This window comes from Crocodylus siamensis, chromosome 1, assembly GCF_052110815.1.
Source record: "Crocodylus siamensis isolate JL-2025a chromosome 1, ASM5211081v1, whole genome shotgun sequence".
Classification (NCBI taxonomy): domain Eukaryota; kingdom Metazoa; phylum Chordata; order Crocodylia; family Crocodylidae; genus Crocodylus; species Crocodylus siamensis.
Genome location: NC_143395.1, coordinates 1,901,407 through 3,054,839, shown reverse-complemented (window position 1 = coordinate 3,054,839; position 1,153,433 = coordinate 1,901,407). Strand labels below are relative to the sequence as shown.

The following is a 1,153,433-nucleotide window of genomic DNA, read 5'->3' as shown; positions in this document are numbered from 1 at the left end:
TTATTGAATTATTATAGAAACGAATAACAAATTATTGTTAATAAAAATATTATTATTAACAATAATGAATAACAAATGATACGGGGCAGCAAATACATGGCCAGGGCTAGCGCAGGATTGTTCCCTCTGCTTTGTTCTCCAATGTGGAGTCTAGGCTGGCTTTAAATGACCCGGGGAGCAAGCTTGCATCACTAGCAGCCCCGGCCAGAAGGAAGTTTGCTCTGATAGTCTAACTTCTCCTCATAGTTCTTTATACTTGTTGCTAAATGGTTGTTTTCAATCTTGCCTCAGCGACCTAGTCCATTCTGCTTCCACTTCATGCAGAAAACTATTTGTTGCGCTAATATTGTGCCTCCAATGCTATTCTTGCCCATAGGCAGACAAGGTTCTTTGGGTAAATCCAATATCTTTTATTAGCCCAACTCAGATAGTTGAAACAGTTCTTCTTTGCAAGCTCTTGGGTATAAATACCCTTTGTCAGGCTGAGGAGGCATCTGCAGTTCATGTGTGCTTTTCCTGGATGGAATGAATAGTCAAAAACTATTTGAGTTGGTCTAATAAAAAACACCAGATTTCCCCAAATGTCCTTCGACCAACACGGCTGCAACCAACACCCCCATTCCTGCCCATTACACTTTACCAGTGAAGGTGTCCACATACCCATATATCCGTTAAGAGGCAACCCTTGGAAACATGTGCTTACTGGTGCAGAAACTGGCTCCCCATGCTCTGACCAACGTCACATGAACACGGATGGAGACCCTGGGGGGAAACAAGAAATGATATTTCAAGCCCTGGTTTTGCCCATTCCTTGCTAGCATTTCAGCCCCCTCTCCCAACTTTCCACCCAAGTAGCACATGTAGCTCTTGGTGCTCGAGACATCGCACCAAGAGCTCCCGGTTGGGTTAAGCTGACAGAGACAACCTGTTGGATGGGGTGAATCCTCCTCTCGTTTATTATAGTGTCAATCCCTGACCTGGTGTCATCGAGCCAAGAGCAGTCAGGCTTCGAGTCTTCGCTTTTGAACCAGCCTTCTTCAGTTCTAGTTGTTCAGATGAGACGAGCGTACCTGTACCAACCCCCATGCAAAACTGGTGCTATTACCTGGCAAACAGTGCCTGCAAGTTTTCTGGGGGTTTTTATTTTTTCTTCTCTTTTTTTGTCTCTTTCTCTTTTCTTTTGAAATCACCAAGCAATGACTTCACTCACTGGAGGTCAGATTTTTATATCAGTCACATTTCTGGTGAGCTTATTCAACTTTTCCTTTCACAGGAGGGCTCTGAGTATGTTCTTTGTTTATGCCGCTAGCTCTTCCTCTTATCGAAGCGCGGTTTGGGTCTGGGTGTGCGTGTGTACGTGTGTATGAGAGAGACGGTATTAGCAAAAGGCATAGAGAAAGGGCCAAGCGGAGAGTTTACTGCAATGGAAGTTTTGACTGAGCAAGGGGTATACAAGAACCACAGGATTCGGCCTGGAATTGAGGGGCAGATTCTGATCTCAGTGGAAATCCCAAGTGACTGCACCGCGGCACCCAAAATCAGAGCCTGCCCGTGAAACGGCCTCCTCGCGCACCTTGCGTGAAGCGGTCGAGCGCTTTCAACTTCTGTTTCCTGCAGTGGGACCAGAAGGTGCTGAGCCCCTGTTTGGAGGTGACCAGGAAGATCAAGCACGGGTAGGAGCCAAATTAAGCTTTCCTCAACATCTGACCCTGGTGAAATCTTATGTCCAAAGTGCTAGATCAGGGGTGGGCAAAACACGGCCCGCGGGCCGGATGCAGCCCGCCAGGCCATTCTATCCAGCCTGCGGGGGCCCTAAAAAATTTAGAAAATGAATATTTATCTGCCCCCGGCTGCCTGTCACGCAGCCCTCGATGGCTTGCCAAAACTCAGTAAAGAGGCCCTCCGCCCGAAATAATTGCCCGCCCCTGTGCTAGATAGAAGAGCTCTGGAAAAAATCAGCACGCTCCTGAAAGGCCAAATTGTGTTCTCACCGGCATCCAGGTTCCCGCGCGTCTAAATGGACGCCACTGATGTCAAGGGAGTCACTCTGGATTTCTGCCCCCTTCACTGAGACCAGGATTTGGCCCGGCCCTGCGCGTCTTCATGGACTCCGGCAGCCCTTCGTGTTTGCTCGCTCTGGCTACGTTGGGGCAGTGTTGACAGACAATTCTCTTCTCAAAACCTCGTGGTGCCTTTTCTTGTGGTGCTTACCGTTACCGTTCACATAACTCCAGTCAAGGCAACCACTTGCAGTGAACAACAATGCCAGTACTTTTCCTCTGTATTATGTGCCAGTGCAGTAACAGACTTTAATGTATACATATATAAATATATATATAGATAGATATATCGCTATAGTTATAATTATATATATATAATTGAGGTTCTGATGCAGCTGTATGGGGAATCGGCCATTCCTCTGCAGAAATAAACACTATTCAAGTGAAACCAAGAGCAGTCGGACAGGGCTCAACATCCGGTGCGGGGTTCATATCCGAGAAGAGGGTTCGATTGCCTCGTGTGAGATGCTTGCTTGTGTCCCGGCTCCCCTCCCCTTTCCCCCAAAAGCAGTCTGTGAAAGTTGCTGTCTCAGGCCAATGCAATTTCGTCTCCCAGCAGCCTTTCAAGAGCGACCTGTCCTCATGCCCATCTATGAAAGAGGAGCTGCAAAGGCCCGGTCCTGCTCGCGCTGTTGTCAAGAGTAGGGTATCTCTTGACGTCAACAGGAGCACGGCTGGGCCGAGTGGTGGAAGAGCCTCTGCAGTGTCCCTTGAAACGGGTCCTCGCCTTGCCCGCCTCGTTGGTGGATGCTGTATGACCCGTTTAAGGCCCTGAGGCTTTTCCCGATGCTAGGTCGCAGGCAATTTCAGCTTGCAATGGGTGGAAACACGGTGCTGAGACAGCAACTTGATGTGCTTTTCTGTTGCCCTGTCCTCTTTCCTGTGCCGTCCGTGCGTCCAGTCCTGCAAGCTTCACGCTGGGGCAAACGCAGCTCATGTGGCTCATGGAGTAGCTCTGCTTGATGTCAGCAAGGTTTTGGTGAGAGTAAGGACTGCAGGGTCGAGGGCCGCCTTGTTGATCCCTTAAAGTATCGCCGAAACCGCGGTACCGTTTCGGGCGAAAGGATGTTGAGCAACGCTATTTTCTACTAAAGGGAACAACACCAATAATACTATACAAGGTGCTAGAATCAAACCTCATTTTATATACTTCGGTTCTTAGAGAAAAAAAAACTACACAGAATTCTTCCTGTGCCGCCTTACTGTAGATTGTTATAACCAACTGTTTATCCAAAAAACGAAAACAAAAAAAGTGTAAAGGAAAAAAAAAAGGACAAAAATGCAGAGAGCCTGTATAAAGTGTAACAAATATGACTTTCCTATATAAATGTATATGATCAGACATATATATTAAAATGCACGTGAGGCAGACATCGGGCAAGAGAAGCTTTTGAGGCGTCTTTGTTTTAAGACATGCCGGCTGTCTTTGCGTCATTTGCTTGTGAGTAAAAAAAATCAAGCCATTTGTGTGTGTTTGTTTGGGAGGAAGGAAGGGAACAAGGGAAGTTAAAATGATGCGATCCAGGAAATGTCGAAATGGCGACGACGGTAGCTGCTTTTATTCTGTTCATCTCTCAAATGCTTTTCCGAGCCTTGTTGTCTGCCTTGTGTGACTCGCATATAACTCTTACCTCAAGAATGCTTAAACAATGTCAGTTGTTTTTTCCCATCTCTGGACAATTCAAAACGAAAAACACAAACGACAAATTAAAACAAAATTTCAGAAATAACCAGCAGTGAATAAAAGAACAAGAAACAAACAAAAAACACAAAAAAGAAGTTCAAGTAGAGGTTTGGTTGTCAAATCAAACCATTTCTGGTGCTTTCCCCCTTTTTATGTTGCTAAAGATCAAAATTACATGAGATGGGTTTAGACAAGTTTATGGTCTTAGGATGTAGCAAAAAATGTATTTAAAAAGAATACAAATTTGCATGGAAACAAACTATGATGGAACATTTAAAGAATGGCTGTTTTAATGTCAGACGTTTAATGTTAGCATGTGTGTGTGTGCTGTAAATACCTTTTCATGTGTGACATGTACAGTTGACGGAGGAAAAAAAAATACATATGGAACCGAACAAAAAAAAAAAATCAGATGCTATTTTATCAGATGATGCACTTTTTCACCTTGATGAGAAGCCACTTTTCACAACTATGCAATCTTCCAGTTTCTCTCTCTGTCTTCTCTCTTCAACTTCAAACTTCCAAACTCTTTTCCATATCCTAAACAGTTTTTTCTTTTGTACAAAGAAACACAAAAAGTTCAAAACTCTGGTTCAAGGTGAGAGTGCTACAGTGACGTTTCTCAAATTATAAGAGCTAACAAACAAACCAACAAACAAAAGGGGTTTTTTTGTTTTATTTTTACAAAAAAGAGAATCAAACGTGAGCCTTTTTACGTCGTTCTTTACCTAAACTGTTGTGTCCGACGTGTGCCAGGCTTTGGTTGCCTTTTTTTTTTTTTTAATTCATTATTTCTGCCTTTTGGTTTCAGAAAGTTTTTTTTTTTTTTTAATTCTAGTTTTGTATTGTAGGTATTGGGGATGGGAAGACAAAGGTGAAATTTGGCTTAATTTCAGATGGTTTAACTGGCGTGTGTGTGATATGTATATAGTTTTCTACATAGTAAAAATGACACGCTTTCTAACGCACTTTACGACTTGTATGTATAAATTTGTCTACATAGAAAATATAATGGAGATTATTTGATTTCAGAGAAGAGAGTTTTGAATAAGAGGATTTCACATAGTTGAGGATTTTGTTTGTGTGTGAATGTATATATTATGCCGTAGATAATATATATATAATACATATGTGTCTGTGTACGTGGGTGTTTATACATCTGTATACACACACACACGTATATAATCACGCATATGCACATATAAAGTCGAATGCTCTGGTTCTTTATTGAGCATTAAATAGCCTGGTTCTATAGGGCAAATGTATGACTCCTCTGTACCCATGAAGTCAGCTTTTGTCTTTGCACACTCCTTGCACTGTCTTACTTTGGTGGAAGCAGAGAGGCCACGTTTCCCAGGGGACTTTGGCCCTTAAACCTTTTTTTCTTTCTTTCAGTTTACTAGCAAGTAGGGGAAGGGGTTTTGAGGAAGTGGCGTTATAGTGGAAATCCATGCCATTCCTCTGGCTTAGACTCAGTGCATGTCCTCAACTAAGTCATTTCACTGCTTCCCACTTGTAGGATGGTGATGATTTGTTGCTACCCGGCCTTTGCATTCACAGAAGGCCGGGAAAGCTCCTAGTGATTTCGGTGGGAGGCAGTTCTAGCCTTCCAAGGGCACGAGGGTAGGATCTTATTGTGTCATTCAGCAGCAAGTGGTTGGCATCTGCCTTTGAGCCAGTGTCTATGAGGCTGGCCTCTATTGCCCTCCATTTCAAACAAACCCCTTCCTGCTTTCTCCCAGGATGTCCCTCATGCCTTGGGAGGAACTCCCTGTGTTGTTCTCCGTCCAATGCCTCCTGAAAACTCCTTTGCTATGTGACCTTACCCACGGCTAGTCTGCTAATCGGCCGAGATAATCCATGGGTGACGCTGACCCGTTGTGCTGCATTGTGTCTTCCTATGCCTCCCTCTCTCTGTGTTCATTTGTGGTTTTGTGGGCTACATTATCAGGCCATTGAGGCTGGGACCATCTTCTTGGTCTGTGTTTGTACAGCACCAAGTGCAATGGCAGACCTGGACAGCAAAACTTCCCTTGACTTCACAGGAGCTAGGGTTTCCCCCTGGAAGTGCAGTTGATCATCCATTTTCGACTCCTTTTTGCTTTATCAGATGCCAGATATTAATGAAGTGTTTCTGGATGACTGATAGAGAACTGAATCTTATGGTGGCAGACAAGGGGAATCCTAGAACTGGCCCCGGCTTTTTTAGCCTCTTTTTGGTTTGGGAGGAAGGAGGAGGAAGGGGAACTGGAGAAGGAAGGAATTTTGCTGTGGTGTCTTTGCCATAAGTAGGGGACAACGCAGGTCTTATCCTCATCTGTGGAGGCACTGCTGTCCTGTTTAGACAAGCCTGCTGGAATACAGTCCGTCCGTTAATGGAAAGTGCATGTGGCCAGTGCCTCTGCAAACAGAGCCATTTGTATTTAAGCAACTAAGGTTGGAAATTTGAGTCCACATCTTCAAACTGTGTGTCTTTCCAGCTTTCAGATGGTTCTTAGTCGGCAGGTTGAGCTCAGATTTGGAGTGTTTTGGAAAATGTTTGCTCTGGTTTTGTGCAGGAAAGTATAACTCAGCTCCCCATATTGTATTGTATGCTGTGCAGTTATAGAGATGCTCAGATGCATGTGATTGAGGCAGATAACCTGGTTTTATGCCCATTACATGCTAATACTGATTTCTACACTTCATTATCTCTAAGCCATAACCCTCAGATCAAGCACTTAAAAAACCACTAGTCCTTCTTTCACCTACACAAGTATATTTGGGAGTCAGATTGTGCCTGACTCTTCCAAGGAGCTGTAGCAGTCATGCCTATTTGGATTTGCTCATTGAATTTTGGATCATCATACATGCAAATCAAAGAGGTTGTTATTTTTTCCCTACATTCATTTTAACACCAATAGGCTCAACACCTGATTTCAGTGCACTACTCTGGGGTACCCTTGTAGAAAAAAGAACAAAAGGACACATCCTGGGCTCTAGTTAGCAATTTTCACTTAAGCCTCAAAGGAAAATTGAGACAGTTTTTAAATGGCATGGCTCGGTGAATGAAGGAAGCTAGACTGTGTGCTTGCCCTGAGCCCTTAGCCCTGTCGTTAAGCTCTTTCAACTTAATTCACCTTGGTCTCTTAAACAGCGCCAGGGACAGAGCTCTCTCCTCTCCCCAACTTGCTGAGAAATTCTGCTTCAGAGAAATAAATACACAGGACCATTGTAATCTTTTCATACCGTGCATTCAAATATTCAGGCTCTCAAAATATGCGCGAGGCAATACAAGTGTGTCGTACAAATGACGTACGTCGCACGACACATATGTAGCACACCAGTATTTTCCCAGCAGCATCTGCATCTTATGTGGGAGTGGGTTTTTCACTGCAGTTAAAACATGATGCAGTTATTACATGTATTTGGAAAACAGTGGGCGAGGCTAACCCTCCGGGCAAGCATATCCGTTACTTGCAGCATTGATGCCATGAGGGTGATTTATGGCATGCGTGGGAGTTAGTGTTTCTGACTTCCCTGCTCACACGAAACACGAGGGCCCTGTTGCCTTTCAAAACAGCTCCCCTTATTCTCTAAAGTGAGACCTCCTTTCCCCACTTTCCATCTCTCCCTAATAATCCCCCTTGTCCAAGGCCAGTTTGGAGTGGTCCCTTGACCACATTTCATGTCCCTTCGGTCTGCTGCCCAAGTGAGACATCCTCTTCCTCCTCCAATTTCTTTGCTTCTAGACCTGCAGGGGACAGGCTGTGCGGAGAGGGGATCTAGGCACAGGGAAATGGAGACCACTTGGATTTCCCGTACAGAAGATTTGCCAGTCCAGTAGCCATACCTCTGTCCTCCTTTCCCTGTGGTATAACCCTGCACATTAATCATTGCCCATTATTAATTAATATCCCGCTGGAAACTGGCCATTTCCTTAAGGGTGGCTGGCTTGGTTAGTTGCTGGCTTGAAGAAAGGAGCCCAAACGAGTTGATATTAAGGGTTGTGTGTAGGAGATGTAGTGTGTATGACTGCTGTGTTAGTGGGAGATGCTGCTTTGAGGGCCGAAAAGTCCAGGTTCAGCCCCGGACTACAATGGCGATAGCCAATGGTTTGCTTTTTAGGTGGTTGAAAATGCAGGTAGGCACCCTGTGGGGTCTTCGGAGCAACTTGGTCTCTATGGGCGCTTGTACACGATGTTGGCTTTTTCTAGCTAAAGATAACCTCTAGTTTTATTTCACTCCCACAATGCACCATGATGATTCCCGTTACTATTTTGCATGCAACGTATTTAACATTCATAATTGGTCAATGTGCTATTACTAGTAAAAAAAAACCCTAAAGGGCACCCGGTAGACAAATCGTGTTGGAACAGGGAAAGCGGCGTTTTTAGGTGTGCGCGAGAGTACACGTAACAAAAGTTTCACAACAAAACTAAACCTGGTGGAGTAATCGGCCACGGTAAAAATAAATCATGTTGGAGGTGGTTTAACTTGCCACGATCAATTGACACCTACCATGATAAAAAAAAGTCAACGTGCATCTTCACATGCGACTAACCTAGCGAAACGTCGATTTTTGGTGCTGTTTTGTGATGTGTATCTAAAAAATGCACATCATGTACAAGGGCCCTATAGGAGCAAGGAGTTCTGAAGATCCCACCAGGTGTCTATCTGCATTTTCAGTGGGAGCTCGTTGCTTTGGCACTCATCGGGTGTCTACATGTATCTTTGGGCCTCTTGACACCTTTTGTGGCCCCCCAAGCTTCAGAATATTTGGAGCAATCTCTTACCTCAGTCTCTCTCTGCCATCTTCCCTTCATGGTGCTTAATGCTTTTGCTCCAAATAGATTTGGAAGTGATTGGTAAGTGGCAGGTTGTGCAAATCATCCAGTAGTCGGCAAGCCTCTTGCTTTAGGCCCAGTTGAGGTTCCTTGCTTAACAGCTTTTGCTTCTCCCACCTGGTGCAGGGCATGGGAGAGACGCAGGTCTTGTGTGTATCAGTAGTAGAATAGATGCTGTTCTGGCTCACGGTCCTTATGCAGTGTGCTCTGGCTTTCTTAGCTGCCCTTTCTTTGCTATATCCCCCTAAGTAGCGTGTGAAATTATGTCCAGGTTGAATGTCAGGAGTTGTGAATAAAGGTCCCAGCCTCATGTGTTTGTGGGGAGCGCGCTACTTTGAGTATAACCTCTCAGGATCCCTTGTGTCTTTGGTTTCTCTGTCAAGCAACCCTGCATGCCTGGGGCGCGTGTCCTGCTGCAGCTTGGGCGGCCTCTGTTTCAGCTGTCAGGAGGAGTCTGAGGAAGGCATCCCGAATAGTCCTGGTGCCTTAGTGCCTCTTCTGGTGGGAGTCCAGCCTTGATCCCTCCCCAGCAGTCAGAGAGAAACTATAGCCCTACATCTGCAAGCGACCATAATAATTACGCCTCGCATTCACTTCCATGGTATCTTCCTTCTGGCAGTGAAGGAGTAAAGGTTGCTTGAAAGGAGCTACCCTGGAGTCTGATTCAGTATGTGCCCTGAATTCCCACTGAGGTCTGCTTCCCTAGGCCAGTTGCAATGGCTCCAGTTTCCCTAGAGGTACAACGAAGGAGGGAGAACCTCTTGGTTTATTTTGTTTTCTTACGTTGGACGTCAACCCAAACAGTCTTGCTTTGTTCAGTCCCCTCGGTCTTTGTCATTTCAGTACTGATCCCCCTAGAACACAGGCTATTTCTTTAATTAATTGTATCCGTCGTGGGAAAAAATCATGGGCAAGTGAAAGAAAAAAATGTTCCTCTGCATATGGCTTGTTGGTTGGCAATGCCTTTGAAATCTGTTTTTTTTTTTCTTTTTTCCTTGCCAAAGGATGGTATGTCTAAATGGACTCCAGTCCTGGGATGGATTTTTTTTTCTGTAGGACTCATTGAGTAGGTTGTGAATCCAAGCTCGCTGCTGTATTAGAGACACATATTGACAATTGAAACTTGTTATCGACAATTGTGTTAAGCCAAATTTAGAAACTGGTGTCTTCTACATCCCTATGTTTTGTATCTACCTCACTATGAGTTCTTTGATTTCCTGTGATTTAGTGTGGTGTACAATGTCAGAGGTGATATGTAGATAAAAATATATATATATAAAAATATATATTTTTTGCTTTGCAATAAAGCTCAAAGCTATAACATTGAATAGTCATAAAATGTCATAATCTCTATTGTGCTCTCCCCTTTTTGGTTGTAAAATCCTGTCTGGATCCTATTTTCCTATACACTAGAGTCAATACTATTGTGTTTACCATTCATTGGGTTACTACTTTTGTATTCAGGTATTATTTTGTGTATGTTGAATGGACACCAGAATTCTCAGAACTTTTTTGGCTTTTTTCTTTGCAAAAAGGAATTTTTTTTTGTATCTGGAACCAAATAGTGAAATTGAAAGAAAATGATTTGCAGTCCTGATTTTCCAGTGAACACGGTCAGATCTTTAACACCAGTGTATTGAATTTTGCGGGGGGGGAACCTATTCATATGTTTTTACCTTCTAGTGGTTGTTGGGTTTTTTTGTTTACCCTTTCAGCTAGTTAACTCAAAAGAAATATGATGCGTATGAACTTAGAGGCCACACTCGGCAGTCAACTATAGTGCAGGATTTCACATGCCAACATCATTTCACATCTGTGAGTCTAGCAAGTTAACGCAGTTTTTTTATTTTTCTCTGTATTTATTGCACTGTCTTGTGCATTATGTTGGGCCCTTCAAATTTGTCTAAAGTGGGGGAACACTACCCTTCTCCTTGAAAATTGTACGTGGCTTTCATTTTCAGTGTTTGCATTGCAAGGCCAAACACTCTTGTCAGAGAAAAGGTAGAAAGCCAGAAGGAGTCAGGTCTTACACAGACTGCTGAGTCCTGTGCCCACTGACATTATATTCTATACGAATTGCCAGATGGTGAGATCTCTATTTTTGGAAATTCCTAAAATTAGGGTTGGCAAGCCAGTCACTTGACTGGTCAAATATTGTCAATTGACTGGCCAATTTACTGCATATTTTTGGACCGGTCAAAGATTATAGCATTTTCCCAATAAAAACTACATTTGCTGTAGTCTTCTTGACAGAACTAGGGTTTTTTATTGTTCTCAACACATTTCTTAATGGAAAATGTGTGCTTTTTTCTGTGTATCATTTGGACCTATTGGCAATTTTTTACAATTTTTGACCGATATTTGATTAATCAATTGACCAAACCTTATTTGACTGGTCAAATACCCGGCCTGACCTAAAACAGTTTTATGAAGAAGTGTAAGACTTGATCCCGCTACCAGTGAAGTCGATGGCAGATATCTCACGGGATCCAACCAGCACACCCTTTACTCAACCATTGATTCTATTTATGGAGATGACACCAATAAAATCAGTGCTACAGAATAAAACGCTATGTCGCTTCAGTCATTGAGACAACTCATTGGATGAAGGGATGCTCACAGAGGATGGGTTGTATGGTCAAACCCATTGGCTTCCTTGGGAACAGGATCAGGCTAATACACATACATTTGCTTTAGACCAGCCCATTAAACAGGAATTATTTCTCCCAAAATTTAGCAGAACTATAACGAATAAGCAAACTAGTAGGCAGATGTGTCATCTGTGGGGAAGCAACAAATATTTTCTTAAGCTTAAGCTCTAATACTGATATAGGAAAAATTCAGAGAGATCTTATGTGAGTCTCAAATGTGAGTACGTTTGAAGAGTGACAGTGTTGTTACTGATCTTGCCTAAAACACATGGTGGGACTGCAAAACTCATCATTTGAAGTCAATTTCATGGGACCTGGTCTGCATCTTCTTCTCTCTTGTTCTTTATCACCTGTACAGTTGTTCAGTATAAACAGATATTTTTTTCCTCTCTCTGATCTGGTGTCTGTACAATTCTGGCTTGGTTCTTCTGTGCCTGTCCCCAGCTATTACTATTTTTTTATGGTGTAGTATTTTGTCTGGATGGAATGAAATGCAGATGTATTCATGAAACTGTATAGCGGCTGGAATTGCAGGTTGGAATTGATATGGGGAAAAAAAAATCCAACAACGAAAAGAATAATAATCTATAACAAAAGTATGCTTCCAGATTTTGCGTTTGATTTTGAGCACTTTGTCACTCTACTGAGCTTTGGGAGAGATTTACTCTGAAATAATAAAAGTTTAAAGAGGTTTGAGGTGGAGGGTTAGATGAAATACCAAAAAGCACAATTACTGTTAAATTCCAAATATTATACTGATATTGCATTCTCTTGTTTCATTTTTTTGTTATCTGTCCATTGTGTTCTCAGTTTTTTTACCTGTAATATATTGACCTTTTGCATTTTTTTACATTCGTAGCATCGCAGTAGGCAAAAGGACGGGGCACAGATGTTTCTCCCTTATAACCTTCATCTCATGGCCAGCTTTGTTCTTTGTTATAATCATAGCTCACAAAGGGTCACGTTTCTTCATTTCATATATATCTTCATGCAATTCCATTGAGAAGTAGACAAGGGTTCCAGGAAGAATCTACTTTTACTGAATAGTAAGTAGCCCGTCCTCCGAAAGGGAAGAATTGGGTCTTCGGGAATTCCCATCGCATGTGGAGAACTTGCTCTTCCCAGTGCTGGCCAGACTGATTTGGTCCTGTTGAGAAATATGAGGTGGGCCCAAATTCATCCCTGGTGTAATTCCAGCAATTTCATAACTGGATGGATGGGAGGTGGACAGAAAGGTTGAAGCAAAGTTGAATGCCTCTGAAGATGGTCAGAAGGATTTGCGGGTTGCATGATCTTGTGCGTTTCTGATCTTTGCCCTATCATTGCTGTCCACCTTTTCTCCTCTGACTTTTGCTAAGCTGTCCTGAGGAAGTTAATGGGATTCCTTGTGCACCAAAGGAGAGGACAACTTGGTCTCTTCTCTCCTCGCAGCACAAAAGCATTTTCTTCCCTCGTTGCCTCCCAGCTTAGATGTTGTGATCAAAATGGTTAGTGGGGTGCTAATGCTGGCTTTTCTCTTCAGAAGAATAGTAGGTTTGCTCTTTTGCTGTCACATCACCATTTCTCTAGCCAGAGTACAAGGTGAGCCTTCAGGTCTGTGATTTAGTCAGGCTAATGGGATCTGTCCAGGTGTTTATTCCAGACTCACTGCAGTACCTGCTTTTTTTCTAGGTTGTCAAGTTGGTCATTGTTTAAAAAGCCTTCAGGGCCCATTTATTCGAGTGGCAGAGGTGTAAATGTGAAAATACTCCACTGACTTCAGTGGAGTTTGGCCTGTATTTGCAATCTTGTAACTGAGACGAGAATCGGACTCCTGGCTTATTGAAATTCCCCAGAGGGAGATGCAGTATTACAGGCTGTCCGGGTTTGCCTCTAATGTAATTTCATTGATGCAATTGTTCATTGCCCTACCCTTCCTGGATATAATGGAGATGGGAGTGTCTTTCACTGACCCGATTAGAGGAAGAAGGCTCATGCGGGGTTTTTTCTTGTTGCATTTTGCCTCTCTTTTAGGACTAAAACAAACTCCCAGAAAGGGTGGGGTTTGACTTGCTGCAACTTAGCTGTGTTTGGAATTGAAGGGTGCCAGGACCCATGAGAATTTATTTTTGAACCCATTGGCGAGAAAGGTACAAAAGATGGCATAGAGAAAGAGGTCCTCAAGTGGACAGAGAGACAACAGAAACCTTATCAGTAGGCCTTCGCCTGGTGACTTGAAGGTCCATGGGGTTATGTGAATGGGTTGCCACTTCTGCTCAGTAGAAGGACTCCTGACCATTTGGTGCCCTTTTTAACAGAAGACACCTCATGCTACACCTTGAATTGGAGCAAGGAGGCTACCAGTGACTACAAGGCCATCATGGCTGCTTTCCTACACCCACCGGGCAGGCTCAGAGAAGCACAAGCCACCTTTTTGCAAGGACAGTTTTCCTCTAGGGCTGAACAGCCTTGGACAGATTGATGCAATGGATGACTTGGGGGTCAAGCTGGGAGTCTGGTCAAAGGAAGATCCGATGGACTTCATTACACAGCTTTTAAAGAGTCTTTTCAAAAGAGTGGGTGCACCCACACCAGCTGTCTCCACTGGAAGAGGCTGTCCAATGCAGAGGAAACTGCCCGGCTGTGATGAGATGCCATCATGACCTCCTACAAATGAGGGACCCTCCAGCAACTGAGGAGCCGCTAGGGAGAAAGCTGAAGAGACTTCCCAGAGGACGCGGCTTGCTTTCCAGGTGGGGAGACATCCTGGGCGCTGGGTGGGGGAGGAGGGCTTTTCATGAGAAGGCAGGAAAAAGGGGGTTGCACCTTGGAAAAGTGTGGCGATGTGGTCTCGTGATGTTGTGAGTTGCAGCTGGTGGGTGGTGCTGAGCCAAGAAAGGAACTGGCCTAACAGAGCTGCTCAATGCCATGGCAGGACTTGATGTACCCCGAGCTCTCTCCGGTGGCAGACTCTGTGCCAGTTGCCTGCACCCCCAGGGACTCTTAGACTTATTTTCCATCTGTGATTTCCCATGACTGGGAGAAAGGGGCTGACCCCAACTGGAGGTAGTCTATTTCCTGCCAGACTTAATAGAGTGCCTGACTTTCTGCAGGGGTGCTTGGGTTGTCAAGAGACTGGCTCATGTTCATGAAATTGGGATGATGCAGATGGCAATTTCCCTGCAACTACATGGTTAGAGATTATGCGGTGGGACAAGAGCTAGTGAGTTTGCTTGGGCCTGACACAGGTATGGGAAAACCAACAAGAGTAGCAAACTTGTGCCAGCTACACAAAGCCTTGGCTGCGATGATGTAGCTGGGGATGATCCTGCTTTGAGCAGATGCTTGGACTAGATGTGACCTCCTGAGGTCCCTTCCAGCCCTCATTTTCTATACTTCTATGATGTTTCAGTGGCTGCAGGACCTAACAGAAAGAGGATCTGCATCATGACTTTAGTTCACCTTCCTTAACGTAGAAAATGGCAGTCGGCCCCTGTCCCCAGTAGCTTGCAGTCTATACAGTGAGGCACAGCGGGGGGGATAAGACAAGTGAATTGGGCTGAAATCAAGATAGATGAAAGGAGCAACTCTAACAAAACAGGTGCAATTCTTTGCCCATTGGGAGCAATGATGGCAAATCACTGCCCACCCGGCCGTTAGCAGGCAGAGATTTTTGGCATATGGGTGAGTTCGGAGGTGGCACTTTAAGTGGTATCAGGTGGTGGCTCTACAGCCCTTATTTTGTAAGGGAAGGCTTGGGGAAATCCTCGTTGGAGGAGTAAATCAGGCAGTGGAGGATGGCAACCCTGGAAGAGCACAAGTGAGAGTTTAAGTATTACAGACCCAGAGTCAGCATAGGGACACACAGGGCTGGCCAGGCTGGATCAGTTTTGGAGCAGTATTTGGTCTCTGACAGTAACCAGGGCCCTATGTATCAGAGGAACATGTAGGAACTTCCCCGGAGTGAGTGGTGGGATAATCTGGTCTTCATCCTGGTCTTTAACAGACCAAGATTGACTTACCCCCAAGTAGGAAGTGTAATATCCTATTAGCGATATTAAGGGCATGGACAGGCAAAGCATTTATACTGGCTGAAAGGATAGGGGAGAGGGGACTGACCATTCAGCTGTAATAGGTTAGTCTTCTCCCCTCCATCCCACAATAAATAGGAGATAAACCACAATAATTAACCACCTGTTTCATTCAGGGGTAAAACCCTTCAGTATACCTTCACTTATTGGGGTGGATGGGAGCAGAAGAGGAAAGAGCTGACACACTGATAAGCAACAAAACACTTTCCCCCAGCTTTAAAGCAGTAGAGTGGCTCATCTGTCCCATCCCTTAATGACTCTCAATATCCATATAACTACACGGTCCCTTTTTCAATCTTAAAAAAGGGCCTCAGTGATTTCCCACAGCAGAGGGTTACACTCACATCCATCGATCTTGATCTGCTGTGCAACTCCCAGGCGGTCAAGGTGGCCACAGATTGGTGTCCAAGGGCCTTGTCCAGGCTCTGCGAACAAGCCACCAACATGGTGGGAAGTGCATGAGATGGTAACGGTCTGCTCCAATGGCTTGGCATGGTCTTTACCAGACTAGACTCAACCAGGAGCCACAGTCCTGCTTTGTAACACCTCAAGACATTGTTTTTCAGATGCGGACAGCATAATATGTGTCCCTAGCCATTTTGAGTCTTAAATCTCCAGTTTGCAGGCATTCTGCTTCTTTAGGTCCTTAGGGTCCGGTCCCATAGAAGTGGACGGGGGCTTTGCCTGCGGTCAGGAGTTTAGGGATGTGCCATTAAGGGGAACAGGCAAAGGATTTCCTTGCAATATGAGAACCCAACATTTTTTTTTCCCCATGCATCACACAGATGTATTTAAATTTTGGTCCAGTAGCCCCTTCTCATGCAGGACACCTGTGGAAGCCAGGGGACACAATCCTACCAGGCGCTAAACCTTTCTAATGAAGTCCAGAGGGATCCTCAGATGCCAGGGAGTGCTCAGCTTCTTCATAAGTGAGGCCGGGGCTTGGGGATGGCTCCAAAACAGTGGCTTATGTAAGGGATTCAGAACTCATGGAAGAGGCGATGCCTTTTGTTAGACCAAGTAGATATTTGAAAACAAGTTATTTTAGTTATTTGCAAGCTTTCAGGCATACTTGCCCTTCATCGGACATCGGAGAGAGTAGAGACTGTAAAAGTTCTCCTAGGTAGAAATGAAAATTCATATTTCACAGGGAAGCTGAAGGGGTGTGCTCCTGTGAACTTCAAATGCTTCGAGTGAACTTCCACCTTTCCTTGCTTAAACTTGAGAATATGAAAGAATGGCCAGGTTTGAGTGGTGAAGTCAACTCCTTATCAATTTATTAAAGAAAAATGAAGAGGCTTCAGGGTAGTGGATGGGTTTTAGCTGTGGTTTGACGTATGCAGTGGTTTGAAAATCTCCCTCTTCCTGTGAACAGGGCAGTGCAGAACTTGGCAGCTTCATCTGACAGGGGTTTCTTGGGACAGTCCTTTATGTTTCAATGATTTCCCCTTTCCACCTGTCTGGGATGCACATCAAGTGTCAGGGTCTAATGATGCCCAGAGTTTTAAGTGTAAGGGGCAAAAGAAATGCCGAGTCCTGCCATCCGTGCAAAAATGCAGAGTCCTTCCTAAAACACTTCTGCAGCAACATGGCTAGTGACTCTCAGAAACTCAGCTAGTGAAGGTCCCTAGAAACTCCCCTTTAAGCATCTTCAAAACTCAAGTCTCAGTTGACCCTGAAAGACTTGGATGTCCTGGCCATACTCATTCAAGCCTTGAGCTTCGAACCTAATCCCATAGGAACCCTGCCAGATGGCAAATTTAGTTTAAGGCATTTGTGTTTAACTGCTGCCCTGAAGTATATCTTGGCTCTCAAAACAATTAGCTGTTGCAGTGTTCGCACAAATCACGCCTACTAACATCATCACGTTTTAGCACTGAATGTAATGGTGCGAGTCTCAAAGAGATAAGTAGAGTGATAGCTCTGCTTTTACTCTAGACGTTAATGGAAATTTCATGGCTCAAACCTACCCTGCATGTTGGAAATGTATCCTTGAGACACAGTGGAAATGCTCAGATGCAACAAAGCAAGTGCATTGCAGCATCGAGAGAAATGCTAAGCCAAAGCCCCATATCCTGCCATTCACAAACTCGGAAGGAAATTCAGGATCCAGCTTCCAAAGGCAAGGTGGGGAGTAATTTTAGGCAAGCACGGGAGAAGGGAAATATGGGGAATGGCTTCCATAGTGCATTAAGAAAAGGTAGTTAGTTCTTTCAAATTCATTCATTGCCCCCAAACCCCCAGCCTTTTATCATCTTTGTTGATCTGCTCACTTTGATTTACCCAAAAAATCAGATTTACCCAAAAAACCTTGCCTACCGATGTCCTTAGACCAACGTGGCTACAACCTGTATGTTATTAACTGTGAAGAATCCCGGGGGGAAGCCCGGTGCCTCCGTGCAGAGCACATTGAGCCCGGGGCTCCACAACAGTAAGGCATCGGGGGAGACACGGGTGTCCGCACTTCCTGGCACAGTTCAGCCATCAAAGCAGGGAGCAGAAGGAGGGCATTTCAGCTGAAAGGCACGTGTGTTGGTCAGGAGCTGATGGATCACAACATTGCCCTAGGGCAAATCCTGCGCTAGAGCCATGGACTGTGCTGCGTGTGGTAAAGTGTCATGAAATGGTCCTTCACTTGGGGAGAGAGCTGTACACGGCGTCCCACACATTATGACCCGTTAGTCTCTATCACACCTAAAGGAGTGCATGTTTCTTAGTACAAGGGGAATCTGTTCTGACATTGAGGGCTCCTATAGAGGTAGGACCTTGGTTACACGTGTTATGTCCCTCAACCATTGGCTCGTGTTGAAGCTAAGAACCTGATACTCAGCGGAGATAATGGGGTTGTGTCCTTCACTCTGGTACTGCAAATCTACAAGTCCAGCCCTCCATCATGACTTGTGGTAGGGATTGCTCCAGACCAGTGGTTCCTTAAGGGTTCAGACTCATCATGAGAACTTCAGATGCTCAAGATGGTCTTCCTCATGGAAAGGGTATGCAACACGTTTGTTGAGAGGGACATATCTCCTCGTGACTGGTTCACCAGGCCACAAACTTGCCGTGCCAGGTAGCAGCACCCTGAAATATGCTGTGCTGATCTGCAGTCCTTCCTTGCCCAGCCAGAAGCCAGGCATTGGCTTCTGTGCAAAGCTCCCAGCATCAGGCCAATTGCCACGGGCACTCAGCAATGCAATCTTGCTGAGTTTGCAATGCAAAATTGCCCTTGAGTGGCTATACTGCTTCCACTCAAGAGCAGCACAGCTCTGTGAGAGTGCTTTTGCCAAGAATTGTAGGTTTGCAGGCTAGATATGGCCTATTGCTACTGCCAGGTAGCACAGTGGCTTCTTCAGCAAAGTGGCAGAGGTGTGCGCGTTTGGTGCTGAAGGTCTCAAGTTCCACCACTGGATGTTGAAGATTGCTACATAGATGACAGTGCCATTAGTCCATTATCCTTCCCCAGATTACTGTACGTTGTGAGTGAACGGAGTCAACTTTCTTCATTTTTGGATCAACACCCACAACTGGCTTTTCCATATCATTCAGCATGGGAAATGCTTGGTCTCTCAACATCTAGTTAATCGAAGTAATCAGCATGATACAGTCATCTTCTGCAAAGGGAAATCCCAGATCCTCAAACCCTACCTCTTCTAGAAGTAGGGAGTTTTCCTTTTGAACAGGTTATTTAGCAGCATCCATCCCACAAAGCAGGAAATACACTGCAGACAGAAGAAATGTGAGAGTCCAGGGATGTGGGGGTTTGTTGGTAAAACTGGTAGGTCCATATAATGCTTGTCAAAGATCCTGAGCTGGCAATGCTTAAAATGGATGCTTTGCCTGGACGAGCATATCAAGCGTAGCACGGGCAGTGAAAAATATCTTTGGTTCCCATATCTAGCAAAGCAGCACATAGGGATGAGCAACCCCACCCAAAAAAAAACTAGGATCAGTTTTGATTTGGTTCTTTGGCTGATTTGCTGAGGCTGTCGAGAAAAATAGGTGGTTATTTATGAGCTGGGAGAGCTAACCTCCTGGAGTAAGGTGTTATATTATTTCACAAAGACAACTTTTAACACAGTGCCGCTGAGCTGATTTCTGAAGCGTGTGTCACAAAATGGAAGTTCACAGCAAAATAGTTTCTGATCCGAAACCACCAGCCCAGCCAAGCCCTCCAAAATCAGCAGGGATAACATTAGAGCTGTACGGCCCAGGGATGATTTCCTTGATGCCTCTTGTCACTAAAGCAGAATGGACTTCTGGATACAAACCCTGACTCGGTTACAGCTTGGTAATTTGGTTCACGGATCTGAGAAAAGAAATGTTTGATCATCTGTCAGTATTGCACAGACTCGTCTGCCTGCGGAGACCTCCAATATAAACAGATCCAAAGAACATTATCATCTCACCGATGGTCTTTTACAAGTTGCTGTACATGTATTGGCTTTTTTTTGATTGGAACAAAACCACGTCATGCATCTTTTGCGGTGGCAGACAACCAGCCGTAGCTCCCATTAGCGGTCTCAAATCTCAGTCGGTGGTTCATAACCAATGCAACAAAAGGCCACTGCTAACATGCTGAACCAAAAGCATGCTACCCAGCTGTAGCAAAAGAGCTACTTTTCTGAACAGCATACAGAAAACAAGTGGAAATGAAGCACTCCCATCCCCAAACCCACACACTGATCCTTCCAAGCCACCTCTTTTGCACTGCTTTCTCAATCCTCCCCGTGGCTGGGAGTGGTTGTTACGTTCCAGTCTCATTGCCGTGATATGCGTTTGGCTCCTTTTTTGCAAGCCATGTCATGGCTCAAAATTCATCAAAGCAGGATCAAAGCTGCACTGTCGTATAGGTACAGGGGACATCCAAGTAAATGCAGTGAAGAATTGTTTTAGGGTTGTTGGTTGTAGCCGTGTTGATCTAAGGACATCAGCAGACAAGGTTCTTGGGTAGATGTGACATCTTTTTTGGTTTTTTTGGTGAAGAATTGTTGATGGCAGTGAAGACTGAAGACTACTCTAGATAACAGCAAGTACCATTTCTCCCTCCTTTCACTGCCTTGACTTGGAAGCCCATCCCTCCCATAACCTAGGCTGTACTGACATTTCTAGCAAGGATGTGATTGCAAGCCACTGAGCTCTTTGCTCTTTGAGGATCTGCACATTAGGCATTACCCTGAGACTACACCATCACGTCACTCAGACCATCCAAGAGTGATACTTGTTTTGAGTCACTACCAATTATTCACCTATCAGCAAATGGTTTTGTAGCCCATTCACACCCTTCAAAGCCATCCAGCTCCTCTTGGATTACAGTTTGATTTTCTTTTTTTCTCTCAATGCAAACAACAGAAGAAAACAATTTCCATTTGGAGAGTCTCCTCTCACTGGGGATTTAGGGATCGTCCATTAGCGCCCGGTCCCTCAAGCACTCCCATCCCCAAACCCACACGCTGATCCTTCCAAGCCACCTCTTTTGCACCGCTTTCTCAATCCTCCCCGTGGCTGGGAGTGGTTGTTACGTTCCAGTCTCATTGCCGTGATATGCGTTTGGTTCCTTTTTTGCATGCCCCAATTAACAATTCACGCAGAACAGTGTCCCCGTTTGATCCTATTCGTACAAACAAATATTAAAGCTCAGACCCGCTGCTGTCTTCTATCTGAGGTTGACCAGGGGCTCATTTTTGGCAGCACATTAAGTGACTTGTGACAGAATGGGCTGAAAATGCAGTGTTTTATGGCATGATATTATTTGAGGGACATTTGTTTTTCTCTCCCCCATCACCATGGCATCTAGGGACCTCTTTATACTTCAGCCATACACAGCATGATAAATTGGAGGTAAATTCTCCATGAACTCCCTCTTCTCACAGTCTGGCAGCTCTTCTTATAAGCAGCATGTGCTCTGCTTTTTTTTCCCCTCCTTTTTATCCTTTTCTGCCCTTTTGAGAACAAAAACGTTTGCCAGGGTGCTTCAGTATGAGTCTAATTTTGCTTCTTTCTGTGCTATTCAGTGCAGAAGCTGATTACATTTTAAATCCTAATTAGAAAATAGACCAGCATAATTGGCCTCCCACACAAACATTCTTTAACTACCCAGCTGCTTTGTAATATGCTAGATAGTTTCTCGGCAAAACGTGCTTCTGCTTTGACCGATGTGCTGGATGTGTTGCAAAATAACATCCCCAGTGTCTAAAATAAATCTAAAAGGATACCTCGGGTCCGGTCCAAGCAGTATCCTGTTCCTTACCTCACACCTTATATTTACAAATAACATGAAGAATAACTTCCTGCGCTGAAGGTATAGGTAGAATGTTCTTTTTTAAAGTTTTTAAACCCTAAATGCAAAAATATGATGAAAGCGTTGTTGGTTAGGGGCGGTTGAGACTTTGGCTAGTCCAGAAAAGGCACTTCCAAGCAGAGAGCTCATCCAAAATGATCGTATAGGATATTCTTTCAGTGCTGACTTCCAGAGAGGAGTTGTAGTCAGTGGGCATGTCTACCAATTCATTAATGGGCTGTAGTTACTGCGCACTAAATTTAGTAGTTGTATAACCAAATACTAAATTGATGCACAGTAATTGGTGTTACTGCACAGTAGCGCCAGCATGCGGCTTTTTAGTAATGCTAACTGTGCAGCAGCCTAGTACCACTGCGCATTAGCGTATTAGCATGGTTTTTGCCCTTCACGCTAATGCGCAGTAGAATTAGGCTCCTGAGCAGTTAGCGTCTCATGTAGACATACCCAGTGAATCACTAATACCGTTCCCTTGCAGACCCTGTCTTTTTACAGGTCTTTCACACCCACAAATCAACGAGCCCCAATTCCGCCTAGCTTGCAAATCCTTGTAAAATCTCAGCCTGATGTAGGACAGGCCTACAAAATTTAGATCACATTGGTAAACCTCTCCAGATGTGAAGAGTCCCATAGCATCTCTCCCCGCTTGTTCTTGCAACAGATGCAACGTGGATAAAGACCTGAACCAGAAGAATACTGGCTGGTGGGTGCTCACAGATGCTTGCAATGTGGCTGTATCCCTGGGGGATGCTGAGCCCCTCAGCTGACAGGCCATTCAGCTTGAGCTTTGGAAAGTGAGATGTTTGAGGACATTAAGGACCCCACAGCCTAGTACTGCCAGAACTAAACATTATTCTGGAACAAAGTCCATGAACTTAGATCCCGGCCCATTTATTTTGTGTTTTACAATCCACAAACCTGTCCAGTTTACTTCTATGGGTCTATCTCTGGATATGTTGGGCCATTTCACGAACTGTCCTTGTATCACCACCAGGCTGGCTCTGTTCCACTTCCAAAGGCAGGTAGATGAGCTGCTGGCAAGGAAGATCACTCTTGGGATTTCTGTGGTGTCACATGTTGGGAACGCCACCAGGATTTGCTACAAAACCAGAGTTATGGCCAGTCCTTTTGGGATGCAAAGAGGGACAGGCCAGGGTCTGAGAGGTGAGAGGCCAAAAGGAGGTAGAAGAGCTGGTCAACGCAGATGGAGCTGTTGCAGATCTGATGTAGCGGTCTTTTTGAGAAGCCAGGTTTTCAATAGGGTGAACAAAACAGGCATTCACTGTCTTTCTTTTTTATGCTTAAAAAACCAAACATAGAGGAAATGCAGGTACTTCAATGAAGCAGAATTTCCTCCGTAAGACTGAATCACCATTGCCTTGGTTCTTTACAGACCCTAAGTTCGCTAGCTCAGCTGAGACCTCCACATCCATTACAGAGGAAATAATCCTGAAAAAAAAAGAGGTAAAAAATATTTTCTGGGAAATCCAATACCAGCCCACCTGCCATGCCCTCCAGTCTGATTTTTCAGGTCTTTGCTTAGCCCAGTGTATAATGAGTTAAGCTCTAAGGTTTCCACTGCTTCCGTTTTATTGGAGACATTTGTATTGCTGCCCATCACCGTAATATCTGAGCACCAGAGCAATCCCCAGTGGGCTGCCTGGAGGCTAAGACTATCTGCCTTTATTGCTTATGATTGGGGTGTTTTCCTTTTGTTTAGAATATAGGACATTTCTCTGGGAAGATTACTCCACAATCCAATTTCCCCATGTCCTCTGAATTTGTATGTGCTTCATGGTGGCTGTTACAGCTAAACAAAGCCCTGTTGCAGATTCCCCTCCTGTTTAGCATTATTATGTCGACACACGTGATATTATATGCTTGGGTGCTAGGAAGTTCTTTAAAGAATGAACTGTGTTGAAAGCTTACTCTTTGCCACCATTAACACCACAGGGCTGCTACAGCGAAATTTTGCTGCACATTTGTCATGCTCGGATGATGGAGTTTGGCATATCGGACACAGAATAAGACAAGAAGGTCACGGCTGCCATTCTTTTCAAGTCATCCACCCTATTTCTACCTGTCGTGTACATCTTATAACCACTGTGGTCCTGCCAGTATTGGCAGACTATGCCTCTGTGCTCTCCATAAAGTGTAGATTTTGATGTACATTGATTGCCGTGGTCTTCAGGCTGGCTCAACAGAGGGCAGGATGTTTTGTACCACTCTTTTCAGAAAGAGCCTTTCCCATGGACAGGATAGTAGCAAGCAAGGAAAGCTGCTGGGAAGATGCTGCACTCGATCTTCTGCACCATTGAACACTAACAGTAATGCCTCCAAAGGAGCCTCAGCTATGGCTTACCAGATGATGACTGAGCTGTGTTGGTGGAGTTGTTTGGAAAGATTAGCGCGTTAAGGAAGGTCTTAAACCAGGACTCAGATGTACCCAAATGCATTGACCAGCATCCGAGGGGTCTTGTAAATCAGGGTGGAGGAACGATGGCCAAACTAGGAGAGTGCATGAGAGTTTGTTCACCCTTCCCACACAACAAATTTGATGCCAGCTGGTGCTGTCGTCACACATGCATGGATGATAAATATTTTCACAAGTGTTTGGAAGAAAGGCAATGAAGTTGGGGGGAAAACAGGGAAGAAACTGGAACAGAAGAGTGGGGGACAAGAGTGCCTCTCCAACTTTCTTCCACCCCTTTGGAAGAGCAGCACCTATTATAGAGAGATCCAACCTCCCCGAGCTTCTAAATGGGATCTTCCCTGGAATAGCAATGGCGATGTGATTTCCAAACTGGGAAGTTATTTTGATTGATAGCTCTTTTATAATTATGTCTCCAGCCCGTCCTTATCTGAGCAGCCCTAATTCTTTTCTTGAGTTCCTCAGATGTCAGCGGGATTGTCTGGCTAAAGAAAGGTAACTTGAGGGAGTCAAGATTGCAGAGCCAGGTCTTAAAATGCTTTTCTGCACTATGGTTCGGTGCCTGTGGGCATTTTGGCTGTAAGGTGGCATTTTAACTCAGCGGGAAATCTTTGCATTGGGCGATAAGCTGACCTATCAGATTTGTGCTGGATGTTTTCTGTGTTTTGAGGGTTTTTTTCTTTTCTCCCAGACAAAACTCAATGGCATTCTTAAGGAATATTAGTGGGTTAAATATATATATATATATATATATATATATATATATATATATATATATATACACACACACACACACACAGAACCTTAATTTTCAGCTATTTTTTAATGCTTTGTTTAACTCAAAATGGACGTTGGGGTTTCAGAGCCAAATGTAATAAGCCCCGCATAGATTTTCTAAGCCAGAAAATTTGGTAAATTACTCTGGATTTAAAGATTGCTCCCCGGCTATGGTCAGAGAATTTGTCGTTTCAGGTTTTTTTATTGCTTGGCACCCTTTCCTGCTGGGCAGCGGGGACCTGGTCGTGGCAGCCTGCATGGAGCAGCTGCTGGTACATGAAGGAGCCAGTCATGTGAAGCAAGGTCCTCTGGGTTGATTGCATGGAAGGTGCTAAGCATCGATGTTGCAGGCCGTGGTGGTGATTTACATTGCACACAAAGGCTATGGCAGAAGAGAAGACTCAAGTGGACAGATCTGCTGATGAAGCCCCTCGCTGCAGAGACTCTTACTCTCCTCACTGCAGGAACAAAGCAGGCATCACTGGCTCTGGAAAACAGGTCGGAGCAACCAGTGGAGATAGCAGGGAAGAAACGGAGATCAGGAAGCCGTTGGCGGCTGCATGGGTTTTTGCCCGTACCCAGTTGCAGTCAACGAATGAGCGCATGGATCAAATGGCTACTCTCTTCGTGGGTTTATCCTCTTCCTTTCCATTGCAGATTCCCCCTGTGCTCATCTCTGACAAGACCCCTTCTTTCGTTGGACATTCCCGACACATTTAAGGGGAGTGCGTCTACTAGAGATTGCTCCCGTTAAGATGAGAATAGCTGCAAGTGCGAGGGGGCAGCCGGCAGCAGGCCTAGCCCGTTACACTATGGATCTCCCTGTCCATCTCCGCGCTGTTACTGGGGTCTTAGGCATTGACTTTTGGGACCCATGCGTGAACAAAACAGGGAAAGGTTAGCTTGTTCATCAAGTGAGCTTGCAGAGTTATAGCCTACGAGCGTCTGTGTGGAATTTGGAGAGATGTGGAGTCCTTGACCCAAGAGAGAAAAAGGTTGTCTGGATGTCTTGGGTCTTTTACCTGTTCAATAATAATCAGCTCAAATCCTTAAAGAAAGAGATTTCCATTGCACCGCGTAAATCTGGGCTCCCTCCATGGCCGGCGGTGCAGCTTATTTGGATTTGCATGGGTTTCATTCGCACCACATTATCACCTCTGTGACGTCTTCTGCCTTCCCTTCTTCTCCCTCTGCATTTGTTTTAAGGGTCGCATTTGTCTGGCAGTCTTCTGCTCAGCTAGATTCACGCCCATGCATGGATCTGCATCTCATTTAGGTTTCTGCACCCTCCTAATCAAATTTGTGGCTTGGAAGGCAAGTGGCCTACATGCATGCTTTAGAAATTAATTTTACGGCTTTTATGTTTGTGCAAACAACAGAATATTTTATTTTATTGTTTTTAATCATCATTTTGTAGGTGCAACCTTGAATCCTAGAGTGCTGAGAATAGCACCTCCAAATGCCTTGAACGAAGCCTGGCGTTGGCCAGTAAGTGAGAGGCAGCACAGTTTGACCCTGCAAAAGCAGTGCTCTCGAATCCACACAAGCTCAGTAGGGTTGCAAAAATCCCTTGACTCAAACAGCACACGTGACCATGTCCTCAGATATCGATTTTTACATTTCTTTAAGTGTTAGGATTTCAACAAAATGACATGCTTTTTATTAAGACAAAAAAATATGTGCTTGTGAACCGGTGAAATCGATGTGTTATTTTGTAACTGTTTAAGAAAAAAAAATGTATTTAAAGCTAAATAGCCATTATTGTGTGGGGTTTTGTCTCAAACTGGTGCATACACTTAACATCAGGGACCTACTCAACATAACAAAAAAAATCAGTTATAAAGTTACTGTAAAACCAGATACATACCTTTTACTGTAATAGAAAACCTTGCACTGTAATGGTTACTATTAAAAAAAAAAAAAAAAAAAAAAGCAACTCTTGTCAGAACTGATTTTGTATCTTTGATTATATCTGAAATTTTAACATTTTTGTATACTTACCGTAACAGTGATAGCATCCTACATGGTTCATTTTGGGTTGATGCTTCCTTTCTGACTAATCGAACGCATGCATTGCTACAGGATGTCGATGGGCACGGGGACAGGTCACCGCGGTCCTCGCCGGCAAGATGCGCCCGACACGCTCAAATTAAATGAAAAGCGGCGGCCTGAAACCACCGTCGGTGTTTCAGATCCTGCTCAGTGTCCGCTCCCCAAACACCCCCTCTCCCGCCCACGCCCGACAAAACCCGTGAGCGAATCTTGAATCATCCCCCCTCCATCTGTGCCGTTAACTCCTTTGGTTGTCCAACCACATCGCACAGCAATGCATCCTGGGTATGTAGGCAATCCAAACCGACAAGATCCTTTGTTGCTTTCCTGAAACATTTTGGCTTTCTGTTTCTTTTTTCTTTAAAAAATAAACTGTGTTTGGAATCAGACAGCATGATGTTACAATTCTTTCTATTTTGAAATACCAGTACACTCCGTGTGTAATGTCTCGTTTCTTAGCGAAGAGAATTTTAAATGTGGAGCTGAGTTTGAGCCATTTTTCCTTGTTGTACCGTGATTTGGGAATTCTTTCAATATAATCTTTAATTTGGTAGTAGATCCCCCCTGCCCCCTCCCTCCTTCCTATCGTCATTTCACATTTTTTACAAAAGAAAAAAAACTACAAACAAAGGAACAAATAATCTTTTTTTCTCTCTCTAGGATGTGTAATGTTGTGTTGTCCAGATTCTGTATAAAAATATGTATATGATGTATCTGATATTTGGCGGCCAACGGCTGCAACTTTAACCAATATAATTAACAAAGAAATGCATAATGTTGGTGTTTTAAAAAGTTAAAAAAAAAAAACCTAGTTAAGATGTTTGTGTAAACTTGCATGGTTTAAAATGTACTTAGTGCATTGAGAAATGTTGTTCAGGTCCTAAGTGAAAGGATGGTTTACTTTTTGATTCTAATGGTGATTGGTTTGTTGATCAGAATATCCCCTATACTGTACGTCTTAGTTTATTTAGCATATTTCTTTTCTTTCTCCAGATCTAGCATAGTGTATCTCTCTCTATGTAATGCTGTTCCTTAAAACCAGGTTGTGGAAACTGCGTTTCGTCTGGCAAAATCTGATGTTTTTGCATCACAGTTCTGATTCAGTTGCATTTCACTTAATTTGCTGTAACCGTCCAGGTTTGAAGCCTCCCCCTCGTTGCAAATCTCATCCATCAGCTGGGAGACCCGAGAGGCCAGAGCACGAGTAGAACAAATGGGCGCAGATCGGGTGCCTCTGGCTGAGCATTGGCAGGCCTGGCAGCAGCACGGGCCCGACCGTTTTCGTCCACTGGCGTGACCAGTGGTCAGTGGGCCGTGGGAGTTTACTCTCAGCCACGTGTTTTATCAGGATCATACCAGGCTTCCCCAGGAGCTTTTTCTTTGGCCTCAATGGCCAAATGCACCTTCAGTCACAACTCTCTATCGAGGCTGAAATCATTGGGGTAGTCGATAGCAGAATGCAGGCCCATGTCTCTCCTAGTTGTTTGCGCTGGAAAATAAATCATGTGAGCCAACCCCAGATCCTGCACTTGGCTGCCACGGGCACAGACCCATGGAAATCCATGGGACTCATACCCATGAGACTGGGGACACAATTTGAGTGGAGTTGGGAATAGACCCACAGGTCTTTCCACGGTTGTGCAGGATCCCCGTGTCAATGAGCGATGGCCACTGCTCATTTCCGTATGCCTTGATCAGCACGCAAGGCCCCCTTGGGTTTCCAGCCATCCTTCATCGCAGCTGAGACTCCAGGATGGGTACGTTCTCACGCTTCGAATGGGGATTGCACAGCCTCCATCTCTCCTCATCATTATAATAGCTCACTAGCTTCAGTGCATCTTTCCCCTCCATAAGGGCTCTAGATTTGGGCTAATCACCACAGCTCATATATGTCTGTTTTTGCCTGAAAAGCCTCTGGTCACCTTCCCCCAAAGTAAGGAACAGCAAGAGTCAGATCCCGGAGCTTCTGCTTTCGATAGCGCCTTTCCTCCTAGAGATTCTTAAAGGGCTTTACAAACTTAAAGTGACCTGTACACCGCGGTAATATTTTCCACTACTGAAATGCAGCCACCTCTGGGAGGGAATTTAGCTGCTGTCTCACAGCAACTGTACACAACAGTTTTGTGTACGCTTGTTTTGCTGAAGCTTCAGGGGACATCTGATGAAAGGATTTTAAACATGTAATTCTGAGATTGCCACTTGCATTGCTTGGTTTTTTTCTCTTTTCCCCCTTGGTTTGCTCAGTTAAGTTCAACGGGACCCTTCCAATTTCTCTTTTTCTTCCGGGTGCCTTTCTAAGTCCGCTGCGCAACACTGCTGCTGTGCAGATCTTCTGACGTGACAGAGAAATGTTTATAACCTACAAGGTCCAACAGTAGGAAGCAATTATATTCTTAAAGAAAACTGGTTTCTGTTAACTTATGCATCAGAGCAAGTAAGGGACCAGAGACAGTGATCGGACTCCCCGAGTCACAATCCTATGCTGGATTTACTGTAGGGCAGGTGTTCCCAAAGTGTGGTCCACAGGCCAAATGCAACCCTTTGATGGTGCCCATCACTCAGGACCACCCCTTTGTAATAACTCTTGAGGGGGTGACACTTTGGGAACCCCTGCTGTAGGGGAAACACAGCTGTGCCTCTTTATTCCTGGCCACTTGTCTTAATTTTCTGCCGTTGCCACTCCTCTGGGTTGTTTTTTTTCAACCAACCTCAACTATTGGGAGTGCTGTTTGGTGGTGATTTAAGTCTGTCCCATGGCATGTGGTGTGGAGAGGGAGTCCTAGGGAAGGGTGGGAAAACAGACCCACTCCCAGGGTGAAAGGCTGAAGAAGGATGGCTGGAAACCACTTGCTTGAGGCTTTCATGCTGATGGTAAAGCCCATTAGCCCTGTGATTTGCTTGGGGACTAGCCAGATGGCTGAAACAGCATTCGGGGACCTCACTGTCCTCTTCCAATGTCAACTGGGAGTTTCTCCATTTAGGGCAATGGCGGTGCGCCTAGGGGGTACAATAGAAAGAGGAGAATCAGAATGAATTCATGAATGCTTTATCACAGGCCACACCACGGGCTTTTTTCTTCTGATTCAGGGAGACACATTGCAGCCAAAACCTGGAACCTGGAGCCTTTGATCTGGCAACAGGCCCCTTGAAGCCAAGATTTGCTTACAAAGACGATAGGAGCGGGGACTGTATGTCTTAGATCCTTCTAATCAGGAGGGTGTCGGGAGCTCGCTTCAGACACTGTCTATCTCTGATTTCCCCTGACAGGTCTTTAATGCTTCAGGATTTTCCTTGTGAAAACCTGGCCCTCTTTTGGAGATACTGGACAAAGAATAGCACTGTTAAGGCACAGGACACTTCTTCTCAACCTGCATCTGAGGAAGCCCTCTCGTAAGAGTGGCACTCAGTCCTGGGCACGTCCCGTACCCCTCATTGACCTCCTCGACTTCCTTAGTAGAAAGACCCTTGCTCTGGGCTATTGTGCTCAAGTGCATACTACCCTAACTGGTTTTGGACCCGATTGTGCTCCAACAGGAGTCAACTGGATCTTTGCCGTTGACTCCATTCGGAGTAGGATTGGGCATTGCCTCCATGCCCTTGGGCAACTAAGGCCAGCATTTACAAGGTATTTAGGTACATAAAGATACAGAGGGGCCTCAAGTGGGGTCTATTTTCACTGGGGCCTGGGAACTTTTGTAAACTCCATGAGGATTTTGCTACCTAATTACCTTGGAAATCTGGCTGAAAGATCAAACTGCAGCACCCCAGTTCTGTATCGCACTCGGCATCAGCTACATTTTTCCCACTGACACTTTCCCTAACAGAGGGAGGGTTGTTGGAGGCTTCTCACTTGCCCTTCCCAGGATGCTGGGGTGGTGATTTAGCTCCATGCAGGAGGTCTGGTCTTCAGCTGGTGGGACTGAAATCACTGGGATTTCGCTAGTTTTGCACCAGCTGCTCCCCCAGGGAGGAGCCAGTCTTGTAGACACAACGCGATGTTCATGACCTGAGCAGGTTCCAGGTTTAGTTTAAAAATCCCTTTAAAAACCTAGTGCTGGTTCGGTGTCAAGGGAGATTTTCCCATTTGGATTCACTGCATTCATAGTCCGTCCCCATCCCTCCCCCAGGGGAGAGAGAGTCCTTATGCAAGGCAGCTAGGGCTCTTTTCTTCCCCCATCAAAGGAAAACCCTGCAAATATTCTGCAAAGCCCCAGGGGAAGGCGAGGTTTCGCAGGCCAGAGCTGTGGATTTCTGCAGGATTTCTTGCGACTGTTTTATTCCCTGCGCAATAAGAATAAAGACCTTACTGTAGCAAACCCTACATCAGGTGCTACCTCGGAAACATCCTCAAAGGGCCACGCTCCCCTGTGTCTTCCCTGGCCAGTCATCCCTTTGCAGAATATTTGAGGGCAAAAATGCTCTGTTGGGCTATTTTTTACATGCCTGGATGGAGGGTGCTGTGTCTTTACCTTTTCATCTATTTTATGATCCAATCCATTTGCAGTGAGGTGTGGAGAAAGAAGGCTGTGGCTGGAAGGACAGTGGATATGTCTTTTACGGCACCCTTTCCAAGCTGGCCCTCCTGTCCTGCATGGATATGTCAAGGAGGGTTGCCCAGGGCTCAGCAAATGAGTCTTTGAGCTTTTGTATGTTTAAATAGTTTCATGCCATTATCAAGGAAATTTTGAAGGTGCCCATTCTGGATTGCCTCTGCCTTGGCCATTAGCCACAGATCTCTGTGAGCGCCCCTTCCCAGGCCGACACTGCAGTCCATCCAGAAAAGCTGGACCGCGAGCGTCACCTTCCCGTGGATGTGTGAACTCAGGCGTTCTTCACCAGCGCCTTCCCCCTACATACGTGCACACGCATGCACGCACACACACGCACATACATGCAGACTCGTGTCTTCGTTTTAAAGAGGAAGTGTTGGAGTTAAAGGCCAGGGACTGGAAGCCGGGACGCACGGATTCTATTCCCCACTTTTCCACTGACTTGCTCTGTGACTTTAAACAAGCCACTTCACCTCTCTGTGCCTCAGTTTACCCACCCGGGTATAATAATATCTACCTCACGGGGTGTTGTGAGGCTTAATTAATTATTGTCTAAAGCACTTTGAGCTGAAGGGTGCTATGGAAGTGCACAGTATTATGGCTGTCATCAGATTGGCGACATTTTTAATGCACATGCAAACTTTTTCTTGGTGCATCCCAGTTAGAAAAAAAACAAATCCTGGTGCACAGGTTTGATTTTCTGGTGCTAGTGTTACTGGTTATTCATTTGCAGGAACGCCCACTGTGTGCCAGGCATGGGACTGGTCGGGTCTTGGGATGTTTCTGTTTTGAATACTCTTTCCAACCTGGGTAGAAAAGTAATCCCAAGAGGACATGAGAAACCACTCATTCCTCCTAACGCAGATGAGTGCAAAGTAGAGAAAGACCCACCAGAAAGGGGCTCCTTGCTCCACCAGTCAAATGGCATAAACCATCTACTCACAAATTGCCAAACTGCAAAGTCACTTTTTCAGGCATGGCCTATCCCTGCGGGTGCATGTTTTGGCTGGTGATTGAACGATAGCATTTTTGATACCTCACATGTCTTGTCTTATAAGGGGATGGGCAGGGGAATCCTTTCGCCTGTTGCCAACTGGAGTCGTGCAGAGAGCGCTTTAGTCTGCAATGCAGCAGTGAATCCACTCTCTGCTTTCCTCAGAGCCTAGTTGACTGATGCACAGAGGCTGGTCTTATGGGATGCTGCATTTTGCTCTATTGGCTCAGACCTTAACTCGCAGTTGTACCTTGCAGCTTTAGTCATATGGGACTGGAGAAGCAAACCTCATCAAGTAGCCTTGCCCATTCTTCGGTGAAGGCGGAGTGGTCCCTGCATTGTACTATGCGAGAGCGTTGTCTTCTCCAGCTTGCGTTCTTTCAAGCAAAGGGACCTCCACTGCTTCCCCCAATTGCATCGTCCAAAGAATACTCTCTCTCTATCAGTTCTTTAAATTTGAGCACACATTGCTAGGATAAATGATAAGAAAGCATAATGTGCCATCTATCCCACTGCAGAAGGAAGGATGACTCTTGGACGTCTTCCTTTTGGTGTCTGAATTTTCTTTTTAATGTGGCAATAGAAAAAGTTTGCAGTGGTGATGGCACCTGCAAGACTTTTCCTAGAGCCACAAAAGACAGGCTTTGCCCTCTGGGAGACGGCAGTCCAAGGGGCTCTATTTCCCATCTGTAATTACACCCAGTCTTAATTCCTAATGAAGGAAATACAGCGGTCCCAACTTTCAGCTGGTATAGAGCAGCATAGGAAAGCATTTCCCATCCCAGAAAAACCTCCACGATTCCAAAACCCTTTTCCAGCCCAAATCGAGATGAAAAGTTCAAAACCCCCTCAGCATGCTCATGAATAAAAAAACCCCCAGAAAATAAAAATATCTGCCTCGCTTGAGACATTTTATTCAAGTCATGTTGAACCCCTCCCCTCAGATGGTTTACCCCTTTTTTGTTTTTTACAGTTCTAATTTAAATTTCAAAAGGAAACACTGTTTTGAATCAATTCCCCTTGAAAATTTTCATTTTGAAACTGGCAACGCCAGGACCGCTTGACAGGTTAAAAATGTTTTCCTCCCCCCAAAAATGATTTTTGAAATGGGGAACTCACAGAGACTTCCCTTTTGTACTAAAAGGTTGAGCTGTGATGAATTAGCCATTTTTGATGGGGTGGGAGGGGGAAGCTGGGCAACAAAAAAATTCCCGGTTGGTGGTATGATATGTGCTACGATGGAATTACACCAGTTTTAGATTTCATAGCAGTGTATTTACGTGAGCTATGGAGCTGATTTTACAGACCTAAGTGCTTCAACCTCATACAGCTAGGCAGAAGGAGCAGTAAAGAGGCCGCATCTAATAAATTCAATGGCAGTGATCTTGATGCTATAGTCCCAGGTCAAAAACAAATGTGCAGTATAGGGTATTACGAAGGGGGAGCATTGTGTTAACATTCACCGCAGGGTCGGAAGAGCCTTCCGACCTCACACCAGCACATTTGGCAGGAGGGTTCATTGTCCTCAAAGAGGTCAAGCAACTTGTTAGAGGAGTTGTCATCCCATTTCACACTCAAATCAGAGAGGGATGTGGCTGCATCCTTCTCTGGGGCAGCTAAGTCTTTACTGCCTTAAAAACCCACCTGGTTTCTGCAGGCTGTACTGTCTCAGCAGGATTTCTTGCAGGGGTCTTGCTGCGGCAGGTTGCAAATCAGGACGGGGAAATTCTGTTTAAAAAAACAGTTGATTTTTTTTTTCTGCCCCCTTTGTTGTGAAATTTCAGGTGTTACCTGCCTCTCGGGAAATACTGAAAGCTGAAAAATTGGCACGTGCGCTACCAGGAACATTAAATCCAATGTCTCTTCTCCCACTTCTACCCCTATGACGGAGGCAATAGAGTCCTGTCTGTTATCTGGCAACGATAAGCACATTGTTGAGGTTAGAGAACAATAGCACACCTTGTCAATGGGTACAAGCTAAGAAGCACACTCTAGAGACTCAAGCACACTAACAAGCCTGGATCATGATCCTGCTAAGGACGGCTGACTGAGACTAAGTTTCTTGGTGTGTTGGGCAGAGGTATGATGATGTGCGGTTGTCACCCGATGCCCGATGCCAACAAACACCCCTCGTGTAGATGCTGCTATGCTGGTTACAACCGGGCTTTTGCTTACAGACCGTACGTCACTGGAAGTCAACCATGCCAGCAAAGGCACCGATTTTCGCATGTACACACTGGGCCCACTACTAGGAGCACTTTCCCAATGCAGTATCCTGGTTTAGTTGTACCGGCTAAGCAGTCCTGTGGAGCTGGCTTAGGTTTTGAGAGCTTCGCTTCAGATCTGGACCACGTGCTAGCCTCTTCCCCATCCCATTTCTCTGCTATAATTTCCGTGCTGGTTTTTGCGCTGTCTGGAATTCTTTCAAACCGTTGTTAATTGTTGTCAGCCGCATAATGTTTGTTTGACCTCTCCACCAAGCTCTTTAAATGAAAGTCAGTGGCTGTCTTCCCTTGGACAATAATGAATGTATATATCGTAAGTGCAGACTATTCAGAAAAGTGGCTGAGTCAAGGATAAGAGGGTTTTGTAAAGCCTGTTTATTTTTTTAAATGAGTTTAAGCATTTATATTTTACCACCATTTACGTGGTTTTGGGGAACCCAGATTGTGTCAAGATCTCATGCCAAAACAAGCCAAAAGTCGTTTGATTTAAACCTTTTCTTCCATGAAAGCATATTTTAAAACAATACTTTAAATGTCATTTTAAATGTTTTATTGAAACATGTACTGATGAAAAACAAAAAACAAAAAACAAAATGTCATCTTGACAAAAGATTTATACATGAATCAGAAAGTATTTATTTCAATTTTGTACCTTTCCATTTTAATACATTATAATGTATTGACTCAACTGAGATAATATAAACAGTTCATTTTAATAACACATTTGTGGTGTGGTTCTTTTTTTTTTATGTCTCCCTTTTCTTCTTCCTGTTTGAAGTAGCACCGTGCAGCCATGCACCGGTCATGTGGAGCCAGGAGCGATGCTGCATATCTAAGGATTATCCATGAAGTACAGGCAGCTGATCTGCTGCAGGTAGCACAGAAAATGTGTCTTAGCCAGGATACAGATGACTTCCGACCCAGAAGTCACTCGTGTAATTATATCCTCTATGCAGCGTGACGGAGACTTCTCAAAGGCCTTGTCCAGATGAGGATTTACACTGTGATATTAGATGACATGCAAGGAGCAAGGTTTCTTTTTGGCGATATCTTTTATTGCAACAGTTGTATAGTTGGGAGAGATGTTAGGCACGCTTTGACAAAGCACCCTTTGTCAGGTGGCTAGCATCTCCCCACTCACTCCCAACCCATGTAGAGTTGGGCTAATGAAAGATATCACCAAAAACACTGGTTCCCACATATTTCCTGGACCATCATGACTATAACACTCCAATCCCACTACAACATGTTAGGTTATGTGTTTTTAGCCCAATCTAAGACTCTGGGGGGGAAAGCAGACATCAGCACACGCAAGCCTGATCAAGTTACGGTCTAGAGGAAATTTTTGGTAGTACCAGAGAAGAGCCACTGCTTTGTCCTTGACAAAAATTTGGAAGGATGTCTTTGGTGCAGAGTAAACCGGAGTTATCTGCAGGCCCGTTACTCCTCTCCAGTTCACCTAGCGGAGAGGAGAGTGGCACACATATTGGCATGGCACACACTGGCAGGGGCATAACAACGTACCTGGGTACCCACAGCACCTGTCATGCATGGCAGCAGAGGCGACTTCTGGCTGCGCCGTAGCAGCAGCGATTTTTTTGCTGTCACCCCCTCCAAAGTTGGCATCCAGGGGTCTGCCCCCTTTGTCCCACCCTAGTTATGTTACTGCACACGTGTGTGCGTGATGGTACAGTTGTTGAGGGTTTCTGCTCTACTTTGCAAACAATTTTTTGGAGGGTTTCTGGTCTACTCGGCAAATGATTTCCAAGGGAATTGTAGGAGAATTTGTCTGCTACAGGGGAGGGATTGGGGGACTAATGGAAGATGCCTATCTACCACTGGCCAGCATCCACACTACAGAGCTGAGGAGCTGGACTCTCCATCTCTTGAGCTGGTCAGTTTTTGAGTTTAATTCCAAGCTGTGGAATGAGGAGCAGCACTCAAGTCATAGCTGAGCTGGCCAAATTGAAGCTGCAGGTTAATAAGGACAATTGAGGCCTTCCCTTAGGACCTGATTCAACAAAGCATTTAAACCCATGTGCAAGGTCTTTGTTAAACTGAGATACTAGTCAGCTATCCGATGGGCTCACGAGGTCCCTTCCAGGCCTGAACTTCTGTGAATCTGTGCAGCTCAGAGCGTCACCCGAGCCACGGCTAATAAAGCCTCCAGAAGAGCTTGGTTTCTTTTTGGTCCTAATTCCTTTAAAATTGGAAGCTAGCAGAGGATACTGGCTTCTGATTTAGTCCTTGAATAAATTTGCTCTGCAAATCACCCCAGGAGCATAGGAGCCCATTAAGACCAGGTGGAGGCTCTCTGAACATCAGTGGGCTTTGGGTGCTAAGGACAGGAGCTGAGTGTCCTTTATACAGTCGCTTCTCTCACTGATGACTTGTAAACCTTGCTTTAGGCTCCCAACTTGCGAAGAGAGAGCAAGGAAAGAGCTGATTTTCCAGTGGTCTTTTATGACCCCATAATAGTTGGACATTGGAACAAGGTGGCTAGGGCAGAGGTGGAATCCTCTTTCAATGGTGGTTTTCAAGACGAGCATGGATAGGATGGGTTAGGAACAGCAAATCTTGCCTCTGCAGGGGGTTGGTGCAGAAGACCCTGGAGGGCCCTCCCAGCCCTGTAATTCTTTTTTCCCTTCTCCCTTGTCAGCCGTCCATCTCGAAGAGGCTCCAGCAACCTCTCTGATTCAAGAACTAGCGGAAGAGAAGCGTCAAGACACTAGAGGTTTATGACCAGGAGTCATACAGCCCTGCAGGGCAAAGCAAAGCTAACCCCACAAGTAATGGAGCCACAGGGCTTAGGTTTCTTTCAGAAGCCCCAAAGCGCAGTGGCTACCAGACTGATCCTGTCGGCAGCCGGGGCTCGGTCTAGCTTCCTGAAGAAGGATTGCAACACGACGCTGCGTTGGATTGTGACTAAAAGGCTGAAAATCGCAATTGTTGGTCCTTATCATGGACAGGCAGAAGCAGCAGCTGGTTAGAGGGGTGACCCCTGACCATTTTCTTACAGGTAGAACGCTACACAATAACCCTTTGTGCCATGGGCACAAGTTTGGGGGAGGCACCAGATCACCAACTTGGGGGGGGGGGGTGCCCAGCAGCTGAATGATCGCTGAAAAGCCACTGGCATGTCTGGTTTTGCAGCTAGCACTTCCACGGGGTGCATGGCCGATCTCGGGGGTGCACGTGCACCCGCATGCACCCCCTACACGTCGCCAATGCTTTGTGCCCCAGGCAGGTTTCCCCTGCATCTGCCAGTCTAACTCATCCATCTCTCTGACACTTTCCTTTTTTTAGCATTTCATTCTGCCCTCTCTCCTTTTCTTGTTCCCCTTCCCCAGTTGCTCCCTCTTCTCCTTCCCTTCAACAAATACCTCTTGAGCAGGGTGTCTGCTGGGAGCATGGTAGGGTCAGAGCATGTGTGTTTGCAGGGCTGCGTGACATGCTCTGGGAACATAGAAGTGAAACGGCAGGTGGATTGATGGCTAAGTACAGACGGTCAAAAACCTTGAGGCTGAATCAATTCAATCTTCACAGGTTCGTCTAAGCAGTGTAAATTGAACTGATAAGCGAGTGAACAGACATTCACTTTTCATTCTGGAAATGCAGCCACATGCCTGCAGCAGCCCAGGCCAGAAGCCGGTCGGCACAAAAGCACATCTCCCTGCTCAGCTGGAGCAGACAGCTTGGGCCAAGGCTAGCCTGCCCACCCTGTGTGGGGAGGCGGTGTTGCACAGGAGGTGCAAAGCATCCTGGGATGCTGGGGGATTGTGAGTTAACGTGAATCTGGAGGGGATCTGACACAGAAGTTTAGTAAACCAATTTAACCTAAATCAGTTAAGTCTGATACTATACCCAGCTAGGTTTATCTTAAACCAGGTTCAGCCATTTTGGAAGCAGTTGATGTGCACTGAAGTGCTGTTGCGTTGCAGATTTGCACCAGTTTCCAACCACTTATACCAGTTTATGTGTCATTTCTGTCCCTAGCCTATATGCCTTGCATATGCGATCCAGGATTGCAACAGAGCCAGTCACGGAAACAGCCAGGGGTAAGAGATTTCAGGGTCATGCCACTGGTACTTGGCTTTGTCCCTACTCAACCTCTTGAGCCAGAGAGGCAGCCTTGGGTTAGCTCAGAGAGGTCCAGCTGTTTTAAGTCCTTCCACTGTATTGATACGGTGTCTCATTCGCCAGCAGGTGTTTCATCCCTGGATACGTTCGGTGGCAGGAGCAAATATGTGAAGCTTTGCTTGCAGGTTTGCTGAGCAATGTCCACATGGTCCAAGCTTTGCCCTGGGATTAAGTACTCACACCAGATGCAGGGCCATGGGGGAATTGCATCTGTGAAGCAAAACCAAAGAGCACACCCTGAATAGTAGGACATAGAAATGGCCCGTTGGACCACTTGGCCCAGCCCGTGCCAGGGCATGAACACACATTTCAGTGCTTTATCTCGACTAGTCTTTCAGGACCCCAGTGATACAGTCTATCCCCCTGTTTCTGTGGGAGACTGTGCCACAGCCCAGGGACAGCTCACTGTCAAGAAGCATTTGCTCTAGGGAGGAGGGAAATGCCATTTCACAAAGTATTCTGAGATTTCAAAAATTAGGCTTTGTTTAAAAACAGGGAAAACCAGGAATTCCAGAACTCCATGCAAAGGAAAATCCTGCGGGAAAACAGGAACTTGGGGGCAACGGAAGCATTTCGGCAAAGTTAAAATGCATTTGTTGGATTTGGGGGACACTAGGCTATGTCCTAAAATACAAAAAATGTTCCAAATTAAAAAACCAAACAAACCACAAAAACAAAATATTTCATTCTGAAACTGGTGAGATGGGAAATTTTCCCTTTGTCTGAATTTTTCTTCCAGTTTTTTTTCTGGAATGAATTTCCAGTGGAATTGGCCCCGTTTCACAGGGCGTTTTGTTTTTCGTTGATTCATACATGGTTAGGGGCTGGAAGGGACCTTGCAGCTCATCGGGTCCAGGCCCCGAAGATAATGTAATGTGGGCCAGTCAGAGTTTATCCAACCAGCTCTGGTTGAGCCCAATTTCTTGCCCTTTGTTTCATCCCATTTCCCCTGCCTGTAAGACGCAGGAGATGGAAACAGATCCCAGGCCGGAGGAAGACCTGAGTGGGAGCCAACTGGAATGGGGCCGAGTCAAGCAACTTGGAAACCTTTGCTAACAGGGTTCACAAGGAGCGTTGGGTTGAACATTAGTTTGCCCTCTCCTGATGAAAGGGTCAGTCCAAAAACCCCAGTCATGCTCCCAGGAAGAGAATTGCCTTGCCAGTGAAGCCAGCACAGGGCTATGCACTTTGCATGCAAGCAGGGGAAAGCCAAGATATAGGGCTACTGGGCTACAGTTGCCTGCCTGGCAGCTAGCTGTATGGAAGTAGTGAAAAAGGGACAAAGCTGCAGGTAAGTAGTTAGGTAATGAGGGCAGTGCAATTGGAGCAGGTTGATTATTGGGCTAAGAAACCCCTGTACATGCTGGAGAAACCATGCGACAGGTAGGGTGGTGTCCTGATGGGTATAAGCTCAGCTTTTGGGGCTAGTGCAGGCAGTCTGGGCCTGCCCTTGGCATGCAGAGCACAGCACAGGTGGCCAGAGAGGGGACCCAGGCAATGTAGGTACCCAGAGCAGCTGCTTGGGGTAGGCCTGGGAGCAGCATAGAGACCCCAAATGGGGTTTGAGACTTGGAGTCTGAAAAACATGTCTGGCTGTGTTTTATTTCCTTTTGATCGGAGGACCAGGAGGAACTATAAGTGGTGGTTGGAAGTGATGGTGGGGCGATGCTGCAGAAGCAGGCCATATAACCTACCTTCATAGCAAGTTTCTTGGAAGCTCCTTGCTCAGATTGCCTTAGCCTGGTGCTTATCACCTAGCAGGAGCTGCTTAGCAACAATAGCTTTTACCTATCATCCATATTGTACAAGAGCAGAACTACTGTAACAGAGCAACACCTGACCCAGAACATCTCTGGATTTCCAAGAAGTTTTGACCCAGGTCTGGGGTTGGCCCCAGGGTCCACACACCCCTGGATGGTCCACAGGTCCCCTATTTGGACGAACCAAATAGAGCATGCACCCCTACAATTCCTCTATCCTCTTAGTAGTCATTCAGCTGCTCCAGGGTCATCCCACGCATCATGCTAACACTACACCCATCCTTACTTCTGGCCCTAAGGGTGGAGGAGACGTATAGGGAACCATCCAGGTGCCTCTATCTAGGCAAAGTCAACCTCCTTGTTGATCTCTGGTTTACGCCGAGGCTGCAGTCCTTGTAACACAGGGATCTTATCACCTGGAAGAGGATGCCTTGAAAGCTTTCATGGTCAATACCGAGTGGAAGACCTGAACTTCTGCATTCCCGTCCCCAAAACTGTATGTTGCATCCACCCGTTGTCTATTATTTCGTGTTTAGACTGCCGTCAAGTCCTTGGAACAGCAATTGTTTTTCTCACTCAGGCCCAGATCAGCATCTCCCTTCAACGGAGGCACCTGGTTTCTGGATGGGAGTTCACACATCTCAGGTAGGTCTCTGCAGTCCTGATTCGGCGCACAAGGGCAGCCAGGCATGGAGGAGGGGGTGTCACTACAGGCAGCAGGCTGGGGGAGAGGGGCCAGCAACAGGATGGCCTCTGAGAGCCTGCCTCCCTCCAGGAATTAGGCCCCTGGCGGAGGCTGGGATTCACAGCCCAGAACCTGTGCCCACATCATGCACCTTGTAAGCCAGGTCATCCTTTTCTTCGTAGCATGGCTAGTGGTAGCGGTGCCCACCTTTTACCTAACAGCCGCATGCCTTGTGTATGAAAGTCATTGGATAAAATAAATAGACCATGTTAGCAATAAGGACCGGAGATCAGGACTCCCCCTCCCCAAGGGATAGTCTTATCACTGAGCTATATCATCATATTCCCTCTTGCTTGGTTTCTCTCTAGCCACATGAAAATCTTTCAGTCCTTTAAATGCTATGGTCTAGCTACAACAGGAGGGGGTAGAGACACTATAGACTGTAAAGACCCTATAGACACCACCCTCTTGGGTGAGGACAGGTAGGCATAAGACATCCCCCCCACCCCCGAGGCTGAGAAGCCCTAAAGCCCTGATCTCCCACTTTCTGAATGAGTGCTCGGACCAGAAAGCTAGTACGGAAAAAAAGAAGGGCCGAACCCCGTCCTCTTCTGTGCTGATCTCAGTAGTGCTAGTGGGCGCATTGGGCATGGTCAGAGCACGTATAACAGGTTGGGCCCCTCAGCAGTTTGACTCACGGCCACCCTGGTCCCAAATGGCAGTAGGTGTGAGATAGGGCTGAGTGGCTCGGCTTCACTAAGGTCGTGATATGACAGACGTCTGATCTGGTGTGGGTAGGGTTGCCACCTTTTACACCAGCACAACTCAGTTATGTACGTGGGCTCGAGGTGGTGTTTGCCTGTTCAGGAGCCCAACTCAAGGCACCTAGGAAACTTCTCCAGCAAAAAATGTAGGTGCCGATGGCCTCTTGGGCATCTCGGCACCTGGGCAGGGCTTTGGGGGATCTCGCTCCTGGCACTTCAATGCTGCCTAAGTCCCAGAGACCGTCCTAGCAGCAGAGGTGGGTGCTCCTGGGGGCTCCTTGCTCCTTCATTTCTGGTTTCAGAGCACATGGAGCAGAAGTAGGTGGGCAGGGATTATTTTTCAGCTGCTATCCTGAGATAGGCATGGTTCCAAGGTAGCCTTTGTTCGGTCCTGGCGCTACGGGGATGCAGGGCATAGATCAGGGGCTGTGAACTCTGGTTGGGATCCCTAGGTTACCACCCAAAAATATATAACAACATTCCCCATGAGGTGCCCTGACTGCAGTGTTCATGATTAGAGAAGTGATCGCCGAAAGGATGCAAATTCCTTCTTTGCCCTGGGCCCAGGCCTGAGCCCACTGACCTCAATGGAAAGACACTTTTCAACGTCAGTGTGCTTTGGAACAGCCCGTCTTTGGACAGGAGACAGAGGAGGGGACGAAAGTGGGCATGACTGTGGATAGGGGTCTACTTAACTCACGGCAAAAGAAAACAATTTTTGCAAGTCATCATGGGCGTTTCCTGGTGGCCCAGTCCCTTGCCTCTGATTGGTGGAGAGGATATACCGTATAATTTAATAGCAAACTCCACAGAAAGTAAATTATATCATCTAATCTATCATATGATAAATCTAAATATTAAATTTAACTCTGAATTTAAATATAGTATATTAATTTATATGCAATATGGATTTTAATTTATACCATCATATATATACACATATATATGTATATATATGTGTGCGTATATATGTGTGCGTATATATGTGTGCGTATATATGTGTGTGTGTGTGTGTATATATATTTATAATTTGTTATGATATATTCTACAACAATTAATATTAACCTTAATAGTGAGTGCCTTCACTTAGCCTACGTCACTAGCAGGACAGGGGCTCTCAACCACGGGATCTGTGGCTGCAGCGATTGTTGCGTTGTCTTTGTATTTTGGTGATCATTGGGTCACACGCCATCTTGTATGACTAACATGCTGGGGTTCTGGGGGGGGTTTTGGTTGATTTTGTGGGAAATTGCAGGCAGTGCACTCTTTCTTGGAGATCACAGACAATGCCATTTTTCATGCGTTCTGCGAAAAGTAGACCCCTAACTATGGACAAAGCAAAGTAAAAGCAGAAGAAGACAAATATTGCATGAGAAGTGAAATTCAGGGTTGGCTTTCACAGCTTGGTTTGCACAGCTCAGGACCCAGGTCAGTTGACCTAGTTGCTCACCACAACAGCGCAAGTCCATGTGAACAGGTTGCAGGAGGAGAGGGTGAAGAGATACCAGATAGGAAAGTCCAGGGCTCATGCCGTATGCCCCTGAAAAGGGGGAGGGAGGCTGGAGGAGAGGATGGTTGTCTGGAAATGGGTCCTGCAGTGGGGTCTCACCGGACTGGAGGTAAGACTGACGACGATCGACAGATTTCTGCCATTCTCACCTCGTTATTTCTTTCAGGGCTGAGCCTCATCTTCCTTCTCGACAAGCCAAGTATGGACCGATTGTAACTCTCTGTGAACTTCCTATGAGCTGTCCAGAAGAGGCAAAATCACGCCCCGCCTACAAGAAGGTAGGGGGAAGGGACGTCTATCTGGAGCTTTCCTTTGCTGTGATTCTCAGCCCAAGGGGCCGGGACCAGAGGGGCGCTCTGCTCTCCCCGTGGGGGTGGGCTGTGCGCCTCCAGCATCACGGGAAATGGGTACCAGCTGGATTTAGGTGCCGCAAGATGGGAAGCCAAAGTCTTCCACTGTGCCCTGCTAGCTGATGGGGAGGGTCTATGACTTTGCTCACCGTGTCCCGGGAGAGTAACGGAGGAAAGGAGCTACAGTATTGATAGTTGTTTACCATAAGAAGTTATTTTGCCCAGTTTTCCTGACAACTGTGTATCCATTTAGCACTAATTCATGTGTGGGGTGTCCAGTGCACTCCTCTGGTCTTCTCTCAGACTTTCAAATGCACTTGGGAAAAATGGTAGCATGGGCAGATCTAGGATTTTGAAAAGGGGGGTGCAGATGGTATGGTGCCTCATCCCATATAACACAGCATATATTTTTCTCCAGGTAAAAAAAAAAAAATCCTAGAAGCTTTACTAACATACTTGGGGGCCAGGGCTGTACTATTCAGTTAAGATTGAAGCAAAAACAAATATAACTTTATTGGGCTGAGTTAAAAACAATCGGCAGGGTTGCAAAATAGGAGGTACATTACCAGGAGCAGCCACCAGACAGCAGAACTGCACCTGACTCCTTCCTGCACCGCTTGTCAAGACTTCTTGGAGAGACAATGTCCCAGTATCCCCCAAAACAGCATTGAAATCAGGCAGAATGCACTCCTCCAACCTGGGTAACGCTCCCTGGTCTGAGGGCGGTGATGTATAGATCAAGCAGCAACATCTCTCGCCAGACTGGTGGGATAGGAGACTGAACAAGTGACATCCCCTGTAATGGGATACGGCTGAGGAGACAGGGGTGTAATGCGCTGACATGTCCGAGCAATCAGTCCATCCCAGTGGCCTGTCCTGGCCAGTGAGCAATGCCAGATGCTTTCGAAGGTGGGAAACCCTCGAACGGTAAGTTGAACCTGTGGAACTTGCTGCCACTAGACATTAACAAGGCAAGGAGTTGTCTAGGAGTAGGAAAGGGCCTGAATAGTCAGAAGCTAATGGCAGACAGGATCATCTTGTTAAGGCACTAGACTGGGCCTCAGGAGGTCAGCTCTGCCACAGCCAGCCTGTGTGCAAGTCACTTCATCGCTCTGTGCCTTTTTCCCCCAGCTGTAAAATGGGCACAATAACAGTCATGTCCATACCTGTGTCTGTTTTGCTTATAAGCGTCCTGTGGCAGCAACTGTTTCTCTGAGCAGTGCCTAGTACATAACAGCCCCTAGGTTAGCTAGGGCCCATCAGATGCTATTGTAATGCAATAAAACAAGGGGGATATGAAGACAAAAGCAAAGATCTGCTGAAAATCAGACTACACCACGACTTGAATGCCAGCTGGGATATTGCTAACAGTGACTGTAATGGACTGTTCACAGCTATTGCTGCGTTAGTCTATCTTTCAGGCCTAGGGATGGTTCCCCTCATTCGACCATCTACTTCTAAGGGCCTTATTTGTGCCAGGAGCTATTATACCACAGCAGTTTTTTGGTGCACTTTTGCAGCTCCACATCAGCCAGCAAAGGGAGTGACTCTTTTAAGGCACCAGCTATGAAATGGAGTTATAGGGAGAAGAAGAAAAAGGTGGCTGGGGACGGGGTGGGGAGGATAGATACACTCTTGGGACCAGTTTCTCTGTGGCTGGTGGGAGCTGTGGGAGATGAGCTCTTCTCAGCCAGGCTGGCTGACCTGCTCCACCGGGCTTTAAACTAAGCCCGCTGGGGGATGGGGGGACGACTGCCACTGCTGGCCCGCTGAACGGCCCTTGCAAAGCCAGCAGACCAAGGCACTTAAGGGAGCCCACCCCTGCCCCAGCCCTGGCACAATCTGTGGGCAGGGCAAGAGCCCCCAAGGGCACACTTGCCTGCCTGTACACTAATGCCAGGAGCCTGGGCAACAAGCAGGACGAGCTCGTCCTCCTGCTCAGTGCAAAGAAATATGATGTCATTGGGATAACGGAGACCTGGTGGGACTCCACCCATGACTGGACCACGGGTATAGAGGGCTATACCCTGTACAGGAGGGATCGTTTTGACAAAAGGGGCGGGGGTGTAGCTCTCTATGTGAAGGATAGCTACATGTCCCTGCAAGCTGATGTTGGCGACCGGCATGGACAGCTAGAGACCCTCTGGGTAAAAATTCGTGGGGAATTCGGCACAGGGGACACAACGGTGGGAGTCTACTACAGACCTCCCACTCAAAGTCCCGAGCTCGACCAGGAGTTTGCCCGGGAACTGACTGAGGCCGCTTGCTCCAGGACCTTGGTTGTCATGGGTGACTTCAATTACCCGGATATCTCGTGGGAAGATCACTCAGCTAAATCTGAGCGGTCGCAAAGCTTTCTCTCGTGCGTGGATGACCTCTATCTGACTCAAGAAGTCTATGGGCCAACAAGAGGCAAAGTGCTGCTCGACCTGGTACTGGCTATGGGGGACGACCTAATCGGCGACCTAGTGATCGATGGGAAGCTGGGTGACAGTGACCACGAGCTGATCACCTTCACCATCCGCCGTAAAGCTGGCAAGTCAGTCAGCAACACAGAAGTCCTTGACTTCAGAAAAGCCGACTTTGACAAGCTCAAGAGGCTAGTCGGTCAGGCCCTCAGGGACCGTGACCCCAGGGAGAGGGGAGTTCAAGAAGAGTGGCTGCTTCTCAAGGAAGCGATCCTCAGTGCACAAGCTAAATCTATCCCAACACGGAGGAAAGGCAGCAAGAAGGCACAGCAGCCCTCCTGGCTCTCCAGGGACCTAGCGGACCTCCTGCGGCTAAAAAGGAAAGCCTACAAAGGATGGAGGACGAGATTCACCTCCAAGGAGGATTACTCCGCGCTGGTCCGGTCCTGCAGGGACCAAACCAGGAAAGCCAAGGCTGCAACTGAACTCCAACTAGCTTCAGGCATCAAGGACAACAAAAAGTCCTTTTTCAGATATGTGGGGAGCCGGAGGAAAAGCAAGGGCAACGTTGGACCCCTGCTGAACCAGATGGGGCAACTGACAACTGACACCCAGGAAAAAGCCAACCTATTAAATGGGTACTTTGCGTCAGTCTTGCATCAGTCACACGGGATGCCCATGCCTGCTGTGGGACAGGGAAATCTGGGTGAGGGGGATCCCCTACCCTCCATCAATGCTGACCTCGTGAAGGAACACCTTGAGAAGCTGGATACCTTCAAGTCAGCCGGCCCTGACAGTCTGCACCCCAGGGCACTCAAGGAGCTGGCGAGCGTCATAGCCCAGCCCCTGGCACGGGTCTTTGAAAACTCCTGGTGCTCTGGTGTAGTGCCCGAAGACTGGAAGAAGGCCGATGTGGTGCCGATCTTCAAGAAAGGGAGGAGAGTGGATCCGGCTAACTACAGGCCCATTAGCCTGACTTCTATTCCAGGGAAGATCTTAGAAAAGTTTATTAAGGAGGCCATCCTTGAGGGACTGGCCCAGGCTAACATCCTAAGGGACAGCCAGCATGGGTTTGTTGCGGGTAGGTCTTGTTTGACTAATCTCATTTCCTTCTATGACCAGGTGACCTATCACCTGGACAAGGGAGAAGAGATTGATGTCATATATCTTGACTTCAAAAAAGCTTTTGATCTGGTATCCCATGATCACCTCTTGGCCAAACTGGCCAGTTGTGGCCTTGGCTCCACCACGATCCGCTGGCTGGGAAATTAGCTTCGTGGTCGGACCCAGAGGGTTGTGATTGATGGCAGTCACTCATCGTGGTGCCCTGTGACCAGTGGGGTCCCTCAAGGCTCTGTCCTGGGACCCATCCTGTTCAACATCTTCATTAACGATGTGGACATTGGAGTCAGGAGTGGACTGGCCAAGTTCGCCGATGACACCAAACTTTGGGGCAAAGCATCCACGCCAGAAGATAGGTGGGTGATCCAGGCTGACCTAGACAAGCTCAGCAAATGGGCGGACGAGAACCTCATGGTGTTTAACACCGAAAAATGCAAGGTGGAAGGAGGAAAAACCTGCAGCACACCTTGGGAGGAAAAACCTGCAGCACCCTTATAGGCTCAGCAGTGCTATGTTGGTTAGCACTACAGAAGAAAAAGACTTGGGGGTCATCATTGACCACAAGATGAACATGAGCCTGCAATGCAATGCTGCGGCTAGTAAAGCGACCAAAATGCTGGCTTGCATCCATATATGCTTCTCGAGCAAATCCCGGGACGTCATTCTCCCCTTGTACTCGGCCTTGGTGAGGCCGCAGCTGGAGTACTGCGTCCAGTTTTGGGCTCCACAATTCAAAAAGGATGTGGAGAAGCTTGGGAGAGCCCAGAGGAGAGCCACGCGCATGATCAGAGGTCAGGAAAACAGATCTTACGATGATAGGCTGAGAGCCACGGGACTCTTGAGCCTGGAAAAGCGCAGGCTCAGGGGTGATCTGATGGCCACCTATAAGTTTATCGGGGTGACCACCAGGATCTGGGGGAGCGTTTGTTCACCAGAGCGCCCCAGGGGATGACGAGGTCGAACGGTCACAAACTCCTGCAAGACCGTTTCAGGCTGGACATAAGGAAGAATTTCTTTCCTGTCCGAGCCCCCAAGGGCTGGAACAGTCTGCCAGCGGAGGTGGTTCAAGCACCTACATTGAACGCCTTCAAGAGTAAATTGGATGCTTATCTTGCTGGGATCCTATGACCCCAGCTGACTTCCTGCCCTTTGGGCAGGGGGCTGGACTCGATGATCTCCCGAGGTCCCTTCCAGCCCTAATGTCTATGAAATCTATGAAATACAGGAGACCTCTCAAAGTGAATGAGAGACTGTGAAAACGGGTTGGGGTATCAGAGAGGAAGAATCCAACTGTTTGTGGTAAAGGGCTGGGAGAAGCACAGGGAGGCAGCGTGGGAGGTTTGGGGAGCTCGCCCTGTTTGCCGAGATGGTCCGAAAGCAACGTGGATTAAAGGCTGCAGCCCAGATCAAGGACAGAGCACGGGAGAGAGACAGGCCTGGGGCATCTTCTGGGATGGACAGCCCCTCTTCAGTGGCAGGGCAGTGGCTTGTTGGCATGGCTCCGGGTCCCAAGTTGTGAAGGTCACCGCCACGCGACTTCCCCGCCTTCTTCCCCTGACACAAATTTGAGTCACCAGCAGATGCAGGATTTTGCAAAGGGGGTGGAGGTGCAGAAGCAGCAATCGGTGCTGCAGAGGTGGCTGCACCCTGCTCCCCTCCCAGCCTCCACACCATCCCGAGGCAGGCGCACCCTGCCACGGGAGCAGAAGACGGGGACTTGTTTAAGTCCCCAAAGCAGGTAAGAATTCACCCCTCTTCTCTGCTCAGAGGCGTGTTCCCTCCCTTCCCCTTTCTCTGCTTTTCTCCCAGACTTTTGGTGAGGTTACACTGGCATTCAAGTACCTGTATAGTCTGATTTTCAGCAGATCCTTGCTTCTGTCCCACTCCAGCCAGGCTGTGTGAGGCCAGGCTTAACCTGGGACAGTCTTACCTTCTTTAGTAAAAAGTCCCCAAATCCTATTCCTACTGTGCAGTTAGACCAAGGGGTAGGGGGGACAGTGCAGCCATGCCTGTGTACCCCCTCTGGATCCATCCCTGCCAGTGGCACCCAGAGCTCCCACTTGGTGGTAGACAACGGGGTGCAGGGGCAAGCGGCAGTGGCATTCACCCCCTGGACTCTGTAGTCGCGGGTCATACTTTAACCCCTTGCAGGACACATGCAGCCTACAGGGCACCAGCTGGGCAGTCCTGCTCCAAAGCACCCACTGCTGTCAGGGCCAGCTCACTGACTGTCTCCAGCTCTAGCTTGTTTGATTCGTGTATCCCATGTTTTCTTTGCAGAGCACATGCCCCCGGATACCTCGCTGTGGAAAGGAAGAAAATACATGTTTCCCAAGTCCTGGCTGAGTCCTGACCTCAGAGGCAGAGGACAATCTGAAGCATCAACAAAAGCTAAAGTTGTAACCCTTTCACAGCCACTGCTGATTTGGCAGCAGCTTTTGGGTGCTGAGCCAGAAAATGCTGTCAGTTTGACAGTGAACCTAGCCCCTAACAGTGAACTCCACCCTTCCCTCCCCGGGGCCAGGGAGAGAAGCATGGCCGCTGTTACAGCTCTCCAGGTCTCTTCCCTTCCAGTGCAAAAAAATCAGCTTCTCCACATTGGGCACACACACCAGGTTTGGAGGGCTGCTTTTTTGAGGAAAAGGCAGGGGCGGTGTGTGAGTAATTTGCATTGTACATTAGTAATAGATGCATTCTTTTACCTGTACATGTACACGCACACCAGAGTTTTATCCCTAAGCATAATGCCTTTTTGAATGCTTCAGGGAAAGCTCTTTAAACAATGATGTTCACAAATACCATTAGAAGTGCCATTTGCATTAGATGAGGATCTGAGTGTGGCTGTAGGATAAATGGGAATTAATAGGATCCCTGGTTCGTTACCTCTGCAACAGGCAAACAAATGAAAGAGACGCGGCAGTTCCTGTTTTCCAAGAAGCACCATTGAATTAAGACATTATCGGTGAATTGAAGTGTACTGGACAATGAAGGGTTGCAGTCCTTCAGAGGTAAACCAGGAATAAGTGGGAAGTGCAAGACGCGCTGATAGCTGAGATGGGGCTGTTTGATTGTTTTTAATCCTGCTGGGGGTGGGCTGCTGCATTAGAGATCATTGCCCTTTTTTTAATGAGAGGCAAGTAGCTGTGTTAGTCCGATGTTAAGCAGAAGGCTGGGCAAGGTGGCACCTTATAGACTAAACTGAATGAGTTAGTCCAGGGGTGGGCAATTATTTGGTCCCAAGGGCCACTGCTGAGTTGTCAGCAACCCCTGCTCCGCAATAGCTCACCAAAGCTCCCCAAGTGGCTCTGGTCTGTGCTGGGCTGGGCAGCTGGGATGGAGCAGCACCCAGGAGTGGAGGGGCAGGCGGAGCCGTGACTGTGCGGGGCTGGGGCCGGGGGCAGAGCCATGATCCACTGCCCGCGTGCCCCTGCGACGGGTGCCAGTTCCACGGGTAGGGGCCCGTGGGGAGAGGATCACAGCTCTGCCCTGGGCCCTGGCCCTGTGCTGCCACCACCATGTGATCCCGGCCTCATCTACCTGTCCCGCTTCTGGATGCCGGTCCCCAGCTGCCCGCAGCCTCATCCCGTATGCCCAGCCACGTGCCCTGCATGCATGAGTCCTGGTCCTGGCAGTGGGTGCGGGGCAGATGTGCCAGGGTGCAGAGCCCAGTGGCAGCTGGAAGGGGCAGCCACCTCACTACTCCTGCCCCACGGCGTGCCTGAGGGTGGCAGGACCAGCTGTGAACCCCTTGAGCCAGGCTGCCTTCTGTGCCTGGGCCAGGTGGGACCGAGGCACCTGCTGCGGACCGTACAAAATCCCTCGTCTGGCCTGTGGGCCATGTTTTACCCACCTCTGACTTAGTCATCATGGTGCCATCCTGCCCTACCTTCTTTCTCAGTAACGTTAGGCTAAAAGGTCTTGGGACCCAATCAGCCATAAACCCAATGGATGCGCTAACAGGAGGAATCAAGTTCCTTTATATAGTGAAGACAGCTGCAAACAGCATGCTACTTCTCAAGTACTAGGTCTCCTGGTAGGTCATAAGTTAACTGCAGAGTTCCTCCAATTGCAAACAAAGTGGGGTGGGTATATTGATTTGCAACGTGTGTGTGTGTGTGTGTGTGAGAGAGAGAGAGAGACCCTGAGAGGAACCAGAGAGAGGATGCTTCTTGGGCACAGAGCCTACAGGAGTGGCAGGCTGATGACTTTAGAGCAATGAAACTTCTGGCCATTTTTTATCCCATTGTTTTCCAAGAAACAGGACTTTATGCACAATTGTTTGTTATAAACCAGCAAGATGACACCAAGGATATGCTTGATTCTTAGCAATGAATCCTCACTGAAACTGCCTAGTAACATCCCAAATATTAGGTAATTGCCCAGGTCTGCGGGATAACCATTACTTTGGGTGGCATTCTGGTTCAGTGAAGTTAATGGGAGTTTTGCTCTTAGTTTAAAAAAATATTTGTTCTTCGTCCTTTGGTTTCTATTTTAAAATAATAGTCAAGGCACAGGTTTCAAAGCTCTCAGCATCCCAGCTGGGACGGAAGAACCTGGCTCCATTTGAGCACCAGAACCTGTCATTAGGTATCACAGGGAGAGCAGCTGGATGCTGTGCATGTCTGGACACCTATGTAGCTATGGGGCACTTCGAAGTCTGGCCCTCAAATTGTTTGAAAATCTGGAGTGACAAGTTTGCCCTGTTGTAGTCCCCTGAAAATTTCCCTTTGGCATCAGTGGGATGAGGATTTTACTGCTGGCTTCTGGAAGTGAAGCCAGTGCCTGTTTGCATCAACTAACTGCAATGAGTAGGAATATAGCACTACAAGGGATCTCCTAGGTCACTGAATCTGGTCCTCTGCTACCAGGCGCCACCACATCAGATAATCCCTTCCATAAATCGAACAAGCTCCCTCTGAAAAGTGCTATGCTTTGTGTAAAACACATCTTGCAGTTCCATAATCCTCTCCCAACAAAGAGGTTTGATATGCAGCTGCCTAGCCATCCCTCTGGGCTCTGAGAAGCACACTGGCCAGCTCGAACATTGATATCCTCCAAGCTGTGGTAGATCTGAGGAAAGGCACTTTGTCCCAGAAAGCTGGTCTAACATCTCCTCCACTGATGCAGTGGTCCAGTAAAAGGTATCACCAAAAACCCACTTGCTTCCTGAACATCCACAGCAGTAAGAGATTCCTTAGGCTACATCAGACTCTTGCACCTATGTGGGCCTCTCCATGTCAGAGGATCCGCTTGGTGAAATAAATGCAGCCCAAATAAAGTCAAGCTGCATGACCAGGCTGCGATGCTTACTGTGGGGTTGTCACCCTGTGGCACACATGCCAAAAGTGGCATGGGCAGCAGTTCACAGAGCCCAGCAGCATATCAGCAGAAGGTGGAGTGGCAGATTGGGCAGGGGGTTGAAGTAGCACTTGAGGAGGGTACGGGGCTTAATTTGTGGCCTGCTTGCCAAAAAGATTGGCTCCTGCTGCTCTTACTGATGTTGGTGAGCTCTTATGCGAGTCATCCCCCTGATGTCAGGGTGAGGAAGGAGTCTGGGCAGGCCCTCCTGGTGCACCAGGAGACCAGCTCAGCCGGGCTGATGAGGGTAAATGCTGTAACAGCTTTGTTCCTTATCGCAGAAGTTGGCAGATCTGACTGCAGTGCGACCAGCCCACGCTCTTGCTGAAATCCCTGGTGACACTCCCATTGCTTGAGCACAACCAGTCCGTTGTCACATCAGGAGTCATCTATGCAAGGGCTCTCAGCCAGGTTGATGTGAATTAACTTTTAAAGGGGAGTAGTAACCTCCCTGTGGACACTCTTACTCTGACTTAATGTAGGGTTACAGTTTTAAAGAAGAGGAGGGATATGATTGTGGGGGGCAGGGATATGCTAGTGCCCTGCTGCAACCCCTCTGCCCCTGCTGCAGCCCCAGCACCTGGACAGCTGTCCCCAGTGCTGGCGGACACCTGCCCCCTTCACATACCCATCCACTCCACATATCCCGGCCACACTCACACAGACACACGTGCCCCAGACAGCCCCCCAGACAGCCCCGAAGCCCTGGCCCTCCAACCCTCACTTCCCATGTCTGCATCCAGCTGCTGGGGCTACTCCCACCCTGCCTGGCTGCATGCCAGCCACATGCATGTGCATGCGCCATGCAGCTCCTTGCTAGGGCAAGCCAAGGAAGTGCCAGGACATTTTTTTGATGCTGAACAGAACAAAATCCCAGATCTTTGTTCATATTTTTAACATATTTTCCATCTGCCCAGATGGAAATCAGAGGACCCAAAAAGAGGACACGTCCAGGAAAACCCAGATGTATTGTAACCCTAAGTTAATGTGGTCTTAATTTGATGTGGCTTATTTTCCTTCCAAACTGAATTGGGCTAATTGATAGTAAGGCTACCTTAATTCTGAATAAGATTGACTGTAATAGAGTTGAATGCAATTTAACTAATCCACTTCGCCTGCCTATGTGCGTGCTCTGGGAGAGGGGGTCATTTTAATTAGAGTGGTTCCTGGAGACTTGCTCTAATTAAAATGCCTCACCTTCACATGTATTAAGCTCCCATGTGTTTCAAAATGGCCACAGGATGCTTTATCTAAACCTCATTCCACAAGGTTTAGACAAAGCAGCCCCGTGACCATTGTAAAATGTGCGGGGGCTTATACACATGACAGCAAGGCCCGCTGGAGCCTTCTAGTTAGAACATAAAGCAGACTCAATTAATCAGAACAGACTCGATTAATCAAGTCTGCTCTGACATGTTCTAATTAGAACACAAATCAGCATGTGTATAGGCTGCCTTTTAGGTAAATTAATTCAGATTAGTTTCCTCTAGCGTTGTTGTGTAGACAAGCCTTCTTAAGCCTTTCTATGGGTAGTCACCTAAGCATGGGTGATTGGTGCCTCCTGAAACTGGGGAGGGGGCACAATTGTGGGTGGCAGCATTGGCGGCGGGGTGGTAGCACTCTTTTCCACACTTAAAATTATAGAATCATAGAAAATAAGGGTTAGAAGGAACCTCAGGAGGTCACATCTAGTCCAACCCCTCCCCAAAGCAGGGCCAGCCCCAGCTAGATCATCCCAGCCAAACCATCCCTAACTAGATCATCCCACTTGCGGCTAGCGTCATTTATTTACGAAGGCCCTCCAACGAACGTATCAGAAGGGATAGCAACCAGATGTTGCTGAAATGCTCAGCACTAGATTCTGCTCTTCACTTGGCATGAGCGCTGCGATTGACCTGTCCTGATACCATGTGGTCACTCAGCGGTGTCTCCTGCTGTCCTCCGAGCTCAGAAAGTCCATTTAACAAGCCCCATTGCTGTGGTGACACACAGCCTTTGCTTGGCATTTTCCATCTTCCAGCAGTAGCAACACTAATGCAAAAGGGTATCGGCAATTGCATTACTGTGGCAGCCTGCCCTGCTCACAGCAAGTTTAAATAGCATGATAGTAACAACACACCTTGTCTACACAAGATCTCCTACAGTTGGAACGAGCAAGCAGGAAAGGCCTCTGTAATGATCTGCTTATCCAGGCACGAGGTCTCTCTGCATGCTGTACAGAAAGACAGTGTGGTCCCTGGTAAACGACAGAGACCCAGCTGGATCTTGAGCTGCACGGAAGATTATGTATCAATACTAATTACAGTCTCTTTAGTACACACTTCCTTTTAAATGAAGGATCTGGATCTCATCTCTCAAGACAGATGCTGAATGCCTGTTTGTGCTACTTCCTACCGCCGACCCCTCCATCTTTCAGATTGGCAGTTTCCCTGTTGCTTGACTTGGGATGTGTTTTGGAGGGTGTAATTGCATCGGATGGTGACTCTGCTCTGGTCATCTGAGCAACTGAAGAGAAGAAGAGGGATTGGGACCTTCAAGGAACAACTGGTAAATCGCATTGACGTGCACTGGCCTAAGCTAGCTCTCGGCAATCACTAATGAATGTAACTACTGAGATCATAGGGCAAAGTGACACTCAGTTACAAGACAAAGGTAAAGCAGTTTGCAATTAAAGAGCTAACAAGTTTGTACTGGTTATTTTTAGTGCTCCTTTATTTTTCCAGTGATTGCTCCAACTTTCCTGAGATGACAGTATTGGGTCAGTCCTTTTTGCAGCTTAAAGTGCAGCTCGACTTTGCAAAGTGAACAATGTATTCGTGGGTTTCCTTATTTATGCCCTTTCAAAGGCCACCAAATCTCATTTGCTCTCTTTACAAAACCAAAGTCTGCCCCAAATGTGAAAGTCTAGTCTCTCTCATCCTCAGAAGTAACAAGGACTGTGCAGTGAGAACTTAGCAGACTCTCATGGAGGGGAAATAAAATGGACTTCATGGGACATGCCAAAAGTGCTGCAGACCTGTTTGCTTCTTTCTTAACCAAGCTCTCATTTATTGCTCTTGGACTTTACCTGGACCTATATGCATTATTTGAAATGAATAATTTATCAGACATATTTAGCCCCTTGTCCTTCTCATGGAATAGTCATGGGAAGAGTATGGTTTCCTTAGACGCCTTTGTGATTCCAAATTATGTGACTATTTGGGGATGAATGTTTTGTTTTTAGTTGAGTTAGGAACAACCCTTGGCCAGCTGCTGTCAGTCAAGTTGTGTTAAGTGGTCGTGATTGGCCAGGTATTGGCCACTTGGCACTGTTTCTGTTTCTTGACTGGATGAGCAGGTGAGCATTTCTTGAATAAATCCACACTTGTGCAAATGTAATCTTTGGATCGGGTAAGCGATGTGTAAATGAGAATAGCATAAGCGAGGTTGCATGGTGAAGGCATTGGAGTGGAATGCACAAATCTGGGGGGGCACATGCCCCACCATGCCTCCCCTGGGGTGTGTACACAGCAGCGGGAACCTGCCCCCATCACCATGCCCCCCTGGATGAGCTCCTGTGGCCTCACCCTGCTCCTCATTCCGGCTCTGAGTCCCATACACCACCCTGGCTAGACAGCGCTCCCAGCCCTTGCCCCACTCCCTCTCTCACCATCAGGGCCTTGATCTGCCCCCCATGCCCCTTTCCCCCACAGATGTACCTGCAAGGAGCTGCTCTCCATGTACTCAGCTGTACTTCTGGCCACATGCATGCATGTGCCCTGTGCCCTGCTCCCGGCAGCCTGAAGCAGGACCCCTTGCAGGCTGAAATGCTGCACGCCTGCACGGGGAAAGCCACCATTTCCCAAGGGAACCCAGGCATCCAGGGGGACCCTGATTGGCTGGCGTCCATGCGTTAATCCACCCGTCCCCACTGAGACCAAATCCAGAAAAAGGAGACCCTCCTTTTCCCACCTCCCAAACAAGTATTTGTCTAAAATGTCCTCAAAAACTTCCAGTAAAGGAGATTCTGCAGCCTCCCTAGGTAGCCCAATCCAGTGCTTCTCTATCCTTATGTTAGAAATGTTTTCCTAATATGCACCTTAAATCCTTTTTTTGCTGTCAATTAAGATTATTCTTTTTTTGTCTTACATCCAGAACAGCAAAAGATTATTATCATCACCCTGTCTCCTCATTCGAAAGCAAAAGTACCCAACTCCTCCTACCTTCTCTTACAGCTGATGTTTTCAAAACAACTGATCCTTCGTGTTGCTTGCTTCTGGGCCTCTCCAGGTTGTATATGACTTCCTTAAGGTTTGGTGCCCATGAACGGATGTAAAATTCAGGCTAGTGACTCCTCAGCACTAAGGCGGGGTAATTACTTCCTGTGCCCTGTTAAGAGGCCCTGCAGCACTCCTCGCCATGCCATCTTAGCAGGCTGAGGGATACTGAGCTGGTCCACTTCTGGGCAGCCCATTGCTGCCAGCTCTACATGCTTGTGGTCTGCATTTTCCATCATCCGATACTCAATTCCTGTCTGGTCACCAAGTGGGGGGACACCCTTGGCAAGAACAAGGGTCTTTGGTGGAGGAGTCTATACGCCACCCTGATCCTTGAGCTGTGAACATGTCAGTCTGCCTCATCCGCCCGGGTGGCTGTTCTTTGAACCCCTTTGTCTCCCAGCCATGGGTCACCCATTTTGACATCTTTTGCTCTGCAGATAGGACATCACAGACCTCAGCTGGAGGCTCTTCCATGGAGCCATCATCATGGGCTTGTATCTGGCTTGTTTCACGGATGCCCCTCACACCTGCCCCTTCTGCACTTGCCTATCTGGAGCGCACCAGGCTGCAGCCCCTTCACCACCTCCTCCGGAGCTCCCTGCAGAGGCTCTGGATGTGCTGCTCCCAGCACCTTTTGGTTTTTGCATTCTCCATCTGAGGCCCCATCCATGGGACCTCCCATCACCTTTCTCCTGGCCCTCTCCAAGCTAGCAATGTATCTGAGGAGGAGGGAGGCTCTGGCTCGGGGGGACACCCAGGGACTGCAGAGCCATTTTCCTGTTCCTGATCTGTTCGCATCTCTGGGCAGAGTTTCACTGGGCAGTGTCCACTGGCTCCTTGGATGTGTTCGAGAGCCGGAGGGTACTGTTCAGTGTATCTGCTTGCTGTCTCCCCAGGCACAGTAGTTCTAACCCTTGTACCCTCACTCCCATCCATATTGTCCCCCATAATCCCTCACTGTGCACTCGGTGTCCCCTCAAATTAAGGGCAGCTTTTTGCTTTACTTGGTGGGCAAAGGCTCCCAGTGCACATCAGATCGGCCTGTGTCCTGTTGATGCATCCCCAAATACAACCAGCTTAGTTTGTGGTAGAAGTGCATCAGTGACTCACATTCACATAGACACTGCTATCTCCCCCAGAACTTGGTGCCGGCCAATTATTCCTGATGTTGTATCAGTGCTGTTCATTAACAAAGAAAGAGCAGCACTTTGCATGCGTCTTGTTTGAGTTTTGTCTTCTTGACATCAAACCAGCCACCGCTTTGCCTTGCACTCCATGCTTGCCACTCATCCAGCTTGTGGCCTTCCTTGATGCTGCTCCATACTTTCATGTCTTTCTTCCTGGTCTTCCTACAATTCCTTTTTGATTTTGGGGTCATCCAAGAGTATTTGAGGCGATCTCTCACTCTGTCTCCTTTTTCTCCTCACAGGGACAGTTTGCTCTCTGGCTTTTAATATAGCCTCCTTCAGATTCTCCTGTGCCCCATTATCCCTTACGGTATCTTCCTACCACTTCCCTGAGAGTCCCTGAGAATACATCTCTATCCCTTCATGGCCCTCTTGCAGGTGGGGCCAAGAGGAGTGCCCTTGGCTCCCCATTCCTGCTTTGCAAACCTGGAAAGGAAGCAATGAAGCCACCCTGAGCGGGTCCCTTCCTGCTGCTCTCAGTCACGCTGGGGATGAAGCGTGGCAGCGGAGGGGATGGCACCCTGTAGCCTCCCTGCCTCCTTTTTGACTTTGGCATGTGTGTCATAGGTGGAGGGTACGTGCTTCTTGATGGTGCTCTCGAGAGCAATACGGAAGCGGGGTAGACACATCCTCAATCTCCAAACCTCCGTTTCTGTAAAACAATGATACTTCCCCAGCTGTTCAGCCCTCTTCTGCTTTACCGGTTTGGATCGGGGCGTCCGAGTCATTTGGCCCCATGGACTGGATGACTTGCGAGGAGCGCCAGCAGCAGGGTTAGTCCCTGTGGCTGCTGGGGTTGCTGTATTGGTGCAACTTGGGAACCAGGGGGATTCACATGGCCACCATTCACCCTCCCCCCCCACTTTTTCTCCTGCTGATTTTAGCCCCAAACTGTGCCTAAAACCCCCAGATTCCCCAGCCTGGGCCTTACACTTCCACCCTTTGTATAAATGAGAAACTCTTCAGAGCAAGGGCTGTTTCTTACAATATACTAAGGCCTGCCCCGTACCCTCCAAAAATACACTGAGCTAATGAAATGGAAATCATGCTATCATTTCCCCCTCTTTTTCTGCCTCCTTTGTTTTTTCCCTTGCTCCCTCTGCTATTTTCAGCCCTGCCCTCTGTGTGCTCGCTCATCCCTCAGCTGGCAATGGATGCAATGAATTCTCTCAGATGCAATTAATTCTTGAGCTGTGAACGTGTCACTCTGCCTCATCCGCTCCGGTGGCTGTTCTTTGAACCCCTTTGTCTCCCAGCCATGGGTCACCCGTTTTGACATCTTTTGCTCTACAGATTGGACATTGTTAATCTCTCCCCCGGCCTGGCGGCTGAGCCGATGTCTCTTGCACGGCAGCTAGACTAACACTCCTTTATCCCAGTGCTCACCTTTAATCCTCTTGTTCTCTCTAATCATTGTCCTAAATCAAACCTGTCTTTTTGTTTTAAAGTCCCGAGGCAACTCGTGTCCCTAGTGCTTCCATCACACCTCTCCCAGAATTCACTCAAATAAGCACTTTCAGTCTGGCCCGAGGCCACCCGACAGCACAGAAGCTGATTTGGGTCATGAATGACCTCTTCCTTAGCTGGGATTCGGAGCCTATTTCGTTGCTGGCTCACTCTGATTTTGCTACTGCCTTTTCGTTTCTAAACTGCCTATGGAGTAAGTCTTACAAGTCCGCCTCCAGTGTTTAAAGAGGACTCCAGTGGGTGCATCCACATATCTCAGGCTCGGCGAGAGTGGCATGGGCTAGTGATATAAGCAGAGGCCAGGGAGCCAGGTGCTGAAGGTGCTTTCTCACCTGCACCCATGTGGGGAACTGTTAAGCTCTTTGCACCCATTTTCCCCACCTGTGAAATGGGATCCCGAGCACTTATTTGTAGACAGGTCACAAGAAGTCATTTATATGGGAGAAACACTTGTAGGTGAAAAGTGCTCTTTGGTGTATCAGCCACCTGGTCAAATCAGTAATCTCATCTGGGTAGTGGGGTAATGATGACGCAGTCGTGTCTGAAGTCAAGAGCTATCATCGCACCTGTCCCTCTTTGACTTCCCAGTTTAAATGACCACATATCCTTTTCCATCTGGGTCCACAGAGGGGTGCAATGCAAATCCAGAATGGGGGTTTGAACACACAGCTCTGGAGCTGTAGTAAAAGACTTTAATTGTTCATTCATCATAGCCCAGCAGCAGTGACTTGGCACAGCGATAGCATAAAAACGGGGTTTCCAGTCTTCCCTATTTGACACGCTCATAAACATGTTGAAAAGTTTTCTTCTTGGGCTGACAGTTTCCAGCGGACACAGCTCAGTGGTGATTTTGTTATTGGGAGTCTGAGATAAATAACCCAGCCATTTGTGTCTGTCTGTGTGTTGAGGGAGGACTTCATTTTCCAGCACTGTGAGACCAGGGAAATTTTTTTGGTCACACCAGAGCAGCTAAGCCCATAATCAAAGTGGGCAAAATATGAATGTGCCCAGCCCAGATTCAAGCTCTGGCCTTTTAGGATGATGGGACGCTCCTTTTGTAGTCCAAGTGGCAAACTCTCTGTAGATAATGCGAGCTGGTCTAGTGGACTGAGGCTATTTTCTGCTAAGAACTTATCTTAGCTAGGAGTGTTAATAAAGTAAATCTTTTTTACACTGAGTGTTCAAGTCAAGTCCCTCCCAAGGCTGCTGCGACTGCTGGAGCACCTTGGATGCTGTAACAACCCTCCTCTGCTCCGTCCTGTGTTGGGCTAGCTTTGCGCACTCTGATGGTTAAAGCCCCATCCAGTCCTTGATATTGGTTCCCCAGCTCTTCTTGGGTCTACCAAGAAGCATTACTGTGCTGCATTAAGCTCTTCTTGGGTGTACAGATGGTGTTCAACCTCTTCAAATCTCCTTGCAGACACGTGCATTTCAATAATAGTGTGGCTTATTTTGGTTTAGCTTGAATAAACCAATTTGAACTAAATCACATATGACCTGATTTAAACCAAAATAAGTTTGTCGCCCCTTCCACCTGTTTAAACAGGATGGTTTTAAAACCCACCTTTCATTGCACTGGCACAGCTTTCTTACATGACCCGCTGTGGTGGCTGGGCTGAAGCATGTTTACAAACAGGTTCTCTAATTGCGGATGCTTCACATGTTGGGAGACCAGATTTTGATCCTGATAGCTTTCTATCCCGGTCCTGATCCTGGTTTTCAAAACTCCGAATGAAGTCATTGCTTCTTGTAAATCAAGGGAAGATGTGACACTTTTAAAAGCTGGGTCCTAGGGGAGTTCAACAGAGCACTCAGTACTGGGCTCCAGTCTGCACACTTACAGACATGCTGCACTTGACTGCACTGTGAGCACTAAGGACCCAAGCTTGCCAGTTGAATGCTAGCTCAGGTACGCCTACATGAGCCGTGACATGCCTCCGACTGCAGTGCAGACGTAATCTATGTAAAACCAGCACCATCTGGCTCAACAGCTCCACTCTCTGGGGCCTATTTAGAATTTGGGCAGAAAGTTAGAAAAAAAAAACCCACCCAAAAAAAGATTCACTTACATGTTTATGAAGCATTTCTTTCTAATGTTTAAATGTTTTTGTATTCATGTGCTTTCTTACACTGAGTGATCAAAGCGTCTGCCATTAGCCTTAGTGACAACAACAGCGACAATAACAGCTGCCACTTCTCCCCTACAAAAAAGATACCGCTTTGTTTTTATGAAAGGTGATATTGTACAAAAAATATAGAAAATGTACGTAAAAATGAGTTATCTTTCTGCCTTTTCCTTTTGTATGTTGCAGAGACTTCAGTGGCACTACCTGCATGAAGGTAAGCATGAGTGATTGCAAAGTGTGGGTATTTAGATTAACTCTTTAGAACAGGGACTCGGTCTCCCTCAGAGCTTGTATGACACCTAGAACAACAAAGCCTAAGGATTTGGATACTACTATAATATAAATACTAATGAATAAAACGCCAGGACTTTGCAACATACTGTACTTATTCTTATACCACATACCCTCCAATAAGACGTGCACCTTGTTTTGGGAAGGCAAATCTTTCCTTTCAACAAAACTGTTCAGAACCAGTTTCCTCCTTTAAGACACAAACCTCCAATTTTTTATCACTAGATCTTGGGGAAAATAGGTGGGTGTGACAAACAAAATAAATAAAATACTTCATTTTCTGGGTGGGGATATTGCTTTTTTTTTGAGCCGCTGTTCTGTTACGCTAACAAAAATGAATACGATCTAGTACACTTCTGAATACTGATAATGTTGAAAGAACGTCAACGATTTTTATTACTTGCATTGGTACCATCGTTCTGGTAGGCTCGCAGCGTTTTAATAGCAGTAATGGTCTAGGAAATGTCTAGGAGTTTTTTTGTTTGACAGTCCTAGAGTTTTTTGTGATCCCTTATTAGGCCAGCTGCACAGTTGAGATGTTGGACTAACTTTTGGGCATAAATAGTGCCCATCCTCAGGTCAGGACTTGATGCCGGAAAGCATACAGTTGATCCAATTAAGCATATCCCAAAACTACAGTTCTGTGAAAGGCAGGGTAGAGCTGCATCTTACAATGGAAGTGATGAAATGAGCTCTGCCCCACAGAAACTTGTGCTACATATACAGTGTGTGTGTGTGTGTGTGTGTGTGTGTGTGTGTGTGTGTGTGTGTGTGTGTATCTATCCATCTGCTTTAGACTATAAGGTCCAAATCTATCTACCATCTGCCAAACTCACACAGCTATGTCTATCTACCATAGCTGGGTCTTTACTGATTCTTCTATGGGCTCATACTGCCATCTATAGATTTGTTCCGAATGCTACACTAAGCCTCCAGGCCCCTCCAAAAATAGAAATGGAAATAAATATTTAACTGGAAATAAAAGCCTCTCATGAAAAATAATTAGAAAAGTGAAAACTTGAGCTGACATGAACAAATAGGAGTATTTTTGTTTTGTCAGGGAAAAAAAAAAGATTCGGGAGCATGCTCCTAACATGTTCAGAAAGGAGGACCGTCTTGGAAACTAGATTTTCCCACTCACATTCAGAAAAGAAACACAGGCATAAATGCTTGAAAGGAGGATTTTGGTGAGGAGGAATCAGACTAGGCTCAGAAATAACTTCCTAGCTGCGTAACCTACGACTCCGCTGCAAGGGGGAAAGGGATAGAAGCTGCATTAGGTGGGGGAAAAGTGGCATTTTGGGCTGCAGATGTGAGGTTTGGACTGCCCCAGGTCCTGAATCATATCAAGACAGGCAGGAGTTGGGCGCAGACCAGGGTTTACCCACACAGCAGCTGGAATGGCAATTAACTAGAATCCGGCTTGACCATCCGGGGGCAACGCGTTAAATCAGATACGTCCCAGGTGCTCCACGTGGAGCCCCGGCCCGGGATTGCACTGAGCTGTCTGCGCAGATGCCTGTCTTCTTCCGCGCCCAGACCCGAGAGGGGGCAGCTCCTCAATAACGCCGGCTTCCTTCTATTTCCTCCAGTCCCGTTTCTTCCCTGGAAGAAGCTTCTCGCTGTTATCCTTCCCTGGCTATTCCATGAGGCAAAGCTTAGCCACCCCTTTATGCGCCCCGCGAGAGGGAGGCCCCCTCCCAAGATGGTGGCGCCGGCATGTGCGGGCGGCCTGCGCGCTGCGTGACGTGGAAAGCCCCCAGGATGGCGATGCTGGCGGAGCGTGAGTGTCCGCGCGGGAGGGGCGAACCATTCCGTTCCAGAGGCGAGGGGGCGACCACTGCTCAGCGCCCAGGAACCTTGCGGGGGGAGCACCCTTGGGGTGGAAGACAGATACCATGTGGGAGCGGCGGGGAGAGGGAAGCAGCTCCCTTGTAGAGGAAGGGGCTGGAAGATACCATGTAGGGGGGAGCACCCTTGTAGAGGGAGAGCTGGAAGACACCGTGTGGGAGTGGAGGGGTGTACCGTTATAGAGGAAGGGCTGGAAAATGCAATGTGGGAGCTGAGGGGAGCGCTCCCGTAAAGGAAGGTGCTGGAAGATACCATGTGGGGAGGGGAGCACCCTTGTAGAGGAAGGGATGGAAGATACCATGTGGGAGTGGGGGGGGGCGCCCTTGTAGAGGAAGGTGCTGGAAGATACCATGTGAGCCTGAGAAGAGGGGGTGCCTCTCTTGGAAGGGTCCATTAAGCTTCTGGGGGAGAGGAAGAAACCATTATCTTGGGGGGGGGGTGAACCTCATCCCCTGTGGGAAGAAGCCCCCCGGAAGACAGGGATGCTGAGGCCTGGGCTCTAGCAATGCAGCGTAGTGTAAGGAGTGGGGGTTGGAGTGGGAGCAACCACTGACATGCTTGGAGGGGGGCCTGAGCGCCAGCCCTGTGTGGGGCAGGGCAGCCTGCTCTGGGCAGGAAGGACTGCTGGGGTGAAATAACCCCAGTGAGGTGCGTGTCCAGTCTCCTGGACTGGTTAGGGGCTGGGGGGCAGGACTGGTGAGGAGAGGCTGGGGGAAATGGGCTGATTTAGTCTGCAGAAGAGAAGACCAAAGAGGAATTTGATAGCAGCCGTCACCTCCCTGCAGGGGGGCTGCAAAGAGGATGGAGCTGGGCTGTTCCCAGTGGGGGCAGATAACAGGATAAGGAGCAATGGGCTCCAGTTGCAGCAAGGGAGGCGTAGGTTAGATATTAGGAAGAATTTTGTCACTAGGAGGGAAAAAAAAGACTGGAACAGGCTTCCCAGAGAGGTGGTGGACTCTCCATCCTTGGAGGTTTTTAAGACCCAATTAGGCAAAGCCTTCCCTGGGGTGATGCAGTTGAGGCTGGTCCTGCTTTGAGCAGGGGGTTGGACGAGATGTGACCTCCTGAGGTCCCTCCAACCCTCATTTTCTATGTTTCTAATGATAAAGATCTATAAAATAGGAGCTACATGACGAGGAGCAGCAAACATGAGAATGACAGAGTAAAGGGTGGTCTGACTGGGGGAACATCGAGACCACTGAATAAGAGGGGGTCGTTACCGCCTGTGATTTGGACGGGATCGGGTAGATGAGAATGAGACGTGAAGTCAGTTGACTCCCACAGCACTGCCTGACTAGAAATGCTGCTGCCGCAGCCAGACAATTGACTTTCAACTTTGGGTGGGGAGCAGGGCTAATGCACAAGTATCTCTCCGCAGCTTCCCTTCCTCCCCTCCGCTCCCCAGTCTGCCCTGGCTACAGCCATTCTTTTATTGCAGAGAGTCAGGCCGCACCGGGGCAGAATGATGTGGACCCTCTGGGTTCCTATTTGAAATCTCTGGTTTTACCTCATGAATCAAACTGACCCATCTCTACCCTGGTGTGGCTCCCCACCACCCCCTTGGAAGGATCTTAAGGCACCCCAGCCTGCTGTGACACCCTGGTTGGGAATCACTGCCCTTGGGACTTGGTACGGGCTTAGTGGCCCGCGTAGGTGGTAGTCGTATGGCACTCGGTGCAGCAGGCCGCTTGTGCCATCTGTGATGCATTTGTATTATGTGCCCTTTGCATTTGGGCAAGGGGTTATTTGCCTGGGGTCTCCAGTCCTTTTTTCTGTTTACTCTCTCTGGTTTTATTGTAATGCTGCCAGGCTGTGGGATTGAGCTCAGGGTCATAGTCTTTATCTTTAAGGCGCTCGGCAGATGCCCAGAGAATCTGCAAGCTTACTTAGAGCACCAGGGTGAAGACCATGGTCTGCTTCTCTGGTGCAGTGAATTCAGTCCTAGGTATAAAGCTCAGCTGAGCAGAAGACGGGTCCTTTTCATGAGTAGAAAGGAGCTTCCACCATCACAGTCCTCCCCATCTTCTGCCCCATGTGCATCTCGGTGACCTGTCTTGCCCCAGCATAACCATACAGCAGTGCATGCGTAGTGAATAGGAGATCTCCGCTGCTCGCTCACACTTCTCCTCCTGGGTAGGTGACAGGCATCTTCTGCTAGCCATGTAGCCCCATTATTTAAAGGACACCTCATTGTTTGGTGGAAGGCGCATGCAATGACTGTCCTGTAAAAACTGATGTAGGGATGTAATGGAGTGAATTTCTTTGTAAGCTGATGGTTGTTATTTCGGCTCAACAATGGCTGTAACTTTAATTCTTGTCCAGGCCCACAGAGCTTTTGAATGCATATTTCTTTCTTCTTTTAACATTACGTTTAAGGAAATGTGTGCCTGCAGGATTAGGGCTGAAATATGTTCCTATCCTTTGACTTAGTGCATCTCAGAGATGTACATCTGACTTCGTAAGAATGAAACTGTAGGCACACATGGAATTATTGTATTTACCCAAATCCAAGATGACTTTGAATTTAAGATGTCCCTCCAGTAATTAGGTTTTGTACGTGGGAGACTTATGTGTTTGCTATCATTTTTCATGTAAGGTGTCTAATTATTGGAGGGACGTTTTAAATTCATCCCCTGCACCACTGCAGCGAGGAAAGCGGTAGCAGGGAGGCAAGCAGCAATGGGAAGATAGGTGGGGGCACCTGCTCCTTGCTCCCCACCACTTTATCCCCTCTGTTGTTCCCTCTTGCGGTTCCTGTGCCCCTGGCACCTGTCCCCCCGATTACTTCCTTCTCCTGCTTGGCCCCCATCTGTTGCCCGCTGCTTACTCTCAGTCATGGCTCTTGCCCTGCTGCAGCCTGGGGCACAAAGCATATGGTGGCTCTGGTCCCCTGCCTAGTCAGACATCAGTGGATGTGGCAGAAGCTCCATTCCTGGATGTGGGCCAGAACCAGAGCTGGGAACGAGGCCGGAGCTGCCACTGCTGCTGTCTGGCTGGGCAGGTGCAGGTTAGGGCCAAAGCTGCATCTGAGGGTAGGTGGCCGTGGGGAGCAGCACCTCCTCCAGTTTGCTCCCCTGCCCTTTGTTTTTGAATCCAAGACGAGGATTTTCCCACCCACGTTGAGTGGGGGTAGGGGAAAAACTTTAACTCGGATTCAAGTAAATGGGGTGTTTTAAGTGCAGTCTTCCCAACTGCACAGGTTTTCTGAAGTGCGTGATGTCGTTAACAGGTTCTGACAAATCAGCCCCAGGGTTAATGTTGATCCTTGTACAGGTTTCCCTTGCTTTATGTGGGTTCTGTATGTTCAAATTAGCTCTTATTCGATGACCCTTTTTATACCAAAAATTTGTTATATGCAAGGTAAATTCACTGAAGCCCGCAGTCATCTGCTTTGTGCAGTGCATTGTGGGAGTGACGCGCACCAAAATATAGTCTCCTGTGTGGATCTGTGCTCCTCGCTCCTTGTCTGCGACGTGTTTCTGTAGTTGCCATCCCTGTTATGGCTTCTAAGCATCCTATCTTATTTCCTATCCCTTTCTGCTGAATGAATAAATGAATGCACGCAATGAATTAAATGACCCGGCTACCCTAATCCAGCCCAAACCCCTGTTCCAGGCAGGGTTATCCCTGTCTAAACCATCCTAGGTGACTTGCAGCCTGTTCCTAAAATCTTCTGGGAACAAACCTCACACACCACTACCCGATGGAATACTCCAACCATCAGAAATGCTCTTTAATTAACTGTGGATAAAGCAACAGGATGCAAGTACCACCAATATTTAGGAAATGGCACATCTGCAGCAGGCTGGTGTCTCAACATAGTGTTGCCTGACACTTGGGGATTATTCGGGGTGCTTGGGTGGCCCCCCTATGCCATCTCTGAGCCAGTGTGCTAGTTCACTTCCATATTTAGGGCTGCATTTGTTAGTTGGAACATGCACTGATGACTTCCAAGCTCCGAGTTGGTGACAAAACAGAAGTGTGGGACTGAATGAAACCTTTTTCTCCACTGGATGGTGCTGCTACCCTGGATAGGATCTGTGGCGCCATAGCATAATTCCCTAGGTGCAGCTCAGCACAGCAGCACGCCTGAGCTGCGTAGCTTGCAGCTGCAGCCCAGGATGTTGTTAGTTTTCACCTTCTTCATGGTTTCATAGATGTTAGGGGCTGAAAGGGACCTTACAGATCATCGGGTCCAGAGAGGTAATGTCTCTGACAAACGATACCCGGACTCTCCTTTCCATAATTCCTTTGTGGCAGTGAGAACGATGGGTTTACAGGTCTAGCACTGGATCTGGAGTTGAATCCTCTTTCTGCTCCTGTCACAGCTTCTTTCTAACTAAGGAAGCCACTCTTACTCTGTGCTTGGGTTTTCTTACGTGCAGATTAGATGGTGATGTACATCTGCCTTGCAGGAAAATGAGGATGAATTCACTAGCATCTGTAAAGTGATCTGAGACCCTGGTTTCAAAGGTGCAAAGAAGGAGAAAATGTTAAAATGACAGGCCTGCAAGGCTCCTGTGTTAGATCTTAGGCTTTTGTTACCTGGTAGCACAAGATTTAAAAAGCCCGTCTACAGTAGGAAACAGTCCTCACCTTTATGACACTATAAGAATATTTATGGCGCCTGGTAATGGTGCCACAGAGACCAAGCAAACAGATGTCCCCATGCCTTGTCGTGGCACATGTGCAAAAACTTGCTCTGAAGAATGCGGCATCAATTTTTGCTGCTTTTTAGTGGTCTGTTTGCTTTAAGCTGGGAGCATGAGCAGCTTGGAGCTGCCTACACTCTCCAGTTGCCCTGAGTGAGCATGGCAGGGCTTTACTGCAACCCAGCAACTAGGCATCCCTCTGCTGAAGTTCCCTGAAGGACTCAATCCATTGGCCTTTTCGGAGCCCAGCTAACGAGGTGATGGGATTGAATCCCACATCCAATGAAGTCGTAACCCTGTTTTCCACATTGGAAAGCCAGAGCTGCTGCACCCTTTTTATATAATGGCTACTGGTTAGGGTGCTTATTTGGGGAGTGGGAGGCCCAGGTTCAGTTCCCTGTGTTGCCTGAGGGAATTTAAATCCACATTTCCCACCTCTCAGGAAAGTGCTCAAACACCAAACTGAATGCTGTTCCTGGAGAAGCTGATTCACATGGTGTCATCAGGATTCATCAGACTAGACCAGGTGTGACTGACTGCACCTGGTGGTTAGGGCACTTTCCTGGGAGATGGGAGCAATGGCTTTGCATCCCCTTAGGCCTAGCTGGGAATTGAATCCAGGTCTCCCACGCCCTAGGCAAGTCCTCTAACCACTGAATGATTTATTGGGTGTTGCTGCTGTGCCATGTCTCATGTTGCAGGTGCTCTCCTCCAGCCAGATAGGCAGAGGATCATCCAGTTTGTAGATTCCTGTTGGGGCTTGGATGTGGGATGGGAGACGAGTTGCTTAGGACTGTCATGACTGAGATACTTGGGGGGGCCTGCTCAGAAGTGGAATTTGAAGCATTTGGGGAATGCTAGTGTTGATTATTCAGACTGGGTCTGTGCTGTGCATCTGGGGAAATTTGCACCATTGCTGCTGATCACATGTGCCAAACCCAGATTTGCAGCAGTGAAGGATGGAGCGCATCCCCTGCTTCCAGGCCTTTGCCTCTTCTGTGCTTGAGAGCAACCAAAAGGGTGCCCCTGGGCTGACTGTTGTGCTTCTGTGTTTGAATGCAAGCTGGGCTAGTCTGGGAGACTGAGGCAGTGCAGGTATGGCCTTGGGAGACTGTACACTTCAGCACAGACAGGGTAAGGTGGCATTTTTCATAAAGCCAACCTGATGATGCAGGCATGCTCTGAGACATGCAGGCATGTGTCCCTAGACAAGATAGGCAAAGGATCATCCAGTTGCAAAGGGCCTGTGAGGGTCTAAATTTTAGACTTGGGTGCTGAAGTCCTACTGTAGGTATTAAGGTCCTCAGATGTAGCCTTTGTTCTTCTGCCCCTCAGTTCACCACCTGCAACTGGAGCTAATACTCTTTCCCTTCTCTCAGGGCTTCTGTGAAGGTAAAACCATTCAAGATTGTGGTGTTCAACCACAACAGTAATGGGGGGCACTAAATAGGCTGGTATCAATGCTGTGTGGAACGAAAGATATTTATTGACTAGACAGAAAGCAGAAATTGACTTCTGGAAAACTAAATGGAGTGTAACAGTTTTGGTTTTCTTTCTTTACCGTAGCCCGTAGAAAGCAGAAGTGGTCTGTGGATCCCAGAAACAGCGCCTGGAGCAAAGATGATTCCAAATTTGGTCAGAAGATGTTGGAAAAGATGGGATGGTCTAAAGGAAAGGTATGGCCTAAATACCTTAGTCTAAAGGGAAGGTAGGCAAAATGTGGCCCACCAGTTGATCCTATCCAATGTCAGGAGCCTGAGGAGGGAGTGCTGTGCCCTGCACCACTCCACTCCACTCTGCCGCAGCAGCGCAGACTTCTCCACCTCCTGCATCCACTCCCCAACCCGGGTTCCTGGTTGCAGTGTGCAGTCCTGGCACCCTGGCCGCCAGCAGCCAGCCCTACACAGGATGGGGCATGATGCAGCACACCAAGTAGCAGTTCTGCCCACTTGCTGTCCAGCCACCCCCAACTTTCCTGGTGTGGCATGAGAGCAGCAGGTCATGGCATCAGGTGGGCAGGATGGCTATTCGGCACGCTGCATTGCACCCTGTCCTGTGCAGGCCCAGCTGCCAGGACTGTGCAGCACCAACAGGAAGCCGGGGGGTGGATGCTGGGGGGTGAAGGAGTCTGCACTATATGGCCTAGCCCTGGCAGAGTGGAGTGGTGTGGGGCATAGCCCTCCCTCCTTGGGCTCCCAGTGGGCCAGAGGGTCAAATAGGTTCAGTTGGCATCTCCCAGCCCCACTCTGGTCCTCAACAGCTCACCAGAACTCATTAAGTGACCCTCCAGCCCAAATAATTGCCCACCCCTAGCATAAATGGAAGATAGTGTTAGCAGAAAAAGCAGACTCTCAAGTGTTGTGGATTTAGAAGCACTTGCAGTGACATCATGCTTGAGAGCGCTAGGTACCAGAAATTCAGGCAGTTCTTGGTCCTTGTGTTTATAGGGCTGGGTCCTTGATATTAGGTACTTTTGTTATCCCACCACTTAGTGACTTCCACTTTTCTTTTGCTTCCTCACTTTCTTTTCTTTTCTGCTGTCGCTTGGATAAGACAGTGACACAGATAAGAGCCAAACTAGGTACCACTCAGGTGTAGTTTGCTGTACCTCCTATATTCTGGCTCTGGCCTTTATTGTGAGAGAAAGCAGCGCCAGAAAGCTGTTTTAGTTTCTCACAGCTTTTAATGTCTTTATCTCCCAGATTAGTTTGGGTGTCGTGTCAAGCTATATCCTTTCCTTTCTCCAGCCCACTGCCGTGGAGGGTTATAAAAAGAGGCCTGTAACCTCATGATGCTAGAAATATTCTCCTCTGTTCAACAAAGAGAGCTCTGTTGCCTCTTTCCATTGGCGGGGAGGGGTGGGGGGCTGCTACAAAGGGGCCTGCTCAGAGCCCAGAACCGTGATCTCCATCTCTTCAGCATTTCCTGGTGCTTGGTTATGTGAGTGAGCAGCATGACAGAGAGAATGGTCTGGGTTCTTTTTTTTTAAAGTATATCTCAGACTAGTCATTTCTCTTCTTTCATTTAGAAACAAGGAGTAATCGTTGTAGCATACTTGAGCTTAGGATATTTGCAGAACTCAAGCTGATTTCCGTGAATAACTACCCCTTGACTTGAAAAGGTCTGTTTAAAAAAAAAAATGTAGCTGATGACTTTTTAACTGCTTCTGATGTTGTACCTAGTTAGTTGCAGGATCAGAACTGCACACAGACAGTGGCAGGTAGGGTAGTGGTTCCCAGTGTTTCCAGCCTCTTGACTTTGCTTCCCGCTGACTTGCAAGCCCAGTTGGTCTGTGACTTCTGCAGCTGAATCCCTGACCCCGTTTGGAAGTGCTTGAGACTGCTTTGGGAACTGCTGGTGTCGAGTTAGATCCAAGGACCACTGGTGCCAATGAGCCTTTCTGTTGGCTTTGGTAGGCTTTGGATCCTCAGCCCTTAGATTGCTAATTAATGAACATCTTGATCTGTAAGCACAAACACACTCTTGGTAGCTCTTCTCGTGTCATGTAAAAATAACTCTGACGGTCATTGAATTCCAAACACAAATTGAAAGGATGCTTTCAGATGTTTGATTGCCCCACAGATGAAATCACATTGGCAGCAAATGTATCTATGGCAGCAGCTGCGCTTTTACCATTATAGATGGGTGATTTTTTTTCCTCCTGTTTCCTCAGCATTGCTGTAGGACCTTCCTGTCCTACACTCCCAAAAGAACTGGGATGCGGGGGGGAGGGCAGCAGTTACAGCATAGATCCAATATATAGCATAAATGGGACCAGGGCTGAGCTGAATCAATGGGCTTAAGTCCATCTGCTGCAAACTGGAGCTGCGTATGCCTGTCTCTTCAATTCTCCTCATTAGCATTAAGTTAGAATTGGGACAGGATGAATGTGTAGCTAGGTCTCCTGCCTGCTGTCATGTGGATGTGACAATAGACCCTGCTCTCTGGCAGGAGGAGGATGCATTGGTTTCACAGTCGAGCTGGTATTATTTTCGAAACAAACTGCAGTGAGTTGCATCCGTGCTAGCAACATATTTAAATGTGGGTTGTTGCACTATATAATAAAAGCATTCCCAGACTCCAACTGCAGGTCCCTCAAATACCACAATATGACCAAGTTGCAGGGGCATGTGAATTCTCCTTATCTGTTTGGCTAGGAGAGAGTATAAGCAGGTCAGGGAATGAGGTCTTATCCCTGGTTGACACTTGGGCTAAAGCCTGATAATCAAACATAATCTGAGAGAGATTGCTTTGTTTTCGCTTACAAGTTGGACATTGTATTTTGTTTTTCCTGGTCTTTGTTAGCTAACCACCACCCAGGCAGTGACTGCATTTCTGTGGTGAGAGAAACATTCTGGCAAGTTGTCTCCTGTCTTTAGGGTTACAAAGCATCTCCTGGAAATGTAAGGTGGCTTTTTGATTAATCATTAACTCCTAATAATGATGCTGTTTTGCTGTTGCATGTATTTTTTTGGAAGCTTAAACCATAAATGAAAAATACACAATATTTTGACAGTGTACTAAAGCCTGCGCGTTAAATTGTAGCAAAGCAAACACTAGCAATTAAGTGGTGTTTCCAGCTATATTACTAAACATTTTTTTTGCTCCACATGGCACCGATCTACAGTGTTAATTCTACATTTGAAAACTGCTTACAGGTTGCTTTAAATTCTTATTAGGGTCTTGGGGCTCAGGAACAAGGAAGCACAGAACATATCAAGGTTCAAGTGAAAAACAACACACTTGGGTTGGGAGCTGCCATCAGTTATGAGGTAAGCAGAAGTTAACATCATTGTTGGTCCAGGTAAGCAAGAAAGTCCTGCACTTAAGATGGAACAATCCCATGTACCGCTACAGGCTTGGGACCAACTGACTAAGCAACAGCTCTGCAGAAAAGGACCTGGGGGTGACAGTGGACAGTAAGATAAATATGAACCAACAGTGTGCCCTTGTTGCCAAGAAGACTAACAGCATACTGGGCTGCATTGATAGCGGTGGTGCAGGCAGATCGAAGGAAGTAATTTTCCCCCTCTTCTGCACTGGTGAGGCCACATCTGGAGTCCTGTGTCCAGTTTTGGGACCCCCACTACAGAAAGGATGTGGACAAGTGGGAAAGAGTCCAGTGGAGGGCAGCAAAAATGGTTCAGGGGCTGGGGGACATGATTTGTGAGGAGAGGCTGAGGGAACTGGGCTTATTTAGTGTGGAGAAGAGAAGGCTGAGGCAGGATTTGATAGCAGCCTTCAGCTCTCTGAAGGGTGATTCCAGAGAGAATGGCACTGGACTGTTCTCAGTGGCGACAGATGACAGAACAAGGAGCAGTGGGCTCTAGCTGCAGCAAGGGAAGTTTAGGTTGGATTTTAAGAAAAACTTTCTCGCTAGGAGAGTGGTGAAGCACTGGAACAGATTACCTAGAGAGGTGGTGGAGTCTCCATCCATGGAGGTTTTTAAGGCCTGGGTGGACAAAGCCTTGGCTGGGATGATCTAGCTTTGAGCAGGGGGTTACACTAGATGTGACCTCCTGAGGTCCTGTCAACCCTCATTTTCTATGATTCTAAGCAGGTGTCTCCCCTAAGAGATGTTTGAGAGACCCTGTAGGTAGCATGAAGTTAGTGGAATTTGTAATCATTCTCATTACTGTCTTGATGCAGAAGGCATACATTGCATAAATTCAGGCTCAGACCAGATGTTTTCTGATGGGCTTTCCTGGGGTGGGCATGAGTTAAGGGAGGTACAATGAGTTATAGAGCCTAGGTTACTCAATGTGGTCCCTTCCAACACAGACCTGAAATATTTTTCTGCCTGGTTGCTATCCCTTTGTCCCCCGTCCTTGTGCTTCCTGCCCCTGTTCCTGAAACAGTCTTCATTTCCCATTGGTTTTTGGGGGTTTTAAGGACCCTGCAGGATTGGGCTCCAAAGATGCTCTCTCTGAGTCAACATCTTAAATGAGCTCATACCTTCTCATCTTTCAGGCTGCAGGAAAGTCATGTTAGCATTTCCTGCCTGCAGCTGAGAGCAGCTTGCCCAAACTAGTGCACGCAGAGTCAATAAAAGCTGAGTATTGTTTGAAGACGTTCAAACACCATTCTTATCAGTCAGGCACTTTGGATTGAACTTAGCCAGCTGCCATCAGGCTGTCCACCCAGGGAATTCTCTGGGGTTCCCCTTGATAAATGGTTCTGTATCTGGAACTCCTTCACTATAGTTAACTCTGGTTGTATGGAGTCTCAAGGAGCGCAGCCAGACTTTGCTGTAGTTTTTGGTAGGATAAAAGCTCTTGCTTTGCATTCACTTGGGTTCTGTTTACAGGACAACTGGATTGCTCATCAGGATGACTTCAACCAGCTTCTGGCTGAACTGAATAGTTGCCATGGACAAGGTGAAACAGGTACGTTAATACTTTGCTGTTCTGAGACTTGCCATTCTTTCTGTGCCTTAAAAAGCAACTTGGGGCCCAGTCTGGCTGGCTGATCATCTCTTCTTTCATGATACTGATGCCTCTTCATGCTTATTAAGATTAATGGTAGTAGAGGGGCATTATGTCATAGGGCCAAGCTTTAGCTTACTTTTCATGTGGCTGTGGAGAATGATACCTGTTGCTATAGACTTTGGTGCATTTTGGATTGGGCCCTTCTAGCAAAGAATGGTTCTTCACTAGACCTGGGAGCCTGGAATTGTTCTTCTGGGATGTCAGGAGCAGCAGTCATCTACTTCAGTATTTCTCAGCCCATGGGTTGTGACCCAAAAGTGGGTTGCTAAAATATATGAAAGAGTCATGGCCAAACTTTAAAAATGGATGCTCCTTTAAAGGCGGAAAACGAAGGGAACTGTCGGCTTCTCTTTGCAGGCTGGCAGAGTTCCTGCCTGCAAGGGGCTGCTTGGGCCTGGGGGGAGCAGGAGGAGGGTGATCAGGCAGGGGCTTCCATGTACATATGCACGCATACACGTGCGCATGGCAGCCAGGCAGTGTGGAAAGCAGCTCCTGCAGCTCCCCACAGGTAAGTCTGTAGGGTGGGGGGGTATAGGTGATGCACTGAGGGGGCAAGGGGGCATAGGCAATGTGTGAGGGAGCAAGGGGGGCATGGGCAATGCATCAAGGAGGCAAGGGGGGACACATGCCCCCTCCCCCCCCGCAACAGATTTGTGCACCCACAGCGGGCAGTAGGCTGCAGTCTGACCAGATTAGCATGTGCAGGAGCTGCTTCTGCAGCCCAGTAGGTAGGACCCTGCTGCCACTGCTACACCACCAGCAACACGCGAAGTAATGGACTGCGGGGGGGAGGCGGCGCACTGCCCTTACTTTCTCCCACTGCCAGTTGTTCACCCTATACCCCACTGCCATGTCCCAGCCTCTGCTGTAGCTCTACTCCAGAGGGGATGTGTGGTGGTGGGCAGCCTAAGGAGACCAACAGCCTGGGCCATGGCAGCAGAGTAGAGCCACAGTCCAGCGCACAAGCAGCCGGCAGTGGGAGGTGAGGGCAGTGCAACACCCCCCCGACCCCACACACACCCGAACACACCCACACACACAGTTACTCGCTGCCGGTGACTCAGTTGGCACAGGGGTCCCAGCAGTGATGACAGCAATGAGTCTCGCTGCCCCATTCTGCCCTCCTGTGCTGGGTCCCTGCAGAGGTGGCTTCTGCCTGTGCTGGTCCAGCCAGGCTGCAGCCCCAGGCGTGCTGTGAGTGCACAAATCGGGGGGAGGGGCACGTGCCCCCCATGCCTCACCCACCGACCCCCTGGGGGCAGTGAGTGAGGGGCACCAGCAGGGCTGGTGGGGTGGGAGGCTGTGGGTTTTGGAGTGAGGGGCACCGGTAGGGCCAGGGGGCTGTTTTCTACTTAAATATTTACTGAGTCAAGACTGGCTGTCAGTGTTTACAAATGGGGTCCTGGTACAGAAAAGGTTGAGAACTACTGGTCTACTTGAAAAGCCTGAGCCAGTTCAGAGGCTCACAGCAGAAACATTCTCCATTGCCATGTTTTTATCTCTGTCTGTCTTCTTTGCTTGCTCGTGAAGAATCACGTCTGGCTTTTAAACGATGGCAGTTCCTTTCAGCTTTCACTTTTCCCACACCTGAGCAGCTGTTGCTTGAGTGAGCTAGAGTCAAAATCTACCTGTGTTTCAAATGTTGTGGATGCAATTCAGCTAGGGGGCTGACACACACATGGGAGCAGGAAATGTGGCAAACGCTTCCAAAAGCAGCTACTTTTAAAGTCTTTTAACCAAGTTTTTATCTTGGTTTATGTGTGATTTTGGACCAGTTTCAATAGAGTGGCACTAAACATGTAAGCAGGTGTTAACCAGTGGGGGAACAACATTTTAGGCAGCTGTGCCATGAATGTGCCTCGCACCCTCTCTGAGTGCCGCACTGATCCTCTTCCCCTTCCTCTTCTGCTGCTGTGCTTTCTGTTCCTTGTCCTGTGCTCCTTACCTCTCTGCTTTCTGCTTCCTGCCCTATCTGCCACATTGGTAGCTGGATGGATGCTGTTTTTTTCTATAGGCATGCTCTTAGGTTTTAATCTTGCAATTTATATGGCCCAGGTAGAGCATCATGAAGTCCGTGAGGTTCTGCCTAGTACCACAGTTTGTCCATGTGCTGCTAGGTGGAGAATGGAAACCATAGTGTGGTTAGCAACTTTTGTTCAGCATAATAAGGGCTAATTGTAAGCATATGACAGCAGAAGGATTTGGCAGGGAGTTAAAAGAAAGATCAAAATGAGTCAATAGAGAAGCTACAGCTGCTCTTTTAATTAGCCGCAAACCTGCAGAGCTGCTCCTGAAGCTAAAGAACTGGCTCTTTTCAAGATCTGTATTATTGCAGTGCCTAGGAGCTGTAGACAAGAACCAGGAACCAGGACACTATTGGGCTGGGGGCAGTAGGGAGGTGCCTGATGACATTAGTGAAAGCTAGTAGGGATTTCAAAGGTCACAGTCACCTAAATAACCTTAAGAATCTTGCCCCCCTATCTTATCTGAGGTACAGGAAGATGTGTTAGTTGTAACATGTGAGAAGATGTTTGTGATCTGTCCAAGAAGAAGTCCTCTGCTAAGTGTTTCAGAGGTGTGCCCTTATTGCTATTTCTGGTTTTACTGGTGTGGGACTGGAAAAGCAGCAAGGAGAAATGGCTTTCCAGAGATGCGGTGAGTCAGGGCAGAGGTGGGATTTCTGAACAGAGCTCTCCGAGTTCAGTGCTATATGTATCCCCTTGGATCACAATGACCTCTGCAAAGTGGCCACAGGAACCATCTTCTGATCAAAGCTGCATTGCTCTGACTGTGATGGTGAAAGGGACAGCTTTGCTTTTTGTCTCTCCCAATGGCTGGGAGCAGCTTCAAAGATAAGCTGGTCATAAAGTCAGATGCTGCAATAAGAGCTGAATCTGGCAAGGAGGTCAACCCCAGCAGACTTCCTGCCTATGGCGGGGCGGGCTGGACTCGATGAAGTTGTGAGGTCCCTTCCAGCCCCAATGTCTATGAAACCTATGAAACTGTCAGCGAGATTTTGATATCTTTTATCCTGCAGACATTCAGGCCAGTAAAACTCCAGAGCAGCACCTCTGAAACTGCTTTTTGGGCAACTGAGGCCCTGGGCAGATGTTACACTTAAGATGTGATTAACCAGTAAATCGTGTCTTAATTTGTTACCCTGCCACATGTGATAAAACAAGGAATAAATAAGCCGCAAAGTTATTACACAAAAAAAATGTAATTTAACATGGGGTCAGGTTGGGGGTCCTAGCCACAGGGCGTGCTCCCCAGGAGCCCTGTTAGTTGTGGAAACTTGCTGCTTGCTGGTGCAGGGGGAGCCCGGGATCATGATGGCGGGCTCCCTCTGCACCAGCAATAAGGCATAATGGGGTCTGATGTTTGATCCCACAATCGGGCCTCTTGCCATGCACACGTGGTATAATGAGAAGTGCGCTTGTGGGGATCATGCATCAGATTCCATCACACACTTACTTGCATGTCTGCCAGGGGCCTAAGTGCTTACAGCATGCTGGTTCTTCAGCTGCTGAATTGCATTGAAAGACACACAGAATACCCCTTGGAATTACCAGAGCTGGTAAGTGAGACAGTATTAAGCTATGATCCTAAGTTTTGAAAACCCTAAATAGTTTCACCTGCTCATCCTCACAGTTTCTGAGCAGCTGGGAATTTGGTTGTATAAAATGGGGAGACAGCTTTTCCACAGCACTTTTAAAGCGCATCCCAAAGCACTTTATAAAAGGAGTCGCCATCTAAGGATCATTACAACTTTTAAGTGAATATTCCTGCAGGATTTGCCTAACTCTAGTATTGGGAGTTAACAAGCCTTGGAGTAGGTGACATTGAAAGCTCCATCTGCAGAATTCCTTGTGTCGGATACTAGGCAGACAAGGATCTTTGGGTCAATCTGATATCTTTTTATAGTTGTGCTGGATACTGAAGTTCCACCGTAAAGCCACAAGAGGGTACTTGTGTCACTTGCTGAAAGTTTTTGAAGCTGGGTTTGAAGCCCTGCGTGACAATTCCTCCTGTGTTCCCTTCAGTATTGTATATGAATGGTTTTGACTGCCGTAGAATCAAAAGTGGTAGGTCCTTGGTGATCGTGTCTTTATTGTGATTCCCACTTTCTACCCAAAACCTGCCTTTGCAGGCATTCAGTTTAACTGTACGTTTTTCTCTAAAACTGGATTTGCTACCCTGAAGTACTGGACCTTCACTAGTTACAAATGTAAAGCTTAAATCCAAGGACTGAGTGGGTCAGAGATTGATAATGGGTTCTCAGCCCTTTCTCTGTAGGTTGCAGGCTCAGCTCCAGCTCAGATCTTTCTAACTTGCTGGTTCTCTGAGCCGGTGAAGGGTAACAGTTCCCATGAGGCTATAACTTTGGTTTGCAGCGCCTTGATTGTATGGCAGGGTGGATGAGATGGTACGATGCCCAGGCTGAGTTTGCAAGGGGTGGCAGTGAAGGAGGGAAAGGAAAGTTAGAACTGGACAAGTTTGACTTGGATTCAAGATAATAAGCACAATCCCCCGATGCCATTTCCACTCGCTCTTCAGGGCACCACTGTTTCTGACAACAGTTCCTGTACATCAGAAGGTCTAGTTTTAAAAATCCCTTCTTGGCTCCTTTTTCCTGTGGGCCCAAGCAGTAGTAACCCATGTCTGTTGATTGCTGCTGCTAACTACCCTGTAGGTATCAGGCAGCAATGCACATCATGGTTGCAAAGCGAGCTTGTCTATTGACTGTTTTCCACGATGATCGTGTCACCACTGTTGTTTATTGCAGTAACTGTGTGTTATGGAAACATGTGACAAATCGGGGTTTCGCCTTGTTCTGCAAATTGTTGTGTAAGTGCTGTGTGCAGCACCGATTGCAATGTCCCCTCAACCTGATTAGCCTGTAGGAACTGTCAGAATGCAAATATTTAATAAGACCCTGTTCCTGCCAGAGAGAAGTGACCAGTGTTACTTGAAAAAGACACAGTAATTGAGTGTAATCAGTAATAGATGGAAAGTGGGGAAGGAAGGTCTTTATTGGTAATAAGATTGGGCCGTACTGTGCTTCACACATTAGTCCTATATTTCAGCAATGTAGGATGACTTGGGCTCGACTTGGGAAATGACATCCAGGGATGGGGTTCAGTGGTGAGCTGTCCTCTAACACAAATGTAACCTTTGTCTTCTAGAGTCTTCAGCCAACAAACCAAAGAAAACATTCAGTCTTGAGGAGAAAAGTAAATCCTCCAGGAAACGTGTTCATTATATGAAATTTGCAAAAGGTAAGAGGAAGTTAGCTGTTCTTTTGTGAACCACAGCCAGGGTTGTAAAATGTATGTGCTAGGATGACAGATTACCCTCAGAGACTTAACATATGGCAACTGAACAGGAAGGGAAGAGTATCCCTGGGACCACCTGCTTTAAGCTGTAATACAGACTTCACTTTTTTGATGGCATTATGCAGTTGTTGAATTATGTAGTCCCTGGCTATGGGAAGCTGCTATTTACTGAAGGAGGGTAAATATGCTGAATGATACTAAAAAGGAATGCAGTGATAATTAAAAGCTGCTGCTTAGGCGTCTGTACTGTTATATACTCTGCAATCTCCAGTGACCTCTGAAGAGATCACGAGGATAAGATCATTGATATGATTAAGCAGTAAGAGGAAAGCCCTGTTACGTTGATCAGCTATTCTTTCCTCTGGGAGCTGATGTCCTCATTCACCCAAATAATTAAATTTCAGCTCCTGAACTTTCTCGCTTTTTGCAGAGTGAAAGCTGCATCTTTCAATCATCCTGATGCCTCCTCCTTTTGGCTCTTTCTCTAGCAGCAGTCCTGTTCCACCATCAATTCTGTTTTCCTGTATATCGGCAAAAACTGGGGGGACTGGGGAGGGGGCAGAATCAGTTTCATAATATTTTCCACTAACAGCTGCATTGTTAAGACAGAAAGCTCTGAGTAATGTTGTTTTCCTGATAATAGATGCATCACGTAAAACAGTGGCAGTTGACTTCTGAATGGGGGACATATTCCAGTGTTAATTCTGATGGAACAAATGGGCTCAAAGTCAGAGGCGTTAACATGACCCTTGTCACTGCACAATATAAAATGGGTTGGGATCTGGAGTAGATGCTTAGTTCTGTGGCAACTAAAAAAAAATTGTACTGGTCATTTAACCTTCTACCAAAGACAGAGAAAGAAAGGAAAATCATTTAAACATAGAATCATAGACTATTAGGGTTGGAGGGGACCTCCGGAGGTCATGTAATCCAACCCCCTGCTCAAATAGGACCAGCCTCAACTAGATAATCCCAGGTAGGGCTCTGTCGAGTTGGACCTTAATCTCCAAGGATGGAGATTTCACAACCTCTCTACCCTTTCCAGTGCTTCACCACCCTTCTAGTGAGACAGTTTTTCCTAATATCCAACCTCAGCTTCCCTTGCTGCAACTTGAGCCCATTGCTCCTTGTTCTGTCATCTGCCCCCACTGAGAACAATCTAGCTCCATCCTCTTTCGAACCCCTCTTCAGGTAGTTGAAGGCTGCTATTAAAATCCCCCCTGAGTCTTCTCTTCTCCAGACTAAATGGCCCCAGTTCCCTCAGCCTCTCCTCACAAGCCGTGTGCCCCAGCCCCCCAGTCATTTTCATTGCCCTCTTCTGGACTTTCTCCAATTTGTCCACATCCTTTTTGTAGTGAGGGAGACCAAACCTGGACTGCAGAAGTGGCCTCCCCAGTGCTGAATAGAGGGGAATAATCGCTTCCCTGGACCTACTGGCAATGCTTCTACCAATGCAGCCCAGGATGCCGTTAGCCTTCCTGGCAACAAGGACACACTCCTGGCACATATTCATCTTGTTGTCCACTGTCACCCCCATGTCCTTTTCTGCAGAGCTGCTGCCCAGCCAGTCAGCTCCCAGGCTGTACCAGCACGTTGGATTGTTCTATCCTAAATGCAGGACTTTGCACTTGTCCTTGTTGAACCTCATGAGATTATTTAGGCCCAATCCTCCAATTTGTCTAAGGCAATCTGAATCCTAATCCTACCCTGCAGCATATCTACTGTTCCCCCAGCGTGGCGTCATCTGCAAACTTGCTGAGGGTGCAGTCAAACCCCTCTTCCAGATTGTTAATGAAGATCTGGAACAAAACTGGCCCCAGGACTGACCCCTTGGGCATTCCACTTGATACCAGCTGCCAACTAGACATTGAGCCATTGATTACTACCTTTTGAGTCTGATGATCCAACCAGCTTTCTGTTCACTTTACAGTCCATTCATCCAGCCCATACTTCCTCAGCTTGCTTGCAAGAATGCTGTGGGAGATGGTATCAAAAGTCTTGCTAAAGTCAAGGTATATTACGTCCGCTGCTTTTCCCACATCCACAGAGCCAGTTATCTCATTATAGAAGGCAATCAGGTTGGTCAGGCAGCATGACTTGCCTTTGGTGAGTCCATGCTGACTGTTCCTAATCACCTTCTCCTCCAAGAGCGTAGAAATGGATTCTTTGAGGACCTGCTCCATGATTTTTCCAGGGGTTTAGTATATATAAAGTATTAAGGCTTCTTTGTTAACAGTGTTCAGATTCCCTTCAGCTCTAAAGAATTTTTATAAGGTTCCTCCCTTAATAACCTTACAATACTATGAAAGACAGCAATTCTTATTTTCAGGGGAAAGAGGTAAAAATGAGATGGATTGAATATGTTAAAATCCAGCTGTACTTGCTTGAAAACAAAGCAAAACTACAGGCAAGAGGTTGGACTAGATCAGCGTTTCTCAGCCCATGGGTCGTGACCCAAAAGTGGGTCTCAAGAGTATATGAAAGGGTTGGAAACAAACTTTAAAAATGAATCAACAAAGTTAAAAAATGGACTCTCCTTTAAAGGGAAAAATGTGAGAAACAGTGGCTTTTCCCTTGCAGGCTGACAGAGCTCCAGCCTGCGAGGGGCTGCTTAGGACTGTCCATGCCCCACAAACCACCCCCTGCCCCACACACTGCAGGGCTGGGGCCTGGGGTAGGGGGCAGCAAAGTCAGGAGTGAAGGACAATGGGTTGAGACTGGCCATTGATGTTTGCAAAGGGTCCCGGTACAAAAAAGGTTCAGAACGACTGGGCTAGATGATCTCTGGAGGTCCTTTCCAGCTCTGCTGTTCTCTGATGCTGTGATACATCACCAGAGGAAAAAGAAAGAATGGCAGAGATGGAAGATGTAGCTTCTGTTTCTGTTGCTGATTCTGACTTGTGACTTGACTGTGAGGGGATGCCAAGTCCAGCTTATGGGTTTTGACAGTCACACCTGTTTGTACCAGCATCAGGCGAGCCATTGCTGCTTCTCTGGTCAAGGCTCGCAGTGGTTTTACAAATATGGTCTTGGTTGGCTAAGCCAGATTATTAAACAAAAACAAAGAGAGGAACCTAGAAAAGAAGACCTGAGGTAGGGAAGAAGGAAGTAACAACAGGAACATGATCTCCCTTTCCTGGCGGTGGCCATGATTTAGCTGAAGCCAGCAAAGTGATTTGGCTCACTGTAGACTGGGTGTCTCATAGGACAAGGGCAGTGTAGGCCTGCTGATGTTATGGATCATGGGGTCCTGGGAGATGATGGGGATAGCAGCCAGGATGGTAAAGCTCATTTACACATTCTCTTGACGTCAGCAGCAAAGCAAGGACCCTATAAAGGCTTGGTTGTTGGAATAGCCTGTCCTTTCATTATTTTATCTGCAAGTTAAGCCTGCTGATGGCACAGCAGCTTTGGTTTGTGGACTTTGGGTCTCTCTCCTGGTTGACCAGACTTGATCCCCCACATAGCCATCAGGTTATATCAACATTTCTGCTCGTTTGACCTAGTGTGTTGTTTCTTCTATCTTTAACTGGTTTTTTTATACCAGTTTTCTTCAACAAGTTGGAGAAGACCTCTGTACAGCTGGCCTCATCACAGGCTGCAGCTAAGTTCTGGTAGTATCTCAGGATGTCATGTTGCTCCTTCTTTCTTCTCCTTCTGCACTTTCTCCACTCCAACAGTATTCAACCACTCTAGTGATCAGATGGAGTCCTTGAAAATATTTTAGAGACCTGTTATGTTAGAGCCACGTGGTATGCTCAAAGGTAGAAGTTGTGCTCCTCAGAAGCAGCTTCCAGGTAAAGACCCTCCTGAGCAGTGATGACTTTTTCACATCCACAGTGTGTGAGACAGGATGCGAGACCCATCAAGGGCCTGTGAGAACTTGAAGACACAGCTTCTCCCTGGTCTAACCCCGTGTGCAGAGGGACACCGACCTTTCTCCCCTCTGAAATGGGACAGCCTGCTTCCCCTCTGCATCCTGGTAATTGGCTATGCCTGTCTTTTCCTTGCCTCCTTTGAAATTACTTTCAAACCCAAGGGAGCACAGATGCAAGTGTCTGTGTTCACCTTAGCATAGCCCCTTCCCACCAGTGAGTAGTTGTCTTCTCACCATCTGTTCCCCCACCCATTCCTCTGCACATGAAGGTATAACATCCTCCATCTCCCCAGAAACAGGTTCTCTGATCCAGTAGTTTGGCTTTTATGTTGTCCTGCGAGGTTTTATGATCCTTAAGAGTAATGTTTGTATTCTTTTGCTTTTTCTCAGGCAAGGATCTCTCTTCCCGCAGCGAAGAGGACCTGTCCTGTATTTTTGGGAAACGACAGAAGAGTTCGAAGACTCGGGTAAATCAGTAGGGTTAGCGACTTCTCTCTGTTTCCTGAACATTTTGCTTTCTAAAGAAACCACTCAACATCTCCAAGTGCATTGCTGCACATGACTTTCACATGCTTTTCAAGGAGCACTGGGTCTTTTGTATGTACAGTGACCATGTCTTCCACATTGAAGCTGATGGTAGATGAGCAAGCTTTCAACTAACTCTTGGTTACAGTGTGAGTTTAGTGGTGTTTTCAGGATCTACAGTAGACATAACTTCTCTAAAACAAGCCAATACCAAACCTCTAGAAGGATGTATTGTTAATGTTTTCTACTTTACACGCAGTATACAGCACTCAGGGAATCAAATGCATTTAATTTAATTTGAAGGTTATACCGCTGTTGTAAATATAACATACAGTAGTCAGAAAACAGCAGCCTGTTTCAGCAGACTGCTTCCTATTTTTACTACGGGGGGTGATCATTTACATATATTTAACACAAGGGGCTATTTAATGTTGCAGTGGATATGGTGACTTGGAGTGACTTTTATGGCCCTGTACATAACGACCAGTTCTGCTATTAGATACTTCCTTGGGCTTTGCTTACCTCAAGGGAGGTAGAACATGAAGTCCAAGTTAATGTTGATAGACCCACCTTGTCTTGTAGGAGTGAACTTCCACTGTACAGAGGTAGTGCCTTGTGGATCAAGGAAGTGTTTGCCATGTTACTACACAAAACTACATGTGCTAGAGTAGGGGTGGCCAACCTGGGGCATGCAAGCTACAAGTGGCCTTGGCACACCCGGTGTGTGGCAGGTGGCACAGCAGCAGATAAGGCAGAAAGCAGAAAAACAGATGGGGCAGAAAGCAGAACATTGAAAGCAAAGGGGACTAGAGGTGGCACTTAAGGAAGGCTTAGTTTGTGGCACACCTGCCAAAAGGTTGGCCTTCACTATATTAGAGCAAGACTGTGCAGAGCCTCACACAGCCTGCATTTAGATGAATCCTGAAGCTGTTCTAAATCTTTACCAGAAGCCAAAAACATTGAACTGGGGGCTGGGATGTGTTGCAATATTTTTACTCTGACAATTCTGTTAGTAGCAAATATGTGTAGACCAGTGGTTCCCAGTCTGTGGTATGGGTACCACCAGTGGTATGCAGACAACCTGTCAGTAGTATGTGTTAACAGATTTATTATAATTACTTTATATGACCAAAATTTACTGGTGGTACTTATGGTTGAAATAAAAAATTTGCTGATCGTATCTTTTTAAGGTTGTATCGCTTTAAATTGGTGGTGCACGATCTGTCACATCGGGAACTGCTGGTGTAGGATGTTCAAATCCTGACTCGAAGAAATGAGGGAAACCTTTAAAAAAAAACCCCAAATGACAGTACGTGGTTTAAAAACCTCTGTTAATGACAGGACAAAACTTCTGGGTCGTGTCCCGTGGAGGTATTTTGTGTTGCTGTTTTCCAGTGTATCTAATACTTTGAAAAAGAGCGACCTTGACTGGGAGTAGCTAGGGCAGGGGTGGGCAGTTATTTTAGGTGGAAGGCCGCTTACTGAATTTCAGCAAGCTATCGAGGGCCGCATGACAGGCAGCCAGGGGCAGATGTATATTAATTTTCTAAATTTTTTAGGGGCCCTGTGGGCTAGAAAGGATGGCCTGGCAGGCCACATCTCGCCTGTGGGCCGCATTTTGCCCACCCCTGAGCTAGGGGGTATCAGATCTAAGCTTTATGGGTACAACAGTGCAATTCCAAAACTATAATTAATTAAAATAATTGAGCTTAGAGAAGACTTAAATTTAACCAACTGACAAGTAAGTGTCTTGTCATCAACTATAATAATAAGCCTATTGTTTTATAAGCCATGTCTTTTGGGCTACATAGTTTGGGAACGCTCCATGAGCTGCATTGTAGTTGGTCTTCATTTACTCAGACCTGGGATAGACTTTTGGTCTTTGAGCCCACAGTAGTTACTACTGGCCAAAGGGACCATAAGTGTTTAGTAGGAGAGATCCCTTGAAGAATCCATCCAGTACAGGGCTATAGACATACTTTTCAGCTCTTCTGCTAAGGATAGTCCCTTTTGTTGCATCAAGATGAAGCAGAACCTGTGGGGACTTGCTGTCTGACTGCAGTTTTCAGTTACCTGATCTTAGTTCATTGCCTTTTGTTATTGAAGATAGCTATCCATTCAGTAGATGTTTTGACCTATGATGGTTGTTCTTCCACATTTTCATGCAGAGCACATTGAAATCTTCTGATGGAAGGCACTGTAGAAATTCAGAATATTTGCATGAGGCAAGGATTTTTGAGGGGTGATAACTTTTAGTGGACCAACTGCATGATTGGGATGAAATTAAATAAAGTTTCAAATGCAAGGCATTCTTCATCACGTCTCACATAATACTGCAGCATCACTACAACATTACCAATTATTTCTATGTGTAAATCTATATAAACTATGCAGACTTCCATGTATAAAGGTAGTAGCTTGTGATTTACATCTCGATGCCTTTCCCCTGCTGAACAACTTGAGGGTTTGGGATTGTAGAATCAGCACGTTCTCCATGGTATAATTCCCTCTTTGTGCCCAGATTTCTACATGGCAATACAGACACAGGAGCTAAGGTGACTTGGAGACGTGTTGTCTCCCTTTGGGTCCCTTTTGCAACCAGGAGTAGACCCAGCTAGTAGCGATGCAGTTCCTTCTTCTGCCTTCCTAGTTGCAAACCAGTAGCTCTCCCTTCCTTGTGGACCACAGAGATCAGTGAACTTTAGAGAGGAGCCACGTCAAAACTGTATCACATAGCCCCTCCAGCTAAAGGGCATGCATTGCTTGCCGTAGAGTAGTGATATTGTCTAGTGCTGCCAGTGGCACTACATGAAATATCAGTTTTAAATGATATTTTTCAGGTTTATGTATGCTCCATTTTGAAACCTCTGGACACTGGGCATTTCACTGATGTGGCCAAAAGAGACCACTGCCAATGCAGGAAAGAGCTGTAATTCTCCTGGAAAGTAGTTGCTCATATCTGTTCCTGTTCAGAGATATCATAGGAAGAGTCCTCGTTCCCCGTTCACACTGTAGCAGTTCACTGTCCCCAGCCTTGTGATTATAGTTGCTTCAGCTATTGACAGCCATAATTGAATGCTGTTATCCCTGTACCAGACAAGCTGGAACAAAGCCACTGACAAGTTGGACAGCCCTGCTGTAGATAGTACTTCAGTTTCCTGGGTTCTTCAGGTGGCAGTTTTCCAAAATATTAAATTCCTTTTAAATTTAAAAGAAAAAAAAACCCCATAACATCCGGGGAAGTGTCTGATGGAAGTTTGACTTGGACTAAATGAGTTCTCAGCAGGAAAGACTTAGTTATAGCATCACTGTTGATCTTTTTGAAGTGAGGTGTTTTTATTACAATTCCTATTTGTTTCACAGGAGTGCCTAGAGGTTCCAGTCAAGGATTAGGACTCCGCTGGGTTTAATGTGGGAAAAGAAGACCATGCCTTCCCCGGTTTGGGCTTATGATATAGCACACTAAACAGATTAGTGGGTGGATGCAACAGGGGAGTGGGGCGGAAAGGAATAGTAAAATGGGTCAATTTTTGTACAGTAAATAGGTTTTCTTGCAGGCTGTTGGCAGTTGCCATCACTGTATAGGAGTCATGGCAGGGGTGAACATTGATGAGAGGTTGAGGGACATGGGATCTGGTCTTTGGATTTATTTAGTTTTTCTGTGGGGGCCAGGGGTGGAGTTTGTCTTACGAATAAGGGATCTCATTCTCATGAGAGAACGCAAATATATTGGTGAGACAAACGGATTAACTGGTGAGACATGCCAGCAATGGTGCAACGAAGGAGATAATCAGCATTGCGATGAAATGATTCATCTGATGAGTAGGGTGGGGCTAAATCATGCAGGTCCTTAAAGGTAAAGAAGCTTGTATCTGTGGTTGGGATGAAAGGGGAGCCCATGGAAGGCCACGGAGTTGGGTAACAGTCATAATTTTGAGCCAGGAAAATAATCTTCATTTCCATTAAATGGCCATCTCTCCTATAGCCGTTCCTTCCGTAACGCAGTGGTAACCCTGGTGTTCTGGACACAGCGGATGCACCATTCCTTTGTCAACAGGCATTGTCTTCCTCCCTCCTCATGGTTGTCAGTAAGCATTTTCCTGTTTGGATTCATGACCAACAAAGTCTCGAATAGCAGATTAGTTTGGGGTGGATAATGGGCCGATTTTAAAATCCAGACCAGCTCATCTTGAAGGTTAATCCGAGTCCCTAGCACGGGACCTGGCATGGCCTAGGATTGCTTTGCCTAAGGGAACATCTTGTGATATGCTACAATGAGCAGGAATACCTGAGCTGGTTGCCCGTGCTAAAAGCCAGGGGTGGTGACAGGCCATTGTCCTGAGGGCTTTGGACTGCTGGAACTTCATAAAATCATAAAAATCAGGGTTGCAGGGACCTCAGGAGATCACATTTAGTCCAGCCCTCTGTTCAAAGCTGGATCAGCCCCAACTTGGGCTGAAGTCGCCTTCAATTTGTGACCTTCTGCAAAAGATGTCAGGTTTGATAGGCTTTTAGGGCTGTGGATTTGCTTCCCATGACCCTGGAAGGGTGCAGGAGTCTGGCTAGCCGAGATCCTGCTGAAGGAACTAATTCAGGAGGGATCTGACTAGCCAAGATCCTACTGGAACGATTACTTGAATGCTTCTGGGACTTCATTGTCAGTATCGTATTGTTAATAATGTTGGGGCACTGAGAGCCGTGGATGGGGCCCTTCTTAATTATTTTAAGCCTTTGACTAAATAAATTAATAACTGTTTCCTTCAAGATAAATGGTGTGGCCAAGCACAGCCTTTTTTAAATAAACTACAGAGGGACCTCTGTAATGTCTCCCTTTAAAAAAAAAAAACAAAAAAAACCAAAACAACACACAAAACCCCTGCGAAAACAATGGCTGGGCTTTGGAGCGCACCTAAATTGGAAGCGTCTGCAGTTTTTCTCAGGGAGACAATGAGTGATCGAAAATATTGAATTGTAATTACAACACTCTCTAGGGACCCCATGGTGGGACCTGCTTTGCAGGGCAGTGACTGCCGGGCTTCTTCCCCCCCCCCCCAATTTTCTCGCTTGCTTTGGAGAGCTCGGGGTTGGGGAGACAGAAAAACAAATTCCATTAGTTCCTATCTGGTTGAACTTCCTGGAACCCCCACGATTTTTTTTTCTTCTCTCAGAATTTCCTTCCTCCATCCAGCTGTGTTTCCTGATGAAGCCTTATCACTGGAGAAAATACTCCTGAGTGAGGCTGAGGATTTGGGAATGAGTTACAGGCAGCCCCAGCTTGTGAGCTGAACAACATGATTCTGGCACCGACTGACTTCGGGGTAGGGTGGGGGGAGCTGTGATTTGCTGGAACACTTGTAATAAGTCATTTACTGATGCAGGGTGGGGGGAAGACTACTGAGTGCTTAAAGCTCGTCTCACTTCCATGTCTTAGGCTATCCGATTAGTAATCCGCTTCCTTGAATTGCAAAAAACTTGGATGCCGTCATGCCTGAAGTTCCCTTAAACAGCTAAATCCAAGTAGCCTGTATCCTTCTAGGTATGGGGCAATCTTCTCCCTGTTAGTCACGCAGAATTACAGCCATCCACCCTCGTGCTTTCTCCAGAAATTGTCTTCCAATACGTTTTGCAGCACTTCCTCAGCTGACTTCTGTTTCCCAGCAGCTACCAGCTAGTGCTAAAACAGACCTGAAAGTTTTCCACCTGACTTTGCCCAGGGCTTGCCGTGAGACCGTGAGCAAGCCGTTCTCATCCCTCTGGGCCTGGTTTCTCTCTCTGGAAAAAGTGTTCCTACATGAGATGTGTTTGGTGAGGCGTCCCAAACATCTTAGGCAAATCACAACCTCTCTGGTGGTGTTTCCCCCTGCGCGACTTGAAGGGATCTGTCACAGGGGTGACTGAGTTTTCATTTGCTAGATGTTTTTTAAAGTTCTGTGTATGCAAAGAGGATGTTTAGTTAGCAAATCAAAATTTCCAGTGCTGCCGTCTATGTTCAGCTACCATATGGTGGTCAGAATTAGGATACACGATGCAGAAAGGACATAACAAAGCTTGAGAGAGTCCAAACAGAGTTTAGTAAAATGGCTCCAGGGTCAGAGGGCATGTCCTAGAAGGAGAGAGTGAATAGGTTCATCTTGGAAAAGAGGCAGGAGGGAGATGACCTTGCTGTCTATAAATATCTGGGTAGAGGGGTGAAAAAGGAAGAAGAACGTCGTATTCACGGTAATCAAAAGCAAGACCCTGGAGTCTTAGAAAAGGGAAGACTGAAGCTGGATCTTTAGCAGGCTTCCTAACGGCGATATCAGGCAGTCAATGGAATAATCTCTCGAGGGAAATCCAGGCCCCTTCAATAAGCGAAGGCAGGAAAAACTGTATTTAACACTTAAGCATGTGGCTTATTTAAACCACTTCAAAAAAATGTGGCTCCCATGGCATGGCCTATCTCTGTCCTCTGTAGACCTCCATGGTGGTCTCTCATAAGAACATAAGTGACGTACTGGGCTGTGCAGGATCTGGCCAATGGTCTGTGTAACCCAGTACCCTACCTCTGACAGTGAGAAATAGTAGATGCTTAGTGGGGGAGTATGAAGAGAAGACATGGGCCATATGCTCGAATGCACTGCAACTAGTTCCTCTTGCTGCATTTATTTGGTGTGGATGTTATGCATCCAGCCTTGGACCTAGAAATTATAACTTGGCCCAGGCTGTACAGAGATTTTGTCAGAGCTGAGATTAAAATTTAGGATGTCGTGACTGCTGTTCTGTGCTCGATGTGTGTCCTGTACATATCAGCAGCAAATGTGAAAGGCTGACTGAAGAGTGCTCAGTGCAAGTGTTATCAAGAGGGATAAATGTTGTTCAGAACAATGACCCCCCTGTAAAGGAAATAAATCTAGTAAATGAGCAGAAATGGTCTTGTAACAAAGCGCTGGATGTTGGAACAGCTGTTTAAATACTGAAGTCCTTCCGTTGTAAACATTGATCAAAATCTCCTGTGACCGTGCAACTATGGTACAGCCATCTTTGTGCTACTTCCAGTTTTTTTGTGAAGGCTGCTCCTGGCAGTTTGAGGGCTGCGTTGTCTTTTTGCACCTTTCCAAAAATCAGGGGTCTGGGAAGTGGGAAGAGAAGAAAATGCTTGATCACATACTATGAAGTCTGCTAAGTAATGCAAGTGCTTTCTGCCTGCCTGGAAGCCTTGAGAGGTTCCTTTGTATATGAGCCCCAATTTTGGAAGAAAGAATTTTTTTTAGGAGCCCTTCCAAAGACCTGGAGTTCTCTTTCTCCTTAAAACATCATGGCTTGCTTGCTAGAGCTTGTGTGTGCGCACAAGCATATGTGTGTGTGCATGTGTGTAGATATATGTGTGTGTGTATGTATGTATATATGACCTGAGACCGTGTATGTTGTGTAAGTAGCCAAAGAATCAGATTACGCTCCCCTTAAAGTCAGTGACCGCTCTTACTGACTTTGGGAGCTTTGTCATTTGAATCATAACATTAATATAAATTCCCACCCCTGGTTCTCTTATATTACATCTGCAGACTTTTGAGTGTTGCTGTGCTACACACCAGGGCCCATGGTAATTTTGCAACAAAATCAGAGACAGCTCCCTTCTCTAAAAATAGATTCTTTTAGCAGCTTTTAGCCCTATAGAAAGCCTTTTACCCATTTTTAATCGATTCTGGTGCTATCCAGGAGAGGGCAGTGGTATACACAAATGCATCTCAATACAAATGGAGGGTTCAAGCCACAACCTTGCATCTTGTGTAGTCACCTCCACTAGGGCAAGGAGGGTATGTGACCTTACTGTTTTGATTCGAAAGCTGGGCAAAAGTGCTCTGCAGGGCGCTGAGATGCAGTGACAGGGGCCCGTTACGTTACTCGATTAGTTGTTGCAAAAGGTGGGGTTATTCCAGGAGCACTGATAATAGTCCTTTATCTGTCATGGTAGCATAGGAGTGCTCTTAATACAGAAGAGCATGATGTTTTTTACAAATATCACCAAAATCGATGTTTTGGTGCCTCTTTTGTAAGTAACCTGTTAATCAGCTAAGGATAAATTACCGCTCTTCGTGTCTCAGCAGCGCGTGAACGAGATGTGTCCCAATCTGGAGGAACTGGTGCTTTTCTCCTTTTCCCTTCATTGGCGAGGAGTCCTGCCTCTAGCCGTTCATTCCTTGGGGGTTTTATTAGGAACCGAAACAGAACTGGGGGGGGAGCTCTTTTGATTTATCTTCTTCCCTTCCCTTTCGGTCACTTCGATAGGCTAAAAGAGCCGAGTTGGCTTTAATGCGTTGCCGTTAGAGACCAAGCATTAGCTGAAATAAACCATCATGCCTTACAGTGAAAAATGTCCCCTGATTGGCTAATTAATCAGTCAAAGGGGAATGACATGGCTCTCGGCTTGAGGGACTCTGCTGCAGAGGTAAACAGGTCGTTGATAAATGGTTTGCCCACAAATTCATATATCAAGAAAACTTAGTCATTTTTTAACTGCACTTTGTGTGAAAGCTACACTGTGTTTTTGGAGGCAAAATTTTTGCTGCTCTTGCTTTTTATATTGTGGTTTTTAGGTGGCAATTTTTTTTTAAGAGGAGAAGCCCAGATATAACTTTCTGTTGCATTTATTGCTTTCCTATTTTCTGAAGTGTGAAAAGTCTCCCTCTGTAAAAACAACCTTAGTGACGTCAATCATTGCCATGCATTTGTAGTGGAGGAGTCTGGTAGGGTATCGGATGGGGTCAGGGTGGTTAATAGTTTTCATCTTTTAAGCACATTTAGGTAGTTCAGTGGGCCGTGTCCGACACCCGTGTGTTGCCTGAATGACGACTGCCCTCCATAAGTAGGCCTGGCAAAGTCATTGGGAAGCCCAAGGAGTAAGGTGCTTTTTGATGTCAGTAATCTGGCTGTATCTATACAAGACCTGATTCTGCTGTTCATACCCCAGGGAGTCTCTAGCTTAGGGGTGTGCAGTTTGTGCTGGCGGGGCACTAACCGAGTTTTGGTGAGCTACTGGGGGCAGGGGAAGGTGGGATGGCGATTGAGCCTATCCAGCTGCCGCCGGGACCCTGAGGGAAGGCTGCATCCTACTCCACTGTGCTGCAGCCGGGGCCAGGACTCCTCTGCCCCCTGCATCCTTTTTGCCCACTTCTTCCATCCCCTGGCTGGCTTGTTGTTGGCACTGCGCAATTGTGGCACCATGGCTGCGGGCAGCCGGGCCTGCATGGGATGGGGCATGATGCAGCGTGCCGAAAAGCCATGCCACCCATCATGATGAGTCATTGCTGCCACACCATAAAAGTCAGGGGTAGCTGCCCTGAGCCAAGCCCTCCTTCCCCACTGGCAGCTGGCATGGATTCACCTCCTAACAGTGCCGCAGCAGCAGCTCACTGCGGTGGGCAGGTGGGATGGCTGTTTGGTCCACAGCATCCTACCTCATCCCGTGTTGGCCCCGCTGCTGGCGCCCACAGTGCCAGGACTGTGCAGCCGCTGTGCCAACGGGGTACTGGGGATGGGGATTGATGCAAGGGTGGGGATGGAGGAATCTGTGCACCGTATGGCCCAGCCCCAGCTGCGGCAGAGCAGAGCAATACAGGGTGCAGCCATCCCTCCACAGACTCCCAGTGGTGGCCAGCTGGCTGGCTGCGACCCACAGGCTGTATTTTGCCCTCCCTTGCTCTAACTCCACATGCACTCCACTCCTTGATTATCCTATGGGACATTTCAAGGAGTAAGAAATAGCTGAAGGAGCTTGCACAAGATTGGCAGGTCTTGAAAAGGCATAATTTAATTTGCAGTTGTAAAACAATTTCATCCAGATGGCTGGTGAGGGGGGGAGTGGAGTTTAAACAGGAACAATTGAGCCACAATAGGAAAGGTTTAATTAGCTAGGCAAACGAAGATAAAAGAAGACCTCTTCTGGTAGGGGTTTGTAAACCTTTGCAAGAGCTGCAACCAGCACACAGGGGTTTTGGATCACATAGGAGAATTACAGTCATGCTCAGTTTATATTGGGTACCTTTAAATTGTTTTCTGCTTCACCCCAACTAGGTGTCCTGAAACCATCTTGGCTGGCTACATTTTTAGAAAATGGGTCTGCTTTGCTGGCAGTAAAATGAGGAAAACAGTCACTGAGAACTTTAACCACAACCAGTATTGAATACTGCAATAAGAAATAAGCAGGCCTGTTGTCATCCATTTAGTCATGGGTGTATAAGCAAAGCAGGTTCCGTTTGGAAAGCCAGCCAGCACTGCATGCTCCTACATGTCCTTCTCATCTTGCTGCCCTGGCACCCAGGGTGCAGATGGGGCTCAGCGCCCTCATTCTTCTCTCATTGGCCATAGCATACAACAGGGGTTCCTGAACTGAGACCCATAAAGCATTTGCATGCAGCCCACAAAGGGACTTTTTAGTGGTGGCCGTCAATATTGCATGCATTGAACACAAAGCTCAGCTGGTTATGGGGCTGCCAGCATGACGCCTCCCCTTATTAGGTGGCTCTCTGAACCAGGCTCCAGGAATCCCTGGTATAGTGCCAGCTCCCAGCCTACAGAAAGACAATCCCTGCCTCAAGATGCTTATTCCTCCAAATAAAGCACCTATTTAGCAAGGGGGTGGAGTGACCTGCGGGTTTACGACGCCTGTGGGAACTGTGCTACTGCGGGTAGGGAGGAGGCAGGTAGGCAGGCAGTTCTGTTACCAGTTTTTTGAGCAAGAAGCCACACTGACATTTTAGAGCACTATGTTGTAACCAGCAGTTGCAGTCAGCTCAGCTAGGTGAGGGAAGGACTGGGCACATACCACAGTGGTTTCATCCCTACTTACTTGGGTTATTTTGCTTCATGTGAACTTTCACTGGGGGTGGCTTTTTGATCTGGCTTGTCAAACCAATTATGAAACTGCCAGCCAGTATGGACGGATTAAGCAAACCAGAAGTTCTGGTGACATAAATTATTCAGCCCCAGAAGTGTATGTTAAATTAACAAAAACAAGTTTTTCCACTTCCAAGCCAGTGTTTCTGCTTCTCGACCGCATTGCTCTGCATGCTCCTTCTTAGGAGGAGGAATGCATGGGGGCTGTTGAGCTGTAGTTCACAATGAAGTAACTCAGAGGTCTGTGGGGACGTTTTGGCTGACTCAGCCAACATCGTTTTGGGGAGTGCACCTCATGGCCTCATCTTTATCACCTGTAATATGCTGTCCCACCCTCATCTTGACTCGGCTCCTTGCCTTTGAGGTGCTTAGCACCTTGCACGGTACACTGGCACGGGTTTTGCATTCAGTAAGTACAATGACTATAGTGGTTTGATCTCTGTGTAGGAGAGGATATGGTTCCTTGCTCTCTCCTTGTACCTGTTCAGTACATATCACCCCATACCTCACAGTGTTAATGTGTCTTTGTCTTTTATAGCATCACAAAGGTAGCCCCTTGAGTACCTCAACTTGGCAACCTAGAAGAAGAATACAGGAAATAAAAGACCTCTCTTGGTTTGCTACAAAATACATAAGCTTTTTCTCTCACTTTTATTTTGATGTAATCTGTGTGTAGAGCAAAGATGTCTCAGTTGCTGTTGTCATCCTGGTGCTTGTATGCTGCTCTCTATCCAGGGCCACATGGACACCATAGTTGAACACTTCATGGAGTAAGTTTGGATTTAAAAGTGAGGGAGGAAGTTGGGCGGGCATTCATTAACAGACTAATCCCAACAAAGCCAGAGTAAAAAAAAAAACGGAAGAGTCTAGGATAGAAGAGGAAGTGTGTGGAAGGGAGTGAGGCATTGGTAGCGGCTCTGAGCTGGGCTAGGTTGGACTGCTGTTCTCTGTAGGTTGCCCTCAGCACTGCAAAATCCGAGCACCTTCTTGCCATGCATTAATTCATATGATGTGCATCTGTCATATGCACTTTGCACGCTCTCTCATTTTCTCCTCGGGGGAAGTGGTGTGTTGTGGCATGCTTTTTGGTTTGGCAGGTATTTTAAAATATGGGCGTGCTGTGCATTAACTGAAGCAAGCTGATGGGAGCATGCCTTGCTTTGGAGCAGAAAGGTGGTGTGTGCAGGGAGTTCCACGTACTGTTTGGGACTGGCCTCCAAGGAAGTTTTGTCTCTGGCATAGATTCACTTTACCCTCGAAGTGGACAAGTTTACTGCTGGTTCATCAGCTGCACGAGGAACAGAATGGTTGACTCTGCTCCTTGTTGGGGACTTGAATTGCCCTTTTAGATCTCCTAAACGTGGGGTGTTAAAGTATCTCCAAAATGAGGGCTGAGACCTTGAACTCAACTTTGAAGTTAGTGTATTTAGCAGGGAACAGGATTGATGAGCTTTCAGTAGCCTTCATTGCTAAGATGTATTGCAACAGTTTTATGCCATAGGCCAGATGAGCAGTGACAAAGGCGTGTATCAGTGAGGTTGAGTCGTTATCCGTCAGCCTGGTCTGGAGTCTCCTATATAACCGGATGTGGTAAAAGCACTGCTGAAGGAAGATGGTATATCAGAGTTTAATGTTGGTGAAATCCAGAAGTGCTAAAACTGCAGTGAAATGACCTGCTGAAGGTGAGACCCTCCAACCAAAGGAGATGGCAAAGGGGCTGAAGGCTATTTAGAGTGCTTTCACCTCAGTTTTGTTGAGCTTTAGTCTGAGCCACCTGTTTTTCATTCATGAGCAGATCTTGTCCATGCACTGGACAGCTTAAGTGGAAGGGCAAGTAGAGCCGTGTATTAAGTAAATATGGCTAGTTCTTTCAAGACTCAGCAAGATGAGTGACATTTTAGATCTTTCTTTTTTGCTTAAAACAATCATCTAGTTAAAACAAACAAACAAACAAAATAATGAAAAAAGACCCCTCAAGCAATAGCTAAACTTCTGGCCTAGTTTAAATCGGGGGTGTCATACTCAGCTGAAATGGTGAGCTGGATCTGGACCGTGGGACTTTTCATCACAGGTGCCAAAGCCACTGTGTTGACACGGGCAGCACGCAGAGATCAGTGCCACTCGCTGCCCTGCCCCACTTTGCAATCCAAATGATAGTCAAACCCTGGAAATTTGGGTAAGCAGAGGGACAACGTTAGCCCCCAGGGTGCTGTCTGTGATGGCACGACAAATCTGGGAGCCACAGGAAGCTGTGCCAGCTGGATCTAGACCATTGGCTGTTTGACATCCCAGTCTAAATCTTTGCATATGAGCAGTTTTGTGTTGGTGGGGTGTGTACACACACACACATGCACACACACGCATCAAGAGTTGTACAGACTTTTACACACCCAAATGTTGTGCATGGTCTTGCTTAAAAAATGCTTTTTGTTTCCATAAAATAGCTTTACAGAAATTAAAGTTTTCACTGGCATTTTCTGAAAACTGATTTTCACAATATGCAGCTCAGTTTTCTTTAACCAAAGCTTAAAAATTGTGTGTATGGAGGAGTTGGATGCAAACATGTCCAATTTTGTTACAATTGGGCATTTCCCACTGAAGTTTCCACATTGATGAGAAAGCTGTATCTCATTGTAGGTAACCAAAGTTCTAAGTGAGTAATTTCAACCAGTTCTACTTACTTATATTTTGGATTGACTATCTGGGGGGCTTGCATTTGCTTAGTGCAGTGATTCTCAACCTTTTCAGATTCTCGAGGCACCCTCCAGAAAATACTAGCTCTTAGCCTTCATTCCTTTCTTGACTACAGAAAAATAATAGAGCAATTTTTTCATTGCAAAGAACTCAGAAAGGCCACGCAAGGTCGGAAAGGTTTTGACATTTTGGGTTCCTATTTGACATCACTGGGATTATCTTGTGAATCGTGCGTAGGTGTTTGCATGTATAAAAGTGCTAACATTGCACAGCACCTCACAGTACCCACTGAAGGCTCTTGCAGCACTTGGTTGAGAATCAGTGACTTAATGTGTTGTTAAACTAAATATGATGTGCACAGATTCTAGGGAGAGAGGCTCAGCAGAAGTCATTAAACAGTCTTTCCTGCCCAAAGCAGTGGGGACCGGACCCAGTGATCTCATGAGGGCATTTCCAGCCCTAAACTTTTGTGAATACCTTGAAGAAGTATTTCTCTTTTGCCGTGATGCAGCAATCTATTCTTTTTAACTCCTGATTGGGCTTACAAGGCAATCTAGCTCTTGGCTGTGCGTCACAGTCTACATCAGTTGTGTTCAAAATGCCCAGCCTTGCAGGCCAGATGACTGGCATGGGACTGGTTGGCAGGCCAGATCCTGTACGTGGGGTCAGTTGGCAGGTGCAATCTGGTGTACTGACCCAGTCCCAGACTCTGGATCTGGCTGCAAAGTGACCATGTGAGCTGGCCTAACCCAGCATACCAGTGCAATTCAGTATGCAGGGCCGTGTCATCTGGTCCATGGCGCTCCCCATGGGTCCAGAAACATGGCAGCAGGTTAATGATGGCAGTGTTAATTGCCGGAGATCCCAGAGCCATGGCAACAAACTCTGTCACTGCTCCCCCCACTGCCACAGGTGGGATCCTGCCACCGGTGGGATCCTGCCACCATGCCCTTGCTATTTAATAGCCAAACCCATGGGAAGCCCTCTGGGCAGGATGACACAGCTGTGGACCTGGCCCATGTGGACCTGGCCCATGGTCGTAAGTTGAGCATCACTGATCCGTGCCACTGCAGAAGCAACTGCAATATTCATTGGACTTTACTGACGTTGTCTAACGTGTCCTAGCAAGGGCAGGGGTCTGGCCTCGGGGGATCCGTCCTGATTTCCTGTGTAGGTTGCCAAATAGCACTGGGCACACTGTTCGTCTCTAAATCATGCCAGTGCATTTAAAGACACAGCAGAGTGACATAGAAAGAATATGAGAAAGCGGCCAAGATTGAATCCTGCCTTCTTATGCATTACATCAAGCACAGGCTTTGTTTGGCTTTGATTTTTTTTTTTTTTTTTATTATTATTCCATTGTTAGAGCATTAAAGTGACAGCTGTGTCCCCCCAGCTAATGAAACAATTGCCAACTAACCTGAGATCCTGAGGCCCTTGATTTCCCTGATCCGGCACTTACCAGGCTCAGGTTCTTAATGAGCTTTTTAAAAAAAAAAGAGAGATTCTTTGACTTTTATTAAGCACCTCTTCCCTCTTCCCAGTCTCACCCTGTCCTACTGCAGCACTGATGCAAGCCTGAAATTGTTCTTTGAGGACCATTGCATCGCAGTCTGTTTATATAAAACCCCTTTTGGAACTGGAGAGTTTAAATCTGGGACAGCAAAACACCTGATTGTTGGGTTGGGTGGTTCTGAAGTAGACTTGTGTCTAAAAATGCTTCTCCAGCTGCACTGTGCTTGAGATGCTCTGCAGGGAGCAGTTGTGCGCTGGATGTGGGAATGAACTGTGTGACCTACTTTCAATCTCAAATATTAATGGTAAGGCAGAGAGCAGTAGCTTAGGCATTCATTTGCATCTTGTTTAGAAAGCAAAAGGATCGTCGACGTACAGGACCAAATTTAAAGGTGATGAGAGAAGAGTGAGTAAACTTGCACATCAGCAGAGTGACTGCAAGGGAGTCTGTTGTAACTTGCATTCTTCAATGGTAGAAGAAGCCAAAACGTCCTTGTTTTAACTTAACAGTGTCTTAATCTTTCTGTTACTTGCTGCTCTTTTTACTCCCTCTTTTTTCCAGCTCCTTAGCCTTTTCTACCAGCCTCAATCTGAATGTATACGTCACCTTGTACTGGATCTCGGGGAACAAAGTCGAAGCAAGGTGTTGCATCAGGACACCAGCTCTTCTCCTGACGCTCCTACTAACTTGCTGCACCATATTGGACAAGTTGCTTTAACTTTTGGGTGCCTCTGCTTCCCTCATCTGTAAAATGGGGATAACTTCTTTACCTCACCTAAGTGTTGTCTACCAAATGCTTTGAGATCCTTAAATGACAGGAAGGGGTATATAAGTGTGAAGTGTATAGTGTATGATCCCTGGCCGCTGCAGAAGAAGTGAAAAGCTGTTTGAAGTATGCTTTATATATGGTACATATTTACCTTTTGAACTTTAGAGCCATCATGCCTATAAGAGCTATATTGTGGGTTTAGGACATGGCAACTTTAATTAGGCTTTCTGAAATTCCTGAAGCATGACTGTCTCCAGCTTTCCCGAGCCACTTTGCAGAAGCAAAGCTGTTTGCGCAGAATCTGCTGGGGAGGGAACAAGGGGAGGGTATGTACTCAAGAGCACCAAATTACCTGTGTTGGTGGGGGTGGGGATGTTAACACTAATTAGATCTCAGAGTCTCGGAAACCTGGGGTCAACTACTAAACGAAGAAGGATCTCTACCTGCTGGAGTGTTTGTATAATCGGTTGCTTCTGGTAAAGTGAAGTAGCAGTTCTTGTTTTGACAGTTAGTACTTAATGCATCATTTGGGCTGCTGGTTCCCTGACATCCATTCATCACAACAGACCTCCTCTGACCAGCTCTTGCAGATTGGAGTGCCTTTTTTTTTTTTTTTTTTTTTTTAATATAAGCCTCAGGTTTCTAAGTTACCAAATGACAAAGGAATGCTGTATGTAGCAATTGCAGTGGATCCTATCCAAGAGCTCAGAGTGTGGCCTGGTCCTTTTATCCTTTGTTCTGGGTGACTTCAGGAAACCCCCCTCTGCAACAAAGATTGGGGTGTTGTTCCTATTTTAACATTTGCTCCTAGAAAACGTGTGGGTTTGTTGCTTCTGGCAAAGAGCTTGGCCAAAGTAATGATCTGATCAAGGGTTGTAGACTTGGGCATAGCTTGTGCTGCCTTTTCGGGAATATTCTCAGGTAGTGGTGAGACTAACGTCCCGTGAATGACCATACTCCCCTTCCACGTTAGCCTGCAGAGCTAACCTTGGGTGGAAAGGCTTTCAGTGCTATAGACTTGTAGAAAATGAGGGTTGAAGGGACCTCAGGAGGTCACATCTAGTCCAACCCCCTGCTCCAAGCAGGACCAGCCCCAACTACATCATCCCAGCCAAGGCTTTGTCCACCCAGGTTTTAATCTCCAAGGATGGAGACTCCACCACCTCTCTGAGTAACCTGTTCCAGTGCTTTACTACCCTCCTAGTGAGAGAGGTTTTCCTTATATCTAACCTAAACTTCCCTTGCTGCAACAGGAGACCATTGCTCCTTGTTTTGTCATCTTCCACCACTTATCAACTCATTCCTTGGGGAGAGTGGATAGTCACTGTAATGCAGCGGGGCAAAATGTTGCCTTGTATTTCAGAGGGGGAGACTGGTGCCCCGGAGAATGTGTGTGGAACAGCACGAAGGGTACTGTGCAGTGAATGTGAGTTGGGGGAAATTATACTTTGACTGTGGGGCCCTTATGGCTGGTGATAATGGCTGAGAAGGGTTTAACTCGGCATGGCTCTCCAATTCCAAGGGCAAGGGCTGGCAGCTAGGAGAAGTCACTTGGATCTGGAATCAAAGATGAAGTATGGAGCCCGGCTGTACTTCCTCTACAGAGCCGGGCACTTGTTTCTCATATTGATTTTGCTCTGAAGAGCATAGAGGGCCACCTTTTGCTTAAACCCTTTCAATTTGTGAGCTGTAAACTTTTCTGCTAGTTGCTATACGCTCTGCAGAATTTGGCAAAAGCATGCTCCTTCAGTATTGGCCTTCTCTGCTAAAATCTGCTCTTCCTGAAGATCCCCCTTTGCCAAAGGATGCATTTTGCTCTCTCCATGTACCCTTTTCCAGATGTTTGTTGGTGATGCTCGAGAAGTGGGATGGTACTCTGTTAATTGGTCCAGCTTTCTCTTTCAGTGGGTTTTTGTTCTTTTGTCTACGAGTGCCAACCTCATGCTGATGTTTGTTGCAAACCTGTCAACCACCACCTGACTGAAGACTACTGAAATGGGGAGGTATCCAGCATAGCCAAAGACCAAATTTTGGAAGGGCCAGTTTGGATACAAATCATTCCACAGAGGAGCTTCAATTGCTGACTTCCCCAGAGAAAGATGGTCCTATGCCCCATTCATTTGTAATGATTTTTGTTAGGCTGTCTGTCTTTACAAAAATTTTATCTAATACAATTTCCCTTATGTCGGCAATCCAAGTAGTAGCCCTTTATAACCTCTGGTAATTTATGAGCACTGGGACACTGTGTGTTTCTCAGAATCAGTGCCCAGTTGTTGTTTAGGAGGTCATATTATTCACTTTTGTCTAAACATTTGGAAAAGCATGACATATTATTCATTTGAAAATCATACCAGCTCTTTTATCACTGCCAGTCATCGTCAGTAGCGCTACATTCCCCGGCTTGACATGAAGGAGGAGGCTTGCCCTGAATAAATACAGTAGATAAATGGTTTTTCTGTTCCTCAGAAGAATTTGGGCCACTTCTCAAAGCTGGTGCCAGGAATACGGTAGCAGAGTGGCATGCTTAAAGTTAATTGCACTCGGAGTTTAGTTAAAAGTCTAACTAGCTTGTCAGGCTTAAATTTATATTTTCACAGTTCACTAGGGAGTGATAATAGGGAGGCTTTGATGTAACTTACTGCTCTTGTGCTTTGTACCATGCGCTCCAAAGTTTTTAGTAAATAAATGTTTGAAGCTATTAAGGAAAAAAAAACTCTAAAACTCCATGCTGCTCAGGAATAGCATGGTATGCTTGCTGCTTGTGTCTTAGGTATTGCGTTGTACCAACCCATGGCTACCTAGGGCTTCATGGTTGTCTGTGTTGCACACCACCACCATTTGGGTCTTTGTAAGGCAGCAGGGGTAGGATTTTAACTCTCCTGCTCTAAAATCGCGAAGTCTTGTTACTTAAAGGTAAGGAGAATCTGCATTAAAATACATCACTTCCAAGGCATAGTGGAGGAGTCCTGAATACTGTATGGAAATGTGTGTCTGTATGTTCCTGTGCATGTATGTATACACCCTATGCCTGAAGAAGGGTGCTTGTGCCCAAAAGCTTGCAAAGAACAATTTTTCCATCTGTTTAGTTGGTCTCACATCTACCCAAAGAACCTTGTCTGTATGTATATACCAGTGGTTCCCAACCTTTTTAGACTCAAGGGACCCCTTAGAAAATGCCAGCTCTTAACTCTCACTCATTTCTTGACTATGGAAAAATATGCTAGAGCTATTCTTCCATTGCAGAGAACGCAGGAAAACGACAACAGGGCAAAACAGTTTTAACTCTCTGGATTCCTGTTTGAAATCACTGAGTTTATCTTGTGAATCATGGCTGCTGACAGATGTGGAAAAAAAAAGAAAAGAAAAAAACCAGCGCTTTACCGGAAGAGGAAACGCGTTTGTTCGACCTAGCTTCATAGCATCTGCATAGATTGGACACTTCAGCAGGGGTTTTTGGCGCTGTTGTCTAATAGCTGATTCAGTAGCACTTTTATGTAACAACTGATTCAATCTGCTGTTAGAGAAAAGTGCCAAAAAGCCCCCCTGAAATGCCCAGTCCATACAGGCATTGGGCAAGCTGGGTCAAACTAACGCAGTGCCTCTTCTGGGCATGCACTGCACTCAGCACGGGGGCACGCCAAGCTTAAAATAAAGCACTGCTTTTTTTCATGTCTGTATGCAGTGTAGGTGTTTGCACATCTAAAAATGCTAATATTACCTGGCACCCTGAAACACCCTTCAGAGGATCTTGGCACTTCAGGTAAGAATCAGTGGTGTACACCAACAAGCATACTGTTTTGTTATAAAAGCAATGGCTTGCAGAATTCGAACATAGAAATATTGCACAATTATTCAGTGGTTAGATATTTAGCGGGCAGTTGCTACTGACAAATGAGTTTTTGGTTTTTTTTCTTTTTTGTACTTGTTTGAAGACCCATCATTGGTTGTTTGAAAACCCATTGGTCACGGTTTCAGATGCTTCACAGATTCTTAGGCCTGGTCTTTGTATGGTCTTTATACCAGGGGTTTTGGTTTCTTTCTTATCTTGATCATTCTGGAACAAGAAGGATGCTTGTTTGAAAATGGAGCCAGTGACTGAGGGCAGGCCTCACGTGGTCATCATTTCACTGTGATAAAGGTGCCTTATACTTATCCCCAGGCCCTTGGAAATCTATACATCTGCATTCACAGTAAGGGGTGGTGATTAATGATACTCACCTTTATTATTTGTATTGCAGTAATAAGTTGGAAGCTTTCGTCATAGACCAGGATTCCATTGTACCAGAGTACAAACAAGATAAAAAGCTCGCCCGTGTACCACACCACTTGTATTGTAAGTATAAGGAAAGATGCAGCAGATGCAACCAATAGGGTATCAGTGTAGTTTTTACCAAGTTATTTGTAAACACTGTGGCAAGAAGGTTTAGAGGAAGGATTTGAAAGAGGACAATGAATTGGCTTTCAGGAAGCTCTTTCCAAGGGTGAGGGGTAGCACAGCAAGAAGGGTTTTTTCTTGAAAATGTCATCAGTGGGTGATGGAGGCCCATGTGTTGGATAGAGGCTGTGAAGGGCCTTGAGGATGAAAACAAGTTCTTCCTTTGGTGAAATGGAGAAAGAGGATCCAGTGGACAAGTGTAAAGAGAAATAGCATTGTCAAAGCAATAGGCTGGGAAAATGGACTGTGCAGATCATAGAAAATGAGGGTTGAAGGGACCTCAGGGGGTCACATCTAGTCCAACCCCCTGCTCAAAGCAGGACCAGCCCCAATTACATCATCCCAGCTGAGGCTTTGTTGATCCAGGTCTTAAAAACCTCCAAGGATGGAGAGTCCACCACCTCTCTGGATAACCTGTTCCAGTGTTTTACTACCCTCCTAGCAAGAAAATTCTTCCTAATATCTAACCTTGCTGTAACTTGAGACCATTGCTCCAAAGATTGTGTTGGAAAGATTGTCTTTGTCACGGCCAAAAAAGACATTGCAGCAACTAAGAGAGAAGATGAGAGCTTTAGTTTTGTGGATGGATAAGAACGGCCACATCTTAGATGGCCGCACATAAAGAAACTGCAAAGTTTACTCAGTCTGGATGTGGGGACCTGGAAACAGGTCTGGCTAAAAGCTAGCGTCCAAGGCACAGGGTTGTCTGCAGTGACTGAGAAGGTGAGATAGATGGAGATTTGCTTAATAAATATCCACAAGAAGATATTAAAGAGCTTGGCTGAGATTTTAGCTGGGGCAGAAAGAGACAGTAGGGAGGTAGATAGGAGGCAGGAGACTGAATTTTGTGTTGGTAAATGAGGTCAACCAAAAATAAGGTATAGAGGGAGGGAGCAGGGGACAGGCTGTGTCTGTGGAGTCCACCTCAGAAGTTTGTGGATGTGATGAAGATCTTCCAAAGGCCATGCTGAAGGAGCAAGTAGAAAGGAAGAAGAAAACGATCCCATGACCTGTTGGAGAGGCAGCATTTCTCCACTGCTAAGTTCGTGGGGTGTCAGAGCAGACTCGATTGATTGAGTCTGCTGGAGCGTGGTAATTACCGGAGCCACTCTAATTAAAGTCCCCCCTTGGAGCATGTCTGTAAATGGCCAGTATAGAGACTTTGACTCTATATTCATTGCTGAGGCAGCAGCCCATCAAGCTGATGTTATCAGATGTAGATGTTTGGCTAAGCAAACTAGTTGCCTTGTTACTAGTAAGGGAATGGGTTGGATCATTATAGCTTTACACTTAAAGACAAGTTTTAGTAAGCCTGGAGATTATAAATGTATGGATCATCACAGGCAGATCCATCTCTGATGGGCACTTGATGTAATCTTGTTCTGGCAGATTCATGGTGAAAATGGCCAAATTTATTGTCGTAACTGTTGAAGCTGGGCAGGAACCCAATTCTGAGCTGAGACTGGTTTTGATTATTTGAGGGGGAAGTGGTTTTTCTCTTGCAAGCTCTGGTGCTGATTTCGGCTAGCCTTTGTGATATTTCCTGGATAGCTTTGCTTAAAGTTGATTTTAAAAGAGTGGGGCTTTGTCTGGTTTGAAACTGGTACTGGAGAACTGAAAAGGTTTCAGCAGAAGACTTGCTTTGCATTGAGACACCCAACCAGAACAGCTCACGTAAAACCAAACAAGATGCAGTGTCCTTATCTGTAAAAATCATTGCTAATATGAATGATGTCTATAGCAATGTTCCAAAAATCCCAAATATGATATCTGAACAGTGTGCACTCAGTTTCTCAGCAAATCTGGGACTGCCATGGCAGGACAGTGCAAATTTGAAATGAGACAGCCATGTCATTGGGAAGAAATCAGATCTGCCATTATACTTTTTTTGCCAATGAACTCTGTTAAAATATATCCCCCAAAAATGTCAGCATCGTGGCATATTCTGAACTGTGTTTCATTCATCGTCAGCAATCCTTTGATTTGAGGCTGATTTCTACCACGGCTCATTAATGGATTTTGAGGTGACTTAAGAGTCCAATCCTTGAGCCACACATCCATCGCAGAAGTTGCAAGTCTTTTTGCAGGGAGAAGAAGGTTGCAGGCCAGGGTTCCTCTCCTTTTCCTTCCTGCACTCTCTCCTCTCTGCTTTAAGGGCAGTTTGCTTTACCCTGACATGGGCTGCCACTTGTTGTGGTTGCAGCACCGTTAGTGTCGGGTGACAGCTAGCTCCGCACAACTCTTGATGCTGGCATCTGTTTTCTTGTGGTATACCTTCAGTGTGTCCTTGTAGCACTTCCTTTGGCCACTGTGAGGTCTCAGGCTGCTGCCAAGCTGGGAATAGAGCAGTTGTTTAGGGAGCTGAGATTCAGGCATCCTCACAGAGCGACCAGTCCAGTGAAGTTGGCGCTTGACGGTCACCCACTCAACGCAGCTAACATTGGATTCAGCGAGGATGCTGGCGTTCGTGCAGCCATGTTCCCATTTGATGTGAACGATTTTCCAGGGGCATCACTGGTGATACCTCTCCAGGCTTTTTGTGGTGATGACCTAAATCATCCACGTTTTGCATACGTATCACTTGAAAGATATCCTCGCCAGGAGTGGGGATGACTGCCTTGTAGACCTGGATCTTGGTATCTTTCTGAGGATGGCGATGAATAAAGACATGCTGAAGCAATTTCACAAAGGGGCTACTTGCACACCAGATCCCGCCCTGGGTCTCCTCATCAATGTTCACTCTCTGAGAGAGGTGGTTACCCAGGTAGGAGAAGTGCCTCAACTACCTCCAGGGTAGTTCCCCTCAATGGTAATTTGAGGAGGGTCTTATTCCTGTCCCAGGGCAGGCTGATAGAGCAGTTCAGCCTTCTCAGTGTTGAAAGAGGCCCAAAGTTTGGCAGGCTTCTCCAATGAGATCCAGTGTGGTCTGGAGGTTTTCCTTGGCGTATGCAGTCATCAGCATATTGAAGGTCAAGGAGGTTGTTTAAGTCCCAAATTGAAGAACCCCCCCATCCATTTGGTATTCATTATTCAGTCTTTCATTATCCTACCCAATAAGTCTTATATTTTTAAACACATCTTGCTTTTTAAGCAAGAAGGTAAAAAATCCTTTTATCTGAAAATCTCCTGGGCTGCATTGCACCAACGTGTCAGCATAGCATTTCAGCCAAGACTTTCCAGAAGACCATGTTTTCAGGTTCTGTTGATGTTTTCTACATAGGTAAATATTCACCCAGACATTATCCTGGCGAGGATATCATTCAAGTGATACATATGCTACTTTACCAAATTTTGTGTTTGCATGTACGGTGGGAGTCTTGCTTTCCAGCAGAGAGATTGAGACTGATGATGGTAGTGTATATGGTAAATAGCCAGCACACTTAAGCTCTCTGGATTCAGGTGGAGCAGACTGCGTGGTTGAAATTGCCCACCTTTGGCATCTGTCACAGCGCACCTAGAGAGAGGAATCTTTTCAGGGCTTGTTTTGATTCGGTGAGAACTGAGATGCCTTTTATATTAGCACTTTTGGCTTTGAGGTTTGTGCCTGAGTTAATTTGGTGGTTCTGAATGGGGAAGTACCTTATCCTGATAGACCATGTGTTAGTCCAAAGGCCGTGTTAAATGAACAAAGTGGGAGTTCAAGCCAGATGTGAGGTTTCTAAGCAACTTTAAATCTGCATTGTGATACATGCCATCATTACATAATCACTGGGCTGTTATTTCTACAGGAAAGAACAACTGTTCCATATTTTGTTTTCTCTCATTCAAGTTAGGGACCCAGGTCTTTCTTACAACCCCTAATCTGAAAGCAGAATGGTTGGGTTCCTCATGGGCTTCTGTATGATTCACATCACTGTAGTGACATGCTTGACATGCATTGCTCAACTGATCTTCGCAGCCCCCTTGTAAGATGCTGATCTTGCTCCGTATGCAGGCAGATTTAAAGCACAAAAACAGTAGTGTATCTGCTAACCTTGGGGTTGTTGGTTGAAGCCGTGTTGGTCTAAGGACATAGGCAGACCAGGTTCTTTGGGTAGATGTGATGTCTTTCATTAGACCAACCTGATAGTTGGAAAAATTGTTGTTTGCAAGCTTTTGGGCACAAACACCCGTCTTCAGGGATAGAGAGAGTCTCTTTATAGCTAGCTGCTGCTAGTAAAGGAAAAGACAAACTTTTGATCCTTGAGTTTCCGTTTCAGATTCTGTAAATGAGCTCTTGCAAGTGCAGACTATCCACCCATCCTCCCAGTCCTGACCCTTTCTCATTGTCCCTTCCAACTCATCCCAGTTGTCTCTTCATCCCCTTTGTCTGTCCAGTCCCCGTCTCTGAGACCCAGGGAAGACAACTCTGCATTTGACAGCTTGTCCAACTTGATCCCAGCTGTGCAGTTGGTCCAATAAAAGTTATCGCCCTAAAAATCTTTGCCTCTCCCATAAATTTCTGGACCATCACAACCGCACTCCAGCACTGCCAGGTTTGTACAACTAATTCTGCCTTTTTTTAAATTAGTAAAGTAGTAATTTCTTTACTATCTTCAGTAAGAAATATTTTTCTTATGGGAAATGTCACATCCCTTGAGCTCCAAGAAAATTAAAACTTAATCAAATGACACGGCAGACTTCTGATTCCTTTATCCCTTATGCAGTTGAAATGCAATAAGTAGTGTAGTTGTCAAGTAACAGGCTTTATCCATTGCAAATGAAATAACTTTACAGATTCAAGCTTTCAAACCATAATGTCTTTCTTACAGGGAGTCTTATGCCAATAAATAAATATCTCTTTAAATGCTATGGCATGCTAAGAGACTGAACTCTTTCGTAAACCGTTATCTTCAGGCCCTAGGATCTGTTTGTAGCTTGTGCTCAGTCACTTCCATGCCCAGGCGTTTCTGCAGTCTTACCGAGCACTCACAGACAGTGGTGTGGGTGTGTGCACATGTTTTGAGCATGCTCTTGTGACTATTTTAGGGCATAAAAAAATTGCACGTGGAAAACGTTGCACATCCAAAGGTCTGCGCACAGAAAGAATGGCCTATCCCAAACGAAGTAATTTTACCAAGAGTCAAGCCTTCACAGAAAGCTTTAATACTCAGTTTTTTCACCTGCATCATTTATGAGGCAGCCCATATATGACGCATCCTCAATAGTGTGGATTAATAGAGCGACTTCAGAGGATGAGATTTGACGTAGGTATTTGTGTCATCTCCCACTGACTTCGTTGACTGTACTTGCATAAGAAAGTGTAACCCAGAAAAGGCAAAGAACTGGCAACATATAAAAAAAGCGAAGCAAACAGGAACAGAAAAATTTCTATAGTAATGCATTACCTATGCAAGGTGGTGAACATGGTGAACACTAAAATACCCTTTCAGATGTAGCCAAATTGACTACAGTATTCTCCTACAAGCAGCACTTCCCTCTCTGTTGGGGCAAGACACGTACATGTGTACACAGCCTGACAGAAATAGCCAGTTATGCACCTTACTTTAAGCTTACATTTCAGACGGATGCTTTCAAACTGTGGCTCTAAAACCCAGGCCCCTAAAATCTGTATTTAGGCATCAAAATAGAAGTGTTCTGATCTTCGCAAGGCATTGAACACTCAAAACTGCCAGTCAAGTTAGATCAAGCTGCAGGGACCACAGCCCAGATCCACAAAGTTATTTACACACCTACGTCCCACTGACTTCACTGGGTCCCAAATGCCCCAAAGAAAGAAGGCATTTGAATACCTTTCTGGAACTGAGCCGGAGTCCTTTTGAAAGATCAGGATACTATCGATGCCTAAGTATGGATTAAAGAGCTTACACCATTTAGGCTCAAAAATTTCGCCCATAATTTATGACAGTAATAAGAATTTTCTAGAAGAAAATATAAACATTTCAACACAATCTAAATTAGTACCAGATGTAAAAGAGAGCCCTTTACATTTGCACTGTACTTTTTTGCTTTCTAAGCATTGCACAAATGTTAATTTATATGATTCTCTCGGTATTTGTGGGAAGCAAGGGCTGTTATGTCTGCTTCCTAAGTGAGAAATGTAGGGCAGGCAGTTGTACTGTCTCAACTAAAGCCATAGTAACAGGTTGGGGGGGGGGGCTGGAAACAAATCGGGTATCCAGTTCCCTCTTTCTATCCACTGAACTAAATCAGAAATCAGGAATTTCTAACTGCAACTGTAGAGCTCAATCCTCTAGACAATGCTCCTTCTCATACTACGCACGAGGCCAGCAGCACTGCCTATAATTAAGGTTGCCTAATGCTTCCAGGAGGTGTTCGAAGAGGATTGAGCGCTTTTAAAATCAGTGCTGCATTTCATACTTCAATTGTTTTTTATCATGTAAAACATCTCTTGACCTCACCAATTGTTTATAAAACTGTGACACTGTCAGCATTTGGGGTGGAAGATTTTTCTGTGCCGGGTATCTACATTGGGCTATTTTTTAAAAGAAAAGGTGTCAGCCGAAAGAGTTGAGTCCTTTCTGAGAATGAGACTCAGGAAAATGCACCTCATTTTACTCATATTTTTTTAAAAAGCCGCTGGGGGAGGCGGCTTTTCTTTTGAGAAGGTGTAGTCCCCTCGTGTGTTGGATCAGGAACCTGACAACAAATGACCTTTGTATCAGGTATGTATTTTTTTTATTTATTTATTTTTTTACAATTCCTCTGAAAACTATCTAGAATTTGACCAGATTATAAGATTAGGGGCAAGAGAAGATGCAGGCATCACATTATACACCCAGTCATTAGAGGTTTACTAGGACTCTGCATGTAAGTTCCCTGAAGTTTCGCTCGGCACCAGACACAAGCTGGGAGCTAAGCAGGGTTTTGCGTGCAATTGCGGCGGGCTGGGCTACAGAGAGCCAAGGATGTAGTGAATCCCCCCCAGCTGGGCCCAGGCTCTGGGAAGAAGGAAGTTGCTCAAATCAAAGCCCAGAGAGGACAAGAACCAAGCAGGAGGAGGAGATGGAGACTGAGATTGACTAAGATGAAGAGACCAGAACTGGGAACCAGTGATCTGGGGCAGACAGAGGAAGTGGAAAGGAGATGAAAGATCTGAGCAGGGGGCCAGGATGCCTAGAGAGAACTGATACGGGCTGTGTAAAGAAACGGAAACAAGAAGATGGGGAGGAAGGCTGCTGCAGTGGACGAGGGGTCTCGTCTCAGGCCTGAAGAAGAACACCTTGCATTCAAAACCTAGTCTGACTTTATGCCAACCATGCAGTTGGTCCCATCCCCCAAAACATTCTTTCCTCTTGTAAAAACTTGTAGTCCACTCGGTATACCTAAAAACACATTCAACAGAGTCAACCAATGTGGGTTTTTTCCAGTCTGTTGATGCTCCTAAAGGAGTTTTGCTTGGCCATTGTTAAAGTACTTCAATATAGCTTTTTCTCTACTTCCCATTTTATCCAGAGTTTCCAGCAGTTTCTGATTTTGCACAAAACATGTGACAGGTTACCCTGGGTGGGGAAGGGAGGCTGTGCTGGCCCGTGCAGCCTTACCTGCGGGCTGGGGGAGCCGCAAGCATGGCGCTCCTGCAGCTGGGAGCCTGGCCGGTAGCCGGAGCATAGCTCTGGCAAGCCACACTTTGGTTTTAGGCAGTGCGCGCTGCCCTGTTTGTTTAAGGCTTAGGGTTTTCTGACCCGGGGATCTCCTGTTGTCAACCCCACACCCCTGTGCTGCAAGGTAGCAGTGTGGGGAACGTCTGCATGTGCAATGTGTGGCGCTGCAGATATGTCCAGGTTCATCTCGATGCGGCCTTAGAGTCTTTTTGAAGTGCTTTAGGACTGGGTCACTAGAGATGCTTTAGCTGTGTCAGGGACTCCAGGATTTCCCATTCAGAATCAGAAGCTTGTTTGGAGCTATTGATGCTAATACCAGCCTCGTTTTTCCAGTGTTTCCTACATTTGCATTGTCAAACTTACTTGAAGATCTCACAGAACAGACATCTATTTTCATGGAAAGTATTAAGGCAAAAAAAAAATGTACAAGTCTTAAGAGATGTGCTTAAGGTGAGTCTAAAGAGCCGGCTGCTGATTAGGTTATCTTGCCTTGAGGCTGACTTGAGAAAGTTGTGGAGATGCATGGTGTCATGCACTGACTTAACTTGATTCAGTGGATGTGGGAACGCTTGCAACTATTTCTTCGGAAAATAGGAGGGATATTGCCCTGTCTTGCTGTGAGATTGCTCTCTGGCACTATTTTAAACCAAGGAATTTCCTGGCATTGCTTAGACATCTGAAAATCAAGGCAAAGGGATTTTGGCACACAGCAGGTGGACTTTGCAGGCATCCTATTTTGCCCACGGTCATGTTTACGTAGACATAAATGCCTTGATTTATCCATTGTACTAAATCCTTAACATACACTGCCACAGGTGAAACAGCAATAATACCAGATGTGCTACTGACCATCTTTTCCTTTCTCCACTAAGATCGGCAGTCTGTATTTCTATTGGCATGCCGCGTCTCTTCTTAAGGAACCATCCCTCGTAGCGCGTCTTCGGAGCAGAGAAGAGATCTTGGTGTTTTTAGAGCCCGAGATAGGCAGACTCGATCTATTCTGTGAATCATAAACAGAATGATTTCTTGCTGTCGTGAAGGGACCCAGAAGATAATGCAGTTTTAAATGGCAGCTCATTCACATGGTGTTCAAATGTAAGAGGCAGATTCATTCAAGACATACATTTTTCAAAGCATGCTGTGTGGCCTTCACGGCTCTGTCGCGCTTAGTGGAGGATGCAGCCTCTGCTGATCTTATTTTGGTGGGAAGCCTTTTTATAAGACTGTCAGGACTGCCATTTACTGTGACAGGCCATAGGTCCATCTTGCCCAGTCTCCTGTGTCACACGGTGGCAGAGAGCGCATGCTGCAAGGGAGCGTGAGCTGGGTATAACCAGGATTTTTGTCACTGTTCCTTTCTCACTTGCAGCCTCCAGCATTTAGGGTCCAGGAAGTTCTGATTCAGAGGCTGAACCCCTCACTCCCTTGCTCAATAACTACTAATGGACTTTTCCTCCAAGAATGTGTCCAGTCCCCTTTTGAATCTTGCTAAATGGTCAGCTTCCATGCCTGGTGGCAACGAGTTCCACGCTTTAATTGCACACCGTGAAAACTAAACTTCCCTTTGTTGCTTTAAAATGTACTACCCGCTAATTTTGTTTTACGATCCCGAGTTCTTGTATTGTGAGAGACGGTCCATAGTAAATCCCTCTTGACTTTCTCTTCGTCGTCAGTGTAACCTCATAAATCCAGATATCAAAAATCTGGAATGATCGAAAATCCACCACTTCCCCCCGCCGCTCCGGGACCAGCCGCCACTCTCCGCCACCCTCCTGGACGCAGAGGGAGAAGTTTGCACTCAGCGGCTGCTGCCATTCACCACTCCGTGTTGCCAGTCTGTGTGCAGCCACTGCTCCAGTTTCAAGAGTCACATTTCTAGCAGGTGCTCGGGCCCAAGCATGCCAGATTTATGAGGTTATACTGTATTTTGTAAATCCTTATCATGTCCCTGCTCAAGCATCTCTCCTCTAAACTGAACAGGCCTGGCCTCTTTAGTCTCTCCTCATATGGAGGCCCCACCCCATACCACTCATGATCCTTGTTGCCGTTCTCTGAACTTTCTCTAGTTCTTCTATATCCTTTTTGCAGTGTGGGGACCAAACCTGGGCATGTTATTCAAGGTGGGGATCTATTATGGATTTATCCAGGGATATAGTGACACATTCCATTTTGCTCACAGTTCGCTTCATAATAATACCTAATGTTTTGTTTGTCGTTTTGATGGCTGCTTTGCACTGAGCTGTTTAAGGCAAACTGTCCACAATGACTCCCAGATCTCTTTCCTGTGTGGTAACACCTAATGTAGAGCCTGTCATCACGTTTCTGAAAAATGTAACTTGGTGTGCATAATCCTTGTTGAAATACCTTTCAGCTGCATGCACAAAAATGTAAATGATCTGTCGCCTTATAGAAGCCTTTAGTCGATAAGGATCCTTGATTCACAGAATTAAATATGGTTTGATGTTCCCTTTCACAGTCCTTCCTGGGGTTTTTTTGGCTTTCACCTTGATCAAGAAACCAAGCTGTTGCTGTTGTGAGTAGTTAATTTTCCAGAGGTCCCGTATGCCTTATCTGCAACAGGCAAAACCTGTTGGAAGTTCATTCAGGGGTTTGTTTCTTCCGACACCAGCACAGAAAGCCAGGTTTTGCAAAACCGAACCCAAGTGCAATGGTTGTCGTCTTTCATTTTTCCCTTCTTGTTGTTCTTTGACAAGGCTATCTCGCTAGTGTCAAAGTCGACTCAGTTCACCAAAACAGCAGCAGTAACAATATCCAGTCTTGGATCAGTGTTTTGCCTCCTGAGATTTGCACGAGTTTATTTTGCTGCTCTTAAGAGCCAAATGCTTTTACAACCAGCCCTGCCTTTGATATCGCAGCTGTGTGGAAGTTCTAAATTTGGCCTGGCTGGAGTGTGGGTTTTTTCTGAGGACTTTCAGGGCGAGTGTTTCAAATCTTCCTTTCCTGTTCTGTCTGATATCTAGGGATAAACACACACAGACACATGTGCATTCAGTCTTTTGTCCAAAGCACTGGCCATAATTCCATCATCTCTTCTGTATGGTCAGTTGCTTTGTAAAATTCAGCGGGTCGAGATTTTGCAAAATACCGGTGACTTTCTCTTTGTTTCTTGGTGCCCGTCACCATTGTATCTCGGCATGTTGTAGAAAGGTGGCTTATAATTCGGTGACTGACAAGGTTGCAAGTCAATGGAGGACGCTTATCTCTAGACAAAATGCTTATCTTTAGACCATGTGTTGCTTTGCAAATGTTGTTTGCAACATGTTTCTGCCTCCAAAGCATCCGCGGGCACTCTTCCTGAAGTGAATTAACAAAAAAGAAAAAGTTTATATGGAACACAAGTGAAAACCTTGCTTTGTAGGACTGATTTGGAGCGATGGGTTTTGTCCAAAGAATTACTTGCCTTCTGGAAGCAGATCCTTCTCAGGTTTTTCAAGCACTGTAAGGAGTTGAAGTTAGATAAAAATGCTGTTTTACAGAAGTTTGTCACCTCTCTGATGTTAAAATGGTTTAATATTAGTACTAGTAGCTTTTTTCAGGCACATCCCATTTCTGAATCTTGTGTTTTTTGCAAGCATAAACTATATGTCAAGTGCGTTTGCATATAGCAGTTGCATTAGCTACCATGCCCTTCCAACTGTCCAAAGCCATGTAAATATGATTTTAATATTCACGTTCAGAATCCACAGAGCAGGCAGAGAAGTATTTGCCCTGTTTTTTAAAACTAAGTTATGGAAAAGGGGTAAAATTTTTCCAAAGGGTCAGTATCCAGGTTTTCAGACTGATTTTAGGAGCCAACGGACATGGTCCCATGAGAGTTGCTGCTGAGTTGCTTCTAAAGCTTTGTGAGTTAAATGAGACATCCCTGCCCCAGAGCAGGTGCTCACATACAGAGCTGTACTAGCATATCTGTTTCTCTTTAAATTTTATATTGTTATATTTTCCCCTGTATAAACAAGTTCCATTAAAGTCGGTGCACCTAAAGCTCCCAAGTGCTAATTTTTCACTTGAAAATGGGGTTGAGATGGTATTAATTATGTGAACTTCATTGACTTGTTTGTTGTCCCGGAAGGCAGAGATGCCATGAGAATCCAGCTTTCCTAAAGCATAAGTCCAGCCTTCTCCTTTTTTCCCCCCTTATTTTAAGACTCACCTAGCGGTTGTAGTTATGTGCACAGTTTGGTCCCCCTTGCTGCATTGAATTCATCCACCGTTTTTGATGACGTCTGGTTGAGTTGCAAAGTTTGCATTTGACAGCAGTTGTGATGAACTATCCTGTGTTTGTCCAGAGCTTTAAACTTGTAAAGCAACCAAACTTCTTTCCAGATGTAATCCTCTTGAAACAGGGTAGGGCTGGACTTGTGTATCAGCCAAAAGAGGTTGTTTTAATGTTGGCAACTGCAGTAGTGAAGTACCCAGGGGCTGGGGTGTGATTTAGAGGCAATAGATTATATTTTTTTCCCCAAATACTGTAGGACAATGAATACCTTTGTAAATACCACAGAAGAACAGAGCCATCGTAGCACAATGTGGTGTTATTGTGTATGGTTCTGTACATGTGTTGGCACTTTCTGGAGCAGTTGAAGATACTGCCTTTGTCGTTGAGGAATACACAGTCTGTCAGGGGCTGGCAGACTTTTAAGGACTGAAACGACATAGCTCAGTCCAAGCCTGGATGGCATTTCTCACCTGGCCACTGTCACCCATCGCAGAATCCCCCCATTACTGAAATGCTGCTGGTTATCCGTATTTTGTGGGTTGCATGTAATCACTTGACAGGCAGGATCTGGTTTGTGGCCATAGGTTGCCAACTCATGGTCTATGTGCTTTAAATCTCAGGTAAAAGCCACCTTTGAAGAGCTATGACCTGTTGAAAATGGCACCTGTGGCCAGCCCGATGGCAGATTTGTGCCAATGAAACACCAGTGCTCTGTCCCTAAAAGTGGATCAGCATTCACGTGTGGGATGGGAGGTCTCCTTCCTATGGAATTAGACTGCAGGGACCCCACAAAGAGACACAGCTCTGGCCACGCTGCTTGTCCTCTAGGATGGACATTGCCTTTTGGCGTGTTAGAGGCTGATACAAGAATCGGGGAGGAAGCAGGGTGGGAGCGGATCTCCCGTTGTCTCCAGAAATAAAAAAAGCTTTTAAATACTGTATAGACTTGCTGGGCAACCTTCTTCTGGAGATTTACAGCAGTCCGGTTTGTGTTATAAAAATGAGGCAGGGAGGTGGATTCAGAGAGCAGACCGGGTTTGAATCGACTCAAACAGCACTTGTCTACTGCTGCGTTTCCATTCCCGTTATAAGAGCCGGGAAGGGTACAAGGGTACCCAAAAGTTTGCCTCCCTCCCAGCTATACAGTTAATCTGATAAAGATACTGATACCACTCACCAAAATCTTTGCCTCGTTATTGTAAGCGGTGACTCGCACTTCACCTGGGAGCTTCAGTGCCTTCCTGAAGAGTAATAATACCGTTCTGCAGTTCTGGGCCTTGAAGCGCAGCGGGGATAAGTGACTTTTCCACCCTCTCACCCATAGGAATGCAGGCAGGGCTGGAGTAAAACACCAATGTCCTGGTTCCAGTCAAATGCCCATCTCTGCTAAGTCTTGTCGCCCCACAATTAGGAAATCCAGAAAAATTGGGTAGAGGTGAAATAGTGGGAGAAACAAACCAGCGAAGAAAGAATGAAAAAGAAGCAAGAATCAGAACTTTTAATATACCCCCCCCCAAAAAAAAGCTACAGTTTTGCACATATGTTATGTCCTTGTGCCAGCTGTCCGTGGCAGTGGCCTGGGAGTTTTTTTTCTCTAATATACTGCAATCGGCCATTTAGCTAGCCGGATCTGTCTTGAAAACGGATCAAATTATTTCTGGAGCGTAAGGGAGGAGGTCGGGGAAAGGTTGAGCCCCAGCTAGTTTTCAGCGCTCCAAAAAAATACTTGGGAGAGACTGGCGAAAACATTGACCTCCGTGAGGTTCAGGCAGGCCTTTGTGCGAACTGTTATGAGAAATATGAAAGCCTTTCTTTTTATTTTGCCTTTCTTCTTTTTACTTGAGCAACTTTAGTTTTACTGCCAGCCTTGGTGGTGTCTGCGCTGGAGGGTAGCAGGAAAAGCTGATAAGGCCATACGACAGAAATCTTTGTGCTTATCTCGCTTCAGCACATGGAGCCGAGAGTGCATCCTTTTCCTGTCCTACGACAGGAGACGTAAACTGACCATCTCCTGACAGCAGTGACTTCAAACACGGGCTCTAACGTTTGCGGGGCTATGAATCTTCTCTCAACTTCAGAGGCCAGCTAGGTGAAAGTGGGTCACCGCTTGTTTAGAAAGCTGTTTTTGTGCCAGCAACGAAAGAAGTTCTGATAACTGCTGGGTCAATAGACAACCTTGTTTATGTTGTGAAAACACGTCTCGGTTCAACATGACTCCTGTTTGTTTAGACCTCTTACCAGGAGGCGAACAAAATAGAAAGCATTTGACGACTTTTTTTTCTCCCCCCGCCCACCCCCTTTCCTTTCCCAAGCAGGCATTTCTATTAAAATTCGGACTGACGTGCAGAGTTGGGATCCAGATCTAGACGAGAACTTTCCTCAAGTGCTCAGACAGGGGAAATTCCAGTTTGTCCATCTCTGAATAGACCGTAACAGGCTTTATGCTCTGGCTGTACTAGACCACTAAATGAACTGGGGGTTGGTTCTAGGTGAAAGTTTTCAAGTAGACAGGACCAAAATGTGTGCTGAAATCAGGACTGCCCTTGGCTACAGGAACGGGCTTGATCTCTGCATCTGTGGCTACATCCCAGTCTCCGTTACGATTGCAGTTTAAGGCTTCAGTGCTAGAGAAAACGTGCCCATTTATGAAGGATGGCGAGCCAATAAATCAACAAGCAAAAGTAATCTTGATTACACCCTGTACATTACCCTTGCATTTTGTCTCCATCGCTAGAGGTGTTCAAGAAGAGGTTGGGCAGCCACTGGTCAGGGATGATCTAGGCGCAGTGATGTCTGTGCTCTACTATGGGTATTTCCCATGCTCCTGGGCTTTGCATAGTTGCCCTGTGGGGCGGGGGGGGAATTCTGCTCCTCCTACCCCTCTTTCCACCCTCCCCACCACTTCTTGCTACGTGTGTTAATGGGAGGGAGAGGTGGTTCTTGTTTTTAAAAGCCTTGCTCAGAAGCATCGGGTGTGGGCTGCAGCCAAGCCTGGGGAGTTTGACTGTGCCAGTGTTACTGCTGGGACTTAAAGCTGGAGATTGCCGGCTAGAAGGTCTTGCTCCGGGTCAGACCAATCACTGTATTTATAGTCAGGCAAAAATTTAGTCTGTGGGGGGCGTTTTTTGCCCTTCTCTGTAGCAAGAGGCATGGCCTTCTACTTGGGATCTCTTGAGTGTATATTAACAACCTCTTACACAAGCAAGGCATTGGTGCTCATTGCCCCCCCGGGGGGCCATGGCAGGTTCAGGCGTGATGTCTTGTGTTGTGTCAGGGTTGACAGTAGTTTACTAAGAGGTTAGGTCATGGAGTTGTATAGGATGGTTGGGATGGGGATGATCCCTTCCAGCCCTATGAGTACAGACTCATAGGGCTGGAAGGGATCATCCCCATCCCAACCATCCTATACAAATCCTTCTTCGTACCGCTCTGGCCTACCAGTTGCTTGAGAACTGGGAATCCTCGGTTCTGTTCCCTCCTCATTCTGTGAGATTTTAGGCAAATTGTTGTGTCACTTTATCTAGCTCGGTGATCCTCATTTGTATGTAGCTGTTATAATATCAACCTGCCCATGATGGTGGAGGGATTAATAGACCATAGGATGAAGGGGCTGTGGAAGAGGGTTTCTTGTTCTTAGCTAGCTGGCAGGTGGACAACTATGGAGCCACAGCAGTCTGGTCTGCAGTACAGATCAAGCATGTCGGGAGCATGGCGCCTAATATTCAATTACCCAAGGATCTTGAGCCGAACACTGTCTGCCTCTGTTTGACAGCAGTGTCACGCTCTGCCAGACTGCGGGCGCAGCCTTATTTATGGGATTATTTGAACTTGGATTTATTGCTGTGGCATTGGCGCACCCTGCTGAAGGGAGTCTCCTCACGCATCTCACCCACCGGCTGCGAGATCTCGGCCAGGCTGGAGAAGCAGAGGATGACCTCATCTTTCCCCTTTGTTTCCGTGCCTGATGCAGAATGGTTCCCCCTCTTTACTCTTGCTCCTAATCAGGCATGTGCGAGCCCTATGAATGAATAGCCGTAAGTCTCCAAGCCGCTCAGACCTGGTGTGGAGTTTGAAGGTTGCTTCATGCCCCGGTCGCGTGAGCATTGTCCAGCATTGGCTTTGATTGGGAAGCTGGCAGACTTTATTCTTGCCTCTGCCAGTTCCCCTGCCCTATTCCAACAAAACCCAGGATATCCTGGTTCTGGAGTCTTTGAGCGATGAATAACGGGGAGCTGCAGGAAGAGAGATGGGCTCTCTTTGGAAGTCGGGTTGTCATCTGAACTTCCCATCCAACTTCCCCGTGGATCAGATACAGTAGTGCCCTGCAGGGCTGGTTAATCTGTCATCACCCTGGGATGAGAATAGCATCCCCTTGCAACCATTCATCCAGCTTCACGAGCAGCAAAGTCTTCTCTTCTGGTGTTTAAAAGATCGCCTTTGAACCCTTTGATGTGCGTACCTCTCCGATGTCTGTATTGACACGGGGTTCAGAATACTGCTGTATTCCAGTTCTGGAATTAATAGCTGCTAAATCTGTTTTTTTAAAGAGATTGGGCTTGAAATTAGACTCAACTTGCTCTGCCTCCCACTTCCCTTCTGTCGACAAATTAGCAACGGGCCCAAAACTAAACCAGCATCTGCACTCTCCTGACGGCACAGGTTCAAAATCCAGATCTGATCATTCCTAAATATCAGAGAGGTCCAGAGTCATTCTCAAAGAAAGGAAGGCTGTGAGGGTAGAGTAGTGAATTCAGATCAGCATCTGGGTTGTGAATTCAGATCTGGCTCCACTCCACTTCAGTCCTGGTTTCCAGTTTTCATGTGGTTTCCAATTTTCATGGAGCGCAGATTGGTCCCATGGTGGGTCTCGTGGGTGTGGGTGAATTGCTGCTTTTGAAGGCCACCTGGGGTGGTTTGATGCGTAGTTTTTACCATACAAAGATGCAGGCATCACAGACAGAGTGTGGGCTTAGTAATAAGCATGAACTTCGGAGGCAGCACCTTCTGGCCTGCTTTCACCTTTTGAGCAGCAGGTTTTGGCTAAATGGTCCTCAGTTTCTACATCTTGGAGCTGCAAATCCCATTTCCTTTCCTTTGCAGAGGCTTTTGTGAGTCTTGCTTCACACTTGTTAAGCTCTTTGAGGTTGTATGGCTGCTAAAAGGGGAGGGAGAAGAGGCAAATAATTACACTTGCAAGCAAAGTAACTTAACAAGTCTCCATAATTTTTAATACAATACAGTAAAGGAAAGTTCGCAATTACCTTCTCGTCTGAAGTCAGAACCCAGCGGCTGTTATTCAGCAATCCAGCAAAAGTACATCTGTTCTCTCGCAAGGAGACTGCTTGACCCAGTATTATAATTTATAGGCGGTTTGATTTGATTTGGCCTCCATCCCAAAGGACCAAGTGCCTGCGTTTCGATAACTCCTGATGCGTGTTCCACAGAGGGGGGCAGACGGCCATTTCTCTCGCAAATAACCGGACTTTGGGAATACGCTGCGTGAGTCGCATCAGCTTGCCCATGCCTTGAGTCCCTCCAGAAAGGTGGGAAGTCACCCCTGTCTCCCACCCGCCTCCCAGAGACTTCGTGCCTGTCGGTAAATTCCTTAGTGACTCGAGAAGCTGTTGCTATAGAAAATGTCCTTTTCGACATGTTTATACTGGCTTGTCTACATGAGTGGCAGTACAAGCATCTGACTGCACAAAAAAAACCTGTCAGTATCTGCCCTCAGATGTTAACATTGGCAGCAGCTGCTTGGAAGTGCTGCAGTCGAATTCATCCTGGTGGCCTTGCTCTTTCCAAATGCACATGTGACGGGCTCCCTTCTTAACTCTTTCCATTGATTTGGAAATCCCTTTTCCATTTCCAGGATGTCTCTCGCTACCGTTCTTGGGTCCTGGGACTCGTGTAGCACGGGACAGCTGTGTGCCTGCAGACTGCTCTTTCTTTTCTTTTTGAGGGGTTTCTGGGATAAACCGCTGGGTATCTTTTTTGCATTCTTTGCTTAGAAATGCTAAACCTTAAAAAAGAATTTTTGATACATTTGGCAGGAAGCAGAGCCCAGTTTATTGGAGCAATAGCGGAGAACAGCTCGGAGTGGCATTTCTGGCTGACGGGAGGGTGCCAGGGGGGTTGTAAGCTGCCTTGGACTCATGGGTGGGAGGAAGGAGCACTGCTGCGGTGCACTAGTTGCTTCTCCTACCATGGTGTGTCTCTGAAGCTCTAAATCAGCGTTTCTCAACCCATGGGTTGCGACCCAAAAGTGGGTCACAAGAATATTTCAAAGGGTCGTGAGCTGAGGCTGGGAAGAGGGGCAGCGGGAAGGCACCTGCCCCTTCCAGTGGGGGAAGGGGGTGGGGAGCTGTATGGCTGGGCTGGCGGCACTGGGCTGGTGCCCATGCTTGCAGGGACAGGGCAATTGGGAGTCACTGCTGGCAGGGGCCATGACCAGGCTGCCTAGTGGGCACGGCAGCCCCAGGGCCACAGGCATCGTCCTCCTCCCTCCAGTCCACTCTGGGGTTGGACTTGCTCCATTGCTGCCCGCATGAGCTGGAGCTACCCTGGCAGCTGGGGTGGGGGTCAGGAGAGCAGGACACCAGCATGGCCCAGGGGGCTGGAGGTTGGGCACCAGCAGGGCCAGGGGCATGTGGGTCAGGATAGGCCATGGATCTTTGCAAATGGGTCCCAGTAGAAAAAAGGTTGAGAACCAGTGCTCTAAATGCCTTTCATGCAAATCTTCCCCCCACCCCAGTTTTCCCCTCAACTCTCTCCCTTTGTTTTGTTTCATTTTTTTAATGTCTCAGTTTTCTTTCCCTCGGCACCCATTTCTGGGGACAGTCTGCAGTACGGTCAAAGATTTTTATTTTTTTTTATAACGTGACTTTTTGAAAGAAGTGAATTGCTTCTCTTTCTTGCTAGGAACCAAGTTGGGCAAGTGTTGCAAGAGCAGCTGTGTTGGATGGGGAACACTGACAAGTGGGAAGACCCAGGGCCTGGTACAGGACTCCAAGAACAGAATTCGGTGGCGCAACTTTAATTTTGAGCCATCCAAGTTGCTGCAGGTGGTGGAAGCAAGTTGTAACATGGATTGCAGTGCCTGTCCTGGCCACGCTTCCATCCAGGGTAAAACCCAGCTGTTCTTCGTGTTCCAGTCATGCAAGTTTTAGTCTCTCTCAATATCAGGTCGTTCCTGTGAACCTCACTTCAATGCCAGACCCTGCCTTTTAGCAACGACCACCTTCCAGGCAAGTGGTGGAATAAGCGATGGAAGTCACTGCAGGGGTGGTACAGATTGCATTCCTGATGGAGCACAGATGGCACCGATCATTTTGCTAGACCCCTTTCATTATCCCGCTGCAGAAGAGTTTCTTTTATACCTCTGCCCATATACAGAGAGGTAGTTGGCCACCTCAGTCTGAGGTTAGGCTGTAAAGGTACCACCCTGCTTATACAGGTTAAGGATCATAGCAGGAGTCCTCTTATTGCTGTATATTGCACTTCCAGTTGCAAACACTGTGTGAGCTACCAAAAAACTCTACTGAACCCTTGCAATCCCTCATGGTCCTTCTGTGGTTAGGGTATTGCAAGGTGCAGAGAGGTTAGGGTTTGACGAGCTCACACCACTTAGGGTCAGAGCTAGGAATTTAACTGTCTCTTAATGTCATGGCATGCTTCAAAGTTTCTCTGGTGGTTGATGGAAGCGATCGCACTAGGAGACTTGCTTGGAGCATTGTCGTCTTTCCATTTTCTTATTAAGGTGCAAAGGGCGGGGGGTGAAATGGCTTGGCTTTTAGAGGAACTGTGGCCTTGGACTCCCTACCGAGTGATCTCACCAGCCCCACCCTGCCGCTTTTGGCATGAAGTACAGGCTAAGGGAGGGAGGAAATAAAAATGAGCTGGCACTGCTGAGTCACTGCGGAGGGTCTGAATCCGAACAAACTCCTGGAAGCGTTGGGGACACGCAGTGAAAGGGACTCAGCGCTGTTGTCTTTGCCTGGGTTGGAGCAGGGATCATCTGAGACGGTTTGTGCTGCAAAGGGGAGGGAGGGTAGGAAAGCTGGCTCAGAGGAGGTTCATTTGAAAGGGAAAATAGCTCCTGAGGTTGGCCTAGCTATTGCATCTCAGGCTGGAAAAGACCTTTTTATGTTATCTGTGTCTCCTGCCCTTCAGCCAGCTTTAGATTTTCGTGCTCCTGATGGCATGGGGGCTGTTCCTTCTTCTCTCTTCATTTAAGTTGAGTTGAGGTTCAACAAAGCATAAAAATAGCAGCTGTTTCTAACCAGCACATCTCCTTCATTGAGATCCTGATTCTCAGTGCTCAAGTTGGCTAGACTGAACAACAAGGGAATTACCACACACTTGTTTTTGGGTATGTAAATCTTGACACATCCTCATTTCTATGATTTTGCCCTAAAAATCTAGGGAACCACGTCTTGTCTTCAAGGCTGCAGTGAAGTATTTACCTGAAGACTGCTTCTGTCTACCATTGCATCGTTTCTGAACCTGAGAGAGTAAAGCCTCAGTAGGAGCTATGACACCGGCTCTTGGACCTTCCTTTACTTTCATGGGGTCCCTAAGCCCAATGTCTCCTGTTGAGCCTCACACCTTCCCTGCTTCTTTTGGGAACGGTTTGCAATTTATATGTGATACCATGTTTGCAGTTCACATCACATCCCTCCACTGATGTTCGCTCTTCTGGGGAAAAAAACCCCCAAACCCTCTATAGTATATTTTCACTTGCATCGCACACACTTCCTACCAGGCACGTAATTGTGTCATTATGACTAGTATATTTCTATACCTGCCCTCAGGTTTAATCAGCAAGTCCTTTCAGGCACGGATTATCTCTTGGTGTGGCACGCGGTATCTGGAACGTGGTCTGCACCCTCAAAGGCACTGTAAAAGCAGTGCGGTATTGGATTAGAGCAGTGGTCCATCTATCTCACTATTCTGTCTACAGTAGTGACAATAGTGGATGCTTTAGAGCAGCAGTTTCCAAACGCTGACAGATTGTGCAGCACCAATTTAAAATGATACAACCTTAAGTACCACCAGCAATTTTTTGTCATATAAAGTAATTATAATAAATCTGTTAATGTGTATCACTGACTGGCTGTCTGCATGCCACTGGTGGTATGCGTACCAGATTGGGAACCGCTACTTTAGGGGGAGAACATATCAACAGGGCATCTCTGCAGTGATTCATCCCCTGTCATACTCTCCGTGGCATCCAGCATTGGTTCAGGGAGGTCAGAAGATACATCCCTTCCTGTTTCAAAAGCGATTAATGGACTTGTCTATGAATTCATGTTGGCCTTCTTGAACCTGGTTATACAATCTGCCTCTACCACCTCCGGTGGTAATGAGTTTTATAAGTTAAGTATCTGCTGGGTTAAAAGAAAAAAGTACTTTCCCTTGTTTGTTTTAGATCTGTCTCCTGCTAATTTCAGCAGGTGTCCCCTTGTTGTCTGCTGTTCTGGGAGTTGGTGAACACAGTTCCCTATTCACTTTATCTGCACCTTTCACGATCATATAGAAGTCTATTATGGTCCCTCTTGGCCTTTCTAAACTGAAGGCTCCTAGCTTTCTTAGCCTCTCCTGGTACAGCAGTTCTTTCATACGCCTGATCCTCTTTGTTGCCTTTCTCTGTACCTTTTTTAGATTAATAACCCACAGTAAATCATTCTATATATATTGGCCACCTTTATCCCGTTGGCCTTGCTATTGCTAACTATCTGTGGGGTACCATGAGTTGGGACTAAATTAAAAAGACATAATGGATATTAATTTTGAGTTACGTGGCCTGTGGGGATGATGGTGACAGAGAGGGAGGGGACAAGCATAGCAGCAAAAAAAGCATGAAAAAACCCCCTGATGTGTAAGGCATAGAAGTTTGAGAGCAGGGTAGATTCACAGAAGTTTAGGGCTGAAAGGGTCCTCATGGGATCATCGGGTCCAGTGCCCCTGCTCTGGGCAGGAAGCACTGCTGGGGAAAAAGCAGAGCAGAGATTACTGGAGTAGAAGTCATTTGCTGCAGGTGAAAAAAAGGGACAAAAATTTGCAGAGAGGAGCAAAGGCAGTGAGCAAGGGTGGCTTAATCTCTCTGGTATGTAGGCTGTCTGAGGCTGGGGGAGCCCATAAAACAAAGTATGGGGACCACAAGTGAGAGGAGACCCCATGGGTGAATTTCTGTGCCCTACAGTGCAAGATGTTGGGGAGAAGGTGAAAGGGGGAAAAGAAGCAATCAGGCTGGAAAGAAGTTCACAGAAGCATAGGTGAGAAGGAACCAGGGGTCTTTAACAGTCTGATAGGAAGGAAGAGGAGAGTTGTACTCTAGGACTCGAATTCCTGCATTTCCCCAGGATTGCTATTCCAGTGTGGCTTCCTCCATTTTGGGCTACCCTTTTCCCAGCTTCGGGATGCTGGAACACTATAGTAGTTGAAGTCTGATGGGTCAAATGAAAAAACCAAATCCCATGCTGCTGCTTTGGTAGATAACCCCTTGGGAAGCTGGGACTTTTTTTGTCTGCCAGTGAAACATGCCCAGGGGACAAAATGGTCAAGCTGATGCAATAGCCCTTCCCCCCCATGGCCCAAAGTGCCAGCCTGGGTCAGGTAGCTGTCTTGTTCAATGCAGCTATAGCTGATGTCCTGGTACTGTAGAGGGAATTGCATTAAAACTTCTTCATGGTTCGTGTGACCAGACTCTGGAATAGACCCCCATGTGCGGTGGGGGCAGACACCTACCCCGGAGCTCTTCAAAAGGAGACTGGACACGCACCTTGCAGGGGTTATTTGACCCCAGCAGTCTTTCCTGCCCAGAGCACGAGGGCTAGACCTGACGCTGTCATGAGATCCCTTCCAACCCTAAACTTCTGCAAATCTCTGAATTGTCCTGGGATGCCATCATCTTTCCCATGGAGAAATGACATGGAAACACCACACCCCAGCTGGTCGTGCTCCATCTTGCTCAGGATGCAAGGCTGCTCAGACCACGTGGAAGCGTAGCGTGTTGGGACCTGCCGCTCCCCATTGGCAGCACCCCTTGTGACCATTTCCCGTCAGCCGTACCATGGTCTTCTTGGCAAGTTGTCCATGCAACCTGTAGCTGGGGAGCATCTGGCCACTGTCCCTGTTTTACACCCATGCTAAGAGCAGTAGAAGTTCGTGTTAAAGGCAAGAGCTGCTGCTGGATCTTCAGTCAATAACTCAGTGTGCATCTTCTGTTCCAGGAGTTTTTGGGGGTGCAGAGGGGAAGACCGTCCTTCTCAGACATCCTTGGAAACATGCTACCTCTGACTGCAGTCCCTGAGTCTCTCTCTTTCCTCCTCCACTAGTCACCTTGAGGAGATGCTTTTTCCCTGCTTCCCCCAGCTCTCCCATTTTGTCTCCTGAGGGATTACCTCACTGTGACGGTGGCGTGCCCCAGTCTAGGTGGATCCATGCCTACAGATATGCTTCAACCCAAGAATGTGTCAAGGAGGCCATCTGGAGGGGGTTGTCCTTGGATAAATCCCCTCTTGAGCCGTTGCTCGTGGCATGCTTGAGAGCAGCTGCTTAGGAGGAGCCAAGACCGGCCTCGCTAACCTACTTCTGAGTGTAGAGCATGCCCCTGGGTAAGGCATGCTTGAGCTTGTTCTGGCTGCAACAACCTGCCATGGTGTAGACAAGCCTATGCCCCAGCTCTTGCAGCTGGGTTGGGCCTAGTTGAAAGTCCTGCCCTGCTGCTTTACAGCCTGACTCCCAGTCTCTCTCCTTTCAGTGTCCTGGGGGAAAGGCAGTGCGAGACTTAAGCGGGAGCCATGCTTAGGCGCAGCCAAAGAACCAGTAAGGAGGCTGCATGGGGCAAGATCTGGGAGCAGCTATCCTGATGGCAAGGGTTTTCTCCTCCCTTACCAACAGACAGGCAAGTTTCAAGCTCCTGTCCTTCACAAGTGGCCATTCCTCTGGCTGCCAGTCACTCATGCCAGATTGGGAGTTCATCAGAGTCATTAAAGTCTAAGCGTTTCGCACCACTTTCATTCTATAAACACATGGGGTTGCATAAATAATTAGTAAGAGTGACAAGGAAAGGATGCAAAAAATGCCGGTGGGTATAAATTGAAACAAATGCACTGATGTTTCCAGGCTTCTGCTGCTTTGTATGGTACGTACCAGTGCACAGAGCGCTTTATGCTTACCCACCCTGCCTCACAGTCTCATTCAGGCCTCAAGAATCTTTCACACTAAAGCCACCAGCAGGTATGGAATAGCGTGAGTCGATGTCGGTGGGTTAACTTTGCATTTCTTGGAAGTTGTTCGTATTGCAGTGCCCATATGTGTGCTAATTGCGTCCCCAGAGACCTTCCGATTGAAGTGATGGATGCTGTAACGCACACGAGGGAGGGTAGCGAAAGACCTAGTGGCATGGTGGCTCTGTGAAGATCCGGGCTTCCCCACCCCCTGTCAAGGCCACACACGGCAAGTCTTTATCAGACTCTACCTTCACTCAAATCCTTTCTTAAGGTTAGGAAGTCGGGCTTTCTACATCCTCTGCCTCTCTCTGTGCAATCCTTGTCTCTACCTGGGGATGGACTTTCTTGATAGCTCTGGCCTGCCATTGTCGTTGAGCTCCTGTTGACCACTTCTTCACATCCTGGATGAAAAAAGGAACCAAGTCATTATGCCGGCAAGTGACTAAAAGGTGATACAAGAGACTTTGTTCTCAGCAGCTTCTCATGCTGAAAAACAGGAAATGCCTGTACCCCTGTGTGAAAATCCTGGCTTGATTCCTTTTTTTTTTTTAGCTATATGGATCAGTTAATTACTCCCCATGGCAAAGACATGGAGGAGTTTCAACTGTGTGTTTTCTTCCCGAGAGGGACTATTTTTTAAGGAGTGAAAACAGAGGTGTGAATGTTTTAAAAGTGCTCCGAGGAAGGGAAATGCCTGGTTTGTACATTGCCCGAGGTGGAGAGAGAGATTCCTATTTGTGCGCGTTACTTTCAGATTTCAGAATAAATGTGGTTTCCTCCTCTTTTAGGTGCCGGGCCCTGCTGGTGACATGGCTTCCTCTTGCAATCTCTGCCGGAATTCTTTTCCGCCTTCTGGGTATTTCCAAGTGCATGACGGCATCGGGTTTTTTTTCCCCAACTGCTTATCTCAACAGAATTCCCCCCCCCAGTAATGCCTTCCCATGTACTCATGGTTTGGCTAGCCCAGCACATTTTGCATTCGCCTCCTAGTCCCTGTAAGGAGTGCTGGATGTGACTGTGGGCAAGAGAAGGCAATCCTTTTTCTTCAACAACTGGACAGGGTTTGCTTTCTAGATTCTGATTAAAAAGGATTAATGAGTTCTGTCCAAACCACGCACGTTTCCAAAGTGCAACTGAAAAGTCACCGCAGCATCTCATGGGGGGTATCGCAGTTCCCCCCCAGAGGAGAGGCATATGTCATCTTGAATGTTTCCTTAAGGGAATAAAAAGTGTGTTACAGCAAACTTTAAATGCCAGGAAGTGAGAAAGCAAAGGCTGCCGCCTCTTTCTGCCTTGGCAGTGCAGTCATCTTTTAAATTGTATGGTCATTTATTTCCCAAATAGTCCAGTAAACTGCAAGATACATGTGCTTCTGTTTGATCCTGCTGTTGAATGATACTGTTTGCCACTTAAAAAGTCAATCAAAGTCTCTAATATAAGGAGAAAATTCTACAGATGAAATATGATGACATGGTGAAAATGTTATAGACATCAGGGGTTGGAAGGAACCTCGAGTGATCATCAGGTCCAGCCCCCCCTGCCATAGGCGGAAGTCAGCTGGGATCAAGTGACCCCAATGTAATGGGACATATGGGAGAGTCGATTGTATGCCTTTCAGGGCAAGATTGGAGACGGTTTTCCCCCCGTTTGCGTAGCATCTAAAGTAGTGGGATATTGGCCGTATTAGTGAAAAATTCCATTTCAGAAGGCTGTTTTGAATCTTTATTGCATCAATTCAGTGCATGTAGACAAGAATGAAAAGACAAATTTGAGATGCAGAGGTATCTAGAGCTGTGTTGGAGTGCTATGATTCATTAATGCCTTACTAGACTAATCTAGATGTGCAGAGGGCCAAGACAAGGCCCTCCTCTCTCTGGACCGTTTAACCTGGCTTCCTTCAGGTTACACAAATACAGGGGGTTTTTTAGGAGTATTCCTGATTGCTTTCCATGTCTATGGTGTCTCTTTCCTCTGAAGTTCTCAAAGTACTTTACAAGTGCTTGGTTAGTGAAAAGTCCCCGGTGAGTCAGGTAGGCCTAATCGGTCCCATTTGATATCTATCTGTCCCGAGGCAAGAAAAAAGTCGATGACTTCTTGTCTGTGTCTGCAGCAGAGCTGGAAATAGCAATTAGGCACCATGATTCTCCTATTCCCATGCTCTGATAATCCAATCATATTTTCTCCGTTGTTATTCAAGGTGACAAAAGTAGTTAGGACTTAACTTTGAAGCCTCTGGGGAGATGAGGTCGTCTTGCTGGGTCTCTGTATTGTGCCAGTAGAAGAATCTGAGGGGAAATCTCCTCCTTAGGCATGTTTATTAAAGCTAACGCACAGATGTAGTTTACAAGGAAACGAATAGGAAGAGGGGTTTTGCTGACTTTAGCAGTTGTAATTGGAGTGGATTGGGATGTCACGAGAATATCTCGGCGTCTCCTTTTCCTTGTTACATGTTGAATATTACTTGATGCAGCACATTGATTTGCCTTTTGTATTTTGCTTTTCCCATCTCTCCCCCAGCACTAATTTCCCCCCTCATGGGGTGTTCTCCTGTTGTATTACCTCCCTTTGGCTTTCATAGCCTGCCTGGCTGGTCATGGATTTTACCTCCTGCTCTTATTAGCTTGCATTTTTTGTAAAAGTGTGGTTGTACCCTGAAAAGGTATAGTGGCATTACCTTGCTGCCTGTAACAACATAGTGCATTTCCTTAGTTCATAGTGGGAAAAAATGTATCCTGTGTTCCAGTGCTATTGGTCCAGTCTGGGATCTAAAAATTAAGTGGGAGGGAGAGGCTGTGGACCATTGAACAGATGTTGCTGAAGGCCCGATCTGGGTCTACACTTGGAATTTGCTTAATTCTTTTGCTGATGATACATGAGCCAAATTAGAATCCAGCTCCCTCTCCAAGAGCTGCAATTGGCCTGTAGGGCTGGACAGGCACGAACATCAGTAAAAAATGAAAATAAAATAAACGTGGGGGGGAGGGAATTGATTCTAAAATAAGCAGATAGGATTCTGGATCCATTGGGCTTGCATCTGTTGAGTAAGATGGTGTCTTTCTATTTTTAATCAGAGTGACATTTGAATATAAAGAGAAATAAAACCTGTAATTGGCCACTTGCTGAGACTTTTGGCACGAGCTCCTGTCAAAAAAAAAGTTTACAAAACAACCAAAAATGCTTAACACACTTTTCATACAAATGCTTCCTATCTCAGTTCAAGAGGCGAGAGAAAAAAGACTTATCTGCTCCCTGACAAATATACTTGCAGGTGCGAGAAGGTGTAAATGACCTCTTTTAATACCCATTTTTAAGAGCACTTAAGAAAAGCTATCTGTGGACGTATTCAGAGGAGCTCTTTTGGCTAAGTTCTGTTTTTGTTGCCTCCGAATGTTGTCCTTAATTATGGGTTCATTGTAATAGGCAAAGAGCTATCTTGAGGAAGATTCCTCCATCCTCTTTCTCAAGGCGTGGTGGCAAAAGCATTCCTTCCCCTTTGCAATCACGCGTTGAAACAACTATTAAAAAGAGTGCCTGCGCAAAAGTAGAAGCGAGGGATTCATATTTGTCTTTGAGTGAGCCAGCATGAAGGTGGAAGGTGATGGTCGGTATATAACATGGCCTTTGGCATCTGATTAATGAAAATGGGTGTTTTCCCAAGATGGTTAGCATGATAGAACCTGTTTACAGTGGAGTGAACATCCCAATGTGGTTAACCTGTAGTAACTAGAATTAAAATTCTCCTGAAACCTGCCATCACCCTTCAGGATTCTCTTACCACTTAACAGTGACTTAAGTTTTCATGATCTTGAAGCTTAATATAAATGGAGTCTACAGATTAGAGATGCGTGTAAATACCCTGCAACATCCTTATAATGAAAATAGGAGGATCCAAAAAGAAATGAAGGTAAATAATTAATAACCCAAAAAAACTAAAGAGGGGGAGAGAAGAAGATACTTCGGGGATTTCTTCCTTCTGGATTTAGTGCCACACATTATTCTGGTCTTTTTCCTTCTCCATAGTTTTCTTCAGTTGCCACAACAGTGTCGTGTGTCCCTTGCAGCTTGCCAGCCTTTTATGGGGTTTGTATATCAGCCTTCATAAAATGTTATCTTCAGAGTGCTCACAAGTCCATTGGCCAAGGATGGCCAACCTGCAGCATGGGCAGCTTGTGTGTGTGGCACATCGTGGATTGAGGAGGAGGCCGAGAGCATAGATTGGGCAAAGGAAGTGGATCAGAGGAGCACTCGAAGGTGCAGAGCTTATTTGTACAGAAAGATTGGCTCCCACTGTCATCAGCCAATGTGCCTTTGGAAACTGGCAGAGCCTCCTGAGTGCCAGTTCTTACATTGTCTCCATAGATTTGACTCCAGAACTAATACCAAGTGGCTCATTTTTAAAATCTGTTCAATTAATAAAGCCCTACAGGCATTGCCCACTGTGTTTGAATGTGTTTGACCCCAGTCCAGACATTCATGGAAGTGCTTAAACCAAGTGTTTGCAGGCTCAGATCAGTCAACAGTAAACTCTTCAGAGCCAAGACCTTGTCATCCTTAATGCCCCTAAAGTGCCATGGAGACCATTGGTTTTATATACCATCTCCCGTGCTGCTCAGCATCGACGATAGATCTGTCCAAAAGCGTCTGTTAGTTCTCAGCTCTTGGGTCTTTCCTACCAGACTTTATGCCTTCCATGTCAGGGGTACAAACACATCCTGGCAGGACTTTAAGTGGCCGTAGTGTAACTGGATTATTGAAATGTTGTTGATATAGTTTCTCAACAAACCAGTTCTTTGGTTTGGCACAGCTAAAATGCAATAGTTACAATCATAGACCAGAAAGGAACCTTATAATGCTGTGACACAAGTCATCCCCATTTCTGTTATTTAGGAGAACATCTGCTAAAGCTGTTGTTCATCCTTATTCTGTTGCCCTGTACAGTACTCAACTCCAGTGTAGTCTCTGCTAACAGAACTACGGTGACAGTGCTCGTTAGGCATTATACGCTCTTTTGGTATTATACATTTATTGGAAAATGAGAAGGCTGAGACATGGAAAAGTGAAATAACTTGACCATGGTGTTACAGTTGATCAGCGCCAGAACCTGGGCTATAGCCCAAACCTTTTTGAACCTCCTGTTTTAGGCTTTAATCTTTTTTTTTTAAAGCAAGAATTTCACACTATTGCTTACAGAACAGCCACCAGTCATACTAGGACTTGTGGCTGTTTCATAATATCCATCCTTTCCCTCTGAAACGCATGTGGGCCCAGTTCTATCTGGAGCTTTGTCCTCCAGCCAAAACTCTTGCTGTACTAAGCTTCTCTTAAGTCGTTATGCCTTTTCCAACTGCTGCCACTTTCCATGCCAAGAGCAGCCGCATTTCAGCAATAAGTGAAATATTTCCTACGCAAAGGTTGTGGGTGCTGTCTTCCTTTTTTTTTCTAAATAAAATACTGAGGCTTGAAAGGCTCCTTATAAGTTTAGCATTCTCTGGCTGCATGGAAGTCACTGGAACCAGGACTTTGCACATAGAAGTTGATTATTCCATCAGTCTATTGTCAGATTCAAGTGTGCACCTGAAAAGAAAACTGAATATTAATAAATGTTGAGTACATACAGTATGTGACTTGTTTTAGAGAGCTCTCTATACATTACCTTGCATCTCTCCTCCCTCTAGTCTCGTACAGTGCCCAAACTTCCCCTATAAACTTTCCCTGACTGTTCCATGCCTTCCTTCATGGGGCCCCTTTTTCTTAGTGCAGCCTATCACTTGGCTTCCTGTCTGATTTACCCACAGTCCAGCAAAGCAAATACTGCCATGCCCTGTACATCTGAAAAGAAAGCAAAGACCTTCCCCATTCCTACTGTCTTTTTCTTCTGGGATGAGGTCCACTGACTTCACTGGGAACTATGGCAACTCAGCATAGCTCAGGATATGGCCTGTACCATATTTACTCAAATACAAGATGATTCCCTGCCCTGCCCCCATCAGCATGGTGGGGGGGAACCCCACATCTTACATTCACATACAAGGAAACCTCATTAAATACATTCTGTCATTAAGCTGCTGCCAAAAGCAGCTTTCAAGTCATGGTGAGCCACTACATTGAATACATTTCAAGTTCTTCACTCCCCCAGCTGAGCTCCACCTTTTTTCCCCATTTCCAATTATTCTTGCTACTTCAGCAACCTTAAATATCTGGCAAACATCACTAAATGGGACCCCAACTACTTACCCAGAATCCCTATCACCTCCTCAGGGGTTAATGTGGCCTCACCCTTGGAATCCCTATGGAATTGCCATGGTGAAATGTTGTTAACTGGTGGGCCCCAGCCCAGTGAGCTATATGGTAAATCATGGGCTTTTTGGCTTTGGACTAATGTCATGCATAGTTTATACTATATAGAGGTAGGTACAAGAGTGTGTTTATGGAGTACCTGTGATAAAATTTGCAGCAGTTTAAAAAAAGTGAACTGCATCAATCTGGATGAACTAAGTCTATGGGTACTATATGCAAATTACAGATCTGCTTATTTCAATGGCAGTATTTTCAGATTTTCTTCTCACTTCCATGTGCTCAGGGAGGGCAGGGTGTGATGGTAAGGAGAGAAGAAGAAGCTGGAGAGAGGAAGAGGGCAAATTTACCCCCAAGCTTTATATTTCCTGCTATAGCAATGGAAGGGACTGGACAAATTCAAGGCAAACGTCCAATAATTTGATTCTATACCTGGAAAATTATAACAAATTTACAACTTTTCCTTATATAGAATCTTATTATTGGGGGGGGGTGTTATCTTATGTTCAGGGTCGTCTTACAATTGAAGTGATTGCAGTATTAAATGCTGGATGTATTTAAATCAGCTGGACTGGACGATCTCCACCCCCGAGTGCTGAGGGAACTGGCTGAGGTCATTGTGGGACCCCTGGCACGTCTGTACGAGCACTCGTGGTGCTCTGGTGTCATGCCAGAGGACTGGAAGAGGGCCAGCGTGGTTCCCATCTTCAAAAAAGGGAGGAAGGAGGACCCGGGAAATATAGGCCAGTTAGTCTTACCTCGTTCCTGGTCAAGCTTTTTGAGAGAGTTATTCTGGCGCATGTCCACGAGGGGCCGGGAGGGAGATTATGCTTAGGGGCAACCAACACGGGTTCATTCGAGGCAGGTCCTGTCAGACCAACCTGGTGGCCTTCTACGACCAGGTCACCAAATCCTTAGACGCAGGGGTAGCAGTGGACATTGTCTTCCTGGACTTTCGGAAGGCCTTTGACACCGTCTCTCACCCCATTCTCACTAAGAAACTGGGGGCTGTGGTGTCGACCCCACACAGTCAGATGTGTCGCCAACTGGCTGGAGGGCCGCACCCAGAGAGCGGTGGTGGATGGGTCATGGTCAACCTGGAGGGATGTGGGCAGTGGGGTCCCCCAGGGCTCGGTCCTCAGGCCCGCACTGTTCAACGTCTTCATCAGTGACTTGGACGAGGGGATAAATAGCACCCTGTTCAAATTTGCCGCCGACACTAAGATGTGGGGGGATGTGGGCATGCTAGAAGGGAGGAATAGGCTGCAATCGGACCTAGACAGGTTACAGGGGTGGGCGGATGAGAACAGGATGGGATTCAACACCGACAAGTGCAAGGTGCTGCACCTGGGGAGGAAGAACCAGCACCATACCTACAGGCTGGGCAACTCCCTTCTCGGCAGGGCAGAGGCAGAAAAGGATCTTGGAGTCATCACTGATGCCAAGATGAACATGGGCCGGCAGTGTGGGGACGCGGTCAGGAAGTGGTGCTGGCTCTTACCCTGGGGGTCTTTAAGACAAGGCTAGACAATCACCTTGCTGGAGTCATTTGACCCCAGTACTCTTTCCTGCCATGGCAGGGGTTCGGACTTGATGATCTGCTCAGGTCCCTTCCAACCTTACCAGCTATGAAACTATATTCTCCATGGTCTTTCCATCTCCTAACTTGTTGCAACTAGAACGTTCATGCTCCGATTTCTAGCTGTCCCTGTTGGATTATTTGCTTGTTAGAGAAAAAATTATCTCTTTCTGTGGGTTGTTTTTTTTAGTGTATCACAAGTGTTATAAGCAACCATGTGCACCTGGAGCACTACATAATTATTTCTCAGGCCCCCATTTAAGGGAGGGAGGACAAGTAGTGCTGCATCTTTGCTTTCAAGAGGTTTAAGAGAAGCCATGTTTGGAGTTGTCGGGTGGTTACATGTTTCTTCAACAGGTACAACATGGGAGTGGAGGGGGAACATTGCTGGCATTTAACAGCCTTTCCAGATGATTTATGATTTTACAAAAGCTCTACCTGAACTGAAGGGTTTGGTTTCTTTTTTTTTTGGGTTGGCACCTCCTTGCCTGTCTCCATGCCCTGCTGGTTCTGTGTTCAGTGGCCCATGGTTATTAAAATTCTTATCAATACAAGAGTTTCTGAGTAGCGTTCTTGTTTTCTAGGCTCACAAATGCCTTCTGAACTGCTTGGGTTAGCCAGAGAACAGGCTCTGATGCCTAATGCATTTTGTGTAAGACTCAATGCATGGAGCTCAATTAATATTTGCATTCAGTTACAGTAATTAAGTTGTCAGAATCGGAGCTCACCAAGGGAATGAACCAGCCCTTTTCTGGTTGGCCCGAGCGTGATTTGTGTTGGACCCGAGTGCATTTTGCATATCAGGTGGGGCCTGTTTTGGCAAGTGCCCATTGCGGAGAAACCTGGGAGACCATTTGTCATTGTGTAACACGAGGTGTCAGATTTACAGGTAGGAGGAAGACGATGACCCCATTTAAATTTGCCATAGCAGGGCAGCTATTTTTGTTGCTTGCCGGGACTCAGGTTGGAAGGGAGTCCTTGTTAAAAAGACAAGATATTTTGAAGCTGAGCTCAGACCATTTATTCTGTGGATTCTGCCTTGTCAAACTTCTGCTGCTGCTTCCCCTTATCAAACCAAGAAAATTTTTTTAGCCTTAAGTAATACTAAACAGAAGTCACCTTGTTGCATTAACTCTGCTTAAAGTCTCCTAAACAAGGCATTCTTAGAAGAAAAATACCAGGTTTTTTTAAGTGCCCCCGCAAACATTACTGGAATCTCAAGTGTAACATTACTTTCGTTCCACTGGAATAATTCTCTTGAGAGCAGGTGTATGAGGAAATCTTGATTCATCACTAATGAGACAACCCTGCATATTCTTGCTCCTGTGAGTTAAGATTACTGTTCTGAGTGAGGCCCCTTGCTTATAAATTTAATAAAACCCATGTCATCTAGCCAGCTTGGTGATGCCGTAAGCAGGACCCAGATCACTTTATTCATGCCAGACAAGACCTGGGGAACTGTTTATTTCCATTTTGCATTTTCCCTCTCTCCTAGGAACATTGGAAGTGAAGGGAACAACTTGGGTCATCAGGTTGTATTCCTGCAATTTCAGGCAATCCTAAAATAGAGATTAAGTCCAAAAGGTGCACAAGAACATGAACTCTGGCCACTTCCGCACACCCCAGGCCATCAGAAGGCCCCAACCACCTAACACAAATTGTGGGTTTCTAGCACAAAAATGAAGTCCTCAAAAGTTACCTTGTGCCACAGGAAGAGAGCAGGAAAGAAACCTATGCCTTGACCTCTTGCAAAGGTAGAAATTGGTTAGCTGAGAGAGGCTACAGAGCTATAAAATGGCAGCACTCTGAGTGGGTGGCATCTTACAGCCACGCTATGCTGTATCTATATACCTATAAGAGGTAGGAGTAATGTGAACTGAGCCCTCCAATACTTCACTTGCATAAGCATTTCTGAAATGGGAATACCCTCCTACCACCACACGTACCTGCAGTGTAACTGTTGGTGGTTCACTCCTGATCATACACTCTTGACTGTAGGTGAGATAGTAGTACAGATTGTTTAGAGTATTTTCCTCCTTCGACTTCCAAACATGCTGCATCTCTCTGCCCACCGGGAAGGAGTTTGGAGACCTTTCTGGCTCCCAAAATTCATACTTTGCAAAGAGCTGTGTAAAATTTTGAGTAGTTTTAGGGAGCCTCTGATCTTGGTACCTAAGCAATGGTGTCTAAAATGCCCCCCAAAGTGTAAAGGTAAGCTACTTTTAAGAGCTAGATACCCACATGATCACTGCTCATAAGGTTTTTTTCTTTGTTTACAAGTCATAGACAATTAACAAACTTTGTATTTTCACCCTAATTTGTTTCTGTCACTTTATCAGACCATTATTGCTTTTCTCAGTGCCACATATGCATTGCTTTTGATCAGTGGCTATAGTTTGCTTCCTATTTTGGGTTTACTGTCTAGATAACAGGAACCCTTTCTGCAGCCCTCTGCATACAGAACACCTGTTGACTTCAGTGCTGGTTTTGGTGTGAAATCCTTACAAGAATTGGTCTTGTGTGGTGTCTGTGTTATCCAATAACACCAGTCATACAATGCGCATTTAGATAATAACATGGAGAGTTTAATGAGATGAAGCCAGCTATGAAAGAACATTGTGAGAGACTGTTAGAAAGAATCGGTGATGAATCTAGAATCAAAGGAGAGGAGAGAAGTGAGATGAGCTCTTTTCCCTCGGTGCTGGATTGGCCCCTGCCATGTGCATTCGAATTTTGAGATTTCCACCACTTCCCTTCTGCCACATGCTGATAGATCACACAATAGATTTTTTTTTCTCACTGCTTTGTATTTCATGGAGATGTTCGTTTCTGGACTAAGTGTATGTAATATACTGCTGTTCTAGTTTGGAAGCGTTTTACACACCTATTTTATTTAAATTGCACAAGTGGAGGTGACTAACTGCAGAGGTGCAACATGATAGAGAATCTTAATCTATGAAGTGTAAATTTTCCTCCTCTTCTGATGTCAGTACTCTGGGTTATTTTTCCACATATGATTATAAAGTAGTGTAATGTTTGGAGCAACTTAGCCCGTTCTCTTCCTTCCTCATTTTACTAGTGGTTGGACAGTGCTCCCACTAAAATCTCTGGAGCATCTGCTATTAACTTCTGGTCGAACACTAGATACTTTCCTTGGCTTTTTTTTTTTCATGGATGTTAAAATTTAGGGCAAGAAGCTTAACAACCTTTCCCCTAATCATCTTTCAATTACTTTCTAACAGGAGGACACCTCCAGTGCTGATTCACAGGAAGAGAACCAAAACGAAGACCCTGGGGCACCTGAGCCAGTGGATAATACGGTGACCAGCACCCTCACAGTACAAGAATATTTTGCTCAGCGCATGGCCAAACTGAAGAATTCCCATAATGGACCAGAGACCAAGGTAGCTGATCCTCGCACAGCTGCAGCTAAAGTCTCTGAGCTTCCAGAAGGACTGAAAACCAAACCCAAAAAGAAAAAGAGAAGCCACAAAGAGGTCGAGGTAGAAAATATAGTTGATTACGAAGAAGCAGTGGTGAAACGCTCTAGAGTGGAGGGACTGAATGGAGAAAAACTGGATGCTTCAGACACTGAAAGCCAAATAAAGAAGAAGAAAAAGAAAGCTAAGAAAACATGCCAAGACAGAGGCAGTAGTTGTAACGGAGAGCCTTGTGTGCTCCCAGGTGGAGGAGAGGCTTACACTGGAATATCTGAGAGAGAGGATACTGGGGTAAAAGGCTCAGGGGCAGACCAGAAGAAATGGCATAAGAAAAAACAGAAAAAGCAAAAAGAGGCAGCTGAATCTACTGGAGACCGAGTGCAGGGGAAGAAAAAGAAGAAGCGTTTGAGCTAACTTCATGAGGACTTTTTAAGTGCTGAATGAATTGCAGATTGATGTGTTGAATAGGAAGCCTTCTGTAAACATGGTGGCCAGACCCCAGAACATTAAATCCTCCTGTCCACATCAGTACTGAATCCACGGGCTGTGTAAATCGCAGCTCTTGCTAGCAGGGTGGAAATGTAGCATCCCTGGGCAGCATGGCCCATGTCACAAAATGTTCTACACAGTAGGGTGGGTTAGGACCTCTCCAGCGTGGCTTTGTAAAAATAGCGAGGCACTTGCCTATTCTGGCATCGCCATCCATTACACCTCCACTCTTCTACCAAGAGCTGTGTATTAGCACAAACAACTTGGACCCACTGCTCCACGGAAACCACTCCCCTGGTACTAGGGTCAGATAAGAACAAGCCTGACTTGAGCTGCGATGAGGGAGGGCCTTTATGCAAGCAAATGCCTCCACGTTGCTCGCCAGTACCCCCTGCTGACTACACTCTTCCCAGCCTGGGAAAAAATGGAAACCACTTGCATTTTTTTTTCCTTACCATCCCCATTTTCACTTATACTTGCCAAGCTTTGCCTTCTGTGAGTCTGAGCATGTGCCACGTAGCTGCATGTAACCTTTTCATTGATTTCCTTTTATATCTAACATGAAGCTTGCTTCCTCTTAAAATACTTGGTCTAATTAAAGGATTATACTTGTGTGTCAGTGCTGGAGAATGAAGCAAAATAGTTCCTTTTGTTTCCTGGCCAGTAATTAACTATTGCCAAGCATGTAAAATGTCGTTTAAGAAGGACTTGCTTCTAGTTTTGTGTTGGCCCTATCCACAAAGCTTTCCTTGGACTCCCAAGTCATACAGCTGGTGTCTTACATTGACTCACTCCACGTTCACATTGTCTCATTCGCTGGAGCTTTGTATGTGGAGCACTTGTTACCGGAGGGGTAACATAGGAGAGCCCATTGTTTTGGGCTTGGGTTTTTTTTTTAAGTGAAAATAGCTGGTCACATGCATAAGTGGAAGTATTGCCACTTGCACAATGAGAACTTGATTTAATAGGACAATTTAGCTATTAAAATTTATAACAATTTGAAGTCGGTTTTGCATTGTAAAGCAGAGAATGGGTAATGATGAGAAACTTGACCCCCATGGAGCAGTTTTGTACTCAAGTGTTTAGGCACGTTTATGCAAACAGATAAGTATCGCTGGGGAAGGGGGGCGGGGGGCTGTTCCTAATGGATATGATGAAGCAGGGCAGAACCAGAATATAAAGAACTGTTCTCTCTGGGAGACTTTTACAAACCCCAGGCCTGGTCCTGGGTTCAATTTACCCCAAGGCAACTTGCCCCACTAGTCAGTAGGGTTGTGCTGGCATAAATCCAGACTACCTGAGTAGAGCCTGCCCTTATACCTTGCTATGTTACAGATGTGCATTTGATTCTGGGTCACATGCTCTGTTTCACCAGCAGAAATCTGGAGTAAGTCCACTAGCCATGCCCTGACAGATAAAAAGGGTATATAGTTTGGTTTTGTTTGTTTTCCTCCTGTTAGCTCAGCTGAGTTGGCTCAGTATGACTGGAAAGCCCCATTAAGACTCAGGGATAGCATGCACGAACCTGCTTTAGCTGGCCAGGATGTAATCAAGAAACATTTCAGGCTACAGCACATCCCACTAACATGACTTGAGACATCTTCACCGGGCTTTCCGACTGTGTGAATTGACTTGAAAAATGTGCCCTTTTGCCCGTCGGGACGTTTCTATTTGCTGCAGAATTACTCCACTTTACACTGGTACGGCTGCAGAGTTGTGGCCTTCTCTGTTTCACGCTGTACTGTGTGGGGGCAATTTAAAAAAAATTTTTTATTTATTTCAGTAACATTTATTTTACAATCTTGTGCAAATGATTGACTGTCATGATGCTGCTGTGGCTATGTGACTTCCTTGAACATATCACATCCCTGGTAGCATTCTACCGCAGAATCCCAAAAAAAGCTCTTTCCTCGAGGGGAAAAAACACTGCTTTCTCCATGAAAGGGGTTGGCAAAGCCTTCTTTCATGATTGCTCTGTTGTGGGGTGGGCCTGCTTCAAAGCAGCCTGGTAATTTATTGCTCACAGTGAGATTATGGCTGGCTAGCTATAAATGGACGGCAAAATCCGACCTTTGACTTTGATGTTTACCTCTTCATTTGGCTGAGTTTTACAAGGCCGGTTTGCAAGTTGAAGGAGGTGCTACTAAAGGAATGGATTCTTCCCCCCCCACCGAAAAAAAATAAAACCTTTTTAACTTGTTTTGTTCTCTATTGCAGGCTTCACTGAAGGGCAAACTCCAGTGGAGACTTGTATGGCCAGAGCCTAATGTTGGAGAAAGCTAATATAAACTCCTTTAAAGACCATGGTTTACTACAGTTAAACATAACGCAAATGAGATTAAAAAGTGGTCTGAAATTCTCTGTACAAGAAGAAACATAAGTTTTCCGTTCACCTGGGAAATATCTGGGTTTTTTTCATACCTGCAGTATGAAAAAAAAGAGTTGGATGGCAGGTGCAGTATTCAGGCACTACAGTGCTTTTTTTTTTTTTTTTTAAACAAAGGACCAAAATTGGAGAAAGCAGTTGGATTCACCGCTCTTCTTTTTGTGTTACTTCAGGCAGTCAGCTTTTGAGAAATGGCTGTTTGAACAGGCACCGCGTGTTGCAAAAGAACAGCGTACATTTTATTTTTAAGTTGGCAGTAAGTCCAAGTTTGCCCCAGACTGGTTTTACAAAAAGAAACTTAACAAATGTAGGAACAATCGTTGCCTCTGTGGTGTGGCGACTGGGGCAGTGTAAATATATAGCCTATTCCTGTGAAGAAAAAGAAAATAGGAGTTGTCTAAAGCTAAACATTCTCCTGCTGTATTTGCAGCCCAAAAATTGTAGCCTTAAGCTGGTTCAGCTGGAAGTGAAATTCCCCGGGAACACTGAACAAAGTGATACTCCCCAATCTGTTTTCACCTCCAAACTGAGAAGGGTGCAGATACAGCAGCAATTAGTGAAAAGGAACATTTTAAATATGTTCCCAGCTTTAATAACCTAATGTCTTTAGCCAAACACAGAAGAATTTTGTTACACCTACATAAACTGGTTGATTCCAGTGGCAATGCAAATTATGGTGAATTATCCAGGGGTGACCAGTTATTAGCAGTTAAGTGTTGGAAGGATAAGGGGGAACAGGCACTGGTGGGAAGTCAGGACAGCAGGGTGAATTATCTCATGAACAGAATAACCCGAGTTTACACTATGGCACCTTGTGAAAATGGCCATCGTATTTTTTTTCGCAGGTGCAGCTTTGCACTTTGCTGTTATGTTAGTAATTTAACTGCAGGTGCCAGCACTGCTAGCATTTCAACACTGAGCTCCAGGCTTTGCAGGTGTTGGGTGGGTAGCTGCTAGTAGATGCTAACTGTTGTGCCCCAATTCATTACGGTCCCAGTTAAATGCCAGCACACCCCTGTTTCAGCAAAGCAAAGAAGCCATTCCCTACATTCAGATCAGAGAGTTACAGACTCTGGGGGCCGATTCTGCCCAAGTCAGACTTAACTTTGACTGGACTCTGCACTGAATCATAGAAAATGAGGGTGGGAAGGGACCTCAGGGGGTCACATCTAGTCCAACTCCCTGCTCAAAACAGGATCAGCCCCAACTACATCATCCCAGCCAAGCTTTTGTCTGCTCTAGTCTTAAAAACCTCCAAGGCTGGAGAGACCACAGCCTCTCTAGGGAGCCTGTTCCAGTGCTTTACTACCATCCTCATGGGTTTTTCCTAATATCTAGCCTCGACTTCCCTTGCTGCAACTTGAGACCATTGTTCCTTGTTCTAATCCTGCACTGGCATGTATTATAAATACGAAACTCACGTGCAGCTTTATTCATAAGGATCCAGTCATACCCGAGAGACTCTAGGATTGCCGTCCCAGGGGTAGGTGTGGGATGAGAACTTAAGAGGCAGGGTGGTTTTCTGGCAAACACTTTCCTTTGAACTACTTCCCAAGGTTTCTTACAGTGCTTTGCAGTGGACCTGGGTTAGTTCAAAGTATGTATGATAACACATCTTCTATTTTGTCATCCAATACTGTATATGACTGTTTCTATCTAGAAAGGTGTTCCCTTCTCCACATGGTTTCCAGTTACTTAAATTTCATGAAGGGCAAGACAGGCACAGGCATTTAATATAGCAGCCTGCGCTTGGGCTCCTCTGGCTAGTTTAGCCCTGTCTACATTAATTCACTTTCTCCTTTTTTTAACAAGAATGCAGTTTCTCTAAATACACGTGCAGTGAAGAACACAAATTTAGTCTCTCCCTGCAGAATTGGCCAGTACTCTTCAGTGTAAACGCACTAGATTGAAGATCTTAAAGCGTTGAGCTTCAAAAGGCACAATTATGTCAAGAAACTTCTGAACCTGCCAGTATTAAAAAAAAAAAAAAAAGAGGAAGGAAGTCGCAAAAAATAGGAAAATCATACAAAGGCGGTTGGGAACAGCCTGATGCTGTTTCTTAAGATGCTGCACATTTTGTACCAGAGCGTCTTCAAATAATATGAAGAACCTAGGAGAAATTGGTATCAGACGTTTTCCTGTTCCTCCCTGGATCTGATTCCTATACTGGCACTGCATATAGCATGTACCTGTGCTAGGTAGTCATTATTAACTGGCAAATCCTTATGTTAAGTATAAGGATTAACATAATCAGGGTTGTGATTCCCTGCCCCTACCCTTTTCAGTCTTAAGTAGATCAGACACGCATGCAACCTAAACGTTAGAGCCGTGCAACTGGTTGATTTCTTTGTCATTACTTGTATGCCTCCTCCTGCCCCAAGCAACCTGCTACATCCGTGGGCACCCACCTCTTCAGCAGGTGTGCCACAAATGAGCCCTTCACCCACAAGTGCCACTGATTTCCCCCTTCCTCTGCCTGATCTGCTGCTCTGCTTTCTGCTTCCTGCCCCATCTGCTGCTGTTGTCTTCTCCCTGGTCTGCCATGGAGACACCCTGCACTGCACGTTTGTTAACCCACCCTCCCATTTCACAGACATTTCGCTACAGAGACTGGAGTTAAGGCTGCGTGTGTGTGCACACTCCCCACCCCTGGGGTCTGGCCAACTGTCTTGAGGCCTGTTCCTGTTATAGGGAGATGAAAACCGGATATTATTTTTCATTAGCAATTTTGCAAAAAAAAAAAGTTCTGGTTCAGTCTCTGAACAATTTTCACCAAATCCAGAGTTTAAAAAATAAGAATGACGTTGCGGTCACTTGAAACTTTCTTTTGCTTTTTCATTTATTTTTTAACAATAAAGAGGAGAGGAAATTTAGAAAGTTCTTTCAAACCAAAAGCAATCGAAAGCTTTCATTTTGGAAGTGTGAGCTGTTGTTTTCAAATTTTCTGGAAGCTGTTATTTTTCCCATAAAAACTAAATGAAAATTTCATAAAATGGGCAGGGATGTATGAAGCACTTTGCCAACTCTGCGTTTTTCTCTGAAAAAGATCTTTCATTGTGAGAATCTTGTCTCCCCAGCTCTAGTTTCGAAACCATCTTCTGCCCCCAACAGAAAAGGCATGCGTCTCCAGAGGGGGAGATGACTTGGTAGTTTGTTTTAGTGATTCTCCACTGCTCTTCCTGTCCAACCACATACCCTAGACTTTGAAGCAGATTGGAATTCGGTTAGAAAAAGGATTAAATGAATATTAGGCAACTTAGGATTCAGCCCAAGGGTTTTTTAGGTTCTCCATAGGAAATGGGGTTACTGATATTCAAATGAACTTCATATTCACAAAGATGCCAGCCCATCAGGTCAACACCGAGAGTTGCTAGATACGAAGTATTAGGCTGTGCATGAAGTATTAGGGTGGAGACCCGGATGCAGTCCCTGACTTTGCCAGGTGTGGACTGAGACAGAGAGAGTCTGTGCCCCATTGCCATCTGTGAAATGGGCATAACAGCCCTTTCTCCCACTCTGTATATCTTGGTTACTGTGTTCGGAGGCAGGGACCATCTTTGATGTATGCATGTACAGTGCTGAGCATACCTCACTACCAATTTTAGTTGGGGCCTGTTGTTGCTACTGTAATATCAATATTAAATAACTGGTTGGGGGCCTGTTGAAAGCCTGTTGAAACCCATACAAGCATGTCCGTGTTTGCTGGGGAAACTAGTTGGCCCAGACATGGCACCAAGTGTATGCAGCTATACCGTGCCTGGTTCAGGTGCTCTCACACAAAGCTGGCTTGACTGTCCCTGTCTGGGGGTCTGTAGATGTGCCCTTTCCACAGTCTTTGGATTTGAGAGCTCGACCCTGTTTCCCCGGGCGTTAATGGGCTTGTTGCATTAGTCATGCGAGTAAAAACAGATGTCATTTTATAATGTAACTTGATTTAATAGTCCACAGCCTAATCTGTCTCTTGTTAGCTTTGCTCAAAGCCCCACGTTTCTTCCCAAGTCTCAGCGACTTCCAGGAGCTGCACCAGAATCCAGACAGTGGGTAGAAAAGTGGCGATGGCTTTCTAGGCCGCGGCTAATTGTTCTTACTACTGGATCACAATTTTGACGTGTTTACATGGCAATCACCACCTTTAGGTCATTCAGAGCTGCTCACAGGACAAGTTTAACCAGCGGTTGGAAAGGGTGCGTTGAAACCGATCCTCCTAATGCAATCAAAACATCAGGTGTTAAAGGAAAACATTGTGCTTTTCTCCATTATTTATGTTGGAGGAGCTCTTGAAGTGTAGTAGGGAGGTATAGGAACATACTGTCCCATTGACTGCAAAGGCAGTAGCACCAGGAGTATTAATGGACGAGGATTCTTGCGTGCTGGATGCTGCCCAGCACAGGTTTATCTGCTTATGTCCCCTCTGTTATTGTGGGGTCTCAGCACCTCACAAACACTGCTGGATTTATCCTCACAATATCCCTGCCCCTACCAAAAAAAGTGAATCCCCTGAGCTAGGAAGTGATCTCGGGTGCCCCAGTCCTAAGTCCTGTATAGGCCAGTGGTTCTCAACCTTTTAAAATTCAGGACTCCCCATGGAAAATGCCAGCCCTGAGTTTTCACTGGTTCTTTGAGTAGGGAAAAAAGAGCAAGTCTTCTCTTGCAAAGACTGCAATAGGTCAAAATGAGTTTAACCCCATGGATTCCAGTCTGAAATCGCTGGCTTTATCTTGCTGATCATGTTTGCACCCCACAGCACCTTGTAAGGATCTCAAGGTCCCCTGTTGCACCCAGCTTGAGAATCACTGCCCGGGGCTGCCCATCTTGCATTGCACAAGTCCTCTGTGGCAATACAAAATATCATGTCATTGTGGTTATAAAATATGTGTCAGTGGCTTAAGGGATTCAGTACTTGTGTAAGGTGTCATATGTTGTATTATCTAACATGGTTTTCCACAATTCAAGTGATCAAATGCAGGGTCAATTTTAATAGGTACGTACCATTTGAAATTGTATGCTACGGCTTGCTTTGTTGTATAAATATATCTCTATAATAATTATATATAAATGATGTTGATGTAAAAGGTCTGAGGGCCTCTGCCCATTTCAAATCCCATGTTACCACCACAAGAATATGAATCCAGCCTCCAGCAGGCTTCTCCGCACCACTGTCTTCGCTGAGTTGAGACTTAAAAATGCCCGGTTTGGGTCTCTCTCCCCATGGACTTCAACGGGAGCAGAGTTGGGCTGCTCGTTTATGGGGGAGCAGAGAGACTGATGTGAGAGCCATCTGAAGCCCCCATCATCGCTTAGCCCGTTCACGTGTGTACACGCCTGTGTTGGTGCCTGGCTGCCTCCTGAAGTCTGGAGGAGGATGCCCAGCCTCGTGCACCTATGTCAGGGGGAAAGGAATCAGTCTCTCGTGCCTCCCCGCAAAGGCGGGTCCCTGCAAACAAGAGGAAAGGCATTTGTGGCTGTCCCTTCCGGAGCAAAGAAGCGTGATGGCATCTTGCCACGCCCCGGGCCCGGCACTTGGCTGCAAGTTGGGCTGGGCTTGGCTGGGAGGTTTGACATTTCCTGGGGGGGGTATGTGAAACGTCCTGGGGCCCCTTTTTGGCCCTGTTCGCTCCTGGGCTGTCCCAAATGGCTGCCTTCAGTGTCAAGCCTGATGGCTGCAGGATTGGTGCAGCTCCCGGGTATCCTTGGTGCCTCTGCCCTTGGGGCCAAAACCCCCCGACAGTGGCTGGATCGGGGCCAGTCGCTCTGTATCCAAAACCTAATCCAAAAACCAAACCAACCCCCCCGCCAGGCTCCTGCGCCTCCAGGTCAGATGTGGCAGCCAAGCTCAGACCCCACCCTGCCCCCCCATTGTGCTGATGCACACACATGCCATCCTCTTCCTTCGGGGTCTCAGCTTTGTTCTGGGGGTCCCGAGAGCCTGGGGAGCAGGCCACCCCTTTATGGCACGGATTTCTCTTTGGTGGGTAAGCGCCGCGTCTGCCCACCCTGCTAACCCGAGGTAACACGGGTTTAGATGCTGCAGGATTTGAAGGGATCAGGGAAAGGAGATCCTGCAGATCCCACGTTTCCAGGTCCTGGTTTCCTCACTCTTAACCCACTGCAAGTCAGTAGCACCCCCCTCCAGCCCACGCTGCACCGCTCTGCCCAGGGCTCCTCTTAGGACCTGGTTCCCGACGTGCCTGCCCCCCTTGCTGGAGGAACAGCAGTCCCCTGCTGGCAAAGCCGGCAGCAAGGGGAGGAAAGCCGGCATCTCAAGTGGCACGGGTGCCAAGCCAGTGGGGTGTAGGGGAGCAGGGACCTCCTCCCCCTTTCTGGCTGTCGGTGAACTTCATGGAGTGCAAGTATTTATTTTTTATTTTTTCTTGGACGTGAACTCCCAGGAGCACAAAGAAAAACATGCTGCCTGTCACTGGGGCTTTTAACCCCTGATCTATGTATAGTAATTGCAGGTCCTTTTGCAGAAGGATTAAACTTCTCGCCCCCCCCCCCCCGAAGTGGTTTCCAAGTCGGTGGTGCTAGGAGCTCGCGCTGAACAGGTGTCCCAGCACCAGAGCTGCTAGAGGAGAGGTTTTTGAGCCCCGGGGTACTTGGTAGCAAGGGGTCGGGGGCTCTTGCAAGCTAAAGGCGACCTGGAAATCAAAGGGAAGGGGAAATGACATTGCTTTGGGAAAAGGAAGCAGAAATAGATGGTCTGGGGGGTAAAACCTGTGGTTGGTGTCCTTCCCCTCACCCCCCAGGCAGTCCAAGATCCAGTTCAGACCAGTGTCTTGGTGCTGCCAGTGTCTCCGCTGGGTTTTGTAAGGCTCAGTCTTGTGTATTTTTTTTTTAAATAAGAGCAATATCCCCCCCCCAACACACACATGTGCACACTCCTCCTTTCCCTTCTCCTCTCATTTGGGATATTTTAGGGTTATTTTTATTCTGGTTTTCATGGTGTGAATTGGCTCACAGGTTCCCCAGCCAGCCACGGCTTCCAGCGCAAGGGCTGGGTGCAGGGCTTGGCCCGGCTGTTGCGTTCGCCGGGCAGAGGTTACCCGGGCTGCCCAGCACATGGAGGCAGGGCACTGCAGGCAGCGATTTATTTTATTTATTTTATTGTATTTACTGCATTGCCGTGGCCCCCTTCTGCTTGTCTGGGCAGGGCAGGCCACCCTCTGTGACACCCGTGCAGCAACTCGGCCAGGGGTGCAGCAGCCAGAGCTGCCCTGAGAGCCTTGCCAGGGTGCCGAGGGGTGTCCGCAAGACACGATTCACCCGCTAAACCCCGAGACTGGATGTAGGAGGCCAGTGTTAATGCCGTCCTGCCCTTGCCCCGCTCTTCTCCGCACGAGAAGGGCCCTGCGGCAGAGGGCAGAGTTTAGAAGAGGCTTTGTCTGGGATGGGCTGGATGGACTGATCCTGCCTCAGGCCCCATTTCTCCATGATTACTATTATCTTTCTATACTCAAAAAACCCCCCAAAAAACAGGGGGAAAGCTCATGGGTGGCATTTTTTGATGGGTGCCTAGAGCCTCTAAAGGCAGAGACCCCCTGCTCGAAGAAAGAGCTGGGGAGGCCCTGTCCGGCCCCCACCCAGCCTGGCCCATGACCTTGCCCTCTCTCTCCCCAGCTCCAGTCTCATGGGCTTCCCTGGCCTTGAGCACAACATTTCCTCTCAAATCTCTGCTTTTTTTCCTTCAGGCAGTGGCTATATAACTCCCTTAAAAAGGAGGGTATTTTTCTTAAGCAGGGGTATCAGGCAGGGGGTGTATAACCCTCTCCAAAGGGGCTTGCCCTCCATGCCCTCCTATGACTGGCTTCTCTGTGATGTCTGCCATTTCCGTAGTCAGAGACCCCCAGGGCAAAGCTCAGAGGCTATTTTCTGGGCGGGGGGGGGGGGGGGGGTCGCTCCAGGCAGAGCCCCCTGCCCCAGACAGCCCCTTGTCCCCTGGAGAAGACACCGCCATCCCCCTGGCCTGTGCCCAGCCCCCCACCTCCCTCCCCTGCCTCCCACCTCCCCCCAAGCCCGCAGAGGTGCTGCTGGCAGCCGTGTCTTTCTAAGCACAGAGATGCACACCAGGCGCTTGGGGGAAAAGCAGCATCTTTTATTAAACCCGCTCAAGAGTCGCAAAACACTGTTCACCAAAAATTGCTTGGGGGAAAAAAAAAAAAAGAATGGTTCCCAAAATTGTTCACCAAATTTCAAGAAATTGCTTACAAAAAATTGTTTGCAAAACTGTTGGGGAAAAAAAATGGTTCCCTAAAAAAATTGTTTGCAAAACTGTTGGCAAAAAAATTGTTCCCCAAACTGCCCAAAAATTGTTTGCAAAACTGCTGGCCAAAAACATTGTTCCCCAAACTGCCCAAAAATTGTTTGCAAAACTCTTCGCCAAAAAAAAGGTTCCCCCCCAAAATTGTTTGCAAAACTGCTGGCCAAAAACATTGTTCCCCAAACTGCCCAAAAATTGTTTGCAAAACTCTTCGCCAAAAAAAAGGTTCCCCCCCAAAATTGTTTGCAAAACTGCTGGCCAAAAAAATTGTTCCCCAAACTGCCCAAAAAATTGTTTGCAAAACTGTTCGCCAAAAAAAAAAAAAGCTTCCCCCCCCAAAAACTGTTTGCAAAACTGCTGGCCAAAAAAATTGTTCCCCAAACTGCCCAAAAAATTGTTTGCAAAACTGTTCGCGAAAAAAAAAAAAAAAAAAAAAGGTTCCCCCCAAAATTGTTTGCAAAACTGCTCAAATTGTTCCCCAAACCGCCCAAAAAACTGTTTGCAAAACTGTTGGCAAAAACCCCTACCCCCCCCCAAATTGGCCGCCAAGAAATGGTTCAGAAAACTGCACGAACTCGCTCGCAGCTGTGCGCCCAAGCCGCGGGGTAGTCACCGGCGAGTGCTCGCGGAGCCGCGCGCCGGGGGCCGCGGCCGGGGGGGCGGGGGGCGGGCGCCGCGCGGGGGGAGGGACGCGGCCGGGGCTTTAAAGCCGCCCCCGGCTCGGGCGCGGCGTCCCGGCGGCGGGAGCGGGAGCGGGAGCGGCGGTGCTGGCCATGGCCGCGCTGCTGGGCGCCTACCCCTGCTGGCCCGACGGCCTGGACGGCGCGGAGCTGCCCGCCCCCGCGCCGCGCCCCGCGCCCGACAAGGGCCCGGACAGCCGCATCCGCCGGCCCATGAACGCCTTCATGGTGTGGGCGAAGGACGAGCGGAAGCGCCTGGCCGTGCAGAACCCCGACCTGCACAACGCCGAGCTCAGCAAGATGCTAGGTGAGCGGGCGCCCGCCTGCCCGGGCAGGGGGAGCGGGCTGGGGCCGGGGCCCCCGTGCGGGCGCCCTGGCAGCACGGCGTGGTGGAAATCGGGCGCGGGGTGGGAGGTCGTGTCCTGCCCGGCCGCATCGGCCCTGTCCGAGCCCTCCTGCGCGCACCCGCCATCACGGGAATCGTCAAACCCGGGGCGCAGAGGTGGTGTCCAGGCCCACCCCGGCACCCCGGCAGTTGTTCAAGCCACAGAAGTCGGGGGGAAGTGATCTCGCCCCCGTGTCTGGGGAGGCTGGCGCCGGCGCTTTTTGCCGGAATGGGGGAAACACCACCTGGTTTTCCGGTGTCGGTGCTAGCTCCCCGTAAAGCCTTCTCAGGGGAAGGGGGACGGGACAGGAGGGTCGGGGAGGAGCGGGGCTGGAAGGGAGCTGCGGAGGTCCGGTCCGGTCGACCCCCCTGCCCGAGGCAGGCTCAGCCCTGTCCAGATAGGCCCCTACACGTCCATCCTCACAGAAAGCGGAGAGAAGGGGGGCTGGAAGGGACCTGCAGAGTCGCATCTAGTCCAACTGAGGTAGGATCAGCCCTGTCCAAACCATCCCCTACACATCCATCATCTCAACTCTTTGCACCGTCTCCGTCTTTTTTCTCTTTCTCTCTCCCACCATTTCTGCTAAGAAAGGGGAACAGCCAGGACTCAGCTCTCGGGAGGCAAAACAGCACTTGGTTGTCGCTGCGCAACCCCAGTCCTCTGCACCCCTCCGGCTTTGTTTTAAATCTAGCGTCTCCGTGCGCACGCTACTTATTTCTTTCCCCCTCCCGCCCCGCGGTCTCCCCGAGACTGGGAAGACGGCAGGCTATTTCGATCTCACCCTGCCGCGTCCAGGGAGGCTGGCACCGGCCGCTTGTGCCCCCTGCCAAGCGGCAGGGACGCGCTCCCCGGTTTCCCGGTGTTGGTGCTACCCCCCGTAGGACAGTAGGACTGGAAGATCACAGCCCATCAGAGAATTTGATCTCACCCCCTGTTGTCCCAGGAGGCTGTCACCACCCCCCTACCAAATTCAGGGGAAACGCTGACTCGTTTTCCAGCAGTGGGGCTAACTCCCAGTAAAGCTTTTCCGTGGGACGGCAGGACTGGAAGGGGACTTCTGGGTCATCAGGGTCAAAGTTTTGCAGGCAACTCTATCTTAAAATGCTCATCAAGCCCCTTTTTAAAGGCGTTTCCTCTGGCTTTTGGCTGGTCTCCTGAAGAAATGCTATCCCAGAGTTTGCCAGGATCCCCCAGTGCTCACCTAGGACTAGGCAGACACCTTTGCTTGCTGCACCCCTTTGAAGTAAGGCAATCGGATTGCAACACCGTTCCCATTTGTGCGTGAAAACCAGAGACAGCAAGAAAACTCTGACTCTGGTCTAAGGACAAGGAGCAGGTGTGTTCCCCACCGCTTGGGCAATGCCATGCTTGTCTTTCATTTAAAAAGCCCTGGACAGGAAGCATCTGATCGGGGCCAGTATGAAAGCGACTAGCCACGAGGTTTGCAAACTCTCTATTTGGCAGAGGCAGAGGTGAAAGTACTGTGGAGCAGGGGCTACGTTCTCCTTTCCTTCAAGTGGGATCTGTCCCAGGGATGAGTCTGGCTACCAGCTCCCCGTGCTGCGACATCCCTGGCTCTTGCATTAGGGGCAATCGCTCTATGGGGACCACATCCCAGCCCATTTGGTTCAAGCCCTGCTGATCTCTCTCCTGGGATCTGTGCCCTGGTCCTTATCGTTCTCACAGGCACAGCTGTTGCATTTGTCCCTGGACACGGTGTGCTTGTGTGTGTCCCAGGCTAGAAAAGTCACGGGTTTGGCTTTTCCCTGGGGTTTAGGGAGGGTCTAAGTGCACGGATGCTTCTCTGCCATCGCGGTCCCGGGACAGCTGTTCGGATGCACTTGGCGGTGACCCAGAACAAGCTGTTAGCCTTTCTTATCCTGCAAACTTAGTTAGGGTTTGTCCCGGGACAACAAACAGGGAAGTCTGAACAATCACGCTTTGTCCCAGGAGAAAAATGGGTTCTTTCAGGATAAACATGACATCTGTTTGTAGCCTCAGGGCTTTGGGGAACTAACCCTCCGCGCCCAGTGCCAGTGCAGCTACTTCCACTGCAGGACGGATCTAAGGGGATTTTTGTTCCTTCTCCATTGCAGGCAAGTCCTGGAAGGCTCTGTCCCCTTCCCAGAAGAGGCCCTATGTGGAGGAGGCGGAGAGGCTAAGGGTACAGCACATGCAAGATTACCCCAATTACAAGTACCGGCCCAGGAGGAAGAAACAAGTCAAGCGCATCTGCAAGCGGGTAGACCCGGGATTTTTGCTGGGGAACCTCCCCCGAGACCAGAACTCGGTGCCGGAGAAGCGGACCTGCGGCAGGGCGGCGGGAGAGAAAGAGGGGCAGGGTGAGTACTCGCCTCGCCCCGGGCTGCAGAGCATCAGGGGATACAGGGAGGGTCAGGCCAGCGGCAGCAGCAGCAGCAGTGCCAGCGCCACCATGGACACGTACCCCTACGGGCTGCCCACCCCGCCTGAGATGTCTCCCTTGGACGTGATAGACCCTGAGCAGAGCTTCTTCTCGTCCCCCTGCCCAGAAGAGCATTGCCACCCCCATATGCCGGGGCCCACCTACTCCCCAGAGTACTCGGCCAGCCCCCTCCCGTGTAACCACCATCCCCTTGGCGCCATACCCGTGCCCCAGCCTGGCACGTCCATGATCCCTGCAGTCTCCAGCTGCCCACCCCCTCCTCCTCCGCCGCCTCCCAGCTACTACGCGCCAGCCTTTCACCCCATCCACACCCCGAACCTTCACGCTCACCTGGGCCAGCTTTCCCCGCCGCCGGAGCATCCCGGCTTCGACAGCCTGGACCAGCTGAGCCAAGCCGAGCTCCTCGGGGAGATGGACCGCAATGAGTTTGACCAGTATCTCAACACCCCTGGCCACCCTGAGCACAGTGGGGTGTTAATCGGCGGACATGCCCAGGTGCCCCAGGCTGCAGGTGGCTCTCACTCTTCGGAGACAAGTCTCATCTCTGTCCTAGCAGATGCCACGGCTACCTACTACAATAACTATGGCATCTCTTAGGCCAGGAGGCACGGGCCCCGTGGACTGGCTGAGGAAAGACCCTACAGTATTACTGGCATTGCTCCTTGCAGACAGCGTCCTCCTCACCTCAGGGTTGCCAAGCCTGAACTGCAGTGGCTTTGGAGTCTGCTTCCTGTCCTGGGTCATGGATTCTGTGTCTGGGACATCCGCTGGCATAAACGCTGAGTATCCTGCTTCACAAGAGAGTTGATGTTCTCCAGAAAGGCCCTTTGATCGAGTCCCTTTTCCAAGCCAGCTGGTGGATGGCTAAGACCCTCTTTCTGCTTGACTGAGCGAGCATGTCGAGCCTGTGGATTACGGGCCTGAGTTTTCATGGGCGCTGAGTCCCCGCCGCTCCAGCCAGCGCTGTGTCTCTGAAAACTCAGGTCTCAGCCGTGCTGTGTTTAAGCACGGTGGGTTGGCGGCAGCAGCTTGGGGATGAGAGGCAGCAAAGGATTTTGCGTGTTCCCCGCAGATCGGTGTGCGCTTCCCCCCCGGCTCGATCCCGAGAGGGCGGAGGTCGCTTTTACGGCCCCGACCTGCAGGGCTCGGCTCCTCGGGACAGGCTGTAGGGCCTGCGGGTTCCTGGCTCTGTTTCCAGCAGTCGCATTTAATATCCCAAATGAAAAGCTATAATCAAAGATATCTGTGTGTCGCTCATAGAAATGCATGTGGAATTCTGTTTTTCCATCTTCCGGTCTAGTTTTGCATCCTCCCCCCTCCCCCCCCCCCCCTAGACACAGAGAGCCCCTGCAGTCACCGAGAGTCTGAGCGTGCACTGACCCTCTCCAGCGAAACGAGGGGCCTTGCACTTGGTCATGCCAGGAGTGCGTTTGGCCCCAGGCACAGGAAAGCGTTTCCCATCTGAAGTGTTGCACGTGCAGCTCTGCATGGTGTTTCTTTTGCTCCTCAAGGTCTCGTGGGCTGCAGTGGGAGCCGTGAGAGCGTCAGGAAGGAAAGCTCAGGCTAGAGGAAGGAAGGAGGGATCTGGATGTCCATCACCTGTCCCTTCTCCCCCTCCCTAGAACAGCCCCTCTCTAAAGAGAGGTTCCCCCTAGCTGGAGCTGAAGCACATGGGTGCAATTTAGGAGCGCTGCTCTGGAGCTGAGGTTGAGACTGCAGCTCAAAGCTGAATCTGGCACTGCCCGTTAAATTCAGCTCTGACCTTGCTCAGAGGAGCAGGATGCGTCCCCGTGTCTGAGCTCCGGGCAGATGGGGGCTTGCACGCGTGACCCACCCCGGTGGCTTATGTTACAGCGACTCTGATGGACCTCAGTGAACAAACTTGTGCGTTTTAACTTTAAAATCCGTCCTGCCCGATCTGCGTCCCGCAACCACGGGAAAGGATTTATTCTTATGAGCACTTTGGAAAAGAGGTGATAATGTAGCAGACCTGTCTGAATCAAACGTTGTCTGAAAGCAAATACTTCGTGTTTAGGAATGGATTGCTCCTGCCTCTCTTTACTTTTGTATGTTATTGCTTGTAATAAAAGCTGTACGTTGAGTTATATGGTCCATTATTCCCCCGCTCCCCCACATTTTGTATTGCTAGAGTTCTTCCCCCCCCGCCCCCATAAAGATGAAGCTTTATTTTAAATCAGTTATATGACATGATTAATCCTAGCATTATTATATGGCACTTCGTAATGATTAGTTAGTAATGTGGTTATGATTTTTTCTGGTTTCAATCCTGAATGTGTATTAATAATAATTACAAATAATACTTAAAAAACTCCCCCCCCCACACACAGAACTTCAGAGGTTTTAAGCTAATACTTTCCATCTTTTTGTGTGACTCTTATGCATTTTGAATGAGTGTAGATATGGGTTTGCATAAAATATTTAATTTAAATAAATATGGTTTTATATGACAATTGTTTTATGATTTAAAATGCGCTAGTTATTGACAAAAGTTTTCAAAGGGAAATCATTTATTGTGTTCAGTGCTGCTCTTCTTTTTTCTTTTTTTTTTTTCTTTTTTGTATTTTCGACTGAACTTTTCTACCTCCGTGGTTTTTTGGGTTTTATTTAAAAAAAAAAAGAAACCATAGCTATCTTTAAACGTGGTTTATTACTGTCCTTGATTTTCACGGTGTGTCCCACAGAACGGCAAATGCTGTTAAGGGGCCCAATCCTGGATTTATTCCAAGTGCCCTTTACTGCCAATTAAGTTTTGTGACGGCCCCGTGACGGGAATCAATCTAAGCATAATTTTTGGGGACAGGCCAGCGCATGAAACCTTGACCCATAAACAGAAGTGAGGACGCCTTTATACTCTTTTGTGGGCATAACGCAAGTCAATAGGGCTTCGTGCTCCTTGAAACTAAGGACCCTCTTGCAGAATAAGCGTTTACACCTTTTTCAAAGACCTCTTCTTATTCCCAGAGCGGTGTCGAAGGACTGTGACGGCTGAGAGTTAGGATGAAGTCGGCCTAGCAAGGGGTGTTAAAGGAAGGCGTGTAGGACAACTGGCACCGAAAGACCGATAGATTTTGACTTGGGAGTCGTAAGCCGTGAGCAGAGAAGAGCTCTGCAGACACAACCTCTGCGTGACGGCTGCAGTTGAGAAACACTTGGCTCTTCTTGCGGGCCCGTCGGTCACCGCGGCTGTCCGTTCACAGGAAATGTTCATTGAAGCTTTGTCCAGAGAGGACTTGGAGATTAGCTCCGTAGCCCCCTATGCAGAGTGCACAGAGTCGGTTTTCTATATGCCTGTGATGGGTGTCCACTTACTTTGAGCAGAGAAAAGCTGCAAGGCTGTGTAATCCCATCCTCACGGGCTATCCGCCATGCATTCTCCTTTTTTCCAAACACCCAGGCCGGTGGCTTTCAACCTTTTTCCATTTGCAGACCCCGAAACCATTTCGAATAGAGGTGTCGACCCCTTTGACTGGTAAGTGTGGGTAGTCACGTACTTTTGATCGATCGTAGTCACCCGTTGCAGACCCTTTAGACATAATCTGCGGACCTCCAGGGGTCTGCGGACCACAGACTTAGGCTGTACCCCACGGTCAGAGGAGTATTGTGCTACGTGCAAATCCGTCGCTCACTAACACAGCCTCTTTGTTTCCCCGCACATATAGCATCCACGCTCCTTGAAGTAAGATGTATTCGGGTCAGTTCTGACAACTACTATGCAATTCAAGTGCTATGCTCGGGCACGGTCTAAAGGGATCCATCACAGTAAGAGCAGTCATTAGTACGTGTACAATGTTTTATGAAGGTCCAATACATTAATCCTGTGGCAGGGGCGAAACACCCTGCTTTACAAATTGGGCAAACTGAGGCACAGAGGAGGGGTGGCACTTGCTCAAGCTCACGCAGCAGATCAGGAGCACAGTCAGAACTGGGGCCCAGGATTTCTGCCTCCACCCCCTGGGGTAACCATAACCCCAGACTGTCTTGCAGGCGCGGGGGGATGCCTTTCAAACACGCCACCGGCCCAGCGATACAAGGCAGGGTCTGTCTGACAAAGGAGGGGTCGAGTCCCAAGTCCAAGTGCAGCTCAGCGGTCAACTCGAGCTGCGAAGTTCAGGTCGGGGCAGGGATTTCAAGCGCCCCGCAGTTTCACGCCGAAAGCGTCTTGCAAAAAGAAGCGGGGCACGTGGGAAATGCGGAGTGGGGTTCCCAATGTGATTTAGGAGCCCACGTTTCACCAAAAAGCAGCAGGACTCATGCTCCCAATCCCCCGGCACTCTCCATAAACTCCCACCACCCGGTAGCGCGAGCAGCAGCAGCTCGTGGCACCCGGGCCAGGAGGTTTTGGGCTCCAGCTCCACGCACAGATCAGGCGAGGGGTTACGGCGCGACCCCAGTGCCCTGCTCAGGATTAGACCACAAGAATGCAGGAAGACGCCCGTCCTTGCCCCAGACGTGAGGGAGGACTTGATTTAATTGAAAAAAAATGACTCTCTCCCCCCCCTCACAGGTGGAGGTTGCTTTTGTGAACAGAGATCTTGGTGATAACCACCTAGGTCGGAAAACTTTGTCAGGAGAGGGCTCGTTCCAGGAGGTCAGTCTGGCACGCAGGGGTGCAAAGCTTTTGCTCCTTTATCAGGACGACCCAATCTCTCTGCTCACTAATCCCTCAAATGGCTAACAGGTGCTGACGCCACCGGAGGGACTTTGCAGCTCAGAGGCTCCAGCAACGAGTCGGCCAAGATCCCACGCTCGTGGCTGACGACGTTGCTCGAGCCGCCAGCCAAATTTAGAGCCGTGCGTTACTCCGCGTTCTCGTTAAAGGCGGATTCTCACAGGTGCCCGGCTCCCACTGACTCGGCGGGGGGTGGGAATTGGACCCGACATGTATTACGTGTCGTTGCTCACCTATCACGCACGCTTCACGAACGGGCTGAGAAGCCAGATGAGTCCCCGGGGGGAGAACCCATTGCTTTCTGGGGGATGACAGAAGAGGCTGGAGTTGTCCAGGCTTATTTCAAGCAAACTCCCTTGAGCCGAAGCAAGCGCGTGTCGCCCGCTTGCCCGGACCCAGTGCGGGCCTGAAGCAAATGACTCCAGACCCTGCACACAACCAGCACGGCGGACCCAGACTCACCCAAACTTCGGTGCTAGCCCTCAAGGTGGTGGCCAGGGCTGTTTGCATGATGTTGTCCACCCGTGGTCCAACATGGGGTCAATGTTCACAGCCCAACTGATTGCCCTGTTTCGGTCTCCGCAGCCACTTCGGCCCAAGCAGGTCTCGGGGGAATCTGTTACTAAACCCAGGGCTTCCTAAAGGGTGCCCAAGGGCACAGAGCAAGAGCCATCGAGCCATGCTTCTCAAGCCAGACCCACCAGGACCATTTGGACAGCATGATCTTTTGGGGCACGTGTACTTAGCCCACGTTCACAGCTGGGAATTGGGGCTGTAGGCATCTGAAAATGAGTCGTGGCAGCCAGTAAGAAATCTAGTTCGTGCTCCAAGTCTATTCAGTCCTGGATTTCCCCGCTGAGATGGCTGATAAGAGCCTACCCTCACGCGGACACAACGCCCCTCAAAACCGGATGCAGCCCAGCATCTCCTCCATCAATACGTATAGCAAATGCCCATTATTGTCTGTCACGCAGTCCCTGCAACAACCCGGGACAAGACCGTAGCTTGGCACCAAGCTGAAGGCTCTCCTCCACCTCGGGACGCATGGGCTCCTCCTCTCCAGGCTTGCCGGGGCCTGGGCATTAAAATGCAAAGCAACCCGAGTCAGCCCAGGGGGAAGTTAGCGCTCGCGGGGCAAGTTGGGAAAGTCGCCTCCAACCTCAGATCGCACCTGTGGGCCCTGTTTCACAAGGCAGGGGCAAGGTAGCTGTTTTCCACCCCGCCTTCAAGCTCCTGTTCGCAGTGTTGTTGTGCAAGTCGCGGCGGTGGTAATCGTGAGCAATCATGACCTCACCCTTCCCGGACAGCCCTGGAATTCAGGCCCCCGCGCGAGCGGCCGCGTGTGTCATGCCTTGGCCCTCCTGGGGGAGACTGTTTCCTTTCGAGTCAGGGAACAGGTGGTGATTCGCCTCCGTCGCCGAGCCCAGAATCGGTGACGCCGAAACCAGCCCGACACGGCCGCTGAGGGAGCGGAAAGCGGGCGCCTCCGACCGCTCGCTGCCCCGCAAGGTCGCCCGGCGCTGGCGTGGCAGGGAGAGGAGATGGCGAGAGACTGAACCGGGGGATTAGCGTTGCTAATGCCTGCTGATGCAGAAGGCCAGGACAAGCTGGGACTGCTCTTCCACGTCCCGCCTGTTCGGTGCAGGGCATAGCTTTCCCCCGGGAAACGGGCCGAAGTAGTCCGGCGGTGCCACGCACTGTGCTGCTTCTTCCTGGTGCTTTGTCAGCGTGTGCTATATTGAAAGGGATGCTGTAGGCTTCATTTTAATTTGAAGAGTAGTAGGCCACTGCTCCTAGGAGGGAGCGGGCAGGGAGAGCAAAACAACCCAAGCAGCAGGAAACTTGTCAAAGCGGGAGATGCTCTGTTTCCTACCTCTGCCACTGACTTCCCGTGTGACCCTGGGCAAGGCACATAGCCTCAGTTTCTGCACCTGTTAAATGGGGCTAATGCTTCCTTCCCCACCCCCATTGTTATTTATTGTCTCTTGGGCCCCTTTGGGGCAGCCACCGTCTCCTACTCTGAGCTTGTACAGCATCTAGCGCAGCGATGTAGTGGCGCAGCTGGGCAGCCAGGGCACAGGGGCTACTGCTGGGCCACTGATGTGATTGTGCAGCTGCCAACCGAAGCTATTTTTTGCCTCCTCCCCCTCAAATTGGCACCGGGGGTAGTTGCCCCACTTGCCCCCCACCTCCCATTACCCCACCGGTTCAGCACTATGGGGTCCGGGGCCCACTTGGGGGCTGCAGGTGCCCCCATAACTTGGTATTTCTTACTGAGAGAGGCATCTGAGGGGGGGAGAATAAAACTTCTGCCTTTTCTTGAGCCCACGCCGCCCTGACAGCATTCCTGCCCTCATCGCCGGGAGTTTTTCTCCACCTCGGGACAGCAGGATCGGTGCCTCCCTCTGCGCCAAGGAGGTAATGAGACAAGCTGCTGAGTGTTTTCCTGCTGAGGGTTGCCAATGGGAGCTGCTTTCACTGCCCAGAGCGCAGGGAGGATGTGTCCAGAGCTGAGTGTTTCCTGCCTGATAACACCAGCCCCTCCTGCCGGATGTTATGAGCCTGGGTCCTACCTTCACGTTTCAGCCCAGGGCTGAGGAAAGGCCTGGCTGTTTATGTTAAGGAAAATAACTGCTCCCTCCATACAATGCCTCAGCTTGCGAGCTCCCCTCCACCCTCCACCCTCCACTCCAGCTTCTTCTGGCCTCCCCAAGGGCTCGGCGAGGGAGACCGGGCACGCGGAGAACGAAAATGGAAGCAGAGGCACAGCACAGGAGGAGCCGGGCACGTCTACACGTGCAATTCGTGCGATCGAGTAAACGCGGGTGCAGTTTGGGCCGGAGTTTATTGCTCCCAGGCGCACTGAGCGGGGCAGCACAGCTGTGGCTGGCGACGGGCCCTGGGGGTCACTCTGCCAGCCTGGGGCTTCACCCTGACCGACGTGCTGCAGAGGGGCTGGCTGGGCCTGGTGTGGGGCTAGCCCGCCCTTGAAGCACCCTCGTGCCCCAGCTAGCCCCACTAGCGTCGACACGTGCACTGAGTAACACCGCCGGAGCACAGCGCTCCTGTTGACGGCGGCGGTCATTAGTTTGGGGAGGCTTAATCAGGCTGCACATACAGACGCTGAGACTTGACTGCGGAGTTAATTAATCAGCTGCTCCGCAGTACGTCTCGTGTAGACGCACCCGCTGGGTGTTCCCAGGGGCGAGGGCTGACCGCAGGGCTCGGAGACGCCCCCTGGTTCACACGACGTATCCTCTGCTTGGGTGCCAGGGCCAAAGGCTGCAGCTGTGCGGACGAGATGAGTCAAGCCAGACGCCCGGAGCTGAATGTTTCCAACCTGGTTCAGATCCCCTGGGGTGGAGACACTGAAGCCTGCTGAGCTGCACCCTGTGGGAGCATGGTCTTCCCCCATCCCTTTGAATGGGCCAAAATCAATACCCAGATCCTGAGAATGGCTGGACTCTCAAGGGGTTGAAAGACATAAAGGATCATCATTTAACGGGGTTCACAAGGGGATCGGGCAAGTTCCTGGAGGACAGGCACGTCGGCAGGTATTAAACGTGACCGTGAAGGGTGCAATTTCCAAGTGAGGCTTTCCTCGGCCTCTGAATGCTGGAAGTTGCAGGGGACAGGGGCAAGGGATGGCTCAATCTGGACAGGCCTTGCATGACTACTCTTCCCCGCAGCATCCACTCTCCGCTGATACGAGCCAGGATCGCTGGGGTAGATGGACCTACGGCCTGAACTCACATGGCAGCTCTTACGTCCTTGATCCACATCCCGCTGGGAACTCTCTCTGCTTCCCGAGCATTTCGGTCTGGAGTTATGGATTTCAGCGTAGACAGGTCCAGGCTGCCGGTCCCAGTCCATACCCAGATCCAAAGCCAGATTTTCCTTTGTCTGAATGGGGGGTGTCAATGACTTTTCAACAGGGAAAAGGTGAAAGAAGTGGCAGATGTGGGGAGCTCCTTCTTTGGAGATGCGAAGCAGTCAAAAACACTTGGAGGAAGAATTAGCCCTAACCCGAGAGGCATTTTCCAGTTGAATTCCTCTAGGACAGCAGTTCCTCTAGAAACAGGTGAAGCCAACATTAGTTGGGACTTTTTTTTTTATTTGTAGATTTGCCCCTGATATCGCTACACCCTCCCTCCGTGAATCAAGAGCAAGCTGGGATCTAGATTCAATGCTGGGAGCGGGGCTGGGGGAGACAGATGGGTGCTTCTTCCCTTCCTAGAAAGCAGGGAGAGGGCGCTCTGCCTCGGACTGGATGCAACCAAGCCCCCGAGCGCCGGCGAGTACCCAACCCCTGGTGCAAAGCACTGACGTGGCCACAATCCTCCAGGCTCCTCTTCTAGGAAGGAAGAGCAGCCTGGTTATCCCTGCTTGGAGGGTGGGTGCAGCGGAGGCACGCTGCCTTGCCTGGCACCAAGAGCTAAGAGTTGAAAGCGGTCTCCCCCTTCCCAGCCCAGTGCTGCTCCGTGCTGCCTGTTGTCAGCCAGTTTGCCCAGGACTGCTCCCCAAGGGCTTGTACTGGGATGGGGCTGCACCCAGTTTAGACCCCTGGGAGCCAGGGCTACCCCCTTTTGGGGCCTGGAGAGGAGCCAGAGGGAAGATGGATGGAAGAAAAAGCCCCGAACGGTGTAAGAGGGAGAGGCCGGCCCAGCACAGGCTCCATCACCCTCTAGAGCTGGAAGAGGCCATCCCCGTGGATGCCACCTCTAGGGAGGGGTTTCTCCGGGGGCAGTGTGCATTATCACAGCTTGCTCCCCTCCCGCTGTGGCACGGTGGCGAAGCATCCCACCCTCCAAAGCATCCAGCTCAAGGCCGGTGCTCCCGGGACCCTCTCCCTCCTCGCACATCACACAACCAGGCTGAGACGCGCCCCGGCCGTGCCGCGCTGCTCTGTCCTGAGGTCCCCCAGGCCCCCCGCGCCTGCCGTGCCACCGGCCCCCGGAGCTTCAGGATGGAGAAAACATCAGAAGGGCGCCGTGCACTCGGGAAGGAAACCCGCTCACGTGACGCTCACATTTCTGCCTGCTCTTTCCCTGAGATCCCCGGGAGCAAGAGAGGCTGCTGACAAAAACTGAAAAAAAAATATAGGACTGAAAGCAAGCAGCAGTGGGCATGGCAGATCCTGGCTTCCCCTCCTGCCCGGCACTGGAAAGCATCCCTCCCCTGAAGGCCAGCTGGGGGATACTCCCTCTTACCCTGATTGTTCACTCGGGCCTTCTTGCTTCTTGCTGTTTAAAAAAAACTTTTTAAACCATCGTTAAACTTTTTTAACCCTCGTTCTGTGGCTTCCCAGGGGTGAGGAGGGCCGGGTGCCCAGCCTTGCAGAGCCATAACTTGGCTTTCCTCTGCCACTTTCTCCCAGGCTGGGTCTTCAGACCCTTGAGGGCAATGAAAAGAAGCTCACACTGACTTCAGTAGGTTTTCAGCCAGGTCCCTAATGTCCCAGTGCCAGGCACCGTCTGTACCTGTGACACGTGGTTGGGTTATTGCGGTGGTGACAGATGGAAGCAATGGAAAGGACATTCTTGTGGACCCTTTTTTTGGCAAAGGTTGCCTGCAAATGTAGGAGGCCCAGAATCAGACAGTCCTTTGTCCTGTAGGGGCCAGTTCTTGGATGAGGGGTCGTTGATTCTCCATAACCCATTGCGCCCTTCTTTTCTTGCAATCGAAACGCGTGGCAAAGGTGTTATCTTTTAGTAGACCCACTAGATATTTGCAAACCAATTCTTTGATTTACTTGCAAGCTGTCAGGCACACTCGCCCTTCATCAGGCGTAGGAGAGAGCAAAGATTGTAAAAGTGCTCCCAGGTAGAAATGAACTTTTTACCTTCTCTGCTCTCTCCTATGCCTGATGAAGGGCGAGCGTGCCCGAAAGCTTGCAAGTAAATCAAAGAATTGGTTTGCAAATGTCCAGTTGGTCTAATTAAAGATATCACCCTCCCCGTGAGTTTAGATTCCTTTTGCCTCTGGATCACTACGGCTACAACCTGGATGCCTGACACTGGTTTTCTTGTGTGTTATATGTGGTGGGGCGGACCAACTCCCCCCAACCCATGTTCTCTTCCATCGCAGCGGGTTCACATTTGCTTCTGGCCCTGACTGCCACGAAGGAGCTTTGTTTGAAGCAGAAAGCAGGAACGTGAGCTTTGCCGCTTGCCGTCCGAGTGCCCAGGGGCTGGTCCTGGTGTCAGGAGGCCCCATGGAGGCTGAGGCATGACCCGGGGTGCATTGCTCATTCCTTTACATAGCACGTGCGAAGTAGTTAATTGCCAGGGGCTGTGAAGGGAGGGGGAGCATTATTATTTAGTGACAAGGAGGTTAAACTCCTCCTCGGAAGAAGAATGGGGATAGAAGCTGGTAAAGAAAATGGGACAATGACCATAGAGGTCAGAGGAGGAGCCAGGGGCTAAATACCTGTGCAGCCTACATGCCTCCCCTCCCTCTCTAATACTGGCCTGCATCGAAGATAGCAACCTACCATTGCTATCTGGAGCCCCATCAGCTCAGGCAGCATAGGCTGAGTTGCAGGCAACATTTGCCAAAACAGCATCTGCGAGAAAATCCCTCCCCTAGGCCAGGGCAGTGGGTCTCAGGGTTTCAAACCCGCTAACGCCCCTGACGGTGTGATGCCAGGGGAGGGAGACTTTGTTTGCTCAGTTTGACTGACGTTTTGAAAGCTGCACATAGTGATCTGTGTGTTGGAAAGATTGCAAAGCTGTAATGATTTGGAAATCCCAGAATTAAATGCGTTTGCAGATGTGACTCCCTTTGTAAATCCGTGTTAGGACGCAGTCGCATCATGCTTTTTCCTCCGGATCCCTGCTCTCTCAGAGAACGACCATGTAATGATCAGCTGTCCGATATTTCATTTTCTCCAAATGCACTGAGCAGTCCCAGGCCTTGCTTTCCACATGCTGCCCAAGCTTTTTCTTCAAATCAGAATTGATTATTTCCTCCTGGGCTTTTGGAGGGGGCTTTTCACTGTTGCATCTGAGTGCTTCAAAATGTTACAGAAGCAATCTTCACACCACTGTGACGATGATGAGGCCGAGGGTGGCATTCGCCCACTTTTTACAGGGGGGGACGTGAGGCAGAGAAAGAAAATAACATCCAAAGCATCCATTCATTTGGGGCTTCTTCATCAGACATTTCCAAGAAAAGGCTAGATCGGCATCTGCCTGGGACAGCTTGGGGCCCACTAGCAGCTCCTGTGTTTGTGCATGGGGTTTGACTACCGGAAGACCCTTGAGATTCCTCCCACCCTAACGGCTCTGTGAGTTTAGGATTAGGAGGCATAACAGAGGCTTAAAGCTATCCTAGTCCCCTCCTCTCCTGAGCGGTGAGTTCTGTATATAGCGATGGCCCAGCCCAAATGCTCCAGGGTTGTCTCGAATCTCACAGCAATGTCATGGTATTCCCAAAGGGTCTCTAAAAAGGAAGATAGCCCCTGAACTGGAAGAAATATTGTCACCATCACTATTCTAGGGCATATTAGATGAGCTCTGAGTCCCCACTAGAGTACCATGCCAAGGCAGCTGTGGTCACAGAACAAGAAGTGGGGTAGATTAATTTTGCTGTGCCCCTGATTTTGCTCCTCCAGTGCTGCACCTCTTAGGCACAGGACAGAAATTACACGTAAACCGGCATACGTGACAAGAAATCGGCTTAAATCTGCAACACAACAGGAGTTCAGTGCACATAAACCACTTTGAAAAAGGCCCAGACTGGTTTAAGATCAACCTAGATGGTTTCAGACGTAAGTACTAGTTCAATACATCAGTTTATTGAACGTCTATCCCAGATCTTCTCCCAATTCAAACTAACTCAGTCCCCCAGCATCCCAGGATGCTTTGCACCTCCCCTGCAAACCCCACTCGCAGAGCCTTGGCCCAAGCTGCCTGCTCCAGCTGAGCGGGGAGGCGTGTTCTAGCGCTCCCCGGCTTCTGGCCTGGGCCGCTGCAGGCCTGTGGCTGCATTTTCAGAATCAAAAATGAATGTCTGTTCACTCACGTATCAGTTCAGTCTACGCAGCTTAGACTAACCTGTGATGATTGAATTGATTCAGCCTTGGGCTTTTTGACTGTCTGTGCTTAGCCACAGGGTCTCACCCCAAGACAGCAGGTTCCTGAGGCTCCCAGTGGTAGCACGGGCTGATGGAGAAATGAGCAGCTAATCCCCCAGCCGTGGGAACCAATGTGAGAGAGAGGCCTGCTATTTATAATAGGGATCTCCACCTAGGGCTGTCTCAGGAGTGAAGAGAGCAAATTCTTGCACACTGCTCTGCCCTTCCACAATACTGCCTTGCACACTGCCCTTCCACAATACCGAATACAGCGCTAGGCCAAATTCAGTGGGCCAGCACTGAACGTACCCTACATCTTTTAGCAGAGCCAAGCTGTTGATAGTGAGTGTCTCCTGTCTCCCGTGTTAATAACTCGTCAGTGACATTGGTTTGTTCCTAGCGAATTTAATCGTTCCAACCAGGGCAATATGAACAAATGCGCTGGCATCAACCATGCCCAAAGAGTTCATGAACGAAAGGGAAGCGCAGACCACAGTCACTGTGCACCGGCAGTCAGGAGGTTATGCTGAGGTCTGTCCAGAAGGGCGGTGGCTCGTCATTTCTTCTTTCTCTGCACCTGGGCTTTGGTCGACTTCGCTCGGTCTTCGGAGGAGGGAGGCGGGGGGTGGGTGGCAGGCGGGTTTAAGGAGAGGGTCTTCTTTTGGAGTCTCAGATCCAGGATCTCAAAGGTGGTCTGGATCTCAGCCCGCAGGATCTCATGGACAGCGTCAATCCGGGTCCTGAGTGCTTCTCTCACCATGCTGTCTAATACCTAAAAGGAAGTGGAAGAGCAGGAGGGCAGGAGCTATGTTCAGCCCCAGCTCTACTATCAACCAGCCGTTCCCTTTAGCCTGCCAGGGGTTCAACCCAGCCCCCCTGCTGTAAACAGACTCATTAATGGTGTCCCCCATCTCTCAACTCTTCTGGGCTCCTCGGAGATGTGGGATCTGCAGGTGGGAAGGGTGCAGGCCTAGGTGAGTCTGCAAGGACACCTCTCTGAAAGGAGCTCCCTACTTTTAACCCAGTAGAGATTCTCTACCTAAGCCATTGACTCCTCTGGGGGCAGGTTATTTCTGGATGCTCGAAGACCCCTGGGTGTATGCATGGAGCTGCAGCACGGGAGGCCAGGAAGCCGTATGGTGATAGTGGGTTGGACGGCTTGAGAGAGCTTGTCTTCTCTGCCGTCCAACCCACTGCCACCATACGGCTTCCTGGATCTCCTGAGGTCAACCCAGATCCCTGAGGTCAACCCAGATCCCAGTGGGTTCATGGGCTCCAGGGCTCAGATCCTGTTTCAGGCCTTGTGTGTGAGACTGACCCAAAGCAGAGACCCCACTGTCATTAAAGCGCCCGTTCGACCTTCCCAGTCACTTTTCCTGGCTGTTTGCCTGAGTTCAAAAGGTGATTGAGGATGGCGTTAGCCGCATTACTTGAACTCCAACGGTGCGGTGACACGCGCACGTTATCGCGCACACATTAATTCCGCTAGACATGTGGGCTGATCATCAAAGTGCCTCACTGGAGTTTAATTAAATTTCCAAAACAATTTGCTCCTGGGCTGGGAACCTGTAATGCAAGTTGAGGCAGAGTTTGGGCTCTCCACCCCTGAGATTTATAAACTTTTCATGGCTGGTTACAAAATGAGACTGGAGATGGCAGCCCAACAGGTACCCTACCAAGAAAGGGCCTGATCCTGCAGTTTTTGCACACTCAGACCTCCCAGGGTCTCCGATGGGAGGTCTGTGCTTACTGTAGGATCTTGCACTGTCGTATCCGACCATGATGCAGGCAGACCAGGACCAGATGAAGAGCAGAAGGGGTCCAGGAGCAGGGTGAGGGGGGTGCAGGCACGCTCCCTTTGGCGGTCTGAGCTTGCTGCCCGGTCAGCGCAGCTCCTGCCAGAGCTCCTCAGATGCAGTGAGCTCCACGAGCTCGCTGGTTTGACTGGTGTGAGCTCTGACCACTGCTCTCACGTGGCCGCAGAGCCCAGGAGGTGAGTGCTGTTGCGGCTGCTCGTCCCCTCTTTCCCCCTGCCAGGGAATTCAGTGGAGGAGAGGAGAAAGGAGGAGGTGATGCTCAGCCCCTGGGCTCCAGAGCTGTGAAAAAAGCAGTGGCTCTGCCAGAGTTCACACTTGATCGGCTGGTGAGCAGGAGCCCACGCTGACCGGGCAGTGAGCTCGAAGCAGGGTGCGACCGTGCCACCACACCTCCCTGGCTTCGTCTGGGAAGGGGTGAGCCATCGGGTTGCGTTCTTAAAGCAAGACTGTCATGGAAGTCAATCCTTATCGCTGCCTACCAATTAGGTAAAAAAAAAAGAATAATGATTTCAGAAATCGTAATGCAGCAACACAGTACAAGGGCAGTGGACGGACTCTGCCAGTCGCCTGTCCTGGTCCACTATCCCAGCTCAGCCAAGGGTGACTGTGCAGCATCCATGGGGTAAAGTTATTTCCTGGGAATGGAGCATTTTAGCAATCTGGGGTGTTGGCAGCAACACCAGCAAAGGGGATTGACTGCTTAAATACAGCAGGCCAACCCTGCAGCCCCTACTTGAGCACCACTCCCCTTGAGGAAACCCCATAGACTTTGGTCCTTTTCATCTACCGTGATGCTCTCCCTCCTGCTAATACTCAGGACACTGCTGTAGGGAGCTGCAGGCAGCTGCCACGACATGCAGCGTGTGAGAGGGGAAGCCCATGTTGGGAAGGCAAAGATGCTGAGAAACCAGATCTCCATTGCTTTCCTGTGTGGATCCAATTTGCTCCACAGTGCGCAGGGAGAAGATCCGCGTGGGTAAGGAGGAGTAGGAACCGGGACAGTGGTATCATGATTTGTGGCCTCAACGTCATGACTATGTGAAGATGCATTTGGGATTTCTTTGCCTGCATGCTTTATTTGAATGAAAATTCAAACTAGATTAACCAGAGCATGTCTGGGGTAGCTTGGTGGGTACTCTGAGGCTCTGGCCTTCCTGAAACCTACCCCCAACCTATGAGACACCTCTGCTAAATTTACCTTCTTCCTGTGTTACACTCCTCCTCCTCCCCACCCCCAGGCACTCCCTTGGGCTCTGCATTACATCACAAGACTTGTTTTTACTGCTCAAATGAAATTAAAAAAACCCAACCTGTCTTTTGCTGCAGGGTAAATACCACGTGCCAACTCACCTAAGGTTAAAACACCATGACAATAAGAAAGGCACTTGAGTTCTGCCATTAGGTCAAGTCGCTGAGATCAGTGCCAGGCTGGGGTATTACAGCGTCCGCCGTGAGTTCACTTCATAGCAAATCTCAAGAGCATGGTCTCTACTTGTGCATCAGAATAGCTCATCTGTATTATTTACCCAAGGTAAATAACCTCAGGTTTTCAGCTGTACAGACCAGCTCTAAAAGGCCATGCTCAACTTTGCCTTGGCCACAGCCCCAGATTTTAAGCCCTTCTCCCCCACCTTATCAGCTGCCTATACACATGCTCACAGGTGGGGGCGTTTTAATTAGAGTGGTTCCTGGACACCCATTCCAATTAAAACAGCTCCTGGCATGTGTATTAAGCCTCTGTGCATTTCAAAATGGCCGTGGCATGCTTTACTTAAAGATCATTCAGTGAGGCTTAGATAAAGTGCCCCCACGGCCATTTTGAAACATGCTGGGGCTTCATACATGCGATGGTGAAGCAACACTGGGGCTAATTAGAAGTAGCAACGCTGGGACGTTCGAATTAGAAGTAAATATTTTGCTCAAGGAAAAATAACAACAGGTCAATAATGTGACCTGTGCCCTTATCACCCAGTGGTGAGGCCCTCTAATAGCATCCCCCGCAGCAGTTACTCCCCAAAAGCTAGCTGCCCTGAATCCCAGTGTAATCGCTTCTCAGCCTCTTGAAAGCTCAGATCGAGCAAAAACATTTATTGGTGTAAAAAGCTGATATAAATTATATCAGTATTACATCAGTATGGACATGTTACATATCCAAGCCACAGGCTTGTCTCCATGCTACCCTAATGTGTTGCCTGTCGGAGCTGGCAACTGAGCAAGCTCTATCGGGGCTGCAAGAGGTGCATACCTGTTGCTAAGCTTCGGCAGGGCAGGGGCCTTGGTGCGGCGGGCCTTAGGGCCCTTGACGACCTTGGTCCATGCCCCTGACTGGACAGAGCGGGAGGTCCTGGAGTCCTCCCTTGTCCTGGAGGGAGACCGTGGTCTACCCTCCTGCTCAAGGTGGAGAGGGGCCTGGCAGTAGGAGTCTGTTGCCTGCTCGCAGTCCCTGATGGCGTGCAGTCTCTGGACTGTGGCCTGGAGCTCCTCCAGCTGGCGTGCCAGAGACCCCAAAAGGGAGCAGACCCCACAAGGGGAGGTAGCCATGCTCCCGGGCCCCAGAGCCTGAAGAAGGTCTTTGGTGACTAAGTGATGATATTGTGGCATCATGAGCAGGTTGCCCTTAGAATTAAAGCTCTCTGGAGCAGAGACTGTTTGCTCTGTGTGTGTACAGCCCCTAGCACAGTGGGTCCCAGACCATGAGTGGGGCTCCTAGATGCTGCCACAGTACAAAGTCATGAAATAATAATAATAACAACTGCAACAAAAATGGCAACAACAACGATGATGATACCAATAGTAATAATAATTGTTCCCAGGCAGTGGTAGGGAGCATGCTCGCTGGCATAAATGTAGGTGGAGCTTATTCTCTCAGCTGCTTGATCAATCAATTTTCTCCTGTGGTACAGACAGGCACCCAGAGGGACTTGCCTGTTCTCTACAGACCCTGTAAGAATATAAGAACTGCCACTTTACTGGGTCAGACAAGTATCTGCTGTCACACGGCAGCAGAAAGGGGATGCTGAAGGGGACAGTGAACAGGGTATGACCAGGGTTTTCCCCTGGTTTCTCTCCGACTTGCAGCCTCCAGCAGTTCAGGTCTAGGAAGTTCTGATTCAGAGGCTGTCCCCCTAACTCCTAGGCTCAGTAACTACTGATGCCCCTTTCCTCCAAGAACGTGTCCAATCCCTTTTTGAATCTGCCTAAACTCTCAGCATTCACCACATCTGTTGGCAACAAGTTTCACACTTCAATGACACACTGCATGAAAAGAGAACATCTTTTTGTTAGTTTAAAAATGACTACTAGTTCTCTTTTGTGACCCCTAGTTCTTACATCGTGAGAGACAGTGGGTGCATATACATGTACATTAGCGTGCTGTAGTTACGGCGGGTTTAGTGCTTGATTAACCGACTTGATTAACTTGCACTACTGTGCAATAGTGCCGGCGCACAGGTTTTTAGTGATGCTTACTGTGCAGTAAGCATCCCCGGAGTCGTGGATTTGCTCCCTGGAGTCGTGGATTTGCTCCCTGGAGCCCCAGATTTGCTCCCTAGAGTCATGGGAGCAAATCACTTGTGACCATCCATCAATCCAAAACAGCACTGGCCTTTGAACAGCACTGCATGGGAATGCAAAGAAGAAATGCGTGGCCAGGAAAACGAAAACCTCTCATTCCCAGTCCTCATTATGTTCCTGCCCCTGCTGCAGCAGATTGCTCAAGGCTGCGAGCAGGCTTATAAGTCACCTGCATACCCATGTGACCTAGCCTCCACCCCTCTTCTTACTCTTTCCTCTCTCTCTCTCCTCTCCTTTTTTCCTTTTTTCTCCTTTTCTTTTTCCTCCTCCCTGTTTCTTTCCTACTTCTTTTCTCTCTTCTCCCCCCGCCCCGCTCAATGCAGTCATCTTCACCCACAAAGGATGAACAAAACAGTGTGTAGTAGCCTAAAACTACTACACAGCTGTAGCATATTAGCATGGGTTTTGCCCAGCACACTTCTGTGCAGTGTTATTAGGCTCCTGCATGATTAGTGCCTTGTGTAGACGCCCGCAGTAAATAATAAATCCCTATTTACTTTCTCATCAGCATTTAGCATTTTGCAAACTCTTCTCATGCCCCCCTCAAGTGTCTCTTTTCTAAATTGAGTAGGCCTGCCCCACACACTTACCTTTCTGTCCAGGGCCCCTGCCTGTGCATCCACTCTGTCATATACCCTTTGCAGCATGCACTCCTTCTCCAAGTGCAGCCTCTCTTGGAGAAGCAGCATGTTGGTCCGTTTTTGGGCCTCTGCGGCAGAGAGGGCAGCCAGCTGCTGCTGGTGTTTTGCTGCTTCCACTTCAGTGCCTGCCATCAGCGGGAGAGGCTGCGGGGGCGCGCAGACTTCCAGATGGGCCAAATGCTGTCTGAGGTCCCTCTCCTGACACAGCACAAATTGGTAGAGGTGGTAGTGCCTGATGAAGGTGTTGCAGAAGTAATCGCACACACTGCAGGCTTTAAAGGGGCTCAGCTTTGGCTCGCACACCGTGAGTTTGTCCTGCAGGAGTTGGAGGGCCTCTGAGATGCATAAACCTGAATCAAAATGAAAATAGTGTCTGAGGGGATGGACACACAATGAGATTAAGGTGACACAATCTACCCCAGATCCTATTCCGTACGAAGGGGCAGACACACAACCAGCTCCCTGACCTTACACTTAACCTCATGTAAGACAACTTACCCTAGGTTAAAACAGCATACCCACTTCACTTTTACTGTGCAGTAAACTCAATTTCCCACGTAATAGATGTGTTGTGTACCTGTACCATAAGCCACTAGGAGGTTCACATTGCAGTCAGTCTGCCATTTGGATACTGTGCTGTTGAAATGATGCGCTGATTAGCAGCAACAAATATTTGTTATGTGCGTGAAATACATTGGCATCATGCTCCTTGCTTCGTGCTATTTACATTTAAGCCTGTCTTGCAAAGAAAACGGGAAATTGCTGCTTCTTCAGGCCTGCTGTTTCCAAAGTTGTGTTAGATCAACAAGCCTGCATTGTATAGCCCACAGCAAACATGATTTAAGGATTATTTGTTGTAAAACAAGAAGGCCATGTTTCCTCCAGGAGGCTTGCAGCCAATTAGGCTGACAACTGTCCAAGCAGATGAATGAATGTCCTACAAGGTTAACTCCACTCTTGGATTTCACATTGCAATGATAGGGATGTGGATTTGAGTCCTTTGCTTGTGGGTTGGGGACTTCTTTGCGACAGATATCACTGAGGCTGTTTCTGATCCTGTGGATCCCTCACAGCTCATGTTGAAGTGTGTTTGGCAGCCCACTGTGGCTAGGGATGGAAGTTACACGCAAACCGGTTTAAGTGATCAGAAACTGGTCTAAACCTGTAACAGAATAGAAATCCAGTGCACATAAACCAGTTTCAAAACGACCTGCTTGAATGTAGTATCAGACTTAACTGATTTGGGTCAAACCAGTTTATGAAACTTCTGCCTCGGTTTCGTTTCCTGGCTCAAGTTAAATCAGAGACCTCCAGCATCCCAGCATGCTTTGCAGCCCTGGGCTAGACTGTGCTGTCTGCTCCAGAGATAAGGGTTGGCTCCGCCCCTCTGCTCCCTAGCTGAGGCAGTGAGGACTGGCTGCCTAACGGGTGGTGGGGTGAAAGCCCACGTGGGGATTCAGTCCAGTCTGCAGGGGAGGCTTCCTACCCCCAGGCAAACCGCGGCTTGGGTCTGGGGCCAGGGAAGTGTGTTAAACATCCTCTTGCTTCCAATCAAACTTACTGCTGGTTGCAACTGTGGACTACAAATCCCAGAGGCCTTGGAAGCAGGAAGAGGAAGTGATGAGCAACCCTGCAGAGTCCTGTTGCTGTGATTCTGGACTGCAAATCCCAGAGACCTCAGGGGCCTCAGGAAGAGGAAATGAACACACAGCCAGAGAGCTGTGCCCTAATACCACCCCCTTCCCAGCTCCTGGCCTGAGCCACTGCAGGCCTGTGGCTACATTTCCTGAATCAAAGGTAAATGTCTGTTCTCTTCTGTTTCAATTTAATCCGTGCATCTTAGACTAGCCTGCAGAGTCTGAAACGATTAAGCCTTGGGCTTTTTCACTGTCTGTACCTAGCTTGTATGACAGACCTTGAGCCTTATTTCACATCTCTATGGATTCCATCCCTGGTGAGCTTTTTTCTTGTGCCCATTTGGGCTCTGTTCTAAGTGGCAGTCTATCAGGCAACTACAATTCCCTTGGAAGGTTTAGGATTTGTATCTCCCTCTACTGAAATCCAAGGCAAAATTCCCACTGACTTCAGCCAGAGCGGAATATAGACCACGATAGATTTTTTCCTACGGTTGAGTTATGATAATGAGTCAGGCTGGAGAGTAATGGCTTTGCTATCCCTTGGGAGGCTATTCAAGGAAGTTGGATAAAGCTACAAAAATGTCAGTAGTGAATCCTGTCATAGGTGATTCTTCTCCGGGTCAACTCAAATCAGATGCTTTACTGAAGCAAGGCAGAAGCACACGTAATATGTTGAGTGCTACACAAAGGCATCCTTGGTCACTGGTTTAAAAAAAACAGTCCATGATACAGGCTTGGGATATTCCCCAAAGGGGGAAAGGCCCCTGTGACTATATAGCCCAGCCGATGGGTGGAGGGTTGAGTGGTAACCCATGCTGAACACATCCTTGTTGTCTTTCTCTTGTAGCTTATCAATTTCATAAACCTTGAGGAGGAAACTCGTTGACCACATGACTCTTCACTGAGCACTAAGCTGTCTGACGGTGGTCTTATGCTGCCCAGGCAATGAAGATATATGCTTCTTGGCCTTTTGGCTCAGGCCAAGTGTACTTCCAGAGGATCATGACTGTACACAGGCAACGCGAGTGTACAACCCAACACACATTAAAAAGAGGGAGAATTTGCTCTCCCCCTTAGTCCTCAAAGATTATTTTTGTGGGCCTGAAGTGAATTAATCACAAAGAGGGGAACATATGAAGAGGCAAAGTGATACAGAAATGAATATGAAACCAAAAATGGAATCAACCCAACCTTCATGACCCCCTACCTTGGGCGTCTTTAAGAGAAGGCTAGACATGCACCTGGCTGGGGTCGCCTGACCCCAGTGCTCTTTCCTGCCCAGGGCAGGGGGTCGGACTCGATGATCTGCTCAGGTCCTTCCTGACCCTAACATCTCTGAATTTATGAAATTCTGGGTTGGATATTGCTATAGATATGAAGATAAGAGTCCACCTGGTTTAAAATTTTCCAGTGACTCCCCCCCGCACACACACACACAAAGACTTTATCCCCAGAACTAAAAATTTCAATAAAATTATAGTTTTAGTGAAAATAATACCATTTGTGACAATTTTTGAACCAACATTTTGTTTCATTTTGGTGGGAAAACCTACTTGCTCCCCCCCAAAAGTCAGAAAGCAAAAAATGTGTGGGAGAGAATGAGCAATTTATCCTTACCAAAATAAAACTTTTCCAAGCTCTTCCAAAATGAAAAAAAATTCAATGTTAGAATGAAAAAAAATTTCCCAGAAAATGTAATATAAAATAAAAAATTCTGATGTCTTTTGAAAATGTCCATGATGCCCACTCATTTGTATTTGCCTTCCAATTACATCTAGCTATGAGTTTCTATCATATAACACGTGGGAGATAGTTAGCTGGGTTCATCTGAAGGTAGGGAGAAGGTAGACATAAAAAGGTGCTCTCATTTCTAGAGTCCATTTCTTTTCACTATGTGAAGAATTGGTTCCATAAAAACACAAGACCTCAATCTGTCAGGATAGTTGACCTTCCGGCCCTCAGAAGTCACATTAAAAAAACAGACTTAACTTTAAAGGTAATACCCTGTGACGATTCCATGTGGATCTTAGTAACGTGTGATGACAAATATTTTTTTGCCAATTTTATACCAGCATTGTGCAGTCCTGCAACACTGGCTTGAGACTCAATAAGCCTGGTTTCAGTTTCTGGCTCTGCCCTAGTCCAGTTGTATGACCCCTGGGAAGTCACAAATTCTTTGGGCTTCCTAAAACGGAGGTGCTTTCCCACCAAGTGCCATGAAGAAAAACACAAATAATAACGTCAGCTAAGTGCTCAGCTACTATTGTGAGAAAAGCCCAGCCTGGGAGTATCTCCCTATTTGGATGGTGCTTTAGCAATAGAATATGCTCAAACTTGTAGTGCTCTAATTGGGCTCTCATTTTATGGGGATTCCCAAACAATCCTTCTCTCAGTTTTTCAGCACAAAAATCTTGTGGGCCCAAAGGACTGCATGCGTGCCAGCAGATTCCCTGCCTCAAGTGCTGTCAGGCATCCAAGCCATTTAGTGGAAACCTTTTTGGAAATTTCCACCTTCTCTTTGTTTTGAAGTATGTGACCCAGAACAATTTTCTTGTCTTTTCTGTTATCAATTTTTGCCCCTCCCCGCAATGTAAAATAAAGTGATAAATCATGCCGCTAAAAATATTTTAGAAATGTTGTATTTAATAAAGGCAGACAAGGCTCTTTGGATGAATCTGATATCTTTTATTAGACCAACTTAAATAGTTGGAAAAAATTTTTAGCAAACTTTCAGGTTTCAAAGACTTTCTTTCTTGAAAATGATGTTTCATTTGCCAAAAAATTTTGAATGTGCATTATATGAAAAAGTAGGCCAGCATTTCAGGCATATGTGTTATAAAAAATAAAAAGACATCAAGCAAGGCACAATATTTTTAACAAAAAGGAAAGAAAACAGCAACGCCCATTTTTTGTTGGGGGGGGGGAAATATTTTTCCCCCCCAAAAAGAGCTTGAGTTTATTACGAAAAATTGTTTACTTAGAAAAAAAATGAAGTAAAGAGCCCGTGAAGTTTCTGACTGGCTCTATACCTGACTATAACATATCAGACGTTTAACTGGGCAACGCTGACTTTGCATTGATATTTCATGTGGGGGGCAGAGTTATGCCTACAAAACTGGAGGCTATTTCTGGAGGGTAAATGGGAAAAACATATCTTACCCTTACCATCTGTGCCGGGTGAAGTGAAGACAAAAAATGAACAGCCTGGAAGTCTAGTTATGGCTTGAGCAGGGGACTTTCAGACAGGGCTCTGGGATTAGGTTTCTACCTCCATCACTAGTAGACTGCATGCCTTTTGGCAAAGCACTTACCCTCTCTCTGAGCTTGTGTTAAGCTCTTTGCAATACAGGCTGATAATTCCTACCTTGGGTGCTGTGAAGCTGAATTATGCGGCCCTAATGACATTCTCTGAGATGTAGAGAAGCTAGCTGAATGCATGGCAATAGCATCCGTATCGATCGCTGCTGGTTCTGAACTAAAACTCGGAAGGTTGACCCCAGGGAGATAAAGACACCGGGTTGAAGAGATCTGGTTAATAAGCTCCATAATCCTAGCTGATTCTGGCAATTGATGGGTGAGATTGTAGCCAAACCCTTCAGGAAACTCAGGTGAGGCAGCAAAGCATGGGCTGATACAGAGATTAAAGGCCCCATTTCCCCTTGGTCTTAACATGGGAAATCACCGAGGATGTGGACCACAAAGGTATTTAGGTGCCTGACCACCACTGAGGACCACCAAGGTATTTAGCTGCCTGACCACCACTGAGTCTATGGAAGTCCATGAGAATTAGGCATGTCCAAGGATATGGGTCTGTGTGTTGCCTCTTGACAGAGACAATTTTGGCATGGCCTCTGGCTCCTTGCAAATGCAGGTTTTCCACAGAGGAATTGAGGCACAAAGAAAATGTGCTCCTTTGAAAAGATGGCCCTAAGGAAACTGCATAAAACTCCCGAGCCTTTGTTATATTGTTTAGGTACAAGAAGGAAAACACTGAGTGAAAAATAACACACACAAAACACAGCAGCACTTTGCATGCATTTTACTCTGGGACAAGCAGGAAGGGGGTGAAACATGTATTGTTGTTGATTCAGTCGGCACCTGTCAGCCGCGGCAGGGCAGTGCCCCGGTGCTATGTTGCTGGTAAGCAGCGCTTGCTCCTGCCAGGTGTTGCTACAAACAGGCATCAAAAGCAATTCAAGGTCACAGCTGAGCTTGGGGCCATATGGTGACAGGCCTTCTATACCTATATAACCAGAGGGAAGCCCTACTCTGAAGTGCTCAAAATGTAAATAGGCACCACACAGCATGAGTGCGAGAAAGGAAGGAGTGGAGTTGTTTCCGTTTTACAGGCGGACAGCTGGATGCCACCTCATTTACGGAGCCCAGGCTCCGTAAATATATATATAAATATATAATGTATGTATAAATAGATAAATATAATGTAAGCTCACTTTTTGTTACCGGAGCAGTATAAAGGAGAGTGAAGCTTATCTCCCAAAGCCACATACTGGGCACGTCTACATCAGACACTTTACTGCGTGTTAGCCTAATAACACTGCGCAGTCGCATGGCGGTTAAAAACCGTGCTCATAGCCCACAGTGCAATGTTATTAGGCTAATGTGCAGTAAGCATCACAAAATATGCATGCATTGGTGCTATTGCACAGTAGCTCTAGTTACCGCACATTTAGTTAGTACTCTATTAAGCAAGTACTAAACTAAATGCACAGATCTAAGGCGCATTAATGAACATGTAGACGTGCCTGAAATGTACTGACCCTCATCAGGGCCTGAACTACAAGATCAGCTGTCCCCTCAGCATGACTGCGACCATGATTGATTGCTACTGCAGCAATCAGGAACCCTGGTCCTGGATCAGAGCCCTGTTGCACCCGGTGCTGTACAGATGCAGAACAGCACCAGACCCGGACTCCTGGTGGCCCTGAGCAAACCTTTTGTATCGGGCCCCCCTTCGCCAGAGATAATGATAATAATAATTGGACAACAGGAAAACATTACCATTTCCGGGCCCCCTTTCTGCCTGGGCCCCAGGTGGCCGCCCAGTTCGCCCATGCCGGTGTCCAGGTCTGATGCAGAATTAAACACCCCAAAACATTTACAATCTGAACCGTGGCTGACATATCAGTGTGCCAGGTCTGCTTTGGATCTCAGGTTGCATCTCTACCAAGGTTACTCTATTATCTTCAGCGGAGCTGCCTCCTTGCAACTGGAGCCCCAGCTCAGAATCAGGCCCATCAACAGCAGCAGGAGGAGCGGTTTTGGAGTTTGCCCTGACACCCCGAGTGCAAAGGGCTCTCGGTCACTCCCATGCCAATACAGAGTAGCTCTGCTGGAAGCCAGCGGTGGTTACTCTGGATTTATCCCCGCGCAGCTGAGAATGGAGTCTGGTCCTTATGATTTCCACATTGAGACCTGCAGGAAAGAAGCAGGGGAAGGAGAGGCCAAAGTTTAACTGCTGAGGAAACCTATATTTAGTGGCAGTAATTAGCAGGCCCGAGATGCTAAAGGAAAAGGAGAGCTGTAACGGAAAGAGGCCGACTGCCTGGCGCGGCCTGGAGGGCGGCCACCGCTACTACTGATGTGTGGCCTGCTCGTGCACTAGTGGCATCATTCACCTGTGATGGGCACTGATGCCTCTCTGCAGAGGATCTGGGCTTTTCCTGCTAGACATGCAGAGGCGCGGAGGGGATGGAGCACAGCGCAAATGCCCGCAGTCCACCCTATGCTTTGCCTGAGTTGTTCTTCATACTTGAATTAATTGTGTTGCACTATATGGCACTTTACCTGGGATCTCTTGAGCATCTGTTAACCTTTCGCGGAAGCTGCCCGGGTCCCCTGGCTGTAACCTGTGGCAGGTTTGGGTGCTACGTCTTGTTAGTAGTAAGAGATTTGATGGCGGATGTGAATAGGACGGTTTGGACAGGACCGATCCTGCTTCCGGCACGACCTCTGGAGGTCGCTTCCCGCGCCACTTCTCTGTGATGAACTCAGCCCTCTTGAGGTTGTGGATATTGCTCCTTGCCGTTGTGGGTGACGGCTTGAAGTGGGAATCAGGGGATTCGTCTGGGCTTTTTTTCAGTGAAAAAAGGTGACTAGACCTGATAGCCCAAGACGGGGCTCCTACCGCAAGTAGTGTAGCGGGGTGGGGGTGATCAAGGCAGCAGCCCTGGGCACTGCTTTTGTGGACAGGTGCAATTCTAGCCACTGCTGCCATCAGCCCTGCTGCAGCCGGTGCTGCCCGGCTACACCTCGGCCTCCTGGCCTGTATTTCTAAACACCAGCTGATGCTGACTGCAGTCTGCCTCTTCCAAGAAGGAGCCTGGTCTTTGGTCTGTCCAGCCTTCCCGGTGGCTGCTCCATATGCCCCCACTGCACATGAGCAGGGGAAAGGCATACGGCAATTCTGCTGCGGGATTAAAGGGGCAGAGCCTTACCCCGTGTCAGCCATAGTCACTGTGTGCATGCGCTTTTATCCTTGCTGCAGGGTAGGAGCATCTGCATGGTCAGGTCTCATGGACCAGCTGAGCTATGAGCCCTCTTTTACCCTCAGATAAATTATTCGTGTGTCCAGACACTGAGGGTCTGGCACCAAGGGCCTGGTCCCAGCGTCGCTCGTCCTGGTGTAAGGCTGGAATAAGTGCATTGAAATCAATGGAGTTACCTAGGTGGAGACCAGCAGTGAGGCTAGCATCAGCCCCGTGGGGTTTTGCGCTAGCCCTATCCATCCAGCTCGGCACGGCGTCGTAGAGGGAGCCGCAGCGCCGTGTCCGAAGGAGCGCGGAGGCTGTGCGGCAGCTCTGGTTTCCGTAGGCGCTTTCCCAAGCAGTGAAGTCAGTCCACGTTTTTCCAGGGGATTCGAGTGAAAGCCTGCATGCAATTCCTCCGGCTTCGAGGGATTCCTGTGTAACAGGGCTGTGTGTCTTGCATCTGCCCCACCTTTTCATACGCAGCAACGCCAATTTATGTGTCATGTAGCTGCACCCCAAGGGAGCATCTTTCTACCCACTTGGAGCAGGCATCAGTGACTGCCCAAAGGAGCACGATTGCGAAGTCCAGTTGCTACCCGGAGAGCAGGTAGCATGCTGTTGGCACACTTGGTAATAATCAGTAGGAAAGTTAAAACTTGCTCAGCTACCTTGGAAGGCAGATGCCTTGACTATCTAATAAAGTGGTCTTATATTTATCAGGCGCTCACAAAATCCTAGTTGGCAAAAGCCACCTTTATTAATGCCAATTTTTCTCACTCCAAAATGGGTTTTTGTTTGTTTTTGCGGCAAAGATTTTTTTTTTCTTCTGGAGATTAACTCCTGTTGCGCGCTGGCTTCCTTCCCAAGCTTTCAATCTATCATTAGCTTCCCCCATCCATTATTCAGCGGGGTTGACTGTAAACGAAGCAGCATCGATCTTTCCCCTTCGAATTGGCAGGGAAAGCGGAGAGCAGCTTGCTACTTTGTTATACTGCGCCGCGTCCCTTCCTATCCTGGCCGGCTGCAAAGGGAAATGCAACTTGCTTGTGACGTTAAATGAAGCCTTAATCTAATTGTTAGGAAGCAGTGGGTGTTCTGAATAGAGCCTGTTTCATAATGCATGCTCAAAAACAGAGGTTATGGTCCCAGGGGAAAAGGTAGCAAAGTCAGTGGGTTTGGGGGAACGAGCAGATTGCAGCGAGGTCTAGGGACTGTGGGCAGGTACAGACATTACACTTTTTCCAGTTTAGGTGGTCAGAAACCGGCCTAAACCTATAACAGAACAGAAGTTAAGACACATAAGTCTGGTAGCAAAATTGCGAGATACACCCGGATGGATGTAGTTAGTATCAGACTTATTTGGTTTCAATGAAACCAGCCTATCGAATGTCTGTCCCAGATCCCAGCATCGGCTGCTCATGGGCGTACCCTTACCCCACGGGGCTAAGACACACAACGTGGTACAACGGAGCTGCCTGGGGATGGACTTGCCCAGGAGAGCGGACACACAGAAAACTTTCACTAGTTTACAGTATCTCCTTGCTTTCTCAGAGTTAACTACTCAGGCAAGGAGTGACTTATGCCAGGCCGTGTCACGTGTCTGCAGTGCTTTTACACTGGGGTAAATTTACACTGTGGGCTTGCACCCACGGTACCCTACAGTAACTTTGTCACCTTTTCCTGAATGGTACGTTATCGGGATTTAACTTTCGGTTCCTGTAGGGTAAGAGCATGCAGGCAGGCAGGTGCTACAGAGCATGGATGGCAAGTCCTCTCCATTCACTGAAAACTTTTCATTTATCCTGACACTGAGTGATATTAAAATTCACAGATTCACAGGAAGTTTAGGGCTGGAAGGGACCTCATGAGATCGTCGGGTTCAGCCCCCCTGTTCCGGGCAGGAAAGACTGCCGGGTCAAAAAACCCCCGCAAGGTGTGCATCCAGTCTCCTTTTGAAGATCTCCAGGGCAGGTGCCTGCACCACTGCATGTGGGAGTCTATTCCAGAGTCTGGTCACACGAACAGTGAAAAAATTTTTCCTTATAAAATAAAATGGTAAGATTGCTGGGGTAGGGATCCTGGTTTATAACTGTGACTCCTAGGCACTAGCATGACTTAAAAATAATAATAAAACTGCAGGAAGCTCCAAAAAAGAACCGTGCATATGTAAATCCCCTGGGATCCCTTGGTACGAGCAGGGTATAAGCAGTGCATAAGCCTGAAGCCAGTCTCTCGGACAGGGGTAAAATTTCCCCGCTCAGTGAATGCTTCTACTGGGTCGCCCTTCACCTCGTGCTGTCCTCAGAGCCAGAGTCTTCATTGCCTTCACAGCTTTCGTCCGCCCCGGCTGAGCTCCAGAGTAAATGTGCAATGCAAACAAGTTGCCTACAGCAGTAATGGCCAGGCCTTTGCAACTGGCATTAGGCAAACACGATCCGCCCTAGACTGTGAACAGGCTTTATGTGATCTAAGGAAACAGCTAGTATGCTGTCCTTGTCCCTGTCCTCACAGACTTCCCCACTGCACGCATCTACACGTGCGATTAGCACATAGCCATAAACTCCACCACAGTTCATACCGTAGTATATTGCTCCCGGGCACGTGTTTGCACGTGCGCCCAGGACCACAGCACATTATGCTGGGGTGGCACAGCCCCAGCTGTCAGGGAGATCAGGCAGTCAGCCTGCCAGCCGGGGCTGCTCTGATGTGAGCCCTGGCTCAACCCAGCTGCGGAGGGGCTGGGTGCTGCACGAGGATGCTAACCAACTGGCACCCCACATGCTGTAGCACCCTCATGCCCCTGTCACCCCGATCGCTGTCTGCATGTGTTACAATGAAGCAAATAACTTCACCATAGGATAATGTTTGTGTCGGGCAGTACTATTCTGCATTGGAGTGAATTAGTTTACTGCAGCCTAATAGTGCCACATGTGTAGACAGTGATGCTTTACTGTGGAGCTAATTAGACAGCTCCACAGTAAAACACACGTGTAGATGCCCCCACTGAAGGCCAGATCCAGGCAGGCCCAGTGCACCCTGAGCTTCTAGTTACTCTGGTACAGTGCTTCTCAACCTTTTCTGACTCGAGGCACCCCTTAACAGGCTCAACGCACCATTTGGAAAATGCCATTTTTTAGTCTTCACTTGTTTTGTTTTTTTTATTACAGAAAAATAATTGAGCAAAGAACTCAGGAAGCCCACAAGGGGCCATGATGTTTTTTAACACTCGCTATTTCTATTTGAAATCTCTGGGTTTGTTGTGTGAATCATGTTTGCGCATCTAATTGTGCTAACATGGCATGGCCCTCCGGGGCACTCTTGAAAGGATCTCAAGGCGTCCCAGGGTGCCACAACGCCTGGTTGAGAATCGCTGGCCATACAGCCAGCAGCACCCGCTGTAGCATGAATTACACCCACAGAGAGCGATTTAGCCTTGTTCAGTACGAACGTGAAAAGCAGATCTGGTCTCATATCGAACAACCAAAGCCAGGAGGGAATGTGATGTTTGCATTGTTGTTGCTGCTGCGGGCGTGGGGATGGGCAGGTGGTTGTGTCCCTACCCACACATGAACTACAAAACCCAGTTATCTCTCTCTGACCATAACCTGGGTGGACTCCGACCAGCTTGTATGGCGAGGAGAAAGACTGAATAACCGGGACACCAGATGATCCCTGGTATGGCCCTTGATGCAAAGATGTTCCCTCTCCGTTCCCTAACCCGGGCCATTTCCTGTTGGACCTTGGATGGTTGGGTGCCACATCGTAGCACTGTGACTTTGCCACCTCCCTGTCTCTTCCTCTGCTGCATCTTCCTCTTCTCTCCAAGGGCACCAAGGAAGAGAGGATTTGGGATGCCTGTTTGTGTCTTGGCCCATCTCAGGCCCAATGCCCCTCTCACACACACAGGTATGAATCGAAAGCAACACGCTGAAGCTAAGGGAGTAGTAGGACTGAGATAACATCTATGTGAGAGGCCCACTACAGCTTTGAGAATAGGACATGGGGGGGAGTTAGTCATCCTTTGTATGGGAGAGCCTAGGATAGGGATCCTACTGGACCAGTGGCAACACTCAACATTTCTCATAGATCCCCACGCTAGGAGCTGGGGAGGCCTTGTGCAACCTGTTTAAGGTGGCTTCACAAACCCTTAGTAGTCCTGCGGACCACCATTTGGGAGCCCCTGGCCCGGAAGAAGCCCAGAAGCTAGAGCAGTGGTTTTCAACCTTTTTTAGACAGAAGGCACCCCTCATTAGACACAAAGCACCGCTTGGGAAATGCCAGCTGTGAATTTTCACTCTTTCTTGACTACAGAAAAATAATGGAGCAATCCTTCTGTTGCAAAAAACTCAGAAAGACCAAGGCAGGACTGGCTGTTTCTAACATTATGAATTCTTGTTTGAAATTGCTGGATTTATCTTGTGAATTATGCCTGCACCCCTAAGAGAGCTAACATCACGCAGCACCCTTGAGAGGCTCTCAAGGGCCCCCTGGATGCCACAAGGCCCTGGCTGAGAATCAGGGAGCAGGAGGTTCAGACCTGGGACTCTGGATCCGTAAAAATCATTCTCAGAAAGATCAAATCCAAAGACTCAAGCTTTGCAGCCCCTTTCTATTTAAACTTGTGCTGTGTAAACACACAACACACCCAGTGGTGTGAACCAGCTGTATCATCTCGTGAGCAAACAAGGCCACTATTAGCTCTAATTTATTTCTTGGCAGCAGACGGGGACGTAAGTACACAACCCACTCGATGATGCTTTCAAGGTCACCGGAATAATGCATGTGTTGAGAGGCGATATCTGCATCTCGGGGTTGGAAAATCTCTGCCCGAGGCGTGCATGTTGAAACCTAGGCAAGCAAGGGAGGGGGCCTGTTCCTGCCCAGTGCTGAGCACCATTTGCAGAGTGCCAACTGCTCACACCTGAGCGTGTGTCCTAGTGCTGTGCTGAGGCTCTCCCTGCTCCCCAGCTGCCGGCTTTGTCTGGATGCAGGTCTCTGGTCAACCTGAGGGGCAGGGCAAGGTGCCAGAAGCAGCAGGCAAGCCATGAAAGCCTGGTCCAAACATCCCAGGCAGCATTCGGTGGGGTGATGCAGAGTTGAGGGGGTGCTGGATCAGGCCCTTGTATGGATCTCACACTTTCTGAAGCTACTTTGCTCCTTTTAGTTGCATCAGCGTGACCCTGATGATCCTCAGCAGGGTACACCATTGTAAAAATGGGCTATTAACAAACTAACCTTCCATCAGGGAATTGATATAATCCTCCTCATTATAGGAGTCAGCATGTCTGTGCTGGTGGAAAGTGCTGGTGACTTGGTCGAGGTCACTAGGGTTTTTTGACCCCTCAGTTCCCTCTTGGTTCGACACTGATAGATGGATCTGGGGTCAGAGTCTGATTTCCGCACCCCAGGCATGAGAGTGCAGCAATTCCAATGCGCTCAGAGGCTTTCCTTGGGATTTCCATCAGTGTAAGGGAGAATGTGGTCCAAGATCAGTCAACCAGCCCAACGATTCGGGGTAATACACTAGGATTTGCACAAATCCAGAGTCATATGCAATGGGTAAGTACTCAGCCACCATTCTGGGTTGTCAGGCAGCAAACCTGAGCTTGCCTCCTTGCTCTTGATGCCAACTAGGCGCATCCAAAAGAGTGCACCTGACTCCTGAAGTTTTATTCTCCCAGCTCAGTCAAGGTGTACCTTCAAGAGAAGGGCAGAGAAAACGCTTCAAGGAGGTCCTCAAGGCCAGCTTGAAAAATGCAACATCAACATCTCAGCTTGTGGGAGACTATAGCCCAGGACTGCCCCAAATGGAGGAAGAGTCTGCTGCAAGGATCTCAGTGCTTTGAAACAACAACAGGAGACAGAAAAGTGAGAGTTGCGAAAACCACGTGTCGCAAATCGAACCAAGAGCACCTGCCGTGCACGGAAACAGGTGCCTGAGCAGCAAGTGAGTCTGTCGATCCTGCAGAGGCCTCGTCAGCCACCTTCAGACCCACAGATAAGACAGTTATGGAAGACAGCCATCCTCAACTGCAAGGGATTGCCAATGATGATGAGAGGCAGCAGGCGTTGATAAAAGGGTATGGACTGCAGACCAGGATGCACACGGTACCATATGAGATAGCTTCATCCTCTAGTAGAAGCAATAACTTGCCAACATCCCCGCTGACCATTCAATAGAGGGAGCTGTGACACACATTAATGTAGGCCACATGTCCTGAACCTCCAGAGGGTCTTTCACGAGCAGGTGGTAATGTGTCCCTATAATGGCGTGCAAGCGCTTGCATCAAGCCATGGCAGGTGCACGCTTGCATGTGGCATGTGCACACGTGGCAGCTGAAAGCAGTAATATTTGTCTGCTTCTGGCCTGTTGGGTGGAGAAGCTCAGGAGCATTTCTACAGAGATTTCAGAGCGGCGGATGGAAGGGACTGGATAAGTGCTGGGGTTGCAGTTACGAGTTACAAGTCACAGGGCGAAGGCGTGATTTCAGGCCCCGTAAACCTGAAATATATGTATATCTGCACAACCCAATCAGACTCGTTTGGCAGGGTGGCACTCCCAGGCATGTCAGACCAGGACAAGGCAGGGCACATCTCTCTGAGGCCCCGGTAACCACTGCTCTGAAAAAGCACTGCAGGAGCAGGGTTAGGACAACAGGTTTGATTCTGGTCTCTTGACATCAGTGAACTTGTACTCCTTCACTTGGCGTAGCACGGTCGCGGCAGAGTTGCATGGGCATAGCTGATCCCCTAGCTACTAACTAACCCCCAAACATTCAGGCTGCGACTTCCCTTCTCTCTGTTTTACACTGGCATAAAAGCATTGCCTTCCACTTCCCCGACGTGGACCCACATGGGACCAGCCCAGAACGCCACGGCTCTATCCTAGCGTCGGCACATACCTTGCGTGTCCGTCAGGAGCTCTTCTGTGAGCTTCCCCACCTCAGCAACCGCGGGCCAGGGCAGGCCTTTCTCTGCGGCGAACACCAGGCTGTCGTGAAGAGCATCCAGCTCGATGCTCCGCCGGAGATCCCGCGCCTCGTCAAACACTTCCCAGCCCAGCAGCAATCTCAGATGCTGGCGCCCCTTTTCTCTCTGGTGTTGAGAAATGAAAGACGAGCCGTGTTAGCCTCGCAGGAGGCGGGAGAGCTCCCTTGACATCGAAGCAGTGCAAGGCCAGCAGAGAATCGGCCCCAATAAGGGTATCAACGTGCAGGATCCTTGGGCCAGATTCTGGTCTGACCTGGCACAGTTCAGTCATGTGGCTTCTGATTTATCCTGCGAGAGAGGAATCAGGTCCTTGGACCTTCCTTTGGGGTCTGTCTCACCCGGTGTCAAGCTTGCGGCCTGGACCCGATGCTCTCGTGAGGTCCCTTCCGGCCCTAACGTCTATGAAATCTATGAAAATGCCTACGCAATGCTGCTTCGTAGTGAGCAAATGGCTCTGAGACTGGGACCAGGAGAGAGACTGTGGCTTCGTTCCTCAGTGGAGGTAGACCACGACCCACCCTCAGGCCCTTCGCTTGGCTTACCCAGATCTCCCGGTCTGGTGCAGACTGCAGTCCCTGCCCCGAGGGTACTTGTTCCCTGCCGTGAGGGAAGTTGCAGGGGGCTTAGTACAGGCACCTGTGGGTTCATTTTGGGTGGGTTCCACATTGCTCCTTGCTCAGCACTGCACCCGAAGGGGCTGAATGTCAACGGGCTGGATAATTGCCCTCACCCCATCATCAAAGGAGACCTCTATCTCCCTAAGAAGAGGTAACAAGGGGCAGGGTCCTTAAGTAATCCCCGAGAGGGCAATGGTCTACTAGGGAGGTGACCGCTGCAGCCCAAAAGCTGGTTTCCCTCAGCATAACATGTGTGGCTTCTTGCAATTAGGCAGATCTTTGCAGTCATCTTCCTGCAGGATCTGCTTCAGCTCCATCAGAGTGAAGTCCACGAGCCCTGATCAGGGTATCGAGCCACTGGTGGGCACGGGGGGCAGGATCTGAGCGCTCCCTTTGGTTTCTCCTCAGCCCTACCTCCTGCCAATGGGTGTTAGATTGGGGGAGTGTGCACGCAGTGGGTGTCAACCAATTTCTCAAGGTTGAAATGCACCATTGCGTTGTTCGACGTGGAAACTTTTCACTCCTTTTCTCACCTGCTCAGATCTGGGGTCTTGGGAGGAACAAATGGTGGGTACTTAGTAGAGATGGAGTCAGGTATGACCAAGACATGAGTGGTCAGCAGAGGTCCTAGTTTTCTCTCATAAAAAAACCAAACAAACCCAATTTTCAGGTTAAAAAAAGTAACCCCAAATCCACATTTTTCCATGATCAAAATGAAACACCCCTATATCTATCTATCAATCTATCTATCGATCTATCTAGCCTATTGCTCCTCATCCTGTCATCTCCCCCACTGAGCACAGTCCAGCTCCATCCTCTTTGCAACCCCCTGCAGGGACAAGAAGGCTGCTATCAATCTAGATATCTATCTAGATCGATAGATAGATGTATCTATATATATATATATATATATAGAGAGAGAGAGAGAGATAGGTATAGATACCTAGATATAGAGGTGTTTCATTTTATATATGTCAGATGCTTTCAATGCACCCTTGCTGCTAGGATCTTCCTTGTGAGAAATTTATACAATGAAGGGCCAAGTATCTTCAACCATTGCCTACAATAATTACCTAAGTTTATGCTCTTACCTCCTTGCTAGATGGAAACAAAAGTGCTTATTGCACTGAAGACTATGCTCATGTGGCTTAGCCTCCACTTACCATAGGGTGAGAGCAGGCATAAGGCAGTTACTGTGGAACAGTTCAGGCCCTGGCTCCTTCTACCCACATGCCCATTATTCATATATATGTATGTATTAGTGGTGCTTCGTTTTAATAATGGAAAAAAGTGAATTTTGGGTTAATTTTTGAACTTGAAAATTGGGTTGCTCATTTTTTTTTTTTGTCGGAGAAAACCAGGATCCCTGGTGGTCAGGCCTAGTGGTTCACACTAAGCCCAGAGTCAGGGGGGTTACCAAGATAAAAGCAGCTGAGGTCAAAGCCAGGTATCAGCCCAGTTTCCAGGGTGTCAAGTTGAGGGTCAAGACGAGGTCCGGCCAGGACAAGCAGTTGATGAGGGCCAGGAGGTCCGAGACGGGAATCCTGATGGAGGGCAGGCAGCGTGAGAGGCACGGCACGCAGTTTTAGGACCCGGGAACCTATACCATGATTCTGGGGTTGGTAGCCACTGCAGCGGTAGGGCAGCAGTGCACACCCTCGAGGTGGAAAGTAAAAAGTAAGGGAGGGGGGAGGGTTTCCTTGGCGCTTACCCTGCTAGTGAATAGGGCAAGGTCTGACCCACCAGCAGGCCCATCTTTACCTGAAGCTGGACCACTGCCCTCACCCCGTCTGCTGACAAGCTGGCCATCCTCCTCCGAACAGGGAACCGCGGCCGAGGCGTTGTGTGGTCACAGGCGGGCGGCGTTCCGCGGGAGCCGGCGTTCTAGCACCCCCGCCCGTGACCCGCTCCCTGGGCCCCGGGGCTGCGCCGGGCCGCGGACACGGCTTCTGAGCCGGAGACGCTTCGGGCGCGTCGGGGTCCGAAGCGGCACGTCCGCGTCGAAGCGCTGGCCTTGTTCAGCTTCCCGAAGCACTTTGGCGATCCAGCCATAGGGTATAATGGGGAAACAAAGCATAGCTATAACTTTGTTGTTTTTTTGTCTGAGTTGGATGAAATTTTCAGGGCTGGTAGGCTCTGCAGAGCCAAGTTTCAAGAAGACCAGTGCAGGGGTTCGGGGGGAACTGCTCCTCAGGCTGCAGACAAGCAAAACTGGCGCCATGGGTGATTGTGGGACTGGCTGTGTCTGTCTTGGGGCGGGGAGGGGAGACACTGCTGCAGGCCTGGCTGCTGAGCTGCTGTGTTCCCAGTTACCAATCAAGCAGTCGTGATTCACTCAGAGACCAGGGACTCAGGACCAGCTCAGTACCCAGGACCTAGCTACTGCATAGTTTCATAGTTAGTCGGGTCAGAAGGGACCTGAGCAGATCATCAAGTCTGACCCCTGCCATGGCAGGAAAGAGTCCTGATGACCCCAGCAAGGTGTTCATCTAACCGCCTCTTAAACACCCCCAGGGTAGGAGCCAGCACCACTTCTCTTGGAAGCTGGTCCCAGACCCTAGCCGCCCTGACCGTGATGTCGCACCTCCTGATATCTAACCTAAACCTGCCCTCTGCCAGCTTGTGACCGCTATTCCTTGTTACTCCCAGGAGTGCTCGGGGGGAACAGGGACTCTCCCATTCCCTGCTGGTCCCCCTTGGCCAGTTTATAGATGGTCACCAGATCCCCCCTCAGCCTTCTCCTGTGGAGGCTGAACAGGTTCAGGTCCCGTCGCCTCTCCTCGTAGGGCCTGCCCTGCTGCCCCTGATCATGTGAGTGGCCTCCTCTGGACCCTCTCCATGCTGTCCACATCCCTCCTGACGTGTGGCACCCAGACCTGGACGCAGGACTCCAGCTGCGGCCTGACCAGTGCCGCATGGAGGGGGAGGATCACCCCCCTGGACCTGCTCGAGATGCACCTGTGGATGCACGACAGGGTGCAGTTGGCCTTCCTGACCGCGTCCCCACACTGCCGGCCCATGTTCATCTTGGAGTCAATGATGACTCCAGGATCCTTTTCTGCCTCTGCCCTGCTGAGAAGGGAGTTCCCAGCCTGTAGGTATGGTGCTGGTTCTTCCTCCCCAGGTGCAGCACCTTGCACTTGTCTGTGTTGAATCCCATCCTGTTCTCATCCGCCCACCCCTGTAGCCTGTCTAGGTCTGATTGCAGCCTATTCGCCCCTTCTAGCGTGCCCACGTCCCCCCACATCTTAGTGTCATCAGCAGATTTGAACAGGGTGCTTTTTACCCCTCGTCCAAGTCACTGATGAAGATGTTGAACAGTGCGGGCCCGAGGACTGAGCCCTGCGGGACCCCACTGCCCACGTCCCTCCAGGTCGAACATGACCCGTTCACCACCGCTCTCCAGGTGCGGCCCTCCAGCCAGCTGGCGACACATCTGACTGTGTGGGGGCGAGACCACAGTCCCCAGTTTCTTAATGAGAACGGAGTGAGAGACGGTGTCGAAGGCCTCCGAAAGTCCAGGAAGACGACGTCCACTGCTCCCCCTGCGTCTAAGGATTTGGTGACCTGGTTGTAGAAGGCCGCCGGGTTGGTCTGACAGGACCTGCCTCGAATGAACCCGTGTTGGTTGCCCCTAAGCATAATCTCCCCCCGGCCCCTCGTGGACATGCGCCAGGATAATTCTCTCAAAAAGCTTCCCCAGGATCGAGGTAAGACTAACTGGCCTATAGTTTCTCGGTTCCTCCTTCCTCCCCTTTTTGAAGATGGGAACCACGCTGGCCCTCTTCCAGTCCTCTGGCCCCACACCAGAGCCCCACGAGTGCTCGTACAGCTGTGCCAGGGGTCCCACAATGACCTCAGCCAGTTCCCTCAGCGCTCGGGGGTGGAGATCGTCCAGTCCAGCTGATTTAAATACATCCAGTCCCTCCAGACCTTCCCTGACTAGGTCCTCACTGACCCTGGGCCTGGGTGCACCTCCCCTGGGGCCTGAGGGGGGCCTGGTGGGGGGCTGATCCGGTCCCTGCTCAGGAATATGGAGGCAAAGAAGTCGTTAAATAGGTTAGCTTTGTCGTCTGGTGTGACGACCAAATTTTCTAGTGTGTCTTGCAGGGGCCCCATGTTACCCAGAACCTTCTTTTTGCCCCCTACTCCATAACGACTTAACGAGCATCAATTAGTACCTACAAAACCAGACTAAGTAGAGGAAAGACTCAATACAGACAATCAACTACACCAGTTTTGTCTGTCAGCAGCTAGGGGTGCAGGGCCCCAGAGCCCCCCTGCACCGATCTCCTCCACAGCTGGATGGCGTCGTGGCCACAGCAGGGGCCACCACCCCTGCAGCTGTCACCCCACTGCGCCTGAACACGTGTAGTGTCACCCATGGCATGAGTTTTGCTCATTTACAGCTTGCACCTATCCCCTTGACACTTGGCAGGCTTTGTGGCCTCATCAGGGGCTATCATGCCTGCAGTTTTCACTTACCTGTCCTGTAACACATACATGTGACATGAGTTTTGCTTTCGAGAATTTGGGGTACAGTTCCCCCCAAACCCCTGCACCGATCTTCTTGAAACCTGGCAGGCTTTGTGGCCTCAGTAAGAGCTACCAGCCCTGCAGTTTTCACCCCACTAGTTTGGCTTTCAAGAATTTGGGGTACAGTTCCCCCCAAAACCCTGCAGCTATCTTCTTGACAGTTGGCAGAGGATACCATCCCTGCACATTTCACCCATATCAGACAAAAAACAACAAAGTTATGGATATTTCACTGATTCCCACATTATACCCGATGGCCAGATCTCCGTGGTGGCTCTGAAGCTTCAGAGCTGCTTTGGCCAGATCGAGGCAGAAACCTGGTCTGGAGCTCCCGATCGGATCGCAGCCATCCGAAGCGGCCAGATCCGAAGGCAGACCAGATCACTGCCGACTCGTGCAGGCCTACTTGACATATGCCTACCTTGCTGTTCGATGCCCTGAGCAAAGGACATTGCCAAGTGCACGTCCTAAGAGATTTCCCTGCCTCTTCATCCCTGTCTTAACTCCCGCTGAGGAGGTCAGGAGCAAAACCCTGGCTTTGCTGTGAACAGGTAGGGGTCTTCTTCCACCCATCTTTTCTCCCCTGTAACCCCGTTCCAGCCCGGGACACTTGGTGAATGGACATGTGAATAATGGGCATGCAGGGCCTGAGCTGCACCATATGCCCAATGCCTGCTCTTACCCCATGGGAAGGGGAGGCTAAGCAACGTGAGCATAGTCTTCAGTGAAAGAAGCACTCTTGCTTCCATCTAGTACGGAGGTAAAAGCAAACCCATGGGTAAAAAAGGGCAACCCCGAATCCACATATTTCTGTGATTTAAATGAAATTCCACTAACCTAAAGAGAGAGATATATAGCGGTGTTTCATTTTAATCATGGGAAAAATGTGGGTTTGCTTATTTTTAATTGGCGAGTGGAGATTTTTTTTTTTTAATTGGAGAAAATCAGGATCCCTGGTAATTACTGCAGGCAACTGTTGAAGATACTTGGCCCTTAGTCACAGGTTCATAGATTTCATAGACATCAGGGCTGGAAGGGACCTCGGGAGATCATCGAGTCCAGCCCCCTGCCCCAGGGGCAGGAAGTCAGCTGGGGTCATAGGATCCCAGCAAGACAAGCATCCAATTTACTCTTGAAGGTGTTCAGTGTAGGTGCTTGAACCACCTCCGCTGGCAGGCTGTTCCAGACCTTGGGGGCTCGGACAGTAAAGAAATTCTTCCTTATGTCCAGCCTGAAACGGTCTTGCAGGAGTTTGTGACCGTTCGACCTCGTCATCCCTTGGGGCGCTCTGGTGAACACACGTTCCCCCAGATCCTGGTGGTCACCCCTGATAAACTTATAGGTGGCCATCAGATCACCCCTGAGCCTGCGCTTTTCCAGGCTCAAGAGTCCCGTGGCTCTCAGCCTGTCATCGTAAGATCTGTTTTCCTGACCTCTGATCACGCGCGTGGCTCTCCTCTGGACTCTCTCCAGCTTCTCCACATCCTTTTTGAATTGTGGAGCCCAAAACTGGACTCAGTACTCCAGCTGCGGCCTCACCAAGGCCGAGTACAAGGGGAGAATGACGTCCCGGGATTTGCTTGAGAAGCACCTATGGATGCACGCCAGCGTTTTGGTCGCTTTACTAGCCGCAGCATCGCATTGCAGGCTCGTGTTCATCTTGTGGTCAATGATGACCCCCAAGTCTCTTTCTTCTGTAGTGCTAGCCAACGTAGCACTGCCGAGCCTATAAGGGTGCTGCAGGTTTTTCCTCCCAAGGTGGAGAACCTTGCATTTTTCGGTGTTAAACACCATCAGGTTCTCGTCCGCCCATTTGCTGAGCTTGTCCAGGTCAGCCTGGATCACCCGCCTATCTTCTGGTGTGGATGCTTTGCCCCAAAGTTTGGTGTCATCGGCGAACTTGGCCAGTCCACTCCTGACTCCAATGTCCACATCGTTAATGAAGATGTTGAACAGGATGGGTCCCAGGACAGAGCCTTGAGGGACCCCACTGGTCACAGGGCACCACGAAGAGTGACTGCCATCAATCACAACCCTCTGGGTCCAACCACGGAGCCAATTTCCCAGCCAGCGGATCGTGGTGGAGCCAAGGTATATAAGATCCTAGCAGCAAGGGGGCATTGAAAGCAGCTGATGTGACTTTGGTGAAGTGTAAGGAGAGCTGTGATTCGGATGGCACGTTCACCAGCCTCACGGGTGCTAGATACTGGATGCGAGCAGCTGGCCGTAGCAGCAGGCTGCTGTGATGCTTGCCAGCCTGCGTGCATGGGGGAGATCTCGCCACACCTGAGAGACAGGTGGATGGTTCCTCACAATACAAGGGTCTTGCACCCTGGCTCTTCACCACCACCTCCCCCACCCCACCCTATGCACGTGGTGTAGGGAGGGATCAAAGTTGGGGTATCATCTGTGCATCCTACAAGTGCTTGTGCAGTTAGAGCTGCATTCACTTTTCCATAAAGACCTGCAGACTTCTTTTCAAAATCAGGGGGGTTTTTTGCAGCTCTGAACCACGAGCTGTCTCATAAAAACAGCACCACTGTGTGGCAGCAAGGAAATGCAGCTGCTGCTTCCAGCTCTCCCTCTCTAATAGGTAGATGTTCCCTGATAGGAGGATTCTAGGTGGAAATGGGGATTTAATGCTCATGGTTGGGCAGGAGCTGTACTCCTGCTGTTGTAGATCACGGGGACAATGAATAATGTTTACTACAGCCGTATCTACCGGACCCCGCACGTGGTCCCACAGTCAGGGAAAAAGGAGATGCAAGCTGAGTCCCGGTGTGTGCACCGTTCAGGACTCAGAGGGGGGGAAGGAAAAGAGGTGGCAGGGGCTGGGTCCCATTTTACATTGCACCCTGCACTGATTCCCTGTGATGTTTGCCTGCCTTTTAGGAGGCGCCTGGGAAGGACTTTCTGCCTCGCACTGCCCTCCTGCCCCCAGCTTTCCCACGTCAGACCTGGAGCCGAAGAAAGCAATATGTGAAGGGCTTGGGCTTGCTCCGAGACCGCACCCGGGCACCCAGTTTCGAGACCTCTCAGTGCTCTGCCAGTGAGGCAAACCCCCACGAAGGGCTGAGGCCCGAGAAGAAGAGGATTCAGGCTGGTTGTGCATTGCTCATGAAAGACGGAGATCCCAATCTCTGAGGCTGACCGGAGCCCAACTGCCCGGCAGGTGATACCGCTCTCAGTGTGTGTCGAAACAGGCCTGTTACGGTATGGAGGGGGGCAGTTTCCCCCGGAGATGAGATAAGTTTGGGGGAGGCAGAGGTTTGTTTCTTGGTTCGGCTGAGAGGGTATTGGATGGCCCCAGCGAGTCCCTCGGCTGTGGGAAATGAGAGAGGGGCCCAGGCCAGGCTCTGAGCGAGGCACAAGTTTCAGAAGATGGTGAGGACTGCGCAGCGGGCTCTTATCATCTCTGCAACAGCAAACCAAGACCCCCCGCTCCCTCCAGCATTAACGAACATTAAGACTGGAGTGTTTTGAAATGCAGACCTCAATGTCAGCCTTGTGGTTTGAGCCCTCCTGTTAACTAACTGGGGAGTCGACTTTGATGGCTGTCGGCTGATATGAGAGGACAGCGCCATCGCCGATGGCCCTGGCTGTGCAAAACCACTTCGGTGCTATAAAAAGGTTCTCCTGTGATTTCTTTGTGATAACCTCTGCCTTGTGTGTGCCGTGCCCCTTTCACACTTCACCTGCAAGCTGCCCGCTGCTCCAGCTCTTGCTTGAATTATACACTGACCCTCCCTTTGAAGGCAGTGGGCCAAATACTACGCTCACTGGCACCAGTCTGACTCCACGGCCACTTCATGAAAGTCCTGTAGTCAGTCAGATTCACCCTAGTACATCTGAAAGCAGCTTTTGGCCAGGGTATGGCAGTGCATTTATGCATCCGAAACTCAGGGCAAGAGTCTGTTCTCTGAGTGTTTTTAGGCGCTTGTACTTTCATAGAGTCACAGGCAATGAGGGCTGGAAGAGACCTCAGGAAGTCACATGTAGTCCAGCCCCTTGCTCAAAGCAGGATCGGCCCCAACTGCATCCTCCCAGACAAGGCTTGGTCTAGCTGCGTCCTCAAAACCTCCAAGGATGGAGAGTTCACAACTTCTCCAGGTAACTGGTTCCAGTGCTTTCATAGACTTCATAGACATCAGGGCTGGAAAGGACCTCGCGAGATCATCGGGTCCAGCCCCTTGGCCAAGGGGCAGGGAATCAGCGGGGGTCAGATCACCCCAGCAAGATAGGCATCCAAGTGTTTCTTAACGGTATCCAGAGTAGGTGCTTGCGCCATTTCTGGGGGGAGCTTATTCCAGACTCTGAAGACTTGGATGGTAAAGAAGTTTTTCCTTATGTCCAGTCTCACGCTGTTAGACCTTGTCTTCCCTTGGGGCGCTCTGGTGAACAAGCATTCACCCAGTTCCTGTTGCACACCCCTTATATAATTATAGGATGCCACCAGGTCACCCCTGAACCCCTGCTTATCCAGGCTGAAGAGTTCCATGGCTCTCAGCCTCTCTTCATAAGGCCTATTTTCCTGCCCTCTGATCATGCACGTGGCTCTCCTCTGGACTCGCTGAAGTGCAGAGCCCAGAATTGGATGCACTCCAGCTGCAGCCCCACCAAGGCCAAGTAAAGTGGGAGGATGAGTTCTTGGGTTTTGCTTGAGATGCATTAGTAGACACAAGCCAAATGTTTATTTGCTTTGCCAGTATTTGCAGTTTAATTACACTTCTAGTGATACAGTTTTTTTCTAATATCTAACCTCAACCTCCCTTGCTGCAGCTTGAGCCCATTGCTCCTTGTCCTGTCATCTGCCCCCACTGAGACCAGCCCAGCTCCATCCTCTGTGCAACCCCCTGCAGGAAGGTGATGGCTGCTATTCAATTCCCTCTGTCTTCTCTTCTCCAAACTCTCATAAAAACAAACAGAAAAAAGGTCTTACAAGTGACCCCTACAATAGCACACCAGACTGAGTGCACGCATGATGAAAGGCAAAGGTTTGGGTATTGAAACAAGCTGCAAGGGGGGTGGAAGGTCTGGTAGAGGTAAGGTCGAGAATCCCTTACAGCTGTTTTTTTCCAAGTGCTCTAGAGCACCGATGCAGATGGTCTCAAAAACTATCAAAATCCAGAACAGAGCTAGTGAGCCAAATTTGGGGTGCTTAGAACGAGGGGTTCCCAAGATACAGACACATTGAGTCCAGTGAAGCAATTGTATTAGCTCTGCGCACTGCTTTGGCAGGAGCCAGTAAAGGAAAGCTGAGCTAACCACTGAGATAAGCGGTGAGCACCCGCCTGCTCGGCAGGCTGAGTGGAGCATCCAGCCTATTAGGCTAAACTAATTCTTCCTAGATCCCCTGAGGTCCTTGACCTAGATCCAAGTTTGCTGAAGTCATCCCAGATTCATTATTCTAAGTCCTGAGTGATGCTGTGTAACGCTAGGCTTGCTGTCCGCCAACCCATAAAGAGCCACATCAGTTCCCATTTATAGTACACTCTTCAAGCCTTCCTTTTACATAGGGTCAATAGAGGATGTAATCATTTTAAACGTGTTTGTTAATTCACATCAAGACGAGCCTCAGAGTCCAGGCAGTCTGCCTAACCAGGATCTGAGTGATTCCCAAACAGTTCTCCCCACACCACCTCTGTGATGTTTTACTGTATCTCTGGCCTTGACGTTGCACTCTGCACTGATTCCCTGTGACGTTTGTCTGTAGAGCTGCCTTTTGGGAGGTGCCGGGGAAGGAATTTCTGTCTCACGCTGTCCTCCTGCCCCCAGCTTGCCTGCCTCACACCTGGAGCTGTAGAAACCAATATGCAAGAGCTCAGGCTTGCACGTTCTGTTCTGAGACTGCAACCTGGCACTGAGTTTCAAGACCTCTCAGTGCCCTGCCAACTATAAGGAACAGAGACATCAAGACCCGGATTCTGCAAAGCGGAACCTGAGTGAGATTTAGGTAGATGTCACTAGTTTGCACGTGCTTTTGTGCCTTGCTGAACTGAGGCTTACGTCATATGGCCAAGAGCCCACACGACTGGCCTTTAGGAGTTCTCCTTATTGCTAAACAGAATCCCCTTGGTAGCTTCGGCTTTAAAGTCTTTACATAAACAGTTCAGAAAAAGTTGAAAATGAATAATAAAGTAACATGTCGGGAAAGATTAGGGGGGCTAGGTGTCCACTTGCCCTTTGTGGCTTTGAAAATTCCCCTTACCACTTATGTCGTACCTGTAATAAGCAAAATGATTGGTGATTGGAGGGCAGAGTGTTGGCCAGCGGTGAGAGAAGGAGGTGGAGCGCCTGGGTTCCTGTGCCCTATAAATGACCTTGCAAATGTACATTATTGGGAAGGCTGCATGAGGCTTTCCACCTCTAGATTATAGGGGTGATAATGTCATCTCATCTCATAGCATTGGTGATGTGTAGAGGGTGCACATGGGTGCAAGTGTACCCCCTGAGATTGACCGTGCAGCCCCTGGAAACTGCAGCTGTGAAACCAGAAATGCTGGTGGAAGTGGTGATTTTGGGCTCAGTGACCCCCCAGCCCAGTTGGCAATTGGCTGCCGCCCCCCAGTCAGTGGTCTGGTTCCCCCCCCCACCCCAGACTCGGGAGGTACCAGTCATCCATGTCTCCTAGGGATAGGGCTAGAATGAAAATGAACATTTTGTTTTATTTTGCTTAAAAAAGGTGCCGAGGTTTGGCATTTAGTTTCACTCTGACTGGAAACCTTTTTCCACTCATTTGCAAAGAAATTCTGCTGCCCCCAAAACAGTCGATAGCCTGTTGGTTAAGGCCCGCACCCAGGATATAATTCCTGATTCAGATGGGCACTTGAACCTGAGATTCCTAGCTCTGAGATGTGTGCTCCAACTGCTGGAGGTAGTTTCCGATCAAAACTATTTTGCTAAAAAAATCCCCAGCAACTCTGCTCAGAGACTGTTTGTCATTAACAACTTAAAGCACTTGGAGAGTTGCAAATGGAATGGGCTGGAGAGAATGTCAAAGTGATGATGATGACGATGATGACAATAACAATATATCAATTAAGAAGATCTTAGAAAAAGGTTGGAGAAAAGAGCTGGAAATCCCTGCTCCAGCTGATTTAGCGTGTGATTTCCTTTTGGAAACCACCCAAATCATCATCCACTGCATACGGGTAAAGCCGATCCTTTGTGACTTTAACTTGGGCAGCCCTCACATCTTACAGGCTAAATCCTCTTTTCTCAGTGAACAGCAACCCATTCCTCATAAGACTTGAAGAAGCCCTGGTTAAAGGTATACATTCAGGCTACAACCCCTCTCACACAGCTGTAGGGAACGCAGATGACTTCCTACTTGTCTTCTCAATATCACTGGGCACGTCTACACAAGATGATAATTCACAGTAGCCTAACTCTGCTGTGCATTGACGAGTCACAGCAAAAGCCGTGCTATTGTGCTAATGTGCAGTAGAATTAGTTTACTGCACATTAGTGTCATGTAAAAGTGTGCCATTGCTACTGCACAGTAGCGCCGGTTACTGTGCATTTAGTTAGTACCTGTTATTAGAGGTACTAAAGTTAATGCTCAGTAACTACAGCACATTAATGCATGTGGAGACATGCCCAGTGGATGCATCTACATATGTGCACTTACTGCATAGTAACTGAAATTACCGCACAGTACGGGTGCATGTCTACATGTGTATGTCTGTACTATGCAGCAAATATGGCAACTTACACCAATTTGAGCGTAACTTTGATACCTGCATCATGCAGGTATCAAATTTATGCCTGATTAGTTACTGCACAGTAATGCATGTGTAGGAGTCTTACTGCACAGTAACACTGTGTGTGTGAACTGATTTGGGACGAAAGTTAGTTCCAAGTCAGTCCACACACAGCATTAATGTGCGTTAACACCTGCACATGTAAATGTCAGCCTATTCCTACTTACTGTGCGCTGATTTCCTGCACAGGAAATTTAAGCTGACATAAATGCACGTGTAGACGTGCCCACTATATATTATTTAAATTCCAATAGAGTGCGGCAGTTGTGGCAAGGAGATAGGAGACAGAGGAGTTCCATGTAATATAGGGCAATTTAGTCTGGGGAGGAGAAAAGCAGGAGGAGCATAAAACAATATGTGGGACAGAAAGGTCTTACAGGTGTCCCTGGTTTCTCCAAACCACTCAATGAGCAGCTTTCCATCAATGGAATGAAGAGACATTATATAAAAGACTTTTTATACAACTATCCTTTCAGTCTCCTGCTTTTTGGAGTATTGTGCAGACAAATCTCGCAGGACTAGCATCTGATATAATTATAACCACACAGATATCAATGGGCCATCTCACAGAGGGTAAAAGAGGGATCACAAGGGAAATAAGGGTAAGGAAACCAAATCCATTAATACAATATACATGAAAATAACAACCTCAGTGGTCATTTCAGGTCAGTAAAAAATTAAAGAACATTCACTTTAGGCTTCTGCTACTCTAAGTTTCATAGTTTCATAGTTTCTAGGGTCGGAAGGGACCTGAGTAGATCATCTAGTCCGAACCCCCGCCATGGCAGGAAATAATACTGGGGTCAAACGACCCCAGCAAGATGTTCATCCAACCTCCACTTAAAAGTTAGATGTGAATATCCCTTCAGGACGGTACATTCCCAAGCACACTGGGGGCTTGGTCCATGACTGAGATTACCTGGTGCTATAACAACATTGGAAACAATAATATCAATCGTAATTGAACTTAATAACTGCTTTCACTACAGGACAGCAAAGGTCTTCAAATGGTGGAAGCATATTATATGAAAGGGGAAAGTGAAGTACAGAGAGGTTCGCTAAGTGAAGTACAGAGAGGCTTTTTTGAAGCCCTGTTTTATCATCTGTACATCAGGAACAGTGGGCATGTTTACATGTGCATTTACGACAGCTGAAATTTACTGCACAGTAAATTACTGCACAGTAAATGGAAATAGGCCGGTGTCTATACATGCAAGTGTTAAGATGCATTAATGCCGTGTGTGGACTGACTTGGGACTAAAGTTAGTCCACACACACAGTGTTACTGCACAGGAAGGTGTCTACATGTGTGTTACTGCACAGTAACGAATCAGGTGTAAATTTGATACTTGCATGATGCAGGTATCGAATTTACGCCAAGTTGGCATAACCCGCCATATTTACTGTGTGGTGCAAGTGTGCACATATAGACAAGCGCCCATACTGTACAGTAATTTTAATTACTGAGTAGCAAATGCACATGTGTAGACATGCCCAGTGAGATCTACCTACCCACCCGAGGGGGGCTGCAAGGTTTCATTTAGTGTTGTTTATAAAAACTCTTTGAGATGCTTGGATAAAGGCAAAGAATAATTTTTAAAAGATATAATACATTTGTTTTTAGGTCAATAAAGACCCCCTGGAACATCTAGTTTGACCTTCTGCATAGAACAAGCCAGAGATGAAACCAGGGGCAGGCAATTATTTTGGGCGGAGGGCCACTTACTGAGTTTTGGGAAGCCATGGAGGGCCACATGACAGGCAGCCAGGGGCAGATATATACTAATTTTCTAAATTTTTGGGGGGCCCCGTGGGCCGGATAGTATGGCCTAGTGGGCCGCATCCGGCCCCCAGGCTGCATTTTGCCCACCTCTGGATTAAAACATACAGTGCCTTTTCAGTTATCCTAAGGAAACCTATGCCACCAAGACATTTAGTAGGAAGAAGTCAACTTCTCCCCTGGAATTGGTGTGCCCTGCAATGGATATATCTGAATGAGCATGTGGCTCCTAGTCAGGACTGTATGACCAGATCCATGTGTTCCTGCTGGGCTGCTGGCGCAACATTTCTGCAGCCTCAATAAGCACATCTGTGCTGGCATCAAGGAAAGCAATCTTCACAACCTCATTAGTTAATTATCTTCACTGCAGATGGTGCCTAGGTGTAAGCTTCTTTGTCTTCATCCTAATCCAGTTCAAAGTGGCCACTCCAGAGACAGCAGCCCATTTCTATCTGCTCTACAGAGAAGCAGCTCAGTGCATGGACGGATGGATGAGATGAGGAAGAAGAACAAGGGAAGAGATGTGAAGCTTTAGGAATTGATATTGGGACCCCTTCCCTGCTCTCTGCCGAGCCAGTAGCTGATTGCAAGAACTGCAGCCTTTGCTTGCCGGACTAGAGGCGTGAAGAAAGAAGGGTTGGTAGCCTGGCTTTGGATATCCTATGCCAGCACTCAGCAGAGACCGGTGCCCCTGTGGATTATTAGCCTGAACAAAACGATGTTCCTGTGTTCCCTTCAGCGTGGTAAGTCAGACACCAAGTCTTCACTGTGAGGGCATGTGCCTCTCCCACCGTGGAGACCCAAATGAGGGACTCGGCAGGAGAGAAACAGCCGAAGCAGGAGGTGGCAGGAGCTGACAATGACAGCATTGATAGTACTTTACGGTAGCTCTCGGATTCTGGGTTTCTCTATCCTGCAGCCCACAGTTTCTAGTTAGGAAAGCCAGGTGCTAAAAGGTTTACACAGGACAAGTATGAACTGGTTTGGAAATGAGGGGCTTGCCTATGGGTGAAGGGCATTTGAAGTGGATGTTTAATGGAGCTGGAAATCTTACCCATGACTGTGTGCTGATCTACTGAGCACGTGGGACCTCAAAGCTGGAAGATTTCCAAAGGCCACTGGAATTATTGGGAATTTTTCCATGGACTCCAGGGGGCTTTGAATCGGGTATTGATTTTCCTTTTCACCTGCAGGTGGACTCAGTTTTCTTGGTATAACCTGTCGGGACTGGTTAAAAGCTCTTGTGATGTTCAGGGACAGTGACAGATTAAGACTGGATCAGCCTGATAAGAAGATATAGGTTCCCGTGCATTGAAAGGAGTTCTTTTCTTTTTTTTTTAAGTAGTCTTCCCCACATTGATTAAGCCAGCTGTTTCTGGTTCTCCTTTTCTGAAGTTGGTTTGTAATGGGCTGATCAGTATTTGACTTTTTCCCTGGTATCTCTTAGGATGTGTATATAGACTGACTTAGAACTAGGAGGGATTTCTCTATGGTTCAGGTAGACCACAAATGCTTCTCATTAGTGATCCTCTTCTCCTGCCCCCTCCTCTAAGGGTGAGCATGAATCCATCACTGTCCGTGGATGGATTCTCATAGAAAATGAATTCATCATTTGAGCTGAGCCCAGATCCATTGACGTTAAGGTCAGAAGGGACCATTGGATCATCAGGTCTAGCACCTTGTGTTTCAGAGGCCATTACATCTCACCCAGGGGCCCTGGGAATGGAGTTACAGCTTTTATACTACTTGGGGGACATCCACAGTGTTGATACTTCAGGCCACCCAGGGATCAACTCTTTTGCTCAGAGAAAGATAGACCTAAAAGGAAAACTTAGTGGGCTACATTTTAAAATCCGTATGCTGTATCATCCTGCATGTCAACAGCTGATTGCCTTTGAAACGATGAGCCTAAAGGCCTGTAATTAGCTCTCCTTCAAATCTATCTCAGTTCACCTCTCTCCATTTTTAAAGCAATTATCTCCTTATGGCCTTGATCTTACTCTGAGAACCTTTGTATGTGCTTGGTGCTCCTGGCAGGGCCCAGCCCATGGCTTTTTAGAATATTAACTCTGATCACTCTTGGCCCCACTGCTAATTGCTATTAATTATTTGCTATTAGCCTCAATTGTCATCCTCTTTCTTTATAGAGTTCCCAGAAATGTGCTTGGCACTTTCAGACCAAATTAAAAGTCACACTGTGGTCTTTCCTTCATGGCCTGTTTTTCCTTGTTGGATTAGTGCTCTCTTCAACCTGTTGTGCTGGGGGTTTTTTGCACTTCTACTGGGATTTTTTATTTGCATTGTAGCTATGTGTTTCTTATTATCATAAAGAACCTTTAAAAGCTTGGCTAACTGGGTTCATTTTATAATTGCACTTATTAGTATTATTGGCTTATATTTATGTGCTCCTGGCCCATACATGCAAAAAACGGGTACACTGCACATGGACTCATAACAGCACTCCCAGTCCTGTCTATTCTGTGAGCACAAATGCTTGTGTGTGCAGGAGTGCTCTAGGTATCCAGGTTGTAGCCATATTGGTCTAGAGGCAAAAGCAATCAGGACTTACGGTAGAGGTGATATCTTTTATTAGACCAACTAGATCTTTGCAAAACTTGTGCTATATCCAATCTTCTTTCAAATGTTCCACATGATGAGGCATATACCTCTTCTTCCAAGACACTATCTATGCTCCCTAATATACGTTCTGATCATTTTATTTTCCCCTTCAGTCTGGTTAGCTGAGCAACATATATTCTTTTAATCTTCTAACCAGCCTCATACGTATGTTTTTGCCCGTCTCCAAGTCTTCTTAAATTTTTCAGCATCTTTCTGGCTCATGGTCATCCAGCCCACTGCACTATATTCTATGGCTCCAATCCTCAAAGCATCTAAGCACATGCGTCGCCTGACTCGCACAAGCATTTTTTTGCTGACGACAACAGGGCTGCTCACGCAAGCAAAATAATACACCCTGACCCGCTTAGTGGGATAGGTGGCTTAGGTACAGTGATTCAGAACAGCAAATATCTTTGTGCAGAGCACTTGGCTTATTCAAGCAAACACATCTGAAACCGATACACGTGTCCAATTGGTTTACTATTTCTCTTTTCTCCGTGGGCCAAGACAATGTGCCAATGCGTTTGGGCTCTAATCGGGGTTCAGACCCCTGTGGTGCTTGATGCTGTATAAACATAAAAAATAGAAACAAACACTCCCTGCACAGCCTAACACCAGACCCGATAACCGATTGCATGCAGGGGCAGCTGAGCACTTGCATGCAGAAGTCCACGTGACTGGATCCCATGTAGGTGGCGCTGGATACGACACGTAACAGAAGGGAAGAGCAAGGTAACAGCGAAACAACCCTGATGGGTACCATACGTGATGGACGTCGCATGCCAGCGCCTCTCTCCTGCAAATAGAGCGATTCAAACATCTCTAGGCTTTATCAGGAGAGGGAACACATCCCATATTCAGTCCTCATACACTGGGTGGCTTTACCACCCGCAGAAGGTCATAAGGAAAAAAAGCGTGGCATAGGTGAATGGACAGCAGAGGACCGGAGGGTGGTAGGGAGGGAAGTCTGGGCAGAGCGTGAGGATGGCACGTGCCGAGCAGAGAGTTAAAGGAGGTGGTGAGCTATCCAAGGCATTTGCTAAATTTGCTCAAGGTAACACATTTCATGTCCAGTTTTATTTTCAAGGCAATCCATCAGAGCAGCACTACACCCTCCGCCTGCAATTTGTTACTCACAGGAGTGTTATCATATGAGATGAATAGGAAATATATTTGCTATATTTAAGAAGCAGTGAGGGGAGATCCAGGCAGCTACAGATTCCTGACTCTCACCTCCATTGTGTGCCAGGTCTGGTGGGTAGGGCACTATGTTGGAGATAAGGAGATATGGGATCTAGTCCCAGCTTGGCTGTTGTGTGGTTTTGGACTAGTCATTGCACCTCTCTGGGCTTCTTTTCCTCATCCAAATGTTTGACTGCCTTGTTTGTCTCTTTGGGGTACTGATGTTAGTCATGGCTTGGGTGACTGGTGCTACCTTAGTTGGGGGGACAGGTGCCCCCACCCCTTGTGACCAGGTCCACCGTCGGGTGGAGGGGTCCCTTGCAGCTGATCACCTAAGCAGTGAGCATGGCCAGTCAGGGGGTGCATCGGTGCTCTCAGGGGGTGCACGTGCACCCCCGTGCACCCCCTACGTGTTGCCACCAATTCATGGTGTGCTTTCACAGTGAGATGTAGTTAGCCATGTTAGCCTGAAGTCAAGTAGAAGACAGGGTAGATTTGCACCTTATAGACTAACCAAAGCGTGCATGTGTTTGTGTATAGGTACTGTCATATAGTTACTCTGCTTTCTGAACATCATTTCACAGCAGCTGATGAAGTGAGCTTCAGCTCATGAAACTTGTGCTATACATATATGCATCTACTTCTGTTAGTCTATACAGTGCAAATCTAACTTGCCGTGTACCTTTACAGTGCCTACTCCCAGCTGCAGTCCCTCAGCACGACCACAATACAGGGCACAATAACCATTTAGAGTGCCAAATTCTTACTCAAACAGATCCCAGGTCTGAACAGATGTAGCAGTTTTACCCATGTTGAAGGAGATGGACATGCATTGTTCCAGTATAAGGGTTGTGTCTCTCCTCTTCTTTCACTGGTCTAAGTGGGGTTAAACCTCTGTAAACCTGTTTCATCCAGGCATAGGGGTGGATACATGCAACTTTTATACTGGGACAACTGATGCATGCTCCCAAGGGCAAATCGCTTGACATCTTTTAGAGCATTGGTTCCCAACCTTGGGTCGTGACCCAAATCAGGGTCGCGAGGGGTCCTCAGCAAGGTTGTGAAGGGCCTGCACACACATGCACACATACACACACACTCATGCACGCGGCCTGAGAGCGACGGGCAGGTGGGGCAGGCCACCACACACAAAGGGGGCAATGGCACCTTCTCACCCGAGCCACTGCACTCTGCTCCCAACAGCCCCCGCGGCCCTGGGTCAGGAGGTCCTGTTGGTGGCCAACTTAGGATGGCAGCCAAAAAAAGTTGGGGACCACTGTTTTAGAAGGTTTAAAGCTTCATCTGGCCTCACCCCTCATGTTTGTCACATTTGTGTCACATCCATTCTATTCCATTAACAAATTCATGTTTTTACCCTGGTTAGCCTTGCAGGGTTAACGCCAGGCGTGAGAGTTACATTCCTTGCTGCCTAATGGATCAGCAGACAATTTGACACACAATTTCCTTATGCAGGATCTTCACTGGGACAATAAGGTGAGCGACAAAAAGAGCCTAGCTTGTGTTTCAGACCCCAGGGAAACTGTAGGCCTCTGGCAATGGAAAAAAAAAGGGGATCTACCAAAGGTTATATTGGGAATATTTGATGTAGAGAATAAATATTTATTTTTTCAGTCACTTTCTGGACTAAAATTAAACTTGAAATGATAAGACATCACAAATCTAATGGGTTTCAACTGTGAGCCATGACAGCTGAGTGAATAATTTGTAACAAATGGCTTATTTGGTGAAATTTCCCTTTTTATCCCTTCACGGAACAACTACTAACCCTCCCCAGTTGTCCAGCATTCGTTTCAGGAAATGATTCCACTAAAAACATTTGTGAATACCATCACCTCTGTGCCTTTTCTATTTCCTATTTGAATTCTAAAATTCCTCCTGTGCCAGTTAGTTACGACTGGCCGAAGGAGTGATATGGCATTGTTCCCACCTCCCAACTGGGTGAGAACAACTCGTGTCATCGGGATCTAGATGTGAAGTCAGAAGTGAATTTGGATTTGCACGCTGTGACCAACTGAACAAACTTTTGTTCATGTTCTCTTATAGGCCATTACCATTTGGCCGGGTGGATGTTTACACAAAGTGGACACCAAAAATGGGCAAATGTGGCTCAAAACCAATCCGTTTAGAAATTTTGGAAAAATAATCATGGGTATATTTTGCAGTGTTTTCCCAGATGTATGAACTGCAGTGGGCCGGTGCATGCATCCACACAGACACCATATCATTTTAAGCCTCTTCAAATGCCTCCCAAAGCCTTTTAATAACTAATCTTGCTGTTCCTTATCACATGTGCCTTTGAACAAGAGACAGGACAAATGGGGCCGTGCTCATATTGGAATTTAGGTCAGGATCAGGGATGAAGAAGTGTCTTGAGATGATCTCAGTATTACATTAGCCCCTATGTATTTTTGCAAGATGTGGGTTTGGAGGATGAGCTTGGAGACAGGTGTGCAGGGCAGCGCGTCAGGGAGGACTGTCCGTCCGCTCAGACTTCAGCAAGGTCACCCACTCCCCATGGTCACCGAACACCTTCCTTTGATGAGATGGGTACAGTGGGTGGTGAGAATGGCCGTGTGTATTGTTTGTATCAAAATGAGATGAACTGGCCAAGCTTGAACACTTGCGGGACCTGAGATGGAGGTGCACACACAGCTCGGAGGATATGCAAAGAGTTCCATATCCTTCCAAACAGGAAACCCTGGACAAGAGCAGAAGCCACCAGTCTGCCTCAAGGAGGAAAGGTGCTGCTGTTGGAGTGGCAAGCCAGGGGATCAGATTTTAGGGGAACCATTTTGAAGAGACATGAGGATGGTACTGTGGAAGCTGGAGAGGTGGAGGAAAAGTTTGAAGTAGCTGAGGCCAGATGACTCGGGCCCAGAGGCATGTGTTAAGCAAAAAGGGATGGACAGAGCAAAAAATAGATCTTGTAGATGTTCTTGCTGAAGGACCCGCAGGACGTGGAAAGAATCCAGGTGCAGCAACTAGGTTCAAGGAGATAGTAGCGTTAAATATGACATCCACCTTTTTGCCTTTTTTACCGTGCCTTTTCTACCATGCAAGCATTGGCAGTTGGGCTCTGGGAAAACAATTCACAGACTGAGGAAGCTCATGGGAAAAGCTGGGGGTAATGATAGGAACTGATGCAATGGGAGCAGGTGATGTCATCCAAGGAGCAAAGAAGGAATTAAGGGTGGAAGCTGTGAGAACAGATCAGTGGGAAAACAGCAAGGGTACGAAGTCTCTTACGGGAATTAGCAAAAAATAACAGCTAGTGTGTCCCTTACGATAGGGAAGAGGCTGGGCTCAGTAGCAAGTGATAATAAAGCAGATACTTTAACACAAAATGAACAGGCATCATTTTTAGGCCAGAACTATTTTCCAAATTAAATGTCATCAAAACATTTCCTAACTTCATCTTATTTTTGCTAAATAATGCAAATAATGTGTTTTTTTGGTAGCAAAAAACAATATTGCTCTTTCGCTTGGAATAACTTTATGTTTTGCAGTTTCCTTCCATTTTTTTTTTTTTAAATGAGAACCCTTAAAGGATGCTCAGGTCTGAAATGAAACATTTCAGCTCAGATCTTGTTTCACCTCCAAAGTATCTGAATAGTACCTGGGTGCCTTGCAGACATCCATGTCTCTAGATGGACGTGTCTACACGTGCAGTTAATGAGACTGAGGGCATTTCTACCTACATGTTGTTAATGCTCCATAGTTATGGCACATTAAGTTTAGTACCTGTATTATGAGATACTAAATCAATCTGCAGTAACTGGTGCTACTGTGCAGTAGGGCTGTGCAAAGCTTCGTTGTTGATTCAATTTGGCAGAGATTCGGCCCAATTCAGCGGCTGAATCTTTTTATCTGAATCGAATCAGGAGCCCCTTTAATCTCTCTGAATCAAATCAGAACCCATCAAATCGACTGAGAGAGATTCAGAAAGGTACATTTGAGATTTGGACATAGACACAGCTTTAAATGTTTTTTCTACATACCTCAAGGTATCAGGCCGCTCGTGAATGCTGAGATGCTGAGGCAGATGGAGCGTCCCAAAGGAGCATGGGGGGCTCCACAGCGCGCTTGGCAGCAGACCCAGAAGTGGACCCTTGGATCAGCGACTGGTGCCTCCTGGGTCTGGAGGGGCACCCAGGGTCCCCATGCAGCTGAGGCAAGGGGCTGTGGGGGGGAGGTCCCCTACACGCTCCGAAAGTAGACTAGAAGTATTCTTGGTCCTCTTCTGGGTCCACCACCAAGAACATGCCCCCCGCGCTCCTGTGGGATGCTTCATCCGGCCCACCATCACAGCATTCATGAGCCGTGCCTGGTACCTTTAAGGTATGGAAAAAGCAAAGTGCACATGTAGACGTGCGTGGCTTCAGGCTTCATACTATAGAAAAGCCACTCAGAGCTCCCTGCTTTGGTTGCAAGGGCAGGGGCCAGAGCATAGGCGACTGGCAGGGAGCATGGGAGGGGCATGTGTGCCCCCTGACAGGGCTGTCCCCACTGCCGATGCCAGTAGTGGTGTCAGCAGGTGCTCACCAGCCTTGTCTCTGCTGCCAACGTCAATGCTGGCTTCTGCAGGTGCCCCCCCAAACTCAGGAGGCACCAGTCACTCATGGGCCAGAGACGTACAGGGACACAGTGCAGTGGGGATGCTTCCCCCAGGGAAGATGGGACAGATGGGGTGGCCCCACAGCCTGCAGCTGCTCTCTCTGGTCCCATGCTAGCTGGGCTCTGTGCATCCAGCTGGTGTGGGACTGACCCAGCCTCAGGAAGCAGGAAGAGGGCAATTCTCACAGACCCAGCCAAACGAGGATGCTCTGATCAACTCCTCTGAAGCACGGAGCCCGCATCCTTCCCCTCCCTGGGAACCATAACTTGTGCACTAGGCCAAACTATCCCACCCCCAGCCCACAACCTGGCCTAGCTCTGTGCTCCCTGGCTCAGGGGGGACCAAGGTGAAGCCTCTCTCCAGCAACTCCCGAGCCTCATCTGCAATGGTGCTGGCATTATTGGAGTCTCGGGAGAGATGCAAGGGGCTAGCAGGGCCCTGCACAGCACAGCACAGCACCCCCAGATGCCCTGTCCTCCTTTGCCAGTGGGAAGAGGCGGATCCCTTCAGTCCTGGTGCTGCTCAGCTCCCACCTCCCCCCAGCACTGGGCAGGAGCTGGCATATGGGTTGGGGGATTGCAGCTCATCACTGCCTTCCCTCTGGCTGAGTGCCTTGGGAAGCAGAGTAACCCTAAGGTGCAGAGGCCTCAAGCAAGCACGCCCAAGCCAGGCTGCGATCCTGAGCTCTGCACAGCTGGGGGTAGTTCCCTGCTCCAAGACAGCTCTCCCCATCCCCAGAGCTCAGCAGCTGTGACCTCCTGCTGCCTGTGCTGACTGGAAGCAGGTTGTTCCTAGTCATCATCTATACATACACCACAATGCATTAAACTAACATGCCACTTTCCAGTACTTGCTTCTGTCGGTACTTGGAAGTGGTGCATTAGACTAATCTAATGCACAGTAAGTGTCGCACGTGTATAGATGGTGACCTTTTTACCACACATTATATTAATTTAATGCTCAGTAAAGTGTCTCGTGTAGACACAGCCAGAGTGATATTATTCCACTCTGCTTGAGCTCCTGGAGAACCACTGAAGTATATACCTTTGCAACAGGTCTTCATCTTAGCTAACAGCATAAGAATGGCATTGCAGTCTTTTGTGGATGCCTTGATGATCAGTTTGGTTGTCTACATGGTCACCTGAATCCCCCAAGCCCCACTTCTGCACAGGTTGGCACTATTTCTTGCACACTGCCCTACACACCTAAATGTTTACCCAGAAATAGACCAACCTGTGTGTAAGTAGGATTTTTTAGACTTAAATAACCATGCAGAACAGTGGTTTTCAAGCTGCCCAAAGTCAGCTTCTTTTGCTGCAGAACCCCTGCCCCTATCCTAGACTGATGCAAAGCCAAGTGACTCAACCCAGCAATGGCAATGCACTGGCTCCCAGCCCACTCCATCATAACCCCACATCTTTTTGTGGACCCCCCTGATGACCTATTGTGGAACCCTAGGGTTGCTCAGAATGTAGCTTGAAAACCACTGATGTAGACGACCATGTCTGGTCATCTAGGTGTCCACAAAAGACTAGAAGGTCACCCCAGGTGGACTGTTACATTTTTCCCAATAGCAAAATGTTATGGTATTTGCTCAGTGAGTGGGAGACCTAAGTTCTCAGCCCTATTAAACCTGATGGGTCTTGAGCCAATAGCTGCAGCATCCCTGGAAAACACCCTAAACATTAATTTAAAGGCTAAGCAGGGATGAGGATCTATTCTACAACTCTCCTGTCATAAGGCCAGAAGGACAGCATGCAAGATGGGACCTGAATCCTTAGCACAGTAAAAAGTGTATTGTCCGGAGAGGAAAGGAGGCCTAGGTTATGCTTCCAATACTGCTTATCCATTAAATTGTCATCGGATAAACTGCATGAGTAGCACTGGGTGCAGAAACCAAAACCTCACTTCAGCAGGAAGGACAGCAGATGCTGTCAACCCTGTCTATGCCAGAGTTAGGGCATCGTCCTAGGAAGTGAGAGATGTGGGATCAGACCCACTCAGGCTGAGTGAGAACCCAAGTCTCCCCAGCCCTGGGCATATTCCCTAATTGATAAGCTATTGGGCAAAAACTGGTCTGCTACTGTTCTAGCACAGGTAAGTGAGCTGGATCACCAAATAACAGAGGCAATGCCAGGTCTGGCCTTGAGTCAGATGTCTCAGGGGCAAGAATTATAACTTGCATTTCTCATTGGTTATTTGCAAGTGACACCCTTCCCAGTACTCACATGCTTTGGAAGTACATCAAGCTGAGAAGAGGCACATAGTGGGCAGATCAGGGTTGCTCTCCTGGGGTTAGTCCTATGTCTTTCCTTCCAAGACCTGGCTGTACCATATTTACTCACACATTGCACACACCTTTCCCTCAGAAAATCAGCCTTTCAAAATTGGCGTGTGTCCTAGGTGTGGAAGCCGATTGTCCGTGCCAAAATGGAAGTATGGGGGAATGGAAATGTGGTGAGCTCACCGATAATAGCCAGGTACTCTGGGCACAGAGAATACCAGTTGTGATTGGTGGAGCTTTTCCACCAATCAGGCAACTGCAGGGAAGAGATTGCCCCACCCTACCCGGGGCAAGGTGAAGAGTCCGGACCTGGTTCAAAACTACACCCGCTTCAACTGGATTGATCCTCTTACAATCCGGGGGTGGAGCCTCCAAAAGGTAAAATAGGAGCAGCGTGCCCTGCATGCGGCAGTTGTGTCAAGGGACAGAGGAGAGAGTGGGCACAAGAAAAGCTGGTGAGAACTGGCCAGTGGGCAGAGCCAGAGCCCAGAAGAGCCTGAAGACCCCTACACAAGGTGGGAGCAGAAAGAGGCCACGTCCCCAGCCCCACCACTGAGGAGAGCAGCGTTGGTGCACAGAGGGTGCAAAAGAGACCAGGACTCTAGAAACTGTTTGAGGTGGCTTGGGTCTCCAACCCCTGGCACAAGGTCAGGGGCTCGGTGCAGGCAGCGCTGCACAAAGGGCTCAAGAGTGCGGTGCACAGATTGGTGCCCAGAGCCCAGACCCTGGGAGCCACACATAGCAGCTCAGGTGTGCAGTGCCTGGCGTGCAGCCAGGACACGGTTCACAGACCGGTGCATGAGACCGGGACTCTGGAAGTGGCATAAGGCGGCTCAGGTCCATAACTCCTGGCAAGTGGCCAGGCTTCTTGGGTGGTGTAGGGGAGCTGACTGCAGCAGCTCGGGTCTCTGACCCCTGGCTTTGTACATAGTTACATTTATATAGTTTCTTGGCTTGGCTCTCTATAGGGGAAGGAGGGAAACTGCATGCAGCCAGCAGTGGTTTCTCCCCACAGCACACCTGCCCTGCTGACAATTCTCTTCAATTGGAGAAGGGCGTACATACCTGTGTACACCCGGGCTGCAGAAGCATGGAGACGCTGTGCTGCAAGATGACTGCCGGCTTCTCTCTCAGCCAGTAAGCAAGAGGGGCGGAGACCAGTGTTAACCTTTCACAGACACTTTCGGCTTGCTGGCTGAAAAAAAAGCTGGCAACCATCTTGCAACATAACCTCTCCATGAAAAAGCCATCTCTGGGCCATGACTGGAAAAGTCTTTTTTTTTTTCTACATCCTGCCTTTCAAACATAAGGTTCTTGTCTTATTTAAGGGTGTGCAATATATGAGTAAATTCAGTATTATATATGTGTGTGTCTGTGTATGTGGGTATGTCTACACTTGCATTTAAGGTGCACGTAAATTTAATGCACATTAGCATAATGTGCATTAAGCCGGTTTAGGCAGGTATCTACACGTGCAGGAATTAAAGTGCATTAACACTGTGTGTGGACTGATTTGGGACTAAAGTTAGTCCCAAGTCAGTCCACAAACACAGCATGAATGTGCTTTAATGTGTCTACATGTGTGTTAATGCACTTTAACTAACCATGCCTAAATTTAATACCTGCACTTGCAGGTATCAAATTTAGGCATCATTAGCCTAAATTCACCATTTTTAATGCATATCAAAGGTATGCACATGTAGAGGTACACCCTTAATGTGCATTAAATTAGGCTAATGCACATTAACACATCTTGTGTAGACACACCCTGTGTGTGATGGATGGATGGATGTGTTGAGGCTGATATGTAAGTGGCTACGTAGACTTCGTGTGTAGGGCGATAGAATATTGGGCTTTGTTTAAAGTTGACTAAAATGTTTCATTCCGCACAAAATTGCTGTTGTGAGGCTCCAGCAATTCTGAAAATGTTTCATGTTGGAGTCAACCCGAAAGGTGTTGTTTTATTTGTTTGCAGCAAATCGAACACTCGACTTTTCCTAGGTGCACTAAGTCAGTTGTAGGCAGCTGTACTAATGAAGCTGCCGGACACACACAAGCAATGCTTTTCTCTCAGACTACCTAGGCCCCAGCTTATCCTACTCACTGCTGCCTGGCATTATCCACCCATGTTTTCCTTCAAGCCTGTCCTGGACTAAGCAGACACGTAGCCTGTCGGATGAGCACACTATCACAACAATGCAGCCATTGAGAACGGACCTACACCTTTAGCAAGACATACATATGTATGATCTTGCAGTGTGGTTCAGTGGTCAGATCCTTGTCTGCCGTGCAAGAAAGCTGGGTTTGATTCCCAGACATGCACAGAACTACAGTCGTCGAGGCACCGAATGCCTGGACTTGGTCTGGACTTCGGATTCGGTCTCTGTGGTCTCAGGGGGGTGGAAGGTCCGGGCAGCCTCCACTCCTCCAAACTCCTGCCTAGGTCTACACATTGAAGGTCTGGGTGACCTGTCAGCCCTACCCCACGATCCAGAGGGACTGATGGTTGCAGCCTATCAGTTCCACATATTCAGGGTTGCTGTCCTACCACTGCTCTGGGGAGAAAATATTAATTATTCAGCTGTGCAGCGAAGTTAAACAAGGTGCTAGTCACCCTAGGTCGGGGCACCCAACCTGCAGCATATGTCACAAGTGGCACGGGCAGCTCCTGTTCTTGATTCATAGTGGATCACGGAGGGAGGAAGCAGAAAGCAGAGCAGCAGATCAGGCAGGGGGAGGGGACTGGAGTGGCAGACAGGGCTCAATTTGTGAAATGCCTCCCCAAATGGTTGGGCCCCACTGCCCTAGACCTCAGAGAAAGTGCTTCAGTCACCTGAGAATCTGGCCCTGGGCATCTGTAGATTGGGAAATAAAGAACAGCTTGTCCAGATAAAAAATACAGGCCGTGAAAAGATACCTTGATGACCTAATCTGGAGTTTGGCCAAAGCAACTAATGCTAGTCTTGACAAAAGGTTAGTGTTACATTAGTTAGAGTTAAAAAATGAGAAAGGTTGTAAATCCTTGAGGATAAAGTAAAAGTAGTACTAGTGGAAAAAGTTGGATGGTTCAGATAGAGAAGGGAAAACGCTGAGTGCCTATGAGACTGCTAGTATTAAACTCCCTTTCAGAACCTCACCTAAATGAAGAAAGAAAAAGAGCTGGGCAGCACTTCCGATCAATCTCTGTACAGTTAGTAAAGAACAAGTAATTAAATTGATGAAAGAAACCAGAGCATATACAGATCAGTTGAGCTTATACCCAGGGCATTGAGAGAATTAGCTAGCAAACTTACTCCAGCATTACCAGTTGCTAAGGAAAACTATTATGAATCACAGGCAGAGGAGCAGGGACTAAAAGGCCAGAGGAAATCAAATGTGCTATCAATTCTCGATAAACAAAAGAAGAGAAGGACTGGGAATTACTGCCATTTAAGTATAAATACTGTATTTTGTAGAACAATGAAATGTTAAAAGGAAAAGATCACTATACAATTTTATAGCACAAGGATGATAAATAATCAGTTGGACTGGTTAATAAGCAAACGAATCTTGTTAGATGAACCAAGTTGCTTTTTTCTTATTGAATGCAATGCTCAGAGAATGAAGGAAGCACCAAAGATACTTTGTTTTGGGATTTCAAATAACTTATAATGGCCCTTGAAATCTTGCTTGAAAATGCTTTGATGGCCATGCTGTGATCTGGGTTCAAAAATGGGTAAGAGGCTGGGCATAATGGCATCAAAACTGCATCAGGAAATGGGGAGCATGTATTTGGATCCTTACGGATCTGGGTTTCTTTGACATCTTAATAAATAACCTGGAAAAGCATGGTCATTAAGTGTGAACACTGAATGATTAAGTCGGAGGATCTGTGATCATTGGAGAGGACAAAGAAAGCCTAGAGAAATACAGGCAGAAAGGTGACTAAATGAGATCTGAGTAGAAAGAATGAAAGCCAACAGCCCAGGAATGATACAGGGCAACGCACACATTTGATGGGATGGAGAAAGTTGGATTGGAAAGACAGCAGTGCTACAGGGAAAACTGGTGGAAATCCACTTAGGGTTGGGGATTTATCGTAATTCTAACCCCAGTCTTGCAAATGACTGTGTTCATGTGTAATGCCATGCAGTGTGCACAGCTCCAGGCTGAACACACTAGGGACACATGAAGCTATTCATGTATGTTGGCACGGCTGGTGGGCACTGTATTGATGAAGAGGCTGCAGAAGTGGGATCTGGCAGGATATGAGCTGAGCCAGTTTTGCCCCTAGCTACTTTTCTGGTGGTTACAACAGCCATTGAAAACTATAGGGAAATGCTAGCTAGGACAACCAAGCCCAAGCTGCAATGCTCACCTACAGTTTTAGGATTAAACATCCTCCAAGTTTGGGAGTTTGTTTGCAGCGGTTGGGCTTGGCTCCTCTTCCAGCAGCTGGTTCCTGGGGGTGCCTATTATCAAACACAAGTCGTGTAGGTTGGGCCAGGATCTGGGAGAGCCGAGGGTGGTGTAGGAGGACAGTTAGGGCAGTCACTTTGTTCTTTGTATGAGCAGGCAGAGTTCGCCCCAGATCCCTTCTCTTTCAGAGGTCACATCTCCAAGTTCCTGGGTATGACCATCCTGTAGTGCTATCCCCTGTTACTGGGAAGTTATTTGTTATCATCACATACTGTATCAGTCAAGAATGAATATTTTGCAGAGGGCCATGGATCCTTCCACCCCAACACACAGAACAAGATTCGTCTTTGCTAGAAAAAACATAGGATTTACCCTGGAAAAGAAACAACAGGTTTAAGTGTCAGCACAGAAGAAAGGGGTCACCAGCTGTTGTATAGTGGTGGCAGCTGGTGTAGATCATCCCTGCAGTGACTGTATTTCAGCAAAGGATGACATGTCCCTACGTTTGCAAAGCCCCTTCCTCTCCCTGGATCTTTGTGGTTGCTTCTGGAGAGTCGCCAACATCCCTGCAACTCCTTATGGGCATAGGATCCATTAGCATAGATCCAGTTGCATGGATGGAGCTAGAGCTACTATAATGCATCTGCGTTATGTCGTGCTTAATTGAAAACAGGGTTCCAGTTTATGGTTTAAACTGATAAATATAAGACTGCCCTACAACCATTTTTCATAGATCTGGTGCTTTCATAATTTGGAACAATTGCAAATATGGCTATTTTAAATTTCAGATCCCTCCCCACCCCCAACCCATTTTGCTGGATTTTGTTCCCATACATATGTGGCTTAAAAAAGAGACGATACCTTTTTTGCTGGAGATAGAGTATTTGCACCTTATGGACCACATCCTCAGCTGGTATAAACCCACAGGTCAACCTGATCCATGCCATCTGTGGACCTCTTCCTCTAGTTTGTCCTGTGTTAAATGCAAGAGAGTTCTTCCTACTGGAAGTTGTAGCTGGGGGCAAGATTTGGACAACTGCTCTTTGAAATAAATTACTCTTCATTTTATAGAGAAGTAAGGCTGCAAAGGACCTCAAGAGATCGTCTAGTCCAACCAGGGATCAAACCTGCAGCCTTGGTGATATGAACACCAACTAAACTGAATTAAACAGCCACTAAAAAAATCTAAATCGCTGATAAGGAAATGCAAAGAGAATTGAGTGCAGTTCCCTGGAAAACAGTCAAGTCTTTCATTCTTGGGTCTGTCTGGCATCTCTAAATGAATCTTTAACTTTCTGATGGATAAATTCAGTGCTCATGAAAAGGAACGTGGATAGGATTAGAGGAATTAGAGGTGGAAAAGTCCTATTAGATGTCAGAATCTCTCCCTAAGAAGGACAAGACTTAGCTTCCCCTGGAGGACATAGCATATTAGACTGATCAAGCACTAGATCCTTGCCACAGCACTGGTTTGAACCAGGCACGGTTCAGCCAGACATTACACAAGCTTTCTTTATAGAAGGGAAACACACAGGCCAGTCCCAACCAGTTAGTGAAAATTAAAATGCACATCCTGGGCATGGAGCAGGGAGGCAGAGTGGCAGGAGCTATGAAATAGGAAGCCCCAGCAGACAGCAAAATTGCCCTTGTATGTTAGCTGCAGTAGTAGGATGACCATTAAAAAGGGGATTGTCAACACCTGTGAAGAAAACAACTGGTCATCAATGGGCCATTGACCCCTCAGCTGCCTGAATAGCAAGACCTGGGGTGCCCCGCTCCCACCTCTGCCTGCAACAGTGGAGGGCAGGTCACAGTGTCCCGGATTTCACATTGGTTCATATGGTCACCATACTTACATATCTGTCCTAAAAAATGCCAGTCCCAACCTGCTGTTTCAGGTCTCTGTTCAGCAGAGACTTGCCTACTGTGCTATGGTTTTACAGTGACAAACCAGTAACATACTGCACATTGCCAATATACGATACGCCTGATCAACCTGATTGCCTTCTATGATGAAGTGACTGGCTCTGGGCTGCATTAGCAGGAGCATTGCCAGCAGGCCAAGGGAAGTGATTCTTCCCCTCTATTCAGCACTGGAGAGCCCACATCTGGAGTCCTGTGCCCAGTTTTGAGCCCCATACCATAGAAAGGATGTGGACACGTTGGAGAGAGTCCAGAGAAGGGCAGCGAAAATGGTTCAGGGTCTTGGGGTTATGACTTGTGAGAAGAGACTGAGGGAACTGGGCTTATTTAGTCTGCAGAAGAGGAGACTGAAAGGGGACTTAATAGCAGCCTTCAAGTCCCTGCAGGGGGTTGCAAAGAGGATGGAGCTGGGCTGTTCTCAGTGGGGGCAGATGATGAACAAGGAGCAATGGGCTCAAGCTGCAGCAAGGGAAGCTGAGGTTGGATATTAGGAAGAATTTTCTTACTAGGAGGGTAGTAAATCACTGGAACAGGTTCCCCAGAGGGGTGGTGGACTCTCCATCCTTGGAGGTTTTGAAGACCCAGGTAGACAAAGCCTTGGCTGGGATGATATAGTTGGGGCTGGTCCTGCTTTGAGCAGGGGGTTGGATGACATGTGACCTCCTGAGGTCCCTTCCAACCCTCAATTTCTGTGAGTCTATGATCCTGCTAGTGTCATTTAATGCAGTTTCTCCATTAGTTCAAGTGGTAAAAGCTGTGTTTTCCAAGCTGTTGGTCCTGAATTTTATCCCCAGTAGAACTGATGATTATGATATCTGTGCCCATTATAGTGGCTTCAGGTGCATGAATACTTTGCTTGCCATGATGGAAGATCATGATTTGATCCCCGTCTCCAAAGCTTCACATGCCTGCCTACTGGTCAAAGATGTGCTTGCATGCTCGTCCATTCAGGGAACAGAAATGACACCATTGACTTATCTGAGAAATCGCAACAAACCCATCTAGATTAAACAATGACTGTTGAATACTCATGGAGCTTGACAGATTTTTTTTGTTCAGGAAATGAAGAAACTGGAGCAAAAACTGATTGATCATTTTATATGTTAGTAGCAGAAAAAGAAAGTCAATTATTTTTTTCCTGACAAATTATTTGCTCAGCACTTGTAAGCTTCTGTAAATCAAATACAATAATGTAGAGCTGGTTACTTTTTTCCAATTCACTTCCATCCAAAAATTCAGCTGGTCAAAATCTAAATGTTCATTATAAACATTTTAGCCTTGATAAAATTTTCAACTTTGATGGGAGAAATGTGACATATTGAAATGAATCCCTGGGCTTTTTTCAGTCTGAGTTAAAATTTCAGTTTTGTGTCGATTGTCAAATGAGAAAGTTGATTTTTTATTTTTATTTTTTTATAAAAAAAACCCTTTTGCTGTGAACATTTTCAAATGAAATGATTAGTTCAAAAATTTACATAGGAATAAACTTTTTTCAGTCAGGTCACTGGAAATGTTAATAGTGCTCCTAAGTATGATTCTTTCCAAAAAATGGCTCTATAAAAAGAGCACCTTTGATTATCTATAGAGAGAATAGTCTTTTAATGGCAATTTGGTTTTTAGGTTAGCAGCAATCCAGTGGCTGGACATTGCAGCTAGAAAAAATGAGACCAGAAATAAAGCACAACTGCGTTTTGTAAGGGATTGATCTTTGGAACAAGGTGCTTAAGGAGGCGGTCTATTCTCCATGGCTTAAAGTCTAAATCAAGCCGGTGTCTACCAAGGCAAATGAAGCTGTCAGTGCTCTGTGTGCTCACACACCTGTCTAAGCTTCATCTGAAGTGAGTAACATTAGCACTGATGATGTGGTGGCTTGGCCTTCAGCCCGTGCTAGCATCCAGAGTTCACAACTGGGATCGCTGGAGCCAAGGCCACGTAAGTACTAACAAGTACTCTTTCCTGCCATGGCAGGGGGTCGGACTAGATGATCTACTCAGGTCCCTTCCGGCCCTAGAAACTATGAAACTATAAGCTGTCTAGAGTTGGGGATCCATGCAAGAAAGCAGACCACGGCTCTTTAGATCCTATTAGAGAGCAAACAGTGTTGCATGGTCAATGCATTACACAATCCAGGGCGATCGTGACTGATGCATGGCTGTTACTGTTACCTGGCTTAGATTATGTCAGTGCCCAGTAGGGACTAGGATACTAGCCGTAGGCCGCGATCTAGAGGGCGAACCAGCAGCATCCCACAGCACTCTCCGGTGCTCAGCATTTCCTCCCACCTGCTCTCCGGCACATAGCACCTCCTCTACTCTGCACCATTCAACAACATCTCTGCTGATGTTACCAATTAGTTCTCCCAATGCGTTTGGGCTCTAATCAGGGTTCAGACCCCTGTGGTGCTTGATGCTGTACAAACATGCATTTAAAAAATAGAAACAAACACTCCCTGCACAGCCTAACGCCAGACCCGATAACCGATTGCACGCATGCAGAAGTCCACGTGACTGGATCCCATGTAGGTGGCGCTGGATACGACACATAACGGAAGGGAAGAGCAAGGTAACAGCGAAACAACCCTGATGGGTACCATACGTGATGGACGTCGCATGCCAGCGCCTCTCTCCTGCAAATAGAGCGATTCAAACATCTCTAGGCTTTATCAGGAGAGGGAACACATCCCATATTCAGTCCTCATACACTGGGTGGCTTTACCACCCGCAGAAGGTCATAAGGAAAAAAAGCGTGGCATAGGTGAATGGACAGCAGAGGACCGGAGGGTGGTAGGGAGGGAAGTCTGGGCAGAGCGTGAGGATGGCACGTGCCGAGCAGAGGTGGTGAGCTATCCGAGGCATTTGCTAAATTTGCTCAAGGTAACACATTTCACATCCAGTTTTATTATCAAGGCAATTCACCACAGGAGCACTACACCCTCCGCCTGCAATTTGTTACTCACAGGAGTGTTATCGTATGAGATGACTAGGAAATATATTTGCTATATTTAAGAAGCAGTGAGGGGAGATCCAGGCAGCTACAGATTCCTGACTCTCACCTCCATTGTGTGCCAGGATTTTGAAAGAAAGACTAATAAAGGGCATGCAGGTAAATGGAAAATGGGATGAAGTGCAATGTGGGCTCACCAAAGTAAAACCACATGAGAGTAGCCCAGGACCTTTCTTTCCTAACTGTTTTTTTGGATGGGGGCAATGTGGTAGTACAGGTAAATTAGTAAGGTATCCAGGTTGTGTCTACCACCAGCCCTGATAACTTAGTAAAGCATTTGGTATCATGCTACATGGCGAAGATACAGGAATTAGTACAAGAACTGCATTATGGCAACACATTGGCTAAAGAGGAGACTGTGACAAGGCCTCTCATTCCTCCCCTAGTCTGCTTTTTTTGGGTGCTCTCACCTTCACTCACCCACCAGGCCTGGCTGTTACTGTCTTTTAGATAAAGGAGGCTGTCCTAGGGCTTCTCAAACCTGATCTCAACTCTTGTAACCACAGTCTTTACCTTAAGGGATAATTACGTGAATTCCCTGCAGCTCTGAAGCCCCGGGAACGTCTATCGAGGGTGGCTGCCGAACACGGACATCCGCTGCCAAATCCCTTTTGCACAACTCGCTACCACCTTGTGTCAGAGCCATGACTGTGGGCATCTGTGGTGCAACAAAGCGTGTGGACGTCTGTTTGGTTTCACTTTGTGTCACTGTAAACCTGCTTCTGGCGGCACAAAGGTGGTGTCTGGCTGCAGCCTCAGAAATTAGACAAAGTGTGATGGTGCCATGTGCAAGGTCATTCTCTTGGGATCTAAGAAAAATGAATCCTGCTCTGTAGATCTCATCAGTTGGAAATGAGAGGAGGGGGAAAAAGGTGATCTGACAGATGGAGCTCATTACAGCAGGGATCTAAGCCACCAATATCACATGTTAGGCCACAGCCTTGAACCCAGAGCCTTGGCCTGCCTGCCACAGTGGCTCATCCTGGTCTGCCACCTCCCCAGCTTGGCAGGGGGTAGATACAGGTGGTCAGGACCTGCTATCTGGACCTAGCCCTCTGCCCATGCTGCAACTGGAGTGGCCATCCAGGGTCAGCTGACCATTTAGCCCTTCCTATAAAAGCCTCGGAGGTGCCTGGGCAGCAAGGTTTAGCTTTGTCCTTATGTTGCCTTGTCCTTGGCTGGTGCTTCTGCTGGCTCTTGTGGCGTCTCTGGCTCCCTGATCTGGCTTGCTTGCAGCCCCAGAGTTTGGCCTCACCCTTTGGCTGCCCGTCCTGGCTCTGGCTTGATCTTCCTGCATGCCTGACCTGGCTAGCCTCCTGACCTTGGGCTCTGCCCCAACTTCTGGATCTCTGAATCAGCTCCCGAGGTGGATCTCCTAACTTCTGGCTTCCTGGCTTGCATGCAATCAAACTCCGTGCGCTCTCCTCAGATCTCAGCTGCTTCTTTTGATCCTGGCTGACTCCCAGACCCGCCTGCCCATCACCCAGCCCCGACACCGTGCAAAAGAGCAATGCGGTCGGGGAAGGCACGTCCATGAGGGCTAGGGAAATGGTAATGTCGTGCCCCAGGACATGGCGAGACCTCATCTGGGGTGTTGTGTACAAAGGCCAAGAAAAATGAATTCATTTGGGAGTAGGTGTAGAGAAGGGATGCTAGAAAGATCAGTGGCAGCACTGTACGTGGTGGCTCCAGGCAAACTTTTAGTATCAGGTCCCCTCTTCACCAGAGGTAAAGAGAGTAATAATTGGACAGCAGGAAAAAAATTACCATTTTCTGTCCAGGCCCCGGGCGGCCGCTTGGTTCACCCATGCCTGTGTCCGGCCCTCTTTGGGGGTGTGGGGAGCTTGTCTTACAAGAGGAAATGAAGCGGGCTAGACCTGTTTAAATACAAGTGCAGAGAGGAAGTTCTTGTGACTCTAAATACCTCAAGTGGGGAAAACCCCAGAGAGGAAAAAAACCACCTATTTAATCAAATAGATGACAAGACACACGACCTAAACTTGCCAGGAATAAATGAGAGCGGGGTCCTGGGAGCAGAGACTCACAATGTTCTCGCCTGGCTCTTAGTCAGGCAGATTGTGCGGTGAGGAAGAGTGCACAGGATGAAGCTCTTTGATGCCTGCTTTATTGTGCATATAAACCTGCTGTAACAGGGCAGCTTGACAGGCAGCTCTGCAGCTTAAAGTCCCCAGAGGCGAGAGCAGAAGGAGCAGGCTGGGTGAAGGAGCAGCTTGCAGGCAGGAGGTGAACGGGACCCCAAATCAGTCTGGTACCAAGAAGCAACAGAGTTATTTTAGTGCGCCTTCCCAATGCCCAGAGAAGAGCTAAGGGCTTCTGCTTAATGGTTAATTTATTTGAGGGTGCAAGGACTGCATTTTGTGTTGAAAGGTCTGACTGAGGAGCTCCTCTAGGGAGCAGAGCCAGCCTGCAAGGCAGCAAGCTCGCCAAAGGGCTTACGCCCGTCATTTATCATTATGGAGCACTGCGTTTTATTCCCACACTGAGAGGCATGATCTGGAAGGCCTGTCTCACCCTGTACCCGTGCATTTCCATCCCATCCATTGTAAACAGGGCTGGCTAGAAACACACCCATCTGTCTGGGGGGAAAATAATTGGATTCTTCAATCCAAATCAGTATGAAACCACTTTTTTTTTTTTACGGTTGCAAATGAGAGAAGGGGCTCTATGATGAATGAGATCTATAAGCTACAGAACAGTTTTCTGCCCTGAATCTGCAGTCTATCAGTCCACCACCACCACAATGCCATTCCTATCTAGCTAATAAACCAGTGGTTAAATGCTCACACAGGCAATTTTCAACACAGGTTGAAACCCCTGCTCCTAAACAGGTGCAGCAAGGACTGGACAACATTTGAGGCAAGGATTTCTGGGGGCTACCACATCACCCTTGAAAAAGGTTTTGATTTTTTTTACCATTCTGCATGTTCTGATTCAAACTTGTTTGGCCGGATAATTCCCGGGTGACAGAAGGATGCCGGGGTGCGTCACAGGCAAATCTAAAGCCTTGCTGTTCAATAATGGCCAGAAAACACAGTCCAACCCGCAAAGTCCCACATCCATCCCTCACACGGCTTCACTGATTTCGTTCGGAATGAGACCTGGCATCGACTTGACCCTGAATCATGACATGCACCTGATGGTGTCCAGGGTAGGAAAGTCAGGTGGAGCGCCACGTGCATTTATGCAATGGGAAATCACCCCCTCTCGGGCTGAATTCTCTTTGTGCTGACATCTGGGGTAAAGTGAGAGAAACTCCACCGACACCGCCAGATCTGCTTTAGTGAAACTGGGGTGCAAGGGAGAGAAGCATCAGGCTCCTTGCGCCTAAGCCCTGGTGGATTTGAAAACCTCCTCTAGGAGATTAGGTAGCTTTGCTTGCTATCCTTAGCAACACAGTCCTTGTTAAACCTCAGAGCTGTGGTCAGTCGTTTTGAGGACGGTTTGACTGACAGCCGGTACCTGCTAATGCCTTTCAGTGCTTTGCCCAGCAGCACAGGTGTTGGGCATTTTATTTTATACGTCCGGGCTGGTTTGTGGAGAGAGAGGCACTGGCGGCGAGAGCCATGGGCCAGTTCAGCGTAAGTACAGATAGACAAGGCATCCACCCTCTCGCGTGTTATTTTACATGAGATGATGTAAGTGGGCAAAACGGTTGTTTTAGACCAGCAGTTCTCAATATTTGCTTGCCCTCCAGGCACCCTTGCTAGCTCTTGGCTTTTGCTCATTTTTTGACTATGGAAAAACAACAGAGTGATTGTCCTGTTGCAAAGAATGGAGAAAATGGGGCAAAATGCTCCTGTTTGAAAGCTCTTGGTTTCTCTTGTGAATCGTGTAGGCGTTTGCACGCCTAACTGTGCAGCTCTCATAGGACACCCCCTGGGACCCTCAGTTATGGCACCCCGGGATACAAATGTGTCTTCAATTCTCCCTGGTGTGGCACCTAATTAAATTGCAAACCAAATAGAGATGTTCTTAGCTTTGATGGAGGGCTTTCTCCTGAAATGGGGGCGCTTCTTCCTACAAAGGTATTTCCACCTGCTGTCTGAGATTATGCCTCTCTCCAGTGCCCTGAGTCAGCACCAAAGGAGTCGTCTCCTTTACTATTTGTGATCAGCTCGCATCCCTGTGCAGCTGCTGACTCGGGAAGAGAATCCTTTAACAGGCTATAACAGCTAAAAAGCAGGGGAAGTGGTCATACACAGGCAGCAAGGTTTCCTGAGACTATCAGCTTTGGGGGCCACCAGTGGTTCAGGGACCACAATTGGGGAAGCTGTGGGTTGCAGGTTGCCTGGAAAGTGTGGCTATGATTTTCCGAATGCTGTTAATGAGGGAGCTTGGGGAAGGAGAAAGAGATATTTGTGAATGCTGTTGAAACGCATGGGCATACGAGAGCTTTTTAAGGAAACAGAGGGGCAGAGAGATCCTTATTTAAAATAAGACTAACAACCTGCCCCTCATAACAAAAAAGGTTGATGTGCATGTAGAAACGATGCAAGCCTCTTGAAATTCATGCCCGTGTGCCTCAGAAACCCACTGACGATATCAAAATAATTATTCAAAGAGTGCCAAAAATGTTGATTTTCACGCACGCCGAATTGATCTTTCATGTGATAAAACAATATATTTACTGTACGGTTAAATACAGAGCTGTTTAATTACGCAGCTGTAAGGTTGGCGCATTCAATGAGTCAGCGGCAGCGGTTAGGCAAAGTGCTCAAGTCCTAAACTGTGGCACCCAGCGAAGGTAGTGATGAAATTCCCATTGATTTCAATGATAGCGGGATTGAGCCACTCAGAAATAATTTTGAGTGGCATAATTATTTTCCTGACATAAGAAACAGCTGTAAAATGCTTCAAGCAACTACAGCTAACTGAACAAGCTGAAGCAAATGTGATTAGAGGTATATTTCTTGCCTTACTCATTTATAACAAGTGCACAATTTCTTTGGTTGAAGAGTAGGATTTTTTTTTTTATTTTAATTGCCAAAGAGATCTCCTCTCTACTAAGAACATAATGTGAAACCATTATATAGGCAGTAATAGTTGCAGGGTATCTAGCAGAACGTAGCTGGCACTTTTCTGCAAGCTGTGCAAGAAAGAAAAGGACCCGGCTCACTTTCTTCTTCGGCTATGGCCTCGGTAGCACTAAGAGCCAGAAAAAGAGGGGCCAAGTTTTTCAAATGTTGGTGCCAAAAATTAGGCTAAAATATCCATACTGATGCCTTGACATAGGTTGAATTCCATATGACCTAAGCATACTTAAGCTCTTATATATATTTTTAATTGCACTTATAACTGAAGGCCAGATTCCAGTTTCTCCTCTGCCCAGTGTTGTCAGCTCCTTCAATAATGGCCCACAGTGTTGCATATTTTTCTTAGAACCCCAGTCGACAGACCCCTATGTATCTTGGCAGCCTCAGCTTTCCTTTAATTTTTTTTTTTAAAAGATCAATTTTGACTCTTGTGATGTTGGGGGGGAAAAGCTCAAAACTGTGACCAGGAAAGGCACAGAAACCAAAATGACAAAATATGAAACCAAATCTTATGCATCTTGAGGGGTCTGGCTCATAATATTTGAACGCTGGGGGTTCATATTGCTGTTGGTTTCTGTAGTGTTTCATAAACTTAACTGGGAATAGAAACAAGTCTTGGATTATTCAAGGCTATGGTTACGTTGCAAATTTTGTAAATGTTGTAAATTTGCAGCTGCGTATACTCCTATTTGTTTGAGCCAGTCAGTTCTCCAAGTAGTGAAAACACCACAGGCTGAATCCATTTCTGTCTTCCACATACACGGTGGGTTACATGCGGATGCCATAATATTACTCGGAGGCACATTTGGGCCCATGACATGTCAGACATTGGTGCCGTGCGCTATGGTCCAAATAGATATTTTTCTTCTGTTGCAGTGTCCTTCCAGTGTGAGGCATGACTCAGGCGGCTGCCGATGACCTGTCCACCTTCAGCCCCTACAACTATGAGCAGCCCCTTCCCCCCGTGGCCCGGGCAAATGCTGTCTCCCACGTTCCTCCAGCTAAGAAAATAACTTTCTTCAAGAGCGGGGATCCTCAGTTTGGAGGAGTCAAGATGGCCATCAACCACCGCCGCTTCAAGAGCTTCAATGCCCTCATGGACGACCTCTCCCACAGGGTCCCCCTGCCATTCGGGGTCCGGACCATCACGACCCCGCAGGGGATACATTGCATCAGTGAGCTGGACCAGCTGGAAGATGGAGGGTGCTACCTCTGTTCTGACAAGAAATACATCAAGCCCATCGGCATTAGCAATGCCAGCCGAAGGGCGGGCGTTCAGCAGAGTGGGCCCCAGAGCGGCGCCCCGCGGAGAGGAGCCCAGGAGAGCAGGTCCGAAGACTATTCTATGCCTTTTGCCCAGCAAGGCACCAGGATACCCAAGAAGATCACTCTGGTTAAGAACGGGGAAATCGGGGTGCGACGCTCCATCATCCTGAACCACAGGAACGCCCGGAGCTTCAAAACTCTCCTGGATGAGATTTCAGAGCTTCTCCAGTTCACCGTGAAGAAACTCTACACTGTTGACGGGAGGAAGGTGAGTCTCTTAAATGCAAGTCATTCCTAATACGTACCACTTCGGTCCCTTTTATTCCCTAGGAGGCCAATCCTGTACCCCAAGAGATGACCTGGGACACAGTAAAGCCAATTCTGTGGGCTGTGGGCTCCACCTGCCCCAATCTAGAAAGACGCCCACTTGCTTCCCATCCATATCCATGAGCCACAGTAGCAAGGTGGTGATGATACCAGTGGGGGCATGCCATGTTGCTGGACTTGAGCATGCTGGAAACCCAGGTCTTAGCTGTGAAGCTGGGATGTCCTCATGCCTTACCTCTCCTTATGGAGAACGGTAGCAGAGGGGTGGGGGCTTATTTCCTCAGTGGTGTGACTGAGCTCTTAGGGGCTGACATACCTAATGCAACAAGGTCATTGGGGATGCAGGGATGGAGATGTCTTCTCTTAGGAGGACAATGGACCACGAGGGGTGACTACCCACAAACAGGGTGAGCAGCTGCTAGGGTTGGGCAAAACATCCCCAGTGAAATCAGAAATGACCCCAAACCCAACTGTGTTCACATTTCTGTACAAACACGAGGCTCCGGCTCCACTGGCAGGTTCACTGAGGCTCATCAACCGTCCAAGGAAGCTTGGGCCTGGGGTTAGGTTGTGGTTTAGGGTTGAAAGCACCTGTTAGTGGCAACTTATCTTTGCTTTGATATTTTTGGGGAGGGCAGCAGAGAGAGTCCAAACTCAGAAGGACACTGAATGGGAAGGGATGAGAACTAAAAGCAAGTATCTTTGCTTGGCTCTCTGTTGAACGTCTGCACATTCCTGCTGCAAAGGCATTAAATATCTGTTCTCTGAAGCCCCAAGGCAAACCTCATTGGGCCTGTATAATGTTAGCCCAGGCTCAGCATGGGAAAGTAGAAAAGTAGAGTAAACTTGCCCTGCTCTGCACCTCTTCAAGGGCTTCCCTTTCACTCGGGGGATAACTGTACTGAGATGCTGTATAGCGAGAGCAGTATCCCGCCCAGAGCTTTCATTGAATTTCTCTATCTCTTGGATTCATTTTCCCTTGCTTTATTGGCCTGGCTAAGAGCATTGGGGAAAGTTAATGTAGCACAATGGTTTTTGGACCCTAGTTTGCCTACAGATGGAGTCAGGTAACTCTCATGTACTGGTATTTCAATAGAGGCTGGGCATGCCTATTTGAGGGCAGACTTTAACTCCCTATAGGACAGGTTTCTGAATGGCAGTGGGATTTTGTCCATTTCTGTTGGGATGGCTCCAGCCAGCTCATATGGTGAGACTATTTTCATGAGGTCTTTCCTTTCTCCACCAAGTGGCATTATTTTTCCTCCTTGGTGCTTAACCATCAGTCCTACAGATGCCAGTGGCAAAGCTGATTCAACAACCAAGCCAGTGACTGCTTTTCTGTGCTTACTGAATGATTACAGAGGCGGGGGCAGAGCTAAAAGTGGCAGGATTATTGGCAGAGCCAGTGAGGGAAATGGGAATTCCTTTTTGTAGGAAGAAAATCAGATTTTTTTAAAAAAAGATTTCCATCCCAAATTGAAACAGAAGAACCAAAATGGATATTTTTTCCATGGAAAAGGATTTCCAGAAAAAAATCCATTCTGGGAGAACTGAGGCAGTTTTTTTGGCTTGCTGACTGCTTCTCTACAAAGGTCAGTCCAATTGCCATATTTGGAAGGAGTTTTCCCCCATGGTCAGATTGGTACAGAAGGTCGAGGTTTTGCCCTCCTCTGTAGTTGGGGGGAGGGGAGGCATGTATGGCCCTCTTTCTTGGATCTTTGGATCCAAGGCATTTTAACAACCTTTGCAACAGCAGGACACTGAGAGCCCTTACCCCACTGCTTTACCTGTGGCAGGCTGGGTTGCTTTTGGTGTCGTTGGTCCATATGCCCTGTAGGTGTCTGGAGGTGCCTGTGCAGTTTTAAAAATATGTTAGGCAAGGTTTTGTACAGCATGGTTTGAATAGGGATGATCTTGCTTCAGGCAAGAGGCTGGACTAGATGATCTCCAGAGGTCCTTCCCAGCCCCGCTTTATGATTCATGGGGCATGTCTACACATGCTTTTACACCAACTTAAATTTACTGCGCAGTAAGTGGGCATAGGCCAGTGCTTACACTTGCAGGCGTTAAAGCTCATTAACACTGTGTGTGGGCTTACTTGAGTCTGAAGTTAGTCCCAAGTCAGTCCACACACAGAGTATTACTGCATAGTAAGATGTCTACACATGTGTTACTGAGCAGTAACTAGCTGGGAGTAAATTTGATATCTGCATGATGCAGGTATCAAGCTTACACTCAAGTCAGCATATATTGCTATATTTACTGCACAGTATGCATGTGCATGTGTAGATGTGTGCCTATACTGCACAGTAATTTTAGTTACTGCACAGTAAATGCACATGTGTAGATATGCCCTGTGATTCATTTGACTCCTTGCCTTTGGGCAGATTGCCCAAAGCTGAACACCTCTCTCAGCCTTTGTGGCTCTCAGTATCCAGCCTAACCAAGAGGGGCCACAAGCTGGCAGGAAGGATAAGGACCCAGCTCCCTGCTTTCCTTTCAGCCAGGCTTGAAGGCAGAGATTTGTGGTGCTCCACCTCCAGCAATCTCTCATCAGTTGTACTGTCTGCATTTCACTGCTAGCATCTAAAATGTAATTCCTATGGGAAACTCCTGAGCAGTTCTAGCAACCAGCAATGATACTAAGCAGTTAACTAACATAGAGCCAGGTCCTGCTGTACATTGCAGTCATGTGGGATTTATACCAATATAACTGGAACCCAAATCTGGCCCTGTATTGTTGCTGTTGGCATTGTCTCATGGTCTGGTGCCTATGAGATGTCAGTCTTTCATCCTGAGCTTGGGACGAGCCAGCTCTTTAGAGCTGATGTTGTTCCAATATGGAAGATATCTTCAAAATAACAGATCATTGTAGGCTCTGGATGCTGATGGAAATGTCCAAGCCATTGTGGTGGCTCCTCAGAGTTTGGGGCAGTCTCTAGGGCACTTATTATAATCAGTACTACGTTAGCTATTCCTCTACATGTTGTTCTTCCCTCCATACTGAAGGACTGGTTTTTCTTTCTCTGCCAGATATCCATTGGCCAAGCAACATTTTAGATAGTGAGTTTGATGCCTATAGTTTCATAGTTTCTAGGGTCGGAAGGGACCTGAGCAGATCATCTAGTCCAACCCCCTGCCATGGCAGGAAAGAGTACTGGGGTCAAACGACCCCAGCAAGGTGTATATCTAGTCTCCTCTTAAAGACCCCCAGGGTAGGAGCCAGCACCACTTCTCTTGGAAGTAGGTTCCAGATCCTAGCCGCCCTGACAGAGAAGTCGCACCTCCTGATGTCTGGTCTGAATCTGCCCTCTGCCAGCTTGTGACCGTTATTCCTGGTCACTCCTGGCAGTGCTTGGGGAACAGGGACTCCCCCAGTGCCTGCTGGTCCCCCCTGACTAGTTTGTAACAGGCCACTAGATTCCCCCCCCCGGCCTTCTCTTGTAGAGGCTGAACAGGTTCAGGTCCTGTCGCCTCTCCTCATAGGGCCTGCCCTGCTGCCCCCTGACCATGCGAGTGGCCTCCTCTGGACCCTCTCCATGCTGTCCACATCCCTCCTGAAGTGCGGCACCCAGACCTGGACGCAGTACTCGAGGTGTGGCCTGACCAGTGCCTCATAGAGGGGGAGGATCACCTCCCTGGACCTGCTCGAGGTGCATCTGTGGATGCAGGACAAGGTGCGGTTGGCCTTCCTGACCGCCTCCCCACACTGCCGGCCCATATTCATCTTGGCATCAACGATGACTCCAAGATTGTTTTCTGCCCCTGTGCTGACAAGAGGGGAGTTCCCCAACCTGTAGGTATGGTGCCAGTTGTTCCTCCCCAGGTGCATCACCTTGCACTTGTCTGTGTTGAATCCCATCCTATTCTCATCCACCCACCCCTGTAACCTGTCTTGGTCCGATTGCAGCCTATTCCTCCCTTCTAGCATGGATAGATAGGATATCTGTTTTTCAGGCTGCTACTGTTCTATTCAAGCAGTAACTGATCCAGCAATGTGGCCCCCACATTTTGTCTGTGCCACTTGTTTGCCGTGGGGGACGAGCTCACTGCCTGATCAGTGTGGGCTCCTGATGGAGGTTCACATGAGGGGTAGGAAAGCTTTGAACTCACCACCTGATCAGGGAGGGACGTGTCTGGAGTCCCTGCTTTCATGCAGCTCCAGAGCCCAGGGGTGGATGCTGCTGTTGTTTGCCTTTCCCCACCCTCTTCCTTGCCGCCTTAGCAGAGGAAAGGAGGAGGTGAGTGGTAGTGGCAGCACTCACCTTCTGGGCTTCAGACTGTCATGGAAGCAGGAGCTCTGGGCGGACCCTGCACTAGGAGCTCATATGCAGCATGGCCAATGGTGGGTACGACCAAGTTGCTGCACCTCCTCTGTATCTGCCCTTCTATTCAAGAGTAAGGTAAAGTCCCAAGAGAACTTAACTGCATCACATTCTCAATATTAGTTCAAGCTTGTTATTGTCACTGCTTGTGGTATCAGCTGCAGAGGTCCCAATGAAGGGCACTGACTACATTACACCCTTGTGCCAGCCTCAAACAGCTGCTGCCAACAGGCTGATGATCTTGGCATGTGTATTACACCTTCTGCATGTGTCTGTGGTTTCTCCAGTTTGCATAACATGACATCCCAGCCAGTCTGTGTAAAGATCCTGCTAGTGCTCCCATCTAATCCAAGCTGCATGCTGGTTTTCTGGTCCAACATTGAGCATCTCAGTTGATGGTTTGTAGCAGGCTATTCTTGGCCAGGGTTGACAGCCTACAGTTCATGCGTGGATCCAACCCACAGGTCCTTTGGATCCAGCCTGCAGAGCTGTGGCTTTGGCAGCATTCAGCAGTAGGGAGCTCTTCCCATACTGTGCTCCAGCTAGGCAGTGAGATGCAGTGGGGGATGCAGTGGAGGGGGGCCCTGCCAGTGCTATGCCAGAGCTGGGTGGTAGACAGCAACGGCAGAGGTAGCTGGGTCCTCATGCCAGCAGACCTCAGACCTGAACTGGGTCTCATCAACATCCTACAGAAGGAGACCAAGCAGAAGGAAGCTTGGCTCAATGAGTTGGACATTGCCTAAAATTGAAGGGGACCTTGGATTCTGGATCTTGTCCCTGCCTCCAATGGTGTTTCTGCATTGTACATTTAACAGTCTTTATATTACATGATAGAGTGAGGTAGGATGACTTCTGCTCCTTTGGCCATCTTCACTGCCCAGTGTGCCACCTTCAAGAGGGAAAATGGCTAGCTCATGACCTGGTAGTTAGAATACTTCACTGGGAAGTAAGAAAAAGTCCTCTTCCAGGACAAAATATCACATTTTTTAAATACAACACATATCTTTAAAAAAAAAAATGCTAGAAACTAGAGTATGCATAACATGAGAGGAAATATGGTAAAAGCAGTTTCTGCTGCTCAGTAGCTGAAAGACAAAGTAAAGTCTGTATGTGATCCACAGAGAGCAGAAGACAGAGCAGGCTTGCTTCCCTAGCTGCTGCTACTCAGTCACTTATTGCAAGGAAAGATCTTTTTTCTGTATTCTGCCTTTCAGAAACAAGGCGTGAATCTTATTTTGGGGCATGTTGTAGACAAGGAAATCTGGTAGTCATAGGTTTTTTTTCCTGCAGCCAGCAGAGCAGGGACTTTGAAGGAATTTGCACACCTTTCCTGGGTAAAACAGGATCCCAATGGAGTTTGAGCATCCACAGCAGATCCTTTCCAAGTCTGGCAAGTTGCTCCAGGGGAAGTAGGATCTAAAATCTGCCTAAGAAGCTAGAAGAGCTACTTATATGGTTAAATTTAGCTGTGTAAATGCTACTTGCCCACGCAGAGGGCAGTTGGATTTGGGCCAAGATCTTGAATGCTCTTCAGCCTCTTCCTTCCAGGCACATAGAGGACCAACCTCCATGTTTGGGTATCAGGTTCCCCATATGGCGAGTGGTTCCCTCGTCATCCTGTCTGACTCTCTTAGTCTTTCCAGAGTCCAGCCTAACATCACGGGAGCCGCTGGAGCATCAAAGGCTCAGAAGAGGTTGTTTCCAGTGAGCCCGGAGTCCAAGAGTTGAGGGAGTAGCCGCTTGTATCCTACTGTCATTTCCTTTTTAACTTCTGCGTTGCTAACAGAGCCATGCCCTCCAAGTCTAAGAGATCTGTAGCTTTCTTCAAAAGATAGTGAAGCAGTGACTTCCTCTGGCATTAAGTTTAACTCTGTCCCAACCACATCCTCAGTCCAATAAAAGATATCACCTTAAGAGAGTCCAATGAGAGATATCACCTTAAGAGATCCTTGCCTCTGATATTAAATTCCCCAACATCATCCGCTCTTACAATCCGACCCTTGTTCATGGCCTTTGTGAGATATTTGCCTAGTCCAAATTGGATGCACGTATCATCTGAAAAAGGTCTTAACAATCTTTGTCAAGGCATGTCTATCAGACTTCAGGAATCTTACAAGATGGCTATTAACAGCAGTTAGATTACAACCTTGGATGGTGAAATCTGTCTTCCATATGCTAATAGCTTTTTGGAGCGTTGTATATTCTCAGCGATTTCTATATCCATGAATGTGGAGCTGAATCAAAGGCCGTCGCTGTATCCACATATCTCTGAGGTTTCTCTTCATGGATTTAGAAGTCTTCATAACCAGCGTTTCAATCAGACGCTGATTCATGGTGCCTTAGTTTATTTGTATTCTTTTTGCTCCTATGTGAAATGCCTATTCCTAAACTAATGATTTTAAATCTTACCTGATGTGGTCAGTGTTAACATCTTTCATATGGATGGGAAGCATAACTGATTGGCAGTTTGAAGGTGCTTGGACGACCCAGGCTTTTAATTTTTTGCAGTTAGCATTTTTCTACTCAATGTCACCTATGTATGACTATCTGGATGTGATCTGCTAATATTGGTTGCAAAGCTGCAGAATATTGAAGCCAAAGCTCATGCAAGCCTCCTGGTTTTGGCATTTTTCCAGTTCTTTGTTTTCTTAAGGGCTCTCTTGACCATTTCTGTTCTTAATTTTCTGCTGTTGAACCTCTCTTCAGCATTTAATCCATGTAGCATTCTTGGGTGCCTGTAGATGTGCAGGATGTCTGCTCCAGCATGTTGTAATTACATGTTAATTAGCATGCTTCAGCAGCTTTGGCATTTCGTGTATTCAGCGTCCCCACACTTCAAACCGGTGCCAAGCGCGCTTTATCTAAAGCTCATTGAATGAGTTTTAGTAAAGCGCACCTGCCGCCATTTTGAAGTATGGGATGCTGGATACACATGATGCTGTGGGTGCCTTAATTAGAGTGGCTCCCGAGAGCAACTCTAATTAAAGGGCCTCACCACACCCCACCCCACCCCACCCCCGGAGCACATGAAAAGACACCCCTTATGATTAACCAAATTGTCCTGGATTTTTGTCCAGAAATATATGGCAATTTCTGGGTCTGAGAGCTATGGGTTTATTTCTGCCAACTTTCCAGAGATGTCTTGAAATGCTGTACTTTGGTGTTAAAGAGTTATTTATCTGTATATTTTACTTCTGCGATCACATCTTTTCATTGTTTTTCTTTTTAGTATTTCAGTGATGTCTTGTTTTTTCCATGACTGATATAAATTGACTGGCTGCCATATTTTTGAGTACCTTTTCCTCATTTTGTTTGTTATTTTCCCCAGAAATGGCTACAAGTTGACTTAGCCTCTATTTTTTTTTCCTCTAGGAGTTTTGCCCCCAGCCTCCCCTTCCAGGGGAGTGGCTGCTATTTTTAGGAGCTGGTTGGAGTTAAATTGTGACTTTTATATCCCTATCATTTCATGCACACCACTTGGGCAACAGCCACTGTTGATTATTGAGTCTCAGTGATGTTAAGGATTTGTATTTGGAGTAGCAGATGATTGATCTTTGTTGCTTCCTATCTTGGCTTAACACCATTTGCAATTTTTAATGGGGGAATCTTGATACTCTGTTTAGTACCCAATTTTTCTTTGCCCTCTTGCAATTCAATTGAACTCTTCTCCTTTCCTGGGATGTTGATAGGGGCAGTTTTAAGTTTTGAAGGAGCGGGATCTGCATCTGGTGTTTGCTGGTTTTGGAGACCATTTGAGATCCCAGGGTCTTTATTAACACACTTACCACCATGACCTCTGTTATAGGTGACATATTTTGTCCAGTGCTTCAGTTTGGAAGCATAGAATTGTAGGGCCAGATTTTGGGGTCATCTAGGGCTCCACAGGGGCATTTAATCCAACCCTCTTCACAGATGAGCAATTTGATGTGCCTTACCCATCCCAGACAGACCCTTGTCCACCTTCTGCTTGAAAACATCCAAAGGAGGAAACTCCACAGTTTTCCTGGGAAGTTTTTTTCCATTATCCTGCCATTCTGACAATTTGGAAATTTGATTTAAATTTGCTTTGCTGCTCTTTAAATCTGTTGCCTCATGTCTTGCCCCCTCTGACAAGGGAGAAGAGTTTTTCTCTGTCCAGTTAAGATGTAACAGCAAACAACCTTGTCTTCTTCTGTGGTCCATCAAGACCTTCTGGATGCTGCTTTTTCATTCTGGATCATGGAAGGGCTCTCCTTCTACCTTACCAGACATTGCTGTGCTGACTTCCTCACAGGCTGTCCTGTTCCTGTAGACATTTGTCTTGTGATATACAGGTGCAATGTGTACAGCATTTCTTTGTCAATGCAACCTCAATCCATAATGGATCTTCTTTTTGTCCCCATTTCCATGGAGTTTCTTGGTGACTTGAGGACACAGGTTTGTCAATGACGGAAACAAAAGCCCCTATATATTATAGCTTTTATTACCACCAATTGACAGAACTGACCACTATGGATGAACTTGCAAAAGTTTCTTTTAAGCCTCTTGCTTGAATTTAATCATAGCTAAACTGAGAAATACCCCTTTTGGACTGGAATTCTTTCTGGCTGGGTTTGCTCAGCAGTGATCTTTATTTTCCCTGGAAAAAGGTTTTGTGTAACTGGCTTGTGTTATTACTGTATTTGCTTTCTTTTTGCTTCTTTGAATTGGGGTTGACCTGAGTTTTTGCCTCAGAGAGGAAGGAATGCCAGCAATTGCATGAAGTCCTTCATAGTGCTGCCTTAAGATACTCGGATATTGTGGTGAATGGCAATAGTTTTATAAAACCCTACGATAGGCAAGTCTCAAGTCGGTTTCATTTGTAAGATTGGTCATCAGTGGACGCGTCTACACATTCATTAATATTCTTTTCCTAATGCGCATTAAATTTAGTGCCTCCTATATGAAGTACTAAATTAATGCATATTAGGTTGCACTAATACTTGTGCAAGCACATGCTTTTTAGGTGATGCTTAATGCACAGTAGCCTTTCTGCTGAGCATGTTATTATTTTTTTTTATGCTCTACTTTAATGCACAGTGGAATCAGCTACTGTGCTTTACAGTGCACATGGAGATGTGCCCAGTGATAACTACTGAGACCAATGACTGCTAATTTCTACACCCATCCTTTCTTTTACTCTTAACTTGTCCTCCCTTCCAACTATTTATTTATCAACCTGTTGCCTGTTATCAGAAGCCTTCCCTATAAGTACTCTGAGGACAGACTGTTTCTGCCTTGTCTATGCCATTGCTAATGCAGAAAGAGCCTGGTCTCTTTGGTGGTGGTGGGGGTCATTAGATGCTACAATAGACACAGTTAATTATTAGACAGTTGGAGCCAATGGAAAATAAACCAGAAGAGCCTGATTCAAATGTTACACCAGTCTAAATCAGGCTGGAATCAAGATACCTGATGCTCTTCCTACTTCCTGTGGCTAAGAACTCATGTAAAACATGATGGAGCAGTAGGAGAGCAAAGATAAGCATGACAGACAGGTAAGCAGCAATTAGACTGGAGAGTGGATAGCAAGAAAAGCCCGTAGAGAAAATCTTAGTGTCAGTGAAGTCAATACCCAATGGCTCAAAACTCCCATTGACTTCAACACACCTGGGATTGACTACAGCAGTGTGTTTCTGGGGTCCATCCCCAAAGTCAGAGCCCTGGGGTGCCATGAAATACTTTTAAGGCTGTAGCAGGCTTCCACACAATATTCAGTGTGCAAATACCTACACATGATTTACAAGATAAACCCAGAGATTTCAAATAGGAATCCAGAGGGTCAAAACCATTTTGACCTGCTGCAGTTATTTTTAATTCTTTGCATCAGAAGAATAGATCTGTTATTTTTTCCATAGTCAAGAAAGAAGGGAAAGCTAAGCTAAGTGGTCTAAGAAGGGAAGAGTCTAAGAAGGGAAAGCTAAGACCATTAGACTAATGAGTGGTTCCTTAAATATAGAAAGGTTAAGAACCACCGAGCTAGGTCTGTTTAAGTCAATAGTGCTACACTAGTTCATGCATCAGCTGGTGATTGGGCCAACACCTTTTTTAGCACTGAGGCAGGAAAATCTGTTCTTTGGATAAATGGTGACATACCATTAGATTACCAAAGACATTTATGTGTGCACACTAGTACATGTCAGGAAATGTCACAGTTTCTTTTTTTTTTTTAAATGCCACTAGACTGTAAGTGGTAGGGACCAGAAAACTTCCATGATGAACTCAGAACAGGAGGTAGCTGGAATCAGGCCTTTGAGATTCTCAGATACAGCATGTAACCTCCCTAATTCTCAGTTCTGAATTGACAGAGCTGTGTGTGTATGCTCCTATACAATGGACTCATAGGAAACCCTGCTAAGCCATCTTCTTCTATTTAGGGAATATCAATAACGCAATCCAAGAGGCTTGTACCGCTGTTGGAAATTGTCTTATATTCTCACAGATTTCACTGGCCCAGGTCATGGCCCCAAAATTAACCCACAGAGGAGTTCTTCCATGCTTGCGACATCTTCCCTGCTTACCTGGGTGAGATGGAGGGTAACAACCAGGATGGTTGTTTTAGCAGATGACTATAGCTGAAATTCAGGAAAGGTCTATCCTCAGCCCCTTTCCACCAGCCACTCTTCGGGCATGGCCCTGAAGACAGGGTGGTGTAGTTGCAAACTACAGCAGCTGCATGCCAATGGAGGAGGTCCTGCAGGCAGGGAAATTCTCCAGCATCCAACTAAACTGGCTTTAGGGCTGATTTGTGCCATGGGAACAGTGTAGAAATTCCTCATGGCCATGGCTCCACTCCCAAACCTCCTCCTTGTGCTTCAATCACAGGACTGTTCTTCCAGTACATTGTTTAATTATTGAAAGACTTCTTGGAACTTAATGTTCTTCCTTGTACAACCTGGTTCTTTGAACCCATTATGTAGCAGGTATGATGAAGAACCCGAATGGCTTGTGGCCACTAGGACCAAGCGTTCCCACCGCCAGCGATTTCTCTAAGTTACTTAATCAATGGAACATCACTGAGAAATGGGGCAAATTTTCCACAAACTGAACAGAAAAGAGGGGTGCAGCCTCAACATCTGAACTTCCTAAACTCTGGGTGCTGGAAGCTGCAATCGAAAAGGAACAGGAGGGGGAAGACTTTGGACGTACGATGTTTTCCACCCCCCAGAGCACCCACACACTGCCACTGTGTGAGACAGGACACTGGGCTAAAGGGATTTACAGTTCAACCCAGTAAATGGCATTTCTAATGTTCTACTTAACTTTCATGACGCAAACCTGAAAGAGGCACTCTTTTTTGGCAAAAATCCTTCTTTGAAACTTCTCATTGGGAATGCCAACCCCTTCTCTCATCCTTCCTGCTCATTCCCTCTCTTCTGCAGGAAAAGCTGGAAGAAAGAAGACACACTTTTTGCATCATTTTCACTGCTATGTACAACTTTGGGTCAATCTCCTTGTTGTCTTTTGGTCGATCTCTCCATTTTCCCATTAAAGAAGCCCATCGGCATGCAACTGGGTGAATATTTGTGTTCCCTGAAATGGTCACTTCAAGCAACTCGGAACTATTTTCAAAATAGTAATAGTATGCTACTATTCTGAATAGTACATTGCAGAAGTAGTGAAGTCAACAGTTTTGGTATTCACAAGCTGATTTAGACTCCAATCATGAGACTAGGAAAGAGACCTCATGGATGTTTTAGCCCCAAGTCCATTCAACAAGTATGTGGAAGACCTGGATTCAACTCCCTTTCTCTGCCTCATTCACTTGCACTGAGTCCTACTAATAAAGTGGTATGGAGGTGGTTAGCCAAGACAGCTAGTTCAGAAAGGCATGACTTTTGTAGGCAACAGCTTACTTGGTCTGATACTATGAATGGACTGGCAGAAAAAAAAGACTTTACATAGAATGGAAAGGGACAGGGGGAGGGGATGCTGTGAAAAGAGGTAAGAAGTAGGTTGATTAGATTAATTAAGACAAACCAGGCACTTAACACATAGAGGGACACTGGAATTTACAGCTAGTTCAGGTAATCGGATAAGAATGTGAGACCATGGTTAATGTGGCAGCTGAAAAGTATGTCTGTGTGATAAAAGTGCTTGCTGAAGGCTCTATGAAAATTAGATCAAATGTTTTTGTGTATTTGTTTAGATATCAACTTGTTGCTAAAAGCCTGATTATAGTTTACCATGTAGTCAGGCCTTGTATAAAGTAAGGCCTAGTAAATTTAGCAAAGCCTAGAAGTAGTAAGGCCCTGTGGCACAGTTAAAATTACCTTAACAAAGGAATGCAAGGCTTGTATTGCTATTGGTCAGTCTATGGACAGTTGAAGAAAAGGGAATCTAAGTGGTCATACATTATCAGTGTCTTTCAGAAGCTATAAATTAGCTGAAATACTTGGAAACCATTCAGAAGGAAGATGCAGCTCTGTGAAAAGGATTAGTTAGCTGTTGCCTGGATCAGTGGCCCACGGACCTGAAGGAGCCCAAGAACTGCATTCCAGGGTCCTTCCTGGCACCCCTCAGACAGCGTTGTCCGGGGACGCCTGACCTCGCTGAACTTCGTGGAAAGAGAAGCTTGCTGCGTATCAGGCATCAGAGGGGACAGCCCATAAGTTGCCGACGCGAATTGCTTTTGTCTGTCATTGTTTGTCTTGTTACTACACGTAGTTGTGTTTTTCTTAAGTCAATAAATCTTTCTTACCTTTCTACCCCTGACCACACTCTCAATCGAAACCCTCCACAGGCAGCTGGGACAGTTAATCCAGTCTGTGGATGATTTCATTTTCTGCAATTTTGCATTCAAGTTGGTTAAGTTGTCGCAGCAATTCTCAACAAACCACCAGGCCTGACAGACCCAGATACCAGCGGTATCCCCTCATCAACACAGAGCACATCACTACTGCCCCAAGAAACATGAATTATAACATTATCACTTGCCCCCCTTCCAACATCATATACATCACCACGTGCTTTTAGTGGGCTTCTGCTGTCCACATTGGCCAGATGGGAATATCCCTTCCTTAAAAAATGAACAGACACTTATTTGACATCATTTCCAGATAAACACAAAAGCCCACAACAAAACACTTTGCCCTCTGCCCCAGCACTGACTTCAGAGTAACTGTTCTGAAGAAACAAAAGTTTAAAAATCAATTTCTGCATAATAAAGTGACAGTGTCTAGGTGCCTGAGTTATGATTTACTGCTAATAGTGAAGTTATTATTAATTTAATACTGAACAATCTCTGAGCTCAGCAGACAACGGTGCTTTTGCTCCTTTTTCTCTGTTTCCATGTGTCATATTCTGCCTACAACTTCGTGTTTCACATATGAATTATTGCCAGTGAGGACAGTTCCTCAGCTGGTACTCGACTGCTGGCCTGAGGTCCCATATCTACCATTTGAGCTTCTGGATGAAAATCTTAAAACAAGCCACCACTTTCATGTTGGTTTAAGTTGTCTTACCACAATTTCCACAGTTTGTGGGCAAAACCATGATGAGTCCAACCAGAAATGTATAAACACCAACAGGACTTTCCATCCAAACTGATCCACAATCAGTGGTGTTCATGCCATTTGGAATTTGCTGTAACAACCGTCTCATTATCTTCCCCAGATGCAGTCTGAATGACTTTAAGAACTCGCTGCTCTCTCCTTTTAGATATGCTCTGGGCAGATCCTCAGCTAGCATGATTGAGCATCAATTGAAATAAATGGAATAATGACGATTTAGATCAGCTTCAGATAGGTCCAACCATAATCAGGTGTCATTATCAGAAAAGAAGCAAGGGTCTTTTTCTGATATCTTATACGGCCCCAAATGTATAGTGTGAGGATGCCCAAAAAGCTTATCAAACCAACTAGACAGTTTGTCCCATACAAGTTATCACAAAAAACCCTGCCTCTCATGCATTTCCAAGACCACCTGTTATCCAACCCCACTTACTGGCAACTCTGCATTTGCTTGGGCAAAGAGAAACCACTGGTTGTCCTGTGCATATTCCGGTGCCAATGTATTATTTTTCTGGCCATAGAGCAATTGAAACCAGGGTAGAACAAATGCAGCGAGTTGAAACCAGCAACCACGTTGCTTATATTTATCCGTGTTGCCAAGTATGGCAAAATTCCACCCCCTCCTGGAAAAATTGTGAATTTACAGGAAGGACAAATTCACCCGTCCTGCGGGAGGGGTTTGGACTGGGCTTGTTATCTGCAGGAAAGGCACCTTTTTCAGGGAGAGAGAAGAGTTTTCTGTTACCAGAAAGTGACCTTTTCTTTTGGGGAAGACTTGGAAGGGAACAAAGGAAGCCTTTTTGCTTTGTCATCCACTCCCAGTTTCTCACCTTACAAACAAGAAAAAAACATATTAGCCCTGCTTGTATATTGAGGAGTTGCATTGCAAAGTTAGTAGAGGAAAGGCCTGAGTCTCCTCCGGCTTGCAACTGTTTTCCCAGGGCTGCCCCACACACTTCCAGGGTGGGGTTTCTTCACCTAATATCAATGCTCACACTTTTATCACAAGTCTTTCAGTGTTTAAAACGTTGGCCTTGCTGACGTGAAAGACAAAATTCCTATTCACTTCCATGAAGACAGGATTTTCCCCTTGGTGCATTTCTGTGTGCGCCCTAGTCCATTTCTTGGGCAGCTTCTGCAGTCACCCAAGTATGGGAGAATCTGAGTCTTTTACTGATTTATTTTTTAAGATAACTGTCTAGCCCTCCTGATCAAAGAAAACAACCTGAACCTGTGAACCCAGAGAGCTCAGACACCAGATCAAATAGCTGAAGACCCTCCCAAAAATTATTTTTAAAAATCCTGGTTTTAACCCAATCTTATGGTTTGGGGATGAAGTTGTGAGCAATGGTTGACTCATCTTGTTTGCATGTTTAAGGACAGGAATATTGCTCTTGATTTCCCAGTGTAGGAGATTGTTTGTGATTTATCAGTGCAAGAGACGGGAGACTCTGCCCTAAATTTTGGCTAGATGCTTTGTGATTAATGATTACAATTTGTTGGGAAGGAGAGAACATGTTTCACCAAAAAGTTTTCTAAAGATGTTTCCCCCTTTTTGGTATTGCAATCTCCATGTGAAAAAAAATAAAAACCTGACCTTTTCTCTTGTCCGGTCTCAAGCCAGAAGGGTCTTGGCTTGAGTCTCAGATCCTAGACCGAGGTTGTAAACTGGGCATATATGGAGAAAAGAAACTTTCTTTTGTGGGAAGCAGATATGGTCTGGAGCCAACATGGGCCAAATTCAAGTAACAGGAAGACTCTCACCATCTTTGGTGAGAGCTGAGTCAACTTTCTGAGAGACATTGACCTTGTGCTTGTGTCTCCTCTCAGAAAAAAAAAAAAAATCACACTGCAGCATCCAGTGTCCCGTTTGCTTCTCGGGTTTACCTGCTTCTTCAAAATAGGTCTGCTGTTGTGTATTCCTTTCTCTTTCTTAGATGACTTCCCCTTTCATCCGTCCTGCCCAGCAGCTTTCCTCAGGGTCCTGGGGTGTTTCCAGCCGTCACGGGACCCGTGGGCTGCTTCTGGAACCTCTACAAGGTGCATCGCCCCGAACCATTGCTTGGGGCGAAATTTGCAGGGATGAGTTATTTTACCGAGGTATCATCTACCTGTGCAAGGGATCAGAATAGGAAAAGTAGCCCACCACCTGCTAACGGCCAGGTAGATGGAGCTTTCTGATCCCTGCTCCTAACCGGCTAGGAGTTGGGCATAGCCCATTATTTTTCTTAGTCCCTCTTTCACGCCTCTCATCCATACCCTTGTCTCATGCCATTTTTTGGATAGGAGTGAGGCCTGGTATTTTCCACATGTTTGTATAGCATTACTTAACTTGCTTGGACACTGGGCCCTCTCTCAATGCAAGTCTTACCATCACCTGCAGCTACTTTTGATCACTTCTTTTTGCGGCACAGGTTTTCTGCCCTCTTCCCTTTGGTAAGTCACCATTTCCATTTGCCAGATCTGGTTAAACAAAACCATTATTCTACCTGGTATTTAACTTAGGACAGAGCATAACTGGGTGCTTGAGTGCTCTGGGCAGCAGCCGTGAAAAAGGCAGCATCGGTGGCTGTGGTTTCAGTGGCAGGACCATCTCCAGACCAGCAGCATAGCTGCCGCTACTTTGCCTGCCTCCTACCTCCCTCATTATGCTACTGGCTTAAGCTGTATCTGCTTCTTCCCCTGACCCGCAGAAGGTAATTTTTATGCCTAGAAACTCATATATAGCTGGTTCAATAATAAATGTTACCAGACAAGTCTTGCTTCTCTATAGGTGCATCTACATAAGACACATTAATGTGCATTAGCCATAGTTAATGCACCTTATGGGCACGCATCTACATGCACGCACCCTTAATGAGCATTAACTTAGGCTAGTTGACACTAAATTTGGTAATTACAAATGCAGGTATCAAATTTAGGCACTATTAGTTAAAGTGTATTAACGTACGTGTAGACGTGCCCCAGCACTAACTTTAGTGTCAGGTCTGCCCTTCTACTAGGGGGACGTGGCAGGGCTGGAGGGACCTAGCACTAGTGCCAAGTCCCTGCATGTGTAGATACCTGCCAGAAATTGCTTAATCATGTTCATTAAATTAATGCACTCTACATTTAGTCGTGCTTATTTGCACATGTAGATGCGCCCCGTAAGTAGTAAATAACCAGATCAGTAAAGTATGATAGAGCAGCCTCCTACCTTTTTACTTTGTGTCGTTCCCTCGTTGCCTACAATGCCCACATCATGGTTCTGAAGTCAAGGGGAGTCTTTCCACTGATTTCAGTGGGACTTTTATTAGGCCTGACATGGATTACCACCCATTTGTCCACCTTCCAATGATGTTTGATGAGTTTCCTGTGAAAATGCATTTCAGCCAATAGCTTTCAAGCTGTTCCCACTAAGTGTTGCTTAGTCATTTCATCTTGGAAAGTCGGGCTGCCTTGTGTTGTGAGCAGTTGTGCCAAAGGATTGATTTGCTGGAACATCTGCAGAGAAAGAACACAAAATGGAGGCAAAATGCTGCCTGGGCAGAACATTTAGATATTTGAATAAGCACCTGCTAATACATTTTTGCACTACTTCCAGAACTCTGGATTAAATTCTGAGGCTTTTGCCAACCTTTTCATTGCGAACTGCTCATTCCTTTTTTTTCTCCTTTTATTTTTTGCCCAATTATTCAGGTATGTGGGTTTAGGAAAGTCTAGTGATTCCCTTTTCAATGAAGCCAGAAAGCCTGGGATTCCTTACCGGGCCACTGGCTCATCTTTCACTGTGGGCTAAGCTACTAGTCCAAGGGAAAGAGTGGATGCACAGGTGTTTATCACAGAACAACTTTTATCCTGGGATAAATTATTTCTATGCTCATACCTTTTATATGTACATTAAGTGTGAAGGAGTTACTTGGTATCTCCTGTTCCCTGTCTGTGGCCCACTGTAGTTTTTGAGATGCTGGTCCTAACGATCCAAACTTTGTCATGGGTGTGAGAGGTGCTTTGTCTGTGCTGTGTTGGAAGGGCTGGAGTGAATGTTCTTGTAGATCCCTGTAGGCTAAATGTCTGTTACCTGGTTGCTTGTATGCCCATGGTACTCGCTTCCCATCCTACATCCCTGTTTACTGTAAACCATGCTCAAGCTAGGGAATTGGAAGCCGGTTTTGCACAGTTTCCCTTTCTTTGTGTCTGGACAGAAAGGGTAAATCCTAGGGATTCGTGCCCCCTCAACTCCTCAACACAAATTTATGGTCTGGAAATTTGGCTCTGGCATCTTGCTTATGCTGGTCAGTGGGTGGCAGTAATATCAGGTATTCAGGTAGCTTCTCAGGTGCCAGTTAGAAAGGCTGACAGTCTTATAGGTAGTGAAAGGAGAAAAGATAATGGTTGGCAAGTCGGTGTTAACCAATATATAACCATCAATTTTATTTGTAGCAGCTTCTAGGAAAAAACAAATGAGGATGGGACAAAGGGGAAGACAGTGAAATCAAGCCCCTTTTCTCTTCGGAGTAGAAAATTAGGCTTTGCATTTGGTGTCCTTCAGGCTATTTGCTAACTTCATAAAAACAGCAGCTGCTTCTGCAACAGAGTGATAATTTCATTAAATAATCTTGATGTCCACTCCCTCCAAAGGATGCAGGCCATCAAAGTCCTTGGGCCTGTGCTGGTTGCCAAAAAGCTTGAGTGATCTTAAAAGGCAATTTTAGCCTTTTGCAAGGATGCACACTTAGTGAGACTAGGCACATGAGTAAGGACTCCAGAATCAAACCCACTGGCTCCCTATACACGTGCTGGTCCATGTTTTAATTAAAACTTGTCAGAGCATACTCAATTAATTGAATCCGTTTCACCTTCTTATTAGAATGCTCCAGCGTGACCTCACTGTCAAGTGCAGAAGTCCCTGAGCGTTAAAAATGGCCGCGGGGTGCTTTATCTAAACCTCTTCGAATGACATGTGACAGCAAGGTGTTTTAATTATAGCAGTTCTTCAGGAACTGGTCTAATTAAAACATTCCCCTGCCCCCAGCTGAGCACGTTAAATGTTTGGCTGACCTGATATCACTGATATGTCGTGTCTGATTTTATACCACTGTGGGTGAGAGCTACTGTAATTGTAGAAGCTCAGAGGTGAAGCAGATTCACATTATTAGCTCATCTGTATGGTGTGATTCAGAAGATAAAGCATTGAGCTGGGACACAAGAAGAACTAGGTGCTGTTATCAGGTCAGCCCTGGCCCTACTGCCTGATCTTGCATGGGTCACCTCATAACCTGTGCCTCAGTTTCTGTAAAATGAGGATAAGGGTGAGACCGACCTCCTTGGTCAAAAGCTTCGTGACCTACTGATGAGAGGGACTATATAAACGGATAAGCATGCTCGTTATGGTATTAGTATCTAATCTATCCAGGGAAAGACAGGAAAGGATTGTGCTGGAGTGGCCATTCCTGGGTTCTCTGAGAAGTCTGGGTTTCAGTGTTCAGGTGCTATAATTTGCACAGCCTTCGTTTCACTGCATCCAGGATAAACTCTCTATATGGGTGATGGGACAATGGAACAACCTGCAGAGCCTCCTTCATTGACGTTCAAGTTGGGGCTGGACAGGCATCTGCTGAGGGTGGTTTAGAAACAAGGCACCCTACATCTATTCAAGAGGTTGCACAGGATGACTCTCAAGGTCCCTTCGCACTTGAGGATTGTGCGATCCTGTAGGATGCTAGTCTCCCATCTCACTATTCAGCCTTAGATTGCCTCTTCTTCATTTCAGTCCATCCTCTTCAGGGTTGGATTAACGCTATAGTGGGCCCTAGGCAAACAAACTTGTGGGCCCCTCCTTCATACTGTAGATTTATATTACTTTTTTCATTCAATAATTATAATATGTAAAATCAGCACAACTGGGCCCCTTCTTCACTTAGGGCCGTAGGCATGTGACTGCTTTGCCTGTGCGTTAATCTGGCCTTGATAATCTAGTTGTACCGCTCCATGCAAGTTCTCTGCTTCTTTGGTATTCGCACCCTACAGGAATCGTCATCCTTACAGCGCTTCCTTTTAGCTAATGTAGCTTTCCCTTCTTTCCGTATAAACTTCATATTCCTCAAGCCCCTTCTGCAATCTTCTGAGGATTTTTCTTTCTAAAAATTGCCTAGGAAACTTTATGTTGGACATCGTTTCATCACAGCCATATCAACATGGCCTGGTACTTACTGCTCAGAGACAGCGATGTTTCCAATACAGTAATTGTTAATATACAGTATACACTCATCAGGAGTGTGGCTTTAAGGCTTTATATTTACAGTGAGTGAAGGCTGCCTTCATGGCACCGATGGGAGTTTTGTCATTGACTTCATGGCCCAGGATTTCCTTTGGTGTAGACAGGGCAGGCAGGGGGCACTGGCACGAGTAAGGATTGCAAAACCATGCCCACTCTTGTTAATTTTTCATCATGGTTAAACAGGGGAGTGTGAGAGGCAATCTATAGGCTTGATCCTATAAGATGCTGAGTCTCTGGAGGTGTTGTGTTTCCTCAGCGCCCAACAAAACGGGGCCCTCATTTGGAAGAAAATGTAGTACTAGTGAACGATGCCATATTGATTACCCTGGAGAATGATGTCCTCCATTTGTCTCGTGTAGTAATATTTTGTGGGTCATCATTAAGAGGAACGGTTATGTACAGAGAAATGGGTGAGATGTTTTGCTGTGGCTGATTGAGATGAATTGTTGCTTTGGTCCTACAGATTCGCATTTCTCAGGCAGAATGGGAGAGTTTACCAAATAAATGTGATTAAAAAGAGCTTTTAAAACTCTCTTATAAAAAACAGCTACCAGTCCCCAGAAAGTTTTTGATAAAAGGATTAAGGGAACGTTATAAAGTGTTGACCCCCAGATCATGGGTGTATTAGTAGTTGCAGTAAATAATTAAAAGAGACTAAAGTTACTGCTGTCTCTGAGCCAGTAACTTTACTTTATGGCAGTAGTTTTTCAAGCTTTTTTCTTTTGTGGACCCCTAAAAAAATTTGAACAGAGGTGCAGACCTCACTGGAAATTTCACATGAAGTTGTGGACCCCTTTGAATTGCAAGTGTGTGTATTCACATATTGTTGATTGATCATACCCCTCTTTCGTGGACCCTTTAGAAACAGTCTGTGGGCCCCCCAGGGGCTCACAGACCACAGGTTGAAAGCCACTGCTTTATGGGAATGCAGGGAGCAGTCCATGCCTCATATGCCACTTTACAACCATCTTTTTTTAAGTAGTTTCATAGTTTCATAGTAGCTAGAGTCGGAAGGGACCTAGGTAGATCATCTAGTCCGACCCCCTGCCTTGGCAGGAAAGAGCACCGGGGTCAGATGACCCCGGCAAGGTGCTCATCTAACTTCCTTTTAAAAATCCCCAGGCTAGGAGCCTGCACCACTTCCCCTGGAAGCCGGTTCCAGGCCCTAGCCGCCCTGACTGTGAAGTAGCGCCTCCTAATATCTAATCTAAACCTACCCTCCGCCAGCTTGTGACCGTTATTCCTGGTCACTCCTGGCAGCGCACGGGGGAACAGGGACTCCCCCAATACCTGCTGATCCCCCCTGACCAGTTTGTAGCAGGCCACAAGGTCCCCCCTTAACCTTCTCTTGTGGAGGCTAAACAGGTTCAGGTCCCGTAGCCTCTCCTCATAAGGCCTGCCCTGCTGACCCCTGATCATACGAGTGGCCTCCTCTGGACTCTTTCCATATCGTCCACGTCCCTCTTGAAGTGTGGCGCCCAGAACTGGACGCAGTACTCCAGCTGCGGCCTGACCGGTGCCGCATAGAGGGGGAGGATCACCTCCTTGGACCTGCTCGAGATGCATCTGTGGATGCATGACAGGGTACGGTTGGCCTTCTTGACTGCCTCCCCACACTGCCGGCCCATGTTCATCGTGGAGTCAATGACGACTCCAAGATCCTTTTCCGTCTCCGTGCTGGCAAGAGGGGAGTTCCCCAACCTGTAAGTGTGGTGCCGGTTCTTCCTCCCCATGTGCAACACCTTGCACTTATCAGTGTTAAACCCCATCCTATTCTCATCCGCCCACCGCTGCAACCTGTCAAGGTCAGCTTGTAGCCTATTGCACCCTTCTAGTGCACAAGTAATATAGTGGTCTCATACTACTCAGCACATATTAGATTCGCTGTTAGTGTAATGATGTAGTTCTGTTGGTTTCTGCAGCTGTGTCTGTTTTCACCAACACAAATATATTCCCATATATTTTCTTCATTCAGAACCTTATAGTGATGACTGCAGTATATATACATACAAGACCTTGTAAAAGAGAATTTGGAACAAAAATATTCTTTTAAGGAGAAAGTCCTTTGTTTGTTTTTTTTTACAAATATTTGTTTTCTAATAAGATTTTTTTTTAAATAAAGAGGTTTTTTGTTGTTTAATTTTATTCTTTCATTCCTCACCTCCATCATCTCTCATAATCTAAAGAAACAGAGAAAACCCCGGCTAGAGACATATGCAGGCAGAATGATTTTCTAGGTTATTTTGTTTCTCCATTTTTCCTAATTAAGATAGTCGCACAGAAACTGGGTCCTGGGGAAGCTCTTTGAGAAAATTATCCAGGAGCACATCTGTGAGGGGCCAGCAGGGGAGATTATGCTTAGGGGCAACCAACACGGGTTCATTCTGGAAGGCCTTCGACACTGTCTCTCACCCCGTTCTCATTAAGAAACTGGGGGCTGTGGTGTCGCCCCCACACAGTCAGATGTGTCGCCAACCGGCTGGAGGGCCGCACCCGGAGAGCGGTGGTGGACGGGTCATGTTCGACCTGGAAGGACGTGGGCAGTGGGGTCCCCCAGGGCTCGGTCCTCGGGCCCGCGCTGTTCAACATCTTCATCAGTGACTTGGACGAGGGGTAAAAAGCACCCTGTTCAAATCTGCTGATGACACTAAGATGTGGGGGGATGTGGGCACACTAGACGGGAGGGACAGGCTACAACTAAATCTGGACAGGTCACAGGGGTGGGCGAATGAGAACAGGATGGGATTCAACACCGACAAGTGCAAGGTGCTGCAGCTGGGGAGGAACAACTGGCACCATACCTGCAGGCTGGGGAACTCCCTTCTCGGCAGGGCAGAGGCAGAAAAGGATCTTGGAGTCGTCACTGATGCCAAGATGAACATGGGCCGGCAGTGTGGGGACGCGGTCAGGAAGGCCAACCACACCTTGTCATGCATCCACAGATGCATCTCGAGCAGGTCTGGGGAGGTGATCCTCCCCCTCCATGCGGCACCGGTCAGGCCGCAGCTGGAGTACTGCATCCAGGTCTGGGTGCCGCACTTCAGGAGGGATGTGGCCAGCATGGAGAGTGTCCAAAGGAGGCCACTGGCATGGTCACAGGCAGCAGGGCAGGCCCTACGAGGAGAGGCGACGGGACCTGAACCTGTTCAACCTCCAAAAGAGAAGGCTGAGGGGGGACCTGGTGACTGTCTATAAACTGGGCAAGGAGGACCAGCAGGCATTGGGGGAGTCCCTGTTCCCCTGAGCACTACCAGGAGTTGCAAGGAATAACAGCCATAAGTTGACAGAGGGGAGATTCAGATTAGACATCAGGAGGCCCGACATCACGGTCAGGGCGGCTAGGATCTGGAACCAACTTCCAAGGGAAGTGGTGCTCACCCCTACCCTGGGGGGCTTCAAAAGGAGGCTAGACAGCCACCTAGCTGTGGTCATTTGACCCCAGTGCTCTTTCCTGCCATGGCAGGGGGTTGCACTTGATGATCTGCTCAGGTCCCCTCCGACCCTACCAACTATGAAGCAGGAGCGTCAGTGTTTAGGCACTGTGCTACTTGGATTATAGTATCTACGGAGCAGAGACCTTCTTCTGTTGCATGTGCATACAGCACCCAGCGTAACAGGGCTGACCTTGTAGAGGCTATGGCAATGCAAATACCAACAGTTACTAGTAGATCATCTGCTTTCCCTGGTCATTCTCCATCAAGAACCTAATCTTATACACCGTAATAAAGCAAAATGGTGGGGTGGGAGAGGAGGAAATATGTGGGGATGGACAGTGTTCTCTGCTTTGCCTCATCCAAGGCCTGGTGATTGCAGCAGGTTGCTGACAAGTAGGAGATATGGGTTAATATAGACACACCATCACCATCATCAATAATAATAACAATAATAATGAAATAAGAAGAGTTCAGAGGTGAAAATTCATTGCACCCCATTCCCTGGTAAAACCACTGGTGTTTGTATTTCTAATAGTAATAACAACCAGATAAAAATATTTCCCATATATTTTGCTCCCCCCGCCTTTCTTTGTGATGGGACCTGCAGGGTTTTTTTCTCCAAGTATGGTTGCACTTCCGCAGGAAAGGACCTCCCTAGCAAGAGAAGCCGCAGCCTGCAAGGGGAGCTGGCAGCAGCAGCAGCCCTGTGTGTATAACCAACGGTGAGATCAAGGGGCAGGACAAAGGAGCACACCCAAGCACAGGTCAGAGGTGGGGGGATGGAGGACCCTCCTCTGGGATGTAACATCAGCACGTTTAGTGAAGAACTGCTCGAGTAATAAAGTCTTCTGCGGTCAGGGAGGCCCCGAGTCGAGCTGGCATTCAGGTTTCACAGCGAGGTTACACAAGGGCGGGAAAGCTCACTGCAGGCTCCTGGGGCTTTCACGGCACTCAGCTCTCAGCAGTTCCACCAGGGCCGATTTAACAGTAAGTGGATGCCATTACCTCCTGCTTTGTTGTGCTGTCACGAACTTGTTGCAACTCAGATGCCCTCTTCTTTGCAGATCGACAGCATGCAAGCTCTGCTGCATTGCCCCAACGTGCTGGTGTGTGCGGGCCGGGAGCCATTCAAACCAATAATGATGGAGAGCTTGAGGAAACATTCAGTTGAGAAGCTCCCTGGCCTGACCCCCCGGTCCATGGGTGGCCATATCAATGAGAACAGCGAAAGTAAGAAAAACGGTGAGCTATGTTGTACGGGGCAGTTCATGGCTGGGCGGATGACGGTCCCCCTGCCTACTTCACTCGACACCCGCAATTTCAGACAAGACGTGTATAAGGATAATGCCCCTCAATATGTATATCTGATGCATATCCACCCACCAGTTTGCAGTTTAACCCACTCTCTCCCCGATATTTTCACACGCACACATAGACACCTCCTTTCCTCTCTGGCTTTCTCCTTTGTTTCCTTCTCAAGTGTTCCCTTTGACGGATTTTCTCGTGGCCTCATCTCTAGCTCTCCCCTTCCCTTTTTGAACTTCATCCCTTCTTGCCCCTGTTTCTGGTCCCCTCTAAACCCTTGAGTTTCCCCCTTGATCTCCTATCCTCAAATCTTTTCTGCCTCTTAAGCCAAAATTTTTCATATCTGGCTTCTTTGACAGCTGTGTGATGTCTCAGCTTCACTGAACATCAGACCACTTTGTTAGGCACTGAAGTTTAAACACAGCCATTTGTCTCTTGGCGCCTAAACCTCTGACTCAGTTTCCCTAAATCTCTCTGACTCAAATTTCTCTATCAGAAAATTGGAGGAATGTGAGAGCATTTGCTGAGTTTTTGGGAGAATCCATGAACTAATTTCAGTAGACACTTTGGAAGTGAAAAGCACTGCCCACCAGTCCGGAGATGGAGTGACTCACGTGTCACCAAATGGTGGGGAATGTAAGTGGAAATGAAGGGTGCACACAGACCAACATATTACCACAAAGTAAAAGGCTGGCCTTTACTGTATGCCAGCAGTTTTGAAGTAATTGCCTGCATGCATGCACTTGCTCTGTGGTAATTGGAAGCTAAGGCATGGTAACTCACCCCACTTTCATGCAAAAAAGATGTCAGGAATTGGCTTTTTATCAACAGTAGAGTAAAAGCATTCGCATAATGACCATGGAACAGCTTATACACAGCAAACGCCTCCCTCATTTGCTTCAGAGTAACTCATTTTTGTGCCCATACTTTAAACTGGGATAACTTACACAATGAGAGATTGAAAGAAGGCATCTGTCAAAGTGCATGGATAGTTTCTCCATGCAGGTATCAAAAAGGTGAAACCAAAAGGGGGAAACATCCAAACAATAGTGCTTTGTAGGATAAATTATGTTGCAAACAAGTGTGCCATTCAAAGTAGACTGAAGACAAAAAGCCCAAGTTTTACACCTTTAAGGCCAATTTAGAGTTTATGGCGCTTCACTGAGATGTAACTAGATCCCGAACTGCTGTAAATTGGTATAGCACCACTGACTTCAACAGAGCGATGTCAGCTTGTAGCAGCTTAAAGATTTGATCTGTATATATTGCGTTGCCTGTGCATGAATGCTCATCATTTTCTCTTTTGTCTGGGTTTTTTCCTTTGCTTTTTCCAAATTCCAGTGAACTTTGGGCTGAAAACCAAAAAAAGCGTCATCCACCCAAGGTCGGCTTCAAGCAACAGGTCAATGAGATTTTCCTTGTCATCAGAAAAGTCCTTTCCAAATGGTCTCACCACCTCACCAGAGAATGGGCCTCCTTTTACAAACAATTGTCCACATGCAAAAGCTGGGGATCTGGTCCCTTCCTTAGAAAATGATGACATTGAAAAGCGAGTTCACGTGAACAAAGATGGCAGTCTATCCGTTGAGATGAAAGTCCGCTTCCGTTTGCTCAATGATGAAACTCTTCAATGGTCTACACAGCTCAGAAAGTCTAGTTTGATGAATAAGAAGCCTTGTGACGAGACAGGTATAGAGGAAACCAGTGGAGTGGATCCCATGCAGAAAATGAACCCGGAAGCCAGCTCGGAGGCAGATGATTCATTATATCCTTGTGACGGTGATTCTTATGGCTCAAAACTGGATGAGTCAGACTATGAGGAGACTCATTGCCACAGTTGTGGCAGGAAGCATCGGGACTATGACATTTGGAAAAACCCCATGCATGCTTCTCAGGAGGAGCCTGGGGTAAGAAACACTTGGCACACACGGTCTTCTTGCTCCAGCACATCTTCACGGAGAAGGATCATCCGCAAAAAGGTGGCATCCATGGACAGCATCCGCACCACATCCAGTGAGGAATATTCTGAGCACGTTGTGCAGGAGTCTTCCTCATTTTCAGAGACTATAGAAAACAGAGTGGAGTACCGATCAGGTAAGAAGTGTACTTGCTGGAGCAAGATGTCTCCAGCTGTCTCCCATGGAGAAGAGCAGGAAGACACACGGACTAACACTGCCAATAGCCAAAGAGTTTCCTCCTTAGGTCTCATGTCCAATTCAAGCTGTGAAAACAACCTGGATCTTCAGGATGCCATTGAAGAATATGAGGTCCGCAAGACCTGTTCGCAGAACGGAGATGAAAACTGCTTTGAAGCATCTTCAGTGAAGGGCTTAAAGGAGGAAAAACATGAAGTTGAAGCCAACCGGGCTGAAAGTATCATTTCGAAGTCATCCCTGCACTCCAGACAGAGTAAAAAAAAGATGTACAAGGAAACTAGTAACATGGCAAGGAGCATGTCATCCTGCAGTTTGAAAAAGGCAGAGGCGGAGGATAGTGATGCACGTTTATCTTCCACCAACAGTGCCCGCAGTAGATCCAGCAGGTGCAAAAGTGAACAGGATGGATATCCTGAAAAGAACCCAGCAATCTCTTGTTCCTCCGGTGAGTCCAGCCCTAAGAAAGAGGCTAAAGAGATGGAGTCAGAGGAAGATGACCACAAAATTAATGAAGTCTTTTCGACCTGGAGCAAGAAAAAGCTGAGCGAGTCAGTCAAAGATGACTTCAGTGAATGTGAGCAATGTTCTCCACAAGGATCTCTCCATTCAAAAGCTGGCCATGGGAACAGCAAGAAGAGTGACAGTGATGAGGTACTTTTGTGTAATGCCTCCTCTTCGTCCAGAGCATCCAAGAGAAGCAAGCCCACAGGGATTCAGCCAGATGTATGCTCCGATGTGTCGGTGTCATCTCGGGGATCCATTTCAAACAGCAGTAAGAAAAACTCTCCCCCTGCAGAAGACCTGAGGTCAAGCAGAAAGATGTCTGGTCACTCTAAAAGTTCGTGTGAAATCAAGAGCCACTCTACAGGAGACCACCCATCTAAGCACTCTGGCTCTCTTCATTCGAACGCATCCTCGGTGTGTGAAGCAGAGGCACCTCCCGCTAGTAATGAGGACCAAAGCCCAAGCAGCACAACCAAATGTTACAGCAAGTCCTCAAAAGGCACCAGGAAGAGAAGCCACCCCAATGACAGCAATCAAGCTTCTTCCCCTGGCTCAGGCTTTGCAACCCCTAATGGAAATGATGGAGAGGAGAATGCTACAGTTTATCCCAAGACTCCATTATCAAGACATGGAAGCATGGCCGAGTCTTTATGCTCAAAATCTGACTGTACAACTGAGGCCAGGAATGGAAATCCTCCAACTGTCAGCTCAAGAGTCTGTTCCAACTCAGAGACAAAGGGTCAATGTGCAGAGACAGCTGGGTCCAGGACAAGTGACGATGGCCGTTCTCAATCCAATGTGACCCAATCTTCCAAATCAAAGAGCAAAAAAATGAAGAATATTCAACCGGAGGTAGAAAATGTTAGCCAGGCATCTGTGTCAGAGACTACCTCAGTGTACAGTTTGCACTGCCCTGCCCCACCAAAAGGGAAGCCAAGCAGCAAAAAAGTACGGCCAGCAATGTTAAGGCATTCCTCTAGCACCAGCACACGTTCAGAGTCAGTGGACAAAGAGCAGAAAGAAGTAGGTGACTCTTCCATGCTGGCTTCTTCGGGGTCTACAGCTGTGCGACAAACAACGGAAGTGGCAAGGAGTCGCTTCAGTGAGGGCAAACACAAAGGACCTGATAGTTCTTGCCAACAGAAGAGGGAAGAGCAGCTAGAAAAGTTTGATGAACCAGAAGCTGGGGATATAATGCCTTCTACCCTACCAAACACATCTCCTGAAGAAGTGGTCCAAGAGTGGCTGAGCAAAATCCCCCCTGATACGTTGCTTATGAAATATGAAATGGATGATGGCCAAGAGGACTGTGCAGAGGCAAGCACCAAGATACCATGCTGTGCAAATACTCCGTATATCTCAGCGGAGAAAAAAGCTGAAGCAGAGGATGTAGGGAAAAGTGAATGTGCTGCAGAGGAGGAAATGGCAAAAGAGATTGCTGAAGCCCACAGGGCTAACGAGGAGGCGGAGGACTGCCCCCACCAAGAGGGAACTGCTGAGGTGATCTCAGACGGTGCTGAGGACAACCAAGGGGAATGCAGCCAAACAGATACGAAAGCAAGGCAAAATCATAAAAAAGACTTGCCAAGCAATATCCAGGCTTCCGTGCAGATCATGAAGGCATTGCTTAACTCAAAAGAGGAAGCAAAATTTGACCGGTCAAACAGTTTGCCTGAAGTATCTCCCACAATGGGAAGGAAGCTCAGTAACTCTGCTACCGCCCTGATGACTTGTCTTGCTGGACTCCAGCTCCTTGATGAAGAGCTATTAGATCCACTGAATACATCAAAAGGCTTGAATAATTCAAGGCACAAGGAACTGCTGAGCTTTTTCCAGAGCCTTTGGTTTGGGTGTGCAGCTGAAAAAGATGGCCTGAATTCTAGCCAGCAAGAAGTCAATGAGGTAACAGCGAATTTGGGCTTTAAAGGCTGTAACTCAACAGAGGATGACTTCACTCCAATGTCCTCTTCTGGGGTTGATGTCAATAGTGGGTCTGGGGGATCAGGGGAAGAAAGCATGGCTGTTGTCAAGGACTGCACTCACTTGCCCCAAAAGGCAGCAGAGTCCAAAGCGGCTCAACTCAAGGAAAACCTGGAGAATGGAGCTGACCTGTGTGAGGCAGAAGAGCAGGATAAGAAAGGAGACGAGCTTTCTCAGCCTTCAACGTCCTGCTCACAACCTGAAGAGGAAGAAAAAGTGGAGTTTCCTGAAGGAAAAGCAGAAACAAAGAGCGAAAAAGATGTTCAGGATTACCGTGATAGTAATCGTTACGCTGTGACGGAAAACGTAGAGGAAGAAGACAGCAAATTTGTGGAACGTGAGCAAAAAAGGGAAGCTGGATCTATACAAGAAACCACCCCAGAAGAGAGTGCGGATGATGAGGCAACGGAGCAAGCTGCTGAAAGTCCTACATCAGTCTTCAATGAGAGGGAATCTGAACCCGTTTTGGAAGAGCAGGTTGAGGAGAAGCCTCTGAGCGATAACGAATCCAGTGTGAAGGCCAGTCCAGAAACAGCCATGCCCACTGAAAAGCAGAAAAGTGTTGACCCCGACCCAGTCTGGGTCCTAGGACTGCTCAAGAAACTTGAGAAGGAGTTCATGACTCACTACGTCAGCGCCATGAACGAGTTAAAGGTCAAGTGGAACTTGGAGGAGAACCAGCAGCTGGATGAAATGATCGAAGAGCTGAAGGATGAAGTGCGTAAAAGGCTACAGACTAGCATAGAGAAGGAGCTGAAGAAGATCCAGAGCAGAGCCGGGAAGAGGACTCCCAGGCCTCCAGCTCGAACGGCGAGTCAGGAGTCGACGATCCAGACGGGGCAGCGGCGACGGCGACTGCAGACTATGTATAAGAAGTCTCTCTACAGCAACAGGAATACATCCCAGAGTAAGCAAGCTGGGACAACAACAGACGTGTCATTGGACATAGGTGAAGAATTAGTGTTCAGCGGGACCCTTGGGGATGATCTTAGCAAACAGTCAGGCGGCAAGGAGGAATACTGTCCCTGCGACACCTGCGCAAGGAAGAAAATGACTTCCAGGCCCATCCGAGGCCCAGCGGCGGCAGCCAATGCCCCAGTTCTGGAAGCATTCGACTTAAAGCACATCCTGAAGTTGAGGAAGGGTGAAGTCGAGGCTGAGAGTGAAACGGCAGCCTGTGTCTCGGAAACAGGCCCAGAGAGTGAGGTGGTTCCTGCTGAGCATGGGGAGGACACAAGAGAGGAAATCAACCTGGAGGAGCCTCGTGAATGTGCCCCTGACCCAAATGAGGCAGAGCCAGTAGCCGATGAAGAAAAGAAGCCAGAACAAAATGAAACTGCTGGGCCAGGAGAACAGGAAGGGGCAGATGAAGAGGGGTTGGAAGCACCAGCTGAGAGGGATGAAGTCTCAGACGATGAAACCCGTGGGGTGGAGGAGGTGGTGAAAGAGGAGGAAGAAACAAAGGAGGAGGAAGAAAAAGAGGAGGAGGAAGCAGAAGCGAAAGAGGGGGAAGAAACAAAGGAGGAAGAGGAGGAGGAAGAAACGAAAGGGGAACAGGAGGTGAAAGAGGGAGAAACAAAGGAGGAGGAAGAAAAAGAGGAGGAGGAAGCAGAAGCGAAAGAGGAGGAAGAAACAAAGGAGGAAGAGGAGGAGGAAGAAACGAAAGGGGAACAGGAGGTGAAAGAGGGAGAAACAAAGGAGGAGGAAGAAAAAGAGGAGGAGGAAGCAGAAGCGAAAGAGGAGGAAGAAACAAAGGAGGAAGAGGAGGAGGAAGAAACGAAAGGGGAACAGGAGGTGAAAGAGGGAGAAACAAAGGAGGAGGAAGAAAAAGAGGAGGAGGAAGCAGAAGCGAAAGAGGAGGAAGAAACAAAGGAGGAAGAGGAGGAGGAAGAAACGAAAGGGGAACAGGAGGTGAAAGAGGGAGAAACAAAGGAGGAGGAAGAAAAAGAGGAGGAGGAAGCAGAAGCGAAAGAGGAGGAAGAAACAAAGGAGGAGAAGGAAGAGGAAGAAGAGAAAGAAGAAACAAAAGAGGAAGAGGAGGTGAAAGATGAAGAAACAAAGGAGGAGGAAGAAAAAGAGGAGGAGGAAGCAGAAGCAGAGGAAGAAGTGAAAAAGGAGGAAGAAACAAAGGAGGAAGAGAAGGAGGAAAGAGAAACAAATGAGGAAGTTGAAAAAGAAAAAGAGGAAGAAAAGAACCAGGAAGAGGAAAAGCAAAATGTAGAAGCAGAAGTGGAAGAACAGGAAACAGAGGAGGAGCCCAAAGCAGAAGAGGAAACTGAGGGTGGAGGAGAGCCGCCAGAGGAGATGACTGATGGGGACAATAATCAAGCTAATGCATCCAAAGATGAAGGAAGGGCTGAGGGTCCTGAGGGTCCAGAGGACACGGGGGGAGAAGCCACAGAAGGAAACGGAGATGCTGGACTAGAGCCCCAGGACGATGCTGAGGACAAGGCTCTGGAAGAGACCGGCCCAGAAGAAGCGAGCGAAGCGTGTTCAGAAGCTCCAGCAGCAGAGGAGAAAAATGGTGGTGAAAGAGCTGATGAGCATGCAGGGAATGAGGAAGAAGTAGCTGGCGATGACCCTGGACAGGATGATGGAGCATGCAAAGATGAAGATCACAGTGAGGCTCCAGAGATGGCCTCTGCCATGGCAGGAGATGAAGATCACGCAGGGCCAGAGAACAGAAGTGAAGCCGAGAGTGAGGCAAATGGGAACACAAGCAGCGACCCTGGCGGGGAGGTGAAAAGCAAGGGAGGCAGCAAGTCTTCCAAAATGTATCCTGACAGCGAGGAAGATGAGGAGGACAGAGATTCCTCGTGTGCCAGGCCTGTACATGGAGAGAAGGACGGTGCTGATGCCGACGATGGCCAGGCTTCAACAAAGAAGGGAGGAAATGCTGATGAGATTGACCAAGATGACTTGGACTTTTAGAGCTGCTCAGCAAAGACTTTTATTTTTCAACATAATCTTTTCATGACCTGTCCCAGCATGACCAATGGCTCCGACCACCCTCCCAGGCATGTCTCTGAACTGAGTTAAGCATGTAAACTTGAGTTTGAATCCAGCCAGTGAAATGTGTAGAACGGAGTTTGCCCACTCTCGTGCTCGTTCCCAGGAGGCCGGTACACACGTGAAGACGTTGTGGTTTTGGGGCCGTTGCTGTCTTGTTTGCATTTCCTTCTTGTTCCCTCTCTCTTTATGGTACACTGGTGTTTCCTGCCAGGGTAACCTGCATCTTTGCTGGGCTTCCTTGTGATTGACTTCAAGATGCCTTTGTCTATTATACACAGGTCTGAGAATATGGTAGGAGCTTGGTACAACCTGGATTAATTGCCGAAGTGGAATCAGAGCCCATCTAGATATCTGGCGCTCACCGCTGCTATGATGCTCACAAAACAAGTGATGTTCAAGTTGAGTGCAGGTCATTGCTATTGATCACAGTGCAAGCCACGCTCATGCCATCTTGCCCCGGAAACACAACACACCTTGCAGAAATAGCCTAGCAGACCAGTCCTCCTAGCCAGCTACCCTGCACTTACCATCGTAGTATGGAAGCACTTTACATAGACATGAGCTTTCTCATGTAACAGCCAAAAAGGTGCTGCGATTCTGAGGTCAGTGATTGTTACTGTTGCTCGGCACCTCTCCTTAGATGGCCCATAAATCATTGCCCCAAAATGACTGACCAAATTGATCTTAAAATGCATGAGTTTGGGCCATTCCTGCTACAATTACCCATTACCAGGAGTGTGAAAAATTCACAACAAAAGCTGGAACTTTTCAAAATCAGCCTGAATTGAGATCCTGTTTAATTGCTGGATTTTAAGAGGGGCGGGTAGGGGTTCTTGGCAATGAATCCATTCCTGAATAAAAGTAGAGCCATTGCTAGGAGAAGGTGATGTTGGTTCAGATGCATGTGAAAATGTAAAGGTTTGCATGTCTTTGGGATGCAAAAACTTATTTCATTCCCCGCCCCCGCAAAAAAAACTGAAAATGCCTTAAACAAAATGGCAAAATATGCATCTGTCCCAGGATTGGGCAGCTGTCTGCAGATCATGTTAGAAAGCATCACTTCCTAACTCAGATAAAATACACCGATTTCCAAAGGGACTGAAATATAAGCTTAGAATTAAGCCTGTGTTTAATGGCTTTACTGAATTTGGGGCCTATGTGTCCAGAAGCATCAGATAAACCCACCCTTCCTTAACACAATGGTATTTTCCAAGGCCCCAGTATTATCTTGCTGACCTGAGTCCTTATATGTCAAGTAAATATGTGCCTTGGCCTCTGTGGGTGAATTTCTTCTCTGTGCAGATTTTTGGTAGATGGACATAGGTACCATCAAAATCCCTCTCCAGGCCTAATTTGGGGGCTTAAGTGGGAATGGGTGGTGCAAAGACCTCATACCGTGCCTCTGCAAGGAGGTGAATGTCTCCCTACCTGGACAGTGTTTAGCTGCAGCACGGTATGAAGTCAGATTAGGGGTCTCTTGTAACGCTATTGCTGCAAAAGGCGTGGCATCCAGCGCACAGATTTCCTACAGTCAAAGATACCCATTTCCGCTGAGGACTGTAAACACGCACACGAGAAACTTGATTCACCTGGGTACCCCTCTGCAGTACGCTGCAGTGGCATATATGCATGCAATCACTGGCTATCCACACAGCATCGCATAAGTTATCCACATGGATGTTTGCAGAAGCCCAGGGGTTGAGCTGTGAGACTGAGCAAGAGAGCGTAAGGCACGCACAGAAGACTGCACCCTCAGGCTTGCATAACAGCTGGCACCATTAGGATAAAGGAGGACAGCAAGGCAAGGCAAGAGTGGTGTCCAGAATTTTATTCCTTTATTTCCCCTTTCCATATCCTCCAGTCTAATGCCCGTGACCCTGATCCAGCAAGCAGTTAAGCTGGTGGCAGCCTATTCATCTGCTTCAAGTTAAGCACATGCTTAAGCATCCTCTGGATTGGGGCCAGTGTTTGCAGTGGTGTTTGCTTTCTTGCTCAGAGGAGAACAGTGCTTCTCAGTTCTCCCTAATTCTTCTGACTTGTGTGATGTGCTGTGACACACCAACATTACCTGAGCTAAACTAACCAGACATCCCCTCAAGACTCCCCTATTTTAAATATGAGAGAGGCAAGAACTTCTGCGAGTGGTATCTTTTACTGGGCCCCCTTCATGATCCAAAAGCTCATCTAAGTCCACCCCAACTATGAAACCAGGCGAATAAAAGATAGCACCCACAGAAATCCTTGCCTCTAACACATTGCCTGGCTCATCACAGCTACAACATCACTTCAACACTACTTTAAACATCCATTTTTTTTAAATATCCACAGGGGGAAACTTTAAAAAACAAGCCTGCGAAAATGCATTTTTATCTATGGAAAAGAAAACACGTCACAAATAAGGCAGAGGTGGACGTGGTTGACTTCAAGAGTTGGTTATCTGCCAATGAGTCTTTCCCTCCTCAAAACTGGTCCGAGTACCAGCCTGGGTAACAGTGCCTGAAAGTTATGTCACGATCAATATTTGTTCAGCAAGCCCTGGGACGGGAACAGGAAAAGTGTGTCATCAAAACTCTTCCATTGTTGGCTGGCAATCATGGGTGGCAAATAAAAGACTGTTACAGTAGCCGATAGCATATGTCCCTCCCATGCAGAAGTGATGAACAATTGGGGAACCATGGAGAGAAGCTTACATAGCCCCTGTTTTGTAGTCAAGTAGAGGATTATGATCTCCTGGGCTACCAATGCAGTGCCTTCCATGATTATTGAATTCATCCCCAAATTGAAAAAGGCGGGGGGAGAAATACCACTGAACAAGTCACACAGGGCAAAATAAGCTTCCTTACAACATTTCGCCTCCAGGTTGTTGGCTCAAATGCAATCCGGGTTAAGAGTGATTCTCTATTGATTTTTTTTTTCGGGCGGCTGATGTAATACAAGCGTAATGGAAAGTTGTCTCCAGTTCTCAGCAGACAGAGATCTACATCACAAAATCACCAGCACCACCACTACCGCACACCAGCATCCTACAGGACAAACTCAGCAGAGAGGCCCAGCATTCGAGAGACGACCCATCAGCTGGTTTTAGATGGAGAGCGTTGGTGGAGCAGCTTGAAGGGGGTTTGCTCGTTGGTTGTCAACCCCGTGCATTTCGTGGACTCTAAACAGTGACATTCGTGACTATGCAGAACACAAGCAAAGGGTCAATGTAACAATTTACTTTTTAGGTAGGACTTAAGTTGTGCATACATCTTCCATGTGTTGGCCCACAACACAGGCCTGTAACTATTCTAAACTCATGAAAAAAACTATTAATAAATCATTTTCCTTCCTCGGTCTTTCTTCTGCTGCCTAATGCCTTCCTAGTTGCATGGGTGATGTCTAACTGGGTAAGAGTAAAAAAAAAAAAATTGTTGGGTTTTTAAGTTTTTTAGTGCTGTTTTGAGCAATGCATCCTGAGACCTACTGCTGTGGTTCTTTGCAAGAGAGGTGACCGCTCCTACCCACCCTTAAATGAGGGTCAAGCAAAGCTTATAAATTGTGCTATGAAGCAACTGAAGCCGTTCATCAATTGTGAAGCTTTAAAGGGACTCTTACTTCATACCATTACGGAGAATCAGTTTCTTATCCTTATGGAGCCCATCCAGTCCCCTGTTATTTTCCTGGGTCTTTCAAATGGCAACAGGCTGGAAAATGGCATTGAATTAAAATAAGAAAATGCCATCTTCAAAGTCGCACAAAAAATGGCTGGGTTTTATAGGGCTCTGAAACAACTTTTAACTTGCTTGCTGAAAAATAACTTGAAATGGGTCGTGTCCCTTTAAAAGAGAAACCCTGCGCTACTGCTTGAATTCTGCTCCTTTAAATCCCGAATTCCTGGATGTCTCCCGGTGGAAGGGTCTGATCCTGTGCTATTACCCAAAGGAAGGGCCGGAGGATTGGGGTTAGAGCCTCGTGTTGTTGCTCTCGGTATCTCTTACTCCGTCGTTCTTTCCCTCGAGAGCCAGGATGTTTCTTTATGAATGAAGCACGCAGCTGAAGAGGATTCAGTGTGATTCCACCTCTCACATTTGCACAGCTCCAGAAATTGGAGTCCCTTGCATGTGCAGTCTTGCAATTCCCCCATCTCCCTGCCTGCCAGGGAACCCGAATCAAGGAGCAGATTAAAACACCATCGCCTTTAGGCTGCCGGATGGATAAGACACGTCACTGCTGTGGAGGGGATTACAGCTGTGGTCTCGAAGGGAGGCCGAGGGAGTAGGAGCAGCGCGGTACGGGTTGTATGAAGTGCGCCTGGCTTTGCAGAACGTGGATTCATTTGCAAGCAGGACAAATGGTTTTTTGACCTTTTTTTTTCAAAAAGAAAAAGATATATTGGGGTGTTAAATGAAAACCAGTGAAATGCACACTGGGCCCTGAGAGGGCAAACCGCCGATATAAAACACCACTGCTGTCGAAACCTGAGCGGCCTCTCCAGCTGCATGCCTGGTGCAAGGCTGTCTTTCAAAGGGAAAACAATGCTCACGCTGTCCGGACGGCTCCCCTCTCTCTCAGCCCCGTGTGCTGCTCCGGCCATTTAAAATCCCAGCTGCTTTGCAGGAAGAAGAGCTGGGTCTTGAGTCTGGGACACAATAGGCATCATGCTGCAAGGCAGGGAAAATTGTAGGGCAAGTTTGCAAGGAGAGCCAGAGACCCTGTGATGGGAGTTTTCCCATGAGATGTGAAGGCTCCCATCCTGCTCAGCCTAAGTCACAATGGGGACTTGAACCTACAGTCCAGGCGAGTGCCCAAGCCCTGAGACTATTCTAGGTAAGCCTCACCGTCTCTCATGCTGGAGTTGTTGTACTTTATATACATTCATTGAACCAGGGAGATAGAAAGAGACTGGTTACTGCCTAACTGCTGTCCAGAGTCGAGAGCTGCGGGCAGACACAATGTCCAACCTATCCCTATGACCCTCGTTAAAAGAGGGGCACAAGTATAGCTGAAGAGGAGGCATTAATTATTCCGATATAACTTGAGTCTGCATGCTCCTCTGGTGACGTGAGCAAGCTTTACATAACTTTAACCCTGAATAAAACGGAGTTAATGCTGCAATGGTTTTGTTATCCTTGCCTCATTACAGGATCATCCAGACAGACGAGGTATGTCGTAGCAACTTATACCGGTGGCACTGGCATAATTGGTCCATATAGCTACACCCCATGCTCATGCTCTCGGATGCTCGGCTTGCCAGCACATCAGTGGGCAAAGTGTTCATGAGTCAATGACTTGCGTTGAACCAAGTCAACCCAGCATTAGCTAAGCAGGAGCTCTGAAACACTAGCTGGGCAAGCAGGACTTCTTTGCTGTGCCCGTGTTAGCCAAGGTGCTCTTGCTGGGTTGATCTAGAAATCCAGGCTCTGACTGCTGACAACGAAGGTGTCCCAAGATGCTGGGAGCTCCTGTCTGTAGAGGCAAGGAGAAGGGCTTGTTTTATGCCCTTTGTTCTGAAATTCAGTCCTTCTGGCCATTTCAAAAGGTCCACACTCAGTGACTTCAAGGATGCAGCACTAGCAGCATCTCAAGCCAAGGGCTTTGGACTAGAAATGGGGACAGCGGGGCTGGTGTTACAGCTTAAAGCAATCGTTTCTCATACACCTCAATGCAAGTAGCAAACAAAATCTTAATTCAGCAAAGAATTATGCCCTTGCTTGATGTTACACCCCTGAGTAGTTTGGCACAAGTGTATGTAAAGGTGAGCATGCATTTAACCATGTATGCTGCCTACCATTATGTAATATAGTTTGTACAGTATATGTTATACTTCTATTGGCAGGGTTTTGCTCATGGTAGAAAAGCACCAAGAAAGATTAATATCATACAGTCTCCAGCCATGCTTTCTTTTTCATCCGAAGGCTCTCAGACACCGAAGGGGCATGCTATCTCAGCTGTTGTGTGAGCCTATTTTTGCAAAGTGATGGGTGTAGACATGTCACCCAGGGCATGGTCATTTTGTATGAGGTCACATTTCTAGCCAACCGGTTGGTCCTAGGAGATGGCTGATGGAAAAGTGAATGGGTTGGAAGGGCAAAGAATCCTCTTCTCCAACATCTATGCACCCCTTGCCCTGAGCAGCACCTCAGTGATCCACCTTTAAGGCATGAAATGGGTTTGAGAAGCCAACAATTGTGTTGAGATCCTTCATTCTTCAAGCAAGAGACGTTTCAGAGCTCTCTGCTTTGCAAGAATTTGTCCTGCATCTGTCTGTTTAAACACAACACAAGGTGTATTCTTTTTACAAATATATATTGAACTTCCAAAAAAAGGAATATTGAATGAATATGATCCCTGCAAGTAGACGTGGGGGATACATGTGTCCAGCCTCTGTGACTAAAAGCAAGGCGCATGGACTGTAATGTCACAGCACAGAGACAACCATAGGATCTTTGCAGACCAAATGCTACCATCAGCGTCACCCAGCAGACCCCTCGAGAGATGACGATCTCCGAGCTCATTCCTCAGCCCTCTGACAGCTGCTATGACTTTTTTTTTTTTTTTGGTCTCTAATATTTTTAAGCTTCTTCAGGAATAATTCAGAGCACTGCCTTAAATGGGGTTGCATAATGCACTAGGCCTCATCCTCTGGGCGTGCTGGTTTGCATATGGTTCTGTTTCCCACGTATTTACTCACCTGTTTTGTAGCACTACACTGCTTTCAAGAATTTCTTGGGGTCGAACCATAACTCCATCTAAGAGGTGACTGTATATCCCATGCTAAGAGGCAGGGGGTGGCTGTAGCTTGGGGCTGAGGGGTACTACCAGGGCCCAGGGGGAAGAGGACTGTGGGTTGGGCACCAGCAGGGCCAGGGTGGTGTGCATCAGGACAAGCCATCGATCTTGGCAAAAGGGTCTCGGTCCCAAAACGGTTGAGAACCGCTGCTCTAGAGTGGTGGATGTTGGGTACAGCTAGAGCTGGGAGTTTTGATTGGTTGCTTTGGTGCTGCAAACCTCTTCGGTACATGACAGAAGGGTCAAGCCAATCAGATTTGGGGTCATGAGGGAATTTCTCCCCCAAGCCAGATTGGCACAGACGATGACAGGTTTGCCTTTCTGCATAGGATAGCGTATGGTCCTTTCTCCAGGATCCTGTGAAAATACATTAACTTTATAATGTTGCTGCCATTGCAGTGGCAGGGCATTGACAGTGCTCTTCTCCCCTCCTTCTTACCTGTGGCAGGTTGTAAAGTGGTTTAGGTTTTGTTTCCATAAATTGCTTTGTGGCTACGATGAGCTCGAGGGGCTGGACTCGACAATCGGTAGTTGGATAAATGCCTGTCTCCAAATGCAGGGGCCTAGACTGGATGGACCAAGGGAGGCCCTTTGGATCCCACATTTGTACAGAGCCTTTGAATAGATCACCTCTATCTTTTCACTGACCGCTGCACCAGGCGCCCACCACGGTGGCCACCAGGTGACTCCACGGCCAGGATCTGAGGAGTCAGAAAGTAAATCCTTGGCGATCTCCTGGCTCATCCCTGTGCAGTAGGGTTTGGTGCACATGCACAAAGCATCCGCTACCCTGTGCCTCCATATGGCACTTGTGAAGCGAGGGTCAAAGCAGCGGTGGGATCCTGCAGCTCTCGTGAAGTGACACCCCTGCAGCTCCATGCGCTCAAATGGGCGAGTCCTTGTCCCCGCACCCTTTAGAAATGTCTCCATATACTGAATGTCCCACCTACTGCATCATCCATGAATAATGCTTTTTGCATTTATCCACCCTAGTGCACATGGACCTTTTTGCAGAAACCTCCTTTGCTAGGGTAGAGCAGATCTAGCCCCCAATGATTCAGTCTTTTATTACCGGGTATATTCCACGATGGGAAGGAAGATAAAGGACTGAGAATAGGCACCATCATGAAACCCTATAGGCTACGCCTGGTAATAAACGGCTGAATCATTGGGGGCTAGATCTGAAGCTCTACATCCACTTTTCCATTAGTGAGACAGGCACCAGACTAATATAGCTTTCACTGAAACATATTGGTTCAGGGGCAGGGCTGGGTTTGCCCACAACACTTTCAGCTCAATATTTAAATTGGGGCTGGTTGAATTATCCCTGATGAATACTGCCTATTCAAATGAAGGAGTTGTGCATAATTAATCTCATGAGTAGGCCAGCCCAAAGAATTGCATAAATTAGGGGCAAGATCTTGGTGTAAACCAAACCTAAATCCACCCACTTCAGTGCAGTTGCATTGATTTAAGTGAGCTGATGAGCTGCCTCTGTCCACTGGGCAGAAGCTGAGTGAAGGAGCCACACAAGGGTTTGGTCACCCTCTGGCCTGGCACTAATCCTCACTGCCTCCGTCCCGACCTGCTGTGCACCACCGGGGTTTTCTGCAACTCCTTCCAGAAGTGCTTAGCTTGACCTTTTAATGCCAGGAGCTCGAGCTGGTACATAAAGGGACCTTGCAAAGCATGATCTGTTGCAAGCTGCCAGAAGCTGTGTACCTCTGTGCAGTCAGCACCTTTCTAATTATGGGAGGTGGATGGTTGCCAAGCTTCTGGCATGGGCTGAGGAAAGGAAACTTTCATTGGAGACAAGAAGGCAGCTAGGACGTGGCTCCGTGCATTTCTGGTGGAGAAGGATGTTTATGATCTCCCATTATTTTCAGGGGGAAGTGAATTGCTTTTGTTTGCCGGGTTGGTTCATTTTTAAATCTCTTTGTAAAAGGCTAAGGATCCGCTCCTGCCTGTGTCCTAGGCGGAGTGCTACATTTCTGCTGAAGAAAGGATGGGCAGTATCTGGGGTCCCCTTCTTAGTTCATCATGGGGCTTCCCTGCACGGGGGTCTCCCCCAAATGTGCAGGAGGTGACAGAGCCAGCTTGTGGGGCGGGTAGCTGACTGGCTATGCCTCCACAGTGCCCTCGCTAGCTGTTGTGGCCCATTTGCTTGTGGATCAGCTTGTGTTCTCACCCTGAGGTTATTTCATGGAAGGGGGAAACTGCCCCAGCCCCAGCCCCAGCCCCAGCATTTCATAGAAGAACATGCCTGTATCAGTTCTTTGGAAGGAAAACCTGGGTGCCTGTCACCAAGAGCCAGTTCATCAGTGCGTATCCTGACCGCAAACAGCAGCATCTCTCTCTCAGCATCTCTCTGCAGTTGCCACCACCACAGAGGCTCACCTCTATGGGCTGCTGTACGTTGCCTGCCATACCTTTAAGCAGCTCCCGTTTCAGTGCATGGGCTGTTTTCGATCCCGTTCTGCGGCTCCACATTTCCCATGTTCTGGATACAGCCCAGCTGCCTAACAGAGCACTTTTGGGGCAAGGTGGGGGTTGGCTTGGTACCCAACCTTTGGTACAAGGGTGTGGTACTGAATCTTGAGATGCCTCCAGACTTGATGACAGCTGACAATCATCAGCAGGAGAATAAACAGGCAGATGGGAGAGGGGGTAGGATGGGTGGACAGGCCTGTAGCTGGGACAGGTTTGTGTACCTCTGCAGCCAGATGCACCTCTGTGTGGGGGGCAGCTTCCCCCTCTTCACATTGGATACAAGGTCCCTGATTCTGCTCTTGATTGCACTTCTGTAAAACAGGAATAACCCCCATGGGAGAAGTCGCTCCATTCCCAGGAGGGAAATGGACAGCAGCACACCCAGGGCACGGGGTTTCCAGAGGTGATATTTGGCATTTAGGAACCTCATTCCCACTGATTTCACCAGAGGCCGACACCTAAAACTCTGTCAAGACTGGGGCTGGTGGACCTAGCTGCAGGTCTTTATGATGGCTTTAATGGGTATACTTTGTTTGGTTGAGGAGCCTAGGGCTGGGCCTGTTACTTCCTTGGACCTGGGCCCTGTCAAGTTAAAAAAAAAAATTACCATTCCTTTCCTTTCAGAAAGGGATGGATTTGTCAACCTGTAACTGGTTAAACTGGAGAAGCTGGTTTTGTCTGCTAAATCTCAGGGTTCAAATACCTAGAGAAGCTAGAAATGGGGTCCCCAGGGCTCTCTGCTGCAGGATGGAGGGCTTCTCTGCTATTGAGAAAGGACCCTCGCCCCCCTCGCCCACAGGTACTGCTGAATCTGCTCCTGCCAGTGATGCCCATACTGCCGAGGGGCAATTTCTACTGCAGTCCAAACACACTGGATGTCACCAGATAGACGAGGCATTTAAAAATACCTAGCTGTATACATTCTTCTCCCCTCTTCCCTCCCACCGGCCTGGATTTTTTTATTTTTCCTTGAAGCTATGAGGTGAAACATTTGAGCCCCTTCACTAGTGCTGCCTCAAACTAGCCTCTGACTCACAAGGAAAAAGAGAAAGTTATGAAGGGTGAGGTCCCCTGCAAAAAAACCAGTCCATGCTTTTGTGGCCAGCAGGTACCAGTGGGGAGGAAAAGGCCCCCACCCCCTCGCTTTCTGATCTCTCCTGGCACTTGCCTGTGCTGAACTACATGGGCTGAATTACGCCGGATGGCTTTTGGAGCTGAAAAAGCAATCGCAGCAAGGCCCCTGACCCACTTTTATCAGATTTCACCTTCCCGTGACATCTCTTGATCAGGGAAAGAGGACTGTGGATCTCTGGCAATGCCCTTGATTCCCAGCATGGGGATGAGCCATCAGGTGTTTTCTTCTGGAGGGGAGGGCAGAGCTGCAGGGGGGAAATCCATCAAAGAGCCTAGGATGCAATCAGGCTGGGTCATCATCAGCACCTGCCTTCCTGTCTTCCTTCCTCTATGTCTCTCTTCTTTTTTGTTGAACCTGTTAGGGACTGTGCTGTCCACAGCAGACTGGCCACCACCAACCAGCCGTATGTAATACTGCTCTTTCTTGCCTTCTGCCTTCCCTCATGGTGGGCTTAGCATGCCTACTAGGGAAACATCATGGGGAGAGCCATGAAGCCAGTCCCAGCTTCTCCACAACTCAGCTTTTATATATCTTCTGGAGGAATCCGGTCTTTCCTCAAGAGCAGGACACCATAACCCAGAGCAGGACCGCCGTCTAACCCACGAGGTGCACAGCCCCACCAGGGAGACGCCTTGTTGGACCTGGTGCTGGCCACGGGTGATGACCCAGTGCGGGGGCTGCGGGGGCTCGACCCCCTGGGCGACAGTGATCATCGCCTGCTGGGATTCACCATCCAGCGCAAGGTGGAAAAGGCTGCAGCAAGGCAGCAGCCCTAGATGTCAGGAGGGTGGACTTCAATTTGCTAAGGAGACTAGTCGGGGAAGCACTGAGGTCCCGGAGGGGAGGGGAGCCAGGTGTCCAAGAAGAGTGGTCACTCCTTAAGGAGACAATCCTCCAAGCCCAAAGGGAGGTAATCCCAACACGGATCAAAGGGAGCAGGAGGGCACATAAGCCCCCACGGCTCACCAAAAGCATCTGGGAACGTCTCCTAGCTAAAAGGGAGGCGCACACCCAATGGCAGGGGGGGGCCATCCCCAGGGAGGACTATACTGTGGTTGCTCAGGGATGCAGGGGCAGTCAGGAAGGCCAAGGCAGAGATGGGACTGGGACTAGTGACCTGGATCAAGTCCTTTTTTAAATACATACAGGGCACAAAGCAGGTACTGGGTAATGTGGGGCCCCTGCAAGACACGTTAGAAAATTTGGTCGTTACACCAGATGACAAAGCTAATGTATTTAATGATTTCTTGGCCTCCATTTTCCTGAGCAGGGACCAGGTCAGCCCCACACCAGGTCCCCCTCAGGCCCCAGGGGAGGCGCACCCAGGCCCAGGGCCAGGGAGGACCTAGTCAGGGAACAGCTGGAGGGACTGGATGCATTCAAATCAGCGGGTCCGGACGATCTCCACCCCCGAGCACTGAGGGAACTGGCTGAGGTCATTGCGGGACCCCGGCACGGCTGTACGAGCGCTCGTGGGGCTCTGGTGTGGGGCCAGAGGACTGGAAGAGGCCAGTGTGGTTCCCATCTTCAAAAAGGGGAGGAAGGAGGACCCGGGGGACTATAAAACTGTTAGTCTTACCTCGATCCTGGGTAAGCTTTTTGAGAGAGTTATCCGGGCGCATGTCCACGAGGGGCTGGGGGGAGATTATGCTTAGGGGCAACCAACATGGGTTTATTCGAGGCAGGTCCTGTCGGACCAACCCGGCGGCCTTCTATGCCCAGGTCACCAAATCCTTAGACGCAGGGGTAGCAGTGGGCATCGTCTTCCTGGACTTTCGGAGGCCTTCGACACTGTCTCTCACCCCGTTCTCATTAAGAAACTGGGGGCTGTGGTGTCGCCCCCACACAGTCAGATGTGTCGCCAACTGGCTGGAGGGCCGCACCCAGAGAGCGGTGGTGGACGGGTCATGTTCGACCTGGAGGGACGTGGGCGGTGGGGTCCCCCAGGGCTCGGTCCTCGGGCCCGCACTGTTCAACATCTTCATCAGCGACTTGGATGAGGGGTAAAAAGCACCTGTTCAAATCTGCTGATGACACTAAGATGTGGGGGGATGTGGGCATGCTAGAAGGGAGGAATAGGCTGCAATCAGACCTAGACAGGTTACAGGGGTGGGCGGATGAGAACAGGACGGGATGCAACACCGACAAGTGCAAGGTGCTGCACCTGGGGAGGAAGAACCAGCACCATACCTACAGGCTGGGGAACTCCCTTCTCGGCAGGGCAGAGGCAGAAAAGGATCTTGGAGTCGTCACTGATGCCAAGATGATCATGGGCCGGCAGTGTGGGGACGCGGTCAGGAAGGCCGACCGCACCTTGTCCTGCATCCACAGATGCATCTCGAGCAGGGCCAGGGAGGTGATCCTCCCCCTCCATGAGGCACCGGTCAGGCCACAGCTGGAGTCCTGTGTCCAGGTCTGGGCGCCGCACTTCAGGAGGGATGTGGACAGCATGGAGAGGGTCCAGAGGAGGCCACTCGCATGGTCGGGGGCAGCAGGGCAGGCCCTATGGGGAGAGGCTACGGGACCTGAACCTGTTCAGCCTCCACAGGAGAAGGCCGAGGGGGATCTAGTGGCCTGTTATAAACTAGTCAGAGGGGACCAGCAGGCAGTGGGGGAGTGACCAGAAATAATGGACACAAGCTGTCAGAGGGGAGATTCAGATTAGATATCAGGAGACACGACTTCACGGTCAGGGCGGCTAGGATCTGGAAGCAACTTCCAAGTGAAGTGGTGCTGCCTCCTACCCTGGGGGCTTTAAGAAAAGACTAAATGAACACCTTGCCAGGGTCGTCTGCCCCCAGTACTCTTTCCTTCTATGACAGGGGGTCAGACTTGATGATCTGCTCAGGTCCCTTCCAACCCTATTAACTATGAAACTATGAGCCTGACCCTGCCTTAGCCTCAGCCCTTCCCTTCCCAGAGGAGAATGGCACAAGCGGGACTCTGCCTTCCTTTTTGATCACTTAGGATCTGTTCAACTAGCAGAGGATCATAGGAGAAGTCAGGTTGGAAGGGACCTCCAGAGGTCATCTAGTCCAAACCCCTGCCTAGGGCAGGATCATCCCTATCCAAGAGGAGAAAGTTGAATTAACCTCACTGATGACTATAAAGAGGAATCTGTCCCATATATTTAGCAGGAGTCCCTCAGCTGGGCAGGCACTGGTCTCTAATGACCATCAGGACCTGTAGTAGTAAAAGCAAGAACCTCTCCCTTTCCAGCTATGGAAATAATATGATGTGCTTGCTCCTGGAATCAAATCTTATTCTTGTATGTGCATCTGCCAATAGAGGTGGACAAAGACCTACTCCCTCCTGGCCTCGGATACTCAAGTCCTAATATGAAAAGAGAAATAATAGTGTTACTCCTTTCAACCTAAGCAGTTAGATAATATTTGGGGCCTTGAAGACTGTTTCCATTTGGAGGAATTGCTGGGACTTAAGTCACAAGCATCCCCTCAACATTTAGTTCTGCCTCACTGACCCTGGAGACGCCAAAATTAGTCCTTGGGCATATCCAAAGCACCCAAACCCTGGCAGCACAGAGGCGCTCAGCTCTACCTCGTACCCAATAACCCGCTCAAGAGGTTCTGTGGCCATGGCGGACTGGGAGTAATGGCTGCAAGCTTCAGCAGGAGAAATGTAGGTTAGAAATTAGAAGGAGCTTTCTGGCTATGAAGCCAGTCAAGCACTGGAGCAGGCTGCCTGGAGAAGTTGTGCAATCTGCATCTTTCGAAGTTTTCAAGAGTAGGTTGGACAGACACTTGGCTGGGGTGCTGTAGTCAGGGATGACTATGGCTGGAGCAGAGGGTTCGACTACATCAACTCATGAGGTCCCTTCCAGCCCTACTTTCCTCTGATCCTATGAACCCAATAAAGCACTCACATGGGCAATGGGAGACTAACTCAAGTCCTTCCTCCCCTGGGTTTGAACTCAACTCATCCACCTGTCAGAGGAGTATCCTGTCCACTGGGTAGCCTATGACAGTTCTTCTTCAACCTCTTTTATTTGGCATAAAACATTGGCTAGTACCTTTCCGAGGGAGCAGGGCTGCAGGAGTGTTTATTAGGGGTGGTCTATTCAAGGCATGTCAGCCGTGTGATAGAAAGGAGCTAAATGACTAGGGTGAGGAGCAAAAGTATCAAACTCTAACAGAGGGAGAGGAAGAAGAGCCAGTGTTAGGTACAGGCCACTGGTATGCTGATTTCCCTCCAGTCTCGGCCTCTTTTCCAGTCGGGCCTACTTGCCCTCCCTCCCTCAACCAGCAGCAGTAGCTGGGAGCTGCTGGGCCATCACCACCCCCACTGCACCCTAGCTCCATCCTCACATCCTTCCTCAGGTGTGCCAGCACAGCCCCATTCCCTCATGGGACAATTTTTGGGAGGTATTAACCTAAGGCAAGGCCTATGCACCACTTAAGCCAGCAAAGAATAGGAGGTGAGATGCAGGGACCTTGCCTGAAGGGCATCTGGTAGGACGTCCACAGCCCAGACTGGCTTCTCTCCTCAGGGGAAAGGGCTCCAGGCCTGGTACAACCAAGTTATTTCCACCACCACTTGGACCAAGGTGTGAGATTGTGGGCGAGGAAAGGCATTTTTTTTCTTTCAAGCCTAGCTTCCTAACTGATTGTGTGTGGTCAACATTTTACTTTGATGTAGTCAAAAAGACCCACCCTTTACAGTCAAGTTCCCTTCTACCAGGGACTTTGGTCTCCCTCACCCAGGCATGCATAGTTGTAGCACGGCCTGTCAGGACAAAGAGTCCACCTATTTTGGGGTCCCAGGGGCCTGTTCATCCATTGCCACGCGCCCCGTGTCCTAGTGCCTCCTGATGGAGATTACACGAGAGATGAACAGCATAATTCCAAGTACAAACTTTTGTAGGGAGCTTATTAAGTATGTCAAGGCTGGAGACGTGCAATCCCCCCTGGGCTGAGGGCTGGGACTGAATGCAAGTCGAACGGGCATCGTTGACATCTACAGCCACTTCGATGGATCTGCAAACTGACTGCCGTGCTCTGAAGGAAGACATATCCCCACAGAAGCCTCGATGCCTCTCACAGCTTGCCACCGAAATGGCAGGTGTATGCTCTCGGGGAGCATGTAATGGGTCGCTTTTGCCTGCGACAGCGAAGGGGTGAATCTCAAAGCAGCCCAACTGGGGCCAGGCATGAGCTGTATGGCAGAAGCAACAAAATCATCATCTTCAAGTGCGGCTGCACTAATTGCCTCCCAGGAGGCGGATTCTACAGGCAGGGCCGGCTAGCGCTGAACTTGAACTTTATCTTGGTTCCCCGGGGACCCAGGTTATCACCCCCAGGGCAAACCCAGCTGCACAGAGATACATAATAAGGCAAAAACAAGAAAATCTTCTGCCTTGCCAGGTGGAACAAACAACCACTGCGTCTGACCTGGACCTGCGCAGCCCCCAGCAGGTGATGCCCCTGAGGAGAAGCAGGAACATCTTCATCGGGGGGATTTTTTGCCCATGCAAGTTTGCATTCCTGGCTTTTTGCTTTGCTTCTCAGTATTAGCAGCACCCAAAAATGACATGGTGACACTCAGGTGAAAGCAAGGAGTTTGGATTCCCTTGGTTGCCGGTCATGTGGCAGCCCTCTAAATCTTTCCTTGGTTCATTTTGGATCAGGTCTGAAGCCTACTGATGTAAGGAGAGATTCCTACTGACTTTGGTGCTCCAAGGACGAGGCTTACCTATCGTGCTCCCTTACCCTTGCACTCCTGTTTTCACTCAGCAAGGTACCCGGCATGCACTGAATACTGAGGTTAACTGCAAATGCCAATGTGAAAGCAGACTGGGGTACCCTCCCTCACCTCGTTACCCTTTCTATTGTAATAATACTTAAAGGCTGTAGCTGCAATCTGGGTTATATGCACTCACAAATACATTATAAGTGTCAGCCGCTATTCCAAAGAGCTCACAATCCAAATGGAAAGGGTATGGATGACTGGCCCAGGTTCAGAGATGGGAGCAGCAGCAAAAGTAGGAGTAAAACCCATTTTTCCTGGAGTCCCAGGCCCTTTCCTTACTCCCTAGGCTGTGCTGCCTCCCAGGAAGTCACACCTCCCTCCACCAAATACCTCTATGAAATTCAGTGGGATGTCTGAACGAGATGGGCCTGAATGACTTAAAAAGGCAGATGTCAGATCTGTAAGGCCAAGTGACGTGGGCTAGGATGATGGGCATGTGCTGACTTTTCTACAGAGAGAAACAAGCCACCTGCAAAAAGGCCTGCTGAGACTGAGCTCCAGCAAATGGATCCAGAGCCTCAGAAAAACGTTGTGCATTTGGACGTGCGTTTCAGCGAACCCGCAGTGACAGTGGACCAGACACAGCAATCCGGCGAGCATTTGTGGATCCAGATCCCATTGCAAAACCCACTTCTTCTCATGAAACATAGCGATAACAATGAAACACCCACCGTTGTGCTGAGTGAGAGGTGCACAAATATAGGAAGAGTAACAGGCCGGCTCCCAATCCTAAAAGGCTTACGGTGTAAAAGGCAAGTGATAACAGCTGGCTGAAAACACAGAAGCAAGCATGGAGGAGGGTGCCAGAGTAGTAAAACTAATTGCGCATGTAATTCTCAGTCAATCAGTGGCAGCAAAAGCACCGCTGTTGGCTCCAGCAGACAGCCCTGTAAATACATCATGCAAGATAGAAGTACAGCGGACTAGTATATGATCATCGAGTTCATCTCCCTACCAATGCAGGTTTATAGTCTCACCTGGCATGGTTTTAAGTCTTCCAAGTGTTCTCCCTGCTCTTTCTTTTAATTCAAGTGTTAGCCAGGTTTCTGCATAGCTGTTAGCGCTCAAATGCTACAGGCAGGAGACTGGAGATGCAAATACAGAGTTATAAAGCTCAAAAATATTGCATCAAGGAAGAGAGAGAAAGAAAGAGCAGTACACACAGTGAACAAAATGCAAATAGGCAGCCCAGAGTAGCTGGGGATCAGCTGTAACGGGAAGGCTTCAGTTTGATATATGGTGCCATGGCCATTATTAATGGTTTGCTGGTTTTTACCTTTAAAAACTTTGGCTGGATTATTTATTATGTCACCACAGTGTACATATGATCTATGGAAGGGACAATAATATCTGCTCATGGCCTCTTGGATTTACTGGGCTTTTACAGCCTTTAATTAGGAGTTAAGTCTCCTTTTCCCACACATGCACCCACTCACAGCCGCACACATGCAAACACAAGCCTAAGTGGCAAAAGGCAACGTAGCGCTCGAAGGACACTAAAAATCACAAGAAGCCACCCTGCTAATGGTCACTGCAGATCATGTATGGCTCACAAGGTCCATTTTCTTTTTCAACGTGAGCAGAGATTTCACAGGAGACGCGGTATCCGGGTCTCTCCATGAAATCTGTTGTGTTTTCCAGAATTTCCAACAGATTTAAAATGAAATAGTTTCCAGTCTCTTAGGTCACATCAGTGATGGGAATGAACCTGGATCCACACTCCACACCCTTGGATCATTTGCTACTGAATCCCAGTGGGCCTTCATGCAGATGTGGCCTATGAAGAAGAAAAAGGCAGCTCAAGGCATGGGCCAAAAGCATCTTTCCTCAGCTAAACCATTGAACATGCGCTAGGAGTGGAGCATCCTCTATTCACGCTCCCACCAGCGCCATGAGCCAGTCAAGAGGTAATGCCTGAAGTCACGATGTGGCACAGAGCAGGTGTACAGGTGCGAGACAAGTGGACTTCCCACTCCAGAAAGCAGCGCAGGGCCCCGTCTGGGTCTCCATGCTCCGTGCAAAGAGACTGAGTCTGTGCCGAATGCCTTAATCAGATCCCCTCTTTGGTTGCAGTGTGCTGGTTGGTTTGGAGGTCCTGGCCACGTGGGCAGACCTAGAGTCCACCACGGTGTCAATGCACCAAAAAGGCCGGACCTTTCTGCTGTCATTTCGCAACGTGTGAAACAGGGACCAGGAAATTTACCCCCTCCAGCCTGGGGGGCTTTTAGGGATGAATTCATGTCTGCCCAGCAATTTAATGATGGGAGGAAAAGAAGAGAGTGCAGGAAGGAGGAGGCCAGAGAGCACACGAGCAGTGATCGATGCTGCCCGGAGAGCCAAACAAGAAGGTAGGAGGCTGATGGGGGGTCACAGGGAAGACCGAATGATGGGCAGAGCAAGGAGCGTGGCCACAGTGGGATCAGAGCAGCGCTCTGCAAAGACCCAGGTAAATCCCGGGCAGCTGGGAGGAGCGGGAAGCTTGAAGCAGGACTGACAGAGGGAAACGTGAAGGTGAAGCAGCGGGTAGCTCAGGGGTCAGGCTGTTATACCTCCTCGTGATAACCCTCTCGGCATCCATTCGCTGCAGCTGGATGCAAAACAATGATAAAACACCAGTAACAAATAGCGCGAATAGCGGGGAAATGCCTTTCCAACGTGCTTTCCAAATCCAACTTCCCGGCCAGCCCCACTCTCGGCTGCGCTTTGCCACAAACAGGATCCCTTGAATTTGTTTGATTTGTGCAGGTTTGGGTGCTTTTGCAGACACAGGGCTGAGTGTTTCCCACCTTCCAGACTGTCCTGGGTTGGCGTGCTTGGGACCGAGGGTGCTAGGATCCAGGAGAGGCTAGGAGAGCAGACAAAGCTGCCATCGCGAGCAATGCCTGATGGAGGCAGAGACCTGGAAGAATTTTATTCAGTGACCTGAAAGCTGGTGTTTCATGCCAGGGCTCTGCACAGATGTCTCCGCAGCCTGCCTCCATCGGCACTCCTGACTCTCCAGGTGAAATCTGGATGTCCTGAAACCTGATCCTTGGTCTCCGCTCCTATGAATGCACAAATCGCTGCGGGACATGACAGCATCCGAGCGCAGGGGAACAGGGGAAGGGATGTGTCAGGACAGGAAAGGGACCTTGGGGCTGGTGTTTCATGCCAGGGCTCCCTGCCCCACTTCTCACTATGTTCCCTAGTCCCTCCCAGCTCTGCCACATGCCCCACACACGCAGAGGTGGCCCATGCCACGTGTTGGTCGGTCGCCTCTGGTGTAGACAAACACTTGGATGCTATTGAAGTGTCCTAGCCTCTTGAGTGGGGCCGTGTGGTCAGATACCAAAGTGGAAGGAGCAAGATCCAGCCAGAGACACTGCTTGTGTGTGTGAGAGGCACAGCAAGAAAAAATATCAGAGCTCAAAATCAGGATGCTAACAAGCTCCACATTAAGCTGTGCCTGGGGGAGAAGAAAGACCTGGCTCCCAGGAAGGTGTAAGGTTTTTTAATAGCAACCACACCTCACTCTGACAGTGCCCTTTCCATCAGTAGGTCTCCAAGGACTTGAGGCAGTTCAGTATCCTGACTCCCACTGTCCACACAGGGAAACTAAGGCAAAGGGACTTGCCCAAGGCCAGCCGAGAGCTGGTGGCAGCACAAGGAATCGAACCCAAAGATGCAGAGCTCTGTCCATTTGGCAATGCTGCCTCCCAGCCCCTTTCACACACGGGACACGACTCCCTATGGCTCAAGCCAACAGAGACCCCCCAGCTGCTCCCACACAACACTACATGAGGCCGGAGGACAGAAAATTTCACGGCCCTGTGAGACCACAGCAGCCCCTTGATTCAAGCAACTGCTCCAAATGGGCCTTAAAGGAGCTAATGGGTGAAAGGACCTCCTGTGCTGGCTTTCACACACGCATTTTCTATTATTCGTGCGTCCCTTATTAATAAAATACCAATTGCCGTGCGCCTGTAGCCGGGTGGGTCCCGGCCAATTCACCGCAGCCGAAAGCCCCCTCGGCTCATTTTTCAGCTTCCGCGACCGATGCATCGATTGGGATGATATAATGCTCTCCATAACCTGCCTGTCCTGGGAGAGCCCGTGTTCACTCAATCCCCTGTCAGGGTGACAGGTCCCAAATCCCAGAGCAGCCCTTGATGGATCATCTCCGAGCGAGATTTCATACATCTCCCACTTGCAGAGGGGAGCTGACACACATAATTGGTGTCACTTCTGGTGGGCTGATGCCAAATGCTGACAAAACAGTTTGCAAGAAGAAGCTCTTGTGAGCTGGCCTTGATTGCCTGGGTGGAGCGGCTGGAGATATAATTTATGTTAAACAGGCTACACGGCTGAATTTCCTGCTCAAAAGAAGTTGCCCCTTCGGACCATGAGGGAACTGGCCTGGTGACAGTAAGGCCTAAGGGTGCACATGCTGGACAGAGATGTGGGGAGCTTTTGCAAGGAGAAAAGAGCCTGGGAGCTTGTAAAAAAGAAAGCGAGGGAGACCACAGGCCCATGGGCCTTGACAAGTTGTTCTGGCTCAGTGCAAAATCCTGTAGCTCCCTATGCAGGGTGCTTTGCATTTGATTAGTCTCTTAATAATGTCCCTATCCTATTTTCAACCCATCCTTAAAGCACACTGCAGCTGAGAAACTTGGAGGGCGCTGCCATTTGACGAGAGCAAAGCAGGTAGCCAACTATGCCAGCTGCACAGCTAGGTTGGGCAGAAATTTGCTTGTGATTTTTTTTTTTTTATCATATATTTTGCGTTCCAGATCAAATTTGACAAATCAGTCCCAAATCATATCGATCGAGCAGAACGCAGTCGTTCCAAAAGCCATATCAACTGAGCAGGCAGAGCTCAATCGTTCCAAACACCACGTACGGCGCTACAACCGGCGAGCATCCTCCACCCCAGACCTCTCACCCCGGGACTTCAGAGACTCCCAAATCCATTGGCAGGCATCCTACGTTCAGGCTCAAGGCCAGAGGTCTTGGGGTTGGGATGCTCCCAGATACTGCAGGCGAGTATCCTCCATGCCAGACATCAGATACTCCCTACACTTGATCTTAGCTGACAAGAGGTTGAGATTTTTATTTTTTATTTTTTTGGGACCTTTTTTTGTATTCCAGGTCAAATTAGTCAAGTCAGTTCCGAATTCTTTCAACCAAGCAAAACTCAGTCATTCAAACACAATATGTGGCGCTACAATCAGCAAGTATCCTCCGCCCCAGACTTTTCAGCCCAGGGCGTCATATACTCCCAAACCCATTGGTGGCCAAAAGGTTTTTTAATTTAATTTTTTGAAAATTTTTCGTGTTCCAGATCAAATTAGCCAGGTCAGTTCCAAATCTTTTTGCTTGAACAAAGCTCAGTCGTTCAGACACCATATGTGTCCCTGCAACCAGCAAGTATCTTCCACCCCAGACTTTTCAGCCTGGGGCTTCAGATACTTCCAGATCCATCAGCAGGCATCCTACATGCAAGCCCAAACCCGGAGGCCTGGGGTTCGGATGCCCCTGAGTCTCACTTGCTCTCCGCCAACAGCCACGAGAGCAAGATAAGGAGGAGTCCTCCATTTCCATAAAGTCAGCGTGTAGCCAAGATGCTCCCACTGGAAGCTAGCCAGTGGGAACCTAATTATAAGGATCTTGTAGGGAGCCCCATCTACATTTGAAGGGGGGTGCAAGAGACTCCACTGCACCCCGCCATTTAAATCCATTTTGGCTTCGGTATCAGACCAGTGCAGTGATTACACTTGATCTTAGCCCACAAGAGGCCAAGATTTTAATTTTGTGCGTGTGTGTGTGTGTGCATGTGTGCGCGTGCGTGTGCATGTGTGTGTGTGATTTGCATCCGAGGCCAAGTTAGCCAAAACTAATCCCAAATCCAAGAGTCCAGAACCATAAGTGGCCCTACTACCGACAAACATCCTCCACCCACCCCTGGGGCTTCAGATGTTTCCAAAACCTGCGGCGGGCATCCTACTTGCAGGCCCAAGCCTGGAGGCTTGGGGTTCGGGTGCCTCCAAGTTCTGCTTGCCCTCAGCCATGAGACCCTAGGAGAAAGCGAGGGAGACTCCCATTTCCAAAAACTGGGAGTCGAGACAAGAGGCCGAGATACTGTTGCTGTAAAGTAGTTGTACTCTGGTAGTGCCTGAATGCCCTACAGGAGATCATGGCCCCTGTTGTGCCCGATGCCACACCGAGACCATAAGCTATAGCCCCTGCTCCGAAGAATTTACACCTGAGTGGACAAATCAAGCAAAATCCAGAAGAAAGGAGGCGTTACGGAGAAGCAAGTAACTTCCCCCCAAACTGAGGATGAACTCCAGACCTTAACTGAGCTCTTTAGCCACGAGACAACTTGACACCCTGCTTTTCCCCTTAGTTGTTCCAGATTGTTGCAGTCACTCATTCTGACTCGTTTTTAACCAAGACCTATGCTCTGTATAATAAATCTGTCAGGCACTGAGGTAGCTCGGTCTCTAATTGAGAGCCCTGCGCTGCTGAACTACAACGACGACACAGACGCTGTTTGGACAGTCCGGGTGGGTTGTCAGGATCGTTCATCCGAGCCACAGGGTTCAGACGTGGGCTTTCTCCATGCCTGCAAAGCCAGGCCTCTGTGACTTTATTTTATGCATCCATTCTTTCCCTGGTAGCTCGCCACAGCCCAATCAGCAGTCCTCATAATCTCTGCTCATCCACAGCTAAATCCCTCGATTGCCCCGTGAAGAATAACTCAGTCACTGTTAAAAAAAAAAAAGGAGAAGAAGAAATAAGGCGGCTCTGGTTTTAGGGTTAGGTCAGCTATACTTGCAATGAAGTCCAAGCACGGGTGCAATGGAAATCAGCATCTTTCCAGGTTATAAGAGGGATTCAATGAGCAGCTACACCCGTGTTTCTATACTTGAGACCTCAGGCCTGGTGACACATGAATAGAGGGAGGGTATTTTACATGTCCCAAGGGCTTTCAAAGGCTGTTTAATTGTCCTCCTTCTACACCACTTTTCCTTTGCAGTATTGTTAGCGTTATCAACAATTCCCATGCTCTATACCACCGTGCAGGAAAATAATCCAGCACCTGGCACTGGACTTGTATCCTGTCTGAAATGGCTTCAATTGAACAATTAGGTCTGCATCTACTGTATGGCACCATAAACGCTGTTCTGGGAAGGAAACCTGGAGCAATTGTACAATTGATGGGGGAAGCATCAGCCACTCTCGGTGAAATAGTTAGCTGTTGGCAGATTTGTTGTCGGTGCTCCCGGTTTGGGACCTGTCGGGATGGAGAGTGCGGCTACTCCCTCTGCTGGTCATAGGACAAATCCCAGCCGGCGTTCAACACCGCAAGGCGAAGTCACCGGGCACTGTCTTTCCAGAGCTCTAAGCAACAGATATTCATCTGATGGCAAGCAGCTGTCCTGGATGGGAGCCTCCTATTTAGAAACCACTGAACCAGTACAATATTCTCTAGGAAATGGGCCCTGGACGTAACCCTAGAGCACAGTGCCTTTCCAAGTCCAGAGGGACCCTAATCCAGTACAGCTGGGGTCTGACCCCTGGGGTGGGCAAGACGAAGAGTCCCCCAGCTCTGAGTTAGGGCAGGCAGACTCTCGCGGCTTGTCCCGTGTCAGTCCAGGAGCAAGGGCAGGGGGGGCATCGGCATCTCTTCCTAACAGGGGTTTGGTGAGGTTATAGCTCTGGGCCGGCTTCCACAGGAAGGGAGCATGCACTGCACCTGGGAAAGCGCGGCTGCAGCTGCTGGTGCTTCCCCGGGCCCGGGAGGTAGGAAGTTGCTCTGCCGAAGGAGCCGCTGAAGCAAAGGGAGTTTAGCATTGCACCATGGGACAGAAACCTCATTCCCTTGGCAGGACACAGAAGCAAGTCCCAGTGCTCGTAGCAGTTTGGGTAGGGCCCCATGAGGCCTGGCTCCCAGCCTTCCTATTTTCTTCTCCCACCGAGCCAGCGTCCGTTCCTATTAATGTCCGCAGGACCTTTGCCAGGAGAAGGGCCCAGCATTTCTTTACAGAAATTTCTTTACTTCTTTAGTTCTTGCCCCAGTTCTTTAATTCTTTTTTTTTTTTTACCCTAACTTCCTTCCAGTGAGGGTTGCCAAAATCTGCAGTGGGCTCCCAAGGGAGGTGGTGCTCTCCCCTACCCTGGGGGTCTTTAAGAGGAGGCTGGACATGCACCTGGCTGGGGCCATCTGACCCCAATACTCTTTCCTGTCTGGGGCAGGGGGTCAGGCTCAATGATCTATTGAGGTCCCTTTGGACCCTAATATCTATGAATCTTTGAATGACAGTCGAAACTTTGGGTGCATTAGTTTTTGCAGGACTCTGGGTTTGGACTTTTTGAAGCTGATGAGTGTGGTGTGATGGGAACCTGTCTGCGTTCAGCGCCGACCTTCATTTTGCAGGACACACCGAACTCATGCTCCAGCTCGCCCAAGACAAGCCTCTTGAATTCCCAGGTTGGTCAGGAATTTTCCGAGGAATCTTTTGCTGAGAAGTGGCGGTGCATCGATACCAAACTGCTCTGCAGAAATGTCTCTGTCCTGCAGAAACTCGGATAAAACCCTATCGGGGTTTCACACCAGCTCTCCTGGCGGGCTGCCTGGGCAGCCTGCACTTTCAAAATCTGCAGCTCCAGGACCTGTGGCTTCCAGCCTTGGTGGCTCTGGGACAACCCCAGGACTCCCAGGTTTGCTGCTGCACTGCTGGGAACGTAGGATCCCTGCAAGTCCCGGCTCTCTAGCAAGGACCTGGATGCCGTGAGAACTTCAGTCTAAACCTAGCTGTGAAACTAGTTGCTTGGCAGCTCCAGTGCCGGATTTGGGCTTAAACTACTTAAGCTACAGCTTAGGGCCTCTAAATAAGAAGAAAAAAACTGGACATTTTTGTTCTAATATGACAAAAATATACATCTATATGGCTTCACAGTTATTATTCCTATTGAGTTCATAAATTGGTGCAGAAATAACAATAATTCATCTTAAAATTTCACGAAAATCCATTTTCATGGATTCCAGGATTATTTTTATCCTATGGCGCCTCTTAAACTGGACATAGTTTAGGGCTTCAGCATGTCATAGTCCGGCACCGGGCAGCTCGGAGACAAGCTGGGACTCTCCTTGGCCCTATGCTATGGAGTCCTCCAGGCTCCCAGATGTTCCCACCTGGGACAGGGGACCCCAATGGAGTGCCCTCACTTTCTGAGCTCCCCGCTGCAGAGGTGGGAGCCCCATTTCCCAAGCATTGAGGATCCTAGCTTAGCTGTGGGTCCCAGTTTCCCAGCCTGCCCTCAGCCTGCGGAGCTCTGGAAGCCAAAACGGAGCTGGATACCTGCGAACTTGAGCTCTGGAGCACAATCTCATTTCAAAATGTTCCAAATGAGCCATTTTGGAATCCCTTTTTTTTTTTTTTTTTCCTTTTTTTTCCCCTTTCCTACAGGAAATTTCTATATTGCTGCACTTGGTTCCATTGTAGAGCAGTTTTGTTTTTCCCTCCAGAATTTCCTATGGGACAGAAATTCCACCTTGTAATTGGCTCCATTTCAGACAGCAGCTCTGCCAGGAAAGCCATCTGATGCCTTGTCGAAGGACTGTCGCTGAGAAGCCACCAGGAAACCTTGCAGGGTTTTCAGCTGCAAACAAGCCTCACCGACTAACTTGCTCCCATAAAGCAAAAGTTTCCACATGGGCATCTGCAAAGGGGCAGCTGCCAGCTTGACTGGGGGACCTGCAGGTGCACGATCAGGACCCGCACGTGGTTCGGACTCTACAGAGGAGAGCAGTTCTGGTCTGTGTAGGGTTGACCATGCCCACCTGTAGATAAGACCTTGCAGCACAGCACAGGAGGGACTCTGCCCAGTCTAAAATGCCAACAGAGCACTTTTAGCTTCTCTCATTCCTTGGCGTCTCAGACCAGCAAAGACTCCCTCACCTAAACAAGGGTGACTGGGCCAGAAAGTTTGCCTAAAACTTTTTTTCCAGCTACTCAGTTGGTCTAATAAAAGATATCACTCAAAGAACCTTGCCTGCCTATGACCTTAGACCAATACGGCTACAACCTACACCCAGCAACAGACCTTGGACGCACACCAAGGGGTGACTTCAGACATGGGGAGGGTGTACCTCAGGAGTTTTGCTGTTCTCTAAGACCAGTAGTTCTCCAGTGCTTTTGAGAGTGAAGTTATTGTAGTTAGTAATTCCCTTGTGGGCCTAAACTCAATGTGCAGAGAGCCCACAACAGAGGCAAAGCTATGGGAGAGTAAGTAACCATGACTGGGAACCTCACTGAATGACTCTGGGGCAGATCGGCAGCATTGCCTTACTTCCCAGGAGAGGGTTTCAGACAACAAGTGTTAGCTTGGGCATGCAACGGAGAGAGCCAAAGCAAAACCACTTGGGCATGCAATGGAGCTTGGGCGTGCAAGGCATGCTCTCTCCATTGCATGCCTATGCAAGTATGCTCTACCCCAATCTTGTTGTCTTGGAAGTACTTGGGAGACAGAACTGTTGCTGTTTGCAGAAGGTTGGGGTCCTGCATGGTGAATTATGGACTACTGGGGTTATTCAGTACTTCTGACCAAAGCAACCAAGTTCAGAAGGAGAATGTAGGCCCAGCTCCTTCTACCAGTCTTACCCCTGGGCCAGGCTGCCTTCCCACGGAGGACAGCAAGAAGCCCATGTCTCCCCACCTCACTTCCCATGACCAACCATCCAGCCTGTAGAGCAGGTGCCTGGGATAAGGGGGAATCAAATTCCTCTCCTTTTGCTTGATTTGATCCTGCATCTCCTGCCCCCACCGTCCATAATGGGGCAAGCCTGTCCCTTACTGAAATTAGTCTACTTTGCATCAAATAATTAAATATACATTGGGCCACAGGGCAGTGAAGAAAGGAGCTTCCTCAGAGGTAGCGGAGCCCCACTTTTGGAGGGGCAGGGCTTGGGACCTTGCCATTTCCTGCTGCCCGTTGGCTAACTTGTGTGGCAAAGCGTGTTGGCTGGTGGGAATTCAGTTCACAGAAGCACAGCTGTGCTCTGCCCAGGGTCATTTGGGAGCTTAAATGGAGGCTGTGACTTCCAGTAGGTGACATGGCATCTACAAGTTAGCTGCTGCAATATAATGCTGGATAGGCATCTGGCTGGGGTCATCTGGCCCCAGCACGCCTTCCTACCCAGGCAGGGGGTCAGACCCGATGATCTGTTGAGGTCCCTTCTCACACTAACTTCTATGAATATGGGCAGTACCTATGCAGCTTTATAATGCTCAGAGTTACAGGACTCAGGTCCCTCTAGTGAAGCTACCCCTTTAAGTGGGACACCCCGAAATGGAGCCCCCCAGATCAGCAGATAACTCACGAAGCTCTTCATAGTCAGCTCTGAAGTCGGGCCATATTTCAGTTTGACAGCAGCCCTATTTCCTGCTTCGCAGACAAAGAGATAGCAGGCTTGTGTGTATCGAGTGTATATAGCTACACAGGATTTTGCCTTACAAGGCACAATAGAGACTCAATTCGGAGAAGGTGCCCAACCAATACCGAGTGTTGAGATTTCTGTTTTGGAAAAGATTGTGCACACGGGAGTTCCTTAACACAGCAAGACAGCAAGCGGCTTCCTGTTATGAAAACAGTCAGCAACGTGATATTCGGCGAGCTAGCGTTCGAGGCACTGAAGGCAATCAACAGCACAGATAACGATCTCTTGCGCTAGGCACAATAGCCAAGCCCCCATCGAGGAGAAGGGCTATGACTTGGAATGACCCCTGACCCACACGCAAACACCCCGACCGTCTCAATGGGTTATTATATAGGGAAGATAAATAATCCCTTCCCCTCTTTCTATATTTTCCAGCATTGATTAATATTTCCATAGAAAGGGATATGAATGTTTTGCACCATTTTTAAAATTTTTTTTGCAGGTCTTTTTAGGTCGTGATAGATTAAATCACGGAATATGTTTATGTAAAAGTTCCCTTCTATTCACTCCCCACATTTCAATACGGCAGCTGTGGAAGTCATTCAGCCTGTCCCTACATTCACCTCCTCTATCTGAAATAAACTCCTGGAGCTAGAGAGAAAACACCGGCAAATCTTTTCACCCTTCCTTGACCTTCGTAATGGAAACTCTCTACCCCTGGGGCTGCCTTTTATTATGTGCAAACTGTACTTAGCACAGGAGGGCTTTGACCCCCTGGTTGGGCTGCCTGGTGTGACTAGAATACAAATCCCATCCAGCAGTAATTCCACAGATAGAGACTTGTTTGAAGGTGCAGCTTCCCTTTGGAAAGCAACTACCGAATTGCCAGTGCAGGGCTCCTTCTTGATTGCCACTTGGCTAGCAAATGTATTCTGCTTGCAAGGGAAGGGATTGTTTCTCCTCTTGCTTCCAGCTTGTCAGCCTCGCCCTAGGAGCTGGAGGCATATCTATGTTCGGACTGGAAAACCGCCGATCATCCACTCCTGCTGGCATGCTCCAAACCCAGAATAAAGATGCCAGAGCCAGTCCTCAATCAGCTCAAGTATCCAGAAGTCAGCATCTCCAGAAGGATGTCCCTTCAGAGGTGGTGCAATCACCTGCCTTGGAAATTTTCAAGAGGAGATGGATGGTCGCCTTGCTGGGGTCACTGGACCCCCCCAGTTATCTTTCCTGCTTGGTGCAGGGGGCTGGACCCGATGATCTTCCAAGGTCCCTTCCAGCCTTAAAATCTATGAATCTATGCCCTGGAGTGGCCTTATCCATATATTCCTGGGTTTGGAGAGGTAGGAAGCAGGGCCAGTCCAGCCATTAGGCAAACTAGCAAAATTTGGGGGGGGGCGTCAAAATTTGGGGGGCCAGCAAAATTTGGGGGGGCGTCAAAATTATACACAGATCAAAACAACAGGAACATCCTTCAAAATGACAGCCCTGGCCGGTGACGGTTCCACCCTGGCCGAAGACTTTTGGTTCCTTAAGGGGAGAAAGACTTCCAAAAAGATCTCAGAGGAAAGATCACGCGAATCGCAACTCCGACCTTTTCAATTCTCAAGCGGACTTATGACGAGAGCATAGCGCTGGCAACGTTATCCTAATTTTCCTATTGGAAGTGGTGGGGGCACCGAGGTACACAGTTCGCCTAGGGTGCCAATGGCCCTTGGACTGGCCCAGGTGGGAAGGGCATGCACGGGGCATCATGGCTGGAGCATTGTATTGCCACAGTGCAGACGTGCCCTGAGTGTCAAGCAGGTCCTTTCCCTCTCATGCTTGTGCAGAAATAGCAGTCATCCAGGAGATTACCTTCTCCCCTCGGGCTCACCTGTGCCCTCATGTTGCTCTTGCTGCACCAGCTGTTACCTGGGGTTTGCATTTACCTGGAACTAATACAGCCCCCCATGATCCTGTGGCCTCCCAGCCACCCCCAGGCACTAGCAGACCCCAGACAACTACCTACCTTGCACTAGATCCTTGGGAAGAGTAGGAAGATGCAATTCCCTCTGTGCTTTGTGATGGTTAACTTACAGGACCCTGGTTCCTGTAGTGGATTGCCACCCTGAATCAGGGCCCTACGCAGTATGTAGGAGTGTCAGGCACCTCTGAAAGGGACCCATAGCAGGCAGCAAGTTGAGCAGAAACTAGCCAACAGGAAATAGTTTCATAGTTTCATAGTTTCTAGGGTCGGAAGGGACCTGAGAAGATCATCTAGTCCAACCCCCCGCCATGGCAGGAAAGAGTACTGGGGACAAACGACCCCAGCAAGGTGATTGTCTAGCCTCCTCTTAAACACCCCCAGGGTAGGAGCCTGTACCACTTCTCTTGGAAGTTGGTTCCAGATCCTAGCCGGCTTGGCAGTAAAGTCGCGCCTCCTGATATCCAGCCTAAATCTCCCCTCTGCCAGCTTGTGACCGTTATTCCTGGTCACTCCTGGCGGTGCTCGGGGGAACAGGGACTCCCCCACTGCCTGCTGGTCCCCCCCGACTAGTTTGTAACAGGCCACAAGATCCCCCCTCAGCCTTCTCTTGTGGAGGCTGAACAGGTTCAGGTCCCACAGCCTCTCCTCGTAGGGCCTGCCCTGCTGCCCCGATCATGCGAGTGGCCTCCTCTGCACCCTCTCCATGCTGTCCACCTCCCTCCTGAAGCGCGGCGCCCAGACCTGGATGCAGTCCTCCAGCTGCGGCCTGACCAGTGCCGCACAGAGGGGGAGGATCACCTCCTTGGCCCTGGTCGAGATGCATCTGTGGATGCATGACAAGGTGCGGTCGGCCTTCCTGACTGCCTCCCCACACTGCCGGCCCATGATCATCTTGGAGTCAGTGATGACCCCCCAGATCCTTTTCCGCCTCCGTACTGACAAGAGGGGAGTTCCCCAGCCTGTGGGTATGGTGCCGGTCCTTCCTCCCCAGGTGCAGCACCTTGCACTTGTCTGTGTTGAATCCCATCCTGTTCTCGTCCGCCCACCCCTGTAACCTGTCTAGGTCTGATTGTAGCCTGTTGCATCCTTCCAGTGTGCCCACGTCCCCCCACATCTTAGTGTCATCAGCAGATTTGAACAGGTGCTTTTTACCCCCTCATCCAAGTCACTGATGAAGATGTTGAACAGTACGGGCCCGAGGACTGAGCCCTGGGGGACCCCACTGCCCACGTCCCTCCAGGTTGAGAAGGACCCATCCACCACCGCTCTCTGGGTCAGGCCCTCCAGCCAGTTGGCGACACATCTGACTGTGTGGGGGCGACACCACAGCCCCCAGTTTCTTAATGAGAACGGGGTGAGAGACAGCGTCGAAGGCCTTCCAGAAGTCCAGGAAGACGATGTCCACTGCTCCCCCTGCATCTAATGATCTGGTGAGCTGATCGTAAAAGGCCACCAGGTTGGTCTGACAGGACCTGCCACTGATGAACCCGTGCTGGTTGCTGAGGACGGGAGAGTGGCTTAACGTGCTCCCCTCTCGGGGGCTGAGGCTCCCAACTGTGGACTGCATGGAGGCACCTATGTCAAAGTAGACCTTAGTTGCTCAAACCGTCCCTTTCCAAAAGGGGGCAAGGGTCCCTCCTTCCTTTAACAGTGAGCTACAGGAGAAGGAGCTAGCACCCCCGCCCCATCTATACAATATGTCAGTGCTTGGAAAACTACGTTCAATCCGAGGAAGTGCAACTTCCCCCCTCCCACGAGAAGACCCCAACCACCTTCCTGGCGGAGGGGCTGGAGTGGATGCAGCTTCCACCCTCCCCGCTAACGCTGTGCCAGAGGGTAAAAGAGCATTCAAGATTCACTGGGCCAAAGACAGAGGCCGTGAAGCTGTAGGTCAATGGCTAGGGCTGCACAAGGCGGGGTGGGGGGAAGGACAATTTATGGTGGGGAGGAGACGTGGCTTGGAGAACGGTTTGTGCATCAAATATGAAACCAGCATTGGATGCAAAGACTAAAGGGCCCTCGGCACAGGGGTCAAAGCCCCGGACTCCCCGCCTCCACCTTTCCAAATGAAGGCCCTAATCACTGGGCTATGGGTGACACTCCTGGTCTTCCCCTCCAGCACAATGCATCTTGAACTACTTGTTGCCAAATGGCTCAGCTTCAACAGGGGTAGTGGAAGGTGCCGTCCCCTCCAGGACAGCCTATACCCAGTCGATTAGGGCCCTCTCCTGGGAGTGCACGGGTTGCAAAAAACCTGTAATCCAGGTCTCCTCCTTCCTGGGAGCGGGCGCTGATGTACTGTATAGAAGAGAGGGGAGGGAGCTGCATCCTTCAACTCAGTGTGCCTCTACCTGGCCCTAGCGCCTGCTGAAACAAAATCTTTCTGGCAAAGCCCTGGGTGCCTCGGGAGCTGGGCAAGGGGTTTTGAAGACTGCACCTTGGGACTTAGGTGCCTCAATTCTGACAACGGATGCATCAAAGTGACGTTCCCAGGGTCACACAGGAAGCCTGTGGCAGAGCAGAGAAGGATCCCTCGCCTGTCTAGAGATCCAAGTTACTGCCCTGTCACCAGAGTATCCTTCCTCCCCAAGCAAAGCTCTGCCTAAGCTTAGCTGTCTCATGGTTAGGTTGTACCTCCCTGCCTCTCTGTCATCTATCTGCCCTTTGCCCACCCCCAAGGCAAAGACATACACTTTTGGCCAAGCCTCCGTGCTGATTGGGAGACAGCCAGCATGCAGGATGCAACTGGGCCTCGAGGTTTTTGCCACCGATTAATAAAACTCAAAGATGCTAAATGAGAAGGGGTCTCCCAGAGCCAAAACAGGGCAGTGCAAAACCCCAGCCCAAGCCTGAGGCTCAAACTCCAGCTGCCAGTACCCACTTCCCTCAGCACACACTGGGGGAAAAAAAAGACTCTGGCAGGTCTGCGATCTGCAGTTCGGTGAGAGCTGCTTTTATCGACCCGGTATCTGTCATCCCCTGGAGACTGCAGTGACTCCGGGCAGCTTTCTGTCCACCTTCCAGCCCATTCATCCAACCCAGACTCAGGGCCGCAGCCCCGGGACGAATGCCACACACACCTTAGTTCTGCTTACACAGCCTTGGTGCCGCTCGGCCATCCAAAATAGGACCTCTATATAGTCATAACATTGCAATGGTAAGGAGGAGAGGGAGAACCCTGTATGTGATGGAAACAGCAAGGGAAAGTGGGGGCCCAGACGACCACAGCATAAATAGAGAGTAGGGCAAAAAGTCTCCTAGGATGGCTAATGCTCTCCAGGCACCACGGCTTCCGATTAGGGCTTATTACTTGGATTGCAAGAGCACCCGGGGGCTTCAGTCAGGAGTCAGGACTGTTGTGCTGTACAAAAACAGTCAATTCAAGTCATCTCCAGCCCCGTTAGTGGGCGGTGGTAGAGAGCACCCTGGAACCGACGCATTGCCACGATGATAAAAACGTAGCAGGCTGTCCTTCCCTTCCCGAGCCCGTGACCAAACTATAGGATACAACAGGTGGTTACAAGAAACCAGACGGTGGCAATGACCCAACACCAGTCCGTGCTGAGAGCCGTGGCCACGGCACACAGAGCTGCCTGACTTATTCCCAGGTTCTTCTGCAGACGTAACAGGCAAAGGGATTTTCAGAGGGATCGGATGGAGGCTGATGAGCTCCTTCCATGCAGAAGGAGGGAAGGTGAAGAGCATGGCCATGTTCCTTTGATTATACAAAGCACCTGATCCTCCATGGCTCTGCAACTTGGGTCTCCAGTGACCCCCTCTACACCTGGGCCAAAGGGACACAAAACACACCCATTTTAATCAGGGATGGTTTTACACTCTGTTTGCACAAGTGCAAATCAGAGAATCAGAGAAAAGGTTGAGGGTTAGGGTTAGGGTTAGGGAGCTCAGGAGGTCACGTCTAGTCCAACCCCCTGCTCAAAGCAGGACCAGCCCCAACTGCATCATCCCAGCCAGGGCTTTGTCTAGTTGGGGCTTCAAAACCTCCAAGGATGGAGATTATACAGACTCTCTGGGGAGCCTGTTCCAGTGTTTAACTACCCTCCAAGTGAGAAAGTTTTTCCTAATATCCAATCTACACCTCCCTTGCTGCAGCTTGAGCCCATTGCTCCTTGTCCTGTCACCTGCTCCCAATGAGACCAGCCCAGCTCCTTCCTCTTTGCACCCCCCTGCAGGGAGCTGGAGGCTGCTATTCAATCCCCTTTGGTCTTCTCTTCTCCAGGCTAAATCAGCCCAGTTCCCTCAGCCTCTCCTCACCAGTCCTGTCCCCCAGCCCCTGAACCACTTTTGCTACCCTCTGCTGGACTCTCTCCAACTTGTCCACATCCTTTTTATTGGGGGGGAAGCAAAACTGGACGCAGAACTCCAGATGTGGCCTCCCCAGGGCTGAATAGAGGGGAAGAATCACAGCCCTCGATCTGCTGGCACCGCTCCTACCAGTGCAGCCCAGGATGCTGTAGGCCTTCTTGGCAACAAGGGCACGCTGCTGGCTCCTGTTCAGCTTCTTGTCCCCTGTCACCCCCAGGTCCATTTCTGCAGAGCTGCTGCCCAGCCAGTCGGCCCCCAGCCTGTACCAGTGCATGGGATTGTTCCCTCCTAAGTGCAGGACTTTGTACTTGTCCTTGTTGAACCTCATGAGATTTCTTTTGGTCCAGCCCTCCAATTTGTCACGGTCTCGCCGTATCCTAGCCCTACCCTCCAGTGTATCTACTACTCCCCCCAGCTTGGTGTCATCCGCAAACTTGCTGAAGGCGCGCTCCGTCCCATCTTCTAGATGGTTAATGAAGATATTGAATAAAACCAGCTCCAGGACTGACCCCTGGGGCTCTCCATTTTGTACTGGCTGCCAGCTAGAGAGTGAGCCATTGATTACTACCCGTTAAGCCCAATCCAGCCAGCTTTCAGTCCATTCATCCAACCCAGACTTCCTCAGCTTGCTTGCAAGAATGCTGTGAGAGATGGCATCAAGGACTTTACCTGTGCTAAAGTCAAGGTATATCATATCCACTGTTTTCCCTTCATCCAGAAAGCCAGCCAGCTCATCACTGAAGGAGGTCAGGCGGGTCAGGTATGACTTGCCCCTGGTGAATCCCTGCTGACTCTTCCCCATCACCTTCTTCTCCTCCAGGTGCTTAGCAATGGAGTCTCAGCACTTGGAGGAGCAGAAGGTAAATGAGGAGGTGAAACCGGCATACCTGCCCACCTGTCAACCAGGACACGTCATACGATCACGATTTGCACATGCCAGACTGCAAGCTCTTCATCCTGTGTACATGTCCTATCCAAAGCCGCCAGGTTCAGCTCTGGATTCAGAAAAGCAAATTCTACAGAAACCTCCCAATTAGTTCACCCTCCTGCAGGGCACTCAGGATCGCTCCCCCGAAAGGGGCCCTTTGCAATCCCGACCCTGCACAGGGGGAACATTAGGTTTCTCTCTTCCCCTGCTGGGATAATTAGACTTTACCTGAAAGTGGAAAGGCCACTAAATTCACTGGACACTAGGACAAGCCGATGCAAAGCCCATTATAGCCACTTTCTACTGCCCTCTGGGCTGCACTGTGGATTAGGAGAGATGGCTGTGATCCTTGTCCACATGCTACCTGCAGCTGGTTTACAGTAGAAACCCCTCAGCTTACCTCCCTTGCCTTGGTAACAACTCCCTTTCCATCAATGATACGGACAGCCATGATTCGCTCTCCTGTTCCCCAGGACAGTCAGAAAAGAGAGAGAAAAATAACCCCAAACAATTGCAATGCTTTCATTTGAGAAATGAACCCGCTGGGGAATAAGGTTTAAAAATAAAATTCTTTGGCTGGGGCTCTTTTAAGTTCCAGCCATATTCTCTGGCATATAACGCCTGAGCAACATATGGTTTTTTGTTGTGAATGAGTGTGAAGTACCAGAAAAGGAAAGAGGAAACCCCTAATGTAGTCCTGAATAGACCTGTGAAAAAGGATAATAAAAGTTGTCCTGGATTTCCTCTAGCAGCAGGTGCTTCCTTTGGTGTTCCTATTCATTCATGCTTTCGGCAGACCGAGCTTGCCAATTTTTTTTTTTTTGGAAGGCCCAGAGTTCAGCTGGGCCCAGAAAAAGGTAACTTTATCCCCTTTGCCACTGCTGAACATGCTTGTTCCTCCCTGCCACTGTGAGCAGCGAGCAAATGGCACTTCTGGCTTTTGTGGCTGTTGCTCTCTGGGTCTCTTCCCTCCTCGAGAAGGCGGGAGCCCCCCGACCACATCTGGCTGGGCGCAGATAGGGTTTTATCTGCTCTGGGGCAAAACAGCTGCCTACCTACCCCACCCCCCCAAAAAAAATCTGCAGTGCTCCCTCCAGTTTTCAGTACAGCCTGGCTGTGAATGCCAGGAAGGATTGCCTCCATGGAGGTGAATAGCACACAATAGGCACTGACCAGTGCAGCCTAGAGCTCAGTCTGCAAACCCATTTGCGAAGCCTGAATGAGTTAGCCATGTTCATGCATTGCCCCCTGACAGGGAGCAGGAGAATATGCCAGTTTGCTTGCCAGAGGAGGTCCGCCTTCTGCAATTAAAAACCATCTGTGGGCAGAGGAAGGGCCAATGGGCTTCGTCTCCCCATGGCCTCACCATCACCGAAAACATTCATACAGGTCGTCTTTACCTCCTGTATGGACTACTGCAATCTCCGCTTCTCCGGCTTTCCCAATAGTAGCAGTTTTCTGCTGCAGTCCACAAGCCACAGTGACACTAGATTCATCTTGTCATTGCATGGACCGTCTCATCCTCTCTTTGAGCATCTTCATGAAGACAACTCTGCCTCCTTATTCCTCAACATCCTACTTATTCTTCCTCAGGCCTCTGCCAGTCAACTGAGATGTCACTGGTACCTGGTGTGCTGTCAGCTACAGAAACAGGAGTGCCTAGCCACGTTAGCCCAACGGGCTGCCTGAGCTAGACCTTTGACCTTCTGTTTCACACAAGTTGGAAATCACGAGTACAAAGCTAGTGACAATTTATTTTTTGAGGTAAAGGTCCTAACCCCTATTGTCTTCTGTAGGTGACTTATGTACATTGTGAGACCCCAGTGCTCATCCCACTACGAGTTTTGTTGGAGGAAGGGGTAAACGCGAATGTCAAGGACTCGGCCCGCAGTCTGGAAAGATCACGTTCTTTCAGCCCAAAACAGTGATGTACAGATGAGTGGTGCCATTGATGACAAAGTTTGAGTAAGTCCGTGCTGGATGTAGGAGGAGAGGCTGAGGGAACTGGGTTTATTGAGTCTGGAGGAGAAAAAACTGAGGAGGGGATTTAGTAGCAGCCTTCAACTCCCTGCAGGGGGGTTGCAAAAAGGATGGAGCCGGACTGTTCTCAGCGATGGCAGATGACAGAGCCATGGGCTCAAGTTGCAGCAAGGGAAGTGTAGGCTGGATATTAGGAAAATCTTTCTCACCGGGAGGGTAATAAAGCACTGGAACAGGCTCTCCAGGGATGTTGTGGGATCTCCATCCTTGGAGCTTTTTAAGACCTAGTTAGACAAAGCCTTGGCTGGGATGGTGTAGCTAGGGCTGGCCCTGCTTGGAGCAGGGGGTTGGACTGGGTATCACTTCCTGAGGTCCCTTGCAGCCCTCATTTTCTGTGATTCTGTGAAGTAGTGCCACCCTGGACAGGACCCGGGAAGCCTCTGCCCATCCTGTCCCCTAGCTGGAGCAGCTCCTTGGCCACAGGTGAGTGTTGCAAAGGGCTGCAGCCCAGCCCTAGATTCCCCCAGGATTGCTGGCCTTGCTCCCTATGGCAGTAGAGTCAGCACCTGCTCCCCATTACTCCTCAACCTCAGCTCTGTCTCTTTGCAGGCATTGTGGTGAAGCACCTGTGGCAGGCTGGCTGGCAGTGACCTAGCCCAGGGGTTTTGAAAGGGCAAAAGGTGATTGGAGGATTTGGGCTTCCCTTTCCACACCAATCAGGCCCCAGAGACTCACCCCCCTCCCCCCCGTGTCCCCTGATTGGCCTCTTGGGTCACCTGGAGGGGGATAAAAGGAGCAGCATGGGCTGACTCAAGAGAGACCAGCAAGGGACAACAAGGAAGGAGCTTCACAGAGCTGGCAAGAGCTGAGCCAGAGGGGCAGGAGCAGTGCCCCCTGAAGAGGCTGACGGAGCAGGAGCTGCAGGCAGCAGTGGGACCCTCAGCAGCGCGGCGTGCAGCCGGCAGGAGAGGCCCCCACTGGGCTCCAGGATGCCCTGGGGGAGGCTGCGGCAGGCAGGAGAGGCTTCACCGCTCCAGCAAGGATCTGAGCAGCGACCTCAGAGGTTCCCGGCTCTGCTTCCAGCTCCTCCAATCAGAGGCCAGGCACCTCAACATGGGGCCAGGGCTCCACGAAGGTCAAGACCCCTAGCAGGTTAAAGCAGTGCCACCAGTGGTGGCTGTGTGGCAGCATTCCTGCCTACCACATTGGCAAGCTGGGTCCAAGTCGCAACTGAGGTGACTCAGGATGAGTGAACTAACAAAAACCAAATCTTCTTGCAGTGGAAAGGGGCCATTGTGTTTTCCCCTCTTTCTCCCTGCTTTATCCCTTCACTTGGAGAGAGGGTAGCTCTTGGAGTACCGCCCGGGTTACATGCCTCTACTGCGTGGTTCCCCATCCCTGGCCATCAAGGGCCAGCATCACAGGGGCAGCCGTGTGGAGGCCCAGAGAGCCAGCTCAGGCAGCATGTCCAGCACATCATCCCCATTGACCCCCATCTCTACCCGCATGCTTACACCCGTCCCAAGTGCCAGGGCCCCCAACTGGACCTGCGAGAAGGTGCACAACCTCGTGGCACGCTGGGGTGGGATTGACGATCAGAGGCAGTTCATGCTGGGCAGGTGCTCGGACTCCCACATTTATGAGACCATTTCAGCTGGGGATGTGTGTGCAAGGACACTCCTGGATGGTGCAGCAGTGATGCATGAAGGCCAAAGTCTTGTGGGCACAGTGGGTGGTCATGAACAACTTCAGTTGTCAGTCCAGTCATACCCAGAAGACCATGACCTTCATGCAAGAGCTGACCCACATTTTGGCACCCTGGGAAACAGGCTGCATCCCTGCGAGTGCCACTGGCAGGAACAGCCTGCTCTCACCTGCACCCCACCCTGACACCTTCCTCCCTGCCCACCTCCCACATGCTGTCACTTATGGGAGCCCCACGCTAAGCCACCAATATCGCCAGCCCCAGACACATAGTAAGTCCTGCACTGGAGGAGGCCGTTTCAGGCCCCACCCTTGCCTCTGTCCCTGGCCCCTGCCCCTGCTTCCTGCCTGGCCCACCCACACTCCCTCTGGCCCCAGGTTTCTTCCCCCTGCCACAGTGTGCAGACAGGAAGGACACAGTTCAAAAACTTTATTGAGCAGCCCATGTCCCCACAGCTGGGTGGGCACAGGACTCTCATGCACTGAGGAAGGCATCAATGACAGTGGCGATGTCCTCCTTAACAGTGGGGACACGTAGCACTGTGACAGATAGCCCTCCAGGTGGTGGTGGAGGTTGTGGGGCAGCCCAGGCTTGCCCCCTGCACCATAGTAGCTCAGGGTCCCAAACCAGGGATGCAGGTGTGCCTGGTGCACTAGCAGAATCAGCAGCAGTGGGGCGTAGTGGCTCAGGCACTCCTCCACCTGCACAAACAGCTCGTCGTGCATCACCCAGGGCACACACAACAGAGGCATGTTTGGGGTGCACCGGCCATAGACAGGGAACTGTCTATGGCCAGTACCCCCGGCTCACAGCCCACCTTTCCAGGACCCAGAGAAAGACTGAGAGTAATGTATATAGTTTTCAGTTTGGGAAGAGGGTTTTTTATTGTTGGTGGGTGGGGAGGGTGGTGATGGGTCTCTGTGTGTTGGGGAGGGTGAGTGAAGGGGTTCTGTCAGTTGAGGGGCGAGGTTAAGTTGGGGCTTGTGAGGGGAATAAAGGTTTTCATTACAAGCGTGTGTCCTGGAGTGGTGCTGGGGGGAGGGCAGGGGGTAAGAGGTGTGTAGGCAAAGGAGCAGGCGGATGTTGGTGAAGACAGCCCGGCACTTCTCCATGTCCTGGTGCTCCAGGTAGGGTTGGAGCTGGTGCAGCAGGTCTTCAAAGGTGGCCTGGGTCCTCTGGAACATGTCAACCCACTGGTCATTCTCCCTTTCCTGCAGCACGAAGCGCTGCCACCAGTACTGGCTGTCACGGGGGGTGACAGAGGTGGCAGGGCCAGATGGACAGGATGGCTATGGCCCTCCTAGCGGTGGCACCATGGAGCCCATGATCATGGTGGCTGGGGGAAGAAGCTGCACAGTGGTGGGGGCCCCGGAAGGCCATGTATCAGTCATCCAGCAGGCAACCAAAGCAGGTGGGGGAGTCAGGTGACACAAGGTGGCTAAGCGCCAGACGCTTGAAATGGTGGCAGGTGAGCAGGACAGCTATGGCAGCCCTGAGGACCAGGGAACCCTGTCCCTGCATGCCAGGACCAGGAGCTGGGGCAGCCAAAGACGGGAAGTGAAGCTGCAGGAGGAGCAGGGCAGGCACATGCTGCCTCTGTCTGAGCTACATTGCTCCTCTCCAGAGGTCACAGTGTTGAGGGTGTGCTTTTTAGATGGCTGCCAAGTGCTGGGAGCTGGCTCTGGCTTTAGCATGGGTGCCAAGTGCTGGCAGCCATGTATCCAGAGGCAGAAGCTCCCTCCAGTGGCCACAGGGGCATGTGACAGGGCTGAGTTAGTCCCAAGTCCCAGAACGTGTAGACACCTGCCAAAACACGCTTAATGTGCATTAGCTTACTGTGCATTAACTTTAAGCATGCTTAAATTCATGTGTAGACAAGCCCGCTATTTACCACATCCTCCTGTCATTTACTTTCATTGTTGTTTCATGATAGGTAGAATTCAAACTTTTTGGAGCTGGGGCTGTCTTTTTTACTATTTGTGTCTTTATCCCTAACGCGTTAGGATTTCTTCCCCGTTAGAGTCTGCGGGGAGAGAGGATCAGGCTACCCAGAGAGAAATAAGAGCAGTATGGTCATATAGGTCAAGGTGTTTCATAAAAGTTATATCTGGAAAAGACCCTTTAGATTATCTAGCCCATTCTTTGTTCATTAAGGGGCTATACATTGGGGGAACGTTCATTAAGGGACTATACATTAAGGGACTATCTATCTGTTGACATTCCACACGGTGATATTTCTATATGGCCTTTGAGAGACTCCTTCTAGCAATAAGGTCCATCAGCTGGTGGAAACATTCCCAAATACTGAGCCAGAGTTTTCTTTTGTTCCTGGCAAGACTTACGTTAAATCTCCCAGTTGTCCCCAGTGCTGTCTATACTGTGAAAGGCTCATGCTCGCCCCTTCCTAGATAGAGGTGTTAACCTAATAGAAATCTGGCTGGGAAACCTATGAAAATCTGGTCCTATGTCTTGGGTCATATCTGTTCCTGACATAACTTTATTGTAGTGTCAGATGTGTCACAGAGCAAGGGTGAATTTAGCTTGTCATCGGATCACAGGAAAGTAGTGCTGGAAGGGACATCACAAAGTCATCCAGTCCAGCCCACTGCTCAAGGAACAATCATCCCTGACTAGACCATCCCTGCTAAGTGCCTGTCCAACCTGCTCTGGAAAATTTCCAAGGATGGAGATTTTGCAACTTCGTTAGGTAGCCTAGAGAAGTTCCAGTTCTCAATCACCCGCAGAGTCAGAAAGTTCTTCCTAATCTCCAACCTAAATTTCTTCTGCTGCAGCTTGAGGCCATTGCTCCTAGTCCTGTCCCCTATGATGACAGAGAAAAATCCCATCTCCGTCCTCTCTGTAGTCACCCTTCATGTATTTGAAGACTGTTATCAAATCCCTCTTTAGTCTTCATTTCTCCAGATTAAATAACCCTAGTTCCTTCAGCCCTTCCTCATATGTTTTTTCTTCCAGGGCCCCTAACCCATATTTGTCGCCCTGTGCTGGATTCTTTCCCATTTGTCCACATCCTTCTTGAATTATGAGGTCCCAAACTGGACACAGTGCTCTTGGTGAGGCCCCTTCAATGCTGAATACAGGGGAAGAATCATTTCCCCTTGATTTGCAAGTAACACTCCTGTTAATACAATCCAGGTTGCTGTTGGCTTTTTTTTTTGGCAACAAGATCACACTGGTGGCTCATGTTCAGCTTACGGTCTACCCTTCTCCATGGTCCTTCTCCGTGCTACTACTCCCTAGCCCAGGTCCTTCTCCATGCTGCTGCTCCCTAGCCAGTCATCGCCCAATCTGTATTTGTGCATGCAGCTCATCCAACTCAAGTTCAGGACTTGTGCTTTATTCTTGTTAAATCCTATGCGATTGACTAGGGACCATTTTTCCAGACTATCCAAGCCATTCTGGATCCTAGGCCATATCTCGTTCTTTTCATCCTTTCCCAGGAGATGCACATCCTTCTGGCACCGAGATTTATAGCAAACCTTTCAGTGCTCGTTCCACCGACGCCATGTAGACAGGGCCTACCACTTTTCAGCCCCATATTCACAAATCATGTAAGACAAGAGCTGGTTTGTTCTGCAATTCAAGCAGCTGAGGCTGCAATGTAGTCTCCCATCCAAAGGCAGTGCTAGTGACTGAGGTTGTGAAATGTTAATACCCAAATGACACCCTTACTGCTAAATGTCCTATCCGTTTGCCAATATAGAGCAATAAAGCTGTTAATGCACTGACATAATGGAGCTTCCCCGTGCCCCCTATCTTTCTGAGGGGACCAGCTGGCCTTTGGTGAGTTCAGCAAAGTGAAAGCTCGTTGCTGATTACAGACAGACCTTTCCCATTATATCAGCACGGCCCGGGGAATGCAGCTGCCATCCACGGATAGCAAAGAAACATGCTGGCACAAGCTACTCACAGGTTTGGTGCCCTGAACTGGATTCGATTACATATGGGAGCTGTTGGTGAAAGAGCATGATGTACCTGTCAACACGTTGGCAGCTGAATTAAGGGCTTGTACAGCTTGCGTATGAACTTGCCTGAGAAACAGCGAGAAAGGTGTTTTCCCTACTGCGAAAGTGTGGTTGTTTGATGCAGATTGTAACTCACACTGTGGGTTTCACCTTTCTCCATTATATTTACGTGCAAAGCTTATTTTGACACTCAAGTCTGTATTTTCCTCCCGTTTGCAGATTTCATTTTTGGAAAACGTTCTCTCTGTCACCTGAATACAGGCGAAGCTCAGAAACTGCATTAATTAGCTCCCTTGTCATTTATCTCATTTCCCAGCAACAAATTGGAGGAGGAATCCAATGGCAACATGCAAAGAACAGAGAAAAGGGAGCTAAATCCCAGGTTGTTTTTTCAAAAAAGCCTATAAAATTGAAAAGTGGGTTTGAGGTTCTTCTCTTGATTATGCTCTAACTAAACTTTTGCCAGCGTGGACAGGTTATTTATTCTGGTACTGCCTAGAAACACTCCCAGCTGAGATCAAGGCCTCATCAAGGGGGGACCCAGAAGGGGTGCAATGGCACAGGCACGTCCCCTTTCAGACCCTGCTGCAGGAAGAGCAGCCAGGCCATTTAAGTTCCTGAAGCGGGTAAAAACTCTTCCCCCTGCTCTCAGCACCTCCTCTGTGCATCTCTTATGCTTCCCTCCTTTCCCCTCTCATTGATCCCCTTCCCACCCTTTACTATGGCTGCTCCTGGCTGCCCCGAGTGCAGGGGCAGCTCTAGCGTGATTCCTGCCCCTCCGGAGCTGGGCTGCGTGGGGAGCTGGGGACCACCGTAGCAATGGCAGCAGGTGGGCTCCCCGTCTCTGCCCGGTCCAGCCAGGTGTCCTGTGCCAGCCCAAATGCAGGTGCAGGGAAGAGGCACCCCCCTGCCACTGCCGCCTTTCCCGGCCAAGTCTGGCTCCCCAAATATTCGTTCCCTGTTGCCCTGACTGAAGTGGAGCCAGAGCAGCTGCAACAGTGGCAGGGGCAGACAGGTCTCCCTGGCCCCTTCCTCTGCCCAGAATTGCAAACAGAGAAGGCAAAGGGGGTGAATTTGAGGCAAGGCGAGGTGCAGCTAAGCCTGGAGGGGAAGGAAACCAGTGCTGAGAGCTGCGGCGGGGGACTCTTCACCTGATTTGTGGACTGAAAAAAGTGCCCGACCCAGGGGAGGAGGCTGAGTGGGGAGTGTATGCAGTATGCATCCCTGCAGCCTCAGCTGCTGCTCTCACACCCCGCTTTTTAAAATCCTGGATGCACCGATGGGTCCCACTGTGCGAACTGTGTTGGTATTATTGGCGCTGCTGTTGTACTAGTGATAAGGGATCGAATCTGCATTGTCTTAAGCGTTGCACAAAACTGGTTATACCAGGAGGTCACAAACTAAAGACAGAGTCATATTATCATCGCCGCTTAGCGAAGGGGGAACTGAGGCAGAAAAAAATGAACGTGTCCTCTCTCTGCCTAGGATGCAGCAACCTCATTTCTTATCCCCTGAGAAAAAAGTGCTGCCAATTTGAGCCCGCTCCATGAAGACCAAGACAGATCTAGGGCGTAGAGGGCGCAAAGCGGCCCTGAATCCTGGTCCAGACACCAGGCTCTTCAAACCAGAAAGTGAACCCGGTTGTCTTGCATCTCTTTGACCATCAGCAGGCTTCAAACACAACGGACACCATCTACAGGGTGAAGCTCATGCAAAGTGGTCTCTTCTAGATTGAAAAAGAAGACGTGATTCACATGCAGGTATCTCTTGTGACTTCCTTTGGGAGACTCTTCAAAGAACAGGCCCCCCCAGTCGTTATGCGGTGGAGAAGTCATTGCAAACCTGAAATGCAGCTGGATTTTTTGACATTTTCTGCACATGTCCTTATTTCACATCCGTGCCCCTGTGCCTGAAGAGAAACATAAAATGAACCTTTCCGTCTTGCTGCTAGTGCAACGCCGCAGCGCGTTACCACACCGAGCCCGCTAGCCTTCCCGACACATCGCTCCACGATGCAGTCATTCACTCTCAATGAGCATGCAGCTTCAATGAGTCAGGCTGCCTCGTAGCGTGCTGGGAAACCCACTGCTTCCCTGCTCCCTGAATCAGCCTTTGGCTCAAAGCTGGTGGAAGGAGAGGACAAGAGCCAAGACCGTCTGCCCCACAAACTTACTAAGCTGGGCAGCTCAGATACAGTGCAGCTGTGTTCGCGAGGAAATGAAGCTAGGCTAATCAGCAGCGCCAGCCTGGCAGGGCTGTTTTCACCCTGGATATGAGCAATTAGACGATTCGTTGTCGGGGGAAGTCTGGACGCTGCCAGCTAGGAAGAGAGATAATGCCTGGCAACACATGCATGCTGAGCTTGATTCCCCTCGAAAGAGGATCATCATGAGTACAGCTCCTCTAAGCCAACGGAGACACGTGGGGGTAAAAACCAGTGTCATCAAGGTCTGTAATGACTCTGGTGTCGTTATTCTTGACTCCACGGGAGGTCGACTGGAGCCGCAGGCTCGGGTCTCTATAGTCCAAATGCGCATGGCACAGAGAGTCTTGTTCTGTGTGCCAGGTGCATTTGGACTCTAGGACTATGTATACCCAAAAGGGGCAAAACACAGGCATAAAGGTGCTCTGGAGAGTATCTGTTGCCCGGGGGTTGATCCGTGCCAGGCTCAGAGTCATCTCCCCAGGCTTGTTCCAGGGTGAGCTGGGATGGTGAAGCGGCCTGTCAGGAGGGAGTGAGACTAGTATTCATTCAGCATTGATGCAATGGCCAATAGAGATGTTTTAACAAGGGTATAAGACGGGGGAAGGCCCTTTCCAAGCCTGCTCCGGGGGAAGACCAAGCCCCTGAACAGCGGGAGTGTAAGTCACCCCCCCATAGTCCCTGGGAAAGCAGAGCAATGGATCTGATACAGAGACCACGGGTGCACCGTCTCTCTCCACCCTTCACCGCCCCCCTCCGGCGCGTACATCAGCCCCCAGATGCGTGCCATCCCAACCCTGCTGGGGAAACAAGAAGCAACAAGTCTCGAGTTGCAGCAAGGGAAGTCAAGGTTAAATATTAGGAAAAACTGTCTCACCAGGAAGGTAGTAAAGCGCTGGGACAGGTTAGCCAGAGAGGTGGTGCAATCTCCATCCTAGGAGGTTTCTAAGACCCGGGTAGAACAAAGCCTTGGCTGGGATGATGTAGTTGGGAACGGTCCTGCTACGGACAGGGGGTCGGACTAGACGTGACCTCCCAACCCTCATTTTTTTTATGATTCAATGAAACCCTTTGCCAGACTGACGTGTCTTTCCTCCCGCGCCTTCAGAGCCCCGAGCCCCCCAACAGCCGCCTGCCACCTTGGGCGTACACCTTGCACACCTTCAGATGCACACCTGCCTGGGGTTATTTGACCCCACCAGGCTTTCCTGCCCAGAGCGGGGGGGGGGGGGGGGGGGCGGGGGCTGGACTCGGCAATCTCAGCCCTAAACTTGCGTGAATCTGTGCCACGGGCAGCTGCCCCCCACCCCATCTGCACCAAACACCCTGCAGACCCCCCCACAGAGCCTGAGCCCAATGCAGAGCTCGGTCCCCCGGTGCCACCCCACGGCCGGCGCCCACCCCGAGAGCAGCCTGTGAAAAAAGGAAGCCGAACACAAAATCTGGCTGCTGGGAGTCCTTCCCTCCGGACCCGTAGGGGATTGAGGGCCCTTCATTGTTTTACTCATGATTATAAACCCTCTGTGAAGCAGGTTGTTGTTGGTGGATGAGATGGGGGGGCGGGTTGTTTTGTTTTTTTGGTAGGACAAATATGAGAAAGCGGGGCCATCCGTGCAGATGTTGCCCGGGGAAGCCGAGGTTCCCACACCAATAGGAAACAGGGCCTCACGAAGCCTGGCTGGGGAGGGAGGAAGCGCGGTTCGCAGCGGCCGGCTATCCAGGGATGATGGGAGAAGAGAAGCCGGGAGGGGGGCATCTATTCTTAGAGAATACAAGGGGGAGAGGTGGAGGGGGGTTATTGTGCGCCTGTGTTTACATCAAGCAATGAATGAATCAAATGACCTTGTTTATTGTCAGCCTCCTGAATGGATGGCGGGGGGAGAGGGGGGAGGGATGGAGGTGGGAGGGGGTGTGGGGGGGAAATATCCCTTTATATTATTGTTAATTCTGCCATTCACAACTTTTTTTTTTCTTCTTCCCACCGCGCATGGTGCATATTGTTGCCAAGATAAAAGAATAAAAGGTGAAACTCTATTCCTTCCTCTCCCCCCCGCTCTCCAGCGGTCTCCAAATCCCCAGACGGATGCTTTATTATGATGCCTTAAGTGCCAAACTGTGCAGCACGGTACGCGCCATGGGGCCCGATCCGGCTTCTGCATTTTGGTCGCCGGCTCCTTGTATCCGAGAGCGGAGAAGGGGATTCGGATCCCTTTTACAGCCGCCGAGGGAAAGGACCGCGGCTTGCCCTAGGTCTGGAAGCTGGCACTTCCGATCCTCATGCCATCCTTGGAGGGAAGACGGACGCCCGCCCCTCCCAGCCGAGGATTTTTCAAGGCACAAGGGTTGTTGTTTCACTTGAAATGTCTTCTGAGGGTCTGATTTGCAGACTGCGCTTTAGCAATGGCCTTCCCCATGCTGGTGTTTTAGGCTGGGCGACCAAACGTCGCTTAAAAAAAATAAGCATCATTGCAAAGGGGTTCTGCCCCATAGCCTTCTGTCCACAGACTGTGCAGGTGTAAGCAGGGGTTTATAACAGCTAGCAAGGCCTCTGCATCAGATACTTGGGGTACAGGGAACAGACAGCAATTCTTGTTCTGGTTTGGACTCCACAAAGCCTGAACTAGAAGCAAGAGAGTGACAGCGGATTAAATGTGCTGCACACGGCTGCATGCACGTCCTCCTTAAGTCATTTCTAAGCTGTTTTGGGACCTCTGGGTGGTGGAGGCAGGAGCGATGCCCCCATGCTTTCCCTCCCGTCCGGGGGAGCCCCTCTGAGCTTCACGGCACACTTGGCCCAGTGCATGCACAGGACGTGGAGGACTCACGTGCGTCTCCCTGTAACATAGTCATCTGACCTATTTCTCTCTCTCTTGCTGGCCGAACGGCATAAAGGCAGTTCAGCACCTTCAGCATGATATGTTTCTATGGGCTTTACACCACCGGCGAGCCCCACACTGACCAGATGTCACACCGCATGACCTGGCATTAGCTATCGTCCCCTTCCAGCCTCCTTCCTCAAGGGTCCCATGATGAGTTTTTCTCTTTCTAAACTCAGAAATATTGGTGCTATGAGGAAGACGGAAATACCTGAAAGCCTGTGAAAGAACTGCAGTTTTCTTTTCTTTTTTTTGTTGTTTGGGGGGATGTTGTTTGTAGTCTGCTCTCTGTATCCCACAGGGATCTGGGACAGAAGTTCAATAAAGCATTTCACCTAAATCACTTCAGTCTGATACTACATCCACCCAGGTTTACCTTAAATGGGTTGTGGCCATTTTGAACGCCGTTTTTGTGCGCTGAACTTCTGCTGTGTAACAGATTTGAATGGGTTCCCTATCATTTATCCCAGTTTCTGTGTAATGTCTGTCCCTAGCCCTGCTGTCTTAATCTGAACATCATACCAGATGGAGAGCATTTATTAATGGCCTGGGACTTAGGACACTCCTAGGATATAGCCAGGTACCCCGATCCAACCCATGCTCAATACTGATGCAAAGTGTGCCTGCTTCAGGAGGAATAAAGGAGAAAGCCCCAGCCCAAAACACCTCATCAGCCTGTTCTGGATCAGGCTAAAAAGGGACTTGAGCCTGATGCCCAAATAGCCATGTGCCCAGTCTTCCTGGGAGGAAGCAGCAGCTGCAGCAGCTTGTCCTCCCAGTGTCTCTGGCGAGGAAGGGGCAGTCAAGCTTCAGCGCCTAATTCGTGGCGGTGATCCCCAGAGGGAGAAGGGTGCTTCCCTCCTGCCAGGAGTCAGCCCCACCACTTCCCTGCTGCATATCCCCTTCTTAAGCACTAGCCCAGGCGATGTATAGGGAGCCACAGGACCTATCTCATGGCTGTGGGTTCAACCTAGCAGCCGGATATCTAAGAACCGGGCACTGCAGCACTAATCCTAAATCCCTTTGCAGATCCAGCCCCTTTGGCTTCATCACAGGGAAGGGGCAACACCATTGCCCCACGCCCCAACCTCAGCTACCACCTGAGAGCCTGTCCAGGGCTCACCTCTAAGAGCGTCACTGTCCCAGACCCCTCTCCATCAGGCTGAAGGGTGGGATGGGAAGAGCCATGGCACGGACAGGATATCTGAGAAGCCATCACATCCATAATGACTGGCCCTCTCTTCTGGATTTGATGCTGCTGGCCATCACTTCCCGCTGTCCTTCCTCAAGGAGGTGGCCAGAGCTACCGCTGAGACGGCTGCAAGTGTTCCCGTCAGCCCCAAGCCAGTGAGCATGGGTCTGATGGACCCGTGTCTCCATCGGATGGCCCATGTCTCCACTGCCCACAGACACCCCCGGGAGACCTGTCCTCCTCCACAGAAAGGCGGGGGCAATACTCATGCGCTTACCGCTGCTGCCAACGTTGCCCTCTCCTAGCGGAGACCGGCAGCTGCATAAAAGAGCTGCCGGCGAAAGTGGAGCGAGGCAATTCTGCCGAGGAGAAGGAAGCACCGCAGATGAGCTTTCCTCCTGTGAAATATCATCCTGCCTCGGGGAGCGGCCTCGGGTGCCAGATGGACCCTGGAAAGCCGCGAGGGAAATGTCCCACTCCCGCTATGCCTTGCTGGGGTGCTCGTTGCAGAAGATGAAGCGCTCAGCAGGGCTCGCGTGCCGGAGGAGATGGGGGTTGTTCCCTCCCTGCAGGACACACCGGGGTGGGGGGGCATCCCCCAGCCTGTGTCATGCAGCAGGTCAGAATAAATCCTTTAAAACCACGATCCTCCTGTGCAATGATCCAGAGGATGGAAACGGCAGACCTTGCAAAGACATGCACCTACAAACATGTCTGTCACCCCCAGAGGCTCTGGGGTAGCTGCTGTTGAACACTGAGTCCCGGGAGCGGATCCAGAGGGGTGGTGCACCCCCATTTTGGCCGTGGTGCGCTTGAGATTTTGGCACAAGGCCTACCTGAAGCTCCTGCTTTCACATAGCTCCAGGGCCCAGAGGTCTTGTGTTGCTCCAGCTTCTCATCCCCTCTTTTCCCCGGTTGCTGGATTTAGCAGGGAGGGGAAGGGCCAGCAGCATTTGCCCTCAGCTTCCCAAAGGTTCAGCTCAGGGAAAAGGAGCAGGATTTTCTAAGCAGCCAGCAAGTCTGGGACTCAGGGACGTATCAGGCTGGCCACAACCTCCTGCACCTTCACAGCAGGATAGAAACCCCACCGATGGGAACAAGCCTCAGGAATCCCCTCTTGAAAACCAGAATGAGCCCAGGAAGGCAATGAAAAGAAATGCCTGAGAAAACTAAAAACCAGCCTGCGACCCAGACACGGGAGAGAGGAAGGGCAACTGCATGTTGCTCTAAACCAGGGTAGTGGAAGATATAAAATCGCAGGGCTGGAAGTGACCTCAGGAGTCCATCTAGGTGAACCCATGGCTCAGCAGCAGCATCCTGGCTGGGACCCAGAGGCCTTCGGGCCTGGGTTTGACCTTTGTGCCTTGATGAAACCATCCCAGCCGACTGTCTGCCTCACCCGCTCTTAAAACTTCCAGTGATGGAGAGTCTGCAACTTGTCTAGGTAACATGCTCCACTGCTTACCCATCCTCATAATTAAAAAGTTCTTCCTCATTTCTAAATCTAATACCTAAATCCCCCTTGTTGCAATCTCAGTTTGTGCTTAGGCCTTCTTGAGTTTTCTCTCTGCATGCCCATGCTGTGCTCTTAGGATCATCGGAAAGTAGGGCTGGAAGGGACCTCATGGGGACACCTAACCCCAACCCCTTGCTCGAGGCAGGATCGTCCCTGACTCAACCATCCCAGGCAAGTGTCTGTGCAACCTGCTCTGGAAAAATGTCCAGGAAATGTAGCTTCCACAATCTCTCTGGGTAGCTTCTGCCAATGTTTCCAATGCATGACCACCCTCATAGTCAGAAAGTTTTTCTTAAATTACAACCTGAACTTCCTCAGGTGCAATTTGTGGCCATTGCTCCTAGTCCTGTCCCTTACAGTCACAGAGAGCAGTCTATCATCTTCCTCTTTATAATCACCCTGTAGGTGTTTGAAGACTGGTATCAAGCCCTCTCTTGTTCTTCTCTTCTTCAACCATTCTCGTTCTTTCAGGCAATCCTCAGAAGTCACGCTTCCTGGCCTCTAAAGATTTTTTCCGCTCTTCACTGGTCTCTATACATGCTTCTTGAAGTGTGGACACAGTCCTCACCAGTGCTTAACAGAGGGGAGCAATCACGTTCCTTGATTTACAAGGGTCGCTCTTAGACTCCTTTTTAGCAATATGGCTTAAGTTTTCACTTCTTGTGAGTTTTCTTTGTAAATGTTCGAGCCATTGAAAACTTCACCATTCAGCCAGGCTGGTCCCTTGCTGCTTGTCCTATCCTTCCTTCACACCAGGCGAGCTTGCCTAAGTCAAGTCAGTCCTGAGGCCAACACCAACTGTTAGGGCACCTTTGGCGTGGCAATTAATTTCCTCCATTCTTCCCATCTTTTGTTTGCATGCTGTGATACCCTTAATAAGGTCTCTTCATGGTACAATTAACTCATCTGGACTATTTTTTTCCTTAGGCTTGTCTCCCGGAGAATCCTGCCCAACGGTTCCCATCCAAGAGCCCAGATACATATTTCATTTTCATTTTCATTTTCAGATACATATTTCAATGCATCAACCTATTAACGGGGGGCGCGCCTACACATTGCCCTACAGCAACGCAGTGATGAGTTACATCACTGTATGGCATGCTACAGCAATGTAGCAACCACGCGGGTCTACAAGCGATCGCTAGCTACAGTGCCGTAGCAGCACGCTCCCTGCTTACAGTGCACCCCAACGGCAACGTGGCGGGGAAATTTAAGCGTGCACCACCTGTACGGCACAGTACAGGCGGTTACTGCGCCACGTTTTAGGGAGTACTAAAGCACGGTGCAGGAACAGCATCGCTGTACAGCGATATATAGACCCACCCAGTGTCACTGTTGCACTGTAGACACGGGCCCGCTGGAGAAGGAACCGAAACTACGAACAACATGCCATGAAGATCTCTGAAGCATCCTTCAAATGGACACGGCCCAGCACGTGGCTGACACCCAGAATAAGCAATCTGCATGCAGGGAGCTTCGGGGTGCAAGCCTTAGTTGCAATACAAGTAAGAATTAATAAACACCAAGGGACCCCGGCCAAGAACAGGGAACCGTTATGCAAGTTGCTGTATGACCACCCTAAGAGACAGCCCTTTTCCCAAAAACTCTCCCCGTCTAAGCCCCCCTCCACATGTTAGATGTATTATTCAACAAACTGGTCTATTGTGCAATTCATTTAGACGGACTACACTTGCAAATTAACTAGCAGGCCATAAAAAAGGTCCATCCAGCTACCAAGTTATAGCTGGAAAATGGGCTCATCTACACAGTGCCGGATGGTGACGTTGCTACGGCACCATGCTTTCATACTTCCTTAGTCATGGCTCCTGCTGCACCATGCGTGCGGTGCAGGATTAGATTTCACCACTATGGGGGAGCACACCGCTATGGCCACAGAGCTGCCGAGCAAGTGTAGACCCACCTGATTGCTACATCGCCATAGCACGCCGTATGGTGACGTAGCCATAGGGCAACATGTGTGGTAACTCGCCCAATGTGTGGTAACTGCATAGCTGGCTTTTATCCATCTTTAATTTGCACGCGTAGCAAGGTGCCGCCACAGCTGGGAGCCCCGTCAGCGTGGCAGCAGGTGGGACGTGCCAGCATCAGATCCTACTGTGTGGTGTTGCTGGTGCAGGGGCGAGCCGAGGCTGCCCCGCACTGGCAATAAGGTACAATAGGATCTGAGGCTGGATCCCGCAGTTAGGCCTCCTGCCATAGCATCTCATCCTATCACGCCTTTACCTGCACCTCGAGAGGGGACCTTAGTCATATAAGCAGTTCCCTCAAGCCCATCAGTTTAGCCGGGGAAGGGACAAATAAGGTATATCCAGGCAAGCACGCACGTGTACTTCGTGGTGCCTCAGAGGCTTTTGAGATGCCACAAAATGCATGCGGCGCATATAGAACGGTTCTCCATGCTGCATATTTGCAGTGCGGAGCCAGAATTAGATACGAGGAAATCCTGGTATCTAAAAAAACCCGCAACAAATAAAAGCAGCGCAGCATGTGTGGCTGCAGCGTGTGCCACCCCAAACCGGAGCCAGAGCCACGCTCCAGCTGCCGGCCAGGCTCCACGCACCCAGGTTGCCACCACTGCAGCCCCAGGAGGACATCAGGACCCCAGGTAAGGCCTCAGGTAAGACCCCAGCCTCCCCTACCCCCCCCAGGGCAATTTGCCACATGGCAGAGCACATGCGCAGGGGCATTCCCTGAGGACAAGTAGCAGCAGCACAACTATGCACCGCTGCTGTTGGTCCCTGGGGAAATGCACCTGCGTGCTTGTCTGGATGCTCCCACAGAATATTTATCCCAGTATAAACCAGTAGCAGACAGACGGTGCAAGCCTCCGTACTGAGGCAATTTCAGAATTACCTCCTGAGAGAGGTGGCGTTAAAAAGTCTATCAGGGTGAGATGCACCAGGTTGGGTTTCCTCTCCTGGGGTAGCCACTTGCTAAAGACAAAGGGGCTATTACCTCTGACCCATCCTCTAGCAGAGAAGTATTCATCTTCTGTGCCAGCTGCCCCAGGATAACTCCACTTCTTCCCACTGGTTATCCCAGTGTAAATTAAATTCCACGCCGAAGTGGGTGGAAATGATAATGGGCATTTGTCCAGGCCCCAATTTGGTACAGGCTGTAAATGATTTTCAACAAAGAAAGGAAAAAAGTGGGTGCCCCAAACTGCACTGCCTGCTGGGAACTTGTGCCAGCAGCTGAGGACAATGGAAATGACAGAAAGCACAGGCTGGCTGAGACGTGCTGGAGGGATGGCGAAGAGCTCTATAATCCTGACAGCAATCCCCTGAGCTCTTTAGTTATTCGGGGTGTGGATATTAAAAATATATATATGCATTATATGAAATCCTTTCAATATTGCACTAGGTTCAGTGATGTTCAGTGAGTCTGAGAGAAGAAAGCACAACAGAGGGGAACCCTGCCATCTAGTGACCACGAGCATTAACTACAACCAGGACTAAAAATCATGCTGTCTGGGCCAAATAACTCTAAATTTGATGCTTGCCAAAAATCAGACTGAAAGGCCAATAAAACATGAGTTTCGCTCATTTTTAAGACCTAATTTCTATTTGATTTTTTTTTTAAATGTCCAAGGATCCCAGGCACATGTGCAATCAAAACGTTTCAGAGCGCAGCCAGCTTGTGAGAACTGCGTAGGATCACCGAACGTGGGGCTGGATGGGACCTCGGGGGGTCATCTAGTCCAGCCCCCTGCTCAAAGCAGGACCAGCCGTGACTGAGCCATCCCGGTTGAGTGTCTGTCCAATCTGCTCTTGAACACGCTCAACAAAGGAGTTTCTGCAACTTCTCGAGGCAGCCTGTTCCAAGAGTTGACCGCCCTCGTGGTTAGAAAGGCCCTCCTAATCGCAAATATAAATTTCCCCTGTTGCATCTTAAGGCCATTGCTCCTAGTCCTGTCCATATGGCCATAGGGAAAAAAAGCCATATCCACCCTCTCTATAATCACCCTTGAAGACTGTTATCAAATCCCCCCTCAGTCTTCTCTTCTCTAGCCTAAATAACCCTATTCTTCTGGCTTTTCCTCACAAGTCGTGCTTAGACACATAGAAAATGAGGGGTGAAGGGACCTAAGGAGGTCACACCTAATCCAATCCCCTGCTCAAAGCAGAAGCATCCCCAACTACATCATCCCAGCCAAGGCTTTGTCTATCCGGGTCTTACAAACTTCCAAGGATGGAGAGTCCACCACCTCTCTAGGTAACCTGTTCCAGTGTTTTACTACCCTTCTAGTGAGAAAGTTTTTTTTTCTAACATCTAACCTAAACTTCCCAAGCCTTTAATCATTTTTGTTTCTCTGTTTCGGAGAAACACCAATATATTTTCATTTTGGAAGTTGCTTGAACAACAAAATCAGATGCAGAAGTGAAGGGGGGGGCCTTTGCATTTAGCAGAGACTACTACCACGCCTGCTGGCTGAGCGTTTCTAGTGTGGGCACATGCACTAGGCTTTCTTTTTATGCTGCTCCTAAAAGCTCATGTTGGAAAGAGTCTAGTCATTTCATGAGGACATCCAACATGTTAGCATGTGATTTGCATTACCGGCATGTGCCATTTGGGCTCCATGGGACAAAAGCCACCCCTGGAAAGGATTCGGTTAGGTAGCTAGGTCACTTTAAAGAGCCTAAGTCCAGGGGCATGATTCTCCACTCAACCCCTCGGCATCTACTTCCGCAGACACCTTAAAGGTCCTGCCAGTCAAACCGTCTTGGTGTTGCGCGCTCTGCTGCTGTGCAAGCCAAGAATGGTATCTAACCACTGCCTAAGCTGCCATCTAAGATCTGGGCTACGCTACATCGGTTTTGCAGGCAGAGGTCAAGTCTAGTGGCATAACCGAGTGTGTCTGTGCCCTCTTCTATTAGCAGAACCAGCCCAGTGTAGGCCAGTATAGCAAGTTCAGGGTTATTTCGCTGCCTCAGTCTTTCTGCGTCCTCCTACAGGCTTGCCCACACTTTCTGGGCCACGCTCCCTCCTGGCAGGAGTTTTTCAGCACAAGCACTTTACACTGTGGAAGTCTATGGAAGTCTCTCCTCTACTACAGGGAGGAGTGAAACCTCCATACCAATCTGACCATGGAATAAAATTCCTTCCTGACACCACATGTGGTGATCAGTCTGACACTGAGCATAGGGGCAAGACCCTCTAGCCAGGAACATCCAAGTTTTATCCCAGCAGAAGCACTGGTTTCCCCTGACTGTGACTCTGACTCCTTGCTCACTCTGATATTGGCACTCGCTTCTGAGTCCTAAACCTTGACTCAACCCAAGATTTGGACTCTGATCCTGGATTTCCCTTTGGATCTTATAACTTGGTCTGATTCTTGACCCCTGAATCAGCCTATGGTTTAGCACCTGTCCTTCCTGAGTGGCCTAACCACTAGGCCAAACAAGCCATGACCTGGTTGTTATGGGCAAGGGGCTGGAGCAAAGGTAGATGATAGGCCTGTGCAAAATGTCAAAGTTTTATTATGATTTCAGATTTGCTGTTTCGAGGGGACAGTGTTTCGTTTCGCTGTTTCACAGCACTCTTCTGTTTCGTTTAGCCGAAACTGTTTCGCTGTTTTGTTGCTGTTTCAACGTGTTTTGGCATTTTGCCCATAGGCTATAATGGGGAATCACAAAAATGCCTATAACTTTGTCAAACTGCACCTCAAACTGTTCTGAGCAAAACTCATGACGTGTGAGTGTGAAGGCAAAGGGGAGTGAACACAGCAGGCATGGTAGCGACAGCTGAGGCCATGAAACCTGCCAAGTTTCAAGGAGATAGGTGCAGGGGTTTCTGGGAAACAGCACCACAAATACTTGAAAGCAAAACTCGTGTCACTTGTGAGTGTGATGGCACAGGGGGGTGAAAACAGCAGGGATGCTAGCCCCTTCTGCCAGCTCTCAAGGAGATAAGTGTAAGGGTTTCTGAGAAACTGCACTTTGTCATGGAGTAAGGTCCCTGTACATGGCTGTGATACCCCTAGGGCCCTGTGACTGTGCCAGCTCTGCCCTACAGGTGTCTTCTCTTCTCACCTGCCGCCACGTCTTGTTGGAAAAGGTAATAGATAGGGAGGCTGCCCTTGAGCTTCAGCTCAGTCATGGTCCTAATGGACTCCACTAAACCCTGTAGGTTCTTGGACCCCTTGCTGGGACCCGTTCTAAGTAGGTGTCTCAAGGGGACACCCTAAGCCTTATGGCTAGATGCATGGCTCCAGCTATCCCTTACCATGCCCCATGCCTCGTAAATAGTATATCAATACCGTTCCTGTAATAAGGGATGATATTGATATATTACCTACTCTACCTTCTATTGTCACTGTGCCCTTGCTGGCACTGGGGCCTCTACACAGCACGGTATCATGCTCCAATGAGGTCTCCTCCTCCCTAAGCCTCAGCACGGTCCACTACTTTAAATAACAACAGGTAAGCAGCACAGTAGCATTAGCATCTCAGGCAGCCAAACTGTGAGCCTTTCTTTCCTTTCCTTCAGGAGCTTCTTCTCCAGCACCTGCCAGACAACTGTCCCTGCCAGCCCCAGCCCTGGGGCTTAGATGTATCCAGGGCCCTGCGTCCTTCTGGTCAGCTGATCAGGGACAGGTGCTAGGGGTGTAGGTTGTAGCCATGTTGGTCTAAGGTTTGAGTCAATCTGATAACTTTTAGTAGACCAACTGAATAGTTGGAGAAATATATCTTAGCAAGCTTTTGGGTTGAAAACCCTTTGTCCGGCTGATGAAGCACCTGCAATCGGTGTGTGTATGTGCTATTCCTGGATGGAAGGAATAGTAAAAAAGCCAGAGGCTGGCATGCAATGCAGGCAAGAAAGCCAGTCAGTGAAAATGGAAATGGAGGCATTGGGGGGGGGGGGGGACAGGCTGGGAGGGACAGAAACACCAGCTGCTCCGCCAAACCAGGATCCAAGCAGGTGCAGTGGGGTGTCACAACAATGTGACAATGCTGAATACCCGCTTGCTTAGAACACTGGTTGGTGAACAGGACAGGTGTTCCTGGGCAACCATGGCCAGATCCTGTCACGTCTGGCTGTGGCTGGCCCGGTAGGCCAAGGGGTCACACAGCAGCAGCTCCACATCCTCAGCAATATAGGCGACCGCCAAGGCCTGAGTGCTACCTGCTGATGGAGGGGTCTGGTGCCTCTGAACCCCACCATGAAAGCTATGCCCATGTCCCACATTGGCAGCACCTGTGGTGGAGTAGGAGACTGGCTGCTGGATGGCATGCTGGCACAGAACAGTGGATCCCCCCTTCCACATCCCCTCACCCATGCCCTTCTGTCTTCCGGACTCTGTTCACAAGGACCTCCATCCACTGATCCAGGGTTTTGCTGCCGCATACTCTCCCCTTCATCCTTGGGTCGCACATAGCCGCCAGCACGTGAACCGTACTAGACTGCAACTGATCCAGCTGTTTCTTGATGCCCTCCTTCAGCCTCTTCACCTGTGCCTGCACCTCTGGTGACAGCAGCTTGCCCCAGCCAGGAACATCGATCCCCTGGAACTTGTGCATTTCATTTGCAAGTTCCCTCACTCCAGTGATCACCTGGCTCAGGAAGGCATTGCCACTGCTACAGCTCTCGGTGGCCTTTAGGAAGGGCGTAAGGACCACCAAGATCTGGGAAAGGGTATCTCACTCAGCTTTGTTAATCAGGTCACTGATCCCAATCTCCCCATGTAAGGCCAGCTCATGGATGGCCTTCTGTTGCTCCACCGGCCTCTCAAGCATCAGGTATGTGGAGTTCCACCGAGTCTCCACATCCTGCATGATTTTGTTCTGTGGGATGCTCAGCTCTGCCTGTTTGTCCCACAGCATCTTGCCTCCTTGTTGCTGAGGTGGAAGTAGCCCACCACCTTCCTACATTTCAAAATCAGGTGGCTGGTTGTGATGGCACCTTCACCAGCAGCCCTGTCCCCCTCCAAGGCATCCAGGTGCAGCTTGTGTGCCACACAGCGGATGCCAACAAAGTCGGCATCACAGGTGGCCTTGACCATATTGGCCTCATTGTTCGTGACCATGAACCCGCAGGTCAGCTTACCCTGCCCAATAAGCCACCCCTGCACCACGCAGTTCATGGTCTCCATGATCTCTGTTGCCATGTGGGACTCATCCATCACCTCAGCTTGAAGGAGAGACCACTGATGGTCTGACTGGTCACACCAGTGCCCTGTGAGGGATAGGTAGGTGTGATCTCCACCCCAGCTGCTCCAGATGTCTAAGATGTAGTGTAAGGCCACCTGTGGACCTGCCTTATGCAGCTCCTGCCTCAAGTACTCCCTGCATGCCTCATACAGGAAGGACACCACTGTCCTGCTGAAGGTGATGTGTGCTGGAACTTTGCACAATGGGGACGAGCGCCATGAGCCACCTGAACCCTGGCCACTCAACAAAGGAGAAGGGCTGGCCATCTACAGCATGCATCTCCCCAGCATGCTCAGGGTGACCTCGCTCACCTTGGGAATGTGCCCCCGGTGTGCCTGCCTTCCTCTTACTGTTCCGGGGTGGCCTGCCTATGCTTCAAGGGGATGGGAGCTTTTGAGACAGAGCGGAACTTCTTTCTGGGCTCCTTTCTGGACTTCTTTCCCATGGATGCCAGGCTGAGGAGAAGCAAGGGCAAGTGGGTGGTGCTTGGGGATGCAGACACTGCTCCCATCTCCTTGGTGCCACTAGCAGCAGAAGCAGCATGGCTGCTAGTTCTTGGAAAGAAGCCACGTCTAAGTTTTTTTGGGGGGGAAGTTAGAGCTCTCTCTCTTCCCCCTCTCCTGCCCCAGCCAGAAGAGCGGGCCCCTGCCTTTCCAGCACGCTTCATGTTTGGTGTGCTAGAAAATCTGCGTGTGTTTCTGTAATGTAATGTATATATTTATTGTAATATATATATGTTCTGTAATATATGCTATGCTGTCCTGCACAGTCAATGCAGACTGTCAGGGAAAACACAGATTTCTTTTATGTGGAGAAAGAATTACAGACAATAACAAAAACAAAGAGGATTTGTGGGGAGGAATAAATTGAAAGAATTGGATTAGGAAAGAGTATTAGGGTATTTCAGAAAGGATTGGATCCCACTTGCTAGGAACAGCGTAGCAAGTAGTAAGTGAGAGCCTTCCTGATGCTCCTGATGCTGCTGGAGGACACAGCTCAGTAAGCTGACAAAGGCATGGCTGACAAAGATCATTTCAAACAATGCCTTTATGCTCCTTCTCCTTCCCTCCCCCAGAGCATTGGGATTGGAAGGGACCTCAGGGAAGAATCACACTCACTGGCCAGCTACACAGTCAATATCAGAGCAGTCCTTCCCTGTCCCCACCTCTCTCTCCTTAGTTTGTATTTCCCTGCAAGCCCCACTTTGAAGATCAAAACTCTTTGACATTTTCAGAACGTTTTGAGTGCCCTCGTTTCATTTGGAAGCTGTTTGGAAGCCTTGTGTTTCATTTCGGTTTCAGAGTTTTGAGCTCAAAATTCATCAAAACACCTTTGAAACAAAATGTCCGTCGAAATTTTGCACAGCCTTAGTAGATGAAGTTCCCTCCGAGATCAACCTTGGGATGGTCCTTTCTTAATATTTTCGTTACTGACTTTGGCACCAGGCTGATGAAGTCAACTGTTGATGCATTGGGAGAAGACCTTATCAATACAAGGATGATTCTGGGGACTGGAGTAATAGAAACAGGGTAAAATTAAGCAGTACAAAATGTAAGGTAAGCACTGGGACCCTGAGCATCACCATACCCAAGTCTTCTTGTCAAGGTAGCTATGTCTAAGCTATGACATGCACGGCTGCGCAAGCATGCTCATGCCATTCTGCCAGGCACACCTGCACGGCCATGTACACCATGCAGCTTAGAGGGAATGTTCCTTGGGGCCATAGCCCAGCCAGTGCACTGATATTCCTAGCCATGTATTCTCTATTTTTTTATCCAATTCAATTTTTAAAATCTCAAGTGATGGGGTTCCCATTGCTTCCTCCGGGAGCCTCTTCTACAGTCTAGTAGCTCTCCTCATTAGGAAGCTTTTCCCTGCTATTCTATTTGAAGTTACACTTTCTTAAGGGATGAAATAGCTTCTTTTTTTTAATTTGCAATTTGAAGTTGTACCATCCATCTGTTCCACAGCCCTGATTTGCAAGAGAGCTTTCGTATTAGATTTTTCAAGTGCTCAGCACCCATAATACGTGGCTAAAATTCAAAAGCTTCAAGGAGGAGTAGAAAATTAGCAGGGCTGTCATGGTATTCACACATCACTATTGCAGTTGTCTAGAAAAAGAGAAGAAGCCACTCTACACATTAGCGTTTGGAGATGGTGCTAGTATTTAAAAAAATTGCAAATGCTTTTTAACAAGATACTTAGTGCAGATCCTCAGGCCTGATCCCTACTTGCAAAAGAGCTTCATTGATGCTAAAAAATAAGCACTTCTTCCCTACGGCACCAAAGGGCAGATTTTATGCCTCATAGCCCTGATCCTCCAGAGCTCAAAGAAGGGGCCACTAGCCCCTTTTGGCCTAGGGCTTGGGGGAAGAGGCTGTGGAGAAGGGGAGAATGATTAGCTCTTAGTTCAAGGTGCAATGTGAAATGGGACTTTTGAATTGTCCATCACTGGAAGAGAAAGGCCCATTCTGTCCTCACTCGGGTTAGAAGTGGTGCAATGCCATTGACTTTCGTGGCAATATTTTGGATTCACACCAGGGCATATGAAAAGGGACTCTGACCCATCCTCCTCCAGGAGGTCCCATGGCTAGGAGAGAATCACAGAATCATAGAAAATGACCATTGGAAGGGACCTCAGGAGGTCACATGCAACCTCACAGAAGGGCCAGCCCCAAATGGATCATTCAGGAATGGCTTTGTCAGTATTTCTTCCATGGCATTTTGACCCTAGGGTCCAGGCAAGCAGCAGACCTCCTGGGACAACAGGTCAGGCCAGCAGATGGATCCTGCCATTGCCCACAAATGGGAGTTTCCAACCACCACCACCCCACGCTTCCTTTTGGTGACAGCGCTCTCAATCCTCCCCACCTTGGCGATTCCTGTCAAACATAAGTATCTCATTTCTTGCAGCATTCTCTTGTGGTCCTAACTTTTACCCCTCACTGTGTGTATTGCTCAATAATTGCTCCAATTTAGAGAGCCTACTGAAGGTCTGCTTTGGGCATTGTCTGATTTTTTTTAATTTTTAACTGATCAGTACAGTGTGTCATGACATGAGCCTCTGCGTGAAAAACTACCAGGTCAAGTTGGTTCTTGCAAAGGCCTCTTTAAAGGTATGGCTCTCTTCACCTTGCTTCTTACACAGAGCTCTAGAGTCACATTAGCAGCCAAAATAAGTGATATGGGGTTTCCCTACCCACATCTATGGAAGGTTGTAGCTAAACGTAGACTAGCAAGATGCCTACACAACTGTGAAACAATAACTGTAGCTCACTCTACTCCATCCCAGCCCACAGCAGCATGGCTGAAAGCCTTGCAGGGATGCAGCATATCTGCTGACCCTTTAGTACCCTAGGATTGAAAACCTGCAAGGTGTGCTGAGGTTCCCCATAGCAAACAGCCATGTCATCACGGTGCAGTCCATCAGCACTAAATCCAGGGAAGAGGACAATACAATGAGCAGAGGAACATGGTTGAAAGCACTCCAGTTTGTGGAGGAAACGTTGACTTGGCTGTAGTCTTCAGCATGTTCCCCTGGCATCTCTGGAGCACATATTAACAACCTTTTATAGAAACAGAACAGTAGCTGCTGTTTCATAGTTTCATAGTTGGTAGGGGCAGAAGGGACCTGAGCAGATCATCAATTCCGACCCCCTTCCATGGGCAGGAAAGAATGCCAGGGTCAAATGACCCCAGATAGGTGTCTATCTAGCCTCCTTTTAAAGACCCCCAGGGTAGGGGTGAGCACCACTTCCCTTGGAAGTTGGTTCCAGATCCTAGCCGCCCTGACCGTGAAGTAGTGCCTCCTGATATCTAGTCTGAATCTACTCTCCGTCAACTTATGGCTGTTATTCCTTGTTACTCCCAGTAGTGCTCAAGGGGAACAGGGACTCTCCCATTCCCTGCTGGTCCCCCTTGGCCAGTTTATAGACAACCACCAGATCGCCTCTCAGCCTTCTCTTGTGGAGGCTGAACAGGTTCAGGTCCCATAGCCTCTCCTCATAGGACCTGCCCTGCTGCCCCCAACCATGTGAGTGGCCTCCTCTGGACCCTCTCAATGCTGTCCACACCCCTCCTGCAGTGCGGCGCCAAGAACTGGATGCAGTACTCCAGCTGCAACCTGACCAGTGCCGCATAGAGGGAGAGGATCACCTCCTTGGACCTGCTCAAGATGCATCTGTGGATGCATGACAAGGTGCGGTTGGCCTTCCTGACCACGTCCCTATACTGCCGGCCCATGTTCATCTTGGCATCAATGATGACTCCAAGATCCTTTTCTGCCTCTGCACTGATGAGAAGGGAGTTCCCCAGACTGTAGGTATGGTGCTGGTTCTTCCTCCCCAGGTGCAGCACCCTGCACTTGTTGGTGTTGAATCCCATCCTGTTCTCATCCGCCCACCCCTGTAACCTGTCTAGATCTAGTTGCAGCCTGTCCCTCCCTTCTAGCGTGCCCACATCCCCCCACATCTTAGTGTCATCAGCAAATTTGAACAGGTGCTTTTTACCCCCTTGTCCAAGTCGCTGATGAAGATGTTGAACAGTGCGGGCCCGAGGACCAAGCCCTGGGGGACCCCACTGCCCACATCCCTCCAGGTCGAAAATGACCCATCTACCACCACTCTCTGGGTGTGGCCCTCTAGCCAATTTGCCACCCATCTGAGTGTGTAGGCATCGACATCACAGTCATCTAATTTTTTAATGAGAATGGGGTGAAAGACAGTGTCGAAGGCCTTCCTAAAGTCCAGAAAGTCCACCGCGACACCTGCATCCAAGGATTTGGTGACCTGGTCATAGAAGGCCACCAGGTTGGTCTGACAGGACCTGCCCCTAATGAACCCGTGTTGGTTTCCCCTAAGCATACACGCCCCTGCTTGCTCCTCGCAGATGTGCTTCGAGATAATTTTCTCAAAGAGCTTCCCCAGGACTGAGGTAAGACTGATGGGCCTATAATTTCCTGGGTCCTCCTTCCCCCCTTTTTTGAAAATGGGGATCACATTTTTCCAGTCCCCTGGCACCTCACCAAAGCACCATGAGTACAGCCGTGCCAGGGGTCCCGCAATGACCTGTGCTAATTCCCTCAGCACTCTGGGGTGGAGATTGTCAGGACCTGCTGATTTGAACATGTCCAGTCCCAACAGAAGTTCCCTGACTAGGTCCTTTTTGACCCTGGGCCTGGCTGTGCCTCCCCTGGGACTATCGTGGATCCTGGTGGGGGGGATGACCTGGTCCCTGCTCGGAAAAATGGAGGCAAAGAAATTCTTAAATAGGTTAGCTTTGTCATCTGGTGAGACCACCAGATTTCCTAGCATGTCCTGCAGAGGCCCCACATTACCTGGAACCTTCTTTTTACCCCCTATGTATTTAGAAAAGGATTTCTTGTTATCCTTGATCCGGGTCGCTAGTCCCAGTTCCATCTCTGCCTTGGCCTTCCTAACAGCTCCCCTACAATTTGTGAGAGTCCTGCAGGGGAAGTGATGTTGAGGGGTAACCAACACAGGTTCGTGCCAGGCCGATCCTGCCTGACCAACCTGGTCTCTTTCTATGACCAGGTACAAAGAGCTTGGATGGGAAGGAGGAAGTTCATGTCATCTTCTTGGACTTCTGGAAGGCCTTCGACACAGTGTCCCACCCAATTCTGGTGGGCAAGCTGAGGGACTGAGGCATTGACGAATGCACGGTCACATGGGTGGAAAACTAGCTCCAGGGGCACACCCAGAGGGTGGTGGTGGACGGGTTGATGTCGACCTGGGAGGGTGTGGGCAGCAGGGTCCCCCAGGGCTCGGTCCTTGGGCCGGTGCTGTTCAACATCTTCATTAGCGACCTGGACGAGGGGGTGGAGAGCACCCTGTTCAAGTTGGCTGATGACACCAAGCTGTGGGGTAAAGTGAATACACCGGCAGGCAGGGCCCGCATCCAGGCAGACCAGGATAGGTTGGAGAAGTGGGAGGATCTGAACAGGATGTGGTTCAACAAGGACAAGTGCAGGGTGCTGCACCTGGGGAGAGGGAACCAGCATTATGGTTATAGGTTGGGGGCTGCCCCTCTCTGCAGCACAGAGGCAGAGAGGGATCTTGGAGTCAGGATTGACTCCAGGATGAATATGAGTCGCCAATGCGACGAGGCAATAGGCAGAGCCAACCGCACCCTGTCCTGCTTCAACAGGGGCATCACTAACAAGTCCAGAGAAGTCTTGTTCCCCCTCTATGCGGCGCTGGTCAGGCCGCAGCTGGAGTCCTGTGTCCAGGTCTGGGCGCCGCACTTCAAGAAGGACGTGGGGAACCTGGAGAGGGTCCAGAGGAAGCCACTCATATGGTTGGGGCCTCCGTGGCCAGCCCTATGAGGAGAGGCTGAGGGACCTGAATCTCTTCAGTCTCCACAAGAGGAGACTGAGTGGGGATCTTGTGGCTGCCTACAACCTTCTCAGGGGCCACCAGCAGGGACTCGGAGAAAGTCTGTTCACCAGGGCCCCCCTTGGAGTCACCAGGAACAATGGCCACAAGCTGAGGGAGGATAGGTTTAGGTTGGATATTAGGAAGAACTACTTCACCGTAAGGATGGCCAGAGCCTGGACTAGGCTTCCCAGAGAGGTGGTGCTCTCACCTTCCCTGGAGATCTTCAAGAGGAGACTGGATAGGCACCTGGCTGGGGTCTTATGACCCTGCCCACCCCCAGTGCTCCTTCCTGCCCATGGCAGGGGGTCAGACTTGATGATCTGTCTAGGTCCCTTCCCACTCAGTGATTCTGTGATTCTATGATTCTATGAAGCCCGAGCAACGAAGTTACGAGGACTCTCCCTGGTGATGGACCCTCCCTTTCATTGGTTGTATGCCTCCTTTTTAGCTTTGAGACATTCCTGGATGCTTTTGGTGAGCCATGGGGGCTTTTGAGCACTCTTGCTCCCTTTGATCTGTGTTGAGATTGCCACCCTTTGGGCTTGGAGGATCATCTCCTTCAGGAACGACCACTTTTCTTGGACTCCCAACTTCCCTGCCTTCTGGGACCTCAGTGCCTCCCCAACCAGTGTCCTTAGCTCAATGAAATCTGCCCTCCTGAAGTCCAGGGCTGCTGTAGTTCTCCTGTGGCAGGTTCAGGTGTTATATCTTAGTTCATAGTTTCATAGTAGCTAGGGTCAGAAGGGACCTGAACAGATCATCTAGCCTGACCCCTGCCACAGGCAGGAATGAATGCTGGGTTCACAAGACCCCAGACAGGTGATCACCCAACTTTCTCTTGAATTTGCACAAGGTAGGGGCAAGGACCACTTCCCTGGGAAGTTGGTTCCAGATATTGGCCACTCTGTAAAATATTGCCTTCTGATCTCTAACCTAAACCTATTCTCCATCAGCTTATTACCATTGTTCCTCATCACCCCAGGTGGTGCTGGGGAGAAAAGGGATCTTCTTATTTGCTGTTGATCTCCTCTGATGAGTTTGTAGGCAGCCACCAGGTCCCCCCTCAGCCTCCTCTTGTTTAGGCTGAACAGGTTCAGGTCCCGCAGTCTCTCCTCATAGGGCCTGTCCTGCTGCCCTCTCACCAGGCAGGTGGCCCTCCTCTGAACCTTCTCCAGGCTGGCCACGTCCTTTTTAAAGTACGGTGCCCAGTACTGGATGCAATACTCCAATTACGGCCTGACCGAAGTCACACAGAGGCGGAGTATCACCTCTCTGGACCGGCTTGAGATGCACCTTTGGATGCATGACAAGGTACAGCTGGCCTTGCTGGCTGCGGTCTGGCATTGGTAGCTCATGTTCTTCTTGAAGCCAATAATGACTCCAAGATCCCTTTCCGCCTCTGTGCTTTCAAGAGGGGAGCTCCCCAGCCTGTGTATGCTGTGGATTCCTTCTCCCAAGGTGCAGCACCCTGCATTCATCTACATTGAACCCCATCTTATTCTTGTCTGCCCACTTTTGTAGTCTGTCTAAATCTAGTTGCAGCCTCTCTCTCCCTTCAAGTGTGCCCACCTCGCCCCACATCTTAGTGTCATCCGAAAACTTGGACAGCATGCTTTCCACCCCTCATCCAAGTCACTGATGAAGATGTTAGATGTTAAACAGTGAGGGCCCAAGGACCAAGCCCTGGGGACCCCCTTGCTCATATCTCACCAGGTTGAGTACAACCCATCCACCACTACTCTCTGGGTGCGCCCCATCAGCCAATTTTTTACCCATCCAACCGTGCAGGCATCAATGCCACAGTCGCTTAATTTATTGATGAGGATGGGGTGAGAAACAGTGTCAAAGGCCTTCCTGAAGTCTAGAAAGACTACGTCTACAGCAACACCATCATCCAAGGATTTAGTTACTTGGTCATAAAAGGCAACCAGGTTGGTCAGGCAGGACCTGCCTTTGATGAACCCATGCAGATTGCCCCTGAGTATGATCTCCCCTGCCAGATTCACAGATGTGCTCCTTGATGATCTCTCCAAGATCTTGTGTTGTGTCAGGGTTGATGGTAGTCATGAAGAGTTTAGGTTACGGATTTGTCTGGGATGACTTGGACAGGGATGAGCCTGCCTCAGGCAGGGGGTGGGACTAGATGACCCCTAAAGGTCCCTTTCCGCCCAACTTCTCTATGATTCTGTGATTTTATGGCCAGGTTTACCTCAATATAAGGAAGGCCCTGGTACTGCTGTTCAGAGAGGAAAAGCTGTCGGAGCAGCAGCAGTAGGATGATGGGCATTTCTTCCTCTTGCCACCGTAGGGGCATTAGTCAAGTATTTGGTCTCCTCTGCACACTAAACCCGTGTTGAGACATAACTTGAAGTCTACCTAAGTTGCATTGGAGGTGTGCTTGTTAGCTATGAAACCTTTGTGCTGCAAGCACCAGAGGCATACAGGAGGTAGTAGGCTGGTAGCTATTTTAAAATTAAGATCCTTCATCCTTCAGATTGTCTGGACATGGCTGAGGCAAGGCACAAATTTGTGCTTGATAGCACCATGTAATGCATCAGGCACTGTGGGAACAGGAGCCTCACAGAAACCAGCCTGGACAGGTCAATAGAAGAAGCACAGGTCTTCAGGACAATGCTAGCCTTCAAATGTATGCCATCTGCCACCCCCACTTTCCCCAAACCAGGCTTTATATAGCACCAAAGAAGTCCTGCATTTGTTTAATGTGTGATTAAAGTCAATGTTCCTGCTAAGGAAGTGTCGTCATGGTGATACACAAAGTCTATTCTTAGCTCCTCCAGGCCGTTCAGTTGTGTTGCCTCCATCTGATGCTCTGCTTTCTTGCCTTCATCTGTTCTTTCCTAGGGAGGCATGGTGAGGGACATGAGAAGGACTCAGAAAGGGAGCCTCTTTCCAGCTTGAGGAGTTGGCTGTGGTGGCCAAATTCCCAAGCAGATGGCACAAAAGATCATCTAACCTCTATTGAGACCCCTGGGTCTGCAAAACTGCCTGGATCACAAGGAGTTAATCTGATTTTTAAGAAGGTACAGGGTTTCTCGCACAGGTGGCTGTGGAGGATGCAAGACCAGAGGAGCCATAAATTGGCCCTAGGCTGGCTACAACCAGAATATAGGAGGGAGTAGAAGAGCTCCAGTGGGAGGGAATATCCATCCTCACCGATAGGAAAGGGACCATATTATTCCTGCTGGAATCTATGGGCAAGGCCATATCCCAAGAGCACGACTGAGGGTGAGGGAAACTTCACAGGCAAAAACTGGGACCAAACCTGCATTGGTTGAATGCAATGGAAACTATATGCAAGGGGGCTTTCAGGAGGGGCCCAATGAAAAGACCCATCTACTTGGGGCTGGTCCTGCTCTTCAGCACAGATGGCAAATACCTCCTATTGGTTCAAAAGCACTTGTTGGCAGAGCCATTACCAGACAATGAAGTTATTACCAGACTCCCGCAAATATTATGCTAGCATTCAGCTCCAGCCCTTAGTAGAAACCAGAACTTGGCTCAGTGCGTGGGTTAGGGAAGACTGCCACGGTGTCCCTTTCCTAAATTCTTGCCTTCCCTGCTTGCTCTGTTCTTTCTCACACTGAGAACTACGAGATAACACAGGAAACTCTTCTGCCACTAAGTAAAAGCATCTATATAGAGGATGCAACGCATTTCAACAATATACATTTTTGTTTCATCAGAAAATGATGCTTCATCACTCCCCCTTGCTGTCTCTCATGCGTAGGAGTCTTAATAAAAATAAAATCATACAATTGTAGAAAATGAGGGTTGGAAGGGACCTCAGGAGGTCACATCTAGTCCAACCCCCTGCTCGGAGCAGGACCAGCCCCAACTACTTCACCCCAGCCAAGGCTTTGTCTAGCCAGGTCTTCAAAACCCCCAAGGATGGAGACTGCACCACCTCCTGGGGGAGCCTATTCTAGTGTTTTACTACCCTCTTAGTAAGAAGGTTTTTCCTAATATCCAACCTCAACCTCCCTTGCTGCAACTTGAGCCCATTGCTCCTTGTCCTGTCATCTGCCCCCACTGAGAACAGTCCAGGTCCATCCTCTTTGCAGCCCCTCGAAGGGACTTGAAGGCTGCTATCAAATCCCCCTCGGTCTTCTCTTCTCCAGATGAAATAATCCTGTGTGGTTCCCAAGTGGGAGCCAGCAGTCCTAGCTGATGCTGCAGTCCAGCCTCCTGTCCCTGGGGCTTCTCTGCCAATCAGTGCTGAGGGGTGGGGCCATCGGAGCACATCTGCAAAATGTCTTCCGAATTTGCTTTTTATGCCATGATCAATCCCTGAAAATCGGTAAGTGTAACCGCAATTTAAGTAGACCCCTACCGATGTGTGCTGTGGCCTGGTGAACAATAAAATATTTCTACCACATGAAACGGTTCCAACAGGAGAGGTCTCTGCCCCAGACTAACCAGTAGCTTGCTAATCAGCAGGGATCCTGGTTGTCTCTGTTTAAAAATAGCAAATTATCTGATTTAACCCCCAAAATCCACATTTTTCTGTGATGAAAATGAAACACCCCTATATGTGTGCGTGTGTATACCTATCAGTTGAACACAACGTTTTATTGATATATTTACAATTTTAAAGCAATATGGAAGCCTACCAGTGCCTCAATTATTATAATAAAATAAATTCTAAATACCTGTAAATTTTGGCTTTTGATTTTGGGTTTTTTATCACAGAAAATCAGAGCACCCCCTGCCCCATTCATTCACCAGGATGCAGGTCCAGCTGCAGCTTTGCCCCCACAGCTTTGTGGCACTGAGCATCCCTGATATGCCAGTGCCCTCTCCATACCATTGCCCCTCACTCCCCATCCACAGCCCCCTGGCCCTCCTGGTGCCCCTTACACCCCACCCACAGCCCCTCAGTCCTGCCAGTGCCCTTTGCTCCACACTCACAGCCCCCACCTCTGCTTGTGCCCTTCACTCCCCAACCACAGGCCCCCACCTCTGCTGGTGCCCCTTACTCTCCTTCCACAACCCCACCACCCAGCCCTGTTGCAGGGGGCCCCCAGCTGCCAAGGCTACAGGGCCAGGGACCTGGGTCCACAGCCCTCTTCCCCTCACAGCAGTGCCCAAACCCTGGGTGGTGGGAGGTGGCAGCTGCTGCAACCAAGTGGAGCGCAAAGCCCAGCTGCCCCTCCCCAACAGATGGCATGGCTGGGAGGGTGGCAGATGCGGGCTGCCCTCTGCAAGTTCAGGGCTCCCTGCCCTGTTGCACTCCCCACAGGGTCTCTGCAGCCCAGCGGGCAGCATCTGGTGCAGTAGGGCAGAGCAAGGCAGGAAAGTGCAATGCCACTGCCATGAGCCCTGCACTGCCATGGTGAAGCACCCCCACCCACCCGGCAGCAGCGGAGGTGATGACATGGAGTTGTGCCCCTTGCTGCTGCCAAGTGGACAGGGTCTTTTTGGCATGGAGGCACAGGGCTCATGATGGTAGCATGAAGCTTTCCCACCCAGTGCCACTCTGCCCTACTACCTGGGTCCCACCCACTGGCCTGCAAAGGCCACAGAGGTAGGGCAGCAGGGTGGGGAGCCCTGAGCCCACAGCAGGCAGCCCACTCCATGCACAAATCTGTGGGGCACATGCCCCCCTGCCTTCCCCCCAGGAGTGCACACAGCATCAGGGATCCAGCCTCCCTACCACCCCCCAGATGAGCCGTCCGTGCCTCCATCCCACTCCCCACCTGGGCCCTGTGTGGTGCATTCTGACCTCAGGCCCCAAGCGCCATGCACTGCCCCAGCCCCAGCCCTGCCCAACTCTCTCCCTCACTATGGGGGCCTCAAACCCACCCACCCCCCTCCTGCCAGACTTACCTGGAGGAGCTGCTCTCCAGGCTGCCTGGAGGCCATGTGCATGTGTACATGCACACATGTATTTGGCACTCCCTCCTCCTGCTTCTCCCAGCCCCTTGCAAGCATTTCCTGTGTTTTTGTCCTTTAAGGGAGAAAATCTGGGGTTTTCTCCTTAAAATGAGAAACTGTAGGTTTTACTGCAATTTTCTGTGACAAACAGAAAACCCAGATCCCTGCTAATCATGGCATTGATGCTATAGATCAGGGGTAGCCAACCCCCAGCTCAGGTGCCAGAACATGGCATGCAAAGGCTTTTTGCTTGGCACGTGTGCCTTGGGGTAGATGGAGGGAAGGGGCTGGGGCCCACACTGCCACCACAAGGATTGGGCCCCTCATATCTCCCCCACCGTCTGCTCCTGGCACACTAGCATCTTACAAGTCAAAGTTGCGGGTGTTTTTGGCACTCTACCCAAAAACGTTGCCGACCCCTGCCATAGATGGAGGTTTGTGTCCCTACTCTGAACTGAGACTTGCATGGGTCTCCCCCATTGCAGACATGCATCTAACCGCAGGGCTGTTCTGGGCTTGGCTCCCTTTCTTCCTTTGTTTCTTGACTTCCTCCAGAGAACTAGCAGGTATGCTCCTGAGATCATGAAAACATTCCCAGGATGGCAACACAGCATCCCACCTCATTCTAATGATAATCTCTTTTACCTAGACCAGCAAAGACACTGGAGGCTCACATAGCATTTAGCAAAATAGTAAGTGATTTAGTGCTATTAAAAAACAATTAAGTGGCTCTACAGGAGATCATGGTGGAATGGTATTGTCCCCACCACTACCTTTTTTATTGTATAATTAGCCTATTATTGCATGGTGTTTGCTTTCAAATCCTGGCACTGATTTAACCTGTAGGTGGGAGGTATTTAATAGCCTGTGTGGCAATCGCTTCTCGTTAGCAGAGGCAGTCGGTCACTCTGAACTCCTTTCAGCAATGATCCATTATACCTCTTTTTAAAAAATGAAGGGAGACATACATGCTTTTAAGCCAATGTAAGCATCTACATAAAGAAGTCTTCTTCTGAGAAGGCAGGTAGGAAAGCTGGCTGGAGAACAGACAATGCCACTGAGAATTGCTAGTGGAGGTGGCAACGTGAGGACAAGAGCTACAAGCAACACCTCTGAGGTGACACAAGGCAACAGTAAAATTCAGGCAAGTCCAAGTCTTGGTTGCACCCCATTGGTGTCACAATGATGTAGTGCATCTGCTGCTAGAGCTCCAGTCCCTGGTTGCTCGTGGGGCAGTAGGTGGTGGCTACCAAGCAGACCCAAAGCTGCGAGCAGCCTGAGGCACTTGCCAACATGGTTTGCTTTTTCAGGCTGTCGCCCATCTGGGATTGGCAATGCTTTGCACTGCTAAGAAGGATGCAGTATATCACACACAGATAACACATACATGCTTCCATGTAATATAAGAATTGCCATTTACTGGGTCATCCCATAGGTCTGCCTTGCCCAGTCTCCGATGTCACACGGTGGCAGACAGGGAGAGTGGACTGGGTATGACCAGGTTTTTCCCCTTGCTCCTCTCTCACATGCAACTTCCTCAGGTCGAGGAAGTTCTGATTCGGAGGTCGTGCCCCTCACTCCCAGGCTTGATAGCTACTGATGCCCCTTTCCTCCAAGCTTTTGTCCAAGCTCTTTTTGAATCTGGCTAAACTCTCAGTCTCCACACTTCAATAACAAACTGGGTGAAAAGCAACTTCCCTGGTGTTGGTTTTACACCAGCTGCCTGCTAGTTTCATGTGGTGACCCCTATTTCTGGCTCAGTGCAAATCAGTGGCAAGCTGGTTGCAAGTGCTGCAAAAATCATGCCCAGATCAGGAGCCTGCCTGATCTCAGAGGCTCCTGATCCTAAGTATTAGGAATGATATGTATTGCAGCAGGGTGGAGAGGAGAAGCCATAACCAAGATCAGGCCCTCATTGTCCTACACAGTGGGCACGTCTACTCAAGATGCTTACTACACATTGGCCTAATAACTCTGCTCAGTAGCATCACAGCAAAAACCCATGCTAATAGCCTACTGTGCAGTGTTATTAGGCTAATGTGCAGTAAGCATCACTAAATAATCACACACCAGTGCTACTGTGCAGTAACTTTGGATACTGCACATTTAGTTTGTGCTTTATTAAGGAAGTACTAAACTTAATGTGCAGTATTTAAGACGCATTAATGAACATGTAGACATGCTCAGTGTTTGAACAACTAGTTGGAGGCAGGCCCCACCCCAATCTGAGGACATAGGCAAATGTCCTCCCTGCATTCACATGAGGTCTTCCAAGTCAGCCTCAACTCCAGGTGCTGTTCTTTGGGTGATTGCCCCATATTGCAGCAATTCTGAATTCAGTCCTCCCTCCTGCACTTGCCACCTATGGCAATTCAGTAGTGCACCTATGAAATTAAAGGGCCCACATGACCAAATTTGCAGCACTCCTACCTAAGAACCAGTAGCTACAGCTGCCATGTGAAACCTGGCATCTGAGAGCTCCCTTTCAGGTGTCTGCCTATCCAGCAGCCTTCTTCACACTGCTCCTTCGTGCAGCTTGATGGCTTTTAGAGCCATCCACATTAGCTAGGAGGCTTGCAACAGCCAGTCAGAGCATAGAAACTTCCACCTCTAAAGTTGCTCCACAGTCAGTCTCTTTTTGGTTTCCTCCAGCCTTCTCTCAGCTGATAGCATCTCTGGAGAGGTATTTTTATCTGCAAGACTAACAATTTCTTTGCCTCCAACTTTTTGAGCAGGGACCAGGGCATCCTCCCACTGGGATCCCCGACAGACCCAGGGGAGGCACTGCCAGGCCCAGGGTCAGTGAGGACATAGTCAGGGAACTTCTGGTGGGACTGGATGTGTTCAAATCAACAGGTCCTGACGATCTCCACCCCAGAGTGCTTAGGGAACTGGCAGAGGTCATTGCGGCCCCCTGACATGACTTTACAAGCACTCATGGTGCTCTGGCAAGGTGCCGGAGGACTGGAAAAGGGCCAATGTGGTTCCCATTTTCAAAAAAAGGAGGAAGAAGGACCCAGGAAACTACAGGCCCGTTAGTCTTACCTTGGTCCTGGAGAAGATCTTTGAGAAAATTATCCAGGTGCACATCTGCGAGGGGCCAACAGGAGAGTTTATGCTCAGGGGCAACCAACACAGGTTCATTCAAGGCAGGTCCTGTCAGACCAACCTGGTGGCCTTCTACTACCAGGTCACCAAATCCTTGGATGCAGGTGTCGCGGTGGACATCGTCTTCCTGGACTTTCGGAAGGCCTTCAACACTGTCTCTCACCCCGTTCTCATTAAAAAAATTAGGTGACTGTGATGTCAATGCCTACACACTCAGATGGGTGGCAAACTGGCTGGAGGGCCACACCCAGAGAGCGGTGGTGGACGGGTCATTTTCAACCTGGAGGGATGTGGGCAGTGGGGTCCCCCAGGGCTCGGTCCTCGGGCCCGCACTGTTCAACATCTTCATCAGCGACTTGGACAAGGGGGTAAAAAGCACCTGTTCAAATTTGCTGATGACACTAAGATGTGGGGGGATGTGGGCATGCTAGAAGGGAGGGACAGGCTACAACTAGATCTAGACAGGTTACAGGGGTGGGCAGATGAGAACAGGATGGGATTCAACACCGACAAGTACAAGGTGCTGCACCAGGGGAGGAAGACCCAGCACCATACCTACAGGCTGGGGAACTCCCCTCTCATCAGGGCAGAGGCAGAAAAGGATCTTGGAGTCATCACTGATGCCAAGATGAACATGGGCCGGCAGCGGGGGGACGTGGTCAGGAAGGCCAACCGCACCTTGTCGTGCATCCACAGATGTATCTCGAGCAGGTCCAGGGAGGTGATCCTCCCCCTCTGTGCGGCACTGGTCAGGCCGCGGCTGGAGTACTGCGTCCAGTTCTGGGCGCCGCACTTCAGGAGGGAAGTGGACAACATGAAGAGGGTTCAGAGGAGGCCACTCGCGTGATCGGGGGCAGCAGGGCAGGTCCTACGAGGAGAGGCGACGGGACCTGAACCTGTTCAGCCTCCACACGAGAAGGCTGAGGGGGGATCTAGTGGCCTGTTACAAACTAGTCAGGGGGACCAGCAGGCACTGGGGGAGTCCCTGTTCCCCCGAGCACTATGTGAAGTAACTAGGAATAACAGCAACAAGTTGATCGAGAGTAAGTTCAGGCTGGACTTCAGGAGGCACTACTTCACGGTCAGGGCGGGTAGGATCTGGAACCAACTTCCAAGCGAAGTGGTGCTTGCTCTTACCCTGGGGGTCTTCAAAAAAAGGCTTGATAATCACCTGGCTGGGGTTGTTTGACCTCAGCATTCTTCCTGCCCATGGCAGGGGGTCGGAATTGACGATCTGCTCAGGTCCCTCACGACCCTACCAACTATGAAACTATGAAACTATGACCCTAGGCCCCCTATTGGGTGCCCAAGTGGGTTTAGGCACCAAAATGTTGTCCCCGCATGTAAAAAAACTCCCACAAGTACAGAAAGTGGGTCCTTCTCCTCATCCTCATGGCATTTTCTGACTTAGTTTAAGGCTTAGAAAAATTTTTGTCATGCTAATAAATGCATGGGTGGATTTTCAAGGGTTCAAGCAGGGTTCCAAATAGGATTTCACTTTGGCCCCAAAATCTACCTAGATGCCTAATAGATGGAGGGATAAACTGAGGCACTTGCCGAATATGCCACTGTAGACACAGAAGTAAAAAGTGGGCATCCTTTCTCCACCTCTACACTAGAAACTCTCTCTGTTGGACCTCAGATTACAAATGCGGCATAGAAAACAAAAGCATGGCTGATTCGGTGTAATACAGGGGTGTCAAACTCATCTTGTGTCCCAGGCCAGACCTGGGGCTCTCGGTGGGCCAGATTCAGCCCAGTGAGGTGGCCATGGTGATAGCAGGTCCTGCTCTGACCCGGGCATGCAGCAGTGGCTCTGGCCTTGTGCCATGGTAGCAGCTCCAACTCCAGCCCTGGGTCTAGCACAGACCAGGCAGCAGGGGCTGGTGGTCAGGGAAGTAGCGTCGTGGCAATGACAATAGACAACGTGGCCAAGGTTGTGTCAGGCCAGTGATCACCATGTCCACTGATCACCCCTCCTGCCACTGATCGCCATGTCCACTGGGCCCAGGAGTCTGGTGCCCCCCACTCTCCCTGGCCGTATCCCCCAAATTTCAGTGGTCACTGGTAGTCTTCATGAGCAGCTTCATGAGCCAGATCTGGCCTGTGGGCTCTATCTTTGATTCCCTGGCTTTCACATGTGTCAGTTATGGCTTGATGAGAGCAAACTAATGGGCTTAAAAGAGAGCAAAATTGGGCGGTGGGGCGGGGGGGGGAGGACTCATTTTCCTGCTGGAAAGGAACAAGCCTGTTTGCTCAGGTCAAAATAGAACCGCCAAACTCGGCGTGTTTCATTTGCTTCCTTTGATGTGAGGCAGCGTTCAGAGAAGCAGATTGAGCGTGCCATCTGCCGGCTTTGTGTCTACAAAGCAGCGTGGTGCACGGAGGCATGGTGCTTTGTCTGAAAAGGAGGGAGGAAGGAATAAAAAAAAGACACTTTGGGAAATAACATGAATGCTTGTTTGTTGAGACGCCTCGAGACACCCCAAACTCCCAGTGCAGGAAGTCCTGGGTGTGCACCCCAGATGGCAGGGGGCAGGCCAATTGCAGCAGCAGACGTGGCTGGGCCAGCAGTGGCAGTGGCTGCTGTTGTGGTACCTTGGTCCTCCGCCCCTCCCTACGCTACTGTGCTCAGCGGTTCATCTTGATCGATCTCTAAATTCGGGGGGGTTGGGATCCTGTCCCTGTGTAAATTTGCAGCAGCCAGGAGGGGACTACAAACATGTCTATGCCCTGCATGGACACATGCTTGGAGGAGCACAAAGGCTTCATGCCAAATCCCCAGCTGTCCTGAAAGGGTTGGAGGAGAGGTGAGGCCAAGCTTGGTTTCCCCTCCACGTTGGCCCACAATGCCGAGAGGATGTGGATAGCACAGAAATTGCCATGGGAGATCAGGCCATTGGTCCAGCTAGGCCAAAATCATAACGCTGCCCTTGGGAAGCCACTTCAGAAGGGAAAGCTAGAAAAAAATCACAGCCGACAAGCAGGTAAAACCTCATCCAATGACAAGTTTCTTCCTGACCCTTGACTGTTGGCAGCTAAACCCACAACCCTTCACTGTTGGCAGCTAATCCCCCAAAACATGAGCGTGCTGAAGTTGCCACTGGTCTGAAATTACGACTTGAAAATATTAGCATCGTTACTCGTTGAACTCACCTCGTGGCAATATTGTTTCCTGAGATGCAATTGTGGATGTTCTTGCCCTCTGGAAACCTGCCCCTTCCTTCCCGGCACCTTCCCAGGTTTTCAGCCTCCGTGACGCCACGTGGCAATGAGTTCCATGGGTTAAAAGAAGTAGCGATTCAGTGCGTGCCTGGTTAATTGGTTGCTTTTCAGTTGTTGTTGAATGTGCTCTTGTTTTCACGCTATGAGGCAGGGGAAATTGCGGGGCCTGATTTGCCTTCCCGATAACAATCATTACCACGTCTGCTTCCAGCGAGTCCCTTCTCATTTGTCTCCTCTCCAAACTAACCAGCCCCAGTTCTTCCTTCCTCTCGTTCCACTGAAGCCTCCCCAGGGCTCTAATCAATCTCATCTCCTGCATCTGACCCCCCTCGGTTTCTGCTATCCATTTTTAGAGATGGGGTGACTGGCAGAGAAGTCAATAGTCCACGTGAGAGCATCACAGTGGTTTATATAACTGTAGCTTTGCTCTCCATCCCGTTCTTCAGCGAGTCTAACTCTCTGTTTGCTTTGAATGTTGACCCTAAGATCTGGCCCCAGGAACATCCTCCGCTGGGCTGCGCAGCCACCCAGTGACTGGGATGGGTCTACAACCATTCACAATGCAGAGCTACTCTCCAAGGGTAGATACTTAATTCTGAGAAAAGTCCAGGCGAGCCAAAAAACCTCTCAGCTTCAGATCTGGAGACAGCTCAGGCGTGCTGGTGAGTCGCTGCGGGGTTTGACTTGGGCATCTGGCACAGCTGTGAAGAGAATCGACGTTCGCTAACGCGTCGGAGCCAGTCAGAAAATTAGAAGTTGGATGTTCATGGGGAAATTCCAACATTTTCATCCCAAATTGAGTGGCCAAACCCACCTTTCCAAATATTTGGTGGAACAGAGATTCTGAGGTAGTTCAGTTTAGACACATCCAAGCCACTTGGTCGAAACGTTTCCCTTGGATGGAGCTGAAATGTTGCAATTTCCTCCCGTTTCACCTATTTTCACATAACTTACCATAATGAGACGACACGTGTTTTTAAAAAAACGAAGAGTCAGAACCGAATAACGTGATCGTGAGAGAACAGCGCGTTTCATTCTGATTTCAAATCACTTGAAAAAATCTTCCCATAAGAAAGTTTCCTCATCGTCCGTACGGTGTCCTACAACCTTTAGGTTTTAAAAACAGAATCCTTGGCTGGGGAAACCACTCCTTTGATCACAGGTTGACTGGGTCTTCTCCCCCCACGATCTGAAACCCCCAAATTTCCTTTGTAACTGTGGTAATTGCAGCAGAGTTTTGCTAATGTTGATTGTTTTATTTCTATGGATAGAGATATAGGGGGGAAAAAAACCCAACTTTTTAAAATTAATTATCTTTATCTCTGCAACTTAATGTGTTATGGCAGTGGAGCTCAGACTTGTGAACCCGTGGGCGGGATGAGGGGCCTAGCGCCAGCCTGCAGGCCAGATCCCATGGGTGCGATCGGTCCGTGGGCTGGATCCAGCAAGGGACTGGCTGGTAAAGTCAGTGTGTGGGTTGATCCAGCAGGCTGGCCCGGCCCAATGCGCTGGATCTGTCCATAGGGCGATCCTGTGCATCAGCCCGGTCCTGTGCACTGGATCCAGCCATGGCCCAACCCTGTGCCCTGGTTTAACTCAACATATTGGATTCAGCTGGGAAGGGACTTCCCATGCTGGCATGATCCAGAACACGGGACCGTGTCACCGAGCCCGAGGGCTCCCTGTGGGTCTAGACATTATGGAGTGGGGGGGCTGGTGACAGCATAAATTGCCAAACTGTGACAATTAATGCTGCCACAATTCCCCCCCTGTCAAATTTCCAGGCCCGTGAGAAGCCCTGCAGGCTGGATAACATGGCTCCACGTGCTGGATTTGGCCCACAGGATTGAGGCTAAGTGCAACTGTGGGATACCAAGGTGAATGATTATCATCGCTTCACCAGTAGGGAAGTCGAGGCACAGATTCGTGCTATAACCTGCCCGGTGAATCAAGAGCAGAGCTGGGATTAGACCCCACACGAGCACTTCCCCGGTGTCCGCATGGGATCGTGTTGCTTTAATTTCTCCTGCAGTATCGCAGCCTTACAGCCATTAGGAGCGGGAAGACCTACCAGCTCACCCATTAGCTCCCTGCAAATAGAGGATTTGTCCACGCTGCGTGCTAGCGACTCCAGTACGCTACGCTACCCTCAGACAAAAATGAGACCAGTGGGAGGACATCCATCATTTCCTTTGCGGGAAGAACGCCACAGCTGAAAAAGCATGCAGCACTAAGGAAGATTTCATGACATCTAGCCATTGCCACCGCTTCTATAATCTGTTGATATATTATTAATAGAAGGGAAAATAAATACAGGTATTAATGCTTGCAGACACAATCTTCTACTAATAGCTGTTAAAGTAACATATTCCCCTTGTTTTTAGCTTTTATTAGTCTTTTTGCGGAGGGTTATAAGACCCTTGCGCATCCATTAACCAGTCAGCCATGCAAAATTAATGTCGAGCAATTTTCATAAGCATTACTCAGAACTAATAATAATTAGGCATTATTTTCTGCTCAGATAACACAGCAAATAAAGGCTGACTTTTATGCCAAGATGGGTTTGCATTAGCTTAAGGTGGATGAATTAATTCTCATTTACAAGGCTTCTGTGCTAGCTAGCCAGAAAGCATCAAGCTAATTAAAACCAATTTGCTAGCCACAATCCTCCTGCACGTTCACACACTTTTATCCTTGCTGCAAGTCCTTGAGCTTCTTCAGTGTTGCAAAGGGTGAGACGTTGAAGAGCCATTGTGCTATGTTGCCTAACAACTTCGTATTCCCTTTCCAGACAGCTCAAGAGACTCCAAGGTGGCAAAGAGATGTCACCTCTGTGATGCCATGACATCTTTTATGCAGGCACAGAAGCTGAGTGAACGGATGTCCTAGTCCTGTTCCCCACCACAAATGCCCAAACTTGCGAGCGTGACTGAACCTTGCAATATTTTTTGCTTCTTTTTCATGTCTAATGTCTGTTTGCTTATGGTGGAAGAGCACGAATGGCTCAAGGCTGCCAGTGCTCTCCAGCTGCCCTAGGCAGATGCTCCCGGGCTTCAGGGGACCAAGCATGCATGCTTAGGGTGCCCGTATCTATCTGCTGCACCCCATGTTGGATCATAGCTCTGCAAGCAGGGGAGCCCCAGGTTCCCCCACTTGCAGATGGTGCCCTGGGAATCTCCCATCTCTAGCGTATCCTGCCCTGTGTGCTCAGGGAATCCCTTGCTGGGTATCCTGAAGCATTTGTGTGCAAGCAGGAGAGAGGTGCACCCTGACATGGGGCAGGCTCAGGGCTCTGAAAGACCATCAGCTGTGATGGGATGCACCCTGGCCGACCTCAGTCCTGCGAGGGCCGACATCACTGTGCACTGGCCTTTGTTTGACAGCCAAGGGTCAGGGTGTCTGGGGGCCTGGCCACCTCCTGTCATGTGCTGAACACCCCAAACCAAGCTTTTTTCACTTGGAAGTGGAAATATTTCCCACATGCCTATGATAAGTCCCTGAAAAAGACCCGGTTTTTCTTTTCTTCCCGTGTGTAATGAACCATTTGGTTGCAGTATAACACTCAGCCACCCTGTACACTGTACATTACTCCAAACAGGTGTGGGCTCCTAGTAAACAAGGGAGACAAAGCTGGAAATCAAGCTGTGTTTGAGCTTTCTGTCTGAGCCTGCAATTACTAGCCATCTTCCTTATTACACGCTGCCTGTTTAGAAAGACTCAGAGTCCATACGTCATGGCACTATTTACCACAATGTGTCTAATTACCATAACTAATGGGTGAATCACAAAAAAATCTCCCTAGCTCTCTTCTGTTTCTCTACAGCACTGTGATGACCAGAGCACGGGCAGTCTGACCCAGCCACGGTGGAGGGGTTGTAACCGAGAGGCCGCCAGAGCTAGAGTTCAAAGGCCAGGCCCAGAAGCAAGAACCAGAAGACAAGTCAGAGTTAGGAGCTGGAGGCAGAAAATTTTGGGATTGTATAAGCCCAGCTGACTTCTTTGGGCGGGGGGCTGGACTCGATGATCTTCCGAGGTCCCTTCCAGCCCTAATGTCTATGAAATCTATGAAACCAGGAGAGAGGCCACATTCAGACACCTGCAAATCCCAAATACTGCGAGGGCGCAGAGCTAGGGACCCCAGTAGGGGCTGAGACAGGAATACAGGCAGGGCCAGGGAACCGGGCTTAGGCAGTCATCCAGGGCCGGCGCTGGAAGACAAGATCTGTGAGCAAGCAGAGACCACGTGGTAGCAGGCTGGAAGTGATGAGATGCCAACATCCTTTCAACCTTTCGCTGGCTGCTTCTCTTCCCAGGGTCTGTAGGGCCGGGGAATCCATCAGGTTCCTCTCCAGTTGTGACTCAAATAAGCCCCTTAAAAGCATCCTGTAAACATTCAATCACCATTTGATATTCGGGGGGGAGCTGCTCACTGTCTAGTCCATTCAGACCAGATTCTCAATACTCAGCACCCAGAAGGGCAGCCAGGGAAAGTCAATATTTTTCTAACAACTGCCCTGCTGTTACCTTTGCTCGTAGGCTAGACAATACGTGCATTAGCCCTGAGGCAAATGTTTGAGACGTGCTGACATTTGAAAGGGCTGCTATATTGTTCTCAGGATATTTTTTGCACATCTCCGTGCTTGTGGTGTCTCGTCTCTGCCCGGGCCATCTCCTCCTTCTCTGAATTATCTGGGCTGCAACCATCTTGGCATCTAAACCCACCATGCTGCGAAGGAACTCATCTGGATAATCCTGCCAAAGAGGCTATTGGGGAGAAAGGGTTGAGATCATAACATCATAACATCAGGACAATTTTCTTGCCATTTCCCAGTTGGTCTAATAAAAGGTATCATTTTGGAACCGAGAGCTCTAGTTTTTTGTATGAGATCATAACATGGATTTTTATTAGGATTTGAAAATGTTTATTAGCAAAATAGTCGATACGAAATAGATAAAGAAGAGGAGAGGAGATTTAGGAGGCGCTGGGCACTTCCTGGCCCCCGAAAGGAGTGTCTTGGGAGCCGTGGTGTTGCCCTTTGCTTCGGGGATGAACGGCTTCCCTTCCAAGGCTGTCTTTCTCTGTATCCAGATGAGGTAGTTGATGATGATGGTGTACATGCCCGGACTGTGTCTTTCGGCACAGTTCTGCCCCCAGCTGACTATGCCGACTGCAAACCACCTCCTGATGTTCCCATAGGTGCAAACCAGTGGTCCTCCGCTGTCACCCTAGGATTTAAGAAAGCAGGGCAATGGGAGATGGCACAGCATGTTCTGTAGCAATCAGAGCCGGGCCGTATATCCACTACGCATCTGCACGGGCAAACGAAACTTGCCTCATGCTCAGGGGCAATTTGGACATTGGAGGGCACCGTGGAGGCTATTTTACGGGCAAACATCTGCCTCCTGCTGTAATTCATTAGGAAAGACATTAAGGGGGGTAGACTGGCATTTGGCGCCGCCTGCTGCGAGGAATTACACACGGGACTTAATTTGTCTGAAAGACCGTGGTGTGAAAACACAAATACGATGCACCAAAACAACCCAGGTTAACATTTTTAAAGCTTGGTAAATTCATGATTACATGCCATGGCGTGTAAGAGTGCCTCACGGTTTTTCTATGAGATGCCCGAGAAACAGCCAGACATGGAAGACGCCAATTCAATGTGAGGCCATGCCAGCAGCAACAATGCTGCTTTTCTGTCCCCCATCCAACCCCAGCAACATGCCTTAACCTTGAGCCCGTGTAAACCATCATCCAAGAGTGGGAGGGCTCCGTGCCTGTGACCATGCAGTCCTTGGCCTCTTCTGTTAACACAGTTAGTTTCCAGTCGTGGTTCGTGCGGGCGGAGGGGTGATGGCATTGCAATATTTCAGTACGAAACCATGAACAATCAATCCAATAAAACCTCTCCTCAACCAGGCTAAATGGACTGACAACAAGCTCCCGTTTACAAAGGAGACCTTGGCCCAGATGACGCACACCAGCCTCCGATGAACGTTATTGCCACGCTGAAAAGGCAAGTGCTTTCGTTTGCCACCGTGGCATGGAAGTGGAGGATTTGTTTGGTTTCCTGTATGATGTGTAAGTACAAATGCAGCCAAGCACCAGTTGGAGAGAGAAAGGACCAATGTATAGCGCTGATCAAAAAGCACCCGGCAAGACACGGTGTCTCTCTTGTAAATGTCATGTGACTCCTTTCCAGCGTTAAGTGCTTTAAAGTCTCTGCTCTAAATAATACAGAGCTCAATCTTGCACTGGGCCCCGCCATTTTACTTTCTTGTCTCCGGTAATTTATGTGGCATGTCAGAAATTCAGGATCAACACATTCCCCAAGGCAGAGCCGGCTTCCCTGGGAAATGTTCACTCTCCCTTTCATCCCCGTTTGAAAAGCAGCTCTGACGGCGGTACACGCTGCCTCCTCCGCGCACGCAGCTTCCCAAAGCTGCTTGCTCGGATTAACTAATGAGCAAGGAAATGGGGCTCGTTACAGTGTCTGATCCTGCTCCTATTGAAGTCTATGGCAGAACTCCCATTGGCTTCAATGGATGCAGAGTTGGGGCCCATATGGTGTTTGTGTTTTTTCTAGTTTTCCCCCAGCGTATGCAGGGAGCAAATCAAATTGAAGACGGAGAGAAGGCTGCATAGACTCATCACTAGTATTAATTATTCCCATTGAAGCAGCTTGGATCTTCGGGCCTGGCTTATTGTTCTGGACACTATAGAAATACAGGTCAAAAAGATAAGCTCTGCTCCCACATTGACCTTATAATTGCAGGGATCCTATTCATGCTCTCCTGGCGATGACCTTTGATTTGCACAGGATTACTATCCGGGGATACAGGATCCCTGTCAATGAATCTCTTCCTACAGCCTGCACTAACGGAGATCAATGGGACTTTTGCTCGCGAAGCTGTTTCCTTCCTACAGTAATAGGACTGTGTTTTGTGCCCCTTACTGCAGTATGAGAAGCAAAGTCTGCGGGGGGTTACTTATGAGCCCCGTTTTACACCTGGGGAAACTGAGCAAAGACGTGCTATGATTTGCATAAAGAGATGGGTCAGGGTAACCTCCTTCACTAGAGGTTTTCAAGCAGAGGCTGGACAGGCATCAGTCTGGGATGGATTAAGACTACCAACCCCTGTCTCCAGTCCTTGTTGGCGTGGAATTGGGGAGCCTTGGAAGTTACCCTGTTTTCTTACATACAGCTGGCAACAAGTGAGCTGCCGGCGGTATCTAAGATGAAGCTTGTGATGTGGAACCAGCATTTATAAAGAAAAGAAGTAATGGCCTTTCTACTGCCCTTGAAAAGGTCCGGGGCCCAGCCTTGTGTGATATACAGCAAGTCCTCCTGGAAACATGAAGTGTCCAGAAGCATGACATCCCAGGAGCAGCTGCGGGATGCCACACTTCCTCGACTCTCTGTTTCCAGGAGGACTTGTGCTACGTCACACCGTCAGTGGAGACTCTGGAAAAATCTGTTTTGCTATATTCTGCCTTCCAAAAAACCGGCGCATGTTTTCTTGGAGACGTGTTGTAATCAAGAACATATGGTAATGGGAGTTAGGTGCCCACCCACTTCTGAAAATCACCCTTTAGGTCCTATCTGCCTCTTCAGGCATCTGAATCCCTTTACAAATCTGAGTCAAAGTGCTCCATTCCCATGAAGGAGAGGAGATGAAAAGGGCACAGACCCCTTTAGGCAAAACACTCCCCAAAACTACAAAATGCTAAGGTGTGGGATGTTTCAACTTCCAGCCTCCTGTATCTTTGCTGTTGGAATAGCTCTGGTCAGCAATAGATGTCGGACATCTGGTACTGCTAATTAGTCAAAGAACCCAGTTCTCGGGCACAGCATTACTTAAAAATAGTGCCCTGCATCAGCCGCTTGTCGTTCAGCGTACAGCATGGCCGCACAACCAAATTAAAGCAAATGCACGGGGCTGGGGACTTACTGTGGAACAGCTGACCCATGGTGACTGCATGTGTTGGCATTGTACATCCTTACTGTGCAGTAAGCAAAAGCTAAAGCAAGGCCTTTTAGCCCTGTTTCCTTAAGGGCAAAGCTACCCCAGTTTAACTTCCACTGGCCACAGTGTAATTGTGAGCACAAGAAGAGTTAGCCGGCATCAGCTGTTCCCACCCAGAGCCCCGGTTTCCTGTTCAGCTGGCTTTGATTCTTCGCCCCTACCCTTAGGAATGAGTATAATCAACCACAGTAAATCAGGCCTCATGCTTAATTCATGCACTCCAAGAGTGCTTGTTAATCCTCCCATGGGGAGAAGAGAGGAGGAGGGTATATTTGCTAGTAAATAATCCTGTGGACAAATAACCTTGTTTCTGTTTCTTAAATTCACCCAACCATTCATCTTCCTTCAGCACCTCCCGAGTCTACCATGAATGCTGGGAGCCTTTCTATTGACTTCAGTAGGCTTCGGCCGATGGCCTTTGTCACTTCTCATCTGATTTTCATTCGTGCCCCCGACATTGTCATTGATCAGGAAACACACACACGCACACGTTCAGCCATTTGCATCTTTGTAGGTGGGGGCCGCTAAGAGGGAGGGAGAACAGCCCAACATATCATCAGACATTCATTAGGGGAAGGCACAGCTCTTGCAAGTCACTGCTGGTTTCCCGTCCTCATTGGTATGAGGGCTATAAATTGAAGAGGATCAGCATTTAAAATAATGGCATTTGCCATTAGCCCGGTTCAGACTGCAGGGAATACAGGCTTCAACACACAGAGAGGACGGTTTTATTTCTGTTGTCTCTGAACCCACAATTGTTAGAGAAAGCTGCAAGGATGGAAAATTCAAGCATAAACATTAATGGTCTTTTCCAACGTGTGGGTGGGAAGGACAAATGTAGTCCTTGCCCCAGGGCTCAGGGAACATGGTAGGGGGATTCAGTTCTGGACTCTACTCCAGGGTCCCTTTGAGATCTTGGGCAAGTCACTTCATTGACCTAGTGCCTCTGTTTCCCCATCTGTAAAATGGGACTAACAGTGTTATCCTAACCCCCTGGGGAGCCCTGGGGATATAATCCATTAGTATGAGGCTCAGATTTGACAGTGATGAGGGACATTCAGATACCTGGAAGAAGGAAGAAGCCCCCATCTTCGGGATCTGTCACGATAAAAGGGGAACATGTCAGGCTAGAAGGGGCCCCCAGAGAGCTCATCCTGCAAAGCAGAGTCCTCCTAAAGCACTCCCCTAAAAGAACAAAACTTTTAGGAGCAAAAGCCCACCCAGGCCTAAATTAAACATTTCTAGTGATGGAGAATCCACCATGACCTTTGGGGAGTTGTTCCCGTGTTTCATGCCCCTCGCTGCCTTATTTCTAGTCTGACCTCGTCCAGCTTCCACTTCCAGCCAGGTTTATATATTTATATGATAGACAGGAGATGCCTTTAGCACCCCATTTCTGTTCCCTCTGTAGGAAAGCACATGGTGGGACCAAGTCGCCCTGCAACTTTGACTTCAATGGATTAAACAGATTGAGCTCCTGGGGCCTGGCACTGCTTGAGCACCCATGAAAGATGTGGATGGCTTTTGCCTCTTGCACGAGACGCGACACATGAGTGCATACAAACGAAGCAGGAAAATCCACAAACCCTCTACTTGATCTCCCCAAGCTGTTTGGGGCTTGGCTTCTGCCCATAGCTGAGTACTGCTCACCTCATTGACTAGGCTGCGCTTATCCTCAGCGTGGCCTAGTCATGGGGAAAAGGACTCAGACCTACCACTTCCCAGTGGGGTAAGTGTCAACGTGATTGCAGTGAGCAGCAAGTAGAGACTCGCCGCACACCAGACATCATAGCCACAGCCCTGCTCCAAGACCTTACTACATGCATCAACAAGTCACATTAAAGGTGAAAGAAAGGGCGCATCATCCCTGTTGCAGAAACACAAGGGTTCAAACACCACCCACCTGAATGCCAGTGCACAACCAGCTGTCCTACACCACTAACCTGAACCGTGCTCGAACTGGTGATCTCCAAGCCTCTGGATAATGCAAATCTTCCCTTTCCTACAAACCTTTTGAAATGGAACGGGGCTATTTCCCGAATCCTGATGAGCTAAGCAAGGCAATTAAGAGGCATTTTCTTTGTGAGCTAAAGCCCTTACACTTCAATTATTGCTCAAGTTACTTTTGCTTCAGAATCTAACAAAAGATGCCTAAGAAAACAAGGAATTAGACCTAAATTGTGATTCGCAGGGTCACCGGAGAAAAGCAGCACACGTGAACTGCACAGATAATTTCTAGTGCCTGCTCTTTAGTGTATGTGTGCTTCAGTCATCCATTAATGCTAATGTTTATGTCTAAATAGAACAATCAGTCAATGGCGGATCCTATTAGCATTAATTCAGAGCCTTTCTGTATATTTCTCTGAAGAACCCTTAGGAAACGGGTATGCGATAGATTGTTTTAATTGAATTGATTTTTTTTTTAAGTAAAAATTTGTGAGAGCTATGCTATTGAATCTCCCTGGGATATTATAGAAACCCCATCAATAGCTCACAGAGCAGTCATGTTTCTGCAGTGGTATAATGCTTCCACCCTTTATCAGGCATGGCCCCTTGCAGGTGTTATGGTCACATCTATGCCTGTCTGCCCCCTCATCGATTGCTCCAGAGCAGTAAGGGCCAACCTTTTTGCCAGGGGTGCCACAAATTAAGCTCCAGACCCTCCCCAAGACCCTCTCTGATCCCCTTTCCCTGTCCAATCTGCTGCTCAGCTTTCTTCTCCCTGACTTCATAGAAAATTGGGATTGGAAGGGACCTCAGGAGGTCCCATCTAGTCCAACCCCCTGCTCAAAGCAGGGCCAGCCCCACCTACATCATCCCAGCCAAGGCTTTGTCTCGCCAGGTCTTCAAAATCCCCAAGGATGGAGACTGCACCACCTCTCTGGGTCATCTGTTCCAGTGCTTTACTACCCTCCTAGTTCTTACTAATCTTTCTAGCCTCAACTTCCCTATTTCTAACCTAAACTTCCCTCCCCAATCTGCTGCTCCGCTTTCAGCTCCCTCCACAATATACCCTTCTGCTGCCTGCCCCCTCCACCATCTGCTGTATGCCACACACCCAGACTGCCCTGGCCATGTGTGTCACAGGTTGGGCACCCCTGCTCTAGAGAGCGACACACTGAAACCCAGCATGACCATGCCACCCTGGACAGGTGCAATGTAGCCACCCATATTGTGCACAAGAGGGATGTGGCCATAAGCTTGCTCTCTCAAGAGGGCTTATTGGTGTGTCCAGCGCATATGACATCCTTCTGGGATGTACCGCACAAAGCAAATGTGTCATGATTCACCTAGGCGTTCCCTAGTGCAACCTCTGGATGGTCAGAAAGGGTGAAGCTATTTAATCAACCATGCCCAGTGGCCCCTATTACTACAGCCATATCAGCAGCAAGGGTTGCTAGAGAAAGATCAGTCGGAGATGCTGAAGTACCAGTGGGCTGTAGCACAAGGTGGAGAGCCCTACGGGCACACACCTGCGATAAAGCAGCAGGCGGCAGCAACATGGAGGAAGGTAGTCCTGCAGACACATCTACTAGACATGCAGTGCATAACTCTTGACTATTCCCCAGGTCTGGAGTTTTAGTTCCAGTTCATCCCTAAACGTATGAAGAGAGAATTCCTCCTGCTCCTGCTCTCTCACAGTGTACTGGAGAGCACCCAGGGTTCAAGGCATGAAGACTCAAATCCAGTGCCCCTTCAAGTGGGAAAGCAGCATTTACACAGATACAGACCCCACTCCATAGAGGGGCCCGGTGGTGGACTCACTGGGATGGGCACTGCCATGAAAGGGAGGGTCCTCTGGCTTCTGCCTTTGCTCCTGCCCCCCGGGGTAGTCCGTCTCTTGCACTGAGTAGAGAAAAGAGATAGGCAGCAGTGGGGGTAGACGCCAGAGCCGTGCCAGGGCAAAGCTCTCCTCAAAGAGTCACATGACCAGGCTCCTTCTGGCTTGCTCTGTTTCTGGCCCCGTATCTTCCCTTCTTGGTTGCCCAAAGGGCCAGCACCAACTGGAGGATGGAGGTTACTCCTGGCCCTGCTAAGCCCCTGGCCTTGGAGTCAAAGCACTCTGCTGAGAAGTGGGAGATATGGGTTCAAATCTCCTTTGCCTAAAGGAGTGTAGAAACTGGGTCTCCCACGATCTAGGCAGGTGCCCTAGCTGTCAGGTAATGAGGCTAAAAAGTGGAATGGTCCTTTCCCCTCCCATCACATTTTGGGGGGCAGGACATGCTTCCCTGAGTGAGGTAGGATCTAAAGGACTTATGTACCAAAAGGCAGAGCTCAATTTGGACCTAACCCTTCAACAACAGCGAGAAGAAGCCTTCACAAAACACTTCCTTCTCTCCCCTCCCTGCTCAGCATTCATCCGGGCCCGTTCATGGGGGGCTCAGCACACATTTCAAGGGACTGTTTGCAAAGTCCATAGACAGGTTGAGCTAATTCATGTGGGTGCATGTCCCTCCCAAAGGTACTTAGCAGGGCTGGGCAGAAAAAGGCCAGTCCACTTTGGGGGTAGGGTGGGGGGGAGAGATTTTGAGAATTTGAATCCAATGAGATTTCAAAACCTGGTTTCAATCTGATTTAGGAGATTTGCAAATCCTCTGTGAAAGGGAATTGAGCGCCCTGACTCGGAGACAATCTGCAAGATAAGATAGGCTGGAAGCTCTGGGAGCAGAAAGAGCCTGAGAAATCACGCACTTAGGTCATATCTAGGCTGCCACGGCTGAGTGCCCAGTCATGGCACCAAAGAAATAAGCCCTGCTCACTCACCCCCATGCCTGAACAGGAGGTGATTGACTCAAAACATGGTTTTCCAGAATGACCAAGAGCAGCGGTTAAGGGCCTGCTCCAGGTATTCTCCCTGCCTCATTTCTGGGGTTGACGTGTGGAAATGTGGAGAGGGATCAGGCAGGCAGAGCTTATTTCCTCTGCTGCCTGAGTGTAGACATGCCTTTCAAGGCCAGGGTGCCCAGGATCCCAGCTCCTCAGCCTGCCTGTTGGATGGACGAGGCAGCTGTCGTGAGTATCTGCTGGTTCTCTAACCGAACACTGCTGGTACAGAAACATTTCCACAGCAAATTAGAGAGGGAATAGCATGGTCTGAATGCTCCTGCACTGGCTCTTGTCCCTACTCCAGGGTTTTTCATCATTTCAGATTATAACGCATTTTCTGCTCCAAATCTGGCAACTCTCCACTAATGGTGGGCAATAGCTGAGGCTTCATATTCATGAGCTGGACACCTGACCTCTGAGGCCAGGCCTGGAGAACTCTGTCTTGTATACACATGCCCTGTTTGTCTGGCCCTACATTACTTGATCCCTTCTCCAGATGCTCCAGTGTATTATAGATCAAAATAAAGCCCTAGTCATCTTTTTTTGGATACATGAGATTCATTTTGCTGGTACAGAGGGGTCTGGCTGTTGCAACAGCATCAATCAAGCACAGAACTTAAGGCCGGAATAGAGAAGCACATTATTTAATCATATTAATGTTACCCCCTGGCAGTTTTCTTTTTAAAATTTTTGACTGAATTGAACGCAGGTGAAAGTGGCCAGATGAATGGCTTTCAGAGACTGAAATTCTCCCTCTGTTCCAAGGATGGGTGTGTAAAGCTGTTTCTCTTTGCTATGGTTTAACCCTGCCTGAGGAAGAGGACTTCAGTGGATCACAAAGGAGGTGATGCTTCCTGGCCTCATCAGACATTGATAAGGCAGCTTTTATTTGTTGCCAGTGAAACGTAAGTCAAGCTGTACCATAATACAAGGCGGCCACGTCCTCTGGACTGAGATCACCATGTTCATGGTTACACCAGCCTGTAAGCAGCTGGAAGAGAAGAACAATGTTTGGCAGGCACCTGGGTTCAAGGCTGGCCATCAAGACGGCCTCCTGTGAATTTTTGGGGAGGGAAGAATCCAGACTTGGCTCATTTTTCCTCCTTTTCATTGTCTGCAAGCACTGCTAAAGCCATCCAATGACCTCACCTGCTTCCCTAGCAGGGTGAAAACAGCTCTACTACTGCCTATCCAGGGGCAAGACAATGGAGGGTGCTTAACAGTGAGGCCAGGCGCCATGCTCCAAAGTGAGCACAATGTTTCTGCCAGCCCCTGCTACCCGCCTGTGAGCCCTGCACCTCTGCTGTCCTCATCAATATGCTTTCCAGACAGCTCCCTGGCTGCCCTTCTTAAGAGTTTCACAGCCTGGACACATGCAGCAAAGCATTAGCAACCCCAGGAAGCTGGGGAGGATCAATGTTCATTACCAAAGCAAATAAGCTTCCATTTTTGAGCTCTCCCAACCCATGCCAGCAGCACGCCGAGACAGGAGCACGCTGACTATACCTGGCAGGCGTCTTTCCCTCCTTCCTCGTAGCCGGCGCACAGCATGTTGTCGCTCAGCTGCGAGATCCACTGGGAGCACTGCTTCTTGCTGATCAGCTGCATCTCCACTTTCTGGAGCATAGTGGTGGTTTTCATCTTGTCCCCTGCCAGAGAGAGCAGGGTCAGGTCACAGCAGGACATCATGCTGCACATTGTCGCAACACAGTCCAGCTTTCCAAGCACAGAGGGGTGTAAAGGCAGCCAGCCCAGGAGAAACCCCTAGAGGATTTGCACCTCGGGGTAAAACAGCTTCATGGCTCCCCAGCAAAGTCCTTCTGGCCTACAATGAACCTTTACCATGGCTGAGCCAAATCTAGGCACTTTGCGGGGTGGAGAAGAAGTAGAAGTGGTGGGAAAATATGGAGGAGCCCCACGCCAGGCCCCTCCTGCAGTGCTGGGGCTATGACACCAATGCAGGCTCTCTGAGGGCTTCACTTTTGGTGGGAAGAGGGGGGATCTGGCCCCCGCAGCTCCTGAGTTGGGGAAATACATATCCCTCCCTTGTCCATTGAGGTGCCAGAAGTCCTTGGAGTCGCTCAGCCGTTACCAGGCTTCCTCCAAGGCAGATCTTACAACCCTAAACCATAAAGGGAAAGGGGATTTTAGGCCACCCCTATGCCCTCCTGACTCTGGGCTGTCCCACAATAGCTCCCAGAAGAGCTTCAGCAGAGAGATGAGGGGGTCTCTCCAATGTGATATCGTCTTTCCCTGGGGACAGCACTGCTGAGACCCACCGTGCACCCCGAGTGCTGTGTGCCCTGGCAGGCCCCCGGCAGTTGGGTCTTGCTCGGGGATGCTACATGGAGCACCGCAGGTCTCTCCTGGGCAGCTCAGCCTTTTAGTCCCCATGTGTTGCTCTGGGAGCACCAATGCTGTTACTCTCCGAAACTCCCTCCTCATCCCCGGGCTTGGAGTAAGAAACCCCTTACTGCCTATAAGCATACCAGACCTCATTTACACCAGAAGAACTCCACTGTCTTGGGACATGTTCACAGCAAAGACGTCCCATACTCACCCCTATTCACTCATACTGACACCTATTCCCATATTCACCCCATACGCTGCTTGGGGCAGGTCCTCAGCAAAGACGTCCCATACTCACCCCATTCACCCATACTCTCACCTATTCTCATATTCACCCCTATACGCCGCTTGGGGCATGTCCTCAGCAGAGACGTGCCATACTCCCCACTATTCCCACAAGCCAAAATCAGGCCTGAGGTGATGGGAGCAGCCCACACCTCCATCCCCAAGATCTCAGTCTCCGAACAGCTTCGCTCCTGGGTTTGGTGCACGGCGGGGGGGAAATGCCATGTGCTCAAGAGCATTTTTGCCTGGGAGTGCTGGGGAGATGGTGCGGATACACCCCTCCAGAGATGGATATGCTGAGCACAGGGAGGGAAAACCCTGCCCCTGCCTTCCCTGGAGGTTTAGCAAGTTGACCTAATAAAGAGCTGCAGCCCATGAAACGGGCTGAGAGAGCATTGTCAGCTCGTGAGGAAGGCCACGTGCATTCAGAGCCAGCGGCTGAGGAGCCCACAGGCAAATGCCACCCTTTCCTGGAGGAGCTGGTTCTCAGAAAAATACCCCACCCTGTGCCCAGCATTGACCCACTCCTGTGCAGCCACCGTCTGCCTTTGCATCTTAGCCATGGCTTGGACAGGGGCAGCAGAGTAAAACAGGGGATAATGCCTTTTTTAGCAATACCAGGGAGACTGAATGGAAAAGCAAGCCTGCCACCTCACAAAAGGGGAGCTCAGAGAACAGAAGATAGGACAAGCCCCTACACATCAAGGACGGAGAAGAGTCCTGATGTAAGGAGATGCAAGGGAGCTTGTTATATCTCCTCGGTACCATCTACCATCACAGCCCCTTCTGGGTACACACCAATTGCAGTTCATTTGGGCCTTGTCCAGAGGAGAATGATGCCAGGAGGCACCTTAAGCCCCTGAAGGAGGGTGATAGCCTCCCAGGTCTTCATCAGCCTGCCCATTGCATGGAGGAGCTGGCTGGTGTGGGCTTCTGGTTCTCTGCCCAAGCATCGCTGGGACTGAAACATCTCTATTGAACGCTGATAAAAACATCTCAGCCAGATGACCCTCTCCCCATGGCATGGTACCTGCAGCTGTGGTTCCCCATCCAGCCACCCAGCAGTTCTTCCACGTGAGGAGATCATGCATCAGGGGCAAGCAGACAGGGACTTTATGTTCGTTGAGCCGGATGGGGGAGTCAAGCAGGAGCAAGGCGATGTCGTTGTCTAGAGTCAGCTTGTCGAAGTCTTCATGAACAATCAGCTTGTCCAGCTTTTTCATCTCTCTTTGGTGGCTTTTCAAGTTGACCACCCCAATCGCCACGGTGAGATCTGGTGGACTTATTGATAAAAAAGAGAGCTGGAGGATGGTCTGGGGAGACGTGTTATCCTACAGAGATAGGGATGGTTGTTCTGAACAGGACGTCCCGGTCCCAGAGGGCACCGAAAGCAACCTCAACATGAGGGTAGGTAGCACCATGAAAAGGTTCGCCCTCATGCTGAGCCGTGCCTCGCTCTGAGAGCAGCCAGATCAAGGGCAATGAGACGATTCATGGGGCATTTGTGTACAATGCTGGTGTTTTCACGTGGGGCAATTTTCTCTGCAACATTTTAGGAGATGGCAGTTGTTTAATAACATTTCCACTAGTGGGGTTTAAACACAGAAACCACGTGCCTATGCAGATCTTTGCATGGTTCTGTTGCAAACCCACCTTCAAAAGGGGACCTGGGCAGACACTGTTTTACAGAGGAGACATTTCCAGGGGACAGGGGTCTATGTCTGGCTTGGTCCCTTGGATACATGTCTTGTGTACTTATAGGACCCCGATTGCCACAGCATCAGAGCCCCTTCCCATTCTCAACTGTATTCATCCTCACAGGACCCTTGGTAGGAGCCTATCGACAGCATCTCCTGAAGTAAGTTACTGCCTATGAAAGCCCTTGCCTCTCCGAACCAGTTAGTCTCCAAGGTGCCAACCTGCCCTACCTATCACATGCTGCTCTTATGAGGCAGGACAGGTCTTCCAGCTCCATTTTACAGAGTGGGAGCTGAGGCCAGGGGACACTAATGGCTTGATGCTGCTTTCTCTGACCCCAACAGGGCAGAATGAGGTGCAAAGTAAAGGTCTCATAAGAGGTTGTGGCAGAACAAGGATGTGAATTGTAGTCTCTCCAGGACCCTGAGCCCAGAGCACCCTTTTTCTGTGCCTCCATTTCATCTCCCTCCCTTTGTCTGTCTCATTCACTTGACCATGAGCCCTTCGGGGCAGGGGTTGTTGCTGACTTTCTGCCCAGAAGTGACTGCTAGGGGCCCCAATCTGGGTTGCCATACTTGCCACACTTCAAGTGTTCAAATGTCACTGATCGCTTATCTTGCTGGGATCATTTGACCCCAGCAGACTTCCTGCCCCTGGGGCAGAGGGCTGGACCTGATGATCTTGTGAGATCCCGTCCAGCCGTAATGTCTATGAAATCACAGCTGTTGAGTAATCACATGCCCTGTTTTGCAATGAAAAGGAGAAGAGCAGGGCAGCTGTTGCTTCCTCAGCCAAGTGCAAAGATCCTTGAAAAGGACCTAACGCTGTTGCAAAGGTTGTGCCCAGCTCAACACATCAATGCCTCCTGCGGAAGCGGGATGGGCCATAGGATGGCAACCTAGGTCATAGTAAAGGTAGGTGGCTGGGAGTCAGGGTGCTAACAAATGTTGTCTTTGTCCCTGGAGAAAGCCTTTACTCCTGGCATCATACAGACGTACACATCCATTATTCCACTTCAGGTCCCTCTAAGGAATGCGGCAGCAAATGTAGCAGCACCTTTGCCTGGGACGCGCTGTTGTACGTCTGTACAGTATCTGTGCTTCATTCTGGGTGTAAACTGGGCTGGCTGTGTGCCTTTGCTGGCCACCTACTGGCAAAGGAGTTTGGGAAGGCGATGTGCACACATTGGCTGTGCCATCCCTGGCTTGATCTGGGTCAAATCACAAGACAGTCAATCCCGGGTCAAATGAGACATCTGTCTACAGTCTCAGTAGTTTTTGGGCCCAACCCTGTCACTGATGTCCTATGTAGGATGACAGTCCCTACTCTACCCATCCCCTCCCATTCGCTGTGGAGAGGCCACAGTGCCAGCCACCACCATCTACTCCTCTGATTTCCAAGCAAGCATCTCATGCTTGGAAGGAGTTTCACCTTAACCATCCACTTGACCGTTTTGCTTCCAATCCTCTTTTAAACCTCTCCTTTCTGTAATACCTACAGAAGCCTGGATACTGGTCAGGGGCTGAGCTCCCCATTTGTCATGCTGATCAATTAAGTCTCCTTGGGCTTCTCCATCCACCTGTTGTCTCATGTTTTAAATCTAGATTGGAAGCTCTTTTGGAGCTGGGGTCATGTCTTTGTCGTCTGTTTGTACAGCCCATAGCACAGTGGGGGCCTAGTCTGTGGCTGGTGTTTTTAGGCACCAAGGTATTAGTTATTATCATTGCTATATACACAACTTACAAAATGGTCTGAGATCCATGGGTAGAAGGGGTTTACAAGGACAAGGCTTAATGTGAATGGTTATTACACAAGCAGAAGTACTGACAGGACTTGATGTGGGTGGGGCTGAAGTATGACAGGAGTTGGATCCCATGTAGGACATACCTGACCCCTGAAATGCCACTGGCTGGGTACGCGCACTGCAACCCCACTCAGTTTTGACAGAACGCAATTGGTACCACCTTATTACCGTATTTATTTGCACACCCCATGTACCTTTCCCCCCAAAAATAGCTTTCCAAAACTGAGGTGTGTATCTTAAGTGGGGAAACTGATTTGCTGCCCAGAATAGCAGCAGTGGCATTTCTATTTAGGAACTGCTGAAGGAATCAATTGAAGCTATGGTTCATTATGCCTTACTTCATTTCTGTTAATTGCTTTTCACTCAATGACCCACTCTCCTTTTTAATGGTTTTGATGTTCCACTAATCAAGCTGCCCTTTCTTCAGGAGGCTTGCTGAAGAATCTGCAGTTTAGCTAATCCCAATCTCTCTCCTCCTATTTCACAACCCTGAAAACTATATTTGGCTTTTGTCAAAATCCAATAGGGTCCAGTCTTCAGCAGCAGCTAGAGTTTCAGCTTGTGGCTGAGGAGTCAAGAGCAGCTGACAGTTTAGTTGTGGTAAGGTTAAACCTGCAGTTTTGCTCAGAAGCAGATGCAAGATTTGGCAAAGGGGGTGTGGGACCAGCCACCCATGCTGCAGAGGTGGCTGCAGCCCTACTTGCAGCCTCCACCCCGCCACCTGTGGGGGAAGACTGTTCCACAGGAGCACCTGGAAACTTTTTAAAAGTCCCCAAAGCAGGTAAGAATCCCATTCCTACCCCCTCCATGTTGAAAGGCATGTCCCCTCTTCTCCCCTCCCCTTCCCCTCTTCCCCTGCCTTCAGCTGCTGCTTTCCTCTCTGTCCCAAGTCCAGGCAAAGCTTTAAAGCTGCTCCTTCCAGCTCCAGATGAGCTGCATGGGGACTGGGCTCAGCTGAGAACAGCAACAGCAGCTGCAGTGTGTGTGTGTGTTGTGGGGGGGTGTTCCCCAACCCTGCCCAGTCCCCTGGAAGCAGACCCAGGGAGGGGGGACCCCCATGACTCTCACCACTGCCACTGTCACTGTCCCAGCTGAGCCCAGCCCTCATACAGCCTAGCTGGAAGGAGCAGCTTTGAAGCTTCCCCCACCCCTGGGACAACTGGGAAAGCAGCAGCAGGCAGAAGAGGAAGGGAATGGGAGGGAAGGAGACGTGATTTGAGCATGGAAGGGAAGGGGGAAGGGATTTTTATCTGCTTTGAGGACTTTAAAAGTCCCCAGGGGCTCCCACAGTGCAGTCCGGTCCGAAAGGTGGATGTTGCCCTGCCACTGCACCCCCTCTGGATCCATCCCTGCTTTTGCCTGAGCAAGAAAGGGAGAGTAAGTGAGCTGAAGATGAGGCTCTGCTCTTGCTGTATGTGGCCATAACTATGAAAAAAATCCCTTTCTTCTTCATTCAGCCTCCCCCAAGACAAGGTGTGTTTTTTTATGAAGGGGCATATGGTAGGTGAGAAAGTACAGTATGCTCTAGCTTGCTACTGTGCAGAACAAAGAAAAACCTCGCTTCATAACTGCTGTCCTCTAGGGAGAGCTGGAATACAAGGATGCCAGACACACGGCAGCACGGGCTGTAGGCAGCTCAGCCCACGGAGGGAAGCCAGAGCAGGCTGGCTGCGGAGCGAGACCCGATTCCTTCCCACTCCCTGCACGCAACTGAGAGATGACAAGGATCCACGTGCCATAAAATCATCTCTCTCCCTGTCTGCCTCTAAAGCACGTGGCCAACTTGTGTTATCTGGACATGGAGCCCATGGGCTCGGCTGGCGGCCGACTTCTCCCAGTACTCACGTTTCATCCTCGAAGCAGTGTGCTGCCGATAAGATCCACCAGCTGCTTATGATCATCCCGCCGCAGAAATGCCTCCCGTGGCTCTGGATGCTCACTTGCCAGGGAAACTCACCAGCCTGGGCCCCTCGGCCCCCTATGACTCTCATCGTGGCCGTGGCGGGTGGCTTGAAGGCAGGTCTGAGGCCACAGTCTACAAACAAAACACAAGGCGCTCTGTGCACGAAGCTGCACAGTTCACTGGACAGACCTGAGCACACAGGAGACCCTGTCTATGGTCACACCAATATTGTGTACCTTGCGGGGCTTGAGCAAAGTTACTGCTGATTGACACCTCTAGCAGGCCCACGCCTTGTTCTTGCTGGTGACTCACCGAGCTGACAGTGTGTCCACACTGCACGCAGACATAAAATAGACATACCCCTGCTAGCTCAGGTACAGGGTGCAAGCTAGCCCCGGGGGGCCAGAGCTGAGCATGGGTGTTTTCCCCTGGCTGCTTGCTTTGACTGGCTGTGCTGAGCTTTGAGCTGCCAAAGTAGGTTGCTACTGGTAGCCAAGCAGGCTAATTTAAACATGTGTGGGTATGTCTACACTACATTGCAACTGGGAATGCAGCACAAATAGGGGACTATAAAGAGAGGAACATGATGCCTGCAACATTAGGCCGACTGGCTCAGAGACTTGGAGTTTCAGGCATGCATATGGGACGAGGAGCTCAACACCAATGTTCATCACTACATACATGTGGAGGCAAGAGGGGACTGTTGCAGTAGTCTAGTCTGACCTCTTGCGCTGCACAGGCCATAGAGGTCCACCAGCTAATTTCCTGTTTCCAGCCCAGGATTTATGGCTGAGATATGGCTTCTTGGAGAGTCAACTGGTTCAAGCACTACCATGGGAGGATGGTAAAGCGCTGGAACAGCCTATGCAGAGAAGCTGTGGAAACTCTGTTCTTGGGGGTTTTGAAGATGCAGCTAGACAAAGCCCAGGCTGGGACGGTGTAGTTGGGGCTGACCCTGCTTCGAGCAGGGGGCTGGACTAGATGTGACCTCCTGAGGTCCCTTCCAGCCCTCGTTTTCTCTGATTCTGTGATTTCAAAGCATGGAGAATCCACCAGCTCCCTTCAGTAAACTCTTTGCACCTGAGTTTGAGATTACTTTGCATAACTTCCACTTCCATTCACTAGATCCTATTGTGCCTGTCTGCCACCCTAAATAGCCCTCTAGTGCAGAATTGTTTTTCCTTGTGGAGGTGCTGCTAAACTGCGATCAAATCGCTTAATCTTTTCTTTGATGAGCCAATGGATTGGGTTGATTTAGTCTGCCATTGCAAGGCAGGATGTCCAGAGGGTGACTCAGCAATTTTTTGAAATTTTTGTCAACATTATATTTTTTTTTAAAGCACAAACACCAGAAATGGACAAAATATTCCCATGATGTTTCAGACAGTGGTAATAGCTCCTCCTTATTTCTACTTTGGATTCCCCTGCTTAGTTTCTGGGAACACGGATGTGCCATGACCCAAAGCTCTTCTCTGAAATCCTAGTTTCCAAACTCTAGTTTCCAAAATGCACTCCTGCATGCAATAAGCATGACCTGTGGGCTTGGTCGTACACCTAGGAGCCTCGCACGTTGTTCTGTGAGCTCAACTTACCAGTTGCTTTCAGTGACAATCTACAAGCTTAAAGAGCAAGGAGCTACTTCTCGTTGCCCACAACACTAGGGCTTGGGAACATACCTGAGAATGATTTAAAACCAGCCCAAAGACGCTCTTTTTATATGCAGCATGGCATGAACTCATGGCCACAAGATGCTGTGGAGACTAATGATTTAAACAGGCTCAAAAGGGGATTGGAGAAATTCAGGGAGGGTACCTCCATCAGTGAGTATTAAACATGAGAGGGAGGGGGGTGGAAATCAGCCATCGGATATTGGAAGCTGTTGGGAGAGATGCGTAGGGGACAGATCAGTTTAAACAGACCCTGCATAAATACCCCTTCCCACTTTAGACCTTGGTGAGAGACAGGTCACTGGACTAGATAGAAGGACCTGTGGGCTGATCCATAGGGCAGCTCTTAAGGTTTTAAGCTAATATAGTTTGAACGATTTTCAGCTGCTGGTGGAGACTTTAAGGGACTGCTTGGCCCCGAAAGGGAGGGATCCTGCTGTATGCAGTGGCGTCTCTGCCAAGTCCGGGAACCTAAGCACGGAGACTGGAGCGGCCACAGCGCTGTGGTGGGGGCAGGCAGCAGTGGGAAAGACACTGAAAGTCCTTGTCCTCCAGGGCTGTGTCTGCAGAGTCTCGCTGGGCCTATAGAAACTGCTCAGCTGCTGTACAAGGAGGCCTGGCACTAGCAATATCCCCGACGCTGGATGTTCGCGAGCCGCTGGGATGCCTTTCTGCTTGAGGTCACCGAACACTGCAGGTGGGAGAGCTGACAGCCGGCAAAGCGGTGCCTGGATCCACGTGCTGGGGACAAGGACAGGGGGGCACAGGGCAGGCAGGACCACAACCCTCCACACTTCCCAAAGCAGGAGGCGGTGAAGCCCACCTACCTGCATGGCCACGGCTCACGAAGGACGTCAGAAGCCAGAGGGTAAGCAGCGGCAGCATTTTAATCCCATTGTAACCCGGTGCTCCTCGCTCGGGTCCCAGGCGCTGAGGCTGTTGCTGACTCGGGGAGGCCGTCTCCCCAGGCCATGCTCCAGCCAAAGCCAACCACGCCTGCGCCTCTCACTTCCGTGTGACATCACACATGCTGTTCATTGCAGGTGACATCACAATAGCACGCAATGCCTGCTGGGGCAGGGCCGAAGAGACACGGCCCGGAGCTGTACGCCTGGGCCCCGGCCCAGATGCTCGGGATTTGGATCGGCCCATAATGGTGAAGAAACAAGTGGGAAATTGATATCCGATGTGAACTCCCCAGCGGTCCCGCTGTGTTTGGCTCCATTGCCCTGGCTCGGATCTCGCTGTAGAGCTGGGTGTTGTGGCTTTTCCTCCTTCCTGAATGGCTTTCTCTAAGGCTCCCAGCTTTGCCTTCCCCGCAGAATGATTTCATTCACTCATGGGAGCAATCAGTCCTTGAGAGGGCTTTCTCTCCCGTTTGATCCTTCCCACCGGGGAAAGGAGCCCTCTGCAAGGGTGAGCTGCAAAGGGCGCTCAGTAAAGCTGTGGCTGCAGAACAAGCAGCAACGGTCTCAAGTTGCAGCAAGGGAAATTAGGCTGGGTATAAGGAAACATTTTCTCACCAGGGGGGTAGTAAAGCACTGGAACAGGCTCCCCAGAGAGGTGGTGCACTCTCCATCCTTGGAGGTGTTGAAGACCCGGGTAGACAAAGCCTTGGCTGGGATGATGTAGGTGGGGATGGTCCTGCTTGGAGCAGGGGTTGGACATGTGACCTCCTGAAGTCCTTTCCAACCTGAATTTTCTATGATTATATGTTCCCTTTAATAACATACAGGCTAAACATGGTTCACAAGGGCAGACCCAGGGTATCAAGTCAGATGCATCCCTAATTCCCCTCTGTCCAGCTGAGTCCCCCTAGTGACGCATTTAATTCAGTCTCCATCGTTCACTTCCGGTGACAGCTGTCACATTGCAAGGGCCAAAACCCATCCCTGGGGTAGTTCCACAGTGAGCACTTGGGGGGCCACATCCCCCACGTGTGGCTTTCCAAGGAGCTATGCTAATCTGTCCATCGGGATGATCTGGCCTGTTACTTCTGTTATAGAAGTAAGAGCCCCAAGAAGGATGGCCATGCTGGGGGGCCGGTCCCTCCTGACTCCTAATGAGACAGTCGGGAAAAGCATGAGTGTAACAACCAGCAGGAGAAGCGTGTGGGACCAACAGGGCCCAGGTCACCAACTCACACAGAGGAGTTTGGTTTCACACTGAAATCACAACCTGACCCAGGGGAAATTGCCCCCGGCTCCTCTTGCACTGCTGGCACCAGGCGCAATCCCACCCCAGCCCCAAGAGGCACGCTGGCATAAAAGCAGCCTATGGGGAGCCTTATGCCGCCCTGCTCCTTGCTGCCCATTCACACCGTGCTCGGGGAAACGGGAGAAAAGCGCCGGTTTCCCTGACAGCAACACAAGGATTTCTGGTGCCGTATTTAGCCACACGCGTCCTGTTGCTATAGCGCCTGCAGGGTCTGTGCGGGGTGCTCGAGCGCTCGGGGGCCGCTCCAGAGAGAGCAGCGTGCTCCCACCCCGCTGGCAGCCGTGTCACCCAGGCCCGTCTCCCCACCGGACCCAAGTCGAAAGCAGGGCGGCAGTCCCTCCCGCTTCTGAAGCTGGAACTGGCTGAGCGGGCAGCCCGGAGCTGAGCCTGGTCTTGCCTGACCTACTCCCCCTAGTCTGTGCCTCAGTGGACTCAGGTGCCAAAGGACGGTGCTAGTCCACCCTATACAAGTCCTTGAAAACCTGCTAATGCTCCCAGTTGTGTAACAAGCTGGCATCTCCGCTGAAAGACCAAGGCACGAGGAGCCTTGAGCCCAAGATGGACCCACTTAACTGCTTCTGAAGTCTTGAGCAGGCTGGTTTAGGGTCATGCTTAGGTGCCTAAGTCCATATAGGCACCAAAGAGGTGAAACAGGATCAGGCCTTCCGGGTTTTACTGAGCGACAGGGCTGCAATGCTGAGTGTGGAGATGCCGTAGGGCCTTCAAAAGACCTTCTCTGTTCAGCTCCTCAGCCCTTCTACGGGGCATGAGGAGCGCAGGTGCCCGAGGATGGGTCCAAAATAACCAGCCACAGCAGGGCAAGCCGGTAGGCAATGCTGAGGACCAAAGTGTGTCTTAAATGCTGCTTCTTCCTGGAGCATCGGGCCGCACTCAGGTCTGCAGGGTTTGTCTGAGGCCAAGAACCTGCCCTGCAAAGTAGGCACCTACAAGCTTGCTTTCAAACATGGAGCCAGAAGCACTCATTAAACCGCAGGTGGAGGAAAAGCCTCCCTACCCGATTTATACAATAGCTTCGGGGCTAGAGCAAATACCCAGGATGAGAGCGCCAGGGTTTCTTTCCTGCCTCTTCCTGAGAGGCTTCAGGCCCACTTCAGACCATGGAGCACCCCAAGCACCCGACTGTTATGGGGAAAGGATGCCCAGTAGCCAGCCCCTTGTGACAAGGCCACGGCCCTGTGCAGAAGAAAATTCACGACTTACTGGGTCCGAGTGAAGAAGCCCAACTTAGTGCTAGGGGCACTTGCTTGCAGGCAGGTGCAGGAGGCCTGGGCTTGGGTCCATGTTCCCAGGTCTCGCCTCTCCTGAGAGGTGAAAGCAGCAGAAATGTTGGCATCTGGAGAACTTAAAAGTAAAAAAAAGGAGATGCCAGGTGAGTTTTGCTGCCTCCAGTGAGGGGCAGAAGCAGAACTGGACCTCAGTGCCCCGGTGGTGCTCAGGTTCCTTTTTGATATGGCCCATGCCAAATCCCCATCCCTAAACCCAGCACAATCACTGCATCATAAGACAGCAGGGCTGGAAAGACCTCACAAGGTCGTCTAGTCCAGCCCCCTGCTCCAGGCAGGCTCAGCCCTGACTAACTATCCCAGCCAAGCGTCTGTCCAACCTGCTCTTAAAAATGTCCCGGGATGGAGATCCTACCCCTCCTCCAGGCAGCCTGTTCCAGTGCCGACCACCCTCAGCATCAGAAAGTTCCTCCTAATCTCCAATCCGAATTTCCCCTGCTGTGGTTTGAAACCATCACTCCTAGTCCTGTCCCCTATGGCCACAGACATCTCCATCCTCTCTATAATCACCTTCCAGGTATTTAAAGACTGCAAGCCAATCCCCCCTCCGTCTTCTCTTCTCCAGCTTCAGTAACCCTCCTTCTTTCAGCCTGTCCTCACGAGCCTCATCTCCCCGGCTCCGACCGTGTTTGTCCCTGTGCGCCGGGCTCCCCCCAGTCTGTTCGCATCCTTCCTGAAGCGTGGGGCCCAAACTGGACACAGGACTCCAGGTGAAGCCCCACCGGGCTGAACGGAGCAGAAGAATCCCCCCGTCTTCACTTTGTCGCTCCTGCTGCTACAACCCAGGATGCTGTGGGCTTTTTTTTGCAACAAGCTCGCACTGCTGGCTCGTATCCAGCTTATGGTCCGCTGTCACCCTCGTGTCCTTCTCTGCAGAGCTGCTGCCTTGCCAGCCATTCCCCAGTTTGCAGAGCCTGCAGCGGTGCAGGGAAGGATCTGCCAACGATACGTCCCCCCCCTCCCTTCGGCCTCTCTGTTTCAGCGTTGAACTCATCGGGACAGGAGCTGTCCCTGCACCACACCCAAAGCGATGGGACCCCCAGCCTGAGCGGGCTCTGCCAGGTGCTCCCGTAGTGCAGATGAACACAGGAAAAATGGCTCTACAATAAAAGCCAACCCAAGACCCGCTCCCTTGCACCGTCGCACACAAAAGCACAGATTAGACACCAGCGGTTTTCCATCAGTAGGCTGCAGCCTTTTACTGTATTTGATGCGCTCTCAGATCTAACAAGTCACATATTTAGATCCACAGAGCACGCGGCTTTTTTGGCATGATGTGATTTATTGCAGCGCTGGAAGCAAAACTGCCTCCTTTTGTACGTGTGCACTTTTTGGCCCAGGAGAACCCATCCCCCCACCATCACATTATAGACTTATTATTATTATTATTTACTTTTTTTTTTCTCCAAAAGAATAGGCACTAGAGGCAATATGTTATGTTGTGAGTGGGTAAGGGTGGGAGAATTTAACAATTATTAAAACTGTAAATTCCCCAGCCACAAAGAAATCAAGCTGTAGTTGCTATGGTGAAGATAACCCGTATAATATTTTGTGGGAGACAACGTGTTGGGTTGTGCTCGGAAAAGCCGAGGAAATTCAGCAAATCAAGAGGATAAATGCATCCATAAGCATTGGCCACGAAAAGGTTTGCAGGTAAATTTGTGCAACCTTGATGCCAATTCTGATAATTTAGCTAGGAAGGTCCAAAAAAATCTTCCTTTCTCCTGAAACAAACAGCTGCTAGATCACACATGAAAGGGCACAAATTGGGCGGCTGCATTTCGAGCCATGGGACTGGGCACAATTTCAGAAGTCATTCTAACCTTTAGTGTCTGTCCAATCGAAGCTAGTCTGCACTCTCAAAATAAAGAAGGTTGTACCTCCAGGAGCTCACAGACGTGGGGGCACTGCAGGTACATCATAAACTAGGCGATGCATACATTTGCTTTCTTGCATTATTCTAAAGAAAACACAATGCGGTGTTTGTGCAGTGGTGCCAGCCCTGGTTATTTGCCCGTCCCAAGAGGACAGGAGACTCCAGTGCCCCCAAGCCCACAATAGCCATTGGGGTTCTTGCTCAGGTATTGCTGATGGTAATCTTCTGCGTAGAAGAACTCCGGAGCCTCACGGACTTCTGTTGTGATTGTGCCAAAACCGCTCTCTGTCAAAACCTGCCAAGAAACAGAGAGATTTCCATTAGCGGTGGGGTTGTTTCTGCCTGCAGAAATAAAGCTGATGACGAATGACGCGAGGCATCATATACAAGGACAGCTATAGTCGTTTATAGTAACTTTGTGCTGGAGTTACAGAACGGCCTTGAAAACCCCTCGTCTCTGCTTTCCGATTTTTAGGGGGGAAGACCCTTTGCGTACGTGAGCGTCTCTGAGTGAGCAGTGAGAAGCCAGATGAGCTGTTCTGTTTAGTTTCCAGACAGTTGCTTGTTAAACTGGATGTGGCCGTGCCTCCATTGTCTCTTGCTTCTCGGTCCCTGGCTGGCAGGGGCTCTGCTGGCAAGGAAAGTGAAATATAGATTCATAGACATGAATGCCAGAAGAGACCATTACAATCTAGTTCCATCTCCTGCATAAAGCAGGAGAGAGAATTTCACTCCATCAAAATTTAAATTCAGTTCTACTGATTATGAAACCTCTAACACAGAGCCACAGGCCCACGGTGAAATCATAGCGCCACTGGAGGCAATGGGAGATGCCAGGGCTTTGACCCCTGGCATCTTAAATTCCACTTGTCCTGCAAAAAAAGAACTTTTATATGAATTCACTATTCGATTTATCTCCCTGACATTGGAACTCTCTACAGGAGAAGAGGGAAGTCTGGTTTTCATCAATGATTTTTAAGGCAATGACAACAATGTGTAGCTCTCGAAGTGTTTTACAGAAGGTACTGAAGCATTGCTATTCCTCTTCTCCAGGTGGTGCAAATAAAACACTGAAAGAGTCCAGGTACATATTTTTTACAAAGTGCCAAAGTCTTTCAGGTGCCAACATTTACTGCAAGGAGCTGATTCGCAAAGCTACCGAGCACAATTCAATGTGCGCCAGTGGGAAAGCTGGGTGCTGCAAACTTCACTGAAGTGATCTCCAGCACGGCAGTCCTAAGCCTGGGTCAAAGAACTCAGCACAAAAATCTAGAAGTGGCATGAAAATCTAGGAGAAGGTGAAGATGCGTTTGGAAGCCTCTGTAAGATGGAAAAAGCCTGGAGGTGGGGCGCTATCCCTTATAACAACATTCATTTACAGGTATCAGCCACTTGCGAACACAATAGAAACCAAGACTAATGTGAAAAATACAAAAATGGGTTTTAGAGGCAGGGGCACACTTGCATGTGCCTTAATGCACTTTAGTTAATCTAGTACAGGGGTTAGCAACCCCCGGCACGCGTGGCAAGCATGGCACGCGAGGCCATTTTCCTCGGCATGCCTTGGGGCTGGGGCGGGAAGGCTCCCGGCTGCAGCCAGGGGCACTGCATGCTGCGCACACTGCTCCTGCGCACACAGGGGAAGTGTGACCCAGGCAGCGCGGAGCTTGCAGCAGTAGGCAGCTTCCCTGTGTGGCCCCTCTGTGCACTGCCGCTCTGGGTCACACATGCTGTGCTCCGGAGGGCCCAGGGGAGAGCAGCAGGGCTGGGGGGCAGGGACTCTGGGTGGGGGGCAAGGGGCAGTAGGGCTGGGAGGCAGGGACTTTGGGTGGGGGGCATGGGGCAGCAAGGCTGGGGGGCAGGGACTTTTGGTGGGGGCAAGGGGCACAAGCACAGGATCCTGCCATGTACCCTCTGCCCTCATATTGCTTTTCTGGCATGCTGGCACTCCGGCACCTTCCAAGCCATTGTGTTTTCTTTGGCACTCTAGCCAAAAAACGTTGCCTACCCCGATCTAGTACCTCTGGACTCCTCTACACGAGTGCGGAGGCTGGAATTCCAGCACGTTGGGGCAGATTCGATTAAGTGAGTGAGCAGATTCGATTGAGTGAGCAGCCTCTAGTGTCTCATGTATCAGTGTCCCCAAGCTTAAAAATGGTGGTGGGAGCACTGGAACTAAAACCAGGAAAATTAGCTTTAGTTCAAGCATCCCCACCACCATTTTTAAGCATAGGACACTGATACACAAAACATGGTGGCACTTTCATTACAGCTGCTCTTGGAAATTAAAGCGCTGCTCCTTCCCACCCCCAGAGCACATGTAAAAGTGCCCACTATTGTGAGGTACTAGGAAAATGCACATTAACCTGTCTTAATGTGCATTAACTAAAGAGCATGGTTTTTAAGTGACGCTTAATGCGCATTAGTCTATTTTAGTTTGCATGAAATAAATAGCATGTTTTTTAGTGATGCTTTAATGGGCATTAAAATGGGTTAATGCCCACTAAAGCCCAAGTGTAGATGTGTCCTGGGGGACTGAACCCTAAAAGGAATTAAGAGCAACATTTGAATTCTACTCAGAGTTCTGGGGTTTCCTTCCTCAAAGTGAATCATTCCTTTCATATTACAATGAGATTTTAAGGGCAAATTACAGCTCCTTTCCAAAGCATGTGTCTCTGAAAAGGAAGATTTGCCAATTCATGAGCCCACAGAGATGATACACAGTTCACCATTCAGGGCAAGAAGCTGCGTGGGTGGATAGTCTAAATGAGACTTGGAATTCTTTGTGTCTCCAAACAAATCTGAATTTCCCCAAAGGTGGTTAAAGGCCAACTGCTTTTAGCTGCTCTGAAGTTCCAACCATCACATTTTCCTTTTTAAGGGAGGAGAGAAACAAAGGCTAATACTTTGAACGTCTTTCTCCTCTTTTGCAGAACTTGACCCTCTGCTCAGTGAAGTAAGTGGCTCACATTGACTTTAACGATGCTGGATTGGTGCCTTCAGCTATTGTAAAGGAGGAATAACTCCTTGGATATCAATGAAATGACAATGGTGTAAGGCAGATGTGACAACATGATCAAGCCTAACACATAGGTGCCAGGCAGATCTGCGTTTGGCCTCACAACCCTGAGGAATAAAACTGAGAAAGGAGAATACTTATGGATGGAGGGTGCCATTGGTTTGTGAAATTCATTGCCATGAGGCAGCACTGAATCCAAGACCTTAACAAAATTTTAAAAAGGTTTGGGCATTTGTAAAAATTAAAAGAAAATGCAGAGTTATAACAAAAAGAATTAATCACACACTTTGGAAGGGGCATAAACCCTTGGCATAAGTCTCCATCTACCTGCTGGGGAGTTTGGAGGCTGTTTTCTTTTGCATACTGCCTGGTTTTGAGCTCCTTCTTCAGAAGGAGGCAGCTCTGACTGCTGTCTGAAAGCAGGCACTGGACTAGATACTGGGCTGAGCTACATTGCTCATTTCTACCTTGATGGAGATACAGTTATGAAGCTTTACAGCAGTGATTCTCAACCAGGATCCTGCAGCATCCTTGGGTGCTGTGAGATCCTTTAAGGGTGTCATTAGCACCGTTAGGTGTGCAAACCTCTACACACAATTCACAAGATATGCCCAGGGATTTCAAATAGGAATCTGTAGTGTGAAAACCATTTTGACCTGGCATAGTCCTTCTGTGTTCTCCAGGCTGAATTTCGCTATTATTTTTCTGTAGTCCAAAAAATGAGGGAAAGCCAAAAGCTGGTATTTTCCAAGAGGGGTCTTGAATCTAATGAAGGGTATCTGGCATCTAAAAAGGTTGAGAACCACTGCTTTACAGACATGGCAAGACCTTGACCATCAAGGTGAACATAATGGCATGCTCAAGCTCTCATAACAAGTCAGTGGGAGACCTGGCAACAGAGCTCAGGACAGCCACGTCTCCTAAAACCTAAATGCAGGGAATTAGGAGAATCTGGAATAAGAATCTGAGCTAAGTGGATAACTCAAAATGTGATCCAGGGCAAGCTCCTTCTTCACCTTCGGTAGTTGCAACTCCAAATGGGCCAAAAGTAGGACGCTGCATATGTCTTCTGTGGGAACAATAATTGATTATAGTCACAATGATGAACAAACAGAGAATTTGAAAACATACTTGGCAACGGAGTCTGCCACAAGAACGGAGCTCATAACACACAGTACGAAAATTAAGCACAAGATACTTGAGAAAGGCTGTGGTTTCCTGCAAGAAACCCAAAGGGGTACTGAAGAAAAAAGAGCTGGTCTACAACTGCCACCAGCTCCAGAAAGAATGGCACAAATTTTGTCATCCTGGTTATTAATCTTTCACGTCGCAGGGACCGGCCTCGCTCACTGTGAATCCAAAATGCTCTGCTGTACAGCTGGATATATTTGGACTGCATGTAATGATCCCTGTGGTAGATTTTTACCTGGGACTTTTCCATCAGTGGCCTAAAACCGCCCATTAGAAAAGGCAGTCTGTTCGATATCCCGCCACAAGAGGGCATGGCCATCATTTATCCTTCTCATAATTGCTAAAAGGCTGCAAGCTGAATAATGTAGAAACCCCAAGACAATGTAGCACATTGCACTTTGGCCTTCAGTAAAAGATACCAGTCCTATTATCAGAAACATTAAGGGCAAAAAATGGGTTTCAGTTCCCTGCCAAAGCCTAAATTTGAGATTGTTGCAAGAGGAGCCATGAGAACGAGGAAAGCAGGTCTTGGAGCAGAAGACGCAGGCTCCACACATTTAGCTTGTCCAAGAGAAGGTCAAGGGCTGATGTGACTGCAGGGCACATCTGCACCATAGTCAAGCTCCAGGTGTGCCGCCGACTTGCTTTCTCACACAGGCTTCGGACCTGGAAGCAGTGATCAGCCCATGTTGGGGTCACGCCCTGTGCCTGCTCTCAAATTCCCTGGAGACAAGTCTCGAGAAAGGCCATAGAGGAGCCTCCCTGGCATGTCTTCATAAAGGCGAGGGACAAAAATTACAGATAAACTGCTATAAGTAATGGGAAACTGGCTCAAGTCTGTAACACACCAGAAGTGCAGTGCACATAAACCACTTTCAAAATGGCTGAACTCAGCTTAAGATAAACTTGGATGGATGTAGTAGTAGATTAAAATGATTTAGGTTAAGTCAGTTTATTGAACTTCTGTCCCAGATCTGGGAGTGTGGGGAGGAGGTGGCAGAGCCTGCTCAGAAAGGGCTTGGTCATGGCTTGCTGCCCCCGCGGTATAAACGTGCCCACCTGGGAAATGACGTTGGGTGGGAGACCACTCCTCAGTCTGACAACGGGAAAACAAGACCCAAAGGCCAGGAGTGGAAGCTGGATGGCTTAGACCAGGAAGGAGGCAAGACTTTTTTTTTAACTGTGTGTAATGAACCATTGGACCAATCTGCCAGAGGTAACGGTGCCATGGCCTCTGTTTTGCAGCAGGTCAAACTAGATCCTCATAAATGTAGGGAGCTTGTGATCCCTTCTGGGTTTATGATTTATGAATCTGTCCCTCTCAGAGTATCCTATCAGAGTCTGTTGGGAGAGGCCCAAGCCAAAACATGCATTTGAATGCTCCTTTTGCAAGGGCTTAGTGCCACCCCAAAAATGGGTGATGGTGGGTAGTGACAGGATAGTACAAAACAGTCGTTGTCAGTGCTGATTTCTGGTTTGCCAGCAGGGCTGGGATGAAGCCCTAAACAGGACTTAAAGCTCTTCCAGAGCCTGCTGAGATACCTGCCCTTCCCCCTCTGCGTCCTGTGAGCCATTGTGGCACGTGTGTGCATGTGGCCATCTCACATTCCCCTGCTTTATTTTTCTGCTGGGAAGACTGTCATAGCATCGCCCATACTGGCATTCGATGTGATGCACGAGAGGAAGCTGTTCCCATTCATGATGACAGGGACAAAACCACAGCTGACTGAGCCTCTGAGCAGGAACATTTCCCCTTTGCATTACATTTGCAATTCCTTGACTTCATTCATCACCTTTTAGTAGGAAGCAGGATCTATCCCTCCTGCTTTTGGACCTGGTGCAGTTCTTGCAGGGAAGTTTGTGTCCTAGAAATAGAGGTACAGCAGGGCAGTTCCACCTGGCAGCAGCAGTGAGATGGCACTGATCTCGTGTCACCCCGGGGTGTCGCAGCTCCCTAGCTGAGACTCACTCCTCTAGAGTTACTCCGAACTGAAAAGTAATTTTCAGTAGTAATAATGCGGTATCTCTGTACTCGGATTTGTTACTGCTGTCTGCACTGTCACTATGGTCTCAGTCAACACAGGTGCTTCGTCTCAGCCAAACCATGTCCAAATACCAAATACTCAGGCCAAGCTTTCGAGCACCTGTCCTTCATCAGGTCTGGGTTTCAGAAGGGCACTTGATTTCCAAAAGCTTGTCCAGCATCTCTCCCAGCTATACACTTGGTCCAAAAAAAGATATCACCAAAGAACTATTGCTTCTCATACACTTCCTGGACCAACTCAACAACAATAACGCTCCAACCCTACCTCAAAATACATAATCATCTGACATTTTGAAAGCAGTGACAAATGTAAGAAGCCTGGTTCCTTGTGCGCCTTATATCCAGGCAGGAGCTGTTCCTATCTGTAAAGTCCATTGAGATTTATGAATGACAGAGAACGCTTAAGTGAAAAGTGTTATCGTTTCGTTTTCTTTTTCAACAAAATTTGAAGGGTGGCAGGGGGTCCATTTGCCTGGGGCTTGGCTATACGTCTTGACGTGTCTTGCTTGAAACAGTGCGTGGAGGTTTCGAAGCCAAAGTGAGCTCACTTAAAATATTGGCACAAAAAGCTTTGAAAACCGTTGTGTTAAACTCGCTTCATTTTCTGAGTGGAGACATTAACCAAGTCAGCAGAGTATTAATTGGTTTCCAGCATTTTGTGGCTTTTAATAAAAGTGGCATCAGCGGGTGCATCATTCAATGTGTGCATTAAAAGTAGGCAAGTTCGCTCCGTGTGCTCGGGACACTGTAATGGTCTCGCTCGCCTTGTGCAGCTCAGTGAGTTAATGCAAACTCTTTCTAGCAAGGCAGGCCCCAGGCCTTTCTATTCCTATGGGTGAAAGTGTTCGGGAATAGCTTTCTTTGGCTAATAGCTTGTACTTGGAGGGCTTTTTATCCCTGGTACACAACAATAAGAAATGAATCCTCACAATGCTTCTGAGAGTACTTCAGCCAAACCAATGGCTATTTAGGAACTTCTGGGTTACCATAGGATTACTCTGGTGGCTTATAACTCAAACTCAGCTCTCCATGTTCACAAAGCTGAACCGAGGAGAATTTCCATTAGCCGAACAGGAAGTATGATGACTAATTAGCCAGTTTTGCTAGGGAGGGCGCATGCAAACTAGTTGTAGCATTTCACTGTTGCTTTCTACATATGGGAAACAGATTAGCTGACTCTGCCCAGGTCGTGCATGAGTCACTGCCAGAGCTGAGAACCGAACTCAGAAATCGAGGCTCTCCGTCTCCCTCTTGGAGCAACAGACAATGCTCTCCCCCCATCCGAACCCAGAGAGCTTTTGTAAGGATTAACACAAGACATGAAACATGGGCAATTAACAAGGAACTTTATTTCCTCCTTTCAGCAGCTAAGGTGTCATTTAGATGTAGCCCTGCAGTATGTCAAGGTAATCTGCACTGTGTACATTGTCTAATTGAAATACACTTCTAAACAGCTGCCTTTGTGCCGTCTCCAATCAGCTTTTCTACTGCACTGGTGTAAAGGATCTGCCTGTTGCTGTAGTTTCAAATCAAGGTTCAGACTGCTGGTTTGGGCCCCATCTTTCCCATCTTGCTTACTGGTTTGGGAAAAAAAACATTCCTGGCTTTTCCAGTCTGGGGTTCTTGCCAGTGACCTCTCTGGGATGCCCCAGAAGTGGCTGAACTTCTGTTTAGTTGATCGAATGCATGTGGGTGGCTTCACCTTGGGAAGGCAGGTCGCAATGATGTCTCTAACGTAACTAGGTGGCAGCACGATCCTGTGAATTAGAGTGTGGGCACGATGGTCAGTGATGTGTGCGCTCTACCCCCAGCTCTGATGCCGTCTTCCTGGGGGGCTTGGGACACATCACTTTTTTTTTTTTAATCCAAATCTGTCCTTCTCTATGAAAGATTAAACAATTGTTAAGGGTTGTGGCAAGGATTAATTCACTGACATTTGCACAGGACTGTATAACAGTGCAGGGTAACTAATGGCCTTCCAGGGAAGCTGTCCATTCTCAGAGGGCAACAATTTTCATCTTTTTCTTTGCGCATGTACCTCTTTACCTGGTCTCAGTGGGGGCGGACGACAGGACAAGGAGCAATGGGCTCAAGTTGCAGCAAGGGAAGTTTAGGTTGGTTATTAAGAAAAACTTTCTTGCAAGGAGGGTAGTAAAGCACTGGAATAGGTGTCCCAGAGAGGTTGTGGACTCTCCACCCCTGGAGGTTTTTAAGACCTGCTTGGCTGGGATGATCTCATTAGGGATGGTCTGGGTTTGAGTAGGGAATCGGATGGGAGACCACTCCTCAGTCTGACAACGGGAAAACAAGACCCAAAGGCCAGTAGTGGAAGCTGGATGGATTAGACCAGAAAGGAGGCAAGACTTTTTTAACAGTGTGTAATGAACCATTGGACCAATCTGCCAGAGCTAACGGTGGCCATTCCAGCCAGGAAATCCTATGGCCTCTGTTTTGCAGCAGGTCAAACTAAATCCTCAGGGATCCTGATGTCCCTTCCAACTCTCATTTTCAATGATTCAAAATATTGCTGCTCGTACCCCCTAAACAGCACCCAACATGTCCTGGACTCATAGAAACTGAGGGTTGGAAGGGACCTCAGGAGGTCATCTCGTCCAACCCCCTGCTCAAAGCAGGCCCAGTCCCAACTACATCATCCCAGCCAGGCCTTTGTTGAGCCGAGTCTTAAAAACGCCCAAGGATGGAGCGTCCACCACTTCTCTGGGTAACCTGTTCCAGTGCTTCACCAACCTCCTAGTGAGAAAGGTTTCCCTAATATCCAACTGAAACTTCCCTTGTTGCAACTTGAGCCCATTGCTCCTTATTCCGTCATCGGCCGTCACTGAAAACAGCCCAGCCCCATCCTCTTTGTAACAACACTTTGGGTAGTTGAAGGCTGCTATCAAATCCCACTTTGGTCTTCTCTTCTCTAGACTAAATAAGCCCAGTTCCCTCCTCGGCCTCTCCTCAGAAGTCATGTGTCCCAGCCCACTAACCATTTTCATTGTCCTCTGCTGTGCCCTCCACGGTGCCCTTTCATTGCCCATATCTGCAGGGTCATTCCTTAGGAAGAGGGTCAACATTGCATCCCTGTCTGTTGACCAGTTAGAAGCTCCACTGTCATTATTAAAATGTAGGCATGTCCCTCTTGGCAAAGTGCCACATTCCTGCAGGTGTATATGTACCCCAGTTTGAAAGCCACTGTCATCATAAGGGATATCCGCACTGCACCCCTGTTCCTACCATGGTGCTCACTTTCGAATGTGCTTGCGAGTTGTTTGGAGAGGTGCCGGCCCAGAAGTGGCTTCACTGCCGCATGTCCAGATTTGGAGCTTGTGAATAGGAGCAGGCCAGGCATGTTCAAGAGTGGGAACCCCCAAAAATGGCAGGGATGCAGCGTAAACATAAACCCATGGACTACTCTGCACTATGCCCCTTGCCAAAGTAGGCAGAACTGACATTGTGTAGAGTACCGCTTAACGATGCTGGGCCAAATTCTGCCTAGTTCAGACACAGGTGCTTTTCTGCATCTGAATTTGGAGACCGCTGATTTTAAGACTGGCTTTGATCTTTGCGGTGATAGAAATAGAGTTGATTTGTAACTGCTGTATGACCATTGCCTGTGAACTGGTCACCGAGGGGAAATGAGGATATATTTAGCAGTCAGAACTGACCATGTTACATTATTCATCAAACCCGGTAAGGGGATGAGCAAATAAGAAAGCAATGCAACAGTGCAGGTAAAGCCACCCCAGCACACGCATTTGATGGAACTGGGTCGAGAATCCAATCCTGCAGTTTGTTATAGACAAGAGACAAGTCTAAGACCCTGGTGTTAAAAAAAATCCACTTAAAGGAGTTTAAATTGCTTCTCAGGGGGTAGGGTAGGGTTAGCTGTCAACAACTGTCTAAAGAGACTGGCTATTAGGGAGAAGGAGAAGGACTCCTCACAGGAGGTTGAAGATGGACCGTCCAGAAGTGAAGGGATGGTAAGCCTTAGTGAGGAAATCGGTATGCGTGCAACCTGCTTTACTGCTTCAAGCATTCATGTTTTCTGAAACACGTGTGTTCTCCATAAATGCCAACGCTAATTTAAAGAAGCTGTTTGGTGACTGAACGCCACTCTCATTGCCCCACAGAGAGAACAGACTTGCAGGATCTCACATCAGTTGACCAGCTGAGGGAAAGCATGGTTCATAAACATGGAATTACAACCCAAGGCTCGTGGTGAGAGCGAGCAATGTGTGTGATTCAAGTGCCAGAACGTGGTGGTGGCTACGTGCCCAAGACCTGGATGGGGATGTACCTGGAGATCAGGAAGGGGTGGAGATGCAGTTAGCCTGGTAAAGGTGACACTTTCCAGTGCTGTGTCTCTGGATATACTTCCTCACAACTGCCAACAGCAAGCTGCCATGCCAAAACCAGACCAGCATCGCAGAGCTAGTGAGAGCTTTCTGCACAGCATAGCAATGGGAGACAAGCTAGGTTTCATTTGCTTTACACCAGCCCTGTCTACACATGCACTAATGCACTTTAGTTAATGTGCATTAAATCTAGTACCACTATTGTGAAGTACTAGGAAAATGTGCATTAGCCTGGCTTAATGCGTATTATCTAAAGCGAATGCTTTTTATGTGATGCCTAATGTGCATTAGCCTATTTTAATGCGCATTAAGTAAAACACACTTTCTTTACATGATGCTTTAAGCACACTGAAATAGGCTAATGCACATTAAAGCACACAGGTAGATGCACTGTTCTGCATTGCAAACCATCCCCGGTGTTGCCTATGAGGGACACTGGCTGCTGTCCGTGTCCAGTTCAATTTTTCAACTGCTGGGCACTGATTCTATGAAAATGCAAAGAGCATTTCCTCCCTATGCTGTCAGTGATGCCAATATGCAATGCTAGGGTCACTCCACCACCTTCAAGCCTGCTACTCCTGATTTAGCCTGGAGTAACAGAGTCTGACCCACAAGCCGAAGCATTCATCCTGCCTTCTTCGGGAAGAGCGGATGAAAGTGAGGGATGACACCAGGAGGCACTTAGGATACAGGCTATCAAAACATTAGCAAAGATAAAAGACGTCTTGCTCAACCAGTGTCTGGGAACTAATTAGGTGTTGAAGGAACCATTGAGAGAGATGGAAATTCTGTTTGTCTGGCCAGTTTTAACGCAGCCAAACAGCCTTTTACTGTACATCCTGCATGGATAATTTATGACAACTAAGAAAAGATATGCCCTGCTCTGACTTTTAGTGATCTAAAGCTAAAATCTATTTGGCGGTTTTCAGAAGCAGACAGCTCTTTGCTAATCACTCTTCCATTATGCTCATATTCCTGTAATGAAACGCAGCCAGGTCTAGAGGAATGAGCTGGCGGCCGCTAGTTGTTCACATCTGAGACCTGGCTGCTGACTTAGTGTGTTATATTAAGTCAGCCCACAAACTCCCTGCATATCAGTTTGCTTGCTGGTTAGATGGGGATAATGCTCCTTCCCTGTCTTACCAAAGGGTTGAAAGGAGAGTTAGTTAAAGTGAGTAACAAACTTTAAAGATACAGGGGTTGATTCTTCTCTTACATGCACAGCTTCATTGCTTTTAATCAGAATGATGCTGGTACAAGACAGGTCAGATCCAGGCTCCTGGGGTTAATTCAGATTAAATGTAACTTTGCAGGCTACAGAGTTTCACGTGGCTTGCATCTGACCGGTAAGATGTCTGTTAGTGGGGCAATGGATAATTTCACATAACATGTCATTTTAGAGAAGTGCAAAGGAAGGAGCTGTTCAGGGCCTCATTTTGTTCTAAGCTCATAGAAGAGGGTTGAAACACAGTGAATTCGGTAACACCACCAAAACTCCCCGTGCCTCCCAAGATGGGCAAAACATTGCAAAGCTGGGGATCTCTCACCACAAATGCCCGACCACCAGCCTCTACAATTAAAAGCAAGGACCAATTGCTCTTATCAAATGATCTCAATTACCGTGGTTATTATATGAACAGACATACCTCCTCTCAAGCAACCAGGGTTCAAACCATATATGCCCAAACCAACCTCCTTGGCCAGAGGTTTTCAATTAAAACCATCTCCCACAACACAGACAGAAAGTGTTTTTCATTAAACTCCTCCTTACTGGGTGTTCTGCTTCAAAGGGGGTTTTCTGACCTACTGTTGGATTATTGCTCCTATCCCACCAGAACATAAATGGTGACTCTCGCCCATGCATTGCCCTCTGCTCCAGGCTGGCATAAATGACAGTCTAGCCCCATGACTTTCAGATAAGACTGAAAAAAACATTACTTTGTTTCTTTGAAAAAAGGTTCTCACTACTGGTGGCCATTTGAAGATCCCACTCCACTTTCCCCGAGACTGAAGCTCTAATGTCCCGCCAACAATGTGCTGCCTATTGACATCCCGGTGCGGCCTGAAATGGATGCTGCCAACAAGATACTGTTCTGCCTGCTGGGTGCCCAAGTGGATGGTGCATAAGTGTATCCTATTACAGTCCAGGGGTGGGCAATTATTTCGGGCAGAGGGCCGCTTGCTGAGTTTCGGCAAGCCATCGAGGGCCGCATGACAGGCAACCAGGAGAGATTAATTAATTTTCTAAATTTTTTAGGGGCCCCGTGGGCCGGAGAGAATGGCATTTTGTCCAGCCCTGTATTTCACCTTGCTTACGTCCCTGAAAAACCACTGATGGGCCTGTTTTTGCAGACTGAATTTCTGTGGTGGGTTTCTGTCTACATATATGCAATTCTGTTTTCATTTGCACCTTTATCGTGTAAAGTAACTACACTGATTTCAGCAGCACTTCTTCCATTGTTCATCAGTGTAATGGTTCCGAACGCAGCCCATGAAGTAGGCTGGGATCCTTCAAGATGCTCTGCTCCATAAACGTATTAATAGGTTATTATCATTCGGAGCTAGGGATTACACCTCTCCCCTCTCCTAAATATTGAAAAGTCAACAGAAAACGGATGGACCGCATTTTAATTGAAAGAGAACTGATTCATTCCAGTTACCAAAAATAGAAGTGGCTGCAATGATATACCCAGTAAGCAGAAAATGTGTTTGAAGAGTAAAATTCCACAGTGTTTTGGCTTCTGGCTTCATAAGGTAGTGAGTATAAGCTAGTGTGAAATAAAAAGAAGCCTTTGTTGTTTACATCTGAAGTTTAAAAGCGGCGCAGTGTGAATAAACAAAGGATGTTCCCGGGAACGCTGCGTCAGTGATATACCGGCTCCGTTTGAGCTCCAGACACGGCACGATAAATAGATGCATTGCTTTCTAGTTCCAGGAAAGAAGGAGCTCAACTTTTAAGCCTGCCTTCCACAAGCTAGCTCATTTACTCAGATCTTCAGGCTTTGGGGTTACGTCTTCAAGTGGCAGAAAAACATCGGCTCGGGATGACGGAGGGGTCCGGATCATTGTCAGGGTTGCTTTCAGGGTGGTTAAGCTTCTTAGTCACACTAAGGAGTCCTAATGTGATCTTGGAAACCTGAATTAGGTCACTGCTATTCCTTGCTTTTACACCCAGGTACAGAAGGGCAGAAACGGATTTATTTCGAATGCAGGTCTACTCGCGGACAGCAGTGACAAGCTGTACACGAGACTCCAGCAAGATAGCATGCAAAATGAAAGAATCTGAGATAACGTTAACTTAGATGTTGGTTCAGCAAGATATTTAAACATGAGCCAGATGTTTGAGCAGTCCCGTTCATTTCCCAGGCCTCTGAAGCATGGCACCTATTCAAGAGCTTTAATGTCTCGCACTTGAGGTGGATCCTTGTCTGGCAAATTATCCCAACGGATGCGAGCTACCACGCTGCAGACGCAGGGGGACTTCTGTGAAGTTAGGGAGGACCAGTGGAAACAGGCATTATTTCCCTCTTCAGTGAAATGCAACCATGCTTGGAGTGCAATGCAACAACCATGATCAGGTCCTAGCAGATCTTATAATTGAATACTACTAAGACTAATTGCAGGAGCTTCTACATATCCCAACAGAAACTGGGGCCTTTCTGTACCAGGCCCTGTACAAATATAGAGCTGATCTGGGGCTGGAAACAGATGCTGGGCAAGCAAACAGATGTCCACGCCCCCTGTCATGCTATAAGTGCCCCAAATTGTGGTCATGACAGTAGGTGCTATACTTTAATGCCACTTTTTTGTGGAGGACATCTGTTTGCTTTATGGCAGGAGAGCACAGGCAGCCTGAAGCTGCCTGGAGATTGCTGGGGTCCGTGTCTGCAAGCCAGGAACCCCATGTTGCCGCAGTTGCAGCCATCCCACAAAAGTGGGCCCTCGAAGCTATGGGATTAGCAGAGGCCTGATCCTGTGGGACAGTGAGTGATATCTGTGTCACCCAAGGAAGCGATCAGCTGACAAAATTCTGGCACAGCCAATCCGCTCCGTTTGGAGAGGTCTGTTTATAGTGTATGTTATGGGGCTATCACCTGCTGCAGCTTTACCAGCAAGTAACAGCAGCAGAGCCCCCTACACGGTATGCAGCGCCTGAGCCGTTTCCCATCGACATTGCAACACTGCCTCTGCAAACGGAAACCAAGCCAGAAGAAGTCCTCTTAGCTTTAATCCAGGAAGGGAAGGGGCAGAGCTATGTCAGTTAGGGTCGAGCTACCATACGCCAGCAAAACTTTATAGCGTTGACCAGCCCACAGGGTAAAAAACAGCCCCTGCCATGAACTTTTTTTTATCAACAAGACAAACAAAGAGGTCAGGGCAAAGGGATATATCTGGACTTGGAGAAGACTGCTGTCTACTAAATTTAATTCACTTAGCATAATACCTTCGGTTGCAAGACTCTTATCCAACTGCAGATGGGAATTTGAGAAGTACGACAGAGCCCTTTCCTTTACTTGTACCCCTGACTGCTGTATCAGCTGAAGGTGGCAGCTCAAAGGCGCTCAGGAGCCAATTCCTACAATCCTGACTCCCCCATCAACTCTTCCGTGGGCGTTTAGCTTGAGTATAGACTGTGAAATTAGCTTCCGTAATCCAGCGTTTGCAAGCCACGCAATGTATACAAGCACCATCAAAAAAGATCAAAAGGTGCGCTTCAGTCTAGAAGCCCGCTGGGCTGAAGACGGTCCAGGGACACCAGCTTTTGTAGCCAACAGCACGCAACGGAGCTAAAACCACATCCAGCTGCCTTTGACTGGTCACCCTGAATGGCCAGGTGTCCTTTACAGCAGGACACAGACACGGAGCAAGAAGTTGAACTCTGGATCCAGGATGAGGGGCCTTCACTGCTGTGCCACCGCAGCCCTGGTGTGGGTGCTGCCGGCACTCTCAGACCTTGGACTTGTTGTTTAAAAACGGGTGGCTGCCCCTCTGGAGGTGTGAGTGTCTCCTGATGTAAAGACCCAAAGAACAAAGCTATTCCTGGAGCTCTTAGAAAACGAATGAGTTCAACCTTGACTGGGTCTGAGAAGAACAGCAGTGTCAACGGTCCACTTTGCAAATACTTATTAATTTAACAATTGCATAACCTTCTTCAGTATCTTTCTTTGGAAAAACATGCAGTTATTTTCCTTCCCAAACGATTCTGAAAACCGGTTATTTGTGCCTTTAGCAAAAAATCCTTTACCAGAAGAGAGGAAAAAAACCAGGAGGCAATAATACCAGCTGCAAAGCAGAGTTATTTGTTTCATGCCCTCTCACAGCTGCCAAAAATGCTGAGAAGAGCCTACAGTACCACGCGGGGAGGAACACAAAAAAAAATACGGAGTGGGGAAACGGTGGAAATCGTGTAGGCTCCGCTCCTGTGTGTTCAGGCTTATAAATAGTTGCCCTTATTTTAGCAGTGGTCAAATGGCTGCTGACAATGATAATGAGTAGTGTATTGTGGAGTGGGATCTGGAGCCCCTGGGCTACTTCCACGTTGCCTTGTACTGCTTATATCTATGTCCTTTACAAACTGTAATGGTGTCTAATAAGAAACCGAATCCTAGGGGTTGAAGGGAACAACGGGATTTTGCTGTTCCTAAATCGTCCCAGACAAGTGCTTTTCCAGCTGCTTGACAACTCTATGGAAGGAGATTTGACAACTTCCTTGGGCAGCTTATTTTATTGTCCTGCAGCTCTTACAGTCTGGAAGATTTTCATCCAAATCTGCCTTGCTACAGTGGGAACCCGCTGCAGCAAGTCCTATCTTCTGTGGCAACGGAGAACGGGGTTTCTCCTTCTTGCTTAGGGAAGTATTTCCTTAGGACGTACCTGAAAACAGCAGTCATGACCTTCCTCCATCATCTTAACCAACTTTTATGCAAATTAAACACATCTAGATCCTTCAGCCTTTCCACAAGCAGCTTGCACCTAATCTCCTTATTATCTTCATCTTTCACAGTGGGACCCTCTCCACGCTCTCAGCATCCTTCTTACACCATGGTGCAGCTAAGGGCTAACCCGGCTGAATACAGTGGTACTACCGTCTCCATCTTACTTGACAGACAGCCACCACGGACTCGAAATGCAAAATACTCTCACTATTTCAGCTATCAGTTCCCAACATAAGATTAGTGTAAAGGCCTTGAGTGAAGCCAGATAAGGGTACTCAGCTGTCAGCAAGAGCGTTTTTAGTAAAACTAGAAAACACAAGACTGTTCGACTTCAGGGGTCATATTAGACTGTCACAGGACAAGTCCACCGGCATCCATCCAGGCACATTGGACTGAAGCTGGCATGAGGGAGTGCTGAATTTGGCCCTCAGTGAAACAAAATGCCAAAGCGAACACGGTTGGGCTAGATGTCAGACAGAGAAAGCAAAGGAAATGTGGGGAATGCACTTCACATTTGAGAAAGAACCTGGCATTTGCAGCAAATCTCCTTCCTGCCAGCTATAGAGCAGCAGTGACTTGGCAATGGTTTGATGGCCAGATGTCATCCTCATCTGGTTGTCTTGGCTCGGGTTGCTTGTTTGAAATGAACAGCAAAGCAGCGTGAGTATGGGGTCTTCCTGGTGCAGGCTCAGAAACAGAGCGGGCAAAGATCTCTTGGTCAACATTTTTACCCCCCTGAAACTTGCACTGACTTCCACTGTTCGGTCAAAGTTTATGAGACTCCCTAAGCAGAGTCTACTGGATGAAATCAGGACGAACAGCCACATGATGCAATGGGAAATGAGGACCCGTTTGACAGCTGTCTCTCTTCAGGTGAGGGATAGAGAATACGCGATCCCTCCTCCTGCCCTTGCTCACTCCCCTGCAGAGGCTTCGAAAGCATTTAGCTCCAGGGAACGATGAATAAATGTCTCGGCTGTATGAGGGCGCAATTGTATTTCTTTGTTCAACCGCGGTGCCACTTCTTGTTTCCACCGTTTTGTTCACTAACGATGAAACCGAGGGCAAGGGGGCAATGCATCAAGCCGGTCCCTACCCCAGTAGATCTCAAAGCGGCTGCGGTGAAAAGTGCTGTGTTTCTAATTCATCGTTGTTAAAGCTAATTCCAGTTAAACTAATGCAGGTCAAGCTAATTCAAATAAAGCAGGACCCATGCCGGCAAACAATGCATCCCTGCTACCAGCCGGCCCCTGACATACAGGAAAGGATGGAACAAATAGCCAAGCGTTTGCCAGGTTTTTGATGCGGCAACTAAGTCACAAATGCCTCTAGACCCCGGTGGCATCAACAACAAAAATGTCATTCTGGCAAAGCCCCCACGTGACTGACCTTATAGGAGAGGCAGAATTACTTTGTAACCAAGCGCCCGAGCGCGCGCCTGTATGTTTGTATACACATCAATATGTGCGAGAAGAAGGCTGCTTTGTGGCGAAACCTGCCAGCAAACCCATTTTTGTCACCATCTGCTCGGAAGAGAGCAAGCACCTGTTAGGAGCAGCTGCTGAATGCAGAATGGAGGTAAGAGAAAAATCCGCTTCGCTCTCGAGTTGGCCGGCTGCAGGTAGCGCGTAGCTCACACCACCAAGAATGCCAACTGTTCCTTTTTAAGCCTGTCCTAATTAGGAAGCGGAGAGTGTTATGAAATCTCCAAACTGTTCATTTAGGTTATTACAGGAAGTCGAGAGAGGAACGATGGCCGTTTCCCCCCTCGTACCTTCCTGGTGACAGTCTCAGTTGCTTTTTTTTTTTAAAAAAAAAAGCGAAAGTGCAAGGGATGCTAAAAGAGTTTTGCAAGCCCTGTCACGTATGGCGTCGTGCCCCCCCCGCCCCCAGCCCTCCCTCCATGGCTTCAGCAGGACCATCCCTCCGAGGCCTCACAGTGCAAAAAACACCCTTTCATTTAGGAAACAACTGTTTCTCTTTTACTGTCTCCACAGGTTTTGTTCAGAGCAGCTCATCTGCGCACTCAGGTCTGAAGGGGAGGGAGTGCGAGCGCTGTCATTGCTGCCATGTGCAACTGCCAGCTCCTCGCTGCGCAGTAATTTCCCCCAGGGAAGGGATGGCAGTGGCATCGTTTTCGGCATTGAAAGCTGGACTGGAGGACGGCAGTGAAGGATATGCTGCGTGGCACTTAGCAGGACTTGGGGCCCTAATGCACCGAGGGGACACAGAGGCACGGGGACTTGCCCAAGAGCACACCGTGCATCGGTGCCGGGAGGCCGGGGCTGAAGATTCCCAGCTTCTAATCCAGCGATGCCCCATCTGTTGAGCCTTGGTGGTTTGGACACTGCCCTTTGTAGTTGTGGGTGAGGGTACGAAGAGGTGATTTTGGGGGGCTCCTGTTGGCGAGTGCAGAGGTCTAGACTCCCTGTCCCAGAGGGGCCCCTCCCAGTCCTATGTTCCTTGTAAGCCGTGTTGCCACTCCAAGCAGACAAGATTGTTGGAGAGAATCTTGCTTTGTCTCTGCTCTATTTGGGTACCTCAGCCACGTCCATTGCCGCGCCTTCTGCTTCTCTAATGGCAGAATGGACTACCTCAGTGGGGGGCAACCTTTTTCGGCAGGCGTGCCACGAATTGGGCCCGCACCCTCCTTGGTTACATCTACATGTGCCTATTAATGCAATGCAATAAACTCCAGTGCCCATGATCGCAACACGTTGAGCCTAGTCGGAGCAGCCCCAGCTGGCAGGGGGCTCAGGGGGTCAGCCTGCCAGCCTGGGGCTGTTCCAACCCAACTCAACATGCTGCAGAGGGGCTGGCTGGGGCATGAGAGTGCTTTTGCATGGGGCTAGCTGGCAGGCACTGCCCCCCACTGAAACACTGTCATGCCCCAGCCAGCCCCATCAGCATCTACACATGCACTACTGCGGAGTTTTTTTATCCCCCAACAGGATAGTACTTGTATTTACAAGTACCATTCTGCTGCAGAGTAAATTAGTTTACCCCAGCTGAATAGGGGTGCACATGTAGATGTGAGACATTTAATGTGCAGCTAATTAGTCTAAACAGCTTGTGTAGAAGTGCCCCTGAGTGCCGCTCAGATCCCCTTCACTGCCCATCCTGCTCCTCTATTTCCTGCACCCTGTCTGATCTGCTGCTCTCCATTCTGCTCCATGCCCTATCTGCTGTTCTGCTGCCTGGCCCCTCCTTGAGCTGCCACGTGCTACACAGAGCCTGGTCGTGTCACTCATGCCACAGGCTGGCCACCCTTGGACTAGCTGAGCCACTAATTCATTTTCACCTCCATCTTCTCTAGTATTCAGACCATGGAGAGCTCGGACATGGTTTTTCTTCATCTGCATAATGTTGTGTCTATGATTCTCAAGCCAATTCTGGTATCTTATGTGGCATCAGAGCCAAACCTGACTTCTTCAAAACACAAGGCTTTGTCTCTACTCTGACTTGGAGCCTTAGGGTTTAAAGGCTGACAAACTTGCAAGTGCTTTTTGGGATCGCACCTAGAGTCCTGTGTCCAGTTTTGGGCCCCCCACTACAGAAATATTTGGATATTGGGGATGATTTGGATGTTGGGGTGAAAAGCTTGCTGGCCAAGTTTGCAGATGACATCAAGTTAAGGGGGAGTGTGGCCATGCCAGAAGATAGGTTGCAGATACAAGTGGACCTGGACAAGCTTGAGAGTTGGGTAGACTGAAACCAGATGAAGTTTAACACTTCCAAGTGTAAGGTGCTCCATCTGGCGGCAAACAATCCCCAACATACCTACAAGCTCGGTGCCGACAATTTGACTTGCACCATGGCCAAAAGGGACCTGGGGATAGTGATCAACCATTGCATGAACATGAGCCAGCAGTGCAATGCTGTGGCCAGCAGGGTAAGCAACACACTGGCATGCATTAACCGATGCATCTCGTGCAAAACTAAGGAAGTGATACTCCCACTGTACTCTGCACTGGTGAGTATTGCGTCCAGTTCTGGGTGCCGCACTTCAACAAGGGCGTGGAAAAACTTGAGAGAGTCCAGAGAAGAGCCACCCATATGATCAGGGACTTGCAAGACTAGCCATGGAAGGAAAGGCTGAGCGACTTGGGGCCTCTTCAGCCTACAGAAGAGAAGGCCGAGAGGGGACTTGATAACGGCTTACCGCTATATCAGGGGAATAGATCAAGGGCTCGGTGAACAGCTGTTCACCAGGGCACCCCTGGGGAAGACCAGGAACAACGGATACAAATTCCTGGAAGACCGCTTCAGGCTCAATTCCAGGAAAAACTCCTTCACAGTCACGGTGTCCAGCTCCCTGCAGAGGTGCTGCATTTGCCTACCCTGGAAATCTTCAAAAGGAGACTGGACAGTCACCTCGCTGGGGTCACTTGACCCCAGTTGTCTTTTCCTGCCTAATGCAGTGGGGCTGGACCCGATGATCTACAAGGTCCCTTCCAGCACCTAACAATCTATGAATCTGTGAAAGAATGGGGACAAGTTGGAGAGAGTCCAGCAGAGGGCAATGCAAATGGTTCGGAGGCTGGGACACATGACTTGTGAGGAAAGGCTGAGGGTTTAGTTAGTCTGAAGAAGAGAAAACCGAGGGGGGATTTGATAGCAGCCTTCACCTCCCTGCAGCAGGGTTGCAGAGGATGGAGCTGGACTGTTCCCAGTAGGGGCAGATGACAGGATAAGGAGCAATGAGCTCAAGTTGCAACAAGGGAAGTTTACTTTAGATATTAGGAAAACCTCTCCCACAAAGAGGATTGGTAAAGCACTGGAACAGGTTACCCGGAGAGGTGGTGGAGTCTCCATCCTTGGAGGTTTTCAAGACCCAGGCAGACAAAGCCTTGGCTGGGATGATGTAGTTGGGGCTGGTCCTGCTTTGAGCAGGGGGTTGGACGAGCTGTGACCTCCTGAGCTCCCTTCAACCCTCATTTCCTATGATTCTCTGATCACTTGTACAGAACAGCCTTTGTGCTGCTGATTGCGTGGGGAAGGCACGGCAGCCTTGCAAAAAGCTTCCTTCTTGCTTTTTGCAACCAGGGAGTACCTGATGCTGGGTAATGGCAGGAGGACTGCAAATGTGTCCTCTGTGCAGGAATGCTTGGCGAGCAGAGCAGCAAAGCTGATCCTGGATCCCTGTCATTAAGTAGAGGGGGTTCCTTGAAGCCCAGGTCTCTCTTCCCTGATTCCCCATATTCTCTTATGGCTTCCACTACTATCCCCTTTTCCCTCCCTTCATTTGTACCCGAAAGCAGGCAGTAGGATTTGGCTCACCCAATGCACTCGATGCAGCACACGATTCCCATTATCCCATCACTTTAGCCTGATAGTTTTGCTTAAAGGTTATAAAAGAACAGCTCTGAGAGCAAAAGCAGGTACAGAAGCAGACACACGTGGGTGCCTATCAAGTCCAAAGTCAACAGAGGTGCCTGAGATGCTTTCCCCTCACCTCCTCCTAGAACAGACCTCAGCTGGGTCAGGCCTAGCCATGGCAAAGCTTGAGCAGGACAGCACCCAGCTTGATCTATAGGTCTGGGGCTGCACATCAGAGAATGTCCCCCTCCGCCCCCACCTCCTAATGCCTGTAAGGAGAGTAAATTTGGTCCTAAGTCAGGGAGACAACCAAGAACCCCACAAAGACATCCCACAAAGTCACTGTTAGAGCAGAACCACACCTTGAATGGTCTTAAAACTAAGACCTTTGGCCATCCCCCCATGGCTTTTCTTTTTAAAGACAGAGTTATGTCTGTCGGCATATAGATCTGTGCCACCTGGGAGATGCCTAATGCGTTCTGAATTCACTCCGGCTAGCTGCTTTGTCGAGGTTTGGCTATAGTATGTGGGAACTGAATGACGTCCATCAGTGATGAATGCTTTTTCATTTTGAATTTAAATGTGCAAGCTGAGCTGGTGGGTTATTGCTGCCTTCAGAACAGACGGCAGAAGGGAAAAGTGCAAAAGGCTGGGGAGTCGGTGCCACAAAACAATTCAAGGACAGGACGAGCTAATTAATGTTACCCCTTGCTCCCAGAGTTAGTCATATATTTATTTAAGGGTTTCCTTTCCACTGGCAGGCAGAGGGGCAAACAGAGGTGCCTGGCAGGGATTAGTGCTGAGCCAGTAACAGGCCCCCCTGATCGTTTAGTCTACAAGGTCAGTCTGCTGGGCAGAGCCGGTGCAGTGTCTGCTGCCTCTCGTTCAGGCTGGTACACTTGTGAGCTCAGGCTAGCAGGAGAGCAGCGTTTGGAAAGGCCCGTCGCCCTCCATCCTGGGTTAGACACCATGTGATGATGAAGGAGAGGATGCAGATAGGAGAGGGGTATTCAGGGCCAGCATTACTGCAGCCTAAAATACCAATCAAAGAGCCTATGACTACCGGTGTAGGAACACATTCCCGGGTGCAGGCACTGCAACCCCACAAGCATTACCGATTGTGATGATTCTCAACCTTTTTAGACACCAGGCATCCCTCCGAAAAGGTTAGCTCCAAGTTTTCACTCTGTTTTTGATCACTAGAAAATTACAGAGCAATTCTTTGGTTGCAAAGAAATATCACAGCAGGTCTGAATGCTTTTAATACTACGAATTCCTATTTGAAATCTCCAGGTTTATCATGTGAATCATGTTTGCACATCTAATGGAGCTAACATTTACGTGGCACCCTTGAAAGGGTCTCAAGGCACCCCCAGGGGCCATGGTGCCCTGGTTGAAAATCACTGATCTATAGTAAGTGGATCCATAAGCCAAATTCATCTGAGATGGAAGCACAGAAAGCCTTCATCAGAGATGAGTTTGACTTGATGGATGCTAAAAATATAGAGAATAAGGTTGAATATTGATTATTCAAAAAGAAAAATCCAAGGCACACAAAGCCCAGAGCATTTTCACTGCTGAAAACAGATCAGACTTGGAGGCAATATGGTGAAAAATCCTAACTCCAATGCTTGTGCCTTTTTTTTTTCTTTTTTTTTGAATTCCAGCTGAACTGAAAAGCCCTCACTCATGCTGTCAGGGTTTAGGGACTGCTGGCATCTCCATCTCCAAAAGGGAGAAGCGCAGTAAGCTGAATGCACAACAGCTGAGAACATGCTTTTTGGAAGCAGCGTGCTGGAGCAGATGGCGGAATGATTACTGACACTAAATGTTATAGTCCTGGGTGGGTTTTTTTTTTAACTTGAATTCTGAACAACAGGGGAAAAATAATTACAAAGAATCCATGAAAGCCGCTTGATTTCCTTTCTTTTGCTTTTTCTTTTTTTTTATGAATGTGTCTGCATCTTGTGTGTTTCTAACACCTAATGCTTAGGAAAAGTTAACACTCGGTGGGCTGAGAAGTTAACAAAAAAGCAGAGGCAGACTCTAGCCCCAAACGCATTGCTCCGCAGAGGTTAGCAGCGTTATGGTCAGTTTTCTCGAGCTGTTTGATCACCAGGGCCAGGAACGGACATTACACTTTTACCAGCATCAGTGATCGGAAATTGCTCCGTACCCGTAACAGAGCAGATGTTCGGCACGCAAAACCGGTCCCTACCCATAACAGAACAGCACTTTGGGACACACAGACCGATTTAAAAATGGCAGAACCTGGTTTAAGATTTGCACCCCTCACTAAGTGGGCAAATGTGCGTTCTGCTTGCTACAGATCTAAACTACACTACTTACCAAAAAATGTGTAACTTAGTTCAATTCCTCCTCGAGCTTTCTGAATATCTGTACCTAGGCCAGGAGATTGGGTAGTGCCCAGCCACTTGCCATAGTGCATGCTTTCTCCTGGCATTACAAATGAAACATAGGAGGAGACAGAAAGGGTCTCACCTCTACAAGGTATGCCCAGCAGTTCAGCCTGCGAACAGCCCACCTTGATTCTACCACCTCCTAGCGCTTCAGTCCCCCGGTGCACTTGTATGTGCCATGTCCTGGGTTTTTCAGAAAAGCAAACTGGCAGGACAGAGATTCTCTCATCAGATATCATGACAACACCCATGTGGGTCATCAACAGGGATTCGGGTTTCCAGTATCCCATGGAAAAATGGGGGGGAAAACTCCCATTTACCAGAGAAAAATATGGATTTTTCATTTGAACAGAGAAACATGGGGATTTTGCTTGTTTGCAAAGAGCTCTCTGCGGGCTGGCAGAGCTCCAGCCTCCAAGGGGCTGGAGGGGAGTTATCCTGGCACATGTCTGCAAGGGACCAGCAAGGGAGATTTTGCTTAGGGGCAACCAACACGGGTTCATTAGCAGCAGGTCCTCTCAGACCAACCTGGTGGCCTTCTACGGCCAGGTCACCAAATCCTTAGACGCAGGGGTAGCAGTGGGCATCGTCTTCCTGGACTTTCGGAGGCCTTCGACACCGTCTCTCACCCCGTTCTCATTAAGAAACTGGGGGCTGTGGTGTCGCCCTCACACAGTCAGATGTGTCACCAACTGGCTGGAGGGCCACACCCAGAGAGCGGTGGTGGACAGGACATGTTCGACCTGGAGGGACGTGGGCAGTGGGGTCCCCCAGGGCTCGGTCCTCGGGCCCGCACTGTTCAACATCTTCATCAGTGACTTGGACGAGGGGGTAAGTAGCACCCTGTTCAAATCTGCTGATGACACTAAGATGTGGGGGGATGTAGGCACGCTAGAAGGGAGGAATAGGTTGCAATCGGACCTAGACAGGTTACAGGGGTGGGCAGATGAGAACAGGATGGGATTCAACACCGACAAGTGCAAGGTGCTGTGCCTGGGGAGGAAGAGCCAGCACCATACCTACAGGCTGGGGAACTCCCTTCTCGGCAGGGCAGAGGCAGAAAAGGGTCTTGGAGTCATCATCGACTCCAAGATGAACATGGGCCGGCAGTGTGGGGACGCGGTCAGGAAGACCAACCGCACCCTGTCGTGCATCCACAGATGCATCTCGAGCAGGTCCAGGGAGGTGATCCTCCCCCTCCATGCGGCACCGGTCAGGCCACAGCTGGAGTACTGCGTCCAGGTCTGGGTGCCACACATCGGGAGGGATGTGGACAACCTGCAGAGGGGCCAGAGGAGGCCACTTGCATGGTCAGGGGGCAGCAGGGCAGGCCCTATGTGGAGAGGCTACGGGACCTGAACCTGTTCAGCCTCCACAAGAGAAGGCTGAGGGGTATCTAGTGGCCTGTTATAAACTTGTCAGAGGGGACCAGCAGGCACTGGGGGAGTCACTGTTCCCCCGAGCATGACCAGGAGTGACCAGGAATAACGGTCACCAGGTGGCAGGGGGTAGTTTCAGGCTAGATATCAGGAGGCGCGACTTCATGGTCAGGGCAGCTAGGGTCTGGAACCAACTTCCAAGGGAAGTGGTGCTGGCTCCTACCCTGGGGGGATTTAAGAGGAGGTTGGATGAACACCTCGCCAGGGTCATTTGACCCCAGTACTCTTTCCTGCCATGGCAGGGGGTCGGACTTGATGATCTACTCAGGTCCCTTCTGACCCTACTGACTATGAAACTGTGAAATTATGGAGCAGGAGGAGAGTGGCCAGGCATGCACATGCACATGCTCATGGCTACCAGGTAGCCTGGAGAGCAGCTCCCAGAGATAAGTCTGGTGGGGGGTGAAGGGGGAGGGAATTGGGGTCCCTATAGGGAGAGAGGGAGGGAGGCAGTTGGGCAGCAGGGCAGGGCTGGGCTGAGGCTGGGGTTGGGGCTCCTGCCCTGTTGGGCGGTGCGTGGGGCTTAGGGTTCCCAACTCAGACTGAAGCTATTCTGGGAGGTTCCCCTTGCAGGATGGGGAGTCGGCCCCATGCCCAGCCCCACATGTGGTGCACCCCAATGATGCAGCACACACTCCCAGATTACTTTCAGTGGTCACCAGCAGATTAATGCCAATTCTGGTAGACTCCCAACCAATCCGGGAGGGTTGGCAACCCTACTGGGGCTTGGGGCCCAGGGCCACAATGCATGGCTGCAGGGCCCCGGCAAGGAGCAGAACAGGGCTGTGTGTGGCTTGTCCGGGAGGTGGGGGGCACCTGTGCCCCCCGAGATTCATGTGTAGGGTGGAGGCAGGGGAAGGTGCAGGCTGTCCGCTGCAGGCTCGGGCTTCTGGCCCTGCTGCCCTGCCCCAGGGCCTCTGCAGACCAGCAGGTAGAACTTGGCATGGCAGGACAGGGCAGGGCTGGGCAGGGCAGGGCAGGGAAGCTCCTTGCTGCTGCGAGCTCTGTACTCCCCTGGCGATGCGCCCCCTGCCTGCCCAGCAGCAGCGAGGGGCACAAGGCTGCGCCACTACCCCACTGCTCCGGGGCAGACAGAGGGCGCATCGCCAGGGGAGTACAGAGCTCGCATGAGCAAGGAGCTTCCCCACCTGTCCTCACTCTGCCTGCCGTGCTGGGTCCTGCCCACCCCAGGGGAGGGTAGCAGGGCAGAGACAGCCTGGGCCTGCAGCAGGTGGCCCGCACCCACCCCGCCCACACCTGCGTACAGATCTGGTGGTCATAGGTCGTCCTTCCCCCTCATGAGTGCACACAGCAGCCTGAGCCTGCAGCAAGCAGCCTGCACCCACCTCCCCCATGGGCTCCACTCGGCCGTGCTGCCAGCAGGGGACAGGGAGCCAGGCCCTGGGCTCTGCTCCGCTGAAGCAGCCGCTGCCTCCTGCAGGTAGCAGCCAGGGCTCGGGTGCTGCTGGGGGGGGGCGGGGGGAGAGCACCAGCAGGGCTGCGGGGGTGGTTTCGGGGAGGTGAAGGGCACGAGCAGGGCCCAACGGGCTGTGGGCGGGGAGTCAAGGGGCTGGACCTGCATCCTGGTGAGCTAAGGGGGAAGGGGGAGCTCTGATTTTCCATGATAAAAAAACTCAAAATCAAATACCAAAATTTATAGGTACTTCATATTTATTTTACTATACTGATTGAGTCACTGGTAGGCAGCACTTTATTTTAACCACAGATTTTGGGGGTTTTATCAGGGAGTTCGCTATTTTTTACCAGAGAATTTGCAATTATTTTATCAGGGAAAACCAGGATCCCTGGTTATAAGCCTGCTTTGCCAGTTGGTTTTAGATATTGCCTGGCTGTGAAGGAAAGGTGAGACACAGGAATCTGAGGTCTATTTCTTAATGGCACTGTGCTCCACTAGTCACATCCCATCCGTCCGTTCCCCCACACCTAACTCTTGTCCCACCCAATCACACTTGTCCTGGGCCTGTCTCTTCCCCACCCGTGGCCCTTTGGCACAGTCACGGCCTATTCCTAGCTTCTGCTCCTCAAGAGTCTCATCCCATTTTCAATACCCTTGCTCGGTCAGACCCGCTCTCAGTGCTGGGGTCCCCGTCTCAGGCACAGTATCCCCCCACTTCCCCAATGCCTGCACTTGAGGTCTCCTCTCCCCTCCAAGTCTCCTTACAATGCCAATCCTAGTTTCTCCCACTTGGGCCCTTGCAAAATCCATGTCTTGTCCTCTACTCATGTTCTATGTTTCCCTTCATGTACATGCTGCTCCTTAGCACACTGACTGACACTTCCCGGCTCTTTGTCCCACTTTTTTTGCACAGCCAAACTCAGCCCCACTCCCCATCCCATCTCCTCCCCATGCCGTTCTTCCTTTTGTGCCATCTCTCCACTGCTTCCTAGTCTTAGCTCCCTCAGTTTCCCTATTTCCTCTACCTTCTTTATGACTCTTGGTATTCTCCCCACTCCAGCCATTAGTACCAGACTGCCCAGTTCTGCCTTCTTTTTCCTCGCACTGAACCCAGTCTCTCACTGGCATCCAGTCTTAGTCTCCTTGCCTAGATAGGACCAGTGTCCTCCCATAACACTTACATCTCTGTCCCAGCTCCCTGTCCAACTAGCTGCAGCCTCCCTTCCTCTCAACTTCTAGTTTCAGTCTTCTTGTGCAAAATGTGGGGTACTGGAGTTTCTCACAGTAAAGGGTGCCAGAATTTTTTTAGCATTGAAAACTGCATTTTATTCTCAGTCTCAGAAACCAGTTTCAACTGAAGCTTTCCAAGAAAATTCAGACTGAGCCAGACAAATGGCATGGAAATTTTCAGCCCGTCTAAAACTGGGTCAAGTTATAATCAAATGAGCCAGGGGCTGATATGGAAAAGAATAAGAGGTTATGCAACTGGCCCTGCCCTATAATAGAAATTGGAGCAACTCTGAAGTCCTACATGTGCTGCTCAGTCTACCTGCCACTCTGTAGTTCTGCAACACACTCATATTTATAACCGCTTCTCCCCCACTTTTGGGGGCTGCTAAATATGGGGGGGAATGCAACGGGAAAAACTTGTGAACAGTTTTCAGAAAGGGTCATTTTCCATCTAACCTGCATTAACCAACGAAAGAGATCTGTTTTTGCACGTACAGGATTCAGATCTTCCCTACAATATTCTGCTCCGGGACCTCGAGACGCTTCGAGTGAGGTTACGTACCAGAACCAGACGTGAGTCACCAGAGATGTAGGTGGGGCACCGCAACCTGGTCCCGCTCTTTAAGGTTAGCCCTTGAGGTGTCTAAGATTCAAATGACCCTCAACACCTGGCAGGGGAGACACATAAGCCAGCAAGAGGGACCGTTGAAGGGATGGTGGTGGTCTTTTCCCTAACAGCCTAGTAAGTAGAATACTTTCCTATCAAGTCGGAGACCTGGATTTAATGTCCTTCTTAGCCTGAGAGAGTTAAACTCATACCTCCTGCCTCCCAGAGGGGCACCCCTACGCAGCAGGTTAGAGACAAGGGTGGGTTGAGGGACCCGAGCCCACGGAGGAGGTATTTAGAAAGCTCTGAGCAGGCAAATGCTTTCCGCCTAGACCTGAAGTACTTACAAATAAAAGGATGGTCAGAATCTGCAGCTTTCACCAAGGTCTCTAATAACCCTGAAACTCTGCCCTGTGGAAGTCACACATGAGCTGTCAAGGCAAAGCTTTAAAAATAATAAAAGAATAAGATGTTAATTTTAATTGTAATAATGCTGCGGCTTTGCTGTGGTATTCTCACCGACAATCACGGCTCTCACCACTCGATAGTTTCCACAGAAGAAAAGAGAGGAGTAATTGAAATGTTACATCTTCAGAGACTCCATCACTTAACACAAAAATAAAACGAAGGGTGCCAAGGATGTCAGCACTGGACGATTAGATGAATGGTTCTCTCCTTGAGATACACCACTTGTATCAAGGACATATACCATCAATAATGACAACAGGCAGCATTTGTCTCTGCAATTTAACTGGATTCAGAGCCTGTTGCTTAAATGGTAATAACATAAATGCAGGCTGATGGATACTAGTCCTTGTAGTTAGAAGATACTAGCTTCCAAGATCAAAGGCTGAACATTGTACCTTTATAATAATGAATAGCATTACAAAAGTATTGTGCTGAAAAGTAAATATCCCTGTACAAACCAGGAAGACACACGGCACATACAGAACTTGAACCTAGCTTTCTCTTTCCTCCACACTACATCAATGTGACTTGAACAAAAACACTTGTGAGATGCCACTTCACACGAAGTTTCTGGGAGAAAAAGAATAGGATTTTTTCTTTCTTTCGTTCTTATTTGCGATATCAGATAATTGAGGACACTTTTTAAAATAAACAGTGCAAAGCCAGGTGGCATGGGGAAAGTTTAATTCTACAGCTCAAGTGCTTCAAGGCATCTCAGTGAAGCAGTAAAAGTAAAAAAAATATATATATAGAAAAGTTCACTGGAAAGCGAAGTTGATTTCATTTGACTTGGACAATGGGACCTTTAAGAAGTAAGACGTGCCATGTCAGGCCAGACCAGTGCTTCAACTAGTCCAGCAGCCTGTGCTCAACAGTAGTCAGAGTGGATGTTTCAGATACACCACCCGGCCACCCACCACTGGTTTAGAGACGCCAGAGGATGCACCTCTTCCGCTCTGTTTAAGACTGTTCTGGTCTGTTCACATTATATTTTTAGAGAATTATCTACAATGATTCCCAGGTCTCTTTCCTGAGTCATAACACCTAGTTCAGACCCCAGCGCTGTGTGTGCATAGTTGAGGTTATTTTTCCCCGGGTGCAATACCTTGCACTTGTCTGCATGAAGTTCATCTGCTATTTCTTTGCCCGCTCACTTAAGCTTGGTGAGTTCTTTCTGCAGCTCCCTTCCAGCAGCTCGAGACTTGTCTACCTGGAATCATTTGGTATCATCTGCAAATCTAGAGATTTCACTGCGCACCCACTGCAATTTTCAGATCGCTGATGAAAACACTGAATAAAACTGGCCCAGAACAGAGCCCTGGGGGACTCCTCCTTTCATCTCCTTTCATCCTGAAAAGTGACCATTTGGACTTACCTTTTGTTTCCTATCTTTTAACCAGCTCTCAATCCATGAAAGGACCTTGCCCCCAATCCCATGGGAATGAAGGGGGGGGAGTTAAAGCCTTTGGGAGGGGGAACCTTGTTGAAAGCTTTTTTAAAGTCCAAATATATTATGTCAACTGGATCCTCCTTGTCCACATGCTCGTTAACACCCTCAAAGAGCTCCAGCAGATTTTTGAGGCAGCATTTCTTTTTAAAAAGTCTATGCTGACTAGTAGGTCTTGTCTGTCCATATGACTGCTGATTCTATTCTTTATTATAGAGTCCACCAACTTGCCAGGATGGAAACGGGGCTCACTGATCTGTAGTTCCTAGCACCACGAGACCACTGAGTCTCCCTTCCATCTCTGGCAAGTTGGGAAAGTGCTGTTAGACACTGTCCACATCCATAATCATTCCTGAAAGGTGTCTTGGGTCCAGACATACCTCAATGAAAGATATCAAGTTGCAGCAACGGAGGTTGAGGTTGGATATTAGGAAAACTTTCTCACTAGGAGGGTCGTGAAGCACTGGAACGGGTTACCTAGAGAGGTGGTGGAGTCTCCACCCTTGGAGGTTTTTAATGCATGGCTTGCCAAAGCCTTGGCTGGGATGATCTAGTTGGGGATGGTCCTGGTTTGGGCAGGGGGTTGGACTAGATGTGACCTCCTGAGGTCCCTTCCCACCCTCATTTTTTATGATTCTATATCATTAACGCCTGCTTCATCACCCTAGCTTAGAGTATGTTTTACTAAGTCAATCGATCGTTGTGCATGTCATGGGGGCATCTCACTACTGTCCTTCAGCTAGGTGAGAGTTTATGTGGAGAATTCTTCTCCTCCTCCCTAGTGCAGTCTAGGAGAAAGGTAAATGCCCCATGTTTTGTTTTTTGCTGTTGTTTCATTTTGACTTTTGTCTGTGAAGGCCAACTACGCTGTGGTTCTCTGTAAAGGCTCGGATGTTCTACCTCCACTGATCTCTTGGCTTAGAAGATGTTGCTGTAATAGTCAAGTGATGACTTAAAGTTATTGCAAAGTTCAAGATCAAAGTGAGTCGCCACACAGGAATCTCCTTCGTTCTATAGAGGAAACGCAGTCCGGGCCGGATTAACGCACAGACAAACTAGGCACATGCCTAGGGCCCTGATCCTTCCCTCCGCAGTGGTGGCGCGAATATCCCCATCTGCCTCCCTTTCTTTCCCTTCGCCTTGCCACTCCCACGGCTGCTTTTTAGTGGCATCTCTGAGCCCTGCTCCCCACGGGCGGCAGCTCCAGGGTGGGGAGGGACATTTTGGCCAGCCCAGGGCCCACGAGTTCATTTGCCTAGGGCCCACTAAAGGGTTCATCCAGCCCTGAAGGCAGTTGCCTCCACACTGCATTGCATTGTTTTGGGGAACCAGTTTGGAGGCTTGGGGAAATATCTGGTGCTATGTTGACTTCAGAGGAAAGGAAATGTATCTTGGGGCATGTTCCCCTTTCACAGAACCTCCTCTCTTCTGGGGCATGAATAGCAGTGGTGCCTGTTGGACCTATGCCAAGAGGAAATGCGAGGGAGTAGACTGCAGGGAGTATGGCATGTGAGTATGGCCATGGCCTGCTATGAAATCCCTAGGGCTCAATGAGGTTTGTAGACTGACTCCAGGGCCTGTTCACTAGGGGAGCAAACACACCCCGCCTGAGGGTATGGTCAGACAGAAGCTCAGCAAGGGGATCCCATTTTTGCAGAGTTTGCCTCTCCTTTAGCCCCCCGCCATGGACTCTGGTTGCCAGTTGTGATCTATTTGACAGACAAAAGTTTTGCTCAAAATCCAGGCCACATTAAACCATGCCCTTCCTGGGAACAATGGGAAGCCACACAAATGTATGGTGTGATTTCAATTATCGGAAACATCCAGTATCTTTTTCCTCCCCAGACCCAGTTCATCTGTCTGATACCTTGTGGCTGGCAGATGCAGTGTAAAACCAAGTTCTTGTCTAACCTGAACTCTGACTAGACACCACGATATCCAACACATGGTTAATTAGAGGTAAGTTTTCTTGGTGGAGACAGAATTTCTCTGGTGCTGACAATGATGTAGCAAACACCATCAACAGTCCCAACAGGTCTCCCTGACCCATTTGCAATATTAAAAGACATTAATGCAAGCTATTTTCAAGCTATAGTGAACAACCAGACATATACTATGTACCATACCACCTGGATCTGATTTTGAGTAGTCAACATATAATATGGCACAGTAAGCTTGTCTGTTATGGCCCTCTTTATAAGAAAGTATTGTCTAGTCCAATGGCTCTCTACCTTTTTAGCCTCAAGACACCCCTCCGTAATGCTTGCAAATTGAGGAGCACCCCATTTCAAAAACTCAGTTTCTTTATTACAGTGATTACCTCCTTGCAAAGGGGCCAGACACTGTGGTGGGAGGAGGGGATGAGCCAGGCAGGGATGGCCCTGAGCCTGTGCTTATCTCCCCACACCTCACGGCACCCTTCACAGGATTTCACATCACCGCAGTTGAGAATCACTGGTCTCGCACTTCACAGAACGACAGATACTCTGTTGTCAGGGTATTGTGCAAATCACAGCTGGCCCATCTAGAAGCTAATGGGAGTTTTTTACAGTTCATTTCAGTGTTAGCATCAACCATGCTAATATTTTCTATGTCTCACTTTAACTTGTAGAATGGAGATGCTTTTACTGACCGCGTCTGCAGGACAGGCATGCTAGGCTTATACTGCGTAGAATTTAGGCACTGATCAGTCGAAAGGCTTTCCAAGTGGAACATGACTTGGATGCCTCTCCTTAGATCCCTGAACCATCTGCACTGCAGCCTTCCCAGTTTCATTGCCAGGGTGAATGACCTTTTCTATACTAAACTCTTCTTTTTGGTCCCTCCAGGTTACGGCTCTTCATATACCACTCTTTGTGGCAGGGAAGACAGGAAACCAGCAGGTCAGGTTGCTCAGGAACTTAAAAAGAGGGCTAATCCTGTTTAAGATCCGGCATGGATGTTTAGGGAGTAGCTCCTTTCACTTCAGCAAAAGCTCTGCAGTTCACCGTTAACAAGTTGGTGCATGTGAAATGCCTGGGGAACTGTGGCCCAAACCTGCTATAGACAAATGTAACATCATGTTGGCTTACTCTGTCTTGGCTTTAAGGAGCATCATTTCTAGAATTCCACTATTGTGCTTGCATTTTAGGTCCTCCCCCATCCCCACTCCCTGAAAAGGATCAGTTGAGAGAAAATGGCCATGACAAGAAAGAAGGAGAGATTGATTAAATATTTAAAGTGTTACTGTAAATGAACAAGATGCACAAGCCAGTTCAGTAATGAGGTTCCCTCTAAGCCACTGGAAACTTATACTAATGCTGCTCTTGACTCCTTCAGGTCTCTTCCATGTGCCAGCAAAACTCCCACTGGTTGCCGAGCAGCCACAATACATAATGCATGTGTGTTGTGTGTGTTAGGGCATTTAGCTGTTGCTGTACTTTCCATACAATAAAATAGCCATGGGCCAAAAATCAACAATATGCTCACTTCCTAATGGTCAGGAAAGTCTATGGGGAAATCTGGCTCTTGGCATGGCTTACGGTAACAAGGTCATTGAGTTAAGTTAAAGGATTCCATTAAAGAAGGTTCACAACATATATTGTAATACAGGTTTTATGTGGGATGATGCATTATTCTCCCAATTTTTTTCAAAGAAGGATGGAAAATAAAGAAAGAAGAGACAAGATGCATGGAACCAACTTTGTGCAGTTTTTACTATATTTTTCCAATGCATTTTCTTAAAGAGAGGCTCAAACGTATGTAACAAATCTGATGTATATAACAATGTCCTTCACTCAATTTTGTATTCACACTTCCTATCTCTCCTCCATAATCTGCATTTACAAGGCCTTCAGCATTTCCAAAATGATCCGGGGTAGATCCAGACAGGGTACAAATGCAGAATTATCATCATCACTGTTGTAGTTGTTGTTAACAGTGATACAAATAGCAATGACAACAACAATAATGATAAATAATACCTGGATTATGTAGAAAGCTTTTTATCAGCTTCTTGCTGATAAAAAATGATGTGATGTGATGTGAAACATTTGCTCCATCTCACAGACAGGTAAACTGAAGAGGTGAAGCGACTCTCCTCAAACTCCAGTCACTGCATCATAATAGAAGTATGAGCAGCAGGATGGAGATGAGTTTTACCCTGGAGAATTTTACAGAGGTCACAGAAATATTCTCCAATATGATGCCGATGTCGATGATGATGACGGCAAGGGTGACACTGAGCCACGGGGGTCCATACTTGGATGAAGGTTTTTTGGCTTCAGAAGTTTTCCTCAAGAAGAACAGAGTGAAAACTGAAGAAAAGGAGTCGACCCGTTTGTATATATATTTAAAGTTTTTCATCTGAGGCCTAATCCAATGTGGAGCTGAGTGCCTTCTGCAGCATGTTGAGCTCCCACAACTCCCACTGGGCCAAGCCAGAAGTCTGTACCTAGTTCTTCATGGTTTCACAGATGTCAGGGGCTGGAAGGGACTTTACAGATCATCGGGTCCAGCCCCCTGCGCTTGGGCAGGAAAGACTGCTGGGGTCATATTTCATTTAAGATGGTTTTGCCCAATTAAAAAGGAGCAAAGGCTTATATTGGCCCACTAGTTCCCAAAAGAAGCACTCAGCACGGGAAAAGAAAATGCTCTACATGTTGCTTTTCAGCTCCCTTGGGCAGGACACGTTTCACTTGAACATCTGTGTCAGGGCCCTGAACATTGCTATCATCGTCAGCTATGCCAATCCTATGAATAATGGGAATTTCTCTAAGGTGGACAGGCCTGTCAAAGGAAACCGAGGAGGTCTCATCTCTCTATACTTCAGTAAAATAGCTGAGGCAGCGCCACTTGGGACATTATTAGTTAAGCTGGCAGAGATGGGGCAAGTACGAAAACCATAAAGATGAGCAGGAGAGAGAACAACAGGTAGCTCTACAAGGGGAAGTGTCTGGCGGGAATGAGGTTACTAGAGGAGATCGTCCAAGATCGGTCCCTGTGCTCGTCTTATTTAGAATTTTTGTTAATGAACTTGGCACAGAGAGCGGGAGTGAGCTCATGCAATCTGCTGATGACACGAAGTCTGGAGGCACGATCAATCTTATGCAAGAACTGGATGACACTTCAGATGGGAGTAAGAGAAACGGGATGCAATTCAACAGTAAGATCATGCACGCAGGGATTTAAAAGAGCTTCTGCTATAAGCTGGGAGCTTGATGGCTGGAAATAGCTGAAGAGAAGGGCCTGAGTGCAGGAGCTGATTGCAAGATGACTGAGAGCCCCCGGCATGATGCAGCCATAAGGAAGGCCAATGTGGTCTTAGGATGAATAAGGGGAAGTATTTCTAGTAGATAGCGAAGCATTAGTGCTACTGTATAAGGAAACGTTGAACCCAATTCTGAAATGGGCTGTTTAAGTAAAGGAGTGTTGGCATAAGTTTAAACTAGAAATCAGATCTCTAACCATGACAGCAGTATGGTTCAGCAACAGCTTTTTTCTTATAGGGGGGAAAGAAACTAACTGCTTAAAGTTAACTCCTAACTAACTGATCAAGTTGCAGCAAGGGAAGTTTAGGTTAGATATAAGGGGAAAAGTTTCTCTTGAGGAGGGTAGTAAAGCACTGGAACAGGCTCCCTGGGGAGACTGTGGACTCTCCATCCTTGGAGGTTTTGAAGACCCAGGTAGACAAAGCCTTGGCTGGGATGACCTAGCTGGGGCTGGTCCTGCTTGGAGCAGGGGGTTGGACTAGACGTGACCTCCCAAGGTCCCTTCCAACTCTTATTTTCTATGATTGTGTGAAAAAGTGAAACTTGGCAAATACATGAAAGGGATTTCAGACAGGATGCCTGGTGGGCCTGCAACCTCAGCATACATCTGGAACCTAACCCAGTCAATGCCTGGCTTTTGAGCATCTACCTGAGGAGGAAGATACAAAATGACTTGTTTGGGAGTCCATCATCCCCACAGAGTCACTCAAGAGACTTCAGAGACACTCAAGAGCAACTCAGGTTTAGATGGCCAGCTGCTCTGGTGCAGGGAACGGGGAATAATGCATGCCTCCAAAGGGCAATCCAGAAAGCCTGGAGAATGCCGCAGGCCTGGAGATGTGTTAGACTACAGAACTGGCTCGGCGCGGGCCCTCTCCATGCTGAAGCTGGGCCATGGGAAGACGAGAATGCAAGAGCCATGAGGCCAGAAAAAGGAAGGAGGGGGCTGCCTCTGTAGCCCTGTGGTTAAGGCACTCCTCTGGGAAGAGCCCGCTGTTTCAGTTGCCCCCTTTCTTCACCACTGACTGTCTAATGTAAAGTACGTAGTCAATGCTGGGAAGGGAAGACAAGAACCCAGGACTCAGACCCTCTCAAGTAGGCCTGCCAAAGGATTCTACATCCTAGATGGGAATGGGCAGTGGTTTTATGGATGTAACAAGTTTTCACCATGACCACTTGATTTGCTCCATAAGACTCTGGTCTCTTACTCCTGCCTAAATCTCATTTAAGTGCCTACGGAAATGGCTTGAGTCTGGCTCTATGTAGAAACAGTTCCTGCAGTAGCAGGGCGGGGCTGGACCTGATGACAAAGAAAGCCTTGTCTTATGCCCTTTGCTTTCCTGCTAACCTACGGGCAGACAAAATGCAGCACTAACTGTTAAAACATATTCTCCTGTAGCTCTGAATGCATATGGCATGCCTTTCCATTTGCAGCAGTTCAGAAAGCTGTTTAACGTGATAAATGCTACTAGTCACCTATGGTATTTTTCTGCTTTCCAATAGATGCAAAGGCTTCTGTTCAAAAAGAAAACTGCAATATGTCCTGCATGAAATGCCAGGCGGGGGCGAGAGAAGATAATGTAGTGGTGGCAGTTACGTGATCTAACTCTGCGTCAGTAAAACATTTGTGTTTATAACAGAGGGACGGAGAATATCTTAACGGACCTGCGTTCGGGAGAGCATATTGGGCTACTCACCTGTAATTACCTTGAGAATGTTTTGTTGGTATCTCTTGTGACAGTGCCAAATTTCAACACGACGAGCTAAACTACCCTTGTTTAGCAACTAGAAAAAATCAGCTTGCATTACTACTTAGATTTTTAATGAACAACAAGCCCATATGTCAAACTGATAATATAAAGCAGACCAGTTTTTCAATGTTCTAGTCAGATGCTTTGGAAATGTGCTTGGGGAAGTAGTACCAGTGTATCAATAGTTCAGCTTTCTGCCAACTTTCTTGAGTACGCACAATGCAAAAATGAGGTTTAAGAATGCAATAGTATTTATAGGATGTGGTGTGAAAGTATTCTTGCATATACATATTAAGAGAGACAAAACCCTGGATCCTTACCCAGACCTCACCCAGCTGCAATTGTCACCAAGGTCAATGTGTCACCTCATTTAAAACTCACTAAATACCGACCCAGGCAAACCCACCTTGGCATCAATGAATGCATTCTAGCAAGTCCTTGAGGATTTGGCTCAGTGAATGTTTTGCCGGAGTGCAAACCTGGGAGAGGAATTCAGGCTCAGGTCCTATCGTATCAAATTCCACACATGCCACGTCCGCATTTCCTTTCAAAGCCTAACGGATCACTGCTTGGAAGAAAGGAGTTTGCTTCGACCAGAGATGGCAAGGCTGCAGGTCCCGCTACGGTTCTCATTAACGCAACATCTAGGCAAAATGCACCTTTGATATGAGGTTGGCAAATAGGAATTCAGCTTCGGCACGCTGGCAAACAGTGAAGAATCACCTCTACATCTCAAACAGATAAACGGCATCTTAGACAGATGCGTCATGCTGCAGCCCTTCCCTAAGGGCCTGAGTAATGTTCTGCCCTTGATGGAGCAGAATGAAGGAGACGTCCTTCTACCTTCTGCTGATTTATACCAGTGGGAAATCAACACCGGGATCAAAGCTGCGCCCAACCTGCGCACACTCCTGTCCTGTTCTCTGCACATCTATACAGACATGCTTTTTATTTGGTAAGGTCGTACAGCATGGACATTGCATCTTTCTACACCTTAGATGACTATTTAAATGCTTAGGTCTGCTGCAACCCCCAAAAGGGATGATCTCTTAAGTGGAGTCTATGGGTTCACCTGCACTGGACAACCAGGGGTAACAAGAGGTTGTTTTCTCTTGCTCAGCTTCATAGGCGACTGGTAGGGGGTACACGGGGCTGGTGCCCCCCTGACGGCCAAGACTGATGCTGTCTGTAGGGCTGGTGCTCCCCTGACAGGGTCAGCAGTTTCTGCGGGTGCCCCCCCAGATTCAGGAGGCACCAGTCACTCATGCTCGGCCTCAGTGGGGAAGCCATGATTTTTGCCCAGAGGGTGCCCCTGCAGTTTCTGTTTTAGGTTTTCTTGTGTTTTACAAGCATTTTTTCCTGATGCATAAGTCATTCTGCTCTCCTACTGTAAGCTGCCCTGCACCTCTGCTGGGAAGGATGGCATATAAATAAATATATATAAAAATGGTGGAAGGTTGTGGCCCTTTTGGAAGGACTATGTGACCTGCTCCGGTGCAAAGATGAGCACATGCTACACGCATGGATGAGCTTTTACTACTTCATGCCTTCCTGGTGAGCCTCCCAGCTACTCCGACAGGAAAACCCCTGTGCACCCTCTGACATGGTGAGACTTAAACATCCTGACCTGGTTTTATAGACATCCAGGCAAAGCGCACCACACCATTACACACTGGTGTAGACAGTCCTCAGATACCAGCAGAAATGGCGCCCTGCCTTCTTCCTCCCAAGCACGTGTGCATAATTTCCAGCTTGAATCATGGATTGTCCCGTGGGACTGGAATTGATAAGTGCATCTCAGAGTAACATTCCTCCTATGACATTTTCAACACGTACACACCTCCACAGGTTATATTTATAGAGAACCAGTTAGATAATAAATGAGAGGCAATGGAGAAGACCTGCTGAGATATCTACTTCCACCCCTTTGCCAATGAAGTTGTTCCCCACAGTATGTTTTCCAGAATTAACCATGACATTTCTATTGCGCAGAATAAGGACGCTTTGAGGCAGAGTTTTGCACTGACTGGTCCCTTGGGAAAGTGTCAACAGAAGACCAGGGTGCATCTGCATCCTGCATACCATGAATAGGGGCCTACTCCAGTTGCAGTTTTGCAGATTTTGCAGAAACCCGGAAAGCCGGGATTGTCTGGGAAATCAACCTCCCAAAACTTTAATAAAAATAAAATACTGACTCCCAAGCAGGAGTCAGTGGTCCTTGCCTGCAGGAGGCGAAGGCGCCGGCCAGCAGGGCAGCACAAAGGGCAACAGACAAGATGGTGTCTGCCCCATCGTCCCTCCTCCCCATACTGGGGCCTCTCTGCCAATCGGCGCTGAGGGGCGGGCAATTCGAAGGGCAGCCAGTAATCTGTGGTAGTGCTAACAAATGTACTAACAAAAGAGCCGGCTCTTAAATCAACAGAACTAATACCATTTCCATTTCATACAAAACTTGCTTTTGCCAGCGTTGTATATGTTTTAATAACATGCATTAAATATATAACCTAATTTATTAATAAGATCTTAGGTCATGTAATATCTATACATATATAAACATATATATTTTATATATATCAGTTATATTTATACACACACGCATTGCAGTTACATATATACACACATTGCGGTTTTATAGGTTTTTATATATCTAGATATAGATATAGATATATAAAACTATAAAACTGCAATGTGTATGTATATATGTAATTGCAATGTGTGTATATAAATATAACTGATATATACATATATATAAAGCTGCAATATGTATATATAAGTAACTGCAATGTGTGTGTGTGCATATATTATAGCCTGCTCGTTGTTCTGCTCCCTGTAGATCATGTGCAGATTTGACTTGTGCTTTCCCCTGGCCAAAGCTTAGGTGGCAGAAAGTGTTTTTGCCATATTTCCTCACATATAATGTTCACTCCAATTGCTAGCAGTGGGTTTTTAGAAAAAAGGAGTGTGTGGTATGTGATAACGCTAATATAGATTACAGCTGAAGCTACTTAAATTCACATCAAGGAGATACAATTGAAGCTGCGTCTCTTATGTAAAATTACTCAGTATATGCAGGTAACTAGCAGGCGAAGAAAACCATTCACTTATATATATATATATTTTTTTTTTTTAAACCTGTTTTAATATTATATTAAAGATGCTCAGCTAATCACCGACAAGCCAGGAAATGAGAAATTATAAGGTACAGACAGCCTTAATACTGCCCCCTGAAGGATATGAATTATGCTGTCATCCTTTATAACATCACTGCATACTGTTTCTCAAATAATATAATACTTTTTTCTTGTAACCCTTGATCTGTGCATACACTCTAGCATGGCCAACGATCAGTTCAGTGGAATCACTGTCATGTATAAGTATAAGAATACAAAGTTACAGACATGCATTTACCATTTACTTTTGAATTCCCTGACTTCTCATAGCTTAGCTGTGCAATTTCAATGCAATTTCAATGTAATAAAATAGTTTTTATATTTGGTTTCTATTCTCTTCGGGGCAAGAGCTGTGTCTTTCTAATAATTCTGCCTGACACCTGGGTGATCAAGAAGTTTCATGTGTTCTGGGATTGTGGTTTCATTGCACACATACGTGGATCCATGCATATGTTACCATATTTTCCCGCATACAACTCGTGCCAGAATATAACATGCACCTTTTTGAAATGAGGGAAAAAAAGATCTTTCTTTGTAGTATGCAGCTGAGCAGCAGCTGCTAGGGAGTCCAGCCTCCTCGTTGTTCTGCTTCTGGTGGATTGCTGCAGGTTTTATTTGCAGTTTCACTTGGTAAGTGGTAAAACCTGCTCTTAGCATATGTCACACATATCACTGCAATTTCCAGTTGCTGTTTTTTGGAGGAAAGCTATGCACAGTAAGCAAGAAAATATGATGTGTTGATCTTTATGTGTGATTTTCTATGCCTGATGAAGCATTCACAACTTTGCTGGTGCAACAGATGTAATGCTGATGTCCTCAGAGCCGTATGTCCGTGAAGCTTCTTGTGCGGTACTGTGCAAAGCACGGGATGAATATCAGAGATGATTGCATGCCAGGAGGGAGGTTTCAAAGTGCAGTGTTTTAAAACTGTCCCTCCATGAAAAATACAAGGACCTGTCAATTAGCTCAGTGTTGTACTTGTATAAAAACAAAGGAATGGTTTAAGCCGCTTTTCCACTTTCGTTCGTGTGCCCACTATAGCAACTGGAGTCCTCTGAAGGTGCCTGTGTTGTCCTTGCACCTAAGTGCTCTGCGGACTTTGATCCTGGTCTCTGTGGCACTGTAGTGTTTTCCAGGCAACTTCCTTGGGCCACTGTCCCATGTGGCTCCCAGGGTGAGGCCATGCTCTGTAGCACAGTTAGATTGCTCTTTACTTTGAGGCAAATCCATTAGACCCTCAGAAGATTTGCCTCTAAGGGCATACAGAGACCCACCCATTCAATGCCTATCATCGGCTTCTTTTGAATCCAACAAGGCCCAGACCTATTAGCCTTAACAGATCTTAGCTCTTGAGAGCAGATAGGATGATGCATTTGAATCCATAGACAATGCAGCCTTCAGAGGACTGCAATTACAAAGAGGCACTTTCCCTTTTGTTAATAGCATGCACGCATAATGAACCTCACTCTGGGAGATTAATAAGCCAGAGGCATGTGTCTATCAGACCCAGGACTAAGTAACAGCGCAAAGCATTTAGTTCATCAGAAATAAAGGTACTGCATGAAAACCATTTCGTTCAGAAATACTGTATTTATAGCTAAGAAACATTAACAACCAAAAGAACAAAGAAGGTGAGGGACGGAGGGTGAGGAAAAAGTGCCAGAGAGTGAAAAATAGGGGAGAAAGGAGAAGTAGAAGATATTGTGGAAATATGGGTCAGCACTTACATGCTTCTCCGCTGATGAGGCAGGAAGAAAAGCTAAATGGGCCAGGTCCCCTCTCCACACCTCCCGAGCTCTCCTCCGTGGGAAGGCAGCTGCATGGCTGCTCCTCGCTGCCCCAAACCCCAGATAGAAATGCTCCATTTTCCATGAAGCCCGCTACAATAGAGCCTTTGAAAACAGGAGTGAGCAGATATTACAGAAACGGCCCCCAGAATGAAACCCAAAGCTGAGTGCAGCAGGCATGGGCGAACCAGGCAGAGGCCCCGGGCCCAGACAGAAAGAGGGCCCCAAAATGTTTTTTTTCCCCCGTTGTCTGATTATTATGATTGTTATCTCTGGAAAAGGGGGGCCCGATACTAAAAGTTTGCCCGGGGCCACCAGGAGTCTCGGTACGGTGCTGGAGAGCAAGCCTCGCACTTTGTTGTCCCCGACAGAACGAGGTAGAAGCCCAGCAACTGTAAATCACTGAAATCTCTTCCATTGCTTTGGAGGGGGAGAAGCAGAGAGGTGGGGACAGAGCAGGCTGCTCACACATCTACACGCAAATTTAAAATAACGTTATTTTCCTTCTCCCCCCCTCCTCTGTCGCCTCACAGCAGAAGCCCAGAACAGGCACGGTATAACAGTTACCCCAACAGCAAGTGCAGTGTCCTGCTCCCTGCAGTGGCTAAAAGCCAATAATTAGGAAGAAGATTAAATAAACAAATAATGACCCTTAATGCACATAGTTATTGGTGCTTTACAGCATGTGGCAGAAAATTATAGCCTGATCCTGTTAATTTATGAGGAGCCCCCTTTCCCTGAATCTCAGAAAGCCTGATCTGCCTGCCTTGATGTACAGGCTGCCAAAAAGGCACACACGTGTGCACACGTGCTAATCTGGGACAAATTCCCACTGCTATTAACAGATGCCTTTTCGGACTCCTCCAGGTTGCCAAACCTGCTCTAGGCTACAATGCACCTGTTCACCTCCCTGGAGCACAAATGTAGGGACTGAGACTGTAGGTGGCACGTGGATAAAGGCAGGGACTAGACAGTATGGGCTCAGGGAACTCCCCCTGCACCTGCTCGTAGTGGCCTTTCATATCAATGCAGCAGGTCGGGAGCGCGGGTAGAAGGTGATATAGAACCGCCACGTCTCCTGTATGTATTGATATAAAGTACTAAATGGCGAGGATCAGTAGCTGTGGGTAAAAACCCTCTGATGGATGAACACGGGAGGAAAGCTATGCAAGTGTTGAGGTGTATGAAGTACTTCTCAATCTTTAATGAGAGAGACAGAAGGCCAATCCATCTACAAATTGGAAGAGGGAAGAGCAATATGAGGTTGGCAATCCCAGTGGGGACGCAGTAAGTAGGAAAGCCAGAACATTATAGGTAATCAGCTTCAGCATTCCTCACAAAGGTTGCTCCAGTGCCTAAAAACTTTTTTGCATTTTATGGCTTTTTGAATGGGGCTCATCTGCAGCATATGCACAAAAATTGCTGTGCTTTTTGGCATCTCAATTACATTTTGGGAAGCTAATTTGTGCTGCATACAGTTGGTCTAGAAGTTTCAATGCAACTGCATACCAAAAAGGGCCCCTCCATTAATAGAACATGAAAACAAAGCAACTAAGGAATGGCAGCCTTAACTTACCCAATTTTATCTCGGGATTTCAGCACTCGTACTAGATAACTCGTTTTGCTAAAGAACTCAACGATGGTACAGTTGCTGTTAGGCGCAAGGGTGAAGTCATCATTTTATTTTATGATTAAGCATATTGCATATTGCATGTCTTAATATGCAACATTACAAATAAATATTTCATATTTCATAGATTTCATAGACATTAGGGCAGGAAGGGACCTGGGAAGATCATCGAGTCCAGCTCCCCACCCAAAGGGCAGGAAGTCAGCTGGGGTCATAGGATCCCAGCAAGATAAGCATCCAATTTGCTCTTGAAGGTGTTCAATGTAGGTGCTTGAACCACCTCCGCTGGCAGACCGTTCCAGACCTTGGGGGCTCAGACAGTAAAGAAATTCTTCCTTATGTCCAGCCTGGAACGGTCTTGTAGGAGTTTGTGACCGTTCGACCTCGTCATCCCATGGGGCGCTCTGGTGAACAGACGTTCCCCCAGATCCTGGTGGTCACCCCTGATAAACTTATAGGTGGCCATCAGATCACCCCTGAGCCTGCGCTTTTCCAGGCTAAAGAGTCCCATGGCTCTCAGCCTGTCATCGTCAGATCTGTTTTCCTGACCTCTGATCATGCGCGTGGCTCTCCTCTGGACTCTCTCAAGCTTCTCCACATCCTTTTTGAATTGTGGAGCCCAAAACTGGACGCAGTACTCCAGCTGCGGCCTCACCAAGGCCTAGTACAAGGGGAGAATGACGTCCCGGGATTTGCTCGAGAAGCATCTATGGATGCACGCCAGCATTTTGGTCGCTTTACTAGCTGCAGCATCGCATTGCAGGCTCATGTTCATCTTGTGGTCAATGATGACCCCCAAGTCTCTTTCTTCTGTAGTGCTAGCCAGCGTAGCACTGCCGAGCCTATAAGGATGCTGCAGGTTTTTCTTCCCAACGTGGAGAATTTTGCATTTTTCGGTGTTAAACACCATGAGGTTCTCGTCCGCCCATTTGCTGAGCCTGTCCAGGTCAGCCTGGATCACCCGCCTATCTTCTGGCATGGATGCTTTGCCCCAAAGTTTGGTGTCATCGGCAAACTTGGCCAGTCTGCTCCTGACTCCAATGTCCACATCATTAATGAAGATGTTAAACAATATGGGTCCAAGGACAGAGCCTTGAGGGACCCCACTGGTCACAGGACACCATGATGAGTGACTGCCAATGAATTACTACCATCTGTGTCCGACCACGGAGCCAATTTCCCAGCCAGCGGATCGTGATGGACCCAAGGCCACAATTGGCCAGTTTCGCCAAGACGTGATCGTGGGATATCAGATCAAAGGCTTTTTTGAAGTCAAGATATATGACATCAATCTCTTCTCCCTTCTCCAGGTGATAGGTCACCTGGTCATAGATGGAAATGAGATTTGTCAAGCAAGACCTACCCACAATAAATGGATGTTGGCATCAGCCAGTCCATTAAGGATGGCCTCTTTAATAAACTTTTCTAAGATCTTTCCCGGGATAGAAGTCAGGCTGATGGGCCTATAGTTAGCTGGATCCACTTTCCTCCCTTTCTTGAAAATAGGCACCACATGGGCCTTCTTCCAGTCTTTGGGTACTACACCAGAGTGCCAGTTTTCAAAGATCCATGCCAGGGGCTGGGCTATGACACTTGCCAGCTCCCTGAGTATCCTGGGGTGCAGATTGTCAGAGCTGGCTGACTTTAAGGTATCCAGCTTCTCAAGATGTTCCTTCACAAGGTCAGCATTGATGGAGGGCAGGGGAACTCCCTCACCCGGACCTCCCTGTCCCGTAGCGGGCATGGGCGTCCCATGGGACTGATGAAAGACTAATGCAAAGTACCCATTTAATAGGTTGGGCGTCAGTTGTCAGTTGCCCCATCTGGTTCAGCAGGGGTCCAACGTTGCCCTTGCTTTTCCTCCGGCTCCCCACATATCTGAAAAAGGACTTTTTGTTGTCCTTGATGCTCGAAGCTAGTTGAAGTTCAGTTGCAGCCTTGGCTTTCCTGGTTTGCTTCCTGCAGGACCGGACCAGTGCAGAATAATCCTCCCTGGAGGTGAATCCCATCCTCCATCCTTTGTAGGCTTTTCTTTTTAGCCCCAGGAGGTCTGCTAGGTCCCTGGAGAACCAGGGGGGCTGCTGTGCCTTCTTGCTGCCTTTCCTCTGAGATGGAATAGACTTAGCTTGTGCATTGAGGATCACTCCCTTGAGGAGCAACCACTGTTCTTGAACTCCCCTCTCCCTGGGGTCATGGTCCCTTAGGGCCTCACTGACCAACCTCCTGAGCTTGTTAAAGTCGGCTTTTCTGAAGTCAAGGACTTCTGTGCTGCTGACTGACTTGACAGTTTTACAGCGGATGGTGAAGGTAATCATCTCATGGTTGCTGTCACCCAGCTTCCCATCAATTACTAGGTCACTGATTAGGTCATCCCCAGTAGCCAGTACCAGGTCGAGAAGCGCTTTGCCTCTTGCCGTCCCATGGGCTTCTTGAGTCAGGTAGAGGTCATCCACGCACGAGAGGAAGCTTTGCAACCGCTCAGTTTTTGCTGAGTGATCCTCCCACGAGATGTCCGGGTAATTGAAGTCACCCATGACAACCATGGTCCTGGAGCATGCAGCTTCAGCCAGTTCCCAGGCAAACTCCTGGTCAAGCTCAGGACTTTGGGTGGGAGGTGTATAGTAGACTCCCACCGTTGTGTCCCCTGTGCCATGTTTCCCATGGATTTTAACCCAGAGGGTTTCCAGTCGTCTACCCTGGTCGCCAAAATCAGCTTGCAGGGACATGTAGCTTTCCTTAACATAGACAGCTACACCCCCGCCCCTTTTGTCTACACTATCTCTCCTGTACAGGGTATAGCCATCAATACCAATGGTCCAGTTGTGCGTGGAGTCCCACCAGGTCTCCGTTATCCCTATGACATCGTAATTATTTGCATTGAGCAGGAAGACAAGCTCCTCCTGCTTGTTCCCCAAGCTCCTGGCATTAGTGTACAGGCAGGCAAGTGTCCCCTTGGGGGCTCTTGCCTTGCCCACAGATTGTACCAGGGCTGGTGCAAGGGTAGGCTCCCTTAAGTGCCTTGGCCTGCTGGCTTTGCGAGGGTCGCTCAGTGGGCCAGCAGTGGTGGTAGTGTCCCCATCTCCCAACCGGGTTTAAAGCCCGGTGGAGCAGGTCAGCCAGCCTGGCTGAGAAGAGCCTCCTCCCCAGGGGGGAGAGGTGGAGGCCATCTCTTCCCAGCAGCTCGCTGCCTTTCTCGCCAAAGAGCGGGCTGTGGTCATGGAAGCCAAAGCCTTCCCCATGACACCAGCGCCACAGTCTTTGGTTGACTACATGGATCCTCCTTGCCCTCCTCAGCCCATAGCCTGAGACTGGGAGGATCGACGAGAACACCACCTGTGCTCCCAGACCCTTAACTCCCACTCCCAAATCCCTGGGAGCGCTCCGAGCCGGTGCCCACATGAATAAGGAGCATGGGATAGTGGTCTGTGGGCTGGAGAAGCTTTGGGATCTTTTCCGCAATGTCCTGGATGCGGACCCCCGGGAAGCAGCAGACTTCCCCGGCTAAGGGGTTGGGGCAGCAGATCGCCCCCTCAGTCCCCCTCAGGATGGAGTCTCCCACAACAAACACCTTACGTTTTGTCTTGGGGAGAGTGGGGGGCGGTAGCTGCAGTTGAGCCTGTGTTGCTTGCAGGAGCTGGCAACTCAGTAGGCTCTGCTGAAGCAGCAAGAGGTGCCTACTTGTTGCTAAGCTACAGCAGGGCAAGGGCCTCAGTGTGGCGTGCCTTAGGGCCCTTGACCACCTTGGTCCATGCCCCTGACTGGACAGAGGAGGTCCCGGAGTCATCCTTTGTCCTAGAGGGAGACTGTGGTCTACCCTCTGGCTCCCAGGGGAGAAGGGCCTGGCAGTAGGAGTTGATCTCCTGCTCACAGTCCCTGATGGGGACCCCCTCCCACCACGGGCCCCACTTGCCTCCGGCTGTGCTGGGGGTCAGTGGGGGGGCTCCGCGGCTGCTGGGGGGTCTTTGCGGGGTTTTGGAGGAGCGGGGGAACAGCAGGCTTTCACCTGTGTGTCTCTTGCCGCTCCAGAGCCTAACTGGGGCCTTTTTTCTTTCTGTTGGTGGGCCCTTTTAAACTGTGCACTTGCTCTGTGGGTCCGCCATCGGGAAAGTTGCTCTCAGGCAAGGGAGGGCCCTGCCTGGGATTTGGGGGGCTCTGCCCTACCGGAGGGGGACTGGTGAGTACCCCCCCTACCTCTCTCCCTCCCTGGGGGGCTGGGCCAAGTAGGGGCCTGGGTGGGGCTTGACCCGGCTCCACTTAGCCACCGCTGCAGCCGCCTCCACCCACTCACTCAGGGGTTAACCCCCTCCCACCATGGGCCCTGCTTGCATCTGGCTATGCTGGGGGTCAGCAGGGGGCTCTGTGGCTGCTGGCGGGGTCTTTGGGGGACTTCGGGGGAGCAGAGGCGCAGCGGGCTTTCACCATAATGAGGTAATATCTCATTATCTTCATCTGTCAAGTGATTTTTTCATGCAGGTACAGGACCAGCTATACACTTTTCATTTGGCAAAATGGTAAAGGATAGGATCACCAAGCACATCACTCACACAGCATATTAATTAAGTATTTATGTTCACCTGCTATCTCCTCTTTGCTGTACAACTGGGCCTGATTCTCCTACTACTAAAAACAGTGTGAATTTGCACTGACGTTTCTGGAAGGATAACAGTCCCTACAGAGACTCCATCTAAGGGATCTGCAATTGTATTAGATGCTGTACAAGTGCTCTTGTACACACCACGGTGTTTAAAGTGTACACTAGGGGCAAGGACAAACAAGAGAGCTATACCACTTGAAAAGGTGCGGAGGACTGCCCATAGAACAGACAAAATTGGTGTAACTGTATCATCTATCTCCTTTTGTTCTGCGGCAAGTGAAGCTGAGGCATTTTAGATGAACACCTTGTTGGGGTCGTTTGACCCCAGTACTCTTTCCTGTCATGGCAGAGGGTCGGACTCGATGATCTGCTCAGGTCCCTTCCGACCCTACAAACTATGAAACTTTGAAACTATAACAACATACCCCTGTGTTTCATTCAGGGTAGATCATTGTGGTTTAGCTTTATTTATTGCCTGTAAAGACCATACAGACAAAAGAGTTATCCTAGATTGGCTGGCATGTTCTTGCAAACAGAAAGTCACCCTCCTCCTCGTCTTTGAAATGGTATAATTGTACCTCTGCCCATACCCTGAGTTTTCTCACTTCTAGCTGTTTCTCAATCAGATAGTCAAAGAATACACTGGGTCAAGAAAACATCAGGCTTCCCAACCTCATGCTGAGCTTGAAGGTGTCATTAGGCATTATTTGCAGCCCAACTACTTATCACTTCCTCCTCCTAAGCTGCAGACTTTGTCCAACAGCTAACGGTGTTTTTTTCTCCCATAAATTATAAATGAACAAGAATATTCCTATGACCCGTAGAACATCTCACAGCATCTGACAGGCCAGGTGAGGTCAAAACAGTTAGAAATTCAGAATATCATTCACCAGAAAAAGGTGACTGCACATTTCTTGTACTTTTCAGATCCCTTAGGTACAGGATGGCTGTTGTTAAATTTAAGATGTCTTGTCACACACTTGATCTGAAATAAGTGCAGATATGTGCACAACATTAACTGCATTCTGGTGAGCTTTCAGTGAGCTCCACACCACCTTGACAATGCAGTTTATGTTCAGGGTTATTTTTTGGATAGCACCTTGGATGTTTGCAGCCCTTTTCAAGAAAATAAGGAATGACAGGCCCCTACCCCAAGGAACACACAAGCTAAACCAGAAGTAACACAGCAAGGGATGACAAAGGCCTGTGAAAGTGGTGTGAGACAGCCTAGGAAACAGAACTCCAGGGTCCAAGAAGCCTCAACAATTATTTTAAAAAGAAAGACACAGTATATGGCAGCAGCTGCTTATTCTTACTAAGAAAACTGGTGAAAAAATACCTCATTCAGTCTAAAGAACTGTACTCAAATAACATCCGCTTCTCCAAAAGCCCAAATAGGCCTTGCAGCATGTCCTGATGATCATCACTTTGGCATGGTGCTTTCAGACTAATGCTGGGCAGAACTTGCCGGCAGCAAAGAGAAAACTTGCCAAGAATTCTCTCCCTTTTGTATGAAGGGATACCCCATTCAAGAAACTCCACTGATCTCCACTGCTATATCTGGCACATGTGTAATTACAGCACTCCCCAGAACATGTCTACATGTGCACTCCAGTCAGAAGCAAATTGGACCCTGCTCTGCCCCTCTACAGTAGCAGCCAGGAGGAGCTCCATGCTCCACCAGGTGCCAGCCCTGGCCTGGCAGAGGTACAGGGGTTTTAGTCCTGAGCTCCAAAGGGCAGGCGGGGGAGATGTCTTGGCTCCATGGGCAGCTCCGTCCCAGCCAGAGGAAGAGAAGACTGGCCACAAGCTGGGGGGTGAAAGCTGTCTCAGCTGGGTGACCAGCTGCCTCCCAGCTACATGGAAGTCAGGACACAGCCTGATCTCCATGGGGCAAGGAGAGCTGTTCTGGCTGCCAGGCAGCTGCCTCCAGCCACATGGAGATCAGGACCCAGGGACAGCTCTCTCCACCCCCTGTGGCCCCCTGCTGCCTAAGCTGACCTGGAGTAATTTGATCCTGGTCAGCATCTACACATGCAGTACGGTGCGTTAGTTAACTCACCATTTTTCTAGTACCTGTATCTACAGGTACTAGAAAACAGCGCATTACACTAATATACTGTGAACATTAGTAGATGGTGCCACTTTCCTGAACATTAGATTAGTCGTATGAGCAATAAAGCATCTTGTGTACATGCACCCAAGGACAGGGGACCTCTAAGCAGGCAAGTTCTGGTCATTCAGAGAGTCGGTATCTAATAGCAATGGAGATCCTTGAATGAGTCTGATAGAAATAAGAGCAGCCCATTTTGCACTGCCAGAGGACAGCTTTCCCATCTGGCATAACACAGAGCACTGACATGCCCAGGCAAGGGTCCGAATTGCAACTCTGTTTCCTAAGAACCTTTTGTTTTCCTGTTTACACCATGTCCAAAGTACAGCTACCAACTACTTCTAATGAAGTTCACAGATTCAGAGATGGTTGGGTCAGAAGGGACCTTAGCATAGCATCAAGTCCGACCCCCTGCCTTGGGCAGGAAAGAGCGCTGGGGTCAGACGACCCCCGCCAGGTGCAAGTTACGTCAAGGAAGTGCTTCAAAATTATGCTTCAAATTTGTTTTTCTTTTTCCTTATATCTAATTTCTTGGGGGGGGGGCTTTACAGCAAGGGACCATTACTAAGCAACCCCACTCTGTAGGGTAGTCGCTATCTTTGTGTTCACAATACCCACAGCTCAGGCAAGAAACTGGGCATCCAGCGCACTTGGTGTACCCCTTACATTGGATTTCTGTTATCTGTTGATGTCTTGACTATCCTCAATGTTGTAAGTACTGGTAATGTTTTCTCCCTCTTCCAAGCTCTGTTCAGCGTAATGTGCTGCTTATTCCTACAATACCTTCAGACGAATAAAGCATTGCTACATGTTGACCAGAAAAAGATGGAATTAAAGCAGCTGCAAGCCCTAGTAATTGCTGTGTACAGCTATGTCACTGTTAGCGCTTCAGAGCAGTTACTTTAAGTCGAGGAACTGCACTCATGTCTCCTGATGTCAGGGTAAAGTAATTGCCTGATGACTGCTGCGAGGCCCTTGTGTTTTGGAGAAGCCTTTCAGATCAGGATGGTTGCTTTCACGGAGCGGACACGTCCTCCGTGCTCTCCCCTGGAGTCATTATATTTGTCCCTTCCTGGGTCGTTTTCCTTTCAAACGAGAGTCCGTGTTATTGAAAGCCAGTGGTTGTTCTTTGTTTCGGGCCAGGCGTGACAGCTGCAGACCGCAGCTGGAAGTTCGGGGTTTGCTGCAGAAACCAGTGAAATGCTAGCACTTGTGTTACGTCTGAGGTCAGACTTGCTGGCCATGATGGTCCAGTCTGACCTTCAAATCTAGAGCTGTATGATGAACTTGCTGGTCTCCCTCATTTGTGGGAAGAAACACGAGAGTTTTTTCCCAGAAATTGCAAATGGCAATTATGAAGACAAGGTGGCGTAAAACTTCTCTTGCCCTTCTCTTCACTTGAAAAACCCACGCTGCATTGGGGATTTAAAAAGTTTCCAGGCTGGTCTGCCCAGCTCTTCAAGCCTACAGCCTGTGCTGCACTAAACTTAATATATTTTGCTGCACTGCAGGTGCAGCTCAGAAAAAACAGGGTGATTCAAAACACATCTCCAATGATGCAACGTGGTAACAGCTCCTGAGAGAGAGAGGCTCTGAGTACAAAGTTTCAAAATAGCTTCTTGATTCATTAGGAACAACAGCAAGGTTGACACAACCCCCACATCTCCTCCCACCCATAGATTCATTACAGACAGAAGAAAGATGCATAATCTGCGGAGCTGAATCCCTCCCCCATCACTCCCCACCAGGCCGCTTGCTGGATTTTATCTGTAACTTCAGCAACAACCTGAATTACTGGATAACTTGACAAGGTGATTTATTGGGGTTTGTTGCATTTTTTCTCAGAGCATCCCTAGCAGATGATCTTATGATAAAGAGGGGAAAATAAGGCGGCCGTCATTGTACATGACAAAGGCTCGTTATTAGGGATCACAAAAAGGAAAAGGGCCGACGCAGGGCAGATAATGACATCTAGCTCTGAAGGCACACACAGAACAGAAAAACGGGTCACGGAAGAGATTGTTCATCGTAATAATAATGCATTGTGCTAAGTAATCATTTGAAGGAACACTGGTGGAATTATGAAAAGTCACACACTGCGCCGTAACTGCTGATTAAACTAGATTTAAGCAGGAAGAAATAGCTTGCCATATTGCAAAGGAATAAAAAAAACCCTTGGTGATGTAGAAAATGCTGACTGCATGTATTCTGTGGGTCTTTTTTTTTTTTTTTTAAAGTGTCTGTATTGCCATAAAATCTTCCTTTTGGGTTCTACGGAGCAAGCTTGCAATGGGCCAGCATACACGAATGTCTGTTCCACTGCAACATTTCAGGCTAATAATACTGAACAACCGGGTATTCAATACAAGATAAAGAAATGTATTATGCTTTTTCATGAAATGCGTCCAGAGGGGCTTCGCAATAAAAAGAAAACCGTGCAGCCAAATACAAGAGCATCAAAATATGTTCCGTTGGAGAGAATAAGTTTGAAGGAAATGGTAAGACGGGAGCACAGATCTGAATGGAAGGGTTTATCCTGTGTTTGAGGCATCAGTGAGAGGGCAAGTTCCAGCTTTATCCATTAGATCAGACACAGAACACAATGGCCTTGATATGATGACCCTGCCAGCTATCTGGAACAAGTGAGAGTCGATCTTTTATGAAAGCCTGAAAAAATTACATAGCTGCGTGTGAAGAATCACTTTAAAAATTGTAAAGCAGGAGAGCGGTGAGGCGACCTGAAAACGCTGCAGTCTTCTTTTGTCAACTCCTTGTACAAATCAGCAGGGGAGAAAATATTCATTTCCATTTCCCGAGCCAAGAGTGAATTCAAGTGTAAAGAAAACAAACCCCACATCTTAACTGAGCCACAAAGATGCGCATATACCTGAAGGGTGAAGCACACCCTGTACAGCCTCTCTCAGGGCGACGTGCGTGCCGGGGCAGACGCAAAGCCCGTCTGCCACTTAAGTCCAGGCTAGGCCTTCCACGCTGCCTAGGCACAGTTTTCAGTCCCACATCATCTCACCGGGTTACTCTGTGACCATAGGTCTGTCGTCCTTGTTCTTCCTCTGCGCCTTATTGTCTTGATCCAAAATGCAGATGGTGAAACCATCAGGCGGATTTCCATTTCACTTAGTAGACAAAAAGCTAAAGCTTATAACCAACACTGAGGTATGGGACTGAAGGGTAGGAATGATTCTCTTGCCCCCTCTGAGCATGTAAGTGCCATGATTATAGGAGTAGGAGCCCATGAGTCTTCACTAGAGGTGATCCTATCTCACCCCAGGTTAAAGCACTTCCCCACAAAGGAGACCCTGTTTTCTAGACCCCGCTACCTGTGTTCAGAGTGGCTTAAACCTGCATCTCTCTGACTTCCCTGAACAGTGTTTCACCACACCACAGATCAGGCGTTATCTACCTCCCCATTTTACCCCACTGGAAGCAAGGCTTCAGGCTAGGACCCAGAGGCAGATCCCTTCAAGGACAGCAGCCATCTCACTGAGCCACAAAGCTTCCACTTTGTCCTGGCCTCACATATCTCCCCTCTCTTGGATGCCCAGGGGGCCAGCTTGAAAAGAAGCACTGGAGAGAGGCCTGGATGATACCCTACTAGTGGCATGGTGGTCAAAGCACTGTGCTAGCAAGCCAGAGAGGTACTGATTCAAACCCCATCTGGGGTCACCCACCTAGAGCCTGGGCGACCTGCATGCTGAGCAAGTGTCCTAACCACTAGCTGGGCATGTCTACATGTGCGCTTTAATGTGCACTGGACTATTTTACTGTGCATCAAAGCATCACGTAAAAAAAAGTAACATTATGCTAATGCACAGTAAGAAAGTCTACTATGCATTGTCACTAAAAAGCATGCAAATGTGCTACTACACATTACTGTAACCTAATACACATTCATTTTGTACCTTACATTGGAGGTACCAAATTTAAAGCCCATTAGAAAAGGTGTATTAATGCATGTGTAGGCACGCCCTAGGTTCTTAAGTTTAAAACACTGGACCAGGCCCTCCTTCTCCCACACCCCATTACTCATGGGGTTTTATCCAGCTACACTGTTGTGATTTATGCACACATTTGTATCCATTAAAGGTGCAGAAATACATGGCCACAGACCTGCCCCCACCAGTACGCATCTTGCTACACATGGTCAGCCTATCACACCCACAGCAGTGCCCAAAGAATCTCCAGTATCAGACAGAATCCATATCTTGTCCATATACAGGCTCCTCAATCCATTGCAAAGACAAGGAGCCCAGTTTCCCATTCCACAATACCAGTTATATTCTGGACTGACTCTTTAAAAGTCAGTGGAATCATACTGGCATGAAACGAGTCTGACTGCAGAAGGCAGTCCCAGAAAGGCAAAGGCACAAGGCTACCTCTAGGAAGTGGCCACCCCCAAATACATAATGTGAGTGCATGCAAATGCATCCAGATGAACAGGAACAGGGTTTCCTCAGGGATAAGTAGCAGTGGCACACCTTGTGCGGCTGCTACTTGTCCCCAGGCAACGCCTGTGCCACACATACTCTGGCAGGTGGGGGAAGGGAGGCTGAGGCCAGCAACTGTGCTGGCCTCAGGAGCCTTATCTGGGATCCTGGGGGCCTCCAGGAGCTGCAGCCACAGCACTCCTGCAGCAGGAAGCCTGGCCGGCAGCCACAGTGGCTAGCCAGGCTCCAATTTTGGGCAGTGTGCTCTGCTGCCACGTGTGCCACCCCACGTTTTCTTGGCATGGGTTTTTTTTACCCTGGGATCTCCCAGTGTCAACCCCTGCCTCTCTCCCCACCACTGCAAAGCAGCAGCATGGGGAACGCCTGCATGTGTGATGCGTGGCACTGCAGACAGGTCTGCAGTGCCACGTACTGCACATCCGTGCTCATCTGGATACACCCAGGAAGCGCAAATCTTGCAGACCGTACCTTTATTTGGAAGGGATTATCTGCATGAAGTGCTGCAATGATCTGCTCAGGAGCACAGACTAAAACAAAGGCTCTTTGCTTTTCCATTTGCTGTGTGATACACAGCGGACCTTCCACGGTACATTTTGTTCTTTAATTAAGGGGCAGCCTGAGGAGCGAGGACTGCTGCGCCACTGAACAGCAGCAGGCAAGAACACTCACCTGGCTGGTTCAGGTGCACTAAGTAGGGGCTTCCCTTCCCATGTTGTTTGGTGAGTTGTCTTAGAAAAGTCCATTTCTATTTTCCAATTCATGGAGATAACAAAGCAGAAGATCTCCAAAGCTGCTTTCTTTTACTATATGAGAAGCCTGAAGGGAAACAAAACCAATCTTGTCTTGAACTAAAGCAAGAGCTTACTCATTATTCCTGAGAGATACCAAAATCGGCTGTGATGGGAGATTATAAAACCACAGGTGCAACTGGGCCACAGGTGCTCCAGATATAGCAAATCATTTTGAACAAGCTGAAGGGCTGAGGGTAGTATAGGACTGTGTCCTCCTACATTTCTCCTTTCTTTCCCTAAGCTATCTGACACCAGGATGGGTTTTTCCAGTAGATCCAGCGTGCAGATTTGCAGCCTCGTGTGAATCTAAGATGACAGCATGCCAAAGGGCCTTATGCTCTTAGACCCCGCTTGGCCCAGGAAGTAGAACAGCCATCTGCATACTAGTATCTGCTCTGTCCACAAAGCAGAGTAGTCATCCATGAAGGAGATTCAGGCCATTTGAAGAACCTCTCCATCTGTCACCCACCATAACCACCAGGCTAAAGAGTAGTCAGACAGGGGTTGCTGTTGAAGCTTGTCACTGGCCAACCAAGAACGCAGGAGTCATGGGGGGCAAAAGGAGAACAAGCAAGAGAGGAGAATGTTTCTGTTGAGTAAAGGTCGTGGAACATCTCTGGCTCCTTGGACCCTCCATTTGTCTCAGCTGAGGTTTTTGAGGCAGCATGCTGCAAGCGAGACACATTCCTAGAAAGACTTGGCTTTTGGCCTTCCTTCCTTCGTTGTCTCCCTTACTCTAAAAGCAAAGTCTTTTAACCTCAACATTTAATGGCCCCCTTTGTATATAATATAATGTATTTGACTCCCTTTCCAGAAGGGCACACAGGGCAGCAACTTCACCTGTCCGTGGCTCATGCTCTCGGACCCAACATATCTTAATTACAGAATGGGCCACTGAATAAAACAACGCGGTAGTCATGAACAGAAAGAGTTCGAGTAAAGCCAGAAGGAGCCGTGTCCTTTAATCAGCTAGTTTATTAATAATGTACTAACTCCTCACCAAGTCCTCTCAGGGCTCATGATTCTTTGATGGGAAGATGTTGCCAGAGGGGTGTGAAAGGCACTTGTGCTCGGTGAGCCAAACAGCGCTCCTAGCTCTGGGCACTGGCTGGACTGTAACAGAAGTTCATTTGCAAGTAGGTTTCAACTTGCTCATTTAAGCATAAAAGGAAAGATGCAAATGTTTTGTATAACAGACACGCAGGACAAACGAGGTAGCACAGAGTCTCTTTTCACATTTCACATAATGCCATTGAAGTCAGTGAAGCTCTTTCTGATTGACGCTGGTTACAATGCAATCAAAAGCAGGCCCACTTTACTTCTGTTTCCTCGTGCTCACGCAGTCATGGAACATGAAGAATGATGAAGAAAAGACTTGCCTACGCTGCCTGCAGTTTATGCATCGGCTCATCACAGGTTCTCTATAGCAACCAGCACCAGAGTATGTCACCGCTAGAACAGGTCAAGGCATTGTTATCCACAAATGGAAACTTTTGTGAAACAGCTCGAGCGTTGTTGAAATTTTCCAATGTCCCAAAGGACCTAGACATTTTGGAACTCGATTTAAGGATTCTTGCCCCCTTAATGCAACAATGAGAATGAGCCCAGGACTCCCTTTTCTTTCTTCATTGTTTCCATTTTCTTTCTTTCCTTGGTTTTGCATTTTGTTGTGTTTCCTTTGCTGTCCTGTATCCTTTCCATGGCACCTCAAATTTGGAAAAGTTGCACAGGCAGAAGGCAAGGTAGGGTGGCCCCGTGCCCTAACCGGCACAAACTTTTGTAGGCAACAACCTACTTCATCAGCTGCTACAATGGACAGAAAGAAAAGATTGGTGACGGCCAACTCTTGGTGACTGCCAGCCAATACTGAAGAAGGAACTTCAGTACAATAAATGAATTTTAATTCAATATTCCTAAATATGTTTGCTACCCTGCTTCGCTGCTTTGGGAAGACTCCTCTCGGCTGGTTTTTGGCTATCCTCACAATTTCTGTCCTCAGCGAGCTCCCACCTCACCTTAATTGTACAGCTTCATGTCCTGTTGCACACACTGGACATTTTCTAACTCTCTGAAGTGACGGATCGTTGCCACAATGAGGACAGGGCCAACATCCAGATATGAGGTGTAAATGCACTTTCCTCCTGTTGACCTCAGAGCTGAGTTACACAAGAGACGAACCTGTTTTCTGAGTCATGCAGAGCCAGTTATCAGAAAAAGTAGAGCTGGAAAAGATATTCTAGTTCATCAAATTCAATCCCTTGAGCCTATTACAGGTTTATCCTCTAACATTTCCTTTGAGAGTCTTTTATAAATCTTTTTATGAACATTTCTACTGACAGTGACTTAGTAACCACACTATTCCTTTGTCTAAGCATAACCTCAGTAACCTCACTGTTCTTTTGTCGAAGTGTATCTATTTTAGTCTCATAAATGACCAATATAAAGGTCTTGGATTTTTTTCTTCCTCATAAAATGGAAGAATGCATTTAATTCAGGATAGGAACGATCTTTCTAATAATGTTATTCCTTTACAGCACTTTCCTTAAGTATGATCGAATGTGGGCTATGCTTTTAGCCTTGTTTGGTTCTTTTATGAGTTAACCTGGGCATACTCTCAAATACAATGTATTTGCTCATTCCCTCTTCTTCCTTAAGAAAGTGAATTTGGAATTTCACCTCTCTACTACCTCAGTGTTTCCTGGCCTTCCCATCTATGTTATTGGTGATAGGAGTCATGTATGGGACTGAAGCAACCTGATGCTTAGTCTTCTGAAAGTATTTCCATCCCTAAAAAAGATGGAAAAGGATGTACAAAGGAAATACATCAGCTTGCATAATTCCAACCCCATAAATGGTTCCTTTAGGCAATAAATACCGTATTTTCTCACATGCCCCTAAATAGAATGTGCACACTATTTTGGAAGAACAAAAGAAGGAAGAAAGAACTTACCCTGGAGTACAGGCAAGTATCTACCATCTAGGATTGTATGTCAGGGCTGGAGCCACACGCTAGGGCCCAATTTCATGCACCAGGGCTGGGGACCCTTGGCAGGTCTGACCCCACAAGTTGAGTTTGGCTGCGGACTGACCCATGTGCTGGCCCGATCCAGGCCATGGTTCTGTGTCAGGCCAAGGGGGACACCCCCTGAGGAGCCAAAGATTTGGCAGAGGGGGAGTGGTGGCAAGTTAATTACCATGACTCCCACAGCTGCTTTGGGATCCACTGCCAGAGACACTCCTGTCCATCACCGAATTTCCAGACTCCTGGGTATTGCTATTTCTTGCATAAAATGCACTCCTGTATTTCTCCCAGCTGGGTGGTAGGGGAGGAACTGAGTGTGTTTTATGCAAGAAAATATGGTATCAGGAGACTCTGAAAGCCAAACACAGACATTTGGGTTTATTTAGTTTTCCACAAATACCACGGTACCTGTGAAACCTAAATGCACAGCCTAAAATAAAAGCAGCCGCAGAAAGGCAAGACCACCTAAGCAGCTAAGGATGCAGACTTGACTTGGAAAAATACTATGCAATGTCTCCTGCCTGTTTGCAAAAGCATGACACGGTCTGACAAGACTCAGTTTCTCTCTCTTCTCTGGTGGAAGAATCAATGGCCCTAGTGAAACTGAAGCATTAGGTCTTAAACCCGAAAGCTGTAAACTTAAAAGTTTGCAAAGAATTTTTCCAACTATTTGAGTTGGCCTAATAAAAGATATCAGATTTACCCTAAGAACCTTGTCTGCCTATGTCCTTAGACCAACAGGGCTACAACCTACACCCCGGTAAGCATTAGGTCTGGCTCTTGCACTCCATCGAGACCTATCAGGAAAACTGCAAATCACAGAAAACACCAGAGTCATGGTGGATTATGTGACATAGGACATGCCTTACTGAGCCCCTGGGGACCTTCTCCATCCCCTTACTCCCTTCCTCAAAACCCCCTGACTGCTGCAGGTTGTAGTCTCAAAGCTGGCATTCTGGAGCTGCAGCCATCCTGCTTAGGTGATATTCCCTCAGTGGCCTCCAGGACCTGCTGCCTGCTCTGCTCAGGGCCTGTGCTTATATGCTTTCTAAGCCCAGCCCCCTTCTGGGTCATGTGGCTCCTGACTGTCTCTGGCCACACCTGCTGTCTGCATCTTCTGCCGCCTGCCAGCTCTTAGAGTAGCAAGACTCTTGCTACACTTCCCCATAGGCCATTGGAGATGCATAGGGGGTGCACCCCCTGAGATTGGCGGTGAACGCCCTATGATTGGCCACCACCAATGCTGCCAGCGGTGCCTGTGGGCAGTCGCTGCTCACCACCCCCCCTTGCTGTCAACACCGCTGGCAGAGTCTGCAAGTGGTCACCGATCACCGCTAGTTGCAATCGATACTGCTAGTGGCATCTGCAGGTGGTCACTGACTGTAAGGTAGATAAAAAACTGGCTGGATCATCGGGTTCAATGGGTAGTGATCAATGGCTTGCTCTCTAGTTGGCAGCTGGTATCAAGTGGAGTGCCCTAGGGTTTGGGCCTTGGGCCGGTTTTGTTCAATATCTTCATTAATGATCTGGAAGATGGTACTGCGTGCACCCTCAGCAAGTTCACACATGACATCAAGCTGTGGGGGAAGTAGAAGATACACTGAGGGTAGGGCTAGGATTCAGAGTGTCCTAAACAAATTGGAGGATTGGGCCTAAAGAAATCTCATGAGGTTCAACAAGGACAAGTGCAAAGTCTTGCACTTAGGACAGAGCAATCCCAAGCACCAGTACAGGCTGCGGGCTGACTGGCTGGGCAGCAGCTCTGCAGAAAAGACCTGGAGGGACAGTGGACAATAAATTGAATATGAGTCAACAGTGTGCCCTTGATGTCAAGGAGGCTACCAGCATCCTGGGCTGCATTGGTAGGAGTATTGTCAGCAGATCCCCCTCTATTCAGAACTGCTGAGGCCACATCTGGATTCCTGTGTCCAGTTTTGGGCCCTCCACTACAGAAAGGATGTTCACAAGTTGGAGGGAGTTCAATGGAGGGCAAGGAAAATGGAGAGGAGGCTGGGGGACATGACTTGTGAAGAGAAGCTGAAGGAACTGGGCTTATTTAGTTTGAAGAGAAGACTGAGACAGGATTCAATAACAGCCTTCAGTGCCCAGCAGGGTTGTTACAAAGAAGATGGAGCCAGGCTGTTCTCAGTGATGGCAGATGACATAACAAGGAGCAATGGGCTCAAGTAGCAGCAAGGGAGGTTTAGATTAGATATAAGGAAAAACTGTCTCATTAGGAGGGCTGTGAAGCACTGGAACAGGCTTCCTAGAGAGGTGGTGGAGTTTCCATCCTTGGAGTTTTTGAAGACCCAGATAGACAAACCCTTGGCTGGGATGATGTAGTTGGGGCTGGTCCTGCTTTAAGCAGGGGGTTGGATGAGAAGTGACCTCCTGAGCTACTTTCCAATCCTCATTTTCTATGATTCAAAGAGAATGAGCTGATTGAGAAGACACGTTACTCTTACTGTGTCTGGAAGAATAAGAGCTGATTTTCCTTTGACAGATGTAATTAAATGCCTTGAAGGCTAATCTTAGGGGTCTGAAGTTCCTATACATTTATATGCAACCTAGACTTCCTCAGCCTTTAAGCCTAATGACAAATGGCTTAAATAAGTATGTTGTCAGTCCTACACTATTAAGGCAGGTGGGTCTTCTTAAGAGAATAGGACTCCCTTCAGAATACTGCCCAAAAGGAACCATCATGGTAGAGAGTTCCTCAGTGCTTGAAAGGCTGATATTTGAACCACTGCATAAAGTATTGCTTATCACATGTGGTGGGTTGGATACTTTGAAGCAATTTCACACTAGAGAATGTGTTGTTTAGTATGACTATGTTTTATTGCTTTAATAACATATTTCTATAATGATAGGATTGCTGATGCTTGGGTAGTTATACACAATAGGCCCAATCCTATTCTATCTATTAGGCACCTACGGGGACTTAGATGCACAAGTGTGAATCTATTGCACCCTGTTCCTGTCCCTGAAAACTGTTAATGTGCCTGTTTCTGCCATCTTCTCTGCCTTAAGACTAAGCATAGATGACGTGTAGGGGGTACACGGGGGTGCACGTGCACCCCCTGAGAGTGCTGGTGCCCTTCCTGAGAACAAGACTTTCAGCTTAGGTGACAGGCAGGGGGGCAGGGGGGTGCTGGTGTTGGCGGCGCCTTTTTGTAGGGGGTGCACTGCCACGCTCAGGGGGCGCACATGCACCCGCATGCACCCCCTATGCATTACCCTGCTTTAACTGCATCTCAGGATCCTGAGCAGGGTGGAACAGAGCCACACTCAGGTGGCTGAGTCCACTTAGGCACCTAATGAGTGGAACAGGATTGAGCCCAATATATGCACATGGGAATATCTATCAGCCAATCAGAATCCTCCTTTCATTAGCAAGGTATGGGTATGTACAGACATATTACTTATCTACTAGTACTTCTACTACAGGTGTGCAGCAAGTGGTAATGTTCAAAAGGGTGGCAGTTGCCTGACACTAGTTATAGCTGAATAACAGTTACTGAGTACATCTACACGTGCATTAATGCGCTGTAGATAAAAAGTGCATTAAGTTTAGTACTGGTAATAACAGGTACTAACTTAATGCACAGTAACTGGCACTACTGTGCAGCAGTGTCAGTGGATGGTCTTTTAGTGATGCTAAGGTGCAGTAGGTTAATTCTCATAGGTGGCAGAAGGTCAGGGCTAATGGGCCTCAGCACCCCCGAATGCGGGGCAGTAGGTAAGGCTGCAAGGCAGCCTGGCTGCGGGTTCCAGCACCTGTGGCAGGAGTGCAGAGGGGCGCACACACAGCCAGGATCGCAGCCAGCATGTGGATGACTGGCACCTCAGCACAGCAGACAAGTATCAGTCTGTCTATTTTGTGAAGGGGAAGGGGCTTGGAGTGGGGCAGATCAAGGCCCCCACATTGAGGGAGGGAATGGGGAAGAGGCAGGGACTATGGTGAATGGGGCCCTGGCCGGGCTGGGTGGTGGGACAATCGGAGCCTGGGTGGCTCATTCAGGGGTGCAGGGGTGCTCCCACCACTGTGCACACCCAGGCAGAGGCCTGGGGGACACATGCCTGCCCCAGCCTGTGCTTGGGGTGGTGGCAGCTGACACCATGTGCTGGGCTTTGCACACTGCTGCAGCTGCCACTGCCCAGGGAATGGCACAATGCCATGTGCATCCTGCTACCACTGGGCTACACCGCACCCTCTGCCTGCCTGGCAGATGACACACATGGCTTTGAGCAGCTCTTAAGGCAGCTGCACCGATAGCAGTGTGCAAAGCGCAGCATGTAGCAGCAGTCGCCTCTGCTTCATGCACAGATTGGGGGGGCACATGCCCCCTGGGCCTCCACTGGGGTGCACATAGTGGCAGGTGCCCCCTCTTCCCCCCTCCCACGCTCCCCTGGGCGAGCCACCTAGGCTTTGATTGTCCCACCACCCAGAGCCCCGCCAGTACCTCATTCACCCCGCCCCTGCCTCTGTCTCTGCCTCTGTCCCACTTCTTCCCTCACTGCAGGGGCCTTGATCTGCCCCTGCATGGCTGTTTCCCCATGGACTAACCTGCTGGGGGGGTGCATGCATGCACACATGCATGTGCATGCTCAGCCCCCCCCAAAATAATTTTTTCTCCCTCCACCTATGTTAATTCTACTGCACATTAGTGCATTAGCACAGCTTTTGCAACGATGCACTAATGCGCAGTAGAATTAGTCTATTATACATTTAGCATCTCCTGTAGATGTACCCACTGTGCATTAGGATATAGGATTTAATATAAAGTAACAGTATGTGGCTCAGTTTAGTACACTTACAAGTTTTCTGTTGACCAATGGGAAAAAGGAATCACGCAAATCTCAAATGATGTACATCTCTGATACTGCCGAATCTTATTAACATTTATTCCAGTAATGAAAACTAGGTCTGAGATATAAAGAGAGTTTAGCTAATACAAGAATTTCAGAGAGACTCATAACACCCATTTATACAAAAGACATAAATATGGCAGTCATTTTAATTCAGATAAACTGAGAGTGCAGACAGCCAACCTGTTCACAGCCATGTAATTTGTCTTTACGCCAGTGTAAAGGTAGAGCAGACATACGATGTGCAGACCTATGTTGGCATGCATCACTCCAGTTCAAACTTACTGTGCAGAAAATTGTGTGAACTATACATGGTATAAGGTATATCAGTACATATGCCATGTGTCCACAGCTTGAGTCAAATTTAGCTGAGTATCCCGTGTAGCTGTTTGCCCAAACTATTCTCTTTTCCCCTGCTTCTTAATGACAAGGTGCAATAACAACAGCCTACTATCCCAGGATAAGCTGGCCATCTGTTTGCTTTGGATCCAAGTGTAATTCTCGTTATGCTACAAAAGGGATATAAATTACGTTGTTACAAATGTTGTGTGTCCTTTATCAGAAGCAGAGAGATTGAGAGGCTTGGTCAAGGTCAAAAGTAAAACTTAACTGAGCAACTGGTCCCAGTAGCTTGTGATCTATTTTAATCACAAGACAAAAATCCTTCGTGCACTATGTAGATCCCACCAGAATTACAGTTAAACCATGTTGCCTTTTTAGTACAGGATCAGGTAGAGAGCCAAGGGGGAAAAAAAAAAACTTTACCCCTCAAACTTTTTCCCCAAGCATTCCTCTTCGAGGCACATTTGGTATTTGTTTTTAAATCTGGCCAATTTTCAGTTTTAAAAACCTGATGCATAAGAGTTACTTGATATTCTGAAGGCGTTATTTTAAGATGAAACAATGTAAATTCTGATTTGGATGGCAGATGGCTGGCAGTTCACTGTTTGGCAAACCAACTGGTATGGTATGTTAGAAAGTCAGAGCAGCAGGTAGTACAGCTCAATTTGAAACGACCACAGATGCTAGGAAAGGAGCGGGGGAGGGGCACAAGCTGGTCAGGAAATTAAGAACAGTAGTCAGAGCTCAGAGGGAAAAAAAAAGGGATGGTAATTAGCTGAAAGTTTTCTTCTTCCAATCAGCACTTTTTGAACGCAAGATATCAGAGAAGTGAGAAGGCCCCGTAGAATTGCTTGAACTTGAATCATGGTCAACAGCCCCTTGCGGCTTGCCCTGGACCTGGGTTTCATACAGACGATAGGCATGCAAGAGATGAACGTCACCCCCGTGTGAAGGTCCAGCTTCAAATCTATGCACCATGTAAGTCCCATGTTGAGGGCTTGAGTGACAATCAGTCTTGAGCCCTGCGAGGCAGAGTGGTGACTTTCATCCACACCAAATACACGGTTGCTACATGGGGACGGGTCTAACATAGAAACGGGCCCTAAAGGTTTGTACAAGCGGGTGGGAATGCTAGAGAGATGGGGGTGTTGTGGCTTTAAAAGCACCAAATGAATTCACCTGAGCTGAGCATCTGAACTCTGGATCTGGGTTTGAGTTTTTCACCCACTATCATCTTCACTTTGGATTCTTCCTTGACCCCCAGTACCATATTTTCTCACGTAGAGCATGCCCAGTATATAATATGCACCTTGTTTCTGGAGGACAACCAGAAAAAAAAAGATCGTCCTTTGTAGGAACTAAGGGCATTTGTACACGTTTGGGCCATGGCGCCAGGCGCTTTTAAAAGCTCCTGGTACTGCAGTGCCTACATTTGTATAAATGGCAAAATGTGAGTCAGGGCTGAGAAAATGGCAGTGGTGTGCTTTTGAACTAAAACAAATCAAAGATGTTTTAGTTCAAAAGCATGCCGCCACCATTTTCTCAGTACAGATGTGCATTTCACCATTTATACAAACGTATGTGATGCAGCCCTGGGCACGTTAACTTGAGTGCAGGGCAGACTCAATTAATTGCCAGATCTCGGCATATATAAATGGATGTGTATAAATGCCTTAAGCATCAGAAGCTAAGGAGTCAAGCCTGCCCCGTACACTGAGGTGGCCTGCAGACCAACCTGGCATACTGGGTCCAGAGCCACGTGCCGGTGCAATCTGACACGCAGGGGCCATGTTGTTTGATCAGGGAGCTCCTCAAGGGTCCAGAATTTGGCAGCAGGGGAAGGATGGCAATATGGCTCCCAGACCCAGAGTAATTAAATCTGCTGCTGCTCCCCCACCACTAAATTTCCAGACTTGTAGCGATGCATTTTTCTCTCATATAATGTGCACCGCAATTTTCACCAGATGGTTTTGGGGAAAAAGTGTAGGTTATATGCAATAAAATATGGTATTTATGAAAGTGCTGGCTTTTTATTTATTCAGGTAATATTGATTGGTCTTAGCCAGAGGGATGGGAACTGGGCAAATGGCTCTCATCTGGAAAATTCCAATTGAAAACATGCATGCGTCTTGAAAATTTTACAGCCAAATGGTTGATAGCCTGGAAATGCCATAAGTATGCAGATGCCCTTATAGATTTATATAAGGGCCCTTAAATATATATATAAATCCTACTTTTATATATGTTCACGCTGGAGTCCAGAGACTGATTTTGCTCTTGCTTTCATGCATGGGCAACCGGTGCCTCCTGAGCCTGGGGGGTGGGCACCTGCAGATGCCGGTGGTGGTGGTGGTAGGAGTGGAGCTGGGCAGCTCCCACAGATGCTGGCGATGGTGGCAGGGCCAGAGCCAGAGCTGGCAAGCATCCACAGACACCGCTGATAGCAGTGGCAGTGGGGACAGCCCTGTCGGGGGGGTATGTGCCCTCCCCATGCATCACCTATGCTTTCTTGTATAATACACTGGGGTAACAGAACTGAATGTCAGCACAAGTGATCAGAATGATCTGATTCCACTGTTATCTGTTATTGCTGAAAAGCAGAGTAACACATTTTTCTGTTCAATGTTAGCTAGCCATGTAGCAACAGTCACCAATACCCTTTCCTTCCTGTATACATGTTATTTTCTTAGTACCTATAATCTTCATTGTCTTTGATTTAGATATAACAAGCTCTCACTCTAAGGTATGTATTTTAATAATTTAGTCAACAGCAATGTACTATACATTTTGCTGCTTGTCTTTCCCTTTTATATGAAGCTTATGGGGATGAAGTAGTTAAGTACAAAACTAATATACCTGTGAACATATGCAAATCAACCTAGCAGATGAGGCAATTAGCTACACACTTAATTTATCTGAAACGTAGGAGGACAGGATATTTCAGCAACTACATACTATTATTCTGTGATACTTAATCAGTACTAAATTGTGTAAGAATGGTTTACTGTTTACATGACATAAAATGGACTTGCATAGATTTCATCTGCCACAAACCATGCTATATACCAGTACTTAGGAATGAAGGAAAAATATATAGTATGTGAAATGTGATAAATTATTTGAAAAGCAGTATCTTACCAGGAATGAGAGACTACTGCAATGCATACACACAAAGGGACAGAAAGAAGATTGCCTGTGTGACTTAAACTTAGTCATCTCCTGGCTTCTGAATGCCTAAAAATGCAAATGTAATATATGCATACTGACATATGTGTGGAATTTCATAGGGTGGGGAGGTTGGTTTAAAGGAAAAACATTATCAAAACCATAATTAACTTGATAATACTGGCATATCCTATCCTGTGTATTGTATCAGAAAAGGTTCAAATGAGATGATATCTTTTCAGGTGTAAGGAGCTGTCCACCTATAGCTCACAAAAGGTGCAAGATTCAGGCTCTACTCACTATAAAAAATACATTGATATTTAATCACCATCTCTGTTACCCGTCAATGCCCTACCCCAAAATATGACTTACTAAGCATGTCCACACATGCATTAATGCGCTTTTCCTAATGTGCATTAAATTTAGTACCTTCAATGTGAGGTACTAAATAAATGCATATTAAGCTGCCCTAATGTGCAATAACGAAAACACCTGTTTGTTAAGTGACGCTTAATGCACAGTGGCCTACTTTACTGTGCATTACTGTAATTCCACTTCTTTTATGTGATGCTTTAATGCGCAGTAAAATAGGCTACTATGCATTGAAGTGCACATGTAGACACACACACTGAGAGAAATGTTTTTGCATATATGTTATTCCCATAATGAACAAAAACTATTTATGCCATCATTTTTTAATAAACCTCACAAAGGCTTATAGGAGTCCTACCATGGTTTAAAATTGGCAAAGATCTGGACATAAACAGAAAATCATTTCTTATAAAATACACAGATAACACAAAGTTCAATGGAGTGTTCAATTCTGAGGAAGAAAGGGCAGTAAAATAGAACAATGTGAGTTTCTTGATAAGCTGGGTCCCTTGAAACAAAATAGAAGTTTTAATGCAATTTATAGATTTAGAAGTAAGGAATGCAAGCCTTATCTACACAATGGGGGGACTGTATCATCGAGAAAAAATTAAGGGATATAACAGACAACCCCAGATGAATTCCTTGGGAAATGATGTAGCAAAATGAGTTAATACAACTGAATGTATATAGAAGGGAACACAAATAGGCATAAGGAGGTGAAGTTACATCTGTATGCAGCATTAGATACTGCAGTGTGACAAGCAGTGCTGTCCACATATTAAAGAGGATAGGGAAAACATTAGAGAGGGTATAAGAGACAGTTTCAAAAATGATCCTAGGATTAAAGAAAATGCTGTACAGGGAGAGAACTCAAGTGCTCAATCTGTTTAGCTTATGATAAAGAAGACTGAAAGGTGACTTGATTAGAGTCAACAAGTCCGTTCACAGGAAGAAAAAAGTAGGTAGTAAAGGGCTCTTTCATCTGGTGAAGAAAGGCTGAACCATGGCTAGAGACCAAAGCCAACTTAATTCAAATCAGGAGGTTGGGATATTTTTAACAGTCAGGCTGATTTACTCTTGGATCCAAACTGCTAAAGGAAATGGGGGGTTCTTCATCTGATGACGTCTTCAAATCAAGAGCAGAATTTCTAGAGAAGACATGCACTACTCAAACATAAATACAACTTATTGGGGTCAGTACAGGAATATCTGGGTGAATTTTAATGGCCAATGAAGTACAGGAGGTCAAACTATGTGATTTAGTCGTCCCTTCTGAACTTAAATTCTGCAACTCAGTGAGGCACAGCTTCTCACTAAGCATCTCCATACATCACTATACATGACTCCTAGAGCTTATGGCCCTCCCTGGGGGCTTTCTTCAAGACACGGCTATTACTCCGCAAAAATCCACACAATATTATGAATAGTAGGACTACTGCTTTCTTAACGGAAGGCTGATTGAGGAAATCTGATTTCTTATTGTTCAAGATAATTTGGCACGTTAGGGGTCTGAAAATAGCTGGGTGAAACATGATTAAATGATTTTTACTGATCGTGCCAGACTGATGATCAAAATTGTCTGTTTATTCCTCCCAAAATTGTTACATGAAGAGGAGTTGTGTAGACCAGCAGTTCCCAATCTGTGGTACAGGTACCACCAGTGGCACGCAGACAACCTGTCAGTGGTGCACGTTAACAAATTTATTATAATTATTTTATATGACAAAAATTTGCTGGTTGTACTTAAGGTTGTGTCATTTTAAATTGGTGGTGTGCAATCTGTCACAGTTTGGGAATTGCTAGTGTAGACTTTTCTGTGCTGGTGGTCAATATGCTTTGCCCTTATTGGGAAAGACTACCCTTAGAAACACAATGCAGCTCAGTTTCTATAACCACTGGATTCCTAGCAACTCAGCTGGCAATGCGAGCCAAAGTACAGATCAAGGCCAATGGAAGAAAGGTTTTGGAATATGGACACTGGTCACAGGAATACATAACTTCCTATTTTGGACCACCTTGTTGTCTAGCAAATCCAGTATCGTACCAGTCAGTGGTAGTATTTCACTAGAGGGGGAAGAAACATCTCATGATGCATTTAGACCTTTGCATGGCTGGTAAAAGAGGGCTGAGGGGATAAAAGATTGTTTTCTTATTGATGTGTTAAATTGAAGCATTTTCAAAAATTAACTGATCCTAGATTAGGAACAAATCCAAAACTACCCTTTTTTCACACTGAATAATACACAGATTTGATAGGGCTATGATTTTTGATCACTACGGATCCTATCACCCTGTGAACTGGTGACCAAAAGGTAAAAGGTTTCCTCTCTCTTTTCCAATCCCATGATTACAACATAGCGATCCTATTTTAACATCCAGCATAGGCTCTTAAATCCTAAACCCCGGTTTGTTCAACTGCAGTGAAACTACAAGGAACAGAGAAACAACATTTTGGTCCTTTGCTTTTGAAAAAATATCTCAGAAATGCATCCCACACATCGATCCTTGCCATACCATTATCTCTTAAAAATGCTTCTAGCAATATCATGCTTCTATTGAGATACTGTTAATTAGTGAAATCTCATGCTTTTCATATCATTGCCCTAGTTAGCAGACAGTAAACAACCTCTAGAGCCAAAAGGAGTTGAAGAAGAACATGCACAATAGTCATAGCTCAGCAATAGACTTTTTATACAACAACGCTTTGCAAGCAACCAAAAGTATAATACCCAGAAGAATTGATGTGCATGGGCTTTATGTCTGCCTCCAAAGGATAACAATGGGATCTGTGGGTAGATCCAGGATTTCCAAAAGGGAGGTCTGGAAACAGCGACCTGCACTGCAGCGTGGCTGCACCCCTGCTACCGCCCACCCCACACGAGGGCGACCAACCACATTGCAGCAGCAGCAAGGATTTTTTTAAGACCTTCAAGCAGGTAAAAATGTTCCGTCTCCTCCCTAATCCTGTGTGCTCAGTGGACCATTCCTTTCCCTCTCTTCTTTCTTTGCCCTGCAACTGCTGCCATCACCAGCTGCCACAGGGGCAGGGGGAACTCCAGAACCGATCCTGCCCCACTGCAGCCAGGGTGCACATGCAGCCAGGCTCAGCTACAGACAGCGGCGGCAGAGGATGGGTTCTCTTCCCCCACACTTGCTCTCAGGCTGGCAAGGAACACCCAGGGAATTAGGCAGGGAGAAGGAACCTGCACGCTGCTGCTATTGCTGTCCCAGACTGAGCCTAGCTCCGCACAGACACCAGCTGGAGCGGGCAAGGGGTGGCTCTGGAACTCCCCCTGCCCCTGCAACAACCAGAGACAGCAGCAGTGGTGGGTGAAGGAGGGAGGAAGGATGAGGAAGGGTGGGGAAGGGAGGTGCTTCTGAGCACAGAGGGAAAGGGAAGAGAGACTCTTATTTGTTCCAGGGACTTAAAAAACAGTCCCCAGCTACTGCTCCCACAGCACTGACTGAAAGGTTGGGGTGAGGAAGTGGCGTGCCACTGCATGCCACCCCATCTGTCCTGGTAGGATCTGTGTACTTTGAAAAGCACACATAATTAAAATATGCCAACCAGTGTAAGAATAATTGCTTGAGTTGAAGGGACACCATTTAAATCCTATAGACCAGGGGTTCTCCAACTTTCCTATATGGCCCACCTAAATCACTAGACATCCATCTCCCCTCCTATGCACACTCCTGTGAACCAATCTCCTATTCATGGAGACATAACATTTCTGGCAACTACAGTGGTTACTCACATGGAAAGGTCACATTCATAGAATCATAGAATCATAGAATCACTGAGTGGGAAGGGACCTCGACAGATCATCTAGTCCGACCCCCCTGCCATGGGCAGGAAGGAGCACTGGGGGTGGGCAGGGTCATAAGACCCCAGCCAGGTGCCTATTCAGTCTCCTCTTGAAGATCCCCAGGGAAGGTGAGAGCACCACCTCTCTGGGAAGCCTAGTCCAGGCTCTGGCCACCCTTACCGTGAAGTAGTTCTTCCTAATACCTAACCTAAACCTCGCCTCCCTCAGCTTGTGGCCATTGTTCCTGGTGACTCCAAGGGGGGCCCTGGTGAACAGACTTTCCCCGAGTCCCTGCTGGTGGCCCCTGAGAAGGTTGTAGGCAGCCACAAGATCCCCACTCAGTCTCCTCTTGTGGAGACTGAAGAGATTCAGGTCCCTCAGCCTCTCCTCATAGGGCTGGCCACGGAGGCCCCAACCATACGAGTGGCTTCCTCTGGACCCTCTCCAGGTTCCCCACGTCCTTCTTGAAGTGCGGCGCCCAGACCTGGACACAGGACTCCAGCTGCGGCCTGACCAGCGCTGCATAGAGGGGAGCAAGATCTCTCTGGACCTGTTAGTGATGCCCCTGTTGATGCAGGACAGGGTGCGGTTGGCTCTGCCTATTGCTTCATCTCATTGGCGACTCATATTCATCCTGGAGTCAATCCTGGCTCCAAGACCCCTCTCTCCCTCTGTGCTGCCGAGAAGGCAGCCCCTAACCTATAACCATAATGCTGGTTCCCTCTCCCCAGGTGCAGCGCCCTGCACTTGTCCTTGTTGAACCACATCCTGTTCAGATCCGCCCACTTCTCCAACCTATCCAGGTCTGCCTGGATGCGGTCCCTGCCTGCTGGTGTATTCACTTTACCCCACAGCTTGGTGTCATCAGCCAACTTGAAGAGGGTGCTCTCCACCCCCTCGTCCAGGTCGCTAACGAAGATGTTGAACAGCACCGGCCCAAGGACTGAGCCCTGGGGGACTCCGCTGCCCCACCCTCCCAGGTCAACATTGACTCATCCACCACCACCCTCTGGGTGCGCCCCTGGAGCGAGTTTGCCACCCGTGACATTGGGCACATCTACACGAGACACTACTCCATGGTAGCTCACTGATACAGCGCAGTAGCTGAAAAAAAACAGTGTGCGGGCGGTAGTGTGCCAGGGGCTGCCCGGCCCCATTGCATGAGGCTCGCATGCAGTCCGCCCGAGCCGCATGTCCCTGGGAAGAACCCCGCTCACTGCTACATGCATGTCATGGGGAATGGTGGAGAGTTCCGTGCTATGGAGCTAGGCTGGCTCTGCCCTGCCGCCCCAGCTGAGCCCCATGACCTGCACTGCTAGCTTTATCACTCAGGGCTCTGTGGGGCTGGCTCCACACGCTGCCTCCACCTGCGGCCAGGGACTTGGGTGGAAGCATAGGGAGCTGCACGCTATGGGGCTGGGCAGGGCTGGCCCTGCTCACTGCCACTACATGCAGCTCCAGGGACTGGCACACTCCAAGGACTCTGTGGACCTCCTCCCCCGCAACACACACATCCCCATACCCTCCCACAGCCCCCACACACAATCCCAACCCCAACCATAACTCCACATACACCCACACCTTACCACAGCCCCATACCTACAATAACCCCACATATGCCCACACCTTCCCACAGTTGCCACACACACTCCCACACTCACCATAACTCCACACACACTCACACCCTCCCACAGCCCCCCCACACCCTCCCACATACCCCCAAAATCACCCTCCCAAAACACATATAACCCCCATACACCCACACTCTCCCACATCCCCCACCCCATTCACATACCCCACACCCCTCCACATTGAGCATCTCTTCTGATCACCATGAGTTTTCAAAAATGATGGCCAGTGGCTTTGCAATCATGTCAACCAACTCCCTTAGCACCCTCAGGTGCATCCCATCTGTCCCCGCGGACTTGTACGTGTCCAGCTTTTCTAAATAGCCCCTAACTTGTTCTTTCACCACTGAGGGCTGCTCACCTCCCTAAATTGTACTTCCTGGTGCATTCTGGGAGCTCACCTTGCCTGTGAAAACTGAGGCAAAAAAGCACATCATCCTTTCCTGCATCCTCTGTCACAAGGCTGCCTCCCCCATTCAGTAAGGGACCCACAGTTTCCCCGATCCTCCTCTTGCTACCGGCATACTAGTAGAAACCCTTCTTCTTACCTTTCACAACCCTTGCTACTGGCAACTCCAATTGTGCTTTGGCCTTCCTGACTTCATCCCTGCATGCCCAAGCAATGCTCTTATAGTCTTCCCTAGTTATTTGTCCAAATGTCCACTTCTTATAAGCTTTCTTTTTGTAATTTAGTTTACTAAAGAATTCTCTGCTAAACCAAGCTGGTCTTCTATCATACTTGCTAGTCTTCCTGCGCATCAGGATGGGTTGCTTCTGCACTCTCAGTCAGGCTTCTTTAAAGTATAGCCAGTTCTCCTAGACTCCTCTTCCCCTCAGACTGGCTTCTCAGGGTATCCTGCCCATGAGTTCCCTGAGTGAGTTTAAGTCTGCTTTTCTGAAGTCCAGAGTCCTTACTCTGCTGCTCTCCTTCCTTCCCTTCCTCAGGATCTTTAACTCTATCATCTTGTGGTCACTGCTGCCCAAGTTGCCATCTATTACTACATTCCCCACCAATTCTTCCCTGTTTGTGAGCAGCAGGTCAAAAAGAGCATGGCCCCTAGTTGGCCGCTCTAGCACTTGCACCAGGAAGTTGTCCCCAACACTCCAAAAGCCTGGATTGCCTGCCCACTGCTGTGTTGTTCTCCTAGCAGATGTCAGGATGATTGAAGTCACCAGGGTCTCTGGAAACTTCCATTAGCTGCTTGAAGAAAGCCTCATCCACCATTTCCTCCTGGTCTAGTGGTCTATAGCAGACCCCCACCATGACATCACCTTTGTAGCTCTCCCCTCTGACCCTAACCCAAATACTCTCAACAGGCCTATATTCGGTTTCATGCTGGAGCTCTGAGCAGTCATATGGCTCTCTTACATAAAGTGCAAATCCTCCTCCTCTTCTTCCCTGCCCATCCTTCCTAAACAGTTCGTACCCATCCAGGACAATACTCCAGCCATGCAAGCTCCCACCAAGTCTCTGTTATTCTAATCAGATCATAGCTCCATGACTGTGCAAAGACTTCCAATTCTTTGTGTTTGTTTCCCAGGCTCCATGCATTTGTGTACAGGCACCTGAGGTAACTAGTCGATTGCCCTGATTTCTCAGGAAGTATGAGAGCACCTCCCTTGCTGCCCCCTCCTGCTTGCTCTTCCTCCAGGTCACTGTCTCTTATGGGTTTACAGGATAGAGAGAAGTCCCACACAATATATTGGTTCAAATCAGTATGCTGATGGAGCCCTGTTCATTTCCACTATGATCACAATTTTTATTCCTTTAATATGTTTATTAAAACTCCTTAGTACCCATATAACACTGCTTAGCTTTAAGAAATACCACAAACATTATAAACACAATAACTACATATATTAGAAACAATGCTCCAAACGCACTTCCTTCCCAAACAATGCTATAAGAATTAGTATTACAAAAACAGATACTTATAATCCTAGAATTCAAAGAAACCAAATCCCCAGATATACTTTAATTCTTAGTTATGGATTTAGGGTTGGTCTCAGCAGTGATAAGAACAAGTTCCCTTCCTTCAGTCCTACTCGGGCGCTCCGTGGCTTCAGCGTGAACGGGAGTTCTTGTGCATGGAGAGGGTGGTTCAGGTGACCAGTCTGATTTGACCTACACTTGCAATTCTTCCTTTGGTGTTCTGCAAGTGAGGTTACCTCCAAATTGGAACTGTAGGTTACAGGTTATATACTGAGTGAGTTGCCGTCTTGGGCCCCTCCTACCCAAACCTGTCACTATTCCCAAATTGGGCTCGGATTTTACTCAACAGATTTTTACTGGGTGGTCAGTTTGTCTTCCACAATGGAGTTTGTCCACTGACTATTGAGCTTATCTTAAATTCTTGCTTTTTGGGAAATTTTCCACAACACTGTGGTGACCTCTCTTCCCAACCCCCTTTCAAAAGTTTCTAGGGTTTGATCTCTCAGAATGTTTGCTTAAGGGTCATTTTTCTTGTTCCTAGGTTAACTTGTTAAAGGCCTCTAAAGATAAGATTGAGAACCTAAGACTTTTAAACAAACTTATTGCAGGGCCAGGCAAAGCAAGCAATGGCCAAGATAAGAAGATGAACCTTGCCTTTTGTCTAAACTGGCTAAGGGGCAGTTATTACAAGAATTCAAACTATTATATTCAATATGACAGTCACCCACTTCCCCACTTACCTCCCAACTTTGGTCTCCATCCCCTAGCAAACTTAGTTTAAAGTCCTCCTCACTGTTAGAGAGTCTGTCTGTGAAGACACTGTTCCCTCTTTTCATCAGGTGGAACCCATCTCTTCATATGCATATAGGAATGCATATAGGAAGCCTCTTCGAGATAGAGTATCTAATGCCTGGGCCCTTGAATACCACTCCTTTCTCATACTTTCTTATAGAGGCAAGTGGAAGATGGTAGTCTTCCCGGGGCTCACTCTGTTAAGTGAGAAATAACGACTAATGCCATCAACTTGGTGACCAAACTGCAATGACAATTATCTCCCAATCTTTCAGAGTAGCAACTCAACAGCTCTTTTCAGGACCATGTAACATTCCAGATAGGTCCTGAAACATGGATCCTCCAACTCAACACTGAGGGACTTTCCCAGGCAAAGTCTGGGTATCTTGTGAATATGCTGAAAACGCATAATATCAATGTCCTTGAGCTCAAAGAAACCCATGTCTCCAATGACCAACAGGCCAGCCACTACTATGTACATGGATACAACTTTATGTATAGCCATTATCATCCAAAATATGGCTTAGCCATATAAGTGAACACCATGATGCATTTCCATGTCTTACCCCCAAATGAAGAAAAAGCTGCTTACACCGCTGCCATTAAAATAGGGGAGTTGCATATTACCAACTTATACAAGCCCTTAATTGGGAATGGCTGAAGCCAGCACTCCCAAATGCACCAATCCCAGCCTGTACATTGGTGACTTTAACAGCCACCACACTATGTGAGGTTATGAAGCAAATGAAGTTGACAGTGAAGACCTTATGGATTGGATGACCACAGAAGACCTGCAACTGGTCTTCGATCCCACACAGCAAGCAACTCAGCCCAGTGTCAATATAACTATAACCAAGATCTCACCATCGTGTCCAAAGATGAAGGCAGAAGTATGCTGCATGCATCCTGCAATGTACTCTCCAACTTTCCCAACAGCCAACATAGGCCCATCACAGGGGCAAACAGGTCAACTGCTAAAATTTTGGAAAAATGTTTTTAGTGAATAATAATTTTCCTTGATTCAACACTTTCCTGTATAGTTAATCTATTTTTATTTGCAATATGCCCATTGGGTGAACAAACTTGGATGTAACAACAATAGGTAGCTTCCACTGAAGAGAACTAATACCCCTCAGTCAAGAGATCTGGAGTACCAAACTGACTTACTCCTGCCTCCCAGGCCCCTTCCCCCCTCCTCAGCAGGAATTAACTGCATGATCAGCCAAGCCAGAAAGGCAGAAACCCAAAAAACAAATAGTGTGTAAGAAGGTTTGTGTACCATGAAAAGAGTTTCTTTCCCTATGTAAGAAAGCAACAACCTGCCCATTTTCTTTGTGGAGACATAATATAACCCACTCTTCACTGTGTCGAAAGCAGGGATCCTGGTTTTCCTTTTAAAAATCACAAATTCTCAGATAAAATCTCCAAATTCTATGACTAAAACCCCCAAAATCCATGTTTTTCCATGATTAAAATGAAACACCACTATATGAATAGGTATTTGTTGAAAACAATGTTTCATTGATATATTGACATTTTTAAAGCAATTTGGAAGTCTGATGGTGCCTCAACCATTATAATAAAATACATTTTAAATATGTATACATTTTGGAATTTGATTTAGGATTTTTTATCATGGAAACTCAGAGCTCCTCCTGCCCCCTTTGCTCACTAAGACCCAGGTCCAGTTGCGGCTGCTCCCGCTCCCCCCTCCCCACCTGCTTGTATGCAGCTGCCTCCTTGCGAGTCGGCAGCTTGCCCTCCAGTGAGATTCCCCAAAAGGTCCTCAGGGGTTCTTGTCTGCCATGTCTTGTTGTTAAGGTTTATCAATAGGAGGAATTTCTCTAATCCTGCCTCTTCTGGTTTCCTCTTTGGTCCCTCACCAAGGTCTTTGTCTCAGGGCTCCACCTCCCCTACACTCTACCTTGCACCAACCAGTGATGATGTTAGTTGTTGGCCGTGGCTAAAGCAAAGTCAGTCAGCCATGGCTGGGATCCCTTACCTAATCTCAGTCCAGGTTTGAATGGTGTACCGTCTGTCACGGAGTCACGTAGGTGCCCCGTGACTGTGAGGGTGATTGGCAGAGCTGCCAATCACCCAGGCAGCGCAGGTGCCGGTTGCCAGGGTGACCAGATGGGTCACGTGGCCAGAAGGGGGCAGGGCTAGGCCTTTATAAACAGCTTAGGCCGGAGCCTGCCAGACAGTTCCCTTCTGGCTGCCGCAGGAGCAGGAGCAGGGGCTCTGCAGCTGAGCTGAGCAGCCTGAGGCAAGTGTGGCAGCCGTACCATACTAACCGGCTGCGATGATGCAGGGAACAAGATCGCCTTCAAGGGCAGGTAGATTCGGAGGACCGGGTGAGGCTGTTGGGGAGCGAGGAGGCCTCAGCGGGGCCCCCCCAACAGCTTGGGGGCTCCAGAAGTTCGTGCCAGGGAGGCACAGGCCCCAGAAGGGGCGAGGCCCCAGATGGGGCGAGGCGCAGGGTGCATGGTATTGGGCCCCAGAGGGGGCGAGGCCCCAGAGGGGGCGAGGCGCAGGGTGCACGGTATTGGGCCCCAGAGGGGGCGAGGCCCCAGAGGGGGCGAGGCGCAGGGTGCGCGGTATTGGGCCCCAGAGGGGGCGAGGCCCCAGAGGGGGCGAGGCGCAGAGGCGATAGCGCCGGCCCAATGGCGCCGAGACTAGGGCGGCGGTAAGGCCGGCCCAATGGCGCCGAGAGTTGGGTGGCGGTGGCGCTATAGGCCCCGTGGGTCGCCAGGTGGCCGAGAGGCACCCAACGGGCGAGGGACAAGACAAACGTTCCCCGGAACAGCTGCGAGACTTGGGTCGTGCTGAAGGGGAGGTTTGGAGGCACGCGTAGCCCTTAAGGCGGGGCACAGATAGACACCCCATTGGGGGAGCAGGGACAGGAACATCCGTACCGTCCACCAGGGAAACAGGCAGCCTCCATACTATATATTAACCATCAAAGTCGTGGCGGGCGAGATTCTGAGGGTGCTACGTTCGCCCTAACGTGACGGTGAGTGGCGCTAGGGAGTTTCACGGCCGCCCCTAGCGCCCGCTCCCTCACACCGTCCTTATTCAGGCCTCACATTGGCCTGACTCATCATTTCATTCATCCTGGGGCATCTTCCCTCAGGACACTCTCTCTCCCCACAGGGCTACCCACAGCTTCAGCATCCTTTCTTCTTTTCTCTCTCTACAGGCTAACTGCTGTCCCAGTCTCTGCCAGCTTCATCTGGGATCCACGGCTTTCAGAGAGGTAAGTACCTTGGATCCTCTGAGCCAGCTTTAGCTGGGCATCCCACCTCTTGGGGTTGCCACCATTCACCCCTGCTGGGGTACTCATTTATTTCCCACCACTCCGGGTTCTCAGGAGGTTTCACTTGTGGTCCTCCTTGAATGTGGGTCCATAGGGATTTTATCTCTCTCTCTGAGAGCCAGCTGACAAACCAGCTACAAAACATACCCATGCCAGTTCAGAGAAGTGCGCCTGATCTCCAGTGGTGTTTTGCTGTTGCCGCTTTTCTCTTCTCTCCTGCACCAGCATCTCCACTGCCGCACCTCAAAAAGCTGGGAGACTGTGGTGTCGATGCCCACACGGTCAAATGGGTCGCTAACTGGCTGGAGGGCCGCACCCAGAGGGTGGTAGTGGATGGGTTCTTCTCGACCTGGAAGGATGTGGGCAGTGGGGTTCCGCAGGGCTCGGTCCTCGGGCCTGCACTGTTCAACATCTTCATCAGTGACTTGGATGAGGGGGTAGAAAGCACCCTGTTCAAGTTTGCTGATGACACTAAGATGTGGGGGGATGTGGGTGCACTAGAAGGGTGCAATAGGCTACAAGCTGACCTTGACAGGTTGCAATGGTGGGCGGATGAGAATAGGATGGGGTTTAACACTGATAAGTGCAAGGTGTTGCACATGGGGAGGAAGAACCGGCACCACACTTACAGGTTGGGGAACTCTCCTCTTGCCAGCACGGAGACGGAAAAGGATCTTGGAGTCGTCATTGACTCCACGATGAACATGGGCCGGCAGTGTGGGGAGGCAGTCAAGAAGGCCAATCGTACCCTATCATGCATCCACAGATGCATCTCGAGCAGGTCCAGGGAGGTGATCCTCCCCCTCTATGCGGCACTGGTCAGGCCGCAGCTGGAGTACTGCGTCCAGTTCTGGGCGCCACACTTCAAGAGGGACGTGGACAATATGGAAAGAGTTCAGAGGAGGGCCGCTCGTATGATCAGGGGTCAGCAGGGCAGGCCTTATGAGGAGAGGCTACGGGACCTGAACCTGTTTAGCCTCCACAAGAGAAGGCTAAGGGGGGACCTTGTGGCCTGCTACAAACTGGTCAGGGGGGATCAGCAGGTATTGGGGGAGTCCCTGTTCCCCCGTGCGCTGCCAGGAGTGACCAGGAATAACGGTCACAAACTGGCGGAGGGTAAGTTTAGATTAGATATTAGGAGGCGCTACTTCACAGTCAGGGTGGCTAGGGCCTGGAACCAGCTTCCAGGGGAAGTGGTGCAGGCTCCTAGCCTGGGGATTTTTAAAAGGAAGTTAGATGAGCACCTTGCCAGGGTCATCTGACCCCGGTGCTCTTTCCTGCTAAGGCAGGGGGTCGGACTAGATGATCTACCTTGGTCCCTTCCGACTCTAGCTACTATGAAACTATGAAACTATGAAACCTCTGATCTTCAGTGGCACCCTGTGGCCGCCACTTCCGATGCCAGAGTGGAGAGAGAAGTAAATTTTGGTTTGTGGCGGCATCCCTGCCACACAGTCCCCAAACCCCAGCCCTCCAACCCCCCGTCCCATAGACTTACCTGTATCCAGCAGCCACAGCTGTTCCCACCACCCTGTCTGGATGTATTGCCAGCTACGTGTGTGTGCTCTTGCAAGCAAACATGGCACCCCCTTCCTCCAACTGCCCTCCCACAACTTCCTGGTGCCCCAGGCAGCTCGTTGCAGGCTGAAATGCTGCCAGCCTGCAAAGGGAAACCCATGGTTTCCCGCTTCAAAGAGGAAAATCCATGTCTTTCTCCTTCAAAGGGGAAAATCCACGTTTTTCTGCAGGGAACGGAAAACGTAGATCCCCGATCATAAATCCTTCTGTGACTGATCTGCAGAGAAGCTGACTCGACTGCAGAGCTAGAGTGCATAGCTCTCACTCAAGCCATATTAGGTCACTCCCCGGTGATGACCAAGATGACAGCTGTTGTAACAACATATAGTGAGGTGATACCAAAGTAAGGTTACTAGCACACAGAGCTCAGCCTCATTTTCAGTTTTCCCTTATCATGCTGCCACCCATACCAGACATTTCCAGGATTTTTTGTAATGATTTAACCAGTTAGAGAAGTTAAAAGTAAAAAAGTTCAAAGTCAGCACCTTTTTTTTTTTTTTTTGCAAACCAGCATTTGTAATAAATGTCCAGAAATTAAGATCTATAGACAAGTCAAATTGATTTGGTAAGGAAATGTTGTTGAAAATAAAAAGTGGAGGAGTAATTACTTTCAGGGGCTTTTAAAATACTGAGAAATATCCATGAATAAATTGCCATGCATCAAAAAATAATTTTTCTTGAAAAAAAGTTCTTTGAAAATTTAGTTGAGAGTCTTTTTTCTCAGGCGCTGGCAACTGGAAGCTTTTCCAATCCCTTTTTCTGTAGACATTGAAGTTATATGGATGAAAGACTTTTTGTTTTTTAATGAGTGTACATAAGACAGAAAGACTTAAGTTAAAAAACCAGCCTCATACTCAGTACCTATGACCGTGTCTAATAAATACCCCTAGGGTAATTTTTGTAATCAAATGAAATCCTTGTTCACTTGAATAGTGCTGCCACCCATTTCATCCTAATGTCAGATTTATAGAGTTTTTTTATATAAAAAAAGAAATTCAAGTCTCTCTATTCTCTAAAGACACTACCCATTTTGCCATGTAAGCCAATCAGCATAAAGCTATTGGATGACATAGGCTGAGCAAGGTGAAGTTGTGATGGCACAAAATGAATATAATACAAGAATATAGAGAGGAAACTCTAAATTTCCAGTTAAATGGCAAAATTATGTCCACATAAATTTACAGTAAACATAATTAATACACAGGAGCCTAATGTGATAAAAATGTACTAAAACTTGTCACATAATTGCAAGAAAGATGTTATTTTGGAATAAGAACATTTGCAGCTTCTAATAATTAAGACAATTTAAATAAAAACAAGAAAATTGCAGACAACTTAAACTAAATCTATCTCCAGGAGAAGACCATCAAAGAAAATGATATGCAAATCATAACTCCGTTTAAAGATGGGGTGGTGGGGGGGTTGGGGGAACAGATCAGTGTATTGTATCCACCTCTTCTCTACTGAACATTGGGCAATATTAAAAGATGTGACGCTAGTCTGGGAAATGAAAATAGCTGAATAAATCTTTACAGAAGACTGGCCAGCCATAAGGCTAATCACTATGAATATTGCAAGTTCCTCCTCATGGTGAGAAAACCGATGGAAAAAAACCCAAGCTATTTCTTGTTATTGACCTTGCAAAATAAAATAGACACAATTTTGACACCAAAATCCTGAAGGGAAGCCCAGGTCCCAAGTTCCCAAATTTTGAACTAATTTCAGGAAATTAGAGTTATTTCAGTATTAGATAACACATAACTCTATTATTATGATGCTAGGAAGGCATCTGAATTTTAGAAACTACAGAGAAACCTGCTTAAACGTTTTGTGAATGAAGGCTACACATTTGTTTCATTGCAGCAGCTACCCAAAACCACACACTACAGAAATGTGATTCAGGAGAAAAAAGGAATTAAGAGAAACAAATGTCTTAATACTTCTACTAACATAGATGTAATCCATGAACAAGACTGAACAAAGGGGATCAGCAGTTTAAAAACAGCTTAAATGTGTGACGGGGGATGCATGTACACGAGACACTTATTGTGCAGTAGCCTAATAACACCGAGCAGTAGTGTGCCGGTCAAAAACTGACTGAGCAGTGTTATTAGGCTACTGCGTAGTATCACAAAAAAAATGTTCGCCGGCGCTACTGCACAGTAACTGTAGTTACTGCACATTAGTACTTCATTAAGCAAGTGCTAAACTAAATGTGCGGTAACTATTGCGCATTAATGAACATGTAGACATGCCCACTGAGTCTGATTTAGAACGTCTACCATGTCAACACTGTTATATTTTCTTTGCTTGTATAGTACTACTAGTACTGTTTATGCCAGCAAAGAGCTTGTACCATCAAAAATTCTGTTTAATTTAAAATGTTGGCAGTTAAAATTAAACCACAATTTAAATTTATATGGAAAACATTTTAATTAGAAGATATGCTAACTGGGCAACTCCCTTGCAGCTGCAAGGCTCCCTTGGCATTAAGCTAGGGCTACCTTACCATGCAAGGCAATGGCTACATGCAGAAAGACTGCACAAGGGGCACTCATCCTCAGTGTGAACCTGAGATCTTCAAGAAACCTTGAGGTGAAGGAACATGAAAGATTTAAGCACAGACAGGCTAAGAATAAGGGGCAGAGGGGATACAAAGGTCAACACTGTCCACCTAGGTCAGTCTATAAGCCTGTCTGCAGGTTCACCTTCCTATGCGTCAATCCAGTAGCCCCCATGGCTATTTGGCTAGGTGATGGGCTGAGGATTTGCCCAGGTAAAGGCAGAGGTGGAAAGTGATATCTATTGTTAGCAAATGCCCACTTCAAACATTTTTGAGTGCCCTGAGTGTCATGTGCTCTTACAGAAAAGATTGTTGAATTGGCAGAGTGGAGTAGCTTTTGCAGGTAATGTACTTTAATACCCACATTTCTTCATTTATCATAAATGCAGCTGACAGCCAAATCCCACATGGCATTTCAGTTTTGCACTATTCCTCACCAAGATAGCAGCGTTGGGTCACCGAGGTGATCTAAAAATATAAGGCTCAAGAGAGTGTTCAATAGAAACGTGTGCAACACAAGGCCAATTGCCTGGAAATGGACCAGGAGCTCGCCTGTTAGGCTGCATTCTTCTTTAATAAAAGGTCCAAGCAGGCTTTGTTTCAGAGGCTAGATGAACTGAAAACGAAGAAGACAATACCAAAGACTATAAATCTCGTTCTTTTCCTAAATGACAAGCCAGTTCAGTCAATAGTGTAATCCTAATCACTCATATTGAAGTATTGCTTGTTCCAGAGATGCCAATTTTGTTTAACAGCTGAAATGGGATCCAGTATGCACGTTGATATTCTCTGTTCTCTCCATTCTCATAAAAGGAAAGATATCCTTCAGCTGTTTTATTGAATTATTCCTCAACTGTTGGTGCCAACCAGGTCATGGTAACAGGAATTTACCAGCTCTTTTGCGTGGCTTCTCAAGTTCAAGGTACATAAAGTCCACCCAGGAATTGTAAACATACCTCTTCACTAGACCTCATTATACTGGAGTGTGAGTCTTTAACCGGGTTCTCCTTTCATATACTAACAATGCATTCTGCACTGTTCAACAATACCCTGACCCGGCCTTGCACAAGCTTCATCGGAGCTACACAAAATTTAGGTCTCAAAAAACCCTACCTCCAAAACCCTAGGCAACAGTCCTGAAACACTGGGATGACACTGCGAGGTAGGATGTACAAAACAGAAAGCTTAACCCACATGGCATTTGGACACCATCTCCTGAATGCAAGTCCAAACCAATTTAGCAGACACGTTTTTCAAGCAGTCACTGACTTCTTAAATCAAAGCCAACCATTTCCCCTGTTGATACACTTTGTACCTGTGGATACTTAGAAATGTCTTTGCCACAGCCATGTAGGAAAGTATCAGATCGGGCAGACAAGGCTCTTTGGGTAAATCTGATCTCTTTTATTAGGTCAACTCAAATAGTTGGAAAAAGTCTTCTTAGCAAGCTTTCAGGTATAAATACCCTTCCTCAGGCTGAAAAGGATTGCAAGCTGAGGACAGGTACTTATACCCGACAGCTTGCAAAGAAGAATTTTTCCAACTGTTTGAGTCAGTCTGATCAAAGGTATCGTGTCTGCTGATGTCCTTAGACCAACACAGCTACAACCTACACCTCAGATCAATTAGGACTTCCTTGCAATCCTTTCCTGACCGAGGGAAAAGCAGATTCCTTACCTAATGTGAATGGACTTCTCCAAATAGATTGCCTCCAGAAATCAGTCCTGTTGGGGTCATAGAGTAGTGCCAAGATGGATTAGACAATCAGGACTCATAGTAGAGATGTTACCTTTTTATTAGACCAGCAAGATTTTTGCAAAAAAATTTCTTTCATTGCAAGGTTTTGGGCACAAACATCCTTCATCAGGCACTGGAGAAAAGATTGTAAAAGTTCTCCGGGGTAGAAATTTGGTAGAAGATGGTTTAGAAGCACATAAATTACTGCAGTGCCCATGAGCCTCAGAGAAGGCACCACAGCGCTGTGGCTCTGTCTTTAAAGAGAGCCGTGCTGGCCCCGCTCTAACAGTCAAGACTCACACCTTCAGCAAGGTCCAGGCCTTATTGTGCTAGGCACTCTGTGTAGCCCTGCTGAGAGTCCTGAGATCATGGAGTATTATTTGCAAAATTGCCTAAGTTTCACCTAATTATTCACCTTGCAAAGGGATTAAGGCTCACCAGTGCCTGGAGTCTGGAAAATGTTACACCCTGTCTAAAAGACGAGTCTGAGCAAGGAGGTGGGGTGGGGTATGAAGGGAAGGATAATAATAACAATAGAGTGATTTAGCACTGAATAAAATTCCTTGCTCTGTTCTTGTACAGGACAACATTTCTGATGGATGGGTAGAAAAAGAGAATGGCAGGCCCTCTGGGGAATAACCTGCTTTTCACAATCTGAACCAGCCCTACCCTAAAGATCCCTACTCCAAGCGCTTAGCAGTCAGGAAACCTGCCGCATAAAAGAGTAATTGGTGAAAAAGTAATCGGACTAAAAAAACCCCGCAGAGTTACACTGCTGAAATGTGGCTGGCTCACCTACATCTGCATCCAAAGTACTGATCTGCCTGACTCTGCAAGTAGCTGCCTTGCAAACAGCACCAGGAACGACGGGACAGCAAAGCTTTTTGGTTCTGGTGGACAGAGCGTCGCAACCTTGTAGGCTGGAGGCTGGGCCACCTCGAGCCATGTCCACGGCTTCCTGTTACCCGTTCTGAAGGCTTGGGAACGTTTTGCCGTCTTCCCGCAGGCAACAGAAGTCAAGATTTAGGACAGCTGCTCTTCTCTTGATACAAAAACTCCACATCTGGTTTTCATTTATATTAAGGCTTCTGTAGTCCACCCTGGTAGTGTAGAGAAGCCTTAAAGTGGGTGTAAAAGTGATTTGTGTGAAAAGGAGTTACCATAAATGGGAATCAGGACCTAGGAGGTTGTTAACTTCCAACTTGCAGAGAGTCACAGCTCAGAAAAATAGTGACCCTGATGGGAGAAACCCCACTCCCAAGTGGAAAATACGTACGAACTAAAACCAGCTTTAACAGCGACTGAGGCTGGGCCTGAAGAATTGTCTTGCCTTGTGGAAGACATTTATAAGAAGTAGCAGCCATCGGGGCCAGAAGCATGCATGCCTTCTTGCTGAGCGGACCACAAAATGAGGAGAGAGAAACCGGAAGGGACTCCAGAAAAGGAAGGATCAACACATTTGCTAAAGGCTCTATTACAATCCAGCACCCGGCCCTGAATGGAAGACTTCACCCGAAGGTAAACGTGGCTTCCCAAAGGAGCTGGGGCAGTGGCTATTTTCCCTCTGCAGGCAGAAGTAAAGCGCTGATGTGAGCTTTCAAAGACGCCATTCACAGAACTGCATTTAACAAGACAGCAGAGCCACGGAGCCATGCAGGAAATTGAGAGATGGAGCAGGGACTCAATCAATTTGATGAGAAAGCTCAAAGAGAGGAGAAAAGGGGACGAGGGGTTTGAACAGGCAGCACTGCTTCCTCCCTTGACAGGGCCCTGTTAACACAAAGAGTCATTTGAAAGAGCACTACAGGAAAAGCTCCGCTAAATGGATTCTATTGTGATCGGGATATTGGCATGGAAACATGATCTTGGCTCCGAAGAGGTTGCCTACTCCAGCTTCTTATTCCCCACGTATGTAATCATAGACTTCTGTTTGCAATATCACAACTGACTGCTGGAGAAACGGATATGGGCCTGAATTTTTTCATGCTTTCTTCAGCGAGTTACTCCTGGGTTTTCACTGATGTCATTTATTACTACTAATGCACTAGAGTAGTGGCCCAGGGGCACTGTCATGGATCCACAGGGTGAGTTTGCTCCCGACCTTCAGATAATCTCCCCAGTTAATGCTAGGCCCTGGGCCTTCAATTTTACAAGAGCAAGTGCCACGGCCACATTATGCTGAGCCAGGCCCCTGGCTTTCACACCTCTGCTTCACACCATGGCTCCTTCGGGAAGTCCAAAAAAAATATTGTCTCCTGTTGGAGACTTCGCCCAGCAGCTGTTTGCAGTGACACAGAAGGGCCTGTTCAAAATGAAAACCACAGCTTGATTCATCCATCGGAGGCAGGAATGTTATGATCCTGTGCTTGGAAGAAGGAGCAAAGCTTGCACACATGCCCATCCTGTCTGCGCAACCTGTCTCTGTCTCTACCACATGAAGTCCAGGGCTCCATCTCTCTCCTGGAACAAGACAGCAGAGTTGCTATTGCCCTTTGCACCTCATTTCTTTGTTTCAAGCTCGAGTTTTCTGCTTTTTCATGTTCTGCCTATCTTGCCTTGCAGTTGTTAAAAAAGTTTGTATCTGTCATTAGTCTTGCCTTGAATGTCCACCATTCACTTGCTGATAGCTCTCGATAGCTAATCTGCAGTTGTGCCTATGTGACCGACACACATCTAATTCCCCTGTCCCAAGGGGAAAAACATTAACCCATTTGCTCCTAGCAGGACATAATCCCAAAACAGATGTGGGGGAAAACCGATCACACATATTTTACTGTAAAAATATTATCGATTTTTCCTATGTTACCTATTGGTCTCAGTCACAATCAGCTGGACTAAGATTGGGCTGTATTAGCAAAGAGCTAGATAGGGTTCCTGGCTTGGAAAGCACAATCTAAGCTGGAACGAGATGTAACACAAGAGTGTAAGAAACGGAAAAGACGGTGAGGGTAACGAAGATCACATCACACTGCTACACAGGTTTGCTATTGTGCCGTTGGATGATTCCCAATGACTTTAAATAGTCTGAAAAGCTTTTAAAATAAGTACCTATATGCACATTTTAAATTCCTTATGCTTAGCTGCCATGCAGCCTAGCGATCACTGCTTCCTATAGAAACTGTGGCAGAAGTGGGCCTTGGGAAGTTGAAAGCAGAGGCCTAAAAATGATATTCAGGGACAACTTTCTGTACAAATGAAGTCATGTTGAGAAAGCACGGAGACATCTGTGAGAGAAGCAGACCGATAGGCGTTCTTGGCTGCTCAGTCGGAGTTGGTATGGCGGATCTGAAAAAACAGGTCAATTCACTTAGCACTCTTATTCTCACAGACAGATGATTAATAAGGAAAGATGAAGAGTAATATGGAAAACACCCAGACTATAGACACAATAGGTCCTGGCCCTGATTTGGGAAAGTTTTACGCAGTTCTTTCAAGCACGCACATCATCCCCTGTGAAGTCAACGGGGTTTAACTGCACTCTTTGTTTCTTTGCTCCAAGCAGATTTTTTAAAAAGTTGCCATCAAAGACTCTGTACCACATCCTCATCCATCTTCACCGGTGTGAATAATAAGTTTGCTGAGTTACATGAGGGTGAATCTAGAGGTGAGCCGAACGGGGGAGCTCCATTTTTGTATTTGCACGTGTGTGCCTGTACTGCCCGCATGTATTATTTAAAAGCACAGAGAAACAGAATATTATTTAGTCATCTTATTCGCAGAATGGATGGGCTGACAGGTGAAATTACTTCAGTGGCATGTGCGCATCCTGAAGGCTAGGTCACTCATGTGACTGCAACAGGGTCTTGCAAAAGGGTAGCATTACATCCTCTAATACACTGCACAGCAGAGTTAATTTGAAAGAGAGAGAGAGAAATATAGAGTCAACTATTCTCTTCCCTACTCCCCCCTCCAAAACCCCCTCAAACATTGGGTCTGGCGGTTATTCTGATCCCTGGAGTTTGATGCATGTTTGATTCACAGACTGCAGCATGTCTGCACCAGATGGCCCTGAGTTAATGAACACAAACTCATCACTTTTACTCACCAGGGAAATGTGCAGCTCAATCTGATTTGTACTCGACAACTAAAAATATTTTAGTATTTTTAGTGAGCATTTTACTGTTACAAAATGGCACTTGAGGAAAGCATTAAAAGAACACAGCATACCCGACAAATGTACTTCCACAAATTAAGAACGGTGATGCAGTCTTTCCATCTTCACATCACCAGCTTGAATTAGCACACCATCAAACCCTCAGAGAGTGAGGGTATAAAGACAACTGCAAAACCTGGGGCTTGCCCGCGCTCCCGTTGCCCTGGTAGAGCAGGACTTCATTGACTGCAGTGGAAGCAGAACTGGGGGGTCCTAGTTAGTTCTTATCAGGGGCAGGTTCAGGAAAATCAAATGTTATTACAGGTATATGGGCCATATCCTGACCTAGTGAAGGAGGCAAAACACTGTAAGTCCATTGGAATCAACAGAGCCATGCTGTTTTACACCAGTTAATAATTTGTTTCATGTGGGTGCATGCGTTTTGTCGAAGTGATTTGCTCTCACCTAGCACGTGGTTTCATTAGCTGAGGATGAACAACAGCGCTATATGGTGCCGTGATATATGGAACTTTATTCTCAAGGAAATAAGACGTATTAGTCAAAATTAAAAACCTGCATCCTGCAATCTGTAGCCTAAAAGTGAATTCATAGCTCAGCAAAACAGCTCCTGATGGACCGACACAGCTGGTAGGCAGCAATGACTGCGGTCTGGAAAGCAGAGGGGGAAATGCCTGCGGATCCTGAACGTGCAGCAAGAACTATGTCCTCCGAGCGTTGGATCCACCACTCCCTCCTCATCTTGCTGCTTGGCCCAGCTATACAAAACCATTTGGGCTTTCGGTGCCACTTCCTCAATACTCAGAAAGACTATGTATGTGCGTATGTGCTTGAGAGTACACACGGTGCCACATCATACGACCCCGCTCTAAAGCAGCTGTACAGTTAGCCACAACCACACTGGAGACCTCCTGTACTGGCGTATCTGCTCAATACGTTCACAGGCAGGTAAATAGACACGTCTGTTGTTGCTCGTCAGCTATTGTGATGAATTCTTTGTCCGCGGTTCCAAGTTCACGGTGAGGAGCACGGATGAAAAAAATCACAGAAAAAAGGAAAGGGCCCAGACTTCGCAGCACTTTCTTAGGGAGTAGCACTAGCAAAGCCAGGTCATATAAGAGCTGACTCCCAGATGCCACTGATATAACAGCTTAGTCAGAGCTGGGCATCTGGGTCTCACAGCTGCCAAAATCACACCAGCAACTGGCACCTGCCAAACCAATATACTGTAGGCAGAACACATTTTGCAGTACCTCTGTCAGGAAGAGGCAGTGCCAAGAGACTGTGCTGCTATGAAATGACTCCTCTCATACAATGAAAGGATGCAGGCATACAGCATGCACGCACGCGTCTGCTCCGCGGCAGCCTTCCCGAATGAGAAAGAGGCAGAAAGGATTGGGTCCAACTTTATCGAGGTCTTTTCCCTTTGGAGCTGTTCTGCCGTTGTTGACTCTGCTGAGCACTGCTGCAAGCATTGCAGAGTTGCAATGCAGAGATTAAATTGCAGCAAGAGGGTGCTGATATGGAAACTCCAGATACAAAACTCACTGCGCAGAGCGGCCTGTCCCACTGACAAAGCTGAGATAAAAGACACAGCAGAGCTGCTGAACACTACTATACCACCGGTGTCCTCTAGAGAACGCATGGAGAAGATTAACCCCAGTGAGAAGTGGATGAGGGAATTATCTCTTGCTCCTGCTGACTACAGATTCATTTGATCTAACTGCTAGGATGATATCTGTCATTATTCTTTGTCTCTTGCTTTCTCTCTGGTCTGCAAGCCAAGCAGTCACCTCCAGTCTCTTCCCCCAGTTCTTCTGTACGCTGCCTATAAAATTTAAGAAGGCAGAATACACTGAAATAAACACCCATAGACATAATTCAGTAAAAAGTCCATTTACAGGAAGCAAGAAATGAACCACTTTGTGGGTTCATAATATTTCTGGGTGCAGGGGCTCATCTGGGGGGGTGCAGTGACATGGCCATAGTCCTCCTTCAGCTGTGTGATGCATGTGCATCGAGCTCTCCAAGCTCCCTGGGACGTCAGTGCAGGAACTTGACACATGCTGTGAGCTGAGAGCGCGGCCTCTGATTGCAGCCCTTGCTTTCAAGCAGCCCTGGGGCCCGGGAGCTGAGTGCCACTGCTTCTTATTCCCTTTTCAGCAGGCAGCTGAGGAGGGAGAGAGGAAGAGATGGCAACTCCCTCTTCACCAGGATCCTGGATCTGCCCATGTGCGGGTGGCTGTGCATACATATGCAAATATGTGCACCTGGCTTTTAATTAAGCTAACGTACGGAAGCCTTGAAGGTTTTATGCCGGATATCACCGGCTGAGCAGAGGTCAGTACTTGTACGGGAGCGTGCCAGGGAGCAAAGTGATATTGGCAGGGCAGTAGGTAGCAAATCCCCTCCTAGACTTAACATGGAATCGGTGCTCCAGTGTGGCACAAAGCGGGCACTGTGCTGTGGCTGGGTCAGTCTCTTGGATTAGAGACCAACATAGGGTCCTGACTGTTTGTCGCTCCTAACATATACGTAGCACTGCACAGGGCACATTTAGCCCCCTCCATCCTCTCAGAAACCAGGGCTCAAAGTCTTCTTCTCAGAACAGCAGTCTAAATACCACGGGGAACATCTGTGTGTTCAATAACAGGCCTTACATACTGCACATTTACTTTAGTACTGGCTTAATAAATGTGCAGCGCATAGAGTTACTGCACATTAGTGCCGGCACGTGGTTTAGTGACACTTACTGCACATTAGCCTAAGCACGGTTTGTGCTGTACCACTCTACTGTGCAGTGTTATCAGGCTAATGTGCAGTGTCTCGTGTAGACGCGCCCAAGGTGCCCTTCATGTTCAGAGACAGCCTGTGGCGGAGGTGGTTGCAGTGCTCCCTGTTTTTTTACGCAGTAACCTATGGAGCACCAGGCACATGTTGATTTCTAGGCACACCTCTCTCTGCGAGGTTTCAAACCCCCGTGTCCCACCTCACATGAGACTGTCCTGACTGCAAAGCTGTAGAAGGAGCCTCCACACCTTGAAGCTTGGCCACTGCATAAATCCCGGTATACAATGTTCAAGTGCGGGGGGAGCCGAAGGAGAACAAGTACACGGGAGTGCTCTGTTCAGGCCGGGGGTTCAAGGAGGGCGAGTAAGAGGGAGTGTGCGGCACTCACCCAACCTCCGGATCAAGGCTATTCATGTCCCTGCTCAGGGTTCCCAGCCAGGTTATTTTACACGGGGCGACCTTGTACCCACAGCAAAGACAACAAAGGGCAAAACAGGCAAGTGTGCAAACAGCAAATGAAAGTACAAACAAAGCCAAAACCCGCAGTCATTCTTCAGACCTTGGGAGGGGCCACCCAGGCTCTGTGCTCCTCCATGGCCTCCTCTCCTCCTTTGCTCTATGTCTCTCTATAGCTCCACCTTCGTTTACTGGTCCTCAGTAGCAGCTTGCTCCCAGCCATCCAGTCCAGCAGCTATTCGCTGCTGAACACCTGCGGCTGGGGCTCAGCCCCCCTGCAAGCAGAGCACCTCCTCGCAGTGGCCACAAGAGGAGACAGTCCTGGGTTCTGGCCCCTTAGACCAGGAAGTTTTGGACATTGGACATCAGACTTTCGGTGGTTGAAAACCAGAAGTTAGCCTGACTGCAGAAGCTGGAAGCCAGGGGTCTCACCCGCCAAGCAAGTGCCCCTCCTGCCCCTTGCTTGCTTGTCTTCCCTGAACCTCTCTCACCGAGGAGGGTGTGGAAACAAGGCCTTCTCCGTCCCTGGGCAGGTGCTGTATCCACTATATTACGTAATACGATGGGTAATGGCATCACCGCTGGCTGTGTTTTTTAAAAGGAAGCATCTTGTGACTGGCCTGATCCTGTTGCCCGGCTTTTGATGTACTCTGAGCATGCCTGTAAGACTGGGTAGTACCTGAGCTAGTCCTGTGCAGGTTAGCTCCTGACCCAGGAGAAGTATAGGCACAATCATGTGATCTTCTGCCTTGGCTAATTCTCGGCAGAGCTAATTAGGCTGGCTGCAGTGCCGTACGAACGTAGGGTAGAAGCAGACATTGCCGAATGAAGAAGTGGATAAGCTGTGCCAGGACACAACCTGGCACACCTAACACGCTTCATTGGGTGAAACATGTTGCCTCTTGCCTCACCTGTTGATGTTGCGGGACAACGGGCAACGTGCTCTCTCAGGACTTGAGGGCCCTGATCCTGCACGTCCCAGGAGCTCCCATGGAGGACTGGGCCCCTCAAGTCCTGGAAGCACCTGCCCAGCTTTCTCCACTTACCAAGACGTGCCCCCAGGAACTCTGGGGTGTCCTCGGTAAGCAGGGAACAGCAGGATTTCATTGCTTAGGGAGACATCCCCCTGGGGAAGCCAGGCAGGTGCTCCCAGGGCTTGAGGGGCCCAATCCTGTGCGAGAATTCTTAAGGTGCTCAGGATCGAGCCCCTCAAGCCCCAGAAGCATCTGCCTGGGTAGCTCTGGGGTGCCTACCCTCTCATGCCACACAGCAAACAGGCATCCACCACCACAAAGTGGCACAAATTGATACCAGCTTTGTTGTGGTCACAATTTGAACATCTTTTTGTTTTGCCTTTGTGCCACCGTAAACATTTCTATGGCAACACAAAGGCGATTTCGGTTTCTGCACCTCGGTACGCTGTTTCTGGCTTTGGCATCTCTGCATGGAGCTGCCCTGTGTCGTGCAGACATACGTCAGGCAGCTCTCCACCGAATTTATGGGTGCTTTTAGAAGTGCCCAGTGCTGTGGCACATGCAGTTATATAAGTGGCGAAATGCACGTCAGCGCTGAGAACATGGAGGTGGCTTTTGAACTAAAACACATTGAAAGTGTTTTAGTTCAAAAGCACACCACCACCATTTTCTGCACAGTGATGCACACTGCACCACTTATACAACTGCCCATGACACAGTGCGGTGCGCAGCAGCCAGCATGCAGAGCAGGCTCAGTTAATCGAGTCTGCCCCGACCCACCGGATCTCCGGTGCATCGCGGGATGAAAAGGTATGTATATAAATGTCCAAGATCATTTCCTAGCTCTGGTACAGACTTCCTGTGCAATCCTGAACAAACCATTTCATCTCTGTGCCTCCATTTCCCAAATCCCACCTTTAGCATTGCCTATCTATTTAAAATGGAAACCCTTTAAAGGAGGGATCATCACTTCCGGCGCGCTTGTACATTGTGCAGCACAATGGTGTCCTGATCTCTGTTGGGGTCCCTAGCCATTACCATAGGAAAAACAGTGATTAAAAAATTGGAGTGATCCCACAGTCTGTGGGAGTGCTCCCAGCACTGGATTGTGGGCTAATCTGTTCTCTTTCTCTCTCTTTTCCCCAAACATGCAAAAGCTCACAAAGACAAAGTCTTTCTCTAGTGCAGGGCTATCCAACTTCTGAGTAGCCTGGGACCTCAGACCCCCTGGCACATGCCACACAAGTTTCACAGCAAGATTCATGGACACCCCCCACCACGGTGTGTGCCCTGCCTCCACACCCGTATTGTGTGGTGGGCTCCCCGACTGCCATGCCAGCATCCCACGTCCCATTGCGCCTCCTGGCCATGGGACCTCTCAGCCTCTATGCAGAATGCAGAGAAATACTGAATGGAGTATACACTGTTTACAACAGTTGGAAAGGGATCAAAACTGAATCGAGAATAAAATACTGGTTACAACTTTAACTGTAGAGTAATTCCTATTTATAAACGCAATAAGAAAGCTTAAGCAATCTATACCAGCGGTTCTCAACTGTTTTAGACTTGAGACACCCCACATTAGACTTGAGGCACCCTTGGAAAATGCAAGCTCCTAATTTTCACACTTTTTTCACTACAGAGAAATAATAGAACAATTTTTTTTCTGCTGCAAAGAACTCAGAAAGCCCACGGCAGGGTAGAACGGTGTTAACTCTATGAACTCCAGTTTGAAATCTCCGAATTTATCTTGTAAATCCTGGCCGCACGCCAACAGTGCTAATGCTGTGGTGCCCTGTGGCACCCTTGAAAGGATCACAAGCATCCCAGGGTGCCACATCCTCCGGTTGAGAGTGCAGGTTATAAGAATGAAGGTTATTTTAACTTCTATAAGTTGCTGAAGTTAAAATCCCATCATGACCACCAATAGAAGTATGGCATCCAAACGGATGTGGGGATCTAAATACCTACTGCAAGCATGTTTTACTTTCATCCATCTACCTTCCAACAAACTTTCTCATTTGCAAGCTGTTCCCTCTTCCCATTCTTCACAACTGGGTATAAACAATAGACGCACAAGGTCTCTGACTAGGGAGAAAGGGCCATCTATCACATTAGACAAGCTAACATGGCAAGGAAGTCAAAGCTTCCTTTCACCTGATGTTCAAAATGTGACTCTCAAAACAATGGGGAAAACGTACATATTGCCTTAGGACTCAGGGATGTGAAGGAAAAGGCTCAGTAACTCAAAGATGACTGCTTTTGTTGTACTTCTGCAGAGCTAATTAATAAATAAATCCTTTTAATTGGCTTGAACCTAACAAGATCTGCTGTCTGTGCATCAGATACGCCACAGGCATAATGCAGTTTTGATTGTGATGGTAACAAAGGTGCCAGGGGTTAACTCTTCCCTGCAAGAGGAACATTTGGAGGTTGGTTTGATTGAGATGCTGAGTACCTATAGGTACTGTGGGCAGCAGCTGGAGCTGAGAGAACAGCATCTCAGGGGAGGCGCATAGCGGAGCCCTACAGATACAGTGGAAAGTCCAAATGTTGCATACAAATAAAAAAAAAAAAGATGTTTTCAAAAAGCTTGAAAAAAAATACATGTTCCAAATCTGTATAAAATATTAATAAGTCGGGTCCAATGACAGTTTTGCCCCAGGCTTCTAGCAAGCAAGATGGAACCAGGGAAAACGTCAGGGACCACGTGTCAGAAGATACAGTATTTATCTAAAATAAATGCTGTGGACGTGATATTTTACTCATCTGTAACGTAAACGCCTTATGCGGTGCCTGCTTCAGAGACTGCCTATGCCTGAAGAAGGGCGATTGCACCTACAGGCTGGCAGAGAACTTTTTCCCAACTACTCAGGTAGTCTAATACAAGAGATCACATCTGCTCAAAGAACCATGCCTGCTTCAGTGACATGCTGGCTCTCTCAGTTGAAGGTGCTCATTGCTTTGCAGGATCAGTCCTAGAAGAAGCATTAGAAACATAACAGACCTAAAATAACAGTGAGGACACAGACTGGAAGGGTGCTGAGTTCCTTGAGCACTGTTTGTGTATGGTGCAGCCTTGCTCCCCTACACACGGCGTGGGGGGTACAGCGTTCTCCGGAGGACTGTGTGTCCTCTTCCCAGGCCAGGTGAGCATGAGCAGGAAGACAAGTGGGGGATGAATATATTGGAGCTAATGCTCCAAACCCCCATGTCCTTGCCAGGAGAGCCAAGGCTATGTAGAGAGAGAATTAATATACCACTAGTATAGACCAGCAGAAGTAGACTTCTCTCCTGGAGCAGAGGGGTAACCAAAGAAGGAAACAATATTGCAGTTTAGGATTTGGGTTGCATTGTCCAGGTTTTGCTCTTCCTTGTACAGCAAACCCCAGGACCGGCTAACATAACTGACCTCTCAACATGGCAGCACCACCATTTTCCACCTTCCCATTCTCTCTTTAATCATGCTCCGACCACAGCTTAAGAAGCCAGCAGAGCGAACAAAATCTCAGACTCTGCTTGTGTTGTTAAAAGTAGGCATTCAACATTTCCTATGCATAATTCATTCCCCCTGTATTTCCAGTCAAGATGTCTTCACTTTGTAAGTGTAAAGTGACAATTCTTGCAGATTTGGGAAATAATCTTTTACATCTGTTACAAGCTAGCGGACACCATTTGGCAAGTGTTAAAAAAATACCATATAGCAATAGGGCTCAACGAGAATACACTTTTCTGTTTGGTTAAAGCTTTCGTGAATTATAAGGTCATTCTTAAAAATATAGTTATGTTCTGTTGAAAGCTCTTTCTTGCTGCTAGAAATACTGTAATTTTCTAAGTACTTATCCCTTTGATCTGCACACTCCTCCTTTACCTCGTTTTGATGTCTACACTTTCACTGAATCATCTCGTTCCGTAATCACTAGGTTTCTTTTCTTTTTTAAATGCTAACATTTTCCCCCAGCCATCTTTTATCAATAAGCCCATGTCATGTTCAGAACAAGCTTCATTTCCCTGCCTCTCCAGGCCTCTTATGTCCCGTCTGCATAGTCAACTCTCCAGGGTCTCTCGTTATCGTTATCCAGGCTTCTCTCTTTCTTCCCCATCAGCTCCCACTTTTCCATCAACCCAGTTGATTCTCCCTCCCACCTCGATTTCCTGTCTACCTAATTTAGCTCTCTACTTTTAAGTCTTATTAGTCTTGCATCAGAAACGCAAAGACTAATGCTGTCATAACAAAGAGAGGGAGAGCTTGTAGGCCCACTTTACAAAGTGATTTAGCGGGAAGCGGGGCACCTTGCTGCATACTAATGGTGTTTTAATAATGCTACCCAAACACCCCGGTGAATGTGTTAACAGTATGCAGATTCACAGTAACCCTGGAATGCAATTTGTGTGTACATGATGAGTTAAGATAATGGGTAAATGTACAATCTCACCAAATAAGTTTGCCATAAACAATAATATCCCCGAGACTAGAACCTTTTCTCTTTGCTTCCTTTAGTCGTTCTCCCCCTTCCTTTTCATGATACTATTTATTTCTATGCCGCCCTTAATAAAGCCTCATTCTGCACGCTTCTGATATTACATGTAAAGCAACAGTACCCCGCAGCATTTGTAATCTGCTAACATTTTGCAAAGCTGCTTATGTATCTTTAAGAGAGCAACTTCTATGTACTGAAAATGCTACTGTCAGGGCTGATAAGTGTAAAATTTCTCTCTCTCTTTACATCTGCTTGCAAACATGCTCCCATATTTTTCTGTATATGTTTTAGTTCTCCCAAAAGATGCTTCAAGGCCAATCCTGCAACCTTTAATCATATAAATACATCTCATCATGCTCGGTGGGGCCTGAGGAAGGGTTACTGAATTTGGTCTTAGTGGTGTTTTTAGGTAAAACAAACCTAGCCGTTCCAATAGCCAACCCATGGGCATCCCTAAGAAATCATAACAGTCCCTAAGTGCTCCTGCCCCAACAAAGCATTGTCTGTGCATGAAAAAGGGGTAATCAATAGTTTTAAGACAAGAAATTGTTATACAAGTTTCCAAGAAAAAAACTGCTTTTAAAAAAAAAAATAAAGATTAACAAAACAATGGAAGGAAAAGGCCACATTGATTGTGTCTTCCTTTTCAGCAAATACCTGGCAACTTTTAAAATGTTGGATGAACTATGCTGATTTTTTTCCCCATTGGCAGCGTTGATGGGAATTTAATTGAAAAGCTCAGTAACGCAGCTTCATTGAAGCTTATTCAGACAGGATGTTCCGCAGCAGGGTAGCACAAAATCAAAAGGGCTTCTTCTGGTTGGCTGGGAGAGACAGTGACAGGGTATCTTTCACAGATTTTACAGCCGTTAGCTGTTTATAATCATCCCTCGAACCAGGAATCTTGTTCCCATCATTCCCGGGATGTGGACGGAGGCTGGCCTTGTTGTAGCAAGGTGGCACATAATGAAGCCAGGCTGCAGGCAGTGAATTTTGCTTTTGTGTGTGTTTTAAACACAAGGAGGAAACCCCAGAAGCTGTGAAATTAGATCTGAGGAGGAGGTAACTCTACGGGCCCTTCAGCCGTGACAAATGCTTCCCCGTAACACTGCTGATCGGCTTAATCTTAACTACTTTGAGATACTGCAGTATTTCAGCTTCTCAGAAATGTTAAGCATACACATTATGGCTCCCAGTACCTTATACTGCCCCTAAATCATGGGGGCAGAAGGGAAAAAAAAGGCAGAGATGGGAAAGAAGATAGAAATAAGTAGTATAACTTGCAGTGATATGGATGTCATTCCATCTGCCAGTGGATTAGAGGGGCACATCCTGTATTTTAAATGCAACTAAGAGGCTTTCACAGTGAAACTGCATTAATGTGTGTATCCAAGACGATCCCTTCATCTGGCAGTGGCCAAAAATGGGGTCTTTCTTCCCCTATGTCTTCACATGCCAGGGCCGATGTGACCCTTCCTGTTCGTGGCAGACCTCCCCCTTGTTATGGACCACCTTGGAAGTGAATTACAGCAATGTGCTCTCCTTGAGATTAGATTTGAAGACAATTGAGAAACTTCAGCAGAAGAGCAGAATGTGGCTGCCCACGTATTACATGGTAGTTCAGCACTCTCTTCCACATCTGTTTTGCCACTGATTCAAGGGGAAAATTTACAGATTGCGTTTCCATCTATAAAACTGTAAATAAAATGGACGTTGGTTACATGCAAAAAAAATGCATTTGTCTTCGCAATGCAGCAGTAGACAGCATTAACTGAAGAAACGACCTCACCACCTCCCAACTTAAAAGGAAGAGGGTCGATGCAAAGATAGCTTTAGGAAGGAACCTTGGCTCATGTAGTTCAAGCTCAGTCAGGCATCAGAGCTTTTGGTAAGTAGCAAACCTTGATCCACGATCAACATTTTAACATAGCTAGAAGTATTTTGAACTCTAACCATAGTTTCCAGGTAGGTCTCACTGTAAGAGCCAATCAGCAGTAGGCAGGGTGACTGAGGGTGCTTACTGACTGTATGGCATTAAATATGGCGATCAAGGCATGCTTGTTTATGGTGAAATGCTTCTTTCAAATTCTGCCGCACCGCCCTGGGGTCCTTGGTAAGACGGAGCCCTGAACTGGGATATTTGCAACAGAAAACCAGAATTTACTGGCACAGCGTTAAAGTTTGATGAAGCCCTCACACAGTTTACCCAATATATTCAGCCTTTTTTTTCTGCCCATGAATTCTTCCTAAACCATTTAAAAACAAAACAAACCCCAGAAAGAAATGTGTGCTTGTTATCTGCATTTCCCCAACAGGCAATCTGTGTTAACGAGTCTTCATCTTGATTCTTCCGACAACTGATTTTTTCCTATGACAAGTTGCCTGAAGCATGGGGTGTTGTTTCTGGCCCTTCACTGGAGGACCTAAACCTTATAAACCAGACATTCCTGTCATCTGTTTACAAGACTATTTGTGTTGGTTGATGTCAGGGCATCAGCATTTGCAGGAACATGTGCTTAAGTCCTTTTACATGAGTGTCCAACATCAGCCTGTCAATAATTGGTGTTTTGGATGACTGAAACGTATTTATATGGATTAGATTTGTTCCTCAGCTTTTGGGGGCTCTCTCTGTGATCTCTTAAGCAGCCCATTTTTCATTAACATAAGTGACACACATCAACCTAGGAATGGAAAAGATGAAAGATGCCAAGCCCCAACAAATCTGTCAGTCCCTTTTTAACAAGACAAGGAAGCCATCATATACCGCGATTACTGCACAGGGAAAGATGTGGTAACCCTTCCTTTTGTTCTCGATTGTCATTAAAATGATCAAGGTCTGGGAATTCTGTGGTCAGTGGAAGAGATTTTCATGGCTAAGGCCAATTAACATTGATGTATTTTTATGGCAATGGTGACAACAGGTTATTTGTGATTTTGCTGGCTGTCCGATGCAAGATTCCCAGGATCCTAGCTCTTCACGTTTCCATCACCATCAAATCACTCCCTAGCCACAGAATTTACTTATTCTTTTTAGTGCACTGGGATTTATAGATGACATTAAACAGTCACTGCCAATAATGGAAAGACACAGAACAGGCGCAACATAAGGTCCAGGATTATGTGTACGAATGAATGGGATAGTATTTTTTTCTGTTGAATTCATAAATGCACAGGTATATGCACAGGAGGCAGTGTGACAGCACGGTTCACTGACATCTCTTTTGCAATGAGTATTAGGTTAAAATAGGTCCTGACTCATAATATGCTTTAAAGAAACAAAACTAGATGGGATGTCCTTGGAGCCACCAACCCAGTCTCCTGCTTTCATAGGAAAACCATGTCATATAGTCCCATTCCTACACAGGTCCAACTCCATCCTCAAGTTAGGTAGGGTTTTTGACCCCATTGTACCTATTGAGAGGATGCTCCAGATCCTCTGTGCTCTGTTGACTACAAAACATCTCCAAGTTTTCAGCCTAAATCTATTCATGGCCAGTTTATACTCACTTGTTCTTGAGCTTAAATAGCTCTTTTCCACCCCTGGGGCTGCATCTACATGAGATGTTGCTCACATAGTTGCTACTGCAGAGTCATTTAGTACTTCTATACACAAGTACTTAATGATTGCACAGTAACCGGTGTTACTGTGCAGTAGCATCCCCAAATGGCTTTTTGGTGATGCTGACTGTGCAGTAGCTCATTACTACTGCGCGGCACCGCTGCATCACACTTCATGCCACATGGCTACTGCACAGTAGTAATGAGCTACTACACAGTCAGCATCTTGTGTAAATGCGGTGTGGGTGTTTGCCCACCTCATGATGTGTTTATAGACAGCAGTCATATCTCCTTCTCAGTCTTCATTTGCCAGGCTAAACAAGCCAAGCTCTTTCAGTCTCCTCTAGCAAATGGCTCTCCTCTACCCAGGACCACTTTTGTCTATACGCATTTTAATTCAATTTCAACTTTCTTCAACATAAATGGTGTGATCTAGACTGTGTGCCAGAGGGGGTTTCAACAGGGCCTTGTATAGTAGCACAGATGATTCCCCATTACCACTGTAAACACCTTTCCCAATGCATCCCAGTATAAATCCAGGCCCTCAGAGCTAAGCTGGTGGTTGCTGCAGCGCTGCTGCTGGAGTAATATTGTCCAGCCAGAGCTGCTGCTCCCAGAAACACCCTGGAGGTCAAAGGTAGGAACTATGGGGATGGAGGAGGTTCCTGGTCCTGAGGAATGACCTAAAAATAAACCCTGCTAGTGCTGGATGACGTGGTGAGGCTGCTCATGGCGGTTTGGTCTGCAGGAAATGCTACACCAATGCCTCCCTATTGAAGGGCGAGGAAGGGGTGCCATATAGACTCAGCTCCCGTGATCTGGTGGGTTACCCCATAGAGGGGACAGGCAAGGGGTTCAGACATGTCATCAGAGGCCTGAGGCCCAAGGGGCATAAAGCTTAGTAGTCCTAATGAGGCAGGTGTGTGAGCGGGCTGTCTAGAATAGGGTACAGAGGGACAAGCCTGAAGGACTGTGCATAGGCTGGCCTCAGAGATTGAGTGAGGTGTGTTTGGAGGGGGCTGAGAAGGTGGACCTGTATGAGAGGGAGAGGGCTAGCTGCTCAAGAACCTAGGCGGGAAACCCTTGACTGGTCAATGTTGGAGCCAGGACCACTAGATTCAAAGGCAAAGACACCCACCATGAGGGACGGCCAGAACCAGGAGCCTGGTGTTCCAACTGGCTTAGAGGTGAGGCCAGGTCCTACAAGGCCAAAGGTCCCTTGGCAGAGGAGGTCACTGTAGAGAGGAAAAGGGGTCTAGGGAGTTTTCAGCCTGGCATGACAACGGAGGCTAGGCTGCCTAACTAAGAGGGATCCAGGTCGGGGTCCAACGTGACAGACTGGAATGTAATGGAGCCCAGGGTGAGGCTAAAGCCACATGGTGATGCCATCTGTGAAGCACGGGACATGGTGTAGTGATGGTACGGAGCCATGTATTATGCCTTTGGCATTGGGCAGTAAATGGGCAGCCTCCCACCTTATAAACAGCTACTGATTCGGTGACAACAAAGGTATGGCAGGTGAGACAGGTGGGCAGAGTGCCCTAGACAGGTGGACAGGCCAATCATTTGACCTGCCATGAGATGGTCTCCCTGTCACACCTAGGCACACATTTGCCTGTGTTCATGGCTGCATTATGCTGATGGCTCATAGCCATGATCAAGTTCCTTTTCCTTATCTGTCCTTGGATCATCCAAGTATCTCCAAGCACTTCAGACATGAATGAAGCTTTGCAACACTTTCACGGAAGTTTTATTATTATTAGGGCATTTTGCAGCCAGGTGAAGTGAGGCATGAGTAAGGCAACTGAATTTGCCAAGACAGCCTTGAAAGAGAGAGGAAAAAAATCAGGTTCTCTCTTCCATGTAGCAAACACTAAGCACAATCCTTCATGACTAAAGATAATAGTTGGACACTTTGCTTTCCTCATTTCACAATGTGAACGTGGAACCACAGGCAATCTGCGTTCAAGGACACTTGGCATGTGTGCAGCAGGTCAAAAACACACAGCGGTGAAGCAGTGTGAGGAGCTCCAGACACGCCAGTTAGAATTATGCCTACTTCTAGCCAAAATGAAGCACTACAAATCTCTCAAAAGACTGAGAAAAGTATGCACACCACAGAGAATAACTGGGCATTGCAATTTGGTGCCAGCCTCTAGGATCCTGCGCAGAGGCGCAGCATTCTCAGTTTGTGGAACAAAACTCTCACGCTATCTCCCACTAGCAGGCAAACCCAGAGTAGACATATTAGCTCCATCCCAAGACAGAAAAGGGTTTGATTGAGCATCTCTCTTTTAGGCAAAGGGAGCTTGGGACTGAGAAAGAGGATTCCAGCAGGCAGCAATTGTAGAAATAGCCAAACGCAGGGACAAAGCCTGGCAGAAAGGGTTCTGTTTATTGTTATTTAAGTTAACAAAAAAGGAAACCTCAGGAAGGGCATAAGGGTTGGACCATCTCCAGCTGGTGTAATGTGTTCAGCACATGGTGGGAAGCCACCTGCTTAAAGACAAGAGTTTTATACTTGAAATAAGAAGCAATTTCTTTAGTTTCTTTTCCTTTTAGGCTGGATTCAAACAGCACTAGGCTGAGAAGCAGGAAGGCCGGCGAAGCACTTTATATGAGTTTTATATTTTTTTCTATTAGTGAGCACTAATGAACGTTTCAAAGCTTTTTAAGGAGAAGTGCTGCCGTACACCCCGTGCACTGCCCCGCAATCTTCTTTATGTTTTGCTTCCTGCTGTCAGTGTTCAACATGAGGCCCTGGCAGACACACAACGGGCCAGGTGATGAAGTCTGTAATAGCAACACCCTGCTACTAGCAGGCATAGAAGAAGAAATCCACTCTTAGGTTTCAAATCCTAGCTATGCTTTGTGCGTGCTTTGTTTTTCTGTAGAAGGCAGAGTATGTGCACGTCAGACTAACCAAAGTGTATATATATCACAAGCATTAATGAGCTTTAACCCACTTTATCAGACGCTGATGAAATAAGCTTCAGCTTATGAAAACTTGCGCTATGTCTATATATACATATATATGTGTATGTATATACACACACATGGAGAGCACAAGATATAGATATAGAGATAGAGATCTATAGCTATGACTCTATATAGATAGACTCTATATAGGCTTACTCTATATAGATAGATATAGAGATATAGAGATATCCATAGATCTACCTCTATATCTCTATATCTATCTATATAGAGCAAGCAAGCAGATCTACTTTGGTTAGTTTGTAAGGTGCAAATCTACCCTGCCTTCTTTACTTCACAGCTAAATATATCTCTCTGCTTTTCTTAGCCAACCACATTAATTTCCAACAGGACAACCAATTCAGCCTGCAAAAGGCAGACACTGTGGAAAAATCCTACAAAATTAGGTCCCATTTAAAAAGTACAAAGGAGAAGTCCTTGATGTCCATGATCATTTCTTGGGCTGCTAATCAAAGCTAACATTAACATTTCAATGGATTAGATCTATTAAGCCAATTAAGTGAAGGATGGCTTCAGCCGAATGGCAAATACCTTGTGTTTAAAGCGTTATCCTGACATGTTATACTCATTTCTATAATATTATCTTTGCACATTGGCCAGTCAACATACACAAATTGTGATCAGCCCACGAGCCTCCTGGCAGCAATAGAGTGCTATGTATAGGAAAAGGCAGGGGCCTAAATGACCAGGTCTGTCCCCTGGGCAGTGGGGACACATGGTACAGGAGCAGCAGCCACAGGCTCATTGCTGCAGGGGGTATGTCACCTCCTTATATGCTGCTGATGTGCATTTACACAACAAATTTGGTAGCAAAAACAATGAGGCAAGAAGATTAGCCCTCTCTGACACCTCTATCCACACTCAGCAACCTGTTTCTGCCAGCTGCTGCACTTGCACCATCCAGGCACCACCAACCCCATCTCTGCTGCTCTGCCTTGCCTGCTGCCAGAGCCAAGGCTGCTGCATGGAAAGTGGATGGGGGACAGGAGCCTAAGGTCTCCCCCAGCTCCATGCCAGTGCAACTCCCTTAAGCAGCACCTGGGGCTCGTGCCCCACTGGCCATTGTTACAGTGCTGGGAAAAGGCTAGTGTTCTTGGCTGACTGAGACCCAGGCAAAATGACAGTAATGCTGAACATTGTGCATGAAGTAAAGCAACGATACTTATGTTGTCTATCTAAACAGGTACAGGTATGAACAGACAGACAGGTCACATAGACACTAATCCAGCTTACCTTCCATGAAAATTACATAGGCAAGAAAAGCCCCTTACTATGAACTGATTAATCACTGTAATCAATAATTAATCATTAATTGAGTTGGGACCACACTGTGCATGGAAAGTCAGCCCAGCCTTAAAGGATCCACAATCTAACGTTGATAAACCTTAAACCAACGTTATTGTAAGCAAAACATCCAGGTTTTGAACTGTATGCTTGTGCACAGGATCTTACTCAGTCTCTGGTTAAGAACTTGGCCGGTTCCCTTCATCCTCACTCATCCTCTGCTATCGTCAGAGCACAAGACGGTCGTCATCATACAGGACCTGCTACTGAAAAATGCTACTGATTGCCAGCAAAGACAATGAGAGTTGAGGGTATCAACCGCTAATAGCAGTGACAGGGGATCCTTGGCCCAGCTAAGCAGCTGTGCAGCCCCAGCCTGCCCGACAGACTCCTTTGAGTTTATTCAAACCCACTAGTAATAACTACCTACGTGGCAGCTGGGGTAGCTAATAAGCTAAGAAATATTTGAACGTGACAAAAGGGCACCAATTCCTTTGTTGAGGGCTGGTCTGAGAAAGTATGCTAGTATACCTCCAATGGGAAGGAATCCCCAAAAACCAGAGAAGGAGAACCCCAGGGAAGAGAGCTTAAAGCAGGATCTCCCAGATACAAGCAAGAGCCCCAGTCAGCAACGACCCTGAAAACAAAGTCGTTAGGAAGATCTGTGAGGGCCCACGGGTAAAAGGTCTGGACATGGAGCTGATAGACTAGATGAGACAGATGAACTCAGATGGAGTGTGCCTCTTTCCTTTGCATTTCTGTTGAACTTTCTGTTAATACCTGAGATCTTCAGCAGGGAGGTGCTGTTTGCCAAGTAAAACAGGAGCACTGCCCCTCTCTCTCTCCCATCCCTGTCTTTTGTATTCAGATTTGATTGACTGCTCTGTGCATGTCCTTTCACAGCATCTGACAAAGTGAGCTTGGACTCATGAAAGCATATGCAGCTCTGATTTCGTTAGTCTGTAAGGTGCACCCCCACCCTGCTCTCTGCCTGACTTCAGACTAACGCAGCTAATCTCTTCTCTCTGCGCAATCAAATTCACCGCTAACCTAAAAAGAGAAAGTAAGGCTGAATCCATCCGCAGCACCTCTCCTGACTGCAGCGGGGAATGTGGGAACAGAACATGCTGCTCACCAGCACTTCAGAACAAAGCAAGGCGGATCTGAGATCTCTCCATCTGGCAAAGTCAGCCCTTCACATGCATGCAAGCAATCTCAGTGATCTGAAGGGAAACTCATATTTATTTGGCACTGGATGATAAGCCAACCCCTCCCCACTCTGGAAAATAAAGAGAAGCGGAGCACAGGCATAGCTAGGTAAAAACAGTCTGAAAGGCGCCATCAAAGAGTCCTGTACAACAGCTATAAAATATCTGGAATAGACTTTGCAAGGAGGGGGTGCAGTCCCCGACTTTGGACATCTTCAAGGGGAGGGATCATTTGATGTCAGCAGTATTCCTGCCCGGAGCAGGGGGGTTGGACTTGATGATCTTTCGAGGTCCCTCCTGTGGCAGGGCACTGTTGGTGCCTGCCACTTTAAGGGCTGAGCCAAGCAGCCAGCAGGTGCTTGATTGCAGCAGCCATTTTAGATCCATGGCTGCCGATATAAACAGGGCAGCCTGCTGCTGGCAGGCCAGGTAGTAACATTGCCTGGCTGCAAGGCTGTTTGGAACATTGTGGAGGTAAGGACAGGAGCTGTAGGGGATGGTTTGGAGGCTCCTGGTCCTGGGCATGACTTAAAACTGCACTCTGCCAAGAGTGGATGGCCTGGTAGCACTGTCAGTGGTGTGGGTGCCCCCAAGGAAATGCCAAGCCAGTAACCACCCTGGTGAAAGGTGAGCAGGGGCACCTTAATCCCAGCCTTCACCTTTGGGTGGGCCATATTCCAACAGAGCAGGGTAGGCCAGGTAAGCTTCTGGAGGTGCCTGAGCTTCCTGGGGGAGTGACCCTGCAGGGCCAGGAACGCCTTCCAGGAGCATCTGAGCTGGGAACGGGGAACCCCGATTCCTAAGTGCAGGCAGAAGGCAAAACCCAGCTGAGGCACTCGACTGGTCAAGGCTGGGACTAGGACCGGAACGGTCAAAAGAGCCAGGAGCCCACCACAAGGGATGCCCATGAAAAGTGAAGAAGCTCGGGGTCCCGACTGGCCTGCGATTGGGGCCGGGGCTTACGGAAACTGAAGGTCCCATGATTGGGGGCCACAGCTAATGGGCAAAGGGGATGGTTGAGCCAACTGCCTGAGATGCCATCGGCAAGGCTTGGCCTGTGGTGTAGGGGTGGAATGGAGCCACAGATACTGCCCCCCCCCCGATATCGGGGTGTACAATGGGCAGCCTCCTGCTTTAATTAACAACCTAATTAATTGTCAACAAGGTGAGAGAGGTGGGCGGTGTGCCCAGAGGCAGGTGGGAACTAGCCCTGTGGCTAGCCAGGGACTCCCACTTTGCCACACCTTCCAGCCCTGAATTTCTATGATTTCTATGACTGCCTTTGTGAGGTGGAAAAAAAAAAGTTTCCCATAGCTTCATGAAGGTTTGAAATCGCACATATTAGAGAGAGGTAGTTAGCCATGTTAGTCTAAGGCCAGGAAGAAGGCAGAGCATGAGGGCACCTCTGAGACTAACTGGGTCAGAGAGGCATAAGTATTCATAGGCAACAGCCTACTCTGTTAGCATCTAATGAAGAAGGCCGTTGCCCATGAAAGCTTATTCCTCTCTGAACCAGTTAGTCTCTAGGGTATCCCCCATCCCACCTTCTAACAAACGTGGAAGACAGAGAACAGGAAAAGAAATACTATTAAAAAGGAAAGAGGTAACATGAAGACTCACCCACCAATTCCCTGCAGAGAGACGGTCCACATTTATTTAATTTGTGCCCGATGCAAGACTCACTCCCCACAGGCCAGGACTTCATCCTCCAAACGGAGGACTAAGGCCCAACAACATATATAAGTTCACATATCATAGTGATGGGAGCCAGAAGCACCTACTTATTTTGGATATAGGATATAGAAGCCCTATTGGTCTACAGTAATCAGTACCTCCATATTTCCCAAGCTCATCTTAATTTTACTAGAGTGATTCTGTGTCCTGCACGTCTAGTGTATGACTTCCTACGAACCGTTCCTAAGTAAGTTTGAGGCTCATGGAGTAGCCCCACGTTGTGACCTTATTTTGTAACATGACGACATTTCACAATGCATCGCTGCAAGAGGTGGCAACGTGATGAAGAAGGGGAAAGCTGATTGTCTCTTTCATTTGACTAATTAAATATCACATAAGTTCGCTGAGAACTGAGGCATTTTCATCTGGCAGCAAAGAATAAAAAGAATGAGGAAGAGCTACAGATATTGTGGCCGGGTGGTAAGTGAGGCCACATAATGACATTCAGAGATAGGACAGATCAAAGGAGGACTGTGTTTAAAATAATAATATTTAAAAAAAACCCCAAACCACGTACAGGTGTAGCTTCTGAAACGGAATTACCCTCACTCGTTTTTCAAGGGACACGGCGATGCTAATGAAAACAGGGCCACGAAATTGACCCTTCATTAGAATATCTTTGGTCTGGCATCTGTATTTTTACCATTTGAATGGCAGAAGCCAAAGACCGTTTGCTACCAAATTTGAAACCTACGCAACACAAAGGAAAATACGGAGTGAAGTTCAACAAAAAACCCCACAATCTGCCACTCTTTACCACTCTCCACTTGACTATTGTCCTTCAGCCACTTCACACTTGAGGATAAAGCTAATGACATTGACCTTGAGGTCCTCCCCGTGACACCCCGGGAGTGTACACAGCTGGCAGTTTGAGTGACCTCCTGAACTCTGCCCCTTTTGGCATACTCCGTTAATGCATCCCGGGCTAACAGCTGATTGAAAACAGTGGCAGACAGGCGCTGCGCACATGACCCCTGACACTGCAGGCCTTTTCTTCCTCCTCTCGCCACGCAGCCAATGGGCACGCTCGCTAGACTGGTTTCTATGGCAGCCGAAGTGCTGCTCTGCAGCACACCGAACAGATGTCACATGAACCAAGATGAATGCGATGGAGGGAGGGGGGCGGATGGGAGAGGAGGAGGGAGAAGAGGCATCACACGTTCAGAATTAAATGTTCCCACCAGAGGGAGTGAGTCATTTTTCAAGTAAGTGCAAAGCTGCAATAGATATATTTTTTAACTTCTAAACACACGCACGCAATCTTTCGTCTCTTTTGCATAGAGGCTCAAGCCCCGCAAGCTCTGCTACAAAAATGAAAGCCGCGATTTCCTCCAAACTCGAAATGAAAACCGAGGCCGTCGCAAAACTCCAAGCTGGGTGTGTTGCTGTCATTACAGAAACGCACACCATTACCTTTCTCCTTGCTTTACCTTTCTCCTTCCAAAACAGTGCAGAAATCCAGCAGGGCATAGAGATCACGCCAGCATTTGAAAGGCAAAGCTGCTCTCTGTTTAAGACTAGCAACAAACCACGCTGGGTTTGGAGAGCTATAATGATTATAAGCGACCTGGAGTTGTGCTTGGTTTCTGCCCGACCTTACCATTCAAAATTAGCATCTTTGCCTTCGGGGGTGCCCTTTTTTTTTTGCATTTATAATGGAGCCAATTGTTGTTAGGAACACTTGACTAACACAAGGATTATTCACCCCACCATCCTGCCCCAGGAGTGTGCTATAAATATGCAGTCCAACACAATATAATATAGTCTCTAAAAAATGTGCATCTTCAAAGGTTATCAGCCTATAAAATTAACAGGCGAATCCACATTCTTTATAATTGTCAAATCAGGACTAGATCCTGTTGCCTTCAGTGATGCTTTTTACAGGGGCTGGCTGTGTCTGTGATCATTGCTAAGAGCCCAATCTGCAAGATGCTGAGTATCCTTGACCTATTGACGTTAGGGGGCTAATATCCTGCAGGACTGAGCCTTTAGCAGTGAACACAGCCAGCTCACTGCGACCAGAGGCACACGGGCATAGGGATCTGCCTAAAGATTGAAGGATAACATTCAGATAAATGGAATTAAACATTTGCCAGCCCCTCCTTTGCCTGAAATGTGTAATGAATGTGCAATGATAAAGAGCTACAGCAGGAGATTTTGCTTTATAACCACTAAGAAAATGATGAATATGTTTGCAGATTATATATATTTAAATTGCAGGCTTTCATATCCAAGTGTCCATCATGAGATACATTCAGTAAACAGTGTTTATAAATTTGCACACACATCCTCCTCCTCCATAGTAAAATACAGAAAAGACAGGCATGCAGAAATAAAAATTTAGCATAAATCCTTCAGCTCCTTCATCGCTTACATGCAGTTGTAAAATAATTTAAGCTTTATCTCACATGCAACGACGCTGTGAAGCAGCCACAAATGCTGCGAGAGAATCAACTTGAGCCAGATAATGACAGAGAAACCCCAATCCTCTACATTGAACACAAAGAAAAACTACTATATTTAATCGTATTGCAGACGTGTTACAAGACCACTAGAGGGCAATAAAATAAACAAGGTTCCCCCCGGCCCTAATACCGATTACATTCACTATTTACAGCACGCAAATCCATTACTGCAGTTTCCCCCCTTTGCTATACTAAAATGCCATGGAATAATGTGAAAATGTATGTATTAATAGTCGTAGCAAATAAAATACTGATTTGTGTATTTTATATACGTAATGGCAGAAAATTTGGAGGGAAAATAATTGCCCAACATATAATTAAGCAACTGAAATAAAAAAAAGAAATTATGCAAATATTATAAATGGAGATATGACACGAAAAGAACGTGTGTGTGTGTGTGTGTGTGCACGCACGTGTGTGTGTGTAAAATAAGATGTGGGGTTGATGTTGCCGAATGTCATTATGATTTCCCCAACATTTCTGTTATGAGACTATTATCAGTTATAAATTTGCTGAGCTTTAGGTGCTTAGGCTGAAATTTGCCCTTTGAGATGTCCGCCTCGGGCTGATTTTCCCCCCAAAATATTTCTGCCAAAAGTGTTCAATGATTTCCAAGAACGGGAGTAGAGAAAAGCATATTATTTTGCCTACGGTAAAATATTCTGGAGATATTTCCTTTGAGAAGTCTTTGAGTGCAAGGAAAGGAAAGGAAAACTTTGTGTATGTCCAGTGGTTAATACATTTTAGGAAATTCTAGAAGAATGAATGAGTGCTAACTTTGTGTCAATATTTGGAAATAACAAGCAAGATGACCCCAGGTAACAGCAGGCCAGGCAGGTAACGGCAGCTCAGCATCAGTGATGAATAAAAATGAGAAAAAATGATAGAGGATCAATTAATAAAGAATTAAAGGATAGGCACAGAATTAGTCTGCAGAAGGGTAGAGTGAGAGGGGATTTGAAAACAGTCTTCAAATACTTGGAGGGTGATTATGAAGAAGGTGAAGATGGGTTTTCCTCTGTGGCCATAAGAGACAGGACTAGGAGCAATGGACTCAAGCCGCAGCAGAGGAAATTTATGGACATTAGGAAGAATTTTCCAACTCTGAGACTAGTCAAGCACTGGTTCAGGCCAACTGGACAAGTGGTCAAATCTCCATCTCTGGCAATTTTCAAGAGCAGGTTGGGCAGGATGGTTGTATAGGATGGTTTGAATAGGGCTGATCCTGCTTCAGGCGGGGGATTGGACTAGATGACCTCTGGAGGTCCCTTCCAGCCCAATGTCTTCATGATTCTATGATAGACACTTGGCTGGGATGATCCTGCCCTAGTCTGTATAATCTTGTGAAGTCCCTTCCAGCCCTATTTTCCTATGATCCTAATTAATGAGAGGCAAATGGTTTTATAGGACATAGATTGTCAAAACAAACCTCATATCATTTTGTGACGAGATTGTACATGTAGTAGATAAGCAAACTTTGTAGCTGTCATATACTTGGATTTTACAAGGTGTTTGTCTTAATACCACATGGCATTTTGATTAAAGAATTAGCATGAGACAATGTTAATAAGGCACAAATTGAGTTGATTAAGAACTGGCTAACTGATGGATCTCAAAAAGGAGCTGCCAGTCAGGAATCAGCATTGACTGGGAGCATTTCTAGTGGATGTCCCCAAAGATCAAGAGAATTCAATACTTTACGAGTGAATTCAAAACTTTTATCAATGGATTTGAAAGCAAACATACAACCAGTGGTGATCAGATTTGCAGATGGCACAGTGATTGGCAGAATAGTAAAGGAGAACTAAGCCAGGGCAGTTGTAGAGAGCAATCTGTACTGTTGAGCCAACTCAAACAAAAAGGCTTTTGCACGCACCCAAATGCAAAGTTGCACATTTAGGAGGAAGGCATGAAAGTAATGCCTACATTATGAATTAATGCAATCTTGGGGTGTATGGACAAAGGAGTTGGTAGCATGTGATGGGAGATGGCTTTTTTTCTTTTGATTTGGCCTTATTAAGACTGGTCGTAAAATACTCCATCCAGTGTCCATATTTTCCAGAAGGAGACTTATAGAAGTTTTAGGGAAAAAAGGTTCAAGATTTAGAGAGAATGCCATTCAATGAGAGACTTAAAAATTCAACTGATGTAGCGTACCAAAAAAAGACTGAAAGATGACTTTGCTTATTTGTGTTGAAGGCCTGCCATGGGGAGAAAATGCTGGTTTCTAAAATGGTCTTTAATCTAATGGAGAAAATATCAGGGCAAAAACAATGGCTGGAAACTGAAACGGTGAAACTAGACAAATTCAGATTGAAATTAAGGCATTAGCTGCTCACAGTAAAGACAATTAGCCATGAGAACAAACTACCAAGGGAAGCAATGCTCATTGATTAAAGCGGGTCACGATTTTTCAATCAACCTTTTCTTTTCTTTTTTTTCAAAAGATGGCAAACATCAGAACTGGATGTTTCACAAGAACGCGGCCGTCCCACCGAAACCTTTGGATGAGAAACATTGCTCAGGTCCAGGGTGGAATTTCAGATCAAAACCACAAAAAAACCATGCACTCAAATTCCCCAAATGTTTGTTCCTCTGGCACAGTCCTGTGATGTGGGAGATACAGGTTACAGTCCCTAATCTGCCCAACTCATGAAAGAACCGTGAACTTGGCTCTCATATTAGGCCTATCACATCTACCATGCCGCTATTGGGGTCTTATAGGAGTAGATCTCCTGTTTTCAGTTTAAAGGAAAAACTAAAAGCTCTGAAATATCATGGAGTTGACTGGATGCCAAACTGGAAAATTGTTGAAACCACAACGCTTTCCAGGACAGTAGAAATGTTTTTCATCTAGCTCCATTTTAAAGCCTGCAAATGAAGATAGGATGTGTTTCTGGAAGATGAATGAGGCCAGGACTACACTTCAAACCTCTGCTGGCCTGATGGTCATTTGGAGTTTGAAGGCACCCAACTGTGAGACCTGTCCTGATAGACAACCTTACAGATTTCATAGCTTTCATAGATTTTTAGGGTCAGAAGGGACCTCAATAGATCATCAAGTCTGACCCCTGCCCTGGGCAGGAAAGAGCACTGGGGTCAGATGACCCCAACCAGGTGTTTGTCTAGTCTCAAATATATAATAATACTATATGTACAATGCTATACCTTAGTAAAGCCACACTTAAACCACTAGAACTATATTTTAACCCATACAGCTCATTGCACCCATGGGTATGGTCCTACTTTACCAGCACAGAGTTCCCTTTTCCTGTATGGTATACCTGTATTCTAATACCAATAAAATGTTTTCCCTTGTAGGCACAGCCTCAGCCAAACAAGTTATTGGGCTCAGTACAGAGGAAATCTGTTGAAATGTATACAGCCTATGAGGTACAATCATAGAAAAGTAGGGCTGGAAAAGGGCCTCCAGTCCAGCCCCCTGCCAGAGGCAGGACCATTGCTATCCCAACTATCCCAGGGAACCCCTTTTCTAACGTACTACTAAAATACACAGGCAACCTGCCATGCAACCATAAAGCATAGCACCCTAACTTGCCACAGGTAAAGCAGGGGGACGACAGCGGCCAGTGCTTGCTGCTCCAAGGGCTGTTAAAATACACTTGCGATATCCAAGGGACAAAGTCACAAACCACGCTACTGGGGCATGTGAAAACCCTCACAGTCCGCACCAATCTGACCATGGGGTAAAACTCCTTTCTGACCCCAAATGTGGTGATTGATCTGACCCTGAGCAGAGCAGCGAGACCCTGTAGCCAGGAAGAACCTCTGGGATTTAGTCCTAGAAGAATTGGCATAGCCCATCCCCAAGCCTTGCTGCAGCCAACACCTAATGTTTCTGAGGCAGGTGAAAAATCAAAACCAAACCAAAAGCAAAAAAACCCATGGGGGGGGGGCGGGGAAATTCCTCCCCAGCCCAGTGCAGCAACCAGCAAAACCCAGAAGCTTGAGAGACAACTGAAGTAGAATTAAGTAGATCATTCCTGACCTAATGATCCCACCTAGGGTTGCCAACTCTCCCAGATTGGCTGGGAGTCTAGCAAAATCGGGATCGATCTCCCGGTGACTATTGAAAGCAATCCAGGAGATTGATATTGTGAATGAGTTGAACAGTACAATTAAGGACACTACATCATGTTGGAAAAAAAAATCCCCAGAATAGCGTCAGTCAGAGTTGGCAGCCCTAATCCAACCTCTTTTTGAACATGTCCAAAGACAAAGGTCCCCCAACTTCCCCAGGCATCTGTTCCACTCCCTCCCTATCCTAACAGTGAAGAAGCTATTCCTGATTTCCAATCTACACCTACTTTGCTGCAGCTTCAAGCCATTGGTCTGCATCCTGCTCCCTGGTGTTCTTCCTCTTCTTTACGGCAGCCCTCAAGGACTGCTATCATGTCACCTCTTAAGCCCCTTTTCTGCAAGCTGAACATGCCTAGCTCCTTCAGTCTCTCCTCGTATTACTTGCCTTCCAAACCCTTTACCATTTTTATCACTTGCCTCTAACTTCTGCACCCTCTCGAACTTCTCCACGTCCTTTTTAAAATACGGAATCCACAACTCCACACAGTATGCTAGATGAGGCCCAACCAGTGCCAAGTAGAGAGGCACTAACACCTCCCATGTCTTGCACCAAATGTCCCTATTAATGCAACCCAAAATCACATTTGCCTTTTGTGCACATCTGCCTGTCACACTGCAGACTCATATGGAGTCTATGATCCACCAAGACTCCTAAATCCTTTCCTGTAGTGCTGCCATCAGCCAGCTCTCACCCACTTTGTATTTGCGGTTTTGACTATTCTTCCTCAGGTGCGACACCTTGCATTTGTCAGCACTGAACGTTATCTTGTTAACTCCAGCCCAGTTTTTCTATCTGTCAAGACCAAAATCAGGGCTTCCAATCAGGTCAGACCAAATGATGATGGTCCCTCTGGCCTTAAATTCTGTGTCAGTGAACTTTTTAAAGATTTTAGCATGGACGCTTGGTGGAATTTTGATCTGTTGTAGGCAACATTTAACCCAAAAGCCAGGTGCCCAGAAAACAAGGAACACTTTTCATTATCTCCATGAAAATGGGAGTGCTGGAGCGATCCTGTAGCTACAATGGTCCAGGAAAAGGCAGGAGGTGCGGATTGTTGTGGGCGATATCTTTTATTGGAACAGATGCAGGGCCTTGTTACACATTACACCTAGGACAAGTTTGATTTAGACTGGATTAAGCATTACTATGAGTTAGAAACTCTTCTGAGTGGTTGATTACTATAATCAAAATAAAACACATCCTAATCACCCCTTGAAGACCCCAATGCTCGCTCACTAGCATTGCATGTGCAGTTAACAGGTCCTGTGTGTAATATGGGACAAGAACCTCAGGCAAGCTTTCCAAAGCAAGGCGGAAAGAGCTTCGTTCAAACACTTGTCTAGGCCTACCCCAGCCAGACTAAAAACAACAGGTCTCCTAAAAGGTATCACCCACAACAATACATGCCTCTCACCTGTGAAAGTGTTGGTTTAAGCTCGGCATCACACAGCAAATTCTGGGGCAAAAGCCAAGGTAGGATACAATTCTCCAAAGCACATTCAGCTGCTGGAAGATGAGACCATCATTTCTTCTTTATTCACCGCCCTGCTTCCTGCACCCTGCACACCTTCCAATTTCCGGAACAAACACTACTAGGTCCTAGAGGCGAGAGCCTCCTTATGTACCACAATTTATCATGAGGAAAAATAAGTTTGGTGTCCCGGGTCAAAAAGCGTCTGAGATCAGGTAATTTAAGACTTTATCATAGTGCTGCGCAGGACCAAGCAAAGCGACACAGGCAATGTTGGTTTTGTCATTACCTAATTTTGTAATACTGGACTTGGTAACCTTGATCACTTTTTAACATCTTTTCTTGTTGATAATAGAGACACACACATACAGTGGGGGTGGCTTTTGCCCCAGATAGGATCCAAGCACCCAAAATCCCTCTGAGGCTAACCATCATCACAATTCTGAGTACAAAATGTCTTCAAGGGTTAGGACTCTTTCTAGACTTTCAATCCCCCTCGGTCTTCTCTTCTGCGGACTAAATCAGCCCAGCTCCCTCAGCCTCTCCTCACCAGTCATGCCCCCCCAGCCCCACAACCATTTTCACTCCCCTCCACTGGACTCTCTCCAATGCGTTCACATCCTGTCTGTAGTGGGGGGCCCAAAACTGGACACAGGACTCCAGATGTGGCCTCCCCAGAGCTGAATAGAGGGGAAGAATTGCTGCCCTCAATCTGCTGGCACCGCTCCTACCAGTGCAGCCCAGGATGCTGTTAGCCTTCTTGGCACCGAGGGCACACTGCTGGCTCATATGGTCCACTGCAACGCTGTTTCTGCAGAGCTGCTGCTTAGCCCGTTGGTCCCCAGCCTGTCCCAGTGCACAGAACTGTTCCAGCCTAAGTGCAGGACTTTGCACTTGTCCTTATTGAATCTCATGATACTTCCTTTGGTCCAGTCCTCCAATTTGTCAAGGTTACTCTGAACCCTAGCCCTACCCTCCAGTGTATCTACTACTCCCCCCAGTTTGGTGTCATCTGCAAACTTGCTGAGGGTACACTCCACCCCATTTTCCTAATCTATATTATAAGCCCATAATGGGCATCAAATAATTGAATACAAAAGAAGACCTGAAAATAGTGAGAACAAAGAGGGGGGAAATGTGCATCTTGATAGAGAACAGAAAGTTTGAAGAGCAGGTCAGGGAATCGGGGGCGAGAAGTGGTGAGAGAGGAAAGACACAGCAAGGAGCAGAGAGTAGGTGGAGAGAGAGGAAGAGGAAACTGGGAACCACTGGAGTAGAGAGAAAGTCTTGGGGAGAAATTATAGAAGGGGGAAACACAGTTAGAGGGAGATGGGAAGACACAGAAGAGCTGCTTTTGCTACATCCTCACAATAGCAAGCTGTCACATACAATCAGTCTGGATTCTTGCCTGATCTCATTGTTATGTATGACCACAGAGATCTGTCAGCTCCAGGCTGGTACTTTACCAGCCAGGCTTGCAGCCCAAAAATATACAATGACAAGATTACTAGCTACAGTCTTAGAGCACCAGAGACTCCAGCTGATAAGAGCAGCTGCAGAAGCAGCCAAAGCAGGGACTGCCGCATGGAGGGGAGGGTGTAAAATGGAGACCAGAAAAGGCCACAGCTCACCGGTCCAGGGGACATGCACCCCAAAGACCTGGGCTTACTAGCAGCCAGGTGGCCCTCCCTTTTGCTCGGCAGGAAACTGCAGAGAGGGCCCAGGCAGACTCCAGGCATTGCAACGGCTGCAGAAGCTGCCAAACCAGGGACTTTCAGCCATTCAGAAAACTTGCTATTGTCTTAATTGAACTTTCTCTGTCCTCTGTCGACTGGCTATTTCCAGGCTCTCCTCTTCTCTTCTCCGTGCTGTCACCGCGATTTGCCCTCTTCTGCTTCTCCATTTCATTGTTTCACTGTCTCCTCTCCCTTCACCTTTCTGGCAAATTTAGCTTCTTTCATCCTAGCTCAGCTCATCCCTCCCCCAACCCCGCTCAACACTGCAACCAACGTCACATTTGGTGCCACCACCATGCTGGTTCCTCCGCCGGCGTCCCACCCCTTCTTGCACTTATGCCTGGGCTATTAGGACTGTAAGCAATTTGGGGCAGGCCCCCGCTGCCACTCAACCTTTGCATGATGCCCCCTGCGATGGGGCCCCATGCTGGGACTGGTCTCACAGGCAACAGCAGCAGTGACCAGCCCGCATGGATTCTGAGATACGGAGCTCACATTTGCTGGCTTGACGTTTCAGCTATTGCCTACTGCTCTGAGCCATTTGATGCCTTCAGCGAACAACAGCTGGAAACCTCCCCTGCTTCTTCTCTTCTGGCTATTTCTTTTTTTAAACCTACATTTTCCTCGCATATTGCTCTGTAGAGAAAACACTTTGCATGCAGGAAAGAGCCCCTGGATATAAATGCCCCTGTGGAAGTGCCCTAAATAGCACACATCCGCTGCTAGGACTGATGGAGATGCCTCAATATTAGATGAAAGAGGATTTTTTTTTTCTGGAAATTTGCTAGCACAGCTAATGCCTGAACCACCACCGTGCTGAGTGTCCGTAAGCATTATAGTGACAGCCTACGAAACAGCCTTTATCCCACGCCGCAGGAGTCCAAACCAGAATTTCTTGTGTACCCTACATCACTACTGCAGTCAACAGAGTTGGGGCATGCAGTGGACACAGGATCAGACTGCATATGATTTGTGGCAGTTACTGTGAGAGGAAGAGCTCCTGGCACTGCACTACGGTAGGATCCAAACAAAAATGACAACGGCATGCTCTGTTTGTTCCTTCCAGGAAACACTGAGTTATTTTCTGAACCCCAAGCTATAGTTGACTGAGTGGCATGCGTCAACGACAGGAGATGCAGCACTTCTTGGCAATTCAGCTGGAAAAATGAAGACTGAAATAATCCGGATTTTTACCTAAGTTGCATTCTTATAAAAACAAAGTGTTTCCATCAGTCTAAGGGCGTCCTCTGGATTTCTAGCCAAGTCACTGAGCAGTATTTGAGCAACTTCAGCAGCAGCCCTGATTACATTTAAGGGATTCGATGTTAATGAGAGATTTATGGGCTTCTCATTTATCAGGGATGGCAGTGTATCGATACATTCAGTATCAGATGATAACCACATTCAGATGATAACCAAAATTTTCAAACTGAAGTGCTTAAAGTGAAGCTCCTAAATCCATATTTTAGATACCCAAGATGCCTTCTTTTTTGTACAAGCTGCGTATTTACAGTTCCCATCAGCTCAAGAGACCTGTGTATGCTCAGTATCTTTAAAAGAGGAAAATAAAGAGTCAGTCTGGTTTGTACTTACACTGTAATTAAAAAACCTCACTTTAGGCACCAGGGATTGTACATTTTCTGGTATTTTATAGTAAGGCAAATCAAAAGAGTACAATAAAAAAACTTATTCTGCCTTGTGTCCCCTTTTTGTCACCAACAGATAAAACCCGATATTCGAACAACAGTCTCATGCTAGGTGGAAGTCAGCTGTTTGGCTAAGGTAAAAGCAGTCCTGAAGCTTTAGCATCAGGTAAGTCAGGAATGGTTACATCTGGGGTTTCTTTTAAGCTTAGGTTTCATATTGAACATCTCTGCCTGGAGGCCCCAGAGCAGGTATGAAAATGAAAGGGCAGCAAAGACACGTGGCACCCAGGGAAGACTTTTGAAGCCTGGCCGCGTCTCTCGCCTCCCAGCGCAAGCTGGGATTTTATTGCTAAGAAAAGTTAAAGGGAAAACTAAGCATCCCAAGATCTTTTCCCAGTTTTTGCTTTAATGAAATGTGGAAGTTTGCTTCAGTCGTGTTTGGGTAAGAAGTCAGAGACCTCAAAGTTTAACTCAAACCAAATATGGTAAGAGTTCATGAGAAGATCCTTAATTTGAACTCTGACCTTCCTTTTTCCACAGCCTGCCTCTTTATTCTTTCATCTCTGCTGTATAGCGTTGAACCCAGGGGAAGCCTGCAGACAGTCATCTATCTGGTTTAAGGGATGGAAATTTACCCCTCTGGTTCAGCTGTCCTGTTTGCCCATGTAACCATTTCACCTGTCCACTTCGATGCTGTGCAAGTGGAAATAAACTGCTGCAATTTTACACCTTTTTCATTCAAATTTAAAAGGACAAGGGTTTAGTTCCACATATTCTGGTGCAAGGACTGATAGGCAAGACAGCGAGGCTGGTTCAGCCTGAGTCGCAGTCGGCTGGTATAATTTAGAGTCAGGAGCGATTTTCATCTGTCTGCCTACCACACTCCTTGAGGGTACGACCTGCATCTTACTCATCTGTACAACACTCTCCCTAAACAGAGACATATTGCATTGATGTTCACCGCATTTTGCAGAGTTGTGAGAATTGGAGGCTGTGTAATTAAGACGATGAAACTGAGAACCATGAGCTGGAAGCCAAGACGTACGGCAGGCCTTGTGCCACAAAATACGTAACTAAACTTTTCGGTGGCCACAACACAGGTGGGAGCGATGGGCTCTGTGGATGGGGGAGAGTGGTGGATGTGGTATGCCTCAAGTTTAGCAACACTTTCAACAATATCTCCCATGACATTCTCATTAGTAAGCTAAGGAAACAGAATCCAGGTGAAAGTCGTGGAAGGTGGCTACATAAGTGAGTGGATCATCATGCTCAGAGAGTATTCATCAACAGCTCAATGCCTAATTGGGAGGAAGCACTGAGTGAGGTTCCTTTGTCCAGCACAATTTAAAATCTTTATTAATGATTTGGGGGATGGGACAGGACGGGATGGAGCACGCTTAGCAAATCTGCAGATGACACCGAGCTGGGAGAAGTTACGGATACTCTGGAGCAGGGGTAGTTAACATGTGGCATGCGGGCCACAAGTAGCATGGGCAGCCAGCGTGGCACACAATAGATCAGGGAGGGAGAAGGCAGCAAAAGAGCAGACAGGGCAGGAAGCAGAGCAGCAGATGGAGCAGGGAGTACAGGGCAGAGAGCAGAAAAGCAGAGCAGCAGATCAGGCAGGGGAAGAGGATCAGAGTGGCGCTCAGAGGGTGTAAAGCTGAATTTATGCCCTGCCTGTCAGAAAGGCTGGCACCAGTGCTCTGGAGGATAGGACTAGGGTTCAGGATGACCCTCGTCCAACTTAAATTCAATCAAGACAACTACAAAATCTTGCATGGAAAAACCACATACACAAATGTACATGAGGGAGTGACTGGTTGTGGTGCAGAACTGCAGAGAAGGACCCAGAGTGCATAGTGCATTGCAAGCTGAATGACTCAGTCTGCTCTTGTTGGAAAAAACAACAATACACCAAGTTACATTAACAAGAGGATCACCTACAAGTCAAAAGAAATGATTCTTTCACCCCAGGTGTTGAGGGAGCTAGCTGGGGTTATTGCAGGGCCCTTGGCACAGCTCTACAAGCGCTCGTGGTGTTCGGGCCAGGTGCCAGATGACTGGAAGATAGCTAACGTGGTCCCCATCTTCAAAAATGGGAAGAGGGAGGACCCAGGCATCTATAGGCCCATCAGTCTTACTTCTATCCTTGGGAAACTCTTTGAGAAGATCCTCAAGGAGCACATCTGTGATGGGCCGGCTTCAGGGATGATGCTCAAGGGCAACCAGCACGGTTTCATTAGGGGCAGGTCATGTCAGACCAACCTGATTGCCTTTTATGATCAGGTCACAAAGGCAATGGATGCAGGTGTTGCCATGGACGTAGTCTTTCTAGACTTCAGCAAGGCCTTTGACACCGTCTCCCACCCCATCCTCATTAAAAAACTAGGCGACTGTGGCATTGATGCCTACACAGTCAGATGGATTGCAGATTAGCTCAAGGGTCATACTCAGTGGGTGGTGGACGACGGGTCATATTCGACCTGGGGGGAAGTGGGCAGCGGAGTCCCCCAGGGCTCAGTCCTGGGGCCTGTGCTATTCAATTTCTTCATCAGCGATTTGGACGACGGGGTGAAATGCAACCTGTTTAAATTCGCTGATGATACCAAAATTTGGGGTGAGGTGAGCACACTAGTAGGGAGGGAAAGATTGCAGCAAGACCTGGATAGGTTACAGGGGTGGGCTGACATAAACAGGATGCGTTTCAATACTGACAAGTGCAGGGTGCTGCACGTGGGCAGTAGAAACCAGCAGCACACTTATAGACTGGGAAACTCCCTTCTAGAGAGCACGGAGGCAAAAGGGATCTTGGAGTCATTATTGACTCGAAGATGAACATGGGCCGACAATGCGAGGTCACGGTTGGCAGGGCTTCCACAGGTGCATCTCGAGTAGAGCCAGGAAGGTGATCCTCCCCATCTATGTGACGCTGGTCAGGCCGCAGCTGGAGTACTGCGTCCAATTCTGTGCGCCCCATTTCAGGAGGGATGTGGACAACATTGAAAGGGTCCAGAGGAGGCCACCCACATGATCTGGGGACAACAGGGCAGACCCTACACTGAAAGACTGTGGGACCTGAACCTGTTCAGCCTTCAGAAGAGAAGGCTGAGGGGGGACCTGGTGACTGTCTATAAACTCACTAGGGGGGACCAGAAGGGTTTGGGGGAGACATTGTTTCCCCTAGTGCCCCCTGGCATGACAAGGAACAATGGACACAAGTTATTAGAGAGTAAATTTAGTTTAGACATCCGCAAGAACTACTTCACAGTTAGGGCGGCTAGAAGCTGGAACCAACTTCCTAGGGAAGTGGTGCTGGCTCCTACCCTGGGGGTCTTTAAGAAGAGGCTTGATGCTTACCTGGCTGGACTCATTTGAGTTGTTTTTTCTCCCGCCAGGCGGGGGGTCAGACTTGAAGATCTACAAAGTCCCTTCCGACCCAACTTCTATGATTCTATGATTTCACTCTGTTCAGCGCTGGTGAGGCCTCAGCTGGAGTACCATGTCCAGTGTCAGGCACCATCCTTCCAAAAAGATGTGGACAATTTAGAAGAGTCCAGTGGAGAGCAATCAGAATGATTAGAGGCCTAGACAATGTCTTATGAGGGTGGAAATAATCTTTTCTCTCTGGCCATAGAGGACAGGACTAGAAACAAGGGACCTAATAGGCAGCAGAGACAATTTATGAAGATTAGGAGGAATTTTCTGACTATAAGGGTTATCAAGCATCAGAACAGGCTTCCTAGAGGAGTTATGAGATCTCCATTCCTGGAAAATGTTCAAGAGCACGTCAGACAGACCATTGGCTGGGATGGTTTAGTCAGGGATGAGCCTGTATGGAGCAGGGAGCTGGACTTGATGACCTGGTGAGGTCCCTTCCTATGTTCCTCTGGAAGCAGGGGACAGGACAAGAAATAATGGTCTTAAATTACAAGCAGAGAAGTGTAGGTTGAATATTAAAGATAGCTTTGTAAATCTGAAGGTAGCTCAGCACTGGAATTTTTTAGCTAGTGAAGGTGTAAAACCCCTTACCTGGTCTCCTACTACTACTGTAGGCTGCTTGACTCCTTCTGTATTGTAGTGACAGAAGTTGTAATTTAGAGACGCTTCCTAATGGGAGACTGAGGAAGCTGGGCATTCAGATATGGTCCCTGAGTTAGGGAATCCAATTCTGGGCTCCACAATTCAGGGAGGATGTGGAGAGGCTTGAGCGAGTCCAGAGGAGTGCCACGCACATGATCAGAGGGCCAGAAAACAGGCCTTATGAAGACAGGCTGAGAGCCATGGGACTCTTCAGCCTAGAGAAGCATCAGCTCAGGGGTGACCTGGTGGTCACTTATAAGTACATCAGAGTGTGCATCAGGATCTGAACGTCTGTTCACCAGAGCGCCCCAAGGGATGACAAGTACCAACGGTCACAAGCTCCTTCAAGACTATTTCAGGCTGGACATAAGGACAGAGGGCTGGACTCGATGATCTCCCGAGGTCCCTTCCAGTCCTAATGGCTATGAAATCTATGAATGCCTGGTTAGTTAGTGAGTGAGAAAGAAACAAAGGGTCTGAAGAGGTTGCCTAATGTTCCACAATTAAAGTTTGTTGTTTAGTATCTCTCATTCAGATAGGCCCATGCTTACTGAACTTGATGATCGCTACGTGGCGTCAGGAGTAGCAAATGAAAAATAATGACAGAATTTGAGTTCCAAACTGAAACAGAAGTTAGCCATGGAGAGCAAGTGCAGCAACAGAGCCACGTGGAAAGATGAAGGCCTCTGTAGGTGATCTTCTTGCAGAGTTACAGTCTGACTAAAAGGACATTTAGTCTTGGAAGTTTCCCAACCTCCACCTCCCACTCTGATGTCTGGAAATATAGCAAAGAATTGGACAGTGTTCAGACAAAGGGCTGAGTGGTTCCCAGCAGCCACATGGGCAGAAGAGCAAAACAACAAAGTCAAATGCTCAATCTTTTTGCATATTGTTGGGGAGGAAGCTCGGGCTGTTAGTGTTTATGACACCTTCATCTCCAAAGAAGGCCAAAATACATAGTTAAGTGTAATACTGTCCAAATTTTAGGAGTACTGCATGCCGAAAAAGAATGAGGTCCTTGAACAATGCAGACAAAGAAGAGAAGAAAGTATAGATTGGTATATTACTGAACTAAAGAGACGGAGTAACAGCTGTGCTTTCAGGCCTTTGACAGAATCTCTAATTAGAGACAGGATTATTTGTGGCACTGCAGACCCTGCATTACAAAAAAAAACCTATTGCAAGAGGGAGACCTGTCCCTAGAAAAGACTGTTCAAATGTGCAGGGCAGCAGAAAGCGCGAGGCCCAAGGCTGCACCAAAAGGGGCCGTTCAAGAATTAGGCATGAAATAACATGCCCAGAAAAATCCAGGATGGCATTTTCTGCTGGTAAGAAGCCACCTTGCAGGGTGAAATTTTCCATCAGCATGGAAACTATTAAAAAAGAGCATGAACAGCCAGGTAGGCAGCAAACACAAAAGGCAACTTGGCCCCAAACGTTGCACTGCATTTGCAAAGCCCTGTTTTAACTTTAACCAGAGAAACCATTTTGCCAGATGATGCAGATCCCACACACAGAAACATCCAGTGCATACACTCAAGCAGGAATTGGACAAGGAGCTTTTTATAGATGTGGTTGAATCAAGCAAAAACACTGAGAGGGACTGGATTTGACCAGTGAAAGTGCAAGGAACAATGGTTTCATTTAACATGGATGTTGGAGCTTGGGTTAATATTTTACCAGTGCAGGATTATAGAAAATTAAAACTGAGACCAAAAGCAAGTCCAACAAACATCAAAATAAATGGCCATTCAGGAACACATATACCAGTGAGAGGGTGATGCATTGCTGTAGAAAGAGACAGACTCCTATTCATTGTGGTACCTAGGGACGTGACAACAATTTGGGTCTGGCAGCTTGGAGAAACTGAATCTAGTTAAGTCTGTGATTGCAGTGCAAGAAGACACAAAATGAATGCCTCCTGGTGATCTTCTTGGCAGTCAGAGTCTTAATCTAAGCAGTCTTCTTAGGAAGAAACCATGTGTTCCAGAAAGCAAGAAGCAACTGTGTCCTGGCAGGAAGAAATGTACCTATGGACACAAATGTAAATACTATCATGGAGAAAGAGGAAATCAGCCTCAGCTGTCTGTGCTAATGAACTTGGTGCTATGTGCAGAAGCACAGCTGCCACAAGCATAAGTCAATTGGATCTCAGCATAAGGACTTAAGTCTATCAAGTTTTGGAAGAAGTGCTTCCCACCGAAACTGGAAAACAAGTCACATACTACACCAGTCCAAAAGTGAAGCTTCCTGAATGACTCACAGCAACTTGCTAAAGGAGCTGCAGGACAGGGTGAACAGGAAAGTGAATGGAGAAGGCTCACTTCAGAGTGATATGCTAGTAACCTCCCCTCTGTCGACGGGTGTGCTCATTGGTTTTTGCATTAACTAATTTTTGCAGTTATTGCTAAGAGATAAGGTATAGTGACAAAAGTTATAATTTACAGATGATCCTTAATGGGAAACTTAGGAAGCTGGGAACTGGGAGACAGTCCCTGAGTTAGGGAGCAGCTAACAGGGGTCTCCAGAGGTTGCCTACTGCTCCACAACTAAAGTTTGTTGTTTAGTTCTTCTAATTCATGTATGCTGATCACTGCACCTATCTCTGCTTCCAACTGTGCTCATCATCTGGTAGCTGCCCTAATTTGTAAAATGGAAGGTAAAATGGAGCAAAAATAGAAGGTAAGATTTTATAAAACTGATGATTGCTCCTATTCCAAATGCATGATTTGCAGGGTATAAGAATGACTGAGTGTTCACTAAGTCAAAGGGCTGAATGAGAAGCTTGGTTTTCAGGCTGATACAAAACAGACTTGGCCTTCCTATGTAAACATCTCCTCTGTACAGCCTGTCTACAGGAAAAAAAACCAAAAAACCCTTTGCAATCTCTCCAGTCAAGAGAACAGGCTCTCTAATCAGTGAGTAGCATACTGCACTCAAGAGGGGATGTAGCAGCTTCCTCTGTGTGCCTGGAAGCTCTGGAAAGCACTCTTAGTGCCACCCAGTGCTTCCTCTGGGACAGTCATCTGGAGCTTCCACATTGCTGTCAATGTTTTAAAGATACTATTGTCCCTATAGTAAGAAGCCTTACTTCAAAGTAAAAATCATTAAGATGCCTTTTCTCCCAGATGCAATATCCTACAATATAGTGATCTAAGAAAGCCTAACAAGTATAAATACACGGTCCACATCAGGGACTGGGAAAACATCTGTTCACCAGGACTCTCCAGGGGAAGGCTAGGGCTAATGGTCATAAATTGTAGAAGACCGCTTTAGATTAGACATAAGGAAAAACTTCTTTACAACTCAAGTGTCCACAGTCTGGAAGAGACTCCCCCCAAAGGTGGTACAATCACCTGCTCTGGATATCTCCTACAGACCTCCAGATCGGGAACAAGAGCTGAACCATGAATTCACTAGGGAACAAGCCAAGGCTGCACACTCTTGGTGCATGGTTGTCATGGGAGACTTCAACTACCTGGACATCTCATGGGAAGAGCACTCAGCCAAATACGATCAGTCAGAAAGCTTCCTCACATGCGATGTCATCCTCCAGCTGTACTCAGCCTTGGTGACGCCACAGCTGGAGTACTGCATCCAATTCTGGGCTCCACAATTCAGGAAGGATGTGGAGAAGCTGGAGTGAGTCCAGAGGAGAGCCACGCTCATGATCAGAGGGCAGGAGAACAGGCCATATGAAGAAAGGCTGAGAGCCATGGGACTCTTCAGCCTGGAGAAGCACAGGCTCAGGGGTGACTTGATGTCAGGCTATAAATATATCAGGGGTGTGCACCAGGATCTGGGGGAACACCTGTTCACCAGCGCGCCCCACGGGAAGACAAGGTCCAACAGCCACAAACTCCTGCAAGGCCGTTTTAGGCTGGACATAAGGAAAAACTTCTTTAGTCCGAGTCCCCAAGGTCTGGAATAGGCTCCCTCCAGAGGTGGTGCAAGCATCTAATCTGGACACTTCCAAGAAACATTTGGATGCTTATCTTGCTGGTATCCTTTGATCCTAGATGACTTCCTGCCCCTTGAGCAGGGGACTGGTCCTGATGATCTTCCAGCCCTAACGACTATGAAATCTATGAAGAAAATGACTGGATGCGCACCTTGCTGCTGTCACCTGACCCCAGCAGTATTTCCTGCCCAAGAGCAGGGGGGCTGGACCCGATGATTTCGAGAGGTCCCTTCCAGCCCCCAACATCTATGAATCTATGAATTTAAGTGTAAATCAAATGAACGTTGACTGTAGTACATTATGAGAACTTTGGAGATGCACAGAATGGCATTAATGATGCCGGCCATATCAAACTTAATAAAATGGAAACATGCATATGTGCCACAAGGGAGCGTGGAATTTTCCCAAATTCTTTTGCTTAGATTTTCAGCCAGTGAAGCACAAGTGCGTTGTTATCCAAACAGTCTTGACAGCAGAATTACTCATCTCCCGGAGATGTTTACTTTCTGGTGATGAAGTCAATTCCGAAAGACTTAAACGAATGAATCACAGTGTCCAGGTTTCATCCAATTAAAGATTTTATCCTAGTACTCCTGTCATCTACAAGAAGCACAGCCAAAGGTACAAATCAGATGCTAGTTATCCATTTGCTGAAGGTGGCCATATAGTTTTGCAATGAAAAAAGATACCAAGACAATTTTTTTTCTGCAGGTCAGGGTCATGCAAAGAAGTTAAGGATGTTCACTGTCTGCTTTGTCGTTCCCAGATTAAAGTATCAATGGAATACAACCAACTAGACATATAAATGTATGCTTCCAGTATAGATGAGCTGTGACAAAAACCTACGCAGCACCAATGACTGGGATTGAGAGATTAAGTCCCCTTACTTTCACAAAAGCTGTTGTCAATCTGAAAAGCAGTAATCAGATGTTTTTCACCCATTCAGTAGCCTTATTAGGAACAACTTTCAGAGAAGCTGAGTGTATTCATCTCCTCCTAGACAAGAGCCATGTGAACTCCCCCTGCCATATGCACAGCACCTCTCCCCCACCAACACGTGCGCCCACCTGCAGTGGTGGCAGCCCAGCTGCTTTCTTTGCCACATGGGCAGGAGCAATGGATGGTGCGGGGAGGGAAAGGAGTGGTATCCAGGCAGGAGCCATGGGCTGCCTGTCAACCCTTCAGGGGCTGCATGTGGACTGCGGGCCACCAGTTGGCCAGCTCTGATCTAAGGTCATAATAGACTGGGCAAAATGATTCAGCCACATTTCCTACCTAGCTGTTAATGTCTGATCCATAACTGTTCTATGCTCGGGTAATAAACCACCATATGTAATTTCTTCAACAAACAGAAACACAACAGCCACCATCACTCAGCTGCATTGTTTTAATAATACAAGGCTAGTGACACTAAACAGGACCTCTGCCAATAATACTGGTTTCTGCTGACTGTGACAGTATGCAATGCAGCTTACTGGTTCAGGCCCTTGGGGTAAATATACTGGCTCTTATGGAGTTGCACTAGGGCTAAGCTGGTACCTTATTCTTGCTCCTTGGAATAGCAAGACTTAGAAATGCAGCACAAAGGCTATGATGGGTTCCAGGAGGAGACCTTCTTTTGGTTCAAACATGAGTACTGCAAACAAGCCAGCAGTAAGTTGGAAGAGTACAGGAGGACTATGAAGAGTGTTCCCTGCCAGTCCCTGGCAAGAAGATGGTGTTATGTCACCTTTCAAATATTGTGCAGCTGAAATTCTTGGGGTTTCTGGTCTTGTACAATCCAGCCAGAGCCCTCTTACAGAGCTCCCCTTACTTTAGCACTAGTGTTTTCCAGCATTAAGGCAGAAGATGCACCACTTCACTGTTACAGAAGCGTAGGAATTGCCATTCCTGATCAGAACAACGTGATCTGTTCTCTAACTGGCCTCTTCTAGATCTTTTAGAGGAAGGTGTAAGATACCAGCACCATGGTCAGAACTGTTTTGACCATGTCTTCACCATGGAGGAGGTTTCTTTCTATCCCCCATGAGTTTATCACGTGCCTTATGTCCTGAAGCAGGAGGATTTAATCCCCAATAGAAGCAAATCATTTTCCCTTAATGTAACAAAATGGCAGTGGTCCCCTGAAAAACACCCAAGAATCATCGAATCATAGAAAATGAGAGTTGGAAGGGACCTCAAGAGGTCTACTCCACCCCCCCTGCTCAAAGCAGGATGCGCCCCAAGTATATTTTCCTCCCTCCCCATAGAAATCCATTATTCTTTGCAAAGTCCTTGCCTTTTTTTTTAAGTTAAACAGCCAGAGTACTTGGATTTAGTTATTAGGATACTAATGAATAAGCCACCTTTGCTTTTATTCAGTTACATTGCCAGGAAACCAGTAGTCTCACTGATACATAGACTTCTGTTACTACTCAAAGCACTCCTTTCTACCCTCCAGGATGTGGTATAAATCAGTAGTTATCTTGCAGCAACGGAGTATTGTGATATACACATAGGTTACCGCCCTGCGCAAGATACATAAAGATGCATCATCTGAGATGCATAAGAGCAGCCTGAAGCCCTGTTTAAGATGTGTTATGGATACTGTAATAAGGAACTTCATTATATGTGTTTGCCTGAAAGTGCAATACAAAGTGCAATACAAATCAGTTAAAAGGTCCTTGAAAAATATTTTCTTAGGTCCTTACTGTCTCTCAACACAAAGAGTTTTGCTACAACTACCATGCTACTGTAGGCGACATTTCCTTTTGTAGCTACAGTTCATATTGAGCATCAATATGGTTTTTAATTCTCCTATCTAGTACAGAAGCAAAAAAACCCCAACTATGCATGATATCAGCTTTCTGCTCCTGGCTAATTATATAAGTTAACTAATGATATACAATTTCCAAAGAATACAACTTCAAAATAGGTAGACTATAATCCTTTATTAGAAAATTGTGCAGTACAAATGACAGGCAGTGCCTCTAGCATACATGCATTTGGATTTTCCTGTCCAGTTGGTATCACGAATGACAAAATAGGGTCAGCTGTTTTCTGCTCTCTTTTGCTAACGTTAGCTGTATCTTACTGTATTGCGGGTTACAGCTCTCAGTATACTTTTCCAAAGCGGTGACAATTTGGGAGTAGAATGGCCCACAATAAAGCAATGAGCATATGACACTCTGTTAAGTAAATTATGAAGAAGGAACCTTCCCAAATCACAGATCAACACAGATAATCACACAGATAAACACTGAAAGGACTGAGATTTATGCCTGGATGCACATGAGGTCATGTCATTAGTCACCATTTACAAATTGCTTACTTGTGTATTCAAATTGCTAGTCACCCTTGGACAACTTCATATGCAAAGTAGCCACACAACTGCATGCACATTTTTGTGCATGAAAAAAGTTTGCATGTGTAGTTACAGAAAGCAGACCTGATACAGACAGCTCAGCGCCTACACCAGTGAGTGGTTCTCAACCTTATTCGATTCAAAGCCCCTGCAGGAAAAGGCCAGCTCATACCTTTTTTGACAATGAAAAAATAATAGAGCATTTCTGTTGTAAAGAACTCAGAAAGACCAGAACAGGTCAGAAAGTTTTTGACACATTGGATTCCTATTTGCAACCTCTGGGTTTATCTTGTGAATCACGTGTAGGTGTTTGCACGCCTAACAGCGCCAATATTGTGCATCGCCCCAACTGAGAATCACTGATCTTCACCTTCACATTTGAACTGTCATATATTTCTGGTCTGTCTATTTTTTATTCCTTAACATTGTCAGATCCTAAGGTGGGTGAGCTGAATTCAGACTTACCTATCAGCATCCAACTTTTCATCATAGGTAGGGGCTCTTCAGCACAATTATGCTGGAGTAAGTGCTCTGTTTATTTGAAGCTACAAGAAGCGCTATTCTCCTGCAAGTTAATCTGCAAAATAGCACTGAAGTCAAATATGCTTTTCATTTCCTAATTATCTATTAAAGGGATTTTCACATTCTTGTCTGCAGCATCTAGTACTGGTCACTGTCCAAAACAGAGTACTGAACTGGCTAGATCTGGTAGCCATTTTCCTGTTCCTACCATCATTAGAAGCTAGATTACCTAGCCAGAGATGTTGCATAATGCAGCACATGCTCTGACAGTAGGAAAAAGCTAGCAACAAACTGTATGGGATAAAGGAAAGTGAGAGGAAAAAAACCCCAGAATATTGCCATGTTTCAAGAATGAAGCCCTCCAGCATTGCTTGGTGCACCTGGATTCTGAAGCTAGCATTCATATTGCCGGTCAAGCCAGCTCTGCAAAATGAACTTCACTCAGGGAATAACATTTTCACACATGTTTTCTTGATCTTGGAAAACTGTCATCCCTTCAAATGACCGGTGACAAGGCTGTTAAGACCCTTTGTGTTTTGATAACCCGATAACAAAGAGGAATTTCAAAACTTTCTCACAAGTTTGTCACGTGTTTGTTTGTTCCAGAAAGCGTGCCTCCGGGAGAATGCACAATGCCAGCAAACTAGAGAGATTTTGCCACCAAATGCACACATATATCCTTGCATTTAAAAAAAAAAGGACTGCTTAAAGAAGCACTTACCCTGCTACACAGACATTATCAAAATATGTTATTTTGCAAAGTAATCCCTTAGAAGACAATGTTTCTGCTGCCTTTAGATAACCGAAGTCCCTATAGTATATCTCTTGTGGCAGAAAAGAAACAGAACCCTTTTGTAATACTTCAACTGGTCCAGTTAACGAATGGTGCTGAAAGGGCCATCTACCTCTGACGCAAAAGAGGGCTTCCTGTGCTGCCGATAGTCAATGTAGACGGTCTCCCCAAGTCACTGGATGGACAGCACGTCTCCCTCAACTCACTGCCAGTTGCAAACCAGACAGAGACACTTTACAGGTCAAAAGACAGAGATGAGTCTGGAGTGTGCACTTCCACTCATGCCCAAAGTTCACGAAGGTTCGCATCCGAGATTCTGGTTTCACCCATTATAAGAAGACTTCAACTGCAAAGCAGAGCTTGGACTAGCTTTACAGTCCAAACCCAGGTAGCTTCATGGTCCTGGGATTTGAATAACTTTTTCTCAGCATAATCCTCAGATTTACAAACCTGGATACAGCAATTTAAAATAAATGCGACCTAAGACGACGATAAAAGGGTCAGCAACAGTAGCAGTAGACAGAAAACACAGAGAACAAACTGACTTGCTGTGCATCATGCCAACTTCCTTTCAGCTCTGATCATGCATACAGTAATTCATGTCCTATCCAATATTACCTTTTGATAATCCTCTTTAGATCTCAGAGCAGCTTCCATCTGTTCCTGAGAGAAGGTGTAGATGGCCGAGCGATACTGTGTGCCAAAGTCATTACCCTGCCGCATTCCTGGGGAGAGAAAAAACACATTGGGCTATTAGGATCATACTTCATATCTGGTTTGATTGTAGTGTGAATAGTCAATAGCTCTGATTTTTTGAGCAGGCTCTGTACATCTGGAATGGCCAGCTCCGTACAAGCCAACAGTCTCACATGTATATACACAGTTGATTATTTTTAGCAAGTTCATACCTCCTTTGAGTTAAGTAGACATGGAATGATTCCTCTCTGATCTCTCCATTTAAATGACACACAAATTAAATGTGAACGTTTTATATTTGGGTAAATTGCATGGCAGTCAAATACAGAAATAAAGCCTTAATAGATCTCCAACTTGATATTTTGTGTGCGTGCGTGCCCTATGGTTCACTTCATAGTAATCAAGATAGCCCTAAAATACTTTTTTTCATCACGCAAACATTTAAAAATCTCTTGCTGTTAGGCAGTGTCCAAATGTTTCCCTGTAATGCAGGATTAAATCTGAAGGAAGTTTCCCAGTGCACTGAAAAGTGCTGGCAACTCCTCCTTATTTATCAAATGATGAGGTTTCTAGTTCAAAAAAAAAGTGTCTACTGCTGAGTTATGGCTGCAGCTGGTTCCTTACCCCACCTGGATGCAATAGAAGTGGGAGTAACTCTTGGGATGTAGGAAGTGGGTGGAGCGCTCCTTGCAAGGAACCCAAAGAGCAAGCATGGCTGAATTTGTTTCACAGAGAGTTTCTTTTGGGAATGAACAATCCAGGATAGGTGGAGCTCGTACAACTAGCTTAGACCTTCTTTCAGATCAGGTAGGAAAAGGGCATCTCATATGCATGGATTCGTAGATGTTAGGGGTGGAAGGGACCTCTTGAGATCATCAGGTCCAGCTTTCCCCGTGCTTGGGCAGGAAAAACTGCCGGGGTCAGATGACCCCAGCAACGTAAGTGTCCAGACATCTCCTGTGAGAGCGTATTTGCAATACACATACATTGATCATGATGGTATACAGGATAAAGTACCCATTGATGCGGCTCAGTGGTAGAATCCTTGCTTCCATGTGGGTTCAATTGCCAGACACGCATATAACTGCAGCCACCAAGGCACCGGATGTCCAGACTCGGACTGGCATTTGGATTCTGTTTCAATGGTCTAAAGAGGGAAAAAAAGTCTGGCAGCCTCCAGTCCTCTAGATTCCTGCCTAGGCATATGCATTGACGGTCCTGGTGACCTCTCATGCACACATCATGATCCAGAAGAATCAGTGATTGCGTACTACTACAGAATAATGTCTCATGGCCAATCCTGGGTGTAGATAGATATTCAGCCCTTCCCTGGATTCAGCCTACAGAAGATTTGATACTCTAAACACTGAACTATAAGCTATGGGGTGAGAGCAATGAAGGATTTTAGTTTTGGTGATAGTAACAGTCTCTTCTACCCTTGACATCTCTTAACTCAACTTGTTCTATTACACTGCATGCTGGCTTAGGCAAGGGCCGCTCCTGAACAGGAAATATTACTATTGCTAGCCAGAAGCTTTGCAATATGACTAGTTACCTGTTGAGATCTGGGCTAAAATGATCTTTTTTATTTAAATTACAAGTAAAAAAGAAAATAGATTTTTACCGAAAGTCTCCAGAGGTGGCAAATTAATGAATTATCTAACTCTGCTACTTGCACCACATGATGCTAAGGTATGGATATCGACTTTGTGCAGCTAAACATACATCTATCAAGTGTTGTTGCTGCTGTTGTCATTATTTTTAATATATTTTAGATGTGCAACCTCTGTTGTCAGAGTGCAGTGCTGATATTTTTTAAGCCCTCAGGCAACTATTACTTGTTGAAATTCGCTAATCCAATGAGTAACAAACGAGGCAAGAAATTCAATTTACTAAACAACTGCTGTAGGAGGACTGATCTTAATAATCCTGGCTTGGCTTAAAAATGTTTATTTGTGTGGGTGGGTGGGTCGGTGGTTGTGTGCCTGCGTGGGCATGCACATCTGCATGGGTGCATGTGTGGATGTCTGTGTAGGTGTAGATGTCTGTGTGTCTGTGCGGGTACATGTGTACATGTGTCTGTGTGCCTGTGTGGGTGCATGCATGCAGGTCTGTGTGCACATGTGGTTGATTATGCGTGTCTGTGTGGGTGCATGCATGTACATACACATAAATATATATATATTTATTAAACCAACACAGGCTTTAGGTAGAACACATGCATGTGTATAGCCACATGTACACACACACGTGCAGACACACACGCACACTAAAATAAAATCTAATATCAGCTTTAAAAAAGAAAAATTCCACAATGGCATCTGTGCTTAACTCCACTTCCTTTCTGGAAGGCCAGTTGAAATACTTTGTCTTTTATGGTATTGTACATTTTTCATTTAATATAGTATGATATCGTATATTGTAAGGCTTAGGATAGGAGTTAAAAATACGGACAATTAATAGAAATGTGAACTCCGTTGGAAGAAGCCCTGTACTAGGTAACTCAAAAGCAGTTCTTATTTTAGTCTTTTAATACTATTGCCATTGAGTCTAGCAATGTGTGATATTTCTCACATCTTACAGCCCAAAAAGGTTTTTTTGTTATGACAATGGGCCAGAATCTGACTCTAATTTCACTAAAGACTATCCAGCTATTATAAATCTGCAGTGGTAGGAACAAAGTCAGACAGGCCCAAGGTCTGTACATGGCAGAAACCCACTTTTCAGTGAAAGGTATTTAAATGTAGGAAGAAAGAAATGCCGTTTCTACCACCCATAATGGGGTAGATAAGAGACAGGATGAGAGAGAGAGGACAAGACCTAAGGTATTCTAAGGAGCAACTACAACACAGATAAAAACATGGCACAAAATCTTCTGGGGAAATTAAAATATATCACCCCACATTCCTCAAGCATATATAGCCAGTTCCTGGAGCACATGAAGCTCTCTCGGCACCAACACAGAAATCATACAGAAGACGGGCTGGAAGGGACCTCAAGAGATCATCTAGTCCAACCTGATGAAGTAGGAAAGGTCTTGTGTCCCATACAGGATCAAACCTGTAACCTTGGCATCCACCCCTTCAAGAAAGATATAAAATCATGCTCATTCCCAGCACTAAATAACTTGTCTCTCTGGCTCCTTCAGTAAGAAGCCCCTTGACACCCTGATGGAGAGGGTGGAGGGACTCTGAGAACAGCCCCTTCGAGGCCCCTTTGTCTGAGACTTTTGCAAACAAAAGCAGACCTGGGCCGGCCATAGGCAACCCAAGCTTCCTGTCTGCCTTAACGAACAGGATCACTTGGAAGTTCTGTCTCAGGTGTTAATCAAGAAGTGGCTATCTGCCACAGACTTAAAAACACCTGCCTTGCCTGCAGGGTCTCAATGAGCACCATCTACCCCATTTGGCGAGAGCTGGAAGTCATAAAACTCTGCTGTGCTACATAACATGTAGCTGGAATCAGTGCGCAGACCTCCCCAACCCAATTTCTGTCAACTAAGCTGTAAGGAAATCAGTTAATTTCTAAAATGTAGCTGCATATCAGGGGGAAGCCTTGGTCCAAAACAAATCATGCCAGATTGGAGCTTATTGAATTTGTTGGTAAAACAGAATAATGCAACAAGGGGAAAAGAAGGAAGAAAAAACCTGTCACTGTGTACTGTATTGTTCTGATTATACGGAATCCCACATTTGCAGGTTCAATGTTAGGAAAAACAGATTTTTGCCCAAATATAAATGGATAGCCATAGCTGTAGTCCTGGGACCACTATTGCCCTCGCTAAATCACAGAGTAGACTCAAACAGGCTAAGGATAGAAGTCATACATAAACCAGTATAAGTGATCAGAAACTGGGTTAAATCTGTAACAGAATAGAAGTCCAATGCACATAAACCAGTTTCAAAATGGCTGAAACTGGTTTAAGATAAACCTGGTTGAATGTAGTATCAGACTTAACTGATTTGGGTCAAATTGGTTTATGAAATTTCTGTCCCAGACCACAATGAAGGAAAAGAAACACAGGGTTAAATGCATGAAAAATAAAATTTAAAGAAAATGCTCAAGGCTCATTATACTCTTCAGCCTACAATTGCATGTCAGCAGATAGCCAGACAAACATTTTTTTGTTGACCAGGAAACTGTTTAAAGATTTAAAAAAGACAGGGCCGTATTTAAAGGGCCAGACTTGAACTGCAGTTCCAGACTGAAATTTCATCTGACCTGAAGAATGAAAGCTCTGGATCCAAGCAGTCTTGGTCCTGGTATTAAGGGTTCAAAATCCAAATCTTACCAATTTGAGGGATGTGGGGAAGGAGAAGTGGGTGGTTGTATTTACACTATTGCTTTGTGCATGCATCGGCACTCCTGAAGTGTATCCGACGCTGCATGGTTTCCTGCCCATCCACCTCATAGACTGTGCGCTGACTCTATGGCTCCAGTGGTGACCCATCATATGGACTGCTCCAGAGCTGGGGACCCAATGCTTTCCAGTCCCTGCAGAGGAACCAGAGGTCTGGACACCTTAACCTGACACTGAAATTTTAGGACTTCTGAGATCCTGGCTTCATGATGAAGAATTAATTCATCACAGACCAAGAAGATCCTGGGAAAATGTCAAGTGAGGGTGATCTGGGTCACCCAGTGTAGTCGTTCACCATGCAAAATAAGCCCACTGCTGCCATGCCTGAGCAGATGACCAGGTATGGCACCTTTAGTAACCACACTGGATGGCTCCTAAGAGTGCCGTGGAGTATCATCTTCTCTGTACAATAGTACCATACTGTTCAGATTACAGGCTGACCCCGTACAAAATATCTGGGTGCATTTGGAGTGGAAAAAAGGTCTACTTATAATTGAAACAAGACAGTATTTATGAGCTCCCACTCAAGCTTCAGTGCCTGGCTTTAAAGAAAGACTTGGGAATCCACCATCCTGCTCTGGTTCCCCGGACACAAACCACCTGCTGCAAATGCCTCTCCAGCCTGGCGACAGCAACCACTCTGCCTCTGCCTAGCTGCCTAGCTGCCAGGTCATTCCACCAAAATCAGCAGCAGGAAACCAAGTGGGCACCTGTGGACCCCATTCCTTAGAAAACTAGAACAAGACAGAGCTGACTATCAGCCCGCACTAAGAGAAACAACTGAAGGTGACTCATTCAGGGTACCTTGCAGCACACAAAAGTATCGCCGGGAAACTCAGGACATATATAACAGGGTTCCATGGATTATCGACCATGATCCTTGACTCATCTGGCTATGAATCCTGACACTTCACAGGACACTTTTGGTTACTGGTTCCCTAGTAGGATTTGTTATCAACAGGTATGTTGGCGATGCACAGGAGGTGCACGTGCACCCTCTGAGATTGGCTGTGCACCCCTGGAAGCTCTAGTCACGAAACTGGAAGTGCCAGCAGAAGTGCACTTTGGGTTTTTCTGCTGGTGGTTCTGCACTCGATGATTGGCCGCTGGGGGACATACCCCCCTCTGCGATCAGCCGTGCAGGACCCCCTGCTTCCCTCCGTGTAGGTGATCTTGTGCCCCGCCCCCAGACTCGGGAGGCACCAGTCACCCACGAATAGATTTCATAGATTTCATAGACATTAGGGCTGGAAGGGACCTCGGGAGATCATCGAGTCCAGCCCCCTGCCCAAAGGGCAGGAAGTCAGCTGGGGTCATAGGATCCCAGCAAGATAAGCATCCAATTTGCTCTTGAAGGTGTTCAATGTAGGTGCTTGAACCACCTCCGCTGGCAGACTGTTCCAGACCTTGGGGGCTCGGACAGGAAAGAAATTCTTCCTTATGTCCAGTCTGAAACGGTCTTGCAGGAGTTTGTGACCGTTCGACCTCGTCATCCCTTGGGGCGCTCTGGTGAACAGATGTTCCCCCAGATCCTGGTGGTCACCCCGATAAACTTATAGGTGGCCATCAGATCACCCCTGAGCCTACGCTTTTCCAGGCTAAAGAGTCCCATGGCTCTCAGCCTGTCATCATAAGATCTGTTTTCCTGACCTCTGATCACGCGCGTGGCTCTCCTCTGGACTCTCTCAAGCTTCTCCACATCCTTTTTGAATTGTGGAGCCCAAAACTGGACGCAGTACTCCAGCTGCGGCCTCACCAAGGCCGAGTACAAGGGGAGAATGACGTCCCGGGATTTGCTCGAAAAGCACCTATGGATGCACGCCAGCATTTTGGTCGCTTTACTAGCCGCAGCATCGCATTGGAGGTTCATGTTCATCTTGTGGTCAATGACGACCCCCAAGTCCTTTTCTTCTGTAGTGCTAACCAACGTAGCACTGCCGAGCCTATAAGGGTGCTGCAGGTTTTTCCTCCCAAGGTGGAGAACCTTGCATTTTTCGGTGTTAAACACCATCAGGTTCTCGTCCGCCCATTTGCTGAGCTTGTCCAGGTCAGCCTGGATCACCCGCCTATCTTCTGGCGTGGATGCTTTGCCCCAAAGTTTGGTGTCATCAGCGAACTTAGCCAGTCCACTCCTGACTCCAATGTCCACATCGTTAATGAAGAAGTTGAACAGGATGGGTCCCAGGACAGAGCCTTGAGGGACCCCGCTGGTCACAGGGCACCACAATGAGTGACTGCCATCATACATAAATAAATCAAATCCTGATTGTCTTATTTATGCATGAGTCCTCTAGATGCTCCCATCACCTCAAACCATAGCTGTGGACAAATGGCAATTCAGGGAGCAGCTCCTGGTGGTCTGCAGCGAAAACATCACATAGTCCCATTCTTCTTTGTTGTATGCAATGGGTGTATTTGCATTAAGATGCAAGTCAGACTTTTCCTATGCAAGTAATTTCTATAGTTGTCACAAAGAGGCTGTAAGATTGTGAATAAGAGGGGAAGTATTCAAACATAATTTCTCTGTGAAGATGTGATCAAGGCCAAGAACAAGAATTGAGAACCAGGGCTAGTTGCAGTACCATCAGAATGCAGTGTAGGGAAGGGGACATGCTCTCCTGCAGAGGGTGTGTAGAAACAACGTAGGGACTGAAAAGCCTTTCTGACTGATGTTTAAATAGGAATGTAAAACCTGCTGCTGGTGATGATGAAAGAGAAGCAACGAAATCTGGATCTAGACAGAGAGATCAAGGCCTAAAAATAAAACTAAGGGGTCCAAGAGGCATAAAAAGGTCCCTGCATGGCTGTTTTGTTAAGGGAAGGAAAGAACTACATCAAAAAGTGTTCATAGTACAAGAAAGTAGGTCAAGAAGGGACCTCACGAGGTCATCAAGACCACCCCCTGCTCAAAGCAGGATCACCCCAGTGCACTGTCTGTCTAACCTGCTCTCACCTTTGTTGCAGAAAGCCACTTTGGTTTCTCCCCAGATTCTCTGCCCTGTGACAATGAGATTAAAATAGGCCCAGCACAGAGGAGTCACACCTCAGCCTGTTTCTTTAGGTACCCTGAGCTGGCTGCATTGCTGAGGGAGGGGGGAAACCTGCTCCCTCTGCCCACGGGACTGGCATCAGCCACCTGGGTGAGGGGCATCTACCTGGGGAGCTGGAATCTGCCCGGTAACAGGTGATGTATTTCAAATTGGTTGGTGGACAGCCAACTGGGGCTGACCTCCACTGGACCAGGTGAATGAGGTCACAGGGGCTATATAAGTTAGGACGGGGAAGGAGGGATTCGCTCTCTTCGGCCATGAGGTGAGGCAGCAGCCATGCGGTGGACACAGGGGAGCTTTACCATCTAAAATTGGCTCTCTCCCCCAAACTCACGAGCTAGGAACAGCCTGCCTCCAAAGGGAAACGGCACCGGCCTTTGGAAGATGCTTGTGAGTAAGCTGCTCAAGATCTGATTAGATATCTAGCTGGCAGTAACTCAGAGGCGGGATCAAAAGGCTACCTCAGCCAAACTGTTTGCTCTTTAGGATTTCTAGGATATTGCTCAATCTTGTACCCTATTTTCACCCTACCCCTGTAACCAATAAAGCCTTCCTTTGTGACTGGTGTGGGAGACTTATTGAGGGGTGGGTCTAAATTATGCCTAAGAGACCCCTTAGGTCTGCAGACTAAGGGGAACTTTACTTTTTGCCCCCTGACTTGGGGAAGTGCCCCAAGTGCCTGTACCGGGTCAAGTACCCATAGGACTTTAGGCCTGTGTTTCCCCGAGGACACAGGCCCGAGAGTGAGTCTCTTCTCGGGGTGGTGGCGGTGACGTTACCCCCAGGCTAGCGAGTGTGCTCCGGGAAGGGGGTTGGCCGGACATAAGGCGCCCCTAGGGAGGCATTTGGAGCCTGGCAGGTGGGCGGGCGCAGGGAGGTGGGCGGCTCAACACAGGAGCGCCCCCTACTGGCCCGCCACAGCCTTCTTGAAGTGTGGGGCTCAGGACTCCGGTGAAGTCTCGCCAGTGCCAAATAGAGTGGAAGAGTCTCTTCCCCTGATTTTCAGGCGACACCCCTGTTACTACAACCCCGGATGCTGTTGGCTTTTTTTTTTTTTTTTGCAACAAAAGCACACTGTTAGCTCATATTCAGCGTATGGTCCATAGTAACCCCCCAAGTCCTTCTCTGAAGTACTACCGACATTCTGGAAGGTAAGGCTAGGATACAGAATGACCTGGATAGACTGGAGAACTGGTCTGCAAACAATCAGACCTTGATGAAATTCAAAAAGGATAAGTGCCAAGTCCTGCACTTGGAATGAAATACTGCATATAATTACACATTATGCAGAATGATGCAGTATAGTTGTGTGCACAAATACAAGCCAGAGAAAGAAATATTTGACCTAGGATTGATCAATTCAAGTTGCTGAGGCCTAGCAATGTTCTTTCTATCAAGGTCCTGTCTGAGTTGACAACCTTATTTTAAAATTATTTTAATACAAAGAATTCTTGCAAAGGTGCAAACTAATTTTATCTAACAAAACGAGGTATTATCGTGTGTGTGTGTGTATATGTGTGTGTGTGTGTGTATGCGTGTGTGTATGTATATGCGTGTGTGTATATGTGTGTGTGTGTGTGTGTGTGTGTGTGTATATGTGTATATATATAAAAATGGAACAGGAAACATCATGAAATATGAAACAAGTGTTATGTGATAGGATGGAGTTTCACATTATAGCTGGGATAAATAATCTCCAATACTGACCTCTGACAAACAGGAGCCAAGAGCTACAAAGATTGTTGGGATTCTTTCTGACTTCAGGGAACCGAAATCTGATACATCTCTTGAAGTAGGACCTGGGTTTTTTTTCTCCTACCCCCGAGAAGCAAACACTACTGTGAGCCAAGCTGGATTTGTGCTTCAGTTTTCCTGCTAATTTCTTTTCCCTGTGCGTGTATGTGTCCACATGCATGTAGGAGTTGTCGGTTTGATTATACTTTAGATAACTAAGGCAAAGAAGCACCATGTGAACCAAAAGGCCAGCAGCTCCACTCACAGAATCACAGACAATGAGGGCTGGAAGGGACCTCAGGAGGTCACATTTAGTCCAACCCCCTGCTCAAAGCAGGACCATCCGCAGCTAGATCATCCCAGTCAAGACTTTGTTTAGCCAGGTCTGCAAAACCTCCAAAGATGGAAAGCCCATCATCACCTCTCTGGGGAGCCTGGTCCAGTGCTTCACCACCCTTCTCATGAGAAAATTCTTCCTAATATCCAACCTCAGCTTCCCTGGCTGCAACTTGAGCCCATTGCTCCTTGTTCTGCCATCTGCCACCGCTGAGAACAACCCAGCTCCCTCCTCTTTCAAATCCACCTTCATGTTCTTGAAATTGAAATTGGTAGTAATAGAAACCCCATATTTCCACCAATATCAGTGAAACTGTGCTTCCTTATAGCAGCTGAAGATCTGGCCAAATTAAAAACAGTTATTGGAGGGTCCGTCTATGCTACAGACTGCCGTGTAGTGCAGAGATCCCCTTGCTGTCACCAAACCAACTAGCTATGTCTCAGTAGCAGTCTAGCCACAGCAGTGCAGCACTAAGGACAAACTAAGTCACCCTAGCAACCCTGAGTATAGAGCTATCTAGGAACATGTTCACCACGTCAGCAATGGTTCACAATTAGGGGCAAAGAGGATTGACACTGCTCATATTAAATACTCCAGTCGAATAGGGGGGCTGTGTTTCTGAAGGACGAGGGGCCCCATCTAGGAAGTCATCGATTAAGGGACTGATTAAGAGGAAGAAGCTGACACTGTGTCAGAAAGCCATTACATTTGTTATCCATCGGTGTTGAACTGGTTAGGTACTAGCTCCTTGGGCTCCTGCCCTGACTGTGCAGCTGGCTCTCCTGACGGGCTTGGCCTTGCAGCTGCGTTCTGCAGCCGGCGACCACTTCTTTCCTAACAGGTAGACTGTGTCTCTGTGCCAGCCCCAGATACAAATGAGCGGCCTGTGTAGAAGGCTGGTCAAACTGAAAGGCAGCAAGGCCCAGGTCTCCAGGCACAGAATTAGGACTAAAGCAATGCAGCAAGTCAAAAAGTAGGAACCAAGAACCAGCCAAGTGTCAGGTCCTGGAGGTGAACAGCCAGGACACAGGTTGGGCATCCGGAGCTAGAGAAAGAAACCAAGATACAAACTGGAGATCTGGAGAGGAGCCTGAACCCACAATTGCAGTCTTTCATATTGCCGAGCCACAGAGATGAGTCCATGCTATCCTAAGTACTTAGCTGCTACCCCTGGCTACAGAAAGTATAGCCTCAACCCGACGGGCCAGATGGGCTCCTGGGCTCCTGCTGACCTTTGGCATGTATAACAATAAAGCAGAAAATGCTGGTGTTGCACTGGCTTCTTGGCAACTTCAAGGATTTCTTTCACAAGTCCAACCCTCTCTTGTGACCGGGAAGCAATACTCATGCAACATCCGTATCTTCTCCCCAATAAAAGCGTGTAATGGCATCATTCTTCAATCATTTGATTCTCAAAGGATCCCAAGTATAATAGAGACAAATGACTCAAGTCTGTTACTCTCTTCATTGTGGCTCTGTGAAACTTTAAAGGGCAGTTCATAGCTCTTACTTTAATCATAAAAATTCCTCTGTGATTTATAGAGTTTTCTGTAGCTGTCACATATTGCCTTATCCTCGCAGAAGCCTGATATATCGATCGGTCATTTTCCCTTCCCCAATCAATGTCTGCTGAGTTAAGACTAATAAAACTCCTTCCTTCAGCTCATCATATCATTATTTAGTAAAAATCATTTGCACCATGTCACCCTGACTTGATATCATCACTCACTATAATGATTACAGCTACACAGGTTAAAAGTTGCCAAGGGAAAGTAAAACTCTGAATAGCTGATTATTAAAGGAGAAAAATGGTAATGAAAGAAGAGTTGGTTTACGATGTGGACTGAGGGGTCTTGATGATCTTCAAGTTCTGGGGTGCAAGGAGGCTGTATGGATACTAGGTAGGTCAGTGGTTCTCAACCTTTTTAGGTAGGAAGGATTCCTCACTAGACTTGAGGCATGTCTCGGAAAATGCCAGCGCTTCGTGTTCAGTCGTTTTTTGACTGTGGGGGGGCAAATAGAGCAGATTTTCTGTTGCAAAGAACTCAGGAAGACTGCAACAGGGCAGAGGGTTTTAATACTGTGGATTCCTATTTGAAATCTCTGGGTTTATCTTGTGAATCGTATTTGCACGCTTAGCAGTGCTAATAGGGTGTGGCACCCCTTGACAAGCCTTGAAAAGATCTCAAGGTTGAGAATCGCTGAAGTAGCTTCTTCAGGAAGTAGCAGGATATTAATGAGCCGCTACATATTTAAACAGGCCTCTTTCACCATCAACATTGTGCAAGGCTACGAAGCTTTCACTCCATATTTCTTTCAGTGCCAAGGAACAAGATACAGAGCAACAATTTAGCTCAGGAAAAAGAGAAACATTACTCTGTTTCACCCTTGTAATATCAGGCTGTGGAGACATTTCCGAACTCAAGACATAGTTCTCCATTTCCTTGCCTGGTCGGTAGCCATTTACATCCATGTGAAATGAAAGCAGTGCCTGCACGGAGCTCTTCTCTGGTGCTGTGGGAATAGCATCAGCAGTTACACAAAATGTGAATCAGTAAAGAATCAGGCCCTTATATCCCGCAGCACTGGTGAGTACTATGTCCAGTATTACATCCAGTTTATGTCCAGTATTAGGCTCTGCACTTCAGGAAAGACATGGACACATTCAAAAGAATCCAACAGAGAGCAACAAAAATAGAAGAGATCTAGGCAATGTGATTTATGAGAAAATGTTGAAGCACTGGGATTATTGAATCTGGAGGACAGAAAACTGAAGGGGGATTTGATCATAGTTTTCAAATATGTGAAGGGTGGCTATAAAGAGGATGGTGAAAGACTATTTTCTGTGGCTGCAGGGGACAGGACAAGCCATAACGGTCTTAAATTGCACCAAGGGAAATTTAGGTTGTCTATCAGGGAGGACTCGCTCGCTGAGAGGGAGGTGAAGTATTGGGATGAAATACCTAGAGAGGTTGTGAAATCTCCCTCCTTGCAAGGTTTTAGGAACAGATTAGATAAACAGTTGCCTTGAATGCTTTCAACAGGGACAATTCTCCCTAGTGCAAGCGGGGTTGGACGAGATGACCTTCTGATATCCTTTCCAGCCCTACTTTTCTGTGATTCTAGGATTCAGTCTAGTGCCAGTAGGGAGTTCAGCAAGAGTGCAAATACGCACCTTCGCTTTGTTTAGTGTAGCAAACAAATGCTCAGTTGTTTTAAAGACACGATTTAGTTGCAGACAGCCAATAACTTCAAAACCGAGTGGTTTTGCACGAGTCCTGTCCAGACAGGTGATTACGAAAGAGGCCTCTGAGGGAATACACTAGCAACCGGCACCATACCTACAGGTTGGGGAACTCCCCTCTTGTCAGCACGGAGGCGGAAAGGGATCTGGGAGTCATCATTGACTCCAAGATGAACATGGGCCGGCAGCGTGGGGACGCGGTCAGGAAGGCCAACCGCACCTTGTCCTGCATCCGCAGATGTGTCTCGAGCAGGGCCAGGGAGGTGATCCTCCCCCTCCGTGCGGCACCGGTCAGGCCGCGGCTGGAGTCCTGCGTCCAGTTCTGGGCGCCGCACTTCAGGAGGGAGGTGGACAGCATGGAGAGGGGCCAGAGGAGGCCACTCGCATGATCGGGGGCAGCAGGGCAGGCCCTATGAGGAGAGGCGATGGGACCTGAACCTGTTCAGCCTCCACAAGAGAAGGCTGAGGGGGGATCTAGGGGTCTGTTACAAACTAGTCAGAGAGGACCAGCAGGTATTGGGGGAGTCCCTGTTCCCCCGAGCACCGCCAGGAGTGACCAGGAATAACGGTCACAAGCTGGCAGAGGGCAGGTTTAGGTTAGATATCAGGAGGCGCGACTTCACGGTCAGGGCGGCTGGGGTCCGGAACCAACTTGCAAGAGAAGTGGTGCTGGCTCCTACCCTGGGGGGCTTTAAGACAAGGCTAGACAATCACCTTGCTGGGGTCGTTTGACCCCAGTACTCTTTCCTGCCATGGCAGGGGGTCGGACTAGATGATCTGCTCAGGTCCCTTCCGTCCCTAGAAACTATGAAACTATGAAGAACACTGTTGCCTGAGAGAGCCAGCTCCCGGACATAAACTGGTGGTGCTGATGATAGGCAATGAAAGCAATTCCTGTACAAAATACCGATTGCCATTTTAATATAGTAGAGCTTGTGGTCCTGTTACCTCTTGACTGAAAGCCTGGATGTGGTCAGATCAAGACAGGGGAGATCGCATCTGGTTAAGGTTTGTCGCAAGTTTTGTCAAAGTGCATTTTTCAGATGAAGCGGGCTGTTCCCAAACTGGGCTTTTACTGGTTTCTTATTGCTGTTTACTTTTTTTGTCTCTCTTGACTATTTAGTTACTTTTAGCTGATTGTCTTGACAAACAACGCCAACAGCTTATGGGTTTTACAGTAACATAACGGGGGGGGGAAGAAGGGAGGAAAGGGGCAACCTCCCCTGGCGCTGGCCTGTGGGGAGTGGTTCAGAAATAAAGAAGTTGCCACTGGCAGCCACATGTTCATGATTGCAAACCAGTTCTGCTTTACTCCGTGTCCAGCTATGTCCCTTCACTGTTGGGTTTTAGGACCAGATCCAGTAAAAGATTTTGGCACCTGCAGGCTACGGGTTGCCAGACCTAGCTAGGAAACAGTTGAACACAGCTGGAATCCAAAGCCCAGCATTAGGCACCCATGGTCCTTAGACAGTTTCTGGGGAGAGTTAAGTGCCTCAAGAATACCTGCACACGCACCCATGGTCCTTAGACAGTTTCTGGGGAGAGTTAAGTGCCTCAAAAATACCTGCACACTCAGCAAGGAGCTGCCTGGAGCTCACCGATAAGAACAGTTAAGCACAAGAGCGTGCCTGAAGTCCCGTCCCTCTCCAGAACTTAGAAACGTCTCCAGCAGCGTCCATATCCCAGAAATCAGTCTTGAGGAGTGATACCTATAATGAAAGAACCGAACAAGGCCCCGTGTTTTCCTTTCAAAAGGCCACTGGTAGTGGTAGTGGTAGCAGTAGTGACACCAGGACTCAACTTTCATTAAACAGCCTCATTGTTAGTGGAGATGCCCAGAAAGCTGGAGAGCAAGGCTCTAGTTTCATCCACCACTTACAGAAAATTAAAGACATGGTTGGGTGGTGGCACTCTCCACCCGTGCTTTTCTGGGCCACCAGGCTGAAGGGAATGCAAGATTCACCAGGCCAGGAAAAGAGCACTCAAAAGGGAGCCTGACTAGCCTAGTGAATGAGGCACTTGGCTTGAAGGAGGGAGTCTGGGTTATGGTCCCTAAATATAATTTATATATTAGCTTAAAAAGGACTTGAGTTCTTTAAGAAATAAAAGTGCCATATAAATGTGATATATAGTGGTAGTAATTGCTAACTGTGTCATAGTTTAATCTATCATCCAAATGCCGATCGCTGTTGCATCAGTGTAGGTGCTGGGTTTTCTGTAGTCTGTTCTGGAGTTATTTTGCATTCATCACCTTGTGCCTGAGCCCAAAGGAACACTGAAGGAATTGTAAAAGCCTTAATGGAGACCAGAAAAAACTAGCCTATCTTCTGGTGAATGACAGCCGTTTCATTCCCCTAGTCAGCTGGCAAGGGATCCTGAATCATTCCGTACCTGCCTTGTTCCTCAGCCACAAGCATCCGTCTCAGGTGTCCCTCATTTCAAAGGATGCTATTACTATTTTATTTGTGTTACGATCACCGATGCGACACTTCGCAGAAATATAGTTGGAGACCAACCCTGTTCCAAAGACTTTAAAAACAGACAATGCAAAAAAAAAAACAGTCAGAGAAAGAACCACGGCACAGAGAGGTGAAGTGACAAGGTCACAGTGGCAGGTCACTGGAAGAGTTATCAATAAAACCCACGTGCCTGATTCCTGGCATAATATATACTAGACGGCGGGCACTGAGGCTGCTCCGATGCGCTGTACATACCGTGTGCCAGAGCAGACTCGATTAATCAAGTCTGCTGCACTGTGATAATTGCCGTGCTCCAGCAGACTCCCGCACCACGTCTCCACACTGAAAAATGGAGCTTTAACTACAGCTCCTTCGACTAAAGCTCGTTTAACTAAAGCACCCCCGCTGCAATTTTTCAATGTGGGGACATTGGTACACGTGATGCCCCCGGCGCTTTCATTAAAGCGGCTCTAGTTAAAGCGGCTCCCCCCGCCACTCCCAGAGCATGTCTATAAGCGTCCAATGCTGCCTTCATTTAGTCCCAGCATTAACTCCATCCCACCTGAAAATCATGTTCCTAAGGGAGGGCCTGGTTAAATATTAATTTTAGGTGGCTCCTGGAACTCTTAAGCCCTGGATGATCCACACATTATCCACTGTCTATAAACTCACTAGGGGGGACCAGAAGGGTTTGGGGCAGACCCTGTTTCCCCTCACACCCCCCGGCATGACAAGAAACAATGGACACAAATTATTGGAGAGGAGGTTTAGATTAGACATCCGCAAGAACGACTTCACGGTCCGGGTGGCTAGGAGCTGGAACCAACTTCCTAGGGAAGTGGTGCTGGCTCCTACCCTGGGGGGCTTTAAGAGGAGGCTTGATGCCTACCTGGCTGGGCTCATTTGAGTCCAGTCTTTTTCTCCCGCCAGGCGGGGGGTCGGGCTTGAAGATCTACAAGGTCCCTCCGACCCGACTTCTATGATTCTATGATTAACATCTGAAACTAGTTTTAAGCACATTTTAGACAGCTTAAAGAGATGTCATTCCAGGACAGGTTTCTCTCTGATCCATGTTCCCCAACTCATGCTCCTTTAGTGTGTGCCCGCTCTCTACAGACGCAAGCTGCAGTCCTCCAGCATTGCAGGATAAAGTGTCTCCTTCCCAACTTTCCTGTTCTGTGCGGACAAACTTTCCACCCCCTAAACTCTACTACCCAGGGAGCAGTTCTGGCTCCAAGCCAACTCCTCTGCCCGCCCTGGGGATGTGACTATCCCACCCCTTTTTTCAAAGACCTTCCCCAAGATAGAAGTGAGGCTGACTGGCCTGTAGTTGCCAGGCTCTTCCTTCCTCCCCTCCTTGAAAACAGGGCCCTTTTCCAGTCCTCAGGGACATGGCCCGAGCACCAGGAGTCCTCGATCAGCCGTGCCAATGGCTCCGCAATGACACCAGCCAATTCCCTCGGCACCCGCAGATGAAGGTCATCCGGGCCCGCCGACTTGGACACATCTAAGCCCTGCAGGTAATCCTTAACTAGGTCTGAACTAACAGTCGGGGGACTCGCATCCTTCCCCGGCCTCTCTACGCTGTCACCCGAGAGCGCCCCGTTGTCAGCACACAGGAACACGGAGGCAAAGACCTTGGTGAAGAGTTCGGCCTTCTCTCGCGCCTCCGTCACCACCTGCCCTGCCCTGCCCTGCCCTGCAGGGGTCCAGTGTTACCTCGAGACTTCTTCTTGCTGCCTATATACTTGAAGAAGGACTTTTTGTTACCCTTAATCCCAGAAGCTAATCTAAGCTCCAGTGCTGCTTTAGCCTCCATAACCAAATCCCTACAAGCTCGGGTTAGGGAGGTGTACTCCTCCTTGGTCCCTGCCCCCTGCTTTCACCGCCAGTACACGTTTTTCTTTGCCCTCAGGCCAGCCTGGATATCCGCGCTCAGCCATGAAGTTTTCTTGGACCCTTTTCCCGCCTTCCTACGGGAATACTTCCAATCAGGAAAGGACTCCCATAGCATTTTAAGTGTCCTGCATGAATCATTTCTTGTGTCCCTCATTTGGGTCTTTGCCAACACAATGTGTCCCATTTGCACGTGGCAGGTTGGACTGGAAAAGGGCCAATGTGGTTCCCATTTTCAAGAAGGGGAGGAAGGAGGACCCGGGCAACTATAGGCCAGTTAGTCTCACCTCCATCCTTGGCAAAGTCTTTGAAAAAATTATCAAGGCTCACATTTGTGAGAGCCCGGCAGGGCAAGTTATGCTGAGGGGAAACCAGCACGGGTTCGTGGCAGGCAGATCGTGCCTGACCAATCTAGTCTCTTTTTATGACCAGGTTACAAAACGCCTCGACGCAGGAGGAGGGGTGGATGTTGTATACTTGGACTTCAGGAAGGCCTTTGGGATACGGTATCCCACCCCATACTGGTGAACAAGTTAAGGGGCTGTGACTTGGATGACTGCACAGTCCGGTGGGTGGAGAATTGGCTGGAGGGTCGCACCCAGAGAGTCATGGTGGAGGGGTCGGTTTCGACCTGGAGGGGTGTGGGCAGTGGGGACCCGCAGGGCTCGGTCCTTGGACCGATACTCTTTAATGTCTTCATCAGCGACTTGGATGAGGGAGTGAAATGTACTCTGTCCAAGTTTGCAGATGACACTAAGCTATGGGGCAAAGTGGACACGCCGGAGGGCAGGGAGCAGCTGCAAGCAGACCTGGACAGGTTAAACAAGTGGGCAGAAAACAACAGAATGCAGTTCAACAAGGAGAAATGCAAAGTGCTGCATCTAGGGAGGAAAAATGTCCAGCACACCTACAGCCTAGGAAATGACCTGCTGGGTGGCACGGAGGTGGAAAGGGATCTTGGAGTCCTAGTGGACTCCAAGATGAACATGAGTCGGCAGTGTGACGAAACCATCAGAAAAGCCAATGGCACTTTATCGTGCATCAGCAGATGCATGACAAATAGGTCCAAGGAGGTGATACTTCCCCTCTATCGGGCGCTGGTCAGACCGCAGCTGGAGTACTGCGTGCAATTCTGGGCGCCGCACTTCACGAAGGATGCAGATAATCTGGAGAGGGTCCAGAGAAGGGCCACTCGTATGGTTAAGGGCCTGCAGGCCAAGCCCTACGAGGAGAGACTAGAGAAACTGGACCTTTTCAGCCTCCGCAAGAGAAGGTTGAGAGGCGACCTGGTGGCTGCCTATAAGTTCATCGGGGGGCACAGAAGGGAATTGGTGAGTATTTATTCACCAAGGCCCCCCTGGGGGTTACAAGAAATAATGGCCACAAGCTAGAAGAGAGCAGATTTAGATTGGATATTAGGAGGAACTTCTTCACAGTTCGAGTGGCCAAGGTCTGGAACGGGCTCCCAAGGGAGGTGGTGCTCTCCCCTACCCTGGGGGTCTTCAAGCGAAGGCTAGATGTGTATCTAGCTGGGGTAATGTAGGCCCAGCACTCTTTCCTGCTTATGCAGGGGGTCGGACTCGATGATCTATTGAGGTCCCTTCCGACCCTAGCATCTATGAATCTATGAATCTATAATGAATCTATAATCTTAATCTTGAATACATAATCTTTCACCCACCATCTTCATGCTGTCCCTTGCAACAGGAAGATCCTTCCTGAACTAATTTGTACTTTATTCTTCCCTCCCCCTATTCCTTCATGTCCCTCTTGAACCCAGGTGCCTACAAGAAATCAAACAAGCAATGCCTATGTAAGGGGAGATCGTTCTAAAGTTACATTTTTAATGATTAAGCAATACTCAAACTTAGCCTCTGCAACCACACAAACCTACTGTTGCTGTCTACTCCCTCTTCCTTCTCTTCTATTGTTTGTCTCAATACATCTCTATTATGTCCTGAATAAAATTAGGCAGGGGTTGTGTTTTGGTATGTGTTAGCACAATGGGCCAAATCCTGATTTGATCCAGTAGGTGTTACTGTAACATAAGAATAATAAAATAGATGTCTCTAACTAAAGGCAAAGGACAAACTTCTGGGTATGGTGCTCTCAAAGCAAGGCAAATACTCCCTTATAAAAATGTGAGTGAAAATTGCAGATAGAGACAAACAGCCATTCATTGAAAATACTGTTGTTTATCAGAGTCAGCTTTGACCTCTTGTACCTAATTATACATGAAAACAAAGATTAAAAGCCTGCTAATAATCACTGTAAACTATGATTAATGATGCCATGCCTCATCGCTTCAGATTTCTAGACCCAAGTACACTTAATTCACAAGAGGGTTATCTAAAGACTACATCGTGCACTGTTTTGTCTTAACTTTATGTAATACTTTCATTTGATATGGATTATAAACAGTCTGTCCAAAAAAATGCTGCAAGAAAAGACTTGTTTTAGGTTACTTCTCTGCACATTGACTAATTTGTACTCAACTCCAGATGCCACAGCATGCTCAAAACAGCCGTGGAGTTCATGGGTGTTTAAAAAGCTGCTGGGACAAAAAAAAGCAAAGATTCCTCTCTGGAGAATACAAACCAGCAAGCCTTAAATGAACAGATGAGGCCACTCCAATTCCTGACCCTCTGAGCAGGCACTAAGAAACAAGCCCAAGTGACCACTGGTCACTTAACAAAAGCATTTCCCATGAACAGCTGCAGGCAATCTAGGCAAAAAAGCGATCTTGAGGTGAGCAGCAGGTATATGCTACCACAGACCGTTGCAGGCACCCCAACATCTTTGATGATGACGATGGCTAGTGCCCTGATTTTTCTTATATCCAGGGCAGTATTTTGCTTGCTGTGGAGATACTAATAGATAACATTACACTTAGCAGTTCAGGACGGCTGGATAACACATCATTGTCAAATATAAAACAAATAAGTTAAAATAGCTTGAAAAGCAAAAAGAAATCGCAACCCAATTGGACTTTTGCCCTTGAGCCACAATTGATTCGGCACGGCTTACTTCATAATGCAAACTATTCAGCCATCTTATCAACCATTGCGCTTGCTAACACTCCACTTCAGTAAAAAGATGCAGAGTCAAATATCAGCGTCTTGCTGCGATATGGAAAAACAGCAGCTCCTTAACAGGAAATATAGGTCAGAAAAAGTCTACTCTAATTTATTTAAATAAAAAGCAGCTGGATATGCAAATGAGGTCATGACAGTTGAAATTTGTGCAGAAGTGGAAACAACCTAATGGCACGTATTTGCTTTTTCCTACATATTACGCGCTTGAGAAAGAACAAGGCGGTGGGTAGGTGTGTGGGTGGGCGGGGGGGCATCATTTGGGCATGCTGCGATAAGGCATCTCAAGTTGTTAAGGAAATGAAGTTGAATTCTTAAAGTCAGGCAGTCACTTAGCACTGGCTGCCAGCAAAGAAGATGTTTGGTACTTGCGAGGAAGTCCAGAAAACAAAGACCTCATGGAGCTGCGGTCTCACCCCTCAGTCATGGCAACACATCACTGAGCTTTCACTGGCAGCAGAGTCAGAAAGCATGGAGATAACAGGGAAATGTGTGTGTGCAGTGAAATCTGGCCACTTACCCTCTTGGGAGTCCCTTCTCTCTCTGGGCAGGGCCAGCAGTGCGTCATTCCCAAAGGGATGCTGGGGACAACCAGCAGGTTTACTCCTGCCTTGTTTTTCAGCAAGAAGAGCGCATAAGTGTGTATGTATAAATTTCAGAATAGACTCGCATCTTATTTGGCCTAATTGTGCTTCCTTATTGTACAATGACCTCACGCAATCTTATTTTGCTTTTCTCAGGAGTATTTGGCTCCCAGAAGTATTTATACAGACTCCAAGCACCCTTCCAGAGATAACAGTGTAGAAGGACTGTTTCAGTTATCCCCAAACCATTCCCAAGTCTTGGTTATTATCACGTTTTCTCTCTTCTCAACAGAACAGCCCAGCTATTATCCTCCATTTTATATCTGTTTTGTTGATAATTCTTCCCCACCCAAACTAACACATGTTTGACTTGATTGTGTCTCATCATATTGATTTCAGCATTTTTCTCTAATTTATCAACACTGCACTATACTTTATTGCGATCCTCCAAAAGCCTTCCAGCTTTGCACTTATCACGGAGTTAATTGGCACACACTTTACTGCACCCTCCAAGGCATTAATGGAAACACTGAAGAGTATTGGACTAAGAATGGCCCCCTGAAGGGTCTGAAATGGTATTTGGACTAACGTGACTGGTGTCTGGTGGCAATAGCTTTTGCATTTCTCTGGTTTTTGTTGCACCTTTTAATAATGCTGAAGCATCAGAATCTCATACCATTTGAAATAGGTGCCATATCCTTTCATCAGGAGACTCACAAACCTATATAAAGCATGGAGGAAATCAACAAACAGAAATGAAAAAAAATATATCAGAAGTGGTTACATTTTACATAGCTTAACGATTACTTTCTTCTGTTCTTTAATTCCTAAATGAAGTTGCAGGCCTGTAGCAGAATATATAATGCTGATTTAGGGTTGCTTTAGCATTTTATATGTGTACAGCTGTTCTTCCACTGGTATAAGTAGACACATCTGCTCATTAGCAATACAATGTAATTTCTAGTGTCTAATTCTAATTATTTGCAGATGATAGATTCCTTATGCAATGTCTAAAAAAAGTACAGTCCTTCAAAAACTGGTGAGAAATAAATATACCCTCCACCCTGCAACTAAACTGAGCCAGCACAATGAAAACTAGATATTAATTTAGAGAATTAATATTTTGGCATTGGGGCTAGATGCCAACTGTTTGGATGGTCACAGAGGAAACGGTTTGTAGAGCTCTTCTTTATTGTGGATACACAAGTTAAAGGGGATAATAGGATCTTGCAAAACGTGTTTTCATAGACTCTTCGAGAAGTGGGACTGGAAGGGACCTCCAGAGGTCACATTTAATCCAACCCCCTTCCTGGGACAGGTTCATCCCTATCCAAACCATTTTATACAAATCCACAGTTAGCAAAACTACAGTCAATCCTGACACAGCACAAAAAACACAACGCCCCAACCTGCCACAGGTAAAGCAGGGGGAGCACAGTGCTCAATGTCCTGCTGCTGCAAATGTTGTTAAAATATGCTTGATAGGGCCAAGGAAGAGAGCCATACCCCCCGTTACTGAGGAAGGCAAAACCCCCACAGTCCATGCTGTTTTCTCTAATTCAAACTGCACGCATCCACTGCAAAAACACCAGGATTGCTAACATGTCTAAAGCATAAGATCTTCCTGCCAAGGAAAAAGAGAAAAGAAATGCATTTGTTTGTAGCCGGAGTTCTCTGAAATGAGCTTCTACATATTCACACATGTGGGATGAAGTGACCCACTAAATTTCACTGCACTTTAAATGCAACCAAGCCGCTGCTCAGTTCCTCTGAAACCTGTTTCAGAAATCCCTAGCCTGGGAGTCCAAAGACGTGGATAGTGTGGGTGGGGAGCGTGATTGTGTAGAGGTTCATCTTGAAGAGCTCCAATTACAGGTAAGGAGCCTGCATTTTGTCTTCAAGCAGCCTCTTTGCCTATTCCTATTTGCAGGAATTAGCAAGCAGTAGAGTCGGAGGAAGGCCGGCTGAAGAGTTCTAGGGAAGGACAGCTGCCAAGACAAGCATCTGTTCTGGATTGCCATTGAAGCAGAGGTGAGTGATTGCTTATTTGCCCAACATAAATCTCAGGAAGGGAAAGGTGGTTTGTTTTTGTTGCTAGCTAAAATGTCATTAAGTTGTAGTCACTTAATGCTGTATGATGACGCTGCCTGAGTCTGGGACAATACCTCTGACTAATACAGGAGGCTAAACCCCAGCCAGGCCACAATTATTATGAAACGTAGGGTGACGTTACACGTTACACTTACACCACGCTAAGGGCGCTTAAAATGTGAGCGTCTGCACACGAAAACCAGCTACTAGGGGTATGCGAAATGGGCTGTATTCGATTCGGATTCAGATTCGGCCCAAATCGGGGGACAGTGATTTGATTCGTTGATTCAGATAGTTTCATAATTTCATAGTCTCTAGGGTCGGAAGGGACCTGAGTAGATCATCAAGTCCGACCCCCTGCCATGGCAGGAAAGAGTACTAGGGCAGGAAAGAGTACTAGGGTCAAATGACTCCAGCAAGGCGTTCATCTAACCTCCTCTTAAAGCCCCCCAGGGTAGGAGCCTGCACCACTTCTCTTGGAAGTTGGTCCCAGATCCTAGCCGCCCTGACCGTGAAGAAGCGCCTCCTGGTATCTACCCTCAATCACCCTCTGCCAGCTTGTGACCGTTATTCCTGGTCACTCCTGGCAGTGCTTGGGGGAACAGGGACTCCCCCAATACCTGATGATCCCCTCTGACTAGTTTGCAACAGGCCACTAGATCCCCCTCAGCCTTCTCTTATGGAGGCTGAACAGGTTCAGGTCCCGTCGCCTCTCCTCATAGGGCCTGCCCTGCTGCCCCTGACCATGCGCGTGGCCTCCTCAGGACCCTCTCCATGCTGTCCACATCCCTCCTGAAGTGCGGCGCCCAGACCTGGACGATTTGCCGGGACAGATCACTGTCCCGATTCAATTTGGCTTAATCCGAATCTGAAGATTCAATGCTGATTCGGAGAATGAGCGATTCAGCCACAGACACAGCTTTAAATGTTTTTTCTACATACCTCAAGGTACCATTGTGTCTTGTGAATGCTGCCATGGTGGGGTGGATGGAGCAGCCCACAGGACCACCAGGGGGTGGGAGGCAGGGGCCCTTTACTCAGCGGCAGACCCGGAAGTTTGACCAGAAGTACTTCCGGGTCCACTGCCAAGCACACAGAGGCCCCCCCTCCCCTGTGCCCCCGCAGACCCAGGAGGTACCAGTTGCTGAGCTGGGGGGTGGGGCGGAGGGTCCCCTGTGCCCTCCCCAGTGGACCCAGAAGTGAACCAGAAGTGCTTCCAGTCCACTTCTGGGTCCACCGCAGAGTGCGCTGGGGACCCCCCCCCCCCCCGCACTCCCACAGGATGCTTCGTCTACCCCAGCAACTCAGCATTCATGACCCACCTGCTACCTTGAGGTATGTAGAAAAGATATGTAAAGCTGTGTCTATGTCCAAATCATCGAATCTCTGAGTCTCTCTGAATCGACTCAGAGGGTTCTGATTCGATTCAGAGAGATTAGAGGGTCTCCTGACTCAGCTTCAGCCGCTGAATCGGGCCAAATCTCCACCGAATCGAATCAGCGGCCAAAGCTTCACACAGACTTACTAGCTAGTCATGCTAAAAGCCCTCTGAACATCTTGAGTTACAACATTTCAGGTAAGGGTTTACCTATATCATATTAAGGTAACTTCAGTCTGCTCCACAAACATAAATTGAGCAATTGGCAGTCTTCCAGTATCCCAGGATGCACTGCTTCCAGTGTGTGTGGTATCTGAGTAAATGTGGTAGGACAAAGAACAATCTGATATAGAAACCAACACACTCCCCAAGGATAAGATGACAATCCCTTAATTCCTGCTATAGGGGATATCCCCAAGGTGAGACAAATTCATCTATTCTGTGGTAGCATTTACAGTGCATCGAGTATTGCAACAGAAAATTAAGTTTCTTTCTTGAAGCAATTCCAGCTAAGCAACTACTCCACGCAGTGCTAAAGACACACAGAGCAACTCTGTCACAGATGTGGTTATTCTGACGAGAGGAAAGTTTGGTCAGTGCATCAGAGCCTGGAACAGAGGTGACAACCAGAAGTCTTTTGCCAGAAGTATGTTTAATTTGCTGTGAAAGCTCACTAAGCATTTTAAACTAGCAGTCAAAGAGGACATTATCCAATTTACAAGATTAGAAGATGCTCAGATGGGAAACTCCATGCAGGCATATATTAGGTTTGGCTGGTCGAAGACTCCTGCTTTTCAATGGGACTTTTTAGCCTTCTGCAAACAGTTATAATCAGGGATCCCAGCAATCCAGAGTTAAAGTGTGCATCTTAGTAGGGACTCTGACCGTACCAGGAACTTTAATATAGGACTTAATGGGTATTAATATTACACTCATGATACTGCATGACAGAGTTGCCAGTCTCTAACCATGGCTATTCAAAGCAGTTCAGGACTAACTGGACCACCACCTGAGGGCTCGTATAGCAAAAGAAATGGAGGCAAATCATAGAGGAATTCTTATACTTGATACAATCTTAACGAACTGGCTTATTTTTGGATCAGAACTAGACAAGGATATTATCCCTGCTGAAGGGGGAAAAAAATTGTAACCGGTATCTATTCCACTTGTGGGGAAAGGTTAATATATGATGGAGCCCTACTGAATTAAAACTCTGCTCGCAAAGTCTGTCACTGCATCATCTTATCGATATTGGATCCAGAACAAGAAATGTTCTTGATCCAACTGGTTAGAGCAACTGCTGTCTTTGAGAGTCTGTGTAATGCTTTTCCTTAAGGCTGTCCATTAGAATTTAGACAAATCTGCATTTCCTGATGGAGAAAAAAGGCATTCGTGTCACAGAAATAGCTCTCACCTCCAGGACCTTTATGTGAAACCAGGTCTCCCAGAAAGACTACAAATCAGAGAGTGAACAGAGATCCAATGAAGAATCCCCTCCACCTTCTCAGAACATAGGGAGGTGATACAGAGTCTCTGGAGAGATTGCTCCTGTCTTACAAAACAATGCACCTAAAAAACATTGACACTTTGTGGCTCAGATACTTCTAGTTTCAAGAAAAGTTAGTAAAGCTTTGCAAAAGTCCTAGATGTAATCTGTTATTAAAATTACCAGCTAACTGCCCTGGTAAAGAAATTTGTTCACTGCAAGTAAAGACACAGGCCCCGACACCCAAACTTTCAGGGGGAACAGCCGGAACAGCCAGACACTTAATGCCACAGAAAGCTTTATTGGTAGAGCTCTTCCTGACTCCTATCAGAGGTAGGCGATGGCAGATATACACAGGACACATAGAAATGATTCCTTGAAGAGCATCTGATATTGCTGGCAGCTGTGCTTTGATAAGAGCCTGGTGCAGCAGGAAGAATACATCGGGAACAGTTCAGGAAAAAGCTAAGAACTCTGTCTCTGCAATGCAGAGCTGTGCAGTGGCCCACGTGGGGTTAATACAGCTGGACAGTTACGGAAAGTGGCTATCCCTTATTTGCACTGTGGCCAAGACACACACCTCATGTACAATTAAGTACTAGTGATGGATGCATCAACCCCTAAATGTCGTTCCTTCCAAAACAGGAGGAATCAATGCTAGGTTTACTGTAATGCTTATCGATAGAACATCAGAAGGGGAAACATGCTCCACCAGACAAGTAAGGCATTGTGCATGTATGTCTGAAGATGACCTGACAAGAGACACAATGCTGAACTACAAGATCCATTAATCTGGGTCAGATCAGAAGCTTGCAAAGCATTTCCCTTTTCCAATGTTGCATGGCTTTCCATATGGCTTCTCTGTGTCCCTGCCACTCAGCCAAGAAAGAATCAGTAATGGAACTACAGTGGCAGACACCGCTGACCTGGGCATTTCCAGGCCTTCAGAGTTGCAAAACTACTAGCCAACAGCTTTGCAATAGTCAAAGGCCTGAAAATACCATGTTGGCCAGGTCCCTGGCAATCGCATTAGGAAGTCCTTCTGGTCCAGCTGCCAAATCAAATTCCAGGATGCCAGCATAGCTGACAGATCCAAATGTAGGCTTCGTTTGGCCATGGATCCAGGTCTGTATTAGTCAACCACAGTTTTGTACTCAGCTGCTTTATATCTAAGACCCTTTTCTCCTTTGGTCATTTCAGATCCTTGCCTTGTTGCAGACCGAGATCCTTTGAATGTCTGATTCAATGAACAGAGAGCAAGATAAGACAACTTGTCGGTATCCCTAGGTTAACACAAGAGACATGGAGACTGCGTCACATTCATGCTGAATTTAGAGAGGACCAGATTTAGTCAACCAGGTCAGATGAGGTAACTTTCCTTTTCTGGCCAGACATTCTTCCAAGTCAAGGGTTAGCAACTTACAGCCTACAGGCCAAATCCACCCCATGAAGCCACTGGATTCATCCTGAAGAGCTGGGGAGGGGCTTGGTGCTGTTCTGGGAGCAGGACGGCTTTGCCCATGCCTGTACTAGAGCCTGGCATTGGGGAGTAGCACTGGAACCAAACAGCTAGTAGCTGCACCCAAGTTGTTGCTACTTTTCCCTGCCCCAGCCCCAACACAGCTCCTCCTGCTTGGACCAGGCACAGGCATGGGCAAAGCCCCCCACCTCTGAAATGTCCCCAAGCCCACCACCACTGCTGAAGCCCCCTGGCCTGCACTAGACCAGAGCCAGATTGTTCTAGCCCATGGCTCAGAGAGGTCATCAGCCACTGTACAAAGTCATCAGGTCCCGGCTAATGTGGGGCCCTTGCAGGAAGCTATGGGAAACTTGGTCGTCACACCAGACGGCAAAGCTAACATGTTTAACGATTTCTTTGCCTCCATCTTCCTAAGTAGGGACCAGAACAGCCACCCCCGCTGGGCCCCCCTCGGGCCCCGGTGGAGGCACACCTGGGCTACGGGTTAGCGAGGATTTAGTTAGGGAGCTTCTGGAGGGGTTGGACGTATTCAAGTCAGCCTGTCCGGATGATCTCCACCCTAGAGTTCTAAAGGAACTGGCCGAGGTCACTGCAAGTCCCCTGGCACAGCTTTACGAGCACTCGTGGTGCTCTGGTGAGGTACCGGAGGACTGGAAGAGGGCCAACGTGGTCCCCATCTTCAAAAAAGGCAGGAAGGAGGACCCGGGAAACTATAGGCCGGTTAGTCTTACCTCGATCCCAGGCAAGCTGTTCGAGAAAATTATGCTGGCACACATCCAGGAGGGGCCAGCAGGGGACTGCATGCTTAGGGGCAACCAACACGGGTTCATCAGTGGCAGGTCCTGTCAGACCAACCTGGTGGCCTTTTACGATCAGATCACCAGATCATTAGACGCAGGGGTAGCAGTGGATATAGTCTTCCTGGACTTCCGGAAGGCTTTTGACACTGTCTCTCACCCTGTTCTCATTAAGAAACTGGGGGGCTGTGGTGTAGACACCCACACAGTCAAATGGATCGCCAACTGGCTGGAGGGCCACACCCAGAGGGTGGTAGTGGATGGGTCCTTCTCAGCCTGGAGGGACGTGGGCAGGGGGGTCCCGCAGGGCTCGGTCCTTGGGCCCGCGCTCTTCAACATCTTCATCAGTGACTTGGATGAGGGGGTAAAAAGCACCCTGTTCAAATTTGCTGATGACACTAAGATGTGGGGGGACATGGGCACACTGGAAGGATGCAACAGGCTACAATCAGACCTAGACAGGTTACAAGGGTAGGTGGATGAGAATAGGATGGGTTTCAACAACAGACAAGTGCAAGGTGATGCACCTGGGGAGGAACAACCGGCACCATACCTACAGGTTGGGGAACTCCCCTCCTGTCAGCACGGAGGCGGAAAGGGATCTGGGGGTCATCACTGACTCCAAGATGAACACGGGCCGGCAGTGTGGGGACGCGGTCAGGAAGGCCAACCGCACCTTGTCGTGCATCCACAGATGCATCTCGAGCAGGGCCAAAGAGGTGATCCTCCCCCCCTATGCGGCACTGGTCAGGCCGCAGCTGGAGGACTGCGTCCAGTTCTGGGTGCCGCACTTCAGGAGGGATGTGGACAGCATGGAGAGGGTCCAGAGGAGGGCCACTCGTATGATCAGGGGACAGCAGGGCAGGCCCTATGAGGAGAGGCGACAGGACCTGAACCTGTTCAGCCTCCACAAGAGAAGGCTGAGGGGGGATCTTGTGGCCTGTTATAAACTAGTCAGGGGGGATCAGCAGGCATTGGGGGAGTCCCTGTTCCCCCGAGCACCGCCAGGAGTGACCAGGAATAACGGTCACAAGCTGGCAGAGGGTAGGTTTAGGCTAGATATCAGGAGGCGCGACTTCACGGTCAGGGCGGCTAGGATCTGGAACTAACTTCCAAGAGAAGTGGTGCTGGCTCCTACCCTGGGGGGTTTTAAGAGGAGGTTAGATGAACACCCTGCTGGGGTTGTTTGACCCCAGTACTCTTTCCTGCCATGGCGGGGGGTTGGACTAGATGATCTGCTCGGGTCCCTTCCGACCCTAGAAACTATGAAACTATCACTGGACTTAGTACCACCTTTATCAATGAAATATGAGGAGCAGATTCTGCCAGGTGGGTCCACATGGGCCCTGGACAAGACAGGCATTTCTTTTTGTCTTCTCTCTTTTCATGTAATCCCTGTGGCAGAAAGCCACCTTGGTTTCTCCCCAAAATCTCTGCCCTGTGACAATGTGCTAAAATCTCTGCACTCTGACCATTTGAGCAGGGTGGGCTCAGCAGAGGAGACCACACCCTTGCCCTGTCTCTTTAGATAACTTGAGCTGGCTGCTTTCCTGAGGGAGGGGGGAAACCTGCTCCCTCTGCCCACGGGACTGGTACCTGGGTGAGGGGCATCTACCTGGTGAGCTGGAATCTGCCTGGTAACAGGTGATGTATTTCAAATTGGTTGGCTGACAGCCAACCGGAGCTGGCCTCCACTGGACCAGTGAATGAGGTCACAGGGGCTATATAAGTTAGAACGGGCGAGGAGGCACTCTCTTCAGCCATGAGGTGAGGCTGGAGCCATGAGGGGGGGACTCAGAGGAGCATAAACACCTGAAAGGGCCCTCTCCCTCAAAAACTCATGAACCAGGAACAGCTGGATGCTAGAAAGGATCTCACCAGCCTCTGGATGAAGGGTGTGAGTAAGCTACTTGAGATCTGATAGATATCTAGCTGGCAGTAACTCAGATGCGGGATCAGAAGGCTACCTCAGCCAGACTGTTTGCTCTTCAGGATTTCTAGGATATTGCTCAATCTTGTACCCTATTTTCACCCTGCCCCTGTAACCAATAAAGTCTTCCTTTGTGACTGGTGTGGGAGACTTATTGAGGGGTGGGTCTAAATTATGCCTAAGAGACCCCTTACGTCTGCGGACTAAGGGAGACTGTACTTTTTGCCCCCTGACTTGGGGAAGTGCCCCAAGTGCCTGTACTGGGTCGAGTACCCGTCGGACATTAGGCCTGTGTTTCCTCGAGGACACAGGGCCGGAGGGAGTCCATTCTCAGGGTGGTGGCGGCGACGTTACCCCCAGGCTAGCGTATGTGCTCCAGGACGGGGTCGGCTGGACGTGAGGCGCCCCTAGGGAGGCATCCGGAGCCTGGCAGGTGGGCGGGCGCAGGGAGGTGGGCGGCTCAATGCAGGAGCGCCCCCTACTGGCCCGCCTCAATCCCCCCTCCCCCCAAAACCTGACCAATTAACTGAGAAACTAAACTAAACAAAAAGTGGCTCTGAGGGACAAGAGGCAAATGAAAAACCAATGAATGAAGTTTGGAAGCAGGAACCACAAACCAGAACTCCTCTGCTGGGGAGGCTGCTTTCTCCCTTTCATTTAATCTATGGACCAGCTTCAGGAAGAGGAGGATCTCAGCCAAATGCTGTAGCAGATATAGGTAGAAACCCACTGAGCTTGGGAAGGGAAGGGCATCTAACCCAACATTCCCATATCCTAGACAAATACTCTAGCCATAAAGCTATCTATGGAAGGAGGGGGAACAACCTTATAGGGAGATCACTGCTCTCTCTCAGGCAATGTAGTTAGATGTTGCATAGATGTTTTGTTGCTCAAGGCATGATGCCTTTAAAATATCTACATAGTCTGGAGGACAGTATTATGACCAGATGCACCTTAGCACAGGTTAGATTTAATTGCCGCCCCTCGAAATGCTCCTGAAGAAGAACAGACCCCCAGGGACACACTCACTCTCCACTGAAAGCGGACACCTACATGCGAAGCAGAATGCCGCCCTGCCCCTGGTTCATCGGCCTGGAAAAAACAGAGACTACATTTGGAAATGCTTTAGCGACACAGTAGAAGTTAGTCCTGAGTACTCTGAGCATGTTGAAGACAATGCAAGCGAACTCTTCTCCGCATGACCCTGAAGCAGGGCTGGACACAGGCATGGACAAACTGGGCAGCCGCCCTGAGCCTGGGCAGAAAGGAGGCCTGAAAATGGTAAATTTTTAATTATTATTACCATTTATCTCTGGTGAAGGGGGGCCCGGTACTAAAAGTTTGCCTGGGGCTGCCAGGAGGCTAGGTATGGTGCTGCCCTGAAGGAAGGCAATGAATGCATTAGCAGGTCCCAGAAGGGATTGCTACCTGCCCTTCCACGCACTCTCCCTTCCTGCAAACACAAAACATGGAACATCCCCCAGCAGCTGGAATAAAGCACATGTTTTAAAAAGACCCTAATTTTGTTTTAAAACCACTGAGCAACGGTGTGTCCATCACCTCCGACGGAAAGCGGTTCCAAGGTTTAATTACTCTCACAGCTGGGAAACGGCGGTCTCATTTCAAGGTTGAATTTACCTAACTTCAGCCGTCGGATCTTGTTGTGCCTTTGTCAGCAAGATTGAAAGGCCCCCTCTATTCAATTACTTTTCAGTGTGTATGTTCCTGTACCGCGTGATGAGGCCACCTCTCACTTCGCTTCAGTCAGCTGAATAAGTCGAGTTCCTTAAGCCTGACACTGGAAGGCTTGTTTTTCTCCGGGTCATTAATGTGGCTGTCCTTTGGACACGGGCTAGTAATGCCAGAACCTTCCTGAAGTGTGAACACCAGACCTGGACATGGCCTATTAGAAGTAGTCATGCTAATACTATGCATGGGGCAAGATCACCCCCCTGCTTCTAATTGATACTCCCCTTTTTAAGCAACCATAGGGTTGCGTTGGATCCTTTTAGCACAACCCTGCACGGTGAGCTCAGGCTGATGTGGCTATCCACAGTGACCCCACAACCCTCCTCTAAGCCACTGCCTTTGAAGCAGAAATCTCTCTTCCTAGCTGTATAATCTGCATTTTTGGTTCCCAGGTGTATTCTCTTGAATAATGATAGTGACCCATTTGGAAAAAAAATGGAAATGCGCTACTGTGCGTGATATTTCTAGGCATCATATCAGAGCTGATGTTTATTGAAACGGCACGCACACGTAAAATGTTTTCTCAGTACAGTTGCTCATTTATGTTTGCACAGATGTGCATAATGTCATCATGCAGCCACTTCCAGGGAGGATAAATTAAACCAAAATGCTTGAATAAGGCAAGTAGCTAATACGCTGCCACTGCTGGTGCCTCTGAGCCTCGTGCCTTGCCTCGTTTTGCTCGTTTTCTCTAATCATAAAAGAGACCCACAGTAATTTTAAAAAGATGACGAATGCAAAACTTGGGGAGAATAGAGGTTCTGCGCTTGAATAAAATGGCCAACTTTGAAGCTGCAGAGAAATATGCTTTAATTTAGGAGACAAAGGAGAGCATTAAGGAAAAACTGTCATAATCAAAGGTGAAAGGATTTTCTATTGTCTAATGTCTCTCTCTGTGGGAATTTTCCCAGCACAGACAGCTGTAAAGGGGGAGGGGTATTGTGAGCTTCTGTATCCTCATTCTCTCGCTCCCTCTCTTTCTCTGTCAATAAATGTCTGCAATCATATTCTTGAGCTCCTGTGTGATTTCAAGGTTCATCTCTTCCATGCAGCTCAAACACTAATTATCCCAGCTGTAATTAGTAAGATAATTAAATACTGGCTCACTCATCACTCTACCTTGTGTCGGGTCATGCTTCTCCCAGAAGACCTTGAGCAGTTTCTCAAAGCTGATGCTTTCTGGCTGATACACTACTCGAACAACTTCCGCGTGGCCAGTTTTACCTTAAAAGACAATACAAAACCTGATATTAGTGGTAAGCATGAGCTACGGCATATTTGTCACTTGATAGCGAGATGTGAAGCACAACGTCTTTGTTTTTCAAAAGACAAAACAGGGAAGGTAGTTGTGTTTTCCCTTCACGCTCCTTTTAGTCCGAGCCTTCTCTAAAGTTATGCAAAAGGAGACAACTGTCAGGTTGGATAAGGCCCGGAATGAGCTAAACTAGCTGGGGAAAAGAAAAAAAACCAGGATAAGTAAGAATGACCTTATTATTGCCATTTACCAACTTTTGGAAAAATGTAAATTGCAGTTTAGTACTTCTTTAAAACTAATATTATGTGACACGGTGTTGTGAACGCAGAGGATTGGACTTGACAACCCAGAGGCCCCTTTCAGTCCTGTGTTCCTAAGAAATGAACATATTTGCACAATATAATGCACAGACTAGCATGTATTACTCAGCCCACTGAACACACAATGGGTTTCGGTGAGAGGATCTGAGTGCGTGACAGCTTTCTGAAAGCAGATGAAACTCAGGGAGGGAACCACAAGGCAATACATTATTCCTATTTTTGGTTACTTTATGAACCCTAACCTTCATTCCTTACACACCCCACCTCCCCATGCTTGCAGGAAGAGACCTGGCTTCACCAAATGCAGAAGATCAGGCTGCTTGATTTCCTTTTATTGTAGCTGCTTAATATTTATCTGACCATAATGCCCAGAGGCCTCAGTTCAGATCAGCACATATCATGCTAGGCACTGCATCGGTGTGTATAAAAAGTTTATAAATGAAAAAAATATGTTTCTTTTGTCATTACAAGGTTTCTGTAAGTGCAAAAATTACAGATTCTAGTCTCCGTTACATTTGCGTTTTCAATAAAAGGAAATAACCAAAAGAAAACAGGGTAACCAATCTTACATTGGGGGGAGATCCTGAGCGTGCCATCTGAACACACTGAGATAGATTTGGATGTCATTTACATTAGGATTAATCCAGATTAACTCAATTGACTTCTATAGAATTAATCTGGGTTTATGGTGGTGTAGCAAACAGCTGAATCTGGCCTATTGGTGGGTTCTGAATCAGCTGCTTCCAAATGAGGGAACGCAGAGTCTGTGAGTCATTAGGGAGAGCTCAGTGAAGACATTGGTGCAACGCAAAGAGAAGTGAAAAAAGTAAATGGGATGCCAGGATATATTAAGGAGATAGAGACTATCAAAGAAAATGTACGAAAGCATTATATCCAGCAATGGTGCCTCTTAATCTCAAATCTCAAATACTGCAATCAATTGTGTTTGCTTTATCTCCGAGCTGAAATAGAGAAGAGAAATGGAAATGAGGAGATGCAAAGTGAAGCAGAGAGGAGGTGGGTTTAGTTACAAGAAGAGATTTAAAAGATTAGGATTAAATTTAGTCTGGAATGTAGAGAAGTAAAAGGGGATATGACAGAGGTTCAGTACATGCAACCATGAAAATTATAATGAAATCATGTGGGGTTCTATTCATTCTGCCTCACAATGCAACAAAGAGATACTCACCGAGATTAAAAAGCAACAAATACAAGGAAATTATTTTGTACATAGCATATAACTAAGCCGTGCCATTCTTTCTCGCAGGATATTGTCCTGGAAAATACAGCTCCCGATTCTGCTCTCACACACACAATTTCTGTTGAATTCAATGGGAGCCAATGTGTCGAAGGGGAGAATTTGACCCCAGATTAACAGAGAAAGATTACATGAATAAAAATATAAAGTTGCAGTTAAATTGACCTAGTTATGAATTACAAGGACCTTGTCCTTTAGGCTATAAACTGACAGCCAGCAGGAATCTGGATTATTCCACAGTTGGCCAGGTATGGTATATGGGGAGAAAGGTGTTTATTCCCTATCCTCCAAAGCATAGGTACAGAGTTATGCTGCTGGCTCAGCTAGAGCAGGAGTGGGCAAAATGCGGCCCATCAGACCATTCTATCCAGCCTGCGGGGCCCCTAAAAAATTTAGAAAATTAATATTTATCTGCCCCTGGCTGCCTGTCATTGCGGTCTTCAATGGCTTGCCAAAACTCAGTAAGCGGCCCTCCACCCAAAATAACCGCCCACCCCTGAGCTAGAATACAAGATAAAAAGGTTGCAATATGACAATTCCTATGCAGCGGGTCCATCTACACATGCACTTTACTGTGGAGTAGACTAATTACCTCTGCAGTAACATCCATGGTAAAACATCACTGTCTACACATCCAGTATTAGGACAGAGCAAGCTAATTAACTCCGTTGTGGGAGACACGAGTACCATCCTATGGCGGAGTTATTTACTCCGCTGCAATGCACATGTAGACACTAACAAGGATGGCTGGGGCACACTGAAGCACCGCCCCAGCTCATCATGCTGTGGTCCTGGGCAAATACGTAAATGCTGCGCCCAGGACCAATAAACCCTGAGACAAAATGCTCTGGAGTTTATTCAGGAACGTTCATTTCATAGGTAGATGCACCCAGTATGACTAACAGCCAAAACTAAGGGAAGGGCTGCCAACACCTTCAGCATACAGTTAGGGCTGCCAGGCTCTGAAATGGGCTCCCCAATGAGGTGGTACTCTCTCCTACCTTGGGGGTCTTCAAGAGGAGGCTGGACAGATATATGGCTGGGGTGATATGATCCCGGCACCCGTTCCTGCCTGGGGCAGGGGTCGGACCTGATGATCTGTTTAGGTCCCCTCCAGCCCTAAGTATTATGATACATACAGTTCTCTCCATCCCTAACCCAGTGTAAACTCCAGGAAAGTTTTTTATCTCACTCACTGCAGAAAACAAGCGATCTAAGACGACCACCTTTAGATCAGAAGAGAGTCTCTCAAAGAACTTCAAAACAACAAAGGTGCTACCTTACCTCACAACTGGAGCTGCAATTACATCCTGTCAACACTTTTCTGACTAATCTGGGAATTCAAAGAATCACCTTTCTTTTCCTCTGAAGAGGAAAAGCAATCACTGCATGCTTTGAGAGCTCCAGCCTGCCCTCAAAAACCCCACCGTTATGTGTGTGGCTACAGGACAGCATAGGTTGTTGGAATTTAAACATATTTAAAATCAACACATATTTCAAATCAATATTCTTCCTCAGAGGAGAAACAAGGTGGCACTATCTACTGTTCCTATCAGAGCCTCCATTAATTTTCCTTGAAGGATTTACATATCCCAGTGGATTTTTTCTTCCAAAACAGAGTCTGGATATTAATGCAAAGTATCACTAACTACCATTTTCCATTGTGACCATGAACCTGACAGGTACTGAGTGTTCTTGTTTCTCACTGACTTTACCACAGCAGTCACCTTGCTGCACATAAGCAGAAAGATGAAGTAGAGGAATCATAGGAAAGTAGGGCTGGGAGGAACCTCACAAGGTCATCTGGTCCAGCCCCCTGCTCAAAGCAGGATTGTCCTTGATCCGAGACCATCCAAGCCAAGTGTCTACCTGCTTTTTAATGTTTCCAAGCATGAAGAATCTATAACTTCTCCAGGCAGCCCGCTCCGATGCCTGACCACTCGCAAAGTCAGAAAGTTCTTCCTAATCTCCCACCTACATGTCCCCTCCTGCAATTTGATGCCATTCTTCCTGGTCCTGTCCCCTATGGCCACAGAGAAAAGCTCCTCTCCATTGCCTCTAGAGCCACCCTCCAGGTCTTTGAAGACTGCTGTCAAATCCTCGTCCTCCGCTTTCTCTTCTCCAGACTAAATATCCCTAGTTCTTTCAGTCTTTCCTCATAAGTCATGCTTTCCAGGTCCCTAATCATGTTTGTTGCTCTGCCCTAGACTCTTTCCAATCTATCCCTAGGTTTCTTGAAATGTGGGGCCCAAAACTGGACACAGTGCTCCAAGTGTGGCCTCACCAATGCCAAATCGAACAGAAGAATATTTTCCTTTGATTTGCAAATGACACTGCTGTTAATACAACCCAGGAGGCTGTTCGCTTTTTTGGCAACAAGGGCATACTGCTGGCTTACACTCAGCCTGATCGTCCACCGTAACCCCCAGGTCCTTCTCGGCACTATCATCACCAAGCCAGTCATTGCCCGGTCTGTATCTGTGCTTGCAATTACTCCATCCCAAGTGCAGGGCTTTATACTGGTCCTGGCTGATTGTGGACCATTTTCTCCAGTCCATCCAGATCATTCTGGATCCCGGCCCTGCCCTCCACATTATCTGAGACTCCACCGCACTTAGCGTCATCCGCAAATTTGCTAAGTGTGCACTTGATCCCATGACGCATTTTCTGTCCGCTGCCCTGGAACAAGTCCATCCAGCAGACATATTACAGGCAACAGGGAATGGAAACAGGGTTTCTGAGTGACGGGGGCCTGGAAAAGGAGTCTCCCCACTGGCAAATTTTAGTCTAGTAGAGAAGATCAAGAAAAGCTCTGAGGCTGCTCTGAGCCCTGCACTGAATCCACAAGAGGCAACTTCAGGCTACAAAACATGGTCAGCCTTTCCCAGAAAACAGACGGGCATAAAACACCACTAAAAATTATTTGAAGCCCACATCGATAGGCTGCACTTTTGCACTGCTATCCCCTGTTCCTTTTAGCGTCTTCTCTCTGAATTCCTCATAAAAGGACCGTTTGTGCTCACAGTGTCCCAGTATCCTCAGTTCACCTATCTCCCTTGATTAGCTGATTTACAGTAATCATCCTGCAGTTTAATGCCCATTCAAGAACTGAGCTTCATTTTAATTTCCAAGTTTTAACAAGTGTGAATATTTTTATGAGCCTCCCCCAAAAAAGCTCCAATGTTTGAGTCAGTTCTTTTAAATAATGTATTGAATCACTCGATATAATTTAATTTTGCTGTTAAATGGGCAAATAGAAGCCCTTTATTTAAAGGAGCCATTATCAGATTCTGCTACTTTCCCCTTTACAGTGCTCAACTCGCCTTCAACTTGGAAATGAGCTTAGCCATAGGAGAACCTTGCTGTAGATTATAAGACTTTATTCCACTGTTGTTAAGAGGGCTGTTTGCCAACAACTGATTGTCTGTTTATCCTCTATCCGTTTCCCACTTAGAAAACATAGCCACTCTCAGAGGATTAGCTGCAGCAGGCTCTTTCAATAGGGATTCAAACTCTGGCACACAAAAAGGCTCGAGTAAAGAGACATCTCTTTGACACCACCGTGCTGCTTTTCAATGCCTTCTTTTATATCGCTCTTTAGATCCTCACCTGCTTAACTCTCTCCCAGGTGAGGGCCCTAACCATGAGCTCAGAGTCATGCTCCTTCTCTAACACGCTGTCTGGTCCAATGAATATGTAATTGTGCAGGATTGAACAGCTTCTGATGGAGGGACTGGGAGCCTTGCTGCCCTGGACCACCCCAGTGCCTAATGCTTAAGGCACTTTCTTTGCACATATGGACTGAAATCCTCTTAGGCAGAGGAGGGGATTGGTGGTCTTGTCCAGCCAGGGTGAGTACTCTAATGACCATACTTTCTATAAAAGAGGGCAATGCCTTGTCCTTCCCTCCTCATCTTTTTTTTTTGAAAGCAAGCGCTCTTATAATCTTTTCTCCTATGCCTGACGAAGGGTGCTTGTACCAGAAAGCTTGCAATTAAAGATTTTGTTTGCAAAAATCTAGTTGGTCTCATAAAAGATATCGCCTCTATCACAAGTCCTGATTCCTTTTGCCTCCAGACTGGTACAGCCACAACCTGTATAGGCTACAAGCTGACCTTGACAGGTTGCAACGGTGGGCGGATGAGAATAGGATGGGGTTTAACACTGATAAGTGCAAGGTGTTGCACATGGGGAGGAAGAACCGGCACCACACTTACAGGTTGGGGAACTCCCCTCTTGCCAGCACGGAGACGGAAAAGGATCTTGGAGTCGTCATTGACTCCACGATGAACATGGGCCGGCAGTGTGGGGAGGCAGTCAAGAAGGCCAACCGTACCCTGTCATGCATCCACAGATGCATCTCGAGCAGGTCCAGGGAGGTGATCCTCCCCCTCTATGCGGCACCGGTCAGGCCGCAGCTGGAGTACTGCGTCCAGTTCTGGGCGCCACACTTCAAGAGGGACGTGGACGATATGGAAAGAGTCCAGAGGAGGCCACTCGTATGATCAGGGGTCAGCAGGGCAGGCCTTATGAGGAGAGACTACGGGACCTGAACCTGTTCAGCCTCCACAAGAGAAGGCTGAGGGGGGACCTTGTGGCCTGCTACAAACTGGTCAGGGGGGATCAGCAGGTATTGGGGGAGTCCCTGTTCCCCCGTGCGCTGCCAGGAGTGACCAGGAATAACGGTCACAAGCTGGCGGAGGGTAGGTTTAGATTAGATATTAGGAGGCGCTACTTCACAGTCAGGGCGGCTAGGGCCTGGAACCGGCTTCCAGGGGAAGTGGTGCAGGCTCCTAGCCTGGGGATTTTTAAAAGGAAGTTAGATGAGCACCTTGCCGGGGTCATCTGACCCCGGTGCTCTTTCCTGCCAAGGCAGGGGGTTGGACTAGATGATCTACCTAGGTCCCTTTCGACTCTAGCTACTATGAAACTATGAAACCTTGGGGTGATATGACCGCGGCACCCATTCCTGCCTGGGGCAGGGGTCAGACCTGATGATCTGTTTAGGTCCCTTCTGACCCTAAGCACTATGAAACGATGAAACTTTATTCTTACTCTTTTTGTCTCAGACCAACACGGCTACCGAATACATCCCTGAAACATGGAAGATACCGAATTTTAGCCAGTTTTGGATTATAAAGGTCATTGCTAAACAACAAGGACATGTTTCTACAGCTCCCTGCCTGCCATCTGACACCATGAGAGAGGAAATCCTGCCTGATCTGCACAAAGAAGAGGAGTCTCACAAAGACATTCTCATGGACCCAGAGGGACAGGTTTCCAGCTTCTGTTTCCTCTGTCCAAAAATGAAGTTTATTTCCCACATCTGGGGACTTTTTACCATCTTGAACTTTCTCTGAGCCTGATGAAGGGCGTGTGAGCCCGACAGCTTGCAGAAAAAGATAATTTTTTTGCAATTCCTCCATTGACCTAATAAAAGGTATCATTTCTGAACCAAGAGTTCTAGCTTTTTACGTTTCTTTATTCTTCCTCAGTCTTTGACCAAATAAGTTCAGGGCTGTGAGACCTGTGGGAAGAGAGACACTTGTTTTCCAGGGACAAGCAGGTCTTAATACATCTCTGCAGCACTTCCAAAATGCCTCATGCAGCTCTCTGCTTAGTGGGCGGCCTGTGTTGAATCCCATTCCTGGACATCTTCCTATACATTGTGTGAGTGGGCTAGGAGAGCAACTCATGCCTGCGTGTTGTGTTCCAGAGGCCAGGCACCTAAGTCCTTAAGGCAGAGCCAATGTGGAAAACTCCTGAGTTGAAGAATGTCCTTTAATCTCCCTCTCTCCTTATGCCCTAAGTGATATTTTCTTACCTCCAGGCCCACCCTGCCAAGGTCAAAGATAGGGACTTGCTGCAGGGGGATTTGGTAAGGAGTGGGCTGGTTTTCTTGTGTGTTCAATTCAGAAAGGTCAGTGTTCAGTCCCCACTATTACCAGCCACAGCAATGCATCTACCTTTGTGGGTCTACAATACAAAACACAGAGCAATGTCCATGGTTTATTGGGTTTATATACAAATAAAGTAGGAACAGTGGCTGCTTCAACTTGGTTAAGTGCCTTGCCGTACGACATCAATGCCATGTGACAGACCCTCAGCTGGCAAGGACTGTCATAGGGCCACTGGCTTTGATGGGGCAGTGACAATTTGCACAAGCTAAGGCTCTGCCCTGGTAGGAAAAGTGTCATAAGAATTCTCTGTACATCTCTTTGATGTCCGTTTTCCTGTCTCCTAAACACATTTTTGCACACATTCGTTATCAGGAACACAATTCCTAATTTCTTCCTAAAAATACGAGGTAAAGAACCCACGCTGGCTGTCCACGATTTGTCATCTAGTTAGCTAATCCTTAACTACATTCAGTAATTAAAGTGAAAATTATGGCATTATTCATCATTTTAAGGGCAAAAGGGACTGTTATAATAATTTCACTTGATCTCCTGCAATACACAGGCCATAGCATTTCACTGGGCAATTCCTGTGTGAACTTCATGATTTCTGCTTCCTATATCCTCTAGAAAGACATCTATTCTTTATTTAAAAAACGGAAATGATAGAAGACCCACCACTTCCCAAGATAAATTATTCCAGTAGCTAGTAACCCTTACTGTTAAACATTTGAATCTTACTTCTAACCTGCGTTTGTCTAGCTTTAACATTTAACATTTTGTTTCTCTTGGAGACAATGGCTTTGTCTTCTAAACGAAAAGAGTAATCTATTGGAAATGATCTTGCCATGTAGATGCTTATAGATCATGAAAAAGTCACCTCTTAACCTTCTCTGGGATGAAACAATGGGATTGATCTTCCATAATCTCGTGCTGCAAGCAGATTTTCTAGTCCTTGAATCATTCTTGTAACATTTTTCAGATGTCACATCCCCTTTTAAAATGTGGACATCAGAAGTGAACCAACTATATAGTTATGGTCTCACTAATGCCAGAAGCAATGGCCATCACATCTGCCTACCTCTACCTGACTTTATCTTGCTTATGCGGCTGTGTATTCTGTTACATGTTACCCATTGCACTGCACTAGGAGCTCACGTTCAGTTAATTATCCGCTGTAAACCTGAGTAACTGTTCTGTAAAATAGAGTCCTATACTGCAAGTGTGACCTGTGACCTGCCATGGGGCTGTAGTAAAAACTATGCAGCAGGAAAATACAGCGTCTCAGCACAGCCATTGATCTGGAGGCCATGTTGCAAGTTACACTTAGGATGTGTTAACTGCACTTAAGATGCAGGTGTCTGAGCATTCAAGTAGAAAACCACATGCTAAGTGCAATCGTTTTGTAGGCAACCATCTTTGGGTAGATGTGAAATCTTTTCTTAAACCAGCTGAGTCATTAGAAAAAAGTTCTTTGCAAGCTTTCGAAAACTTGCAAAGAACTTTTTTACTCAATTGATCTAATAAAAGATACCACCCAAAGGAGCTTATCTGCCTAATGCCTATTATGTCCTTAGACCAACACGGCTACAGCCAAAAAGTCTGCATTGCATTGTTGCAAAGTTACAGCTTCTCACAGGAAGAGTATCTCCAGATCAGATTGAAGAGTAAATGTTTTTGATCCGAGCCTTCAAGAGGCCGAGACAAACTGCTCCACAGTGATAATAGAAGGTCCAGACTCCAATGTGGTGAGGGGGCTGGGACCTACAATCAGCTGCTTGCCAGAACCCATCCTGGTACCATGTGGGAACCAGTTCAAGACTGCCAGAGGTAGAGACCCAGCTTGCCCTGGCTTGCCATGGGCAGGCACTCCCAGGCTTGGCACAGTGAGACTATGTGGCTCTGGGCATGGGGGTTGCACATCTTTGCAGCCAGATGCCAGCTCTTGTGCCTGGTGACAGGGTCAGTGTCCCAGGGGACGGTGGCAGGGGGCACACCCAGGTTCAGCCCCATCCAGACTGGGATGAGATCATGGTAAGCAATACCAAGTGACTACTCCGAACACAGTCTAACTCTTAAGATGGCACAGTAACACTCACTATGATCTCAGATAAAACACGGCCCAGGCAAAAGCCCTGCAGAATGATGCTTGATTTAATGCACACAGAAACTGCATCTGGTGCTTTATTCATGTGCCCAAAGACATATCTTTCAAGAGCTGTAATGTCTGTATTACTGAAGAACTAATACTAGATGGCATACCATGAAAAAATAGCAAAAGAATGACGGTCTCCACTAGGGATGTGAAACGCTAAACGTTTAAATGGTTAAACAATAATAAGTATATTTATACCAGTAATGCATTACCAGTTAACGTTTAGTGTGGGGCTCAGTCCAGAAGGCGAGGGGAGCAATGCGGTACCTCAGGAACAGGAAGGCGGCAGAGCTGGCAGGACAGAGGGAGAGAGGGAGTCTTGCCGCAATTTAGGTAGATCCTAGGTATGACCACAAAAAATATGGTCTTGCTTTTATTCATTAATCCTACCCAACATGCTCCAACAGCAAAATGTAATCAGAATTCTTGAAAATATGGTAGCGGACAGAATTTTTCAAGGTACTGCAAGGCAATATATAACAGCAGAAGTGTTGTACATTTTACTGCCAGTAACCTGAAATCCAATGTGCAGGAGCTATTCTCAGAGTGGCTTTGCAGATGAGGAATTTGGGCTTTCCAAGAACCAAAGCAGCCAGTCTGCCTTAAAGTACAACTAAGGATAGCATGACTCTCCCAGCCTGTTTACTGTCCTTGCAATATTCTGCATCCTTGCTGCTTCATGTGGAAATTAGAGGTGTTTATAGACATGCTCTAGGAGGTGGGGGGCACTTTAATTAGCAAGCTGCGCTAATTAAAAGTGCCTAAGCATCACCTGTATCTACATCCCCACACTGAAAAATGGCAGTGAGGCACTTTGAACTAAAGTTCATTGAACAAGCTTTAGTTTAAAGTGCCCCACTGCCATTTTTTGGTGCAGGAATGCTGATACATGTAATACAGGAGGCTGCTGGAGCGCAGTAATTTCTGCGCTCCAGCAAACTCGATTAATCAAGTCTGCTCTGATGTGCTGGATTTACAGCACGTCGGAGCAGCCTCATTGTACATCTGTAGAAGCTCTTGAACTCCTAACAGTTCTTGAATGGGCTAGTGCCCGCTTCAGATAATATTGCAAAGGTTTTCTCCAGATGTTGCTATAGAGCTCTCTCTCGAGGCAGCAGCCATCTGGAGCCTTTTGTGGTGGGGGGAATCTGATATCATTGTTATAACAAGTTCAATTGTTCTGAGCTGTGATTTGTTGTTGGCCGGGAGTAGACTGAGGGAGCTTCACCACTCAACAGGATGACCCCAGCAACTACAGCCTTCTTAGACTGACAGATCCCACAGGAAACTACAATGAAGGATGGGACTATAACCTGTGCTAGTGATGCTCAAGCTTCTGGCTTGCAGGCTGGATGAACGGTGCTAGGCCAGTCCGCATGCTAGATACAGCATGCAGGGTGGGTCCATAGGTGTGATCCAACGTGTTGGCTTGGCTACACACGCCAGCCCAACACCACATACAGCCCAATTTCATGTGCTGGATCCAGCCACTTACCATCTCAACCCTGCATGCCAGATCTTGCAATGCAGCCACCTGACCGCATGAGCCAGATCCTGCTGTGTGCCAGCCTGACCTTGCGTGCTGGATCCTTCCATGCGCTTGTCTGACCTCATGCACCAGATCTGACAGGATACTGATGCTATTTAGCACTCAGGGCCATGTCATCCAGCCCATGGGGCTCCTCACAGGTCTGGAAATGTGGCAGCACAGGAGATGCAATTAATGCTGCCACCACTTCCCTGCCACAATATTTTTGGACCTGTGGACCTCATGACATGATTTTGCAGCCTGGATCTGGCCTGTGGGCCAGAGGTTATGCAGCATTGATCTATGCAAGTTAACATGGTTTTTTCTTATTAAGCAACTTGCAGAACTTATTAATTCAACTATGAAGAACTTGATTTAATTATTTGAGGCTATAATTTTGGACCTGTGGTGAAATTTAGGACTGCATCCTATCTGACTTTATGTGTACAGGATGATCCTGCCTCAGGCGTGGAACTGGGCTAGGTGACCTCTGGAGGTCCCTTCCAAACTTACCTCAATGTGATTCTATGATTCCTTTTCTTTTGTTCACCTGGCTATGAGACAGCTTTTATGCTTCTCTAGGGGTTATCCTTGTGATGAGCTGAGAGCCAATATATCATCCACTCTCCATCATCATTGATGAGGTGACCTTTACCTATTTGCAACTCCATATCATCTTTGCAGCACTAAGTCACAGTCTGTCTCGTGCTCCTTTCTGAGCACTATGGTTTGCACTGATCCCTACACAAAGCTGCCTCTAAAAAGCTACAATTTAATCCTTCACACACATGCATCAAATGTGCTTTTACGGGACAAAACCCTCACTTTAGGTGATCGTTGTTTTGCCTGAGTAATGACTAAAGGATGGGACCTCATATTGCAATCGATTCTATACATTGCATTTCCCGTCTGTCACGGGGGCACTTTCATAGATTTCATAGACATTAGGGCTGGAAGGGACCTCGGGAGATCATCGAGTCCAGCCCCTTGCCCAAAGGGCAGGAAGTCAACTGGGTTCATAGGATCCCAGCAAGATAAGCATCCAATTTACTCTTGAAGGTGTTCAATGTCGGTGCTTGAACCACCTCCGCTGGCAGACTGTTCCAGACCTTGGGGGCTCGGACAGGAAAGAAATTCTTCCTTATGTCCAGCCTGAAATGGTCTTGCAGGAGTTTGTGACCGTTCAACCTCGTCATCCCTTGGGGCGCTCTGGTGAACAAACGTTCCCCCAGATCCTGGTGGTCACCCCCGATCAACTTATAGGTGGCCATCAGATCACCCCTGAGCCTGCGCTTTTCCAGCCTAAAGAGTCCCATGGCTCTCAGCCTGTCATCGTAAGATCTGTTTTCCTGACCTCTGAACATGCGCGTGGCTCTCCTCTGGGCTCCCTCAAGCTTCTCCCCATCCTTTTTGAATTGTGGAGCCCAAAACTGGACGCAGTACTCCAGCTGCAGCCTCACCAAGGCCGAGTACAAGGGGAGAATGACGTCCCGGGATTTGCTCGAGAAGCATCTATGGATGCAAGCCAGCATTTTGGTCGCTTTACTAGCCGCAGCATCGCACTGCAGGCTCATGTTCATCTTGTGGTCAATGACGACCCCCAAGTCTCTTTCTTCTGTAGTGCTAGCCAACGTAGCACTGCCGAGCCTATAAGGGTGCTGCAGGTTTTTCCTCCCAACATGGAGAACCTTGCATTTTTCGGTGTTAAACACCATCAGGTTCTCGTCCGCCCATTTGCTGAGCTTGTCCAGGTCAGCCTGGATCACCCGCCTATCTTCTGGCGTGGATGCTTTGCCCCAAAGTTTGGTGTCATCGGCGAACTTGGCCAGTCCACTCCTGACTCCAAAGTCCACATCATTAATGAAGATGTTGAACAGGATGGGTCCCAGGACAGAGCCTTGAGGGACCCCACTGGTCACAGGGCACCACGATGAGTGACTGCCATCGATTGCAACCCTCTGGGTCCGACCACGGAGCCAGTTTCCCAGCCAGCGGATCGTGGTGGAGCCAAGGCCACAACTGGCCAGTTTGGCCAAGAGGTGATCGTGGGATACCAGATCAAAGGCTTTTTTGAAGTCAAGATATATGACATCAATCTATATACTTGGGTGCCCTGTGTCTTGGAAGAAATAAGGGCAGCTGCTACACTTTAAGGCAGCTCAGGTGCTGGTTGCTGGGGCAACTAGGCAGGTCATGTGACCAGAAGGGGGCAGGGCTGGGCCTTTATAAACAGCCCAGGCCGAAGCCTAGGGGGCAGTTCCCTTCTGGCAGGAGCAGGAGCAGGAGCAGGAGCAGGAGCAGGAGCAGGAGCAGGAGCAGGAGCAGGAGCAGTTAATGGTTGCAGCCTGAGCACCCTGACCGGCTGCATGAGGATACGGGGTAGAGAGAACCCTAAGGGAGGTATGGAGGAGAGCCAGCGTGGCACGGAGTTTATACTATAAGCCAGGAGGCTTCTTGTTGTTATGTTGCAGCCGTTTGGCTTATGGTTTAGTTATTGTTATACCGGAGAACCGGGTGAGGCTGTAGGGGTGTGAGGAGGCCTCACTGGAGCTCCCCCATAATCTGGGGGTTCCTGGTGCCCTGCGGCGCACAGCGAGCTGTGCCAGGTGGGCACAGCTGTTTGCGCCAGTGGGGCGCGTGTTGGGGGGTGTTGACCCCCGCCCTGTGGGGCAAGTTGGGGAGAAGCCCTAGTAGGGCAAGTGACCCAGACGGTGGTCCAGGGGGCCAGGCACGGCTGCGGCCACCTGAGCCCCAACTGGGTATAGGACCAGGAAAGGGTCCCAGAGGGCTCCACAGTGCTGGGGACTCAAAAGGGGCCAGGTAAGGCTTAGGCCGCCTGAGCCCCACTGTGACTTGACTGAAACCCCGGCAGGGGTATGGACAAGGAAGGATCCCGGAGAGGCTCCACAGCAGTGGGAACCTCAAGGGGCCAAAGGGGCCAGGTAAGGCTTAGGCCGCCTGAGCCTAATTGGGCACAGATTGTTGACAGGAGCCCAGAGGGGCCAGGTAAGGCTCAGGCCGCCTGAGCCTAATTGATACAGCCCAATCAACACAGGTGGTGGATGGGAACCCAAAGGGGCTAGGTAAGGTGTAAGCCACTGGCCCAGTGGGAGGAATACTGTTGGTAAGCCCGATAGGGCTAATCAGCAGTCAGGGGGCTCTAGTTGCGTGACAAGCCCAGGGGTGCCAGAGAGGGGCGCAGGAGGTTAAGAACCGGATAACGTCCAGGAAGAGCTGCGAGGCTTGGGGTGTGCTAGGGGAGGTAGGAGGCACGCATAGCCCTTAAGGCTGGGGTGCACCGAGTCACCCCATATGGAGCAGGGGTAGTTCAGCTCATACCGTGTATTAGGGGATAAAAGGCAGCCTCCCTAATTGAACCAAATATCATCAAAGATGTGGCGGGCGAGGATTGAGGGTGCTGGATTTGCCTAACTGACACGGTAGGGGGCGCTAGAGGGATCACGGCTGCCCCTAGACCCCACGCCGTGACACCGTCATAGAACGGTGATATCAGGCAGCCTGGGAAACGCAGCTTTTTGTAAAGATAAAATAAAACAAGCATTCATGTAATTTCCAAATGCTCAATTTTGCTTTTCTGACTATAAAACATTCATTACGAAGAGAATTTGTGAAATGCTCTCATAAGAGTTAAACACAGAAAAATTAATGGGAATCACAGAAACTCATAATTCCATCCTTCCCTCCACCACAGCTAATGGTAGTCAAGTATGAGTGGCAGAACCTCAGATTGCAAATGTGTCAAGATGTATCAGTGTAAATGGTTTGCTATGTCTGCCTTCTGCAAAAGCAGTATGCTAAAACAACAATTGCATAGATAGTGAATTTAGCTGGAAACACAAGCATATTTCATAACCTTTCTAATGCTAAAAAGAAAGCTGTTTAGAGAGCAATAAAAAAGAAAAAGGTCAGGAATACATAATGGCACGATGAATGTGCTACACCAAATGCAGCTTCTTTTGAAAGTATCATTGAATGTCTTCAAGATTTAAACCTGGATTGTGCCAACTCTTTGACTGGGAGTGAAGAAAAAGTGTGTAGCTTAAAGTAGCAGAGATCATGATTTTTTTTGATCAAAGTGGGATCCATCCAACAAAATTTAGAGCCCATGGCTTTGGATTTAATTCTAAATATGTTATATTCCAGTTTCCTTGATGAAAGCACAAAGGAAATATACCATTTTTTTTCTTGAGCTTTCATAAAAGCACTGTGAATTGTTCCTTATAAAGAGAGAAATATAGTTGTGTTTGAAATTGGGATGTGAACATTATATTTTGGTGATGTTTTTAAGGAGAAAAAATATTATCCAGAATAATTTGCTGTAAAACAGTTTTCCAACTTTTGATCTGTGTCAGGTATTGCATTCATTTCCCACATTTTTAAAGGGACACTTCTCAAAGCTGACATGTCACATACATAAATTACTTTCATCTTATATTAAAAATAATGCACATCTATAATACAGAGATGACTGTGAGCCTCCACGTGAGAGGTTGAAGAGCTATACAATTCTATTTTCTTTTAAGCAGAGCCTATTGAGACACAGGCATTTCTAATGCCTGTGATACTCTTTTGTAACCAGTGGTGAAGTATCATCATTTTATAGAAAAGAAATTCAAATTCCTGAGCAATTTTCTTTTTGAAGTTTGCGATAAAAATTACAGTCCTGATGCTGGAAACACATTATATACATAACTTTATTGCCACAAATAGTTCACATGCCTTAAGGATAAGGCTTACATTTTTAAGACACTCTCATTCCTGGATTTTACCTTGTGCACTGCTTAAAATGATAACTGATATTTTGAGTTAAATGATCAGAAATCACAGGCCCCCAAAAAATGTGCTTTTGTCACTTGCAGTCTGGCTCTTGTGTTTTGACAAACTCCTCACGTCTTTCTCATGAATTGCTTATCTAACATGCTCTTATCAAATACATCTGACAAGAACATGTCCACCAAGAAGTGGAACAAGACTATTGTGATAACATTGTGTGAAGTCAGAGTGCCCATAACAAACTAGCTTTTATTTCCTCTCCCCAGTCATTTGAAATCAGCTAGGGTTACCAAGTTGAATGTTCCTGCTGTGTGACTGGCTTTGATAGCAACAGACTTCAGTGACTGCTGTTACAATTACTAACTCACTTCATATGTGCCCTTTAAGAAGCCAGAGATTAGCAATAACTTTCAGTACTGAGTGGGCTCTGCGGCGGACCGGTAGGCAGTGGTCCTACGCTGAACCACCCGCCCTACTGCATCCAACCAAGAACTAAGCTTTGAGTGCCTCCCCTGGGATGCCTACGTCTAGTTGACCCCCTTTCTGAAGCACACCAGCAAGCCTGGGGTAGCCGCTGCCACCACCCGGGGTCTGGTCTTTGTCTGGGCTCTGTGTACCCCCCAGGGTACACAGGACTTGTAGACCTTGAGGATGCTTAACCCACCATGAGATCTTGGGGTGCTGCCTTTAGCTTGAAGCATAGAAAGTAGCCTCCTTTAATCAGCCAAGCAAAGGGAGCAAAAAGGCTTGCCCAGTCCCTCTCAAACATTTACTGCCAGGCTTGCAATGATAGATAGCTTTATTGGTTGAAGAGGGAGGGCATAGGGAAGGAATATAAACCAAAAGGAAGTTTGAAAGAAAACAGCAAAATTGTATAAGGGAGTCACTGGCCCTTTTAGCACGTCTAGAATGCTTGGGTCTAAGTTACTGGCTACAACTCAGATAAGTTACTCACAGCGATGTCCAGAGGCTTCTGGAGGTACACAGCTTCAGCCTGATTCAGTGACCAGAAGATGTCTCTCCCTCTCCAAAGACGGAAGGACCCTATTTATAACCTTTCTGACCTTACCACTTGGACCCAACCAACATCAAGTATTATCTGAGCATCACTGATGTTGACTAGTGAGTTTAAATAATGTCATCCCTCACCTTGAGGGGGGACCACCCTCCCAAGTCAAAGGTGGAAGTTTAACAAGAGATGTGGCCAGAGAGAGGGACTTTCCACCTACCTAGGGCATTCCCTAGGCAACCAGGTTGTTAGACACATGGGCAGAGAGAGAGAGAGAAGGGGAGAATAGACAACTGCAAAAAGAGAAGGGGCTGGGATAGAGTTCTTTCACAGGCTCCATTACATATAAGACACTGGTGCTGGCCATATGGTTAAGGCTCTGGTTTGAGCCTTAAAAGATCTTAGTTCAGGCTCAATTGAAGATTACCTACATGATCTTGGAGAGTGCAATTAGTATCTTCATGCTAGAGATTGTTGGCCATCAGTTAGGAATAGTCATATCTTCTTGTGTACATTGTCCCATTCATTTAGATTGTTCAGGATCTGCTCTTTGCAAATGACACTGAATTAGTCTCTTACTCACCTGATGAATTGCAGATCATGATGAACAAGTTCTCTGATGCATGCATCAAGTTTGGCATGGCAATCAGTATCAAGAAAGCAGTTGTCATGTCTCAGGGCACCACCATTCCACCCAAAATCTACATTAATAATGAAGCTCTGGACTGCATAGACCACTTCTGCTGTCTTGGCTCAACTCTTACCAGCTCACTTAACCTTGATAGAGAACTCAATGCAAGAATCTGCAAAGCCTTTGTCACCTTTGGCAAACTTACCTCACGTGTCTGGAACAAGAAGTTACTAACCCTGCACACAAAGGTATCCATCTATCACACTTGTGTCCTCAGTACCTTCCTTTATGGCTGTGAAAGCTGAGTCACATACTCCAAGCAGGAGTGGAGATTGAACAGCTTCTACCTTCACTGTCTCAGAAAAATCCTTGGAGTCACTTGGGACCAATGGCTCACCAACAATGAGCTCCTTGAGAGGACTGGCCTACAGTCCAGGCAGACTATGCTGAATCTTCATAGGCTTTGCTGGCTGGGACACGTGAAGCACATACCTCAAGATCATCTGTCAAAGGCTGTGCTCTATGGCTATCTCAGGAACCGCCTGCAATGCAAAGGAAGGCCAAAGCTCTGATACAGTGATGAGGTCAATCAAGATCAAGAAATTCAGCCTTCTCACTGACAACTGGGAGAGCCCTGTTCACAACCGCTCAGTTTGGAGAAGCCAGGTCAAAGCTAGTGCAGTCACTGCAGAGAACTGTCAGAAAGCCCAGGTTGAGGCCCACAACTGAGCCAGGAAGCAGGGTGTGCTTCAACCTCCATTTGATGAGTGGTCCTAAAGCCCCTGTGGAAAGGCTTGCCACTCACGCATTGGGCTCTTCTCCCACACCACTGCCAAGTACCATTGAGCAACTGACTTCATTGCATTTCCTTTCATCTGCCAAGATGTTGGACGGCCATTTAGACTGTAAATTCTCCAGGTTAGGACTGTTTCCTATGCTGTGTATCAATGCATAACATGGTAGGTCTTTACTTTTAGTTGGGGTAATGCCGTTACACAAACAATAATTTCAAAATGGATGTACATTGACAAGGCCATTGTTACCAAGTTAGCTGTACTTTTACTCTATAGCACACAAAAAAACAAGAGAAAGAATGAGCTGACACCTCTGGAGGAAAAAAATGAACAGTGTACATTTATGTCAAAATCCCACCGACCGAACTCTAGGGGTTTCCATTAATTAAAAGGAGACCTGGATTTTTCAGAACACAACAGTAAAATAACTCAGACACTAAGCCTCTGAACTAGATACACTTATAACTAGAGGTACACCAATCCATCGGTCCTATATTAGATCGGCACTGACATAAGGAAAATTGACAGTATCAGCAGTCAACTTTTTTTTGGCTGATATGGTCAATAACGTGTCCAATAAATGCCATGTGCATGCATGCAGCTGCAGCACAGCATGCAGGTTGCCAAGAGTGCAGGCTGGCAGCATGGAGAGCAGCATCTGACTGATAACTCTGTTGTGGGGAAAGGGGTGGGAGGAGGCAAGGGGTGTGGGAAGGTAGATCTGTGGTAAGAGAGGGAGTGGGACTGGAGCTGGGGCACAGGCTGCCCAGCTGGGGCGGGGTGCAGAACAGAGCCATGAGCAGCTTGTCTGGGGGGGGCGCAGGGAGGGCGGGGGTGGTTTCCGTCACTGCATGCACCTGGGAGGGCATGGGGGGAATGTGCCCCCACATCTCCACATGGGGCAGTGGCGCCAGCACTAGGAGGGAGGTACAGGGGGGATATGACAAATTTTGCGTTCTCCCTCTCCCTGTAGTCCTCATTCCAGTGCCACCACTGCCCACCCTGACTGCAGCCTAGCCCAGGTCCCTGCTGGAAAGAGTCAGGTACTGCCCTGGTCCCAGCCCACAGCACCAGCCCCACCTCACCCCATGTGCAGAACCAGCAGCACATGCCCACCATGCCCTCCCAGGGTGCATGCAGCTTTGGAAGCTATGCCCCCTGAATGAGCCACTTACAGCTGTGTCCCGTACTCCACCCAGGCAGCTCTCTCTGGGAGTACCTCACAGGACTTGGGTCTTGAGTCTTCAACAGGATGGAATACCTGACTGTGAGACCAGGGATATGGGCTGTGATACCCTGCACACCAGCTGTCCTTTCCTATTGGTCTGAGCATATGCAAGTATCTGTGCTTTTCTTTACCTTCTGTGAGTTTGTGGTCACTGGATTTCAGTGATCACTGCACCCTTTCTAACACATACATCCCCTTGCATACCCTTTCAAATACATTGTTTATTGAGGAACAAAGATTTCAGAGGAAATACACAGATGTCCAGTTGTCCCAGAGTACTATCAATGTGGGCAAGCAAAGCAGGTCTATTTCTTCAAGCCTCCCAGCTGGTTTGGAGGTGTTAGCATCAGTTGTTCTTCATCTCAGCTTTCATAGAATCACAGAAAATGAGGGTTGGAAGTGACCTCAGGAAGCCACATCTAGTCCAACCTCCTGCTCAGAGCAGGACCAGCCCCAACTAGATCATTGCAGCCAGGGCTTTGTCTAGCTGGGTCTTAAACACCTCCAAGGATGGAGGTTCTACAACTGCTCGGAGGAACCAGTTTCAGTGGTTTACTACCCTCCTCATGAGAAAGTCTGTCCTAATATCTAAGCTCAACTTCCCTTCCTGCAACTTGAGACCATTGCTCCTTGTTCTGTCATCTGCCATCCTGTGAGAACAGTCCAGCTCCAGTCTAGCTTGTTAGGCCCATGATGCTAGCCTCTACCCCCAATGTGTTAGATTTTTGAACAGCCACTTGCATACTTTTACCCATGCTGCTTTTTCCCTTTAACTGAGAGAAAGTCTCAGCCTCCCACAAAACCTGCTTCCTCCTCTGTCAGGGCATGCTCTTTTAAAGAGAAGAAAAGCCCTGCAGTCTCTGGGTCATCTGCCTGGACCTTTTCACTTGCCAAACTCATTAGGCAAGCACACCAGGTGTTGAATCAAACACATTGTTTTTTAAGTGTTGGTAGAAAGGTAGCTCTCTGGACCCACCATCCCACTTGCTAGAGTGCATTTCCTTACTATCCTATATTTGATTAACTTTACATATGCGTCCAGTACATATCTCTGCAATACCTAAACAATATACGGAACATGTGTGCATGCATGTCCATGTATTGGTGTGTATGCATAAACGACAAATCTCAGCCAGTACTCGTGACTTCTCCATGCAGGGGACTAATCATCATCCAAACTCAGACTACTGAGTGCTTAATCTTCTCCCCCAGTCCCTCCTCCATTATCTCCTTTCTGGCTCACTCCAGATAACATCAGTTTACTGTTTACATCAACTGTATCTATAACCTGGCCATCATTTTTACCTCTTTCTCTAGATGCTCATATCCAGGCCTTTCCAGGTAGGGCCTTTCCTATTCATCTGGACAGCAAAGCTCTCCTTCAGGCTCTCATCATTTCATATCTTCACTAGGCTACATTCTTTTCTCTGGCCTTGACACATACAATCTTTGCCAGCCCGAATGAGCTATAGCCTGTCATTTGTGTCATGTTACTTCTCTCGATGCATAGCTCCATTGGCTCCCCTTTCTGGCACCAAACATAACCTACTTATCTGCACTGTCAGAGCTCTTTTCTATACCATATCTCCTTTTGTTCCATGCTGAGAAGTGGACACTGCCCCCCACATATGGTAGGAATCCTTGTAAGCATCACCAGTGCAACCTCATTAGCCTACATTAAATCTCTCCTTAAAATTCTCCTTTGCAGGAGGCCTACACAAAACTTGATAACGTTTAGGACACTGACGTGCTGGGACTAATGCCTATCATAGCAACCAAGTTTGTCTCACTGTTTCTACCCCAATTGCCCATATCCTTCTGTTATGTTTTCTCATCTTGTTAATTTATAACCTCTCTGGGGCATGGACCCAATTTTTCTTCTGTTTGTACAGTACTTAATAATTAATGTGGCATTTGGAAATTATAGGCGACTCCAAATACATCACAACCTACTGAACTTGGTAGTAGTTGTGTTTAATTAGCTGCAGAGTTGATCTTTCCTTACTGTGGTGTTCTGGGAATCATTAAATGGTTGTTCACAGTGTTCATAATGTCTAGCACAGACGTAAACCCATTTTTCTCTTTTAAGTAACAACAGTAAACCTGCATGACTATTTTGACAAGTTTTAGGCTATGAATTTGATGGCTGTGCAACAAAATGAAAACATTTTATTAAATGACAAAATTAACAAAATTATTACCCTGAGATATCATCAGTGATCTATGGTAACCGGTTTGGGTTTACAAGAAGCCAACAGGCTCATACAACCAATCTCCTGGATAGTCATCTTCAAGTTGCCCATCATCATCCTGTACAAGCAAGATCTTTGAAAGTCACACAATTTTCCCCAACTAGGTCCTGAGAGTTGCTCCAGAGAGTACTGTGACTGAAAGAAATCTTTGCTCTCATACAAGAAATAATGATACTGTTACTAAACCTTGTTTTCCTTCCAGAGACCATTCTGTTCTGTGACATCCGCTGTTCACATCTACTGTATTATCCTTTGCATTTAGTCATTATTTGATTCCAAATGTAAAGCCTTACTTCATTGTATGTTGGCCCAAGCTTGTAACATTCATGCGATCACTTGTTCCTGAATAAGTAAAGGGAATTAATAATTCTTAAAGAGCATAAGAATGAAAGAGAGATGAGGATAGTAAATTGTTTCTATGGCTAGTGTAATCCTGCTTGGAGTAGGACAGGATATGTTGTGGAGAGATGGAAACACTGCAGTTGCAAAGCTAGACTTCAGCCAAGTGCAGTGTGGCAAGTTCTCGTCCCCTACGTTTAAAATATGGAGGTAACTGGATGAAGTGCAAGAGACTGTGGTCAAGCTAGATGATGTAACAGCCCCTCCTGTCTTTAAATTCTGTTGGGCTGGAATCCGGTGGCAGCATCAATACTTGCTGCGGCTACCAAAACAATGGCAGCCACCACTCCTCTTGTTGCTATATTTTTGGCCCTGGGGGCAGCCCGACAGACCAGAAGATGCAGCTCCACACTCCAGATCTGGCCTGCAGGGCTGCCTATGGGTCTGGAAATTTGGTGGCAGGATGAGCCATGGCAGCATTAATTGCTGTGACTCTGGGAGCGGCAGCACTTAACACTACCACCATTTGTCACACTGCCAAATTTCTGGACCCTGCAGGCCAAATGGCACAGCTCTGTGGGCTAGATCCAGCCCACAGACCATTTCTTGGCCACCCCTGTCCTACCCAGGTGGACTAGGCATTCCCTGAAGCACCCTCCAGCCTTCCTGTTGCATCTCTCCCTAGGTAGCCAAGATGGGAAGACATGGGCCAGAAGGTGAGCAAACTGTAGGGGGCATGGCTCTATGAGATGAGCACTGGCCTGGAAGAAAGGAAACTCTGAGTTCTGGCTCCTGTTCCTCTTCACGACAGAGAGAAGCTATTCCACTGCTGTCTATCCAATGATTACTAAATACAAAATACAAAAACACCATTGGAGGTGGATGCAGGCCTTTCTTCTGAGAACCCACTAGGCCATGGCCTAGTGGCTAAGTCATTTTGCTAGGAAGAGGAAGATGAAGATTCAGACCTCTCTGGGTGAGGAGGGCCTACACCTTGGATCTTACACTCCCTCAACAAGTGAATAGTCACTGGGCTGTTAAGCTCCAAGGTAGGAGGGTTGCATCTTCCTCCCCCTCTCACTTCCAGTACCTAGTTGCCGCTTTCCTGCAAACTAACATTTCAAGGACTTAGGGAGGTTATGCATCTTCTCAGAAATGTAGGATCACCACAAAATATAAGTGCCTGGAATGGGTCCTCCTGAGCATGCTTGAAGGATGAGGTGAGGTCCATGGAGAAGGGACCAAAATGCCACATATATGGTTCATGTTAGCCATGTGAGTACTACTTACCAACATAAAGGGAATGTGGGTATAAGCCTTGTAGTGAAACCAGCCTATATTGCAAGTTATGCTCTATCATTGAGACGCATTATGTTACTCTCCTCTAGTTACAGATGACCCAGAAAAGCAACAGAAAAATTAGCTTTAGGAACTGGTGGTCCTTCCCAATGCCACCCACAAGAGGAGATTGAGCAAGGCAGCACCTTTAGGTTAAAATGCTAATAACAAAGGCAGGTAGCATAGGTAAATGCTGTGATGTCAGGACCTCTTCTTCAGCATTAGCTGCATGAGTGAGCTGATTAGCTTGTGGGAGGCTTGGTGTCAGTCTTACTCAGCATTGCTCATTAGCCTCGTCCAAAGGCGGCACAGAGATGGCCATGCTGACTTTGGTTTTGGATGCAGCCTTTTTGAGGCAGCTCTATGTATTTGATGGCACTGTTGCTGGGAACAGTACACTTCCCACACAGACATAGCCTCAGACTGATTTATCTTTAAACTCATTGTGGTCATGCTCAGCTGAATGCACCTGCTCCCTCATCTCACCTTAGAAGCTAAGCTGTGCCAGACATGACTAATATCCGGATGGGGAATCACTTTGGGATCCCATGTGTCCTAGATATAAGGCAAGGTGCTGAGGTTAGACATTTGGTGGAGACTAGACCATGGAAACGGAATGAGTGGCAAGTTTTCCTAAGGCTCCATCACCACCACTGAGCTGGTCGATGAGAACAAAAAGAAGAGAAAACCATTTTAAAGACTCCTCTATGGCAAACACTTTGTACGCATCCTATCGATGAGTTCAGGGTTTTAGAAATTGTTTCCATTTCAATAACCCCATCTGTTTTGTGCATTTCACTCATTCTTTCCCTGGGAGGCTAAAGCACTGGTTTCATTTTGCTCATAGATCATTTCACTTTCTGTTCCTCACATGGAAAGAGAGCATCTGATCACAGCATCAGGGGTCAGATTTGAACACTTAGGCTCAAATTCAAGTACACTGTTAAGCATCTAGGTATATTTTAGCAGACAGACACGTGTGTTTTAGGTGTCAAAAGGCAGACAAGCAAGTGGCACTAAATACCACGTAAGTGGATTTTGGATCCTACTCCGGTCTCTGCAGCCAGACTTAGCTTTCTGAGCGTACTCAGAAAAAATCCATTGCAGCCATTTATGTTTGGGTGAAGTTACATGTTCCACTTAGACCATACTAAGGGCACTGAAAACATGAGCGTCTGTTAAAGTTCATCAACCTGTGCTAAGTGCCCTCTGAGCATCTCAAAGATATGCCACTTCAGGTTAGGGTTACCTCTGGGCCGTGACACCTAGTTCATGTTAGGGTAACTTCATACTGCTCTACAGAGACAAAATGAGCAATTTGAAGTCCTCCAGCACCCCAGGATGCACTGCTCCCACCCCATCTCTCCCACCCTGAACCCTGCTTGCCAGTCCCCTAGTGGCAAGTCAGAGCTGTGAAGGCATGAAATGGTAGTAACCCTTAATATGTGACTGCTCACAGCGCTCCTGACTTGAACACCGCTCTGCCTTCCAGGGGTTCAGCATGGTCTCAGTACAATGTGTAACTTCCTCTTGCAATCCCGTTCTGCTGGGGAAGTAGATGAGTCTGTGTACATAACTGAAAGTTTAGCTAGAGAAAAACCATGCTTAGCAACTGTCTGATGCCAAAGGAGACCTTCCTGCCTCTTAGCCCAATAGTCTGGTGGTTAGGCCACTTTGCCAGATAATGTAAGACCTAGGTGCTGCTCACCCTAACGGTTTGAGTCTATATCACTCACTTCTATCAAAGGCCCCTAATCACCAAGCCGTGGGCTAGGAATTGTCCTGCCTCCAGTGGTGCTTCTGAATTTAGCCGTCACTGGATAAAAGGAACAAACAGCAGTGGGATACAATGTTAAACTAATGCTGTCCCAGTGAAGGGGAGGGCATTTAGGGCTACATACAGACATTCAAAAAGCCCAAGGCAGAGTCAATCTAAGTTACGTGGTTTTCTCTAACCACATAATTTAGATCTGTGGCATACAGAATACACATTCGCCTTCTTGCGGGGGTGGGAGGCGGGCAAATCTTAGACCAGGTTCTGCCATTTTTAAACCAGTCTGTGTGTGCCGAACTTCTGCTCTGTTATGGGTATGGACCAGTTTAACGTGCTGAAGTTCTGCTCTATTACATGTAGATCAGTTTCTGATCACTTATACCTGTAAAAGTGTAATGTCAGTGCCTGGCCTACATGTTGCAACTTAAATCAGGATGAATTTGCTCTGCTGGGTTTATTTCCAATCATGAATCAGCAAATCATTGTTTTATCAAAATCTCAGGTTTATCCTCTTCTGTACATGTTACAGCAGATGTGTTAGAGCTTTCATTGTACCGGTGTGTAGCAACAGAGCTAAAAAATGTTCCTCCTAGCATTACAGCAAAACTGTCACATTTGCAGCTCTGAAAGCTAGGCCATTTCCTTCCACTTCTTATTAGATAATGGAAATATTTTAAGCCCAAGCTGTTCAATTTTTGCATTGCTGTTTAGAAGAATATATATATAATGGAGTTTTACTTAACAAACTACTATACTCTGGGGAAGTATCACAACATTCGATTTCAAGGCCCTGGTGCTGCAGTCTTTCCATGTGTGCAACTCCCTTAACCTCAATGGTAGTAAAAGGACAGAAGTTTGAGGAATATGTCATGAATTCAGAAAAACTTTAATTCCAAGTCAGAAAGGAACAACAGGCATAAATGGATGTACCCATAGTGTCTGGCAGCATCTATTTACAGCAGGCTTAAAAAGAGGAGTTTGAAAATATTAAAGAGCCTGGAAGATAAAAAGAAGAGGCTGGAATAAGATAATACAGTATCTATGCTTTTCTATTAGAATGCCAGAAAATGGAGCTTTATCCTTTCATCTCTAATGTGATTTCAATAAGAGGTTACATCCCAGTAGAACTATCTGAACAGAAGGTTAGACATCATCAGACATGACAACTTTCACTATTTGGAAGTGTTATGTATCCTTTAGAATAAAACCATATATACTCAAACATTTTATATCTGAGTGGTGGTGGCTAAAATCAGAAGAGAAGACTACAATACTGATAGTGTGAAAAATTCTGTTTAATATCTACCCTCCCTTTCAAAAATTAAACAACCTAACAACTGTCGACATATGATATCTGAATAAATATATTTTTTCAGTTCAACAGATGATGATTTCATTGAAAGAAAGAGGCAAAGAGCAGAACAGCCAATGTGGCTTCACAAGAGACTGCTCAAAGACATAAGAATAAAAAAACAACAACCCTGTACTGGAAACAGAGATAGGAAAGGGAACCACATAAGGATATACAAACATTTAGAAGGTTTGCAGGGAAATGATAAGGGCAACACAAATGCAGAATGAATCCCTGCTAGCCAACAGTGTTAGAGGAATAAGATGTTCTTTGGAAATACATGAGAAGAATAAAAAACTCAAAATTATAGAAAGAAAGTTAATTGAATAACGGAGAGGAAATCAACAATAATTCTAAAGCATCTGAGTAACTGAATGAACAAAAAAACCATTGTGGCAAGACTCGATTTTAAAGCCTACAAGGCATTCAGGAAATGAAAATGTTGCAAGTGACCAAGAGAATGGTTGGGGGAAAAATGGAGGCTGCATCAGCATGTCGGAGGATACACGTTACAGAGTAACAAAGGAATTTCGCAATGCAGCTACCAAACTACTGGTAGTCAGGTTTGAGACATCTTGGCGAACTGGGGAAATACCCAATGAATGGTGGCAAAAAATCAGAACAAAGACAAAAAAAATGACATACGTCTTTTGAAAAGGAAAAAGAACCTAATATATATAAATGAAAGAACAGGAGAGAATTGGAAGAAAAAATAATATACCTAAATACAAGCTTGGCCAAAGGACAGCACTGGCAGATGGCGTGAACCGTTGCAAGCATTTAAAAAGTATAAATGACGATTGGCAAAGGTATTCCAAGGTGGTCTATTATTCTATTCTATTTACCTATTTTAAGATGATCCACAGGGTAATAGAGAAATGGAATGAAATGGGAAAATACAATTTATACCTATCATCAGGAAAAGTTCAATTGTGCAATGGATTACTGTGCAATGGGCATGTCAGAAGGAACTGGAGAAGGCCCTGCCGCTGGAGTTTAGAAGGGAGGAGGCAAAACACTTGGTAATGTTCTGTGCTGTTGGAAACAACACAGCATTAACAAGGGGAGGCTTCGGTGATTTTTTTTCTTCCATGCATAATGCTAATTATTTCTTCATAGAAAGACACTAGTCAATGTCCTTTACACTTTTCTGAAAGGAGATCGCTTCACCCTTCCCACATTTTTAAAGTTGTGGTCATGTAAATGGCTGTCTTGTGGATTGGTACTGACAACCACCCACCTCCAGGGCAGAGAAGCTATTTTTGAAATATTGTGTACTCTGTGCATAGTTAAAGGAGCTGTTAAAGCAGTAAGAGTCCTTTGCAAAGTCCAGACATAATAGCAACAGGTCATTTACAAGTTCAGGAAAACAAAATCTTCAAATCAAAAGGATAGAAAACGATATAATTTTGGGTGACGAGGTATCATTGGGTAGACAAAGTTAAGACTCTTCTTTAAAGGAGTCTGAAATCCTATTATTTAATTTAATCATTAGCAGCAGGGTTTGCCACTGAGGCTTTAAATGAAAGCATTTGAAACATCATCGAAGAAGTTAGTTATTTACCCTGAGGTCAGTATTTAAAGAATATGGTGAAGTCAGAAACAGCCAAATATTAAACATACAGGCCTACATGGGAGATAAAAATGCCTGGAAGGGCTAGGAAAGGAAATTCTAAGCAGGAAGTGAGGATGGTAGGCTGGGGAAGAAGGGAAGGAAGGAAAACAAAATGGGAAGAGAATGGGATAGAAACTTGGAAGAGGAGAAAGAAACAATATGTGGGAGAGAATAGGAAAAAAAAACCGACGAGAGAAAGCCAACAGATAAGCCAACCTAGAGATCGGGGTTCAGTGAAAGTCAGAGCACATGTAATGACAAATGACAAAGGTTTATGTGGCTTCCTGGAGTTAAATTTGGGCACAGTTGTTCATTAAAAAATGAGGTGAATTAATTGTGTTTAAAAGGTTCGCCACAAAAACAGTCAGATATCTGGAAACTTTTATTAAGGCCTAATGATCGATCTACTCCCCTTTGTCTTTTACACTTGAGCTTGGATCTGGGTCAGGCAGCTACAGAAAGACCCGGCCTGGTGTCTGATCACTTCCCGGGGGTTAACGGTCTCTGTGAAACCTATGACGAAGCAGTATGTTTTTCATGAACTCTGTAAAAAGATGTTAGGAATTACAAGTGGTGTATTATGCCTAACCCCGGAGGTCATAAAAATGAGGAATCCCATTCACTGTACTCAGGGTTGAGAATCACTGGCATCCTTACTGAGGTTCAGGCTTTGTGGGAGTCCTCTACCACTTTTCTGTGCAAAGGGTTGTGTAAAGGAGCAAGGTCCACTAATGGCCTGGGCTTGCATGCTCTTTTTAGCAGTTTTGCAAGGTTTTAACTTTGAGATCTTTTGACTTGATGGCAGCTGCCCCTGCTACCATGGCCCCTGCTCCTGCCCCTGCTGCCACCCAGGGCATGGAACCTGCTCCTTATGTCTCTGTGAAACGGAGGGCACATTGCAACCTGCTCCAGGGTAAGGAAGTCATTTTTCCAATGAATGATCTCCAGGAATCCCCAGGATGAAGTCTCCTGGTCACACTGGACCCCTCTGAACCTCTTGCTTACCAGCAATTAATTAGCTTTTGCTTCAAAGTTAACTAGGTGCAAACATTTGCCCGTGCTATTGCTCATCAAAGCTCGATGGAGTTTACGTAGACTCTTGTGAAGATGAGATTACTGCAACCCAACTTCTATGCCAAGCCATTTCCACATGCACCCGCTCCATGGTAAAAAGTTTAAAATGCTGTGACGATCAGTTTGCTACAGTAGTAAATCTGCTGTCTGCATACCTACTGGCTAAATATATTATCCTCACTCAGCCATTGCAAATAGCCTGCGAGCTATTTAGTTGATGGATAATGACTGAGGCAGACTCTACATACTTGACTAGAATATACATGCACTCAATATCGTGTAGCAGCATTTCTAAGGGCAAAATTCCCCTCTGCAAGATATTTATTTAGTCAATGCAAACTTCTATATTTTTCTCATTCTAGCTGCTATCTATCTTCGGCATGCTTTGAGTGTATCCGACTTGCACTAAGAGCATTGACATAAGCTTAAAAATGCCACCCACCTTTTGCATTATAGACTAATGCTTAGAGCACTCATCCAGGCAGTGGGAGGCCTGGGTTATAAATCCTCTTTAAACTGGATTCAAACCCATGGCCCTCCCCCAGCCCTTGGTCAGGAGAATGCTGAGTCCATGAGAGTCTCAATTAGGCTGAGAAGAAAGGGAAAAGGAACTGCAGCCCGCTTGTGGCAGCTGCACCACTGGATGGAAAAGACTGCAAGATTATGGAGCCAGAAGGAGAACGAGCAGGAGAAATGGGGACTCATTAGCCTAGTGTCGGGGCAGTTCTGATCACCAATGCTAAGGCTATTTCTGGGGTTTTTCTGTTTAATGCAACATGCAAGAACAATCCTGGCAACTGTTTCGGTGTGGGAGGATGTTTTCTTTTGGATTTTATCTCTTGATTATTAATGAAAAATACAAGGGTAACGATTGAATAAAACTTAAATGGTATTTTACTTCCTGTCCTTGCAATGCCAGGATATTGGCGGTGTCCTCGTTTCCCTGCTTTACCTCTGGCAAGATAGGGTGTTCTTGATATTTTGGGGCATTGGGTCTGGTAGCTACACAAGAGGGTTGTTTGTGCAGTTTTGTTTGCAATAGGATAGATGGACAGTTGTGTAAGACGGTTTAGACACGAACGATCTTAGCTTGAGCAGGAGGTTGGATTAGATGATCTCCTGAAGTCCCTTTGCCTATGATTCTCTGAATTTACAGCAACTCTGGAAAACTTCAGTCAGTCAAGATACTATAGATTCATATGCAGACACGGTCCTAAAGACCTAAAGCCCTGTCCCCACCAACAGGAATATGGCCTCAAAGCCTCTAGAGGTGCCACAAAATGCACGTGGAGCTCAGGATTTAATTTGTTGCACTGCATATTTGCAGCGCAGTGGCAAAATTATATACTGGGAAATCCCAATATCTCAAAAACCTATGGGCCGGGGAGGGGGCACACGTCACCTGAAGCCAGAGCTTGGATCGCCACTGCTGCTGCTGCAGGAGGCCCCTAGGACTCCAGGTGCTGGCCCTGGCCTCCCCTACTCCCTCTGGGGCAATATGCTGCACACCAGAGCACGCATGCAGGGGCATACCTGGGGATAACTAGCAATGGTACAGATACGTGCTGCTGCTATTTGTCCCTGAGGAAGCACACATTCCCGCTCATGGGGATACATCCTCAGAGTTTGATCCAGCACTCATGGGAGGAATCATTCAGACAACTCTCTTTGATTTCAACAGGCGCTGGGTCAGGATTCAAGAACTGTAAAAGGAACCTGCAAACATGATTAAACACATTACTAAGATCTCATTTTAGGAAGTCCCAAAGAGGACGATGAACTTCTCAGATAGTGGCTTGATTGTAACCTCTCAGACCATTTAGAGTCTATTCTGCTATGAGGTTAAATGAATCCAGAGGTCTGACATCAGCTGGTCTTAAAGATGGAAGTAATAGTCTGAGCCAGATTTACAAAGTTACATCGATGCCTACAGATGCAGTCAGGTGCCTGATGAGATCTAAATGGGTAGGTACCTTACTCTGTCTGCAAATCAACAGCAGTTAGGTTCCTGACTTGCTTGGGTACTTCATATATGCCATCAAGGCCTTATCTGCATGTTTAGGCATTTAAATAGCCTGGGAATTAGGCTCCTGTATTTGAATTGCAGGTAAGCTCCTCCTGACCTTCCTCCCACCTTTGCCCACCATCTGTATAGACCAAGAAGATTAGAAAAAGTGGCTAGTTCCTGAATCATGCTTCAGGGACAGCAGGGAGGGAGCTGCACCACTATGGTTATAAAATCAGTATCTGAAAAGTTATTAGGTGAAAGCCAGATATTATAATTTTGGACACTTGAGAGCCTTCCCCCCCCAGGTCATCTGTTCATTTCCATTCTGCATTGCCACTTTGTGACAAACTCTTTGGCAGCTGAGTGGCCCATGGGACCTGAGTTTAGTGTTTTCATTATGTTTCTCAGTAGAAAAAAACTACCTCATTTAGATCACATTATAAACTCATCACTCGCTAAAAATCAATTGACTAAATTAAAGCTCTGATTTACTACAAAGAACAACTTCTGGATTTCTACAACGTTGTTTTTCTCTGACATGACCACATCAACTTTTATCTCAAGATAAACTATACATACATACATACATACCCGTGTGTGTGTGTTGGGGGAGGGGGGAGTATATACATCCACACAATCTGCACAGATGGGGACATACACACTGGTATTGAGATGAGTAATATATGATGGTCCAGCTATATACCCCTGAAAAATGGGATTTATAATGTGTTATTGATGGACTTTTGGTGGTAAGGGACTTGATACATTTTTTATTAATATTACTGGGATATGAACCTCATGGTTATTAAAAATATGTATTACTGCAGTGAAATATAACCAAGGCAGATCTGCTTATAATACCCATAATGGTTACAGGATCACAATGATATTTATAATTGTATATTTTACATATATGTGTGTATGTGTACCTGTCTATTTATATGGATATGTAGTCTTAAAACCCCTTGCATTTTACTGTTGCCTAAGCCTGAAGGATCACTCCACCAGGCTCTGTACCAGCTGTAATCATTGATATGAAAGACATTCTTTCCTTTATTACTAAAAAGGTGATGTAAACAAATGTGGACCTTAAGAAAAAAACCCATTTATTAAGTTTCCATAAAAAAAAATTAAAAGATATTAATAAATACCGTGTCTATAACCCGGGCCTAAATCTATCTAAAATGCCCCACAGTGAAGTGTTACATCAGTTGTTGAAACATTAAATGCTTTTCTTACAGGCTTAGTGAAATCAATTTAACCTTCAGTCATCTTGTACCCATATGTGCTTCCCCCCGTTGATGAGATGGCTATTAATAAAGGAATAGATGGCTATGAATTAAAGCAAGCTCTACTTAATCACATTAATCCAGAGTATGTTAAAGGCTTCAATTTTCTAAATAATTTTGGGCTTAATGCCTCTGAGATGGGCAGACTGCTCTATTGATGCAGCATCTGGTCCAATTTAAGCTGCATTGAGAGGGAGGAATTGTTAGGTCCTTGCAAAAATAAGGAAGACTGACAGTTTTAGGGATGCAACCAAAACTGCTACAGCTGAGACAAAAGATATTGCAAGATATTGAAAAAGACCTACAACAATTAAAAGGCAGCCCACTGCTCTGCAAATGCAACTCTAGTGTTCCATGAATTGTATATGATTAACTTACTCTTACTGATGGGAGAGTACTCCATACACTTAACCATCACTGTTTTCCAGTCATTGAACACCCAACAGCTGCTGCTGTGAAATGTATTCACTTACCCATTACTTTGGGTTACCAATTAGGGAGGAATTATTTGAAAAGAAATGGCATAACCACTGTCACCACCCTCCCATTAACAACATTTCCTGGCTTCAAACATTTTTCCTGCCTTTCTAAAGGTCTTGATTTTGGTTACGTGAAAGTGAGAGCCATACACTGAACTCCATCTCCAGCCCTCGTCTTGGCTTGTGGTGTCAAAATCTTGCCGGGTCCAATTAAGGGGATATAGAAACAATGTTTTCAATTGGACAAGGAGACTGAAAAGAAAAAAATCTTTTAAAAGGGAATTAGATGTTTTAGAACGCATTTTGCTGTGGGAGGATTTTCTTTCTGACACCCAACCTTTACAGAGGCCTTCAATGCTGGAGGAAGCTGAATATTTTATAGCTCTCCCATTGGGGAAAAAATGTAATTTTTCCTATACTATTTCTCTTACATTTGATGTGTCAAAATTACTTAAGACCTAGAGGAAAGCAATGAATAAAGAGCCAGATTTTGTCCACCTTCCAGCAGTGCAAATCAGCAATAAATAAAAGTTACACAAGTCATAAGTCAGTGTGTATGAGAAAAGAATCAGGTTCGTGTTTTTTGAAGTCACCAATTCGCACTATTGCAAGCCTGAATAAAGCTTGGTCTGAGAGCTGCTTTCAACCTAGACAGATGTTTTCATATAAGCCTTGGAGTAGTTGTTGACTGGACATATGGTACACGGCGTGTAACACTGCAGATTGTAAAATCTATAGAATAGCAAAATATGCATAAGAGCAGATTTTGCGAAATGTACTAAAATATGTGCAACAAACATTTTGCATACGTGTTTCCATTTAAAATTCATGTCTATCTAATTACCTGGGGACTACAAAGAAAACAAACTGAAAGGAAAAGCTTTATAAATCCATGTTTTGAATCACTGCAAGGCTGGGAAAAGGCCAAACAAAAAATCCACAGCATTTTCTCCTGTGACGCATACATTTTAGTTCACCAAATATTTTTTTTTTAAAGTTACATCGTTGTAGATCTTAAAGCACTTTGAAAGCCAAGAAAAGCATCAAAATCCCCTTTTTTTCCCCCAAATGGTGGCAATAGGCAAGGGGAGGGGAGGGGTAATGAAGGTCATTCAAGTCAACAGCAGAGCTAGGAATAGAGCTCGGGTCCCACCACCCCTCACCAAGCGCCCTAACCAAAAGATTGTGCTGGCTCCCGAATCATGCTCCACTTCAAAAAACCTGACAACTCAGCATGTAAAGATGCTGAAAAAAATAGCATGCAACGGGATGGAGGGACAGGACACAGATATGGTTATGAAGTCCCTTAGATGGTAGAGTGAGCAATGAGCACTGGGTTTTGCTCAACTGGAGTTTTTGTGTAATTACAACTTATCTTTCAACATCATTGTCACCTAATTAGAGGATGATTGCTGTTTGGATTCTAGGAGAAGCAAGATGAAGGAGGATTTGAAGGGGGTTGCAAAGCCTGCAAGTCATTTAGGCCACTGTAGATGCAAGTGGCACCAGCGAAGAAGGGATTTTCTTCTTCTCTCGTATACTTCATTTTTTCCTCTACACACCATTAATGTGGCAGCCACACAACTGCTTTTCCGCCGATGCTTGCCAGGTCCTCATCCTGGGCGCACGAGCGTGCTGCACACGTGAAGAGGTGGTCAGCAGGTTGTGGTGCATCACCACACTCACATACTGGACTGTCCTTTAAGGTGGTCTTATACAGCGTGGTATTAAAGCGTCCAGCTGAAGAGCAAACCCTGTTTCGTTTAGCCCATAAATCACGAGGGAGCTTGTGCCCGGGTGGATAGGGTATTGGGTTGCTTGTGAAGCGCTTGGTATGAGAATCAGTCAACTTGCACTTTTTGTGCTGATATTCAAGTGCCCAGTGCAGAAGGTAGGAAAGATGCTTGTGGAAGACAAGAAAAAAAAAAAGAGTGGTTAGGGAGGGCGAGTTATCTTCTCTCTCCATTGTGTTGTATAGATCTTTATTCTTTAGCTTCCTCGAGGACAGATGCAAAACGCTTAGTGACAAACCTTGATTAATGAACTGCAGAATGAGTGTGGCTATTCAAACCACGCTCACCAACCTGGGTGAATGGAAAGCACTTTTTAAACATACCACTTTTATCACCGTGATGTCGAAAGCCACGACGGGGAGCTTGGCCCCACTGCGTGAGGGGCTGTGCACAAAGGGCAGTGCATGCTACTTCCCAAACCGGAAGCAGGGCTGCAGAAAACCGCTATGCTTCATCGGGCATGATAACCTAATAGTACAGCCATGCCCGCAGATGGCAATAACCCTGAACAGTTCACAATCGGACTAGACAAGACACTGGGTGGTAAAGTTTATTAAAGGATGTTAAAGTTTTAAAGTTTATTCAATTCTAGGGGAGCAGCAATTCTCCTAGTTAAATTCTCCTTTTTACTTCTGTCCCCTTCCCCTGTGGTTTACTGCAGGACAGGAGTGGGCAGACGAGACCAAGTGGATTCTGCTGTGGTGCCGTGGTAAGCCCCCCTCCCCGTTTTTAAGTGGCATTTTTCTTCTATCCGTGTCCTCATATTCTTTAAACAAGTGGAAGTTACATTTTCGTCGGTGAGAGTTTAGTCTGCATGTGCGATATCAAGTCCTGGCTGCATAACAGCTTTTCAGTAAGAGCTTTCTCTGAGAGCTGGAGAAATCAATAGGGCATTGATCATCCAACCTGTCAAAATGCTGGAGTAATTAAGGGCTATTAAATGGCAATAGATACAAATAAACAGTGATATATCTTACCACTTGTATGAAAGGTATTTATTTCTGGGGGGAATGCTATGGAAACTGCCTTTTATGAGCGAGACGGTCACAGGAGCAGAACTACTCTTAAGCAATTCAACTGAGGAAAGGAGGGAAAAGGAAAGGGGGGGAAAAGCTCCTAAGTAATATCACTGATCGGAGCTCAATTGTTTTGATGAATTCTGCCCTTGCGCGTTATACAAACACATCGTGTGTATACACATTTCCTTTTGGGGCAATGGTGAATCTGCATGGCGAAAACTCTATTATTACACTGCAAATAAAGGCAGCAGAGAAGAACTCAAAGCAATCAAGAGACGATTATTCAGCACGATATCCAGCTATATGGGAATTTGGCCTGTAGAATCTGCCTTCCAGATTCGTTGTGACACTATCGGCACCGTTTGGGAGGCTAAAAATGCTCATTGCAGTGAGAGCACTGCTGAGGAGTTTACAAAGCGTTGTTCATTTTACTGCCGTTTTCCCTTTCCCGTAGCTTCCTGAAACTTCGCAGGTGACATTTTACTTCCTACCCACCGTTCTCCTACGTAGCTGCTCAAACCCATGGTGCCATGCAAAAGTTAGCATTAGAATTACAGAGGGTGCTTTTGGATCCAATTTTGCCCTCGGTAACAGATGAAGGGTTCAGGAAGCATTATAATGGCAAATGGGGGCAGGATTTTGAGGGGGGACACACTGTGCACTGGTCCTGCACCCCTGCAGGTTTCCCCAAGTAAAACTGGGCCCTAAACTAAGGAAAAAGAGAAGAAAGAAAAAAGGGGGAGGAGAGAGTAGATGGTTAACCCACAGTAACTGAACCACTAAAAACCAGTGGCCCCATCTGCCAGTTCTGGGGAGAAGTTGGCCAAACCCAGAAGGAAGGAAAAGCGGTGCAATCCGATTTCGCTCATCATATGCAATCCATTCGGAAGATAATAACACTATTTAGCACCCCTATACACCTCCTAAACATCATACAACAGCACCCAATTAGTCCCCGAGGAACCTCCACATCTAAGACTTGTTTGTTATTCCGTCTCCATTCTTCCCCAAAATCACATCCTCGTATCAATACTTGTAAGCAGACAGGGACAAAATTATCCTCGGTGTAACTGCATGATTTCAGCAGAGTTATGAGGAGGCTAGATTTGGCCCCATTACTATTTTTAAAGGCTTTTTTCTAATAAATTATATGAATATTATAATAGCGTCCTATTTCGGTCGAAACAAAGAATTTTCCAAGCATTCAACAGACATAATGACATGATTAAACGCTGCACCCTCTCCAGGAAATGTAAAGTACTATAATTATAAAACTAAAACACAAAAAAAAGTAAACAATGCGTAATCATGGTGGTTGATAATGTTCTAAACTTCTAGCCCTGAATTATAGCACATCTGTCACCTTTCCAGGCTCTGAATAGATACGGGCGTCTAAGGCCAGGAAGAACCGTTACAATCGAGTGCTCTGACCTCCCACAAAACACGTACCAGTGCATTGCACCAGGTAAGTCCTGCCATGGAAAGAATTCTTCTTTCATACTACTGAGTGTGATAGCTTGTAACTGAGCTACAGCATCTCTTTTCCAGAGACACCCAGGTCCTGACTGAGAGCCACCTAGTGATGGCAAATTCACTACTTTCCCTGGTGGTGACATCTGACCCTTGCTATTAAAAGGTTGAATGCTGGGGTCTGGGAACATGAATGGAGAGGTGAAGCACAAGGTAGGAACCTGGACTGAGCCGCACAACGGCCCCTGTATACAGACAAGCAGCTTGTGCCTTTCGAAGTATGAGAATGGAGCAGGCTCTCTCGCCAAAGGTAAGCATTTGAAAACATGGCAAAGGTAGGCTTGATTCATCTGGTGTTGACATGTGAAAGAACTGCTTTTCAATGTGTTGCTCATGCCACTTTCAAATTCACGACAGCTTGATTTATAGGATCATAGAAAGGGAGGGCTGGAAGGGACCTCAGGAGGTCACATCTAATCCAACCCCTGCTCCAAGCAGCACCAGCCCCAACTACATCATCCCAGCCAAGGCATTGTTGAGCCAGGCCTTACAAATCCACCAGCTCTCTAGGTAACCTGTTCCAGTGCTTCACCACCCTCCTAGTGAGAGAGTTTTTCCTGATATCCAACCTTAACTTCTCTTGCTGCAGCTTGAGCCCATTGCTCCTTGTCCTGTCATCTTCCCCCACTGAGAACAGTCCAGCTCCATCCTCTTTGCAGCCCCACTGCAGGGAGGTGAAGGCGGCTCTTCAATCCCCCTCTGTCTTCCTTTCTGCAGACTAAATCAGCGCAGTTCCCTCAGTCTCTCCTCACCAGTCATGTCCCCCAGCCCTACAACCATTTTTGTCACCCTCCGCTGGACTATCTCCAATGTGTCCACATCCCCCCTGTAGTGGGGGGCCAAAAACTGATCACAAGACTCCAGATGTGGCCTCCCCAGTGCAGAATAGAGGGGAATAATTACTGCCCTCCATCTGCTGGCAATGCTCCTAAATAGTCTCTAAGCTGTTCTTGCACCACTGAGGGCTGCTCACCTTCTCCCCAAACTGTGCTGCCCGGGAGCTGGTAGCCTGGGCGCCAATCTTGCCTGTGAAGACCAAGGTAAAAGGCCATGGGCTAAACTGGGGGTGAGTGGTATTACTCGAACCAGGCTTACACAATGCAGTGGTGAGGAAAAGGGGGCCCAAAAAGGCAGTAAAAAGGGGCAATAGAAACCATCCAGGAGTGTCTCCGTATTAAGCACCCTGTTACGGCTTTGTTTGCCACTGCCTGAGCTCCAAAGAGCTGCAGCGCGGCAGAGGCTGCTCTGATGTAACCAGAAGGACTGAGACCTTTCAGGACAAAGCACAGAGGCACTGATAAGGCAGGAGTGGTAATGAAGCAAAGCAGCAATGATGTGAAGCAAGTGGGAGCATCAGCAAAAAGCTGAGACTGCTTTGCCTAAAGCCCCCCAGAACAGCAGCCTGGACAAGGGCATCCCTATCAAGCCGTGGAGCTGGGATCAGTTCACCTGGAGGGATACTGGAGCCTCTAGAAATGGCACGTCTCTTCATGTGAAAGGTGACCGTTCTCATAACGTGGACTCCTCTGAGCCAGGCCAACTGCTCTAAGTGGGGCATGACCTGGGGAGGCAGACCACGGCAAGCTGCTGCATTAGCCACTCAGAGCCAGGGGAATTGAGGCATCGATGATCATCATACAGGGCAGTGGCTCTCAACCTTTTTAGACTCAAGACACCCCTTGGTAGATCCACGGCACTTCTCAGAAAATACCAGCTCTTAGTTTGCATTTGTTTTTAGACTATGGAAAAACAGTAGTGTTGCCAAGAACCCAGAAAGCCCACAACACGTCAGAATGGTTTTGGCCTGGAGTCCTATTTGAAATCTCTGTGAATTATCTTGTGAACCACGGGGAGACGTTCCCACACCTAACAGTGCTAACACTGCTAGCATCCTGTGGCTCCCTTCAAAGGATCTCACAATAACACAGGGAGCCATGTCCCCCGGCTGAGAATCACTGCTATGGGGGATAGCTGCAGAATGCTCTCCCCAAACTTATTACTTGGCTTGGATATAATGGAGATTTAGAGAAAGAGATACACTGGTTGGTTAGCTGGTGTGCTGAGACCACCACTTCTGATAACCAGTGATGTCTCACTGTTTCCTTGCACTCCCCTACTTGTCTATCTCCATTTGTTGTCTCTGCTCTTAGCCTGCATACTTCCTGGAGCAAGGGATCGTTTTCTTGCTCCTGGCCTAGTAAAACAGGGCCCTGCTCCATGTCTAGCGCTCATAAGCCCTAGAATAATAATAATAATAATAATCTTTATTATACAGATACAGTGCATTAGTAGAAAGGAAACTGCATGCGTTCTATGGAAATGTGACATTAGAACAGAATCACTGAAAGGCATTTCAGCCACAATTAACATTTTACACTCTTTAGAAAGAAAATGAAATTAATTTCTGATTTCATCGCTTCACTGAACAAACACTGGCTGAAGCCAACTGAGGGACTGACGGACAAAGAAAGGAAAGGTGTAAGAAGGGAGTTTTCTGAAGCCTTCTAGGAAGCATCTCCAAGATCATCCCCTTTATTGCCCATGTCCCCAAGGGCCTTACTTGTGACTTTGAGATCTTCTGATGCAAGGTGCCATAGAAATGCCGTGTGTCATTACAGCAAGAAGCTGATCCTGATTAGACAATGGTTTATTGATTTGACACTTCTTATACAGCACATACTATTCATAGTATCTCACTCTCCAGCATATTAATCTCAAGCTGCCATACAGCGCCTTCCCTAAAAGCTAGCACACTCCAGCTAAGCTGCCATAAAAACTTCCGCTCTAGTTGAAAAGGCACCAAGCGTAAATAAAACCCCATTGTTCCTCCTACGTTTCGACTTTTCAAACACTTTGCATTCATTTTCACTTACTGCCCAAGATAAATGTTTACACCTGTCTGGGAAGCTACAGAAATAGATGTATAAGAAAGAAGATGATTCAAGACTTAGTGTAGATTGTAAAAAGGACAATGAAATGACTTAGGTGGACTTTAGATGCCTAAATCACAAAAAGCAATCCAGAACGCCCTACTCCAGCAGCAACAAGACTCATCAGGCACCTGCCTTCATTCTACACCTAGATTTTAGACAGCAGAGACTTCTACGTGCTTAAACACAGGCTTCTGCATGTGTGCACCACCCCAGTCTGAGCAACTGAGCCCTTGACTCCTACCCAAGGTCCACCACAACCCACACACAAAGCAGAGCATCACTGAATCATTGCAAAAATCCCAGGGTGCGGGGCAACCCAGTAGGCATCCTCCGGGTGTGGACACACATAACAACTGAACCGCTGCCAAAAGGTCACAGATTGAGAAAAGTTCACAACTGGTGCAAGGTCAGAGATGTCTCCACAGAATTTTGCCATGGGTGCAGCAGTCACCGTTAGGTATCGCAGTGCTGCGGGTCTGCCACCAAAGGGTGGGAGTGAGCACCCGTGCCCATCAGGCCTCGCACTGATGAGCCCCAGAGTTTCCCAAGGGTTCCCCAAGCAGGTGAGGAAACCCCCAACTGGCTGGACACAAAGGGAGACAAAGAGAAAGCATCAATTGCCTGCAACTGCAATTTTGTGCTTCCCCTTCTCTCCTACATTTGACTTTAGTAGAGACCAATGAAGTTCAAGAATATTCCTGCATCTTACCAAGCTCTGTGTGGTGCTGCCTTGGCTTGGGGGAAGGGTGGCTGAGGGGGCTGCCTGGACCCCTGCTTCTGCACGCCCAGGGCCTGAGCGCTGTGCAAGGTCTCGATCGCTCCAGGCAGCCCCGCCTCGCCTGGCTACCTGTCTCACCCTTCCCCCAGATCAGCTGTGGGCTGGGGTCAAGTACAGGCAATAGAGGCTGTAGAGGGGAGGGGGTGAGAAGCAGTGCAGTGTGGGGTGCCTGGAGGACCAACCCGACACTAGTGTTGGAAGCTTGGTGTCCCATAGTGCTGAACAGGATCACAGAGAATCGGTTCAAAATAATACCTGATTACCTAGGGATGTTTTGGAAATGTTCCAGGAGGTTTAAACTGATCTCAACTGGCTTGTGCGTCTGAGTGCTTGCAGCCTGAACCACATTTACACCAGTATAGGTGTTATGTGTGTCCTCACCCTTAGATCAAAAGCACTGAGCTTGGTACAAAGCACAGCAGTGACAGCCACATCTTTTCAAGACCACAGGCAGAGGAGGGCAGGCCACTGCCCACCTTTGAAAAAACAGACTAACAGAACATAAGCAAACAGTTTTTGCATCCTGGGCAGCAGCAGAATCCAGCTGCTGGAAGTAGCCACTGATTCAGATGCCTCCTCAGTCGGTGCCTGGAGCTGGTGCACCAGCTGCCTCCCTTTAGGTAGGCTATGCAAACTAGTTCTTCAAGAGTATCCCCAGGAAGGGGCAGACCCAGGGGCCAAGCAGAAACATTTTTTTTCCTGCAAAAAATGCAGACTCTGATCAACCAAAGTATTTCATGAATTTGTGCTGAATGTTGTGACCTGTTTAAGCTAAATAAAAAAATGGAAACAATCTGAAAGAAGTCAGAGCATCTCATTTTGATGTTTTTCAAATTAAATATCTGGATTTCCTTGAATTCAAACTGCTGGTTCATTTTGAAAAACGGTTTCATTTCCTTGAAAATATTTTAAAGTTGCATAAGAATAATGACAGCAGCAGCATCAACAATAATCATTTTAAAAGCCAAATGAAACATTTCATTCAACCTGCAGCCATTAGTTTAATGCTAATATTAGCCCCTCCAAAATGTTTTTAATCATTTTGGGTTGACCTGAAACGAATTTCTTTTGACTGTTTCACATGAACCAGGAAATACATTTTTAAAACACAATTACTGCTTGGTGACTCTCCTCTCTTTGTAAGCACTACCGCCAGTAAACCAGCTGCCCTGTTTATGGTAATTCAAGATTACCCAAGGGATTTGCATGTTCTTTCTCAGTTTCCCCAGAGCTATGCAGATAATTCCCTTGGGTTCTAGCTTTTCCCAGATCCTTCCTAACCTGATACATAGTCTGATGCAAATTCGTTTTAATTGGGAAAGTGAACATCAGTGCATTAAGGTTAGGGACAGAAATGACACTTAAACCACTATATGTGATCAGAAGCCAGTTAAAATCTGTAACGTAACAGAAGTTCAGTGCACATAAATCACTTTCAAAATAGCTGAAACCAGTTTAAGATAAACCTGGATGGAAGTAGTATCAGACTTAGCTGATTTGTGTTAAAGTGGTTTCCTGAAATTCTGTCCCAAATCCCTGCCAGGTTGAACTTAACTGCCAGTCCCCCAGCATCCCAGGATGCTTTGAACCTCCCCCGCAAGCCCCACTTGCAGCCTGGGAAGGCTAGCCTGGGCCCAGGCTGTCTGCTCCAGCTTAGCAGGGAGGCATGTTCTAGCGCCTCCTGGCGTCTGGCCTGAGCCACTGCAGGCATGTGGCTGCATTTTGGGAATCAAAAGTGAATGTCTGTTCACTAGCTTTTTGGTTCAATCTGTCCATCTTACACTAACTTGTAAAGGTTGAATCAAATCAGCCTTGGGCTTTTTGAATGTCTGTACTTACCATAAGAGCACAAGGGCCCCAGAGGATCTGTATTACCTATACTCAGTTATACCCTGAGCAACCACATTTGAAACCAAAGGACTTGAGGAAAAATATAACACAGCACAATTTGGTCTAACACTTTCATTTTTATGAACAAAAAGCCCCAGCCTTACCAAGAAGGCTTGGGGGAGAAAAAAGAAAATAAAGAAATGCAAGGTCCTATTATCAGCTATTATACATCATCTATATCAGGAATATATGCTAGGCAGAGCTCTCATTTCAAATGACTTAGGATCTATATTCCACTTTGCACATAAACACAGGAGTCTGTTCCCATGAAAAGAGTAAGTAAAAGTCGGTTATAGTGATTACATGCAGTAATTACAGTATTATCACAGTATCAGGGAGACATAGTATGCTCCTGGAAGCATCAACATCCTCAGCAGGTCTACAGCACCTTAGTGCCACGCCACTGAAGGATGTAAGATTTCAGCCTGGGGAGTAAGCAGGAGGAGGGGGAAAATAAAACAAATGTGCTGCAATAAACAAGAACTGTACAAAGAGCACAAACAGCTTGTACCATCTGCTCTCCTTGCAGAACGATGCTCTTCACAACAGCTGTAGCTTCTTCCTGTTTTTTCAATCTCCCATTTCCTTCTTCCTTCCCCATTATATTTTTGTGCCTTTTTTCTTTAATTTTGAGTTACCAGTCTCACTTTGGGCAACATATTAATTCAAATATTTAATCCAACGCATAGCTCTTAAAACCATAAATAGCCCCATTTGACTTGAATAGATTTACTAGCTATAATAATCATTACTTCCAGGGGAAAGCATTTGCAGAATCAGCCCTTTGGATTAGAGATTCCATACAAAAAAAGATGGCATCTTATTTCTTTGTAACGCATTGTGCGTATCAGCAACACGCCATAAAAGTAGTAAACATAACGTAGAAGGTAAACTCAAGGGCGGCCATTTTTCCAGCTGTCACAATCCTGTTAACATAACCATCCAGATGTGCAAGTGCTTAAAGTGACCATATTCCTCCCATATTCTGTTTTTACCTCACTTACAGTGTCAAATCTAACATTAAGTCCTAATCCTACAATGAACGTTGTGTCTCAAATGGATCTACCCACTGGGGGCACGTCCAGATAAGGGCGGCCGTTTGGTTCCCTGGGGACAAGTTGGAGTGGCCACCTTGTGCCACAGCTACTTGTCCCCAGGGAAAGCCCGCACCATGCATGCTTTGGCATGCAGCAAGTTACCCCGGGGGCGGTAGGAGAGGCTGGCGCCAGCACTGTGCTGGCCCCAGCAGCCTTACCTGGGGTGCTCGAGACGTCCTGGGGCTCCAGCCATGATGATCCTGCTGGGCAGAGCCTGGCTGGCAGCCACAGCACGGCTCCAGGCAGCCCGGCTCTGCTTTTCAGCAGCACACGCTGCCTGAGCCTGCACTGCTCCAGGTTTTTTTCCTGCGGATTTATTTTACCCCCGGAGCAGTGCAGGCTCAGACAGCGTGTCCTTGCAGCACGGAGAATGCTGGACTGCGCGGTATGCGGTGCTGCAGACATGTTTGCAGCACCACGTACCGCACACCTATGCTCGTTTGCACACGCCCCGGGAGTTCAGCATGGCATGTAAGCCCTAGTTTCCAAACTCTTTGGTGCAAAGACTTTGTCTTCTATTTGTTTTCTAAAGGAGCTATCACGATAAATATTCAAAAGAAATATTGCACTCCAAAATGAATTCACTCCAAAGAGAGTTGTGAATATTTCTATTTCAGCTATCGTCCAAGCGTACGATGAGAGACGGCAGGTATATATATAACGCATGCAGAGAACGCAGGGTAACGGTGAGGCCATTACAGGCTTTTTGAATGTTTCACTATGAGACACAATCAGGCATTTAAGAAATATAGCTAATCCCTCACTAATCTGAAACATCCAAGATATTAGCACTGAGAAGCCAGACTCAGAGATGAAAGTACTGGTAAAACCTTCATTACCACAATACAAAAAAACACTAGCAGTACAGGGGGCCACTCTCCACTGCGTTCCTTACTCTTCAAACATTGGTCGTCATTAACATTTATACTGTTCTTTATTTTTAAATGATAAAAATGCCAAATACATTTTTGTTTCCTGGAGTACGATGATAGAACGCCGTCCTTCCGCCAGGTAACGACAGAATTCCGAATAATGGAAGCAGGTCTATAGAATATAAAGATGCCATATTGATGCCATCAATTTTCTAGGTAGTTACTGAGATTCAGTAAATTACCTATAGTTCCTTTGGCCAAGACCTTAATGTTGCAGCGGTGCCTTCTATCATATTACAAAGCGGCTTCTGCGGTGAAAAATGGACATGATTGTATTTATTCCATTATTTTAGCAGCCATTTTAACTCTTGTTAGGTGCATCTATCCCAGTTTTTCTATACTCTTAGATCACAGAAGTACAATCTCATGACTATAAAGAAACTACCGATTTCTAACACAGGCCTGACTATTACAATGGATCTCGCTCCTATCCTGTTCTTTATTTGCTCCAAAACTGCTATGCTAACATCTAATGTGCTCTATAAAATATTAATACATGACACATGCCTTGATCATTTCCAATGTTTTGTTCTTTGATCGGTTGACCTTTCCACCCTGTCTCATAGGTGAGCTAGGTGAAAAGGTGGACTGGCTAGCCAATCACACTGACGGATACCGAACAGATCAGGCTGTGCTGTGCACTGATATTCTTCTTACAATCTGTAAGTCATTAAATTTCACAACCCATTCTTATAAGAAACACTGTAAGGGGAACTGATAAAGACACAACAGGAATCTATTCTTTTGACAACGGCTTTAACAATGAAAGAAAATGTTCTGAACCATTCTCATTACCGTTTGAAAACTTTAATCTTGCAGACTTCATTTTCTTTACATGAAAACCTCCAGAGGCCTTTAGAAGCTATAGAAAGTGATGGCAATGTTTGTAGTTTAATTATGCACTTAAACATCTTGGACAGTTAGGCACACATTTGGACGTTTCAGTTGTATTAACAAGAAAGGGCTGGGCTTTTCAAATAATATTCACCCCTCTCAATATTCTGAGTGGTTTTCATAGGTCATTAAACTATGCAGTAAACTCTGGTTCCTTCAGCACTCCCAGAGGAATGCAACTAGTGGTGAATTATTCAGTAATCATCAGTTATCAGCTGTAGACTCCTACCCCATGCTACTCATCCTTGTGGGCACCAAAGACACTGCTAGGAGTGACCCTGAGTAGATCAAGAGTGACTATAAGGCTCTGGGTTCAAGGGGAAAGGACACAGGGCCTCTGGTGGTGTTCTCCTCTACCCCTCCGGTCAAGTGGAAGGGCACAGGCAGAAGCAGGTGCATCCTGCAGATAAATGCCAGACAGTGTCACCAGCACAGCTTTGGCTTCTTCAACCAAGGGATATTGTTCCAAGAAGAAGGATTGCTAGGGAGACGGGATCCACTTGACAAAAAAGGGAAGAGCATCTTCACAGACAGGCTCACTAGCCTAGTGAGGAGAGCTTTAAACTGGGCTCACTGGGGGCTGCAGACCAAAGCCCCGAGGTAAGTGGGGTAGTGGATGACTTGGAGGAAGAGCAAGCAGGAGAGGGCAACAGGGGAGGCCTTCTCATTCTTCCTGAGAAAGCAGGGCAATTGGCTAGTTACTTCAGGTGTCTGCACATGCATGCACGAAGCCTGGGAAACAAGCAGGAAGAATTAGAAGTGCTTGCACAGTCCTGGACCTGTGATGCAAAGAGAATAACAGACTTGGTGGGATGGCTCGCATGGCTGAAGTACTGTCATGGATGCGTATGAACCAGGAGTGGGCAAAATATGGCCCATGGGCTGGATCTGGCCCATGAAGGGACTTTGTCTAGCCTACAGTGAGTCCTTCGGTCCCTCCTAGCCCAGGCACAGTCTGTCCCATGGCATGTCCTACCGCCCTGGGACATGCAGTGGGGCCGGGGCAGTTCTGCAACCAGACTCCATTTCCCAGCAGCCCTGGTGACACTGGCTTCAGCTGCATGGAGACCAGTCGGGACCCACGTGGACAAGGCCTGAGCCCCAGGCTGAGCACACAGCCCTGGTCCTGGCCATGGCCCTGGCCCCAGCCCAGGCCTTGGTCTGGCTTACCCCACGTAGGGGGATGGGGTCCCCTCAGCACCTGCCCCAGACCCACCTGACCCAGCCATCATAAGCAGCAGCAGCAGCAATGGTGGGAAAAAGTGGGACCCAGAGCCCAAGCCAGGGCTGCCCTGCAGCTCCTCCCCACTGCTACCACCAGCACTGCCTCTGGGCCACCCACCTGGCAGAGCAGTGGGGAGGTGAACCTGCACCTGGCAGAGCAGCGGGGAGGATCTACAGGGTAGCCACGGCACCCAGGCCACCCCACCTATGCCCACACCAACTCCCCACCCACCCGTGGCCCCATCCCACATGGGGGGGAACTGCTGACCCAGCCCCGACAGCTCCTCAAAACTTCCTATGTGCCCCACAGACCCAAATAATTACCCATCCTTGGTATAAACAGTTCAGGAAGGACGGGCAGAGAAGAAGAGGAGAAGTTGTGCTTTATTTAAAAGAGCCATATGATTGCTCAGAGCTCCAGTAAGAAACTGGAGATAGGTCTGTCAAAAGTATCTGCATTAGGGTCAGAGGGGACAGCAACAAGGGCAATGTCATGGTGGAGGTCTGCTATAGACCACCAGACCAGACCAACAGCTAGTGGAAGTTTCTTGATCACAGGCCCTGGTTCACATGGGGGACTTCAGTCACCCCGACATGTGGGTGGAGGGCAATACAGCAGTACAAGGCAGTCGAGGAAGTTTTTAGAGAGTGTTGGGGACAACTTCCTGGAACAAGTCTTGGAGAGGCCAACTAGGGGCCATGCTCTTCTTAATGTTCTGCTCACAAACAGGGAAGAATTGGTGGGGAATGTAGTAATGCCCATAGGAACTTGGGCAGCAGTGCCCCTAGGATGACTAAGTTCAGGATCCTGAGGAAAAGAAGGATGGAGAGCAGCAGAGTCAGGACCCTGGACTTCAGAAAAGCAGACCTTAACTCCCTCAGGGAACTGATGAGCAGGATCCCCTGGGAAGCCAGTCTGAGGGGGAGACAAGTCCAGGAGAGTTGATTGTACTTGAAAGAAGCCTGACTGAGAGTGCAGGAAAAACTAACCTGATGCGCAGAAGGACTAGCAAGTATGGCAGGAAATCAGCTTGGCTTAGCAGGGATTTCTTCAGTTAGCTAAAACACAAAAAGGAAGCTTACAAGCAGTGGAAACTTGGACAAATGGCTAGGGAGGAGTATCAAAGCATTCCTCAGGCATGCAGGGATGAAGTCAGGAAGGCCAAAGTGCAATTGGAGTTGCAGCTAGCAAGGGATGTGAAGCGTTTGGCTCTGGAGCTGATTTTGCTCAATATCTTCATTGGCAACCAGGAAGATGGCACAGTGTGCACCCTTCTGCAAATTCACAGATGACAACAAGCCGGGGGGAGTAGTAGATATGCTGGAGGGTAGGGCTAGGATTGAGAGACCTCGGCAAATTGGACCAAAAGAAATGTCATGAGGTTCAACAAGGACAAGTGCAGAGTCCTGCACTTAGGATGCAACAATCCCATGCACTGATACAAAGTGGGGACTGACCAAAATGCTAAGCAGCAGCTCTCCAGAAAAGGACCTTTGGGTTACAGCTGGAAAAGAAGCTGAACAGGAAACAACTGTGTGCCCTTGTTGCCAAGAAAGGTGACGGCATCCTGGGCTGCATCGGTAGGAGCGGTGCCAGCAGATCGAGGCACGTGATTCTTCCCCTCTAGTCAGCACTGCAGAGGAGGCCACATCTGGAGTCCCATGCCCAGTTTTGGGCCCCCCACTACGGACAGGATGTGGACAAGCTGGAGAGAGTCCAGCAGAGGGCAATGCAAATGGTTGGGAGGCTGGGGGCCATGACTTGTGGGAAGAGGCTGAGGGAATTGGGCTTATTTATTCTGGAGAAGAGAAGACTGAGGGGGATTGAATAGCAGCCTTCAACTCTCTGCAGGGGGGTGCCAGAGAGGATGGAGCTGGACCGGTCTCAGTGGGGGCAGATAACAGGATAAGGAGTAATGGGCTCAAGTTGCAGCAAAGAGAAGCTGAGGTTAGATTTTAGGAAAAACTTTCTCCCTAGCAGGGTAGTAAAGCACTGGAACAGGCTCCCCAGAGAGGTTGTGGGGTCTCCATCGTTGGAGGTTTTTAAGCCCCAACTAGACAAAGCCTTGGCCGGGATGATGTAGTTGGGGCTGGTCCTGCTCTGAGCAGGGGGTTGGACTAGATGTGACCCCCTGAGCTCCCTTCAACCCTCATTGTCTATGATTCTGTGATAATGGGGAAGAGGGGTGATGGCAGAGAAATGGAAGAAGGCAAATTAAACCATGTGGCAAATGATCCCATGTATGAATTAACCATCTGTAAGGGACATGGGGACATTCTGAAGAGGACACAGATATCTTTCCTTTTGCTGATTGTTTTTTTCCTAATCAAGAAGAATCTGCATCAGGTTAGAAATGCTCAACACTAGCTTTTGAAAAAAAGGTCCCCAGGTTATCCAGGCTTGTACCACCCACACTGGCAACCATGCTGTTTACTTCCAAGTATTCACAATATGCAGCAGATCACTGAGGCTTCATTTCATAAAGTGAAGATGCATTAACCTTCCCTAAGAGTGAGCTTGACAGGCAGCCTTGCTTCCTGTCTAATACATTATTAAGATGTGACATCGATGGGTCTAACTTTGTAAATCACTAATTGGCCAATAGGAGTGGTGGTAACAGAACAAGAAATTCATTTGATCTTTCTCCACCCTCTTCTCCAAATACCAAGAAATTGTCAGGGTGGCTCTCGGATGCTCAGAAATTTTCAAGGCACCTGGAACTCCTAGATGTAGGGAGCAGCCTTGAACACTATCCGCTAAGCAGGATGCACTGGTGCCCCTGAAAAACATATGTGCATTGCATATGATTTGGCAAACACTTTCACATTTGAATCTTTCATGGAACACGAAACCCAAATTAAAGGCGCGCTGCACACTTCGACGTTTTGCTGTTAATTGTTATGGCTCATCAGTTCGTGTAAAAGATACTGCGCGTTTCAAAATAGCAGGGGGTTGCCCCGTTCTAAACAGGCTAAGCTAAATAAATGCATTTGTCTCTGCCTATTACAGAAAAGATTTGGAAAAAAACACAGGCAGATTTGCTGTAGGATAGCTCCATCTTAACAGAAATACGTGTTACAGAATGAAATGAACTGCTTGGATGTTCACAGTGCATCAAAAGTCTAACAACTGTCCTGTTTTTAAGAAAAGGTCTCTGGCTTCAGATTTTATATGGTAATTGCATACAACCAATTTATGAATAACAACAGGGTAGTTTTTTCCCCCCTCTGATTTCCGTGCCACTTGAGCTATGCAGATTTCAAATGCTTATGAATATACTGATAAACACAGAATTGTTCTGAACATCTGTAAGCAAAATATGAGAAGATATTTCATAGTGAATGAACATCCTGTGTTGTTTAATTCTTGCCAGAAATGGTGTATTTATGTGTTAGTCCAATGCACTGAAAATAGCTCAGAGTGCTTATGCACTCCAAAATCCCTTTTCGTATTTTCAGCAAGCAGTAGTTACTATAAAATGTAAAAAATATTTTCTACCAGTCTATTCATAAGCTTCACTTCCAACCATCAGTTTAACAAGGCAATATCATATTGATTGAAAGGAGGGTCTCGTAGAAACCATTCATACTTCTGTACAGGATAACACTGGTTTGATCCTGACTCATACAAGCAGAAAACACAACTTTCCTAACTTCTTCCCTGGGGGGTGAAACAACTACCCAAGTTTGCCCTTGAAGGTTGATGAATCCAGTGAACTTCCAAAGTGCTCTTGGACTCAGCTTTATACATCTGATTAAGGCAGGGGCGGGCAATTATTTTGGGCGGAGGGCTGCTTACTGAGTTTTGGCAAGCCATCGAGGGCCACATGCTAGGCAGCCAGGGGCAGATATATATTAATTTTCTAATTTTTTTAGGGGCCCCGTGGGCCAAATAGAATGGCCTGGTGGGCTGCATCTGGCCCACAGGCCACATTTTGCCCACCCCTGGATTAAGGTGTTAACAAAGTGGTCAAATAATACAGTCGACTGCTAACCTCAGTAAGAGAAACCGTGATCCCCAAATGCTCCCCATCTGACACCAAAGCTACAGGCCAGCTTGTCTCACCAAGGTATTCAACCAGACAAAGATCTAGAAAGAAGATTCGAACACTGGGGTGTATCCAGATGAGCACATTTGCAGCACCACATACCGCACAACCTGGCATTCCCCGCACTGCAAGGGAGCACTGCCCATGTGCGCACTGCTCCGTTTTGGGGTTTCTTCTGCAGGTTTTTTTGACCCCTGGATATCCAGAGGTCTAATTTTGCCCCTGTGCTGCAAATATGCAGCACAGGGAACATTTTTTTATTCCCACACATGCCTTTTGCAGCATCTCAAAGGGCTTTCAGACACTATAAGAGGCACATGCGGACTCATCTGGACGCACCCCCAGGGGCCAAAAAAACCCATGGGAAAAAAAAAGGGGGGCAGCAGCTGCCAGCCAGGCTGTACCCAGCAGGATTGCAGTGGCTGCAGCCCCAGAAAGCCCCCAGGACCCCAGGTAAGGCTTCTGGGGTCAGCAAAGTGCTACCCCTAGCCTCCCCTACTGCCCCCAGAGTAACCCGCTGTACACCAAAGCATGTGTGGCACAGGCGTTCCCTGGGGACAAGTAGCTGTGGCTATTTGTCCCCGGGGAACCAAATGTCTGTGCTCATCTGGACATACGCTGGTGGTGTGAAAAGCAGTTCCAAATCCATTAGATGCCCACACAAATTGTTCTTACTTGAATACTTTTTCACTGCTCATCCTCTGTTCACATCTCCCCTGACCAGTACTCAGCCTTTCTAAAAGATCCCCCAACATTCTTCCACCGTATTCCTTCATATCTCATAATCATGTGTGTGCTGGGAATGGGGAGATGAGCAAAACTGGTAAAAAAATACGCCAACATTTTAGGCCTTTCATAAACTAATGCTGACTACATTGAACAGAATGGACTGACAGCATCAAATGGATACGGGATTACGCGGAGTCATAAAAGCTATGCGTGGGATGAGGGAGTGTGGAATCAGAGCCAGGCATGTAATAAATGTAGGATTAAGCTTTCAGAGAGAAAAGAAATAGTGATTTAGACAAATGAGAAAGATGTGACTGATCCACTGAGCCATTTTCAGAACATGTGATGGCTCTCCTTATTGCTGCCCTCTCCATCAGCCTGCAGGTGTTGATGCATTAGTTCAGGGGTAGGCAATCTGTGGCAGGGGTGCCAGCAGAGAGATGGGCATCTTTGGTGTGTGGCACACAGCAGACTGGGGGGGGGGGGCAGGCAGCACAGTGTCAGAGAGGGAAGGGAGCAGAAAGAAAAGCAGCAGACCAGGCAAGGAGCACAGGGCAGGGAGCAGAAAACAGAGAAGAAGATAGGGCAAGGGAAGGCAATTGGAGAGGCACTGAGGGAGGGTACGGGGCTTAGTTTGTGGCATGCCTGCCAAAAAGATTAGCAGCACTGTATTAATTAATGCGAAGGTCACCGTGTCCTTTTCCAATATCCTAGCTTGATTCTTTTTCTTATTTCTTTTATACTTAGTATTACGTTCAGGAGCATTTTTGCTGCTAATAGTCACGACTGAAAACTCACCTCTGTGATTATGTAAATTAGCTTCCTGTAATAGTTATTTTATGATTATTTTCCTATACTTGTTACGCTTTTGCTTAAAAAGATACTTCACACCTCCTTTCTGTTTATGTTCAGACAGTTCCTCTTTCCTGCTCTGGCATCTCGTGGCAATTCTCTGCATCTGATGTGGTATCTATTAGCTGTTAGGGCTGCTAGACGTTCTGCACTGTTTTATGTCATTTGTAAGTGCCAGGTCATAACTAAAAGTGGTAGAGCAACTTTGGCAGTTGGCATGAAGCATGCTGACAAGAGAACAGGGGCAAAGTCAAACCTAAAAGCTGTTGTCCTCTACCCGTAATGGATCCAGGAATGGGGTAAGGGGAGCGGGGATTCACGCCCTCCCGCTTCCCTTGGCTGTGCCACGTACCTGCAGTGAGCGCTGAGCTGCTGCCAGAGCTCCTTGTGAGCAGCGAGCTCTGAGCTAACCAGCTGACAAGGCAGGGGCTGGCTAGAGCTCCTGCTTCCCCCCGGCTCTGGAGCCAAAGGGCTGAACGCTGCTGTTGTTTGCCCTTCCCTTCCCCTCCCCACTGAAATCAGGAGCAGGCGAAAGGAAGGTCCCGGTGGCAGCAGCAATAGATTTCATAGATTTCATAGACATCAGGGCTGGAAGGGACCTCGGGAGATCATCGAGTCCAGCCTCCTGCCCAAAGCGCAGGAAGTCAGCTGGGGTCATAGGATCCCAGCAAGATAAGCATCCAATTTACTCTTGAAGGTGTTCATCGTAGGCGCTTGAACCACCTCCGCTGGCAGACTGTTCCAGCCCTTGGGGGCTCGGACAGGAAAGAAATTCTTCCTTATGTCCAGCCTGAAATGGTCTTGCAGGAGTTTGTGACCGTTCGACCTCGTCATCCCTTGGGGCGCTCTGGTGAACAGATGTTCCCCCAGATCCTGGTGGTCACCCCGATAAACTTATAGGTGGCCATCAGATCACCCCTGAGCCTGCGCTTTTCCAGGCTAAGTACTTAGTCCTTGGGCTCCAGGGGCTCCAGCCAGACCCTGTGCCAAGAGACAAAGGGGGTGCAACCCAGCCACCCAACCCCCTTTGGATCTGTCTCGATCCACTGCCGACTGTGTTGATGAGCAAGAATATGATTTAACAATACTACTCATTAGTATAAAATGGCTGGAAAGACTTATATGATTTAGATCATGGGAAGAAACAGATGAAAGATTTTGGGTGCTCTGGGGTGGTGAAGAAGGTTAAAAAGAAAAGAAAAGAAAACGTCAATAATCATTTGAAAGAGATTTAATGTAAGGTATCACTACAAGGCAGAGGATCTGACTCCAAACTCCTGTCAGTATTAAGGGATTTCTTTTAACTGCATGTTGTCATTTTCCAAAGAAGAAATGTACAGCAGTTGCTATGGAATACATTTCCTGAAACCATATAGCAACAAACAACAGGCAAAGGAAAATGCTCGATATCTTTTCCGTCATCAGACTCTTTGTTGAGCATGAGCTGTTTCATAGTTTCATAGTAGCTAGAGTCGGAAGGGACCTAGGTAGATCATCTAGTCCGACCCCCTGCCTTGGCAGGAAAGAGCACCGGGGTCAGATGACCCCGGCAAGGTGCTCATCTAACTTCCTTTTAAAAATCCCCAGGCTAGGAGCCTGCACCACTTCCCCTGGAAGCTGGTTCCAGGCCCTAGCCGCCCTGACTGTGAAGTCGCGCCTCCTAATATCTAATCTAACCCTACCCTCCGCCAGCTTGTGACCGTTATTCCTGGTCACTCCTGGCAGCGCACGGGGGAACAGGGACTCCCCCAATACCTGCTGATCCCCCCTGACCAGTTTGTAGCAGGCCACAAGGTCCCCCCTTAACCTTCTCTTGTGGAGGCTAAACAGGTTCAGGTCCCGTAGCCTCTCCTCATAAGGCCTGCCCTGCTGACCCCTGATCATACGAGTGGCCTCCTCTGGACTCTTTCCATATCGTCCACGTCCCTCTTGAAGTGCGGCGCCCAGAACTGGACGCAGTACTCCAGCTGCGGCCTGACCAGTGCCGCATAGAGGGGGAGGATCACCTCCCTGGACCTGCTCGAGATGCATCTGTGGATGCATGACAGGGTACGGTTGGCCTTCTTGACTGCCTCCCCACACTGCCGGCCCATGTTCATCGTGGAGTCAATGATGACTCCAAGATCCTTTTCCGTCTCCGTGCTGGCAAGAGGGGAGTTCCCCAACCTGTAAGTGTGGTGCCGGTTCTTCCTCCCCATGTGCAACACCTTGCACTTATCAGTGTTAAACCCCATCCTAGTCTCATCCGCCCACCGTTGCAACCTGTCAAGGTCAGCTTGTAGCCTATTGCACCCTTCTAGTGCACCCACATCCCCCCACATCTTAGTGTCATCAGCAAACTTGAACAGGGTGCTTTCTACCCCCTCATCCAAGTCACTGATGAAGATGTTGAACAGTGCGGGCCCGAGGACCGAGCCCTGCGGGACCCCACTGCCCACGTCCTTCCAGGTCGAGAAGAACCCATCCACCACCACCCTCTGGGTGCAGCCCTCCAGCCAGTTAGCGACCCATTTGACCGTGTGGGCATCGACACCACAGTCTCCCAGCTTTTTGATGAGGACAGGGTGAGAGACAGTGTCGAAAGCCTTCCGGAAGTCCAGAAAGACTACATCCACAGCAACCCCTGCGTCTAATGATTTGGTGACCTGATCGTAAAAGGCCACCAGGTTGGTCTGACAAGACCTGCCACTGATGAACCCCTGTTGGTTGCCCCTGAGCATGCATTCCCCCGCAAGGCCCTCCTGGATGTGTGCCAGGATAATTTTTTCAAAGAGCTTACCCGGGATTGAGGTCAGACTAACTGGCCTGTAATTTCCCGGGTCCTCTTTTTTTCCCTTTTTGAAGATAGGGACCACATTGGCCCTCTTCCAGTCCTCCGACACCTCACCAGAGCACCACGAGTGCTCACAGAGCCGCGCTAGGGGTCCCGCAATGACCTCGGCCAGTTCCTGTAGAACCCTAGGGTGAAGATCGTCCGGACCAGCGGACTTGAACACGTCCAGCCTCTCCAGAAGTACCCTAACTAACTCCTCGCTAACCCCTGGCCCAGGCGTGTCTCTCCCGGGGCCCGAGGGGGGCCCAGCAGGGAGGTGGCTGAACTGGTCCCTACTTAGGAAGACAGAGGCAAAGAAATCGTTAAATATGTTAGCTTTGTCATCTGGCGTGATGACTAAGTTGCCCATCGTGTCCTGCAGGGGCCCCACATTACCCGGGACCTTCTTTTTACCCCCTATGTATTTGAAGAAGGACTTCTTATTGTCCTTAATCCGGGAAGCTAGTCCTATCTCCATCTCTGCCTTGGCCCTCCTGACTGCCCCCCTACATCCTCGGGCGACTGTAACATAGTCCTTCTTGGTGATGACCCCATCCCTCCATTGGGTGTATGCCTCCCTTTTAGCAAGGAGACATTCCCGGATGCTCCTAGTGAGCCATGGGGGTTTATGTGCCCTCCTGCTCCCTTTGACCCTTGTTGGGATTACCTCCCTTTGGGCATGGAGGATCGTCTCCTTAAGGAGCAACCACTCACCTTCGACATCTGATTCCCTTCCCCTCTGGGTCCTCAGCGCTTCCCCAACGATCCTCCTTAGCTTGTTGAAGTCAGCCCTCCTAAAGTCTAGGGCTGTTGCCTTGCTGCAGCCCTTTGCCACCTTACGCTGGATGGTGAATTCCAGCAAGCGATGATCACTGTCTCCCAGGTGGCCCATCACCCGCAGCCCCCTCACCAGGTCGTCACCCGTGGCCAGCACCAGGTCCAACAAGGCGTCTCCCCTGGTGGGACTGTGCACCTCCTGGGTTAGATGGAGGTCCTGCACTCTGGCTAAGAACCGACGTGAGCGATCAGACTTGGCTGACTGCTCCTCCCAGCAGATGTCTGGGAAGTTCAGGTCCCCCATGATGACCACATTCTTAGCCCTCACTGCCTCTGTGAGCTGACCTAAGAATTCCTGGTCGAGCTCTTCTCCCTGGTTGGGAGGTCTGTAGTAGACTCCCACCGTTAAGTCTCTCTCCCCTGGACTGCCTTTTACTCTAACCCAGAGCACCTCAGAGTGCCCCCCCTCTACCCCCTTGCTAATTAACGAGGAAGTATATTCCTCCTTGATGTAGAGTGCTACTCCTCCACCTTTCCTTCCTATCCTGTCCCTCCTGTATAGCCTATAGCCCTTGACACTCACCGCCCAGTCATGCGATGAGTCCCACCACGTTTCTGTGATCCCTACTATGTCAGAGTTGGTGACAGCTAGGAGGAGGGCGAGTTCCTCCTGCTTCTTCCCCATACTTCGAGCATTCGTGTAGAGGCATTTAGATAAAAGGGGCTGCTAATTTCATTAAGAATGTCTTTTTGAAAAAAGCAGGGGTGTTTTGGTAACGTCTTTCATCAGACCATCTGTATAGCTGGCAGAGACGTTAAACAAGCTTTTGGGCACAAGTGTCCTTCTTCAGGTCTGGGGTACTTGCTTCTTTCCCAAATCTGAAGAAGGGAACTTGTGCCCAAAATCTTGTCTACCATACCTTGTCTGTACAGCTGGTCCAACGAAAGACATCGCCAAGACCAGGGACAGACATTCAAAAAGCTTGAGTCTGAGTTGATTCAATCTTTGCAGACTAGTCTAACCTGACTGGGCTGAATCACTTTGTAACTGCACAGACATCCCAGAAATGCAGGCACATAGTTGACGTGGCTCAGGCTTGAAGCCAGGGGGCCCTAGAGCAGCCCTCCCTTCCCTTCCACACTGTTTAGCTGAGGGGGCATGGCCAGGCCCCAGCAGGAATAGGGTGGGGTCCCCCCCGACAGCAGAGCATTTATCAGTATTTATAACCTCATCAGAAAACAAATAGGCTCTCTCATTAGTTCAAACTCTTCTTAAACAAAAAAGGAATGGGGGGAACATTACCAGCTTAGCTTTGATTAGCTCCAAAAAGCCCTAAGCTGACACTGTGGTCTGCCACAGCACAGACCATAGCCAGCATGTGGTCTGCTAGGTAATGCTGAGGTGTCTGTGTAGGGCAGAGGGGATGGGGGATCTCTGCTTAGCAGGGAGTGGGGAGGGGTGGGGGAAAGCAGAGGGAAAGCAGGAGGAAACCAGGCAGATATTGCTGTGCTTGCAAGTCTCTGCCAGAGCTGCAGCCAAGGAGCAGAGGGGAGGGGCCAGCCCTGCTGTGGAGCAGAGAGCCCCTCCCAGCCCAGAGAGAATGCCAGGATGCTGGGGAAGTCTGATTTAATTTAAACCAGCGAGGGGTCTGGGTCAGACATTGCAAAAATCGGCTTGGCCCAAATCCGTTTAGTCTGATACTACGTTCAACGAGGTTTATCTCAAACTGGCTTCAGCCATTTTCAGACTGGTTTATGTGCACTAGTGAACATCTGTCCTGTTACAGGTTTAAACCAGTTTCTGATCACTTGAACCAGTTTATGTGTAATGTCTGTATCTAGCCCAACAAACCTGGCTTCTTACATATTTCCTGGACCATTACAGCTACAACACTCCAACCCCACTTATGGAGAATTAGTACATTAAATAACAGTCATTTTTTATGGGCCCAGGTCTGAGAAGTTCTGAACAGCTTCAACTCACACTGACATAGCTCAGTATCTCACAGGATCATCCCCATGTTCTGTAAACTCGAAGGACACAGCCATACCTGTACAGACCTCTTCATAGGAAGGATTGAGGGTGTATCCTCCAGCATAACCCACTTGAGTTGAGTAGACTCCTTTTTGCCTCCAAAATGTCTTCTCAGCTCCCCAGAAACAGCCCATACCTGTATAATGTGTGAAGTATGTAACAAGATGTCAAAATCTACTCAATACTAAATCAGTCACTTGAACATTAATTAATTAAGACAGTCTGCACTGCAAATGACTTCTACAACTGATATGTGATGGTCAAATATTCACTAAGATTAGCTATGGATATACGATTCTGTGCAAATCCATTCCCCTTCAGGAAGAAAGCTTAGATAAAGCTGTATTAGTCTGACACTTCTGAATATTAACGTATTACAGATGGCAAAACTTACAAGGTTCTCAAAGGGACACATTTTAATGATGTGAATCTTCACCCACCAAGAAAAAAGAGTTGCTTAAATTGTAATTGTATGTATTCCTATAACACCATTTTTCCTTTAGTTGATTAGCAAGCTGTCAAAACACAATAATTTGTATTAATGGCAAACATTTATTTAATTTTCTGCTTCTTGGCATATGCAGTCTTTAAAGATGGCAAAGTAATAATCTATTAAATTATAGATTTTACAGAAGAAAAAGCTCTCGGGCTTAGCTTACTTGTGCATTCAAGCATCTGATATTCATGCAAACCTCACGTATTCATTTGCCCACATAGACCGCTATCCAAAGACACTGGACACTGGTCTGCATAAATCAGCAAAACTCCGCTGCTTTCAATACAGCCAAGTTCACATACCCCCGCTGAAGAGCTGATTTAGTGAACACATGATTTACACACATACAACAATTTTTGTGTACATAAATTTAAGGGAAGCCAATTAGGGTATGCACTTCTACATATCTTAGTCTAAAAACAGGGCTGTCCAACTGGGAGTCAGCAGGCCTCATGTGGCCTGAGAGGGGGTACGTTGTGGCTCCTCAGCCTCTCACCTGCGCACATGTCCCCACATTGCTCGGGGCTCTCCTTTCCTTTTCTGACTGCTGCTTCCTGCCCTCGCCCCAGGGAGTGGGGCACTGTGGCAAGGCACAGACAGCTCCAAATAAGTCCAGGAGAGAAGAGGGGTATTGTGACCACATGGGTATGGAGGAGAGATGGCCTGGGGTACAGCAGTGGGAAGGGGGGCGCACAGTGCAGCAGTGGGGGGAAGGCACCTGGTGCAGTAGTGGAGAGAGGCGGGTGCCAATATGAAGTGGGGGGGCACCGTCCATGCAGCCTGTGACCCAGTGACCTGTGGCTCACCCAGTGTGGCCCCCAGAGGCTTAAAGTTGGACAGTGCTGCTTGAAAATTATGGCCCTAAAACGTGCCATTTCCTAAGTAAAACTCCATCCACAGACAGGAGCGACAGATCCCAGGTCGTTCTGAAGTAGGTGTGTGTTTTAATCAAGCCAGTTAAGGCAAAGCCTCTGTATATTTCTGCAAACTTCAGGGTTGTTGCTCTAACTTACACCATCCATGGACATGCTACTCAAACCTATTATTGGACTTAAGTACCCTACATGATCACTCGTGATTGGGAACAAACAAGACTTAAATTCAAGATTCTCTTGAAGGTTTTATCTAGTATCTTTTGTGAGGATGAAAAGTGTCCTGTGACTGCTATTACTACCTAAGCAATCTATCGTGTATGTTTTTTCCTATTGTTTCCCTATTAAACCTTTGAAACAAAAGATTGCTTTTTTATAGATTTATATAATGGCAAGTCTCTCACCCCAAGGAAAAAAAAATCAATTTATTCCACTCCACCCCCTGCCTGCTCTCTTCTTCTGACCAAGAAGAGGGTCCCCGCAGCCCAAGCCAGCCACCTATTCTTACTCCCCTGCCTTACATGTAGGGGAATTGTCCCACTTCCCTGCTTCCCTTCCCAGCCATACCCCACTCTTTTGCCATTGCTGTCTCCAAAACCTATTCATTATCCCCGTCCTCACAAGGAAAACACATGGTTCAATTAAAACAAAGAACAAAACCAAAAGAAAAAAGCATAGCCCTTCATCCTGTCTCTGTTGCTGCTGGTCCTTTTAAGAGTCCCTTCTAAAACTGCTGGCTGGCTGGGGCTTCTCTAGCCATGCATTTTGCCTACTCAGCCCCCCAGCCTTCCTCCGGTCCAGGTTCAGCCCCCAAAAGCAGGGTGGGGGGAAGTGATGCTGTTATTCTGGTCCATGCAGAACCTTGGCTGGGGGCATCAGCAGCAGCAGATCCCTTCATCCTAGGGCAGCCAACAGCCCCTTTTAAAGCTGCAGGTTATCTAACACAAAATGAATTCCAGTGACACAAATCAGTGGTCAGTGGTGGATTTCGCAATAATGCTGTACAGATTCGGGCCTAAAAATCTACATACAGTTGCCACTGAAGCACAACTAAAAGAACAAGGGACTTTAAAACTTCCAAAAATGAAGACTGCAGGACACAGCAATGGAATATTTAATCGCTCATACATTGAAAGTTTTCTAATACCCAACCTAAATTTCCCATGTTGTAATTTAAAACTATTTGTTCTCATCCTGTCCCCTGTGGGCACAGAATAGTAAATCACCATCCTCTTTATAAACACTCTTCAGGTATTTGAAGACTGTAACCAAATCCTCCCTTCAGCCTTCTCTCAATAATCTCAGTCCTTCCAGTCTTCCTCTTGTTCTGGTACTTCTTTCATCCTCTTGGGAGTTAGCAGTTAAGCCCCTGGATCTGAACTTCCTAGACCTTAAATGCTGGAGGAGACAAAACCCCTGATCATATCTTGCTTACTGTGTGACACAGGAGACTGGCCAAGATAGACCTATCGTCTGACCCAGTGGGTGCATCTACATGTGCACCCAACTGTGCAATTGTTACTGTGCAGTTATTTAGTGCTTGCTAAAGTAAGTACAAAATGACTGCGCAGTAACCACTATTACTGCGCAATCCCAGTGGTGCACGGGTCGTTTCCAACCCCACTGCACAGTAGCAATGAGCTACTGTACAGTAGCACGTTGCTACTGCACAGTAACATCAGTGTCATGGTTCATGCCCACCAATGCTATGTTGCCATAGCAATGAGCTACTTCACCGTAGCTCACTGCTACAGCAATATAACATGTCATGTAGACTCACCCAGTAATTAATTGGCAGTTCTTATGTTCTCTTTCTTGCAGCTCAGCTTATAGCAGAGCCAGTGTCCATAGTTTACTACAGCCAGTATTGCTCCAGAGGCAGTATGTACCAATTACTTGGCAATATGTGCCCCTTCTCTGAACTATCAGCGTCATTAGTGAACATCACCATGACTAAATCCAGAGCTTCAGTGTCCAGAAATACTCCTCTTCTACACTAACTTTCACAGCAGGACTACTGAATCCAAGTCTGAGCTCCACAATTCCGGATGGGGAAGCTTGAAAGAGTCCAAAGAGTCCAGAGAACAGGCCTGTGACAGAGGGCAATTCTCGGGGCCAGATCTCATGCTGGCCTGCCCACCTGTCTCTATGGGCAATCTGCCCAGTCTCTCCTGCCACGACTTTATTGTTCCATAAACTGGTGGTAAATGCGGGAGACAGTCCATTACATGCCCTGATGCCAGGGGGCACTATCTGTGGCTCTGACCTTCCCTACACCACAGCCCATGCCTTCACCTTCAAGGCCAGTCAGCACCCCAGGCCCTTGGCTCTGGGCATCCCTTACAGCGGGCCTCTGGCCTCTTTGACCATTCTGGTCCTGGCCTCATCATTGTCCAGTCGAGGATGCCTCAATTCAGGTTTCTTGAGCATCTAGCCCACTCTCTCTCACGGGTCCACCTTCTTGGCCCTATAATGAGGTTACCCACCTGGTTGTGGGAGCTGGGGTTTTTAAGGCACCCCAAACCACCTCTCACCAGGGTAGTAACTGGCCTGGCATTTCCTGGGGGCTCCCACACCACTAGGAGCCCCACCAGGCCACCCATCCCTGGCAAGGTGCAGTTTTAGGACATACCCAAGACCAAGAGCCTCCTATTCATCCCCATCAGCTCTTGCCCTTACCTCCTGAATTGTTCCTGTTGCAGCTCAGCTAGATGTTTCTGCCTGGGCTGGCAGCAGCAGACTGCAGTCCTTATATACTAGGTTTTCAAAATAGCTGCTGCCATCAGGCACCTGCTGGATGCCTGATCCAGCCCTTAAAGTGGAAGGCACCAACAATGCCCTGCCACAAGGCCTTATGAAGAGAGGCTGCAAGCCATGGGACTCTTCAGCCTGGAAAAGTGCAGGCTCAGGGTGACTTGGTGGCAACCTCTAAGTACATAAGGGGTGTGCATCAGGGTCTGGAGGAACACCTGTTCACCAGATGACAAGGTCCAATGTCCACAAACTCCTGCAAGACCATTTTAGGCTAGACATAAGGAAAAACTTATTTACTGTCTGAATCCACAAGGCCTGGAATAGATGCCCCCCCAGAGGTGGTGCAAGCACCTTCTCTGGACACTTTCAAGAAACATTTGGACGTTTATCTTGATGGGATCCTTTGACCCTAGCTAACTTCCTGCCCTTGGGCAGGGGACTGGACCCAATGATCTTGTGGGGTCCCTTCCAGCCCTAAGGTCTATGAAATCTATGAAGTCTATGAACTTTCCTGGAGCAATGGGTATTACTCTGGTTTCCCAGCCAGGTGTCCCCCTCTTAATTTCTTGTTTTAAACCTGTAAGGAGCATCCCTAATCACTATGTGCTTATTCTCTGTTCCCTGTAATTAGTTAATCTCTTGGTCTAATGAGCCCGCTCCAGCATGAGAGGGAGGTCTCTTGTCCTTTTGGTGCTCTCTGGCCTCTATGGCATTTATCAAACTGGCTAGCACCTTGAACAAATGATAAAATCTCACACATACAGGGACCGCATATAAGGGCTTTAAAAAAATCTCATGTTCCCTAGTTGGCTAAAATACTGCTATGTTGTCAGGGAAAAACTGTCATAAGATGTTCTGTTAAGACAGACACCAATGAAATCCTGAATCACAACATAACACCTCTTGGAATGAGGATTTTAGGAAATAAATGGACCATTCAGGGCATGAACTGTCATTAATATGTGCCATATGAGCAGTGACTAGCACAATGGAGCCTTGATCTCAGTTAGAACTATAGACACTCCCATATATCATCATCATCATGATCATGCTAAATAACATGTGGATGTTTTTGTTACGTTAAACTGTTAATGACCAGATTGTATTAGGCACGTAAGTGGATTTAGACACCTAAGTGGATTTAGACACCTAAGTGTGATTCTACAGTCCCCGAAAAAACAACTAATGTAAAATGTGGGGAAGTCCTTTTTCTCCTTTGTGACTCAGCTCTGGGAGTAAATTTCAGTGTAAAATGCACTCATGCAATTCTGCCCATCTATTCAGTACCTTGTATGATCCACAACACTAAATCATTTAAGCTCCAGCAGAGATGTCAAACTCAAATTAGTCAGCAGGCCATATTCCCTGCTTTGCAGGTGCCTGTGGGCCACATCCATATTTTTTCACCCAAATTTGTTATTCACTTATCTCGGTTTACATTTTATGACACACCTTTTTTTGCACATCAGTACCAGTTTTCAGCATATATAATTTTTTTAAATTTGTGGAAGCATAAAAATGTTCCTCCAAATCTATGAAAACAACAATTTATTCTCAAAAATGATTTGCCAGAGCTCTTATAAGAAAAATGAAAAAACATAAGATGAATTCAAACCAAAAAATCATAATGCACACATTAGCTTGTCATGAATTGCCAGTGCTGCTCCTGGACACCTGGCATGTTTTTGCAGCTACCAGATCTCTGATGTTTGCTTCCAAGTACTGTGCTGTGGTCACTTGAAAAATGGTGTTCAAGTACTTGTCACTGAGGGAGCTTACACGAGATGCTTTACTGCTCAATAGACTAATCTACTGCTCAGTAAAGCCTCACAGTCTACACATGGGGAATTTACTGCACAGTAAATTAGGTTACTGTGCAGTTAGCCACTACCTATAAATACAGGTACGAGGTTAACTGCACACTAGCTACTGCACAATAGCACATGTGTAGATGCTGACTGGCAGCATATTTGCTCCCAGTCAGCATAGGCAGCAGGGGGCCATAGGGGAGAGGGAGCTCTCTGTGCCTGGTCCTGGAGTTGCTCAGCTTCAGCTCACAGTAGGAGCCAGGAGCCAATCAGTGCAGGGACTAGGGAGCTCTCTGCCCCCAGTCTGGGCTCTCAGCTTCCAGCACAGAGCTGGGAGCTCCAGAAAGCAAGTAGAGTCTGGCCACTTGCTCTCCAGAGCTCCCATCTGCTTGCTGGGAGCTGAGAGCCCAGACGGGGGCGCAGAGTGAACTCTCCAGACCAGCTCTGCATGGAGTTGTGAACTCCAGAGGGCAAGCAGGGGCTGGGAACCCAGACCCCACTCACCCCCTGGAGCAGCTCTGCATAGCACAGAGTTAGGAAATCCTGAAGGTGATCAGGGACTGGGAACCATGCAGAGCTTCAGTGGAGGGTGGGCAGGGACTAGGGACCCCAAGCAAGGCAGCTGCTGATGAGCCCTGTACCAACCCCAACTCGGCAGAGGGCTGGCCAGGAACTATCCTGCAAGACAGACAGCAGCTGGCAAGCCCTCTGCAAAGTTGGGGGGCATGGGGCTCACCAGCAGCTGACCCACTTGCAGGACAGTTCCTGGCCAGGTCCTTGCCAAGCTGGGGGTCCACCTGGTATGAGGCTGACCAACAGCTGCCCAATACCCGAGAGAGCTCCTGGTGAACTCCCTACTGGGCAGAGAAGCCATGCCTGGCAGCTGTGTGTCCCAATGTGCACAAGGCCAGGGCACAGCTGCCACTTCAGCAAGCAGAGCTCTCCTGGCCCCATGCACACCAGGACTGGCCTATGCTCCCTGCCAGCACTTGAGCTAGCACCTGGGGGAGCCTGGAGCTTACCCTGGCTGCTGTAGCGGGGCAGAGCAGGACAGGATCAACTCTGTACTGAGCTGCTCCTGTTGGGAGCAAATTTGCTCCCAACAGGTGGATGTGTAGACATGGTCCTGGGAAAGGTTTACTGCACAATAAACCAAAAGTACATTACTAGCATGTGTAGACATGCCCATTCAGTAGTAAGTCCACTTTTGATTTGTTGTACTACTGAGATCTGTTTGCACACACACGTGCTCATAAACATGGATAACTTCTTTGATATCAAGGGATTTATTACTGGATCATTTTCTCCCAGTTATCCACAACTTTTGAGAGAGTATTCTTCAGCTTAGTGTTACACTGACGATCAGGGAGCTTCATTTGCAGCTCCTCAGGGGCATCATTCAGAGACAGAAAGCAGGGCACTGAAACATCTGAATTCTGCATCATAGCTCTAAAAGTCAAGATAACCTGCCCTGTAATTGATGCCAGAGATCAGCAATCCTGAGCCTCTACGTCCTCACCACCTTCAATCCCAGCAATACTGGACGGTTACTTCAAGGTGAGGAAATATGCTGCGTTGCACTGAGAGCTGTTTCTCCCAAAGAAACAACTTCATTTCAGAGTCACGCACAGAGTCATAGAACTCAGTTACAACCTCGTTCCAATCCTGCATTCTCATGCTGAGAACCTTGAGATGCCCCATTATGTTCACCAAGAAGACAGAGTCTTGTAACCATTCTTCATCTTGAGGTTTAGCCCCAGGCTTCTCATTCTCTCAGAAATATTTCAATCTCACGTTGCAGTTTGAAGAAACACTTTAAGACAGCCCTGCTCAGGTAATACACTTAAATATATTATAGCAGTCCAAGCCAAAAGTTGCCTTCCTCCAAGATCTGGTTGACTTGCCGATGGTTAAGAGCCCTGGCTTGAAATAAATTCTCTGTTTTTACCCCAATATTTATCACGTGGTCCACTCCCAGCATTCTGGCACAGAGAGCCTCCAGATGCAGAATGCAACAAAACACACAACGCTCATGGCCTGCATTGACTGACTGCACTTGTTTCAGTTTCATCCCAAATCTTTCTACCATAGAACAAGCTCCCCCTCTTGCAAAACTCACTGCCCTTTTTCAGGTCACACCTAATTTGTCCACGGCTGTCGCCATACTCTTGAAAAGGTCCTCTCCTGTAGATGAGTCTTCACTCATCTACAGGGACCTGCCTTTGACATCAGCTGTGACACCCCCTGGCAGCCACTCTAGGCTTGTTCTATACTCCAGCTTATCAAAGTACTGCCCTGCACTTGCCTGCCATGGCTTGATGTAAAACTAATATAAATTTGGGAGGGTGCCCTCAGAACACCACCATTTGGCCTTAGGTGACTTGCTCTGCCCTGCTCTTCCTTGGGTGGCCTATCTAACCCTAAACCACACTGGTCCAAATGAACCTCACCAACAACCACCCACTGACTTCCCAGGCTCACTCTGTTCTCTCCCATTATAATCTGAAATCCAATTAGGCATAACTGAACTTTGGGCCATCAGCCCTAGCTTGACTTGCAGGGATTGCTTGCCCCCACTGCCTCTGCTTGGACTTGTTTACACTCTGCCCTTTGTGGACAGGCCGCCTGGTATGGCCAGAGCACCTCTTGGGAGCTACTGCAGCTCCCTTTGAACACAGTTGTGATCTGTCAGCTCTGGCCCCAACGCAGCCCTCATGGTGCCCTCCTTAGGCAAGCTATATGACCCAGACAGGCCACCTAGCATTCCCAAAGTGCCCCTCTCGCAGCTCTGCCCTTGTGGTGCCCTCCCTAGGGGCACTTGCCTGTCCTGAACAAGCTATCCCAGAGGGCTACTACCCTCTCTGACCCCTTCAGTCAACACAGTGTCCACCACTGAATGCTTACAGTGCTTTTCTAGGGCTACTGTCCTCAGCAAACCAAATAATCACTAGTGTACCACACAGGGAGCCCCACTGTGGTCTCCACAATCTGTTCCTAGCCACCCCATTCCTTGCAGCTTAAAGAAACAAAAAACAGCATTACTTGTCTAAAAAAAGCCAAACCCCTCCAGCTTCCCTTACCACAGAAAAAGCCCTTGCCTCTCTGAGCTGCCTCCTACCAGGTCCTCCGGGTTCCTTCAGTCTAGCTACTCTCCAGGGAGCACCAAGCCCTCCCACGTTCAGGGCTGGAGTGATTTCTCGAGTCCAGAAGCTGGCCTTATACAGAGATACGCACCCCCCTTCTGGTCACATGCTCTGTCTCACTCTTCGCCAGGCACGGGGCCTATGCACTCGCATTCTCAGTCCCACATGGATTGCTGCCGCCGTTCCCCAATTATCTGCCTGGAGCACTGCACCCCGTAACCTATTTCCTGGCAGTTTACTCCAGGTCAGACGGTTTGCAGCTTTTGCAGCTGGGCACCGTTATACATTGGCACTAACTCCACAAGTGTCTCTGCCACATCCCTACCTTTATCAACACGATCATAGCTAGCGAAGCAACGTCATTCACATCTGTGCTTTCATCAGTTTCTATTGAAAAGAAGCAAAAATGCCTTTGCCTTGTTCTGGAGGTGACGCTCCAAATTATCAGACAAGTCACAGCTTCTGTCAGCTGCAAGGTGTCTAGAGAGGTTAACAGTTGCAAAAGCTTGCCGTTCTCTGGACACACAGTATCTTCAGCCTTCATCGTATTGCTTCAGGGAGAAATGCCTTTATCATACATTCTCTCCCTCAGCAATGAGCTTTTGAGAAGCGCCTATTTCTTGAGAAAGGGCATAGCTAGCGCTTACTGCTCTGTCATTTCTGTGGCGCGCTCGTATGAAGACGGATTGCTACTTTTTCAACGACTGTTCTAATTCAATCACTTCGTCTTCACGCAACTTCCAGGAAACTTGTCATACTAGGTGCCATGGCGTGACTCATAAAGTCTCTTAACATTGTGTTCTTTTGGAAAGAGCCGCTACTCACTTTACAAATCAAACATATGGGCTTTCCATTCCCTTCTGTGAAGATGGATGAGAGCCTCCATTTCTCTTCAAACACACAGCATTCCTTGTCCACTTTCCCCTTCACAGACCTGATATCTGGCATACAGTTAACACAAATATGTAAGACATGACGCTTGCTTATTTTGCAAGAAATGACTAATAATCGTGTTAAAACTTGGGTACAAGGCTTCATGCTTGGCTATTTCTTGAAACCTTCATGACATCCTGACATTGCAGCGCTCTTCCTTCCAGATGGATTTGTTAATAATATCACAAAATCTCTGGTGTTTTCCTTTCTGGCTGCATTAACAGGGGATAGAGAATGGACAGAAACAGAAAGGAGTTTAATAACTGATATGCCCTTGATGTGAGGACTTTATATTAAATGGATTTTTAGAACTGGGAGATGAGCTTGGAGCTTGCTCCACCCACTCCACACATCAGCCTGGTACTGCAGTGCCTCCAGGAGAAAAAAAGGAAGGAAGGAAGGACTTTGACTTCTTAACTACTCTTTTCAGGGGTTCAGGGTACAAAAAGTTGGCCTCTCTGGGGTCCAGGTCCAACATACAAAAAAAAGACAAACAAATTGCCATCAAACCAAGAGCACCATGTCATCACACTCATGACATCACGCCGTGACAGACACCTTTGCAGTATTACACGTCGTGCATAACATGCCATTATGCAGTCAGGACACCAGTCACACAGTCCAAAACCCTCTATATGCAAATAATTCCTACCCTGCTCTATCCAATCATGCACGTGCCAACACCTTCCACTTCCACCACAAAGGAAAAAAGCAGCCTGGTGAGGGCCCAGGGCATGGCACGATCAGGGAGTCGCAGTTCGACACCGAGCCTGGCCAGGCGCCCAAACCTGTCATTACATCGAGCGTGTATTGAAGATGGTCGCCCTCCACGTGGCACAGCGCTCCCTCAAGGGCCCAGCGTGCCTCAAAGGCGGGCAGGCCCACCCGAGCACAGCATGCTCAAACTCCAGCAAGAGGCGCGCCTGCACCAGGAGGCCGAAAAGCCGCAGGGCATCGTCTGAACTGGTCCCAGCAAGCCGGCTGCAAGCTCTTAAGGACAGCCATCTTGGCCTGCTCCAGTAGAAGGTTGGCCAGGCAGACAGGGCCCTGCTCGGCCGCCTGGTATGCGTAGGAGCACGCATAGGTGGTCTCCAAGAGGCTCCTGCCCAGCACCAGCAGCAGCGGCTCGAGGGCAACGAAGAGTGGCCGCAGGTGGGGACAGTCAAGGAAGGTGTAAAATAGGTTCTCTTCAACGCCCCCAGGGCAGAAGAGGCAGGCCATCAAGGTGGCTGGGTCAAAGTGAGATGCAAACGTGCCAGTGGCTTGGATGCCATGCAGCAACCACCACTGCAAGTCGCCAGTCTTCTTGGCGGTTGGCAGCTTATACAATGTGCATCAAGTGGGTGGGCTGGTGGGGAATCTGGCGGCTGCAGGTGCCATTGCCACAGTGTATCGGGGCAGCCCTCCAGCACTTGGACATGGCAGACATGAACCACCCTGGCATAAAGGCTTCTATGCAACAGAGAAGCAAAGAGACAACCGTGTCACTGGTTAGGGTTAGGGTTACCCTACACGAGATGCTTCCTGCACGGTAGCCTAATAACGCTGCACAGTAGCATGCTGGTCAAAAGCCATGCTAATAAGCTACTGCACAGTAACTATCATGAAAAAAAGCGTGCACTGACACTACTGTGCAGTAGATATAGTTACTGTGCAGTCAGTTAGTACTTCATTAAGAAAGCGCTAAACTAAATGTGCAGTAACTTCGCTGCGTTAATGAATGTGTAGACACGTCTCCAGAGAACACTACTCTCTGATATACCGTAGTGAAGGATACTGAGGCCATCTTCAACTCTTTTTCATTGTTAAGCTTGCAGAGGGTGCTGAGAAACCCAAAAGGAAATTTCAGGGAAAGAGAGTGGACCCATCTCCACGGGCCACGTTTGACACCCCTGAGTTATGGCTATAAAGATGGGCAGATAACATCATGGAAAACAAATGTTCTACTCTCCACGAAAGCATAGTTTAAACCTAGGGGGATTTGTGGCAGAGCATTTGAGCATTAAAGTTATTTGTCATTTTGTAATCACCAATTTGTAAAACAAAAACAATTGTTTTAGTGATAGGTTTTGACTGACTCTAACCTGAATTTCAAAAGGCATTAACAAATGATATGCTTCTGAACTTCACAATCAAACAGATTCACACGGAAACCTTTTAAAGCTTATTCATCCCTATAAACAATATTAATCACCCTGTCTGGGAAGGAATGCTAATGGAACGAGTCCTTTTTGGGACTCTGTTGCCATATTTTCAAGCTCTACTCACAAGACTTACATCATTTAAACAATTTCTGAATTCATCTGTAGCTTTGCATTCCAGTAAAAAAACATGTTTCTGTGAGCAATATGAGTCATCTGCAAGCTTGTGAAAAATGAGAAAAATCCACGGTGTTTTTCTTAAATAACTAAAGCAAGCAGTTATTCTATTAAGATGGATGAACCTTTAGCAGTGTCAAAACAGAACAGATGATGATATCTTAATTCACCTAATCTTTAATAACTTTTGAAATATTACATATGGATTAGTCAAAGTTATCAACTGCAAACCTGAAAGCGTCTAGAAGGCATGCACAAAAGATGATTGCTTATAAAGCTCAGTTTTATTTATGCTCCTACTTTGTAATATTATTCCTTGCTTTGTTAGAAACGCACCAGGTACAATCAAAATCAAACAGAATTTTGTAACAATAGACCGCAAAGACCATTAAAGAATTATGAAGTTTCTAGACGCACTCATTACTGATCAAAGCAACGCCATGATCGTATTGCTGTAAACTGTTCTCCTTCTGCCTTTCCCATTTTCTATCTGCAATGTTTGCTTCCATCCTGTCTCATAACAATACTTAACTTTCATATAGCGTGGTTCAGTCATAGATCTCCATGTAGTTTAGAAGGTTATATAGGTATTATTATCTTTATTTTACTGATGGGGAAACTGAGTCACAGGAAGACAAAAGACTGGATCCAGGTTCATCCTGTAGGCATCTGAGGAGGGACCTAGAGTCCAGAGAGCAGAATCTTCCTGCTGCCAAGGCCACAAAACTCATTTGATGGTTAAATTCATCTGGTGACCCCATTTTGGACCGCAGAGTCCCTAGGGACAGAGACCTTGGCTTCCAGGCGTGCACAAAAGTGGATCAGTTTGAGCATCCAAGCTCCGCAGCAATCCAGAACGGTAGCATAACTACCAGGAGGTGACCAGGGCAGCAGCCCCAGCTCTGTTGGGGTGTGGAAAAGCAATCACTGTCACAGTCGCATCAGCCCACGCTGCTGTAACGGGAGTGGCAGGAGCTGGCGCTGCCCCATGCATTAGCAACCGCCTCAGGCACAGACCTGCCTGGCTACTATGCCTCTGATCTAGATAGGTGCTGGGGAGAGACCTCGTATACATGCAAGTCCCTGGCAAGCCTCACTCGTTAGGTGTATTCCTGGCTACCACTGACACCACTGAGTTCGGTACAGAGCACAGCACCCACTAGTGATCGCAGCAGTCACCCAGGGACTGGATTCTCTGCCTCCTTCAACCTAAGGGGATTCAAACCCATTTCTCAGGCTGCCCCATCGACCAGGCCATAGAAATACTAGAGGGCACATTCCCCATCTCCTGCTAAATCTGGGCAGGATGGAAAGCAAGAGTGCCAAGGCCAGAAATACTAGGTGCAAGAGAGCAGAACCCTGTAGCTCTACCAGCTCCACGCATCACCTTCTCGGGGCACCTACCTCCCTGTGACAGCAAAGGGGAAGCACCTATGGGGGGGCTGAAGAGCCACCTGACTGGAAAGAGCGGTGCTTAGAGGCATATAAGACCAGTGCCCGGACCAAGGAGGGCAGTCTGGGCCTGCAAACCTTGGGGGAAGGAGCTCCTGGGAGCCAGGGGCTTCAGGAAGCCAGCCCACAGATACCCAGGAGCTGGATGGGGACAACTAAAAGACATCCAAGCTACTCAGGGGAGCTGGATGGAGACAGCTAAGGGGGAAATATAGCTTGGAGTGGAAGCACTGACCCTGAGCAAGGATGTATTTTAGTTTGGAAGCTGTTGGCTTATATTTGTGTTATGGTGAAGTTTAACACCGAAGGACTGGATTGTGGCTGTCAGGAGAAGAGGCCTTGGCGTGCCTGGTGGAGCACTCTGCCATAGACAACTGAGCCTGGGGTCAGGGTCCCAGGGGTGGAGGGTGAGTAGAGTGAGAGCAGGCTGGCCTGGGGTCAGGGACCAAGAGGGCTGAGGACCAGTTTGCAGCATGAGAGTGCAGGACAGGGCCAGGGGCATGGAGCACGCAAGCGTGAGGCAGGTCTAGGGACCAGGAGCCAAAGCCTGGGGCAGTGGACCTGGGCTGAGGGGCACAGCCAGAATAAAAGGGCCAGAGCTAGGAAGGCTGAGGCCCAGACAAATGTGCAAGGCCTGAGAGCCAAAAGCTGCACTGGGTCCAGGGGTCCCCCTTCAAATGAACACGGAGTAATATCTGGGAGGCATGGGCACGGCTATAGGGGAGGCCAGAGGCCACGATTATCACCTCCAAGGCAGTTTCCACCCTAAGTCATAGAAGGTCCAAGGGGGCCACGGTTTAGCACCAAAGGGGTATGACTGGTGCCAGCCAGGCACATGGACAACAAGTCTCCTAAGTATGACAAGATACATCAAGGTACAGCAGGTGGGGTAGAAAAGGGAGGGTCCCCCAAGGAGCTGGAGTAGGGCAGGAATTGTCTGACCACCAAGGGGCATCATGGCCGCCCCAGGGCCTGGTGTTGCTGCACTCCCCCTTTCTCGGCATTTCGTCTTGACATCATCCATTCTTCAGGGATGCTAATTTTTACATACTTGCTTCAATTGCCTATGCAATGTTGCATTGCATTAAGGCACAGGCAGACATACGGTATTTTCCTTTGGGGCTCTTTTCTCCCATGCCTCCTCGTGCTTTATCCTCTTTCTGTTCAAGGCCCATAGTTATCTCCAGCACTGAGGCATTATGAACATGCTCTCTCCCCCTCGCCCTGCCAGCAGTCCAGCAGACAAGGACTCATGGCTCGTACTCTGGGGAACGGATGCATCATTTCTGTGACATGCCAAATCCATGCCTGCAGCCTGGGATCCCAAAGCCAGCCCTCAAAGACACGTTTCCAGAGGGCAGATTTAGAAGCTGCTTCAATGCTACTAGGACCTCAGGCTGCATTACTGAAGATGAAACCATAAAGAACATTATTCTTGCTCATCCTTCTGTTAGTGAAAATTTTAAATGCCTGACAGTCTCAAGTAGAGGGAAGGAGTTTTAATTTCAAATATATATTTGGGAAAATAACAGGTATTGGTATGCCGAGAGACTGGGGGATAGGGCAGGGTACCAGAAGCCTCTTCCTCATCCTCCAACTGGCAAAAGCATCAGGGCAGCCTGGAGCCAAGGCTGAAGAGAGTACTAGGACCAGCCCCCATGCCAGCCCACACAGTGAAACCTTTAGAGAGCGGGATTGTGCTGCCAGCCCAAATGCAGGCAGCAAGCACTCGATGGGGGCGCAGGCTGCTCTGACATGGTGCAGCAGTAAAGGACAGCCAACAGTGCTTCCCCCAGACCCACCGCGTGGAGTCCTGCCCCGGCCAACATGACTCCAGGGAGCAGAGGACACAGCTGCCAGTCTCCCCATTTCCCCTAGCCCTGTTGGCCAGGGCAGGACTTGGCCCTGGGTTTGAATCTGATTTATTTAGCTACTTTTATCAAATCCCAGCCATTTTTAATGGCCTCCGGGAATACTGAGAATCACTCACATCCTTTAAAGTAAAATGAGATTGTTTCAAATGGAGGGGATAACTTGGGCCTATAACAGGTCGGTACCTGTCAGGCACCTAACCTATTCCCCAAATACTAACTGCAGAGGACTGCTGCCTTCTGGTGTAAAGACACTGTGTTTGAGCTGGCACTGGATGGCTGTTGCAGGTTCACCCAAGGATGGCTGATGCTCCACAGTGTTGAACCAAAGAGATCTCTGTACATGGCGCATCCCTGGTTACTGGGATCATCTTGAATTTATACCGCTCCAGAGCTCCCAGATTCCTGAGGGCTAAATTGCGTCCTTTGATGAAGGAATACTTGCTCCAGTGGCTTCATTAATGAAATCGCTGGGAGTAAGATCAGACTTTAAAACTCCTGAAGTCCTACCCCAGCATGCACAAAGACAAATGTAAAACTCTGGGATGAATTCTCTGGGTCCATGGCTTTGATTGTGTCAAAGGGCTCTCCAATCCATGTTCCCTCTAAGGTTTAGCAATCCATGAGCAATCCTGGCTGGGCGTGCACAGGTATCTCAGTGTGCCCGCCCCTCCCTGTGAACGTCACATGTCCCCGGAGACGGGGGGGGCACAGCGACCGCCCACAGGTGCGATGGCAGTGGTGGAGGTGGGGGTGTGGTGGCGGGAAGCGGGGAGATCCCACAGGCGGCCGCAGAGGTGTCAGCGGTGGGGCGGAGGGGTGGTGAGTGCCAACCCGCAGTCAGCGACCACCCGCAGATGCTGCCGGCCATTTCAGCAGCAGCCAGCAGCAATTGGCAAGTGCCCACAGATGCTGCCAGCAGTAGCGGTGGTGAGGTGGGGGTGGCGAGCAGTGACCACCCGCAGGCACCACCGGCAGCATCAGCAGCGTTTCTTTCAGAGGGTGCACCGCCAGTCGCAGGGGCTGCATCCCCTGCATGTCACCAATGCCCCTCCCCTCTCCTGCAGCAGCCTGTGGCCAGGCTGGGGCGGGTGGTGAGCAGCCAGACATGAAGCTGGCAGTGGCAGCAGGGGGAACATCAGTGCCTCCTTGGTATGGCTCTGACCATCCCCCCAGGCTGGCCCCCTATGCCCCCCTCCCCCTGCCCCATTGGTACGCCACTGTATGCGCAGCATTAAAAAGTTATTGCATGGCATGGTTTTTTATTGTGCATGGCCATGCATGCACACAGCTTAGAGGGAACACTGCATCATATCCATTGGAGAATCTGTAAGGCGCACTGGGGAGCCTTCTGAATGCAAAGCGTGCATATAAAGTTGACGTTTTTCATCAGGGTTTCAGACAAAATATTAGTAATGATGTGCAAGGTTGGTTAAAACAGACCAATTGCAAAGACTAAAAAATGTTTGGGGCTAGTGGAAAACAAATGGCTAGCAAATGGTTGGGAGGAATATAGAAGAATAGATCTGGAGAACAAGCTCGACTAAAGAAAATGAAGCTCCTGATGACAGATGGCATTAAGTAGATGATCACCCAAGCTTGTGTTAGCTGTAATGCTACAACAGGGTTTGATCAATATGTTGAACAGCTTGCCTTGGGCAAGTCAAACAAAGCCCTCAGCAAGAAACCGAACATGCAGTTTGCCTAACAGAGCCACTAAAGAGGAATTTCTTGGCTCACCATTTTGCCAAGATGTAATCTATTCACACTGTATGAATTCCCAGAGACACTGTCAGTTTTGTGTCTTTTACTATAAGTGAAGCAAGAGCTTCATGTTCATTTAAATTAACAAAGGCCCATGAAATTCATCAGTATGTCAGTACTAGAGATGCATACATATTATATGTGCGCAGAGGAGGAGGATGACTGAAAGATGGAGACAGAAAAGGAACATACTGCCTTAGGGAAAACTGAGGCACAGTTTTCCCTAAGATAAATGTGTACAATGGGCCATAAAGTGCAGTATGATTCTGGGAGGAAAAAAAGATTAGTGAAATGGAGGTTTGCACCCAACAGAAAAAATCAACATATTTGTTTTGTCATTTATAGAGGGCGTATCCACATGTGCGTTTATGCCGGCTTAAATTTACTGTGCAGTAAGTGGGAATAGGCCAGCATATACACATGCAGGCTTTAAAGCACATTAATGCTGTGTGTGGACTGATGGGACTAAAGTTAGTACCAAGTCAGTCCACACATACAATATTACTGCACAGTAAGGTGTCTATATGTGCATACTACACACATTCTACATGTGCATTACTGCATTACTAATCATGTACATTTGATACCTGCATTTATGTTCAAGTTGATATAAGTCACCATATTTACTGCGCAGTATGGGTGTGCACGTGCAGATGCACATCTGTACTGTGCAGTAATTTCAGTAGATGCACCCAGAATGTATTTACCCAGACAGGTCTAGATCCATATTTGAAAATTAAAAACATTATGCAACCCATTAATATTGTAACAGCTCTGTGCCTATATAGGAAGTTCATAGCTGTCCATGTGGTACTACCATAGTTACACTGAACTTCACAATGATCAAAGGAAGAGATAGTGGATCCTCTTCCTCCAAAGTCAGCCCTGAAGCCATCTAGTAAAAAGCAGTGACATGCACATCCACAGAGAGATATGTCACTATAACTAGAAATTCAATTATCTTCCTTTCCAATATAGCTTCCTATGCTCTTTCTTAAAAGAAAGAGAAGTACACACTACACATACTATAAACATAAGGTCATCACACTTGGACTCATAGAATCATGGAAAATTAGAGCTAAAAGGGACCATAGGAAGTATCTCATTCAATGCCTAGCTTAAGGCAGAAGCATCTTGATCTTGGCCACCCTGTAGAAGCATTTGTCTCACCTGTTCTTAAAATTGCATGAGCAATCATGTTCCATAACTACAAGGCACAGTCCCTGAAAACATCAACACCTTAATCAACTTCCTGGTGCAAGTGATGGAGTGGCCAACAAGGGGCCGTACTCTTCTTTATCTGCTTCAGGAGTATTGGTACACCCCAGTCAAAAGCCCCTGCCCCTGGCTGCAACCAACACTCAATGATTCTGAGGAAGGCAAAAAAAAACACCCCAAAAAACCCTAACACCTGTAGCAAAAGGCAGAGAAAAAATTCCTTCCCAGCCCCAAGTGGCAACCAACAAAGCCCAGAAGCTTGGGAAAACTAAATATTTTTCATTGCAACCTGAGGACCACAAACACAACTTCACATATCACACTTCCTTACCAGAGAGTCAGAACCTCCTTTTCTATCAGCCTATAAACTCCAGAAACTTATTCCCACTATCTCTGAAGCTCTGCTTCATTTTCCTGCTGCTGAGCATGGTCTTCATTAATTTCCCGTGCATGTGTGGGAGTTTCCTGGGCTTCTACCTACTGTTCACTACTGTTTATCAGAGCCCACCCTAACCATTGCTACTCCTAAATCACCCCTGACCAATGCTTATTCAAATTCTTGAAAACCTTCAGTGAAGCAGATTCCTTCACTGTGGATTCACACAATGAGAAAATTCCCAAGTCAAGGGTCTTCTGTTAACCCTTCAGTTCCCAGAAATCTGAACGCAGGAGCTAGTTACCAAAGCACGTTACATTTTAAAGTCAATTTATCGCAGAATACTATAGCAAACAAGCCACACAGATGCTCCACATATAATACACATATAATGTGGAACATCTTTAAGTCTACATTGTATCATATCAGGTTTGTATCATGTCTTGTACTGAACTTGTGACATGGATGGCCCTGCCAAATCCTGGTGCTAAGCTCAGCATCCAGATTGGGTAGGGAACAGTCCCAAGGTCTGGAAAACAGCTGTCCCCTAGCCAATCAGTGGGAACAGCTGTCCCCTACCCTATCAGTGGGAACAGTCTGGGGGCAGCCCCAGGTTTTGGACATACCCCCACCTGATCACCAGAGCCAGATCCAGGGACACCGTGAACCCAATACTGGGTACTCTCTCACCTATGCTGGGCTCACACTTCTTGAAACTGCTTTACCCTGCAGCCATCACATAATTGAAATCTAGATGATTTTATGGCCCATCTCCAAAATCATGACCTACCATGCCAGATGCACCAGGCCCCAGTGTTTGCCGGCATCCATGCACATGTATTCCAGAGGCCCTATGTGCCCTAGGAAAATAATGCCACAAGGAGAGGGCAGAGAAGCAATCAGCTGTTTGGAGATGGGGAACTGTAACAGGGAGCCCTGGCCTCATTACCCTGAGAGTGATGAAGAACAGGAGAGTTGAGTGGGATCTCTTTAAGATTTGGACCTTTGCCAGAGGGGCAAAACTCTAGGCTACCAAGAAGCCACAGGAACATGAAGATTGGAGCCATAAGGCTGTAGGCGGATACTTACCCATCCGAGCAAGCTGCCCTGCTGTAAGGCAGAGCCCTAGCAACGCAGTTCAGTGGAGCCTGTAGAGTAGACAGAGAGGTAGTAGCTGCCAGGGGGAGTATGCTTGTTAAGTGATTGAGTAGAAACCCCTGGGCATGTTTACTGCTTTGGTTAGCCTATAAAGTACAAATCTACCCTCCCTTCTACAAGGTTTGGAGACGGGTGATCAGAAGGGGTGGAGTCAACAGTAGGTATGCCCAGCTCTGGCACTAGAATTGCATTTTGGGTTTTTACAAGAGTTTTGGGAGTTGCTATGGGGACAAGTGGAGGCCATAAGGGGTACCTGCAAGGCACTCTCCTTGGGGCCATGCAAGGGCCAGGACATAGACGTGGGCACTAAGACAGTGAGAGCAAGCCCTGTAAGGGTAAAGGACGTACAAAGCAGACAGTGAGGCAGCAGCCCTGACATGGTCAGGGACCAAGGCCGATGTTCAGACAGGGCCAGCGGGTCTGCTGAATGAAATTAGAATAACACCTGCAAGACACAGGTGTGGCCATGGGCGAAACTGGAGTGCACAGTTAGTGCCCCTAAGGCATGGTTAGGGCCAGTAAGACGATGCTCAATGCCCAGGAAGCGCAGGTGTCAGTAAGGCACAGAAGGGGAGATAGTGAATGCAGAGCACCTTAGCACATTTAGGGCCAGGTTATCCAGCTGTGCAAGTGAGAGGCCAAGTACAGGCTCATTAAGACCAGTTACAGACTCTGAGGACAGCTTCCCAATTTAACTCATTAGTAACATTGAGGCACATCAGGCCAAACAGCCTGGAGGATGGGAGTGGAGCAGGACTAGCTCAGCCACAAGACAGTGCTATGGCTACCTAGGAGTGAGTCCTATCACAGGGCCCACGTTCCCTACTTCCATCTAAAAAGCAAAACACTGAAGAAAAAGATACTAATTTGCATGTGCCTAACTCCTTCCACCCAAAAACCTCAGAGCATTTTGTACATGCTAATTAAGCCTCACAACAACTGTGAGCATTATTATAAATTATTACTGAAACTGTTCTACTACTGAGGCACCAAACGCCCCATTGGCATTGCAGAGAATCGTTGGCAAAGCAAAAACTAAAACCTAAAAATAACACCTTTGAGATCCCTGCTCAAGCCCTTAAACTTCATTTCTTTCTTTTTCAGGCTACAAACAGCAACTGGATAAATCTACTGGACCTTCCTGAAGAATGGTACATTTTCTTTGCTGTATTCTGGGTCAGTTATATGTGCATGAAAACATTGGCTGCATAGGAAAGCAGTGGCTTACTTTTATGATTAGCATCCGCAATAGACCTATATACAGAATAACACTGAAACTGAGACAAAATAAAGAGCTTTGTCTCTGGGGGGAAAAAGAAGGAAAAAACATGTCAAAGCATTAGGATAGCCTTTAAATGTGAAGTGAGAGGAAGCAATGATCATGATATTTGCTAAGCTGAGGATAAATCCAGGCAAGGATCACATTTGTTGCAGAAGAGATCAGCAGTGTTTAAAAGCAGACAGGATTCTCCTAAAAGGCAGCTTTATGTCTCTTAATGGGAGGTCCCGTTTTCTTATAAAAATGCCATACGGATGCTTGAACTGGGATTAAACTCCATAGGGGAGCCTTTCTCCTCCCTCTGACAAAAATCACTGACTCTTGTGTTTAGACAAAATGATAAAAATGAGCTCAGGCTTGGACCTCGCATGTTCACAACTAGAGAGCAGAAGAAGTTCTCCCTCCAGCTACGATTACTGTTGTTGCTGTTGTTGTCATGCCTAAGAGCCTTCATCATGGACTGGGATGACTTTGAACTAGCTGCCATGGAAATACAGACAAATCCCTGACCTAAAGAGTCAATGCGATGAGGAACAGTTGGTCAAAATTTCTATTGTGAGCCATGAATTTTGGCAATGTTAACTACTGAATGACCCCAAAAGGTAAGAAGGATTAGGAGTTCATAGCAATACTGCAGTAAAAAAAATAAAAAGTGACCCGCAGAGGAGAGGGATTAATTCACACAATAAAACCAGCTGTTTTTCCCAGCAAAACGTAATGTTCTTTGGGGTTCACAAGAAAAGAGTAATATGAGGAAGGAACAAAATCTTTTATTTACAACTATCGAGAGCGCTTCAGTCTGGACCCCCTCCCCTTTCCCTGTGTGCCCCTGGGTTCGTTTCCAATTCCCACACTCAAATCAGTGCCTGTTATGAAGGTCTGACTCCAAATTATAATCTTTCACTTACAAATATCTATACAGAACGGGTGGGATAAAATTACCTGTCATCAGTGTCCCATGGCCATGCAGGTAACGCTGAGAGGCTGTAAAAGGAAATTGCTGCGGGAAAGGGAATGGTCAATCCGACTCCTTCCTTTTTGGCTCTTTTCTGTTTCTTACTAGTCAGAACAGTGCACATCAGTTATTCTTCAAGCTTATTGAATAAAAACAAATACCCACTGTGTATGAATAATGAATAGAAATGACAGGTGCCCTTTGCATAACTTTGAAGTTGCCATAAATGGACTCAAGCCTCAAGCAGGGTGAATACAGCCGAGTTTCCAAGGAAAGAATACGTACAGGGTAAGCAGGGCCAGTTTTAGTGCACAAATAACTACTGAAATAATTACTTAAATGCAACATTGAGGGCTCTGATCAGGAGAGGAGAACCTCATAATGCCACGCCATGTGAAAAGCAGAGTTGAGAAAAAGTGACAAGGTCCTAATATCAAGCTGATGACTTGCTTCATTGAAAAGCATTGCGGTTTTTGGTTCAGTCATTTATCTGAGGTTTTCAAATCATTTCATGATCATCCTTTGATCCAAGCATTCCAACACATCGCACTAGAGACTCATTTTAGATCATCTTCAGTCATTTGACACACTTTAAGGCTCCACTTCTCAAGTAGAACTTGATATACACATTGAATAAGAGATGTCATCTGAGCTGTGTAATCCATTTGATTCTGTTGAAGCTGCCTTTTTTCATATAAATTCATCTCTGCAGTAATAGTGATGCCTAGCCTTGTCTCAAGCAGATCTCCATAATTTATCAGTAACCTTAGGGCTGTTCAAATATACAGATGGAAAGTAAAGCATATTCTTCTTGTCACAGACACAACAAGAATCATTTTTAGGGCTGCGCTGCAGAAAACAGTCAGTGCATAGGGCCTGCTTATGGCCAAGAATATTCTCTGTCTTGTCTTCCATGGTAACCACTGCTAAATTAAATTAAACAATCTAAATTGAGTGCCATAAATAAAAGCATAGGAAATAATCCCACATTATTTATTTTATTTCTATTTTTAGATATAAATAACAATACAAGCACCCATATAAAAGGCCCGAACAATTATTTAAGCATATAATATTCAATTGTTATTCTTTCTTCAGCAGAAAGAAATGAACCATTATATAGTCTGCAATGGGTTGTTTGGGACAGGAGAGGTTAGGACGCAGAAGACCTTCACAGAACACGACAAAGATGTCTAGGCACCTAAACTTAGACAGAGGTACAAGACGGGTAGTTAGCTAGGGTAGTCTGAAAGAAGGCAAAAAGCAGTGCGGGATAGCACCTTGCAGACTAACTGGGTCAGACAGGCACAATCTTTTGCAGACCACAAAGTAAGGCTCCACTTTAGTACACTCACAAAGTAGACCTCACTTTAACTACAGTCATACCATCCTGCTTAAGCTATAAAACAACGTACAAAGAGGGAGCTTGGGTCCACAAGCGTTGCTATTTAGGAGTAAAGTTCCTTGGCTCCACAGCACACTGGGATCAGATAGCAATGTGGATAGCTACCAGTATAGCTTCAGGTTCTGAACAAAATGACGGCTGGAGAAGTCTGAAAAGCCCCTGACTTTCCAGGCTCATCTGGACTGCTGTAGTGCAAGTGCCTTGAACCCCTGAGAGAGTCTAAATGCAGAGGCAACAGGCCCTTATTAAAGCAAACTTGCTGCTTTAATGTTGCAAACATTTCTTTATCCGACCTGTCTCCTGCTTTCTATTCTGGCTTTCAAGAGAATTTAAGTCAAGTCCTTGGGCTCGATCTTGACTTTGATCAAAGGCAGACCAAAAAGTGACAGCTCTGAGATAATGCCTGGACCCACTGGACACATGGAACTCAGCACCACCATCCTACGTGGACTTGTATCTTCAGGTTTGTCTCAATTTATGGGCGCTGGAAAGATGAGGAGAGATGCAGAAGGGCTAGAGGACCGAAAGGGGGAATTGGTGAATTGCAGCTAACAGTCTTTGGGTGCATCTACGCTTGACACTATGCTGCCATAGCGCATCCCACGGGTGTCTACACATAACCAGCAACTATATTAGCATAGGGGCATGCTTCCCTGTTACAGTGCACCACTACAGCAAATTAGCTGCTAAAAAGAACCGTGTGCCATGCATGCGGCGCAGTTCAGGGCGTTACTGCGCCGTGCTTTCGTACTTCCGAAAGGAAGTACTAAGACACGGCGCAGTAACAACATTACTGTAGGGCAACATGTAAATGTGTCCTTCCTGTACTTGAAGACTACAGAAAAGAGGCGAGCACAGATAGGGTGAACAGAGCTTCCAGAGTTGGGATGAACTGCTGCCTGGCTTTGAACTAAAAGGTTTACAGCATTATATTCCACCTGACTTGCAGGGCAGTTCCCATTCAGCATCACTAAACTCTTTTAAAAGACCCACTCCTTCTTGAAGAACAGCTGGGACGACACATAGCTATTACTAAAATCCTGTTCCAACGTACAGTATATGGCTAACAGGTTAGCATGATGCAGACACAAAATTACACATCCAGCGGCACACGAGGGGTTGGTGTAGTTAGCATGGTAGCTGGCCACCTTTGACTTCTCACTCCCAATTATCAGGGAGCCACTTGGACCTGGGAGGAAGCCTTTGGCCAAAGTTCAGAAACAAACTCAGCCCTCTGGAGCTGTAACAAGGTACTCTTACCCCTCTGCCACTGCGCTCCTTGTAGAGACTGTAGCCAATTATAAACACATTGCAATATTTCGTTCAAGTTACATCCTTTCGACTCCAGCGTGTGACTGCTTCTACATAATTCACAACATGATTCTCAATAATTTTCAGTCAAGGTTCAAGCCAAAATGTGTCACACTAGGATTATATTATTTATGAGCATAATGTTGGATTTAAGCCAATGATACACCAATGTATTTTATCTCAAAGCCTGACATATTGCACGCTGCTTTCTTGGCTGGCAAACAAATAACTAAGACTGTTTCAAAATTACCTACAGTTCAAATCAGAATTTATTGAGATTGGTTCTTGCTCTCTTCTCTGAAACGTGCATCATATTCTTACTCTCAGCTATTTCTGTATCCCCCCCGCCCCTTTCATTCTAAAGCTAAGCTGCTGCTTTGCACTGATGATGCCAAGCCACACTGCCACAACTGGTAGTGCAGGGTCAACGAGGCACAAATTCTGCCTCATTTTGTTAAAGATTAAGTTTACAGCCTCTTCTGCAGACAGCAGATGCCACTGGGCAGCGCAGAATGGATGGGGGCATGGCCTTATCTCCTCCCCTAACAGCAAGGGTCCTCCATGTGTCCAACACATTGTAGGACAGGGGTGGCCAACCTATGGCACAAGTGGGCACAAGAGGGGACAAGCAACACAGGAGCAGACAGGGCAGAGAGCAGGGGATCAGGCAGGGACCACGGGGCAGGGAGCAGAAATCAGAGACGACTGGGCAGAGGCAGGGGATCCGAGTGGCACTTGGTGAGGGTGCAGGGCTAATTTGTGACATGCCTGCCATAAAAACATTGATTCCCACTGTGCTAGAGCATGGCAGGGAGAGAGTCAGCTCTCACTCTTTTTCCCTTCCTCGCAATGAGATGGGATAATCTGGTCTTCAGACTACTGGGGAACTAAAAATACATGGATCTCCTTTGCATTTTTCTTTAATGTTCTTATTTACTTACAGTCATTTCTATGATCCTCTCTTCAGCCTAGAGTAAATCCTGAACATTTGTAACCTGGGACACAGGCGACACTTGCGGGGTCCTGAGGGGGGTCTCATCTGGAGTCCTATGTCCAGTTTGGGGCCTCAGACTTCAAGAAGGACATGAACAGATTGGAGAGAGTTCAGTGTTGAATGACAAAAATGATTAGAGAGAAGCAAGGCTTATGAGGAAAGGCTGAAAGACCAAGGGTTATTTAGCCTGGAGAAGAGAAGACTGTAGGAGCAATTTGATAACGGTCTTCAAATACATGAAGGCTGATTAAAAAGAGGATGGAGATGGACTTTTCTTTATGGTCATAGGGGAAAGAACTAGGAGCAATGGCTTCAAGCTGCAGCAGAGGAAACTGAGGTTGGAGATTGGGAGGAACTTTCTGACTCGGAGGGTGGTCGAGCATTGGACCAGGCTGCCGAGAGAAGGGGTGCAATCTCCAGCCTTGAAAATGTTCTAGAGCAGGTTGGACAGACACTTGGCTAGGCTGGCTTAGTCCAGGATAATCCTGCTTTGAGCAGGGGGCTGGACTAGATGACCTCGTGAGGTCCCTTCCAGCCCTACATTCCTGTGATCCCATGACCCCTTCTCCTCTTCAGGGGAACTGAACCTTTTCAGTGCAAAGGAGGAAAAGTTAAATATTCCATACAGACCTCTAAACCAAGAGTTTTGTCTGCCTCTGCTTTTTAGACCAACACAGCTATAAACTATAAACTATACCCACCCCCATCCAGACCTGGCACCTTGCATTTGAATTCTTCTTCTTTGCTGAATCTACCTTGGAAACCACTAAACCGGTGGTTCTCAACCTTTTTAGACTCAAGACGCTCCTGGATGGCATCCCTGGATAGACTCAGGGCACCCCTCAGAATATGCCAGCTCTCAGTTTTCACTCTTTTTTGACTACAGAAAAATAATAGAGCAGTTTTTCTGTTGCAAAGAACTCTGAAAGACCACAACTATGGATTTTTACTTGAAATCTCTGGATTTATCTCGTGAATCACGTTTGCAAACCTAACAATGCTAGCATTATGTGGCACCCTGTGGCACCCCTGAAAGGATCTCGAGACACCCCATGGTGCTGTGACACCCTGTTTGAGAATCACTACACTAAACTGATGATCTAATATACAAATTATCAGGAAATGGAGACCATCAATTCCTGCAAGGTGTGCCGCCTCTGGGTATATACAGCCCATTTCAACACAAAGGCTCCTGGAGTGCTTTAAATCAGTGGGGCAGGGGGGCAAACTTTTGGCTACAAATTAGCCCCAAACCCTCCCCAAGTGCCACTTTCATCCACTTCCTTGCCTGATCTTCTGCTCTGCTTTCTCCTTCCTGCCCTGTGCTCCCTACCTGACCTGCTGCTCTGCTTTATCCTCCCTGCCCAATCTGCCCCTTCCCTGATCTGTGGCATGCCACATGCAGAGACCACCCATGTCACTAGTGGCACATGTGCTGAAGGTTTGTCCACCCCTGTTTTAAATTATCACAGCTGCTTGGAAACTTTATGACAAAAATATTTTTTTCCCATCAGAAAATGCTAATTTGTCCAAATTGAACCCGTTCATAGGATTTGGTCAAGTTTGACAAATTTTTATCTAAGGTTCTTGTTGCAAAAAAAAGTTTCAACATTTTCTCAGTTCCACTTTTTCAAGATGAAACAGCCTTTTCTTTTTTAAGTTTAAGAGAATTATACTAAAAAAAAAAGCTTTCAAATATAAAAGGTCCAAATCACAACCAAAATTCAGCAACTGCTGAAATGAAATGCTTCAGTTGGCTTGAACTAAATGATTATTGGATGATTGGCTTATGAGAATGTGCTCAATTCAGGAAATACAGTGTCAACAGGTAGAGCATGGCAAATGGTCCAAAGCAAATAAAATTTTAGGGCAGACAATAAATAAGGAGGAAAATCTGGTGGGCACAATAAAATATAGCTAAGTTTCCAGAATTACTCTCCCTCAAACGTGTGAAATGTTTCACGCATTCTTCTAATATCAGACCTTCCCAAGATTCAGTCTTATATCTTGCCTGAAGGACTTCAAAAAATATAAGTTGATAGGTACTTTCAGGAGCAAAAGCAATGCCCAAGCCCCTGTTAGGGCTAGTTAGTTAACACTTGGCCTTGTGTTTACTTGTGTATTGGCTTATTAAAAAATTGGCAGAGTATGATTGACTACATGCTCCATCATGGAAATTTCTGGCAGCAGTCCTAGCATGGTGAGGAATAATTCTTTACAGAAGTATGTTCCCTCTTGGTTGACTGTATCTCCAAAACATCTGCTTTAGATGTTTCTTCTAAAATTTGGGCCACGGTACATATGCATAGTACAGCCTTCAAAACTCTTGTGTTCTCTTCAGATATAAACTTAATATCTTGTGACACATACATAATGGTTCACATTTTTCTTCTTTTATCACAGTGTGGATAGAAATATGGTAAATTGGTTTTTTGGGGGGGGTTGGTGACTTGTAAAAATATATCTTACTCTACACCTGACCTCTGTAGATCTTGGCACTTCCTTTTATTGATGAAAAGTACACAACTGATCATTAACAAAGCTTCCAGTCATTATATTTACAGGACGGTGGTCCTTTGATCAGAGCTCAACACTATAAAAAACAGTTCGTGCCACTGTGTTCTTCAAAATACGTTGTAAACAAATACCATATTTTCTTGCAGCCCACCCCCCATAAGACATAACCTAGTTTTTGGAAGGGCAGAATGAAGAAAAAAATGCTGAAACCCTAGCTGCTGCTTAAAACTGGTCTCCACTGGTGGATTTATGATTTTGAAAAGAGCTAAAAACAGTCTCCAATTGGACTAGGAGAAGAGAGACTAGGGAGCAGTGCTAAGCAATGGAAAAACTGTGTATTAGTTCAAGCTAGAAATCTAGTTCACATTGATTGGTGTGAATCAAGAACGTTAAAAAGGAGAGATAATCATTAACGCCTAAAGCGTGAAGAAAAATGAGCCGTTAAGTCGAATGACTTCCTCAGGTGCCTGAACAGAAATGCCACTGCTGCTACTGGGTGGAGCAGGAATCAAAAGGGGTTGCTTCTGTTCCAGGCAGAAAAATCAGCTTCCCTGCTTAAGACACACACTCTGGCTTTGGGGGGCTGATTTTTGGCCAAAACGCACCCCCGTGGTATATGAATAGATATGGGATATTTCAGTTGTAGATGTATGTCTGGCCATTCCCCCAAGTCAGAAGCTTCTGGTTGTAGTCCCTGTAGAGGCGGCTCATGAACTGTGCTTGTTCTTGTGCCTCCAATTAACGAAGCAGACCTGCCTCAACCCTCCTCGGTCCTCTCATGCAAGAATCCTTGCAAGACTGTACAGTGAAGAAAAGGGGAGGAGGACAAGTCACAAAATATGCACGTTCACAACAGCTCAAAAAACAAGGCTAAGTACAGACATTCTAGAAGCCCGAGTAGGAATCGCTCTAAATGACACAGTTTTCTGTAAGCGCCGTAGTTTAGACGGGTAGTGAACAGAACACACATTCGCCCTTTGGTGTCGTAAATCATAGACTGGGGTCCACCATTTTTAAACCAGTCTATGTGTGCAGAACTTTTGTTCTGTTATGGGTACAGACATTTTTTGTGTGCTGAACTTCTGTTGTGTTATGGGTATAGACCCGTTTCCTATCCACTTATACCAGTAAAAAAAGTTATGTCTTTACCTGGCCTAACAGTTAAAGAGGAGGCATATACCATATTTTCACACATATAGCCCGCACCTATGTGTAACCCACACCCAGGTATAACCTGCGGAAAATCGTGTTTTTGTAAAATACTCTGTGTATTCCCCGCACCCATGTATTCCCCGCATCCCGAGACATGGCCACAAGCACAGGCTCTGCTGGGCATGTGCGCTCTGCAGGGGAGGGGAGGGATGAGGAGCTGCGAGCCCCGCTCCCCGCTGCCGCCGCCAGCCGCACTCTGCTGGGCACAGCTGCCAGAGCCAGAGCCAGAGCCCGCAGCCAGGGACAGGTGGTGATGGGCTATGCTGTTCTAAAGACTCTGCGTAGCCCGCACCCACCCGTCAAGTTTGGCAGAAAATATGTGAGATTCATTTTTGCCCAGATGATCTAGGAAGAGGACCAGGCCCCATACTACCGAGAAAAAAAACAAAAAACACAGTCCTTTGGCAATCTGACCCAGGCAAAACATTTCTTTCCAAACTCCAACTATGGTAACCAGTTTGACCTTAGGTATATGAGCAAAACAGGTACCTCCACCAAAGCATCTGAGAGATTTTTCAGTATCGCAGGAGAACCAGTGCACCTCAACCAAAATCCTGACATGTGAAGTCCGGTGCTTCACAGGAAGAGAAAAACTAAAAGAAAAACCAAGTAAAGCGCATTGTTCCTAGCCTTTAATGACAACCAGCAAAAGCACTGAAGAATGAGAGAACCAGAGACCCCCCCAGCAGAGGGAGAGAATTTACTTTTAGCGCCATCCTACGGGTAGAAAGTAGCTAATCCCCAGGTCACATGTTAACTCTTGCTCCAGGAACACCATTTCCTATCATTCTACACCTTCCATAAACTTTTCAACTTCCATCTTGAAGCAATTCAGGTTATTTGCATTACTCGTTTGCATTACTGTGTTTGCCCTTCACAGTCAGGGCGGCTAGGAGCTGTAACCAACTTGCAAGGGAAGTGGTGCTCGCCCCTACCCTGGGGGTCTTCAAAAGTAGGCTAGACAATCACCTATTTGGGGTCGTTTGACCCCAACATCCTTTTCTGCCATGGCAGGGGGTCGGACTTGCTGATCTGCTCAGGTCCCTTCCAACCCTACCATCTATGAAACTATGAAAACCAGTCCAAAACTTCACTTCCCTGATCATTAAAGACCTTCTTCTAATTACCAGTCTAAATTTGTTTGTGACCAGCTAATATGGATGAAGAACCCTTTGGTATTTGCCTTAATATAATTTGCTAGGTCTAACTCAGCTTGACTTTGCAGTCTTACTTTACCTTTACGGTTCTTCATGTCTAAGACATAGCCTTCTTTGCTGACCAGTATCTGGAGTTATTCTGTAAGAAAATATTTCCCTTGCTTAAAACAAGTTTCAAATAGTTTTTGCACCTCCAATTTAAAGAAATTCCTTGTCTCCTCCACATTCAAATTCTTGAGCTATTTAGGCCAATTGTCTTCACTATCTAATTCTGTTGATTTCATGAGGGGTGCAGACAGAAATGCAGCTCCCAGCTGTAACTCAAAACATTTTCTGCAAACCGTTCAGAGTTACAATGTTACCCCCAAGCAGACAGAAGTTCACTGTTGGTTATGGAAGAGGAGAATCTAGCTGGGGCTGGGATCCTGCAGCCAGGTTCCCATAGCAATGGCCATGGCTTTTTGCCAGTGCTCACTGTTTTCAGAACGGAAGGAGGAAAGGCAGTGAAGGAAGTTTATTCTTGGGGTTCCCCAGCTGGTGTGGAAGGATGGGGTGGGTGAATTAGAGCTCCCCCCCACCTCAGGAGGGCTCCAATATATGCCCCCCCCAAGGGGGGCTGAGAAAAACCCAGACTGATTTATCTGCACTCCCTTTCCCCACTCCCATTCTGAAAACAGTAACAGGCTGGGAGCTCCGCAGACACAACTTACAGATGACACTACATTTTGAAATGTCTTCATCTGGTACCTCATACAATGAGGTGTCAGATTTTCACCTAATTGGTTATTTCTGAAGCAGTCTGCAGCTGTGCATTTGTGTTTGGTCTCAGCTATAAACTGCTTTCTGTGGCCAGATTGGGCGAAAATTGTAACTTCTGTATGCACCCAAGGTTTTCTCCTTTGACACTAAGAAGTTTGTTAGGAACCTATTTTATAGGGGTTTGAGAAACAGGTCCTATTCAATTTGGATTCAGATTCAGCCTGAATCAGGGACAGGGATTCGATTTGTTGATTCAGATCACTGTCCCCAATTCGATTCGGCTGAAGCCAAAGATTCGATGCTGATTAAGAGAATCAGCATATCGGCCATAGACACAGCTTTAAATGTTTTTTCTACATACCTCAAAGTACCAGGTGCGGCTCATGAATGCTGCAATGCGGGGGCAGATGAAGTGTCCCACAGCAGTGCAGGTGGTCCCCCCGCATGCTCGGTAGCAAACCTGGAAGTGGAGCGGACCTATTTCCTGTCCACTTCCAGATCTGCCGAGTAGGACATGGGGAAGCTCCCCCCCCCCCCAACTCCTCCTGGCTTGGTGATCATTTGTGGGGAGACCCCAGGTTCCCCCCAGCCCCCAGATCCAGGAGGCACCAGTTGCTGAGCTGGGGGCCACGGGAGGGCGCCCCACACACTCCCCAGCGAACCCAGAAGTGGACCAGAAGTGCTTCTGTTCCACTTCTGGGTCTGCTGCTGAGTGTGCTGGGGAGCCCCCACACACTCCCATGGGATTTCATAGATTTCATAGACATTAGGGCTGGAAGGGACCTCGGGAGATCATCGAGTCCAGCACCCTGCCCAAAGGGCAGGAAGTCAGCTGGGGTCACAGGATCCCAGCAAGATAAGCATCCAATGTGCTCTTGAAGGTGTTCAATGTAGGCGCTTGAACCACCTCCACTGGCAGACTGTTCCAGACCTTGGGGGCTCGGACAGTAAAGAAATTCTTCCTTACGTCCAGCCTGAAACGGTCTTGCAGGAGTTTGTGACCGTTCGACCTCGTCATCCCATGGGGTGCTCTGGTGAACAGATGTTCCCCCAGATCCTGGTGGTCACCCCTGATAAACTTGTAGGTGGCCATCAGATCCCCCCTGAGCCTGCGCTTTTCCAGGCTAAAGAGTCCCATGGCTCTCAGCCTGTCATCGTAAGATCTGTTTTCCTGACCTCTGATCATGCGCGTGGCTCTCTTCTGGACTCTCTCAAGCTTCTCCACATCCTTTTTGAATTGTGGAGCCCAAAACTGGATGCAGTACTCCAGCTGCGGCCTCACCAAGGCCTAGTACAAGGGGAGAATGACGTCCCGGGATTTGCTCGAGAAGCATCTATGGATGCACGCCAGCATTTTGGTTGCTTTACTAGCCGCAGCATCGCATTGGAGGCTCATGTTCATCTTGTGGTCAATGATGACCCCCAAGTCTTTTTCTTCTGTAGTGCTAACCAACGTAGCACTGCCGAGCCTACAAGGGTGCTGCAGGTTTTTCCTCCCAAGGTGGAGAACCTTGCATTTTTCGGTGTTAAACACCATGAGGTTCTCATCTGCCCATTTGCTGAGCTTGTCCAGGTCAGCCTGGATCACCCACCTATCTTCTGGCGTGGATGCTTTGCCCCAAAGTTTGGTGTCATCGGCGAACTTGGCCAGTCCACTCCTGACTCCAATGTCCACATCGTTAATGAAGATGTTGAACAGGATGGGTCCCAGGGCAGAGCCTTGAGGGACCCCACTGGTCACAGGGCACCACGATGAGTGACTGCCATCAATCACAACCCTCTGGGTCCGACCACGAAGCCAATTTCCCAGCCAGCGGATCGTGGTGGAGCCAAGGCCACAACTGGCCAGTTTGGCCAAGAGGTGATCATGGGATACCAGATCAAAAGCTTTTTTGAAGTCAAGATATATGACATCAATCTCTTCTCCCTTGTCCAGGTGATAGGTCACCTGGTCATAGAAGGAAATGAGATTGGTCAAACAAGACCTACCCGCAACAAACCCGTGCTGGCTGTCCCTTAGAATGTTAGCCTGGGCCAGTCCATCAAGAATGGCCTCCTTAATAAACTTTTCTAAGATCTTCCCCAGGATAGAAGTCAGGCTGATGGGCCTGTAGTTAGCCGGATCCACTCTCCTCCCTTTCTTGAAGATCGGCACCACATTGGCCTTCTTCCAGTCTTCGGGCACTACACCAGAGCGCCAGGAGTTTTCAAAGATCCGTGCCAGGGGCTGGGCTATGACGTTCGCCAGCTCCTTGAGTACCCTGGGGTGCAGGTTGTCAGGGCCAGCTGACTTGAAGGTATCCAGCTTCTCAAGGTGTTCCTTCACGAGGTCAGCATTGATGGAGGGCAGGGGATCCCCATCACCCAGATTTCCCTGTCCCATAGCAGGCATGGGCATCCCGTGTGACTGATGAAAGACTGACGCAAAGTACCTATTTAATAGGTTGGCTTTTTCCTGGGCGTCAGTTGTCAGTTGCCCCATCTGGTTTAGCAGGGGTCCAACATTGCCCTTGCTTTTCCTCCGGCTCCCCACATATCTGAAAAAGGACTTTTTGTTGTCCTTGATGCCTGAAGCTAGTTGGAGTTCAGTTGCAGCCTTGGCTTTCCTGGTTTGCTCCCTGCAGGACCGGACCAGCGCGGAGTAATCCTCCTTGGAGGTGAATCCCGTCCTCCATCCTTTGTAGGCTTTCCTTTTTAGCCACAGGAGGTCCGCTAGGTCTCTGGAGAGCCAAGGGGGCTGCTGTGCCTTCTTGCTGCCTTTCCTCCGTGTTGGAATAGATTTAGCTTGTGCACTGAGGATCGCTTCCTTGAGAAGCAACCACTCTTCTTGAACTCCCAACTCCCTGTAGTCATGGTCCCTGAGGGCCTGACTGACTAGCCTCTTGAGCTTGTCAAAGTCGGCTTTTCTGAAGTCAAGGACTTCTGTGTTGCTGACTGACTTGCCAGCTTTACGGCGGATGGTGAAGGTGATCAGCTCGTGGTCGCTGTCACCCAACTTCCCATCAATCACTAGGTCGCCGATTAGGTCGTCGCCTGTAGCCAGTACCAGGTCAAGCAGCGCTTTGTCTCTCGTTGGCCCGTAGACTTCTTGAGTCAGGTAGAGGTCATCCACGCACGAGAGAAAGCTTTGCGCCCGCTCAGATTTAGCTGAGTGATCTTCCCACGAGATGTCCGGGTAATTGAAGTCACCCATGACAACCAAGGTCCTGGAGCAAGCGGCCTCAGTCAGTTCCCGGGTGAACTCCTGCCCCAGCATTGCAGCATTCATAAGCCCCCTGGTACCTTGAGGTATGTAGAAAACACATGTAAAGTTGTGTCTATGTCCGAATCACCAAATCTTTCCAAATCGATTCAGAGGGTTCCAATTCATTTCGGAGAGATTAAAGGGTCTCCTGATTCGAATTGGATTTGGCGATTCAGGCACTGAATTGGGCTGAATCTCTCACAAATTGAATCAGGGACTGAAGCTTTGCACAGCCCTACTATTTTAATATATTTTTTAGTTTTTCAGGTTTGCGTTTTGTGTGTGCTCTTGTAGGTTCTGTACCCATGAAAGCAGGACTCAGATTTCACAAGTGTTGCAGTGGTAATGGTGAAAGAGATATTGTAGACGCAAGTCAGGCATTTTTGCCACTGTACCATATTAAAGACAGACATGGAGGTCTCTCCTGATTGTTCCATAGGGCATAAAACTCTATATGCAGTTGTTATGTAGAGCTAAGATAGAGATCTACGAGTTCTCTATAGGGATACTGATATAAACAGGTGCAAAGATATAATTGTGACTAAGCCTTTAAGTTATTAAACAGAACTTTGACTTTCCAGATTCAATCACCTAAAAATTATTTTCTGCTTGAAAATGTGGGAGGTAGACAAGATTTGCACTGAGGGAAAACTAAGAACAGACTCTTTTGTACATGACAGAATTACTTTAGACAACAGTTCTCATCCACTATTAACCAATTTAGTTCTGGCTATATCTTGCTCCTATCAAGAAGCCAATTATCCTTTGATTAAGGGTAGACTCAATCAAGCAAATGCAACATGGTAAGGTCACATATTCAGAAAACAAGATAATTATCTATCCAGACCTCACCCTAAGAAGGTCTGTGCGCTACAAGCACCAAAAAGGGAGCCCATCCACACACATACCATGCAAAACTTTTTTTTTCTTGAAAAGACGGATCAGCATATAGCCTACACTGAAAATATTGGCACCAAAATGTTTTGGATGCTTGTAGGATTGTTATTTATGAAGAAATATAGCATGTTAATTCAGGTTATGGTAGGTAATTAGAGAAACTAGCAAAAAAAATTCTCTTCCCAATACAGCACTTTATTTAAAATGATGCATACATTTAAATATGTGAACAGTCCTTCTGAAGTCAATGGAACTCTTCACATGTTGAAAGTAACATGTGCTTTGTTGTTTGACGACTTCTGTCACTTTTCAGCATACACCTATATCCTAATGCCAATTTGGGATCCTATACTAAGTTTTTCCTAAAACCTTAGTAGCTTTTCAAACATATTCTTTATTCAGCTATGTTATGTCAAGAGTGAACCATTTAATACAGAACTTTTTCATCAGAAAAATGTTCCGATACTTGAAAACATTTACAGACAAAGAAACAGGAGCAGAACTGCCTGGCAAGGTCTGGGGGGAACTGCCTGGCAAGGTCTGGGGGGGCAGGGACTGGGGACTCCTGCACCTGTCCTGTAGGTATCCGCCTTTGGACCCTGGAGGAGCGGGTGCAGGAGCTCCTGGAGGAGGTTAGCAGGCTGAGGGGAATCCGTGAGGCAGAGGAGGAAATTGATAGGTATTTTCTTTCGCTGCAGGGTGATACAACAGAGGAGAGGGCAGCCCGGGATGAGCCCTCCACTGCTGAGTGGCAGACGGTCTCCCGCGCCAGGGCTATTAACCATGTTGCGGCACCAGTTCCTCCTGTCCATCTGGAGAACAGATATGAGGTCCTGGCAGCCCTGGAGGAGGAGGGAGCAGTGGAAGATTCCAGGGAGGAGACTTTGTGCACACAATGTCCTGTGCGGGCGGCGGGAGTCAAGAGGCCTAAGAGGAGGAAGCGTCGCGTCATCGTGATTGGTGACTCCATCCTGAGAGGTACGGAGGGCCCCATCTGTCACCAGGATCCCTCAGCACGTGAGGTCTACTGCCTGCCCGGAGCGAAGATTCAGGATGTGAAGGGGATGCTCCAGTCCATCATCCAGCCCACCGATTATTACCCCATGGTCCTTGTCCATGTGGGTACTAACGATGCGGCCAGGAGAGCCCCTGATCGCCTGATGGAGGACTACCATGCTCTGGGAGGTGTGCTGAGGGAGATGGGCGCACAGGCGGTCTTCTCTTCCATCCTGCCAGTGAGCGGACGAGGCAGACGTCACGAGATGTGCATTGCGGAGACCAACTGGAGGCTACAGGAATGGTGCTTCGAGGCGGGCTTTGGCTTCCTCAGCCATGACCGGCACATCGTGATGAGAGACATGCTGGGATGGGATGGGCTCCACCTTTCCCCTAAAGGTAAGCGTGTGTTCTCTTCCAGGTTGGTGAACCTCCTTCGGCGGGCTTTAAACTAGGCTCGTCGGGGGAGGGGGAAGATGAGGGCGGAGGAGATGATGAACTACCAGGCCCAGCAACAGCCAGCGAGCCCAGACCAATGGTCAAAAGGGAGAAACAGGTAAGCGATGGGGGACGGGGCATTGCTGAGACTAGGGGGTCAGTGGGCACAACCGTTGAAGGCCTCAAATGCCTCTACACGAATGCTCGAAGTATGGGGAAGAAGCAGGAGGAACTCGCCCTCCTCCTAGCTGTCACCAGCCCTGACATAGTAGGGATCACAGAAACGTGGTGGGACTCATCGCATGACTGGGCGGTGAGTGTCAAGGGCTATAGGCTATACAGGAAGGACAGGGTAGGAAGGAAAGGTGGAGGAGTAGCACTCTACATCAAGGAGGAATATACTTCCTCGTTAATTAGCAAGGGGGTAGAGGGGGGGCACTCTGAGGTGCTCTGGGTTAGAGTAAAAGGCAGTCCAGGGCAGAGAGACTTAACAGTGGGAGTCTACTATAGACCTCCCAACCAGGGAGAAGAGCTCGACCAGGAATTCTTAGGTCAGCTTACAGAGGCAGTGAGGGCTAAGGATGTGGTCATCATGGGGGACCTGAACTTCCCAGACATCTGCTGGGAGGAGCAGTCAGCCAAGTCTGATCGCTCACGTCGGTTCTTAGCCAGAGTGCAGGACCTCCATCTAACCCAGGAGGTGCACAGTCCCACCAGGGGAGACGCCTTGTTGGACCTGGTGCTGGCCACGGGTGATGACCTGGTGAGGGGGCTGCGGGTGATGGGCCACCTGGGAGACAGCGATCATCGCTTGCTGGAATTCACCATCCAGCGTAAGGTGGCAAAGGGCTGCAGCAAGGCAACAGCCCTAGACTTTAGGAGGGCTGACTTCAACAAGCTAAGGAGGATCGTTGGGGAAGCGCTGAGGACCCAGAGGGGAAGGGAATCGGATGTCGAAGGTGAGTGGTTGTTCCTTAAGGAGACGATCCTCCATGCCCAAAGGGAGGTAATCCCAACAAGGGTCAAAGGGAGCAGGAGGGCACATAAACCCCCATGGCTCACTAAGAGCATCCGGGAATGTCTCCTTGCTAAAAGGGAGGCATATACCCAATGGAGAGATGGGGTCATCGCCAAGAAGGACTATGTTACAGTCGCCCGAGGATGTAGGGGGGCAGTCAGGAGGGCCAAGGCAGAGTTGGAGATAGGACTAGCTTCCCGGATTAAGGACAATAAGAAGTCCTTCTTCAAATACATAGGGGGTAAAAAGAGGGTCCCGGGTAATGTGGGGCCCCTGCAGGACACGATGGGCAACTTAGTCATCACGCCAGATGACAAAGCTAACATATTTAACGATTTCTTTGCCTCTGTCTTCCTAAGTAGGGACCAGTTCAGCCACCTCCCTGCTGGGCCCCCCTCGGGCCCCGAGAGAGACACGCCTGGGCCAAGGGTTAGCGAGGAGTTAGTTAGGGTACTTCTGGAGAGGCTGGACGTGTTCAAGTCCGCTGGTCCGGACGATCTTCACCCTAGGGCTCTACAGGAACTGGCCGAGGTCATTGCGGAACCCCTGGCGCGGCTCTATGAGCACTCGTGGTGCTCTGGCGAGGTGCCGGAGGACTGGAAGAGGGTCAATGTGGTCCCTATCTTCAAAAAGGGAAAAAAAGAGGACCCGGGAAATTACAGGCCAGTTAGTCTGACCTCAATCCCGGGTAAGCTCTTTGAAAAAATTATCCTGGCACACATCCAGGAGGGCCTTGCAGGGGAATGCATGCTCAGGGGCAACCAACATGGGTTCATCAGTGGCAGGTCTTGTCAGACCAACCTGGTGGCCTTTTACGATCAGGTCACCAAATCATTAGACGCAGGGGTTGCTGTGGATGTAGTCTTTTTGGACTTCCGGAAGGCTTTCGACACTGTCTCTCACCCTGTCCTCATCAAAAAGCTGGGAGACTGTGGTGTCGATGCCCACACGGTCAAATGGGTCGCCAACTGGTTGGAGGGCCGCACCCAGAGGGTGGTAGTGGATGGGTTCTTCTCGACCTGGAAGGACGTGGGCAGTGGGGTTCCGCAGGGCTCGGTCCTCGGGCCCGCACTGTTCAACATCTTCATCAGTGACTTGGATGAGGGGGTAGAAAGCACCCTGTTCAAGTTTGCTGATGACACTAAGATGTGGGGGGATGTGGGCGCACTAGAAGGGTGCAATAGGCTACAAGCTGACCTTGACAGGTTGCAGCGGTGGGCGGATGAGAATAGGATGGGGTTTAACACTGATAAGTGCAAGGTGTTGCACATGGGGAGGAAGAACCGGCACCACACTTACAGGTTGGGGAACTCCCCTCTTGCCAGCACGGAGACGGAAAAGGATCTTGGAGTCGTCATTGACTCCACGATGAACATGGGCCGGCAGTGTGGGGAGGCAGGCAAGAAGGCCAATCGTACCCTGTCATGCATCCACAGATGCATCTCGAGCAGGTCCAGGGAGGTGATCCTCCCCCTCTATGCGGCACTGGTCAGGCCGCAGCTGGAGTACTGCGTCCAGTTCTGGGCGCCACACTTCAAGAGGGACGTGGACAATATGGAAAGAGTCCAGAGGAGGGCCACTCGTATGATCAGGGGTCAGCAGGGCAGGCCTTATGAGGAGAGACTACGGGACCTGAACCTGTTTAGCCTCCACAAGAGAAGGTTAAGGGGGGACCTTGTGGCCTGCTACAAACTGGTCAGGGGGGATCAGCAGGTATCGGGGGAGTCCCTGTTCCCCCGTGCGCTGCCAGGAGTGACCAGGAATAACGGTCACAAACTGGCGGAGGGTAAGTTTAGATTAGATATTAGGAGGCGCTACTTCACAGTCAGGGCGGCTAGGGCCTGGAACCAGCTTCCAGGGGAAGTGGTGCAGGCTCCTAGCCTGGGGATTTTTAAAAGGAAGTTAGATGAGCACCTTGCCGGGGTCATCTGACCCCGGTGCTCTTTCCTGCTAAGGCAGGGGGTCGGACTAGATGATCTACCTAGGTCCCTTCCGACTCTAGCTACTATGAAACTATGAAACTATGAAAACGGTCTAGGCTGCAGTTTATTGGATGAGTTTTGTTCTCCTGTAGCAGCTTGGCATATTTCTCCCTCTCACTTCAAGTGTCATAACGATTTTGTTATACGATTCCATAAGACTCCATTGCAACTCCTCCGAGATTATGTGCAGTAATATTTGTATCTCCTGCGTTACCATGCTGGGCATGCTTTAATTGACTGATACAAGTTAAGTCAACAGATTAGCAGGAATAGATCTTCAACCACTACGTTACCTTGGAAATCTAGTATCCCGTAGTTGTAGACAACAGCGTTTCTTTATACTAATGAACAGCATCTATATCACATGATACAGCTGAGCCATGGTAGACTAACTGTTTTAATGGAACTGCAATACTTAAAAATAGTTTAATCTTCCCATCTCTCCTTAATAACTTCAAGAGTCTCTGCAAATGAGAGAGCATGCAGGAATTACACCATGTTGCATGCTCCTGAACACACGCAGTACCTAGGCCAAAGCTGAAGGTTGTATCATAAAATAAATACGAAAGAATCATTTGTGTCACTGAGGCTCCTTTTCAGGGCCTAGAGTTATGTTACCTAGCCCTACTAAAGAATTGGGTAAAAAGGATTCTTTTTCAAGTCAGTATAGAATTGCATTAAAGACTGCAAAAACTATCGTACTATTAACTTTACTAGTGAGTCTAAACCAGGGGTGGGCCAAATGCAGCCCACCAGGCCATTCTATCCAGCCTGCAGGGCCCCTAAAAAATATAGAAAATTAATATTTATCTGCCCCCGGCTGCCTGTCATGTGGCCCTCGATGGCTTGCCAAAACTCAGTAAGCGGCCCTCCGCCCCAAATAATTGCCTGCCCCTAGTCTAAACCTATCTGCACCCCTGGGATATTTACTGTAAGTAGGTTACACTTGTAAATCATATGGATTTTTATAGATATGTTTATGAACGAGGTGTTACATTTTATCTGAATCCTGCCTAAAGGCAGTCACACTTCCAGGATTTCATGCCTCTAGTTCTAAGCACCAATCCCTATAATACAGTTGTGTCCATAGCCTGCTATGGATTACAAAAGCATTCTCATGCTAAGGTGACATCGTCATCATCATTAGCAGAGACTGCCTTAGTTCCTGTTCCCTCACCCGCAGTGTCCTGAAATACAAAGAACTCTGAGAGGCAATGGGAAGATGTGCTTGTTATGTGAAGCAATTCCTGAAAAGCTGTAGTCACTAGTACATAAACTTTTTTTGTCCTCTTTCAGGGACCCTGCATCAAGCAATGCCCCCTTCAGAAGACGGTGGGCAAGGAGTGAGAAGCACAAAGGTTGCATCCAGATGAGCGCACACTTGCATTTTCCCAGGGACAAACAGCAATGACATTGTTGTGCTGTTGCTGCTTGTCCCCAGGGAATGCCCCTGCATGTGTGCTCGGGCATGTGGCAAATTGCCCCGGGTGGGGTACAGAGGCTGGGCCAGCTCCTGAGTGGCCCCAGAAGCCTTACCTGGGATCCTGGGGGCCTCCCAAGGCTGTGGCAGCAGTGATCTGGGTGCACAGAGCCTGGCCAGCAGCTGGAGCATGGCTCTGGCTGGCTAGACTCCAGTTTCGGGTAGTGCACGCTGCTGCCATGTGCACCACCAAGCTCTTCTTTGCAGTTTTTTAGATACCATGATTTCCTGGTATCTAATTTTGTGAATGGATACACGGGTGCTGCATGCATTTTGTGTCGCCGCAAATTGCACATTGCCGCTCATGTGGATGTGGCCAAAGAGACTGTGACACATCAGAGTATGACACCAAGTCCAAGAAACAAACCTTAGTGAACGTAAGAACAGAACCCCATCTTGCTGCTTTGTAAATCTCTCTGGTGAGAACTTGTCTCAGACAAACTACACAGGCAGTTGTAGTCTTAGTGGAGTATGTTTTTAAACCAAGGGGTATTCATTTTCTGGTTAGAGTATAACAATGTTCAATACATGTCTTAATACAGCAATAAAGACTCTGTTTTCTGGTTCGTTGCCCCTTACACAATCTCCCATGGGCAAGAAGTTAAATCTGTTAGATTTTCTGAAGGGCTTCATCATGTCCAGATAAATAGCACAAGCTCCCTTTATAGCTAAGTAAAGAGGATTCCTCTGGGCAAATTAAGAATCTGGGGAAAAACATAGAGAAGCCGATGCACTACGACAGATTAAAATTTGTGGCCACCTTAGGCATAGAAGTCAGGTTTTGAGATGGCTGAATCCTTATATACTACTGTATGGGATGAAAAAGGCCCTTTTGACAACCAGGTGTTCTAAAGCAGTTTAGACAGGACCACAAAAAGTGGACTTTTAACACTGTAAAAACCAGGCTCAAGCATCAGGTTGAAGAGGCTCCTCTGATAGTACCAAAAGAGTTAGTTTTTTCCTTTAATCATCCTAAAAAAATTGGGATGAGAGAATAAAGTCTTGTCTCCAACAAAACCATGCCAGGCAGAAATAGCCACTGAGGGTTAAACCCCATTCCAATTTCTGTGCCTAAATGCCACTTACTTATCCCCATAACTTATCCCCTCAGCTTATGTAGAGTTTGGGATTCTGTTTCTGCTTGACAAACCGAAGTAAACCTGGGTAGGGCAGCAAGGGCCCTCCTATATTTTAGCCAATGTCCTAGTGGTGAGAGCACTTGCCAAGGGAACAGAGGACGTAGGTTCACTTGCAGGGAGTTTGAATCTCTCTCTCCTACTTCATAGTGAACTGCTCTAGCCAGCAGGCCACAGGCAAGGCATTGCCCAGAGCACTCTTCAGCCCCCGTCTTAAAGATGACCCATTGCTCCTTATACCTACTATTCATTGAATAAAGTTTTTGCTCCACTGTGAGCAGAGGCACAAGCTAGAGCATTGCCCCATCTCACGGAGACATCTTCCCTCTGCCTTGCTTGCCTTCCCTCAGTCCCACTTATCTTTATCCCTGGTTGCCCGATGGGTCAGCTAAAAATTGTCTTGAGTCTGAAGGAACGTTTAAGACGATGTATTTTGAGTTCAAGTATTTTTAACAGTTCTGAATTTTTCTAAATTAAGGAAATGTTAAGAAAAAAAGAAGTTCTGAACAGACAAATGGAAACATTCATTTAAAAAATGTCAAAAGAAGACATCTCAGCTTTTTTTTTTAAACTGTGAGTAAAGCTGCCATCAATTTGCAAAACATTCTGGTGTTGCCAAATCACCATTTTTGCCTGAAAAAAGTTGTGCTCAAAAAATCTGCCCAGATCTCCTGCAGAGTGTATCTGCTTGCATATTCTCCTCTCCTGGCTAAGGAAAATATAGTGAAGTTGTTTAAGTTCAAAGATACAGAGTAGTGTAAGTAAAGACACTGGAATCTGGTCTTCAGTAACGAAAGAGGGAAGAGACCAATCCACTGGACAAGTTATGCAAATAGAGTAGATAAAGTTTTCTACTCAGTATCATACCTAGACTCCTGGCAGTCCCAGACAAACTTTTAGTACCGGGCCCTGCTTCGCCAGAGATAATGATAATAATAATTGGACAATGGGAAAAAATTACCATTTTTGGGGTGTCTACCCGGTTCACCCAAGCCTGTGTCTGGATCTGATTCTACCCAAGGGACTTGAATGACTTGAGGCCTCAAGTCACAAGTCATCAGCAGAAGTATGTGTAAAGCAATGAAGTATGTCACAAGAACAATCAGATATAAATAATTTCTATAGTGTATTTATACAAGAGACTTCAAAAAAGGATGAAATATTCTGTTTGTCAAAAACTGGGAAAACATACATGCACACAACTTTTTAGACATAGATTTCTACCAAAATCAACAGTGCCTGGCTTCTGCTGGGTGTGATAATTCAAGAATGGCAATTACAGTCCAGATTGTAAAACCCTAAGGACTCATGCTGAAATCAAGGATTTTGGCACAGGTTACCTTCATACAGTTTAGTGCTTCTCTTTTAGACTTGATATCTTACCAAATAGAGCCATCTGTGTTCCCTCTGGGAAAGGTTCAACCATTCTGTTTCCATTGACGTGGTGTTTAGCTAGAAGAAAAGAAAAAGAAGGGTCTAAGTACAATAGAATATCTAATTGCCATGGAAACACAAATAGTCTTGTTAAAATAACTTTAGGAGATCCTGAATTCTTAGTAATCAAGATTCTGTGGCACAACTCTTTGGCCCAGGTCACTTTTTGCATATTCACCCGCAGAGAAAAACAGAGCAATTCACTTTCATTAACACCGACGTATCCCATTAGAGCACCTGTGTCCTCCACTGACCTCTGTGATTTGACTGTCTCCTAGTCTGCTTCAGAGCCCTACGCCTCCCAAGGACGTCGACTGAAGAAGCACTTCAGTTTCATATTTAGGGCAACGTGCCTCTTTCTAAACTGGCGCAAATGGATAGCCCCATATAAACAGGAATAGTAATAATAACCCCAACCAGGAATGAAGCACTCTTGAGAGGCATGTCCTTGCATACACAGACAGAGCAGGGAAAATACAATCTTATATTGCTGGTTTGATTATTCCTGTTGAATTACAAGCCGTTTTTGGCATGATCATGCATGTGAATTGTGACTTTTTTTCACGCTAGCAAACAGGTAGCTAAATTGGAAGTTCATGCATCATATTCTAATGTCACATTTACTCAGCAGGGATCATTTCAATAACAAAGATATATAGCTTCTTCTATTTTAACTTTAGGGGTTGCCTATACCTCAGTGTTTTAAGATTTTAGAAGTATTGCTATCAACGTTAGGGGGTTGTTTGAGGGGGGGGAATATTTATCTCAAGGTCTGATCATTTTTGGTCATATTTTATTTCCTATTTCTAGCTACACTGCTATGCTTGGCTTTTGAGCATGTTTTAAAGGTTCTACTATGGCTTTATGTATTCTGTGGGGTGAACAGGATCACCCCGGTGGCTCATAGGAAAGTAGAGCTGGAAGGGACATCATGAGCCACCTGCTCAAGGCAGAATCATCCATGACTAAACCATCCCAGGCAAGTGTCTGTCCAACCTGTTCTTGAAAATTTCCAAGAATGGCAATTCCACAAGTTCTCTAGGAAGCCTGTTCCAATGCCTGACCACCATCATAGCCAGAAAGTTCTTCCTACTATCCATCCTAAGTTTCCGCTGTTGCAGCTTCAGGCCGCTCCTAGTCCTGTCCCCTGTAGCCACAGAAAAAAGCCTGTCTCCATTTTCTCTGTAAGCATCCTTCAGTTATCCCACCCCACCCCTCTCAGTCTTCTCTTCTTCAGACTGAATAGCTCTAGTTCTTTCAGTCTTTCCTCTTGCTTGTTTCCCAGGCCCCTAAATCTTGTTTCCCAGGCCCTTAATCATTTTTGTCTCTCTGTGCTGGACCCTCTCCAATTTATCCACATCCTTCTTGAAAGGTGTGGTCCAAAACTGGAAACAGCACTCCAAGTGAGGCTGAATAAAGTCAAATTATCATTTCCCTTGGTTTGTAGATGACACTCCCATTAATACAATCTATTATGCTTGCGGCCTCTTTTGCAACAAGAGCACACTGCAGCCCAGTCAGTCATTCTCCAGTCTACTTTTGTGCATGAGATTATTCTATCCCAAATGCAGGACTTGGCTCTCATCTTGTTTGAATCTCATCTCATTGACTGTGGGCCATTTTTTCCAGGCTATTCAGGTCATTCTGATTCTGGCTCTGCCCTCCAGAGTGTCTGCAACTCCACTCAACTTGGTACTGTCCACAAATTTCCAAAGTGTGCACTCAATCCAATGTATCACTTGCTCTTAGTGAATACATGCCAGTTCTTCCTGATAACCTTGTTCTCCCCTAGGGGCTTCACAGTAGAGTCCTTGATGACCTGCTCCATGAACTTTCCAGGTACTGAGGTCAGGCTGCCTGCTCTGTAATTCCTTGGATCCTCCTCCTGCACTTTCTTAATGATGGGCACTACATTTACCTTTTTCTAATCATCTGAGGCCTCACCCAACCTCCAGGAGAACTGAAAGAGGACAGCCAATGGCTCTGAAACTACCTCAGTCAATTCCTTCAGTACCCTTGAAGGTATCCCATCTTGCCCTGCTGACTTGAAAGCATCAATCTTCTCTAAGTAATCCCTAACCTGTTCTTCCTCTACTTTAAGTTGTTTGTCCTCTTCCCCATCTTTGCTGCCGGCTGCACTCATCCTGTGATAACCACCCTTATTTGTGAAAAAGTGAAAAAGGCATTAGATACTTCAGGCTTCTCTCCATCATCCATAACTAGATCTCGGCATAATCCATTAATAGATTGCCTTCTGCATTCCATAAGGGACCTATGGTTTCTCTGGTCTTCTTACTTCTGACATACTTGTAAAATCACTTGTTATTGCCTTTTTTTGTTCCTTGCCAGTTGCATCTCATGTAACTGTATGTAAACCTCTGAAAGTGAGGCTCAAGAAAAGGCACACAATGTTCTTGTAAATGTGATATCTTTTATTAGACCAACTATACAGTTGGAGAAATTGTTGTTTGCAAGCTTTGAGGCACAAACACCCTTCTTCAGGCATAGGGAGAGTCTGCTAGTCTTTTGTGTTCTCCATGGTGGGGAATAGAAGCCAATATGCAAAATGCAGGTCTGTGAAAATGCAAATGTGTGGCAGTGAGGATCAGAGGCAATGGGAGACAATAGGTGTAAGACATGTAGGTGAGAATGTTGACCTGGTGATAGGTTGGTAAAACATAGAGAGGTTGCCTGGAGTTATCAGATGGCAGGCATGCTATAATGTGCCATAAATCTAATGTCTATATTTGGTCCATGGTTTTTTGTATCCAGTAGATTAATGAAGTGAAGCTCACAGGCTCATCTACGAAAGGTGTTTTGTAACGTTCCCTTTGAGGATTAGAACTGAGAGAGTGGAGGGAGAGTGGTTGCCTTGTGAGAAGTGTGCACCCACAGGCAATTCAGTATTGGGATCTGTCTTTGACAGATTTTCGGTCTGCGGTCATACTGGTACACAGTTGTTGTTTAGTTTCTCCTACATAGTTTCTATCAGGGCATTTAGTTCACAGGATGAGATGTATCATCACATTTCTGGAGATGCAGATGTAAGACCCAGGAAGGATGATGGTTCTGTTGTGAGGTGTAGTTATTGTGGGAGTGGTGGAGATGTGTTGGCAGGTTTTACATTTCTTGTCATGGTATGGCCTAGATCCATTCAGTGAGTTTTGGGCCACAGGAAGTTTGTTTCTGGTGATGAGGTTGATGAGGTTCCATGCTTGTTTAAAGGCTAGGATGGGTGCTTCTGGAAGGATCTCTTTAAGAACTGGGTATCCTAGTATGGGTTGCAATTATTTGAGGATTTCCCATATAGGTTCCAGGGAAGGATGGTATGTCATAATTAATGGTGTGCAATTCATGGGGATTTTCTTTTTGTACTGCAGCAGTTCTTCATGTGGTATTCAGCTGGCTCTTTCAAAAGTGTGATCTCTATCTCTGGAGGAGTGTCCTTGTTGGATGAAAGCCCTTTGAGATTTGCAAGATGATGCTCATGGGTGTTCTCCTTAGTGCAAATTCAGTGGTACTGGAGGGCTTGGTTGTATATTATAGCTTTCTTGCTGTGTTTACGGGGATTGCTGGTTCTGTGCAGATACGTATGTTGGTCCATAGGTTTCTCATACACAGTGGTTTGTATTTTATCATTCTGGATATTGATCATAGTGTCTAAAAAGGAAATGTTGGTGCTGGAGTATTCAAGAGATAGTCTGATGGAGGGGTGATAATTATTGAATTAGTAATGGAAATCAATCAGAGATTGCAGGTTTTAGGTTGTTATATTCTGGGGCCATTTTGGTGCCCATAGCTGTGCCAATGGTCTGGAGGAAGTGTTGCTTATTGAACGTGAAGTTGTTGTGTGTGAGGATGAAGGGCATAAGTTCAATAATATCTTTAGGTCTGTACTCTAAGTTGTAATCTTGCTCTTGTAGATATGTAAGGCAGGTTTGGATGCCACCCTGGTGTGGGATGTTGGTATAGAAGCTGGTAACATCTACAATGGCATAGTGGTCTATGTTTTTAAGTTTTTGTAGAAAATCTTTTGTGTCTTGAACAAAACTTGCTCTTTGGGTAACAAGAGGTTTTAGGATGGATTCGATGAAACCTGATATTTTCTCAGTTAGGCATAGTTGGATATTATGGGTCTGCCTCTGTTCCCATGTTTGTGGATTTTAGGGAGCATGTAAAAAGTCCCTGGGTTGCATAATAGGGGGATCCATTTCTGTAGCTTTTCTTGTAGTTCAGATGGAAATGATTTGATGGTGGTTTTGAGTTTTAAGGTATAAAGGAGAGTTGGAACTTCCTCTCGTTTTTCATAGTAGGTGGTGGCAGAGAGTTGTCTGGTAGCTTCTTTTATGTAGTCTTCATGGTTATGGATAACTATAGCTCCTCCTTTATCTGCTGGTTTGGCGGTTGGACCTCAGAGATTCTACGGCCCGTCTCTCCGAGAGGGAGAGGTTGTTATGGTGGTGTTTGTTGTTGATTATTTCATTGTTCGTTCCCTCCCTGAAGTAGCCAATATAGATTGAAGAAAAAGCAATACTAGTGAGGATGGGATGACCTCCCAATAACTTATGGGTAGGGTATCTTCCCAGGAGTAGAAAACTCAGATTCTAGGCACAGCCCCTCGGAGGTGATTTGAATCTATAAAATGAAACATAAAGGATCGAATGCCAGAAAATTCCTTGTGGCTATTTCTTTCTGGATATCAACACCTGGTCATATACTTATATGAGAGTTATTGCTAATGGCAATAGAAATAGATAAAGAAGCATGAACCCAAGATATAGCTTTCCATTTGGTAACCACTTTTCAGAGTGCAGTCCCATAGGACCTTGTCATATTGATTATTATGCTTTATATAGTGAAAAACCTAACTGTGAGCAAACCAAGTTGAACCAGGGATAGTGTATTGATTTATGAACTCTCTACAAGGAACATTTTCCATTAGCAGTCAGGTGTATCACAAAAGTAATCCCAGTTTGGGTCACACATATACAGACATGGAAGAGAAAAGTCAGGCAATTGGAGGGTGAGAACCTATGAAATGAACTGTTATTTTAAAAGACTGAAAGCCCTGTGAAAGTAAGAGCTGTTCTAAGGTGAGGTGATGTAGCCATTCATGGGACAAAAGGTAGCACCTCTATGGTCAAAGTTTCTAAAAACTTAACCTCTCTCGTTAATGGTTTTTATAATCAAAGTAATCTAACAGTCTGAGAGAAATGAACCAAAAAAACAGATCCAAATCAACTAACTCCACGCATCCTTGATATCTGCAGCAATTAAAAGAGTAAATGAAACACATGCTGTGTGCAGTGGTTATCATTTCAAATAGCAGGTTGGCTCTAAACCTTTCCTTTAAAAGGTGGGCAGTACTCATCTGAAAAGAATGGTTCCTGAGTGGGAGAATCACTCTTCCCTTTTATTTGAAATATCCTAGAGAATAATACAATTAGCTTTCCTTCTTGTGGTCATTGTGTTTTAAAGGTTTCCAACGTCACCTGACCCTCCTGCAGATACAGTGCAGAATAAACATTTTGAGTGTGGGTTTGCAAAGAAAGTAATTTCCATTGTCTAGAAAGAAAGAAGTAATCTTTACGCTCCGGGCACTCAAAGATAATAAGACTTGAACAACAACCAGGCAATTCAAAGAACAGTAACACTTCTTTGCACTAAAAAGTTTTTCTCGTCAGAAATTAAATTTTAGCGTGCCCAAGGCCATCTCGGATATGAACTGAATATGCATGAACAGAGCCATAGAGAGATTCCTTATCTACTGCTCTACCATGCCTCGCTCTTACTTTGACCTGTGTGAAATAGTGAAAAAGGAACAACTTGTAGCTCAGACTGAACTGGACTGAAGAGCTCGGGGGTAGAGTGATCATACATCCTGGACTGGCCAAGACAGTCCTGGATTTTGAAGGCCAGACAAAAATTAAAATGAGCATCCCAGGCACAAGCTGTGAAATAGGAAGCCAGGCAGACAGCAACGTTGCCCTAACAGGTTACCTTGATTAGTAGAAGGACTATTAAAAAGGGGATTGTTAACACCTGTGTAGTAAAGAAAAATGGGCCCTTACCAAGCCATTGACTCTTTAGATGCCTGAACAGCAATACTAGCAGTGAGCCACCCCGCCTCTGCCTGCAGTAGCTATGGGGGAGAGGCGGAGGGGCGGGGAAGACAACAAAGTCCCGGATTTCACATTGTCCCAGATTTCACATTGCACCATATGGTCATCCTATTTAAGGGGGACATAGTTCTCCCCATTTCATTGCTATTATCAGTTCAAAGAGATGGGAGTGAAAGAAAAAAAAGGCCTTATTTTTCATTTGTTGATTCTGCACCCTGCACAGTGTTTTTGGTTTCCCCTTTCATAGATTTCTCTGCACGGTAAGTCACTCGTTTTCGCAAGTTTTGGTTAACCAAGAGACGAAGCTCTGTTTTGTTTTAAAGGAAAATGCAGTTTGGTAAGCAGAGGTGGGAAAGCGGAGCACCAGCACCGACTGGGATGGGGCACAAGGGCTAGCACCACATCATTTCCCAGTTAAACCTCTGGGAAAATGTGACTGTAAAAGGGGAAAAAAATCAGTGGGAGGAATAACATTGTCTTTCCTTTCCTTTCTTGTTCTTAATATTCCTTCCTACGAAACGTTGCTTCAAAACCGTATGGCCAAAAAGGGGTGGACTTGTGGCTCACGCAGGCCAATTCTGCTCTGCTCCCGCGACAGAAGCAAAGAGAATCCTTTGCAACAAAACTTCCATTAACCAAACCAAGTACAGTCTGTGTAGCAATGCATCTAACAGGAGACTGAGGGAGCAGGGAATTAGGAGATGGCCCCTCATTTCGCCCAGTTATAATCAGACAAAGGAGCTGCAGGAGCTTGTCTACAATGCCATAGCAAAATGTGTTATTTTAGTTCTTCTCATTCATATATGCCTGCATTTACTGAACCCAGTGATCACGACATGGTTTCAGAAGTGGCTCCATCCGAGGGTACTGAAGGCACTGGCCGACATCATTGCAGAGCCACTGGTGGGAATATTTGAACGCTCGTGGCGCACGGGTCAAGTCCCGGAGGACTGGAAAAGGGCCAATGTGGTTCCCATTTTCAAGAAGGGGAGGAAGGAGGACCCGGGTAACTATAGGCCAGTCAGTCTCACCTCCATCCTTGGCAAAATCTTTGAGAAAATCATCAAGGCTCACATTTGTGAGAGCCCGGCAGGACAAATTATGCTAAGGGGAAACCAGCATGGGTTCGTGGCAGGTAGATCGTGCCTGACCAATCTAGTCTCTTTTTATGACCAGGTCACAAAACGCCTCGACGCAGGAGGAGGGGTGGATGTCGTATACTTGGACTTCAGGAAGGCCTTTGACACGGTATCCCACCCCATACTGGTGAACAAGTTAAGGGGCTGTGACTTGGATGACTGCACAGTCCGGTGGGTGGAGAATTGGCTGGAGGGTCGCACCCAGAGAGTTGTGGTGGATGGGTCGGTTTCGACCTGGAAGAGTGTGGGCAGTGGGGTCCCGCAGGGCTCGGTCCTTGGACCGATACTCTTTAATGTCTTCATCAGCGACTTGGACGAGGGGGTGAAATGTACTCTGTCCAAGTTTGCAGATGACACTAAGCTATGGGGCGAAGTGGACACGCCGGAGGGCAGGGAGCAGCTGCAAGCAGACCTGGACAGGTTAGACAAGTGGGCAGAAAACAACAGAATGCAGTTCAACAAGGAGAAATGCAAAGTGCTGCATCTAGGGAGGAAAAATGTCCAGCACACCTACAGCCTAGGAAATGACCTGCTGGGTGGCACGGAAGTGGAAAGGGATCTTGGAGTCCTAGTAGACTCCAAGATGAACATGAGTCGGCAGTGTGACGAAACCATCAGAAAAGCTAATGGCACTTTATCGTGCATCAGCAGATGCATGACAAATAGGTCCAAGGAGGTGATACTTCCCCTCTATCGGGCGCTGGTCAGACCGCAGCTGGAGTACTGCGTGCAATTCTGGGCGCCGCACTTCAAGAAAGATGCGGATAACCTGGAGAGGGTCCAGAGAAGGGCCACTCGTATGGTTAAGGGCCTGCAGGCCAAGCCCTATGAGGAGAGACTAGAGAAACTGGACCTTTTCAGCCTCCGCAAGAGAAGGTTGAGAGGCGACCTGGTGGCTGCCTATAAGTTCATCAGGGGGGCACAGAAGGGAATTGGTGAGTATTTATTCACCAAGGCGCCCCCGGGGGTTACAAGAAATAATGGCCACAAGCTGGAGGAGAGCAGATTTAGATTAGATATTAGGAGGAACTTCTTCACAGTTCGAGTGGCCAAGGTCTGGAACGGGCTCCCAAGGGAGGTGGTGCTCTCCCCTACCCTGGGGGTCTTCAAGCGAAGGCTAGATGTGTATCTAGCTGGGGTAACGTAGGCCCAGCACTCTTTCCTGCTTATGCAGGGGGTCGGACTCGATGATCTATTGAGGTCCCTTCCGACCCTAGCATCTATGAATCTATGAATCTATGAAATGAGAAAGAATTTGACAAAATTTGAGCTCTAAACTAAACCAGAAGTTGAAAACTGAGAGCAAGTGGAGCAACACAGTCACGTGGAAGGATAAAGGCCTCTAAATGATCTGCTTGCAGAGTTATATAAAAGGACCATTAGTCATGGAAGTTTTGCAACCTCTATCTGCCCTTCTTATGTCAGGCATTGCAGCAAAAAACAGGAGTTCAGACAAAGATCGAAGTGGTACCTAACAGCTCCAGGGGCAGAAAAGAAAAATCACAGAGTCACATCTCTAAACTTCTTGCATGATGTGTGGGAAGAAGCTCTGGCTGTTTATAACACCTTTACCTTGGAAAAAGGTCAAAATATGAAATTAAGTAAAATACTGTCCAAATCTGAGTAGTATTGCATGCCAAAAAAAATGAGACTCTTAAAAGACACAAATGGTTTATGTGCAGACAAGAGGAGAAAGTATAGATCGGTATGTACCAAATTACCGGGACTGGGCAAGGCCCATGCTTTTGGGAATTTGATAGACTCTCATTGGAGAGAAGATTCCTTGTGGCACTGCAGACACTGCATTACAAGAAAGGCTGTTGTCTGAGGGATGCTCGTCCCTGGAAAAGATTATCCAAGTGTGCAATGTGCAGGACAGCAGAAACTGTGAAGGCTCAGGCCGCAGATCCAAAAGGAATAGTCCCCGCAGTTGGCATGAAAGTTTGTAGCCAGAAGAAGCCAGCTCACAGGTGGGCTTTTCCACTGGCAAAGAGACTCCGGGAGGGAGAGCAAACTTGTGCAGCAAGTGTGGAAGGCACCATGGCCCTAAACATTGGCAATGCGTGGCAATGCACCCCCTGTAAAACGGCCCGCCACCCCCTCGCCGCCAACGCCACTGGCGGCGTCTGCGGGCAGTCCACAATCGATGCTGGCCACCACCGATATTGCTGGCAGCGTCTGCGAGTGATCACTGGTCGGCGCTTGCCACCACCACCCCCCGCCACCGACAGCATTGCAGCTGCTTGCGACAGCTCCCCATTTGCCTCCACCCCACTCCCACCGCTGACGGCGCCATCGCCACTTGCAGGAGCTCGCCGTGCCCCCCCGCCAGCCTCTGGGGGCACACGGCACTCATGGCCCTAAATGTTGTGCTGCATTTGCAACACTCTGTTTTAACTTCAACAAAAGGACCCATTTTGCTAGGTGCTGCAGATCCCAAGCACAAAAGCCTTGAGTGCATACAGCTGAAACCATATCAGAAAAATTGTATACAGATATGATAGGATCAAGCAAAATCACTGAGAGGAACTGGATTTTGCCAGCAGAAGTACAAGGAACAATATGCAAAATGCAGGTCTGTGAAAATACAAATGTGCGGCAGTGAGGATTTAATTTAAACTAGATGCTAGAGCTCAGGCTAATATTTTACCAGACCATAAATATAGAAAATTAAAATTAAAACCCAAAGTGAGTACAACAAACATCAAAATAACTGGCTCTTCAGGAACAAATATGCCAGTGAGAGGGAGATGTATTGCTAGCATCCAATATAAAAATAGAGTATATAGACTCCTATGCACTGTGGTACCTAAGGAGGTAACACCAGTTTTGCATCTGGCAGCTTGGAGAAATCAGATCAAGTTAAGTATGTGTTTGCAGTACAAAAAGACACAATATTCATGCCTTCTGATGATCCCCTTAGCCATCCAGGCCCAAATCTGGACAGTTTGCTGAGGAAGAAATCAATTGTTCCAGAACACAAGAAGCAACCATGCCTTTATGGGGAGAAATGTACCTATGACACAAATGCAAATCAGCCTCAGTAGTCTATAGTGACTGAACTTTGCGCTCTGATCCGCCCTGACATTAAGGCAGTTGCCAGAGGGTACCTGAACCTATCTCTCCTACTCCCCTGAAAAGTGCCCTGACTGCTGGGCTATACAGGGGAGGCCTTCCTTCTTCTCAGTTTGGTAAGATATACATCAAAAGGTAGAGTTGGGTTTGGGCCAGAGTCAGAGATGACCATAGGGGGTGCGGGGCCCGGAGCAAATCAGCCTTTAACACTGTGAGGGGCAGGGCCGTGGCCACTCCGCCTGGCTCCTGCACAGCTCCGCAAGGCCCCCCAAAGTGCAGGGCCTGGGGCAGTCATTCCGATTGCCACCCCACAAAGGACGACCCTGGCCAGAGTCCACTTATACCCTTTCTCAACCTTGCACCTCAACGAACGGAGGGCAGGATTTAACCCAAAGATACTAAAAAGTATATCAATATTCTTGAATGTTTTGCATTTCACTGTCCATTTTCCCTGTCTTCCATGTGTGGATCCCCATCAACGAGTGTCCTAGTGCAAAGCACCATTGAATCCACTGGAGTTCCACCCGTCTAGACCCAGCCGGGGACTGGGACTTTAGCTTACTATCTTCTTGGAGGAAAGGAGGCAGCTGACTTCAATTGGCTGTAAAGCATCGCACCAATTGTAGTGTGTAAATACTAAAGATTAATAACACTGAAAAAAGTTAGCATGCTAAAGATTATTTATAATTACGTCCTTTCTAAGAAGCCTGAGTGGACTGCATTTGCTTTTGAATTAATTTTTAAACTATTTGACTGTACTGCTATTATGTATAAGCCTAGAGAAAAACTAGAGCTCAATTATTCTGTTAAAGAAAACCAAAAACACTTCCATTAACTGAGATTCCCTAATAAAGGCATTGCCACAAATTTAACAGCACTTACCAGACCAATCAACAAAATATAATGTATATTCATTAGAAAAGAATTGGGTTTTTCCTTAAATATTAAAAATCAAAGGACCACCTAAAACTGTATTACATCCACTTCCATCCAGGAATTCTTTTGGTACTTTATTTCTGGTCAAATGAAAGTTGCACCAAGAGTGAGATTTACAGTATAGAGGCCTGTGCAAGGCATTATGCATAATTTGAGCTGTCAACATTTAATTTAATGGAGCTCTAGGCTAAGACTTTCAAAAATGACTAATGATGCGGAGTCCTCTATTTCCAAGGGCTGAAAGGGATTTGACTTTCAGAAAGTGCTGATCACCAACCTTTTGAAAATCAGGCTCTCTCAAGTGTCTCAGTAATGTCAACACCAAGCAGTCACGAGGCAGTATGAAAATCATAAGTTTTTTTTAAAAACATTGTCTTTGAGTTCTCTGTATTTGCCTTGTGTTCGAATCCTCAGGTTCAGCAAAATCACCTTTTCAAGTTTATCTCAGCAAGCAGGAGAACTAGAAACTATTTTTAAATTAAAATGGAGATGCTCACATAATCAAATTAATTCAGGAGGTAGAGTTTTTAAAAAAACAGCATATTATAGCACTTGCAAAGTATTGGCGTCATCAGTCGGGCACCCAAAAATGAAGGTACCTAAAAATCACCCATCACTTCAGGGAAGCATTTGTGTCACAGTGTCGCATTATATTAATTTAAGCAGCATCTACAAGGGACTTAAGCAGTGAATAGTGGAAGACAGCAGCCATTTGAAGACTGTGTTCACAGCATGAAAACAATTTAATCAAATTTTGTCTCTAACCTGCAAGTGATATATTCCTTTATATGAAAACATATTGGCATCCCAAATTTCATATCGGTGTCTGATTGTATATATTTCAGAAAGACTGGAGATCAAATGAATGATGCAGTGGGACTACGGCAGATTCATTGCTGCAGTGATGGCTGAAAAAGTTCTGTTGCTTTAGGAAAAAAGAGAATTGCCAGAAGTCTGAAAACTAATGTAGCCACAAATCTATCCTGTAGCAGAAGACAAGTGAACTACTTTTTGAGAAAGTGAGGTATCCCGGAAGAGCTCCTCATGGCATGATTGGTAACCCACTGCGAAAAACATAGCCTATCAGGCCTGGTCATCCCCTACTGCTATTTCATATAACACTTTTGACTGCTGTGCAACATCAATATACAGTACGTAATTGAAGGCCAGTGGGTTTCTTTTCAGTCTTGTAAACAAGAAGCTACCCAATCTTAATTTCCAGTGAAAACCTGCAACATTTAGAAAAAAATAAACATGTTTGTCAGTTGAATATCATCTTTCAACATCTAATGACTAAAACGACTGTGAATGTCAGGAAAGAAGAGCCCTAAGTTAGAGTTGATGACTAAGCAGTAAAAACAGGGCTACTATATCCTCGGGTATAATTGCAGCACCAGTGGGTACATCTATATGTGCAATTAAAGTGGAGCAATAAACTCTGGCACAGTTCATGCCAGAGTCAGCTGCTCCCAGGTGCAGCATCTACACATGCACCTGGGACTGCAGCACTTCAAGCTGGAGCAAAGCAGCCCCAGGCTGTCAGGAGGCCCAGTGGGTCAGCCCTGGGCTCCCGGTGGCGGCATCGGGCACAAGGGTAGCTGTCTGGGGCACAAGGGCAGCCCCTTTACATTAGCAACCTTGTGCCCCAACCAGCCCCTGTCACCACCTACCTGTGCATTTCAACACATGTAAGTACCCTGCCCAGAGGTGCCGAGTATGTGGGGGCCCAAAGGCCCCGACCCCCTTGGGAAGAGAGCTGTCACCTGAAATGCATAAAATTTCCCACATGTGCATCATCTTAGGCCCTCCCTCCCCCCTGGCAAAAATAAAAGTCAGCGCCTATGACACCACCATAAGATACTGTCCCCAACAGTACTATCTAATGGCAGAGTTAATTCATTTACTGCACCCTAACACCACACACATATAGATGGGGATGCTTTACTGTGGACTAATTAGCCTGCTCTGCAGTAAAGCGCATGTGTAGATGCACCCAATGACACATGAAAACTGAGACTGCTTGCAGATGTTAAAAAAAAAACCCCAAAACAAATGCACTTTACTGGAAGCCGAAGCACATTACTTCAACCAGCTCCGCAGCATCTGTATAGATTGGGCACATCAGCAGGGCTTTTTAATGCTTTTATTTAAAGCTGATTCAATCAGCTATTAGATCAACACACCAAAAAAGCCCCACTACAGCGCCAGATCTATAGAGACGTTGGGAAAGCCGGGTCCAAGAAATGCAATGTTGCCTCTTCTGGGCATGTGCTGGGCTCGGTGCAGGAGTGCACTGAGTTTAAAGTAAAGCACTGTTTGTTTGTGGGGTTTTTAACATCTGCAAGAAGCCTTAGTGCAAAAGAAGAGACATTAACCTCCCTTGTCACTGGTTTTTAATCAGGTATTTCCTTTGTACTCCATTCATTCAGTAACAAACAAGCCATTGGCTTCTTCATCTATTCTGATACTTGTACCACTAATATAAATGCACTGAACTCATAAACTGAACTTGCGTGTAAGAGTGAATTAGTTCAGTGACAATGCTGCAGGTCTTCAGGCTACATGGTGTGCTGAATTAAAAGGCAATAACAACTGCATTTTTCATGCTTCAACATATCAGTTTTTCACATTTTCATAAACCAGAACTCCACGAATATCAGTTCTTCAGTTCAGCATACTTATAGGTTGTATGAGGACACTGCAAGTTTTAGAGATGGCTATAAATACTTTGGAGCTTTGCTTCCTTAGGCTTTTCCCCTCGAGCCTTAGAACCCATGCCTAAGATTTTCAAAAACTGGGGGCACTTTTACACGTGCTCCAGGGATGGAAAGCAGAGCTGTAATTAGAGCAACTCCAAAAGCTGCTTTAATTAAAGCATCGCAGTATCTCATGTATCAGCTTCCCTGCACTTAAAATGGCAGTGGGGGCACTTGAAGTAAAGCTCGTTCGATGAGCTTTATTTCAAGCACTCCTGCCACCATTTTTAAGTGGGGGAAGCTGATACATAGGAGTCAAGAAGCTGCTGGAGCGCGGTAATTACCATGCTCCAGCAGACTCAGTTAATCAAGTCTGCTCCAACACTGGAATTCCAGCGCATCGGAGCAGCCCCCGCATTCATGGATAGGTGCCCTGGGGGCCTAATCTTAGGCTCTTGAATTCAGTACCAGATTCTCAAAATGCCTGATTTCCCAGCATTATCTTGGACTTCACTGAGACCTGCAGCTGCCCAGCACTTATGAAAAGCATGCCACTTGTTCATGGGTCTCAGCGTGGACTTTGAAGCCTGAATTTAGACAAACATAAGGTATGGACCCACATAACACATCGACTGGTTTAGATGCACTTTAAACATGAAGCAGACAGACATACAAGCCTGTTAAACTGGTTTAAAGCTAGCTTTAACAGTTCAATAGTGTACCTGGAAAAACCAAGTATTATTTTGAACCTAGGCCAATGTTATGTGACTATGAACTGGGTTGATGTTACATGTGGACCCCAAGTGTTTCATGACACAGGTCCGGTTGATCCTCCAGGCATCCCACACTGCATTGCTCCTTACCCCCACACACACTGCTGTAACTTGTTGTTCTGGTTTACAACCTGAACTTTACTGCTGCTGCCCCGTTTTTTTAGTTTGTTGACACTTTTTCTCAATGAGCTCTCTTGCACTATCTTTCTGACAACTGGCTGTGTCCTCACTCCGTACTCAACCACAGCCTCTCATCACGCCCTCCCAGCTCCTGGGAATCCAAAAATGTGGGTCCAGGCACTCCCAACTCTTGGCCCCCAAGTCAAGCAAAGCACATCATGGAGTTCAGGCAAGCTACAGAACTTGATCAAACTCCTATTTAGGAGAGAAGGGAAAGTGGAAAGTGAAAATGCCTGCAGCCACAGGTCAGCCACCCCCTGGGCCCCCAAAGCATGAGTGCAAGCATTCCCCTCCCCTTCCTTTCCCTCCCCACTTGCCCACTGCAAGGCATGCTGGGCTGGGTGCTCACTTCCAACCCTTCTGTTGCAGCTACAGCACTTCAGTGCCTAAAAGATGATCATGCTACCTGGACTGCTAGGACGTGTGGGCACCTCTGACCCGTGACACCTCCAACCTGGTTCCCAATCAGGAACATTTAGGAATGTTTGATGGTTATGTGTGTCTACTGCCAGAACCTCCAATTAGGAAAGTACAAGATTAAGCCTACGCCTAATCATTAAAGCATTTAACTTTAGGCATGTTCTTAATTACCTTAATGGGGCATAAGGATGTGATAAAAATTAAGCTGGGTGTTCATCGATGCATTTCAGGAGATGGCCCAATGCATTTAGCCTTGGAAAGCTGATGGGCTTGGCTGATACTAACTGGTTTTGCTTTCAACACTAACAACAGAAACTAGAATATTATTTCTTTTCCTCACTGCATTTTCTCTCTCATCTCTCTTAACTACAAATAATGAATTCAGCCCACCTCATGCCCAGCCCTACTGAAGCTTGCAATCTGATTTGAAAATCAGGTCGTCACAGACACATTGTTTCTTATTTTGTTCCATCATTCTCAATTGACATGCTTGATGGATACTTATTAAAGATAGTTATTTGAGTTACTCTGATGTTTTGGTTTTATAGGACCATATCTGTTCATGCTTTTAAGGAACAGTAGGAAAGTTTTCAAATATCCACTGCCGCTTCTGCCATTATGCTCAATATATTTCCTTAATGAAGCTTTCAGTTCCCTATTTAGATATCTGATAAAAAATGTGTCAAATTATGTCATATATGAAGACTGTTTACACCATATAATACAGACCTAATTTTTTAAAACGCCGAGATGCAAATATTTCTACTATTGTCACCAATGAACAATTCATAAACTTAACAATTCACAGAAGACTTGGAAAGTCACAATATCTCCTCTAAAGAATTTACAAGCACTAAAATGCACTATTTTGAATGAGTGAGGAGGATCAGGATTGCAATTATAAAACAGCTTTATGGTTGTCATTAATTCTAGCACCTTGCATTTTTCAGACTTTCTTTAACAAATCCAGTCAACTCAATAAAATGAACGCTGAAATACAAAGCATGCACTTATTAAAGTACAGGGCTTTTACAGAACTGCTTGCATGAAAGCTTCATTCTAATTGCCAAAGGCCATAAAATCATATAAAAACAGACCTAAGAAGATCATTTAGGCCGCCCTTCTGCTCCAAGGCACATCTTTCCTGTCTAAACCATCTCAGCCAAGTGTTTGTCCTTAAAAACTTACAATGATGGAGATTCAGTAACCTCTACGTAACTGTTCCAGTGTTTGTAAGTAGAATGATTGGTTTTTTTCCTATTATCTAACCAAAATTTCTCTTACTGCAATTTAAGCCCATTATTACCTGCCCTGTACCTTGTGGACACTGAGGAAAATGCAGCACAATCCTTTTTACCAACATATTTTGTACTTAAATTCTGTTATCTAATTACCCTAAATTTCTCTTCCATAGACCAAATAATCACAGTTCTTCCAACTTTTTCTCTCAGACATCATCTTTTCTAAATCTCTATTCATTTTCACTAAATATCCTCTAAAATATTTCCAATTTGGCCACCTCTTCTTGAACATGGTGCCCCAAACTGGACACAGTATTTTGGGTGAAATCTCGCCAATGCTTCAGAGTGGAAGAATTGCTGTTCAGGACATGCATGCAATACTCCTATTTATAAATCCCAGAAGGATAGTAGATTTATTCCAATAGCATACTACTACTGTTCAATGATATTCAGTTTATGGTCCACTATGAACAAGTTCTGGTTCTTTTCCTTACTACTGTAGCCTAACCGGTCTTTCTCCATTTTATAGTTGTACATTTGATTGTCCTGTTCTGAGACCAGTATGTTGCACTTGTCCTAATTAAATTCCTCCTAAAATATTTCAGTTTTTTATTGTTTTCCAATTTATCAAGGTCATTTTTAATACTAATCTGATCCTCCAAAGTGTCTACTACTCCAGCTTGGGGTCACCCACAATTTGAAGAAGCATATATTTAATTCCGACAACCAAGTCACTAACGACTAAATTAAGCAATGCTAGACTCGGGAATCAGAAACTATTCAGCTATTGATGGTTACTCTTTGAACTTGGTTATCCAAATAGTTACGGATGCAACTTTTAGTAGCTCATCTAGACCATACTACCTTACCTCATTTATGAGCATATCATGGAAGACTGTCAAAAGCTTTGCTAACACAGAGGTAGATCACATGCATTGCTCCCTCACTACCCACAAGCGCCCTTGCCCTTTCATAGAATGAAACTATAGCTGTTAAACATGATTTACTATTGACAAGTCCATGGTGGCTGTTACCACCTTGCTGTTCAAGGAGTTTACAAATCAGTTATTTCATGGTGCACTCCAGTATCTTTCTAGATGCCAAAAATACGTGGCTCCAAACTCATGGAATAACGTCCTGATGAGAGAATTGCAAAGCCTCTTCAACACCCAAATCACTGCATTGTAACATTTTAATTAATCTCTATATGTATAGAAATCTGAATAAAATATTAAAGCATTGTAAATCTAACTCCTTTTTTGAGGTATGCTTGTTTACAGTAAGCATCCCACCAGATGTGTGTTTCTAAATGCTTTTAAGTTGTGATAATGTTCAGATAACATCAACCTAATGCACGAAAGGCATTGTCTTACTCAGCCGTTATGCTGTCTGCATGTATTCAGCCAGATCAGATAAATTTTACACTAGTTTAGACCTGTAATCACTGCAAAACTAATACTGCAGCACCAGAATTATGAATAAAGCAGCCAAGCATTAGGCCCAAGTGAAAGAAATAGAAAATTTTCCATCTCAGATTTATCTTCCCCACTTCTCCAGAGTCGCAGTGATGGTGCCATGGAGATCTTGACTGAAGGAGTGAAGTGAAGGCTTAAAAGGAGTGTTGTATAGTACCAACATCAACCCTATTACGTGCCTTCAACCTAAGTTATTACTGCCTGTGGAAGCTACACATAGAATCATAGAAATGAGGGTTGAAGGGACCTCAGGAGGTTGCATCTAGTCCAACCCCTGCTCCAAGCAGAACCAGCCCCAATTACGTGGCTTAGAACAGGGTTTGGCAACCCATGGCCCACAGGTGGGATCTGGCCTGCAAAGAACTTGGATCCAGTCCACAAAGGTCCAGTCTGACCCACGGTGGCACTGGGGACTGGCAGCACACTGCTGCCCATCCTCTCCATGGTGCCCCCTCTACAGCTCTCCCCAGTGCTCTCGTGGAGCTGTGCTTACCCTCATGGCACAGTTTTCCCCACTCCATTGCTGTTGGGGATGGCAGTCAGTGATGAGGGGAAGCTCAGGCTCCTGTGACGCGCTGGGGGCACAGATTTGTGGCCTGTGCCAGCATCTGAGTCACAGAGACCCATACTTGCAAAAGGCTGCCAAGCCATGGCATAAATAAATTAAAATTTTAAATAAATTGTTTTCGTCAGCTCTTGACTTCTATGGTTCTAGCATTCACCTTCTGCTAACAGAGATTCATGACAAAGTAAAATATCAGGTGAGATACCTAATGGCACCAGTAATGCATTTCCTCAAACTCTTGGTAATATTCTCAACAAATGAGTCCCAAATATTTTAAAACCTACATCATAGGGTTTAATTAAAAAAAATGTTACAGATTTTGTTTAAAAATAAATAACTTGTCACCTATCAAAATAGGGTTGTGCTGAGAGGAAGTCCAATGGCTGAAAACAGTTGTTGAAATTCTTTTTTAGCTGATGCATCACAATGTGACATACCACATTCAGCTGCATCCACTATATCAGATAACATTACCATACACACACCGATTGACGCTACACTGTGATGCATCTTGGCACAAAACATCAGTTCAAAATCCCTGAACACATGGATTTCTCTCTGAGCCGAGTTGTTGTTTTTTTAATGAACAAGCAAAACCAGATAAGGATTTTGTTTTGTACGTGGTGCTGGGAACTCTGTGGCAAGAATATGCAGAAGAATGCATACGCTAAAATGAAAATTAATTGCATTCTGAAGTGAAGGCAGTGGAAATAGGCAACTCCTTAATCAGCAGTAAACTGTAATTCTCCATATTTATTTGGCTCCCTGTCTTCTCCACTCCAATTTTCTCACTGCAAATTTGTCTCCATTCCAATTTTGCTTTTTTCTTTACAGTTATATCGTTGAGAAGCCATTTGTGAAGTCACATTGGCTCTTCAGTTTTCTTTCGCATTGGAATTGCATGCACTGGTTCCTTATAGAGCTCTATTGCTCCTTCAGACTTCTATCCACATTTGCTTTTTTGCTTAGTGGCCTCAGCTTGACCTTGCTTTGCCAGTGCTACCTAAGCAAAAAATGCTTTGCCTTACCCAAGACTCCCTTTCTTGCACGATCTATAAGCACTTACTCTATCCTCTCTTCCTTCAAATGTGTCTTCATGACCCCATTTCTTTGGTGTTGCTTTAAAGAAATCTCAAAACCAAATAAAAGAGAAGAACGGGGGAAGTCAGGCGTACAATTATTTGTTTAAAAATGTATGTGATATCTATAAAAAAGTATATTTGAACTGTATCCATGTATCCATCTGCTTATCTTCAAGCCAACAAGTAGTCGTCCCACTGCCATTGACCCAAGCATGCACAGTGTGTGCGGTAGTGTGACCTTCAACGGTTCAAGAATGGGGTTTAACTCTATGTACATACAAGACCTAGCCCTAATTCTGAATGGAGGCTAGCCAATGGTTATAACTTAAGACATGTAATACTAAAACATATGGTAAAAGTGATTTCACAATATGGCGAAGTTACCCTACCTAGAGCAGCCGTGAGGTTAACCTGCCTAATGGACAGCTTTGGGGCTGTGCTTCTTCAAATACAGAGCTCTAGCTAATGTGGCACTCAGCAAACCCCCACATGAAATGACACCTCCAAAATGACTGCCAGCATGCCAAAGTGCCATGGTTTGGGGTATTATTGCAAGTTTTGCAATATGTAGCGTATTTCTTAAAGACACAACTTCTGGAGTCATGCAGTTCTGTAAACATTTCAGCTTTCATTTAATTTTTTTTTTAATACTTGTAGTTGCAAAGAAAGGCGGGAAAGCATGAACACTAGAGGCTCATAAACTTGAAAGAAAATAAAAAGAATACAAATGTATCATCTTTTTTCAAGGTCTTAACAGCATGGTACGTACATCTAAACCTCACAGAAGTTGTCTTCAGGATATGGCTTTTCCTATCCATTTACACAAGTAAGTCTCCTGCCAAGGCTCTCATCACTTTGTATCTCAGTTGCTGCAATATCCTTTTCTGTAGCCTTGACAATACAACAGTGTCATAGGATAAGTACAGGCATTCAGGGAGGTTCAGGGAGGTTAGATCTAGTTAAAAATAGCCAGCCAGTTGACAGGATGGGGGAACTAGCTGGGGAGTTGGGAGGACTGGGGAGGCAATCTGGCTTGAGGGGGGATCGGGGCGTCCATGAGGGGATCGGTGCACGGCATGGAGGGATCAGGGAACAAGCAAGATTTGTAGAAGCAACTGGGGGGCACACAGTGTCCATGGGGGGCGGGGATTGGGGAAGCTAGCAAGGTCTGCAGGGAGGATCAGCAGCAGGGGGAGCGATCAGGGGATTGGGGCTACAAACAGCATCCACAGGTGGAGTGGGGGAGCAGGCAGGGTCTGTGGGGATTGCTGGGGTCTGGGAGGGTTTGTTGGGATCTGGGGGGCTTGCAGGGTCTGCAGGGGGGTTAGGGGGGGACCAGTAGTGATTTTTAGCCTTAATCTTATCCATCCAAAATGTTGCTTGCAAAGTTCATTCTCCTGGCCCATCAACCTGATGTGGTCATTCCTCCAAACTCTTTATTACCTCTTCCTTCTCTGCTGCATCAAGCATAAGTTGTTTGTCTTCATTTTCAAGGCCCTCGCTGCCTACCCAGCCCTACATATCAACTTTCAATCACTAAGAAATGTTAATTTTTTTACCTCATCTTCCTGCTCCCCCATCTTCATGCTTTCTTTGGTGTTGCCCCTCACGTTTGTGAGGTGATCCCTATAAAACTCCACAGAACTTATTATCTTCCTTATTGTCCTCCTTAAATCTCTTCTTTTCTGCAACATGCACAAAAAAAACGCATGTGCACAAAAAATGCAACATGCACAAAAAAAGCCAGTGTGCTGATACTACCACCTACATTCTGGCCAATATTGTCTCATTTCCTTTTACTCTCCCACCTATATGTCTACATCCATCTGTTATCTCTTGTTCTGTACTTAGATTGTAAGCTCTTTGGAACAGGGGCTGTCTACTTGTTATGTATTTATGCAGTGCCTAGGACAATAGGATCTTGCTAGCTCCCTGAGGTGCTACAGTAAAATATAACTACTGATACTACTACTACTACTACTACTAAAACAGTAAGATAGTCTAAGGAAAATTCAGGATTGTTTGACATCTTACTCATGATTGTTGTATGGTTAGGACTGGCAATGCATTTCCTTCAGAACTTTCTTCTCTACAAGAACTGGGCAGCAATCCAATGCTGGCATCCCGCAGCCTTTTCTGATAGACATATCCAAACACTCCTTCTAACAAACAGTAACGTTCTGAAAGCTGAAAAGTACTTCTAGAGCAAGTGCAGGATGAAGTAATGAATTATTCATGAGTTACGGACCATCCATGCAATTTTTGCCACTGGTCCTTTTCAGTGTATCGGGGGTCCCAACGGCATTTGGATCTCAGCGCAGGAATAGTGTGCAATGGAGGTAATATAACTAGACTGAATTTAAAAAATTGATCAATAATGCCTTTCAAAATTTTATCTGAAAACCTAATTCAAACCAACTTGGGTACCAGTAGTGTTTTGTGGACTGAATGTGACTAATGCACCAAGAATTATGTAAACTTCCCAAGCTGTAGATAACTGTAGGAGGAAAGGCCCAGGGGCCAGGGGAAACTCCAGAGGTGATAACCCCCCTTCCCTTATCTCAGGCAGGAGAAGGAGTGCAGTGCGAGCCCGAAGCACCCTGCCACATTTCCAGAGTACTCTATCTGGATTAGTGGCTGGGAAGCATGGACAAGTACTTCCAGCCCCAGAGAGAAGGCGAAACAACAGTGTCCAGACAGGAGAGACACTGGAGAACTCTCCTGCCAGCCCTAGTCTGCAGATACCAGCAGCACAAAGGTGCACGGCAGAGGTACAGGTGGCTGGAGGCCACTGACTAGTGGAGAACCACAGACCAACTGCGGGGGGCAGCATGCCTGAAGGAAGTTGAAGCCCCACAGTCCAGTAAGTGCCAGAGGTGATGTGTGTGGGGGCCCAGAGATCTGATCCTGCACATTAAAGGAAACTGTAGTGTTGGATTTAATTTGCCTTTTTTTTTATGCCTGGATGGTCAAGGCACAAATAGATAAAGAGAATATAGCCAGGGTGAGTGGCCCCAAAGTAATACCTGTCCCTGTAATTGATCATTGGACTTTTTTCCAGCCAGTTAACCACATATTGATAACAGAGAGAGAGAGAGAATACAATCCCTGATGAAGACCTGTCCCTTTGTGGGGATTTTGCTTTGCCTCCTTGGGATTGCCAAGGAACAAATTGAAGGCGGATTACCCTTGAAGGTGAAAGGAACTCCTCTTCCCTCCTCATTTGACTGACAAGGGATCAACTCAGAGAGTTTGACCTGGATCCCAGCAATCTAGAAGAGGCCTCTAAATTGGCTGCAAGGAGCCAGTCCCCTAAAAAATCGGTTGGATTAACATTGAGGATGTGCTAAGAGTGGGATATAGGGGAGGTGGAGCCCCACAAACAGATTCCTTCAACAGGTCCTGATCTGTTGCGCCATGAAACCAGCTTCCGAACTAAAAGATCAAAGTCATGGTGGATGAGAAAAAAAGAAAATAACAGCTGAAAGTGGCTGGGAAAATAGCGTCAACCCCTTCTCATTCTGCTGGCATTCACCAGGAAGACACCAGGCCAAAAAGGGCCCAGGCCTTATAGCACCTACTCTTGACAATAACCAAACTCCACAAGTACACTAGTGTCCGACTCTGAGAGCAATATGGTGGTCCCCACTCTTTACCTACTAGTCAAGGCACCAGCCCAAGACATTGGAAACCCAGAATCTAGATCTAGTTCCCCTTGAGGGATCTGAACAGTGGCCTAAGCCACATGTGCCTTATGCGGTCAGGAGGAAAGTGAACTTCCACCCAAATACATGCATCATAGCAGAGATAAAAATTCCCCATTGAAATAAATAGAAAGTTGCATGCTTTCTGTCTAACTTACGATCTGTCTCTGGAGGTGTCTAAATGCTCCTCATTGAAATTAATAGGAAAGCTGTGTGATTCTGCAAGACAAAGTAAGATGTGCCCCTGGGGCATGCAAGTTGTGTACAAACTTCCCATTGAAAGTAAAGCAGACTTTCAAGTGATACATCCATGGGATCAGTAACAAGAACACAAAATGAAGCCCAACGCTGTAGCCTAATGCTTAGGGCATTCAGTTGCAAAGGGGTATCCAGGATTCAAGTCTCAGCTCCATGGAGTGCTTGTGTTTTTCATTATAGCCATTGTATACAGAACAAAAATAATCCTGAGAGGAGGGGCCTGAACCCAGGACTCCCTACTCCAAGGTCAGCAGTCTTGCTGTGAAGCTGGTCAGGCTTCTTCTTTACCTGGCCCACTGAATCTTGCGTTTATGTTAAACAGTGGGAGATGTAGGTCTGAATCTCCTCTGACTGATGATGGCCTAAACCCTGGCTTCTTCTGTTTCCCAGGCAAAAGTTTGAACCTGGGAGCCAGCAACCTCTTACAAGCCATGGGCCAGACCAAACCTGCTCCAGTCCAGCATGGACTAGGTGGCTTCATTGGCATACCAGCAGTGGGAGGCTTTCCCCCAACGCACACTAGGGCCAGGCAGCTGGGAGCTGCACTGATGCTAATGCTGCTACTTTTAGTCCTCCTTCCTGGCTGCAGTGCAGGCAAGCTTCCAGCCAGCGCAGAAGTATACCAGGTATCTACAAACTGCAGCCATGCTGCCACTGCTCTTCCCCACTTCCCCGGTACCCCACCACCAACTGCAGCACGGGCACATTTGGAAGCTGCTCAGCCCATGCATAACTCCCCACCGAGTGAAACCTGTGCCTGTGATGCAGCTGGTGGGGAGTAGAGGGGGAAGCAGCATGGACTCAGTTTGCAGCTGCCCAAAACTGATGCAGCTCCTTGCTAGCCAAGGGCTGCACCTATGCTACAGCTGGGGAACAGGAAGCTGGATCTAGTGACTCCATGGACTGGATCTGACCCATGGGTTATATGCTGGCAAGCCCTGATCTAACCAGTAGACTAGTATAGATGGCACCAACACTGTTCTTGCAAAGCATACTTGCAGAAGCCTCGCCTCAGGAGTGAGGTCCAAGCTCTGGCTCTCATGGTCCCTTGCAACCCTGACTCCAGTGACTACCAAGATAGCGCAGGAGTTCAGACACACTCCTGTGCTTTGTCTTTCCCACATGCTGGCTCTAGGCAGCTCTTCACTCAGCATAATGACGGTTTGGGTTGTCCTTGTGTTGCACAGACCTTATTCTGGGGGTTGGATTCCACTTCGGGGGCTAGGCACCTGGAAGTCAGGTCTTCTGGCACCAAAGGCCTTCTTTGGACCTGGCCCTTCATGAATGAAACATTAACTAAGCCTTCCAAAATCCCACTAGGTTACTGTAATACATATTTCAACAATGGGCAAATTGATGCACACGCTGGTCATTTACCTTGCCCAAATTCACAGCGCCACTCAGTGGTAAAGCATGTCCTTATCTGCAGTACCTTATTCTACATACCCCCTGCCAACTCTCACCTAACAGCTTAAAACCCTTTGTTTATTGAGCTAATAAGGAGAATGGTGGGAATTCAGGAGTCACTTACTATTAATGAGTTAACATCATTCAATCATCTCCAATTGCATTTTTCTAAGGACCTGAGATTTTAATTTGTGTAATACTTCTATTAATTACAACATCTAATAACAATGTCTAACTCAGACACCTGTTAAAAGTATGTAATGTTAATTTATTGGAAAATCTCCAGCAGAGTTCAATTAAAATGTTCCCCCGTTAAGTTAGTGCATATGATTTGTAATGAATAGCAAAATTATATATTATTAATAAAAATAACAACTAATTAAACACACTGAAAACTTGCGTTTGATTGAAAAATATAAAATGCAAAATTTGTCACAAGGCTGCAAAGCAAGAATTCTTTCAATAGACTATTTTCATATCCTATGTTGGCTTAAGATATTATTTTTCAGACCGTTATTTTGAATTACTGCCTATTTGGAATATGTATTCTACAAAATACTGCAGGAAAATATTACACTCCGTTATTTATTAGATTTCTGTTGTCTTAATTTTCCTTTTCCTTCAAAAGATATTTTTAGTGCTTTTGTATTCATCATATCCATGGATTACTTATAGTCTATATTTGTGAAAGTGGTTTTACTACATGGAAATCATTACAGTATTTTGCAGAATATCAGCAGTCCTGTGAACTAAATCAATAGGTGAAAGAAACAGTGGTGTTCTCTCATCTGATCATCATCATCATCATCATATTAACATTTCTGTGCCTGGCTGCATGTCTCCAATATGCCGTTAATCTGTTTTTGAAAAATGGATCTACGTGAAACCATGGAAATGAAGTACGCGGTGCAGTTGTAGCAAGGCATTACAATACTCTATAGTCCCTTAAAGCACAACTGACATTTCTTTTTTCCTTGTGAAGATGTCAGTAGCTTTAAGCAAGAAGCAGCATGCAGCCTGTGATATAATATCTCTCTGGTACACATTCCCCCTTGATGGCAGATTATCTGCCTGGAGGTTGCATTAGGCTTCAGTCAGCTGTCAGTCAGCAGATGAGCAGGAATGGTCCAGTGCTTCTTCCCCCCACTCCCATCTGACAGTGATAAATGATCAGGCCTAATGCTCAGCTAAGCTTGACGGGTCCAGGCCTCCCCTTACAATCTGTTCCAGACTAACATCAACCTTTTTCCCTTAATATTCCCCAGCGGCACAGCAGAGCAGGATCATTTGGGTGTTAAGGTTAGGCCTGCTGGCTTTTTCTTTCAAGAAAGGGAATTACTACTTTACACCTTTGAAGAAGCCCATAATCTGATGGGGAAAATGAAGGAAGATAAGAGCGCATGGGGTTATAAAACCAGACAGAGAACATGCTTCAGTTATCTGTCTCCTAAAAAGACCAGATACATCTGGCCAGAAACATACACATGCTTTGTCTGCAATACTGTCCTCATGCAGAAACAATGATACGTTGCTGTGCTTTGTTGTTGTCTGGTGAGGGGGGATTTCAAGAAGAGACCACAAGAGAAAAGATGATGAAAGAAGAGCTAATTTACTATAGTTTTAAAGATTTTTTTTTATGGCTTAATCTCTAACAGGTACTATAGTTTCAGCTGCCCTTTTACTTCTTCTTACATCTACTTAAATCACTGTTTTACACTCTCATTTTGTTCTTTCATGTAAATGCAAATTGGAGTTGGCCTAGGGAGGTAGGATTTCACTGCAAAACCCATAGTGAGGTTGGAAAGCGTTTACTCACATGATAAGTGTCATTCATAGACTCATAAACTGTAAGGCCGGAAGGGGCCTCGAAAGATCACCAGGTCCAGCCCCCTGCACCAAGCAGGAAAACGAGAGCAATGGAACTGCGTGTGTGAATTATTAGGGTTCCACAATTAGGTTTTTATTTCATGTTTGGGGGTTTTCTCAATCTAATGACACATACATAAAGGCTAAATTTTTCAGAAACATAAAAGTGATTTAGGATCAGATTTATACAGGCATTTTTCCAATCTTAAGAGACGTCTACCTGCATCTTTAGGCACCTAAATATCTTTGTATTGTTGGGCCTTACACTGACATTACATTTTAAAAATAATTTCAGTGTCTGAAAGTTCAAGTTCCAAGCTCCAAACTCCAAAATCACTTTTGCAAATGGAATTTAAATTCTTGTAATTTTGAAAATTGCATCCACAAGCCAGTTATAGAAACATGTCCTTGAGATCGCACATTTCAAAACTGAAAATGTTCATGATGGTCTTGACCTGGCCACATTGAGTAGTGATACATATCATTAAACCACCAGAGAACTTGGCACTATGCAATATAATTGGCATCAGATGCTCAATAGAGGTTCAGAGATGGAAGAGCATGGAAGATGCCGGCCAGGTCTCAGGGGCACCAACAGAGCTGTGAAGGAGGGGTAGAAGGTGGATTAAGCTAGATGTGCATGACAGAACGGCCCATGGAGAACCAGGTCAAGTATAAAAGGGGTGTTAAAAGTCATGGTTGTAGTTCACTGGCAGAAAGGTAGGAAAAAACTTGTTTTCAATATATCTAGTGATCAGAAGCTTATTTTTTAATATTAATCTTCACAAGATCCATGCAACTAAATAACAATATTACTTTACATATATAAGAGCTACATTTTTCACATTCCTGAAGCATAGACTTTAAGAACAATGCCAAAAATCATGAGTTGGCAACACTGAAGAGGTGGAGCAAGCAGTCTGTTTCCCCACACCTCTTTGGGTCCCTGGATGACGAGCATGGTAAGGAAAACCTGCATTTTGAAGAAAATCATATGCAACTGGTTGACTGGTAACCTTTGAAAAGGAAGAGTTTAGGGCCTGGGTAGTGTCAAACGCAAACTGCACCTGCAGGATCGTCTCAGTCCGAGCCACGGCCACGTGGAAGGAACACAACAAGTCACAGTGAATTCCATGGCTTCAGCTGGGAATAGATTTTGAAAAATGTTGGCTCACTAAATATCAAATTCATTTTTAAACTAATATCTGTAAGACATCAAAAAAGAAATCACTGAAGAGATATATTTTGACTGCTAATATAAAATATGACCTGCAAGTCTCTTCTGCAAGAATCTGACTACACTTGATCTAATTTCTAGATGAGAAAACACATCATTGTAATAACATTTTCAAGTGATTTTTTTTGTATTTGGGGGAAGCGCTGCATTTGCAAGTGCTAAAAATCAAAGGTTTCTTAAAATCCACAATATAGATATATTGAGAATGCAGGGAATGGGACTCAGTGGCCCAGGAGACCCCTCATCCCCACTCATAGTCCTACGTTCTTATATGACATATAATATATTACAAAGAGAGACTATATTGCTATGGAGGCGCCAGATACAACTCAATATTTAAGGAGGTGGCTCCAACTTCACTTTAAGGCATAACTCCATTCTGCTTTTATAGGTGGGAGTCAATCTCCTTCTTATGTATTAAAAAAAATCATGTCCTCCCTAAACTTACACCACTTATGCTTTGAATACAGAATGGGGGGGTAGGGTTTGGAAAATATGCAGGTAATGGCATTAATTAGTGTAACACCTACACACACTTGGGGTTGTATGTGCTTATAGTTGTTGTATATTGTGGGGTTTGGGGGGGGACTGGAAGAGGACCACTTCCCACCCCATTCATTGTGTCCAGACCATTGTCTTAAAACTACTTGAAAGCACCTGTAAAACCAGTTTAGTGACTGTACCGATCCAGAAATGCTGACCACCTTCGAATTAACTAATCAGCATTAGCAGTGTTCAAATGATGCTGGTTCTTGACTGGGACCATGATGATTGTCAGAAATGTTATTTAAGGTTCAGACTACCTGGGCTGGGGTCTCTTTTTCTCCTGGGGCTCCTGAGACGTGGACAGCTGAACTGGAACCGGGAAAAACTGCTACCGATCTCCACCCACCTCACCAGAGAAGAAAACTGAAGCTATGTGAAGGGAAAGCCTCAAGAGCAGGGAGAGAAAGTCTGTCTCAGGGCTGGAGAACCCTGCTCTCTCATCTTCTTCCCCCTTTTGTTTTTCTGGGTTTGGAGTGGAACGATACCATGGGGGGTCTCGATCTCTGCAGCAAACTAGCCAGGGTTGGAGCCGAGCCATTTTGCTGGCACGTCTAGGCCAGGGCTGAGAGCCTGGCATGTTTTTTACCTGCTGTTGCAACTTCTTTTGGTTCCAGCCTAGATGTATGGCTGAACCCCAGCTGCATGTCTTGCTGGCAGTTTTGGCCAGGCAGGACTTGAGCAGGATGGTACCAAGGGTGTATTAATCCCATAGCAGACTAACCGAGAATAGGGTCCTGGCTGTTACTGGCCATGAAGGTCTTGAATGGGATAATGCCACGAGGGTATTAATCCCTAGTGCAGACTTATCAGGAACAAGGCCCTGGCAATTACTGGCCCCACTGTGTTGGGAACTGTAGTGTCTCAGCATGGTGGTAGAGCTAAGACTGGATGTCCAGGCTGCAGCCATAAGCCTGGGCCCTTCTTGCTGTTTCACAGAGATTGAGTTTCAGCCCAGCTGTGGCTGAACCCCAGCACGTTTGGCTGGCAGATTTGGGCAATGGTGAAGCCCTGGCACTTCTTGTTGTTTATCCAGACCTCAGTGCAGTAGCCTGGCCAGATTTTTGCTGTCCAGTCCAGGCCCAGCCATATAGGCCTGGGCCTCCTTTTATCCTTTTTGCAGTTTATGCTTCAACCAAGCAGTGTGGTTGAGCACTAGCTGTAGTTCAGGCTCTTGCCAAGATGGGCCTGGCCCCTTTTTGTTGTTTCATAGCTGTCAGGTCTCAGCATAACAGTGTAGCCAAGACTAAATGTCCAGGCTGCAGCCAAACAGGCCTGGCACTCTTTAGTTGTACGCTCAGGCCCTGGTGCAGGATAAGCTTGAGTCCCCCTTTTATTGTTTTACAGCTGTTGTGTCCATGGGCGATTGGTACCTCTTGAGTCCGGGGGGCATTTGCCACCCCAGTGTCTAGTCATTGATGGGGGGGTGGTCCCCCAAATGGCTGATCCTACCAATAGGGGGGGTGGTCCCTCCATGGCCGATCTGGCCAACCTGCAAGTGGCAACGGCACACCACCAGCACTTCCAGACACCTGACTGACACTTCCAGGAGAGCGCTGGCACTTCCGGGTGAGCCCCCACTCCCCGGCCAGTGCTCTCAGAGGGTGCACCAGTGCTCTCAGGGGATGCACGTGCACCCCCATCCACCCCCTACTCATTGCCACTAGTTGCGTCTCAGCATAGCTGCATTGTTGAGCCCCACTGTACATTTGCTGCATGTTTGGGCCTGGCTTTAGGCCTGGCACATGTCGTTGCTTTTGTAGATCTTTGTCTTGACCCAGCAGCATGGTTGGTGCTAGTTGCAGTCCAGGCTTTTTTGCTGTTTGGCTGGTTTTTTCTTTGAGTTCTCTTCCAGTTTCCTGTCCCAGCAGAGCTGGGATTTGGACTAGAAACTCTGAAGTGCAATATGCTGATGGAAGCTGCAGTTAACCCCTCAAAGCCATGGAACCCAAAGTAGGGATCGGTGCTACAGCTTTGCAGGGACCAAGAAGAGGCCTCTCTCAATGCAGAAGGGCCTATGCCACCCAGCAGCTCCCCATGCAGCAGTTCATAGGACTCCCCCCTCTCCAGCTGAAGGGCAAGTATAGCGGTGCAGGCCCCAAAACTACCCATTGGGAAACCCCAAGTTCCAGACTGCCTGGGCATGGGTAAAGCTTCCCCGAGAAGGTGCCACCCATAGACCTTTTTTTGTAGTGTAGAGTGTTTTAAAATTATAGTTAGTGTTTTCTTTTTCTTTTTTTTATTCTTTGTAATAATTTTGGGGGTTTTATTTACACTGCTTGCAAGGAAAGGGCTGTTGGTTTTATTGGACACCTTAGTGATTCACTTAGGTAGTCTGGGTGGAGGCTTGAGCCAAGGTAAGATATATTTAGCATCTCAAAATTGAACCTGGCCCTTGTTGCTGCTCAGCAGAAAAAGTACATTAATTTACGAGTTATAAGTAATTATAAATTGTCTCTTTAAGGAAATGTAGCATTGACGAGAACACAAGCAGGTTGTGTTCTCATCAATCCTTCCAGTCAAGGGGAAAGACCCAGGCAGGAGCAGGTGAATCCTGCATATCAACACCTGGCTGCGCAGGTGGTGTTGCCAGCAGGGCTCTGGCTTCTTTGACCACGGGGTGCTCTTCCAGGAAAAAGGATTGCTGGGAAGAGATGGGATCCACGTGACAAAGAGAAGGAAAAGTGTGCTCACAGACAGGCTCACTAACCTAGTAAGGAGGACTTCAAAATAGGTTCCACAGGGGATGGAGACCATAGTCTTGAGGTAAGTGGGGAAGCAGGAGACCTAGAGGAAGAGCAAGCAGGAGGGGACTACAGAGGAGATCATACTTCCTGAGAAATCAGCACAATCGACTAGTTACCTCAGGTGCCTGTACACAAATGCACGGAGCCTGGAAAACCAGCAGGAGGAACTGGAAGTCTTTGCACAGTCGTGGAGCTATGACATGACTGAAATAACAGAGACATGGTGGGAGCTCACATGACTGAAGCACTGCCCCGGATGGGCATGAACTGTTCAGGAAGGACAGGCAACAGGGAAGAGTTGCTAGACCAGTCAGCCTCAGCTCAATCCCTGGAAAAATCATGGAGAAGATCCTCAAAGAATCCATATCTCAGTACTTGGAAGAGGAGATGGTGATGAGGAAGCCAGCATGGATTCACCAATGATCAACTGGTCCCTCTTGATTCAGGGGGGGCACTTGCCCCACCAGTGAGCAGTCATTGACATCGACTGGAGGGTGGGGGTCACCCGTGGCCAATCCCGCTGATCCACAAGTGACAGCGGCACACCGCTGGCACTTGCAGGCACATAGCTAGCACTTCTGGGAGAGCATTGACACTTCCAGGTCAGCCCCCACTCCTCGGTCAGTGCTCTCAGGGGGTGCACCAGTGCTCTCACCTGTCCCCCCTGCCCAGGAATGCTGGCTGACAGGGAATGCATCAGCACTCTCAGGGGGTGCATGTGCACCCCTGTGCACCCCCTACACTTTGGCACTGGATTGACCAGGGGCAAGTCATGCCTGACCAATCTGATTGCCTTCTATGATGAGGTGACTGGCTCTGTGAATGCAGAGACCAGTGGATGCAGTATACCTTGATTTTAGCAAGGCTTTAAATATTGTCTCCCACAGCATTCTCCCAGGCAAGCTAAGGAATTATGGGCTGGATGAATGGACTGTAAGGTGGATAGAAAACTGGCTGAAGCATCAGGCTCAGAGAGTAAATCAATGGCTCGATGTCTAGCTGGCAGCTGGTATCAAGTGAAGTGCCCAAGGGGTTGGTCCTGGGACCAGTTTTGTTCATTATCTTCATCCACAACCTGGAAAATGGCATAGAGCACACCCTCAGCAAGTCTGAAGATGACACCAAGTTACGGGGAGTAGTAGGTATGCTGGAGGGTAGGGCTAGGATTCAGGAAGACCTCAACAAATTGGGAGATTTGAGGTTCAACAAAGACAAATGCAAAGTCCTGCACTTAGGACAGAACAATCCCATGCACCAGTACAGGCTGGGGGACAACTAGCTGGGAAGCAGCTCTGCAGAAAAGGACCTGGGGGTGACTGTGGACAATAAACTGAATATGAGCCAGCAGCACGCCCTTGTTGCCAAGAAGACTAACAGCATACTGGGCTGCATTGGTAGGAACGCTGTCAGCAGCTCGAGGGAAGCGAATATTCCCCTCTATTCAACACTGGATTCCTGTGTCCAGTTTTGGGACCTCCACTACAGAAAGGATGTGGACACATTGGAGAGAGTCCAGTGGAGGGCAACAAAAATGATGAGGGCCTGGGACACAGAACTTGTGAGGAAAGACTCAGGGAATTGGGCTGATTTAGTCTGGAGAAGAGAAGACTGAGGGGGATTCAATAGCAGCCTTCAACTATCTGAAGAGAGGTTCAAAAGAGGATGGAGCTGGATTGTTCTCAGTGGTGGCAGATAACAGAACAAGGAGCAACGGTCCCAAATAGCTCAAGCAAACTTCAAGAGAAGTTTAAGTTAGATATTAGGAAGAATTTTATCATGAGGAGGTTGGCAAAGCACTGGAACATGTTACCCATAGAGGTGGTAGAAGATCCATCCTTGGAGGTTTTCAAGACCCAGCTAGACAAATCCCTTGCTGGGATGATCTAGTTGGGGATGGTCCTGCTTTGAGCAGGAGGTTGGACTAGATGTGACCTCCTGAGGTCCCTTCCAACCCCAATTTTCTATGATTTTCTGTGGTTTTTTGTTCTAAATTATTATAATAACAGTCACATAAACTCTTCAAACTTGGTATATTGTTAAAATGAACTGAAAAGTAGGACATAGGGTATGGTTTAAGAAATGGGGTAATTAATAATTGTTAGCTAATGGTTAATGAATTAATTGATCTAGGCTACACAGGGTCATGTCAAAAGCTCAGGTAACTCTAAAACTGGGGGACATCGATAAGAGACAGAAGTCAGTCAATCCACCACCATCCCGCTACAGAGAATTTGCATGACACAATCCTGTTGATTACAAAGAGAGGTATGAGGCCATAGCACTCATGTCAAGAGCTCTTACTGTTAGATGACTTGGCTCTGATGTCACTGCTCTCTAAAGATAACATATCCAAATGCTTCTTTTCCCACTAACGACTCCCCAGTTTAGCCTTTCTTAGAATAATTGAATAACCTCTCCAAGTTCTCAGCTATAGCCTAAAGTTGATTATGTAGGGTACAAGAAACCCAAAATCAGGCACACTCAGGGTTATTTGTAGCTTATACATTAAATTATAGTGAGTGAAAACAATAGCATCAAAATTACAGATTGAAGAAAAAAGAAATTTGAGAGCAAAGCAAGAAAAGTAGCTATCAGTTGTTCCAAAAAAGGCTGGATAATCAGCACAGGTAGCACTCAGTGATTCTTCTACTTGACCTCCCCAACCTCTTCTTCAGGATCCTATACTTAAACTATCCCTTAAATACTTTTTCACTTGAATCACTGATATACTCACAGCCTTAATTCCACTTCAGCATCTTTCTTGTTTTGCAGTATATATTATAGGCAACTGCAAGCAGCACATAGGACATATGTACTCAGCACAAATGACAGGCCAGAATTTTAAAAGCACTCAGTACCCTGGAGCTCCTGCTGCGATACCTACAGCCAGATTTTTATACAAATTCAGCACCCCATGTTCTGAGACCTCCCTGCGTTACATCAACTGGCATTAAAGAAAAAAAAATAAGTTAGAGAGATGGTGAAAGTTTTGCCATGTGGCCTTGTGAACGTGACTCAACATTGTCACCCACAACTTTGGGAGTGTAATTCACTCCCCTCGGCCAAATCAGTTCTTGGCCTTTCTGTTGAGATTTGCCAACAGAAATGTCAGCTGGGTCCCCCAGTGGGTGTGGTTTGTTACTGTGGCCACTGGTCTAGTAAAAGCTAACCTGCAACAGTTAACTTATTTTACATAGGCCCCTGAGGGCTATAAAATAATGAAACAGACTGGCAAGTTGTTTTTCTGCTGCACCATCCTCTTAGCAGGTGTTGGACCCCTGACGGGCACTGAAAATTAAATTTTGGTAATTCCAAGTACAATGGAGGCTTGTTGAGATGGGAATGGCAATGTGAGAATCATAGAAAATGAGGGTTGAAGGGACCTCAGGTGGTCACATCTAGTCCAACCCCCTGCTGAAAGCAGGGCCAGCCCCAACTACAGCATCCCAGACAAGGCTTTGTCTACCTAGGTCTTGAAAACCTCCAAGGATGAAGACCCCACCACCTCTCTGGGGAGCCTCTTCTGGTGTTTTACTACCCTCCTCGTGAGCAAATTCTTCTTAATATCTAACCTCAGCTTCCCTTGCTGCAGCTTGAGCCCATTGCTCCTTGTTCTGTCATCTGCCACCATTGAGAACAGTCCAGCTCCATCCTCTGGAGCCACCCTTGGGGTAGTTAGGAGAAGAGAAGCTGGGGTCTAGGAAAACATGGATCCTGCAGTTGGAACTCTGGACCAGCCACCAAACCTGGAAAGGAGAAGGTAACTTCTGACTTCAGACAAACTCCAAATTGCAGCACATGGGAATCCTGCCAAGTGATAGGTAGTAACACTCTTGGCCACTATTGCCATAGAGAAGATTTAAATGTGTTATCTAGAAATTAAAGGTTTTTCATAACACTGCCAGTCTCATGAACTATCCGGTTGCCCATTGTGAACACATCTATATTTAACATTTCCATGTGATACTCGCATTAGAATCTTGAACAGTCTAAATAGCTATAAAAGTACTAATTACGTTTTTCCTCAACACTTTATAGTAAAATATCCCGCCAAGTAAAGTAATATCTTATTGCTCCAGATCCGTAAAACATTCTAGACCTAGTTTCACAGCAGTGAGGGAATAATGAAATGATAATTGCTGCTTATGCTAAGCAGGGGTACTGCCAAACTATATTTGGTGCGTGAAGATGGGAAATCAAAGCTGTATTTCAAATACAGCAGATAATATAGATAACAGTTGGCAAGGTCGGGTAAGGTAAGTTTACTTTATGAGATAGTTCTGATGCTGTTTCAGTTGGATTTAATGTTTGTAGCTAGCAGTACACACAAAAGATTAGAGCTGAATTTTTCTTTTCCAATTTCTGATCTGTAAATGAAACACTTCCTAGTTCCAGTGTAAATGATCCGTGAGGCTGTACCTAAACTGAGTATGAAGGGTTCTGGTTGACACCGGTCCTGATGTTGATCCCATTTACAATTATGTCAATATTACTATGCCTGTGTAAATCTGGTGACAGAACAGATTCAGGCTCATAGATTTCATATTTTATCAAGATTAAATTATATGTTTTTGTGATATTTTATTTTATACCATCATAACTAAAGCTGTGGGATTGCCTTTGTCATGGTTGTGATTTTGTGATGTAACCCATGACATGGAACTGTATAGTTTAAGAAAAGAACAAACAAAACCTACACATCAGAGTTTGTATCATTACCCTTTTGAAACTAGCTGGGAAACTGCAGCAGTCAACACTCTAGGTTTGCAAGCCCCATGGCACAGTGAGGAGTTGTAGTGAGTGAGAGATCAGGATCTCTAAAGAGGGCCAGGCATGGGGAAAAAAGGACCAAAATGCACTGGCAACCAGAGCTTTTGCCAATGCAAAATTCTAATAGCTATAATTCAATTAAAATATCCATGATTTTTCCCAAAATTTAAAGGATTACAACATCTTTGTATTACAAGAGCCCTATTCACACTGAGTTTCAGAGACTCAAAAAGCAGATTTCACATTGCAGGTAAGAATCACATGAATAAAAACATCATAAGACTTTTCCATAGCAGATTATCCAGAAATCATAAACCTCCTGCTGTATGATTGTTTCATATGGCCAGACTGATCTAAAACTTCTTCCCAATTAAATGACAATGGCCTGTGCCAATTCCAAGACATTCCAATGGCAGCTGAGGACAACAGAGTACATAATAGCCAGTATTTATTTTCATTCCCACTCCTTGCTAAAAAGAATTAAAAAGCATGCATTTGGATTAGAAAAAAATATTTAAAAACACAAATATTCAGAAACCTTTTTTTAAGTAGGGGTGTGCAAAGCAGGCTGTATTTGATCTGGATCCAGCTCGATTTGGGGGACAGTGATTCGATTTGTTGATTTGGATCACTGTCCCTATTTGATTTGGCCAAATCTGAATCTGAAGATTCGATGCTGATTCAGAGAATCAGTGATTCGGCCATAGACACAGCTTTCAATGTTTTTTCTACTTGCTTCGAGGTACCAGGTGTGGCTTGTCAATGCTGAAATGGTGGGGCAGATGGAGCATCCCACAGGAACACGGTGGGGGGACCCCCACATACGCGGTGGTGGACCCAGTCCATTTCTGGGTCCACCGCCGAGCATGTGGGGGGGGACCCCTGTGCTTTCCTGGCTCAGCAATTAGCCGCAGGAGGACCCCAGGTTCCCCCCCAGACCAAAGAGGCACCAGTCGCCAAGCCAGGAGAAGGGTCCACCCACTCCAAGTGCTTCTGATCAACTTCCGGGTCTGCCACTGAGCACACTGGGGACATCCCCACACTCCATTGGATGCTCCATCTGCCCCACCATCTCAGCATTCACAAGCTGCTTGGTACCTTGAGATATTTAAAAAAAACATTTAAAGCTGTGTCTGTGTCCAAATCATCGAATCTCTCCAAATCAATTTGGAGGCTTCTGATTCAGTTCGGAGAGATTAAAGGGTCTCCTGATTCAATTCAGATTCTGAGATTCAGCCTCTGAATCAAGCCGAATCTCCACCAAATTGAATCAGCAACTGAAGGTTCGCACAGCCCTAATGCATAGCATATACCTAGTTCAGTAAGTATCACCAGCTCTATGTTATGTTTATTTTGGTCTATATTTTGCATAACTGCAGTTATTCCAGAGGTGTTTTGGATAAATACTGTAACAAAACTCATATACAATTTCATAACTGGCATTATTTTATGGCTTAATCCTCTTAACATAACCCACTTAAATTATAAAAGGCAACCATTATACTTAAGATGTGATTAACCAGTTAATCACACCTTAAGTTGTTACCGGGCCACACGTTAATGCAGTTAATGGCATGATAAAACAAGGAATAAGCCACAAAGTTATTACACAAAATGTGTGTAATAACTTTTTGGCCAGTTCCTATCATGCCATTAATTGAACATATGGCCAGGCTGAGGCTCCCAGCCTCAGGGGCACACCATGATCCCCTTAGGCTGGGAGCCATCAGCTGATCCAGGCTCCCAGCTTTGGGAGCTTACTACTTGCCCGTGCAGCGGGAGCCCAGGGTCACAATTATGATTCCAGTCCTCCTCTTCACCAGCAATAAGGCATTATGGGATCTGCTGCTCAATCCCACAATCCCCAGCTCATGTCATGCATGTGTGACGTGGTAGAAAGAGCTATTGTAGGGATCACACCTCAGATGCTGTTGTGCCTTTACTTGCATGTCTGTCAGGGGCCTAAGATATTCCGAAATAAAATAAATGGCAAAACTCCTATTGGCTTCAATGAGGGCAGTTTTTCATCCTTAAGCTAAAGGCAAATCTCAGGCCTTGATCCTTCAAAGTATTTAAACAAGTGTATAACAAAGCAAACAAAATGTCTCACTATAGCAAACTGGACAATTCACATCCTAAAGTTAGGCAATGTTTAAATCCCTTGCTGAACGGGAGCCTCTGTTAGTAGGGAAGAGCCTGTGAAGTACAGTTAAGCAGTGATGACTCTAAGCCAATATAAAATAGGGCTAGGGACAAACATTACACATAAACCGATTTAAGTGATCAGAAACTGGTTTAAACATGTAACAGAACAGACGTTCAGTGCACATAAACCAGTTTGAAAATGGCTGAAACCAATTTGAGATAAACCTGGTTGAATGCAGTATCAGGCTTAACTGATTTGGGTCAAACCGGCTTATGCAATGTCTCTCCCAGACCCCTTGCTGGTTTACATTAAACCAGACTCCCCCCGCATCCCAGCATGCTCTCTGGGCTCTCTGCTTCACACAAGGGCTGGTCCCTCCCCTCTGCTCCCTGGCTGCAGCTCCAGCAAAGGCTGAAGGCGTCTGCCTGACATCCGCCTGTTCCCCCCACCCCCACCACTCCCTGCTAAGCAGGGTTCCCCCCCACATCCCCTCTACCTTACACAGACACCTCAGCATTAGCTAGCAGACCACGTGCTGGCTATGGTGCGTGCTGTGGCAGACAGGACAATGGCAGAATCAATAGGTAGCTGGTAATGTCCCTCTGTTGTTTTCTTAATGGGCTGATAAACACTGAGTTAGTGGTGATAAACACTTTGTTATCAATTCCACGCTGGGCTAGTCAGGAGTGGGGATCTCCTCCCTAATCAGAGTGTCCTGCAGGGGCCTGGTCATGTTCAGCACTATAGAAGGGACAGGAGGACCTCCCCACCCCGCAGCTTTTAGCCTGAGCCACTGCAGGCATGTGCTGGCATTTCCTCAGTCTAGAGGGGATATCTGTACAGTTACAAACTGGTTTAGCCCAGACAGGTTAGACTAACCTGCAAAGATTGAATCAATTGAAGCTCAGGCTTTTGAATGTCTGTCCCTAGCCTAGAAGTGCAAGTACATACCAGGCAGTTCTATACAGTCAGGTATATATGCTTTTAAAAATGTATTTGCTTCATCATAGATAATAATGCCTGTATATTGTGCATCTGTAACAAAAAGGCACTCTTCAAAAATAAGTCTTTTAATTCAATAGATGCAAACCTCTACAATCAGTAATTCTTTGTCTTAGTTCTAAAGTCAGCTGTTGCACTCATGACATACTGTAGATCTAGAAAAAAAGTGTATTTTTTTCCTTCAGAAGAGCTGAGTGAGTTTATGTTGGGAGACAGACATACTGCTTGACATCCCTCTGACTTGTTTTGAATCTGCTGAAGTAGGCCTTGACCTAATGTTCCACCTGCTTGATCCTAGAATGTAGAAGTATTCCAGAGTAACAATGAAGATGCAAATGGATGAAACATGGATTGTTGCTGTTGATGCACTATATAATACACATATCAGTAGCCTATGGAACTGCGAATTCTTATTGCTGTTGCACTCCTCTCTTTTCTTACCATCCCTTTGGCGCACAGTAATGTTTTCTCTTAAAGTGGCTTGTTAGCTTTGAGGTAGGAACCATGTCATCCTAGGTGTTTGCACATGAGCTCCAATCTCCTTTCTGGGAATGCTAGGCACTAGTATAATGTAAATAAGTAATAACAGTAACTATAGACCCTTTAATAAACATCAAGGCTTTTCAGAATTACAAACTAAGGAATTACTTTACTGACTACCAAAATGTGGTCAACTCTCTAGTGGAAAATGGTAATGATTTATATTGTCTGCAACACCACACTGCATGTTAAAGACTGGAAGTGAAAAAGAATGAATATCACTTCCATCTAAATCAATAAGTGAATATAAAATAGGCAGAAAAACAATGACCCAAATGGAATTGGGCTTTGGACATAGTTAGCTTCTCAGCTTCTGTAAAGTGTATATGTCAGGATAATGTATTTATTTATTTATTAGATTTTATATACTCCCTTCCCCAGAAAAGGCTCAAAGGGGCTTAAAAAAACCCAAGATGAATTATAAAAATAGATAAAATATTAAAATAGAATGCTATACAAGAAACAAAAACTCCCCAAGCAGTGACCCAAAAAAGTTAACCCCTTCTGCTAAAAGCCTGCCCAAATAAAAAGATGTTACACTGCTTCCAAAAGTCCAGGCTTGGGCTGTAAGGGTGTCTTTACACGTTTAGGGGGTGGGGCAGGGGCTCCAAGAACCACTCTAATTAAAGTGCTGTCAGCATTACAAGTGTTCAGCATCCCATGCTTTAGGATGGCAGCAGGGGTGCTTTAACTAAAGCTCATCCAATGAGCTTTAGTTAAAGCACCCCTGCTTCCATTTTAAAGCATAGGGATGCTGAATACACGTAATGCAGAGGCTGCTGGAGAGCGGTAATTAGCACACTCCAATAGACTCAATAAATCTCTAGTGGAAAATAGTGATGATTTATAGTAATGATAAATTGAACAGTAGCAAGCAACTGAGAATAGCTAGAATAGTAAAAATAGAATAGTGACGATAAATCGAGTCTGCTCTGATACTCGTACAGGTGCCTGAAGAGGCCAGAAGGGGAAGGAAGTTCCAGAGCGGAGAAGAGACAAATGAGAATAACTTCTTACGTGTTTTTGCTAAATGAACTTTGCACATTGCTGATATTTGCAGGGGGTTGCTCCCGGCTGGCCTTAAAGACTGCAATGGAACGTAACAGAGGCCATTTATTAATGACTATGAGTAGTTAGGACCTCACCGTTATGTCTGCTCCAAAGGAGAGGATCTTACTCGCTGACAGTATGATATGGCTACTGCCCTCTAAGTAATCAATATCAACTCCTGGCGCTTATGTCTTTTTCACCATCCAAGTACTAAACCTGTCTAACGGTGAAAGTTAAAAATCGAGGACAAGATCTTTTTCTAGGATTGCGGTGCCCCAAAGCTGAAGCTCACTGTTGTACTGGAGGACTAGAAAACTCAAACCTGTTGTGCATTAAGGTGGAAAAGGAGCGACAGTGGGGATGATTTGTTGACTCTTTGGGAATGATACCTTTGGTGAGGTTAACCAGAGAACATATGGTTTTTGAAAACAAATTGAGCTGTCTCCTTATTTTACCATAGGAAAAAGCTCCCTCAAAAACTTTTTCATTTAAGTGTTTTGTAAGAAAACCCCTAAATCAGAGCATTTTTAGCATGTTACCTCTCAAAACAGTCTCTTTTTTTGACAACATGATTCATATAATTATTTTTGAAAACTTTGAATAACAATGTTTTAACTTACTGCACAAAGAAATCAATAAATTCAGGCACTTTTCTTTCAGACTGCCTAAAATTTCTGCATTAAACACAGATTTCCATTATTACTGATCTAATAAGTCCTATTCTCATCTGGGCTATCAGCAACTCAATAAGTAATTACCATTCACCTTAGGCTGTTCCAGTCCATTAGACCAATACTGATGACTCAGGGGAGGCAATAAATGAAGAGCACAAAGCTGATAAAAGAATAGAAAGTGATGTGAGAAAATGCTGTAGCTGTAACTCATGCCCATTGCTGTGTTTACCGAGAAGAAGTGGGCAAATAATATAAAATTGATGTGATCAAATGTAGAGATTTATTTTAAGTTCTGTGGTTTATTTCTTTTATGATTAAATATAAAAGTTGTTCAGTCTGAAGTTAAAAAGAAAACAGTTTGCATATCTGGAGGCATTACCAGCCCATCCATAACATAAAGTCACTGGAAAATATGATACAGATTTATCTGTGCACTTATAGAGTAGACTCCCCACTCTTTTAGGAGCACTATTAAAATGGGCCCAATGCTCTCATGACCCCTGAGCCTTGGTAGAATTGTGGTAAGTTATACTGAGGCTCATTCTTACATCCGAGTCCTTTATAAATCAAAACTACCTCTTTAAAAGTCAATGGGCTACACTATTATAAGTGTGAACAGACGCAGAAGCAATGGTCCTTGGTTGCTGCAAAAAGTGGAATATGAGGCACGTCTACAGATATTTTTACATAGGCAGCACCCAGATTTGTTCCCACTCCTGGGAACAGCGAATGGCCATTGCTGCCTGTTGTGTGGTGTGCTATGAAGACAAAAAAACCCTCCTTGCATCTGTCAGGGCAATAATTTGGCCCAATGGAGAGAGCAGTCTTAGCAGACAATACAGATGCAGAGAAGGTGGGCATGCAGTACAATGGCATATAGTTCAAGCTAAATGTCAAAATAAAAGTGGTTAAGAAGTAACAAACTTCACACCAGACAGTCTAACCCAGATAGATGCCCTGGACTTCTAGCCTCCTAGTATGCCTCAGACTCACATAGCTGCTTAAACAAATGAAGTAAAACTAGCTATCTAGCTGTCAACAATACACCTTGCATATATTGCCCTTTGGAGAGCACTGATCACTGGAGCTAACCAAGGTCTCCATTCAGGAACCAAAGTAGTTCCCATCCTGCACACCTTAGGAGATTCAAAGGTATTAGTGAGTGAACAGGGCAACAGTTCCCCTATAGTGAGCTTTTCATGGTGCAAGAGTCAAGCTGTAAAAGTAGGTCCTTGCTTTTATATCTCTACCAGAGAATGGCAGACCATGTAAAAGGCTAAGAAAGAATGGGTAAGACAATGCTTCTGACAGAATACTTACTCAAATGACCTCCCCAGAAACAATACAGATTTGCCTTATACAGGCAACCCCATCTTAGCGCCCTTAATTGGTTCCTGAAAAACTGAGCATTAAGTGAAACAAGCATTAAGTGAAACCAAAAGTATCTGATGATCCAAGATGGCTACCGCAATTGTTTTTAATGACCCAAGATGGCATTATAATGAAACTCACTGAGCGCTAAGTGAAATCAGGTATCAATTTTAAATGAGTGTTATAGCGAAATAGCCATAAGCAAAACAGCGTTAAGCAGGGGTTGCCTATACAAACTACTCCAGATCAAAACACTTGAGACAAAACCAGTGCTGAAACATGGCACATCAGAAATAGAGAAGAGGACAACATCTCTGTCACAAAGACTCTTCAATCAAAAAAAACAGGTAATACAACAAATAATAATGTATGCCAGGTTGAAGGAAAGTATGGAGAGAAGAGAGCAGCATGAAAAAGTAGACTTAGCTCTTGGAGGAGATCTGTTTTTTCAGACCCTATAAATGGGTTTGAGTCATTCCATTCTTGCCTTAAACTTTCTAAAAATACAGTAGTGTTACAGTATTATGGTAGCCATGCAGGAGAAGTGCTGCAAGCAACCCAGAGGTATTTACACGGCCTTCATTGACCTGACTAAGGCCTTTGATTCATTCAATCAACAGAGAAGCTTATGGAAGATCCCAATAAAATACGTATGCTTGCCAAAATTTGTTACTATTATCGAACTCCTTCATAACAACATGACAGCAACTGTCCTAAGCACTGGCTCAGAAATAGACTCCTTCACTATTAGAAATGGAGTCACGTAAGGTTGTGTAATTGTACCAACACCCTTTTCCATCTATATCAGACCTATTCCACATGTCACTGCTGGATGGAATCATCATCCAGTATCACGTGGCCAGGGATCTCTTTAATGTAAACCAGTCAAGTTTGAAAGCCAAGATAACTAACACCTCTATTACTGATCTGCAGTACATTGACAACCATGTCATGTGTGCTCACATAATTGAAGAGCTCCAGATCACTCTTGATTGCTTCTGCAAAGCATATGAAATGACTGGGCTCACTGTCAATCTCATGAAAACCAACCCACCTCAAACCAACCAGTCACTCCTCCACGCACTACAGTTAGAGGGCAATCCTTGGAGAACATTGAGCATTTCCCCTTCCTGGCTAGCCACCTTTCCCAAATAGTACACATAGGGCATGTGTAGACGACATGGAGACAACAATGTTCAACATCAGATAACATCTGTCAATGTTGTCTTTGGATGTCTGCAAAATATTGTCTTTGATGTTCGTGATATCAGGACCCAAACCAAACTTCTCATCTACCAGGCTGTTGTCATCTCTACCTTGTTGTATGAGCGTGAGACTTGGATTACATACCGGAAACATCGGAAAGCTATGGCACCTCACCATCAGCCATGTGGTCTGAAAATCCTCTGTGTCAGCGCGAAGGACGGAAAAACAAATGCCTCAGGCAAAGACTGTCAGTTTGAAGGCATGTTTATATGATGCCAGCTCTGTTGGACAGGACATGTCATAAAGATGCCTGACAAACTGCTCCCAAAACAGGTCCTGTTCTACTAACTCACCAATGGTCACCACTCTAAAGGTGGATAAAAGAAGAGATTCAAGGACACCTTGAAGGCCAATCTGAAGTAATGTGGTATTAACTTCAATACGTGGAAGACTCTGAATCACGACAAGGCATCAACCATATTGAGCAAATTTGCCTTGCTATGAAGGTGGATAGATGAGAAAGACAAATGGAAAGAGCTGTGACCCAACATCACCAGGTTCTACTGCTTCCTCCTGGAAGTATTTTTTACATCTATACTTGAACATACAGATCTCTGATTGACTTCCTCAGTCTAGGGACTAACCAATGACTTCCCTTTTTACTAGAAGACTGTTATCCTCATATTGAGGGACTGACAATAATGATGATGCTGGTTCACAGCATATGTGAAGCGTTGTCCAGTATCTCTCCCAATTGTACAACTGGTCTAATAAAAGATATTACCAAACAATTCTCTAAACATAAGTGGGCAGATGAACAGGAGTATATGTTACACTACAATTTGTGAACAGAGACCATATTTTAGTTGCCTCTTGGAAAAGCAGACGGCACAAAAGGATCCTGTTATTTTATGGAGGTTCTGGAGTACTTATTCCTCAGTACTCATAAACAATAACAGATATTTGTGCAACAGAGAGCACCCTGGGAAATGTAAGCATATGCTATAAGATTTGTAAGGAAATATATGAAGGCAGAAAGAGACAAATAAATAGGTCATTTGTTTCTCCTATGGGGGCAGCAAGAACAAAGGCTAACTTTGGGGCAAAAAAAGTGAAAAGGTGAGGAGTAAAGGAAAAAATGAGAATAGCGCTGCATGAACTGGGTGAGATTCCACAAACCAAGCAAAAAGGACTGAGGGGATGACTGACAGCTGTTCGGATGTCACAATCCACAACATAACAACGAGCTGTGAAGAGGGGACCAAAGAGGAATGAAAAGAGGGAGGCCGGGAATGAGGCCTTTGTCCAATAAAGGAGAAGGAAAAAGACAGGAGAAGAGTAGGGAAAAGTATATGGAGAGCATGTAGGATCTGAGTATCTTTTATGAGTTTGGTGGTAAGTTAGTGGAAAGGTTTAAGTCAGCATTTTCAAACAAGTGAGATCAATTGAGAATCAATAGCAAGAAAATGACATTTTGATTATATTCAACAGAGGGAAAAACCTGGCACAGTACGCAGAGGCATTAAGCAAGTATGTCCTGAGAGAATGACAAACCGTTCCAGTTTAGAGACCAATTCTGCCATGTCATCCTATTCTCCTCCAGAAACAGTACAACTGCAGCAGAGAAGACTGCTCGGGGGGAAGAAGAGATACTACCCAAAGAGAGACAGAATAGCAGAACTGGGCTTAAAATGTTTTACAGTTGAGAGACTCCGATCTGAAACCACACTATGTGATAAATCGAGTTTCAGACTGGGTTGAAAAATTGCCTCCTCCTTCAGTTTCTCTCCCTCCTTGTGCATAACCCCCTGTCCCTGTAACCCTCCCTCTAGCAGATAAAGATTATGCCAAGTTACCCTTAGGGCCATCAGCATCACTCTAAATATCAGCCAGAGGGGAAGGTCAAGAGTCATGCAAGGCTTTTTCACTCCAGAGACTCCCAGGCACTTTGGATTTGTGTTTACTAGAAGACTTTAAAGAAAAGTCAATTGATCGCTTGCTTATCATCCTCAGCACATGTTATGTGTATGGAATAAGTACACAAGAGAAATGGAGATGAACTGGAAAAACTTTATACACCCTCTATCCAGCAGACTGGGCAGTGACACACAGGCTGCATCCAGACAAGCGCAGCCATGCAGTATTTGGCACTGCAGACATGTCTGCAGCACCACATACTGCACTTTCAGCTGTTCATCGCCCTCCAAGGGAGCAGTGCAAGGGGTGGGGGGGTTGACTCCTGGATATCAGGGAGTCAAAAAAAACCACACACACACACACAAAAAAGTAGAGTGACACACACAGCAGCACTGCTGGGCCACCCAGGGCCATGCTCCGGCAGCCGGCCAGGCTCCGGATCACCACTGCTACAGCCCCAGGAGGCCCCCAGACCCCAGGTTACTGGCCCCAGGTGCTGGTCCCAGCCTCCCCTACTCCACCCAGGGTAACCTGCCATGCGCTAGGAGGCACATGGGAAAGGTGCACCCTGGGGACAAGTAGCAGCAGCACAAGGTGTGCCACTGCTAGTTGTCCCCAGGGAACCAAATTTCCGTGCTCCTGTGGACACAGCCGCAATATCTAATGGAAAGAACATAAAGGGAGCTGAATCAATAAGTAAGTCAGGTTCTCGCTTCCGCTGGTTCTCGGCACCTGGTTAAACACCGATTCATAATATGGCCCAGATATTTAGCAGTTCTGTGGAAATGAGCCAGTTTTCAAGCTGATGCTTTCAAGTCGGCAGGGTCAGATGGGATGCACCCTAGGGTACTGAGGTAGTTTATAGAGCCATTAGCTATCCTCTTCAAGAACTTGTGGAAGGCAGGAAAGGTCCCAAGGACCCTTAGAGGAAAAGGGCAAATATAGTGCCCTTCTTTTAAGAACAGCAGTAAAGAGGATCTGGAGAATTAGACTAGTCATCCTGACCTCGAGAGCCAGAACGGGCATGAAACAGGACCCCAAGGAATCTGTTATGAAGCATCTAGAAGAGAACAAGGTGATTGGGAAGAGCCAGCATGGATTCACCAAGAGCAAGTTATGCACGACCAACCTGATCTCCTTCAATAATAAGGTGACAGGCTCTATGGATGGAGGAAATGCAATGGATATACCTTGTCATCTGTTTTTTTGATGCTGTCTCCCACAATACTCTTATTAGCAAGCTAAGGAAATAGAGACTAGATGAAAGCACTGTAAAGTAGATACATAACTAGTCAGATCATCGTACTCAGCGGCTGAGTCTACACGTTCATTAGTTCACTTTTGGTAATGCATGTTAAATTTAGTACCTCCACTGTGAGGTACTAGGAAAAGGTGGATTAGCCTATTTTAATGCTCATTAGCAAAAGCAGGCAGTTTTTTGTGATGCTTTCATGCACATTAAAATAGGCTAATATGCATTACAGCACACCTACATATGTGTACAGTGAGTGGTCACCAATGGCTCGATGACTAGTTGGAAGTATCAAGTGGGGTTAGCCAATGGTCTGTCCTATGTCCAGTGCTATTTAACATATTAATGATTTGGATGATGGGACTGAGTACATGCTTAGCAAATTAGTGGACAACACCAAGTTGGGCAGAACCGCAGACTCTCAGGAGGGTAGGTCTAGGATCCAGAATGACTTGGATAGACTGGGAAAATGCTCTACAATCAAGCAGATGAAACTCAACAAGGATGAATGGAAAGTCCTGTCTTTGGAATGAAATAACTGCATGTAGAAGTATAGACGGGGGAATGAGTGGCTAGGCTGCAGTACTGCAGAGAAGGACCTAGGATCTACAGTGGACCATAAGCTGAATATGAGCTAGCAGTGTGCTCTTGTTGCAAAAAAAGGCCAACAGCATCCTGGGTTGTATTAGCAGGAGTGCCACTTACAGATCGAGGGAAGCATTTCGTCTGCTCTATTCAGCATTGGTGAGGCCTCACCTGGAGTACTCTGTCCAGTACTGGACTCCACAATTCAAGAAAGAAGTGGACAGACTGGAAAGACTCCAGCAGACAGCAGCAAAAAATATTAGAGCCCCGGGAAGCAAGACTTATAAGGAAAAGCTGAGGCGAGGCAGGAAGTGGCGGGGGGAGGGGGTGGAATTTGATCACATTCTTCAAATACCTGAGGGATTAGAGAGAGGATGGAGGTGGGATTTTTTCTGTGGCCATAAGGGACTGAACTAAGAGCAACGGCCTCAAGCTGCAGCAAAGGAAATTTAGCATGGAGATTAAGAGAAACTTTCTGACTAGGAGGGTGGTCAAGCTTTGGGACAGGCTACTGAGAGAAGTTGTGGAATCTCCATCCCTGGAAATTTAGGAGTAGGTTGGACAGACCCTTGGCTGGGATGGGTGAGTCAGGGATGTTCCTGCCTTGACTAGGGGGCTTGACTAGGTGACCTAGTGAGGTCCCTTCCACCTGTGATCCTGTGATCGTGCATTCAGCTCGCACACAAAAGCTATCGACAAAGTTTAGGATGATGATGTTGTTACTGTGATGCACCACACATGCCCAGACTTGGAAAAATGCCCCCAAAACCAACTCTATTTCCATACGCAAATGCAAGAAGGAAAAGAGGTTGGAGGAAGGGGGACACTATCTAAAGATACCACTTTTCTAATATTTCACCATAAAGCAGAATCATCCCTTGAAAAACCACACATTGTAAATAAATGCGTCTGATCAAGCATCATCTCGTTTGACTGCAGAGGGGGTGAGCAGTGGGACCAGGAGAGGCAGTTGCTGAAGCCAGAGGATGGGAGGTCAGCTGAAGGAAAGAGAGACAGGATAAGAGAAAGACAGGAGGAAGGAAAGAATGGAGTATGTGATGAAAAAAAGCAAAAAGGAAACCAGAGCTGCTAGAAATGATGGAAGAAAATAAGGGCGACTAATAGGAGCATAAGGGGCACTATAGGTACTAAGGTTAATGGCGACTTCAGATGGAACAGACTGGCTGGGGTTATATAGACTGAACGATTTACATCATACGTCCTCCCCCCACCTCCCCTAAAATGTCTGAAATTGAATCCAGGAATTGAACAAATTGTTCAGACTTCACTTGGCGTCATATAAATATGTCTTATCCCATTCTAATGGCTGGTCCTCATAGACGACAGCCATCTACTACTGCTACCAATTACTGCATTAACTCAAAGATTAGAGGTCTTTCTAGATCTTTGTTTGGTTGAATACCTTGGTGAGACAAGCTGGCCTATAGATTTGGTGTGAGATGGGGAGCATTTGGGGATCACGGTTTCTCTGACTGAGGTTAGCAGTTGACTGTATTATTTGACCACTTTGTTACCACCTTAATCCAGGGGTGGGCAAAATGTGGCCCGTAGGCCAGACGTGGCCCACCAGGCCATTCCATTTGGCACACGGGGCCCCTAAAAAATTGCTTTAACATGCATGATGTGCTACAAAAACAGTTATTCTGAAAAACTGAGCCACAGATGCCACAAGCTGGACACTGCAAATTAGCAAACACTTTTAACAAGTTTGGCTTCCATAGCTCTGTGCCTCTGTTTCCAAGGCCTAAAGTAGTGATAATAATACAACCTCATCTCAAAGAGTTGAGGAAAAGTTATTGATTATGAAGCACTCTGATAGTAAGGTGAGATCAGCATCAAAGCACCCACAAGGAAATGTATAATTTTGTGCCCAGTGCAGCATTTAGATGGGCCACTAAAAACCTTGGGCCACATATTGACTGAGGAGGATAAAGAGAAATAGAGAAATAGCAAATAACTACCCATTCACAGAATTGGACAAGGATTGTCAGGGAAAGCAAAAGCATGTATCCCTATAGTTACAAATTGATCATCGCACATACGCGTAAGGGGTTGTATGGTTTGCCATAATTTTTAGTGCTTGGTCTCCACCTACTTCATACTCCTTTAACACAGCTTTTTCAGGTGTAAAATGAACATGTAATATTTAGAAGGGAAGAGCTTTATCTCAAGCTTTAATAAAAGCAAACATTTATGACTGAGCTTATTTTCTATCATATCAGTTCATTCGTAAGAATTCTTGGCTTTCTCCAAATCTGCACCTTTCCAGCCTAGTTCAGCTTCCTTATTAGAAAATATAATCTTAGATCTTCTTTAGACTAGGTCTCAAGACATGATACAAGTCTGCATTAGCCAATAAGTGCTCTGTAGATTGTTTTAAGCATCCAATGTACCGCCTGACCGACATGATAATCTGGTACTGTTAACTGCTTTGTCTATCTGAGACTTCTTAAATGTGTTAGCTAGCGATTGATGGTAACACCTGCTAATATCACACTAAAACCTGGCCTTCATCATCTAATCCTGTAGGTCTTCTCCAAATATGTCCCTCCTCTTAATTCCTCAGCTAAATTGCAGGTAAATTCCTAATCCTGCAAAGTCAACTGGGTTGGCTATTTAAATAAGTGGGAGTAAGGACTATGTAATTAAGTACAAAAGTATTTGTTTAAAATATTTTACAGTGGTTTTCTCAACAATACTACAGTTTTCCTAAATTATTTTCCCAAAGAAAAAAGAAATATTGGCAGGTCCCTTAAAGCTGAAGTAAAGGTCATCCTCTCCTCCCAACCCCTTCTCTTTTTTTTTTCTTTTTTTGTAAAAGGCTCAACTCTTTGCACACTGTGAATCAAATTAAGACCTGCCTGGGGACTCATCATCCCAAGCATCTAATGAAGAAAATACATCAGGGCTACTGCAAGCTTATTGAACAATTTCTGCACAAAGGAAACAACAAAACAGCCAAGAAGAATCAGGAATTAATGGAGAAACAGATGATCTTTAATTAAATAAATATTCTCAGCAATACTCCTAGGAATGAAATTATTTGCATGCTGGACAGCCACATATTGAACCGCACGGCTAAAAAGATTTATATTGCATTGCTCATTTTTTTCATTAGCATATATATATATATATATATATATATATGATAGTTAGAAATTATGCGTCTAAAAGCATAGTAATATCACATATTCTGGAACAGACACTGCATTAAGAGTTTCCTGGGAAAACATTCCACTTCTATTAACTCGATATTTATGTTTTATTATTGTTCTTATTTTCTGTAATTACATCAAAAGAATTAGCTAAGTTAATTGTTGGCACACTAATGCAGTGCTAATTACTACTATTGAAAATAATATGTAAGTGAAATTTAAGGCTTATTTGGAACTCAAGCAAAGGCTTTTTGAATAATATTGTGGAATTAGTCTCTGTCTTTTCCCCGAAAACCAGCTGTCGTTCTAGCGAAGGGTCTACAATAAGAGGTGAAGGAGATAAGGGCTGTGACTGGACCGTTTTCACAGGACTAAGGATTACATTTTGCAGTTCATGCTCAGAAAGACTGTCGTGCTTCCCAAAGCCCGCTGAAACACCACTGCGCACTGTCTATTGCCATTCTAAAGCGTACATTTGCTCCCATTAATATCCGTGTGGGGTTTGCTCTCTTACAGTCAGCATGAGGACACTGGGGAACCAAGGCCAGAGAGAGGAAGCAGAATACCCAAGGGGAAGCATTTTTGTTTGTTTGTTGGCTGAAGTTCTTCAGGGCAGGCAAGAGGATGGAAGGGCTGGGGGTTGTTATTGCTACGACGATGAAAAAAGTTGTAGGTGATGAACAAAATCCTGGTGCCATTTAAAGCATTTTTTTCCTTTGCCACTGACTTCAGTGAAGTCAGGGTATCACTTAGTGTCAGCAAGAAGAGTTTGATTACATTCCCATTGACTACACACCTCACTCCAGACCCCCTGCACCAGTGGTGCTCAAACTTTTGGCCCTGTGGCCCAGAGGAGATGCCCAGATCCAGTCCATGGGACAGATGGAGCCCTGCATGCCAGGATCAAGCCATGGTGCCTGGCACCACCCTTCCTCCCCCACACCCTGCATGCTGGGACTGGGCCTAGCGGGGCCTGGCACCATCCTCTCCAATTGGGATTTGTCTCCGGGGGTCCCAGCATTGCCCCTTCCTGCCCCTGTGCACTGGGATAGAGCCCTGCAAGCCTGGCACAACCCCCTCCCAGCCCCTTATAATGGGACTGGGCTCTGGTGCCTGGCGCTACCCTGGCCCAGCCCTGCACACTGGGACTGGACACCCAATCCAGCACACAGGACCTAGGGCTCCACATGGGGCTGAAAATTTGACAGCAGGGGAGTGACACTGCTGCGCCCTCACTGCCCAAATTTCTGGACCTGTGGTGAGCCCCACAGGCTGGATGATATGGTGCCGTGGAGTGGATCTGGTTTGTGAACTGGGGGTTGAGCACCCCTGCCATACACCATCCAGCCTCTCACATTATTCCCAAAAGGTGTGCCACATCAGTCATGTATAATGAGTACAGATCTTTATATTTATTCATGCTTGTTTTTGCAGCCAGTCATATCAGCAAAGAAATCTTTTTGATCCGCCTAATTTATCAGGGAATCTTCAGTGATTTGGATCTAGTCGTTTTAACACCCATCTTCACATCTGCCTTTTGTCATTATTGTCCCTCAACTTCCTTTTTATAGTATCTTATTTTAATTTATAAAGTAATTCAAATTAACTCAAATCCTATGTAATAAACAAGATACCGATGAGAAAAAAAATTTACCATCTAAATTTGTATAAGCTATTTAACAGGTCATCTGCATTCATATAGTTCATAAATAATATTAACAAATCTGTAGCTTTCTAAGATTTCAGGGTTTTAATAATGCAAACTGTGATACTAGCAAGTGCCTGGATTTAAAAAAGGAAATAATTGAGATGATCTTGCCCTAGCCGGATAGGTTTTTACCACTTGTGTTGAAGGGATATCTCCTTTAGGAATTAGCCATATTGCTTATGAAACATAATTGAGCAGTTCTTGTCTTGTCCAGGAAAACAGTCCTGTACCTATACAATATCCTATTCATTAAAAATGCAATTCAAATTATTTTAGCCTTTGATTAAATATTTGTTGTAGGATTTTGTCTTTGAGGCGTTACAAATTTTTAATCCAACAATCTAACAGCATATTTGTACTAAGTTTTATTTACTGATCACCAACCTGCTAGTAGAACCAAGCAGATATTTATGGAATTCCTGGTATAATTAATACAATTATAGAAAATGACAAATTTCTTAAATTGTGATTGTTTTGGTGGCCACCTGAAACAAAGGTTGCATCTGCAAATGTATTCTGAAGATTTCATTTGCATGTTCATAGTTTTCTCTCCTTATTTTTGAAGATGTCCATTTAGCTACATGATACTATGCGCTCAGAATAGCAGCCATTCAAAATTCATTGTACACCAAATCCCATGTATGTCAATTGGAAAATTCATTTAAAAATATTAAGTGATGGCTTTAAACATGCAAGTAAAGTTTAGGATTTGATAGTTAGTCTTTATATAGTATATAGTTCAGTTCCACAAGCTAGATCAAGATAATGAAGAAGCTGCAATGGAGAGCATACTTAAATACTCTTAAGAGACACAGGAGAAAAACAGCTGAGAATAGTATTTTAATTTAAATTATTACATTGACCAGAAAATATTCTTACAGTCCACATTTCCAAAAGACCAAACCTGCTGTTCATTCAGGTCCCTTCTGACAAACAGCACCTACAGTCCAACACATTTGACTATGCCTTTTTTTTTTAGCCTTCCTCCCGCTGGTTGATTTCCTCAAAAAATCTTTTAAACTATAGAGGAGACTGTTAATATTTATATATCAGGTTTATCAGCAATGCTCTTTCACCTCCCCAATTTCATGATGATAAACCTGATTCCTACCACAGCCTAAAATACCACTTTATCCCAACTTGGTCTGGGATCATATTTATTAAAGTGTACAGTCCAAAGAAAGAAAGCTGCAGCTGACTGTGTGACAGAGCACCTTTGGTGCCTGTCACTTTAAGGGCTGGAGCAGGGAGCTCCCAGGTGGCTGACTGCAATGGCCATTTTCAAATTTAGGCCAGAAAGGCAGCAGTCTGGGTTGAGCAGCCAAGGAGGCAACATGGGGTTGAGCTGTTCCTGAAACACCACGGAGGTAAGGGTAGGAGCTACAGGGGATGGTTTGGAGCTCCTGGTCCTGGGTATAACCAGAAACTGGGAAAGCCTGGTAGGGCTCCTAGTGGCATGGGAGCTCCCAGGAAATGTCAGGCCAGTTACCTCCCCTGGTGAAAGGCAGGTAGGGGAGCCTTAAAACGTCAGTCCCCATTATATAATGGAGAATATTCAAATTATGGGGCCAGGCATGCTCAAAGAAAGGCACCTGAACCCTTGGGGGTGTAAGACCCCAAGCCCAGAAGGGGCATAGAGTTAGCCCTGGAGAAGGGAAAGTATGGAGCCTTAGAGAGGGGGCAGCGTGGAGCCCAGGAGGGGCATAAAGGTGACCCCAAGGAGGGGTGGAAAGTGGCCCCAAGAGGGGGCAGAAAGAGTCGAGTGCCAAGAAGGGGCCGGTGGCTAGATTCAGCCTAGAGTTAGGCATGGACAATCACTCGTGAGATGGGTTGCAAGAGGCACCCAGAGGGCTGCAGGGTTGATCACCAAGAGTGAGTGTAAGTAAGCCTGATGGCCTGAAGGAGCATCAAGGGATCAGGGCAGAGTGGAAGAGGCCTAGAAGAGGGGCAGAATCAAAAAGGCCCTGTGAGAGTGAATGAAGCCTGGTGAGAGGGGGCAGTATGATTGTGTGGAAGAGGGCCAACATGGGGCAGAGTTTGGCCTGGCTTCTGGCTGGAGCATTTGTAATCATGGATGCTATCTGTGAGGCATGGGCCACAGTGTAAGGAAGGTTTGGAGCTGTAGCTATCACCCCTAGACATCCGGGGTGCAACATGGGCAGCCTCCCGTCTAGGTGACATCTTTATTATTTATTATTTACCATTTGGCGTGGCAGGAAAGCTACGTGGGCAGCATGCCCTTAGACAGGAGGCGAGCCGGTGCTAGCACCAAGCCTGGAAGCTTACCCTGTCACAGACTGTAACCGGGAAATTCTATTACACTGATATTTTATACATCATAGGTAAGAGGAATAGTTATCTTTTAATGACAAGATCAGTCAACGACCTAGCAAAATGCAAAGATATGTTTCTGTTATTATTTTGTATATGTATAGGGCTGTACTCTAAATGATGCTAAGCACTCTGGCCATGATCCAGCAAACCATCTAAGCATGTGCTTAGATTTACGTGCTGCAGTCAATGAAATTAGTTACCTACTTAAACATATGATACAATAGATTGCTCAGTACCTGACAGAACAACATCCATGGAGCCTGCAGTATACCAGATGCTTTACCTGACTACGACGGCTAGAGTCTTTTACAAATTCAAATAGAAATACAGATTATGAAATACAGCTGCTCTTCCCAACACTAGCTTGATTCCCCCAGGTTTACTGTATGAATGCATGTGTTTCCAGCAGAAAAGAAACATTTAAGAACTGGAGTCCAAATGTTATGAAGAAACTACCATATAGAACTATTAGGCACGATGGGCTAAATTCACGTATGGTGTAATTCCACTGAAATCAAGAGTTATACCACAGATTAAGTTAGCCCTGCATATGTGTGTGTATGTAGTCTTTTTAATGGATGTTGTTAGACTTCAGGATGTTAAGCCTTTGTAAACGTCCATTAAAAAGCTTTTATGAACTACTGTTCCAGTTTCCATAGAAACAGCAGATCATAATTTCTGTGAGAATATAAAACCTTTTTCAACACGTTTGATAGTAATTTTCTCAAAATGACCTCCAGATAATTAATGTGATGGTTTGACCCATGTTTTAACATTATTTTCTAAGAAACAAGCAGAATTGCTCCTTTAAAAATCTGAATGAATTGTTCCTGCAAAGCAAAAGAGACCTTGAAACTTTGTGATCTTCTCTAACAGGGTTTGTACATGTGGCCTGCTAATGTTTCTGCTTCTGTTAACACATTTGCTCTAACCTTGTGGAAAATAACATATACTTATGACACATACTTATGACTTGTGTCTTTGCAAAATGAGTACTCAAACTTGCAGCGTTAAACCAAATAAATACTGAATGGTTCAGTCTTCCTACGTCCCACTCTAAGAATTTGGATCTCCTTTCTCAAACCTCAAGAATGCATTTGTTTAATTCAAATGCAACATAAATGCTTCCATTAAAACGAGAGTGCCACACTTAGTATGTGTGATTATTTTTCCAACACGATAAGAATATGCAGTCAGACAAGATCAAACCCTAACCACAACATTTCTTAATCTAAATTAGTTATCTCTGTCGTTTTCTAGCATCCATCAAGACCCATTTCTTCCTCCTTCTGCTTCCAGGGATCAATTTATCAGAAGAGTAATAATGAGCCAACCCCCCAACCCTGAAGGGAGTCCTTCCTTACACAAGGAGCATCTGCTCTCACCCCTTTCTCTTTTTATGTAAAAATTATTGAAGCCCTTCCCTCCATTTATTTTTTTTGCCATAACAACACCCTGCCCCATGTATAGATTTATCACATTGCAAATTCTGTAGGCCATCCCCAAGATTAGCAAAGGCAGAGGCTAACCGTAAGCTCAAAAATCAATATTTGGACATTAACTAAATGAAAATCTTACTTCAATAGAAGCTGTTAGATCATCAATGTTTTTGAAAATCAGGTCCCACATTTTGGTGCTTAACTTTAGAAATCTATTCCTAAGCAGCCCGACCCTTGGTGACATTTAGCCTTAACCCATGCTTTCCCTGGTTTACTGTGTCAAATTTCAGAGGTTTGTTCCCCTCTTTCTCTAGGTCTTTGTCTTGCTTGTTGCTTTTAACTTTTTTTGTCACTTTAAGAATTACTTTCATCCGCAGACACTCCTCCTGTTTCTTTGGCCCCATATCACTTCCTTATTTCCACAGCTCCATTTATACATCAGGGATCTGTTTCATCAATTGCCAGCTTCTCTCACTTTTGTTTACTCCACATAGCATGATCTAAAAAGAATATTGTCCAAAAATGAATGGATGTGTAGCACTTACATTGTAACTCCTGCTATCTGGGCCTCCACAAGCACTTTTGATACTGTTCGAAACACAAAAGGGAGAAATTTTGTATGGAAAAGTCTATTATCTATATATAAAGAATAGGAAACCTGAATGTCTGGGTGCAACTAGTACACATGGAGGCTACAAAACAGCAGAAGTTTTACTAAAACTTGTTTCTGAGAGACAAAAGAGCATCTCCATCTACTGTCTGGGCCACCTTCTGTATTCACCTAGCTACTTCAGTTTCACAGCCTGGACTCTCACACTTTTGGGGGGCTTCTCAAATATATGCAGCATAATCCGTAGTATCATCCTCATTTTGGGTCATATCAGGCACCTTAAACTTTTACTTTCATATAAGGGGTTTTTTTCTTTGGGTTTTGTTAATGTGGGTTCAATAACCAGGTCTTGGAGATGTCATCTACTGCATATGCATTTTAATCATTTTGAAACCTGTTTGTCATAGATTTCAACCACTCTGCTGAAAACCAAAAAAATTCTCTATCTTTAATAAATTAATTAGCAGACACATAGTTTAGTCTCTATGGTGTAATCCAGTATGTCAAAGGCCAAATCCAGCCCCTGGAGCCCTACCATCCATCCCACAGTGCTGCCCAAGAGTCTTGGACTGGACCAGCATGCTGCATGCAGACAGTCTGTGGTACACGGGGCTTGGAGTTTGGAAATTTGGCAGGGGGAGCATGACAGTATTAATGGCCACCGCTTCCTGGCTGCCAAATTTCCCAATTAGTGGGCAGACCTGCAAGCTAGATTGCTTAGCTCTGTGGGTTGTATTTGGCCCACGGGCCAGAGGTTGAGCACCCCGAGTTAGTATTTTCAAAAATCCCCACTTCCTTGTCATTGTTTTTTATTGGGATGCAGGCGTTGCCAGTCTCTCTGGGAATCTTTGAAACACTAGAGTAAATTACATTTGCTCCTGTGTCGTCTTCATTTAATGGAGCAATTAGCAGTTGTTTCTTTCCCTGCTGGAAAGGTAATCTAATGCCTTGCTCTTTAACATCTTCCTATGACAGAGATGCATCAAACACTTGCTTAGACTAAGGCTTGAAGCTCACCTCTCCCTGTATTTTTTTCCTCTCATCCACATATGCTTATATTCTCCTACACTTATTAGTTAAGCACAGGAAAGATTTTCTTTCTCTACCATGTTCAAGCTACTTATCTCCAACTCTTCCTGTACATACATCTCTTCCTAATCACCATATTCACACTGAAGCATTGCTTTTTGTGCTGTCTCTTGTGGTTGGAATAGTTAATGCTCAAGAAACTTACTCCTACTCCTCCTGCCAAAAGCCCCTTAAGATGCAAAAGTTCAACGAAACACTGTAGCAAAGGCCTAATGCTATTACGCACCTATTGTGTTATGCACCAGTAGCAAATGCAGAAGTGACACAAAAATGGTGAAAAATACTTTCCACAACTAAGCATAAGGTAAGGAAATTTAGAAAGAAAAAACCAAAAGCTGTATTTGTCTGCAGAACGGGGTCTAGAAAGTCCTCCTGATAAACCAACCTAAGGACAACCATTCAGTAGATATACTCCACTGTGATTACCCAGAAGATTGCTCTTGGGTTGCTGGCTGTGAACATTTGTTATGCACCTCAGTACCCTGCTTATGAAACAGTTGAGCTTGCCACAGAGGTGACCTGGCAGCTAAAAGGCCTCTAGAAACACAGGAAAAGATTTTTGTTTCACCCCTAGGGAATACCCATGCCCTCATCCAAGTCACCGATGAAGACACTGAATAAGCACCAGTCCTGCGAGACCCCACTGCCTACCTCTTTCCAGGTTGATATCAACCCATCCACCACCACTCTCTAGGTGCAACCCCTAAGCCAATTTGGCACCCACCTGACCATGTAATCATCTACATCTGATGCCTGCCATGTTTTGGTTTAGGGTACCCCAGTCTTGTTGAGCTCTCTGTCTCTTGAAGCCAAGCAGATATAATCTGCCTACCTGAATGGCTCTCAGATGTCAGAGGCAGCTCACAAAAACTATTTTGAAAACTGTCCCTTGGGAGAGTCCACTTACATGTATTTACTGTATTGCCTAATATAACCTGGAATTGTTTATCTCAGAGAATTATTTAACAGCCGTAACAAGCCATCTCAAGGCACCATCGTTACCGCCTTAGCCAGCAGGTCACTACAGTATCCTAAGCTTCTGTGAAATCACGAAGCGCCGCCTCTGTCTTTCCATTCTATTGGAAGCCATTTTCTATGTCGATGGCAAAAGCAAAAACTTGGCAACAGATATTATTTGGTCATGTAAGTGCCTTAGTGGAACGTAGGTAAAATGTAGGTATCTAAACTCCAAAGAGCAATTGAGATTGGCCCTGCTTCGCAAAACTCAGCGAGTTCCAAGGTCCATGCAGAGTCTTGCTTTTGGACTGAAAAGTTTCCTGGGCACCTGGAATTGGACTTCCAAGCAAGCCCATTTCAACACCTAGACACCAAGCTTCTGTGTAAGCCTTTCAAAAATAAGGTGCATATTGGAGTCTACAGTGTGTTCTATGTAAGAAAATATGGTATGCAATACTCTGATTTGGGAGAAGGAACTGCACCCTTCCTGCTGAAGCTAGGTCACTAGATAGCCAAGAATATAAGATTCACGAGAACCAGAAGAAGCATAGCCTAGTGGTTAAAGCCTTCTCCAAGACAAGAGGAAATCTGGATCTCATCCTTGCTCCCTGGTAGGATTAATTATTAAAAAGCAGGAATAACCCTGGGGGGAAAAAAAGAATCGATGATTTTTGTGACTCACTGAAAAAGGAATGGAAAACAGGGAAAGAAACTGTGCTCTAGAAATTGGAGGTTTTTAAGACCCAGCTAGACAAAGCCCTGGCTGGGATGATCTAGTTGGGGCTGGTCCTGCTCCAAGCAGGGGGTTGGACTAGATGTGCCCTCCTGAGGCTCCTTCCAACCCTGTTTCCATGATTCCATAGTAAAGTAACTCTTATAATTATTTCTCCTTGAGTACTTTGTAGGGGTGTATGAAGCAGGCCCTATTTGAATTGGATTTGGCCTGAATCAGGGACAGTGATTCAATTAGTTGATTCAGATCCCTGTCCCTGATTCGATTTGGTCGAATCCAAACCTCAAGATTCGATGCTGATTCAGAGAATCAGCAATTCAGACACAGACACAGCTTTAAAAGTTTTTTCTACATACCTTGAGGTCTCAGGCGTGGCTCATGATCGCTGCGATGCTGGGGTGGATGGAGAGTCCCACAGGACTACGGGGGGACCCTCCATGTGCTTGGTAGTGAACCCAGATATGGACCAGAAGTACTTCCGGTCCACTTCCAGGTCTGCTGCCAAGCATGCTGGGGAGCCCCCCACACTCCTGTGACACGCTCCATGTGCCCCAGCATCAGTGTTCACAAGCCCCTACTACCTCTATTTTTCTGAGACAAAATGTGTCAAGTACTGTTCAAGCTGCTGATTAGTTTTTATTTTGTCCAAACTTTTCCCTTGGTTTGTTGATTTTCTCTGGATTACGCCCAGTTTGCTATTTTTAACGATACAGCCCAAAACTGAGAAGAGTAATCCAGCCACAATCAAGTAGAGCAGAATAATGGCCTTGCTTTTCCATGTGATAGCACTTGACATGTTTGCAGCAGCATTGCATGGCTGGCTCATATTAAATTTACGATCCATTATTTGGTGAGCAATGCTCACCAAATCACAACATTGTACAATAATAAGACTTCTAAAACTTCCTCACAATGACAAATATAGTTAGCAATTTTTGCATATCTCAGCTTTCATTTAACTTTTTCTGTACCTTACAGTGGTTTTGGTCATCCAGAGATTCTTCATAAATCTGACAAATTAATTGAGTTCTTTTGACTCAAAAAGATGTTGTAATTTAGTTCACATAAAAAAATAGCAGAGGGAGAAGCTGCTAGGATCTCCCTTTTCCCCATTAGCAAACTGAGCCAGGCTGAATTCATTCTCTATTGTCTTTTCTGCCTGAAAGGACATATCGCCCCATATCCCACTACTTCCCCCCCACTCCTCCCGCTGCCCAAATCAATGGCAGGGGTGTCTCCCTTAGTCCTTACCATTGGAGGTGTTCAAATTTGTATAACATTCTTCAATAGTCACTGGGAAAGAGAAACGGACTCTTTAGCCTTGTGGCTGGGATATTCCTCGGCTGTTAGGACATATGGGTTCCAGTCCCTGAGCCAGTAAAGGTTTAATTGGCCCTGTGTCAACAGGAGAGACTGACAGGACCCTATAGCAGAACACCTTCACCCCTGGGAACAAGCACCATTGTGTAGTTCGGCCCAGTTAAATCATTTCAGGCAGAAAAGGGATTTGAACCTGGGTCTCTCGCTTCTGGAGTCAGTGTACTAGCCATCATGCACCTGGGTTGAACTCAAGTCTCCACATCTTTATCATCTTAGATATCTCCAAATGAAACATTTCATTTTTAACTTAATGATTTTCTTTACTTGGCTTGGCTCAGCCTTTATTGTGGCAAGAATTTGGTTTGATTTGAAACAAGCTGTTTTCTTCAGTTCAGCTGCCAAAGCACAAGTGGATCAAATGGATCAAAACACAGCCCTACTCAAGCCCGTATACTAAGTCAACTGGCTTGTACTTAATGCAGAGTCACTCTTTGCCACATAGAGTGGAGCTAACGAGTCTGGACTTCTCTAATCCCATGAAATACTTGTTATTTATATGGGAGGAGAGGGGGCGATCCTTGCTTCTATTTTCGTGTTATGATTTGTTTTAATCCATAGCTTTTTGTATCTCAACTCCCTAGATGTTTTCAGCAACTCTTCTCCTATCCAGTTTGCCATCTATGTCTGTCCGGACCACTGGATCAAACTGATATTACAATACTATTATTGTTCATTGTCAGCACAAGTCACTTCAGGAGAGATTGCCCAAGCTTTAGCTCTCCAGTCCCCAGTGACTTGCCCTGGGATCTGGGTGTTTATGCCTTCTGTGCATTTGAAAAGTCTTCCCTGCAGTTTATAACTAAAATAGAAGGGGCAGTGGGGCAAGTATAGGGAAAAAGAAATATAGATTTCTTAGATCAATAGCCAGAACTATAGACCAGCATTTCATGTTTTTCAGCAGGAAAGTATGAGTTGGTAAAACTCTTCACAAGTTGACTTGTATTCCAAACAGATATTAAAGTTCTCCTTTAAATGGAAGACCCGCCACACACGCGCACTTACTGTTTCAACCATTTTCAGTCACCCAGTACATAAGGCACCTTTAGCAGTGACCCTCTGCAGCTTGTTAAAATATTTGATTATGCTCTGCAGGCTGGAGAGGATGGGAATAACATTTTTTTAAAAAATTGGTATGGATAGTGCAGTAATAGTGAGAAACCCAATCAAGATAGTCGCACCCTTGTAAAGATGACAGTCTAAACAAAGGAGGCTGACAAGGAATGAAAGAGAGTGACTCTGTCTTAATGTCTCCGTGTTTCTTTGATCCAGACGCAAGATAAGCACTTCTAAAGAGCATGAGTTAATGCTAAACCATATGTAAATCAGACTGTAAGAATCAGAATGCTGTACATTATTTTATTAGCATATATTGTAGTGCATTGATGATGTTTTTCTGAATCTTTGGATATGAGATAATGTATCAACACATTAATTGAAATTTTGGTCACAATTAGCATGTATTAAGTCCCTGATTAGTTGTTTGCATTTAGAGCATTTTAATTGGTTTGTTTCCATTGATATAATGTAATTTGTTTTAAATGATGTCATTTAGAGGTGCGTATTTAATTATCATTGATTAAATAATCAATAGTATTGTCACAAGTGTAGATAATTACTATGGTAATTACATCTGAAACTCACATTTTTCTAGAAATAAGTGATACAACAATTTTCTCTTTATTTTTGTTTGCACAGCATTTACCTTTTTAACAAAAAGTTATAGACAGATACTAAACACAAGTATGCCTCATCTCTCCTACTCACTTTTTTTTTTGTAAAGCATTTCAAATGTATTAAGACTTATTCTCCCTCTCAGTAATACTAGATTTACACAAGTTTAACTGCACTGATTTCATTTGAATTATTTCTGAGTTACCTCAACCTAAGTGAGAAAATAATCGCTTGTAAATATGAGAAAAATCAGATCCGGTAACCCCTTATTCAGTTCTCTTGTACTACTTTAGTACCACCTTGCAATAACTTTAGTTATATCAGGAAAATTCTTGGCCCTCTTAAAATCAAAGTCAAAACTACCATGATTTCACTTATTCAGTAGACCCTCCCTTACAAGCAGTCCCACTTACTCCAGCAGAACTACTCATGGCATCAGACATTATTCAATGTGAATACAGGCAATAGCCTGGCCCTTAAAGAGTATTTACTCCCTTTGCCCACTTGTTAGATATCCAGACGATACAGCATGCTTTCTCTCTGCTGGCCCACATGCTGGGGAGAAGGTCCCCATAACTATCCATGGGCACTTCAACGGCCTCCTTCAAATTCGTCCTTAACGCTCTTTTGTCATGATACCAGCAAAACTTGACAACAGCTAATTTCTGTTGTGGGCTGAGCTCAACACCTGTCTCATGAACCAATGTGATTTCTCTTACTCTAATATCTGTATGCAGTTGTTCTCTCTTTCCATACACCTAGACTGTAAGCTCACTGAGGTGGACACCAGGATTTTGTCCTGTGTTTCTTCAGCATTTTTCACAACAGAAGCTTGATTGAGGCTCCTACCTGCTATGGCAATACAAATAGTAATTCTTATTTTTATCTCACTGTATTTAATATTACATTTGAATTTTATTCACCTAAATCGTGGTATAATTTGTAATGGTTTCTGAAGGTAATATACGGTTATCCACACAAGCATAAGCACGAGCAGCAAACTCATTAAAAGGTTTATAGTATAAACCTCGTAAAGGGACACGACCAAAGGGAACAGAGGCAAATAAGCAAGCTACCATAGCAGAAACATCCAAGATGTTGTAACTGCTCAGGTGGAGATTGTGTTTGGTTTTGTAATTTATCCCAATAAATGGTACTTCAAAACTTTCACTGTTGATTTTTAGTAGGTGGGGGCCTCATGCTGGATTTTTCTGATTTTACATATAACGCATTATGGTTCTGCAAAAGACTCGGTCAAACATATTTTAATACAGTTTTTCTTTCAGTTCCTCATCATTGTTTGTCATACCTCTTCACATCAAAAACCATGTTTTTTCTCAGGAAGTGTTGTCATTTTTCAGGTGGCAATCCTTGACATTTCATCTGCTTTTAATGGAGCTGAAAATTAACCTGGAAGTTTTTTGTTTAACAATAACTTCAGTTTGCATGATATCGCATCACGCCAAGATATCATTGTATACTGGTTTCATAAGTGATATGAATTTATGGAAGATGTAACTTCTCTGATCCAAGGAAAAGGAAGTGTGATTTTTCTCCAGCTTACACAACACACGGGGTTTTGTATACACATCACCCTACGGCGACGCAGCAACGCACTACGTCACTGTATGGCATGCTACGGTGACATACCAATCACATGAGTCTACACCTGATCGCTGCAGCGGTGATGTAGCAGGGAATTCTTCCCATGTGCACAGTACGGGCGATTACTGTGCCAGGTTTTAGTTCTTCCAAAAGGCACAGTAAGAACGCTGCCTTGTGGCGATGTGTAGACATCCTCACTGCCAATGAACAATCAGGGCAAAGCTACTGAATCTCTCTGGTCCACCAATCTCTGTTTGTGAGTCTTGGGCACAGTAAAGAATCAGCAAAGTCTTAATTTCTCTGATATAAAAACCACTGCCCAATGTCACAACACTGTTTTCTATGCCACTGTCATTATAGAGAGGACTCCCAAACTGTGAGTTGCAAAAGATGAATTTTTTAGAGAAGACTTTAAATGAGACCCTGGCTACTTCTAGTTGTTAAAGATTGCATGGCAATATGAGGTGTTAACCCTGCTGTTTTAGTCTCCTTTTGCCCAATCCAAATGGTAATGTTAGCTGCCTGAGGTTGGCAACTGAAATACAAACGTTACCCATGTGGAGTGTATTTTCTGCAGAGTACCGCAGGGAGCTAGTCTGTCACTTGTACTGACTGCATAAAGGACTTTGGATCATACTCACAGCGAGGCCACATGGATTATGGTGTTTGTAGTTATAATGTGGATCAGATTTGGCTCCGTGCGTCTTTTATTGGCCTTGAGCAGTGCAGCTGATCAGGGTTCACACTGTCCAGCTGAGACTGGCACTTGGAAGAGTTATTTGGCTGACCACACTTGTTCATGCCTTTCTCAACTCCAGAATGAATCACAGCAAATGTACTTTATTTGGTAACACACCTGAAGCCCAGATGGTGTGAAACGTGGTGGCCCACCTGCTTAGTGCAGCCATATGCTCAGGAGTCAAGCCAGACCTGCAACACGTTTGGAGGTACCATGCAAAGTGTTATCTTCAACCGACACATCACTACATGATTTGGCTCCGTGCAACCTCATCACATCTCTCTTCACGTGAAACTGAAATCAGCTGACATACAAGTCCATCTGAGGACCATGGGTCTGAGTCACAGAGTCTAGTCACCTGCTACTGCAGCCACCTCATATAATCCTGTTGATAAAAATTATCAAGCTCCATCTTAGAATTAGTTAGTCTTTGTCCCATCCTCACCGCTCCTTTTGGAAGGTGGGTCCAGAACCTAATTTTTCTGATGGTTACATGGGAAAGAGAAGCACACATGGTACTTCCATTGAAATGTCTTGTGGAATTCACTGCCCACGTATTCCAACACGCTTGCAGATCTGTACTATATGCTACAAATGCTTTTTTTTCCAAGCACTTTGGTGTATGAGGGTGCTGGATGGGTGGGAGGGAAATATTTTCAATTCCAAAGTTTTGGGAGATTTACCAAATGGCGGTGTCTTCTATTAACTGTCAGCAGACACAGGAACCCTGCGTGAAAATCCTGACTGAGTCCTAATAACTGCCTTTAGCAATTACAGCTCAGTATTCCTAACCTGGATGTCAGGAATATGGGAGTGATACTATGGGCACAGGTATCTCTGTATGGAAACCTTAAGGAAAGTTGCATAGGGGAATAAGCAGAGGCTTCACAATTTCATAGGTGTCATAGATGTTTGGATCAGAAGGGACCTCAGTAGATCACTGAATCTGACCCTGGGCAGGAAAGAGCGCTGGGGTCAGATGACCCCAGCCAGATGCCAATCCAGCCTCCTCTTAAAGACCCCTAAAGTAGAGGAGAGCACCACCGCCCTTGGAAGTCCATTCCAGATGGCAAGCCTTACCATAAATAAGTTCTTCCTGATGACTAACCTAAACCTGCTCTCTGTCATTTTGTGGCCATTGTTTCTAGTAACTCCAAGGAGTGCCCTGGTAAACAGAGCATCTCCTATTCCTTGCTGTCCTTGCTATGGAAAAAGAATATGGCCAACCCAAACTAATGCCAACAAAACTTTTCTGGCATATTGTATCATTATGTATTGCTTATGTTTCTTGTTTTCCTCAGTTCATCCAGTTGAACAAAATGAGTGCTGAACCTTTCCAAAGGCTCATTCAATTGGGTTAAGAATAGTAGCTGTCAAAATAGCACTCTGTGTATGCATTAACTATTTGTTGGGTTGATGTTTCATCTTTTGTTTTTTTTTAATTTTAACCACACCAGCGAAGAGGTGGTTAACACAATATACGTGTAACTAATAAAACTGCCATCTCACAAGCCAAAGTAGCTAAAAAATGTTTCAAGGCTAGCACACCCAGGCTAGCACTACACCCCCAGAATTTAAAATGAAAGATTTTCAAACCGAGCAGGCAATGTGTTCACATCATCAGGAATTGTAAACAAAAACACAACAAGGGCACTTGCCCTGCAGATTAGAGGATAATAAGCATGTATCATCAGAGGATGCACGTTAGGGGAAACTGGCTGTGTGCGATGAATTATGCAAATAAGCAAGAGAAAAACCTAGTATATTTTCAGCTCTGAAACAGATGCAGTAAGTGAACGAGATACTGCATTCAACGGATCAAATACGCACCAATTTTCTTTGGAGGTGCCTTCAATAATTTCACGAAGAATGACATCTAACCTGACTGTTTTCTTCCGTAATGCACCAGCTTGTCTTCACCTCCCAGCTAATCATATACACTAGAGCACAATATATTTATTTCATTGTTTATTTGTTTGAAATGGCTGAAAACTGAAGCCGACTAAAGCACATTACATCATTCCCGTCTTGTAGCTGATGTCCCCTCCCCCACCTCGGTGTCACTTGATTCTTGACTGAGCTAAAGCACTGAAAAATTAGACTTCATTTCAGTATGCTAATAGCTATCTATCCAAAACAATGTAATCAAGGCCTCATGTGCTCCTATAATTTCATTCTTGACATCAGCCTGACAGCTATTTATTGTTGGAAGAGGTTGAGGGGAGGGGGAGAGGAAAAATTCTTGTAATTTCCTCTCACCCAACAAACACAACAGCTTCGCAGTTTAAGGCAGTATCTTTGTGAAATGCACAAAATGGCAATAATCATGGGGTTTACATATGTCTTGTCTTAAGCAATCAAGGCAGAGAGTTAACGGAGAGGCAATTCCCAAACTGGCCACCTCTGATGAGCCAGCTGTGAGCTGCAATTGTCACATTATAATTTAGGCAGAGGAGGGAGGGGAAGGCATCAGAATCCACACTGGATGAACATAATTATTCACAGCAGGATACTGCAGAATTAATTTAGCCAATCAGAATTATAGTTGGGGGCTGGGTATATGCAACGGTGAATATGAAGAAGGAGAAAGAAGGGAGAAAGAAAATCAGGAAGAGATTAGAAAAATGTTACTAACACCTTGCTAATATTTTGATTATGCATCACTCAGTATATCTGGAATACAATGAAGTGAAAGCATAACTGTTAGCGCAAGGTTCCTCTCCCTAATAGGGCTGACTTAAAATTAGAAAAACTGTGAATCTGGTGTGTCAATAAGAAGCAAACAGTCTGAACGTTACTATCAGGCGTCTACAACCAGATGAACCTAAATTCTGCAACCCCATTCCCAGATCCTGAATCATACGCAGTTAAAAACTCCGCTGCAGCGCCGTTTAAATAATGTGGTAAATATGAAAATGTATAATGCCACCAACTCAATAGCTCACATCTTCTTTACTCTAATTACAACTTATTTTAGGAAAGTTTCCCCAGCTCCCATTTCCAATCTCCCACATTTTTGTATTGATCACACACGTTAAAAGAAAAGCTGTAGGCTTTGGCAGCTAGGGAAGCTGAAGCTTTTGGCACTTGGGAGCAGTGGTTTAGGACTTTGAGATAAGTACTTTGATCTGATACTGCTGCTAAAATGAGTAACTAACATTTCCAATAATAGCAACATATAAATGGTCCCCAGTAAAACTGCATCGTTATCACCTCATTGAGATGTATAGGAGCATTTGCCACTCTTCGATAATGATTTCAAGCTCTCCTCATATTGTCCAAAACAATATTCCATCAGCTTATAATCTCTCCATGTTTGCAAGGTTTTCTTCAAAAGCATAAATGATCATAAACTCCACGCTTTGATCCCATGGGAGTAAGAAAAGAAAGTAAGAAAACCATCCAAAAGAGTATATTTTAGTCATTCAGAATCAAATCTTGGTATCCAGACTAAGTGCTTCAACTGGACTTTTCAAATCAAGTGGAAAAGAAGCTGAGAAAGGAATCGTGCCATTCTCTACCCACAACCTCTGCCACTTAGGAAGCAGGATATTAGCCACTCTACAGAGCATATTCCAGCCTCCTGACGGGAGAAGTTTCTGGGACCTATAATCCCCTGGTAGGAAAAAAGGACCCCAGAGACCACATCATAACTTGTGTCTTTATTCCTGCTTTGCCTCTGCCCCCTCCTTGCTTAGACAGCCCCAGACTGCAGCCTTTCCATGAAATCAATAGAAGGAACAATTATTCTCTGAACCAGAAGCCTTTCTTTCCTTTCCTGGAACGCTGCAGGTATTACAGCACGCGTGACCCCTGGGTTCTTGTAAAAGTTCAACTGATGCTCAGATTCCCCGATTCTGGTAATGGGGGGAAAAATGACAAGCAGGTTAGCAAGATTTTTATTTCTGGCAATAACATTTGATCTATGCCACTGTCAATGAGAACCACGATTTAATCTATACGGATATAGGGCCTTGTGATGAAAGTGTTATAAACTACAAATCCTGATTAACAATCGCTGCAACAGGAAAATGGGTTCCCATAGCAACAATACTGAAATTATACAACAAACGGCAATGCCACATCAGATAAATTATTCCATGAAATGTCCCTTTTCGGAATCCATTTGGCTTTCTGCCTCCTGTATATGTAAAGACTTGTAAAAACTACTTGCAGCTTGCTGGTGCTTTCCTCTCATCCTCAAAATACCAGCAGCATTTGTTCTTCAAATATCTGAGCCACATTAAAATAAGAACAATAAAAAAGAGAGCACACAGACAAACACCAGGCCATTCAAAGACTGGCAGGCTGTTCCACAATCCCGATGACTTAAAAGGCCCACCTACATACCTGTGAATGTCCTGGTGGTGGGGGCTCATTATTTCATTTTCCCTTAAGTGCACAAAGACAGATATTCTCATAATATTTTGTATTTTTAAGTATGTTTGATATACTGGGGAAAAACCTCTTTTAAAGGGATAATTAAAGGAAAAATTATGGTTGTCCCACTGGATATGCAGTGCCAATGGAAGTATTCAGGGACTTTGAGTGAGTAAATGTATTGTAAGCCTGAGGACAAACTTTGACTTATGCATGGAAGCTGAACCTAGGTACCAAAGCATTGCTAAAATATGCACAAAACACTCTTCAAATACTCTGGCGTAGTGTGTTTTACCATACCACTACCTTGGACTTTGCAAGGATTAACAGTGTACCAAATTTTAAAAACCTTTATTGAACAAAAATTTCCCATTGATTTTAATTTGTTTCATTTGACTGATGACTATAATGTGGAATCTCTATCCACCGCTTGCAGATTCGGTCCCCAGCTCCTCCAGAGTCATGTACACCATCATCTGCTTACCGTCCCCCATCTGTCCAATGTGGGCAGCAGTGTAAAAGAATGAATGGACACTGGTTCAACATCAGTTTCAGAAACACGCAAAAGCCCATGGCAAAATACTTTAAACTGCCTGGATAGTCCATCACTGACATCAGAATAGCTGTCTTTAACAGGGAAAAAACTCAAGAAAAACAAAAAAACGCTTTAAAACTTGAATACAACATTGCAGAACAAGAAATCATCCACAGACTGGATGGTATCAACCATGATTTCCACAGGAAAAATGGGTTCTTATCCCATTACATGGACTAGAAGTTGATTTGGGTGTCCCTCCAGGACAGGGGTGGGCAATTCTTTGAGCTGAAGGTCAACTCAGGAGTTTTAGCTGTTGAGGGTGGAGGACGGGGTGCTGCCCCAGCCTTGGTCCCCAGTCACAGCTGTTTACACCACTGGTGCAACACGGGGGGGGGGGGTGCCGGGGAGGAGGGCTGGGGAGACGCCAATTGAGTCTGTCCAGCCCTGTCTGCCCTGCACTCAGTGCCAGGGGTGTCGGACAGAGCGGGCTGGTGGGCAGGGTCTCCATGGACCCTCTCTCCCCCCACAACAGGGTGCACCTGACCAGGTGGGTGGGATAAGGCTGCGGGTGGAGTCCGTGGGGAGGGGAAATCAGAGGATCAGGGAGGCAGGTGGGGTCTGTGGGAGGGTTGCTGGGGTCCAGGGCTTTAGGGGATAGGGATGCTCTCTCCCTCACCCCCTGGGACTTGGGGCTATTTTCATCTCCTCCTCCCCCCCAGACAAATAACCCCTGCCAGCAAACCTACCTCCCCCACCCCCCCGCCCAGACTTACTTGCTTAGCTGCTGACATCAGCAATCACTGATAAAACCAACACCAAGAGTGACTTGCGGGGATAGGGTTTTAGTGGGCTGGGGGATCCATGAAAGTGGCTAAAGATAGCCCAGTGCCAGGGAGGGGGGTAGAGAAAGCACAGTCCTGGGTCTGGGGCCAGCAGCTGGGCTTTTCCAGCCCTGGGGCTGCACTGGGAACTGTACAGAGGTTCAGTTAGATTGGTCTTGGTGGACCTGAGCTAAGTTAAACTACCTCAGTGGTACACTTAACTTAGACTGGGTTGGCCATTTTAGGCCGATCTAACTGTCCTGAACTTTCGTACCATTCATGAGTAAGTCCATCTAACTAGTGTAAGGTCCACATCTGGGCAAAGTTAGATCAGGTGGCCATTTTTTATTCAATCTAACCTCCACCTAACCACCCCCAATGTGTGTATGCAGTCTATGAAAGCTTATGCCTGTGTGAACTAGTTAGTCTTAAATGTGCCACCCTGCCTTACCTTTTGTTTGAAGTTTTAAAGCTCTTATGAGACTGTTATACAAGAGACTGTGTTAGTGGATGTGGAGTCATCAATAAAAAAATAACACCAACAAACTATTTCTTATATATTTCCTGGACTATCAGGGATATAACAACACTTCTCTCAAATCCCTTCTCTCATTCTTCTCTTCTCCAAACTAACCAAGCCCAGTTCTTTCAATCTGCTCTCTTAAGTCTTGTTTCCTAAACCTCCAATCATTTTTACTGCGCTCTGTTGGACTTTATCCAATTTGTCCATGTCTTTCTTGAAGTGTGGTAGCCAAAACTGAACTCCGTAATCCATTTTAGGCCTCACCAGGGCTGAATACAGAAGGATCATGCCCCTTGACTTGCAGGCCCTTGACCTGTTAATTCAACCCAGTGTGCTTTTGGCTCGCTTCACAACGAGAGTGCCCTGGTGACTCATATTCAGCTTAGGGTCCACTATAACCCACAGGCCATTTTCTGTAGTACTGCAGTCTAGCCAGTTCTTTCCTCATGTGTATGTGATTGCTCTGTCTTAAGTGCAGGACTTTGCACTTGCTCCTACTGAATTTTGTTTGCTTAATTCCCGATCATTTCTCCAGGTCATTAAGGTCATTCTGGACCCTAGACCATGTTAGCAGGGCTGAGTATAAGAATATAGCATGGGTATGTAGGTAGACTATTGGGAAAGCTAAGGCACATATTAAAGGCAGCTAACAAGGGACATCAGTGAACAAAAAAAATATTGTCAAGTATGTTATAAATAAGAGGAAGGCTAAAGAAAGTGTAGGTCACTTGCTGAATGGTAAGGGCAATCTAATAACGGATGATACAGAGAAGACTAAAGTATTTAATGGCTTTTTTCCCTTGGTCTTCATGAATAAAGTCAGCTACCAAATGATGAGCACAGCTAGCAGCAAAGACCCAGTCTACCCAGCCTAGAGTAGGGAAACAAGAGGTTAGAGACAACTTAGAGAAGTTGGATATTTTCAAAGCAACAGCCCCAGATGGGAGACATTCCCGGCACTTGGATTACAGGGTCTCAGCTTTCCCAAGGGAGACAGAGACCAAGGATTTACTCTCCCTCCCCTCAGGAATATGCCTGGAGACTTCAGCCAAGAACAGCATCTGGAGTCTGCTCAGATTCAGGAAACTGAAACAATACAGGGCTCAGTGAAGTGCCCTCCTGCCAAAAGAGACTGGTAAATGTCTTACCAGTGGGGAGCCCTGCTGGGGTGGGGTTGGGGGGACAAAGTGACAAGGACCAAAGCACCTAGCACAATGGCCACTGAGGTGAGAGAACACGACTGTGATTCTTATGGGAAAATGAGCTTCTGGCCCGACACGAGAACAAGAAAAGCTTGAATGGCAGGCAAATAGCTTGAGTTTTCTTGAGATAAACAGACTAAAGGCCTCACACTTTTCAGGTAGAGAATAGTATGATCTCATAGGCAGAAGTATAAATGAGGGGAAGTTCTGGCAGGAGAAATCCCTTTACTATATTGTGTGGATCAGCATTTACCATCTCCATCTGAACTTAAAACTCCTTCAGTCCACTGCCCAAAACTGTTAGAAAAAAATCTTTCCAGAAATTTGGAACAAAAACAGAGGCAGTCCAAAGGAAATGTTCATTAGTTTAGCAAGACCTGTCTTGTAAGTTATAATATAGGACTTCAACATGACAGACAGCAAATGCAAAGACTACGGGATGGAAGAAAATTATCTCCTATTTATTCTTCCTAAATAAATCAAATGAATGAACTCCATGAAGTCAGCAAGTAACGCAGATCAAGATAGATGTTGCAGGCATCAAAATAATTTGCCCTGGCAAGAAAAATGATCTGTGAAAAACTTCCTAGATGAATTCAGAAATAGTTCACCTGGAAAAGCAAGTGTTGTGGGATTTAGTCTAAATCATCCCATTTACTGGGTATGGCCTCTGCTTTGTCTCTTCAGAGTCAGAACTCAATTCAGCACTGTTTAACAATCATTATCATATAGCAATCATTCTATTGCCTGCATAGCCGAGATTCTTGTTTTGATTAAAAAATAGTATAAAAACCTTTAACCTTGCCTCCAAAGGTATGACAAACAAGCTCATTGCAGGGGTTTCTCTGCTATGTATCACCTTCTGCACAGTGCTCATTGACAAAGAGTTCGGAGAACTGGAATAATGCTCTTTCCTTTCCAGAAAAGTGGCCAACCAAAGAGAGCTCTGTGACATCTGGCCTGTACTCTGTCTTTGATTGCCTGCTGACATGGTCCTTGACCATCTAATCCAGTTGGTGAATCATAATCATTAGCAAAAACAGAGCTCTGAACACCTGAAGTGTCCAAAGGCTTCATTCTAGAAGAGGGGTCGGCAACCCCCGGCACGCGTGCTGAGCATGGCATGCCAGGCCATTTTGCTCGACACACCATGGCCAGCCATGGCTCTGGGTAGCTGCCGCCAGTCACGGAGCCCAGGCTGCTCCCAGCAGCCAGCTGGGAGGCTGCAAGCCCTGCTGCAAGCAGCCTGGGCTCCCAGCTGGCAGCAGCTACAGAGAGCCAGGGCTGGCTGCAGCCGGGAGGCTGCAAACAGCTGCGCCGAGCTCCGGAGCCCAGGCATCAGCTCTGTGTGGGCAGCGGGGGAGAGGCCTGAGGCAGCACAACCCCGGTCTCTGCTCCGCTCCTGGCACAGACATGGTGACTGGGCTCTGGAGCCCAGCACAGCTGTTTGTAGCCAGCTTGGGCTCTGGGCAGCTGCAGCAGGCTGCAAACAGCTGCACCTCCCCTTGCTGCAGCTACCCAGAACTTGGGCCAGCTACAAACATCTGCTGCCTCTCCGACCCAGCCCTGGCCCCAGCTGCCTCCCAGACCCAGCCCCATGCTCCGGGGAGGCAGCACATACTGGCAGTGCTCCCCGCTGTGCTGCCCTCGCCGCTTCTGCAAAGCAGCACTGGAGCCCGGCGTGGCACGACACAGCGGGAGGCGCAGAAAGCCGCCTGCTCCCAGCTCCCTGCTGCTCTGCCACACTTCCCCGACAGGCAGGGGAGCGGCAAGGGGCACAACCCTGTGCTGCTGCCCACGCTGCTCCCACGCACACAGGGAAAGTGTGGCAGGGCAGCAGGGAAGTGGAAACAGGCAACTTTCTTCACCCCCCGCTGTGCCCTGCCGTGCCAGGTTCCAACGCTGCTTTGCAGAAGCAGCTAGGGCAGCACAGCAGGGAGCATGTGCTGCCTCCCCGGAGCCCGGGGCTGGGGCTGAGAGGCAGCAGATGTTTGCAGCTGGCCCAGGTTCTGGGTAGCTGCTGACAGCCACAGAGCTCAGGCTGGAGGGGCAGGGGCAGCAGGGCTGAGGGGGCAGGGGCTTTGGGTGGGGGGCACCTGGCACAAGCAGGGCATCCTGCCACGTACCCCCTGCCCTCATTTGGTTTTTCAGGCATGCTGGCACTCTGGCACCTTCCAAGGGAGGCATTGTGGGGGTTTTCAGCACTCCAGCTAAAAACCTTTGCCTACCGCTGTTCTAGAACAAGCCTTGGACCACTGCAGTTTGATGTGAGCAATGGGGTAATTCTTTCCCAATGAAAAATTTCTAGACAAGGCATTCAGCCAACGTAAACTGGTGATGTAAGTTAAATAGCTTTGGTTGCCATCTTGTTTGAGGCAGGGGCTTTCACGGCTGCTGAGTCTTTTCAGTTGTTAACAAGGAGGCAAGGCTCTTGTAAGCAGCATGCCTAGACTGGCCAGGTACCTTGATCCAAGGAGCAAGGGCACCAGGAGATAGCACATAGGCCAGGTAAAAAAGAGAATTTGAATAGGAGGTTGGAGGGAGAGTTTCCTGTCTATCCCAATAGGGTTTTTTCAGCATAATTATCAGTAAGGCAAGTAAAGAGGGAATTTTTTGGTTATACAGAGAGCAGAAAAGGAAGCACCAAAATGTCTGGAAGATGCTGTATCACCAACACTGTCATCTTTGTTGCTTCTTCTTTCTGTGCTGTGCAGGGAAAAAGAAGGACCAGATGTTCAGGAGGGTGGAGATGGCTGCTGGTTCCCACCGGCTGGAGTCAGTAAGAAGCAGACCTTCTGCAAGTCTCCAGGTTAAAGGTAAAAGGGGAAACTACTACAAAGGACAACCTTCTGCGGTGTGTGTACAATATTCCAGGAAATTGGGAGAAAGTGACTGAGGCGTTTTCAAAACAACGTAATGAGCTAATAAAAGTCCTACAGTGGCTTTGAATATTTTACAGTTTGCTGGGAGTGTAACAGAGCAGTGCACACACAGTCCAGCAAGTTCTTACATTGTTCTTGGGACAATGTTTTAGTGCAGATGATGGAGGAACCAATTACAGAGGAGGCTCTTCTTCATTTGCTTCTCAAACAAGTCCTTCTTAGTGGTAAGAATCTAAAGGTGAAAAATACCTCAGGAGACTACTAGTAATCAAGAAATGATAGAGTCTGTGATCCTCAGGAAAGGAATGAGAAGAGCAAATAAAAACACTGGCCCTCTAAAAAGCAAAGGTTTACTGTTGAAGTCAACTTTGATTAAGGGGTGGTATTAATGGAATAAAATGATCAGTGAAACTATTCTGGTCTCAAATCCTAATTTATTCAACATTTAAGCAATACCAGTATTGAAAAAAGATATGTCAAAATATTAAATAACCTTGCAAAGGTCCATAAAGGTATTCATACACAGGCCTTCCAAATGGTGCATAGTGACTCAGCTAGCCAGGCATTGTTACGGCACTGGGGGTCGCAGTTGTGACGGGCATGGTATCCTCTTGCTCAGTGATAGTTTCCCAAATTTAAGTTCTTTCCTTAGGCTTTTATACCCTTTTACAACCCTCTTCTGTATATTCCATGTGTGTTCATGCTATAGAGCCTCACAAATTACTTTTTGCAGCGGTCCTTTCCTCATCGATCTGTCACCATCAGCCAGTTTCTTTTTAACTTATATCTCACCTACTGAGCCATCCTTAGGCTTGTTTTGCTCCTCTATTCTATCTTATTTTTCTACGTTCTACAGCTATCTATATTTTGCTTTGCCTACAACAGTTGTTTGTGTCGCCTACGTGCTCATTTTGCTTGCAGCTAATGGTGTCCATTTGAAAAAAATGGCATCAGTTATGTCAAGACTGCTTACAGGCCTACATTCACATGCTGAAAAAACTGGCACACAGGGTCCCATGGGAGGCACACCTAAGGGGAAAAAGGGAATGTAGGAGGATTCATCTATTTTTCAAGGGACAATATTAAAAGTCCAGGAACAGGCTATCCAAATGTACAGAAAGGATAGGAAGCAAAGCAGGAGACCTGTTTTGCTAAACCATGAGCTCTGGAATGACTTAAAACTTAAAAGAGATTTTTTTTAATTCCACAAAAAGCATAAAATTGAAAGCTGACACAAAGCCTGAAGTCTTCAATGCCTTTTTTTTTTTTTATTTCAGCCTCCAAAAGACTGAAGAACAGCAGCTACAAAAGGTCAACAGTTAGATGACCATCACTAGGAAAAGAACAAGCTCAAAATTACTTAGATAAACTGAGGTGGAATCCTGTTCCCCTTTGTGCATCTAAGTGGCAGCTTTCTAATGGTATCAGTGGCATTTCTGACATTTATGCACAGGTTGGGATTCTATAAACTCTGCACTATAGGCACATAAGCATGCACAGCCACCTACACATTGCCCGAGCACATTCACAGCTACGGACGCGTACTTATTCAGACATATAAGTCATGAAAATATAGCTGGCCAGAAATCTGTGATTAATGAATATTAGACCCTGGAATGTTTCAGCCCCAGTAGCTGAGTGCTTAGGGCACTCACTCAGAAAGCAGGAGGCCTGGGCTCATTCAGGGGGCTTTGAACATGCATCTGTGACTTCCCAGTACAGTACTCTAACTGCCGCCCAAGAGAGGTAAGCATTATCCAGTCTCTCCCCACACACACACACACACAGAGTTTTTTCCTGGACTTCTGCTCAGGACATAGACATGTATGTGCCCAGCTAGTGTGTAGTCTGTAACAGGACCAAAGGCCCTGTTACTTAAAGGGGAAAAGACAGTAGGCTAGCCTCACTATGTAGGCAGGCAGCTGAGCCAAAGTTAGCTGCACCGTGATGAAGTTGATTGGTACTGCAGATTACCAGGAAGCCAGAGAAGAAAGGCTGCAAGCAGCTTGCTTAAGCTACAGCCAGGCTGTCTATTAGACAAAAAGGGAAACCCCTATGCTTGATTAGGAAGTTACTTGATCAAAAGGGACAGGACTCCAGGCTAGGGATGGACATTCAAAAAGACTGAGCCCGAATTGATTCAATATTTGCAAATTAGTCTAACCTGGCTAGGCTAAAACTGTTTGTAACTGTACAGACTTCCCCTCCGGACTGAGGAAATGCAGGTACATGCCTGCAGTGGCTCAGGCTAGAAGCCAGGGGGTGCTAGAGAAGCCCTCCCTTCCCATCCAAAGTGCTGAGCTGAGGGGGGTGTAGCCATGCGCCAGCTGGACACTATGATTATGGAGGGGTCCATATCAACAGGCAATCAAAGACAGAGAGTACACAATAGATATCACAGAGCTCTCTTCAATTTGCTACTTTTCTGGAAAGGAAAGAGCATTATTCCAGTTCTCAGAACCCATCACTAAACTCTGGAGAACACCATGCAGAAGGTAATACACAGCATTCCTTTTAAGACAAACACCTGCAATGAGCTTGTTTTTCATACCTTTGGAGGCAAGGTTACAAGTTTTTATACTGTTTTTTTAATCAAAACAAGAATCTTAGCTATGCAGGCAATAGAATTCTTCCCCTCCCCCCACTGTTGCTAACAGAGTATTGAGTTACACAGCAGTGAGATACACAGGGAGCTGATAACACAGCATTTATCAGCCCATCAAAAAAAAAAAACCAACAACCTCTCTCATTAATTCAAGCTCTTCTTAAACAGCTTTTTCCAGTAAGGGAACAGAGGGATATTAACCCACTACCTGTTGATTAGCTCTAAAAAGCCCTAAAATGACTGTCCCGTCTGCCTTGGTCCTGTCTCCCACAGCACAGAGAGTAGCCAGCAAGTGGTCTGCTAGCTAATGCTGAGAGGTGTCTGTATAAGCAGAGGTGAGGAGGAAATCCCTGCTTGAGCAGGGAGTGGGGGAGGAGCAGAAGGAATCCAGGCAGACTCTGCTGTACCTGCAGTCTCTGCCAGCGCTGCAGCCAGGGAGCAGAGGGGAGGGGCCAGCTCTTCTGGGTTGGGTCAGAGAGCAGAGCCTCACCCAGAGTTGCAAAGCATCTGGGAGGCTGGAGGACTCTGATTTAACTTAAACCAGGAAGGGGTCTGGGACAGACATTGCATAAACCAGTTTGACCCAGATCAATTAAGTCTGATACTACATTCAACCAGGTTTATCTCAAACCAGTTTCAGCCATTTTTAAACTGGTTTATGCGCTCTCAATGTCTGTTCTGTTACAATTTAAACCAGTTCCTGATCACTTAAACTGGTTTGTGTGTAATGTCTGTCCCTAGCCCAGGGCACACAGGCCCAGTGCCTAAAGGAAGGCAGGCAGTCTAGCTGTATGTGTGGCAGGGACTTGCTTTCCTAGCCCTGTATCATATGAACTTCTTCACATCCTTTTTTAAAATGTAGAGCCCAGAACTGAACAGAGTATACCATCAAACTGCACAGAGTATATCATTTGCAAGCCCATAGAGGGCAGCAAGGGGATAAGTAAGAGCCAACATGAATTCATCATGCCTAACCAATCAGATTTCCTTCTGTAACAAAGTTATGGCCCTTGTGGGTTGCGAGTGGAGGACTGGAGGCAATCTCCTTCAGCCTTAGTACAGCTTCTGACACTGTCTCCCATAAGTAATCTCAGGAAATGTAGTCTAGATGAAACTACTAAAAGCTGGGCCACACCTTATGGAATAATTATACTCAAATGCAGTCATCAAAAGCTTGATACCAAGCTGGAAGGAGGTAGGCAAGCAGGATTTCCCAGAAATTGGTCCTAGCCTGACTATGGTTTCAGTGTCTTCATGAAGGACTTGGCAGAAGTGAGTATCTGTTTAGCAAATCTATAGATGGCACCAAGCTGGGTCAGGTATAAGACACTTTAGGACAGGATCAGGATTCAAGATGCCCTTGACAAATTGTAAATATGATATGAAATAAATTGGATGAAATTAAACAGGGACTAGTATGAAGTACTGCACTTAGGATAGACCAATGTAATTATAAAGCCAAATTGTGGAAGAAGTCACTAAGCTGAAGTACCACAGATAAGTAACTGGGAGTTAGAGTGGACCACAACCCGAACATGAGTCAATAGTGGAGCAATGTTGCAAAAATACTAACAGTATCCTGGGATGTATTCACAGGACTGACATGTGCATGTCACAGCAAGTGATTCTTCCACTCCATCCAGTACCAGTGAGAACTCACCTGAAGTCCTGTGTCCTGTTCTGGATATCATACTTCAAGAAAGATATGGACAAACTGAAAAGAGCCCAGAGGAAATGACAAAAATGATCAAGCAAAGTTCTGAGGTCCCTTCCTGCCCTATTTTTCTGTGATTCTATGAACATAAACTGGCACAAACTATTTCAACAAGTTTCCATCTACTTGTCCACAATTCTCAGGCAAGTTGCTCTGCTCAAAATTACTACAATATTTCATTTGAAATAAATAGGTTAAACCCAACATTTTTTTTCCTTCGGGTTGGAAGTGTACAGTTGTTGCAGACAATGATCACAGAGGCAAATGAAAGAATATGCTTTATTGATTTCTACTGTGAAAAATCACCATCAAGTTGCAAATAGCTCCTTAATGATTTGCTCCAACATAAATCTTATTAGAAGTTATTCAGTAGTCTGAAACTTTTTATATAAAAATTTTACAAAGTAAAAACAAAAACTGCAGACATTAGGCAATGGACCAGCAGTAGTAATCTATATCCAAAATCATTTTTCTTAATCTTCTCCAGCACTACTACAGGATACCCAAAACACTTCTACACTTATTTATTTAGCTGAACATCATTCAGTGCCCTTCATACAAGTTCAGGAACAAATGGAAAAAGGCCCCCTTCATGATAACATAAAAGTACTCTTTGCAATACTCATGAAACTGTTGAATCTTGTGTTCGCTTACCTCCTTCCCAATTATTGCAGTTAAATAATGCAGAATCTCACACTCACTTTTTTAAACCTTTAGTTACCTAAAAATGTCATGCACCATATTTAAAGAATCAGACAGATGCCCCGTTCTGCCTCCCGCTAAAGTGAACAGCAAAACTTGCATTAATTTCATGGGATTAGAATTTAGACCTATTTTTAAATAGATATATATACAATAAATTTGGTATCCACTGGAAGAATTTATCCTGCTCCCTTTTAAAATACTGAGTGTTTTTTCACCTACTTTATGAGGTGGCTAAACAACGGGACTGGGAGACCTAGATTCCTTAGAAAGAAACAAAATAACCAATTTAAAGATACTAGACTAAAACGACAATCCCAAGACTTTGGGGGTGACAGAGCCTAAATAAACCACAGTGGAGCAGAAATTGCTAACAATTATTATTCATACCTAGCAGAGTGACAAAAGGTACATTCAGATAGAGGTGCATATGGATCCCCCGTTGACTTCGGAAAAGAGAAGATTCCCAAACTTGATAGTCTGTGCAACTAAATGTTGCATGAGAAATACCACAAAGACATGCTGCTTCTTATATACGATTCTAATAAGGAAATCAAGAATACTAGAGAAAGGTTTTGTAATCAAATTCTAAAAATATACAGTACAATGTAAAAACCCTCAAGAAAATAGTAACCTCCCCTGGAAAGAGAAGAAAAAAAATTACTAAAATATCTTCCAGAGAAATAAAACATTGCCATTCATTGTAGAGTAGAAGGGAGCAAAGGTTAAATATCATATTTAGGAAGATAATTTAATTTTTTCCAGAAGGAAATGCAAAGATCGTGTTTCAAGCTTAACCGGTCTAGTATGCGGCTGCCTGCAATGAGACAATATGATTTTTCATGTGCATAGAACATGTCAAAATCATTCCCCGTAATTATTTCGGCAAAATAAACAAAGTAGTACAGCCTCAACAGAAAGGTGACACATAGCCACATTTCATCATATTGGAAAATATAATTGCACTGGGTCAAACTAGGAAGGTGCACAGTTCAACTCTACTCTTGCTATGGAAAGCTGCAAAGCTTAAATGTACTTTTTTCAAACACCATGACCTAAACAGCAGAAATAATACAAAAGTGACAAGAAAAATTAGATCGCCATGACTAGAAGCAGGGCCTGAAGAAATGTAATTTATAAACATTATTTCCCAAATGAAATATTCTCCTCAGGATTCTGTGAGCGAAGAACAGAAATAGAGCACACAAGGGAACACAAGGGATCTGATCCTATTCCACCTCTGCATGTCTAAGTGCCAGTTACACAGATTTTAAATCCTAGTTCCACCAATGGCAAATAACATTACCCAGGTACCTTGGGCAGGGAAAAATAAGAAAGAGGGATGACGGCTCCCATCTTCCAGCCCAATAGCCTAGGAGTTAAGGCATCTGCCTAGAGTGTGACACCCCAGTTCTGCTGCAGAGGGGTTTTGAACCTGCATCTTCTACTTCCCAAGCAAGTGCTCTGACCACCAGATCTTGGGCACCCTGGCTGCATTACCTCTAGCTCCCCTCTTGAAGCTGGGCATTCAAAAAAGGAAACATATATGTGGGGGCAGAAGAAGGATGCAAGCTAGCAAGAGCAGAAATGACTGTAGCAGGGTGCAGGGCCCGGGGCAAATCAGCCTGTGCGAGGCCTGGATGTGGTGGCAGGGGTGGCGAGCAATGCAAAGCCGGCCCAGCTCCACGGGGCCCCACAAAGCGTGGGGCCCAGAGCAGTCATCCCCATTTGCGCCCCCCTTAGAAACGGCTCTAAGCAAGAAACAGGTACTGCCCTGAAAGGTGCTCTTTCCTGCCAAGGCAGGGGGTCGGACTAGATGATCTACCTAGGTCCCTTCCGACTCTAGCTACTATGATACTATGACAGTCTGGATTCTGGCCTGGCTCCTACCCCATAGCTTTTCTGCACCTTGACTCTAATATTCATTGGATAAAGTAGATAAAGAGTATGCCCAGGCTGCTCCGCCTCAGAGCCTATATAGCAACAGTGGGGCTTTCTGAACACACTCAGTAGACCTACACATGGGAAGCCCACATAGGCAAGTGGAAAAAGAAACTAAAATCTGTGTAAATGACAAAAAAATGGCTCTTATGTGGCTATGTATGTGGCACTTATGTAGAGGTGATATAGGATTTAGTCCAAGACGCTTTACTGGCAAACGTAACACAAATCTGACTAAAAAAAGCAAACCTGCTCCTTCCTAGCCATCTATTTCATGCCTTCCTGAAAAAAAATGAAAATTATAGCAAAAAAGAGAGAAACTACTACATAGCAACTGAAAGATTTAGAAAATATTTTTATGCACAAGAAACTAAAGTAGAAAATTATAGTCTGTCTTCAGCAAAAGGACAAGTTAATCTAACCAGCATCAAAATTATATCCCATGATATGATGATACACTATTTCACTGGGGTCAATCTACCTACGATCTAAAAACTTGCAAGATTTCACAGCTGATAAGCAAAATTAGATACCTAAGAGTCATATCTTGAACTTCATACTCAGTATTTATTCAAGGCATAACTCACACCAAAAAGCACCAGTTATTTCTTATGTTAAAACCTGAAAACATGGGACACTCTCTCGTGTATAAATCATGGATAATTCCACTGAAGTCAATCGCTTACCAGAAAATGTCTTGATTTTAATACAGAATTTTTCCTTAACCACATGTCTGTGATCCTCCACCTTAACATATGCGATATTTTCTTTATTGATCCTTTAAAAATCTTCTTTTTGACCATTACCACCATTCAGAACCTCTAAGACCCAGAAACTCTCCCAAACACTTTTACTACTAAGGGTGTGGACAGAAGTAACAACTGAAGTGTTTCAAATGCCTTTGAAGCACTTCAAAGAGTCAGCTGTACAACATACGTGTCCTTTAAAACATGCCAGAAGCAACCGAAGTGATCCCAATGACCATAATACCTCTTCAAATGAGGTACTATTTTGTTATATGTGCATGGGGACAGGGAATACATAGGTCCCCCAAGATCCCACAGTGCTTTGCTCTTCTCCCCTCTTCCAGCCTGTCAGACTGTGCAGCCACTGGGCCTGCTCCTTGGCTGAGGCCACTCCAGCAGTCAGTTTGGGACTCTCCCCCTCCCTCTCCATTCAGGCAAGACGGAGAAAGGAAAGGCAGGGGGGATTGTGGCCAATGAGTCAGAATCCCAGTGGCAAGGAGCTCCCACCTCTCCCCACAATTTCTCTATGGACATCCTCTTTCCCTGGTAGCATCCCCTAGCTGGAAAGCCATGGTTGTGTGCAGCAATGGTAATTTTGAAGTGGGACACCATCAGGGGCTGTTTGCACTTCTCTTGGCTAAAATGACTCCTTTTTAAAATAATTTCCAAGCCAGTTCCTCTATAACTTTTCAAAAGTTATTTCTGTCCATACCCTAAAATGTTCTTATGAAAATTCATTCCCTCTGCAGCCATTTTGAAACACTGTGCTTCCCTCTTCTAACCTCAATTCCTTGGAATACCTTTTGTTTTTTCTTCCTTCTTTATCGTTATAACTCTGAGCTCAAAACCTTTATGCTTTGTCTCTTCTGAGTATTAATTTTTCTGATGTCTCTTTTTCCTCTTCTTGTAAAGCAAGATCTTGATTCACTGCTATGTTACTCCAGTTTTATAAAGCTATCGCTCCAGTGAAAATACCAGCCTCAGGAGTCATTACATTTACTTCAATGTGAGTGGGAATAGGCCAGTAAAAATATTGTAGAAATGTTAATATTTAGAATAGAAAAGAGTCTTTGTGCCGATTTGTAAAATGGATTTACTGCTGTGTATAGTTTCCTGGCATTGGCATGGCTGAATTAGGAAATATCTGTTTTATTCTGCATATGCAACATGACTTCTTCAAGATATTACATATAACATTGTTATCATAGCATAGATACCAGAAACACCAGTAACCGTAGAAAGAAACCTTAGTCAGGGCTTCTTCACACACACAAAACAGGCTACGATAATGCTGATACTAGCACAGAGAACCTCTGGATGGCTCTTTTGTTACTGCAGAAAGAAGCTGACAGTGTTGATAATGACAAAAGCATATATCTTGCAGTGCCTTTGAAAGCTTAAAAAGAAAACTGTCAGATCCAACAGCAGCACAGAAAATCTTCCCCTGGCTTCCAAAGCCTAGTAAGAGCCACAGCACCCATAAAAATACAGAGAGATGTCTCTAAAAGCTTTGAAAGCACAGAGAGCTAGCAAGAGCAGCGAAAAGAAACAACTTTCTTGCTGTGTTTTACACCAATTCCAGTACTGCAGAAGTCAAAATGTTAAAGCTTCTCATGGCATCATGGAAAACCCACAGGGTGCTTACATTAGCACAACAAAAGTTTGCATACATAAGCTTTACTGGAATGAGTATGCACTGTTCTGTGCAGAATAGGATGTTACAAAAGGTGTCAAAACTAGTGGGAACACAATTCTGATGATGCCTTTGATCAAACAGAGAAAAAAATATATTTTCTTTCCTAATTTATGCTACAGAAAACGGTATAGTAAAGAGAGCAATAATAGCCCTTGTCATAAAAAAATCAACAAGAAACATGTGATGGAGCAAAATTTTTTCCACTGATTTGAGCTGTGTATGCATCACTGCATGGAAGGGTGGTGACACAATTCAACAGTCACGAGGCAGAGAGTTGTGACATTAAGGAAGAATAGGTTTAAAGGCAACCCTTAGTAATTAGTAGTAATGTTATCAGTGGGCGCATCTACACTTGCAATTAAATTGAAACGATAAACTCCAGCACATATCATGCCAGAGTTAACTGATCCTGGCTGCCATGTTTGAACATATGCCCGGGTCCACAGCATGTTGAGCTAGGTCAGAGCAGCCCTGGCTGGCAGGGAACCCAGGGGGTCAACCTGCCAGCCTGGGGCAGCTCCCATCTGGCTCAATATGCTGCAGAAGAGCTGACTGGGACAGGAGGGTGCTCTAGTGCAGGGCTAGCCAGCAGGCAGCCCCCGCACTGAAGCACCCTCATGCCCCAGCCAACCCCATCACCATCTACATGTGCCTTGCTGCGCACTAAAAAACTCAGCAGCAGAATAGCACTTGTATTTACTACAACTAATCTGTAGTAGAGTTTATAAATTTACTGCAGTCTAATAGGGCCGCACGTGTAGACACTGAGACATTTACTGCAGAGCTTATTGGGCAACTCTACAGTAAATGTCTTGTATAGACGTGCCCAGTATATCATCAAAACAGCACTAATTTTATTTATGAAGCACTTCTTTGCCACAGTTCTTCTGCCAAGGTGCAAAATTTCACTAATATTATGAAAGCTTAGTGAACAATACTTAAGCCACAGGAAAATAGAAGGTGGGCTTAAATAAAAAGCAAGAAAAAGAAAAAGGATTCTAAGCATACTGTGATGTCCTGAACTTCTCTTGATCCAATCTGAAATTATCCAAAGGAGGTAAAAAGTGGGAGGGTTTCATTTCAGTCTTAAAGCTGGAGTCTGATTCTCCATACCTTCTCATGCTCAACACAAAAGCACATTAACTGAGAGTTTTAGATACACATCTTCCATTAAAATTAATTACCATATTTACTCAAATTCAAGATGATTTTCAATTTAAAATGATCCCTAATATTTAAATTCTATACATGACACATGTATAATTTTTTTTATAATTTTCCCTGTATGGAACTAATTATTGGAGGATGTAATTCACCTCCCACACTGCTACACTGGGGAAAGCAGTGGCAGGGAGGAAAACTGTGGCAAGGGGCAGGCGGTTGGGAGGCAGGCAGCCTGGCCCCTACCACTTGCCCCCTACCCACCTGCCACCTGTCCTTCCCACTACTTGTCCCTCTTGCTGCCTGCCCCTAGTGCCTGTACCCGCCAGCATCTCCCTTTCCTCTGCAGTGCCTGTGCCCCCCGAGACCTGCCTTTCTGCCCCCTTCCTCCCAGGTGCCTGCACCCCACCACACCTTGCCCCTTGTTCCCCCAGGCATCTGACCCGTGTCTTTGCCCACCGACACCTGCCCCCACGATGGGACCTGCACCCTCCCACCACTTGCCACCCACCACCCACACATACTTTTTCCCCTACCACTACTGCTTACCCTCAGTTATGGCTCCAGATCCAGCCTGGAGTACAGTACACATGGTGGCTCTGGCTCCCACCCAGCCTGGAAGCAGTGGCAGCCCTGGCCCTGGTTCACTGCTTAGCTGGACAGGGTTTGGAGCCACCACCATGGGTTCTGTGCCCTGGACCAGAACAAGGCCAGAGCCAGAGCTGTGACTGATGTTAAGTGACAGCAGGGAAGGTAGGGGCAGGGGGAGACAGCAGATTTGGCCTGGAGCAGAGGCAGTGGGGGCTTTTCTCCCCATGTTGAATGGGAGAAGAAAATTCATCTTGGATTTGAGTAAATACAATAAATTAAACCCCAATCTTAGCCACTGATTTCAACTGAATTACCCCCCATTTATACCACTATTACATACAAAAGCTTTAATAAAAGAACATTAAGGTTGTATAATCAAGCACCTAAAAGTTAGGATGTGCCAGAATTAGACTGCCTACATTGCTTGAAGTCAGCCTCCTGTACGTACGCATTATGATTGATGCAGTCTTTAGTTACAGGCTCATAGACTGTTTTTCCCCCCAGGACTCCTGCTTTATTCAGTACATGAGTGCTATTCAATTTTTTTGTTTATCCTCTTCATATAACATGTGGTCTCTGGCTTTATTTAATACACACTCCCTCAAGATGAGGATGACAAGTCCAGGAAATAAGGAAGTTACCAGTAAGTCTGTCGATGACTGAAGAGGCTGGTCCAAGATCTGCACATTCGACTGCTAGGCATGGCAAATATCACCAGGATATACTCCTTCCTCCTGGAACTGTCAGGTCACGGCTCTTTCCCTCTGCTTCCCTCATCTATCCACCTCCATACTGAGGCGAGTTTGCTTGAAATCACTGATGCCTTGTCATATATCACAGTGCTACTGGGGATGATTTAGTACTTGAGTCTCCCAGGTACAGATGTTAATATCCAATTTCTTTAGATTGGCCTTCGAGGTGTCCTTGAATCTCTTCTTCTATCCCCCTAGCAAGTTGGGAGTACAGTGCAGAACCTATTTCGGGAGCTGGCTCTCAGACATCCTTGTGACATCCTGTCCACCAGAGCTGCTGCTATATAAAGATGGCTTTGATGCCAGTGGCATTTGCTTGAGCCAGAATGCTGGTTTTCATCCCACTGTCCTTCCAATTGCTATGGAGGATTCTCCAAAAACATCGCTTATGGTAATGTTCCAAACCTTTCAGGTTTTTTCAGTATGTTGTCTGAATTTCACATCCATACAACTGTCCTGATGGATGACACTATTTTAGAGATAACGGTCAAAGTACAGGCATTACACATCAACTGGGATGAGCGACCAAAAACCAGTCTACAGCAGTAACAGAATAGAAGTTTGGGGTGCACAGACTGGTTTAAAAAAGGCAGATCCCAAGACTAAGATAGACCTGGATCGATGAAGTACCAGAGACTTAACTGATTTAGGTTAGACCAGTCTATAAAACTTCTCTTCCTATTGATTCATGTTAGGTCACCGCCCCCCAGCATCCGATGCCTTTGTGGACCACTATCCACTATGCCCCCTCACATGCAGACATGCAAGCACTCACTGGGTGCTCAGCTGCTCCAGGCTGTCACAGACCTGAGCCAGCACAGATACAGGACAGGGGAGATGAGAGGCTCACACCAGGCAGCAGGGACAGAAGGATCATAGAAGGAAGGCTCGGTCCCCCCAGAGCTTAGCACCCACAGCAGCCAAGGAGCCTGATCCTTCTACGATGAGCCCCTGTCCCTGATGCCCGATGCAAGCTTCCTGGCCTGCACCGAATGTGTCCTTCTGGCTGCCACAAGAGCCGAGCTCCAGCAGGATATGCCTGGCAACCTGAGAGGCATGCACCAGGTAGCAGGGACAGAGGTGCTCTATAGAAGGAAGACTCTTGGAACTCGGCACCAGCAGCAGCTGGCAGGATGCACCCAGCTCAGCCCAAGAGGCTTGTGCCAGGGAGAAGGAATAGGGTGCTCTGTAGAAAGGATTTGGTCCCTCAGCTGGTGCTGAGCTCCGAGGGGCCTGATCCTTCCTTCCACGGACCATCCAGGCCACCCTGATTTGCTGCCAGCCACATGCCCAATCCCCTGCTGTCACTGCGGACCCCCACCCATGCCCAGCCTTAGGCTTCCAGAAAAGCCCCAGAGCAGGTCTCCATGTCATGCCCAGCAGCCAATCTGGTAACGGCAGAGGGGGACATGTCATGGTGACCCACTCCGGGGCTCATCTACACATGCACTTACTGCGAAACAGAATAATTAGCTCCACAGCAAAGTGTCACCATCCACGTGCATGCCGCTATTAGGGTGCAGTAAACAAATGAACTCCGCCATATGATAGTACTGTAAGGGACACTACTAGCCTATGGTGGAGTACTTTACTGTGCTGAAGCACGTGTAGATGGTGACCAAGGCATAAATTGCACCCTGTCAGCCCAACCAGCCGGGGGCCCACTCCGCCTTGGCTCATTGCTGCTGTCCCAGGTGCACATGTAGATGCTGTACCCAGGAGCAGTTTACTCTAGCTCAAACTGCTCTGGAATTTATTGTCGCACATTAATTGTATATGTAGATGCACCCAGACATGTGTCCATATTTGTTTCCCCAGCGACAAGTACGTGTCCCCCGGGAACACCTGTGACGCACACTCTGGCAGGCAGCAAGTTACTATGGGTAGTTAACCCCAGGTAATCCCAAATTATCCCCCCTCCCCACCCCACACTGCAAAGCAGCTGAGTGGGGAACACCTGTATGTGCGATGTATGGTGCAGTAAACGGGTCTGTGGCACCACATACCACACGTCCACACTCATCTGAACACGGCCTGTGTGTACTTTTTGGGAAAGGTGGGTACCCATGTACGGGAAATGTTCAATATTATCCAAGGATTGCCCTCTAACTGTAATATATGGAGGAGCAGCTGACTGGTTTCAGCTGGGTTGGTAAAATATCTTCATTTTTGTCATTTGTGTGCATATAGATTATACAACTCCTGATCAACACTTCACCTCTTTGTCTGGTCTCTGCCAACTCCTGGCCCCAACACAACTCCCTCTGCTGTCTTCCACAATACCTCTGCCTCCTAGCCATCATTACTCCCCAACCTCCAGATCATGTTGCTTCCTTCCTGCGGCTCTTCACCTCTCTTTCCTGGGTACCAGTGAAGGAGATGCTAACAAGCAATTTCCCTGCTCTGTTATTTAGCCCACAGTGCTCATCAGCAGCAATCCCAGGAAAGGTCCTGCTTATCCCCTGCAGCCCTGGGTGGAAGCATGGGCCCCACGGTGACAAAAACCTCAGAGAATTTGACTGCCAAATTCCAAACAGTCTCTACTGAGCACAGGAAACAGGTTTTCAGAGGCTCATAACTTAGCCAAATATGGGTAAATTTTCATAAGGAAGACAAAAGGCTAACACCAGGGTGACAACTCTGCCAAATAGCCACAAAAATGCCACAACATGGACGTGCTAGAACTTCTCAGCAAAATGCTTGCAGAACTGTTTAAGATGGGGAAGAATGTCTAGGGTTTTATCTATTCTTTCTCAAATTATTTTTTCTGAATATTTCCAAAACATTCTGGCGCCATGAATTTATCACTCATGACTGCCCAGTGAGCCAGCTTCAACAGGATAGATGAGGGATGACCTCAAAACAGCCTCAGTGGGAACCACCATTTTTGGCAGACATGCATCCTCTTCAATCCCCCTTCTCTGCCCAGCTCTGCAGCTCTTCCTTCAGCTTCCTACTCTGTGCTCCCTACCTGATCTGCTGCCTGTCTCCTCCTTGATCTGCTTTGTGCAGATCACACAGATGCTATCCATGCCACTTGTGACATTCATGCCATGAGTTAGCCATCCCTGGCCTAGTTCACCAACATGAGATTAGGGCACTTTTCTGGGAACTGGGCGATGTTAGTTCAACCCCCTGTGACTGAGCGGGGCCTAATAGAATCTAAGAGAGTCTAATAGAAAGCAATAGACAATTGTAACTGTATCTCCTCTGCCTGCAGTCAGTCAAAGAAGAATCAGGATAATGTTATGGTAAAACTATTGATGAAAGCAGGCTCAGTGAAATCACATGACTTCAATCTCTTTGCTCTAAAACTGTTGATTAAAAGGTTTCAGTGCATTTGATGAAGCTGTAACCTTAATGAGACATGGCTGATACTCCTTGCACCAAGAAATTTGAGCGCTACATATTTGAGCTTAATTTTTTCCTGGCCATGGGAGAAAAATCTTATCAGAGAAGATGAGGAAAGGATCAAACAGCCATTTACATAGCTATGCCCTAAGCAAATTCAAAGAAGTGAGCCTAGGATTCCTAGTAGTCACTTCATTTCCTATCCCCACCTAATTCCCTCGCCTTCTTCACTTTCTAAGGCAGTAAGAGTCTGCCTTAGTCAACCAGCACAAATTTAATTTTGCAACACTTCACTGCAGGAAGCAAAGAAAGTTTCCAAGCAGTCTGTTTTTTTCTAAAAAGGTTGACTCCCACAGGCTGCCAAGGAGAAAATAAAAACATCTTAGCCAAACATTTTCCAGAGCAAAGGAGTAAAGCTTGGGTCCAGGGATGGTTAATTGGATTGTGTGGCATATGCCTGTGGGCTTACAGCAACCGAAATGCAAGCAAGAGAGACAGAAATTACATTCCCTCCTACTAATGGCCTCAAAATTGGACTCACCATCCATCAGCCCAAGAACTAAGCCCAGTAATCATGATGACAAAATGCCTGTGCCACCATTCCCACACCACCACCCTCTAAAGGCCACCCCCACTGTAATTTAAAGAAGTAAACTAGTTATGTACTGTTTATTGCAAGACATATGTAAATGTATTGGGGAAGATGGCACTGCATTAATTTTACTTTGTTTATGCTTGAAGATTTTTCTTTGCATCAAAGATGGCTAGATTGTGTTGTTTGTTTGCTTGTTTGTTTGTGAAAAGGAAAGCTGAGATTCTGGTTCTGCAGAAGCTGATGGCTGTTACTCAGGAAAGCTTCCTGCTCCCCGTGGTTGAGTGGGTGGGTGGATTTTTCAAGACATTAGATAGAGAAAACCAAGCAGCTTGGCTGCAGATTGTCCAACAGCTTGTTGTCAGAGCGCTGTAGGATGGCTCTTGCATGCCAATATTCGGCCGGCTTCCCACCCAATTTGCAGGAAACTGAAGTTGAAACAACTGGGAAGCTCTGTGTCTCTCTTAAAAGGAGTATTCCTGCAATGTAAGGTTATACGCAGGGCATGCACCGGTACAGTAAACCAAGGAGTAATACTCAGCTGGGAACAGCAGGCTGAACTATCATGTTTGCTGAATTGCTGCCCATGCTGTGCATGTTTCCAGCCACAGATGATACTGCAGGCCAAGTCAAACCATTTTGTCACTGGCTTGCACTGGACCCTTAGCAAAACTGTATCATCCTAGTGGGAATTCAGAGACAGGTTCATGGTCAAAATGGTGATTCAGACCTTTATCATATACACTCCCTGAACACATGGTGCAAGGTGGAGCAGGGACAGTGGTGTAACTAGGGCAGGGTGATAGGGGCTGGGGCAAAAAAAAGAGGCTTTTGCCATAACTGTGCGACTGTAGTGGCAGCTGTCCCAAGAGCCCAGCCACATTCCTACACTGCTGTCCATGAGATTTACCATCCTTTAGGATGCTTGAATATCCTCCTACTTCTAGCTCTAAGTCAGCAAGGCACAGGCCATGAAGTACATCTGCAATGCCTTCAGCTATCCCTCGGTACAAGAATGATATCTGCTGGGAGAGGATTATTGGTGAGTTTTAAGATGGCTGAAGAGCGCAATCCGTGCTCTACAAGTTTTTCAACAGATATGGCAGGTGGTGCCAGGGGGAGAGGCACAGCTGTTGGCCAGGATGTTGTGCACTTCCCATCCTTCTCTGCTGTGTCACAGCTTCCTGAGCCAGACGGTTCTCTCCAAAGTGGACTGTAACTTGATGTATGGAACAGCGCCATTGAGACCCATTACCAGCCAGCACTTCCCAGTTTGTAAGGCTGATACCACCTGTGGCAGAGCACAAGTTGTGCCTGCCATTTTAAGAGGCTTAAGCAGGCTGTGGAGCAGCCGGCAGGTGCAGTCAGGCTCAATTAGGTGGTCACATGACTGCAAGGGGGCCACCATATTGGATGAGGGCTGGGCAGCCGGGGTGTAAGCCCAGGTCCTATCTGCTGAACCAGCAGTTACATCTAGGGAGCCAGTGGAGTAATATCACAGAGCCTGAGGAGGGCAGCTCCCAGAGGTCAGGGTAGGAATTATGGGGGTGGAGGAGGTTCCTTATGGTCCTGGGTAAGACCTGAAACTGCTCCCTGATGGGGAGGACAGTGTGGTGGGGCTGCCTATGGTAGGCCAGCCCCCAGGAAATGCCACACTTGTGCTTCCCTAGTGAAAGGGAAGGATGGGGCACTGTAAAGCCTCAGCCCCTGCTGCCTTGTGGGTACTCCATGGAGAGGGAAAGCTAGGGGAGCACACCCCAGCAGAAAAGCACAGGGTCCAGGTCCAGTGAGTGGGGCCTGAGGTAGGGTCCAGGCCCATAGAGTGGGGCCTGAGAAAAGGGCCAAAACCCACTGAGTGGGATCTGAGACCCAAGGGGTGTAAGGCCCAGGAGCCCAGTGAGGGGCAGATTAGTACAAGGCACCCAAGGCCAAAGTGGCTTGGGGGCCAAGCTTAGCCCTGTAGAAAGCAGTAAGCCTGATAACCAGGGCAGAATAGGGCCAGATGTGCCTGAAGGTCTGCCTGGGGTCAGGTCTGAGAGTTCAAGCAGGCAAGCCTGAAGGACCTTGTAGAGTAGGGCATAAGAATAGCCTGAAGGACTTGCGGAGTAGGGCAGTACGAGTGAGCCCAGCGAAGGGGCAGAATGAATGAAGCTCAGTACAGGGAACAGAGTGAATGAGACCCTATTTAGAGAATGAGTAAAAGAGGCCCACTGGGGGGAAGATCAGCCCAGAAAGGGGGTCAAGAGAACAGTCAACTGTATTAGATGCCATCTACGAGGCATAAGACATGATTTAGGGGTGGTTCAGAGCCATGTATTTGGCCCAGTACACCAGAGCCGCAATTAGGGCAGCCTCCCACATTTAACCATTATTGTTATCGTAACATCAAAGGCATGGCAGGAAAGGTAGCGTGGACTGCCTTAGGCAGAGGGGTGGGCCAATGACATGCACAGTCCAAGGGCAGAGCTTTTAGTCACCCCTCCCGTCACACCGCCCTTCTTAAGGTATGCTTTCAAGGTATCCTTGTAGTGCTTCCTCTTCCCTCCACGGGTGCTCTTACCATGACTGAACTGAGAGAAAAGGACGTGCTTCAGGGATAAATGTCATCCATCCGTACACAGTGGCCAGCCCAGCGGAGTTCGTGTTTCATGACCTTTGCCTCAATGCTGGTTATGTTAGCTGCAAAGAGGATACTGGCAGTGGTGCAACCTCTTCGGGATGACATACAGACCTAGGGGCAATTGAGAGAGCAGTCCCTGGGGCTCCACCATAGGTGAGCAATGGTCAGTGTTCCCGAAATCTTGTACAGTGGTTTGTAAACACATCAACAACGAACAAGTAGTGGGCTCAAGCCTGATCTTACATATGCAGGCATTGTGCTGCGTACTTTTTAAACCTGCCTTTGCCGCAGCCAATGTGCAAGCATCTGAAATGGCTGGTTTTATCAGATAGGTTGTAATGTACGAGGTTGTTTCTCAGGGCTGATTTTTAAATTAACTTGTCATTTTTAAAGAAATTACAAATGCTAGATTTCAACATTTGTTTTAACACATAGTGAATGATGTATCAAAACAAATGTTCATTCCCCAGCTAAATAACAAAATAATGCTTTTTCTACCACCACATAAACCTATTACCTTATTTTTACACTGCAACTTTTTCAAAATTACGTTATGAATTATTCATGGTGTCCAATTTAATTCAATTATATTTACTGACGTTACATCTGCTCCTAAAAGGTTTTTAGAAGAATTTAGCACAATCTTAAACCAACAAAAGAAAATCTACTGTGTCTTTGATTACCATGGTGTGACACATTGCTGTTTCTCTGTCAATAAGTGAACCTAGATAGAGTAGAATAAAGTTAAGTGAGCGTTACAAGAAAATATGAGCTCTGTCTCTTTAAAGACAAACAGTGAACTGGATTCATGTTGACACCTCCAGCTACATTAATTAACATGCAAAAGCAATGTTCACTTAGAACAAAATGCTGTCCTTGGAGCAGAGATGCTTATTTGGAAATACAACGTGAAATTGGGCTGGGAGTCAAGTATTGTTTGAATCCACCTTCAAAGGCCTTTTACATTGTAAAAATAGCATGAAAAAATAGGAAGCAACATGTTTGTTCAAAGCAGCTAGTACAATCCAGACAGACTTGTGAGGCATACAATAGACATTTCATAAAATGTCATGTCCTCCTAGAGGAGTAGTTGCAGGAACATATCTTTGTGGTAAGGCCAGAAAAGGGGCTGATAAAATAAACCTGAATGTGTAAGCAAGGGACCCTAAATGACTAGAGGCACGGGATACCAGAGGATATCTGCAACACGCAACCCTGCTGAAGGGTTAGGACATGGCGGAAAAAGGATTTTTCATTTAGTGGAGGAAACTTTTCTCTTCCCATGTAATGAAATGATGCTTCCCCCCAAAAGGTTTTAAATTTAAGCCTCGATAAGTTATGCAGACCACTTATTTCATGTTGCCTTTAGAGGACGAATAGCAGCCAGGTCTGGATCAATCTTATGAGTGCCTCCACTCAGATATTGCATACGGTAGCATAACATGCAGTGGGTGGCCAGGGCACCAGCCCCAAGCACCCACTTAGGGAGGCACAAAAGCAGCAGCCAACACTAGCCCAGCCCCTGCCAACCCCCCTGCTGCTGCTGCCACCCAGGGCGCAGGCCCTAGTTATTATGCTCCTGGTGACATATGCTGCCAGGAAAGCAGTGCAAATAAAGATGCCTCGGCATCTACTCTCCCTTTAAAATTAGACCCCATGGGTGAATCTATGAAAAGAAAATCTAGGTGACGTTTCCAATTTGGAGAAGTTCCTAACATCAAGATTTCTGGAGAAGCTAGGTTGCCCACGGGCCCATCAGAAGCAAACATCACCACCACCGCAAGCAGAGCAGCATCAGGATTTTAAAACCCCAGGAAATCTTTTTAAAAAAAATGGCTGTTGTAGACAAAGCCAAAAAGTCTAGGAGGCTGGAAAGGAAGAAGGCAACCGCTGTGAAAGGATGGTGCTCTCACTCTGCACAGAGACTCTCTGTGGTGTTTCTTTATTTGATTTATGAAAAGAGATCTTATTTGTATCCACATGTTACAGCAAAGCTGTTCAGCTGGTGGCCTGTGAGCTGCATAAGGCCTGTGAGGGGTTAACGTGCACCCCCACCCCCTTCCCGGGCCTCCCACCCAGCTGCCGCTGCCTCTATTGCTCTCCTTGCAGCAGCACCTTAGGGCTCCAGGCTCCTGCTCCCTCCTCCAGCTTCTGCTGCATGTCCCTGCCCCAAAGGGCACCGTGGGGCAGCACAGTACAGCCCAAAGTGCTGGGGAAGCTGGCAGCCCAAAGCGCCTGTATGGCATGGTGACATGGGGGAGCCCACGGGGAGCTGAAGGTGCAGCGAGGTGCCAGGCACACAGTGCAGCAGGGGGAGGTGGGGTGCCTGCCCGTGCACAGGTGGGTTACTGCCTGAACCCATGTGCAGCCTGCAGAGCCTGCGACCCCGTTGGTGTAAGAGCCCCCACTGGTGCAGCCTCCAGCTCCTTAGAAGCTGGACAATCCCTTTTTACAGCACTGAGAGTTTCAGTGAGCTTTAATATAGATGAGAACTGATGGCTATTCAAAAGAAACAAGCAGCTTGGTACAGAGCATTAAAGAAGATATTATAGGCATAGGCAAAAGCATAAAAACTCATATACTATGTAAAATTTCTCCCATTACCAACTACATGAAAAAGATTTCTGGGGGATAGAGAAGGTCTGGGGGGGCAAGAAGCTTAAGCAGTCTACATAGCCAGTATTTCTTTAAATAAAAAAAGAATTCCCCAAACCATTCTGTGGTTAGACATGCATAGAAGTCCAAACTGTGGGTATGGTCACTGTTTCTAATCTTTCGTGTGATCATATCGACTCAGACTGCAAAAGCCCTTCTCCTTCAGTTCTTTCTTGTCCCCATTCATTATGAACCCATGCACGTTCATGGTGTATTATATAGCAATATTAATATACACCAGAGATAAGACAGAAGATAAGATTTTACTGTGAAGTTAATAGAAAGCTTTAATTCACTAGACTACTTTTTTGAGGGTTTAAAATACCATAATACAGACAGGCCCCTACATGAATGGCAGCATGTCTTCATGAACACATTATAATAGTGGGTCTGCAGTACTGTATTATTGATAAAAAGGTAGGGAGCCAAAGACCTTGGGGGGTAGAAATTGCCAAAAAAAAGTCAGATAATAAAGGGGAATACAATTCAATCTGCAAATTATTTTATAATGTGAGTTATAGTTTAACTGTTGTTCATGCCTCTATTGATCAAAGACCTAGCGAGGCATGCACTGAAAAAGGCAGAGGGCCAAATTTATTCCTGGCATACCTCCAAAGACTTTCTGTTCTCCTCTAAATGTACCTGATACATCACAGATTTAAATGGGGCACGATTTAACACCACAGCAGAGTAACAAGGGCTGTCCAGGTGAAATGGGCTAAAACTGGAAACAATATCACCCTCAAGCTAGACCTGATTCAAAGTTCACCAGAAATGAGTACTTTTGTGGTGGTCCACACTGTCACCAATGAGACATCAAGCACCTTCCACAAATCTTTGAAGATTTCTGGGGAAAGAATGGAAAGAAAGAAATATCTGGTTCCAACTTGTAAAACTACCAATAGGATACCACTGGGCATCTGTTGTATCACACCCGAATGGGAAAAACTGTGTCTTACATATCTGCAAAAATATGCCAGAAGAAAACCTGTCCACTGGGTAACTTCTAGCTCAGAGGCGTTTGCTGGACATTTTATGCAGACGGTAACAAAACCTTCTTAAAGTTTTAAAAATAAGAGGTAATTATTCCTTATGAAAGTCCTGTACCCAGGGGAATAATTCAATATTGGATCTGATTCTGAAGGACAAAAAAGGATTTAATCACTAGGCTAAAACTTTGCAGCTCCATTAGTGCATAGCAACATAAGACTGAAAGGGACATCTTGGGTCATTACGTTCTGTCCCCTCACATCACAGACAATCGCATCATACAATTTTTTTTAATAAAGTGGTCAAGCTTCCTCTTAAAACCAGCTTGGGTTTTTGCCTGCAGCTAGAACACAGCTCATGAATCTCTTTTCTCTAATGGTTAGAAATCTTATTCTAATTCCCAACCTACATTTGTCCGTAGCCAGTTTACATGCATTTCTTTCTGTGCTAGCAATGTCATTTAGCTTACCTCGCTCTTCTGCCACTTCGGTGTTTATTACATTTTCATGTACTTATCGAGAGTGATCACATCTCCTCTCACACTTCATTTTTGCTAATCTAAGTCAGTCAAGCCCTTTTGATCTCCTCTCATGAAAGAGAGAGTTTTCATACCCACGTCATCCTAGAAGCCCTTCTCTGAACCTGTTCCAGTTTGAATTCATCCATCTTGAACACAGGCAACCAGAACTGCACACAGTGGGCATGTGTACACGTTGCCATACGGTGACATTGCTATGGCACCATGCTTTAGTACTTCCTTTTGGAGGTAGTAAAGCACGGCACAGTAACCACCCATATTGCGCTGTGTGCATGGTGCACAGTTAGATTTCTCCGCTACTTCACCGTAGCAGCATGCTAAAACGGGGGAGCGTGACACTGTAGCAAAGTAGCTGCCAGTCACGTGTAGACCTGCGTGATCATTACGTCACCATAGCGTGCCATACGACGTTGTAGCAATGTAGGGTGATGTGTCGATGTGCCCAGTATTTCAGAGAGGATCCTAGGAGTGGCTTAAATGATGGAATTAATACGTTCATATACATCACGTATTACATTCTAGTAAAGCATTTGCCTTTTCACAGCCTTATCACATTCAAGGCTCATAATCATCACGTGATGGACTAATGTCCCCAATTCTAGCTTCAGCATGTCTCACTTGTTATTCTCCATTAGCTAGCCCCTTACTCGCCTAACAGTTCTTGTATTAATCCCTATTTTCTAGAATTGAACCAATAATTTACAATGTGGTCTCAAATCCTCTACTAAAAACCAGATAGATTAAGCCTACTTTATTTCCTTTATCAAAAAATGTTGGTTATATTATCAAAGAAACCTATCATGTTAGTCTGGCATGATCTCTACCTTTGGTAACCTGTATTGCATTTTACCAACCATCCATATGACATTTTCTTCCATTTCGTTAATTAGTCTCTCCTTCAAAAATGTTCTAAAGTTTTACATGGTACCTTAGTCAGATGAATTGATTTGCAGTGTCCTAGATCACATTTTTCCTTATCTTAAATATATGTAATACAGTCAATATTCTCCAATCAAAAAGAACTACTCTCCATTTGATAAATTTTGCAATATGTTCAATAATGAGACATTTTAATTTGATATGCGTATTCCTTCAGTATTCTGGGAGGGAGATTATCTGTTTCCTCTCAACCAGCTCTGTCCCCTGTCCCAGCCGATTTGAGCATATTAAGGTTTTGAGTTTTGCTATCACCTCACAAATGGTAATTTCATTTTTCCATACATTCATTCCCTTTAGCCATCTACCTTTGCCCCTATATTCTACATTATTAGGGGTTGGACTAGATGACCTCTGAAGGTCCTTCCAGCGCTACTTCTCTACGATTTCTATGATTATCCTCCTTATTGAAAATTGAAGAAAACCATATGGGGTGATAATAGAGTCCTGGTGCTCAATGCACACTAGGGAAGGCTAGAGAACAATACAACAGGGACAATAATAAAGAACAGGCAGTCACTAGATTATAACCCACTTTATGGCTGGATTGCAGGCTTGACAACCCCCAAAAAAATTTTATTGACAATCTACAAACTTTTTACTGATGACCAAACTCTTTTTCTGACACATATTTTTCCTCACATATGTTTTACTTCTGCCAATCCCTGCCTGCCCTACTGCCAGGCCCCAGGTAGAATGACTGGGTTCAAAGTTAGGGTGTAACATCAACCATGATAAAAAGTAAAAATATCTGGATTTCAAGAAAGCCTTTAACTTAGTCTACCATGATGTCCTCATAGTTAAGCCGGGGAGTTGCAGCCTCAACCATCTCATGATATGGTGGCTGGGGAACTGGCTCTAGGGCCAGACCCAAAGAGTACTAGCTGATGGGAGTGAATCAACGTGGTACAAGGTGACCAGTAGTGTCCCTCAGGGCTCAGTACTCAGGCCAGTACTCTTCAACATCTTCATTAATGATCTGGATTCGGGCATCAGATATGGACTGGCAAAGTTCACAGACAACACTAAATTGTGAGGGAAGGTGGTCACACTGGAAAGACAGGCTGAGGCTGATCTGGACATACTCGCAAGGTGGGCAGACCAAAACCTGATGGTCTTCAACACAGAGCAGTGCAGGGTGCTCCACCGTGGAAGGAAGAACCAGCAGTATACTTATAGGCTCAGCAGTGCTACGCTCGCTAGCACCACAACCAAAAGAGACTTGGGGGTCTAGATTGACCACAAGATGAACATGAGCCACCAATGCAATGTCATGGCCAGCAAAGCAAACCAAACACTGGCATGCATCCACCAATGCATCTCAAGCAAAACTAGGGACATCATCCTCTCACTTTACTCAACCTTAGTGAGGCCGCAGCTGGAGTCCTGTGTCCAGTTTGGGGCCCTGCACTTCAGGAGGGACGCAGATAAGCTTGAGAGAATCCAAAGAAGAGCCACATGCATGATCAAAGGCCAAGAGAGCAAGCCTTATGAGGAGAGGCTGAGGGACACTGGACTCTTCAGCCTGGAGAAGAGAAGTCTCAGGGGGAACTTGGAGGCAGCCTACAAGTATATAAGGGGGGTCCATCAGGACCTGGGAGAACAGATGTTCATCAGGGCTCCCCAAGGGATAACAAGGTCTAATGACCACAAACTCCTGGAAGTCCAATTTAGACTGGACATAAGAAAAAACTTCTTTACAGTCCATGTGTCCAGGGTCTAGGACAGATTCTCCCCAGAGGTGGTGCAAGCACCTATTCTGGACTCATTCTAAAGGTGTTTGGATGTATATCTTGCTGGGATCATTTGACCCCAGCAGACTTCCTGCCTGGAACGGGGATGGACTTGATGATCTCACAAGGTCCCTTCCAGCCCCTAATGTCTATGAAATCTATTTTAAAAAGTGGTTGTCAGTAAAAAGCTTTCAATAAAAAATAGCCTTGCGTTTGCAACCCTGCTTGACAGCAACAATGGTTTTAAACTATGTTACCCCACCCCCTGCCTTCTAGAAGCCCCTACTCACCCCCACACTCTGATGCCCCCAACTGCACTCTGCTCCACGCTGCCCCCCAGGCTATCCCCAGTCTTATTCATGCCAGATCTGTTCCCCCAGTCCTGGTGCAGATCCCCAAAGAAGCCTACCTCAAGCCCAGCAGTATTACAGGCAGCCCAGGATGCAGCTGCAGCAGCACATGACTGAGAGAGCATTCCCTGCAGGGTGCTGCACTCCTATTTAGACACCGGTTGCTGCTGCTATTCTCTGTCTATTGGAGCCTTGGTCAAACTGCAGCTGCTTAATGTTTTCACTGATGACTAAAGTTTTTTCTTACAGACTTTAATGACATCCATTTTTAGTCTTATTTTTTTCAGACAGTACATAAATTTACTGACAGTTGGTAACCCTGCTGCCTATATCTCTAACCTCCTCACATTTACAAAGCATTCATTTAGTTTTGGGGCCTTATCTAAATTATTTTAATGCCTACCCCATTCTTCCTGCATTGCATGCCTACTTTTTTCATTGTTTACTTCCTGTTTAGATGGCTAAAAAAAACTTTTTCTATTTCTTGCTATTTTACTATTTCTTGCTGTTTGCAAGTTCTAACTTAGCTTGACTTCTGGCTGTTCACATTTTATCCCTAAACTTTCTGACCTCCAATGTGTGGCTTTCTTTGCTGATTTTGCTGTTCAGTCATTGCACGCTCTCTGCTTATTCACACTATCCTTTCTCAAAGTTTTATCATGGTATTCAGTTTAAGGCTAGAAGGGATCATTAGATCATCCAGTTCAGTGATTCTCAACCATGGTTCCATAGCACCCTTTTCAGCATGCTCTACAACAGTGGTTCGCAACCTGCGGTCCTGGGGGTCCACAGACAATGTCTAAGGGGTCCACAAAAGATGACTATAATCAATCAAAAGTGGGTTCAATTCAATTCAAAGGAGTCCACACCTCCATTAGAAATGTTTTATGGGTCCACAAAGGAGAAAATATTGAAAACCACTGCTCTATAATATTAGTACTGCAAGCACTGCAAATAATACTGCCAATATTTGTACCTACACATGATTCACAAAATAAACCCAAAGATTTCATATAGGAATCCATAGTGGCAGGCAAAAAACATTTTGACCCGTTGTGATCTTTCTCAGTTCTTTGCAACATAAAAAGTGCTCTATTATTTTTCTGTGGTCAAAAAATGAGTGAAAGCAAAGGCCCAGCATTTTCCAAGGTGTCTGCCAGGACTCTAAAAAAGGTTGAGAACCACTGATTTTGTTTGAGGTTCTGTATATTGTAAGTCATTACATTTCACCCAGATACAGGAAAGCCTCGCTATTTTCAGATTCAGCATTCACAGTTTCAAATATTCACAAGTGCTGAACCCACATTTTAAATACACTTTATATACTTACAGGAGTTCCTTGGGAACTCTGCATTTGCTGCTGCTGGGCTCCTGCCACGGCTGCCAGGCTCCCACTATCGCCGCCAGAGCCGTGTCACCCCCTGCAGCCACCAGGGGCACTGCTTTCATGAACGCACTGACTTCTTTGCAGATTTCGCCATTCGCAGGGTATACGAGAACGTATCCCCATGAATGGTGAAGGTTGCCTGCACTCTATATCAAGCTCAAAAACTTTAGCCAGACTAAAGTATATCAGTTCTCAACAAATGAATCTGTGCATCTGTGGCAAAGTGGGGGTCCATGACTAGCCACAGAGCTAGTTTCCCACCTGCCTCTGTGCACATCGCCCACCTGTCTCTCCTGCCATGCCTTGTTGTAATTAATTATGCTGTTAATTAAGGTGAGAGGCTGCCCATTTTACACCCCAATATTGGGGGGGGCTGTGATTGGGGCCACGACTCTGTTCCACCCCTACACCGCAGCCCAAGCCTTACAGATGGCATCTCAGGCAGTTGGCTCAACTGTCCCCTTTGCCCATTAGCTGTGGCCCCAATCATGGGATCTTTGGCTTCTGTATAAGCTCTGGCCCCATCTCAGTCCAGTTGGGACCCCGACGTATCTTTGCTTATCATAGGTGTTCCTCGCGGTGGGCCCCTGGCCCTTTTGACCCTTCCAGTCCTGGCCCCAGCGCTGACCAGTCAAGTCCCTTGGTTGGGTTTACTCCTCCTGCCTACGCTTAGGAATCGGGGTCTCCCACTCCCAGCTCAGGTGCTTCTGGAAGCATGCCTGGCCCTGCAGGGTCACTCCTCAGCAGGCTCAGGTGCCTCCCAAAGCTTACCTGGCCTACCCTGCTCTGATGGTGTATGGCCCACCCGAAGGTGAGGGCTGGGGTTAAGGCACCCCTACCCGCCTTTCATCAGCGTGATAACTGGCTTGGCATTTCCTGGGGGCTCCCACACCACTGAGAGCACCACCAGGCCACCCACTCCCGGCAGGGTGCAGTTTTAGGTCATGCCCAGGACCAGGAGCCTCCAAACTATCCTCTACAGCTCCTGCCCTTACCTCCACAATGTTGCATGGAGCCTTGCAGCCAGACAATGTTACTGCCTGACCTGCCAGCAGCGAACTGTTCTGTTTATATAGGCAGCCAGGGATCTAAAATGGCTACTGCAGTCAAACACCTGCTGGCTGCTTGGCTCAGCCGTTAAAGTGGTAGGCACCAACAGTACCCTGCCACAGCATCACAGCCAAAGAACAGGAGAGATGATGGAACCACCGGTGAAGTGCCTTAGTCTCCTGCAATGGCACAGAATTGATTAGGTGCATGATGCCCAGCTGTTACCACCAGGTAAACTATAACCCGTATGGCAGAGGAAGGAAAAAAAAACATTGCCGTTCTGATCCAATGGAAAATTCTTTCCCAGTATCAGATTTGGCGGCTGGTCTAACTGTGGGTATGTGAGCTAGGCACACTGACCAGTCATTTAGGAAATAAAGGATTCTCCATACTCCATGTCAGCAAACTGTCTCATCTCCAGTTTTGGCTAACCTCTGAGATTGCACAGAAAAGCAAGGGGTGCAAAATCATAATATTGCACAATTAGCTAGGTACCATCAAAAGAAAAATAAAATTCTTCCCCACCCATTCACAAAACCTATCAAAACCCTTAAGAATTATATCTCACTATGAGCATTGTCTTAATATATTGCCGCAAGTGTCATGACCATACTGAGAGCAATACAAGAAATGGTATTTTTTCCAAGGCCTATGAAGAAAGGTAATAAGCAGGGATCTGGGTTTTCCATTTCCTGCAGAAAAACAGACAAAAAAGCAGATTTTCCCCTTTAATTGAGAAAAGCGCATATTTTTCATTTTAACAGAGAAACACGTGGATTTTCCACTTCTCCAAAGAGCTTTCTGCAGGCTGGCAGAGTTCCAGCCTGCAAGGGGTTGGAGGGAGAGGGAGGAAGGCAGTCAAGGAGAGAGTGCCATGTGTATGTGTGTCCTCACACATGCACACGGCCACCAGTCAGCCTGGAGAGCAGCTCCTGCGGGTAAGTGTGCTGGGGGGAGGGGGGATTGAGCCCCGCCATAAGGAGGGAGGGAGTTGGGCAGGGCTGGGGCTAAGGCTGGGGCTGCTGCCTAGCTGGGGCAGTGGGACCAGGGCTTAGGGACCAGGGCTGTAATGCATAGCTGCAGAGCCTGGGTGGGGATTGGGACAGGGCCACAGGCAGCTCATTCAGTGGGTGGGAGGGACTATCTCCCTGCCACTGTACAAAGTGCAGGGGGATCAAGTGGGGCTCGTGCCCCCCAGATCTGTGCGTGGGGTGGGGGTAGGCTGCCTGAATGCACTGCCTGAATGGCTGCATGGAGTTGTACCCTAGCTGCTGCCAAGTGGGCAGGGGGTGCCTCGCCATGGCAGCATGAAGCTCCCAGTGGTGGCAATGAGCTTCTCTTCCCAGCCCCACTCTGCCCTGCCCCTGGGCCCTACCCACTGGGTCATGGGGCCCCAGGGAGAGGGCAGCAGGGTGGGGAGCCCTGAGCCCACAGCAGGCAGCCCACATCTGCCCCCCTACAGACTCTGCTCTGGCCATGTTGCCTGTGGGGGAGGGGGAGCCGGGCTCCATGCTCCGCTCTGCCACAGCAGCCCCTGCCTCCCCCGGGCATCAGCCAGGACTTGGACACTGCTGCAGCCCTTTGTCCCTTGCCCTATACCCCTGGAAGCTGGGGGCCCCCTCCGCAAAGGGTGGGGGGCGTGGTGGAGGCTGTGAGTGGAGAGTGAGGGGCACCAGTATGGCTGAGGGGCTGTGGCTTGGGAGTGAAGGGCCTGTGGACCTGTGCCCTGGAAAGCAAAGTGGGGGGGAGGCTCTGATTTTCCATGATAAAAAACATGAAATCAAACACAAAAATGTATAGGTACTTAGAATTTGTTTTATTATAGTGTTTGAGGCACTGGTAGACTTCTAAATTGCTTTCAAAAAACTATATATGGTATTTCATTTTAATTGTGGATTTTGGGGTTTTAAACAGAGAATTCACATTTTTTTAATCAGAGAATTTGCAATTTTTAAACAGAGAAAAACGAGTATCCCTAGTGATAAGGAGAATCACAAAGTCCAAAAAGAATTACCGTGACTATCCAGCATACACAGGCCAAATAATTTCTTCCAAAAAATGTTGTAATTTACAAAGAAATCTCATCTCATTGCCTACTGCCTCCCCTAGGAAGCTATTCCAATCTCTGATTACCTTCCCTGCTAGGAAATTTTATCTTATTTCAAGATTTAATTTGTTTAATTTCAGCTTACAGCCATTAGGACTTTTTATGCTTGTCAGCAAGGTTGGCACACCCTCCGGTATCAGGTACCTGTGTAAGTACTCATGCACAGTGATTAAGTCACCTTTCAATGTCTTCAAATAAGCTGAAGAAGTTGAGATCTTTAAGACTCTTTGTTCACACACATACTGGGCACATCCACATGAGACACTTAACTGTGAAGTAGAGCAATTTACTGCACAGTAAGTGTGCACATCTACACATGCGCACATTTACTGCGCAGTAAAAAACCTTAATCAAGAATAAAATTTCCTACTTGCAAATGCAGGTAGCAGTTTTACTCATGATTAGTTACTGCACAGTAACACATGTGTAGATGCAACCCAGAAGCAAGTTTGCTCTCAGATCAGCCGTGTCACTAGGGGACAGCCTCAGGGCTCAAGGGCTGGGAGCCTCTCCTGCCTCTGGGTTGGGATTCCCCACCTCAGGCCCTTAAAAGCCAGCAGGCATTTGAGCCCTGGGGTACACCAGCAGGGAACCTGAGGGTACTGCAGACCCCTGTGTCTTCCTCCTGAGCAGACCGCAGCCTAGCTATGCTGGCCTGCCTGCACCCTGGCACTACTGCCTGGCACCGCAGTGCCATGCGCTTGACAGGCCTGCACTGTCCAGGCCTGTAGAGTGCTGCAGGCTGCAGCAGTGTGCTGCAGACTCCAGGATAGCCACATGGAGGCCCAGAGAACTGGCACAGGAACCCTGATAGTGTTGTCCTTGCTGACACCCATGCCCACACCCGTGCCTACCCCCCAGGGTTCCAACTGGTCCATGGAGGAGACTGGCAACCTTGTGGCACTGTGGGGTGAGGTAGAAGTACAAGGCCAGTTCAAGCAGGGCAGTGGTGCCGCATAAAGGTCAAGGCCTTGTGGGCACAGTGGGTTGCCATCAGCAACCACAATCATTGGTCAGGGAGTGCCCATCAGTCCATGCCCTTTATGCAGAAACTGATGGACACCCTCACACTCCAGGAACAACGCTGCAGCCATGCTGTGTACAGCACCACAGGCAGTCTGCCCGAGCCACCACCCCAGCCTGGCATCCACGGTGACATGTCACTGGGAAGGGGCCCTCGGGCCTCCAACTACCCATCCCGCTGAGCTCCCTGACTGCACCCTCCACCAGCAGCTCGAGGAGTCTGGGCCAGCACATGCCATGCCAGTTTTGCAGCCCCATGCCCCACTATGAGGCATCACTAGCCATGACATTGCCACCAATACCAGCTCCTCCACTGGGAAGTCCCCAGCCAGGCGCCCACTCACCACCCAAGGACACTGCCTAGAGCCACATGCCACTGCTGACAGCTGTGACCACATGGGGCTGCCAGCCATGCCAGCCCCAGCCATGTGGTAAGGCTTACACTGGGGGCAGGGACTTCCCCACTCCAGACCCTGTCTCTGCATAGCCCAGCCGCGCTCCCCTGGCTCTGGGTTTCCCTCACGCAGCACACAGGGGAGCGGGAGACAGTGCAAAACATTGAGCAGCCGGTGCCCCCACAGCTAGATGGACACAGACCTCTCTTACACCAAGGAGCGCACTGATGCTGGCAGCAATGTCCTCCTCAGCCACAGGAGGCAGGGACATGTAGCACAGTCACAGGTAGCCCTCCAGACAGTGGCAGAGATTGCAGGGCAGTCCATGTTTGCCCCCCGGGCTGTCATAGCTCAGGGTCCTATGCCAGGTGTGGTGGGTCACCCAGGACACCATGGCCATCAGCAGCAGCAGGCATAGTGGGTTGAGCACCCCTTGGTCCACACAAACAGCTCCTTGTGCACGGCTTGTGATATCCAGCAGGGGCACACTTGACATACAGTGGCAGCATGGCACTTCCCCAAAGACCCCTGTGGAGAGAGCTGGGGCACAGGCAGCTCTTCAGCCCAGTTTTCCAGGAGCCCCGTGTCCCCTGAGCCTAGGCGCTTTGGGCTGGGCAGCAGCACAGAATAGCAGCTGGCCTACAGAAGGAGAGGAGGGGGCAGCAGGGTCTGGAGCCATGGCAGCTGATACTGCCAAAAGCCTGGCCTGTCCCATGCTGGGAACAGGGCTGGGGAGGCAGGCTGCCTGCAGCCAGCACGCAGCAGTCCACTGGCCCCAGGGGAGCAAGCAGGGATAGGGGGCTCAGCCAGCAGCCTCCTGGGCCTGGGCCTACCCAGCCCAACTTACCATGGTCCCTCAGCACCCGGGCATGCCCGACCTCTGATCTGAGGCTGGGCAGCTCACAGCCTCTGGTACAGAAAATCTTATCTCTGATATGTTGCAAACTCACACGAACAACTTCGTTTTCATGGCTCTACAGGGCCAGCAGCTGCATGCAGGGGAGAGGCTGGCCTTGGCAGCCAGGATGTGGCCTCAGGGTCACTGCCACCCACAGCCAGGGCCCTGTGAATGCACTGGCTCCACCAGAGGAGGACCCTGGACATGACCCTCCTCCTGGACTACCTGGTCATGGCATCAGAGGAGTAGCTGGTGGATGCTCAGGCCTGGGAGGTGGAGGATGTCACCCAGCAGAATAGGTGGTGGGTGAAGGACGTGGCCTGTCAGGACAGGTGGCAGGCAGACAACATGGCCCATGAAGACACATGGGTCTGGGCATACTGGGAGTTCTAGGCACAGCTCCTAGCCCAGGAGGGAAAAAAAAAGAAAAAGGAGGCTGGATGAACACCTTGCCGGGGTTGTTTGACCCCGCTAGTCTTTCCTACCATGGCAGGGGGTCGGACTTGATGATCTGCTCAGGTCCCTTCCAACCCTACCATCTATGAAACTATGGGAGCAAACCACAGTACTGGCCAAGGCAGTGTAGGCCATGGATGATGACCGCCAGATGCTGAATGTCCTAGCCCTGGCAGTTGCCTTTGTGCCGCGTGCTGTGCGGGCCCTGACCCCAGCCCTTTCTGCCCCCTGGTAGCTGCCTGCCACCCAGCAGCAAACCCCCACCTTGGCCTGGGAAGAGGTCTTCCACCACCTCCAGCAACCAAGAGCCCCTAGCCTGGCCTCTGCCCTGGGTCCTGGGCCACCCTCCCTGCTTCTGGGCCCAGGTTCGCCACTCGACCCAGTTCCACATGGGTGCAGAGCCGGAGTCGCCTGCAGCAGGGGCAGGACTGCACACTGGCCCTGGACACTGGCTGCCGGAGGGGGAGCCACCCACGCTGGGGAAGCACCAGCCACCACTGCCCCTTGGTGAGCCCCACACCCGCTGCACTCCACACTTCCCTGTACTCACGAGTAAACTGGTGCCACAGCAAATGCACATGTAGACACACCCACTATCCTGCATTTGGCTGTTTTCAAACACATTTTACTGGACTCTGATTATGTAATCAAGTGCCTTCAGTTGAATAACCAATACTGAGACTGAGAAAAAGACATCACAATAACTGCTTCAGCATGAGCTCTAAGTGCGATTCAGTATCTAAAAAATGCCTGATGCAGTCCTTGAATGTATGCAGTAGACCCCAGATCATTTGTATCTAGATGGTTCACAACATGTTTAATTCATAGCAGTATGCCACACTAAGGAGCAGCAATTCAGCTCTTTTCTGAGACTTGTACTTGAAAGGATTCCACTTCTTCATTCAGCAGGATCTCATCAGAGGTCCAACAAGCTGCTTGGAGAAGTGGCACCTTTGAAATAAAAGTGACAGGAAACAGCTGGAACACCTCAGGGAACTCTCACAGCTGTTTGCTGCAGCTCTATACACCCTTAGATATTTTGCATATCTTCATATTTGTCCACATGCACTGGTAAAATTGCACTGGTAAAATTGCTACTTACATTAAGATCTCTGGCATGGTATCTACATGACAAGAAAAATGTGGAAATACTAGAGAGAGTTAAATGAGGAGCACAAAAAATGACCAGGAGCAGAAAAGCAAGTCTAGCAATGAGAGCCTTACAGAGCTCAACTTATCTAAAGAGAGGGTGAAATGTGACTTGGTTACTGTGTATAGGTATTTATACATGGAAAGGATCTCTCATACGGGGAGGGGGCTTTTCAATCCTGCAGACAAAAACATCAAAATCTAATAGCTGGAAACTGAAGTTGGACAAATTCAGCTTTGAACTATGATGCAATTTCCTACTTGTAAAGTGATCAAAGATTGGAGAAGCTTACGAAGGAAGTGATGGTCTCACTACCACTTGGCATCTTAAATTGATATTTGATATCTACCTGAAACACATGCTTAAATTCCGCTTTTGTGAAAAATCCCTGTGCATAAAGAAGGTCAGACTAGATGATCACAGTAATCCCTTTGGGCCTCAATGTCCATGAATCTATGAATAAATTGTACTTGACAATTTGGTGAATTTCAAATGGTGACCTAAAATAAGGAGTTACCTATCATTCATTATCTATCTCATCTCCAGGTAACTTCTCTCTGTGACTCCTGTACTCCTTCATGACTATTTTGCTGTGACCCTTTCTGGGGAAGGGTTATGCCACCATTGGAAATGATGATGTGAACAAAGACAGAAATGCTTTATTAATTAATCAAAGCTTACACTAAGTAGTAAGTAGTAGTAAGTCTCCCTCACCCCTACCATCACGCACCTCAAATATTTCATAAATTTTTTAAAGGTGATTGAAGCTTAGAGAAGTGCATTCAGGATATACATTTTAAAATCCCTTCAGTTATAATCCAGAGTCTCTGACCATATTATTTTTAAGACTCAGTGGGTGTGTCTACACTAGGGTCACCATATTTCCAGTTCCAAACAAGAGGACACCTGTCAGGGGGACACCTCACTCCCAACTGCCAGTGCCCCTTAGTCCCAACCTGCAGCCTTATCCACCTTATCTTGTATTCAAGCGAATACAGTAATATCATTTTTGGGGGGCTTGATGTTACTGCTTTCTCATCATCTCCCCTCCTGTTCTCATCAGGGTTTTGATACCCAAAACCTCTGCTCCTACCTCTGCCAAAATTCATTTTTTTCCTTTTTCACACAGCCCTCTCATTCAGTAATCTGTTCCCTACAAAATCTCATAGCAGTATCCAAAACGCCGGCAGTCCTCCGTCTGTTCTCCAAACTATGGGAATTCAATTTGAGTTTATGTAAGGGAAGTTCAGGTAGCTGTCTGTTTTTATAGGCTTGTCCTGCATTTTCCAGCAGAAATGTCTCTAATTGAACTCAAGTGTTGTTTTACTTTGATAAGACTTAAACTATTTTGTACATGGGGGTGGCGAGAAAAAAAAACACTTCACGCTACTTTGGACTGACTTATAAACCTTTCATAGAAAGAAATATCATTAAGGTATAAATACTCCTCTTTCAGGATTGCTATCAGCTCATAGTCAAACAATTCCTGTCTGCATGTGGGCACCTTGATGGCCCTATTCAAACCAAAAGGAAAACAAAGGTTTGACAATGTGAGCACATTATGGCAGTACTTACCCTCCTCATGTGAACTGCATGACCTGTTTTTTCAGTTCAGTAAGTGTAGCAGTTGGTAAGCACTAACCTCAACCTTTTGAAAGAGTTGCAAATTGATTTTGCTACAAAACTCCCCTTGATTTAAATGAGAATTACGTGCATAAGAACTTATGCAACTCTCAGAAAATTTTAGGGAAAAGATTCAATTTTACCTTAAGATTTTGGATAGTCAGATATTGTGAAGAAGTGCAATGGGCCATTTATGTTGGATAGGAAGAGAATGAAGGTCAGATCCAAGAAAACCAGTAGCATAGCGACAGGGGGGCACCGGCCGCGCCCTCCAGGGGTACTCGGTCCCCTGGCAGCACTACCAGTTTCGCCACCAGCATTTCCAGGCTCAGCAGCGTTTCCAGACTCCTCCCCGCTCCCCCCAGCGATCAGTCACGAACGGGTGCAAATGGAAGTATTGGCCTCCAGGCGCCAGAGATCCATCCTACCCCACTGTAAAGGACTTATGGACCTAAAAGAAGACTGAGGCAGACTTTAGAGCTGCTTACAGACATTGCAAAAAAGACAAAACGTGTTTTAACAGAAGAGGCAGTGCATTAGTTCAACCCAGCTCCACAGCGTCCATATAGATCAGGCGCTTCAGTCAGCTATTAGATCAAATAGCACCCAAAAAGCCCCACTAAAGCACCTGATTTATACAGAATACAGATGTTGGGAAAGCTGGGTCCAACTAACGCAATGCTTCTGGGCTCAGCTCAGGAGTGTGCTGAGTTTGAAGTTAAGTGCAACGTGGGGTTCTTTCCCCTGTCTGCAAGCAGCCCAAGTGCCTAAGTCTAACACTGCAATCCAACCCTCCCCTCCCTTCCCCACCAAATGCTTGCCTAAACCTGGAAGCATCTAATTCACTAGTCACCTCCCTGTTTGACTCCAAAGTTCGCTATGCACCTATATTTCTGTAAGGTTAACTACAGTTTAGGTGGGCAATCCAAGTGAATTGCACTAGGTCAGGGTTTCCTGGAGTGGAAGCCAAGGTCACAGCCAGGTATCAGTCCAAGTCTAGGATGGCAAGACACCTGTTAAGGCAGGGGCTGGGCAGAAAGTGGGGGCTGCCCCGGGGCTCTGCAGGCTCAAGCTGTGGTGGGTGGGCCGGCGGGGGTAGCCCATGGCACCCATGGTGGGGCATGGCCCAGCCCACACAGCTCCTCAGGGATGGGCTGCAGCCACCCTGCACACATGGGGATGCTTCCTGCCTGGGGTAGGACACCGGGCTCGGGGGGCTTCCCTCTCTGGGATGAGCTCCCTGCACGCTGGGCACAGTGCAAGCAGGAGAGAGCCATCCCTGGTGCGAGGGCCTGGCCACAGGAGCCCCCTAGACCTTGGGAACAGCCACCACAGCTGCATCAGCCTGCCCGGACCCCAGCCTTGCCCACCCGCAGCTCCCCCCACGGGGCTAGGGCTGGGGCAGGCACTGCAGAGCCACTGTGCTGCAGGCTCCCGGCTGGCTCGGCCCCGAGCACCGGCTGTGGTGGCTGTTCCCAGAGCCCGGGGAACAGCCTGTGGCTGTGGCTCCCACTTGCACTGTAGCCGGCATGCTCAGAGACCAGGCAGGGAGCCCCGAGCCCAGCGTCCTGCCCCAACCAGGCAGTGTCCCTTCACAGAGAGGGTGGCTGCACCCCATCCCCACAGAGCTGCATGGGCTGGCGGGGTCCTACCTCCAGGGCTGCTGGGCACCCCTGCTGTGGCCTGAGTCTGTGGAGCCCTCGGGCAGCCCACTCCCCACCTGATCCCCACTCTCCGACTGCCCCCTTCCCAAGGGCCTGGCCGGGCCAGCCTGCCCAGCGACCCCCCGGTGTCTGCTGCTCCCTGCTCCTCTCCCCCTCTCTTCCCGCTCATCACAACATGTTTAACAGGAAAAAAAAAATCACAAGTATAAAGGCAGTACAGTACATGAAGTTTTATGTCATCAGGTTTTGAATTTTTAGAAAGCCTAGCATTTACTGTAAAAAAACAACATTTATGACGATTAACTGTATTAAATATGCAATGCATCCTGCCATGTAATTCCACCCCCCATTCTGGTTGTGTGGCTTGCCGGCACTCCAGCAGCTTATAAGGTAGACATTGTGGGGTTTTTGGCACTCTGGCCAAAAAACATAGCCTACCCCTGTCCTAGAAGAAGGTTTCAGACAGGATAAAGAAAAACTTCTTCACTGTTCATGTGACCAGACTCCGGAATAGACTCCCAGCGGGGTGGCGCAGGCACCTACCTACCCTGGAGCTCTTCAGAAGGAGACGAGATGCACACCTCGTTGGGGTTATTTGACCCCAGCAGTCTGTCCTGCCCAGAGCAGGGGGGCTGGACCTGACGATCTCACGAGGCCCCTTCCAGCCCTAAACTTCTGTGAAGCTACGAACAGGAGCAAGTGGGAAATCACAGGAAGATCAAAACCAGAGGTTCAGGGCGCAAAGTCAGGTTTAGGAGATCCAAGCAAGCCGGAGACACAGGAAGACGATCTGTTACCCAGACAGCCTGCTCCTCTCTGGTCTGAGCTCAAATTGGCAGTGTCGGTGGAGCCCTCTTCCCAAGTCATGACTCAGCCCGATTTCCCAATTACTTACAGCTAGGTCCTAGGACCCCATCTACCCCAGCTGGGCCTTGGCTTATTATAAATTCTCCTTCTCTGCATTCCTAGAACTGCCCTGCCTGTTTTAAGAGAATTAAAAACAATATTAAAATGGTCAAACACTTGCAGCAGTTTCAAAACAAGGTAACATGCATCGATTCTGGATGAACTAAGTGTATATACTACATGCATATACTATTAACCATGTCTAATTTCAAGGGTATTGTTTTCAAATTTGTTCTTCACTTCCATGCACTCAGGGAGAGAAGGGTCTGATAGTCAGGGGAAGGGGAAGGAACTGTCAGAAGAAAAAGCTGAAGAGAAGCAGAAAGCAAAGAAGTTACCTGACCCCCCAGATTTATTTCATTGCTGTAGCAGTGGGAAGGGGATAAATCCAAGGCAGCCCTCCAATAATTAAATTCTATACATAAACTATTACCAAAAAAATTATAAATTGTCCTTATATAGAATCTAATTATTGGGAGGATCACCTTGTAATCAGGGACATCTTCTATTTGAATAAATATGATAGTCAAAATCCTGGATGCATCCCAGCAGAGTTCAGACAAGAGCAGGGCCTCATGAAGGAGGAAGGGACAAAGTTTGCTAGCAAGCTAGATGTAAAAAGTTGGCATTTTTAGATACTGATGCTATCTGGTCATCCTAATACAGTTAGGGTTACCATACATCCAGGTTTTCCCAGATATGTCTTCTTTTTGGGTCCTGCCATCTCTGTCTGGGCAGTTTTTTAAAATATCCACAGATGTTCAGGATTTTGCTCTGCCTCTGCTTTCCCGGCATTTCCTGGCACACCCCAGCAAGAAGCTGCTTGGGACTGGGGGCAGCGGGGGAAGGTGATTGGTGGCCAGGACATCATGTGCTCTGGGTGCAGGACCCAGCAGCTGCATAAGAGGGGGAGAGAGGGAGTATGCCCCCACACACTGCCTGCCAGCACTGGGCTGCAGCAGGACGGGAAGGCGAGGGAAAGAGGTTGGAGGGCTCTTCGGGGGTAGCAGGGCTGCGGGGGGCAGGAAGCTGTGGGTTGGGAGTGAGGGGCACTGGCAGGGCTATGGAGGGCAGGAGCTGTAGGTCAGGAGTAAGGGGCACTGGCAGGGCTGGGAGTTGGGCAGGGGCCACGGGTCAGGAATGAGAAGCACCAGCAGGGCTGGGGGTAGGGGGCTGGGGGCTGGGAGTGAGGGGCAGCAGCAGGGCTGGGGTGGCTGTGGCTCAGGAGTAAGGGGCAGGGCACAGGCATATCACTGCCCTCCCCCACAACAATATACCCCCCTCCCCTTTTCTCCCCCTTTCCCACCACAGGTGTCCTCTTTTTTGAAACTGGAAATATGGTAACCCTAAATTCAGTAAGAAATCAAACACAATCCCAAGGTTTTGCACTGGTTCATCGTATAGATAACATATCTTTGAAAGAAATCTCTCAGACATTTCAAGTGTTCCCCCTGCTGACTAGTACCACTTCTAGGATGCTTCAAATGCAAAAGGAAAGCATAAAGGCAGTGGAATGATGATGGGCAGGTCACCAAGGAAGCATACCAGAAAATAAAAATACTTGCAGGGACCAAATCAGGAAGGCAAAAGGTGAAAAATGAGCTGCACCTCGTGAGGAAGACCAAGAGAACTGTAGGTCGACCATAAAATAACCGGGGGAACTCTTAACAGAAGACACAAAGAAGGCAGAGCTGCTCAATACCTACTTTGCCTCGGTCTTCATTAAAAAAAGTTTAGCTGTAACCAGGTATCCAGGTTGTAGCTGTATTGGTCTAGAGGCAAAAGGAATCAGAACAACTGGAAGAGCTGATATCTTTTATTAAACCAACTAGGTATCTGCAAAAAAAAATTCTTTTTTCCAAGCTTTTGGGCATGGGCACCCTTCTTTGGGCATCGGAGAGAGCAAACATTGTAAAAGTTCTCCTAGGTAAAAATGAAAATTCATACTTCACAGGAAAACTGAAGGTGTTGCAACTGTAAGAACTGTTACAAATGGAGACTTTACCACACCTTCAGTTCTCCTGTGAAAATATAGATTTCATAGATTTCATAGACATTAGAACTGGAAGGGACCTCGGGAGATCATCGAGTCCAGCCCCTTGCCCAAAGGGCAGGAAGTCAGCTGGGGTCATAGGATCCCAGCAAGATAAGCATCCAATTTACTCTTGAAGGTGTTCAATGTAGGTGCTTGAACCACCTCCACTGGCAGACCGTTCCAGACTTTGGGGGCTCGGACAGTAAAGAAATTCTTCCTCATGTCCAGCCTGAAACGGTCTTGCAGGAGTTTGTGACCGTTCGACCTCGTCATCCCTTGGGGCGCTCTGGTGAACAGACGTTCCCCCAGATCCTGGTGGTCACCCCGATAAACTTATAGGTGGCCATCAGATCACCCCTGAGCCTGCGCTTTTCCAGGCTAAAGAGTCCCATGGCTCTCAGCCTGTCATCGTAAGATCTGTTTTCCTGACCTCTGATCATGCGTGTGGCTCTCCTCTGGACTCTCTCCAGCTTCTCCACATCCTTTTTGAATTGTGGAGCCCAAAACTGGACGCAGTACTCCAGCTGCGGCCTCACCAAGGCCGAGTACAAGGGGAGAATGACGTCCCGGGATTTGCTCGAGAAGCATCTATGGATGCACGCCAGCATTTTGGTCGCTTTACTAGCCGCAGCATCGTACTGCAGGCTCATGTTCATCTTGTGGTCAATGATGACCCCCAAGTTTTTTTCTTCTGTAGTGCTAACCAACATAGCACTGCCGAGCCTATAAGGGTGCTGCAGGTTTTTCCTCCCAAGGTGGAGAACCTTGCATTTTTCGGTGTTAAACACCATGAGGTTCTCGTCTGCCCATTTGCTGAGCTTGTCCAGGTCAGCCTGGATCACCCGCCTATCTTCTGGCGTGGATGCTTTGCCCCAAAGTTTGGTGTCATCGGTGAACTTGGCCAGTCCGCTCCTGACTCCAATGTCCACATCGTTAATGAAGATGTTGAACAGTATGGGTCCCAGGACAGAGCCTTGAGGGACCCCACTGGTCACAGGGCACCATGATGAGTGACTGCCATCAATCACAACCCTCTGGGTCCGACCACGGAGCCAATTTCCCAGCCAGCGGATCGTGGTGGAGCCAAGGCCACAACTGGGCAGTTTGGCCAAGAGGTGATCATGGGATACCAGATCAAAAGCTTTTTTGAAGTCAAGATATATGACATCAACCTCTTCTCCCTTGTCCAGGTGATAGGTCACCTGGTCATAGAAGGAAATGAGATTGGTCAAACAAGACCTACCCACAACAAACCCGTGCTGGCTATCCCTTAGGATGTTAGCCTGGGCCAGTCCATCAAGGATGGCCTCCTTAATAAACTTTTCTAGGATCTTCCCCAGGATAGAAGTCAAGCTAATGGGCCTGTAGTTAGCCGGATCCACTCTCCTCCCTTTCTTGAAGATCGGCACCACATTGGCCTTCTTCCAGTCTTCGGGCACTACACCAGAGCACCAGGAGTTTTCAAAGACCCGTGCCAGGGGCTGGGCTATGACGCTCGCCAGCTCCTTGAGTACCCTGGGGTGCAGGTTGTCAGAGCCAGCTGACTTGAAGGTATCCAGCTTCTCAAGGTGTTCCTTCACGAGGTCAGCATTGATGGAGGGTAGGGGATCCCCCTCACCCAGATTTCCCTGTCCCATAGCAGGCATGGGCATCCCGTGTGACTGATGAAAGACTGACACAAAGTACCTATTTAATAGGTTGGCTTTTTCCTGGACGTCAGTTGTCAGTTGCCCCATCTGGTTTAGCAGGGGTCCAACATTGCCCTTGCTTTTCCTCCGGCTCCCCACATATCTGAAAAAGGACTTTTTGTTGTCCTTGATGCCTGAAGCTAGTTGGAGTTCAGTTGTAGCCTTGGCTTTCCTGGTTTGGTCCCTGAAGGACCGGACCAGCGCGGAGTAATCCTCCTCGGAGGTGAATCCCGTCCTCCATCCTTTGTAGGCTTTCCTTTTTAGCCACAGGAGGTCCGCTAGGTCTCTGGAGAGCCAGGGGGGCTGCTGTGCCTTCTTGCTGCCTTTCCTCCGTGTTGGAATAGATTTAGCTTGTGCACTGAGGATCGCTTCCTTGAGAAGCAACCACTCTTCTTGAACTCCCATCTCCCTAGGGTCATGGCCCCTGAGGGCCTGACCGACTAGCCTCTTGAGCTTATCAAAGTCGGCTTTTCTGAAGTCAAGGACTTCTGTGTTGCTGACTGACTTGCCAGCTTTACGGCGGATGGTGAAGGTGATCAGCTCGTGGTCACTGTCACCCAACTTCCCATCAATCACTAGGTCGCCAATTAGGTCGTCCCCCGTAGCCAGTACCAGGTCGAGCAGCGCTTTGCCTCTCGTTGGCCCATAGACTTCTTGAGTCAGGTACAGGTCATCCACGCACGAGAGAAAGCTTTGCGCCCACTCAGATTTAGCTGAGTGATCTTCCCAGGAGATGTCCGGGTAATTGAAGTCACCCATGACAACCAAGGTCCTGGAGCAAGCGGCCTCAGTCAGTTCCCGGGCGAACTCCTGGTCAAGCTCGGGACTTTGAGTGGGAGGTCTGTAGTAGACTCCCACCGTTGTGTCCCCTGTGCCGAATTCCCCACGAATTTTTACCCAGAGGGTCTCTAGCTGTCCATGCCGGTCACCAACATCAGCTTGCAGGGACATATAGCTTTCCTTCACATAGAGAGCTACACCCCCGCCCCTTTTGTCAACACGATCCCTCCTGTATAGGGTATAGCCCTCTATACCCGTGGTCCAGTCATGGGTGGAGTCCCACCAGGTCTCCGTTATCCCAATGACATCATATTTCTTTGCACTGAGCAGGAGGACGAGCTCGTCCTGCTTGTTGCCCAGGCTCCTGGCATTAGTGTACAGGCAGGCAAGTGTGCCCTTGGGGGCTCTTGCCTTGCCCACAGATTGTGCCAGGGCTGGGGCAGGGGTGGGCTCCCTTAAGTGCCCCCTTAAGTGTCTTGGTCCGCTTGCTTTGCAAGGGCCGTTCAGCGGGCCAGCAGTGGCAGTCGTCCCCCCATCCCCCAGCGGGCTTAGTTTAAAGCCCGGTGGAGCAGGTCAGCCAGCCTGGCTGAGAAGAGCCTCCTCCCCAGGGGAGAGAGGTGGAGGCCATCTCTTCCCAGCAGCTCGCTGCCTCTCTCTCCAAAGAGCGGGCTGTGGTCATGGAAGCCAAAGCCTTCCCGATAACACCAGCGCCGCAGTCTTTGGTTCACCGCGTGGATCCTCCTCTCCCTCCTCAGCCCATAGCCCGAGACTGGGAGGATCAACGAAAACACCACCTGAGCTCCCAGACTCCTAAGCCCCACTCCCAACTCCCTGTAGCGCCTCATGACCTGGCTGGGGGTGCTCCGAGCCGTGTCATTGGTGCCCACATGAATAAGGAGCATGGGGTAGTGGTCTGTGGGCCGGAGGAGCTGCGGGATCCTCTCCGCAATGTCTCGGATGCGGGCCCCCGGGAAGCAGCAGACTTCCTGGGCTAAGGGGTCGGGGTGGCAGATTGCCCCCTCAGTGCCCCGCAGGATGGAGTCTCCCACAACAAACACCTTATGCTTTGTCTTGGGGAGAGCGGGGCCAGTAGCTGCGGTCGAGCCTGGGTTGCCTGCGGGAGCTGGCAACTGCGTGGGCTCTGCTGGGGCTGCAAGAGGTGCAAACCTGTTGCTAAGCTCCGGCGGGGCGGGGGCCTTGGTGCAGCGGGCCTTGGGGCCCTTGACCACCTTGGTCCATGCTCCTGACTGGGCAGAGCTGGAGGTCCCAGAGTCCTCCTTAGTCGCGGAGGGAGACGGAGCTCTCCCCTGCGGCTCCCGGGGGAGAAGGGCCTGGCAGTAGGAGTCTATCTCCTGCTCACAGTCCCGATGGCACGCAGTCTCTGGACTGTGGCCTGGAGCTCCTCCAGCTGGCGCGCCAGAGACCCCAGTAGGGAGCAGACCCCGCAAGGTGTATGATGAAGGGGGTGTGCCTGAAAGCTTGCAAATAAAGAAAATGCTGTTGCAAATATCTAGTTGGTCTAATAAAAGATATTACCTCTGCCACAAGTTCTGATTCCTTCTGCCATAAGACCAATGCAGCTACAACCTGGAAACCTGGTTACACCTAAACTTTTTCAATGAAGCTTGAGGCAAAGTAGCTGTTGCCTTCTTTGCACCTTCTGTTAAGAGTTCCCCCTGGCTATTTAACAGTAGACCCGCAGCTCTCCTGGTCCCCCTCACCATGTGCAGCTCATTTTTCACCATTGCCTTCCTACAAATATATAGATTTTTTTTTTTTTTGGTAAATATCTAGTTGATATAAAAGAGATCATCTCTGCCATAAGTCCTGATTCCTAGCTGTAACCAGACACCTAGTAAGAATTTTTGGGATAAGGGAGGAGACAAGTTAGGGATGAGATAACAAAAGAGTGCTTATGATGGGTCTGAATGAATTCAAGTCAGCAGGGCCTGGTGAGCTTTATCCCAGGGTCCTGAAGGAACTGGCAGACATCTCAGAGCCACTGGCAAAAAGATTTACAGTCATGGGAGATGGGCAAGGTACTAGAAGACTGGGAAAAGGGCCACTGTAGTGCCCCTCTTCTAAAAAGGCAAAAAAGAGGATCTGGAGAACTATTGCCAGTTTAGCTTCACCTTGATACCCAGAAAGTTACTGGAGCACATTATAAGGAAATGCATTTGTAAACCTCTCGGGGAGGAAAGGTTGATCACAAGCAGCCAGCATGGATTTGCTGAGAACCAATGTGCCAAACAAACTTGACCTCCCTCTTTGACAATTAACTAGTTATGCAGTGGACACAGTGTAGCTGGACTTCAGCAAGGCTTTTGACAGTCCCACATGAGGGCTAGGCAAAACTACTCTGAGTGGATAGACAATTGGGTCAATAGCTGCAAGCAAAGGGTAATTATAAATGGATCCATTGCAGACCGGCAGGAGGTTTCCAGAGGAGTCCCATGGGGGCCTGCCCTGAGCCCTGTGCTGTTTGTGTTAATTAATGATTTGGACGATGAAATAGCTTCCTGAGCAAATTTGCAGACAAGACAAAACTGGGAAGGATCGTGAACATGTTGGGGGCAGGAGTGCAATGCTGAAGGATCCTGACAGATTGGAAAACCAGGCTGGGGCTAGCAGGATGAAGTTCAGTGCTGACAAATGCAAGGGGCTACACCATGGGAAAAACAATCAAAAACGCAAATACAAAATGGATGATAACACTACAGAGAAGGATCTCTAGGGGTCCTGGTAGATCACAGACTTGAGTCTGCACTGTGATGCAGCTACACAAAAAGCAAATGCAGTTTTACAGTGCATCGACAGAAGCAGTAGGCACAAGACACACGATCATAGTGCCTCTTTATTCAGCAATTACTAGGCTTAGGCATCAGCTAAGGCAGCATGTACAGTTTTGGGCTCCATATTTTAAAAGGACACGGAAAAGTTACAGGGTCTGGAGGCAGGTGAGAAAAATAATAAAGAGCTTGAACGGGAAGTCTTAGAAGGAGAGGTTGAAGGAAACAGGCTTGTTCAGCTTAAGAGGAGATGTGATACCCCTTCAGATATTTGAAGACTGCTGCCATAAAGAAGAGGGAAAACGCCTCTTCTCTCTTGCTGCAGAGAGCAGGACACAAAACAGTGACCCGAAGTTGCAGCAAAGTAGGTTTAGCTTGAATATCTGGAAAATCTTCATTGTTAAGACAATGAGGCAGTGGAATAGATGCCTAGGGAAATGGTAGATTCTCCATCACTGAGGGTGTTGGACAGGCACTGGTCAGGGATGATCTAGATGTGGGCATGCCCATGTTCTACTATAGGGATTGCCCATGCTTCTGGCCTTTGCTGGTTGCCACGTGGAGCTGGGAAGGAATTCATCCCCCTCCTGCTACATGTGTAGTGGGGCAGGGGGAGAGAGTTCATCTTCCTCAGAGGCACTGGGTGTTGGCTGCAGCCAAGCCTGGGGATTATAACTAGGGTGTACCAATGCTACTTCTAGGACTTAAACCAAGAAATTCCTGGCTAGGGGTCCACAAACAATTTTACCCCATGGTCCGACTGGTAAAGACTGGGGCGTTTTGCCTTCCTCTGTAGTGGGGGGCATGGCTCTCTTCCTTGGGTCTCGAGAGCAGCAGTTCCCAATCTGTGGTACAGGTACCACCAGTGTTACACAGACAACCTGTCAGTGGTATGCATGAACAGATTTATTATAATTACTTTATATGACAAAAATGTGCTGGTGGTACTTAGGGTTGTATCATTTTAAATAGGTGGCACGCAATCTGTCAAGAGTTTGGGAACTGCTGCTCTACAGAGTATTTTAACATCACTCACAGAAGCAGGATATTGGCAGCTGCAGTCCCCCTACTTTACATGTGGCAGGTTAGGGTGCTATAGCTTGTCATCATGTCCATGTAGTTTTGTTAATAGGTTAGACAATGGATTTGTAGAAGATGTTTTGGATAGGGCTGATCCTGCCTCAGGCAGAGGGCTGGACTACATGACCTCTGAAGATCCCTTCCAGCCCTACATTTCTCTGATTCCATGATATCATAAGTGACATGCACTTTTTAAGCATCATTCATGATTTGGAAGATGGGATTGAGGGCATTCTTAGCAAATTTGCAAATGACACTAAGTTGGATGGAGTTGCAGACACTCCAGAGGACATGGCTAGGATCCAGAATGACCTGTAGCAATGGTCCGTAATCATACAGATGAGATTCAAAAAGGACAAATGCAAAGTCCTGCACTTGTGACAGAATAATTGCATTCATAAACACAGATTGAGGAACAGTTGAGTAGGCTGCAGTGCTGCTGGGGGTTACAGGGCATGTCTACATGTGCATTTACACTGGCTTAAATTCACTGCACAGTATATTACTGTGCAATAAGCAGGAGTAGGCCAGTGTCTACACATGCAGGCGTTAAAGCACATTTGCTGTGAGTGGACTGACTCAGGTCTAAAGTTAGTCCCAAGTCAGTCCACACACACTGTGTTACTGAGCAGTAAGGCATTTACACATGCATTACTGCACAGTAACTAATCAAGCATAAATTTACACTCAAGTCAGCATAAGTCACCATATTTACTGTACAGTTCGGGTGTGCATGTGTAGATGTGTGCCTGTACCTCACAGTAATTTTAGTTACTGCACAGTAAATGTGCATGTGTAGATGCACCTATAGTGGACTGTAAGATTAATGTAAGCCAACAGCAAAAAAAAAAAAAAAAATCAACAGCATACTAGGTTATGTTAACAGGAGTGTCACAAACATAGGAAGCAATTCTTCCATTCTATTCAGCACTGGTGAGGCCCCATCTGGAGTACTGTGTCTAACTTTGGGTGTCACACGTCAAAAAAAATGCAGACAGTTTGGAAAGAGGCCAGTGACAAAAATGATTATGGGCTTGGGAAGCAAGACTTGAGAGAGGGCTGAAAGATATAGGGTTATTTAGTCTGGAGAAGAGAAGCCTGAAGGGGATTTGTTAGTAGAAGGCCCTGAAGGGCCATGTCACAAATTCACTTGCAACAGGTGCAAATCGCTGGAACACAGTGATCTACTGAAGTTAGTATATGTTAGGCAATAACCTTGGCCTGAAAGAGCAACTTTTTGAGGGCACTTAACACATGTTAAACTCCTTAATCTTGTGTCTGCTTCTTTTTAACAAGCAGCTTTGCAAAAAGAGTGCAAAGCTACGGATAATAAAACATCAGGCTGCATAAAATGAAGTTATGAGCTGGTGCTGTTGTAGTTATAGCATTATTTACAGTTACTTTTGGACTGTTCTCTTCTGGATTTTTGATTTGTTAGGTTAATGGTTTTAAGCTTTACTTTTAAGGAAAAATAAAGGAGTGACATACAGGGAGTCCTTGACTTACAAAATTTCGAGTTAAGTTTTGCACTTACAATGTTTATAAATCAATGCCATGTTTCAACTTTGTCAGTTTTGACTTTACAACTCTTGATCCAATGTGACGCCATGCCAGCGAACAAGTTGCTGTGTCACCCATCTCCCTGGAGAACATCTGTCCAAATTTCCTTGGACAATTTGGAGGGCAGGGAACAACTACAGGCAGCCCTGGACAGGTTGGACAAATGGGCAGAAAACAATAGAATGCAATTTAACAAGGAGAAATGCAAAGTGCTGCACCTAGGGAGGAAAAATGTCCAGCACACGTACTGCCTAGGAAATGACCTGCTTGGCAGCACGGAAGCGGAAAGGGATCTTGGAGTCCTAGTGGACTCCAAGATGAACATGAGTCATCACTGTGACAAACTCATCAGAAAAGCTAACTGCACTTTATCATGCATCAGCAGATGCTTGACAAACAGAACCAAGGAGGTGATACTTCCCCTCTATGCGGCACTGGTCAGACTGCAGTTGGAGTACTGCATCCAGTTTTGGGCGCCGCACTTCAAGCGGGATGTGGACAGTATGGAGGGGGTCCAGAGAAGGGCCACTCTTATGATTAAAGGCTTGCAGGCCAAGCCCTACGAGGAGAGACTAGGGTACCTGGACCTCTTCAGCCTCCGCAAAAGAAGGTTGAGAGGTGCCCTTGTGGCTGCCTAAAAATTCATCATGGGGGCGCAGAAGGGAATTGGTAAGGCTCTACTCACCAAGGCGCCCTGGGGAGTTACAAGAAATAACGGCCATAAGCTAGCAGAGAGCAGATTTAGACTGGACATTAGGAAGAACTTCTTCACAGTTAGACTGGCTAAAATCTGGAATGGGCTCCCAAGGGAGGTGGTGCTCTCCCCTACCTGGGGGTCTTGGTCTTCAAGGAGGTTGGATGGGTATCTGGCTGGGGTCATCTAAACCCAGCACTCTTTCCTGCCTATGCAGGGGGTCGGACTCGATGATCTATTGAGGTCCCTTCCAAACCTAACATCTATGAATCTATGAGATTTTTTAAGAAAGCAGACAAGACTCCAGAAAAACCTGTAGCCAAGACTCCTCAGAAGACTCCAGCCATGAACCCTTCAAAAAACCCAACCAAGAACCCTTCAGAAAGTCCAGCAGTCACCTCAAAGAAGTCTTTCCAAATCAATATGATTGCTATTTACAATATAAATACATTAATATAGCTATATTACTCATCAATAATTGATCTAGTACAAATTCCTGGGGTATTTTTGGTGAAAATAGGGTATCGGGCCTTGGTTCAGGAACAAAACCCCCATTTATAACTTTGTTTCTTATGAGAAAATTGGTTCAGAGTTACGTTTTGACTTAAGACGCGGTTTTCAGGAACCAGTTGTGTGTCGTAAGTCTGAGGACTGCCTGCATTGTAATTCCAGATTCAAGTTGCAGCAAGCAAGGTTTAGGTTGGATATTAGGAAAAACGTTGTTGCTAGGATGGTGGTGAAGCACTGAAACAGGTTACCTAGAGAGGTGATGAAATCTCCATCCTTGGAGGTTTTTAAGGCCCGGCTAGACAAAGCCCTGGCTGGTATAATCTAGTTGGGACTGGTCCTGCTTTCAACAGGGGGTCGGACTAGATGTGACCTCCTGAGGTTCCTTCCAACCCCCATTTTCTATGATTCTGTACTTCAATAGTATTCATTTTCTGGGTGCCCAAAAGTGTTTTAATTACTACGAGAATTATCATAAATCTTTACCATGATAATTCCAATGATGTAAATAGGCATTTATATTAATCACTAGTGAATCACCCATCAAGAATGGACTGGGGGGGGTTGGCGGCCGGCAGGGACAGAGTGTGGGGGGGAAGTTTGCTAACCCTAACCCTACCCCCTCCCGTGCCACCTCCACCTCCCACGAGCAGGTGGGAGGGGGAGGCTTGCCCTGCCATCCCCTCCATCCTTCTGTGCCAGCACGCCACGCCACCACCACCTCCAAGGAGCAGGGCTGGTGGGGGTGGGGGGCGAGGCCAACAGTGCTGGCCTCACCCCTTCGGCTCCATCCCCTCCATCCCCACCATCACAGCAGCACTCTGCCACCTACAGGAAGCAGGGGCAGGGGGCGGGGGGCAAGGCCTGAAGTGCTGGCCTCACCCCCCCAGTCTGTCCCCTCCATCCTCAACATCATGGCGGCGCTCCACCATGTGGCCACCGCCGCCTCCTGTCCGTAACACACTTGGTGCACTCTGGTTGTTTCAGTAACCAGTCAGAGTGCTCCAAGAGCTTTATGGACAGAGACAGACTAAGCCTTTTATTATATAAGAATTTTTCAGACCTCTGCTTGCCTAAGGAGTTCTGGTTTAGAAGGAAAGTGAAGTCAGCTATAAGATAAATGTATATAAAGAAACAGGAGAAAGGGAAGCAGATAGCACTGAATATAAATCAAAAGCCAGAAGTTGTAGAATATTGATATGGAAAGAAAATCTGTCACCGGCAGACTTAAAGAAAAGAAGGTATATTGTTGGTATGTTAGAAACAAAAGGAATTCTAAATATGGTATCAGTGCGCTGATAAATGGAAATTGCAGAACAGGCAACAAGAATGGAAAAAAAGGAAAGTAATTTTCGATAAATATATCCATTCTCTATTTGGGGAAAATGTAGATGAAATAGATTGCAGAATGATGGTGATGATGATGATAATGAAAAGCCTCCTTTTCCATTAGTACCTGAAGAGTTTGTTCAACAACAGCTACTTAGTTTAAAAACAAAAGAACTAGAAACTTGCCTCAAAGATTTTTAAAAGAGCTATTCAAAGAACGTTCTAGACCATTACCAATGATTTACAATAGCGCTCGGAACACCAGGGAAGTTCCAGAAGACAGGAAGAAAGCTAAGACCACGCCAGCATTCAAAGAAGTTAAACAAGACAACCAAAGTAATTGCAAATCTGACAGCCTGACAATGCTCCAAGGAAAAGTAATAGAACAACTTATATGGGACTCAGTTAACCATATCATTATGCCACTACAAACAGATTTATAGAAAATAGGCTTTTTAAAATTATCTTTTTTATGAAATTATAAAATTTGGTTTGCTTCTGTAAGGCATTCAACTTGGTAACACACAACATTAGATTAAGAAACTAGAATGATACAGAATTAACATAGCAGATATAAAACAGATTTAAAATGGGCTACATGGCAGGTCTCAAAACAGAACTGCCAATCATCACCAAACCTCTGTGTTTCCGGGGGGGGGGAGTCCAACATGATGATCTGTTCTTGGCTATGAACAATTTAACATTTTTATCTGTGAAAATATTACAGGAAAATATTAAATCATTATTGATACAGTTGGCAGATGACACAAAGATTGGGGGAGGATTGGGGAAATGGTAAATAATGACAAGTTAAATCACTGATGCAGAACTATCAAGATCCCTTGGTAAACTGAGTACAAATAAGCAATAGGCATTTAATGTGGCCAGATTTAACAGTATAATCTAGAAATAAAGAATGCAAGCCATGTTTAAAGAGTTGAGTTCTCTATAGTGGAAAGCAGCCACTCTAAGAAGGAGTTATACACCATGATGTACAATAAACTAATCAATACCTCCCAGTAAAGTGCTGTGACCAAAAGGACTAATGCAATCCATGCATTAGTATAGTATAGAGGCATTTATAGTAGGAATATTATATACTGCCTATTTGACAATGGTATGACCCTGTCTAGGATATTGTGTCCGGTATTCAAGATGGATTTCGGTAAACTCGATAAGGTTTACAAAAGAACCATTAAAATGATTAAACTAATAAAAACCATGTCTTTTCAGATATGCCTGCACTATAGTTTCTGCAGATCATGTAGATATAAAGTTAGTTCAGATACCGGTCTGTAGCCATGGCAAAATGGTGATATGGAGTTCCATGCAGGCCGGTCACATGAGCATTTACCCAGTCCTCGGAGAGGTTTAACAGCCCACATTGAGCTTCATGACTACATTGCTAGCAGTAATAAAGCTAGGTGATTTAAAGATAGTTTGGATATGTCTACGCTGCAGTGGGCTGTAATGTAGATAGATAGGCTCATAGTAGGAGAGGCCAAGAACTCAACTAGGGTGTCAAAGTACTGAATCTGGACAATCAGGGGTACTCATTAGTATGTCCTGATGCAAAGGAAAAAGACACCTACCAGCCATACATGGTTATTATTTTCCTTAGATTTTGTACCCTGCCTATTGCCAGAGCTGTGTAACTAAGAGTCCTGTCACTGGGAAATCCTGACTGGTTTGGCCTAAAATAAATAGTGGTAAATTCACGTGGCTTCATCTTCCTTCAGCCTGAAACATAACACAATCAATTGACTAAGCTTTTCAAAGAGAAAGCTGAACAGTGACTTCATTGCAGTCTACAAAAACATTCATGGAAAGAAGACTTTGATATAATATGCTCCTCAGTATAGCAGACGCAAGGTCAAATGGCTGGAAGTTGAAGCTAGACAAATTCAATAAAGTTAAACCTAAAACAATTCTTAGACCAGAAATAAGATGGAAGATTTTGACAGTATGGGTAATTACTTACTGGAAAAACCTGAGCTGTTAAAACCAAGTTTGGGTGGGTGGGGGAGAAGGGAAAAGAAAATGCAACAGTGCTCACTCCTTGCACTCTAGAGCCCCTTGAAAGCAGGGACTCCAGGCAGAGCCCATGCAGAGCAGCCAGTGAGCTCATAGAGTTCCCAGCAGCAGCTGTGCTGACAGGCTGGTGAGCTCTAAGAGCACATGTGGCACGTACCTATAGGGGGGTACGACCACACTGCTACACTTCCCTGGACCTGCCCTGTGTTATACCACAGGTCAGTCTAGACGGTCACAACGGCACCTTCTGGATTTATTATCTCTGAACCTTTAAACCTACTTCAGTCTATTTAAAGCTACTATGTAAAAAGACACAGGGCATGTTACTACTCATGTGGCTTACGTTGGTTTGAACACTGGTGTAAATTATACTGGTATACAGAGCAGACAGATTATCAGCACCCCTAACGTAGCAGCCAATGGTAGGTGTTAGTGGTGCCTTCCCACCAGGTGGGGAGCCTGCTTGCATTGAACAAAGGGCTATTCTACAATGAAATGGCCTATAACTGTGAAAACCAAACCAGTACATTAGTATAACATTGGCACATTGTCTCCTAACCTCTCAAGGGAAATTGCTCTGGAGTAGAGAGATTTACTTGGTGGAGGGCCGTGGTGCCCAACCTCCAGCCCATGGAGCTATGTCATCCAGCCTGCAGATCTCCCCATAGGTTCAGAAATTTGGCAGCAGGGATGTGGTGGCAGCATTAATTGCCATGGCTCCCCTGCCACCAAGTTTCCAGACATGTGGGGAGCCCCATGAGCCAGATGACATCAGCCCCTTGTACTGGATTGTGCCTGCACAGTATCACTGTGGCTGGATCCAGCAAGCAGAGTCAGTGTGCAAGGCCAGGCCATAGACAGACCCAGCATGTGAGGCTGGGCTCAGGCACGGCGTCACTCTGTGGGGCAAGGCTGGTGTGCTAGATCACACCCATTGACCAACCCCATACAACAGCCCTATGATGGATCCAGTCCGTGGACAGACCCCGCCCACGGGATCCAGCCCATGGACTGACCCTGCTCATGGGATCCAGCCCACAGACCAACCCCACCCATGGGAACCAATCCAGAGCTAGCCCCATACTAGTTCTACAGCCCGTGGGGCCCGAAGTTTGAGCACCACTGGTGCAAGGAATGTACACCGTGAGTCCATCACACATTACATCAGCATCAAGGCACATTACACCAGTATAATCTGTACCTTATATGAACATAAAAGAAACATTGCCGTGAACAGTAATTTTACTAAGTACCAAAAGCTAAGGTTAACTGGAACTTTTTTCTCACCACCATTTCAAACACACGACATCATCATGAACATTAGACGAGACCCTGCTTTTTAGTTTAACCTTCTCTAAATCATGGGAAAAGTCACTGAGGGTTGCTAGTCATTAAACTAAATACCATTTTTAAAAAGCATTATTAGTAAATGTGCCATTAATTTAACTTCCCAAGCAAAATAATGCATAAGAATGGGCGGCATACCAAAGACATACAAATGTACCTGTAGTAAAAATGTTCCCGTTTGAAAATTAATTCTTTCACATTCTGCTAGATTTATTTCCAAATTACAATCTACGGTTGCAATCTTCTTTTCAAACAAAATTTCTAAAGCCTGAACTAGAAAGACTTGTAATCAGAGTTCTGACTGTCATTGGAATATAAAATTACTGGTACTTTATTTAGCGCACAGAGCTACAATCCCTGCACATATTTAAATGTCAGTGATGTAACTTTATCGGTTATAGCAGGTGGATCCTATAGACCTGAGGTAAGCCAGAGCCATGTTCATGGAGATCCAACTCCTCCATGATTTATGTGATTATTCTGATAAGTGGTGGCCCCCTTGATAGATAGAAGGGAGGACTCTCAGGTTGTACTGGGGTTTTTTTGCCTAAGGGCTGGCTTTCTTTGAGTCAAAATCCATGCACCAGTAGAAAGGAGAGACAGTTTACAACTGGGAAATGCTGTTTGTTGGTATCCTGTATGGAAAAATTCAATTGAAGTAAATTAGAAAAACAAAGAGATACCTTATTCGCTTAAATGATGTTGGTTGGCACATCACTGAAATAAGTTAGTTCCTACTTAAGCCACAAACTGTGTGGTTTAAATAAGGGATTTTTTTTCTTCTTCCTGCTACAGGGCCCATTGTTGTTTATAAATGTCATTCATAATTCTGAATTTAATTCCAACCTGACACTGAGAATACCAGGTTTTTATTTTACTTAAGCCCAATACTGATCTCTCTGCCTAGGTGTAAGATGCGTATTTCCTATATATAAAGTTGTGGAAGCAACAAAATCTGTTACCAGTTACACTCAGACAAAGCAGAAGCCCTAATGTAGCACCCTCTGCAGCTTGCAAAGAAGGTGCCATATCTTTCTATTATGTTACATTTTTAACACATAAAATGGGCTTTTCAAGCACTGAAAGATGCAGTCCTTGTCCTTTACATCCCAGGCACTAGGACACTGTAACTAATAATAGAAATCCTTTTTATACCTGTCTTTACAAGTTCTTATTTTTAACATTGGTAAAGGTTGTTTTCACCATCTGGAAACCCCACTGGACCCAGAGTTGAATACTAGCTTCTTGCTTTTCTTCCCTCATAGTCTGACAATTGTAATGCTTTGTTTGGTGCCTTATCGGCAATCTGTTCATTTATTAACCAAAAGTAAGAAAACAGATGCACAGTGTCATCTCTTGCATTTTCAGGATGCTAGCATTTCACAGGAATTGAATACTGCTTTTTTACTTTACTATTATAAGTTGTCTTCACTGCATGGTAACCACAGAATTCATAATCATATGTTTGCAATGTGCAGTAGCCTAACCTGCCACTACATTGTGAGAGTTTGCACACTGCTGTCCCACTCTGTGCTGTACTTGGTGCGCTCTGGCAGTGGTTCTCAACCTTTTCAGGCTCCCCAATAGACTCAAGGCACTGCTTGGAAAATGCCAGCTCTTCATTTACAATCATTTTTTAACTTAAGAAAAAAAAAGAGCACTTCTTCTGTTACAAAGAACTCAGAAAGGTCACAAAAGGTCAGGATGTTTTTAACACTCTGGCTAAGTAAAGACAGTCAAAAAGCCCGAGGCTGAATTGATTCAGTCTTTGCAGGTCAGTCTAAGCTGCACAGATTGAACCGATAAGCAAATGAACAGACATTAACTTTTGATTCAGGAAATACAGCTACATGCCTGCCATGGCTCAAGTCAGAAGCTGGGAGGCACTAGAGCACCCCAAGAGAGAAACCCTCCAAGGTTTTTTGCCCCCCTCCCTGCTCAGGCAGAGGGGACGTGGCTAGGCCTCAGCCCAGCGCTAGCTAAAGGATCTTTCTTGGGCGGGAGAGTAGGGGGAGCAGATGCCAAACTGAGGAGGGGATGAGTGGGGAAAAAAAGGTAGTGGCACTGAATTCATAAAAGCCTGAACAAGAATAGTTCTTACTCTGAAGTGAGCATTAAACACAGCTCAGCTCTACGTTCACTTCCTCTTTCTGCTGCCCCCAAAGTCTCTGGGATTTGCAGTCCACATTCACAACAGCAGGACTCTGCAGGGCTGCTCATCACTTCCTCTTCCTGCTTCCAGGTGCCTCTGGAATTTGTAGCCCACAGTCACAGCCAGCAGTAAGTTTAGCAGGGCGGGGCAGCTCCATCCTTGGGGGACGGGGATTTTAACTCCGCCCCCCCCCCAGTCCCAGACCCCAGCCAGGGTTTGCCTGGGTTGGGGCCAGTGAGTCAGCCAGTGAATCCAGTGAGCCAGCCCTCATGGCTTCAGCTCAGAAGCAGAGTGGCAGGGCCAGCCCTGCTCTCTGGAGCAGGCAACTCAGCCCAGCCCAGGTCTGCAAAGCATGCTGGGATGCTAAAGGACTCTGATTTAACTTGAACCAGGAAGGGATCTGGGACAGAAGTTTCATAAACTGGTTTGACTTAAATCTGTTAAGTCTGATGCTACTTTCAAACAGGTTTATCTAAACCAGTTTCAGCCATTTTGAAACTCGTTTATGTACACTGAACTTCTGTTTAGTTATAGGCTTAAACCAGTTTCTAATCACTTAAACCGGTTTATGTATAACTTCCATCCCTAGCCTATGACTTTCTATTTGAAATCTCTGCATTTATCTTGTGAATTGTATTTGCTCACCTAACAGTGCTAATATCATGTGGCACCCCACGAAACCCTTGAAAGGACCTCAAGGCACTCCAGACAGCCATGGCACCCTGGTTGAGAATTACTGTTCTATGCAACTGTGAGAAGTAATACAGATATCTGGGTTTGTATCCTCAGACAGAATGCCATAACTCACTGCAACACTATGCTTGCATTTGTACAATCGTATGGGGAAACTAATCTCTTTACTTTTAAGATTGAAGGATGAATTGAACTAAACCCATGACATTTATTTCCTGGCAGTAAGAAAGCCAGTGTAATGGGTAATGGTAAGTGCTGAAGTTAAGGATCCCCTTCCCTAAATGCCAAACTGAGATCTGTTGCTACTTATGGCAGCAGTATTTGTTTTTCATGCCTTTGCACAAAATGCAGACACGAGAAGCTGGCAGGGATTTCATAGCCTGTTTTAGTGCCAGAGAGGCAGCAACTTAGAGTTACCAGTAGCAGAACAACAAATGAACAGGTTTACGTAGACATGGATTTGTGGAGCAAGCTGATGTTGTTTTTATAATAGATGATCCTTGCACAGATCAGCACTTCTGGACCAAGATCACAAACATGTGTTGACAGAACCAACTGTGATGAAAACAGGATAACTGGAAGGGGGCAGAAAATGCTCACATAAAGGCAGACATGTTCTTGGAGCTGTGTAAAAGAGTTTGCCCTTGTAGTTAGGATGAAGAACACCAGCATGAAAGCAGCAGCAATACTCCAAAAGTTTGGAGTTGGACAATCTCTAGATTCTGCAACGGTCATTGAGAACTGGAAGGCATTTAATGCCAGGTTTGCAAAAACTGGAAATATCACTTAAATTATTGTACAGTTTGAACAGATGCACTTCCCAAAGTGAAGAGTTGATGGATACGATACATAAATACTTATACACTTACACATGTATTCTATATATTCTCCATTCCTCGTTTTACAAAAGCAAACATATTAACAAACAAGAATACTATGTCACTGTTATGGACCTCCGTCATCAAGGTCATTGTGGACCATCAAGTCAGATGCATCGGCAATGACATAAACGCATTGTCAGGGCAGATGATGATAAAGTGTTTGTAAAGTCTGGCCTTTGAGATGTTACACCGGTTAGCTCTAAACACAGCTCTCTCATGAGAACATGCCACTTGTTATTTTAAATGACCCACCACAACCTCTGCCATCTTAGGCTAGGGACAGACATTCAAAAAGCCAGAGCCTGAATCTTTGTAGGTTAATGTAACCTGTATAGATTGAATCAATTCACAAGTGAACAGACATTCACTTCTGACACTGGAAATGCAGGCATATGCCTGCAGCAGCTCAGGCCAGAAGCCAGGAGGCACTAGAGCGAGCCCTCGGCTGGAGGGAAACTGCACTGAGGGAAAGGGCATGGTGAAGCCTGGGCAGGCCTGAGTATGATTGGGGAGGGGCTCCACTCGTGCACCCAGGGCTGCAGTGGCCAGAAGCCAGTAGCCTGGGTGGGGGGGAGGCGATTCATCCCCTCATTGCAGGCAGCAGTGGGGGGGATTGACACAGCACCCTGGGTTGAGTCCCTCTGAGAAATGGCCAGCCAACCATGGGGAGGGGGGATTTGATCTGGTTGCAAGGGTGGGGGGAAGCTGAGGCTAGTTATGGAGGCTGACTCACTGCTGCCTCCTGCTGTGGCAGCACAGCCCAGGCTGGGGTAGCCCCAGGGGGTGGGGGTCAGCTCCCACTACCTCCTACCTCCATCCCCACATGGGGGCCATGGTTTGCAGGAGGGCTGAAGCTTCAGCATGGCTCCCCATCCTTCTCCCTCTTCTAGCAGCAGCAGAGCAAACTTGTCGTAGTGGGTGGAAGTGAAGCACCTGTCACCCACTGCCAGCTTGCAGTGGCACCAGGCACACAGGGTGGGCTACTGCGAGCCAGTTGCTGCCTATGCCCCTAAGCCGCAGACCCGAACCAGACCAGGCTGCGCTCCTGAGCTGCAGGGCCAGGCCAAACCGGTCTGCAATGGTCCACTGCCTCCCCCCACCACTGCCCATGCCCCTGGCCCGCAGCAGCCCATCCCAAGTGACCAGCACTGCCATGAGCAGGCAGTGGGTGATAGGTGCTTCACCTCTGCCTGCTGCGATAAGTTTGCTCCACCACCACCACCACTGGGAGAAGGAAACGAGCAGGGAGCCATGCTGCAGCATGGAACAGACAGCCCAGTCCAGCCCGGGGCTGCAGTGCATGCTGAGATGCTGGAGGACTCTGTTTAACTTAACTCAGGAAGGAGTCTGGGACACAAGTTCCATAAACTGGTTTGACCTAAATCACTTAAGTCTGACACTACATTCAACCAGGTTTACCTCAAACCAGTTTGGGCCATTTTGGCGGCTACAGGAATGGTGCTTCGAGGAGGGCTTTGGCTTCCTCAGCCACAACCGGCACATCATGACGAGAGACATGCTGGGGTGGGACGGGCTCCACCTTTCCCCTAAAGGTAAGCGTGTGTTCTCTTCTAGGTTGGCGGACCTCCTCCGGCGGCCTTTAAACTAGGCTCGTCGGGGGAAGGGGAAGATGAGGGCGGAGGAAATATCAGACTGCCAGACCAAACAGCACCCACAACTACAGCCCAGCCCAGACCGACGAGCGAAGCAATCAAACAGGTAAGAGAGAGGGGCCAGGGTAACGTTGGGACTACGGGGTCAGTACACGCACCCACAGGAGGCCTCAAATGCCTCTACACAAATGCTCGTAGTATGGGCAACAAGCAGGAGGAACTCACCCTCCTGCTGGCTGATGCCAGCCCAGACATAGTGGGGATTACAGAAACGTGGTGGGATGAAACGCATGATTGGGCGGTCAATGTCAAGGGCTATAGGCTGTACAGGAGGGACAGGATAGGAAAGAGGGGTGGGGGCGTGGCGCTCTATATTAAGGAGGAATACACATCCTCGTTAATTAGCAAGGAGCCAGGGGAGGGGCACTCTGAAGTGCTTTGGGTTAGAGTACAGGGTAGTCGAGGGGAAAGGGACTTAATGGTGGGAGTCTACTACAGACCTCCCAACCAGAGTGAAGAGCTTGACCAGGAATTCTTGGGTCAGCTCACAGAGGTAGTGAAGGCTAAGGATGTGGTTGTCATGGGGGACCTGAATTTCCCGGACATCTGCTGGGAAGAGCAGTCAGCCAAGTCTGATCGCTCCCGCAGGTTCTTGGCCAGAGTGCAGGACCTCCATTTAACCCAAGAGGTGCACAGCCCCACCAGGGGGGACGCCTTGTTGGACCTAGTGCTGGCCACGGGTGATGACCTGGTGAGGGGGCTGCGGGTGCTCGACCACCTGGGCGACAGTGATCATCGCCTGCTGGAATTCACCATCCAGCGCAAGGTGGCAAAGACATGCAGTAAGGCAGCGGCCCTAGATTTTAGGAGGGCAGACTTCAACGAGCTAAGGAGGATAGTTGGAGAAGCGCTGAGGTCCCGGGGGGGAGGGGAGCCAGGTGTCCAAGGAGAGTGGTCGCTCCTTAAGGAGACGATCCTCCAAGCCCAAAGGAAGGTAATCCCAACGAGGATCAAAGGGAGCAGGAGAGCACACAAGCCTCTGTGGCTCACCAAAAGCATCCGGGAATGTCTCCTTGCTAAAAAGGAGGCTTATACCTAGTGGAAAGAAGGGGTCATCACCAGGGAGGACTATTCTGTAGTTGCTCGGGGATGTAGGGGGGCAGTTAGGAAGGCCAAGGCAGAGATGGAACTGGGACTAGCTTCCCAGATTAAGGACAATAAGAAGTCTTTTTTTAAATACATAGGGGGTAAAAAGAAGGTCCCGGGTAATGTGGGGCCCTTGCAGGACGACATGGGTAACTTGGTCATCACACCAGACGGCAAAGCTAACATGTTTAATGATTTCTTTGCCTCCATCTTCCTAAGTAGGGACCAGAACAGCCACCTCCCTGCTGGGCCCCCCTCGGGCCCCGGGGGAGGCACACCTGGGCCACAGGTTAGCGAGGATTTAGTTAGGGAGCTTCTGGAGGGGTTGGACGTATTCAAGTCAGCCGGCCCGGATGATCTCCACCCTAGAGATCTAAAGGAACTGGCCGGGGTCATTGCAAGTCCCCTGGCACAACTTTATGAGCACTCGTGGTGCTCTGGTGAGGTACCAGAGGACTGGAAGAGGGCCAACGTGGTCCCCATCTTCAAAAAAGGCAGGAAGGAGGACCCGGGAAACTATAGGCCAGTTAGTCTCACCTCGATCCTAGGCAAGCTGTTCGAGAAATTATGCTGGCACACATCCAGGAGGGGCCAGCAGGAGACTGCATGCTTAGGGGCAACCAACATGGGTTCATCAGTGGCAGGTCCTGTCAGACCAACCTGGTGGCCTTTTACGATCAGATCACCAGGTCGTTAGACGCAGGGGTAGCAGTGGACATCGTCTGCCTGGACTTCCGGAAGGCTTTTGACACTGTCTCTCACCCCGTTCTCATTAAGAAACTGGGGGCTGTGGCGTAGACACCCACACAGTCAAACAGGTCGCCAACTGGCTGGAGGGCCGCACCCAGAGGGTGGTAGTGGATGGTCCTTCTCAACCTGGAAGGACGTGGGCAGTGGGGTCCTGCAGGGCTCGGTCCTCGGGCCTGCACTGTTCAACATCTTCATCAGCGATTTGGACGAGGGGGTAAAAAGCACCCTGTTCAAATTTGCTGATGACACTAAGATGTGGGGGGACGTGGATGCAACAGGCTACAATCAGACCTCGACAGGTTACAAGGGTGGGCGGACGAGAATAGGATGGGTTTCAACACAGACAAGTGCAAGGTGATGCACCTCGGGAGGAACAACTGGCACCAAACCTACAGGTTAGGAAACTCCCCTCTTGTCAGCATGGAGGCGGAAAGGGATCTGGGGGTCATCATTGACTCCAAGATGAACATGGGCCGGCAGTGTGGGGACGCGGTCAGGAAGGCCAACCGCACCTTGTCCTGCATCCACAGATGCATCTCGAGCAGGTCCAAGGAGGTGATCCTCCCCCTCCACACGGCACTGGTCAGGCCGCAGCTGGAGTACTGGGTCCAATTCTCGGTGCCGCACTTCAGGAGGGATGTGGATAACATGGAGAGAGGCCAGAGGAGGCCACTCACATGATCAGGGGCAGCAGGGCAGGCCCTACGAGGAGAGGCGACGGGACCTGACCCTGTTCAGCCTCCACAAGAGAAGGCTGAGGGGGGATCTGGTGGCCTGCTATAAACTAGTCAGGGGGGATCAGCAGGCATTGGGGGAGTCACTGTTCCCCGAGCACCGCCAGGAGTGACCAGGAATAACGGTCACAAGCTGGCAGAGGGTAGGTTTAGGTTAGATATCAGGAGGCGCGACTTCACGGTCAGGGCGGCTAGGATCTGGAACTAACTTCCAAGAGAAGTGGTGCTGGCTCCTACCCTGGGGGGCTTTAAGAGGAGGTTAGATGAACACCTTGCTGGGGTCATTTGACCCCAGTACTCTTTCCTGCCATGGCAGGGGGTCGGACTAGATGATCTGCTCAGGTCCCTTCCGACCCTACAAACTATGAAACTGTGAAACTATGGTTTATGTGCACTGAACTTATATTCTGTTACAGGTTTAAACCAGTTTCTTATCACTTAAGCTGTTTTATGTGTAACTTCTGTCTTTAGCCTTAGGGTCTGATCCAGTTTACTCCTATGCATGCCTAAATGGGATTTAGCTACAACATAGCAGGCTCCTAAATTCTAAAGAGTTTGACTCTGCTCCACTAAACTTAGTAGGCATTTAAGTTCAGAGGGTACCGCATTTTGGGCTGCAGAGTTCTCTGAGTGCCTACACTTGGGCTTCTGGATATCCTAAAAAGTAATCCTGCCGGGCAGGCACTAATGGTCCTCGAGACACCTGATCTTCTAGGCATGCTCAGAACATGTCTAGCTGACATTATTTGCACTGAATTTGGCTCAAAAATCCACTTTCAATCCAACAGCTTTGTGGTTGCAGCACTCCCCCATGATACAGGAGACTTAGGTGCTAGGGACTCCACAGCCAGATGGAATCCAAATCTAAATCTTCTCCTTCCTTTTCCTAAAGAGTGCCTTAGCCATCAGACTAATGAACAGCATCAGTGAGCTCACCTTCCCCCCCCACCTCTTGAAAAAGTCGCCATTCACATATTTTGTTGGCATTTTTAATACAAGAATCATATTTATTTTTCATAATTTTCTAAATATATCACTTTATTTTTGTTGATAATATTTTGTTTGATATCTTTTATTTACTTGTTTCCTCTGATTTAAGATGTGGGTCACTTTTAGAAAAAAACCGTGATAAAATATATATTTTATATTCAAAGAAATATGATAAAAGAGTGTTGGGAACTTAAATTCAGATCCTTTGTGACGCTTTCTATCCTTCACATTGATAGTGATTATATTTATATTTATACTGGTGCTTCAATAGCCTCCCCATTAAGCTTGGTATTTTTCAAAAGTCTTTGAGAAGACTTAAACTTGAAGCAACTATACAAAATAATCATAACAATGTTAGATTCATAACCCTGTTGCAGAGATTTAAAATTTTTGTTAATTTTAACTTTTAGTGAAATGTTTAACAACTTGGTTCTTTTACTACTCTATTAAATGTTTCTTTGAACTTTGCAATGCTATTCATATCTTAATAGGCAGACAAGGTTCTTTGGGTAAATCCGGTATCTTTTATTAGACCGACTAAAATAGTTGGAAACCTATACCCCTTAATGAAGACATCAAACTTATAGAAATAACAAATGCAGCAGCCCATTGATCAGAGCCACTATACCCTGTTCTGCTGAATTCAGCAGATTGAGAGTCAATGAATTCACTACCATTCTTTCTAAGAATGATTCTGGTTTGATTATATAAATATTGGGCCAAATATATGTTATAAATCACGTTCCTTTTTAAGTAAAGAATTCCCACAGGACAAACCAGCATATCTAGCAAGTTCCTGGCAGAGTTTGCAAAAGCCTGTTAAATGTTTTCAATTAGACGTTAAAAAGCACAGGCCTTTCTGCTCTGCATGAATACAAAGGGCCATATTTTCAGAAAAAAAGTCAAAACAGCAGTAAACATGAACATTAACATACACAAAAGCCGATTCAAATTTCAGAAAGCCTAAGTTCTCATCAACTCAAGCTGAAAGATGTTTGAAGAAAGAGTATGCACTCAGTGCCCCATGGACTGTGTGAAAGCCTGAAAAGAGGAAAGAGCAGCTTCCAAGACATTCCCACAGAGCACTGAAGGCAGGTCCAGGACCAGGCAGTTTTGCCTTCGCTACGCTGGTCTCTTGCCTTGTGTCCTGTCTGGATCCACCTAGCATGCCCAATGATGGATTAGACTCCTAGGTTTGGATTCCCTGCCCTTTTGATACACATTTTTGTCATTAGAATCCTAAAGGATTCAACAAATGACTTGACTCAAAAGTATAATATCTGTGTTTGTACTTAAAATCGCAAAAAATGCTATGACCTGGCAAAAGCAGGTCCAACCCAGTCTATTGTTGTATTCCACGTGTGTGTAATTAGAGGAAAGCCTTTCTACCTCTCCCCCTCCTCAGGAAGAGAAGGACCAGTATGCAACAAAACCAGTGCACTGCACTTCCACCACTGGTGGTTAGAACAGGATGTGCAAGGTCCCAGGAAGAAACACCGATTTCCTGCATCCCAGGCATTCAGAAATTAGAAGCAGGGCTTTTTTGTCACAGATTCACCTAAAAAAAATCCCTGTTAAGAAATGAATGCAATCACAGGGAATCCTGCATCTTAACCCTCTGTGTGGTCCTCCAGCTTCCAGGTCATTATTCAAATGGGATGTTAAGTTCCAGTTTCACTCCAAATCTGCACACATTTTCTTTTACTAGAAACCAATGTGAAACAAAAACTGTAGCATATAACAGAACTGGAATGGATCACTTGAATCAGGGAGCTGAGGCCACTGCATTCATTAGCAACAATTTGGCCAATTGGGTTCACAAAAACATCCATTTCAGGCCTTCTTGCACATCATAACTCCAAAACACCCAATGCCAAAAAAGAAAAAGAAAAGAAAAAAAATCTACAAAACTTTCACAAGGTGCCAGTAATTTTTTATGTGTTCACTCTGCCTTATAACTTCACAGCAATTTTGCACTACCTCGATTAAATAAATAAATAAAACATTTTTAAAAATACATTCCTGCTCGGTACCGTTCAATGGGTGGCTCAATGTAAAGAGCCGAAAGATCATTTTCCCTCCAGCAGCTATGTCACTTTACACTCTTCGAAAACCTACGCTAAAAACCTGCTGTTGAAATTTTCTCTCATTAATCGAGATAAATAAGCCCTGAAAAGCCTTTGCTAAAACAGACACTAGATTACATTAATTAATCATTTAATTTTCTTCTGATTTTTCTTCCACTGCCAAAGGCAATCTTGCCTCTTCAAAGATAGATATACTGCAAGAGCCGTAGCTACAGCTCACCAGGGCAGCGGCAGAACTGAAGTAGGAGCACGCAAAGCGAACACTGGAGCCAATTTGTTTGGATCATACACCATACCAATTATGCAGCTTTAAGTAAAATTAAAATTCAGTTCTGCTCTTATTTCACTTGTGCAAACCATTTTTTTTTGTTTGCATTAATTTGTGTTATTTTTAAGAAAGCATCTCTTGAATCCAAATAAGGCCAGGGAATGTTTATTAATCTGTCTCAGTTTCACATACTGCATGCTGGGTAGTAGTGTGAAAGGCTTCCACCTTCCTAAAACTAAACCGGGTCTTTATGAAGAAAAGTATTCACAGAATTGTTGCAACTGCACATTTATATGCAAACGAGTATGTCAGTGCCACTACAGAAAAAGTCCATCCTGCAACCTCTACTCCACCTGTGCATTTCCATTCAGGTTATTGTATAAACTGTGTTTCACACTGAATTATGTTCACCTATCTTAGTTGTAATTTTCACACAGAGTGAAAGGAAAGGTATGGGTTTCCATTTGGAGAGCCAAATATTATCATCCTAAAAAGAATTTACTCTTATATAGTGTTGCTCATCTGAAGATTTTACATTCTCTAAAAATATTCTTGTGATTTTGTTTGCATTTTAGTCATTTGATACAGAGTTGAACCAAAATAGAGTGAGATTTAGTCTATGTATTTATATTTCTAAAGTCCCAACATTGAGAAACCTTCTCCAAGAATGCCAGTCACCAGTCCCATTGATCTAAACCAAAGGATTGTAAGTGTCTTGGGTAATCGCAATCTTTACAATTTAAAAAACAGAGAAAAAGACTCTCAACCAACCCTTCAAATGTACCAAGAAATACATTTGTTAGCCATTGCCAACTGCAGAGAAAACATGTCTCTCTCTGCCCAAGCACAGGGGGGCTGGACCCAATGATCTCGTAAGGTCCCTTCCAGCCCCTGACATCGATGGATCTGTGTGATGTGCCGTCCACCTGCAACAAAGCTTAATAGGCCGGTAGCTGCACTCTACGCTAGCTTCAGTTTCCACAGTCTTACGTGTAGCCCCGTGCCGCATTCACTAGTGATCCATGCTCAAGGTGATAGAAGCATGAAAAAGGAATGTCAAAGCACACATCAAAAAGGGCAGCCCTTGACCTTTCTGCCAAGCACAAATAATAAAAATCATATCTGAGTCCAATGAGTTGGTCCTCATACAGTGAGCAAGCATGTCAACCTGCATCAGAAAAAAACGTTACATCAGTTGCAAGAATACTTACGAAGCCAAACGGCTAATGTGCAATAGCACAAATGTCATGCCAGACAGGACTCTTCTTCAGAAGACAAAGGTAGGTGAATTTTTCTGAGTTTCACTGTCAACTCTGCCGTTTCTTTCAACTTGCATTCTCAACAGGCAGTGCACCTCACCTGCCCGATTCCCTGCATCCAGAACCGGACACAGGCATGGGTGAACCAGGTGGCCGCCCAGACAAGAAGGAGGACCGAAAATGGTAGTTTTTTCCCATTGTCTGATTATTATTATCTTTATCTCTGGTAAAAGGGGGCCCGGTACTAAAAGTTTGCCCAGGGCTGCCAGGAGTCTAGGTCCAGTGCTCCCTGCATCTCAGATGATTTCATGCCCAAAAACTATGTTCCACCTGTGGGTACGTGTCTAGTCTTGACATTTCCCACATTTCTAAGACCTTTCCACACAGTCCTAAAAAATCTCAGGAAAAGAGACAGGAATAAAGATTGACATTTGACATTTCAAGGGAAGCCTACCAAGGTAAGCTTGCTGCCTGGCGCAAACCCTACCCCCAACCCACACCCACATGTATATATTTGGAGGTAGAGAAGAAGCAGCAAAATGAAATCAGTGTATTCTGCACACAGCTTTGTAATGAAGATTACTCCTTATTGTGACCCCCATTTTCCCACTCAGTTCCTCTTTTTCACTGGGCGTTACACCCACTGCTAGCCTCAGTCATTATTCTTTTGTACGGTGTTCAAACAACAGTCTGTATTTGAATATGTTTGTACAATGCCCAGCACAATAGAACTACAATACTGATTAGGGTCCCTGTTGCTACAGTCATTTACCACTACTGTAATGCATTAGCAATAAAACTCGTAGTTTTTATTCTACCCTAAATTCCTCCTGGAGCCAATGGCAGTATTGATTAAATAACTGCGGGATTTGGCCATATTTCTTTCTATAGTAATGACGGATTAAGTCAGGAGCTAGTTGTATTGACGATATCTATTTGCTTTCACGTGAAAAGAATTAACGGACGGTATGCCTCCAGAGAAGCAGTTGCACTGGAATAGCGAGTCACACAACCCAGTCAGAACTACGGAGTTTCTATTTTGCAACATTCGGGATGTGATGTAAAGCCATAGCTATAGGGAAAACATAGGAGCACTGTGGAAGGGAGAGGGCTAGATGACTAGTGATGGGCAAAGATTTATAATTAATCAACAAGAAGTGCAGCACTATTTTACAAGGCAATAATCCAATCCAGCTCCCTAAGGTAAAGATTAGAAGGCTGACGGCCAAGTAGTTTATTCAAACAAGGGAACTGGATTATTGCTTCATAAAACAGCATGGCACTCTGATTATTACCTTTGTGTTACAAGCCCTTTTAAAATGATTTTCCCCATAAATGTTTAAAACCTTACAAGCAGCAGAGCAAGAAAACGAAAATGTGATAGAGGGTAGAAGTGAACACGCTTAACAGTTTCTGCTATCTTCTTGCAAACACAAAGACTTTGAAAATGAAGTGCAACACTTCTTCAACCAGCTTCATTAAAAATAATAATAAATCTTATTAATAAAAAGTGTTAATAAACATCCTCCCATCTTCCTCATGTCTTTGCCCCTTCCCCCCAGCCTCCCCACACTTTACAGTTTTGTCCGCTTTATATCCCGTCCCCAGTTTCCTCTTAAATTTCCCTTTTCATCTTTGTTGACACATCCTACGGCTGCATCTTGGATGTCTTAGGCTCACGAAGGGGTGAGAGCCTGCATATCGCAGAGACTACCTGCCTTTCACCACCTCTTCTTAACTGCTCTGGGCAGTATGATGGTTGAAGCTAGTAGAAATTTTTGCATGGAGCATGGCGTTTTCTCAGTGGAAGAGCTGAAGACCTCTCCATGCACTGAGACTAGGTTTAGCCATTCTTGTCACCTTGGGAGGTAAAATATCCCGTTTCTTCAGACACATGTTCCCCAAGTGGTACATAACACATCTCAACAAATGCTAGCCACCAATTTCTTGGGCTAACCCCACTTAGGAAAGTGATGTAAATTAATGGAGGATTGAAAAGTATGGTCCTTAATTTTCGACTTTGCAAACAGTTACTCTAGCGGTGTCCAAGAGGAAAGAAGTCTCATGGGCAATATCTTTTTTTTAGGCTTGACAGAATCCAATTTTTATTTTTTAATAAATTTTGATGGATAATATCAATGTTTTATTCAGGGGGGGTTTAAGCATTTATTTTGATTTACATTTTCAGGATTATGCTAAATTAGGGGTGCGAGGGGCAGGCAATTTCTTAATGACAGTATACCATTCCATTACCATAGCGAAGTTTAACTGGCTGCTGCGACAATCGTAACTACTGTAGAGCTGCTGCCAGCTGAGCAGCAGAGCTGCCATCAGTCCCAGCTCTGCTCGCCCACAGCTCCCTCATCCACTTCGTGACTTCCTCTTCCTTTGTTACCAGTCTCCTGGGGCTTCTGGGAGTTGCAATCCAAGCACGGTTTTGTAGAACTGCTCCACTCCATCAGCCATCATTTTTCTTACGTCTCCTGCCTATAAATTTTGATTTTAATGCTGGAAATATTTTTTCATCAGTCTGTGAATGTGAGGGAAATCACTATTTATCAATAAAAATCGCATCACACCAAACCTACTTTTATGGGGCCAACGGTATGGCTGGTATAGACATGCATGCACTTTTGGGTATCACAGCACCATTCCTCAGGCTCCTGGGGCTGTGCTCATTCTAAATGATCACAACAACAGGGACACTGCACAGAAAGGAAGGCTGGCACCGAGATTTTCAAAAGCAGCCAGCAATAGGCAGCTAAGGATCAATTTACCTAGATGCTTAGCATCCTCAGCTCTCATTGACTTCCTGCCCTTGGGGCGAGGGGCTAGACTCAATGATCTCCCAAGGTCGCTTCCAGCCCTAATGTCTATGAAATCTATGATAACAACCAGTCTTGTGAGACTTGACCTTCTAGAAATCAGAATTTAGTTAGCCCTAGTTGATTACTCCAAAAAAAAAAAAACAAAAACAAAAACAAAACAATTGGTGAACCCAAAATAACAGTATACTCTTGAAAAAATGAGGTATGCTGTTTAACCAAAGTATCCAAAGAAATTAGACAGCTGGAAGGGACTTCAAAAACAGTCATTTAGGGCAGAATCCTATTTTACGTCGCACACCCAAGTAACACTTACCCATCTATGTATAAACTACCATTTTAGTATCTATGCACAGTTTACTATTTCACATGAAGGCACCCATACGGGTGCTGGGCACATTCAGGACACAGCTCCAAAAATACATATCTGAGCTTAGCACAGTAGCCTCATTAATTAGGGCGTTCATCTAGGAAGCAGGATAACCACAGTGCAGGTCCCCTGTACCCAGAGGGTATCTGAGCTTACATCTCTTTGACTTTCTAACGCAGTATTTCAACCACCAAGCCACAGGTCAAAGCAACCAAAGAGATGGATTAAACATCGTCTCTAAATTGCAAATGTCACCAATTGCAGCACAGTACACTTATTACTCATCTAACAAAAAAATACACAAAATAAGAAACTTCTGCAATAGCCAACAACCTTGACTCTGACATTATGGACTCAGACTCCAGGCAACCAACTCAGTACCTAGACTTCTATGAATTTTTTCAAGAGATTGCATTCAAGAAAGGATATGAACTGAAATCTTTACCAAAGATTTAGTCATGAAAACTATGCTTTCATCTTTTAAAAAAATTGCCATCCCTCTACTTTGTACAAGGACTGTCAGAATTGACCAGATTTTATTTTATTTCTCTATGCCAGTGGTTTTCAACCTGTGGTCTGTGTACCCCTGGAGGTCTGCAGACTATGCCTAAGGGTCCACAAAAGATGGCTATGATCAATAATCAAAAGTATATGAATACCCACGCTTACAATTCAAAGAGGTCCACACCTCCATTCAAAATTTCCAAAGGGGTCTGCACCTCCACTGGAATTTTTTAGGGGTCCACAAATGAAAAAAAGGTTGAAAACCACTGATTTATGCCATTTTTATGCCATCCTTCCCAACAAAGTCTTACAGAAGCTTACAGGAAAAGAAAGCAATATTTAAAAGGGCAACTAGAATAAAACAAAGTAACAAAACAAAACTAAATAAAGCAGAGACCTGCTAAGCAGCATATCCTAGTTTCAGTTGTTAAAGCCTTGCCCAAGTAGGAAGGTCTTGCAGTCCTTCCAAAAGATGTCCAGTCTCAGACCCTGGCATGCTTCAAGAGGGAGAGATTCTAGAGCTGAGGAGCAACTGCCAAGAATGAACAACCACACATGTTTGCTAAGGGGACTTGATGCACTGATGGCGCTTGCAGGAGGTTCTCTCAGCTAACCATAGAGATTACCATGGGGGATAGGGGAGAAGTTGGTCCCTTAGGTTTGCAGGTCCCAGGCTGTGTAGGGCTTCATGGTCAGAACTAGCACCATGAATTGCACTTCTAAAGCTACTGAGAGCCAGTGCAGATACTGGAAGACTGGAAGTGTGTGCTCCTAGTGACCCACACCTCTCAGAAGGCAGGCTGCCATGTGCTGCACCAGCTGTAGCCTCCTGGCACTTTCCAAGGGCAGCCTGGGGTAGAGCACATTGCAGTAGTCCAGCCTGGAGGTTATAAAGGTCTGGGTGATGGTGGCTGGATCAGAATCTAAAAGAAAGGGTTGCAGACTTCTCAGCAAGTGGAGCTGATGAAAGGTGCTCCTAGCCACTGCCGCTACTTGAATATCCAGGTGTAGAACAGAATCCAGGAGGGCCCCGAGGCTGAAAACCTGAGAGATAAGTGGAGGCTGAATCACATCAATGACAGATAATCTCAGTTCCCACCCAGATCACTTGGTCTGCCCACCACCATCACCTCCGTCTTGATTGGATTCAGTTTCAATTGGTTCCCCTATTTCCAGTCGCCAGCTGCAACAAGGCACTCAGAAAGGACTGAGACTGCGGGGCCAGGGTCAGAAGAGAAGGAGAGGTAGAGCTGGGTGTCATCAGCATACTCATGCCACCTCACCCCAAATTTCTACCCAGTCTCACCCGAGGGCCTCAGATGCACATTGAGGAGAAAGGGAGACAAGACGCCATAGGAAAGGTCCCAAGAGGATGATGAGTACTCTGCTTCATCACTCTCTGGGGCATCCTTGCTAGGAAAGGGTGGAACCAATTTAGGGCTGCCCTGTGAATACCAACCAGGTCATCTAAATACTTCATCAGCACTCATGGTCAACCTTATCAAAGGCCACAGAAAGATCAAGTAAGATCAACAGGACACAATTTTCCCTGTTGAGCTCTGGGCAAAGATCACTGACAAAGTCTCTGTGTTATATCCAGCATGACAACCAGACTGACATTGGTCCAGGAAACAGATGGCATCTACCTGCACCTGGAGGTGTTGGGCAATGACCTACCCCTAAGAGGAAAGGTTGAGGACAAGGCCATAACTGGAGGGACAATATCAAGTGATTTCTTGAACAGGGGTAAAAGATGATCTTCAGCAATCCTGTTTTTAAACATTAAATAGGATTCTACTGGAAAATTAATGAAAAATGACACTTCTAACAGTGTTAAACAATGTTTCATAGACATTTTTAAAAACATGGGTGCCCGATTACCAAAATGTGGAGCTCCTGCAGCTCTCTTTAAAGTCAAGATCTAAATATATATTTACATTGCTAGCTTCAAATGCTATATTTCAAAATTTTGGCCACCATATGGAAACTAAATCAGACAAAAACAAAAAGAAAATAATGTTTTTGCTACTTAAGTTATCAAAAAGTAAGGGTGGGAGGCCGAGGCACCAGCTGCACCACTTAGAGGAGGCACTAGAGCCACAGCCCCTGCTGGCCTGGTCACTGCTGCCGTCAGGGGCAGAACCTGCTTGTTACCCCTCTGCACTGAACTATGTTCAGAAACACTGTCTCTCAAGCAGAAATTTCTGCTGCAAATGCAATAATGACACCCTAATTTCATTATGTAACACGCACACGATGCCTGTGGTCCTCTCACAGATATTAACACAAAAAGCCCACGTAACATGGCAGCTAGGCCTATGTGAAGCAGCTAGTACTTGCTTTGGCCGATTCAGGGGACAGTGATTCGATTCACTGTCCCGAACTGATTCTGCCAAATCTCTGAATCCCTGAATCAGCCAGGCCCATCCCCTGCCTGCTCTCCCAGCCTGGCAACAGCTGCCCTGCCCGCCCCAGATCCTGGCATTTGGGGGGGAAAAAAGCCCTAACTCAGCGGGTGCTCCTGGGCAGGGGGGGACAATCCCCGCTACCTCCCACTGCCCCACGCTGTGTGGGGGGTTCTCCATGAGCCCCCCAACCCCCCCCCCTCGCACCCCCCAACTTCTAGCCTGAGCCACTGCAGACATGTGCCTGCATTCCTTCAGTCCAGAGGAAGTGTCTGTGCAGTTGCAAATTGATTCAATCTAGCCAGGTTAGATTAACCTGCAAAGATTGAATCAAATGAGGCTCAGGCTTTTTGAATGTCTGTCCCTAGTCCACACAACCAGAATTTTATAAGGCTGTTATATATTCAATATTTCCAAACAAAACATCTACATTAAGATCTAGTTAAGTTTGAGAGTACGCATCAGTAACTTAACAGTCAAAAACGTTATCAGGATGATGTATTTATATCAAATTAAGCACCAGAAACCCAAAACAATTCAGTTAAGGTTACATTTCAAAACAATCCAAATGAACTAAGGCATGGAACTGAACAGGTAAGACACTCAAGTTTAATTCTGTCCTCTAGCACTTTAACATATATTCCAAGATAAAATTCTTATAAAAGACGCATTGAGCATTTTACATATTTTTTCTTGTAGCATCACTGCAGAGAAGAGGATTTTAGAGATAGATAAAATATGTTCCTTTGACAAGAACATAAGGGCTTGACACTGCACTAGGTAAGCGTAGAGTACAAGGGAATTGCATTCTGTATTAATGAGAAAACTGCTGTATGGACAACATAATCTAGCTCAAGAGAAAGAGAGGGATAAACAAGAACGCGTGTCTAAGTGCCTCCTTTGGATTGCACTCAAGGTTCATACTGAAGGCCATGTCTCCTCAGACACTCAATTCTTTATCTTTTCCTTGTTCTCTTTTTTTTTGGCCATGTGTTCTTTAGGGAAAGGTGCACAGGGATTTGGCATTAAACTCTACTCAGTATAGAGAACTACAGCTAGGTTCAAATCCAGTTCATTCAGCAATTCACCAAAATGGGACTAGGATGAAATTTAGGTGCCTGAGAATCATAGGTTTGGAAGGGACCTCAAGTGTCATCTAGTTCAACCCTCTGCAAAAGATGCAGGATTGACTATACCCAAACTAACCCTCAATAATTAAACTGAATCAAAGATTCCAATGTAACCACTTAAAGAACTTTGTAGTCCAAAATGGAAGTGCTGCCTGAATTTAGGTACTTACTGGCAGCATCTACACAAGACACTAACTGTGCAGTAGCTCATTACTACTATGCAGTCGTGTGGCATGGCATAAAGCATCACTCAATCCTACTTAGCAGTAGTAACAAGCACAGTCAGCACCACGTAAAAGCCATTTGTCAACGCTACTGCACAGTGAACTCTGGTTACTGTGCAGTCATTTAGTATTTGTGTATGCAAGTACTAAATGAATGCGCAGTAACAACTGTGCAGTCAGCGTCTCATGTAAACGTGGTCACTGAGCCATGTGGCCCAACTGCACCACCAGGCAGTCAAAGATAAGTATTTGGGGCCCTTGTATGATAGTTTTGCGATAGTGTGGTATTAATCTTTGGTGAGGAACCTTTTGTTTGAAAGCAGATGCTTATATCTTTTCATTTGTCTTTAAATACTGGAGGACCAGGTTATGGCTACAGGATAGGGGGAGGCAACCAAGAAGGGTGCCAAGGGCACCTCAAGTCCTAGGCTCTTCAAGGGATTTAGTGCTGCTGTTAGTGGAAGGATGAAGTGTCAGACAGCAAAGACTGGGGGAGCAAGCTTAGAGCCCACAAGGTTGGGACCATGGACCAAGGGGCCCAGGGCCCACGAAGGCAGGGCTGGAGCTAGAGTCCAGAAACATAAAGAGGTCCTGAGACAAAGGACCTTAGGCAACGGGGCCCAGCCAGCATAAAGTGAACCAAGGCCAGGGGAGCGCAGTGCAAACAAGGGCCTAATACCGAACCCCACCTGCCATCTAGGGGCAGCCTTCCTGTGCAGTCATAATGGCAAGGTGGGGCAAACAAGACAACAGGGTGGAACCCCGAGAGGCAATAGGAGGCAAGCAACACAGGGTCCAGGCTGGACCTGCTACACTGTGCAAGACTCATTTAGATGCCTACAGAAGCAAAATACTGCTGACCCTTTGTCATTTCCACATACTGTGGAAAATGACTAACACGAGAAAAAAAATGTTGCTGTTTGTTATTGGTCTGAATATTCAGCTACTCAAAAATGTCCAATATGTATAAAAAAAAAAAAAAAAGAGATTACTCATGATTGTTCTTCTTTGATAATTGCTTCTTTGCATTCACACTAGAATATAGCATCCCAGTTCAAGCTGTGGACCTGCCTTGAAAAGCCTTGTGCATTGTGGGGTACGCAGGAGGTTTTGTGTACAGGCGACATCATCCTGCACAGAGGGCATGCCCCCCGAATGCCACTGATCCTTCACTCAAACTTCCAGTTACGTGCTATTATGTAGAACTCCATGCAGAGGGGAAAGTGAACAGCTACTATGAATTAATAAAAGTCAAATCTCAAAAAAATGTACAGTTACTGGTAAATAAACCACTTCTTCACTGAGGGCCTCTGCGTATTCCCACTTGTCTGAGACTGCAAAGCATTATGCTGTTAGGTAAACAGTGAGCAAGTTCAAAGCCAAACAACAGACCAGAACAGCACTCTCTCAAACTGGGTACTGGAGTGCAAAGGCCATGGAACAATGTCAGGTAGAAGTGTCCATCAAGCTCCAAATGTTGCTTGGAATATCTCCACCGGGGATACCTAAAACATATTTTTGGTGCTGCACTGTATCCCTTGGAGTGAGTATTTAGACCAGAAGCTAATAAGCTTTCTAGTTAAGATATAGCAATACAATATACATCCGTTAATTCACGATGAAAGTCTTTGTGTGATAATGGCTTCTCTAGCATCTTTTCCTAGTTATTATAAACATGTTGTTAAGTCTTTTTTTTTTTGGGGGGGGCGGGGGAGGGGAAGGAGAAGGAGAGGGTTCCCACAAAATGCTCAGTCTTCTGCAGAATGTCCTCTTTATAGCTAAAGGTACTTGGATATGCATTGCTTGGTTATCAGTAAGGTCTGGAAAACAAAGGAAATACTTTACATGTAGAAGTAAAGCATGTAAATAACTGTAAAATAAAAGTAAACTATTTATTATTTAGTACCAATGTAAATACTTTCAGGGTGGAAGTACTCTACTTCTGTAGACACCCTGACTTGAGATGATGCAAGTCCTTTATTCGTGGTCTAGCTGATAAATTGATTCCAATTCTCTCTGTAGCATTTCGGGGTATAATATTTCCTGGAAGCCTTGCGCTCTGACATTAGACACTTTAATAATGATCTCCACCTTGCAATGTAAGTGTCTCTAGGCTAGCCTGTAAAGTTTTCCTGTCCCCTTGTACGAAGAGGTCAAGAACAGTGAATGCAGTAGTTCTTTGGCCAGCTCCTAATGTTCTCGATACCATGCTGACAAAACCTCATTGGAACTGTGACAGTTCTGTCCTTCAAACCTGCGTATGAGGGGAGGGGAGGCTCCAATCCACTAGAGATGCACGAAAGGGAACATTCTGCTCTCATGCAATACACTTACCATTTGACATTTTGCTCAGATATGAAGAGCAGGCCTCATCATAAAAGTGTTGTGACCAAGGACATCAAAAGTCAACATCCAAAGTTCTCCTGCCCTGCCAAGTAAAGAGCTACTAGGGCGGATGTGGTTTGAGGTGTACCACAGCCATATTTGTTCCATCTTTGCAAATAAGATCAGGAATTAAATCTGTCCTGCTTGTTGATGTAGTAAATGGTCAAGGTGTTGTATGCAAGTATCTCTACTATTTGATGTTCCAGAAATGAGAAAAGGTTATTAAAGACCCACTGCATTGCCATAAATTCTCATATACTAATGTGGATTCAGGACTCTTGCTCCACAGGCCATAGCCCTGAAGGAATCAGAAGTGTGGGGTCAAGCCCATTTTGTGGGTATTGGTGATGACTGCAAGGACAGGAGAGGGTAATTCTTCAAATTTTGCTGGTATCCAGCAACCAACAAAACTTTTGGAGTTGTGGAGGGATGATCAGTCCTCTTCAAAAGTTATGTCGAGAGCTACCACCCAATACTGTAAGAGTCTTACGGTCAGACAATCAGAAGGTATGATGTAGGATGGTGAATAAGGTCATCAGCGCTACGAATCTTACCAAAAAAAAGGTCTATTCCAGTTATCCCCCGAGAATTACAAGGTAGTCCCAAACTTTGAAAAAAAAAAAAAACCACTCGTTGATGTATTTAGTTTTTATTTTTTTAAGGCTGTGGTCTGAGCCCTGCACTAATGAAGATTATCTTCCATGCAGCATAAAGGAAGGTTTTCTCCCAACTAAATCAAGAATCCCATTGACTGGAAGAGGCCATACATGCAATAAACTCTTGAAGAAGGTGAACATCTTGATGTTATCTTTCAGGAGTTTGCCACTCAGATTTGTCTAGTGGTAAACAAACATCCTTTGGTCTTCAAAGGTATGCAGTAAAGACTGCAAGGCACTTGGAAAAGACTGGTGGGACTGTGAACAAGCCAAAAGGAAGGTCTTTGAACTCACAGTGTCTTGTCATCTGCACAGAATCACAGGTATGAGTGTGGTTGATTGCCATATAAATGTAAGCTCTCTCCTAATAGAAAGCCACATACTAGTCTTACTTGGACAGGAAGAGGATGATCTCTTCTAAAATAAGCACCCTGAACCTGTATGAATTTATGAATCTGTTGAGGTTTCTGTGGTCCATGATGGCTCTTAGACTCTGACTCTTCTGGTGAATCAGAAATTAGCAAAAATAAAACTCATTTCCTTGGTATTCGGTCTATGTCTCCTTTATTCAGAAGGGAATCCATTTCTTTCCAAACAGGGCTCTTTCATGAGTTGGGTTCCTGTAGACTAAAGTAAAGGAAAGATGGATAAAAAGCCTGATACAGAACTGGATGGGCTACCTGGCATAAAAGAAATCACGTGTCTAGCACCTGGAAATAATCTGGCACTGAGTCTTACATAAAGAAGAGGTTTGAAGGGATAGGACGAATAAATGAGGACTGGAGATATGGTGCATATTAGTTAACTGCCCTCAACTAACCCATAACACCGCTGTTTGGGCCAGGGCTGAGAGCAACAGACTGGCAGCAAAAAATCTTGCTCCTGTACTCCTCAATTCATTTGCCAGTAGGATTAGAAGGTGGCTAATACTGCCTCTAGGGCCATGACCCTTGGTGTTGCAAGAATGCCTGGCTTTGGCAGTGAAATGATGTGTAAGAATATAACCTCTGGATAATGTCCCATGCCTGCATCTGTCTCTAGCATATCCAACAGGAGATCAGTTGTCTCTGGTGTCATGAACCTTGCTTGCTGGAAAATGTTCACCATTTTCTCCTGTAGTTCCTTAAACCGTTTCCATTTAAGTGTAAAGGAAACAGAAATAGCACCAATCTGACTGTCTAGGAAAGTGCTAGCTATTGATACTTCCAAAAGGAACTCATCTTTTAAGGGGTTAATACCCGGCTAGATAAAGCCCTGGCTGGGATGATCTAGTTGGGGCTGGTCCTGCTTTGAGCTGGGGGTCGGACAAGATGACCTCCTGAGGTCTTTTCCAACCCTCATTTTCTAGGATTCTATGATATTTTTTGTCTCATTCTTCTGAAATAGGCAGGTTCTCCTGCAAGACTACAATATCCTTTCATAGCCCCTGTGGCAGTAACAAAGGCTGCCGCAGTTCCACATGAGGAATTGTCACTAATAAGAGCACCGCTGCCAATGAAAAGTGCAGTGCTAGAAAGAGAGCTGCTGTGGAGGTCAACGCAGAGGTCGGAGATAAGGTAGTGCTGGCAACCTCTAGCAGAGCTTTTATGGAGTCCTGTATGTAACCAGCAGATTCCTCTTTCCAAGTCCTCACACCACTTGACATCTCTTTGCACATGCTATAGCTCACTCATTAAACTCTACCCACAGCTCAAAAAAAATCAGCACCTTAAAAAGGTATTGCATAGTTTGTAGTTCGTCACAATCACAGAGGGTAGAATCAGTGGTAAAATCCAACTTCTGCACTGTATCCATGGACAAGTCTACTCCGTGCAAAATCCACTGAGGCAGTGTCATGTCTTCCAGAACTGATCTACACGAGCTAGGAGTTGTTCAGGTGTTAAGAACCAGAGAACATAAGCTACAGGGTCACTTTCTAGACCGAAATGCCAGCCTAGTCTGTTCAGATGAGGATTCAAGTAGTCTGGGCATCTTTACACATGCTTGGGGGTGGGAAGCGCTTTAATTAGGAGCTGCTCTAATTAAAGCGCCAGCAGCGTCTCGTGTATTCAGTGTCCCCCGTTTCAAAATGGCGAGCTTGTTTGATAAGCTTTAGTTAAAGTGCCCTGCCACCATTTTGAAGCACAGGGATGTTGAAGTCACGTGATGCTGAGGCTGCTGGAGCGTGCTAATTGGACTGCTACAGCAGACTTGATTAATCGAGTCTGCTCTGATACGTTCTAATTGGAACGTGTAGGAGCAGGTGTTAGGCACAGGTATAGATGCCCAGTGACAAGAACACTTTTTCATGACAGCAGTCAGCTCAGTATTTCACTGCCGTTATGCAGAAGACCTTTTGGAGCTGCGCACTGTATGGTATTTTACACTTCCTAGTATCAGCTGAACAGAACACAGGATGATATCCTGCCCTGATGCAGGAAAAGGCCTCAAATCTGAAGGTCAAGAGGCAGCAGGGGGTGCTTCCATATCTTATTTGGCTTCCTTCTCTTTTTACAATATCAACTTCCTCTTTTCTTTTCTTCCGTTTACACAGGTATCAGAACAACCTTCTAGTGCTGAGACGTAGGCTTTGAGGCTAAATGACAAGTCCATGGCTGGCACCAAGGACAAATGCACCAAGTGTGGAGTAGATGCTGAGGTTAGCCTCACTTTTATCAGTCCTCAGGCTACTGAGATTTTCTTCAGTGCCAAATTAATTTTAATTATCACCAGCCATATCCAATGAGGAATAGGCTCCCGGCTGAGAACCAAGGAAATTTCTATCTTGAGCCCAGAGCTAAGGCTGGAGCTGTACAGTGCGTGTTGGGCACTGTCAGAGGAGAATGGCACAAAGTAAATCTTGGTATCTTAGTATTTGTTAGTATTTTCTTAGTTGTCAGGCTACAGGCACAGGGAAGCCAAATGAGTACCAAACGTCATGCCCATCTAGTGTAGAGATCAGACTTTGTTTTATTGCATGGATTTCTCATAGGCAAAGGGGACAGTGGAAACAGTGCTGGTCTGCGTTAAAACTCTATAAGGCTTAGGGACCTCCACTGACCCAAAGGGAAAAGGAAAGGGGTACCTGCACTAAACTAACCTAGACTACATAAAAAACAAAGATCTGGGTAAGCAGAGGGAATTAATGCCTGAGGGCCATAACACAAGTTCTGTTTGCTCTCTGCAGTGGCAACAAAGGAACAGCTGAAGAAGTTGAGAGGATGCACTCCCCTGCCTGAAGTCAGATAATCATGTCATCCTTGTGAAAGACCTCTTTGGCACTCACTAGCCCTTGTACAAAGTTTTTTAAAAGTCAGTTCCACCACTAGGATAGCCATATCCCACAAGAGGGAATGCACATGGAGTGTCAAAGAAGCAGCTTTCATTTTCATGAATTTTTGCCAGAAAAAGCAAACAAAATCTTTTTCCAGCACGGGAAATTACATACAGATAGAAGATGGAAGACACCTACACATCACCTATAGACAGAAGACACCTGGAGGCTGAGAAGAAAAGACAGATAAAACAAGTATTAGCTAAATTAACGGGGATGCTTGCTTATGAGGCAGGAACGATGCACACACTTTGCAAGTTTACACCATTAGCAAAATGCGGAAAATCTGCTGCAACTATTTAATGAAAGTTAAATGTACAAGGGCAATTTAACCATGGGTGTGCAAATCGAAAAAATATGTTGGTTGTGGTCATCCAAGGAGACAACTTCCAACATTTTTAAGGTGGTTTCAACAGAATTAATATTAATTCAGATTTTGATTTAGAGTCAAAACCTTGACCTGTCATGAATCTGTCAGTTAGGACCAGCCAGGTATCAGTGTACATTATATCCAAGCAAAGCCGATAGCAAAGAGAATTTAAGGAATATAGTGGGTCCTATGAACTCCAGTTTTCCATTTTGCAACAATATTATACAGACTTCATGGAACATCATCCACCTGCTACAACCTGCAAGTAAAATCATGTATTAAATGAATGCAAAGATTATTCATACACATGTAAAATATGCACACACACAAACAAAACCTTCACATTAACAATGTAGTTATCTTAGGGTGCTTGACAGGATCATCAGAACTATGTTTGATCATTAGTTCAAAAGATTAAGAACTCTTGCATGCATTTTCTCTTCATCTTATCATTCTGTTCTCCAAGTAGAAGACTAAAAAGAGTTGAGATTGCGTAGCACTGGAACAAGAGCTTATACAGAAATGTGCAAATTACCTTATAAATTACTAGATACAATAAAGATTTAATACTGCCTTTCATTCATTCTTGTCTAGAAAAACAACTGCTACTCTTTGAAATCTAAGAATTCAGACCAGTGGTAGCCAATCCAAATCTCTCTCCCCTACAGTATAAATGCTACCATAATACAGCAATAGGTCTTGGGGTACACTTAATATCTGGAAACTTGTTTATAGTGTCTAGATATAATGTATATAAAAACAGATTATCTTTTACACTATGGCTTCATTATATGATTCCAAAAGTGTAAATGGAACTTAAAGAGATTGTAAATGGAACTTGCTTTTATTTTGTAAAATTTTACAGGATTTTTATAGGATTTACACTACCAGAGTCTGGCCGCTCTGGTAATTAGTTCACCCATGCCCACACGTTGGCATCACTCTACCAAGCTTCTGCATTTTCCTAGGCTTTTGCTAAGACAAGGGAGGAGTAGGTTGAAACAGTGATACAGTAGTTTTAATATGAAAGAGATAGTGGATGCGTCTACACATTAAATTAATTTAACTGAAAAAACACCAGCACTGCTCACGCTGGAGTTTATTGTTCCCAGGTGCAGTGTTAACACATGCGCCCGGGACCTCAGCACATTGGGCCAAGGCAGAGCAGCCCTGGTTGGCAGGGGGCCACCGGGGTCAGCCAGCTCAACATGCTGGCTGGGGCATGAGGGTGCTTCAATGTAGGGCTAACCACCAGAGAGCCCCTGCACTGAAGAACCCCCGTGTCCCAGCCAGCCCCATCAGCATCTACACATGTGGTGCAGCACGCTACATAATGCTGTCATAGGCTAGTACTTGTGTTGGACAGTACCATCTTATGGTAGCGTTTATTAGTTTACTGCGGCCTAATAGGTCTGCATGTGTAGACAATGATGTTTTACTGTGGATCTAATTAGGCAACTGCAGTAAACATCTTGTGTAGATGCGCCCAGTATGGCCAAAATCCACAACTAAAACCTCCCTTAATATTACAGACATAAAAAAGATAGCTGGGGATACATTCAGTTGATGCAAACTGGCACAATTCTACTGAAATCAATGCAGCTATATCCATTTATACATGCCCTGTATATGCACACAGAGCAGTGGGTAAATTATTTTTAAGGAAAATGAAATAAATAAAAATCTGTATCTAGGTGCATGTACGTTCAGGAACAATTTTTTTTTTCTTTGCTACCCAAAGACTGCACTAGAGACAATTTACCACCTCCAGAGGCCCATCTAACCTGCCAATCCCAATTTTGTTCGGTGCTTGTCTGCATTACATGCCCAGGTTTTCTAATTCAAGGGCCCATGTAACAGACCTGGCAATAGGGATAAACACATAATTTTACTGGAAGCTGAGACGATTCTGATAAGGTGTAGTTTTAAGAAAACCTGAAAAACCACAACCACTCCCAAACATGGAAAGATTGGCTCAAAGACTTTTAGCTGCAATATTAGAAAAGGGCTTATGGCAGGCATCGGCAACCCCCGGCATGGGTGCCAGAGTGCAGCATGCAAAGGCATTTTGCTTGGCACATGTGCCTCTGGGCAGATAGCAGGGAAGGGACCAGGTCTGCACTGCCACAACAAGGATTGGACATCTCGCGGCTCCCACACCATTCGCTCTGGCACACCAACATCTTATATGAGTCGGGGTTGCAGGTGTTTTTGACACTGTGCCCAAAAACGCTGCCAACCCCCGATTTATGATTTTACTTTCCATCCTATGAATGAGGACAATGACAAACAATGCATGGCTAAAATAAAAATTATACAGTAAATGATCATTCTTATGTTTTTATTCTAAGTCAGACCATAGGTCCATCTTGCCCAGCCTCCTGTGTCACACAGTGGCTGAGAGTGCTGAAAGAGAGAGTGAACTGGGTATGACCAGGGCTTTTCTCCACTATTCCTCTTATTTCCAGCCTCCAACATTCAATTCTAATTCGGAGGCTGTATCCATGACTCTCAGGATACATAGTTCCTGATGCCATTTTGCCTTTTTGATGGCTGCTGAGCACTGAGATGACATGTTTAGCAAACTGTCCACCAGGACTCCCAGATCTCTTTCCTGTGTGGTAACAGCTACTGTAGAGCTCATCATAATGTAGATATAGTCTGGGTTATTTTTTTCCCCAGGTGCATCTCTTTACACTTATCTACATTGCATTTCCACTTGCCATTTCATTGCTTATTCACTCAGTCATGCCCGGATCCTTCTGTAGTTCCTCACAGTCTGCCTTGGTCTTTACCACCTTGAATAATTTTTTGCCATGAGAAAATTTGGCCACCTCACTACTCACCCCCTTTTCCAGATCATTGATGAATATGTTAAACAGCACTGGTCCCGATACAGGTCCCTGGGGACCCCACTGTTTGCAGAATAATTATAATGAAAATTCAATAATTCTATATTGCAAGTTTTTAAGTGCAAGTTGGATACACCTTTGTCTAGAATGGTTGAGGTCCCTTTCATCCCTATTTTTCTATGATTCTGTAAGAGCAACCCCAGCACAGAGGCAATAAATGAGGATACACTTTGCATTCTAATGTGCTATAAAAAGAAAAACTGTGTCATGAAAAAATGGAGAAATGTAGAGAGTCTTCAAATATAAAACTTAAAAAAAAACCTGATGGGCACACTTCAGCCTGAGTAGGACCTGATCCTCAGACTGAGTAGAATATTGAGGAACTTTTCAGTGCTTCCTGGGGCTTCATCTCAGACCCAAGTAGCCAATTCTTTTGGGATACAGCATACATTGTACATTAACTCAGATTACTTTCTTCAATAGTCACGGTTAAAGGACTCTCCGGCAAACAAAGTGGAAAATTCTGGGCAACCGTCTAAATCCCATAAATGTGCGCTCGTCAACTTCAAAGAGATCTGTGTTAAAACAGTACATCTGCATCCAAATTCTAAAATGAATCTATTTTTTTTTAAACATCAGCATTAGGCCTTTATGGCCCAGTTCTAATTATGTTCTACTTTTACACTAGGATAGCTCCATTGACTTCAGTGGAGTTACTCTTGTTTTACATTACTGTATGCTGTGGTCAGAATCAGCCCCTTGACAGTAGAAAGGAAAAAACTGTTATATGGAACAATATTATGACTGTAATTTAATAACAGGTATCAAGTCCTATCTAAACCCTCATATCCACATTCATCCCTTAAGAGTTTTACTTCAAGGAATTATACAGTTTAAAATACAATATATTAATTTTTGACTCGCTCATTACATACAAGCTGTTCATTTAAAATCAAGTTATTAAAACTTATACAACTAATAATTAAATCAGACGTTTTAAAACGTCTGCTACTACACTGAAATTATCCAGGAAGCTCTAATGTCGAATTCCAGGTACAACTTAAATTTTTGCACAAACCTATCAACATTACAGGACCAGAGATTTCCTTACTTGCAATGGGTTTCTTCTTTTACAAGCAGAAGATCTTTGGCATACATAAGATAAAATTTCTCTCTCTCTTTCTTTTTTAGCTATGTAGGCCAAAAGAAAGTTACAAGGGGCATACCCCGCTTCGGAAATGTACGTATCGGTTGAATTAACTTACTGGAGTTGCTAAAGATAAATAATGTTTTTTCAAAATTAGATTAAACTTTAAAACTAAAATTGGAGTATTAACACATGTTGAAATATTTGTAAAAATATTGTTAAATGAATTACTAAGAGACTACGTATTGATCAAGTTGTAAGATCGGAATTATTTTTAATGGAATTGTCCACGTATTTAGAAAACAAGGTTATTCTTATGTTCAGAGCTCTCACTAGAAACACTGGGACAGGGGCTTAAAAAAAAAAAAAAAAAAAAGAAACGCACAAAACAAAAACAAAAATCTTCTTATATGGACATGTACCAAAAGTTTACATTTTCAAGTATAATTACGAAAAAGGATAGAAATTGAGGCTACATTTGTTTCTAAGGCATATAAGAAATTTAGCTTACTATTTGAGGTAAGACAGATAAAGGGGTTACTCTGTCATAGTAAACGTACATACTGAGACATCTTTCTGTTTCCATAATCGCATCACATGTTGTTAATGTTTGTACAAGAACGAACAATGTACTGGCTAACCACACAGAAAGCGAAACAAAACTCATGCAAACATGTCCTTTTGAGCTAATATCAGTTTGTCATCTATTGTCGAGCATCCATTTTAACAAATAACTGTTGAACATAACACGTTTTAGCAATTTGTAAAGGCAGGGTTGTTACTTTTACAATCCAAAGCAGACCATTTGGTGGAAATACTTATTTAGAAAAACAATAGCACAAATAAGCAGAAAGAATCGGTAAACCGTACGTTCATTATATTAGCATCTAACTCTGGTTCTCCTTTATCATCTTTTAATAAGATGTGTTTTTTATAGTAAATCACTGAGACATATTGCTATGAAACCATTTTAATGCAATAGACAAGTAACCCAAATTCTTCTATATATACATACACACACACACACACACACACACACACACACATAGAAATCTAATGATTTTCAGCATCCTAACATTCACTACTCCCTGAATATACATTTAAAACAAAAAGCACAGATCCTTTTAAACTCTTCCTTAGACACTGCAATGTTTACTGCTCACATGAATGTGTTTGTCTGGGGGGGGGGGTTCTTACTTCTCTCCAATCTATAAGTAAGGAATGGGAAATTTACTCTTACAGAACGTTGGAAGCTGCAAATCTTACAGATCGAACAATCTTTCTTTAAAGGTAGCAGAATACTTACTATAACTGAAGATGATCCATAAAAATCTATGCTTTACAGTTACTCTCTGAAACAACAAAGCTGATGGTCAGAGCAGAAGTAGTATAATCCAACCATATCCAGGCCTAATAGGCAATATACTACTAGTATTTGTTGTTATGAAAATCAGAAATACGGTGCTTGTCTCACTGAAAATGCAAGCACTTTTTGAGAACAATCAATGGATTTTCAAGTCCTTAATTTTATTGAAATCATAAAGGATCCACGCTTCAGTCGTTACTGACTTGTTTAATCCAATCATAAGAAAAGGACTGGTATTTTTTCACAATTTATATCAAACAGGTACCGTAACCACAAACAAAAGTTTGTTTTTCCAATGTGATCAGTTCAAATTCAGTTCTGTCATCTTCAAACCATCTCTCACTTGACAGAAGTCAGTTCTTCTCCAGCTCTTACATTTCCTCCTCCAAGAGAGAATTCACTAAACTCGGATATCCTTTATTAATATATACTGAAAATGTTTAGAGCAACAAAATAGGCATGCTCACATTTCTTGTTTGCCCTTCAGGCGTTGTCTGGGTATCTTCGGCTTGCCCTGCTGGTCTTCAATTTTATCACTAATTGCTGGGGGATGTAGCTGGGACAGCATGAAGTAGCAAAAATAAATACTGTTGCTTTAAGAAAACACTTTCTTTTACACTAAGATAAAACAACTTTGTCTCTACTCTTACTTCGCTGCTGGGTCAGATGAAATCTTAAAAGGAGGCTCCATTAAAAGTTAATATCTGTAGCATATGTGGAAAAAAAGGCTGAAATTTCCATTCTGAACATATTCCGAAGGAAGTCAGATTTGGTTTTAAAGCAGATTTAATGTCGATGAAACCTCTTTTCCCAAAAAATTAAAATTCTCCCTTTTACTTAGATATTCCCTCTGTAATCTTCCAAATTACTCCTGTCTCCCTTACAATTTAATCAGACATAACAAAAATCAAATACCGTATTTCCCATATGTATAGACAGACATTGTGGAGGCTTCATTAAAAAAAAAGTCTTATTTCCCTTAACACTGGTGACTGAGCATCTTTTAATGTACCACCACTTTCAAATAGCCCAAGAGACTTAAAAAGCCTTCTAAGTTTGAAAACCAAAAAGTTCTGAGTTTTTCTGTACCCCAGGATGGTTTTCTTTCCTGAAGCTCAAGCCGAGAAAGCAGACAAAAGAAGCTGATTTGACTGAGCTGTGCCAAGTCTTGCCTTTTTTTCTTTCCCCAGCTCGTTCTCTCTCTCTCGCTCGCTCCCAGCATGGCAACCTTCCCGAGCAGTCTTGGCGGAGCTCCAGCCTGTGCCAGTCTGTCTGAGTTCTTGTTTCCAAAAGATGCTCTTTGCGGATCAATTAATATATTTAAAAACAGGAAACTGTGGGTCAGTAACCAAATCTTGGCACCAGCAACCACTTCATCTGCCAAATCGGCTTATAGATTTCATGGTTTCCTACCTTTTACAATGGATAGAAACATTTTTACTCAGCGATTGTGGAGTACTGGAAGCCATTCACTGTTCAGTGATAAGAAATCTGTTCTCTAAAAATGTCCGCATGCGACACATGAACAACCTGCAATAAATCAAGATGCTTTTGAAGGAGGGCGTATGTATAATTTTAATAAGTACCAAATACTTCTGATAATATTAGGCTTTCCTTCAACGCTGCGAGAACTATGGGAAGATTCCAAGAATGGGAGTCACATAGATTTAAATTAATGTCTGCATGCCTAAGTCACATTTTTAACTTTCTTAACTCCGCCACGAAAGCTAATGATTCTTGCCAGCACACCCATTGTTAGGAATCAACTTTAAATTAAAAACTAAAGTTGGTCCCAGTTGTCTAATACAAAACAGTGATTTTTAACAAACTGCACACGTCCCAAGATGCAAAAATCGTCACTTGTTAATTCAAAACCAGAAGTTCTTGATAAAGGATTCATAGGAGAAACTACTCAATATGCAAAGTTCATTTTAATGTAAATTTTCTCCATATATTGCAAGCCTTTTAAAATTTAATGAAGTCACATTTAGAACTATATTCAAGACACATGCTGAACAACAGGAGTTTGTTTACTGCAGAGAATTAAGAATTGACTTCACTCTCATCTATAACCTATCTGCCAAAGTAGCGTCAACTTTTTTTTTAAGTATGTACTTTCCTTAATAAACACAGTCAATTACAAAGGGACTACACTTCCCATAATGTTTAAATTATACTCACTAGCTCAATGGGCATAACCTCCTCTTCTTAGGGAAGGATTTGAAGCAAGGACACAAACTGGTTCCTTAGGCACTTAAGTTGAGCAAAAGAAGAGTGGTACCCCACCATGACACCATGACTGCCCCTATCTTCAGAGCTCATTTTCAGAAGTGAGAGTAGATACAGTGAAGTGGAAATGGAGGTGTTTACTGGATAGTATGGATCAACCACACAAGCTCCTAAGAAGAGCAGAATTTAATCATACGGCCATGTTGAATATTCCTATCAGCTGTCTCCAAGCTTCCTGAATTGCTCTTTGGAGACACGTACCACTCCTAAATGGCTAAATCTGTATCACCTTTTAAGAGTCTTTGAAGTCTTTCCATTACCTATAGATAGTGATCCTAGGCCAGTGGTGCTCAAATTCCAGCCCACAGATCTGGCCCATGACACCATGTTAACTAATCCACAGGGTTCCCCACAGGTCCAGAAATTTGGTGGTGGGGGGACAGTGGCAACATTAAATTCTGCCCCACTGCTGTCTAATTTCTGGACCTTTGGGAAGCCCTGCAAGCTAGATAACACAGCCCTCCGTGTTAGAACACGCTGGCACATGGCCAAATCTGAGCACATAGGGTCAAGTCAGCATGCAGCTGGAACTGGCGTGAGGGGCCAGACACCCAGAGACTGACCTCACATGCCAGCCCCATATGGCATCCAGCTCACAGACCAATGCTTGCCACTCCTCCAGCCCAAGAGGCCAGAAAATGGGCATCACAGTCCTAGGCATCTGACCTGGTAAAACTGAATTAGCATCAAGAGCAAAAAACCTAATGATTAGACACTGAGGCTCTTAACTATAGACACATAAGAAACAAGTTTGAATACTGGCATTCATATATAGTCCAAAGTAGTTTGGGACCAAACCACTCCATTCCTCATACAATATTTCCAACTCCATGATTAGGAGAGGCAACTGAACTGAAGTTGTATTCATTTAAAATGGGGTAGATCCCAACAGAACAGATTCCTTAAAGAATATTCAACCTTGGAACTTGGTTTGTTCTGTTAGATTTAAAAAAAGAAAATTGAGCTTTGGCAACTTTTGTAAATACTGTAATGCTCACCATTTCTCACAAAACAGATCGGTTGGTGTACTGACACTTCCTACTTAACTAACTAGTCTTGTTCAGTTGCTTTTCTTATCCCCTCTACCTGACATCTGTCTTATCTGTCAATGGTTGTCTCACATACGTATACTTTTATAAGCCTTCAGGCACTGCACAAACACATCTCTCTAAAAAAATGTGTTTATACAGTTGGATCCCACAAGATATTAATAAATAAATATTGCTTTCAGCATATGCCCTGCACTATCACAACTACAAGACTAATACACTATATATAAAGTACCTGCCATAATAGCACCCTGATCAGGACCATAAGCTGCCACCATAGTAATAAACAATAAAAACTATGAGAACTGAACTATAGACAAAGTATAAAAACCTGTGAAAGCTAAACATTACTTAGTTTTATTTTACAAACCCAAAACTCTCTGGTTGGAAACATAAAACTATTCAGCAACTTAAAAATGTTACACAAAGAACAAATAAATGAAGACTCTAAAATCCATTGCCTTTCCTGCAACAGAAAATGAATTTATATTTGCAATGAAGAAACAAATGGGAAGCACTACAAAATTAAGTCCCCAATTTATTAGCAGGCCAGGCAATGTAGCTTGTTTAATCAGTGAACGTTTAACTATCAGCATGTAAAAGTTTTGTGAGCAACATTAGAGCACCTAATAAATTGGGACAAATCTAGTCCATGTATCATGTAGGTGGTACAAATGATATGAGCCAACAGAAGAAAGTAGACTTGCCCACACTTTTCCATACAACCTCCCAACTCTTAAAAGACCACAATTTTAAAATTGTGTTCAAGTCTGAAAATACTGTAGTACACCCTATAATAAAAACCACATCCAGCATTGCTGTAATTGGAAAACATTAGAAAAACATGTATTTTTCCTACATTTTGTGTAGAATCAGTTTTCCCCTCGCTGAAAAGGCCATCAAGCAAACTTCAACAGGAGAACAAAAAGATCTCACATAAAAATTGCTACTGGAACTATTTTAAGTCTACTTTGATTATCCTGATTACCTCTCCTCTCGAATAGTCTGTAATTCAATTTTTGCCTCCTCTACTTCACTAAAACTGCTCTTACCAATATAACTAATGACATCCTATCAGAACCAAGGACCTCTCCTCTACCTCTATCTTTCAACACAATCCATCAATTTCCCCCCTTTACCATAGCAAGAAAATGGGAGCTTCTACTCTAGATTCATAGATTGTAGGGCTGGAAAGGACCTCAGAAGATCATCGGGTCCAGCCCCCTGCACCAAGCAGGAAAGATAACTGGTGTCAGGTGATGCCAGCAAGGTGACCATCTGGTCTTCTCTTGAAGATTTCCAGGGTAGGCGACTGCAACCACCTCTGGAAGGAGCTTATTCCACAGTCTGGACACCCTGACTGTGAAGGAGTTTTTCCTAATGTAGAGCCTGAAACTATCTTCCAGGAGTTTGTGACCATTACTCCTAGTTTTCTTCAAGGGTGCCCTAGTGAACATTTGCTCACTGAGCCCTTGATGTATGCCTCCGATGTAGTGGTAAGCTGCTACCAACTCCCCTCTCAGCCTTCTTTTTTTTCAGCTGAAGAGTCCCAGATCCCTCAGCCTTTCCTCATATGGCTTGCCACACAAGTCTCTGATCCTAGAGGTGGCCCTTCTCTGGACTCTCTCAAGCTTTACCACGCCCTTGTTAAAGTGTGGTGCCGAGAACCGGACGCAGTACTCCAGCTCTAGATCAAACCATTCCATATAATCTGGTACTGTTGGCAAGTATCCAGTTTTTCAGAAGAAACTGTGAAAATATCTTTATTCCTTGGGCTTCTCCTGAATCTCTATTTTCTTAGTTCTCCTATTTGTACAACTGCTGTTTCAGCAGCTCTTCCAATTCCATTGTCCCTTATCAGTCTGTGCCACCTTTAGGTTTCTATGTTCTATCTCCTCTTTTTGCTTTAAAAAACTTATTGTAGCTAACTGTCCATAATCTGATCCACTTTCACTGTTTCAACCACTATATCTGCGCCATTCACTCCTAAATCTATTTTTCCATCCCAAAATAATTTTCCCTTGAATAATCCCAACTATAATCGCTGACATTTCCTTGGAATTCAATCTCTTCCAGCCACCCCACGCTAAACCATGGTAAAAAATGAACCCCTCATCGTGCTTGCCAAATTTTCTCTTCTCTACCTCTCTTGTAAACTTCCTCTTCGCTATCTTCAGACTCACAACTTTAGTGTTCAGCTCTGTCTTCTTTAGCCACCTTGTCTAAGAATAGACACAAAATTCCATCATTTCTTCTCTAGATCATTCACATTGATATCTTCTTTTCTTCCCTGTATTTAGCTGAAAAAGAAAAACTTGCCTATACCTTGGCCCTCTTTCACCTCGTCATTCATTCACTGGCAGCCATCAGTCTTCGGAGACCATGGGGATTGTGCCCTCGGTAGGTTACCAGGTTCCACCACAGCTTCTTGAGTGGCTGAGGAGTCCAATGCGTAACAGGCTAACCCTCCAGCAAGCTGCACATACAAACTCAGTTGAGCTTGAACTGGCATGCCAAGTACTGTTTTGTCCTGCCTGCCTCTGACGCCTCTTCTCTAGCTCATCATTGACCCTCTCCATCTGGAAGCAATGTAGGCCCTGATTCATGGTGGCTTTCCACTCACAGCAGTCCAAAGCAATTGATTCCCAGCATTGGCCATCGATGTGCAGCTCACAAAGGTTTTTCTTGAAGACACCCACAAGATGGAGTTTTGGGTATCCAAGTTGAGGTTTGCCAGTGGTCACCTCACCGTACAATACATCTTTGGGGATTCGGGCATCGCTCATATGGTTTCACACGTCCTAGCCAATAGAAGCATCTCTGTCTCAGGAGCACAAACATAGTGGGTATCTTGGCCTGTTCTGGAACAGCAGAGTTGAAGATTTTGAAGCTCCATGTTATGCCCAGAATATGGCAGAGACATCGAAAATGGAAACTGTTTAGGTTTCTTTCTTGCTTGGCATAAGGAATCCAGGTTTTGCTGCTGTACAATAGAAAGCTAAGTATGCAGGCACTGTAGATGAACATCTTTGTCAACAGAGTGAGCACTCTGTTTTTCCAAACTCTATTTTGAAGTTCAACCATGGCATTGCTTGCCTTTGCAATGTGAGCATTAATTTCAGCTTCCAAGCCAAGATTTTGCAAGACAGTGGAGCCCACATAAGTGAATTTTTCAACCACTTCCAGGTTTTCATCCCCTATTCTAACTTTGGGAGGGCAGTCAACTTGTTGACCCATGACTACTGTCTTCTTTAGGCTAATGGCCAGACAGAAATCATCACAAGCACAAGAAAGGTGACCTCAACTCGCCTCAACTTGTAGCTTAAATCAGCGGTTCTCAACCTTTTTTATTTGTAAACATCGAAGGCCAGTCCCAACCCAGCAAACAGTTTAAGTAGAAAACAGCCCCCTGGTCCTCCCAGTACTCTCCTCACTCCCAACCCGCTGCCCCTCACCCCTATGCCCCAGTCCCCTAGTGTATGGGGCGGGGGGGGGGGAGCATGGTGGGGCCCAACCAGCCCCTGGAACTCTGCCAGCCTGCAAGGGAAAACCCATGGTTTCCCATGTTTTTCTCTTTTAAAGGAAAATCAATTTTAAATATGTTGATTCATTTTTAAAGTTTGTTCATGACCCTTTCATATATTTTTGCAACCCACTTTTCAGTCACAATCCACAGGTTGAGAAATACTGGCTTCAATGTTTTTTCTTTCCATACAGAGCACCACACAAATCTAGCAAGGTAAACAAAATATGCTAAAAAGGTCCAATTTTGCAAAAATACACATGCACTTGTATGCCGAAATTTTCATATCTGAGTACAGTAAATGTGTACCCAAATGAAAACATATTTATACACTTAAGTGGGCTCCTCGTCACTGAAAACCTGGCCCAGTAGGACTCTGCTATCACTAACATATGTTCTAAGAAAAATGTTTACAAGATATTCTAAACATGCCTGGCATGTTTCTCCCCTTTCCTTTTGTCTGCCTTGAAATAGCTTTTAAATAATACAGATTTATTAATAGTGCTTCACTATATTGATGATGGGAATATTGCTCACACATGATACGTACATGACATTTTTCAGAAACATTTTCCTTTTATTCTTAAGAAATGATATTCCTAACTTGGCACATTTGTCATCTTGAGGTTAATTTTAGCAGTCTTTCACCTACTACACTTGTGTTGTCAGCTCTCAGAATTCATATCAGAGAGCACTCACCTGTAGAACCTACCGTCTCCGAGAGCCTGCCAGAGCTTGAAAGGAGGGCTGCCTTTGAAACCAAGCACTTTAATTTCTTTTTTTACCAAGTGAAAGTCCTTTCAGTGGAAGAAAAAAGGCAGTGATCCTACTAAGCCATCCCTACTGGGGAGGAGAAAAAGAAGTCACTCAAACATTTGTCTGTTTTTAAGCACCAAAATGTTAAAACACTGTAAAAGTGCTTAAAAATTAATGAGGCTAAAACATACGCAAAATTATGAGTATTATAGTTGCTATTTATAAAAATGTAAATATTTTCAGTTGCAACTTTCAGCCCCATGCGGCTGCCCAATAAGAAAGAACGAGGCACAAACAGACAGTCTCAGAGGGAGGTTGGACTAGTTATTCCAGGGTACAAGAAAAGATCAGCTCTAGAAACACCTGGCTAAAAAACTGCAGAGTCTGCTGAATGCAAAACTGTGTCACATCTCAAAGCTTTTAAGGTCAGCATATTGTAACTTCACTTATTCTTCATCTCTGAAGTGCAGGCAAGTAGCAAGAGAAGGGCCACCATCATTTTCCATGCCCTCTGCTGAGGAACGTGCTTCAAAAGTTCATGAACCTGTTATGACACCAGAACATGAGGTTAAAATGTAAATCTCTTGATATCCTGACACCAACTCAGCTCTCTCACCTTTCGCAGATCGGGTTTTTTTGGTGAAGATGCTTAGATATTTGTTTACCTGTTCCTAATTAGAACGTTAATGAAAATATTACATATTTAAATCCTTGCTTACAAATTTAAAAACAGAGTTGTGGTTCTAAATGCCTCTTAGGTTGAAAACTGAAAAAAAAGAAATCTGTAACCCCAAATTCAAATACATTTAAGGCTGGTATTCAGAGAAATGTTATGGTGATATACACAATGCTCCCACTGTGTATATCACCATAACATTTCTCTGAATACCAGCCATAAATGTCTTTGAAACCACTTGACTTAGCATCGGAACCTGCTTGACTTAGCATTGGATATGTCCAGGGGAACCCCCCTAGAGTTAACTCAGATGTAGATAAACTCTACTTCATCGGCAATCCCTCACAGTCAAGGATGACTGTCTTCCACGACTGCTTCATCTGTAGGTCTGAAGATGGACAATGAAGCCAACCCAGAATCAAAAAACTCTGTTGCAACTCATGCACGCGTTTCCGTGTGAGGTCGGTGGTTCTAGATTCTTGATTCGGTTCATGACATGCTGTTTCTGTTGCTCCCACTTTTCCACCTTCTGTTCTTGTTGTACGGTTTCAAAGTACTGAGATCCTTGTCCCCCTGAGACTCTTCCTCCATTAGGGATGGCCCTGGGCAATAGTCTCCCATGAGTTAATATTGATGTTGCACTTTTTCAAGTTAGCCTTGAGAACATCCTTGAAGTGTTTTCTTTGCCCTCCTCTTGAATGTATGCTTTGACTGAGGTGAGAGAATAAAACCTGCTTCAGGAGGCTGGAGTCAGACACTCAGATGATGTGGCCAGCCCAGTGAAGTTGATGTCAGATGATCATCAACTTGATGCTCGTGAGAAGAGGCTAATGTTGGTGCATGTCTTCCCACTAGACACAAAGAATCTTCCGCAGGCAGTGTTGATGATACCTCTCCAGTGACTTAAGGTGTTTCCTGTACTTTGCCCATGTCTCACCTTCATACAGTAAGGTAATTTATCAACTGCTTGATAAACCATGAGCTTGGTTTTGGATCTGTCATCACAATCTTCGAACGGCCATTTCCTCAGGCATCCAAAGGCTACACTTGCACATTTGAGGAAATGTTGGATTTCTTCGTTGATGCAAGCCTTCTGAGGTATGGAAAACACTCAAGTGGGGTTCCCCAGAGGTATCAGTGGAGTTCCCCAGCGTCCATCCTGGGTCTGGCATTGTTTAACATCATTAATCATTTGGATGAGGGCATGCTTAGAAAAACTGCAGATGACACCAAGTTGGGTGGAGTTGCAGACACTCTGGAAAACAGGGTTAGGATTCAGATTAACCTCATTGACTGGAAAAATGATCCTCAATCAATCAGGGAAGATTCAGTAAAGACAAGTGCAAAGTCCTGCACTTGGGACGGAATAATTGCATGCAGAAATACACACTGGGGAATGACTGGCTAAGCTACAGTACTTCAGAGGAGGACATGGGGTTTCCATAAAACGAATATAAACCAGCAGCATGTTCTTGTTGCCAAAAGAGCCAACAGCATATTGGGTTGTATTAACAGGGTTCTTTTGCTCTACTCAGCACTGGTGAGGCCTCACCTGGAGCCATGTGACCACTTCTGGGCCCTACACTTCAAGAAGGATGTGGACAGACTGGGAAAAGTGCTAAAAATTATTAGCAGCCTGGGAAGCATTACTTAGTATGAAAAACTGAACAAACTAGGGTTACTTGGTTTGGAGTAGAGAAGCCTGAGTGGGGATTTGATAAGTCTTCAAATACCTGAAGGGTGATTATAGAGAGGATGGAGATGGGATTTTCTCTGTGGACACAGGGGAAAGGACTAGAAACTGTGGCCTCAAGCTGCAACAGAGGAAATTTAGGCTGGAGATTAGAACTTTCTGACTATAAGGTGATCAAGCATTCACAGAATCATAGAGTCATTGAGTGGGAAGGGACCTCGACAGATCATCTAGTCCGACCCCCTGCCATGGGCAGGAAGGAGCACTGGGGGTGGCAGGGGTCATAAGATCCCAGCCAGGTGCCTATCCAGTCTCCTCTTGAAGATCTCCAGGGAAGGGGAGAGCACCACCTCTCTGGGAAGCCTCTTCCAGGCTCTGGCCACCCTTACCGTGAAGTAGTTCTTCCTAATATCTAACCTAAACCTATCCCCCTCAGCTTGTGGCCATTGTTCCTGGTGACTCCAAGGGGGGCCCTGGTGAACAGACTTTCCCCGAGTCCCTGCTGCTGGCCCCTGAGAAGGTTGTAGATCCCCCACTCAGTCTCCTCTTGCGGAGACTGAAGAGATTCAGGTCCCTCAGCCTCTCCTCATAGGGCTGGCCACGGAGGCCCTCAACCATATGAGTGGCCTCCTCTGGACCCTCTCCAGGGTCTCCACATCCCTCGTGAAGTGCGGCGCCCAGAACTGGACACAGGACTCCAGCCGCGGCCTGACCAGCGCCGCATAGAGGGGGAGCAAGACCTCTCTGGACCCGTTAGTGATGCCCCTGTTGATGCAGGACAGGGTGCGGTTGGCTCTGCCTATTGCTTCGTCGCATTGGCAACTCATATTCATCCTGGAGTCAATCCTGACTCCAAGATCCCTCTCTGCCTCTGTGCTGCCGAGAGGGGCAGCCCCCAACCTATAGCCATAATGCTGGTTCCCTCTCCCCAGGGGCAGCACTCTGCACTTGGCCTTGTCGAACCGCATCCTGTTCAGATCCACCCACTTCGCCAACCTATCCAGGTCTGCCTGGATGCGGTCCCTGCCTGCTGGTGGAACAGGCTGCCTGGAGAAATTGTGGAATCTCCATCCTTGGAAATCTTCAAGAGGGAGGTTGGACAGATACTTGCTAGGATGGTCTAATCGGGATGCTTCTGCCATCAAGAGCAGGCTGAACTAAATAACCTCATGAGGTGCCTTCCAGTCCTACTTTCCTCTGATCTTATGAAACTTTTCAGTTTCTTCCATAACAAACACAAAAAAAAAAAAAAAATCAAAGAGCTGTTAGAAACCTGAATTTCTCCAAACTGAGATGATATACTCTTAGAACTGCCATTTCATCCATCAAGTGAAGGAATATATTCTTTGTGATTTGAGAAGCAAGAAACAAACACATCAACTTGTACCGGACAACATACTATGAACTGCTAACCAATTAGATTTTTATGGACTAAACATTTTACATAATGTCATATAGGTGAATATCCCCCAAAAAAATTTTGCTTGTGTTCAGTCATCCACTTAGAATAAATTTTACTGAGATTTCCCATTTTCTGCATTTAGATTTGCACTGTACTGAATAAGAGAGTTGTATTGCTTATTTTGCTACACTAGCACCTTGTAGCAGTTTTATATGTAATAGTTAGGCTTAGCAGGATTCAATTTTTATCATTAAACATCGATTTCACCTCACATAGACCAATGAAAACATATTTCCATTGGTAATAATTTAAATTTATAGAAAAGGAACATAAGAAAAAAAAAAATCCAGGATGGGGGTAAGGAAATCCAGGACAGGAGGTTCCAAGCATGTGCATGCTCACACACACACACACACACACACACACACACACACGGCAGCCCAGGGTGGAGGGAGCCCCAGCTATGCTGCCTGCACATTGCTCCTTTGGCAGCAGCTCAAGTTCTAATTTTGCACAATCTTGAAAAATTCAACTGATAAAAATCAAAATAAATACTTAAAAATAAACATCAATTTTAGCCATCAAAAGGAAAAATCGAATTCTGCCAAGCCTAATAATAGTCTGTTCTAATACAACAATGGGAACTAGTGAAAAATATTTCAGTGTTTGAGGCAAGTGAAGGTGTGCAGACTGGAAGTCTGTCCTCTCTTCCAGAGGAGTACAATAGCCATGAGACTACATAAGCTAACTGTCTTACCTGTTCTCATTCTGATCCCACGATTCTTGTGCTTTTGGCTGTTCAGCTGCCAACCTTCAAAAAAAAAAAAAAAAGCAGCCAACAGTCCCCTTGATGATTCTACAGCATGCTTGCTTTCAGAGCCAGGTACTTGGCTGAGAAATCAGCAGTATGGGTTCATATCCCTTCAGGGTGATCAGAGCCTAGAAACCAGGTTTCCCATTTCCTGGGTGACTGCTCCAAACAAACACTAGGCCAGGGTTGTTCAACTTTGTTGTGGGCCACACTCAAGTGAGGAAGCCCTCCTGTGAAATCCTCCCCACTGCATGGGCTGTGCCAGCATCATGCGGCCCGCACCCAGAAGGGTGCATGGACCCCTGGATTCGCCCCTGCATTGCAGCAGGGGAGAAGTAGGGGTCGGGGTCCACAGGCCACATGTTAAGTTCCCATTGGACAGCCCTGCACTAGGATATGGGGTAAAAGGTAGGCACCACCGTCACACATGGTGCATTCCCTAGCTTCAGAAATCCATTAGATGCAGCTGTCTCAGCTAATGAGACTGATGTTATGAAATGAATGAATGGATCTAATGCAGTGGTGCCAAAATGTTTGGCCCCACAGACCAGATGAGCAGTGTAGAGCTAGTCTGCAGGCCTGATCTGGCAATGTGTGAAGCAGGGGCCCAATCCAATGCATACCAAATTGGGCCTTGGTCCCATGCACCATATTGCGCCTATGGCCCTAGGTCCACACAGGATTGGGTCCCAGCCCTGAGCATGCCAGATCAAGCCCACTACCCTGGCCCCAGACCCACATGCACCAATTCAGATCCACACCCACCCATGACCCTAGTCCCAGCCCCAACCCTGCTGGCACTGGATCAGGCCCGCTTCCCTGGCCCTGAACACAAAGCTGTATTATGTGGCTCACAGGGCTTAGAAATCTAGTGGTGAAGGAGAGGTGGCAACTGTAATTGCCACCATGCTCCACCACCAAATTTCCAGATCCTTGAGGATCACCACAGGCAGACACATTGGTCTAACAGCTGGATCTGGCCTGCAGGGCAGGGGTTTAGTACCCCTGGTCTAATGAATAGTATGGGTGAAGCATCTGGTCCCTGAGAGAAGAGGCTTCAGACGCACACTTATATTTTAGCATTTCCTAATGGCCATCTCTAGACACATCCCAGCTTTCTGAATGACTCTTTGGAGGCACTTTCTACTCCTTATTCGTGGAGCAGAGTGAGTAAGTCTCTAAGCCTGAATCATCCTTAGGCATCTCCAAAGTCTCTCCATTAACTCAGTGGGGACAATGGGTGCTTAACTGGGTCATTCTGAATTGCCCTCCTGGGGCAGGTGCTCAGAAGTTAAGCACAGCAATGCCTAAGTCAGGGTACATGTCATCAGTGAGCAAACTATTTTTTCTTAGAGTAGGACACCACAATCTTCAGGCAAACTTTAAAAGATATTGAATGATAAATAATGGCACCAGGGGGGCAAACTAAACAACCTACCAAGGAATCTAGATGGCTCAATGTAAAAGGATATTCAGTAAACCCCAAGGCAAGCAGGAAACAGGCCAAAGACTCATCACTACCAATTCTGCATAATGCTCTATGGTGGAGAGGAAGGTTATAAAATAGCCAGAGAACAGTTTGGGTTTTTTAAACATTAAACTTCTATAAAAAATTAGATTTTTTTATACTCATGACATATATTTATGTGCACTTCAGCTACAATATTACAGAGGTGCTACATGCAGCACTTTCAGCACCATGAACATTCATATTAAGACTGACAATATAAATCCATGAGTGATCTGCTCTTAGTATTGCCAAAGTTGTTCCAAATACATTTTGACACCTTTCAGTTAGAAAAGGGCAAAAATAAAGAGACATTATGATTTCAAATAATTTTTTAATATTCTTATATCTAGCTCAAAATCAAATCTGTCATTAAACGGCACCTCAACACTCTGTCAAACACTGTCAACCTAGGATCCAAATCCAGGTTCCCACTTCAGCCTTCCTCATATGCCAGCAGAAAATAAATTATGTCCAGAAGCCCCATGACTGGCATCTGAAGAACAGAAGACTCCACATAGATGGTCATTTGAAACATATGAAAAGATTTAAAGGAAGAAATAATAAGGAAAATTAAGGATAGTCATAACATCCCAAAGTCACTTGGAAGAAGGGGGAACAATGTCAGCTAAATTCCAAAATTAAGACCTTCAAGAATCAGCAGTTGAAGGCAGTAGACATTTGCTAACTGGCTCTACTTTTTCATAAAAATACATTTAGGGGTTCTACTTAAGAAACTATTGTTCAATGCTGAGTTACTTACCATTTTCTTCTGTCTTATGATCTCCCTTTTGTGGGATCAACATTTAGAAAAATGTGGTCTTTCATCTCAGCTTTACCTTAATTCCTAGGTTCTTGTGTGAATTCTAGCATTCTTGTGGGGTTCACACTTCACTGGAAGGTATCATATGCAATCTCTAGCTGGTAGAAGATCAAAATCAGGTGGTCATGTTGGTCACCCTGGATCTCTGTAGCCTTTAGTAAAGTTTTTGATACTAATGACATGCCTTGCTGTTATTATGAGACTTCCAATGTGTCTAAGAAAAAGCCCTTGACTTCCTCCAGACTTAAATAAAGACTCCACTGAAACTAGCAGGGATGGACAATTTTGGGACAACACCCAGAGTGTCAGTGTAGCTTCCCTCTGCATCCCATTTTGTTCAATGTATATGAAAGTCATGTTAAGATCATTCCTTAACATAGTATACCGAGTTTCAGAAGAATGCTCATCACATTCATTAAAGAGAGACTATGCTGAGGCAACATCACATATACCTCCGGGCCTCAAAACCCAATCTCCGTTCTGGAGACATGCTTAGATGACATTCTTGGCTGCATGTGTCAAAGCTCCACAATTCTCTATTCTGGGAAGATGAAAATCTTGCTGACAGAGATAAGCGACATGAAGTTGATTTACTTCCTTTATGTTACCACTTATTGAGCAACAAGCTTAGCTGCAGGCAGCCAGCCAATGGCCGGGGGAAGCTGTCAGTCATGGCACCATTAAGCACCTCACATAGATTTATCAGGTCTGATCCCCCCCATACTCCAAAATTGACAGACTTAGAGATATCAAGCCAAAGATTAGCCTCAAGTTAACTAGAGGAAGCAGTACTATGGATGACTTTTATGGGGGAGGAGTGGGGAGGAAGCACTAAATCAAAATTTAAACCATAGTAAGTTTGGCATCTTTTTGTTATATGTTGAGATTTGCTCTGTACTGGTCCTCTTCCTTGGATATCTTAAGTGTATTTTAACAAGCTGCCGCCTTTCCTTGCAGTGGCGAGACACTGACAGTGCCCTTTTTCTCCTGCCTTACCTGTGGCAAGGTAGGGTGTTTGGGAAGAATTGTGCCTGGTAGTTGTGCAAGAGGGCTGCTCATACAGTTCGACAAACACTTTAGTGAAATGGCTTAGACCCTGCTTTAGGCAAGGGGCTGGACTAGATGACCTCCTTATGTCCCTTCCAACCCTACTTTCCTGTCATTCTACTGTGGATCAGAGCCCCAGTTGTTGGGAGGGAGGACAGCTCTACCGAAGACAACCGAGCTTAGTTCCTTTATGTCAGCTAAAGATCTAACCCAGTGGTGCCTGACCTTTTGGCTCCACAGGTCAGATTAGCAGTGCCAGGCCAGTTTGCAGGCCTGATCTGGTCCACGGGCCTAATCCAGTTGTGCAGGGCCAGCCCAGCTAGGGCCCAATCCCACTACACGGGGCTTGGAAAGTTGGCGATGAGGGCAGGGTAGCAGTGTTAACTGCCACCGCTCACCCACTGCCAAGTTTCTGGACCCATGAGAGCCAGATGACATGTCTCTACAAGCCAGATCTGGCCTGCAGGCTGGAGGGGGTGAGCACTTCTGACTTTCATAGTTTCATAGTTTCTAGGGTCGGAAGGGACCTGAGCAGATCATCTAGTCTGACCCCCTGGCATGGCAGGAAAGAGTACTGAGGTCAAATGACCCCAGCAAGATGTTCATCTAACCTCCTCTTAAACACCCCCAGGGTAGGAGCCAGTACCACTTCTCTTGGATGTTGGTTCCAGACCCTAGCTGCCCTGACCGTGAAGTCATGCCTCCTGATATCTAATCTAAACCTACCCTCTGCCAGCTTGTGACCGTTATTCCTGGTCATTCCTCGCGGTGCTTGGGGGAACAGGGACTCCCCCAGTGCCTGCTGATCCCCCCTGACTAGTTTATAGCAGGCCACCAGATCCCCCCTCAGCCTTCTCTTGTGGAGGCTGAACAGGTTCAGGTCCCGTCGCCTCTCCTCATAGGGCCTGCCCTGCTGTCCCCTGATCATACGAGTGGCCTCCTCTGGACCCTCTCCATGCTGTCCACATCCCTCCTGAAGTGCAGCACCCAGAACTGGACGCAGTACTCCAGCTGCGGCCTGACCAGTGCCGCATAGAGGGGGAGGATCACCTCCCTGGCCCTGCTCGAGATGCATCTGTGGATGCACGACAAGGTGCGGTTGGCCTTCCTGACCACGTCCCCCTGCTGCCGACCCACGTTCATCTTGGAGTCAATGATGACCCCCAGATCCCTTTCCACCTCCATGCTGACAAGAGGGGAGTTTCCCAACCTGTAGGTATGGTGCCGGTTGTTCCTCCCCAGGTGCATCACCTTGCACTTGTCTATGTTGAAACCCATCCTATTCTCGTCCGCCCACCCTTGTAACCTGTCTAGGTCTGATTGTAGCCTGTTGCATCCTTCAAATGTGCCCACGTCCCACCACATCTTAGTGTCATCAGCAAATTTGAACAGGTGCTTTTTACCCCCTTGTCCAAATCGCTGATGAAGATGTTGAACAGTGCGGGCCCGAGGACCGAGCCCTGCGGGACCCCACTGCCCACATCCCTCCAGGTTGAGAAGGACCCATCCACTACCACCCTCTGGGTGCGGCCCTCCAGCCAGTTGGCGACCCATTTGATTGTGTGAGTGTCTACACCACAGCCCCCAGTTTCTAAATGAGAACGGGGTGAGAGACGGTGTCAAAAGCCTTCCGGAAGTCCAGGAAGACGATGTCCACTGCTACCCCTGCATCTAGTGATCTGGTGATCTGATCGTAAAAGGCCACCAGGTTGGTCTGACAGGACCTGCCACTGATGAACCCGTCCTGGTTGCCCCTAAGCATGCAGTCCCCTGCTGGCCCCTCCTGGATGTGTGCCAGCATAATTTTCTCGAACAGCTTACCTAGGATTGAGGTAAGACTAACCGGCCTACAGTTTCCTGGGTCCTTCTTCCTGCCTTTTTTGAAGATGGGGACCACGTTGGCCCTCTTCCAGTCCTCCGGTACCTTGCCAGAGCACTACGAGTGCTCGTAAAGCCGTGCCAGGGGACTTGCAATGACCTCAGCCAGTTCCTTTAGAACTCTAGGGTGGAGATCATCCGGGCCGGCTGACTTGAATACGTCCGGCCCCTCCAGAAGCTCCCTAACTAAATCCTCGCTAACCCGTGGCCCAGGTGTGCCTCCCCCGGGGCCCAAGGGGGGCCCAGCAGGGAGGTGGCTGTTCTGGTCCCTACTTAGGAAGACGGAGGCAAAGAAATCATTAAACATGTTAGCTTTGCCGTCTGGTGTGACGACCAAGTTTCCCATGGCGTCCTGCAAGAGCCCCACATTTCATAGATTTCGTATTTCATAGATTTCATAGACATTAGGGCTGGAAGGAACCTCGGGAGATCATCAAGTCCAGCCCCCTGCCCAAAGGGCAGGAAGTCAGCTGGGGTCATAGGATCCCAGCAAGATAAGCATCCAATTTACTCTTGAAGGTGTTCAATGTAGGTGCTTGAACCACCTCCGCTGGCAGACTGTTCCAGCCCTTGGGGGCTCGGACAGGAAAGAAATTCTTCCTTATGTCCAGCCTGAAATGGTCTTGCAGGAGTTTGTGACCGTTCGACCTTGTCATCCCTTGGGGCGCTCTGGTGAACAAACGTTCCCCCAGATCCTGGTGGTCACCCCTGATAAACTTACAGGTGGCCATCAGATCGCCCCTGAGCCTACGCTTTTCCAGGCTAAAGAGTCCCATGGCTCTCAGCCTGTCATCGTAAGATCTGTTTTCCTGACCTCTGATCATGCGCGTGGCTCTCCTCTGGACTCTCTCAAGCTTCTCCACATCCTTTTTGAATTGTGGAGCCCAAAACTGGACGCAGTACTCCAACTGCGGCCTCACCAAGGCCGAGTACAAGGGGAGAATGACGTCCCGGGATTTGCTCGAGAAGCATCTATGGATGCAAGCTAGTGTTTTGGTCGCTTTACTAGCCGCAGCATCGCATTGGAGGCTCATGTTCATCTTGTGGTCAATGATGACCCCCAAGTCTCTTTCTTCTGTAGTGCTAGCCAACGTAGCACTGCCGAGCCTATAAGGATGCTGCAGGTTTTTCCTCCCAAGGTGGAGAACCTTGCATTTTTCGGTGTTAAACACCATCAGGTTCTCGTCTGCCCATTTGCTGAGCTTGTCCAGGTCAGCCTGGATCACCCGCCTATCTTCTGGCGTGGATGCTTTGCCCCAAAGTTTGGTGTCATCAGCGAACTTGGCCAGTCCACTTCTGACTCCAAATGTCCACATCATTAATGACCCGGGACCTTCTTTTTACCCCCTACGTATTTAAAAAAGGACTTCTTATTGTCCTTAATCTGGGAAGCTAGCCTCAGTTCCATCTCTGCCTTGGCCTTTCTAACTACCCCCCTACATCCCCAAGCAACTACAGAATAGACTTAACCTCTTATTTTTCAAAAGCAGTCAGAGTTTTCATTTTGAGTTTATTTACAATTACTGGTAAATATAGATTTTCATTTTAAATTAAAACTGAGGATAATCTTGACTAATAAATATATATATAGTCAAAAAAATTAACCATGGCCATGATGGCAAACACCAGTTCTGCCAACTGGCAGAAAATAAAAAAGCCTGGGTAACCATATCACAACTATCCAGGGATCCTTTCATTTGCTGTTTATGAAGTGGCAGACTAATGCCACCACTATCTGTTCAGATTTTAAATGCATTATTTTCTTCTTATAATTGAACTGCATGGCATTTTAACTGATTCCTCAGCAACCTCAGCACCATGAGAAAGGGTACTATATAAAATTAAAATATTAATTGTTATTCTACCAGCATCTTAACTTACCAGAAAAATAGCTTGACTGTAGTCTGCTTAATAAGAGGTTGCAGTTCTATGAATAGCACCAAACATCAGGTCAGTGCTGATAAGTGCAGAAGAAGTGAGTTTCTACATCCCAGCACTAGTTAGAAGGGGGGAATCCCTAAGAGAAAACAGATATGAAAGGAAAGAAGCAAACCCAATAACCTCTGCAGACTGTATGCATTATAATATTATCACTGGTGAGTTGTTATTTTGTTTCTGATAACCTGAAGAAAGCTCTTCATGTGGTTTGTTAAGTCGTATCAGAAAATCTTGCATTGTGTCCAGAACATGAAATACTGCCCTTTTTAAAATGTAAACACAACCTTTGGGAAACTGCAGATAGCTGCAGATCCTCTTCAGATATTTCCTCTACGACAAAGAGCCATATCCTTCACAGATAAATGTCTTCTACATGTCTGTAAAAAGACCCTACTAATGAAAATATTAACCACATGAAGGTAAGGATTTGATCTTGCCATCCAACATGTGGTGTGCAGAGCTTGCGAAATCAACCATTTAAGCGCAAACATTTACTAGTTGAGTTTTTAAGACATGCAAAGGGCATTTTGTAGGTTTGGGGTACAAATGCATTTGAATTGCAGAACACCCAATTTTTCTCTTTCGATATCCAAGTGAAGACTACAAAAGAGAGATTATTTCTGACTGTACTGTCTACATTTCTCAATAATGAAATAAGATCTCAAATGTAGAATTATGAACCAGGCTCATTTTTGGCATAAGTATAATTCCATTAAATCAGTGCACTGTTCATGCACACGCTGGGACTGAATATAGTCCCTAATAAATACAAAACTAAATAACAGGCATAAACAGCATTGTTCACTGAGTTGATTTTACATCAGTTTAAACAAGAAATTATTGATTCTGATAATGTCAGGTGCTGGAGTAGGTTTACAAACACTGAAAAGGGGTTAAGCAGCAAATTATTTTCATAGTACTATAATTCTATACAAAATAAAAAACAGAGCTGATAACAACACTTTCTTATATGCACACACACACACACACTTGGAGTTAAGGTTATATATTAAAAACTTCATATATGAACTTTAAACTCTGTAACTGAGGAGGTCCCTTCCAGTCCTATATTCCCCAGAAAGGGACAAACTGCACCAAGTTTACACCTGGCACAGTTTATGCTGCCCAAAACACTGAGGGCAGTAAAGACAAAGCTATACCTTTTCCCTATTCCCTCATATCTGCCTGCCTCAGGAGAAAGTAGCTACAACGTGGAGCATACATCCACTCCCCTGTTCCCACAGGTGATGAGGATGGACAACCCAGAGACATCAGGACACCTATTAGTACTCATGACAATCTATCATGTGAACCTGTACACAGCTAGGCCTGATCCTGCATTATATTATGCGTTTTATACTGGTATGACTCTAGCAAAGTCAATATAGCACCATGCATGTTAGAAATGGATATAAAAGAACAGACTCAGATCCCGATATATTTAATGCATTCCACTAAAAGGGCTACCAAGTATTGGACAATTATATATTCTACGGCCAAATTTTCACCTCATGTACGCTTGCAAAATCCCAGTAAAGTTAAGTGAGTCCCATTGGTGTAATTGAAGGTATAATTTGGCTCCATATGTCCTGCAATATATAGGCACAAAAAAGGCTTAAGTTACAGCAAGGAGGCCAAATACAGAGTCAGCTTTCTTTCCCCTACATTTTCTTGCTTTCTTTGATTTTAAATCACACTCAAAGAGTTACCTAAGCATATGGTCAAATTCATCACCAGGGCTAGATACAGACAGTCAAAAGCCCGAGGCTGAATCGATTCAGTCTTTGCAGGTTAGTCTAAACTGTACAAATTAAATTGAAACAGAAGTGAACAGACATTTCCCTTTGTTTCAGGAAATGCAGCCATATGCCTGCAGTGGCTCTGGTCAGAGGCCAGGGGGCGGGAGGGGGCGCTAGAGCACAGCTCTCTGGCTATGTGTTCACTTTCTCTTCCTGCTGCCCCAAGGTCTCTGGGATTTTCAGTCCAGAATTACAACAACAGGACTCTACAGGTTTGCTCATCACTTCATCTTCCTGCTTCCAGGGGCCTCTGGGATTTGAAGTCCACAGCTGCAGCCAGCAGTAAGTTTGAGATGGGGAAGGGCTGTTAAACCCCCCTCCCTGGCCCCAGACCCAAGTCAGGGTTTGCCTGGGGGGGGCAGGGCAGTCCCCCCCCCTCACCACAGACTGGGCTGCATCCTCAGCCGGGCTTGCCGCACCGCCACCCCTTTGTCAGCCAGTCTTCACTGCCTCAACTAGGGAGGAGAGGGGCGGGGCCAGCCCTGTTCTCTTGAGCAGACAGCAAAACCTAGTCCAGGGCTGCAAAGCATGCTGGGATGCTGGGGGGGGGGGAGGGCGGTGAGACTGTTATTTAACTTGAACCAGGAAGGGGTCTGAGGCAGAAGTTTCATTAGCCAGCTTGACCCAAATCAGTTAACTACATTCAACCAGATTTATCTTAGACCAGTTTCAAAATCGCTGAAACTGGTTTACGTGCACTGCGCTTCTGTTCCGTTACAGGTTTAAACCAGTTTCCAATCACTTAAACCGGTTTGTGTGTAATTTCTGTCCGTAGCCTAGAACGCCCTTAAAAGTCAAACGGGATCACACCATCAGCCAAAGAGCTCAAAGTCATCCTGAATGTATCGTATAGCAATACAAAATATTCTCCACTGGAATCAAGAATCATGTATAAATATAACTTCTGTATTTAAACAATGCAAGCTTTTGGAGTTCACATGCTGGTGCTATCCTTTTCATATACCACAGCAGCAAACAGCTACTCAATCTCTTGCTTACCAAGCCACTGGTCTTCACTAGAAACACTTATCCCCTTTATTCCACAATTTGGATTAAATTCTCATAGCAACATATATATGTAACCCTCTGAATAAAGATTTTTTTTTAATTCTTTTTTTTTTTTTAATTTCATAAGGTGAAATTATGGTGCCTTCAATATTAGCCTCCTTCAAGCCTTATTTGCATTCAAGAGGCTGCCAGTTGGGTAAAGTTTCTACTCCTTAAATAATTCTGTTTCCCAGCAACCTGCATTCTGTTGCCACGGAGAAACCCTGTGGAGAGCTACCTCAGTTATCAGGCCCGCCGCAGTCCTGAGGGGGGTATAGCTTTGTGCAGCGTTGCTTCATGCCAGTGCACACATCTGAGTGTGAGAAGAATGCTAAGTAGTCGCCCAGGAGCTCCAGGGACTGGAATGAGGGTTTACTGTAGCGGGTTTACTGATGAATGACATCGCTCTTTGTGTTACACTGTACTTCGAGGTGATAAGGAAGTGCAGGCTTTTCAGCGATGCAGCGTTATCTTGGGAGCTGCATTTGACAGCCAGTTATGCAGTTCTGCAAACAGCTCCCTTTTGGTTTTGAATTCACCGAGGACTGCATGTGCATGTTTGACTTTTTCTCCTGGTTCCAGCTGTGAAATACAGAATGCACGCAAAGTTTTAGGTTGGCATGTTTCTTGAAGTAGAAATTGTGAAATTCTAATGTTTTACATGCATTTGGCAGCTGAAAAACAGGCAGAACGTCATATGGACACACACACACAGTCCTTTGTAGATTAAAAGTCTACTCGGCATATTTGCTGAACTGCAGAGCCAGCTGCCAAATGCAAAACGCACAGAAGCTTTAGGATTTCAAAACTTTTGTTCTCTAGGAAGCATCTTCAAAAACGTAATGCTAACAGTGGGCTAAAAAGTCGTTCCTTTTTGCCAATGTGACTACAATTCTTAATAAGTTCATAGCCCATATATTTGGCCTGAGAACCAAGCTATTTATTTAATGTTTAGTTACTAATGCCAGGGGAAATAAAAAGGACTAACAGAAAAGGGAAAGGGAGAAAATGCATGGCATGCAGACTTCTATTGTAACTATTCTTTTCAAAGTAATTACTTTCATGCATACTCTGTCCAGATATTTCAACCAGTCTGGGATTTCAAGTAATAAATAATTACTTAGAATAAGGAAGCTGAGCAAATAAATGTATTGTTGCTCTACATCCTTGCTGGTTTGAATCTCAGCACACTTGTTCAAACAAATGAAAAAAGTAATACATTTATAAACTGATAGATCAAAAGTATACTAAGTTAGTGTCCTAACTTGATTTTTTAGAATGAAGAGATAAGTAATTTCCTCTTCTCTCAACTGGAAAAGAAAACTGAAACTTAAGAAATGCAATACTACATAGCATTATGAATTTGTTACTCACTATATTGTACCAAATTGTCTGTCTTATAAGATACATCTTTCCCTTTTTAACCCATATTTGGGTACAGTCTGCAATAAGAATAAGGTTTCAGTTAACTTTTTACAACTAGAAAAAAGAAAAAAGAAAGATCATGAAGCTAAAAAATAATAATTCTACTAAATCTTAAGCTTCTTACAAAGCTGTTTTATTTGCATAACTCATCCCCGTATAGGATTCCATATATTGCCCATGGCTCACTGAATTTCACCATACTATATCTTCTCAACAGGGTTGTGCAAAGCATTTCTCATACACGTGCCACAGGGTTAACAGATTCTACACATGCATACATATACATCCCACCCCTCCTTGGAAGAAATATCAGATACTTTACATTGTCTTAATTTTGCTCACATTTTCCTGACAGTGTTATGGGGGGGAAAAAACACTGTATTCATTCATATTTAATTCAGCAGTTCCATTACAAAATCTTATATTTTATATAACTTAGCAAATTGTCACAATTGCAATGCCAACCTGTTAAAAATTCCCTAGGTAGCAAAAGGGTATAAATGTTTAGGCACTAGAAACAAATTGAGGACCAGATTTTGCTCTTTATTACAGCCACTTGCTACTCCTGAAATAGTACAAAGCATGTCATAAAGCATTAAACGAGCAGCTGGAAAGTCCCCTGGTACGTACAAACCTGAAATGGCACACAGCCTACACCACCTTCTTCGGCACCACAACCTTGGTAGGAAAATCTGGAGATTTAAGAGGGTATGGTCAAAGTTCACTGAGCTCCAGCAAGCCCTGCCAGCATAATGGCATAAAACTGGGTAAATTAAAGCAGCCCTGTTGACTGCCATACATTCACTTTCCCCCCTCTCAGGTGCACTGCACAGAGCACTGCCTTACATTTCCAAATGTCCATTTAATCAAAAATGGGGATGTACTATAATTTATCAGGCGCCCACATTTGAAAACTGAGCTTTCTGCATTTTCAGCAGCTGATTTAGATAAATATTACAGCATCGCCTGTGTTCTGAGGATACCAGCTGTCTATGAAATGCAAAGGCTCTCTATTGCATGAATTGACTGAAGAAATAAATATGAAGTTTCCCAATATTTAACTATCAATATTGAATCAAACAAGATCCTGCTGACTACTTTTTACATCTGTCATGGACAAGGGAAAAGGCAGAGCTGCACTTTATAAAATTAGTCCAAACTCAGCAATCAACAAGATAATGTGGTCCTTTTTTGCCTTTGAGAAAGCAAAAAAGTTTAATGGGAATGGAAAATCCCTTATAACAAGTAGAGATAAGAATAAAATAAATCCCACTATCTATAAAATGTTATTGCTATTTTTCTGCCATTAATTTACCCTACAACCTGTTCAGAAGCTATTAAGGCTCAAATGATATCCATCAACATGCATCTCTACAAATTAACCAAATGGTAGAGGAATGTTATTTCTAAATGGACACCATTTTCCTAAAGTCATTTCATTTGAAAATTCCTTATGAAAAAAATTACATAGATAAAACAACTGCACTAATTGGAACTGACCCCTGTGCAATTTTGAAACCATGCAGCTGATCAGTAAACCGTGAGGTCTGAATTTTCCTGTGGCTCCTGTAGCAATATAAGTGTAGCAAAACCATTGCAACTTTCATCCTGTTTCATTCAGGATTAAAAGGTACAGTAATTTAGCTCATTTCTACCAATGTAAGGGAACAAAGAGGTAAGGTACAACTGAGCAGTGTCTCCATCCCTGTTTGGAACAATAAAAAGTTACCTCTCCCCATAGTTAGACAAGGTAATATAAAGTCCTTTGTTAATGCTAAAGATGTAAATATTGTTTAAAAAATAACTGTTTAACCTCTTCTAATTATATTGGTTAAACGGTTAGCAGATAACACAGCCGCTTACACCACTCCCTCCCCTCCTCCTTCCTCCCTCCTGCCTGCCCTGCCGCCTTCCGGTTCCTGCTGGGGCACCAAGTATCTTCCCTCCCCCACTTCCCTGACCTAAACAATAACTGGTAAGCTAACCAGTTATCACTGGGCTTATTGGTTAAATGGTTAATCATTTAACCTTTCACATGCTTAGTTAACATTAGAATTAGAAAGGTCTCTCTCACAAATAGCAAGAAAGATTCCTCGATCAAAAAGGAATAAAAAAAATCTAAGAGCTTAAAGAGAAGGAAAGAAACTGTACTGCAAAAACAGCACATGGTTGATTAGACACACGGGGCGCATCTACATGTGGACATTTGCTGCACAGTAACTGAAACGACTGAGCAGTAACCGACAATCACTGTGCAGTACAGGCAGCACCTACACACGCACGCCTGTACTGTGCAGTAAATATGGTGACTTATGCCGACTTGGGCATAAATTTTACACCCAATTAGTTACTGCACAGTAACGTATGTGTAGATGATTTACCACGCAGTAACACTATGTGTGAACTAATTTATTCCCAAGTTGGTCCACATACAGTGTTACTGCACTTTAATGTTCACATGTAAGCTTAAACCTGCTTACTGCTCAGTAACTTACTGCGCAGTAAATGCACATGTAGATGCGCAGACAGTTTGTGTTTTATTGTATAAGGAAATGAGTAAGCCGTCTTTCTGTATGAATCTGCAATCAAGTTGTCCCAAATATCATGCATTTGCTCTAACATCATTAATGTAATGGGTGCTGAAATACATATGCTAGCTTCACACAAGAAAGGACCAACCATAAGATTCAACCTCTACCCAAATCCCCATATACCATGCCTCTTCACCTCACTCTTCTTCAAGGCTGATGCTTGCCTCTGTGGCATCCTGCAAGCAAGGATTTCAATCCAAAGATCAGTTCATAACTTCATACTCCTTAGAACAGCAGTCGCCAACCTTTGAAGGCTGTGGGCCAGACTGACCCAGGTCAGGTTAGAGGTGGGAGTGCAGACAGCACCAGGAAAGCATCTGCCAAAGCCCTGTCTGCAAGCCAGATTCAGCCCACAGGCCACAGGTTACCAACCCCTGGTTTAGAAAATTCATGAAGGGCCTCCAAATCCTGGATTCTCTTGGGCAACTTCCCTATAACCATGTAACAAGGTGTACTCAAAGGATCTGAAGCTTTTCTTTAAAGAAAGAGAGAGAGAGAACAAAACAATTTAATCCTATTGTCTCTTGAGCACAGTATGTCAGATTGAGAAATTAATTCTAAGCGTAATTAGAATTCAGTAAGAATGCTTCTAATATCTTAATTTAGTGTATTATTTACCTTTTTAGCAGTGAAACAACGTCAGCCTGAAATCTGATTAGCGTAGAAAGACTTAAATATAGGTTCAGGTGCTAACCCTATGCTTAATTAACTCTATTAGTTTTTGTCCACTGGCAATCTTTTTTAACTGTTTTCTGAAACGCCCAGAGAAGCAATAGGAAAACTGATTAATTAATTATTATACATAACCCACAACAACAAAACTTCCCTTAACAAGTGCTAATAAATACTCAAAGTAAAATGAAATAAAACTAAAAATAAATCCTTAATTTATAGTAAATCTTAATAAATGAATATTTCAAGAAAGATGTGCTATTTTTAAGTTGGTTGTATTCCTTTAATCATTTTATTTTAATGCCTGAAAATAGGTTTAAAACATGCTGATGACTAAGAAAGTTAAAAAAAGATACCTCGTTACTACATACTTCTTCATTAGGATAGACTCTGCTCTCATTCTGGTTACTATAAAACCAGGCTATACAACTGACCTCAACCACATTAATACAGGCTTACACAGCTGTAAGTGATAGCACAATTTGATATACTGGTTCTACCTTAACAATGAATTTAGCTCTGAAAAGTCACATCTGGACACCACTATTTTTAGTATAGACTACCTAAAAATCAGAGTCCTATTAGGCCAGATGCTGAAGATAACATACAAAATTTGACTATATACAATACTGCTAACTGCCCTGGTTTAACAATGGTGCTTAGTTACACTGGTTCAACTTTGTATGTGGATACTTCTACATCAGTTTAAGCTTGGCTTGCATCAGTTTAGCCAGATTCTGTTAAATAAATCCAGAAGAAGACTGGCCCTGATAAAATATTTGGGGGCTATATGGATAACGAGCTAAACAGAAGTGAGCCCCTACCTGAAATGGATGATCTGATGATCCTTGGATGTATACGTAAGAAAATACTAAGTAGGAGTAGGGCACTATATTTGGCACTGGTGTGACCAAAACTGCAATAAAGTGTCTAGTTCTGACATCCACAATTCAAGAAGGATATTGATTAACTGTAGAAATTTCATAGAAAAGCCACAAGGTTCATAAAAGGTTTGAAAAGCATACCTTATACTGACAGACTTAAAGAGCTCTATCAGTTTAAGAGTTTTTTTTAAAAAAGAAGGTTAAGGAGCAATTTGATTACAGACTGCAAGTACCTCATGCAGAACAGAAATTTGAAACGAGGGCTCTTCAGTCTAGCAGATAAAACATATAACAAGATCCAATGGCTAAAATCAGTACATATTTTAAAGGGTTAGCATAATACAGCCATTGGAACAAATTACCAAACGTTGTGATGGCTTGAATGTTCTTGTGAACGATTCTAATGCAAACCAGGATTAATAGAGAGGAAGCCAATGTCCTCTTTCATACAAAGAAAGGTAGCTGGCATATAGTCTCAAGGCAGGCAGGGTAGATTTGCACTTTATAGACCAGGGGTGAGTAATTATTTCGGGTACTGGGCCACTTAACGAGTTTTGGTGAGCTGCACACAAAATAGTTCAGAAAATATCATCATTTTAACAACTTATAGATAAAAAACAAAAGATATACTAAACATCAAATATCTACTTATAACGTATTTTAATTTTATTGAAAAAAGTAACTTTTGTTCTGATTTATGTTTTTTTGAGTAGCGTATATAGAGGTGATTGAATAATAGCTCAGTATAAAGTCTTGTTTTTGTATCCTGGAATGCAGGGGGTATGTGGGGGTGTGGGAGGTTTGTGCAGGGGGAGTAAGCATGTTTAGGGGGCTGCCCACACCTCAGGTCCCAGGAGCCAGCCACAGGTGGGGGAGAGGTAGGGGGCAAGGGGCCGTGCAGCGGAGCTTGCCCAGGCAATGGAGGTGTGGTTCAGGCCCCCATCCACCCCATGGCTTCCCTCACGGTGTTCCACATGGGGCCGGGACTGCCTGCAGCATGCTCCCACCCATACCTGCAGACAGTCCCAGCCCCAGCCAGCGTGCACAGCTTCCTGACGGGGCTGCTCCTGGTACAGCCACAGCCACCCAAGTATTACTCAGCTCCCACCACCTCCAGCAGCTCCTCTTCCTCTCTTGTTGCACCACTCCAGGCAGCAAGTAGCCTGGGGAAGCGGTGGTAGCAGCCGTGGGAATGCGTGCTGGGCACCACACTGCCAGACAGGTGAGGGGGGGCAAGGTGCAGCGGGGCGGCTTCTGCCCCAGCACGCAGGGCTCCAGCTCCAGCTCCCAGCCATCTTCTATGCACCGAGCTACCCACAGGTGGCTACTCATCATGCTGAGCAGTGGAGTGGGTAGAAGGCTCCGCTGGAGCTGGAGCTGGAGCTGGAGCCCCGCACACTGGGGCAGGAGCTGCCTGGCTGCAGCTTCCTCCCTGCCTAGTTGGGCATGTGGCACCCAGCACACATCCCCACGGCCACTTCCCTGAGCTACCTGCTACGCAGAGCAGCGCAGCGGGGGCAGGAGGAAGAGCGGCTGGAAGCGGGAAGAGCTGAGCAGAACCCAGAGGGCTGCAGCCACACCCGGAGCAGCCCCTCCAGGAAGAAAGATACAGACTAGATGGTCACAGTGGTGCCTTCCAGCCTTACAATTTATTGGTATTAATCAACAAACCCACAGAAGTAAAGCTAACCTAAAGCAGGTTTAAACCACTGCAGCATATCCTGTTTAGCATTATGCCACTAGCTAAACCAGACAGTCCCTACCACAAAGAGTTGATTTAGATAGACCAGATAAAGGATGGGAAAAAGAAAATTCCCAAATGGGGACCTGAAACAGAAAGATCACACACAAGCAACCTCTGGGAAGCAGCAATCAAACCCTGAGCTAAGATTCAAATTGGAAAGTGAAGCTGATGGGAAGTGAAGTCGCTTCCTCATAAGACTCATGTTTAACATTCAATCAAGTTTAATTAGTAAATTTAACTAGCAGATGTAACATTTTCCCTACTCATCATGTACTAACATTTCTGTAAACTATAAATGACTTGACCTTTCTGGTGAAGTGGTTAAAACTGTCCAAAAGCTAGTATGATGATTCAACAGAAGTAAAAACATCATTTTTTCAGGATGAACAAATCAGAATCGGTTACACGGATGAACAAAACACAACCACAATAAAAGTTTATCTAAACAGGGATTCGTGGTTGTCATCCATGTGGGTACAAACGACATGGCCAGGGGCAACCCTGACCGCATTATGAAGGATTTCAAGGCTCTGGGAGACAAGCTGAAGGAGACGGGGGCACAGGTGGTATTTTCCTCTCTTCTTCCAGTGAGTAGGCGGGGACGGCGACACGAGGCCTGCATTGGCGTGGTCAACCAGCGCTTACACAGCTGGTGCCACCAGGCAGGCTTTGGGTTCCTTGATAATGACCCATGCTTTCTGGCGGGGGACTTGCTGGGGTGGGATGGGCTTCATCTCTCTCCTAAAGGCAAGTGTGTCTTCTCTTCCAGGTTGGCTGATCTCGTACGGTGAGCTTTAAACTAGCCTCGCCGGAGGAGGGGGCCGCAGGAAGATGAGGAGACACCATCCGAGCAGGACAGGTGACAAAGGCAAGGAGTGCTAAGGTAAGAAACGGGGGTCCAGACAGTCTCCCTAAACGGGAGGTGGCACACACAGTCTTGCAAGGCCTTAAATGCCTATATACCAGTGCTCGCAGTATGGGGAATAAACAGGAGGAACTCGCCCTCAGAATAGCTAGTTCAAACTCAGATGTCATAGGGCTAACAGAAACGTGGTGGGATTCATCCCATGACTAGGCAGTTAGCATTAGGGGCTATCGGCTTTACAGGTGGGATAGAGAAGGAAGGAAAGGCGGGGGTGTGGCACTCTATGTCAAGGAGCAATACACGTCCTCTGCCAGCAGGATGGGATCAGAGGAAGGGCAGGCTGCAGTGCTCTGGGTTAAGATTCAAGGGGACCATGGGGAGAGTCATTTGACAGTGGGGGTCTACTACAGACCCTCCAACCAAGGTGAGGAGCTGGACCGGGAATTTTCGGGCCAACTGGCAGAGGCACTTAGGGCAAGGGATGTAGTTGTCATGGGTGATTTTATTTACCCAGACATCTGCTGGGAGAAAGTCAGCCAGGACGGACCGTTCCAGGAGGTTCCTAGCTGGGATACAGGACCTCCACCTAACCCAGGAGGTGCACAGTCCCACCAGAGGAAATGCCCTGTTGGACCTGGTCCTGGCCTCAGGCGACGACCTGGTCAGGGGCCTCCAGGTTGTTGATCACCTGGGCGATAGCAATCATCGCTTGCTGGAGTTCACCATCCAGCGCAGGGTGTCAAGGGCCGGCAGCAAGACAGTAGCCCTAGACTTTAGGAGGGCCAACTTCAACAAGTTGAGACTAGTGGGGGAGGCGCTGGGGTCCTGGAGGGCAGGGGAACTCAGTGTCCAGGACAAGTGGTCGTTCCTTAAGGAAACGATACTCAGGGCCCAGGGGGAGTCCATCCCAACAAGAAGCAAGGGGGGCAAGAGTGCCCGGAAGCCGCCCTGGCTCATGAAGGGTGTATAGGAATGCCTGCTTGCCAAAAAGGTGGCATACACCCAGTGGAAGGGGGGGTGCTATCTCCAAAGAGGAGTATACCTCCTCTGCTCGGGCCTGCGGGGGGGCTGTCAGGAAAGCTAAGGTGGACATAGAGCTAGGACTAGCGTCCAAGATCAAGGATAATAAAAAGTCCTTTTTCAAATACATAGGGAGGATGAAGAAGGCACCGGGTAACGTGGGGCCCCTGCAAGGTACGCTGGGCAATCTGGTGGTTGCGCCAGAGGAGAAAGCAGACCTCTTTAACCAATTCTTCATGTCCATTTTCTTGTGCAGGGACCGGGACTTCCCCGCTGGGATGCCAGATGGACTCAAGGGGAACACCTCCAGACCTCAGGCTGGGGAGGACCGGGTTAGAGAGTTTCTGGAGGGGCTGGACATGTTCAAGTCAGTGGGTCCAGATGCTCTCCACCCCAGGGTGTTGAGGGAGCTAGCTGGGGTTATTGCAGGGCCCTTGGCACGGCTCTATGAGCGCTCATGGTGCTCGGGCCAGGTGCCAGATGACTGGAAGATAGCTAATGTGGTCCCCATCTTCAAAAACAGGAGGAGGGAGGACCCGGGCAACTATAGGCCCGTCAGTCTTACCTCAATCCTAGGGAAGCTCTTTGAAAAGATCCTCAAGGAGCACATCTGCGATGGGCCAGCTTCAGGGATGATGCTTAAAGGCAACCAGCACGGTTTCATTAGGGGCAGGTCATGTCAGACCAACCTGATTGCCTTTTATGATCAGGTCACAAAGGCAATGGATGCAGGTGTTGCCGTGGACGTAGTCTTTCTAGACTTCAGCAAGGCCTTTGACACCGTCTCCCACCCCATCCTCATTAAAAAACTAGGCGACTGTGGCATTAATGCCTACACAGTCAGATGGATTGCAGATTGGCTGAAGGGTCACACTCAGAGGGTGGTGGTGGATGGGTCATATTTGACCTGGGGGAAGTGGGCAGTGGAGTCCCCCAGGGCTCGGTCCTGGGGCCTGCGCTGTTCAATTTCTTCATCAGCGGTTTGGACGACGGGGTGAAATGCAACCTGTTTAAATTCGCTGATGATACCAAAATGTGGGGTGAGGTGAGCATGCTAGTAGGGAGGGAAAGACTGCAGCAAGACCTGGATAGGTTACAGGGGTGGGTTGACATAAACAAGATGCGTTTCAATACTGGCAAGTGCAGGGTGCTGCACTTAGCCAGTAGAAACCAGCAGCACACTTATAGAATGGGAAACTCCCTCCTTGACAGCATGGAGGCAGAAAGGGATCTTGGAGTCATTACTGACTCCAAAATGAACATGGGCCGACAATGCGAGGTCTCGGTTGGCAGGGCTAACCGCACCTTGTCGTGCAACCACAGGTGCATCTCAAGTAGAGCCGGGGAGGTGATCCTCCCCCTCTATGCAGCACTGGTCAGGCCACAGCTGGAGTACTACGTCCAGTTCTGGGCGCCCCATTTCAGGAGGGATGTGGACAACATTGAGAGGGTCCAGAGGAGGGCCACCTGCATGATCCGGGGACTACAGCACAGACCCTACATTGAAAGACTGCGGGACCTGAACCTGTTCAGCCTTCACAAGAGAAGGCTGAGGGGGGACCTGGTGACTGCCTATAAACTCACTAGGGGGGACCAGAAGGGTTTGGGGCAGACACTGTTTCCCCGAGCACCCCCTGGCATGACAAGAAACAATGGACACAAATTATTGGAGAGTAGGTTTAGATTAGACATCCGCAAGAATGACTTCACAGTTAAGGTGGCTAGGAGCTGGAACCAACTTTCTAGGGAAGTGGTGCTGGCTCCTACCCTGGGGGGCTTTAAGAAGAGGCTTGATGCCTACCTGGCTGGACTCATTTGAGCCCAGTCTTTTTCTCCCGCCCAGGCGGGGGGGTCGGGCTTGAAGATCTACAAGGTCCCTTCCGACCCTACTTCTATGATCTGAGAGTTGCACCCCAATGTGGAGCCTTCATATCATCTCCTCTCCTTATCACCAGCAGTACTTCCTATGCTGCATCCCTGGAGCATGCAAAGGGAGAGAAAAATGAAGTTGGATTTAACACCTTGGTGTCCTGGGAAAGACATACTACCCCTCCATCCTATATCACAGATTATAGATGAGGCAAGTGTGATGACTTTAGAGACAGACATCACAGAACCAAAGAACTGGCATGAGACTGCAAGGAAGTTGCCCACTAAAAACTTCCTATTATTATAAATGCATAGCCGCAGGTCTGACAAAAGGCTATGCACTTACCTGTATTTGCAAGACTTCTCATAGCTGCCCTGAAAACTGACCATTCAAAAAAGATGGTAGTCAGTTCCAGGTTTGCTAATACCACGGTACTGAGAGCACTGTGCCATTAAGAAGGAGTGAAAAGCACCAGGGGGGTGAAAAGCACCTTGTTCAAATTTGCAGATGACACCAAGATATGGGGAGAAGTGAGCACACTAGAAGAGAGACAGGCTACAACTAGATCTGGACAGGTTACAGAGGTAGGCAGATGAGAATAGGATGGGTTTCAATACTGACAAGTACAAGGTGTTACACCTGGGGAGGAAGATCCAGCAACATACCTACAGGCTGGGGAACTCCCTTCTTGTCAGCACAGAGGCAGAAAAGGATCTCAGAGTCATTATTGATTCCAAGGTGAACATGGGCTGGCAGTGTGAGGACACGGTCAGAAAGGCCAACTGCACCTTGTTGTGCATCCACAGATGCATCATGAGCAGGTCCAGGGACGTGATCCTCCCCCTCTATGAGACATTGGTCAGGCCACAGCTGGAGTACTGCGTCCAGGTCTGGGCGCCGCACGTCAGGAGGGATGTGGACAACATGGAGAGGGTCCAGAGGTGGCCACTCGCATGGTCAGGGGGCAGCAGGGCAGGCCTTATGAGGAGAGGCTATGGGACCTGAACCTGTTCAGCCTCCATAAGAGAAGGCTGAGAGAGGATCTGGTGGCCATCTATAAACTTGCCAAGGGGGACCAGCAGGCAATTGGAGAGTCCCTGTTCCCCCAAGCACTACTGGGAGTAACAAGGAATAACAGCCATAAATTGACTGAGAGTAGATTCAGACTAGACATCAGGAGGCACTACTTCACAGTCAAGGCAGCTAGGATCTGGAACCAACTTCCAAGGGAAGCAGTGCATGCTTCTACCCTGAGGGTCTTCAAAAGGAGACTAGCCAGGGTCATTTGACCGCAGCATCCTTTCCTGCCCATGGCAGGCTGTTGGACTTGATGATCTGATTAGGTCCCTTCCGACCCTACCAACTATGAAACTATAAGGAGCATTGCTTACCCTGTCAATGCTGTGGTATTAACAGCCCTGAAACTTGACTTGCTCCCTTCATATTAGAAGCAGCCCTGTGACAGCTGCTTCCCCTTCATTGTTCCTGGTACAATAGCAATACAGCAGACAGTGAGGCTGAAAAATCCTATGCACTTAAGCAGTACATGCAGTTGATTAATATGCAGATAACCAGTTTCTTACAGTATAAGCAACAGGCACGACATTTGGACTAGCATTGTGTTACACTGTTACGCAAATTATATGTAAATCAGATACATATGTAAGTGGATTACCTGATACATACATGGACTGATCAAGCTGAAGAGGCAAAAGATTTCTATCTAGGACCCAATGATCCTAGACACTAATATAACTGATATATGACACATGCACCTACATGCAGGTGCACACACACACAGAATCTAAGTTGTAACTTTTCATCAAAATTTGATGCGCTATAACAATGGAAGTTAATTTTAAAAACGATGTTCTATCAGCAAATGTAGAAGTAGATATTTAATTTTACCACTGGGCACAGCTTTACTTTATAGCAAACTGTAAAAGAAATTCTTACAGAACTGATTTTCAGAACCAAATTTCAGTTGCTCCACTGTAGGAAATGAAAATGGCAAAATGTCTTCAATTACCTAGACTGAGAAATTTATTGACAATCAATATATGCAAGTGAATTAAAGCCAGAACTAGCTAAAAACTTACAAAGGTTTACATGAAAGGACGTAGGAGAAACTTTAGAAATATATGAAATGTCAGTTACAATATGATTTCATTAACCTGTCACAGACCGTGCTGTTTTGAAAGAGAAGGAAATCTGAGGCAGCAGCACTCCTCTTGATTTCACCATTCCTTGTGACAAAAGAGAATGAAGCTGAAATTTATTTTTTTTGGAATTAGTTTCAGTTGCTAGGTTCTGTCGAAATGTTTTTGTGAGTAGATTAGAGGTGAAAACATTGATTAACCAAACTTCTAAAGCATTATATTTATCTCCAAGCACCAGTGACGCCTACAAACTAAACCATTTGTGCAGCATACTCAGAATATGCAACAAGAAACTTTTCACAAAAGAAATTCCTGTACAAATAAGTTTCAGTCACTTCACAGAAATTAGTTTAATACACTGCACTCTTTGAAGGTTTCATCTGGGATCATGCTCACTTCATGGCCTAGATTAGTAACATCCTCAACACAAAAAAAAAGCCATCGACATGACAGTCTATGTTTTGATGTACTCAAGTTTCACAGAGTTCTTACAAAGCAGGTTCTGGGAGTTAAAAGTGAAAAATAGGGTTGCTTCTCACCTAGAAATGATCCAGCAGTCCCTTTCTGGGGGAATGGGAATATATGAGAGAGAATGACTGCCAAACCGACAGGATTTACACATCAAAAGACCAACAAAACTCAGTTTTCAGTAGAACCTGGTGAAATACAACCTTCAATGAAGAATATTTATGAGCGCCTTCTGCAGCCTATTAAGAATAAGTTCAAACTGGCCACGTCTACACAAGACACTGACTGTGCCGTTGTTACTGCACAGTCATTTAGTACTTGTTTATACTATACATTTAGTACTTGTGGATAAACAAGTACTAAATGTGCAGTAGCTCGTTACTACTGTACAGTAGCATTGCATCATGCTTCCCATCACATGACACTACTGCAGTCAGCGTCTCATGTACACATTATATTTTGATCCAGGAATTTGGCCTGTTTAAACATGAAATGCTCAAGTGTTTAATTTCTGCCTCATTACTTGATTTAACATCTTATTTTAGCTTTTACAGCCCTGTGTAGGTTCAGGCTGCGAGGACACAGGTGCCAAATCATAGAGGGTGGGTCATGTGATTTTACTCTGGGTAAAATGAGAGAGTTTGCCATACAATCCTGCACAAATTCACTAAATGCTTCTGCCAAATTATGAGTGTAAAAAGCAAGGGGGGGAGGCCCAGCAGCTGTCATGACCAGGCCATTTTAAATGTGCCCAGGCAGCCTGGACTAGCCTCAGTTTCTCCAAGTGCTCCTCTACCCATGGTTCACAGTGACCCCCCAGCATTGCTTGTGTTAATTAATATAATAGTATTATTATTGCTTGTGTTAATCCATATAAGGTTAATATTATTATTGCTTGTGTTAATCAATATAATGGTTATTATTATCATTGCTTGTGTTGATTCATATAATGTTATTATTGCTCGTGTTAATTAATATGTTGTTGTTGTTGTTATGATTATGCTTGCTTGTGCCAATTGTATAAATAATTAAAGCACAGGGGGACAGAAAGAGCAGAGTGCAAACTTCCTTGGCTCAGTGTTACTCCCTATGGCCCAGGGAAAAGTCAAGCTAGGCCTGCCCCTTCAGTCCTGGCATCCCAGCAGCGCATTCAAGAAGGGCCATGCCAGGCCCCTCTCCCCGCACTGGGACCTGCGAGGCTCCCCTACGTGCGCCTGCCAGCGAAGGGACACGAAGCCTTATGAACCTCAAGAACGCAACTGCGCACGCGCAAATGCCAGGCCGTCCTCTCCGGGGCCGGGAAGGCTCCGAGCGCATGCGCACAACCTGTGAACTAAGGGAGGGCAGGGGAGCAGCACGCATGCGCTCTAGGCTTCCAGGCTAGAAGAACGCGCAGTGTGCTTGCGCACGCCCTGAAACGACCTTCCTCCCTTCCCTGTGACGTAGCCCCCCCCTTCCCCCTCCGCCCTCTCCCTTCCCCGCGGCCGCCCTTACCGGAGACCCGGATCCGGTCGCTGCGCCCGGGCGGGGCCTCTTCCCTGCCGGGCAGCTTGGAGGACGAGTCTCCCATGGCGCCCAGGAGCGTGCGGAGGAAGCGGCGGGACACGGCGGTCATCGCCCTCCGGCGGCGGCTCTGACGGCGGGGGGGGAGGGTCGAAGGCCGTTGGGCGCGAGCGAGCGGCAGTTTAACGGCTGCGGGGGGTGGGAACCGCCCCTTTCCCCCCCGCGTCACGGGCGGGCGGACCGCACCACCACACGTGCACCGCAAGACACTGCTCATGGTATACGCGTGTCCCTCAGTGTACAGCTCTTGGTACAGGTGTGTGGATCCCGGGAACACGCTTGGTACACGCGTGTGTCTCAAGGCAGCGCTCTTGGTCCGCGTGTTTGCCTTGGGTGCTGCTCTTGGGGCGTGCGTGTGCCTCAGGCAACACTTGGTACACGCCTGCACCTCAGATGCTGCTCTTGGTATGCACATGTGCCTCAGGCAATGCTTTTGGTACACGTGTGCCTCGGGCACTGCTCTTCCTACACGCGTGTACCTGAGAAACAAAGCAATGACACGAAACACTGGCTCGGTGAAATGGACGTCGAAACGATACAGTAGTGTTTCGCACAGCCCTAGCACGCGTCTCTCAGGCCCTGCGGTTAGCACGTGCCCACATCTCAGGCTCTGCTCTCGGTACATGCATGCATCTGCTCTCCTGCCTGCTATTTTTCACGTGGGGTATGTGGACCCAAACGTGGCTGTAGGAAGAGATGATGGCACCCACACGTGTATACCATAGACATGGAACGGCACGTGCACGTCCAGAATGCTCACTGCATATTCTCTCTAACGATTTCAGCCAGTGCGCTGTAGCACCCTGGGGTGCCTTGAAATCCTTTCAGGGGTGCTGGGGAACGCCCCACGAAGTTAGCACTGTTAGGTGTGCAAACAGGATTCAGGAAATAAACCCAGAGATGTCAAATAGGAATCCATACTATTAGCAATGTTCTGCCATGTCGAGCTCTTTGCAACGAAATGCTTGCTCTCTTTCTTTATCTTAATCAAAAAGCAGCGAAAACTAAGAGCTGGTTTTTTCCAAGGGATGCCTTGGGTCTAACAAGGATGAGACCTGCTGACTATAACATGACCCAAAGAAGAACGTCTTGCATTTGAAAGCTTATCTAACTATTGCTGTCATGCACTTGGTCCAATAAAACATATCACCCAAAGAAATCTTTGCCTCTCGCTCATTACGTACACGCTCAATGCGCAGTATGCACTGTGGTGACGTCACCCACGCATACAAACGAGGCAACACCTGCCTGCATTAAGCATGCATTAAGGATGACTGTCCTGATCAGGAACAGTCATGCCACTGCTTGCTATTAGAAGACAAGACCCGGCCTAGTATCATTGCATGTGGTTGACCAACCAGTTTATAAAGACAGGGAGGGGGAAATTTTCCCAAGTGCCTGTCCGCAAAGAAAATCCAGCAGCCACAGACAAAGGACCACCGCTCAGAATTTAAGGGGCTGTACAAAGATATTTTTAAAGGGGCTCATAGGATGGACATGGAGTTTGAAAAGTTGGGATTGTTTGTGTTAGAGATAAAAGGGGGCATGATATAAATATATAAGGACAGGCCTGATGAGCAGGAGCTTCTGTCTCCATAACAAAGGATCGCTCCATGAAATGGAAAAGGTAGTTAATGAAAAATGGAAGGACTGCTTTTTCATTCAGCCTATGATTAGACTCTGGAACTAATTGCCATGTGATGTTGTTCAGACCTAGAGCTTACGAAGGATTGGATATTTATAGCAATACCAAGAATACTAGAGTTTAAAAAGTTAATGCAAAAGGGATCAGGGAAGAACAAGAGCTTCATACTTCAGGAGTTCAGTTAATTTTTAACTGTTAGGGGTTGAGATGTGACCTATTGGGGTTGGGGGAAGAGGGAGGCATATTCTTTGACATCTGCCCAATATGGGGTTCTTGCATTTTCTTGTGGAGCATCCAATGTTGGACACTCTTGGGGATCCGATTCAAAACAAAATACAGCTTGGACCAGATCCTATATTTCCAAGGTGAACAGTGTGCACTTTGGCTGTCCTTCTCTTAATTAACTGTAGCGATCACTGTGGCCTAGTTTCCAAGTGCTCAGCAGGCTGAAAAACACGTGCAGCCATCACCAGAAAGGGGCACAACGTATGTACCTGGAGAGAATGCCACAGGTAGTAATAATGAGCTAATGTTCGTATTTAGTCTGGTTCTGTAGAGAATCTGACATTTCATCAGTAGATATTATTAAAAATTAGAAGTGCTGAATAGGAGAGGGAGAATTTTGTTTAAAGTATGTGTAGCCAAAAATAACATTTTCATCTGCAATCTCATCAGTACTGATTTTTCTTGTCTCCCCTTGACCTTTTTATTCAATTGAGAAACGCTTAGCAATTGATCATATCTTTGAACTGCACTCATCTTCATGTTGACCAGTTTTGTCTTATTATTTCCTTATATTCCCCCATCTCTTTGTTACGACTTGTCTTAGATTATACATTTTGGGGGGGGCAAGAACTGTCTTTTTGTTCTCTGTTTGTACAGAACTTTGCAAAATAGGGTCTTGGTCCATAACTAGGGCTCCTAGGTGCTACAGGAATACAAATAATAGTTGATAAATCCATCGTGGGTACATTCAGCATAAATAAGAATGGACTTCTTTTCTGAGATGCTGAGCAGCCTCAGTTCCTATTGGCTCCAAGAGATAAAATAGTAGTTTGATTAGATAAAAATATTATTTATAATTCAGGAAAGTATGGAAACAACCTATTCTACAGATTGAAGCTTGCTGTGCGGATCTAAAAATTACATTTCTAATTTTAAATTCAGTTTGTGGGCATAGATTTGCATTTTAGCTGATTACCATAATCAAGGAATCTTTTTACTTTATTAGTAAGTAAACAATTACATTTAGTAAATCTTATGGGTATATGTTAGCAAAATGCCAATATACAAAATAAGAACAAGTACTATACCTCAGAAGAGAGAAAAGATCAGGATGTAAGCACACTGGTTGGATTCCCACATATTAAACACAAGAATGAAAAGAAATCAAGGAAATCAAATTCAGGGAGAGAGAAAAGAAGGACAAGGGATGTGAATTTATCTCCTGTCTTTCATCCAGGGTCATGCATGGATCTTTATTCATCCAGTTCTAGGATCCTATCCAAAATAGGCTCAGAGTTTTCCAGGGATTGTTGTCTGTTCTTTGTGATGCTTTTCTTCACAGTGAGGTCTGCTAGCCTTTGTCCCTTGGGGTGGATTCTTCCAGTATAGAAAAATTTGACATCCTGCAGCCAGTCATAGTATGTAGCCATCCCTAGTGTGATTCACAGGTTATAAAACCAGAAGGAATCATTGTAGTTTTCATGTCTGATGTTCTGTAGAACATATCTTCCAGGGGGGAAAAAATCAGTTCCTATTCACAAATTTCCAGTGATAGAGAATCTACTACAGTTTTTAGCAAATTGATCCAATGCTTGTTGACCATCAGTGTTACATATTTGCCTCTTACTGCGCTGAAATTGTCTAGCTTCAACTTTCAGCCATGAACAGTTTGTTTTGCCTTTGCTTAAGATAAAGCTTCTTTCATCAAATTTGTATTCTTCATGTAGGGACTTCTAGACTGTGATCAAGTCATCCCTAGGCCTCCTTTTTAATTAACCAGATTGAGCTCCTTGAGTCTTTCATGAGAAGGCCGGTTTTCCAGTCCTTTAAGCATTCTCACAGCTCTTCTCTGAACCCTCTCCAATTATCAATAGCCATAACGAGCTGTGATTCCAGTGGTGGTTTACCAGGACCAAATATGGAAGTAATATATCCTCCCTGTTTCAGCAATGTAACCTCTATTCAAGCTTCATATTTCCATTTATTTATCCAAAGATCACCTTTCTGGTCAGAGTGGGCGTTATCCACTATGGCACTGTTTCCCAACCAGCGTGCCGTCAGAAATGAATATGTGTGCTGCAGAATGTTGCCATAGCGATGAGCTACAATAGGTATGAGGATGGGGAATGCCTTAACAGCTGTGCCGCGGAAAAATGTTATTAATGTGCCTTGGGCTGCAAAAGGTTCGGAACCGCTGCATTATGGGACCAGTTCTAGTACAGGGTGACAGCTTCTCAGGTGAGAGTCCCTGCTCCTGAAGGTTATCTTCCTTTTTTTGTTACTGTATGTGCAACTCTACGGATATCTAGATTAGCACACACATTGTTTACTTGTGCCCAGTTTGCCTAATGACTGAGATCACTTCATCAGGAATCTCTCCTCTTCATTATTTACCCTTCCCCTAATCTTTATCAGCTGCAAAATTTAGCAATAATTATTTTATATTTTCTTCCAGGTCAGTGATAACAATGTTAAACAGGGTATAGTTAACAACCATTCCATATAGGTAGGGACCTACCTAAGCGGCAGCAAGACAGGTTTTTCATGGCATGCAGAGCTGATTTCATGGGCATTTTGCTGTGGCCATGCCCCTCACCACTGACTGGAAGAGGGGCCCCACCAGCCTCACCCCTTGCTGCTGATTCATTCAGTCTACATCACTACTGCTTTCTTTGCCCTGCCCCTTGCTACTGATTGGTGGAGGGTGCCTTCAGTGAATCTACTACTGGTTTGGGGGTTTTTTGGTTGATTTTGCAGGAAATCTCAGCCCATGCTGGATTTCATGGCAATTGTGGGACAACATTGTTTTTCACAATTTCTGCAAAATCTGCAAAACTGTGATTAAAGTAGGTCCCTACTTATAGGTCCTCACTGGAAATACAGTCCCTCAATAATTTCCTGTTTACAGTTACATTTTGTGACCTGTCAGCTGGAAAACTAGCACATTTCTGCTGAGCCTACGTGAACTGAAATTTTTCAAACCAAGTAACATGACTAAATTTGGTGTTTTTCGCCACAGGAAAAACAAAAGACACGTTCCTAATAGAAACATAATTCCCCTATGAAGTTTCAAGCCATTCTTCAAAACACTTGGCCACTCGAGCTCTAGATTGCAAGAGTTCTTGTTAACAGGAACAAGGCACTGCATTTTCCCTTAATCTTGGGTTCAAAAATTCCCTAAACAGTTTTTGCTAAATCTTTTTAAAAACAGTCCAGGGTAAGACAGGTACTTAGCATGATGGATTTCAGCTGGAATTATTAAAATTGAGGACATCTCTAAGAAACTGAAAACAGTTCTTACAATGATAAGTGTTGGCCAAACTTAACCAAAGGTGGCACTAACACTTCTGTCTACAATACAAGTACAGTATGTATGTAGCTTATGTGCTACAGTTTGCCTCTCGATAGAATGGAATTATTCCTTGAATCAAATCCATTGCCCCCCAAAACATTCAAAAGTGGTATTAAGGGGCTGTAGAGAGACTTTTTATTTTGAAAGAACCAGAGATTTTTATAGGCCATAAATTTGGGCTTAATGGCAACAGAACTGAACTTCACATCTACAGTGGAATTCATTATCCAGGAAAGATCACAAAGATGAATAAATTCAAATGATCTTTTTTGAAGAGAGAAGGAAAGATTAACCAGTCATGCATCCCCTTGACATTTGTGATCTTGATAAGTATTCAGATAAAACTATATGAGTTACTACACTGGAACTGAGCCTACAAGAGGCTGAGGAGCAGCTGACCCAGAAAGAGCCATCAGTAGTTCTTTTCGGACGGGCAGTCGGTTGTGGTATTGTACAATACACCAGTGTTATTTTTCAGCATAGTGCAGTCAACTGGGATTTACAGAAGGATATCAAAAACAATGGGCAATTTAATATAGCAGAACCTTTTCTGTACATGCAAGAAGCAACATGAAAATACCCAACAACTCCTTTATATGTTATTTATCCATAGAACAAAGTGGTTGGCTAGAAAAGGGTTAAACAACACTCAACCTATATATGTATTATCTTACCTAAAGCATAGCATTTCCCCCAAGATTTCAGTAGGCCCAGCTTATTCCTTGTATGTACACCCAGTCTTCCGTGACCAAGCTACAGTCTGTTTCTTTCAGACCATGCCTCCCCTTCTCCCCTGAGCTTCAGCATGCATCTCTATTTATAACCAGGCAGGCCCCTTTGTTCTCGCACATGCTGGGCTCCCCCATCCCTGCCACCAGCCAAAAGGATGTTGGGCCCAATTTAGAAAGAGACAAGTCTTCAAAGACCTTCATACGTGTATTGTTTAGCTCTGCGATTGAGGCTGCCTAAAGCCACTGAATTATGGTTTTCTGTGGGCGTGCAAACACCCGCCAGGACTGAGTTAAACCTTTACACATACAACATGAATCTGAGCAAATAGAGGTCCAGATATCAAATATAATGTAGATCTCTCATATTTTTCACACCTTTCCATTCTTTCAAAATATTACCAGCATAGGAAAAGAAAATTGGAGAAAATTAACCACATTTTGCTCTACAGACAATCTGCGTGCTTTCATGAGGAGGGCTGCATTATGAGTACACTAATTCTGAATTTTTCTTTATGCCTTCTGCTTGTCTTGACTGAGCTAATCCTATGACATTGGGGAACCACAGTGTACCTATGCCACAAACTTTTTTGAGCTGCTGGCACAGTGTTGTTTTTAATAAGTGACATTCATCTGTTACCTTTATGATTCCATCTGCTGGCAAATGCGTGAACATGATCCCAAAGTAAGAATGGGGATAGTTATAAATTAAGGCTGCTGAGCTTATCTTTAATTTGTTTTATATTGCCTTCATTTTTTCTGCATTTGTCTAATGTGATTGGAGATGTATCCTCATATTCTTCCCCTTTTTCCTTGTTTCGGCTCAAAATGCACAGTTCACCTCTTGTTTTCTGCACAGTGTGCCAAGTGCTTCATACCATGTTCTCTAGTGTAAACATCTGAACCAAAAAGGCCTAAGAGGGTGCATCTACATGTGCATATTAATGTGAAGCAATAAACTGGAGCTTATTGCTTCAGGCGCGCCATTTGCACATGCATCTGGTACCACAGCATGATGAGCCAGGTCGGAGCAGCCACAGCTGGCAGGGTGCTCTGGGGGTCAGCCTGCCATCCTGGGGCTGCTTCCCCTGGCTCAACATGCTGCAGAGGGGCAGGCTGGGGTACAAGGGTGCTTCATGAGCCCAGCTGGAGCAAGAACCTTTGTATATGATGTTGGTATAGTCCAATTTTATTATCTATCTCATGGGTGACTGCTGCCTCCCGAGTCTGGGGAGGCACCAGACTGCCAATGGAGGCAGGGCAGGGGGTCCCCCAGACACTGATTACCAATCATGGGGGTCCCCCCAGCAGACAATCGCCAAGCCAGCAGCAAAATCAGAAGTGCACTTCTGCTGACACATCCAGTTTCACAGCTGGACTTCCAGGGGGTGCACGGCCAATCTCAGGGGGTGCACGTGCACCCTCTCTGCATCGCCAATGATCCATCTTTAAATAGGATGAGTGAAACTAAAGATGGTTCAGGTATACAAGAGTGTTTAGAGATCTGGAAAGCATGCTTCCCAATGAGAAACTTAAGCAGTTCAGTCCTGTTTAGCTCATGGAGGAAAATGTTAAGAGGTGACTTAATTGCAATTTACAGGCTAGTGGCACCAAGGGAAGGTTTCTGAGAGTCTCATAGACCATGACATAGCAGGATCCAGTGGCCCTAAAATAAAGTTAGAAATTTGCCAAAAAGGAATAGGATGCATTTTTTAAAGCTGATGATAATTAAATACTGGAATAGCTTCCTAAAAGTGTTGCATATTTTCCATCATGCAGTCTTAGTTGCCATAGGTCCACTGACTTCATACCAGCTGAGACTTTGTCTTGTACTCTTTCAGCCAAGATTAGCTGACTTTCTACAGATTATTCAATAATTCAGACGTACATTATGGTGTCTGCATTTTGAATTATTGGGTAAAGTTGTGCAAATCAGACCATCTCATAATGGTCCTTTTCTGCCTTAAAATCTGTGACAATTCTTTCTTGTAGATTAGCACAGGGCATGTATTGGAAGAAACTAGGACTTTAGTAATGAGCAGGTTGCTGGTTTTCTCTGATAAAAAAATCCCCAATTTTCAGATTAAAAAAAGTAAACCACTATCTGTCTATCTAGCTATCTATCAGTGACATTTCATTTTAATCACAGAAAAAGATGAATTTGGGTTACTTTTTTTTAACTGAAAATTGGGAATTTTTTTATCAGAGAAAACCAGGATTCCTTGTAATTAGTGTCTCTTTGATTGACTTGGGGAAGCTAAGATGTTTACACCACTGAATTTTGTTCTGAAAGGGGTACTTCATAGGTAGAAATAATGCAAATCTGCACAAAAAAATTAAAAACTTGATTTTTTTTTCATGATAGCCTATAGAAAAAATATTTTAAAACTGGCAAAATCTGCAGGATGTGTAAACCATATGTTAAAATGTAAAACAATACTAGAATATATTTTAAATGGATACATTTTAAGAAGTCATATCAAACAAAAATGGCTTTGCTGAACTCTTTATTAAATCCTTCCCATTGTCACTACTATCTTGCAGTCCCTTTTCTAGATTTTCTCCAGTCACAATCTTCCATTTCCGCAGATCTTTTCATCCTTTCCCCACTGAGGCCTTCCAGTCCATTGAGACCTTCTCTCTCATATTTTCCTTCCAGGATCCCAGGCTGAGCATAATTCTCAAATTCAAATATTTACTACAGTATTATGTCACTTAACTTTTTAAATCTCAAAAATTATTTCTAGGTCATTTTTTTAAAATGAATTTGAGCATGCTTGCTAAAGTCTGTAACCTGCTAAAATGATCAGCAATGAAATAATTAACAACTAGATGACACCCGCAAAACATTTGCAACTAAGTGTTTATTGCAAAAGTGTTTCTTTAAATACAGGATTTTTAGCTATCCTTTGGCTGAATACTTTAATGGAATCAAAACTTCTGACTTGAAAAGGCTACAGAAACCTGTCCATATATAAATGCAGGCGTAGGAATATAAATATATATTTGTTAAAAGTCTGACTTTGTGACTTGTTTACAGTGGTAGAATAAGAGGGCCCTTGTATATGTACAAGAGCCTGTGTACTCATGAGGAAATTGCCCCTTTTAGTGGTTTAATTGCAATTTTTAATGATATAATTGTGTAACAGTGTACATGTTAGGCGGCTTATTTCGATTTAAACAACTTTTTTACATAGCAAACTAAAACACGTCCCATGTATTTTAGTTTGCTCCATAACATATTACAGCAATATTCCTCATGTGTACAAAGGCCCTACTTGGGAGAGGCAGGCAGGATCCAGGGGAAAAAAAAGAATTAGCCCCCTTACCTCCCACACTTTTTTTTTTCCTTTGGCAAAGCCCGCCCTGGTGCTTCATTCTAGCTCTGACTTGCCGGCATATCTATTTGAAATGCCTCAGGATCGTCTATAATAATAACACACTTATTTTGTCTGTCCAGAGCACTCTGATTGGTTGTTTCAGTAAGCATTGTGATTGACTGCCGAGACAACCAGTCAGAGTGCTCCAGACAGACAGAAGCCTATTGTTATCTATAATAATGTTGACAGTTGTCATCACTACATTTCAGGGTTAACACCCCATTACAACGAATGAGGCAATTCATACAATCATAGAAGATGAGGGTTGAAGGGAGCTCAGGAGGTCACATCTCGTCCAACCCCCTGCTCCAAGCAGGACCAGCCCCAACTACAGCATCCCAGCCGAAAGTTTGTTTAGTTGGGTCTTCAAAACCTCCAAGGATGGAAACTCCACCACCTCTCTAGATAGCCTGTGCCACTGTTTTACTACCCTCCTAGTGATAATATCCTTCCTAATATCTAACCTCAGCTTCCCCTGCTGCAACTTGAGCCCATTGCTCCTTGTCCTGTCATCTGCCCCCACTGAAAACAGTCAAGCTCCATCCTCTATTGAACACCCCCCTCAGGTAGTTTAAGACTGTTTTTAAATCCCCCTCTGTCTTCTCTAGCCTAAATAAGCACAGTTCCCTCATCCCTCCTCATAAGTCAAGTCCTCCAGCCCCCAAACCATTTTTGTCACACTCCACTGGACTCTTTCCAATTGTCCACTTCCTTTCTGTAGTGGGAGGCCCAAAACTGGACACAGGACTCCAGTTGTGGCCTCCCCCAGTGCTGAATAGAGGGGAAGAATCATGTCCCTTGACTTACTGGCAACGCTTGTACAAATGCAGCCCAGTATGCCCATTTCACCCCATTGTCAGATGTATTGGTCTGATTTGTCTTCAAACACATAAAGATAGATTATAATTAGATTGTACATTATTTTATGCAGTTCACTGGGCTGGATTTTAGAGTCCTAAAGCCTCCATTCTGCAGAAAACATTGAAAATACTCAAAATTTGCAAAGAGATCCTTTCCTCTGCAGGAGTATTTCCATTGTCCTTCCCTATAAGACACTGTACATTACGTATTGAACATATATTATTTGATGAGTATATTTTCCCAGGTGTAGGCATGCATCTGATAATGGCAAAGAGACATTTTTGAGCGTCTGTTTTCACCTCGAAATAAGGCCACAACATAAAAACAAGCAAATTGAATTAATTATTTTTAACGAGAACTTTTGTCAGTTGAAGATTGCAGCTGCTGCATTAATGGCATGCATGGATTCTCCCAGAGGTTATTCACAACAGCTTAGAAGTGTTTGGCACATGGATGTGGACTACCAGCATTTTCTGAATGGATTCTACAGGGTGGAGTAAATTCTCTGGCTTTGTCAATCCGTGCTAGTTTGTATGAAATGGCAGTGATGACTCCATAAAAACAAATGGCAGTGCTGTTTACACTGCCCTACTAAGGGACATAATCACATTTAATAGCACTGTTTTTCAGTACAGGGCTGAAAAAATAAATGCCCTACTGTACACTGTAATAAGCTTTTTATAAATGTACTCATGTGGTGCTCAGTGCAGCCTGCTGTGCTGGTACTATAAAACTGAACGGGGGCTCCAGAAGCTTTAACTGCTATCGTACATTATTGTACAGCAACATTTACTGCTATTAATAAAGTTTGTAAGAAACACAGGCAAAAGATTAAAAATACATGTGCAGAACGATCCATAGCAATAAAGGCCTCCATTCCTTGAGTTGCTTGTTTATCTGTTTACAATATACTAGACGTTTTAAGGATTACACTGAATATTATTGAATACTCAGTCGTCTTCTTGAAGCTATCTCCCTTTCTCACACCTTCCCAAGCTATATTCGCATTACTAAAGAATTTCATTTCCTTAAGCCATCTTGTGGATTTCATCTGTAACTACAGTGAAAAAGCCTATTGCTGCTCCAAGCAAGTCACTTAACATGCTTTGGTGAGATAATCTTTGAGGAATTAACAGTTCTCATTTACAGTTAGAAGCGCTGGTGGAAGTGAAATAAAACTGGACTCTCATTAAAGGCAAACAAAACATTTGATAGCTTTGTCAACGTATCTTATTTTGATATACAATCATAACACCTTTATTACTGTAATAGCAATATCAAAAACTCTTCTGGGGGTAGAAGTGAAGCACAGCCTATCTGGCCTCACCAAAAAGCATTCAGATGCCAATTTGTATGAACATCTTAAAGACTGCATATTTGGGATGGATGTAATGTAAATGCCTTAAGAAAATGAATTGAAGGACATCTTAAATGCTTCTCAGTTGACAAAAACGTTGAAAAACATTATGGGGGCTTGGAACAATTGTATGAAGAAAATTAAAGATCAAATAATACTAATGTTTTTCTATTTAAAAAGCAGCAAATGAAAAGCACATATAAAGTATATTATCTGATTACTTAAGTAGCCATTATGATAGATGAAGCTTCCTAGCTTTGGATTATTTTGTTTATCAAGTGCTGCTTTGTTCTACAATATACAGAGGAAGAGCCCAGGTCCTCAAAAGTTATTCAAGTACCTAATTCCCAATAAGGTATTTATACCTTCAATCCCTATTGGTTCCTGTCTTTGAAGAATTGCACGATCAAACAATCAATTCACCAAGGGCAAGTCAGACCTGACTAACTTAACTGCCTTCTGTGACAGGATGACTGGCTCTGCAGATGCAGGGAAAGCAGTGGACATGATATGTCTTGACTTTAGCAAGGCTTTTGATATGGTCTCCCACAACGTTCTTGCAAACAAGCTAAGGAAGTACAGGTTGAATGAATGGACTGTAGGGTGAGTAGAAAACTGGCTGGATCATTGGGCTTAAAAGGTAGTAATCAATGGCTCAATGTCTAGCTGGCAGCCAGTATCAAGTGGAGTGCCCCAGGGGTCAGTCCTAGGGCCAGGTTTGTTCAGTGTCTGTATCAACAACCTGGAAGATGGGATGGAGTGCACCCCCAGCAAGTCTGCAGATGACACCAAGTTGGAGGGAGTAGTAGATATGCTGGAAGGTTGGGCTAGGATTCAGAGGCCACATCCACACAAGCAGCAGACTGCACAGTAACCAGTGTTACCGCACAGTACCATCACCACACATCTTCTTTCTGATGCTACTTGATACTACTGCACAGTATCATTGCAGCACAGTTAGTGCCCAACAATGCTACTGCATGGTAGCAATGAGCTACTGCACAGTAGTGTCTCATGTAGATGTGCTCAGAGAGACCTTAGGCAAATTGGAGGAAGGGATTATAATGTCATCACCAGGATGGTAAGGTGACAATGTGGTGCATGGGGCCTTGGTCTGCCATGCCTTGGTCTGAAGAAGGATGGTCTTAGAGTGGTATGTGTACCTCTGTGGATGCACTCGCATTGTCTTGGCTTTTCTTGGAGCTCCTCCTCCCCTATACCCCATCTACGCACCAACCAATGGTGGAATGATGATAGCAGGCCTGCACTCCAGCTGCTTTATTCTGATGACAATGGACACCACCCAGGTTTCGATGATGCCAAGGAGCAACTCAGGTTCCACTGATGAGTTATGTAGTGGCTTCTTATCTCAGCCATGCAACTATAGCACAGTTTAAACAATAGAAAGTAAGCCCAAAGCTGGGTCAAATCAACAGTGTTCCCCCCTTTTTATTGCAGGGCTAACATCAATTTTCAGTTAATTCCTATTTAATCAATTAACAACCACACAAAAAAAATCAAGCATCAATTCAGTCCCCTTTTCAGTTAATACTTGGACAGTTCTGGGTCTTCAAGTCCATGCCCTCTCACTTTAATATGGCTACCCTTGGCTCAATCTCAGTTTGAAAAAAAAAAAAAGGAAAAAACAGAAAGGTGAGCCCCTTTACTGGGCCCAGATCTCCAGGCTCTGGCAGCTCCCTCACTCATGTCCTTCCCTCCTGGGATATGGATGTTGTGCTCTATGGGGAGTCACTCCCAACGTGGTCCTGTGTCAATGGTTGGTTGGAAATCCCTCCAGGTCTTCAGGCTGCAGAGACAACACTGCTCACTCCTGGCTTTTGAATCCTCTGGAGCCTTCTGTCTAGTGCTTTCCAACCTGCTGGGTCATCCAGCCCCTCTCCCACTTTTCCCAGCACCGGAGTCATGGGGGTGTGACATCGCATTCCTCACACTGCCTGACCCATAGAGAGCAGATGCTGATAAAACGTCATGACAGCACAGTGCACTGCTCCATCCCCGTCAACTCCCCTCCTACAGGTAAGTGCCACTTGTTTCCTGCCCTTACCAGGCATGTAGTAACCCTCCACCAGCAGCCTGTCAGAGCTCCAGAGGCCCTCCCCTGCTGAGATCAACCTGCCCATCTCGACTTGCTGCTACATGGACCAAAAGAAGTCTCATGAGGTTCAATGAAAACAAGGAACAATCACTAGCACCAATACAGGCTGTGGACCGACTGGCTAAGCAGGAGCTCTGCAGAAAAGGACCTGGGGGTGACAGTGGACAATAAGCTAACTAGGAGCCAGCAGTGTGCCCTTGTTGCCAGGAAGGCCAACAGCATCCTGGGCTGCGCTGGTAGGAGAGTTGCCAGTAGGTCAAGGGCAGTGATTCTTCCCCTCTGTTTGGCACTGGGGAGGCCACATCTGGAGTCCTGTGTCCAGTTTTGGGCCCCCCACTACAGAAAGGATGTGGACACATTGGAGAGAGTCCAGTGGACAGCAATGAAAATGGTTGTGGGGCTGGGGGACATGACTGGTGAGGAAAGGCTGAGGAAACTGTCCTTATCTAATCTAAAAAGAGAAGACTGAAGGGGATTTGATAGCAGCCTTCAACTCCCTGCAGGGGGGTTGCAAAGAGGATGGAGCTGGGCTGTTCTCAGTGGAGGCAGATGACAGGACAAGGAGCAACTTTCTCAGGTTACAGAAAGGAAAGTTTAGGTTAGAGATTAGGAAAAAGTTTCTCACTAGGAGGGTGGTATAGCACTGAAACAGGTTACCTAGAGAAGTGGTGGCAGCTCCATCCTTGGAGGTTTTTAAGTTCCGGCTCAAGAGAGCTTTGGCTGGGATGATGTAGTTGAGGCTTTGAGCAGGGGCTTGGACTAGACATGACCTCCTGAGGTCCCTTCCAACCCTCACTTCCTATGGTTCTGTAAACCCCTTCTCTAAGAAACTGATTTCTATATTAAACAATATACTTCATAACATTAGTGAGCCTGAGAAGTAGAGAAAAGCTGTACAGAATTCTGTTTCTAAACATATTTCTTCATGTGTGGAATAATATTGTTAGTTTATGTAGAAGCTATGCTTTGTTTCAAGAAAGAAAGAGATGATAGCTGCTTGGTGCACATGCAGAAGGATCATGTTTCAGGACAAAATTTAATGTAGAATAAGGCATTAAAATGAGAATGAGAGAAGCCTGCAAAAGAGGCATTTAGGAGAGAAGTCTGAGCAGAGCACAGACTATGGAAAGGGGAGTTAGGAGGAAACAAAAGGAGATATAGGGATAGAGGTAGAGTTGTGCAGAACCTCTAAGATGGCTACTATAAATGCTTTCCACGGACATCCGGACAAAGAAAATGGCATAAATGCTGTGCATGGGAAACGTAGATAGTGTTCATCAACAAAATTCTTAGGTGAAGTGCCCTGTACTACGTGTCGTGAAGAGTTCAATGTCACATCTCAGTAAGCGCAGTACCATAGTATCTTAAATTCTGAATACACAGAGATGCTATAATTACTGTTGAGGAGTCAACATTTGGTATTATGCCTCTTGGCTTCCACTAGTCATCTTTGCACTATTTAATCCTGCCATTGATATTTATCACCTTCACCCTGCTCTTCGTGTGAAGTCAGTGGAGGGTTTACCATTTTCTTGTATAATAGAAGCTAATTTGGTTTCTGGTTTTGCAAAGAGGGCGGAGAAAAAAATGGTTGTCCCTTTTACCAATTAACAGGGTGAGGGGAAAAGATTGCCACCACATGATACACATTACTACACACCTTGGGGGAGATGTACCTTGTATGAGACAGCTTGTAAATCGTATGACTGTGTGAATCCTGGATAGCGATTAGGCAATGCTGGCTTTCTGTCCTGGATGTGGACAGATAAACGACTATATTATTGCAGAGGGGGAAAGGACTCATCAGAGGAAGCTCATCAGCATGTTTCAGCTCATCTCCTGTAACTGTTTGATCTGTCCACACCTAGCCTGCAGTAAGCAAAGCTAAACCTTGCTTATTTAACTTGCTTCATTCAGGGATAAGCTGTTCCTGTTTGTCTTCCACTACCTGTGAGATTGGAGGTATAGGCAGGGTACAGCAGATTCAGCTACAGTTTCCCCCAAACCCTTTAAAATAATACTATTGTTCATCTGTCCATGCCCCGAGAGACAACATGCCTATTTCAAAGACAGACCTCCCCAAGATAAGCAATAACTTAGTACACATCATCCCATCTGCTTTCAGGTGTGGGCAAGCTGCTTCCAAAGGAGTTGATGGGAAATGCTTTCTTTTTCCTCTTTGTTAAAACATCCCAAGTTCTGAGATAGCTTTGATATAATTTTATTTCACAAAAGTTATACAATAGTCAGCTATCCCCAGGGTAAAATAAAACCATGCTGGTAGATAAAATAACAGCCATTGCAATCACCATAATCACTCCACCTCCCACTCCGTTCCACAAAAACTTGTGGCTGAAAGTGTAGGCTTTGCAGAATATACTCTTGACAGTTAACAGATCCAGGCTCTGGCAGACCAAGAAGAGTCCTGGCAGCAGGGACTGGAAACTAGCTTTTCCCCTCCTAGTGGAGAGCCACCACCACCAGCACGACCAGCTGTCCTCAGGAGTGGGTGTTGTGTTTTGTACTGTACTCAGTGCAGCTGGTGGGAGGGAGGCATGTTCTGTGGGCACCTAACAGATTGGGGACTGAGCACGTTTAGTTTTAAAATGTCTAAATCCCATCCCTCCCTGGAGCTTAGAGGTCTTACCTGGGTCTGCCAGGAGACACCTGCATCCATTTGTGATTCACAAAGTGTAGGCACATACAGACCAACTCAGCCTCAAATGGAAACACCTCATGAGTTTAGGCATCTAGGCAACATTGGAGCTGCTGGGACAAGATAGCTAGGAACCACTTTTCGTGACTTTGCATGGTTCTTACATGGCAATCATCCATGCTCAAAAGAGGTGCCCTCAGACACACCGTGTGGGTCTGCAGATCCAGCCTCCTGATTCAGAACCAGTGTGACCTCATTCACATGATGCCATGGATGGGCTAATTAATCCGAGCTAATTGGCCCATGCATGTGCTTTTACTTAGGAGGCAGCATACACAGAGCAGCACAACACGTCTGAAGGCACCACCTAGCACAGAAACTGTACCATGTAGATATGCCCTTGAGCACCTAAGTTCAGCCAAAGTTTCATTTCGATGCCTAATTAGATAGTTTGGATCTAGCCCTGGTGCCAGAACAAAATCCCAAACCGTGTGTTGAGCACTGGAGCTCCCCTATACACAGAATGAAGGAAGTTAGGCACCTCCGAACAGGATCCATAGAACAAAAGGGAGGGAATCAGCCCAAAGCTGGTCCGTTGATCAGGCCCAAAGACAAGCAAATGTTTTAAATCCATCCTTTCTCTGAAACTCCAGCGTCTTGCTCGTGGCTGCCAGGAGACACTTGCCTCCATTTGTGATTCACAGCCTATAAATGCTCCTAAGCGTAGGCATTATACCCATTAAAAAGAGTCACTCTTCTCTTCTAAAGCTCAGGAGGAGGCACCACCCCCATCTATTTCTGCTATATCTGCATTGTTCATGCTCCCACCCAAGGGAGCCTGTTCCTTATCTGAGGGAATTCAGACACCGTTTCTATCTTCCAGGAGACTACCCGAACCCCCAGGATAAAGGGCCTGTCCAGTGTCCACCTGTCTGAAGTGGGGCACTGTCCAGCTGTCCTGCTGAAACTATTCCACTGCAAAGAGGACTCCCAAATGTATTTGACCAGAGTGAGAAGCAAATGAGAGGCATGACTCTAGCCCGGTAGTTAGGGACACTCATTTCACAGTGAGTGACACCGGCCCCTAGCCCCTGCACCAAGGAATATTTAAGCGTTTTACATTAAACGGGCCTGGGAGCAGGACCGAAGACTCAGATCTTCTCTTGCCCTGTGAGTACGACACCCCAGTGGGTCCCACTTATTCGCACTCTCTGCCCCACCGACTCTGGAGCGTTCAGCAGCAGGTGAAACAGCTTCACTGGGAGGGGTCAAGAATGCTTCTTTTCCCCAAACCTGAATGCCCAGTGGCTAAGTGGTTGTGGCACTCTGGGGAGATGCGAGATGTGGGTTTAAATCCCCTGAGGCAGAGGAACAGATTAAAACTCGGTCCTGGGTGATGGAACGACTCACCTGCTGATTCAAAGGAGGCTGCTGCCCCTTCCATGGGCCCCGTGAAAAAATAAAAAGCTGCTGCCACAAAATTTGGTGAGGAGTCCAGCTCAGTGAGCTCTGATAATAGATGTCGGATTGAGCTCCTCGGAGCAGCTACCCGGAGGAAGACCTCTTTTCCACACCCCAGTTACCTTTATATGTGAGCTAGGAGTTGAGCAGATGGGTCTGGCAGGGCAGAGGCACTTCAGCGCAGCAAGGAAGCAGAATTGAAGGTTGCTGGGGCACGTTTATGTCCAAAACTGAGCTGGCCTTAAGGGTGGGCAGTGTGGGTGGCTGCCCAGAGCACTGTGGTCGGGGGGACCATATCCGCACACGAACACACACATGCACGTATACACACACACGTGCAGGTGTATGCACACACACACCAGTACCCACCGCCCTCCAGTCAGTAGTGCCACTACAGGCAGAGGCAGGTGGGCAGGGGCGCAGGGTGCAGTCCGGCGGGAAGGCAGCACAGCCCCGCATGCCCCCCTGTCTCCAGCGGCTGCCCAGGAGGGGCTGGGCTGGGCGCTACAGGCAGCTCCACCTCCTTGCCAGACTGCGCCCCACGCCCCTGCCCGCCTGCCTCTGCCTACAGCAGCACCTCGGACTTGCAGAGGGGGCATCAGGGGGTGTCGGGGGGATGCCAAAATGCAAGTTCGCCCTAGGCAGTATTTTTCTAAGGCCAGCTCTGGAGGTGCCTTTGGAGTTTTGATGCCTCTAAGTTTAGGTGGGAGCTAAAAAGAAATTTCCAGGATATCTGGAGGCATCTGAAAGTCTCCTTTTGGACCTCGCCTTAAATAATTTAAGAGCCATTGAAAGAAACTGGCTCCCGCTAGTTTCAGAGCCCAAGTACTCTCACGCTAAGGACGTGACAGCTACTGACTCTGAAAATGTGTCAGAAAACATTCAGCTGGTCGGAGCTCAGCTTGATGGCTCTAAATCACTTAGAGAGGTGTGCTAATGAAAGACAGTAGCTGTTGTATCATCAGACTGAGACCGTATAGCATACTGGTAAAAATGCCCAATTTACATGCCTTAGGGTTAATTGAGGATATCTCCAAAGGAAAATCTTGCTGCTATTTCTGAAGCTGTTCTGAATGTGCAGTTAATGCCTGCACAAAAAATTGTGAGAGCTTTTTCACTTTCCTCATAAATTTGTTGGCAGAGGAAAGGTCCCTGCTCCCAGAGCTAATGAAGAGGGATTTTTTTTTCCTTTGAATTTGAATTTCCCTTTTATTTGTGAAGATGATAAGGAGAGAGGCATACATCAAGCATGGAGAAGGTGTGAGATTCTTTATCAAAAAAGGGGGTGGATATTTGCTCAGATAGTACCAGAGCCACACAAGTCTGAAGGAAAGTAGTCATTTCTGTTTGCAAACTGATTTTTTTTCAACTTGATAATGGACAGCTCTCTCATTTCCTACCAAAGTACACATTATCTGTAATGTGTAGAAGCATTTGGTGAGGTTTTTTTAAACTAAGATGACCCTAGACAATTTTAAACTGCTCAAGTGAGAGAATTCAGAAAGCATAAAGGAGAAGAACTGGTTAATTCATTGTACTGTGATGATGAATTAATGAGGATTTCTCTTACCCTCAAATTTTAACGTGTGGCTTCACCATCTAATCATTAGGGGGGGTTTCTTTGCTTCCATAACTGCTTTATTATATTCAACTAAGAGATTATCATGAATGGTGCAACCCACGGCTAGAAAATGTCATTAGCTTTGGATTCAGTTGCTGACCCCTGTATGGTTCTCTGACTGATCATTTGATCAAGTGATTGGGGATTCTGCAATATGTAAAATGCTTGCATCACCTTATATCTATAGATTTAACTGCTTGTATTGATTCATCTCATTTTTCATGCAGAACAGTGTGAGGGTTGTTGGTTTGGTGCTTATTTTCTATGTACGATTATTTTCTTTTCCGATTTTAGCTCCATCCTCTTTAAGATATAGTTGTTCTGGCATTTGCTCTTTGCTTTGATTGCTGAAATGGCTGGTGCATAATGGAACAGGGTGACAAAAACCATTTGAAAGACAAAAAAAGAAGGTACATACTCAAGGGCCAGGCTGGACTTTCAGTCAGATCCTGCACCACCGTGCAGAATTCCATATTAATGCATCAAGCTAAGATGATTTAACCACGTCCCCTCCCTTATATTTTCCCCGTTTTATCCTTTGAGCATTAGGCATGGTTGTGCAACATCATTGATTTCAATGAGCCTCATGGGGGATAATTAAAAGCAGAATCCTACCTTGATGATCATTCAGATATGTGCTCTAACAGACAGCCATCACGATGATGAGCTGATAAAGGTGCACAAGGATACCGAGAACTAGTCCTGCACCTGTCACTCAAGTGATATGCCCTGACTTCTCCCGGTTTTCTATTAAACTCAAATAGGACTGCTGAAAGAAGTCCTTGTGGGTACAGTACAAGAGCAAGACTCCTCAGATCTGTACTTGATTATTCACCTTGTCACAAGTTTCCTGTGCAACCTTTGGCAAGTAACAATTCTCTGTGTCTGCTTTCCATATAATCCAACCTCTCTATCTTGCAAGGGCAAGGTCACCCTGTGGGAAAATCTTATTAATTTACATTCACAAGATTCCCAGAGACTGTAGTGATGGGGATCACATGCCTAATGAGACAGGTGTGAACAAGGTTTAATTAGAGAAATGAGTAAAGGTTAAAATGATCAGTCCCAAGCTGCTTAAAGAGAAACAAAGATCTATTTTACTATGAAAGCATAAAGCAGCAAAGCAGTCAGTTGCTTTTGAAGAAAAATTAGGAACATAAAACGATTCACACTGACAGAATGGTTATAAGAGTCAGAGCCAAAAGATCCTACTCATCTTCTGTAGGAGGAAAGTCACCAAGAACTAGAGATGGGAAAACCTACATGATTAGAAGAGCAAGATTGACTTCTCTCTGACTGACAGTCTGTGTATCAATGCTATTCTACTTCAAGACAGTCAAGCTCACAGGATAGTACAATCCCGCTAAATATAACACTGGAGAAAAGTAAATGATTGGCAGGGAGAACATCAAGAGATTCACTTAGCCTGATAGGAGAAAGAGACCGGATTCAGTTTCAAATGGGAAACAAGATTTCAAGCCTTGTCAAGACAGACCACAAGGACTAAGCCTGAATCTGCAATTCACAATAAGTACAGGACTGGAAAAGAGAAGGAAGCTCATGTTGTAGAAAGTGGGAGACGCGCAAAGATCTGGTAAGGGACTGCCCTTTGTTCCTAGTCTATCGAGCGACATTATGGGAGTCACCATTCACTGGACTTCAGTGGCTACACAATGTATATAGGTAAAGCAAGAAGTGCTTTTGAGAAGACAAATTGTCACCTCCTCTCTACCCTTTCTCATAAAACAACGTTGACATTTCGCGTTTTTTTCCTTGAAAACCAATTTGTTTTCCCACCAGCTCTGAATCCCATATGCCGTCCAAAGGATGGATGACTAAGGAGGGATGTGATACCTCTCTAGAAGCCTCTGAATCGAACAGCTGCTGGGGGAAGATGCATGCTCCTCTGCGTAAGTGGCTCATGCGAGACTTGGGGCCTGAATTCACTTCCCTGCTTTGTGACTTCCTCTGTGACCTTAGAAAAGTCTTTTAGGGTTTGTCGACACTACGGAAGCAACCTGTTGGAGCCAGGCCATTCCTGATCACACCCTGTGAGGTCTCTCTCGGCTCAGCCCCAGCAGCCTCTCTCTATTACTCCAGAGACCAAAAGAAGCCACAGATGGATGCCCGAAAGAAGGGGTAGCCAACCTGCTATGAAACTGTGTAGCACACAGCAGATCAGGCAGCCGCACGGGGCAGATAGGGCAGGGAGCAGAAAGCAGAGCAGAAGATGGAGCAAGGGGCACGGAGCAGAAAGCAGAGCAGCAGAGCAGCAGGAAGGAGGATCAGTGTGGCGCTCGGGAAGGGGACAGGGCTTAATTTGTGGCATGCCGTTGGCCCCACCACCCTAAAGCATCTTCACTGGTTCACTTCTCTGTTTCAAGGGAGGCAAGGAGGAAGGGCTTGCTCAGGAACAGCTGGACCAGGAGAGTCCATTGCTTCCATGTAGACACGTCCTAGGGGCTAGAGTTATGGCACTTAGGGCCTGCAGTGCGGAGGATTTCAGGACTTTGTTTTCAGTGTTTAGCCACCTACTGGAATTCATCACCTCCAAGCTGGATGTACAGGGAACGGGATCCGCAGTAGCCGTCACTGGATACTGTGATGTAAACCATAGAAAATCCTGGGGTGAGAGGTGCGTTTTAAGCATCTCCCTGGGGCTAAGGCGCTTTATCTCGGGCTGCAGGGTGACATCTTCCTCCACCAAGGCTGGACACAGGCATGGGCGAACCAGGTGGCCACAGAAAGGGAGCCCAAAAATGGGAATTTATTATTATTATTGTTATTATCTCTGAAGAGATGATTATCATAATCTATGGGCCCAATACTAAAAGTTTCCCCGGGGCCACCAGGAGCCTAGATACAATGCTGTCCTCCATGTGGGATTCACAGCCTTGACATTTCTCTTGGAGCCCTTTCCCAGTGCCTTAAGTCCTTTCTTTCCAGGCCCAGGGAAGGATCACACTCCAATAGGTCAGTGGTTACAACATTCCTCCAGCCGTAGAAGACAAGTTCAGTTCCCTTCTCCGCCGGGGGGGATTTGCCCCCTATCTCCTGGCCAGCAACTATTGCTTATTCCACTTCAGGACAAGTGCTGTCATTTGCTCCTGTTGGACTGTTCCTCCCTGGGCAGACTACTTAAATACGCATTGGGCCAGAGAGAGAGAAAGATGTTCTCTAAATTAGTCTTTAGGGTACTTGCCTGGGAGCGGCGAGATGAAAGTCTCGGTCCGTGCTCTAATGAGCACTTTGCTCTTTGCTCTGAAATACTAATTGAAGCAGAGACTGGAACCCAGGTATCCAGAATCCCACAAGTTCCCTAAGCACTGTGATAGTGGCATGCTCATTTTTGCTTTTGCTCTCCGGGCACCGATGTAGTCCATGTCAACCAGATCATCTTCAATCAGAGGGAAGAAACTATACTCCACCCTAACCCTAGAATACCCTACAGTGTGGTAAGCGGTGTTGGTTCAAATCCCCTAGGCAGAGTTGAGATTGAAGCCCAGGCCTTATACATCCTAGGTGAGTACTCCAATCACTTAGCTACTGGATAACATTGGAGTGGCCACCTTCTTCACCTGTGTTTGTACAGAGCCTGGTGGCACACTGAGATGCAGAAACATCCTCTGACACTGGGCAACTTATTGTCAGAAAACTCGGGACCTACAGACCTTCAGGACTGGCCAGCAGCAGAGCAGGGATGTTGCGGATATAAATTTTGGACTTAACTTTGCAAAGGGTCCCTAGGTCCCTAAGTCTCTTTGTAGATCTCTCTGTCCTTCTGTTTCCTACCTGGAAAATGAGAGTAGCATTTCCCAGCCTCGCCTACCATTTTTCTTGAGTATAAAGGTGGGAGTTTGCAAGGGTTTCCTTTCCTTTTCACTCCCTCCTTGCCTAAGCCTCTCTCTCCTTCCCTGCCTGCTCTGAGAGTTGGAGAGTGGGGGCTGGCTAGGCATGGAGCAGGGTGGAGTAGCCAGAGAGCGGCCCCAGCTGATGCCCCTTCCAGACCAGCAGGAATCATTTTTCTTCCTCCCCCATAATGCAGACAGAGAGAAAAAGGATACAGGGAAACCTGGGGGGTTAAAAAGGGATTAACTAATGGCTAACAAAGATAGCGCTGGACTAGGGAGGTGCAGCAGAGCCTGAGATGGGAGCTGGAAAAGGCTACAGATGGGTGTGGGAAGCTATAAAGGAAAGCCGGGGAGGAGGGCAGCTGGGGCAGCATAGCTTGAGGTGATAAGGAAACAGAGGGCAAGAACTATAGGAGGAAAAAATATTGGAGAGGCAGAAAGATGCTGCACAGACAAGAGGGCCTTGGCAGGCACGGAGACAAGGGGTGGTAGGGGCTACGAGGCAGAAGCTGAGAGCGAGCGGCATGGAGAAGCTCCTGGATGGGAAGCACAGGTGTTGGGAGCAGTGGTCTGTGCTGTTTGAGGAGACAGTGGCAGCTCTGATGAGCATTTGAGATTCAGGTGTGCCGCATATGCCTAATGAAATGCAAATCTCCTCCACATTGTTTTGGTACATTTTGCTGCAGACTCAAGAATGGCCTCATTTCTGAGAAAAGTGTCACTGAAATCCAATAATTCTCTTTTGAGAGAAAATGGGCTACTTTGAATGAAAATGACTTCGCACTGAACGCGTGGTGAAACTCATTCATTTGGGTTTTTCTCTTGTTTTCAAAGTGAAAAATAGCCGTTTCCTAGAAATTTCGCATAACAGCACATTTAGGGTGTGTGAAATCATGCAAAACAACACTCCGTGCGCTCTCGCATCAAATTCCATCCATCACGCATTTGAAAGTCTACGTGAATCGTATTGTCGGCCACTTATTATTGCTCGAACTCAAAATAAAGTATTACAATGCAGAAGAGAAAGTGAGGATCGTAAGTTAACTCGGTGGGTACCCGAAAGACGTGGCTGCACAGCAGGCGTAAGTATAGGGAGAACACTCTCCATTTCCTTTGAAGCTAACAAATCGAACTCTTTAAGTGTCTTTCTGTAAGACATTTTCTCTTGCTCTCCAGTCATCCCTTGGGCTTTTCCTACATATTTTCCGGTTTTTCAACGTCCTTCTTCAAAAGTGGACAGCTGAACCGTTTGCGGTACTACTCTTACTGATGCCATTTGCAGAGGTAGAATCGTGTCTTCCACCTCTATGTCCTCGTCACCCTTAGCTACGTTCAAAGATTGCATTGGCACTTCTTGCCAAAATAGTACCCTGGGAGCTTATGTTCAATTGCTTGTCCATTATGCCCCATAAATTATTTTCAGAGATGCTAATTTCCAAGCTTCTATATACAGCTGAGCTCCACGTTCCTAGGTGTGTCAATCTGCATGTGGCTGTATTAAAACATGTTTGGTTTGAACGGGCCCAGCTTGCCAAGAAATCCAAATTATTCTGTATGTTCGTCCTTCCCTCGTCATGATTTTTCAACTGCCAATCTCTCTCTCATCTGCAAATCTATCAGCAGCAATTCTTTACTTACTTCTAACACCATTAATAAAAACGTTGACTATATAAAGACCTAGAACTGTTTCCTGTTGACACCCACTAAAATCTCTCCCATTCAAGCAATGATTCCCTGGAAGCAACTTGTTTTTGAGACTGGTCACCTAGCCATTCCCTGATTTATTTAACAAGGGCATTATTGATTTTTCAGGCTGCTAATTTCTTAAGCAGCATATCATGTGGCGCTACCGTATACTGCATTTCTGCAAAGAACAGTGATCCTTTTCCATTGTGATGCTAGGCATTAGTAAAAGTTATAGTTATTCAGTTTTCCCCTCTTAATTACCTTATTGCTTAGATTTTTAATTACAAAGGTGCCCACATTTTGAGAGCCCTAACAATTGTGTGGGTGATTCAGCTACATTTATGGAAACTAACTTTTTTAAGTCAAGGGTTTGCTTTCCGTGCTAAGTAGATGACTCCCTGATCAGTTCTAATCCGTACCATGTGTTGGACATGCTTTTTAGTTCTCACGTGTTTTTTGACTGTGGAAAAAACCGAGCAATTGTTTTGTTGCAAAGAACTCAAAAAGCCCACAACAGGTCAGAATGTTTTTAGCTCAGTGTATTCCTATTTGAAATCTCTGGCCATGTCCAGACATTGGGTTTCCCAGGAACAAGTAGCAGTGGCTCACCTTGCACCGCAGCTACTTGTCCCCGGGGAGCACCTGGGCCATGCACGCTTTGGTGCATGGCAAGTTACCCCAAGGAAGGTACGGGAGGTTGTGGCCAGCACTTTGCTGGCCCCAGCAGCCTTTCCTGGGGTCCTGGGGGCCTCCCAGGGCTGCAGCCACTGCAAACTTGCTGGGCAGAGCCTGGCAGGCAACTGCAGCATGGCTTCAGGCAGCCCAGCTCCACTTTTCAACAACACATGCTACCCATGCATGCGCTGCACGCCGTTTTGGGGGTATTTTTCTGCAGGTTTTTTTGATCCGTGGATATCATAGCTAGGAAATTTTTCCTAGTATCCAATCAAGATCCCTTTTGTTGCAATGTAAGTCTATTATTTCCTATTTTGTCCTCTCAAACTCCCAAGCTCTGGTTAACCAGAACAGTGCTCTGTTAGGCCCAAGAACATAATGGCAACTTTGATTTTTCAAAATTCATTTTACGTGCTGGGAATATCCAATAAGTTCTGACAGTTGTGAGAAAATTGGGGATGGAGTCTTGTCGTTACACTCAGGATTGTGAAGTTATCTGATCTCAGTTTCTCATTAATGTAACAAAGTGAGAGTATTTGTAGAACCCGTTCCCAAATCAATGAGAGTTTGGCTCTTGTCTATGGTAGGAATGAGAGCCAGGCCCAAATCTGGTTCCCTAATAAAGAGATGATCATTTTCTTAATTGCTATCATAACACTAGCATGGCCACATTTGTAGTGGGGAATGAATTAAGTGGCTTGTTTTAAAAGCTTTTTGTCTGAGATTGGTATGAGGCAGCTGCAGCTAAGTCTCCTGCTTCAAAGAGCCACTCATTCCCTCTGTAGCACTTAATATCAGTTAAAATTCATTTCTGCACATTTAGGGACTGCCTTGCTAATAGCAACCCATTGGTTAGATAGGAAGAGAAAACTTTCATCGAAGAGAATCTATTTTCTCTTCCTTTGGATGGTTGGCAGCTGCAAGGTGATGTTGTGTTTGGGGTCATTAAGTTTTCAGCATTTATAAGTGAGTCAGAGAAGCATCAGTACATGTTACTAAGAGGAAGAAAGGAATTCAAGGACAGCAGTAGAAAAGTGAGAACTTTATTTAAAGCTTTATTTAAACCGTTTCCTGAAAAAATCCAACACGGTGACTGCACCAAGCAATGCGCCCAGGGCAAATCCTATGTCAATGGCACGTGAAGTTATATAGCCACTTTTGGCGCTTAGAGTCTGTTTCCATTTACATATAGCTATGCTTGCCCTGGTCTGTGTCATGGCTGAACAGCCTCCAGGGCAGAATAGGTACATGTGTAACACCAGAAAGTCTTGGGAAATGAGACATGTAGCTTGCTGCAACCCATCTTTTAAGTAAAAGAGATAGACAAGGGCACACCACACCAGCCTTCTGTGCATTGCACTGGCTTTATGCTTCGTACCAGGTCCAAATGATGGACATGGTCCTGCTCCCCAGCGCTCTCAGTGGTCCATGAATCACCTGCCTTAGAGACTGCTTTCGCCCCACTTCACTCCAAAATGAGTACAAGCAGCAGAGGTTCCCAAGACTAGGAGTGGGACATTTAGACATTGTGTGGCCCTGTTGTCTGGGCTGCAATCCTTAATATTATAAGGATAATGTTTATCTATATATAACATTTTAATATATTTAAATATATGTAAATCCGTAATATATAAACATATATCTCATATATATAAAAAAATATGCATACATATATATTATATATATACACACATATATATCCTTAATATTATAAGGGTAATGTTTTATATATATAGTTCTATATATCTATAGATCTCTCTAAAACATTATCCTTATAATATTAAGGATATTAGGGGCATACATATATGTGTGTGTGTGATATATTATAATGTTATGTCACTTTCATCATTTCCACTATTGCTAGCCACAAATACTAAAAAATGAGTCCAGCTCCCAGAAATCATGAGAGCATCTTAAAACCAGATGATTTATTTTAATTGATAAATGCTGGGGGGCGGGTATTTGACTGCTGCATTTATTCCATAACTTCAAGCATGTCTCTGCAATCATGGCACCAAGAAACTTACTCTTTTTTTTTTTTAATGAAAACAGGTTTTCAAGCAAATAGGGCTAGTTTTTTATCTGTTATACTTAGATTGCCATGGTATAAACCTGAAGCCATCTCATTCTGAAAGGAAACTGTCTAAATATGGTGTGATGCAGGACTAATGAATCCATTCACCATTCCACTCCGATTTCAGGTTTAGAAAGTACTACATAGAGGACTGCCTTTCGTTCATGAGGGGCAAGCCAAATGGAAGAAGTGTGTTGTCTTGCTTGCCATTTCAGTGTCAAAAAGGCATCTTTTTTAGACTCATTTTCACTTAAATAATATTTTCAGGTCTCATTAGAATTGTTCACTTGTAAATCGAGGCGTAAATGTTTTGATTTTTACTCACAGAAAAGTCCCGTTCACTTTAGCAAAGTATTTCTTGGTGCCAGACCTGCAAGTGAGAGCCCTCAAATGCTCAGTGATGCAAGTCAATCCTGGTTTAGGTCACAAGTGACATGAGTTTGTTATTCTGACTCTAGGCTTTGACCCAAAGCCCACAGCAAGCAGCAGGAGTCTTTAAACCTACTCCAGGGTGCTTTGGATGAGGCTCTGTGGCTAACCTCTTCCTAACATAACACATAGGCACCGTGCCATGTGTAGGCGGATTGGTCATCTCAGCAGCTTCATGGAAGGGGAGGAAATCATCTCCCTACATTAGATGGCACAGAAGTCCTGTCCCTCCATGGTCACTGCTCTACCCTCCAAACCCACAGCTTCGACGCCTGCCCGCTGGCTGTACACAGGAGGAAAGACAATGAATCCCCTTATGCACCTGACTTGTTTCTGTAAATCATATACCCTGGTACTGCAGTATTCTACAGTGATGACCAAAACAACTGCAATCTTATGTTTGTAAGCTGCAGAATTTGGGTTCGTTATTAGAAAATACTCTAGTTTTTTCTGTATCACATGGACATAAAACAAAAGGTGAGCCATCAGACTGGCGCCTCGAGTGGTTGTTTTAGCACAGAAGGCAAAGACTGAATGGGCTGCGAGACCAACTTCCTTTATCACCTCTAAAACTGAGTTTGAAACCATAAATAGGCAATTAGGAACTATAGTATAGAGCTTGTTGAGGCAGGAACCAGCTTTTTGTTCTTGGCCTGAACAGCACCTTGCAAACAAGATGGTAGTCCATGATCAGGGCATTTTAACATCACAGAAAAACAAATAATAATTGACAATAATCATGCATAATTGATGCCAAGCATGGCCTTCTACAGTTAGACAAGTCAGCAGGAAAATGCCAGAGGCTCTTATTCAGTGGTTTCCTCTGACTCCTTTCCATTTGGGGACAGGGGTTGTTTTCATGCACACACATCTCCGATGCCTTGGACGTCCATTCTGCTCTCAGGTTCTGCGGACTGCAGTAAGTCTGGACCATCTATGCAGAAGTATCCCCTTTAGTTGGTTCCCTTTCCGCTTGGACACCACGAACTGTTCCCAGGACAGGGAGGTTCCCAAAATCAAAGAGGTCACTATACTAGTGCAGCTGTTGTTTCTGTGGCCGCTTACATGACGTCTGCTATCCTGGCCCTTTCCATCCTGGGCCCATACAAGGAGTCCAAGCTTGCAGAGAAATTTCTCTGGGGACTTGAGAAGAAGTGGCTTGCCTTAGGTAGGACCCCCAGGTGGGCATGAGAATGACTTGATGCACTTCAGACGGTCTCTTCAACCTGTGAGTCAATAGGGAATTGTCAGGTCCGCAGTATTTATACTGGCTAAACAGCATTGACACCGGTGACTGAAGCTGAGGCCAGAAACCTGGAAAGCAATCAGCACAAGTAAACCATACATCCTCATGGGATCTAACTGGTGTCAGCCAGGCTCCATGCAGGCATATGGGTCCATCTGATGATCACTTTGTGGGCAGAGCCTTGACAAGAACCCTTGGATTTGGAGCTGCAGTATCCAAGATGATCATGTCTGAACCTGATCAATTCCCTTGTGAAAAGCTTAGCGTCCAAAAGCAATATTGTGGTGCTATTTCTCATTTACACATAATGCCAGGAGGACACGAGGAATTTGGGGTCCAATCTTGCTTTCAGGTGGGATTAGGATAGTGCCACTGGCGTCAATAAAGCCATGCCATTTTACACCAGCTGAGGATGTGCTCTTTTATGTACATGTGCCATTGGTTAAGAAAGTGAATTGACACATCGAAGTGATAAACAACATAACTTCAGATGTACAGATTCAGTGGAATTACGTAATTACTTTCTTAAAGCTAAAAGTATTTCAAGTGTTTAATTGCCAGTGCTACATAACAATCTAGAGTAATTATATAATTAGCAAGAAATTACAGATCCCATTAGGTACTTAGAACAAGTCAAATTTAGTTTTGATTTTTTTTAACAGGGAGGGCAGATGTAGTGCATGTGTTTTCTGCATAACGATGCGGCCTCAAAGAAACAGGTTCTTTGCTTATTGAAAAGTGTTTTTTTTTTCAGGAAATGAAAAATTTCAGTAATGATTTGGAAAATGATTTAGATAAAATTTCTGTGAAACACCTCTTAAGAACGTCACTCAAAGGAACATTTTAATAATGGCAGAATTTTCCCCCAAAAGTTTCATGTTTGGAACAAAGGGGCCACTTTTTCTTGCTGGGGGTGGGACTTTTTGTTGAAAAATGTTACCAGCAACAGTGACAAGGTCACCTAGCTGATCTGTGACAAAGATGGAAGAGAAACTAGAAGACTTAATGGCCAAGCTTGCAGTGTAGCCACTGGCTCGTATCCCTTCTCTGCTAGGGAAGACCCATTCTGAGACAGGTGCAACGTCACAACCTGTATTGGAGCGACGTTGCTACCGAATGTCTCGATCGTATTCTTGATGCTACCGTACGAATGCCCAACGCTGCACTCATGCAAGTAAGCGGGAGCCCTGCCATTTACCTGAGTGTAAGGAAGACTGCTTCTCAACTCCGCTCCTGGGGCTCCACGTAATAAAGATCTTTATTGCAGAAGCAACAGGAACTATTCATCCGTGCGGACGAAAATAAGGCCCGTGCATGTTGATTTCTATGGAGAAGAGCCAATCTAGATGTGTCAGATAAGGATCCTGCTTCTTTCGGAGTCTTTGTGCGTTGTCTGTGCAACAAAATCGATTCGGATTTCTAAAAAGCCTTGCTGATTTCTTTGGAAAGACATCTTGTGGAGTGAAAACCCGCAGGGAGCCAGGAGGAAATAATGGAATGGTTAAGTAACTTACTACAGGCTGCAAAGACTATTTGTAACGGGAGCTACGTCTGTCAGCCTGGTTCTGGGTCCAAGAACTCGTCTGTAAAGCTGATTTAATTAGGTGATCAGGCAAAAAACAAGGAGTGTTAAACAAAGGAGTCAGAAGAAATGCAATGGTCCTAATGTACAACAGAATCACAGAATGGGGAGTGAATAGTGAACAATGGAAGAAAAATAGCTGCACAAAAAGACTTTGAAATTATACTGCAAACTTTAGACAATTCGTTGATGGCTGGAAAATCCATTTATTTTTTACGTGTGTGTGCATTCACCTATACATACACATATATAAATCAAATTTCTATATCTAATATACATACGTGTATATAAATAAAATGTAATTTGTTTATATAAATAAAGGTATAAATATACATGTGCTATGCATGCATTGTATACTCCAGCTCACTAGCTGTTATCGTACCTGTTTCAAGTCTTTGAAAGGAGGATGGAGAAAAATTACTATGGAGGGGAAATATCCAAATGGCTCTTGGAAGCTCATTTTTCTCCAAGTGAATATACCCCTGGAAGCTCTAGCTCCAAAACACCATAGGGGTTGTACTGGGGACATATAGGAGAGGAGATATGGTGAGGGCGGGCTGTAGTCCAGGGTCCGTGTCAGATTGTGCTATGGAGCACGGCCATGACAGCACTCCCTAGCTGCTCGCAATCACCCAGTATGTACCAAATTCCAACAAAAAATTGGAAAGAGCCCTCGTGCAGTGCCTGGAGCACTCTGAGAGCCTAAGGGAGGCACTGGATGTGCCCTGGGCATGTGCCAAGCAGCACCTCCTTCACATTTCTTCAGCATTTGGGATGTTGAGGCAAGAGGGCTGGATGAGTTTGCATGACGGTGCTCCCTAGCCCGGCAGGATCGTAGGGAGGAAGGATTGGAAGGGACCTCACGAGTCCATCTAGTCCAAACTCCTGCTCAAGGCAGGATCGTTCCTATCCAAGCCATCGCAGTCAAGTGTCTGTCTAACCTACTGTAGAAAATGCCCGGGGACAGATATTCCATGCTTTGAGTCTGGTCCAATGCCTTGAGCACCCTCATAGTGAGAAAGTACTTCCCAGCTGTCCTCAGCTGACCGACAGACCACTGGGGACTATTGCCCACAAGCACAGGTTAGAGCAGCTGCTGAACCAGAGCTCAGGACAGGCCCAGACAGACAGTCACAGAGCCACATGCATCTCTCACATAGTCAAGCCCCCTCCCGGTGCGCACACTGCAGCCGATATGCTGCAGCCAATTACAGAGTTCCCCTAAGGAAATTAGGGTCAGGAGGTGTCAGGCAGGAAGCACATGTGGGAAGAGCTGAGAAGGGATCGAGGTTCTGGGTTCCAGGGCTGGGAGCACTGAAGAAGTCACGGGGATGGGGCCATGAAGCGGGGTGAGATGCGTAGGTGGGTGGGAGCCCATGGGGCCTGCCTGGGAGTAAAGAGAGAGATAGCTGGTGCAAACTGCGCCGGGCTGCGGAAGTGCGGATGAGGACCTTGGATCTGATGCTGGAGGCGAGACGAGACTGGGGAAGGCTGCATGTATCCGCACACAGCATGAGTGAGTTTTGCAGCTGCTCTCAGGGCAGGCTGGAAAGGGGTGACATGGACATCACGGAGCCCAGCGGGGAGGAAGACGAAGCAGTCAAAGCACTACATTACCAGAGCCAGGACAAGGGATTTAATGGTGGAGCTGGGAGAGTAAGGAAGGAGTTTGGAGACTACCATCCCAGCCCTAGCTGGTGCAGAGCAGTGTAGGTGGGACAGCAAGTTACACCAGTGAGGATCTAACCTGTGTCTTAGAAGAGACAACAGGATTACTCGAAGCGGAGAAGAATAAGCAACAGACCTCGGAAGCTCCGTTTCACCCAAACCTTAATATATGCGCATATAAGAAATAGCCAACCAGGGCCAGGCTGCGGAGATAAAAGACGCTAAGGTCATTCAAGAGCAGATGTCACCTCAGCGGAAAACAAAGTAGTAAAATGAACGAGCCTCAATGGGCAGAAAGGCTTTTCAGGCAGACTCCAGAATTCATGTTCCGATAACAGGAATAAATGCACAGAAGAAAATGTTGTGTGTGTTTGTTTCTTTCTTCTGCTGCAATATAATCAGCATATTTGTGTCTGTGCAGCAGCTCCTTGAAATAAAGCTAGAACAACGCTTATCTCTTATCAGCACTCAGGATTTGCAATAATGAAAAGATTTGCATAACAAATGCTTGCCTGGTTGTTCCTGGTTGGGGTGAAAGTATTAATTTCCCTTACCTTTCTAGCAGTGTTTTTTAAATTTATAAATCTGCCTAAAAGCTGCAAATACAGCTCTCGTCCTCTTTAACTAACATGAGGGTTTTTTTAAATACCTTCCTATGCCGGCGCTCTCACGTTGCAGGCCTTGGATGGAAATGTCGATTGCTTTCCCGAGCTTCCAGCCTTCTGCCTTGTTAATGGCTTCCATTAGAAATAAGGAGCTTGGGGGGTTTTTTCCCACTAACACCAGCTTTACCCTAGCACCTTTTGGTTGACATCTGTGGAGCAGCTCCCGATTTATGCCAAAGAAGGCGGAAGAAGGATCAGACCAATGGAGTCAATTAATTATGGAGTCAATCAGGAGGTAAATATATGCATTAGCAATGGCAGGGGCTAGAGGGGAGCCCCGTTGCTGCATCAGAGCATCCTTCATACATCAGTCTCCTCTGCCCTTTGATGTTCCTGCCTGTAGCCATGCCACCTTTTGTGTGATCGTGTTAGATCTCTCCAGCTTTATGCCAAGTGCATGGAAGGGGAAACTCATAGGTGCTATTCATAGAAGCACAGAAACGTAGGGCTGGAAGGGAGCTCAAAGCCAACCTCCCCCTGCTCTTAGGCAAAATCAAATACGCCTAGATCATCCAAGACCGTGTTTGTCTGATCTGGTCTTAAAAACTTTCTGCAAAGGAGATGCCACAATGCTTCGCTGCCCTTAGAGTAAGAAAGTTTTTCTCTTAATGGGTAACGTCAAGCTTTACTCCAAACTAAGCTGACTTCTTGTTGGACTTCCAGAGGACAAAGAGAACAACGGGTCACCCTCAGCTTGACACCAATTTTGTACATGCTAGAAAACTCTTGTCATGTCCCCCCTTGGTCTTCTCTTTTCTAGACTCAGCAAATCCAAATCCTTTTATCACAGGGTGTCCTGCCTGGATCCATGCTGCCCCGTCACCTGCATATCCTGCAATACAAATATTTTTACTCTTCGTGTACCATCCCCTCCCCGACAGGACAGTCAGAGAGTGCAGAGGCGGTGAGTGGGTGGTGACTAGATAGTCCGTTGTTCCAGCTATTCCAGCAATTACCAACTGTAGGCTTTTTGCATTACAGCAACGAGCAATGGTATTTTAATGATTCTCTTCTTTTAGGAAAGGTGACATAGACAACAGGCAGCAGACCCAGGTGGTCCTTGCAGCCGTCAACCCTTTCTCTGCTCCGTTCATCCGTAGCCCTACCTCTCAGCATGGAGAAGGATACTACGGACCTGCCCAACCATCTTCCATGGCCCTTAAAGGGACGGTTCTTCACACCTCTCAGAGGACTTGGACAGCTCTTCTGACCGGTAGAGTTTTGCATGGTTACACATTCTTGCAAAGGGAACATAATACGTTCTCTGATAACAGTGTCTTTGATCCCTGTGCCTTTGCTTACACACATGACAAGTGCCCGGCATCATTGTCCCAGGACAGTCGCGGGGTACGTAGCAAAGACCAGCTCTACCTTCCCCTGCTGATGCACAATGAAGCTCCTTCCCTACGTGGTGTGGAGTCACTGGGGGTTGGACTAGATGTGACCTCCTGAGGTCCCTTCCAGCCCTAGCTTTCTACGATTGCAGTTATCGCTTCTTGCCCACAGAGAGAAAAAGCATGAATTTCTCCATTGAAATAAGTTTTATTTCAAGTAGGGATGAAAGAAGGAACAAGGAAAGAAGCTACACTGTAGAACATCTCAATGCAGTGGATGAAGGACCCAACGTGTGACTTCTGCAGCAGTTCGCATCGACACTAAAACACAGGAAAAGCCAACAGCTTTTTTCAGGGCAGCAAGCAAAGTCCTCTCTATTTAGAAGGAGGAGCAGAAAGATAGCAGTCAAATCTTTAGCGGTGCAGTACCCAGCACATGTTCCTTTCCAATGGGCAGCTGCAGGAATAGCTCCCTGATCTGCTGCATGCAGCTATGGCAGTGGAAGCCAACCTTTCGGGCAGATGTGCCACAAATTACCCCTGCAGCCTCCCTGAGTGCCACTCTGATCCCCTCCCTCTGCCCAATCTAACGCGCTGCTTCCTGCTCCCTGTCCTGTCCTGTCCTCTCCACCCAGTCTGCTGCTCTGCTTTCTGCTCCCTGCCTTATCTGCTGCCCCCACCCTGATCTGCTGCATGCTACACATAGGGAGCACCCATGCCACTTGTGGCACCCCCACTCCTATTCTGCTGTGAAACGCAGAATGAGAGAAGTGTTGCTAGTGTTGTTGCCATTGCCCCTGCGCTTGTCTCACCTGCGCCTGACTAGTGGAGAGGACTATTGCGGTTTATTGCTATCCAGAGGCTCTTTAACCTATAACGCACAGTTAAAGATACACGATCTCGTGTTGTGTCTTTTAGGTGGTGTGGGCATTACGTTGGAGAAGAAAATGAACGTCAGATAACTTTGTCAAGAGAAAGGCACCATCCCTATGAACTTCCAGCAATTCATCTTAGTTTAGCACTGTAGCAAGCTGAGGAATTGCCTGGTAGATAAAGGGGGGGAAAAACCCATTGTAATGGATCATTTTTTAACTCATTAGCATTGCTTTCAACTATCTGCAAAGTATCCTTGTATAAAACAATTTCTTTTTTGAACTTTCTTCTTTTTTTTTTTTTTAAGGGCTATTAATGGGCCAGCATGTGAATGCTGAATTACATCTGTAACTCACTGCATAATCATACCATTGCTCCCAAGAAGCAGCAAGAGTGGATTTATCAGCCAACTGTCTCATTTTCTAACCTACGGCAGTTAAGCTGCCTATTGGAATTTCGAGCCATTGTTCTCTCTGTATCATTTGAGAACCGTCGATGTGAGTTTACTCCGGTCGACTCATTAGAATTTGTAGCATGAACATTGTTTCCCTAAGTAATCACACTCTATTCTAACATCCCCGCAAAATCCAAGATAAATTCCCGTTTCATGTCGGCCAGAAGTCAGCGCATTACCCACGCGGACATTAATATGGTAAAACCACTATTTCTGCTGAGGAGAGGAAATTAAAAATATTACCATTCTTTCCAGTTCATTGTGCTGGAACAGTCCATATTAATGGTTTCCATAGGTCAAAAATAAATAAATAAAAAGGATGCTTCCTCATTCACGCTGTCGCTATCCATGGACATTATGTAAAAAAAAAAATTAACCAGCACTTTCTTATTTATTTTTCTTTTATTTAAAATGTGTGGACACGCCATCTCCCATTTCAGGGTGATGTGCTTTTTAATTAGGCCATAGGCTGTGGAATAAATGCATTTAAGAAATACCGCTAGAGAAACACAACCTTAAGATGCTAACCCAAAATGACAAGAAATTAAAAATACATATCATTTTCTTCTTTTTTCCCCCCCGGGAGTTACTGTGAGATTGTTTGACTCATCAGCGTACATTCATTTCACTCAGAGCAGAAGAAACTTTTTTCCCCATCTGGTTAATAAAAGGGGTGGGGGCCTCTGGAAATTAATCATTACTTTACAGTTTTCTAAACCTAAAGGGTTTCCTGAGAAGATGAAATTAAAGTCTCACTTTACCCAGTCCTTGCTCATCATGCTAAAATGATTGTCTCAAAGTCAGCGACATGTTTGTTCCCAACCAGTGGAAGATGGATAGATACTTTATTATGTCCCTCTTGCTTGGCTTTTTTTTCCCTGTTGACGATTTATGCAGAATAAAAAACAGAGATGAAATAGATGAACAATGTAGCTGAGGAGTTCAGACTTCAGGATTCTGTTTTCACTTCCCAGTCACGGCCTTAATATGTTGTAAATACAAATAGATGAATTCAATTGTTGTGTGACCCTAGCCAAGTGATTTAACCATTCAGCCTCTCACCTTTCCCATCTATGAAAAGTGTATATACATATTTTACCAATTTCATTTTAAAAGCTAACTAATAGACAATGAATGCAGGTTGTCATTGTGGGTAGAACATTACGAGCGCACCAGAATCAGAAACCTCTTTGGTTTGAGGTACCTCTGCTAAGTGGTGGCAGTAGTAGGATCTCCTAAAGGCATAACAATTCAGCCAGGTGCTTGGGGCAGCTGTGACACAGGAGGACAATAGGGACTTCCAGGTGTTGTTGTGTCAGCTGCAGGAGCAGCAGATTTTTTCCCTCCTTTTCCCCTCCCTGCCTTGCACTGGCCCATCCTAGGCTCAGAGAAGGAGCTGTGCAAAAGTAGAGAAAGAGCAGCAGTTTCTGCTTGGGATTTTGTGTCTGCCACAAAGCATAGGAGTGACTGAGGGGGAGTAGGGAGACCACCGGAAAGTGCCTCCAGAAAGGTAGTGTGAGTTTTGTTACCTGATTTAGGAAAGACTGATGTGTGGAGGTAGTGTGAGTTTTGTTACCTGATTTAGGAAAGACTGATGTGTGGAGTCCACAGAAGAAGCCTGACAAAAGATATTGATTGGGAGACAGAGGGAGCACGCTGGCTCTGGACTGTGATTGGCCCCTAGAAGGAGGGCGGTGGTTCAGAACTAATGATTATGAGTGGACAGAACTGATTTGGGACTGTGAACTGAGGAGGCCAGAAAGAGAAAGCCCTGTCTATAGAGTATTAATTGGGGCTAAAGAGAGTGCACTGGGGCCAAAGAGAAGGTCGACTGAGAACAGAGACCCCTGCCTAGACTTCGAGGTAAAGCAAGATTGGGCCAGATTGAGGTGGCCCAATGACGGCAGGACAGAATGAGGCATCTAAAGGTCACTAGTGGTCTGAGTGCAGCCTCCCAAATCTGTCTTAATTACATTAAGGCATGGCAGGCAAGACAATGGTAATGCTCCTGCTGGCAGGCTGCCAGAGGATGCCACAGCTGCCTTCAGGATCAGGGTTCCATTACGACCCATTCACAAGCCCTCAGTCTCTGGTGTGCCTAAGAGCAAGAACTGAGGATGCCCAAGGAGTGGCCTCATTGATGTATTTATGTATTTGGAATGTGCCTGCAGGCATGGGTGAAAGGGCCTGGGGGATGCAACCTTGGGCACCTTGATACCAGAACCCACTGCCACTGCAGTATAGGTAAGTCCTAAGTGAGATCATTTTCCACCCTGACAAGGCCGGGAATACCCTTAGCACGTAGCGCCTCTTATAGTTTCATAGTTTCATAGTAGCTAGAGTCGGAAGGGACCTAGGTAGATCATCTAGTCCAACACCCTGCCTTGGCAGGAAAGAGCACCGGGGTCAGATGACCCCGGCAAGGTGCTCATCTAACTTCCTTTTAAAAATCCCCAGGCTAGGAGCCTGCACCACTTCCCCTGGAAGCTGGTTCCAGGCCCTAGCCGCCCTGACTGTGAAGTAGCGCCTCCTAATATCTAATCTAAACTTACCCTCCGCCAGCTTGTGACCGTTATTCCTGGTCACTCCTGGCAGCGCACGGGGGAACAGGGACTCCCCCAATACCTGCTGATCCCCCCTGACCAGTTTGTAGCAGGCCACAAGGTCCCCGCTTAACCTTCTCTTGTGGAGGCTAAACAGGTTCAGGTCCCGTAGCCTATCCTCATAAGGCCTGCCCTGCTGACCCCTGATCATACTAGTGGCCCTCCTCTGAACTCTTTCCATATCGTCCACGTCCCTCTTGAAGTGTGGCGCCCAGAACTGGATGCAGTACTCCAGCTGTGGTCTGACCAGTGCCGCATAGAGGGGGAGGATCACCTCCCTGGACCTGCTCGAGATGCATCTGTGGATGCATGACAGGGTACGGTTGGCCTTCTTGACTGCCTCCCCACACTGCCGGCCCATGTTCATCGTGGAGTCAATGACGACTCCAAGATCCTTTTCCGTCTCCGTGCTGGCAAGAGGGGAGTTCCCCAACCTGTAAGTGTGGTGCCGGTTCTTCCTCCCCATGTGCAACACCTTGCACTTATCAGTGTTAAACCCCATCCTGTTCTCATCCACCCACCGTTGCAACCTGTCAAGGTCAGCTTGTAGCCTATTGCACCCTTCTAGTGCACCCACATCCCCCCACATCTTAGTGTCATCAGCAAACTTGAACAGGGTGCTTTCTACCCCCTCATCCAAGTCACTGATGAAGATGTTGAACAGTGCGGGCCCGAGGACCGAGCCCTGCGGAACCCCACTGCCCACGTCCTTCCAGGTCGAGAAGAACCCATCCACTACCACCCTCTGGGTGCGGCCCTCCAACCAGTTGGCGACCCATTTGACCGTGTGGGCATCGACACCACAGTCTCCCAGCTTTTTGATGAGGACAGGGTGAGAGACAGTGTCGAAAGCCTTCCGGAAGTCCAGAAAGACTACATCCACAGCAACCCCTGCGTCTAATGATTTGGTGACCTGATCGTAAAAGGCCACCAGGTTGGTCTGACAAGACCTGCCACTGATGAACCCATGTTGGTTGCCCCTGAGCATGCATTCCCCCGCAAGGCCCTCCTGGATGTGTGCCAGGATAATTTTTTCAAAGAGCTTACCCGGGATTGAGGTAAGACTAACTGGCCTGTAATTTCCCGGGTCCTCTTTTGTTCCCTTTTTGAAGATAGGGACCACATTGGCCCTCTTCCAGTCCTCCGGCACCTCACCAGAGCACCACGAGTGCTCATAGAGCCGCGCCAGGGGTCCCGCAATGACCTCGGCCAGTTCCTGTAGAGCCCTAGGGTGAAGATCGTCCGGACCAGCGGACTTGAACACGTCCAGCCTCTCCAGAAGTACCCTAACTAACTCCTCGCTAACCCCTGGCCCAGGCGTGTCTCTCCCGGGGCCCGAGGGGGGCCCAGCAGGGAGGTGGCTGAACTGGTCCCTACTTAGGAAGACAGAGGCAAAGAAATCGTTAAATATGTTAGCGATTCATTCATATTCATTCATTCATTCATAGCGATTCTTGTAGCACCTCTTCATCCTAGTCTTCAGACCAAGTCACCAAAAGACCCAAACACCTTTTCCCTGAATAGTTTTCCAAGGTCTTGAGCAGGCAAAACAGGATGGCACCAGGTGCTTAACAGTTGGAATCAGATCTGCTTTTGGCCACTCCTTGCCTCAAAGCCCATCCAGAAAGTGGGCATAAATCCATTTTCCTTCCCTTCCAGAGATGTTGTGAGGGTGAATATGTTCAGGATTGGAGGCAGTTGGCCATGGGACATTGTAGTGATGGCCATAACACAGGTAAAAGACAGGGCAGGACAAAGCTGACAAAGTGTTTTATCCAATCTGTTACATAGATGTCAGCTTGTTGCAATAAGAATATATTATAAGCATCCCTGTTCAGTGGTTTGTGACCATTATCCCAAGACAGGGTCAGAAATTGATGTTCTTCAACAAAAATAAGGGGAAACAAAAACATCAGCATTCAGGAGTGGGGCATCGCCACTGTAACCATTAGGGGATGGACATATAAGTCTGAATGTTTCTACTTTCTAAAGTTGAACAGTCCTGGGCCTGGCTAATATTTGGATGGGAGACCACCTAGGAACCCCAGTGCTGCAGGTTGCTGCTCCATCTGGTGATGATTTATCTGTCTGATGACTACTCATTAGCTGCTGTGCTGGCAGGAACCTGCCCCATCCTTGAAACCAGGAGTGCAGACAATGGTGAACACTTTCTGCATAAGATTCCTGGGGCATCTGCTCTGGTTTCCACTCTTGCTTCCTGTACCTAAGTTCCAGATATTGTCTTGCTCTGATCCCTGAACCGTTTCTAACTTGGGCTCCTGACCATGTCTTTGGCCTCAAGCCTCAGGTTATGGCCCTCTCAAACTCTGTCTCTCTAGACTCCAATTCTGGCTGACCATTCAGCCTGACTACTCACATCCTGGTGCTCAGAGCAGGGTGTTTAAATGCATGTGGAACTTTAACCCCTTGAATATTTTCATTTACAGAAATGAAATAACTCACAAACTGAAAGTCACCTAAAGGTGCAAGTGGGCATGTCTACACGTTCATTAATGCGCCTTTGCTACTGCGCATTAAGTTTAGTACCTCTAACATGAGGTACTAAAAAAAGGTGCAGTAATTGCGCTAATGCGCAGTAGTGAAGGTGAACATTTTCTGTGACACTTAATGCGCAATAGAGTAACTCTACTGCGCATCAGCACATTAGCACCATGTTTGCCTTGACATACCAATGTGCAGTAGAATAGTCCATTGCACATTAAGGTGTCTTGTGTAGATGCACCCAGTATCTTGCAGGCTGTGGTCTGTTGACACTGGTGGGTTTTTTGTTGTGCATGCTTTTCCAGGAAAAGCTAGACTGAGATCCCTCACTTATTTCAGACAGACTGCCAGGCAGTCATCAGGTAGTAACCCATTTTGGTTTCCAAAAACCTGTGCTGGACTGGAAGCACTGGCCTGGAAGTTAAGGCTCTGTACACTACATCCAATAGAAATTACCTCTGAAGATGAAAAAAACAATCTAAATCTAAAGCGAAAATAATGTCCTGGTGTGCGACTGTCCTATTAGAGAACTCTGTTTAGATGGCACTATTGCCGTATAGCTTGGAACTGCATTGAAGCCTTCACAAAGGCATCCCAATTTATTTCAACTTGTAGGCATCAGTGCCCATAAATATGACATTGGAGGAAAGATTTAGACAACTCCAAAGACTAATCAATTTAATGAGCTCTAAGGGTTATACCTAAAGTGCCAGCTGCCAATCTGCAAGCGCTGCAGCCAGCATCAGACATTAGTGTGCTTTTGCTTGCTTGAGCTATATTACAATTGCAAATGGACGATTCTGCTGTTTCACAACATTAGCCTAGCAACAAATGAGCAGGAAAAAAACATTTATACTGCAGCCTGCTTTGAAAGGCATTTCATGTGCATTTAACAAACAGCCTGATGCAAAAACCATCAACCATGCACTGCGTGGGTAAACCTCTCCAGAAACCACATTGTGTTTCTGACTTAGCTCTACAGTGAGAGTGGCTGGAATTACTCAGGGCTTCTGAGCACTTCCCAGTGGCCCATCAGCACTCATGAGACTTATCTCCTGTTTGCTGTGTCTAGTTTTTAAAAATGGAGGTGAACCTGAATCCAAATCCCAGAGTGGGAGCTTTGACACAAGTTTTAATTCTAGATATGTATTTGTCTTGAGTCCTGAGCATGAATCACCATGCTGGGCATGGTACAAGCAAAGACTAAAACCATCATCTCTGCCCCAAAGAGCTTATAACTGAAGCCTTAAAGTGATATAAATCTTCAGCTATTATGGATATACCCGCTTCCTCATCGGAGTATGCGTCAGATGCCTGAGGAAATGGGTGTTTAAACATTGAGACATCAGATCTGAAACCAAGCTCATGGTTCATCAAGTAGTCATGATCCCCACCTTACTATATGGAGCTGAGACATGGACAATGTACAGGAGACACCTGAAGTTACTAGAAAAGTACCATTAATGCTGCTTGCAAAAGATCCTTCAAATCCAGTGGGTAGATGGATGCACCAACATTAGCATCCTCTCACGAGCAAACACCACAAGCATCGAGGCAATGATCATCTGACATCAATTACGCTGGGCCAGCCATGTCACCTAGTTGTCCAACTCCAGACTCCCAAGCAAGTCTTATTCTCTTAGCTCAGTCAAGGCACATGCTCAAGAAGAGGGCAGGGAAAGCACTTCAAGTATGTGCTCATAGCCAACTTGAAAAAATGCAACATCAACATCAACTCACCAGAGACTGTCACCCAGAACCGCTCCAAATCGAGCAAGGACCTCAACAGTTTGAAATCTTATGACGACAACAGGAGATGGAAAAATGAGACCAACAGAAACAGCGTGTTGCAGACCAAACCAAGACCCTAGAGCCACTCACACTGCACAGAAACATGTGCCAGAGCTGCAACGGAGTCTGCAAGGTCGATCCTGGATAGGCCTTGTCAGCCATCTTCAGACCCACAGATAAGACAAGCATGGAAGACAATCATCCTTAATGGCCAGGGATTGCTTCTGATGATGGTTATGGTTATGATTATTATTTCTGTCTACCGCCCAGGTTCTCTCAAGCAACACACCCCCAATGGGGGTCTCACTTAAACCAAAGCATAGGTGAGTTTAGTGTGTTATCACCTTCTTCTGGATCTCAGCAGTACCCATCAGTGCTGCTTCTTGAAGGACCCATTGTCATAATGGAGCCACATTTATGTAATACCTGCATAATGAGATCCTAATGCACCATGTAACTGAAGTTACCCTTAGAGTTTCCAAGCCCCAGATTCTCCGCAGTTCCTACCACAACTGATCATATTTTTCAGTTTTGCAATTTATATTGGAAAGTCTTGTCTAATGGAAAAACCCACAATGAAACACTCTCCCTTTTTCTTTTTCATAATTGCCATAGCAAGTCTTCTAGTGTATCCTAGCACAAAGAGGAAGACAATTCCAAACTCCTCAAGCCCTCAGTCCACCTTCTTCCCAAACGATTTGTGGGGGTGCGGTGCAGAAGGAGATAGTATAATGAAAGTAAACCAAATACATACTCTGTAAAGGGAAGTTGTGTCTTTCCAGTCTGGTAGACACTTGGAGGTCAACAGATAAAAAAGTGGACAAAGAAGAGCTAGTAATTATGGGTCTAATGAATCATGGGTGTCTACTATGGGATTGTCTTTCCAAGGAGCTGGTGCTGCCCCCTGTCACAGGTAGACTATCAGACTAGATGGACCATTGATCTGATCTGGTATTGCAGTTCAAGGTTCTTGAACCAAAACCCAAACGATACACCAGTCCATTAGGGCAGTTGCGGAAGATTTATAGTGTCACTGTGCTTGATGGTATTGCTTACAGCCAGCCTCACACTATGAACAAACACAGACCGCATTGAAGAAGGTGGCTTGTTAGCCCTACTTCATTCTAGCTAACTGCAAGAACCTGTTAAGTTCCTTTATGAAGGAAAGTCGCTACTACAATAGAAGCCACCAGCCTCAGCATGATCTACATCATAGGAAAATAGGTTTAGAAGGGGCCTCACAAAGTCATCTAGTCCAGCCCCCTGCTCAGGCAGGATTGTCCCTGCTAAAGCACCCAAACCAAGTGTCTGTCCAGCCTGCTCTTGAAAATTTCCAGGCATCCACAACTTCTCCAGGCGGCCTGTTCCAAAGCTTAACCACCCTCATAGTCAGAAAGTTCCTCCTCATCCCCAACCTAAATTTCCTTTGTTGCAGCTTAAAGCCATTGTTCCTAGTCCTGTCCCCTATGGCCACATGGAAAAGCCCATCTCCATCCTCTCTATTGTCACCCATCAGGTATTTGAAGACTCTTAGCAAATCTCCCCTCAGTCTTCTCTTCTTCCCACTGAAGGGAATAAGGAGGTCCTCCTTACTTATCTTAGGTATTTATACAGCTCTGCTCACAGTCTTCATTGTGTTTAGCTTTGCAACATCCCTATGAGGTAGCATTATCAGTTTTACAGATGGGGGACTCATGTGGAGATATTAAGTGAGTTGCCAGGGTCATGTAGGAAGTCGTCCCAGAGGAAGAATTTGAATCGCAGTCTCCAGAGTCCTAAATACTGGCCTATCCTTCCCGGTAGCTCATTGCAGGCGCATTTGGTGGCACATCGATAAGATGGCAGCTAGGACTGCGTGTTAAAAGCAGCAGAAAGCAGTTGGAAAAGCCAGGACACAACCAGAATGGTGGAGGAGGAGCACTTCTACTGGGCCTAGTGCTAGCTGGGAAGGCAAACCTGCAAGAGGAACCAAAGAAGCTCCTCGTGCTGCTCGTTCCCCTGGTGTTTGGGGACACGGGGCAGAGGGCGTACGCTCCCTGCAAATAGACAAGACTTGACTCCTATCATCGCATTCTCTTCCTAGTGAAAACAACCCAGCAAAGCCCTGGATATTCACTAATGTTCATACAAAAGGGGCCATATTATTGGTAATAATTTCATAGATTTCATAGACATTAGGGCTGGAAGGGACCTCGGGAGATCATCGAGTCCAGCCCCCTGCCCAAAGGGCAGGAAGTCAGCTGGGGTCATAGGATCCCAGCAAGATAAACATCCAATTTGCTCTTGAAGGTGTTCAATGTAGGCGCTTGAACCACCTCCGCTGGCAGACTGTCCCAGACCTCGGGGGCTCGGACAGTAAAGAAATTCTTCTTTATGTCCAGCCTGAAGCGGTCTTGCAGGAGTTTGTGACCGTTCGACCTTGTCATCCCTTGGGGCGCTCTGGTGAACAAACGTTCCCCCAGATCCTGGTGGTCACCCCTGATAAACTTATAAGTGGCCATCAGATCCCCCCTGAGCCTGCGCTTTTCCAGGCTAAAGAGCCCCATGGCTCTCAGCTAGTTGTCATAAGGTCTGCTTTCCTGACCTCTGATCATGCGCGTGGCTCTCCTCTGGACTCTCTCAAGCTTCTCCACATCCTTTTTTAATTGTAGAGCTCAAAACTGGACGCAGTACTCCAGCTGCGGCCTCACCAAGGCCGAGTACAAGGGGAGAATGACGTCCTGGGATTTGCTCGAGAAGCATCTATGGATGCAAGCCAGCGTTTTAGTTGGTTTACTAGCTGCAGCATCGCATTGCAGGCTCATGTTCATCTTGTGGTCAATGATGACCCCCAAGTCTCTTTCTTCTGTAGTGCTAACCAACGTAGCACTGCCGAGCCTATAAGGCTGCTGCAGGTTTTTCCTCCCAAGGTGGAGAACCTTGCATTTTTCGGTGTTAAACACCATGAGGTTCTCGTCTGCCCATTTGCTGAGCTTGTCCAGGTCAGCCTGGATCACCTGCCTATCTTCTGGCGTGGGTGCTTTGCCCCAAATTTTGGTGTCATCGGCAATCTTGGCCAGTCCACTTCTGACTCCAATGTCCACATCATTAATCAAGATGTTGAACAGGATGGGTCCCAGGACAGAGCCTTGAGGGACTCCACTGGTCACAGGACACCACGATGAGTGACTGCCATCAGTTACTACCCTCTGGGTCCAACCACGGAGCCAATTTCCCAGCCAGCAGATCATGGTGGACCCAAGGCCACAATTGGACAGTTTCACCAAGAGGTGATCATGGGATACCAGATCGAAGGCTTTTTTGAAGTCATGATATATGACATCAATCACTTCTCCCGTGTCCAGGTGATAGGTCACCTGGTCGTAGACAGAAATGAGTTCGGTCAAGCAAGACCTACCCGCAACAAACCCATGCTGGCTATCCCTTAGGATGTTGGTGTCGGCCAGTCCATTAAGGATGGCCTCTTTAATAAACTTTTCTAAGATCTTCCCTGGGATAGAAGTCAGGCTGATGGGCCTATAGTTAGCTGGATCTACTTCCCCCCCTTTCTTGAAGATCAACACTACATTGGCCTTCTTCCAGTCTTCGGGCACTACACCAGAGCGCCAGGAGTTTTCAAAGACCCGTGCCAGGGGCTGGGCTATGATGCTCACCAGCTCCTTGAGTACCCTGGGGTGCAGGTTGTCAGGGCCAGCTGACTTGAAAGTATCCAGCCTCTCAAGGTGTTCCTTCATGAGGTCAGCATTGATGGAGGGCAGGGGATCTCCCTCACCCAGATCTCCCTGTCCCACAGCAGACATGGGCGTCCCATGGGACTGATGAAAGACTGACACAAAGTACCCATTTAATAGGTTGGCTCTTTCCTGGGCATCAGTTGTCAATTGTCCCATCTGGTTCCCTTGCTTTTCCTCCGGCTCCAGCTTCACATATCTGAAAAAGGACTTTTTATTGTCCTTGATGCTTGTAGCTAGTTGGAGCTCAGTTGCAGCCTTGGCTTTCCTGGTTTGCTCCCTGCAGGACCGGACCAGTGCAGAATAATCCTCCTTGGAGGTGAATCCCATCCTCCATCCTTTGTAGGGCTTTCTTTTTAGCCTCAGGACGTCTGCTAGGTCCCTGGAGAGCAGGGGGGCTGCTGTGCCCTTTTGCTGCCTTTCCTCCAAGATGGAGTAGACTTAGCTTGTGCATTGAGGATCGCTCCCTTGAGGAGCAACCACTCTTCTTGAACTCCCCTCTCCCTGGGGTCATGGTCCCTTAGGGCCTGACTGACAAGCCTCCTGAGCTTGTCAAAGTCGGCTTTCCTGAAGTCAAGGACTTCCGTATTGCTGACTGACTTGCCAGCTTTACGGCTTTAACAGCACGCAGCAATTACACACCCATGTAGAAACCAAGTCCCAAACTGTGGCTGCTGGCACATCCAGGGTCTGTTCAGTGTTGAGCATTTACTGGTGGTCCCTAGAGGCCCAGCTGGCCACATGCTTCTGGCTCTCTTCCATGTTTCTAGCTGCCAAATCACATTAAAGAAGCTAACATAGAACAAACAAATGTTACTTTTCCATGTAAGCAATTGCCATAATTGCTATTGGGATTTGTTTGGCAGCCAGTGGAAGGATGGCCTGCGGGGTCATGTGTAGGGCCACCACCTTTTAAGAAGTGATCCACGCCGCAGAAATTTTCGAGAACGCTGCTTTGAAGCGCAGGGGCAAATATCGTACCAGATTAAAACAAGAAGGAGAAATTCTGGGCAGAGACTGTAACCATCTGTGCTGGAATCTGTCCAGGACACTAGAGTTAACTTCCCCACTTTTACAAAACGTGCCATGGGATGTTTAATGAACGCAAGTGGTTAGACCCTCAGTTTTACACCTCACTTGAGAGATGGCATCATCAGCAACCACATTCCCTCCATCATTTTTTTCCTTAGTATCTGAGCACCTTTTGAGGTGTCTTATCCAAATACTGGATGATCCTGACATTGCTCCTTGGGCATGTGTTGCTCCAGAGAACTTGGCTGATGGAGAGAAATAATAATCAGAATCATAACAGCTGAAAGTTGATATCACGTCAAGACTTAGATCATGAGAAATTTGGGGCAGGGATCAGTGCTTGTTTGTCCACGTGAAAAAGCTGTGAATTTAAGGGTGAATTTGAGTGCATGGACAGATATAAAATGGACGCTGGTGTAAATCAGCATCATAGCAGCGTAAAAAAAGGAAGTGATGAATAAATGACACAGACTGCTAAACTGGGGTAACTTTGCCCAGTCCAATGGGGAACCGCCCCAGACAGACATAGAGTAAGAAGCTACTATTGTAAGTAATGCCAATTTAAGTTTCATCTGTCTGCATTCAACCTTGGCTAGCCATTTGCTAATGCCCAACAGGCTATTATTACTGGCTGTCTTGCCACCTAGTGACAAATCACTGTAAGGCTAAAAACAGACAACTGGTTTGGTGACTTGCATCAAAACAGATGCAGCCCCGCATTTATACATGAGGTTTAAATGGCAATTCATCTGAATTAGCTTAATTAATTCCATTGTTCCAAGGCAAAGTGTTGATTCAGATAATTTACAGGTGCTTCATGTGGGACAATGGGTTGGTGTTCGTGTAAGGTCTGGGGTTTGCTCTGAGGTCAAACTCTTAAATGCCAATCAGGCTGGTTGTCTGTCTTTAGCCTCATAGCCATCTCCTGTGTACACTAGCCTGGGATAGTGGCAGGTCCATCTGTCCACTTCAGACCCTGGTATTACTTACAATGGCATACCAACCAAAGCAAATGACACAAGGTTACGTGCATGTCTATGCATGTCTTAAAACAATATATTTGAACACATACGAAAGGTTGTGTGGGGGCTCGCATATTGGTTTCTATTGATCTCAAATCAGCTGGGTGGTGGTTTACGTGAAACGGATAGGAGCCACTCATCCTGAAATAGAAGTGACCATACAAAGGTCTGTTCTGGTTTAATTAGGTCAATTAAGAAATGGATTTAAACTGAACCATGCAACTTTTTTTGTGCAGAGAGAATCTTTGATGGTCGTGTGGTCCAGGCTGTTGTTTCTTAAATATGGCATTGTGGCAGATGGAGACAAATGATTCTAGACAGTCAACTCTACAGGGCAGAGTTCTTGTCATTTTATCTGCCTGAAAAACACCATTCCCACAAATACTGTTCCTCTCTTCAAGAAAGAGAGGAAAGTGGATCTGGCTAACCTCTACCCCAGGGAAGGTCTTAGAAAAGTTTATTAAAGAGGCCATTGTTAACAGACTGGCCGACACCAATATCCTGAGGAATAGCCAGCATAGGTTTGTTGTGGATAGGTCTTGTTTGACTAATCTCATGTCCTTTTATGACCAGGTGACCTATCACCTGGACAAGGGAGAAGAGATTGATGTCATATATCTTGACTTCAAAAAAGCTTTTGATCTGGTATCCCATGATCACCTCTTGGCCAAACTGGCCAGTTGTGGCCTTGGCTCCACCACGATCCACAGGCTGGGAAATTGGCTCCGTGGTCGGACCCAGAGGGTTGTGATTGACGGAAGTCACTCATCGTGGTGCCCTGTGACCAGTGGGGTCCCTCAGGCTCTATCCTTGAACCCATACTGTTCAACATCTTGATTAATGATGTGGACATTGGAGTCAGAAGCGGACTGGCCAAGTTTGCCGATGACACCAAAATTTGGGGCAAAGCACCCACGCCAGAAGATAGGCGGGTGATCCAGGCTGACCTGGACAAGCTCAGCAAATGGGCAGACGAGAACCTCATGGTGTTTAACACCGAAAAATGCAAGGTTCTCCACCTTGGGAGGAAAAACCTGCAGCACCCTCATAGGCTCGGCAGTGCTACGTTGGTTAGCACTACAGAAGAAAGAGACTTGGGGGTCATCATTGACCACAAGATGAACACAAGCCTCCAATGCGATGCTGCTAGTAAAGCGACCAAAACGCTGGCGTGCATCCATAGATGCTTCTCGAGCAAATCCCAGGACGTCATTCTCCCCTTGTACTCGGCCTTGGTGAGGCCGCAGCTGGAGTACTGCGTCCAGTTTTGAGCCCCACAATTCAAAAAGGATGTGGAGAAGCTTGAGAGAGTCCAGAGGAGAGCCACGCGCATGATCAGAGGTCAGGAAAGCAGACCTTATGACAACTAGCTGAGAGCCATGGGGCTCTTTAGCCTGGAAAAGCGCAGGCTCAGGGGGGATCTGATGGCCACTTATAAGTTTATCAGGGGTGACCACCAGGATCTGGGGGAACGTTTGTTCACCAGAGCGCCCCAAGGGATGACAAGGTCGAACGGTCACAAACTCCTACAAGACCGCTTCAGGCTGGACATAAAGAAGAATTTCTTTCCTGTCCGAGCCCCCGAGGTCTGGAACAGTCTGCCAGCGGAGGTGGTTCAAGCGCCTACATTGAACACCTTCAAGAGCAAATTGGATGTTTATCTTGCTGGGATCCTATGACCCCAGCTGACTTCCTGCCCTTTGGGCAGGGGGCTGGACTCGATGATCTCCCGAGGTCCCTTCCAGCCCTAATGTCTATGAAATCTATGAAATTATTACCAATAATATGGCCCCTTTTGTATGAACATTAGTGAATATCCAGGGCTTTGCTGGGTTGTTTTCACTAGGAAGAGAATGCGATGATAGGAGTCAAGTCTTGTCTATTTGCAGGGAGCGTACGCCCTCTGCCCCGTGTCCCCAAACACCAGGGGAACGAGCAGCACGAGGAGCTTCTTTGGTTCCTCTTGCAGGTTTGCCTTCCCAGCTAGCACTAGGCCCAGTAGAAGTGCTCCTCCTCCACCATTCTGGTTGTGTCCTGGCTTTTCCAACTGCTTTCTGCTGCTTTTAACACGCAGTCCTAGCTGCCATCTTATCGATGTGCCACCAAATGCGCCTGCAATGAGCTACCGGGAAGGATAGGCCAGTATTTAGGACTCTGGAGACTGCGATTCAAATTCTTCCTCTGGGACGACTTCCTACATGACCCTGGCAACTCACTTAATATCTCCACATGAGTCCCCCATCTGTAAAACTGATAATGCTACCTCATAGGGATGTTGCAAAGCTAAACACAATGAAGACTGTGAGCAGAGCTGTATAAATACCTAAGATAAGTAAGGAGGACCTCTCTTATTCCCTTCAGTGGGAAGAAGAGAAGACTGAGGGGAGATTTGCTAAGAGTCTTCAAATACCTGATGGCAATTATGAAAAAGAAAAAGGGAGAGTGTTTCATTGTGGGTTTTTCCATTAGACAAGACTTTCCAATATAAATTGCAAAACTGAAAAATATGATCAGTTATGGTAGGAACTGCGGAGAATCTGGGGCTTGGAAACTCTAAGGGCCACATCAGTTACGTGGTGCATTAGGATCTCATTATGCAGGTATTACATAAATGGGTCCTTCAAGAAGCAGCACTGATGGGTACTGCTGAGATCCAGAAGAAGGTGATAACACACTAAACTCACCTATGCTTTGGTTTAAGTGAGACCCCCATTGGGGGTGTGTTGCTTGAGAGAACCTGGGCGGTAGACAGAAATAATAATCATAACCATAACCATCATCAGAAGCAATCCCTGGCCATTAAGGATGATTGTCTTCCATGCTTGTCTTATCTGTGGGTCTGAAGATGGCTGACAAGGCCTATCCAGGATCGACAGACTCTGTTGCAGCTCTGGCACATGTTTCTGTGCAGTGTGAGTGGCTCTAGGGTCTTGGTTTGGTCCGGAACGTGCTGTTTCTGTTGGTCTCATTTTTCCATCTCCTGTTGTCGTCATAAAGAATACAGGGCAGCAATGCTGTGATATAATAGAATCGTAGACATTCAGGGCTGGAAGGGACCTCTGAAGATCATCAAGTCCAACCCCCCTGCTCTGGGCAGGAATACGGCTGAGATCAAAGGATCCCAGCAAGGTGTCTGTCCAGTCTACTCTCGAAGACTTCCAGGGCTGGGCACTGCACCACCTCCTTGGGACATCTGTTCCAGACTCTGGTCCCCTCTACTGTAAAGAAGTTCTTCCTTGCATGCAACCTGAAACCACCCACCAGCTGTTTATGGCCATTGCTCCTTGTCCAGCCCTGGGTGCCCCAGTGAACAGTTTTTCTCCCAGCTCCAGATATTCACCCCTTACCTACTTACAGACAGCCACCAAGTCCCCCCTCAGTATTCTCTTTCCTGGGCTGATCCCTTAGTCTTTGAGATCCCAGTCCCAGATCCCTTAGTCTTTCCTCTTAAGGTTTGTCCTCCAGGCCCTTAATCATTCTTGTGACCCTACTCTGGACCTTTTCAAGACTCCACGTCTTTTTTTGAAGTGCAACGCCCAGAACCGGACACAGTCCTCCAACTGGGGTCTCACCAGCACCGAGTAGAGAGGAAGTATCACTTCCTTAGCCCTGCTCCTGACACACAAGCTATTAGCTCTGTTGTCTACAGCATCGCACTGGCAGCTCATGTTCATCCTGTGATCAACCATAACCCCGAGGTCCCTTTCAGCTATCGTACTGACCAGGACATCCCCTCCTATATTCATGTTGCTCATTACTTCTCCCCAGATGAAGCACTCTGAATTTATCCTTACTGAACTGCATCTGGTTCTGCTCCACCCACCTTCCTAGCTTCTCCAAAGTTCAACTGGATCCGCATCCTACCCCTAGCATGACTGCTTTCCCCCATAACTTAGTATTGTCCCCAAACTTGGCCGGCGTGCTTTCTACATCCTCATCTAAATGGTTGATAAAGATGTTGAACAGCATGGGGCCAAGAAACAAAGCCTGCCACTGGCCGCCTCCCTCCAAGACGATACAAACCCATCCACTAACACGCTCTGGGTTCAACCCGTTCCCAACCCACCTGACCACAGACTCTGTCAGCCCACAATCCCCCAGTGTTTTTATAAGAGTGTCACAGGAGGCCATATCAAAGGTCTTTTTAAAATCTGAGTATATGACATCAACTGCATCTCCCACATCTAAGCGGTTCGTTACTTGATCATAGAAGGAAACGAGGTTGTTCAGACATAACCTGCCCACGATGAAAACATGTTGGCTATCCTTCAGCATCATGCCTTCTGCCAATCTCTCACAAATAGACTTCTTGAGAATTTTTTCCAAAAATTTACCCAGTATTGAGGTCAAACTGACTGGCCTACTGTTTTCCAGATCCTCCCTCCTCCCCTTCTTAAAGATTGGCATCACATAGACCTTTTTCCAGTCTTCTGGGACCTCTCCCAAGCACCAAAACTCTTCAGATATCTTTGCCAATGGTCCCACAATGACTCCAGCCAATTTCCTCAGCACTCTCAGAAGTAGTTCATCCGGTTCTGCCGACTTGAAGACACTGAGCCTCTCGAAGTGCTCCCACACCAATTCCACCAATTCGACACTGGCCTTTGGCTGGCAATCCCGCCCTCCCCCCTCCCCCCTGCTGCACATGCATCCAGTATCCGATCGGGCAGGCAATTACCATTTGTATGCAGAAACACCAACACAAAGTATTTGTTAAAGAGTTCAACTTTTTCCTGATTGTCAGCTGTCCCGTCCCATTTTGCAAGGACCCCACAGTTCCCTTGGTCTCCCTCCTGCTCCCTAGAGACCTGAAAGAGGACTTCTTATTGCCTTTGATTTTGGTCACCCAGCTGATCTCAGTTGCCACCTTTGCCTTCCTTATTCTCTCCCTACAAACGCAGGCTATACTTGTGTATTCCTTCTTTGCTGACTACCCCTTGTTTCCACTGTCTGTAAGCCTCCCTTTTCTTCTTTAAGCACTCCTTGCCTCCTCTGGTAAGCCAAGAGGGCTTCCCAGACCCTTTGCCACCTTTCCTGCATACAGAAAGGGACCTTTTGTGTGCTCTGAGGAGCACTCCTTACCCTTCCCGAACTTCCTCCCCCTCCAGTCCCTCTTCCCATAGGGTGTCTCCCACTATTTTCCTAAGCTCATTGAAGTCAGCCTTCCTGGAGTTGAGCACCTCTGCATGACTGGCTGACTTCCCTGCCCTACAACAGACAGTGAAGTCTATCATCTCATGATCACTATCTCCCAGATTACCCTCAATCCTCAGATCTCCCACCAGGTCATCCCCTTTGGCTAGACCAAATCCAACAAAACCTACCCCATGGTCGGCCCGTTCATTTCCTGTACTAAATAAAGTTCTTCCATGCAAGTCAAAAACCTGTGTGACCAGTCAGAAGTGGCTGAGTGCTTCTCCCAGCAGATGTCAGGGTAATTGAAGCCACCTATGCCAACCACGTCCCTTGAACATACAGCCTCTGTTGCGGCGGTCTGTAGTAGATGCCTACCATCAAGTCCCCTTCTCCTTGTGCCCCCTATATTTTGACCCCCAGGGTCTCAAGTCGCCCTTCTCTCAAACCAGTTTGGGTCTCTGAGGTGGCGAACCGGTCCTCGACATAGAGAGCTACACCTCCTCCCTTCTTCCCTACCCAATCTCTTCTGTGCATCCTTTGCTCTGTGTATCTCAAAAAACAGGACCGGGGATGATGTTATCTCCAGAACTGCAACCAACAGGGAGAAACCGGTGAAATCAAAAACATTTCCATTTTTCTTCACAGAAAGATATGTACTGCTACAACATTGGTAGCCAGATAGCCAGTCATTGCAAAGAGAGACTAAGAGATACAAATTTCCCAATCCAGTGGGAATGGGTTCTTCTCAGAATTCACACCCCAGAACTAGTGAATATAGTTTTCCCCCCAAAATAAGTGTGTCCAAAAAAGGAGTTTGGGTCACAACCAAAGGACTTTTGTGCGTAAAACAGGATTTAAGTTATGGGCATACAAACAATCTACTGAGAGCTGCAAGGGGCAGAGGTTTACCACCCCTAACTGCTCTGTGATACTTGCCTGTGTGCACACTCTTGCCCCATGGTAAGTAAAACTGAACCTTGGCAGCTCAGCCCTCAGTTAAAAAAGATTAAGTTTAGCTTAGCTTTTACCTACTGCAGGGTAAGAGTGTAACGCAGGCAGTTACCATGGGAGCAGCTGAATTTGTGGTAAAACCCCGTCTTTCTCACAGTCAGTGGTACATCTGTTCATGCTCTTCAGAGAGAACCACATCCAAAATTGCCATGCAAAAAACCCTACTCAGTGACCACCCAACCCTGCAGACATGTCCCTTTCTGACCTGAAAGTCCTTGGACACCTGCTGTTCTGCTTCAGCACATGCCAGGACCGCTCTGGTCTGACCTGCAAACTCCCCCTTCTTGCCTAAGCCCCGTTTGGATTCAGCTGCTAGGCAGTCCCATAGTGCAGGTCTCCAGCTTCTTGGGCAAGTGCTGTAACCTGAAGAATATACTTCAAAATGCAGGCAGTGGCCCCACTGCCACCTCCAGAAGCCGTGGGTTGAAAGGACTGAGCCTTGCACAAGTTGTTCAAAGAATACCTGCAGCGGTGCCTCCCCCCAGCAACGGGCTCCAGGCTCTGGATCCGGAGTGAAAGGAGGTGGCTCATTTGCAGCCCTGACTCAAGCACCACCCCTTCAAAGGGGAGCAGAGTTAACACACCCCTTTATGCTCAGGGGGCACATCTACACAAGACGTTAATACACAGTGGACTAATTCTACCACGCATTAGTGCGGCAAGCAAAAACCGTGCTAATGCAGAGTAGACTTAGTCTACTGCACATTAGCATCACAAAAAAGCGTGCACAGTAGCGTCAATTAAACTTAATGTGCTGTAATTACGGTGCATTCATGAACATGTAGACATGCCCAGTGTTTCCTATTGGCTGACTCTGTGCTGAGTGTCTCTCTCCCCATGCACTGTATTAGGATCCTCAGCACTTAACTGTGCTTTAGATATTAGTCTAGTTGTTGCAGAGGCAACTGGTAGACACCTAACTCCTGAGACCAGAGTAGCAATTAGGTTTTAAATTCACACCCCGCCTGAATCTGAATGACTTCTCAAGTGTTTGCAAGGCCTGGGATTAATGACTCCGTGCTTCACAGGGTCTGGCTCTTCACTGCTTTGCACTCACCATCCTCATTTATACCAGTGCAAGGTGAGTATGAAATGCTCCCAGATGAGAGGAATAATATTTGGCACTTATTTTGCCATTTCTCTGTATAAGTGTGAATGAGGACACAGGTTGGAAGACAGTCTCAGCCCATAACATACTGAGTTGCCTGCATTTTGCCTAATGATATCTTCATCTTGCTGAAAAACAAGCACTGCCCAGTCTTTTGCAGTTCTCGGTAAGGGACATATCCCTCAAGGGCAGGTTTAGTCAATATGAATCCATGTGTAATACTGTTGCAAAAAGAAGCTATTAGAGTCCTGGGATATATTCACAGGGTGTTTTATGCCATTCACGGGAAGTGATTCTTCCGCAAGTGAGGCCTCACCTGGAGTACTGCGTCCAGTTTTAGGCACTGTCCTTCAAGAAGGATGTGACCAAGCTGAGAAGAGTACAGAGGAAAGCAGCAAAAAGGGTTAGAGGTCTAGAAAACATGAGTGGTTGGAAGAACTGGGGTTATTTAGTACAGAGAGTAGAAGATTGGGAGGGGAGAGCCGATAAGTCTTCCAATACAAAAATTGTTGTACTCAGACAATGGTGGTCAGAGAGAGGCAGGCTGGGGTCAGTCAGTCACTGTATCCACAGAAGCGTGGCACGCAGTAATGGGCTTACATTGCAACAAGGGGGATTTTGGCTGGATATTAGGAAAACTTTCTGACTCTGAAGAGAGTTGTGCGCAGGAACAGGATTGCCTCGACAGGTTATAAAATCTCCATCACTGGAAGTTTTCAAACACAAATTAGACAAACAGTTTTTAGGCAGGGAAGATCCTGCCTTGAACAGATCTAAATTATCTTCCCTTTTTTTCTATGATATACATTCACTTGCAGGTGTCACCATTTCCCCACTACCTAATTGGCTGAGGAAAAAAAGCCATATTAATAATCAGAATAGTATATGGAAGAGTGATGGTGTAGCCATGATGGTCCACAAATTATGTGAGAGGCAAGGATCTCTTAGGGTGCTATCTTTTATTGGACCGACTGTGCAGCTGGGATAAAGTTACACAAGCTTTCAAATGTAAGATATTCTTCCGCAGTTTTGGGGGGGAGCGAATAGGATTGAGGAAGACCAGAGGAAGAACGTCTTGCTTTCAGTGGCTTGTCTAACTTCACCCCAGCTACACAGTTGGTCCTATAAAAGATACCACCCTAAGAAATCCTTGCCTCTCACATAATATTATTATTCACATCCCAGCTACACAGTTGGTCCTATAAAAGACACCACCCTAAGAAATCCCGGCCTCTCGCATAATATTATTATTCACATTTATATTTCTTCCATCTAAAGGTGTCAAAGTGCTTCCCAGTCTTGAATGCACTCAGCCTCACAGCCCCCTGCGAGAGAGGGAAATAATAGGAGGGCACTAAGTGGTGAAACAACTTGGTCTGACCTCAGAAAGACAGGAGCACATCCAGCGGTAGGACTCTGATTCCCCACAGCTCACAATCCTATATACTAGCAACAAGACCACACTTATTTTATCCTTTCTGACGGCTTCGGCCTGACTGCTTTGGTCTTAAACTGCAAAGTATATTTGAAGCTGAAGGCTCTTTCCCTGGTATTTTAATTCTTGGCTTGCCATTTACTGGCCTTTGCAAAGGAGGCACTGACCTGCCCCTCACTCCTTTTCATCTTCCTCCTGCTTCTTTGCATCTTCATTAGCAGGGAAGTCCCCTTGGAGAACCGGAGCTTGCTTGCAGGATGTCATAAAAAGGCATGTTTTCCCAGAAGCGACTGTAACATGCAAGGCCCTGAAACAGCAGCTTCGCCGCGCCATATGGTCTTTTTGATAGCTCCAACTGCACAGTATCCTCTGCTGCAGCTTCGCTCTGCCGGGGAAGAAGGTGATGGAATTAATCAGAGGCACTGGGGGCTCTGCGGTCTCCGGGTGGCACGGCGGAGGCCGAGCTGCAGCCGTACTGCGCTAGCAGCTTGCCGTGGCAAGCCGTACAGAAAGGGAGAGCCGGCGGCTGCTGCTGCCCTCTGGGAGAGCCATGAAAACATCTGTGTTACTTGGGGCTGTTCCAGGGCGAGGGAATCAGAGAGCAGTCCTGGAAATCTGCCTAATAACCTAATGAGGATGTTTCCCTATCAAGGCACAGGGTTCACCGGCGAGCAGGGGTGAGGGAGTTAGGCGGGGAGGGGGCGATGCATATGACCTTTTGGGGTCCCCATCGGGGGGGGTTACTTCCAGGGGGCTCGTGGTGGTGTCCGTCCAGGCATCAGTTACTCGTCCACGTTGTGGGCTATTGCCCATGTAACTTCAGTTCCCAGGAGGGCTTGCCCATTAAAAAAAAATCAGAGGCTTTGCATGGGCTTTTGAGCAAACAAAATATGGGCCATGTGTGCACAAAAGACTTCACGCGCACGCACGGTTTCCTCCCTGAACTCGCAAGTGGGCTGTGTGCTAGGAGCTGGCGTAGGGCAGTGCAGACACTCAAGAGAGGCATCATTAGGTTAAAAAACCAGAGAAATGAGGCCGAAAAGGATGGACAAGCGGTAGAAACCCCAGTTCACAGTGAGTGTGGACAACCTGCAAGCCAGTTTGTTAATTCACCAGGATCCCTCTTCCTGGCGCTTCCCAAAGCGGGGCTGCAGTCTCAGGTGCCAGCCACGGTGCCAGCTACACTTAATAATTTAATATTCATAATAAAGGGGATAGCATGCAAATGAACTGTTATGGGCTGAGATGGCTTGGGCTGTTCAAAGCGATTGCTTTGGTTTCTGTCAGCTCCTGTTTATCTCAAAGACCGGGGCAGCTCTTTTTGTGAGCGGTTCGGCATCCCTCGCTGAAGGAGAGGGAGAAAGCTCCCAGGCCAGGGATCAAGATGTTCCCCAATGAAATAGTCCAGATGTTTCTAAGGTTTAAAAAAAGCAAGTCAGGCCCCCATGACGCATCATTAAAAAGCACAAAAAAAAGGGCACAACCCCAATCATTTGCCATTGCAGGTCACCTTTAGCTACAAAACAGTAGATCAACCTGTGGCGATAAGTCTTTCATTCAGCTGACAGGCTGATGAAAGTTGGCCTCTTCTTGTCAATCCAGACCTTTCATTATCGCAGAATTCACTAATGGAAAGGAGACAAAAAATGCAGTCACGTATTACAAATTCACATCCATAGGAACTCCTATAATAAAGCCATGCTAAGACTGTGACACGAAGCAACGAGATCAAGAAGATGCAACGTTCACACCAGCGCATCCATCTGCAATGTGTCGCGTGCCGGGTCACGGCCGCGGTGTCGGACCAGGACGTGCTGTCACTTACCTGGTGTGCTACAGCAACCGCAAGGGCACGCGGGCTGACTCCATGGGTGAACGTCAGCCCCCCCGACACTGAAGTGGCTCAGGGCAGTGTCACAACAACCTTGCTGTTACTTCAACCCACGGCACTTCTTGTATGCAAAATTATACCACACACATCGGGTCTCTTTAGCATTATTTTTTTTTTTCTTATAGGCACGACAAGAGAATCACAAGTATGACACGTGCGCTCTGCATCACTAATGCAGATGCTAATATAAGATATGATTTAAATTGCTAATAGGGCTGACTGTTGCTAGTAAGATACAAGAATCCGTCTACCAAGATTTTCTGCATTTTTAAAGATCCCTCTTTATTCCTAAGGGGCAGCAAATTGTCTCAGGGAGGGGGGAAAAAAATCTTCCACTCACACTAGTACTGGGTTAGGAAGGGTTTTTTTGCCATCAGGATTAATCTGGTTCTTCAGCTTGTGGAAAGGTGGCTTCCGTGGTACGGGCCAGGGGCGGTCATGCAGGCGCTGTCAGGGGTGCAGTAGTTTCACCACCCCAAAATGCTGACGGCCCCTGCGCTGGTTCACCAGCACGAGTGGATTAGCAGCCGCTCTTTGCAAGGCATGTTGATGAGTCTCATTAGCTGCAGGCAGGGGATATAAAAACCAGAGGGAAGGAACGGGCTGAAACCAGAAGAAGAACCAGGAGATTTTTGTCTTCTTTTCCCTCCTGGGGGACTGACTTGCCTGAAACAAGCTTTACTTTGAACCGAGGGGAGGCAAGTCTTCTAGCTAAAGCGGGGCCCCATGGTATTTGTCTGGCTCTTCAATGGGCAGAGTGTCCTTGACTTTTCCTTTCGTTTCAACGGGTGTCATTCAGGTGCTCGCACCCCACTCAGCCAGGCATGCAGGGAGTTTTGCTGGGGCCAGCAACTGCTAAGCCAGGAAACCTGACCCCCGGGAGCAATAGTGAAAGCCATCATCGTGGCGCAGTACCTCCGGATTGTGCTGGTGGGAGCAGGGAAACAGATGGCTGAGCGGCTGCTAGGTACGGCCCCTAGATAATGCCGTCCGTCTGATGGAGCGCTGCCAGAGGGAGAAGACTTCTGCGGAATAGCACGAAATGATGAGCAACATCCAGATGTTAGTCCAAGCCCAGGCTGAACCATAAAGAGACCGGGTGAAATGCATGATTTTTCTGCACGAGGCCAGCACAAATAGTGGGTGCCCCAAGCCGCAGGACGTGGGCAGATGTAGCAGGGAGGTGATTCTCCCAAGGGAAGATGGATGTCTCCAGCTAAAGGAGGACCAAAAGCAAGACAGCAGCCATAAGAAAAGTGTCGCGGTTGCCGGGCGAGCTGGGCCGCAGGCCTATGATGCACCTAGGTCTCCCATGTCTTGCTCCAGAAGCCAGGCCCGTGGTCCAGCCCCTTGGCAGCTGCATCTCTGGGCTGCAGCCCCACCTTCACCACCCGTGTTAATGCGATGGACTCAGCTCGCTCTGGGGCCTGTAAATGCCTTTTCTTCAGGGACCTGTGACCAGTGACTTCGTCAAAGTGATGGCACGAAAAGCATGACTGAGTTGCCCAAAACAGGCACGATCTAAACCACGATTTGCCTCGACAAACAGGGCACCTCCTAGTCACCTGGGAAGCTTTCCAGGTTCAAATGGATAATGAATCTAGATGCCTCTGCAGTTTTGTCGCTGGTGAGCGGGGTGAAATGAGAGCATGCGCGGTGACCCTTGAGATGCCAAAGGCAGTCCTCCGTCGTAAACACAACTGGGTCCTGAAAACTGCATCTTAAGTCGAAATGTTGTAACTTGGATCTGATTTCCCCATAGGAAATAATGTTATAAATGGGGGACTGGTTCCTGAACCAAGTCCTGATACCCTATTTTCACCAAAAATAACCCAGAATTTTGTACTCAATCAATTATAGATGAGTAATATAGCTACATCAATGTATTTATATTGTAACTAGCAATCGTGTTGATTTGGAAGGGCTTCTTTGAGGTGACTTTGCTGGATGTTTTGAAGGGCTCTTGGCTGAAGTCTTCTCAGGAGTCTCGGCTGCAGGTTCTTCTGGAGCTGTGTCTGCTTTCTTAAAGAAAGTGTCCAAGGAAATTCAGACAGATGTTCTCCAGGGAGCTGGGCAAATCAGCAGACTCCTTCACTGGCGTGGCTTGTGTCGGATCAAGTGTTGTAAAGTCAAAACTGACGTCAGAAAGTTGAAACAGGGTGTCAACTTATAAACGTTGTAAGTGCAAAACGTTGTAACTCGAAACATTGTAAGTCAAGGACTGCCTGTACATGCCGCTTAGCAGTGAGCCTATGGCGATACATACTTTTAAAGCAATTATATGGCTTAACATACATTGAATCCTGCAAAAATTTTTACATTTCTATCATGAAAGAAAACGATGAATAATGCATTTCTTTTTTACTAGATAATTATTTTATTTTTTGACTCATGAGTTGTGTCAAGTTGCATTTGGATGGAAATGGAAATGCAATTAAAACGTGCAAAACAGCATTTTAAAATTGCTTCTCGTTAATGAAATAAAACTAACTGAAATATGCTGGTTGCGTAAGGAAAGGAATAAGGTTATCAAAACATATTTTGTATTTTAGAAATCTGGTATTATACAAACGAAGCATTACGTGTACCGAGTGGAGTGAACTGAACTCCTTTTGTTCCGGTCACCGTGTTCTCCGAGAATTTAAAAATATCAGATCTCCGCCTTTTTATTCAGAGACTGGAAGGGAGAAAGAGAAGCAACTGTTCCTGCTTCTTCAGTTCCTAAACTGGTTTCCAACTTCAGACGAACGAGCCATTGAATCAGACTAGATCCATAAACTAAAATGTCCTCTTGGCACCGGCAGAAGGGGCTGCTTTAGTAGACTCTGGGTCCAGCTGCTTAGCCAGTTCAGATGTGTCACTTGAAAACGTCAGTGGTGCACAAGCATTAGCACCAGTGGCAGCTAACTGGAGTCCACTGGGCTTGCTCTTAGGTACGTAGGAGTGTGCATCCTTCCTTTGTCCTGTTTAAGCACCATCAGTCAAATTCGATCTGGCCGACGTGTGACAATGAAGAGGCCGACTCACTACCACCTGCAGCCCCATGCACCGGGAAGGAGCAAAGAGGCAAGTCATAGGATCACATAGAAATGAAGGGCTAGAAGGGACCTCGAAAGATCATCAAGTCCAACCCCCCTGCTCTGGGCAGGAATACCGCTGAGATTAAATGATCCCTGCCAGGTGTCTGTCCGGTCTCGCTGAATTTAGACAGTCAGCCTCAAGAAGAGACATAAGCATTAACACGGAGGCTGATAAGGTGATTGCACTTGAGAAAATGTACTAGGACTCATTTCACCATTAGAGATGGCACTGAGAAAATCCTTGATATATGTGAAGAGCTTTTACTGTATATGCTTTATACATTAATGCTGATGGGGCTAATACGATACGCACTTCAGTAAACAGGTGAAAGTACTTGCTACACTTTAAGGGACGTCACTGAAAAAAAAATGCATTTACATGAGAAGGAGGCTGTTGGTGAAGCTCTTACAGCATTTGTTTCTCATGAGAGGTTTTGAATGAGTGTCAATATGGACTTAGAAATTCAAGTTGGCAGGCACGTGAGGACAGAAACGCATTGTTCGGTTCCCTAAGGAAGACAAGTAGGATCCTAGGTCATGCCCAGAGGCAAAGCAAGTGGGGGAAATTACTCTGGAAACCTGAACTCAACACCTTCTAGGATCAAGCCGGAGGGGGGCACTAAGCTTCTTACAAGCAGTGGGCTTGATAAACACAAATGTAGACGAAGCCTCCTATTAAAAAAAAATCCAAAGGCAGGCAGCTGAGAAAGAAAACAGCCAACAGTCCTCGCGCAGGGTGTGCATCCTCTCAGTCCGTTTTCCTACACCAGCTTTCAGCATCTTGAAACGTGGGGGCAGACTGGAGAGAAACCTGGGGGTGGCTATAGAGGAGGAAAGCAAGTCTGAAGGATGCCTTGTCAGGAGCTTGGATTTACACCAAAAGTCAGAAGCCGCAGTTGTAGGGGCCAACGTGGGCAAGGGAACAGGGAGTGCCAGGATGCGGGGAGAAGGTGGGAGGCATCTGGGCGGCAGCAGTCTTGCAGGGGGGAGAGGCGGTGGCGCTGCGGGCAGGGCGCAGATCTGGGAGTCAGGAGAGCTGAGTTTGAATCATGCCTCTGCCTGTGACCTTCCTTCCCTAGCCTTTTCCTGTCTCAGCTGCAAGCTCTCTGGAGCAAGGACTGGCTCTTACTCTGGCTGTAGGAAGCACCCAGCACCACGAGCCAGGATCTCAGCTGGAGGCCTCTGGTTATAGCCACTGCTCTGCAATAAAGCGTGCTTGCTCCACTTGAAGGGACGTTGCTGGCATGAAGAGGTAGTACATAATAATTACGTGCCATGGTTAATGGGTGCCAAAAGTTCCCTTAAATCATAGGATCACATAGAAATGAAGGGCTGGAAGGGACCTCGAAAGGTCATCATGTCCAACCCCCCTGCTCTGGGCAGGAATACCGCTGACCCTGACCAGGCGTCTGTCCAGTCTTGCTGAATTTAGACTGCCAGCCTCAAGACATATGCATTATACATTAAGGAGTTATATCTACTGCTCTGCAATAAGGGGCAAGCTGTAGGGGTGAGATACTAAAATGCTGGAGGCCATATGAGGACCTGGGCAGACATGCGTGGGCCCCCTTTGAGGTGAAGAGGACTTGAGATGCTTCATGGACCCAGAGGAGAAGCCAGTGCTTGGTGGGGCAGACCCAGTGGGTGCTGCCAACAAAACAGGCCCTGGTGACGGCATCACACTGCGTGGGTTTTACTGGTGGAAGCCAGCAGCGTAACTGGGGCGCCGTGGGCATCTGGGACGACCAGCCCAGGCACTGACTGGAGGGAGGTGTAAAAAGCCAAATGCCTTTAGCAGCTTCGTGACTGCGATTGCAACGGCAGCACAGTGGCAAACAGCCCTGAGGGCTGCCCTCGGTGGCAGATGAGATTCAAGAGCTCTCTGCACTCTCCTGGGACATGGTGCATTGCAATTACCCACAGAGTGCTAAGCGGTGTGGGCTGCCTGGGATATGACCAGCCCCATTACATTGTTTTGGGGTGCCGCACATGCAGAGAAGCACTTGGGAACTGCTCGGTGTCGCGAATGCATCGGGGATACGGATACAGAATCCAGTTGGGGCTATTGAATAGTAGGGAGAAAATCCAGGAAGAGCAAGCGGCTGTTTGGGGGACCTGGGGGTGGATGGGAAGGACTGGAGCAGAAAGGGATGAATATATTCAAGAAACCTGGCGCTGTGATCGAAGAAGGTGCTTTGGCGAAGCTGGGCTGGGGACAGAACGAGGAAGGCCGAGAAACGTGCGTTGGGTTGAGCGTGAGCCATGCTAGGAATGGCTGCGCCCATAGGATGGCTGTGATTTTTGGTACAAGGCTTCATTTGGGACCAGAATGATGCACAAGTATTACACCGATGGGGACAGTATGAGAACCTAAATAGAGCTGAATAAGAGAAAACCGAATAGCATGCGGCAACCATATACCACGAGTCTTGACTAAGCAATCCCATCCCATTCTGGCTTGCTAGAAATGAATAAGAAGATGTCTATTTGATTCTTCCTGTTATCCAAGCTGGTCAAAATATTCCAGAAAATATTTGCCTGAGTATCTGCAAATTAACCACAAAGAATGTTCATTGCCTCCAAATCTTTTTCACAAAAATGAGTGTTTTTTCACCAGAAGAAAAATTGCGGTTTTCAGTTACTGCTTCTTCCCCTCTTTTGAAGAGGGAAATGTGTGGGTTGTTCATCTTTCATTGCAAAACCAGGACATTTTAACCAGAACAAATATTCTTTTTTTTCACAGAAAAAGGACATTTTAGCCAAAACATTTTTTCCCCCCTACGAAAAGGACATTTTAACCAAAACAAATATTTTTTTCACAAAAACAACATTTTGCTTAGGTCAACAGGACTTCTAATTCTGGGAGAACTGTTTCGATGAGGCAGTTTCTAACTTGCAATTTACACCTTGAAATAATTTACCAAGGGGCGGGGGGTGTTCTTCATCACTTAGCGTCCTTCTTTTATTATGTGCCATCACTTTGATGGGTGGAGGGAAGCTGAGGCAGACAGGAGTGCTTGGTATAATGATGCAGGCCCAACCTCAGCAAAGAAGAGAGTGTACCTTTATGCTGGGAAGAGGTGCCCAAGCAGCTCCCCTGTTGCTCATGATGCTCCTAACCAAAAATACATTTTTATTGTCTCCCCTATCTAGTGTACAAAGCCGAGGTGCTCTGGGAACAACAGACCTGGCCAAGACAGTTGCTACAGCCCATCTGTACTCTTTCTGGGGTATACACTGTTCTGGCTCATCACCCGCTTCCTGAAGGGAGGCCTTGCAAAGCTTTTGTGTGCAAACCAGACCCTCATGCCCCACAATGGGAGCTAATCTATAGGAGCACCCCAAACGTCTCATCTGACCTTAAAATCTCTGGATGAGATCAGACCCCATTAAATTGAGGGCAAAGCTCCAATTGACTTAAGTACAACTTCTCTCAACCTGCCGCAGTGTCTCAGAGCCATGTCTTTGACTGGTAGGCAGAATATGAAAATCATGGTTGCAAACAAGTCAAGTCCCGCGGTCTGGAACTGTAAGAATAGCGATCACGCTGCGCTGGGGCTAATTACCACAGGGGCCGGGACGAAATTCTCTCCGTTTTACCAGTGTAACTAATTTATTTGCTGTGTCTTGACTGTGTTCTACATGCAATATTTATAAGGTGCTTTGGGCAAAAGGGGCTGTGTAAGTGTAAAGTATTATTACTGTTATGATGCGTTCTTTCTGCCATCTGGGTCATTTGTGCTATTGACCACGCAGTACGCACTTTTCAGACTTGGTTTCTCTATAGGAAAAGAAAAGCAGATACTAGTTATTCTGCAGCAGCATGGTATTCCCCTTGCATCCCCATAAGTCGTGTAACAAGAGTCAGGGCAGCTGAAGACGGGGTCGGCATTGGGAGCCGCGCCCGACTGTCTTGATAAGTTCTCAAGAAGTTGCCTGTGAGTCGTCAGATGTGATTCACATGTGCCCATTACAAAAGGGTGTTATCTGTGTCTAAAACATGAAGGTTATAAAGCATAGCCTCGCAGAGCTCTATTTCTTCTACAAGCCACCACTTCCAACCCGGAGGGATGGAGAAAAGGTAAAGCTGGCTAAATAACCCTGCTTCAAATTGGATTCTAGCTGGGTTCTGGACTCTTGCGTTCCCCTCTCAGCCATCACAGCTCTCTACACTTTTTCCCGTTCGTATTCGAGATCCTGCATTTTCACACCAAAAGTGTGATGACCTCAAAGGGATAAATGAGGTGCCCATTCCTCTGAACTGCTCTAGGATGCGTCATACAGCACATGAGCAAGCTGCCTCCAAAGCTCCTCCAAACCTACAGAATCTGTGAATGCTTCATTTACAATGCTCCCAGAGGCACTGAAATAGCATTTTTATACTCTATATTAAGTATTATTTAAATATGCAGGGCTACAGAAGGAAAAAAAATATCTCTTTCCTATTACATGTATTTTCCTGATGAATATTTGAGCTGTGATTATACATGTTCATATCACAGTGATCATTTTCTCTCTTTAGTTATTTCTGATTTGTGTCTGAGATCTGGGCTCCCTGTAATTAGCTTCCCAACAGCTGAGCCTGGATATGGCTGGTCAGATGTGGTGGTATTGTTCTGCCCACTAGAAAGGCTTAGAAGTCTGATTTGGCAAGTTCCTGAGAACTAGGCTCCCACTGGCTTTATGACCAGAATGAACCCATGAAGACCAGCTCCCACGCTCAGCTCTAGATTATTTCCTGCTTCAGATGACACTGGGCATGTCTACACATGCTCTTTAATGTGCAGTAGACTATTTTACTGCTGATTACATCATGTAAAAAACTGCATTACTCTGATGAGCAGTAAAAGAGTTTACTGTGTATTAAGCATCACTAAAAAAGTATGCAAATGTGCAGCACAGCCTAATGCACATTAATTTAGTACCTCACATTGGAGGTACTAAATTTAATGCGCATTTAAAAAGCTGCATTAATGCATGTGTAGACATGCCCACTGACTAATATCTCAAGTAGGCACCATCCTTAGAAAAAAGAGCTTGTTCTTCCCCATAGCCCTAATTATTAAACCCACTTTCCCGATGGCAAAATGGAAGTACTTAAGCTTAAGTGACTTCACCATGTCCAGAGAGGGTGCCCGTAGACAGCCAGACTTAGAGGGAGTCCTTGACTCCCTGCGCTGTCTCAGACCTCTGGACCTCTCTCCCTGGCTACGTGTGCTCTGGTGAGCTTAGGTGCTCTATACCCAGCCTGGTAATCTTCTTTTTGCATGTTTCTTGTAATCTCCTCAAGCCCTCTCCGTCTTGGTTAGGTGACCTTTAATCCTATTAGGAGGAACTATTTTTAAAGTTGTATTTGCAAAGTCATGCTTTAGTGTCCGTTCCAAACTCTTATTTGCTTTTAAGGAGGAAATAACTAACCTCTTCTTTTAGCAATTTCTGAGTGTTGTCAGTTAAGTGGGTCACGTCCTAACTCCCCATATTCCTCCCTTTCCCTTAGTCACTTTGGCCATGTGTAGATGAAATGAGAGGCATGTGTGCAAAACACTTTAAAGTGCACTAAATACTTTTGCACCACTTTAATGGTGTTGGTGTTTACACACTTTGGCAGTGTATTGAGCATTAATTCTGGCCACTCCTTTGAGGAGTTTTAGTTTGCTGCCCCTACAGCTGCAGAGCGAAGCACTGGGCTCTGTGCAGCTCCATAGCTTCACAGGGAGCCCTGCAGGCAGCCTGGCAGCAGCCCAGGAACTCAGGCTCTGCCCAAGAAAAGCAGCAAGCCTGATCTCCCCGCCGACCCCCACAAGTATTCCTGCCTGCCTGAGCTGCGCAGGGGCCTGGCGCTTCCCTCCATGGCTGCGGTGCCCCCTGGTACCCCCGAGCCGGGTGCCTGCGGGCGGGTGCTGCCTGTGGGGGGAGCTGCTGCTGCCGCTGTCATGGAAGGAAGCACCAACCCACCCCACAGCCCAGGCACTACTCCACCCACTCGCCTCCCCCCCTGCCAGAGAGGCAAGTAAGTCAGCAGGGTGTGTGCGCAACACGGGGTTTTAATCAGCCCAAATTTGAAGCGGTGTTTTTTAAAACTCACCACTTCAATCTGGGGCCCCCATTTCATCTACACACGCCCTTTGACTGATTCTAAAAGACCTCTTCACACTATTCTGGAAACGTAGAGCAGAAGTATGTTATCCCAAAGCTGGCAAGTCAGTCAGCAACACAGAAGTCCTTGACTTCAGAAAAGCCGAATTTGACAAGCTCAAGAGGCTAGTCGGTCAGGCCCTCAGGGACCGTGACCCCAGGGAGATGGGAGTTCAAGAAGAGTGGTTGCTTCTCAAGGAAGCGATCCTCAGTGCACAAGCTAAATCTATTCCAACACGGAGGAAAGGCAGCAAGAGGGCACAGCAGCCCCCTTGGCTCTCCAGAGACCTAGCGGACCTACTGTGGCTAAAAAGGAAAGCCTACAAAGGATGGAGGACGGGATTCACCTCCAAGGAGGATTATTCTGCACTGGTCCGGTCCTGCAGGAAGCAAACCAGGAAAGCCAAGGCTGCAACTGAACTCCAACTAGCTTCAGGCATCAAGGACAACAAAAAGTCCTTTTTCAGATATGTGAAGCTGGAGCCGGAGGAAAAGCAAGGGCAATGTTGGACCCCTGCTAAACCAGATGGGGCAACTGACGCCCAGGAAAAAGCCAACCTATTAAATAGGTACTTTGCGTCAGTCTTTCATCAGTCCCATGGTACACCCATGCCTGCTATGGGACAGGGAGATCCGGGTGATGGGGATCCCCTACCCTCCATCAGTGCTGACCTCGTGAAGGAACACCTTGAGAAGCTGGATACCTTCAAGTCAGCCGGCCCTGACAATCTGCACCCCAGGTTACTCAACGAGCTGGCGAGCGTCATAGCCCAGCCCCTGGCACGGGTCTTTGAAAACTCCTGGCGCTCTGGTGTAGTGCCCGAAGACTGGAAGAAGGCCAATGTGGTGCCGATCTTCAAGAAAGGGAGGAGAGTGGATCCGGCTAACTACAGGCCCATTAGCCTGACTTCTATCCCAGGGAAGATCTTAGAAAAGTTTATTAAAGAGGCCATCCTTAATGGACTGGCCGATGCCAATATCCTAAGGGACAGCCAGCACGGGTTTGTTGCGGGTAGGTCTTGTTTGACAAATCTCATTTCCTTCTATGACCAGGTGACCTATCATCTGGACAAGGGAGAAGAGATTGATGTCATATATCTTGACTTCAAAAAAGCTTTTGATCTGGTATCCCATGATCACCTCTTGGCCAAACTGGCCAGTTGTGGCCTTGGCTCCACCACGATCCACTGGCTGGGAAACTGGCTCCGTGGTCGGACCCAGAGGGTTGTAATCGATGGCAGTCACTCATCGTGGTGCCCTGTGACCAGTGCGGTCCCTCAAGGCTCTGCCCTGGGACACATCCTGTTCAACATCTTCATTAACGATGTGAACATTGGAGTCAGAAGCGGACTGGCCAAGTTCGCCGATGACACCAAACTTTGGGGCAAAGCATCCACGCCAGAAGATAGGCGGGTGATCCAGGCTGACCTGGACAAGCTCAGCAAATGGGCAGACGAGAACCTCATGGTGTTTAACACCGAAAAATGCAAGGTTCTCCACCTTGGGAGGAAAAACCTGCAGCACCCTTATAGGCTCGGCAGTGCTACGTTGGCTAGCACTACAGAAGAAAGAGACTTGGGGGTCATCATTGACCACAAGATGAACATGAGCCTGCAATGCAATGCTGCGGCTAATAAAGTGACCAAAATGCTGGTGTGCATCCATAGATGCTTCTCGAGCAAATCCCGGGACGTCATTCTCCCCCTGTACTCGGCCTTGGTGAGGCCGCAGCTGGAGTGCTGCGTCCAGTTTTGGGCTCCACAATTCAAAAAGGATGTGGAGAAGCTGGAGAGAGTCCAGAGGAGAGCCACGCGCATGATCAGAGGTCAGGAAAACAGATCTTACGAGGACAGGCTGAGAGCCATGGGACTCTTTAGCCTGGAAAAGCGCAGGCTCAGGGGGGATCTGATGGCCACCTATAAGTTTATCAGGGGTGACCACCAGGATCTGGGGGAACGTCTGTTCACCAGAGCGCCCCAAGGGATGATGAGGTCGAACGGGCATAAATTACTACAAGACCATTTCAGGCTGGACATAAGGAAGAATTTCTTTACTGTCTGAGCCCCCGAGGTCTGGAACAGTCTGCCAGTGGGGGTGGTTCAAGCACCTACATTGAACACCTTCAAGAGTAAATTGGATGCTTATCTTGCTGGGATCCTATGACCCCAGCTGACTTCCTGCCCTTTGGGCAGGGGGCTGGACTCGATGATCTCCCGAGGTCCCTTCCAGCCCTAATGTCTATGAAATCTATGAAATCGACACCCACACAGTCAGAAGTGTTGCCGGCTGGCTGGAGGGCCACACCCAGAGAGTGGTGGTGGACGGGTCTTTTTTGACCTGGAGAGATATGGGCAGTGGGGTCCCCCAGGGCTCGGTCCTCGGGCCTGCGCTGTTCAACATCTTCATCAGTGACTTGGATGAGGAGGTAAAAAGCACTTGTTCAAATTTGCTGATGACATCAAGATGTGGGGGGATGTGGGCATGCTAGAAGGGAGGAATAGGCTACAATCGGACTGAGACAGGTTACAGGGGTGGGCGGATGAGAACAGGATGGGATTCAACACTGACAAGTGCAAGGTGCTGCACCTGGGGAGGAACAACCGGTACCATACCTACAGGCCGGGGAACTCCCTTCTCATCAGGGCAGAGGCAGAAAAGGATCTTGGGGTCATCATTGACTCCAAGATGAACATGGGCCGGCAGTGTGGGGACGCGGGCAGGAAGGCCAACCGCACCTTGTCCTGCATCCACAGATGCATCTCGAGCAGGGCCAAGGAGGTGATCCTCCCCCTCCATGCGGCACTGGTCAGGCCGCAGCTGGAGTACTGCGTCCAGGTCTGGGCGCCGCACTGCAGGAGGGATGTGGACAGCATGGAGAGGGTCCAGAGGAGGCCACTCACATGATCAGGGGGCAGCAGGGCAGGCCCTACGAGGAGAGGCAACGGGACCTGAACCTGCTCAGCCTCCACAAGAGAAGGCTGAGGGGGGATCTTGTGGCCTGTTACAAACTAGTCAGGGGGGACCAGCAGGCACTGGGGGAGCCCCTGTTCCCCCAAGCAGTGCCAGGAGTGACCAGGAATAACGGTCACAAGCTGGCAGAGGGTGATTGAGGCTAGACATCAGGAGGCGCTTCTTCACGGTCAGGGCGGCTAGGGTCTGGGACCAACTTCCAAGAGAAGTAGTGCAGGCTCCTACCCTGGGGGTCTTTAAGTGGAGGTTAGATGAACATCTTGCTGGGGTCGTTTGACCCCAGTACTCTTTCCTGCCATGCCAGGGGGTTGGACTAGATGATCTGCTCAGGTCCCTTCCAATCCTAGAAACTATGAAATTATGAAACTATATTTTCAGCCACTTTAAGGCCATTTTACATTAAGTCTTAGGAAGGTCAGCTTCCACCCCGGCTAAGAAAGACCATGATTTACTGGAGGTCAGAGAGTCAGGATATCTAAGTTCTTTGTCCTGATGCTGACAGTGATTTGCCAAGTGGCTGAGACCATGCCATTCAAGGCCTCAGCTTCCCTGCTTGAAAAGTTGGGGAAATGCTATTTTGCCTTTCAAATAATACACCATTGTTTGTAAAGAGCTCTACGGGTACAAATCTTACTTAGCCTAGTTGGAGCTGGAGATGCAGAATAAGATTTCTGATACCAACCACATGCTTCATTGTGAATAATTTCCAGTCCTCTAAAATGTCATTAAACCACTCAAAATTTCAACAAGTTGGGTTCATGTGAAATCAGAGAATCTTAGAAAATGAGGGTTGATGGGACCTCAGGAGGTCACAGCTCGTCCAACCCCCTGCTCAGAGCCAGACCAGCCCCAACTGCATCATCCCAGCCAAGGCTGTCTACCCAGGTCTTCAAAACCTCCAAGGATGGAGACTGCAACACCTCTCTAGGGAGCCTCTTCTGGTGTTTTACTACCCTCCTATTGAGCTTTTCCTAATATCTAACCTCAACTTAGCACTCCCAGAACATCAATGTACCATACATGCTCCAGGGTTTATTTTCATGGGGTGCTTTTTGCCTTTCATGCATGAAAGAGTACAATCTTAGGGAACTTTTGGACAAACAGTGTCCTGTAAACACCTGGAAAGCCCCTTCCAGTCCTCTGTTCCTATGTCACTGATTTCACCAGCTTTAACCCTAAAGGAGGAAATAAATCAAAAATATATTTCCCTAGTTTTTTTGTCAACTAGTATCTGGTTTCCAGTGCAGGGGGAAAAAATACCTTCCAAATACCCTCCAACGCCGCCTCCCACAAATTACTAATTCTCAGACTGATGATACCAAAACTAGCAAAATTTCTAATCGCATAATCCAGACAAGACAGGCTTCAGCTCTTGTTGCTGTAGATTTGCTTTCTGGTCCCTCATTAGGCTTTGAATTTCAACTAGTCTTCTCTCTGCCAGAGGATCATTTGCTCTTCTGTATTTTTATTTTGCTCATTTTAATCTGCCCCGTGGCTTGACTGGCCCTTGGAAGCTGAACTATTGCGCAGGACTGGTTTCAGCCAAGTTTCTTCCTGAAGCAGCACTGACCACAAGTCCAGTGGTAAAGCAGCCAGGAGCAAAAAGTATGGAAGCAATCTGTCCCCAAGTGAAGGCTTCAAACGTTGGCTGGGTCGCACGCTGGAATTCAGGGAGGAAGGGAAGTAAAGTATTCTGCAAGCATGTCAGGAGCAAGAGGAAGACCAAGGAAAGTGTAGGTCCCTTGCTGAATGGGAAAGGGAAAATAATAGTGGCTGCTGTAAGTGTTTCAAGCCTATTTTTACCCCAGACCTCACAAAAAGGTCAACTACCAGAGGCTGAGCACAGTTAGCAGCAAAGGCGGGTGGAGGAGGTAAGTACCCAGGTTACAGCAGGGAAAGAACAGGTTAGAGACGACTTAGATAAGCTGGCTGCTTTTAAATCAGCAGGACCTAATGAGATTCACCTCAGGATACTCAAGGAATTGGCTGAAGTGACCGCACAGCCATTGACTATTATATTTTGACAGCTCAAAGAGGTCAGGTGAGGTCCTGGATGAGTGCGAGAGGGCAGATCTCTTGAAAAAGGAGAAAAGGAGGATCTAGGAATTACAGACCAGTCAGTCTAACCTTGCTACCTGGAAAGATGCGGGAGCATCTTATCAAACAACCAGTTGGTAAGCCTGTAGAGGATAACAAGGCGATAAGGGATCGCTAACATGGACATGCCCAGCCAGTTAATTGTCTTCTATAACCACATGGTGGGCTTGAAAATGGGAGGGAAGTAAATGTGACATACCCCAACTTTATTAAGGCTTTTGGCATGACATCCTCATAAACTAGCTAAAGAAATACTGTCCGTGAGTGGCTTTGTAGGCTCCAGGCACCTCTCATGAGATTCAAGACAGCCCTTGGAAAATGCCAGTTCTTCGTTTTCACTTGTTTTTTGACTGCCGAAAAATAATAGAGTATCTCTTCTGTTGCAAAGAATTGAGAAAGACCACAACATCGCAGAATGCTTGTAACACTATGGATTCCTATTTGAAATCTTTGGGTTTATCTTGGAAATCTTATTTGCACACCTAACAGTGCTAGTAGTGCTAGTATTGAGTAGGATCTCAAGGCACCGCAGGGTACTGTGGCACCCTGGTTGAGAATCACTGATCCATCGGTATTTGTAAGGCGGGTGCATAACTGGTTACAAAACCACGCTCAGAGAGTCATGACATTTGACGGTGAATTCAGTTGCTCACTGCCAGACTTGGAAGAGGTATTATGTGGTGTGAGCCCACTAGTGTTCAACATCTTCATTAACGACTTAGGAGAGGGAATTAACTGCACACTTAATACATTTTCAGATGACACCAGGTTGCATGGGGTAGCAGACACTTTAGAAGATAGGATTAAGATTCAAACCATCCTTGATAAATTAGACTTTTTCCTAAAATTAACGGGGTGACACTCAGTCCGTACAAACATCAAGGGCTTCACTGAGTACTGAACAATCAAATGCCCAAATACAAAATGTGAAAAGACTGGGTAGGATGCAGTACTGCGGAAAAGAACCAGGGATTTACAATGAATCATAAAATTAATATGAATAAACAGTGTAATATTGTTGCAAAAAAGCTAATATCACGCAGGTTGTCATATTTGTGTCACAGAAAATGATTCGTCCACTCTACCCAGCACTGAGGAGCCCACTCTGGGAGTATTGTGTCCGGTTTGGGCCACCGCACATCAAGAAAAACATGGGCCAATTGGAAGGAGTCCGAAGGAGAGCAACGGAAATTATTAGCAGTCTAGAAAACACATCATGGGATGGTAGGATAGGAGAACTGGGCTAATCTAATCTAGAAGAGGGAAGCCTGAAGTGGCACCTCTTAACAGTCTTCAAATACAAAAAGGTTGCAATAGAGGATGGTAGTTAGTTGTTCTCTTTGTCCACAAGGCCCAGGACAAATGGTAATGGACTTAAACTGCAACGTGGGAGATTTAGGTTGGATATTCAGAAGTACTTTGTCATTCTGGGGCTGGTAACACCCTGGAACAGATTGCCGACAGAAGATGCAGAACCTCCATCCCTCCTCAAGCTAAGTGCAGATTAGACAAACATTTGTCTGAAATAGTTTAGACCAGGGTGTTGGACTAGGCATGACCTCCTGATGCCCCTTCCAGCCTTGTTTGTCCATGATTCAGAGATTCAGAGATATTTAAGTCAGTAAGTCACCGAGTCCAATGCCCTGCCTTGGGCAGGAAAGACCACTGGGGTCAGATGACCCCAGCCAGGTGCTTGTCCAGTCTCCGCTTGAAGACCCCCGGGGTAGGGAAGAGCACCACCTCCCTTGCAAGCCCATTCCAGGTTCTGGCAACCCTTACCATAAAGAAGTTACTTCTGATATCCAACCAAAATCTGCTCCCCGTCAATTTGTGGCCATCGTTCCTAGTTACTCCAAGGGGTGCCCTAGTAAATAGAGCATCTCCTGTCCCTGCTTCCCTCCCCTGATGAATTTGTAGGCAGCCACAAGATCACCTCTCAGCTTTCTCTTGTGAAGGCTGAAGAGATGCAGGTTCCTCGGTCTCTCCTCGTAGGGCCTTGCCTTCAGGCCTCTGACCATGTGAGTGGCCCTCCTCTGGACCTTCTCAAGGTTGTCCACATCCCTCTTGAAGGGCAGCGCCCAAAACTACTCCAACTGCGGCCTGACCAGTGCCGCGTACAAGGGAAGCATCACCTGCCTGGACCTGCTCATCATGCACCTGCTAATCCATGAGAAAATGCAGTTAGCCTTCTTGATCTCTTTATCACACTGGCGACTCATGTTCATCTTGGAAGTCAACTACAACTCCAAGATCCCTTTCCACTACTGTGCTACTGAGAAGGTCGTCCCCCGGCCTGGGAGTGTGTGGGTGAGTCTTTTTGCCCAGGTGCAGCACCTTGCACTTGTCCTTGTTGAACTATTTCATTCTGCCCATTTTTCCCACCTGATCTAGGGATTCACTACTCTTAACCTTAAAATCCAATTATTCTCTGAGTAAGTGAATATTTTGCTGTTTCAAAGAACTTTGCAAGTTTTAAGACTCACTATCCCAGTATGGGATAGGTACTGGTAAATTAGTACCATCATTCCCATTTTACAGGCAGTTTTTAGGAGCACACACCTGTATTTCATAGTTATAGCTAAGTGGGGCTGGAAGGGACCTCCAGAGGCCATCTAGTCCAACCCTTGCCCGAAGCAGGATCAGCCCTGTCAAACCCTCCTATACAAATCCACAATCTAAACTCGTTGTAAAACTAACACGGACACAACACAGATATAACACCCTAACCTACCACAGGAGAACCACGGCAGCCAGCGTAAGGTTGTCAATATATGCTCAGGAGATCCCAGGTAGAGGTCATGCCCCCCACTACAGAGGAAGGCAAAGACCCACACAGATATGCCAATCTGACTGGGGGTAAAATCTTTCCTGACCCCAGATATAGTGATCGGTCTGACCTTGAGCAGAGGAGCAAGACCCTCTAGCCAGGAACCTCCAGCTTTGGTCCCAGCTGGAGCCTGGGCTGCACCCAGCCCCTCTGTGACCACCCTGACATGTGTAACCAAAAATGGGGAGAGGAACCAGCAAAGCCCCAGAAGCCTGGAAATCTTTATAGTGGAAGATAGGCATCACTGCCCCTAGATCATTCCCAACCCGTGGCTGCCCACCCTCTCCTTGAACACCTCCAGTGATGGAGAGTTCAAATGTTTCTGCTTGATACTGGTCCTCTTTATGGGGCCGTGCGGCTTGCTCTTGCCTCCTGTATTATTTTAAGAAGCTTTTTACATGAACACAGGGACAGGTTTGCTTTGGCGCGTCACCTCTTACAGCTATTTGCTCTTCATCCAAAGTCCTAACCCACTCTGGCAGATGATGTAAGGCATCCATAGGTTTCCTGAGAGTGAATTTAAAGTATGGTACCAATTCTGCTTTAACTCCCACGTGGCCATCTCAGAGGAGGTCATTTGTGCAGCTTGGGCTAGCTGACTTTCAAAACGGACTGAGCTAAACCATTCAAAAGTGCCTTTCGTGATGAATAAGAGTATCCACGTTGGGAAGGCGTGCAGAATAGCCATTGCAGGGTGGTGTTGGGGTAACATTGAAGCCAGGATGGGCCAGGAAATATGGAAGAGGCAAGGATTTTTGTGGGTGATCTCTTTGATTGGTATGTATCATGTTATTGGATCTTTTATTGGACCGACTGCATGGCTGGGCGAGACTTCGAGAAGCTTTCCAGTGCCGTGCATTCTTCTTCAGGTTTCATTCATTGTGTTGGAAAGCTTGTGTAAGTCTCCCTCAACCATGCAGTTGGTCCAATAAAAGACATCACCCACAACAAGCCTTGCCTATTGCAGGGTAGGTACCCAGGACTATTTCCTCATGTAGCCAAGCTCTTAATTAACACAAAAGACAGAAGATAACAAGGAAAAAAAGAGGAGAGAAATGACCAGCCAGTCAGGGGCAGAACCAGAAACAGAAGCCAGGTCTCCTGTTCTTACGTCAGGGTCCTGCTGCACAACCCCCAACATGGTGAGCAACAAATAGCCTCCTTTCCTGCAAATATCCCTGCAGGAGCTCCCCAATAGCGCATGGTACACAGGGTTTATGAGGACCGCGGGTCGAGAAGCATCCCGACCGCAGGCAGCATTTACAGGCATATGCCACGTGAAACCTCGGTCGGCACAGATCCCACAGTGAAACTTCAGTACTGGCTTAAAAGTAAGCATGTGTCTAAGTGTTGCCCTGAGCTGGGAGAGATTTAAACACTTCCTCGAGTGTTTTCCAGGGTCTGAGGTGCTGCAGGGGAACATAGATCAGCAGTCATGAAACCCCTGTCACAAGACTTCCTGCGATGGACGCGATGCACAGATTTCCGGCACTGGACTTCTGCAGCCGAGCTGGACAAGCGGCGTGGTGCGCCCCCACCACCCAACTCCCATACCTATGGCGAGCCCGGCAAGTCAGATGCCGTGGCCCCTTGAGCCAAGGCTGGCCCATGGGCCACCAGTTGAGCACCACTGACATAGCCAACGAGGAGCTGCCATCCGCAGTTGGTGTCGCGTGGGTCTTCAGCTGGGAGATCGGTACTGTTGTCTGAGACAAAAACAGTCACCGATGCAAGAGCTCGCTGGAGGTTTGCGGGGTTTGAAGGATCTTTTACTTTTAAGAGAGGGTCTCTGCTAATAATAGAAGCAAATACGAAGTGCGTTTGACTGTAAATCAGATAAATAAGCAGACCTACTTTGTTCAGTTTGTCACTCTGAGGGATGCAACATGAAATCCTGCTAAACAAATAAATAATAGAGGAATAAACCTGTTAGGAAGAATTAATGTACTTCACGCCAAGGCTGTGCTTTTTGAAACTCTTCCTTGCACTGCCAGAATTGATTACCACAAAAGGAGGCATTACCAATCATGTAAATCTGAGATTATACTGTTCGATCCAACTGAATTATGTCTGCACAACCCCCTTCGAGCACTCGGAGAAAAATTACAGTTCAGGGAAAGATCCTGCCATCAGTTCTAAGATGCTTTAAGGAATCCATGCATTACGACTCCTTCTGATTAGCTTTTGCTATGCAAGATTTGTCTGATCAATTGGAGACGGTTGGATATAGATTTTCAGATTTATTTCAACTTTGAAAGCAACCCGCCTCGGAGACAAATCACCCCGCCGAAGCAAGGGGCTGTAGGATGCCGCTGCAAGCTCTGCTGGAGGATGCTGAGTGCGCCGCATCCCTCCGGTGCAACAGCAGAAGCTTTTCAGCTGCTCCGCTCAGCACTTTCGTGTTGGTGCAGCAACTCGAGGAGGGGCCAGGGGAGGAATCTCCTTGCACCATTTCTGACCTGTGCATCGTCATTTAGCACTGACAGCAGCCCCCCGGCAGGAAATCAGGGTCCACACCCAGAAGGACTGCATGTATGATTTTGAAGGCTGCACAATGCAGTTTCGATTTCTATAAACCGCAGGGAAGTGAGGGTCTTTTGCGAGCGGTGAAGTGCTCACAATGCTGTCTCTATTTTTTTCCCACTGATAAAATGAGCAGAGCTGACATTGAAGAAGTAGGTGGAATAAATGCGTGCAAGAAGCCTTTTCACAAAGTTATTTAATTCACGAGAAGGGACACTTAGACATCCAGCAGCATCTTATTTACAATGAACTATTTCTTTATGCTTCCTGTAAACATCAGAAGCAATTTCTGATGCATTGTATCTGGAGAGCTGTAAAGCAACAATATCACCTGAGTTGTTTAAATGAATTCATTATAAAAGATATTGCTTCCTCTCCCCAGCCCCACCCCCTGTAACTCCCTTCTGCTCGCGCTTGGAAGCTTTATTCCCGTGAGTTTTCTTTTCAGGATCATTTATTTTTTAAAAATATCTCCCAGCAAGAAGCAGCTATGGCTATTTTTTTTCTGATTTTATGGTCTTTGACCTAAAGGTCTCTTTGATTCCATCATATTAGAGACTTTCTGTTATCACAGTTGTGACACAGTCACAAACAGTTCAAACAGCAGGTAAGCACTCTTTCACAGTCAGATCACAGATTTATCCAGGTAGCTATTTGCAAAAAAAGAACGTTTCAATTTTCCCTAAGTCCTGGGCTTCTCTTTCCCAGAGATAATGGTCTCTGTGAAGTAACAGACAAATGTATTCTTGTTTTCCACTTTTAATTGAGTGTGCTCCAGCCTTGTCGTTATGTGGATTGTCTCTTGCTGACCATGGACAAACCAGAGCACAAGAACTAATATTGGTCACTCACAGCGTAAAAGCCTGCAGTGCTGGGAATGCAATATGTGATGTTGTAACCATGATTAATACAGTCTCCTGGGTTCAGTCTTAAGTGCTGAATGTTACTTGGAGATAGGGTCTTTGCGGGGAACGGCGCTGGTGGAAACAGCCTGCCTCGTGGTCCCTCCTCCACCACGTGCTGCACGAGGTTGGGGTGACCAAACGTTCAGGCCGAAAACGGGCCGAAAACCAGTCTATAAGCTGCAGCTCCGGAAAACACACATCTCCTCACCGAAGGATGGAGACCTTTGCAGCACATTGCAGGCGGCTCTCACAAGCGTCCGGCCCCTCTAGGAGACTCGATGTCAGATGCGCGCAGACAGTGCCAGACGGCCCCGGGCAAACTTTTGGATCGGGCCCCGCTTCGCCAGAGATAATGATAGTAATAATCAGACAATTTGAAAAACATTACTATTTTTATACATTTTAATAGACAAATAGAAGATGTTAAAGTAAAAAAAAAAAGATCTAATGTTCATATCACATGCTTTTATTCTAAAACATTTCTATCAACTCCACTCTGCAGCATTTTTTTTGTTGCAAAAGTCTTTATCACATCTGTGCTATCAAGGTCTTTAAATAGTTTGTTCTCAATGGATAACGTTGCCAGTCCCGTATATGCTCAATATTAAAACTTTTATTTTGCAATTATAATTTCTTTTTTTTTCATTTTCGGGCCCCCTTTTTTGTCCGCCTGGTTCGCCCATGCCTGTGTCTGGGTCTAGCCACAGACTTCTCCTCTGCTTAGTATGAAGTTGTGAAATGAAAGAGCAGGGAAAGGACTCTGAACATCGATGAGGGAAACCTGGATTTAGTGATGACAGGAACTGACTCTGGAGTCTGGAGTCGGTTCCTGTCATCACTAAATCCAGGTTTATATATACAGACGGACCACGGAGCTGTAGCACGGCAGAGGATTCCCCAGTGGCCCTGTCCAAGGCAGCACTGCTGTTTCTGCTACACTTTTCCCCCGTTCACCATGGGAAAGCTATGAGCAAGAGTCCATAGTTTTTGCTGATAAAAGTCCTTTGCGGTTGATCTGGTTTCCCATCACCCAGTGCCAGCACAGCTGCATTTGTCCTCTCCTACTATGATCTGCAGACATGAGAAGCTGACTCCGTGTAGGAGCCAGGCTTGTTACAGCTTCAGAAACCCAGTGGTGATGCACTTCTTTAATGGGTGAATGATTAGTGTTTTCTAGCCAGACGGGAAAGCCTTCGCTCCCCTGCAATCTGAGGTCCAGACCCCCATCAAGAAACCCTCTCTTGATGCTAATGTCCTGTCCAGTGACCAGACCAGTTCAAACCTACCTTTCCTGGGGAAGCTGATTAAGGAGTCAACTGTCAATCAACTCTGGGGCACTTGGGAAGAGTGTGAATCGTTGATGCCTTCTGATCAGGTTGCAGGACCTAACTTCCTCTAAGATATTGGGAGCTTGTTTGATAGATGACCTTTTTCAAGTGACATCTGAGACAGCTTTCCATGCTGATAATGTTAGGTGTCAGCCTGCCTTCGATACCACTGCCCACAAGATGCTGCTCACCAAAATGAGTGGCCGGGAGGAGGTGTGTATTGGGGATCCCAGCTTTGTTTGTTCCTTTGGGGCAGATTTGAGGCAGTAACTATACTAGGAAATTACTGAGCTGTGCCACATGGCATGCCACTGTTGCTACTCCTGGTACCAGTAAGGCCATGGGATCAGAAACACCATCTCCATGCAAAGGCTACGCAGATATATTACTGTCATCTAGTTGGATGCATTTGTATGAAACGAGCATCTGCGAGCCCTTGTGGCAGGTGCTGAAGAGAAGAACAGTAAGGGACATGCCCATCCTGAAAAGGCTGCAGTGCAAATCAGTAAAGGCTGGGAGGGAAAACAAGAGAAGCAATTTTCTGTAGGTCTCACAGCAGGTCTGTAGCAGAGCTTGCAAAAAGGACAAAGTCGCTTGTGGCCCAATGGCCTGTCCACTAGACAGTGTTTCTCAACCGGTGGGTCCTGCCCCACAAGTGGGTTGCAAAAATATTTGAAAGGGTCACGAGCCAGGCCCAGAAAAATGCACAGAAGCGTGGGTTTCCCCTTCCTGGCAGCCTTCCAGCCTGCAAGGGGCTGCTTGGGACGATTGAGGGCAGCGTACAGCGAAGCAGGATTGTGGAAGCAGCTCCAGCCGCTGGACACAGGTAAGTGTATAGGGAGTGGGGTCGGGCAGTCCAGGGGACTGTCCAGAGGGTTGAGTGAGTGTGTATGTGCATGCCGGGGCTGGGGAAGATGCCCCTGCGCAGGGCTGCGGCAAGGCTGGGGGAGCAGGGAGGAAGGCGCATGCCCTTCAGCGGGGGCAGGGAGTAGGGGCCGTCCCTGTGCCACCAGGTACCTGGGCCGGTGGCACAGGGCCGGTGCCCAAACGTACAGGGGCTCTCAATTGTTGCTTGTGGGGTGGGATGGGGCAGCTCTTGCTGCTCATGCTCCAGCCCAAGCATGGCGGGGGCAGCTGGGGACCCCCTCCGGCAGGGTTGGGCAGGAGGAGCAAGGGACTGAAGGTCAGGAGTGAGGGGCTCCAGCATAGCATAGCTGGGGGAGGAGGGGAAGGGGACTGTGGGTCGGGCACCGGCAGGGTCAGGACAAACCACCAGTCTTAGCAGATGGGTCCCAGTATAAAAAAGGTTGAAAACCACTGCACTAGACTACTCCAACTGTTGGCTAGGTTGCCATCTCATCCATTCTCAGTGCTCATGTCGTGACCCTCTCAAATTCTAATTAATCTACAAATTCTGCTCAATACCTGCCTTCAACAGTCCCAGACAGGACAGAAGAAGAAGAAGAAGAAGTGCCATCCAGCTGAGCCATGGGATGCAAATCAAAGGCTCAAGTGGGCCTGGTTGAGGGAACCCACCTTCTTGAGATGTCTTACCTGGTGTTTGGTATTCCCATTTGTTGTACCATTTGCCCTGGGTAGTTGTATAAAGTTATGGTCATCAGTCATCTGGGCCCAGGTTTCGGCAGAGCCTGGAGCAACTTCATTCTTCTCTGAAGGGACCTTCTCTAATAGCTGATGCCTGTTTTATCCCAGATGTGGGGATTTTTATCATGTTTTATCGTGTGGGTACCATGACCCGTGCTCTAATTGCTGCACTCCTTATGTGAGGTCACCCTTCAGAAATCTCCCCTGGGCTGCAACCAAGACTGCCCAACTATTCAAGGACCATAACAGGGATCAGTGGTGTTGATATCCCATTATTCCCTCTAGCAGGAGATAGGATACCAATGTGCATTAAGATTTCACTATGGGTGGAATTCAGGTCTATAGAAAAATGTTCTATGAAATATGTTAGGCTCTCTAAATAAGGCTTTAGTAGGACCTAAATGGGGTAGGGGACTTGTACAATCCTGCTGTACAAAGACAAATTTCTTCCTATTGGTTTCTAGAGATCTAAATAATATAGGACCAGTCTACCCAAGGCGTCAAAGAATCATAGAAAATGAGGGTTGAAGGAAGCTCAGGTGGTCACATCTAGTCCAACCCCCTGCTCCAAGCAGGACCAGCCCCAACTACATCCTCCCAGCCAAGGCTTTGTCTAGTTGGGCCTTAAAAACCTCCAAGGATGGAGAGTCCACCACCTCTCTGGGGAGCCTGGTGCAGTGTCCTGCTATACGAATTGAGATCAGCAAGATTAGAGCTACTGACCATCTCTAGGCAAAGCACCAACGTCTACACTCAGGTCACGACAAAATCTGCACAATCCTATTGCTCCATTGGGATAGCAAGAGTAAGGCACTACAGAGGCTGGAGCCGATGGCACCCAAGAGAGTGATGGGACCAGCATCACATCTGGCTGGCTTTGACTCCCCAGCCTGAATGACTAAATCTTCATTTAGGCAGGTAAACAGGGGGCAGGCTTCATCATGAGTCTGGACTGAGGCTTTGAATTCAAGACTGCTAGAGCGAGCTGGACACCTTCGCTGCAGCCTGTTCCATGACACTAGAGAAACCTGGGAGTACCTCCACTGACCGGAGTGGATCCATTCCTGGTTTACCCCAGTCTAACTGAGCTCAAAATCTTTCCGTTCACCTTTAAGAGGTAGAAGACAGAAACCAGCAGCTTTGGAAATGTCTCTCTCTGCAATTCGTCATCCCCCATGGCAAGAAGGAAGCATTTTGACTCTATTTTCGTTCTAAGCTTGTTTGCCTCGGTATTGCTGTATTGCAGACTGCGCTTCTGCCTGATTTTCCAGTCCCCTTTCTATGCACCGGGCAAGTCTTTTCTTTTTCTAAAGGAAAGGTCATTTGTTTATTAAAATTACATGTGCTGATAATTATAACTGATGCAGTGGGTAGTGGAGATGAACAGCTGATTAAAGAGGACACACCATTAGCAGCTAAAGCAGAGGACTAAGATCTTAGAGATTAGGGTCTATTCTTGGTGGAGTCTCTGGGTCACCTTAGATAAGTCACTTAACCACTCCAGACCTCAGTTTTGCATATGCAAATAGGAATAATTCTCCTTACTTTCCACTGAGACTTAATTAACAGTTGTGAAAAGCACTTTGGAGTCCTTGGAGGAACGGCGTTGGAGAGGAATTTCAGCGGGCAGCATTTCCAAGCCAGGCCCAGTGTCTCCTCGCTGGGTGATGTCCAGACACCCTCCCTCTTTGTGGTTCAGTTTTGTTAACCCACACTTCTCCTTGGACCTTCTTCACAGGTCGCAATGCCGTGTGGGCAGTTCCCCCAAGCTTTCTCACCCCATGAGCTAAACCCTGTTTTCCTAGAGAGCTCCATCTCCCTCCCTTCTCCCTCAATGAACCACGGGGCCCCTTTTCCCCAGCAGACCCCACCCAGTCCTTTCCTAGTAGGCTAAAGAGGAACTGGTTTCAAAAGTCTGAGTTCAGCTCTTGACTGTGCTGCAAGGTTTTGTGCGCATGTGTAACGTGCATAAATCACCTAAGCTTGCATGTACTACCAAATAGCCTCTTTTCCACCCACCTTTTTCCTTTCCTATTTCATTTCCAGTATTGCTGGCCCAAAGGGTTCAAACATCCTTGCCCAAGTATCACTGGAGTTTTTAAATAACACATGACAGACTCTTTTTATGTGTCTTCTGATCCTAGGGTGCTGGCTGTGGCCGTGTTGATCTAAGGACCTTGGACAACACGGTTCTTTGGATAAATCTGATACCTTTTATGAGACTAACTCAAATGGTTGGAAAAAAATGCTTCTTTGCAAGCTTGCAGGTACAAACACTCTTCTCCAGGCTGAGGAAGCTTGTCTTCTGATCCTAAGCCTTTTCGGTTCAAGTTTTCACACGTCTTCCCAAAACCATGATGGCTAGAAACTTCCTTTAAAAAACTGAAAGCAGAAAGTGTCATGTAACTACATGGCACCAGGGGCTGCAATGTTAGCTAAGAAACATCAACTATTGCCAGACTCGCAATGAATTGGAGAGCATTGGCAACTCTGCATTTGATTGTAAACTCTTGAGAGTGTGGACAGTGTCTTACTTTTTCTATATACAGCACCAGAAACCATGAGGGGGGATTTGGACCCACTGTAATATCAGTAGAGTTAATAACATCCCCAGTTCCTAACGAGGAAAGTTTCAGGACAGGCTGTTACACAAGTCGCGGTATTTGAATTATTACTATTACCCGCCAAGCGCTCTTCCTCTTTTTCCATATAAACTTAATTGATCTGAAGCAAAATAGCTGGATTTGTAAGTGGTGACACTGTGATCCATCCCGTACATCGAGTGACGCCGGGTTGGGCCAGATGTCAGCGCCGCGCCGTGACGCGTTTTTGTTATTTAGGTTACTGTATGCTAAGTTTATGTTGATTACCCTGAGTATCATCTTGGAAAGTTAACTAGCATTAAAGTGTTGATAATGCCCCACTTTTGCAATCATATTTGCATAGCGCACAACAGAGTTTAGCAGAAAAAATTATCTTAAGTGCCGCTTTTCATCAGGCCTGTCAGTCTCATACTGTTTGCTTCATCGTGGTGCACGGGGCATTCTGTGACAAATGGTTATGACATTTTTCATCTCAGCCTTACGGTATTGTATAACAGTCCGGCTCCTTCTTCCGAATGCACCCTCCATGGAGAAGAAGGGGAGCATCTTTTTTTTTTTTAGTTTATATTTTTCTATGGTTATATTTATACCCCCCCCCCCCGCCCTTCCAGAAACAGCAGCAAAACGCCAGCGGGGCAACACAGCGTGCTCGGCTCCGTTCTGGAGGCAGTGGTGAGCTTCCCCGTGGACGGGGTCCAGTGAAGACGTCAGGGTGGGCCCTGTCTGCACTGTGCTCTTTGTTCAGGAGGCTTCCGAACAAAACAAGGATGTTCGTGGCCATCCTGCCCCCCGTCACAGCGGCGTAGCATCAGTGAAGTGCCCCCGGATGCAGCCCTGTGCCCGGGAGAAGAGGACCCGGCGTTATGTTTTGACGGCAGCGATATTTTAAAAAGCTATTGAAAGCTTTCCTCCGCCTTAAGAGCTCAGAAATAAAAATCCCCAGAGTTCAGACATGCGGCACGAGTGAGAAATCTCCATAGCAATCGCCTTGTGTTGTGTTATTGTTTTTGCCCCAAGTTACAGCTCACCTTGATTTCGCAACTGAATTACGAGCCCCATTTCTTGCCAGCCCGGCTCATTCACAATTCTTAACCTTCATTTTGCAGGCTACTCCAGGGCTACTTTCTTCTTGCAATCTCCGCCTCCTTCCCTTCTATGTAAAACCATGCGTGGCAAGGTTTTTATTTATGTTGGTAAATACAGTAATACTTCTGCTCAATGTGCTCCACATGCCACCCCCTTTCCATACATTGAGTAGTTAATCCTCATTGCAATAATGAATCCAGATTCTGCTTGAGAGACAGGGTGGCGTGGCGAATGATTTGCAGATATTTTGCATGCGAGGCACTAAGGTACAATGGGCATCTGCTTGAATCGTGGAGGCCGATTTGAAGTTTGCTGTGTGGGAAAAATGCATTTGTGTGGTGTGGGAAAAAATGCATTTGTGAAATATTTGCTTGCTCATCTCTGCCTCTTTCTTGCACTCCATGCGTACAAGTGCAATAGAGAGCACTTTATCCTCTGCATTAATAAGAGCTCACAAAAAAGCGGGGGTGAAATCTCAGTTAAATATGCGTTGAAGTACGCAGACGTTAATTCGACCACATAAGCAGGGAGAAAAAGGCTGATATTTTGTCCTTGCAAAACCCCACTGCAAAAAACCCCAAATTCTATGATACAAATGCAAGCCGGCATATGGTAAAATTTGCCTGCAGCCATGCTGAGTTACAGCACTCTCACAGATAATTCATTAAAAATCATTTCATACGGTTCGCGCGTGTTTGTGTGCGGATATATAGATACATGCACTTGTGTCACGATCAGCCCAGGAAGGTATTATTACATCGCTTTTTTTTTCTTCCTAAGGCTGGGGCGGGGGGAAAAAACCAAGACGCATCACGAACAACATAGGTAGAAACAGAATTGCTCCTTCAATATAGGTCAGGACTGTGGGTGACATAGCACCGATTTTAAATCCACTACCTGAGCCATCTGCTGCACGAGGCAAGCTGAATCTGCTTATGTGAAACACACACTAGGCAGACACCCGTATTGTGACATGCAGCACAAAAGGGACCCGGCTCATGCTGTTAACGGACTCGGGGCTCCCGTCCTGCCCCGCACAACAACGGGAGGAAAAACCACGTCTCCACCTGGGGTGTCACCAGGAAACCCAGGCTGCAGGGGAGCGGGGCTCTTTGTATGATCACCTGCACGGCTCTAAAAATACAGGGCAAATTTCGAAAGCCAATTCCTTTTTTTTTAACTTCTCAATTGGAAAATGCCTCTTTTTTTCTCTTTTCTTTTGAAAGTATTTTGAATATGTCAAACGCGCGTTATGCGTGTTCAGACGGGAATGATGCAGCGGTGATGACTCCAAACAAATGTGTTTCTATCGTGATTATTCCATTAGGAAGCATTAGCCAACTTCCCAACGTGAAGATTTGTAAGGGGCAGCTCTGCCACGTCTTCCCTGCCTCACATCTTTTCCTGCTCTATAACCTGTGCTCCTTGGCTTGAAACTTTTAATAGCTTCCCAGGCAAGGAATATATTTGTTCTTTTTTCCCCTTTCTGTTGTTCTAGTGTCGGTGGCTTCAATACGACACACTTTTTTTCCTTCAACCCACAGCTTCGAGACCTTTGCATCGTTTCTTCCCCTTTAGGAAAATTCATAAATAAATAAATCATAGAGTACAAAAGACCACAGGGGTTGTTTTTTTCCCCCCTTTCTGTGCCTCTCTATAGCATATGAAATAGTGTTAAAAACTGGAAGGAAAATAAGTATTGGGAGTGAAGCTCTCTGCTATCAGTTCTCATTGAAAATAAAATCCAGTAGTAAGACCAGGGAAAAACAAATCAATACTACACTATAGTGTAATATTTTAGGATACTGTTTCTGCTTATCCCAATCCTATTATACTAGACTATAATATAATGCATGCGTTTCATTAAGGTGAGCCATTTGGAAAGGCTGGAAGGGCTGAGAACCTCACTCTATTGATCCTGTTCTTGCTCCTATTGAAGTCAACGGCAGGGCTGGAGAGAGCCCTGGCAAATTTTCTGTGGACATTTCGGATACCGCTGTGCATCGCTGAAAAGAAAGCACTTCTGTAGCTGTGAGATCTAGATGAACTTTTCCTAAAAAGTATGACTTGAACCTCGACTTAAATATAAGGCAAACTTCCATTTTGGCATAAGGCTGTTCACCGGGGGGTTATACCGGTATCATTATCCTGGTACAATAGTGTTCGTATATTGGTATCCAGGCAGTTACCAGATTATGGAGTTTTTCTTCCTGTAGCTTGGAGTGGAGGTGGGCACACGCCATGATATAGCAGGTTTTTCCCCCCAGTGATATTATTTATAAGATCCCCCCCGCACCTAACTGAGCCAGTTGCCTAATGCCTGGACAGGAAAACCTTGTCGAATATAGTTTCCTCTTGCTGAGCCCTGTCCTTGGCTGGTGAGCGGGTCCCTCAAAACTCTGCAAAGATTAAATGTGAAACTCAAGGGGAAAGTGGTGGATCACTAGATCTCCAGGTAACCTACCACTGGGAGGCACTGGCCACCTTGCACCTGTCCAGCAGACAATGGACGGCGTCAGAATAACACCGTCAAATTCTTCACTGTCTTTGCCAATTCTTTGCCCAGGCCGAATTGCTAATTCGAAGTACCAAAACCAGTAGAAGGTCTGTTCCCACGGGATATATTTTTAATTTAAAAGAATCAATACATTTGGCACAGAGAAGCAAGGCAGCCCCCAGCTCACAGCCCAGCAGATCAGAACCAGAACGTGCAAAGGGTGCTGTCTTTCCCTTTTTCTCTTAACCAGCCCTGCTCTGAGCTTAAGTCTCGTGCGTCAGGGTGCTCAGTGCATCCCATCTGCTCTGCTGCGGTCACGCTTACATTATCAGCGCTTTGCTTCAGGGGCTACCTGCACTGAGCCTTTTGTGCAGTACCAAGCACAGGCTGAAGGACTCGATAATAATCACTGGTGATATGATGGGCTCCAGTTCTGCATTCGTGGACAGTGGAGGATCTCGGGGAGAGCAACAGAAATCCAAGATGAGATCTGAGGACGCTCTTTGTGCTTATAACCTGGCCTGATTCTGCAGTCTGCTCTTGGGCAATATGTGCACTGAAGTCCAATGTTCGTTGCTATATGGGCCGTGATTTATAGTTCAGAGGGCGCTCAAACAGATTAAAAGAAAGGCAGAAGGCAGGGCAGGGTAGCACCTTAGAGACTAACATACCCAGAGAGGCGGTGGACGCTCCATCCTTGGAGGTGTTGAAGACCCGGGTAGACAAAGCCTTGGCTGGGATGAAGTAGGTGGGGCTGGTCCTGCTTGGAGCAGGGGGTTGGACTAGATGTGACCTCCTGAGGTCCCTTCCAATCCTCAGTTTCTGTGATTCTGACTTGTTCAGAACGGCATTTGCTTTCATAGGCAACAGCCTGCTCTGTCAGATGCTGTCAATGAAAAGAAAGAGATTTTACCTATTGTCATTGATTCAATTAGAAAGCAGGGTAGAGTTGTACCTTACAGACTAACTAAATTAGATATATAGATATCTATCTATATATAGAAATAGATCTATATCTATATCTAAATCTATCTATTGAATTAGGAATTATCCAGCTCACAGCTCACAAAAGCTTGTGTGGGATCTATCTATCGATCGATCAGTTGATCAATAGATAGATACAGCACAAGCTTTTGTGAGCTGGAGCTCACTTCATCAGATGCTGTGAAAGGATGCGCACAGACCAACGTATAAAATGGAGAAAGCATCCAATGAGGTGAGCTCCAGCTCACGAGACCTTGCGCTACATATATAGCTCTAATTTAGTTAGCCTGTAAGGTGCAAATCTACTCTGCCTTCTGCTTGACTGACACAGCTACCTGCACGTCTCATTGATTTAATTCCTGTGCTCCGTGAGATTTTCCCCCCAAGCCATCTGCATTGTCCACACTAACACAGCTTGGCTTGTTGTTGGGCGAATGCGTGTGCAGCGGGCGGTGGGGGGGGGCATTGGTCGTGCTTGTGCATGTCTGGATAGTTCCTTTGGGACTCAGTCCTTCGAGGTGCAAAGCGCCCCCCGCTTCAACGGGCATCTCCTGGTGGGGCTGCCAGTGATATTATTATTACTGGCTCCCACTTCGGCGCCTGCGGTTCGGAGGACTCCCCAGACGTCACGGACGTGGCAGGACAGAGAGGAAGGGAGAGTCCTAACAGCACTGCAAGAAGCAACTCCAAATCCCTCTTAACTTGTTTTGAAGCCCTTCCCCACGGCAGACCCCGTTAATACTTAAGTCATGTCCGAGCCCCCAAGGGATATCCTGAAATAGGCTGGCGAAGGGGAGGCTGCATCTTTCCGATGGGAATCTACACATATGCCGCGCCATATGGACCGGGAGAAGTCTGGTCAGTCGCCTCTTCAGTTGTTATTGTGTCGCTTCTTAATGTGCGAGTATTTTGGGGGGCTAAGGGAGGGAATGGATCATCACTTAAGCCCCAGGATTTATGTTGCCAGAGCCCGTCATGCACATTAGCAGGGTAGGCACTAAATATTCTCTGCAAATCTGACGTGGAGGAGAGGGCAGAGTGTTAACCGGAAAAGCCTTCGGGGCACATTTCAGCTATTAATTCAGCTCCAGTTTCTAACGTGACGCGCTCTGTCCAGACTCGCGGAGCAGACGCAAGCAGAGCCGCCGACCACTGCAGGACAAGGCACGTGAGTCCTGGCTGTTATACCCAGGCTGCAAACTCGGTAGCCTCTGATTTGTAACACGAAGTCGAGACCCACAGCCCGGCAGCGAGGGCCGACGGCACGGAGCCGAAGCTGGGTAGCACTCCGGCTTCGGCCCCGGCTGCCTGCTAGGTTTTGGTGGGAGTCTCATCGGCGGAGATCCTCAAAGGTCAACGGGCATCGCACAGCTAACTCTGCCATGCCGGGCCTCTGTCCTGCTGTTTCCACCCGTATAAACGGGGTATATTATATTAGCCCTCGGGGCAACGTTGTGAGGTTTCCTCCCTTCCTAGTTTCAGAGAGCTTTGAGATCCTCAGAGGGAAAACGCTAGTTATTGAATGCAGGAGAAATGGCGAATTTTGGAGACAGCTGCCTAAAATTAAAGCTGCCTTTGCATGCATACAGACAGCAATATGTACATTTATTGTTAAGGAAAATAACCCAGCTTGACACAAATCCAAGAGAAAATCTCTCCTGTTGCCAAGGAACATATAAGTGCAGTGATGTCATACATAGCCAGTATGGACCCGATCCTGATCCTTTTAGTTTGGTGTCACTCAGGACTAGCTCCATTTGCACCCGTGCCGTTACGCGAGCGCATGGGCAGGAGTGGGGATCTCGGCCTTCCTATTTCAGTCCGGCCTGGAAACACACCTTCCTTTTGCCAAAGACTCCTGACCCTCCCGCCTGAAGATTTTCTAACTGCGCTGTCCAAAGTCTTGCTCAGATTGTGACTGGTCTGAGAATTATTTCCCTGGGAAATTCATTTTTCCCAGGCAAATAACATCGCCCCCGTTGTCACCCGTCGTTGTGATAAAGGGGGCACAAGCCGACGGTGCACCTGGGTTAGTAACGTGTCCGAACAGGTTTCCAAGTTTCGCGTGAAGGCTCCCCCAGACCCCGCTCCTGACTTGCTCCGCGAGCGGAAACAAAACGCCACGCGCGGCCGGGAAGGAGAAAGGCTCCATTGTTGTCGGGGAGCTCTGAAGGTTGAAGAGCACCACCGATGTGTGTGTGCGCATGAAGTACGTGCAGCGCGCACGTGTCGCGTGTGCATCCAGGGGGCGCGTGTGCAGATGTGTGCGTGGGGGTGGGCCCTCGTGCTTGTGCGCTCGGGTCCTGCAGTAGGTGCCGGCACACGTGCTTTCTCCAGCATCACGGCTCACAGCCAGCAGGCCTCACCTGCAGAAATGCTGTTTGCAGCCCCTCCACCACGCCATGCACCACCCTTCTCACACCACGGGAGCCGCAGGATAGCCCTTGCTTAGGAGGGCGGGTGCCAGTGCCTGGCTCATGCCCTTGACACCACAGCTCCTTGCAAGGGAGGAGGATTTCCTAACTCTGAGCCCCAGGTTCACCCCGGGTGCCTCCGCTGCACAACACGCACAAGGTTATGAGCTCTAACGGGACGTCCAAGAAGGATCAGTGATCACCGGGAGCACTCAGTGCCTGCGTGCTACTTATCTCCAGCATACATCTGGCCCTGAACGTGAGCAGGAAACGTGCTCTTCTCCTTGAAATTCACCTTCAATGCAGCGGGGTTGGGATTTTTTTTTTTTCCTCCCCCTTCCCTCACAATTGTCAGTGGAGAGGCTGCGAAGAAAGCTCAAAAGCCACTGCAGCCTGGATGCAGCTCTGGGAGCTGACAGCTCTACTCGACTGCAGTGATGTCAGCTGCAAAACACAGGCTCTTCCACCCCCAGCCCCCATCAGCAGCTCCTCTCTGCACACACGCACACGCACACACACACACACACACACACACACACAGAGGAATATGAATTAATAATTGCAGCAGCAGAGCAATGAAATCAGCAGTGGGTGATGAGTGGCTACCGCAAAGCCTGAACAGCAACAAAATCCTCTACATACAGATCATCTCGGCTCAGCACAAAAAAAAAAAAAAAAAAAAAAGCTCTACCTCCGCGTCCAAAATGCGTGGTGATGGAGCCAGTGGCTAAGGGCATGTCTGAGGAGCGGGTTCGTGCATTTTGGCTTGGGCCAAGGGGATGCAGGCTGCTCTCTGGGAGTAGGTAGGACAAGACGTGTGACTTTCTTGCAAGGTGAAAATGCAGGAGAGCCTTTCTCTCGGGTGGACTGGAGGGTGGGGAGGAGGGGCCGGCGGGGCTGGGCTGGGCTGGAGGATCTTTCCCTCGGATCTGATCACTGATGCTCTACGATTTCCCTTGTTTTAAAGCCATCCTTTCAATGGACAACACCCAGGGCATCAAATAAATAAAGGAGCGTCTCGCAGATCCCAGCCTGGAGAGACAAGGGGTGCATCTGAGGGCAGGGACGTGTGCGCAGAGGGAGGGGGATGGATGGATGGATGGGGGGGGGGAGCGAGGATTATACTCGTCTTGTTTTCGGAGCGTGGAGTCAGCAGATGTGATTTTTTTTTTGGCTGAATAATCCTGCGGCGGGGGAGGGGGCAGCGGATCTCCGGCGCAGAAGGAGGGCAGCGGGCGAGATGAAGGCTGGCTAATGATAAATGGGGAAAGCAGCCCTCCGGGCGGCTCTCCCAGCCGCTCTCCCGCAGCCTCCTTTCTCCTCGCCTGTTTTTTAAAATCTTGCTTCTGCTTCTGCCGTGCAGCCGCCTGCTGCCAGCGCGGGCTGCGCCTGGGACCACCGGCTCCTCTCCCTGCCCCGCTTGGAACGGATGGGGCGGGCGCCTCTGTGCCGGGGGGTAATATTATTTTTCCTCTTTTTTCTTTTTTCTCTTTTTCTTTTTTTTTTCCTTCTCCTTCTTTTTTCCCCCCCACCTTTTTTTTTTTAGAGCAATGCTCCCTCTCCAGGCTGCCCTGGCTTTGGAGGGGGCTGGGGCTCCCTGCAGCCGCACCTCGCCCTCCCCACCCATCACCCCTCCTCCTCCCCCAGGATGACAGATCGAGCCAGCACCTGCGTCGCCCGCGCTGGATGGAGACCTGACAGCGCAGCGCCTCGACGCCGGGTGCGGAGGGAGGGATGGAGAAGCAGGGTCCTACCCCCCCCGCCCCTCCTGGGGGAGATCAGTTGGGTTTTGGAGACTGAGCCAGTGCCTGGGCTGCAGCTGCTTGGAACTGATTTTCAACGCAAAGGTGCATTATTTGGTTTGCAAGACCCCCCCCCCCCGCCTGACACACACACGCACGCACACGCACACACTCGCACCTTCCCCCCCCCTCCTCCTTGCACCAGCGCTGGGAAGAGCCGGGATGCAGAGACTGGCAGGGATGCTCCGGAGAGGTAAAGCCCAGGCGGGGCGTGCGTGTGCCCGGGGCTGGGCACGGCCAGGCAAGAAGGGGCAGCATGGGGGGGTCCTGCCTGGGGGAGGGGGGCTGGCTAGGGGAGGGGGTCCTGCCTGGGGGTGGAGGGGCTCCTGCCTGGCGAGAGCGGGTGATGGCTGGGGGAGGGGGGTCCTGCCTGGGGGAGGAGGGGTCGGCTGGATGGGGGTCCTGCATGAGGGTGGAGGGGTCCTGCCTGGGGAAGGGGGAGGTCCCGCACGGGGTGCCTGGTGGGGCGGCGGCGCGCGGGTTTTGCTGGGGGGGATCTTGCGCGGGGCGGGGGGGGGGGTCCCGCACGGGCTGCGTGGGCTGCCCGTGGGCTGGGGGGGGGGGTCCCGCAGAGGCGGGAGGCGCGGGTTTTGCTGGGGGGGATCTTGCGCGGGGCGGGGGGGTCCCGCACAGGCGGGAGGCGCGCGGCTTCGGCGGGGAGGGGGTCGTGCCGGGCGGGGCCGGCCCGCGGAGAACAAAGGCGGCCCCGCGGCCCCTCTCTGCGTGTTCACAGCGGACCTTGATTTAAATGTCCATACAATTAAGGCACGCGGTGAATGCCAAGAACGGGGCCGCCTCGCGGCGAGGCCGGGCCGGGCTCCGCGCGTGTGTCCGGCGCGCGGCGCGCGTGGGGCGCTCTACCCTGAACCGCTTCAGTGGCCTGGCTCCGCGGGGTCCCCGCCCGCCGCGGGCTCTCTCTGGCGCGACCCCCCCGCGCCACTGTGCCGCTCCACGGCCCCGCGGCCCCTCTCGCAGCGCGGCTCCGCGGCCCCACGCGGGTCCGGCTTCTGCTGCGGCAGCGCTGTACACCTGCCCACGGACGGCGTTACACAGCTGCCTAGACCCAGGCGCATCTCAGATGCTGCTGCCGTATGTGCCGCTTTGTAGCTAGCTCTATAGACCCACATGCATTTCGGAGGACAGTGTTATCTCCCTTCTCTGTACACGCATGCAGGTTTCAAAGTACCGTGTTATCTGCCTACCTCCGTCTGTAGGCATATGTCTCTCAAATGGCATGGCTGTGGATCCATGTCCATACACATGAACCAATTTTAAATGGCGTTATTATATATCTACAGAGACGCATATAGAGTTCAAATTATGCCATTGTATACCTATCTCCAGCCATAGGCATATATATCTTTCAAATGGCATTATTCTATATCTCTATATACATCACCAGATTTCCAATGATGTCATTGTATACCTATATCTATAGACGTACATAGCTTTCATATTACATTGTTATATATCTATCTCTATCTGTAGATACATATATCTTTCAAATAATGTATGTAGTACAGTATAGTATAGATCTATCTCTACATGCATGAATGGATTTCAGTGACATTATATATCTATCTCTACCTGTAGACATACAGATTTTCAATTATGTTATTATATACCTATCTCTATCTACAGACATATATGTCTTTCAAATTACTTTATTATATATCTAGCTCTATATACATATGTACATATTTAAAATGACCTTTTTATATATCTCTCTATTTTTAGATATATATATCTTTCAAATTATGTTATTAAAAGTACAGGATATGTAAATAATGCAATACAATACAATGCAATATTGCAATATAATGCAATACAAAATAATGCAATATTGTATTGTATTATTTACATATCTCGTACTTTTAGTAACATAATGTGAAAGATATATACATCCAAATATATAAAAATATATATAAATATAAATATAGATGCCTTTTTTTTTAATTGCATTTTGCTTTCCATCAGCCTTGTGAATTATAGGAGCTTTAGTGAATTAACCAGATAGATAGATATAGATATAGATAGATATACCTTAAAAATATATATGTATATATATGACATGTATACATGGTTGCAATGCTAGGCTACGGGCACCATGGATGAGAAATGCTGAAACAGTCTCCCTAAAACCTGCATGTATATGACCCTGCAGGTTCCATAAAATCATGCCGGTTTTCCATAGATCCATAACATGAACTTTACAAGAGCAAAAGTCCACATGTGACTTCTAATTCCAGTGTCAAGAAGTAGGCTGGCTATGTAGATACATGCAATGTTAATATATTTCCAATAATATCTGCATGTGCTAACCCCCTGGAAGCCACAAACCAAATGTAAATTGTGTGCGTGCGTATGTGTATAGGCATACACACATACACATGCACACATAATATGAAAACAAAAATATGAAATGCATGTCACATGTATACTTGTATAATACCTAACTGCAGTGCTGCTCGATATGGTAGTTGTATATGCCATGGTAATAGATTTCCAGTAGGTATGTGCGCGCGTGCGCGCACGCGCGCGTGTGTGTGTGTGTAAATCTGCAGATTTATATATGCAGATTTACATACACACAGAGATATAACTGTACAAATTACCAAAATGCCATAGCTAATATACACAGATGAAATGCTATCTTTCTGCACGTTACGTGCCTTTTTTTAAAATTGCATTTTGCTTTCCGTTAGCCTTGTGAATTATAGGAGCTTTAGTGAATTAACCAGATTATTAAGACTCTGTGGTGAGGGGGTTCATTCTTCCAGCATCCACTCACACAAACACGCACACACACACGCATGCACGCACACGCATGCACACACACGCATGCACACACACACGCACACGCACACACGCACACACACTTCTGCAGTTAGCTCTGCTCTGCTGGGAAATCAACTCTTCAGCGGTCCCTGGATCTGGATGATGTGCCAGGAATCCACTGACCCTTAGGAACAAGCTGCTCCCCGCCAGGTCTGTCTTGGTTTGGTGTCTATTGTATTGCATTACTTGGATAAGAAAGAAAAAAGGATGTCTTTTCCGAGCCCCAAGCCAGTCCCACTGCTCTGGGTCAGCGGGACCTGCTAGCAATGGAGGGGGATGGAGTGCAGCCTGAAGGGAAGGGGGCAGCAGGGGCTCTGTTTGCTGGGGGGTTGTTTGTGTCTTCCCTGTAATCCTTCCCATTCAGACCCCGAGTGTGGGGGCGGAGGGGAGGGGGTCTGCAGGGTGAGGCCGCATGTAAATCTCTCAGGAGGGATAAACATGTCATTTGTTCCCTTTGTATGGTAATGCCGCTCCCCACCAGCTGCCCCAGCCAGGCATCCTGCCTACAAAAGGTCCCCATCACCCATCATCTGCCTGAGTATACCCCAGAGCAGGGGAGGGGGGAGCTGGGACATGGGGTGCATGGGGGAGGGCGTCAGTACATGCATGTGTGCATGTGAGCGCAACGGGGTGGATCTGTGTGTGTGTGCATGCATGTGATAGGGTGGATCTGTGTGTGTGCGCGCGCGCGTGCATGTATGTGTGATAGGGTGGATCTGTGCATGTGCGCACGCACATGTGATGGGGTAAATTGTGTGTGTGTCTTTATGTGATGGGGTAGCTGTGTCTGTGCGTGCATGTGTGCGTGCATGCGTGCGTGTGCACGTGCGTGTGTGTGTGTGCGCGCCAGGGGGAGACACACAGGCACAGACTGGCTGCCAGGAGGAGGATGCAGAAGGGAGAAGGGCAGGCAGCTGGAAAGGAGGTGGCCCGGGAGGCCTAGCCCAGAGCAAAGCCCAGGGGCTGGCGCTGCAGGGGAGGGGGCCGGCCGGGGGTCAGGGTTTCCATCACAAGCCATTTGATGGTGCAGTGAAGTCACCTCCTCCTTCCCCAGGAGCTGCTGCCTCTGCTCCAAGCAGGGACAGGCCGGGGTGGGGGAGGATTTGGGAAGTGGGGGTGGGAAGAGGTGAGGCTGTGGACCTCCGTGCCCAGGAGACTTGGCTGTGATCGCCTCTGCCCCTCTGCTCTCCTTATGGGGGGAGGAGATCGCAGGACTTTGCCCCAGGGCCTGCCCAGCAGGGATTGAGGGGGTCTGCAAAGGGGCATCTGCCTTGCTCCCACCCCCGCCGCAGCCCAGCTCTGCAGCATCCCCCCAGCTCCCCAGTGGGTCCGAGCCCAGCGCTCAGCTGCACGACGATGCTCTCGCTACTGTTTCTCATTGCAGGCACAAGCAGCCCAGGGCCCTGCCTGGAGGAGAAGCTCATGAACAAAGCACAACCCTGGCAAGAGGCCGCCTTGCACCTCCCTGGGCCAGGGTAGGAGCTGCCTATGGAGTAGCCCCCGCTGGTGAGCTGCAAGGCAAGGTGCTGCGCTTAGGAGGGTGGGGATGGGGGGCAAGGTTGCCTGGTGGGGCACCCCAGAGAAGAGCAGGGGTTGAATCTGATCCCATCCTCCCAATAAAAGTTGGTGCTTTTGTTTCCGTGCGGATTCTTTCCTCTTTGTCCCTTTCCTTTTAAGCCGGCTTGACTCCGCTTCTGGCCCCGCAGGGACCCATCAGCTGCAGGGGACGGGGAGGAAGGGATGCTAGGAGCAGATGCGGCAACCCCCTCCGGCCCCCAGCCTATGCCCCGTAGGGGGGATGTCAGGGTCACCGGTGCTGCCCCAGGGGCTGCCCATCTCCCTCCCAAAAGCAGTGCCCTCGCTCCAGCGCTCTGCTTTCTCCCCTTCCTGCCCCACCAGGTTGATGCGGACCAAGGCGTTCCACCCCATGGCTTAATCCGAATTACCCTGGACCTGGCCGGGAGCGATCTCCGCCTGGAACCAGAATTCACCCTGTTTTTCTTTTTCAAGGCAGCCTCCTCCAGGGGCGAAGCTACAGAGCAAGCGCTGGGCGGCTGTGAAGGGGAGTTGCCTGGGGGGAAGGAGCAGGCAAAGACCAGGGGGGAGAGGAGATGCAGGACACACGCTGCCATCCCGAAGGCAGCTGCGAGGATAGTAAGCGGTCAGTCCTCCTAAGAACAAAACTGCAGCCGCGAGGCTATCCCAGGTGGATCTGCTTCTGGCCTATATCAGCTGCATTGGGGGGATTTTTTTTATTATTACTTGAATTATCTCGAGCCTAAAGCTGAGAAGAGACCTGAAGGTGGAGTCGGGGCCGTGCTGGCCGGGCCAGAGTATAGGATGCGGCAAAGATGGACACACACAAAGATGTGGGGCAGGGGGCGATGCCCGTCTCTCCCCTGCCCCCTGCCACAGCATCCCCCAGCCCGGGGCGCTCTGGCCTGTCCTGCTCTGGCTGACTCCAGGCTTGTCCCTTGGGGCGAGCTGGCCCCTGCACCCTCCTGCCCCTTTCAGCAGAGAGTGTAAGCATCTCAACCCCTCCGCCCCATGTAAATATAAGGGTTAGAAACCAGCCCGGCTGGGTCCCCCGTTGCATTAGACGGGGGAGTGAAGTTGCTCGCGCCAGCATTTGGTTAACACACAGATGGCCCCAAATAACCTTCAGGCGTCTGGGCTCAAGGTCATTTTCCTCTCCGAGCGTTGGAGGGGAGATGCCGCAGAGCAGAGGCGATGCAAGGGGCAGGAGGCTTTTGTTCCTGGTGCGATGGCTACGTCCATTTGTCCTACACGGAGAATGCAAGAGGAGGTGTGGGAGGTAGACGACTAGGACACAAACACTTTTGTGCAGCGTTACTCCATTTTCACTCCCTTCCCCTCCTTTCATCCTCCTTCTCCAACCCCCCCCTGCACAACGTACTGCAGATGGAGTGACCACGTGCACTTCAAGATGATCTTTCTCGAGGCCCCGGTGGGGTTTCCCCATCTCTTTTCCTCCGCTCCCTCGCGCCTCTGGAGAGGTTTGACTGCTGTTAACGTTCAGTAAAGGGCTTCATTATCAGAGAGCCGATGAAGGGAGTCACTGCCCTTGCACCAAAATACTTGGTCCAGGGTTTCCCTTCCTGGAGCGTCATCGCCCTTGCAGTTTATTGTGATATGACGGATCTCCCTGCATCGTACATGCACATTTGTGTACACACACACACACACACACACACACACACACACACACACACGAGTCAGGAAAGCTGGGGGATTTGCTGGGAAATTGAATAAAGATTTCCAGGAAATCCTTTTTAATGGCTTGGGTGAATAATAGGTTAATTCAAATGGCTTAGATCTAAAAAAAAAAAACCAGCAGAAGTCCTCTTTTTCTCCAGCGCTGCCCGGCAGCACTCGCCTTCCAGCACAGCTCCAGCGTGCCCCCAGCAAGACAAGCCTCCGTTACCCGGGATTCATATTTCACTCGTGTTTTGCCTCCGTGACCCCTCCCCCCACAGCAACTGAATTGCAAATCATCTTAAATGCTCTAAATTTAGACTGACAGAGAGACCAGAAAGAGTTATTTTGGTGATGTCATTGCTTTCAAGGGTGCTCTGAGGAACCTCTGCTGACCAAGCACACAAGTGCATTGCTTAAACAAGGCCTCTTTGCCTAGCTCCACCGGGCTGGAAACGATCCCGTTACCGTCGCTAAGACATCTTGAAAGGGAAGGAACCATGGATGTTAGAAATATATTTCCAGTGTCACCTAAAATGCCCGGAGTCTAATAATAATTCATCTCCAGCTCATTTGGAGTCCAGAGCAGAATTTACAGACCCAAAGAGCATGGAGAATCCAGAGTCAAATCCTATTTTTGAACATGCTCAGTTTAGGCATAAAGGGCTCACATTTAATCTTGCAAAGCCATGAGTCCCCGCAGTCACTGGGCTTTGACAGTGTCAACAAGGGCACTTGGCACCTGCCAGGCTTACGTCTGCTCACGCCTGGGCAGTCACTCCAATACATGCTCGTTAGGGCCTGATTCAAAGTCCATTGCAGACAGTGAGAGTTTTTCCATTAACTGCAATGGGTTTTTGCATCAGGACCCTTCCCGATGAGCTTGTTGTGCGGTCCAACCCACTGCCCATCTTCTTTCTCACCCAGGGTGGATGTGCCAGGAACAGCTCAGTCCTCTGGCAGGGAGGCCAGCAAAGCACGCAGTGATGCATCTTCTCTTACCACATGCCTTTGCGCTTGTGTTGTATGCATAAGTGTCTATATGTCACTATGCACAAGCATGCACACCTATGCAATGTGGGGGAAATGCACCCAGAGCCGTGGGCGTCGTGCTGTTCAGCTGCAGAGTACCTCATTGATGCCCTCGCCCTTCTCAGTGCTGAGCTCAGCCCCTCTTCTCCCCTACAGTTCATGCAGACAGCGATGCCCTTACAAAAGGCAGCACGTACTTCCAGCGCTCACGGGGGAACACTGATGATGGGGGTGTACCGTCTCTTGGGTGGGCTTTGGACCTCCTTCAGCTCACCAAAAGGGCCCTTCCTCTGTTTGGGGTTTGCACCCCTGAACTCTTTCCTAAAGGGAGGTGTTGAGGGCCAAATCCAACAAAGCATCTGGTTGCCTAAACAATAGCAATTCAGAGTGGACCCCAAGCAAAGTTTCTGAGGATCTTTAGGACGGGATCCGTCACAGCCAAGGCCCTTACTACACAGCTGCTTAGAGCTCGCACCCGGGACAGGGGCAGTGGTAAATGCCATCCCCAGACGACCCTCCGGGGCCTACGAGGTGCCAAGGTGCTTGGCCCTGCCATGACTGAGGCAATCTTAGGCATGTACAGAAGCAGAACTATAGGCATTGGGGGCCCTGAATATCAAAACCAGGTGCCTCGGGGCTCCAGGGCCCTCCGGGGCTGGGTGGCAGCTGAGCTGGGGTTGTGACGTCCTGCCGAAGTTGCTTGAGCTCTACCCCTCACTCTCCATTGCCCTGAATCTCATGCCACCGACACCATTCAGAGAGCCTGGTCTTGGTTCGGCAGCAAAGGATAACCGACTACAGGGCAGGGGCACATCGGAGGCTCATTCTGTGAGGTTAAAATGAATCATGAGCACTTATGATACGACATCTCTTTTTTCCTTCCTGTCTAAAATAAACATCCAGGAGTATTGAGGGCAGGGGGGTGAAATGTTGAGCAAAATTCCCACTTCCACAGACAGGAGCAGGGACCCTGGGAGCAACCCATGTGGCAGGGGACCGGTCCCCTGTACTGACAAGGCAAAAGTCTACGTCATTTGTTTGTGGAGAAGACGGGCTTTCTTCCCTCCTAAGCCATAACTCATTGTTCTTGTTGACAGTGCTCTTTCCTCTCTCCATCACCCCCGGGAACGTATTTTTCTCCCTCGTCTACGTATTTTTCTGTGACTTTCTAAATGCATTGCAACATCCTTCTTGCCTCACTCTGCAGCCTTCTCTGTGACTCCTCTCCCCTCCCAGGGATTTCACAGAGAAATCTTTGTGACCTGGGTGACATAAAAGGGATTCTCCATCTCTACGATTCGTGATGACACTTTTATATGCATTGTTTATTGGTTCAGGGCTGGGTGTTTTTTTCCTCCCCCAAGAGCTATTGAATTGATTTTTCTGGGCAGCAGCTATACAAAAGCATTAATTCATGGCTGGCTAATCTCACTGTGAGCACGGATCTGCCTTTGTGGCCGAAGTTATTCTGCTGCTAATACCTTACATGAGGAAGACAGAAGTAATATGTGTATGTGTGTAATTTTCTGTGTCAATTTGAACTGCTATGAGTATGAACCTTAAAAGTTATTTCATTTATTACAATAATACATAAAGCCTCTTGGAGCTGCAGACTTGGAAGAGGCAATTATGCACATAGGTTAATAACGTACAGCGATTTGAGTGACAACCAGAATTAGACTTAAACATAGCAGAGTGATATGCTAACGGGATTTTATTAGAACTGTGGCTGGGGATCTGTTCAACATACCAGTCACATACATTTCCTGGTCAAATATTTACAGATAGAAGAATACCCTTGCCTATCATATTCATAAATATACACACACACATATATATACATATACATGCACACATGCATATATACATATACACGTGTGTGTGTGTGTATATACGTGTGTGTGTGCATATATACACACACACACATACACACATATATATATGGTGAGAATATTCTATACATATACATTTTAATTGCATTTCTTTCTCCTCTCCCCTAATATTTTGAGAGAAGCTCATCTGATCAGATTGTATTGGTAAAAACACAAATGTTCTGCTTCTTGTTGCTTAACGCCCAGTGATGGGTAGGGACCAGGCATAGATGAATCAAGAGGGCCGACTGTGTTTTCGTACGTGAGGGTGACGTTCTCCAGCAGTGAAAGTGCGGGGCAAGCTCTTTGCCATTTGAAGCGTGCATGGAGGCTGTTCAAAGGGACAGCAGAGCTGGTGCACTCCTCTGTGCCATGGAGAAGGGATCCCTGCTGACCCTGCATTCATTACTGCAGAAGGCTGCAAAGCCACACGCCCAGCCCCAGTGAAGCACTAAAAGCATGCCCATTACATAGCAGATACACAGCTACCATGCTGAAGTGAGCTACAGCTTAAGTGCTGGTTTTTTGCACTGCACAAGGCTCCATTAGCTCCAGACCCACGATCACTGACGGTAGGAGGAACGCTGGCTATTCTTCTGGCCGTGGGCTGGAATTATTCATAGGGGGACAGCACATAAAGGCCGTACGGTATTGGTCTTGTGCACTGGCCTTGAGTTGGGTGGAAGTCACCTCCTGGGCCCATCTGCCTTGGCACGCTTGATTAGCCTCGTAAATGTAATTCTGGTCCAGGGAAAACTTGGACTGAATTATACTATCACTGTCACGAATGATCCACAACCTACTGCTCAGCAACTCTCCGGTTATCTCTCTGTCCATCCAGATATCTGTATGCCCCCCATCAAGGTAGCATTTTAATTGCTGAAATTACAATAATGAATTTTTAACAATAAATGTGTGTAATTACTTAGCTATGTTGCAAATCGTGCTGTAGCGCAGTGATCCCCCACACGTGGCTCAGGGGCAACTTACCTTTGAGACACCATTGCTCCCGGCCACAGGAAATTCTGCTTTCCAAAGAGACAGATTCCTTTGGGCTCACACAAGAGTAAAGTAAAGTGTGATTGCTGTCCGTGAAGCGGCCAAGTTGATGACCACCCTCAGCGAGTACTGAAATGGGAAGAATTTTTCAAAGCTACTTTCAGTGGTCCTGAACTATCCTGCAGAGAGGCCTGCATGGGAGGGGGCATTTATACTCACACAGCAGCCCGTCCATTTGTGCAGATGTTGCCTGACCAGGCCCCTCTTCCCCGTTTCTCTTGCTTGTTTTCTTTGGCTTTTTTCCCTCTGATCCGACAGTGAGAATAGAGCGCTGTCACCTTGTCTTCACTTTCTGGTCAGACTCGGTCAGCCCTACAATGCTTAGGTTGCAAATGCTGAAGAGGAAATGTTAAGTCATTAAAACCAAATTGATTCCACCAGATTGTGGAAGAAATCATGGCAAGTCACCTGGTGCATCACCTGTGGGTTTTTAAGCAAAAGATCCTTACCGACACAAGTAAGGCAGATATTTCTACGAGAGTGATTCACAACCTTTTTAGACTCAAGGCTTCCCTCCATGACTTTTCTGAATTTAGCAGCACCCCAGTTGAGAACCACTTAGAGTATACCTGCTCTTCTTTGGCTCCTTTCCCCCCTTTTGTTTCACAGAACATAGCAGGGATAAAAGCAAGAGCGTTTTAAAATAATAAAATAATGGCACAGAACAGAAGATGTAAGCTATAAATATAAATGAGAACAAACCCCTTGGTACCCTTTGCAGAATTACTGAAGAGATGTACCCATTATTGAACTCTTTTGCATAGGTTAAAAATCTGTAAGATGGATATCATAGAATCACAGAAAATAAGGGCTGGAAAGGACTTCAGGAGGTCACATCTAGTCCAACCCCCTGCTCCAAGCAGGACCAGCCCCAACTACATCATCCCAGCCAAGGCTTTGTTGAGCTGGACCTTTAAAACCTCCAAGGATGGAGACTCCACCACCTCTCTAGGAAACCTGTCCCAGTGCTTCACCACCCTCCTAGTAAGAAAGTTTTTCCTAATATCCAACCTCAACTTCCCTTGCTGCAAATTGAGCCCATTGCTCCTTGTCCTGTCATCTGCCCCCCACTGAGCACAGTCCAGCTCCATCCTTCATCATTACTTTAAGTAGCATTTCTTTTTTATCCTCATCCCTTCCCATATAGTACCTTTCCTCTTAAAAACAGCTAGCTCTGCTTTCCACAATCCAATGATTTTCCCATGGTTATTGCTGTAAATTAAATCATTGTGATGAGAACTTCTGATTCAGGAAAGCTATTTGGGCTAAAACGCACAGGTTGTCCCAAGAACTTCAGCTTGTTTCTCCCTCTGTTAAACCTTGTACTATTTGCACTGGTTAAACCTTGTACCATTTGCTTTCTCAGAGGTGCCTTACAAGTGACAGAGCAAGGAGCAACGGTCTCAAGTTGCAACACGGGAAGTTGAGGTTAGATATTAGCAAGAGTTTTCTCACGAGGAGGGTAGTGAAACACTGGGACAGGCTCCCCAGAGAGGTGGTGGAGTCTCCATCCTTGGAGGTTTTCAAAACTCAGCTAGACAAAGCTTTGCTGGGATGATGCAGTTGGGGCTGGTCCTGCTTTAAGCAGGGGGTTGGACTAGATGTGCCCTCCTGAGGGCCCTTCCAGCCTTAGTACTACTACTACTACTACTTTACAACAAACAGTGTGCTGCTACTACAACTATTACTATGCCTAGTACATTACTACTAGTAGTAGTACTATATGGTATATATGGGATCTGTTCATCAGCCAGTGATGGTGCAGCTAGGACGATATTGCAGCTGTTCTACAGGCTGGTGGTGCATTTTTTCTTGCGGCTATAGAGACCAATGTTAGACATGCAGGTCCTGCCACAGTGGTCACAGGCATACATGGCATTAGGAGCTATTGTACTGATAGACTGGTTCCTTCGGTCACATTTCTGTTGTAACTGGAGTGACCATTTCTCATCATAATGTTGAACTCCATGATTGAGAAGGGAGCACCACTTTGTCCTGTCTTTTGCTAAGGCCCCCCAAAGGTTTGGATCGATTCCAAAGGCCTTTGTATCCCGCTTGCAGACAACTTTGAGATGCAATGTTGGGCACCCTACTCATAGACATTAGGGCTGGAAGGGACCTCGGGAGATCATCGAGTCCAGCCCCCTGCCCCAGGGGCAAGAAATCAGCTGGGGTCGTAGGATCCCAGCAAGATAAACATCCAAATTTCTCTTGAAGGTGTTCAGTGTGGGTCCTTGAACCAAGCAAGGGAGAGGAGAGTCATGGGTTTTTGTAGTTGCCCTTCTTCATGGGCAGCAATTGCAGCCTCGTCAGCAAAAAGGAGGTCACGAATAAGTATGTGCCTCACTTCTGTCTCGGCCTTTGGATGCGATAGATTGTAGAGATTACCATCTGATCTTGTGTGAAGGTCTGTGCCTTCCTCCAAGTCATCAAAAGCATAGTGCGGCAGCGTGGAAAAGATCCCAAAGAGTGTGGGCACCAGGACACAACCCTGCTTCACTCCACTCTGTACGACTACTACTCTCTCTGGAGTGAAGTAGTAGTACTAGTAGCAGTAGTGACGTACAAATCATCATCGTTGTTGCTGCTGCTATAATCATCAGAAATACTACTACTAGTAGTAGTAGTAGTAGTAGTAGTAGTAGTCCTGATGACCCAGCTGCAACAGCAGCAACGACGATGATTTGTTTGCCAATGTCCTCTATGCATCAGATTATGAATGGGTCTTGGTTGATATCTTTTACTGGACCGATTGCATAGCTGAGATAGAGTTAGACAAGCTTTCAGATGCAAGCCATGGTTACTCCAACACTGCCATCGGTTTGGCACAGAGTCCCTGTGGCAGGCAGGAGGCCAGACCTTGGACTCACTCTGACATTTCCAGCCAAAGCCATCGTGCAAGGCTCCTGTTGCCCACCAGCTCAAGCCCCATGTATTGCGTAGCACATCTCAGAGCTGGCCGTGCTCACGGAAAGTGTGTCACCTCCACTGTTCTCTGAGCAAATCTTGCCAGTGGGTTTCCGGAGCAGCAGCACTGATGGCAGCTTTGGAGGGAAAAGTGCCAAGACATCAATTAACAAGTGGCGCGTGCGCGGGAAGCCGCGTGGGCACAGCACCAACACCAGGACCACTCTGTTGGTTAAAATGCCTGCGGGAGACAAGGGATTTTTTTCAGAAGCTCATAAAGTTTTATGATAATGTATTTGTCTGTCATTTCCCAGATGCCCCATACATTTGCACCAGGAATGACTGTTATCACAGGATCAGTTGGTAAGAAATGAGAGAGAAGAACTTGGCTACAGATTAAACAGCAAGACCAAATCCTTGGCCTCCAGCAGGGCTGTGTGTGGGTGCTGGGGCAGCCTAAGAGATGAACTGCTGGACCTGGAGTGTACCTATGCATCCAGGGCAGGGCAAAGTCAAGGTCTGCTCAACCCTATTGCCACCAGGACAAGTTGGTGGTGTGACAGATCTGGATGACAGAGCATTTAGCCGAGCCAATATCCGTCCTGTCCGTCTGTCCCAGGAGAGGCACCACCAGTGTCCACTCGTCGCAGCAGGCCACCTCCTAAGAGAGAGGCTCTTTGACACAGTCACTATGTTCCCAATGAGCATTTTCATCAGCAAGCTGATGGCCCAAATCATTGTGAGACCCAGCCTGGATAATGTGGCCCAGATTTTCAAAGGTAATTAGGCTCAAATACCTATTTCAAAATTATTTGAAAAGAGTGGACGTTAGAAACCAACCACGTTTAAATACTCCAGAGAATCTGAGCTATACTCAATAATATTAAAGCCCTACTGCAAAATAAACTACCCAAAAAACACACGTTTAGTGTTGCCCGCTTCTTTGGTTTTATGGTGATTCTTGCAATATTGACTGTTTGACATCATTTCTATTTTCAAGGGGGGGAAAAAAACAAACCCAAACTCTAGATTTTGTTTTTAAAAGTCAGTTTCATTTTTTAAAAAGGGTTGAAACTGTGATCAGTGTACCCCAACGCTCAAAAACCACAGCACAAATAAAATGGGTCCCATTTAAAAATCACCTAATTAGGAAGCACATTCACATTTCTGGGAGAAAACTGACTTGGGATTTTTTAAGTTTGGAGGTCAGCAGTATTGCTTATTAAATTACCAGCATAAGAGGAGGCTGTCCTTTTAATTATGGTCTTCACCTGAGGGGTGGCTATTTGGTGCATGTAAAGGAGAAAGGAGGGACATGAGCCACTACGTCTGCAGAAGGCACCAAGACAGCTGAGCTGCTCAACAGCTACCTGGGCTCAGTTCTTCCCAAAAAAACAGAGCTGCAACCAGACAGCTAAGAAGGATTATTTGGGTAAGGAAGGGGACAAACTGAGGGCTGAGATAATGGAAGGGACAGTCAGAGAGCTTGTGATCAGTCTGAATGAATTTAGGGCAGCAGAGCCTGATGCACTTCATCCCAGGGTACTGAAGGAACTGGCAGAGGAGATCCTGGAGCCCTTGGCAATAATATTGACTAGGTCATGGGAGACAGGTGAGGTACCTGAGGACTGAAAATGGGCCAATGTGGTGCAAAAGGGCAAAAAGGAGGACCTGGAGAGCCATTTGGCCTCCCCTCAATACCTAGAAAGTTACTGGAGCACATTATAAGGTAATCCATTTGCAAGCATGTGGAAGAGAAAAGGCTGATCACAAGCAGCCAGCATGGATTTGCTGAGAACAAATCATGCCAAACAAACTTGATCTCCTTTGACAAAATAACTAGCTGGGACAACAGCCTGGACTTCAGCAAGGCTTCTGACGAAGTCCCACATGACTTACTCATTAACAAATTGGAGAAATGTGGGCTGGACAAAATGGTTATATGGTGGATAAACAACTAGTTCAATAGCTGCAAAAAAAGGATAATAATACATGGACTCATGTCAGAATGGCGGGAGGTTTCAAGAAGAGTTTCACAGGCGCCTGTCCTGGGCCCGTGTTTATTAATGATCCATACGCTGGAATAAAGAGTTTCTTTGGCAAATGTGCAGGTGACACAAAACTGGGAAGGATCGTGAATCGGTTTCATAGTTTCATAGTTGGTTGGGTCAGAAGGGACCTGAGCAGATCATCGAGTCCGACCCCCTGCCATGGCAGGAAAGAGTACTGGGGTCAAACGACCCCAGCAAGCTGTCGAAGGACAGGAGCACAAATCAGAAAGATCCTGACAGACCAGAAAGCTGGGCCGAAGCTAACAGGATGAATTTCAGTGCTGACAAGTGGACGGTGCTACACCTTGGGAAGTCATCCAAAACATGACTACAGAATGGGTGCCAGTATAGAGACCTTCCTGAGCAAAAACTGGTTAGACAAGGATTTGTATGGGGTGGTTTGGATAGGCATGATCCCACCCTGAGCAGGGGTTGGACTAGGTGACCTCCAGAGGTCCCTAAATGAAGTACTCCTTAGCCTGAGTAAGGGTATTAGAGTCTGGCCAACTGTGAATAGAAATGATTAAAAAAAAAAGAGGAAAAAATAATTGGAAGCACTTCCCCGCAGTGTTGGAAACACAAAAGTAGCGCAACTCTGTCTTGGTTCAGTTGTCACTGACTAGCAATAATTGCAAAACTGTCCGGTTTCGTTTAATTGTCAAGCTGAGCAAAATGCAAAATAACTTGATTATTACTGAATCATTTGGTCAGTAGCTATAGAAATTTGTCCTTTACCTAACAAGGGGAAGATCGTTCAGAATGAAATTGAAACAGAGAAAGAATCAAAGGAAGATCCGTAAAAACACAAAACCAACTGCTATAGTCAGAAATGTCCTTGATGTTCATTGTAAGCAGGTTGTGCTTGTTTGGGAGACCGTTGCCCTTTTCAAGCACTGAGTGTTTGTGTTACAACTGTCCAAAGAGAGTTGACAACATTTACATTTAAATGGTCAACATTTGGTTTCCAAGCCCTTGCTCCTGCGAGCTGAAAGGGAGCAGCTCATCCCACTCAGGGCTGTGTTTCAGGCTGTCTGCAGACTCAGGCAGACAGTCCTGCACCTTATACACTGCCACCACAACTGGAAGGTTTTTACTTCAATCCATCCTCTTGCCCAATTCTGCTGAAAGGATTTCAACAACATCCATACCATCAAGGCTATGAAATATAGAGGGCCCCCAGCGAAATTCAGAGCGATGTTGAGTCTTACCTTTTTGTAGAATCAGAGAAAAGTAAGGCAGGAAAGGACCTCCAGAGCTCAAGTAGTTCAGCCCCCTACCAGAGACAGGATCATCCCTGTCCAAGCCAGCCCAAGCAAATCACTGTCTAACCTACTCCTAAAAGTATGCAGCCACGAAGCATAGCACCTTAACCCGCCACGGGTAAAGCGGGGGGACAACCATGGCTGCTGCAGGGGTTGCTAAAATATGCTCGAGAGAGCCAAGGAAGACGGTCACCCCCCAACTGCAGAGGAAGGCAACCCCCCCCATGGGATAAATGAGACCATGGGGTAAATTTCCTTCCAACCTCAAATACGGCAATTGGTCTGACCCTGGGTGGAGGGCAAGACTCCCTAGCCAGAAACCTCTGGGTTTTTCTTTCAGCAGAAGCACTGGCGCAGCCCAGTCAGATACCCAGGCCTGACTGCAGCCAACCCCCAGCGCCTCTGGGGAAGGTGAAACTCTCCCTGACGGGTGTAGCAAGAGGAGGGGGGGAAACTTCCTTCCCAGCAACAGCCAGCAAAGCCCAGAAGCCTGGGCAACACCCATAGCGGAGCAGCCTACTCCGAGGCTGTCCCTGACCATACTGGGCTGCAACAAATCCACAGCTTCACCGGGGCCAAACTCAGAGCAGAGCTCGTTTAGATCCCGAACAAGCACCGCTGGGAAAGCGTGACACCTTTCAGGCGTTAACCCTTTCACTGCCGGTGCGGCCGATAGTCTGTTCAAATCAAATCGAGAATTAGTCTGCCCCCTCGCACACATGCCAGCTCAGAGATTAATGAAACCGTGCGTGTGCCACTAAGCCCTTTGCTGTAGGCCACGGGGAATAATGCGTATAAACATGGACCGAACACCTTTTGAGCTGGGGCTGGACATCAGGTCGCAGAGCGAGGTGCCTTTACCCTATGCGCAAAACTTACCTTCCGCTGGAAATCCTTTTTGCTCCTGAACCCAGTTGCTCTCTCCTGTGTCACTCGTTTTATCAGCCTGTCTGACACTAGAGGGCAGACGGACTTCACTCACTCTCAATCCCACACGTTCAACCAGCCGCTACCAACCTTGCAGTCAGGCCCTGACAAGAGCTGCACATTTCAGCCTGGATAACTTCTGTCTGACGTGAAGCTGGAGCTTCAAACAGTGCATGGAGGCACGCGGCACCGATTAACAACTGAAGCATGTGGCTGTGCATGGCAAGCCATTTGTAGCATATAATAGTAGGGTTTGTCCTACCAAACCCTGGAATTACGTTCCATTTTATCGAGCGACTTCCCCGAGAAGTTTGTCTATTAGATAAATCTCTACAGCGACATACATAGATGTGGAGCATCGTCAGAAAACCGTGCTAGTAGGACGTAAGGTGGTTTTGCTTAAAAGATAAATACATTTAAACTATTTCCTGCTCATGGAAACAAATGAGAGAAGTTTACGGTGGAGCTATCCTCATCACAGTCCTCTGCGATCATGCTGGAATTTATTTCCTGATTCAGATAGACTGGGGGTGGGCTTGATTTGTTATGGAGCAGGGGGTATAGCGCTCTTCTTTGGATCGCTCGACTGCATTTTAACAGCCTCGCGGCAGTACGCCGTAGGCTGTCGTTGTCCCCCCGCGTCGCCTGTGGCAGGTTCGGGTGCTGTGTCTTGTGTTGTGTCAGGGTGGCCTCTGTGGTTTTACTAAGAGGACAGGCAATGGCTCTGTATAGGATGGTTTGAACAGGGCAGGAGGGTGGGCTACATGACCTCTGGAGAGCCTTTCCAGCCCTATTTTTCTGTGTTTGTGAACAGGCCAGAGTAGGGTTATTCAGGACTGCCACTTAACCAGCTTGCTCACAGCATGAGACAGCGAACCCTCCTAGTGCAAATGCATGTTATGGTGACAAAAGAGGTTACTAGCAATGCTTGAGCCAATGCCCGGGGCAAAAACACCTGCACCAGAGCACGGACTTTTTTTTTGTGCTGCTATAATTGTGTTTACGCAGGGTTTTGCCATCAATGCTATATCATTCAGGGGCATGAAAAAAGTCTCGCGTCCACCTGGTCAACACAGGGTGTATCTACACGTCGTCATATGGTGACATTATTACTGCCCTGTGTTTTGGAAGTACTAAAACACAGTGCAGTAACTGCCCATACCGCACCATAGGGGCAGCGCACACGAAGATTTCCCCGCTAAGTCACTATATGTCACGCTATGTCATTTCCACGCTATGCCACAGATTTCCATGCTATGGCACCATATGCAAGGAGCGTGCCAGTACAGCATCATAGCTAGCAATCACGTGTAAACCCATGGGATCACTATGTAACCGTGGCATGCTGTACATAGGGTGATGTGTAGACATACCCGCAGCTATCTATCTATGCCAACAAAGCTTTTATGACTAGATTAGTCCCAATGTATCATGAATGACCCTGGAAAAATGCAAAACCTCTTGAACCAGAAGTAGTGTGTCCGCAGGAGATATACCAGACCAGAGGGACTACATCAATTCAAATTCACACATGGAGGTGTAGACATATGATTATCACTGTGGAGTGTCAAAGTGGGAAAACTTTACCTCCTATGATTTACTCCATGGTAATCATAAGCCAAGGTAGCTTACTCCTCTTTCACCGCAGGCGAAGCAGTTTAGTTTCCACTTACCATACTCATGAAGGGGATTGGACTAGACCAGGGGTTCCCAACATTTATGTGCCCAAGGGCACATTTGAATTTAAACGAAAAAGCAGCGGGTGCCAATATGAATATTAAAGTTTAGAATTTAGACCCATCAGATCATCTCATCCATTACTTAAAATTGCATTAGAGCTGCAACTTCAAAATGCAGCTTCCCTTTACTTTGTATTCTTTTGAAGTTTTATCCCTGGCACCCACGGGCACCACGTTGTGAACCGCTGGACTAGACACCACCAACCTCATGATGTTATGACTCTCTTCTAGGCAGATATGCTGCTGTTTGACTAATCCAGACAGCACACTTCCTAGATGTTCAGGTTACCAGGCTGTGAAACACATACGAATGCTATTTCTTGAAGAATCCCTGAGATTCCTCGGAGACAAAGAGTTTAGCCTTGTTTGCAGCATATGGCTGTGTAACTCATTTCTGATCATCTTTAACATAAAAAAGGACCATTCATGGCTGCATCGCAACAAAAGGATCACTTACCGATACCAGCTGAATGTGCATCCCATCAATGAGTAATGAACATTGAATGAAGACAGGTCCTCAAGTGCAACTAACCAAATGCCCGGTGATTTTTGCTGACCGATCACATTTAATCACATGACACTTGCCACGGTGATTGTGCTCAGGTATGCCTGTGGACCTATTTGGTGTCTTGCATAATTGCATCTTTGAATTTAGCATGTTCATGTCGTAAGACAGCACTGCCTCAGAGCAAGAATACATGCCTTTGGTATACAGACATATATTTGGTATATATATATGAGCCTCACTCATGCCAGCTAAGTCATAAATATGATTATGTATTAAGACTTTCAGCTCCTGCTGTTTAGTCCTCTTGTATTCAACAGCCTGATCCACTGTTCTCCTCCTTAACTCGTCTAGGAGCCAGGTATGATTACCCATCCTCGTCCTCAGTTTTTAGGACTTGCTCACATCACTCCAGTTCCCCCTTGACTAGCAGGATTGAGCCTCAACTCCTTCACCTTCACTTTCTTCTCCTCCAGATCATAGCCTGGTCCTTATGTGGATAGGTAGCATGGGATAGTAATCTTAGGGATGGATGACCCTTGGCAACCTGTCTGTAAGAGCTCCAGTTTGGTCTCCTGGCCGGCGGAGCGCTGCAAGGGACATCAGGTCAGGCAACGCATCCATCCCCCGGCTGCCACCATCGTTTTCTTTGCTTTTGGGAGTGGTGGCCGGGAATATTTTGGTTCTTTGAACCCCTGGCTGTCCTTCTCCTAACACTAGAGCTGGCTGTCCCCCATGGCTAGGCCAAGGGTGCACATTGCTGATCATGATGAAATCTATTTACATTCTCCTTTGAGCTTATTTAGTGAGATTTGGATCACTTCTATCTTTCTTTAACATGTTAATGATCAACCTGCTTAAATGTCTGTCTTTGCTGCATTTCCCTTTGTGTTATAAAGGGAGAGAGAAATGTGATCTGGATTATAAGGGGCCTTCCCTTCCCGACGGGGTGTCTAAAACATCCTCTAGATCAAATCTCTCACATTTTTTAGAAGCTCCCCGTTGGTCAATTTTTTTTTTTTACACCATTGCTATTTTGATATGATGACACCAAAAAATAACGTGTGAGCTCCCTCTTCTGCACAAGAACAACAGCTCACGAGAAAGCAGCTGCAGGGCCAATGTCTAGAGGTGCTAACTGCTCTTCATTCCCACTGACACCGGTGCAAAGGGAAGGGCTCTCAGCACCCAGGAAAGGCAGAGGGGCCAGAGCTGGGCGAATTCTCACTGACCACGTCCGTCATAGAAAAACAAGGCTGGGAAGAGGCCCTTGAGTCTAATATCCTGCTCAAGACTGAAGCATGGCTGCTAGAAGTGTGTTTGCCTACACCAGGGCTGTCCAGCTTCTGCATGGCTGGGAGCCACACACTGCGCAGGCTCCGGACTGGGAGCTTGGGGGGGCTATGAGTTAACCCCTTGCAGGCTGCCAGTTGGACAGTCCCGTCCTGCGGATGACACCAGAGGATACAGGAAATGCAGGGGCTGGTTTCTGCTTCATTAGAAACACAGACTCATTGCAGTCAGGCCATGTAAATACAAAAAAGATCTGTGGGGTCATCTCTTGTTAGGCTTCAGAGAGCTGGGGTCCGGCCACAGGCCAGCCCTCAAATTCACCCCTAGGGAAGTGAGGTTATAGCGAGGAAACGAGTGGCTCATCTCATCCTGCTGCATGTGTCAGGGCTTGGGTTTGTTTTTTTTAAAGCCTTCCTCTAAGTGTTGGCTGCAGCCAAAGCTGGGGATGGGGACTGGGCTGTGCCAATGCTCCTGCTGGGACTTAAAGCCACTCTTGGTCAGAGAGTCTTGCTCCTCCACTCAGGGTCAGACCAACATTGCATTTGGGGTCAGGAATGAATTTTACCCCATGGTCAGATTGGTCTGGACTGTGAGGGGTTTTGCCTTCCTCTGTAGCAGGGAGCATGGCTCTTCCTGAGATCTTCTGAAAATACATTAACAACCTTTAACAGAGGTAGGTTGCCTCTGCTTTATTCATGGCAGCATGTGCCTTGTGTCTTGTCAGGTTTTACCAAGAGGTAACACAATGGATTTGTATAGGATGCTTGGGAGCAGGATGATCCTGCTCTAGGCAGGGGCTGGGCTAGATGACCTCTGGAGGTCCCCTTCAGCCCCGGTGCTGTATGAGTCTATGTCCCCACGTTGCTCAAAAGGCAAGACAGGTCTCCAAGACAGAATGAGATCCAACGGCGAGAAGTTGAAGCTCAAGAAGCTGGCAACAGGGCCTATTAAACAGAAAAAGAAATGACTCCCCAGGCCAACTAACCAAGGGGTGCGGTGGATTTGGGATCACCTGGGGTCTCCACATAGAAATGGGATGTTTTTTCTGAAAGGTGTGGTCCAACTTTATCAGAAGTGATGGGCCAGGGGCTGCCCCAGCAGGGACCATGGGTCCATGGGCGTGCCTGCCCCCCACCCGCGCTGCGAAGTCTCACCCCTAGCTTCCTGGTCATTAGCTACCTTGCACCGCTCAGACTCCCTCGCCGCGCTGCCCCAGAGGGGCAAGAAGGGGAAGACAGAGGGAAGGAGAGTCTGAGCCCCTGGCTGCTGCTGCTGCAGCCAAAGCAATGCAGGAAGAGGCGGCCAGGCAGAAACCTGCAGGACTGCAATTTGAGACCCCTGATTGCACAGCCCTGCCTCATCCGATGAATTAGCATCCCTCCTCTTTGCACCTCTTCTAGGTCTGGCCCTGTGCAGTGATGATTAACTCCAGGAGAGGGCAGGAGCTGCCTTCTTTTGATCCCAGCCAGGCCATTCCTTGCCTTTTTTTGAATTCTCTGCAAATGTCATGAGGATGTACAAAACCAATGACCATATCAGTTCGCTCTTCCTGTCCCAGCCAGTCCCACGTGGGAGAGGGGCACCCTAAATGAAATATTTTTCAAGTTTTCAGCTGTCTACAAGATATCTCAGTGCCTCATGTTGTGTCTGCAATAAGATCACCTTCTTCCAAAAAATTCAGTTTGAAACAGCATTTTTAGACAACCCCCTGATGCATAAATTACACGTTAATGCAGGAGGAGTCTTGGGGCCGAACCAAGATCAGGGGTTGAATTTCAGAGCTGCAAAGTGCACCGTTGGTCATAGCTGGAACATGATAAAAAAGAGCCCTTATCTTTTTACATAGTGAAGACAAGACCTGAGTAGAGACAAGCCTTGGAAAGCTTCACACACACATGCTAAGGCAAAATCCTGGTTCTGTTTAAGTCAATGGAAAAAAATCCATCGTCTTCGGTAAGGCCTACAACTTGCCTGCGGGACTTCGGAGATCTACTGATAGGGAACTCATTCCAGGCAGGTCTCCAGGCATGCTTACCTGTTGTGACCTCTTGGTTACCTGTCTCTTTATCCGTAGGGCTAGGACGAGCTCTAGTGCACCCAGCAATCATATCTATCACCACAACCAAAAACATTTCTCCTGCTCAACCACTTATAAACCTCAACATCTTTCGGCACAATATAGAGAACCATCCCTCTGGGTCTTCATCCCACCTTTCCAACCCACCAGACCACAAACCCAACAGTTCCAGATAAGACTAGCCTTTCTTTCCCTCTAGCAAGACTAGGGTTGGCCAACCAGTCAATTGATTGGTCACATCTGGTCAACTGATCGGTCATAGATTCATAAATTGTAAGGCTTCAAGGGAACTTGAAAGATCATCGGGTCCAGCCCCTTGCACCAGTCAATTGACTGTATATTTTTTGACCAGACAAAGATTATAGCAATTTTACCAAAAAACAAACAAAACAAAACAATAAACCCAACCCCCTGCTTTTTTGTAGTTTTCTTGACAAGAATATGGGGTTTTTTAATTGTTTTTGACACCCTAATAATAAATTTGTGCTTTATCTGTGCATTACTTGGATCAAATGGCTATTTTTTTACAATTTGTGACCGATATTTGACTGGTCAATTGACCAAACTTTATTTGATTGGTCAAATACCCAACCCTAAGCAACACAAAACCTTTTGCACGTATTCAGCTGGCCTTATAGCATCATGGACCTTCGATGAAAAGATGATTTTTTTACTAAAAGATTGTTGCACATTTATTTTTTCTTAAAAGAAGCCAAAAGAGATGTTTTAGACCTGGGAAAGAAAAGGGCTGTAGGCAACTTGGAAACCAGAACTCACTGTACTTCTTAGCCGCTAGATGAAATGTAAAACGCTAGAGCTCTTGGTTCAGAGACGATACCTTCTATTAGATCAACTCAGAAATGGCAAAAAAATCATTTTTCTTTGCAAGCTTTCGGGTTCATGTGCCTTTCCTCAGGCTTAGGGAAAATTAGAGAGGTACAAGTCCCTAAGCCTGAGGAAGGGTACATGAGCCCAAAAGTTTGCAAAGAAAGGTAATTTTTTGTGATTTCTTAGCTGGTCTAATGAAAGGTATCATCTCTGGACCAGGAGTTTTAGAGTTTTCCATTGCTTTTTGTCTGACCAACACGGCTACCAAATACACCCCCCAGCCGCTAGATGGCACTCGTGTCTGTAGATTGGACATCTATTATTGGCCAATATTATATTTCCAATCCAGTAATAATTAGCTGGTGAAAAGAACAACCTCATTCATCAGACTCTCCCAGGGCTGGATATCAAACCACTGACTCCATATATTTAGGGGCATTTGGATCTGGCGTTTAAACTGACCACCGTTTGCTAAGCACAAAACATTATTACTATTACTGATTCATATAGGGGTGTTCGGCAACTTAGATCTGAACACAACACCTCTTCTGACAATTGAAACGCGGGGTTTTTATTTGGGTCCATTTTTATTCTGCGGCGGGGGAGGCGAGGGCAAGGAATGGAAAACAGGGAGCCTGGCTCCTGCAGGGTTCTCTGCTAATGCGAGACAAGCCCGTGATTCAGCACAACATGCTGTTAACTAGTCCTGTCTTTGGTGGCAAGAGAGCTGACCCTTTGCAGGTCGAGTATCTCAGGGAAATAAATGCAGCAGCAATTGGCATGATTCTCGAAAACTTCAGTCGTTTTCATGTCTCAAGTCGATATCTTTGTTGTGTTTCCAGAACTGTCGTTTTCCCTTGCATTGTCTTCACATCGTTCTCTGCTAATTCTGGTGGTTTTTTTCCTCTCTCTAGTTCAAAAATCTATAAAGATACCAAATCCAATTTATTGCCGATGAAGGCAATCAAAATTTCAAGCAAGAATAATTCTAATGAAATCTAAGAAGCTGAAGAAAGCAGGAGCTTGGAATTGGAAAGTTTAGCTGCAAATTGGAATAGCTGATAACAACCAAACAAATCTTGCTCCACAAAGCAGAGACAATGAGCATCTGTCTGCATTTCATTCTGTAAGGCCCCATTGCGCAGACACGTACAGGAATCAGCAACAGCAGTAGACTCGCTGCTATTCAGACGAACGAATCTGTATCAAAAGACTTCCAAAGGATTCCCAGTTCTGCAAGTGCTGCAGCAGGATAGAAGTCTACTCGTCTTTCTGTGGGTATCCATGCAGGGAGGACATAGGGCTGAACTTTTAGGTGACTGTAGAGGTCCGTGTATCTTTAAAACTCTGGTGCATGATCAGCCTTCATGGACCATCCTGGAAAACTCAGTGACTGGAGCTCCTAGCAAAGCGGAGATCCAGGACATGCATCTTTGAGCTATAAATGAACCTGTTGAACCTGCAAACTGACCCAAATTGCATCTCCCATGAAATGAATGGCACACCCACCTGCGAAGCAGACCAGAAATGGTGCTGCACCTTTCCTTTTTCATTTCAGGATTTGTGTGCTTTTCATTTGGCACTTTTTATGGTTATGATTTCAACCGGGAATAATTTTGGTATGCATGTGGATTATTGCTTGTCTTGCCATTCGGGATGATGCTGGAAGCAAGCGCAGGACAGGCTGAACTTTATGAGATTTGAAGATTTTCGCTTTGCCCTTATTTTATCTTGCTACCAAAGATAGATTTTATTTATATATGCATACCTCCTTCAAATCAGCCTGAAGAATGAGATACATCGGTATATTAGAAGCTAACCTCAGAGTGGGTATAATTCCCAGTGCCCTATCCCAGGAAGTGGATAAAAAGCTTATGACAATGTGTACTGCATTAAGGAGCCCTCTCTTATGAATGTTTCATAGCAGCTCTTTTGTGTTAAAGGCCTGATCCTGAAGGAGGCTGAGTGCCCCTAGCTCCTGCTAGTATCGGACAGGACTGACTGCTGGTGCTGATCGCTCGGGAGAATCAGGCCCTAACCATCCTTAGCAGCATGCATGGCACTGATAAGATCCTCTGTTTTAGCTCTCCAAAGCCTGAATGATTTATGGACAGGAACTAGGTCTAAAGCATATTCATAATTGATGCGGCTCTTTTGATACGCACTCTAGAAAATGAAGAGACGGGGTTCAAATAAGCCTGGCTATTGCGTCGCTGTTGTTATGTTTTAGGTGAAGTGGCACCCATCTCTTCGGGCTTTCCCACCGTGCCGCAAACCAGCGGCTCTCAACAAGGATGCCGCAGCACCCTGGGGTGCCTTGAGATCCTGTCAAGGGAGCTCTGGGGTGCCATGCGGTGCTAGCAGTGTTAGGCATGCAAACACCATTCACAGGATAGACCCAGAGGGTTCAAACACAGATCCATAGCGTTAAATACTTTCTGAGCTGTTGAGGTCTTTGCAGCAAAACCCCCCTGCTTTTAGTTTTCCATAGTCAAAAAGTGAGTGAAAACTAAGACCTAGCATTTTCCGAGGGAAACCTTGAGTCTCAGATCCAAAAGTCTGATAACCACTGCCCAAACTATCATTATGTCCAGTCAAAGAGACCAGCGATGTTTGTCCCTGTCCATAGAGGTCACAATATTTAATAAAAAATGAGGCCCAGATCTCTCCAGCCCACCAAGCTAAATAACCTGCAGGTATACCTACCCCATGCAGCTTGCTGGTGTAGACACTCTCAGTCCCTTAGTGCTTTAATTGGGCCAAACTAATCAGTCCAGTTGCCCTCCTGTTTAAGGTAGGGGCTGTCTAGTTACAGCCAGACACACGCCAGCTCCAGCTTGCAACCTTCTTGTAACCAGGTGAAGTGCCAATGGGAGCCGGGTTCCTTGCCTTGGGTGTAGCAGGATCGCATCAAGCACTTTTGCTTTGGAAAGCTAAAATTAATGAATGGGAGGAGCAAGTAATGCTTCCCCTCCTGATTGTTTTGTGACTTAATTACATTAGCATTTAAATAGCTAGGGCTAATCCTTGAAGTCAGCACTTCATTACAGCGAGGAGGATGGAGACAGGAGCAGAATTCACGTATTTCCCTTTTTTTTTTGCTGGTAAAGCTCCAGACAATTCCCTACAAGACAGGGTTAAGTAAAGGGCTTGTCTAGGAATTCACACTGAAGTAAAGACACGGATGCGGCAGCACCAGTGCAAACCTCTTATGCAAATAGGTGTCATTTATTATTCAGCAGCGTGTGTACAAGACGGAAATTTCCACGGGCATTGCTATCTAAGTAAATACACAAAACGTTTGCAAAATTTCCCTCATCCTGATATGCCCTGAAATGACCGGATATCAAATACGCCAAGGTTTGTTGTCTTCAGGAAAATCTGCAGAAAATATATAACAGGAGGATCACCAGCTTGTCTCCAGTGCCCGACAATTACGACTCTGCAGTGAGACCGACTGAATGATTCTGCAGACTTTTCCATAGGCAGGCTCTTCAAATCCTAGCAAAAATAATTGAAATCGCAGTGCGCGCATTCGTTATTTTTCACGCATGCTGAATTCAAAACATCCCGGATTCTTGCCAGTAATAAAAAGGCACAACCAGTGCTCCAAAGACATTACAACCTGCTGCACTTACCTGAATCTAAGACAACTTCGAATTGAAGATGACCCCCAATCGTTAGAGTCTATGCATGGAAAACGTAGATTTTTTAAATAACTTCCCTGTATAGAATCGAATTATTGGGGGTTGCCTTTAATTCATCCCCCAGGGGAAAGCAGCAGCAGAGGGGTAGGCAGTGGGGGGAGAGAAGCAGTCTGATCATCCGCCCCCCAAACTCCCTGGCACTTACCCCCCATGGTGTCTGCCCCCCACCCAGCACCTTCCCCCAGCCATCTGACCCCTCCTGCCACCACTTACCTGCAGTCCTGGCTCTGGCCCCACTCGGTGCCAGGGCACGGAGGGAGCACTTGGTGGCTCCAGCCCCTGCCCAGCCAGGTAGCCACATTTGCAGCAGTGCCAGGTCTGGGCCTGGTCCCAGGACTGGGCTGGAGCCAGGGCTTACCCGCACATGCCCAGCCCAGGGTCAGGGAGCTCAGGCATGCAACAGTGCCTCGGCTCTCACTGTGCCTGCACTTGCACTGCAGCCACGGCTCCTTGGGCAGGCACAGAAGGACCAACCTCTGGGATCCTCCACCTCCCTCCCTCCCCGGCTGGCTTGGGACCCTGCTTCTCCTGAGGACAAATGACTGACATGTATTTCCACTAAACGACTGAAAAACGGGACTTTTTGCAGTCCAGTCCTCATTCAGGAATGGACAGGGGACAGGGGGTTGGTTTAAAAACAGGACAGTTTGGTATAAAACAGGACCAATGGCCACCCTAGGCAGAAAGCGGGTGGTTTGCAGATGCAACTCGGACCCCGAGCCCGAGTCAGGGCTGGAGCTAGGGCTGGACTCCAAGAGGAAGATCTTTACCCCCTGTGTTCAAAAGGGAAACAAAACTCAAAAGTAAATACGATAATTTTACATCTGAAATCGTGAGTAGGAATAGCAAATAACTCAGTCAACTTTAGTATACACCCATCTTTATAATCCCATTAAATGTAATTAAAACAGCCTCTAGGGGCTAGAGTTTACTCCACCTATTAGACACCTAAGTGGACTTTGGTGCTCAAGTGTAACCCTAATTCCATCTGGCTCAAACCCTTGGAAAAAGTTATACAGTGAATAAAAAAGGTGGGTGAGTCCTCTTCCTTCTTGCTGCTTTTCTGTGACTATTTTAAGGCAAAGAGGCTAGAATGACAAGAGCTGCTGCATTAATGACATTTCAGGGACTTGGGCAGGGTGGAATAGGATCACACGTAATAGTGCTTAATAGTTGGGGTAGGATCTGATTGCAGACAGGCCAACTTGGTGAAGTGTGGTGGGAACCTGAGAAAGAAAAAACAAATTCAGAGCATGACCCCACTTTATACCAGGAGAGCCATTTTTCACTAGTGTAAAACCTATCACTATAGATCAGTCTGCAAAACTGGGGGCCACGCTGCTGATCTGAGTCCGAGGGGCAAATTGCTTCTCTCTTCAACACATGGCCATTAGCTTTAACCTGAACACAGCAGGCTGGGAATGTGGTGTTCCCTTTGATCAGTAAAGAAATTGTCATTTAATCTTTGTTTGTGGCAGAACTGGGATTATTTAGCTTGAAGAAAAGAGGACTGGGGTGGGGTCTGGTAACTGTCTTCAAATACCTGAAGGGTGCTTATGAAGAGGATGGCGGTAGGTAGCCCAGTGGTTCTCAACATCGTTAAATCTGAGACACCCGTCTTTACGCTCAGGACACCCTCGGAAAATGCCAGCTCTTCGTTTTCACTCGTTTTTGACTACAGAAAAATACTAGAGCAACTCCTCTGCTGCAAAGAGCTCAGAAAGACCACGACAGGGCAGACCCTTTTAAAACAATGAAATTCCATGCAAAAATATAGAGCTCCTGGTTCAGAAATGATACCTTGTATTAGACCAACTAGGAAATTGCAAAAACATTCTCTTTTTCCGCAATCAGGCCTTGTAGTATACTCTGTTTCTGCACGCTTTTGGGCTCAAACACCCTTCATCAGGCTCTGGGAAAATTAAAGACCCTGTCTGTGTTTATCTCGTGAATCGTGTTTGCACCCCTAGCAGTGCTAGCTTTATGTGGCATCCCATGGCAGCCTTGAAAGGTTATCAAGGTACCCCGGGATACTGCTGCGCCCTGGTAGAGAATCACTGTGGTAGACTATTCTCTGTGGATGCAGGTGACCGGACAAAGGATAACGATTTTAAACTGCAGCAAAGGAAATGTAGGTTGGAGATTAGAAAGAACTTTCTCACTACAAGGGTGCTTATGCATTGCGACAGGCTACCTAGAAAGGTGGTGAAATCTCCGTCCTTAATTTTTTTTTAAGTGCAGGTTAGGCACTTCCCTGAGATAGTTTAGTCTGGGAGATCCTGCCCTGAGCAGAGGTCCAGGCTGGATAGCCTCTTCCCTTCCAGCTCCATTTTTCTATGAATGTGGTTTCTTGATTGGAATGGACCTGCTTTACATTTTTGTCTCTGATAAGGTGGAAAAAAGACCAGTCAAGATACTTATGGTTATTTAAGATGCCACGGCATTTTTTCTCAAGAATGTGGATGCCATTCTCCGTGTCAGTTAAATGCCAGCTTGAAAGCTGATACCTTTTATTAGACCGACAGAATTTGCAAAACAAATAAATTTTTAATGATATTTTTGTGTTTAGTCTGCTTGGACAAGCTGCTTTTCAAGTCAGGGGTGAAGCACTATATCTGACCTGAAGACATACAGAAAACTAGAACTCCTGGTTCCAAAATGATACCTGGGAAATCACGAGAAAATTGTCCTTTTCTGCAGGCTTTCGGGATCAAAGTCTGGAGGTTTCTGTTCTCTCTGATGACAGAGGCGACCTCCCAGTAAAGCTGATCTTAAAACCAAATGCAACTCTGCGTCTCGGAGTTTTTATTGCCATCACAAGGTGGCTTTACCCCTGACTTCCATATGGGGAACATTTGATGGGGAAATGTAGGAACTGTGCAGACCTGCTTGAAAACGTCGCTCCTGGATGCAGGTGGAGAGTTTGTGCTTGAAACAAATAAATCTTGCTAAATAATCATACAAGCAACTGTTAGTACTCTGCACCATGCATGCAACCTGCTGTGCTCGGGGGAGGAAGCACCGCCCTACCATCCTTTCTTGAGCGAGGAGGCCAGACCCTACAACTCCTGACCTCCCTTCTACCAGCCCCTTCAACAACCATCTTTCCTTATCAGAACCGGGAAACAATACCCTGCCTTTCTAAGGATCTGCTGATAACGGCCCTGTCATTGTCTGAGTGCCTCCCCACCCTTCAAAAATCAGAAGAAAAAAAACGTTTTCTGTCATTGGGAGAGCCTGGGAGAGATGATATCTTTCACGAGCCCAACAAGAGTTTTGCAAAAAACATTTCTTGAATTGCAAGCTTTCGGGGGGCACAAATGCCCTTCCTCAGGCATGGGAGAAAAGATTGTAAAAGTTCTCCTAGGTAGAAATGAAAGTCCATAATTCATAGGGTTTCACAGAAGAGTCAAAAAAGCTTGCAATTAAAGAATTTTTTTTTTTTTTCAAAAATCTTGTTGGTCCCATAAAAGATATCATCATCTCGACTACGAGTCCTGAGTGTCTTTTCCTCTAGACAAAAAGGGCTACAACCTGGATACCTGATTCATTTACAGGCATGATTGTCCACTGCTTTGTTCCAGGTTTTGCGGGTTGGCACCGACGGAGGGGGAAGAAACGGTTTGTTTCATCCAGGATGGGGGTTCGTGCGGATGCTCTGAGCAGCCAGGACTGCCCCCCTCCCAAAACCACGCAGGATCCTTATCATCAGGGATCCTGGTTTTGCCTGGGTTAAAAATAAAAAAAAAATCCCTAATTTTCGGTTAAAAAAAAAAGTAACCCCAAATCCACATTTTTCCATGTTTTTAATGAAGCACCACTATATACACATCTCTCTATTAGTGGTGTTTCATTTAAATCCAAGGGGGGAAAGGTGGATTTGGGGTTACTTTGTTATCAGGTCTCATCCCGGCATCCGCAGATGATAGCTCCCTGCCTCGGTGCTGACCTGTCCAGGGACTTGCCCAAGGGCATGTGGCGAGTGGGTGGCGGAGCCTGCAAGGCTGCCCGTGCCTGAGAAGGGGACCCTCGCCCGGGGGCCCCCGCCTCTGGCAACGCACCACAGGGATCCTGGTTTTTTCTGATTTAAAAAAACAAAAAGCACCCCCAAATCCCCTCAAAATAGTTTTAAAAAAAAGTAACCCCCCAAATCCACATTTTTTCCCCATGATTGAAACGAAACACTGCAATATACATGTCTCTCTATTAGTGGTGTTGCACTACAACCACGGGAAAAAAATGTGGATTGGGGATTATTATTTCTGGAGCGAAAATTGGGTTTTTTAAAAAAATAATAAAAGTTAGGGGACTACAACTCCCACGAGGCAACGCGCCACGCCTGAGGGGAGGCGCAGAACTACACCTCCCGCCATGCCGCGCGCCACGCGGAGCGAGGGGAGCCCCGCGGGACTACAGCTCCCAGGATGCAATGCACACCTACCCCTTTTAGGGGAGGGGGAAGGACTACAGCTCCCAGCAGGCTGTGCGCCCGTCATGGCGGCGCTGGGGAGTGTAGTCCCGAAGGCAGGGACGGGGGTGGGACCTTTGTGGCGCCGTGGAGCGCGAAGCGCCGCCCCCCTGGGTAGGACGGAAGCCGAGGAAAGACACGGCGAGTTGAGCGGAGCGGGTGGCGATGGGCGACTCCAAAGTGAAGGTGGCGGTGCGCGTCCGCCCCCAAAACCGACGCGGTGAGTCCCCCCCGGAGTGCCTGTCTGCCTGCCCCGCTATGGGTGTCAGTCTGCCCCCCCCAGGGGTGCCTGTCTGTCCTCCCACCCCGCCCTCTGTCAGTCTGTCCCCCTCAGGGGTGTCATTGTGCCCCCCAAGGGTGCCCGTGTTACTCTGTCCCCCCAACCGCGTTCGTCCATCCGTCCTCTGCCCCCCACCCCCAAAGCAAGCGGCCCCTTGGGGGGGCCCCCCAGAGGTTTGGCCAAAAAATCGGGTGGAAAGAGGAAGCGCGGATTGGGGGGAGTCGAAACTTGCCTGCGGGGCATCGTTTGCTGCTTCGGGACGTAGCCGCACTGGGGAAGCGAAGGGGCGAGAGAAACGCACAGAAATAATGGAGAGCTTCGCGAGCGTCCTCTTGTCAAGAAGCGCGCGGGGCGAAAGCAGCGCACAGCTGGGAGCGCAGGGAAAGCGCGGGGGGCAGGAGCGGGCGAGGGGCTCTGCGGGGCTCGGCGGCCAGATGCGAGGCCGCGGCGTGTTTCTGCATTGCCCGAAACAAAAGCCCGGCTCGGTGAACCGAGGAAAGTACACGGGGGGGTTATCGGCGGCCAGGCGCTTCTGTCTGATGGTGCAAACTTGGGCTCCCAACATAATCATGCTTGTTTTTTAGTTGGCGCGTCAGCCCTGCACCTTGCGGCCCTGTTTGCGAAGGACGGCCCAGGGAGCGAAGTCGTGAAACCTGGGCATCGCTTATACCCCATGTATCCCATCGCTGCATATCCCCTGGCTGAGTGGTTCAAAACACTCTCTGCCGAGACTTGATCTTGTGCATGTGCCCTGACCGCTCGGCTGCTGGCTGCCTTGGGGAAAAGGGGTTTCCCAGGATCTCCTCTTGAAGCCGTTCCCCGTCGTAGAAAGGAAATAGTGGGGCAGCACAAGAGCTGGGTCCGCAGCTTGGTGTTGAGGGCACTTCCCAGTTCCCGTCCCCTTGGGGTTTCTGGACCACGAGCTTTCAGGGAGCTGTTGTCGCTACTCCTCCTTTGGTCTGAGAGTGGTGCCCTGTGGGAATCCGAACGGTTGGTTTCTGTTTGGCAGTGCTAGCAAACTATTTTTGTCGGTTGCCCAAAACTGTTTGGAGCCCTTGCATTTGTCACTCTGGTAATCGGGGCTTTACCAGAGAGCATCCCCAAGCTTTCAGTTTCTCCAAGCAGGATTTTGATAGCAATCTGTCTCTTCAACATGGATAGTGTTCGTTTGGTTTTTAAGGTATCTAGGGATAGTGGGTCACATCCATTCAAGCTGGACTTTGTAGTAGAAGTAAGTAGTGTGTTTCAGTTAAATATTACGTGGAGATGCATTGTAAAGCAAAAGTGGCAAGAGATGACTTGAGCTCCAGGGAAGATGGAAGCGTAACATTTTTGCAACTGAAAATAAATGGTATTGAGTACCAAACGCTGGTGCAAAACACTGTATTGTGCCAGTGCCTTGGTTTTAGAGGAATCTTAACAAAAGCATGCCATTGTTTATCTTCCCATCCTTACAGAGCAATGGCTTGATCTGTGCCGGTTTGGAAATGCATGGTTATAGGGAATCCAGGTATTCAGATGTCACATTAATTTGGGCCTTCATTCATCCATTCAGGATAGCCCAATACCACCTTGTTTGCTAAATGTAAGAGAAAAGCGTCTTCATTTGTTTGCATGTTAAAGCTCCCACCTAAGGCATTGTTTGTAAGGGAAGGAATTTCCCTCGGTGTGTTTGCACAATAGCAGCAACTATGCAGCGTGCTGTGCCCTGAACTCTGGAGTTGGTTGCATTCCCACTGCAGTGTTTTGCAATGTATAATAGTAACACAAACAATTTGCCTGTGTATAGAAACATAATACACGTGAGTAATCTTGTTCTTATGTCATAACTCATTTTAGAAACGAAGTGGCGTGTGTTGCACCCTGATGACAATAGCCAAAGCACAATTAATGCTATACACCATTATCCTTCCAAAACATGAACAGCTGGAGTGTGGTGTTTGGTCATGATTACTAACTGCATGTACAGTAAAAGTCATAGTATCAACTGTAATAACCTGGGATCTCTGTTGAAAAGTATGTGGTGACACATAGGTAAAGAATAGAGTGTCTTAGTTTTGGGCTTTGCATAAAATACAGTTGCATCACCCAGGGCTATAAGGCGGTAGGGGTGCTGAATGCACTGTCAAGGAGGACAGCAGTCCTGAGTGATCACGGCTTGTGCAAACTGCCAAAGAAAATAATTGCTGAGCTAAGTAAGTGTCCTCCTGTCAATGCTGAAACCTGCTGCTCTAAGGGATTACCTGGATCTTTTGGTTTCATGTTTGCCTGATCTCTGCAGTCACCACCAGATAAGATGTGCTCAACCAATATTATCTTGGTTTCTTCTGGCTCTGGTTTCTGGACACCATTGTATCAAGAGCCAAGTGTAACTCCTAACCAACCTTTTCTTGAGTGGCTGCTGTCATTGCACACTTATTTCAGTCCGCTCTTTGCTGAATCAGCATCTCGCAAGACTTACTTACTTGCATAAAGTTTTCATACAGTGAACAGTGTATTTAGCAGCAGAAAAAGCTGGCAGAAAGATTACAGCGTGGCATATGTCATATCTTTACTTACTAGGATCTTTGTCTTGCGTAAAACCGAACAGCAGACTACACAAGGGGTATTTTATGCATTCATTCTTGTGATGGGGGTTTGCCTGCATACATGATGTCTTGAGTTTGAGTTGTGTTTCCAGTGAGATCTTGCAGTCCTGCGTGCTTCTGGGGGAAGATATGCCATCTTCACACTGAGAAGGTGATGAATTGTGCTCACCTAGTAGTTATATAACAGGAAAACTTGAAAGAAGTTTGCCTGGACTTAAAACAAGTTTGCTGGCAGGCTGAAAGGGCATGCAGACTTCAACTGAAGTTTGTTTAAAATGTGGGTGTTATAAGTAATGCCCTAGCACTGCCATAGCTCTGTAATTAAGAGAGGTTTCTCCCCCCTCCTTAAGTGTAAATGCCATACCGAACGATATCAGGTGTAGGTATCACTGGTCTGTGCGTGTGTACACACATTCATGGACATGCAAGCTTGGGGTTTTCTATATAGCAAAGAGCAGAGAGAAATGGCCGAAGAGTCACTTTTGTTGTTTTAAAGTTGGCAGGGGGACTTGACATGCAGAGTTTCAGAATGTATTTCCAGTTCATTAAGAAGGCTAGTTCTTTAAGCCGATAATTTTTTTTTTTAAATGTCCTTTATTTTGCTTATAAGTAAACCTCTCTTTCCTCTCTCTTTCTCTCTCTCACTCTGCATATGCATAATTTTTAGAATTAACTTTGCACTGTCTGTGCATTTTTCCCCTTTGGGCTGAAAAAAGCTAGTCCGTCTCTTTTTTTTTCAATGGCTCATTTAGGTTATTGTGCGATAGCATAAAACTGCAACATTCCACTTGCAAACTCTGCCGAGGAATGTTAATCTTTTGGCAAGAACAAAATATGATATTTCTGTTGATCTTAAGCTTTATGGAGCTTGTTCTGGACATTTGTGTTTTGGTCCAATTTTGACCTGCAGTGTTTACTTCAGTTTTTAAGCAAAAGCCTTAGTTGTTTATACCTTTAAAACCATTTTCGTGCTTCACTTGGTTTCTTTTCCAAGCCGTATAAATATGTCTTTTAATTCCCTGAACAAACAAACTTCCATTCTTAGTGAAACTAAATGAGTGTAAAAAGGCAGCTTGACACCCTAGTCCCAACCAGGCAGGTGATAAATTGGAGACATAGAGATTTTACTCCAGCAGGTCACTTTTCACTCAGTTTGTAAGACATGGTTTGAAATAATGCTGTGTACTAAGATCATTTTATCTTCCATTGAAATACAGCCTGGTCACAGGTGCTCCACAGTAGCCGTGCTGTGTCACCGTGTACATGTGATGTAACCAAGATTTCTGACTAATTTATCGGGATCTTGATCCTATGAATTAAATCCCACCTCGAAAGTCATTAATAACTGTTTCACAACGAGAAGGATAGGCGTGGGCCAAAGTAAATTGGGCAAGCAGTTCCTTAATTGTCACTTAAAATAAAGACAGTATTTACTGCGGCGGAGTGAATCCAATTATTTTTCAGTTTCTTCTGAAACACAGAATGGAGGGGGAGTGATTTTTCCGTAGGGGAAGCCAATCAGCTGAAAGTTCATATTTCAGAAGTTAATTTTTTTTTTTCTTCCCTCACTTCTGCTGTGGTCTAAGACTGCTGACCACACAGTTTTATTGGCTGGGAGAAAAACCTCTTTCCTTACAGAGTGAAACTTCAAAATGGGACTCCTTGCCTGTCAATGGAAATTTATGGGGGGTTTTCCCCTGTGTCGCAGCATAGAGGCGGGAGTTTGACAAGGCTCGTTGTAGGTTCTTGCTAAGTCCCTCTATGGGTGATGATAAACAGGGATCCTGGTTTTCTCTGATTTAAAAAAAAATCCCCAATCTTTAGTTAACGAAAGTAACCCTCAAATCCACATTTTTCTGAGATTTTTTTAAATGAAACACCACTCATGTATGTAGTGGTGTTTCATTTAAATCATGGAAAAATGATTTATTTGATGCGTGATTCATTTTAAATCATGGAAAAATGTGGATTTTAGGGTTACTTTTATAACCGAAAAATAGGGGTTTTTTTTTAAAACAGAGAAAAACCAAGATCCCTGATGATAAATCAGCAGCAGGACCAATCCCTTAAGACTTCTGGGGGGGAAGGCAAGGAAATGCTAGTGCCCCCTCTGCCCCCCACCTCTGCCTCTCTGCTGCTTAGCTGAAGTAGGTGTTGGTGGGAGCGGGGCACAGGTACGGTGGGGTACCTGGGTGCCATGGCAGATCGTAGCAGGCGTGCAGGAGCTGTCGCATTCAGGAAATCTCAGCTTGTTCGGGAGTTTTCTCTGCCAAACCACTGCAAGTGTTAGCAGTGTGGAAAAGAGGGTCGTGAAAGCATTTCTATGCTCTGCTTGGTTCTTTTTTATTTGATTTTCATTTTTGCTACAGCATTGGTATATCTCTCCAGTTGCTGTTACTTTAGCCCCATTCCAAAATCTTGTCTGCTTTTCCCATCCCCTCCAAGCTCCCTGTGCTAGGGAGGGGGGCCTAAAGCAAATAGGGCCCATGAAGGATACCCGTCAGGCTTTCCAATTTCGCCAACTCCCTGGAAGCCGGACAAGCTGTGGAGGAGTTGGGCTCCGCTAAAGGTCTGCAAGGCACGGCTGTCACTACTCATGATCTTAAGATGATTTCCCAAGATCTGTAGGAGCAAGGGGAAGGTGGGGAGGGGAAAAAGCATGCTTCCACTTCTCAGCTGCTTGTTCCCCCTTTTTTTGAATTGTTACAGGCATACATGCATGTATGGCTTTGAGTCCATCTTACCTAAGTTTCAGGGGTTGTAGCTGTGTTGGTCTACGGACACAGGCAGATGAGGTTCTTTGGGGAGAAGTGATGTATTTTATTAGACCAACTAAATAGTTGGAAAAATTGTTCTGTGGAAGCTTTTGGGTACAAACACCCTTCTTCAGGCACAGGGAGAGTTTGCAGTTGTTTTGTGCTCTCCTGGATGGGGTAGAAGCCAGTATGCAGGAAGGGGATTATTATCAATGGCAGTGATTCTTCTCCTCTTTTCGGCACTGGTGCAGGCCACATCTGGGGTCCTGTGTCCAGTTGTGGGCCCCCCGCTACAGAAAGGATGTGGGCACATTGGAGAGTCCAGTGAAGGGTGACAAAAATGGTTGGGAGGGGATCTGGGGGCATGACTGGTGAGGAGAGGCCGAGGGAGCTGGGCTGATTTAGTCTGGAGAAGAGAAGACTGGGGCGGGGATTGAATAGCAGCCTTCACCTCCCTGCTGGGGGGCTGCAAAGAGGATGGAGCTGGGCTGGTCTCAGTGGGGGCAGATGACTGAACAAGGAGCAATGGGCTCAAGTCACAGCAAGGGAAGTTGAGGTTGGATATTAGGAAAAACTTTCACAAGGAGGGTGGTGAAACACTAAAAGGGTTAGCCTGAGAGGTGGTGGACTCTCCATCCTTGGAGGTTTTGAAGACCCGGGTAGACAAAGCCCTGGCTGGGATGATCTAGCTGGGGCTTGTCCTGCTTTGAACAGGAGGTTGGACTAGATGCAACTTCCTGAGGTCCCTTCAACCCTCATTTTCTATGAATCTATGCAAAATTATCTTTCACGTGCAGCTTTTTTAAGTGCCTTTACAACTCCAAAAGGTAAAACATGGGGAGTTGGTTAAGAGGTGGCTTGTCTCTCTATTTTTGTCTTTGGAATAAAGATATCCCGAGCCCGTGTGTGTGTGTGCACACGCGCCCTTTGGAAAAGGCTTTAATTTCTTGCAGTGTTTTCTAAGATGACAAGAATTTGAGACTATATTTTCCAAAAGTAGTCAGCTGATTACTATCTGCTGGTAGCATTCCCTTCTCACTGAAGCAACCAAATAGTTGATTGTGCTTCTGTCTGCAATGCTGTGTCTGGTCCAAGTAATGGCATCAAGTTTTTTTTTGTTAACTCGGGCTTCAAAAAATAATCCTAAATTTGGCTTCAAAAGTAAGACCTTTTCATAAAGGTGTCTTTTTTGCATTCCGTTGGCTGAGCCTTTGCAGTGAATTAGGTCACATATTCAAATTCTCCTTTCTTCCCCATTTCCCACATCTATGAAGGGTAGACACTTTATGATGAAAATTGAGTTTCATGTAATTTCGTGACTCCTGGTGCTGGGATTTTAGGCAAGATACCAAACAGCATAAGGCTTGTGGTTGAAACGGTGAGAGCTCACACCTTTGCTTAATAGCTTTTAAACAGTGACATTGCATCTATGGTTTTCTTCCCATTAAGTAACTTTGTTTGGAAAAGCCTCTATTCCTCATCGTATACGTCACCGTTTAGAGTTACACATTTCCATCTAGAAAGAAATGCAATCCTTGTTTTTCTACTGTTGCAGTGTAATTAATGATAGATTGAGGGTGTAAGGAAAAGCAAGAGCAGGTTAGCAGTAATCATAGGGGGTGTTTTGTAAATGAGACCTAAAGGAAACTTTATTCAGATCTGCTGATGAAATCCTGGACTCCTAGGATTCATGCCAAATCTCAACAATCCTTATTCAAATGCTGTTGTTCCAATTATTTCTCTGTGGCCGTCTTGTCCGTGGCCTAACTCTCCTCAGTAGAGGAAACCTTAAAATCTTGAATATGTCCGTACAAAGACTTGTTATTGAACCAAAGGACCAAAATAATGCAACCTAAAACTACACAAATCTCACTGAAAGCTCGAATTCCCAGCATTGAGGGGATAGATGTATACCTCTTGACCTTGATCCATGGACATGTTGTTCTTGTGGGTGTGTTTGGAAGTTGTGTTGTTAACAACACTTTCAAACAAGTAAAAACCGATGGTGGACCATGGTTAGCAGAATATCATCGAGATCATTTGCCAATAAAACTTTTAAGAGTTTCTTTTACCTCCAGCATTTGGATGTTGTGGTAGTGGCCTCCTGAAAATCTTGAAAAAAAGGATTTGTCTTTGACTAACTAGAGCTGGCTGAAGTGCTGAACGGGAGCCGAAGTCTAGCAGAGGACTGGTGCTTTTATCTACTGCACCCCAAGCAGAGTTCATGTGTGTAGCGTATTTATAAGGTGGGATTCCCCTCTTTTACCAAAGCAGGTAAGATCCCGTCCCCTCCCTGCTGAGAAGCATGTTCCCATCTCTCTTCCCCGCACGGCCCCCAGTGTCCCAGGGTCTAGGGAGCTCCAGTTGGGCCTTGTCGGGGCTGGGCTCAGCCTCGGGTCGTGGTGGTGGTGGCAGTGGCAGGCAAAAGGATTTCCCCTCCCTGTATCTGCTTCTGGGCTGGCAAGGGATACCTACTGCTGCTGTCCCAGCCTGAGCCCAGCCCTACAACCCAGTTGGAGCAGGACAGCAGGGAAAAAGAGGGGAATGGAGATACTTCTGAGCAGGGGGATTATTACTTTCTATGAACACTTAAAGTCCCTTTTTGCTGCTCCTTCTGGATGGTCAGAAAGAAGGTGAGGCCCTACCACTGCCCACCTCTGGATCTGCCCCTGTTCTCCATTCAGTAGGTAGAAAGATGAAAAACCACTACATGGTAAGCAGCAAAACAAGACAGCAACAATGCCTGCAAAATGTCTTGTGTAACCGGGTATTTTGAAAGGGTATTTATATCCAGAAGCTTGCTAAGAAGAATTCTTTTCCAACTATTTGAGTTGGTCTAATAAAAGATGTCAGATTTACCCAAAGAACCTCGTCCACCTTGACAATGTAGCAACAGTCAGGAGAGGAGAGTGTACTATATATTTGTTAACCTACTTCAGGATTTTTTTGTTTTTTCTTCTTCCTTATTTCTCATCATAGTACTTAGAGTCGGAAGGGACCTAAACAGATCATTAGGTCCAACCCCCTGCCCCAGGCAGGAATGGGTGCGGGGATCATATCACCCCAGCCTGAAGACCCACTGAATGTACTTCCCAAAGGGATCTGTACAGATACTGCCAAGACTATGAGCCAGTGGAAAGCTTCAGACACCAGACACGGCACAGGTCTTTAATAGCAGGTGCTGGAAGTTAAGTGTTAGCTCCAAATCTTTTAGTCTCCTCTGTGCTGTACATGAGCAATGTCATTTTTATTTTTTTTTTTATAGTTTTAAGAAATGCCCTGGTTATCAAAAGTCGAGGATGTCGAATTACTTACCTCCCAAATCAAGATAGTTTGGCTTGTCAAATCTGGGGAACATAAAGAATGTAAACTCTTTTAAGCAGGAAGGCATGGCATAGTAAAAGGTGATTGGATGTGTAGGAGAGAAATTAATATTAGAAACACTTCTGAAATTTGCCTAGCTAAAAGCTGTTCTGCACAAAACTGCAGGCTTGAATGGTGCTTTTGTACCGTGCGTTAGAAAGGAACAATTATATGATTGGGTCACACTAGGCTAATTGCAGTCAGCCTTCTGCAAGCCAACAAAAGCTAGTCCCAACACTTTTGAATCGAGGCACTCTTTCTGTCTCTCTTTATGCTTAGTCATATGTTGATGTGCAAGCCTAGGTCACTTGTTCAGACACTTGTATGAACTACATGTAAAACAAAATAAAATCTTCGCATAGATGGAAACATGCTTCTTTCGCGTCAAAGTGCGCTGTGTACGTCAACTTGAAATGCAAATCCTTGCTTACGAGCTTAGTTTGAGCAAAGACAGCAATTGGGGATGGGAGGAAAGGCAAGGCTGATGATGAATAATGGTTATTCAGCTTGGGTGTGAGCACATTTTGACTCACTTGAGTATTTTTGGCATATATATATTAGGAGGATGCTTTTTATTGCAGCCCTCAGTATCAGAGTATCTGAGCCACCGACCCCATTTAAAGAAATGACTTTTTGAGCACTGGTGCTCAAGTGCATATTCCCAAGGGAACATCATGGCAAACTCATTCTCCCTCTACTTTAAGGAGGCCCTTTTAAGGATGCAGGAGCAAACTATCCCAATGTGACTGAAGAATGGGAAGTGCAACAGGAGACCAGCCTGGCTCGACAGCAGTCTCCTCAATGAGTTGAAATCAAAGGGGAATCCTATAAGAAGTCGAAACTTCGTCACAGTACTAGGGAAAAATATAAGAGCATCACTTGGGCACGCAGAGAGAAAATTAGGAAGAAATGGTCTGGAGAAGAGAAGCCTGATGGGGGGCGGGTATTTGATAACAGTCTTCAAACACCTGAAGGGCAATTACAGAGAGGATGGAGATGGGCTTTTCCCTGTGACCATAGGACTAGGAGCCATGGCCTTGACTGCAGCACGGGAAATTTAGGTTGGAAACTTAGCGCAAGCATTTGGGTCCGTTTGCCCCTCGAACCGGTGCAAGCTGCTGTCACTATGACAAGAGGAGCTGCTAACGTGGTACTACACAGATGGTTACTTCCCTAAAAGAGATCTCAGTATCCTTGTTGGTAAGACCTAAATGCTGCTTTCTATTTTGCAGCTAATGAATGCTTTCAAACTCGGCTAAGTCCATCCCATTAGAATATCTCCAAAAGGGATGTTTGCAGTAGTCCTGCCTTTACTGTCTGGCCAAACAGGATGAACTTGGTGGCTACTGGAAGCACGGGTGTATGAAATATGGACTTTCGGAATAGCATTTAACACTTTCTCATTTCTTCATAGAGCTTGATCTGCATACAAAATGCGTGGTGGATGTGGAGGCGAACAAGGTTATTCTTCACCCAGCAAACACCAACCTTTCCAAAGGAGATGCCAGGTAAGACATTTAAACTCAGACACAGTTGTCTGGCAAACTAGATATGAGCATAATGCTTAAGTTCTCATGTGGGGTTTGGAAACTCATTTTCGTTACCTTGTTCTGTCCAATGATGTTGTTAATATGCATCTATCTCGGGAAGTTGCTTCGAGAGCTACATGTGATTAACCGCTACTTAATGCTAGCCTCGTGCTGGAGTGAAGGCTTGGTTAAACGTTTGCTGGAAAAGGACAGGGCACATGTCATGCCATTAGCTGGTAAATCTTTTCATCAGATCTCTTCATACGTGGTATTCTGGGAAGTCAGAGGTTTAGATACGGCAGTTGTTTTCTGAGCACAGAACTAGCTCTTTGTCATTTTTACGAGAATGAAGCTTTCACGGACCTGTTCTCATATCTCTGTGCTTGTCTTGTCAGTCAAGGAAGGGAAATGCTGGCATCTTGGAGAGATCTAGAGGCCCAGTAGGGACCTAGGTATCAAGAGATTAGTTGCATTAGAGATGCTTAAACTGGGGCGACCAGTTTACATAAATCAATGGGGCTGACTAGGACAACCAGTTTATATAGACCAGTAATGGTGTGGATGCTGTGAGATCCTTGTCAAGTTGCTAAAGGGTGGGAAAAGGTAAGCACTCACTCAGCCCTTCTTGGCTTCTGTGCAAGGTGGTATTTTCTTTCTCCCCCTGCCTGGCCACTTGGCAAGGTGGTGGGCACTGTAATAAATAAAGCTGTTTTTGAAATGGGCTGCTACAAAGTTCAGGGTGCCCGGAGCTTAAGATATAGACTGTTGCTTGCCCTCAGCAGAAAAAGGGGAGAGGAGAACAAAATATGGTGAAAGAGTGAGCTGAAAGGGGGGATGGGTTGGCTGATTAAAGCTATGGTGCATACATTCATTGTTATTACTTAAAATTGCAGAAATTTATACCAAATGTTCAATAAATACTTGGGCCTTTTGGCACTGAAATCATAGGTGCTCAGTTCTTTTGGTGGCTCGATCCCTTAAGCAAATTTCTCGAGCCCTGAGTGGTGTGTAGAAGTATGAACCAGAATATATTGAAGCCCAAATGATCTTTTATTGACTTCAGTAGAAACCGGGTTGACTTAATGACCTGCCCAAGTCAAACAGGAAGTTTGGTAGAGACAGTTTAAAACCCGTATTATTGAGTTCCTGACTCCAGTTGTGTGCTTGGCCACAAGACCCATGAAATCTGTTCTGGAAATTGGTCTCAACTGTTGTTGGAAAACCACTGACAGTGGGTTTGGAGCACATATTTTCAAATGCCAGCTGTGGGTGGGTAACCCAACTGTGTGGTGGAAATGCTTTCCGTTCGCCAAACTGAGTCAGCTCACGCAGCGGGGATCAAAGGTCAGACTTTCACACTGGGATTCCCAGGTGGATCTCTCTTTTGAAGGGGGAAACTTTGGCACTCCTCCCAATTTAAATAAGCTGAAGACCCAAATATTGAGCTGACAGGCTCGACTGGAACCAAGTCAGATGAAAGTTAGAGAAATAGAAAAGTGATTTTTTTTTTCTTTTCCCACCCCCCACCCCATGAAGTATGTGACCCAACAGAATCCACAGACAACTTGTCTTTGTCCCATGTCTATATTGACCAAATTGAGTAAATGTTTTTTGGGCTACATAGCTTTCTATCCACAGCTGTCAGAAAAATCCAGCTTTAAGGCCAACTTGGTCAAAATAGGCAATCATCTGAAGTGGTGCTTTCCTGTTCTCGGTTTCCAAAGCTTGTGAAAAGCGTGTTACTTCAGGAACAGAAAGAGACCTTTTTAACAGCCAGAGGTAGAATAGAAAGCTAGATAAACTTGCCTGCGACTGAGAGTTGAAGGAACACCCCTGCACTCAGCAAATACATACCGAGACATCTGTATTGCTGCTACAGCACCCCAGCCAACCCTCCAAGGGGCCAGGACTGTGATTCAAAGGAAAAGACCGTACTGTTGTGCATATGTCTTGAGTAGGAGGTTTGGGGAAGTCATTGGAGTTCACCTTAGGGTGTCCTAATTTGAGGTAGTGGACCGTAAAGTGAAGCAGGTTGGTGACCAAGCTATCTTATAATGATTTGGGAAGTAGTCAGTTTGTGGGGGGTCCATCCATTCCATATTATGAAATAGGCTCATTCCCCCCCTGCACTTCTACCATTTGTAGTCACTTCTTTTCCAGGATTTGTGTGCCTTTCGGTTAAAAATGGGCAACCGTCAGAAATTCAACTTTTCTGTACATTAAGGGTTCATGTACATGCAGTTGGCTGTCCAGGAGCTTATCTTTGAAAAATATTGTAGACTTGCAGAACAATATTTCAAAGCAAGGACGCGTTGTCTGCCGATTGGGAGGAGCACTTGGAGCGTGCACTTCTGGGACCTGTCCCTACCTCCGTCTCTAAATTTGGTCTGTGTCCTTGAGGAGCTCACTTTTACAATAACTTCTCACTTTCAGCTTTGTGTTGCTCAGTTTCTCGGCTTCCAGCTCAATATCCTTGGAACTGAGCTTTCCAAAGTCTAGTTTTCATTGTTATAACTGGCTTTGAGTCTGAATTTTTTTTTTGGGGGGGTGGGTGGGGAGGGATTCTTCATGTTTTGAATCATGCACTTGCAGCTGATGGATATTTTGAAAATTTGGGATATAACCTCTCTTCTATGTTTCCCTCCGCTCACCCCCTCCATATCTCTGCAGTGGATCTGATATATAGCTATTTTCCTGACATATTTGAGGGTTAACGCATAGCTTCTAAAATGCTTAGAAAGCCTCAAATAAGCGAAGTCTGACTCTTATACAGAAACACAGACTCGTATTATCCTTCTAGTCTTCTTTAACCCAGGAGTGACCTTACCTGAGAGAGAGAGAGATCCGTCCAATTACTCTCTTGAGCAGTCTTTATTACGGCTGTGTTGGTAATCTGATCATGTACGACAAGTGGATCAACTTCAGGATCTACAGCATAACCTCCAAGCCAGGTGGGCTGTGGGGCTAGGTCTACGATACTATTTTTGTGTGCCTGTGTAGCTGTCACTATAAAAAAAAAAAAATGAAGTTCAACCTTCTCTAAAAGTTGCTCTCCAAAATTATTTGGTGTCAGTTTTCAACTTTTCGTCCCTCTTGGATCTCTTCCAAAAGATCTTGTTTTCTGAAACCGAGTTTCTCCCAACTGCTCTCTCAAGAATCTCATTATTCTCCTGCTGCCCAATGTCAGTAAATACATATTTGCAGACAGGAGTCTGCTGCATTAACCAGACTAATTTTTGGAGTTGTCTGTGTGCTTGGAGAAGTCAGGACTGAAGTTTGCTTGCCCACATCAAAATGATTGCATGTTGCGAGAATTAGTCATAATGTTGTTAGTCTTGCAATTTAGTGGGGGAAGACTGTATATTCATTTCGATAAAGGCAGAAAGGTGTAACAGTTGACGTGCCTGCAAGACCTGCAGTTTTTAATAAGTCCTAGAGAAGCATTTTTGGAAGCTTCTAAAGTTTTCTTGTGGCGTTTTGTCCAGAAAACACATTATGTAAAATGACAGGCAGGTCAGAAAGTAATTATCTTTGTCCTGTTAATAAAGGAGTTATCCCTGATGTACACCATTGTTTTTACATCTGTAGGACAACTAAACCATTAGAACAGTGGTTCTCAACCATTTTGGACTCGAGGCTCCCCTTGGAAAATGTCAGCTCTTAAGTTTTCACTCTATCTTTGACTACAACAAAATAACAGTGCAGTTTTTCCTTTGCAAAGAGCTTGGAAGGGCTAGAACATGTCAGAATAACTTTAACCCTGTAGATTGCTATTTGCAGTCTTGGATTGTCTTGTGAATCACGTTTTGCAAACCTGCCGGCGCTAACATTGTGTTGGCACCCCATGGCACCCTTGAAAGGACTTCAAGGCACCCCTCAGTGCCATGACACCCTTGTTCAGAATTGTTGCTTAGAATTGGTTGCATTTTGTTCTGGTGCAGGCTTGTGAGCAAGGGGTGATCAGCAGGATCCTGGTTTTCTCCGATTTAAAAAAAAAAAAATCCCTAATTTTAGGTTTAAAAAAAGTAACTACAAATCCACATTTTTCCATGATTAAAATGAAACATCACTATCTATCGATATTGATATCAATATATTGATAGATAGTGATGGTTCATTTTAATCGTGGAAAAATGTGGATTTGGGGTTACTTTCTTTTAACTGAAAATTGGGGATTTTTTTAAATCGGAGAGAACCATGATCCCAAGTGATTGGTTTATTCAAACTTGTATTTTACAGTCGTTTGGCAGAAGCCAGCACCCCAGAGAGCTGTGAGCCCTTTTAATAAAGGCACACAGTATTATCAGGTCTGACTTGTGTCCTTTAGTTGCGTTCCCCATTTGTGGTTTTATAGTCGCGCTACTCTTTTAATCCCTCTCTGTTAGACTGACAAAGAAGGGACTATTCGGGGGTAATGGTGCAGCGCTACGGTTATCAAGTAGGTACATTGACTGATAAGACAGGGTTACTTTTACTCTCAGTAATATTAGATGGTGTAACTAACCTGGATATAAGGAAAAAAAACAGTGTTTGGTTCCATACAGGACTGATTGTGGTCCAAACCTGAAAGGCTTTATGCAACTGAAATCATCGGGGTTTGCTTTTGCACATTCAACTTGGCAGCGCGAAAGTGGCAGACCTGAAGCAACTTTGCACTTTTAACTGCCTTTAAAGAGCTCTCAGAAAGGTGAGGGTGGAATGAGCTGGCATTGCATTCACTTTGGGGCTGCAGAAACTCTCCAGCACAGCTATCTGGAGCTCCTGGGGTATATCTCTTCTGCTTGCTTGAGATGCAGCAGCAGCCCAATCTGTTGGGGTGGTCACCCCAGTTTGCATCCCCCAAGGACAACCTTGGCTCTTGGAGGGTACTTTTGTGTCTCATGTTCCCGTGGTTCCTGAAATGTGGCAGCCCTAAAAGTTTTGAGGACAAAACGGCCAATTATCGCAGGTTGCTGCCTTCACCAGAAGAAAACTAAGGGGCTGTTTCTGGAGGCATTAGCGTGTGCTACTCAAGTCACCTTGGTCGCTGCTGACCAACAAATAAGATCCCTTTGAGAGAGAAATCTTAAGGAGATGAACTGTAGGAGAATTGAGAGCCTAGATCGAACTTGCACCGTGCCCTGCAAGCAGCCTACCCCATCCAGAGCAGGGTGAGCTTTGCTCATAGATTTCAGTGACCACTGAAAAGCACATTTTGGGATGAAACAATAAGCAACCTGCTGAATTCTGTTCTTCCGCATTCTGGGACTGATTTTTTTTATTTAGTGAAGCTTAAGCATTTCTTACCCCATTTTCTGCAGAGAGGGATGAGGGCTGCTTCGGACCTGATCTTCTCAGGTGGTAAAAATGATGCCCTATCAGGTAGAAAAGGTACCAAAAAAGGATTGTGCTGGAAAATAGGGACCAGTAAGTCCCGAAGACCGGATGGCATGCACTCAAGTATTTTGAAAGGACTGCCCAAGCTGCCAACAGAAATATGCAACTTTTTAATTAAAAAGCGATTACTATGCCAGAGAACTGAAGGGCTGCCAGGGTTTTACTAAGGTAAGGGGAGTGGTTCTGGGACATTAAAACAAGAAATCCTGTTATTAAGAATGACAGCTATAAAACATACTCCTATAAAATAAGGGATAGAGGGGAAATTGCTCCTTTTTTTCTAAAAGATTTTTTTTAGGGTCTGTAGAAAATGGCTGATTAAAGCAAGTTTGCTGAGATTTATTTTGAATTTTACAAACCTTCTGATAAAATCCTAAAAAATGTGGTGTAGTAATGGGATGAGAAGTAACTGCTCTCATGTATTTATGAGATGGCAGAGACTAGAGAAGAGTAGGAAAAATGGTCAAATCTTTGCTGAATTGAAAATTAAAGTGGGGTTACCCAACTGATGCTGTACCAAAATGAACACTTTGTACTTATGAATTACCTGGAAAATGACCAACCTGTGAGGTGCAAGGATTGAAATGGGTCAGGTCAGTCAAGACTGTGAGAACTGAGTAAGATAGAATAATGGAAGACGAAACTTCATGTTAACAGGCAGTAATGCCCATTTCTTGGGTTACAGGCAAATTGTGACCATTTGAGGGAAAACAGAGAAAGTCATTGGCTCAGTGTGCAGAGGAGGTCACAAGTTTAAAAAAACCCAAAAAGCAAAAAAACAAAAACAAAACCCAGAAGGATAGGAAACGCACAAAAAAGTTAGTGCTATTCTGTAAAAATACCCATGTGCCATAACCTGGAGTACTGCATTCGGTTCTGGCCATCCCTTGCGGGGAAAAAAATCTGCAGGAACAGAAAATGCCCAGAGATGAGGAGATACCAAAATGATTATATTCCCAGACATGTCCATGAAGTTGAAAAATGTGGACTGTTTGTTTCCAGGAGGGGAACAGGGACACAACAGTGCCTTGTGAAATAATAAGTGGAGTAGGGAAGGTGAAGTGTGGTTTTGCATGTACTGTTTTGTAATACCGGAACAAGCAGGCATCCAGTTGAGGGATACAGGCAACCCAGTGCACAGTTAATCTGCAGAACTCCTTGTTACAAGAGATCAATGAAGTTTAAAGCTTTATAGGATTCTTAAAAGGATTATCCATTCGTGTTGACAATAGGAACACATGCGGTTACACCGACACGGCTGACTTTTTGAAAGCATAGCAACCTCTGGTTTCAAGCCATAAGCCACAACTGCTTGCTGCCTGAGGTTGGACTTCTGCTGGCCTCATTTATGCATCCCTGCGTGTTCACTTTTTGGTTTTATGCTCTCTGAAGGGTTCGGTACTGAATGCAGCCCAAAATGCAGTGCTGGACTAGGTAGGCCACTTACCTGGTCCAGAATGGCACCTTAGAGTTGTTTGATACCAGCCACGTTGGAAGACTTTTTTTTTTTATGACGAAGATGAAAAGAGAACATGTGCACCCCTCTTGCCCCCCCCCCCTTTTCTCTCCTGTGCCTTTCTTGGGATGACATTATGCTCATCAAAGACCAATTTTAAACTAGAACTTGAACTTAATTACACTAAGTAAAAAATAATATGTTGCAGCTTCTCCAGTGAATGTTTCTCTAATACAAGATGTAGTAGGTAGTCTGAGAATCTGGGGAACTTTTTCCTGACTAGCTGGATTGCTGACAGCGAAGAGAGAAAAAGCTTGCAGCTGATGAGCTCCATCCCAGTCTAGTTGAAGCTGCAGAAGTAGAGCTAACAGGAAATTCTAGTTTTGTTGTGTTGTTTTTTTTAAAAGCTGTGAATTTTTTTTTTCTTGTACTGCTGGCATTGCCTATGAAGCTCTGTTGCATGGTTGTTTGATTTCCCTGCTAAGTGTTTGCAGCGCCTGGTAAGATCACAGGTTTATTTCTGAGGAAATGCCTTGCTGCAAACTTGCTGACTTTTTATTGATCCACTTACTAAGCAAACTTAAGACTTAGCTGTAAATACTTCCTGTTATTGTAGGCTGTTTTCTTGTAAGATTGACAGCATCCTTTGAACGGACAAATAGGTTTCTGGCAAAATCGCTACCATAAGTCAATTATTAGCAGGGTTTACTGTGTTCTAAGGTATATTAGACCTAAATTATACAGTCTCCTCCCTGATGCAGTGGATCTGGCCTGTGTTCAGATGTAGCTTTGCCATACAAATGCACTTTTTCAAAGGCAGAGGAAGAAGGGACAGTAGATGTAAGCAGATACCATTTAAGGTACATAGGACGTTCAGGAATGGAGACTTCAGTTCTGTGTAGTTAGAGGTTGTATGCATGGCATGAAGAAGTGGCGACCGTATGACGCATCTGCCCTGTGCTTGAGTAGAGGAAGGTGGCTGCTGCACAGAGACAAATAGAGGTGTACAATGACATTGATTGGGTTTATTTAATTTTTTTTTTTTGCATACACTACATGTGAATTAATGTAGCAACCTGGCAGAAAAGGTAAATGTATTCAGCCATTTTGGAAAGAAACAGTTGCATTATAAACAAGGTCTTGAATTCATTTGTGCCTACACCTGTCTGGTTTAGTCTTGGAGATGGAGAGAGCCTTATCTCATCATCCTTTATGGGATCTACTATAAAATGACTGTAACTGTGAAATAAAAGCTGACGTGGTTATTTTAGTGCATTCTCTTTTTTCAGAACAAAAACCTGAAATGCAGTCTAAATGGGAGATGGCAGCAGGAATTATTTCACTCGGCGTTTTTTAAGAGGCTTTGGTCTGAGAGCACTGATACAAACAGATTTGAGAGCAAAAGTAAAAATGTGGGGCAGAAACAGATCAAGAACTTCCAATGAACAAAAAAATTAAGGCAAACTTGTCTCCTGTTTGACTCCTTGCCTACCCAGCTCAGCATGAGCATATACACTGGGATTAGCAATCAGGACTCGTAGTTGAGGTGGTATCTTTTATTAGACCAACTAGCTTTTTGCAAAAAAAAAAAGTTCTTTAATTGCAAGCGTTCAGACGCAGACACCCCTCATTAGGCATCGGAAAGAAGATTGTAAAAGTTTTTATTTCATAGGAAAGTTGAAGGTGTAACATCTACTGTTTGGAAAACTGAATTATATATGAAAATTAGGCTAAGAGAAAAGTGGGAATAATCTCTTTACCTCAAAGTTGTTTGTTGGTAAGCAGGGTGTCGTTGTATTTAAACTGGGATTATGAATTTGACACTGGGGCTTGTTGTTGTAAGTGAAAACTACTTTTAATAAGAACCAGATACAAGAGCTGGGTCGTGCTCAGTATTTTTTACGGGAGTTGCAGGTGATCAACTCTGCTAAGATTTAGTCCTCAAAGATGCCACTCTGCGAGGTCATGAACTGTGTGCTTTATTGCTGCAGCATAAGATGGGTTTTGAAAGTAAAGTATAATAGGATCAATTTTTACATTCTGGCACGAGAAGGGGTTTGTTGTTTTTTGTTTTTCTGGTTATCTTGTTCCTGATCTGGCAACATCTATAATTTACTGCACTTGCAAAAAAGGGAAGATAATAGGGTGGTATTTTGTGTGAAGAGAACTATATTTGTTTTAAGGGACTTATATGAGAAGTGTAACCAAAACCTTTCATTTCCTAAGTTCCTAGTGTTTGGTGTCTCACTTTTTTCAAATTTTTAGTGTGTTGAAATGTAATGTGCTCTCCAACCACAGAAAATATAATTGGAACCTAATTTCGCATGTATTTTTTTTTTAAATATAATGTAGCTGCAAGTTTTTTACAGAATAACATTTTATGTTGTTGACCCATTTGCACACTGTCTTCTGCTTTGTGTACCTTGGTGGTGATGTCTGCTAATCTTCATGCAAATTTACTGCAGGTTGGTGCAGGTTTTTAATTGTGGAAGAAGTCTTTTTTTTCTAGATGGTGCATTAGAAGAAATGTCACTTGTACATCATTCTCACTGCAAATTTAATTTTAATAGTCAGGATGAATAGTCAGTACTAAGTTAACACTTGTAGAGGAGGCTCCTTTGGTTTCTATTAAGTATACAAAAATCAACACATCTCAGTATGTGAGTAGGGGTTTCATCCTGGGAGGATTTTGCAGAGAACTGCATCTTTCACTCGATTCTTTGCAAAGAATTATGTATTTACCTAAAATTGAGGATTACGTCATAAGCTCCTTATGGCCGTAGATACTATGCAGTTATCATTTTGGCAGCCTGGAAACTCCACATGTTAAAACCTGTCATCTTGCTAAATGAGTTGAATCTAGTTATTCTTGTACGGCACTCAGAGTAAAAGGAGCCAAATCATATTTACATTCCCAAGTAAGTCAGACATCTGAGTTTGCAGTTGACCTTGTGTCTTGTCAGTTTAGTCAGATAAGCTTAATTCCTAACTTGATTGAGATTACAACCTTTTCAACTAAGAAAAATACAAAGGGTAAAGTATCATGGTAACCAAGAGCATAAAGTTTGAGGATGTTGCTAACTCAGTTCTCAGATTGCTTTTGAAATGCTACAAATCCAAATGCCAAAAACAGTTTGCCTTGGTCGTGAGAACCAGGAAGTAAAACTGAACAAAACTTGGCTATGTTTGCTGACAGAATTGAATAAAGAAAATACTGGATAAATAGTGAGATCTAAACTTTAAGCTTTACACAGCATTGAAAAACTTCTTTAAAGGAGACTTGAAAGGCTTTCTTGAATCTGTGGAACCCAAAAGAAAACAAGACACACAATGAACCAAAAAATTGGCTATAATATGCAGTTCTCTTCATGACGAATTCCTGCCACCGTATTAATCTTAAGATGTTTTATTATATCCTATAAAAAATGACTGTTCTGCTATAGGAAAGTACATGTGGCATGATTCTGTCTTCTGGTAGCAGGAAGTATAGCACGCTTGTGTCCATAGGACAGAATGAGAGAAGTAAAGGTCAAAATAGCTATTTCAGTGGCTAGAAGGTTAAGGTCCACATTTGGGGCATCACGTATGCATGAGATGGATTGTATTTGCTGTCAGGTGCTTTCCTGAAATGGGAACTAGGCATGCAGATGCCAGACTGAGACCCATGGTCTTTAGCGAGTTTCATGCGTCTGGGGTAGTTTATGCTTGTATTACTAATCTCTGTGCATGCATCTACAGGTGTAATTAAGGCAAAACAATAAACTCTGGAGCACTTTGAACCGGAGTAAACTGCTCTCAGGCACTGCAACTACACACACACCCAGGACAGCAGCAGTGCCAGCAGGGCTGGAGCAGTTCTAGTCTATCAGGAGTCTGAGGAGGGGTCAGCCCTGGGCTCTGGGTGGTGTCAATGAGCAGCAGAGGGGCTGGTTGGGGCATGAAAGTCAGGCCGGAGTCTGGCCCCCAGCTGGCTGGGCTGACCGGGTGCTTTTAAACCTGCAGTCACCGTTTACATGTGCATTTGATTACACATCATTACTCCTCCAAGGATAGGAATGGCAGCCTTAGTTTACTGCGTCCTAATACCAGTGCATGTATAGACAGAGTGCAAGCTGATTAGTCTACTAATTACTATAAAACACGTGTAGATGCACCCTGCCTGTCTACAAATGGGCCTGCTATTTAGATTCATGCTTGAGGTTCTGATCAACTCTGTTAACTAGTTTTATGTTTAAAAAACATTTTACAGGTTATTTAAAAAAAAAAAAGAAGTTTTCTGTCTTGATCTTACAATAATAGTATCAGGAGAAGGCAGAGGAAGGGCATATGAACACCTGTTGCCATCCAGCACGAGAAATAATTATTGCTAAAGCAGCCTTGTATCTTCCTACTGGGGTTCACATCTGCAGCGCTGTCCCTGATGTGATTGCAGTTTGTCCAGACATATCCTTTAAATGAGTCTTAAACAAGCCAGCTTGTACTGAAGCACTGGCAGCATGGAGCTCAACATGACTTGCACCACCCACCTGAGAAGCTGCGTAAATGCCATATTTACCTGAATCTAAGATGACATTTGAATTTTAAGATGATCCCTCCCAGCAATTAGATTTGATACATGGAGAACTCTACACTGGTTATAACTTTTTCCATACATAGAATCTAATGATGGGGTGTCTTTAAATTCATGCCCCCCGCCACTATGGTGGGGAAAGTAGCAGCAGGTGGGTGGGTGGCCTGAGTCGTGCCCTTGGCTCCCTCTGCCCCATTCCCGGGTGTCTGTCCATCTCCCCTATGTTGCTTACCTTTTGTGGCTCGGGCCCTGGCCCAGGGCACGGAGCACACAGCGGCTCCGGTCCCGGCAGCTGCGGTGGCAGCTCTTGCCCCGGCCTGCGGCAGGACGTGATGGTGGCTGCAGCCAGGCAGCAAGTCCAGGTTAAGGCCAGAGCTGCAACAGGTCCCCTACTGCAGCACTGTCTCCCCAGGGCTCCTGCTGGGCTGCCCGCTGTCACATATGCCAGTGTAAATTTGACCATATTTCCACTGCTTTCTGATGTAAGAACAATATTGGGGGTGGAGGTATCTGTCTTTCTGAGCCTTCACAATTAGAAAGATTTTTAACAAATGATTACCTCTGTTGATATAAGAGTCTCTTCTTCATGTGGGCATCAAATTGTAATATTTCTTCCTATTGTGTATACCTTTTGTTAGGGATCCTTAAACAGAATGCTGTATTTTTTTTTTTTTTCTCGACCCTTATGTAATCCAGCACTTGTGTGGGGGGGGCTTATTTTAACTAAGCCTATTCTGCAGGAATGCAACATGTGCTATCAGTTGTTGAGGTGGCGCCCTTCCCTCGGGGCTGCAATGTCCATCTTCCCTGTAGAGAAATCAGTCTGGTGTAGTAGCTCTTGGCACCCGTCATTTTTAACATGATGGCTCAGACGTGTTCTACCTGCTGCCATTTAGGTTCTTGCAACTGAAAATGTTTAATTACAGTGAAAACTTGCTAATTAGTCAAGGGGCTTAATCTTCATTTGGGGGGCATTGCATCCCAGCCAGAGTACCACTGATCTATACACAAAACACTCGGCTAATTCATCTCTTCAAGCATAATTAGTCATTTCCACACATACATGCACACTAAATCACAATGGACTTTTCTCTTGATAATTAGTCATCTTAAAAAGTACTGACCTATGACCTCCATAGCACCTGTCAGGCCAGCTGACACTTGCAAAATCATGGAATATTTTTCAGCTTTTCTTGGCTCAACAAGGCATGATCAACTGTTCCGTTTTGCAGCCGAGTGCATGTAAGACTACAAAGCCTGATTATTTTGCTTCCTGATTCTTATAGTGAGCACACTATTTGTTTTGTTTTTTTTTGTTTGTTTTTTTAAGTAAGAAGTTGTACATTGAGCATTTTTTCTGTGTACGAATGTGGTTGTCTTATAGCAAGCTGGAGTACATCCAGTTTGCACATTGCGGGTTTTTATAATATTTTTTTCTTCGCTCTAAATGTTAAAAATCCTACTTTGCAGCATCTCAGTATTACATACAAAATATATCTCCTGGAGATTTGAAAACAGCTAACTAGTGATATAATCAGCCACTATGGGGTGATAATTGGTCATTATTACTGATCTTTATGGAGTGATGAATTAACCAGATTATACTGTAGTAATAGTCCTCTGTTCCTTCCATTTCAACAGCAAAGACCGAGTGTATTAACTTGATTTCATATGCGATACACAGTGCTCTGATGTAGGAAATTTTTTTTTATGTCAGGTTATTAACTTTTTGAAACATCATAAACTGCAGCCCTAAGGCACATACCTTTGTTGAGGATGATAGTGTCCGATAAACCAGATCAAACTGCAGTCCTCGTCGTTTTTGTTCATTCCATAAAAAACCCACTTATTGAAAATATCACATGTGAAGGATGCCCTGCTAATGTTGGGGAAAGTCTGGGTTTGTTGCCAGTTTTGCCATGGGTTTCATGTATAGCATTGAACAAGCTGCCTTGTCTCTCTGTCTTCAGTCCCTATCTGTAAAATGGGTCTAATATTGTCTTTCTCTTGTTCTTTGTCTGAACAGGTTACTGAGGCAGGAAGTAGAAACACAGAGGAAAACACCAAGCACAGTTGTACCACATGCTTAGCTGGAGCCTTTGCTTGCATCATGGCAGCATCTAAATAACCACAGGAACAAACCTATTGTGTAGTGTTTAAAATTCTCGGCCCAGTCTTCCTTTTCCTCTCTTTCTCCTCACTCTGCATCTTTATGAGCTTCCTGGCACATATCAGTATATCTTCCAGTAAAAACAGCCCTAGCAGGTATTTTTGATCCACAAGACAGCCACGTTAGTAAAATGAAGGAAGTAGTGGGACATCGGTCACACACCTGTCAAAATGGGCAGGGGAAGAGATGTTACCATATTGATGTTTATTGTCAAGTTAATTTGGGTTTTTTTGCTTGCTCATATAAACTCATTTCCACTATTTAACTATAACTTCTGCTCACTTAAAAAGAGAATGTTCCTGATGAAAAGTCTACCTAGAACAGCAGATCTGTGCTGCACAACAATTTAAAAAAATGCATCTGGTTTTTCTCCACTTCCAGCAATCTCCTTTCCCTCCCCCTTGCTGCCCTTTGCATTGGGGAGATTATTCTCCATCTCTTCTTTTCATCACCTCTCAGATCGACCAGCCTAATTATAGCTTGTGCGGGGAAGTGCTGGTTACAGACAGGGTTTTCCCAGAGCCCATGGTGACAGCCCTTACCAGGAAGGTGTTGTGGGAGTAGCTGAGCATCAAAGGGAGTTTCATAAATGTAGAGTTGCAGAAGGAGTTCTCTGGCTTGGAGCACAAGCTGTCAATAGCAGCAAATATAGGTTATACAGTGACCCCAACCAAGGTAGCGTTTCAACAGCCTCAACATCCTCTGGCCTCTGGAACAGGCTTCTGCAAGGTTTTCCTCTCCTCACCGCTACCACTAACACGATTTCCTTTGCACTTAATCTCCTAGCAGCAGCAAAGGCAGAAGCAGTGGTGTTAACACTTGGCACTCTGGGCTGTGCAATACGTGCCAAAGTAATAGAGCCCCAAGAAACTCAGTGAGAGGCACAAGTAGGTAGGAAATGGAACAGTCATTGCTACGTGCTGAATCACACCTGCAGCACCTCGTGGTACGGAGGTGTCTCCGGGAAGGTTGGACAGCCCTTCACACCCGGTCTCATGACAAAAGCAGTAAATGCAGCGTAGTCTCATGCTTATTATGTACCAAGGGTGTAGGTTGTAGCCGTGTTGGTCTAAGGACCTAGGCAGACAAGGTTCTTTGGGTAAATCTGCTATCTTTTTATTAGACCAACTCAAATAGTTGGAAAAATTCTTCTTGTGGCAAAATGTTGCTCTTTTGGGAGAGCACCAACTGCGGATGCTTCCTCAGCCTGATGAAGGGTATTTATACCTGAAAGCTTGCAAAGAAGAATTTTTTTCCAACTATTTTGTTGGTCTGTATTATGTGCTAAAGCACTTTACAGGCCAAGTCGGTAACAAGGTGCAACTGATAAAGGCTGCTCATATAATCTGACGCATTTTCTCATGTCTGGTACAATTATTTGCAGAGCTTTGTTAAAACTGATGTCATGAGACTATTTGACGCCCTTTGTCATCTCACTTTTCCTCCTTTGTTCACCTTCAGTCTTCACTGTAGCTTTCTTTTTTACTTGTCTAGGTCAGATGTCAACTGCCCACTCCAGAGGAAGTTACCTAATGATGCCATAAAAGTTTGGAAAACTGGGGAGCAGGCTCCTCTACTGAGTTCAGTGGTTGGCTGGTTTCCAGACCAGTGGAGGTTTGTCAGATAAGGAGTAATTCCCAATACATTGGAATTACTGGCATGCGGGGTGAGCGAGTCACACGGTCATCCTGGCAGCAAGCCTGGCAGCAAAGGTGCAGCTCTGCCTGTTCTGTTCCTTCCCTCACTTGCTTCCCATTCACTTACAGGAGAGAAAAGAGCGGATCAGTTTTAAAGAAATGTTGTAGTCCCCTAAATGTACAGCTATTTGCATCTGGGCTCAGAACATTTCTCCCCACTTTCTTTTTTGATTTGTTTCACCCACTAGAACAATTTTTTTTTTCTTTCTATAGCATGGACAGGTTACGCAGATATGAATGCAAGTAACCTTTCAGGTTATTGCTGCTTTCCATACTGAACAGCCTTGCTTGGAGTGGTGGTGTTTGGAAAGCAATCTGCCGATTGACATGCAGTGACTAAGCCTCGATTGAATGTGATGTAAACACTAACTAGAGGTTACTGTATAACTGTGCCCATACTGAAGTGCTCGCCGGGAAGCAAAGGAGGCTTCACCTTCAGGGGAGCAATGAAGTCAGCAGCCATAATTACAGCTCTTAGGAGTCAGCTTTCATAATAGAGATATTCACATCTTATCTCTTGGTTGCTGATGGTTAGCAAAACATCCAGGCAAGCATTCATTTTGTTTAAACCAACCAAAGTTAGCTAACTTCTCATAATAGGAGGAGACCAAATGCAATCCCAGTCCCAAGCTGTTTCCCAGGCTGATGGTACTGAAGAAGTTGCAGGCTTGATGCAGTGCTTCTTGTGTTGCTTTGGCTTACACGGGGGGCGGTCTACTGTGAATGATGCCAAAAGGCTGAACTGTTCTGAGCTACAGCATGTAGGTCCTTGCAGATTCAGACCAGGATGCACCAACATCCTGTGTCTTTTGTGTGGCAAGACCCAGATTTCTGCAGCATTGTCTCCATTTCCTTCTACACTTTGGTCTTTATGCTTTACTAACTCTGGGTTTGTAACCTGTGCCCAAATTCAGATTTTGATTCATAGACACTTGGGCTGGAAGGGACCTTATCAGATCATTGGGTCCAGCCCCCTGTCCCAGAGGCAGGAAGCTAGTGGGAGTCAGATCAGCCCAGCAAGATAACCATTGAAGCATTTCTTAAATGTATCCAGAGTAGGTGCTTGCACCACTTCTGGGGAAGAAGTGGTGAACATGTTTTAGATTTTTTTTTTTTCAGCTCTGGCAAATAATTACACTATAGAAATTATTTACATTTAGGCAAGGGCGGATAGGTTTGGAAGTGATGATGGGGGACAGCTTTATCTAGCAAATGCTTCAGATTTTGCTGTTGGGTATCTAGTGAGGGAGAGGGGATGCACTGAGAATTCATACATACATAGCATGAGGATCTTCAACATGTCTACAAACTGTAATCTAAATGTACAGTATCCTCCTCTTTCATGCATATTGGGTATTGTTTCTGCACACATCCATGTCTTTCTGTATATTTCTCTCCCTTCCCTTTTTCCCACAGATGCAAAAGTGGCCCCCTTTTTTTGAGAAGGGTTACAATTCCACGTTACTTCCTCTGGCAAGTCTCAAAACCAATTTCCTGCCCTACATCTAATTGTCACCTGTCCACTACTGCACTCAGTGGCAAATAGCCCAGTACCTTGATTCTGTTATAAACGGTCACCGGAGAGATGGCTATTCCTGACGTGTTGTTGGTCGCTGAGTGAACGGGCACAGTTCATCTTTCCTGAAGATGTTTTGGGCTGCTTGTAGTTGTGGGAAAACCCCACGGTGATGCTACTTATATGCTACATGCACAAATCAAACGGCTGGCGGTGAGGGTGATCTGGACAAGTGGCAGCTGTGTTAACCCCCATGTGTTGACCATGGCCATACTACTGAAAGGCATCCCCAACAGGGTCTTGATGTGGAAATTGGTTAACAGGGCGACCAGCACCCATGGCATTAATGCCCCACCGCTGCCAAAAGGTGTCCCCAATGGGGATCTCAACCCAGAAATTTTGTAGCGGAGTGAGCAGAGGTGGCATCAAGCCCCTGGGTGCTGGCCCTACTGAGATGGTGGCTCTCACAGGCATGGGACTTAAAGCTCTTCCCATTTCCCTCACCGCTGAGTTACTGGTCCCACGTACCATGCTTTAACCTCTGAGCTGCCAGGTGACATCCCTGGTTATACTCATGGTTTAGCAGGCCTGAAGCTGCCTTGCTCCCTTGGGTTTCAGGGCCGCTGCTAGGAGCCTTGAAAATGATGGGGGAGAGCAGCTGGGACACTGATGGTCTCCTGTCATTTTTAAGGCTTCTAATAGCTGCTCTTGGACAGCTGCTTCCCCTTCACTGTTTCTGGACCAATGTAATGGGATACAGTTAGTGGTAAAGTAGGCAGTTGCATTTTGTAGGTAGTTAAGCAGTGTATAATAAAGTGACGAAGTAGACAGTGGGGTGGAAAGAAGCTATGCATTTAAGAGGCTTCTGCTTTTACCTGTGAAGAATCAGTGTTTCAGTGTAAGCTAGTTATGCTCAACCTTTTGGCTGTACCAGGCAAATGAGTGGGGTGGGGCCCACCTGTGGATCAGACCCTTCTGTCCCCTGTATGCCAGGATTGGATCCTGGGGGCCTGGCACCACCCCTTCCCACCCAGAATTGGTTTTAAGGGCCTGGCAGCACCCCCTCCTGCCCCCTGCCCCCTGAGATTGGGTCCTGGGAGCCCAGCATCGGCCCCTCCCTCCTTCCTAGCTGGCACATCAGGGTTGGGCTCTTGGGCCCAGTGTTGCCCTGGCCTGCGCCTGCGTGCTGGGTAAGATGCGAGATCCAGCAAATAGAGCTTGGGGCCCTCCATGGGTCTGGAGATTTGGTAGAGGGGACTGGTGCCCCCAAGACCAAATTTGTGGACACACAGGGCATCCCATGGGCTGGAAGACATGGCGCCGTGGACAGGAGGCTGAGCCCCCTCTGATGTAAGCAGTAGGTAAGAAATTGGGGCTGGTGTCATCTTACGCAAAGTCTTTCATGCACTTATTCAAGGTGCCTGTCACTTTAGATTACAATTTTAGGCATTCTGAAGATTCCCCAGCTGAAGGTGTGTGGATTGTATAACATGGACAAGGACGAAACCTTCATCGGTGTGGCAAAAGATAAGGTCATATACTGTGCCCTCCCGTGTGCAGAATGCAGTTATCCACTGTACATGTAGGGGAAGATAGTCTGTAAGTGTCTCGGCTTGCTTTTGAAGACGGCTAGGAAGAAAAATTCTAGCTTATACATTTCAGCTGACATTGTATCAGGCTCTTAGGGTAGAGAGAGGCTGATCCTTTTGTCTGAAGAGCAAACCCAAGAATAAACTGCATGTAGGCTTGCATAGCATCCAGTACCATGCGTTATAGATTGCTGGGTTTAAAGGAACAGCCCTGTAACAATGAATGCATAAACATTAAAATAGGGTCTGTACAAAGGCTCTGTGTGCTAGACATGGTATAAAAAACACCTGTAAAGACATGGCTCATGCTGCCAAAAGTTTACAATTTAAAATGATTTGTGAAGCAAAGAGATTTGAAGGAAGTGAATACAACTGAATATATACAATTTCTGTAGCAATGTGTACCTGGTTCAAAAAAAGAAAGCATTTCTATTCATTGTAAAGAGCCAGCTGTTCTCATCTTAATCCCATCATAATAACTCAAGTGGTTTTCTGATGGGTGTTCTTGATATGGTAGATTTTTAGAAAGGGGGCTAAAGAATGAGTAAAAGGTCTTTAAATATTTGTTTTAAGGAAGGACTATGTATAATGATCAATCCATGAAGGCAGGAAGGTATTGCATGTAGTTGAAAAGAGATCTAGGGTAAAGAGGTATTCATTAACTTTAACTTAAACTGCTGCCAGTACTTGAGGCAGTATGGTGTAATGGTTGGAAAGATTAGAAGCTAGGAGTTCCTTGTTTGTGCATCTTCATGCCATATACTTGCTGCAACCTTTGGCAAGTCATATTCTTCATGGGCACTGGCAAGCTATAAGCATGTTGCCAAAGTGAGTGTAGGAGGTACTGGTATAACTCTGCTTGTCCCAAGTTATTAACCCCAAACTTATTGTCAGATTTATTGTTTAGAAAGGACTCTGAGATCCCTGAGCAAAAGAGTATTGAGGAAATGCATATTACAGGAAAACAAAGCTGACTCTTATCACTAGTAAGGTAGCGGGTTTCACTGATCTTATGCTTTTAAAGATTAATTTTGACTGCTCCACTGTCTCCAGGCCAAACAGCGATGAATTGCAACGTGCGATGAAGTTCTCCTACTGTCTTCCCCTGGACCCGAGTTCAGCGCCTCATGCAGTAAAAACGAATGAAAGACGCTGACAGTGTTAACTTAATTAGGGCATTTGATATTTCTGGCTACTAAATGGAAATGAACTTAATGAGAGTTCAGGTTACCATATGCCTGCATTTTCCCAGATGTGTCCTCGTTTTGGGTCTGTTTTCCCATCTCCATCCAGGTGGTTTTTTTAAAAATATGCTCAAATGTCTGGGATTTTGGTCAGCTCAGGTTTGAAGTTTTTCCCAGCTTGCTTAGCAGGGAGCTGCTTGGGGATGGGGGAAGCAGGGGCGGGTGACTGGAGGCAGGGCACCCATGCAGGTGGCCAGCATGCAGCTAGGCATGGTGGTGGGAGCAGCCCCAGCAGCTGCATGCAGGTATGTCTGTGCAGAGCAGGGGGTGGAGGGCCAGGGCTTCAGGATGGTTAGGGTTAGGGTTGTGGGGGGCTGTGGCTTTGGAGTGATGGGCAGGGGCATATCACTGCTGCCCGCAACCATATATCCCCACCTCCGTGCAATCAGTGTCCTCTTTTTTGGACCTGGAAATATGGTAACCCTAAAGTGTGTGTTTTTGTAAGCGCACTGTTTTGTTTCCTCTGTGTAATCCAGTTTTTCTCTTTCATAAATCTGCTAAAAGCCCCAAGGGGAACAAAAATCCTTTATTAATAGAATTCTCTAAAGGTTTTTTTTTAAAGTACTTTAAAATTACTACTTAAGTAGTGCTATTGGGATTGTGCTCTTTATAAACACAGCCATTTTTTTTTTTTTTAAGGGCCTTTAAAACATACCCCCGATATAACATTTAAAACGGGTAGGAGAGAGTGGTAATATAAGGAAGCAGGATCTTTTTCTTTTTAAAGAAAGCGTTTCACTCGGTAGTTTGAGTCCTGAGCAGCTGCTCTCTATTCTTACGTAAGCCTCTGGCCTTTGCTGGTTTGTGTACAAGCTGCTACGGCCTGCTAAATATTGTGGGAAAATTATAGCAACACCGTTTCAGATATTTTCCCTTTCCTACTGTTGTTTGAGACGTTTATGAGTGGCAGATGTGAAGGGAGCCCAGGAGGGTCTTAAAAATTAACCCGAAGGTGACCCGGGGATGTTGCCATGGTGTTGCCTTCGCCCAAGAAAAGGGTGGTCCCTAGGCCATATTCAAAGCACAAAGCAAACCTGGGATGGGCGATTACCTTTTAGGTTGATGTTGCTAACCCGCAAAAAGAAGCAGAAGGCCTGTGGCAGGTGACGTGCAGCAGGCCGTCTGCCGTAAAGGATGTTTTGTGCGTGGGCGCTATCCTGAGAATTGCTTAAAAGGAACCGTTTCCCTCCCCTTTCTCTTTCAGCTGGGTGGAGAAGTGCACACACATTGTAAAGCAGGCTGCTTGTTTGATCAGGGGGTGAGGAGGAGGAAGGCTTCTTTCTCTGCCTTGCATCTGTGCATAAACTCCTCTTGAAGGCATGTAAATCGGAAGATAAGGAGCCAGATGTTTGGCAACAGATGGCACTAATATCCGAGCTCCGGTATTTCCTGCTGTAATGAGTTCATACCTGCAGGATCTGCTGCACCCGGTTTGGGGGTGTTGGTTGCAGCCGTTGCTGGTCTAAGGACGTAGGCAGACAAGGTTCTTTGGGTAGATGTGATACCTTTTATTGCTGCTGTAATAAAAGATATTGCATCTACCCAAAGAACCTTGATTACCTGGTTTGTGAATTTAAGACAGCGGCGGATATGAATCGGCAGGCTGAGCGTCAGCGACTGAAAATGAATGCTCTGATTTAATGTCAGGTGTCCAGGTTGTAGCTGTATTGGTCTAGAGGCAAAAAGTCATCTCCTCTGAGATATGAACTTTCATTTCTACCCAGGAGAACTTTTACAATCTTTTCTACTATGTCTGAAGAAGGGGGCTTGTGCCCAAAAGCTTGCAATTAAAGACTTTTTTTTTTTTTTTTTCCAAAAATCCAATTGATCTAATAAAAGCTATATCACCTCTACCATGTGTTCTGATTCATGCATTTTCTAGTAGCATTAAGAGCAAATGCTTCCAGCCCTTCCAAGAGCTGACACCAGGAACCAAGAACTGCACCCCCCACACCCAAGCTTTGCAAAGGAGCTCGTTTCAGACTGTGAACTGTTTGCAACAGGGTTTAATTATCCACATTCTCATTGCACATTAATGAACTGCTCCTTTTCAGACTGTTTTCTAATATCATTGGGGTGTTTTTTTTTTAAGGTGTAAACAATCACTTTCATTAAACATTCAGACTTATGAAGATATTTAGAATAGAGAAGCCTCTTAACAGGAGAGCTCCTGAAATCAAATTTCACTTTGCTACAACCTTGAAAGTGAAAGACCTTGTTAAATTATCTAACAAAGACTTGTCCTAGAGCATTTTGTCTGGTCAGCTTTAAATGGGATAGATTGTCTCTGTATCATTTGGAGATTTATTTCAACACAGGTAAAAGATCTTATGCAAGCCTTTAGTTGGCTGCAGGCGATTCAGCATTGCCGTTCTTGTGCATATTTGGGACACGCTGTTCTGAGCTGGCCTGTGTAACAGAAGAGCTTTTTCCTAGAAGGTTTGTGTTTATACTGCAAGAAACCAAAATGAAAATGGAGTCGCGTAGGGCTTGTCCATCCTACCAATATAAATATGAAAAGCCCATTGGCCGAGTTCGGACGACACCAAGATATGGGGTTGTACAAACACACCCACAGAGAGGCTGCAGATACAAGCAGACCTAGACGGGCTGGCACGTTGGGCGGAAGGGAACCAAATGAGGTTCAGCGTAGACAAATGCAAAGTTCTGCATCTGGGAAGGAAGACACCCCCCACCCCCACCCCACCCCCAGCACACCTATGGGCTGGGAATCGCCAATCTGACCAACACTACGAATGAAAGGGGTCTGGGGGTAACAATAGACCCCAGCATGAATGTGAGCCAGCAAAGCGATGCAGTAGCTGCTAGGGCCAATAAAACTCTGGCATGCATCAATCGATGCATCTCCAATAAATCCGATGAAGTGATTCTCCCACTTTACTCAACATTGGTGTGGCCTCAGTTGGAGTAGTGCGTCCAGTTCTGGGCGCCGCACTTCAACAAGGACGTGGTAAATCTTGAGAGGGTCCAGAGAAGGGCAAGCTGCATGATCAGGTACTTGCACGGCAAGCCATACGAGGAGAGGCGGAGGGATCTCGGACTCTTTAGCCTAAAGAAAAGAAGGCTGAGAGGGGACCTGATTGCGGCTTACCGCTATATCAGAGGCGTACAGCAGGGGCTTGGTGAACAACTGTTCACCAGGGTGACCTGGGGAACAACTAGAAACAATGGCCACAGAGTCCTGGAAGATAGTTTCAGGCTGAACATTAGGAAAAGCTTCTTTATACCTAGGGTGTCTGGACTATAGAACAAGCTTCTCCAGAGATGGTGCAATCATCTACCCTAGAGGTCTTCAAGAGCAGACTGGACGGTCACCTGCCTGGGCTCGTCTGACCACAGATGTCTTTCCTGCTCATGCTGAGGGTTGGACCCGATGATCCTTTGGGGTCCCTTCCAGCCCTGTGAGTCTATGGTGTTGGGTTGACTCAATAGCGATGCAGCAATAGTGATGTTATTTAAATTAGCATTACAGTGCGTGTTGTGGACGGGACCTACCTGTTATAAGAGTTCTCATGGCTTAGATAAGTGGTGTTAGAATAAACTTTTCTGCAAAGTAAGTCATGATGTATTTATTTTTTCTTGTTTAAATATTGCCTAGAGATCAAATAATCCTGAATCATGCTCCAAAGCCTCATGAGATTTAGCTCCTCAGTTATAGATTGGAGCTGTGCCCTTTATAAATTTGAGAGGTAACATTTGTTCCTTTGCTCTTTCAGGGTCTCTCCTCCCCATGTCTGCTTGCCCCTGACCCATAACTAGTTTGGTCTCTAGTCCCAAATCAGTTGTACCCACCAGTACCAGTATAACCCTCCCTCCACCCCACCCCTTGGCCAAGCTGTCCTTCCTTGTGGCCTTTGAGGTGAGGAAATGAAGGAAGTGCTCCCTGGGCATCCTCAATTGGCTGCCTGCCTCAATGCCCCACCTCCTGGGATATGAGCAGCCAATCGGAGAAGGCAGGGTTAAAATTAACTCGAGGGCCAAAGTTTCTCAGGTCATTGTGAGCCTCGCTTCAACCTCATCCAAAATTTGTCACTCGTGGAAATTTGTGAGGGTGGCAATATTGGTGCGCAGTAAATTACATGAGCACCAGTAAAAAAGGAATATAATCCAACGGTCATTACTGTGATCCACGTATCAGTGCTGCCTTCACAGGTGTGCCGCTTACTATCTGACCGTGAACCCTGCTCTCCCTCTTGCAGTGATCAGGTTGTGCAAAACACCACCTAGCTCTTGTGGTCAGTGCAAAAGGTGCAAAAAACCACCCTGCTCTTAAGGTGCTTTCTGTATAGCAATCTATCCACAATTTTTTATAAAAGGCGATGGGTATTGTCCCCATTGTGGGGGGAAGAGGATGTCCTGATTTTCCCAAAGTCAATAGCTCAGGAATTGAACTTGGGTTCGATTTCAGTTCTCAACCCTACAGCCGCATGTATACACTCAGGGTACTTCTGTATTTGCTGTGGAAGAGTGGAGGCATGTCTTGTTCTGATTCATTCCTACTATACAGTTGTTCTTTTTTTCTCCTTTTCCCCCCACCCCCATTTGGAAGAAGGAGAAGGACCAGGAATGGTGGAGATAAAGAGCAGGAGTGATCAGGAAACAGCTTAGTTAGCGTATCAGCCTAAACTGCTTTCTCTTTGAAGCGTTTCCACTAGGTGCCATTTTTGTTTATCATTTAGGATAATGCTTCGTACTAATCCATCTTCTAGGATATATGTTCCTCCTTGTTTTAATCAGTAATGCAAAGCATATCTCTTCCCCCTCCCCCCCCAAAGTTAGAATTTTAGTTTTTAATGTTAAAGTTTAGAGGTCTAATAATGGTGGGCAGTGTTTTGGTTAGTCCACACGTACAGCATATTTTGCAGCATGTGGTAGTGGAGGATTTTACGTGGAGGAGACTTGATATTTTACGTGAAGATTTTGCCACAAATTTTGGAGTGGAATTGTGCGTCTTCAGGAATGTCCGCCTAGCAGGTCAGTTCCTGTCTGCACATCAGGTTACCGAGTACATGACGTGCTTGTTCTGAACTGTTGACAGATCGTACTGAAAAGAATTATTTTTAACTCGCTGACCTCAGAAAAAGGTGTTCAACACTTGTTTTTTTTTTCCCTTTCTGCCATAAAACTTGGTTTGAAATAATAGACGCCTTCCAGGCCCGTGCAGTCTGAAAGGCCCTGGAGACTAGAGCTCCCAGTCATTCTGGACAAGAAAATGGTTTTAAAATAGCAGATGGACTTCCTGCTACCAAAGAAGCTGATGTTAAATGAATGAGTGGTTTTCTGAATCGCAGGGACACGTAGCGTACTTGAGGGGTGTTGTACTTAGCACTGGAGTTGCAGCTTCAGGTTGGTTTGTAGCTGCCTGCATTGGCTTCCACAAACGCTTAAGTTTTATCCTCTCCCTTTGAAAAAAGGGAGAAAGTATCTAGGTCTTTTGGTTGCAAAGATTATCTTCCAAATGTAACAGCATGGGGGAAAGAAAGTGCCTTCCAGAGAGGTTTCAGTAAGAATGTCAGTATGCTTTGTCTTGAAACCATTGTGCTATCTATGGCCAAAGTCAATATTGATAGTTCTTGGGTTTTTTTAACTGTCAAACAGCTTGAGGCATTTTGATCCTTTGCTGAAACAACACAACGAATTCCGGGATCTGGAGTCAGCAGAGAGAAGCAAACACGTGGCAGTTCAGCACGATTATTAGCGTTCGTCCACGCCACGGCTCTAAGTCTTGGACTTCTGTTCTGACCTCCCAGAAGGTTTTATTCTGCCAACATCTGTGGGTCTCTTGGGAAGACCCAGCCACACAATCCAAAAAAGAAAATGCAAATATCCATCAATCCAAGTTCAAAGTGGCTTAGCTGTCCACAGCTGAGATCGAGGGGGAGTGTGTTTCTTCCTGTAAATGCTTGCATGGCTCCAGCCCTTCCCTTTGACACCCTGTCTAACAAAGGCCAGGTGCCAAAACCGCTATGATTTGATGGCTGGTACAAAGCTTTAGGGGTGATATGGATTTTCTTCTCAGGGCACTCAGCTCATTTTTCTACATACTTAAACTAAATCAGGTAAGTTGATGGATATTTGCTTTCTTATTAAACTTGTTGTCATCCCCATGTTGTATAACTGTTCACATTTTGTGAAGATCTCGGGTTATTGCCTACTTATGAATACACGCAGAACCAATCCTGTAAGCACTGTGTGTATGTACGCGACAGAGATAGTCTTGGAAGACTTTGTTCTATCATTTTTTACTTTAATTAGCACAAGGAACGTGGATCCCGTACAGACAATATAAGACAACAAATCCCTAGTCTTGCAATTGGTCTGACATAATTTATCACCATGGAAGCTTTATTACCCCATTGTAGTTTGCCTTGTAGAGACAGCTAAACTGGCATCAGTTGGCATGCAGGTTATTGCAAAACATGCTTCTTGGGCAGAGGTTGTGGTATGGGAGAATGTAAAGGATGTGGAGTTGGCGAGGATGATGATCATTTTATGATAAAGTGTTGTATTATCTGTGATCCCATGAAGAAATTCTGTTCCAAGATAACTGCAGCCATGATTTGGGATTTACCATTTGGGTCCAGATATACTTAATAAGTATTAGTGTTTGAGGTTTTTAAAGCAGTAGGCTTTCAACATGTGCTTCACATTTCCAGCAGCACGCCTGATGGTATAGCCAACTAGGCCTGCATAGCCTGGAGCAGCTACCTGTGTTAGGAAAGATGGGCAGTATCCTTTCTTTAAATACCATTTGGCATAATGCTTTTTGCAAAAGCTTGTTGTTTGTGTGACTCGTGCACCAAATATATCCTCACTTTTGCTCTTTGCTCTTGAAAAAAGAGGTTTTGCAATAGCACTTGTTCCTGAATAGTAAACAGTTTTCTGAAAGCAGGACCATGGTCAAGGCCGAAGACATCTATAGCTTTTATTCTGCACTAAAAATTTTTGTTCCCATCTGGTATTTTTTTTCTTGGCTGTTGCAGTCAAACCACTTCCCATTTCATAAAACAGGGAAGAAAAAATCTGTAACAGAGTAAACTTGTAAAATTGTTTTAATGGGCTTTGTCCTCTCATTTGTTGGACTGACTAGTTAATGTGGAAAGCTCATTATGTAAACTTAAGCATCATCCTCTATTTAATGTTAATTTTGCCATTGGTTCCAAATATAGGAAGCTGTTGTGTCCCATGCATAGATGCTTTGCCTAGTGTCTTTCCAAATCCCTGCATAGCTTGACTTCTGTATTGGGCCCACATGTGCCTTCAGGCCAGAGGTTCCTTTTTCTTGTGGATCATGCAACTTATTGTGAAATCCTACATAAAGTTTTGGCTTTCTAAAGAATGTGGCAATCCTCAGGATTCAAATGGTGGGAAGATGAAAAATAAAGCAATAATGAATGAATGGCTGGAAGTTAAAGCCAGACAAATTCAAATGAGAAATTCAGCACAATTTTTTAACAGTGTGGGTGATTAACCATTGGAGCCAGGTAGAGAGAGGTACTGGATTCCTGATCTCTTCAGATCAAGACTGGTTGTTTTTTTCTGGGAGGTCTGTTTTAGCCAGATGAGTTGTGGGGCTCACTACATGGGTAACTGAAAAAAGCTGTGTGACTAGTATAATATAAGATGTCAGATTAAGTGAACTAATAGTTGTTTCTGTCCTTAGTGTCTCTGAAAGTATAGTGGCCAGTTGCACGCCCCTGCCCGCAGAACCACACTCGTCACAGGGGTGTGCGGGAGATGGATCGCAACTCTGCCCCGGCCCTCCCCAAGATCCTAGGGTCTCTCCGGCACCTCCTGCCCATCTCACTCCCAGCTGCAACCCCATCCTAGCTAGGCACCCTATCCACACGGGTCCTGCCCCTGCCTACTGAGCCCAAACCAAGCAGGTTTTATTCTGCCGTGGAAATGAGGTACGTTGTCAGTACATGGACAACAGGAGTAATTGTTTGTATGTATGTGCTTGATCTTTTGGATTTGTCCTGGGAGAGCTTCATGTTTTAGTTGAAAGGGTTTGTTGAATCATTATTATCCATCCTTTTTACCAGGGCTTTGTAAGTCATTGGATCCAAGTAGGTATTCAGCAAACTGTTATACATCTTATATTTGTTTACAAAAGAAGAAATTTTTTAAAGTGCTAAAATTGGACTAAGAGACCTGACTTCTGTTGCCAACTTGCCTGGTGACCTTAGGCAGGTTACAGCTCTTCTGTGTCTCACTTATCCCAATCTGCAAAATGAAGATGCTGTACTTCTTTTGTAGGGTATATTTTAGTCTATAAAGGAAAAGTTTTATGTCAGGGGAACCTGTTTGGTTAGTGATTCTCTACTGTAAGATCCGTTTAAGGGTGTAGTTGAGAGCAATGTAATATTATCACTGTTATGCATGTGTTTGCATACCTATGATTCACAAAATAAACCCGGACAGTCATTTTAAAATAGAAACATTATCTCTCTTATTTTCTATGGTCAAAAAACAAGTGAAAGCTAAGAGCTGGCATTTTTGAGGCCCCCTGAATCTAAAAAGGTCGAAAACAGCTATGTTCAGTATTTTTTTTTTTAATTGTCCATCTGATATAATTTTTACTGGACTTTCAGTTCCAAGGGAAATAGTCCTTGAATTACTACTGTAGTTTTATTATAAAGAGGCAGAGAGAAAATTAGGCAACCTTTCAGACTATATTTATCTCTCCCTCCTTTTCCACCCTGTCTTTTTTGTGTGCCACATTTTAACCAGACTCTTTTTTTTCTGTTTCAACTCTGGGAAGGCTTCTGTAATTTTGAAATGCTTTGTTGTACTTGGAGAACCTATATTTTCCTCTAATCCTGTGGAACAATAAATGGAAACTTGGGTGTTGGAATTGCACGGCCCAACTCTTTTCCTCTGGGAGCATTCAGTCATTAAATTGCTAATGTGAAAATTAGAGTTCAAGGAAAAAAATAGTCAGAGGTATGAACAGGGAACATGACTTTGTAGGCTGGGTATTTTAAACTGCACCTGAAAACAGCATGTTCTGACTTTTTCTAGGGAGGACAAGGACTGTTTATTTATTTATTTATTTATTTATTTAAATTCTTTTTTTCCCCGCTCCTGAAGACCTCCGTTTCTAGGCTGTAGTGTCTTCCCAGAAGGTGAAGATGTATTACCTCCAGGCTGCTCCAGTCTTGCATAAATGTTAATTTGTGGACCATCCATTTGGAAAAAATGCATGGCTGCTGATTTTGGTTTAAAATGGTAGTGCTTATGTAAAGTGCTGCTTAATGCTAGAAACTCATCATCCTTGAAACAGAACCGAGGGCACGTGCTTTTTCCTCGCCGTCCCAACAGTGCGTCTCAGCTGAGGAGACTTCTGCCTGCAAGTGAGAGTCTCTGCCTGCCCCGTAGTAGCACTAGGACTCGTGTCAGACGTTCCCAAAAGTAATCAACGGAGACAACCGGCTCTGGTTGACACCCATGGGGGCGAAGGGGAGCTGCTCTTGCTCACTGTGCACCTTACCTGACCTTGTGACTTGGAGGTGATGCTGTTAATCTTTAAACTTTCCCGTTCTGAAAAATAAGGCCGGGGCATTTTGTAGGGTTTTGTTTGCCTTCCTGCTTCAATTTACAGAAGCTAGTTGCCAAATCATGAATTAGAAATGCAGATAATACATTGATAAGCGCTGGAAAAGTTCCTTTAAATAGTGTTTTTGTTAACATGTCCTGTTGATGTAGTATCAAATGACACCTAATTGAATATTCAACACCTTTCCTCTTCTGCTTGGGTAAGCTAGTCTAATCAGCTGCATGAATAAGCACATGGGGATTTGACTGGCCACGCTGTGCACGTTATGGTAATTGGACATCGTGTCTGTCCTGTCATATTTGCTGCAGGACGGTAAGGGCTTAAAGGAGCATTGTCAAGTTGATTAGGGCACAAAATTGACTTTCCTAAAAAGCTGTCATATTATGCTGCCTTTTTACATGCGCCTACTTCCTGACATGACTTGAAATAAAAAGTTGGTGTTTGATTTACATATGTATGCACCCTTTGTTACGTGGCATTCGAACATGAAATAAGCCAGATGCATGCAGTGGGGGAAGCGAATGGCATTGTACCGGAGCCACGAGAAGGCAAGCGGAGACTTTTATTTTGTTCCGGGTACCGCACCATCTAGCACGGCGTGATGCTGACCCGTGCACGGGTTCCCCAGCCACAGTGTCAGTAATGATTCAGTTGAAGACCCCCCTAAGCCAGCACTGCATCTGTACAGTCGCTCGAGTTCAGACTTGCGGGAAGGCTTTTCAGTCTGCAGGTAAAGGAACCGTGTAAAATGTGGCACAAAATTGAAATTTCACAGGGGAGCAAGTAACCAGTTCATCTCAATTGGAGATGCTGCCGGTCATTTTTGAGTTCTTGTATTTAACCTGCCTAATTTTTCAGCCTGCAGTGCATTCTAAAATTAGCTTTTTGTTTGCCCTTCCCATTCAGGCCTTGATTTAAAAGGCTTCACTGAGAGCAGGCTGGACACCAGGTGATTGCTTGATGTTAGTGCTTCTCTTGTGCTCTGCCATGACCTTGTCACCAAGGTTCTCCCCAGGAAGGGATCCTTCCTGTTTGATTACTTCTTCCTGCACATACGTTTCACTTCGGATGTCACCTCATGCTTCGTAAGGAAGCTGGTGAGGTTTGGGTTTTGCATTATAGATTCCATCTTGAAAACATCTTCAGAAAAAAACCTCTGGTACTGTTGTGGCTATATTGATCTAACCACTACAGGCTTATCACAAGGTAAGATCGGTTGCTGCTCTGTGCTACCTGCCCGTGTGCTGCTCCTGCCCTTTGGTAAATGCAAGATGCCTTCACTGTATCGTTGAGGGGTAAGAACAGGGACAAGGGCAGTTATTGCAGAGCAGCTAGCGCACTGTGAGCTCCGTCCGTAGCCTACATCTAAGGTACTTAGCACAGAAACAACCAAAATTATAACCGTTCCCCTCTAAAAGGGATGCCAGTTGTGCATGTAGTCATTTCCTTCACCATTAAAATTGAGCACACGCTCAGTGAAATTGTGATTGGTATTTTGGAGCAAGTTGCTGTCTAATGAATTTCAAATCTGAACTTTACTTAAGGTCAGATGTTAGATCTGAATTTCCCCTCCGCTTCCCTTTTCTCTGCATGTGCTTTGTCAGCAGCTGTATTTAGTTCCTGTGAACTGCTTAGTAATATTCCACGTGGTAAGTGTTTTTAATCAAAGCGGATACCAGGTCTTCCTTCGAAACTGGAGTTGGATTACGGGGAAACCTGTTATTGCACCAAAGTGTATTCGTTTATGGTCCTTTATTGCTGGGAAACATGTCCAAGCCACTCTTTTAGAGTATGAATGCTCTCCATCTGACTGGTTTAATCAGCCTCTTTGCTGGCTTCTGCTTTTTTCCATCAGGCTTTGCGTTGTCGCAGGTGCAAGGATTTTGGTAACAGTAGGTGGGATTGCAGTTCGCGATTGACTCTGAAGTACTGCGTCATCATGTAACAGGCCCTGATATAGTGTCTCAAAGATCATTTTGACTGTTTCACCAAAGCTTCATCTCTTGCAACTGTTAATGAATGTATCCTGATGCCACAAGTGGGGGGAAGAAGGATTTGAAGAAAAATGCTGGTTTGTAGGGATAGTAAGCATTATTCCTGAAAAACCAGATTGACCAGTCAATTGACTGCATATTTTTTTGACTGGTCAAAGATTATAGCAATTTTTACAAAAAAAAACAACAACAACCCCAAAACCCCTCACTCTACTTTTTTTTGTAGCTTTCTCGACAGAAATATGACTGTCTTTCCATGTTTCTTAATGGGACATTTGTGCTTTTTCTGTGTATTATTTAAACCTACTGGTAATTTTATTTATTTATTTTACAATTTTTGACCAATATTTGACTGGCCAATTGACTGAACTTTATTTAACCGGTCAAATACCCAACCCTAGGGTTTGGTCTCTGCTCTCTATCATAAGGGAAGAGGAACATAAACTAACCTTAATAGTACTTGATAAACTGGTTTTCAGGGATGTTTTGTGATTTGCATGGGAAACTTGCACCTGTTTAAAAAAAGGTACTTGCTCAGAGGCAAGTGCACACAGCTGACTTTTATAATTCAAAGCAGAAGCTGGCCTGTCCAGGTTTAGTTTCTTATTTTTTTTCAAGGTGCGGTTTAAGAATTGTCCTAGTACCTGTTTCTAATCAGAGCTTTCTCTGGATTTGGGTCTATGTTGTCCTGCAAGAACAGGCTTACATATATGATCTGTCAGTACCGTTCTAGCATCTGTGTTGAAATAATGGTCTACTCCTGGAAACCTAGTGCCATAGTCGTCAAACTTGGGTATAGTGCATGTCAAGCTGCTGTTGAATTAGTCAGTAATGCTCCTGTGTTTTTTAAAGTAATCTTTACTGCGGGTGTTTTTTCAAGGGCTGTTGGAAGGAGTCGTAGAGAAATGTGGTTTGGCTTGTATTTTACTGTCCTTTATTTCTTTTATTATTGGCTGGTTAGCTTGCTTTCTGTGCCAGAACATGGCCCCTTTCCTGTTGTCAGCATCCGTATCCAGTCTAATCAATGAGAATTTCATAGACATTAGGACTGGAAAAGACCGCAGAAGATCATCGAGTCCAGCCCCCAATTTAAAGACTACCTCCCTCCTTTATTTTTAAGAAGGTTTTTTTTTTTGTTAAGATAGTAGGTGGGTGTGTTGGTTTTATGTGCCTTTCTCTGTGTGGTTATGGCCAGGAAAATGACTAGGTAAAAATCAGACCTTATTTCTAACTGATAAGCTTTCAGTAACTCATCACCCTTGCACCCGTTGCCTTCACTGACAAAATGAAGTTTTACTACTGTCTACTTCAGTCCAAACAGTAAACCACGTTTGCTGCATCTGGAACGGAAGCTGGCGTCTCTTTGGGCTCGTGTGACAACATAAATTAACTGGATTCCCATTGCAACGTCTCGACTAGCGGCAATGAGTAAATTGGAAACGGGGCGATTGACCGCTGGGATCCAGGTTTTGTTTCCCCTGCAGTGTGCACACACATTGGGTTGAAAAATAAGTTTTCAAATTAGATTTAACAGACTTGGGACCAACTGGCTGGGCAGCAGCTCTGGAGCAAAGGACCTGGGGGGACAGTGGACAATAAGCTACATATGAGCCAGCAGTGTGCACTAGTTGCCAAGAAGGCTAACAGCATCCTGGGCTGTGTTGGTTGGAGCGTTGCCAGTAGGTTCATGGAAGTGATTCTTCCCCTCTATTCTGCACGGATGAGGCCATGTCTGAGGTCCTGTGTCCAGTTTTGGGCCCCTCACGGCAAAAAAGGATGTGGACAAATTGAAGAGAGCTCAGCAGAGAGCAGTGAAAATGGTTGGGGAGCTGGGGGACAGGTCTGGTGAGGAGAGGCTGAGGGAACTGGGCTGATTTAGTCTGGAGAAGAGAAGACTGAGAGGGATTGAATAGCAGCCTTCACCTCCCTGCAGGGGGGTTGCAAAGAGGATGGAGCTGGGCTGTTCTCAGTGGGGGCAGATGACAGGACAAGGAGCAATGGGCTCAAGCTGCAGCAAGGGAAGTTGAGGTTGGATATTAGGAAAGACTTTCTCACTAGGAGGGTAGTAAAACACTGCAACAGGCTTCCCAGAGAGGTAGTGGACTCTCCATCCGTGGAGGTTTTGAAGCCCCGGGTAGACAAAGCCTTGGCTGGGATGATGTAGCTGGGGCTGGTCCTGCTTGAGCAGGAGGTTGACTAGATGTGACATCCTGAGGTCCCTTCCAGCCCTAATTGATGCTGTGTTAGTAGACGTGGAGCACTGTTCTGGCATTTTTAGCTTGCTTTGGAGAACACAAATGTTTCTGTGGTTAATGGCCTTTTGTTTGGTTACATATTTGCCATCACTGCGTGTTACTAGTCACGCTTTTTCATTGAGCCTGAAATTTCTGGAACGATCATCATTCGGATAGAAAAATCTGTGCCCGGCACTATTTTCATGCTGAGTTTTGATTCAGTAAGAGCAGCGACTCTTAAGAGTTAAGCCATGGCTGTCCAACTGATGGCCTCTTGTGGCTTGTGAGGGGTTAATTTATAGCCCACTCCCCAGGCTCCCACCCAGATGCTGCTTCCACCTTTGCTTTGTCTGCAACAGCATCCAGGGCTCCTGGGTCCCGTCTTCCTCCTCCAGCTTCCCCTTCCTGCCCAGGACGGTGACCCCATCCCATGCATTCATCAGCTGTTTGGTGCCAGGGCAGCAATCCAGAGGCATCTGTCCCAGAAAGAAAAGCAGAGCCTCCTGGCCCAGTGCAGCGGGTCAGGGTCTGGCAAAGACAACCAGCTACCGAAAAATGGATTTAGAGGGGTGTGGGAGTTGCGGGACAGACACTCATGATGATGTTCATAGGCAGGAGGGCATTTTAAGCTAGTATTTGATTAAATGAGTTGTTGCTAATGAAAGCTGACCCAGTTAGTCCCTAAGGTGCCACTCTGCCCTACCTTCTGGTTGGCTTTGGACTCACACGACCAACCAACTCTGTCTGCCTTTTCAATATGGAATCACATGGGAATATTCGGTCAGGCAGGGCAGCGTGCTTCAACCTAAAGTCAAGGATGTCTTGAATGGAAGACTTAAGTCAGACGGGCTAGAAACTCAATGCCGAAATTCTGTAGAAACTTACACTTCAATACTGTTTATATCAGTGCACTGTGTGCTTAGACTAAGTCTGTAGATTGAAAACATCCGGGTTTTTTTCCCCCAAGGGTACCTGGCAAATTAATAAATGAAAAATTAGAACTATTTAAAATTCTCTTCACATATTAGCTCAATGGATGATTCTTCAATTTGGATAAGGTCCTACTGGATGTGTGCTTTATATGAATGCTCTCATATTGCCAAGGAAACATTTATTTCACCCCAGCAAATATCCACCGTTTCTCCATGCTGTACAAACCAAACCTTGTTCCTGCCAAGTAAAAATGAGAACAGCGAGGGCAGCTTTAGATGAAACCAGCTGAGTGCAAGTAGTGTATATTCAGTGATGGCCAGGGGATGAAACAGTGGAGCTGAGACTGGGGCTGAGAACCAGGGTTTTTTACTTTTTTTGGTTTTTGTTTTTTTTCCAAGCTCCAAATTTTTTTTTTTTCTTTACACCTCTTGAAAAATCCCATTTGTGGTTTCAGGTTCTAAAGCCTTTCATTTGCTGCACAGATTCGTGTGCCGGAAATATAGGAGTAACCACATTTAAATATAGGCTTCATCTTTTTCTATTCAACTTCATTAAACAGAAACATTTACTGTTGCTTTGAAGACTTTTGGTGATCATCAGAGCACTCCATAAAAATGTCCTTCAGTGTTAAATGTAAAAATATCGGTAGTTTGGAACAAAGATATGAAACATTGAAATGTGGCTGCTTTTTTTTCTTGGCTTATTCTTTACTTTTAGTTATAAAACTTTGGGTCCTGCTCAGCAGAAGCGAGGGATACTGTACATTACATGTTACGGGGCTTAATAAGGAGGTTAAATGTGTAAGTCAAGGCAAATTGCATGCACGCCTGTGTGTCCACAAAAGGCTTAGGTACTGGATCATCAAACCCCTAACCCCTTAGAGATAACTAAGCCAACTGGGGTACAGGAACCAATCTAGTCACAGCAGCATATAATGTTCAAGGTGGGCCAAAGTTGGCTGCAAAGCACCTTCTGAAAGTCCTTAAGTACCTACGTTTTTGCCACCGGGTAACTTTTGTGAAACACATTTATTTTTTAAACTGAATGCACTGGGTAAATATTCCCTGTGATCATATATATAGTGCAACAAATACCATACCTCTGCCAATTATGGCAGAAGTACTGTGGGGGTTTTCTTCTTTTGAATGGAGCGTCTTCATCAAAAGTAAGTTAGGGGCTTACCTGTTGTTGTGCTTTTTTGGTTAATACTGACTGCTCACGTGAGTGCTGAGGTCGTAGGAGCTGAGTGTCACTGGTCTAATGGAAGGATGAAGGAAAGGAAGTCGTTCTGGGCACAGGGACATCGTAGTATCGTACGGATACTAGGTACGGATTAGGACTGGGATTGGGAGGAAAAAGAGTTGACAGCTATTGTGTACTCAACAGTAACTTTGATATCATGCTTAGAACCTATAGTGCCGTGATCCTCAACTAGGGTGCCCTGCCAGATCCGTTGAGGGGTGTCATGCAGTGTGAGGAGATGAGCAAATATCCCATCTCAGTCTTGTCCCTGCTTGGACAATCCCACAACACTACTGTCTGCCCCCTCTGCGGGGAAGTGTACGCTGTAATATTAAAATGAATTTAATATTATAAATTTAGTTTTGGAAACTGGATGCCATTCAATTCACAAAAGTGATGAGGGATGTGGGGCCTCAAGTCCAAAAAGGATGAGAACCCCTGTTATAATGAAAGGATATAGTGTCCAAACGACTGGGATAGGTTTTAATTCGTCTTGAGAAAGTTATCTTTGGCAGGTTGTAGGGAGGCGTTGGTGAAACTTCGTTAGCCATTCAATGTTTACCAACCAGGATTGCCACTGTGACTTAAGAACTAAACTCACTTCTGTTAAATGCCTTTTCTTTATCCACTGTACAGCCTGGTGCAACAAAAATGCCTGCTATTTTTTCCTAGCGCAACTGGAGCTGGAACTACACCACCAACCAGTTGCTAAATACCATATTTACTTGAATCTAAGACGACCCTAAATTTAAATGACCCCTCCAAATAATTATATATGGAAAATATATACATTTGTTATAATTTTCCAGTATGGAATCTCAGTATTGGAGATTTGTCTTGAATTTTCCCCCTCCCATCCAGAAAATAGTGGTTGGGGGCAGGGCAGGTGGCCTCCTTGCCCCTACCCCCCCCCCCAAGTCTTCTCCCTGCGGCCCATTTCCCCCCTTCCCCCTTTACCATCAAACCCTGCTTGGTCTATGTTCCCTCCCTGAGATCATGGAAGTGAGGGGCAAATTTGAAATGAAAGGGACCAAAAGATGGTGACTTTTGAACTAATCATACCTATAATAATCTTCATATGGGCAAATTACTATGGATAGCTGTGTACTCACTTCATCTAGAAGTGATGTGTTTCACCTTGCTTGCAAACTGCTGCCAAGTTTTAGCACATAAACACACTGTTAAGCAACACTTTTGTCCCTGCTTGCATATAGTACAAACTATGCATGATATTAGCCCAAAGCCCAAAGGCTCATAATTTATTGTATAGTTCATTGGGCTGGGCTGCAGCAGAGTCAACAGCATGTCAGCCATGGTGACCCCGTAGCCCAGCACTGCTCAGTATGTGTGTATACTCCAGAGACTTCTTCACAACAAATCCATGTGCATTAGCCTCCCATTTGTGACTGGAACTAGGTGTTCTCATCAAGAGTCCTGGGATCCTCCAAAAATGTATATGCAGATGAGGCACGGGGCTGCGTGGTGGGATGACACCAGTCACATGCAACAGACTGAGAGGGGATGACACAGCCTTTCAAATATATAGACATTTGTTGATGTTTACTAAACATTTAAGGTTGTTGAAGATGCAAGAATCACTGGAAATGGGACAGAAGGGTGCTGCTTAGCTGTAGGAGTGAAGAAGTCATGGAAATGTGTGCAATGTAGTGGTTCACCATGACTTGAAAGAGTTGGCCCTGAGGTAGACTGAGCACAGTAGGCAGTGTATCTTACTCACATGGGCTGCATTAACCTAGCCTTGCAGTAGGCTCCCATCAGCATGTGTGCCCACTATGGGCCATGCTGCTTCTGGCAGCAGTTTAATGATGGTGTGTTTAATGAGGAGGTTTTCCTGTAAGCGAGTACAAGATGACGGGCTTTTGTCCCCCGTGTTGATTGTGGTTGTGGGCAGCGGAAAGCCTCATCTGATATTCAAGCAAAAAACAGTAGGTTCTTGGAGGTGACTGTGAAGGGCTTGTTGTTTAACGAGTGATACAGAAAGCTGTGGAACAACAACAAAGGCCCAACTATCAAAAGGAAGCTTTCACTAATAAACTGCTTGGGATGATTTTTTTTTTTTTTTTTTTTTTTTACTTGTTTCCCCCATGAGGACTCTTAGTGGAGAGTAAAAGACATGAGAGGGTGAGAGAAGGGTGAGGCTTCGAAATAGCTATGTGATGTTATCTGAGCCAAGCATAGTTCAAAATGCATTTCTGAGTTTTGGTTAACTAGGAGTGGGAGGGAACAGCAGACAAAGCTATGTGCAAACCCCTCGGAGGCAAGGGCTGGAATTGGGCAATTCATCCTAGGACTCTAGGGAAGGGCTGAGGTTGGATCTTAGATAAGCAAGTATGTGAGGTTCTCTGTGTACATGGAAGAAATGGACATTTTGCACACACAAAAGGAAACAAAAGTGCTGAGCACACGAGCAGTGTTGCATTCCTGTTGCTGACAACACACTGTTCCTTCAAATGCAAAAGCAATCAGGACTCGTGGCAGAGGTGATATCTTTTATGAGACCAACTAGATTTTTGCAAAAAAAAGTTCTTTAATTGCAAGCTATCAGGCACAAATTTGCAATTAAAGCTTGCAATTAAAGATTTTTATTTATTTAATTTTTTTGCAAAAATCTAGTTGGTCTCATAAAAGATATCACCTCTACCATGAGTCCTGATTGCTTTTGCCTCTAAACCAATAGGCTACAACCTAGATACTCGTTCAAATGCAAGACACTTTTAAAAAAACCACATATTTTATCTAAAAATAGATTGCATCTTAACCCCCCCCCCCCACTAAAAATACTCTTATGTTTCATAAAGGTGGTATCATTTTTTGTTGATGGGGGGGTTTTTTTGTTTGCTTTTTATCTTTAAATTGATGGTCAGAAAATGTGGGGGCATCTTATATTTGAAGGGATATTGTGTTACCACTGTAGAAGTATGACTAACAATCCACCCAACCCCACCAAAATATAGAGAGGGCGTCAGCATACACCCTCCTATCAGTCTGTCTAATCTCTGGCAGCCCTCATTTAGTTAACGAGCTGGTTGGGGAAATAAAGGTTGACAGGGATGGGCCCATAAAAACAACCTGCAACCCATGCGAAGGATGAGGTAACGAGGCAGTGTGCAGCAGACACTTTAAATTAACACTTTAAATTACAAGCCACACTCTTCTCATGACTAAGATTAAAGTGGCTTTTAAATGCTGCTTGCATCCAGCATAAAAATTAACTACCTGACTCAAATACGCACATCTTTCAGTATTGCTTAATGTTTTCATTCCCTGGCGTAATGGGGGAATTAGCCCTTACTTTTAGCATTACACCCATGGTGCATCTTCCAGTAAAGGAATTAAACACACGCTGTAATCCTACTGCAGCTTGACGCATGCTTCTTTTATATCGCGATTTTTTTTTTTTAAGCACTGGTTTTGAGTGTCTGGACAAGCTGCCTGTTCAAATCCATTCTTTGAGAGCTGTGGAGTTGCGTTGCACAGCCAAATCTTGCATGCCCCCCAAATTCCTCAGATGTATTGCTGGAGGGCTTAAGAATACATTGGAAAAAAATGTTGTGCAACTTGTTTCTTATCACTGTGATCAGGTGATCTAAACTCTGCTGAGATAAAGAAATTCAGAGTAGCTATTGAACCATGGAGGCAAAACAAAGCACTTTTTTCTGCTCGGAAATAGTGTTTCTTCTATTGAACTTTTTCTGTTCAGATAGCTAGAACTGCTTACTCTGTGCTTTCCAACTGTACATGGGATATCTTTTTATAAGGGTCATTGAAGATCCAAAATAAGCTCTAGAATTACCAAGCAAGGTGACTTAGTTACCTGGTTTTGTTCAGTTCTGCACCTTTATTGTGACGTGTCCATCTTTATATTCGATCTTGCAAGGGGCTTTGAATTTCAGAGGCCCCACACCTTGCAGGATGAGGTCTTTGGGTGAGCTCTGCTGGTGACACGGGTATAATAATTAAATCGCCATTTTTCTTGTCTGACCTAAGCAAACTGGGTGTAATGACCTCTGGCTGGGTTTTCAGCCAATCCAGTAAAATTGCCCATGCAAACACAATTGCTGCGCACAGATATTGACACGGTCCTACCTTCGCCACCTGCTCATTCTGTCACCTTTCTGATTTGCTGAGATCAGTGTCTACTACTGTATGAATGAACCCCCAACATGCCTGTTCTGGGCAAGTGCAGAAGCAACCACTGTTGTTTTCTGCTCTTTCCTCCCGTAATTGTGCTTCAGCTGCCAGAATACAAAAAGGATGACACAAGTAAAGTAATAAAAAATGTGGATTTGATCTGACACAGCTTTTACCTTTTAACACAAAACATGCTCTGTTTTACTTGGGAGTTTCAGGAGGTAAGTATGTATTGGTAGGCAGGGTGCTTTGGGTAGATGCTATCTATATCTTTTATTAGACCAACTGAGTAGTTGGGAAAAAAAGTTCTTTGCAAGCTTTCGGGCACAGGCACCCTTCTTTAGGCAAACTACCGATATTTTTACATTTAACGCTGAAGGACATTTTTATGGAGTGCTCTGATGATCACCAAAAGTCTTCAAAGCAACAGTAAATGTTTCTGTTTAACGAAGTTGAATAGAAAAAGATGAAGCCTATATTTAATATGGTTATTCCTATATTCCTGGCACACGAATCTGTGCAGGAAATGGAAGGCTTCAAAACCTGAAACCACAAATGAGATTTTTCAAGAGGTGTAAAAAAAGGGTTTTGTAGGGTTTGATGGGCTCAGGGGGTGTTGCCCATCAAGGAGAGGGCCACGGGGCCAGAGGGATGAGTAAGAAAAGCAGAGCTCTAGCTGGGAACTGTACAGAAATTCAATTGTATTGGTCTTACCTGACCCATTTTAAGTTAGACTTCCTTGGAGGTCGTCTTCAGCCCTCCCTTGATGTGAGGACGATGTCTCTGCTGGAGTAGGGGTGGGATTATTGGTGAGTTTTAAGATGGCTGAAGAGTCCAATCCATGCTCTGCACATTTTTCTACAGATATGACAGGTGGTGTCTTGGGGGCAGGAGAGGCATGGTTGTTGGCCAGAATGTTCATAGACTTGATAGACATTAGGGGTGGAAGAGACCTTGTGAGATTTGAGTCCAGCCCCCCTGCCATGGGTAGGAAGTCTGTTGGGGTCAAATGATCCCAGCAAGATAAGCATCCAAACCCCTTTTGAATGAGTCCAGAGTAGGTGCTTGCACCACTTGGAGCGGTGGGGGGATCTGTTTCTGACCTTGGACTGTAAAGAAGCGTTTCCTTATGTTCAGTCTGAATCGACTCTCTTGGACTTCGCGGCTGTTGGACCTTGTTATCCCCTGGGGAGCCCTGGTGAACAACTGTTCTCCCAGGTCTGCTGGACGCCCCCTTATGTATTTATAAGCTGCCACCAAGTTCCCCCTGAGCCTTCTCTTCTCCAGACTGAAGAGTCCCAAGTACCTCAGCTTCTCCTCATAAGGCTTGCTCTCTTGGCCTTTGATCATGTGGGTGGCTCTCCTTTGGGCACTCTCAAGCTTATCCATGGGGGGCCCAAAACCGGACGCAGTACTTTAGCTGTAGCCTCATTAAGGCCAAGTAGAGTAGGAGGATGACATCCCTGGTTTTGCTTGAGATGCATCAGTGGATGCAAGCCAGTGTTTGGTTTGCTTTGCTGGCCACAGCATCGCATTGGTGACTCATGTTCATCTTGTGGTCAATCAAGATCCCCCAGTGTCTTTCGGTCATGGTGCTAGCGAACAAAGCACTGTCGAGCCTGTAAGTATGATGCTGGTTTTTTCTCCCAAGCACCATGCACTTCTCTAGGTTGAATGCCATCAGGTTTTGGTCCGCCCACCTTGTGAGTGTATCCAGGTTGGGTTGTAGACCCAGCCTGTCTTCCAGTGTGACTGTCTTCCTCCATAGTTTAGTGTCATCTGTGAACTTTGCCAGTCTGCATCCAACACCCAAATCCAGATCATTAAGGAAGATGTTGAAGAGTACTGGCCCAAGTACCAAGCCCTGAGGGACTCTACTGGTCACCTTCCGCCACGTTGATTTGCTCCTGTCAACTGGTGCTCTTTGGGTCTGACCCCAGAGCCAGTTCTCCAGACGTTGGACCATGAGATGGTCAAGGCCACAGTTCCCCAGCTTAACCATGAGGACATCATGGGAGACCAAGTCAAAGGCTTTCTTGAAATCCAGATGTATGACATGAACCTCATCTCCTTGTCCAGGCAATGCATCACCTGGTCATAGAAGAAGACGATGGTGGTCAGACAAGACCGTTCAGCAGCAAAGCTATGTTGGCTGGCATTCAGAAGGTTGCCTTCCATTAGCCTGTTGCTAATGGATCCCTGGACGATTTTCTCCAAGATCTTTCCAGGGATGGATGTCAGACTGGTTGGCCTGCAATTCCCTGGATCTTCCCTCCTTCCCTGCTTGAAGATTGAGACCACGGTGGCTCTTTTCCAGTCTGCCGGTACCTCACCCAAGCACCACAGATTCTCAGATATGTTCGCCATAAGGCGTGCTGTGATGTCCACCAGCTCCTTCAAGACTCTCGGTTGCTCTTTGCTTCTGTCGTTTCTCTGCTTCCTGAGCAAGATGGTTGTCTTCAATGTGGACTGTAGCTTGATGTATGGCTCAGCGCCATTGAGACCTGTTACCAGCCAGAACTTCCCATTTTGTAAAGTTCATGCTGCCCTTCTTAAAGTGTGCTTTCATAGTGTCCTTGTAGTCCTCGGTCCTCTGCAGGTCCCCTTACCATGACCGAGGAGAGAAGAGGAGTTGCTTCCAGAGATGAGTCAGCCACCCATACACAGTGGCCAGCCAGCAGAGTTGATGTTTCATGATCTTTGCCTTAATGCTGGTTATGTTAGCTGCAGAGAGGATGCTGGAATTGGTGCAGTGGATTAGGGCAGACATTTTTAGACTGACCTAAACTGCCTGAACTTCTGTACAGTTTGCACTTCAATCCTTAGTTAGGTCAATCTAAGAGTGTAAGGTCCTCACCTGGGCAAACTGTTAGGTCAGGTGTCCATTTTTAACATGATCTAACCTCCTTGAACATCTGTATCTTGCCTTGGAGTTAAGGGATCTAGGTTTTATTCTTGGCAGTGCAGCATACATGCTTTTTTTAATTTAAGAGAAAATGCTTTGGAGCAGGGGCTTTGTCACCTGGTATGTTTGCACAGCATCTAACAAATCTTGGGAACTATTATAATATAATCCTATAGCAAATCCTACTTGCCTCTGCAGGTATTCCTCATTGGATTCAGTGGCCCAACTTGCCTAAAGTTAGGCAAGAAGGCTTTCGGATTTACTAGTACTATTTTGGACTCAAAATATCCAACTTGAGGAAATGATATGAACATAGGCGTTGTCAGACAAATCTGACTGGGAGAGAACAGGCTGATTACAAAGGGGAAATCTGTTTGCACAAAAATATGCTGGTAGCTCAGCAGTGAGGGTAAAGTAAATAGGGAAGCTGAATGTCACTTGAAAGTTTAAGGCGTTTGCAGATTGGGCTAGGCATACTTGGTAAACATGGGTGCATGATAGAGCTTATTGAGTAATGACTGTTAGAAAAAAAGCAAAATAGTTTGCCATGAGACTTTCCTTCATTCAGTTCCTATAAACCTACAAGAACAGATTCTTTGGGTAGATGTGATATCTTTTATTAGACTGCTGGAAAAATTGTTCTTCACAAACTTTCGGGCAAATTGTAAAGCTATCTAGTTGGTCTAATAAAAGACATATACCCAAAGACCCTTGTCTGCTTATGCCCTTAGACCAACACGGCTATAACCAACACCCCCTGTAAACCTGCAATGAGTTTGAGAATGAAAAACGTCATGGTCTACCTAAGAAGTTTGTGCACGTGTTTACCAGCAGTTTTCTTTTCACCACCTTGCAAATGCTGTTCTTTATCCCGGGCTGTTCCTTTTTTTTTTTTTTTTTTTTTAGCCCAAGTTTTAAGAAAATGGGTGCTGAAGGAGATTTCTTTTCACTATTACGATGGTACATTTGAGGGAAGTGAATAGAGAACAAGTTAAAAGGGAGGCATACACCCAATGGAGGGATGGGGTCATCACCAAGAAGGACTATGTTACAGTCGCCCGAGGATGTAGGGGGGCAGTCAGGAGGGCCAAGGCAGAGATGGAGATAGGACTAGCTTCCCGGATTAAGGATAATAAGAAGTCCTTCTTCAAATACATAGGGGGTAAAAAGAGGGTCCCGGGTAATGTGGGGCGCCTGCAGGACACGACGGGCAACTTAGTCGTCATGCCAGATGACAAAGCTAACATATTTAACGATTTCTTTGCCTCTGTCTTCCTAAGTAGGGACCAGTTCAGCCACCTCTCTGCTGGGCCCCCCTCGGGCCCCGGGAGAGACACGCCTGGGCCAGGGGTTAGCGAGGAGTTAGTTAGGGTACTTCTGGAGAGGCTGGACGTGTTCAAGTCCGCTGGTCCGGACGATCTTCACCCTAGGGTTCTACAGGAACTGGCCGAGGTCATTGCGGGACCCCTAGCGCGGCTCTGTGAGCACTCGTGGTGCTCTGGTGAGGTGTCGGAGGACTGGAAGAGGGCCAATGTAGTCCCTATCTTCAAAAAGGGAAAAAAAGAGGACCCGGGAAATTACAGGCCAGTTAGTCTTACCTCAATCCCAGGTAAGCTCTTTGAGAAAATCATCCTGGCACACATCCAGGAGGGCCTTGCGGGGGAATGCATGCTCAGGGGCAACCAACATGGGTTCATCAGTGGCAGGTCTTGTTAGACCAACCTGGTGGCCTTTTACGATCAGGTCACCAAATCATTAGACGCAGGGGTTGCTGTGGATGTAGTCTTTCTGGACTTCCGGAAGGCTTTCGACACTGTCTCTCACCCTGTCCTCATCAAAAAGCTGGGAGACTGTGGTGTCGATGCCCAAACGGTCAAATGGGTCGCCAACTGGTTGGAGGGCCGCACCCAGAGGGTGGTAGTGGATGGGTTCTTCTCGACCTGGAAGGACGTGGGCAGTGGGGTCCCGCAGGGCTCGGTCCTCGGGCCCGCACTGTTCAACATCTTCATCAGTGACTTGGATGAGGGGGTAGAAAGCACCCTGTTCAAGTTTGCTGATGACACTAAGATGTGGGGGGATGTGGGTGCACTAGAAGGGTGCAATAGGCTACAAGCTGACCTTGACAGGTTGCAACGGTGGGCGGATGAGAATAGGATGGGGTTTAACACTGATAAGTGCAAGGTGTTGCACATGGGGAGGAAGAACCGGCACCACACTTACAGGTTGGGGAACTCCCCTCTTGCCAGCACGGAGACGGAAAAGGATCTTGGAGTCGTCATTGACTCCACGATGAACATGGGCCGGCAGTGTGGGGAGGCAGTCAAGAAGGCCAATCGTACCCTGTCATGCATCCACAGATGCATCTCGAGCAGGTCCAAGGAGGTGATCCTCCCCCTCTGTGCGGCACTGGTCAGGCCGCAGCTGGAGTACTGCGTCCAGTTCTGGGCGCCGCACTTCAAGAGGGACGTGGATGATATGGAAAGAGTCCAGAGGAGGCCACTCGTATGATCAGGGGTCAGCAGGGCAGGCCTTATGAGGATAGGCTACGGGACCTGAACCTGTTTAGCCTCCACAAGAGAAGGTTAAGGGGGGACCTTGTGGCCTGCTACAAACTGGTCAGGGGGGATCAGCAGGTATTGGGGGAGTCCCTGTTCCCCCGTGCGCTGCCAGGAGTGACCAGGAATAACGGTCACAAGCTGGCGGAGGGTAGGTTTAGATTAGATATTAGGAGGCGCTACTTCACAGTCAGGGCGGCTAGAGCCTGGAACCGGCTTCCAGGGGAAGTGGTGCAGGCTCCTAGCCTGGGGATTTTTAAAAGGAAGTTAGATGAGCACCTTGCCGGGGTCATCTGACCCCGGTGCTCTTTCCTGCCAAGGCAGGGGGTCGGACTAGATGATCTTCCTAGGTCCCTTCCGACTCTAGCTACTATGAAACTATGAAACTGTTTTTCACAATTGTTTCTTCCAGCAGTTTGGTGTTCAGCTGGGACAGGCGATCAAATGGCTTAAGGTGGAGGCTGATAAATTAATGAATAGGATCATAAACCATGTCATCTGTGACAACTAGGACCTCCTGCTTTCTTTCTAAGAGAGGACATCATGTAGATACAAATGTTCGAAAATTATTCAGATGATTGTGTTAGCAAAGGTGGTGCTAATTGAAATGTTTTACAAATAAAAACCTCTTAATAATTTTTATTTTTCTAGTGAGTACTCCTTGTATGTATTTGAGATTTAATTGGCTTGGCCTGGATTCACCTGGCTTTTGTGTTCGTTCCAAGGTGATCTCTCACATCCATATATCCTTGGGACACTAAAAAGCCCTCTTTGCAGAGAGAGAGAGTGGGGATGGGAGAGTTTCTGTTAGAAAAAGTAGAACCTGTGCAGTTCTGCTATTAGCAATCTATGGCAAAGGCATGGGGTGCTCTTCTTATGGTCCTTTTTAGTTTAGTGGCTTTCAAACTGAGCAGTGTGCCCTGCAGCTTCACTGGTGATGATTGAGAAGACCGAGGGGGATTTGATATCAGCTCCCTGCAAGGAGCTGCAAAGAGGATGGAGCTGGGCTGTTCTCAGTGGGGGCAGATGACAGGACAAGGAGCAATGGGCTCAAGTTGCAGCAAGGGAAGTTGAGGTTGGATATTAGGAAAAACACGCTCGCTAGGAGCACTGGAACAGGTTACCCAGAGAAGTGGTGCAATCTCCATCCCTGGAGAATTTTAAGGCCTGTCTTGACAAAACCCTGGCTGGATGATGTAGTTGGGGCTGGTTCTGCTTGGAGCAGGAGGATGGACTAGATGTGACCTTCTGAGGTCCCTTCCAACCCAAACTTTCTATGATTCGATGGTCTTGGGGCCTTAGGGCTTAGGGTTTGTTTACACGACAAGTCTTTTGCTGGCAGAACCTCTCCCAACAGCGGAGCATCCACTCCAGGAAAGCTGCCAAAGCATGTGCGCACCCACGTGGAGTCTTGTGGGTCCACGTGGCTTTTCTTCACCTGCTGTGCTGGCTCCTAGCTGTTCAAGGGCCCATGGTAGCCAGCAGAAAGTACAGGCCTGTCTGTGCATGTCTCCCAACTTGGTTGTTCACTGCACTGGTGCTACTCTGCCACTAGGTCCAGAGGATCTTGTGCTGCGCCAGCAGGATATAAAGTATTGTAGGCCAGGTCCTACTGTAAATGCAGCTCTGGTCTTAATGTAGACTCTTCATTGGGAAGTCTCACAAGCCAAAGAAACATGGAGCCGGTAGGCATAACAGACCAGTCCTGAGCCCTTAGTACAGCTGATTTTTTTTTTTTTTTTTCTCACAATGACAAGGAACAGGTTGGCAGGTCTCATAAACAAAATCTCAAGTAAGTGCAATTTCCTTTTATCACTAGTATCGCGCTCTGAGGTCCATTGACGTCCCTGAAGTGACACAGCTTGGGACTGCAGTAACTTCTACAGTCTTAAGTGTAAGAGGTGGCCCACAAAGGGGGAAAGGAAGAGTATGGATATTTGACATACAAAATTCTGATATGTATTCATTTATTTCTCTTAAATCCAGCTTTATTTGGGTAGTTTAGATGCCATCTACTGCCCTCTTCCCTGTTTTCTGGACAACTAGAAAGCTCATAGCAGTCTGCCATTGGTATCTGATCTAAAACAGACCCCACAGAGAAGGAAAACTATTTTAATAAAGAACATGTAAACCTTTTGTTTCCAGCTGTTGTTCAATAATTACTTGGCACATACTTGCAACAAAAGTCTCCTTTTAATGATGTAAAGATACAGTCCGTTCCTGAATAAAGAGTTGAAAGAACTTGCAAACCGCTCTAGTCATGCAGAAGAAACAGCAACGTCTCTGGACTTTCAAGGCTCCTAATGCTTCTTATGCAAAAGTTGGACCTGGAAGTTATCGTTCTGTTTGAACGATGTCAGAAGGCAGGCAGGAAAAAGGCACAGCTTTTGCCTAATTTATCATTCACCTTTGACTAGAGAGCATTGCATTACTCACATTTCTATAACTTCCCATTCTACTGGAGTTTGGTTACATTAATCATAGTGATCATATTGAGATTGGCTCTGGAAAACATCCCTTATTGTTCCTGTAAAGCTGCAGGAAGGAAACCTGGTTCAGTGGTGAGACCTTAAAACAAGATCAGAAGTCCTAGGACCTGAATTTTGTTCCTGGTTCTAATCACTAACTCATTGTGACTAAGGGAAAGGGAGGGAGCAGCTGAGAATTGGCCGGGGTGTGTGTGTGTTGGGGGCAGGAAGGGAATACATCACTTTGAATTATTTTGAAAGCCAAGTTTTTGTATTACTTTTGTTTAGAAATAAAAACATCAACTAAGCTTTGAATACCCCAAACTAAACAGAAAGGCTACTTTCTCTCTTGAAGGAGGGCGGCATAAGATAAGGTCCTTAAAGCAGCCTCAGCTGGTGCAGGCTTTTGTTGTTAAACAGTCAGAAGTCAAATGTGTTGACAAAAGTTATGACTTGCTACTCTCTTGTTGCATTTTCCTGTGCCATATTTCCTCTTTTCTGAGTTAGCATTGAATGAAAACTGAAGCCGCCCACTTTAGGCCTAGTCTTTACACAGGTTTTAGTAACAGTCGGTGTGTCTACACGTGTAATTATGCACGCCTAAACTTAATGCGCCTTTAAGGCACATTAAGGCAATTTAGGCGCACGTCTACACGTAGATGTGCCAGTGTACATTAAGGTGCATTAAATTTAGGCTCACAGAGCTAGGTCGCATGAGGCCTCGTGTAGCCATGCTAATGTGCATTAATGCAGTGTGCATCCATTGACGTCTGATTTTTTTTTTTTCCCAGCGCTAATTGGCGCTGCTTCTGCATGAGCTAGTGACATAAGTGGATTGACGCACGAGCCAGCTGGACTCTGCCTTGGTGCGGATGAAACCGGCAGCCAGGCTGGGCCAGGTGTGCGCAGTGTGACGGGCCGTGGCTGCCGGGCACCACTGCAGCCCGACTGAGCCGCGGCAGAGCTCTGCACCACTGGCACCGGCTCCAGCGTGGTCTGTGGACAGGGACACCTGTGGCTCCTGCCCTGGGCTGGGGGGGCAGCATATCCTGCTTCGGCTGCTACTTCTGCTGCGCCAGCTGGGAATGGTGCCCATGGCTGCAGGGCAGGGCATGGGTTGGGGGGCCCCCAGGCCATGGGGGGAGGGGCAGCAGGCCCCAATTAATTTTAATGCACCCCTGAGAGACCTTGCTTCTGAGTAAAGCACACTATGCTATAGGCCCAGAGGCAGAATATACCGTTCAAGCCAAAACCTTGCCCAACAGAGAACATCCACAAGAGCTAAAAAAACTGCCCATATACATGCTTTTTTTCCCCCAAAGGGCTTTTCAAATCGTCACCAATGTCAGCTTAAGGAAAATATTGAAATATTGCAATAGTATTATAAGCCTAGGTTGGATGTTCAGTGTACCAGCATCTAAGTATCATTTAGATTTTAATCCTTTTGGGATGCAAGCTTTAGAGGATACTCATATAGCTCAAATGCAGGGAGGGAATGAGCAGATTATCATACTGAGACTAATAGTTCAGAAAATGTAGCCCACAAAGCTGCTCTTCTGCCTCTGACTTTTAAAAGCAGACGGGCAGAGATTAGTGCTGGCAGTGGAGGCTAAGTAACCTCCAGCTATGCCTGGAATTCTCCATAGCATTGGAGGAATTTTCTAAATAACAGCAATCGCTTTTGTTTTTCCCAGCTAAACAGTTTTAGGATTTGAACTGCGTGTGCTCTCTCATATTTCGTCTGGGGTGTTGGGGCTTTTGCTTGTAAGTGGATATCTTTGATTGCAAAAAAAATAAAGACAACCCCTGTCTGTTGTATTCAGGATACTCTTTTCCCTCTAAAAGATTTGCCTTGACATGGGAGAGGGATGCAGTTGGTAGCTAGATAAAGTAACGCCAGTGGGAGATTATGACAGCAGCGTACAGTGAGCCAGCACCTTCAACACTATTTTTGCCTCATTTTTCCTATGCAGTAAGGAATGAATGTTTATAAAATATTATATCTAATGGCTGCATAAAGCATTTTATAATCTGAAATGTGGTTTTGAAGTAAATATGTTGGGGGTTCATGTGAGCAGTTGGAGGGTTAGTGAATATTTCCCATCTCGGAGATCCTCATGCAGTTAGATACTGTTCTCAGTGGGGGCAGATGGCAGGACAAGGAGCAGTGGGCTCAAGTTGCAGCAAGAGAAGTTGAGGTTGGATATTAGGAAAAACTTTCTCATGGGGCGACTAGTAAACAGGTTACCCAGAGAGGTTGTGGGTTTTCCGTCCTTGGAGTTTTTTAAGACCCGGCTAGACAAAACCTTGGCTGAAATGATCTAGATGGGGATGGTCCTTTGAGGTTGGACTAGATGTGACCTCCTGAGGTCCCTTCAACCCTCACTTTCTATGATTACTTGTATGCTTTTTGTATGGAGAAATGAGGGAAATACCTATTTACTATTCCTGCTGGGCATACCAAAATATCCTCTTGAGCTGCCATCCTGATTCCTATGGTAAGCTGTTTTAAAAGGTGGAAAAATAGTTTCACTTGCTGGAAAAAAGAGCTTCACTTGCTCTGCTGGCTCTCTTAAACCACCAGACCAGGCCTTTCACTTATGCCAGGAATTGGGTTCTGCTGCCAGTGTCTAGACAGTCAGTGCAGCTTCCTTATAAGAAAGTATTTTCTGTCTGTTTGCACTTTAAAACCTTGTGAGCCCTTTTCTTTTTTTGAATCCCTGCATCTTTTGCTCAGAGCAAGACAGGTCATGGTGAACTTAGTCCTCCTGCTTCCAAGTGGGCCTGGTTTAAAAAATATATAAATGTGCTTCAAATGGCTTGTGGTACTCCTGTATGCCTCAGACAAATGCAGGATCTTCTTTTGCACAGCCTGACCCAGCACACTTTTGACTATTGCTCTTTTGTGCCTGGGCATTGCTAAGGCTGTTTAATTAGCTCCCACTCCCCATCCTGACTTCTATGAGTGAGGGAGCATCTTTAGCACACAATAGGATTTGCTCGAACAAGGCCATCCTCGGCTCTGGTAGCAACATCCCTGCAAAAGTGGGTTCTCCGAAACCTCGTTTCCTACGTTTTTGGGTGCAGCTCTCGGAGTTAAACTGAGATGAACTGGCGCCAGTCCTGCTTTGAACAGGGCGTAGGACTAGACGTGACCTCCCGAGCTCCCTTCCAACCCTCCTTTTCTATGATCCCATGACTGAGCCTTTGGTATTTAAAAGTTTCTTAAGCACATGCCCCAGAAGGTGCCATCAGTCAAGGGTTCAACAGAAATATTTCAGTCTGAATGATCAGCTTTCCTGAATAAACAGAGAAGCTCCTTTTCCTTCACCTTTGAACCCGCAGGCCTTCAATGCAGTTCTCTAGGAGCTAAATAAAGCCTTCAAATGAACCCCGCCATGTGTATGAGCTGGGTCATTTGCTTCCTGAAAGCTCAACGGCTCTTAAAAGCTAGGGGCATCAGTGACACCCATGAACCAACGTTCACCTTCATTTTTTTTATTTTTTTTTTTCCTGTATCAACGTTACAGTAAAGGTGCTTATCATTCTGTTGGGAGGGGGGGTTATGCCCCGGGTGCCAACGTCTTTGGGTGATGGGGGCTGTAGCAGGGGGAAAAAAGGAAGAGCCAGCAGGAAGCAGCTTGTAGACACTATAGGCGTTGGTAGCGGTTGTGCAGGGGAATAAAACATGACAGTTAAGTCTGTGGCACAGCTGGCATTTTGTACGTTGTTGGCAGGGAAGGAGAGGGGTGTTTACATGCCAGATAAGTCCAGGGGAGAAGCTGGTAGCTCTACCCAACCTGGGAAAAATAGCTTTCTTCTCCCCCCCTCCATTGCACAAGCCATTGTGCAATACAGCACTTGGTAACTGCCAATATAACTTCCACCGCATTGTTTTTGGACTGGCCATCGGTACGGCTATTGCAGAGTGGCTGCCCGCTTGGCAGTGATGAATCTAGTGGGAATCTTTGCTGCTCAGATAAGACACCATCTGGTTGGACCTCAGGGCATCTCTGGGATCAAGGGAGTTTTCTGTGGGCTTTTGAGTGTATTGCCAGAAGTGCTTTGCCTAGGGAAACTACCCTGCACATTTTTTAGAAGAATAGCGATGGCATCACTTGCCAAAAGAAGAAAAAGTGCAGGAGAAAAAGAACAGTTTTGCATAGTATTGTCAGGTTATATTCTGGCCTCCTAGCCTCGAACCCTACTTTGCTTGGACTTGATAATGTGATAAGGTGTAAGATGAACATATTTTCCTGTGGGTTTTTTGGCAGCATCTGTATCATTACTGTTTTTTAGGTGTAACCTAATATACAGCCCTCCAAAAAGACTGCCTATCAGCCTTTAATTGGGAAGTTAATATCCAGTGGTGGTGACCCCAGAACAAGAGACGGCCCAGGAACGTAGTAGGCAGGCCCATCCAGATGGGAAGCTGTGTTGCTTTGGGTCATAGTTGGAGACCTGCCTAAAGAGAATGATTTGGAATATACTTGCCCATATCTTCAGTGAATAGCTTCACTGCAAATGAAGTTGCTCCTTATCTACTGCAGCTAAAGATGCTCAAATAGTGTCCTTGACTAAAAAAGGTAATGGGGTGAACGTGAAACAATTTAAGGTGAATTAACTAAAGTTGGGCAGAAGGCAGGGCAGGGTGGCACTTTGTAGACTAACTTGTTCATCTGGCATCTGATGCCGCAGTTGATCACCAGCAAAAGTGCATGCCTTTCTGAACAAGTTGGTTTCTAAGGTGTTATGCTGCCCTGCTCCTTGCCCTAACTTCAGACTAACGCGGCTAACTACCTCCAACTGAAGTTAAATCTGGCCCCATGTAGACAAGCACTCTTTGGTGTGGATACAGATTTGGTCTCAGCAATGGCTGCTTTTTCATCATGTTTCCAGTCCAACCTTTCTATGTGGCCTGCTCCCAAATTCTGCATAGGCCATGACTTCTGGTGTTGGTGTGGCCATTAAATCTTCGTCTGCCTTCTGACATCCATATATAACTTACTTTTTCAATGTTTGTCCAGAAGTGGCTTCTTTTGGGTGCAGAGTTATGCTACAAAAAGGAGTCTGGCTGGTAGAAAAGAGGTTGTTCCAGCAGAAAAGCATGAAGCTCAGTTAAGTTTGCCCAAGCTCTGATATGCTTATTTTGCAGGGAATGTGGGAGGAGATGGGAGTGTTGGAAAAGTTGGCAGGAATTTCTTGTGACCCATGTGGGTTTTGTTGTTTTGGGGGTTTTTTTGTCCCATTCACGTATGTCATCTGAATTCTTCTCTCCTTCCCCGTCCCCCATGACTCATTAAATGTGACTGTAGCTGAACTTTTGTAACAGTTTATAAGAACTGTATAACAACTCAATATTTTTGACCCATAAAACCAAGGACATCAGTACTTCAGTCACACTGAGCAGCAGCTGTGTAGTCTAAGTTGAGCCGTGCAGTCTGAAGGTTGCATTCAACATTGGCTTGTGAAATGACCTTAACAATGCAATGGCCTTTGAAGATATTGCTAAAATAAGCACAAATAACTCCTTAAAATGCACTGTTGGCTGAAAAAAGTTTTCATGCTTGAAAACATGATTTACATCTCTGGAAGCAGATTCCTGGATTTCAGTTTCCCTGTTCTTAAAAAGCAGTAATCCCATAGCTGAGCATACGCAGCTGATCCCTACTGGGAAGCCAGGGTCTGTTATTTATCCAATACTTAAATTGCACTGCATATTTGTAGAACATGCCCTTTCTCTTTTTCAAGTGGAAATACGTGCATTTGGGTCCCAAATCAGATGGATGTAGGAGCAAAAGAAACCTGGTGTCAAACCTCCTATTCAAGGAGAAGGTCAGAGGAGCTCACCAAAGGTGAATTACAGGTTCATGTACCAAAAGCTAATGGACATTTTGAAATCTGGAATCTGACCAGGATGTGGAGCTGAAACCATGGGTGATCTCTTACCAGTAAGTGATCCCCTTTCATCCTCCTGGACTGCTACAGTTTTTGAGGTAGTTGACTATGAGACGCTGCTGTGTCCTGTGAAAGAGGTGGCAGGGATCCAGGGGCACGTGCTGGAATTGTGTGCAAACCTTTCCAGAGGCACACCTCCAACAAGTAGTGATGGGAGGTTTTATCTCCCGTCACTAGACCTCTCGCTTTGGGAGTCTCCAAAGAAGCAGTCTGTTAGTTCTGGTCTTACTCAGCATCAACCTTCAACCCCTGTGCAAACTGGGCAGAGGAGCACATGTGCCAGTGATGTGCAGATGAGATGAAGCGCTGCCTGTCGTTTGCTATGTACCACCAAAATGGTCCAGAGATAAGCACATGGTTGAACAGGTTTCTAAACCTGGGCTCACGGAAGACAAGTGGTGCTGGTGGAAAGACTGCATAGCCACAATGCAGTCTCTGTTTTGGTTGATGATGCACACCTAATGACTGGGTCAGTTTAGTCTGTAGTTCAGAAGTACCCTGTTTCCTTGCTGATTCCATCTTCTTGCATAGAAAGCATTGTCTATAGGTATCGTAGATCCCGCCCCATCTTGATGGACAGTGATTTGGCCTCAGTAATTCATGCTTTCATTACATCTCAGGTGGACTGTAACGATGTAGTATACCTGGGCACGAAGTCTCCAGTAGTTGTAATAATCCAACTAATACCAAATGCTGAAATGTGTTTACTTAGTAACACAGGCTAACGTGAGAACATGACCCTGTCCTCTATTCTTTACACTTGTTTCTGATCAAATTTTGAATCAAGTTCAGTGTCTTAGGCCTTGGGCAACTACCTTGGACTGAACCCAAGAGAGCTAGAAAACTTGCCTTAAAGCCTCATGATAAAGGTCACGGTTGATGATAACATTACAGAGGCACAATGAAACCATCGACAGTAATGAGAAAGCTTGTATGTGTAGTAAACAGGGCTTCCATGGGCTCATGTGCAACGGGGGGTGAACTCCCCCAGGAGCTCAAGACCATCCCAGACTTCTCCTTGCCTTCTGCTCCAGGTGCAAGGTGACTTTCTCTGAATTTGCTGCCTTTTAACAGGGGTGTTGGTCTAATAAAAGTTATCATTTTTGGAACCAAGAATTCTAGTTTTTTGTATTGCCTTTAACATAAATTGGTGTAGAGCTTTAAAAGAAAACAGAGGGAAAATCCCTACCGAAGCAGGACACTTCTTTGCATGTGCTTCTCCCCCCTGGGGCGAGGATAAGAGAACAAAGGCATGACAGATGCTAGTTGCACTGTTTTAATGCACCACTGGAAGGCATGCTGATGTTGTTTTCCTGAGTCTGATATGAGCATTAGAATGGACTGGAATAGGTTAAACAGTAAATTTAAATTAACATAAAAGGCTATGGCATTGCTAGGGCTCTGCTAATTAAGCCCATATAGAATTTGAGTGGGACAATGTTTGACCCTGGGGAAATTATGTACATCTAGTTGCATTAAAGCAGACCAGCTACTGATGCCCAAGGTAAATGCAAAACTTTGATACTGTCTTGAATATCTAAGGCACTTCTCAGCCTGGCTCCTGTAGGCAGGATCTGGCCTTGCTGCTCTGCAGACCGTTCTTTTGCACAAAGGTTTGAATCCCATTGCAATGAACTGTGCGTATGTAGATTATGTAGATTAGATGTGGTCCTCATGGCTGAATGCCCCAGCCTCAGGCCATGCAAATGATTCAGTCCAGCTGATGCAAGACGACAAAACCTCCAGATATTTATAGTAATTGGAATTTGTTGGGAGCAGCTTGTTTGTTGGGTCTGCTCTCTTCCTATTATACTGATTATGTTCTTTACTGGGTCTTAAATCTGCACAGCAGAAATAAGTGCTTTAAAATAGAGGAAATGGAGTGAAGGGCTTGCAGTTGGATTAATTGTATAGGCTTCTTTGTGGTAAGCTGTGTCATGATAACATGAAAATGTATAGCAAGCACTTAATGAGCAGTTATTCATGAGGTTGTGGAGTCAACCATCCTTGGAGGTTTTTCAGACCTGGCTGGACAAGGCTTTGGCTGGAAAGATGTAGCTGGGGATAGTCCTTTTGAGCAGAGTGGTTGACCTCCTGAGGCCCCTTCCAACCCTAATTTTCTGATTTCTGTGATTCTAAGTTTGATCCGTAGGAGGAGCCAAAAAAATGTTTTGGCCATAAAGACAGCACTACAGAAAGGATTCGAAATTCATATGAGCTGTAATCAATGGGAAGCATATTGTGGTTTTCATTCTCTGACGGGGATCTGCTGTTTACTGTTCATCTGGATGAACATAGTTCTGGCTGCAAGGAGTAATGGTGTGTATGTACTTGAGAATGAAGTGCTTATTCAGGATCAGGCCTTTAGTCTCTACGATCTTGGTTTACACAGCCTGGTCCCCCTATCCCCCATGAAAGCCTCTTGCACTTCTAGTAGGTTGGTATTAGCATTTTAGAGCCTGGGCAGCCACATGAGCTCTGTCAATGTGCTTCATTTACTTCCCCAAATCATAGAATTGTAGAAAATGAGGTTTGGAAGGGAGCTCAGGAGGTCACATCTAGTCCAATCCCCTGCCCAAAGCAAGACCAGCCCCAACAAGATCATTCATAGAAATCGTAGAAAATGAGGGTTGAAGGGATCTCAGGAGGTCACATCTAGTCCAACCCCCTGCTCAACACAGGACCAGCCCCAACTGAACAAGAATCCAGCATGGGAAATTAATTTTGTCCGATTCCCCACCTCTATCACTGTTGTTACGAGTTGATATGTTCGGTTATCAGGCCTCTCCATCTCTGACCAGCTAAAATGATGCAGGGTGATGGACTATTTTCTATCCCTGGTGCTGAGCCTGCTACTGCTGCTTTTCCACGTCTGGGGCTGAGCCTGCTACAACCCTCCGGTATGAAGATCTCTGTACCCAAGCTTGGGGGGTTTTTTTCTGGTTTTGCTGTGTTTTTGCCTGACAGACTATGCTCTGCTGTTCCCTTGAATTCCATCCTTGCTTTTTAGCACACGTCCCGCTCTAATGAGAACGAGTCGTCCCGAACGTGCACACGCCGCAGGAAGGGTCATGCTCCGGCTCTGCCCCTACCCGCGGCTGCTGTCAGGGCCTGTTAGTCCAAACAAATGCTGACACCTGATCTGAGCCAGAGCAAGAAGGAAGAGATACTCAATCACGACTAAATCTTCATTCTTTGAGACAAACCTAGCGACAGGCGTCTGAACTAGCTTCCCAACCTAAATTGACCAGCAAGAAATACGAAACTAATCTCATTCTGCTCTCGTTTCCCCTCTCTTGCCCTGCCAAAAGCAATCATCGTGACTTGTCAGAATGGCTTTCTGACTTCGTTTGTCAGATCGGAGGCCAGAGACGTTTCCAAGCTGTGCATTTGCAAATTTATTTCTTGTCTTGTGCGTGTAGGGAGGTAGCTTAAGTCGATTCCAGCCTACACCTAATATTTTTGCCCCGATGTTCTCATTTATTACCACATAGGCGATTATTGTCATTTTTAAAATTGACCAGTCTTCCTGAAAACACCACAGCCCTGGGAATTTACTTTTTTTTTTTTTTTCTAATAGTAAATATCCAGAAAAGTCACCCTAGGTTTTGCTGATCATATGTAAAGCCCTTAAAAAATCAAGGTGCGGGACACTTGAAATTAGCCTCTTTCATCCCCCTTTCAAGGCAACTTGTGAATTGTCTGTGCATCCTTAAAGTCTGAACCATGTGAAGGATAAGGCCACCTTTGGTTCAGGAACAGAAGTTCATACAATTCCTTTTCATAGTCCATCATTTTTTAATCTCTTTGAGTTGTCTTTAAGGTTTGCTGCAAGGCTCCTCTGTGGGGGTGCATGCTTTAACCATACTGCCCCCATCACTTCCTCTCCCAGATGGGTTTAATTGTGTTTATTTTAATGGAAACACTTATTTTGAGGTGCTGCTTGGTCCAGTTTCATTGGGATAACTGATTCTTCTGAAAATGGAAATGAATTTGATTTTAAAGTCATTGGTTTTTATTAGGGACAACGTTCCAGATCCTGCAGTTGAGAGAAGTGATTATAATCTTTGGCATCCTATGTTGGAAAGTGGTTTCAGAGGTGAAAAAAGAGAGATATTTGAGAAAAATGGAGAGCATTAGCTAGGATGTTGAAGACTTAAATGTTTTTTAACACTGGGAACAATTTAACTAAGGCTCTCATAAGTAACCATGTCTCTTTGTTTCCTTTTTCCTCCACCCCTTTCTATTTGTCCCTGTTTGGATTCCTCTGGGAACTACAGGAACCAACCAAAGGTAAGATTTTAAAAATAATAATAATAATAATAAATGAAAAAAACGAACAACAAGATGCATCAAAACTTCTAAATTGGTCGGTGAAAAGCTGTTGTCAATTTTTCAACCTTTGAGTTGTCAAATAGTTACCATTTAAAAAAACCCAGCATTGCAGTTAATCAGCTGTTGTGTAAGCAACTCCAAGCATCTCCTTGCTGTATATCCCTAGCCAAAAAATGAGTCACAGGAACAGATGAGAACATAGTTACATATTGAGTTAAGGATTGTGAATGAAAGCTTGTTTGTTTAAAAACATTTTCTGGTATTTGCATTAAAGCAAACTCACTGTTTGTTGCTGCCTACTTGGATTTCCTTTTTTTTTTGGTATTTGATTATGCTGATTTTTGTCTGCCTTGGCTTATTTGTGCATAGCCACACAGCTTATTTTTTTAAACAACTTTAAAGCTGGCATGGTAAAATAAACTATATAAATGTCCAGTAAATTAGTTCCTAAGAAAAGGATAGTAGCCTGTATTTCAACTGTCAAATCTATGCCTGCATTCTCTAAAGGCTGCAAGACACCTGCAGAAGTGGGTATTTTTCCCCCCATCTTGCTGTTTTCAGCATATTAGTATGCTCAGGAGATATGGTGGCGTTGAAACCCCTATGGTATGTGCTGTTTAAACTTAAAGAGTTCATGGTATGGTTTTTCTTTGATTTGTAGCAAGTTGGGCAGTATTGGTGTGCAAATTTGCACAATTGGTATATTTTTAAGCAGGCTTGTTAGTTGGTCTGAGTGCACAAGTAGGGCTAAGTTGCTGCTGCTGCGAAGTCTAGCATAATCCAGATTCCTATTAAAATATCTCAAGGAAGTAATATTATCTACAAACCATTGCAGGCTTTGCCTCTTGTCTTGTTTTGTTCTCATGACCAGTGCAATGGAAAAAAACTGATTTGATATGGAAGGCTTAGCAGAGCAATCTCCAACCATCCCTTTTTTTAAGGGATGGTTGTTCTTGGTTAGCAGAACACGCATACTACGCAGTGGGCTTTAGCCAAGCAACACTTGGCTTTTCAAGTCTGCGCATAGCAAACCTTGAATCTGCCTGGAGTTTAAAATATAAGCTGCAAAAAGACTGAAATGGAGTTTGAAAGTGTAGATGTCTGACCTCTAACTGCCTGTGTGGTTTGTCCCCCTTGTCCCAAGTAGCATAGACTGCAGCTGGCCAGTAGTATAAAATATTTCTGGGGAAGAGAAGAGCTAGCTCAACTAAACCAAGACAAGAAGCAAACACCCAAGAGCAGCATGTGGGATTCCCCTCTGCTCTCCTCTCTGCTTTTAATGCAATTTTTGGCAGCCAGTATGAATGAAGATCAAAATATTTTGGCTTCCTCGTGGTTTGTGGCTTTCTTTCTCATGCATTAAGCATAATGTGGTGTATGAGGTGCCTGACTTCTCTCCTGCTTACATTATAGATTAGATTATTTTAAAAAAATGAAATCAGACTGTTTGGTTTTGGGGGTTTTTTTAACTCAACTTTTTCAGAGCATTTCTGCATCCAATTACGATAAGTTGTTTTGAGAGCATCTGTTCATGAAGTCTGAATCTCCCCAAGTGGATACTACTCTAATTGAAGCCAGCTTCTGTGAAGGCATAGTATCAAGTATGGAGTCTAAATGGGTTTCACCACAAAATTGAAACTTTTATATTTAGAAGCACTGTGTAACTCCGACTTTTGCCAAAGTTGAAACCTTTTTAAAAATTTTTGCTTATATAAAATTACCCAACTTGGGCTGCTGTTGTTTATCAGCAGCATGTGAATATATACAGCTGTTTTTACACAAGGGAGACATTGCTATCCTGAGGTGGTTTGTTTAATTCAGACACATGGAGAGACAGCGGGTAGATGAGTCCAGGGGACATCTCTCAGTCTGCAGATTGAAGAAGGAAGATGTAGGCAAAGTAGGCTGGGAGAGGGGTTTTTGGAGGAAGAGGCAGAGCTCTTCGTTGTCATATGTTGAATATACAATAAAACTAAAGTGGTAAGAGCAGAAAATGGGCAAAGGAAGCACTTGGAAGAAGAGGAGTGCAGAAAGGATGCATGGAGAAATGAGAACAAAGAACAGTCTTGCATGGGAACTGCTGTATTTACCTGAATACAAGACGAGGTCTCCGCGCCCACCCCCAATCAGCATGGGGAAAAAAGCGTCTCGTCTTGTATCTACATACAAGCAAGTCTCATTAGATACATTGTTTATCATTAAAACTGCTGCCAAAAGCAGCATGTGCTCAGCAATGGACACCAGCTGTGAAGTGGATTAAATGCAGCTGACATTGAGCATGACTAAAACATACGGCCCATGTTGGTCAAACATGCTGATGGGAACCTACCACAAGGCTAAATTAGGGCAGCCCATGTGGATAAGACATATGGTAGTGTTACCGCCAACTCTTTTTTTAGGTCGTGGTGAGCCACTACAGTGAATACATTTCAACTTCTTCACTCCTGCAGATGAGCTGCATCCTTCTTTCCCATTTTCAATTATTCCTGTTTCTTCACTGGTCTTAAATATCTGGCCAACCTCAACAAATGGGGCTTCCAAACAGCTTACCCAAAATCCTTCTACCGGCCCCTCTCTTGTCACGTGTGATTACTGTGGCCCACCCTCCATGAGGTGGAGCTGGAGCAGGCGGCTCCATGTCTCAATTGTATACGAATTTTTGGAGGATCCCAGGGCTCATGACAAGAACATCCAGTTCCAGTTATAAGTGGGGGCTGATTAGCACCTGGATCCTTTGCAGGGGGGGTGGTCTGGAGGAGACACACACATACTGAGCAGTACTGGGCTGTGGAGTTGTCGTGGCTTAAGATGCTGTTGACTCTGCTGGGGCCCAGCCCAACAAATTATATGGTAAATCATGAGCCTTTTGGCTTTGCACTAATATCCTACAGCCCAAGTGGTTTTACATATCTGGCAGGGGACATCCCCTTCTTCCCAGCCTGGAATGACTTGCTGCAGTTGAGGGTGGAGACCTATCCCCTGCACTGTGGGTGGGCACCCCTCCGAGAGTCTCCAATAGCCTCCCTATGGCAGGATCTCGGCTACACAATTTATGGTGATGAGGGATTGCTCTTGGGGTCTCCCTCTAGCTTGCTCCTGTGGCCTTTTGCCAAGTGAGACTAAGGGGCATCTGAACTCCAAGGCCTCCGGACTTGGAGCTTGCATGCAGGATGCCTGCCATGGATTTGGGAGTATCTGAAGCCCCGGGCTGAAGAGTCCGAGAGGTAAGACACTTGCTGGTGGTAGCATCACACAGACACGTACGATCTGAGCTCTGCTCAGTAGATAATATTTGAAACTGTTTTGGCTAATTTGGCCTGAAACACAAAATTAAAAAAAAAAAACTATAGGTACAGAAATGTGTTTATGGAGTACCTGCGCTAAAACTTGCAACAGTTTCAAAAATAGGTAAACGGCATCAATTCTGGTTGAACCAAGTCGGTAGCTACCTGTAGTCATTTGACTATTTCGAGGTTAGCTTTTTCAAATTTGCCTCTCAGTTCTGTATGCTCAGGGAGAGCAGGCTTTGACTGTAAGGAGCCGGGGCAAGGGGCTGCAGGGGGGAAGAAGTTGAGAAAGGCAAGAAGACTACCTAAACCCTCAAATCTATTTTCCCTGCTCTAGCAATGGGAGGGGGACAGATTCAAGGCAAATGTCCAATAACCTGGAAAATTAGAACAAGTTTTATATATTTGCCATACAGAGAATCTGATTACTGGGGGGTTGTCTTATGTTCAGAGGCATCGTGTATTTGAGTAACTATGATATCTGGTTTTGAAGTTGTAGGAGCTTCAATTTGAAGTATAAAAATAGAAAGCAAATAAAGGTGGAGCCTTGTGAGTATTGTGGTTAGAATGGCAGCAGAGAGAGATGTCAGCTAACCTCCCTGTTTTTCTCTCTATATTAGGATGCCTTTTTGGTGGGACTGCAGGTTTTTACAAGATAGCCCCTTTTTATTTTATTACAGGTGTTTGCTTACGATCACTGTTTCTGGTCTATGGATGAATCTGTTAAAGAAAAATATGCAGGTAATTATGTACTGTAGCTTTGTGCTCACTTTTCATATCTGTTGTCTAAGCAAAGTGTAAATGATCTCATTATAATGCAGTATTTGCCAAAGGGTACAGACCATATGGCATTGAAAACATTTTCCCTCTGTGGTTTGTCCATTGTTGGGTGGGGGAGAAAGAGAGAGAGAAAGAAAGCAGAATCTTAAATCATCCCTCCTTACTAGTTAAAGATAACATTTAAAGTAATGGCAAGCAATAGATGCAGTACCACTGACCTGCAGCGCAAGAAATTTGACACTTTGGAGCACACAAATATCTCCACTTTTAACAATGCTATTCTAGAGGCATAGCTTTAAAAAAAAAAAATTTTTTTTGCATATAATTTGAGGCTCAGTACTAAACTCCTCTTCAGAATAAAGCTTCCCAGCATCGATGCCAGCTTCAGCAACGTGCTAATAATGTAGTTGATGCACCTTGCAGAACTATGGCCATCGTCTTTTTTATGGCTGCAGTGTTTTATAAGCCTAATCTTGCTCCTATTTAAGTCAGCGAGAGTTTTACACCCAAGATCACTGGGCATTTTACCTACAGATAAGCTTGTGCATAGCTATTGGCTTGCATCAAGTTCCCTTGACTTCAGGGGACACAAAATGAAGCAGGTGCACAGATGTGAAGATGTAGGATGAGGACTAGGATGAAAGCCGTAGTAGTAGTAATAAGGCTGTCAATTCTTATTGTGTTCACCCTTCGGCAAACAACTGCATTTTAATGTGAAACGCACTTTGGAGCCTTCCCGTGTTTGTGTGTTGGAGTCAGGGCTTCTGTATTCAGTGCCAGTGCCTTTATCTATCCCTTGCTCTTCTTTCTTTTCTTCTTCCTTTGGACCTAACCTTTCTGTACTTTGGGCACCTAAGTCTCCTTCCCAAAACTGATGTAGATGCATGGTTCACAGAAAGACTTTTGAACAGTTTAACTGCAGGCTGTTATGGGTTGCAAACATTCAGTCTGGAGCAATCTTAGTTCTATCTTGCTTAAGCACTCAAGCAAAAATTTTACTAATTTCAGTGTGCATTTCATTTGTGCAGAACTTCCAGGAGCAACTCTTGACTTCATAACAAATAGTAAAATATACTGACTTGGTCACTGGGTGAGAATTTTCAGGGATGTGAAAGACTTTTCCTGCTTGAAAGAAAATCTCAGGCCATGGAGTTCTGTATGTTTGACGTATGATTTAAAGTCGACGTCTTTATGATGAGAAGCTCTGAGTGATGCATTTGCAGTCTGTTACTGCTGTACACAAAACAAAAACCACCAACACTTTCCCACCCCAGCTAAAAAAAAAGTCAAACAAAAATTACACGTGGGCAGATTTACTTCTACTGTTACAGCAGAAACACTTTACCCTCTAATTTGTAATCCACTAGCTTTATACTCCAATTCCCTCCCACATAGTTGTGATTACTTCTCTGCAAGGATTTAACACCAAAGGCATCTAGCAAGCTTTTCTGTTGCTGTAATTTCATTTGCTTTTACAAATACTGTAAAATATACTTTCTAGTAGACCATACGCTATTGCCTTAAATTCAAATCATGTCATGGTTGCCAAAATGAAATCAAATTTTGTAGTCTATTCACTGTCACCAGTGCAGTAAGTCCTGCAAGTTGGGTTGGGCAAGTTTTAGTGGATATTTTGGGTACTAATAGCAAAGGCTTAAAGACACAAAACCAGAGTCAAATGACATTTATAATAGTAGAAACCTAAAAGAACTCAGGGGGCCTCTACATGAGACATTTACTGCAGAGTAGACTAATTAGCTGTGCAGTAAATGTCTTGCATCTAAACATGTGGCCCTATTAGCCTGGAGTAAACTAATTAATGCTGCAGCAGGGTAGTACTTGTAAACGCAAGCAAAATCCTGCAGTGGCATTATTTAGTGCACCATAACTCATGTGTAGATGCTAGAGGTGCACCGATATAGCGGTCCATATCGTATCGGCACCGATAAAAGGAAAATTGAGATGATCGGCAGTCAGCTTTTTTTGGCTGGCATAGGTGATAACGTCACCAGTAAATGCTGCATACATGTGTGCAGCTGCAGCATGCATACGGCCAGGAATGCAGCCTGGCAGCTTCGAGAGCAGCGCCTGGGCATTAGGTCTGTGTGGAGCATGGTGGGGTACATTGAGGCCCCCATGGTGAGGGAAGGAGTGGGGCTGGGGCAGGGGCAAGGGCAGGTGCTGCCCAGACAGGGTGCGGGATGGAGCCATGGGCAGCTCATCTGGGGAGCGCAGAGGGGGCAGGGGAGGGAGGGTGGCTCCTGCTGCTGTGCGCACCCCTGGGGGAGACATAGGAGGGCATGTGCCCTCCCCCAGATTTGTGCACAGGGTGAGGTTGGGCTGCCTGCTGTGGGCTAGGAAGCCGGGGGCTGTGCTGCCTTCTTCCCAGCAGGGGCTGGGCTGGGGCTGTGCTTGGGGGCTGGCGGCAATGGCCCTGGGAGGCATGCCCCCCACCATAACACCACTCCCAGTGCTGCCACCCACCCTGCCCACCCCAAGCACAGCCCTAGCCCAGGCCCCCCTGCCAGGAAGTGGCTGATGTAGCCTCTGGGTCTGAGCCTGCACCAGGCAGCCCATCCTCGCCCTGGGAACAAATCCAAGGGGGCATATGCCTCCCCTGGGGGTGTGCACAACAGTGTGAGCCACCCCCTGGACAAGCCGTCCATAGCTCTGTCCCACACCCCACCATGTCTGGGCAGTGCCTGCCCTTGCCTCTGTCCCAGCCCCGTTCCCTCCCCCACCGTGGGGGCCTCGATGTGTGCTCCCAACGCCCAGACTTATCACCCAGATGCTGCTTTCCAAGCTGCTGTGCTGCATATTGGCTATCAGATTGGTATCAGCCCATATGGCTGGCTAATAATCGGCCATCGGTATTGGCCAAAAAAATCTGTATTGCTGCTCCCCTAGTAGATGTTGATGGGGCTGGCTGGGCCGCGAAAGTGCTTCAGGGCAGGGGCTGCCTGCTGGTTAGCCTCGTGCTGCCGCACCCTTATGCCCCGGGCTGGCAGGCTGACCCCTTGGACCACCTGCCAGCCAAAGCTGCTCTGTCCCAATTCAACGTGCTACAGTCCCAGGCACATATGTAGATGCAGTGCCTGGGAGCCGTAAACTCTGGCGTGATGAGCACCGGAGTTTATTGCTTTGTCTTGTAGCACGTATAGGTGTGCCCTCAGATGACTTCAGCAGAGTAACTCCAGATGTGCACCCCCTTTCCCATCCTTACATAACTTTATTAACAGAGATATATTTCATACCACTGGACCTTTCCTCTTCTTACCCCTACACTGTGTCTCCCTCAGTTTAACGTTATATGGTCTATAAAAGTTGCTTCAGCTTCATTTTTTGTTTTATCTTAGGTCAAGATGTTGTTTTCAAGTGCCTTGGAGAGAATATTCTTCAGAATGCCTTTGAAGGTTACAACGCATGCATCTTTGCCTACGGGCAGACGGGTATGTTAGTCCAAGGTAGAAACAGCAGCACCCATGATGAGAGAGGGCGTGTGCATGTGTGTTTTCTCATGGTATTCTTGTTCTTTGGCTGGCTGTGTGCCATTGTAGCTTTTTCCCTTAAAGCAGTACAGAGAAGTGGTGTGTATTTTAAATATTTGTTGCTATGGATCTGCAATGAGAGGTTTTTTGTCCCCAAGGACAAGGAATCAAATTTTGCTAGCTTGTGTTGCCCTGCTACCCTTCTTTCCCATGTTTCTAGATCAGTATCTCTTGTGTGATCATTCACTGTCCTTGAGTTTAGCGTGTGTTTAATTTTTTTTTATGGAAAATCCTGACTCTGCAGCTGAGAGAGACTTTGTTCATCGTTTTTAATTTGATAAACAGTGATGGCTTGGCTTGTTTAACTGGTTTACTTGTGCTGTATAGGTATGAAACTTGGGTACGTGTCTTAAATGATGCCCTTGAGAAGACTGCATCTCTGTGATAAGTCCTGTTAGTTTAAAGTAACCTTTTGTGTTATCTTTTTTAGCATAATTTTTTTTTCTTGTATGGAGGCCTTCCCTTTAATTGATTGGTGTATTGGACCCTTTTACGTAGACTTGGCATAAAGATTTTTCACTAAAAAGTTGAAAGTAATTGTCCTTCCCACCCAAAAATCCCAAGCAGCACTGTTGTTAAAAGCTCTAACTGTCGCTTCAAAAATACAGGATCTGGAAAATCGTACACGATGATGGGTACTGCTGACCAGCCTGGATTAATCCCTCGACTCTGCAGCGGACTCTTTGAAAGGGCACAGAAAGAGGAGAATGAAGAACAGAGTTTCAAGGTGGAAGTGTCTTACATGGAAATTTACAATGAGAAAGTTCGAGATCTCCTTGACCCCAAAGGGTAAGCCATGTACATGTGACAAACTCTTGCTCACAGATAGATAGTATAATACTCTCATTTTCATGAGCTAAGACTTTATGCATAATGTGCTCACAGGCTACCTTTCAGCTGTCCTAGCAGAATGCAAGGCTTATCTTTCCAGCAGGTTGTAGTAGTGTTCCTGAGCTCCCCAATCCAGGAGTTGCTCTGTTTAAAGACCCAATTTAGACCAAATATACCTGGATGCTGAAATTTGTTTTTATGATTTGAGAATTGTGGGATTGTCAACATTAGCACATCAGATGAGCATGTGCGTCTTTTCATGCTATATACTAACCTTCTGCTTTGTATTGTAGCTACAAAATCTCATCCTATGCATTTGAAACCCGCTAGAGTTTTTAGTAGAGCCACATTTGTCTTTATTGTACTTAACTGGATAATTTTTTATTTTAACAGAAGTCGGCAGTCACTGAAAGTGAGAGAACATAATGTCTTTGGTCCTTATGTCGATGGGCTTTCTAAACTGGCTGTTGCTAGCTACAAGGTAAGACACGATTGTAGGGAAGGAATATGCTTAAAATTGAAATTCTTGCTGCTGTTGCTCAAGGAAGTGAAGGTAACTTTTATATTGTGCCTGTGGAGTTTTAAGAGAGGCTGTCGAGATTAGGAAAAGATATGCTTTAAGAGATCCCCATAGGGAGTTTTAAATGTGTGAGAACTACCCTGTATCATCAGCATTATTTTAAAAATAGTAGAGGGTACAGAAGACTTGAAGAACTGGGTTTAATCATTCTTTTTTGCTTATACTAACCCCTAGCAGTAGTAACCTAGGGCCAGATGCAAATTGTTCTTGGAGCCATCCAAGTTTCAAAGCTAATAGAGGTCAAACGCTTTCCACTGGCAGCAAAATTCCTTAAGCATTTAAATTCACCTCTGTTTGGGCTTGAAAAGTTCCCGAGAGAACTTGTGCGCACATGTACACATGCGTGCACACTCAGTCTATATCATGTGCTTATGCACCAAACTCCCACCCAGTCTCCATTGCAATGCAAACGGGCTAGCAATTTTTAAAGTTCACCTAAATCCTTAATCTTTTAGGATTTTCTGCAGAGTGTGCCTGTGGCGGGCCAGTAGGGGGCGCTCCTGCGTTGAGCCGCCCACCTCCCTGCGCCCGCCCACCTTCCAGGCTCCAAATGCCTCCCTAGGGGCGCCTTATGTCCGGCCAACCCCCTTCCCGGAGCACGCTCGCTAGCCTGGGGGTAACATAGCTGCCACCACCCCAAGAATGGACTCACTCTCGGCCCTGTGTCCTTGGGGAAACACAGGCCTAATGTCCTACGGGTACTCGACCCAGTACAGGCACTTGGGGCACTTACCCAAGTCAGGGGGCAAAAGTAGAGTCTCCCTTAGGCAGACTAAGGGGTTGAGTACCCATAGGACATTAGGCCTGTGTTTCCCCAAGGACACAGGGCCGAGAGTGAGTCCATTCTTGGGGTGGTGGCAGCTATGTTACCCCCAGGCTAGCGAGTGTGCTCCGGGAAGGGGGTTGGCCGGACATAAGGCGCCCCTAGGGAGGCATTTGGAGCCTGGAAGGTGGGCGGGCGCAGGGAGGTGGGCGGCTCAACGCAGGAGCGCCCCCTACTGGCCCTCCACAGTGCCCAATACCTGATTGGCACTGACAGCGTAAACGCAGACCCCCACAATCACACTCAGACATGGGTCAGGTGATACATGGGAGGCTTGTAATCAGATCATTTGTTTGGGAAGCAAGACTTGGGGTTCTTAGGCCTTCCTGAGCCCAGGGGGACTAAAACTTATTTCTTCCACCTCCCAAAAGAGTGCACTAAGCCCTAGGCCCATGGGTCTCAACCTTTTTAGACTCAAGGGACTCCTTGTTAAACTCAAGGGAGCCTCAGAAAAAGCTAACTCTTAGCTTTCATTGACTACAGAAAAATTATCAAGCAGTTCTCCTGTTGCAAAGACCTCAGAAAGACCGCCACAGGTCAGAAGTTTTCTGACACTACGGATTTCTATTTGAAATACCCAGGTTTATCTTGCAAGCCATTTGTTAGGTGTATGTATACCTAGCACTACTAATATGCCGTAGCACCCTCGTTGAGAACCACTGCACTAGGGTGAGGTGAGTTGTCCCCTCCATGCCTCCTGTGGAAACTAGACCACTTGGTAGTCAAGAATACAAAAGCCATGGAACCTGAAAGAGAACAAGCAAGAGGGAGCATAACTGCAGCTAATGAAGAGGAAACTTTAGGGAGGAAGGAAACGGGTTCTGGCCCTTGCGCCCTGGGAGATGGCAGGAACCAGAAACCAGTCCTCCCACCTCCTGAGGGAGTGTCCTTGTCGCTGAACTGCAGACCCAAGCTTCCTCGTACTGCTGTCCTTCTGGCCCCATGACTTGTGTCGTCTTGGCTGCCCAGTGCTTCACTTTCAGCAGGAAGAGTTGGGATGGGTGGGGAGGACACATAAGCTAGCCAATTATCTGGTGGGTTGGGTATTTTCTTTGGAAGTGGGAGAGGTGGACCTGAATCCCCGAGGGGGTCCTGCAGCCCAGTTCCCCAGCTCGTGGGTGGGTGCTCTAACTACTGGCCTCTTGAGGATATTCAAGAATGGAAGTCACTATGGGTACTGAAGGATCATTTTGGGATCCAGAATGAATGGAGACAACAGAGGTCTCTAATTTTCGGCCCAGAATTGGTATCCAAAGGGAGGCAGAGTTCAGACACTCCCCTATGCCCTACCGTTTCATATAGCTTGCTATAGATACCTAATAAGTGTCTAAATGCCATGAGGCAATCAGGACTCGTAGTAGTGATGGTATCTTTTATTAAACCAACAAGATTTTTGCAAAAAGATGTCTTTAATTGAAAGCTTTTGGGCACAAACACCCTTCATCAGGCATTGGAGAAAAGATTGTAAAAGTTCTCCTGGGTAGAAATGAAAGTTCATATTTCATAGGCTTTCACAGAGGCGTCAATAGATGGAAAACTCGTCTGGGCAGTCAGTTCATAGTTGGTATGAAGCCTCTCACCTCCTGTGAGGATCTGTGATGATGCAGAGTACCTTGAAATCTATGATAAATGCTATGAGTCTCCCTCTGAAAGTGGTCTCTTGTGTTCACTGACTGTAGAAATCCTAGGTGTCTAAGCTTGTCTATCTTGGATCAAGTTCCTTGGGCAAGATGCTTATTTTTAGGCCTTGCAGCTCTGAAGTGGAGGTCTTTCCAAGAGCTGCTTGCATCTGGTCTCTTGACTGAGTGAACAAGGGCTGCTTGGTGGTGCAGCAAGGTGTTGAGGAAAGTTTGTGTAATGCAAACAGGGGAGAAAGTAGAGGCTGAAATTCTGCAGTATTTTACAAAAGAATTGTTATTTTAGTTTCATAGTTAGGAGGGTCGGAAGGGACCTGAGCAGATCATCAAGTCCAGCTCCTTTGCTTTTCTAAACTATTGCTCTGTGCAGCCAGTCAAACCAAAGAATAAAAAGAATGAAGCCTCATTCCCCCTGTTCCCCTTTCCCAATCAAAGTAAAAGTTCTGGATAGTATACACAGCAGTGGCATTGCTTAAATTAATTAGGCAAGTTGTTATCAATTACCCTTAAATTATAGTAATAAGATATTGTGACATTATTTTTCGAGGCTAAAAACATTCAAGCCAGTGTGAAATCTGCATTTGTTGTACTTATCAATTTGTTAAATTATTAAAATTGTTAATGAGATCGCAAATGAGTAAAGGCTGCAAAAACTTTTATTTAGGACATAGAGTCGCTGATGTCTGAGGGTAACAAATCCCGGACAGTAGCTGCCACCAACATGAATGAGGAGAGCAGTCGGTCCCATGCAGTCTTCAAGATCACGCTCACACACACCCTGTATGACGTGCAATCAGGGGTAAGTAACAGCAAGTCTCCTGTGTTCGAACAGATTCTAATCTGCTTATATACGCATGTGATGAAACCAAGCTTTTAAAGACACTTTGATAAGCAAGTGAGCCTGAAGTCTGCCATATACCAATATAATGACCGCATACCCAAAGTCATAGCAGACTTGATGAGGATCCATCTCTCAGTTGTCGTATCTGAAACCACAAAACATTTATTTTTAAAGCAAGAGCTTGCAATCGATTTTGGAGGCCGGGTGGAAGAAAACGGCATCTGACATTTAGAGGCAAAAATAGAGGTTTGGGGAAAAATGTCTGAATAGACAACTGGCTCTCCTTGTTGAGAGAATATTTCTTGAAAGCAGGCTACAAAATTAATAAATCTTTGGGCATCTGTACAACTTCCTCATTGCGGCTTTTTTCCAGGAATATTTTCAAATGTATTGCTGAAAGTGTTACAATACACTTCTGTCTTTATTAAATATTTATAAACATTTGAGAAATGTGAAAGTGGCATTTTTCTTGAACAGGTGTGTTTTTCCTCCGATTCTGCCTTCCTTTTTTTTGGTGGGAAATGTGTACTTTTCCATTTGACTTTCTCTAAACCTGCAAGAAAACTCTCTACCTAAACCAGCTAGTTTTAATACGTTTCGTTATGCTGGACTCTTCTACTGTTAGTCCCCTGGGGAGCCTGTGGCTTTTCTAAAGGCAAAGTTGAAAATGATTCACGTACCAATTTTCATTCCTCTGGCCCAGATAAAAACCATCAAACCCTCCCACCTTTGCTAGTTTAATATAGTGAGGGGTAAAAGTTGAAATGCCTGTTTTTAAGAGGCCCAGAGGTGGTTATTCTTGTTTAGCCTGAAGCCAGACAGAAGGTAGAGCAGGGTGGCACCTTAGAGGCTAACTCATTCAGAGAGCCATGGACCTTCGTAGGCAACACCCTTCTTCATCAGATGCCAGCGTGAGATGCCCTCCTGCATACAGATCCCAACATCGTCAGCATCTGTCCCCATTCCCTAGATCCCTTCTTTGCCTCCTTGTCATCTTCCCCAGACCTGAAATCTGTATCTCTGCCCGGCCCCCCCGACGAATTCTCTTCTCCCACATCAGTAGAGCCTCTGCCCCCTCGGATTCCACAACATCAATTCCTCCCCCAACAGGATCTCCAATTCCTCCCTCAGTTTTAAGTTTGATCCCTCAGCACATTTCCCCTGCACCAATTATTGTGCATTTCCCCTGTCGCCTCAACATCTTTTCTCTTCTACGTCTTGGACCCATTATGGTTTGGATGGGGATGATCCTGGCTCGGGCAAGGGGTTGGACTAGATGACCTCTGGAGGTGCCTTCTAGCCCCACTTCCCAATGATTCTCTGAGATTGATAACTAGTTTGTTTCCCAGGTGCCAAAATCCTTTCTATCCTCCCATTCTCCTCTTCTACTTCCTCCCTGCACACCCTGGGAGGGGGTGGGTCATCAATCCCACTTGGCCCACTTCCTGGAAGTGGGGTGCAGCTTTCAGCAGCCGTTCTGCTTGGGGTCCAGCATACTAACACCCTCGGGCAGGCTGATGCACATCTCCTCCATGCCATGAGTTACCCCACTCAGCTGGAGCACAAGGAGAGATCATACCGGCACAAAAGGGGAAGGTGTTAAGTTGGACAACTGCAAGCTTCAGACCCCAAAAGTAGCATTATCTCTTTGGGGTTTGGTACTTATGCATCCTCTCGCTCCCTCTGGGGTCTCCTGTACAGAGTGAGGCTTCCTACAGGGTGAGCCTATCCCAAGGAGGCAACAAATCTGTGTTGAGATTGGCTGGCAGGAGGGTGTTTTTAAGCTAGCATCTGGCAAAGTAGGCTGTTGCCTACAAAAACTCATGCCTCTGAACTGGCTGGTCTCTTAAGAGACCAGCCAGCCTGCCTTGCCTTATATTTTTTAAGAAGGTCTGCAGAAGGGATGTAGAAAACACTAATGTTATCTTTGGTGTTAACCTCTGTCCTTTTTAAAGTATTAAATTCTAACACACATCTTATTTTATTCAGTCTCATCTTCAAAGAGTGATGCATCCTGAGTACATGGCAAGGTTAGGATTTAGCAGTCTGTAGAACCTCTGAAAAAGAAATCCATTTTCGAGTTTAAACAAGACAGAGGTATCAGATTGAGCATCTGGGTCTGTTACCCCTGGGACACTGCATATGGGTTCCCTCCACTACCACCCTCTTTACTTTACACCTGACTGATTTTGGTTTTGTTCCCCTTTTTCTGGTACCTTCAGCCGGTGAATGGGTTGCACTCTTGGAGTTCCTGGTGTATCCTTTATCATTTTAGTTGCTGCCTTGAAAACAATAGGATTGATTCAGAACACTGTGCTTGTGTTATGCATTTGTTTGTAATTTTTCAAACTTGTTGGATAGGAGGCCTAAAGTAACGAATGCAACCTAGGCCACGTCTACACATGCGCATTTACTGTGCAGTAACCAAAATTACTGTGTAATGCAGGTGAGCATCTACATGTGCATGCCTGTACTGCACAGTCAATATGGTGACTTATGCCAACTTGACCATAAATTTTGATATCCGCATCATGCAGGTATTAAATTTATGCCCAATTAGTTACCGCGCAGTAACGCATGTGTGGACACTTCACTGCACGGTAACACTGTGTGTGTGGACTGACTTGGGATTAACTTTATTCCCGAATCAGTCCACACACAGAATTAATGTGCTTTAGCGCCTGCATGTGTAGACACCGGCCTATTCCCACTTAATGTGTGGTAAATTTAAGCCAATTTAAATGCACGTGTAGACACGCCCCTACATTCTTATTAGGAGCCTTGATCAATTATAGAACTTCACGGTGAGTCGCTGTTTTTAATAGTAACTTTTGTCCTGTGATTTCCTCAGACATCAGGTGAGAAGGTGGGCAAGCTGAGTCTGGTGGACTTGGCGGGCAGTGAAAGAGCAACTAAGACGGGAGCTGCAGGTGACAGGCTGAAGGAAGGAAGTAACATTAACAAGTAAGGCAACAAGTAAGGTAACATTTCCCCTTCCCTCTCAACTGTCTCATTAATTTAGCCATAAAAGAAATAGGTATGACAAACCTCTGACCCATGGTTAACTCAATGAGATTTCTGTAAAGTACTCATTGTGACGAGGGGGTTCCTTCTCCGGCTTTTCCCGCTCCCCACCCCCCGGCAAAAAAATTGTCTTCCATATTTTAATATGATCTATACACATGCTACGTTTTTAATGTTTTGCTTACGTTTCCTCCAACGATTGTCATCTAATGCAAAAGCATGTTTGTAAAGGCCAAAAAATGATACTTGGATAAGAATATAGCTTGTACCCAAAGAGAATAGCCTGGACGGAGATGGCGCTGGCTAACTTTTTTTGCAGCTGTTTTTCTGCCTGACTCCGCATGTCTGTACTTCCATTCATGGGAAATCCTTAAGCAAAGCCGATAATTTTGCCCAAATGATGTGGGTGTATTGGGGACTGCAGCAGCTGTCAGTTGGGCAGGGAGACCATATACTACATTTGGGTAGTTGCTGATAGGGTAGATACCAATGAAATGATGATTCTTCCAAGCAAAAAAATCATTCGACTGCCGAAATAACATTGGCACCGACTGGGCAGCATTTGAGTGTTCGTGGAAGCCCAGTTTAAAAATCCACTCTCAATGCAGATCTTTCCAGTTCTTAATGGCCGGTCACTCTTCCTGCAGGTCTCTCACAACCCTTGGGCTGGTGATTTCTGCCCTAGCCGATCAAGCTGCTGGGAAGAACAAGAACAAATTTGTTCCCTATCGTGATTCTGTGCTCACTTGGTTACTTAAAGTAAGTAACGTCCTTGTATGTAGCTGGTATGAGAGGAAGGGGCTGAGGGTGGGGGGTGGGACGAGAGTGGGATAAATTTTCCTTCAAAGCAATTAAAATACCATTATTCCATAATCCTAATTTTGGTCCGTAGTTTACATGAAGCAGCCTTGTGTATGAAGGATTAGCTGAATCTAGTCCTCCCAGACCAAATACATTCTTTCGCCTGCCCTGATTAAGATTAACCATGTGATGGACAAAGGCATAAAGCAGGGTTGTCCAGCTGGGGCTCCACGGGATGCATCTGAGCTGTGAAGGGTTAAAGTGCAGCCTGTGGGCTCCCGTGGGTCTGCCACCCTGGAGTCTCTGGGGAGGGAAGCCTGGCAGAAGGGGGCTGGTAAGCAGGGGGAGGGAGGGGCAGGGTCTTACCTGCATGGCAGTGTGGCAGGATTGGGAACTCATCCATTCAGCAACAGGAGGGCTTGTGCTGCTTGCCTGGCAGCAGCAGGGTTGAAAGGGAGCTTGGCTCACCTGCATGGTACCAGGGCACTTGTGTGGGGGACAGGGCTCACATCACTTGTAGTGAGAGGGGGCACACACTCGAGCATGCACCCGGGGCCCTCAACCAGTGAGGTGTGCAGCCCTCCCGCCCTCTGAAACTGGACAGCTTTGGCATAAAGCATATTTTAAGACAAACTAATAAATATTTCAGCCTTTTTTTAAAAAAAATTTTAGTCCATTCCCTAATTGCTGCTTAGAGGGCCCAGAGACTGATTTAACTTGGCGATCTCCTCATTATGTAACTTAAATTTATACAGTGTCCTGGGTGATGTGGTTAACTTCAGAGATTTTGAATAAGATGATTATCCCTTTGCTTGAACTCAACAAGGCTGTAATGACAAAGCATATTCTAACCGCATTCGGGGGATGGGGTCAGAGGCGGTCATAGACTTGCCCTCCTGTGAAACTAGCAGTTCTGCAATCAGTTAATACTGCAAAAGAGTCTGCAATGAAGATGGTGTAAAAAAAAAAAAAAAAGGAACTGGCTCTAGGAGGACTTTAGGTGAAGGTCAGTGAGGTGTAAAGGGAAACTGAGAGAGCAGGTTTCTGCAACCCAGCTCCCACGTACATCCAAAAAAAATCATGGGCCTTTAGTTTTCTGTGGGTGTGTCTACAGATGAATTTGCATGCGCCTGAGCTAAATGCACCTTAGTCTAAGCTGCATTAAGGTGATTCAGGTGCACGTCTACATGTGCATGCCTTAAGTTGCCTTAACGCAGCTTGCTGGGTGAATGTGTTGACAGCTTGCCCTGGGCTGCACCCTGGACAGCCCCCCAGAGCCCACGACAGCATAGCTGGACAGTGCAGCCCAGTGGCAACCAAGGGGATGAGAGCCTCCAGTCCCCCTGGACGTGATCAGCCCTGTCAACGTATACACAGCATTAAGGTGTCTACACTTCCCTTAAGGTGCCTTAGCTATTTGTGCCTAAATTTTATACCTGCTTTATGGAGGTATCAAATTTAGATGCAATTAGCCTAAAGTTGCCATTTTTAAGGCGCGTTAAGGGTGCACATTTGTAGACCCACACGCTTAATGCACCTTAAACATGGTCATGTTAGGCTAATCATGTTTAAAAGAGGAACATGTAGATGCACTCTATTTGTAGCTTCTGCCACCTCTTGCCACAGGCTGTAAAAGCATGACAAGCTTGTGTTTGCCCAAATATTTCACGTTGGGCTGAGAGCTGAGGACAGTGTGAACATCCTCTTCCCTCTTCATTTTTTATTCTCTGAACAGGCCACTGTTAGATGAAGAGCAAGCGTGAAGGATGCCATTTAAAAGTCAGTCAGTTGATTATCTTCCTTACAGTGAGAGAGATCATTTAAATCCTTTGATAGTTTTACCTGCTATAGACTGGCCGCTTGACTGGGTATTGGAGTTAGTTGGATTATAGAGCTTCAGACCCCAAAGATGCATCAGGACTCAAGTTTTATCTTGTGATGTTTGTAATTACCTGGTTTTCATAGAGATTGCAAATGTTAAAATATATCACAATTAAGTTGGTTTGAACCTTGGTAAATTATCTCTTTCTCCCTTCCTTCCTTTTGCTGTCAAAGGGTGATTTTGCTGCTTGTTGGTACAAAAATGTAAGCTGGAAAAGGAAACAGATTTTTTTTACCGTGAGTCATTTTTGTTAGCCCTCTTACCTGGTGATTGCTGAGATTAGACTTTGGCCTTTGCAGGACTGCATTTTGCCTCATCACCCATGCAACATTTCTAGTGATCTCTTTAAACTTATTTGAATCGTACTTTCCTATAATTTGTTTGCAAATATGAAAACTTGAGCTGCAGGATAGAGAGATACTTGAAATTTTCCCATAGGGAAATTTTCAAAGTTGACCTTTATCGCAGTTGATTTACCTATTGGGCTAAACGCAGAAGCAAGATGAAAGGTCAAATGCTGTACCCCATTTGACATGTCAAGTCCTGCCTTTCTCAGGCTTGAATAATGAATTTGCCAGCAATACAGCTTCATCAGTGAACTGATACTAAATCCCAAATATTACAGTGGTGTGGGTTGTAGAGAAGAAGCTGAATAGACTAGCAGAAGCGGTGCATTTTGTTTTTCTGGCTGGATAGCGAATCCCTTTTCACTGTGCAACTTCCTGGAAAGCTTTTTAGTAACATGGAAATATATTCTTGTGTATGTAATTACTGTCGTGGTACAAGTACACTCTGCCTTTGCACACCATTGTGGTCAGCTACGTTTAGAGTGTCCTTCAGTTTTCTGCAGTTGTAACGGAGTCTGAAGAAGCAGAAGCGGAAACCTTTGTGCAGAGTTTCCCACGTTGTCGTTGGGATTAGTTATGCTGATTTAGCTTCTAAACAAAATCCAACCAGCAGCCTGCGATTCATGTTTAGCACCTGCCTGATCCATTGTAGCAAAGATGACAATGGCATGCACAGAACGCGCTTTGGCTCAGAAACAGAAGCCCACTTTTTGTTCTGCCCTGTTCCGAGTAAATGCCCTTTGTCCTGTTAACGTTCAGCCATGTTCAAATCCAGATACGGGCTTAATTTTACAAACAAGCTCATTTAAGCGCAACTTCGTTAAAGGGGGTGAAGTTCTCAACAGATCCTAGTAAGAGCATTTCTTAGAAATACAATTAAAGCTCAAGAAATGGTTTCATAGTTTCTAGGGTCAGAAGGGACCTGAACAGATCATCTAGTCCGACCCCCTGCCATGGCAGGAGAGAGTACTGGAGTCAAACGACCCCAGCAGGGTGTTCATCTAACCTCCTCTTAAACACCCCCAGGGTAGGAGCCTGCACCACTTCTCTTGGAAGTTGGTTCCAGACCCTAGCCGGCCTGACCGTGAAGTAACACCTCCTGATAGCTAACCTAAACCTACCCTCTGCCAGCTTGTGACCATTATTCTTGGTCACTCCTGGCGGTGCTCGGGGGAACAGGGACTCCCCCAGTGCCTGCTGGTCCCCCCTGACTAGTTTATAACAGGCCACAAGATCCCCCTCAGCCTTCTCTTTTGGAGGCTGAATGAAGCAGGATTGTTATAAAAGCCCACAACTGGAAACTTTAGACAGTTCACATTTTCCTTTTCATTATGACACAAAAGGAAAGACTATTCTTTAGTAGTGAGGGAGCACCCGTTTTGCCATTTTACTTGTATATTGCCTATATACTTTTTATATTTGCCAACTATTGTCTTTTCTTACTGTGCTGTTTTTAAGCCCACTAGCCCAGTGGTTCTCAACCTTTTTGGTACCAGGACCCATTTGTAAACATCAGCAGCCAGTCCTGACCCATTGCCCTTCACTCCCAACCCACTGCCCTCCACCCTACGTCCCAGTCCCCCAGTCTATGGGCTGCTGGTGCCCCAAGCAGCCCCTTGCATTTTTCTTCTTTAAACAAGAATCCTTTTTAAAGTTCATTCTCCACCCTTTCATATATTTTTGCAACCCACTTTTGGGTCGCGAGCCATGAGTTGAGAATCGCTGCTCTAGACTCAAGCAAGGGCCGTCCTTTCCCTCTTTTGGACAAGCACATTGTGGAGTCTACCATAAATAGATGGCGAGAGTTGGGGCGTCTGGGTTTTCTTCCCAGGTGTGCGGGTTTGGGCCAGCTCATTTAATATTCCTGTGCTCATTGTCCACTTTCTGAAATCGGCACAGCAACATTCATTCATGTTAAATGTTATAGGGATGTTTTCAGCTGGCTTCGAAAGTTTTTAGTAACTCCGTTTGCTGCAATGAAGGCATTCAGATTCACCCTAGTGGAAAATCTTGCTGTTCGTGTTAAGAACGTACTCAAAGATCCTGGGAGGGAGAGTGTCGGGGCACAGTCTTGTTCCTAGTGAAAGGAGGAAGGTGCAGTAGTGAATTTGCTCAGAAAAGGCAGTTCACTGATGAACTCCTGAGGGTTTTCACTGTTTTTTTTGTTGATGACGTTATTGCATGTCCCTGGCTTCGCTTCTCCGTCCTTCTGGGGTCTTGGGTGTGGGGCGGTTTATTTTATTTTATTTTAATTCACTTTACTCTGTGGGACAACAATTATATCATGAAGTATTTTCTAGTACCACTGGCTTGTTGGAAATCTCTAAATCTTCACATTCCAATAATCTTGGTGCCAATGCAGACTTTAGTCATCTTCTCTTCCCGTTCTCCCTATGCAGTTATATCCATCCTTCATCCACCTGGATCACACACTAAGATCAACCTTTGCAGATGGATTTATAAATCCATTCCGTGAGTCTAACTCCCCATTCGCTCTTCCTGCTTTGCCTGAGAAGAGCCAGGGGACTTGCGCAGTAAAGAATTGCACATAAAACTGAATGGGATGGCCTGGAACTGGGCCTGGACAGGCAACACAGTGATGGAGGTACTTTAGAAAATTAATAATGGGTGGGTTGTGAACCATGCTGTGCCACTGTAACAGCCTATAGAGGAGAGCTCCAATTCAGCTGACGGATTAATTAACCTTATTTTAAAGCTAATTGGTTCAGTAGGCAGACATTCCCAAAGTGCAGACCATGAAGACTTTCTATGGAGCTTAAAAGATGCCTGGATTTTCCCTGTTAAACCAAAGCAGACACACAACACTGCCAACCCTCGCTGAGTGTGATTTCTAATTTCTGAAAGCGGGTGTAGCCGTTCTAGAAACGGGTGGGCGGGGAAGAGGACACTGAATAGGGGAGACGTGCTTCTTGGGTTTCCTACACTCTCAAGTCATTGCAGTGTCAGTACATGCTTGCTTTACTGCAGCCTTCTTGCAAGGCAAAGTGATTTGCAAAGAAAGCAGTAGCAGCTTTTCAGGCACACAGGAAGGAAGAAATGAAGATAATGCATTCCTATAGGCTGGTGGGTTTTTATTCTTCATGCCTAGAAGCCGAGGCCTGAACTTTAACAGCAATATTTATAAATGAAATTAGTAGACAAATTGGTAATAGAGACATTGTTTCCATGATGCCTAGACTTCACAGGTAATTTTAAAATTATAGAGTTGTGTGGGAATTTTTCACTGGAAAATCATTCTGAAGGAAAGGAAAGTTTCTGCAAATTCTGCAATTTTCCACCCAAATCAAAATATTTCCGTCAATGGTTTGACAAAAATATGTTTTTGAATGTATCAAAAACATTGTGTTTCAGGTCATTTTTACAAAATGTTGCATTTCATTTTCTTATTGGCTGATTGCCTCGCTGGACTATACACTTCTGTTCAGTATGGGGTCTCCCAGTGTGTTTGTCCAGAGAATTGGTCTTTTCAAGTACTAGAACTTCAGCTTCATGTTCAGAATAAAACTGAGCCCAAAATCACAGGATAGCATTTCCAAGTATAAATTTAAAACGGTATTTATTGCTTTGAAATAGAGTGATCTTTCTCAATTACTACAGCTTTAAAATACAATTTTTTAAAAAATAGTGGACAGTCTTGGGCTGGCAAAGGATTGGATGGGCGGTCAGACCTAGTGGGTAGCCTTCATGCTTAATCTGTGTTATCCTGGAAGAAAGGCTTAGATTTAAAACCAGCAAAACAGCCACTGAATCCTCCAAGCAATTTATGAACAAATCTGAAAACTACTAAGCAGCCCGCTCTCAGTGGTGGGGTGTTATGGGAAACTTAGGGCTGCAATAACCAAGGTAGTTACAGCTCGGGGAACATAATGTCCCCTTTCTCCCCTTCTTTTTTAGGCATTTCTTCCCTGTCTTGCTAGTCGGGGGTGGAGTCCAATTAAGGAGAAGGTCACGGTGCGGAAAAGTTTAAGATCCGTTGTCCCAAACAATTTTTTCATTTGATACAGAGAATAGGGATCTCCAAGTCTAGTAACAGCAGCCCCTTTTTAAAGACAGATCCGCTATTCCCCCCCCATACATTTTTTGAACAGTTACTATTTTTTCTTTTGAAGACATTTTTTCCCCCCGATGTGTGTTTAAACAAGAGTTGATTCAGTCTTGACTGTAGCTAATTAAAACTGTGGCTGGCTGGCTGGCTTTTTTAAGAAAAAGGAAAAGTCTTACAGTGTGCTTTTTTGAAAATGCATAACAATTGGAAAAGTGCCAGGATTAACTGGTATGAACTTCTTCTGACTCTGACTTGCAAAGTATAGCTTGCGTGGGGTATCGGTGCCTCTTTGTGAAACGGTCCCAGATGGACCTCACTGGTGTGCAGGTGTCCCCGTGAGATTGCCAGGAAGGTTACCGTTACTTTCTAAAAATGTGAATTTAGTCCCTGTAGCTAGTCTCTTCGTTAATGTGGAGGGATGGGCAGAGCCCCTGAAAACAGCTCATTCAGATGACAAATGAATCCCGCTGAGGCTGGATATCAGCCTGGCAGCTCTGGAGACTGTAGTTCTCTGTCTCACCCAGTGAAATACAAACTAGACAAGAAAAGGGCACATTTCTCTTTGCTCAGAAGGGACTGTTAAGGACAAGAAAAGTGTTCACTAATGCTGTAGCCTGCCATCTGAGACTAAAAGTGGTTGGCAATTGCTGCAAGCCTGATATTTCCTAAATATCCTCAATAGGATTGCCTCGTGAGATGAGGTAGGGATATATGCGTGTGCATGCGTTCCTGTTCCCATCCTTTGATTGCTGCTCTCTCTCTGTTGCAATGCAGAAAACCTGGACCAGAGAAGGAGTATTCGTAACAGCAGGGAATTGATTCTTTATGGGAGACTTTTAAAAAATTTTCTTATAAGAAACACTCGGACTTTCCTGTGTCGGGAAGGTGGTATGCAGACCAATTCATGCCACACGGGCCAAACGGCCTTTTGATACAACCAGTTTTAGTTGCTACCCAGGTAGACTGGATTTGAATGGGAGAAGCTGGGGTGAATGATTCTGGGTCCTGGTGATCTCAAGGAGTCCGAACTTTTTATTCACTATGCAAGTACATTGAATTTTTACATCCTCCGCCTTTTCACAGGACAGCCTTGGTGGTAATAGCAAGACCGCCATGGTAGCAACCGTCAGCCCAGCAGCAGATAATTACGATGAGACGCTGTCCACGCTGAGATACGCAGATCGGGCCAAAAACATCGTTAACCATGCTGTGGTGAACGAAGATCCAAACGCCCGCATCATCCGGGAGCTCAGGGAGGAGGTGGAGAAACTCCGGGAGCAGCTCACCAAGGCAGAGGTACAGCTAACATGTAGTAGCCGTAACCAGCCGCTTGCTGCACGCTGCTGAAATGCTGTATAGCTGCTCGTCAGATCTCTCTTTAATTTTTATTTCTTTTTTTTTGGTCTGGGCTTGAAAAATTAGCATCCATAAGGAATTATTAGCTCATTATCTCCTGGGGAAAAATGGCAGGTTAAGGAATCATCTTTCATTTCTCTTCACCTTACCTTTTTTCTCCTCTTTTTTTTGCACGCGGCTCTTTCTGAATAGTAGAGTAGTAACAAAGGCACACGGGTCTTTGTGCTTCTTTGTGAGGTCACCTTATTAGATCTGAGCTTACAGATCAAGAAGGAAGGCAGATGTACAGACATATGAAGGCCTCTGCTGTCTAGAGGTAGGGCTTTCACTAACCACGCAGGAGTTCAGCGCCTTTGCAGCATTGCAAGTTGTAAATACAGCTGGAGAACTTCTACTTGCCTCCCAGTTTTAAAATCTTTTAACAGTATTTTGTAGTAAATCATTTTCATCCTTCCAGCATTGCAGACCGGTATTCATGGTAATCTGGGCATCCTTCTGAGCTGCAGCATGGGGGGAGCCTGGTTTAATGTTTAAAGAATGAGGCCAAGATCAAGGGTAGATCTGGGTCCTGGTCCAGGTTTGCTATGGGAGTTGCTGCAATTATGACTTCAACCCAGTTATTTCTGTTTGCCACTGCAAAATGGAGGTACTGCTGCTTTCCTCACAGGGCCTCGCTGCCTGAGGTTTTTAGAAATGACTAGTGTTGTCCAGGTGCCTCCTTTTCAAACAGTTGAGCATGCTGAATATGCATGATATTGACTCCCTTAAGGTGTCTCAAGTTAGACAGCCAGAAATCGGTAATCCGTCTGAAAACCACGACAATTTTTCAAGTGTTTCAAGAATTGTAAGTACTGGGTGTTTACTGTACAGTTTTGTCTTGATTTTATCTTTAGCTGATGGTTGATAGAGAGGGATTAATGCGAAAGTTGTGGAAGCTAGCTCTCTAGAGCAGGGGTGGGCAAGGATTTTGGCTGGAGGGCCACTCAATGAGTTTTGGTTAGCTGGTGAGGGCCACAAGGGTAGTCCCACCCCTTGACTGGTGCCCTCCCCCCAGTCACCATCTTGGCACTGAAAGTCCCACCCCTAGCCTCTGATCTTTGCCATGTGAAGTCTCTTCCCTTGCCCCAGAAGTAGTCCTTTGGGGGGAGGTGCCATCTTGTAACTAGAAAAAAACAAATCATATGCTAAAAAAATCAAACATCTATTATAACTTTTTAATTTAATTTAAAAAAATATCTGTCATGATTTGTGTATGTTTGCATAGTGTGTATAGAGGTGATTGCATAGTAGCTCAAAATACAGTCTTACTCTTGTATGTAATGACGGGGTTAAGAGGGTGTGGAGGGAGTGTATGTGTGTGTTTGGTGGGGGATGTGGGTGAAGTGAGTGGGTTGCATGTGGGAGGTGGGGGTGCGGGAAGTGTGGTTGGGGTGTGTGGTGCAGCGAGTGGGGCCAGCCCTGCCTGGCCCCACAGCACACAGCTCCCCACGCTCCCACCCGAGTCCCCAGCCACATGTGGCAGCAGGGTGTGAGGCCAGTCCCGCCCGGCCCCATAGCCACAGCTCTCAAACTCCCACCCAAGTCCCCAGGTACACATGGCGGCAGCATGCAGGGCCAGCCCCATTGCACTCCTGCCAAAGACCCTGGCCTCACACATTTTGGCAACCCCTGCTGCAGCGTGTTGAAGTCATAAATGATTATTCATTTCCCATGGGTTAAATCCCCACCCTTTCCATCCCAGTGGAATCGACCCAAAATCCAAAGCATTACACAGCTTGTAGCTAATAGACTGCACTTTAAAGGTAAAACATTACATTTATTGTCTTGTTTCCCTTTGAGTTTGCTACCTTAGTAAGTGAGCTACTTGTCCTTACACAACTATGCAGAAGTAAAACTTAAAAAAACCAACCCAAAACCAGACTAAACAAAATGTTGAGTGACCCATTATGATGGTCATAAGAGTTGCGTGGTCAGAGGCTTGTATCTAAATTTAGAGCATGCAGTGTATCATTCTTTCTGGGCTCAGTATCCGTCCAAAAGTTGTGGCAATACAAAATCTGACCTTTTCCTTTTTTTCGTGGAAAAGTATGATACCAATCCTCCCTTTTAACTTGTCAGATAAAAAAAGGTTCTCAATGCCTTTTTAAAAAAAAAATTAACTCCAAAATGTGGTGCTGGGTGACCCCCATCATCAATAGGCAATTCTTTGCTGAACTGGAAAATCAAGCAAGCCGGCAATTCAAACTGGATGGCGATGCACCTGCTTTCTTAGGTCTGAATTTGATCCTCCTTGTCTGCAACATCTCTGTATTCTTTTCTTACAAATAGGCAGCGTTAGCATCTCTGGATGCAACAACAACCTAAAAAAGGTGGCTAATAATGCCTAGCACTAATCTCATGCACCTCAGCAAGCTAATCAGAAAAGCATCAGAACTGCTATGTGATCAGTATTATCCCCATTTTACTGATGGCAAGACTCAAGTGATTTGCCCAGTGTCGGAGCAAATCGGTAAACCAGTTTTTGAGCTTGAAAGCAGTCACAGTCCAGCCTCGTGGTCTATTTACCAGGTTGCACTGCTGCTGCTTAATCTATTCTTTATTCACACAAGGCATATTTGAGCTTTGTTCTGGAGGCAGCATTGACTTCACTTTCCTGTCTGCGTGCAGTTCATCCTCTTGGCTTAGGCCTGCGAATTTATTTCTTTTCTCTGAGGTATTTGAGAGAGCCTCCCTTCAAGCTTTACCTAGACAGATGATCAGTTGGGTTGTGTCAGGTTCCTCGAGTTGTATAAGTAATCAGGACTCATGGTAGAGGTGATATTTTTTTTAATAAACCCACTAGATTTTTGCACAAAAAAAATCTTCAATTGCTTTAACTTCTTTTCTTTTTCTTTTCTTTTCTTTTTTGAAAAATCTAATTGGTCTAATAAAAGATATCACCTCTACCACGAGTTCTGATTCCTTTTGCCTGTAGACCCATATGGTTACAACCTGGATACCTAGACTTGTATAAAGCATGTTGAGAAAACTCATTCGGCCCATAGCACGTGCTCCATCTTGTGGTCAGATAGATCTGCAGTCCGTTTAGGGTTTGGTTTACCTAAGACTCTTCCTTGGCTGGAGCTTTGGATGGAGCAGTAAGGAAGGCCGTGTGATGGGGAATTAACTTGCATTGATCAGCTGACGTTATGTAAGCACCTAGAGACTAATGATGCGTTTGTCGTGTAAATGGCAAATATACAAGGACAAACAATCTACCATAAAAAATATACTTACTGTTGAACAAAGTAAAGCAGGCACCTGGCACTGTGCAGGTAAGGTTCTTTGGGTAGATGTGATATCTTTTATTATACCAGCTAAATAGTTGGGGAAAAGTTCTTTGCAAGTTTTTGGACACGCACCCTTCCTCGGGCATTGGGAGACTCGGCTGCTCCTCAGCACGTGTGCTTACACCATTCTCTCCCAGTTCCAGGTGGCTAAAGGGGAAAATCCTGTTTGCTTGTCAGCAAAGTGTTTGGGTGAGAGTATATAGGCTCCTGTCAAAAAAAAGACCAATAAACTTGGGCTCTGATGATTTAACAAGAGGATGTGGCTCTAGCGTTAAGCATGTCGCTGGGATTATCCTGCCTCCATTGCTGCATGCTGTAAATGTAGGGACTAGTAATGGGAATACTTTTATGTAGCTGCTCAAATAGTTCATGTGGGGACAAGTGACCATAAGAGCCAAGAACTCGACCATGTTAAATGCTAATGTCCATGTTAATGGTTGCTGGGGTTTTAACCATGTTTTTGTGAGAGAGTTGCTTGAAGTGATGCCTGGCCAGCCCTATCAGTACCTTACAATTTTTCTAATTGTTTTAAATGAAGCTAGATGGACTTCTAGACCTGAGTAGATCAAGGTTCTTCGGGTAAATCTGATATCTTTTATCAGACCAACTCGAATAGTTGGAAAAATTCTTCTTGGCAAGCTTCCGGGTACAAACACGCTTCTTCAGGCAGAGGAAGTGTCGTAGACATGAGTATGACGCAGAAAGGGAGTTGCTGCATTTGCTCAAATCTAAGATGGCCCTGAATGTAAGATGACCCCATAATAATTAGATTCTGTATATGGAAAACTTATACTCGTCCACGTATGAAACCTAATTATGGGAGGGTCATCTTTAATTTATTCCCCTACCACCGTCACTGTAGGGGGGCAAGCAGTGTGAGGAGGTCAAGTGGCTTGAGCCTGCTCTCTTCCCCCCCCGCCCCCCCAGCCTCGGGCCCTGCCACCTATCTTCTGCTTTCCCCCACACACACACATCATTACTCCTTGTGGCAGGCTCTGTTCCCCTTCTAGCCTGGAGAACTACAGGCTGGAGCCGTGCTCAGTCCCCCAGGCATGGAGCCAGAAATGTGGAGCAACAGTAAGAGGGGAGGGAGTGGGGTGGGGGGAGGGAGAAGAGGGGGAAGAAGCTGCAGGGAGAGATGGCAGGGTACAGAGACCGCAGGGTGAGGTGGGGGGCAGGCAGTAGTTGCTGCTACAACCCCAGGTAGGGGCTGGAGCCTGGGACACAGCAACTATTTGCTGTCCCCCCGCACTTCATTGCAAGATAAGGGGCTTTTCCCTCTTTAAATGAAGGTGGGGGGCACCTCATCTTAGAATCAAGTAAATACGGTAATCTAGGCTGAGTTCATGGCAATTTTTAACATAGATCTTAAAAAGAAGTTTTTCTGCTCTCATGTAAACCCTTTAATCTGGTCAATTCACCTTTATATATAGCATTGCATAAAAACACCTGCCCTTACTTGATTTGGTTAAGTATACCGAGGGAGATAAACACTCTGCAGTCAAGCATGGGGTTTTAAATTTCCTTTAGTGACCTGTCTGAAGTTGATTGGTCCTTTTATAGAGCAGACAAACCTAAATATTGATGTAAAGGAACTTAGTTTTTTCCATTTTTCCATTTGCAGGCTATGAAATCACCAGAACTCAAGGAGCGCTTGGAAGAATCTGAAAAACTGATCCAGGAAATGACTGTGACCTGGGAAGAGAAATTAAGAAAAACAGAGGAGATAGCACAGGTTTGCATTTCTGTGACAGCTGAGAAAAATACCCATCACTTCCTTTGGTTGTCACTTCATTTGGTTGTCACTTCATTATGGCTGTCAGGATAGTTCTCTGTATTTTGTGGGTAAATAGGCCAAGTTCATTGCCCTTTTTTACAGGGCTTCAGCTTAGTTCCTGGGATAGCTGGATGCATCACAGATTATTGCTCTGGAGACAATAATAAACCATCAGGCTTTATGCAAATTGAGAACTTGCTTTAAAAAAATATCCATGGATGAGAGGATTAAGAGGGATTTTATGCCCTTCAGACAGTGAAATTGACTGCGATTAGAAGTGGAGTGCGAGTGTATTAAATGCCGGGTTATGTGCTGAATGCCTCAAATAACGAAGACAGGGGCCATTCTGAATATTAAATCATGGACCTAGCCTTTTTTGTCCTTCCTATCAATTCAAAATCCTCTGTATGCCTTAATCCCCTCTATATCCTTGATATTTAGAGCCTTCAGCACATAACCATTAACAATACTTATGGTAAAATGTTCAAATCATCATGAATGTTGCGTAGCACTTTCCTTCCTGCCACTCGAATGTTGGTGTAAGCACTTGCACTCAAGGGAAGAGCGGGGAGCGATTAAACGCCGATGTATAGAGCATGATAAATAGTCATGAGACAATAGAGATAAGAGCCCTGTGTTACAAAGCATTTGTGTAGGTGACAGTAAGAAATGAGGTTAGCTTGTTGGTTGTGGCCTCAAAGACTTCCTGGATGGAATATTATTTTATCTTTATTTTTTCTCTCTTCTCTTTCAATCTTGACCTCTTGCAATGTTTATGGAGCCAGGAGCCTAATCACAGTTGAAGAAAAAAATAACATGGGCAGTGGAAGTATTAGAACTACTGCTTGTGCCCTGCTAAGTTGAAAATGTTTGCTAGGCTTTCTCAGTTTTGGTCTTGTGATTTCTCTCCAAAGAAAAAGAGAAGTGTAAACTCCCAGTTATAGTAGTTGTATTAGAACATCTAGTGATTGTCCTGGCTTGCCAAATATAAATACATTCACAGCTGCTGCTTCTGATTTTTAAGATTAGGTTTTCTCTCAGGTCTGACGAAGCCACGCTGTGAGTTTATTTTTTGTAAATCGGTACTAAAATAAATGTTCATTTAATAATATAAAAAAATGCAAAGTGTAAGGAATGTTTACATTAGACTAACAAGTATCCCCAATTGTAACATTTTTTCTCACTCAGGAAAGTAGAAATTAGTTGTGTTGGTGGAGGTAATAGTAACACCCCCCCCCACCCCCCCCACCCCACACCCCCCCCCCCCCTTCAAGAACAGGAATGTGATGCAGCCTAAGATTTTCAAGAATCTGTCCCCTTCAGAGGAATGTGGGGGAAGGCAAATACTGATAAATGTCCAATGCGAGTTTCGTGTGAGGATGAAAACAAAAGCAGTGAGGCACAAAAGAAATGTTAAGAAAGAACTAAGTATGTGTTTCAGAAGCAAGAGGTTGCTGGTTTTGCATAACATGAACTGCACCTCATTTGCTTTCAGTAAATTTTCCCAGCATCAAACCGGGGATCGACTCATCGGACTATGCACCCATGGTGTAGAAGACTGCTTTGAACATATACGGCGTATCTACACGTGCTCTTTAATGCAAATTAGCCTACTTTAATGCGCATTAAAGCATTGCTTAAAAATGTGCTTTTTACTTAATGTGCATTAGGAGAGGCTAATGCACATTAAGTGTCACATTAAAAGCATATTCTTTTGTTAATGCGCATTAGGCCATTTTCCTAGTACCTCAGAATAGAGGGTGCCTGTACAAAAGCACAGTCTGCTCTGATGTGCTGTAATTACAGATTAATCGAGTCTACATTTTAATCGAATCTGCTGGAGCGTGGTAATTATCACAGTCCAGCAGTCTCGTGTATCAGTGCCCCGTGCTTCAAAATGGTGGCAGAGGTGCTTGAACGAAAGCTTGTCGAACAAGCTTTCATTCAAGTACCCCCACCGCAATTTTGAAGCATGGAGATGCTAATAGACAAGACGCTGCAGTGCTTTAATTAGAGCAGCTCTCAGAGCCACTTTAATTAAAGTGCTGCCCCCCTACCCTCACCCCTGGAGCCCATGTGAAAATGTTGGAGGTACTAGATTTAATGTGCATTAACTAAAGCACGTTAATGCATGTGTAGACACACCCATGGCTTACATCTGAGTCAGAGGATATCGGTTGTCGTCACAGCTTTGCCTTGAACTGCTTCGAAACAAGTCACATAGGCTCTCTCCTGTTTCCTCATGAGTATGAAAAGGGATGGAGACTATCTTGTCACTTATGGGCAGTGAGACTTATTGCTGGGGGGATGCACAAGAGGCTGTGGCTAATCCTGCCCTCACTTATCTTAGCGTAAACTACTCTAGAGCCTGGTTCAGCTGTTCATTTGTTTTGCATGAAAAGCCTAGCATTTCGTTTATTAGGCTCTCAACACTTTCAGGTAGTTTTCTGTTTAATCTGGGGCTTACAGTTTAATGAAGATATGGCCAAAGTCATCAGCACACTCCCCAAGAACATCCATAGCAAGTGTTTTGTTTTGTTTTCTTTTCGTTTTAGTGCCATGCCTTTATCATCTAAGCTGGTATAGCCTTGAGATTATGGGCTGCTTTTTTTTTTTTTTTTTTCCTTCTTCTTCTAGAAATCCTCTCCCACTGTTGCTGCTCTTTTCTTCTTCTTCCCCCTACTCCCGCCATTCTTCATAGTAGGTCCCCTGCACTTTCGGTTTCCATACAGTTCAGCGAGCAGTCCTCTCGAACCTGGTGAACTGCTTTGGCTTTGTGGAGGACATGGATATCTTTCGATCTCGACATTCTTTCCCGAAAGAATGGCTTTTTATTTTGCAAGTCAGAAATGTTTGGGTGAAGAGTGGAGCAATGAAAGAAGCACTTTTAAACCTTTTGCTCTGAAAGATGGACATTTTTTGCACAATGCTCCTTTTGTTGGGGACCTCTAAGAAGTCCATTGATAAGAACAATACACCATCTTAAATGCTACAATTTGAGTTTAGCAGGAAGTGTTACTTGTATTACTTAAGTAGCAGGATTTCAAATTTGTTTGAGTTCTGGTTTCTGTGGGATAGAAAGTAGACAGAGTGGGATTTGGCAAGGATGTAGCTAGCTTTGTTCTCTCTAATGCAGGGAGGGATAGCAAAGGGCTGTAGAAATGGCTTTGTAGAATGGCTGTTTCATTTCCAAGAAGGCTGTGGTGAGGCCTGGACAGCTTGACAGCATGCATCTCACATTTATTCCATCTTTCAGCAAGAAGGGGTGACCCTCTGGGACTATCTGAGTCCTAATATGTAGTGTTCTGCCTTGAGTTGAATGACATAAGGCCCACAGGAATTACAGGTCCCTGGATGTAACACTGATGTTGCAAACAAGTTTGCTGTCTATCACCTTGGCTTGGTTTTTTTAGTGTGTACAGATATGCAACAGCGTGCATTTCTTTTCTTAGGTTATCATCCCTCTTCAATGCTAATATTTTCGAGGTTTCTTTCACAGGAGCGTCAGAAACAGCTGGAAAGCCTTGGCATATCTCTTCAGTCTTCTGGAATCAAAGTAGGGGACAACAAGTGTTTCCTGGTTAATTTAAACGCAGATCCTGCTCTCAACGAACTTCTAGTCTACTACTTAAAGGTGAAATACGTTTGTTTTAATGTATAATTTGGTCATTTAGCACTGTTGAAATGCATGTAGGTAGAAAGTGCTTGTGAAAAATGAACTTGAGGTCAGGGCCTCATTGAAAAAAAACAAAAAGTCTCATTTGTGCCCTTTTCCACAGCTACTGGGTATGAGATGACAGCTCATCTAGTATTCAATAGCTGGGGAAAAGGGCACAAATATGACTGGTTTTTTTCAATGCAGGTCATCAACTGTTAGAATACGAGAATAGACATCTTTTATGAGATTTTTTTTTTCTTGATTTCATATAGTTCTCCAGCGGCCTTATGGCAATCTTAATAGAGTTTTATTCAGAAAGGTGATTTTTATATAAAAAGTCGAGGCACTTTGCTAACTCTGCTTCTCCCTGTGTCTTCAAAATATACGGACTAAAATGAGTTGTCACTTATTCCTTTTAATTGTGTCTGTCTCTGGGGGGAGAGGTGGTTTCTGTTGTGGCTTATCCATTCGGTTGACATGCAATCTGTATTACTGATGATGGGTACAAAAGAAAGAACTAACTTGCCTTTTGAAAGCTGGGCTGGCACATGGGCCTTTTTTCATCTTTCTCCTCTCTCCTTACCGCCTGTGTAAATGGAGGAGGTTTCATTTGGAGTCAAGGGAGAAAATGAAGTCCATGCAGCCACTTTTAAGTCACGTCTCAGAATTTAACAGGACTTCAGTGTTAAACCCAAATGTCAAAATGCTAACACTGCTGAGTGTTAATGATTTTTTTTGCCCTCCCATCTAAGTAGAGTATAATCATTTTGTCTTGGGACAGCTGCATAATTTAATATTTGGTCTGAAAGTATTTCGTGCTTCTTACCCAGAGATTTGTTTCACTCCTTTTGTAGATCAGTTGGGTATCATGAAGCAAATCGCCATCCAAAGGATTAAAGCAAGGGAAGAAAAGTCCTTATTCATCCTTGTCCCTTTCAAACATTAATAAACAACAAAAAGGCTGATTCAAGTTTTTTTGGAGGGGAGTCAAATATTTCCAGGCATCTCATGTGTAGGTGCCAGCACTCTCATTTGAAGTGCTACATCAGCTTCAACTCTGGCTCTTGAAGCAGGGTTGCTTTCTTGCTTAATCTTGAATACAAGACGAGAAGACTTTAATGCCCAGGCATGTTCAGGAGGATGGCCTCAGTTCATGTGTAAAAGGGGAGAAGTCTTTTCAGTTAAAAGCAGGCTTCGGCATTATCTCATCCTTATGATGGAAATGCTTTTTTCAAGAGGAAGGTTTTACAGCATTTGTTTAAAACTATGTAAACCCAGAGTCTGTCTCCTTGGCACAAATTTTTTATGAGCTTAGCAGACTTCTCCAACTTCAGTTAAGCTGACCCACATGGGTCTCTCAACTCTGGAAAAACCAGGGAATATGGACTAGAGCTCCCTTTGATCACTTGAGTCTTATCTAGGACAGCTCTTTTAGATCCTAAAGCAGTTGTTACTGGAGTTGGGTGACGCATGCATGCAGGTTGCAGCACAGTGTGCGTGGTCAGCAGGCAGCAGTTATCTGCTTTTAAATGCTAGTCCTCTCTTAGGCTCTTGCCAAATAGCTCTTGCATGGTAATTCCCAAGCTGTCAGAATTTCATTGTGTGCACGTGCACATGTGTGCAGGCTCACACCTACACGTGGTTGAATTCCTTAGCGTGATGCTTTATGCTTTAGTTTAATAGAAAATATATGATTGTCACCTATGAATGACTGAATTCAGTTCAGCAGCTTTGAAAACATCAAAAGTAGGAAGCAAGGCACATGCAAAAATGGTGGCTGGAACAGGATAAGCATGCACACGCTGCAGAGCAAGCAGGAGGGAATTTCTGTTCCTGGTTGCTAATGTGTGAATTTGGATTGTCAATAGGAGCACACGCTAATTGGATCAGCTGACTCCCAAGATATCCAGTTATGTGGAATGGGAATTCTTCCTGAACACTGCATCATAGACATCACCTTGGAAGGACAGGTTATGCTGACACCTCAGAAAAATACCAGGTACTGGAACAAAACATTGAAAAAAAAGAAGTCATGTAACTTTAAGGAGAATTTTAAGGCAAATGGTGCATGAAAATGATTTTTAAATTGTGTCTCTGCCCTTTATCTGAGGATGAATAATGCCACTTTACTTCTATCTAGACTTTGATTAGTGGCTTGCTGTGTTCTCCCGGCACAGCTCTGTCAGCTCATCTAGATCTGGATGTGCAGCACACTGGCTCTTCCACTTCCGGGCCCTTCCAGATTAGATTTCAAGCAGTGTTAAAGGATCTGCTGTGCGTTTTGTAAGAATGCAAAAATAAATTGTGTATGCTTTCCATAAAGGGCTGCTCGCTCTTTAACATTTATTTGGAATTAAATGAGTATCAGCATCTGAACTATCTTCTGTAAACACTCTGTGCGCAAAGATTTACTGCAGCATTTGCCACATTATCTGATTAACTACAGGTTATGTTCCAGCCGATCATACAATGCCATGCTCCTTTGTTGTCTGATTTTAAAAAAAAATATTCCACATAATTAATTGTAGATGCATAATAAACTTAAAATTCCTACGCTTTATCAAGGCTCTTTCATATGCAGGCCTTGGATTTCAGTTTGTTTGTAATAAACCCATTTGAAACACAAGTTCTGCTAGTACTGAGTATAACAATGTTTGATATGGTAAACTATGCACATACTTAGTAACTTCAGTGTTTTATTTAAAATAGGTATACTTTCATTCTCTGTCTTTCAAAACAATGTGAAAATAGCTGTGGGCATTTCCGACAGGCTATATTCAAAGTCATGAACCTTTTAGGGCCCTGTAGATTTTCAGTCATACTCCTTGGATACCATCTCTGTTCAGCAATGCTAGGTATTCTGGACCTTCAGTAATCAGAAGAGGAAATTTTAAATCAATTCAGGGACTGAGGAGATGGTGCTGCATCACAGGTGACATGCTTGCCTTTTTTAGCATCTAATCCTTGAATGTGTTTTCCTCTTCAAACCAGTTTGAGTAATTATTATTCATCAAAAAAGTCCTTATCTGCAGGTGGTTGCATTTGCTTTTCTTTTCTTTTCACAGAACATTTGTAAACGGTTCTGCTGTTATGGGTCCTACACAGCTACACCATGGAGACCGAATACTGTGGGGGAACAACCACTTCTTCAGGTGTGATTCCTTGGCATTATAAGGGAAGCTCTGTGACCAGAGGATATTTCGAGAATGATGAATGTCCTAGCAGCCTGGTCTTAGTTTAGCTGTAATGGGCTAAAGGCAACTTTTTTCAGCTTTTATATTTCCATGGGGTTGTGACCATTTTGATGTCTCTCTTGCAACTGTCATCAGTACCTTTGCCCTTAAGATTAGATTGCTTCAGTGTACTCTGCTTGAAGGGCGCAGCTTCGGTCGGCCTCAAAACTGGTGCAGAGTCTGTCTGCATCATTATTATGAATGCGTCTCTGCAAGCATGTAACTCCCTGCACTCATAGTTTCATACTTGGTAGGGTCAGAAGGGACCTGAGCAGATCATCAAGTCCGACCCCCTGCCACGGCAGGAAAGAGTACTGGGGTCAAACGACCCCAGGAAGGTGATTGTCTAGCCTTGTCTAAAGACCCCCAGGGTAGGAGCCAGCACCACTTAGCTTGGAAGTTGGTTCCAGATCCTAGCTGCCCTGACCGTGAAGTCGCGCCTCCTGATGTCTAATCTGAATCTCCCCTCTGCCAGCTTGTGACCGTTATTCCTGGTCACTCCTGGCGGTGCTCGGGGAACAGGGACCCCCCAGTGCCTGCTGGTCCCCCCGACTAGTTTGTAACAGGCCACTAGATCCCCCTCGGCCTTCTCTTGTGGAGGCTGAACAGGTTCAGGTTCCATTGCCTCTCCTCGTAGGGCCTGCCCTGCTGCCCCCGACCATGCGAGTGGCCTCCTCTGGACCCCCTCCATGCTGCCCACATCCCTCCTGAAGTGTGGCGCCCAGAACTGGACGCAGGACTCCAGCTGCGGCCTGACCAGTGCCGCATAGAGGGGGAGGATCACCTCCCTGGACCTGCTCGAGATGCATCTGTGGATGCACGACAAGGTGCGGTCGGCCTTCCTGACCGCGTCCCCACACTGCCGGCCCATGTTCATCCTGGAGTCAATGATGACTCCAAGATCCTTTTCTGCCTCTGCCCTGCCGAGAAGGGAGTTCCCCAGCCTGTAGGTATGGTGCCGGTTGTTCCTCCCGAGGTGCAGCACCTTGCACTTGTCGGTGTTGAATCCCATCCTATTCTCATCCGCCCACCCCTGTAACCTGTCTAGATCCGATTGCAGCCTATTCCTCCCTTCTAGCATGCCCACTTCCCCCCACATCTTAGTGTCATCAGCAAATTTGAACAGGGTGCTTTTTACCCCCTTGTCCAAGTCGCTGATGAAGATATTGAGCAGTGCGGGCCCGAGGACCGAGCCCTGGGGGACCCCACTGCCCACGTCCCTCCAGGCTGAAAATGATTCGTCCACCACCACTCTGGGTACGGCCCTCCAGCCAGTTGGTGACACATCTGACTATGTGGGGTCGACACCACAGTCCCCAGTTTTTTAATGAGAACGGGGTGAGAGACAGTGTCGAAGGCCTCCGAAAGTCCAGAAAGACTTTGTCCACTGCTACCCCTGCATCTAAGGATTTGGTGACCTGGTCACAAAAGGCCACCAGATTGGTCCAACGCTCATTTGCAGCAACTCTCTCTTGTTTTCTTGTTGGAATTTAAGGTTGTTTTTTTTTTTCCTATAAATTCTTAAATGACCTGGGATTTATCTGCCTGAGAGACTGCTGTCCTTCTTGTGTCATACTGCTACAGCCCTTTCTCTATAAAAGAGTCACTCATCATGTTTTTTTGTGAAGGCTACTTCTTTTTATAAGACCATCTTTGGTCTGAAATAGCCAAATCCATTGACTTTTGAGGCTGGCTTGCTGTAAAACCTAGTTATTTTCCTTTCCTTTTTTTGAAAAGGGAAAGTGATACTGGGAACTCCATTGTTCCCCAGCAACTTGTTGATTGGAGAGTGAGGTTGAAATTCATAAAGCTGTTAAGCTACATTTTAAAATGTTGCCAAGGGTGCCTAGGGTCTTAGATGAAGGGTCCTTTTTGGTTTTTAATAAAGCAAAGGCACAACTGGCTGTAGCTGAGGAAGTGGAGAAAAGGCTGTTGCATCTGTGGGCACATCTACACAAGACATTTACTAATTGGCTTCGCAGTAAATATCTCAGGGTCTACATGTGCACTCTATTACACTGGAGTAAACTAATTAACTCTCCAGCAGGTTAGTACTTGTAAATGCAAGTACTATCTACTATCCTGCTGTGGAGTTTTTTAGTACACAGCAGCACATGTGTAGATGGTGATGGGGCTGGTTGGGGAAAGAGGGTGCTTCAGTGTGGGGGCTGCCCGTTGGCCCAGCCCTGCACTGAAGCACCCTCATGTCCCAGCCAGCCCCTCCATAGCACATTGAGCCAGGTTGGAGCAATCTCAGGGTGGCAGGCTGACCTCCTGGGCCCCCTGCCAGCCAGGACTACTCTGACCTGGTTCGTTGTGCTGCAGTCCTGGGGGCACATTAAAATGCAATGCCTGGACGCAGGGACCTCCAGCATGATATGTAAATTAATTGCACATGTCGATGCACCCGGTGTAAAAAATAGTCCCAAATTACAATGTTTCAAGCCCTTATTTTAACTTGGTTGAGGTACTCATTCCCTCCACCCACATATAATATTTTCAAAGGCAAATGTATTGATTGGAGGGGAATCACCTTCCTTTTAAGTCCTCAGAGCAATAGCTTTGTTGCAGAGGCAGGGTATTATAATTACTTAACCCCATTCTTTTTTCTTTGAAAAGGTTGAACTTGCCAAAAAAGAAAAAGAAGGTGGAACATGAGGATGAAGAGCGAGATAACTCTATGAAGTGCAGCAGTAGCATTGAGCAGCTAGATGCAGATGGAGACAACTCCAGCGAAGTGTCTAGTGAGATTAATTTCAGCTATGAGTATGCTCAGATGGAAGTCACCATGAAGGCACTCGGTAGCAATGGTAAGCAGCAGCAGTTACTGGTAATGCAAAGAGGAAATAAGATTATATTTTGAGGACCCTGCAGCCACGGAAATACAGCTTCCCCTTGGATACACTTTTGTCTTTTTGGTTGACTTCTCTCTCAATCGTTTTTACTTGAGGAAGGGGACTGGAATATTGACAGTATTCAGGACTTTGGTGTATTTGAGTTTAGCTGTGTACGTTTACTATATTCTGTCTAGCTTTGCCTCTAGTAGTGTCTAAACCTATGTATTGTCCTGAATGCAAGATTTTTGGTTTCTACAGTTTTAGCTAGCTGCCTTATTTTGGGGAAGTAGCTCCATCTTTGTCCATTTCTAAACTCTGTTAAATATAATAGGAATGGACTAGATGACTCTGCTAAATTGTAGAAAAGAACAATAGGTGTTGGGTTTTGTGAAAACTAAGAGGTGTGCACCGAGGGGTGCATTGAGTCTCGTGAAGAGGGCCTTGAGTTGAACAAGATTAAGAACCACTGCCTTGTTCAGATGTCTGAACACAGCTCAAATACCTTCTTTATTTTTAACATCTGCTTAGATCCAATGCAGTCAATCTTGCAGAGCCTGGAGCAGCAGCATGAAGAGGAGAAGCGGTCTGCTCTTGAGCGGCAGAGATTAATGTATGAGCATGAACTAGAGCAGCTGCGAAGGCGACTCTCTCCTGAAAAACAACACTTCCGCAGCATGGAGAGGTTCTCTTTCCATTCCCCCAATGCCCAGCAACGCTTACGGCAGTGGGCAGAAGAGAGGTGGGTGATGAGAATGTGCATGTTTTTCAAGGAAGGCTGGTTAGACTTCCAGTCTTAAAGCTGATGAAGTCTGTTCTAAGATTTGAGATGCTTTTCACAATAGCCCATGTAGTGAATGGGTCTCCTGAGAAGAGCTCAGTGCTAGTGTTGTGGGAGTAGCAGCAGCAGAGTCCCCAGAAAGGTCGAACATCTCTCTCTGTTTTGTCTTTTATTTCATCTGCTCGTGGAGGAACTCTGCAGCATGATCTCAGGTCACTTGTCCATCCTCATTTTAAGAGCAGAACATGGAAGGAGTATGGACTCCTGTATAAATGTCGTCATTTTATCATTAGAATCACTGCCGTTCTCCCAGTCAAGTATTAATAATCTAGGAATATAATTTAAATGGATGCATTTTAAAGCTCTATATTTATGCATTTAATGCATTGATGTATGTAATATATTTATACATACATTATGTATATATTATGTGTATTGATTCATTTAAAAGGCTAAATCTTGAAATGAATCATTAACTCATTTAAAAGGCTCAATGAATAGCTTTTTGCAAAAAGATATTTATAATGGGAGATGCCGCCTTTCGTCTCCAAGTCTCCGATTCCGGTCCAGCCCAGCTTGGACACGACTGTCTAATGATGTGTTGACAATTTGTGCGGAATATCTGATGTCACTTTCTACTATGCAGGAAGTATTAATTGATCTGCTAGGCAGGGAGGCTAAACAGACTGTAACTTGGAGACTGCACTACCCTTTCCATGCAAAATGGTATTTTCTGCATCCTTTGGTCAAAACTGTGGAGTAGCTCACACAAAAACTGCCTGTTCTATGGATAGGGTGGGGGAACCATCTGATCTGGTCTCCGGGCCAGGCAAAATGTCTGGGGGGGGGGGGGGGGGAGGGGTGTGTGTGTGTGTGTGTGTGTGTGTGTGTAGGGATGGGGGATGACTAAAAACAGGTGAAGAGTCAGTGTTCAGCTAACATTTCCATGTTCAAATGAGTCGCATTGTATATGAAATCCTGTTCATACCTTACCTGCATGGCAGTGATCCATTCCAAGGCCCTCAGTTTTCTACTAAAATCTAGTCAGAAGTTCAGTCACTAAACCTCATCATTCTTTTCTTCTTTTGAAAAGAGAAGAAATGTTGAACCAGAGCCTGCGAAAGCTGAGAGAACAAATTGTAAAAGCCAATTTATATGTGAGAGAAGCCAATTTCATTGCCGAGGAGCTGGACAAGAGAACAGAGTATAAAGTCACTCTGCAGATCCCAGCTTCAAGCCTTAATGCGAACAGAAAGGTGAGACGACAGCTTGCATAACTGAATCATTATTCGATCAAGCGGGCTCGTGGACTCTTCATGTTTGTCATTCTGCAGCTCTGATGATCTAGATAATCTGCCAGCATGTTTCTACTTGGGAAGGCTGGTACTGGAAAAAAGCTGACGTATCTTTATCATATTTCATGGTGTGAAAAGTATAGAAATATGCTAGCCCCTGGAAATGTGTCCTTGGGCAGAGGTTCACGCACACACACCATCTCACTCATCGTTCCCATAGCAGCAATGCTAAAATTTCAAGATGCTGTGGATAAAAAGCCTTGAGAAATAACAAAACCTGCTTTTAAAGATCAGGCTAAATTGTGATGACTTGATCTAACAGCCATGTGTTTCCCGGTCCTTTCACATTCATGTAATGTGCCTTCATGATAAGGTGTTGTGATTGAGCTGCTGCCTGATCAAATGGCTAGAAAAATAACATTTCTTTTTGGAGGTGGTTTGTCAAAACCGTTCACAAAATCCAAGAAGTCCATAGTAGTAACATTAGAGTTTCTTCAAAATTCTCTATTTTATTCCTCCCATCACTATGTTGCATATAGGGAAAACAGTATCTATCTTATGTATTTCTTAATATCTAAATGCTGTACAGTCTTGAAGGAGTTGAACTTCACAGCACCTTTGTGGGGTATGAAAGTCACACCCCTCCCCATCCGTAGAACAGGACTGGGATATAAAAGGACAGGGTTTTGTAGGATCTCTCAGTGCAGGGAATCTAACCCATACCTCATATCCCAAATCTTTACTACTTGACTATCCTCCCTTTCTTTCACCCAGATGTGAAACAGAGCTTAAAAAGTCAGGTCAACCCAGTGCATTTCACCCTATCATTGAAATGTGTCTTAGTCACTTTAAAGCTGAGCATTATCTACATAGCAAACCTTTTTAGATGTAATTTTGTGGCTTGCCTTATCTAGGGAGGAAGGGGTTAAGTGACTTCATGAGTTTGGTGGTTGTTCATAATAGTAACCATTCTTTGAGCTTAAGGCTACTTTCATTTGAGGATCTTAATTACATCCTTGATTTCATCCCTGGAACATTTCTGTAAGGTCAGGGATTTGCAAAGATCTCTGCCCGTTTGCTGGAATTAAGTTTGGCAGTTTCAGAGGGCAGGTCTGCTTTGCTTGATGGCAAGATCTGGATCCTGCCACTCCAGAATTTGGTTACTTAAGACTTTAAAAAAACAAAAGAAATGTTCCTCAGTACGTTCTGTGCAATGTTTCACCTGCTGTCATGACCTGGATTTCTTACTCAAGTCTACCTGTTTCTGCAGCGAGGTGCAATTCTCAGTGAGCCTGCTATTCAGGTGAGGAGGAAAGGGAAAGGCAAACAGATCTGGTCACTGGAGAAACTGGAAAACCGGCTAGTGGATATGAGGGATCTTTATCAGGAGTGGAAAGAGTGCGAGGAGGACAACCCAGTAAGTAACAAGAGGAAAGAGACTCCATTATTGTGGTGATAAATGAGACCCTGTCATTTAAAGAAGGGAAGAGAGGTGGTGTGATCTTTATTCTGGAATATAGCTGCTTTTCTGAGCCATCACACACTTGTAGTGCTAACCAGAGATGTTCTTGATGGTTCTTCAGTATTTCATTGACCTGCTTGATCTTGTCACTTCCACGTTTCTCTGCACTTGGTTTGATAAGTAAACAGGAACTAGAATCCAACAAGAGAAGCTAAGCAGAGAGCTAGTGGGAGATCAAATTCAGATCAGCTTCTGAATGTTGTGAATATAAAATGATGAAAGAAACCTTGAGGACAGGCCTCAAACTCTGCCTGCAACAGCACGTACAAGTAGACTTTGTGTGGAGTTTTCTGATCCATTCTGGCCTCTTGCCTAAGTCAGAAGCTGTGAAATACCTGGCTAGTCATGCAAGGATGTGAAAATGCTGTCGCATTAAGCATTTCATTTACATTTGCCTTTTTTAAATTTGCTTCTAGATGATGAGAGCTTACTTCAGGCGAGCGGATCCATTCTATGACGAACAGGAAAACCACAGCCTCATTGGAGTGGCCAATGTTTTCCTCGAGTCCCTGTTTTATGATGTGAAGCTGCAGTATGCTGTTCCAATCATCAACCAAAAGGGAGAGGTTTGTCATTCCTTCCATAAGCCCTGCTTGTTTGCTGTTCACTGTAGGCGAGCTGAGCTTGTCAACGTTGTAGGGAAGGCGTTCCCAGAACATGTGCCTGTTACTGTATAGCATTTCAGGACTGTGGGACTAGTCCTCTCTTCTGTCTCGTCCCCAAAGCATCTTAGGGTAGAAACAGATGTCACCTGATGTCTCACTTGTGCTACCACACCATTTTTTATGGTGACACAAATTATGAGCAAATAGATGTCATGCCATGTGAAAGGAAAATCAGTGCTGCACTGAAAGGTATTAATAGACTACTGCTTTATTGCAGTGGCCATCTATTAGTTCTGGGGCAGGAGAGTACAGGCAGCCTGAGCTGCTCGCACTCTCCAGCCACCCAAGGCAGGTACTCTGGGGGCTTAAGGCTCCTCCAGTCTCCGGACCACATGCCCAGCTTGTCCCACTTAGAGAGGTACCTTGTTGAATCTCAGTGCACCTCTGCCTAAGCAGGGAGAGCTGATTGAGGGGGGCAGATCTGGCTGAGCAGGGAAAGTAGGGTTCACTCAAAACCGCCTCTGGAGATCACATCATCCCTTGTGCCATACCATCAAGGTTAAGACAAGGGGTGACACGTTTCACCCAATGAAGTCTGCCGTGCCCCGGCACATCACAGCACAGCTAATCCGCTTCATTTGGTAATGTCTATTTCTAGCCTTAATGATTTAATGTTCCAAACACCGGTATCGTGATCGTGAAACGTACAGATCAGCGTAAGCCCGTTGCCAGGCAGAACATGCGTACGTAAATGAGAGGCAGTTTGCTGTGGCCAGCATGGTCCGCAGATTCAATTGTGACTGAAGCTGAACTCTTGCTGGCACTATACACAGTCTTCCCTTGCCAAAAGGGCTTAAAATCCAAGACCAGACAAATGCATTGGATAAAACAATGGAAGAGAGGAATCGGGGAGGACACACTAGATGCGCACGTGCCTGGTGGTGCACTAGCTCTGTAGCTGCCTGAAATGATTAGAACAGACTGTTGCACCACACTCAATCTTTCCAATCCTTTTTTCATTAGGTGTCAGGTCGTCTTCACGTTGAAGTTGTGCGAGTGAGCGGAGAGATTGAGGAGAGACTAGTAGGAGGTGAAGATAGCCCAGACTATTCAAGCGACAGTGACACCCAGGAGAAAAAACTAGTCTGCATGGTGAGTTTCTAGATGCATTCCAGGGAAGCTGTTGTGCTAACCACTGAGCCAGCACTGCCCTTCCTTTTACAACCCGTGTGTAAAAAAACATAATTAAATGTTCATGGTGCATTAATTTCTTTTGTTAGTGATGAATTACATAGCGTATGCTCTGTTTACAGCCTATGTTCAGTTATGCTATCATTATCCTACCTTGTAAGTTGTTAAATTGTTAACAGTATATTTGGAAGCATTTTGATGCTTCAGGATTTAAAGAGCAAAGCAAAGCAAATGGCAAAGCTAGTGAGGTATGCAGAATTTCATACCCTGGGTGTATTTGTTTTCACTGGCTTTTTTTTTTAATGCCTTTTGTTACAGAATTTGCCCTAGAAAGCCTCTGTCATAGAATCATAGAATCAATGAGTCGGAAGGGACCTAGACAGATCATCTAGTCCGACCCCCTGCCACGGGCAAGAATGAGCACTGGGGGTGGCGGGGGTCATAAGACTGTCTTGTCATCTCTCATAGCATTTCATATCCTGAGTGAAAATAATGCAAGAAGACTGAATCCTATATTTCTCTGGTCTCATGGTGGCATTTTTTCTTCTTTTTCCATCTTCTTATTGAGGCCATACTCTATTGTTTTAATTATGACTCTAGGTCGTGTGCACATTAACGCTGTGTGTGTGGACTGTCTTGGAACTAACTTTAGATTCAGTCTTCTTGCATTATTCTCACTCAGGATATGAAATGCTATGAGAGGAGAGAAGACAAGACAGAGGCTTTCTAGGGCAAATTCTGTAATACAAGGCATTAAAAGAAATCAATGAAAACAAATACATCCGGAGTATGAAATTCTGCATACCCTACTAATTTTAGTCCCAAGTCAGTCCACACACAGCGTTAATGTGCTTTAATGCATCTATATGTGCATTAATGTGCATTTGCAGGTATCAAATTTAGCACAATTAGCCCCAAATCGCCATTTTTAAAGTGCATTAAGAGTGCGCACATGTAGAAGCGTGCCCAAATGTGCCTTAAATTTAGGCTAATGCACCTTAAAGTGTCTCATGTAGGAGATGCACCCACTGTGTGCGTGTGTACATGTTCCTATACAAGCACACATACACTTGTAGTTGTAGCTGTTGTTGTTGCCACTCTTGTTGTTGCTATCATGATTGCTGTTGCTATTAATACTACTACTTTGTTGTTGTTATATGGGATGAGCAATTGGAAAGGCTGACTTTACTTCCACATAGGAGCAGACAAAATAACCAAATTACTGGAGAAGTAGGAGGAAAAGGCCATTATTCTTAACAGGTCCTAATTTTAGTTGAACTCATTTCTCCAACTGGGTAAATAAATTTGCTTTACAAAATCTTAGACTTTGCTTTAATGTAGTTTTGATTTTACAGTTTGACCGGGCCATGAATTTCAACTTCTTTTTATACCTGGCTTTACTAAAACTTGATTTTTGGGGGCTATGCTTGGCTTTTAAATTCATATGGTTCATAGCATTCTAGAAGTACAGTGAAAACGACTTTTGGACAGAAGGGTTGCAGGAACAAAAGCTTCTGTTTAGGTAGAAGTACAAGGTTTTATTAAATTCCCCTTGAAAGATAATGTATGGTATCCCTTTGCTTTTAAAAGTAAAGAATAAATCTCTTGCACCTTTTATAAAAATCCGTAAGAACTTTCTTTGCTCTCTTAAAGCCAGTTTTTCAGTGACACCTAGTGATGATGTTCAGTGACTGCAGCCAAAACATTTTACCTACAGCTGTTTCAAGGCAAAAAGAAATGCATTTTGGCCAGGTCTTTGTGCCAAAGTAGTTCATTCTCTAATTGAAGAAGTTTCCCAGTGGAGTAGAAAGACGTTATTCTAACCAAATGGATTTCTTTTGCATTGTGCTTAAGTGTTACAAGCAAGGTAACTGGTTTAAGATATGCTTTTCTCTGCTTCTGTGTCTCCTTCAACTAGATTAAAATACTTCAGGCTACAGGTTTGCCTCAGCATCTCTCCAACTTTGTGTTCTGCAAGTACACCTTCTGGGATCAGTCAGAGTCAGTTATGGTTGTCCCTGAGGTGGATCCCTCCTTATCTGCGACCCACAAGGAGCCGCGATGCATGGTTGTCTTCGATCACTGCAATGTAACTGCTTTTTTGATTTATCAGTGCATTCATAGATAAACACAGAAAATTAGTGCTCTGAGAAAATGTTTTTGTCAGTCACTTTTGCCCCCCTTTTTTAACTAATAATCTTTTATGATCAACATTTGAAATGTCTACAGATGATATTATTGGTACAATTATTTGGTGTGTAGTAATTTACCATTCTTTTTTCAGTCTTGCAAGTTTAACACGGTTTCTAGAAGTATAATTTCTGTCTGAAAAGGATTAATAAAGAATACTAGGGAGTATTTGAGGAAGGGCCTTGTGTCTGAGTTCGCCTGTTCCTGGGCTATGAGACTGGTCTTCTGAAATCTTATCCTGGCCCCTAGTTGGTTTGGGGATAACTCCTTCAATTTATCTTAGTATCCATATCTATAAAAAATAAAAATAGCCACCCCATCAGGGTTTTATTGAGGCTCTTTTATTAATAAAGTACTATGAGCAAAGAATACCTTTCAAGCCATGAATTTGGATTTGGGGAATATACAGTCTTGGCTCAGCCATATATTTACCCTGTGGTCTTTGGCAAGTTTCATGTAAACCCTGTGCTTTGATTTTCCCTTTTTTATAAAATGAGGCTAATACTAATACTGTTGTCTTCCTTCTGCAATTTTTTCCTAATTCATTACTTTACATTTTAAATTGTAGGGAGAAGGGACTGGTTTACCAAGTTCTTTTTGTATAGCACTAAGTACCATAGATCTCCAGTCTCTATCAGGGCTGGTGTAATGCAAATAATTTGAATGGAGGAAAGCACAGGATGACTATCAAGTATCCATTTTTAATATTTGCAGAGACAATGCAATTTAGAGGTAGGAGCAGATTGTAGTATAAATACATTGGGATGCACCAGCCAAAAGCTTCAGAGTGGAGAATCTCAATGCCAACATCAAAAGCCTTTAAATGATTATGCAGAAAACACAGTAAATGAATGGGATTAGTCAAATTTGTGTGGCTTGCCTGATCAGTAGACTCAGACAACTTGGAGTTAATGGGGAAAGATCCATTTTATTCTAAATGCTTTGAAATATTTATTTCTAGTATGTGAGCTCCATCATGGGGAGAGAGTAACATGCAAGCTTAAAACAAGGTGAATTGGAAAGTGTGTGTGTGTGGTGGGAGTTTAAGAATGGGGGTTTACTTTTAACCAGTTTCGTAATTTCCATTTAGGAGTTTTCTGTGAATATTTCTGAAGACTTCATGGAGCATCTCTATGAAGGTGCTTTGGCAATAGAAGTTTATGGTCACAAACAGAGCGATCCTCGGAAAAACTCAGCCCTATGGGATTTGGGAATAATTCAAGCCAAAACACGAAGTCTTCGTGACAGGTAATGTCACACGCTGAACTTCCAGGCTGTTTAGGATCGTGGCAAATTCATTTATGTCTAGGAGACTGCATTTTAGAGTAGTTTTGAGACCAGTGGTCGAGTTCTAGATTAAGTAAAAATGTATCAACGAAGAGTCCGAATATTTGTACTCTTCAGTATTTACTTACAAAAGCAGCACATAAAATTGTAATGCAGGTCAAGGCAGTGTACTCGGGGGCTGTTTGCAGAACCTCATTCGTAAGATGATTTAAAACCTTTTTTATTTCTGGTCTTAAAGGTATTCAGGATAGGATGGTCAGCTGTAAGTTAAGACCTGATATCAGGTTAATTAACCTTTGAGGAAATGGGGAAATGAAGCCAGAGAAGGGCCGTATATAGCTGTTTACAGACATGGAAGCCCGCCCCCCAAAACAGCACTTTACTTTTAGCTTGGCATACTTCCACACTTGCCCGGGAGAGACATTGTATTAAGGTGACCCGGATCACCCAACATCTGTATAGGTCCTGCACTTCATTAGGCCTTTTTGCTGCTCTGAACTAGCAGCTAATTTGAATCAGTTTTAGATTAAAGTGCCAAAAAGCCATGCTGAAGTGCCCAATTTTTACAGGTGCTGGGGAGCTGGGTCAAACTGATGTGAGTCTCTTCCATTGAAGCGCTGGGTTTTTTGGGGGGGGTTTCCCCCAAAATCTGTCAGCAGCCTGTAAAATCATACATTTGCTTTATTGGTTAATGCATGGGTCTTGCAGCTTGAGAAAGTTCTTCACAGCTTGAGGCTAGATAAGTAGGGTGAGTTGGAATTTGAAGGCTCATAGACAAATACCTTTTACATGCAAACTTGCAGGAAGGTAAAAGCTCTGGGATGCAGATCAGGAAAGAGATCCTAATTGTGGGAGGCTCGCATGAAACCAGCATGCAAATCTGCCCGAAGTAGCAGTGATCCAATTGCACTGAACTCTTGCAGTTGAGTAGAATTTAAATGCTGTGATCAGTTGGGTAGTGGCTCTGGTATTGGATCGGTATGAAGAGCCCAGTACTTTCCTTATGTCTGGTGGCTATAAAAACTTTAGGTAAACTTGCCATCACTAGCAGTTGCCTCAGAAATGGCAATATTGACTTTTCCAGGTATGAGTGGCACTTGATTAAATGTCTCCCTTCTCCTGCATTACTGATATAAACCTTTAATGTGACATTTGACATTTTTTTCCAGGTGGAGTGAGGTAACCCGAAAGGTGGAGCTGTGGATTCAGATTCTGGAACTTAATGAGAATGGGGAGTACTGTCCAGTTGAGGTGATTCCTGCCAGAGAAGTGTGTACTGGTGGCATCTTCCAGCTCAGACAGGTAAGACGACAGCTACAAGCATCTGTTTGAAGAGAGGCTGACTTTTCCCTTCTGAAAGAAGTGGAGAAGCCTGCACACGTGCTAGTTCAGAAGGTTTCAGCAGGTGGCTGATGACCCCAGCAGCTTTGGCCCAGCGGTAGATCTCATGAAGGGTGGCTACAGTCTGAAGGAAATAGATTTGATTCCTTAATTATTTCCATTGATGCCTTGGGAGGCTGAGGTCTTCTGTTGCACATGCCATGTCTGTTTAGAGCGATAGCAGAGGAAGCGTTCTCTGCATCGCCCTAACGAGGTATTTCATCTTTGACCTGGAGGCTGGAGGGTAATTCATTCTCCATCATATGTTCAACGCTTTAGCTTTTCTGCTGAGACCACCAGCAGAGGAACAAGTTTATATAATAGTATTTTTGAAGTAGACACTCGAAACGGAGTTGGACCAAATTCTCAAATAGACATCAGAAAGCACCTTTGAGCTGTGGTCAACCCTGGCTGAACTCAAGCCAAAGTGCCCTTTATCTTCCTCTTAGCCAGCCAGTCTCCCATTATCTGGATTATACACATACTAAAATTTTAATAGTTACCAGGGTAGTTAATGGCTTAAACATCACTGTCTGGAGAACAGTGAAATGCTAAATACCCGTTAATCTCCCAAACTGTTATCATTTCCTACATTACCAGTTGTACCGTGGCAGGAGCACTATTCCTGGAACTGCAGTGACAGCTGAAGTGTGAAGGGTGCATAGTCCAGGCAATCAAGAGGAGTTAATTTCAGCTTGGTAACATTTTGCCAAATACATTTTTTTCTCCACTCTGCTGTCAAAACAGATGGGAACAGACATCCTATTTTTGGTCCTCTGAGCATAAGAAAAACCAGGAAAGAAAACTTCCTTATAGAGCAAAATGTGAACTTGCTGAATATGGGTTTTTTAGGGGAATTTAAGCCTGGCAGCAGAAGTGGTAGTTCTGCCTAATTAATATCATGTCTCATCAAGGCTTTTCAGTACCACCTTCATCAAAGTATGAAACGTCATTAGGTTCACATAGGGTACTGTAAATTAAGTCATCACCAGTAGAGGTCTCCATCACCAAACTTTCACCACTCAAGACTTAAGGGGAAAAAAAATTGCTGTCTTGTACAGGGGCAATCACGGCGAATCCAGGTTGAAGTGAAGTCTGTGCAGGAGTCTGGGACTTTGCCTCTCATGGAAGAATCCATCTTATCTGTTGGCATTGGCTGTGTTCAAATAAGACATGCCAAGTCACAGAAAGCTCATGAAAATCATCAGGTAAGATCCCGTCTCAATAAATATTCTTTGGTTGGAAGAAAAATGAATAATGCAAAGGTCCTTTGGAAGGCTGAAGAGAAGTATTTTGGGCCAAATCCACTTCAAATGGAGAGAAACTCCGCTGGCTGTAAATTATTTTATTGTACTGTTATAAACATGGAGCAATGAGTGACAATACAGCTCTTCTGGCTAGGATTTTTAGTGTGCATTTAGCTCTGGCTGGAGGGAGCCAGTGTGACTGTCTTTTGGAGCATGCTTCCTCTTTGACTGAGCCATCCCCCATAACAAAAACAGCTATTCTGTTTTTAACTCACCTGCCTACTCTTGTCTCACCTTTAAAATCAATAAATGAAGTACACAGAAACATTAGCTTAGTCTAAGGAGGAACTTTAATACAGGAAGAGAAAAGGCAGCAAGTTCATGAAATCCATTAGGGACTTTACTATTGCAAATAGGTTTTACTTAAAAAATACCAGCCATTTTGGTAGTTAATGACATTATAATGATAAGACTTAAGAAATCCTAGCAAATCAGTAGTTAAATAAGAACCAGTGTGATTTTTTTTTTTTGGAATGCTTAAGAGGACAGCAGCAAAAATGTAGTTGTGTTTTCATGATTTAAAAGTCTCGTGTAGTTCAAAAGCCACCCTGACACACTCCAACGTGGTTACATTTTTGGCTGTGTACGCAGGTGTGCAGGAACAGGCCTTTGACACCATGGCCTATCGTCCTTCGGTTTCTGGCGTGCTAATTGCTGCAGTGTCCCTGGTCTGCTTGATGGTCTCCCTGCAGGGATCTTTCTGCCCCTTATGGCCTAGCAGACATAATGCGTCGGCTAAATCACAGGAGTCCAGGCCTGTCCAGGGTTAGCAAATTCAAGTCTAACCCACCAAAAGCCATCCTCCCTAGGATGGATTGCTTAGCTTCCCCCCTGACACAAGGCCAACCAAATCCTGAGCAGTTTGAGATTTGTCTTCCAGCTCTCTCTGTTAGCTGTATATCCCATTACCACTGAGCTTGGCTGTCTAGACGTGCTAGATAAGGGGGCGTTTTGCCCTTTGACAGGCAAACTTGTTTCTCTTCTGGATATCCCCTGGGCTCAACAGCCATCTAAGGGGCTTCACAGGTAAATTGTAGTAGGGCCCCAGCCTACAAACTTTCTGCCTCTCTTGGGCCATCCTTCCTGCAGTCAGTGGCCCGACACTACTGTCACTCCCCTGCTCCCCACTGGTCTCTCCTACAACTGAACCAAGTGGGCTCCTTTCTATCTTTCTCCAAGCTTATTATCTACGAAGGCAGTTAACAAGGTGCAGATGGGCTCGGTCCATCTCCCTTAAACAACCACCTCCCTGACACAAGCCTTTAATATTTCTCCTTTCACAGATGTAATTTGATAACTAGCAATGTGGAGAAGAAGAATGAAATGACTCCCTTTTATATTTTTAAAGAGAATAACCGTCTAATTTGAACCTTGGATACATGATGTCCCTATCTGCATTTTTGTTTCTCAAATTCATCTCCCTTGTATGTCAAACATTTTCAAAAGGCTCTGAAGAGAAGAAAATACACCTTTGATGCTCATATGCCTTTTTAATTTTAGCATAGCTCAAATTTGCTTTTGTAACTTAAAGGAACACTCAAGTGTCTTGTTATCCCTTAAATTGCCAAGTATTTTTTTTTTTTTAACCTATTGAGGAATAAATCTCCAACAGCTTTTGGAAAACCCTTGCTTTTTCATTTTGTCCATTCACTGAATGATACTTTGTGCCTCACTGCAGATGGCCATCTTAATGATATTTTCTAGCAACGGGCCTGGTTTGATGTATGGCAGTATTGGAAGATCCTGTGTCCCATCAGAAACCGTTGGAAATCAGTGTGTCAAAGCTGCAGTGACTTTTCGCTTACTTTTTTTTATTTAACTTAACAATTTTCCCCTTCTGAGTGATCAAACTTACCTTCAAGCTAGACTTTTTGTCCAAATTTCTGATCTCCAAGGCTCACTATAACAAGTAATTAATAACTAAAGGAGACAAATTCTTCAGTTCCATTCTGGATAATCACTATCTAGATTTCAAGTTGTTTTGCTGTAACTTTTTTTTCTTGGAGCACTTAAATATTTTAGCTCATGATTTTTGGCAATTAAACATAATGATTACAACCCTTTCTGCATAGCAATGTTCCTTTAATTGTTACATATTTTCGTAGCTTCGATTCTACTTGTTCATACCAAGTGATGTAAAGCTTTGGTTATGTATCATTCCAACCAGGCTTATAGAGGAAAAGGCAGTGGATCTGCTTTCTGGTGTTCATATGATAGTCTTTATCTCCTGCCTTATTCCAGTGCAGGTTTCGTTTGTCAGATTAACGCCTACAGCTTTTTGTGTTTTTGCTGCTGCTGTTCTTAAAAATACCATTCTTGCGCTTGATGCATATGTTGTTATAAAAGAATTTTATGAATGACTTGAGTTTGCATATTTTTCTTAGGAAGAAGATGACGATATGGACAGTTACCAGGTAAATGCAGTGTCAGTTCTCTTCTTTTTTTCAAACATAACATTTGTAGGTCAGAATGCTAGTCTTTAATAATAGGTATCAACATTTGTGCAGGCCCAGTTATCAAGGGAAGTCCCTGCCCTGAAGCCTCTAAATCCTCTAAATTTGGAGGAATATGTAGATTTTTATATGGTATCTAACATGGAATTAAACAAGGTGATATTTTTCCTCTGAAAGAATGGGATGAGTGAAAGCAGAATATATCAAACTATTTTATACTATGAACATAGCTTGTATGAGACCTGAGAGTAAATATTGCCGAGTTTTCAAAACGGAAGGCAAGAAGCCCAGGCAGTGGTGCTATTCCTAGGGCCATTGCTTATGGCAGCCTTGAGGCAATCATTTAATCTTTATTCATTATTGAACACATTGGTTTCTCTCATCTATGCATTGGGTAAAACTTGTTACCTCGCAGTGCTGTTGTCAATATGTAATGTTTGCAAGAGGTTGTCATCCAAGTTGGTAGTGACTGGGGAAACACCTCATACTTGTTGCTGTATCAAAAAGAGAGCAACAAGAAAAGATCCTTGCAGTGGGGGTCTGGTACCACTGCGGATGCCCATGATGACAAACATTTTTTTTTTCTTCATTAAATGGTTTTTGTTATAGTGACGTAGAGTGAATATAAGCTAGCATGGGGAGGGGAGGAATAATGCATGTCTGGAGGCGTCCCACCACAGAATGAATAGTTCTTCTGTCTGTGGCACGAGCAACACAGTTTTGAATGCAGGGCTCATTTTTGAGCACTTCTATGTCAGGCAGAGACCATTTAAATGGACAGTTTTATGCCGTAAGCATTGAAGAGAAGTTTGGAAGTGCTTTCCTGGGGTAGTCTGAAGTCAGGCAGAAGGTAGGGCAGGGGGGCACCTTAGAGACTAACTGGTTCAGAGAGGCTTGAGCTTTTGTAGGCAACAACCCACTAAAGAAGAATTGTGAGCAGTTTAAGTAGTTTTACTTTAGGAGTAATAAGATAAAGTTACTTCAGGGATAATTCTTATGAAGTCAGGAACAATATCTGAATCGAAAAAGTTGCATTGTGACTCATGAAACAGTTTGCTCATAATGCCACACTGGGCTCAACCCTGAGACTGCAAACGCCATAGGCTGTAAACTCGGTCAGCTCTGCACATCTCAGCTGTAAAAGAGGGTGACAAGGGCTCTACCACACTGTCAGCATTACCAATACAGTGAAGCTGTGTGACGGTCCAGATCCTGCAGATCTCCTTTGTCCGGTATTGTTTTGCTCAGATGCATGCTGAGAACAACTTGTTTCGTCTTCCCAGGACAGGGATTTGGAGAGACTGCGTCGGAAATGGCTGAGCGCATTGACAAAGCGACAGGAGTACCTAGACCAACAGCTGCAAAAGCTCGTCAGCAAACCTGGTAGGCAAAGGTTAATGGGTGGGAGGGGGGTGGGGGGTTGAGTTGCATGTGTCAAATTAAATGGCAAGTTGAAGGAGGGATTGGATCTATGAAGCTGCCTGTTTGGGTGAGAAATGAGAAAAAGATCCTGGCTTGTATTCAAGGGAGTCAGGAGCAAAGAGCTGTACGTAGAACAATTTTGGTGTTGTATAGGAATCCGTTTTTGGTAAGACTGCCGGGAAAGGCAGTTAGATGCGGCGAGTTGGATAGGGGCAGAAGCGATTAAAAGCCACAGTGGCAAAATGGCATCTTGACTGTGACTGTCCTGCTTCTCCAGATAAAACAGAAGACGATGCAGATCGGGAAGCCCAGCTTTTAGAGATGAGGCTAACCCTTACTGAGGAGAGGAACGCTGTAATGGTTCCTTCTGCCGGCAGTGGGATCCCGGGAGCTCCAGCTGAGTGGTAGGAACATTATTCTCTGCAAAAGCGAATGTAGAAGTGATGGGTAGCTTGTTCCCACCTTGGATGGCTGCCAGGTTTTGGTTCACGTAATGTGGGCTCTGTACACTAGTTGAGAAAAGTTGTTAAAATGAGGAGTGTTCTGTGAATTATTTTATTGGGTTGAATATCCCCAGCTCAGAAATGCTCTTTGATCAATAACTGTATCATTTACTGAAGTGTGATTATGACCTGCTGAAGAAACGAAATCAATATTTATTACCACTGCACTTAACATTAAAAAAAATTAGCTAATATGTTAATTACCTAGTTCATTCACTTAAAAGGCTGCTCCGTCATAATAAAACTGCATCTACAGGGGCATTTTGTTGTGCTCCTGATTAAAACACCAACTCTGTTTAGTCAGCAGGTGCTTTGTGTAATTTCCAAACCATTAAAGTAGCAGATTATACCAGACTGAGTTGCTGTAATGCAGTGGTGGCCAACCTGTGGCATACATGCCACGCGTGGCACGGGGCCTCTGGTGTGTTTGGGATGCAACCATGTGTGCCCTGGTTAATGGGGGCACCGGTAATGGGAGCCCAAGTGGAAGTTGGGGAGGGTTGGATATTGGACTGGAGGGGGCTCGAATGCAGGTTTGGCCCCATAAGAGCTGTAGGTGCAGGTGCCCCCAAATTCAGTGTTGCTACGTCCTGGTGGCAACAGGATTCAGTGGTACTGGCTTGCAGCAATGCGTGATTATTAGAGCAGCGTGCACTCATACTTTGCTTTTAACTTTAGGCCCGGGTGCCAGAAGGTTTGACCACCAATCCCATACGGTAACTGCTGGGGGACCAACTAGAGTAGTTGAGGATGCAAAGCAATTTCTGTTCGAATTCTTTGTCTTCACTTGTTCCCGACGTTCTGAAATAATCTTCTGGGCAAACATAGAATCATAGAAAATGAGGGCGTGGAGGGACCTCAGGAGGTCATTTAACCCAACCCCCTGCTCAAAGCAGGACCAGCCCCAACTACATCATCCTAGCCAAGGCTTGGCTGAACCAGGTCTTAAAAACCTTCAAGCATGAAGATGCCACCACCTCTTTGGGGAGCCTGTTCCAGTGCTTTACTACCCTTCTAGTGAAAGAGTTTTTTCCTAATCTCTAACCTAAACTTCCCTTGCTGCATCTTAAGCCCATTGCTCCTTGTTCTGTCATCTGTCTCCACTAAGAACAGTCCAGCTCCATCCTCTTTGTCACCTCCCTTATAGTAGTAGAAGGCTGCTATCAAATCCCACCTCGGTCTTCTGTTTTCCACACTAAATCAACCCAGTTCCCTCAGTCTTTCCTCACCAGTCATGTCCCCCAGCCCCCCATCTATTTTCATTGCCCTCCGCTGGACTCTTTCCAACTTGTCCACATCCTTCTTGTAGTGGGGGGCCCACAACTGGACACAGGACTCCAGATGTGTCCTGCCTGCTGCTGAATAGAGGGGAATAATTATTTTCAGTTTGCTGGCAAGGCTTCTACAAATGCAGCCCAGGATGCCATTGGCCTCTTTGGCGACAAGGGCACACTGCTGGCTCCTAGTCAGCTTCTTGTCCACTGTCACCCCCAGGTACTTTTCTGCAGAGCTGCTGCCCAGCCAGTCAGCCCCCAGCTGTGCTGGTGCATGGGATTCTTCCGTTTTAAGTGCAGGACTTTGCACTTGGCCTCACTGAATCTCTAACAACACTTACTTGCTAAACCAGAACGTTTTATTTGAAACTTTAAGCTTACTAAAGGTAGTGCTTCTGAAACACACTGGGGACTATGCACATGCTATCTTTCAAATCTAAAGAGCTAGAGTTTGAAATCCACATGGCTGGAAGATGCATGCTTCAGGAGAAACTTGCCGTGAATGCAAGTTTACCTTCAAGAGTAAATTGGATGCTTATCTTGCTGGGATCCTATGACCCCAGCTGACTTCCTGCCCTTTGGGCAGGGGGCTGGACTCGATGATCTCCCGAGGTCCCTTCCAGCCCTGATGTCTATGAAATCTATGAAATGCTGCTGCTGCTGGGGAAGTGCACAAAGACTGACTCAAGCAACTTGCCCGTTTCAGAGGACTTCAGGCCTACTCTGGCTTAGTGTAATGTTCCACAGGCTAACATAGGCGTTGGTAGCTGCCCCATCGTTAAAGTTGCGGCAAAGTTTCTGTTTTAAACTTGCAACTTGCTCAAGTGTGAGGATTTTGGGAAACTAAACAGAAAATGCAGCGTTAAGGCTGCAAAGTTTAACTTTCTAGTATGTTATGGCTTTAACGTTAACATTTGTATAGCAACTTCCATTTGGTTTTAGAGCACATACCTACAATTTTTTACTTCTGTTTTTCTTGCTAAATGCGTACACTTAATAACAAGTCAGTGGCCATGCCGTGCAGCAGAGTTAATGTTGCTTTTGGAGCTTTAATACTGGATTTCCTAGCTGACTTAACTGTGTCACATTCAGTTATATTGCTAAGGCGGAGGTTTTTTGCCTTTAATAAATGCGGACGTCAGAATAAATAAACTTAATTTTATGATTAGAGTTTTAGCAGCAAGAAAACATTTCTGAAAGCAGAGGTCAAGAACATAGTAATTGTGAGAGCGCTGGTATAAAAGAAGTGCCAATTTAGTTGAGTCCATCTGAATCTGCAACAGTAAATTAAAATAAAGCCATTGGCCAAGGTTATCATTGGCTCGAACTACAGTCACAGCTCTACCAAATGTAATATACTATGTGGACTTGTATCATAAGGAATGCGTGCTGAGTTTATCTGCCTCAGCTTAAATGCCACTATTATCCCTTCCTTATGTTTTAGGACTCCAGTGCCTGGTATGGAGACTCATATTCCTGTTATCTTCCTTGACTTAAATGGTAAGTAGTTCTTGAGGACAAAGTGCTCTGCAACAAACTTTGTTTAGCCAACAACATTATAGGCTATAAGCAAGCTAATAAAATGAAGACATTCTTTGAATGACAGGTAGTTTAATTTGAAAAGACTTATTAGAGCATTATTTTGTTCAGCCCCTATTGTTTAATGCTCCAAGTCACATGGCAGTTGTATACAGAATGAATCATACATTTTAATACTCTGTCTTGCAGACCTTAACTACATGAGAGAGGAACACAAAAATTAAAGTAACATTAACGGGAATTAAAATGAGAAGCTAACAGCAAAAGCCAGTGGGAGGGTTTCTAGGGGGTTGTTGTCAAGCCAAAAAAGAAAAAAAATCCCTTGCTGATAACATTTGCATATGCCACTAATTGGTAGAGTGGTAACTAGGGGCAGGTTAGTTGGAGAGTGATCTTAATCATGGGGTCATTTCAGCAATTAGCATTTTAATAAATCATACATCATATAGGATATATAAATATAAGCATATCCTACATATAAATTATGTAGGATATGCTTGTTAGGAGTTGTAGACTGGAAATCGGTGATTCTGCAGCAGGCGTTGGCAACCATGGTGGGATTGATCCTAGCTGCACATAAGCTTCTGGTGTGTTGCTGCAGTGAAGCAGCTCTGCTCTTGGCTGCTTAAACAACCAGTAGGAGCCCGGAGGTGGTATGACCTCTGTGTAGCGCTTGTGAGACCCTTTGATAACTCTTTGTTCATTTGTAGCATCCACATGTCACGAAGCAAATGTTGACAAATTGGATCATGCTCAGAAAAAAGCTACAAGCATGATTCGGAGTCTAGGAGAAACTTTCTTAACAGCAAGAAACTTTAGCAGCTCTTTGCTTTTTAAATTGTGCACACTGAAACTGGTATAGATTCCTTGCTCTAGTAAGACTGGTTTCTAAATGTGGTTGTGATACCACTAGAAATACCTTAGCTGTGCAGTGTGGCATGTATGTTTATAATTTTGATGTAACCAAGTCTAAAACTATTTCAAACACCTGCTACATGCTCCAAGGCATGTAGGGCTTCTTGCAGCACACTTCACGCCAACAGCTTCCAAAAGTCGCATGGTTTTTTGTACAGTATTACTGCAGTTTAGAACAAGAAATACCATATCCCACATTGAGGTAAAACTGTGAGGGAGTTTTATATTGGCGGATTGTAGGTGTTCCAAACTGGTGTGTTGAACCACTACAGGGATTAATGATGCTACTTCAGCCACCACGTTGAATGGAGTTACGGTACTCTTGTTTTTCCTAACACCTTGAGCCTTTCTTTGCTTGTAGCGGATGATTTCAGTTCTCAAGATAACCTTGATGACCCGGAAGCTGGTGGATGGGATGCAACTCTCGCTGGAGAAGAGGAAGAAGAGTTCTTTGAACTGCAAATTGTAAAACACCACGATAGTGAGGTAGGCAAATTCAGTCTGGAGTGCTTAGCTCAGGAGTCGTCTTTACATATACCTAGATGTGGGGTTTTCAGCCTTTTTTCATTAGTGGACCCCTAACATTTTTTGAATGGAGGTGCAGACCCCTTTGAATTGTAAGCGTGAGTATTCACATATTTTGATTGATTATAGTCATCTTTCACGGACTCCTTAGACATGATTTGCAGGCCCCCAGCGGTCCACAGACCACAGGTTCAAAACCACTGACTTAGATGTTTTGGGAGTACATATAGATTAACATATCAAGTAGTCATCACATGTGGTTTCTAAAACTGATGGCTTTTAAAAACTTTCTGTAGAAATTGAACCATTAAAAAAAATTCAGGGGTGTTACTATGGCAAACCCAAGATTTACAAATCCAGGAGGTTGAGTTAAGGCTGCACTTGTAAGAAATTGGGGCAAGGCAAGTCATGTGAATGTGCAGTTCAAGTGCACACACAGCTGTAACTGTGTTCTGCACTGTTAATGTGCAGCAGTGTTGCGAAGGTATTAATTTCATTGGTGTCTGCAAGTGAGATCACTGGTTTTCAATGACCTTACTATCTCTGGATGTCAGTGTAACCTTAATCCTGAATCTCTTGGTTTTCCAAATGTTAGATTTTGGGACAATCTCAATCTCCCTGTAACTATTTTTACCTTTGAACAATTGTTCTGATCCTTAATTCTGTCTTAATATAATTTGGGGATTTTCTTGCTTTGGGAATTTTCTTATGTATTCAAATATTACGAGTTTACTCCATGCACACTATAAACAATCAGCTTAAATTGCTACCATGCAATGGCTTTAATGATCTGAGGGCATTTATAGTTTCATAGTTAGTAGGGTCGGAAGGGACCTGAGCAGATCATCAAGTCCAACCCCCTGCCATGGCAGGAAAGAGTACTGGGGTCAAACGACCCCAGCAAGGTGATTGTCTAGCTTTGTCTTAAACACCCCCAGGGTAGGAGCCAGCATCACTTCTCTTGGAAGTTGGTTCCAGATCCTAGCTGCCCTGACAGTGAAGTAGCACCTCCTAATGTCTAATCTGAATCTCCCCTCTGCCAGCTTGTGACTGTTATTCCTGGTCATTCCTGGTAGTGCTCGGGGAACAGGGACTCCCCCAGTGCCTGCTGGTCCCCCCTGACTAGTTTGTAGCAGGCCACAAGATCCCCCTCAGCCTTCCCTTGTGAAGGCTGAACAGGTTCAGGTCCCGTTGCGTCTCCTAGTAGGGCCTGCCCTGCTGCCCCCTGACCATGCGAGTGGCCTCCTCTGGACCCTCTCCATGCTGTCCACATCCCTCCTGAAGTGCGGCGCCCAGAACTGGACGCAGTACTCCAGCTGCGGCCTGACCAGTGCCGCATCGAGGGGGAGGATCACCTCCCTGGCCCTGCTCGAGATGGCATCTGTGGATGCATGACAAGGTGCGGTTGGTCTTCCTGACCGCATCCCCACGCTGCCGGCCCATGTTCATCTTGGCATCAATGACGACTCCAAGATCCTTTTCTGCCTTTGCCCTGCTGGGAAGGGAGTTCCCCAGCCTGTAGGTATGGTGCTGGCTCTTCCTCCCCAGGTGCAGCACCTTGCACTTGTCAGTGTTGAATCCCATCCTGTTCTCATCCGCCCACCCCTGTAACCTGTCTAGATCCAATTGCAGCCTATTCCTCCCTTCTAGCATGCCCACTTCCCCCCGCATCTTAGTCATCAGCAAATTTGAACAGGGTGCTTTTTACCCCCTCGTCCAAGTCACCAATGAAGATTTAGTGCCAGTCTTCATAGACTCATAGGGTTGGGAGGGACCCCAGTAGTTGTCTGGTCCAACCTCCTGCACAAATGCAGGAATGCTATGAATCTGTGCATTTTTTAAGAGTTGGTAGATTCCCTTATTTCTTCATGAGCACCCATATGTCTATATTTTAGGAATGTTGCTTCAGGAAAAATAATATTTCACAAATATCAAATGGTGGTTTTAAGATAAGCATATTGCAAAATTTGCACTGTAATCTTGCCATGCTTTTCCTGTTTCTCTTAATAATGAACAAGATTAAAATGTGTAGCGAGAAACAATAATTCAAAGGATATTTTCTGCAGGTTTAGAGCTCTTTTCCAAAAAAAAGAGATGACCTTGAGTTTAAATAAGTCTGAATCTTTCATTCATGCACCTCTGCCAGAAGAAAGATGATTGGAAATGCCCTCTTCTGAGCATAGGCATTTTATTTCTTACCAATTCATATGTGATTTTTGGAAAAATTGAATTTAAAAATGTATTATGTATTTTTTGTTAATTACGCTTAATTAATTACAGCTACTTATACTTCTAATCATGCTTATCAGCAGAGACGCTTTTCTTTTCCTTTGCAGGTGAATGCAGAAGCCTCGTGGGACTCCACAGTCCATAACTGTGTTCAGCTCAGTAAAGGAACAGCAACAGATGAAAGAGTTTTCCTTATAGTGAGAGTGACTGTCCAGCTCAGTCATCCTGCAGAAATGCAGCTGGTGCTGCGCAAACGCATCTGCGTTAATGTCTATGGCCGACAGGTATGTCCTTTTTTTAAATTGTGCAGGAAATTTTGACACCAGGCTGAAGGAATGACAGATCTGAGGCTAGAAGGGTGGTGGGTTTTCTTAGTGCTAAATGGCGGTTAGGAAATTAAAGCATGAGCATCTCTTATGCTCAGTCTTATTCTTAGGACTCATTCTCTGGCCTCTCTGCACTATTGTTTTTTAATACTGCAGTTCTCTGTGTTTTGGCAGCTTTGCTAGATGACCAGTATCCAGTTATGAGGGGGGTGTTAATAGGGTGTCATTTTGAGTCCTAAGCAAGCATCCCTTGAAGAAGGGGCGGGCAAAATACAGCCCACGGACTGGATCTGACCCACCAGGCCTTTCTATCCGGCTTGCAGGGCCCCTAAAAAATTTAGAGTTAATTATTATCTGTATGTGGCTGCCTGTCAAAGATGACGAGGCACCAGCAGCAGCAGGACCCAGGAGAAACCAGCGGCAGGACCCAGCAGCTGAACAGCAAGACCCATCCAGTCCTGCCCCACCTCCAGCCTGCAGCTGGAAGCCTCTGTGGCTTCTGGTCTGGTGACTCTGCAGCTCTTCCCTGTCCTTCCTCTGTCTGAGGGGGACTCAGATAAGATCAGATGGAGGAAGGGGAGGAAAGTGCTGCCATCAGCCTACCCTGCAGGATCCAAGCTGGGCTGAATCCATGCTGTGCCACGTGGCGGCGGGGCAGAAACTGTGACGATCTGCCCGCGCTAGGCCAGGCTGGTTCCATGCCATGCTATGAGGTCCTGGCTAGGGCGGACTGGAGCCGGAGCGGTGGGCAGGTGTGTGGGGGGGGAACGGTACTGGGTGGGGAGAACAGTGGCAGCAGTGGTAGGTGTGTGGGAGGGAAGTAGGGAAGTGGTGGTGGCAGGCAGAGTGTGGAGCCCATGCCAGTGCCCTGGGGCAGCAGGCAGCAGGAGTGGAGAGTCTTCCAAGCTACATCTCGCAAGGCTCACGCATAGTCCGCAAAAGCTGCATACGATGGAGCCAGCGGCTTGGCCTCACTCACTGCTACGTGTAGGTCATGGAAAGCAGCAGGGAGCTCTACACTATGGTGCTGGGATGGCTGTGCCCCTTTCCCTGCCTCCCTGGCCAAGCCCCATGACCTGCACTACTGGCTTCATCACTCAGGGCTCGGTGAGGCTGGCCCCACATGCTGCCACCGCCTGCAGCAGGGGACTAGGGTGGGAGCACAGGCAGTTGCGTGCTGTGGGGCCAGGTGCGGCTGGCCCTGCTCACTGCCCCCACAGACAGTTCTAGGATTCGCACACTCCAGGGACTCTGAGGACCCTTCCCTCCCCACCCCCATGTACATACATGCATGCGCGTGCACACACACTCCCACCCCACCCACCCATCATAACCCCACGCCCTCCCGCATCTTGCACCCCAACCACATAACCCACACCACTGCACCCACTCCCCAACCACACCCGCCACATGTACCCCCTTACTCCCCACACACAACACACAAGAGTTGGGCTGTATTTGAGCTGTTACGCAATTGCCTCTAGATACTCTATGCAAACGTGCATAACTCAGGGCAAAAATATTTTAAAATAAAGTTAAAATAAGTTATAATAGATGTCTTATTTTTTAGTGTATGATTTGGGTTTTTTTCCAGTTTCAAGTTTGCAGCACCCTCCTTCCCAGAAAGAGTACTTCCAGGGCAAGTGGGGGGGACTACCAGTGGCAAAAGTCAGGGGTTAGAGGTGGGACTTCCAGTCCAACAAAATGACCAGGGTGCAGGTCACCCGTCAAGGGTTGAGGGCTCTCCTTGTGGCCCTCAACAGCCCCCCAAAACTCATTAAGTGGCCCTCCAGCCCAAATTATTGCCTGCCCCTATCTTGAAGGGAGATGAAATTAAGCAGCCTTGTGCAAAAAGTCCTTTAATTAACCTCTTGGCCAAATGAGTCTGTGGTCCAGAAAGGAACGTTCTGCGGGTATCTTTTGTGCTGGATGAATTTGTTCGACTCAGAGTAACCCAGATCCATTTTGTAGAAGTTTTGCAAGTGTCCAGATAACAGGAGTATTAACCTTCCTTGCTTCTTCATCCTCCCAGCTCTTCCCTCACAGGTCCTGCCACGGGCTTGATCTGGAGAATCAGGAAGGTTTGGATATTGTTTTGCACATCTTAAGCAGCTTCAGCTCTTTATTTTGCTCTTTTGTCAGACAAAAGCATTAGAAGCAGCAGTGTTCTGCTAGTATTGTGTCAAAATACACAGAGACAATATTTTGCTCTTCCTTTTATACGGGAGTTAAGAGCCTTACAGAAGCTTTAAGTGGCTAGTGGGCTGTGTGGTTATTTCAGCAGCTTTGGAGATGATTTGATTTTTTTGTTTTGTTTTTTTTGCATGGCTGCTATGTGACACCGTTAAGCACCGAAGAGAATGTATTTTTATTTAAACAGCGTTAGCATTCATCCAATGGTTAGCCACTTTAGATAAGATCCAGTTGGTCTCAGAGTTGTCTGAATACAACTCAGATGGTGTTTAGGCTTGTACATTTTAGAGTGATCCAGCCTGGCTCTACTCCATCACCCACAAAACTCACTAACAGCCCAATTTCAGTCAGTGCCTCCATTTTGGAGTGCCAAGCACCCAAGGGACCTTCACATGGGTTTCTGGTCAAGCCTGGAAGTGATCCGTTGTGGTCACCCGGGCACCTAGCTTGGGTAGTTGTTCTGTTGACATCCAGTTTAGTGCTGGAAGACGCCCAAGATCATCACATGCTAGTTATACTAGCATAACTAGGGGATCATCAAGACAGCAGACCCACCAGTTATGCTCCAAACAGACCTAATTCACACTGATAAAAATGAATTTGGTTCAAGCACTCCAGTGGCGGTACTATTCTTGTCCAACAGTCTAGTGTTTATAGCGCACACCCCCAGGAAAGGGGAAACCTGGACTTGTCCTGAGGGGTTTCATGTCTGACTTCCTAGGAAAATGCCCTCATTATTAGGCTTCCACCTTCCATCCTCCTGGTGAAGCTGAGCCGCTGGGCAACAAGAATGGGTCTTGGCCAAAAAGAAACCAGGGCAGAGAAGCTAATTATGCCAGTGGTGCAAGTGTGACCAGGCATCTACCTCTGTTCATTTTCTATATACAAATCCCAGGCGAATGGATCTGGTTAAATGGATTGTTCTCTCTGGTCAAGATGACTGTCATCCATTCCAGCTCCTTAGTGTACTTGCCCAAAAGACATGTTCTTTATTACTAGTCATTTAACACTGGGAGGAGTTATAGCTTCATGGTTGTAATATCCTGTGTGGAGGAAGGAAGGGGAGCAGCAGATACTAAACTTCAAAAAAGCAGATTTAAACTCTGGATACTGGTAGAGAGAGGGTCCTCAGGGTGGGGGAAAGCTAGGGGAGCTTGCTGTATTTTACAGAGGCCATATTAAAGGTGCAGGAGCAAGGTATCCCGATGCAACAGAAGAATGGGAACTGCAATGGGAGACCAGCCTGATTAAACAGGAGTCTCTTCAATGAATTGAAACTCAAAAAAGAAGCCATAAAAAGTGGAAATTTGGTCATGGTACTAAGGAAAAGTATAAGAATTAGTGCACGGGTGTGCAGAAATATGGAAGGTCAAAGCACAGTTTGAGATGCAGCTGGCAAGGGATATAAGGTGATAAAAAAGGATTCTACAAGTATGTCACAAGTAAGAGGAAGACCAGAGAAAACATAGGTCTCATATAAAAAGGGAAAGCAATTTAGTTGCAGATGATGCAGAGAAGACTGAAGTATTTAGTGCCTTTTTTTTTTTATAACTTCAGTCTTCACAGTTAGGTTCAGCTACCAGATGACTTGCACAGTTGGTAGCAAAGATAGGGAAGGAGACGGCCAAGTCTAGTGAAAGAGTGGGTTAGCGGTTACTTACTAGATGCTTTCAAGCCAGCAGGGCCAGATGAGATGCACCCCAAGGTATAGCAAGAATTGGCCAAGGTAATGTCAGAGTCATTGGCTATCTTCGTTGAAAACTCTTGAAGGTTGGATGAGGTCCCGAATGATTGAAAATGGGGAAATATTGTGCCCAGTTTTAAGGAAGGAAAAAAGAAAGACCTTTTCTTGGGGAATTAGAGACCACTCAGTCTGACCTCAACGCTAGGAAAGATCACGGAGCAGGTTCTCCAGGGATCAAGTGTGAAGCACAAGGTGATCAGGAACAGCCAGCATGGATTCACCAAGAGAAAGTCATGCCTGACCAACCTGTTTTCCTGCCATGATGGTGATGGGCTGTGGGATGGGTGGAGAGCAGTGGAAGTGATATACGTTGACTTTAGCAAAGCTTTCACACAGTCTCCTGCAACCTTCTCACTAGTAAGCTAAAGAAACACAGACTAGATGAAAGTACTTTAATGGCACTGGTTGGACCAGCATGCTTAATGAGTAGTCATTAGTGGCTTAATATCCGAGTGGGAGGAGGTATCAAGTGGGGTCCCCCAGGGATCTGTTCTGGGTCCAGTGTTGTTTAACATCCTCAGTAATGCTTTGGATAATAAGATTGAGTGCACGCTTAGCAGATTTATGATACTAAGTTTGGTGCAGTTGTAGACACTCCAGCGGGCAGGGCTCACATCCAGAATGACCTGGATAGACTGGAGAAACAGTCCACAGTCAATTGGATGAAATTCAACAAGGACAAGTGCGAAGTCCTACACTTAGCATGGATTAATTGCAATCAGAAATAGACTGGGGGTATGACTGGCAAGGCTGCAGCACTGCAGGGACCAGGGGTTAGGACAGAGCATAAGCTGAACGTGATATCTTGTTACCCAAAAAACCCACCTGTACCCTGGGTTGTATTAACAGGGGTGTCTCTTGCAAATCAAAAGAAGTGATTCTTTCTATTCAGTACTGGTGAGGCCTCGCATGGAGCACCATGTCCAGTTTTGTGCTCCACACTTCGTGAAGGATGTGGACAGTTTTGGAAAGAGTCCAGTGTAGAGTGATAAAAAATGATTAAGCGCCTGGGAGGCATGACTTATGAAGAAAGGCTAGAAGAACTAGAGATATTTAGTCTGGACAAGAGAGACTAAGGGGGGACTTGATAACAGCCTTTAAATACTTAAAGGATGATTATAGAGAGGACGAAATGGGCTTTTTTCTGTGGCTGTAGGGGACAGGATTGGGAGCAATGGCCCTGAGCTGCAGCAGAGAAGACTTGAATTGGAGATTAGGAGGACCTTTGCCTATGAGAGTGGTGAAGCTACCTAGAGAAATTATGGAGTCTCCATCCCTGGAAGTTTTCACGTTCAGGTTAGGCAGACACCTGGCCTAGGACGGTTTAGTCACGGGTGCTCCTGTCTTGAGCAGGGGGCTGGACTAGGTGACCTCATAAGGTCCCTGCCGGCCTTCTTTTTCTATGCCCCCAAGTTGGGGAGCTCGCATTTTCCAGCTGTTTAGTGCAGGTCGGCTGTGCCTTCTAAGTGAAACCTGGGATATGTTCTCATGTTGTTCAGATGCAGCACACCTCATTCTGGACCCTGACTTCTCCCCGGTTGGAAACAATGCAAGGGTAATAGCAGCAAACTCCCGAGCAGGTCCACTGCAGGTAGCCTCAGAGCTGGAATCTGCTGGAGCTTAACATATTTTCTGTTTAGCTGCAGTAGACAGTGAGGGCAAGGGAGCACAAATGGGAGGCAAGAGCTCAGTGGATGATCTCACTGGAAGAATAGTTTCTGCCAAACCACCTATTCTTGATGGAAGTGGTGGGAGGAGAGACATTCTACCCAGAGCTGCTGCACAGTCGTGCATGCTGGTCACTACAATGGGTGTGACAGTAGCACTGAATTGCTCCTCTGTTTGCAGTTGTGCAGACAAAGAGTCTGGCACAGGGGCTGGCAGGGCAGAGTCGAGCCCAGGAACCCCATGGGCAAGTCTGAACAGCTCTCAGGGTTTGGAGGAACAGCTCTGATTGTCTCCGACTAGGGGGAAAAAAATCCTTTCCTCGAAAAGAAACGGAGCAGAATTCCCACTGCAATGAATGGAGGGAATTCATTCTCAAGAGACTTTTGGCAGGCTTGTTTTTTCATAACGATTGTATTGAGTCCTTCATCAATGCTGTTTTGTACAGTGGGCTGAGTCAATGATGCTTTTTAACCATTCTCCAACACAAAATATTCAGCCTTCTCACTAAGTTGTTGCTTTTTTTTTCTTTCTTTTTTTTTTTTTTTTTTAATCTCCATCGATAACCTTTTCAGAGTATTCATACTCAGCAGCATCTTTGAATGACTCATCTCTGCATTAATTCAACAGTCCGGTTCTTAACCCTGCAAGGCGCCAAGTCAGCATAAACAATGACCAGGCCCTCTTAAATCATTCTTCATAATGATCTCTTTGGTCAAGAATTTAATGTCTGTGCTTGTCAATATTCAAGACAAGTCACCTAGGGCTCTGCAACAAAAAAAAACCCAACAAAAAAAAAAGCCCCTAGAACCAGCCAATCCCTTGTACGGTAGTTAAGAGGTCACCTTGCCGTGGAGAAAGTTAATCCATTTTCTACATCTGTAATGCAGACAGAAGTAATGGATTTTTGCCTTTCGTGGGGCTCGTGTCCTTCGCTGCCTGCTTTTTATCTGTTCTGTCAGTTTTCTTTTTTCTTTTCTTTTCTTTTTTCCTTTTTTACGGTCTCGCAAATTGATCTTACTTTTCTTGACGGTGGTGATGATTTGTAAAAACATTTTACCTTTTATTCTTTTTTCTTTCCGTTCATTCCTGCAGGGTTTTGCACAGAGCTTCCTGAGAAGAATGTCTCCCCGAAGTACCATTCCCGGCTGCGGAGTTATCTTTGAGATCGTCTCAAACATTCCAGAGGTGAATTGCTAAGGATTCAACGGGCCTAGAGTGGCAAGGGGACACTCATATTTGTGTGACCCTTGGTTACCTACAACATTTAGGCAAATTCTTTTTGTATCATATTCTGGATATGCAATCTGCATTGGCACTTGGTGTTTAGCTGGTTTCCCTTGCTGTTTTATGTGGGCCTTTCACACAGCACTCCAGAAGGAGAGGAGCATCTTAATTTCATAGATTTCATAGATTTCATAGACATCAGGGCTGGAAGGGACCTCGGGAGATCATCGAGTCCAGCCCCCCGCCCAAAGGGCAGGAAGTCAGCTGGGGTCATAGGATCCCAGCAAGATAAGCATCCAATTTACTCTTGAAGGTGTTCAATGTAGGTGCTTGAACCACCTCCACTGGCAGGCTGCTCCAGACCTTGGGGGCTCGGACAGTAAAGAAATTCTTCCTCATGTCCAGCCTGAAACGGTCTTACAGGAGTTTGTGACCGTTCGACCTTGTCATCCCTCGGGGCGCTCTGGTGAACAAACGTTCCCCCAGATCCTGGTGGTCACCCCTGATAAACTTACAGGTGGCCATCAGATCGCCCCTGAGCCTGCGCTTTTCCAGGCTAAAGAGTCCCATGGCTCTCAGCCTGTCATCGTAAGATCTGTTTTCCTGACCTCTGATCATGCGCGTGGCTCTCCTCTGCACCCTCTCAAGCTTCTCCCCATCCTTTTTGAATTGTGGAGCCCAAAACTGGACACAGTACTCCAGCTGCGGCCTCACCAAGGCCGAGTACAAGGGGAGAATGACGTCCCGGGATTTGCTCGAGAAGCATCTATGGATGCACGCCAGGGTTTTGGTTGCTTTAGTAGCCGCAGCATCGCATTGCAGGCTCATGTTCATCTTGTGGTCAATGATGACCCCCAAGTCTCTTTCTTCTGTAGTGCTAGCCAACGTAGCACTGCCGAGCCTATAAGGGTGCTGCAGGTTTTTCCTCCCAAGGTGGAGAACCTTGCATTTTTCGGTGTTAAACACCATGAGGTTCTCGTCTGCCCATTTGCTGAGCTTGTCCAGGTCAGCCTGGATCACCCGCCTGTCTTCTGGCGTGGATGCTTTGCCCCAAAGTTTGGTGTCATCGGCGAACTTGGCCAGTCCACTCCTGACTCCAATGTCCACATGGTTAATGAAGATGTTGAACAGTATGGGTCCCAGGACAGAGCCTTGAGGGACCCCACTGGTCACAGGGCACCACGATGAGTGACTGCCATCAATCACAACCCTCTGGGTCCGACCACGGAGCCAATTTCCCAGCCAGCAGATCGTGGTGGAGCCAAGGCCACAACTGGCCAGTTTGGCCAAGAGGTGATCGTGGGATACCAGATCAAAAGCTTTTTTGAAGTCAAGATATATGACATCAATCTCTTCTCCCCCGTCCAGGTGATAGGTCACCTGGTCGTAGAAGGAAATGAGATTGGTCAAACAAGACCTACCCGCAACAAACCCGTGCTGGCTATCCCTCAGGATGTTAGGCTGGGCCAGTCCCTCAAGGATGGCCTCCTTAATAAACTTTTCTAAGATCTTCCCCAGGATAGAAGTCAGGCTAATGGGCCTGTAGTTAGCCGGATCCACTCTCCTCCCTTTCTTGAAGATCGGCACCACGTTGGCCTTCTTCCAGTCTTCGGGCACTACACCAGAGCGCCAGGAGTTTTCAAAGACCCGTGCCAGGGGCTGGTCTATGACGCTCGCCAGCTCCTTGAGTACCCTGCGGTGCAGATTGTCAGGGCCGGCTGACTTGAAGATATCCAGCTTCTCAAGGCGTTCCTTCACGAGGTCAGCATTGACGGAGGGTAGGGGATCCCCACCACCCGGATCTCCCTGTCCCATAGCAGGAATGGGCGTCCCGTGGGACTGATGAAAGACTGACGCAAAGTACCTATTTAATAGGTTGGCTTTTTCCTGGGCGTCAGTTGTCAGTTGCCCCATCTGGTTTAGCAGGGGTCCAACGTTGCCCTTGCTTTTCCTCCGGCTCCCCACATATCTGAAAAAGGACTTTTTGTTGTCCTTGATGCTTGAAGCTAGTTGGAGTTCAGTTGCAGCCTTGGCTTTCCTGGTTTGCTCCCTGCAGGACCGGACCAGTGCAGAATAATCCTCCTTGGAGGTGAATCCCGTCCTCCATCCTTTGTAGGCTTTCCTTTTTAGCCGCAGGAGGTCCGCTAGGTCCCTGGAGAGCCAGGAGAGCTGCTGTGCCTTCTTGCTGCCTTTCCTCCGTGTTGGAATAGATTTAGCTTGTGCACTGAGGATCGCTTCCTTGAGAAGCAACCACTCTTCTTGAACTCCCATCTCCCTGGGGTCATGGTCCCTGAGGGCCTGACCGACAAGCCTCTTGAGCTTGTCAAAGTCGGCTTTTCTGAAGTCAAGGACTTCTGTGTTGCTGACTGACTTGCCAGCTTTACGGCGGATGGTGAAGGTGATCAGCTCGTGGTCACTGTCACCCAACTTCCCATCGATCGCTAGGTCGCCGATTAGGTCGTCCCCCGTAGCCAGTACCAGGTCGAGCAGCACTTTGCCTCTCATCGGCCCATAGACTTCTTGAGTCAGGTAGAAGTCATCCACAAACAAGAGGAAGCTTTGCGCCCGCTCAGATTTAGCTGAGTGATCTTCCCAGGAGATGTCCGGGTAATTGAAGTCACCCATGACAACCAAGGTCCTGGAGCGAGCGGCCTCAGTCAGTTCCCAGGCGAACTCCTGGTCAAGCTCGGGACTTTGAGTGGGAGGTCTGTAGTAGACTCCCACAGTTGTGTCCCCTGTGCCGAATTCCCCATGAATTTTTACCCAGAGGGTCTCTAGCTGTCCATGCCGGTCGCCAACATCAGCTTGCAGGGACATGTAGCTTTCCTTCACATAGAGAGCTACACCCCCGCCCCTTTTGCCAACACGATCCCTCCTGTATAGGGTATAGCCCTCTATACCCGTGGTCCAGTCATGGGTGGAGTCCCACCAGGTCTCCGTTATCCCAGTGACGTCATATTTCTTTGCACTGAGCAGGAGGACGAGCTCGTCCTGCTTGTTGCCCAGGCTTCTGGCATTAGTGTACAGGCAGGCAAGTGTGCCCTTGGGGGCTCTTGCCTTGCCCACAGATTGTGCCAGGGCTGAGGCAGGGGTGGGCTCCCTTAAGTGCCTTGGTCTGCTGGCTTTGCAAGGGTTGCTCAGCGGGCCAGCAGGGGCAGTAGACCCCCCCCCCATCCCCCAGCGGGCTTAGTTTAAAGCCCAGTGGAGCAGGTCAGCCAGCCTGGCTGAGAAGAGCCTCCTCCCCAGGGGGGAGAGGTGGAGACCATCTCTTCCCAGCAGCTCACTGCTTCTCTCGCCAAAGAGCGGGCTGTGGTCATGGAAGCCAAAGAGACATCCTGCAGCAGATAAATTCCCTGTCTCTGCTTTTAAGTCATTGTTTTGAAATCATCCAAACTTGAAGGGTAACAGCATCACTTTGCTAAGTTACGTTGCTCTTTGATGTATGGATCGCTGAGTATGTTCATACTTTCCTTGAGTGCCTGCGGTATCTCCTTTTTACTAACATAACAGATCGCAGAGTCATTGAAAATGAGGGTGGGAAGGGACCTCCGGAGGTCACATCTAATCCAACTTCCTGCTCAAAGCAGGACCAGCCCCACCCACATCATCCCAGCCAAGGCTTTGTCTAGCTGGGTTGTAAAAACCTCCAAGCATGGAGCTTGCACCACCTCTCTGGGTATCCTCTTCCAGTGTTTTACTACCCTCCTAGTAAGAAAATTCTTCCTAATATCCAACCTCAACTTCCCTTGCTGCAAATTGAGACCACTGCTCCTTGACCACTGCTACCAGAGTCTTGAAGGCTGCTTGCAGACGTGAAAAAAAGAAAAAGCTGGGGGCCTCCCACTTATTCTACACCTCTGATGTCTCTTCACAGTGCCAGACTAGAGTTGAGCTCAACAGGGTCTTCTTTCCCTGCTGATTCTGCCAAGCCCATTCCCTTGGCTGTGGTTTCGCTAGATAGTAGGTAGGGGCAGTGGGAATCTCATTCATCCGTTCATGGACATCACTAATTAGATGATGAGGCATTTGGCTATTTACCGAACCCCAAAGGGCATCTCTTTGAGGTTATTTAGAGACGTTCAGTTAAGTGGCTCAGCGTGCCCATGCAATGCAGCTGCAGAGCAGCGGACTATGTTGGCTCTAGACAGCCTAGAACTGTGTGACGACGTCATGACCACCTGCTGCGACGGCTCACGGACGCAATGGGAGGTAATGATTACGAGATTTTGTTTTCCCACCGGGGAACAGGCTCCTCGGCCTGAGTCCCAGGCAACTTAGAGGTTGGCAGACTGCCATACCGGGCCAAGTCTGGTTCCCTCTTTTATATAAATACGGAAACACTTTCAGTAAATGCTTCCCTTCGGCATGTTCTGTCCCGATCTTCATGGTTCATCCCTCATGGCACAGTACAAATGCCTCAGGCCCCTCATGAGCGGGTATTGGGCGGAGAAAATATATTGGCACTTCACTTTAAGCTCGGCGTGGCCCCGCACCAAGCACAGTGCAGCGCATGCCCAGAAGAGGCATCATGTTAGTTTGACCCAGCTCGCCCAATGTCTGTATAGACCGGGCGCTTCAGCAGGGCTTTTTGGCACTTTGTGAATTGGCTCTGAACACATTCTCTGCTTCTGTTGGGAACATTATAAAGTTCTTTAAATGTGTTTTTTTCACATGATAGCAGCACCCATACCGCTTCATGAGCTCCTAGTTTTTTTTTATTTGGGCATTCCTGCCTCTAGGATAGGAATTAAATGTTTGGTCAGTACCATCGTTGCCAAAGCCACCTTCTGCTCTGTGCAGGCAAGAGGTGTATGCGTGTTCTGGTTTTGCAGTTTGGAGTCATTTGCTTTACACAGGCCACTCTCTCCGTCTTCCTCCCAGGATGCTCAGGGCGCTGAAGAGCGGGAAGCACTAGCCAGAATGGCCGCCAATGTTGAAGATGCAGCATCCGCAGACTCGGTAGCCTATATTGAGAAATACCTGCGGAGTGTGCTGGCCGTGGAGAACATTCTCACCCTGGATCGCCTGCGCCAGGTCTGCTTTTAAAGCCACAGCGGACAGGAGTAAATACCCTGATTGGAGACACTGTGTTGTGATGGAAATGTTTTTATGAGTGCATACAATGGTTTGAGCGAGCCCTCAAAAGGGCCACTCTGGAAAGCAGAGGCATATATTAGAGTGTGCCTGTGGCAGAGGTCCAGGGAAGTGAGTGAATAGGGGGGTAGCGCTTTCTCTGAGCTACTTTCTAAATTGTATGCAACACAGCATGGGGGGAGGGTTGGACGGGACTAAAGGCTCTGTCTTTCTGGCACTGTCTGTTCAAGGTGTGTTTGTGCATGTGCTGAGACACTGACCTGCCTTGAATTGCGCTCCGAAAAACTTGGTTTTGGCATGAAACCCGAAGCGTCAGAAAGCTCCTTGTCCTGAGGTCATTAGCAAACTTCGTGTCCTCTCGCACAGTCTCTGCCTTGGAGTAACCAAGCCTGCTCTATCAATACATAAGACATTGATTAGGTTAATCTTAAGTACTGTAACTTGATCTGTTTACCAGGAAAATCACGGGAGAGAGAAACGTTTATGGAAAATTGTATTTCTGGGTATAAATTATGCAAGCACGAGAGAGAAAGTTATGCAAAACAAACCCGAGTGCATGCTTGCCCACTATAAATTAATAGGAAAGTGCGCTGTACCTCTAGGTATTGAAAGCAGGTTCCCTGTCAGATATAATTAGTTTAAAGGATTAAAATAGGAACTCAGCTAGGAAGAGGAGTCTTGCTGTTCACTTCTGTTAGAGGTACCGTCCTTCCTATAGATGCAGAATTAGTCATTTGGTGACCTTCTAAAGAGGGTGATACAATCCTAGCTATAGTAGTTGTTTGTTCAGTGGGAGAGAACTAAACTTATCCACTCCCTGTAGACTTATTATCATCAGTGTACTCTAAAACTTCTGGATTAAATTATGAAGGCTCCTTCTCTCTCAGGTGCATTAGTGTTGTAGAGGAGCGTTCTCATGTATATGCATAAATACACTTTGATCGTCCTCATTGGAAGGCTGCAGAAGGCTCTGTGTCCTGATGTTTTGTGTGGTTGCAGGAGGTTGCAGTGAAGGAGCAGCTAATGGGCAAAGGAAAACTCTACAGGAGGAGCCTGAGCTCTCCCAACGTCAATCGGGTGAGTGTGCCCCTTGCCATTCAGTGTCCATACAATTTTCAGGACGCTAGGAGTCGGAGAACAGACTCAAATCCAGTCTTTTGATTTGCTGCTGGTGGAGAAGCAAAGCCAGTGCTGGAATTGCTAATCAATCAGAAGCAAACTTCAGAAATCTCCATACCCTTGTGGTTTAAATCAGCATATTATAGGCACCCAGACCTGACCAGGGCAGGTTGAAATATAGGGTGCTCAGAAGTGTATTTTGCATCTCTATTGTGCCTTTGAAATGCCAACTGTTTTTCACCTAAATATCGAGATAATAAATATTTTCTGCTTACTGTTCTTCCCATTCAATGATCTCAGCCCCAGGGACAGATGTACTGTTTGAGGCGCTCCAGCCAGTGACTGTACAGATGTGCATTTTCAAAATGGTAAAAGTGCTTCAAAAATGATTTTCAAACCATGAAAAACACCTTTGAAGCAATTCCTTTGGAAGCACTTCCTGGAATACCTGCGCGCTCCGCCGAGTGCAACCATGGGTGGCTCCGTCTTCCAGCATCCCACAGCGTGCCGATGCCACCGACATTGGGCGTGGCAGGGCTGAGAATGAAGCACTGTGGGATGCTGGAGGACTGAGCAACCCCCTGTTGTGCTCCTGCACGTTATTGTGTTGGAAGCTGTGGGTGAGAGCCATGCATCTACATAGCACTAATGCAGTCCTACAGAGTGAAATTCAGAGTGCTTCAAACGCATGCCTTGCCATGGCCTCAAAGTACATTGCAAATTGTTATACCAATGAATTCAGCCTTTGACCAGCCCATGTTGCAGAGATAATCTTTTCTGTGTAGCCCATGAGGAGGCCAAGATTTTGACTTGCCCAAGATCTCAGCAATGCACAGTAGAGTGGGACTGGCATCTCCCTCCTATCTTTGGTCAAGCGGTACAGTTATCTGGAAGTACTTTTAAATGTTCTGTTCAGAAATAATGGCCTTTACTTTAACCATTTCAGCTGTCTGGAAGCCGTCAAGATTTAGCTCCTCCATATAACCTTAGCAGTCACAAGGTAAGCATTCGACCTAGAGCAAAGTGGCTACCACTGGTTCTCAACAAGTTGGCCATAGTGGGCCACACTTGCAGCTCTCAGTGTGTTATGTGGGCTGCACCTGCACGACTTACTTGTATATCCATTTTAAAAATGTTTTGTTTCTGTTGTCGTGTAGGCTACAGCAGTGTGCTGATTAGGCTGCATACAGCCAGGGGGCCGCAGATTGAGAACCATTGGGCTAGAGCATTACTTTTATGGGAAGAAAGGTGATCACAATGTACACCTCATATTCGAGGAGCAGCTTAGAGAAGAACAATACTTCCCTTGTGTGATGGGTGACCCCAAAATCCATCCAGTCACCTGTCAGGAAAAAAAATCAAAACACAATTTAGAAACACTTTTATTAAATGAGCAAAGAAACAAATTAACCTTTTTTTTTTTTTTTTTTTTTTTGCAAGGCCTAGATAGACTAGATTTTTCCCATGATCAATAATCATAGAATCATAGAAGTCGGTTCGGGAGGGACCTTGTAGGTCTTCAAGTCCGACCCCCCGCCTGGGCGGGAGAAAAAAGCTGGACTCAAATGAGTCCAGCCAGGTAGGCATCAAGCCTCTTCTTAAAGATCCCCAGGGTAGGAGCCAGCACCACTTCCTAGGAAGTTGGTTCCAGCTCCTAGCCGCCCTGACTGTGAAGTAGTTCTTGCGGATGTCTAATCTAAATCTACTCTCTAGTAATTTGTGTCCATTGTGCCTTGTCATGCCAGGGGGCGCGAGGGGAAACAAGGTCTCCCCCAAACCCTTCTGGTCCCCCCTAGTGAGTTTATAGACAGTCACCACGTCCCCCCTCAGCCTTCTCTTGTGAAGGCTGAACAGGTTTAGGTCCCACAGTCTTTCAATGTAGGGTCTGCGCTGTAGTCCCCGGATCATGCGAGTGGCCTCCTCTGCACTCTCTCCATGCTGTCCACATCTCTCCTGAAATGGGGCGCACAGACCTGGACGCAGTACTTCCTCTGCGGCCTGACCAGTGCTGCGTAGAGGGGGAGGATCACCTCCTTGGACCTGCTTGAGATGCGCCTGTGGATGCACGACAAGGTGCGGTTAGCCCTGCCAGCCGAGACCTCGCATTGTCGGCCCATGTTCATCTTGGAGTCAGTAATGACTCCAAGATCCCTTTTGCCTCCGTGCTCTCAAGAAGGGAGTTTCTCATTCTGTAAGTGTGCTGCTGGTTTCTACTGCCCAGGTGCAGCACCCTGCACTTGCCAGTATTGAAACGCATCCTGTTTATGTCAGCCCACTCCTGTAACCTATCCAGGACTTGCTGCAGTCTTTCCCTCCCTACTAGCGTGCTCACCTCACCCCAAATTTTGGTATCATCAGCGAATTTAAACGGTGCTTTTCACCCAAATTTTGTCCAAAGTATTTGTCCAAAGATATTTCCAAATTGCTGATGAAGAAATTGAACAGCGCAGGCCCCAGGACCGAGCCCTGGGGGACTTCACTGCCCACTTCCCCCAGGTCGAATATGACCCGTCCACCACCACCCTCTGAGTACGAACCTTGAGCCAATCTGCAATCCGTCTGACTGTGTAGGCATCAATGCCACAGTCGCCTAGTTTTTTAATGAGGATGGGGTGGGAGACGGTGTCAAAGGCCTTGCTGAAGCCCAGAAAGACTACGTCCACGGCGACACCTGCATGCATTGCCTTTGTGACCTGATCATAAAAGGCAGTCAGGTTGGTCTGACATGGCCTGCCCCTAATGAAACCGTGCTGGTTGCCCTTGAGCATCATCCCTGAAGCCAGCCCATCGCAGATGTGCTCCTTGAGGATCTTCTCAAAGAGTTTTCCAAGGATAGAAGTAAGACTGACGGGCCTATAGTTGCCTGGGTCCTCCCTCCTCCCTTTTTTTTGAAGATGGGGATCACGTTAGCTATCTTCCAGTCATCTGGCACCTGCCCCGAGTACCACGAGTGCTCGTAGAGCCGTGCCAAGGGCCCTGCAATAACCCCAGCTAGCTCCCTCAACACCCTGGGGTGGAGAGCATCTGGACCCACTGACTTGAAGACGTCCAGCCCCTCCAGAAGCTCTCTAACCCAGTCCTCACTAACCTGAGGTCTGGAGGTGTTCCCCTTGAGTCCATCTTGCATCACAGCGGGGAAGTCCCGGTCCCTGCCCAAGAAAACGGAGGTGAAGAATTGGTTAAAGAGGTCTGCTTTCTCCTCTGGCTCAACCACCAGATTGCCCAGCGTACTTTGCAGGGGCCCCACATTACTCGGTGCCTTCTTCATCCTCCCTGTATATTTGAAAGGACTTTTTATTATCCTTGATCTTGGACGCTAGTCCTAGCTCTATGTCCTCCTTGGAGGATGTCTTTGGAGACAGCACCCCCCTTCCACTGGGTGTATGCCACCTTTTTGGTAAGCAGGCATTCCCAGACGCCCTTGGTGAGCCAGAGGCACTTTTGGGCACTCTTGCCCCCCTTGCTTCTTGTTGGGATGGACTCCCCTTGGGCCCTGAGTATTGTTTCCTTAAGGAACGACCACTCGCCCTGGACGCTGAGTTCCCTGCCCTCAAGGACCCCAGCATCTCACCCAATAGTCTCCTCAACTTGTTGAAGTTGGCCCTCTTGAAGTCTAGGGCTACCGTCTTGCTGCAGGCCCTCGACACCCTGCGCTGGATGGTGAACTCCAGCAAGCGATGATCGCTATCGCCCAGGGGGTCGAGGACCCGGAGGCCCCTGACCAGGTTGTCACCTGTGGCCAGGACCAGGTCCCACAGGGCCTTTACTCTGGTGGGACCGCGCACCTCCTGGGTTAGGTGGAAGTCCTGTATCCCAGCTAGGAACCTGCTGGGACGGTCCGTCCTGGCTGACTGCTCCTCCCAGCAGAAGTCTGGGTAATTAAAATCACCCATGACAACTACACCCCTTGCCTTAAGTGCCTCTGCAAGCTGGCCCGAAAATTCCTGGTCCAGCTCCTCCCCTTGGTTGGGGGTCTGTAGTAGACCCCCACAGTCAAATCGCTCTCCCCACGGCCCCCTTGAATCTTGACCTTCAGCCTGCCCCTCCTCTGACCCCATCCTCCCCATCCTGCTGGCAGAGGACATGTATTGCTCCTTGACATAGAGCACCCCCCCCGCCTTTCCTTCCTTCTCTATCCCGCCTGTAAAGCCGATAGCCCCTAATGCTAACTGCCCAGTCATGGGATGAATCCCACCACGTTTCTGTTAGCCCTATTACATCTGGGTTTGAATAACCAGACTTGTTTTGTAAGTGCATAGTAGTGCATGTATATGCGTGGGTGAGTAGCATACTGTTATACATTTTTTTGTATTAACACACATATAAGGAGATGATAGGGGGAGAAAGCATTTAAATGGTATAATGCAGTTACGTGGAACCAAAAAAAAGAGTCATGTCTGAATCTGCATCTAAATCTGGTAGATATATGATATGCTACAATACCTGCAGGTTATCAAGTATGCTTATAACATCCATAGAAACACCCCATGCATGCTCTAAAAACAGTGTATTTTATTTAAAAAAACAGTCTGAATTCTCATGGTTTGTTTCTTCTTTTTTCCTTTCCCCCCTTGCCCCTCACTCCCTTTTCCTGGTATCCCTCATTGCATGCTTCAGTGTCCAAAGGTCCCACCAGAGGTAATACATTAGGTCAACCTAATGAGCGAGATAAGAATTTTATCTCACTATAAAATTACTATATTGCGCTTGTTTGAAGCTGCTTTACTTTGATGGTTTTCTGCTTTGAGAACACAGCCGTTGTTCCTCATTTTCCTCCTCCACGCATGTAAGCAAGTAATTCCATTCTGCTTCGCATTGCAGTGTGAAGTGGGTGCAACAGCGAGGTTCAGCCCACTGCCTGCATCTTCTAGTTGAAGCTGTAGTTACAGCGCTCCACTGTCCAGTTCATAATTCTCTGGACACATGATACATGGTGTGGTCGCGTGGGCTGCCTCTTCCTGTCCAAACTAGATGGGCAAGAAACAAGAAAGGCAGCTTGGTGTTAAAGATCCACAGCAGCAGCTGCTCTAAGGCTTCCCTGGAATCGTATCTCATTGTTAGCAGCTGGTGACCTCTGGGAAAGTTTGTCTAAATAGGAAGAGGGATGAGTGGAAGATAATTGCCCTTTGTGTCACCTCTTCACATTTCATCAGAGAAGCTATCCTTTCGTCCCTTTGGGCAGTTGTACGCGTGCTCCGGGAGCGTTGATGGTGGGGAGGCCTTTAACTCTGAGAGCCACTTTAATTAAAACACCTAGAACGTCACGTGTATCAGTGTCCCTGCATTGAAAAATGGCTGCAGGGGCTCTTTAACTAAAGCTTGCCGAACAAGCATGTTGGAGCAGCTTTGCTACATGTGTATAGGCGTCCTTTGGTTTTGCTGAGGCTTAGTTAACTGAATTTATTGTATAACCCATCTCTACTGCAGGTTATAGCTACCCTGATAGTGCTGTCCTCCTCCCCCCCCCAAAAGATATACCATACCAGTGTAAGATGAGGCATGTTACCATTATAACTACACAGATGTGACTAGGAATGTGAATTTCTCTTGTCAAGCAATCTTTTGCTCACTACTAACATGTCACTAGTTGATTTGGAACGGGGATCCCGTTGAGAAACCCCCTTGTGCCATTCATCTATGGAAGCTCGTTTCTTAAGTTATTCCTAAAAGCCAACAAAACCTCTTTTAAATAAAGCTTGCTTGAACGTCGTTAAATGTACTGTGCAAGCCCACCTGCACCAGTGCCGGCTCTCCATATCAGTTCTTTCTGCATCAGTCTAAATGATTGGCTGCATTCAGTGAGTTTTAACCAAAATCGCTTCATTAGGGTCAAAGATCTTTGTCACTTGAAGACATTTAAAGAAGTGTTTGGGCAAAAAAGAGAAGCAGCCCGTTGTAGCAGATGACAGATTATTATACCACGAGCCTGAATGCACTTTGAAAAGGGGTCTAATTAGCTCGTCTTAAGCAAGTTTATTATAATGTAGCAGATATCAAGCACAGCGTATGGATTGCACCCTGGAATGGCGTGCGTTACTCATCCATCAGAGTTCACTTTTAGGCATAAGGTGCGAGTCACTTTTGTGTACCAACTTGGACAAGAAGTTCCTCTCCTAGTTTTTTCTTCCATCACTTTGTTCCCCTCTTCTTTGATTGAATGGCATCAATCTTGGTGTCATCACAGCATCTCGAGTAGAGTTTACTCTCTGCTTATTTCTATACATGCAAAGCACCATTCACAACTGCGAGGTTATAGAAATAAGAGCAAAGAGAGGCTTGCGGCTGAGGGTACGTGAGAGATGTGATACCACCACAGGGTCCTCAAAATGTAGGTTGTGTTGCAGAATCTGGAGCAAGAATAGTCTTATATCAGTAGTTGGCTCTTCATTTTCCTGTAGGTGACATCTCTCCAAAATAAGAGGTTAAGAAAGTTCTTTCTTTGGGTGCAGGGGTTGTGCACTCAGGAAATTATGTGCCAATGACATATTTTTGAAATGCATTCAAGTTTAGCTGTGTATGCCAATATAAGAGACATGAGAGCTTTGTAATGGGGGAGTGCCTGAAGGGTAACCCAGCATTGAACCTGTGTGATGATGAATCACACCTGGGTTTTGCTTTTCAGCAACAGCTTTGTTTTACAATGATGCATTGTAGGCTCAAAGCCACCCTGTTAGATGAGAAAGGAGGAAGACCATTTCCTTACAGACTCCAAGGCACTGTGGAGTCCCTGCTGTTTGTGTGGGAGCAGCTAATGGGGAAAAGAAAACCGGTTTAGCTCACGTTACATGGGGGTAACAATGCTTCGTTTGGTCCCATCTCTGTCTGAGTTATCTCTGTTTACACTGAGGGTCACAAACCAGTTTTTTTCTCCAGCTATACCTACGGCGTGAGCAAGAGCACTTGAGCAACATGAATTCTGTTTTACCCTGTGTCTCGACATGGGGGTCAGATGAGTTGAGTGTAGCAGGATCTCTCGTTGGTGATATCAAGTACAGATATAAATCAGCTGGATTTTAAAGTTCAAAGTCACTTATGCTAGCAGTTAGTTCATTTTCTCCTTGTCCCCCCACAGCTGAGCAAGCTGGACGTGGACTCAATGGAACTCAGCTTGAAGCCCACGGTCCAGTTTACAATCACTCTTGGGCCTGCCCTTAATCATATGTCAATTGAAATCCTTCAGAATTTGCTCCTAAAATCTCCTGAGGATGATATCCTTGTTACAGTGGACTTCCCTGTGTCTCTGGCATCTGTGGGAGACTGCTGTTAACACTCCTAGCTACTAAGTCAGATGAGACGACAGGGCAGGGCCACTTGACCTGCATATCCCAGTTAGGGCCAGCAATATTTTACAAAATAGCTTCAAAGTCATTCAGTGCAAATAAATTCAGCCTCCAATTTGATAGAGCAGACAAGGTTAGGATTGGCACCGAGACTGTAGTTAAGTCCCGTGATCACCTATGCATAAGTCCTTTATGAAAGACTTTGTGAAAGAACATTGAATGCTTTGCATACCTCGGCAGCCATCTCTCCCAAGCAGGCCAGCATCGACGAGGAGATCCAGCATAGGATCTGGTGTGCCAGCTCTGCCTTTGTGAACCATCACTTGTTCAATGATCATGACATCAGAATTCAAACAAAGCTCCTACTGTATAAGGCTGTGGTAATCCCAGCTCTTCTCTATGGCTATAAAACTAGGGTGACCAACAGGGATCATCTGAAAAGCCTGGAACACCATCGCCACTGCTAACGCTGGAAGATCCCTGGCATAAGGTGGGAGGATCATTGCACAAATACCAGTGTCCTCACTGACACTAACACCACCAGTATGGAAGCATTGATTACTCAACATCAGCTGTGGTGGACAAGGCACTGTGCACACATGCCTGGTGCACCTTTACCAGAACAGCTGCTATACTCCCAATTCAGCCAAGGGCACACAGGGACCAGAGGAAATGCTTCAAGGATGGCCTCAAGGTGAACATTATGAAATGTGGCATTGACACCCCAAACTGGGGAAAAACTAGCTCAGGACCGAGCTACATGGCAGCACCTTGCAAGAGAAGGCATATCTTACTTTGAGGAAAACTGGCATGCCCTGGAGGCAGAAGAATGACAGAAATGGAAAGGAGGGAAACAAGACCGAGAAATCTGTGGTCCAGCCTTCCCTTTAACCCGCTACCTGTGGCATTTGCTAGAGAGCCTGTGGCTCTAGGATTGGCCTTAGCGATCAGTGGACTTGTCTTGACTAATGGGAGAGATCATCCTCAACTGCTGACAATGAAAGACTTGGATAAATAAGAGTAAGACTATCCATTCCTATGGCCTGGCAGCAGTGTTTTAATGGCTTTCCAACTGCGGAGAAATAGGTGAGCCTGGTGCAGCTTAAAGAGCGCATTAAGAATCGATTTGCTATATTTACTCATGATAAATTAGCTGCTTTGTTCTTCTTGGGGGACAGAGTGCTATTCTGTCGTCTACCAGCGGAGAAGGGAGAGAGTGACTAAAAGGGGGAAAGTATTGCAGAAGGCAGAAAGACATTTTAGAAACAACCTTGTACATAAATGCAGCAAAGAACATGTTCGTGTAGTGGTTATTTCTGATTTGTTAAATTAAGTCAGTTGACCTTGGTGTTCAGTCATTTTGGCGGTGACCATGTACTGTATACTTGGAGTGACAGCTCCTTCAGACGCATGATTTATCAGCAATCTTCCCTTCTCCTGCCACCCTCATTGATGGAGACTAAAGTTGCACAGCACTGAGTCTAACCAACTGGCACTACTTACAGATTTAAGCATTTTGGTCAGAGAGCGTACAAAGCAATCAAGTAAGAGCTATATATAATAAGCATATGCGAAACTTGGGAACTGCATCCAGTTAATATAGAGCATATATCTTGCAGTTTTACTGGCCATGGGAGCTTGTCTGTAAATGTTGGCTTACTCGCATAGCATAAGTTTCCCTCCTTTGACAAGTGATCATTACCGCTATGACCATGTGCCCCTCTGCTCTTAGGGTGGTATTTGATCTGCCCAGCGTTCAGTTATCCCTTGTGTACTGACCCTTTCTGCTGTATATACCCTCTTCTCCATCTGACGATTACTGCAGTTCTGCCTGTCCTACCAGCACTTCCTTTGAGATGGCTTGCAGCCATCTTAAACCTGGTGGGTCACACTTAACCCGATGTCTGTGACCAACTGTCTAAAATGAAGATTGTCTTTTCTTCTAACTTCTTTTCCCTACATCCTCAACTTTTTAAAACCCTGCTGTTTAATCTGAACCAACTCCAAGCCAAAACCAAGACCCACCCCAACCTCAGTCATCAAGCTCCTGTACGCTGGTGAAGCTGTAGTGAGTGGCAGACCTTCAAGCAGTTGTTGATGTCTTTAACAAGGCATGCAAGAAAGCAGGACTGACGCTTAGCATTCAGAAGACTAAGGTCCTCCATCAACAAGCTGTTAATCATGGGTGCATGTACACATGTGCAATAGCCTAATTTGCTGTGGTGTAAAGTGTCACAGTTTACACGTTCAACACTATTCGACCTCAGCAAACTAATTTTCACCACCATAAGACAGTACCATCGAGGAAAGTGCTGTCTTACGGTGCAAAAATAACTGTGCCTGAATGCATGTGTAAACACTGACCTGGGAAGAAACTGCACCCAGTCAGCACAGGCAGCAGGGGGCCAGATCCCTGCCTGCCACCTAGCTATACAGCTCCGTTCTTCAGGCACTCTTGTGCCCCAGCCAGCCTTTTTATCACCCAGCACTGAAACCTGGAGCCCCAGGCTGACACCCACAAGCCTGCTGCCAGCCCAGGGCTGCTCCACCCCAGCTCAGACTGCTGTGGTCCCTCCCAGGCACAGCATCTGTATGTACAGACACTGCAACCAGGAGCAGCTGACTCCAGCGTGTCCTGCACAAGAGTTTACCACATCACTTTAATGGCATATGTAAATGTACCCAATGCCAGTCCTCAGCTCCAGTAATTCAGATTCAGAGTGAGTCTCTGGAGGATGTTGAATAGTTCCCAGACCTTGGAAGCCATCTCTCGCAGAAGGCTGACACCAATGAAGAAATCCAACATCGCCTCAAATGTGCAAGTGCAGCCTTCAGACGCCTGAGGAAACCGGTGTTTGAAGACCATGACATCAGATCCAAAACCAAGCTGATGCTTTAGCAAGGAGTCATGATCCCCACTGTACTGTACAGAGCTGAGATGTGGGCATTGTACAGGAGACGTTTCAAGCTGCTGGAGAAGTACCATCAATGCTGCCTGTGGAAGATCCTATGAATCCAGTGGGAAGACGGATGCACCAACATGAGCCTCTTGCAAAGAAACACTACGAGCATCGAGGCAATGATCATCTGACGTCAGCTTTGCTGGGCCGGCCACATCATCTGTCTGACTCCAGATTCCTGAACCAAGTTTTATTCTCCCAGCTCAATCGAGGTGTATACTCAAGAGGAGGGCAGAGAAAGCGCTTCAAGGATGTCCTCAAGGCCAACTTGAAAAAATGCAATGTGGACATCAACTCGTGGGAAAGTATCGCCCAGAACTGCTCCAAATGGAGGAGGAGTCCACTGCAAGGATCTCAGGCAACAGGAGGTGGAAAAATGGGAGCAGCGGAGACAGCGTGCCAGTGTTATCTGTTGACCCCAGATAGGCCTTGTTAGCCATCTTCGGACCCAGAAAAGACAATCGTGGAAAACAGTCTTCCTTCACTGTGAGGGATTGGTGATGATGATGTTCTTTGGATATTGATCTATATAGGTGTCAAGTGTTTGCAGCAGCCCCTGGCCTTTATCATAGTCACTTCTAAAATACCAAATAGCCCACAGCAAGTTCCTCTCAAAGTGGTTCAAGTATTTTTTTAACCCCCTTTTGGTTCCAGGGTCTCTCTTTGTACTATTACTGTTTATTACCCTAGGGCTTAAGAGCCTTACTCATGGACCAGCACCCCGCCATATAAACACAGGATGAAAACAGGGTGCCTGCCTCAAAGAGTTTACAAAACATAAGACCAGAGGAGATTGCAAGGGTGGCTTAATCCCCAGAGTGTGTGCTTGAAAGAGTGAGATGGGACAAAGCGTTACTAATGGCTTGGATAGCACCAGTGTAGAGCTGGGACAGGTGATAATCAGAAGTAATGCATTGGTCAACTGAGCCACTCGCTGCTCTTCCTAGATATTTCACGGATTTCCGTAGTCAAACCCCTCACCACTTCAGCTGACAGCATGGATGTTTGCTGGTTGGGCGCTCTAGAGAGTACATGAAGTTTTGATTCTATGAGAGTAATGTATAGATCCGTTTGGAAATGATTTTTGCCCTGAGCTGCTCCGTGTGACCTTCAGCCCTTGGAGAAATCTATTCCTGCTCTCCTGGATTATTTATTATCCTTGAAACATTCCAGATTTTCATCTCTGTTAGGGCTCATTGAGCTACCTGTCACTTTCCCATTCAAAGTCGCATTATATTCTTGCATCCAGCAGTGGATAAGTTCTGGAAAAGTGTGATCCATGCATTTTTTCCACCGTGAGGGACTTCCCTGTTCTTGTGCCAAATGCTGCACCCTTGTGACCTAATGGGTGCATCCTCTGAGCCTTTAGCACGTTGTTCCTTATCCCAACCCTCTAGCAAGTGTTTTGAGGGCTGTTATTACTTTCTACAGGGACAGCAAGATTCGGGTATAAATGTCAGGACACTTTTCTGTGCATCTTGCATCTTAAGCTCCTAACTTGAGTGGTCTCATGCTTTCGTCTGAATCAGCAGGTATTCGTCTCCATGCTGGGGGTATAGGTGTGCTTCCGCACGCTTCCTTCCCTTCCCCCCAGCCAGTCTCACTCATGTTTTGGAGAAATAAATCTTCACATGCTTGAAATCTTGATCGCTGTCTCCAGCTTTCTGCAGAGACCAGAGTTTTTCTGTAAAACATACCGGCTGTGTGTAACCTTTGAGGGGAGGCTTTTTCAACCCCGGGACTTTCTTCATGTCATAATAGTCAACTGAATAGGTAAGTTTTGCCCGGGTGCATAAAAATGCACTCTGCTAGCGTTCCAGCGATTTCCTGGGCAATCTTGAGGTACATCGTACATCTTAAAAGTGCAGGGCAGCTGCTCGGAGATCAGGGCGACCTTGGCTCTGTTCACTGATCGCAGCCTCTGGATTTGATGCTGGTGTGAGGCAGTCCTCCAGCCATTTGGATAGGACTCCTAGCACCATCCTCCTGAGAGAGGCCTGGTAGCTTGTCCCCTACAGTGGGACCCACGTGGACAAAGATTTGAAAGGCAGAGTAGTTCATTTCTTTCATTGACTCTGGTTCTTTGGGATGTGCTGTTCATGTAGACCCAGGACCTGAACCCTCGTTTTCACCATGACAGTCTGTTGGTCGGGGGTTTTGCAGAGGAACAGAGGGGCCATTGCATCTGCTCTGCCATGAGGGCCGTGAGAAAGGGGTGTGAGCCCAGTAGACATTGCCCAAAGAGCACATAGGACACAGGATCGTAGAACAGGATTCAGGTAGACTGAACATCCCTAAAGAACCGCAGTGTCTGTAAAATACCCTTCCCATCTGTTGCCCAGTCTCACCTTGCCAGCCTTTCTCCCTCTCAGCTCCAGGCCCTCTGTGACTCCACATTTTACCCCTATTGGCAATGCCAAAACCCTGACCTCTTCCTCTAATTATCTCCCACCATGATACTGGTATGTATTGCAGTCCAACTTCCTTGTCTTGCACCTGTTCTCCCTTCTGCTCTATAGGAATGCAACAAGTATGATCGGTTTATTTTCCTGTGGACCCGACCCTCACCTCATCTCCCACTACTTGAACTTGTAGACCAGCTTCCAGACTTCAGTTCAGAAATCAGATTTCTCTTCTTCAGGGCTCTCCATCCATCTGTCTTGCGCTTTTCCATACCTCACTTGACTGCCCTTTTGGAAAGTCGCAAAGTCTTTGCAGATTTTCAGGCCAAGAGGAGGGTACATTACAAAGGTCTGTCAGACCCACATGTAACACAGGCTGCAGAATTGCATTCTCCGATTCCCACGGTGAGTCCTCAGTGGTTGTAAGGAGCCAGCTATGCCTGTGGGAGCTGAGGGAGCTCTGCATCTGGCAGGATCAGGCCTTTCAACTGAGAACGCTTTGGGGCAGGGGTTCTGTCCTCAGGTTTGCACGTTCTGCTTATGGCAAAGGGCTATGATATGCTTGCGTGAGATTAAAAATAGTAGTGGACTCCTCCTGTATGCAATACATACGTTTTCAAAACTCATTTTTCGTCTAGAGCCGATGGGAGAGCCAGCAAGACGTATCCCAAACTTTGACACGTTCCAGTCGCAGGATGACCTCGCCTCCTACATGTTTGTCCGGCTCTGTTCAGCAAAACCATTCTCCAGACCCAGGTAACAGCTACCCCCAAGTTAAGTCAGCTATAGCAAAAGTTCAGAGTTAAGTGCTCTAGCTGGTATTTCAGGAGAGAGCAAAGCATGAGAAGAGGGGACGAACTGAGGATGGAGGTCCTTTTGGAAGTTGTATGATTCTTTTTTTTTAACAGTTTAATGGACAGAACTGCATCTGGGGTTGTATCAAAAGGGGAGCTGCTGGTCGGAGCACGGTCTGATGGTTACATGTGCAGAAGCTGGGAGCAATACTGAATGTATCTGAACTGCTCCGACTTTAACACTGGGGTGAAGCCCTGCTGCAGTCAGAGCTGTTTTGCAACATTTTGCATCCTCCTTCTGCACCCGTCATTGTCAGAACATAACAGCTGCTGCCCAGTTTGGAGCAAGTGGCCCCTTCCCGTGTGGAACGGCTCTGAATATACATTCATCCATAGCCTGTGGGGTTGCCTTGCTGTGCTTTGAACTGTACAAGCACACACCTGGCAGCATGGAGGATATGGGCTTGCAAGCTAGTTCATGTGTGATTAAAAGGCGGTAGGATTCCCACAGTCCTGCACTCTTCTTTGGGGCGAATCTGATGTGGCTTAGCTTTCATCCACGGCAAGACCCTCCACGGCTGGGTAGTGCAGCACAGCTGATATGTAACAAATCCTCTCCACCTTTTTACCCTCTGATAACTAGTTTGTGTACCCGTGATCTAAGAACTTGGCCTTTGCTGACCTGAGTCTGTGCTTTACTCATCACCTGTCTTTTTTTAAAATTGGAAACTGCAGTTCTGCAAGCATCAAGCAGTAAATGCTGGGGGTTTAACAGTGACTTCTAGTTGAGAAGTCACAGTCCTTGTTCCAGAAGCTTAAATTCTAAAACCAGGACAGCACGGTGCAGACATACTAATACGGTATGTGTTATGCAAGCAAAGCAGCAGAGGCCGTGAGGCTAGCGATATATTGGGGGGGGGGGGGGGGAACAGATTGGGATGCATATTTTGCAGCTGACCTATGGAGCTTGCTAGATATTGCAGAGCATAGTGTTTAGATGAAAGCAAATATAAAAGAGCTATAAGTGGTGTTTCTTGGGGGAGGTGGGGTGGAACAGGATGGTAGGCGTAGCAAGCACTGCCATCCAGACCAAACCTCATCTAGCGGTCTCTAGTGTTTGATTTAATAATTGAGTTTGCCACATTACAGTCTTGCGCTTACCTGGCGATAGCTTTTATGTGTTATCTGCCACAGAAATTTCTAAAATATATAGTGACTCCAAAGCAGCTTGCCAATATTAAGCTCTTCACCCCGTTTTAGAAAGGAAACATCTCTTTCTCCCCCCGCCCTGTTGCCTCTCAAGTCCTTGCCCCTCAAAGAAAGAGATGAGACTAGAAACAGTCTACAAATCCCCTGTTGCTCCAGCCTAGTGATCCTCGACCCGAGTGCCCCAGCATGCTGGCATGCCATTAGATCTTTTCAAGGGTGCCACGGGGTACCATGCAATCCTAGCACTATTAGGTATGTAAACACCTAATATGATTCTCAAGATAAACCCCAAGATTTCAAATGGGAATCTGTAGTGTTAAAACCATTCTGCCGTGCTGTGATCTTCCTGAGTTACTTGCAACAGAAGATTTGCTTAATTATTTTCTATAGTCACAAAAAAAAAGAGGGGGAAACTGAGAGCTGGCTTTTTTCAAGGGATGCACCTTGCATCTAAAAAAGATGAAACACTTTTCTAACCACTGATTGACTCCCTCTTTTGTGTTAGGTCTGTTGACCGTCTCTTATGCAAGAATCTTATAGCTATTTTTTTTTTAACTTTGCTGACAGGTCTCAGTAGTTTGGCTGCCTCCTACCTGAATCCAGTAAAATCCTTCGTGCCTCAGATGCCAAAGCTGCTTAAGTCTCTCTTTCCTGTGAGAGAGGACAAAAAGGCCAGGCAACCCTCTCCTCTTGCACAGCAGGTAAAAAGAAAAATATACAGAGATATTGGTGAGCACTGTTATAATGACTTGCTGGCAGAAAGAAAAAGCTGTTTTGTATGTTGTTGCAGGGGAAACCAGGCTTTTAGTCGACTGTAGTAAAAGCTTGTGATCCATTTCCCCTCCACTCTATCTGAGATAGTGGAGCTGTTTAAACTTATTGATACTCTCAGCCCACTTGGCTTTTGAAAAGTGCCAAGAGCACTACTAATGTGATTTATGGTAATACCACTTGCAGCAACAATAGTAAAATTTATGAAGTGCACTTAGTGTTGTTTGTGAATTGCCAAATGGAAAATGTAATTCTATTTTTAATTCTTGATTTCATTTCCCTTCTCCCCTCCCCACTCCGCATCACCTCTTTCTGACTTGTGCTTTGTACTTGGGGCAGCGGTTTTGACGTCTACCCCAGTCTACTTAGCAAGCGTGTAGAGGATGCCATGTGCCTGTAGTACTGCCTCTGTCTCCACACACCTCATATTTTGCCCCCGTGCTTCAAAGACAAACTGAGGTATAGTCAGATAGTCTACAAGATAAGTACAAGACCAAGAACCCTGTTGGGAATGAGAGCCTGAACTTTAAAGGTGTGATATTATACAAAAAGCTATAGTTGATTAATATAAAATCTCTGTGTTGTCTGCTTAGGAAACTCCAGGTTTATGGCTAAGGGAGTGTAGCTGCATTTTTACAGTGGTCCATAGGGCATCCAATTAACTAGGCTCAGTTCTTGCCTTCAGATTTGGAGCCTTAGGGGGAACATTATTTTGTTACACAGCCTTGCCCCAAAATGGAGATCCAGTTCACTAGTACCCAGAGTAGTGAGAATGTGTATTCCACCTCCCTTGTAGAAATGTCTGAATGGTAATAATGTGTGTGTGTGTGTGTGTGTGAGAGAGAGAGATTTGGGCTTTCTTGTTCAGGTCTTGCTATAAGCGGACTCAAACTTAAGGATCATAGAAAAGTAGGGATGCAAGGTCGCATCCGGCCCGTACTCGAGCCAGAATTGTCTCTGATTAAAACCATGCCAGCCAGGTATCTAGGATCATAGGAATGTGGAGTTACTCAATTTTTCGCTGCTAGTTCAAGTTCTTAGTATAAATCAAAAAGTAATTGAAGAGCATAAGTGTACTCTAAGTACACTAAAACTTTAGAAGTCCCCATTTAAAATGTGTACGTCATATTAAAAAGTAAATAATTAATAAAAATAAGAATATATTAAAAAGCTCTTATTTGACAATGGCCCTTTAAAGACCAAAATAGGGTAAAATAAAACAAATCATGAAAACGGTGTCAATCACTACCTATTGCTCCAGCAGTACTTCGGATTTTTTGACACTGCCATTCATCCATGTGTGTCCAAGTGCTTTATACCAACTTTGGCAAGTGTGTAACTACCTCAGTTAACCCATCCAAAACTGAGGATAAATAAAACTCAAAATGGTTAGATTTTTAAACATATTTAGGCCCTGAAAGGTGCAGATACACCCCTTGTGAGCTGTCTGAAATCACACTGAGAATTGGTGGAGTCTGGATTACTTTAACAACTTGACTTCACTCCCTCCTATGACTCAAAACTGGTCTTTTCAATGATTTCTCTAGAAGCAGATTTTTCAACTCCGAAGTTTCCGGTTGAAAGAAATCTTGTGTGTTAAATGCGAGTAAATGAGTGCTCAGGTAACCTAATAATGGGCATGTCACTGGGAATGCAAGGGGAGAGAAGACTCTCTCTGACAAAAATAAATAGATACATGAAATGCCGAATGTATAAATAGAAGTGTGTATGTAATGTTGGGTTAGACTGGAGAGCAACCCAAGGGTTTTCAAGACCATTGGATCAATATAATGAAATGAAATCATAAAAATTAATACAAGCTTCAGGGCTTTTAGTATCCTAATGTGACAAGTCAGCTGCACTACATGTTCAGGTCACCAGTTGTCCGTAGGAAACAGAGACATTTTTCATGGTGCTGTCAGTAAATGAACTGGGTTTCCTGCTCCCCGCTGGGAACTGTTGGGCGTAGAAGTGAAAGCAGCCCCTGAAACAGTTAAGAGGACAAGCCTGGCTTACACCAAGAGGTAAACGTACACTCTTGGAATAATATTTTCTTGTTTTAAAACATAAATAGCACCATACCTCATGCTATCTTAGTTCTCCTTTCTATGCAGGCTGGTGCAGACATGGTCCCTTGGGTTACATTTGGGCTTGTGGCCCATTAAACAAAGCCATCGTGATAAATGGCGATGCATTAAGTAGGTGGAGGGGGGGAGCTGCAGGGATTGGTGTGTTCAGCTGTAACACCTTTTAAAAAAACAGGCCCTGGTAGAGCTAGCTCTTGCAGATGCCAAATTGGGAAGTGCTGCAAAATGCCCTGAAGTCTAAGCCACCCTGTACAAAAGAGATGGCCAAGAAAGAGAACAATATTGGACCTAGACGAATCTAAATGGATGTTCCCTAAGGTTAGAGTAGAAGACGGGTGTTCAAGGAGGATGACTGAAATGCTGTTACCACCGGGGCGGGAGGGGATGGCAGACTACATATACAGCTGCCAAAATACCTGCCGGCGCGACACTCCACCTGCACTTGCAAAAGTCGCGAAGAACGGAGTTGACGATGGGCTGCTCTGCGGTACCAAGCGCACCTTGAATATCTCAGCCATTACTGGGGTGTCACTGGGTGGTATTTTAGACATCAAATTATTATTTATCAGCAAGTGATTGACAATTTGAAGGGAATGAGAGAAAAGCAAAGGGCCGGGGAATGATTTACAAAGAAAGATTAAAATACCTAGTTTCAATTTGGCTAAAGGAAAAAAAAAAAAAGGGTTAGAGGCATAAGTCTGCAAGCATTTGGATGCAAGCGTCATTAGAGACAACACAGTACGTAGAGGAAAGGTCTTGAGGGCATGCCCTCAAGAAGAGTTGAAATTCAGCAAAAGGAAACCTCAGATTTCTTGCTGACTTGTTTCATTGTTCTACCGAAAAGTCTTAAACCTTCTCAGGCGGTGCAACCCTCATCTCGTGGGGTTATTCCCTGGTGTTTTGTTTAGCGTCATTTTAACTGTAGAGAGACCATCCGTTATCGGCAGAGCCGGATAGGATGACCAGGCTTGCTTTTCCTGTCTCAAAATGTTATGGTTGACGGACAGATTTAGTTGGCTCTGTGACTTGGTAAAAAGTACTATCTATAAAGCTATATTGTGCCGAACCTCATTTTAAGCCAGTGGTTCTCAATCCCTCTAGACTCCAGGCACCTCTTGGTAAATGCCACTTCTTAGTTTCCACTTGTTTTTTTTTGGCTGCGGAAAAATAGAGAGATTTTTCTCTTGCAAAGATCACAATAAGTCAGAATGTTTTTAACTCTATACATTTCTATTTGAAGTCCTGGGCTTTTCTTGTGAACGGCTTGCCACGTTATGGCGCTAACACCGCGTGTCACCCTACGGCACCCTCGAAAGGATCTCAGAGCACCCTCGTGGAGAATCAGTGCTTTTAAACAATATCTTGTAGCTAAAATTATCTGCGTTTGTGCTCTTGAATACCACGCTCGTTTGTTGATAGAACAGCGCTTAATTTTAATTTCCAAACTTGCAGAAAAGGTTAAGCTCATCATGACCGAGCATCTTGCAGAGAGAGCGAGCTCCTAGATCTGCACATATTTTCTTTGTAGGGAGCTGCAGCTTTAAAAATCCCTAATCCTATCAAAGTAAGAGGGAAGCAGACGCTTCTGAGCGCTTGTCCTGAAGAATGATCAAAAATTATCTCTTTGCCGCAGATTCTTATTTCAACATATGCTTTTGTTTAAGTAGGCAACTGCCTTAAAGTAAGATACCATCCCGTATGCGCTACTTTAGCAAGATGGTCTTTCCCAGTTCTGGTTTCTGTTTGTAATCAATGGCTGTCTGAGTTCCAGCGATGCAAAGACATTACAGTGAAGGTGGTGGCAGCTGACAAAATTGCTGTCTTTGACCTTCTGATACAAGTTTAGCAGCTAATCTGGAGAATAATGAACCGCAATTAATGAAATCTGCTCTCGTATTCAAGTGTGTTTCTCAGACAGCACATAAAATAATTGAAAGAACTTCCTGCTCTCTAATTAGTTAGATTGAATTAATTTGGCATAATAGGATTCTTTATGTAACTCGCAGAATGGCTTCCGATGAAGCTGTTTATGTACCTGAAAGATTGGCTTCTGATGAAGCTGTTTATATACTTTTAAGTTAGAAAATACATGTTCTAGCTGGCTAACCTGGTGCCCTTTGCTTAGTAATTGCCAGGACTTTTTTCATACATGAAAACTACCTATGTTCATAACCATTGGGGTTTTTTTAATAATTTACCTAGCTTTGTGCTTCCTGTTCTCTTTTCTTAAAACCAGTTGGTGTTTGCAGCATTCAGCATTTGTACCTTTTCCTAGTCTCGCTCTCGATGGGGACGAGGCTGTTATTTTACACGGAGAACATGCGTGGAGGTAGATGAAGGAAGTTGCATGTTCTTAATTGTATAGCTGCTTATTAAGTTATGCATACGCTATTGAGGCTGGTCTTTACCAGCACTTTGCTTTCACAGTCTGAGCAAGACAGAGCTGGTCGCGTTTACCTTATGGTCCTTCCCCAGACAGGTCACACGGTGACGGCTGGGGGCATCATGGAGCAGTTGGTGTTACACAGACACGTGTGGAAGCGTGCAGACCACATCATACAGAGGCAAAAGCCGACTTCTCAGACGAGTGTGCGCGTGATCAGTGGCTGTAAAAAATACTTTTGAAGGCTAATTTTTTGGGGGGGGATTTCTAGGTGCTTTCACAACCCCCGCCGATGTGGTATTTGAGTGTGTAGGTGAATTATTGAAGGGGCTCTTTTAGTACGTTACCAAAACGAGAGGGCGATTTTTCATGTCATAGCCGTCTGTAGACGATTCTCTTGTCTGCGTCTGCGGTAACATCGTAATTCATTGCTCTCGGGTTGATTTCCAGGAATGCAGAGGGCTGACACGGGAGGAGAGGGCAGCTGACAAAATTAGTTGTCTTCGACCTTCTGATGCAGGTTTAGATGCCAGTCTAGATAAATAATGAACTGCAGTTAATGAAACCTACCCAGGTAAACCAGAAGATCTCTCTGGTAGTGTAACGCACGCGCACACACTCTGTACATACGTGTGTGTATATGTGTGCGTGCGTGTATAGCTCCATAGGTGTATATAGTGTCTAATTCTTGTGACAATTGTGAGGACTTTGCTTGCTCACTGAATTCACTTTCCCCTGTCATCCTTTTTAAAACCTTTTTATAATGAAAATGATTATATAAAACTAGCTTTTAAAGATAAACCAATGAAGCCCAGAATCTGACAATTTTAAAGGAACTTATTTAGACACTGCCACCCATTATTATTCTAATGTTTCTTTCTGGAATTGAAATAAATGTAGTTGCACTCAAAGTAATGTACAGTGAATTGTGCACTAAATATGACACAGATTTGACAGTCGCACACACTATTGCTGGCTGGAACAGTCCGTGATGTGGAAGGTGAAGTGGGTTCTCATTTTGAAATATTTTTACTGATTAGTGGTTCATAAACTTTGTGTAGGTTGAACAAAGCAACTTCATTTTAAAGCCATAGAAAGGGGCAGAAAATGCTTGTGAGAGGTGAAGAAGAAAAAAGTTTAAAGAATATTTTTCCTTTTTCTTTTTGCATGCTCTGTGTGTGTTGGGGGATTCTAAGTTTTTCTTGGCTTGTGTAATTTGTGACGGTGGGTTTTAAATCTTATATTCTCAGACTGGCTTTTATAGCATTCAGTGAATGCAAACTATTTGTTTCAACACCACGGACACCTTTTTAAATTTTTTTTTTTTTTAATGGGTATGTGACCATAGTGTTGTCAGATTCACTGTCTTTGCGACCAGTCATCCCAGTCTGCAGTATAAATAGCAGTGGGAACTCTGTTGTCCTTCTGCATGTCTCAGCTCTGACTTGAGTGGCCCATCTCTAGAAGTTGGGGTGTACTTCTGTGCTCCAGGGACCAATCAATCCTTGGCCTCTCCTACCGTGTGGCCAATGCAACGTGTGGACAAGCCAGGACCAATATGAATATAGCAAAACCACTGCCAGCTTTAACACTGCTTTGTCCAGGGTTAAAGTAGGAGTGGTTTTGCCATATTTGTATTGTTTCTGGCTCATCCATATGTAATGGTTAGAAGGCCACAGCTGCTGCTCTTCTAAACCCGCTCCAATGTATGTGCACCCGTGCCCTGAGACGGCATGGCATGTAGGCATGCAGGGCGCTGTCGTGGCAGGTCTTTGGGATCAGGTCCCAGCAGGCACGGGAACTCTTCCGTCCAGCTCAGTTCACACCGAGCTTCAAAAAGCCGTGACTTGGTGGTGGTAGGTTGATTTGCAGAAACAAGCTCTAGATTAGTAACTGGAGTGCTGCTATCCAGCCCAGCAAATGACTTATGTGTGCACGTTGCATTAAGCAGAGAGTACCCTCGGTAAATACAGCGGGACTCTGCAGGCTTAAGGTTAAGGCTTTCATCCAATAGCCTGAGTTGAAAGGCTACGTATTTTATTACCAATCCCCCCAGAGCCATCCCATTTCCTTCCAGACAACTTTCTGTTGAAGTGACTTAATATCTGCATTTATTAACATCTATTTCCAGATGTTCAAATTTGATATCTACAAATGACAAAGGCTGGGCAACAGTGGGTTATTAGGGGAAAAAAAAAAAAGATGAAAGTTGCTGGGATTATCTGCAAAATCTTCATATCCTCTGATAAATCTCATGATACATTAAAATACGTTTAGCAACCTTCAGTGGGAAGCTGTTACCAAACTGGGTTGCTTTTACATTCTTTTCTGGTCCAAGGTTTTTCATACACCAAGAATGACCTATAGGGTAGCCTTAAATGAATAGGTCCAAATGTTGCTATCAGATGCACAGCTTTACTTTAGCGAGAGCTTTTTGCTTGAAATCGCATCCAGAATCTGGCTCTGGCAGCAGAGACATATTTCATCCAACAAATGTCTTCTCACAAACACAAGTAGTCATAACAAATTGCGTTAATACTTATTCTCTCTGCCTCCCCGCGTAACTCGACTACATTTCATAACAAAGATTTGTTTTAATACCTTTGCTACCCGATGAGGGTGTTCTCTTCTTACCCAGCTGTTTCCTGTCAACGGCAAAGTTGGTTAAGTGCCACTTTTGATAATTGCTTTTTTTCCTCCACATTTTTTTTTTTTTGAAGTTGGCTGGCAAAGGTATCTTAAGAGAGTTTTACATTTGTCATCCTCTTTTGGAGGATAACAGTATCTTAGCACTTGATGAGGAATGGTTAAAGTGTAACAGTTTTATTTCTTTTGCTATTTGATACCAGCCAGTTTTTAGATTTTATGGGTTTACATGCTGTTAGACATGAAGGTTTTTTGAGAGATAACAAAACACTTTCCTGTGTGGTGTTCTTTTTCCTTTTCTTTTTTAAGAGGTGAATAGTGCCCCTATCAAAGGAAGTAAAATGTAACAGAATAAGAAAAGAAATTAAGATAATTTCTGAGCAGATTTATAACGTTTTTATCCATAGAGCCCAGGTACCTTCCAAGAGAGGTGGTTGTAGCATCCTCATTTTACAAATGGTGAAACTAAGAAGGAGGGTCGCACATGGGGTTGGCTTCAGAGTCGGGAATAGATGCCTGGGGTGTAAATGCAGTACCATATCTGTTAAAACACACTGCCCCGTTCCCCCATCATCCTGAATCTCTGATACGTGAGTAGACTTAGATTTGAACTCGTAGCAATAAGCCCTTCATTCTGCCAAGTCGAGTTGGGAACGGTGAGGAAACCAGTGCTGTTTGCCGTAGCTCCACCTGCCTTGGGAGGCCACTTTCAGTAGACGATAGAGATGTTAAATATATGTTCTGCTGGGCTCCCCAGGGTGGGCTCCCCAAAGCGAGGCTCAAATGCACTTGCACAGGGCTGATGAAGACCTGGTGGTGGACACATGCCCTGTAGCCACCTCTCCTCTTTAGCATGCTTTGAATAGAAGTGAAATGCTTAACGACTGTGATGAATTATCTGGGAGCATCTGAGCTACCAGAGTGACGAACAGCAGGAGCTTACACATCTTAAACCCGCTGTCCTGACTCTCATCAAGTTCAGGCATAAGGCACTAATTTAATCACGCTCTTAATGGCTTTAGAAACTCGCTCGGAGCTGAGATTCTGACAAGCAAAATGGTAGACTCAGAAGTACCAGACACCAACCTCGGTCCACTCTGAGTTCTGGAAAGAGCTACCTTTGTTAGACGCTGTTCGGTATTTGCTCCCAATAACTCCTTCATGGGGTCTGGTCTCTGAGGACAGCAGAACTGTGGCCAGTAATACCTGAAGCAGCCAAATAGATTCAGTCCTCTCTGAACCATACGTCAGTGGTATCCTTGCCTCTTGCTGTGGAAGGTGAAAGAGCTTTGACTTGACTTACGAGACATTTTCCTTTCTTTAAAGGAGCACATGATTAGTTTTATTTTAATACTTTTTTAAAGTAAGAGCTAAATGTGCACACTGGAAAGGAAGCTACCACTTTCAGTAAGCTCTCCTAATGAGTCTGGAGCAACACACAACTTGCAATCAAAACTCAGCTGCTTGTGTACAAAGCCTGCATCCTCAGTGTCCTTATGGCTAGCAGTGAGACATGGTCAACATCTGCATATCAAGAAAAGAAGCCAAACAGCTTCCATCTACGCTGTTTATGGTGAATCCTTGATATCACATGGCAAGACAGAATCGCCGACACAGAGGTCATTGCCAAAGCCAACCTGCCAACCATCACTGCACTACTCAGACAGTGGGGTCTCTGCTGGCTTGGCCATCTTCTCAACATGGAAGTTGGGCACATCCTGAAGGACATCCTGCATGGGCACATTGCAAACGGGGAGAGAAGAGTAGGAGTAGGGCACCTGAAATCGCACTTCAAAGATATCTGCAAGCAGGATATATGAAGGCTTTTGGAATCGACCCAAACCTTTGGGAGGCCTTAGCAGGAGACGGGGCAAAGTGGCGTTCCCTTCTCAATCATCACAACGAGAAATGGTCACTTGAATTACAACAGAAACATGACGGAAGGAACCAGCCTGTCGGTACAGTAGCCCCTAACGCCATGTACACCTGTGACCACTGTGGCAGGACCTGCATGTCTAACATCGGTCTTTACAACAGCCACAAGAGAAAATGCAGCACCAGTCAGTAGAATAGCTGCAATATCGATCGTCACCCGCTGATGAATGGGTGCCATACAATACATTTTTACCAAGCATTTAGGTTCGTCCAGCAAGTTATAATATATGTTTGTGTATATATAAGTGTGTAGATATATGTGTGTGTGTGTATGTATCACCAATATATATTGGTGATATATAAAATTATGTAGTTTCTACTTTTTTTTTAAAACTTTTAACTAACTTAGTGGGGGGGAGGTTGCCTGTTTGTGGTTTTTTACTTACTGATACCTCTCGGCCGCCTTCATAAAGATTAGCTGCTCTTTCTGTATGAACGTATTCCTCTTTGGTAGAAGAGTAGCGCGGTTGGTACTTGGCTGAGTTCTTCGTGGCAGTAACGCAGGTGGGAGGCGTTGCAGACCCGTAGCGGTCCCCACTGCATCTTGCCGTCAGATGGAATATTCCGCTCTTGTTAAACAAACTGCAGCTGCATTCTCAAAATATCCTGAAAATTAGCATTGCAGATATGTTTCCTGTAAGGGAACTGGGAATATCCCTCCAAAGAAAAAGAGCCTATTTCTCCCAAAAGATCTAGATGGCCAAAGAGCTCTGTGACCAGAAGCTGTGCACCTCTCCCTACGCTGTGCTGAAGAGGAAGGTTTTTGCTTCTTCCCTCTTCTTTTTTTTTTTTTTCTGTGCTCCCCCTACAAGATTCTTCTGTACGTTGGCAATCCATCTGCTGCTGACAGTACCGTGCAGGAGGTCCCAGGTTTGCAGTTAAATTTGGGACCCCCAGCTGGGAGTTAGAATTAGCTGCTGCTGCCACCTTTATGCGACCACTTCAGAGGTTATTTCCAGTCTTTTAATTTACGAACCTGCAAGAAATACTTATGATGTGAACAATTCCATTGCAAACGTGTGCATTTGAAAGGAAGAGAAAGTTGTGATACCAGGAAGTGGTTTTACTGGGGGGCACAATATAGTGGTTGGTGAGTGACTTGTGCATATTGTAGACATTCTGCATGTTATGAGTGAAGCTTCTTCAATTAAAAGATCGCTGCTGAGGCTTGCAGCAGTTGTAGTTTTTTTGCTTTGCTGGTTGTGGGAGAGCAAACAGTACTAACGAGCTTGTAAGAACAGATACTGTAGGCAGGCAAGACTCTTTTTTTGAGGGGGATGTGGGTGACTAGAGTCTATTGAATTTCTGCCACTTCCAGTAACTCATCCCTACAGAGAGGTCAGTCAAAGTAAACTCATATTGTTTTACCAGGACTTCTTTAAGGGTCAGTCTGGCAGATACTGTAGAGCAACCACACCCGCTACAACATATCTTATTCATCCCCTTCAAGACCTTGCACTTGTAGCTGTTGTTTCCTTGCATTTAAATACAGGAGTATCTTATTATCAGGGGGTACATCTACATGTGCACTTTAATGCGTATTAGCCTATTTTAATGCACATTAAAGCATCACTTAAAATGTGCTTTTTACTTAATACGCATTAAAATAGGCTAATGCACATTAAGTGTCATGTTTAAAGCATGCTTTTTAGTGACTGCGCATTAGGCCAGGCTAACGCACATTTTCCTAGTACCTCAAAATAGAGAGTGCGGAGGCTGCTCTGATGCACTGTAATGACAGATTACAGATTAATCAAATTTGCAGATTAATCAAGTTTGCAGATTGAGTCGGCTGGAGCGTGGTAATTACCGTGCTCCAGCAGCCTCCTGCACCTTGTGTATTAGTATCCCTGCACTTCAAAATGGTGGCAGGGCACTTGAACTAAAGCTTGTTAAATGAACTTTAGTTCAAGTGCTTCCATCACCATTTTGAAGCGCAGGGACGCTGATAGACAAGACACTGAAGTGCTTTAAGTAGATCAGTTCTCAAAGCCACTCTAATTAAAGTGCCCCCACCCACCCGTGGAGCATGTGTAAATATGCCCGGAGATATTAGATTTAATATGTATTAACTAAAGCCTGTTAATGCACGTGTAGACGTGCCCTGGCTGAAGACAGCATTTGCTTGTGTCCCCCCTCAGACCAGGGCACCTGTGACAGTGTTAAACTAGCAAAGTTCAGTCTCCTCATGAGAAAAGGCCATTTCATCACTCAGGAGGTTAAAGAGGAGTTAACTTTTGCATCTTGGGTTAAACCTGCTCTGCCTTTATTTAACCCGTTGGGTGAGTAATGCCATTTTTTTTGTTTCTTCCCCATCCCTGCAGCCTGTTCCACGAATCATGGTGCAGTCTGCTAGTGTCGATGCCAGCGCTGTGAAGGTAAAGCAGGTAGGCACGCTGCAGGGCGCAACAGCATTGGTTGCTTGCGGTATCGTGGCAGGGAACGAATCGAGGTGGCGGACAAGCTGTGTGCAAAGGCCACTTATGGTATCATTACCTAAAACCTGTTGCACGAGTTTTGTTTCTTCTCTTAGACCATGAATTGCAGTGAAGGTTGCCCTGTTGTCCCAGGTGCTGTTCAGTTTTTTTCCCTTTACTTTGCTTGTGACACTTTTGAATTTGAAAATCTTACTAATCAGGATTGCATTAGTAGCGAAAACAAGAGCTTAGCTCTCTGCTGCAGCTTTAAAAGGCAAATTGCTAGGTGAAATGTTTTCTATAAGCAGGACATTTCTTCTTCAAGTATCCCTTATTTTGAGTGGGGGTTTTTTTGCTTAATTCTTGGTTTTACATTTCATCCCAATTCATGATATTGGCAGGAAAAAGGCTAGCGCTAAGCTGGAGAGAAAATAGACTCTATGATCTCCCACAGTTCAGCAAAACTTCAGTCTTCTGAATAGCAAATCAGTTTTCTCCCACTGTGCTTTTATTGTCTTAGCAAAATGTGTGTTATCTTAAAGCTTATTTTAAAAGGAAAGCCCAAAGAAGGAACAGAGCTCCAAAATCCACGTGTATAGCAGCTCCCCCTTCTCCTCCCCTTTAGGAGCTAAAAATATATTTTAATCAACCGTACCATTTTCAGAAACTTGTCTCTCGCATTTTACTCAGACCCTTTGAGTCTGAAGCTCCAGTAATTCAATCAGATTCCTCTATCTGCAAATGCCACTTATTTTGTGTAGAAAAGTCTCCTTAAAGGGGGGGAAATGTCCTGTCACTGCTTCCAACTAGACTGTACGAAACACTAAAAGCTCATGTGAAGAAAAATCTGAGGGAGAGGTCTGGAGCATGGTAGTGTAGGTCTTTATCCTCCTCTAGATTATGGACCATTTTTAAAGAATCATCCCTTACAGTTTGAGGGGGAACAGTTAATTTGTTCGCAGGAAGCTGCTGGCTGTACTCATCGAGCATATGGCTGGTGGAAAGAGATGTCTGTTGTTGGCATTTCGGTTGCTACGTATCTGCAAATAACATAAATCCAAAAACTAGAGCTAATTTCTTTCCCCAGCAGTTGTTAATTTGGAGCAGAGATCAAAACTGCAGGTTGACTTGTTAGCAAGTAAAATATGTATAAGTTTGACCCACTTCCAAACCCCTTCCTGTGTCCTCTTCCCCACTACCAGCTCCCCTAGCCCCTCCCCTGCCCCCAAAAAAAGATTTAAAGACATCCTAATCTTTTAGAGTACATGAGCTGGCAAAAGATATTGATCTATCGGATTTAGTAAACTTCACAGCCAAGAAATACATCACCAAAATGGGCTCTTAATCTCAGGAGGTGCAGTTAATTTCATACTCTGCAAGTGTGCGGGGCTGTGGAGGAGCGTCATTTGAAAACTGGGATATAAATGACAGTTTACTTGGAAACGAATGATTTATCAGTCCTGTGAGTTAAGCCAAATAACTGTAAGAGACTTATGGATCATGGCTGTTTCACATTTCAAATAAATCCTGCCGTTCGAGTGGCAAATGACCATTCCTGTAATATAAATAATATTTCAGTAAATATTGGGGGACATATTTCTTTTGCTGGACCCCTTTTTTTTTTTTTAAATTAATGGAAGAAATGGACTGACAATCCCACCAGGGTTTTTCACACCGAGTGCAAACCGACAAGCACCTTGCAGCAGGGCAGACGCCTAGGGACATTCATAAGGCTGAGGCTGTGGTACTTCCAAAAGGCCCATATGTCAGCATTATGGCTAAGTACAGACAGTCAAACAGCCCGAGGCTGAATCGATTTGGTCTTAGCCGGTTAGTCTAAGCCGCGTAGATAGAACCAAGAAGCAAGCGAACAGGCTTTTGATTCTGGAAATGCAGCCACATGCAGTGGTCCAGACCAGAAGCCCGGGGGGCGCTAGAGCACGCCTGCCCGCTGAGCTGGGGCAGACGGCTTAGGCCCAGGCTAGCCCACCTACCCTGTGAGAGGGGGTGCAAAGCATTCTAGGATGCTGAGGGACTGTGAGAGAACTTGCATCTGGAGGGGATCGGGGACAGAAGTTCAGTAAACTGATGTAACCTAAATCAGTTAAGTCTGATGCTGCATCCATCCAGGTTCATCTTAAACCACTTTGGGCCATTTTGAAAGCAGTTTAAGTGCATTGAACTTCTGTTGTGTTCCAGATCTGAACCAGTTTCCAATCATTGATACCGATTTGTGTCATTTCTGTTCCTAGCCCAGGTGTTTTGAACAGTATAACTCCGTTCTCATTCCCATGCCCATGTCTTCTGTTTCAGACTAACCAAGAGGAAGGGGGGAAGCAACCGTTCGAAGTAGCCGTGCAATTTAGAGAGGCCGAGAAGGACCAGGAAAAGACGCCCAAAGTGCCTTCGCAGCAGCATACCACAGACTTCCAGGCACAGGACCCCCAAGAAGGGCCTCCAAGTCCCCTGAGCGAAGCCTCTAGCGGTTACTTTTCTCACAGCGTTTCGACAGCCACCCTTTCCGAGGCGCTCGCTGCAGGGAGCGATGTAATCATTCAGGCGGGTGGGCAAACACCCACAGCAAGTGACCTGTCACCTCCCGTCCCCATCGCTCCAGCGACGACTGCTGCTGACGTGCCAGGGCAGACGGACACCGAGAACTGTCCCACTGTTAAGAGAGAGACTGTGGCCACTTCCGAGCTGAAAACTGCCCACGTAAGGTCTAAGGACAATAATGAAGTGAACAGTAACAGTGGCCTAAAATCCAAATCCTTACTCTCACCTGTGACTCCGAGTGAACAGCCGAATGATGCCTCCTTACCCACTGATGCAAAAATCTACTTTTCTACCTCCGCCCCAAAGAAGGAGCTGCTGCCCAAACAGCCAGTGACTTCACCAGCTGTGGAGTCAGTGGGGCAAGCTACCAGGAAAAAGGACCAGGCAAAGCCAGCCCCCGTTTCAGGATCGGGAGGCACCAGACCACAACTGCAGCCCGACCTCTTGTCCCAGCCCAGCACCATGGCTTCTCCATTCAAAATCCAGAAAGTCAGGACATCTGAGCTGAAGTCATTCAGCAGCATGCTGGGGGGAGACTCGGCTTGCTTGTTGAGCCCAGAGGAGCAGACGGAGGGAGGGAAGAGCACGCCAGCTTCTCAAGGGTCAAGCCACAATGGTGCAGAGATGGTAGATGAAAAACTGGAAGTGACTTCTGATTCTGAAGATGCCAATGAAATCCCAGATTGGCTGAAGGAGGGGGAATACGTCACTGTCGGCACAAATAAGACAGGCACCGTTCGATATGTTGGCCCAACTGACTTTCAAGAGGGAATGTGGGTTGGTGTGGAACTAGACTTGCCTTCAGGTAAGATGCACTCTGTGGCAGGTTGTGACATACTAAGTGTTTAACAGCCGGCGATCCCCATTCATTATAGGAGGTCCCACAATGAGCAAAGAGTCTGGGACTCTCTGGGGATCGTCTCCATTTCTTCTCTTCGTGTTAGCTCTTCCAGGCAGACAGCTGCAGCTGGGGCAAGCATGCCCTGTCTACTTAGTTGTCTTCTGCTCTGACCTCGCAGCCCCCCTCTTTCCAAACTTCCACCAACTCCTTGTTTATAGATTCATAGATATTAGGGTCGGAAGGGGCCACAGCGGGTCATCAAGTCCAACCCCCTGCCCCAGGCAGGACAGAGCGCCGGGGTCAGGTGACCCCAGCCAGGTGCTTGCCCAGTCTCCTCTTAAAGACCCCCAAAGTAGGGGAGAGCACCACCTGCCTTGGAAGCCCATTGCAGATTTGTGTTTCAGTGGGCACGTCCACTTGAGCCGTTTACTGTGGAGCTGACTCATTAGCTCTGTGGTAAAGCCTCAGCGTCTACACGTGCGGCCCTATTAGGCCGCAATAAACTAATAAATGCTAACATGGGGTAGCACTTGTAAACGCAAGTACTATCCTACAGCAGCGGCATTTAGTGCGCCACAGCACATGTGTAGATGCTGATGAGCTGGCTGGGGCACGAGGGTGCTTCAGTGCCTGCCTGCTGCCTAGCCCCACACTGGATCACCCTCCTAGCCCAGCCAGCCCCTTCGCAGCACACTGAGCCGGAGCAGAGCAACCCCAGGCTGGCAGGTGACCCCACAGGGCTGCCAGCTGGGGCTGCTCCGACCTGGCTCAGTGTGCTGCTGTCCATGATGCATGTTCAAATGCAGCGCCCGGGAGCAATAAACTCTGGCATGAACTGCACTGGAGTTTATTGTGCCATACTAATAGCATGTGTAGCACCCAGTGAATTGTATTTGAACAGCTAATCCTCCCCCTTGCTTCCAAAGCCCAACAATAAGTCTATAAGCATGTGAAGAATGTCAACCCTACGGAGGGGACAGATGTAGCCCAAAGCTGCACGTGAGCAAAGGACCATTTAAAATAAATAGAAGCTGACGCGTCCTGAGTAACCGGTAGTCTGTGAGACGGGCTCTCCCAACTGAACTGCAAAGCACCTGGTGGCCCTGGGGGGTGGCCCTCTTCCTTGGATCTCTCGAGTATTTTAACAACTTTCACAGCAGCAGGACGTGGTAACCAAAGTTGTCCTCCGGCTTGACGTGTGGCAGGTTAAGGTGCTCTACCTTGTAGCTGTGCCTGTATGGTTTCAGTAATTGGTTAGACAAGGATTTGCATGGGGTGGCATAGATAGCATCCTACCTGACAACCTCCAGATGACTTCTCTATCACTCGGCTTGAAGGCAGGCTTTCTGGTGAAGGTAAGTTGCTGTTCCTGCTGGGGGCCCGGTCATGTCTGGAGCAGATCCGGGCTGGCTGGTGTGGAAGTGAGATGGAGGGGCTCAGCCTGAGCTCTGCGAAGGAGGAACGGGTGTCATGGTGGAGTAGTCTTTGCTAGCACTCCTGAAGCCTAGAAACTCATTCCCCTTAGGACCATGGCAGCCCCAAATCATTAACAGTCCGCTGTGGAAAGGGCGCCTATCTTCTGTCCCCTGTCCATGGCACCCAGGCCCTTGGATGGATGGACGTCCCTTCTAGAGGTGGTTAATATACAGCTGGACCAGCCTTTCTCTGTTTTAGTTTCTCATCATCTCTGCTTTCCATCCATTGTCACTCATTTTGCTGGCACCCCTGTCTCCCTGTGAACAGGAGTGGGCTAACACAGGTCTTTTTCTGTGAGATTTTTCTGGGTGGTTTTTCTTCAAAGATGAGGTGAGGCAAAAGATCCCAGTCTTCCCCGGTCACATGGAGGCCTCTCAGCGAAGCAGTATTTGCTCTAAAAGTATCCAAAGATTTTCACCTTTGCAATAAGCCACTGCCTTGCCCTGTCAAGACTGATGCTGGGTAAAAACTAAACCAGATAAAGTGCTCTCAGATTACGCTGCTGAAAGACACTAAAAGCTTACGTGTCCTGAGGAGCAGTCTGCGGCTCTGACCTCTCTCCGGTTCCAGCCCCAGCTCTCCGTCCTGAAAGAGTCTTTGTCCTCACTTTATTTTTCTTTTCTTTTTTCTTTTTTAAGCCCTTTTGCAGCCTCGTTTCTGTACGTTGGGGAGCTCACCTCCCTCCCCATGCCCTCTGGGTCTTGTATGCTATTCACATTTCTGGTGAATGCCCACCCAGCTGTCAAAGGAGGAGATCGCGCAGATGGTTACGCTGTTGGTTTGTGGATCACCCACCCCCTTCCGTCCGGGGAAAGCTGCATCCACGTGGAAACAGGCACGAGGATGAAGAAATAACTTCCAAGTTGCCAGACTCTCGAAACAGTTTTTCTGAAGGAAGTTCACATCTCTGCCATAAATTTAGGTTAGGGAATAGGGAGAAAGAATAACTTGCCACAGCAAAGCCTAGACTGAGCCATCGGTATACAGCATCCGCGACCCTTTGGCGGCCGGGGGGGGCGTCACCGAGGACGGGAGAGCGTCAGCCAAACAAAAATGACCCCGTGGCTACGTAAGTGTTCAGACAAAGATCTGCTATAGTTCGCGGCAGTTGAAATCTGTCTCCTTATGGTGCCCAGGACAGTGCCTTTTGAGACTGAATTAAATGCGCTGTTGAGTGGGAAGGATGAGGATAAAGGCAAATACCGGGATGTTCGGAGGTGCTAGCAGGATGGGCGCTGCAGCTCCCATTGGCTTCGGTCTGTCATTGATGCCGAAGATCAGGCCAAAAAGCTATTTAAAATAGCTTCTTTCCCCTCCCTCCAGAAGTTTTGTCTGTCACTGGCTGGCTGCACTGAATATTTAACATCTTGGCTGAGCAGAAAGAACTCCCTTGACTCGGTGGGGGGGGGGTAGAGCAAGGCGACTCGCTTCCACGTTAATTGTCTCCATCACATAGCCGCCTGGCATTCGTTTCTGCCTGGTACCTCTATAGTTTCGTTTGCCGGCTTTCAGGAACATGAGCCATGAAACCAGACGGTTCTTCCTGGATCATCGAGTCCAGTCTCCTCCTGTCTTAGGCAGCCATGTAAATGCGTCTCGTTAGAAAAGTGACACAGGTTAGTCGTTTTAAACAGCTTGGGTTTCCTGCCTCCCACAACTCCTATTGGAAGACTCTTTGATCGCATCTTCTTCTGCTTTCCAGCCCGTATTTATTCTTATCCAGTTGATGCCCATTTGTTCTTGGGCCAACGTCATCTTTTAACTTAAATAGCTCTCTCCCCGCCTTGGTATTTCACCCCTCCGTGTTTTTATAGAGAATCTCCCTCCTTGGAGGTTCTTGAATCCCGGCTCGACAAAGCCTTGGCTGGGATGATCTAGTTGGGGAGGGTCTTGCTTTGAGCAGGGAGTTGGACTAGATGCAACCCCCAACGTCCTTTACATCCCTCATTTTCTGTGATTCTCATATTCTCTGTATTCATTTTGCTGGATTAAATGAGCCAAGCTCTCCTGGTCTCGTCCTGTACAGTAGGTCTCCTGATACTCCCGCTATTCCTGTTTTGTTCCTGTTCTGGATAAAATGACTCAAATTCGCCTTTCTTGGGATGGGGGTGACCAGAGCTGAATGATGCTCCAGGTGGTCTCATCAACACCTTGTACCTCGTTCGTAGGCATGAACATTTCCTTTTCTCCTTGAACACCTCAGCTGATGCATCCAAGGATCCGGTTTTCACAGCCGCATCGCATTAGTGACTCACCGTTATCTTGATAGACTAATATGCCTAAATCTGTTTTCTTCCTCTGTCCTTTCCAACCGCTGAGCTCCCAGCTTATAGCTGAAATTTTTATTAGTCCATAAGTGCATTACCTTGCGCTCTGTACTTTTAGCATGTCGTCTTGTGCCAAGACCTTTCATTTCCTGCCGCCCAATAATTTCCCTTTCAGCACGACATGTTGCTGTCTCCCCATTAGCACCTTCTTCACCTGTGTTTCAGTGCATGTGCCAGTCCTCATCTTCTCCAGCTTAACTAATACTTTTCATATGTGTTGCCTTATAAAATGCTTTCCTGAACTCTCGAGAGAGTAGATTGACTGCATCTTTTCTTGCTCAGCAAAGCAGCTTGCTCATGAGAGAGCGCTCAAATTAGCCACTCACAATCTACCTTAGATTTACAAAGTTGCTTTTTATCCTGCTTTTTCCTCCTTATCTTTAATTGTTCTTTCCTTCAAAATTTGTCCTAAAGTCTTGCCTAACTGTAACTCTCAAACCGTTGAAGTGCTATGGTCGGTTGATTCGCTTATCAAGTCCTTTCTGATGACTGTCAAGACAGTACGTATCACAACACACCGCCCCTGGGGATTCCCAGAAGTGAAAGAATTAGCAAATATGGAGTAAACTCCATTTTTTATAGCAAAAGGGACATAACTGCTCTCCTAGGTCAGACCAATGGTCCTTCTAGCCCAGTCCTTCTCCGACAGTGGCAGTAGTAGATACGTTCGAGGGAGTATTTCATAGTTTCATAGTTTCTAGGGTCGGAAGGGCCCTGAGCAGATCATTGAGTCCGACCCCCTGCCATGGCAGGAAATAATACTGGGGTCAAACCTCCTCTTAAAGACCCCCAGGGTAGGAGCCAGCACCACTTCTCTTGGAAGCTGGTTCCAGATCCCAGCCACCCTGACTGTGAAGTCGCGCCTCCTGATATCTAGCCTAAACCTGCCCTCTGCCAGCTTGTGACCGTTATCCCTGGTCACTCCTGGCGGTGCCTGCTGGTCCCCCCTGACTAGTTTGTAACAGGCCACTAGATCCCGGCCCCCCTCGGCCTTCTCTTGTGGAGGCTGAACAGGTTCGGGTCCCGTAGCCTCTCCTCGCAGGGCCTGCCCTGCTGCCCCTGATCATGCGAGTGGCCTCCTCTGGACCCTCTTCATCTCATCCACATCCCTCCTGAAGTGTGGCGCCCAGAACTGGACGCAGTACTCCAGCCGCAGCCTGACCAGTGCCGCATAGAGGGGGAGGATCACCTCCCTGGCCCTGCTCGAGATGCATCTGTGGATGCACGACAGGGTGCGGCTGGCCTTCCTGACCGCGTCCCCACACCACCGGCCCATGTTCATCCTGGAGTCAGTGATGACCCCCAGATCCTTTTCCGCCTCCGTGCTGACAAGAGGGGAGTTCCCCAACCTGTAGGTATGGTGCCGGTTGTTCCTCCCCAGGTGCATCACCTTGCACTTGTCTGTGTTGAAACCCATCCTATTCTCGTCCGCCCACCCCTGTGACCTGTCTAGGTCTGATTGTAGCTGGTATTGCATGGGATATTTCTAGAGCAGCAATCAGCAGCCTTTTTTTCTTTTTTAACTGTGGGCCAAAATGACCCAGTTAGGGGTCAGAGGAAGGCAGATGCTAGGACTCAGCCACCCCCTATATCCTTTTGCCTCTGCCCCACTCCCTGTTCCCTTTGCCCACACCACTCATGGTTGTACAGACCTTTTTTCATATCCCCCCTTAGCCTCTTTTTCCAAACTGGAGAGCCCTAACATTTTTTAGCCTCTCCTGGTATGGCAGCTCCCTGCCTCTGACCGCCTTGGTTGCCCTTCTCTGCACCGTTTCCTGTTCTGCTACATCCCTCTTGAGCTGTGGAGACCACCTTATTCAAGAGTGGGGACCAGGTCAGCCCCCCACCGGACCCCCCTCACCCCAGGGGAGGCGCCCCCAGGCCAAGGGTCAGTGAGGATCTAGTCAGGGAGCGTCTGGAGGGACCGGACGTATTTAAATCAGCTGGTCCGGACGATCTCCACCCCCGAGCACTGAGGGAACTGGCTGAGGTCATTGCGGGACCCCGGCACGGCTGTACGAGCACTCGTGGGGCTCTGGTGTGGTGCCGGAGGACTGGAAGAGGGCCAGTGTGGTTCCCATCTTCAAAAAGGGGAGGAAGGAGGACCCAGGAAATATAGGCCAGTTAGTCTTACCTCGATCCTGGGGAAGCTTTTTGAGAGAGTTATCCTGGCGCATGTCCACGAGGGGCTGGGGGGGAGATCATGCTTAGGGGCAACCAACACGGGCTCATTAGTGGCAGGTCCCGTCACACCAACCTGGTGGCCTCCTACGCCCAGGTCACCAAATCCTTAGACGCAGGGGGAGCAGTGGACATCGTCTTCCCGGACTTTCGGAGGCCTTCGACACTGTCTCTCACCCCGTTCTCATTAAGAAACTGGGGGCTGTGGTGTCGCCCCCACACAGTCAGATGTGTCGCCAGCTGGCGGGAGGGCCGCACCCGGAGAGCGGTGGGGGACGGGTCATGTTCGACCTGGAGGGACGTGGGCAGTGCGGTCCCCAGGGCTCGGTCCTCGGGCCCGCACTGTTCAACATCTTCATCAGTGACTTGGACGAGGGGGTAAAAAGCACCCTGTTCAAATCTGCTGATGACATGAAGATGTGGGGGGATGTGGGCACGCTAGAAGGGAGGAATAGGCTGCAATCAGACCTAGACAGGCTACAGGGGTGGGCGGATGAGAACAGGATGGGATTCAACACCGACAAGTGCAAGGTGCTGCACCTGGGGAGGAAGACCCAGCACCATACCTGCAGGCCGGGGAACTCCCTTCTCGGCAGGGCAGAGGCAGAAAAGGATCTTGGAGTCGTCGTTGATGCCAAGATGAACATGGGCCGGCAGTGTGGGGACGCGGTCAGGAAGGCCAACCACACCTTGTCCTGCATCCACAGATGCATCTCGAGCAGGTCCAGGGAGGTGATCCTCCCCCTCCATGCAGCGCTGGTCAGGCCGCAGCTGGAGTCCTGCGTCCAGGTCTGGGCGCCGCACTTCAGGAGGGATGTGGACAGCATGGAGAGGGTCCAGAGGAGGCCACACGCATGGTCAGGGGCAGCAGGGCAGGCCATACGGGGAGAGGCGACGGGACCTGAACCTGTTCAGCCTCCACAAGAGAAGGCTGAGGGGGATCTAGTGGCCTGTTACAGACTAGTCGGGGGGACCAGCAGGCACTGGGGGAGTCCCTGTTCCCCCGAGCACCGCCAGGAGTGACCAGGAATAACGGTCGCAACCTGGCAGAGGGGAGATTTATGCTGGATATCAGGAGGCGCGACTTCACGGTCAGGGCGGCTAGGGTCTGGAGCCAGCTTCCAAGAGAAGTGGTGCTGGCCCCTACCCTGGGGGGGCTTTAAGAGGAGGTTGGATGTACACCGTGCTGGAGTCGTTTGACCCCAGTACTCTTTCCTGCCATGGCAGCAGGTCAGACTTGATGATTTGCTCAGGTCCCCTCCAACCCTACTAACTATGAGACTGTGAAGATGGAGATTTGTATAATGGCATGACAGTGGTTTCCTTTTCAATTCCCTAAATGATGCCCAACATTTTATTAGCTGTTCTCGGTCACTGCTGCACACACACGTTGTCGGAGAACCGTCTGCAACCTTTTTCTCTCGTTGTTGTTCTAGGTAAGAACGACGGCTCCATTGGGGGAAGGCAGTACTTCAAATGCAACCCAGGCTACGGGCTCCTCGTGAAGCCAAGCAGGGTGAGAAAAGCCACCGGAGCAGCCAGGCGGCGGAGTGCCGGTCTGAGGCTGCAAGGGGGAGCCACGCCGGAGAACCGGAAGAGCGGCAGTTTCTCGGGTTCAGCCTCCAACCTGGCTTCCCTGACGGCCCTGGCCAAATCGGAAGCAGCACCTGCCCTTCGAGCGGAGAAGCTGCCGAAGAATACGGAGAACAGGAAATCTTGGGCTAACTGAAAGACGCCTGCAGGCCACACAGCCTCGGGTGGAACGGCACACGGACAGCGGGCTCTCCTCGGCTGTGCTGGCAGTGCTAAACCAGCCTTGGTAACCTCCTTGTTTGTGGCAAACACTAATGGAGGGAATTACCGTTCCCCGCTTGGGTGCTTGACCTGCTAAATCTTCGCCTGGTCGTGGTGATCAGTCTACATGTTTAAGCTCTTTACGTGAATTATGACACTTCGGCGTGTGGCTTATTTCAAACAATGAAAGTTTGTGTGTTTGCACATGTATATGTGTGTGTAAGCAGTGCTGCTTATCAGCCCGTCACAGATAAAAGGGCAAATTGAGTTATTTGGAGTAGCAAGCGAGTTTCCACCAGCTATAAAATATCGATCAGGCTTATTTACCCAGATACAACATGATATCATACTGCTTTAAACGAGGTTGGCAGCTCAAAATGCAGCATGCAGGGCTCCATCTTCCGGCGCTGGAAGAGCGGTGTCTGCATTGGGCAATAGCGAGGACCAGAAATAGTTGTAAGGCCTTCAGATCGGCCAAGAAGGAAACAAAAACTTAACTTTTTCTTAACGCGACCTAGAACTGGTGCCTGTTTCTAATCAAGTTCTAACGTCTCTGCTCCTATTGAAGTCAACGGGAGTTTTTTGTAGCTGACTCCAGTGGGAGCGAGATTTAAGCCTTTAATTTTAATCCCACCTTCTCAGTGACTCATCCCGTTTTCACACGTGTATTCAAGTGTCATTAAATAGGCGTAAACTAGTTAGTATTTTCGATACATGACAGAATCTCTTTGCCTCTGCTTTCCTGTCCAGGGGCACGCTGGGATCTTGCTTTCGTTGTTTCTCTAGTTTTACCCCCTGGATGTTGGCAAAGACAGCAGCCTGCTCTCGGGCGCGTCGGCCCCGGTTCTGTCTGTACTGATCTACTAGTGACATGCTGCCCCCCCCAAGACAGGCAGGGCGCCCTGCACAGCTTTATAATGTTGGAGAATTATTGTTCTCTAACTGCATGACCCAGTGGTATTTATTTTTATTTATTGTTGTTTTTTTTTTTTTAAGAGAATAAAATAGTTGCGCTTTACAATCATCGGTTGCCAGGCATTGCACAGAGGAGCTCTGCTTACCTCCGTCTACAATCGCCTTCTCCCTCACCATTGACTTGTTCCTAAAATCAGTTTTTTGACACGTTCTGCCTCAAAATGAATAACTGAAGTGGTGGGGGGGGAGGTGAGGGGTAAAGGAAGAGCGTGTTAGGACTGGCTTTCATTCTTTAAACTTGAATTTATTTTTAATCACTTTTCTTGGTATTTAACTTCCCGTGGTGTGTATATATATATACTTTTTTCTAATCAATTCAGTAAAGTTTAAAACCCCAGAAGATTTAAATATTCTGAGCTGCTTATGTTTCGTTTGTAAACTGGACAGCTCAAGCACCCGACGTCCATAATCCTCTGCGAGGAAGGTTCAGGATAGAAAACTGATGATTAAACCTTAATACGGACGTATCCAGCCTCTGTCCAAGCTGCGCATGTGTGTCTAAGTGCCTTAGCCATCTGGTTCAGGGGTCCAAGGGAAAGAGACATTGTCATCAAAGGAGGGAAGAGATGCTTAGTGAAGGAGACGATTATGCTGATTGACTGTAATTAATATAATTTATGCAGAAGGAATAAAATTAAAATAGAAACTAATCAGTCATTGAAATTAAAAAAAAAAAAAGGAATGGGTCAGAATACAGCACTCAGAGATTCGTAGTGCTGTCAAGCCTCGCGACGTCCCAGCGGCGTTTTGTAGCTGGTTCCACTGTGCTCAAGGCTTCCTTTAAAAAAGTTGATATCAAAACGCCGAGGCTGGTTTTCGAGGGTTTTTTTAACGTACAGCCATTCCCCTTGCTGCCAGCACAAAGCAGCCGTGGGGTCGGAGGAAAGAGACTTGTTACCGCTAGAATTGCGGTGGAAGGCGCGCTCATCCTCCTGCCCGGGAAAAAGGGGAAATAAGCAATAAAGACCAGAGACGCTAACCTGCCATTTAACTTGGGAGAAACCGCGTTTTCAGAAGGACGTGCTGCCTGCCACGTACACGGTCTGTTTTGTCAGCGGTTTGATAAAGCTCTGCTGCGAGATGCTCTTCACGCTGCCCTGCAGCGCGGTCGTATCAAACCCCGGGTTTTCTGACCGACTTGCACTTTGGTTCTCCCTTTCAGCTGCGGGAGGTTCGCTTCCGCGGATCGTCCCCTTGGCTTACGCTTTTATTAGCATCCTTTCATACGACTGAGCTTGGGGAGATCCCGACTTCCCTTGTGGTTTTTTAAATTATTAGTAATATTATTTTAACTAGGCCCGTGTTTGGAACGCAGTGTTGTGAAGAGTCAAATCCCTTCCTGACGCCTTTGGGAAGACTTTTAATGACTTTTTAGCAGGTCTGGTTGGCTGCTTTCACCAACACCCGAGCGAAAGGATCAGGTGTGGGGGGGGGGTCAGTATTTCACAGTTTATTTTCCCCGCCATCCACTCCAGTGTAGCCCGTGTTCACACTCATCATGTGCACACTTCATCATTCGTACGGACATGATTAGATGTTTTCAGGAGCAGGGTGGAGGCTAGAAAGCCTGGCAGCTTCCAGGAGCTTGCCTGGGTTATCCTAACTAGTTATGGACAGGATATTGGTTTCCCTAATCACAGAAAATTGGGGTTGGAAGGGAACTTAGGAGGTCATCGGAGACGATGTGGGAGCTATCCAATACTGCCTGCTGTAGAGGAGCAGGGTAGGGCTAACAGTGTTCGTGGAAGATAATCCCTGTCTTTTCTGAGAGAAACTGTGCTGTTGCTCTTATATTTCTGCCTAAATTAGACTAGGCCTTCCCTTCGTTAGGAAAGCACAGAAATCATGATGCTGTGTTTAATGAAGGAACACACGGGCCTCCTTGCGTGGGCAGGGTGGAGTCCCGGCTCCAGCGAAGACCTCTTACCTTCGGCCGACAGCATTTCACTCTCTCACGATTTTCATCGCACAGGGCGCGTCTACACGTTCAGTAATGCGCCACGATTACAGTGCAGTAGCTCAGCACGTGTAACACCAGGTACTAACTTAATGCGTCGCAATCAGCACTACTGCGCATTAACCCAAACGAATGCTTTTTTGTGATGCTTAATGCTCAGTGGACTAATCTACGGCACATTAGCTTGGTTTCTGCCAGCTAGAAGTAGTCCAGTGGTCATTCAGCATCATTTCAGTCTGTGCCCCAGTGTTTTAAACTCAAAAAACACCGCCAAATAAACCCCCCAGGCCCCTACCGTGGCATGCTCTTACCAGAAGCTCTCAAACTCCATTATCTTCCTCTTATTGACATGCCTTAAGATGCTTCTTAAATCTCATTACAGTGAATACGCAGGTCCCTTTTATTCAAAGCGGTTTGGGGTCAGGTTGCTGTCCTCCGCTACCACATTTGCCAACCAGACCCAAGACAATTAGTTAAAAGTTCACGAAAGGAATACTAATAATAATTTTAAAAAAATCCCTCTGGAGAAAATCCTGGAGAAACTTTAGGCCTACATTGGCAGCAGCTTGTCTTTTTAGCTAGAACAGTCCAGCAGTTGAGACCGGTGCATTTATAACGATGCACTTTTCTTTGCAAGATTTTTTTTCACGCACTTTACGCAGGAAAGCGTTTTGATTCCTGTATTTAAAACCCTGTAGTAACGGCTCTAACGTGTCTGCACCGTTTTTTTTACGTTTTCTTTTTTTAAATCGACTCAATCCAGTGGCAACGACTCTGAGTCTCTAGGAATAGGAAATTGTGGGTGGTTTCAAAGTGAGTAGAAAACGTGCTGGTCTAAACACGTGTTAACCACTCTGTAATTCCACTTATTTGCACGTGGCACAACGTTTGTGTAAAGTTGAGACGTGGTGGTTTGTCCCGAGGTGGCCAAAACTATCCTTCCTCGTGGTTTTTTTTTTTTCTTCTAAACAAAGCCAAGTGTTTCTGCTGTGTTGTTCAGAAGATCCCACGATGGTCCCACGTGTCTTGACCCTTCCCCTGTTGAAATACCGTCTTTGGCTTCCTGAGGGGCCTTCGTTCACGGTTACGTTTGTGCGTGACCTGGTCTAGCAGCAGGACAGCGGGGTAAGACGTGGTGACGGTGCTGCACGTGGGACCGTCTGAGGGAAGTCAGTCCCCGTTCTGCCCAGGCCGGTCAGAGGAAGACAAATGCACGTGGGCTTGACTTGGAAACGGTTAGCACCCCTCTCCTTTACTGCGACGAATCGAGGATCCGCGGTTGTTACGGGTCAGACGTGAATGGTTATATGTCACATCCTGTTTGTGAAGACCTGTTCATAGGGCAGCAGGGTCCTCGGGGCTGATGATGAGTCCCCTTCCTTGAACTCGTGTTGCTGTTATGCTGGTACTGTCGACTCTTCTTTGCACAAAACTATGTATTTGAGCAGTGCCTTATCCCTGGGTCACATCCCTCGTACCTTTATCCCCCGTACCTGCCCCGGACTGGTCTCGTCCTGGCCTGAAGTGTTCGGGCTTTTGCTTTCCTGTCATTTAAGTTCAGTGCTGTGAGTGCAGGCGGTTCACACTACAGAATACAAATGGCTCGATGGCTGGGATGACAACCAGTAAGTGTCCCGACTTCTCGCCTCCCAACAACACCCCCTCGCACGTGTGCACGCGCACACACACCCACCGCCCCCCTCCTCCCAAAGAAAACCTCAGCTGGTGTTCAGAGACGCGCTTCTCCTGTGATGTGGCTGCGTCTAATTACCATGAATCCTGGTTTTCTCTGATTAAAAAAAAAAAATCCTAAATTTTCTGATTTGAAAAAATAACCCAAAATCCAGTTTTCCATGATTAAAATGGAACACCACTTGTATGTGTGTGTGTGTGTGTGTGTGTGTATACACACACATAGTGCTAATAAATTTATATAATATATATCAAAAAATATATTAGCACTGTGTGTGTGTGTTTATATCTCTGTGTGTGTGTGTGTGCGTGTATAGTGTGTGTGTTTATATCTCTGTGTGTGTATCTATCTATAGATAGATATACACACATATGTGTGTGTATGGTGTTTCATTTCAATCATGAAAAAATATGGATTTTGGGTTACTTTTTTAAATCAGAAAATTTGGGATTTTTTTATCAGAGAAAACCAGGATCCCTGCTAATTAGCAGCTGTGAGGTGCCTCACATCCCAGCACCACCTTCAGGGCCATGTCCAAAGCAGCTCCCTGGACCCTCGTCCTGAACGGCCCGAACGAAAGGGGTGGAGGGAGGCAGTGGGGCCCAGCACCCTGGCGGCGGTGTGTGTCGCACATCAGCCTCCACTTCCCACCCCCAAGGACCAAGCTTGGAGCACTGCTGCATGATGGCAGCACGACTCTGCACATGAACCCCCCAAAATGTCCCAGGTCATCCCCAGCGACTGCTGTCAAGCACACCGGAGACGGGGGTGGTGAGCGGGGTGACAGAGGGGCGCCCCGGTGGGTGCGCCTGCCCGGCCCTAGGCCGGCGCCGCAGCAAGGGCACAGGGACGTGGCGCAGGGAAGTACGAGACATATCTGAGTAGGAGGGAAAGACCTCTCTGCAACCACTTCCTTAGTGCGGGGACTGTTTCTCTCTAGTGGGAGAGCAGCGCATTAGGTGCCGTTCTGCCCCCCGCCCTGACCGTGAATACAGGAGCCATACTCCCAGCAATAGTATCAGGTTATGAATTCAAAAGCTACTGCTGCACTTCAGGCGTGGCCGAAGGCAGTCGGTCTTCAGCGTCGCTCCTCCCGACACGGCACGTGGTAGTAGCTACCGAATGCAAGCCCTAGCACGGCGCGTGAGGTTCACCGTACCTTTGGGCTTGATCTTCAACACTAATGATTGCAACGTCGCGGGGGGCTTCTGAAACGTGTCTCTTGGGTTGATCTGGTTTGTTCTGTAAATGTTGTGGGTCTGTATATAAAGAGTGGCGATTTAGACTGTGGCTTCAAGTGTTGATTTGATGTACTTTTAAGTGAGCTAAAATCCAAAGATACTTTGTAATGAGCTGTAAAGTTTTTAATGATTTGATGTACAATACTAAACGCCTGTAATATTGTACCATACGTTCGGTGTGACCCGCAGTATCTAAATAAACTCCTCCTCCAGAGTGAAAGAAGCCACCATTATTTTTGCAAGTCCAGTCTTTTCCTGAGTGTTTCGAAGCCACAAATCAGGTTTAATTGAATTGTTCCCAGCTATTAATGCACAACATCTGCACAACAGGCTGCAGCTGCATCTTAGCCGTCTTATGCATTTGATGACTGCATTTTCAAATGGTCAGAATATCGGCCGTCGTCCTCAGACCGCTTTCCAAGCATCCGGCCAAACAGCAGCAGATGCGGGAGGCCTCCAGAGTCTCTGGTCCGTTCCACATCTGGGTGGAGGGAGAGACTCGTCCCAGAAGTCCTGATCCCACAGAGCGGATGTTGGGCCAGAAGTGACCTAGGTAAGCTCCCAGAGTAAATCAGCAGACAAAATCGAGTCTCTTAATGGAAACGTTGACTCCAGCCCCGACACCTGGGTTTGGGGTCGGCACGGCCACCTCTGCCCCCTCGCTGCAGCAGGGGGGAGCGTGCATTTAAGAAGCCCTCCAATAATGGTATTGGATACATGGAAGATTAGAACAAATTTATCAGGTTTCCATATGTAGAAGCTATTGTGGCGTCATCTTAAATTCAAGGTCATCTTGGATTTGGATAAATACAGTAGTTGCGGCTCCCAGCTTTAACCCTTAAGCACACCCCCAGAATCGAGCAGATTGATCGGTGATAACCATACACAAAAAAGAAATGCTCCTGCAAGTAAGAGAATAACTCTTGGTTTTTAGTTCACCCCTGGCTGATATTGCCTAGAAAAACCCCTGGCCTCTCTCTGAAGTCAACTGGCCAAAGAATAAAAAAGAATGTCAATGCCAAAGTTTCTTAAAACATTTAGTTTTAGACTAGCACAAATGCCTGCTCAGGGCTTATGAAAATCATATGCTGTTCTAAATGGACAACATGCTGAACACTTCACAGCTAAATTCATCTTCTGGGAAGAAAAGGTGATTTTAATGATTTAAAAAAAAAAACCCTTCCAAAATATTTTAATACTTTGAAAGATTTTTTGGAGACTGTTCAGGTTGAGGTAAGACATTTGCTGCTGGGATGAACTGAAGGATAAATTTGTTTAAAACCAGAGTGATCTGTCAATGCTGCCCACACGCATGGATGTGAGGAGAGAAGCTACTACGTGTTCGCAAGCTCGTTGATATGTGACAAAGAACTGCAAATACTGTATCGCGCACGTGTGTGTACAACATACCCTGGAGTATAACAGCGCCTTGATTTTGAAAGACAAGAGGAAGAAGATATGACAGAGTTACAGCTACATAGAGCAGGGACAGAACCCAATCGTCAATTGACTTACCCTCCCTTTCCTGCTTAACTAAAGCTGAAACCCTAGGTGCTGCTGAAGACTGGTTTCTATGGGTGGAGCTGTGATTTGGAAAAGAGCCAAAGAGTCTACAGGGCTGCAAAAACAGAGGAAAGACCTGGCTAGTGCATGCACCCCGATTCGGGGTGGGGGGACTGATTTTGGAGAAAAGGGTGCATGTATTATATGTGAGAAAATATGGTGGTAGGGCATGTCTCTAAATTGATGCTACAGCCAAACATAAGGAACGGGAATGTTATTTTGCCCTCTGTACTGGGCGATTCCTTAGACCTGCACCTCCTCTGCGCCGTGAATTGTACTGGAAGAGACCGCACCTGCAAACTCACTGCCGAGTCCTGATCGACGACACCCCGCACGTCCCAAAAGAAACCGCTTGCAAATCTTTTTGGAAAGAGCAGCTTCTCCTGTGTTCTCTCGCCACCCCTGGGTCCTTCAGCATTTGGGAGCTGATCCCGGGGTGGGAAGGGAGTTGAATCGTTAACCGCGCGTCCTCGTTCCTGGACTGCAGTGGGATTTTTCAGCTTCTACCTTACTTTGGTTTTTACTGTTGCAGCTTTTTGCATCACTTGAGTGGATCCGTTCCACTAAATCAGGAGAATGATGGTGACACGTTTGAACGCGGGTAAGGGGATCTTCTACGGACCAAGCCCCTGTGATACAGCAGTTAGTGCAAACATGGAACGAAAGCCCCAGAGAGCTCACAAATCGCCTGTGGGGAGTCCCAGTGCTTTACATGCAGCCTCGCACTCCTGTCTTCGACTCCTCTGCTCTTTTATTTTTTTTTAAGGTGTAGCTAATGAGGCAAATAAGTGATTTGACTTGCCCGAAGTCTGCCAGGAAGTCGGTAGCAGAGGAACACGGAGACCCCGTCTGTCCTGAATTTGGTTCTAGATTAATCCATCACCGCTGTATTGTCACCCCGGTAGGCAGAGGGCACAGGAGTGTTCGGGAAGGCATCGGATATTTATGTGAGTAACAAAAAGCGTAAATGCAGGCCCTGCCCCATCTCCAGACTTCAAGGGGCCTGTCGCCAAGACTTCAGACATGCACGAGAAAGCCCAGAGCCGCGGGGCTGGAAGGGAGCTCCCACGTATCCAGCCCCCGCCCGAGGCAGGATCGGCCCTGTCCAAACCAGCCCAGACAAACCCACAGTCTGACCTCTTTGTAAAACTACTGTTGATCCTGAAACGCCACCGAACCTGCCGCAGGGAAAGGCAGCAGCCAGCGTCCTGCTCCTGCAGTAGGTTGTTAATATACGTGCAAGAGATCCCAGGCGGAGGCTGTGCCTCCGCTACAGGGGAAGGCAAATCCTCCTCCCACCCCCAGTCTGGCCCTGGGGTAACATTGCTTCCTCACCCTGACAGCAGCGAGCGCAGGGGCAAGTCCAGCTTTGGTCCTAGCAGGAGCATTGGCACAGCCCGTTGACCCCCAGCGCCTCTGCAGGAGGCTTAAACCCCCCCGACACCTTGCAGAAAGTTGGGGCAGGGGCAACCAGTAAAGCCCAGCAGCATGGGAAATCACCGTAGGAGGTAGCTACTACTGACCACTGCCCAACCTCTGCTTCCACACCTTCCCTGGGCATCTATTCTGCTTCCTCCCTGCTCAAACAAGGGAGCATTTTTCCTGATAGGCACCCAAACCTACTTTGCTGCAACTTCAGGCTGTTGGTCCGTGTCCTCCTCTCTGCAGCAAGAGAGCAAAGGTGCTTTCCCTCTTCTTCCCGGCTGCCCTTTGAGTAGGTAAAGACTGCTGCACATCTTCCCTCAAGCACCTTTCCTGCGCCGTGGCAGACTCTCGGCTCGGCCCCAGCCGGAGTCTCGCGCTCGGTACTTGCAGGTAGCGGGCGCGTGGGTGAGAAGCTGGAGGAAGGATAGGGCCGGTGCTTGTTTTCACTCCACTTACGGCCAGAGGCCTGGAGCAGCAGTGTCTAAGAGCCCAACCTTTGTCCTGCCCGCCTGGGAAACTGCACCTCTGCCTCTCAGAAGCGGGGACCTCGCTTCGTGCCTGTCAGCCCCAGCCTTGATGGCCGCAGAGCAGGCGCGTGCAGCCCTGTGGCCT

At 46.6% G+C, this 1,153,433-nt stretch overlaps 7 protein-coding genes, 1 long non-coding RNA gene and 1 other non-coding gene across 13 annotated transcripts; 5 read left to right on the top strand and 4 right to left on the bottom strand.

Annotated features, from left to right (window-relative positions):
- The first annotated feature begins 53,250 nt into the window (after window positions 1–53,250).
- On the top strand, window positions 53,251–141,510 carry PINX1 (PIN2 (TERF1) interacting telomerase inhibitor 1). Of its 2 annotated transcripts, XM_090027412.1 has the most exons (8): window positions 53,251–55,256; window positions 61,935–61,962; window positions 70,109–70,218; window positions 73,222–73,314; window positions 74,850–74,928; window positions 80,217–80,309; window positions 84,634–84,710; window positions 140,205–141,510. In XM_090027412.1, exons 1-8 carry the CDS (start codon window positions 55,185–55,187, stop codon window positions 140,814–140,816), a joined length of 1,164 nt encoding a protein of 387 aa, XP_089883538.1. In that variant the 5' UTR covers window positions 53,251–55,184; the 3' UTR covers window positions 140,817–141,510. The 2 variants fall into 2 exon arrangements, with proteins under 2 accessions (XP_089883538.1, XP_089883621.1); XM_090027495.1 differs by lacking the exons at window positions 53,251–55,256; window positions 61,935–61,962 and adding an exon at window positions 63,665–63,822.
- Window positions 141,511–152,259: 10,749 nt separating this feature from the next.
- Window positions 152,260–157,126, top strand: SOX7 (SRY-box transcription factor 7). The gene is made up of 2 exons (XM_090027147.1): window positions 152,260–152,521; window positions 154,697–157,126. The coding sequence occupies exons 1-2, from the start codon at window positions 152,308–152,310 to the stop codon at window positions 155,620–155,622; spliced, it is 1,140 nt and encodes a 379-aa protein (XP_089883273.1). The 5' UTR covers window positions 152,260–152,307; the 3' UTR covers window positions 155,623–157,126.
- Window positions 157,127–168,348: 11,222 nt separating this feature from the next.
- Window positions 168,349–191,364, bottom strand: C1H8orf74 (chromosome 1 C8orf74 homolog). The gene is made up of 4 exons (XM_090031590.1): window positions 191,317–191,364; window positions 188,851–189,043; window positions 173,773–174,173; window positions 168,349–168,564 (listed from the first exon to the last, which is right to left on the bottom strand). Exons 1-4 carry the CDS (start codon window positions 191,362–191,364, stop codon window positions 168,349–168,351), a joined length of 858 nt encoding a protein of 285 aa, XP_089887716.1.
- A 38,264-nt stretch (window positions 191,365–229,628) lies between these two features.
- RP1L1 (RP1 like 1) lies at window positions 229,629–262,750 on the top strand. The gene is made up of 6 exons (XM_090031578.1): window positions 229,629–230,267; window positions 254,939–255,116; window positions 256,710–257,909; window positions 258,903–261,259; window positions 261,575–261,730; window positions 262,004–262,750. Exons 1-6 carry the CDS (start codon window positions 229,629–229,631, stop codon window positions 262,748–262,750), a joined length of 5,277 nt encoding a protein of 1,758 aa, XP_089887704.1.
- An 82,038-nt stretch (window positions 262,751–344,788) lies between these two features.
- Window positions 344,789–366,146, bottom strand: LOC149872479 (serine protease 55-like). The gene is made up of 5 exons (XM_090031337.1): window positions 365,884–366,146; window positions 360,721–360,910; window positions 356,404–356,654; window positions 354,246–354,388; window positions 344,789–345,110 (listed from the first exon to the last, which is right to left on the bottom strand). The coding sequence occupies exons 1-5, from the start codon at window positions 366,014–366,016 to the stop codon at window positions 344,790–344,792; spliced, it is 1,038 nt and encodes a 345-aa protein (XP_089887463.1). The 5' UTR covers window positions 366,017–366,146; the 3' UTR covers window position 344,789.
- Window positions 366,147–367,136: 990 nt separating this feature from the next.
- On the bottom strand, window positions 367,137–838,311 carry MSRA (methionine sulfoxide reductase A). Of its 4 annotated transcripts, none has more exons than XM_090026687.1 (6): window positions 837,093–838,309; window positions 637,551–637,619; window positions 593,241–593,360; window positions 534,612–534,716; window positions 501,748–501,854; window positions 367,137–368,137 (listed from the first exon to the last, which is right to left on the bottom strand). In XM_090026687.1, exons 1-6 carry the CDS (start codon window positions 837,784–837,786, stop codon window positions 367,973–367,975), a joined length of 1,260 nt encoding a protein of 419 aa, XP_089882813.1. In that variant the 5' UTR covers window positions 837,787–838,309; the 3' UTR covers window positions 367,137–367,972. The 4 variants fall into 4 exon arrangements, with proteins under 4 accessions (XP_089882813.1, XP_089882964.1, XP_089883054.1 ...); XM_090026838.1 differs by lacking the exon at window positions 837,093–838,309 and adding an exon at window positions 799,603–806,385; XM_090026928.1 differs by lacking the exon at window positions 837,093–838,309 and adding an exon at window positions 767,700–767,838.
- Window positions 603,432–603,618, top strand: LOC149872478 (U2 spliceosomal RNA). Its single transcript, XR_016440074.1, has one exon. It is a non-coding gene; the product is annotated as a U2 spliceosomal RNA (small nuclear RNA).
- LOC149872477 (uncharacterized) lies at window positions 819,140–826,534 on the bottom strand. Its single transcript, XR_016439123.1, has 3 exons — window positions 826,053–826,534; window positions 823,960–824,017; window positions 819,140–822,482 (listed from the first exon to the last, which is right to left on the bottom strand). It is a non-coding gene; the product is annotated as an uncharacterized LOC149872477 (long non-coding RNA).
- A 124,793-nt stretch (window positions 838,312–963,104) lies between the features above and the next one.
- KIF13B (kinesin family member 13B) lies at window positions 963,105–1,150,061 on the top strand. The gene is made up of 40 exons (XM_090026560.1): window positions 963,105–963,218; window positions 973,400–973,493; window positions 1,031,434–1,031,446; window positions 1,035,456–1,035,516; window positions 1,038,912–1,039,004; window positions 1,039,712–1,039,892; window positions 1,040,328–1,040,415; window positions 1,043,639–1,043,773; window positions 1,046,667–1,046,779; window positions 1,047,487–1,047,598; window positions 1,055,019–1,055,231; window positions 1,060,245–1,060,355; window positions 1,063,897–1,064,031; window positions 1,065,924–1,066,054; window positions 1,067,121–1,067,207; window positions 1,069,908–1,070,098; window positions 1,070,654–1,070,864; window positions 1,071,997–1,072,159; window positions 1,073,469–1,073,615; window positions 1,074,137–1,074,286; window positions 1,075,349–1,075,477; window positions 1,077,435–1,077,605; window positions 1,078,797–1,078,954; window positions 1,080,163–1,080,295; window positions 1,081,435–1,081,581; window positions 1,084,065–1,084,094; window positions 1,085,417–1,085,516; window positions 1,085,833–1,085,959; window positions 1,088,777–1,088,832; window positions 1,090,148–1,090,272; window positions 1,092,648–1,092,824; window positions 1,099,564–1,099,656; window positions 1,104,577–1,104,729; window positions 1,105,789–1,105,866; window positions 1,106,855–1,106,908; window positions 1,119,189–1,119,306; window positions 1,121,121–1,121,254; window positions 1,132,700–1,132,762; window positions 1,135,106–1,136,153; window positions 1,143,610–1,150,061. The coding sequence occupies exons 1-40, from the start codon at window positions 963,164–963,166 to the stop codon at window positions 1,143,900–1,143,902; spliced, it is 5,871 nt and encodes a 1,956-aa protein (XP_089882686.1). The 5' UTR covers window positions 963,105–963,163; the 3' UTR covers window positions 1,143,903–1,150,061.
- Window positions 1,150,062–1,153,433: the final 3,372 nt, after the last annotated feature.

Bases quoted from the DNA above. Each gene is read 5' to 3' on its own strand.
- PINX1 (XM_090027412.1), top strand. From the start codon at position 55,185: ATGGTGACTCTGCTCTGGTCATCTGAGCAACTGAAGAGAAGAAGAGGG. The intron at 55,257-61,934 runs GTAAATCGCATT...TGTATGTTGCAG, and splicing joins GGACCTTCAAGGAACAACTG to AGACTTCAGTGGCACTACCT. The intron at 84,711-140,204 runs GTAAATCAGTAG...ACTTTCTAACAG, and splicing joins AGAAGAGTTCGAAGACTCGG to GAGGACACCTCCAGTGCTGA.
- SOX7 (XM_090027147.1), top strand. From the start codon at position 152,308: ATGGCCGCGCTGCTGGGCGCCTACCCCTGCTGGCCCGACGGCCTGGAC. The intron at 152,522-154,696 runs GTGAGCGGGCGC...TCTCCATTGCAG, and splicing joins CGAGCTCAGCAAGATGCTAG to GCAAGTCCTGGAAGGCTCTG.
- C1H8orf74 (XM_090031590.1), bottom strand. From the start codon at position 191,364: ATGGCCAGCTTGTCAGCAGACGGGGTGAGGGCAGTGGTCCAGCTTCAG. The intron at 189,044-191,316 runs GTAAAGATGGGC...TCTCAACACCAG, and splicing joins GGGCAGTGGTCCAGCTTCAG to AGAGAAAAGGGGCGCCAGCA. The intron at 168,565-173,772 runs GTAAGTGTGTGG...ACTTCCTTTTAG, and splicing joins CAGGGGCCCTGGACAGAAAG to GTATTAGACAGCATGGTGAG.
- RP1L1 (XM_090031578.1), top strand. From the start codon at position 229,629: ATGACTCAGGCGGCTGCCGATGACCTGTCCACCTTCAGCCCCTACAAC. The intron at 230,268-254,938 runs GTGAGTCTCTTA...TCTTCTTTGCAG, and splicing joins ACACTGTTGACGGGAGGAAG to ATCGACAGCATGCAAGCTCT. The intron at 261,731-262,003 runs GTGAAAGAGGGA...AAAGAAAAAGAG, and splicing joins AAACGAAAGGGGAACAGGAG to GAAGAAAAGAACCAGGAAGA.
- LOC149872479 (XM_090031337.1), bottom strand. From the start codon at position 366,016: ATGCCAACATTTCTGCTGCTTTCACCTCTCAGGAGAGGCGAGACCTGG. The intron at 360,911-365,883 runs GTAAGTCGTGAA...TTTTGTTTGTAG, and splicing joins GGCTTCTTCACTCGGACCCA to ACTGTGGCCTCAGACCTGCC. The intron at 356,655-360,720 runs GTGAGTACTGGG...TTTATCAATAAG, and splicing joins CACTGCTTCGAGGATGAAAC to TCCACCAGATCTCACCGTGG.
- MSRA (XM_090026687.1), bottom strand. From the start codon at position 837,786: ATGTACCGAGAGCAGAGCCTGAGATGTGGGCACGTGCTAACCGCAGGG. The intron at 637,620-837,092 runs GTAAGGGCGGCC...CTTTTCTTCTAG, and splicing joins CGACCGGATCCGGGTCTCCG to CTAAACACCACGTCAATGGA. The intron at 593,361-637,550 runs GTAAGATATCAA...CACATTATACAG, and splicing joins AACACAGATGGCTCTATTTG to GTATGGGCTGTTTCTGGGGA.
- KIF13B (XM_090026560.1), top strand. From the start codon at position 963,164: ATGGGCGACTCCAAAGTGAAGGTGGCGGTGCGCGTCCGCCCCCAAAAC. The intron at 1,084,095-1,085,416 runs GTAAATGCAGTG...TCGTCTTCCCAG, and splicing joins ACGATATGGACAGTTACCAG to GACAGGGATTTGGAGAGACT. The intron at 1,085,517-1,085,832 runs GTAGGCAAAGGT...CTGCTTCTCCAG, and splicing joins AAAGCTCGTCAGCAAACCTG to ATAAAACAGAAGACGATGCA.